General features: G+C 34.1%; 2 protein-coding genes across 3 annotated transcripts; one reads left to right on the forward strand and one right to left on the reverse strand.

Moving 5' to 3' along the window:
* Positions 1–581,807: 581,807 nt before the first annotated feature.
* Positions 581,808–605,844, reverse strand: LOC149574817 (uncharacterized). The gene is made up of 3 exons (XM_089815969.1): positions 605,461–605,844; positions 605,113–605,304; positions 581,808–581,864 (listed from the first exon to the last, which is right to left on the reverse strand). The coding sequence occupies exons 1-3, from the start codon at positions 605,842–605,844 to the stop codon at positions 581,808–581,810; spliced, it is 633 nt and encodes a 210-aa protein (XP_089672095.1).
* Positions 605,845–912,581: 306,737 nt separating this feature from the next.
* Positions 912,582–917,102, forward strand: LOC149574818 (putative protein phosphatase 2C 9). Of its 2 annotated transcripts, none has more exons than XM_089814653.1 (5): positions 912,582–913,212; positions 915,038–915,290; positions 915,687–915,959; positions 916,176–916,330; positions 916,546–917,102. In XM_089814653.1, the coding sequence occupies exons 1-5, from the start codon at positions 913,168–913,170 to the stop codon at positions 916,681–916,683; spliced, it is 864 nt and encodes a 287-aa protein (XP_089670779.1). In that variant the 5' UTR covers positions 912,582–913,167; the 3' UTR covers positions 916,684–917,102. The 2 variants fall into 2 exon arrangements, with proteins under 2 accessions (XP_089670779.1, XP_089670780.1); XM_089814654.1 differs by having other exon boundaries at positions 916,429–916,610.
* The last annotated feature ends 236,331 nt before the right edge of the window (positions 917,103–1,153,433 follow it).

Raw genomic sequence — 1,153,433 nt, forward strand, 5'->3', positions numbered from 1 at the left:
ATTTCCAAAATGCTCAAGAAGGGAGCTACTATTAACTGGGATGGTGAACCTTCACAAGCATTTCAAGACATTAAAACTACCATAAAGAATGCTCTAGTCCTTAGGACCCCAAATTACACAAAACCAATGCACATATTCTCTTTTGCATCTTTCCATAATATAGTTGCAGTCTTGTTGTACAAGAATGAGGAAGGATATGAACAACCAATTGCATTCTTCAGTAAATCATTACAACCTACTAGACTAAAATATGAGATAAATGAGAAACAAGCCTATGCTTTAGTAAAGGTTGTTAAGGCTTTTAGATGTTATTTGGTAGGTGCCATTGTTATTGCATTTGTACCTAGTGTAGCTGTAAAGGACATATTTTCTCAAGAAGTGTTAGGGAGAAGGTGTAGGTGGATTAACATCATCCAAGAATTTAACATTGAAATACAGATAACAAAACTGGTAAGAGGTAAAGGACTAGCTAAACTTATGGCTTAGTCTAATCTAGATGCTAATAAAATAAATATGGTAGTTGATGACCTTAGATCTGATTTATGTGACGTGGACCACTGTGAGTGGCATGCTACTGTTATCCATTATCTACAACACATGGAAGCTCCTTCCCATTTGACTAAAAAAGAGAAGAGGAGTACTAAGTTACAAGCCATCATGTATATCATTGTTAGGAACAATTTATGGTGGATAAATTTTGAGGGAGTGTTACTAAAATGTGTTGATCAAGAAAAGGAAAAGGAAATCTTGAATGAAATGGACGTTGGAGTTTATGGAGGAGATTATATGGCCAAGACCACTGCACACAAGGTAATGAGAGTTGGATTCTGGTGGCCAACTATTTTTAAAGATGCTCAGAACATAGTTAGGAAATGTGATGCCTATCAAAGGTTTGCTAGAAAATTGAAGTTCTCAGGTAATACACCATTAAAGCTAGTTGAGGTTCAAGCACCATTTCAGCAATGGGGTATGGATTTTGTAGGTGAGATCTCTCCTAAATCTAGCAGTGGCTATTCCTAGATTGTAGTTGGTATTAATTATTTCACAAAGTGGGTGGAGGCGGTCCCTACAAGATATGCAACTAGTAAATTTGTCAACAATTTCTTGCTAAATAACATTATTTCTAGATTTGTTTGTCCTTAGAAAATTGTAACAAATAATGCAATGTGTTTTAGCTCTGAGGAATTCATAAAAATTTGTGACAAATATGGAATTACAAGATCAAAATCCTCTCCTTATCATCCACAAGGAAATGGACAAGCTAAATCCACAAATAAAAGCTTGTTAAAAGTTATTAAGAGGATCCTAGATGATAACAAGAAGGCATGGGAATCCAAGTTGTAGCTAGCAATATGGGCTGACAGGGTGACTATAAAGAAAGCCATTGGAGTAGCCCCATTTGATATGGTATATGCAATTTAGGAAAGAATGCCTTAGAATAACCTAATGAGATTATATAACTACATTCAAATGTAGGATGAGGATATCATTGATGACATGCAAGAAAGGATGGATGAGTTTGTAGGACTAGCAGAAACCAGGAGAGAAGCATCTCTTAGGAACCAAAAGTTGTAATTATAGGTTAAGACATTATATGACAAAAGGATATTAAGAGAAAAATTTGAAGATGGAGATTTAGTCCTCGTGTGGAATGCCAAAATTGAGGATAAAAGAAAACATGGTAAATTTGATCCTATCTGGTTAGGTCCCTATCTAATTGAAAATACATGGGGAGAAGACTCTTATATTCTCAAAGATTTGTCAATCAACATTCTTAAACTACCAGTTCATGGATAGTTCTTGAAGAGGCATTTTTTCTAAAAAATACTTGTTTCTTCCATGAATAGTAGTCTAGGGTTTTTCTATACATTTGTAAATCCTTTGGTCTTTGTGTAGTTTCCTATGCATAGTTTTTCCCTATGTTTGTTGCTCTCTCAAAGTTGTTAGTAATTAAAAGGTCAAGCTTTTGGTTTGCTTCCCGTAGATATTTTGATCTCTCATATGAATTTTTCTTATTCATTGTCCCTAGATAGAGCCACTATTGGCTTGGTTTTTCACCATTCTTGATTTGTTGCATTCAACAGTGAAAAACCCTGTGTGTGTGTTTTGAAAGTCTTGAATTTTGATCAAGACCTTGGGTAAGATCCCTAAAAAGACCTAAGACCTTATTTAATTATGCTGTAGCTCTTAAAAGTTTTTGAAAATAATATTTCAAAAAGATTTTAGGTGGGATAACTTTACCCTAAATTTTTCTATGTTACAATGTTTATTATATATATTTTTACATTATAAACCCTTGCTAACCCAGTCTTTATTCGTAGTTATTATGTTTGAATTGTTAATTGTAGTGAGTGTATATGAGAAATATTTTAGCAAGTAATACTAATCTATTAAAAAAAAAAAGCATTAACTAGCATATAAACCATAACATAAATGAGAGACTAAAGAGGAAGCCCCAATTGGAAATGTGAGCCAAATGAATGGACTCTCCCAATGGGATTTAGCTCCTTGCTTGGTAGATGGGTCTAAAGATTGGGATTTATGCTCAAGGTTCCCAAAAAATAGCTTCAATGGAGATGAAAAATGGCAAATTGGTAGCTTTGTGAGCTCTCAATTTGGCATCATAAGGGTATGGTTGATGGCTTTTGGCTCTCAAAAGGGCATTATAACTTTAGCTCCAAGATTGTGATGAAATGGCTTGGGAGGGGATTCAATTTATAGACTAAGGGCTTGAGAGATGGAGGGCTAAGATGGAAGGAAAGATGAAAGCTTAAGGAGGGCTAGGATGCACTCAAAAGGGAGCACATGGATTGTGCTTGTTTAGCACCAATCAGGGAGTGACACATGTCACAAGGTGAGTGGATGGAGGAAAGGGGAAGGATGAGTCAACAAAGGAGGCTCAAAGGATAATATCTTCATAAAGACCCTTCATTATGGCTTGTAAGAGCTTGTAAGAGTCTTTATGGCTTTTGTAAGAGCATTCATTGTTGGGTGGTTGGGATATTTTGAGGGGAGTTGAGATTGTTGACTTTCCTTGGCTTAAGAATGTCTTAAGCTTGCTTAGGGAATGTGACAACATTAGGGGGTGGATTAGGCTTGGGTTTAGGAATAGATTAGGGATGTTAGAGATTTTCAAGTGGATGGAATTCATGAGGGTGGGTGAGTTAGTGACTAAGTTTAGTTAGTATGGGTGGATGGGATGGATTAGGCTAAAAAGGGGATTTAGGAATAAGTTAAGGGTTATTAGATTTGAGGGTTTTATTTATCAAATAGGTTTACTTAATAAATGGGGATTTTGGATTTAGATAGAAGAATAGGATTTAATTGATAAATAATAGGTTATTTGATTTATCAATTAGGACTATAGATGATTAATTTAATTAATCAGCTAGGGGATGGCAAAGGATTAATTAAATAGGAATTTAATTAATGATGCATTTTGAGATAACTAAATAGGATTACCAAAGAAATGTAATCAAATTTAGGTGTCTACATTTTGCCCCTATTTGACATAGTGTTGAGACAACACTATTTCAAAGAAGTTCAAATGAAGACGACACGAGGAAGATGTTTTAGCAACGAGGTTGCCCCAGTCTCGGATAAGAAGAGGAGAGATTAGACTTAGATGATGCCCCCTCAAGAAGGCGGAAGGGAGGGAAATGAGGCTCGATGACTTCTTGAAAAGTACAAGAAATTGAGATGAGCTAAGACACAGGTTGGAAAAGAGAAGGGGCTGAATTAGCTCAAACTCTCACTACGAGAGGATGATAAAGGGAAATTAGGGGCATAAGAGGAAACAAGCTTAAGACTCTTGGGATTGGGGGGAGGATGAAGGAGTAGAGCACTATAAAAGGAATCTAGGATGGAGAGATGGATGAGGGGATTTAAAAAGATAATGCAACAGGATTTCAAAGAGTCAGATTGGCGAAAGATGGGTTTTCGGAGATCCCTAGGACTAGGATTGTGGATCTCGAAAGATGAGGCTTGGTGGATTGATTTGATTGGTGGATCCCTAAAGCTAAGCGTGAGGAGAAATTTAAAGAGGTACTAATGCATAAGCTGGGGTAGGAGCGACAGATGCAGGATATAGATGGGGGATAATGGAGATGAAGGAAAACCATTGAAGCTGTTTAAGCAGGGGGATACTTCAAAAAGAAGTACCACCATGTAGTTGAGCACCAGATTTGCTATAGGACTATTGGTTAATTGCCAAGGTTACCAAGAACATCAAGGCCTCTTCACCAATTGTCCAGAGGACTGATGAACTGACTCAAAAAAAACACGCAAGGATTGCCCTAGTATCAAACATGAATCCCAGAGGAAGCAGTGCGAAACTAACACTAGGTAACCCACAAGCAAAAAAAAGAAAAGAAACAAAAGACATTATCAAGACCTTATGCTCTAATTGCCCCATTCGTAGCACACCATGATATGGAAGATCGTGGCAAGCTTGAGGAGGGAACAAGGAGATTGCTTGGAAAAGATACTTCAAGACCCAAAAGGAAAGATTCCAAATCAAAAGAAAGTGAAAATCCAAAAGAGAACCATTTGCCAATGAGATGGGTAGGATGAGGTACTAACAGACCAAGATCAGACATGAGGAAAGCTATATCCTGCAAGGACCTATCGAAGAGCACCTAAGCTGGTGGATCGGGATGAGTGGTGCATCTGGCAAGCTGAACTAAGAAGGATAACACTTTGGTGACATGAGATCTAGCTAAAGGATGCATTGGAATAGCTAACCAAGGGTTGTGTGATGTGTGCAAGATGCTGATCAAGGAAAAACTAACACGAACGCTGGATAGATACAATGGTACTAAGCTAAAGAGGATGTACAAGCTGACGGACCAAGATATGTTACAAATGTACAAGTTTGTTCATGTTTTGGTTTTTTGTGAGATGGAAATGTTTGTGAAGGATGGGATGTCTATAATAGGTGATAGGTGGATAGGTAGATGGTTTGCAAAAAGATTAAGTGAAAATGGGGTTTTGTGTGTGCACGTGATAGTATACAAGCTAGGATACAAGATTATTTATAGGCTGGAATATGGTACAAGCTTTGGACAAGATTCGGATATACAAGGTATGGTACAAGATTTAAAAGGTATAATACAAGCTTTGGTACAAGATTTTACAAGCTGTACAGGAGGTATTTACAAGCTCCATTAGATTTTGGATATTTGGTTGGAACACCAAGGGAACAAGCAGGTGTGTTTATGGGATGGTGGGTGGATGGATGAGGGATAGGATAGTGATAGATAATGGATTAGTCTTTAGTACAAAAGGTGCTTGAATTACCAGGTTTTCACCAAGGTACCTATCCAAGGCGCTTGAATTGCCAAGTTTTCACCATTGGATGCTTATTTTTCTTTACTATTTTTTGTATTTTTTAAAAGCTGGGTATACCAAGGATCTTCAAGCATAAAACTTCTTGAGATGAATGATGTTAGTAGGATCATTCAAGAGTTCTCCTTCTAGTGTAGATAGTTGATAGGCTCTGGAGCCAAAGGAAGCAGTGATAACATAAGGACCAAGCCATGTAGGTTCAAACTTGCCTTTCTTTTCTCGATTTGCTTGGACTTTCATGTTTTCTTTGAGGACCACGTCACCTGGCTGAAAGTGTCATGGAAGCACCTTCTTGTTGAAATTCCTTTTTAGATGAGTCTGATAGAAAGTGAGATGATCATAGGCTTGTTGTCGCTTCTCGTCTAAGAGATCTAGCTGGGTGAGCCGAGCTACTCTGTATTCTTCATCTGATATTTTCCCTTGCAAAGATATGTGCAAGGAGGGAAGTTCAACCTCTATAGGTAGTACTGCTTCAGTACCATAGACTAGGGAGTATGGAGTTGTGCCTATGGATGTACGAAAGGAAGTTTGATAGGCCCATAGGGCTGGATTTATTTGTAGGTGCAAATCACAGCTGGAATCATTGACAACTTTCTTTAGGATTTTGAGGAGGGTTTTGTTAGTTACCTCTACCTAGCCGTTACCTTGTGGGAAATATGGGCTAGAAAAGTGGTGATGGATGCAGAGGGAAGTGCATAATTCTTCCATGTTGAGATTTTCAAAGTTACCTCCGTGGTCAGTGAAGATGGTGGATGGGATGCCGAAGCGGCAAACAATGTGGTATAAGATGAACTTGGAGACCTGAACTCCTGTAGCTAAGACGAGGGGGACTGCTTCCACCCATTTAGTGAAATAGTCTGTAGCTGTTATTATCCATTTATGTCCATCAGATGAGAGGGGTGTGATAGTTCCAACTAGATCAAGGCCCCAACAAGCGAAAGGCCAAGGTGGTGCAATAGGCTATAGATCCTGTGCTGGAGCATGCACAAGATTTGCATGCTACTGACATGGGAGACACTTTCTGACAAAGTCATAGGAGTCTTCTTCAATGGTAGGCCAATAGTAGCCTTCTCTAAGGATTTGTCACGCTAGGACAATACCACTCATGTGGGCACCGCAAAGTCCAGAGTGTACTTCCTTTAACACCATTGCGGCCTTGTTTTGGTCTAAACATCGAGAGAGTATCGTGATAACCCTGACAATATAGGGTATTGGCTATGATAACATAGTGGGATGATTTTTGGATGAGGTTCTGGTGTTGGGTATGTGTGAGGTGAGGGGATATGATACCATCATTAAGGTAAGCGTGAATCTCATGGTACCAAGGGGATTGGGGGCCAACCAAGATACAAACACGATTTGAATCCTCATTCGCATAGGCGGGTGTAAGGAGCTACTCCACTAAAAACTCATACTCTATAGCTGCTTGGGGAATTTCCAAGAGTGAGCCTATAGTAGCCATAGCATTAGCTGCTTTGTTCTGTATTCGAGGCACTTGTGTAAACTGAAGCCTTGTAAAATGTTGGGTTAGCTGATCAACTAGCTCTTTGTAGGGTAATAGCTTTTCATCTTTGGTTTGATATTCATTTAGGGCTTACTTGATATTGAGGTGAGAATCGCCAAAGATTTCTAGCTCAGCAATGTTCCATTCTGCAGCTATCTTTAATCCTGCTATGAGGGCCTCATATTCAGCTATATTGTTGGTGCTAGGGAATTGTAGCTTGAAGGCTTTTGGAATGTAATCTCCTTGAGGTGTGACCAACAATATTTCTACCCTTGATCCATTAGATGTGTATGAGCCATCAAAATAAAGTTTTCATGGGGGTTGTTCTTCAATTAGACAGATATGCTCATCTGGAAATTCTGTGATCAACGGATAAGCATCTATTAGAGGTGCATCAGCTAGGTAATCTGCTATAGCTTGCCCTTTGATTTCCTTTCTGTCCACATACTGGATGTCAAATTTGCTCAGGAGCATAACCCATTTGGCCAAATGACCTGTAAGTGCTATTTTGGAGAGCATATACTTGAGAGGGTCAATCTTGGAGACTAGTTGGATGGTATGACTTAGCATGTAGTGGCGAAGCTTTTGAGTTGAGAAAAAAACTACCAAACAAGCTTTTTCCATAGGAGTGTAATTGAGTTCATAACCAACTAGGGTTCTACTGATGTAGTAGATGTCTCTTTCTCTGCTGTAGTCATTGAGCTATGCTAGAAGTGCCCCTAGAGCAATAGGTGTTGCTGATATGTACAAAATCAAGGGACGACCAGGAACTGGTGGAACCAAGATAGGGGGATTGATGAGATGCTTCTTGAGATGGTCGAAGCTGTGCTGACATAAAGGATCCCACTTGAAGTTCTCATCCTTCTTCAGTAAATGTGAAAATGGTGTACACTTATCTACAAGCTAGGAGATGAAGCACCGAATAGATTGGAGCTTTCCTTGAAGAGAGTGAAGCTTTCATAGTGTCTGGGGAGGAGGCATGTCTAAGATAGCCTTGACCTTCTGGGGGTCAATCTCTATACCTCATTTAGAAACTATAAAGCCTAGAAGCTTGCCAGATGTGACCCCAAAGACACATTTCCTGGGATTTAGCATGAGATGATATTTGGCTAACCTATCAAAGACTTTCTCTAGGTTAGCAAGATGATCCATGAAGGTATGAGACTTAACCAAGATATCATCCACATAATCCTCCAAAATGCTATGGATGAGATCATGAAAAATGGCTATCATAGCTCTTTGATAGGTAGCCCCAGCATTCTTTAGGCCAAAAGGCATCATGTTGTAGCAAAAGGTTCCCCAAGGGGTAGTGAATGTTGTCTTATGCTGATCCTCTTCTGCAATCTTGATCTGATTATACCCAGAAAATCCATCCATGAGGGACAAAATTTCATGTCCAGCTGTAAGATCTACAATCATATCTATGTTGGGCAAGGGAAAATCATCTTTTGGACAAGCTTTGTTAAGATCTCTGAAATCAGTGCAGATTCTGATGTCATCGAAAGGTTTAGTGATGGGGACCATGTTAGAGATCCACTCTGAGTAGTCGATAGGTTGGATAACCTTAGCAACTAACATTCTTTCTAATTCAGCTTTGACCAATAATGCCACCTTGGGGTGCATTTTTCTAAGCTTTTGTCTAACGGGCTTGATCTTTGGATCGACTGCAAGATGATGAACTACAAGCTTTGGATCAAGCCCTGGCATGTCCTGATATGAACATGAAAATCGACCAATGTTCTCTCTTAAGACCTCAAAGAGGAGGTCAGCTTGGTCCTGTGATAGGGATGCAGCAATGTGGACAAGCCTAGGGATCTCTGAAGAACCGATGTTAACTTCCCTAGTATCCTCAATTAGAATAGAAGATATCACTGGTCGATTATCTTGAGGAGGTAATGCTAAATCCTCATGTTCTGCTTGTGGCTCTAGATGTTCTTGCTGAGGGGTTCTCTTTGCTGCCTTAGCTAGTCCCAGATTCACCTTAGTTCCAATTTTGGGTGTATCAGAACTAGGTTGGGGATTTTCTCCAAAATACCCCTTGGGATCTAGCTTGTAGATATAGGCAGAATCTGGCTTTATTTTCTTGTGAGGAGTTTTAGCTCCCATGAATCTTAGAAGTGCCTCCTCTGATGTGAACTCATCGATGTGTATGACGCTTGGTTGGTCCCAATCTATGAGTTGTGGATGGGCAAGTGGTAGATCAATGAGGTGGATGGATAGTTCTTGGAGAACATAGTCTCTGAGGGAGATTTGGTCTAGGATATAATCGTAGGCTCTCTTTTCAACTTCCTCAGGAATGTCTTCGATTTCGATAAGGTTGCGGTGAATGTTTGAAAAAGCACGACCGTTCTCATTGATGCCCCCAGTTGTGGGTATGCCAAAGCCAAGACCTAACTTTGATTCCCACTTGTGTGCATTGATGGGGCACTGCATGCCTCTTTCTTCTGGTCCTAGACCACCACCTTGATAGTTCCATTTGTCAGTGATGAGCTTATTTTCTTGGGGATACTTTTGGCTAAAGTGATCAAGGTGTGCCTGATTTCTTTGAGGTGCATCCTTATGTAACCATTTGTTGATATTTGGAGTGATCTCCTCATGAAGAGGGATTTTTGAGGATACAAAGGTTGTTGGGCCAAACTGTTTGTATCGAGGAGGTGGAATCTCCTTAGCTTTGTGATATGTCGGTCGTCAATGGGCATGTGGATCAAGTGGGAGTGCCCCGACAACAAATGCATCTGACAGACTATACTCTCCACAACCTTTGTTATTGATCTTCACGGTAGACAGGGTAGAGGCGAGGATGGTTTCTGGGTCATTATAAGTGTGGGATGAGCTGGCAATGGATGTGCTGATATCAATTCCAGGGTAATGGTTTGTATATGAAGCTTCAACCGTATTGTAGTAAGCAAAGGGTTTTGGATTGGCATGGATGGTTACCTCAATGCCTTGATGCAAAAATTTGACGCACTGATGGTAAGTGGATGGAATGGCTTTCATGGAATGAATCCATGGGCAACCGAGGAGGATGTTAAATGGTAGGTTTAGATCAATAACATGGCAGAGTGTCTCTTGGATGACTGGCCCAAGCTTGATTGGCAGCAAAATAGTTCCTTCTGTGGTTCTTTCCAAGTTGTCATAAGCTTTGATGGTGATAACCTCACTGATGATATCTGCCTCAGTATACCCAAATTTTTTTATGAATTTTAGGGTGCAAATATTCAAGGCTGATCCATTATCTATCATTACTCTTTTCACGGAAAAGTTGGATACCATGATGGCTATGCAAAGTGGAAGGGTGTGATCTGGCTCGACCACGGGTATGTCGGTGGGTTTGAACGATAGGGCACATGAGGATGAAAGGTGTCCAACAAGATTACGAAAATCAGTAGCATTGATATCAGAAGGGACACAAGATTCTATGAGAGCATTGTCAAGGATGTTCTTGTACACAAGACTAGTGCGAAGAAGGTCTAAAATGGAGATTTGGGTTGGCATGTTCCCAAGGTGTTCCAAGATATTGTACTAGCTTTTTGATGGAGCTGATGGTGCTGGTGAAATAGGTGGGTCTATGATGTTAAATTGGGCTCTTTGAGTGGTGACTGCACACTCATTATTTGGTCCTTGGATATTGATAACATTGACAGAAGGCTCTTTCTCGGATATACAACCTATAAGGCTACCATAGTCTATATAGGATGAAGTGTGGTCATTGTTCTTCCCATGCTGTTGGCTTGGTTGACAGTTGTTGGTGTTGTTGTTGTTGGTTTGGATAGGTTTTTTTCCAGGATTTTGATTGTTGTGAGGAGGAAAAGCATTTTGATAGATCTGTAAGCTTGCATTGGGAGAGGTTTGGGCACCAACAGTGATTTCCTTTTGATCAATGAGGTCCTGCACATAGTCTTTCAGTTTCATGCATCTGAGGGTAGTGTGACCTTTTACCCTATGAAATTTGTAGTACTCATTGTCCTTGTACCATGTAGCTTTGGATTGGCTTGGGTCAATTTGCTGGGTAGGAGGAAATTTGATGAGGTTTTCCTTGACTAATTTCTCAAAAATGACATCCAATGGCTCACCAAGGGGTGTATAATTTCTAGGTGCAAGTTGGAATCTGGGCTTTTGTCCTGCAGCTACATTGATGGCATTAGCTTGATTGTTAGACCCTTGAAAGTTGGGTCTTGGATTGTGGCCTTGATAGCTTTGGTGATTCTGCTGTTGATAGTTGATAGCTTATTGATTATGTGGTTGATATGGTGGGTTGGACTGGTTGTGAGAAGGACCAACAATATTCACATGTCTGGTGTCAGTGATGCCATCTGTTGCAACATGCTTGTTTTTGTTCCAATACCTAGACTTGTCATTGGAATGTGATTGATTTTGGTTGGTCTCTTTGTAAATCTTGACCACACCATCTTTAATGAGTCCTTGCTCAAGGATCATTCCTTTCTCTTTGATATCTTTATAGGTCTGCAAATAGTTCATGGTCATGTGGTGAGCCAAGCTAGGATGGGCATTATCAATAAACATTTTCACCACATGGCGCTCTGGCAAGGTGCAGGATATGCGGGTGGTAAGGGTTTGCCATCTTTGCAGGTATTCAGCAAGGCTTTCTCCACCTTTTTGCATAGTGTGGACAAGGTCAACTATTGATAGCTCTGTTTCAACAAGATGGGCATATTGGGCTACGAATGCCTCTGATAATTCAGCAAAGCTTTTAATTGTGCCATAGGGGATTCTGTAAAACCATTCAAGAGCTGGTCCAGCCAAGCTTTTGGGAAAAAGGTGCAAGAGGAAAACATCATTGTATGCCACGTCCTGGCAGTGCATGTAAAATTCTTTGATATGTGTGACAGGGTCTCCTTTTCCTTTGAATTTGTCAAATTTGGGTACCTCAAAGTGTTTTGGAAATGGTGTCATGGTAATGGCTCTGTTAAATGGGTAAGGACACACATTCTCAAACTTGAATGTCTTCGGATCATTCCCTTCTTGGATGGATTTTAGAGCTGTCTTCATTTGCTCCCATTCTGAATTGATAGGTGATGGCTGGGGTGCCCCCAATGTAGGAGTGCCTTGAGGTAGGTATGCGCTAGATGGGGCCACTGAATATGGATGGCTATGAGGGATTTTCTAATAGGGATTGTACATTGTTTGGGTAGCTGCATGGTGGATGACAGGTTGCTAAGGGGGAGGTGGCGCATATTGCTGCATGTACTGTGAGGCTTGCTGTTGATATGGGATTTGAGGTTGGGATTGAGGAACATAAGCTGGCTATGGGATAAATGGATTTCTTTGTGGGGGTAAGGTATAAGATGGTTGTGAGGTTTGGGGAAAGGATCGGGGGGCTTGTGGGGTTTGACCAATATATGTGGGTTGTGCCCCCATTTGGGATGGTATCTGCAAATAATTGGTGGTTGGCTGGGGTGGTGGATTACCTCCTAGAAGTGGCATTGAAAAGTAGTTGGTAATTGGAGGTAATGGATTAGTTGGTGGTGGGAATTGAAAGCTTGGGGATGGAACTGATGGGGTTTGATAGCTTTGTGGCTAGATTTGGAAGCTTGGTAGAGTGGTGGCAGGAGTTGGGGTCACTTGGGAACTTGGTAGAAAATTGGTAGTAGCTTGTGGGGTTTGATAGCTTTGTGGAGTGAGAGTAGTAGCTTGTGGATTTGTGGCTAATGGTATTGAGCTCCCAAGACCTAATGGAAATGATGGGATTGTGCTTTGGGCTGTGGTGAACAAGCTGGGGGTGATGAAAGGTTGATTACTTGGACCCATGGGTGGCATCCCTGTTGTATATTGCTGAGGTTGGCCAAAGATGCTAGCATTGATTTGGGAGATGGGTGGATTTGGAAGGCTGGGTTGGGGAGCAACAACAGCAATAGTGAAAGGGGTGAACGGTGAGGTGTTTTGGGTAAAGGGGATTTGGAGCGGAGAGGTATGAACCAAGGATGGAGTGGTGGTGGTTGGGTTGGCTTGCGGCATGGAAATTTCAACTTGGGTGGATGATGGTATGCTTGGGTCTGTTCGATCATATGGATTGGCTGGAGGCTCTTCTTTTGGTATATATTGAGGATAATTTGGATCATAAGAGCCTATGGGTGGTGGCAACTACCCATACAATGGGTGAGATGGATCTAATAATGGAGGGGGTCTTCCAAAGTCAAAGTTTCCTACATTGTCCCTTCGAAAATTAGCCATAATTGTCTCTTTGTTCTTGTCTATAATGGCGTTTACCAATACTGCATTTCTTGGTTGGTTCGTGAAAGCTTCAATGTCAGTAGATGAGGGCATAGCTTTCTCTGGGCTGAAGGATGGTTGAGTACTCAAGGGGGGTGAGGCTGTTTGATCCAAATGATAGGGCTCCATTATTTCTTTCTTCTTGGCTAAGCGAGTGACGGGTGGCATGAAAAATGCTCCTAAGGATGAGATGCAACAAATGCTGGTGGATGCAAAAAAAAAGGGGAAAAGTTTTTCTATGTAAATGATTTCCTAGGTTGAGGCAAAGCTATACGAAAAAACCTAAGGAGGATTGGGTTTGGGATTCTAACTTCAAAGATATGTTGCCAAAGTACAAACGGTCTGCTTTCCTATGTGCAAGCTTGGTGGTGATTGTGTCAACTTAAGGATAGACTGATGATCCTTTAGGAAGAACACAAGATTGACCACTTGTGGATCCCAACCTTTAGCTCAAGATGATGAGGGATGACAACTGACAAAGCTAGATTACCCTAGACAAAGCTCTGTCAAAGGGATAACCTTGGTGAGGTTGGTGGTTTTGAAAGATTTTAGGAATGGCAAACTTTTAGCAAGGTGACAACAATTTTGAAGGCTTGGATGTGAAGATTTTGGATTGCTGGCTAGATGGTTTAGTCCTAAATGAGATGAATGAGCTAATAATGCTTAAGGGGATAACCTAAAATGGTTGGATTTTCTACAAAGATGACTCTAAAGTGAGGCTTATCCAAGAAGATGTGGAGAAACAAGGGGGTCTAATCACAAAAATCATGCCTAGTTGGTAAGGCATAAGCATTGTTAACTCCTAAATTTTGGCTAAATTTGATAGTGCACTCTAACCAGGCCTCCTGAATTGCTTCGTTGGTAGCTTTGTCCTCTACTTTATGGAGTTTGGCAATTCGAGGACTTGGTGTTAGTTCCTTTCTCTTGGCTGAAAGTTCTTGGTATGCCTAAGATGGCTTGAGTTTAACTTTGTGGAACTTCTATTTGGGTTAGGGTTGCTCTGACATGAATTCTTGAATTTGCTTGGCTTTGAGAGACCTCAATTATTTTGCTTCAACTTGTTCAACTTCTGGGATAGGCAGTGACTACGTTAAGTGTGCCCTAAGCTAGGATTGACCAAGTTTGGCAAACATGCATTCAATAAGTAAAAGACCAAGCAATAGATAGAAACAACTAGATAGAAGTTTTGATTCCCAAAATGTGATACTTGCACCAAGGAGTGTGTGTTTTCTAAAAATGTTTTGATCAGTCACTTCAAATACATTAACATCCTAGATGGTTGTCTACAAGGATGATAGTTGGTTTAGCTAGGGAGTCCTCGATATACCCAAGGTATGTGAGGCCCAAATCCATAGATGAAACCAAAAAGATGTCACATAGCCGAGAGGAGCAGTAACCCACTTCTCCTCTTTCACTTCTCAAGGGTATAAAGTTCCTTGAGGCTTAGCCCGAGTGACAAAATCTTGATCCCAAGAGAGGTGTCTTTCGATTCACCTCTCAGTTCTTATACTCCGTCGGAATGCTGGAGTTGAGGTCATCCCAAGGGGTGATGAAATCCCCAAGTAGGCCTCCTAAAAAGAAACAAGGTTTTGGATCCTAATCTTATGCACCCAAGATGGCCTCGAAAGACGATAAGGGAGAGAAGACTTGGATGACCTTGGGCTAAAAAAATTCTTGTTCTTTTACCAACTGACTCTTATGTGTGCTAATCTAGACTTTGCAAGCACTCATGTTTAAGAGACAATGTTCAATTCCAACTTGAAGCGCCAACAAAACAAAATCGAGCAAAGAATAAATACAAGAAGAAGAGTTAGGGTCAACAAAAAAGTAAACCCGCGCGCCCGGAGGCCCTCCATGTCAAGTATCGATTAATTTCCTTTTAAAGCATTCAAGAGTTGGTGTGATTTTGTTTTAAAGCCCAAAGCAAAGATGTGTGAGACTCGATTTGTCAAGCGCATGCCTAGAGGCCCTCCACATCAATAGTTGTTCAATTTTAGTGCCCAAACTAGAAGTGTGATCGATTTAATCTAGAGTTTTGATCATTTAAGAATTTTGATAAAGTTAAAGCAAACGTTCAAAGACCAAGTGAGTGAGTTAGATTGTGGAACATTTAACACCTTTTTCAAGTAGACCCATCCCCATAAATGGTGCTGAGATTGCAACCAATGGTTGAATTGATGGGTGATTAGAAAAGAGGTGAGTCCAAGGAACTACTCAAATTGATTTTTAAAAATTTGTATTTTAACTTGACAAATTTTCTTAAATGTCCAAAAATAAAACTTTACCTAGATTGCATGTGGAAAAGAGATTTGTTTTGTTCAATTTTAGAAGCTCCAAATGAAGTGTTTGATATTGCAATGGTTAATTGATCATTGGCATTCAAGATTGGATTTGTTGTTTTAATCATGCATTCAAGAAAAATTTGATTTTAACCCATGGCATTCAAGAGTGTGTTTTTTAGCAACATTCATTCAATAGAAAATGTGTTTAACCATTCAAGTTCATTCCATGAAAAACCTAAAAAACATGATTAGTCACCCAAAAAGTTGCTCCAACCTACAATAAGACAAAAAAGAAATTGATTAGTCACCAAAATCTTTAAAAAAAAGAAAGCTTAACTATGGGAAAAAAAATTTTAAACTTTTTTTGTTGTTTTTCCTATGCGTAAAAATGCTTTAAATGGTCTAAATCCTAAGGAACCACTAAAAGTCAAATTTTGATTTAGACTTTTTTTTTTAAAAAAAAAAACTACAAAATGCAGAAATAAAGATTTTAAAGCAAAAGTGCAATAGTGACAGGCGAAGATGACAGTTCATTAGGCACAAACGCCAAACTATGGAGACACTGATTTGCAGAGACGCTAATCTATGGAGACGACAACGAAGAGGCAGAGATGAAAAATTAATTTTGGCAGCAGTGGAGACGATAGTCTAGGTTGTAGAGACGACAGTTTGTTTGCTGGCAGTAGCGGAGATGACAGTTTGACTGATGGAAGCAATGGAGACAACATAATGGATTTTGAATAAGAAAATGGCCAGGTGGAAATGACGGTTAGAGGCGGAGATGATGATAAAAGGCAGGCAAAGATGCTGAAATGCGGAGACGCTGATCTGCGCAGACTACAGAATTCACTTCGGAGATGACAGTTTCAGATTTGTAGATGATAGTCGACCAGTCGGAGACACTAATTTGTGGAGACAACACTGCACAGAATTTGGTTTAAAACATGCGGATTTTCTTCAGAAAAATTTTAGAATTTGATTTTTGAAGCTTCATTTTTTCTCCCTAATGCTTCCTTTAACCTGCAAGAACAAGATTAAACCTTACAACTCACTCAAATGACAAGAAACATTAGATTATTAGCCAAAAACAACATATAGATGGAAATAGAGGATTAAATGACCCATAGTGGGGTCCCACCAGGCATGCCAAAATGTATATGAGCAATATGTTAGCAAGTAATACTAATCTATTAAAAACCAAAAGCATTAACTAGCATATAAACCATAACATAAATGAGAGACTAAAGAGGAAACCCCAATTGGAAATGTGAGCCAAATGAATAGACTCTCCCAATGGGATTTAGCTCACTACTTGGTAGATGGGTCTAAAGATTGGGATATATGCTCAAGGTTCCCAAAAACTAGCTTAAATGGAGATGAAAAATGGCAAATTGGTAGCTTTGTGAGCTCTCAATTTGGCATCATAAGGGTATGGTTGATGGCTTTTGGCTCTTAAAAGGGCATTATAACTTTAGCTCCAAGATTGTGATGAAATGGCTTGGGAGGGGATTCAATTTATAGGCTAAGGGCTTGAGAGATGGAGGGCTAAGATGAAAGGAAAGATGAAAGCTTAAGGAGGGCTAGGATGCACTCAAAAGGGAGCACATAGATTGTGCTTGTTTAGCACCAATCAGGGAGTGACACATGTCACAAGATGAGTGGATGGAGGAAAGGGGAAGGATGAGTTAACAAGGGAGGCTCAAAGGATAATATCTTCATAAAGACCCTTCATTATGGCTTGTAAGAGCTTGTAAGAGTCTTTATGGCTTTTGTAAGAGCATTCATTATTGGGTGGTCGGGATATTTTGAGGGGAGTTGAGATTGTTGACTTTCCTTGGCTTAAGAAAGTCTTAAGCTTGCTTAGGGAATGTGACAACATTAGGGGGTGGATTAGGCTTGGGTTTAGGATTAGATTAGGGATGTTAGAGATTTGCAAGTGGATGGCATTCATGAGGGTGGGTGAGTTAGTGACTAATTTTAGTTAGTATGGGTGGATGGGGTGGATTAGGCTAAAAAGAGGATTTAGGAATAAGTTAAGGGTTATTAGATTTGAGGGTTTTATTTATCAAATAGGTTTATTTAATAAATGGGGATTTTGGATTTAGATAGAAGAATAGGATTTAATTGATAAATAATAGGTTATTTGATTTATCAATTAGGACTATAGATGATTAATTTAATTAATCAGCTAGGGGATGGCAAAGGATTAATTAAATAAGAATTTAATTAATGATGCCTTTTGAGATAACTAAATAGGATTACCAAAGTAATGTAATCAAATTTAGGTGTCTACAGTGAGATCTTGATCCATCATTGATCTTGGTAAGATCAACAGAGAGCACTTCCTCGCATTAAGAACATGCAAGAATTTTAAGTAATGTGGGCAAGTGCCTTTATACCATGTAACCCTTGCTGATGTTGGGACCTCAGCACACCAAAAAGTTTGCAGATTCTCAGATGTGTCAGACCCTTTCTATAGAGTTATTAATGCTCATCAACACACATTCTAATTTTCACTAATGTCATTGTTTAGCTCATTTAATAAGGATGACACTTTGCATTCAGTTTTGCTGCATTGTTGATCTATGCTAAATCAATGATCAGTGCTTTCCTACTTGATGAAGTTGATCAAATTTTAAATAATGCAAGAAAGCATTGTGCTGACACTTTTCCAAGATGAAAATGGGTGACATGCTATTAGAAAACATTAAGATTTAGATTATGCCAGTCATTGATCCTTCAAAGATCAATGGATAGTACTTCCTTGCATTACAAACATGCATGAATTTTAAATAATGCAAACAAGCACCAATGCACCATGTGGCATAGTGTGACCAAGCTTTGACAAGGATGTCGAGTCATGCCAAGTTGTAAAGCCTTGCTGAATTGGAGCACATTCATTTCTAGAACACGATAAACATATGCCAGTTGAAAATGATGTCATGGGTGTAGAAATTCTGAAAATTAATATAGTAGTCTATGCCACTGTTAGACTTGTTAGAGCATTTTCATTTAAAAGGTGATATCCTATTGGACAAGATAGCTGACTAGAAAATATAAGGGTACAAGTTTGTGTGATCATTAATTTTTGCAAGACCAAAGGCCAGTGCTTGCTTGCATTTTCAAGATGCAAGAGATTTAAATAATGTAGGGAAGTGCCTTGTGAACACATGTCCATAATGATGTTAGCACTGCAAGACAAACCAGCACTACTAATAGTTGTTCTCCTTTCATATCATAGGTGTCAAAATTCCATAAGTTGTTTGTGCTAACATTTTTTCCAATAACATCTCTTGGCTCCACCGTTGATCTTGACTTAATCAACAGATAACGCTTTCTTGCTTGGTGAAGTTGCATGACAGATAAATAAAGCGAGTAAGCACCTTATTGACATGTGTCCTCATTGATGTCATTTCTTTTATCTTATATTGTCAAAAGGGTTTAAGCTATTCTATCATTGATCTTTTAGAGGTTGATGGATGGTGCTTGCTTGCATTTTGAAAGTGTTCACTAGTTAGATAAAGCGGGGAAGCACTAGCCTGACATGTGGCGAATGTGACATCAAGGACCCACCATTTTAGAAGATAATAAGGAACCTGCTTGTGTGGAGTTTTTTAGAATGTACTACTTCACAGGGAGATTTTCTATTGGTTGATACAGTTGATTGGGTGTTATGGCAGGACAAAATAGTATGATCGTCGATCTTACTAAGATCAAGGGTTGGTGCTTACCCTCATTTTCAAGTTGCAAGAAATTTAAGCAATGCAGGGAAGTGCTAACTTGACATGTGGCAAAGTGGGACCAATTGCAACCAAGATGGGCTAATGTGTGACAGGTTAGAATATTTATTACACCAGTTGTATTACACTTTTGCACATATTGTTGTAAAATTGTTTTATTTCTCATGACCATTGATCTGAAGGGAGATCAACAGTTGGTGCTTGCCCACATTATCAAAATGCAAGAAGTTTTAGCAATGTGGGGAAGCACTTGTTTGACGCATGGCCAAATTTTTTAAAGCTATAAAGAAATTATACTTTTTTAATTAGGGTCGTCCGATTTGATGAAATCAATGAATAAGATTCACATTTGAATGCAACATGGAAATAATGGCTAATGGAAGTTAATATTTCTTAGAGCTCATTCATGTGATCTCAATGCATGAATATAATTCACGAAGCTGCCATTATTGAACCAAAAAATTGTAAAAGGTCATCAAAGCACAAATAATTTCCAAAGCTAGGGCACATAATTTTAGCAGGTGATTTAGTGAATTTCAGCAAATATTCTATAGAAAAGAGGCACAATTTAGTGGGTAAGTGATCTGCAACTTGTAAAAATTAAGAAATTGGTGTTGTGAAAGTTTATAATTTTCAAAAATGACTCCATGAAAGGAATTCTCTAGACAAATTGATTAGCTTAAGAGGTCTGTACATGCTAATTTTCTTGAACAATTCCCATTGTCTATAAATGAAATAACCAAGGGGAGAGAGCTTATTCCAAAGAACCCTAGGTTAGTTTTAGTAGGGGGTTTTTATGATAGAGCTAATTGGGTAAGAGATGCCCAGGTTTCTATGGGAGGACTAGAATTATTTTTAAAATGGTTCGCTGAGAGAAACCTAGATACCCCTTTGAGCAATGTCTAAGAATTTGACATTAGGAAATTAGCAGTCCCTAAGGTTTTCTTTGATAGTGATCTACTTGCTGATTTGGCTAAAAAATAATGATATTACTACTATGTGCATATCTATTATCTAGTTGCCATGTCACCCAATAGAAAATATTTTTGATTTTCTAACTAAGCTGGAAGGTTTTGATGACAAGAGGGAATTTATTTAGAAAAGAATAACAATTTTTTTCTCCAAGTACATGGCTATAAAATTTGACCTTTTTTCCTAGTTCTCTACAAAAGGTTTATAGAATAAAGGGAAAGAAAGAATGGAAAAAGGAATTGGATGAGATATTTTTCCAAAGAATGAATAATGTTGTAAATGAAACTACACATTTACTATGGGCAATGACCAATGAAGAATTGGTTAAAGTGCAGTTATTCTATAAAGCCATCAGAAAGGACCTCATTGAGATAGAAGCAGTTGGAAGTTCTATTACAGCGGTACAAAGGGAAATGCTAAATTTTGATTGGCCTAATGACACTGCTTTCAACAAGTGGAAGGAACAATTTTTGTCTGCAAAATAGATGGCAGAAGATAATCGGGTAGAGGAAGATGTAGATGTAACTGTTACTTTAATAATTTAGGATGAGGATAGTGAGAATCCCCGAGTTGAAGTGAGCTTGTAGGCAATAGAATAGGACATGTCACTTTTAAGCCTGATAGCCACCTACCCTAAAGAATTAGATTAATGAAGGGTCAAATCATGGAGTTTATAGTTTTCAAAAAGATGCAAAAAAGAGGGGCCTACCAAAAGAATATTATGATGTATAATTCTTTCTGTTACACAAAGTTTTTGTTCTTTTGTGATTGTAATCAGAATGTAAATATCTTTTGTAAAAGGACATCTATTAGTTCTCTATGCTTGAAGTTTGTTGCATCTCACATTATATAAGTGAGATTCCAAGGCTAGAGAAGGGTATGATTTCTAATGCAATTTGATTTTTACACTAAGTATGTTTTGGTCTAGCTATGGTAGCAAACTTCATGATGTATCTTCCGTGTAAATTTCTTTAAGAATACATTGATATCATATGATCCTTGTGTCTTTTTAGTCATTCTAAGTTTTACTACAATTGTATACAATTTTCAAGGAAATTAATACAAATTTGAGCTATCCCCATATCTGTTCTTGTTGAATTTTGTCTCCTTTGTTATTACCTAGTTATTCTAATATTGTGTGAGTAAAGCTTTTCCAATTGAATGCAATTCACTTTGGTATGTCAATTCATTATTGCTATTAATTCAATGAATTAAGTAAAGGCTTTAGTGAGGTTGATGGGATTGCTATGGTAATAGAAAGGATGTCTGTAAGAATTGCTAATAATATTTTTTGTAAGGCAACAAATCAGATCCATAAACTATAGTAGACTCTAAATCCCAATGGAATAGGCATTGATCAAATTAATTCATTCTACAGATAGGTAGATCATGAACAAGCATCAAGGCTAAAATCAAAATCAACTTTAGTTTACTATTTTGAAGAATTTTAAAGGTGGTCAACACTTGTTCGCATGGAGTATTTTAGCCTTAGTTAGCCGCTATTGCTGGAAATACTTGCAAATTTGAGAAGAATTATGACCAAATCTTCTTATAAGGGATGTATATTGTCTAAAATGTCAATAAATGGATAGACTACATATGTGTCTGGAGATAAAAGAAGAGAATTAGAATGAAACTAATAAAATTCTCATACAATAACATTTAGTATGAATCATCACCTAGGTATAGCCACCTTGGTTTTGCAGAGCCTAAAGAGTAGAAAACCATCCTTGGTTTTGTTGAAGTTGGGTCCAAGTGGTTTGCACTTTTAATTGTTAATAGGAAATGACTAACCCTTAGGTTATGTGAGTATTATCACTTTGGTATTGAGCATTTTGTTGTTCAATAGTTTTAAACACCAACACATTCTACCTAGTCTTTGATCTTTCCATCATTGTCCAAAATTATAGGCAGAAAACTAGGTCTTTCTACAACAATTTCCTTCATCTTATTTTGTATCATCTACAAATTTTTATTGAAGAAACCATTCAAATCTCTCACTTTGGTTATCATCTTTCTGGTGTTTATGATCACTACCTTTGGTAGATATTTCTTTTGTGCCAGTATAGGTACTGGACTATGAAAAAATGGAGTATATGGACCCCATGTAGTGAAAAGTGGAGACAATAGAGGAACAAACTTGGAACACCTATACTCCAACCCTTACAACACAAGGTAATTGTTGTGCACTATGAGACCAATTTTAAAGGATTTATTTTATGAATCAAAAAATTCTTAATTGTTTTAATTTCTACCTCTTTGCATGATTCTAAATATTCTTCATCTTTCTCCATTACTTGGCCTGATGCTTCTTTTATTTCAAGTAGTTGGCCTTCTATCTACACACCTCTATCATGATTTTCGATAGGTTTTCTAGTAGTGTTCTTCAAAGTTGCTACCTCATTTTCCAATTTGAGGGCCTTCTACTCCAAGACATATGTCTTTTCATTTCTTCCTCGTAGCTCCTCCTGGTTTTGATATATCTTTCATGAGATCCCTCTAGCTATGCTTGAAGGGTATCCATATTATTTTTATCCAATAGAGCTACTAAGGTGTGCATCGCATAAATTTGGCTACTAAAGGTGGAGTGTATATTTGAGAAGATAACATTCCCTCCTGTGGATTGCTTGATTTCTATTAGAATTGGCTAGTGGTCCTCCAGAGCTAAACTCCATATATCCATTGTCTTGGTATCAATACTATATCCATGGCCTCTTAGCTCTTTGAGTTCATTTTTGTCATCAAATGAGATAGACTTATCTTGTCTTCCTATTTGGTCCAATAGGAAAGAAGAGCTTATGTCCCATCCTAGGAAGACAATTATTCCACTTCTTCTCACCAATTTCCTTGCTTCTTCCATAGTGATGGTTTTAGTAGTAGGGTCATATTCTTGCAATTTCTAAACAAGTTCAGTAACTACCTCACCAAAATCTCCTGGCTTCATCTGCAAAGACAATTCATTTTGCTTCAATTTGAAGAGTAAATTTTTTAACTCCTCTTTCTTGATGAAATTTTCATCACTCATGAACTTATTTTCTTCAATGATTCTATCATCAATCATTTGGTCTTGAAACTATAGCTTATTGGCCCTTTGTTCATCCTTAGATGCCTAAGATACCAAATATCTCCTTGTAATATTAGAAAAGTATTAATAACCCCTTAGAAGAATCTATAAGGCCTTTTTTTGAGCCTTTTGTAGCACTTCCACCATCTTTTTCTTTTTTTCATTTGCTGTACCCACTTCGAACTCTTAGGATGATCTTCTTCATCATTAAAAAATTTAGGATCAACCTTTTTTCTTATTGCTTCAAGGACCTGTGCTACTTGGTGCAGAGCCCTTAGGTACTTGGTTTTCATGTTTTTTTTTTCACCTACTTAGGCTAGAATAAACAAAACTTGAATGAAAATTCCATGGTTGTCAAAAAAAGACACCATTTTTTATGCTTAAGCATTTTATGCAATTTTAAAGAAAAGGTTACTCAATAGGCAAATTTGGGTTTTTAAATTTTTTTGGTCAAGAAAGCCTAGAATTAGTTGGATTTAGTTTGTTTTAGTATGTTAGAACCTTTTCCAAGTCCTAGAAGTAGAATCAAGTGAAAAATGTAAAAATTCCAATTTTTGTAGAGGTTGCATAGTTGAAAAGTTGTAAAAGTTGATCAAAATTGCAACTTAGTGGGAAAAGGGTTATAACTATTAAAATATTGGTTTTAACCATTAAAATAGATACAAAAGAGATATATACCTCATTTTTGATGTCTAGAGGGCATTAATGTACATATTGGAAGAAGTTGCAAAGAAGGAAATTCAATTTTGGAGTTATTTTTACTATTCATTGCATGTTACACAAACTGTACAGACTATTAGACCAGATTTGATAGATGTTTGAGATAGATATTTAATTAAAATTTCATTTTCTTATGGTATCATGATTCTAAGTGTTTTCTTTCTCAAGTTATTACATTTTTAGTGAAAGTAGGTTTTTAGGACATCATTTTGTTGCATACAGTAAAGATGGGCCTCTAACTACAATTTCCTTAGTTAGAATTTCATGGACACTTGGGGAATAATAGTTAGTCGGGTTCTCTTAAAGATTCCATGGTTCCAAAACTAGAGGATGTGTTTTTTGATTTTTCCAATCAAGCCTTAGGTCAAGTATCATGAAGGATTTGACCTCTTGTAGTGTGCTAATTTGTGAATGGCATGAGTTTGGGACTTGGTAAAGGGTTGAGAATTTGGAAATAAGTTATTGTAGTGTTTTTGGTCATTCTTGAGTATTGAGATCATTTCCATGACCTTTTTTCCTACTAGTTGCTTTGTAAACCAAGCGTAACTTGATCACTCAGGTTTGTGTTGCTTTGTGAAGGAAAGGGAATGTTGGAGTGGGGCTAGAACTTGGTTCTTTTGGGTTTGAAGTAACTTAGAAAAGGGTATTCAAAATTTATTTATTTATTGAGTCTTGTTTGAAACTTTGTGAAGTTAGATCCAGAGATCCATTTCAGGAGGATTAAAAGGGTCTCACATGGCTACTAGGCCAAATTGGGGTTTGAGGCTTTGTGCAAGTGTATGATTCAAACTAGTGGTGTAGTCTATGAGAAGTAGGTACCCTAAGATAATTTAACATCTTATAACCCTTGGGAAAAACTTCTATGGTGTTTTCCTAGCATTGACCTAGTTGTAGGAGATTAGTGCAAAACCCATAAAGTGGGGCAAGTTTGGTTCAGGAAGTTAGAAAGTGTGTTTGTTTGATCCATTGGAGGATTTGAGTGTGGTAAAACCTTGTAATAAGGTTGAAGATTTGATAGCCAGTTAGTTGATTTCAAGAGTTGGAAGCCCATTTGAAGCTTCTTAGTTGTGCTCTTTGCATCAAATGGTATTAGAGCCACTAAGTATCTTTTGGGAAAGAACAATGGTAGAAGGAGAAGATACCCCTTTAAGGATAACAAACATTGAGTTGAAAAAAATAGTGAAAGAACAAATGGCTAAGAGAAGGGTAGTTAGAGAGGAAAATAGAGCAATGAGAAGAGAAATTGCTAAGTTGAAAGGGAAAGTAAAGAGAGGAAACCATGACGATTCTAAAGAAGAAGAAGAAGAAGGAGATAAATTACTGGACATGTTTGAAGATCAAAGGATAATGGTAGCAGCCCTATAGAGGGTAGGAAGAAAATATAACAAGGATTTACCTATGTTTGATGGAAAGTCAGAACCTAAGGCATGCATGGAATCATTAGAGGCTCTTGAAAACCATTTTCAAGCTGACAAGATACCTGCAAATTAGAGGGTGAAAGTGGCAAAAGCCAAGTTGAAGGGACCAGCCCTAAGTTGGTGGAACTTTCTCCAAAATGAAAGGGTAGAAGAGGAGAAGCAACTCATTTCCACATGGAAGAGGATGATGCCAGTAATCATGAAGCAATTTTTTCTAGAGGACTATAAAGTGATGCTCCAAAAAAGGCTACATAACCTCAAGAAAAAGGACATGGATGTAAGTGCTTATGCTCAAGATTTTCATACTTTTACTCTTAGAGCTAAGTTGTATGAAAATGAAAAGAAAAATCTTGCATGGTATATTAGTGGGCTTAGATATAATATTCAAGATGAACTAACCTTGGTGATAGTAGAATCACTGCACAAATGTTATTAGCTTGCTCTTAGGATTGAGGAGAAACAAAAAAATAAAAGGTGAACAAAATAGTAGAGGAAGAGAGAACTCTTTCAGAGGAAGAGATAGATTTCAAGAAAGAGGAAACTAACCAAGAAACCAAGGGGAAGCTAGAGTAGTCAAGGGCCTAAGAATGATAGTAGAAATAGAGGTTCCTTTAGAGGAAGGACACTTAATCAAAGAGGAAGATTTGGTGGAAGGGGAACAAGTGTTTTCACAGGAAGGTGTTACAATTGCAATCAAGTGGGTCACCGATCTTTTAGGTGTCCAAAGAAGCAAGGATCAGTAAGCAACCCAAGTGAAAGAAGAATTAATTTGTTGCAAGATGAGGATGTACAAAGAAAAATTTCTAATGCTAAGAAAGAAGATCTAGAGATAGGAGAGTGCCTCATGCTGAAAAAAAATCTCTTGAAGGTATCGAGTAATAAGGAGCCACCACAAACAAGGTTATTGTTTAGAACCACATGCAAGGTAAGTGGTAAAGTTTGTAAAGTTATTTTTGATTCTAGTTCAACTAATAATTTGGATTCTAAGGAGATGGTAGAAAGGATTGCAAAAAAATATCACATCCTTACCCCTATAGAGTGCCTTGGTTGAACAAGGATCAACATGCCTTGATTAGTGAACAAGTATGGGTAGAATTTAGATTGGGGAGTATAAAGATAAAATTCTATGTTATGTGACTAAAATTGATGCTTGCCATTTAATTTTAGGGAAGCCTTGGTAGTATGATGTAGATGCTAGGCATGATGGGAGACAAAACATTTATAGCATAACCAAGTGTGGAGAAACCTACACTATAATGCCACTCCCTGATGATGGAAGCCATAGGGTGAATAGTGTCATGATGGTAGGAGGTAAATCATTTTTTTAGACCATTAAGGAGGAGAAAAAACCATGTTTTTCTATCACAGTTAGACCTAAGAAAGAAATTAAAGCTATGCACCAAGCCAAGAGCATGGACCATCAAGTAGGACCTAGAGAGGCCAGGGAGTTGTTGGAACAATATAAGAGTGTTATTGTAGCTAGGGAACCAAAAATGTTGCCACCACAAAGGGAGATAAGCCATTGCATAGACTTGATACCAAGTTCTACATTACCTAATAAGGAAGCCTATAAGCTTACCCCTGAACAAAATGCAGAATTAGCAAGACAAATTGAAGAATTGTTGGCCAAGGGCTTCATAAGGAAGAGTATTAGTCCTTGTGTTGTACCTTCTATACTAGCTCCTAAAAAGGAAGGTACATGGAGGCTATGTAAGGATTCTAGAGCCATTAACAAGATAACTATCAAATATAGGTTCCCCATGCCAAGAATTGAAGATCTTTTGGATTGTCTAGCATGTGCAAGTCACTCTTCAAAGATGGGCTTAAAAAGTGGTTACCATCAAATTAGGCTAAGGGAAGGTGATGAATGGAAAATATCCTTCAAGAAAAATGAGGGACTATATGAATGGCTTGTGATGCCATTTGGCCTATCTAATGCACCTAGTACATTTATGAGACTTATGAATGAAGTCATAAAGCCTTTTATTAAAAAAAAATGTATTGTTTATCTAGATGACATTCTTGTTTTCAATAGGAGTTGGCAAGAGCACCTAAATCATTTGGAGTTAGTCCTTGAAATATTACATAAGGAGAAATTGAAGATAAATTTGGAGAAGTGTTCATTTTTGTAGAAAGAGATGATTTTCCTTGGGTTCATCATTTTCAAAAATTAGTTAAAGATGCATCCATCCAAGGTAGAAGCAATTTTGAATTGGCATACACCTAGGACAACCACTGGGGTAAAAAATTTTCATGGTCTTTTAAGTTTTTATAGAAAATTTGTGAATAACTTTAGTGGTGTTTGTACCCCTATGATTGATACTATAAAAGGAGGAAGAAAATGTAAATTTGTATGGAATAATGAGATAGATAAGTCATTTGAGTATCTTAAGAGGAGATTTGTAGAGCAACCAATCTTAGCATTACCTGATTTCCACAAGGTGTTTATAGTAGAATGTGATGCTAGTAACAAGGTAATATGAGGAGTATTAAGCCAAGAAGGGAGGCCTATAGCCTTCTTTAGTGAAAAGATAAATGAAGCTAAACAAAAGTATTCAACTTATGATTTAGAAATGTATGCTTTGGTTTAGTCCTTGAGAAAGTGGAGGCATTATCTCTTGCCAAAATAATTTATTATTTTTACTAATAATCAAGCTCTTAGCTTCTTTAATAGACAAGAAAAGTTGAACCATAGGCACATGAAGTGGATGGAATTCACCCAAGCTTACCCTTTCTCTATAAAACACAAGAAGGGGACAAAAAACATAGTTGTAGACACCCTTAGCAAGAGGAATTTGATAGCAAAAGAAATTCAAGTGAGTAGTATTGGTATTGAAGCCATGAAGAACATGTATGCAATAGATGAATATTTCAAGGAGGCACATGAGATTTTTCAAACAATGAATGAAATGCATCATAAAATTTTTTTCTAAGTTTATATTACAAAATTGATTATTATTTAAAGGCAATCAACTCTATGTACCTAAAAGGTCAATTAAGGAGAACATTGTCAAAGAAAAACATTGTGGAAATCTTGCAAGACACTTTGGCATTGATAAGAATTTAGAGTAGGTTAGAAGTTTTTTTAATTGGCCAAAGATATAGGCTGATATTAGGAAGTTTGTAGAATGTTGAATTTTTTGTCAAAAGGCCAAAGGGAGATCATCAAATGCTAGACTATATACTCCTTTACCTACACCCACTAAGCCATGGAACTCCATTAGCATGGATTTTGTCATGGGGTTGCCTAGGAATAGAAGTGGATTTGATAGCATATCTATTATTGTTGATAGGTTCTCCAAGATGGCTCACTTTCTACCTTGTAAACAAACTCATGATGCTTCTCACATAGATGGTATCTTCTTTAAGAAATTTATTAGACTCCATAGATTACCATTAAACATTGTGTGAGATAGGGATTCTAAATTTCTTGGAAATTTTTGGAGAACATTATGGAGTAGGCTAGGACACAACTATCATTTTCTTAAGCATACCATCCCCAATTAGATGGCTGAACTAAAGTTATCAATAGGTCATTGAGTAACCTAATAAGATGTCTAACCAAAGAACATGGAGTTACTTGGGATGTTGTTCTTTAATATCATGAATTGTCATATAATGATTCAATGAATAGAAGTACAAGTTTAACTCCATTTTAAATTGTATATGAGGCCATCCAAGAGGAGTCTTGGAGTTGAGAGACTTGGGAGATAGTCACAAGAAGAGTACACAAGATGAAGATTTTGTAGAGGTTATAAAGGACATCCATCAACAAGTTAAGGATAAGTTGGACCTTTTAGCAAGAAAGTACAAGGCACATACTAATAAGAAAAGAAGGGACCTACATTTTCAAGTAGTGGATCTATTAGAAATATGGATTACTGGGGGGTGAATCAATAATCTACAAACTTTAGTTGCCAACTCGATATTATTACCTAGTTTCAACCATGCATAACAAAGCAATAAATTAATTTTGAATGATAATAGTAACAATGCACAAAAATAATTCATAACAACCTATTTGATTAACTAGGGAAACCTTAGCCAAGGGAAAACCCCAATGGGGATGATACCCACTAGATAATATACTAATACATAAGTTCCTTGATAGAGGATGGGTCCAATTAGGAGTCAATGAGAAAATTCAGTATAAGTAGTCCCTATTAAGATACTTTAAATCCCTATTAGGAGATTCTAACCCTATTAGGAGTTGTGGTATAATGTATTCAAGAAGAGCCCATTGCCCAAACATGCAATTTCAACTACAAGAAGAGCTCACTTAAAACAAGTAATTTACTATTATATTTCTTCCTTGATTGATCTTTGATCTTCAGGTTGATCTCAGATCACCAAATAGCTCATGTAAAACTTTGCATATATTTCTTTCAAAAAAGTTCACATATAGTTAGAATTTGCACTTCACAATTGTACTTTTCTTTCATCATAGCTCACATCTTATTGCAAGATGTCCTTTGCATAAATACCATGCCTTTACAAAAACTACTACTAGGTCAGCTAAGACCACAAACCACTTTTCTAAGTTAGAGTAAAGATCTAGGATTTCAGCCCTAATTGGACAAGTAATTATTTTGTAAACAAAACAATTCTTTCCTTCAATTCTAATGTCTCATTTCACTTCAAACATGATTATCTCTATTTTGTACAATCCATACTAAATTTTTTAGTTATACATGTCATCACCAACATGTATACTATCTCTGTGTAACTTTTCTAGTAATAATATGACATCAACAAGAAGTTATAAATGAAATAATAAACTACTATAAACCAAATGCTATACTAAGACAATTTTTTGATTACCAAACACTAAGTATATTTATTTATGAGGTTTCTTGTGAACATGTACATCATGTGTTGCCATAAATGATAAAAATTACATATCACTATTTTCCAATTGTCAACAATCTCCTCCTTTGACATTGATGGCAAAATAATAGGGAAAATTGGCTAAGTGACAAAAATAAGCATAAACATCATATAAATATTACATCTATTGCAACTTGTTCAACTTTATATATGCTCCCCTTTACAATATACTTTATACTATTCTTCTACAACTATTATTTCTTTTTAATTTAACTAATCCCAATTGTATCTCTCCCCTTTACTATCCAAATTTTCTACTTTCCAATTTTCTACAACTATTACTCCACCTTTTACATCAATGACAAAGGTTAAAATGTCAAGATTTGATCCAAAAACTATCCAAAAATTTTGTCCTTCCTTATGTTGAAATAATCTTCATATATACATCAAAATTAGCCTTTAGAAAATCCATTCCTTTTGTCCATGTTTCCTTGGTAGACTTAGTTGATGTGAGAATTGCACATAAAGCATATGATGCAATCTTAACTGCATTAATATCTAAATACAAAAAGTTGGAATATGTGTCCTTAGCCTTGACACATTCCTCTAATTTTTTTCTCAACAAAAGATAATTTTAGAGCAATGGATTCTCTATAATCTAATATCCTTTTCAAAATATGTTCTTTTTGAAGTTCTAGTTTCTTGAATTCATAGTGAATACTAGATACTTGACCTTCAAAATCATCTACTTTACAAGATGGATGCTAGATTTGGCCAAATAAAGCCTCTAGCTCAGTCATTGTTAACTCTATCTAACTATCAAAGTCTTTAGTCAATTTTTATAATAAGGTAGACTTAGCATAAAATGTTTTCCCTTCCTATTAGCATTTTTGGAGTCCTTTTATACAAGTATCAAGATTAACTAAGTCATTCTTGATATTTTGACAGATGGTGATAAATACGTTAGCATCATGTGAAATTTGTGCCTTTGCCTCTACAACATTCAAGTTCACATATATTTCTATGTGCTACACTACTAATGTACTATCTAGTTTGTCTATAACTTCCATTAAAGTTCTTTGTAAGATTTTCATCTTCATGTTCTTCTTAATTAGCTTGGTTAGGGATGAGATTAGATCTATTTGATCATCATCATTAGTAGATAAACTGGCACGAGAGAGTGTTGTAGATAAACATGATGGTTTATTATCATCTTCCCTCTATTTCTTTGATGCTTCTTTTGTTCTTCTCTCTTCTTCTTTCTTTACCTTTTCCTCTCTTTCTCTCTTCTCTTCTAGTCTATTATTTTCATCTTCCTCAATTTTCTTTCTTATCTCTTCTTCTACAATTCTTCTCTTTTCTACCTCTTCCCTTCTTTTCTTATCTTCCTCAAGAAATTTTAGCTTGGGTTCCTCTATTTTTTCTTTTCTTCTTTTGGTAGCCTTTTCTCTTGCTTAATCTATCTCAATTTATCCTCAATATCCTCAGTGTTTGGTTCATTTGGTTTCAAACCACCAAATGGATTGATATCATCAATGTTAATGGTAACATTGGTTTGATCAATCTACATAGTGTCACCACTTAGTGACACTTCTAAGGTTCTAGGAGTTGGAGGAGATGATGTCTATGACTTTGTCAACATTTGATTGATTGTTGTTGTAGTCTCACTTAGCTTATCCTTTTCACCAATCATAAATAGGAATGGTCTCAATTTATTCCTTAAGCATGGTAAAAGGTTATTCAATAATATTTTGATTGCATATTCATCATTAGTATTGAAAATAGTCCTAAGAATTTACTTCCAAAGTTCAAGGTCTTCCTCCCTTGTAGGTGTCTTCTTCTAGATGAGTCTCTCATAGACTTTCTAGTTAATGATGCTCTCAAGATCCATTAGTTTTAGATTGTTACCCACAATATTTCTCATGGTAGATAAATCAATCTAGTCCTTCTCAAAATTGTTGTGCAACTCATAAAACTTGTTCATCTAAACAAAATTACCTTCATATGCAATCATTGTGTTGATATTCTCAATCTTCAGCTTCCAAGGTTTCCAAGCTTTGCTTGCTCCTTTCTTAGGTGGAGCCAACTTTTTTGCTTGGTTGATTTCTTGTTCCTCATCATCTTCATCACCGGAATCAATTGTCAACGATGTTTTCTATCTTTTACTAGGTTCGGTGGCCTATTGTTTCACTCTCTCTGTCTTTGTAGAAAACTTCCACCAATCTTTTAGACTTTCTCTTTGGCTCACTAGGTTGAACATCAGATACTACTATATACAAAATGCTCTATTCTAAAGATGTCTTAGCAACTAATACTAACAAAGGTTATATATTCAGTATAACTTGCTTCATTGTCTATCTTACAGCCTCGAATTCACTCTCTATCATTCTGGACTCTTATAGTGCCTTCTTCATTATAGATTCAACCTTCTTAAGTGATGCCTTTTCTTGTTAGGATTAAACTTTAGACATTAATAAAAATTACATGCAAATATAAACCATATCAGAAAATAACAGATCACATGGAAAGGAACACAAAACATAAAGATTTAATGTGGTTCACCCAATCCTTAGGCTACATTCACCAAATAGCAAGTCTAATATTTTACGATCCTATTATTACAACTTGATTAAAATTTGTAATCTCTTATAGCTCAATACTGCCACAAGAACCAAATTTTGCATCATCTTATGAAATAATCCCTAACCCTAAGCCCTTTTATACAAGTATCAAACCACTTTAGGGTTATAATTAATAATTACATGTCTACCCAAAATCTTGATAAAATAGGGCCCAAATTTTTTTCGGGGGTGATGCCCCAAGCCCCAAAGAATTTATGAAGTATGTATAGTACATTCTTGATCAATCACCACAAACTAACATTTCTAAGGTTTCTTGATGAGCTTGTTGGGTGATCTCATCATATGTGCCAAATCTATACTCTACTTTGTCTCTATCTAAATTCAACAACAAATCAATATAACTAGCTAAAACATCATCATTCAATTCATAGCTAAAGGGATAAAGAAATGTATCCTACAGTTCCACTACTTGAATATTTGTATGGTTTGTGTCAACCAAGATACAAATGTCTTACTTAAATCTATCCACAATTGTAGGTGCAATTCTAAATCTCTATTTCATTTCATTCTGAAGTGTCCTCATTATTAGGTTGTCGTTATCCAATATCTTGTTTGTAGGATGCCTTCTGCATACCTCTGTAATCTTCTCCATTGTGCATCTATCACTAGTCATGATGTTGGTGACTAATAAGTAAGGGAATATTTTAAGTACATGAAAGAAAATGTGATTTATCAATGACTAGAATCTAAATACACCATTCTTTGTTCCCTTGATCTTTTCATGGCTTTCTAGGAGTTGTATTCTTAGTATTTCACTGAGATTCACTTGTTCCTTCTCTATAAATATCTTATATGCTACAAAGATGAATCTTGTTGAGAGTTCATCAATCTTAGAACTTGCACAAACCAAATAAGAAATAGTTCTACTTAGAAATCTCATATCATCTTGCTTGATAGTGTTGATCACTATAGCCTTACAATTATACATCGATTTAATATAACTTTCAACTTTCTTCTTGACCATTTTCTGACCTATAGGTACACTATCTTATTTACTAAGACCATTTACCTAATGAATAAGGTTGGAAAAAATTTCAACTGCGTGTCTTGTATCCACAATTTTCCATCATATATCCTACTCAGTATATTCTATGTATCATTCCCATAATTTATGAATAAAAACAACCAACAATTTTACAAAAAAAGGAAAACTAAAGATGATGTATGAAGAACTATACTTCCTAAAAATGTGCTATCAGACTATAGAGTGACTGGACACAATTCATGTTTACCTGGGGTTGTTAGAAGTTACTAAATCAATCTTCAAGTGTGGAGGTGATAGAGTTAACTGAGGCAAGGAGTTTGTTTTTCATTTGATATCATGCACTTCCAATTACCATGAGGTGCCAATTAATTGACCATAAAAATTGGGTGATATTATCATGTTAGATTCACATCCCATCCTTGAGGTGAGGCATTGCATATCATGATTAAAAAACACCATTTTGATTTGATGTGTAAAATGACTCCATAATTGCTAGTGCAAAGTGTATTGATAACTGCCCTAGGTAAAGACTATATCTCTCTACATCCCTCATACCATTACTTATCCATGGCTACGTATACATGTACTACGCATTTAACTCTACTACCTCTAACACCTTATTATTAAATACACTTCAAGTGTTGATTAACATATGACTAGGTTACAAGAATAAGATCATTAGGTTCTTAACTACCCATGTACCATTAAATTGACTATCAACCATGTAATTTATATACTTACTGCTTTACTATAATAATTACTTCTAATTCCTAGATTATGCTAAGGTTGACACATTAAGTTTATATCCTAACCAGGAGTCATATCATTATCAATTTAAGGGTAACATATTTTATGAAAATAAAAATAAAAATAAAGGCTCCAACAAACATAACATATCTTCCTTCTAATTTACTTCTATCATCTAACTTTGCTATTCTATTATGATAGAATGATGGATAATTAAAATTAACAAAATACATGATACTGCGAAATAGCTTTAACTCTAAGTTTGAATTAAGCTCCACTAATCCTTTGTTGCATGATTAAGACATGTAACTAGTTTCAACCCTTAACTCATTACATTTTTAGACCCATCTCACATCATTTTATATAAATATGCTTGGTTTATTATGATTCTAGTTCTACTAATACCATACTATTGGTTATCTACTAAATATCACTGATAAACTACTAGCTTGATTTATTTGTAATGCAAAGTAGAACCCATAGACTTGTATACTAATAGTCCATACTCATTCCAAAACCCAACTTTTTGCTTGATTTGACTATATCATTATACCTCACTAAACAATTTATTCCTAATAATTAATTATCACATCCCCTACTTCACTCCCAAACTTGCCACTTCCCATATTATCACCTAAAATAATAACACAACAATTTATGAGTTTGACTTAGTTTTAATCCTCAATTAATTTTAATTTTAATTTCACTATTACTAACTCAAATTTGTTATTCTAGAGTTATTACAATTTATATTACTCAATATCATAATATTACAACTATACTAAATCAAATTCTATATAAATTCTTTTTGTACATCACACCCCTTCATAATCACCAAATATCATTTATTATAATTATATTATTATATCTAATAATTTACCATTCAATTTATATTTATCAATGCACTCATATCAATTAAACCAAAATTATGTGCTTCAAATAATTCTACAATAATGAGTGTGTTTTTCACTTAAACACCAACTAGCTAACTAATACCATTAGCCTAATTACTAACAAATTTACTACTATCATCTTAATCCTTCCTATTTTCTAATCACGATCTTTCCTTTTAACATTAAATAATTAACCCTTATCACATACTATCATCTTTTGCATAATACTCTACTCGGCATTAGCCTAGCCATCTAATCATTCACCCCAAGTTGACTTTAAAATGAAAAAAACCCCTTTTACTCCTAATATGTGCCTTCTCCACTTTAAATTATGGTTTTCTCCTACATTACCACTGACCAGGGTTCATATCAAGGTGTCAGGTGATACAACCAAGTGTGGGAAACTTTTTTAAGGTGAGATGGAAGTAATAACTGACTATTTCCAGGTTGATCAGCGCTTAAAGTTCTTGAAGAGCTTGGGCAAGCATGGAAGGGGGATATGGGGAGGTGGGACCCCTTCCTCCCTCTTCCATACTATATTTTTGTGTGTGTTTTGCTTAATTTTAATCCCCCTTGACTTTTCCACTTTTCAAGTTTAATTAATATGTTTTGAAACTTTCTTTTGAAAAAGGTTAGTGCCCATCTATCCCCTAAAAATCTTCCATCTTCCCAAGGTGATGTCGTCAAGTTGGGAAACTTTTTATGTTTCCAAGTTGGATGCCAAGGATTGGAAAGCCTACCCCGTGTAGCAGTTAAAGATAAAGGGTCAAGTGAATAGCTAATTTAAACATGTAAGATGGACTTACTTTTTCACCAAGGAAAGGTGGCACCTACATTTGATTTGGGGAGGCACACCAAAGAAAGGACTTGCTAACTTTTGTCAGCATTTTGGGTGTCCATCACCTCATTGGTGAGAAAGTTAGCAATAAAATTGTATTTGGTAGTCAAGAATGGACCCCACACCTCTTATGGCACCTCCCATCATAAACTTCCTTGTCTTGTTTTTAAAGATAATAATAATTTATTGTGGGATGATTATTAAATCATACTGTATATGATTTTTTTGTGCTCCATACATTTTCTAAACTGTTAAATATGCACCTACAGGTTGAAATTTTTATTTTGTTGAGTTATAATTATTATCTATTGTCTTTCTATTGAACAAGCATTGTATTTCACAATTTAATATGTTATCTTGCCTTTATCAAGTCCATCCCACTATGTATATTTAACTATGTATATATTAATTTTTAGGCAAACAACCAGTATTTGATTGATAGACTAAAATGTTTCAGATCAACTTTAAAACTAACTTCATGCATAACATCATAGGCATAGATGTTATAACTCATTGAGAACTAATTCCATAATAAATAGCAAGCACTTAAATTCTATTTCACTATTGCATCTTATCATAGAATTGTTATTCAACCCAACAATAACTTAATTCTACATTCATTTCCTATACTTATTCCCATTTGAATATAATCATACATCCATTAAACAAGAAAGTTGAAATAATAATAAAGTTCAATGAAGGTAGTCTTTCCTCATTTGTAAATTCTACCATAACATTAATTTCATTTGGAAAATCTACATAAATATGAAGAGATAGCAAGAAACTTCAAAAAAAACATGATATCTTGTCTTTCAACACCAACGCATATTGCCTACAATAACTCTCAAAATACTCCAGGATGATGAAATCTCCATAATAGAATTACACAATGGATAGACCTTATACTACACATAGATGTTTTCACAATCCTTCCATTTGAAAATTGAATAAGAAAAACACAATACTCTTACCAATGCAATAGAAAACTCATAACACTTGATGGAGTTTGCTGCTCCATTATCAACCGACTACAATAATATTCCTCCTCTTATGTTGAGAAATCTTCATGACTCCCAAATATCCAAGTGCATCAAGAAAACCTGCAAGGATCAAAATTATAGAACCATGGAGGCTCACCTCCTAGTCTAGGCCTCAAGGAGACCACCCTCATGTTAGGAAAACAAGGCTCAAACATGATACATTCAAATTGTAACACAATAGCAAGAACCAACATGAATACCACAATTTAACAACACATTCACAATCCCCAACCAAGGTTTGCACAATGATTCACAATTGGAATCATAAACATTGGGTGAAGGTGGGCTCTTCAAGGAGGAGAATGCCATATCCTTGTGAAACAACAAATCTTGCAATTGAAATATTCCAAGAAACATGCCACACTAAGGCTATCAATAATCACATGCCTCAAACAAGGCTATCAATAATTACATGCCTCAACAAGGTTATCAACACTTACTCCTCTTCACATATCCTCACTTATACCTCCTATAGAACAATAGAAAGCCATATGGCTTCAATGGAGCCCATACTCCATGAAAACTATCCCCTCTATGAGAGAAGGATTTCTCAACTTCAATGTTGAGCCCAAATAACCCCTTCACCCCAAGGCTTCTCTTCCCTCCCAAGGGTGAATGAAGCCTTCACACCCAAGACAACATTCAATCCACCACAACATTTCAAGAAACAAAACCAAAGGCAAATAGATTCAACAAGAACACTCACATACACTAACATTTACCACATGCACCACATGCAACAGATAAATCCAACAAAAAAATACTCTTAAATTTTCCATCCTTCATATTTCAAGAGATGAGAGAAAAGATGGCATGAAGCACTAACCTCCTTCTAAGCTAATGGCTATGAAATGGTGATCAAGATCTTTCCTTCCTTGGCTTCCAAGTTTCTTCTCCCAAAAACCGTAAGAGTCTCTACAATTAGAGAGTGGGTAAACAACCACTAAGTTAAGCACAAGCTCCCTAAAAGGACCCCCACATCCCTCCCCACCTACCCCTCGTACACCCTTGTACCTTTCTACCAATAGGAGCTCAACCAAGTGGTGGGATGATGGAAGAAGTCATGTGACACTTTGATTTTCGAATTGGTTTGAAAATGACTAGTTTAGAGGGTCTCTTAAGTCCCCTAAGCCAACTTATGGTTATGTTTAGACACCCAACCTACACTACTACCATGTGGGTAACTTATTTTCACCAAAATGACACCTAGGAATCACTTTTAGGCCCTATAAAGTTCCTATCAAATTTAATTTGAATTCCATCATGAAGGTGACTCATCCTAACAATCTCCAAGGTGGGTTAACTTAATTTCATAATGGGATTAAGTTTAGGTTAAGTGACTTCATGCTCAAAATCCTACATGACATGTCATTTAGACATAAACAACACAAGTGTCAAATGACACACACACATTAAATACTTACACAACATGATGACATATCACTAATTAACCATGATCTTTAAACTTATAACACCAATGCACAATAAAATTATGAAACAAACACAATACAGTGAGGTTTTGAATCTTCCAAAGATTCACCTTGGCTTACCATGTTGACATAGGTTTTAACCTTTTTTCCCCAAATAATCTCCATGGTTCAACTTTCCTACACACTCAACTTAATGTCAGTAGCCAAATGAAATAATATAGAAATACATGCAGATGAGTGTAAAATAATCCAATATCACTTAATTGCATCAACATATTTAGTTATCTTCCATCTAATCATTTCCATAAAATATTCAAAACATTTAAATATCAAGATATGTATAACATTAATCTTTGTAATCATTAAAAAATTACTATTCTAAATACCATCACAATCCTTGTCTATCATAACAATGAAACACCGAAGTCATATCTATTAAATCATTAAAACATGTAAAATGGATTTTATTATATATGTCATAAGTGAAAATCACTATTGTGTAGACTTGTTACTAGTATCCTTTCAAATCAATTGACCAAAGTAATATTTCTAACTATGTCATTTTTATCTAGTTATGAGGTGTTCGTGCCCCTAGGCTTAATTTTCTCATGCCATTGAATGTTTCCAATTTATGTCATCATATTTTAAAACTACTCTACAAGTGAAACCATTATGTTTTGTTAACATTTGATCTATACTCATTTTTATTTCTTATGAGATTGAAAGTTAATTCATCTCCCCTAAGTGTCTAGTAAATCATACCTTGAATCTCATGACTAGGTTCTCATCTTCAACATGTTGAGTTTCATTTTCATGTGATCCTATCTTATCAACCTAATGTTATTTGATAGGGTATAAATCTCTAATAGGATCTCATAAATCATTGTTAGTAACAAAAATATTAAGCATAACTTAATTAACTCCTATTCATATTTATTTCATCAAGATCTATAATAAGGTACTAGTGTGGGCCTTACATCCTCCCCCCTATTTATCAACTTCCTCCTGGAAGTCTTATGTAATTAGGAACACAATTCTCATATGTAGGACTTACTTGATTCGACATAAAAGTTCCACTTAGGAGCCTTGCCTTAAGACCACCTCACATTCCTTACCGTTTTACATATATCCAAGAATTAACTTATATAGACTATAAAATTATTGTTCCCTAGCTCATATAGGGATTTTTCTCCATAAAATGAATTAACTCACCATTGAATGGTTGGGTATCATCTCAGGTTTTGTGTACCTATTGTTACCCAAAATTGCATATCTCTTCCTAGATAGGGTACTTGCCAATCATATCTATGATGACTAGGATCATTGTAGCATTCCTAGTCTCTTGGTGGGTTGAGGATGGGTTACCACAAATAGTGTATTCAAATACCATATTGAGATTATACTTCTTTAGTTGATAGGTTAGTTCCTATCATTGCATAGTCTCATTGCTTTTACCAACTTATTTAATTAGTGCCAATTCTAATTATCAATTGGTAGTACTTGTCTAGCTATCTCCTCCTATGTTGTACCTTAGTTGGCCTACTTACTCGATTCCCTTCCTCTCACTTAGTTACTCTTATTTTAGGATTTTCTTTTCTATGTTGGCAGCTTGTGATCTTATATATTATGTCTCCTCTAGGTAACTATTCACTTACCAATGTTATCATATTCTCCATTAGTTCTTACCGACTAACTTTACTCCTCATTAGTTTCCAAGTCATTCACTCACCTTATCCCTGACAAAGTCTATGATGATAATCCAAGATCAAGTTATTAGTGAAGGGTTGTTAACCTTTGTAAAAAACTCCAAGAATTCATTATTTTTAGTTTAGCATCCTAATCCCCTTACAAGTCCTCAATTGTAAACATACGATGGTTGCGGTGTTCTTTGGTTACATCTTAATTGAGAAATCTATCCATTACACTATTGGTTTGGTATAATTATTATATATTAGGTCAAATAGCATTGTGTATTCCTTAGCCTTCAGCCCTGGTAGTCTTATCGCCTCCAGTACCTTTACCTAAGATCCTTAACATGGTGTACAATGGAGGTCTATTTGTTTGAGGGTTAAGGTATTTCCATGTTTATAGGGTTGAACATAATAATATCTTATCATCAAGGAAAGGGTGATATCCAAATTTCTTCATGATGGTTGTCAGAATTTGTCCTTGATATGATTGACTTATAAATATAATGCAACACAGTCACAGAAAAATGCCTCATAAAACTAACTCAAAACAAAATAGAACCACCACTTTAACATAAATGTGGCCACAATGGTAAATATTTTGTTAAAAAAAACCATGTCCTGAGGAAAAGGGGACCATACCAAGAAAACATCATAAATAAACCTTCCACAAAATAACCAAAATTTGCAAAAAAAATTTAAAAAACAACAACAATTTATAACAATTTAAATTTTGAAAAGCATTGTGGTTGTACTAGGGTCTTCCTAATAGAAGGAAGAGGAAGGATTTCCCTAGAGTTACATGGTAAATCAATGGTATGAAAAAATTATTCCCCTGCATTTTTGGTTCTCCCCAAGAATAGGTCAAGAGAGTGTTCCACACTCTATTGCTAATGGTTTATCAAGTCTTAGAAATTCATTCTTCAATTGCCTATGTTTCTTTACCTACCTACCCATTATTGACAAGAATTGTCAGATGTAGTCTAAGGCCAGGGTTTCCACCCAAATTACATTGGTGACCTTTTAGATAAGTAAGAGATTATGATTCATGTCACTTACCATTAAATATAATAAGCTGCTATTAGAAGATCACTTGGGTATCGCTTATACTCTGGTCACACCTTCCTTCAAGCATCATTCAGGTGTATCGATAACTTTTTAAGAAGAATTCTACTATCTAATCTCATGATAGACTTGAATTCTTAAAGTATTTATTGTTATAGTGAGAACTATTTAGTTTTAAGTGAGCTTCCATTACTTTGAGCTATAGTGCAACTCAACCATCTCTAAGTTGCAAGGTGTTGTTGAGTAGCAACAATGTTTGAGCAAAATTTGGCTTGTAAGTTCTGTTGGTTAACATTGAAAAACCTTAAAGTTTTCATAGATTACCCTAGCTAGTAAGTGTATACAGTCAGGTTGCCCATCCAAATGTAATGGTGTCGTAGGGGATGAAGGGTCCTCTTGGTTGTGGAAGTATATTCTATAATGAAATTGATGTACCATGTTATACCCAATGCTATCTATCGCAATGTGTGTTGTTCTTTCTATTATTTTCATATTGTTCCTTATTGTCCCCTTGCCTATCTAGTAGGAGACTTATCCTTATTAGGCATCACTTCCAATGGTATTCTTCATGTGTGGTTTCTATCACTTAAACTATAGGGTTTGTATCAAGATAATCAAGGCATAGCATATTACCTTAACGTATAACATATTAATCCTTACATCATTATGCTACATCATGGGGGTTTTCGTGTCACAATTCTAAAGGTTGTTGTTCTTTTCATTCTTGTTTATCCTAATTAGGAGAATTTCTCCCCAAAGGACCAAGGTCTACATTTCAAGGGGTTTTCGAGTTCTTACCAATACCTAGACATCACCGAGATAAGCTACCACCCATTTAGTCTTGTATGTTGGTATGGTCTTAAAAGAAATATTTTCACATGTGTCCAATCTATAAAAATTAGGTCTCACAACCACTAAGAGGGGGATACATAGAGATCCTTAAAATTTTGAATTTCCACAAGATCAAGTTCAATATCTCGTCATATCTTAATCCTTAGTAGTTCTAAGTTGATACCATGATCAATTATTGTTATTAGTTTAGGGTGTTCAATTGAGTTGCCAAGTACTTATTGCAAATCTATTTCTTAGGTGGCCTATCCCCTTTTGAAATATGGCATTATGATATTATGATAACTTACAATTGTACATTCATTTGTGGGCTCATTAATTCCTAGTGTTGTATAACTATGCTCTGATACTAGAATGTCATGCCCATAATTTATGAATAAACACAACCAACAATTATTTTGTTTAAAGGAAAACTAAAGATGATGTGTGAAGAACTATACTTGCTACAAACATTCTATCAAACTGTAGAGTGACTGGACACCATTCATGTCTACATGGGGCTGTTAGAAGTTACTAAATCAATCTTCAAGTCTGGAGGTGATAGAGTTAACTGAGGCAAGGAGTTTTTTTTTCATTTGATATCATGCACTTTCAATTACCATGAGGTGCCAATTAATTGACTGTAAAAATTTGGTGATGTTATCATGTTAGATTCACATCCCATCCTTGAGGTGAGGCATTGCATATCGTGATTACAAAACATCATTTTGATTCAATGTGTAAAATGACTCCATAATTTCTAGTGCAAAGTGTGTTGATAATTTCCCTAGGTAAAGACTATATCTTGCTACATCCCTCATACCAATACTTATCAATGACTACGTATACATGTACTACTCATTTAACTCTACTACCTCTAACACCTTATTATTAAGTACACTTCAAGTGTTGATTAACATCTGACCAGGTTACAAGAATTAGATCATTAGGTTCTTAACTACCCATGTACCATTAAATTTACTATCAACTATGTAATTTATATACTTACTACTTTACTATAATAATTACTTCTAATTCCTAGATTATGTGAAGGTCGACACATTAAGTTTATATCCTAACTAGGAGTCATATCATTATCAATTTAAGGGTAACATATTTTATGAAAATAAAAATAAAAATAAAGGCTCCAACAAACATAACATATCTTCCTTCTAATTTACTTCTATCATCTAACTTTTCTATTCTATTATGATAGAATGATGGATAATTAAAATTAACAAAATACATGATACCATGAAATAGCTTTAACTCTAAGTTTAAATTAAGTTCCACTAATACTTTATTGCATGATTAAGACACGTAACTAGTTTCAACCCTTAACTCATTACATTTTTAGACTCATCCCACATCATTATATATAAATATGCTTGGTTTATTATGATTCTAGTTCTACTAATACCATACTATTGGTTATCTACTAAATAGCACTGATAAACTACGAGCTTGATTTATTCCTAATGTGAAGTAGAACCCATAGACTTGTATACTAATAGTTTGTACTCTTTCCAAAACCCAACTTTTCACTTGATTTAACTATATCATTATACCTCACTAAACCAAGTTTTCCTAATAATTAATTATCACATCCCCTACTTCACTCCCAGACTTGCCACTTCCCATATTATCACCTAAAATAATAACACATAGCAACTTACAAGTTTGACTTAGTTTTAATCCTCAATTATTTTTTATTTTAATTTCTCAATTACTAACTCAAATTTGTTATTCTAGAGTTATTACAATTTATATTACTCAATATCATAATATGAAAACTATACTAAATCAAATTCTATATAAATTCTTTTTGTACATCACACCCCTTCATAATCACCAAATATCATTTATTATAATTATATTATTATATCTAATATTCTACCATTCAATTTATATTTATCAATGCACTCATATCAATTAAACCAAAATTACATGCTTCAAATAATTCTACAATAATGAGTGTGTTTATCACTTAAACACCAACTAGCTAACTAATACCATTAGCCTAATTACTAACTAATTTACTACTCTCATCTTAATCCTTCCTATTTTCTAATCACTATCTTTCCTTTTAACATTAAATAATTAACCCTTATCATATACTATCATCTTTTTCATAATACTCTACCCTTCATTAGCCTAGTTGTCTAATCATTCACCCCAAGTTGACCTTTAAATACAAAAAACCCCTTTTACTCCTAATACGTGCCTTCTCCACTTTAAATTATGGTTTTATCCTACATTACCACTAACTAGGGTCTATACCAAGGTGTCAGGTGATACAACCAAGTGTGGGCAGCTTTTTTAAGGTGAGATGGAAATAATAACTGACTTTTGGAAGGTTGATCAATGCTTAAAGTGCTTGAAGAGCTTGGGCAGGCATGGAAAGGGAAGATGGGGAGGTGGGACCCCTTCCTCCATCTTCCCATACTATATTTTTTTTTGTGTTTTTCTTAACGTTAATCCCCCTTGACTTTTCCACTTTGTAATTTTAATTAATTTGTTTTGAAACTTTCTTTTCAACAAGATTAGCACCCATCTATCCCCTAGAAATTTGCACTCTTCCCAAGGTGATGTCATTAAGTTGGGCAACTTTTTATGTTTCCAAGTAGGGCACCAAGGATTGGAAAGTCTTCCCCATGTCAGAGTTAAAGATAAAGGGTCAAGTGAATAGCTTGTTTAAACATGTAAGATGGACTTATTTTTTCACCAAGGAAAGGTAGCGCCTACATCTGATTTGGGGAGGCACACCAAAGAAAGGACTTGCTAACTTTTGTCAACATTTTGGGCATCCATCACCTCATTGGTGAGAAAGTTAGCAATAAAATTTTATTTGGTAGTGGAGAATGGACTCCACACCTCTTATGGCACCTCCCATCATAAACTTCCTTGTCACTTTTTTTAAGATAATAATAATTTATTGTGGGCTGATTATTAAATTAGACTATATTTGATTTTCTTGTGCTCCATACATTTTCCAAAATGTTAAATATGCACCTACAGGTTGAAATTTTTATTTTTTTGAGTTATAATTATTATCTATTGTCCTTCTGTTGAACAAGCATTGTATTTCATGATTTAATATGTTATCTTGCCTTTATCAAGGCCATCCCATTGTGTATATTTAACTATGTATTGATTTATTTTTAGGCAAACAACTAGTATTTGATTGATAGATTAAAATGTTTGAGATCAACTTTAAAACTGACTTCATCCATAACATCACAAGTGTAGATGTTATAAATCATTGAGAACTAATTGCATAATAAATAGAAAGCACTTAAATTCTATTTCACTATTGCATCTTATCACAAAATTGTTATTCAACCCAACAATAAGTTAATTCTACATTCATTTCCTATACTTGTTCCCTTTTGAATATAATCATACATCCATTAAACAAGAAAGTTGAAATAATAATAAATTTCAATGAAGGTAGTCCTTCTTCATTTTCAAATTCTACGATAAAATTAATTCCATTTCGCAAATCTACATAAATATGAAGAGATAGCAAGAAACTTCAAAAAAAACATGATATCTTGTCTTTCAGCACCAATGCATATTGCCTACAATAACTCTCAAAATACTCCAAGATGATGAAATCTCCATAACAAAATTACACAATGGATAGACCTTATACTACACAGATGTTTTCACAATCCCTCCATTTGATAGCTGAATAAGAACAACACAATACTCTTACCAATGCAATAGAAAACTCATAACACTTGATGGAGTTTTCTGCTCCATTATCAACCAACTACAATAGTATTCCTCCTCTTATGTAGAGAAATCTTCATGACTCCCAAATATCCAAGTGCATCAAGAAAACCTACAAGGATCAAAATTATAGAACCATGGCCGCTCACCTCCCAACCTAGCCCTCAAAGAGACCACCCCCACACTAGGGAAACAAGGCTCAACCAGGATACATTCAAAAAATATCACAATAATAGGAAACAACATGAATACCATAGTTTAACAACACATTCACAATCCCCAACCAAGGCTTGCACAATGATTCACAATTGGAATCATAAATATTGGGTGAAGGTGGGCTCTTCAAGGAGGAGAATGCCATATCCTTGTGAAACAACAAATCTTGCAATTGCAATATTCCAATAAAGCTTCCACAAAACATGCCACAACAAGGCTATCACCACTTACTCCTCTTCACATATCGTCAGTTGAACCTCCCATAGAACAATAGAAAGGCATATGGCTTCAATGGAGCCCATAGTCCATGAAAACTATCCCACTCTCCAAGAGGAGGATTTCTCAACTTCAATGTTGAGCCCAACTAACCCCTTCACCCCAAGGCTTCTCTTCCCTCCTAAGGGTGAGTGAAGCCTTCACACCCAAGACAACATTCAATCCACCACAACATTTCAAGAAACAAAACCAAAGGAAAATAGATTCAACAAACACACTCACATATGCTAACATTTACCACATGTACCATGTGCAACACATAAATCCAACAAAAAAACACTCTTATATTTTCCATCCTTCAAATTTTAAGAGATGAGAGAAAACATGGCATGAAGCACTAACCTCCTTCCAAGCTAATGGCTATAAAATGGTGATCATGATCTTTCCTTCCTTGGCTTCCAAGTTTCTTCTCCCAAAAACCCTAAGAGTCTCTACAATTAGAGAGTGGGTGAAAAACCACTAAGTTTGGTACAAGCTCCCTAAAAGGACCCCCACTTCCCTCCCCACCTACCCCTTTTACACCCTTGTATCGTTATACCAATAGGAACTTAACCAAGTGGTGAGATGATGGAAGACGTCATGTGACACTCTAATTTTCGAATTGGTTTGAAAATGACTAGTTTAGAGGGTCTCCTAAGTCCCCTAAGACAACTTATGGTTATATTTAGACACCCAACATACACTACTACCATGTGGGTAACTTATTTTCACCAAAATGACACCTAGGAATCACTTTTAGGGCCTCTAAAGTTCCTATCAAATTTAATTTGAATTCCATCATGAAAGTGAATTCCATCATGAAAGTTAACTTAATTTCATAATGGGATTAAGTTTAGGTCAAGTGACTTCATGCCCAAAATCCTACATGACATGTCATTTACACATAAACAACACAAGTGTCAAATAACATACACACATTAAATACTTACACAACACAATGGAATATCACTAATTAACCATGATCTTTAAATTTATAAACCCGTGCACAATCACATTATGAAACAAACACAATACAACGAGGTTTTGAATCATGTTCACATAGGTTTGAAGCTTGTTTCCCCAAATAATCTCCATGGTTCAACTTTCTTGCACACAAAACTTAATGTCAGTAGCCCAATGAAATAATATAGAAATGCATGCAAATGAGTGTAAAATAATCCAATATCACTTAATTGCATCAACATATTAAGTTATCTTCCATCTAATCGTTTCCATAAAATATTCAAAACATTGAAATATGAAGATATGTATAACATTAATCTTTCTAATCATAACAAAATTACCATTCTAGATACCATCATAATCCTTGTCTATCATAACAATGAAACACCAAAGTCATATCTATTAAATCATTAAAATGTGTAAAATGGATTTTAGTATATATGCCATAAGTGAAAATTAGTATTGTGTAGACTTGTTACTAGTATCCTTTCAAATCAACTGATCAAAGTAATATTTCTAACTATGTCCTTTTTATCTCGTTACAAGGTGTGTGTGCCTCTAAGGTTAATTTTCTCATGCCATTGAATGTTTCCAATTCATGTCATCATATTTTAAAACTACTCTATAAGTGCAACCATTATGTTTTGTTAACATTTGATCTATACTCATTGTTATTTCTTACAAGATTGAAAGTTAATTCATCTCCCCTAAGTGTCTAGTAAATCATACCTTGAATCTCATGACTAGGTTCTCATATTCAACATGTTGAGTTTCATTTTCATGTGGTCATATCTTATTGACCTAATGTTATTGGATAGGGTATCAAGCTTAATAATAATCAAAATATATATCAGTCTCTAATAGGATCTCTTAAATCATTGTCAGTAACAAAAATATTAAGCATAACTTAATTAACTCCTATTCATATTTATTTCATCAAGATCTGTAATAGGGTACTAGTGTGGGCCTTACACCATGCCCATTCATGATGAAGACATAAACCACAACCAATATGAATGCAATAGGGAAAAAGGGGAATATTATTATTAGTAAAATATGCTACTACATTTAGTACATGTAAACAAACCCAATTGCATGCCCTATGGGCTTACAATTGTCAGATCTTGGAGAAAAATCCTCCTCACAGTACCTTCTCTCAAACTCCACCATGAATGGCCTTTACAATGCCAAAAATGTTCTTAAATAAACCCAATTAGGTTTAGGGTTAGGAATAAATTCTAGAATATTTCATTTGGAATCCACTTGCAAAATAGAAGGTTCTAGAAATCACGTTAGAAGCTGGTGTAAAATTAGAAGAATCTAGAAATGGTAGTCCAACTTTCGAGAGGTATACCTTTTGATCTAGGACTCTGATTGATGAATTGTTTACATTTATAGAAAGCTCTCAAAATTATTATAGCCTTATGGACTAGCTTTTCTCCTCCCCCATTTTTTAGGCTCATATGAGGTCATTTAGTGCCTCAAATCTGACTCAAAAGGACTCTTAGGAGGTCTCCAGGAAACTTAAAATTGCAATAAATTTCAAATCGTAAAGCCTTTTGACCTAATTCTTTTTTGGAGTCTTTTAAATTAAAAATATAATAATCCATCCAACTTACACCCTCTAACTCATTTTAATTATGGCTCAATTACAAAATAACCCATTTTCTACATTGACACATATCCCAAGGTGCTCAAAAACTCTAACCCAAAAAACCAATAGTGGAACTATGAGAGTTGGAATATTTATTTAACCCAAATGGGTATCTAGAAATGAAAACATTTTAAATAGAAACTAACACTAAGCATAGTTTTGGGTGATACAGGATTGCCCTTACACCACTCGATGCTCTTGCATCAAACACCTAGGGTAGATTGAAAAGTGACACTGTCACTTTATCGCTGGTAGAGGAAAACTCATATGGGCAACCTTTGTTGCAAATATCCAAGCTAATTTTTCTATTGGTTATCCTTTCCACTTCACTAGGTATTCTTCATACTACCTATTTCTGGTACTCTGGCCCACACAACTATCCCAAATTTCTTCAATCTCTTCCTTCATCGAACTAGGAATTGGACATGGCTCTAGCATCAACCCCTCATCTACACAATCATCATGTTATTCTATTAAGTCTATAATATTGAAGATAGGAGAAATGTGAATCCCATCTAGAAACTCCACCTCATATGAATTTCCTGAGTCATGTTTCTTCAAAATTTTACAGGGACCAAATTTCTTCATGTTCAACTTGTTGTAGGTACCCTCTGGAAAGCATTCCTTCCTCAAGTATACTATAACCAGATCCCCTACTTGGAACTCTTTATGTCTCCTGTTTTGATCTCCCATAGCCTTATACTATTAGTTCATCTTGGTAATATGTGCATGTACCTCCTCATCTAGATTCTTGACATGTTCAGCAAATTCTTATACCTCAGCACTTGTCCTCTCCCCTTGCTCCATCTTTCTCAGCTTTGGTGCAGTCCTTGGACTATTCCCATACACAATTTGGAATGGTGATCTACCAGTACTCCTATTTACAAAATTATTGTAAGTAAATTCTACTTGTGGTAGAATTAAATCCCATCCCTTGGGCTTATCTCCCACTAAACACCTTAGCAAATTACCTAGACTTCTATTCACCACTTCTATTTGTCCATTAGTCTATGGATGCTACATAGAACTGAACTTCACTTCTATCCTCAACTTCTTCCACAAAGTCCTCCATAAATACCCCACAAATTTAGTGTCTCTATCAGAAACAATACTCTTTAGGAGACCATGTAGTCTCACTTATCTGAAAAACAAATCTGTAATCTGTACTACATCATTAGTCTTGTGGCATGGAATGAAATGTGCCATCTTAGAGAAACTATCAAACATCACAAATACTGAGTTATTACCCCTTTGTGTCCTCAAAAATCCAAGAATAAAATCCATACTTATGTCATCCCAAGGCTTTGATGGAACATGCAATGGCTAATAAAGTCTAGTATTGTGACTAAATCCTTTGGTTGCTTGATATACTTGACAACTCTACACAAACTTCTTCACATCACATAAAAATTGAGGCCAAAAATAATGTTCTCTAATAATGGCATTAGTCTTATCCTAACCAAAGTGTCCTACCATTCATCCACTATGTTTCTCCTTGATCAAGTTCTCCCTTATAGAACTCCTTGGAATACATAATTGACTACCCTTGAACAACATACCATCCTGAATCAAATAATCAAATACTCTACCCATTTCAAATGTCTCTAATTCAATTTACCTTGTCTATTTAGGTACTACAATGCCTGATGATTAGTATACAAGAAAAATTCTTTTGGCAATAAATAATGCCTCCATTTATTTAAGACTTGTACTATTTCATAGAACTCCTAATCATAAACCGAATACTTCTTCTTTGCATCATTCAATTTTTCACTAAAATAGGCAATAGGCTTACCTTCTTGGCTCAATACAACCCCAATATCACTACCACTAGCATCACAATGAACTTGGAACACTTTATTGAAATCAGGAAGAGCCAACACAGGTTGCCCTATCACCTTCTTCTTCAACAATTCAAAACTCCTTGCAGCTCATGTAGTCCACTTGAACTCTCTTCTATCCCCCTCATTGTTTTAGTTAGGGGCATACATATGCCACTAAATTTTTTAATGAACCTCCTATAAAAACTAACTAGAGCATGGAATGACCTCACATTAGTAATAGACATTGAAGTAGGCCATTCTAGGATGGCCTTTACCTTCTCTAGATCCATTTTGAGACCCTTAGCTAATACAAAAAACCCCAAATAGACTAAATCCTTTTTGACAAAGCTAAACTTCTTAAAATTAATCAACAATTTCTCTTCCCTAAACCTTTCAAGAGCACTATGAATGTGCAATATGTTCATCCAAAGACTTGCTGAAAATTAAAATATCATTTAGATAGACAATAACAAATTCTCAAGAATTTCTTTAGTACCTCATTCATAAGCTTCATGAAGGTGCTTGGCATGTTGGTTAGTCCAAAGGGCATGACTAACCACTCATCTAGACCCTCCTTGGTCTTGTATATAGTCTTCCACTCATTTCCCTCTCGTATCTATATTTGGTGATAACCACTCTTGATGTCTATCTTTGTGAAGTGTTGAGATCCACTCAAATAGTCCATAAGATCATCCATTCTTGGAAAAGGGAACCAATACTTGATGGTTATTCTATTTATGGCCCAAGAGTCTATACACATTGTCCACTCTCCATCCTTCTTTGGTGCTAGCATTGTAGGTACTACACATGGACTTAGGCTCTCTCGAATCAAACCTTTCCTCAATAGATCTTGAACTTGTTTGTTTAGCTCCTCAGTTTCACTAGGAGTCATCCTATGAGGAGCCTTGTTAGGAAAACTAGCTCCATGGGTTAGATCTATTTGATGATTGATTTTCCTTACTAGTGGAAACCTTTCTAAAATATTATCAAAGATGACATCTCCATGCTCACTTAATAGGCTTGAAACATCAAGTTGAATTTCACTATTTCCTTCCTTATCTTTCCTAGGAATCAAAGCATAACACATACATTGATGTTTTATGCCATCCAAAATTTTCTTCCATCAACAAGACATACCCTAGCACTACTACATACCTTTTCACCTTCCTTTATCAAGGGATTTATTTTTTGGAAAACTCCATCCTTTATCAAAGAGTATGTATTTTCATGATCATCATGTACAACATGCCTATCAAACTACCACGACCTTCCCAACAATAAATGGTAGAAATCCATTGGAATAATGTCACAAAGAACATCATCATGGTAACTCCCAATCTTGAACTTCACTAGACATTTTGCACTAACTAGAACTTTATGATTATCCTTCAACCAAGCAATTTGATAGGGTTGGGGGTGTTTCTCTTTCTTGAGAATTAGGTTTGAAACCATCTCTTTTGACACCAAGTTGTTAGTGCTTCGACCATCAACAATGAAATCACAACATTTACCCTCACACTTGCACTTGGTATGAAACAAACTCCTCCTTTGTTTAGGTTCAGTCTCACCACATAGTAAGACCATTTCATTTACTAGAACCTCTCCTCTTTCTACATCATCTAAATGTGATGACTATGCATCCTCATCCACATAAGCAACCCTTATTTATCCATCAAAACTCCTATATGTCCTTCCTTGGCATTGAAGGCATTCAAATGCATGATGATCTTCTTCATTAAAATTAAAATAGGTACCATAGGAACCTCCTCTTCTAGAACATTTTCCACATCCTCTACCTCTTCCTCTTTGATCTCAAAAGTTTTGATCATGGGAGCAATTGAAACCCTTGTTCCTTTGGTTTTGGCTAGTACCCACATCTTCATTTTTCCTCTAGTTCTCATTTCACCCTCCAAATGACCTGCCACCACCCCTTCCTCCTTGACTCTACCCTCTTTTCCTTCCATCAAACCTTTTGTTTAGCTTCTCTTCAACTTGTAGGGAAAATTGATATGCCTCTTCAATACTAGTCATTCTAACTAGACTCAACTCCTCCTAAATGCTAGGTCTTAACCCTCTAAGGTAATGGACAACCTTCTCCTTGTTTTCTTTTGCATGCCCTATCCTTATAATAACTTGGTAAAATTCCTCTATATATTCCTAGACAAATTTTCCTACTTAATTTAACCCTTCCATTTTCTTGAACAAATCAAGCTCATAATCAATAGGAATGAACTGCTTCTTTAGTTTGTCCACTATGTGATCCCATCTTGTGATTTTCTCCTTTCCTCTTCTATTTCTTTCTAGCTAAACCTCTTGCCACCAAATTTTGGCATGAAATTTTATTTTGGCCTTCACAAACTTAACCCTATCTAGGTCCTTCATATCCTCATACTCAAAATATTTCTTTAGTTCATTGATCCAATTGAACAACTCATCCATTTTTAGACTTCTAGAAAACATACCCATGTTAGTTTTAGGTCTTTTTCCAAGCTTAGAAATGGCCCTAAAAAGCCTTTCCTTTTCCTAGTTTAGGACTTCTTCCCCTTCTAGCCCAATATTTTCTTCTTCCTCACTTACATCGCTTGTGGCAACATTCATCCCTCTACAGATCTCCTCCTACAATGCTTGGACTTGTCTCTGGAGGGCTCTAACCTCAAGAGTAATAACTCTAGCCCTTCTACAATACTCCCTTCATGGGGGAATCTTCTTGTCTTAAACCCACAACCACATAGTCCTAGTGCAAACTACCTCACAGTCGACACTCTGTCTACACACTCAAGAAAACCTACTTTGATACCACTTGATGAAGACATAAACCACAACTAGAATGAATGCAACAGGGGAAAAGGGGAATATTGTTATCAGTAAAATATGCTACTACATTCAATACATGTAAATAGACCCAAATACATGCCATATGGGCTTACAATGGTTAGATCCTGGAGAAAAATCCTCCTCAGAGTACCTTCTCTCAAACTCCACCAAGAATGACCTTTACACTGCTAGAAATGTTCTTAAATAAACCCCTATTAGGTTTAGGGTTAGTAATACATCCTAGAATATTCCATTTGGAATCTATCACCAAAAAAAAAAAGTTCTATAAATCATGTTAGAAGCTAGTGTAAAATTAAAAGAATCCAAAAATGGTAGTCCAACTTCCAAGAGGCATAACTTTTGATCTAGGAGTCCAATTGATGAACCATTTACATTTCCAAAAATCTCTCAAAGTGTTCTATAGTCCTATGGACTATCTTTGCTTCTCCCCCATTTTTAAGGCCTGTATGAGGTCATTTAGTGCCTCAAATTTGATTCAGAAGCACTCTTAAGAGGTCTCCAGGTAACTTAAAATTGCAATACCTCTCAAACCATAACGCCTTTTGACCTGATTCTTTTTTGGAGTGTTTTAAATTAAACATATTATCATCCCTCCAACTTAAACCCTCCAACTCATCATAATTATGGCTCAATTACAAAATAACCCATTTTCTACATTAACACATATCCTAAGGTGCTCAAAAACTCTAACCCAAAAAACCAATAGTGGAACTCTAAGAGTTAGAATTTTTATTTGACCCAAATGGGTATCCAAAAATAAAAACACTTTAAATAAAAACTAACACTAAGCATATTTTTGGGTGATACAAGATTGCCCTTACACCACTAGATGCTCCTGCATTAATTCATTTGTATCTAGTTCATAGTAGAAGTGATATTTACACAAGTCTAACTCCTTTAGATGTTCAAATCTAGGCTTCACTATCATGTCATGGTTGAAAACTAGTTCCATATCTTTGTTCATGAATTCACTACCAATTGACTCAAACTTTCTATTCAAATAACTTTCTAAGTCATCAAGTTAAACTATGTTGTTGAGAGTGATAAACAATGCTAAGTTAGGGTTGCCTTCTGTGGGTTTTACAAAAAAAATCTTTAACTTAGGTCTATTCTCATTCTCAACACTATGCACTACTGACATATCCATGATCTCATCAATTATGAACTATTACCAAATAAATTTGTAGAAAAATGATAAAATACATCTTTTTTGAAAATAGGGTTTTCTTTGAAATTGCTCTAACAAGTCACTTTTGAATGCTCTTTACTTTGGATGTGTTTGCAATGAAGTGAAAATCAATTCTATACTCCATTTATCCCATCAACTTGAACTTGAATTAATTGCATACTTTGCAAATATTAAAAAGCTGTCACTTGTGTTCTATAATCAATTAACTACTCAAGATCATCTATCTAATCTTCAGATGTCACTTGAGGTTGACTATAGCCTCCTTACCTCATGACAAACAATTTTAAGACTTTTCATCACAAAATTCTCTACAAAAAAACACTTTTCATCTTCTACTACAAAATTAACTTTTTATTGTAATATCAGTAACTTTGAATTCCTTCATAACTTATTTAGATGAGCTCCAAATTACAAGTGAGCTTAGGTACCATATAAACATAACAAGAAACATCTTTCCCAACTTCACTACCTCTAATTCAGCTTCTAACTAAAGTTCTCAATTCTAATGTTTTGAACAAGCTTAATTCAACTTAATTGAATTGAACTCAACAACTAACTTCGATCTTCCTGTCTTGTCATCATCTAACTTTTCCTTTGAGATATCTACTCCTTTTTAAAATGCTTTATTAAGTTCTTCTCAAAGTTCACTAACAATGTTTCTATGTTCTTCATTGTCTATGTTAGTTTTGGAATTTCCTTCATGGTTCCTTCTATCATTTCCAATGTTCTTTCCATCATTCCTTCTATTCTTAAAGTTTCTTCATTATTTCTTCTATCTCCAAAGTTTTTTTCCATTCTACAGTACTATTTTGTGTGTCTAAAGTTGTTGCATAATTGACATACAAGTGCTCTACTTCTAGGATTCTGATGATCATCAGGTGCATGACAATTTTGAGTAATGTGTCCTAAGTTGTTACACTTATAACACATGATCTGTCTTCTATCTTCATAGGATCTTCCTTCTCTTGATGTTCTTTCACTAGATATTCTTCTATCTATAGGGTTAGTATTTCTAGATAGTATACTATTTCTTCTATCATTATTATACTTAGGTTTCCTACAATCAATTGCATTATGACCCTGACAATTATGACAGTAAAAGTCCTTGACATGATTAAATGACTTATTTGTACAATTTCTTTTCATATGACTTATTTCATTACATAGAAAACACTTACCTCTAAATTCATACCTGGTTGCTTTAGAAATTTCCACTTGCTTTGGTTCATCCATGATTTCAACTTCCTTTTCTTGTCTAACTTCTCTAGATTTCTTAGAAGATTGACTAGATTCAATCTTCTCATCAGATTTGTCAATTTTTTTTGGATTTGATCTAATCTCATGTTTCTTCATAGAAATATTAATTAGATAACCAAGACTAGTCTTATCATAAGTAGTTATTTGTATTGACATTGAATCATCAATCTTTTCTCTACTAGATTAAAGATTCTCAAGTTGTTGCTTGCACTGTGTTAATTCACCTTTCACAATGGTATTGTACTTATGGAGTTCTTCATGATTTTCTTTCAATGTTTTAGACTCAGATGTTTCTTTGCTAGACTTGCTCTCAAATCTACATTTTTAGTCTTTAAATTAGATTCAAATTTACAAGGATTGTTTCTTAAAGTCAACTTCAGATTTGCAATCTTTAACTCATCCTTCAAGATCTTGTACTCTATCTTCAACTTTGAATAGTCATCATCACTAGTTCTAGATTTAGTAGATTCGAGATTGGATTTAAGATGTTCAATCTTTTCCTTCAACTAACTAATGTATAATTTGGAGTCTTCATATCCATCCTTTAGCTTATCTCTTTCTTCAATAAGGAGATCAATTTTTTCAAGAGCTTCTTCAAGGTTCTTCATCAACTATTCCATATCCATTAGGATTTTACTTAAGTTGTTAAGCCTCTTTATAGTAACTGTACTCTAATACCAATTGTTAAAAATAAGGATTACTAGGGGGGGGGGGGGGGGGGTTGAATTAGTAATCTACAAACTTTAGTCACCAACTGGATATTATTACATACTTTAAACCATGCATAACAAAGTAATAAAGTAATGCTAAATAGTAAAAGTAACAATGTACAAAGATAACTCATAACACCATATCTTGTTAACTAGGGAAAACCTTGCCTAGGGAAAACCCTGGTGAGGATGATACCCACTAAATAATATACTAATATATAAGTTCTTTGTTAGAGGATGGACCCTATTAGAAGTCAATGAAAAAATTCAGTATAAGCAGTCCCTATTAGGAGATTCTAAATCCCTATTAAGAGTTGTGGAATAACATATACAAGAAGAGCCCACTACCCAAACATACAATTTCAACTACAAGAAGAGCTCACTACTCAAACAAGTAATTTACTATTATCATTCTTCCTTGAATGATTTTTGATCTTCGGCTCAATCTTAGATCACCAAATAGCTCATGTAAAACTTCACATATATCACTTTCAAAAAAGTTTACATAAAGTTATAATTCACACTTCACAATTGTACTTTTCTTTCATCATAGCTCACATCTTATCGCAAGATATCCTTTGCATAATATCATGCCTTTACAAAAACTATTTTTGTGTTGACTAAGACCAAAAACCACTTTTCCAACTTATAGTAAACATCTAGGATGTTAGCCCTAATTGGACAAATAATTATTTTGTAAATGAAAAAATTCTTTCCTTCAATTCTGTTGTCTTGTTTCACTTCAAACATGATTATCTCTATTTTGTATAGTTTGTACTGACTTCTAAGGTTATACACATCATCACCAACATGTATACTATCTCCATGTAACTTTGCTAGTCATAATATGAAATTAGCAAAAATTTATAAACAAAACAATACACTGTTGTAAACCAAATTCTATACTTATACAATTTTTTGATTACAAAACACTAAGTATCTTTATTTATGATGTTTCCTATCAACATGTACATCATGTGTTGCCATAAATGACAATAATTACATATCACTATTAGCCAATTGTCAACAGGATCTAGTAATGATTCACCTAAAGAAGGAGAGAATACCAAGGGAGAAGTACACTAAGTGAATGAAGAAGAAGAGAGGACCATTAAATTTTTTGAAGAAATGTGTCAACAAAGCCTATCACATTGAATTTAGTACTGATTTAGGGATCTCTCCCATATTTAAATTGGCATATATCTATGAATTCAAGGGTCCAAAGGATAAATCGGAAGTTGAGGTAGTGTAGTAGTAAGAAGAATCATATTTACTACAAGAACTACCACAAGTGCCTATACAAACCATTGAAGCCATTTTGGGAAAATAGAAAACCCAAAAGACAAGGAGGAAAGGATATTATGAATACATGGTCAAGTGTGGAAATAAACCAATAGAGGATGAGAGTTGTCTTTCAAAGAAAGACATCATCAAGCTTGGGAGCAAACTTGAAGACATTCCAACTCAAGAGAATTGAGTTTCTTTTCACCTCGGGAGTGTGGTGTAGAGCCCCAAGGAATTTGGTTTATGCTTTAGTTTTCATGTTTTTTTTCCACCAACTTAGGCTAGAATAAAAAAGCCTTGGATGAAAATTCCATGTTTGTCAAAGAAAGACACCATTTTGTATGCTTAAGGCACTTTATGCAATTTATAAGCAAAAGTTGCTCATTAGGAAAATTTGAATTTTTTCATGTTTTTGGTCAATAAAGCCTAGGATTAGGTGGTTTTAGTTTTTTTTTAGCTATGTTGTATTTCCAAGTCCAGGAAGTGGAATCAAGTGAGAAATGTAAAAATTGCACTTTTTGTGCAAGTTGCATAGTTGAAAAGTTGTAAAAGTTGCTTAAAATGCAACTTAGTGGGAAAAGGGTTATAAATTAAAATATTTTTTATAAATATTAAAATAGACATAGGAGAGATATATACCTCTTTTTTGAGGTCTGGAGGGCATTAATGTATGGATTGGAAAAGGTTGCAAAGAAGGAAATTTAGTTTTGGAGTCAATTTTACTATTGTTTGCATGCTGCACAAACTCTATAGACTGTCAGATCAAATCTGATAGATTTTTGGGATAGATATTTGAATAAGCTTTCATTTTCTTCTTCTTTCATCATGCTAAGTGTTTTCTTTCTCAAGTTATTGCATTTTTAGTGAAATTAGGTTTTTATGACAACATTTTGGTGTATATAGCAAAGATGGGTCTCTAACTACAATTTCCTCAGTTGGAATTGCATGGCCACCTAGGAAATGGTATCTAGTAGGGTCCTCTTAAATATTCCAAGGTTTAAAAACTGGAGGATATGTTTTGTGATTTTTCTAATCAAGCCCTAGGTGAAGTACCATGAAAGATTTGACCTCTTGTAGAATGTCGATTTGTGAATGACAAGAGTTTGGGATTTGGTGAAGGGTTGATCATTTGGAAATAAGTTATTTTAGTATTTCTAGCCATTCCTAAGTATTTAGTTCATTTCCATGACCCCATTTCCTATTAGTTGCTTTGTAAACCAAGCCTAACTTGATCACTTAGGTATGTGTTTCTTTGTGAAGGAAAGGGAATGCTGGAGTGGGGCTAGAACTTGGTGCTTTGGGGTTTTAAGTAACTTTGAAAAGGGTATTCAAAAACCTAATTTTTTTTTTGGATCTTGTTTGAAATTTTGTGAATTTAGATCCAAAAAGCCATTTTAGGAGGGCTAAAAGGGGCTCACAAGACTACTAGGCCAAATTAGGGTTTGAGGATTTGTGCAAGCGTATGTTTCAAACTAGTGGTGTAGTCTATGGTAAATAGGTTCCCCAAGATCATTTAATATGTTATAACCCTTTGGAAAAAAATTTAGGGTGTTTTCCTAGTATTGACCTAGTTGTGGGAGATTGGTGCAAAACCCATAAAGTGGGCAAGTTTGGTTATTTTTCCTTGGATTCTTGGTGAAGTTGGAGAGTTTTTTTTCTAATCCACTGGAGGATTAGTGTGCTAAAACCTTATAATAATGTTGAAGATTTGATAGCCAGTTGGTTGATTTCAAGAGTGGGAAGCCCATTTGAAGCTTCTTAGTTTTACTCTTTGCATTACTGCTATTTCATCAAAATTTTCTATACACTTGTCTAATTTTGACCATTAATCTTCTTCACAATATGATACCTTGAAGGATGGATGTGATTTTTTCATCTCTTGTTCAAAACTAACAACATCCCTATTTTTAACCATCCTCTCCCTATAAACATGCTCATTTAACCTGCCAACAATGACATCCTCTTCCTACATAGGTTTTGTAGGGTGTAGGTTATATCCTCTCATACTCTTGAAGGCATTTATGATTACACTAGAAGGCTTGTATGTCCTAGCTGGCCTAGTTGGCAATTTGTAGGTTCTTAGATAGGCATCAGTTTTGCTAATGGTGTTCTTGCCTATCTTAAAGTCTCCTACCTTGATGCATATGCACAAGAATTTTCCCTTCTTGAAAAGTGTATCTAGGTATTCCCTATTCATTGAAATCAATTTATAGAACACTTCTACAAATCCTAGTCTCTCAGGAACATATTTGGGAAAAATGTGAGGTGGCTAAGGGTATCCAAAAATCCTTAAAACAATGTACTTCTCAAATAAAAAGACACTTCTGAATCATGAGTTAATTTTTTACCAACATCAAAACACATTTTAGGTTTAATAACCTTTCTAACACTTATAGGGATTTGTTCATTCACTAATCCTATCCTTTTTAATACAAGATGGACAAAATCAATAGAAAAAGAGATGACATTTAAATAGGGGTAGAAATTTTTCCATACCCTTGTCCACCTTTGTACTAGTAGTCTTTCTCCTGGCTCCTATGTGGACACAAAGAAGCTCTGATCAAAAGAATCAACATTCTTGAAAATAATTAGATGCATGATCATTGAATAATGAGGGAATCTGAAATTTTCCAATTGTCCTTGCTAAGAATCAATGATCTCCTCATGTATCTTATCAATTATGTATGCTACATAATCGTACCCAACATTAGTGTTGGGATATTAGATATTCAAAGCCATAACATAATGTCTTTCTAGGATATTCATGGTTCCATCTAAACTAGGACCTTGCTCAAGCCATAAACAGTATTCTAGAAATACCTTTAAGAGAATTCAAGAGGCATGATCTTTTATATTTCCTTCTTATTTGGAATCTCTCCCTTCTCTTTATGGAATAAAGGGATATTCCTTGTCATTTTCTTATCCATATAAAAGTTATTATGTTTCTCTAAATTCTTAGATAGTTCATCAACATCAATAGGCAATGCCATTGGGCCTCCCAGGTCAAATGCCTCTATGAATGTCTCTTTATGTAGGGTGAGGAAGATGCTTCTATCTCTCCTATGGAAGGACTTATTGACTAGATTATAGAATTTTATTAGAGCTTTTACTAGGTCCACATCCACAAAAAAATTTGGCATGACCAATTTACCCAAATTTCTAACCCAAGGGTTGCAAACTGGAACCTTTTCTGCTATGTTTTGTAGAACCAGAATAATTCATATTTGTTTCTATCTAGAACTTCTTCATCTCTAAAAAATGCATATGGATCCCTAAAAGCATGGTAATTTTTAGCTTGTGCATTACTAGGACTAAGAAGTATGTGTATCCAATCTTCAAAAAACAAGCTAGCACTTTTTCTTTGTGAAGTTAATTCTCCAACCACTATCTATGCAATCAATTCTCCTTCTTTTTGAGCCATTTCTTCAAACAATTCAATTAATTATGTATGCTTAATGCTGAATAGTCATTGAAAATCTTCTTTGTAATTTGAAATTTTCTAAGAAAACTCAAACAATGATGAAATTGGTAATGAAAATATTTGTGGCCTTCAGAATTTATTTGTTTTTGCAACAAGAACATAACATTAATGGAAATTAAATCAGCACACTTCAAAACCTATCATTTCTCAAAAATATGGCAAGATCTTCACTTTTTCATACTTTGTATATCCAATTCATCCCTTTTCTATCTAGCTTAGACATGGTCATTGAAATTTATTTTGTGCTTTTACAATTAAGAGTTGCAATGGTATGATCACCACATTTTTTCTACTTCATCATAGTTTCTTCCCTTTCTTTGTTTATGGATGCAACCATGCAAAATAGGGTTATCTTCACTACTTCACAACCTCGCATCACTTCTCTTTAACCACTAGGCTTGGCCTATAATGATTCCCTTTATTTTCTACTTTGCAAGCTTCACAAGCTTCACAACTTCTTTTTAGTTTACCCTTCTGACTGTTGCGATTTGGTGATGAGCTCTTTATTAATCATTTTGCATCTTCATTGTGGTTTGGTATTTAACAACTTTTATGCTTGTGATGATGTGACGCTTCAAATATTTATCTTATCACTCCCTCACAACCATTAGTCATGATGTATACTTTAACTATACAATGTTGCACCAAGCATCTTCTTTGACTGGCACTTCATCCTTCACAACATCACAACTTAATATTCTAAATGCTTTCAAAGTCATATGAAGGTGAAATAAATACCTTTAAATGTAATATTTTCTTTTTCTGCATGTTTGCAACATCATTTCTTAACCACATCTTTTGACTCACAAAGATGAGATCATAAGTAATTCACCAGCTCACAGCCTTGACCTTAAGTCAAATTTTACCCCTTGTGATGATGTGACCACCCTTTATACTAACTACCCCCTAACTTCACAATTTCACAACCTCAATATCTTAGCTTCAGCTAAACCTTGCGAAAGAACGATTTTAAATCTTTCTCTATTTCATGACTATATCCTTAGGTCATTTATAAGCTCATGCAATGTTGTGACTATTTAAAACTTAGTTGTTTGATTTCATTTCATAGCATCACACCTTAGACTTTCAATTTTCTTCAAACCCTTGTGAATAAGTAATGAACATTTCTTTGATCTATTAAATATCTTTCACAAGTTTGCAACTTATAATTTTCCTTTATGGCTTTACCATGTGACTATGTGATGACTCTTTAACTTGACTATCTTCTTCTTATCGCTACTTCACAACTTAAACTCTTAAGTCAACAAGTAGCCTTACAAAGGCACAATTACAACCTTTCACAACTTTTATACCTTAACTTGAGTTTCCTCGTAACTAAATGTAAAGATGCCCCAGTCTTAAAATTTAACAACTGCTAACTTTTTACATCCCTGCTACTTAAAACTTAGTGTCTATCTAACCACTTGCAATGTTGCACTTATATTCATATTAACAATTCTATTCTATTTGCACAGTCACAACTTAAAATATACTTGATACTTACTGCCCTGTGACCTTGTGATGACTACTTGAAGCTAACATTTTTCATTGTTTGCATCCTCACAACTGTTAATTCTCACATGCCCTTTAGCCTAGACATGTTGGGATAACAATCTTTTTGACCGCTTCCTTCTATTCGTAGCATCACAACTTAAATGTTTTTAGTTCTTATTTAACTAGTGATAATGCAATTTTCAAGTCATCACTCTTTCACAACTCAAACCTACATCATTGCACTAACCATTGCAAAGCCATGCTATGATGAAAATAGACCATTTTTCCTCCTTGCAACCTTGAACATGGTTAGTAGAAAAAATATAGCAATGTTGCAATTAAATATATTTCACAACATTACAACTTGAAGGATAAAAAGGTCATGAAACATCAAAGTAATATTAGCTTAGAACTTAGGGATAAAATATAGAGCAATATTTTTCACATATCCCTATTTTAAAATGCAAGTCAATGTCAAATGAACTTCAATCAGCATAAAGACAAAATAATTTCCCTAGGGTTTTATTATGAGGGTTAACACAAATTTTCAAAGAACCTAAGCATGATAAACATAAATTTACTTGATTTTCACAAGTTTTGACAATTTTCTTGTTAGGTGAAAATTTAGGTCATCATAATGGATGGTGATGAAACTTGAAATTTCCCATCTCTCCCTACTGTGCAACAATAATTTTATTATGGATGACATTGATTATATGGGTAACAAATTCATACCTTACATCAATATGCAAATCTTTTATATCCAAAGCCATGATATATAAAGAACCAAAAGCATTCATAGCCCCATCCAACCCTATCATTTTATTCAAACCAAAGATACTATACTAAAAATACCTTCTAAAGTACTTAGGGGGCATGAAATCTACTACTTTCTTTAGAATCTCACCCTTCTCCTTCTTCAACATAGGGATGTGTTTCCTCATGACTCTACCCATGAGAAAACTCTTTTGATTTTGAAAGTTCACATCAAAAAATTCTATGAATTCTCTATCCAATATACATAAGATACTCCTATCTTTCTTATGAAATTCATGGCTTACTAGATTTTACTCTTTAATCAAAGCCTTTAATAGGGCTACATCCACTAAAACCTTTGGCATAATCAACTTACCCAAATCTATGTTCCATGTATTTGAAGTAGGAGGCTCATATACTCTATTATTAGAGAAAAAGCAAAACAATGCATTCCCATCTATGTTTGGTATTATTGTATCTCTGTAGAAGTTGTATGGATCCTTCAAAATGTGTGAAATTGTAGATTGAGCATTTGATGAACCTAGCAAGAAATACACCCCTTCATCCATGAATGGACTTAAACCATTTTCTTTTCCTTGTACAACACTAGGTGAGGTCTCTTCAACATTTACTTGCACAATCAACTTTCCCTCCTCCTATGCCATTTCTTCACAATTCAAATATTTCAAGAAAATCTTTTTAATTCAGCTCTATGTACAAGTCTCTTCTCCAAAATAACACTTTATGAATACCAGTGGCAAGAACACTATTACATCAATCTTTTAATGGCATCTATGAGTTGAAAGTGATACTAATGGAATTTAAAAAGAAAACATGCATGAAATCTTTCAAATTTCCTAAAAATCATTGCATTCATACTTTGTGACATTTGTACTACCACTCTAGCACCCAAAAATTACCCCTTTTCATAAAATATTCATGTTTTTATAAGGTGTGATGTGGCAATGACCAATTTCCTTCATTATCATTGTTTCTCATTAGTGATTAGCAACCCAATATTACATGCTATGATGGTGTGAAAACCTATCAATGTTAACTTTTTTTAACATTACACGTCTCTCATGTTAACGCATCTTTCTTGATGTGATTTCATGTGTGTTCTTTGTCTCTACCTTGCAACCAATATTTTAAATAACACTTTTAGCACTAAAAAGTAGCAAAAATTAGTTGATCTCTACATCATAACTTTTTCCTTAATGTCTTCATAATGCTCAAAGAAGTGGTGAATGCTATTACATCCCTTTCATCACTACTTCATGACACTTTATTAACCTTACACCCTTAGTTATGAGATCAAGAATGAATGACAACTCTTGCATCATTTAAACTTAGATCTATACCTTGTAACTATCATCATGGGCTATTTTCATAGTTGTGCAAAGTCACGAACAAGGTCAATATCCACATCTTCACTCAATTTTGAACATTAAGAAACTTAAGCTATAAAGGAATGTCATATTTATTTTAAATCTATTATTGCATCTCCACCTTGAAACCTATAATGTCATAGTGTTTTTTCTTAGATCACTCCACATGACATGCTTATGAACTCTTATGGCCCTAGAGATATCGAATCAAGAAGTATTTCACAACATAATTGGCCAAGATAGACCATCACAATTAAGTGTAGAGATGCTACAAAAACTACTGATAAAATCATGTCGTGCCTTCACAACCTTAAAATAGGTAAGGCTCACTAGACCAAAGATTTAGCACTTAAGGGAGAGACCTGGCTTCACAACTTAAAAATTATAAACCCTCTTAAATAGAGAAAAGACATATGTGAACATTTGACTTAGGGACTTAAGACATGGAAAGAAAGATAATAGAAGGAAAAAGGATACATAGACAAAATTTTAGGGCTTTTCTAGTATAACCTCCACAAAAAAGCTATGTAAAGACCAATTTCACATATTTGGTCTAAATTTTCATAGTATAATTTTCAAAAAAAATAGAATGGTGAAAATATGGACCATCGCTTTTCTTGTTCTGGTCAATATTGAAACTTTATCAAGTATAAATTTTCCACTATTTTGCCTTCCTCTCATACCACTGAGTCATGTTACCCTAAGGATAACTATCTTTGTAATTTCATAGGGCCTATCAAGCCACATGTAACTTCCATGTACTCTAATTAGTACAAGTCTAACCCAATCTTCCTAAATAAAGTTAGGAATTTTAATTATGTGGTACATTGTTGTATTCATCAACTTTTGTCATTCTTTCTTCATTATGTAGTCCTCCACAAATTTTGTAAATACCTCATAAACCTTTCCCTCTATCACTTCTATAATGTTTTCCCTTAGATAAGAGCTAACATATTCTACTAGTAGAATGCCTATAGGCAATAAGAACAATGTTAATGTGTGGTTTCCTACATCTCCCTTTAGTGAGGTAACCACATAATCTAGTTCTTTGATTCCTTCACTGCCAAAAAACTCAATCTTGTGAATGTTGTCTTCCATGATTCTCTTTGTTCTTTTTTGAAACTTCTCATATTTTTGGTCTTTGATCTTGCCCTTACTAGTGTTAGGAAGCTTCATCATGGGAAAAATGACACACAAATGCTTTACTAAGTTTTCTCAAATTTTTCTTAGCTAAAGAATTTGAGTTGAAAAGTGATTAATCAAAACCCACTCAACCTATTTATATCCTTTAATGAGCTATTTTTAGGTTCACATTAGTGATATATAGTAAAAATAACACTTAACTACATATCCTTTTGTAATCAATACAAATGACCTGTATAACAAAAATCATAATCTCAACATGTCCCTACCTTGATATAGGCTTCTTATGCTTGATTAGTGAATTCTTCTACCAATTTTCAATAGGGGATTAGCATATGTTGTATTCTTTAACTTGTGACCCTTTTTCAGATTGGACTAGCTCAACTTTCTCCATAAGTCTCACTAGTAATAGGTGAGTCCTACTTCTTTAGACTTGACCTCTTTGATCTCATCTACTTCCCTTGTCCTTATCTTGTTGAAGTCCTTTCTGACTTATTCTTTGTCCACTATATTGTTCTTCCCATTTTTATCCAAGTTTTGTACTTGGGCTACTTTTCTTGTTCTATAGTATTTAGAAAGATGACATGTCTATCTACAATAATAAAAAGTCATGCATGTTCCTTTCCATGGTCTTGAGTGGTTCCTTTGACTAGTTCCTATTTTACAAAGGTTAGTTGTATGTCCTTTGTTATTATAGGTTAAACATACATCTTTGTTGAATATTTTCTTCCATCTTGTACAGAGATTTGTTGAGATTGTTGATTTTTCTATTCTCTTGATATGTATACCTCTTTCTCTTGTCCCTTCTTGTTATATTAGTAATAGTACCCATCAAATATTTTCTCATGAGAATGAGATATGCACTCTTGGGAGGAGAAACCATACCAATGGAAAGTGTTGTAATACCTATAGAAATTATATTGTACATTAGGTGCAACCTTTCTATGCTAATGTATATTTGAGGTGTGACCTACTTTACCACAATCACAAATTGGTTTCTTATGCTTCTTACCTTAAGATGATGTTTTTCCTTATCCTTGTCTAGTATGGTTCTTGCTCTTAGATGTCTCACCAATTTCAATCATGTTATCTCCTTTATGGGAAATACTACTTGTGCTCTTATTCTTCCCTTGAGATTTGATTTTCTAATCCATCTTCTCATTCCTCTTATTAGTGCTTCTTAGTTCCTTCGTTACTCTTTAAATCTACTTGTCCCTTTATCTAGCATTCTCTTCAGCTACTCTTTTTTCTTCCATGGCTTCACTTAGTGCTATTTCAGATTTCTCTAGTTCTTGTGTAATATCACTTTTCTCTTTATGTGCTTGGTTCAACTCCTATGATGCTTCTTCTATTTCTTGCTTCAATTTAGAAACCAACTTTCTTAAATTCTTGTTATTAGTTGTGAGATCAGATACAGTTTCTTTAGATCCATTTGTGCCACTCTTCTCTTCCATATGCTCAATAATTTCATGACTCTCTTAGTGCCTTTTCAGATTTCTCTAGTTCTTGTGTGATCACTTTTCTCTTTCTATACTTGGTTCAGCCCTTGTAATGCTTCTTCTAGTTCTTTCTCCAATTTAGAAATCACCTTGCTTAACTTCTTGTTATTAGTTGTGAGATCAAAGATAGCTTCTTTAGATCCATTTGTACCACTCTTCTCTTCCATCTACACAGTTATTTCATGACTCTTACTAATTTTTTTTCACAATCTTCTTTCTTTTTGCTAATTATTCTCTGAGATTTTCCTTTAGATCCTCTATAATGTCAAGATATTATTCGTATAACTTCTTGTACTTCATAAAAATTATTTGATCTACCCTCAAGCTACGAGGCTTATAACTACCAAGGCCTAGACTCTAATACTAGTTGTTGGTCCCAACCTATACTAAGAGCGGGGTGAATCATTACATGTATCAGAACTAATTATTTTCCTTACTGCTCTAAATATACTAATCACCAGTCATTTGAGTGCTAACATAGTTATAAATACAATAAAATAGAAACAAGTAAACTTGTAAACAAAGCATTGATTAATAAACATGCTATTTTTTTGTATGTAGAAACACTCAATGAGAGGATGAAAATCATGGTGGGAATAATATACCTGCTAGCCTTTTACCAGAGATAAAATATTGCTCAATTAAGAGCTATAACTTGTTCCTTCTAAGAACTCATTCTATCAAGAATTTTAGTAACCTCTTAGGATTACAATCAGCCTACTAAGGTTACTAGATTATAGGATTTAACATTCTTAAGAATAACCTTGTTAAAGGATTTAACATATGCTTGTTACTAAATCATGCTCATTTAAGAGCTTAGTACAAGATAATAATTCTTAGATAGAAATCAATGTGATCTAAAATTTATATCACTACTTTCTTAATAGATCTGTAGTGAATACCTTTTGAGATGGTGTGATCTCATCTTATCTCTTGGGTACACTTTGTGATATCCTTTCATATCACTATGCTTTTCTTTTCTCTAGTTACCCCTGTCTAGAGTGCATAAAACTACTTCTAGATAGATATGGCCTTGAGTCTTGTTCCTCTACTTATTAGCTATATTATTTCATTCTATTTTTACTTTCTATCACCTCAGTGTATCATCCTTGCCTTTGACTTTGTCTTTGTATTGTTCAATTTTCCATATACTATCAGTCTCTATTTCTTTTTCTTCATTCATACACTCTATCAGATGCATGAAGTCTCCCTTTTGTTTAACTTTGGGTGGGATGTCAAAACCCTACAACATTATCCCACTCAAATATAAATTAAAATTTTAAATTCAAACTATTGACTAGTTTATGAGCATCTTGTGACACCTACAATGTAGGGTCTAGACTAGTAGTCATGTCCGTCAATTCTAGGCCTCACCTCAATTCATTTTTCCTTACTACATTCCATCATTCTTGTTCAAATATAAACCAAATTTGAATCTTTGGAATTCCTCCTCTACCATGTCATATTGATGACTCTTTATACTAATTTTAATAGCCTTGGCTTCATCTTATTCTATTATGTGGATCATTGAAGATGTCTACCGATACCTGTGAGGTGATTTAACCTCCTTGGCTGATTACCAATCCATGATAAATCACTTAAATAAACTACTCATCATTATGCCAATGTGACAAATTGGATCAATAGAAAATAATTATACATAGGGGATAACCTTGACTTTTAAAGAAACTAAATTAAAATATGACTTATAATATTTCTTTGAACATCCAATAAGTGTTAGGAAAACATGAAATCTATTACCTAGGGTTTTGGAACTCTAGCTATTTCCCTCCCATTCAACTATGTGAGAAAATACAAAAGGTAAGCTTTTAAATATCTTTTATAAATTATTTTTCATTATATAGTACTTAATTCTTTAAAGAATTAAATATTCAAATGCAAAATAATTAAATATCAAATTAACCTAAATAGCATTACTTTTGCACATAATTCATTCTAATAGCATTACTTTCGCACATAATTGTCATTAAAATAAATGTGAGAATGAGTTTGAAATAATTAATTCCTTAAAATAATTAGTTGTTATTGTAACCTAAAGCATTTATGGAAAATGTGTACATGAAGAAATCCTTGGGAAATAAGTTAAATTGAAAAAGAATGTAAAATAATTATTTATGTAATAGAATCAATTATTATTGTAATGTTCCTAAGGAGTTAAAAATTGATTTGGTAAGAAGTTGTGGCAGTTGCCAAACTTCTTTGGAAAATTATTTAATGGGAAAATCTATTATAATGGGGTTCTTTTGTTGTTGGACATGCTTGTGCATTTTTCAAGAAAGGTAAGGCATTTTAGTTTTAAAAATTTGCAATAGGGAAGGGAAGGAAGGAGATTGTATTTGTCCTACAACTTGGTTATGGTGTAAGGGAGAATAATTATATGGTTATTTGCTTGCATATTTGGAATGAAGAGAGTTTTATTTTTAGATCATATGGCTTGAATGATGTTTCCCTAGTTGGAAATGATCTTGTGATCATTCTAATATTATTCAAAAAACATCTTGCTCTCATTTATCAAGGTTATTGCGTGTCATGGAATCTTATGGCTTTATGCATCATATGTGCAATGAGTGTTAAGTCTCCCCTTTTGTTTCTTTGTAAGTGGGAAGATTGATTAAATCACATGTGTGCTATATATTTGATTCCTTTTAAAATTGAGCTTCACATTCATATTATGTTGATGAATGGATGTTAGTATTCCTTATGTGTCTTCTACTTAAATGCTAATATGAAAATTACTCATTATAAATAAAAAGGAGGGAATTGTACCTTCATTTCAAAATTCATAGAGCACTTGAAAAAATAATTGCAAGTGACTCAAACTGTTAGTTTTAGAATTTTCTTTTAGTTAGGGCATTTCAAAGTTACTTGTGAAGGATTTTCATAGAAGACAAATTTGTTTATTAACAAAATCAATGTAGGAACCACTACATACTAAAATGAGGCTAAAATGAACACCTAATTAAGGGTACTTAATCTCTAGGATAGTATAGGAATATTGATAATGTTACTTACTTTCAATATTGTATATATGTACTTTACAATATGATGTTACTTAATATCACAATCTTTCTATAATGAGGGAATAATATAATGTAACAATTTTCATACTCATATAATTTCACATTAATTTTAGGATCCATTTTGGCTTCCATATTTCCTAGCATATTCTTAGGCTATTTTTATATTTTCCTTAGCCTTTTCTTGGTTCTAATATGTTTATATTATGGTCCTTTTTGTGAAAAATAATGTTTCAAATGTGTTAGCATTGTAATTTTCTAATAACTTTCCTTTCCAAAAATTGAAACTAGATAGATGCTTGCACAATGTATAAACACTACATGCAACATAATACTATTGAGAATACTTTTTCTAAGTAGCTAATTTTGGTGTTTTACAACCTACTACCTATTTATGTCAATAGTTAACACTTTGGAAAAAACCTAAGACAATTCTTATCTCTTATACTCATTGGTTGTTGGAAATGTAAGAGGAGTAATTGAGAGGGGAGGGGTAAATCGGTTACTACAAAAATATTTCCTAGATCCCTTTTGATGTCAGTACAAAATGCAAACAAATAACTGAATACTACTAAAGCTCGATAAATACACAAAGTGTTGTAACTCAGTAGTAGTGGGATTAGCTTGATAAAAGATTAACATATAAACCATTAGATGTTATCTATGATTACCATTACTTTAACTTAGTTGCAAATACATAAAGTAAATAGTATGAACATATTTGATACTAGGATTTAATGTGGAAACCCAATTTGGGAAAAAACACCAATAGCAACTAGTTAATGAATTTTGCTCTTTAAAAATGAGCCCTTTTAGGAGCCAACCCTATTAAAGGTTACAAAACACACTATTAGGTGTGACCCTATTAAAGGATTTAATCACCCTATTAGGAGTGGCCTAGTTAGAGGTCTTGAGAACAATTCAATGGAATTACCACCTTGTTAGAGGATTTGCAAATAGCTATTAAGCCAACTTTGTTAAGAGATTTAGATCACTACTATAATGGTTTGAAAGTAACAATGAAATGATCTAATTTAAATGAAACTTAATTGCTGATTTTAGATTTATGTTCTAGCTTGTACTTGATCCTTCTTGATCGAATCTGACTTTGTTGCACCATAATGATATTCTATTTATCCTTCAAATTCACTTCATCTTCTTACTAATAGATCTTTAATCACATCACCATAATTTTCACATTCTCTTACACTCACACTTTCACACTTGCTTGAACACATTGAAATCACAACTTGACTTTATATTTATACCATCTATTTTATCAATTTGGCTCAAACACAACTTACAATAATAAATATTTATCACCTTATTTGGCTGGAATCAATAGATAGATCAATTAATCTCAATAAAAAAATATGAAGTTCCTTTACTAGTCAACCCTACTTGATAGAAACTAATTTTGTTGTAATTTCCTTTGTTAACCAATAGATGCTTGGTTAACACTAAAATCTTACAAAAATCCTTTGACAATTGAGTGAGCTCGGTTAGCACTGGTTTCATCCAACTTTCCTTCATTACCTGAGTGAGCTTGGTTAACACTTGCTTTCTGTAACTTTCCCTTTGATGCTCAAGTGAACTTAGTAGACACTGCCTTCTAAACTAGGCAAACAAAGGAATGCTTGGTAGACACAACTATCTTCACTACCCAAGTGAGCTCGGCATATACTGACTGATAATTATTATGACATTTTTGTAACATCAAAGATAACACACAATTAATTAATTGTATCCAACAATCTCCCTCTTTGGCATTGATGGCAACACAACATGTCATAGTACAATGAAATTTTGTATTTGAGAACTCCCTCTATTAGTATGAGCTCTTCCTTTTTACTAAATTCTCTTTGCAATAGTTGTTACCAAGTTCATTTAGAAAATTCTCCCTCTTTCAACATACTTCATCTTTTAGAGGACTTCTCTCTCTCTCTCATTTTTAACTTTATTCTAGTTCAAAAAATTTCTTAGACTTCTCCCTCTTTAACAACACATGCCAAAGATAATAAAAGAGTAAATTCCAATGTACCTTAAGTACTGATTCATTTGCAATATGCCCTTGCCAATTTTACACCAATTGATTGATCTTCAATAGGTTCTGGTTGATGCATTCACTAAACTTCATTTAGTGAATTTCAGATAGTGGAATGACCTCTAGCTTACCTCTTAGATATAGAAATGCATCCTTAGATAATGACTATGAATATATCTGCAATTTGTTCCTTTGTGTTCACATATTCCAATCTAACTTCTTTATCTTGCACCAATTCTTTTAAGAAGAGATATTTTATAGCAATATGCTTTGTTTTGAAATATATTACTAGATTCTTTGATATGTTGATTGCACTAGTGTTATCATACTATATAACAATTGGATCTTTGATTTCTACCTTCATTCCTTCCAAAAATTGTTTGAACCAAACAATATTAGAGGAATCAACTACTACTACTACATAATTTTCTTTTTTTGTGGATTGAGAAGTACAATTTTTCTTCTTGCTTGTCCAAGATACTAGTCTTTTAACAATAAAAAATGCTCCACCACTAGTTCTTTTTCTATCATCCAGAATTCCTTCCCAATCAACATCAGTAAATACTTTTAAGTCCAAATTGCCTCCAAGTTTGTACCATAAACCATAGTCTTCAGTACCTTTCAGATACTTCATTATTCTCTTGATTGCCATCACGTAATTCTCTTTGGGATTTTCTAACAATCTTGCCACTATTTCAACTGCTAGAGCAATATTAGCCATTATGTGAACTATATACTATAATTTTCCAATCATTGATCTATAATTAGAATTATCTACTTCTTTGGAATCATCATTTTTGGAAAGCTTATGTCCACTAGACATAGGTGTTCCAACTAGTCTTGAATCTTCCATTCCAAATTTCTTTTATATCTCCTTGATATACTTAGATTGAGTGATGTAGATACCATTCTTGTTTTGTTGTATTTGTAATCCAACAAATAATTTTATTTCACCAAACATGGAAATCTCAAATTCTTTTCTCATTTCTTTTGAGAATGTTTTGCACAAATCATCATTTCTTGTAAATAAAGTATCATCAACAAATATTTCTGCTAACACAATATTCTTATCTAGTCCTTCATTGATATATGAACTACTATTATCATTAGTCCATTAAAAACCAATATGTACCAAGTAATTATGGAGTCTTTCATACCAAGCTCTATGAGATTGCTTGAGACCATATAAAGCTTTGTGTAGTTTTCAAACCATGTCTCCTTCATTAGGATCTACAAAACCTTTTGATTTCTTATTGTAAACTTCCTCATCAAGGATTCCATTCAAGAATGCAGATTTAACATCTATTTGATATACTTTAAATCCTCTATGTGTTGCATATGCTAGTAAAGTTCTAACACCTTCAAGTCTAGATATAGGAGCAAAAGTTTCACCATAGTCAATACCTTCTTCTTGAGAGTAACCTTTGCATACCAATCTTTCTTTATTTCTTGATACCTTCCCATCTTCATTTAGCTTATTTGTACATATCCATTTTGTACCAATTACATTTTTATCCTTGGGTCTAGGAACAAGAGTCCAAGTTTTGTTCTTCTCTATCTGTTCTATCTCCTTATTCATTGATTCAATCCAACTTTTATTTTCTAGAGCATCTTTAACTCTTCTAGGTTCAAATTGAGAAAGTAAACATGTACCTTTTCATTTTCTTCTTGTCATTGTTCCATCTGATTTATCTCCAATGATCTAATCAGGTGCATGTGTCTTCTAACATATCTTGCTAATATAGGCTCCTTGTTCTTTGAATGAGTTCCATCATCTTCTTCTTGAATTTCAATTTCAAGCTCGAGTCCTTTTATCTTTGACTCGGGTCTATCAGGCTTGGTTTGAACTAGCTCGATAGCCTCTATTTGTGAGTCAGGTTCTTGTAGCTCAGGTTGCACTATCTACAATTTGGTAGCTATTGGAGTCTTTGGGGACTTGGGAGCTGAAGCATATTTTCTTTTAGATAGATTAGGAAGATATCAGGTTCATAGTGAATGAATCTTCTATAGTCTTTAGGTTCCTTGCTTCTTTCTTCTTCACTCTTTTCTACATATTCATTAATTCTGACATGTGCACTTTCCATAATTTTGAGTAAATAAATGCAAACATATGTATGCTTTGCTTCTACAAGAGTATCCTAGAAAGATGCCTTCATCACCTTTTACATCAAATTTTCCTTTTCTAGATTCTTTCAATATGTAACATTTACTGCCAAATATCTTCAAGTAACTTACACTAGGTTTGTAGCCATACCATAGCTGATAACTTGTCTTGTTTGAATCTTTCTTCAACTGAACTTTTTTCAAGGTATGAACTGCAGTGCTAATAGCTTCCTTCTAGTATTTGATGGCAACATTCTTTTCAATCATTAGGGTTCTTCCACAATTCATGATATATCTATTTCTTCTTTCTGCTATAACATTCTGCTATGGTGTATGAACAACAGATACTTATCTTTTGATTCCTCTTTCAATACATAAATTGTTGAATTCATAGGAAATGAACTCACAACCTTTTTTTGATCTTAGATATTTCATCTTCTTCCCAGTTTCTTTTTCTACTCTTTCCAGATACCACTTGAATTTTTGACAGGCTTCTAATTTTTCTTTTAGGTACATTATTGTCATCATTCTAGAGTAGTCATCAAGAAAGAGACTTAAAAAATTTTCTCCACTATAAATCTCTATTTTAATAGGTCCACATAAGTTTGTATGAAAAATTTCCAAGACTTCTTCTGACTAATAGTCTTTTATTTTGAAGCTTGTCTTTCCCATCTTAAAAATTTGGCAATTCTTGCATAGACCCAAATAAGGCTTATTCAAACTAGGAATACCTCTTACTCTTTTATGTTTCCTTATCTTAACTAGATTATCAAAGTTCACATGACATAGTCCTTTTTTCCATAACCATCTTTCATCTACTTGATAAATAAAACATGAAAAATTACCAAGATCAAGATAAAATAGATTACCTTTTGTTTTCTTGTAAGAGCCAACCAAACTTCCTTTCCCATCCAACATTTTGGCCTATCCATTCATGAATTTTACCTTGAAACCAATGTTATTCAATTGTACCACACTTAGTAGATTATGCTTTTGTCCATTAACTCAAAAAGAATTATCGCAAACAAGTTCTTTAGTTAACAAGATACATCCTTTTCCTTTTATATTACAAGGTTCATTGTTTCCAAATCTTACACTACCTCTATCATAATATTCCATATGCTCAAATTTTGTTTTTTCACCAATCATATGATGTGAGTAGCCACTGTCAATAATCCATATATCATTTTTGCTGACATGAGAGGTAAGTGCCATCTTATCTCCTTCATCATCAAATTCATCTTTCATAGTAATATAAACCATTTCATCTTCAATGTTATTTGAATCTTTAGCAATGAAACAAGATTTCTTACCTTTTCTCTTGAAGTTCTTGTAGCTCTTGGAATCAATCTTGCCTTTATGCTTGTTTCTTTTCTTTTCATCCTTTATTTCTTTGTTTAGACATGTAATAGTAATGTCACCAATTTCTTCACAAGAAAAGTAGTTCAGAGGAACTTTACCTTTGTACTTCCCTCTTCCTTTAGAATACTTCCTTGCAAGAAGGGCTTCAACAACTTCAAGATCATTCTCTAAACTTTCTATTGATGATCGATCTTCTTCACTTTCTAATTGATTGGATTTTTACTTTTTACCCTTTTCTTTGAGTGAGAGTTTAGCTTTAAATTTAGATTCAATATTCTTTGAAGTAAAAAGACAGTTATCATAATTGTCTAACTCAAAAGTTGTTAATCTTCCAACTAGAGCTTCCAACCCTATCTTATTAGTTGGATCACATCTCATTTCTTGAATAGTACATACTCTAATTGCATAAATAGGAAGAAGAGTTTTGAGCACTTTACTTACAACAATTTCCTGCTTGATGTCTCCTCTAGAATCTTTGATTGTACTTACACTGGCCTTGATTCTTTCCACATATTTTTTTAATGTTTTCATCTTCTCTCATTCTCATTTGATTAAATTGTCCTCTAAGGTGTTTTGCTTTGGCTCTTCTTACATTTTCATCTCCTCTATAGATATATTTTAGTTTGTTCCACATTGCAAAAGTGTTTTTGCAATCTTTTACCTCATCAAATTCAGCATAACTTAGAGAAAATGCAATATTAATCATCATGATATTATGATTCTTCTTTTTAGAAATACCTTCAACTGATAATGTTCCAGTGGGAGTCTTATATTCAGCATCAAGATACTTGCAATCTGAATCACTAATGGTAGCTAGATGCAATCTCATAAGTCCTTGCCGTGCTACAAAATTGTATCTATTCAGCTTGGGAATTTCTCTTTTGTAAGACATCCTGATCTTTAGCTTAGGCCCTTGAAACCTTCTCTGTAAGAACCAAATGCTTTGATACTAATTTTTGGAAATATAAAAGGAGTAAATGAGAGGGGAAGGGTGAATTAGTTACTACAAAAATATTTTCCAGATCCCTTTTGATGTTATTACAAAATGCAAACAAATAGCTAAATACTCTTGAACCTCAAAAAACACACAGTGTTGTAACTTGGTAGTAATAGGCTTAGCTCAATAAAAGATTAACATATAAACCATTAGATGTTATATGTGATTACCATTACTTTAACTTAGTTTCAAACACACAAAATAAATAGCACGAACACATTTGACACCAAGATTTAATGAGGAAACCCAATTTGAGAAAAACTACCAATAGCAACTAGTTATTGATTTTCACTCTTTTGAAGTGAGCCCTGTTAGGAGCCAAAACTATTAAAAGATTTGATCACCTTATTAGGATTGGCCTAGTTAGAGGTCTTGAGAAAAATTCAATGGAATTTCCACCTTGCTAGAGGATTTGTAAATAGCTATTAAGCCAACTTTGTTAAGAGATTTAGATCATTGCTATAATGGTTAGAGAGTGACAATGAAAATACCTAATTTAAATGCAACTTAATTGCTAATTTTAGATCTTTGTTCTAGCTTGTACTTAATCCTTCTTGATCAAATATGACTTTTCTACACCACAAGGATATTCTACTTATCCTTCAAATTTTCTTCTTCTGCTTACCAATAGATTTTCAATCGCACCACCATAATTTGCACATTTTCTTACACTCACACTTGCACACTTTGAAATCACAACTTGACCTAATACTTGTATGTTCTATTTTGTCAAGTCAACTCAAATAGAACTTACAATAATCAATATTTATCACCTTGGTTGGCTAGAATCAATAGATAGATCAATTAAACTCAATACAACAAAATAGGAAAATCCTTTGCTAGCCAACCTGACTTGGTAGAAACTAATTCTTCAAAAAATTCCTTTGTTAACCAAGAAATTCTTGGTTAATACTAAAATTTTACAAAAACTCTTTGGCAACTAAGTGAGCTCAGTTAGCACTGGTTCCATCCAATTTTCCTTCATTACTCGAGTGAGCTTAGTTAACACTTATTTTCTGCAACTTTCCCTTCGATGCCCTAGTGAACTTAGTACACACTTTCTTCTAAACTAGGTAAACACAAGAACACTTTGTAGACATTGAGAACTATCTTCACTGTCTGAGTGAGATTGGTATATACTCATTGATAATGATTATGAAATTTTTTATAACATCAAAGACAATACAAAATTAATCAATTGTATCCAATAATTGTTTTTCCCCCCAGCATCTCATTTTGAATTCTTATCTATCATTTACATTCTCAAACTATCAATAATTAAATACTATCAAGATCTTATCAATAACTTATTATTGATCTCTAAGCCCAAGTTACCTATTAGTGTCTAACACTTAGTTATTTCCAAGGTAGCATTGGTAGGTCATCATTACAACTAAGCCTTCTAGAGAAGGCCAAGCTACAAAGGACTTGTCTACATTTTATCATAGGTTAAGGAAGGTATAGGTTGCTAAGAACCCCAATAGAAACTAAATCAACATGCATTCTGAGTAACATAGGGAGACCAAGCATTTGGAAAGTTAGTTAATGTTGAGTGAGTCAATATTTGCCAAGTGTATAGAAGCTAAGTAACAACATGAATGTTAGTTATGACCAAGCATCAGAACTCAAGTGTCTAGTAAACCAATTTTGACATATGATTTTATAATTGCAAAACACTTATATATATCATTTTAGTCAACTTCTACATGAAATTTGAAGATTGTAGAGATATTTAAGGATGTGATTGCACATTTTTTTAGAAGACATTAATCCCAAGAAAAGTAGATTAACCAATCAAAAAAATACAAAGGAAAATAGGAAAGGATGAAATATGGATTGATGATCCCAATCTAGAAATTTCTATGACTATCTATTTAAGAAGGGTTTGTACCTTTGGATCATAATGAAAAATGGTTTATGATTGATAAAGTGTGAAGGAATGAAAAAGCTAAGTATAGAGAAAAGGAATGCTAAGTCTGAAAGGACATACGATAGAGATATTAGATAAGGATATCAAATTGAGATTTTGAAGAGAGGAGATTCATAATAAGTTTTTAGATAAAATTGAAGGAATAGGTGCTGAATTAGTTTTAATAGATTGAGTTAGGGAAAATTTCTTAACAAAGTGGTACTAAAAGACCTATTTAAATCTCCTAAGAAAGTTCATATTTATTGTAATTATAAAATCCTTTAACATGGTAAGACCTAACAATCTTAAAAGATTTTAATAAAGAAGACTCATCAGATAGTAGATCATCATATATGATTAAGTTCTAGCCCTAACAGGAAAACTTTGTTATTGAAGTGGTAAAGATTTGTGGGTTTCATCCCCAACCCAATTTTACCTTCAACTCGAATTTTTTCTAGGTTACCAAAATCATTATGTTATGTGTTGATATTTTACATGGATTTTATGTTAATATAAATTTCATTTTAGCATTACAATTTTATGTTTAAATAATATGAGGTCTAAGATATGAGATGGATTAGGTGTGAATACACTTAATTGTTTTATTAGTGAAATTTTTTATAGATCCTAATTCACTCCCCCTCCTCTTAGTATCTTGTTTCCCATTAAGATTTTCAATAATTGGTATCAGAGATTTGTTCTCTTCAATGAAGTCTAATAGCTTGAGAGCACAACATCTTGAAATGGAGAAATACAAAATGGGAAAAAATCATTAAGAACTAGATGATTGTAATCCAAATCATACTGTAACAACTTAATGGAGCAAAATATGAGTTAAGGAAATCCTTAAAGAAAAGGAAAGATTTAACCATTCAACATAATGACATATTATACAATGAAGTTGATGTCAAAATATTTCTTAATAGTGGAAATACTAATGATAGTGATGAAACAATAGAAGATCTATTGGAGAAGAATAACATTTTGAACAAAAAATTCAAAGAACTCAAAGGAAATTCAATCAGTAAGACTATGTGAAGTGACCAAACAAAAGAAGAAAGATGAAGAAGACAAAATCATGGCTAAAGAAGATAGAAGATGAATATCTACTAGACTTGAGGAAAGATCATTTAATGCATAGAAGCTTACAAACAATTAGTTGGACATGATGAACTAGTTGTTTATTACAAATCAAGAGGTGAACAGAAAGGAAGTAGAGATCACAAATTTGGGATTGCAAAGTGACCAACTAAGGAAAGAGTTAATATATTAGAAAGAACTTCTTGAAATAATGAACAAACTCGGTGAATATATCATATACTTTGAGGAACTGATGAGATCATCAAGGTCATCTAATGATACTTTTTGTCTATGAAACATCAAGTGATCTTCATCTATCAAGGAAGGAGAATCATTAAAGAGTGGTGAGAAAAGAAATAAAAAATCCAAAAGGTAAACCTACTTTTCATCATTGTGGTAAACTTGGACACACTACTAACATATGTAGAAACAAAAATGGTATGCAAAACCCTAAAACTAAGTTTACTGGTAATTATTTCAATTGTAAGAAACTAGGACTCCAAGCACATTAATGTAGGATAAAGAAAAGTGATGCACCTAGATTTGAAGGAAATTGTTACAACTATCAAAAATATGGACATAGAGCTCATGAATAATATCCAAGGAAAAATCTAACTAGACATATGAAAAGAAAACACATGCACCTAAGTAAGGTAACTCTTATAGTTGGGATTACAACACATGGTATAACTGTCATTATTAAGGAGAGTATAGGCACATTATAGAGAATCACATTAAGACACATTTAAGAGGTAAATATAAGAAATGGTTGAATAGAAACCTAGTTTATTTTAATTCTTTTAAGGTTAGACATGTTAATAAGAACTGCAAGACTTGAGCACCAACCCCAAACAATGAAAACAATAAAGGAGAAGGAAAAATTGAGATGAACAAAACATGGAAAGAAATAGTAGAATCTAGAAGTAGTGAAGAAAGAAAAGATGAGATCACCCAATCAAATGTATTGGGTGCTCACACCATATCTAACAGAGAAAAGAGGTGTGTGAGGGGCTGTATATTAAATGTGATATCATACATTAGTTCCTTGTTGGAAATTACAATAGGAAAGTAAACTCTAAGAGGGTAGGGGGATGGTGAATCAAAACTTCAAAAATTTAACCATAAAAAATCACCACACATCCATCTCACAATTCAGCATGTAAATTGAAATAGCTAAATACACATGTTCATCTATAGGATGAAACAAATAACACATGACACTGTAAATTTGTTACACAAAAACCCCCCAATGAGAAGGTAAAATCTAAGGTGGGGATGACACCCATAAATCTTCACTACTACAGTTGTAAAGTGTAGCCAATTAAGGTTATAAGAAGTTTGACCATAAACTATGATCTACCCTATGAAAGATCTACTCTACTAAATGATTACAAATAATATTAGGTCTCACCCTATTAAAATATCTAAACACCCTACTAAAAGTGTGCCTTGTTAGGGGACTTAAGCTTGCAATAAAATAAGCACTCGGTTAAGAGATTTACACAAGCTTGTTAAGACTACTCTGTTAGGAGATTTTCTCTGCATCACTTGTTAGAAATTTAACACCATGATCCTTATATTAGTGTTCTATTGCTATATATCAAATCTTCTCTTTCATGATGTGTACTTGATCCTTTTGAACAGATATGTCTCCTTTGTCCTCTATCTTCTTTCCTCTATTTTCTCTAACTAATTTTTCAATTCATAACATTATCACAACCTGCATAGCCACTATAAATGCCTTCTCTACACTTAGCATTCATCTCTCTTGTGTCTCCTCTTCCTTCATGCATACAAACTATTTAGGGTTTGTCTCCTTAAGTAACATGAGTAGGACAGGGTTAGGTAGGAATCAATGACTAAGGCTAATCCATTTTTCCACTTAAAAAATCCCTCAATTTGATTGGTTGTATGTATTGCATAGGGATTTATAATATAGATCCATCCTTATCTTCTAGAATCATAAAATAATCATTTAGTTGGCCCAAAAATGATTTACATAAAAGTTTGTGCCATTATAAACAACTACATCTAAAATTGTTCACTCAACACATATTGAAGTCTCTGATGCTTGACATCCACTATATCTTCAATGTTACATAATTCATCTTCTAAATAACTCAATATACATTATTTACTTAGCACTGAACAGGTATATTACTCAACATGTAATATTCAAAAACTTATGCTCAATGTGCTTTGATTACTGGGCTTGCACTATAATATTGATAGATAATGACTAATTTTTTTCTCACTACCTTTTCAAAACCAATCTAAGATTAACAATCTCCCCCTTTGACATGAGTGGAAAAAACACATTGTCATATAATACAATATTTATTATGAGCATAACTCACACAATATACATGTGACTGATTTCTCTTAAAAATTTTCAAAACTTCAAAATTTTGAAAAATGGATGACTAATTGTCATAACTCTCAAAACTTTGTTACTCCATTACTCCCCTGAGTAAATGTTTCCTTACTATATTTGAATCTAATGCTCTTGCTAAGTATATTTATTGTACCCTATTTCTGCATAATTACTCCCCTTTATCGACAAAAACTTTATAATCCTTTTACTTCACTATCATAATACCCTTCACTTCACTATCCCTTTTTTTGACACTTATGTCATAGGTGGTTCACTGATAGTATGTTTATCCAAAAATGATTTATGGATCTCCATTATGATTTTCAATGTCGCATTCCAATTGTTGCACACTACCTCTAGAGATTGATATTGAATGTCTAACTCAACAACAAGATTAACTAAGCCATCATTAGTGGAAATATGAGATAATTTCTTCATCAAGGTCTTAGCATAAGCTAGTTCCTTGTGCAATACTTCCATGTGTAAGGTCAACATGGATTGGATTCTTATCAAGGTAGCTTGAACATTGAAATCATGTGCTTTTAGCTTGACAAGCCTACCTTGAGTGGATAACAGTCTCTAAAAATGTGGCAGACTATGAGTAGGAGATAGTTTTAAAGTATTACCTATAGTCTTTAGGTCCCCCTCTAGTTGGTCGACATACCTCTAAATTTCTTGTGTGAAAAGATTCACATCATATAAGTTGGTGTAAAGAGAGAAAATATTGTCCAATACCTTCTGCACACTCTCCATCTTGGTTGCTAAATCAACTCATCATAGTACAATGGCACTAAATTTTTTTTCAAGTATCTTAGTGTTAAATTGTCTTTTAGACCATTATAAGAGTTTTGTATTGGAATCTAGGTTTTTTTCACAAATATTATCAACAATATATACTAGTTTCTCAAAAATTGATTTGTCTTCATTAGTAGCTGGAAGAATGAAAGCATCAAGAAAGATATCTTTGATGTTATAAAGAACTTACTTCTACTTATGCTTCCTTCTTAGAAATTCTTATTGCTTCTTCCTTTGTAGAGATTCTTGTAGAATTCTCATCTATTTAATGGTATTTGTGTAAGATAAAACTTTGGTAGGTCAATCACCTCATCTAGGCTTACATCTCCATAAGATATTTCTTTTGAACTCCTTTATTTTTCCACACTAGGCCTCGATATCTTTGAGGGTGTGGCATGAGTACTCGCCCTTTGAAAATCTTGACTACTAGTAAGAGTAACAAAAACTAGTAAGGTAACTAGATTTTGTATGGTAATTTGTTCCTCTAGGGTAGTGGTCACCTTCAACTCTTTGGACTTATCATCTCGTCTCATTTTTGTCTATGCTTAACTTTAATTTTGTGGAGTAGGTGGAGGACTTGTTTCTTGACCTAGTTTAATTTTAGTTCCATCTTTCTTGACTATGACTAAGGCTTTCTTAGTTGAAATGAGTGACACTAGAGACAATACTACTTGTGTTGCACTAATAACACTTAGTTTTTTAATGCTTGCACTTTGGTCTTCTATCTCTATTATCTCTATAGTTAGAGGGGGCACATTGGATGTGTTGATTTGATTCTCACTTGTTGATGACACTTTTGCCTTTTCAATTTCATTTGTTCTCACCAATATATGATTTGTACATAATTTTGCTATCATGGTGGAATCCTTCAATATGTTTTTCAAATCATCATCAGTTAAAATATTGATTTTCTAGGAAAAATTATCAAGAACAACCTTTATTTCTATTGAATCTTGTTGACTCACTTGGTCTACATGTAGGGGATTATTTCTCAAAACTTGTACATCGTGTGTATTCTATTCATCTTGTTTCTCTTCTTTCATTGTGGCATCTTCTATTTTTGTTTGCTTAGTGCCTCCCACCCTACTGTCCTTGACTAGTACCCCTTTTGTAATTTCTATCATCTCTTGTTCACTTTTCTTAAGGTCTTGTATTTCTTTCTCACTTTTCTCTTTTATAGAAGGAGTGGATGACCCATAGATTGTTTTCTATATTTGTGTACTCTTGGTCACCACATCTTCAATATTCTTGTTTAGGATATAGAAACCTTTGTATTTGGGGGCAAATTTAGAATTGTGATTTTCCATAGCCTTAGTAGTCTTCCTTTTATCCAATTCTAGCATAACTTGGGCTATAGTAGATTCCTTGATTTGTCTCTCCATTTGCTAGTTGTATTGCCACACTACTATATTTGGGCCCAAATTATGATGACAAGTCATTGCAATAATGATAGTAACCCATCACCCAACCAACATTAGTTAGAATTGGCTTCTATCATACATGCATTAAACTTTTCTTGTTGCAAGTTGTAAAAAAAAGGGTGACCATCACAATTGTGAGACCTATAGGTTTCATGAATTGAGCTATCATTTTGACAAAATATTCATTTTCACTGTAAGAAATATGATAGAAATTTGTCAAAGACCCCATTGCAATTGTATGTTTGTGCAATAAAATTTTTATGGGTCCCATAGAAAGCTATCATAAACCTCCATCACAATTTGGATGAGCATGTGGCAAGAGTGTTGTGAGATTTATGGGTAGCCATCATAATTATGATGTTGTGTTGTATTAAAAAAAAAAAATTGGCATCAAACATTGAATAGCTATGATGTAATCATAGGTTGATATTAAGCTTCACTTGGTTTTTAGAATAGTTTAATATTTTTCACTAATCAAAGCCAACCATGTAAAGGTGGAAACTCATTTGGCCCCACCCCCTTCCCTAACATCTAAATTCCCCATTAACATCTACAATTTTTAAGAAATGATCAATGTTTAAAGTACAAAAAAAAATGTTCCAAACCAAAAAAAGTGACATCATTTTCTCATCTTCTAATGCATGTCATTTTTTCGTCATATCGAAAATAAGATTATGCCACTTTGAATCAAGAATTCATGTGAAACTACATTCTTTATGCATTGACACTAGGAAAAGCTGAAAAAACTCAACACGATTACATTTATTTAATAGGTTTATTAAGTTTTTGAAATTATAGACCATCATCATGAAAAATGTTAGTGATGGTCTAAAACTTAGAATACCTAATTAAAGACCTCTAACAAAACTATAAACTCATTGCATTTTTTAGCTCTACCTCATGTCATATACATATGAATTGATATTGCATATTGAACTATGATGTCCTTTTGCATTTCCTAAAACCAAGAGATTCACATAATTAGTTGTCATATAATCATAGGTTATTGGTGAGCTTCACTTGGCTTCAAGAATAGTTTAATATTCCCTATTAATTAGGGCTAACCATGTGAAGGTAGAAGCTCATCCCCTCCCAACATCTAAATTCCCCATTAGCATCTACAATCTTTAAGAAAGGCTCAAACTTTAAAGTATCTGGAATGTCCTCATCACTTCCTACTACTCTGAGGGGAAGTCCATCTTCATTTCTCAAGGGAAATTCATCACATGAGTACATCTAGGAATGCCCTTATCCCCTTGTGCATAAAATGAATCGAATATTAGAAAATACCCCCTAAGAAATAATAGTTCAAGTGAAATAAAAACATGAAAAATGAGAGAGAGAAAGAGGAATATACTGACCAATAGGTGTTGCCATCACATCTATGACCATGCTACATGTTGAGTGAGTTTTATTATTTTTATATTATGCCAAGATCTCTCTATTTACATACATAGATATACAAAGATCACAAGGGCATGATAACGAGATATAGAGATCACAAGGGCACATACATATATATACATGCATGCATACATACATACATACATATATGTATGTATGCATAAATATATAGAGAAATAATTTTTAAGGTACTGAGTGACTTACCTCAAGTTCCTCCACAAAATTAATGCAGACTAGGAAAATTTGACAAAAGAAATTTTACAAAAATATATCATAGTAGATATTTTTAGAAAGAAACAAGTTATAACCTAGTTAAATGAGTCTACTTGTTGATTAGCTAGGTTGATATATACATATATTTAATTGGGTTATGGTTTTTGCAAGAGAATGACCCTCATGATTATGGCATTTACACAGAAGAAAAAATTGCTTCTTCAATTCCTTACACTCAACTCTTAACTAAAGTTATTATTCTAGTAGTGATAATAGTTGCTACAAATTTTGGGGAGCCAAGGGACCCTGAAACTATGCTACATTTTTTGGAGAAATGGGAGAAGTTACTACTAACTTTAGTCCTTCATAACATTCCAAATCATATAGGGATTCCCAAATTAACAACAACAATAGATACTTGGGATGTAGAGATCACAAGGGTACAACAAAAAAATCTTAGATCTCTACATGATCATACGTGCATACATACATGTATACATGTATGTATGTATGTATAAAAAGAGATATTTTTTAAGGTGCTTATTACATATTAGCTACACAACAACAAAATTAATATAGTTGCATACATATTTTAGAATCCAAATAATTACATAATAAAACTCACTCAACCCATGCTAAGTGACTTAGCTTGAGATTTTGCACAAAAATAATGTTGATTGTGTTGTGATGTGAAGGCTAATCAGACTCAGAGGTTTATTTGGTACAATTTTTTTCCCCATATTGTTTCTAACGGTGTTTTGGGGTAGCACCCCCAAAATGGGGTAAAGGGGCATTGCCCCTATGGGGTCCTAGTGTAGTGCCCTAAGTGTGCTCCCTATTGCAGTATAGGGTGGGGTCGAGGGGCAAACCCCTTGAAGCCAAAAATTCCCTTATATTGTAAAATGCATTGGCTACTATTTTTCTATTATTCTAGCCCTAATTTTGTAAGTGAAAAAAGCTTGTATAAAACAGCTTAGGGTTAGGGATTTCATGATGAATGGTGATATTGTAGCTTCTTGTGGTGGTATTGAGCTATAAGGGATTACAAATTGTAATCAGGTTGTAATCACTAGATCATAATAATAATAGACTTTTTGTTAGTGGACATAGCCCAGGGATTGGGTGAACCACATTAAATCTTAGTATTTTGTGTTCTCTTTTATGTGATCTACTATTTTTTGGTATTGTTTATATTTGCATGTAACTATTATTTCTGTCTGAGGTTTATCCTAACATATTGTTCCTTTTTATTGTACCTAATCTGATGATAATTCTATAAAAAAATTTAATCAACATGGTAATCAACAACTAGACCTATTTAACTAGGTTATGGCTTGTCTATATATGTATATTTAATTAGGTTATGGCTTTTTCAAGGGAATGAGCCTAGCTTGTGATTATGGCATTTACACATAAGTAGAAATTCTTCAACTCCCTACACTCAACTCTTAACTAAAGCTATTCTTCTAATAGTGAGAATAGCTGGTACAAATTCCTAAGAGCCAAGGGACCCTAAACCTATGCTACATTTTTTGGAGATAGTGGATAAGTTACTACTAGCTTTATACTTCAACACTCTGGATCATATAGTGATGCCCAACTTAACAGTAGTAGTAGATACTTAGAATCAGATATCACAAGGTCACAACAACAAATTCTTATAGAACTATCATCATATTAGGTACAATAAAATGAACGAGATAAATATATTAGAAGGGTATAATAAAATGATGTAGAGATCACAAGGATATGACAAAAAAATGCAACAATCACAAGGGCACATAAATGAAATCCTAGATCTCCACATGATACATATGTACATACATACATACATATACATGTATGTATGTATATATTAATATAGAAAGATCTTTTTTAAGGTGCTTATTACATCTTAGCACAACAAAAAAATTGATCTAGCTACATACATCTTCCATAATCCAAATAATTAAATAATAAAACTCACTCAACCCATGCTAAGCGACTTAGCTCAAGATCCTGCACAAAATAATACTGATTGTTCCTTTTATTAAATATAATCTAATGACAATTATACAAAAAATTATAATCAACCTAGATAATCAGCAAGTAGACCCATTTAACTAGGTTATAGCTTACATATATATGTATATTTAACTAGGTTATGGCTTCTACAAGGGAATGAGCCTCATGATTATGGCATTTATATAGAAGCAGAACTTGCTTCTTCAACTTCTTACACTCAACTCTTAACTGAAGTTACTCTTCTAGTAGTGAGAATAGCTGCTAAAAATTCTTGGGAGTCAAGGGACCCTGAACCTATGCTAAATTTTCTAGAGACATGGGAAAAATAACTATTGGCTTTAGTACTTCACTACATTCTAGATCATATAGTGATGCCCAAATTAACAACATTAGATACTTGGGATCCTTGTAGGTCTTGGAAATATAAGAGGAGTAAATAAGAGGGGAGAGGTGAATTAGTTACTACAAAAATAAATTCTAGATCTCTTATATGTCAATATAAAATGCAAATGGATAACTGAATACTACTAAAGCTCGATAAACACATAGGATGCTATAACTCGATAATAATTGGATTAGCTTGGTAAAAGATTAACATATAAACCATTAGATGTTATTTGTGATTAACATTACTTTAACATAGTTGCAAACACATAAAGAAAATAATATGAAAACATTCAACACCAGGATTTAATGTGGAAACCCAATTTGGGAAAAATCATCAATAGCAACTAGTTACTAATTTTCACTCTTCTGAAGTGAGCCTTGTTAGGAGCCAACCCTATTAAAGGTTACAAAACAAACTATTAGGTGTGACCCTATTAAAGGATTTAATCACCTTGTTATGAGTGGCTTGGTTATAGGTCTTTGAGAACAATTCAATGGAATTGCCACCTTGTTAGAGGATTTGCAAATAGCTATTAAGCCAACTATATTAGGAGATTTAGATCACTACTACAATGGCTAGAGAGTAACAATGAGATGAGCTGATTTGACTATGACCAATTTTCTAATTTTAGATCTCTTTCTTGGCTTCTACTTGATCCTTCCTAATTGAATATGGCTTTGCTACACCATAAGGATATTCTACTTATCCTTCCAATTTGCTTCCTCTTCTCATCAATAGATCTTCAATCATATCACCATAATTTTCACATTTACTTTCACTTATTACTTGCACACATTAAAATCACAATTTGACCTTATACTTATAGCTCCACTTTGTCAAGTCAACTCAAATACAACTTACAATAATCATTATTCATCACCTTAGTTGGCTGGAATCAATAGATAAATCAATTAAGCTTAATACAACAAAATAAGAAAATCCTTTGTTAGTTGACCCTACTCGGTAGAAACTAACTTTGAAACAATTTCCTTTTTTAACTAATAGAAGCTTGGTTAACACTAAAAATATATAAAAATCTTTTGGCAACTAAGTGAGCTCAGTTAGCACTGGTTCCATCCAACTTTCCTTTATTACCCAAGTGAGCTTGGTTAACACTCACTTTCTTCAACTTTACCTTTGACACTTGAGTGAACTCGGTAGACACTACCTTCTAAACTAGGTAAACATAGGAATTCTTGGTAGACACTGAGAACTATCTTCACTACCTAAGTGAGCTTAGCATATACTAACTGATTATGATTATGACATTTGTGTAACATCAAAGACAACACACAATTAATTAATTTTATCTAACAATCTCTCTTTGGAATTGATGGCAATACAACATGTCATAACATAATAAAAATTTGGATTTGAAAGCTTCCTCTATCAGTATGAGCTCTTCCTTTCACTAAATTCTGTCTACAACAATTGTTACAAAGTTTATTCAGAACATCCTCCCTCTTTCAGCATACTTCTTCTTTATAAGAATTCTCCCTCTTTGGAGTCTAACTTTAATTTGGTTCTAAGAATTTCTTAGAGATATGACAGTAAACTTCTCTCTCTTTGACAACACAAGCCAAAGACAATAACTCTATAGATTCTAATGTACCTTAAGTACTAATTCATTTGCAATATGCCCTTGGAAACTCTACATCAATTGACTGATCTTCAATAGGTTCTAGTTGATACATTCACTAAACTTTATTTAGTGAATTTTAGATAGGGGAATGACCCCTAGCTTATCTCTTAGATAAAAAAATGAATCCTTAGGTAATGGCTTGGTGAATATGTCTACAATCTCTTCCTTTGTATTCACATATCCCAATTTGACTTTTTTTATCTTGCACCAAATCTCTTAAGAAGTGATACTTTATAGCAATATGCTTATTTTGGAATGCATTATTAGATTCATTAATATATTTATTACACTGGTGTTATCACAATAAATGACAACTGGACCTTTGATTTCTACCTTCATTCCTTCCAATAGTGGTTTAAACCAAACAATGTTAGAGAAATTCACTGCTACTATTACATATTCTACCTCTATTGTGGATTGAGATGTACAATTTTGCTTCTTGCTTGTCCAAGATACTAGTCTTTTTCTAGGAAAGAATGCTTCACCACTAGTACTTTTTCTATCATCAAGACTTCTTTCCCAATTAGCATCAGTAAATACTTTCAAGTCCAAATTAACTCCAAGTTTTTACCATAAACCATAGTCTTTAGTACCTTTTAGATACCTCATGATTCTCTTGATTGCCATCATGTGATTTTCCTTGGGATTTGTTGAGAATATTGCCACTATTCCAATTGTTAGAGAAATATCAGGCCTTGTGTGAACTACATACTATAATTTTCCAATCATTTATCTATAAGTTGTCATATCTACTTCTTTGGAATCATTATTTTTGGAAAGCTTATGTCCAGTAGACATAGGTGTTCCAACTGGTCTTGAATCTTCCATTCCAAATTTCTTTAGTATCTCCTTGATAAACTTAGATTAAGTGATGTAGATATGATTCTTGTTCTATTGTATTTGCAATCCAACAAAGAATTTTATTTTACCAAACATGGACATCTCAAATTCTTTACTCATTTTTTTTGAGAATGCTTTGTATAAATCATCATTGCCAATAAATAGAGTGTCATCAATAGATATTTTTGCTAATACAATCTTCTTATTTGGTCCTTCCTTGATATATAGACTACTATTATTATTAGTCCTTTGAAAATAAATCTATACCAAGTAATTATAGATTCTTTCATACCAATTTTTGAGAGCTTTCTTGAGACCATATAATGCTTTGTGTAATTTGCGAAGCATGACTCCTTTGCTAGGATCTACAAAACCTTCTAGTTGATCAATGTAAACTTCCTCATCAAGAATTCCATTCAAGAAAGAAGATTTAACATCCATTTGGTATACTTTATCCTCTATGTGTTGCATATGCTAGTAAATTTCTAACACCTTCAAGTCTTGCTATAGTAGCAAAAGTTTCACCATAGTCAATACCTTCTTCTTGACAGTAACCTTTGCATACCAATCTTGCTTTGTTTCTTGATACCTTTCCATCTTCATTCAACTTATTTCTAAATACCCATTTTGTACCAATTACATTTTTATCCTTGGGTCTAGGAACAAGAGTCCAAGCTTTTATTCTTTTCTATCTATTCTATCTCTTCATTCATTGTTTCAATTCAACTTTCATTTTCTAGAGCATCTTTAACACTTCTAGGTTCAAATTCAGTAAGTAAACATGTACCTTTTAATTTTCTTCTTTTCATTGTTCCATCTGATTTATCTCCAATGAGTTGATTAAGTGCATGATGCCTTCTGATATATCTTGCTAATATAGGCTCTTTATTCTTTAAATGAGTTCCACCACCTCCTTCTTGAATTTCAATTTCAATCTCAGGTCCTTCTATCTATGACTTAGATCCATCAAGCTCAATTTGAACTAACTCAGTAGCATTTGATTGTGACTCGAGTCCTTGTAGCTTGGGTTGCACCATCTACAACTTGGTAGCTATTGGAGTTTCTAGGGATTGGGGAGTTAAAACTTTTTTACTTTTACGAAGAGTATCAAGTTCATAATAACAAAATCTTTTGTAGTCCTTAGGTTCCTTATTGCTTTCTTCTTCACCCTTTTTTGCATATTCATCAATTCTAACATGAGCACTTTCTATAATTTTGTGAGTGGATAAGAAATATGCCTTCATCACCTTTTACATCAAATTTTCCTTTTCTAGATTCTTTCAATAAGTAACATTTGTTGCCAAATAATTTTGAGTAACTTACATTAGGTTTTTAGCCATACCATAACTGATAAGATGTCTTGTTTGAATCTTTCTTCAATTAAACTCTATTCAAGGTATGAACTACAATGTTGATAGCTCCCTTCTAGTATTTGAGAGCAACATTCTTTTTAATCATCAAGTTTCTTGCATAGTCCATGATAGATCTATTTATTCTTTCTGCTATACCATTCTACTATGGTGTACCACGGGCTAATACTTGTCTTTTGATTCCTCTTTCAATGTAGAAATTGTTCAATTTTTGGGAGATGAAATCACCACCTTTGTCTGATCTTAGGCATTTCAACTTCTTTTAGAGCAACATTCTTCTCAATCATTAGGGTTCTTCCACAATTCATTATATATCTATTTGTTCTTTCTACTATACCATTCTACTATGGTGTATTAGGAGTAGATACCTGTCTTTTGATTCCTCTTTCATTACATAAATTTTTGAATTCATGGGAAATGAATTCACCACCTCTATTTGATCTTAGACATTTCAACTTCTTTCTAGTTTCTTTTTCTACTTTTTCTAGATACCACTTGAATTTTTGAAAATCTTCTAATTTTTCTTTTAGGTACATTATTGTCATCATTCTAGAGTAATCATTAACAAAGAGAATATATTTTTTTTCTCTAATATAACTCTCTATTTCAATAGGTCCACAAAGTCTCTATGAACAATTTCTAAGACTTCTTCTGACTGATAGTCTTTTCTCTTGAAGCTTGTCTTTCCCTTCTTACCAGTTTGGCAATTCTCGCATAGACCTATGTCAGATTTCTTCAAACTAGGAATACCTCTTACTCTTCTATGTTTTCTTATCTTAACTAGATTATCAAAATTTCAAATGACATAGTCTTTTCTGCCATAGCCAACTTTCCTCTACTTGAGTAATAAAACATGAATAATCACTGAGATCAAGATAAAATAGATTACCTTTCATTTTCTTGCCAGAACCAACCAAATTTTCTTTCCCATCTAGTAGCTTGGTCTACCCATTCATGAATTCTCCCTTGAATCCAATGTTATTTAGCTATGCCACACTTAGTTTATTATGCTTTAATCCTTCAACTAAGTAGGCATTGTCACATACAAGTTCTTTAGTCAACAAGATACATCATTTTACTTTTATGTTACAAGGTTCATTGTTTCCAAATCTTACACTACCTCTATCATAATATTCCATATGCTCAAATTTTGTTTTGTCACCAATCATATGATGTGTGTAGCCACTATAAATAATCTATATATCATTTTTGCTAACATGAGAGATAAGTGATGTCTTATCTCCTTCATCATCTGATTCATCTTTCACCGTTATATATACCATTTCATCTTTACTATTATCAAAATCTTTAGCTATGAAACAAGATTTGTTACCTTTTTCCTTGAAGCTCTTGTAGTTCTTGGAGTCCTTTCCTTTATGCTTATAACTTTTCTTCTCATCCTTCATTACATTTTTTGGACACCTAGCAGCAATGTGACAAATTTCTTCACAAGAAAAGTAGATCAGAGAAACTTTACCTTTGTATTTTCCCCTTCCTTTGGAATACTTTCTTAAAAGCAGGGCTTCAACAACTTCAAGATCATTTTCTATGCTTTCTTCTAATGATCCATCTTCTCCACTTCCTAATTGATTGGATTTTGACTTTTACCCTTTTCTTTGAGTATATATATGTATAAAAATAAGAAAATGCTTCGTTAACTAACCCTGCTTGATAGAAACTAACTCTAAAATGATTTCTTTTATTAACCAATAGAAGCTTGGTTAACACTAAAAACTTACAAAAATCCTTTGGCAACCAAGTAAGCTTGATTAGCAGTAACTCTATCTAACTTTCCTTCATTACTTGAGTGAGCTAGGTTAACACTCACTTTTTGCAACTTTACCTTCGATGCCTAAGTGAGCTTGGTACACACCGCCTTTTGAACTAGATAAACAAAGGAATTTTTGGTAGACACTAAGAATTCTCTACACTGCCTAAGTGAGCTTGGCATATACTGACCGATAATGATTATGAAATTTTTGTAACATCAAAAACATCACACAATTAATTAATTATATCCAACAGTAGGGAAAATGTGCCAATACATGCATAGTTGCATACTTGGCTTCTATTATTGAGCCAACATATGAAGCCTTTATATCTAACCATTTTTTATAAATTGGGGAATGTGCTTCATGCTTGAAATTCAAGTGATGCATCTACATATGCATTTTTATCACCTTAGAAAACTGTATTTGATCCTATTAACTAGGAACATGTAGTGATTCTTGTGTTTGTAGTCTATACCTTGTCTATTTTGATTCAAGAGATACTTGATACTCTTATTTTGTACTTTATGATGACCCAAGGGTCAAATGTTATACTTTGACTCAGTACCATAGATGTGTTACTACTATGTTGTTCAATTTATCATATTTGCATATTGATGCTATTTTGAGATGATAGTAGATCAATGATGATATCTAGTTATATGGTTTATTTGGACATATTTGTTGGTTATGTTATGAGATGAATTTTATGCTATGGTTATTTGCATCATTCTTGTATCTTTATGCTTTCTACGAATGTGAGTGATGTAAATAGATTAAATAGGTATTTTAATACATGTTTCTTTGACTATGATATTTTATGCAATTGCACTTGATCATGCATTTTAGTGTGCAAGAATTTATATCCCTACTAGTGGCACATGGAGTTAGTGATTCAACTATTCATATTTTTCCAATGTCTCCCCTATATGGTTGATGTATCCTTATGTAGTTATTTTAAATTAAAACCTTTCAACGATTAGTAAATTTGAAATTATCTACATTATGTGACTAGACCAATGAGCATGTCTATGCATTCAGAAGTTCGCATTGTCACAAAAAATGTTAAGTATTTTCTATGATTTTGGGTTTTAAAGCTTTAAATCTTTTCAGATTTAATTTCTAGAAACCTTTCCTTAGGTTAATTTCTATTATAGATAATAACCTATTTTTGTTTGGGTCAATTCAAAGTTTACCTACTCCAGCTGGCTATTGGCCATAATCGACTATTCACTTGGAAAGTGAATAAGTATTAGAAAAGTAAATTCATTATTCACTTCTCACTTTTTACAATTAGAAATTTGAGAGCTATTTTAGAAATCCTCTTTTGAAGGATTCTTGTTCTATTTATTTTGGGAGTTGTGAGCATGGGTTTTTCACGAGGTCAGTCTCGTTGGATTTGGCTCAAGGAGTTTATGCTTTACCATCACTTTCAAAAAAATTTGTAGGTGATTTAATTTATTTTGCGAGTTTCAATTTTTGCCCTTTTTGCTATCAGGTAGGGCCTTTCCATTTTATTGTTTTCACTCTATTTTAGCTTCTATTTCTTGTAGAAGTATGTTAGGAGGTTGTGAACTAGTGTTCCCCTCCATTTCTATTTGCTAGTTCTGCCTGGTTGGTAGCATATGAACATTTTCCCTATTTTTGAAATGGGCGTTTGGTTTTTTGAGCCATTATGCTAGCCATTTTTGCATACGATGTTCAATTTCAATTATTTTGGGATTTTAAGGGTTTTTGCACCCAAAGGCCAAATGGGTTTTAATTTTATAATTTTTCCAAAATTTGGGGCTTTTGCCTCATTTTGCATGTCACCCTATTTTCTCAAGTTTTATTGGCACAATGTGGGTCATGGACCTGGATGATCTATTTGGATATCTGTCAGACCACTTTTGCACTTTATGTTTCTTTGGGATGCATGTTGCATCTGTCCTCCCAAGTCTATTTTGGTTGAGTGACTTTATGTTTGTGTTCTCATCTAGTCCTTGTGTTATGATCTTCGTGATGGTGGTTTGCCACACATGAGTATGTGTATGTACGATTTTCAAAGGACTTGTAGATCTCAACCTTTCATGGTATTTTTGGAAGTCATGATCATTGGTGTTAGGTTGGGGATTTGCATGCCTATGGGCACTTATCACTAGATGAGCATGGGTAGGGTAGGGTAGCATGTGGACGGGACTTCTATCTCATATCCTAGTGACATTGTCCCATAGGGTTGGCATGAAGAAGTTTTAAGTAAGTGGTAATTAAATAGAACATTGGGTGGTAATAAAACTTAAGATAATAAAATGTGTATGCAAGGCCCTCCATTGAGGAGTTGAAATGCATGATCTAAGCTTGGGCTTGTTGATGCCAAGTGAATCTCCATGATGTCAGTCCCTACATAGTAGCCCATTGAGATGTCTAACTAGGACATGTAGTTTATGCATTGTCTATATCTAGGATTCATTCATCATACTGCTTGGCGTATGTGTTAGCCATGGATGTTGTTTTACATGTTTGTGGTTGGATTATTATCTCCATTAGCATAGTAGGTATGGACCTATGGGTACCATGTGGTTGGGAGGCATAGCTACCTTCACTACTACTAGAGACTGGTGTATAGAGATGGTCTATTGTTTTAGCACGACCATTGTTGGATGTGTTCTCTTGGTACTTTGGGTTCTAGAGTATGCTTCTTATGATTTATGATTTCATTGGGATGTCATTTATCATGTTTAGATGATGTTAGTTTAATGCATTCCTTATTACATCCTTGTAGGTGATGTTATCTACTTTGTAGGATTATCTTATGCTTTATTAATAGTATGTTAGATTTCCTTATGCTTTTTATTTTAGCATGTTTTAGTAGTGATGTCCCTATTACAAAAGTACTGACGATTTGATCAGTGGCTTGGGATGTTACGCATGGGAGATGGTTAGGGCCCATGATGGTCTTATGATGCCATTGATAGTGTAGAGGAATTGCATACTTAGTTTGATTGTTCTGTTCATTGTGATGTTATTTCAGTTACTGAAATGTTGCCTTAGTACACTACAATGTTTCCTTTCCATACTTTTACTCTTATTTGTTAGATGGTTAGATGTTATTCCTTTTGTATTTTCTTATTTGGTTCGAGTGTTCTTGCCTTGAAATGTGGATTTAGTACTTCCCAGTGTGGAGGTTTTATTCTTTATTTTTCTCCTCTTGTGTTCTCCTTAAGTGTTTCTTGAGTTTCCTAGGCAACCATTTATCAGCATGGTGTGACACAAAAATGTTTCACATACCCATAGAAATTGTATTGTGCGTCCCTTGATTTTATTGCACGCCTCTTGGAGAAATATTGTACGATACTTTCTAGTATCATACCTACTTTTGAGAACTATCATATGATACCCTTAAAGTATCATACACCTTCAAGAGAAGTATCACCCAATCCCTAAAAGTATCACCCTCCTTCTTTATGAATGTCATGTGATACTTTCTAGTGCTCTATTAAAGTATCGCCTAGGTTTTGTAAAAACCTGTGTAGGTAGGTAGTAGGCACTTTTTAGCTTGATCTAAACCTTTTGGGAGCTGATTTAGATACCCTCTTTAGTTTTCTTCAACCTATGGTGTCACATTTTGAATTTGGGATGTGTTCAAATTGAATTTAGTTATGCATCTTTCATTTTTGGTCTTTTGGTTAGTAGTGGCATTTGGAGATTCATTGGTTGTCGGGATGGTGGTTCAGTCTTCCATTGTGATCTTTCTAATCCATGTATGTTACTGACATGAGAATTTACACTTGTGTTAATTAAATATTATAGCTTTTATTTCATCCTTGTTCTAAGGATCTCTAGGTGGGGCATTACATCTGGTATCAGAGCCCATGTTGCAACATTGGGATCTCTGTGTTATGCTTCCACTATGGTTTTGTTTGACGTTGTGTATTGCTATGTTATGATTTATTATTTTCTTTTTTGTTCATTCATGGTTTTGACTCTTATGCTTATGATCTAATTATTCTAACATTATCTTTTTGCTTTCATAGTGATGCCTTCTGTATGTAGACTTGGTGGCTATGGTGGTGCCCATAGTGGTAACTATGGAAATGAACACATTGAAGAGGAATGTCAGGATGGAGAGGGAGAATGAGGTAATAACACTAATTAGGATGGTGTGGAGTTATTATTACTAGTGCTCTAGGAGATTCTTGCTTGGTTGGGCCCTCATGTTGAGGAGTGCCAATAGGATCATGATCGAGAAGAGGGGTCTCACCATGGAGATTCCCATCATTCAGAGCATAGAGAAGAGGAATGTGAATGTGAGCATTTTCTTATCCCACCTAGGGGTAAAAGACACCATCGGGGTGGTAGGGACCACAACAGTGAGGATTCCATCAGATTGGATATCATGAAGTCCCTTCAAAGTTCTAGATTACCATTGTATGATGGCAAGGGAAGTGGCCTCAAGGTTAAGACTTGGTTGTTGGACATGGAGCACTACTTCACTATGTATCCATGCTCAACCAACATGAGGGCCCATTGTCCAATTATGTAGTTGAGGGACCATGCATCCATTTGGTGGAATATAGAGAGTCAGAAGATTTAGGTTAGTGTTGTAGATCTCACCTGGGAGATCTTTGAGGAGAGATTCTAAGAGAGATTCTTATCTCCTCAATTTAAAGAGGCTCATGCTAATGAGTTCCATGCAATCTGGTAAGGAAACATGACTATGGATCAGTACAAAATTTTATTCTTTGAACTTATGCAATTCATGCTACAATAATGATGATTTACTCTTAGCTCATCATTTTATCCAGGGCCTTAAGGATTCCCTCATTGGAGAAGTCTTCATGCATTAGCCTAGGACTCTTATTCTCACTATTGAGAAGGCACATATTGTTGAGGAAAATCTGGCTAGAGGTTTTAGTAGTAGATCTAGTTCTCAGAACTAGAGTGTAAAGAATTCAGTTTAGTATGCACAATATTCTCAGTCCTTAGGGAAGGGACAAACCCAGTCTACACCCTCTCAGGGTGGTTCTTTTTTTAACTAATAGAAGGGTTATTGGACCAAAGGTGGTCAATCTTTTGATAACTCAAGAAAGAAAGGAGATAATCAAAATCAAGGACAAAAATGTTAGTAGGATCATCCTCCTCAAAATAGTCAGTAGAATTCCAACAGAGGTAGTGCACCATATCCTAGCACCACTCAGGGTGGTCATAGGATAGGCCCCAACTTTACTAGGAACTATTATTCTTATGGTCAACCTTGCCATAGATATTTTGAGTGCTCCATCAAACCATCCATAGGACTTGGTAAGGGATCAAAGCCTATTGTAAGAGATGCAGCTAGGAATCATAGTCTTTTTGGCAGTTGACAACCATCAAGTTGAGCATCAAGGTATGATAGTTAAGGCTAAGGTATGTTACATGGTATTTCTACTTCAATTTTGATTAACTCTAGTTCTTCAGATTCTTTTGTATCACCATCTCTTGTTCAATAATGTGGGCTAGTGGCAATGCATTAGGATGATAGGTGGTAGGTGGAGTTAACCAGGGGTTCTAAGGTGGTTGTTGACTTGCTAGTTAAGAGTTGTTTTAATTTGAGAACTTTCACCACCATAGTGGATCTACGCATTTTACCTTTGGGATCATATGACATTGTGTTGGGCATGGATTGGTTAGCCACCCATCAGGTGAATATTGATTGCCATCATAAGGAGGTACAGTGTGTTGATGATACTATTAGATTATGGTGACTGATCAGGAAAGTATTTTACATACTTCATAATTAGTGGCCGATGTTGTATCTGACATATGGCTGACATATGGCTGACATGTTGTAACCCTAAAACAACATAAAATACCTGTATAAAAGGGTTTAGGGTTAGGTATTTTCATTATGTTGTGATGTGAAATTGCTTCTTGCGGTGGTATTGAGCTATAAGGGATTATAGATTGTAATCAGGTTGTAATCACTAGATTGTAATAAAATTGGACTTGCAGTTTGGTGGACATAGCCCTGAGATTGGGTGAACCACGTTAAATCTTGGTGCCTTGTGTTCATTTCTATGTGATTTATTATTTTCTATTATTGGTTATATTTGCATGTAGTTTTTATTTCTATCCATGGTTTATCCTAACAAGTGGTATCAGAGCCTAGTTTTTTTTTAGTAAGTTTCATAGTTGAGTGGGAGTCTCATGGTTGAGTGGGAGCAATGGAAGATGAGGGTAAACTAAGGCCTGATAGGTTTAATGGGTAGAACTTCTAGTTATGGAAGATGCAAATGGAAGATAATATGTATCAGAAGGACTTATGGAAATTGTTGGAAGGCAAAGCCAAGAATCAGGGATCTATGTCAGATGTTGAATGGGATCTTTTGGATAGAAAGGCACTCAGAATCATTCGGTTATGCTTGGCACCATCGGTGGCATTTAATATTACAAAAGCAAAGATGATAGAAGAGTTGATGAAAACCCTAGCGACAATGTATGAAAAGCCCTCCACTTCAAACAAGATATTTCTCATGAAGCATTTATTTAATATGAAAATGGTAGAAGGTGGATCTATTGTAGATCATTTAAATGAGTTTAATACTATTACTAGTCACTTATCTTTTGCGGGTATAAATTTTGATGAAGAAATTAGGCCTCTCTTGATTTTGTGTTCTTTTCCTAAAAGCTAGAATGGCTTGGTAATGGCGGTGAGTAATTTTGTTCCTGGATCTAGTACCCTAAAATATGATGATGTGATTGGTGTTGTTTTGAGTGAGAAAACTAGTGCTTTGAATGCACAAAGTAGGGGTAGAATGACTGAGAGAGGAAGTAACTCTAGAAATCATGGGAAATCAAGAGGAAAGTCAAAGGGGAAGAGGTCTCAATCAAGAGGACCAAACGACTGCTAGTATTGTGGGAAAACAGGGCACAAAAAGAAAGATTGCTGGAATTGAAAGAAAAATGAAGGAGATAAATTAGATGGAGACAAGGAGGAAAATGTGGTAAGTAAAAAATTGAAAGAGGATGCTTTGCTTCTATCTTTAGAAAGTGTTGATGATTCATGGGTTTTAGATTCTGGTGCTTCATTTCATGCTCCACCTCATAGAGGTTATTTCATTGATTATGTCTAAGGGGATTTTGAGCTTATTTATTTGGGGGATAATGAACCTTGTCAAATTGTTAGAAAGGGAAAATTAAGATTAAGTTGCAAAATGGGAATCATTGGCTACTACATGAGGTAAGACATGTTCCAAGACTGAGTAGGAATTTAATTGCAGCGGGGCAACTCAATGATGAGGGTTGTGTAGTTACTTTTAATGATAAAAATTGGAAGGTTTCAAAAGGTTCCCTTGTAGTAGAAAAAGGTGTGAAAGTAGGCACCTTATATCTTTGTATAGGTCATATTGTTCCTTCTACTTTGATTGTTTTAGAGAAAAATGAATGTTCAGGAACAATTGCTGTAGTTGAGCAGGGAGAACTAATAGCTGATGTAGATTCTGATATAGCACTATGGCACAACAAAATTGGGCACATGAGTGAGAAAGGTATGAAAGTACTTCATTCAAAGAAAGTTTTACTAGGTCTAAAATGTGTTAAGATGAATTTTTGTGAAAGTTGTGTATATGGAAAATAAAAGAGAGTGAGTTTTGTAAAGACTGGGAAGGAAAAAAAAAAGGAAAAATTAGAGTTTGTGCATACAGATGTATGGGGACCAGCTCTAGTACCTTCCCTTTGTGGCTCTCATTATTATGTTACATTTATTGATGATGCAACTAGAAAAGTATGGGTTTATTTCCTTAGACAGAAATCTAATGTATTTCAAACTTTTAAGAAATGGAAATGCTTGGTTGAAAATGAGACTGGTAAGAAATTAAAATGTCTTAGATCTAATAATGGTGGTGAGTATTGCAGTCATGAAATTGAAGATTATTTCTCCACTAATGGTATTCATATACAAAAAACTATTCCAATGACTCCACAGGAAAATGGAGTGGTTGAACACATGAACAGGACTATAATGGAGCGCGCAAGGAGCATGAGGTTGCATGTTGGGTTTCCCTTACACATATGGGAAGAGGCTGTCAACACTATAGTATATTTAATTAATAGAGGTCCCTCTACTCCTTTGGGCTGTGGTATTCCAAAGGAGGCATGGACTAGTAAGAAGGTGAGTTATTCTTTTCTCAAGACCTTCGATTGTGAAGGTTTTACTCATATAGACTCTGAAAATAGAACCAAGCTAGAAGCTAAATCAAAGAAATGTGTCTTTGTTGGATATGGCATTAATAAATTTGGTTATAGACTTTGGGATTTTGAAAATATTAAAATTATTAGAAGTTGGGATGTCATATTCAATGAGAAAGTGTTGTACAAAGATCTATTGCAGCAACATGAGAAGAAAGAAGATGATTATGTAGTGATGGATGATACTCCAAAAGCTAATGTTCCAACCATTCCTCATGATGTGCACCAACTACAACAAAAAATACCACACACACTGGTGAATATTAGATGGTCAACGAGGCAACTTAGATCTCCACAAAGATTTTCTCCCTCTTTGTATTCTATTTTACTTACTAATTTTGGTGAACCTGAAAGTTATGATGAAGCTGTGCAGGTGAATACTAAGATTTAGTGGGAGTCTGCAATGAAAGATGAAATGGACTCTTTGCTAAAGAATAAGACATGGGATCTATGCAAGTTGCCTACACATAAAAAGGCTTTATAGAATAAGTGGGTTTATAGGTTGAAAGAAGAGGAAGGAGGTCAGAAAAGATTTAAGGCCAGGTTAGTTGTAAAAGGATTTGCATAGAAAAAGGGAATTGATTTTGATGAGATATTTTCTCCTGTTGTTAAAATGACTTCTATTGATACTATTTTAAGTCTTGTGGCTATTGAAGATTTTCATTTAGAGCAGTTGGATGTTAAAACAACCTTTCTTCATGGTGATTTGGATGAATAAATATATATGGCTTAGCCACAGGGTTTTGAGGTCAAAGGTAAGGAGCACTTAGTGTGCAAATTGAAGAAAAGTTTATATGGATTGAAGAAAGCACCTCAACAATGGTATTTGAAATTTGACAATTTTATGGATGAGCATGGATATAATAGGTGTCATTTAGATTACTGTGTTTATTTTAAGTGGTTGGATGATGATAGCTACATTATTTTATGTTTATTTGTTGATGATATGCTTGTAGCTGGGTCTAACATGGATCATATTAAGGGGCTGAAATGCCAATTAGCACATGCATTTGCTATGAAGGATTTAGGGGCAGAAAAAAAATCCTTGGTATGAAGATTTACAGAGATAGGAAGAATAGAACATTACCACTATCTCAGGCTGATTATGTTGAGGTGTTGCAATGTTTCTCTATGGAGAATGCTAAAGCTATCAGCACACCTTTACCTGGTCATTTGAAATTGACTAAGGAGATGTATCCTAAGACACAAGAAGAGGAGGATAAGATGTGTAAGGTACCCTATGCTTTAGCTATAGGTAGCTTGATGTATGCTATGGTATGTACTAGGCTAGATATTGCACATGCAGTGGGAGTCGTTAGCAAGTGTATGAGTCATCCAGGATTTGAGCATTTGAATGTTGTCAAGTGGATTCTTAGATATTTGAGAGGAACATACAATAAGTGTTTACACTTTAGGGGCTCTACTACTGATTTACAAGGCTATGTTGACTCAAATTTGGCAGGAGATATTGATACCAAGTGAAGTACTACATGTTATATCTTTACTATTGGTGGGGTAGTTGTGAGTTGGGTTTCTAGGTTATAGAAGATTAATGCTTTATCCACTACAGAGGTAGAGTATGTTGCTACTATAGAGGTAGCCAAGGAGATGATATGGCTTTAGTTCTTCTTGGAAGAATTTGGACATCCTCAAAAGGATAATTATTTGTTCAAAGATAGTTAGAGTTCCATTCATCTTGCAAAGAATTTAGCTCTGCATTCTAAGACAAAACAAATATAGTTGTGGTACCATTTCATTCGATCAGTTTTGGAGGATGGACAGCTAAAGTTGGAAAAGATCCATACAAATGATAATCTAGCAGATATGTTGACAAAGGTTTTAGAAATGGAGAAGCTGAACTCCTCTTCAGCTTCGGTTGGTCTTTTAGACTGAACATGAATCAAAGAACAACAGAATCCAGGGTGGTTTGATCCAGTGGGAGCCCCATGTGGTAGTGGTACTACTACAGGATCAGTCTCCAAGTGGGAGATTGTTGTTTAGTGTGGAGCCTAATCAGTCCCCAAGTGGGAGATTTTTAGATTATGGTGATTGATCAGGAAAGTACTGTACATACTTCATAATTAAAAAAAAAATTGGGCCATGGCTGATGTTATAGCCGACATATGGCTGATATGTTGTAACCCTAAAATGGCATAAAATACTTGTATAAAAGGGTTTAGAGTTAGGTATTTTCATTATTTTGTGATGTGAAATTTCTTCTTGCAGGAGTATTGAGCTGTAAGGGATTACGAATTGTAATCAGGTTGTAATCACTAGATTGTAATAATATTGGACTTTTAGTTTGGTAGACATAGCCTAGGGATTGGGTGAACCATGTTAAATCTTGGTGCCTTATGTTCATTTTTGTGTGATCTGTTATTTTCTATTATTGGTTATATTTGCATGTAGTTTTTATTTCTATCTGTGGTTTATCCTAACAGATATAGGTGGGTAGGTGGAACTGTTGGGAGTCCAAAGACCAGTCTTGCTTCATATGATCTCAGCTAATCAACTAAAGTAGAGTGTGCAAAAGGTTTGTAAGTTGTTTCTTGTGTCTCTTAATGATCTCAAGGAAATCGAGAGCTATATGGTGACTCTTGATGATCACCCACTCCTTCATGAGTATGTCGATGTGTTTCCTAATGAGATTCTAGGTATGCCACCGTAGTATGATATTGATTTTTAGATTGATCTTATACTAGGAGTAGAGCCAATTTCACAAGCTCCTTATCACATGACTACTTAGGAGTTGAGTGAGCTCAAATTCCAATTGGAGGAATTATTGGCCAAGGGCCATATTCATCCTAGTGTATCCCCATGGGGTGCACTAGTCATCTTTGTGAAGAAGAAGGATGCTTCTTTATTTTTGTGCATTCATTACTGGTAGTTGAATAAGGTGATAGTGAAGAACTATTATCCTTTACTAAGGATAGCTGACTTGTTTAATCAGATGAAGGGAGCATGAGTGTTCTTGATGATTGATCTTAAGTTGGGATACCATTAGCTTTGTATCAAAGAGTTTGATATTCATCAAACAACTTTTCATACATGGTATGGGCATTATAAGTTCATGGTTGTACCTTTCAGGTTAACCAATGCACCATCAATATTTATGAGTTTGATGAATGGTGTATTTCACACTTACCTCTATTAGTGTGTCATTGTATTCTTGGATGACATATTGATCTATTCAAAGACTGAGGAGGAGCATGAAGTCCATTTACATTAGGTTTTGTAGTATTTTAGAGACCATCAGTTGTATGGAAATTTGAGTAAATGTGGGTTCTTCCAGTTAGAGGTGAAGTATTTGGGACACATCATCACTAGTGATGGAATTATAGTGGATCCAGAGAAGATTCGTGCTATCATGGATTGGTTGACACCCACTAATGTCTTAGAAGTTCATAGTTTCATGAGAGTGGTAGGTTACTATTGTCACTTTATGAAGGATTTCTTACGAGCAACCCATCCCATCACTTCTCTTTAGAGGAAAGGGAAGAAGTTTTCTTGGTCAGACAAGTGTGAGGTAGCATTTAGTGCTCTTAAGGAGTGTTTGACCAGTGCACCACTCCTTGTAGTGCCTAATCTTGTAGGTGATTTCATGGTTTGCATAGATGCTTCTTTGCAAGGTGTGGGTGTGGTGTTGATGTAGGATGGTTGAGTGATTACATATGAGTCTAGAAAACTCAAGAACCATAAGCTTAACTACCCCACTCATGATTTGGAACTCATGGACATAGTGCATGCCCTTATCCATTGCAGGCATTTTCTTTTGGGACATAGGTTTGAGTTGCATAGAAATCATAGGAGCTTGTAGTATATCTTTACTTAGACAAACCTGAATGCACAAGAACATTATTGGATGGACTTCTTGTGTGAGTATGACTTTGATATTCATTACATTAAAGAGAAGGAGAATGTCATCATAGATGCTTTGAGTAGAAGGTGACATGGGGTATCAGTGATGTCACTGGGAATGGATTTGCAAGGCTACATCTTGGAGGCATTTCCTAGTGAGACTTGGTATCATGAGGTGAGGGTGGAGATCAAGTTCAAATGTACCCTTGAGGGGAGATTTTTAGGTTATGTACTTGAGTCCAATGGACTACTACATCACATGGGGTGTATCTATGTACCTATGTTGGGTGATCCTCAAACCTTGGTTTTGTTTGAAGTGCATCATGCACCATATTTTGCACATCCTAGTGTTATGAAGATGCATGTTGATCTCAAATAGCTGTATTTTTGGGCAGGGGTGAGGCACAATGTTTTTGATTTTGTTGCTAGATGCCTTGAGTTCCAGAGAGTGAAGGTAGAGCATCAGCATCCAATGGGTCTTTTGTATCCACATACCATTCCAGAGTGGAAGTGGGATACAATATCTATTTATTTTATCATAGGGTTGCCTATGTCATCATAGAGACATGATTGTATCATGGTGATAGTGGACAAGTTGACCAAGGTAGCACATTTTTCACCCATGAGAGCATCCTATACAACTTCTTTGGTAGCACATGTTTTCTTGGTAGATATTGTTCATTTGCATGGGATTCCTCGTCAGATCATTTCAAATAGAGATCCAATGTTTACTTCTACACTGTGGATGTCTCTCTAGCATGCTTTGGGCACACAACTCAATTTTAGTTTGGCTTATCACCTAAAGACAAATGGTTAGACTGAGAGAGTGAATTAGGTTCTAGAGGATATGCTTCACATGTATGTTATGGATAGGCAGGTGAAGTGAGAGGACTATTTATATATCTTGTTCAGTTTTCATACAACAATGGGTATCATAGTTCTCTTGGCATGTCACCTTTTTAGGCCTTGTATGGTAGACCATGTTGTACACCTTTGAGTTGGGATCATTTAGAGGACTAAGTTCTTTTGTGTCCAGAGATGCTTCAAGATATGAAGCAGTAGGTTGTTGGCATTAGGGAGCATTTGGTTACTGCTTAGGATAGGTAGAAGTATGCAGATGCCCATAGGTTGGATCATCACTTTTCTATTGGTGATAGGGTGTTTTTGAGAGTGCATCCAAGGAAGAGCCCCATCCATTGTGGGAAAGGTTCTAAGTTGGCACCATGTTTTGTCAAACATTTTGAGATCCTTGAGAGGATTGGTCCTATTGCTTATCGACTAGTGTTTCCACCTAGCCTATCACGCATTCACGATATTTTTTTATGTTTCTATGTTAAGACAGTATATTATGGATGTGACCCATGTTCTTGATTGGGATGCTTTGCAGGTAGCAGCCATGTAGCTTAATTTGGAGTCCATTCATATCCTACACAACTAGAGGCTAACCTTGAAAGATCAGGACATAGAGCACGTAAGGGTCCAATGGGACCCGAGCGATGAGACCTTTGTGAATTGCGAGGATGCTTTACAGCTAAAGAGATTGTACCCCTATCATTTTTTTTGGCTTTTAGGAGTAATCCTATGCTAGTGGGGGAGGATGTAGTGCCTCTCATGTTTGTAGTCTATACCTTGTCTATTTTGATTTGAGAGATACTTGATACTCTTATTTTGTACCTTATGATGACCTGAGGGTTGGATGTTATACTTTGACTTAGTACCATAGATGCATTACTGCTATGCTATTAAGTTTATCATATTTGCATGTTGATGCTATTTTGAGATGATAGTAGATCTATGATGATATCTAGTTATATGGTTTATTTGGACATATTTGTTGGTTATGTTATGAGATGAATCTATGCTATGTTTATTTACTTAATTCTTGTATCTTTATGCTTTCTATGAATGTAAGTGATGTAAATGGATTAAATATGTATTTTAATACATGTTGCTTCAGCTATGATATTTTATGCAATTGCACTTGATCGTGTATTTTAGTGTGTAGGAATTTATATCCTTGGCAGTAGCACATGGAGTTAGTGATTCAACTATTCATATTTTGCCAATGTCACTCCTGTATGGTTGACATATCCTTATTTATTTGTTTTAAATTAAAACCTTTTGGTGATTAGTAAATTGGAACTTATCTGCATTATGTGACTAGAACATTAAGCGTGTTTGTGCATTTAGAAGTTTGCATTGTCATGAAAATGTTAAGTAATTTTCTATAATTTTGGGTTTTCGAGCTTTAAATATTTTTGGATTTAGTTTTTGGTAGCTTTTCCTTAGGTGAATTTCTATTACAGATAATAACTATTTTCATTTGGGTCAATTCAGAGTTTAGCTACTCCAACTGGCTATTTGCCATAATCAACTATTCACTTAAAAAGTGAAAAGTATTGGAAAAGTGAATTCATTATTCACTTCTTACTTTCTAGAATTATAAATTTGAGAGCTATTTTAGAAATCTTCTTTTGAAGGATTCTTATTCTATTTGTTCTAGGAGCTGTGAGAGTGGGTTTTTCACAAGGTCAGTCTTGTTCGATTTGACTCGAGGAGTTTATGCTTTGTTGTCACCTTTAGCAGATTTAGCGGGTGATTTATTTTATTCTGCAAGTTTTAATTTTTGCCCTTTTTGTTGTCAGGTAGGGCCTTTTTGTTTTATTTTTTTTTCTTTATTTCAGCTTTTGTTTCTTATAGTAGTATGTTAAGAGGCTATGAACTAGTGTTCCCCTTTATTTTTGTTTGCTAGTTTTGCTTGGTTGGTAGGGTATGAACGTTTTCCCTATTTTTGAAATGGGGGTTTGGGTTTTTGAGCCATTATGCTGGCCATTTTTGCATATGGTGTCCAATTTCAATTATTTTTGGATTTTCAAGGTTTTTGCACCCAAAGGCTAAATGGGTTTTAATTTTGGAAATTTTCCAAAATTTGGGGTTTTTGCCTCATTTTGCATGCCACCCTATTTTCTTTGGTTTCCTTGGCACAATGTGGGTCATAGACTTGGATTATTCGTTTGGATATCTGTTAGACCATTTTTGCACTTTATGTTGTTTGGGATGCGTGTTGTATCCATCCTCTTGAGTCTATTTTGGTTGAGTGACTTTATGTTTGTGTTCTCATCCAATCCTTGTATTATGATCTTCATGATGGTTGTGTGCCACATATGAGTATGTGTGCATATGATTGTCAAAGGACTTGTGGGTCTCGACCTTTCATGGTATTTTCAAAAGTTATGATCATTGGGATTAGGTTGGGGATTTGCATGCCTATGGGTGCTCATCACTAGATAAGCATGGGTAGGGTAGGGTAGCATATGGAGGGGGCTTCTATCTTGCAGCCTAGTGACCTTTTCCCATAGGCTTGGCATGAAGAAGTTTTTAGTAAGTGATAATTAAATAAAACATTGGGTGGTAATAAAACTTAAGATAATAAAATGTGCATGCGGAGCCCTCCATTGAGGAGTTGAAACATGCAATTCAAGCTTGGGCTTGTCAATGCCAAGTGACTCTCCATGATGTCAGTCCCTACATAGTAGCCCACTGAGATGTTTGAATAGGACCTATAGTTTATGCATTTTCTATATCTTGGATTCAGCCATCATACTACTTGGTGTGTGTGTTAACCATGGATGTTGTTTTGCGTGTTTGTAGTTGGATCATTCTCCATCAACATAGCGGGTGTGGACCTACAGGTACCATGTGGTTGGGAGGAATAGCTACCTTCACCACTACTAGGGACTAGTGTATAAAGATGATCTACTATTCTAGCATGATCGTTGTTGGATGTGTTCACTTAGTACTTCGAGTTCTGGAGTATGCTTCTTGTGATTTATGCTTTCATTGGGATGTTGTTTATCATGTTTAAATGATGCTATTTTAATGCATTCCTTATTATGATGATTAGCATGTGGTAAGCGATGTTATCTACTTTGTAGGATTATCTTCTTCTTTACTACAAGCATGTTAGATTTCTTTATGCTTTTGATTTTAGCATGTTTTAGTAGTGACATCCCTATTACAATAGTACCAATGATCTGATCGATGGATTGGAATGTTATGTGCGGGGGATAGCTAGGGCCCATGATGGTCTTATGACACCATTGATGGTTGGGAGGAACCACGTACTTAGTTTGATTGATTTTTTCATTGTGATGTTATTTTAGTTACTATAATGTTGTCTTAGTATATTGCAATGTTTCCTTTTTGTAATTTTACTCTTATCTATTAGATGTTTAGATGTTGTTCTTTTTGTATTTCCTTATTTGGTTTGAGTGTTCTTGCCTCAAAATGTGGATTTAGTACTCCCCCATGTTGAGGTTTTATTCTCTATTTTTCTCCTCTTGTGTTCTCTTTAAGTGTTTCTTGAGTTTCCTAGGTGGCCATTTGTTAGCATGGTGTGACACAAAAATGTTTTACATGCCCATAGAAATTGTATTGTGTGTCCCTTGATTCTATCGCATGCCTCTTGGAGAAATATTGTATGATACTTTCCAGTACTGTACCTCCTTTTAAGAACTATTTTACAATACCCTTAAAGTATCATACACCTTCGAGAGAAGTATCACCCTCCTTCTTTAGGAATGTTGAGTGATACTTTCCAGTGTTGTATTAAAGTATCACCCGAGTTTTGTAAAAACCTATGCGGGTAGGCAATGGGCACTTTTTAGCTTGATCTAAACTTTTTGGGAGTTGATTTTGATGCCCTCTTCGGTGTTCTTCAACCCTATGGTTTCACATTTGGAATTTGGGATGTGTTCAATTCGAATTCAATTATGTGTCTTTCATTTTTGGTCTTTTTGGTCAATAGTGGCACTTGGAAATTCGTTGATTGCTAAGATGTGGTTCAGTCTTCCATTGTGATCTTTGTGATATGTGTATGTTTTTGACATGTGCATTTACACTTGTGTTAAAAAAAATTTATGGCTTTTATTTCATCCTTGTTCCAAGGATCTCCAGATAGGGCATTACAAAACAACTGATTGTTTATTTTATTATACCTAATCTGATGTTAGTTCTATAGGAATTTGTAATCAACCTAGCTAATCAACAACTAGACCAAATTAATAGCATCATTAGATACTTGGGATCCTCATGGGGAGAGCATGCCAATATGATTCAAAACCTATAAAATTTAAATCAAGTTATTTATTTGTAATTCTTTTGAACCTTTTAAAAGATAGGCATAAAATACCAAGTTTGCTAGATCCAGATATTCCAATTAAATTTATTGGAAAACATAGAAAAAATAATAACATAGTCCACTAGCTTTCCCAACATGTTCTTACATTTTTAATACCCTCTCTTAGCTAATTTTCTTGAATCTAATTGAAGTCAAATTGGAATTTGAAAAACTCTTATATCTTGAGCACATAGAAAACATAGTTATAATTAGAAGGTATAGACAAGTAAACATATTTCAAACCCCATTGTAAAAGAAAGCAATCATTAAATAAATATACTCTTTAAAAATATAAACAAATTTTCCCTTAGCAAAATTAGATATATTCTAGGATTTCTATACAATATTTTAGCTAGATTTTCTTATTAGAAGTCATGGCATTTCGAAAAAATATTTAGATTGGAAATAAAAGTTTGTATTAGCCAAAACCAAATAAAAATCAACTTGATTAGTTTGGAATTTCATTCTCACTAAAAATCATAAAATGTAAGAACAACTGTGTCGAAAAGAATGTAAAAAGATGAATATTGTGCACAATCATTTTTTTAGCTCTTTTGGCACAATTGAGTTGTGGTTTCACAATGCACACCCCATTTCTCCCAAGAAATGAGGACCCCCTAGCAATTTTTTTCTTTTCTAGACCCCTAGTTTGGGGTCTAAGTCTTTTTTAGGGCTTTATGTAGTGCCAGAGAAAAGCCTTGCCCTCTGCCTAAGTAACCCAGATCACGAAACGAGAGGAATTTGGGTAAAAAAAAAGGTTTTTAAGTATAAGGGGCACACTGCCACACTTAGTGCACCTAGCTCACCCTTAGAGGTGCACTAGTATGCTAGTCGTACTCATGCAGAGCATTTCCTCTTGGAGGTGTGCACCTACACACATGCACAAGTGTGCACCCCAAGTGGTGTGCTCCCTCTCAGGCCTATAAAAGCCTAGGACCCCTCTCCTTTGTGCATTCATTTTTTCCTCTAGATCTCTATAGGAAAACCTCTACACCCTTTGAGGAGTGCTTCTACCTTTACTACCCTACACAAACCAAACCAAGTTAAAAATAATAAAGGTGTGTACCTTATGCACCTTTATTCACCAAACAGAAAAAACTTAACAAATAAAAACATTCATCTAAGGTTGAAAGGTGCACACATGTGCACCTTTCAAGATTCAAAACTCTGAAGAAAAGAGAATGGTGCATAATTATGCATCTTTCAAAGGTGTTTAGTTGTGCACCATTTTTTACAAATCCACTTAAGCAATGTGTAAACCCCACAAGGTGTGCAATGTGTGCACCCTATTATTTTGACTCTTAATTTAAAAGAAAATCTTGTTAAGTGTTATGGGCCCACCTAGCCCACCTTCAAGGTGTGCAAGGGGTGCTAAAAAACTATGCAATAGAGTTAAAGATAGGGTTTTAGGCTATTTTTAATGGGTTTTAAGGTTCTGGGTCTGATTTTCCAACTAATTAGGGTTTATTTATGATTGATTTTTACACCTTCTAGACTAATGTTCTTTTGTTTTTTGTAGATATAATTACTTCTTCTTTGTCCTTCCTTGTAGAAAATATTTCTCCTAAGCCAGTGGTTTTCAATTTTTAGGTTGTACCATCCAAATTTTGTTTCTAGGATGCACATTCAAAGATCTAGGATACATAAATGGGTCATACTAATTGGAATGCATTCCTAATTCTCTACAACAAACCAAAAAAGAGGTCCCTAATAGTTTTTGCACTCATAAGATTAGGATTAGTAAACATAGCTTCACACCCTATTTTAGTATAATCTTCTAAGTTGATCATGGCTTTGGTTAAGAATTATGTTTAAGAAGAGAGGGTGGTCAAAAGCATAACAAGAGAGATCATTCTCAATTTAAGACCTAAGAACATCAAGCAAGTATTCTATCTTCCAATGGTAGACCAATATATAAGAATGACATACCATGAAGTAAAAAGGTGGTATAGAGACAATGAGCAGAAAGCAATTGAAATCATTCAATCCTCATATCTCATTGATAGAACACCTATATCACAAAGAGCAGGGAAAGTAGACATGAAAAGAGGTTATGTGAAGGATGATATTAGACATTCCATAGTTCTCTTAAGAATAATTAGGGGATTACTAGTAGCAAGACACTTAAACATATGGATGGTACATTTCATCAAAACCATTGGAATGACAAAGATGCCAATTGACTAGGCTACAATGCTTATAAGAATTTGGATGAATAGTTGGTGGTTGTCAAAACTAATCCAAGATTATATATGACCTCTTACTTGGTATATCTATTAGCAACATAGATTACTAATTACCCAAGGTTGTTTAAGAGGGGAATCATGCAAGATGCTAATGCTTGGTCATATGTGGTATACCCCCAACTAGTGAAGAAGAAATTTTTAGATCAAAGTAAAGAGTATCAGATTATGAATGATGATTTCATTTTTGCAATAATTAGATTCATTGAAGGTGATTATGTAAAAGGATGTTAGTAGAGGCAACAAAAAGAGTTTCATAAATAGGTGCTTGCTACATCCAATTTAAGAAATTCACTTACCTAAGGGTAGCAGGCATGATGGTAAATCCTAAGAAGCTCCCTAGGTATATATCTGATAAACACATTTTGCTAGAGATAGCAACGTAACTCACATCTACATATGAAAGAGTGGGAAAATAGCATAAGAAGATCTGGGTATGGCCCATTACTATAGGTCTTTTCAAAGTTAAGAAAAAGAAAGAGATAATGAATTTTGATTTAGAATGGGATTAGTATCCCTTGGAGGATTATAACTCTCCTCATCCATGTTTTGACAATATTGGTAGAGTCCAATATTTGGTAGGAAAGTGATTTGAGCATGAGGATGCTATAGAGGATCATTGGATGGATGTGGTAGATGACTATGATATTCAAACTAGGGATTATTGTAGGATAGCTCTTAATTTGGTAGAAAAGGTCTTGAAGGTTAAGGTCCCATTGAAATTGGTTCAACAAGACACAAAAGAGTTCTTGGATCCCTTGTACAATCAAGATAAGATATTGGATCAATTGATCATGAATGCAAAGATTTATAGGGAGGAGAATGTAGATATCAATTACAGGGTGAGACATATTATTTAATTAACCAAAGATTAGATCAATAAACCCTTCAAGATGGACCCAATTCTGTAAGCAACATTATTCCAAGCTTCAGCCTACCTAGTTAAAGGTAGAGGGGTGAAGGCTATAATACCAATGTTCATATCCCAATCTCCAATTAGGCCAGAGACATTAATCAACATGATAGGGAAGTTGGGTACTTCAAAGTAGATAAGAGCAAGAATAAGAGGAAGAAAAATTCTCCTCAATAAGCTAAGCCCAAAGCTGAAGGGACTCAAGCCCAAGAGGCAACTCAAGCCCCTGTGAATCAAGAGTCAAGAAATGTAGAAGCTACTCAAGTCCAAGATAATCCACAAGGACCATCACTAGAAAAAAGGAAAGGATTAGAAGAAAGAGCACAAGAAGTGTCTCCAATTGACCAAGAAGAAGCACAAGAAGCATCTCTGCCTAGTCAAGAGGCTTGCCCATTAATAGCTGAGAAAGATAAGAATAAAAATACTCCAATAAGAAGAAATAGGCTACAAAAGGTGATAAGAAGGGTTATTCATGTTCCCTCAATTCCAAAAACCATCCATGAAGAGGATGACAAAGATGAAGAGGATGACCTCCCCTTGAGTCAAAGGACTCATCTTGCTAGGGCCATGAAGGAAGAGTGGAGAAGGAGCTCCATTATAATGCCACCATCCATTCCTACATAACCTATTCAAGTTACTACTTCAAAGGATAAGCTAAAATAATGGATTAAAGAGCAAGAGAATCAAGGAAACAATGAATTTAATATGTCAAATTTTGACTTCATGCCTATGGGTACTGAACTTGTTGGTAAAAAGATAAGGGATACACCAACAAATTATCCTTTAGAAGGGGATTGGAGTCAATCACTACCTCAACCAAAAGGACTTCAAGGTACCCCACCATCACCAATTCAAGCTTTATCTTTCTTAGATAAAGGTTCAACCACTCCTCTCCCTATAGTCAATGAATAATAGGTGCAACTAGTGTAAGAAGAAGAGCCAAAATAGAGATATGTTGATGAAGTATCAGAAGAGGGGTAGATATATGAAGAACCTTAGTGAGCTTCCCAAGATACAGAGGAAAGGACTATGGAATCAACTAATACAATGATGCCTAATGTAGATCTCTCATAGAAAGAGAAGACTCTAGAGAGGAGCGATAAGGGAAAGGGACTAGCCATATAGACCTCCTCTTCAACTTAGTATATATCTTTGATGGGAACTTATCCAAGCTAGTTGAAAAGGGAGGTGATGATTAGAAAGAAGAGGCAATTGCATTGTACTAAGGATGAGGAAACAATAGAATTGGTTGAAGACCTCAATAGACTTGACCCACCTATGAGTGATGCACAAGCATTGGCCTTCATTATGAAGAACCAAAATTAGGACTTATTGTCTCATATTTCCATCCCTCAATTACATGTAGATATTGAAGATATAAACCCAAATTATTATCAAATTAAGGAGGTCTTGATGGGAAAGCCAATAGTGGAAACTACCAAAGTTTTGGTTACTATTGGAATTAAAGAAGTATTTATGCACTTATACAAAGATGAGGCCAAATTGGTCAAGTTGAGAAAGTGGAATGAAATCATGAGGGGTTTTTTTCATGAGTTAGTTGGTCATATTGACCTAAATAGTTCAAAGGCCACCCTTGAAGCACCTTTAGAGAGAAAGATAAGGAGAGGGTAGTTATATAGGTGGATCCATTTTTTAAGGCTTGTTAGTTATGGAAAGAAAGTTTTAAGGAAAACGGTGTGCATATAATATAGGGGAACCTTAAGTTATTTCACCATATGCAAAATAATATGGAGAAATTGGTTGTTGTTTTGAACTAAGGATTTTGGATTGATAGACAAGGTACATACCTAGGAAAATGACCTTCGAGCATTGTAGTCAAATAAAATGTCAGATGTATCTTATGTTGGTGGATGTATATATGGGGGATGAGTTAGATAAGATAGATGATTAGATTGATAAGATTGCAGCTAGTAATGAAGTAATGGAGACATTACACGCAAATATCCATAAGCTCAAGGATCAAACCTAGGAGAAAATGTTGGATTATAGTGATGTGTGCCTTGACATTTTGAAGATGAGTCAAGAGATAAAATCCTACCAGTGCAAATAGGTGTTTAACATTTTCAAAAGATCTTTGAAGAAGCTTTGAATGATGAAGACATTAGATAAGTATTTAAGATGGAGAAAGCATTGCTAGAAATGGATGTGAAGCTCAAAGGCATTGCAAAGACTCATATAGAAGTGGGAAACTATCAATAAATAGTAAACGATAAGTATGATGCTTTGGATTTTCTAGATACAACCCAAGTGATAGAGATCATAGAGAAATTCAAGAGAAAATATCTAGACATAGCTCTGGTATGAAGAGGAAGAAAACCTAGAAGCTAGAATTTCAATTTTGACACATGGGAAAATTTTGGTTTTTTTAGCCCTGTCACTAAGATGTGCCTCTCCAAAGGTGCACAAGGTGAACAATGTGTGCCACTCCTAAGGTGCACTTCTCCAAAGGTGTGCTAGAATTTGTTTGAAGAAGTTAGGGTTGCATTGATAGTTAACTACTAGTTCCAAATTTAGAGCTTTTCATGCACCAGAAATGCATTCTGATTGTAGTTTATTTCCTACAAACATCTAGAGAAGGTTGATCTTTTATTTTCAACATCTCTAGAGACTCCTACATCATCTGTTGGCTTCCTTCTTCTCATCTACTACTTATTTCTTTATTTTGAGATATGTAAAGGCTCATGCACCCATTAAATGATATAAACAAGGGTGGAGTCCTACTTAGCACCTCCTAGAGAGTTAGTTTGTATATATTTAGATTTTCTTTACTAGTTTTAAGCATATATTTGCATAAGGAATCTCTCATTGTCAACACAAATTGAGGAGACAATTGCTTATAAATTGAGGAATTAAATATATATTCTAGGCCATTATTTTGATGCAATAATATATGCTATAGGTGCTTTCATTTTGAGTGTAGTGATTCTTGCTAGAATGTGTTATATTTTGTGAATGTATGTTCATGAGTGTAATGGATCCAATGGGTTTTTTGTGTTATATTGATTGAGAAATGTTTTAATTATGGAGTTTACCATGTGTTTACAAATTTCACTAATGTACTTAGTTGGAGAAGAGATCACTTATCATTCCTAAATAGCTTTTTGTCTCACATGAGTGCAGTTTTTGTGGCCCTACAATTTGATGAGAAGTGAAATATCTTATAGTTACTAAATTCCTAGTGACAATTGCATCTGTGGAATTAAGAAAGAGCTTGTCATTTTTCATTGGTTACTTACCGATCATTTCAAAGGCTTAACTCATAGACATATTTTTTATGTGGCTTATGTCCATTAGAGATTTATTTTTCAAGTCATTTTATTAAAATTCTTGTTACCTTACCTTCATTATTTTCTTTTACAAATGCTTGGTTAATTTAGGAATTTATAGAGTTAGATAGTTAAAATTCCATTCACTATAAATAGAAAAATACAAAACTATGTTTCTTTTTTGTGTTGTTACTCTTTTGAGATAGAAAATAGATTCAACATCTTATCCAAAATTGGTCAAACCAATAAAGGCCTCTTTGTGAACATTCACATTTATCTTCTATTGAGCGGATTCTACTAGGTTGCAAGATTGCCCAGAACCTTGGAGTTGATCCTAGATTATCTTTTCAAGAGAGGATTTTGAAAGGATTTATACCATTAAGCATCATGCAAAATAATAGCTCAACAAATCATTCTTACAATTTTTTGGCTTAATCTCCAACTAGGCAGTATGTGTTTTGAAAAATTATTCTTGGACTATGAGTTAGGAAAAAGAGAAATATCAAACTTGAAAAATATGTACATAAATGCAATTAATTTTTAAACTTCAATTTGATAAACTTACAAAGAGAACCATAGAATTATAAGAAACTATTATGGTTTGTACTATTTCAAAATTATAGTTACAAGTGATAAAGTTATATACCTTTGATTTAGATAGAGCAAATAATAGAAATGAAGAATTGTAGAAGGTACAAGCTTAACTGCCCCCCCAAATGTTGATGGAACTATTAAGTATAGAATAATTACATACATAAGTGCTATGTAACTATGTCCAAGGCTACCTAATTATGTCTAAGGCATCTACACATAAGAGGCATACTCCAACTACCAGGCTACCTACATACCTGTATCCACAGGATCAAGACCCTTGAACTACTCCTAACAAATATGTAGTTCTGGTTTCTAATTTTTTTGATGTAACCATATTCCTATAACCACTGCTGATCTTTACTCACCTAATACAAATCTTCACAATCATACACCCACTCTAATTAATTATGTGGTTTTCTATAATTAAAATACTATAATACCTTTGTGCAACCTTTGTGTTGTAGTTTATAGTTAATGTAAGGTTAACGTATATATTTCCCAAGTCACTCCTTATATAGTTATGTTTAAAAGATTGTAACAATAACTATGGCCATGCTACCTATTGAGTGAGTTTTATTGCTTTTCTATTGTGCCAAGATCTCTTTGTTTATATACATACATACATATGTATAGACATATATATACATATACATATGTACATATATAGAGATCACACGGGCATGACAACAAAATTTTAGATCTCAATTGATCTCCACAATCCACAAGATCTCTCTCTTTGTATGTATACATACATACATACATACATACATCTTCATATGCAAATTTTTCAACTTAAAAAATTGTACTTGATCTTGCTAGCTGGGAACAACTGATTGTTCATTTTATTGTACCTAATCTGATGATAGTTCTACAAGATATTGTAATCAACCCAACTAATGAAAAACTAGACCAATTTAACTAGTTTATGACTTTTTTCTTTCTGAAAATATCTACTATAATATGTTTTACTAAAATTTCTTGCCCATTTTTCTTCGTCTTCATTATTTTTGTGTAGGATCTTGAGCTAAGTCAGTTAGCATGGGTTGAGTGAGTTTTATTGTTTTATTATTTGGATTCAAGAATATGGGCTTTCTTTTATCATTGGCTTTGTCCAAGTCCTAATTTTAATGAAGTAACAAAGTGGTTTTTAGGTTGGAAAGGACCATATAATGAAGAAGAAACTCAAAAATTTGAATGTTGAAATGCTGAAATGAAAGCTATCAATGATCAAACACCTATGGAAGAGTTACAACACAATGTGAAGTTGATTTTAGATATAAACGAAAAGAAACATGACACAAATCATTCCCCATTTGTTTTGATTATGGAGATTTGAGTGTGAAAGAGCATGGAGAACTTTGCATGTGGGTGGATATCTCTAAATATTGGTGGAGATTTCAATGTTGTGCCCTTGTGATCATTGCATTTTGTTGTTGTGCCTTTATGATCTCTACATTTAATTTTCATGTTCTTGGTGAAGATTAGTGGAGATCTAGGATTTCATTGTCATGCCCTTGTAATCTATGCATTTTATTGTCATTCCCTTGTGATCTTTGTACCCTTGCTCTATGATTTTTTTGTCATGTCATGCCCTTGTGATCTATGTACCCTTTGCATCACTACAACATCTGGGGTCAAATTATGATGGCCATTTATGATAGCTGTGCAATTTTTGGTGTTGGGGCTCAAATGTAGTGGTTCTTGCTCTATGATTTTCTTCAAGGGGAGAAGAGGTAATGCAGGGAACTCCCTTAATACCACAAACTCATAATAGAAATAGAGAAACAACAACAAAATGCAAGAACAAAATAAGGACTTCTTATTATCGCCGCAAATGCAGAATTATAGAATTCTCAATTACAATATGCTAACCCAAATGGGCACCTTCATTATAGTAATTTGCAAGACAGTGTTGTGAACTATCACCTAGAGCTATCCTAGAAAATCTTTAGGCCTTTCTTAAATATGTAGTTTTATGCTGCCTAGGAAGGTTCTCAATGCTTAAACTTAATACCTAGGGCTGACAAACCCTAACAATACACATAGATCCAGCCAAATACATCTTTGACAAATTATTTTAGAAATTTCAGCAGCCCAACTTTTGAAGGCCATAACTCACAAACCGTTGCTTTGATTAGCTATTATAACCAATTTTTGAAATTTCCAGCTCCTAATCTATAGGCTTAGAATCATGCTAGTGCCCTTCTGTCAAGTTTTTGAACCTCATTTGGGCACTCTAAGGCCTCCAACGGTGAGCCTGAAGATTCTTTTGCAAAATTTTCCACTAAAAATTTGCAATAACTTCTCTGACACTAAAGCTTGAGTAATAAGATTTTTATGGTAGGCTTATAACTCTAAAATAAACTTACTAAACTTCTAGAAAATGAGAACATTCTAAGCTCGTATGATAAACTTACTAAAAATAATAATTTCCCATAAATACTAGCCACCCTATCAACTAGTCATTATTAAAATAGAAAAGGCTGAAAATAAAATATTTTTGGGTGATGCAAGATTGCCCTTACACCCAAGATGCTCTTGTATCAAACACCCAAGATAATTTGAGGAGTAACCCCATCACATCTTAGGTGTTTAGAGAAAACCAAGATGGTTGACCTCTTCCTTTGCTAGCCATGATGAATCCTCAACTATTTGACCAGATATTCCTCATAAGTTTTATTTCTGGTACTTTTTTCAATGTAACTATCTAGTATCTCCCCAATCTCCTTAGTAGCTGAACTAGTTGTTGGAATGCTCCACTATGCTTCTGTAACTTCATATCCATCACCTCCATAATACTCTATCAAATTTGAAATATTAAATACTAGTGACATATTCAATTTAGTGGGCAACTCCACTTCATATGCATTTCCAAAATCATGCCTCTTCACTATCTTGCACTGTCCAAAATTCTTCATCTTCAACTTATTATATGTATGTACTAGAAAATGCTCCTTTCTCAAATGAACCATGACTTCATCTCCAATTTATAATTCTTTGTATCTCTTTTTCACATCTTCCTTAGCCTTATACTATGTATTTGTCTTTATGATGTGCTTCCTCACCTCCACATGGATGTTCTTCAAATGTTCAACAAAATTTTCTACTTTAGCACTACTTATCTCTCCCTTATCCAACTTCCTCAATTTAGAAACATTTTTAAGACTACTCCCATATACAATCTAGAATGGTGATTTAATAGTACTCTTATTGACAAAATTATTATATGCAAATTCTACCTATGGTAAAATAATATCCCATCCTTTTGGTTTATCACCAACCAAGCATCTCAGCAAGTTTCCCAAACTGTGATTCACAACTTCTGTCTGTCCATCAATTTGTGGATGATGTGATGAATTGAACTTCAAACCTATCTTCAACTTCTTCCATAATGTATGCTATAAATACCTAACAAACTTGGTATCTTAATATGAAACTATACTCTTTGGCAGACCATATAATCCTACCACTTCTTTGAAAAATAACTCTGCTACATTAACAACATCACTAGTCTTCTTGCAAGGAATAAAATGTGCCATCTTTGAAAACCTATCAACTATGACAAAAATAAAATCATGCCTACGCTATGTCCTTGGTAATCCAAGAACAAAATCCATGCTGACATCCTCCCATGGCTTACCTGGTACAAGTAATGGCTAATATAACCCTATATTTTGGTTCACTCCTTTCACCATGTAACATACTTGACAACTTTGTACAAAATTCATCACATCTTGTTGTAACTATGGCCAGTAATAATTTTCAGGAACAAAGGCTATAGTTTAATCTCTACCAAAATGTCTAGCCAATCCTCCACTATGCTTCTCCTTGATGAGGTTCTCTCTCATTGAATTTCATGGAATGCAAAACTGGCTTCCTTTGAACAAAATATTATCTTGGATCATAAAATCCAACCATTTTGTCATGTTAAGTGTAACAGGTTCTGTACAAGCCTTCCATGCTTCACCAAAATTAGAATCATCTGGATACAATGTACTAAGTTCGTTGAACCCAACCACCTCTATATGCATCTATGTCAGCAAAAGTTGTCTTCTACTAAGAGAATCTACAACTTTGTTAGACTTCCCACTTCTATGTTTCAAAACAAATGTATAACTCTGTAAAAACTCAATCCACTTTAAATGCCTTTGGTTAAATTTTCCTTAATTATTCAAATATTGAAAAGCTTGATGATCAGTATAAAAAATAAACTCCTTGGGAAGAAGGTAGTGTCTCCACTTCTTCAATTCTTGAACTATAGCATAAAATTCTTGACCATAAACAAAATATTTTCTTTTTGCATCATTCAATTTCTCACTAAAATAAGCAATTGGTCTACCTTCCTAGCTCAAAGTAGCTCCTATTGCAGTACCACTAGCATCACAGTCTACTTGAAACACCTTGTTAAAATCAAGAAGTGCTAAAATAGGTTGTTCAATAACTTTCTATTTCAATAGATTAAAACTCCTATCTACTCCTATAGTCCACTTAAACTCTTTCCTATCTCCTCTCATTGTTTTAGTCAAAGGTCCACAAATACTGCTAAAACTTACTATGAACTTTCTAGAAAATGTGGCGAGTCCATGAAAAGATATTACCTCTATGTCACTCCTTGGAGTAGTTCAGTCAAGGATAGCCTTCACTTTCTCTAGGTCCATTTTTAGACCTTCTCTCAAGACTACAAATCCTAGGTACATCAACTCCTTTACAAAACTTCACTTCTTCAAGTTTATCAACAAATTTTCTTCTCTCAACTTTTCAAGCATCTTGTGAATATGAATCAAATGCTCCTCCAATGTATTACTAAAGATCAATATATCATCTAGGTAAATAATGACAAACTTACCTAGAAACTCCTTCAATACCTCATTCATGAGCCTCATGAAAGTGTTTGGTGCATGGTTAGCCTAAAAGGCATTACTAACCACTCATATAGTCCTTCCCTTGTCTTGAAAGCAGTCTTCCACTCATCACCTTCCCTGATATGAATTTGATGGTACCCACTCTTTAGATCTATCTTTGTGAAGTACTTAGCTCCACTCAAATAGTCCATAATATCATCCATCCTTGGCAATAGAAATCTATACTTTATCATGATCTTGTTGATAATGCAAGAATCTATGCACATCCTTCATTCTCCATTCTTCTTTGGTGTTAATACTACTAGTATAATAGAATCAGACTTTCTCAAATCAAACCCTTCTATAATAACTCATAAACTTTCCTGTTCAACTCTTCACTTTCTACTGGTGTCATTCTATACATTGCTTTATTTGGAAAACTAGCTCCTGGAACCAAATCCATCTGGTGACTGATCTTCCTCATTGGGGGCAATCCATCAGGTACATTATCTAATACAATATCAAAAAAAATTTCCAACATATCTACAACTTCTGTAGGTACCTCGTCTACTTCTTATTTACTATATTTAGGAATTATAGCAAAACACATATGCTCATACTTCATAGCTTTAAGAAAATCTTTTCCATCAACAAAACATATTCTAGTAGCACTACATACCTTTTCTTCTTCATCCTTCGATGGCTTCAGCTTATGTCTCACTCTATCCTTAGAGTGTAGGTATCTAGTTAGCCATCATGTACAACATGCCTATCAACTACCATGGCCTACCCAACAAAATATGACATATTTCCATAGGTATGATAACACATAGTACCTCATCTTGATAGCTTCCATTCTTGAACTTCTCTAAGCACTGCTCATTGACCATAACCTTATGGTCATCTTGTACCCAAGCAATATAGTATGGACACGGGTGTTTCTATCTCTTCAGCTTCAACTTGGTGACCATGATTTCTGACACCAAATTGTTAGTACTTTCACCATCAATAATCACATCACAACACTTATCTTCACATTTGCATCTTGTTTGAAACAAACTTCTTTGATCAAGTTCATTCCCACGACTAAGTAGGACTCTTTTGTTAACTAGGACATCTCCTTTTTCAGCATATTTAGAATGTGAGGATCTAACATCTTTATCAACATGTGCAAATCTCACCTAACCTTCTATTCTTTGATTTTTCCTTCCTTGGCACTAGGTACATTCAAATTTTCTATGCCCTTCTTCTCCTCAGTGAAAACATTTTCTATAGAAGCCTCCTCTTCTAGATCCTTTTCCTCTACCTCTTCCTCTCTGATCTCTATTTATTTGATCATGGAAATGATTGGAATTTTTCCCCTTTGGTTTTGGTTTCTATTTCCACCCTCATCCTTATTCTTCTGATCATCATTATAGCCTCCATAAGATCATCTGCTAGATCTTCCACCACGACCTCTTCCACTTTTCTTATTATCAAACTTCTTGCTCAATTTCTCCTCAACTCTTAGGGAAAAATAGTATGCCTCCTCAATACTATTCATCTGAACTAGATTCAGCTTATCTTGAATGCTAGGCCTTAACCCATTAAGATAACAAGAAAATTTCTCCTTATTAGCTTCTGCATGGCAAGTTCTAATGAAGACTTGGTAGAACTCCTCAGTATACTCTTCAATAGATCAAGCTCATAATCCATATGAATGAATTGTAGCATCATTTTAGCTATCATTCGATCTCATCTGGTCATTTTTTCCTTTCCCTTTCTATTTCACTCCAACTAAACCTCTTGCCACTAGATCTTTGCATGTCCCTTCAATTTTTCCTTCACAAACTTGACCCTATCTGGATCCTCAATATCTTCATACTCAAATTAATCCTCTAGTTTGTTGATCCAATTGATTAGTTCTTCTATGTTAAGATTTCTTAAAATTGTGGGAACCTCAAACTTAGGTCTTTTTCTAATCTTGGAGATGGCCCTAAAAATCATCTCTTCCTCTAGGTTTAGAACTGCCTCTACTTCAACATTTTCTTCTAATTCATCCTCATTGTCTCTTTCATCTCTTATGGGAAGATTCATTCCTCTATGCATTTTTTCTTCCAATTCTTGCATTTGTCTTTGGAGGGCTCAAAAACCTTAGGTGTAACACCTACAACTCTTTCACCATGCTCTCTTTGTGGAGGCATTTTCATGCTTCTATTAAAACCCTAGTACAAACTACCTCACAATTGATGATTTGTCTACATGCTTAGCCCAAACCATGATCTTGGTGTGAACTACCTCTTAGTTGACAAGCTATCCACACACTCAATAACTCTAGCTCTGATACCACTTAATGCAGGGGACTCCCCTTAATACCACAAACTCATAATAGAAACAAAGAAACAATAACAAAATGTGAGAACAAATTAGGGACTTTGTATTATCGTTGTAAATGAAAAATTACATAATTCTCAATTATAATATGCTAACCCTAATATGCTAACCCTAATGGGTGCCTTCATTACAGTAATCTGCAAGATAGTGCTACAAACTATCACCTAGAGCTATCCTATACAATCTGTGGGTCATTCTTAAATAGGCAATTTTATGCCGCCCAAGAAGGATCTAGATGCTTAAACTTAATACCTAGGGCTGATAGACCCTAACAATACATAGAGTTGGCCAAATACATCTTTGACAAATTATTTTAGAAATTTTGGTAGCCCAAATTCTGAAGACCATATCTCACAAACTATTTCTCTGATTGGCTATTATAACCACTTTTCAAAAATATTAGCTCTTGATCTACAAGCTTGAAACCATGCTAGTTCCCTTCTATCAAGTTTCCAAACCTTATCCAAGCACTCTAAGGCCTCCAACAGTGACCCTAAAGATTTTTCTACAAATTTTTCCACCAAAAATCTGCAATGACTTCTTTGATACTAATGCTTGAGTAATGAGATTTTTATGGTAGGCTTACAACTCTGAAATGAACCTTCTTATAGAAAATGAGAACATTTGGAGCTCATATGATAAACTTATTAAAAATAATAAGTTCCAATAAATAGTAACCCCCATATCTACTAGTCCTTATTAAAATAGAAAAGGCTGAAAATAAAATATTTTTGGGTGATGCAAGATTTCCCTTACACCCAAGATGCTCCTACATCATGAGGTACCTATGTAAATGTTCTTTTCTTTTCCTTCTAAACATGTATCTCTTTATATTTCTCCTAGCAGGTGATTAGATAAGCTTCTCTTTATGTGTATGTATGTGTATCTATATATACACATGTGTGTGTATATGTATGTACACACACACACACACACACACACATGTATATGTATATACATACATACAAACATACATATATAGAGGTTACAAAGGCATGGAAACAAGATGTAGAGATACATACATACATGCATACATCTGCATATGTAATTTTATCACCTTGGAAAACCATATTTGGTTTTTACTCAATCACCAAGAGATAATATAATTTGTAAGTATAGATTTATGCATACTTCATTTGGTATGAATAGTTTTGACTGAATTTGTTTGAAGAGAGTGAGTCTACTCATAATGATAATGGCTCCATGTATTGAGTCTTTAGTGGAGAGATACTTATACAATATTGGATGGTGTTTATGGATATGGGATGATTCATTTGTGGAAATAGTTGATCTGGCAAGTTGTCAAAAATTAGGGTGTTAGTTGCAAATAGTTTCATTAATCAGATAAGGGGATTGAATTTGAAAGTGGGATGATCAAAATTGACATGTTCATCCTTATGATAGATGTCTCTATCTCATAATATAAAATTACCTCAAATGACAAGAAAAAAATTATTAAATATATTTAAAATTAGAAGAACATTCACCTATAATATTTTTGATGGACAAAAATATAATTTGGTGGAAAAAGCCATGAGTTATGTGGCTCCACATTATGGCTATTCCATTGTCCAGTAGTGGAAACTCTTCATGTTAACTATAAAGATCTTGATATCAAAAAAGATAACTATCAAAGATCTATATTTGTGTTTCAGTGATAAAAAATATATAGTCTAATTTTAACAAAAATAGTAGTCTTAAATTTATGTGATTAAATAAAATAAATGAGAGTACTATTTGTAGCTGTACAATTCTAGTATTATTGATTATGTTAAATAAAATTTTCAATAAAACAAGTATGAAGTAAAATTTAAATAGATCATCTACTCTTTCCTATTATGGCTTAATGTGGATGCATCTCATCATTACATGGATGATATTATGCATGAGATCTTTACTCAATCACCAAGAGATAAAATAATCTATAAGTACAAATTTTTGTATACTTAGTTTGGTATGAATAAATTTCATTGAACACAAGGATAATTGATTGTGTGAATCTAAGACATGAATGATAAATTTAATTTGGCATAAGTACTATACAATTGTGTATGTATTCATGTAAAGTATTTCACATAGTGAACTAATTTATATACATAAATGCACATATACATACAATCATCATAACTAGTTATCCTTGAATCTAACCAAAGTTAGTATATATGAACAAGAGATGCATGTTTAGAAAGAAAAGAAAAAAAATTTACATAGGTATCTCTTCTCCCCTTGAAAAAAATTGCAAATCAAGGGCACATAGATCACAAGGGAATGACAACAAAATCCTAGATCTCTAATGATCTTCACCAACATTTAGAGCTCTCCACCCTCTTTTGTGTGCATCTTTCCACAATAAATCAAAAAAAAATGGGGAATGATTAATGTCATGTTTTATTTTCATTTTCTTTATATAATCCATAATTCATAATCCACAATCCACAAGATATCTCTATATACACACACACACACACACACACACATACATATATACCTACATACATATATATACATATATATACATACATACACACATATATACATACATATATACATACATACATGAAAATAATAATGCACTTTCTAAGAGTTTACAATTATTTAACAAAATTAATATTTACAAGAAAATGCATTTGAAGAACTATTAGCTCAGAAGAAAGAACATGGTGTTGAAACAATAGAAAAAGTGATTGACATGAGAGGTCTGCAAGTGAGGGTGTTGACCAATCTTGAAAAGTTGAATTTTGAAATGAAAGTTATCAATGATCAAACACCTATGCCAAAGTTACAACATAGTGCAAAGTTTATTTTATATATGATAGAGGTAGATATTCAAAAGTTTGATAATCAAAATTTAAGGCACAAGAGCAAAGGAGAAGGAGTAGATTTAGAAAGAGAATGAGAAGGGGTGGCTTTAGAAAGTGACTACATGGAAAAAACAACAAGTAGACAACATAGAGGATATTATGGCAGCCACTAGATAGAATCCAAGAAAGTGTTGTAGGAGGTACTATGACAATTGAATCACTTGCAAGTGTGTTTGAGAATTTACAGTCCAAATATCAAATCCTTATAAGAGTGTTTCAAGTATGAACATAGTCTCCCTATGATGATCCCAAGTATCAAATTCTTATATAAGTGTTTCAAGGTTGGGAACCACTTCAACATCATTTGCAAGGTTTAAAGGTAAATTTATTGTGGTAGTGGCTTCTATAAAGGAAAAAAGCCTCATGATTATGGCTAGTTTCTTTCTAAAAATATCTATTATAATATGTTTTTGTAAAATTTCTTGTTAATTCTACCCATTTTTCCTGGTCTACATTATTTTTGTGGAGGGTCTTGAGGTAGGTCACTTAGCACGAGTTGAGTTTTATTTTATTTTATTATTATTTGGATTCTAGAATATGTATGCAGCTAGATCGATTTTTCTATTATGTAGCTAATATGTAATAAGCACATTAAAAAGATCTCTAGATATACATGTTCAAAAGGGGATATAAAGAGATGCCTATTTAGAAGGAAAAGAAATCAACATTTACATACCCTTAAAGAAAATCATAGAGCTAGGGCATGGAAACAAAATCATAGAGCAAGGGCATGATATGGAAACAAAATCATAGAGTAACGGTATGACACCAAAATTATAGAGAAGGGCATGACAATGAAGTGCAAAGATCACAAGGCCATGGCAACCAAATCATAGAGTAAGGGCACATAAACAAAATGCATAGATATATCATAGAAAAGAAATGCACCAAACACATATGTATAATCACAAGGCTCATTCCTTTGTAGATGTCATAACTATTAGAGTAAGTTATTTATTACTCTAGTTTCTTTAGCTCTCTTAGGTACTTATAATTAATATTTTATGTTAATTATAATATGCAAACCTAGTTTTTTTTCCTTTAGAGTTTCATTCACCTTAAAAGGTTGAACTTTTGTATTTTGTTTTCATAACTTAGAATACATTTTCACTCTCACATTCTTGAGAACTTCTAAGCTCTACTTTTTCCATTTTCTAGTTTCTCTTCATTGTAGGATATTTGCATGCAAGTGTTCTTGAGGATCTGTGAAGTTGGTTTTCTCAACTTCTACATGGTATCAGAGCGGACCTACTTCTTCCTCATCTAAAGATTCTCAAAGCCACAATTTAGAGTTAGAAACCCTAGCTTTTTCAAAGTTTTTTTCTTCAAAAGGGTGAAGGGAAAATTTTTTGGGCACTTTGGGCCCAAAAAAATTGCCACCATTGGATCTAGAAGGCCATTTGTAGTCAAAAAACATATAAAACTTTTTGATTTTGGCTACAGGGCATTTTGGAAGAAAAAATTAACCCACTGGTATGATCATACGGACGTAGGGTTCAAAAAATATTTAAATTTTTTTTAAAAGTGTGATTTTGGGCCACTTTGGCACCACCCCATAGCCACCGAAGCATCGCCCATACTTGACCTATGTCAGCTATAGTCGATGCAGCACTAGTGGTGTAGTCAACACCTTGCCACCACTAGTTGACTACCCAAGTGCCACCTCCACCCAGCTCCAGCTAGTGGCACCATCGAGTTCTCCTCCTGGGTGCCACCACCACTGGTAGTCCTCACCAACTCACTGCTCTGGTGTATGACATCAACCTAACATCACTTTCTATCATACCTACATCAAAAAATATTTAACTAACATCATCATTCCATTAGGTGACATCACTTTTTTGGCAACTGACGTCAGCCTAGTGCAGCCCCTACTAACATCATCTTTCTGACTGCTAACATCATCATTCTAGTTGTTGATGTCATCTTTCTAGTAGACAAATTTTTTTCCAAAAAGGGTCTATGATGGTCGTACAAGCATCAAATTTAAGCCCGTATCTATAATTTTCCAGTGAGCTCTTTTTTGGACCTACAGTTTGTTTTTTGCTCATAACTTGAGCATACGAACGTACTTTTGTGATCCAAAAGAAGCACCAAAAAGCTAACTCAAAGATAGAGACAATAGTGCTAGTTTTGTTTGATTTTAAGTTCATTTAAGCTTCCAAATTTGGCATTGAAGTACAGGATTTTGGTTTCCTCCTCTTTGCATCTAAATTTTAGGTTATTTTCTCAATTTTTCTATTTTTCCATAGTTGTTGCTTTGGTTTTGGGGGATTTTTTTATTCATTATGGGGGGGTGCATTTTCAATTCTATAATTTGCTTTAGAATCAGACCCTTCTACTTCCATCTTTTCTTTCTCTCCAATGTCATATCCTTCTATGAGCTGACTCACATTGCACAACTATCACACCTAAAAGACACAGATGACTAGGCTTCTCATGTCAAGAGGCTTATGGTCATGTATAGATGCAAACCAACCTATTTTTCAGTGCCCTTTTGAGGTTCTTCAACACACAAAAAAAAGGATAAAGCCATGGAATTGATTGCACTCAACATTTTAGACAATCTACTATTCCACTTGGATGGTTTGACTACTCCACGAGCTTATTAGCTCAAATTTTAGACTTTGTTTGGCCAAGTGAATGAGTTCTAGGCACTTCAACCTGATGTTGAGTTGACTTCTTTGACACTTGATAGCTTTCCCACCATTGATGACTTCTTGATGAAGTTCAAATATCTACACATAGTCTTGTAGGGGTGTGGTAGAAACAAAACAGATGATGAGTGTATTTTTTTGATACTCTCAAAGTTACACGGATAGTATCAAATCTTTTCTTCCACTTTCTACTCCACTATGGATGTCTTGGGTAAAAAATATTAGATGCCTTCTTTTGAGATATTCTATGACAAGTTAACTTGTAAGTAGTCCAAGCTCACTTAGATGGATTCACTTATAGGTTCACCATCATAGGCATTACTTGCCAAAGATACATAGGAGCAGAAGCCGAAGAAGATATTTGATTCCTCTTCTCAGAACTCTACTTGTCCATCCTCTTCTTCTAAGAAGAAGGAGAAAAAGAAGACTAAGACTCCTTCCTGATCCTATTGTTAGAAAGGAGCTCATGATGAGTCACATTATTTTTAGAAGATATTTGATGGCTATGAGAAATAGATTGCAAATTTGCAAGCTCTTCTTCAAAAGAGCTCTATTTCATCCCCATCCTCATCTACCTCAAAAGGGTCTACCTTTCAATCTTCATCCACTTCTTCAACATCTTCACCTAATTTTGGATAGGGTCATGCATTAAAGGCTTCCATTTCATCCCCTTCCTAGGTCCCTTGGATACTAGATTCAGGTGCTTCTCACCATATGGCATCTTCTCAAGGTGTCTTCTCCTTTATTAAGGATTCTTGAATTCCTCATATTCTCATGGGGAATAACACTACCCTAATAGTCTACAAGAAAGGTTTAGTTTGCATTCAGGATGGCACATTCAATGATGTATTGTATGTTCCATCTCTCTCTGCAAACCTTCTCTCGATGTATTAGATTACACATAGTGGATCAGGGAAGACATTTGAGTTCACTGCAGATTTAGTCTACATTCAAGATAGTGCAACATGAGGCCTTATTGCTATAGGGATAGTTGATATCACCACACATCTCTACACCTTCTTGCACTTTGGTCCACCATCTCCATCATTAGAGCATACTTCTTCTCTTTTGTGAGAGCATCATGTGGTGTAGTCGGGACATGTGAACCTTTGTATTGTTCCTAAGATCACCACACCACATCCCATTGAAGTCTTTTCTTCTTCAGCTCTGTTGAACCCTCTAGCTCCACTCATCAAGCCTTCAGGAACACTTGTTGTAGATTCTACAGAGGACGTTCATCTCCTCTTTCATGATAGTGTTAGCACACCTACATTGGGGATTCTTTTTTAGGATCCTCATGTCTATTCCTTTGAGCATCAGTTAGGCCTTCCTGTCATTCAGTGGTTTCCTTGTTCTGTGCCTTTGTTTCTTTCACATTGGAGTTCCATTGGTTTATTCATTTCTATAGGGGCTTCTTCATTCTGGGGGAGCTTTGATGTCTCATCTCTCTTTCATGGGGGGGTTGTTTATGGTTTTGAGAGAGTCTCTTGGGCCATTTTATTTCTATTATTTTTTCATCTCTTTTTGGAGAGGGGTTTTTCCCACTGGGTTTTCTCCTTTATCTCTGGTTTACAAAGATTTCCTTGTATTAGGTACCTAATTAGGCCTTGTTGCTAGGACCCATTTTCCTACTTTCATAGGTTTGCTAGTTTAGATTCCTCCTAAGCTTCACTTAAGGGGGGGTGTTAGAGTGAGTTATTTATTACTCTAGTTGCTTTAGCTCTCTTAGGTGCATATAATTAATATTTTCTATTAATTATAATGTGCAAACCTAGTTTTCTTTCCTTTAGGGTTTTGTTCACCTTAAAATGTTGAACTTTTGTATTTTATTTTCATAACTTAGAATACATTTTTGCTCTCACATTCTTGAGAACTTCTAAGCTTTGCTTTTTGCATGTTCTAGTTTTTCTTCATTGTAGGATATTTGCATGTAGGTGTTCTTGAGGATCTGTGAAGTTGGTTTTCTCAACTTCTACAATAACCAATTAAATATACATATATAACAACCCAGCTAATCAACAACTAGACCCATTTAACTAGTTTTGGCTTGTTTCTTTCTAAAAATATCTACTATGATATGTTTTTGTAAAATTTCTTACAAACTTGGCCCATTTTTGTGGTCTACATTTTTTTTTGTGTAGGATCTTGAGGTAAGTCACTAAGCATGTGTTGAGTGATTTTTATTGTTTTATTATTTGGATTCTGGAATATGTATGCAACTGGATCATATATATATAATAAGAACCTTCAAAAATATCTCTCTGAATATATATAGAGATAGATGTTTAGAAAGAAATATAAAGACATGCATATTTACAACGAAAAGAAAAAACATTTACATACATACCCCTTCTCACCCTTGAAGAAAATTGTAGAGCTAGGGAACATAGATTACAAGGGCATGTCATGGTAATAAAATTGTAGAGCAAGGGCATGACATGATAATGAAATTGCAAAGCAAGGGCGTGAGACAACGATGAATTCATAGAGCAAGGGCATGGAAATGAAATGCAGAGATCACAAGGGCACCACAATAATGTTCATACCTCTCCACTTCTTTCATGTGTAGATCTCTCCTAAACCAAAACAAATGGAAAATGTTTGTTGTGTTTTGTTTTTTTGTTTTTTTTTTTGTGCTCATGAGGGCATCACAATTATGATGCCAATGTTGGTATTGTGACATCATCAGGGATCATTACAAAAAAAAACATGGAAGTGACCACAAATTACATGGTCATCATAATTTGTCTTCATAATTTTCCCCAAATATCATAGTACCATTTTTTCTCAACTCAGACATATAGAATCTTGGGTAGGGAGTTGGTAATCTCAATAGAGGTTGATTTGAATGTAGCCATCATCACATATATGGCTTCCTCAATGGTATTTTGTTTAACTTTCCCTAGCTTATGAAAATCAATGTAGGCAAAACTAGATAAATTTGCATTTGATTTTACATTTTCACACAAATTATCTAAGTTAGAGGATGGATTGTGGCTTACCACCTTGAATTGACTCATGTCATTAGATTCTATTTTCTCCTCATTTGAGTCAGCTAGTGGAGTGTATTTCCTCCTCACATATCTCTTCTTTGAAGCCTAGCTCCACTCTGCTAAGGTAATAGTCCTTTTTCCTTTTGGTTTCTTAGCAACCCTAACTTTCTTAGTGGCTTCCTTTGTGCTAGACCTAGTAGTAGGTAGTGTTGGATTCTATTGTGAAACTTTCACAAGCTTGTTGGTTTGCTCCACTTTAGACTCCTTTTCATTTCTCCTCTTCTTCTCAGCTGGTTTGGGTGCTTCCTTGGCTTCTTCTTCCTTGACACCTTCTGCATAAACTTCCTCATCTTCTCCTTGTCCTTGAGTGAGTTCCAATGGGGCTTGGATTTTTTCTTCCTCTTCATCATCTTCATCTTCCTCTTCATCTCCCCTTTTACCAAATCTCTCTTTCATCTTTTTCACAAGTTTGTTCTTCTTTCTAAGAATAATGTCTATTTTCAAGTCAATTGTAATCCTAGACTTGGTTTCCTCATAGTTCTCAAATGATGTGGCACTTTTATCAATTTATTCTACTAGTAGAGTTGTGATAGCTATAGATTCCTTATCTACATTAATCATGGCAGTAGCTTAAGCCATCTCACTCTAGGAATAGTTGCCTATACATATGTATAATTTGCATCAACTAAGAAGAAAACATCATTGTAATGTTTCTCCACTAGTGACACAAGAATCCTCAGTCTATGTTTCATGGATTTGTTAATATAATCAAAATAACTAGTCATTACTAACTCAAAATTATCTACAAAATGCTTTATAAACTTTGTAATCTGAACTATAATAGACCTATTGGTCTTCCAAGAAACTTTTCTAAAAGTAGAAAATGTGTTCAGCACATAAAAGAATATGTAGGCCTATAAATAGCCAAATTTGCAAGATGCATTCTTTTTTTCCTTATGGCCTCCAAGTTTTTAGATAGTTGTTGAAGTTGCAACTCGACAAGCTCATAGGTGTGGTCTCTCTTCACTATCTTGTATCCCAAACCTATTGACATATATGATACATTGTTTGATATACTAGACTGAAAGAACTCATGTGCAATAACTCTTACTAAAAGGTAAATTAAGGGGTCTAAGATAGAATCTATAGACATACCTCATTTGTTCCACAATGCACCTATTTTCTTCTTAGTTGTCTTCTTTGAATCACTATGCATACTCTTAGGTCTATCTAGGGTAGGATACCCTATCACTCAGTTGATGATCCTTATGCTAATCTTAATTGGTCCATTTTTTAACCATATGGAATCATCATGTATTCTACTAAGAATAATCTTTGTCCATTCAATCTTCAATACATAAAGGAAATCTAGGGCATGGGTTAACCCTTTCTTTTCTACAATTTTGTTTTCTTTCCTCAAAATTCCATCCTCACAAAGTTGGTTGTACAAATCTGTTATCTCCATGTCTATGAGGCCTCACCCTAACCCATCATAGCATAGTTACTATATTTCCATTTTATTGCTTAGGACTGGATATCTCAACATATGTTTTTATACTTGATGGAAAGTAAATTTTGCTACTTATCTGATGATATTTACATTGCAATCTTTGATTATGATATGTATTAGGACTTAATTGGCATAGTCAATGAATTAATGAATATTTATTTAGTATTTTATTATTATGATAAGAAATAGAATTATGATGTTATTCAAATGCTTAATTTGATCTTGTTAGGGAAGTTAGTAATATGCAAGTTTTTGAGGGTTAATGATTAAATGATTTATAGATAAATGATGGAGAATAGGAAGTTAATTATGGAATGTATTATATATGAATGGTAGAATAATGAAACTATCATGTACCTTTACTTTCATATGTATTTTATATGTGACTTTTCATTGGACTACTGATGCTTGAGTTTAGTGTGCAAGAAAGGAACCATGGAAACATAATGTGTGAACAAGGTATAAACACATGTTAATATGACACTGCCTAGGTCAATCTTTAGAAGATTTGTAAACCTTGTTGTGATGTATTTATTTTCTAAACATGAGATGTACGTTTGTCGTATGTATTTCATGGGTAGATTCAGAAGATGTCATGTGTGATGTATAGTGAATTTTGTGTGTGTCACTTGACACTTGTACTCATTATGTGAAAATGACATGTTCTCTAAAGATAGATCATGTAGCCATCTTATGTCAAGTTAAATTCTTTAATTAAGAAATAGACATATTGCCTTGACTTAGAAAGGGAAATAAAGGTTACCACCATAGGAAATTTGAAATTGGAATTGACCTAGCATTATGAGGGCCAAAAAGTAGCTCCATGGTGTATTGTGATGTAATAAGAACCTTACCCATGATAATAGTTCAAGTTAGCAGTCTAAAATTGACCACTAGAGTATTTAGAAGACCTGGGAGACCTCAAAAAGAATGTATTTTTTATTGAATCCGAAAATGGGAGTTTTATATAGAGGATTGGACAAACTAGAAACTCACTTACCTACTCTCTTACTTTAGAGACTTTTAGGGTTTGGAGGAAGAGGATAAGGAGCTCTACAACAACTTTATTTTGCCATTTCTTAGAGTAAGGTTGGTATCTATGATCCATGGTGTTTCTTCATTGTATTACAAATTTGGTATGGTGTTTCTTCATTGCATTGTAGATTTGATATGGTGTAGATGTGGTTTTGTGAAGAATATTGTTGTATGAGTGTTGAATGTGAGAAGTTTTATGTGATTTCTTCCTTGGAGCTTGTTTTTTTCATGTTGTTGGTTGTGTAAAATGGGTGTGAAGCATCACTCACACTTGGAAGGGAAGAGATGCTTGGGTGAAGGGGTTAGTTGGGCTCAAACATGTAGTTGAAAAACTCTTCTATGTGTGGAGATGATTATGATGTGTTTCAATGGAGTATGGGCTTCATAATTATTTTTATTCTTGGGAGGTATAAGGAGGTGTATGAAGAGGGAAGACATTGTTAAGCTTTGAAGGGCATCTTACTCATGAGAATATGTGAATATACATGTGATTCATGAATTTCAATTCTCCTCATGGAGAGAGCCCACCTTCACCCTATATCTTAATTCTATTGTAGAATCTATGTGCAAGCCTTGGGATGGGTTGTATTGTGTTGTGTTTTTTTGAGATGTGTTATTATGGTTATGGATGATACGTGAGCTTGAAGGTGTGTAACCATTTGTGCCTTGTTTCCCAAAGCTCAATGGGTAGCCTCCTTGAGGCCTAGGATGGGAGGTGAGCCTCTATGGTTCCTCATTTTTGTCTATCTTTTGCAGGTTTCACTTGATGATCTTGGTAACTTGGAGTTCATGTAGTCTTCCATTGTATAGGAGAAGAGAAAACTATTTTATTTATGAAGGAAATGGAGAAACAAGCTCCATCTTGTTATGTGAATTAGCTTGTATTTGTAAGAGTGTTGTTATTATCCTCATTCATTTGTCATTAGTGAGATTGTGAATCATTTATGTATTGTAAAAGAGTCCCTCCATTCGTATATCTTGATATGATTATTTCACCACCTTATGTGCATGCTTGATCAGTATTTGGATGTAAGCTTAAGAGGATCATGAAAGAAAAAATTATTGTATTAACGTTATTGGTTCATAATCTCTGATATGAATGTATTGAAGAGAAGATTTAACAATCAATGTAGGCATTAGTATTATGTAAATAAGACTATCCATTGTTATTCTACTATTCTCCACACTCATAGAAATAATTAGATGCATTTTATGAGCAATCTTGACTGATGAATAGATGTAGAATATGTATTCAATAGCCATTTCATTTTTAATTATATTTAAGTCATCAATGGATATCATCAATGAGATCTGAATACCTAATGTTCAGGAAGTTGTATGAAAAAGAATTCATTTATGCTTCATAATAAAGTATCTTGGAACTAAATTTTGAAAGCAATATGATAGTGGTTATGTGCAATACATTAGATTGCTATATAGAATATTTATTGGAAATCATTATTCAATATTAGAACATCACCAACTCAATTATAAATAATCATAGAGAACATATGAAGAAAACTAGGCAAATAATTTCAACTCTAAAAATGATGCATGCAGGTGCATATTCACTTGCTGCAAAATGTATGGGAACTCAAACAAAAGCCTCTCATCAAATAAAATCATTAAAATAATACAATCAGAATAAAATAAGAATTTCCTTACCAATACCATTATTTTAAAAAAACCATTTACTCACCTATCATAATTATATTGCCTTAGAAGAAGTTAAATCAAATGAAGGAGCCAAGTACAGTGTCAGAAATTTAAAATATGGTGAAAAAACAAAATATTGTGTGTGTGTGTGTGCATGTGTACGTGCATGTACATGCATGCATGCGTGTGTGTAACCTCTCAAAAGAGGTGACTTGGGGTCCGGGGGGGGGTGGGGTGGGAGTGGGGGTCATAGATATCATTAAGTACCTTAAACAAGAAGAATTTAAAAAAATTACATTCTTTCTATGTAAGGCAGCTAGATCTTGACTATAAGTTAGATCATTTCAAAAAAAATTAATATGAAAAGGTGAGTAGGAAGGTGGTCCCACCACCCCCTCATCCTTTCCCATTCCTTTTTCTATGTTGGTGTGAGTGAAGGAGCTGGCCTAAATTAATGCCTAGCTGATTTATATCTACCAAAATAAAATGAAGTAAGGGTGGGGCAGCATTTAAGACATAGTACTTAAGAGTTAAGGGGGGAAAAAAGTAGAAGAGACTCAAGAAAATGTGGGGTAGGTAAAGTAGGATATGAAATTTGTATTAAAGGGGTAAATTGATAATGTGATAAGTAATTTTTAGGAATAGTTAAATTGCAGATTCAGGATGTTTATACGTAGTGTAATGTTAAAGAAACTTTTTTTTATATAAATGTTTGAATTTCCTATTTTTTTTTTTAGTTGACTAACAAATAATGTATGTCTTTTAGAAGGAATAAATGGAAATGTTTTTTTATTTAATTAGGATTATTAGATTTATTGATAAAATTATAAAGTAATAATGTTATAGTGAATAGATATTTGATTTATAAGATAAATTTAGGAGATAACTAACTCACATATAGGTACCAGTAAAGAGATATGTATTTGTAAAAATAAAAATAACAATAAAATTAAAATAAATAAAAGATTAAAAAGGTAATGACGTTAGTGAATATATATTTGATTTATAAGATAAATTTAGTGCTTTAACTAACTCACATATAGGTACTAGTAAAGAGATATGCATATGTAAAAATAATAATAACAATAAAATAAAAATAAATAAAAGATAAGAAGTTCATTCAGGGGATATTTATATGCAATCAATGGAAATGGATGATGTTGGTCATTTTTGCCTTCCCGCCAGAATCACCACATTTGAATTCAACATAGTAATGTTCACAAGTTTTAAAATATTCAAGTTTTCAAAAGGGGCACAAAATACTTTATGCTAACCTCATATATTTCTTTCCCTATGCATTTTTTATGTTTTTGCGGGCCTGCAGGTCCCCATCGTTGGATCAAGATAGATCAATGGTTGGCGATATCTCGCTATGGGAAGTTGCATGTTGTTTTGCCATAGCAACATAGTGCCTTTTGGCCGTGTGGCCGGTGGGTCCTCCCTTTTCCTTGTTGTTTCTTTGGTGCCAAATTTTGCTAGATCCACGGTGGGTGCTATGGTGCTATCAAAATTTTTGTGTTCCTTGCTGTTAGCGACATAGCACCCAGACAAAAAGTGATCCTATGGCAACATCAAAAGGAAGGTGGGTCCCAAGTATGCCCCATCGAATATCAGTGAGAATAATTTTGGCACGTGTGGTGGGACCCTAGGCAACATGGAAGGATGACTGTGCTTGAAATGAGGCTTTGATTCGTCACTAGCTTTGTAGTTCATTGATGTCAGCAGTTACCTAGACCCATGCCCCTTTCGAACACATGAAGATTTCCTCACCCTCGAATCAATCTGGATTGATGGTAGGCGCTATCTCACTATGAAAAGCTGCGAGGATATTATCCATAGCAACATAGCGCCTCAACAATGAGTGGCACAAATGACATCATGGGCCCACCCTTCTCCAAATAATCTTATGGCTCATCCTCAATGGTGATTGTCAGGTGGGTCATAGTATAGTGGTGATATTTCATTAGTCCACATGGTCAACTCGGTGTGCAGTTGTACAATTTTGTTGATCACCATAGTTCTAAGTAAAATTGAGGATAAGTGTTATCTCACTATGGAAAGCTATGAGGATATTACCCATAGTGACATAGCACCATTGTGCCATGTGGATCAGTAGGGCCAGGTCTCACCAAGATGAAGATGCCAAGTTGTGCTAGGTGGTTGCCAAGTGTTTCGTGGGCCCAAAATTTTGAGGAGGTAAGTGCAGTACTATGAAGATCTTCCACAATCGTTGATCTCATGGAGATCAATGATCAACACTTTCCCATGAGATGAGGCTACAAGGACATGTCAGACAGGCTGGCACATGGCCAGTTTCTTATTGGTTGGTATACTGATAGGTCATATCCATCTTGCTTGCCTCCAGATCTTAGAAAATCAATGGTAGGCGTTATCTCGCTATTGAAAGCTGCGAGGATATTACCCATAGTGACATAGTGCCTCAGTGATGTGTGGCAGGGTGGGGCTGAGTGTTATGAAACCACAAGGATGGTACTAGATTAGGCCAAGTCAGATGCCAAGTGATGATATTGGTTCATGGGCCCAAAATTTTTAAGGGTAGAGCGTAGTAATATGGCGAATCTTCACGATCATCAAATCAATCTAGATCCACAGTGGGCACTATCTCGCTATGGGAAATTGCTCAAAGGATACGAATAGTGACATAGCACCTTAGTGACACATGTCCTAGTGGGTCTAATGGAGGTAGTAACAGTTAGATGCGCTAGCAGTTAATGTGACCATCGCAGTTGGAGTTTGAGGAATTGGCACAGCTAGTAAAGAAAGATTGGTCAACCTTAGGAAGACCTTGTGGGGTGGAAAAGTGAAAAGAGGTTGTTGGTCCACATGGTTCATTCTAGTGCCAGGGTTTTGTTGACCTACTAACCACACTGGTTCGTGAGTTGGGAACAGGGGATACCGAGTTTTTTTGCATAATCCTATCTTATGATCGAATCCAACCACCTTGGAGTAAATACAAAAGAAAGAGGAACACTCTACCCTCCTGATCCAACCTATCTACCTAGTTAGAGCATACTTATGTTGCCATTTCTATCTTTTTGAGGCGCTATTTTAGTTTAAAATCAGATTTCATGGTACCAAAAAGCTATATTCAGATCAAATTTTCTTTTGGATCGCCATGATTGTTCTCTGTAGGACTTCAATGTAGTGGTTGGGGAGTAACTTCAGTTGGAGGACATCTCAGTTATGCCTAAGCTATAAAGAAAACTTCTAAATTTTTTTGAAGGGGTCAACCTTTCTCTGTTTTCTTTTTTTATTGCTCTACAGATTCTTAGTGTAAATTCCCCTGTGCCTCTAAACTACATGATTTTTTGCCTTATCTCTTTCAGCCATTGGTATGAAAGTGCAAGAACTCTTTGCCTCTTACTAGTGTTTTGTAGAGATCTATGATCTGCATGATTGTATCTCCTTGGCCTATGAATGATAATATAAGTGAATCTCCCTTTCCTTGTGTCATTCATCTTGGTCTTCTGATCTGAATGTGATTATTAGATTAAAGCAAGTCTGAATGTGTATATACTTAGTTTCATTCTGGTTCAATAGTGCATATATGGGCAGAGTTTGGTCTGAACACTCTATTTTGGTGCATCACTTCTTTAGATTAGATTAGGTAGATTTGCTTTCATGCTCTCCTTCTCCCTTTTCCTCTCCAAGAGTAGTTAGGTGCATCTTGATAGTAAGAGGAAGCTGGCCTTCTTCGGAGACTCAACCTCATAGTTCAAGTCCCACAACTTGGAGGTTGTTTCCATGTTTCACAAGGTCATCCTTAGGTAGCAACTTTGGACAAGGGTGCAGACTTCAGTGACAATAGATGATAAATGGGATAAGTAGGTATGTGGTGGGGAACTTGTATTGAAACATTCAGGACAATTATTAAATATCTCTATGTTCGCAACCCCTCAAACTATTACAACTACATTAATAAAAAAATTGAATTTCACATGCATTGTGATGTGCCTTAATTAAGAGAATAGAAGGTGAAGGGGTTTATAATCACAATATCATTTTTACTTAGTAATGCAAACATTGATAGAAAACTAGGTAGCCCATCATAGAAAACTTGAATCCATATTCTGAATGGAACAATCCTTATCCATTCAACTAACTTTAACATCTCCAAGTATAGATTATGTATCTTATCTTCCAATTTATCTCTTGTTTAAAAAAAAATAGTTGTGTTTTGCCCTATAAATTTTAGGGCGTTACATTATGGTATCAAAGAATTTGGTTACAAAACTAGGATCCTAACCCATTATGTCTAACCTATGAGCTACAACTTTATGTAGGATCCTTGCATCACTCATAATGGTCATCTAAGGAGTAGAGGTGCTAGAGTAAACCCAATAGGCCAAGAGGGGGTAGGATAGGATGTCAGAGGACCCAACTGTGGCAACCTCCAAATCTTGATCAAGTTTAGAATGCTATCAATAATCTTATTAGGTTAGTGCAATAGAGATTACCAATTATCATTCCATAGCTAGAACAATAAGGTGTAGAGGGGCATGGAGCTGATATTAGGGAGAAAAGTAGGAGCCCCCCACCTAGACTTGTAGAGGATCATGGGAAGCATTAATACACTAGATAGAGCCACTCCTTGCATTAGAGTGAGCACTAGTGAGAGCACCCAAAGATATTTAGTATGATATTAGGGAGTTACTATGACTCTAGCCACCCATATTCACTAATACCATAGATGGAACATGTGTGGAGGTATGGATGCAGAGTTTACAAAAGTGCTTTCGATTGCATACCTATGAGAGAAATTTGAAGATACAACTGACCATACACCTAGCAGAAGAGGATGCCTCCAACTTGTGGCATTAGGAGGAAACCATAGGGGAAGTAGACATAGAGACACTCACATGGCAGTCCTTTATGGACTAGTTTAGAGATAGATATTTTTTGGATCATTTTAGATAGAGGTGGGTTGAGGAGTTCCATGATCTTTAGTAGAGGGGTCTCATGGTGGCCTAGTACGAGAGCAAGTTTTTGGAGCTACTCTCTTATGGTGATTACATGAGAGATGAGAAGCTATGTATTCATCAATTTATTAAGGGCCTTAACTTATCTCTCTAGGGATCAGTATAGTTGGCATTTCCTTCCACTTTTAGAGAGATATTTGAGATAGCATTGGTTTCCAAACACATTCATAGTAGATAAGAAACTTGGGATAGGTCCCATAACCAAAATCCCTCCCAATAGCTAGCATAGTAGAAACCCTCTTGGAAGGATAATCAGACTTACTTGGTGTGGTCCTCAAAGGCCCCATAGACATAGTAGAGTGGCCAACAAGGAACTAGACAAAGGTCATCTTAGAGTTATTAGGGCTCTAAGCCCAAATAGTGGTAGTCACAGGGCCCTAGGCATAATCAAAGGGCATAGACCTAGTATACATAGCCAACTAGGACTAAACAGTTCTCTAGGGGAGGCTTTAGTAGATCTAGTAGGACTGGGGGCTAGTAGTATTCTAGGCCATAGGGAATGCATAATCAAGTCCGTGGGCCATGTTATGCTTGTGGTGGTATAGGTCATATTATGAGAGAGTTTCCTCAAGGTTCCATTGTACGAAATCAGCGAGGAGCCACCTCAAAGCCTATAGTAGGTTATATGGGCAGATTCCATAGGGTCTTTTCAGTAGTTGATAACTATCAGGCTGAGCATCAAGCCACTATGATTGAGGCTATAGGTATGATTTGAGGATATTAGGATACTATACTATTTGACTCTAGAGCTATAGACTCCTTTATATCCCCTTCTCTAGTGGAACAATGTAGGCTAGTGGTAGCTAGACAAGATGTTGATTGGGAGGATGAGTTAGCTTCAAGGGCTAGGGTGTCAGTTGATTCCTTGATTCGTGTGTATTTGATTTAGATTGGAGAAATTTTCACCACATCAAACTTGCATATTACTTCATTGAATTCCTATGATGTAGTATTTGGCATAGATTGGCTTTGTTCCCATAGTGTCAAGATAGATTATAGATAGAAGAGGGTTGAGTGTGCAGATGATCATGGTACACCTAGGGTGATTTTAGGAGTTCTAATGTCAGTATCCCTTCATATGAATTTTGTCATGTAGCTAAAGTAGTGCATACAAAAGGGGTGTCACTTGTTTTCCATCACCATCAATGATAGAGAAGAGGATGTAGGGGAGGAACCTTCACTCAATGACTATCCAATATTATTGGATTTTGTAGATGTGTTTCCATTAGAGCTCACTGGTATGCCACCATTGAGGGTAGTTGATATCCATATTGATATTGTGTTAGGAGCTAAATTGGTATCTAGAGCACCCTATAAGATGACCACACATGAGATAAATGAGCTTAAAATTTAGCTAGAGGAACTTTTGGAGAAGGGCCATATCCAACCTAGTGTTTCACCTTGGGGAGCATCAGTGATCTTTGTTAAGAAGAAGGATGGATCACTCAGATTGTGCATTGATTGCTGATAGTTGAATAAGGTAACTATTAGGAACTAGTACCTGCTACCTAGGATTGATGACCTATTTGATTAGTTACAAGGTACCCAAGTATTTTCCAAAATAGATTTGAAGTTAGGGTACCATTAGTTGCTTATCATGAAAAGTGAAATCCATAAGACTGCATTCCATACAAGATATGGTCACTACGAGTTCACAGTGGAACCTTTTGGTGTCATGAATGCACTAGCTATATTTATGAGCCTCATGAATAGGGTATTCCACACATTTCTAGATAACTTTGTAGTATTTTTCCTAGATGATATATTGAAATATTCTTGTGATGAGCAAGAACATAAAGAGTACCTATGGCAAGTATTGTAGCAGTTAAGGGAGAATCAACTTTATGTTAGCTTTTCAAAGTGTGCCTTTTTCAAATGGGAAGTTCATTATTTGGGTCATGTGATATTAGGAGATGGGATCTCAGTGGACCCATCCAAAATTTGAGCCATCTTGGATTGGCTAGCACCTACCAATGTCATAGAGGTCAAAAATTTTATGGGATTAGTGGGATACTATAGGTGGTTTGTGTTAGGTTTCTCTAGGGTAGCTCACCCTATTACCTCTCTTTAGATAAAGGAAAAGAAATTTGAATGGATAGAAAAGTATGAGGAGGCCTTTTAGAAGCTCAAGAGGGCACTCACTAGTGCACCCATTTTAGTAGTACCCGACCCCTCATTGGATTTTTTAGTATGCATAGATGCTTCCTTGGATAGAATAGGAGTTGTCCTTATGAAATAGGGTCGAATGATAGCTTACAAGTCTAGGAAATACAAGGCTCATGAGCTCAATTACCCTACTAATTATCTCAAGTTCATGGTAGTAGTCCACAAATTGCCACAATGAAATCATTTCCTTCTAGGGTGATGATTTGAACTTCATTCAGATCACTAGAGCTTGCAATATATTTTCACATAGCTAAATCTTAATGTTGGGAAAAGGATATAGATGGAGTTCCTATGTGAGTATGATTTTCATGTACATTACACTAAGGGTAAGGAGAATGTAGTGTTGGATGCCTTGAGTAGACAATGCCATGAGCTAGCTTCCATGGCTATAGGCACAAATTTGAGGGAGCACATTATGCACCACCTACTAGAGGATTAATTTTATGCAAAATTTTGCTAGATAGCTCACTCTCAAAGACCTCTTGAGCATAAATTTGGGGATTATTCATTGAATTCTAATCAATTATTATGACATAAATGGCACATTTATGTACCCTCCATAGGATACTTGTGCAAGTTCATTATTATAGAGTTTCATCAAGCACCTTATGCAACACATCTTGGAGTTAAGACACTCCATGCCAACTTAAGACAACTATATCATTAGACAAGTATGAGGATGAAAATTAATAATATTGTTGCTAGATGTCTTGAGTGTAAAAGGGTTAAGATAGAACATGGACATCTAGGTGGACTGTTGTAGCCCCATGAGATGCTAGGGTGGAAGTGAGACACCATTTCTAGGGATTTCATTTTTGGACTTCTGATGTCTTCTTGTTGCCATGATGCCATCATGGTGATGGTTGAAACCTTGACCAAAGTTGTCCATTTTTCACTAGTTCAGACTAGCTTCACTGCCCCTACAGTTGCATAGGTGTTCTTGCAAGATATTGTTAGACTTTATGGAATTCCTCATAAGATCATATTGGATAGAGATTCCTTATTTGCATCATCCTTTTGGAGGGAATTATAGATAGCATTGGGCACTAGGCTCAACTTTAGCACTACTTATCATCCTCAGATAGATGGATAGACAGAGATTGTTAATCAAATTTTAGAGGATATGTTGTGGATGTATGTGATGGATAACTAGGTTAAGTGGGAGGAATACTTGCATCTTGCCAAGTTTTCCTACAATAATGGACATCCTTCTTCCACTGGTATGCCACCCTACCAAGCCTTTTATGATAGACATTATAGGACACCTTTGGGTTGGGATAGGATCAATGGAAAAGTATCCATTGGACCATAGTTAGTCAATGAAATGGAACAATAGGTGACATAGATTCAACAATGAATCAAAGAGGCTCAGGACAGATAAAGGAAGTATGCAAATTCCAAGAGGGTAGATAGAGAGTACACGGTGGGTGATAGAGTTTTCTTGAGAGTGCAACCTCATAAGAGTCCAATCCATTATGAAAAGGGCTATAAACTAGCACCTTGTTTTGTTGGACCCTTTAAGATTTTGGAGCGGATAGGACTAGTCACCTACCATCTAGCCCTACCACCTAGCTTACCACATATCCATGATGTATTTCATATTTTTGTATTGTAGAAGTATATTTATGATGAGTCTTACCTTATAGATTTGGATTCCTTGTAGGTGGCTTCAGACAGATAGATAGTCTTGGAGCCCATTCACATATTGGCTTAGCGAACCCTCTCACTTTGAGGTAGAGAGTTAGACTAGGTTAGACTCTAGTGGGACTGTTATGATGAGGTCATGATGTCATGGGAGGATGCAACACAAATGAGGTCATAGTACTCCTATCTTTTTTATAAACTCTAGGAGGAAATTTATGCCTAGGGGGGAAGTATGTGAGGCCTCACCCTAACTCATCATAGTATAGATACTATATTTCCATTTTGTTACTTAGGAATAGATATCTCAACATATATTTTGGTACTAGATGGACAGTAAATTTTTCTACTTATTAGATGATATTTACCTTGTGATCTTCCATTATGATATGTATTAGGACTTAATTGGCATAGTCAATGAATTAATGGATATTAATTTAGTATTTCATTATTATGATAAGAAATGGAATTATGATGTGATTCAAATGCTTAATTTGATCTTTTTAGGGAAGTTAGTAATATGTAGGTTTTTGAGGGTTAATGATTAAATACTTTACATGTAAATGATGGAGAATAAGAAGTCAATTATGGAATGTGATATATGTCAATGTAAAATAATGAAATTATCATGTACCTTTACATTCATATATATTTTATATGTGACTTTTCATTGGACTACTGATGCTTGACTTTAGTGTGCAAGAAAGGAACTCTGGAAACATAATGAGGGAACAAGGTATAAACACATGTTAATATGACATTGCCAAGGTGAATCTTGAGAAGATTTGTAAACCTCATTGTGATTTGTTTATTTTGTAAATATTAGATGTATGTTTGTAGTATCTATTTGATGAGTAGATTCAAAACATTTCATGTGTGATGTATAGTTAATTTTTGTGTGTCACTTAACACTAGTACTTATTATGTGAATATGACATGTTCTCTAAAAATGGATCATGTAGCCACCTTATCTTAAGTTAAATTCCTTAATTAAGAAAAAGATATATTGCCTTGACTTATAAAGGGAAACAAAGGTTACCACCATAGGAAATTTGAAATTGGCCTTGACCTAGCACTATGAGAGTCAAAAAGTAGATTTGAGGTGTATTGTGATGTAAAAAAAAACCTTATCCATGATAATAGTTCAAGTTAGGTAGCTAAAATTGACCACTAGAGTGTTTAGAAGACCTAGGAGACTCCAAAAAGAATGCATTTTTTATTGAATCCGAAAATGGGAGTTTTATATAGATGATTGGCCAAACTAGAAACCACTTACCCACTCTCTTACTTTAGAGACATTTAGGGTTTGGAAGAAGAGGATAAGGAGCTCTACAACAAATTTCCTTTTCCATTGGTTGGAGTAAGGTTGGAATCCATGATCCATGGTGTTTCTTTATTGTATTGTAGATTTGATATGGTGTTTCTTCATTACATTGTAGATTTGATATGGTGTAGATGTGGTTTTGTGAAGAATCTTGTTGTATGAGTGTTGAATTTGAGAAGTTTTATGTGATTTCTTCCTTGACACTTGTTTTGTTCATGTTGTTGGTTGTGTAAAATGAGTGTGAAGCATCACTCACCCTTGGAAGGGAAGAGATGCTTAGGTGAAGGGGTTAGTTGGGCTCACACATGTAGTTGACATACTCTCCCATGTGTGGAGATGATTATGATGTGTTTGAATGAAGTATGGACTTCTTGATTAATTGCATTCTTGGGAGGTATGAGGAGGTGTATGAAGAGGGAAGAAATTGTTAAGTTTTGAAGGTCATGTTACTCATGAGAATATGTGAATATATGTGATTCATGGATTGGAATTATCCTCATGGAAAGAGCCCACCTTCACCCTAAATCTTGATTCTATTGTAGAATTTGTGTGCAAGCCTTGGTATGGGTTGTATTGTGTTGTGTTGTGTTGAGATGTTTTGTTATGGTTATGCATGATATGTGAGCTTGAAGGTGTGAAACTATTTGTGTCCATTTTCCCAAAGCTCGGTGGGTGGCCTCGTTGAGGCATAGGATGGGAGGTGAGCCTACATAGTTCCCCATTTCTGTCTATCTTTTGCAGGTTTTACTTGATGATCTTGGAAACTTTGAGTTCATGTATTCTTCCATTGCATAGGAGAAGAGAACACTATTGCATTTGTGAAGGAAATGGATAAACAAACTCCATCTTGTTATGTGGACTAGTTTGTATTTGTAATAGTGTTGTTATTATCCTCATTCATTTGTCATTTGTGAGATTGTGAATCATTTATGTATTGTAAAAATGTCCCTCTATTTGTATATCTTGATATGGTGATTTCACCACCTTATGTGCATGGTTGATCAATGTTTGGATGTAAGCTTGAGAGGATCATGAAAGAAAAATTCATTGTATTGATGTTATTGGTTCATAATCTTAGATATGAATGTATTGAAGAGAAGAGTTAAGCATCAATGTAGTCATTAGTATGATGTAAAGAAGACTATCCATTATTATTCTATTATTCTCCATGATGATAGAAATAATTAGATGCATTTTATGAGCAATCTTGACTAATGAATAGATGTAAAATATGAATTCAAAAGACTTCATTTATGCTTCATAATATAGTATCTTGGAACTAAATTTTGAAAGAAATATGATAGTGGTTATGTGCAATACATTACATTGCTATATGGAATATTTATCGGAAATCATTATTCAATGTTAGAACATCACCAACTCAATTATAAATAGTCATAGAGAACATATGAAGAAAACTAGGCAAATAAGTTCAACTCTAAAAATGAGGCCTGTAGGTGCATATTCACTTGCTGGAAAATGTATGGAACTCAAACAAAAGCCTCTCCTCAAATACAATCATTAAAATAATACAATCAGAATAAAATAAGCATTCCATTATCAATACCAGTGTAGAAAAAAAAAACCATTTATTCACCCATCATAATTATATTGCCTTACAAGAAGTTAAATCAAATGAAGGAGCCAAGTGCAATATTAGAAATTTAAAATATGGTGAAAATCCAAAATAAAAAATATTTTATATATGTAACCTCTTAAAAGAGATGACTAGGGGGTGTCATAAATATCAGAAAGTACCATAAAGAGAAGAATTAAAAAATATATATATTCTTTCTATGTAATCCATCTAGATCTTGGCTATAAGTCAGATCATTTCAAAAAAAAATTAATATGAAAAGGTGAGTACGAAGGTGGTCCAACTACCCCCTCATCCTTTGCCACTCCTTTTCCTACCTTGGTGTGAGTGGAGGAGCTGGCCTAAATTAATGCCTAGCTGATATATATTTGCCAAAAAAAAAGGAAGTAAGGGTGGGACAGCATTTAAGACATATTACTTAAGAGGTAGGGGGGAAAAAGTCGATGAGACTTGGAAAAATGTGGGGTAGGTAAAGTAGGATATGAAATTTGTATTAAAGGGGTAAATCAATATTGTGATAAGTCTGACATAAGTAATTTTTATGAATAAGTAAATTGCAGATTTAGGATGTTTATAGGTAGTGTAATGTTAAAGAAACTTTTTTTAAAGATGTTTGAATTTCCTATTTTTGTTTTAGTTGACTAACAAATTATGTATGTCTTTTAGAAGGAATAAATGGAAATGGTTTTTTTATTTAATTAGGATTATTAGATTTATTGATAAAGTTATAAAGTAATAATGTTATAGTGAATAGATATTTGATTTATAAGATAAATTTAGTGATTTAACTAATTCACATATAGGTACTAGTATAGAGATATGTATATGTAAAAATAACAATAATAATAAAATTAAAATAAACAAAAGATTAAAAAAGTAATGACATTATAGTGAATAGATATTTGATTTATAAGATAAATTTAGTGATTTAACTAACTAACATATAGGTACTAGTAAAGAGATATGCATATGTAAAACTAATAATAACAATATAAAAAAAAAAAAAAAAAAAAGAAGTTCATTAAGGGGATATTTATATGCAATAAATGGAAATGGATGATAAATGGGATAAGTAGGTATGTGATGGGGAACTTGTATTGAAACATTCAGGACAATTATTAAATATCTCTATGTTCGCAACCTCTAGAACTATTGCAACTGCATTAATATGAAAATTTAATTTCACATGCATTGTGGTGTGCCTTAATTAAGAGAATAGAAGGTGAAGGGATTTATAATCAAAATATCACTTTAACTTAGTAATACAATTATTGATAGACAACTAGGTATCCCATCATAGAAAACTTGAATCTAGATTTTGAATGGAACAATCCTTGTCCCTTCAATGAACACTAACATCTCCAAGTATAGATTATGTATCTTATCTTCCAATTTATCTCTTGTTTTAAAAAAAATAGTTTTTCTTTTCCCTATAAATTTTAGGGTGTGACATTATGGTATCAAAGCATTTGGTTACAACACTAGGAACCTAGCCCATTATGTGTAACCTATGAGTTACAACTTTGTGTAGGATCCTTTTAGTCACTCGCAATGGTCATTGAAGGGATAGAGTTGCTAGAGTAAACCCAATAAACCAAGAGGGGGTAGGACCAGATGTAGGAGAACCCCCACTAGGGAAACATCCCAATCTTGATCAAGTTTTGAATGCTATCAATAATATTATTAGGGTGCAAAGAGGCAAAGGGTGCAAAGGGGCATGGGGCCAATATCAGGGAGAAAAGTCGGAGCCCCCCACCTAGACTTGTAGAGGATCAGGGGGAAGCATCAATACACTAGATAGAGCCACCCCATGTATTAGAGTGAGCAGTACCAAGAGTACCTAGAGATATTGGGGATGAGACTAGGGAGTTACTATGACTCCAACCACCCATATTCACTGATACCATAGATGGCACACGTGTGGAGGCATGGCTATAGAGTTTGTAGAGGTGCTTTGGATTGCATAACTATGGAAGGAATCTGAAGATATGAATGGCCATACACCTATTATGAGAGGATGCTTCCAATGAGTAGAAGTAGGAGGAAACCATAGGGGGAGTAGACATAGAGATACTCAAATGGGAGTCCTTTTTGGACTAGTTTAGAATTAGATATTTCTTGGAGCATTTTAGATAGAGGCAAGTTGAGGAGTTCCATAATCTTTAGCAAAGGGGTCTCATGGTGGCCCAGTATGAGAGTAGGTTTTTGGAGCTACTCCCTTATGTGGAGTACATGAGAGATGAGAAGCTATGAATTCATCATTTTATTAAGGGCTTTAATTTTTCTCTCCAGGGTTCAGTACAGTTGGCATTTCCTACCACTTTCAGAGAGATAGTTGAGATAGCATTGGTTGCCAAAGACATTTGTACTAGATAGGAAACTTGGGATAGATCCCATAACCAGAATCTCTCCTAGCACCTAGCACAATAGAAATCATCTTGGAAGGGTAATCAGAGTCACTTAGTGTGGTTCTCAAAGGCCCCACAGACATAGCAGAGGGGCTAGCAAGACACTGGACATAGGTCATCTCAGGGTTATCAGGGCTCTAAGCCCAAACAATGGTAGTCACAAAGCCCTAAGAATAATCAGAGGGCACAAACCTAGTATGCATAGCTAGATAGGACTCAACAGTCCTCTAGGGGAGGCTTTAGTAGATCTAGCAGGACTAAGGGCCAACAATAGTCCAGGCCACAGGGAGTGTAGATTCAAGCCCATGGGTCATGTTATGCTTGCGATGGTATGGGTCATATTATGAGAGATTTTCTTAGGGTCCCACAATAGGAAGTCAAGGAGGAGCCACTTTAGAGCCTATAATAGGTGATATGGATAGATCTTATAGGATATTTGCAGTAGTTGATAATTGCCAAGCTGAGCATCAAGCCATAGTGATTAAGGCTATAGGTATGATTTGAGGATATGAGGGTACTATACTATTTGACTTTGGAGCTACAGACTCCTTTATATCCCCTTTTTTAGTGGAGCAATGTAGGCTAGTGGTAGCTAAACAAGATTTTGACTAGGAGGTTGAGTTAGCTTCAGGGGCTAGGGTGCCAGTTGATTCCTTGATTCATGTGTATCCAATTTAGATTGGAGATATGTTCACCACATCAGAATTGCATATCAATATGTTGGGTTTCTAAGATGTAGTCTTTGGCATGGATTGGCTTTGTACCCATAGTGTCAAGATAAATTATAGATAGAAGAAGGTTGAGTGTGTAGATGATCATGGTACACCTAGGGTGATTTTAGGAGTTCTAAGGCTAGTTTCCCTTTGTATGATTTCTCTCATGTAGCTAATGTGGTGCATATGAAAGGAATGTCACTTTTTTACCATCACCATCAATGATAGAGAAGAAGATGTAGTGGAGGAACCTTCACTCAATGACTATCCAACATTATAGGAGTTTTTAGATGTGTTTCCATCAAAGCTTAGTAGTATGCCACCACCAAGGGTAGTTGATTTCTATGTCGATATTGTGCAAGGAGATCAATTGGTATCTAGAGCACCCTATAGGATACCACACATGAGCTTAATGAGCTTAAAATTTAGCTAAAGGAACTTTTGGAGAAGGGGTATATCCAACCTAATGTGTCACCTTGGGGAGCATTGGTGATCTTTGTTAAGAAGAAGGATGGATCACTTAGATTGTGCATTGATTACCAATAGTTGAATAAGATAACTATTAGGAACTAGTATCTACTACCTAGGATTGATGACCTATTTGATTAGTTACAGGGTGCCCAAGTATTATCCAAAATAGATTTGAAGTTAGGGTACCATCAGTTTCTTATCATGAAAAGTGACATCCATAAGATTGCATTCCATACAAGATGTGGTCACTACGTGTTCATAGCGGTACCTTTTGGTCTCAAAAATGCCCTAGCTATATTTATGAGCATCATGAATATGGTATTTGAAACATTTCTAGATAAGTTTGTAGCAGTGTTCCTAGATGATATATTGGTCTATTCTTACGATCAGTAGGAACACAAAGAGCACCTATGGCAAGTATTGCAACAGTTAAGGGAGGATCAACTTTATGTTAGCTTGTCAAAGTGTGGCTTTTTCAAATGGGATGTGCATTATTTGGGTCATGTGTTATTAGGAGATGGGATCTCAATGGACCCATCTAATATGTGAGCTATCATGGATTGGCCAGCACCTACCATTGACATAGAGATCAGAAGTTTTATGGGATTAGTGGGATACTATAGGTAGTTTGTGGTAGGTTTCTCTAGGGTAGCTCACCCTATTACCTCTCTTTAGAGAAAGGGAAATAAGTTTTAATGGATAGAAAAGTGTGAGGAGGCCTTTCAAAAGCTCAAGAGGGCACTCACTAGTGCACCCATTTTAGTTGTGCCTGATCCCTCATTGGACTTTGTAGTATGCACAGATGCTTCCTTGGATAGAATTGGAGCCATCCTTATGAAAGAGGGCCGAGCGATAGCTTAGAAGTATAGGAAACTCAATGCTCATGAGCTTAATTACCCTACTCATGATCTCAAGTTCATGGAAATAGTCCTGCATTGGCATAATGGCATTATTTCCTTCTAGGGCGACGATTTGAACTTCTTTTAGATCACTAGAGCTTGCAATATATTTTCACAGAGCCAAACCTTAATGCTAGGAAAATGAGATAGATGGAGTTCCTATGTGAGTACAATTTTGATGTACATTACATTAAGGTTAAGGAGAACATAGTGGTGGATGGCTTTGAAGATGATGTCATCAACTCACTTCCATGGTTACAAGCACAGATTTGAGGGAGTGCATTATACACCACCTACTAGAGGATGAATTCTATGCAAAATTTTTCCAGATAGCCCACTCTCAGAGACCTCTTGAGCATAAATTTGGGGATTATTCATTGAATTCTAAGGAATTATTATGACATAAAGGGCACATTTATGTACCTTCCATAGGAGACTTGTGTGAGTTCATTATTCTAGAGGGTCATTGAGTAGCTCATGTAGTGCATCCTAGAGTTAAGAAACTTCATGCCCACTTTAGAAAACTATATCATTGGTTGGGTATGAGGATGCAAATTACTAATATTGTAGCCATTTATCTTGAGTGTTAAAGGGTTAAGGTAGAAAGTGGACATCCAGGTGGACTCTTGGAGCCCCATGAGAAATTGGAGTGGAAATGGAACACTATTTCCATGGATAACATTGTTGGACTTCTAATGTCTTCTTGTTGCCATGATGACATCATGGTGATGGTTGACACCTTGACCAAAGTTGTCAAATTTTCACTAGTTTAGACTAGCTTCACTACCCCTATAGTTGCATGGGTGTTCTTGTGAGATATTGTCCAACTTTATGGCATTCCTCATAAGATCATATAGGATAGAGATTCCTTATTTACATCATCCTTTTGGAGGGAATTATAGGCGGCATTGGGCACTAGGCTCAACTTTAGCACTGATTATCATCCTCAAATAGATGGATAGACAGAGAGGGTTAATCAAATTTTAGAGGCTATGTTGCAGATGTATGTGATGGATAACTTGGTTAAGTGGGAGGAATATTTGCATCTTGCCAAGTTTTCCTACAATAATGGGCATCATTCTTTCATTGGTATGCCACCCTACCAAGCCTTGTATGATAGACCTTGTAGCACACCCTTGAGTTGGGATAGGATCAAAGACAAAGTATCCATTGGAACATAGTTGGTCGATGACATGGAACAATAGGTGACGTAGATTAGTCAATGAATCAAAGAGGCCCAGGATAGACAGAAGAAGTATGCAAATGCCAAGAGGGTGGATAGAGAGTACATGGTGGGTGATAGAGCATTTTTTAAAGTGTGACCTTATAAGAGTCCAATCCATTATGTAAAGGGCTCTAAACTAGCACCTCATTTTTTTGGACCCTTCGAGATTTTGCCTACTATATAGCCCTACCACCTATCTTGCCACATATCCATGATTTATTTCATGTTTCTGTATTGTGAAAGTATATTTATGATGAGTCTCACCTTATAGATTGGGATGCCTTGCAGGTGGAGTGAGACATATAGATTTTCTAGACCCATTCACATATTGGCATAGTGGACCATCTCACTTTGAGGTAGAGAGCTGGACTAGGTTAGAGTCTAGTGGGACAATTATGATGAGGTCACGATGTCATGGGAGGATGCAACACAGATGAGGGCACAGTACCCGTATCTTTTTTATGAACTCTAGGAGGAAGTTCATGCCTAGGGGGGAAGTATGTGAGGCCTCACCTTGGCTCATCATAGTATAGATACTATATTTTCATTTTGTTACTTAGGAATAGATATTTTGATATATATTTTGATACTAGATGGATAGTAAATTTTTCTACTTATCTAATGATATTTACCTTGTGATCTTCCATTATGACATGTACTAGGACTTAATTGGCATAGTTAATGAAGTAATGGATATTTATTTAGTATTTCATTATTATGATAAGAAATGGAATTATGATGTGATTCAAATGCTCAATTTGATCTTGTTAGGGAAGTTAGTAATATGCATGTTTTTGAGGGTTAATGATTAAATACTTTACATGAAATGATGGAGAATAGTAAGTTAATTATGAAATGTGTTATATGTGAATGGTAGAATAATGAAATTATCATGTACCTTTACTTTCATATGTATTTTATATGTGACTTTTTATTGGACTATTGATGCTTGAGTTTAGTTTGCAGGAAAGGAACCATGGAAACATAATAGGTGAACAAGGTATAAACACAAGTTAATATGACACTACCAAGGTGAATCTTTAGAAGATTTGTAAGCCTCCTTATGATGTGTTTATTTTTTAAATGTTAGATGTATATTTTTAGTATCTATTTGATGAGTAGATTCAAAACATGTCATGTGTGATGTATAGTGAATTTTGTGTGTGTCACTTGACACTTTTACTTATTATGTGAAAATGATATCTTCTCTAAAGATGGATCATGTAGCCACCTTATCTCAAGTTAAATTCCTTAATTAAGAAATAGACATATTGCCTTGATTTAGAAAGGGAAAAAAAGGTTACCACCATCGAAAATTTGAAATTGGCCTTGACCTAGCACTATGAGGGCCAAAAAGTAGCTCCAAGGTGTGTGCAAGCCTTGACCCTATATCTTGATTTTATTGTGGAATCTGTGTGCAAGCCTTGGGATGGGTCGTATTTTGTTGTGTTGTGTTGAGGTGTGTTGTTATGGTTATGCATGATATATGAGCTTGAAGGTGTGCAACTATTTGTGCCTAGTTTGCCCAAGCTTAGTGGGAGGCCTCCTTGAGGTCTAGGATGGGAGGTGAGCCTCCATTATTCCCCATTTTTGTCTATCTTTTTCAATTTTTACTTGATGATCTTGGAAACTTGGAGTTCATGTATTCTTCCATTTCATAGGAGAAGAGAAGACTATTGTATTCTTGAAGGAAATGGAGAAACAAACTCCATCTTGTTATGTGAATTAGTTTTTATTTGTAATAGTGTTTTTATTATCCTCATTCATTTTTCATTAGTGAGATTGAATCATTTATGTATTGTAAAAAGTTCCCTCTATTTGTATATCTTGATATGGTGATTTCACCACCTTATGTGCATGTTTGATCAATGTTTAGATGTAAGCTTGAGAGGATCATGAAAGAAAAATTCATTGTATTGATGTTTTAAGTTCATAATCTCAGATATGAATGTATTGAAGAGAATAGTTAAACATCAATGTAGGCATTAGTATGATGTAAAGAAGACTATCCATTGTTATTCTATTATTCTACATGCTGATAGAAATAATTAGATGCATTTTATGAGCAATCTTGATTGATGAATAGATGTAGAATATGAATTCAATAGCCATTGTATTTTTAATTAGATTTAATTCATAATGGATATCATCAATGAGATAAGAATACCTAATGTTCACAAAGTTGCATGTAAAAGACTTCATTTATGCTTCATAATATAGTATCTTGGAACTAAATTTTGAAAGCAATATGATAGTGGTTATGTGCAATACATTAGATTTCTATATGGAATATTTCTTGGAAAGCATTATTCAATATTAAAACATCACCAACTCAATTATAAATAATCATAGAGAACATATGAATAAAACTAGGCAAATAAGTTCAACTCTAAAAATGAGGCCTACAGATGCATATTCACTTCCTGGAAAATGTATGGAACTCAAACAAAAGCTGCTCCTCAAATATAGTCATTAAAATAATACAATCAAAATAAAATAAGAATTTCATTACCAATACCATTATATAAAAAAGAACCATTTACTCACCCATCATAATTATATTGCCCTACAAGAAGTTAAATCAAATGAAGGAGCCAAGTACAATATCAAAAATTTAAAATATGGTGAAAAAACAAAACAAAAAATATTATATATGTAACCTCTTAAAAGACATTACTAGGGGGGTGTCATAAATTTCAGCAAGTATCGTAAAAAGAAGAATTTAAAAAAAGTTACATTCTTTCTATGTAATGCGGCTAGATCTTGACTATAAGTCAGATTATTTCAAAAACAATTAATATGAAAAGGTGAGTAAGAAGGTAGTCCCACCACCCCCTCATCATTTTCTACTCCTTTTCCTACCTTGGCATGAGTGGAGGAGCTTGCCTAAATTAATGCCTAGCTAATTTATATCTCCCCAAAAAAAGAGGATGTAAGGGTGGTTCAACATTTAAGAAGAAAGAAAATATAGGGAATGGTGGAAATACCTTAAAGGAAGGGGACCCACATGAACTGCAACCACATCCAGGGAAAAATATTCCTCCTTTTCCTCTTCTTAGGTCATTAGAAGGTGGGACCTAAGGGGCCTGGGTTCATTGGTTGAATCTCTTCAAGGTCAAACCCATAGGTAAGTCAACCTTTCCTAAAATCATTAAAAAATATGATAAGGAGAAAGCTATCTTTGCACTAGAAGTCCCCAGTGAAATTATAGACCACAACATCCTCAGTATGGCATCTACCCTAGTGGACAAATTTATGGGACCCAAACCCAACATTGACCTGGTAAGGGTCTTTGCCAGGAATAAATGGGATCTAAAAGGAAGTGTTGAGGTGACAGCCATGGCTAAGGGTTTCATGAATTTTGATTTGTCTTTTTATGAGGACTATTCTAGAGTCTTGTGTTCAAGAAACTAGTCTTTGGGCAAGTCTACTCTTGTCCTCCAAAAGAGTACTTCTAACCTAGATCTGAACAACAACTTCCTAACCCAGGCCCCAATCTAGATTAGGATGCCTAAACACCTCTTGAATATTAGCATGAGGATTTTTTTGATGGGATTGCAAGATCCTTTGGAGAACTTCTCTCTATTGATCCTATCATTATAGCCAAGAAAAGGCTTACATATGCTAGAATTTGTGTCAAGGTAATTGAGGGATAGGATATGCCTCAGGTGATAGAATTCCATTCTTGTTTGGGTTGAAGGGTCCAACAGATTGACTATGAAAGTGTCCCTTTCGTATGCTTTCATTACAAAAAGGTTGGCCATAAGGCAAGCACATGTTCATTGTTCAAAGGGAAAGGAAAATCTAGAAAAGCCCAAAACAAAGTTGGCACAAACATAGCTAAAGCACTCAAAAAAGTTTGGATGGAGAAAAATTATAGTAACAAAATCATGGGAGCTATAGCTGAAAAAGAAAGAAAGGAAAATCTAGTAGCAAAAGATAGTCCTAATGATGTCTCAGCCCCTAAGAATAGGTTTCTAGAGGTGTAAAGAGGATATGATAAGGAGGATAAGCTCAATGAGGGAGAAATTTCTCTGGACAAGTTATGTCCCCTTCACACCAAGGAAGTCAATGCCACACCTGAGTTAGCTAGGAAGGGGGGACCCCCTCATCTAAGAGAAAGGGTCACAATGAGGCTTTAATCTCTAAGGAGAGTAAGCAAGATCTATCCTTTTTCCTAAAGTCTTTGGAGGGTTTCAATGGGAAGTTGCCTAACCCTCCTCCCTCACAAAAATCTAACACTAGCCCAGTCAATAGGGTATCACCCAAGAGTGTAAACCAAATCTTTGAAAGACTCTTGGCCACAACCCTGAGACATCTGGCTAGATTAGAAGCTTTATTTGATAATTACAAGGAGGAGAATGAGGCACCCTAGTCTGTGGTCAAGAATAGAAAAAATAAGAATAGTCATGAACCTTCACTTGAATCTCCAGCAACCACTGAGAGTAGAGTGAAAGCTGAAATTGGACACAAACCCAACAATTTAGGAACAAAGAACATGAACCAACTTAGAAGGGAAGAAACAAGAAGGAATATCAGGGATGGGACACAAAGAACCATCCATGAATCATGTTCATCAATTAAAGCATGAAGACCATTTCCTAGAATATTTGTGGACTTAATCGAATCCACAAATAGGAAATTGTTAAGGATATGGTTAGGGACCAAAGACTAGATGTTTTCTTAAATTCAAGAGACCAAAATGAAAAAAGGATAAGATAGAGATGATCCACTTTGGTAAAAGAATGAGAAACACAATGATGGATTTAGAGGACATTTTAGGAGGTCTTCTCACTATTTGGAAGGATTCACTAGAGGCTACTATTCTTTACAATAAAGGTAATCTTTTTCTTATGAGCTTCTTTAATCCTATGGATCAGACTAGATGGGTTTTGTTAATTCTTTATGCTCCCAAAACTTAGGGTGATAGAAGGGCTTTTTGGTTTAAAATCCAAGATTTTGTTTTTAATCTTAAAGATACCAAATGCATTGTCATAGGTGATTTTAACACTCCTCTCCTAGCTTCGGATAAATTAAGGGGGCTCCTGCCTGACACTGAAAGTAGATAACACTTGGCTGATCTGATTCAAGATCTTGCTCTTCTTGATGTGGACCTTGGAGGCTGAAAATTCACTTGGTCTAATAGAAGAATTGGCAAAGATTGCATTCAACTTAGATTAGACAGAGCTCTCATTTCTTTGGATTAGCTAGGCACCTTTCATTACAAGCTTTCTACTCTTATGAGGATTGGCTCTGACCATTCCCTAATCTCTCTAACTCTAGAGAAAATCAATAGAAAGAAGGCTTTTCCATTTAGATTTGAGAAAATGTGAACATCACACCCAAGCTTATCCTTCAAAATTAAAGAGTGGTGGGACATTGTGGTGGATGGGACTACAATGTATAAGATTGCCAAGAAAATTAGATATATTAAATCAGAGATCGGAAAGAGGAACAAGTATAACTTTGTCAACATTTTCTAGGAAAAAGATAAGATTCTTGGGAACTTAGTTAAGGTTTAGAATGACATCTAGAACTGGGGATATGATAATGCCTCTCTCAATGCTAAAAAATGAATCCTTACTAAGCTCCACAATGTTGTAGGGAAAGAGGAGATGTTTTGGAGGCAAAGATCCAGAGTTGTTTGGCTAAAGGAAGGAGACAAAAATTCCAGATTCTTCAACTTATCAACTTGGAAACATCAGGCAGCCAACAGAATTAATGAGATTAAAAAAGGGAATGAGTCTCTAAAAGAGTATAACTTGATTTTTGAGGAGGCCATAAGATATTTCTCAGTGATGCTCTCCAAGGACCTTAATCTAGACGATGGTGATCAACATGAGGTTATCAGTTTCATCCCCAAAAACAATTGTCATGATTAGAATTGGGACTTACTGGGCATCCCAAAGTATGAGGAAATTAAAAAGGCTTTGACCATTCCCTAATCTCTCTAACTCTAGAGAAAATCAATAGAAAGAAGGCTTTTCCATTTAGATTTGAGAAAATATGAACATCATACCCAGGCTTATCCTTCAAAATTAAAGAGTGGTGGGACATTGTGGTGGATGGGACTACAATGTATAAGATTGCCAAGAAAATTATATATATTAAATCAACGATTGGCAAGAGGAACAAGTCTAACTTTGTCAACATTTTCTAGGACAAAGATAAGATTCTCGAGAACTTAGTTGAGGTTTAGAATGACATCTAGAACTGGGGATATGATGATGCCTCTCTCAATGCTAAAAAAGGAATCTTTACTAAGCTCCATAATGTTGTAGGGAAAGAGGAGATGTTTTGGAGGCAAAGATCTAGAGTTGTTTGGCTAAAGGAAGGAGACAAAAATTCCAGATTCTTCCACTTATCAACTTGGAAACATCGGGAAGCCAACATAATCAATGAGATTGAAAAAGGGAATGAGTCTCTAAAAGAGTATAACTTGATTTTTGAGGAGGCCATAAGATATTTCTCAATTATGCTCTCCAAGGACTTTAATCTAGATGATGGTGATCAGCATGAGGTTATCAATTTCATCCCCAAAATCAATTTTCATGATCAGAATTGGGACTTACTGGGCATCCCAAAGTATGAGGAAATTAAAAATGCTATCTTTGATCTACTACTAGAGAAGGCCTCTAGACCTGATGGTTTCCCCACTTTCTTTTTTTAGCTGTACTGGGATATCATTCATACTAATATTGTTCAAGCTAACCAAGAATTCTTCAGTGCTAGAAACCTCTTGAAAGAAGTTAATGCTACCTTTCTTGTTCTCATCCCTAATATTGTTGAGGTAGACACTTTTAGTTCTTTTAGGCCCATCAGTCTATGCAATTCCTTTTACAAGATTTTTGAGAAAGTTCTTGCAAACAGACTTATCGACATCTTACCGAATATCATTTTTGCCTAATAGTCAGGCTTTGTCCCTGGCAGGAAAATTCTTGATTCCATTATGGAGGTCCATGACATTATCCATTCTTTAGATGCAGGAAAGTAGGAGGGTATTTTTCTCAAATTGGATCTCTCTAAGGCCTATGATAGGGTGGACTAGGGGTTTTTGGACAACATTCTTGGTGCTTTTGGTTTCAATTCTAAAGTGAGGGAGTTGTTCTCACAATTGGTTTCTACTCCTTCCTTTGCTATCTTAGTGAATGGTGGTCCCTTAGATTTTTTGAAACCCTCAAGGGGTTTGTGCTAAGGGGATCCTTTATCTCCCATCCTTTTTACCATTCTAGTTAAAGGCTTGGGCAGGCTCATTCACTCTAGCAAGAGGAGAGGGGATCTGATTGGGTTGAAACCTTCTTCAAGTCCTTCAATTTTCATCTACCAATAGTTTGTTGATGAAACTATCATGTGGGGTGAATCCTTTGTGAAGGAAGCTAAATCTATTAAGAAAATTTTGAACACTTAGTCTAGGGCCTCTAGGTAGCTCATCAACTGGGAATAAAGTTCAATCTTTTTCTTCAATACCCCAGCTAGAAGGGAGAAGAAGATTGCTAAAATTTTGGGGTGTAGAGCTGGCATGATTCCATCAACTTATTTAGGACTCCCCTTGGGACTCAAACCTCTTGAGTCTTTTTGGGACAACCTTGTGGATAGATTCAATAGGAAGTTGGCTAGTTGGAAAGGAATTACTTTAAGTTAATGGGAAAAGTTACTCTAATCAAATCTACTCTCCTAAATCTTCCCACATATGCCCTTAGCCTTTTTTTGATTCCCTCTAAGGTGGCTTACCACCTTGAATCCATTCAAAGGAACTTTTTTGTGGTCAAGGCCTGATGAGAGCAAGAAATACCCTTCGGTTGCCTAGGATTCTATATGTAAATCTATGAAGTAGGGAGGTTTGGGTATCTGCAAGCTGAAATAGTTCAACTCTACCCTTAAGGCTAAATAGATTTGGAGAATTTTCAATAATACTAGTGAATGGAGAGATATTTTTTTGTCCAAATATGCCTCCAACCTTAATCTTAAATAGTTCATCAATAGAGATTCTCATCCTAGTGGCTCTTTCATTTGGAATGGTTTGATGCGATCTAAGGACCTTGCCTTTTGTAAAGTCAAGTGGTTAGTGGGCAAAGGTGAAGATATTAATTTTTGGTTGGATGATTGGCTTAACTTTGGACCACTTTGGGATAATGAGGATTTCAAAGTTTGTGCTAATGTTTACATAGAAAGATATGGTTGCAGAGTGAGTGACTATAGAACCCACAACTGATGGATAGACCTTTCTGGGGTGTCTAGGGATCTGAAGCTACTCATGGACTTGGTTAGACACATTCCCTTATCTCATGATAAAGATGCTATTTTTTGGGGGACATTACTAATGGTAGGTATTCGATGGCCTCTGGATATGAGTCTCTTCAACTCCAAGATCAAGCCCCAATTTGAGCTAAAGCTTGGCTCACTGGCCTTATTCTAAAGATCAACTTTTTGTTTTGGACCCTTCTACAAAATCACATCCTCACTATGGATAACCTCATCAAAAGAGGTAACTTGATTCTCAACAGGTGCATTTTATGTAAAAATGATAGTGAGAGCATTGTTAATTTGTTCTTACAATGCCCTTTCATTCGCTCTATATGGTCTCTTCTCCTATCTTTTTTCAATTTATCCTAGGTTTTTCCATCCAACATTTTGGATCTCTTTGTTTAATGGCAATCTTTGGATGTTAAATATTCCAAGACCTTGTGGCTATGGGCCTTACCCCATGTCTACTAAAGAGTATGGAAGGAGAGGAACAACTATATCTTCAAGGATAAGGAGGTGAATGCGAAGGTGGTTTTCCATAAATGTTTTAATGCTCTAATTGAAAATTACTCCATTTCTAAGGGTCTCATCCCCAATCTTAACACTAAGGCTTGAGATAATAGAGAGGGATGTTGTTGGTCTCTTTTGCGTGTAGGGTGGTTCAAGGCCAATTTTGATGGGGCAACTAAAGGAAACCCAGAAAAGGTTGGGGCGGGTGGCATCATTTAAAATGAGCATAGAAAAGGTATTACAACCTTCACTACTCCCATTGGGAGCAAAACTAATCATTATGTTGAGGCCATAGTGTCTCATCAGACTACCAAGTTAGCTAAGGAAATGGGAGTTAAGCTCCTCAAGCTAGAAGGAGACTCTAAAAATATAATTGACTACCTCAAGGGAAGAAATAGGCCAATGTGGACAATGGAAAATATCATTGGGGAATGCATCCAAGACCTCTAGACTTTTGATAATACCTACATGGCACAAAAATACTATGAGGCTAACATGGTGGTGGATAGGTTGGAAAATTGGGGAGTCAAACATAACATGATATCTAAATGGATAGATGGATTTGAAATACCATCAGAAGTTAATGAGGTCATTGAGAAGTATTGTATCCCAGGCAGAATAGGAATAATTAAATGTCATAATGAAATTTAGTTGTCCATGGGCTAAGATCAGTACTAACATGTGTGATCTAAATAAGGTAATAAATATTTTATGGGGAAGATGCAAAGTTTTGATGTGGAAGTACGATATTTTGAGTACCTTCCATATCCACAAAATCCATCAACCTAGTTCGAGTTCTGTGAAAGGGAAGCTAAATCATAGGGAGAAAAGTAGTAAGAAAATGAGAGGGGTTGAATACTTGTAGGTTCAAAAGACTCTTAGTAGCAAAAATATTTGCAACAAGAATACCATGGTGGGGGAACATCATAGATAGGAGCCAGAGGATGAGGCTCAAAAATGGAGGAGAAGAACAAAGGGTTGGAACATCCTAAAAAAGGGTGAAATCACCAGCTACATTGAAACCTCCATGGAAAACTAGAATGAGGGCAAGGTTGAAATCAATGGGATGGAGTTCTCAGTCATGAAATAAATTATCTTCCATGTCACTGGCATCCCCATTATAGGAAAGAAGTTATATAGAGAATGGAAGGTTTCTAGGCAAGCAATTGTAGAGTTCACAAAAAACCAATAGGAGAAGTAGCAACTAGTGAAGAAAGACATCCACTATCTCCCCAAGTCAGTTAAGCCTCTTTGGAGATTTGTGCTTCAGGCCATCATAAAAAAAAAACCCTTGACACCATGTTTGATTGCATTTGCACATACCATTTTGTTCTGTTCAACCATTTCTGGTATAGGGAAAAATTCTCCATTCCCTTTTATCTTTATTCATCTATGAATGAGAATATTTTTGAATTTCAAGATAAGAGAACTAGAAACCTAGCACTCCATGAGGGGCTACTATTGTTAATTTATGAGTATTTCAAAGCTAGGACTATTAGCAAGCATGTCAAAGATAAGAAAAAGGGCAAGAAAATCAAAGGAGACTTTGAGTAGTTTAAAGAGCTTTACTCAACTTTAGAAATAGAGGAAAGTATGGAATTGTACATGGAATCTAAGGACTCAAAGCTCCCCTAGTGGAGCATGGGGAAAAGAACTCATATCTTTGATAGCAAGGAGAAAAATGAATTCCTAGAGCCCACAAAGGATAATGATGCCTCTTTGGATAGGGATTACAATGAACATGATAAAGGGATGAAAATAGGAGTTGAATGCATGGAGGCTAAGGAGAAAATCAAGGAGGTGGAAGACAAGGAGTGGAGGAAGGACAAAAGAAACATAATCGTCAAAATCTGAGCTAGTAGAGAGAGAGAGGTGACAGGGACTAGCAAGCATAAAAGGAAAAGCTTGGAAGACAACAAGGTAAAACAAGGGGAGGAAAGGGAGAAGTTGGAGGAGGACCCCATTGATAGACCAGAGAAGGAACATGACTAGGGATACGATGAAGTGGGCACTGCCACCTATAGATGTTTAGTTACTGGGAAGAACAGGAAAGTGGTATGGTGAAATTCTGACCATGCTTCGACCAATTTAGGAATAAAATGGGAACTTATTAGAACCTAGGTCAAAGAGAATAAAGAAGGTAGAATTAAAGTGGAAGAGCTAATTGATCCAGTCGTGGTTATCCTTAGTGATATTGTCAACGAGAATTTGGAGATGGATATGCTAAAAAATGCAAAAAATAGTGTGGTGGACAACTACAAGACCACTAAATGGATGTACCATGAGATAATCGAACTCAAACATAGGCTTAGAAATATGGAAAGAGAGACTTATAGCCTCAAAAATAGGGTTAGCAAGGATGAGTAGAGTATGGATAATAAAGTGGAAGGAATGCACACTAGAGACCTTGAGTTGAACAAGACTATGCAAGGCATAGCTGAGCAGAACACTAATATTCTTAAGGACAATGAAAACATCAAAAAGTTAATTCACTTTCGAGAAGGTTAGAATATTTGCAAGGAACCAGACCAAGATGTCACCCTTAAGGACAAGACTCTGGATGATGGTGCTAGGAAACATACCAGATCTAGTACTAGGAAAAAAGAAACTCTGGCCCTAGATCTAGCACTTTCAGAGATGAAAGAGGAGGTGGGAAGCTATCTAAACTTGAAACTAGTGTTTCTAAGATGCTCAAAGACATCATCTAAAGCTCCCTAGCCTTTGATGTCCTTTCATGGTCTTTTGGTGTTTTCCCCTGGCACTTTCATAGTTTTTCTTTCTAAGGGATGTTGTTTCTTTTGCTTTCTAGATCTCAATAGCATTTAACATTATATAATCGACTATTTTTTCTTTGTTCAAGCTTTTAGGGCCCTTTTAAAGCCTATTTTCCTTAATCAAAAACATTTAAGACATAGTACTCAAGAGGTAGGGGGGGAAGGCCGGGGGGGGGGGGGAGTAGATGAGACTAAGGAAAATGTGGGCTAGGTAAAGTAGGATATGAAATTAGTATTAAAGGGGTAAATCAATAATGTGATAAGTCTAACATAAGTAATTTTTAGGAATAAGTAAATTGTAGATTTAGGATGTTTATAGGTAGTGTAATGTTAAAGAAACTTTTTTTAGATGTTTGAATTTCTTATTTTTGTTGTAGCTGACTAACAAATAATGTACATCTTTTAGAAGGAATAAATGGAAATGCTTTTTTATTGAATTAGGATTATTAGGATTTATTGATAAAATTATAAATTAATAGTTTTATAGTGAATAGATATTTGATTTATAAGATAAATTTAGTGATTTAACTAACTCACATATAGGTACTAGTAAAGATATATGTATATGTAAAAATAATAATAACAATAAAATAAAAATAAATAAAAGATAAGAAAATCATTAAGGGGATATTTATATGCAATAAATCAAAATGGAGGATAAATGGGATAAGTATGTATGTGATGGGGAACTTTTATTCAAACATTCAAAACAATTATTAAATATCTTCATGTTTGCAACCCTTGGAACTATTACAACTACATTAATAAAAAAATTGAATTTCACATGCATTGTGGTGTGCCTTAATTAAGAGAATAGAAGGTGAAGGGGTTTATAACCAAAGTATCATTTTAACTTAGTAATGCAAACATTGATAGACAACCAGGAAACCCATCATAGAAAACTTAAATCTTGATTCTAAATGGAACAATCCTTATCCCATCAACTAACTTTAACATCAACTAACTTTAACATCTCCAAGTTAAAGTATAGATTATGTATCTTATCTTTAGATTTTTCTCTTGTTTTAAAATAAAAAAAATTATGTTTCCTTGTAAATTTTAGGGCATGAAAATGTCTCCTATACTTCCAACTTTACATGTATAACAACACTTGACATCCTGAATCATAAGAACTTTCAGTAGTATCATCGACAATGCACTAGACGAGTTTCCTTTTTATGCTATTTCAGGTATTTGTCAAAAATTTGGTTGTATCACATCATTAATAAGTAGTTGCACATTAAAAACCTCATTTCCCTCTTTCCTAACACTTGTAGAGGAGCTAGCTACCATATTTTCTACTTAGGGTTCATGAAAATTCAAACAATGAAACTCAACACCAATAAAATACCTTTTCATATGATGAATTTGTCAAGTTGTAGTTGAAATTGGTTCACAAATGCAAGAATCTCCTATTGCAATCTACCTTCATTCTCTTCATGCTCTATTCAATCATTGGTGAATGCAAATGAATCGATAAATGACTATATAACCTTTAGAATTCTATAATAAATGCTTAATGCTTACATAGTTATAATCTCAATCATCAAAGGATTTCCAAATCACTTGGCTTACACATGATTTCCACTATGTTAGGCTAATACAAAAACCTTGGCCAATACTACCATACTTTCATTATTCAATAACAATTAAAATTACATTAACATTCAATAGTAACTTTGAAACCTTCCATGCTCGACAACAACATGAAAACTAACAAAACTATATATTTCTTCTAGGTTCTAACCAATACATTGCATCTTAATTCATGCATATATAAGCTTTTTAGAACTTATATTCTTGGAACTCGTGTATAATATAACTTTGAAATATCATTCCTACACATATCTTTTAATTTCCTAGTTGGAGGTGATGTGATCACTTGATCTAGTGGATGAAGTGACCTCATCTAAACTTGATGTTCTGCAATCTTCCTTCTTCTTCCATGTCGTGTTCATCTACACTTTGAACTTCTCAACATTTACCTTTTCTTTTCCTTTATTATTTCCATTACTCATCACTGGTGACCTAATCAATTAGTTTCTAGTCATATGACTAGTCATCAAATCGGTAAAGCATATAGTCTCACTCAACCATCTATTGTAGTTGCCTCTAAAATGTGTTCTAATGCAATTATTATGAACATGTCCATACTCTTGAAAATAGTGACAATTGTACCTTGTGTTGTAAACCTTGAATTTATGCTTAGGGTTTTGATTTGCGTTGTTAGTTCTACAAACATTTGTTGTATGGCCTAACTTTCAACAATTATGAAAAATAGGTTTATAGTTCTTACCTTTGTCATTTCTTTGTTCACCACTTTTATATTATTATGCTTTCTCAATACTAGCATATCCTAGTCCAATAGTATCATTGTTAGATCTTAGAGATCTCATCAGTTTCTCAAAGTATTTGATGGCTTCACAAGGTTTATTGAATTTGTATCATCTTAAAATAGAAGCACTTCCATGATAAGAACATTTATCTCTCCAATTAAGTAGTCCAAGTTCATGTTAAGTGCCTTGAATAGGCTTTTGCATGGATCTGGTTGTTTCCCCCTATTCTACTTTTCTCCCTCTATTTATAGCCTCTTTCTGACAACTTTCTCTAAGAAATTAAAGACTTTGACTTTTTGGGTCAATGACAACTTGATGGGTCAAGGTCATAATTGATCCTGATCTAGGTCACAATTGACCTCAACTTGACCAATGACAAGGTCAACCTTCACCCTAAGACTAGGTCTAGATTTCAAGTTCTAGAGGTTTCAACATATTGGGCTTTGAAAAGTTTCATTTTCCTACTTTTAGATCGACTGTTTTGGGTTTTAGAATGGTAAACTCTCAAATTTCATTTAATCCATGGCCATTTCTTTAGGTTAAGGTTAATTTGGATTTAATTCCATAATGTTAGCCTCTCTAGAAGTTTTTTCCCTAGATCACTATATAAGGAAGCCTTCTTCTCTCATTTTGACATCTATCTATTATCTACTTTTCATGAGGAGACAATACAGAGACAAATTTCTATGATCAAGTATCTACATTTGAGAATTCAGTAATTCAAGAATTCAAGATCCAATTCATCAAGGAGATCCATTATTAGCTATTGAAGGATTCAGTCTCTATGGAGCCCTCTTGTTGAAGAATTCTCTATCCACTTTCATTTTTACCTCTTCCTATGCTAAGATCCATTCAAGATTTGTATTGAAGATCTAATTCCATTGATTTGAGACATCCTACATTCATTTGGAGTATCCCTACTTGTGGATTCAAGGATTCGAATCCTCCATAAGGATTTCAATATAAGAAAGGTGAATAGTTCCATTTACTTTGTTTGTACATATTGCAATTTCAATTACATTTCACAGTTGATTCCAAACTAGGGTTTGAGCAAGGAAAACCCCCCATCTAAACAAAAAAAAAAAAATTCTTGTAGGTATAGGTACATGACCACAAATTGAAGTTTAGATTTGGATACCCTTTTCAATGAACTTCCAAGATCTACAAACATTATTTCTGTCAAAATAGTGTGGGTCAAGGTCTAAAATAAAGGAGAAAGATTGTTCCTTGGTACCTAGGTCAAGGTCAACCTACCCTCAAAAAGATAATTTTTTTTTGGGTTTCTCTATCTCAACATTTCCAGTCTAGAGCAAGTTGTAGAGATCCTCAAAACTGTGTAAAGACATCAAAAATCAGCATTTTCTATTTTTTTCCTACTTTGAGGTTATTATTTTTCTTCTATTCATTGAATATTTCAATTACATACTTTCTATAGTAGATTATTGGATTTCCTCCTTTCTTTATATTCTCCATTGTTTGATGCATTGGTGCATTGATCACTTATTTGTGATCAATCCATTTGGATATTTCCTTTTATGAATTTGGATTAAGGATAGATCCTATATTCCTCCTCTTACATCATATCATATATCATACCCCACACATCGATCCATTTTTGCATCTATTCATTTTTGTGAACCCAAAAAATTTACCCTCTTTTCTTTTATGGAATTAGATGCCCTATTGTGTTTTGTGGTGTTAGATTTCCTTTTATATTAGCTTCTTGGTGTCATATTTATCTTTTATGTTAAATATTGCATGCTAATTAGATTTCTTGCATCTATATTTCAAAAATATAAAAAAATTGCAAACTCTCTTTCAAAATACAAAAACATTCATGTTTTATGTTTTCTTAGTTTAGCTCATTTACATTGCATTGGTTAATGAGCTTTACTACTTCTAGTCCTACTTATAATATTCTAGTTAGATGAAGTCATAGACTAATGGGTGCCTTTGATCCCAAGTATTCTTCTCCTTTTGTTAGGATCCTAGATGATAATTTGATTAATCATGGTTTCAATTTTATTATGGAACAAAATTCTTTTCACTCATCTCATGATGAGGATGATGCTTTAAGAGTTCCTCTTAAACAAGTTCAGAAAATTTCAACCAAACTTGTTAAAATGGGTAATTGGTTAATTCAAGAAAACCATATTCAAGATTTTGTTCAAGCTATAGAGGCTCTTAAGAAATTTCTTCATGATAGTGATCAAGGTGTTAAACTCTTGTATGGCATTACTCACCTTGTCCATTCAACTATTAAACCTTTATCTCAAGAAGCTTAACATTTAGGGTTGATTCCTTCTGACACTAGTATAGAACCTTTTTTTATTCATTTACCTAGTATTCCTACCTATACTCCTTTGGTGACTATGATGTTTCCCTCTCTTCCTATGAGTGTTCCTCCTATGTCCCTTCCTACACCACAACCTTCTTATCATAATTTTCCTTTTACTTAATCCAATTCTCTACCAATTGTAGTTCTAAGTATTCCTTTAGTTGTATCTTCCATTCTTGTATCTTCACACACTTTACCTAGTGTTTCTAATGTTGTTATTCCTTCTATTTCTTCTAATGATTCCACAATTCTCACCTATTGCACACACACTTTTCAAAACACTTTTTTTTTTCAAGAGACCTTTTCTCCCTTTTTGTATTAGTGACTAATCCTTAAAGCATGGATTTATATTTTAGGATCTCTTGAGCACTCCATTTTTAAAAAAATTGATCCCTTGGATTTAAAGGCATTCTTAAGACTACATCTCTTTTGATTTTTTATTTTACTCTTATGGAATAGAATATTATTGAGTGTGAATCCTTGATGGGTTAACTAGTGAGTAGCCACATTGACTAGGTAGTTCAATTCTATCTTTCCAATTGCATCATTTCCTTGTGTGGTTCACAATGGGACATAAGTTCTCATTGGGCAAGATAATCACAGTCTTTCTCTCTTTCTCTTTTTCTAGAGATGTCTCTCTTTTGCAATCTTGGAGTTGATGAAGACTTGAGTCCTCATTGGCTTGAGGATCTCTTTGTCCCTTTGATTTTAATAAGATTATCTTTTTATTATGATCTCCTTTACCAAGAGTTTGCATCAATTCCATACTCCTGCTAAAGTGGGGGCTTAATGTATCATCTTAAAATGGAAGCACTTCCATGGTAAAAGAGTTTAGCCCTCTAGTTAAGTAGTCTAGCATCATGTCAAGCACATTGAATAGGTTTTTTCATGGATCTAGTTGTTTCCCCCTCTATTCTTCTTTCCTCAACATGTTTCAAGCCTCTTTCTGACAAATTTCTTAGAGAAACTAAAGATTTTGACATTTTGGGTCAATGACAACCTAATGGGTCCTGACCTAGGTCAGGGTTAGGCTTGACTTTAACCTAGGGTAGAGTCAACCTCAACCTTGACCCCATGTCCAAATTTTAAGTTTTGGAGGTTTTAGGATATTAGGCTTTAGAAAGTTTCATCTTCCCTATTTTGGGTCAACCATTTTAGGTTTTGAAATGGAAAACTCTTAAATTGAATTTAATCTAGGTCCATTTCAAGGGTTAAGGTTAATTGGGATTTAATTCCCCAATGTCAGCCTCTCTAGAAGTTTTTGCCCTAGATCACTATATAAGGAATCATTCTTCTATCATTTTGACATCTATGTATTATCTACTTTTTATGATGAGATGATCCAGAGATAGATTTCTATGATCAATTATCCACATTTGAGCATTCAAGCATTCAAAAATTTAGGATCCAATTCATCAAGAAGATCCATTGTTAGTGATTGAAGGATTCAATCTCTAGGGAACCCTCTTGTTGAAGATTTCTTTATCCATATTCATTCAAGCCTCTTCCTATGATAAGATCCATTAAAGAATGGTGTTGAAGATATAATTCCATTTATTTGAGATATCTTACATTCATTTGAAGCATCCATACTTGAGGATTCAAGGATTTGAATCCTCCACAAAAATTTCAACATAAGAAAGGTTAATAGTTCCATTTACTTTGTTTATACATATTACAATTTCAATTACATTTCAAGGTTGATTCCTTACTAGGGTTTGACCAAGACAAACTCCCCATCCAAAAAAAACCTATTTTTCTTGTAGGTATAGGTGCAAGATAGAAAATTCAAGTTTACATTTGGATACCCTTTTCAACGAACATAATTTAAGGTAGGTCAACGTCAAAAATAAAGGGGTAAGATTGTGCCATACTATTTGGGTCAAGGTTGACCTATCCTCAAAAAGACAAAAGTTTTTGGGGTTTTCTCTATCTCAACATTTGTAGTCTAGAACAAGTTGTAGAATTCCCTGAAACTATGCATAGACATTAGAAATCAGAATTTCCTAAATTTTCCCTACTTTGAGGTTAGTATTTGTCTTATATTCATTCAAGATTTAAAGTAAATGCTTTATGTAGTAGATTATAGGACTTCCTCCTTTCTTTATATTCTCCCTCATTTGGTTCATTGGTGCATTGATCACTTCTTTGTGATCAATCCTTTTGAATCTTTCCTTTTTGGAATTAGGGTTAAGGATAGGTCCTATATTCTCCCTCTTACATCATATCATCATGTTCCACACATTCATCCATTTTTACATCTATTTATAAGCTTTCAAAAAATTCCTTTTCTTTTCTCAATTCATTCCTTAGTTGTTCATTTTGTAATTTCAATGTTGTGATCTCAATGTGCCTTTCATTCAATTAATGGTTTGCAATCATCAATTGATTCATTATATCCAATTGTATGTTAGCAATATTTTGCACATCTTATGTCTTCTCTTACAGTCTATTTTTTAGTGTTCTTTTATCATATTCAATCATGAATTATTCATCCTCAATTTTCTTTTTCTTCTTGGTCACCTCACATAACAATATTGATTAAAATTATTGTTCTATCTTAAGATTTATGACCTCTTCAATTAGTGCACCATTCTTTTCCATCAAATCTACAACTACTATATCAAACTCACTTGAGTTTCCTATCTCAAAAAATTCAATTGTGTCTTCTTCTTGGTAATGAGTGTTATTTTTATCAATAGCTATCTCTTTCCTTCTCCTTAATTAACATTGTAGTTCTTCTCTTGCTTCCATGAGTTGGTGTAGGGAAAGCAAGATTTCAATCTTCTAGTTTTGAATAGTCTTTCCCAACTTGTAGACTTCCATCTTCAAGATCTTTCCTCAAAATTGTAAATATTTCCTTTCGCAAGAACAAGCCTCTAATACCAACTATTGAAAATTACAATAGGAAAGTACACTTTGAGAGGAAGGAAGGGGGTGGGGGGTGAATCAACACTTCAAATATTTAACCATAAAACATTCACCACACATCTATATCAATTTAGCATGTAAATTGAAATATATAACTATACATGTTCATCCATAGAATGACACAAATAACACATAATGCAATAAATTTGTTACCTAGAAACTCTCCAATGAGAAGGTAAAAATTGGGGTGGAGATGACACCCAAAAATCTTCACTACTGTAGCTATAAAGTGTAGCCTAATAAGGTTACATGAAGTTTGACCATAAACTATGATCTACCTTGTGAAAGGTCTACCTTGTTCAAGGCTTACAAAGATTGTTAGGTCTCACCCTATTAAAAGATTTAAACACCCTACTAAAAGTGTGCCTTGTTAGAGGACTTAAGCTTCCAATAAAACAAATACTTCATTAAGAGATTTACACAAGCCTATTAAGACTACTCTATTAAGATATTTTCTTTTATTCACCTATTAGAATGATTCAAAACCATGATCCTTCAGTTAGCACTCTATTGCTAGATATTATATCATCTCTTTCCTAATGTGTGTTTGATCCTTCTAATCAGATATGTCTCCTCTATCTTTTCTCTACTTTCCTCTATTCTCTCTAACTAATTTTTCAATTTATAACATTATCAAAACCTCCATAGCTATCATTCATTCCTTCTCTACACTTAGTATTGAACTCTTTTGTATCTCTTTCTCTTCGTTGACACATTCAAACTATTTAGGGTGTGTCTCCTTAAGTAAATACAAGTGGGATAGGGTTAGGTAGGAATCAATGACTGAGGTTGATACATTTTGTCTCTTAGAACTCCATTAATTTGATTGGTTACATGTATTGCATAGGGATTCATAATATACATCCATCCTTATCTTCAACGTTGTAACTTTTCTTCTAAATGACTCGACATACACTATTTACTTGACACTAACTAGGTATATTACTCGACATGTATTGTCTAAGAACTTATGCTTGACATGCTTTGATCACTTGGCTTCCACTATAATACTGATAGATAATGACTAAGTGTATGGTCACTTCCTTGTCAAAACCAATCTGAGATTAACATTTCGTAACAAGAAAAATGGTTAAAATTCCATATCAACATGAATCAATATGATTAGGACAAATCTGAGAGAAGTATTGGGCAATGAAATACATTTTTCTATCAAGTGTCAAGCATTAGTAATACAGTCTATATTGATCAAGAATTACAATATAAACTAAGGACTTAATTGATTGAGATGATGTACTAGATGAATGGATTAATATTAACCATGTAAGGAGATAATGACTAGGTATTTGAATGAAAAGAGGTGTGAAAGGATGAGACAACTAGTGTACACCTACCTGAGTATAATTGCATTTTTTGCAAACCTCATTAGATAGATTAAAGGTATATATTAAATTTTGACATTCACTTTTATTTTACCAAGTGGTTTTCAGAGCTCAAGTGATTCAAAGGAAATTTTAGAGATATAAAAAGTGAATCATAGTGTGCCATTGGAAAATTGAAGGATCATAGTAAGTAAAATTTTCAGTACTGAGTAAGTTATTTTCAAATTTATTGAAGAATTTTTTTTTAACCCTAGTTCAAAGATGGAATCATCTATGTCAATGTCTACGAAGGAAATGTTGAAGAAGATCAATGAACTAATTGTGAGGAATGACTAGTGTCCACCACCAAATTTCAAAGAATCATATGACAAATTGTGTGATAATGGAGTGTTGAAGGATGAGCACAATATCATTGTCAAGAAAGGGCTAACCTGTGCCCTAGCCTTTCCAAAGTTTTTCAAAGTCAAATGGATAAAAATTGTGTTGAGTCATGTACATGAAAAGAAGATATGGTTAGAGGGTGGACCAATTAAGATCAACATGACTATCATGCATTGAGTTATTGGTTATCCTAATCTAGATAAACCTAAGTCAATAAGAAGTACTGCAAAGAATGTAGTTGATCAAACAATGAGGGAAAATTTGAACGGTCACAACATGTCAATCGATGGAATCTATGACCCTCTCATTGAATTTTTAGTATGTGTGATTGTATACAAGGTCTATCAGTCAAGTTAACTTAATAGGATGTCTTGCATTGCATTGGAACTTAGATACAAAAATATGTAGAAAGATCATAGTTATGATCTTTTCAAGCTACAACTACAAAAATTGTTAGAAAGTCTTGGAGCAATAAGGAAAGCCAATAATAAAATCATGTAATTTTGGTTCCCTACTTGTATGTATATTTTTCTATGTACATAATTTATTCCCTACAATAGGAACAATTTTATGGGATAGGAGTAAACCAAAAATACAATAGATAAGTGACTTGATAAGTCAATTAGGAGAAAATTTTGAGGTAATAATGAATAACTATTTTGAAGAATTCAAGAATAAGATGAAGAACCAAATGAGGATATCCTAGTTGGTTGTGAATAATTATATTGATGATATATGCTTTATGGTAGATATAGATTTTATATATGCATAGTAAGTAATACCAAGGGTTGCATGATTGAGGCTGATGCAATATGAAGTAAATGTTGATAAAGTGATAGAAATAGTGACTACACTACTATTTGAATAAATTGATGTAAATGCCAAGCCATTTGGTATATATGATACATCCAAGAGTAGAATGACATTAGAGAAAAAAAGTGCCCAAGATAGATAAGAAAAGAAAGAAGGATCTTGAGGGAAAATTTGGTGAAGGTAAAATTTAGATCACTGAAGGAAAAGGAGAGGTTGAGAAATCCAAACATAAAGTTGAAGTTGAGTCATCTAAGAAAAAAGAGCTAGATGTTAATGAGCCTAAGGCAATAGAACAAAAGAAAATAGTGATTGTCAATCCAAAATTTAAAGAGGATCTATATAAAGGTGTAAAGAAATCTATTATACCACTTGAGTTGGAGAGAAAAAGAAGAGTAATTACAAGGTCAAAGGTATCTCAACTCCCAACTATAAAGGAGAAAGGTAGTCCAACAAAAAAAAAGCTGGCTAAAACACCAAAGAAAATCTACCTAAGAGGCAGAGGAGAAAACTAGTTGTGACACATAAGGAGGAGGAAGATGATGAAGAAACATAGTCTAATGATCTAAGAAAACTTTAGATTGTACCTAAATCACCTCCAACAATTTTTGACTAGGTATGTGAGATAATGAAAGAATAAGCCAGTATAGATGCATCAAAGACAATTAATTTTGATTCTTTAAATAAAGAAGACCAAGAGAAGCTTGAAATATCTATGATAGATATGATGATATGGTTTGAATCTACATCTATAGAGTTAGGTCAGGGCATTCCTAAAAATTTGTGTAATAAATATGATGCTAAGTGGAAGTGGGCATTATCCACTAAAAGAAAAATTAGGGAGACCATGCTAGCATAAACAATGCCATATTTGGGAAAGATACATTTGTCTATAGCCCTAAAAGACTTTGTGAAGAAATTCATGCCTAAAGAGAGGGTTTATAAAATTTTGATGAATAAAGCTCAAGAAGATGATCAAGAGATCATTCCTATATGGAATGAAGCATTTGGTTTCTTATTCCATCAACTAAAAAAGGTGAGGAAGAAGAAGAGAGAGGTGAAGAAGTCAAGCAAGATGAGGATGATACAATATAAGTTACAAACTTGCAAAATAAATCAAACAATTGTTAGAAGGGTATGAACAACAAGATGATGTCATAATTAAGGACATTCCTAATTCATCTCCACATAATTAGAATATGATGATATGAAAAATGCTACACCAAATGCCTCAGATCCCTCCCTACCATGAACCAATCTAGTGTTACTACAAATACAAGATTATCCAAGGATTGAGAGTGTAAGTAATGAAGGTTTCAATGCCGCATTAGTTACAGTGGTTTCTAACATGAGTGCAAAGCAATAGGGAAATACAATAACTATGTCTCCTTAATTTACCCATGTCATAGATGTCAAACTAGATGAGAATAAGGTAGAAGAAAAAAAAGAAAAGGAAGAGAAAGAAAAACCAAAAGATAAAGAGGCTATCCAAGATCTTGTACAACTTCCAAGTTCCATACCTAAAAAGACCTTAAATTTTTTAGTTGTTCAATAGGTTAAGTCAACTCAAAAGAAGGAGTCACTTGGATCAAGTACAAAGGGAAAACACTACAGATATCACTAGTTCATGATAGAACCCTTCGATCTTAGATGATAGAACATACAGATGATACAACAAAGGAAACAATAAGGTTAGATGAATTTGTCACATTACCTATGTATGACTTGAACAATATGAAATTGGAACAAATGGAAGACTTGCAAACCTTGCTACATCGTAAGACAAAGAAAGAATAGTCGAGTAGAGAACACAAAAAGAAGTAGGTATTGCATAATATAAAAGAAATTTTTTTGATTCATTTAAGAGTTTTGATGTTAATATGAAACATCTAACTTTGGATCAATTACTTTATATATTTGATAAGGTTTAGACTAAAGATATAGAGACCAATGATAAATTGATTAGATGGTCTAAGAAGAAGTTTGAGCAAAAAGTTTTGTAGAAAGTTTCAATAGGTTGAACTTCCTAACCTTACCACTCAATTGAACGAAATTTTGAAATCCATTCATTCTTTATACATGAAACTTTGTGATGTTGAGTTCTTCACATTGGAGAATGAACAATCTATTGGTATGATTCAAGCAAATATGAAGGCATATACACATTATTTGGGCAAGAAATCAAGTTCAAGCACACCTTCATATAATAAGTTGACATTTAATCAATAGAGATTAGCAAAGTAAATGGATAGTGATAGTTACATAAGGAATAAATTGATTTCAATTGAATTCATGCTACTACCCCATTTGGAGATAATTCAAACGGAATTATCTAGTCTCAGAATTTAACAAAGAAAGATGCACATCTTTAAACTATAGAGAGATTAATTGATCTAGCTTCTCATCTAGACATTCATATTCAAGTCATGGAATTAGAAAGAGACAAATGGAATAAAGGACTTCAAGAATTTCTTTCTAGTCATCAAATATTTTTGGATAAATACAAGTTAACCCATGTAAACCCTAAGCCATATGTGACAAAAAAAGGGGGTTCTACAAGACATAAGTAAAAAGGGGAAATATTCTAACAAAGGGGAGATGAAAAAAAATGATAATAGAAATCATATACAACATTATCAGATGAATCAACATTAGATTTTATAGACATGTATATATTGTATAGCAAAGATAGAGTTTTGAAGACCAAGTTATAGTCTTAGGGGGAGCATTAATTTTGCATGGAAAGCTAAGTCATGACAAAGTGTTTTTGCCACTAATGTCAAAGGGGGAGATTGTTGATCTCTAGGCCCAAGTTTCCTATTAGTTTCTAACACTTAATCATTTCCAAGGCAACATTGGGCAATCATCACTATGACCGAGCCATCTAGAGAAGGATGAGCTACAAAGGACTTGGCTATATTTTATCATAGGATGATGAAGTCAAACATTGTTGAACACCCCAATAGAGACCAATTCAGCATACATATCAAGTAACATAGAAGAAGCTAAGCATTTGGAAAGTCAACTATTTCCAAGTGAGTCAATATATGCTAAGTTTATAGAAGCCAAGTGATAGCATGAATGTTATTTATGACCAAGCGTCAGAACATTCAAGTGTTGAGTAAACCAGTTTTGACATATGAGCTTGTAATTGTACAAACACTTATGTAAATTAGTTTAGCCAACTTCTAAATAAAATTTATAGACTATAGAGACATTTAAAGAGGAGATGGCATGATTTTTCAAAAGGCATAAATCCCAAGAAGAAAAAAGTAACTAGTCAGAAGGGAAAAGTGTAAAAGGATTAAATATGGATCGTTAATCCTAATCTAGAAACTTCTATGATTATCTATTTAAGAAGTGTTCCTACCCTAGGATTATAATGAAAAATGGTGTATGACTGATGAAGTGGAAAGTGTGAAGGACTAAACAAGCTAAGTATAGAGAGAAGGAAGGCTAAGTCTAAAAGGAAATCACATAGAGAAACCTAGCTGTGAAGGACAAAATAGAGATATCAAATAAGGAGATCAAATTGAGATTTTGAAGAGAAGAGATCTATAATAAGCTTTTAGAGAAAAATGAAGGATTAGGTACTAAATAATTTTTGATAGACCAAGTCATGGAAAATCTATTAAAAGAATGGTTGTAACAGACCTATTTAAATCTCCCAATAGAGTCCTTGTAAGTGTAAAATCCTTTAATAGGTGAAGACTTAACTATTTTAAACACTTTTAATAGAGAAGACCCCTTAGAGGGTAGATCATTAGATATGATCAAGGTCTAGCCATAATAGAAAAATTTTGTTGTTGCAACAATAAATATTTGTGGGTTTCATCCCCACCCTAATTTTACCTTCAACTTGAAGCGTTTCTGGGTTACCAAAATCATTGTGTTATGTGTTGATATTTTACATGGATATTTTTCTTAGATAGATTTCATTTCAGCATTACAAGTTTATGTTTATAAAATATGAGATATGAGATGGATTAAGTTTAAATAAACTTAATTATTCTATCAGTAAAAAGTTTTGTATATCTTCGTACATATTTTACCATTATTACACTTATGTAACCACTCTATTATTTAGGCTATAATCTTCTTAAATGTTTTAGAAAAGAAAAATACTATTCTTGTCTCTTTTAGATTCTTCAAACTCTTGAGATGATATTATTATTTTTATTGTTCTCTTGTGTTCATATGTATTTCCTCCATTATCATTGAATCCTTTTTTAGCAATTAATGTTTTGGGATCTATACATAATTATTGTTATCTTCTCTTGCTAGTTTGTAATCCTTGTGGAACTAGTAGTTGTATTCATAGATTTTTTAATGATTTTACCTTCCTTGACATACATATGATAAATTTACTCTTATTAATCTTATGTGAGCACTCTATTACATTTTGATATGCTCATGTTTAATAATGTATCATCATGTGTACTTTAACATGTACATCCTACTTATTTATAGTTATATGATTACTATTTAACTTATTTATATTTTGATATGCTCTTTCTTAATAGTGTATCATCATATGTGTTTTTACATTTTCATCCTACTTATTTATATTTGTCATCCTACTATATAACTTGATTATATTTTGATATGCTTCCATGATTTTTATCTAGCATTTCTAGCCATATTTTCTTATATTATCCACCTATATTATAAGCATATATTTCCTTGATAATTATCACTAGCCTATTCTTGAATGTTTATTTATAATATTAAATATTTTGTATGAATAAATGAATGTAATTTGATTGTTGCACAATGGTAGTCACTATAACTTTTCTTTTGGGTTATTATAAATAATTTGTTCTCTCATATAATTCCTTCTACATTTTATATATAATCAATTGGAAGAGGGAATATATTATAATTATATTCCTATAATTGAATTCTTGATTGTATCACTCCCTAAGAGTATTTATGCATCACTTTCCATACAAGGAGAATCTCTAACCATTTTCTCTTTCATTATTTTTTATTTTTCCTAAATAATTGAAACTTCTAATTATTTTTAATATTTTATTCATGTAAGAGAAGCTACTTATTTCATATTTTTTCTTTATTTTGTAGGATCTTATAGAGCATTCATGCTAAGGAGATGAATACAAAAAGAATTCAAGCATGGTTCTTCATTTTATATGGATAAAATATTATTTTGAAATATTTTCATATTTACTTTTTAGGCTAGCAAAAAGTGTACACATTATTTGAGATACATGGTCATGTTAGATTTGTATGCCCTTAAAGTGGGAGAAAAATATAATGGTAAAAGTAGCATACCAATTTTACTACCATTTAATTTTGGATTCATTTTGATAAAATGTCTTAATGCAATTACATATCAACAAGTGACACTCTATTATGCAAAATGTTACTCAAAACTCAATGTCTTTCTCTATCCTTATCACTCCCTTCATGCATTCCTAGATTTTATCATTTATTACCCATTGATTTATTATTATTCACATGCAATTATATATGATACATATACACATATATATACATATAAATATACATATATGTGTATACACATACATGTGTAATTATATATGTATAGATATATATGTATATACATATATGTGTATGTATACATATATATACATACACACATGCATGTGTGCACATGTGCGTGCACACACATATATGTATATATATGTAGATATGTATGTATATGTTTATATGCATGTATATGTATGTATAGACATATATATATGTGTATATATGTCTATATCTACACACATAGAGACACACGCACACATACACAAATACATATACATATTGTTCAATGTGCCAAATAATTAAGGGGAGAATGAATCAGTTATTCCCATAGACTTATAACAACTTATGATATGTTAGATAACACTTAATAATCATAAATGACCACTTAAGATATTTTATTTAAAGCATAATTGTGTCATCTTAAAATGGAGTCACTTTCATGTTAAGAGAATTTAGCTCTCCGAGTAAGTGGTTTGGGGTCATGCCAAGTGCCTTGAATGGGCCTTTGCATGGATTTAGTTGTTTCCCCATAGTATGCTTCTCTCTTAATATTTCTAGCCTATTTCTGACAATTTTCTCTATGAAACTAAGGAGTTTGAGTTTTTGGGACAAGGATGACCTTGACCCTAACCTAGGTTATGGACAACCTTGACCTTGACCTAGGGCAAGGTTGACCTCATCCTTGACCCCAAGTTCAATTTTCAAGTTCTGAGAGTCTTGCGATATCAGGCTTTAGAAAGTTTTATTTTCCCACTTCTAGGTTGCCTATTTTGGTTTTAGAATAGTAGACTCTTAAATTACATTTAATCTAGATCCATTTCTATGGTTTATGGTTAATTGGGATTTAATGCTCCCATGTTGACCTTCTCTACAAGTTTGTGCCCTAGATATCTATATAAGGAAGCCTTCTTCTCTCATTTTGACATCCATGAACCATCATCTAGTGAATTTCAAGAAAGAATTCCATCAAGGATTTTAGCATCCAAATTTTATCATTTAAGAATTCAAGTTTTCCATTGAAGTTCAAGGATTCAAATATTCAAGCCTTTGAAGGGATATGGTTCAAGCATTCAAGATTCATCATTCAAAACCATAGAACTATCCATCATGGTGGTGTGATCTTCCTTCAAGATCCTTTGTTCATCTTCTAGATCTATTCATTCTTCTCCCAAGGTGTATTCCAAGTATACAATCATGGAGGTTTTGATTTACATTTGTTAATTTTATGTTCAAGCTTTCATATCAATATACTTGTTTACATTTCAAATACAATTGCATATCTATTGAATACCCTAGCTTCATTGTTAGATCTAATATTATTAAGGTTGATCTCAAACTAGGGTTTGACCAAGGAAACCCCCTCATCCAAACAAAAAACCATTTTTCTTGCAAGTACATGTACATGATAGCAAATTAAAGTGCAGATTTGGATACCCTTTTCATCAAACTTGTAGGATCTATGAACCAAATTTTCATTGTAGCAAAGAAAGTCAAGGTCAACTTTTTGGGGTACAATTATGCCCCAAGGCAAGATTGTGCCCAGCTATCTAGGTCAAGGTTGACCTACCCTAAGAAGGATGATTTTTTGGGTTTTCTCCATTTGAACATCTCTAGCTAGGAACAAGTTGCAAAATTTCCTAAAAACTATACACAAATATCAAAAATCAACATTTTTCAGATTCACCCTAATTTGAGGTTAGTATTTTTCTTATTTATTTCAAGTACTTATTTTCTATATTAGATTTTAGGATTTCCTCCTTTCTTCATATTCTCCATCATTTGATTCATTTGTGCATTGATCACTTCTTTATGATTGATCGATTTGGATCATTCCTTTTGGGAATTTGGTTTAGGGACAAATCCTATATTCCACCTTCATACACATTTCTTTATATCATCCATATTTTCCTCTATTAATTTAGGTGTACACATTTTTATCCTATTTATTTTGGTGAACCTGACATGCTTACCCCTATCTTTTGTGGAATTAGGTGCCCTATTGTGTTTTGTGGTGTTAAATTTCATATTTTTTAGGTCTTTTCTTGCATTTATATTAGATTTAGTTTATGCCCTTTTATTTTAAATTCAAAAATACAAAAAAATCTATATATTCATTAAATTACAAAAACATTTCTTGCATTTAATCAACTATGTTGATTATTAAGATGCTTTGGTGTATGCTTATGTTCCTTATTTCTCTTCTTCTAGCATCTCTCTACCATACTCATAATGTTTATGAGAGTATCATTCATTTTATGATGTTCAAGATCATTCATTTTATTCTAACCTATGCTTTTGTGAATTTTACTAATACTAGACTTCCTACATTCAAAACTTTCATAAAAGATTCATGTGGTAGAGTTATTGTTCTTTTGGATTATGTGAAGGATTTGGTAGATGATACACCATCTCCTAATCTTCCTAATCCAAATCCTATTATTCATAATTTGATTCTTAATTCTCCATCTGTTAATGCTCATTCTTATGATGGAATTCAAGCTAAAGTTTAGGATTTAGATGTGTGAGATTTCTTTGATTTACCTTCTCCTCTGATGCATGATAATATTAAAGGAAAGGGTAAAGACACTTCTTCAAAACCTATTATTCCACCTTATACAACCTCTTCTCATGAATATGATAAAAAATCACTTCCTATAGATGCTTTACATGATATGTACACTACAAGATATAATATGATACTAAACAAGGCTATAAAGGGTTTGAGCTTGGAGTCAATGACCATGGTATTGAGTATCTAGTTCATATAACCCCTAAACCAAATTTACATGGTGTTATTTGTTTGAAATATCAAGTTAAGGTGGGTGATGTCAAACATCATCCTCCTCTTCATAATCTTCTCCCTTCACCTACCTTGGATCACCCTAATATTCGTCAAGATGTGGCTAAAATGGTGTATGTTGAAATAAAAAATTCCAAAAAAGAAATGTTTAAACCTATACCAAAAGATGCCTTATCCAATTCTATATGCCCTTTTCATTATCATAATACACACTTGCTTGCTGATTGTAAACATTTAAAATTATATGTCCATGAAAGAGTTTCTTTAGAAATTATATCTAACTCTTGCACATCTTTACAATTCCTTCATAATTTTGATATAGGGGATTCCCCTCATTTTGATATAATATAGATCTCTTCTCCTCGTGTCTTTGTACTGGAGGGAAAGAGGTGTATTTTCATCTAGTCTCCTAAGATCCATTAGGCCTTTTATTTATCTTAATTCATATTCTTTCTTCCTATTTTTCTATGATTTTGTATTATACTCTATTCAAGATATCTTTTATATGATATTTTTTTGTAAAGGTATCCCTTGTCTTCCTCCCTAGGGGGCAAGGTTCCCCCTTCTTTCTCTTTATCTAGGGAACTACTTTTCTTAGCTTAGTGGTAATTATTTGTATTATAATATTATTTCATCATACTAATAGATGTTTTGATTATCGATAACCTTTTTTATACAAGAGGTTGTTGTCCTATCTCATCACCTCTTCTCTACATTGAAATTTATGTTCTTTATAAAATCTTGCCCTTTCTTCAGTGTTAGAGTTGTTTTCTCAATCCAAAGATTCTTTTTCCTCCTCTTTATAGGAGGCTTGATAATTGAAACTTTGTTCCCACTTGGTTTATCTTTGAAAGATGATATTTTATCTAAACACACTGCTCTACAGTTGGAGTCCTGTTGATAAGATCTCTTTCTTTGAGGATCCTTTTTCCATAAGTGACATTTCCTTTTCATAATTACCTATATTCTTGGATGTAGAGGTCTATATCATGTGCTATGAATATGGTATCCATTTTTGTTAAATAGGATATCTCCTTACATTGTCAATTAGGCATCCTCCTCTTCCTTATCATGTCTAATAGGTAGTCATAATAAGGAAGGGGGCATATGCAGGGTCTCCCTTGTACTATAATTTTTTATTTATATACTAAATCCTTGGAAGGTAATGTGCATAAGTTGCTAAATCTTGAAGATACACACATTGTTCAATTTTAATATGCTAAATCTTTTGAAGGTAATGCACATAAGTTGCTAAATCTTGAAGAAACACACATTTTTAAAATTTTAATATGTTAAATCATCTGATGGTAACACACATAAGTTGCTAAATACTAAAGAAACACACATTTTTCAATTTTCAATATGCTAAATCTTCTAAAGGTAACACACATAAGTTGCTAAATCCCAAGGAGACACACATTTCATATTCATAGTGATATAAGAAGGTGGATATATGGGTATTCTAGAAGCTTTCAAAAGACACATTATAATTGTAAGCATAATTTATGGGTGAACTATCATGTTTGGCCACCTATTTGGCTCTCTCTCTACCTTGGTGATTCATGATAAGATTGGCATCTTACTAGGTGAGGTAATCACATTTTCTTTTCTTTCTTTTTGCTTTCATGCTTGTAGGCCTGGATCATGAAGCTATGTTATTTATATTGTTTGTATTGTCTTTCTTATATAATCATTGATGCCTTTATGATATATTTTAAAATATGATATTGGTATGAGAAATATTTCTTAGCAAGGTTTCTTGTGCTAGTTGTTTTGGGTTTGTTTAGTACTAACCATTCTTTTGTGTTGTTTCAGTTTTTTTTTTTTTTCACCCTTGTGCATGTATGTTGAGTTAGAATCCTTAGCTAAGTGTTATTTTATCTCATTTTGAATCCACATAGATCTCCTCTTTCTTCTCCTTTATCAAGACTTTGTATTGAATCCATACTCTTACTAAAGTGAGGGCTTAATGTATCATCTTAAAACAGAAGCACTTTCACGTTAAGAGCATTTAGCTCTTTGAGTAAGTGGTCTAGGGTCATGTCACATGCCTTGAATGGGTCTTTGCATGGATCTAGTTTTTTTTTCCCTATTTTGTTTCTCTCTCTATTTCCAGCCTATTTTTGACAATTTTCTCTATGAAACTAAGGACTTTGACATTTTGGGTCAAGGATGAGCTAAAGGTTCAAGGTTGACCTTGATCCATCAAGGATGGCCTCTACCTTGACCTAGGACAAGGTCAATCTCATCCCTAACCTAAAGTCCAATTTTCAAGCTCTAGGAGTTTTGGGATATCAGGCTTTGGAAAGTTTCATTCTCCTACTTCCAAGTAACCTATTTTAGGTTCCACAATGGTAGATTCTTAAATTTCATTTAATATAGGTCCATTTCTAAGGGTTATGATTAATTGGGATTTAATGCTCCCATGATGGCTTTCTCTAGAATTTTGTACCATAAATCTATATATAAGAAGCCTTCTTCTCTCATTTTGACATCCATGAACCATCATCTAGTGAATTTCAAGAAAGTGTTCTATCAAGCATTTTCAAGGAAGTATCTACTTTTATCATTCAAGCATTCATGTTTTCCATTTATAATAAAATATTCAAGAATTCAAGCTTCTAAAGGGACTTGGTTCAAGGATTCTAGATCCATCGTTAAAAACCCTACATCTATCCATCATGGTGGTGTGATCTTCCTTCAAGATCCTTTATTCATTTTCTAGTGCTATGTTGAAAATAGATTGATACAAGTCTAAGAATGTGTTTCAATCATTGTTTTGTTATTGATGTCAAACCTACTACATGTTGGTAATAAAATTACTTAGATGATTTGAGTATTATCATTTGTTTGATTGATGAAGAGGATTTAATAAAATGAGTTAATAATATCACCTAGAGGAAAGGTTGAGTTATGATATGGATAATGAGTACAAAGATGAGTTAAGATAATGATATTATAGTGCATTGATTATCTACTTAAGATTGCAAAGGTTGTATACACTTGTTGGAAATATAAGAGGAGTAACTGAGACGGAGGGGTGAATTAGTTACTACAAAAATAAATCCCAGATCCCTTATATTTTAGTACAAAATGCAAATAGATAACTGAATACTGCTGAAGCTCAGTAAACACATAGAATATTGTAACTTGGTAATAAATAGATTAGCTTGGTAACATATAAGTGTTTAAATGTTATCTATGATTACCATTACTTTAACTTAGTTACAAACACATAGAGAAAATAGCATGAACACATTTGATACCAAGATTTAACATGGAAACCCAATTTGGGAAAAATCACCAATTGCAACTAGTTACTAATTTTTACTCTTCTAAAGCAAGCCCTATTAGGAGCCAACCTTTTTAAAGGTTATAAAATGCACTTTTAGGCATGACCCTATTAGAGGATTTAATCACCCTATTAGGAGTGGCCTTGTTAGAGATCTTGAGAACAATTCAATAGAATTGCCATCTTGTTAGAGGATTTGCAAATAGCTATTAAGCCAACTCTGTTAGGAGATTTAGATCACTACTACAATGGTTAGAGAGTAGAAATGAGATGACCTAATTTGAATGCAACTGAATTATTGATTACATATCTCTATTTTAGCTTGTACTTGATCCTTCTTGATTGAATATATCTTTACTGCTCCACAAGGATATTTTGCTTATCCTTCAAATTCACTTCCTCTACTTACCAGTAGATCTTCAATCACATCATCATCTCATACACATTTACACACACTTTGAAATCATAACTTGACCTTATATTGATATCTTCCACTTTGCCAATTCAGCTCAAATACAACTTAGAATAATCAATCTTCATCACCTTAGTCGATTGGAATCAATAGATAAATCAATTAAGCTTAATACAAAAAAATAAGAAAATCATTTGTTATCCAACCTAGCTTGGTAGAAACTAACTTAGAAGTGATTTTCTTTGTTAACCAAGAGAAGCTCAATTAACATTTTAAACTTTTGAAAATCTTTTAGCAACTGAGTGAGCTTGGTTAACACTAATTCCATTCAACTTTCCTTTATTACCTGAGTGAGCTAGGTTTACACTCACTTTCTACAATTTTTCCTTCAATGCCCAAGTGAACTCAGTAGACACTACTTTATGAACTAAGCAAACATAGGAATGTTCAGTAGTCACTGAGAACTTTCTTCACTACCCACATGAGCTTGACAAATGCTAATTGATAATGATATGACATTTGTGTAACATCAAAGACAACACACAATTAACCAATTATATCCACCAATTTGTCTCTTTGGCATTGATGGCAACACATGTCATAGCACAATGAAATTTTGGATTTGGCCTTGAGAACTCCCTCTGTTAGTATGAGCTCTTCTTTTCACTAGATTTTGTCTACAATAGCTATTACCAAGTTCATTTAGAACATTCTCCCTCTTTTAGCAAACTTTTTCTTTGAAAACTTCTCCCTCTCTAGTTCCTTACTGTATCTTGGTTCCAAAATTTTCTCAAAGATATGACAATATACTTCTCCCTCTTTGACAACACATATCAAAGACAATAATTCTATAAATACCAATCTACCTTAAGTACTGATTCATCTGTAATATGCCCTTGCCAATTTTGCACCAACTTATTGATATTCAATAGGTTTTGGTTGATGCATTCACTAAACTTTATTTAGTGAATTTCAAATAGGGGAATGACCCCTAGCTTACTTCTTAGATATAGAAATTCATCCTTAGGTAATGGCTTGGTGAATATGTCTACAATCTATTCCTTTTTATTCACATATTCCAATTTCAATTCTTTATCTTGCACTAACTCTCTTAAGAAGTTATATTTTATAGCGATATGCTTTATTTTGGATTGCATTACTAGATTCTTTTATATATTGATTGCACTAGTGTTATCAAAATACATGACAACTAGATCTTTGATCTTTACCTTTATTCCTTCCAACAATTGTTTGAACCAAACAATGTTAGAATAATTGACCACTACCAGTACATATTCTGCCTCTACTGTGGATTGAGATGTACAATTTTACTTCTTGCTTGTCCAAGATACTAGTCTCTTGCCAAGAAAGAATGCTCCATCACTAGTACTTTTTCTATCATCAATACTTCCTGCCCAATCAACATCAGTAAATACTTTCAAGTCTAAATTGCCTCCAATTTTGTGCCATAAGCCATATTCTTTAGTCCCTTTTAGATATCTTATGATTCTCTTGATTTCCATCATGTGATTTTCTCTATGATTTTTTGAGAATCTTGCTACCATGTCAATAGCTAGAGCAATATCAGGGCTCGTGTGCACTACATACTATAATTTTCCAATCATTGATCTATATGTGGTCTTATCTACTTATTTGAATTCATAATTTTTGGAGAGCTTATGTCTAGTAGGCATAGGTGTTTCCATAGGTTTTGAATCTTCCATTCCAAATTTCTTTAGTATATCCTTGATATTTTTGGATTGAGTGATGTAGATACCATCTTTGGTTTGCTATATCTACAACCCACAAAAGAATTTTATTTCACCAAACATGGACATCTCAAATTCTTTACTCATTTCTTCTAAGAATGCTTTGCATAGGTCATCATTTCCTAAAAATAGAGTATCATCAACAAATATTTCTACCAACACAATCTGTTTATTTGGTCCTTCCTTGATATATAGACTATTGTTATCATTAATCTTTTAAAGACCAATCTATACCAAATAATTATGGATTCTTTCATACCAAGCTCTAGGGGCTTGCTTGAGACCATATAATTCTTTGTGTAGTTTTTAAACCATGCCTCTTTTGCTAGGATCCACAAAACCTACTAGTTGTTTAATGTAGACTTCATCATCAAAAATTCCATTCAAGAATGTAGATTTGGCATCAATTTGATATGTTTTAAATCCTCTACGTGTTGCATATGCTAATAAAGTTCTAACACCTTCTAGTCTTGCTATAAGAGCAAGAGTTTCACCATAGTTAATACCTTCTTCTTTAGAATAACCTTTACACAAAAATCTTGCTTTGTTTCTTGATACTTTTCCATCTTCATTCAGCTTATTTCTAAATATCCATTTTGTACCAATTATATTTTTATCCTTGGTTCTAGGAACAAGAGTCCAAGTTTTTTTATTTTCTATTTTTTCTATTTCTTCATTCATTGCTTCAATCCTACTTTAAATTTTTAGAGCATCTTTAACACTTCTAGGTTCAAATTCAGCAAGCAAACATGTACCTTTTAATTTTTTTCTTGTCATTGTTCCATTTGATTTGTTTCTAATGATGTGATCAGGTGCATGATGTCTTCTAACATACCTTGCTAACAAAAGCTCTTTGGTATTTGAATGAGTTCCATTGTCTTCTTCTTTAATTTTAGTTTTAAGCTTGAGTCCTTATGTCTATGACTTGGGTCCATTAGGCTCAATTTGAACTAGCTTAGTAGCCTCTAATTGTGACTTGGATCCTTGTAGCTCAGGTTGCACTATCTACAACTTGGTAGCTATTGGAGTTTTTGGGGATTTAAGAGATGAAGCTTCTTTTCTCTTAGATAGATTTGGAAAAATATCAAGTTCATAGTAAATGAATCTTTTGTAGTCTTTAGGTTCCTTGTTGCTTTCTTCTTCACTCTTTTTTTCAAATTCATCAATTTTGACATGTACAATTTATATGATATTGTGAGTGGACAAATTCAAACATCTATTTGCTTTACTTTTTTAGGAGATCCTAGAAATATTTCTTTCTCACTTTTTACATCAAATTTCCCTTTTCTAGATTCTTTCAATATATAACACTTGCTACCAAATACTTTCAAGTAAATTACATTAGGTTTTTAGCCATACCATAGCTGATAAGGTGTCTTTTTTGAATCTTTCTTCAAATGAACTCTATTAAAGGTATGAACTACAATGTTCATAGCATCCTTCTAGTATTTGAGAGTAACATTCTTTTCAATCATCAGGGTTCTTGCACAATCCATAATAGATCTATTTCTTCTTTCAACTATCCATTTTTTTGTGGTGTAGAAGAGCCTAATACTTGTCTTTTGATTCCTCTTTCAATGCAAAAATTATTGAATTCATGGGAGATGAATTCACCACCTCTATCTAATCTTAAGCATTTCAACTTCTTTCTAGTTTTTTTTCTACTCTTGCAAGATACTGCTTGAATTTTTGAAAGGCTTCTGGTTTTTCTTTTAGGTACATTACTATCATCATTCTAGAATAGTCGTCAACAAAAAGTATGAAATTTTTTTCTCCACTATAACTTTCTATTCTAATAGGTCCACATAAGTCTATATGAACAATTTCCAAGACTTCTTCTGACTAATAGTCCTTGATCTCGAAGCTTGTCTTTCCCATCCTACCAATTTGGCAATTCTTGCATAGACCCATGTTAAGTTTCTTCAAACTAGGAATGCCTCTTACTCTTTTATGTTTTCTTATCTTGACCAGATTATAACCACCTTTCCTCTAGTTGAGTAATTAAACATGAACAATCACTGAGATCAAGATAAAATAGATTACCTTTTGTTTGCTTTCCAGATCCAACAAGATTTCCTTTCCAATCTAGTAGTTTGGCATGTCCATTCATGAATTGTACTTTGAATCTAATGTTATTCAACTATGCCACACTAAGTAGATAATTCTTTAGTCCTTCAACCCAATAGACATTGTCACATACAAGTTCTTTAGTCAACAAGATACATCCTTTTCCTTTTATGTTTCAAGATTCATTGTTTGCAAATCTCACACTACCTCCATCATAATATTTCATATGCTCAAATTTTGATTTGTTACCAATCATATGATGTGAGTAGCTACTATCAGTAATCCCTATATCATTTTTTCTAACATGAGAGATAAGTGCCATCTTATCTCCTTCATCATCAGATTCATCTTTCATAGCAATATGTACCATTTCATCTTCATTGTTATTAGAATCTTTAGCTATGAAACAAGATTTCTTACCTTTCTTCTTTTAAGCTCTTGTATTTCTTGGAGTCCTTCTTGCCTTTATTCATGTTACTTTTCTTCTCATCCTTGATTTCTGTGTTTGGACACCTAGTAGCAATGTGACCAATTTATTCACAAGAAAAGAAGATCAAAGGAACTTTACCTTTGTACTTTCATCTACCTTTGGAATACTTCCTTGCAAGTAGGGCTTCAACAACTTTAAGATCACTATTTGAACTTTCTTTTGATGATCCATCTTCTTCACTTCCTGATTGATTAGACTTTGACTTTTTACTCTTTTCTTTGAGTGAGAGTTTAACTTTAAATGCAGATTCAATATTCTTTGAAGCAAGAAAATAATTATCATAATTGTCTAGCTCAAAAGGTGTTAATCTTCCAACTAGAGCATCCAAGCCTATTTTATTATTTGGATCACATCTCATTTCTTGAATAGTAGATACTCTAATTGCATAAATAGGAAGAAGAGTCTTGAGCACTTTACTTACAAAAGTTTCCTCCTTAATGTCTCTTCTAGATGCTTTGATTGCACTTATGCTAGCCTTGATCCTTTCCACATATATTTCAATGTTTTCATCTTCTCTCATTTTCATTTGATCAAATTTTCCTCTAAGGATTTTTGCTTTTGCTCTTCTTGCATTACCATCTCTTCTATAGATATCTTTCAGTTTGTTCCACATTTCAAAAGTAGTTTCGCAATATTTTGCCTCATCAAATTCAACATAACTGAGAGCAAATGCAAGATCAATCATCATGATATTATGATTCTTCTTTTTAACAATGTCTTCAACTGATAAAGTTCTAGTGGAAGTCTTGTATTTAGCATCAAGATACTTGCAACTTGAATCACTAATGGTAGCTAGATGTAACCTCAATAGTCCTTGCCATGCTACAAAATTATCTCTATTCAGCTTGTGAATCTCTTTCTTGTAAGACATCCTGATCTCTAGCTTAGGTCCTTGAAACCTTCTTTGCAAGCACCAAAAGCTCTAATACCAATTATTGGAAATATAAGAGGAGTAACTAAGAGGGGAAGGGTGAATTAGTTACTACAAAAATAAAATGAAATTCTAGATCCCTTAGATGTTAGTACAAAATGCAAATAGATTACTAAATATTGCTGAAGCTCAATAAACACACAGAATGTTGTAACTTGATAATAACTAGATTAGCTCAGTAACATATAAATCTTTTAATGCTATTTATGATTATCATTACTTTAAGTTAGTTGAAAACATATGAAATAAAATAGCATGAACACATTTGACATTAGGATTTAATGTGGAAATCCAATTTGGGAGAAACCACTGATTACAACTAGTTACTAATTTTCACTCTTCTGAACTGAGCCCTCTTAGGAGCCAACCTTATTAAAGGTTACAAAACACTTTGTTAAGTGCGACCTTACTAGAGGATTTAATCACCCTATTGGGAGTGGCATTTTTAGAAGTCTTGAGAACAATTCAATGGAATTGCCACCTTGTTAGAGGATTTAAAAATAGCTATTAAGAAACTCTATTAGGAGATTCAAATCATTGCTACAATGTTCAGAGAGTAGCAATGAGATGACCTGATTTGAATACAATTAAATTTCTAATTATAGATCTCTATTCTATCTTGTACTTGATCCTTCTTGATCGAATATATCTTTGCTACTCTACAAGGATATTCTATTTATCCTTCAAATTTTCTTCCTCTACTTACCATTAGATCTTCAATCACATCATCATCTCTTACACATTCACACAAAATTTGAAATCAAAACTTGACCTTACATTTATAACTTCCACTTTTTCAAGTTAGCTTGAATACAACTTAGAATAATCAATCTTAATCACCTTAGTCGGCTAGAATCAATAGATAAATCAATTAAGCTTAATACAAAAAAAAAGATAATTCTTTATTAGCTGACCTAGCTCGATAAAAACTAACTTCAAAATTATTTCGTTTGTTAACCAATAGAAGCTCGGTTAAAACTAAAAACTCACAAAAATCCTTTGGCAACCAAATGTGCTCGGTTAGCACTATTTCCATCCAACTTTCCTTTGTTACCCGAGTGAGCTTGATTAACACTCACTTTTTACAACTTTTCCTTTGACACCTAAGTCAACTCAGTAGACACTAACTTCTAAACTAGGAAAATATGGGAATGCTTTCTAGACATTAACAACTTTCTTCATTTCCTGAGTGAGCTTAGTAAATGCTAACTAATAATGATATGACATTTTTGTAACATCAAAGACAACACACAATTAAAAAATTATATCCAACAACACTAACAAAGTCTTGAAGAACAAGAGAGAAGAAGTGAGTCTACCAAACTTGACTGAGTTGGTAGTAGGTGTCAAGAAAAGTTAGTGCAAGCTTAGTAGAAAACTAGTTGGAGCCAAGAAAATTTAAATTCAAGTGTATGCTAGGTGAAATAGTGTAAGCTGAGTAAAGTTTAGTTGATGTCAAGCATACATAAACTTTAGTTCATGCCAAGCAAGTTAATGTTGAGTGTCAATATTATAAGAAAGATCATGAATTTGATGAATTTGAGCTGACAAGCTTGATTTCTCGGATTGTGTGAACCATGTGGAAGATAAACTTGATAAGCTAGTGATACAGAATTTGAGATGAACCATTTTGAGAAAAATTCAAATAGGATTGAAGGAGAAGATTCTAGAAGGGAATAAAATGAAAAGATGGGTAAATTCATTGAATCCTACCTAATCCTACCTAACCCTAAAATGAAGGATAGAGGATAAATGAAAAAAGATATAAATTTTCTATTTATAGAGATGGTTGGTCAAAAGCAAAGGTTGTCAAGTGAGAGAACCTAATGAAGATAAGGAGTTTAAGGTTTTGCTTCATTTAGTGACCTAAGAGAAGAGACTATGACTATTATTAGCAAGCAAAGAAAGAAGGCTTAAGGGTATGGATTCTTGAAGGGTGAAAAAGATATTAAAGGTAAAGTGTGTGAAAGCCAAGTAGAATGGATGACTAAAAAAGATTTGTAATTTGCATAATGGAGTTGTACATTGTTATTAGATGAAGCCTTATAGTTACTTTATAATCATTTTACTAGTCTAGGGTAAATCCTTTTGATTAATGTTGACCTAAGAGTCATTTGTAAATCCTTTAACTAAGTGACATTCCAAGTGAAAGATCTAAAGTCCTCTAACAAGGCTCACTCCTAATAGGGTGATCAAAAACCTATAACTAGGTTACATTTAATAGTGTGCATTGTAACCTTTAACAAGGTTGACCTTTCATAGGACATCACTTTAGAAGAGTGAGAATTAGTAGCATGTTATTGGTAGTTTTTTTCAAATTGGGTTTCTATGTAAAATCATTGTGTCAAATATGTAATTGATTTTTTTATGTTTCAGGCTTACATTTCTACAAAGTTGATTTGACAGTAACCTACAAGTTTAAGTGATTATATGATCTAATGGATGCTTTCATGATGGATATGTTTTATGGATATGGGTTCACTAAGCTGTGAAAAGTTTTAATTGTACATCTGGAACTTGGATAAGTAATTCACCCGCCCCCCCCCCCCCCCCAACAATTATTTTAAAGAGTTCTAAAAATTGGTATCAATGCCATCTATTTAAGAGGACTAGTTTGAAGGTAGTAGAAAAAAAGATCAAGATTCAAAAAGAGAGGTACCCAAGCTTAATAGTGATAACTTCCCTACATGGAAAATTCTGATGAAGTTACACCTTGGAGGTATAGGAGATCATTCACAATCTACCATCACCATAGAGCATGTTGATCCTACTAGAGCCCTAACTACTAAAGATCTAAAAAAGAAGAAAGAACACAACTAGGCAATGTTGGAAATTTCTTTTGCCCTAAGTTATGCCTAGTTTGATGACATCAAGGGTTATTATAGTGCAAAGAAAATGTGGGATGCTCTTCACACTATTTATGGAGGAGACACAAATTTTCTAAGAGCTAAAACTAAAATTCTTAAAGGTAACTTTGATGATATGAGAATGCAAGAAGGTGAGAATATTGGTCAATATTTCTCTAGGATAAAAGATGTTAATGCAATATGAGGAACTAATGGTAAAATAGATGATGAGACTATATGAACCAAACTTTTGAGAGCACTGCTACCTATTTATGCTATTAGAGTTTCTACAATACAAGAACTAAGATGTGTACAAGGTTCTAATATGAATCTTAAAGGTTTGGTAGGTAGGCTCACTACTTTTGAGCTATTTAATTTTGATCATTTTAAACATGACAATGTTGAATCCACTTTCAAAGACAAGCTATCATTGGAGGAACCTAATGAGAAGAAGAAAAAAAAAGGTAAAATATGTTTCCAATGATGGTGATATAGACGAGGAATATGTAAAATAACTTGAGGTACTACCAAAAAAGAGATTTCATAGAGGAAAAGAAAAATTCAAAGGTAAGTTACCTATCATATGTTTCAATAGCAATGAGGTTGGTCATATTGCTGCTAGATGTTTAGAGAAGAAGAATTATAGAGGTGGATACAAGTAAAAAATTAGAAGAGATGAAGATAGCAAAGATTACAAAGATAAAGATAAGAAGTCTTCCTACATTACTGAAGAGGAAAATAAAGATGAATCTAATTATCATGATGATGAAGTGGTGTATGTTGCAATGAAGGATAATTCTAATAAGGATGAGGCAACTGCACTAGTGTCTTGTGTGAACAAGAATGACAAATAGATCATTGATAATGGGTGTTCACATCACATGAATGGAGATAAAAGTAAGTTTGATGGAAATAGTGTAAGGTTTGATAATGATGCACTCTGTCTAATAAAAGGAAAAGGTTCTATTAAACTCACAGAAAATATTTTATGTGATAATGCTTATTATGTTGAAGGATTTAACTATAATTTTTTGAGTGTGTCACAACTAAATAATTCAGGTTGTAAGTTTGAGTTTGAGAAAAAAAATTCTAAGATGTATGATACTAATGGAAAACTAATTGGAAAAGGTGATCAAACTAGAGGCAATCTATTCTACCTTGATATGGAGGATGTTACTTGTTTAGTTATAGAATTTGATTATGTGTGGCTATGGCACAAGAGGTTATTTCATGTTAATTTTGATAACTTGGTTAGTATCAGTAACATGAGAAAAGTAAGAGGTTTGCCTAAGTTGAAGAAACCTAACAATATAATTTGCAAACAATGTCAGTTAGGCAAAATGACAAATTTAAATTTCAAGAGTAAGACTCATACCTCTAAAGGAATATTTGAGATTGTTCATACTAACTTGTAGTGTACCAACTAAAGTAAAAAGCTACAAAGGAGATAAGTAATTTATGCTATTTGTTGATGATTATTCCAAAATAATGATAGTTATGTTTCTAAAATATAAATATGATGTTTTCCAAATGTTTAAGTGGTACTTAGAAAGAGTTGAGAAGGAAATAGGTAAAAGTCTGAAATGTTTGAGATCTGACAGAGGAGAAAAAATTATCAAATGAGTTTGAGATATTTTGTAATGATAGAGGAATCAAAAGATAGACATTTTCCCCTAGGACCCCTCCACAAAATAGAATTGCTAAAAGTAGGAAAAAATCTATAATAGATTGAGCTAGGATACTCATGATGGATAAAAATATTGCTTTGAAATACTGTAGAGAAGTTGTAAGTATAGTTGTCTATACATTGAACCGTGTATAAGTCAAGAAAGGTACTCATTCAACACCTTTTGAACTATGGTATGGATACTCACCAAATGTAAAATATTTTAAGGTATTTGGAAGCAAGTGTTATATTCTCAAGGATGTCAGGAATGGTAAATTAGATGAAAAAAGTGAAGAAGGTATATTCCTTGGGTCTTCCATAAGAAGTAAAGTATATAAGTGTTTAAATACTAACACTAATAAAGTTATGAAAAGTGCAAATGTGAAATTTGATGAATATACAAAAGTACATAAGGCTAAACCTATGAAGGAACCAAAGGAATACAAATCATTTTTACACTTTTATGAAGATATCCTTGCTAAAGAAGATGTTGTAGATCAAGTTTCAAATCAACAAGAAGTTTTAATAGTTGTCAAGTCACATACTATGAATGTCAAGTTGCATTCAGGAACTGAGCTACATTCAAGTACCGAGTTATAGAATGAAGCTGAGGCACATTTTGATTCTAAGATTGTGTACATGAACAAGATGTTGAACTACCTAATAGATATGTACATAGTGATTCAAAATTTGAGAGACCAAATGAGGAAAATAGAGTAGAACCAAGATTGTCAAGGTATGTTAAGAAACATCACCCTACAGTACAAATCATTGGAGATAAAGATGCAAGACCAATGACAAGGAAAAAATTGAGAAATAATACATGTTTTCTTAGCATGCATAAACTTAAAATAGTGAAAGATACCGTAGAAGATGTGGACTAGAGTAAAGCCATGAAAGAAGAGATTGAACAAATTGAGAAAAAAAAGACATGGACTCTAGTTCCTAGACTAGAAGATAAAAATATGATTGACACCAAGTGAGTGTACAAAAATAAGTTAGATGAAAATAGTGAAGTTACAAGGAATAAGGAAAGATTAGTTTGTAAAGGATATGCACAAGAATAAGGGATAGACTATTAGAAATAGATAATACTGAGAAGAGGGGTGAATCAATACTTTTAATCTTTTTGCCCAAAACTAGATATTATTATTTTCTTTACCACATGCATAGGAAAGTAAACCAATAATGTTGAATAGTATAAAAAACCATACACAAAGAGAGATCATAACACCATATTTTGTTAACTAGGGAAACTCTATCCAAGGGAAAACCCTGGTGGGGATGAAACCCACTAGATGATTCACTATATAAAGAATTTGGTTAAGGATATTAACCCTATTAGGAGTCTATGAAGATTGTATAGTGTCTCAAGTCCCTATTAGAAGACTAGGCCTTTTTAGAAGCCTCAAACTTGTTAGGAGTTGCTTCAACCATGTTAGGAGTTGATGGATCATATACAAATGTGTGCAAGAAGAGCCCACTACCCTAACATGCAACTATATTATAAGATCTTTAGGAAATAAGTATACATAAAATTCTAAGATACTTTTTGTAGTTCAAAAATCTTCTGAATGAAAATTCTTCATACAAGAGTGACTATGCACAACTTAATCTATGTCATATCTAGTATAATAATGCTTCACATCATATATCACAATGTTTCATTCACTTGTTACTTGCATTTCACAAGATCATATCAATGTCCCAATCACTAATCACACATCATTATCATCATATTCTTCATCATTTTTAACTTCACAAATGAAGTTCTTTAATTATTCAAAGCATATTGGTAAATTCTTCCTTTCAGCTCATATAACATCATTAGAGTTAGCTTGTTAAGAAATAATAAATCAAGTTGTTTAACACAATTTTTTGACATGCTCTATTCTATGTTGAATCATCACTGTGTTACTAATTCCTTCATAACTCAAACTCAGTTGATTGTAGAGACATGTGAACTAGTATATATAATCACTATGATGCTCTTCATCTCTAGTTAATAGCATAAGAGAATATTCTAATGGAATATTTTATTATCATCAAAACTATTGTGCTGTTGTAACAATGTTTGACACTTAGACAATTTTCTTTACAAATGAGCAAGACTGATCTACAAAACAAATATATTTCCATAAATGACAACCATAACATATCTTATCTTGATTTATTGGGTATATTGCCAACAATCTCTCCCTTTGACATTGATGGCAAAATTTTGGGAAAATTGGCTAAGTCCCCTACATGCTATCATAGCAATCAAAACAAATAACCATAACATAATTAAAAACATTTGTATTCATGTTATGAAAAAGGTTACATCCCTTATAACTTCCTATTACAAATTATTTCTCCCCCTTAAAATTAAAATTAATTACAATTTTCCATATATCTCCCCCTTTGACATCAATGAAAAAGGTATGAAAAAGAGACTGTCAAAATCTGGTGGCTGCGTCAAAACTTGGAAAAGAAATCACTGAAGGTGGTTTTTAATTGCACAAAATGTTTCTTCCAACTTTATTTCAGTGCATCAATTACACTAATAAGTGCACATAGGGCATATGTGGCCATCTCTACTATGTTTAAGTCTGTACCCACAAACTTGTCATAAGAATATTTTGCTGACAAAAATTCCTCTAATTGATTCTCCAGCAATGTTACTTATGGGAATAAGTATTCTCTTAGGAGAGTGAATCTCTTCAGAGGTTTCTCCTTTTTTTCTTGTAAGTCCCTGATTCTATCATGAATAATCTATATTTAGGGCTCAATGGTATCCATCTTCTAATTCTGCTTCAAAAGGTTGTCACTGACCATCTAAAGCTCAATTACCTTTTCTTTGATCTGATAATCAAATTCTTGAAGATAATTATATGCCAAGTTGCACTTAGCATAAACCTATTTACCTTTCTATATACACTATCTCAATGCTTTAATACATATATTCAAAGTTTCTTTATCATTTCTCATATTAGTTCACATGGTATTAAGAAGTTTTCCATCATGCTTTGTTTGTGCTTGAATTGCAGCCACATTTATGGGTGTTGTGAACTCATCATCAAAAGCTTTACACAAAATTTTTGTGCACTATTGAATATATGTAGGGGTGTCAATAGGGCTTACTACTTTCTCTATTCTATTCAAAACTAAGGTCAAATTTTTCTCAATTGACTTGACTGATTTCTTCCCAAGAAATTTACTCAAAGAAGACAAGAGATTTTTTGCTTCATTTTCTTCATCTGATTGTTCTATTACTACTGCTTGAGTAGGTGGTGTGGATGGTGTTACTTCTACTAGTGTCAAGGGTACATTTGAAGTAGATTCTTTATTGATAGGATCAATTTTCTTCATAGAAATTGCTTCTTCCTCCTTTGGCCTTTGGCTCCTTATCTTCTACATCATCTGATGAGCTACTATAATCTACAATATTGCCAACAATGCTGGCACCAAATTGCTTAAACGGTTCCTCAATTTTGTCAACTATCACATTGGTGCTATCTACTTACATACATTCACTATCAATGGTGATATGTGGTCAAGAACTTGGTGTAGCTACTAGTTTAAAAATTGTGAGGAAGATTGCATGTTGTAGGAATAGCTTCCTTTATCTATGCACACTTCATAGGTGTTTGGCTTGCTTCCTCTTGCTATGCACTTTCCTAAGGCATCTATCTTGCCTCCTCTATCTATGCACTTTCTCTAGGCATCTAGCTTGCCTCCTCTTTCTACACACTTTTTGTAGACATTTGGCCTACCTCCTCTATCTACACACTTATCTTAGGCATAGTAGACATGTATGAAACTATAGCCTCTTGAGTTTCCTTATTAACTTCTTCATAATTTCCTTCCATGAGGAGAATGGATCTCTTTTTATGTCTCAATAATGGTGCTATACCTTTCAAAATTTCTATTATTTCTTCCTCATTATTTACAAAACATAACCTTCTCACCATATTCATTCTTATTTGTTTGTCTTCATCTACAATTCTACTCTTTCTATTTCTCAATTTATTATACAAGTCTTCAAGTATCTAACCTCTTATACTATAAAATTTCTTATCTTCAAGAATCATGTTTCTAACTACAACATTTTCTAGTTGTCTCCTATCCATATTATTATACAAATCATAGGATTTATTCAACTATCCAAAATTATTGTCTTTAACAATTTGCATGTTTAGATTTTCTACCTTTGGTTTCCATGCTTTCTGCCCTGCTGATGTCTTTGCTTCTTGATCAGTTGGCTCAATTGGTCTATCACCAGTTTCTTCTTCTAATTTAGATGAGCCAATCTGCAAGGTTCTTCTCTTTTTTCTTGGACTGCTTGTAGTCTATGTTACTCTTCTTTTAGGAGGAGTTTTGGTCCTTTCGAGCTTTGTAGGATTCCTTGTAATTGATGCTTCTTAAGTCTTCACTGGGTTCCTTGGGGGTTGCTTCTATGCAACTACTACATAAGGCACATTAGGTGTCTGTGCACTTGTTTGACCAATTGTGACCTCTTTAGTAGGTCCTACCATTACAATGGGTTTAGGGGTCAAACACTCAAATTGGCCACTGGCCTTCATTTCCATAGCTATCTGTTTCACCTCATCAAACTCTTTCCTAATCATCCCAAATTCTTTCAAAATAGAACCAATTACTTTCTCCACCTTCTTCTTGGAATCCTTCATTATTTGACTAGTTTTAACTTCTCTCAATTTCTTAGAATATGTCCCCCATCTAGGACATTCAAAATCATCTTTAGAATGAAGGATTATCTACACATACCCTTCAATCAATTCCTCACTCATCTCATATCCCATAGATTCAATAAACTTTACTCAAGGAACTATTGCCTCTGTATATGTTAAATCTATCTTAACCATAAAACACAATTAATCCTTATACTTCTCGACTAGCCCAAGAGGTATCCTATACCTTTGCTTCATTTCATCTTGGAAGGATTTCATTATTTTGTCAATATCATTGTTCTTGACAGCTTTAGGTCTTGACCTATATGCTCAAGTGATTAATTGCATTATGCACTCATTTTCATTCCAATTTGTGATTCCAAGGAACTTATTAGTAGCATAGAAAAATATATGTGTCAATAGGGATTCAAATCTAAAGACTACAATCCTTGATTTCTTGATTCTATATATGTTATCCAACAGTTGTGTTTGAATAATATCACACACATTAGCCTCTTCACCTCTTACTACCAGGTAAGCTACATGAAGAAATCCTATAGGTATTGAATCTATCTTTGATCGATGATTGTACTTATGTCCCAAAATCTTACAAATTAGCCTCACTCCATCATCTTGAATGGTGTTGACTTTCATGTTTCTACCATCAAAATATGAATTGACATTTGTCTCAACTATCTTGCACACACTTTTAATGTTTACTAGATTGCATCTTTCATTGCTCAAACCTGTAAATTTGTGAATTAGATTATTTTCAACTCATATGATAGAATCTCCCAACCATAGAAAATTATGATGTACTCTACTCAAAATTATCCTTGTAATTTCATTATTATCAAAATTCGTGTAGAACATATGCTTAACTAGGTTAAGTCATTCTAGGTATTTATGTTTAGGTTTGAATAACAATCCATTATTGCACATCTTTTCCAATTCCTTATGAATCTCTGAGTGATCTATGGTTTCAATCTTGAAATGAATATATCCTCTTATATCCTTGATGTGAAGAATATTTTTTAAAACTTGCAAGAATGCTCCAATAGGGTCATCAAGAAAAGAAACAAATGGGTGTTTCTTGAAATTGTACCTAGGTCTATTGCTTACATTAAATACTTCTTGTCTTTCCATTCTTGAAAGATTATGCTCAACAATTTAGAAAATACCTCAATTTTACATATTAGGGTTTTCAGTGACTTTGCATAATTTTAGGCCTCTTTAATTCTCCAAATCTTTCTTCAATCTCACACACAAACTCCACACAAGAAAATGGTGTATGCAAATCAAATTGCATCCTTTAAATCTTTCACAATTTGTACTTTGCATTAAATGCATATCTTCTACTAGTTCAGTATACTATCTCTGCATAATAAAGAGATAAATCTTCTTACATATCCTTATCTTGATCTTATGAGGCAATACACACTTCACTATATACTTCTCTCAATGTCTACTACATACAATCAACTACACAACCTTATACTTACTCTAACATTAGTTATCAATAACTGATACTCTGTCTTATTGGGAGTGCTTAATTTTAGTAAGAAGAGTCACAAACAATAAGTGACTTCATTTTCATGTTAGGTACATCTTCTATAGTTGTATGAGAGCTTTCTGGTTCCTTTTCCTTAACAAATGATTCCTTTAATTCATTTGTTTGCTCCTTCATTTCTTTCTTCAAACTATCATCATTTCTTCTAGTGTTCCTTTTGTAATTATAATTTTTGTTTAGGTCTCTTCTATCCATTTTGCAAAACTTCATTGTGTGTCTAGAGTTATTGCATAGCTAACTTATAGGTACATTATTTTTCTATTCATTTAGTTGGTTGTCAGGTGCTCTACAATTCCTTGCAATGTGTCCAAGATTGTTGCATCTATAGCAAAATATTTGTCTTCTTTCTCCATTTTTTTTACTATGAGATCTTCTTCTGTTTCTTGGATGGTTAGTGTTCCTATATATCCTACTATTTGAATTATTGGTATCAAATTTAGGTTTCTTACAATCTATTGTGTAGTGACCATATCCATGAAAATTATGGCAATAAAACTTTGAAATAGGTTTGAAGGAATTACCTTTGCAATTAACTTCAATGTCTTTTGGTTCATCAGACTAGGCAAAAGATTCCTTTCTTTTGTTGTCCATATCTTGATTATACTCTTTAGCTTTTTCAGAGTGAACAAAATTCTCTTTTTTTTTAGATCTATCATCTATCTTGCTTAGACCCTCATTGACTTCAAGACAATCAGGTTCTTTTCTCTTAATAGATTTCTTGGCAGATTGTTAGTGAACATGGAAAACCACATAATTAACCACCTGTGGGCAAGGGAGCACATCGCATCACCCAAAAATATCCCCCTCGATGCGCATACTAGGTGCTTATGTGGGTCAGGAAGGCACCAGGGATATTTGAACCCATGACCAGGCCAAAACTAGGCTCTGATACCAATTGTTGGGCCCATTTTCCATTTCACCAAAAGCCATGACTGCTAGTGAACATGGAACACCACATAATTAACCACCTCAGTTATCTTCCCTTGGTGGGTCTCATTATTATGTTACATTTATTGATGACACAACTAGAAAAGTATGGGTTTATTTCCTTAGACAGAAATCTGATGTATTTCAAACTTTTAAGAAATGGAAATGCTTGGTTGAAAATGAGACTAGTAAGAAATTAAAATGTCTCAGATCTGATAATGGTGTTGAGTATTGTAGTCATGAATTTGAAGATTATTGCTCCACTAATGGTATTCATAGACAGAAAACTGTTCCAAGGACTCCACAGGAAAATGGAGTGGTTGAACGCATGAACAGGACTATAATGGAGCACGCAAGGAGCATGAGGTTGCATGCTAGGTTTCCCTTACACATGTGGGTGGATGCTATCAATACTGCAGTAGATTTGATTAATAGAGGTCCCTCTACTCCTTTGGGATGTGGTATTCAAGAGGAAGCATGGACTAGTAAGAAGGTGAGTTATTCTTTTTTCAAGACCTTCAGTTGTGAGGCTTTTGCTCATATAGACTCTGAAAATAGAACCAAGCTAGAAGCTAAATCAAAGAAATGTGTCTTTGTTGGATATGGCATTAATGAATTTGGTTATAGGCTTTGGGATTTTGAAAATCTTAAAATTGTTAGAAGTCGGCATGTCATATTCAATGAGAAAGTGTTGTGCAAAGATCTATTGCAGCAACGTGAGAAGAAAGAAGATGATTATGTAATGCTGGATGATACTCCAAAAGTTGATGTTCCAGCCATTCCTCATGATGTGCAACAACTACAACAACAAATACCACACACACCAGTAAATGTTAGACAGTCAATGAGGCAAATTAGACCTCCACAAAGGTTTTCTCCCTCTTTGTATTCTATTTTACTTACTGATGCTGGTGAACCTGAAAGTTATGATGAAGCTGTGCAGGTGGATACTAAGTGGGAGTCTGCAATGAAAGATGAAATGGACTCTTTGCTTAAAAATAAGTCATGTCTTTTGGTGCAACATAAAATGGGCCCCACAATTGGTATCAAAGCCTAGTTTTGGCCTGGTCATGGGTTCAAATCTCCTTGGTGCCTTCCTGACCCACATAAGCACCTAGTATGCGCGTCGAGGGGGATATTTTTGGGTGATGCAATGTGCTCTCCTACCCATAGGTGGTTAATTATGTGGTGTTCCATGTTCACTAACAGTCATGGCTTTTGGTGCAATGGAAAATGGGCCCAACAGTCATCTATTTTGTTATTTAGTTCACCAGTGTAGGCTTTTGCATCCTTATATCTATCTTTAAGGCCATCTCTTTCATCAGTAAGGAGATCAATCTATTCATGTGCTTCATTAAGATTCTTCTTCAACTGTTCCATATCTATAGGAATCGTATTCAAGTTGTTAAGCCTCTTCTAAATAACTAGGCTATTAGAAATTTGATTGAAAAGATCGTTGATGAAGATCAAAGAGGGAGATTGTTGCAAAGAAGGAAGTTGGTTGATAAAGAATGTTTTCAATCATTGTTTTGTCATTAATATCAAACCTACTATTTATAGGAATTAAAATTACTTATAAGATCCAAGTACTATCATTTAGTTGATTGATGAAGAGGATTTGATCAATAAGATGCAACAACAACACCTAAGGGAAAGGTTGAGTTATGGTTTTGTAATGAAGTTCAAGGATTAGTTAAGAAAATAGTTAAATGATGTATTGTTAACATATTCAAAGACATAGAGGATGATCACACTTAGAAACATTAGAAGTATAAGTTAGAAAAAAGTTGACTACAAAGCTTAAACTAAGTTCATTAGTGAGTGTCGAGCAAGCTAGTTTAAGCTGAGAAAATTCTCAGTTGGAGCCAAGCAAAAAAAAAATCTAGTGTATGCTAAGTAAACTTTAGGTGCCAAGTGAAGTTCATGTGCCAAGTGATATAGAGAGTGCCAAGCATCATAAAAACTTAGTGGATGCTGAGTGAATCCACAATAGGTGTCGAGCATCAGTAAAACATAGTTGATGTTGAGTAACACAATATGTGCCAAGCATCAAAATTTCAATAGTGTTGAGCTACTGCATTATTGGAAATGTCAAAGATTCACCAAATCTAAGCTGAAAAGTTTGTTACCTTGAATTTTGTGAACCTATTGGAGGATAAGGATGATGAGCTGGTGGCACAAAATCCTATGTAAACCATTTTTGAGTGAATTCAAGAGGATTCTTCATGATGTTTCTAGAAGGAACAAAATGTGGGTTAGATTCAGAACATTTTACCTAATCCATTTGAATAAAAATTAAAGAAGGGAAGAATCAAGTGGAATAAGAAATTCTAGAATTCTATTTAAGGAGACACAAACCAAGAAGCAAAATTTGCTAGAGTGCCAAATTGTGAAATGGTTAAAAGGTGTTAAGGAAAAATCATCTAGGAGAAGGAAGAATAGAGCATAGAGACTTTGCTTCAATAAGTGGTTAGAAAGAGAGGATTGCATTGGTACATTGAGCATGATGACTCAAGGAGACATCTTGAAAGGAGGGCAAGCTATCAAAGTTGTAGAGACTAAAAGTGAGGCAAATGAAGAAGAGCTAAAAAGTGATCTAAAATCTGCAAGTTAAGTTGTATGCTATAATCAGGTCAAAACTTGTTATTGTTACTCTCTAACAATTGTATTAGTTAAGGTAAATGAAAATCTTGTGGACTTATGTTGGTTTAATATCCATTTGTAAATCCTTTAATAGGGTTACATTCCAAGTGGATGTTGTAAAGTCCTCTAACTAGGCCCACTTCTAATAGGGTGGTTAAATCCTTTAACCAAGTGACATTTAACAATGTGTTGTAGCCTTTAACAAGGCAGGCCTTTCATAGGGCATCACTTTGGAAGAGTGGGAATTGAGTAGCATGTTACTAGTGGTTTTTTTGATATTGAGTTTCCACATAAATCATTGTGCTATGTGTTTATCTTTTCATGTGTTATGTTTGCATATTGATTTACAGTAACTTGTTCAATAGGAAAGTTAAAGGTTGGATGGGCACACCTTACTTGCTAAAAAGTTTGAATAGGAAATTAAGACTTTGAATAACTAATTCAACACCCCCCGCACCCCCCCCCCCCCCCCCTGCCTCTCTCAATTATTCTAAATTTTTTTTAACAATTGGTATCAAAGCCATCTGTTGATTTAGTTTCAAGGTACTAGAAGTAGGAAGATCAAGATGTCCAAGAGAGGAGTACCCAAGCTCAACAAAAAAAAATTTGTTGCATAGAAAAGTTTGATGAAATTGAACCTTGGATCAATAGGTGATTATGAAAAAAACTCAATTGGAGTGTACCATATAGACCCAACTAAACCCCTCTCTATAGATGATTTGAATAAAAGGAAGGAGCACAATCAAGAAATGTTGGAGATTACCTCTACACTAAGCTATAATAAATTTGATGACATCAAAGGATGTGACACTACATTTAATATGTGGAAAGCCCTATCAAATATCCATGGAGGAGATCAAAATGTTCAAAGAGCAAAGAGAGAAAGCCTCAGAGGAAAGTTTTATGACATGAAAATGGATGAAGGTGAGAATGCTGCTCAATATGGTTCCAAAATGAAAGAAGTGGTAAGTGCAATAAAAAGTCTGGGTGGTCAATTGGAAGAAGAGACTGTCAATAGCAAATACTTAAGGACCTTGCTCCCCATCTATGCTATTAGAGTTTCAAACATCAAAGAGCTAAGGTGTGTGCAAGGAAACACACTAACCTTTGAAAGAATAATTGGAAGACTTACTACATTTGAACTATCTAACTTTGATAACTATAGACCTAAGAACATTGAATCTGCTTTCAAGGCCAAGCTGATATTGAAAGACACTATGGAGATGAAATAAAAGAAGAAGAGTAGAAAAGGAAAACATGCATCTAGTGATAGCAACATAGATGAAGAAGATGTGGAACAGTTGGAAGCATTATTGGCTAGAAGATTCCATAGAGGCAAAGGTAAATTCAAAGGTAAGTTTCCTATCATTGTTTTTTTAATTGCAATGAAGTAGGTCATATTGCTGCAAGGTGTACATAGAAGAAGAAATACAAAGATAACAAGTACAAGAACAAGAGAGAAGATGATAGTAGAGATTACAAGGACAAAGGAAAAAGATGCTACATTGTTGAAGAAGATTCTGATGAGAATGAAGATGAAGTAGTCTATGTAGCCATGAAGGATGAATCAGATGAAGATAAAGCAACAACACTAGTACCCTATGTGAACAAGAATAACAAGTGGACCATAGACAATGGGTGCTCACATCACATGACAATAGATAAAAGTAAGTTTATTATTTTTACTCAGTATGATGGAAATAGTGTTAGATTTGGTAATGATGGTCCATGTCAAATTAAAGGAAAAGGATCCATTAAACTTATAGAGAAAATTTTATGTTATAATTCATACTATGATGAAGGATTGAACTAAAATTTGTTGAGTGTATCATAGTTAGGAAATGTAGGTTGCAAAGTAGAATTTGGAAATAAAACTACCAAAATATATGAAACTGATAGAAATCTAATAGGAAAAGGTGAATAAACAAAAAGTAATCTATTTTATCTAGATATGGAAGATGAAACTTTTTTTGTTAAATCTAATGATGTGTGGTTATAGCATAAAAGATTGCGTCATGTCAACTTTAACAATCTGATTAACATCAACAAAAAGAAGAAAGTCAGAGGTTTGCCCAAACTGAAGAAGCCTTAAAACACAATGTGCAAACAATGTCAATTAGGGAAGATGACTAAATATAGTTTCAAAAGTAAAAAATACACTTAAAAAGAAGTACTAGAGTTAGTACATACATACTTATGTGGTCTAATAGAAGTGCAAAGCTACCTAGGAGACATATACATAATGCTATTTGTAGATGACTGCCATTTTTTTAAAGGAAAAATCTGGTGCATTTCAAATGTTCAAGTGCTATTTGGCCAAAGTTGAGAAGGAAATAGGAAAGAGTCTAAAATGTCTATGATCAGACAGAGGAGGAGAGTTTACATCAAAATAATTTGAGATATTTTGCAATGAAAAAGGTATCAAAAGGTAGACATCAACACCAAGAACTCCACCATAGAATGGTATTGCTAAAAGAAGAAATAAATCAATAATAGACTATGCTAAAACCTAGTTGATGGAGAAAAATGTTGCTTTAAAGTATAGGAGAGAAGCTGTAAGTACTGTTGTTTACACCCTGAATATAGCCCAAGTCAAGAAAGGGACAAATGCAATAAATTTTGAATTATGGTATGGTCAATCACCTAATGTAAAAAATTTCAAAATATTTGGCTATAAATGTTATATTCTTAAAGATACTAGAAATGGAAAGTTTGATGCAAAAAGTGATGAAAGAATATTCCTTGGATACTCCACTAGAAGTAAGGCATATAAGTGTTTGAATACTAACACTAATAAGATAATGGAGAGCGCAAATGTAAATTTTGATGGGCATGCAAAAGTTTAGGTTGATGAAACTAAGCAACTAGAAGATTATAGATCTTTTGTATACTTCTATGAAGGAATGACTATTGAAGATAATGCTACCAATCAAGTTGAGAATCAACAAAAAAATTTAGTATCAATCGAGTCACACCTAGTGAATGTCAAGCTACATTCAAAAGCTGAGTTGTAGAATGAAGAAAATGCACATTATGATTCTAAAAATAGTACACATGAAAGAGATGATGAAATACTAGATGGAGAAGAACAAAATGACTCTAAAGCTGAAGAATCAAACATGGAAAGGATTGAACCAAGACTAGTCAAGTATGTGCGAAGACATCACCCTGCAGAACAAGTCAATGGTGACAAGGATGCTAGACCAATGACAAGGAATAGACTAAGGAATGAATCATGCCTGCTAAGCAAGGTTGATCCGAAAATAATGAAAGATGCAATACAAGATGATGATTGGTATAAAACTATGGAAGAAGAGATAGACCAGATTGAAAATAACAAAAAATGGACCCTAGTTCCTTGACTAGTTGATAAGAATGTAATTGGTACCAAATGAGTGTTTAGGAACAAACTTGATGAGAATGGTGAGATAACTAGAAAGAAAGCCAGACTAGTTTGCAAAGGCTATGAATAGGAAGAAGGACTAGATTATGGGGAAACATTTGCCCTTGTTGCAAGAATGGAAAGAGTAAGAACACTACTTGCATATGCTGCTTACAAAGGTTTCAAAGTCTACCAAATGGATGTAAAGTCTAGTTTTCTTAATGATATACTGGAAGAGGAAGTCTACATTTTTTGATGACAAAAACAAGGATATGGTTTGCAAACTACACAAGAAAATATATGGTTTGAAGCAAGCACTTAGAGCATGGTATGAGAGACTGTACAAATATCTTATGAAGATAGGATTTGAGAGAACATATGACAAAAACAACTTGTGTATTAAGGTAGAAAAAGGTAAATACATTTTTATATCTAAAATATTTATTGATGATATAATATTTGGAGGAAAATACATACTATCCAAAGATTTTGCTGATCAAATGAAACATGAGTGTGAAATGTCAATATCTAGAGAAATCAAATTCTTTGTTGGATTGCAAGTACATCAATTAAAGCATGGCATATTTGTGACCCAATCAAAATACATCAAGAAGATACTCAAGACATTTGGATTAGAAGATTCAAAACCAGTTAGCAAACCAATGGTGATAGGACATAAGTTATCAAAAAATGATGAGTCAGCTAAAGTGAATCAAACAATGTATAGATCAATGATTGGAAAGTCGCAATATGTTTTACATAGTAGACCAAACAATGCATTGGCTATTGGAATAGTGGCAAGATTTTCTACAAATCTAAGAGAAAATCATCTGATGGTAGTAAAGAGAATACTGAGGTACCTAAAAGGAACTAATAACTTTGGTTTGTACTACAAGAGAAGTTTGAAAAGTTCAAAGTAAGGGCCTATACTAATTTAGATTGGGGAGGTAATATTGATGACAAAAAAAGTACTAGTAGAGGAGCACTTTTCTTTGGAAGAAGACTGATTACTTGGACTACCAAAAAGAAAAGTTCTACCAAAAAGAAAAGTTGTACCTCACAGTCCACAACAGAAGTTGAATATGTTATAGTTGCTATCAACTGCACTAATATTTTATGGATTAAACATCTATTGCAAGGTATGAAGGAAGAAGTGAATGAGCCCGTGATACTTTATTGTGAAAATACAAGTGCAATCAACATATCAAAAAATCTTGTAATGCATGCCAAAACCAAACATATTGCAATCAAGTATCACTATGTAAGAGAATTGGTGGAAGACAAACAAGTGAAGATGGAATATGCTAGCTCAAAGGAATATATTGTTGACATCTTCACAAAAGCACTACCTAAAGATGCTTTTGAGTATCTTAGAGGTAAGTTAGGGGTGATACCCCTAGCCAAGGCTACTTAAGTAACAACAATGATTGCCCTACATCAAAGGAATTGATTGTTGAAATATTACACATTGATGCAGATGATACTTACTTTAGGATCATTACTAAAGTAATTAAAGTGATGAAGTTTCAAATCAATCACAAGGAAGGTGACAGAGGGAGAAATTGAAAGAACTTGCAAATGTTACATTTGAATGATAAGATTATGAGATAATGTCTTTGGAATTGTTGTCAAAGAGGGAGATATATTAGAAATTAGTTAAAAAGAAGGGTAGAAAGGGGAAAAAAAGGATATAGTAGCTAAGAGGGAGAAGTAGAAGTAAAGCAATCAGGATAGTAAATCAAGAGAGGAAGAAATTGTGTAATCCAATCCAATTTTCTTTTTGGCATTTGACTTACTATTCTAACCTAGTTAGCATGGTTGAATAGTTTGGTTTGATGGTTGATCATTTTGGTTTGCCATCAATGCCAAAGCGGGAGATTTTTGAAAATTTGATTCAAAAGATCATTGATGAAGATCAAAGAGGGAGATTTTTGCAAAGAAAGAAGTTGGTTGATAAAGAATATTTTCAATCATTGTTTTGTCATTGATTTCAAATGTACTATTTGTAGGAATGAAAAATTCTTATAAGATCCGAGTATTATCACTTAGTTGATTGATGAAGAGGATTTGATCAACAAGATGTAACAAAAGCACCTACGGGAAAGGTTGAGTTATGATTTTTCAATGAAGTGCAAGGATTAGTTAAGACAATGGTTAAATAATGTATTGGTAACATATTCAAAGACATAAAGGATGGTCACACTTAGAAACATTAGAAGTATAAGTTAGAACAAGGTTGACTACAAAGCTTAAACTAAGTTCATTAGCGAGTGTCAAACAAGCTAGTTTAAACTGAGCAAATTCTCAATAGGAAAGCAAAAGCAAAATCTAGGGTGTGCCAACTGAAGTTCAAGTGCTGAGTGATATATAGAGAGTGTCGAACATCAAAAAAACTTAGTGGATGCCAAGTGAATCCACAATAGGTGTCAAGCATTAGTAAAACATAGTTGATGTTGAGTAACACAATATGTGCCAAGCATCAAAATTTCAATAGTGCTGAGCTGCTACATTATTGGAAATGTCAAAGATTCACCAAATCTGAGTTGAAAAGTTTGTTACCTTGAATTTTGTGAACCTATTGGAGGATAAGGATGATGAGCTAGTGGCACAAAACCCTATGTAAACCATTTTTGAGAAAATTAAAGATGATTCTTCATGATGTTTCTAGAAGGAACAAAATGTGGGTAAGATTCAATGAATCTTACCTAATCCATTTAAATAGAAACTAAAGGAGAGAAGAATCGAGTGGAAAAAGAAATTCTAGACTTCTATTTAAGGAATCAAATGCCAAGAAGCAAAATTCGCTGGAGTACTAAATTGTGAAATGGTTAAAGGGTGTCAAGGAAAAGGCATCTAGGAGAAGGAAGAATAGAGCACAGAGACTCTATTTGATAAGTGGTCAGAAAGAGAGGATTACATTGGTACATTAAGCATGATGACTCAAGGAGACAAAGCCATTAGAGTTTTAGAGACTAAAATCTAGGCAAATGAAGAAGAGCTAAAAAGTGATTCAAAATCTACAAGTTAAGTTGTATGTTGTAATAAGGTCAAAACCCTTTATTGTTACTCTCTAGCAATTGTATCAGTTAGGGTAAATGAAAATCCTATGGACTTAGGTTGGTTTAATAGCCATTTGTAAATCCTTTAATAGGGTGACATTCCAAGTGAATATTCTAAAGTCCTCTAACCAATCCCACTTCTAACAAGGTGGTTAAATCCTTTAAGTAGGTCATATTTAATAGTGTGTCATAGCCTTTAACAGGGGAAGCCTTTCATAGGGCATCACTTCAGAAGTGTTGGAATTGTGTAGCATATTACTGGTGGTTTTTCCCAAATTAGATTTCCACATAAATCATTGTTTTATGTGCTGATCTTTTCATGTGTAATTTTTACATGTTGATTTACAATAACTTGTTGAATAGGAAAGTTAAAGCCTGGATGAATAAATAGTTGGATGGGCACACTTTACTAGCTAAAAAGTTTGAATAGGACATTAAGACTTTGAATAATTGATGCATCCCTCCCTTAGTTATTCTAAAGCATTTCTAACATAGGTTGTCATACAATTGTTAGAAATAGATAATACTGAGGGGGGGGGGGGGGGGGGGGGGGTGAATTAGTATTTTCAATCTTTTTGCCCAAAATTGGATATTATCATTTACTTTACCACATGCATAAGAAATTAAACCAATAATTCTAAATAGTATAAACAAGCATACAGAAAGAAAGATCACAATACCATATTTTGTTAACTAGGGAAACCCTGGCCAAGGGAAAACTCTTGTGGGGATGAAACCCACAAGATGATTCACTATATAAAGAATTTGGTTAAGGATATTGACCTTGTTAGGAGTCTATGAAGAATGTATAGTGTCTTGAGTCTTTATTAGGAGACTAGGCCTCATTAGAAGCCTCAAAATTGTTAAGAGTTGCTTCAACCTTGTTAGGAGTTGGTGGATCATATACAAATGTGCACAAGAAGAGCTCACTACCCTAACATACAACTATATAATAAGATCTTCAAGAAATAAGTATACATACAATTTTGAGATACTTGTTGTATTTCAAAAATCTTCTGATTAAAAATTCTTCATATAAGAGTGACTACACACAACTTAATGTGCATCGTATCTAGCATAAGAATGCTTTGCATCATATATCACAATGTTTCATTCAATTGTTACTTGCATTTCACAAGATCATATCAACTTTGTAATCACTAATCACACATCATTATCATCATATTCTTCATCTTTTTAACTTTTCCAATGAAGTTCTTTTCTTATACCAAGAATATTGATAAATTCTTCCTTATTCAGCTCATATAATATCATTAGAGTCATCTTATTAAGAAATAATAATTAAAATAATAAATCAAGTTGTTTAACACAATTTTTTGATGTCCTACATCTCTGGTTAACTATGCAAGAGAATGTTCCAAGGGAATATTCTATTATCATCAAAACTATCATGATGTTGTAACACTGTCTGACACTTACAGAACTTTCTTTATAGATGAGCAAGACCAATCTGCAAAACAAATATGTTTTCATAAATGACAACCATAGCTTACCTTATTTTTATTGATTGGACATATTTCCAACATAGACTATGGAGAAAAAATTTCCCCTATTGCAATATTAGAAGGAGAAATAACTCTACATACAAAGGTTTCAAAGTTTATCATATTGATATTAAGTCTACATTTTTTAATGGTCTATTAGAAGAGAAGGTTTATATAGAATAGCTAAAAGAATTTTTTGATGTTAACAAAAAAATCATAGTATGTAGACTACACAAATTGTTATATGGTTTGAACCAAGCACCAAGAGCATGGTATGAATGCTACATAATTATCTTGTGAAGATTGGATTTGAGATTACTGATGATAACAACAATATGTACTTGAAGATAGAGAAAGGAAAAGGTATTTTACTACTTGAAATTTTTGTTGATGATATAAATTTGGAGGTCAAGATACTTTAGGTAAGACTTTTGCAAATGAAATGAACAAAAAGTTTGAAATGTCTATGTTTGGAGATATCAAGTTCTTTGTGGGTTTGCAAGTACATCAGATGAAATATGGTATATACATCACTGAATCAAAGTATGTAAAGGAGATACTAATTTTTTTTGCATTGGAAGATTCCAAGCTAGTAAGTACACCTATGGTGATAGGACATAAATTTTTAAATAATGATGATTCATATGAAGTGAATCAAACATTATATAGGTATGTGATTGGAAAATTACAATATGTTGTACACAATAGACCTAATATTGCATTATCTATTGGGATTGTTGCAAGATTCTAATCCCATGGAGAATCATTTGATGGTTGTTAAGATAATAATGAGATATTTGAAAGGAAAAGAAGACTATGGTCTATATTATAAGAAAATAAAAAATTTGAATTGAGAGCCTACATTATTGCTGATTGGGATGTAAATATTGATGACAGAAAGATCACTAGTAGAGGAGCATTTTTCTTAGGAGAAAGGTTGGTTACATGGACTAGCAAGAAACAAAACTACATATCTCAATCTACTACTAAAGCTAAATATGTTTTTGCTGCAGTAAATCGTACAAATATTATATGGATGAAATAGCTACTCAAAGGTATGATGGAGGAAATCACTATACCAATGATACTTTATTGTGATAATACAAGTACTATAAATATATCAAAGAATCTTGTGATTTATAAAAAGACTAAGAACATTGCAATCAAGTGTCATTTCTTGAGAGGAGTCAGTTCAAGATAAAGAGGTGAAAATAGAATATGTTAACACAAAAGAGAAAATAATTGATATCTTCACAAAACAATTACCGAAGGATGCTCATGAGTATCTAAGAGGTAAACTAGGGGTGATACCCCTATCCAAAGCTATTTAAGAAGTAAGAGGAGTTCCTTGCATCAAACAAGTTGATGCAGTGGATCTTACTTTAGAAGCTGCCTAAAGTAAACAAAGAGCTAGTGCTACAAATTAGTTACAAGCTAGGTGATAGAGGGAGAAATTGAAAATGTACATATCTGCATGTTAAGATGACAAGTCTTTCGCATTGTTGTCAAAGAGGGAGAGAGAAAAAGAACGGGAGAAATCTAGCAATCCAAAAACATGGAATATCTACTTAGAAGGATATAGTGCTAAGGGAGATATAAGAAGTGATCAAGAGGGAGTCATAAGGATGAGTTGTTTGATTGTTTGTTGATCATAATAGAATTTTTTAACCTATATAGAAGATGAAGTTGGTGATAGAGGGAGAGATTTCAATACAAGGAATTATTTTCTTTCTGGTATTATTGTTGGTTGTACTAATTAAGTTTGGTTTTCCATCAATGCAAAAGAGGGAGATTGTTGAAAATAGATTGATACAAGTGTAAGAATGTGTTTCAATCATTATTTTTTCACTAATGTCAAATCATATTACTTGTTGGTAAGACAATTACTTAAATGATTTGAGTATGATGATTTTTTTGATTGATGAAGTGGATTTGATTAAATGAGTCAACAATAACACCTAGAGGAAAGGTTCAGTTATGATATAGAAAAGGAGTAGAAAGATTAGTTAAGACAATGATATTATAGTGCATTGACTATATACTTAAGGTTGCAAAGGTTGGATACAATGACAAAGTTTAAAAGAACAAGAGAGAAGAACTCAATTTAACAAGGTTGACCAAGTGGATAGTAGATTCTAAGAAAAGTTAGTGCAAGATAGAAGAAAACTAGCTAGAGTCGATCAAAGTCAATTTACAATGTATGTCAAGTTATACAATGTAAGCCAAGTAAAGTTTAGTTGATGTCAAGCACCAATAAAATTTAGTTCATGCTGACTGATTTGAAAGTGGATGTTGAGAAATGCAGTATGTGCCAAGCATCAAAAGAAAGTTGATGTTGAGTCTCAACATTATGAGAAAGATCATGAATTTGATGAATTTGAGCCAACAAGCTTGATTTCTTAGATTGTGTGAACTGTGTAGAAGATAAGCTTGATGAGCTAGTGGCATAAAATTCAAGATGAATCATTTTGAGGTAAACTCAAAGAGGATCAAAGGAGAAGTTTCTAGAAGGGAGTAAAGAAAAAATATGGGTAGATTCATTGAATCCTACCTAACCCTAAAATGGATGATAGAGAATAAACAACAAAAGATCTAACTTTTTCTATTAATAGAGATGGCTGGTTAGAAGCAAAGGTTTTCATGTGTAAGAACCTAAGGAAGACAAGGAGTCTAAGGTGTTGCTCTATGCAATGACCTAAGAGAAGGGAGTGCTATTGGAAAAAAAAGCAAGAAGGCTTAAGGGTATAGATGCTTGAAGGGTGAACAAGCTATTAGAGCTGAAGTGTATGAAAGCCAAGTAGAATGGAGGATTGAAACAAAGATCTATAATCTACAAAATAGAGTTGTAAGTTGTAATCTAATCAAGCCTTACTATTACTTTCTAATCATTGTACTAGTCTAGGGTAAATCCTTTAGATTAAGGTTGACCTAATAGTCACTTGTATATCCTTTAATTGAGTTACATTCCAAGTGAATGATCTAAAGTCCTCCAACAAGGCTCACTCCTAATAGGGTGATTGAAATTCTCAAACTAGGTCACATTTAACTATGTGTATTGTAACCTTTAATAGGGTTGGTTTTTCACAGGGTATCACATCAAAAGAGTGAAAATTAGTAGCATGTTACTAGTGGCTTTTCCCAAATTGGGTTTCCACATAAAATCATTATGTCAAATGTGTTATTGAATCTATTATGTTTCATGCTAACATTTATGCAAAGTTGATTTGATAGTAACCTACAAGTTTAAGGGATTGTACAATCTAATGAATGCATGCATGATGAATATGTTTTATGGATATGGGTTCACTAAGTTGTGAAAAGTTTTATTTATACATCTGGATCTTGGATAACTGATTCACCCCACCCTCCCAATTATTCTAAATACTTCCAACAATCTATTCACTCTTCTCTCAAGGTGGATTCTATGAATACAATCATGGAGTTTTTAATTTACATTTGTTAAAGTTATGTTCAAGCTTTCATATGCATATCTATTGAATACCATAGCTTTGTTGTTAGACCTACTTCTACTACATGGTAGCATTCTTTATTTCAATTCCATTATTAAGGTTGATTCCAAACCAAGGTTTGACCAAGGAAAACTCCTCATCCAAACCAAAAAAATACTATTTTTCTTGCAGTTATAGGTATAGGATAGTGAATTAAAGTGCAGATTTGGATACCCTTTTTTCCAAACATGTGGGATTTGCAAACAAATTTTTTGTTAGAGCAAAGTAGGTCAAGGTCAAATTTTTTGGGTACAATTGTTCCCTAATGTAAGATAGTGCCTTGCTATCTAGCTCAAGATTGACTTACCCTCAGAAGGACAATTTTTTTTTGGGTTTTCTCCATTTTGACATTTCTAGTTTGGAATAGGTTGCAGAATCTCTCAAAATTGTACACAAACATCAAAAATCTGCATTTTCTAGATTCACCCTACTTTTAGGTTAATATTTTTCTTATTGATTTCAAGTACTTAATTTCTATAGTAGATTATAAGATTTCCTCCTTTCTTCATATTCTCCATTGTTTGATTCATTTGTGTATTGATCACTTCTTTGTGATTGATCAATTTGGATAATTCCTTTTGGGAATTTGGATTAGGGATAGATCCTATATTCCCCCTTCACACACATTTCTTTATCATCAATATTTTCCTCTATTCATTTAGCTGAACACGTTTTTATCCTATTCAAAAAGATAATCATAAAGGATTAAGGATACCAATTACATAAATGTGAATATTTATATGGAAAATCCAAAATGAGAAAAACCACAAAGAAGATTATTCTTGTAAAATAAAAAAACACATATTAGGATGACAACAATTAAGGTAATTTTGTACACGACTAATTGCCTAAAATTCTCACTATAATAAGAAAGGGTACAATTGGTAGGCTTCACATCCAGAGTGGCTACACCCAAAAAAATAATATGTCTCACTATTGATATGCTTATAGTCAGTATATGATAAAGAAGTAGAAACTACCATAGGATATAGTTTACAAGCCTTTGCAGTTATAGTTTTCTAATTTCTTCACCTCTTGAAATTGGCTAAGTTTTCACTTGCATCACATATAGCTCACATGTAAGCTAACAAGATCACATGATTTTCTCCTAGATAAACTTGTATTTATAGACTTTTCATTCATTCCCCATGAAATGATAGTTTATGTGTACTAGATACACACCACAATCTATCAACTAAAGCATATCTAAGATAGGTTACCCTATCTTGAGAAATATAATGATCTTCAAGCATTCCAACATACTACAACAACTTTTAGTGCCAAAATTTATGATGAACACATGCTAGGTATGGTTTTTGGGACCAAAAATGAAACCACATGATTTGCAAATGATTGACCCAAACCACAATCCATAAAAAAGATCATGCTACTACTAATGTATGAAATGATAAAATGATTAATGCTCATCAAGTAGTGCACAATACCCAATACACACACTATCTATAAAAGATAATCAACATGCAACCAATAAATACCAAATTTGTTGGTACATAGCTACTAACACACCAAATATTGAGAGAAAGAGTTTGAAATAAATAAATAAAAATCAACCTCATAATCTAACAATCTCCCCCTTTGTAGTTAATGAAAAAAATCATCAATAAAAGATCACATGAAACACCATCTCTAGAAAACTCTCAAAACTCTTCCCCTTTGACAAAAAGAAAAGGGATAGAAAAAAATACTTCCCCCCTTACTAACTCATTGAACTCCCCTAAGAGGAAGCCCCACAACACTAATTTAGAAAGATATATATGTAAAGAAATACTACACCAATAGGAACATACTAGTGTACACTAATGAGCACCAAGAAGGGGAAGAAAATCCAACTTGTCTATGAGATACTCAAAAATATCCTTAGAAAAAGGTTTTGTGAATATATTTTTTATATGCTCCTTTATTAGTGTTATCTATTAGATTTTCACCCCATGTTAATCTTTGCAAAACTAGACATAATCTAGAGGAAAAATGGGAACATTTCAAGGTTATGGGTGACCTATACTAAAATAAACCTCTCAAGAAGGCTGAATTCGTTGAGGACCACCTAAAAATAAAAAATTCTACAAGGAAAGGATAAGAAGTAAACTTGTACTTCAAAAAAAATGAACTACAATAGGTATTTCTACAAGAGGTGATGCACCAAAACTTAAAGTTGAAAAATAAGTATTTACTTCAAAAACCCTTACATGCATATAGAAATGAAACTAATCATAGCTTTATGAATTTCCATAAATATTTCATAGAAAGGTCTAAAATCCATTAAATAGAGAAGAAAAACAAATTTTCACTATGAAAAACTACAACAAATTTCCTAACACTATCTATAACTTACAACAACAAACTTTAAAACCAAAGAATGGGCACCTATATGAGATAGAACGAAAGGAAAATAGGCTTTCACTAAAAATGTCAATCAATAATCTATAATAGACTAACTCTACAATGCATGAGTAGATCTAAAATTAAAAAAGTCATAGCTCCCAATATAAATATATTCATTAGCAACAAATGAGTTATAGAACTCAAAACAAAAGCTTTACCTAAGGATGCTCATGATTATATAAGAGGTAAACTAGGGGTGATACCCCTATCAAAAGATACTTAAGAAGCATGAGTAGTTCCTTACATCAACCAAGTTGAATGGTGTATCTTAAAGTTTGATGCAGTGGATATTACTTTAGGAGCTACCTAAATTAATCAAAGAGTTTGGAACAGAAGATCAATCATAAGTTAGGTGATAGAGGGAGAAATTGAATTTGTTAACATCTTCATATAGAGATGAAAATTCTTTGGCATTGTTGTCAAAGAGGGGGATAGTGTACCTAATGTTTACTAATTGTTTATTAAAGAGAGACATATATGCCTATTGAAGGAGACATAACTAAAAGAAATGCATCTACCTAGTAAGAGGGGGACATTACTAAGGGAGATATAAGTATAGAAAGAGATATAGATACTTGAATGTCAGAAAGAGGGGGTGATCAAAGAAATTTAGAAGGAGAAGCCTTGCAAGATGACATATGAAGGGAGTCATGAGGAAGAGTTGATTGTTTATTGATTATAATGGAATTTTGTAGCTTATGAAAAAGATGAAAGCTATTGATAGAGGAAGAGATTTCAATAAAAGGAATTATTTTATTTTTGGTATTGTTGTTGGTATTGGTTTTCTATCAATGCTAAGGAGGGATATTGTTGATATGAGATTGTTTTGAAGTGAAGAATCTATAATGGAACAATCATCATTTTTTCACTAATGTCAAACCTGCTACTTTTTGCTAAGACAACTTCTTAGTTGATTTTAGTACTATCATTTGTTTGATTGATGAAGACAATTGGATCAAATGAGATAACAAGAGCACCTAGAGGATAGGTTGAGTTATTATTGAAATAGTAGTACAAAGATCAGTTAAGAAAATGATGATATAATATATTATTTATCTACTTAAGGCTACAAAGGTTTGATACATTGATTAAGTCTAGAAGAATGAGTAAGAAGAATTATGTTTTCAAAGCTTGATTGAGTGCATAATAGGTGCCAAGAAAAGTTAGAAAAAATTGAGTAGAAAATTAGTTGGATCTAAGCAAAGTGAAGTGTATGCCAAGTGAACACTAAGTTTACTAAGTAGACCAGTGGAAGTTGAGACAAAGAATAGTACAAAAGTTGAGTAACAACATATTAATGTCAAGAGCTAGTATTCATGTTAAATCATAGATTTGATGAATCTAAAAAAAACTAATTTGTTTTCTTCAATTATATGAAGCATGTGGAAGATAACTATATTGATTTGGTGTCATAGAATTCAAGGTAAATCATTTTATGATGAATTTGAGGAGGATGGAAGAAGAAGTTTCTAGAAGAACTAAATGGAAAAGTGGGCAGATTTATTGTATCCTACCTAATACTACCTAATCCTAAAATGGACAATTGTGGTTAAGCAAAAGAAGATCTTAAATCTCTAGAGAGAGATGGTCAGAATCAAAGGTTGTCATGTGCAAAAACCTAAGGTTGACAAGGAGTCTAGGGTATTGCTTTATTCATTGGCCAAGCATATGATACTACAATTGGCATGCAAAAAAAGAAGGCTTAAGAGCATGAATGCTTGAAGGGTGAACAAGCTATCAAAATTGAAGTGTGTGAAAGCCAAGCAGAATGGAGGACTAAAATAAAGATATGTAATCTACAAGTAAGATGCAATTTATTATCAAATCAAGCCTTACTTCAAATTTCTAATCATTGTATCGGTCTAGGGTAAATCCTTTGGATTAAGGTTGACCTAATAGTCCTTTGTAAATCCTTTAACTAAGTGACATTCCAAGTGAATGATCTAAAGTCTTCTAATAAAACTCGCTCCTAATAGGGTGAATGAAATCCTTTAACCAAGTCATATTTAATAGTGTGTATAGTAACCTTTAACAAGGTTGGCCTTTCACAGGGCATCACTTCAAAAGAGTGAGAATTAGTGGCATGTTACTGTTGGTTTTTTCTAAATTGGGTTTCCTCATAAAATCCTTGTGTCAAATGTGTTATTGAATCTCTTATATTTCATGAACTTATATTTTGGCACAGTTGTTTTGATCGAGGATAGTAACCTACAAATTTTAAGTGTTTTATTATCTAATGGATCTATGCATAATAAAGTTTTATGGATATGGGTTTACTAACCATTGAATTTTTTTTTTTTGTACATTTGGACCTTTGATAGCTGATTCAACCCCCCTCTCATTTATTCAAAGAATTCCAACATTTTATGACATTGACCCTAATTTTTTTGAAGTGTGGACAGAGTACAGATCACTAAATCTATAATATCAACTAAGTATAAAGATTATTTCATTCAAGGAGGTATATTGTTCAAATTTATTCAATTGTGTATGCATAGGGGGTCTATGAGAGTTAATTTGATTAAGGAGAAACATAGTGGTGGGTTTGATAAAAATTCTAGTGTTGATAAGACTTTGAGTTTTCTTAAGGAGAAGCACTATTTTCTATAGTTGTATAAGGATGTTTAGAAGTTTGTAAATATTTTTGGTGCTTTTCAAGTTGCAAAAGGAGTAAGTTAGAATATTGGATTGTATACAACTATTTCAATACTTGAGAAACCTTGGAATGATATCACTATGGATTTTGTTCTTGTCTTACTGAAGATTGCAAAAGGATATGATTTTATATTTGTTGTTCTTGATATATTTTCTAAGATGGAACATTTCATACTATGTAGGAAGACATTTGATGTATTACATGTTGCTGAGATTTTCTTCAAAGAGGTTGTCAGATTGCACGGACTATTGAGGAGTATTGTATCTAATAGAAAAATTAAGTTTGTTGGTTATTTCTGGAAGAATTTGTGGAAGAAGTTGGAAACCAAGTTAAAGTTTAGTTCAACATTTCATCCATATACTAATGGACAAATAGAAGTTGTGAGAAAAAGCTTGGTTAATTTCTTGAAATGTTTGATTGGGTATAAATCAAGTAACTGGGATTTAGTGTTGGTACAAGTAGAGTTTGCATACAATAATTCTATGACTAGGAGAACTAGAAAGAAACCTTTTTAGATTATTACTAGGGTACAAACTAGAGGTATATCAAATTTGAGGGATATTGTTGGAGAAGAGAAGACAAGTGTTGAAGGTAACAAATTTGTTAAATTTATGAAGTCTTTGAATGAGGAAGTCAAACATAAGAAGTTAGAATAAAGTAATAAAAAATATAAGGAGAACGTAAAAGAATCTAGAAGGAACTTGAGTTTGAGGTTGGTGATGAAGTGATAGTTCATTTGAAGAAGGGTAGGTTTCTTCTTGGTGCATATAATAAATTGAAGATGAAGAAATTTGATCCTTATAGAATCTTAAGGAAGTTTGACAATGGTAATGCTTATGAAGTTGAGTTATCTAATGACATGGATATATCTCCTACTTTTAATGTTGTTTATTTGTCCAAGTATCATGAATCTAATGACGAGTTCATTATACTAAGTGATTCTCCTAAGAAGAAGACTGATGAGATAGATAATATTTTGGATCAGAGATTTGGTAAGAGTACAAGGGGAAAGGATTACATTGAGTATTTGGTAAAGTGGAAGGACATGCCAATTTAAGATGTGTAGATTTCTCAATCTTTGTTCAATTTAGCTCAGGTTTTGACTTACTCATGATTCACCATTATCATTTCTTTTCAACCATGGTTGTCTAATGCAAGAGCATCTTTAGTTGCATTTCTATCTTGCTTGGTAGATGTATGATTGATTATATGTTTGGACCTTCTTGATCACATCATTGGTGATTGGATCGGTGAAGGTATTTATACCTTTTTTCATTGAGTGTATTAGGTTCTTCTTTCATTGTATGTTTCTATTATGTATTCACCAAGTGCCTTGTTGAGCTTTTCTATTGTTGTTCTATGATGTGTTTCATTGAGTTTTCTATTTGGTTTTCCTTTGTGCTTTGACTAATATATTTAATTTTTTGTGATTTAATGTATTGGATTGATCATTGGGATTTGTATATTGTTATGCGGTCAACCTTCTCCATATGATGATCTAGAACCTTTTGTAAGCCATTTTTGCAAGTATAAATAGAGGATCTCAGTCTAGTTTTAGTACGTAGCTTAGCAAAAATTAGAGTAGAGTGTTAGAATATGGAAAAGAGATCATAGATCTCATATGCTAGACAGCATTGATTGTGTATTTGATTCTTGTATTGGTTATAATCCAAAAATCCTCATAGTCAAGCATGTATGATAAAAGTTTGATGAATTACTAAAATATTTATGGTTCTCTTTCCTTTATGGTATTGTTTCTTCATGATTTTCTTCTAGTTTGTTAACTCTACAAGGTTTGTTGATCACTAGGTGTTTCTTTTGGCCCTAGTTATCATCTTGCCTTGAATCATTTTTACTTAAAAAATTGATGTGTTGCAAAAGTGACTAAGATTTTAACAACAAATTTATGATCAAAATAATAAATTTAGAAAATCCTATTTTCCTCATATCTCCAAGTACAAGTTGATTTTAGTGATGTTTATTGGTAGGTTTATGGGACGATGGATATGTTCCTAGGGTACTATAACAAAGGTGATCCTAATATTTGTAAAATCTCTTAGATAGTAGTTTTTTGATTTGAATTTACAATTTTAATAACCTAAAAACATCTTATAGAATTTATGTGTGTGGGTGTCTATATAGGGTTTTTCCTTAGTAAATTCTCTATTTTGTTGATTTTCACCTCCATGAATAGTTGTTAGAAATATTATTGTGTTTATGTTGTGCTTGTGAATCCAAGATTGTAGATTTAGAATGTAAACAACTAGAATATGTTATGAATCTACTCTACTACCAAAATCCTATCATGTAAATGTTCTTGTAAGTGTAAATGTGTGCAAAATATTAAGAGATCAGGATCATATCTAAATAGAGAATAGAAATTAAACCAATCCCCCAAGGCTAAAATAGTATACCCATTTTCATGACCCCCTTGCATCTGCATGATTTCATGTAGAGTTTGAATGCTTGAATTGTAGAATGCAGATGAGAACCTCTCTTTGGTAGTGAATGAATAAGATCAAAATATTTTCTTCCACATTGAAATTAATCTATATTATATTGGGGTATCCACACACACTTAAAATTTTCTTTAATAATGTCAAATGACACCATTGATGTATGCTTATAGTGAATTTATGAAATCACCGCTACAAGAGATTACTACAATGAGCAAGAAACTCTTAAAATTTTGAATTAGAACCATGGCCTAAAACTCCCAACCCTTAAAGTATAGGTCAACCTAGCCAATCTATACTATTATGGGTCAACCTAATTAAACTTTATTACTATAGGGTAACTAGGTTGACCTATACCCTAAGAGGCTAGAGTCTTAAAGAAATATCCCCAAATCCTAGGATTGTAGAAGGTCAAGGTGTAATGTCTATTGGGGACTTTAGAAATTGAGACCAAAATTAAGAAATATGACCTAAAAAGAGGAGGATTCATATAAATTAGATCCTACCTTAGTCCTCAAATAAGGAAAAAGAGGGGAAATTAAGGAGGTTTTGTTAAGTCCTCCCTCAATTTCTCCTAGGAAAGAGAAAGAGAACAAAAGGGTGTTTTCTCCAAGTGCAAGTGATGCAACAGTAGGCTGCATAAGTCTTCAAATAGTAAGGAATGGTGGAAACTCAAAAATTCCCTCAACACCCAAGGTGAAGGGTCCTAGCACCAAATACCTATCATAGGTATGGATATGGGTTAAATGGAAGGTTATCACAACCCCACAAGAAAAGGTAACCTAATCACTAGGTCTACCCAAGTTTTAAGCAACAAAAGTGCAATATCCACTACAATATTCCCTTAGCCAAAAGAGGAATCAAACCCCAAAAACTTAATATAAAGACCAAGGGTGGAATCACTGATATGGCCTATTTTGTTCCTAGAAAACATTACACAATGGTTCATTTCATTAAAAACAAGTTATAGCATGAAGTTACTTTGAAAAGCCACTAAATTGGCTTGTAGCCCTTCTATAATGAGAAAGAGGTATAATTTTGGATTCTTCCAAAGGACATGATTAATTGACCATTTATTTTGATAAAATTTAAGGTCTTATTAAACATGCCAAAGTTCCCAAGCATGCAGAGGAGTTGAGGTTGCTACTATTGCAATATTAGATTGGATTTGAAGGCCTAATTAGGGCTCCATTTGCACTATAGGTATACTTTCTACCGAGGGAAAAAATAATAAACTATTAGGATATGTGGGGGCATGTAAAAGATACAATATTCCAATGCCTTATCCTCTAGTAAATCCAAGAACTCAATCTAGGAGGGTATGTCTATATGCTGATTGGTGTACTCTTCATGAAACACACCTAGGATATGACAAAAAATCCATCTCCTTGCATCTTCTAGAAAATAAAATTTAGAATATTAAAGTACATTGTTACATTTGGTATTCCACCAAAGGGCATCAATTTCCCATGGTGGAATATGCCAAAATAACCTAACCCTAGCAAGTTGTTGATTTGTAGGTTGATTTCTGGGCAATAGACAAGAAAAATTGAATAACTTTCAAACTATGATGACTTGTCCATGTATTTTGATAAAATTTAATGTCTTATTAAACATGCCAAAGTTCCCAAGCATGGAGAGGAGTGGAGGTTGCTGCTATTGCAATATTAGACTGGATTTGAAGGCCTAATTAGGGCTCCATTTGCACTATAGGTATACTTTCTACCAAGGGAAAACATAATAAAACTATTAGGATATGTGGGGGCATGTAAAAGATACAATATTCCAATGCCTTATCCTCTAGTAAATCCAAGAACTCAATCTAGGAGGGTATGTCTATATGCTGATTGGTGTACTCTTCATGAAACACACCTAGGATATGACAAAAAATCCATCTCCTTGCATCTTCTAGAAAATAAAATTTAGAATATTAAATTACATTGTTACATTTGGTATTCCACCAAAGGGCATCAATTTCCCATGGTGGAATATGCCAAAATAACCTAACCCTAGCAAGTTGTTGATTTGTAGGTTGATTTCTGGGCAATAGACAAGAAAAATTGAATAACTTTCAAACTATGATGACTTGTCCATGTATTTTGATAAAATTTAATGTCTTATTAAACATGCCAAAGTTCCCAAGCATGGAGAGGAGTGGAGGTTGCTGCTATTGCAATATTAGATTGGATTTGAAGGCCTAATTAGGGCTCCATTTGCACTATAGGTATACTTTCTACCAAGGGAAAACATAATAAAACTATTAGGATATGTGGGGGCATGTAAAAGATACAATATTCCAATGCCTTATCCTCTAGTAAATCCAAGAACTCAATCTAGGAGGGTATGTCTATATGCTGATTGGTGTACTCTTCATGAAACACACCTAGGATATGACAAAAAATCCATCTCCTTGCATCTTCTAGAAAATAAAATTTAGAATATTAAATTACATTGTTACATTTGGTATTCCACCAAAGGGCATCAATTTCCCATGGTGGAATATGCCAAAATAACCTAACCCTAGCAAGTTGTTGATTTGTAGGTTGATTTCTGGGCAATAGACAAGAAAAATTGAATAACTTTCAAACTATGAAGAGTTAGAACATGATACTTGTTTAAAAATGAAATATATAAAATTAACCAACTTTAAGATCCATTGAGGCATCTCCAATCATCTGTATAGTTCCATAGAATGGTTTGCAACACGTGTTTTTGCAAGGGAAAATGTTGATTTTATTGCTTTTAATGCCAAAATTATAATTCTATCATATCACCCACCTATAAGGGCTTATATAGGATGATCCAAATGGTTTCATGAGTGTTTTGAACCAACTAGCCATTTGGGAGAGGGTTTTACAAGTTTTAACAACTTTTTAAGAAGTTGCTCAAAGTTGCTTTGACAACTTTTAGAGCAATTTTTGCATATTTTGCAATTTTGCATATGTAGTGACCAAAATTGGTCCTAAAATTAATTTTTATTATCCCTAATGGATATAAACATGAAAAAAATGCAAACATCTATGCCTAAGATCATTAATTACCAATAGTTAGATGAGGGCTTATAAAATGCTAATCTTGTAACCCTTGCCTTACAATGAGATCCAATGTTAAATCAATTTTCCTAAGCATGACTAGAGGCCACAAGTAACTTAGTTTGAAATTATAATGGTGTTTGTTGAAGGTAGAGTGGGTGCTCCTATACCATACTCCCCTAGATTTTGAAAACTAAAGTCCCTACTTGAGAGTAGGTGTTCCACCAAAGTACCTATTGGAAATATTCAAGACTAGCTAGGTTACTAAGAGGGGAGGGGTGAATTAGTAACCTCAAAACCTTTTATTAAAATTAGAACTTAATAAATCTGATCTCTTGCATGCATAAGAAATTGAGAAACACAAGATACCATAAAAAAAATATTTGGTGACCCAAAAACCTTCCAAATAGAAAGTAAAATTGGGGTGGGGATGATACCCACAAAACTTCAATACTATGGCATAAAGTTGGCCCTTTAAGGCTTACATTGATCACCTCTAATTATTTTCCCTATCAAGAGTAATTGGGACTACTAGGTTCACCTTATTAGAGGCTTTACAAACATACAATGAAGTATGTACTCAATAAAGAGATTTAAGAAAAGACTATTAAGTCTACCCTATTAAAGGATTTGAAGCTGATTTACCTATTAGGATAAAATAGTAGATCTTTGACTTACATGTGAATTTTTGATTGAGATCCTTGAAGTATTGATCACCTTTATGTGATAGATATAACTTTGCTACTCCTGATATGGCCTTACAATACACTTTACTCTATTGTTGATTCACATTCACGTGCTTAGATTCCATTTACATTATCTCATATATTCATCATACTACTTTGGATATGATACAATGCATTATATATATATATATATATATATATATATATATATATATAAAATATATATATATATATCCAATTTACATAATTGCAAAGTCAGCCATTACACAAGTTAACACCAATATTACAAAGTTAGCCCAAATATAGATACACAGGTTCTGAAAATACACTTGGTGAAGTTCTAATACATGGAATCTACTATCATTACTCAAAATAATCATGCACTTGGTAGAAGTAGAGGCTCGATCCATACTAATCATTTCAATGTAGTTTCAAACTCAGTATGCACTAGAAACTTGGTAGATAAGATATAACTCGGTATAAACTACATTACCTGTTTAATATGACTCTACTTAGTAGAAACTATTCTTCATTCAACTTGGTTAACACTAGCTTCACTTTACTTAATCTATTAACTTGGTACAAACTATAAAGCTTGACAAACACTGAACTGCTTGGTCTAAACTATAGTGCTTGTCAAACACTATACTGCTTGATCTGAACTATAGTACATGGAAAACATTGTATATAGAATCTAAATAAATGTTGTCACTAATAAAAACCTTGACTATATATCAACAATACCATGCTATTGTATTTGATCTTTAGTAATCCATGTGGTATCAATATTTGGGAGGCTCTTCCATTTGACTAAGTACTAAATGTGCTTCCTTGATCTAGTTTGTTTGAGTACCTTGGAGTCCAAAATGGCTTCAATCTCCATTGGTTTTCTTTGTAGAAGTTTAGTGACATAGTCTTCATCCTCAAGGCTTGTGTCCTCACCCTGCTAATTGTTGTAACGTACTACAACTTTATATGGTGTGAGGTCGACAATGTTCAAAATTGGAGAAATTTGCAAGGTTGGAGGAAAGGATATCTCATAGGCATTGTCACCTATTTTGTTCAATATGTTTCAAGGTCCCACCTTCTTTATTTGCAACTTGGAGTACCTACCCTTAGGTAGTCTTTCCTTCCTTAGGAATGCCCAAACTTTGTCTCCTACTTGGAAGTGTGCCTCTTTCCTTCTTTTGTCAGCATTTTCTCTATACTTCAAGGAAGATTTTTGCAAAGTGTCTTTCACTTGTTGTTGCACTTTGGTGATGAGTTCTGCCAATTCTTGGCCTTATGCACTAATTCTAAAATTAGAGGGAAGTTCCATTAGATCCAATTGTCCCTTGGAATGCAAACCATACACTAATTGGAAAGGATTTGTATCATTTGACTTGTTTATGGAGTCAGTGAAGGAAAACTTTTCTTGGGCTAGTATGGTATCCCAACTTTTTGAATATTTCTTGGTTTGACATCTTAAATATTGCCTAGGAACCTATTTACAACCTTGGTTTTCCCATCTATTTTAGGGTGATAAGTTGAACTATATGTTAGATTTGTACCCAACTTCATGAAGATTTTCCTCCAAAAGTGCTCTTGAATTTTTACATCTCTATCTAATATAATTGTTTGAGGCAAGCCATGAATCTGAACTACATCTTTGAAGAAGAGATTGGCTATGTGACATGCATCATTTGTGCTCCTGCATGGTATACATGACCTTGCTTGGTTTTGGGTAGCCCCATGACAAAATCCATTGATATGGATTCCAAGGCCTTGAAGGGATTGGTAAGGGTTGGTAGAGTCCTTGACTTGTTTTCATTCCCTTAGCTTGTTGGAAAATAGTACAAGACAAAATGAACTTTGTAACATCATTTTTCAACTTGGGCCAAAAATAACTTCTTTTTACCATCTCTATTATTTTCTCAATGCCAAAGTGACCTCCTAGGCCACCACAATGTTTTTCCATCATTATATTTTCTCTCATTAAGTACCTTGGGATGCATAGTTATGCTCCTTTGAAGAGAAGCCTATTCTAAATCAAATATTCAAAATAATAAATATGATATCTACCCTCCATCTTTGTACAAATCTAATGTATCTTTGCAAAATTAGGGTCATCCGGGTACAAGTGCTTGAGAGATTTAATGCCAACACTTTTAAGTTGCACTTCTTCAACAATACCAATCCTCCTACTTAGAGCATCAACAACCTTGTTTGCTACACCCTTTTTATGTTTAATAGTGAAAGTATAGTCCTATAATTGTTCTACCCACTTAAGATGCCTAACTGAAAGTTTTTCTTGTGAATTTAGAAAACTCAATGCATGATTGTCCATATAGACAATTGATTCTTTTGGAATTAGATATTGCCTACATTTATTGAGGGCTTAGACCATGGCATAAAGCTCTAGCTCATATGTGGAATATTTCATTTTAGCCTCATTTAGTGTCTCTAAAGGGAAAGCAACTAGCTTTCCTTCTTGGCTTAGGATAACACCTATAACCACATTACTTGCATCTATCTCCATAGTGAAGACTTTGTTGAAATTAGGGAGAACCAAAATAGGATATTGAGATACTCTATTCTTCAAATATTGGAATGCATAATTTTCTTCCTTTGTCCATGCAAACTTGGTTTTCTTCCCAACTTTTATTGTTTTCCAACATTGGTGCACACACGACTGAAATTTTTAATAAATTTCCTATAGAAGGTTGAAAGCCCATGAAAGCTTTTCACATCACCTATATTCTTTGGTGGAGGCCAATTAATGATTGCATCTACCTTCTCAGGATCCATCTTGAGGGTACCTTATGAAATTACAAAACCTAGGAACCCAAGTTCCTTTTTCATAAACATACATTTTTCCAATTTGATTACCAAGTTGTGCTAGTGGAATCTTCTTAGGACCTATTCCACATGATTAAGATGGTCTTCCATGCTATGACTAAATGTTAATATATCATCAAGGTAGATTACAAAAAAATTTCCAATAAAATCTATGAATATCTCATTCATAAGCCTCATAAAAGTACTATGGGCATTTCTTAAACCAAAAGGCATTACTTACCATTCAGAGAAAACTTCAGCTATCTTGAATGCTATCTTCCCTTCATCTCCTAGCTTGATTTTGATTTGATGGTAACCAGAATTCAAGTCTATCTTGGTGAAGTAGCAAGAACCTCCTAGTTGAATATCCAATAGGTCTTCAGTCCTTGACATGAGAGACCTATAAATTATGGTGATTTTTTTTAGAGCCCTACAATTTGTACATAACCTCTATTTTCCATCCATTTTAGGGGCCAAGACTATAGGTATGACATTATGAGTAAGACTCTTTTGAATGAGTCCTCTTTCCAACAATTTAGTCACTTGTTTTTGAAATCTTTACATGCTTCAATGGTGTCATCTTTTATGGTACCTTATTGGGAAAGGATAAGCCTAGTATAAGGTCTATTTGATGGCTAATATCTCTAATGGGAGGGATGCTAGTGGGTAAGTCACTAGTAGTGACATCTTTGTACTTTTGCAACAATTTAACAATATCATTTCATATAGATTCCTTTTAAATAGATCTAATGTTATCCTTGGGTTTTGAAATTAGAATAAATGAATCAATATTAGATTCCTTCAAGGTTTTCAGCATCTCTTTTTCTCCTGTGATAATCATGGTGGGCTCTTTCTCAAGCTTTTTATTAGGTAGGGGCTTCATAGTGAAGGTCTTCCCATATTTGGTGATGGAGTAGGTGTTCTTCCTACAATGGTGTATGATATCAACATCAAATTGTTAGGGCCTACCTAAAATGATATGTGATGCATCCATCTCAACTACATCACAAAAGACTTTGTCCTTAAAATCAGATATAGAAAACTCTACCTAGGCTTGTTCTATGACTAGAGTTTTTTGGCCTTTGGTTAACCATGACACATGATAGGGGTAAGGGTGTGGCTTCTTAAAAAGATTTAACTTTTGCACTATTTCACAAGACACAAGATTTTTAGTTGAACTAGAATCAATAAGAACATTGCATACCTTTCCTTGGCATTTGATCTTTTTTGTGAAGAGATTCTTCCTTTGTGGAGGTTCTTGAGTTTGTGGCACTTGAAGGAAGACTTGTCTCATCATCAAACATGTTCCTTCCTCTAGTTCCAATTCTCTAGCATCAACATTGTCTTCTTGCTTATCTTCTTGGACAAATGTTGCTCTCTTCTTATATTGTTTTGTTCCTCTTCTCCAAGAATCTTCCTACATGGTGTCCTATTTGGTTACAATTGAAACACTTCAAAGGTCCATTGCCTCTTCCTACATTTTTTCTTCCTCTATTGAAAGGTTGTCTTCCTCTATAGTTTTCTCTTACATTAGAGTCACTAGTTTCTTTGTCTCCTTGGTTAGAGATCTTATTGTTGTTGCCACTACTTTGTCCCTTATTCCAAGAATTGTTCTTGCCTCTGTAATTCTTCCCACTATCACTATTCTTTGCTTTACCAAAATCTTGCTTTCTCTTCCATTTTTCCTTTGCCTTTTGTTCCATTTGATAGCACTTGTTAGCTGAGGTAGGGCAATGCAGGCTAAGTTCTTATTGAATGGGCACCTTCAAGCCATTCATGTATCTTGCCAATTTCTCCTCCTCATCTTCTGTCATATTGGTCTTCATATATAGTTTTAGGAACTCCTATGTATATGTGCCTACATCCATGTCTTTTTGTTTTAGACTTTTCTTCCTCCTATGGATTTGTACTCCATAATCTTTAGGTACATAGGTTTCTTTGATAGAAACTATCATTCTATTCCATGAATTAATCATACCTTTTCCATTCTTCACCCTCTCTATTTAGATGAAGTTCCACAAAGTTAGGTCTGCTCCCTTCAACTTGGATCTTTCCATCTTTACCCTTTTCTTTTTAGGGATGTCCTCACATTCAAAGAATGTGGTCAAAGCCTCCATCCAATCCAAGGCTATATCTGCATTCATCTTGCCATTGAAAATTGACAAATCTATCTTCTCCTCCATGTTTTTTCTTCCCATGGATTTCAAGGCATCAATGAGATGCCTTTGGTCTATAGGGATGCATTTTTTAGAGTCACCCTCCTCTTTATCACTCCCTTCTTCATCTTCAAACCCATTTGGCTTGTATTTGTTCTCAAACTTCTTCTCAAGTTCCTAAAGCCTCTGAGTTAAGGCCTTATTTGCAGCCTTTTGTTCTCTCACCATCTTTGCTAACTCACTATTTGTAAGCCTTGTAGGGATATCATCATTCTCAAGTTTAGACATGGCTCTGATACCACTTGCTATAGTAGTAGGCAACAAAAGTCTTCAAACAAGAAGGAATGGTGGAAACTCACAAATTCCCTCAATGCCCAAGGTGAAGAGTCCTAGTGAAAAATACCTATCACATGTATGAAGATGGTCTAAATGGAAGGTTATCATGACCCCACAAGATAAGGTAACCTAATCACTAGGTCTACCCAAGTTTTAAGCACCAAAAACTCAATATGCACTATAGGATTCCCTTAGCCAAAAGAGGGATCAAACCCCAAAAACTAAATATAAAGACTAGGTGTGGCCTACAATCACTAATATGACCTATTTAAGTCCTAAAAAAAATAATGGTTCATTTCATCATAAACAACTTATAGCATGAAGTTGCTTTGAAAAGCCACTAAATTGGCTTGTAGCCCTCCTAGAATGAGAAAGAGGTATAATTTTGGATTCTTCCAAAGAAAATGATGAATTGACTAGGGATTTGGATACCCTTTTGGGTCTTATTAAACATGCCAAAGTTCCCCAGCATGGAGAGGAGTGGAGGTTGCTACTATTGCAACATTAGATGGAATTTGAAGGCCTAATTAGGGCTCTAGTTGCATTGTAGGTGTACTTTCTACAAAGTGAAAAAAAAAAATCCAACTATTAGGATATGTGGGGACATGTAAAAGAGACAATATTCCAAGGTCTTAGCCTCTAGTGAATCCAGGAACTCAATCTAGAAGGGTATGTCTAAATGTTGATTGGTCTACTCTTCATGAACCACACCTAGGGTATGGTAGAAAATCCATCTCCTTGAATCTTTTGGAAAACCAATTTTAGAATATGAAATTAAATTTTTACATCTATTATTCCACCAAAGGGCATCAATTTCCCATGGTGGAATATGCCAAAATAACCTAGCCCTAGCAAGTTGTTGATTGTAGGCTGATTTTTGGGCAGTAGGCAAGAAAAATTGAATAGCTTTCAAACTATGAGGAGTTAGAAAATGAGACTTGTTGAAAAATGAAATAGATAAAATTCTACAAATTTTAGATTCATTGAGACATCTCCAATCATCCATAGAGTTCTATACAATGATCTGCAACTTGTGTTTATGCAAGAGAAAATGTTGATTTTATTGCTTTCAATGCCAAAATTAAAATTTTGTCCTATCACCAACCTATAATGGCTTATATAGGATTATTAAAATGGTTACATGAGTGGTTTGAACTAACTAGCAATTTTGGAGACATTTTTACAAGTTTTAACAACTTTTTATGAAGTTGCTCAAAGTTGCTTTGACAACTTTTAGAGCAATTTTTGCATATTTTGCAATTTTACATATCTAGTGACCAAAATTGGTCCTAAACTTATTTTTATGATCCCTAATGGATCTAAAAATGAAAAACATGAAAAATATGCAAACACCTACCTAGGATCATTAATGACCAGTAGTTAGACAAGGACTTATAAAATGCCAATCTTGTAACTATGGCCTTACAACGAGTTCCAATGTTAAATCAATTATTCCTAAGCATGACTAGAGGCCACAAGGACCTTATTTTGAAATCCTTATGATGTTTTTTGAATGTAGAGTGGGTGCTCCTACACTAGCAAGTGTACAATACGAACACATTAAAGAGGAGCGAAAAGCTCATAAATTGAAGTGCTACCAATTTAAGATAGTACAAGTGATCTCTGATGTAAACATATTTTACTTTATAAAATATTATTAGATTCTATGACATACTTATAGAAATGGTATTACTACATAGTATATGAACTAGCCTAGAGAAATTGATTCATATGTTCTTCAAATACTCCTTTATCCATAAGACATAATTACAACACAAGGATGTTGTCATATATTCTAATTCTATAATTAGAATTTTTATAGAATATTACTTCTTGCTTGACCAAAAAACTAGCTAAGAGAAAAAATAGAAGGATCTACCATTGGTACTCTTCTAGTTATCCAAATATCCTACCTAATTAACATCCATGTGTGTTGTCAATATAAAACCTGATCCTTTTTTATGCTATTACATATGATATTTAGTCCCTTTCAAGTACCTGAAAAACTTTTTTCTATCCATAACATGAGATTATTTTAGTTCTTGCTGAAATTTAACTATCATGCATACTCCATACATGATATATGTGTTGTGATGAGGAGCCTAATTAGACTTAGAGGTTTATTCAGTGTAGTTTCCTCCTAGATTATTTATATGGAGGTTTGGGAGTAGTGCCCCCAAGATAGGGTAAAGGGGAAATGCATCTTGTGAGGTCCTAGGGTAGTGCCCCAAGTGTGCTCCCTATCACAGTTTAGAGTTGGGTCATGGGGCAACGCTCCCACAAGATTTCTTTGGGGTAGCACCCCTAAAACAAAAAATAACCCTTACTATTGTAAATTTCATTACAAGCTATTTTTTCTATTGGACAATTTATTCTAGCCCTAATTTTTTAAGTGACAAAAGCTTGTATAAAATGGCTTAGCATTAGTGATTTCATTATGTATGGTGATATTGTAGCTTCTTGCAGTGGTATTGAGCTATAAGGGATTATATATTATAATAATTGGATAATAAGGATATTGGAATTGCTAGTGGTGGATGTAGCCTAGGGATTGGGTCAACCACATTAAATCCTTGTATCTTGTGTTCTCTTTCATGTGATTCATTATTTTCTAATATTGATTATATTTCCAGATTTATTGTTATTTTTGTCGATGGTTAATTCATTTTTTGGTTTTTATTAGCTATCCTTTGTAGGAGAGTCTCACAATTGAGTGTGGGCCTCACAGTTGAGTGGGAGAGATAGAAAACAAGGGTAAGATGAAGATTTAGAAGTTTGATGGACAAAACTTTTAGTTATGTAAAATACAAATGGAGGAATATCTTTGTTAGAAAGATTTATAGAAGTCATTGGAAGGAAATGCAAAGAAATAGTGAACTATGATAGATGAGGACTAGGAGAGTTTAGACATAAATGTACTTGGAAGTATTTGATTATGTGTGGACCCATCAATGACATTTAACATTAGAAAAGAAAAGATGATGAAAAAGTTGATGCAAAGCCTAGCAAAATTGTATGAAGAGCCCTCTACCTCAACAAGGTATTTTTCATGAAGCATTTATTTAATACAAAGATGGTAGAAGGTGGATCTATTGCAGATTATTTAAATGATTTTAATATAATTACTAGTTAGTTATCTTTTATGAATGTCAATTTTGAAGAAGAAATTAGGGCTCTCTTAATTTTGTGTTCTTTTCTAGAAAGCTAGAAAGGCTTGGTAATGCTATGAGCAATTATGTTTCTAGTTCTAATACCCTAAAATTTCATGATGTGATTTGTGTTATTATGAGTGAGGAAACTCATAGGAAAACTTTAGGTGGGTCTAAATAAAGTAGTTCTTGGAATGCACAAAGTAGATGTAGAACGATTAAGAGAGGAACTAATTCTAGAAATTGTGGGAAATCAAGAGGAAAATCAAAGAGGGAGAGGTCTCAATATAGAGGAACAAGAGTTTGTTGGTATTGTGGAAAGCCAGGGCATAAGAAGAAGGATTTTTGGACTCAACAAAATAATAAAGGAGATAAACTAGAAGGGAACAAGGATGAAAATGTGGCAAGCAAAAAATACGTGGACAATTCTTTCCTTCTTTCTTTAGAAAGTATTGATGATTCTTGGATTTTAAATTTCAGGGCTTCATTTCATTCTACATCCCATAGAGGTTATTTTATTGATTATGTTCAAGAGGATTTTGGGCTTGTTTATGCGAGGGATAATAAACCCTATCAAATTATTGAAAAAATAAAAGTTAAGATTAAGTTGTAGAATGAGAATCATTGACTACTACATGAGGTAAAACATGTTCTAAGGCTATGTAGGACTTTAATTTCAATAGGGCGACTCATTAATGAGGGTTGCATAGTGACTTTTAATTATAAAAATTGGAAGGTTACAAAAGGTTCCCTTGTAGTAGAAAAAGGTGTGAAAGTAGGCACCTTATATCTTTTTATAGGTCATATTGTTCCTTCTACTTTAATTATTTCAGAGAAAAATGAATGTTCAGGAATAGTTATTGCAGTTGAATAGAGAGAACAAACATGTGCTATAGATTTTGATACAATGCTATGGTACTATAGACTTGGGCACATGAGTGAGGAAGGTATTAGATTACTTCATTCAAAGAAAGTTTTACTAGGTCCAGAATGTGTCTATGTATTTCTGTAAAAGTTGTGTGTATGGAAAACAAAAGAGAGTAAATTTTGTGAAGAGTGGGAAGGAAAAGAAAAATGAGAAATTGGAGCTTGTGCATACAAATGTATGGGGACCATCTTAGGTATCTTTCCTTGGTGGCTCTCATTATTATGTTACATTTTTTGATGATGCAACTAGAAAGTATGGGTTTATTTCTTTAGAAAGAAATCTGATGCATTTCAAACTTTTGATAAATGAAATGCTTGGCTGAGAACTAAAAAACTAAAAAATCTCAGATCCAATAATGGTGGTGAGTATTGCAGCAAATAATTTGAATATTATTATTCCTATAATGGTATTCATAGATACAAAACTATTCCAAGACTCCATAGGAAAATGAGAGTGGTTGAACGCATGAACTGGAAAATAATGGAGCATGCAAGGAGTGTAAGGTTGCATGTTAGGCTACCCTTAAACATTTGTGTGGAGATTGTCAATACTATTTTATGTTTGATTAATATATTTTCATCTACTCCTTTGGGTTGTGGTATTCTAGAGGAAGCATGGACTTGTAAGAAGATGGGTTATTCTTTTCTTAGAACCTTTGGTTGTAAAGCATTTTCATGTATAGATTCTAAAAATAGAACCAAGCTAGAAGTTAAGTCAAAGAAATGTGTATTTGTTGGATGTGGCATTGATGAATTTGGTTATAGGCTTTAGGATTTTAAAAATTGTAAAATCGTAAGAATTAAGGATGTCATGCTAAATGAGAAAGTATTATACAAATATCTTTTGTAGGAACATGAGAAGAAATAAAATGATTATTTAGTGCTAAATGATACTCAAAATGAAAATGTTCCAGCAATCTCTCATGCTTTGCAACAACTACAACAATAGATACTACACACCCTATTGAATGATAGACAATCAACAAGGTTAAGAAGACCTCTAGAAGGATTTTCCAGCTATTTGTATTCTATTTTATAAATAGATGCCATTGAACCTAAATGTTATGATGAAATTGTGTAGGTGAATACAAATATTTAGTGGGAATCTATGATGAAAGAAGAAATGGACTCCTTGCTGAAAACATAGACTTCATATTTTTGTAAGTTTCCTACATGCAAATAGGATTTACAAAATAAATGGGTTTATAGGTTGAAAGAAGAGGACGAAGGTAAGAAAAAATTTAAATCTATGTTCGTTTCCAAAGGATTTGCATGGAAAAATGGAATTAATTTTGATGAGATATTTTCTCTTGTTGTTAAAATGACTTATATTCATGTTGTTCTAAGTATTGTTGCTACTTAAGATTTGCATTTGGAGCAGCTTGGTCTTTAAAAAATAATTCTTCATGGTGATTTGGATGCAGAGATATATGGAATAGCTATAGGGATTTGAAGTCAAAGGTAAGGAGAACTTAGTGTGCATATTTAAAAAAAGTTTATATGGCTTGAAGCAAGCATCTCAGCTATGGTACATTTTAGATTTGACAATTTTATGCATGAGCATGGTTACACTTAGTGTCACTCTGACCATTTTGTTTATTTTCAAAGGTTAGATGATGACAACTACATTATTTTATGTTTATATGTTGTTGATATTCTTGTAGTTGGGTCTAACATGGATGATGTTAAGGGGTTAAAAGAACACTTAGGACATTAATTTTCTATGAAGGATATGGGAGAAATAAAACAAATCCTTGGTATGAATATTTGCAATGATAGGAAAAATAATAAAAAATTGACTTCATCTTAGGCATATTATACTATGAAGGTGTTGCAAAGTTTTTTTTATGGAGAATTCTAAAGTTACCTTTACTTGGTCATTTGAAATTGACCAAGGAGATGTGTCCAAGGTACCTTATGCTTCATCTATAGGGAGCTTAATGTATGCCATGGTATGTAATAGGCTAGATATTGCACATGCAGTGGAAGTTGTTAGTAGGTATATGAGTCATCCAAGGATCAAGCATTGGAATGTACTTAAATAGATTCTCAAATATTTGAGAGGGACATCCACTAAGTGTTTTTAATTTGGGAGCTCTACTACTAATTTATAGGGCTATGTTGAATTATATTTGGTAGGGGATATTGATATTAGGAAGACTACTACATGTTATGTGTATGCACCCTAAAATGGTCACCTAGACTATGGCCCCCATTATTCAATTTATCAAATTTCCTAAATCAATGGTTTGCAATATTTTATTAAATCAGTTCAAATCAATTTCTTTGATCAAATTGTAATTAATTCAATTATTTCAACATTTCCTAAGGTTTGATCATTTACCCTAAGCCTTATTTAATTAAAATAAAACCTCTCTTTTAATTAAATAATTAATCCATTTTTAATTAATTAAGAGAAAACCCCTTCTTTTAATTTAATTAAATATTTTGTATTTAATTAAAAGAACTCGCTCCCTTTTAATTAAATAAAATTCCCACTTAAATATCTCTTTGTGAAAAAAATTAAATTAAATAAATAATAAATAAATAAATTCATTTTTCCTCTACACTTAAATGCACATTAAATTTTCCTTCTCTTTTTTCATTGGTGGAATTTCATCTCACACAGATCGTTCTTTCTCCACCCTTGATTAGATATTATTGCCTCTTAATTTTAATCATCCATTCTTCTTTATAAGGGAGAGTCCTCTAGTCCTCATTTTTGACATCCACAATTATGTTATTGTTATGTTGTAGGTTTGGAGAGTGATTTTTGGAGGAGTTTGAGCATTAAAGTTTTTTGTGGAGAAATTATATCTTCTTGTCTTCTTCTCTCATGTGCATTAATGCATAAACAAATTATTTTTTCCTCTACACCCTAATGCACATAAATACACATATTTCTAGGTGGGATTCTATTTAATTTTCCTCCTCTTTTCTCACAAGTGAAATTTCATCTCACACGGATCATTCTTTCTCCGCCCTTGATTAAATCTTATTGTCTCTTAATCTTAATCATCCATTCTTCTTTATAAGGGAGAGTCCTCTCCTCATTTTTGACATCCACGATTATGCTATTATTATGCTGTAGGTTTGGAGAGCAATTTTTGGAGGAGTTTGAGCATTAAAGCTTTTTTCGAAGAAATTCTATCTTCTTGTCTTCTTCTTTCATAAATACATGGCTTCCATTATCATGATTCATCCTTGAATTTTCATATTAGCTTAGATCCATATTTGCTTTCATAGATTAGATTTCCTTTCTTGCATTGCTTTTCATTGTTATCATTTAGATTAGCTTGCATTTTCATTTTTATGCATATTTTTATCTTTGAATCTCTCATTTTATGGTGTACTTGCATGGGCACAAACTAGGTCAAACTAAGGGCCTCCATTACAAACCCTTGCACTCCATGAATATAGAGTTATGAGCCATCATTCAAGATTTTATTTTTGAAAAATCTTAGATATTATGACTCACTAAAGTGTGTCAACATTTTAGCACACATCTTTGGCACCCACCATGGGGCAACCCACCTTTACTTTCTAATTTTAGATATTTTTGGAGATAAAAAATCTTAGATCTTGAAGATTTGATCATATCTCCTAAAAAGCTTGGTGTTTTGGTCAGAATGTTTTTGTGCTAGTTGGCAACATATTAGAGAAGCTTTAGTGAAATTTTTAGATTTTTTTGAGATATTTTCTATTTTTAAAAAAAAATTATTAATTTTTTATGAAAAATGTTTTAGGGCATAAATTAGAAACTTTTTTGGATAAATCTGTGTTTTTGAAAAAGTATTTGAATTCTAAATAAGGTTGGTTCTTTGTGGTTTTATTTTAGAGATCATATTAAGGCTGAATAATTTGATTTACAAACACTAGTTTATTTTGACAAAATGGTTCCCTTGGGCACAAATGAAAAGATATTTTCAAAATTTTGACATTTTTAGAAATCTTTCTAATTTTTGATAGGTGTCTCTTTTCTTTATTTAAGGTTTTGGATCCTAATTCATATATTATAGATCCAATCTTGTTAACTAGGTCAAAAACCAATATTAAAAAAAGGGCATTTAAAAAATTGCTTGCATTTTATTTTCACATGGACCAATGCATGATGTGATCTTTCATTTGAATTATTTGTTGGTTATTATCATTCTTTAAAATTATATTTTTATATTTAACCCTAGTTTTGCATAAGTTGGATATACATTGCATATCTTGTATTTGCTTATTTTTCTTGTTGCTTTGTTCATTGCAAGTGAGTGTTCAAGCATAAATGAAAGGTACAATAGAGAAAGGAAGTATTGCAAGGATTACTAAGTATTTTTTTGGGTCTCTATAACATTTGGATTTGGAAATGAAATGAACCCTCTCATGTGTTTGGCTTGAGTGCTTTTACATGCTTTCATAGATTCAAACTTCATTTGGTGTTCTAAAATTAGATTTAGATTTACTTTCATCTATGCATTTCACATATTAATTAGGCCCTATGAACACTATTTTTGGAGTTCTCAAGGGAATGTGCTTCATTCACTTTCCTTAATTGTGAAGCTCTTCTTGATGATAGATCCCCTTGTAGGTTGGCAAGGATATTTGTTATTATCTCACTATTTTGCTTGAGTTTGTCCTTAATATCCATTAGTACTCTCTCTTTTGATATTGATGGTTCTTGTTATTCATTTTTCTAAAAAAATTAGTGAGGGGATTTTGAATTAGCATATCAAAGAATCTTGTTTGCTATGTTTGGTTAAGGTGAAAAGGCTAGAGGAGTATACTCTATTCCCTTTTGGGCACATTAGAAATATGGAACCCTTGAATACAAACCAAGTCCCCATGTGGTACAACTTTGTGAGTTTCCCTTGATTAGAAAGGGTTAACCATAGTGGACATTCCCTTTATTAGGTCAAACACATGGATGAAATCTCAAGTGGTAATAGCCATTTTTGACGTGGTAGTAACAACTATTGTATAAATGTCCTTATGGGGGAAATCCTCATGGGTGTAGTCTTTCATTGGGTTGTTAGATTTTCTCAGTATCTCTGATTGATTAAATTCTCAAAACATGTCAAAAAATTAGTGCATTAGGATTGGATTTTTTCCACTCTAGATTGCAAAATTTGTAGAGTTGAATATTACTAAGAACCATAGTGCTACCAAATTTTCTTTTTTAGGACTATGTGCATGATTGGAAAACATTTTTAGAACATACATAGTGGTGGTTCTATGGATTAGACTGATACTATAACACTATTCTTATTCATGTGCAAGGTTGCTTTGTCCCTTGCTCATTGTTTGAAGATATTTGCTTGAAATTCTTGATTGTTGTCTTGCATGCCTAGTTCATGATTAAAAATTTTTTACACCTAGTTAGATAAAAAATAAATAAAAATCCAAGTTCCTAAGTTGAGACTTCATGATCAAACTACTTTTCTATCATGTTATTTCTAGTATGCCTAGGTTGATTCAGTTTAGATTAGGCTACTTACCCCTTTGTTTGAAGATTGTTTACACCTTGGGTTATTGTGCTTTAACCCCTTGAATTAGTGATCTTTGATTTTACAAGTGACCTTGTTTGGAGTCAGTGAGTTCGAGACCACCCTTATTGAGAAAGATATACCTTTAGATTCTTTGATATTATTATTGGAGAGTCTTAGTAATCTCTTGTCCAACCACTTTCATAAAATAAAAATAAAAAATTATTTATAATTTGGGTAAATCATCCTCCTCATTCATATGTGCTAAGGTATTCACCCAAATTTATGGGCATCTCTATGGTAATTTTGGTTTATGCATATTGCAAATTTATATCTTATCAATCACTTTTGGACAAGTGAGTGCTTTTACTATCCTAGTTTGGTACCAACATCTTTTATGGTTATCCTATCACCTAGTATCTTTTCTTTTGTGTTGGTTACAACAAGATATCAAGTAGATCAAGGAAAGTGACCTCAAGTCATCTTTAAACAAATACCTTTAGTTCAAACTCATCAAAGACGTAAGGGAAAAGAACCTGTGTTTGTTCAATCACCCAAGAATATTCCAGAAGCTTTATTTGACCCTAGTAGTGACCTTATTGAGTTGAGTACACCCTTAGCATCACCTCACTCAAATATGGAAATGAATTTTACAATGGCTCCACAAAAGAAAAATCAAAGTGGTGAATACTATGTTGACCTTTCAAGTGATGATCATGCTCATGAAAATAGACCAACCTCACCCCATATTGAGGATAGATATTTGGATGCACACCAAAGTGTTGAAAAAGGTAAGCAGTATACCTATCAAGAAGAGAAATCCCAATATGATGATCAAATTAGTGAGCCTTCTAGTGCTTGTGTGAATGAAACATTTATTGGTAACTAGTTTAGATAGTCAAGACCATGTACATTGTTCATGAAACCTTTAGTTATGTGAGTGATAGACTCAAAGTACTTGATTGTGAGAGAAAATCCCTTTTAGAGGAACAAGCTAAGAAGGAAGAACAATTTAGATGCTTGGCAGAAGAAAGGAAAGTTATGATTGAGATAGAAATGAAAGCCCATCAAGAAGCACAAGAACTTCTCATGGCTATTTTCAAATTGACAATAAATTCAACAATGTCCACATTGGTGGTGGAAATAACTCTCCTCCACTCATTCCTCTCAAGACTCCATGAAATGGAAAAATTGGAGAACACCTTCACCATCTCCTAGTCCTAGAGGAAGGTGAGCTAAAAGACATGATGATTATAGGAGACCAACACCTCCTAGAGTTTCAAGATAAAATTCACAAAATTCTTATCATGGTTCACAATATGGAGGTGGTAGCTCGAACTTTGACCACAATTCTTATGATTTCATGGCTATGCAACAATACCCACATTTTCAACAACATATGGAAGCATATATGGAACAAAATAGAGATGCATGCTTTTAACATTTAATCAAAAAGGGTGCTAAGGTCCCTTACATTTTTGATGTAGACAAAAATATCCAAAAGCATGATCCCTCTATAAAAGAAGAAATTGATCAATTCAAGAAACAACTGAAGTAAATATTGACACCCAAGAGTTCTTTTTCACTTGATTCAGTTTGTCCTAATCCTTTTGATAAGAGTGTTGACATGAAAGATTTTACTAGAAAAATTGAGATCCCCCAATATGACAAATATGATGGAAATGGAGATCCAAATGATCACGTGCATCAGTTCTATACTATGAGTTTTGAATTTCATTATGAGGACTCATACCTTATGAGATTATTTCCAAGGAGTCTTAAGGGTCAAGAAATGGAATGGTTTACCAAAATAACTCCTCTTGTTAAGATGTTCCCTAAGTTAATTTAGAGATTTGTTCAACACTTTGCATACAATCTTTCATAATCTATCTCGCTATGGGATTTATTTCACACAAAGAAAAATCAAGGAGAATCCTTTGTTACATTCTTGCAAAGATGGAAATGACTGTGTTCTCACTATTCTAGGACTATTCTTGAGAATGAAAAGATTGAAATCCTCATTAGTAACATGGTTCTTGAGATGAAGTACAAAGTTAAGAAGATGGTTTTTGAGTTCTTTGATACCATGGTTAAAGTTGCATTTAGAAGTGAGGATGTTTTGAGAGAGCAAGGTATTTTGACAAAAAAAAATGAAAACAAAAACAATAATGGTCAGAATGACAACAATGATATCAAGGATAAATGAAATAACACATATTGGAATAAGAACAAACAAGTGGTTGATGATGGAGTTGTGGATATCTCTAAGCCTAAAGATCAAGCTATTCTCCATTTGGCTAGTGCCAATCAACAAAGTAATAAGATAAGATATCAAGAAAAGCCTTAAAGGAGAGAAACATAACTTTACACAATTGGGTGAGTCATATGAAGAGATATTCACAAAGCTCCTTTCTCATAATCTTGCGCACCTTTATGATGCCACAAATTTCCACATACCTAAAGTTAAGCCATAGTGGTGGGATGAGAAGGCCTATTGAAAACTTCACAATGGATTTGAACATGATATAAGCATATGGGTCAAAATCTTATTGAGAATGGAAAAATTGAAATAGATGGATTATATACCAATGCTGATCAGATAGTGTTAAAAGAGGCTTTGCCTAAGTATGAGAAAGGGGAAGCTTCCCAACCTAAGAATTGAAAGGCTACAATTAACTACACTTATGAAAATGTAGAAAATTTTGTCAATATTCTTGAGTTTGTAGAAGAAAGTGTTAGCATGATGGAAGATAAAGATCCCAATGATTATGATTTAAATCTGAGCTCTTCTATCCTTGGTGAAAACTTGTTTTGGTGTTAAGGGATGCTCACTTTAGAGAGTCATCTCAAGGTCCCCTTTTCATTAGAGGACCCAATTCAAATTAGTCAAGTAAACCTAAGCAAGTGTCTTCCCAAAGTCTTAATGTTATTATGAAAATTCAAGGTCCCCTCATTGTCAAAGGACCTAGTTCAAACCAACCAAGTAAGCCAAAAAGGGTGCAATACAAGTATGTTCCTTCAAAACCAATGGTTAATCCTAGGTTAAATTATAATATTTTTGATCAATTGCAAAGAACCCTTGCTCAAATTTTGATCTTTGAGCTTTTAGAGTTGTCTTCGAGATACAAACAAGTCCTTGAGGATGCTTTGCACATGAAAAATGTCCCCAATAAATTAGATGTCGATAAATTTTAGAACATGGTTAATCATATTGATAGCCCTCATTACCTTTCCTTTTTAGAGGAAGATGATAAATATTTGAGTCATCTGCATATTCTTGCCCTTCATATTGAGGTTGTGATCCATAGAACCCATGTTAGGTGTATGTTGATAGATAGGGGTGCTAATCTTAATATTTTTTCTTTAAGTCTTTTAAATACATTAGGTTATTCTAAACAAGTTATTGATACCAAAAGGAAGATTACTATCAAATCCTATGATAAGGCAAAGAGAAGTTCAAAGGGGTTGGTTGTCCTTCCCATTAGGATTGGTCCTATTGAAAAAGATATTTTATTCCAAATAGTTGGTGTTGGACCCCTTATATACAATATTTTTCTTGGTAGACCATGGATTCATGATATGCAAGTAGTGTCATCTACCTATCATCAGTGTGTTAAGTTCCCTTACAATGGAATAGAGATTTTTATACCTGGGGATAATACTTTATCTATTAATGTCAATTTCAGCAAGTACTCATGTTCCCCTCAATAAAGAAGTAGATGGTTTTGATGCAACTTTAGCTAAATGAAAAGACAAGTTCAAATCCATAGACCTTGGCATGGGGGGATACCAATTCAAATCCTTTGTAGCATTACTAGTTTTCACCTAGGTCTTATGATAAACCTTCACAAGAGATAAAACCTTCCTCTTTAGCTATGACATTATTTTGACACATTTTTACAATCATTAGTGCCTATTCAAGATGAGAAATAAGATGTGGTTATTAGAGATTGGATTTATAGAGAAGAGAAGTATATGCAGAATGAGAACTTCACTTCTTCTCCTAAAGCTTATGAAAGAGGGTATACTTTTGTCAAGAAGATGAGCTATCCTAGACATGGCCCTCTTAGTAATATATTGGATGCTACAACTAAACCCCTTGATCATGGTCTTTTTGGATGCCAGTCTAAGAAGCTAGTTGGCCTAAGATATGAAAATCACAATAAGAATATTGCTTCTATCCTTGATAAGTCGAATAGCTAAGAATAACAAGAGTACATACCTAATTTGGAAAATTAGCAAGATATGTGTGAAGATTGGGTTCCTTGTACTATTCTCCTATGGAGAGATTTAGATAGTCTAGTATCTCATGAGATAGTTGTAAATTTCAAACAAGAGAGTGTGACCTTTAATGATATTGAGGCTTCTACATCTAGGCATCCCAAGCCTTCATTATTTAAGAATCCTAGTTGAGATTTAGAAATAGATTTGAATGAGTATGAATGGGACTCCCTCTTGGAGCCTTCTACAATTGATATGGATATTGATGTTGTTCATACATATAGTTCTCAACTTGAGTTAGTTGATAATTCACATGTAGGATTAGATGATTTGAACTCACATGTTACCTTAGTGGAAAATTCTTTTCTTGTTGGGATGAATCTCGATTTGGGTAGTTTAGGAAGTTAATCGATGGACTCTAAATCTTCAATCACCAAAGACATCATTCATATTCATGACCTTGAACCAGTCATTGATTTACCCCTTGTTCATTCTGGTTTGATTGATTGGTCCCAACATAATCATGAACCTAAGCTTTTAATGTTTCAAAATGATTATGAGATAGCATGCTATTTGAATATCATTAAACCCATAGTCTCTTCCACCAGTGAACTAGCTACCAACATGATAAAGCTAGGCATCAAGTACCTTATTCACAAAATAAAAGGAAAATAAAATAAAAAGAATATGAGTTCTGATGGAAGAAACCACTATGTGGTAGTGTCAAAACCAAAAAGAAGTAAAAGGAAAGGACATATCCAAGGGTGAAACCTCTTTGAGGTGCCTAAGGATGAGGCACTTGATCATCTCCCTAGTTATTTTCAAGATTGGTCTTTAGTGCTTATTGAACCAACACAAGTAGTCAATTTGGTTGAGTATGAAGCTTTAATAAATGGACTTAAGATGACTATAGAATGGAGAATTATAGAGTTACACATCTATGGGGATTCACAACTGATAATCAACCAAGTCAATGACGATTATTTCACAAAAAATGAGAAATTGGTACCTTACAAGAAAATAGTTGTTTCCTTGAGATACTGCTCCACATGTGTCTCATTTCAACAAATCCCTAGAGCAGAAAAAAAAGTAGCTAATGTTATGGCTACACTTGCTTCACTTCTTTAATTAGAGAAACATGAATCAAGATTTGAATTCTTGGTGGAAGAGGTACATCACCCTATCTATGATTCCAAAGAAATTCATGTTATTTATACCCCTTTTGGTCATGATTCATCCTATTATAGTGCCATTTATTCATATCTTCATGATGGAATTATACCTAAAACCTTTAACCAATTTGAATGCATAAACCTTATTCAAAATTTCTCTCACCATTCCCTTATATCTGGTGATTTGTATAGGAGGGGTCTAGATGGAACACTTCTTAGATGCTTAGTAAAGGAAGAATCTAATAATTTGTTAGTTGACATCCATGAGGGCATCTATGGGGGACATTCTAATGGTATTTCCATGACTTGAAGGTTTCTTAGGGTAGGGTACTATTGGCTCATCATGAAAATTGATGTAGTTGCTTTTGCAAAGTCATGTGGAAAGTTTAAAAAATATGATAACCTAATACATGCTTTGGGAAAGGAACTCATTCCTTCTATCTCTCATTAGTCATTTCAGCATTGGGCCTTTGATCTTGTTGGGCAGATTCATCCCAACTCATCATGTGGACACAATTTTACTATCACTGCTATTGATTACTTCACTAAATGGGTAGAAGCTGTCCCACTTTATGTTGCCTTGGGCAAGAGAGTTTCTCTATTTATTCTAAATCATATTATTTGTAGATATGGAGTTCCTTCCAATATTATCACTGAAAATAGAGGCTAGTTTAAAAATAAGGACCTTAAACAACTTTGTAAGAAATTCAAGATAGAAAAAACATTGGTCCTCCATTTACTTCCCACAAGAAAATAGTCAAGCAAAAGTATGAAATAAAACCATTCTCAAAATCTTACATAGAATAGTTCATAAGAATGGTAGAGATTGACACTTATAGATAAATGCAACTTTGTGGGCCTATCGAATGCGATTCTTACTCCTACTGGGGCTACTCCTTTTGCCCTTGCCCTTACATATGTTGTTGAAGCAATGTTACCTTTAGAGATTGAGATTCCTTCACTCAAAGTTTCCCTCAAAGGTCTAGTTATAGATGAATCCTACTATGCCATGAGACTTCAAAAGTTAGAACTTCTAGATGGGAAATGCCAAGTATGATCTAACCATATGAGGGTCTATCAAAAGTGCATGTCAAAATCATTCAACAAAAAGGTCCACCATAGATAATTCTAGGTGAGAGATCTTGTCCTATGTGAAAATCCTAAGAATTAATGTAATAGAGATCAAAAGGGTGAATTTGAACCTAATTGGCTTCGACCTCACATTATGACAACAAATTTTGGGTCTGGTGCCTATTTACTATCTAAAATAGAGGGAGAGTAGCTCCCTAATCCTATCAATGTCTTGCACCTAAAGAAGTTCTATCCATGATGCCCATTCTATCTGGGGGAATCTTTATACATATTTATTGATCCTAAAAAATACAAAAAAAAATGATATATTTCAAAAATCCTAAAAAATGATATTTTGTCAAAATTCTAAAAATTGGAAAATGTACTAAAAAAGTGATCACCTTAATAATAAGCACTTTGATGTATCTCCAAAAAAATGATATATTCCAAAAAAAATGAAAAGTAATAATACTAATCTAAGTGGTGAAAACCTAGAAATGGGTGCTACTTGAGGGCTTTTCACCTTTTTTTCTTAGCACATGTCCTCAACACTTGGCCTTTAGCCATTATGCCTTGTCCTTGTTGCCTTGGTTTGGAATTGGTCTTTGTCTAGGGGTCATAACTATGTTAGCTTTGGTGTCTTGGCTATCTTAGTCTTTAGGACACCTTGCAAATGGTGTTTTTCAACACCACCCCAACTATATTTTTCAATGCAACCCCTAAAATCAAGTATTTTTTAACACTTATCAATTTGGTCGTACCTAGTTTTGTCATGTGATCTTATTTTCTTGCAAATATTTGATCCTTATCCTTAGAACTCAGTATCAATTAACATACTTAAATTTTTAAACACAACACTTAATGCTTGAGCTATGTCATGATATTTTCTTTTTGTGCTAATTAATATTGATTTTGGGTGAGTGTCCTTGTTTAATAAATCTCTTGAGGATGCCATGGACTAGAGGACTTGGGGGTAGGAGGGAGATTTGAGGCATCATCCTTGATTGTTTTTTTTTTGCACAATCATTCTTATGGTCATTCTAGTATCTATTCCTTGATGTGAGCATGGTTTTGCTACATTAAATTAGGTAAGCTAACATAGAAGTCATCTTGACCTTTATGTCTTTGATTCTTATGTTAGAATCTTTCCTCATTCCAATCTAATATAAATCACATTCATATCTTCATAGTTGCAATTATGATTAGTGATGATTGTGTGATTTTTTTTTGTCTATTTAAAATGACCCAATGATGAAAATAAGTTCTTTTACATTCTCTAATGGACGATGAACACAAAATCCTATGTTATCATTGCTCTTTTGCAATTACACCTTTACATTTTCATGTAGCTTTCATTATTAGAATTCATGTTAATTTTCATTTTTAGGTTGCATTTGTAAGGAAACTCAGGTGCGGAAACAACTTCCTACACTAATCTCTTAAGAGAAGTATGGTGAAAATACTATTAAAATCTTTTACAATTACAGATTCAATAGCATGTAAACAACAATATTTCAGCCAAGAAAGCATAAAGAAAATAGACAAAGAAATAAACACATAACACAAAGATTTTCCAGTGGGGAAAAACCTTTTGGTAAAACAACCCCACCCCTCCAAAACTTGCACAATGTATTATCTTCAACACAAGGCTACAATACACTTGCAATGCAAGTTCAACAACGACAACAAAAGACTCCAGTAGCAACTCACAGTACCAACAATACACTTTTTTGCATACTCCTCTTTGCAACCCTAAAAATGTTAATGACATGCACTTCACTTTTACGTTTACTACCAAAGGTTAACCATATTAGCGTTTTACCATTCTCCAAGAAAATAGTGTTGGTGTTTTAAAAAGGACTAAAACTACTAAGCAACAAAATGTTTAATACCAAGATGATAATACTCATACAATCTGAAGACTAGCCAATTCTTGTTAACAATTGCATGTGTAAAACATTTGGATCCAACTTCTACAAAACCAAAGGTGGTTTTCTACTCTTTTGGCTATGCAAAACTAGGGTGGGTATACCCAGGGATGATTCAAAACTGGAACAACTGTATGAGGATTATTCTTAGTTTCATTCTAATTCTCATTTCAAAATCCTCAAACATATACATAATTCTTACTAACTTGATAAACACATCCCATAAAATAGATATGGCCAAGAATTCTTCTATAGATCTGTAGATGTTCTTAACAATAGTGGCTAACTGAAGCCAAAACATTCCATGCAGACAAGTGCTAGCCAGCTTTGAAGATCTACAGGAAATAGAAGTAAAATTTGATTTGATGCTGCATTTTGATAATCATTTATGATATATTTCTCCTTTAGTTGAATCAATTTGATTAGTGCCTAATCCATTGGAGTTCAGAGTCTATAGCAAATTCTCAGATCTAGTTTGTTGCCTTACAACAAATTCTATCAGATATTCTTATCAGAATTCATCATTCAAAACCCTTTCCACTACTAAAGAAACATTATAACATTCATCAAAGCTTTTATTTAATCCATGAAATTAATAGCAATGATAAATAGATATACAACCTAACTAGATTGCATTCAATTGCACAAGCCTTTACTTATACAATATCAAGACAACCAAGTAATTGGAAGGAGACAAGATTTAGAAAGAACTAATATGGGGACAGTTCACAATTTGTATTCATTTTCTTTGAAAATGGTATATCATTTACAATAGACACAGAATGACCTTCAGAAAGAAACACAGCTCATTCTATATTCATGTATTCTCAGAGAATTGATAGAGAAAATACATCATAAACTTGCTTTCAAAATTTGGACCAAAAACAGACTAAGCATATTACTTAGAAAAATAGAATTTGGACTCATCTTTAGCCTTGAAATCTCACTTAAATAGTGTGAGATGTACCAAGCTTTAGGCTAAAAGAAAGTGAAAGGTGTCCTTTACAAAGAATATTTACATACACCTACCACAAAATGACATAATGTGGGTAACAGAAGATATCTAGATTAAAACATTCTTTTAAGTGAGTCAACTTCTGTTATACATTCTAGTGTTGCTTATTGGTTACTGATCTATTTTCCCTGCATAAGTAACTACCAAATTAGCCAATGATGAATTTTTTTTTAATGATGTCACATTAACGTCCACCTGTAGGCTTCCTTTATCTTTATCTTTGGTGGTAGAAACAACTTCTATCTTGTCCTTTTCTCTGGCTATATCAGCATCCCGTGGTCCCAAGTTCATAACTGAAAATGATAGGTTTTTCTTGTCTTCTTCTTATAATTGGGTTTGGGAAATGATAGTATCAGTGATTTGGACTTCCTCATCCTACACGTCATCACTGCCATTTTCATCTGCATCCAACTGTTCACTAGAAGCCATTTCTGCCATCCACTTGTCAAATAATGCATCATCTGGCCAATTGAAATGCAAAATATCCTTTTGTTTTTTTATTACATAATCAGCCACATTATTAATATCAATGAAATCCTATTTAAAGAATCAAAGAATATTTTCACTTTCACCATCTCTTCTATTGTGGTGGCCCACCATGCATGCCCGGTTTCATTTACTACTTGATTCATTCTTAAATAGAATGCATCATCAAGTTCTTTTGCCCATTCCTCTTTGCTTTTTAAATTATTTTTCTTATCTAGGGCATGAGGAAATAATTTGAAATTTTGACTCTTATATTTATCTAAGTGGCTTATTGTCATCTTCTGTAAATGAAACCTTTTACTATCAAAGTCAGCAAGGTTAGAAACAATATCAAAGATCTTTTCAATCTAATCATGAGAATTATCTATAACAGATAAACACAAAAAGGTTACTGATTTTTCCCTTCTTACCCATTTGTTCACAATAGGCTTTAGAGCCTCATCATTTGCTTTTAACTCCTCCCAAATGTTAATCACCCTGACCAATTGATGATGGATTAGTGGCCATTCAACTTTGTCTCCCAGATATGTAAGAGCTTTTCTTAGTTTATCTTCATACTTAGATTCCAACTCTATATGTAAGGCCCATAGTTTAGCCTTTTCTTCTTCAAAATCCTCAGTAGTGTAATATCGTGGCCCTTAGGGTGTATCTGGAATTTCAATGAGGGGGGTAGACCTAAAAGGTTCTACTAGGGGACGAGGGTATGTTATTCTAGGCCTGGTAGATTGTTCCAATAGCTTATTTTCAAGCTCAATCCTCCTCTTTACCTCTTTGTTGTATGCATCCACCACTATCTCATACTTGCTCTGTAATTCAAGCATGACCTGTTCCTCCTTCTTAGTAGTGGCAAAAAGAAACTGGGAGGAATCCACATTCCAATAGGCTTCTTGTACATGGGAGGTGTCAGCAACCCTTCTTACAAGTATGTTGCCCATCAATCCAGACTCATCTGGTTGTGATCATGTAGCTCTAGATCCTCTTTTCAACGACCAACTGACCAATGCATCTTGGTCCTCAATAATTGCAATTCCAATTTACTTGAAATAGAATTGAAAATTAAGGCATCTACAAAATCCCAATTTGGCAACAATAATATGTTAGAGGTCTTTACCATTTGCCTTCCTTTTTCAAGAGTAATGTTCTGGAATTCCTTCATCATTTCTTCTTTAATCTAGTTTTGTATGGAAGTTTCATCCATTTCTAGATAATTTGTCTTGATCCTTTTACATTTCTCCTCAAAGATGTTCATGTTTGTCCTCCATGCAAATTGCTGAAAGGCTCTTGATTTTACAAAATTGTCATTAGTCAAAAATTGATGACTTGCTTGTTCTAATATAGGGTCCAATTCCTTACCTCTATAATCAGCTCCTGTTAGATCCAAACTTGTGAGCGGAGGCTCTAGAGGGTTACCTTCATTCAATTCTGCTTGGGTAAAAAAAAAAACCTCCCTGTGATTCAATTTCTTTAACTTGCTCACCTGTGAGCTGCTCTTCTCCAATTCTCAAAGGAGATTGGGTGGGTGAATATTCCTTAGTTTGAGGTCTCCCTTCTCTTACTACCTTCTACCTCTTTGGGCTAGGCTCATCAGGTCTCTCCTCTAGAGCTATGCTGGTGGATCCCATTCTTTATTTTCCCTTATCTATAGGAGCCATTTTATTATGAATTGTAGTGTAACCAGGTTTTTTCTGTACAATTATTTGACCAACCCCTACATTAGGAGTGAAAACTAACCTCTTCATAACTTCTCTGGCCTTATCAAGAGAAGAATTAATAAAAAATTGTTTCTTCTCATTCATGTTTTCCATTATTGCAGGGAAGTTATTTATGAGCTTGTTTATTCTGTCAGCCTCTGTATTGGCATTGTCTAAGGACTATAATTCTGATCAAAACAATGAATAAATTCTAGGACCCTGGAGTAAACTCTCCATTTTTATTTTTTAGTTTCTTGTTCTTGTAAAGAAACTTCATTTCTTATAATGTCTTCTAGGTAATATGAATCATGCTTTACCGGTCCCAGCTTGATCCTATGCCTCAAAGCCTGATTGAAAAATCCCTCAGAATCAAAAAAATGAGGGTGGGAGACAACCATCATATACTGATGCAAATTTTTTTACAAAAAGAGCCATCCTCCTTTAGTAATCACAAACTGATGGGCCACTGTGCAGGTAGGGAAAATTGACCCTAGTTGTCTTTTTGACAAGAACATTTCCTCTACTCCTAGTTGCCATAAGATTTCTGCCATTCCTACCTTTAGAGGCACTTGGTAAGGCAAGACATGAGGACTCCCTTTAAAACCATAAATTCTAAAAACTATAGAAATAGGGTAAGGAATAATATTTCCCCAATTGTGTGAAACTTTCAAATTATGGGGGCTATCCATAGGTCTAATGAGATTCATCAATACTGTAGGGATCCTGGGATTATCACTCAATAATAGATATCTCAATTTAGAAGCAAAATATCTATCAAATCTGACAAAACTAGCTTTATTTGTATCCCAAGTCATATTTGCACTTCACAACTGGACTGGCAGTGTTTCCCCATTTTCCTCTCTCTTCAATTTCATCTCACTACCAAAATATGTTACCCCTTTGAACAAGAATATATGCATTAATAAGGAAAAGTGGCCAAAATTTTTCTCCACCTTACCTCTCGCAATTCCAACCAAATTGATGTGAATTTCTTTAGCTAGAAAGGAGGCAAAATCAAAAATGACATCTACACCAAAAGAGGCAATTTGAATCATCATATACATAAGGTCAATGGGCATGAAATCCTGCTCATCTTCACCAAGAACACAACATAGGGTCCTATATATCTCTACAGCTCAGGAAGTGAAAAGGCTCTTCTTAAAAGGTTCTTTAGAGGCTACAGTTATTACTAGCAGAGTTTCTATGGTACCAATGTGTGCCCTCAATGCACCTCCCCTAATTATATCTCTCTTTGCTTTGTATTCATTTTCTAATTCTAGCAAATTGATTAGCACATGGAAATCTGATAATGGTTCTAAATGAAAAACATCTCTAATTTCTTTAGGGCTAATTGAGAGTAGAGGCACACCATCATTTCTTCTCACAACCTTAATGGCTTGGTCATAATTCTTGGCAATGTCTTCTAGCAAGTCGTAGTCCATGAAAACACTAGGAACTACTAACTTTCCCAAGTCAAAATTCCATATATTAGCATGAGAGGCAAACAGATTCCTCTCTAAAAACCACTTTTTAAATAGAAAAAGGCCAGTCTAATTAGTTTTTGTATCCCTTACTCAGTTCCCCTTGTCATATAAGCCATCAACAATTTTAAGCCTAGGATTTAATGAAATTAATCTTTTGACCGGTGCAGACTTTGTAGTGGATCCTGGGAGTAATTCTAAGAAATCATCGTGGATATTCCTATTCATATAGTTAAATTTCCTAGAGAATGATTTCTTAGGAGGCATCTTGATTGTAATAATGGGAATTGGAATGTTACAGAGGTTATGATCGAGTACTTACTTGATTTTACCAAAATTATCCTCCTTTGAACTTCTACAACTGCTTTCAAACAGATATGGAATTGTTTTCGTGTCTTCACCAATGCTTAATCACAACTTGATTGATGGGTGCTTATGCTTAGAGAAAATGAAATCTTTGCTGAGTGGACTATAATGAATAATAAAAGAAAATCTTACAGATTATACTCTAATTTTTTCTCACACGTGAAGTTTCCATTCATCATAAATGCACAGGATAGAATGTCACCACACTTTCTTTTGTTTTTTTTTAAAATGCGCCGTTGATTCTTGGAAAATCTTGTGATCTGGTAATGACAACTAAGCTGGCTCATTTTCTTATTAACATATTTGCAATCAAACCAATAGAATAGCTGCACCTACACCTTTCCTTCAATGTTGGCACTTCAGACTGGGCCCACGGATGACTACAAACATGTGTCATCATGTCGCTAACTCGCTATACTTATACCTCGAGCATCTTTCCATGGTGAGCTAGTGATAACCTTTGATCTTATGTCAATCATGTGGCAGACATTTGAAATGACTTTTCAAGGAATCAATGGTGGGCCATCACTTGCTAACTTGCCATGCTTAACTTCTGAGCACTTCTTTATAGCAAGCTAATGACAACCCTTGATCTTGGCCCAATCTCACAGTCAAAAATCCTTGTATTACATTCCTGGGAAGTGGGTCCATGGTACCACTGTTGCTAAGCTGGCACAATGTGTTGGCATACATATATATATTTTAATCATCCTCTATCTTAGGTTCTACTATGTTTTTGACTTTAGGGTTAGTCGTTATGTTGCTACTGGTAAAACACAAAAATACTCAGCTAGTGATGCAACAACCCACCGAAAAATAGACGCTGGGAAAAGTAGCACAGCCTACACAAAATTTTTTCGAGACTTTCCAAATCATTTCTGGTCATAAAAGAATGCCGCTTTTGGCGATGATTGCATCCTCGCTATGTTGCTACTGGCAACTCGCTTGTATATTATGATAGCGACTTAGCGACTTGCCAGAGTTATTTGGATGCCAGATTTAGTATTCCCGATGACCATAGACACACGTCATCACCTCGCTAATTTGCTACACATATATATATATATATATATAGAGTATTTTTCTTTAGCGAATCAATGAAAACCGTAGATTTAAAGGAAATCAGATGGTGAGGTAAAACATTTTCACAAGGATTAAGAAAAAAATTTCAACAAAGGTGAATAAAGATCATTTTCTTAACCCCCTTCCCCCCTTTTTTTAAAAGAATTTTCGCACCAAGGAAAATTTAAAAGGAAAAAGGGACTAGCCAAAAAATAACACAAACTTAGTTGGAAACCTAGTCACCATTAAGGGATCACAATCTAAAAAAATTTATCTGGGCAAGACGAAACCTATTATACAAAAATTCAGACCAACAGTGGCTCTGTCTGGGGATGATAGACTACTTGAGTCTATGCAAGAATTCAAAATCTATGGGAGAGTAGACCACATATTTGGTAAAATGACAACTTCTTCAGAGAGCACTAAGCAACACATAGAAACAAGGAACCAGACTGCACAAGGATACTAACAGAGATTTACAAAATATATAGAATGTACAAAACAACAGGAAACTCTAAAACTACTGTTCATGGAGAAAATAAGTATTTTTCAAGAAAAATACCTCTTCAAGAACTGTCCATGAACCGGCAATTCAAGAATATTGTCGAATACATCTTTGAGTATATAAGAATCTTCACCCTAAGTATTTTCAATTAGATATGGGCCTAACTAAATAGTATCAAATTTGCTATGTTTTCCTTTATCCTCAATTTTGGCATTCCACATTAAGACTAAATCTCCATCTTCAAACTTTTTGCTTATAGTTCTTTTATCATAGAGTGTCTTAACTTGCAGTTGCAACTTTTGGTTCTTTAGAGATGCTTCTCTTCTGGTTTCTGTCAGTCCTACCAATTCATCCATTCTTTCTTGCATTTCATCTATAGTATCTTCATCATACAACTGGATGTAATTGTAGAGTCCCATCAAGTTGTTCTAAGGAATTCTAGCTTGAATTCCATACACTAAATCAAATGGAGCTACACCAATGGCTTTCTTTACAGTTACTCTGTCGGCCCATATTGCCAACTGTAACTTGGAATCCCATGCCTTCTTATTATCATCCAAGGTTCTCTTAATGACCTTCAATAGGCTCTTATTTATGGACTTAGCTTGTCCATTCCCTTGTGGATGATAGGGAGAAAATGATGACCTTGTTATTCCATATTTATTACAAAATTTAATGAATTCCTCAGATTTGAAGCACATAGCATTATCTGTTACAATTTTCTATGGACAGCCAAATCTAGAAATAATACTATTTAGTAGGAAGTTATTGACAACTTTACTTGTTGCATTTCTTGTGGGGATAGCCTCTACCCATTTTTTAAAGTAGTCAGTAGCCACCAGAATCCAAGAATAGCTAGTGCTAGACTTGGGGAAAATCTCTCCTATGAAATCCAGACACCATTGTTGAAAAGGTGCTTGAATCTCTACTGGCTTCAAAGGAGTATTTCCTGAGAACTTTAGTTTTCCAACAAACCTCTAACAAGGGTCACGCTTCCTAACCATAACTTGGGCATCTTTGAAAAGGGAAGGCCACCAAAATCCAACCCTCATTATCTTATGTGCAATAGTTTTGGCCATATAGTGTCCCCCACACACTCCAGCATGCATTTCTTTCAAGACCTCTTTTGTCTTTTCTTTATCAACACATTTCAACAATACTCCTTCAAAATTTCTCCACTATAGGTTGCTTTGGACAATTACATACCTAATGGCTTGCAATTTAGTATTCCTCTTTTCATTTTCAGGAAAATGGGGAGGAGCTTCCATGTGTTGCAAGTAATATATGACATTGGTGTACCAATCACACTGGTCCATGTCACATAAGTCAGCTCTGAGATCATCATTTACTAGATTTATCTAATTAGCCTCTAGATTAGCTTCAGCCATGAGTTTGGCCAAACCTTGACCCCTTACTAACTTAGTTATATGTATATCAATGTTGAATTCTTGGATTCTATTGATCCATCTACACCTTCTGCCTGATACTTCCTGTTGAGAAAATATATCCTTGACTGCAGCACTAGGTACAAAAGCAATAATAGTAGCACCTACCAGGTAACATCTAAAAGCTTTTATAGCCTTTACTAAAGCATATTCTTTCTTTTCATTTATTTCATAATTTATTTTAGTAGGCTGCAGTGACTTACTGAAAAAGGCAATAGGCTACTCATATCCTTCTTGATTTTTCTGCAATAAGACTACAGCCATAGTGTGGAAGGATGCAAAAGAAAAAATATGCATAGGTTTTGAATAATCTGGGGTTCTCAGTACAGGAGCATTTTTTATTGCAATTTTAATATCCTGGAATGCTTGTGAAGGCTCACCATTCCAATCTATAGTGGCTCCCTTTTTTAGCATCTTTGAGATAGGTCTACTGATCTCAACAAAATTGGTAACAAATCTTCTAAGGAAATTAACTTGGCCAAAGAAAGATTGAATTCCTTTTACATTTTTTGGCTTGGGGACTTTATCAATAGTTGCTACTCTTTTAGGATCTATTTTCACCCCATCCTTAGACACTATATGTCCTAGTAATTTTCCTTCTGTGACCTCAAATGTGTATTTCTTTGGGTTTAAAGATACTCCATATTCCAGAGCTTTGATAAAGATTTTTTCCAAATGTTTGTAGTGATCCTCAACCTTATTAGAATATGCTATAAGATCATCTTGGTACACAACCATAAATTTATCAATATAATCATGAAATGCTACATCCATGGCTCTTTGGAAGGTAGCTCCTACATTAATTAGGCCAAAAGGCATCCTCACATATACATATGTTCCCCATGGGGTTGTGAAGGCTGTCTTGAACTGTTCACTTTCCTTTACTAGAACTTGATTATATTCAGAGAAACCATCCATCATTGACATTAACTCAGAGCCAATCACTTGTTGCAACATGGCTTGCATATTTGGTAACCCATAATTGTCTTTTAGAGATGCAATGTTTAAATTTCTAAAATCCATACATAGCCTAATATCTCCATTCTTCTTCCTAACAAGAACCAAGTTTGAAACCCAGGTGGAATGCTTGATTGGTTTGATTATCCTCCCATACCTTAGTTTCATCAGCTCTTCTTGCATTTTTGGGGCCAGGGTAGGTTTCACTGGTCTCTATTTTTGCCTAAAAGGTTTTACATTGTCTTTTAATGGTATGACATGCTAGAACAGATCCTCCCTATAAGCCTTAAGGTCATCATATGACCAAGAAAAAACATTTTTTTATTTTCTAAGTAGGTCAATCAATGTTTTTTTGATTTTAATAGGAAGATTTTGGCCAATATAAACCTTTTTGGGAACTTCATCAGTACCCAAGTTTATCTCTTCTAACTCCTAAGGTTTGGGGTCGTTAACTCCTGATTTTACTCTATCCTAGTTATCAAAAATATCTTCCAAGAATACTAACCCCTTCGGCACCTTATTTGGTTTCAATTGAATAATCTCTTGACCAAAAATGGTTTCCTTTCCATTTATGGTTTCAATCAGTTCACTGTAATCCATTTCCTAATTGTGGTACTTGTCTTCATTTAACAAAAAATTTGTAAATTCTTTGTCATCTTCAAAGACCTGCCAATTTTCAATGTTATTAGGTATGGAAGGTCTATTTTGTACCTCAATCTGAGAGATTCCTACAAATGATATCTCTTTTGGCTTGATTGCTACATTCACTAACAAATCAGCCATCTTATTTTGAGTCATATCTCTCCATGAGATCCCAAATGCATCAAAGAATTCTATTTGATCCCAAACTACATTTCTATACTACTTTAATCTCTTATTCTTGGATGAGTAGGTTCCTTTGATCTAAGAGATAATTAGTTTAGAATCCCCTATGACACATAGTTTCTTAATTCTATGATGTGTGGCAACTTTCAGTCCTAGCAACAATGCTTCATATTCTGCAATATTATTTGTGCAGGAAAACTTCAAAGTGAATGAATACCTAAAAGTGTTATTTTTAGGGGACAGAAAAACTAGACCTGCCCCTGCACCCTCTTTAGAACTAGCCCCATCAAAGAACATTGTCCATAATTTTGGTGAGTTCATGCAACATTCAACTTCATGTTCAATGATAGCAGGTAAATTTTCAACTTCCTGAATAATTAATTCAGCGCTGAAAGCATTGATCCCAGTATCTAAGAAACAAGTGGCATCTTTGTCAATTTCTTCCCCTAAAATGTGATTAACCCTTGACTCTCTATTTACCCTGATAGCTTTGTCCCCTATGTGGAAAGTGGCATAAGTCAGATCACATTGTAGGCTTCCTCCCATGGCAGCACTCCATTTCCTGGAGAGTAACATTCCATAGTGTGGAGGTATATCTACCACAAGGACATACATGGTTAATTCTACTTCAAGATATGCAACCAATTTGAATGGTAAGGCATTTATGGTACCTATGACTGGGACTTCCCTAGCATCCATTCTTCTGCATCTGCCTTGCTTGGTATCCACCTTCAAACCAAAGGCTTCCATTACTTTGAAAGGCATTATAGTGTTGGAAGCTCCTGAGTCTATCATGCAATTTTTTAAAGTCTTCCCCTTTATGATCAGGCTGAGAAAAAAGGGGTCAATATCCTCTATAAATTCCACTGAGGAATCATCTAAAAACATCTAAGGAATCTGGGATATGATACCACTATCCTCTATTACTAATGGGGTTTGTTGGAACACAGTTTTCTCTACAACAATATTATTATTTCCTATTGCACCCAACCATGAGAAAGCCTTGTTCTTATGCTCTTTAATTCTAAGAAGTTCAGACAAGGGCACTTTTATAGTAATTTGAGATAACATAGATATCATATCAATAGGTTCAATAGTAGTGGATTTTACAAGAGTACCTAGAGTTGGAATCTTTTGAGCAGTAGGCACCACTATTTGCTTGATAGTATCAAGTTCTAATTTCTTTGGTTGCACAACTAGTTTTTTTGCTTCACTTATCTATAATTGAACCTTTTTCTTTGGTTCCCATTTCTTACCCTTATTGTCCTTGATCTTAGGCACATCTACATTGACTTTCTTGTCTTGATCATTCATCTTATGAGTGATATCTTTGATGAATACACTGGATGGCTTTCCTACATCATCATTTACTACTCTATTTATCAAATTGTAGTTACTATGGACTTTTGAAATCATTTTTGCTGTAATTCTATCAATCTCCTCTTTGGAGGGCATTCTTAAGCTTCTGAGACCTACATCAGAAAATGTATTGCATACCTTATCTGTATCATACTCTTCATCATCTGAAAGCACTTGCTGATGATGTAAATGATAAGTAATTCTCTGACTGGTAATATCATTTCCAGGCTCTTCTGAATCAGAATCTATCAAATCATCACACATGCTTACCATATTGCAACTTATATCATCATGGATTTTTTCTTCACTTTCTTCTTCAGGTTGAACTCCTCGACCTTGGGCAAATGACTGAGAAATAGCACAATAATCAGTAGAATGAGGTGATTGACATATAATGCACCATGGTACATCATCATTCATATTTACAGTGTTCCTTTGCAGGGGATCTAGAGTACCCTTATCCTTCACATTGTGGGTCTGGTTGGGAACTAGCTTACCATCTTTCCACTGAGTGGTGTAAGGGTAATCTTACATTCTAGGCTGCCTATTGAAACTATTGTTATTCATAGGGGGTCTTTCAGCAACATTTGGCTTACTAAAATTAGTGGGATTCATCTTCTTGAGAAATTCCAAAACCTGGCCTATAGTAGGTTCTTCGGGCTTCTTTCTTATAGGAGTTTTGTCAACCTCCCTTTTATTATTGTTCTTAGGATTAAAAAGCTTCAGATCATCCCTCCTACCCAGTTTACCAGATGCCTTCCTATTATTCTCTATATTTACTGCAATTTTATAAGAATCCCTTAAAGTCTTAGGATCCTTATCCCTCAACTGATAAGCCATTTTGCTATCAAAAGCATTGAAATATGTTGTGAGACAGACATCTTCATTCAACCTCATAACTTGAAATAGTCTGTACATACCTTTCTAGAATCTTACATTGAAATGAAATGTGGACTCATTTGGATTCTTCTTGATGTTGTTGAACTCATTCAACATGAATCCTGCATTAGTGTTGTCTCCATATTTCTCTTTGAACAATTTCTCCAAATCATTCCATGAGGTAATACTGTCATCAGGAAACCTCCTAAACCAATCCCTTGCATCCTCAGTTAGTGAATGCACAAACAATTTCATTACCATATCTTCATGTTCAACTTCATAATCATTCAACATATTAATGAAAATTCTCAAATATTCTTCATCAGTAACAACATTATTCCCAGAGAACATAACCACTTTATCTCTTAAATCAAATGATATGGGATGTGGAGCACCAAGAATACCAGCAAATGATATTTGTCTATACTTTTCCATGTACACAGGTTTCTTCTGGAAACTAGAAACATTTGAGATACTAGCTATATTAGCTTGACTCAGAGGAGCAGCTTGGGATTGTTGAGGTGGGACAAATGGGACTTGGGTACCAATAGTGGAAGATGGGGTAGGAGCAGATTGGGGTACTCCCTGAGTTGAGATTATTGGACCACTAGCTAGTGTAGGAATTGTAGGTGGGATAGACAAATTGGGCCATGAAGCCAATGCAAAATTAGATTTTATGAATTGGATTTTTCTCCTAGTTTCTGCATCTTGAGCTTTATTCTCAACCTTCTCAAGTTCTTTTGCAAGATCTTCCCTCTCTTTTCGAGCCCTCTCTAGATCTAGATCTAATTTTGACATGGAGGGTTGTATGGGTTTGCTTGGTATAGCTTGAGGCTCATTTATTTAGATTCCTATAGCCTTGCATTTCCCTTTATCTAGAGCTTTTATAGTGGGTTCTACAAGATCCACTTGAACAGGTTTATAGGCTTGGACTTGAGCAATAACTGATTCTTGCCTTTGATTTAGGCATTTCTCTTGTTCTTGAACTTTAGCTCTCAGATTGTCTACATCTCCAAATACATCAGTATGGAGAGTTGTGGTATTTTCTTCTAACTTTTTATTTTGCTCCTTCAAAGTAGCCATCCTTCTTAGCAAAGCATCCCTCTCTATTATGGAATCCAAAGTGGCTTGCTCTTTCTCTTTTTCAAGATGAATGCATTTAGCTTCTTCCTCAGCAATCCATTTCTTCAAAAATCCTATCTCAGAGTGCACTTCTTTAGGATTAGTAGAAGTAGCTTTTGAATCAGTAGGATTGTCTAGATCTATAAGGTTTGGTTCCACGTATGGGGCTGCTTTGGGATTAAAAGGATTATCAAATGAACTCCTAAATCCTAGCCTATAGTTCATATCTGCTATAGGATTTTGCCTTGATGAAGCAACTCCTATTGTAGACACATCTTTGTCTTGAAAGACTCTCCCATCTAGTAATGGGGTAGTGAAAATGCCTCCTAAGAGTCTTGTAGTTTCAGATTCAGAACTAAGCGAAGAAGACTCTCTTCCTACTACTGGTTGATAATGGGAATTGATGGATGCATTACCTCTAGGTTTCCAAGTGGGATTTGGATCTGTCTTGCTCTTATTTTGGTTCTTCCTACCACCTTGGGGTAGATCAGTATACATTGATACATCGAGATTGGCTCTTATGTAAGCTCTTGTGTTCTTTCTCTTGTCAGCCATATTCATCTTTTGTTACAATAAGCACTAGCTTCAAAACTTTGACTGAGTCGTCACCCTATTTTGGGAAAATATGTAATGACACTTATTGTTGACTCAAGGAAAACAATACACAAGTAGAAACAAAAATATCTAGTACAGACAGACCAATCACTAATGTCGTAAGACTGCAACTCTTGCTTGTTATATAAGACACTTGGATAGGCTGGATACGTCAGTGTGTAAAAATGGTACTTGGGCTTTATCTTCTTTAAATTCTCAAGGTTTGTCACTAAAATACTCCCTTATAACCATGGGAAAAACTTAGATAACATGATACACACGTACATAGTAGGACCAAAGAAACTACAGTACTTTTCATAGATGTGTTGGACAACTCCCCAACAGAGTCACCATTTTGTTGATGTTTTAAAAAGGACTAAAACTACTAAGAAAAAAAATGCTTAATACCTAGATGATAATACTCATACAATCTAAAGACTAGCCAATTCTTGTTAACAATTACACGTGTAAAACATTTGGATCCAACTTCTACAAAACCAAAGGTGGTTTTCTACTCTTTTGGCTATGCAAAACCAGGGTGGGTATACATAGGGATGATTCAAAACTGGAACAACTATATGAGGATTATTCTTAGTTTCATTTTGATTCTCATTTCAAAATCCTCAAACATATACATAATTCTTACTAACTTGATAAAGACATCCCATAAGATAGATATGGCCAAGAATTCTTCTATAGATCTGCAGATGTTCTTAACAATAGTGGCTAACTGAAGCTAAAACATTCCATGCAGACAAGTGCTAGCCAACTTTGAAGATCTATAGGAAATAGAAGTAAAATTTGATTTGATGCTGCATTTTGATAATCATTTATGATATATTTCTCCTTCAACTGAATCAATTTGATTAGTGCCTAATCCATTGGGGTTCAGAGTCTATAGTAAATTCTCAGATCTAGTTTGTTGCCTTACAACAAATTCTATCAGCAATTCTTATCAAAATTCATCATTCAAAACCATTTCCACTACTAAAGAAACCTTATCACATTCATCAAAGCTTTTATTTAATCCATTGAAATAACAACAGTGATAAATAGATATACAACCTAACTAGATTGCATTTAATTGCAAAAGCCTTTACTTATACAATATCAAGACAACCAAGTAATTGGAAGGAGACAAGATTCAAAAAGAACTAATATGGGGACAATTCACAATTTGTATTCATTCTCTTTGAAAATGGTATATCATTTACAATAGACTTAGAATGACCTTTAGAAAGAAACAAAACTCATTCTATATTCATGTATTCTCAGAGAATTGACAGAGAAAATACATCATAAACTTGCTTTCAAAATTTGGACCAAAAATAGACTAAGCATATTACTTAAAAAAATAGAATTCAGACTCTTCTTTAGCCTTGGAATCTCACTTAAATAGTGTGAGATGCAACAAGCTTCAGGCTAAAAGAAAGTGATAGCTATCCTTTACAAAGAATATTTACATACACCTACCACAAAATGACAAAATGTGGGTAACAGAAGATATCTAGATCAAAACATTCTTTTAAGTGAGTCAACTTCTGTTATACGTTCTAGTGTTGCTTATTGGTTATTGATCTATTTTCCCTACATAAGTAACTACCAAATTAGCCAACAATGAAACTTGTTCTAATGATGGCACATTAACTTCCACCTATAGGCTTCCTTTGTCTTTATCTTGGGTGGTAGGAACAACTTCTATCTTGTCCTTTTCTCTAGCCGTATTAGCATCCTATGGTCCCAGGTTCGTAACTGAAAATGACAAGTTTTTCTTGTCTTCTTCTTCTGATTGGGTTTGAGAAATAATAGTATCAGTGATTTGGACTTCCTCATCCTACATATCATCACTGCTAGTTTCATATGCATCCAACTACTCACTAGAGGCAATTTCTGCCATCCACCTATCAAATAATGAATCATCTGGCCAATTGAAATGCAAAATATCCTTTTGTTTTTTTATTACATAATCAGCCACATTATTAATATCAATGAAATCCTATTTTAAAGAATCAAAGAATATTTTGGCTTTCACCATCTCTTCTATTGTGGTGGCCCACCATGCATGCTCGGTTTCATTTACTACTTGATTCATTCTTAAACAGAATTCATCATCAAGTTCTTTCACCCATTCCTCTTTGCTTTTTAAATTATTTTTCTTCTCTAGGGCATGAGGAAATAATTTGAAAATTTGACTCTTATATTCATCTAAGTGGCTTACTGTCATCTTCTATAAATGTAACCTTTTACTATGAAAGTGAGCAAGGTTAGAAACAATATCAAAGATCTTTTCAATTTGATCATGAGAATTATCTATAACAGATAAGCAAAAAAAGGTTATTGATTTTTCCCTTCTTACCCATTTGTTCACAATAAGCTTTAGAGCCTCATCATTTTCTTTTAACTCCTCCCAAATGTTAATCACCCTAACCAATTGATGATGGATTAGTGGCCATTCAACTTTGTCTCCCAGATATGTAAGAGCTTTTCTTAGTTTATCTTCATACTTAGATTCCAACTCTATATGTAAGGCCCATAGTTTAGACTTTTCCTCTTCAAAATCCTCAGCAGTGTAATATCATGGCCCCTTGGGTGTATCTGGCATTTCAATGAGGGGGGTAGACTTAAAAGGTTCTACTAGGGGACAAGGGTATGTTATTCTAGGCCTAGTGGATTATTCCAATAGCTTATTTTCAAGCTCAATCCTCCTCTTTACCTCTTTGTTGTATGCATCCACCATTGTCTCATACTTGCTCTGTAATTTAAGCATGACATGTTCCTCCTTCTTAGTAGTGGCCAAAAGAAACTGGGAGGAACCCACATTCCAATAGGTTGCCTGTACATGGGAGGTGTCAACAACCCTTCTTACAAGTATGTTGCCCATTAATCTAGACTCATCTAGTTGCGATGATGTAGCTCTACATCCTCTTTTCAATGACCAACTAACCAATGCAGCTTGATCCTCAATAAATGCAATTCCTTGGAAATCCTTTTTATTTGGGTCTTGCAATTCCAATTTACTTGAAACAGAATTGAAAATTAAGGCATCTGCAATATCCCAATTTGGCAACAATAATATGTTAGAGGTCTTTACCATTTGCCTTCCATTTTCAGGAGTAATGTTCTGGAATTCCTTCATTATTTCTTCTTTAATCTATTTTTTTATGGAAGTTTCATCCATTTTTGGATGCTCTATCTTCATCCTTTTACATTTCTCCTCAAAGATGTTCATGTTTGTCCTCCATGCAAATTACTGAAAGGCTCTTGATTTTACAAAATTTTCATCAGTCAAAAATTGATGACTTGCTTGTTCTAATACAAGGTCCAATTCCCTACCTCTATAATCAGCTCTTGTTAGATCCAAACTTGCGAGAGGAGGCTCTGGAGGGTTACCTTCATCCAATTCTACTTGGGTAATAAAAACACCTCCCTGCGATCCAATTTCTTTAACTTGCTCACCTGTGAGCTGATCTTCTCCAATTCTCAAAGGAGATTGGGTGGGTGAATGTTCCTCAGTTTGAGGTCTCCCTTCTTTTATTACCTTCTTCCTCTTTGGGCTAGGCTCATCAGGTCTCCCCTCTAGAGCTATGCTGGTGGATCCCATTATTTGTTTGCCCTTATCTATAGGAGCCCTTTTATTTTGAATTATAGTGTAACCAAGTTTTTTCTGTACAATTATTTGACCAACCCCTACATTAGGAGTGAAAACTAACCTCTTCATAACTTCTCTAGCCTTATCAGGAGAAGAATTAATAAAAAATTGTTTCTTCTCATTCATGGTTTCCATTATTGTAGGGAAGTTATTTATGAGCTTGTTTATTTTGTCAGCCTCTATATTGGCATTGTCTAAAGGATTATAATTCTAATCAAAAAAATGAATAAATTCTAGGACCTGAGAGTAAACTCTCCATTTTTCTTTTTTAGTTTCTTGTTCTTGTAAAGAAAATTCATTTCTTATAATGTCTTATGGGTAATATGAATCATGCTTTACCGGTCCCAGCTTGATCCCATGCCTTAGAGCCTGATTGAAAAATCCCTCAGAATCAAAAAAATGGGGGTGGGAGACAACCATCATATACTAATCCAAAATTTTGTACAAAAAGAGCCATCTTCCTTTAGTAATGACAAACTGATGGGCCACTATGCAGGTAGGGAAAATTGACCCTAGTTGTCTTTTTGACAAGAAAATTTCCTCTACTCCTCCTAGTTGCCATAATATTTTTTCCATTCCTACCTTTAGGGGCACTTGGTAAGGCAAGACATGAGGACTCCCTTTAAAACCGTAAATTTTGAAAACTGTAGAAATAGGGTAAGGAATAATATCTCCCCAATTGTGTGAAACTTTCAAATTATGGGGGCTATCCATAGGTCTAATGAGACTCATAAATACTTTAGGGATCCTAGGATTATCACTCAATAATAGACATCTCAATTTAGAAGAAAAATATCTATCAAATCTGACAAAACTAGCTTTATTTGCATCCCAAGTCATATCTGCACTCCACAACTGGACTAGCAGTGTTTCCCCATTTTCCTCTCTCTTCAATTTCTTCTCACTACCAAAATATGTTACCCCTTTGAACAAGAACATATGCATTAATAAGGAATAGTGGCCAAAAGTTTTCTCCACCTTACCTCTCGCAATTCCAACCAAACCAATGTGAATTTCTTCAGCTAGAAAGGAGGCAAAATAAAAAATGACATCTATACCAAAAGAGGCAATTTGAATCATCATATACATAAGGTCAATGGCATTAAATCCTGCTCATCTTCACCAAGAACACGGCATAGGGTCCTGTATATCTCTCCAGCTTGGGAAGTGAAAAGGCTCTTCTTAAAAGGTTCTTTAGAGGCTGCAGTTATTACTGGCAGAGTTCCTATGGTACCAATGTCTGCCCTCAATGCACCTCCACTAATTATATCTCTCTTTTCTTTGTATTCCTTTTCTAATTCCAACAAATTGATTGGCACGTGGAAATCTGATAATGGTTCTAAATGAAAAACCTCTCTAATTTCTTCAAGGCTAATTGACACTAGAGGCACGCCATCATTTCTTCTCACAACCCTAATGGGTTGGACATAATTCTCGGCAATGTCTTCTAGCAAGTCGTTGTCCATGAAAACACTATGAACTACTAACTTTCCCAAGTCAAAATTTCATATATTAGTGTGAGGGTCAAACAGATTCCTCTCTGAAAACCACTTTTTAAATAGAACAAGGCTAGTCTAATTGGTTACTGCATCCCTTCCCCAGTTCCCCTTGTCATATAAGCCATTAGCAATTTTAAGCCTAGGATTTAATGAAATTAATCTTTTGACCTGTGCAAACTCTGTAGTGGATCCTGGGAGTAATTCTAAGAAATCATCGTGGATATTCCTATTCATATAGTTAAATTTCCCAAAGAATGATTTCTTAGGAGACATCTTGATTGTAATAATGAGAATTGGAATGTTACAGAGGTTATGATCGAGTACTTACTTGATTTTACCAAAATTATCCTCCTTTGAACTTTTGCAACTGCTTTCAAATAGATATGGAATTTTTTTCGCATCTTCACCAATGCTTAATCACAACTTGATCGACAGGTGCTTATGCTCAGAGAAAATGAAATCTTTGCTGGAGTGGACTATAATGAATAATAAAAGAAAATCTTACAGATTATACTCTAATTTTTTTCTCACACACAAAGTCTTCGTTCATCATAAATGCACAAGACAAAATGTCACCACAGTTCCTTTTTTTTTTTAAATGCGCTGTCGATTCTTGGAAAATCTTGTGATCTGGTAATGACAACTAAGCTAGCTCATTTTCTTATTAACATATTTGCAATCAAACCAATAGAATAGCTCCACTTGCACCTTTCTTTCAATGCTGGGGCTTCAGACTGGGCCCACGGATGACCACGAACACATGTCATTACATCGCCAACTCGCTATACTTATACCTTGAGCATCTTTCCATGGCAAGCTAGTGATAACCTTTAATCTTATGTCAATCATGTGGCAGACATTTGAAATGACTTTTCAAGGAATCAATGGTGAGCCATCACTCGCTAACTCACCATGCTTAACTTCTGAGCACTTCTTTATAGTGAGCTAACGACAACCCTTGATCTTGGCCCAATCTCACGATCTAAAATCCTTGTATTACATTCCTAGGAAGTGGGTCCATGGTACTGCTATTGCTAAGCTAGTGCAATGCACTAGCATACCTATATATTTTAATCATCCTCTATCTTAGGTTCTATCATGTTTTTGACTTTAGGGTCAGTCGTTATGTCACTACCGGCAAAACACAAAAATACCCGGCTAACGATGCAATGACCCACTAGAAAATAGATGCTAAGAAAAGTAGCATAGCCTGCACAAATTTTTTTTGGGACTTTCCAAATCATTTCTGGTCATAAAAGAATGCCCCTTTTGGCGATGATTGTGTCCTTGCTATGTCACTACTGGCAACTCACTTTTATATTATGATAGTGACTTAGCAACTTGCCAAAGTTATTTCGACACCAAATTTAGTATTCTTGATGACCACCAACACATGTCATCACGTCGCCAATTCGCTACACATATATATCGAGTATTTTTCTTTAGAAAATCAATGAAAACCGTAGATCTAAAGGAAATTCGACGGTGAGGTAAAATATTTTCACAAGGATTAAGACAACGATTTCAAAAAAGGTGAATAAAGTTCATTTGCTTAACCCCCTTCCCCCTTTTTTTTAAAAGAATTTTCATGCCAAGGAAAATTTAAAAGGAAAAAGGGACTAGCTAGAAAATAACACAAACTTAGTTGGAAACCTAGTCACCATTAAGGGATCACAATCTTAAAAATTTTATCTGGGCAGGATGAAACCTATTATACAAAAATTCAGACCAACAAATAGGAACCCTAAATTTTTTTTATTAGTTGCCACATGTCTTCACTTGTCATTGAATCTTCCTGACATAGCTCTTACGTGTCATAGGAATTTTTCATAACTATTTTAGCAATGATCTCCTTATACACAATTCAAGATGCCAACACATCAACATTATTTGCAAGAAATACATTTTACAAAACAAATAATAAGAATAGGAATTATCCAAGGTTGAGACACCTTATTCCTAATAGCTTTATGATTTTGAAAAGGTTTTCCCTTCATCTTTCTTGTGGACTTTTAATCAACTATGGTCATGTTTTGATCTTCATTTCCTTATATTCTTTCATGATCTCAAGTGGAATTTCTATCTTAAATAATTGTTTGATTTTGGGGCATTCTATTTCTTATGGAAAATTTTCTTTTCTTCTTTCTGTTTCTTTCCATATCTTCCAAATTTCTACCTTCTATTATCTTTCACCCTACTTCTTTTATTCTAATTCACCTTTGGGGAATAATATTTCATGCTTGATGATCTACCTTGGTTCTATGATTCTTATATCTTTCATCTTGTTTCAAGAATCTTATCTTTAGTCCGATTTGATCAAATCTATCAATTTTTTGTTTCTCCTCTATTTCATTTTGATTTTGATCATGAGGGAGCAATACATATCTACTTCAATCCTTGATTTAGCTTTCTATCCTCAACTTTTTTAGTCAAAATTTATTTGTATTCTTTGTCCTGACGTGTTCTCAAATTGACCACACATTTCAGTTGTTTTGTGATCCCAAATTGATCTCGCACTTCAATTTCTTTCTTTGACTAAATCTATTCCCAAATCAATCACACATTAGTCAAAGAGGGGCAAATTATGTACCCTAAAATGGTTTTTTAGACTATGGCCCCCATTACTCAATTTATCAAATTTCTTGAATCAATGGTTTGCAATATTTGATTAAATCAATTCAAATAATTTTCTTTTATCAAATTGTTTGTTCAATTATTTCAACATTTCCTAAGGTTTGATCATTTTATCCTAAGTATTATTTAATTAAAAGAAAACCTCTCTTTTAATTAAATAATTAATCCATTATTAATTAATTAATTAAAGAACCCCTCTTTTAATTTAATTAAATATTGTCTATTTAATTAAAAGAACTTCCTTCCTTTTAATTAAATAAAATCCCCAATTAAATATCTCTCTGTGGTGAAAAAGGAAACAAAATAAATAATAAATAAATAAATTATTTTTCCTCTACATTTAAATGCACATATTTCTAAGCGGGATTATATTTAATTTCCCTCGTCTTTTCTCATTGGTGGAATTTCATCTCACATGGATCATTCTTTCTCCACCCTTGATTAAATATTATCGCCTCTTAATCTTACTCTTCAATTCTTCTTTATAAGGGAGAGTCCTCTCCTTATTTTTGATATCCACAATTATGCTATTTTTATGTTGGAGGTTTGGAGAGTGATTTTTAGAGAAGGAGTTTGAGCATTAAAGCTTTTTGTGGAGAAATTCTATCTTCTTATCTTCTTCTCTCATACATCCATGGCTATTATGATCATGATCCATCCTTGCATTTTCATATTAGCTTAGATCCATTTGTGTATTCATAGATTAGTCTTTCATTGTTATTTCCTTTCATAGATTAGATTTCCTTTGTTGCATTACTTTGCATTGTTATCATTTAGATTAGCTTGCACCTTCATTTGCATGCATATTTTTCTCTTTCAATATCTCATTTATGGTGTACTTACATGGGCACAAACTAGGTCAAACTAAGGGCCTCCATTAGAAATTCTTGTACTCCATGAACAGAGACCTATGAGCCACCATTCGAGACCTCATTCTTGAGAAATCTTGGATATAATGACTCATATAAGTATCCTCACATTTTAGGCATACAATAAGTTAAATGGATTTTCAAATATCTGAGAGGAACATCTAATAAGTGTTTTTATTTTGGGGGCTCTACTACTAATTTATAGGGCTATGTTGTCTCAGATTTTCTAGGGGATATTGTTACTAGGAAGAGTACTACATGTTATGTATTTACTATTGGTTTGACAATAGTGATCTAGGTTTTGAGGTTATAGAATGTTAATTCTTTTTCCACTACAAAGGAAGATTATGTTGCTACTATAGAGAAAGCCAAGTTGATGAATTAGCTTTAGTTCTTCATGAGATAATTGGGACACCCATAGAGGGATAATTATTTGGTTATAGATAGCTAGATTACAACTCATCTTGTGAAGAATTATGTTCTACATTCAAAGACCAAACACATATAGTTTTGGTACCATTTCATTCAGTCAATTTTGGATGATGGATAGTTAAAGCTAGAGAAGCAACATATAGATGATAATCCAATAGGTGTTTTTACCAAGGAAGTAACAAGGGATGAGTTGAACTCCTCTTTAGCTTTGGTTGGTCTTCTATATTAAATAGAATAAGAGAACAATAGAGTCTAGGGTGGTTTGATATTCCTGTGAGAGCTACACATTTAGCAATGCTATGATCAATCTCCAATGGAAGGTTATTATTGTGGGGTCTGATCAATCTCCAAGTGGGAGATTTTTTTGATGTGGAGCCTAATCAGACTTGAAGGTTTATTAGGTGAAATTTCCCCTCAAATTATTTCTATGAGGTTTGGGGGAAGCATCCTCAAGATGGTGTTAAGGGGTAGTGCCCCTTGTGAGGTCTTAGGGCAGTGCCCCATGTGCACTCCCTATTATAGTACAAGATGGTTCAACCCTACTATTGTAAATGGTATCAACCACTTTTTTTTTTCTATTGGATGACTTATCCTAGCCCTAATTTTGTAAGTGAAAAAATGTTGTATAAAATTAGGGTTACAGATTTTATGATGTATGGTGATATTGTAGCTTCTTGTGGTAGTAATGAGTTATAAGTGATGTAGTGCAAGGTAGGAAAATCCCCAAATGATATGTTCAAACCCTTAGTAAACAACCACACAACAAAAATACAATAACAAAGGAACAATAATGCAAGATCTAATACCAAATCACAACTATTTATTCATATATATAATTGATTACATGCAATATGCCTAGTTGTAAGGCCTTCTAGGTTAGAGCCAAATACAAACAATAATTAGAATGCTAATTCTATAAGATCCCACAAGATCCAGTTACCACATGCCAATTTCAGCTAGTCCAAATCCATAATTGGATAAGAACACCAAGAATAATTCACATTTGCACCCTTAGATCCACTAAATAATCCTCTATTTCTCAAGCTATAGCCCTAGCTCCTCAAATTCACATCTACACTTCACCCCCTTCTGCAAGATGGAATGAATCATCCTCCTCCTACCCAAAGACACTACAAGACCCCTTACTTATACCTAACTAATTCATAAGTTGGCCTAGCTCATTAAAAACTGAATTAAATCCCTTACATTAAATGTAGGTTGAGCCATAAGTTAGCTAAAACACTAAATTAAATACCCACACCTAAATTAAATGCCAAAATTTGGCTCACAAACAACTCAACATGAATAGAAACCAAGACCAAGTTGAGCACCAGTAAATTCTTAAGCAAAGTCAAGCTCAATAGACCATGTTGAGTTTTAGACCATGCCAAGCAACCATAGACCATGTTGAGTTCCTAGACCATGCTGAGCTCCCAGACCATGTTGAGTTCACAGACCCTACTAAGCTCCCAACACTTAACCAAAATCCCTCCAAACATGTAGGATTGCAAGAAAACCCAAGATGCTCTTGCATTAGACACCCTAGGTTCAAAAATATATTCTTAGGAGTAGGAAGAACATCTTCTGAGGTTCAACACATAAATTCCAAATTGGTTCTTCATATACACATCCTTTAAGTCTTCAACTTGTACACTCTTTCCTTTGTTCTTCTTCTACTTATTCACATCCATCCTTGCTATGCTATAGGTTTGACTTCCATAATAATCTCATATCTTCTTAGAATTTTTCAACTAAACTTGGCTACCAATACTCAAGTTCCTTCTACTAAGCTCTTCATTCTACATAGGAATTAGGGAAAACTTCCTGCCACCTTTCTCAATAGTAAATACATTCTTGACACAATCATGCACAACCTAGAATCGTATTACCAAGGTCTACCAAGCAACAAATGACAATTTTTCATGTCCACAATATCACACAACACTTGATCCTTATACTACCCAATCTAGCAATCAACAAGGTATTTCTCTCTCACTTCCAAAGCATGTTCACTTTGCAACCAGCCAATCCTATAAGGATAAGGATGTCTTACTCTCTTCAAATCAAGTTTCTAAACTATCTCCTCAGCAATGAGGTTATCAATACTACCACCATCCATAATCACCTTACAAAATTTATCACTAGACTTACAACAAGTCCTAAAAAACTAGTCCTTTGATAAGAATCCAATGTCCTCTCACCAACTAGTACTCATCATGCCATAAAAATTTCTCCTTGCTCAAGCTAACTATCTTGAACTACAACATCATTCATAATAGAAATTGTCCTACCAATCAAAAATTCAAAAGATCTATGCCCTTCTTTACCACATTTTAAAACAATTACCTCTGAATCCATCTCCACCTATCCTCCTTTTCTGATCAATAGGTCTTGGTTCACCTTTAGCACCCAATTTAGCTTGTGCCAAGTTATCCTACTTCTCCTTCCCTTGAGAACTACCTTGATATTTCCTCTTCAACTTATCTTCTACCTTTAGTGCATACTAATAAGCATCTTCAACTGAAGAAATATTCAACATACCAACCTCGTATTGAATATTGAATCTCAAACCATTAATGTATTGAGCTACCTTTTCCTTTTATAATTATCTATGACTAGACCTAATAGTCAACTTGTAGAACTCCTTGGTATAATCTTTCATAGACATATCTTTCTATTTTAGATTCTACAACATTTTAAACAACCCAAGTTCATAATCAGCAGGGATGAACTTATCCTTCAACTTAGTCACCATCAATCTCTGTAAGAATTTTCCTAAGGGAAAAATTCACCTAGGAACTAAGAACTCAAACACAAGCACATACTAGACCAAAAAGAGTGAGAGTATGATCAGAATAACAATGTATTCAATTACTGGTTCATTAGAGTACACTAGGAGTGCCTGTATATAAAGGCCTCTGAGATACATCTAGAATGCCTCGTAATCAGCACCATGATGTGTCATACAACCAAGAACATGTCCACCAGATATGGGTTATACTCCATTAAGCATGGAAGTAAGTACGGTGATGAGAGGATAAGCCTACAAGGGTGTGACACACAAAACAATGTTGTAGACACCATGTGCTTAAATAGAGTTGCATACTCCTATGTTGTCAACATGAAAACTCAAAAGGTGTGCAAACTCCTAAGTGTCTCACAAATAAAAATAATAAAATAATGCAAAATAATTAAATAATGCATTAAACCTAAGTAAACTAAAGTAAGTGTAAATAGTAAAGTATATATTTACACCAACACCCCCCTTAAAGTTCAACTTAGGGGATGCCCTTAAGCTTATGAAACTATGATGAAGATGCATAATGGGTCTTGGCTACTAGGCCATATTAGGTACCCAAGTACATAATGAAAATACAATCTCCCATAAAGCAGGGAAAAAGGGAAAACCTCATGGTAAAAACCCTCCTCCAAAAAGAGAGATAAATAAGGATGCATCAATAGATGGAGTAATCAAGACCCCCATTATAACATACATCTAGTATATACATAAGAGAATGAGAGAAGGAAGAGAGACAAAATAGGCTTCCCCCCCAAAAGAAGAATGCTGACAAGTGAAAGTTGCTCCGATGAAGAAGTTGGTCCATGAATGCAGAATGGTGTTCCTCCCCTTAGGAAGAAACAATGGCAAAGGTACACTCCTGAAGATGTATGGTGGCCCTAAAACTTGCTCAAGTATCCCTGTACTGATGCTGAAGTTCACCCCTTCCAACTGTGCTGAAAAGAATGAATGCAGATCTGGCAAGGATGTCTGTTGAACTTGTTCCACTGAACCATCTATCTCCTCAACTGACAAAGAGACCTCCACTAATTTCTATTCATAAGGATCCAAAATCATGCCAACTTTTTCAGATTGATCATGTAGAGAATGGACATGAGGGTCAAAGTGAGCCCTCACAACAATTGTAGAAGAATCATCATCAATGAGAAGATGTAAGTCCTCAAGTCTATCTGCCAAGTCAAGTGAAGCTAGAGTTGTAAGATGAGATGTACCATGCTATGATGGACCTTTCACTGTGGCAATATAAGCATGTGGATTGGACTGATGTGACCTCTCACTACACCTATTGATAGAACCCCATGTGTCTGAACCTGTTGAAGCACTACCACTGGTGTCACTATCAATTTCCACTATGTATGATTTGCGGAGAGGAGTAGAGGACAAGCTAGGTGAACTTTCCTCAAAGTGAACATCCTTCTCCACAAAAATCTCATGTGTCTCTAGATCCATTAGTCTGTAAGCCTTTACATTTTCTTCATAACTGATAAAGGTACAAGGCCTAGGTGTTAGTGCCTTACAACTCTTGGAAGAAGCATTTTCCCATGTTGGACAACTGAAGACTCTAAGGTGACTCACAACAAGTTTTCTACCACACCATGCCTCAAAGGGTGTCTTGCCATCTAAGGCTAGATGAGGAGACCTATTAAGTATGTGAGTAGCACTACTAATGGCTTCAACTTCAAATGTAGGATCAAAAGACTTGGCCTTTATCATGCAACTTGCCATGGTCTTGAGAGTCCTAATCCTCATAGTTGCAACATCTATCTTGTGCAGACTAAATGTTGGTGAGTTTTGAAGATCAATCCCCTCAATTTTGCAAAAGTTCTTAAGTCTTCTATCAACATATCTATTCTCATTGTCCACCTTAAGTACTTTGATGGCTTTCCTTGACTTGTGTTCAACATGAGCCTTGAACTCTTGAAGCTTATGAACCACTTCATTCTTATGCTAAAGGAAGAAGACCCAAGAGAATCTAGAAAATTCATCAACAAATGTGAGTATGTAGTGGCCTTGGCTAACTAGAGTCACTGCAAAGGTTCTTGCTAACACCATGTGAACTAGATGAAGAAAAAATAGAGCTCGAGAAGACTTCCTTTTATCATACTTCTACTTGAGATTCATATCCACTGAACAAGATGAACATTCTCCCTTAGAAAAGCTGATATTGGGTAGACCTTTGACCATATGTTTAGAGAAAAGTTGTTGAAGAGAGCGGAAGTCAAGGTGACCAAACCGCTCATGCCATAAGTTGATTTGTGCATGTGAGTGAGTGAACAAAGCTTGGGAAGGACTCTTAGGCACAAAGTGGGAGAAAGAATATAACCTCTTGTCATCATTGACTTTCCCAACTGCTACCAATGAATCATCTGTGAGACTTCGTACCATCACTAAATCTGGAAGGAGCTCAACCTTATGACCATCTCCAAGAAGAGTGATTTGGTAAACTGATAGTAGATTGGAGCTTAGATTTTGACATAGAGAACATCTTTGAATTCCTCATCTTCCATTTCAACATGTCCTTTCCCTTCAACTTCCATTTTAGCATCATCTCCCGCAAAGATGTGTGGTACCTTTGACTGCTTCAATGAAGAAAAATCTTCCCTTGAAGAACCCATGTGGAAAGAGGCACCCGAGTCAACTATCCATTTCGAAGAAGCACTTGTGTTTTCCATAAGACCTTGACCTTTACCCTTTTAAGAGGTAGGAGTTGAATCCTTGGAAGTACCTAGCACTTGAATCTTGTTCTTCTTGAGTAGATTTTCTAACTCATCGATTCTTTTTAGTTTTCAATGATGCTCATCATGATTTGGCTTTTTGTAGTATGCACAAAAGAGTTTGTCCTTCTTTTCATTACTTCCCTTCTTGTTTGAAGAAAAACCTCCTTGTTGAGAGGAGTCATGTTGTGTCTCAAATTGTGTTTTCTACTTCCACTGCTTGTTGTTGTTGTTGCTTTTTCCCCCTCGACTAGATTTAGGATCATCACTAGCCACCAAGGCTTTGGTCCTAGATGACTTGAGAAATCCAAAATCTACCAAGTGAGATTGTTCAACAATCAACATGTCTACAAATCCATCAAAGGAAGGCTTCTGGTAAGCAGATCCCATGGTTAACCTATGAGTATTAAAACTCGAAACAAAGTTGGTGTACTCAGAGGGTAGCTTCTTCAAGATGTGATGAATCAACCTATCATCCTTCATGGGATTTCCCCAATCTTTTAGAAGTGCCCTATACTCATTGAATTTAATGATATAATCCTAAATTGTGTCATAATTCTTAGGATCCAAGAGAAATAGATCATCCTCAATCTGAAATACCTTTTCTTCATCCACTTTACCATACAACTGTTCAAGTTTATCCCAAGCTTCTTTAGATTCTGAATAATTTTTAATGTAAAAGAGAAGATCCCCATGTACACAACTCCTAATTACACCTAAAGCCTATTGGTCTTGTCTTTTCCATTCAATGAGTTCTTTAGTATCAGTAGGTTTGGTAATTGTACCATCAACATACAGACTATATCCTTTTTCCATTAATCTACTCCATGCAATATCTTTCCATGTAGAATAGTTGTGTGAAGTTAAAGGAGGACATTTAAAACCCATGATGTAGAAAATGAAAGAGCACAAAATAAAGACACAAGAACACAGTACACCCCCCCCCCCCCCCCTTTTTACTCAATCAAAAGACCCCCCCAAAAAAGATGTTGTTGGTACTTTATAAGTAGTGTGTTTACAATGGGCCACTTGTCAAAATGAACAAAGTGGACATTTTGAATTTGCTTTTACAATTACCTTATGAGACTCAAATCTATCACTTAAGCACCGTAGCTTAGTTTTACAACAATTTTGAAACAGAACTAAAGCTTTACAATGCTGAAGAAGGCCTAATTCTGAAAGTGAGAAATTAGTCCACACAAGCCTAGAATCTAACTTCAAATCTAGAAAGTAGACAAAATAATACACACTTTAAAAAAAAATAGAACCTAAAAAAGTGACCAGATGTGCTTGTATAGAGCTTTTGAAGTTGCAAAATGCAGGATTATGCAAGTATGGTCACCAAAAAAAATGTAATTTCTGCAAAATCTATGCACCAAAACTAGAAAATGACACTACCACTAAAAAATTCAGGAAATTCTACCTGATTTCAAAAAAAATTGCACCTGAATTGGAGTTTGGATGTTTGAGTTATCAGCTCTCAAAGTCAGGCTACCAAATTGAAAAGCAATCTAGAGATGGGTCTGTAAGGAAAATTGTGAGTCTAAATTTGATGGTCAAATGGCCATCAAAGTAGTTTAAAAATGCCTTGGAATGACGTTCAAATGGGTGTCAAATTTAACCTAGGTAAAAGATGACATCACCAAAAATCAGCGACCTGTGCTGACATGGCAAGTTGAGTCACCTGTTGACTCAGATTTTTGTACTGTATGAAAATGATGTGGCACAATATCCTTATGGCTAATGTGGCATGACTTTGGTTCCATGGGTGACATGGTAGTCCAGATGGCAGATTAGCTAACGTGTTAATGAGCCTGTGTCTGAGGACCTACATGGCAGTCTTTCACTGGCCCGCATGGAGCTGACTAGCATAGCTAATAGTAAAGGAGTTGTCCTATCACATGATGATGTGTGCTCTCTACTACATGTGTAGGCGAGATCAAATCACTTAATCATTTGAGGTCATTTTGCGACCAAAAATTGCGACCAAGTTTTTTAAATGGGCAAATTTTTGTTTTTTTTTAATAACTAGCTTGTGTTGGTCGCAATTACGACCAATTAGTTTTGTCAGAATTGTGACACATAGGGAAGCATAAAACAAAAAAAAAAGGGCAAAACATTTCATTTGGCTTTTGCGCAAGGTTCATTTGGCTTTGGTGCGAGCGAGGGTCTCCATCAACATTGGCTCTGCTACAGATCATTTTCATCTGGCTTTGGCGTGAGGGTCTCCATCAACATTGGCACGAGGGTCATCAACATTGGTGCGAAGGTCTCTATAAACATTGGCACGAGGGCATGTCTTGGCGCGAGGGCATGTCTGATTTGGTGCATTTGATTGTAGAAATTTTGAGGGCACGTCTGAAATTTTGAGGAGTTCCATGTGATTCCATTAGTATCCTACCTATGGCAGGAACTAATATGTTTTAGGAGAAAGTTGGATCTTTAACTAATTTATGAAAACCATTGCAATGTGCCTTTAAAATAATCTATTGGGTACCGTCGCATGATCGTAAAATGGTTAAATTCAATCGCACATATACTTATATTATATCAGGTGCATTTTTTTATACTATTCATTTTACCATGCTACTTACTCAAGGAAAAAAGTCATTATATTTATTATTATTGAATTTAGCCAAATGAAATGAGTTTTGGTGGGTCTACAATCTTACTATTTCCTGTATTTCAATAACTAAAAGGCTAATGAGTGTTGTCATTTAGTTTGGTTTTCTATTTATATTACCATGTTTATGGTTTGGAGCAGCAGTTAATGTATTCCTAATTTCTGATTAGGAATATCTGTTTGGGTGCATTTCATTTCTATTTCCATTTGAAATTGCTTTCAAATAGTCTACTGCATTATGCTTTGACATCAGTTGATGGGTTTATGATAGTTTGCATTCATATTAATTGGTTATTGTATAAAATTAAAGTTGGCTCAATGTTTTGATTTGTATAGGCATAACATTCCACTTATTCTCATTTGTGAAGGAACTCCAACCGATCATAGTACCATTTTTATCACTAACCATTTATATCAGATAGTGATAAAAATGGTCAGTGGGTCATTTAGAACAGTGGCTTTTCAAAGAAACAGCTTTTATCTCTGAATTTCTAATATTTTACTTGAATTAGATGGTTGCATAGGAATTTATATGAAGCCAAACAACATTACATAAATCTTTGAAGAGATTTCTTCTCATAGTATTGGGGAACAAATGAGTTGGGTGGCAGGCCACAACACTCATAGTTGAATGCCATTTACACCGCACATCTTTTTCCAAATCTTTTATTCAACAAGACCACATCACACACCATAATAAAAATGGACCTTCCTGAAACTTATTCAATATCTCAATTATATAGACCATGCAAGACATCGTTTAACATCACAGTCAAAATGGTCATCATGTGGTCAATCTTTCAACTTATTACCATATACTACGGGTATGTCTATTGAGGGAATGATTGGAAAATTGCACAAAAAAATGTAAAAAATTGTATAAAACATGGGTGAATACATAAATCTTAAAATGGTGAAACTAAGGGTAGAGATTTTAGGGAGTCAAAGAGATGTTTAGTGACTTGATTAGCTTCTGGCATAGATCAGATTACATAATTAGGGATAAGGATTGTAGTCTATAACTCTTTTTTGGGGCATCCTTTTTATGATATGCAGTGTATCATCTCATTAGATTCTTCACTCATACTATGCAACTTTCCACAAACTACCTAGTTGGATTATGTTCATGATCTCAACTATTAGGGGAAACTCTGCACACTCTGTCTTCTCTTGACTGTGTAGGGTTCTAGAATTTTGAACACTTTTGATCTCCTTATGACTTGAAGAGCCTTATCTTTATCAGGTCTTCTTCCTTTGAAATGGATGTCGTCTGAATTTACACTGAGTTTCTTATCAAATTCAATTGGCTACTTTGCATAATTCACACTAATAGAAACAACAAAACCAACTACTTGTTACTCTGCAAGGAAAAAGTGAGCATCTTCTGCACCCCTTTCACAACTTTCATGCAATCTTTTGTGTTTGTTACAAAGTGCACTCCGCATTTAATGATTTGTCTTGATAGAAGTCCTCTCCTTGGAAAATAACAAACTTTTTCATTCTTGAATAGGGCTTGACTACTATTCTATTTATCCCAGGAATGCCATGTAAAAATCTCTGCCATATACTGACATATTCAAGCTGTATTGTGTTTTTTAATGGACACTTTTAATGAATTTCTACCAAGTCACTACTTTAAGAATATGCTCTCTTTTGTCAAGATTACTTTCTAGGATAGTTACTAAACTTTTTATGTCAATACTTTAGTTAGAAATATGCTTTCTTGTTCAACAACACAAAATCTGCCTTGTCTTCATAATTTTGTAAAGTTCTATGATGCTCATCTTGCAAAATCAACCTTGACATTTTTAAAAATTCATTGAAACATAGTGCATATTCCTTGTTTCTTGTATCATATTTCATTATTCCACAAATTTTTGCTCATGATCAAATCATACAATTACATAGCCTGACAGTTCCTTAAATCAAATTAGCATACATATAGAAAAAATGAACAAAGATGGCAGGTTGTGAAAGCAATCATATAGGGCTGCAACGTGGGCGGCCTGTATTAATCCTTGAAACCTGCCATCTAATTCTTGTCATTTTATTTGGAGAAATCTTTAATTCCACCACCTATTCAAAATTGTAACTGCATGCCAATCAGGACAAAACAAAATTCTTAATAGAAAGTAAGGTCACTATGGTAACATTTTTCAATGCCAATTTTATAAATTCAATTGTGTTTATTTTTAATTTTAAGACTTTAGACTACTCATTTGTTTTTTCAATTTAAGACTACCAAACACTTCACTCATTCAAGTTCCTTAGTATAGCCACCCAACATAAACACAAATCTATAAGTACAATCGACTAGTGAAAATTTGAACCTTGATGACAGCCTCACCTATCTATTTTGACCCAGCTCTAAATAGATCACCACAATGTCAATTAGTATTTACTTTAATATATTTTTATTATAGTAATATATTATAAGAAAAAATTAAATCTTTACAAAAAAAATTAATACCAAAATATTTCTTATGAAAAAGATACAGGCTAGTGTAAATGTAAAAAAAATTAACTAAAATTTTCAGATGTTAAAACTAGCACATATGTGAATTTAAAATATTTATTTATATAATCTATTAATATTTTCTTTAAAATTTATCTCGACTCCAAGGAAAAAGCTAAGGAGTGAGCAAACATAAATTTGAGTGGTAAATGGATCCACCTAGGATTCTATTGGAAGCCAAAGTGGATGCCCATATTGCTGTTCTTTTTACTAAAATAGATTCAAAATTCATAAGCTTGTATTAGATAAAAGGGAAAACTTTATACAAATTGTCAAAAACCTATGACTGTCAAATACAGGGCCTTTGATCATTCCTGCCATAAACATTCAATAGAAAAATCTCTTGTCCATAAGTTTTGGCTTCCTTACACTTACAGACACCTCAATTTTGATTTATATATCTAAATTAAGAATCATGAAAATTAATTATAGTTCATAATTTTTTTCTACTTTCTAAGATCTATATAATTCTAATGATGGGTGTGATTTCAAAAATTGATAAAAGCAATTTGAGACAATCAAATTAAATTGTAAATTTTTCATCTTGGAAATCTTAGATTTGAATCTATTGAAACTTAATACATAATAACAAAAACATTTATAACAAAATCTACCTGAGCTTTGAAGACAAGTGGTTCATAGTAAACTGACAAATCCTCAAAATTGAGTATAGAAAGACTTTCAGGCCACTCTCCAGACAGAATCTCTTCCACAATCTCAATCCTCTCCTCTCTTTCCACTTCCACACTTTTACTTGAACTCACATTGAATGCATACCTCACCTAACCTCTTTCTTTCCTTCTCTTCCTTTCACACTGAGATACTTGTGTTGGTAATAATGGCAGTGCAGCAAATGCTACACACTTCAATTTCACTGCATTTACCAAAGACATTGGTTGTTCCTCTCTACTTTATTATACTCAATTCAATATCTCTTGCATTTTGACATTTATATAGAAAATTAAATGGGCCATACTGAAATAAATGAAAGCTAAATGGTTTCAAAATTCAGCTTCATTTCGTGCAGATATACATTGAATCTTATCTTATATGTGGGTCCATTTTAAGACACATGTCTATACATTGGCAAAGATTTGGAATGCCTTGGCACATTCATCTGAATTATTATGCAGTAGATAAGATGGACTAAACTATTGAAAGAGATTGACGGTAAATTCTGTGGACTCTAATTTGCATGAAACAACTGCGTATTACAAGTGGCTTCTACAATGGAGGACAAACTATTTTTGACTCTTGTAAAACAACTGGCTTCTATCATGGAAAGTGGGGAAGCTAAATTTTAGGGGCTTCAAATGAAGCCAAATATTTGAATGAAGGTCCCAAGGGGCTTCACTCGAAGCCTCCATGCTGATATTGGTGTGGGGGCTTTGAATGAATCTTAGGGCTTCATTCGAATCTGACATGCAGACCTCATTCATACTCCTAATAACTAATTGGAAAAGCTTTTAAATCCAACATTTTTTCTTTTTTGTCTCATGGTTTCATGTATGAGTTTGTGTACTAGGGCACTAAGAGGGAAGTTAGTAACATCATACCTTGCATCAGCATCTCTGTCTATGGTGCAGGAGCATCTAACTCTTATGAAGTACAACTCAGCAACTGTTTGACAAGCTTAAATAGTTGACATGTAATGGGTGATTGGTGTCAGGCTACTGCATATGCACTAATCCCGATCTTGAATGCCAAAGAAACTATGAATTCACTAAATAGGGTCAAACTTATTTTTGGTGATTTAATAGATTTGATTTGAGAATGATGGTCTAATGATTTGAGAGAAAGAGTTGAGAGACAGATGGAGAGAGAGATAATACAAGTGATAGAAAGACTCCTAGATAATATTCTTGAGGACAATGTGTATTATAGTCCTTACCATGTTTTCATTTGATCTACCAAAAGGATGGTGGCATCCTGTAAATGGCATGGCTCTTTCTACCACTTGTATTATCTCTCTCTCTCTCTCCATCTGTCTATCCATTCTTTCTCTCAGATCATCTAACCAACATTCCCAAATCAAATCTTGACCCTATTTAGTGGATTCACAACATAAACTTCAAATGCTTCTCCTATCAAATATGTAGATTTCACAATAGCTAAGAAACATAATTGTAGGCATCATGGTCACATTTTTTTGGAAACATAATTGGGTTGTGTACCCAAGCAATGCAAAGCAACTTCCACACCTTTGATTCCAAGTCAAATTCATCTGTAAGAATGATCGCTTGCCAACAGTTGCTGAATACATCTATAGCTCATGAATACAAGGTCCTCCAACAAATGTATTCAACAACTATTGGCAAGTGATCATTCCTAGCTCATGAAGACAAGGTCCTCCAAAAAATCTATTTAATAGATATTGGCAAGCGATCATTCCTAGCTACTTTTGTTTTATAAGGTTTGTCTCAATCCCAATAGGTTGTAGTTTCATTTTCTAGATGCACTTCATCACTTGGGTATACAACTCAATTACATTGATTCCAAAAAAATGTGACCATGATGCTTACAATTATATTTCTTAGTTGTTGTGTCCTAAGATCCCTTATGACCCTTTACGACTATTTATGATCCCTAAGAATAAATCTTAGAGCTCTTAAAATGTCGTAAAGGGTCATAAGAGACTCCTAGGAGGGGCCATGATGAGCTTCCACCTTCACGTGGTTGGCCCTGTTAAGTAGAGAATGCTATAGTTTTCACAAAACAAAGAGAAGCTCCATAATTTAAGGTCTGATGCAGGAGCATCCAGAGGTATAAGGGCAATCCTGTGTCACCCAAAAAATGTACTTAGACTTAGTTTCTATTTTATGTCTTTGCATTTTTGGATACCCATTTGGCTCAAATAAAGGTTCCAACTCTCATAGTTCAACTATCAGTGCATTTAAAAATCCCGAAAAAATAGGAGCATGCAATTTGACCATCATTTTGGTGACCTAGAAGGTGTGACTTGGCCAGATGAATGTAATCGAGATTTAGAGCATTCCAGAAAAAGAATCAGGTCAAAAGGCCCCACGGTTTGAAAGTTATTGCAATTTTTCGGGTTTTGGAGACCCCCTAAGAATGCTTCAAAGTCAGGTTTGGGGCATTAAATGACCTCGAAAAGGGTCAAAAAATGGGGGACGAGCAAAGCATGTCCATAGGGCTATAGAGCGCTTTGAGAGCTTTTCGAAAATGTAAACAGTTCGTCAATCGGAGTTACGGTTCAAAAGTTATGCCTCCCGGAAGTTCGGCTACCGTTTCTGGATTCTTCTAGAATTGCACCGACTTCTAACGCAGCTTCCGGAACCTTCTATTTTGTCGGTGGATGCCTACTAGCACTTTCTAGAATGTACTCCTAGTCCTTAACCCTCTGGGGTCTATTTAAGGAGATTTCTGGCATTGTAAAAGGCAGTTCGGATTGGAGCTTGAGAGGAGGTGCTAAAAGGAGAAATATTCTCCAGATTTATGCTATTGTAAGCCCGCAGGGCATGTTTTGAGTTTATTTTCTCTGCACTGTTTGTACCAGCTTATTTTCTCAGTTAATATAATTTCCCCTTTCTATTGTGTCTATTCTGGTTGTTGGGTTGTGTCCCCATCAAGTGGTATCAGAGCGGGTTTTCCTGAGTGTGTAGACAGAGCGCCGACTGTGAGGCAGTTTGCACCAGGACTGTGTGGTTGTGGGTTTGAGTTAGAAGATGCCTCCACGAAGAGAGCATGGTGGAAGGGCTAGAGTTGTTGATCCTGAGGAGGTTAGAGCCCTCCAGAGACAGGTACAAGCATTGCAAGAGGAGCTTCGTAGAGGAGCAAATATTGCCGCAGATGACAATAGTGAGGATGACAATGAAGAGGAAGTAATGGAAGTTGATGGGGAAGTTCTGAATCCTATAGAGGAAAGGCTTTTTAGGGCCATTTCTAGGTTTGGGAAAAGACCTACAATTGAAGTGGGTATATTTTCGGGAAATTTGAAACCAGATGAGTTGATCGATTGGATCAATGAACTGGACGAATACTTTGAGTATGAAGATATAAGGGACCCAGATAGGGTTAAGTTTGCAAAGGCCAAACTAAAAGGCCATGCCAAAATCTGGTGGCAAGAGGTTCAACTGGAAAGACTTAGAAGAGGAAAGGAGAAGATCACAAGATGGGATCGCATGGTGGACAAATTGAAGAAGCAGTTCATTCCTGTGGACTACGAGCTTGATCTATTTAAGAAGATGCATGGGTTAAAGCAAGCAGGAAGATCAGTCCAAGAATATACAGAGGAGTTTTACCAACTCCTGATTAGAGCGGGGCATGTAGAAGCAAATAAGGAGAAGGTTGCTCGTTATATCAGTGGGTTACAACCTAGCATCCAGGAGGAATTAAGTCTGGTAAGAATGACTAGCGTTGAAGAAGCATACCAGTTTGCCCTACGAGTTGAAGAGAAGCTGAGTAAAAGGTTTGAAGGAAGAAAAAGAGGGCACGGTCAAGGAGGAAGGGGAAGCGGTAGATCATCTGGAGGCCGCAATGAAACTCAAAAGAAAAATGAAGATGAGGGTACTAGCAGGAACCAGAGGAATGAGGGTTTCAACCGCTCCCGTGATCAAGACTTTGGAAATCAAAGAGGAAGAGGTAGAGGACGTGGGAAAGGAAGAGGAGGCTTCCGTGGTACCTGTTTCCATTGCAATGAAGAAGGTCATCGTGCCTTTGAATGCCCTCAACAACAAGGAAGGACAGATAGGAGACCTGAGGGCCAAGCTAGGGTTGCTCATGTGGATGAGGATGCACAATCATCACATTCAGAGGATGCAGAAAGAGGAGAGACCTTGGTAAATGAAAGAGTCCTACTAAGTGGTGAAAATGAACTAGGACAATGGAGGAGTTTGTTCCGTACTAGATGCAAGTGTGAGGATAAATGTTGTGATGTGATCATTGATGGTGGTAGCACTGATAACCTGGTATCAGAAGAGATGGTCTCTAAGATGAAGCTCAAGAGGGAGAAACATCCCCATCCCTATCGGATTTCTTGGGTAAAAGATGATCATAAGGTCCTGGTAAGTGAACAATGTTTAGTAAAATTCAAAATTGGGAGTTACCATGATGAAGTTCTTTGTGATGTTATTTCGATGGATGTTTGCCATCTATTGTTGGGTAGACCATGGCAGTTTGATAGACATGCAATACATGATGGACATGCAAACACATACTCTCTGACAAAGGATGGAGTTCGCCACAAATTGAAGCCCATGAAAAAGGAAGGTGAAAAGGTATGTAGCAGTGCTAGGATTTGTCTTATTGATGGAAGGAAGTTTTTAGATGGCATGAAACATCAGCGCATGTGCTATGCTTTGATTCCTAGAAAAGATAAAGAAGGTAGTAGTGAAATACCATTTGAAGTTTCAGATTTACTAGGAGAATTTGGAGATATTATCTCTGATAATGTTCCAGATGGATTGCCACCAGTAAGGCAAATCAGTCATCAAATAGATCTGATTCCAGGAGCTAGTTTGACTAACAAGGCTGCTCACAGGATGACTCCTACTGAAACAGAGGAGCTAAATAGACAGGTTCAGGAGCTTTTGAGGAAGGGCTTGATTCGAGAGAGCCTGAGTCCATGTGCAGTACCTGCAGTACTTGCACCAAAGAAGGATGGAGAGTGGAGGATGTGTACAGATTCTTGAGCTATAAATAGGATAACCATCAAGTACCGGTTTCCTTTACCAAGGATGGATGATCTTATGGACTGCTTGAGTGGAGCTCAGATAGATCTGAAGAGTGGCTATCATCAAATACGGATTCATGAAGGAGATGAGTGGAAAACAGCCTTCAAGACCAAGGAGGGTCTTTATGAGTGGTTAGTCATGCCCTTTGGATTGACAAACGCCCCAAGCACCTTCATGCGGCTCATGAATGAGGTACTTAAGAAGTTCTTGGGAAAATTTGTTATTGTCTATTTGGATGATATTTTAATTTTCAGCAAGACTTTGGAAGAACATTTACTGCATATTCATAGTGTCTTTGAAAGGCTAAGGGAAGAGAAATTGTTAATTAATCTAAAGAAGTGTGTCTTTGCAAAAAGGGAGTTAGTCTATTTGGGATTTGTTATATCACCTGAAGGTCTCAAAATGGATCCAGAAAAGGTAAAAGCCATCTTGGAATGGCCTACTCCAAGGTCTGCTACTGAGGTAAGATCATTTCATGGTCTGGTTAGTTTTTACAGGAAGTTTATTAAGAATTTCAGTGGCATATGTGTACCCCTAACTGATACAATAAGAGGGGATAGAAAAGAGTTCAAATGGACTGCAGCAGCTGCGAGAAGTTTTGAATTGCTGAAGAAGAAGGTGACTGAACAGCCTGTGTTGGCACTTCCAGATTTTAGAAAAGTATTCCAGGTGGATTGTGATGCTAGTGGTAGCGCTATTGGGGCTGTATTAAGCCAAGAAGGTAAGCCTATTGCATATTTTAGTGAAAAATTGAATAATGCAAAGAAGAAGTATTTTGTTTATGATCAAGAGTTCTATGCAATAGTTCAGGCCTTAAAGAAATGGAGGCATTATTTATTGCCAAAGGAATTTGTTTTGTATACTGATCATCAGGCATTACAGTACCTAAATAGCCAAGGTAAATTGAATCAGAGGCATATGAAGTGGGTAGAATTCTTGCAGAGTTATACATTTGTGTTAAAGCATAGAAGTGGAAAATCTAACAGGGTTGCAGATGCATTAAGTAGGAGACAATTGTTTCTTACAACAATGCAGGTTGAAGTAGTTGGGTTTGATGAACTCAAGAATTTGTACCCTAAGGATCCTGATTTTGCTGAAGCATGGAAAGCTTGTAAAGAACCTGTGGCTGTAGATAGAACCAAGTGGTTAGACTATTTGATTCAGGATGGCATGTTGTTCAAAGGTAGTCAATTGTGCATTCCAAGGAGTTCCATGAGGGAAAATCTGATTAAGGAGAAACACAGTGGAGGGATGGCAGGACATTTTGGTTGGGATAAGACCATTGCCATTCTTAGAGAACATTATTTTTGGCCTCAAATTACACAGGATGTGAAGAAGTTTGTACAGAGTTGCCAGGTTTGTCAAGTTGCCAAGGGGTTTAGTCAAAATATTGGCCTATATCAGCCATTGCCTATTCCATCAAGGCCATGGGAGGACATAAGTATGGATTTTGTTCTTGGATTGCCAAGGACACAAAGGGGTAATGACTCAGTATTCGTGGTGGTTGATAGGTTCTCCAAAATGGCACATTTCATTCCATGCCACAAAACTCATGATGCTGTCCATATTGCAGACTTGTTTTTCAAAGAGGTGGTAAGACTACATGGTCTTCCAAGGAGTATAGTTTCTGATCGAGATACTAAATTTGTGGGGTATTTCTGGAGGACATTATGGAAGAAGTTGAGAACAAACTTGAAATTCAGTTCCACGCATCACCCACAGACTGATGGCCAAACAGAAGTGGTAAATAGAAGTTTGGGCAATTTGCTGAGATGTTTAGTTGGAGATAAGCCCAAGGGATGGGATTTGATTCTACCACAGGCAGAGTTTGCTTATAATAACTCTGTAAATAGGAGTACTAGAAAATCACCATTTCAAATTGTATATGGAAATAGCCCAAGGACTACACCAGAATTGAGGAAGATAGAACAAGGGGAGAGAACAAGTGCTGAAGCTGAAGAATTTGCTGAACACATCAAGCGTCTACATGAGGAGGTTCAAGCACACATTATCAAGATGAATCAAGAGTATAAAGCTAGGGCTGATGCAAGGAGAAGACATAAGGAATTCCAAGTAGGGGATCTAGTCATGGTGCACTTACGAAAAGAAAGATTTCCAGTTGGTACTTACAACAAGCTAAAAATGAAGAAATTTGGTCCCTGCAAAATTTTGAAGAAACATAACTCAGGAAATGCATATGAGGTTGAGCTGCCAGATGGTATTCACATTTCTCCCATTTTCAACATTGCAGATTTGACAGAATATCATGATCATGGTACTGATGAGGAGCTGTTTTTAGAGCCATGTCCAATTCCTGCTTCTAAGAAGGAGGAGATAGAAGACATTCTAGATCATCGTGTGGGTAGGAGTACCAGAAATAGGCAGTATGAAGAGTATTTGGTCAAATGGAAAGGACGACCGATCGAAGACTCAACTTGGATTTCAGCAGCTGAGGTTTCCCATTTGGGATTTCCTCTACCATCCATAAAGTGACAAGGTCACTTTTCAATCTACCCTGGGTGTCTGATGCAGGAGCATCCAGAGGTATAAGGGCAATCCTGTGTCACCCAAAAAAATGTACTTAGACTTAGTTTCTATTTTATGTCTTTGCATTTTTGGATACCCATTTGGCTCAAATAAAGGTTCCGACTCTCATAGTTCAACTATCAGTGCATTTAAAAATCCCGAAAAAATAGGAGCATGCAATTTGACCATCATTTTGGTGACCTAGAAGGTGTGACTTGGCCAGATGAATGTAATCGAGATTTAGAGCATTCCAGAAAAAGAATCAGGTCAAAAGGCCCCACGGTTTGAATGTTATTGCAGTTTTTCGGGTTTTGGAGACCCCCTAAGAATGCTTCAAAGTCAGGTTTGGGGCATTAAATGACCTCGAAAAGGGTCGAAAAATGGGGGACGAGCAAAGCTTGTCCATAGGGCTATAGAGCGCTTCGAGAGCTTTCTAAAAATGTAAACGGTTCGTCAATCGGAGTTACGGTTCAAAAGTTATGCCTCCCGAAAGTTCGGCTACCGTTTCTGGATTCTTCTAGAATTGCACCGACTTCTAACGCAGCTTCCGGAACCTTCTATTTTGTCGGTGGATGCCTACTAGCACTTTCTAGAATGTACTCCTAGTCCTTAACCCTCCGGGGTCTATTTAAGGAGATTTCTGGCATTGTAAAAGGCAGTTCGGATTGGAGCTTGAGAGGAGGTGCTAAAAGGAGAAATATTCTCCAGATTTATGCTATTGTAAGCCCGCAGGGCATGTTTTGAGTTTATTTTCTCTGCACTGTTTGTACCAGCTTATTTTCTCAGTTAATATAATTTCCCCTTTCTATTGTGTCTATTCTGGTTGTTGGGTTGTGTCCCCATCAAGGTCTTAGTCCATAGACAAATTAAATTAGACTTATTATCCAAAATACATAAAAAACATGCACATAAACATGGTAGGCACTAAATAGAGATAGTTGGAAGAGAATTAAAAAAAGATTAAGGATTATGTTATTTTAAGAAATATTTAAATAGCAATTATAAATTGAGTTAAATCAATAAGTATTCATTTCTACCTTTTCCAATATAAATTTAAATATTGAATGGTCTCTCCTTTATATCTTAATCCTTCAATACTCATAACTCTTTATTGCATTCATTTTGATCATTCACTAAACTTAATTAAATTATAATTATATTACATGTTATTTTAATTTTTTATATTTTTACTTTTTATTTTTATTATTGAATGTCATGTCAAAAAGGGGACATTATAGTGAGATGCATTACAATATAGCAAAATAACAAGAACATTATTGAAACAAACTGATACAACATTTAGATTATAAAATCAGACTGCTGCAACAACACAAATTAACCTAATAGAAAGCATAGAATACCATTCCCACAATGACCAAACATTTACCCACTGAACTACACCTCTTCTAAATAATGTAAGATGCTGATAACACATTGATACTACCATCACACATGTCAAATTAGACTGATACACACTAAAAGCCACCCCAATCAATTATAGCTAACATCTGGATGCACACATATAATTGATGTCAATCAGAATATTGAAGGTTTGGAATAGGGCATAGTGGCTACTGATACAATAGGTACAAACTCGTAGAAAGCTCACTAGATTTGCCAAAGTCTACATAACTATAACTTAGCATCAAAGGTTCTCCCTAGGCACCTTGAAACCACCAAATATTGGCCCCAAAATAGGAGCCCTTCATCTTCAAGCTCTCACATACTTGCTCCACTTGGTACAACACCCCATAAAGGTCATCTATTCACTTTCAACTTGGATAGCCTACAATATGGTCTTTGTATACAATTCATTTTTTGTCATTTCATTATATGGTTTGAACAAGTGTGGAAAAAAATCAGATTTTTATTATGAATTTTATGTTCACCAATCTATGTTAAACTAATCAGCAAGGTCATTTTCCTAATACTTTATGAACTGGATGCTATTCACAAGGTCAGTTTCCTAATACTCATTATAGTACTTGTTGTTCAATTGAGATAGACACGGCTCATTAGTTTGTTTGTATTCTCTTTGGATTTTGTTAAAGAAGATAGCTGAATGCTATATGATGAACTAAAAGTTCTGTGGTGTCAACAAGCTTGTGCATCTCTTGAGCCAAATTACTAGCCCCAGTGACATTTGTTGTTGTTCAAAAGCGGCACCATACTAGACTATTTGCAAACAACCATGCAGATAGGCATTCTATAGATAGACTTGGGAACATCTTGCCAAGTCTTCAGTACATAATAAAGCAACTAAATTTTATAAATTGTTTTTTGATAGTCGATTTGTTTAAATATTGCCCATCAAAAATTACTTAGTACATCTCATCTTTTTTTTGCACAGGAGCTTGTAGTTCTAAAGAATTTGATAGCGAAGAATTTGAAAAAGATATTGTAGCAAAGATATATTTGGTGTTCTTTTTTAAGTGAAAATGTGATTGGAAATTTTGTATATTGTCATATTTCACTTGCAGAAAGGTCAAATTGTAAATAGAGGTGAAGTTGTATGGATTTATGTTTCTTCTTCATTATTTATAATGCTCTCGATTCCTCCTTTGTAGCTGTAAAAATACTTGTTTATTTTCACCTTTCCAGATACCCTTTACCAGGCTCTTCAAGATTCTAAAATATCTTGGGCTGACCCCACTCCAGCATGTCCTAACTCCTACTTGGTTCAAAGACCTAACTCCTTTTTATATGTGTCTTCCTCTTACTACTCCATTTGCAGGTTGCAAACAAATCATCCTTCTTCCACCAACGAGTCATTCCATTCAAGAAAGACCATGTCTGACATTATCAATGCACAAAAAAATAGGGAGGCAATTGCTAGACTGTGGTCTAACTTAAAAAGAAAAGGTGATGGAAAATGTTATTGTCCTTGCAAAATTTGTAAGGGCTTAAAGACTCGAAGATATCTAATCACAACAGTTGAGCAACATTGTAGGCAACATGGTCACATTGAAGGGGGAAACGAGTATCGCCCATTGGTATGTATTTTAATAGTTTATAAATTACATGAGAGATGATTTGATGATGACATCATTGTCATGGTTAATATAAGGTCATCATTTTCATATAGTTCAACATCCCTGAGTTTCATATTATGGACCATGACAATTCGAAGAATGCAGTTTTCCAAACAAGGGAACATGGAGGTGTGAATATTGAAGTAGAAGGTAATGATACCATGGAAGAAGATCAGGATGATGAAGATCACGATGATCAAGATGATAATGATGATGATGATGATAGTGATGATGATGCAGAGTTTGATGTACCTTTACTTGAGAAGGCAGAGAAGCCCCTATATGAAGGCTCCAAAACAACTCTTCTTGCCATTGTATTGCTATTGGTGAACTTGAAGGTAATGAATGGTTTATCCAATGTAGCAATGACACGTATGTTAAGGTATGCCATCTTCTTTCATTATTTTACTCGTAGTTCTCTTACAATTAACATTGGGTTTGTGTAGCAATTAATATTATTTAAATTAAGAAATTATATTTTTGGTCGTAGGTTGATAGGTGAGTGTTTGTTACCACCATCAAACATTCTACCTCGCTCGTACCAAGAATTATCTGCCATCATGAAAGATATTGGAATGGAGTATCAAACAATAGATGCATGTCCAAATGATCATATTATATATTATAAATAGCATGAATTTGCAACAAAATGCCCTACTTGTCATATCAGTAGATATCAATCAGATCGATTAACAAAAAAGGTGCCTCGCAAGGTTCTTTGACATATTCCCATTATTCCATGTCTGCAATGATTATTCAAGTGCAATAGCTTGGCACAATTTATGGATTACCATGCACACAATAGAAGTCAAGATGACATTATGTGAATGTCTGCAGATGGTTTGACATTTAAGGAAATAGAGGAAAAATGGCCACACTTTAAAGAAGAACCTCATAATCTCAAGCTTTCATTGGCAGCAGATAGTGTCAATCCTTATGGAAAGATGAGATCTACTTACTCAGTGTGGCCTTTTCTTTTATCAACAATAACATACCTCCTTGGTTGTCCATAAAGAGAGAGCACATAATGTTGACACTGATTGTTCTGGGTATTTTTTGATTTAGTGGTCATCTAAATTAATTTATTATTACTAATCCATCAAATGGTCAAAATAATTATGTAATGTTTTTGCTCATTCAACTAGGTAAGTACCAAGTCAAAGATATCAACGTATATATTTAACCCCTTATCAATGAGTTGGTGGTGTTATGGAATGGGGTTACTATGCATGACATTTGTAGACCAATAGGACAAAGACAATTTCTATTTCATGCAATGCTTGTATGGACAATACACTGCCCCTGGGCTAACACATTTTTGTGGTATGTTCTCTTCTTGACACCTCTTTTTTGGTATGTCAAAGTTAACACATTTAATCCAATTATACATGATCTTGTAGATCTTCAGACAAAGGGTAAATTTGCATGTCTAGTTTGTGGTCCAAAGACGAAATCTCATCATTCAAAAAGTTGAAGAAAGCAGGTGTTTGATGAGGATAGACACTTTCTGCACAGAAATCATAATTATTGAATTACCAAAAAACATCTTTTCAATGGTCTAGAAGAGACTACATCAAAGCCACAGAGAATGACACCTCACCTATGGAAGTTGGCATACAATAAAATAAATCGTCGAGGTCATGTCATTCCATTTGATGCTTTTTGTTTCAAATTTATATTTTGATATTGTGTTTTGTTTACTGATGATGTGATTGATGGTTGTGAAGGTCATCAAGACATCAATGTCCAACTTCCAAAAAGACTAAAAATTTATCCTACACAATTTACTAGGTTCTCGTACTACGAGAAACTCCCAATTGTGCATTTGTTTGATCCTATGCATATTGGAAAGAATGTAGTAGAGACATTATGGAAAGTCTTGGATGGAAGGCATGACAAAGATCAAATTGTCAAAACTTGTAGTGACATTGAAGAATCCAACCATGCAATGAAAAATGGTATTCAACCAAATAACAATGGAGACCGGATTGATACAAGTGACCTTAGTTGGTTATTGTCAGAGCAGTAGAGCAATGCTATAAAAGAAGTCATAAGAAAAATACGATTTCCCACAGGATTTGTTGTGAACATAAACAATGTCATATCAAATAAAAGTGAATTTGGGCCAGGGTTGAAAACACATGATTGGCATACATTTATTAAGGTAATTCATGTTATTTTGTATTCACTATATATTTATATAATGCATGTAGTTTCAATTGCATTCTTTTATAAAATATTGACAAGATCATTTTACAAATATTGCAGTACGTTCTACCTCTATCTCTCCCACACCACTTTGCCAACAATGTCAAATAGGTTATATATGATCTTGGAAAATACATGAGGTGGTTGTCATCTAAAGAAATTAATAAAGAATATATAAAATATTGGAAGAGAAAAATTATCTTCTGATGTGTGAAATGCAAAAGTGTCTACCTCCAATTTTTTTCAATGCACAAGAACACTACCTCATACATCAAGTTGAGGAGATTGAATTGTGTGGACCTGTACCAACCAGGTCAATGTGGATGCTTGAGAGGCACTTGAAATTTTTGAAAGGCTTGGTTTGAGAGAGAGCACATCCCGAGGGTTCTATGGTGGAGGGATATATGGTATACCAGACCATGGTGTACATTACCAAATATCTTCCTAAGTTTGTAGCAAACATCCATGTAGATCGTATTTGGGATCCCAACTCAATTAACAAATTTGAAGGGGAGTACTTGATGGGAAAAGGTAGATTGAGGAAAGTGAGAGGTAAATATAAGATTTTATTGTAGTTAATTAATTCATATAAATCTTCAATATAAGTTATTTTTAATTGGTGTATTTATTTGAAACAGGTGGTCGAGAGTGGGATGCAATACATTTGTATATTGTGAACAATCTTGATTGGATGATGGAATGGATTGAACAATGTCAACAAAATGGTTGCTCATTAACATGGGAAGGTTTTTCTTCATTGGTTACAGAAGCTCATCGTAATGGAGATTCCAATGTTATGCCGATGGTAGTTGATCTAGTAAATGGTTGAAGAGGTGGAGAGGTATGTAGAAATTTATTAATGATCATAACTTGACGTATGTTTCGTATCAACTCATGATGCAAATAATTTACATAGACTTCAAAAATTATAGGTCAAGCACCAAAAATCTATGTACTATCATGGCCACAAATTCCACATAAAAAGGTTGGATGACACAAAGAAAACTTGTGATTCTAGTATAACTATAGTTTTTGAGGTCACCAATATATCATCTAGAAGCGACATACATCCTCAACAATCTCAAAATCAATACTATGGCATCTTGGATGATATAATTTAGTGTGAATTTAACACCTTCAAAGTAGTTCTATTCATCGTCAAATGGTACAAGTTACGACTAAATCAAAATGATCCAGATAGAATAGTTATTCAACATGATAATGGATTTACAATGATCAATACAAGGTCATTTGAGCCAGTTGGAGATGAGCCCTATGTTCTTCCAAGCCAATGTGAGCAAGTTTTTTACTCAGAGGTTCCAAATAAATAGGGTCGGTCATTTTTTGTTAGACATGATCCAAGAGGAAGGCCGATAAAGTATAATGTTATGGAAGAAGAAGATATTGAAGATGATGAAGAAGCAGATGATGAAGATCAAGATGATGGTAATGACAATGATGGTGATGGTGATGGTGATGATGATGATGATGATGGTGATGATGATGATGATGGCGATGGTGATGATGGCGATGATGATAGTGATGATGCCGATGATGATGGCGATGATGATGGCGATGATGGCGATGATGATGATGATGATGATGATGATGAAGATAATCAATGACTACAAATGTCGTCACCCCTTCTGTTGATGATCTTGCATTCCATATATAAGGTAAATTTGTTCATGTTTACAATGTTGCATATTGTTCATGTTGTCTTCTAAGTTATTTGTAGCATACATGTATCATGTAATTTTTAGTGAACTTAAGATAAATTATTAACATATGTAGAAAATTTGATTATATATTTATTGTGTTCATTTCTAATGATTACAACATATGTTATTTATAGTTACCAATGTTTATGTTGTGTCTGATTATGACCCTTTTTGCAAACAGTCAATTGACTAAAGGTACATTGTCACCCCTTCTGTTGACATGTTTGCGATGTTGCCTATTGTTCATGTTGTCTTCTAAGTTATTTGTAGCAAACGTGTATCATGTAATTTTTAGCTAACTTAAAGTAAATGATTAACATATTCAAGAAATTTGATTACATATTTATTGTGTTCATTTCTAATGATTACAACATAGGTTATTTATAATTACCAATGTTTATATTGTGTTTGATTGTCACCCTTTTTGCAAATAGTCAATTGACTACAAGAGATTTGACCCGTTTGGCGTGGATTGTGCACAGTGACATGTATCAATAGGTATAATTCAATAAATAGACATAATTTTCTTATATTCTTCTTGTTTATCATTGAGCACATATGTTATAAATAGACATTATATAATCATATAATGTATATATAGACAAAGAAGGTCCGTATAGAAATATAATTGTATAATCACTTTCAACTTACTACATTTTATATATGTCACTTTCACTTTCCATTTAATGGATTGCAGGACCCACCAAATAGGTACTTGTCAGATCTATCTACATCAAATGAGGGAAATGAGGAAATGGTAGATGAAAGCTCTACATGTAGTATGGCTAAAAGAGGGAGGTCAACTAGAGGTCAAAAGAATAGAAAAAAATTTGATAAATGCATGCAATTTTTCCTTGCTAATGGGGGGTCATGTTCTTATGATGATGAGACCAAAGGCAACATCAAGGTGCCCTTTCGGTACTCACACATTGAGAAAGAATGGATACCCAATGAGCTACCTCCAATTAACATAGATTTTTGTGTTAATGAGAGGATATATCGCATTGCTCCATCCTCATTACATGGTTTGGGCCTATTTTCCATGGATGGGAAAAAGGTATGTTACAAAAAAGTTGTAGAATTGTTCAAGTATGTTGGTCCATGTTACAATTACAATGATTGGATGCAGATTGTTCGATAAAAAAAAAGTATGTGTAGGTATGGGGTATCAACTAATTATATACAACGAAAAGAAAATGATCAAAGTAAAATATTTTCTATGTACATTGATGGGAGACCAAAAGTAATAGGTAATATTGTAGGTTTTATAAATAGTACGCGACCTTCTTCAACTAGTAAGCAACCCAATTGCATATTTGAGGCACGTGAGGGGAATGAAGTTTTTGTTTGTGCAATAAAATCAATAAGTGCAGGGGAAGAACTGGTAATTGATTACCATTTAAATCACATAGATACAAACAAAGTTACTATCATGAGGGTTGTAAGTACTATTTACCATTTTGTTAATAAGTTTTTTTTTTTTCCTATCTATTGCTTTCAGTTAGCTGAATTTTTTATGTTTAATCTTTGTGACAGGATGATATGGATCCGACAGATGATAGAGGTCACTAGGCCGCTACTCCCACCCCTTCTTCAGTGAGGGTAAACCTTTTTGAAATTGCACAAATTAGATAGTTGAAATTTTTTATATTATTACATTATTTTATTTACGGCTTTTAAGTTTTTATGATAGTTTTACTAATATTCCTCTCACAATTTGATGTTCAGGATAAGGGTAAAGCAGCAGTAGTAAGCAGTAAGCCACTAGCTATGCATTTTGATGAGGATATTGCTGATACTCCCAATTTCATAAAATTGTTGAAGAAAAAAATTAGGCAAATTAATTTAGAAGCAATGAGAATTTTGGATGAGGCAAATATGGAACCCGGGGAGATGAGGAAGAGGCTATTAGATTTGAAAGCACAAGCTTAGCGTTATGAAGTAAGCTCCAATGAATATTTAGGTATAATAAAAGTTCAATAAAGATTTATATTTTATAATCTTTTATGTTGTGAAGTAAAATATGTAATATGTGCAAAAATACTTTATTGATGCAATTTTTTTAAAGAGTTGTAAGAAACTTTAACTACTAAATTCTTGTTATACAAGAATTTTTGGGAATTGATCCAGAACCTGGTCAAGGACAATGCGGTGAGGGCAGTAATAGTAGAGCTCCGATTGCCACTGGTAAAATAATCTTTTAGTTGACAAGTTAGAAGGAATTTTTTATTTTGAACATTCAAAACTTCTTAGCTCTTACTTTTATTATTTCAGAATGTCTTTGCTAACAATGTATTGTTCAAGTCATCTAGTGCAAGAGACTCCTACGAGGTTGATAGACGCCTGTACGAGATTGCTGACTACAATGTTGGCAACAAGGGGACATCTAGCTGGTAAATCCTTGTTTTGCTATATTTGGTTTTCTGTTAATTATGAGTTGATAATATGTACTTTAATCTTGGGATGCATCACATAGTGTATTATTTTTTTTGTGATAGGAGATGCACCATCTAGTACGCTACCAAATTTGGATCATAGTACATCTATTGGTGATAATTCACCATTATTTCCTGGAGCTACCTGTGTTTCTAGCACGGGATCTATGGAGACATTGTTGTTGATTGACGTTAATGAATTAATGCCTTTGAAATGTCCTAAGCTTCCAGGTACTTTAAATAATTATTTTTTATATTGTAATAAGGATTTTCTTGCAAGATGTAAACATGATAGGAAGTGGTGAATGCAAGGGCTTTTGATGTGGAGTGATGCCTCATGACCTTCTTTAGTGTGTCGTATTGTGCAAGTTGTTTAATTATTCTAGAATTCCTTTTTATTAGGGGTTTGGTAGGATCATCTAAATTATCAATGACCTTTTTTCTATACCAGTAATTCTCTAGTTTAGTAATTTGGTACATTGCAATTTCATGCTTTCAGTAGAAGATACTAACCAATTTTTCTACAGAGAACCAAAAGTGGGAGTCTTCTTTCATATGATTCATTTTAATGTTTTTTACTATTAATTATCCCATGAAATTTTTTGCAGGAAATGATACATTTTATAGGAGGCTTTATGACCTCATGTTGGAAGATTCGGGCCCACCATACATACTAGGTTGTTGCACATCATAACTGAACTAATTTTATCCCACTATTTTTTTTCATATCATTAATTGGTGCAACATTTTTCCTTTCATTCGAGTCTTTTCTTATACTAGCTATATCTAACAATTTTGTGTTTTTTCTTAAAAGGTGGAACTACCAATCTCAAGAATTAAAAGATGAGCTCATCAAAGATATAGAGCATGAGTTTGGTAGAAATATTTTTTATCGTAAGAAATTGTTACAAAAAGCTGCCAGACATCTTAAGTTTGTGAGGGACACATATAGAAAGAGCCTCGTCCACAACCTGAAGTACGAGTCTCCTCCCTTTGTTTCAGTGAGGGACTGGAATGAGTTCATTTTGGATGCAAAGGAGAAAGGGCAACATCCAAAAGAAAGTACACCAGAAAATCCAAAAAGGTATACACTAGTATTAACGACTAGTACATTAATGAGCAAATTTAGGGTTCAACTTCAATATCAACAATTTCAACTAGCTCAATTTAATCTATCTATTGATGAAAGGTATGTAATTCATATGCTGACACAATTGCTTATAAATCTTAATCTCAATCTAGGCATAAATCCTACATTAGATATATTGACAAAATGAAGCCCTTTATTCATATTTAGTGACAAATTTTAGAGCATATGTCTCCTATGGGTTCTTTTCTCAAATTTTATCTTCACTGAACTCAAACTCGAATTCAACTAAGAAATTCCTACTCAAAGTTGTGACAACCGAATTTTGTGATATGATGTACCATGTTAGATTTTGAGTCATAAAAATAGGCAATGCCTTGACCGCTATACTTGTTGACTTTCCCTTTCTTTTACAATAATTGCTCGCTATCTTGAGTTTCCTATCCCTTGTTTTCTTTTGGGTCATGTGTGCATCAAATCTGCACTTAATCTACATGTAAATCCTGATGAAATCCATCATTGAAGATATCAAATCCCATATTTTGTAGTATTTTGTTAACTATGATAATAGTATATAATGTTGTCATTAGTGATTGTTATTTTATATTGTCATCAATTCCATTTTGTGCTTTGTTGCATATCAAAAAAGAAGTGCATATACACTATACATTAGATTTAAGTGTGAAGCATCACAAAATCTAATCTCTATCTTTAGATAACAATGTAGTATGAGAATCCTAAAGAATTTAAAGCTGAGCATTTCCACCACATCTAAAATCCATTCTTCTTTTTTAGTATTTTTCGTTGCTGTTGAAGCTTTGATCACATGGATTATGTGTCTATACCCAACCAATAGATTATCCTTTTTAGGGAATCCCTATTTTTTCTCCTATGGAAACTATAAAGATGGAAACTCATCAAGAGATTTTTCCTGATATCACCCTGCTTCCAATCTTTCTATTCTGTTCCTTAGCTCTTTGCAAGCTCACAAAAGGTGTATCAGCTTTGGTAACATGTTAATTATTTGTGTGTAGACTAATTCAAACACATATATCAATGAAGTAAAGAGACAAAGTACCAAGCCTAACACATCTACCTTGGGGGAGCACTCTTAAAATACAACATAATGTACAAAAAAATTCACAGTGTGTACAAATGACTTTTCATGTGATTTGAACCTTCACCTGCACCTCTTGTTCCTTCACATTCTCATCCTTTTGAATTCAATATTTCTCGCTATGTTGTTTTGTCAAAATCCCTAAAATAGGAGTTATTTCTCCAACATACTACCATGCATAATCCTCAATTTTTCTATTTAAATTTTTTTATTGTAAATATGAAAGGTATGTAATTCATATGCTAACACAATTGCTTATAAATCTCAATCTCAATCTGGGCATAAATCCTACATAAGATATATTGACAAATGAAGCTTCTAATATGTTCTCTCTATGACCAAAGGCACTCACCCTTATAAAAACTTCACCTTCAATTTAATCTATCTATTGATGAAAGGTATGTAATTCATATGCTGACACAATTGCTTATAAATCTCAATATCAATCTGGGCATAAATCCTACATAAGATATATTGACAAATGAAGATATATTGACAAATGAAGCTTCTAATATGTTCTCTCTATGACCAAAGACACTCACCCTTATAAAACCTTCACCTATGGGTCCAAACCCACTTCTTGGAGTTGTAACTATATGTGCTTTCTCAAGGATCTCAGTAAAAATATCCCATGAATTTTGACCAGGAAATCGAACCCATACATATGGCGCATTTTTTCCTCCAAAGACATCAAACCCGAGTGAAGTAAATGTTTCCACAATGATTCTAGTATATTCTTTATATCATCTAACATATTTCAAACTTTTCATAGGTTGCAGGACACATCAAAGGCAACAAAGGCAAGGCTGGAAAAGGTTGGGCAGCACAAACTTGGCTTTGGGGGATATTCAAAAATCACATGTCTTGTAAGTAGCAATAAATGAATTGCAAAGAAAAATTATTTATAAAATGAAAATAATTTTTTTAATTAATAAAAAAATGCAGGGCGTTGATTTTAATTTGGAGGCCACAGAAGAACACAAAAAATATCCTTCAAGTGAGGCTATGCAGTAGTGGCTGAATGCCTACGGCAAGCTTCCATTGCCCCAACTGAATAGTCTCCTACATCATGTGCACAGGTAAATATGCCAAAAAATATATTAGAAATTGAATACTTGAGCAACAATTTATTTGATAATAATGTGCATGACATTGCAATGCAGCCTGTTAATCCTAACATAGATCATATGCAGCATCATAAAGCCCCTGATGTGCATCGTACCATCGATGGAGGTGCTCATTTGTTATTTAAAACTAATTATGTAATTATGAATACAATTTAACATCTTTAATTGAACTTGGTGTAACCTTTTTGTGTTGAGGATATAGAATCATGTCGTGCTGAACAAGTGCCAGAGGATGTTCAGACTAATCAGCAGGTAGATCATGTGGCACATTCAAGTAAAGAAAATCTATGTTTTGTTCTTTTAAATTAATTTTTTAATTTATACTTCTTTTACTTAAATAAAAACTCGTAATTCACTAATATAAAATGGTGGGAATTTAACCTCATGAAATACTTGTTATTGCAGTGGACCCCCCTTTGGTGCAGTGGCCTCATGGTGTTCCTAAACGGATGACGAGGAGACATGTGTTAGAACCAGTAGAGGAGGGGGATCCTGTCAAGGACATTGATATTCCTCTTAGAAATTTTATGAAAAAAAGAAATGGAAAGAAAGCAAAAAAGACATGATTATTCATGAATGACTTACTCTTGAATATTGTTAATGAATATTGTGTTAATGAATTATTCATGAATGACTTACTCTTGAATGTTGTGTGTTAATGAATTATTCGTGAATGTTGTGTGTTTATGAATTTTATGTGTTAATGAATGTTATCATTTGATTATAATGATTGAATTTTATATTTCAAAAATGGATGAATTGAATGTTATTAAATGTTAATGGGGATGACGAGGACATTGATATTCCTCTTAGAAATTTTATGAAAAAAAGAAATGGCAAGAAAGAAAAAAAGATATGATTATTCATGAATGACTTACTCTTGAATATTGTTAATGAATATTGTGTTAATGAATCGATGACATGCCACACCACCCGTGCCAACTCACAACCAAGATCACAACAAGATGGAGACAAGAGAGATGACAAAATGCTGCATAAAGCATCATGCATTAATACTTGAAATTCATTATAATATCTTCCAAATGAAAGGACTCCAAATTATTACAATATAAGAGAGATTCCTCACTAAGAGCTTCTACTTCTCAAACTTCTACTTCTCAAGCTTTCTTACAAGAGATTACATTCAAAGAGCTTCTATTTCTGAACTTGATTACAAATGATAATAAGCCTTTCTTAAATAGGCACTTGACACCCAAGGCATGATTTATCCACATTATTCTAGAATATCCATAACCTTCTACAATATCTACAACCTTCTAGAAATTCCTCCTAAATACAACTAAGCACCACCATGTGGCCCAATTAGAAAATTACATTTCCTTCACAAAAAATATTAAATACATGATTCAAAGAACTTTTCACAAACTTCTAAGATGCCACCTACATACCTTGATTAATGGAATAACAACTATTTTTCCTATTTTTCTATTCATGCCACCTTTGCACCTTGAAAATAGAAATTCCTCCTTTCTCCTTTTTTCCTATTTTTCAATTTTTATTATTTTCTTTCTATTTTCATTACTTTCTCTCTCCTCCACAATTTTTTTTTTTTTTTTCTAATAATTTAATTTTCCCATGCAAGATACTCCCGCATCAGACTCCCTTGGTAGATAGAAAAGTGTGTCCCACACTTTGATGCCAAAAGAAAGATATGCATCCATCTTCATCTTCACTAAAGGCTTCCACATTTTTTTTTTCCTGATGCATGATGCTCTTGCATATGACTCCCATGGTAGGAAAAATTTTGTGAGTATGGATTCACAAAATGAAGTAGCCACTGTTGACATTTTTTTTTTTTTCTCTTCCTCCAACACATAGTTGGAACAAGTATCTGGTTCCGATATATTTCCTTCTTTCTTCTTTTCGAACACCTAGTTGGAACAAGTGTTTGTTGCTGAAATTTCTCCTTGCAATGAACTCTGGCCAAGTATAAATCTCATCCTCATCCAATCTTGTTGAACTAATCACACATGTAATCAACCCAACAACACCATACCAATCTTTCTTGCATACCACACATGACTAACAAAATCCTCATGCAAACCATCATCAATATCTTTCAAACTCATATCAAAGACAACATCCCATGATTCATAAGAATTTACCTCATTGACATAGTCATCTTTACTTGCCTCTTTCATGTCATCAACAATGCATGTAACTACTTCACTTGCTTGATCTCCAACGAATGCACTATATGTTTCCTCCATTGCTGCAATCCTCAAATCATCTTGATCTATTTTAGGATCATAAATCTTGTCATCTTCATTCTCTTCCTCTTCTTGTTCATCTTCTTCAAATTTAGGTTTGCAAATAATTTCTTCTTCATCTGCTTGCTCTTCCACTGGATCATCTTTCTTTTCCGCATCCAAGGAATTATCAACATCTCTTTTCTGGTGACATGCTCCTCATTTTCGCAACTCAGCTTCTAATTCATTCACTTGATTCTGCAAATCAACTAGCAATAATTGTTGATTTATTTCTCTAAATTTCTCAAGCCGAGGAATCCTCAGAATCCATCCAATCACAAAAGTCATCTTCTTCTTTCTCTTCTCCATAATCAAGTCTTCAAAAGACAAATCTCGTCCAAAACAAGAACCTCGTGCAAAGTGCCTCATAGTCAGCACTCTGTCTACACAATCAAGAACTTCTTCACAAACTTCACCCAACTCAAGGTCCTGGTGCAAACTGCCTCACGTTTGGTGATCTGTCTGCACACTCAGGAACTCCCGCTCTGATACTACTGATGAAAGGCCACACCACCCGTGCCAACTCACATCCAAGATCACAACAAGATGGAGATAGAGAGATGACAAAAATGATTCATAAAGCATCCATTAATACTTGAAATTCATTAGAAGAGATTAAATTTGAAGAGCTTACAATTCAAGAACTTCTATTTCTCGAACTTCCTTTAGAAGAGCTTCCATTTCTTGAACTTCTACTTCTCAAGCTTTCTTACAAGAGATTACATTGAAGAGCTTCTATTTCCAAACTTGATTACAAATGATAATAAGCCTTGCTTAAATAGGCACTTGACACCCAAGGCATGATTTATCCACAACATTCTAGAATATCCATAACCTTCTACAATATCTACAACCTTCTAGAAATTCCTCCTAAATACAACTAAGCACCACCATGTGGCCCAATTAGAAAATTACATTTCCTTCACAACAAATATTAAATACATGATTCAAAAAACTTTTCACAAACTTCTAAGATGCCACCTACACACCTTGATTAATGGAATAATAACTATTTTTCCTATTTTTCTATTCATGCCACCTTTGCACCTTGAAAATAGAAATTCCTCCTTTCTCCTTTTTTCCTATTTTTCAATTTTTATTATTTTCTTTCTATTTTCATCACTTTCTTTCTCCTCCACAATATATATATATTTTTTTTCTAATAATTTAATTTTCCCATGCAAGATGCTCCTGCATCAGACTCCCTTGGTAGATAGAAAAGTGTGTCCCACACTTTAATGCCAAAAGAAAGATATACATCCATCTTCATCTTCACTAAAGGCTTCCACATTTTTTTTTTCCTGATGCATGATGCTCCTGCATCTGACTCCCATGGTAGGAAAAATTTTGTGAGTATGGATTCACAAAATGAAGTAGCCACAGTTGACATTTTTTTTTTTTCTCTTCCTCCAACACATAGCTAGAACAAGTATCTGGTGCTGATATATTTCCTTCTTTCTTCTTTTCCAACACCTAGTCGGAACAAGTGTCGGTTGCTGAAATTTCTCCTTTGCAATGAACTCTAGCCAAGTATAAATCTCATCCTCATCCAATCTTGTTGAACTAATCACACATGTAATCAACTAAGCAACACCATACCAATCTTTCTTTGGGAGAGGAATTTTTCTAAGATGATTTCTCAGTTGGATGCTAGATTGGATGATCAAGCTAAGAAGGTCAAGGTGGAAGAGGATGGTTTTACTGATCAGTTTGTGGAGCCTGATGCAAAACCTGCAGAGCAACTAGAGGTTGTTGCTAAAGATATTCCTAATGTTGTTGATATTGGCACAGAGGTTGGTTTTCATGATCAAATGGTTGAGACTGACATGGAGATTGTGGAGCACTCGGTCGTGGATGATCTAGTTGATGTTGGTGGTGACTTGTATGTTGCAGAACACTTGGTCATGGATGATCCAGTTGTTAGAGCTGAGTTATGTATTGCAAAGCATCTTGTTGTGAGTAATGAGATGGTTGGTGTTGAGAGTTTGGCTTGTGTTGATGGAGATCTACATGTTGCTACTAGTGTGGGGTTTTCTGGTGTGGATTCACTAGTTGTTGATGTGAATGAGGGTTTGTTGATGAAGAATTATGTTCAATTTGTTCCTGGGAATGAGCATGCTGATTGGATGGTTGAGATTCAGGTGTTTGATAGATTAATGCAAATGTGGAAGATTTGAATGGTGGTTTTGTTGCCCTTGTTGAGGTGGAAACCTTTGGTGAAGATGAAGATGGTGTTAGATCTTTCTTTTGGCATCAAAGTGTGGGACACACTTTTCTATCTACTGGGGGAGTCTTGCATGGGAAAAAAATTGAAAAAATAAAATAAAATCTAGAGGAGAGAGAAAGTGACAAAAATTAGAGGAGAAATAATAAAAAATAAAAAAAGCAGAAAAAGGAGAAAAGAAAGAAAAAGAGGATTTCTATTTTCGAGGTGCATAGGTGGCATAATAGAAAAATAAAAATAATAAATGGTTGTCATTCCATTTATCGAGGTGTGTGGGTAGAATTCTAGAAAGTTATGAATATTGTAGAAAGTTGTGGAAGTTGTACAAGGTTGTGGAAGTTGTAGAAGGTTGTGGAGGAATTCTAGAAGGTTGTGGATAAGTCATGTATTGGGTGGTCAGTGCTTATTTAAGCAAGGAATATGAGCATCAAGCTCAAGTAGAAGCTCAAGTAGAAGCTCAAGGGGAAGCTTGAGGAGTAGGAGCTCAAGGAGAAGCTTGAGAAGTGGAAGCTTGAGAAGGAGAAGCTCGAGAAGGAGAAGCATTGGAAGGAAAGTTGGAAGGTGTGAAGTCTTCAAGGTTTGAAAGAGAAAGAGGAAGTGAAGAGTGATTTTTCCTAAGTCTATGGACAGAGCACCGAATGTGAGGTAGTTTACAGTAGGATTGTGGTGGACTTGTGAGTGTGTAGACAGAGCACCGAATGTGAGGCAGTTTACACTTGGATCTTGGATAAAGTTGGAGAAGAGCTAGTGACTACGGTTTAGAAACAAGGAGGTTGCTTGGTGGCTTGCAATCACAAAGTTGAGATCTTAGAGGTTTCTACCAGAGTGTGGATCTGGACTAGCTTGGGTTTGGGTTGGATCTTGAGAGATCTTGCAAAAATGTTATTGTAATTACTATTGGATTTTCAAGTATAATAAAATTGTCTTCATATTATTGCATTCTTGTTTATGAGTTGGTAAGGGTGGTGTGGCCCTTTTTTAGTGGTATCAGAGTGTATCTACATTAGTGGTATCAGAGCAGGAGTTCTTGAGTGTACAAGCAGATTGCCGAAGTGTGAGGCAGTTTGTACCAAGACCTTGGTTGGGTGAAGTTTACTAGAGCAGGAGATCCTGAGTGTACAAGCAGTCACTAAAGTGTGAGGTAGTTTGTACCAGGACCTTAGGAAGACTAAACTTGTTGAGGCATGATTGTGGAGAGCTGGTGGATTGCAAATCTGTTGTCCTAGACTTGTGATGTGGTTCCTGATTGTTCGTGCGAGGTGGTAGGTCATGATCTGACTTGCAAACAGTTCAAGGTTGTCACAAGGAGCATGGGAAGGATTTGTCACAGAGATTTTATGAAGATCTTGGAAGATGGCTCCAAGAGGATTGGACCCTAAGATGATTGCAAAAAGAGTGATTTTTCTTGAGTCTGTGGACAGAGTGCCGAATGTGAGGCAATTTATAGCAGGATTGTGGTGGACTTGTGAGTGTGTAGACAGAGCACCGAATGTGAGGCAGTTTACACTTGGATCTTGGATAAAGTTGGAGAAGAGCTAGTGACTGCAGTTTAGAAACAAGAAGGTTGCTTGGTGGCTTGCGATCACAAACTTGAGATCTCAGAGGTTTCTATCAGAGTGTGGATCTAGACTAGCTTGGGTTTGGGTTGGATCTTGAGAGATCTTGCAAAAATGTTATTGTAATTACTATTGGATTTTCAAGTATAATAAAATTGTCTTCATATTGTTGCATTCTTGGTTATGAGTTGGTAAGGGTGGTGTGGCCCTTTGTCAGTGGTATTAGAGTGTCTCTACATTAGGCATCATGAATATTGTGTTAATGAATTATTCATGAATGACTTACTCTTGAATGTTGTGTGTTAATGAATTATTCATGAATGTTTTGTGTTTATGAATTTTATGTGTTAATGAATGCTATCATGTGATTATAATGATTGAATGTTCTATTTCAAAAATGGATGAATTGAATGTTATTAAATGTTAATGGGGAATTTAGAGTGATGTTAGGTGGGGGGGAGGGGCCAAATGAGCTTCCACCTTTACGTGGTTGGCCCTGTTAAGTAGAGAATATTTAACTATTCTCGAAACCAAGTGAAGCTCAAACTTTAAAGATAAGCTTATAGTTAATAGTGATAACCAATTAGCAAGTCAAAATGAAGTTCTTCGTTACAAATACCTTTTTAGTTTTTAAAGCATGATATCATGTTTTAATATTGTATAGTTTTTTTCTCTTAAGTTAAAGTATTCTTTTACTATAACAACTTAATTATGACCATTTTAGTAACTATTCTAACATCACTTTATGACAAATTCTATTTCTCAGATGTTGAGCATGGTTGCAGTTATGTAATTGGCATTTCAGAGTATTGGTGTGGTTTATGGGGACATAGGAACATCACCACTTTATGTGTATGCAAGTACTTTTCCTAATGGCATCAAACATCCTGATGACGTTCTTGGGGCTTTGTCTTTGATCATATATTCTCTCACTCTTTTGCTCCTCATCAAATATGTCTTCATTGTATTGTGGGCCAATGATAATGGAGATGGTAAGATTATAACAGCTCTAGTTTCACTTTGTTTTTAGGTCAAAGTTTGATCTTTTTGATGTGAAAACATGTGTTCTCAGTTTAAAGGGATGATTTCTTTTGCGATTGGAACGTTTGCTCTTTATTCTTTGATTTTCCGCCATGCAAATGTCAGCATGATACCCAATCACCAGGAAGAAGACAGGAAACTCTCCTCATATACACTTGAAGTTGCAGGTAGATAGCCCAATAGAGCCATTAGGATAAAGGAAGCTCTTGAACAAAGTAACTTTTCCAAGAGATGTTTGTTAATACTAGCCCTTGTGGGGACTTGTATGGTTATAGGAGATGGCGTCCTCACCCCTTGCATCTTTGGTACATATTATTGTTTTTACAATATGTAATGCTTTTTGTTGTTATTTTTCAATATATTGTATGCTTGTTATATCAATGTTTCAATAGTGTGATCTATTATCATATGTTAGAAATCAAATGATCTCGAAGTCTACTTAATTCACAATAAATCCCTTAGATTGTACAAAATTTGTTAACTTTTCCCTTTCATTTGTTCAAGTAGTTTCACTAACACTTAATTTGTTGATATATTTTAGTTCTTTCAATAGTGGAGGGAATCAAAAGGGTGGACAAGTCGCTCAACCAAGGTGATTTTTCAGCATTTGCTCACATTATAATATTTGAGATGGGTAGGAAGAGTGGGTCATTTATTGAAATAGGAAGCACCCAACGTATAAATTTGGTGTATAAAAGTTAATTGTATATTGGTGCATCCTAGACATTAGACAAATTGGATAACAATTGCTCATACCTTCCAAAAGTATCTGACTTTATTATGAGATAATTATCTCTTATTATGAAGTCTTGCAGCCCTTGAGTTAGTCATGTAGTTGAGACTTATCTTGTCATCCACATATACATCCCTAACTACTAGTTAACCTTTTCCACAAGATTTGTATAAGACTCCTCTAGCATTATTCTTTATATCAAGAATCTTTTGGTATACGTTAAGGTATGCGACATTCAGAAGTGGGTGTCATTTTGAGATTTGATTCTAGGAATCCCCCATAAAACTATTATTGAGACTTAAACTCATTTCTTTGGCAATGATTTATTGCATTTAATAAAAGATTGTTCAATTGCATTCGATAACTACTCATGTCTAGTGTAAGATAAGACGGCCTCATTAACTGGTTGATCGGCTGTCATTTGGAGGATTAACCCTATCTTAAATTTGACTTAATCAAATATGAAGGGATCCCTATTTTTTTTCTTTCCTCCACTTTGCTCGGAAGAGATTTCTTATTCTGTCTTAACTATTAGCGATAAGCAATTTGGAAGGGATGACCTCTAACAGGTCCTATAAACATGATTTTATATCCCTAATCATGGGATTTTTTATTCTTATGATTCTCAATCTATTCCTGGTCACTGGGAAATTCAGGTATTTGTAAAGCATTCCAAAATTGCATTTGGAGTCTTATTTATCTAGTTTACACAGCTTGTGAGATTTGCATGCCCTGCTTAAGGGGATGTCGTTTGTGCTTAAGTTTTAGTAGTTTTCTCTGATAAATCTTTGGGTGGGAAATATATGTTTTATCTGCATTAGCTATCATGATGGTCTAAAAGCTTAACATTTCATAAAGCTTGAGTGATTAACATTTCATAAATGATTGACAATTTAAGGCTTCTTGTCAACAAATAGGTGTTTAAAAGTCTTGTTTGTTTTCAGGCATGGTGCTTGTTTTGGGGATACCACTAAGTACTTATTACCATTTTGGGAAGGTTATGGTGAGCAGAAAACATGAACACGAAATTAGATTGATAAACTAATGACATTTTATTCTTTGTCCTATTCCTCAATTTCATGCTTGGGTTTTATAACCCCAATTGATCTTCCTTAAAACATTATTCCATTTCTTTTATGAATTCTGAAGTCAGGAATCTCTAAAATTGTAATGACTTTGCAAGGTATCCCACCAAATCTCAAATTCACATTCTTTTTTTTCTATCTTAAAGTCTTTCCTATAGGAAATTGTGATCTTGTGTTGAATACACATGTTAACCTATGAATTTATCTGACTTTCTCTTTGGACCTACTTTTGGTGTAATCTTAGAACCCATATTCCTGTACTTGAATTTGGAAGGCGTGCTGGAGATGGCATAGCTGTGAAATGCCTATGTTTGGAAAGCTATTTGGTTTTTATCTTGATTGATGAATAGTTTGCTGTCATTATGTGGATAATGGCTTTGGTTACGGGCATCTTATCTTTCCAAAAGTTGTCATACCTAATGACCTGAGAACATCCTAAAATTTTGACGTGTTATATCTGATTTGGAGGAGGAAGAAGTACAAATGATTCAAAAGGTTGTCTAGAATGAGAGAGTAGTGTGCTTCCATAGTTTTCATCTATTTTATTTTTGTATATTGGAATGACTTGAATATTTTTAAATGCTGGAAGAACTATGCCAAAAAGAACGCAAAAATCGGGATGAATTTTGAAGATTTTTGGAGGATCATAAAGCAACTAGCTTGCTTACAAGAAAGATACACTTCATTTGAAGCAGACTCTTTGCTTTATGATCCTCTAGTTCTTTGATAAAGCAAAGAACTGGAGGATCATAAAGCAAAGAGCCTACTTCAAATACATCTGGTTCACCACCCAAGGATTTGTTTGAAGATGTTGCAGAAGGGATGAAAAAGTAGTTAAGAAAGTTGCATATATTTTAATGATTTGATTGTAGGATTTAATTGCACTTTCACAATCAGGCTTGCAATCATTATTACTCAAGGCAATGTATGCTTGATTCCTTTGATGTAACCATTTTTTGAATATGTATCTTTGGCAGTACTAGGAGGACAAATCAAACATAAAAGATGCTATGGAGTCAGGAAAGGTGTGCCTTTTGTGCTTTAAGATTTTCCATTGGATGTAAAATATATTGTAATCTTTTTGATGTAATGATTGTAGCTCACAGTAACATCAGCATGGACTCTTGACAAGTTCAAAGCCTCCATTGGGGAACTATATGATTTGGCTACTGCATCTAAAACAAATCTTAAGGTTTTTTCTGGTTACATTTCTAGATTTTTTGTCTCAGCTACAAAAGACTTCACAATAAAAGTATTTGGTATTTTCCTTTGAACAATGTTGTCACATATTGTTATGTTCCTAGTAACTACTATTTATACAAACAAGGATCTTATCCTTATGTTCCATATGACTCTGGTTCCTAACTGATTCGATCATTGCATCAGCTATATTATGTTTTGACTCATTTGCACTGGTAAGTAGTTGTTGGAAGTGAATCGCTATCAAAAATGCATTAGTCTATTCTCATTAGTGGATAATGGATTTTTATTAGGTTAAACTGAAACAATTTCAAATGTTGAAAGTAATGCAAGTTGTTTTGGGATATATGATTTTGTTAGGTCTTACTGACATCCTGTGTATTGCTTACAGCTTGTGTTTGAAGAAGTGATTGAACAAGTAAAGGAAAAGGAAGAGAAAGAAGAAAAAAGGAGGGAAAGGCTGGTAGATGATTTGACGGCTTTTCTTTATTCTCTGAAGGTTTACATTATTCATTTTGGAAAAAATCCTTCTAATGCTGTCTCTTTTTCCTCTACTACTTTTACACTTGGAGTAAAATTTCATAGATTTTTGTACATTAAAAATCCTGAATATGAATGAATTTCTATTCTTATCATAAACAAATTTCTATCTATGTAACGATAAATTAGTTATATATTGTTTTTCCATTTCAGGAAATTGTTGCTTCCTCAGAATGGGAGGATTGCATACCTTTTCTCAAAGATGTGAAAGCATACAGGTAAAAGAGCCACTATCAGGAATTAATCTTATTGTGAGTAATTAAAGGTAGTTATCATGTACCTTACACTAGTAGTAGCTATAAATATATTGGATATGAATATTCAGGGAAATTAGTGATGAAAGCTTCTGTCGGGAGATATTTGATAAGTACATTGAAAATCTTCACGAAAAGGTTAAGGAAAACAAGCACAAACGAGATGAAGAAGAGGTACATGACTTGATTATCATTTCCACTTTCATATCTAATTTTTTCAAGATCTAATTATTGTTTAAATACCTTTCAAAAGTATATTTGGGTGAGTGTTGTACTAAGAATGCAAATTAGACCTCCTTATGAAGATAATTGTATTACTAACAAGTTATTTTAAGTACTTTTACAAACTAGCTATTAGAAGTTAAATTGTTGCAAACTAGCCTTTATCAAGATCTAATTTTCAAATTTAATATTAGAGGCACCCACCAAATAAGATTTGGATGTTGTCTACAAGCACAACTCTTAACTATTGTTATAATATAGTGTGTTAAGATTTGGATGCCTTAGTTCAATTTCCTCTTGGTAGAGTTTCAAACATTAGCTCAATGCAATCCTTTTGGTTTAAAATTTGACAAAAAAAGTTTCTTAAAATTCTTATAAATGAAAAAAAGTTTGTAAAAGAAGCCCTCATATTTCCATATAGTGAAATTTCTTTTTAATTACAAATTAGATTAATTGAAACTGTGAACTTCACTGTACTATGACCATTTCTGCCACTTAGGATAGCCCATACATTGCGACCAATCTTTTTCTTGTATTTGCAGCTTAAGTAGTTCACCGCCAACAATTTTTCTCTTCAGTTTTGCTACTGTTAAGTTAATCCATACGACTAATTTCTTTTTATCTGAGCTTCTCTTCAAGGCTCTCATACATGAGGAAAATGGGGCAAAATTAGTGCCTTGGCTGTATTGATTTTTTCACATATTATTCACCAAACCTAATTAGAACTAACCTATGAGAACTTTCTATCGCAGCAACTTTAGTAAGCACATTATTTATGGAGTAGATACAAGGTTCTGTCTCCAGCATCGAATGCCTCGTAGATGGAGAAGAAGTCTAGTGCCAAGGTTTGTGCATTCCATAGAGATTTTTGCTATCTTGATCACATGGCACCATCATTTTTTTGTTTCAGGTATAATAGAAAATGGCGACGTACAAAATGTAAGGTTGCTCAATCAAATTATATTAAGTTCCTCATTTGCAAGAATAATTTAAATAGTTAATACTACAATATATTGCATTATTATTGATTAGTTTTGGAGGATGATGAAAGATTTTTAGGATAAGCAATCTATGGTTTAGAACATTTTATTGTGCCGTCATAAAAAAATCAACTCTTCAATGGGCAAGTGAACTACAACAGTTGTCATCCTGACTATAATGATTACAAATATGTGTATACATTATGGTTAACTTCAACAAAATTCATTCTATTGGCACAAGATTCATATGCATCGGCCATTTGTGAAGCAAATATTAGCCCAAAACAGTTGGAACACAGTCATCAATGTTAAAGCCAAAAGAAATACAAAAGTTGTCAACAACACTCTTGACATTCTCTATGTATATCCTAAACAAATGTGCTATCATCAAATGCACTTAACGATGATGTCAGCCATTCTAATATGCATGCAACTTTAATGTTAAATGAAGATAATTCTAATGTAACAATCAATCATTCTAGCGATTCTTTTGGCCACAACTTCTTCTAGGCTAAAATCTATTCCTCTATAATTAACTTCTGAATGCCTCCATAAAATCCTTCAACCTCATCTCCTACTTCATGATGACATTTCCTATTGATTGGAGCACGTCTCCGTTGAGAACCAGAGGTATATTGATGAAGAGATATTGAATCTTATTAATATAACAACTAACTTGATAGCATTAATATACATTATGGATGAAGAGATATTGAATCTTATTATGGACCTTATCCTTGGTGGCTATGAAATGACATCTAACTTGATAGCATTAATTTTGAAGTTTCTAACTGAATGCCCTAAGGCATTGGAGCATTATTAAAGAAAACATCAAGGGATAATATTTGAATTGTGGATATTTGTAAATTATGTTGGTTTTAGACAGTTATAGTTATAGTTATATATGCGCTCTTATGATGATGTGATTGGGACTGTAAGTTTTTTTGTCACGTTTATCTGTTTGAAAAATAGATGAAATTATTGGCTTTCATTCTTGATAAATAATTATTTCCTAATTTTATTCTTCCCTGTAGGAACCAAAATTTAGACGCACTGTGCCAATTATTGCAAAGCCTTTTCTCTCATAGGAGCCTTCTAAACTCCACAAAATTTGAGTTGTAAAGCATAATTGCTTAGTGGAAATAGGATATTGTGCACATTTCTTCCTCCTTCCCATTTTTTTTCTGTCAAATAAATCATTTGACGAACGAAGCAATGGGGTGGAGGTAGAAATGTGCATGATACCTTGACTATCATGCATCAAGCAATTATGCTTTATAATCAAGTTTTGTGTAGTTTTGAATGCTCCTATGAGAGCAAAGCTTTCAAAAAAAATAGGACAGCGTGTCTCAATTGCGACACATGTTGGTCTCAATTGCGACCAATATTCGTCGCAATTGAGACACCAAACTGGCACCTTTTACGTCACGAGTATAGCACCAGCATCGAAAGCTAAGGGTTTGTGGTCAGAATTCTGATGAGAAATTGGGCAATTTTATGTCAAAATTGAGAAAATAATAGTTTAGGTTGACTAGAGAAATCGACAAAATTTGTGTCGATAAATCCACGTTTATGTAGTCAAAATTTTGACATGAAATGAATGTGGCAAAAAAAAGACCAAATTTGTGCAACAATGACTTTGGTCACTTCAGCGACCTACTCTTGTCAAAATTGAGACCTTTTTGCATCGCAAATTAGGCCTAAATTTACTAGTGAATAGGCCTGTACCATGTGGCACCAGGCTGTCACTATGTGGGCAGGCGTATTTAAACTGTGGCAAAAATTTCCCATTGCCAAAATCAAGAACAGTCCCCAAAAAATTGATGTGCGTGGCCAGAAAAGAAAATGCAACCACGGGCGGGAAACTTTGCTTCCATGCCAGAATATCCCACAAAGTCGCAATCAAAAAATCAAATTGTGATTGTCAGGTTCGTTCTGCAGTGGCAGGAATAATCACTACAACCGGTGTGGACAATGAAAAATCCCACATGCACTGTGGGTACGCTTTAAGCACTTGATAAAAAGAGAAGGCCACAGAGTTCTAGACAAAGAGGTCACCTGAGTATTAATATCACCACTTGTTGAGGGTGAGGTCGGGCCAGTGACAGTAGGATTTTTTGTCATCAGTTTGTGGACATCGAGTAGTCAGAAATATTGGGCCGCTCGAGAGGGTAAGCAAAAAATTGTTCAGTCTGCTATGAAATAATTAAATACGGTCTACGACTAATAAAACAACCCTTGTAACAAAATAGTAAACCCTCCAAATTAGCAAATTCAGGGTGTCATAGCCCAGGTCTGTCAAATAAAATTTTCTTTGCTAGTGCTCATAGGGAAAAATGTTTTTTACAAATACTGACGAAAATATGTAGAAAAAATAAAAATTATAGATCTGAAAATAATTAATGAGATTTGCAAAAAATGACCATACCCATACCGTAAATCAGGGCTTTGAGTTTTGATTTGCAAAATTTTTTTTGCCTCACGGTCAACTTTGGGCCAAGGTAGCCCAATTTATAGTCAATTTTCACTGGTTCAATGTTTCAAACACAATGGCGAGGTTAGATCTAGTGCTAGACACTCCCAATTTCTATAGCACTCTGGATTTGTGCTAAGGTGATGAAGCAAGTGAGGTCTCGAATGGCTATGTGATGAGAAAGTCTCCAAGTTTCTCTAATACCATGTAAGAATTTGCCTAAGGGAAAAATTCACTCAGGAACTAAGAACTCAAACACAAGCACACAATAGACCAAAAAGAGTGAGAGTATGATCAGAATAACAATGTATTCAATTACTAGTTCATTAGAGTACACTAGGAGTGCCTGTATATAAAGGCCTATGAGATACATCTAGAATGCCTCATAATCAGCACCATGACGTGTCATACAACCAAGCGCATGTCCACCAGATATGGGTTATCCTCCATTAAGCATGGAAGTAAGTGTAGTGATGAGAGGATAAGCCTACAAGGGTGTGACATGCAAAACACTGTTGTAGACACCATGTGCTTAAATAGAGTTGTGTACTCCTATGTTGTCAACATGACAACTCAAAAGGTGTGCAAACTCCTAAGTGTCTCACAAATAAAAATAATAAAATAATGCAAAATAATTAAATAATGCATTAAACCTAAGTAAACTTAAGTGTAAATAGTAAAGTATGTATTTATACCAACAATCTCCATCTAGAGATCTTCATTTCACCTTCCTCTTCTTTATCTCTTTGTAGTTCTTTCCACCAAAGAGTAGCATGTCCTTTCAACTCAGTTTTTGCCAACCTTACTCTAAGTGGATCCTCAATATCCTCAAGCTTAAAGTAGTCTTCCAACTCACCAATGCAATCAATCAGGTCTTTAGGAGTCAAAGTACCTAAGAAATTAGAAACTTCCATCTTATGTTTTAGCTTGAATTGAGATCCACGTCTAGCAAACTGACTAGCCCTAGTTCTAGTAGGTCTCTATACATGATCATTTCTATCTTCACCACTAGATCGAGCAACTTCAAAGTCTTTAAAAAATTCCTCATAGCTACCTTAAATACCCACATGCCTAGGTACACCACCTAAAGCACTTAAAATTTCAACAATCATGTCACTCTTCGTCAATGAAATCTTAGATCTAAACTCTACTCTTATCTTCTCTGAGATACTTTCTTCCACAAAATCACTAAGATCATCAATTTCCCTAGGGTATAATCTTCTTGGAGGCATCTTCTAAAAGTTTAACAAACCCTAAGCAATAGATCCACCAATCTAGAAGATCAACTAGCCACAAGATCAACCTTCTCTGCAAATCCTAGTGCAAACTACCTCAACTTTGGCAATCTGTCAATACACTCAAGAACAACCTAGTTCTGATACCATCTAATGTAGTGCAAGGTAGGAGAATCCCAAAAGGAGATGTCCAAACCCCTAGTTAATCAACCACATAGTAAAAGTAAAACAACAAAGAAATAAAAATGCAAGATCTAATACCAAATCACAACTCTTTATTCATAGATATAATTGATTACATGTAATATGCCTCGCTATAAGGCCTTTCGTGTTAGGGCCAAATAAAAACAAAAATTATAATACTAGTTCTACAAGATCCCACAAGATCTAGTTACCACACGCCAATTCCAGCTAGTCCAGATGCATAACTAGATAAGAACACCAAAAAGAATTCACACTTGTACCCTCAAGTCCACCAAGTAATCCTCTGTTTCTCAAGTCATAGCCCTAGCTCTTCAAATTTGCATCTACACTTCATCCCCTTCTCCAAGATGGAATGAATCATCCTCCTCCTACCTAAGGACACTACAAGACCCCTTATTGATACCTAACTAAGACATAAGTCATCCTAAATCATTACAAACTAAATTAAATCCCTTACATTAAATATAGGTTGAGCCAAAAGTTAGCTACAACACTAAATTTAATAACCATACATAAATTAAATGCCAAAATTTGGCTCATAGACAACTCGACACCCACAGAAACCAAGACCAAGCTAAGCACCAATAAATTCCTAAGAAAATCCAAGCTTCATAGACCATGCTGAGTTCTAGACAATGCTAAGAAACCATAGACCATGCCGATTTCCTACACCATGCTAAGATCCTAGACCATGCCAAGCTCCCAACACTTAACCAAAATCCCTCCAAACATACAGGATTGCAAGCAAACCCAAGATGCTTCTACATCAACAAGGGATTGCAAATTTTAATCACTAGATAATAATAATATTGGACTTGGTGTTGGTGGATGTAGCCTAGGGATTGGATGAACCATGCTAAATCCTTGTGTCTTGTGATCTCTTCTTCATGATTTATTATTTTTTGGTATTGGTCAAATGTGCATCTAACCATTATTTTAGTCTATGGTTAATCCTAACAATTTGGTCTAAATTTAGTCAAGTAAATTAAACTTCCAATCATCAATCTATACTTAATTACATATGATTTTGATTAGTCATCTTCATTAGTCAACTTGGAGCCACTAAAACTATGAGTTCTTACAGTTTTCTAAGACAAAACTCTCGAACAATTCCTTCACACAGATGGATTGAGAGATAAAATGCCTTGGCTATTATTATGCACTTGCAATCCAAGAAATAAATCCAATTTTCTTATCATAGACATTTTAAAGTATTTATGCAAATATTCAAAAACATCATGTGTAGGTCATGTTTTTCCTCAAAAAGGATATCATCTACAAACACCACAATAATCATAATTATGTCAATATCGACTTTCAAGTATCCAACCTTTCTAAATTTTTTGACTAATGAGATATTTCTCCAACTGATTAAACTCATCTCTAGGTATTTCATTCAATCCATAAATTTCCTTCTCTAATTTGCAAACTACATTGGATCTAGTTGTAATATAAATCCTTCTAGTTTCTTGTGTACATGTATCCCTTTAGCTCGCCATTCAGAAGTGTTAACTTGACATCCATCTAATAAATAATGAATTTTATGAAAAATGAAAAATCTAAGAGAATTATAAGGGCCTCCATTAGATAAAAAATTGTATATGCCTCATCAAATTCAATTCTTTCAATATAAAATTAATCCTTACATATAATTCTATCCTTTTTTCTTACAACTTTTCTAATCTCATCCATTTTTTCCCCCAAACCCCATTTAGTATCTATCACATTCTTTCTTGTTAGTCTAGGAATAGGATCCTAGGTTTGATTCTTCTCAATATTATTTATCTCTTCTTTCATTTCCTTGACTCAAATCTGATCATTACAATATTTTATCACATATTTAGTTTCAACTTATTGAAGTAGGCATTATAGATTTTGTTCTTTCATTGCCTTACTTCTAGTAAAAAAACCCTTTTTCTTATCACCAACGATGTAAATTTCAAAATGATATTTTGTACATACCTTGGGGTTTTACTGATAATAGTAGTTGTTTTTCTCAAACCTTCTTATTCCTTATAAATTTTTTTATTTTCCTCAATATTATATTCATATTCAACATATTTAATAGTTTCTTTTGAAATATTTCACCAACCCTCACATTCTTACATTCAACAAATTTATTTAGCACTTTGTTATAACACTAACACTCTTTACTTCTAGTACAATTTCCTATAAATATTTATTTGTCAAAAATACTGTTAAATTTTCAAAAAATTCTCTTCCTCTCTTTGAATATATCACTTACTTCCAAATATTTTGAAATATTCACATTATGTGTCCTTCCATGTTAGAGTTCATATGAAGTCTTACACTATCTCTTTTAGTAAGAAACTTTGTTCAAAGTGTACATACTATTGTGCATAACTACCTTCTACTAAATGCATCATCCTAAAATTATATATTTTCTTTGTAAGGTCTTTTATCCCTCCCTTTAACAATATCCCAGGTTCATGAATGCACTTTTCATCCCTTACTCCTAAGTATAGGACGAGCTTCCCCCAAACTATAAATAAGGGATGACCTCATCCCTTTTTTCTTTTTTTTCCTTTTTTTACCTTTAATAGTAAACCAATATTTATTTTTTAATTATCTTTTCCACCCAGTATAGTCAAACTTTTTAGTTTCAATTTTTAAATTATTATAAAAGTCCTACTCACTTCATTTGCTCATCCAACTATTTCTATATTCAAGAAATCCATCATAATACATAAGCTATCCAATGTGATTTAGGATCATGCATCAAGAGAAAGATCCATTCAAGTCATTATTCATCCAATTAGCAAGCTTTCAAGGTGCATTCAAGTGTTCAATCCTTCAAGCTTTCAAGGGAATACTTAAATTCATAGATTTATGATTTGGCACTTGTAGATATATTGCATTTGTGGAGAAATACTGAATCCTACATTATAATTCTACATCTTGTTAGATAAATAAGAGGGGGCTAAATTAGTTATCTTAGGTTCCTTTAAAATAATTTTCACCTCTTAAACTTATCAGCGAATAATCCTTACTAATTTTATTTAACATACAATTGACTTATAGAAATTTACAATTTTATGCATATGAAAACATGAAATAGAATGAAACACATCCAATCAAACATTAACACTTGTATTTAATGTTATAAAAATTTAGAATAACTTAGAGGGAGGATGAATCAATTATTCTCGGGTCTAGATGTACGAATTGAACTTTTCAAAACTTCAAACAACTTAGATCTTATCATTAAGTAGCTTAGTTTCTATAGCAATATATGAGTAACATAAAACTTGTCATCCACAATCCCAATAGTTACAAACTTGTAGAATACAAAACACTAACAATAAGACACCTCAAATAAATCTACACAAGTAAGATAGTAGAATTTAACATGGAAATCCAATTTGGAAAAAACCACTAGCAACATGTCAATGATTTTTCACTCTTCTATAGTGAACTCTATTCGAAGCCAACCCTATTAAAGGTTGTAATACACTCTATTAGGTTTGACCTTGTTAAAGGGTTTAGTAAGCTTATTACGAGTGGCCTTGTTAGAGGACTTAAGAATATTCTATTAGTATGTCACCTTGATTAAATAATTTACAAATGACTATTCGGTCAACCTTGATTAAGGGATTTAAATTGATACAATAGTTAGAAGGTAATAGCAGGTTGATATAAATAAATACAACTCACTTTGAGATATAGACCAAGAATTCAATTCAAAAACTAAATCATTGATTGGCCTCCATTATCATCTCCATCACTTATTTAGTTGACAACCCTTCAAGTAATCACTCTTTACCTCAACACTTCATTGTTCATCCTTCTGCTCAAGTTCACCAATCAATAAAATTAACAATTGTTCCAACCTCAATTAGGTTATCCCTTATGCCTCCTTAAATAACAAGTTGATCTTTTGTCACTTAAACACCACCATTGATCTTAGGTTTAGGTCAGATTCATTGAATCCTTCCATCTTTTCATTTGCAACTTCCTTTTCTAGAAACTTCTTCAAACTTCTCTTAGAATCCATGCATAAAAATTCACAAACATATTTTTCCTTGGATTAAATGTTCCATCTTATCAATCCTTGTCTTCAATGTGCTTTACATATTTCAATAATTCAAGTATGGTGGCCAAGAATTGAGATTCCTCCATAATTTGTAAATGTTGTTACTCAATCAACATTGTGTTCCTCAACCTTGGTCATCACTAGATAAATTAGTCAATACTAAATTCTTTTTGTTGGCTTACAATGTCCTTTCTCATTCCTTTTACTGATGCTTGATCTAATTTCTCTATTACTCTATCTTTTATTGGTACTCAATCAACACTAAATTTTCTTAGCTTCTATTGTTCACTCAATCCACACTATAAAAGCTAAGTTTTAACTATAAGTTCCTTAATCTTCTACTTTGAAGCTCGGTTAAGCCTAAGTACTATTTTTTCATTGATCATCTCTTCTAGGATTCAACACAACTCTCTTCTTCACTTGGTGTTATGATTAAACAACACTTTATTTTTTCAAATTCTAACTAATCAAGTGCTTATTGTAATTCTAGGTAAATCAACCTTTTCACTGGGTCCTCTTGTTATCTCATCTTCATCAATAATCTTGATATGGCACTCTACTCATAAAGAAATTATCTCACCAATAAGGTTTGATATTAATGACAAAATAAGAATTATTCCAATTGTAGCTCCAATAATCTCTCTCTTTTGCATTGATTGAAACACCTCTTGTTACCAATAAAATTAAAAAAATATTTACTTTCTTTAACTAGCTCCCTCTATATCTTATATCAGATCTTCATTAATATCCTTAGTTTCATTTTGACTCTCATCTAGGGTTCCAACTATTTCCCTTTTTAAATTCATCATGATTCTCATCTTAGTGTTTGACTATCTCCCTTTTTAGTTTCATTTTGATTGTCATCCATACATCTCTAATATGAAATTCCTCTAGTTATAATAATATATATATTCCCTTTATCATAACAAAATATATATCCCCCTCTTTGATATACATCTTCTGAACTTCTTCAATTTCTCTCATGATGGAAATACCTCATATCCCTCTTGACTTTAGTTTCTACATGGTAAATGTATATTCTCTCCCTCTTTGACAAAAATCCCAAAAACACTTCCATACTCAAGTATCAACAATATGCTTTAGCATCTTTAGGTAATTCTATCTCATACATCTTCAACATGTAGATATATCTTGGTCAATTCTTTAAACTAGGTTCTTCTTCTTTTATCTTTCTTATGATTGATTCAACATATTTTTCTTCACTTCTGAAAACTTTAAGCAGGTCCTAAGGTGTGACCTTTTGCTTTAACTAGTAAGATATATTAATCAACACATTTGATGTAGAGCTCCATCTCAACTTAAGTGCTAGAATATATAGTCCACCAATATAACTAAGAGGGGGGTGGGGTTGAATCATTTATCTAGCTAATATCACAATTATCAACGTTATTAAACTTTAATCATATGAGAAATATAATCAAAAACCACAATAAGCTACTCATACACAATAACACTAGATATGTTAACTAGGGAAACACTTGATCAGAGGGAAAACCTCACTAGGGATGGTATCCATAAGATGATGTATTAATATAAATATTCCTTGTTAGAGGATGGACCCTGTTAGGAGTCTATAAAAAAATTTAGTACATATTAGTCCATGTTAGGATACATTGAATCCCTATTAAGAGATGTGGAAGATGGTTAGACCCACTGCCCAAATAGTTTCAAGGGAAAGATCAATGAACTCACTGTCCAAATGATATATGTATTATTCCTTGTAGAATAATATAAATAAATAATACTTCCTTCCTTTATCCTATCAACTAGACCTCTACTCCTAATCTTGTAACCATATCACAAAGCTCACATCCAATAATCCCTTGGATCACTTACTGGCATATAGTAAACATATTTCTATTTTCCACACTTCACACTTCATACAATGATCACTACATCCATGCACATACTAAAAACAAGGAAAAAATCTTTCCATTATACCATATCTTCAAAATAATTTCTTGTGTTAGCCTCAAGGCTTTCTGAAATAATAATAATAAAATATTTAATTAATTTACAATTACAATAGCACTATTGGCTCACAGTCTATACAACTTCTCACACGTGTGACACCAGGGCTTGTGCATTTGTTGACATCATCATTAGACTATCATTAGTCACTTGCTAATTGCACATCAATAGATTATATCATAGCCAAAAGATATAATATGAACATTAGAAACCACTTCTCACATACTTTGTCTCTATACCACTCTTTGTAAATCAAGTACAACTTTTGTACATCTTTGACTTATGTGTTGTGCATTGAGCCTTCACATCATCACACTATACTAAACATGTCAATGAACACACATAACTAGATAATCAAAACATTGTCCATACAACTAAGATCTTTGCCTACTACTATGTTAGTCTTCACATACTTATTGCTATGTTGTAATCAATGAAAAACACATTCATGAATGCAACATGTCAATAATCTCTAATGCTTAGGATACTCCCCCAAAGTAGTATCATCAACATTCATGCTAACAATCTCCCCATTTGAAATTGATGGTAACATAGATGAAAAACATCTAAGTTCCAAGAATACCAAATAGTACTCTATTGTTGTTGTTGTTGTTCTCATCTTCTCAAATTCTCTTCATCAATAAAATCTAAAATCTTCTGGAACACTACATTTTTCTTCTTCTTCTCTAAGATTGGCAATATTTTTTCACAATACATCATAATTCCTCATGCTAAATATCTCCCCCATAGAGATATTCTTCCTTCTTCTTTACATGAATATTTCTAAATCTCCCTAATAAAGTAGATATTTCTCATGCACTCTTCTCCCCATATATAACTAGTAGAGATTTTTCATGCATATTCTCCCCCATTAAAATCAATGAAAAAGGCCTCATTATGTCAATTTATTGCTCCAAGTCTTCAAACCAAGAGTCCTCAATGATTGAGCTCATAAAAAATACTCCTCCATATAGAAAGTACTAGCATTCAATACAGTCTAATAATGGTGCTATGTACCACTAGGCTGATGTAGTTGCCGTATCCTCTATTTAGAAGTAGGTGGGGGCATAACCCCAAGCATACCTCTCAAGTGCTCAAATTTATCTTTAGGTAAGGGCTTTGTAAAGATATTTGCAATCTAATCTTTAATACTCACATACTCTAATCTAATCTCATTTTTTGTTTCCTTCTCTCTCAAGACATGATACTTAATAAATATATGCTTAGTCTTAGAATGTAATATAGGGTTCTTAGACATACTTAATGTACTTGTGTTATCGTAGTATATGATAACAAGTTCTACAAACTCAATCTTGATATCCTTTAGCATATGTTTCATCCACATCACTTGATTGCAATTGTTTGTTGTTGTAACATACTCTGCCTTAGATGTACTTTATGAAATACAATCTTGTTTCTTGCTCAACCCAAAAACCAATCTTCCTCCAAGGAAAAATGCTCCACTATTGGTGCTCTTTTTGGTATCCATATTACCTACCCAATCTACATTAGTATATGCACATAGAGTGGAATTACTCAATCTATTATACCAAATTCCATAGTTAGATGTTCCTTTCAAATATCTAAATATCCTCTTCACTATTGCATAATGATACTTTTTAGGATCAACTTGAAATCTAGCTACAGTCCCAACTTCATTTTCTATATCTAGTGTGGTGTGAGTCATATATTAAAAACATCTAATCATGGATCTGTACTTCTTTTTCTCAATTGTAAGTGTCTCATCTTTGCTAGATAACTTGTGACTAGTTATCATAGGTGTACCAACACACTTACAACTTTCCAATCCAAATCTTTTCTCAAGTACTTAGCTTGTGAAATAAAAATGCCATCACTATTCTAGACAATCTACAATCCTAGGAAAAACTTCTTTTCTCACATCATACTCATCTCAAACTCATTCTTCATCTCTTTAGTAAACTTATCACTTGCTTCACCATTACCTCCAAATATGATATTGTCAATGGATATTAATATTATCAACAAACCCTTCTCAAGTTCTTTCAGTTACAAGTTACTATCTATTATACATTTAGCAAATCCAAGTTTTTCCAAATAGTTGTCCAACCTTCCATACCAAGTTCTAGGTGTTTGCTTCAGTCCATATAGAGATTTCTTTAGTTTAGATGCCATATCTTTGTCTTTTATTAGAGGAAAACCTTTATACTACTCAATATATACCTCTTCTTCAAGTTCTCCATTTAGAAAAGCTGATTTAACATCCATATGATATACTTTAAAATTCTTATTTGCTACTAAGCCAAGAACATTCTTATTGTTTCCATTTTGGCTATAGGGGCATATGTATCCTCATTGTCTATGCATTCTTGTTCTTATTAACCTTTTCATACAAGTCCAGCCTTATTTCTCACAACTTCACCTTGTTCATTCATATTATTTATGAATACCAATTTGGTTCCTATCACATTCTTGTCTTTAGGTTTAGGAACTAACTCCCATATTTCATTCTTTACAATCTAATCTAGTTCTTCCTTCATTGCTTGAATCTAGTGGTCATCTTTACATGCTTCATCTATACTTTTAGATTCAACTTGAGAAATCAAACATATCTCCTCATTAACTATATTTTTTTCATCACACATTTTTCTTTACTTCCAATTATATTCTCTAGAGGGTGATTCTTTCTCATGTTTTTGTTAGAGATAGGTTGATATTTCTACTCTTATCTCTTCTCTGGGTTTAGACCTCTATTGTCCTCTTTGATCTACAATTTGCACATTATTCTATAGGTCATAGTTAGTCTCAAAGAAAACTTCTAAATTATATCTAACAATTCTATAATTATATTCTTCTTCATCTAAATAATAATCTAACATAACTTCCTTAGTTTCAAACTTTTCATCAATCTTTAAATTTGTGCATTCAACTTAGTTCTAAGATTAAAACATATGTATGCTTTTCTTTTCAATGAATAGCCAAGAAATATACCTTGATCACTTCTTAGATCAAAATTATCAATATCACAATCTCTTTTAATATAATACTTCCTACCAAATATTCTAGAATACTTAATTGATGGTGAATGACCAAAGTATAATTCATAAGGAGTCTTTCTTGTACCTTTTTTGATCTATACTTTGTTCATAGTGTACACTATTATATTGATTGATTCTCTCCAAAATGTCTTAGATACATCATTCTCAAACAACATTGATCTTGATACCTTTGCTACTAATCTATTTCTTCTTTCTACAATCCCATTTTGTTTAGGTGTCCTAGGTGAAGATAACTATCTCTTGATTCCATTCTCTTCACAAAACATATTAAACTCTCTAGAGTTGAATTTCCTCCTCTATTTGATCTCAAATATTTTATGTTAATGTAAGATTCATTTTCAAATCTATTCTTAAATATCTCAAACTTCTCCAAAGCTTTAGACTTCTCTTCAAGAAATTCCACCCACATCATTCTAGTGAAATTATCAACAAAATCATGAAATACCTTTCACTATATAATCCTCTTGTTCTAGAGGGACCACTAAGATTTGTGTAAAAAATATCTAATTTGTGCTAAGAAATGATACTTTATTCTTCTTAGCCAAAATACACTCCTTGAAAAGAACATTTGTAGGCTTTAATTTATCTTAGGCAAAACTCTGACTACAAATGTGCTACTAAATTTTACAATATTATCAAAGTTTATATGATAGAATTTCCTATTCCATAACCAATATTTATCCACTTTACCAACCAAACATGTTATTTCAGTGGGATTCAACTAAAATGCATTACCTTTGGACCTAGTTCAAGTTATGATCATCTTGCCATCTTTATCCTTGACATTGCAAGTGTTTTCTGTGAATTGCAATTGATATCCTATGTCCACCAACTGTCTGACATTAAAAAAATTATGATTTAATCCATCAACAAATTAATCATTATCAACATTAGTTCTTTCATCTAAAGTAATGGATCCAATCCCTGTAATATGATAGGCTACAATGTTACCAGCTCTAACAATACCTCCATCATAGTTTTTTATTTTAAAAAACTTATTGATATCACCAGTCATGTGATGTCAAATCCCATTGTCTATTATCTAATCAAATTTATTTTCAACTTGGGAAACTAGAGCCTTTTCTTCTCTAATTTCTTTATCAAGAGCATCTTCCTTAATAGATACAAATCCTAGCTCATCATCACTTTCATTCTCACCTTTCTCATCAAATTCCTCTTCTTCATTATCATACAAGAAATTATTAGGTCTTCTAGGATTAAAATTTCCTTATACTTTTTCTCTCTTTTATGAAATTTAGATGCATATGAAAAAACTCATTACAAGTCCAATATTTAAAGATATTATTACCATCTTTTCCTCTTCTCACAAGAAGTGTTATACCTTCTTCAGTCTTCTTATCTTCATCAAATCTAGTTCTATTGCTACTAGCAAAATCTCTATGAGTACTTAGGCTTCTAGATAGGCTTGGCCACACATTTAAGGAATTGAAAGATGTCTCCACTCTTGTCAGATCTCTTGATTGTCTTAGGACTAATTTTGTTGCTTCTAATCTTCCAAGCAATGCTTCCTTGGTAAACTCCTTAGTACAAAGTATAAGTAATTGAATCGTCTGAGCTACTTTCCTAAATGGTGGTATTAAAGTTTTCAAGATCTTCCATAGAACCTCATCTTCGTCCTTCCTTCCACCACATGTCTTGATTCCTATAGAAATATCTAATATCCTACCAATATAGCTTCTTATAGATTGATCTTTTATCATGTTAGCATCTTGAAATTCACATATTCAATTCTATAATCTTACTCCTTTTGTATGTGTATCACCTTCAAAAATAGATTCTAATGTTTTCCAAATCTTATGAGATGTTTCTAGTGATTTTACCGGACTATATTCATTCTCTAGAAGAGAAAATAGTAAAGGTTCTCTAGCTCTCATGTTGCACATGAACAAATCTCATTCTAATTCATTGCATTCTTCAAGCTTCCCTTCTTTGACAATTATCTTTTCACTCTTTGTTAAGAGCCAATAACCTAGATCCATACAAAGTAGATGAGTCACCATCTTCTCCTTCCAACTATCATAGTTAGCCCCATCAAATCTAGGACCATCCTTTTTGAAAAGATTCATCGTTGATCTCCCAAAGCTATTAAGCTTATCCTTCAAGGACCTGATGCTTTGATACCAATTGTTAGAATATATAGTCTACCAATATCATTGAGAGGTAGGTGTGAATTACTTATCCAACTAATATCGCAATTAAAAACCTTATTAAAATTTAACCATATGAGCAATATAATTAGAAACCACAACAAGATAGTCATGCACAATAACACCATATATATTAATTAAGGAAACCCTTGATCAGAGGGAAAACGTCAGTGGGGATGGTACCCACAAGATGATGTACTAATATAAATATTCCTTATTAGAGGATAGACCCTATTAGGAACCTATAACAACATTAAATATATATTAGTCCCTATTGTGAGACTATGAAATCTATGTTAGGAGATTCCAACCATATTAGGAGTTGTGAAAGATAGTTGGACCTACTGCCTAATCAGCCTCAAAGGAAAGATCAATAAACTCAGTGTCCAAATGATCTTTGTATTATTCCTTACAAAATAGTAGAAATGAATGGTACTTCCTTCATCTATCCCCTAAACCAGACCTCTTCTCCTTCTAATCTTGTAAAAAAATCACAAATCTCACATCTAATAATCCCTTGGATTGCTTGCTCACATACAATAATCTCTCTACTTCTTTTTGTACTTAACACTTCATAAAATGATCACTACATCCATGCACATCTTACGAACACGGAAAACCATCTTTCATCTATACCATATCTTCAAAATAATTCCTTGATTTGGCATTGAGTCTTTTCCAATTAATTATAATAAGATAATTCATTAATTTACCATTACAATACCATTGTCAGCTCATAATCTATACAACTTCTCACATGCGAGACATTAGGGCTTGTGCATCTACTGATGTCATTAGTTACTCACTGACCATACATCAAAAAATTATATCATTGCCAAAAGATATAATACAAACATCAGAAACCTCTTCTTAGGTACTTTGTTTTTGTATTGCTCTCTATAAATTAAGTACAACTTTGTAAGTCTTCAACTTACATGTTATTGAAGACAATCAATGCACTATAGTGAACATGTCCACGAATGCACATCACTAGACAATCAAAACTTTTTGTGTACAACTAAGATATATGTCTTCTACTCTATCAGTCTTCACAGACTTATTGCTATGTTGTCATCAATGACAAACATAGTAGTGAATGCAACATGTCAATACTCTCCCATTCTTTGGATACTCCCCCAAAGTAGTATCATCAATATTCATGCTAACATTAAGTAACCTTAGTTAGGAAAATCACCCCCAATTTACCTCTTAGATAATCTTGTGCATCCTTAGGTAAATATTGTTTGAATATATCAGTTATTTGTTCATTTGTATTCACATACTCCAATCTCACTTCTTTGTCTTGAACCAACTCTCTCAAGTAATGCTACTTGATAGAAATATGCTTGGTCTTAGTATGCATCACAAGATTTTTAGATATGTTAATAACACTTGTATTATCATAGAATATGACAAGTTTAGTGATCTCTTCCTTCATCCCTTTCAACAATTTTTTCATCCACACTATGTTAGAGCAATTAACTAATGTAGCTATAAATTCAAATTGTGTTGTAGATTGGAAAATACACTTTTGTTTCATGCTTTTCCATGAAACTAGTCTCTTTCCTATAAATAAATATACTCTTCTTGTACTCTTTTGGACATCAACATTTTCATCCCAGTTTGCATTAGTATACACTTCTTGTTCAAACTTGTCATTCTTCTTGTAATAAATCAATAATCCTTTGTTCCTTTCAGATATCTCAATATTATTTTTATAGCCATCATGTGATTCTCCTCAAGATTTGTATATATTCTTGCAACAATCCCAACTATTACTGCAATATCTAGTCTTTTATGAACAACATATTGCAACTTGTCAATCATTTATCTATACAAGGTTTGATTTATATCATCAGAATCATTATTCTTTGAAATTTTATGTTGAGTAGCCATTGGTAATCCAACTAGTCTTGAGTCTTCCATACCAAAAATTTTATACTATCTCTTTGATATGTTTTGATTGAGTAAAGTAGATGTCTTTCTTCATTTGATGCACTTGCAATCCAACAAAGAGTTTGATCTCTCTAAACATAGATAACTTAAACTCTTTACTCATTTGATCTACAAATAACTTACACAATGCTTCATTTCCTCCAAATACAATATCATCTACAAAAATCTTAGCCAAAAGTATCCCTTCTTTCAAGTTTAGTCTTCATGTATAGATTTCCATTATCATTAGTTCTTAGAAAACCAATCTTCATTAAATATGTATGCAATCTTTTATACCATGCTCTAGGGGCTTGTTTCAATCCATACAAACATTTTTTCAACTTACATACCATATCACTTTTTTTTGGGTCAACAAATCCTTTGAGTTGTTCAATATAATTTTCATCTTCAATAATTCCATTAAAAATTGAGACTTAGCATCTATCTAGTACACTTTGAATCCTCGTAAGTAGAATATGCAAGTAGAGTTCTCACTCCTTCCAATTTTACAAGAGGGGAAAAATATCTCCCCATAGTCAGTGCCTTCTTCTTGTGCATATCCCTTACAAACTAGTCTTTCTTTCTTTCTTGTTACTTCACCTTTCTCATTCATCTTGTTTCTAAATACCCACTTTATTCTAATACCACTCTTTTCCTTTGGTCTAGGTACCAATGACCATGTTTTGTTCTTCTTTTATGCTCAATTTCTTCATTCATTGCTTGAATCTAGTGTTCATTATGCAAAGAATCCTTCAATAATTTGGGCTCAAATTCACTTAGTTAACATATTTCACTTCTCATTATTTTCTATTTCATAACTCCAGAGCCTTTGTATCCAATTATTTTATCAGGTGCATGATATCTCCTTGCATACTTTGATAGTGTAGCTTCTTTTCTTCTTTCTTCTTGTTCAAGTCCATCTTGCAAATTTCCTTGAAGTATCACTTCATGTATCTCTTGTTGTTCTTTTGGCTTTTCATCATTCTCATGCTGATGCTAAGTATGATTAGCCTAATGCTTGACATGTATTTCCTAATTCTTGACACCAACTACCTAATGCTCGACACACTATTATTGTAACTTAGCATGTACTAGCTGCTATTTATTGGAAGCTTTCTTCTTAGTTTTGGGTAAGGTCTTGGGATCGCCTTCATTAATGTAAGTAAATATTTAATAACTCTTCAAGTTCCTTTTTACATTCATCTTCATTCATTTCTATATGTTTAACAACTTTCACATTCACATTTTTCATAACTTTGTTAGTGTTAGAGTTCAAACACTTAGTGGAATAGATTAAGGATATGCATTCATTAATTTTAGCATCAGATTTTTTATTTCTATTATTTTTTAATATGTAGCATTTTCTTCCAATATTTTAAAAATATTTCACATTAGGTGCATGTCCATATCATAAGTTAAAAGGTGCAAGGTTTGTACCTTTCTTGACTTGTACTTTGTTCAAGGTATAAATAGTTGCACTTACAAATTCTCTCTAGCATTAAGGTGCAACATTATTCTCCATCATTAATGTCTTAGCATAGTCCATGATTGATCTATTCCTCCTTTTAGCTATACCATTTTGTAAAGGGGTCCTTGGTGTTGATATCTATCTCTTGATTCCTATATCAATGCAAAAAGTGTTGAAATTCCTAGATATGCCAAATATCATTTAAATATTTGAAATGCATCAAATTTTTCTTTGAGAAACATGACAAACATCATTCTAGAGTAATTATCAAAAAATATAATAAATTATTAATCACCAAATATCTTTGCATCCCAATAGGTCCACATAGATCAGTATGAACCAACTCTAAATCAACATCAAAAGTATAGGTCTTACTCTTGAAACTAGACTTTGTCATTTTTTCCAATTGACATTGTTTACACATCACATTATCAGGTTTCTTCAATTTTGGTAGCCCTCCATCTTACTAATGCTTACCAAATTATCAAAGTTCACATGAAATAACCTCTTATTCCATAACCATATATCTTCAAATTGTGGGAAAAAAAGTATCATTAGATGGGTTTGAATATAAGAAGATACCTTTGGTTCGGTCTTCACTTCCAATGAGTTCTCCTAAAGCATTGGAGATATTAAACTTCTTGTGCTAAAATTCAACTTTGTAGCCTGAATTGTTCAATTTTCCACACTCAAAAAATTGTAGTTAAGTCCTTCAACCTAATAAGCATTGTCACATCTAATCTTATCAATAAATTTTATTGATCATTTACCTTTCATAAGTTATCGTGCATCATTACCAAACTTGAAACCACCTCCTTTGTAATGTTCTAAGTTTTCAAAGTTACTTTTATCACCAATCATGTGATGTGAGAAACCACTATCAATTATCCATCTATCATCTTTAATTACATATGAAATAAGTGTAGTTTTTTCATCTTCAACAAAAACATCTTTTATATCAACATAAACTACTTCTTCATCTTTACTATCATAATCACTATCACTCTCTTCTTTGGTAATGTAACAAGACTTCTTACCTTTAACTTTGTAGTCTTTGTATCCTTTACTGATTTTTTCAATCTCTTTTTCCTTTGAACTTGGTGTCTTTCATCTCATCCTTATCATCCCTATTAAAACATCTTGCAACAATATGACCAACTTTATTACATGAAAAATAGATTACAAGGAGTTTACCTTTGTATTTTCCTTTGCCTCTAGGTATTCTCCTAGCCATTAATGCTTCAAGATCCTCAAGATCATCATCAAAGATTCTCTCCAACTATCTTCATGATTTCCTTTGTTCTTCTTAGAATTATAAAAAACCAATTATGACTTGAAAGTGAATTCAATAGTAGGGGCATTTAAATTATCAAAATTTGACAATTCAAAAGCAATAATCCACCAACCAAACTATCCAAGGTTAGGTCATTACTAGGAGTAAGTCTCAATTTTTTGTATTGTAGAAACACTAATAGCATAAATAGGAAGTAAACTTCTCAATACCTTTTTGATTATATTCTTATCACTTATCTTTCCATCAGCCCCTATGATAGCATTCACAATTTCTTTGACTCTTCCAACATATTGGGCAATGTTCTCACCTTCTACCATTCTCATGTCATTTGAATTTTCTCTTAAGATTTCTTATTTGGATCTTAGTACATTCTTATCTCCTCCATGGATATTTTATAATTTTTCCCACATCTTCTTTACATTATCACAATCCTTTATATAATCAAACTTTGGATATTGTAGGATAGATGTAATCTCCAACATTGCTTGATTATTCTCTTGTTTTTTCTTTATCTACTAAGATGTCAAAGAGGTAGATATAGATACATAATTATTTTCCAAGTAGAATATCATTGAACCTCCAATTATGTAAGTTATCATTGTTCAACTTAGGTATCTCCTTTTTGTACATCTTAAACTTTTCAACAATTCAAACAACTTATATCTAATCATTAAATAACTCGGTCTCTATAGAAATATATCAGTAACATAAAACTTGTAGTCCATTGTCCCAATAGTAATAAACTTAAAGAATGTTAAACATTAACAATAAAAAATCCCAAATAACATCCACATGAGTAAGATGCCAAGATTTAATGTGGAAAGTTAATTTGGGAAAAACCACTAGTAATATGTCACCAATTTTTCACTCTTCTAAAATGAGTTGTGTTAGGAGCCAACCTTGTTAAATTTTATAATACACACTATTACATGTGAGAATATTAAAGGATTTAATCACCCTATTAGGAGTGGCCTTGTTAGAGGACTTAAGAATATTCTATTATAACGTCGCCTTGATTAAAGGATTTCAACTAATAAAATGGTTAGAAACTAATAGTAAGTTAATCTAAATATATAGAACTCACTTTATAGATACATATCACAAATTTTCCTCAACAACTAACTCATTGACCGGCCTCCATTATTATCCCTATCATTGATTTTCTTGGAAACCCTTCAAGAAATCACTCTTCACCTCAATACTTCAACCTTCAACCTTTTTCTCGAGTTTTTCAATCAAAAAACTCAAAATTTGTTCCAACATCAATTAGGTTATCTCTTATGCCTTCTTAAATAGGTAGCTTGATATTTTGCCACTTAAACAATAATATTATTCTTAGGTTTATGTCAAGTTCATTGAATGCTTCCATCATTTCATTTCCTCCTTCCTCTTCTAGAAATTTATCCAAACTTCTCTTAGAAGCTATGCATAGAAACACATAAATATGGTTCCCCTTGCATTAAATTTTCTAGCTCATGAATCCTTATCTTCAACACGCTTTACATATTCTAAAAATTCAACTATGTTAGCCAAGAATTGGTATTTCTTCATAAACTATAAAATGTTGTCACTTAGCCAACATTGTGTTCCTTGGCCTTGGTCATCACTTGATAACTCAGTCTTTACTAAATTATCTTTGTCTTCTTACACTGGCTTCACTTGATCCTTTTGTTGGCACTCTATCCAACTTCTTTATTAATCTATCTTTTATTGGTGCTCAATCAACACTCAATTTTCTTGGCTTCTAGTATTAACTTGGTCCATAATAGCATATCTCAACTTCAACTATAAGTTCCTTAATATTCTTCTTTGAGGCTCAATTAATCCAAGGTATTTTCTCTTCATTGATCATCTCTTCTAGGCTTCAACATAACTATCTTCACTTATTTTTATGATTAAAAAATACATTAACTTGTCAAAGTCTAATTGATCAAGTGCCCATTATAATTCCATATAACTCAACCTTTCCACTAACTCCTCAGTTATCTCTTCTTCTCAAATCCTCTTCATCATTCATCTTGATATAGAACTCTACTTAGATAGTAACTATCTCACCATTAAGTTTGACATCAATGACAACATAACAATTGTTCCAATTATAGTCCCAACATTTAATGTGGAACCCCAATTTGGGTAAAAGCTACCATTAGAGTTCTCAACCACAAATAAATTCATGCTTGTAAAGTAATCTTAGTTAAGAGAAAATGATGTTAAAGGTTACAAACACATTTACTAAATGTGATCCTATAAGGTGATTTTCACCAAAGATAAACTAGATCTGTATTTCCTTAGTGAGTGTTCTTATTAAAGGACTTAGCAATTAGTACATTCATTAGAATCCCACCTTACAAAGGATTTATAAATAGGACTATTAAATCCACTTGTTTAAGAGATTTTTTTCTATAATGGTTAGAAGGTAATATTGAAATGATCTATAGAAATAACTACTAACTTTTCCTATTCAAATATTCTTTCTTCTCTTTATTCTCCTTCACTTTCTTCCTTGTTGGTTGATCAATACATACACTTCATATCATCTTTTTCCTTCACACCTTATTTGGCCTCTATTCTTCTTGGTGACTCTTATGTCTTTATTCAATTATTAGAAACTATTAGCAATCATAAATATTCTTGCTCATCCTTTATATAGGAACTATTTTTCTTCTTACTCATATTCATTAGGGTTTCCCTAATTTCCTTACATTTTTTCAATCACATCTCAACTTATACTCAATGTATATGGTGCTCAAATAAATGTTTTATACATCATGCTAGCTATAATTCATCTTGGAAGTTTGGAATCCTTGAATCTTCTCCATTTGATCTTTTTCTAACCAATTCCATCTATATTTTTCACAAAAAAAAATCTTTTATTCCTCAAAATCTTCTAGATTAATCCATATTCTCATTTTATGTTTTCTTTTAATATATTTTATCAAAATTGTTCTCCTTCATTGACCTATGTTCTTCTTTCACCAAATAACCTCATCTACTCAATTAACATTGTTTACTCAATTGAAATTTCCTTTCTCAACAACACTTTCTTTCTTAATAACAATATCACAAACTTTTTTCTTTATTATATGTTTATTAACCTTCACCAAACTATTTCTTTGCTTACTAAACACAATTTCTAGCTTGGTGGCGCACTCTTATTCCTTATCTTTTCACTTCACAACTTCAATCCTTTCTTACCTACCAATGTATATGGCTCTTACATCTTTCTAACTTTTCATCAAATCATGTAAACACAATCAAACCAATATTACCTTGTTATTAAGATTAATTCATTAATTTCCCATTTAAACTCATACATGTAACATTATTTCTTCATTTCATCTTCTGTATTTACCAAAAAATTGTTTTCTCAACACCACCTTCTTCAAATGATTTGCCAAATTACATAAATTAGTAATTCAATAGTCTTGGCATCAATGAAAAAACAACAACTAATCCAATTCTCCTACATTCCTTTTAGTGCTTGGTTAGCTAACCTTGTTCATCATCAACATCATTTTGGGTATCAATATCAGTTCTAGTAACAATTTTTTCCTTTGTAATTGATGGAAACACATCAGAAATATGCCATCCAACCATCCTTAAATTAACTCCATAGTCTTCATTAACTATATTTTTCTTCAATCTTCACATGTACTTCCTTTTTTCTAATATTATCATAAATATTTCTTTCTTAGTTTCTCCTCCTAATAATATTATCTCATAATGTTTTTCTCATTTTCATTATGTTCTCCCTCTTTCTCTACTCATACCATATTATTCTTCTCTCCCCTTATAGTTCTTTTTCCCCTTTGACAACAATTCCAATGGTATCCCCAAAACTAAAATTAATTTTTTGTGGAGTTATATGTTTTACCTTTCTTGTACTAATTGTTTTTTTTTTTTACCTCACATCTTTCACCTTCTTCAATACTTTAGGCTTCTCCTAAAGAGTGAACATCAAGATCAACTTATAAAATGATAATTTGATAAAGCATGAATTGATTCAATATGCCTCTTTCTCTACTAAACATTGGATAGGGAAATGACCCCTATTTTACCTCTCAAGTACTCAAAAGTATCCTTAGGTAATGGCCTAGTGAAGATATCAAAAAAAAAATCTATACATTTTACATATTTCAACTTTACTTGTTTCTCCTAAACTTGTTCTCTCAAATAGTGATACCTATTTGATACATTATTTATCTTAAAATGCATCACATGGTTCTTTGAAATGTTTATAGAACTAGTATTTCACAATATATTATCATAGGACCATTTAAGTCCTCTTATATCCTTCAAGTAACTATTTAGTCCACAGAATATTTGAAAAATTGGTTGCAACAATAACAAATTCATCCTTAGTAGTAGACTATACAATGCAAATTTTATTTTTACTTATATATGTCACCCAAAATTTCTCCTAAGAAGAAATATTCTCCACTTGTGATTTTTCTTTCATCAACATTTCCTTTGTAGTCACCATCAATATTCACTTTTAGTTCAAAGTATCCATTCTTTCTATACCATAAGCATAAACCTTGGTCTATTTCAAATATCTAAATATTCTCTTCACAGTAGTCATATGTGTCTCTTTAGGATTATAAGAAAATCTTTCCATAATACTAAAAACATGAAAAATATCAAGTCTACTATGTACCACATACTATAGCTTACCAATCATTGATCTATACAATGTCTCATTTACCTCAATAGTCATCTTCCTTTGATAATTCAAATCCAATTATCATTGGTGTACCAACTGGTCTTGAGTCTTTCATCCCAAATATTTTTAGGATCTCCTTAATGTACTTGATTGTGTTATATGTATCCCATCCTTAGTTTATTGAACTTGTAATCCAATGAAGAATGTGATCTCACCTATCATTGAAATTAAAAATTCCTTCCTTAGTATTATATCAAAAAATGATCTACACATTAGCTCATTTTTTCCAAATATGATATCATCAAAAAATATTTCAGTTGTTAACACTTTATCCTCACTTCACTTTTCAACTACAAGATACCATTCTCACTGCTCATAATGAATCCTATTTACATTAGATATGAGTGGATGCTTTTATACAATGATCAAGGTGCCTATTTCAAAACATACAATGGCTTGTACAATTTACATACAAATTTTTTCTTGTCTTTGTCAATAAATCCTTCTAGCTATTCAATGTACACTTCTTCTTTTGTTATGCAAATATCTCACCATAATCAATGCCTTCCTCTTAGGTATATCTTTTAGACACTAACCTTGAATTATTCCTTTTCATATCTTTATTCTCATTCAACCTATTCCTAAAAATCTATTTAGTACCAACAACATATTTATCATGATGTCTTAGTACCAATGACCAAGTGTTGTTCTTTTCAATTAGATCAATCTCTTCCTTCATTTCATGAACCCAATCTTCATTGTCTAGTGCATCTTTGACAAATCTAGGCTCACATTCAAAAATCAAACATATGTTATCTCTTAAATTACTTCTTGTTGTGACTCCTACATATTTATTTCAAATTATTTTATTTGGTGAATTTTTTCCTTTTGACATACTTTGATAAGACAAGATTGGTTCTCTTTTGTTCAATATTTTCTTCACTCAATTCAGGTTCAATTGTCTCCTCAATTTTAGCTTTCTATATCTTGAGTAAAGTGTCAGGAACTCATTTCTAAATATATAAAAATATTTAATAATCTTCTAGTTCCTTTTTTCTATCTTCTTCATTTTTATTTGCAAACTCATCAATCCTTATATTTGCACTTTCCACAATTTTGTCAGCACCTTCATTCAAACACTTTCTCTTTTTAGAGTATCTTAGAAATATCCCTTCATCACCTATAGAATCAAACTTTCCATTCCTAATATCTTTTAGTATGTAGCTCCTACTTTGAAATATTTTAAAGTGGCTAACATTAGGTGTATTCCCATACCAAAGTTCACAAGGAGTCTTATTTGTACATTTCTTTAGTTGTACTTGCTTGAGGGTGTAGAGAGAAGTACCAATGGATTTTCTCTAAAAAAAATGTGCAACCTCCTTCTCAATTATAAATGTTCTAGCACAATCATGATTGATATGTTCCTTATTTCAGCTATTTCATTGTATTATGGAGTTCTTAGTGAAAGCATATGTCTTTTGATTCCATTTTCATTGTAGAACATAGTAAGTTCATCAATGTTGGTGTAAATAAGTATTTACTTATTACACTGTACTTAAGTTTACTTAGTTCAATGCATTATTATATTATTTATTAAGTGAGATGCTTAGGAGTTTCCATACTCTTATGAGTTGTCATGTTGACAACACTGGAGTAAGCAACTCTAATTTAGCACATGGTGTCTACAACACTGGAGTTTGCATAATTAACTGAGTTGTCATGTAGACAACACAATTATTCATACTCTTATTTTACTACATGGTGTCTACAACATAATTTTACATGATACACCTTTGTAGGCTTATCCTCTCATTATCACACTTACTCTTGTGCTTAATAGAGGATAACCCACACCCGATCGACATGTGCTTGGTTGTATGACTTATCATGTTGCTAACTCCTAGGCATTCTAGAAGCATTCTAGAGGCCTTTATATATAGGCACTCCTAGAGTGTATGTACATATTTTTTGAGATATTCATTCTCATATTGATCATACTCTTTTGGTCTATTGTTGTGCTTGTGCTTGAGTTCCTTGATCTTGCGTGATTTTGCCCCAAAGAAAATTCTTACATGGTATCAAAGGTATACCAAATTCTTACATGGTATTAGAGCCATAGGAGTGTCATTTCATATCCATTGGAGACTGATCTTTGTTTACCTCTCTAAGGACACCTTGATCCAAAGTTGGAGTATCCATAGATATTGGAAGCATCTAGAGCCAAAATAGACCTCACCATTGCATCCATAATGTTAATTTGGTGAAATTTGACTATAAATTTTCCTACCCTAGGCCATAGTCAAAATTGAGGCAATTTTTTTTGCAAACTAGCACTCGAAGGCTCGATTTGCAAAATTTGATATGATCATTTTAGATTTCTAAATTTAAATTTAAGATCAAAATATTTTATTATTTTAGTCTCTACAATTTCTCTACATTATTTTTTGGATCTGCATATTTTGTTTAGAAAATTTTTGGACATCAGGCTTGTAGAGGAGAGGTTTTTTGCAGGACAAGATTGGAGCTTGCTAGTGCAACTTACATATTTGCATCATATTTAAAAGGTTTTAAAAAAACTTAAATCATATTTTGGTTCATCCAAATCAGAAATTTGAGGCCAAATATAGAGGCATTTGATTTTTGGAGTTGCATTGATAGCAATTTAGGAAAAATAATAACATAGGTGATTTTCAAATAGTGATAATTTCCTCATATGGACTCCTTTTTTTGAGCAATTTTTTTTTTTTTGTTTTGGGGTAGAATTTCATGATCTACACATTGGTGTAGGTGGTGTGAGATCTCTATTCCTAAATTTTTTTGCAACTTGCAAATCCTAATTTTTGCCACTTCAAATGTTCAATATGGGCTCATTTGGATACATAATCAAGTTTTTTTTTTTTTTTTTTCCTTTTTCTGAAAGTGAATTTTTTTTTGTCTACTTTCTAGATCTATAATTAGATTATAGGTTCTGTGGATAGAAATAGGCCCTAAATTGGCTATTGTAATCACACTGAATATAAAGTGCCAAATCATATGTTGGGGGGTTGATTGATTACTTATGTATTTTGGGGGTGGATACATTTATTAATCTCATGGAGAAGTTTTGTCACACATGTCAACATGGAATTAGACCCTCATTGACAAAAAGGAACTATAACAAATGGAGTGCTTTAATTATTGATCATCTAAGAAGTGAGCATAAGGAAGTATTTCCTTATTTATGTTCCAAAAAATTGATCTATGACACTAAAGGAAAACCAAATATTAATAAACTCTTGGATATCATTATATTCAGTATTAGTTATGATCCTTAGCATGTCATTAAAAAGCTCATTCACCCTTATGATATGTGGATGGCTCTTTGGAAAGAATATGGAGATCCAATAGTTCCTCCTTTTCCAGAAGACATTCTATCTTTAGTCACTTTAGCTATGGTTCCTTCAAATCTAGATGAGATTCCACCTCTTAAAGTTTTTGTTGACTCTACTGATCTAGTTCTAGCCAAAGATGCTTCTGAGTCAGTATAGCAAGAAATACCATAACTTCCTACTTCAGCTTCATGGGATGACTTCCAAAAATTGTAGGTCTATTTGTGGAGTCTCACATTGAAGATGTGGGAGACATCATATATGATATTCATATTTTTTTTGTTGAGGCAAGTACTTCATCCATTGCCATAGTGATAGGTCCAGCACAATAGGGTACACCTAGTCTTCTAGTTCCAGCATCAACAAATGACTTCTTGACAGATATTTTAGGTTTGTTTATGGAGTCACACAGAAGATTTGGGAGATGTCATTGATGAAATACATCCTCTCTTTGATGAGGAAGAATCTTTTTTAGTTGACATGAGGGTTCACTTTGACCCTCTTGTCCATTCTCTACATGATCAATCTTCACAAGTTGATGTGATTGTGAATCCCTATGTATAACAGTTGTAGGAGGACTCTTTATCATTTGAGGAGATAGTTGGTTCTTTGGGACAAGTTCTACATCCACCCTTACTAGATTTGCATATGTTCTTTCTATAATATTAGAAGGGGTAACCATTAGCATTGAGATAGGGATAGTTGTGCATGTATCAAAGGCATCATTTATCATCGAGATTTTTTCTAAACATAGGGGAAGCATCTCATTTGTACCTCTATAATTGTTTCTTCCAAATGGGAGGAACATTATTTAATTCTCATGGATCAGCTTCTACAATAGAGTAGCTATCACTAATTGGCACTCTACATTAGGAGGGGGACTACCTTGTCTCTCTTCTTCTCTCTTATGGGGGGAATTTTTTCTCTTATGGGGTTTTTTCCTTCACATTCTTCACTATTGTATATACTTGATGTATGTTTTAATGGGGGGGTCTTGATTACTCCATCCATCCATGCATCTTGATTTTTCATCTCTCTTTTTGGGGGAGGGTTTTTTCCATGAGGTTTTCCCTCTTTATCTACTTTATGAGAGATTGCATTGGTTTGTACATGGGTACCTAACACGGCCTAGTAGTTGAGACCCATCTTCCATTTCATCCTAGCTTTCGTAAGCTTAAGTGCATTCACCTAAGTTGCACTTAAGGGGGGGTGTTGGTGTAAATAAGTATTTACATATTACACTTTACTTAAGTTTACTTAGGTTGATTTATTATTTTATTATTTCTTAGGTGAGACACTTAGGAGTTTTTGTACTCTTGTGAGTTTTCATGTCAACAACACTAGAGTAAGAAACTCTAATTTAGCACATGGTGTCTACAACACTAGAGTTTGTATGATTAATTGAGTTGTCATGTAGACAACATAGATATTCACACTCCCATTTTAGCACATGTTATCTACAACATAATTTTGTGTGCTACACCTTTATAGGCTTATCCTCTCATCATCACACTTACTCATGTGCTTAATGGAGGATAACCCACACCTGGTGGACATGTGCCTGTTTGTATGACTTATCATATTGCTAACTCTTAGGTATTCTAGAAGCATTCCAGAGGCCTTTATATACAAGCACTCCTAGTGTGTATGTACATGTTTTTTGGTATATTCATTCTCATATTGATCATACTCTTTTGGTCTATTGTTGTGCTTGAGCTTGAGTTCCTTGATCTTGGGTGATTTTTCCCTAAAGAAAATTCTTACAATAAAAAATAAATTGACCTCCTCTATTAGATTTTAAGCACTTTAGTTTCTTACCTATTTCTTTATCAACTCTTGTCATATACCACTTAAAAATTTAGAATGCATCATATTTTCCTTCAAAAATATTACAAACATCATCTTAAAGAAGTCATCAACAAGAAAAATAAAATTCCAATCACCAAAATATCTTTGCACTTCATAGGACCACAAAGATCAGTATCAACCAACTTTGGTACATCATTAGATGAGTAATACTTTCTTTAAAAACTTTATTTTTTCATCTTACCAATCTTACATTCCTTAAATACAACTTTTTTAGGCTGTCCTTATATTGATAAACCCCTAACCTTTTACTTTCTACTAAACTTGATCAAGTTATCAAATTTTACATGACAAAACCTTTCATGACATAACCAAGCATCATCACTTATTTCTTCACTTCTTTCAATAAATATATGTTTGTAGTAGATTTCAAATAAAATAAGTTACCTTTAGATTAACTACCAATACCAACCAATTCTCTTGTAGCATCATAGATTTTCATCTTTCAATCTTGAAATTCCAATCGATGAACTATTTTATTCAATTATGCTAGAATCAAAAAATTGTATTATAGCCCCAGGACCCAATAAACATTAGCAACTTAATATTTTCATTCAAAAAAATGGATCATTTTCCTTTGACAAAACATGGAGCATTATTTCCAAGTCTAATATATCCTCCATCATATTCTTCTATATTTTCAAACTTTTAAATGTCACCAATCATATAATGTGAATAGACACTATCAATAATCCATTTATCATTTTTATAAGCTTGAGAAATAAGGTCTTTTTCACCTTCATACCTTTCTTCTTCTAAATCATACTTCATATAAACATAGAATAAACTTCCTTTTCTTATTCTAAGTCATCATATTCATCATCAATTTGGAATTCCTCAACTAGATAACATAATTTTTTTTCCTTTGTCCTTGTTGTCTTTGAAATTTTGGTATTGATTCTCTCTTTTATCCTTCTTATCATTTACATCATTTTCAGGACATGTAGGTGCAATATGACCAATCTTGTTTCAATTAAAAATTTTTGAGGCAATTTACCTTTATACTTTCATTTTCCTCTAGATAACATCTTTTCCAATAATGCTACCATTTTTTTCTTTCTCCTTAGATAGTATGATGTCAAAGTCAATTCCACCTAAACTATGGTGAACTCTTTCACTTTCTATCCTTGAACTACCAATGGTTAGAGATGTCTTAAATGAATTTTCTATCTTTGGTACACTATTATCAAAATTGTTGAGTCTCAAATGTAGTCAAACTACCAATCAAAGCATCAAGGTTAATAACATTACCAACTATGGATCTTAATTCTTGAATACAAGAAACTCCTTTGATTTTTCTAAGAATTACCACATATTCTTCACTTATGATTCCAAAAACTCATTTGATTTCACTAACCACTTCATTAATCTTGTTAATGTATTATACACTGTTCTCACCTTCTTGTATTTTTATTTCATCAAAATTTTCTCTAAGATTTTCAACCTTCACACCTAGTACATTTTGATCACCTCAATAAACAAGTTCAAGTTTGTCTCACATCTCCTTTGTTGTAGCACAATTCTTGATATCATCATACTCAACATCAATTTGAGAAGAACCTATCTAACCTATTAAGGTGTTATTTTCAACATTTTTCTTCATCTTCTCAACTTCTGTAGCCCCAAGTGGTGGTGAAGTATAGTCATTATCCAAGTAGTCTAATACATAGTCTCAAATTCTAGATAAATACATCCTCATCTTTCTTTTCCATGACAAGAATTCTTCTTTGTTTAACTTGGCTACCTCAATCTTACACATCTTCATATATCTAGCTCAAGTCTATTAAAATTCTACCTTTAAGAACAAAATTCTATGATACCAATTGTTCGATAAGTGAGAGGAGTGGGTGAATTAGTCATATTAGGTCCCTTTAGAAAAAAAAAAATCATCTCTTAAACTTATAAACAAATAATTCTTACTAATCTAGTTTAGCATGCAACTAAATTACAATAGTTTACAACTTTATGCATATGAAAACATGATATTGAGGTTGATAAAAGATCAACTCCATAGCTCTCAAGAATCATTATATGCAAACATCTATCATAGAAAGAGAGGAGAAAAATCTATGAATGATGGAATTCATAGATCCATAACTAAAGAGACATTCTTGATGATCAAAAAGAGTAATTGTGATTGATCAGAAGGTGAATGAGTGAATTACATTACAAAGAGAGATCATTCTTATAAAGGAGATCAAAACCCTATAGGTAAAACCTAGGTTTCATGATAATAATTTATAGAAGAATTAATTATTATATTCCTAAAGTTATGCTTAAGTAAAATAGAGTTAATAAGTAAACACCTTATTACTCTAACACCCACCTTAAGATAAAAATTAAGGTGTAGTTAAAAACATACAAGATAGGAACAAAAGGATGATCATGAAGAACACCATTAAAGGACATAGAAGTTACAAAGCTCTATCAAAAAGTAACTTCTGATCTAAAGAACCTCCACTAAAATAAAACCTGACCAAGTAGAGAAGAATTTAATCTACATGAGTTCTCTCAAAAGACACTACTTAAATTAGGAGGCACACAAAGGAAAAAAACTAAACTTGAAGATACATACAGCATGAAACACCAAATCCTAAAGAGATGCTCAATTGAGCATGGAAGATTATAACCAAAGTAGGAAAAAAAAGAGTGTATGTATGGTAAATGATCCATCTCATAGAAATGCATAGGTGCCCATCTACCACATCTTCTTTCTACATAGAAACCAATATTGAATACATAGCTCACTCCATCAAACTAAGGAATCATAGGAAATAATAGAAGAGCCCCCTAATGCAGACAAAGGTGAGGTGATGGGAAACTAGAAAAGTGGGCCAAAGTAATTCCATGCAAAGGAATTGTTGGTCTGATTTTTCACAATATAAATTTTTTAATGATATTTGGATGAAAAATCATTTAAGTCTTTGAATTATGTAGATTAGGGTTTTATTTCAAGTGATTCTAAGGGTTTTTAGATTGCTCTAATTGTGCCCTGTTCCATGTGTTTTATTTTCCTTTTAAATTCTCAGGGTTTGTCTCTCAAGTTATCCATGAAAAAAACCCTAAGTATGTGAGAAACCCTTATGCTTGTGTTTTGTGTTGCCCTAGTCTTTAAAAAATTCAAAAAGGTATGATTTCAAATTTTTTTGGCAGGGCATGTTTATCCTAAAGGTTATTTACATCAGAATAATCTTTTAATCTTTTGATAAACTTTATAGAGTTGTTTTAATTTCTTTATTTTATTAAAAGAGGGGCCTAATCACAGTATATTTTCATCAACCATGGATCTTGTTTAGATCTATGGTTACTGCATTCCTAGATTATGAAGATGCAAGGTTTTTAAATAATGAAGGGAAACATATTTGTGACACATAGCCCCTGCTAACATTCAAAACTCAGTGCGCCACAAAAGTTCTTGTTTATCAGAATTGGTCAAAACCTTTTTGCAGACCTATCAGTACCCTATGCATGTTTTATTTTCTTGTGCTACCATTGGTTGTTCAATTTAAAAAAAATTTACCTTATGATCAAAGTTCATCAACCATGGATCTTTTTTAGATCTACGATTACCGCATTCCTGCATCATGAAGTTGTGTCATTTTTAAATAATGCGGGGAAGCAGGCAGTTGACACATAGCACAGAGTGACATCATGGGCTACCTTTCTCAACAAAGTAATAGCAATGTGTCTTTCGTGGCAAGCTATCAGATGACATGGAACACATAGGAAGTTTCTTATTGGTCTCTTCAGTTGAATAGATTTGCAATCATTACAAGATTTGATCATCGTGGAGCCTGCATTCCCACAATATGGAGCTGCTCAATTTTAAAATAATGCAGGCAAAAGGGCATGGTGGGACTTGGACCAAGCTTTAAGAAGTACACTGATTCATGCCATGTTGGAAAAGATTAAATGTAATGAAGTGCGCTCATTGGTGGTAGGTGACAGGTGTGCCAAGACGGAAGCAATAATTGTCATGGGTGCAAAAACTTTAATTACAACAATTAAACTTGTAAGAGAACATGGACTAAAAGGTAACTTTTCATTGATCAAGTTAGTTTAGTGGGCCACCAAATAAAGAGATCTTGGTTCACCGTCAATCAAGGTATGATCAACAGTGCCCACATTCCTACATTATCAAAATGCAAGGTTTTTAAATAATGTGGGCAAGTGGGCTTCTGACGCGTGGCCGAGGGTCTCAAAGTTTTAAAAGGCTTTTTAATTTTGAAATGAAGCTGTCTAATCTATGGGAAATCGACAAGTAAAATTCAAATTTCAAAATACAGCATGAAAATAACAGTTGCAAGAATTAATATGATACAAATTTTCCTTCACAGGACCTCAATGCTCTGATATAACATGTAAATTTATGATTGTTGAAGCACAAATTGTAGATTTTCTCAAAGCAAAAGGATTTCAAGAGCTAGGGCACATAATTCCTTAAGGACTTTAGCAAATTTGTAGAGAAAGTTGCAAAAAGAGAGCATATTTTAGTAGGTAAGTGATCTATAACTAATGAAAATCAAGAATTTGCTGAGTAAGATTTAGAAATGCCTCCATGAAAGGAATTTTTTGGGAAAATTGAATATTCAAAAAGGGGTGTGCTTGATGATTTTATAGAACAATTTCCTTTGTTAGGGAGGGAGTTGATTCCTAAAAACCCTAGAGTAGCCATAGCAGAGGGTTTCTATGACAAGGCCAATTGGGTATGACATGCACAGGTCTCCATGGGAGGTTTGGAATTATCTAGAAAATGGTTTTTAGAGCGAAGACTAGATACTTCTCTGAGAAATTTTTAAGAGTTTGATATTGGAAAATTAATAGTTCCCACAGTTTTCTTCGATAGTGATTTATTAGTGGATTTGGCCAAGAAGTGTGATCTAATTATAGGGTGGGTAAAGAATCATGCTGGAGTAAACCTCTTTAGGGTTTTCCTTGAATTAATTAGAGAAGTCTTCAATCTTACCTCTAACCATGCTATGCATGAAACTATTCACATGGGTGACTTTCAAGCAAGGTATGATGCACAAAAAATTTACTTGAAAAAAGGGCCGCTACAGGAGCATGCTGCTAAAGTTGGTACTTTGTCTGTGATTACTACTAGCACCCTAGAGCCACTATTGAAAAGACATTTTAACATTAGGGATCAGGAATTATATATTTCTCTTTGAAATATTTTTTGAGTGGATGAAGTAGAACAAATCCCAGGCTCAATTGTCCTCATAATGGCTCAAACTCTTGAATTTGGAATGAGCACTATTCTGGATTCCACAACATTTCTTGCAAGAGAAATTCACAATGGTTTGGTGGGGATAGCAAAGGGAAAATTAGATAAACCTTTCTATGGGTATTCAATGCTTATGTATATATGTTTGCATAAGGGACTTGCCTTCTTTTCCAAAGGTATGGAGCTCAAGACAACTAGGGATGGAGAAAAGAATCCAGTATAGTTGTGGAGTGTGGATATGATCTCAGAAGCCATAGATACTAGTTATGTGAGGTTTGATAGGTATTTTTCATCAAAGCTTAGATTTATTTTGAGAGGAGACAACCCTAGAATTCCACAAGCATTGTTAGAATTGGTCAGACCCAAGGACCATGCTAAAGGGCTACTTGTCAATCATAATTGGGGGGATATAATTCCCTACAATGTTTCAACAATGATAAGAGTATATGGATTTTTGGGAAAGCCTCATGTGCTACAATTTCATGTGCCTTTGAAGATAGGAATAGCTGAGCTATTATGGAAAATAGGCACCACAGATGAGAGGGAATTGTCTAGGAAGGGCACATTTTTTCCAATTGTTACTATGACCCATGATTTTTTCTTTGCAAGGAAAGGGTGGAAGCATTTGAATTTTTTTTATATAGATATAACATGGCAGAATCTCATGCCAGATTTATTAATCCTGAAGGATTCTATGATGTCCTAAGGGAGAGAATAAAAGCTTCCCGCATGGTGCAACAAGTTTACTATCCTAAAGATGTGATTAGAAATGGTTTTAATTTACAAGAACAAGAATTGAGAAAGGAAAAATGGATAGTATTTTTCAAAAACTTAGAATTCATTAATGTTTTTGACCCCCACTATGATCCATTAAAAGAAAAGAAATACTGGGGAGCCAAGATACAGGCCTTGATGAATAATTTTGCTCAGATAATACAAGTTATGAATGAAAAGAAGGTTACATATGTTGGGACATATCCAGACAGGGCTGCAGAAGTATAGAAGAGAATCAATAGTAAAAACATAGTAGCTCCTGGCTAATATACCTTACAAAGAAGGTTAGGTTATGTGATGATTCAGAATGTGCAACAAGGTCCTCTTCATCGAAGACAAAGGCCAGGAAGTCCACATACAACCAGTGCTCCAAAAAGGCAGAAGTTAGAACAAGGGTCTTCTTCTCCTCAGCCAAAAAAATACTCCTTGAGCAAGTCCCCAATCTGGATAGATGATGAAACTCTTTAAGGGAAAAACTTAGACAAATTGAAGGTGAAGGGGATATAATTGTTACTTCCACAGATCTGGAGATTGGGGAACCATAAGAGCCCCCTCCACCTTCCTTGGAGCTTAGTATTGTTTATTATCAAGGTAAGGAAATTGATCCTATAGTTGCCCAAGCCTCTAAGAGGTTTATAAATGATGAAAATTTTGTGAAATCTAGGGCATTTGCACAATTTTTGTGGAGGTTAAATATAGGCAATTTTGAAAAGACTTGTGAAAAGATAATGGCAGAGCAATGAAATAAACCAGACACTGTTATTAAAGAAGAGGTAAAATCCAAGTTTTTGAGTGATTTTTCCCAAGGAGGCAATTAGTTAAGCAATCAGGAGTCCTTATCTTACCTGAGTGGGATATAGTGAATGCTATGGTTTTTGATTCAGTAAGAAAACAAAAGGATGTCTAGTTAAAAATTAAAGAAGAGATACTACAGGCTCATAGAGGAATCAAATTTAGTGATGACCATCAAGCCCTTGTAATTTGGTCTATTGAGAAAAGGGATAAAACAAGGATGCAAGAAATCTCTACTACAGAGCATACTGGTGCATTAACAGTCTTCAAGATTGGTGAAGTTGGCAGTAAAAAGATAATTAGGATGGCTTCAGAAATGCTAAAATTTGGCAATGTGGTGTCTGGCCAAGAAGAGGATAGTTTTTCCCATCTAAATGCTAAATTTGAAGAAGTGCTAAAGGCATATGAAGAAAGGGTCACACAGATACAAACACTAGAGAATTAGGTGTCTCAAATGGAGAAAATATTGGGAAAAAATGAAATAGAAGAGTCCAGTAGACCCATGATTGTATACCGTCCCAAGCCACCTATTGAGCCTTTCAAATCCACTCTAATTATTGAGGTACCTAATACCCCTAAAAGGCCTCAATTCTACACCATAGAGGATTTTGAAGAAGAGAAAACCAAGCTTTATGAATTGCATGTAGAATTAAAAAATCAATATGAAGAGAAATTGAGATAGGGTGTGATGTATTTAATGGATAGGGTAGAATGGTTAACCTTTTTTGATCAATTGGCAAGGACTGCATCCATTAGGGATGAATTGAAGAGAGATGAGATTAGATTGAGACCTCTTGTATAGAAATGGAGGGAAAGAAATAATGATATTACAAGTATGTGCATATCTATCATCCAACTATCGTGTCATCAAATAGAGCAGATTTTTGATTTACTGAATAAATTAGAAGATTTTGATGACAAAAGAGATTCTTTTCAAAGAAGATTAATAAAATATTTTTCCAAATATATGGCTAAAAAAATTAGTTTATTTCCCTATGCTTTAAACACTGTTGACAAAATGAAGGAAAAAGAAGAATAGAAAAAGGAGTTGGATGAGATATCTTGTGAAAGAATGAATAATATCATTAATGAAATTGGCTACCAACTATGGGCAAAAACAAATGAGGAATTGGTGAAAGTGCAACTATTTTATAATGCCCTCTGAGAGGATTTTGTTGATTTAGAGGCAGTTGCAAATTCTTTAATAACTGTACAAAGAGAGGCTCTAAATTTTGATTGGCCAAAGGAAACTACTTATAATGAGTGGAGAAACAAATTTATGTCAGAAGAGCAGTTGTTATAGGATGATGAAGTGGAAGATGAAGAGGATGAAGATGCAAAAGTAAAAGTTACCCTCATGATTAATGATGAAGACAAGGAAAATCCCCAGATTAAAGTAAGTTTGCAAGTAATCACAAACGATTCATCACTTTCAAATTTAATGACCACATACTATGAGGATGAGGAATAAGTAAAAGAGTTTAATCATAAGATCTTGTCTAAATTAATGAGAATGTAATAGAAAGGGACCCACCAAGGGATATTCGATCTAATAGCCTTTCTGTTATTTGCATTTTTGTCTTTTTGATAGGTGTATGTAAGTTTCTTTTGAAGGACACTTGTCAATCACATTTTCCCTTTGCTTGTTGCAACTCCTGCATATATAAATGAGTTTTCAAGGAAATGTGGGGGTCTGAGATTTGTATAATTTTTGTTTTCTCTCAAGAAAAGTACATTCATTTGGTCCAATAGAGTGTAGCTGATTTGAGTTTGTTTCCATTGTACTTTCTAATAACATATTGAATGACAGAAATAGCAATCTATTATGGGCTTTCAATTGGTTTTCTATTGGTCACTGTATTAGTCATATGAAAAGGGTAATACAAAAGGGTATTTTAACTATATTTGTGTCATCAATTTTTGTCTCTAGTTTATGGATTTGTTCACTTTGAAGTCATTTAAATAAGGTTTAATTGGCTGAATGCAATCTAGATGGGTTGTATCCTATTTTCATTGTTGCTCTTAATTCAAGAAATTATATAAATGCTTCAATGAATCAATAGGGTTTGTGAATTCATAAAGGGATATTTCATAAGAATGGAGATGGGTGATTACAATTGATTAATTCATTTACAAGTTATCTGAATTAGATCTCCCACCAATAGCTAATTCTTTATCCAATGGATAAGGCATTGTTCTCATAAATCAGAAGCAAGCAAGGGTGAATTCTACTGCTGCATATCAAATCATTTTATTAAGAAAATCAAAATCATTTCATTTCATTTGTTTAGAATTATAAATTCTGGTCAATACTCATTTATATCTATTCTATGAGTCTTAGGTAGCTACTATTGTTAGGAATATTTGCAAATTCAAGGAGAATGATGACCAGATATGCTAATAAGGGATGCATACAAGTTTGAGAACATTAAAAGAAGTGAAGTAAACTACTCATGTGTTAGTGGGTAATAGACAAGAATTAGAATGAAACTAAAAGAATCTCTACATAGCAGTTTGCACTAGAATCATCCCTAGGTATACTCTCCTTGGTTTAGCAGAGCCAAAATAGTAGGAAACCATCCTTCGATTTTGTTGAAGTTGGGTCCAAATGGTTTACTTATATAATTGATAATGGGAATTAGCTGATCCTTAGGTCATGTGAGTATTATCATTCTAGTATTGAACATTTTGTTGTTCAATAGTTTTTAAAAACCAACAAAATGGTGACTCTACTAGGGAATTACACTTAGTGCTGTCATAAATAGTGAATTATTATAGATCTGTGTCCCCTTGGGTAGAGTTGCAGATATTTCATAAGAAGTTCCCATAGATTTGGAATTTGTATACATTATGCCCAAGATTATCACTAAAGGATTTATCATTTGTGCAATCCTTTTTCCCATTTTGATAGAGTGGGTGGTGACTCAGAAGGTTTTTACCAGTGTCAAAATTAAGAAAATTGTTGTCCTAAACTATGGAGAATAGAAAGAATACATGGGCAAATGTGAAGAAAAACCCAAGAATTAAATTGCAAACTGATCTCCCTCCTAGAGGAAGACAGAATTGGGCTGTGAAGGGAAGCCAGATGTAGAAAGGAAGTTATTCATAGGAGCAACTAGTAGGGAAAGATGATGCTCACCATTTGGTTGTTGAAAAGGTTCCCTTCTCCAAAGGTTCGAGATCTCATCCAACTTTGTCTGATGATGATTTCTAAAATACCCCTGAAATGATATGTCAAGAAAAGGTTATGCAACCATCTGTATTTAGTTTGGAGGGTAGGACTAGCAATAATCTCTTCCAGCATAGCACAAACCCTTTCATGTCAAATTATTCCCCTAAAAAAGTTAGACCTAGGCACTTAGAGCCTAAAAGTTTTAATGATGAGAAAACATCTAGGTCTAAATTCACTATCCCTGATCTTGATGAGAATGAAATATTGAGAGCATAGCTTGCTAAGCAAGAAGCTATTAATAGGAGATTTCAAAAGGAGAGGAAAGAAGTGATTACAAAGAATTATGATGAAAAATACAAATTACTGAGAAGAATTGCTGCTCTAAAAAAGAAAAATGAGATAGCATCTATTGCCTAGCAGCCTTAGATTGTAGGACAAGTTGAACAACTTAGGAGGTAGGAGCAAAAATTGCTGGAAACTCAAAAAATGAATTTAGAGGGACCTGTAGTATAGCAAATCAAGAACTACCCTGCTTTAGAAGTTGATAACAATAGAGTAAAAAATGTGGAACCAGTTGTAGGGGCTAAGGACAAAGGAAAATAGAAGGAAGCTAGTATTAGGATCAATGAGCTAGTACAAGTTGTCCAAATTCATGATTCTTTGTCATCTTCAGATATTGAGCTAGAAAAGAAAAGAAAAGAGAAAGATGCTTTAGCTAAGAAATTGGAGATTGCAGAAAATGAGGCTACTATAGCTGAGATGAATAATAAGATCAAGTTCCTAGAAATTGCTAAGAAGCAATTTGTAGCTATGCCTAAGGGTAATGTAGATGGTGGATGTGATAAGGTAGATTAGGATACTTCTCAAGTACCTTTTCCTCTTTTATCTTTTGTTTCACAAAGGGTAGATCAAAATAAATCTCATGGTGATGCTAGTACTAGTAATGCTAATGATAATATCAAAAGAAATGTTTCCTCTCCTCCTAGGATTGATTTGCAAAGAATACCTATCCATTTAGAAGGATATAGGTAGATATGTTTTGATGGAATTTTTGGTTTCCCTAATCCTATTCCTCAAGAGATGAGAAAAATATTTCCTAAATTTGCTAGAAATAATGCTATAATTGGGAAGATCACTTAAGAAGCTTTCTGGATATGATGAGTGACTATGAAGTTAAAGCAGAAGATGTTATAATGAAGTTGTTTGTTTAGTCACTTATGAAAGATGCTAGATAATGGTTTAAAAGACTTCCTAAATTGTCTATCATGGATTGGAAGGATATTGAATATTGTTTCAAGGAACAATATGGTGACAAGTTGAGTTAGAGTTACATTCTGATTGAATTTAATAACATCAAGAGATTGCTAAATGAATCTGATACCGAGTTCAACAATAGGCTCCAAAAAAGGATGTATAAGCTAATGCAAGCCATGCAAGTTGATGAAAAGGTATGCCTAATCACTTATTTGAATGCTTTTGATGGTAAAATAACATATCAGCTTAGGGAAAAGGAGCCTAGATCTTTAAGGGAAGCTTTTAGGAATGCTATTAACATTGAAAATAATCTAAGAATTTTAGGCAGATTAGAAAGTAAAAGGGATGACCCTAAATTTTTTGGTAATAAGGGAAACAGAAAGGAGGATAACAAAGGTGTATGTGGTAAGAAGCAAGAGCCAAGTGAGATAACTCAAGTTCTTAATGCCATAAAGAGTTTAAATCTTCCTCAGGTAAAAAATGATAGGAATCCCACTGAAAATAGAGCCCCTTATCGATCCAATTTCAACAGATAGAATAGGTTACAAAATTTCCGTTATACCACCACTTGGAAAGATGGTCAGCCTAATGTCCCTCTCCCCAAGAATACAAATAGGAAGATCACCCCTAATACCTTATCAAAAAATTCTATAAATATGGTAGATGAACTTGAATTTACTTGTGAACCTACGTGGTGTTTTGTGTGCAATTGCCTCATGCTCCTGAATCTTGTGCGGTAGCCTTGTCTTTTCCTGGAAATTAGAATGTAGTGGAAAAATCTTAGGAATAGGATGAAACCAATGATGATGTAGGATGTAACATGTTTGATTCACATTTTTTTGATAATGAAGGTTATGAAAAAGATGTAAATGATCAAAGATGCTTTCATGGTGTCAATCAACAGCAAGTATTTTCTAATGAAAGTGATATTGAGGATAATGTGTGTAACATGGTAGGTTCAAAGGAAGAAGTGACCCTGAGAAAACCTTCTAGAGAAGAAATTGACCAAATTACTACTAATATGGTGGCTTAGGTTTAGACTAGAAGTATGGTTCAAGGAAAGCAGGAAAATAAGGTAGCTAGTATTTTCATAAAGAGGACTGACCATAAGAAAAGGGAAATTGTAGAACCTAAAAAGTCCCCTATTGTGAAGGTTAAGTTTGCAAATAAAGAATGGGAACCAAGGAAAGGGGGCAACCCAGAGAATATAGAGTGCTCAAATAATATCTCCAAGAAAAGGAATGGAAAGTTATCACAAAATGTCATTGATCAAGATAAGAGTCATCATAATCCATTGAATACTTTGGGTAAGAATGATGAGAAAGGGAATGTGAATAATGATAACCTTTCTGATTCTGCTATAGATATGTTTGTTGTTCTATCTTAGATTAATATTAAGGTTCCTCTGTCTAAATTACTAAGAATCCTAGAGCATGGAGATAAATCCATAGCATGGTTGGGGAACATTGAGGTAAAAGTAAATAAAGAGTGTAATGAAAATCATGTTCCTGAGGAAATGAAGAAGAAAAAGATGAAGGAATAGGATATTGAAGTGGTTGTGTCTCGAATTCCTTAGATGTTTTTGGATAACTCTGTTAATGAATGCTTGGGAAATGTTGAGCCATTTTTCTTAAGCATTTTGGTGAATGGTGATACATTAAAGAATTGTATGATTGACTCTGGTACTTCTAGTATTGTTATGCCTTTTGAAATAATGAAAGAATTAGGTTTGAAGGTTGACACTACTCAAGGAAGATGTTGTGCCATGGATAAGAGGGAAGTTATAGTTATATGCACTATTAGTGCCCTACCCTATAGATTGATAGCCTTTCCAAATAAAGAACTCACTATGAGTGTATTGGTTGTTGACATACCCCCTCAATATGGCATGTTATTATCTAGAAAATGGAGTGCTGCCATGGGAGGAAGTTTACAATGTGACATATCATTTGCTACTTTTAATATTGATGGAAATTTTGTAAAGATCAATAGAGAGCCAAAAAGCATATATATGATAGTAGAGGAAGTTGAGGATGATATGACAAATTTTGTGGATATAGATCTCAATGCATTTAGAGTTGAGGTCTTAACTCTGAAGAAAAACAAGCAAAGAGCTCAAATAGAGATGAAAGTTAATACAAAGACAGATAAAGGTGATATATGGGCCATGTTCTTTGATGGTGCTTATTGCAAAGAGGGAGCAGGTGTAGGTATTCTATTAATTTCTCCTACTGGGGTAACCTAAAAATTTTCTTTCACATTGAATTTCCCCTGTACTAATAACATAGCAAAATATAAGGCTTTTTTGTTAGGACTTAGACTAGCTCATAAGCATGGGGTAAAATGTATACATGTGATAGGGGATTCTAAGTTAGTTGTATCTCAGGTGAGAAATATTTATGGGTCAAAGGATAAAAGGTTAAAACAATATAGAAATGTAGTATGGGATATGGTTGAGTGCTTTGATGCATTTGGGATAATTTGGAAGGATAGATCTAACAATAAGATGGCTGATTTACTAGAAAATATAGTCATAAAAATTGATGATATTACATTTGCTGGTATATCTAAAATTGAAACTCAGATCAAACCCTCTGTTCCTAACAATGTCCAAAATTGGCAAGTATTTGAGGATGATAAAGATATTTTAAGATTTTTGAATTGTGAGTATATGTTATTAGGGCAAGAAATTGATTGTGTAGCATATGTAGAAAACATAGATGGAAGAGACACTGTTTTTGGACAAGAAGTTGTGCAATTGAAAACAAAAAAAATACCAAAAGGTTTAGTTGTCCTGGAAACTATCTTTGATAATCATGATAGATCTCAAATGGATACTAGTGAATATAATGCTAAGGATTTGGAGGAGATAAATTTGGGAACTAAAGAAGCCCCTAAGAAGGTGTATATTGGTAAAAAATTGTCTCCTAAGATAAGATAGGGTTTGATAGGTCTACTAAGGAAGTATAGAAATGTGTTTGCATTGTCATATGATGACCTAAAGGCCTATAGGAATATCTATTTCAACATGAAGTCCCTTTGAAACCAGATGCTAATCCTTTCAAAAAAAAACAAAGGCCAATAAATCCAACCCTAGCTCCCAAAATGCAGGAAGAACTAATTAAGTTAAGAGATGCTGGCATCATCAAGCCTATCAGACATTCCTCTTGGGTATCAAATCTAGTACCAGTAAGAAAAAATAAATGGAGATATAAGGTTATGTATTGATTTTAGGAATCTTAACATATCTTCATTAAAGAATAATTATGGTTTGCCAAATATGGAAGCAATGTTGCAAAGGGTCATTGGTTTAGAATTGATGTCCATGATGGATGGTTTTTCAGGATATAATCAAGTGGTTGTCAAAGAATTAGAACAATTTAAGATTGCCTTCACTACTCCCTGGGGTACATATGTCTATGTCAGAATGCCTTTTGGGCTTACTAATGCTGGAGCTACTTTCCAAAGAGCCATGGATGTGGCCTTTGCTGATATTATTGACAAATTTCTAGTTGTGTATCAAGATGACCTTACTGCTTACTCCAAGGATGAAAATGATCATTGCATTCACTTAGAAAAGGTATTTATCAGAGCCCTTGAATATGGAATATCCTTAAATCAAAGGAAATGTAACTTTGGTGTCACTGAAGGAAAATTGTTAGGACATCTAGTTGGAAAGCATGGAGTGAGGATTGACCCTGAAAGGGTAGAAGCAATAGATAAAATTCAGAAACCCAAGAGTGTTAAAGGTATCTAGTCATTCTTTGGACAGATAAATTTTCTTAAGAGATTTGTGAAAAATTTTACAGAAGTCAATAGGCCTATATCAAGAATGTTAAAAAAGAGATCTGAGATAAAATGGGAAGGTGAACCTAGTATTGCGTTTCAAAAAATTATGCAAGCCATTAAAGATGCCCCTATTATCAGAGCCCTAGATTATGAAAAACCAATGCACATATTTTCTTTTGCTTCATTTCACATTGTGGCTACAGTACTGTAATAGAAAAATGAAGAAGGTTATGAACAACCCATTGCATTCTTTAGCAAATCATTGCAAGCAGCTGAGTTAAAGTATGATATTAATGAAAAATAGGCATATGATCAAAGAAGTTAAGGCCTTCAGATGTTATTTAATGGGTGCTAAAGTTATTGCTTTTGTCCCCACTACTATTGTGAAAGACATTTTCTCACAACAAGAAGTATCTGGCAGGAGGTGTAGATGGATCAATAGAATACAAGAATTCAACATTGACATCCACATTACTAAATTGGTCAGAGGTCAAGGTTTAGCCAAGTTGATGGCAAATGCAAACCTAGAGGCAAATCAAATTAACCAATTAGATGATAATTGTAGAGAAGACCTCTATGATATGGGCATCTTTGACTGGTACCACTAATACATTTGGCATCGATTTGCGATGGCTATGTGTCATAATTATGACAAAAATGTGTCACCACTGTGATAGTAATAGATGTCATTGTTTTTTAGTTGCAAATTATGACGTCTATCCTATACCATCGTAATTATGACACCTATCCGTCGCTATGCAACCACTTAATTGTGACATCAATACTGTCACAATTCCTATGGCTAACATCGCAATTACAATAGAAATGTTGGAAATTGTGATGGTGGTTAACCACTTTATTGTGATATCAACACCATCACAATTCTCATGGTCAACATCGCAATTGCAATGGAAACCCTAGAAATTGCGACGGAAACTTCCATTGTAACTATAGCAACCCCGTCGTAAGTCTTGTGGTTGACATCACAATTCTAACAGACACCCAGGCAATTACGATGACAGATGGCATCGCCACTACAACATCCCCATCACAATTCTTGGGGTGGATGTCATAATTGCAATAGATACAAACGAAAACAAAAAAAATGTCCTCGGTTATATTTAGTTGTCAATACCTGCCCATACTGACCACCAATGTCAATTAGTTGTTAATAGAGTTATTTTTCCATATAGGCAAGGATTGCTAGGCTAGATTGAATTGAGAAAGAAGGCACTAAAAACACATTACAAGAAGAGTTGGAGTGCAAGATTGATAACATAAGACAAAAAGTGGAGTTATTTGTAGTTTTATCCAACTCACGACTTAGAGCTATTACAATTAGATCCTTCTTCTTCCTCACACACTTTTCACTCATCTCATCACAATTTTATCCCTTGGGATAGAATCCTCCATCATCATCCTTTGTATTACCACATGTTCATTCCTTTGCATTTTTTAGAAGTCTTTAGATCTCAATAAATACTTTGCATCATAAATTATATGTTATCTCATCTTTAAAAGGTCTTAGAACTCATCTTGCACTTTGCAATTCCTATCACATCATCTTGCATACCACCCTTAGGTGCATCATCATTTCATGCCACCCACCACACATCAAAACAAAAATAAAATGAAGAAGAAAGACATGGATCTAAATCCTAGTATTGATGTGGAAAGCACAAAACTCAGTCCATAGACCATCCTAGTAATATCTGAGCCACCTCCCTAATAGATGAATGAATTGAGACCTATTCCATCAATCTTAGAGGTTTTCATGAACCAATTGAGAAACAAAATCCTTCTCAATTTCATTATTTCCAGTTGGCCCATGGGGATTACCACAATAATGTATAAACCCACTTGAGACAATGATAGTAATTAATGATTGAAAGCATTCACATAGTTGATGCTTGAACAAATATGGTGCCTAGGTGAGCAGTAGTCTTGAGAAGATATTATGTGGCCTAGCATATGGAAGTCTTTGCTTTGGAGAGCTCACTATGCATGAATCTACCAAACTCCAAACAACTCCAAGAGAGCATTGAGCTATTCAAGTTATTGTTGGGCACGAAGTTCATTGAGATAGAAGAGGAGACATTCCTAGCCACTACGGCTTGGCATAACCTTGAAATCTAGCTGATGGGGTTTATGGGGTGTGATGCAAGAATTGTGAGACTTGACACTGTATTTTTTGTAGATAGATCACAATAAGCTTGGTTAGGGATATTCCTCTTTGATTGGGAACAACATGAGGAATACTTATCACACCTCTCATTATGAAATGATGGTCTCCTATGTTATGAGAAGCTCCTTTGTCAAAATTTTAGAAATATATGAGGAAAGAATAGACTTTGTTGAAAGAAATGTTGGAAGACTTGCTTCAAAGACTAGGAAAAATCTCTACAAAACATTTGGAAATTTTATATGGTCAAAGTGTGAGATAGGTGTGGATGATGTTGAGAGGGATCTACAATCTTTGAATAGGCAATGGAACCTACCTTTGATCTCATAGTAGATGGGGCACTAAAGATAAAGTGGGTCTTACTCTCTATCTTGGATATGGTGCAAAGGCGGCACACTCATTCCCCTCTAATCAGGTGGTGCTCAATCTGGCAACAAAGTCAAAGTGATCCAACTCTAAAAGACTCTAGGGCAATGCAAAGGGCATGGATCCAACATTGACTCAGGTAAGAGGGACGGACAATAATGCCATCACAGGTCTCTAGAAAGTGTTGCAAGTAGAAGGTCATCTAAGGGCATAACCCACAAGGAGGGATCATCCAAGTCCTCAAGATGTACTTCCTATAAATGTCGAGTCTAACGTTTCCATTCAATTCCTACCAAGAAGGGAGATGGGTGGGAGCATCCAAGGAGAACTAGTATGGAAAAAGATGATCGATGTCAGTCCTAATCAAACTTGGTAAAATAGTGGCCTAGGTATACTAGGAATGAGCCTTAGTCATCCTTGCTGAGCTAGCAATGTCCATAGAGGAATGGTAAGCAAGGTATGAGTATTTGTTTCAGCCCTTAGCCAAGTTTGAAAAGTCTCTAAGATGGTGAATGAACCAAACCAAGTCAAAAATGTCACTAAGTTGGAAAGGGTGAGCCCCAAACTCAGCCAAAACAACACTATCTGGAGTGTAGCAGTGGCAATGGACAATTTGATGGAGGAAAAGGGTCTACACCTACTTGATCAAGACCCAATCAGAATCAAGAAGAGACAATTCCCAAACCACCACACCAAAAAGAATAATGGGTCTAACCAGAGAGTTTGAAGAGATTGGGATAAAAAAATTAGTACAACTGAAGAATAAAAATAGCTAAGTTGGGCTTGTGGAAAATGAAATTTTTATTTAGTGGACATGCTTGAAGAAATTAGAATGTCTTAAGCTTTGGTGGAAAGAATTTTAGTGGGTTGTGTTTCTTCACTGACAAAAATAATCTAAGCTTGCTAAATTTCTTCAAAGATCATAATAAAATATTTTGAAGTAGGAACAATCAGTATACTATGTAGTGTAGGTAACATTGATGTGCCCAGAAGCCTTTTGTTTTTAGCATAAATAAGTTTAACATAAACTATTAGTCTATTAATGAGGAATGTAGACCTAGTTGGACTTGTTACAATCCTAAAAACTAGAACCAATTATTTTTTCCTTTACTCACAAGGTTATAAAAACTACCATAACCAAAGGTTGTTGGGCAACAGATATTGAAATGAATGAATTTTTGACATTGCTAATGCTAATAGTAAGTGCCTCACATGTACATAGCACCTTTTTGTTAAGAAAAAAATAGGATCCTATAGTTGAATGTCTCACAAACACGTAGAACAATTTTGTTAAGATAAATAAAGCATCCTATATAGTCAAATGCCTCACACACATGTAACAGCATTTTGTGACAAATAAAGACATATACAATTAAGAGCCTCAAACATATCCAGCACCATTTTGTTAAAACAAATGATTGATCATATACTGATGAAGCCTAGAGAATGCAGATGCTCTAAATAAAATACTAATGGATAACCAAACTTGTAAAAGTAGAATAGTGCATTCTAGTGCAACTGCACAGTAAACCTTTTGTAGATGGATATGACATGTTCATTACAACTAATTGATCTTTGTGATCAAATTCTATTGGATTGCTAGTAATATATAGATGTAAATACTAAAAATTCCAAAACAATCAAGAATTTTTAGTATAAGAATAGATAAATCCACCTATATATTACACCATACCAAAGAGCATACGACATCAAAGACCCATTACAAGTAGAAATCTTAATAGTCACCAATTGGCTAAATATCAAACATGGTACCTTCTTGCAGTAGAAACCTGAAAGCAACCCTAAACAAAAAGTATAATCAGACTCCCTAGGACACTTACAATATCAGACATCAAATCAAAACCTATAAAAAGAAACAAAAGAATCAACCAATTAAACATTATTAAAGTCCTCAGGGATTTCATTATTTTACATTATTTAGAGTGCATTAAAAAAAATAGATTACAAAAAAAAAAACTGATAAAATATCAATTTTCATGATAAGAAGCAAAGATCCCATTCAACCTTCAATAATGTTATCTTCAACTTTCAAACAAAATTGAATTCAAAAAGTGTATGACAAAGAAGCATTTTTACGTGAAGCATGCAACAAAAGATAATATTTATTTTGCAATGGTACAAATTCTCAGTATATATACCACAATGTGTATAGCAACATATACTAATACTATCAACAAATCCAATTTATCAGTACTCCATGATGTATTGTACTCCACTAACCAATTATTTGCAACAATCTCAAAAGTAACATCTAAATACTTTCATTGAATACAACTGCATTCCAATATTGCTTGCAAAAAATATTACTACCAGGAACATTATACAAGGGGAAAATGCCTATGGCGAGTTGTCTTACAATAGAAACAGTAATATTCCACTGAAAGAATCACCCAATAGAAAAGGAGCTCCAGACCAACACAATCTGTTTCACCATTCATCCATGCCAAGAACTGTATACCGCTTGTGCTTGGCAGGGTATATCAAAGATGATAGGCTTGTGAGGCACTTATTGCAATGGTGCACAAACCTCCCAAGAGCATGGGATCATCTTAAGAAACAACTCTATACATGAAGCCAGGTCAAGAGATATGTCATCTCTCTAAGGAAACAACTTCTCAAGCTAAAAGTTTCATGTCTACCTCCAGGTGCATCACATTGGTTATACTCCTTTTCCTTAGACATGTAGCTTTTCTTACTATAAATCATACAAAATGGGACTCCCATAATTGCCTTCCTTTTTGAGAGCTTTGGGCATTGACTGACACATCTTCCCTTCATTCATGACATTTCTTTTTCAGCTTTTCGTGGATGAATTCTATTCTAGCATCTGTAGAATATTTTTGCTTGACTTTTCTCTTGACTTCTAGGATCAACCAATCATCAGCAAATAATCTAGGCAAGTGTGTTATCAGTAGGTCTGGTGTTTGGTTGAAGTCAACTGTCAAACTATTTTTAGCTTGATATGGTGTCTATCAAGTACAATTATCTGTACATACAATTGCTTGGTCATCATTCAATTCTCTGTCAAATAGATTTTCTTCAATGTCACCATCCACATCCATTGTTTGTAGTTTGTACAGACAATGACACTAGATGTACAGATTGCCTAGTTGTAATATGCAACAACAATAAATAAGTTATTGTACAAGAAAGAAAACAATAAAGAAATTCAACAAGCAATGTAGTTTGATAGTGCACACTTGGAACACTGATGTAGAAACCATATCTAATCACTCAAGTGTTGAAACACTGATCCAATATATAGTCATAACAAGCAATAACCAAATATCAAAGAGCATATCTATGAAACTAATCTATTTCATTTTGATACTTCTCAAACAAAAATAACTTGGAAAATGGTATATATAACACCATGGAAAACATGAATTCACTTTTACCATTTCATCATAGAAGCATGTACTGCATGACAATAAGTCATAACTAAGAGGTAGAAGCTAGGCATGCAATGGTGACAAATTGATTTTCAATTATTAGCTATGAGAAAAAATCCAAAAAGGCATGAATTGGAGAGAAAACTCAAAAGCTTGATAGAAAGAACTTAAAACAATAGATTGTTTCAAATCTCAGTACAACCTCAATGATGAACACAATTCAAGAACCAAACTTATTTATTGACCAAAAGAATACCTTAGAGCTTCTCTTAGATTGAGATTCATGTGTAGATTTATTATTATTTGAACCAGACATTGATGTCCAGGCATGGTTCAGCATAACTTGAGTTTCTAAGCCTAACTTTCTAACCTCTAAAAATGGAAGTTCAAATGTCGATCCCAAAAAATTAGTTGAATAATTGACTTGCAATAAAAGGAAGTGAGCAAAATTTATATACATATTCTATTAAACATTTGAAGACATGAGATTTCTACATTCCATCAGGTGAAAATTGAAAGAGCTTCTAGTAGTAACTGTGTAGACATTTTTCAATATAGCTAAATCAAATTAAAACAAAACTTATGTTAAAACACCATACAATTAGAAGTTACGGGCTGCACAACATTTTTGTAGTAATAGAATCTTGACAAAAATGTAAACCATATCTAATACAATGCAATTACATACTTGGGTCTTCCTAGACAACTAAGTGGTTGGTCATGACTTAAAATTTGAAGTACAAGATCAAACATTGTTGGATAGAAAGGCTTCCTAGCTTCAAGCCATCCAATCTCATGTTCATTTTTTTCCAAGACTGAATCCCTAGGTTTCTCCTCCTGAAACTCATCCAAGAATTGAACAAATGCCTCAAGTGTCAGATAGCCAACATATTGGGGGAAACTAAAGCTTTCAGGGTGAAACCAGTCATGTTTGTTGAAAAACATTTTAGCACTTCACAAATAGTAAGGACACAATTTCTACTCAATATAAATATCATAGAAAATACTATCATATACTTACTAGGTTTTATGAGCAATAGAAAATCCTCATTTCTACTAAGCATGCCCGAATGACAAACTTGTATTAGACCAGTAATGATCTCTAGGATATCAGTAGATCACTACAAATTACTCACCTGAAGGTAGATGCTTGTCTCAAATTGGCTCTTTACAGCATATTCATTAAAAATCGAAGCCAAGGAAGCAATTTTTATCTACAATGTTTCCAAATAGATAAGGATGGTATCGTAAGAAATTAGAGTTACGATAAAATAATAATCTTGCAGTTGTTTATGCAAGCTAAAAGGCAGTTAGATAAAATAATTAGTTGTCTTAGAAAATCCTTGGGTGAAAACAAATAACAATATTATTTTGGATTTTTTTAAATTAGAATACTAACAATATTTTTATCATACTTAGAAAGGGAAATTAAACTATAAAAATTGTAAAATTATATAGCTTCTATATACAATTGGTATGAAAAGCTTACTCTATGGCTATGTTGTTTTCATGTAATGCATCTAACAAGTCTCTAGAGCATTTACAAGTTTTGAAGTAATAAAATGTATTAACCTACTTTAAATAATTGTACCTTTATAAGCAACTTTTTTTGGTTGGTTGGTTCAAGAAGGAAATTAAAATCCCATAGAAACCACCCAATTACACGTTGTTTTACTTTTTATTACCATGCTCAAGAAGAAAGGAGACTGTAATGTCTTCTATAATCATAATTCATATGGTTAAAAGACTCATATTTGTCTTCCCTCTACTCTTCCTCCCACACATCATTTATTCAATACAATAGAAGTATTTTAAACAACACAAAAGACTAACACATAGTAACCTACTCTAAACAATCATTTCATACTAATTTAACATTTTATACACCTTAGAAGTTTGGAAATATTTATATTATCTGTTATTACTTATTGAGATGTTATAATCGATTTATATATAGAATAAATGTTTAGGCTATGTCAAAACCTTCAAGGGATGGATAAGCAAGACAATACATACTTCATCATGCCCCCAGATACAGTGCCTCTCACATGATCTTTCTATCTCTTGAGTCAATTCTTTCTGATGTCCTTGAGCATACATAGAATAAACCTGCATCCTTTATAAGTTTAGGCAAATCTTGTGAAGCGACAACCTAAAAGTTCAAGAATCATGAGAAAAATTAAACATGGAAAAAAATCCAATACTATCATCATTATAATCTACTAGAAATAGAAAATTGTTCATGTCCAAACCTATCAATAAATGCCTAAATGCAACACCTTTTCCTATAGAATAATCCATCTACTCTAACTTTAAAAACTTATAGAAATTATATTTCAGAAGTTTGTTAGGCAAAACACGTAGATAGATATGACATTATTGTCATGCTCAAATTACACACCCAGTGATAGCATAACATATATTAATTCAATGAAACTAATTTTAAGAAGGGTTTAGTAATCTAGATGCCTATTTCACATGTGAGCAGTGGTACTCTACAACAATCATGAGTAGGGTAAACTTTAAGAAAGCTGCCTCTAAAAAAAGATATAAAATATTGGTGAATCTTTCATTATTTTGAAAAAACAAAATTATTTATATTGGCAAAACTCTCAATTTTTTATTCTAAATATGATTAATATTGGCGATTATTTTTGAATCATAAATTTTTTTGTATAAAATATTGACGAATCTCAATAATAATAGGAAGTTCATTAATCACCATGGAATATTACAAATCAAAATTGAACATTTTTTTACCTTGTGGAATGTTATGAGAATTGTTACATATACTTTAAATCAATAGTGAATAATAAATATTGGGGATATATCCCTAAATTAACTAATAATTATGATAATTATTGGTCAGTTCAATTTAATTTCTCCAATAATATATTATATTTAGGTAACTCAAATCTATTCATGTAACAAATATTGTGGCGAATAGTTGAGTTTAAATTTTTTAACAAAATAAATTATTGAGCGATTTTAAATATTCTAGAACTGAATTTTATAAAACTATGGTGATTTAGGTTGTATCAAATCTTAAATTATTAGCCAAATTACTAGGCAAAAAATTCTAAAATTAGCCAATTTACGAATATTAGCCACTAAATTATACCCTAATCATGAGATAATGTAGTTCAGATTTTGGTGAGAATGTTGAAATGTGATAAATAAACTTAAAGTTTCATCTAGAGTTACTTGTTAGTGAATGTACATGTAAGTTCATAAGGATCATTGTGATGAAATTAAGTTACAATCATGATTCCAAAAACAACCTGTCAAATAATAAACAAGTCAAAATATGAATTTTATTAAATTTTAAAAGTTTAGAGATTAGAGATTGGATCTGTGAAATTTAGTTTTACATATTTAGGGATTAGATCTATGACTAGAGATGTCAATTTTATGCACCCATAAACTGAGGCAAATAATGGACATACGGGTTATGAATCCAAAAAAATATTGGTGATGGGACATAGCATGTCACGAACTGATTTGTGTCATATTTAAACTAATTATTCATTTGTAATAATTCAATACTAATATGTTGAAGTTCAACAGTTTAAGCTTCTCTGCTAATTTTTTTTTAAAAGAAGGTTTCAGAATCTTATGAACCCCTTTTTTAGCTATCATTGAACAAGTTTTATAATCAGTGTACCTTAAAAAAAGAGTTCCTAATCTTACATGAGTATTCCTCCTGTAGGTAAAACTAACTACAAAATACACTGTTATGGCTATCTTGAGTTTCTAAAAGAAAACAAGTGAATTGCACACTAATGGAGGAGACACTTATATAGTAAACAATCTAGCAATCCATCATTCCTTAACCATTCCTCTATCATGATAATCTATCTTTGTTTCCCACTGTCTATTAAACTAGCCTTTCATAGCTTTTGTGTCTTATGACAAAAAGTATTCAGTTCTACATTGAACTTATTTTCAAAGCAGCTTTCACAAAATTATAACTATTCTAGCCAACATTTGACACATTATTAATTCAACAATTCTTAATATTACTTAACAATTAGAACCATATCTTAATAGCCTCAAGAAGAAACATTTAATAAAAATGAAAGAGAAATAACCCCAAACATAGTTGCAAAAATCTCAAATCAACAAAGCATCAGTTACAAAAATTGAGACAGCCAAAGTCATTCTATCAAAATTGAGCACTAATGAAGAGGGGGATTTACTTACTTGATGTAAAACATAAAAAATAATCACCATTATCTTTAAGATTAAAATTGGCTCATTGCAAAAGATATAGTAGATGTAATATAGGGCACAGATTTTTAAGAAACCCTCCAAACACAAAAGTGTTCTTTGGGAGATGTATTAGATTAGATTGCATCAGACTACACTATCTTGCTCCCACTTGTGAAGGAAAGTCAGAGGTAGGTATGAAATAGATTGACTCAATCTATTAAGCTAGACATAAGCCATTGTGTAGACTCTAAACTATCACATGGACTTAATTGATGCTCAATCAACAAGTTGAGGGAGGAAACACTAAAATCTTTGCCACATGGAAGTAGAGCTAAGGGGTTGGTTGTGCAAGTCAATCTTAGGATATCCATTATTTTCTTCTAAAGTGAAGCTCTCACCATAAAATAGGGTTACAAGCATAGTACCTATTTGAATGTATTATATCCAACATGTGTGGGTCTTAATTTGGTGCTCCTGGTTACATTCTCCACTGTAAAAGATGCTTGTGTCCTTCCACTTGAAAGGGGCCTTAGCAAGACACAGTCTTATAGGTCTAAACATAGGAAAAAATAGAGAAATATTTAGTATCTTATTGAGCTTCACTTTGTTTCAAGAATAGTTTAATATTCTCTACTAAACAGGGCCAACCACGTGAAGGTGGAAGCTCATTTGGCCCCACCCCCCTCCCAATAACATCACTCTACATTCCCCGTTAACATCTAACATTCATTCATTCTTTCAACCATTAATAAAATGTAACATTCAATCAATATCACATGATAACATTCATTAACACATTAGATTCTATTTTAAAGAGGGGTAAACGCTTTTGACCTGGAGCTATGAACCTGTGAGGCCACAAACGAGGGACCTCATCCCCATTAGATTTGAACCTTGATGGAAAGGATAACAACTCAACAACTTAACCATCACAATATGCCGCTATTGGCATTAATACATTAGATTCATTAACATGGAACATTCATCAATATTCTGCATTAACACATAATTCATGAACATTCATTAGCACATAATTAAATTCATTAAGACAGAAAATTTAGTCATTATCAATTAAGGTATGTAGATGACAATCATTTCTTTTTTTTCTTTATATTTCTTTTTTCTATGTAAGCTCTAAGAGGAGCATCAGTGTCATCATCAATTCCCCCCTCATCAGTTGTTACGTTCTCTTTTCTTGATAATCTCAAATTCTTATGTTGTTGCAAAGGGGGGTCCTCTGCAATAAAAAATAAAATATTTAAATTAAAAATAGTTTATTATAATTGTTACAAGTATTTAATTATTTTAAATAACATAATTGTGGTGCTCTTTACCTGATCTGACCACATCATCTTGTCTGGACTCAACGTCAACACACTCATGAACATTGACCCCTTGATCCTCTACAGCTGCTATACAAAATGTTACATTAATCCAAACACCAATTGTAATTACATATAAAAAATTCTAATAGCAAATGTATACCTCCACCACTGGGATGCACATCATGTGAAGCTTTAGCATCCATAGATTGTGTAGAAGGATTGTTAGGCTGCATTCCAACATCCTACGCATTGTTATCATTGTTTGCTTAAAATAGAGATACTCACTTTATATTGGAACTTAACATCAAATAGACTAACTGGTAAAGTATTCAATTTGAAATAAATTTCATTTAGCTTATTTACCTGTGGCTTAGATGCATCATTATTAGAACCTTCCACACTAATTTTAGCTTGTATCCATTCAGCCATGGCTCTATAGCCTTGTTGGAAGCCAATTCTCTTATCCTCTTCTATGAGGTATCTCTTGAACTCAGAGCCCTACATTTTTGCGTGATATGGTGAATTTTACTTGCATATTTCATCAACCAATGGAGGGTAGTTAAAATATCAAAAGGAAATGGTAAATAGTTAGTAGGGTTTTCAACCCTTGTTACACCTTATTTTGTTCATGTTGGAGTTGTTCTAAACTATCTTTGATGTCAGGGAGTCCTAGAGGATCCAATTGCACTCTTGGTTGGGTGTGTAGAATAAAGGTCAAGTGCTGCAATCTGCCCTGTGACTGGTAACAACAAGTTTTCCTTAGACCTGATTTTTTTTGGGTTGTGGTGATGTTTGTTTTGGTTTCCATTTATGTTAGAGGGTTGGAGTTGTCCAAAACACTTGGTGTCAAGGTTGGGTGTATGAGGCCTTGAATGGTACAAGGGAGAAGTAACTAGTATGCAGCCTTATGTGATGAGTTGGGTCCATGAATTAAAGGAGTAGTTGTAATAGCAGATTAGTTCCTTGTTTGAAGTTGAATCAAGCCTTGAATGTTCTTGTGGAGAATAGAGGATTGGGGTGATAACTTGAATTTCTTAGTTGTTCCAAGGTGCTAGGAGTTTGTTGGTGCTTCCAAAGCATGTTACTCTACATCATATATTGGTGTGGAGGAATACTAAGATCCAAGTTGAGGATCAGGAGCATAGACAAGCTAGTCTATCCTAGTTTTTCCCATCACATTATATAAAAAATTTGATACAATTTTTCATTTACTAATACTTACAACTCTTCCTTGAAGTTTCAAAAAACCACTAGAGCCGAGCTTGTGTCTCCCATTCTTTTCTAGTCTTGCCTTTGTTTCCTTTGATGTGTCAGGCAATCTATAAAAATTTTGAAATATGTTAGATAGTATAAATATAGAGGTTAATTAGTATATAATTAAATTCTCAATAGTATCACATACCTTGTTGTACTCTCCACTAGTGTAATATTATTTTTCTTGTCAGCTTTATACTTTCCATCCAAAATCAGAGCCTACCACTCAGCCTCAGGAACATAGGGTAGACGCTCGTACCTGGGGTTATCCCATAAATTTTTTCTATACTGGTCCCTAATATACTTCAAACATAAATTAGATTTTTCAAGGAGCTTGTTTCTCTCAAATGCACGAGGTCCAAAGAGTTGGGTCATGCTCTCTATAAGATCATCCTTCAATGGTTTGTCTTGGTTATTCCACCTTTTAAGTACAAAAAACATGTTAGACTCACAAATGAAGTGAAGCTACCTTTAATATAGTTCAATAAATGGATGAAAAGGAAAACTATTATAGCAATGATATGAAATCAAAATAGTGGTTTGGGGTTTTAGTTAGGATATGATGTTCCACCAGGTACACAGGGTGGGCCCGAATATTTGCAAACACTCATCACCAAGTTTTCTCCAAAAAACATCATTCCCTACAAAACAATCATGAGATCATTACTCGATGAAGAGTGATCAAAAACTAAATTACTGTTATATCACTTGTTGGTCCAAATTTTTGCCTGATAAAATTCCTTTGTCTAGGAATAGAAAATTTAGATTGTACCCATTAATGGATAATAGGGTTTCTAGATAATTCATATGTTTGCTAGCATTTGAATTTTTTTGTGAAAACCCTACATTTCATTCCATTCATAAATTTTTAGGTGAGAAATATTTGAAATTTCAAATAGGGTGAATATTCTGTTATCTTTTATCTTTTGCGCCCTTGAGCTACCTTTTCTCTCAGATTCCCCAATCGTCCGATCTAAGTAGATCCACCATTGTCGTTACCTTGCTATGAAAACATGGGCACTTTTAATGTATAGCGAGATAGCGAGTGCCTAAAAATGTAAAAAAGGACCGCAAGATGAAGACACAGTAGCCAAAAAATTTTAACTGATCATTCAGTCATAGACACGTGGCAAATGCTATCAGATTAGGAAAAGGGACCCAGTTGGAAACAATCAAAAATTGGCATTGGAATGATGATTTCTTTGATATCTAGCTATCAAAAAAGTTTACCATATCGTCGTTAGCGAAGTAGCGAGGTGCCACAAAATCAAAAGCACGGTGGCCTCAAAATTTATCAGTAACTATGGTATGACCAGGTGGCATGACAAGCAATAATTGTTATCAAAAATAGTTGGCATGAACGATAATGATTTGATAGGTCTTTTTATTTCACAGCACCAAGTTCTTTTCAAGTCATCGGAGCTCGCTACCTCACTATCTAAAAAACCTGACTCCTCACCGTTAGCAAAGTAGCGAGGCACCGTAAAAACCAATGGCCGGTGGGACTTGAGAAAATATGGATGGTTGACTAGGCTCAAAGAAAGGTTTTTTTGATTGCAAACAGTGCAATTTTTCCTATGTAAGCAATGTCTTGGACCTGTAAAAGCATTTGAGAGATCTCAATCGCCAGATCAAGTTTCAATCAACAATCATTGTCATCTCGCTATAAAGAGTTGCACGATGTTTAGTCTTTGTGACATAGTGAGTGTAGGGCCGACCACTTTTCAAAAAAATTCGTGCAGCTTCCCCACCTTTGATTCGATCTCAGATCAATGGCCATCATCTTCTCACCATGAAGAGTTTCTAGGGAGATACCTATAGTGACATAGCGAATAAGGGCCCACTACCATCTCTTTAAGCAAGTACAGTAACATATCATCTGCTAGATTAAGATCAGATCAATGGTTGTCATTGCTTCACTATGACAAGGTGCTCGTTCTTTATGCATAGCAAAGTAGTGACCCACTGACACATGTCCTTAATTGCCAGTGGATCTAGATAGAAGTGCCATCAAGGAAAGAGCTGTGTACGTGGGAGATTCTCATTGGATTAGAGGGACAAATTCTCAAGTGTGATACCTAGTTGTCTCTCTCTATACCCCACAATCATATAATTTTAAGATTGACAACAAAGTTTTAAATACTAAAGGTGGTGGCATTCTGCACATTAATAAGATGTGAAAAGTTTCGCATGTGAAGTTAATAACAGAGTATAATAGGCAAGATTTTCTCAGTTTCACCTTGCACGAACAAAGATTTTTAAATCTTTTCTGAATGAAGATAATTACTAAAAGGACTAAGACAAATTTGGTATGAGTGTGAAGTGATTGGTTCAAAGATAAGTTGTAGAATTACGAAGAGGAAAAAACTCCAAGTAAGTTCTTATTCCATAGTTTCCAAAAAAAATTTAGTCTTTTATCATTTAATCAAAGGATGGTTCCAAAGAGTTCACTAGATCCTGGGTTGTGGATAGAAGAGGGATTAGTAGGAAAAAATATTTGGGCCTTGGATTGTAATATCTCACATACCAATTCAAATTGGTTTGCAGAAAAGAAATGTTTTGTCCCATGTAGAAGTATTTGCATTTTTGATAGAGGAAAACTAGTAATCTTGAGTGTTTTCTTAAAGTTTCATCTCTTTGAAACTATGGTAAGATGTCATAGTCAAATAACCAAGGTTTTGAGAAGGATAATGAATGAACCTGGTATGATAAAAAACCTCTTAGCAATAACATCATCTTTTAAAAAAATTTTCAAGATATCATAGCCTAATGCTAGGGTAGCAAAAATGTGTGGGGTCCTGTGCATAGTTTTTGAGGAAGATGAGGAAGATTTCATACTCACGGGTATGATCTTTCTTGCTTTTTGTTAGCCTGCACCCTTGTTGTATCATTCGATGGAAAATTTTGGTCAAAGGGTGGTTAAGAAAGCAGACATGGCTGGGGAGCAGAAGTTACCCATTTTGTTATATTTGACAACCACATCATCTCCCTACTCCAAGGTTGCACACTAAGTAACTTTTCTGCTATTTTTGAAGCCTGGCATGATCAGAGAAGAGTGGGAAGTAAGGATGAATTTCACAAAGTAGTTATCTTGAAAAAACCCATGGGTCGAGGATAGAGTGCAATCATTAGAATGCATTTTTTCAGGGACAAGCTTAGCAGTTACATATACAACAGAATCAACGTTGGAGCAAAATCAATGAAAGAAGGTGACAAGCAGAAGCCCGCAAGAGAATGTATGATTGGCATAACTTCCTGTTAGTCTTTTTGATAGATGTTTGTGTCTTCCTTTTGTAAACAACACCTATCACTTTCTCTTAGCCTGAAGCTTGTTGCATCTCACACTATTTAAGTGAGATTCCAAGGCTAAAGAATGGTCTGAATTCTATTTTTCTAAGTGATATGCTTAGTCTATCTTTGGTCCAATGTTTTGAAAGCAAGTTTGTGATGTATTTTCTCTGTCATTTCTCTAAGAATACATGAATACAGAATGATATGTGTTTCTTTTTTAAGGTCATTCTAATTCTATTGTAAATTGTATAAAATTTTCAAGGAATATGAATACAAATTTTGAACTATCCCCATATCAGTTCTTTCTGAACTTTGTCTCCTTTTGATTACTTGGTTATCTTGATGCTGTATAGGTAAAGGCTCGTGTAATTTAATGCAATCTAGTTAGGTTGTATATCTGTTTATCACTACTATTAATTCAATGGATTAAGTAAAAGTTTTGGTGAATGTGATAAGGTTGCTATAGTAGTGGAAAGGGTTTTGAATGATAAAATTCTAATAAAAATTGCTGATAAAATTTGTTGTAAGGAAACAAAACAGATCTAAGGATTTGTTGTAGGCTCTGAACCCCAATGGATTAGGCACTAATCAAATTAGATCCAACTGAAAGAGGAATATATCACAAATGGTTGTCAAAAATGCAAAATTAAATCAATTTTACTTTTGTTTCCTGTAGATCTTAAAAGTTGGCCTGTACTTGTCTACATGGAATGTTTTAGCTTTAGTTAGCCACTATTGTTGAGAACATCTGCAGATCTATAGAAGAATTTTTGGCCATATCTATTATATGGGATGTGTTTATCAAGTTATCAAGAATTGTGTATGTATTTGAGGATTTGAGATGAGAATCAAAATGAAACTAGAAATAATCCTCATACAGTTTTCCCAATCTTGAATCACCCCTGGGTATACCCACCCTGGTTTTATAGAGCTAGAAGAGTAGAAAACCACCTTTGGCTTTATTGAAGTTGGGCCCAAGTGCTTTGCACATGTAATTGTTAACAAGAATTGGCCTGTCTTTATATTGTATGAGTACTATCATCTTGGTATTACGCATTTTGTTGCTTAGTAGTTTTAGTCCATTTTAAAAAACCAAAAAAATGGCAACTCTACTAGAGAGTCTATGAAGAAATTCATTGTTAGAATTACTAGAATCTCTGGTATAAATAGCAAGGTGATGAAGTGTTTTCCATTTCTTTGCTGAAGATTCATGTCTCCCAGTAAGGTTTTATCCATTTGCAGCAGTATGTCATGAGAATTGGATGTAGATTGTGTTGTTATTTAGTGTTATTCTCAATCAATTCAGTCGATTGTGGTTTTCAGAATACTGCTGTAAGATCAGAGTCAGAATTGTTGAATAAAGGTTTCTCTCTTCTAAGTGTTTTGAAGATTTGCAAAATTTTACAAAGTTGACAATTCAGTTCAGATCTATACTATTATGAATCATGTTTAAAATATTTTTCACAATAGTGAGTGGCAACTCTAAAAGGATCTCTGAACCATTGTAGATCAGTGATGTATAAATTGTCTTCAAGATTTTTTAGTTTAGTTAGATAGATCTGAAAGTAGTGTTGAAATTTTAAATAGAGGAGAGAGTATATAAGTGTCTGACTAGTAAGTTTCAAAGTGTTGTTTGATTTGCTGTAACAAAATTTTGAAATGATAAATGCAAATCACTGTTGTGATTCTATTTCTCTCCTGAAGGAGATGGAGACTCTATAAGGTTATGATCAGTGGTATGAAGAATTCATGTTAGCACCAAACCAATCAGTAGATCAGTGGTTTCATGCAACAACACTAAAGGTATTCTCATTTTTGTGTATTTTCCTTTTATGAGAATTGATTGTTATACAAGTGTGCTCTCCGTCAAGTGAAGCTTCAGCACTAAGAAGAGGAGAATGGTTTTAAGGTTATACATTTCATTAGATCAGTTTCAGTTGTTGTTTCTAAGTTTGTGAAGTGTATAATTTGAAGTGATTCATTAGTAGAAGGGTGTATATTTGCCGCAAATTATAGATTAGAATAGGGGTGAATGAGGTTCAAATTTGTTAAGAATGTCAAGATTCATTTCATCCAGTATGCAACCAATTAATGAAATTCCTAGATCCATTTCTACCAAGTGGTATATGCCATTAATTTTTAATGGTATTCATGGTTTCCTAAATGTCATTCCCAATGATGTTAGAAAAAGTTTTCCTAAGTTCAGTGGAAACCATCTTGTTACAGCCAGTCACCATGTTGAGTTGTTTGTTGATTTGATGTGTGACTACAAAATTTCTCATGAGGACTTGCATATGAAGTTATTTGTTCAAACCTTAGAAGGTGATGCTAGAGACTGGTTTTCTTTTTTGCCAGCATGTTCTATTTCATCTTGGGGTAAATTGCATTCTACCTTCATGGAGCAATTTGGAGAAAGAGTAAGCGTATCTGACTCTTATGATAAGTTCTTGAAGATTCATATTCAAAGTGATGAACTTGTTTCTCATTTTAACATCAGATTTGCAATAGTTTTGAATGAAATCCCTGAGAATTATAGACCCAATGATCAAATGTGTTTAGCAGTGTATTTTGATGCATTTGACAAGAAAATGAATTATCTACTAAGGAATAAAGAACCCCAGACATTATATCAAGCTTTTGTGACCACTAGGGATATTGAAAATAACTTGAGATACGGATTGACTAAAGGTTATTTTTCTATGTATGACTACCAGTATAATGTATTTGAAAGAAAGGATGAATATGGTGTTGATGCTTTAGTTTCAAATAAGCATATCCATATCCCTACTATAGGTTTTAAGCAAATGGAAATTTTTGATTAGAATATGGGTGTAGGAAAGGTTAGCTTGGTTACAAATGACAACACACATGCTCATGATGCTACAACAATAGGATGTATCTCAGACCTTGATAGGGTTCAGCAATGTGTTGATATTGGAGATCAAGAATTAGATACATTAGCAAGTTCTTGTGATATTGATTGTATATATGATTCTATTGCTAATGAAGTTGCTACACCTAGATCTCAGTTTTGTGCAAATGAGAAAACTAAAAGTTATCCTTCTGATCATGGACCTAATGTTACTGATCCAATAGACCATGAAGAAATAAAATGAGATGATAAGGTTGATCAGCAAAATGTGCAGGAAATGAACTATCTTATTAAGAGATGGTATCATGCTAAGAATGTTTTAAAAATTAAAATGGAAAAATATGCATCTCAACATAAGGTTGAAGAAGTTGGAAGCCAATTTTTAAATGATGATAATGAAATTGTTGACCAAGTGTGTTATCAAGACAAATTGTATGAAGGAGATGATGAGAGTGGTAACTTGAATCACAATGAGGACAATAACACAATATGTTTAACTTCATATGAGTCTAATACTGAATGGGAGGAAGAGAGCAATGATGATAGTGAACACTCATTTGAAGATAAGGGTATGAATTCTTCTTCTGAATCTGAAAAAGAAAGTGCATCTCAGTTTTTGTGTTACATGAATCAGTTAGCAAATGAAAAATATGAAAGTAATTTATCCACAAAGTATGAAGATAAAGAGATGGTAAGGTCAGTTGATGCTAATAACTTTGAATATGGAGATTTCGAGGAAGAGTTGTCAAGTGCTTTTATATTAGACAATAAAGATCGAGCATATAGTGGGATGTTTAGGAATGAATCACAGTCTGTTCATAATGGTTATCCTAAACAATCTAATAAAGAGGATGTAATTATGAACACTATATATTTGATAGAAGAAATAGACAAGGAGTCTCCATATAGTTCTGACTTTTCTTCATACGATGAAATTTTCCATGAGGATAAAATGGGTAGTGAATTTAAAGTATATGATAACACTTTATATGATGATGCTTGTGAGGATGATCAACCTAATTTCTATCAAAATGTTCAAAGAGGGTCATTGCATGGAGTTATCAATCCTCTGTTTGAAGAAGACTTGGAGAGTCCAAATTTAGTTGAGAATGAGTTTAATGATGATGCATTATCTTACTATTGTGAGGGATCGAATTGTTCTACTTCTGGATATGATGGTGAAAGTATTGTTGAGATGGCATCTTATGAAATTTATGACAAGGTGTTTGATGAAGATGCTGAAAATCAGAATGCACCTTGTAATGAATTTTATGATTAATATTCTAATGAGGTGACTAACCCACTTGCTGATCTCAGAGAATCACTTAAAGATCTCAGATTAGTTTTAGATTTTGACGTTGATGATATATGAGTACCAGTCAAATTGTTCTTCAGAGTACCATCTAGATATGCACAAGGATACACAATTTGAAGGTATGAATGATCCTCTTCCTCAAGTTGAATATGAAACTTTCTTATTCAAGATTGATAGCATGCATAAGTCATTAAATGAAGAGGATTTTCAGTCTGATATGTTTGAGAATGTTGATCAAAACCTTTATAATGAGCAAGTGGTTGAAAGTGAATTTAGTTTTTATATGCATTATGAAGGTGAAGTTGTAGTTCTAGTTTTACCAAGAGAGTTGATTCATGATGCTAAGCTGATTGGTGAAATTGATAGAAGAAATATTTTTAGTTTACCTCATGCATGTTCAGATGAGAATTAGATTAATGATAGAGGTAAAAGTTTTTGTTTAATTTCGATGGCCTAGGGCCATCATTTATACATAATCTTAGTGGTAGCTTCTTGCTTTTGGTAAAGCTATCTGAGAGGAAAATTTTGCTGTTAGGTGTGTGGTCTTCTTTTCTTAGAGATCTAAATCCTTGCCATGCCCACAAGGGACATGCATCCCCAGAAAAAGCCACTATTGGTCCAAATTTTAGCCTGATAAAATTCCTTTGTCCAATAATAGAAAATTTAGATTGTACCCATTAATGGATAATAGGGTTTCTACATAATTCATCCATTTGCTAGCCTTTGAAATTTTTTGTGAAAACCCTACGTTTCATTCCATTCGTAAATTGTCAGGCACAAAATATTTGAAATTTCAAATAGGGTGAATATTCTATTATCTTTTTATCTTCTGTGCCCCCGAGCTACCTTTCCTCTTAGATTCCCCAATCGTTTGATCTAAGTAGATCCATCATTGTCATTACCTTGCTATGAAAATGTGGGCACTTTTTATGTATAGTGAGGTAGCGAGTGCTTGAAAAATGTAAAATGGGACCTCAAGATGAAGACACAGCAGGCAAAAAATTTTAACTAATCATTCAGTCATGGACACCTGGCAAATGCTGTCAGATCAAGAAAAGGGACCCAATTGGAAACAATTAGAAATCAGCACCAGAATGATGATTTCTTTGATATCTCACTATTAGAAAAGTTTACCATATAGCCATTAGTGAAGTAGCAAGGTGCCGCAAAATCAAATGCATAGTGGCCTCAAAATTTATTAGTAACTATGGTATGACTAGGTGGGATGACAAGCAATAATTGTTGTCAAAAATAGTTGGCATAAACGATAACAATTTGATAGGTCTTTGTATTTCATGGTGCCAAGTTCTTTTCAAGTCATCAGAGCTCACTACCTCGCTATCGAAAAAACCTAACTCCTCGCCATTAGCGAAGTAGCGAGGCATCATAAAAACTAATGGCTAGTGGGACTTGAGGAAATGTGGATGGTTGACTAGGCTCGAAGCAAGGTTTTGTTGATTTCCAGCAGTGCAATTTCTCCTACGTCAACAATGTTTTGGACCCGTAAAAGCATTTGAGAGATCCCAATTGCCAGATCAAGTTTCAATCAACGATCCTCACCATCTCGCTATAAAGAGTTGCATGATGTTTAGTCTTTGTGACATAGCGAGTGTAGGGCCAACCACTTTTCAAAAAACTTCGTGCAACTTCCCCACCTTTGATTCGATCTCAGATCAATGACCATTGTCTTCTCACCATGAAGAGTTGCCAGGGAGATACGTATAGTGACATAGTGAATAAGGGCCCATTGCCATCTCTCTAAGAAAGTACAATAACATATCATCTGCTAGATTAATATTAGATCGATGGTTGTCGCTACTTCGCTATAGCAAGGTGCTCGTTCTTTATGCATAGCGAAGTAGCGACCTGCGAACATGTGTCCTTAGTTGCCAATGGATCTAGACAGAAGAACCATCAAGGAAAGAGCTATGTATGTGGGAGATTCTCATTGGATTAGAGGGCCAACTTGTCAAGTGTGATACCTAGTTATCTCTCTCTATACCCCATGATCGTATAATTTTAAGATTGACAACAAAGTTTTAAATACTGAAGGTGGTGGCATTCTGCACATTAATAAGATGTGAAAAGTTTTGCATGTGAAGTTAATAACAGAGTATAATAGGCAAGATTTTCTTAGTTTCACCTTGCATGAATAAAGATTTTGAAATCTTTTCTGAAAGAAGATAAATCTAGCACGAGTGTGAAGTGATTGGTTCAAACATAAGTTGCAAGATTACAAAGAGAAAAAAACTTCAAGTAAGTTCTCATGCCATAGTTTCCAAAAAAAAATTCAGTCTTGTATGGTTTAATTAAAGGATGGTTCCAAAGAGTTCACTAGATCCTAGGTTGTGGATAGCAGAGGGATTACTAGGGAAAAATATTTGAGCCTAGAATTGTAATATCCCGCATACTAGTTTGAACTAGTTTGCAGAAAAGAAATGTTTTGTCCCATGTAGAAGTATTTGGGTTTTTGATAGAGGAAAACTAGTAATCCTGAGTGTTTTCTTAAAGTTTTATCTCTTTGAAACTATGGTAAGATGTTGTAGTCAAATAGCCAAGGTTTTGAGAAGGATAATGAATTAACCTAGTAAGATAATAGCCCTCTCAGTGGTAACATCATATTTTAAACAAATTTTCAAGATATCATAGCCTGATGCCAGGGTAGTAGAAATGTGTGGGGTCCTATGCATAGTTTTTGGGGAAGATGAGGAAGATTTCATACTCACAATTATGATCTTTCTCTCTTTTTGTTAGCCTGCACCCTTGTTGTATCAGTGGATGGCAAATTTTGGTTAAAGGCTGGTTAAGAAAGTAGGCGTGGTTGGGGAGCAGAAGTTACCCATTTTGTTATATTTGACAGCCACATCGTCTCCCTGCTCCAAGGTTGTGCACTAAGTAACTTTTCCACTATTTCTGAAGCCTAGCATGATCAGAGAAGAGTGGGAAGTAAGGATGAATTTCAAAAAGTAGTTATCTTGACAAAACCCACAGGTCGAGGATAGAGTGCAATCATTAGAATGGATTTTGTCAGGGACAACCTTAGTAGTTACATATACGATATAATCACCGTTGGAGCAAAATCAATGAAAGAAGGTGATAGGCAAAAGCTCGCAAGAGAATGTGTGATTGGCATAACTTCATGTTAGTCTTTTTGACAGATGTCTATGTCTTCCTTTTGTAAAAGACACCTGTCACTTTCTCTTAGCCTGAAGCTTGTTGCATCTCACACTATTTAAGTGAGATTCCAAGGCTAAAGAATGGTCTGAATTCTATTTTTCTAAGTGATATGCTTAGTCTGTCTTTGGTCCAATGTTTTGAAAGCAAGTTTGTGATGTATTTTCTTTGTCATTTCTTTGAGAATTTATGAATATAGAATGATATTTTTTTCTTTCTGAAGGTCATTCTAAGTCTATTGTAAATTGTATACAATTTTCAAGGAAAATGAATACAAATTTTGAACTGTCCCCATATCAGTTCTTTCTAAACTTTGTCTCCTTTTAATTACTTGGTTATGTTGATGTTGTATAGGTAAAGGCTTATGCAATTGAATGCAATCCAGTTAGGTTTTATATCTATTTATCACTATTGTTAATTCAATGGATAAAGTAAAAGTTTTGGTGAATGTGATAAGGTTGCTATAGTAGTGGAAAGGATTTTGAATGATAAAATTCTGATAAGAATTGCTAATAAAATTTTTTGTAAGGCAAGAAATTAGATCTAAGGATTTTTTGTAGACTCTAAACCCTAATGGATTAGGCACTGATCAAATTTGATCCAAATGAAAGAGGAATATATCACAAATGGTTGTCAAAAATGCAGAATTAAATCAATTTTACTTTTGTTTCCTTTAGATCTTAAAAGTTGGCCTGTACTTGTCTGCATGAAATGTTTTAGCTTCAATTAGCCACTATTGTTGAGAACATCTATAGATCTATAGAAGAATTTTTGGCCATATCTATTATATGGGATGTGTTTATCAAGTTATCAAGAATTTTTTATTTATTCGAGGATTTGAGATGAGAATCAGAATGAAACTAGAAATAATCCTCATACAGTTTTCCCAGTCTTGAATGACCCCTGGGTATACCCACCCTGGTTTTATAGAGCTAAAAGAGTAGAAAACCACCTTTGGCTTTGTTGAAGTTGGGCCCAAGTTCTTTGCACATGCAATTTTTAACAAGAATTGGCTAGTCTTTAGATTGTATGAGTACTGCCATCTTGGTATTAAGCATTTTGCTGCTTAGTAGTTTTAGTCCATTTTAAAACACCAACATCACTATAGAATAATAATAACTTTAAAGTACTTGGAATTTTGGCTACTTATAATGGAATGCCTTCATCAATGCTAACAATCAATATGACATCCTTCACTGTTCCCATACTAGGAACATAGGAACATCTAGGAAATGATGATGCAGCTCTTATTGCAAAAAGTTTCATAAGTTTCATAAGTCTTTGTCATGAAGTATAAAAGAACAAATGATAATTGATGTTAAAAATTTGTAAAAAATAAATTGTTTGTTGATGTCATAAGAGAGAAAAAGAAGGATTTGTGTACTAGTAGATGGTGCAATAGTCGATGCCTGTAAGTTGTGTATTGTTGACTCAACAGTCAGAAAGAGATTTATGGTTGTCCTAGATGGAGACGACATCATCATAGGGTTCAATTGATTTGAAGATGAAGAATAAAATTTTTAGAGCATGCATAAATATAGAACACATGGACTAGCATGGACAAGATTGTTAGAGAATTAAAAAAAAGGATTGTTCGAGCATGTATTGTCAATGATTATGATCATTCCTATATATATTCAGTGGAAAACACAAGTGGGGAATGGAACATGTAATCTACCTGAACCACCTACAGCACCCTCATCATGGGAATGGGGCTCAAAATCATGCAAAAAACTCTATAAAGACAATGCATCCATATTCTAATTAATGTCATAAAAGAGCATATCATAAAAACCATTATTGAACTCTTGTTATAATTAAAAATTTCATTAATACTTACTTTTAAGGTTTCAGAGGTGAGCAAGAATTCAGATCCGCTATCTTTTATTTCTTGAGTATTAGGCTTTATGGTCACCAAACATATAATTTCTCTGCCAATTTTCTTTAGCAACTTTTTAATCGAACTGATCGGGTCATTGGTCTTTGCTAAATCAATATAGAAAGGGTCATCCTCAAGGGGGGGGGGGGTGGTCGTTGATCAGGGACTGCAAGTTCCTTTCCCTCCCTCCAACCACTAGCCCTCTGTGATAACAATAGTATTATTATTATCAAAATTACTCCAAAACAATGAAGAAAACAACATTAAAAAAATAACATTTTGCTTCTATCTAGTTTGCACAATTACAATGAGTTTTACCTACTTGTGTGTAGATGAGCCAGGAACATCGCTAGTATCCCCTCCGGGCAGTCGCTCCATATTGTGCCCCTGTGTCAAAGATCAAGTATAAAAAATGTTAGCAAAAAATTTATTGACTACATGGTATGTTGGAGTCATTGATTAGAAGTTGGTTTAATAGTATGTACCACACCCATGATAGTAGCCTTGTTTGTATCTATGTGGTTCAAATTGTAATCAATAAGAATCTCTTCCCCTGCACGTATTGATTTTATCACATAGATGAATACACAATTTCCCTCGCATGCCTCAAATATGCAATCAGGTTGCTTTATAGTTGACCCAAGTCATGTACTATTTATAAAACCCGTAATATTCCTTGTTGTTTTTGGCCTTCCATCAATGTATATAGCCACACTTTTACTTTGATTATTGTCTTGCTCTTGTATATAATTTTCTTAGAGGGCATACCTATGCATACTTTTTTTATATTGAACAATATGCATCCAACTTTTGTAATCGTAACATGGTCCAAAATACTCTATCAATTTAGAAACTTTGTTGTAAGACACCTTTATGCTGTCCATAGAAAATAGGCCCAAACCATGTAATGATGATGGTGCTATGCAATATATCCTCTCGTTAACACAAAAATTAGTATTTATTGGAGGAAGTTCCTTGGGTACCCAATGTTTCTGTAGATGTTGGTACCTTAAGGGCACCTTGATGTCGCCTTCTGTCTCATCATCATAAGAACATGACCCCCCTTGAGAATGGGAAAATTTCATGCATTTATTGAATTTCCTTCTAGTCCTTTGAACTCTATTTAATCTCCCTGTTCTAGATAAACTGCATGTCTCACTTTCCTCTTCTATTTCTATATTTCCCTCACTCAAGGAAGACACTTTTGAAAAATGCCTATTCGCTAGTACTTGCAAATGAGAGAGATCTTAGAAGACATCAATCTTACTATTGAGAAGTGTATTAAATAGACTGTCTATAAGGAGTATTGACTTATACCTATCAATCCATGAGACTGAGGGATGCTTCTGAAAGGGGTTCAGTTTCCTGCAAATGTAATTCAATTATTGTGAGCATAATCACATCATAATCATAATCACATCCATCATAAGCATCACATAAAAATTAAAAACATTAAAGGTACACAATATAACACTTAAATCAAACTCACATTATAAGCCTACTAGGGAAGTAGGCCTAGTGAAGGGCTAAAGTTGGGTTTTTGTATCAGCTGATGAGTTGAGGGCTTAGTCACCTTGGGGACATGCTTTTTGAAGTTGTTTGATGTGTGTGGAGGTGGAGGAAACACCTAGTTAAGGTGAAGTTAAGTTTTGCACCTATTGAGGCATTGTGAGCATTTGATAGTTTGTTTATTAGATTGCTTGGATGAATCCATTGGATGGATTGAGTGACATTCATGGGATTATTCCAAAGATGTAGAACCTAAGGTGGCATAAGGATTTGGTGTGCACTCTGATAGGTTATGGAGTTAGCTTGGATCAAGGAGAGGGATCTTATGAAGATGCTTGGTTGGTGTTGTGAGAACACTATGGAAGTCCCTCTTCTTATGAATGATTGCAAGTCCACCTAGGGTCTCTGCATCACCTAAAGAGGCAGAATTATTAACCAACAAATTGGGTAAGCACTTATATTATGTTTTCCCTATTAATTTTATTCTAGGTACAACTCCATTTTATAGATATTTAATGAATTCCCTTTTCTAAACTAAACACTTACAAATTCTTTTGACCTAAAAGAAAATAAGGCTCAATACATTCACGCATCAATATGTGTTTTAAATATTTTTATTTCATTAATTTAGATTAATAGTTAATTTAGATTAGCAGTATTCTATTTGTAGTTAAAACTTGTAGCTTTTAAATAGATAATGAATAAACTATGTAACCATAAAAGACAAATATCTTTCTATCAAGAAATGACCTCTAAATTTCATCATGAACATCCTTGTTGTCATCATCATCATCATCATCATCCTCTGCCTCATCATCATTGTCGTCATCATCATCATCATCATCATCCTTGCCATCATCATCATCATCATCGCCGTCGTCATTGTCATCATCATCATCATCATCAACATCATCATCATCAACACCAACATCATCTTCATCATCATCAGTAGCATCATCATCATCTTCTTCTTCTTCTTCTTCTTCATGAAAATTTGTGTTAGGAACATCATCCAATAACTGTCGATCGTGATCACCATCTACATCATCTTCTACTTCTTTGGTATCTTCTTCTTCCATCACATTATACTTTATTGGCCTTCCTCTCGGTTCATGTCTAACAACAAATGACCAACCCAGTTTATGTGGAACCTCTGAGTAAAATACCTGCTCACATTGGCTTGGACGAACATAGGGCTCATCCCCAATTGGCTCAAATGACCTTGTATTAACCATTGTAAATCCATTATCATTTGGATTAAGTTGTAGCCTGTACCATTTGACAATGAAGAGTACTAATTTGAAGGAACTAAAGTCACACTCAAGTATATCATCCAAAATGCCATAGTATCAATTTTTAGACTCTCAAGGATGTAAGTTGTTTCTAGATGAAATATTAGTCACTTGAAAGACTGTAATTATTCTTGAATCACAAGTTTTCTTCATGTCATCCAACACTTTGATGTGAAAATTTTGACCATTACAGAACATAGCCTTGTAGTCTTTAACCTGCAATAATATGTGAAACATGTCAAGATTATTGTATTATGAGTTGATAAACATATGGGTGATTAATAAATGTGTACGTACCTAGAAATCTCTTGAACCAAATGCTAAATCTATTTCCCTTTGCGTAACATTGGAATCTCCATTATGATGAGCTTCTTTAACCAATGAAGATACACCTTCTCATGTTAATGTGCGACTAGCATGTTGACATCATTCAATCCATACCATCATCCAGTCAAGATTGTTTGCAATATACAAATGTAGTGCATCCCACTCTTGAGCACCTGTACAAAAAAAAAATAGACAACCTACAACCGATTTATTTTGAAGATTAAGAAATAATTTATTACAATAACATCTTATAATTTATACATTAATATTATGAATCTTTAGTGCACCTCTGCAACCTTGCTGCCCATTTTCTTTTTGAATTTTGAATGATGGAGGGCCCTAAACCTCTGAATCTGCCTTCTTGCTTGGACCTACAAATGGTGCTTGTTGTGAGTAGAGATGTTGACTAGTTGTTTGGCGATGGGTCCATGGTGTTTGATGGGTCAGGGTATGACAAGCCAGCTTTGGAGGATGGATGGTCGAGTGTAGACGTCCCTGAGCAGATGGGAGGAAGTTCTGTCGGTTGTTAGCATGGAGATGCCAAAAAGTTGGATATGGGTTCTTTGTTGGGATGGAAGAATGCACTCGTGGGTTCCAAGATGTCCAGCCCCATCATAGAGAATCCAATGGTAACACGTGGAGAAGAAGGTCCAGTGATTGTACTCCCTAATGGCATGATGGATAATGTGACTTTTGGCCTCAAACTTTGTGTTGTTGGTAGAATTGTTGCTTTTTCATTCTATCAAGATGGTAAGGAAATGGGTGGACCATAAGTGGAAGGTCAAAGGAACTGTAAGTGTTTCTACCATTCCAAGTGGTCTTTTTTGTTTCAGATTCACCATGGAAGAAGATCTCATGGCAGTTCTATCTGGGAATTGGTATTTTGGGAAGCACTATCTAGCCCTAACTAGATGGCATTCGAGCTTTGATGCTCGTTTGGAGCTAAAAAAACTTGCCCCAGTTTGGGTAAGATTACCTGGCCTCCCTCTAGAATTTTGGGATGAAAGGATATTAAGATGGGTGGGGAACTCTGTTGGTCATTTTGTTATTATTGACAAAGTGACAATGCAAAAATCAAGACTTGTCTATGCTAGATTATGTGTGAATGTAGCACTGAATAGAACACTACCTATTGTGGTCACTTTAAAAACTAAATGGGGTGAGAGAGTTCAGCCCATAGAATATGAGAATGCTGGCTTGTTTTGCCAAAGATGTGGGCAATTTGGTCACCTTATTATGGATTACAAAGCTAAAATGCAAAAAGATAAATAGAAGGAGTGCTCCCCAGGGATAGTTATGGAGAACATTGGGGAACCTTCTATACAAACTGAGAAGATAGCAACGAAACCTCCTATGACCTTGCCCATTATGACCTCTATGCAGGATATGAGTCCTAGGGGTAAGGAGACTAAGGAAGATGAGAAGGCTTAGGAGGAATACCCTTTCAAAAGAGATTTTGAGGTTCTTCTAGGCTCACCTTTGGCGAGGTCTTCGGTGGAAGAGTGTTTGGAAGATGGAGAAATAGAAGGAACCAACACTGTACAAGATTTGACAACAATCCAGTTTGGGGGGAGCAAGCTTGAAACCCCTTCTGAGGGGAAAGGGATAACCCCACCTTTTATGGGCTCCTCAACAATATGGAGGGGACCATAAGCATAAGGAAGGCAATATAAGGGAGTTAGTTTGCTCCCCTCTGAGGATAGTAAAGGCCTCGCAGGCTAAGATAGTGGTGAGAGTAATGGCAAGCATTGATAATATGGATAAGGAGATGAGCCACTCTTTGCCTCAGGAGGATAATGGGGAATGGGAAGTTGAAAAAAAGAAGAAAAGGGGAGGGAGAAAACCAAATATTGGAGTTTCAGGAATAGCAGTAACACCATCAAGAAGAGTTACCAGGACAAAGTAAATTGCTAGAGATGTAGCCAATGGTAAATAGCTTACACTAGAGACAGTAACAAAAGGTAAGAAATGAAACTCATTTCATGGAATATAAGGGGATTGAATAATACCTAGAAGCAATATGCTCTCAAGAAATTAATATCTCAGGAAAAAATAGACTATGTGTTAATTTAGGAGACAAAAATGTCTAGCTCAAATTTTGATAAAATTGCTAGTTATATCTAGCCAAGCGTAGCGTATATACATAGGGATTTAGATGGAGCTTTGGGGGGAATTTCTACCATGTGGAATCTAAACTCATTGAAGGACTATGAGATCTGGAAGGAAATTTTTTTTTATAATTACTCATTTCCAATCAAATAGTCACAACTGGAAACTGATTAATATCTATAAACCTAATAGAAGATTAGGGAGGAAGGAAATGTATGACAAGTTGATAAGGATATCTGAAACTATGTTGGAGGAGAAATGGAAGTGTATGGGTGATTTCAATACCCCTCTTTACCATTCGGAGAAGAGGGGAGGCAACAAAGAATGTCAGGAGAGCTTGCAAGATCTAAGTGAATTTATGGGGAAGCTAGACTTCATGGATGTGGAGTTGAGGGGTAACCCATACACCTAGACTAATAATAGGAAAGGTGAAGATCTCATCTAGGTTAGGCTGGACATACTATTACTGTTAAGGAATTGGAATAGCATGGGCAACTCCTACTTGGAAAATCTCAACAGAACGGTGTCTGACCACTCACCCATTTTATTCCTTTGGGAGGATGGCTATAAAGGGGGAAATAAACCTTTTAGATATGAAATAATGTGGGAATCACATCCAGAATTCAAAGATAAGATTCAAGAGTGGTGGAATGTAGGAATAGAGGGTATTGCAATGTGCAGACTTACCTAGAAACTAGATAATATTTGAAGAAATGTCAGAGCTTGGGCTAAAAGTTCATTTGGGGATCTATATAAAGGTAAAGGAGAAGTAGAGGAAAAGCTAAAAAAAATCCAAGGGGCTATTGCAGAAGGAAATAACTTGGAGGAGAATATTTAGGAAGAGGAAAAACTTAGAAGGAGGTGGAAAGAGATCCTGTAAAATGAGGAAATTTTCTGGAAACAAAGATCTAGAATCCAATGGCTCGAGGAAGGGGATAAAAACACCACCTTCTTTCACAGATCTACTTCTAACCACAAAAGAAGAAACACTATCTCAAAACTAAGTGAAGGAGGAAAGAGTAGGAGGAAATGGGGAAACTTGTGGTTGATCACTTCAATAAGGCGCTTAAGGAAGATAACTTTACTAGGAACCAGGTGATAAGGAGAAGTCTGATTAATTCAATCCCAAGGAGTATAAGAGAAGAGGAAAATGATTGGATCCTTGGTAAGATCTCAAAAGATGAAGTGAAAAAGGTAGTGTTCTCAATGAAATCTTTTAAGGCCCTGGGCCCTAATGGCTTCCCACCTACTTTCTTTCAGCATTTCTGGGAGGTGATCAAATCAAAAGTTATTTGGGTGACTAGGGATTTTTCAGAACTGGCAAAATACTATGGAGCATAAATAAGACCTTTATTGCACTAGTTCCTAAAAATTCCAATCCTATGAATTTGAATGATTTTAGACCTATAAGTCTATCTAATACTATTTACAAGGTCTTTGCCAAGGTTTTAGTGAATAGATTAAAGCCTTTCTTGGAAAAAATTATTAGTAGTCCTCAGAAGGAGTTTGTGCCAAGAAGGCAGATCCTTAATGTGTCTATTTCAACCCATTAGGTTATCCATTCAATGGAAAAGAGTAGGCAACCTAGAATGGCATTCAAGTTAGACATTTCCAAAGCTTATGATAAGGTCAAGTGGGACTTCCTTTAGGATGTACTAGAAAGAATTGGATTTAACAATAGGATTATAAACTTGATCATGTTGATGGTAAGCTTAGTGTAGTACTTCGTCCTACTAAATGGGTCCCCATGAGGTAACATAATGGTAGGAAAAGGCTTAAGACAGGGTGACCCCCTCTCACCTTACCTATTTATCATGGTTGCTAAAGTCTTGGGAAGGTCATTTTGTAAATTAGCTGATTCAGGTTGCATTAAAGGTGTGAAACCAGCCACTAATGCTGAAGCTGAGGTTATTCAACAATTTGTGGATGACACCTTCCTATTTGGAGAATCTTCAATCATGGAGGCTAAAGCCTAGAAAATGATTTTACATAATTATGAAGAAAGCTCAAGGCAATGGGTGAACTACCATAAAAGCAAGATTTATTTCTTTAACACTGATCCTTCACTTCAAAGAAGGATTAGGAAAATCATGGATTGCCAATCTGCTTACCTCCTAGACACTTATTTATGCCTCCCTCTCACTACCAAGGAGGTGTCTAATGCATTTTGGAATTCGATAGTGGAGAGAATTCAAAAGAAGCTTGCAAGGTGGAAAGGGAAGATATTAAGCAATGTCGAAAAATGTCAACTGATTGTTGCTCCCCTTCAGGGAATCCCTATTTATTTCTTATCCATATTTAAGATTAATCTTAATATGGCTGAGAAAATTGAGAGAATTCAAAGGAATTTCTCATGGTCAGAGACTAAAGAGAAAAATAAATTGACTCTGGTCAACTGGGAGGAGGTGTGTAAACCAAAAGCTAAGCGAGGGCTTGGGATTAGAAGAATGAAAGACCTTAATAAAGCTCTCCTTACAAAAATTGAATGGAAACTAGCAGAAGGAAACACGGGGTGGGGAAATATTATGAAAGCTAAATATTTGTCTAATACCTCCTTTCGGTGGAACCTGTATAATAATGACCTCCCAAGTGGTTCAAAGATCTGGCTGAACATTATTAGAAATAGAGGACTGCTAAGAGAAGGATTGAGGTGCATTATGGGCAATGGCTTCAATATAAGGTTTTGGGAAGACAGGTGGATGGAGGGGAAATTTCTAGCTTTAGGTAAATATAGTGGTTTAAAGGAACTCCTTAAGGAGGACATAGGGGTTAGAGTAGGAGACTACATTGATCAGGGGAGGAGATGGAAGAAGCTGTTGAAGGAGGAGTATCTACGGGAGATAGGTATTCTCATAGAGGAACTAGAAGAACTAATAAAGGAACAGAAGATCCCAATACTACCACAGGAGGACGTTTTAACTTGGAATTTAACTCTGACTGGGAACTTCACTATCAAATCTGCTTATACCCTAATGTTCAGTAAGGAACTATGCCCAGCTATGTGGAGTAAGGTATGGATTAGTAACCTTATACCTAATATTAATTTCTTTTGGTGGACAGTTCAACATGGAAAATCCTAACAATCAATAATTTGAAAAAAAGGGGATTCTACATAACAAACCGTTGCTGCCTTTGTGAACATAAGGAAGAAAGTATTTACCACCTTTTCGTTGAATGTCAGTTTGTGGTTGACATCTAGACTAAGGTTTGGGAAAGATTGGAGGTGGTATGAGTCATGAAAGATAACTTGGAACAGTTTGTGGATAATTGGGATTGTCCATTCCATCATCCAAGACTAATCCTCTTATGGAAGTTTATCCCACCATATGTATGCTGGCACATATGGAAAGAAAGGAATAGTAGGATATTCAAGGGAGAAAATAGGATGGTTGAAGTGGTTTTTGGAGTGATGAACAAATTGTTGAAGGAAAATATAAGAGTAGCTAAATACAAGATGTCAAAGGAGGAACCCAAAAGAATTGAAGGCATTGTGGCTGAGAATTGGGGTTGTCAAGAGGACTTCTTCCTTTTTAATAACTCTACTAGGAGGAGGAGACAATAGACAATATGGAGACCACCCACCATCACACAGTATAAACTAAATTTTGACAGAGCTACGAAAGGAGGACAGGGAGCACCTAGTGGTGTGCTGAGAGACAGGAATGGTGATGTTCTATTGGTTTATGTAGGCAAGGTGGGCATTGGTAGTAATAATGTGGTAGAAGCTATGGCATTATTATGGGGTCTACAACTCTCTAGGGAAAGAAACATTTTAGAGTTAACTATAGAAGGGGACTCCAAACTAGTGATCGATTAGGTAAAGCGGGAGGCAAAATTGGGATGGAAGATTAGAAATATCATCCTAGATATTAAAAATATATTGGAGGAAATGAGAATGGTCCACTTGTAGCATATCTACTGGGAGGGTAATCAAGTGGCAAACGCTATGGCTGCTATGGGGTTTAACATTAGGTCAATCACGTGCTAGGAAAATTTAGTTGATATCAACGAAAATCTAAGGATGTTGATATTCAAGGAAAAAGGCGACAGAATTCAAAATAATGATCACTAAATTTAAAAGTAAGGCCAATTTTGGTGAGATGGAGAACTTTGTTGCTAAATTTAACTTTAGCATTTTGGAAATAAGAGATAGACATGGCCGTACAAATGACAAGTGGAGCAATTATGAATTAAGAAAATTATCTTTTTGCAATTATGGTAACTCGGGGCAAGCTTTGAATCAATTCCCAAATGGAAGTATGATAGATATTATAGATTGGGATGTCAGAAATCGACAGGGAGAGAAAATTAGGTTTTTTAATACCCACGAATCTCATAATAAGATGTTATGGGATTCTGGTGCTCATCATACATGGGTCTGTAATTTTGATCCCTATTCCCCCAAAGGATTAAAGCTAGAGAGCATCCACAAAGAATTGGAAAGCGATAAAGTTTTGATGCATATTTCTAAGGAAGAGAGGCAAGATAGTGGTGAAATTGATATGGGAAGTGATCTAAATCAGTTGGAACCAACAAGACTTGAGAACTTCAAGGACAGGATGGTGACCTGGTATCTCCTAAAGGAAGGGGTTTTTTTGCCATATATGTTGTCCATGGTTGGGCACAATGAAAATTGTGCGTTACAATTTGTGAATAATTGGGATGATAGGAAGGTCACAATCAACGGAATTACTTTTCAAGTCACGGAGGAGGTTATTGCCATGGCAACATGACTCATAATGAAGGAAAAAAAGTGGAAGAAAGTCACCAAAGTCTTGGATGAGAATAGCATGAAAAACTTCTTTGCAGAGAATGAGGATCCAATTCTCTACAGAGGAGGGTTTAAAAGGGATAAGCTACCTGAGCCCTGGGATGATGTGTGTCTGGTCCTAATGAAGTATCTCACCATGGAAGGTAGGTTTGGAGTGTGCTATTACTAACATTTTCCCTTGTTGAACCATTTTACAAATAGGGATTTCATTTCCACATTCCATTTTTTCTTCTACATTCACTTGAGGATATGATTAAGGATATTAAGGAAAAAAAAGTAAAGGCCCTAAACTTCACCATTATTCATTAGGGGTTAATTTTCCATCTGTATCAGTTCCACTTAGCTTTATGTCCCCCCAGAGAGGTTGTTGTGGAAAACCCCTACCATAGTAGGATTTCCCCCTCGAGCTCCAATACGGGGACAAAAATCCATACTCCTAGGCCATCTCCTAGTAAGGATACTAAGAAAAAGAAAAAACTTGACATAGCCATATAACAAAAGGGAAACAAGAAATTAAAAGTTGATAAGGTGGTAGAGGTTGTTGGAGAGGATTCTGGTGAAGATATTGGGGGAAAAGCAAGAAGAAGGTTTGGTAGGCTAGCTCAATCACAGGCTAGGGGTAAGCAGAAGTCAATTAGATACCCTGTTGAGGAAGTTGAAGAAGATAGCTCAAACAATAACAATGACAGAAGGGAGGAGGAAAGAATTTCCAACTCTCAAAAGGATGATGGTAATGAGGAGCGGGAAAATGGATAACTCCCCAATTACCATTCTTCCCCTGTTAAGGAAAATTTGAAGATTTCTTCTAACCCACGGGTGCTGCAAGATAAACCAAAGGGATAGAAAATGAAGGAGGTTGCTACTAAGAAGGTGGAGGAGCATAAAGAGGAGATGGTGATGGTGGAGGAGCATTACAAAAACCTAGAGGAAAGAGTCAAAGCTTTAGAGGAGGGGTTTTTCACCTTCTCCAAGTTTGGACTTAAAGTTACTCATGCTATTGTAACTAACCTCTAATTTCTGGCATAGGAGAAGGAGGAAACTAGCTTGGACATGGAGGACAATAATTTACTCTTTAAGTTCCTTGCTGATGACTGGGCCCAAATTCTTCTTCATGCAAGAGGAAAAGGGAAAAAAGAAATCTAAGTCTCTTTTTTTTATTTTTGTTCAGTTATGGGGTCCATGGATCCAAAGACTTTATATAATGTTATGACAGTTATAGTTTTTCTGGTTATTAGCTGTAATTAAGTTTTTATTTGGCTTGGGTGCCTTGTTGGACTTTGGTTAGTTTCTAGGGTTCCTTTTTGGTTCTAGCTCTCTGGTTTTAGGTTCTTGTCTCTGACTACTAGTTCTCCTGTTCTTTTTGTCTATTTTTGTTACTAGTTGGTAATGTGCTAGTTACTAGCCTTTTGATTGTTAAGAGATGACCCCCTTGCTTTTGGTCACTTTTAATTTCAAAAACATCTTATAATTTATTACCTCTCACTTTCCTCAATGTACCATTCCCCATCAAGTACTCCCCTTCTAATTTTTTAAAAGGCTCGAGATCCCAAATGCGATCTACATGGATATTTGATGCAAACTTAGGAAGATATTTAGTAATGTACACCATAGTCTGGTATACCATATATCCCTCTACCATAGAACCCTCAGGATGTGCTCTTTTTCGAACCAAAGCCTTCAAATATTTCAAGTGCCTCTCAACCATCCACATTGACCTAGTGTGTACAGGTCCACACAATTCAATCTCCTCAACTAGGTGTATGAGGTAGTGTTCTTGTGCATTGAAAAAAGTTGGAGGTAGACACTTTTGCATTTCACATAGTAAATAAGGAATTCTTCTCTTCTAATAGTTTATATCTTCTTTATGGATTTCTTTAGATGACAACCACCTACATTAAGAGATTCAAGTCACAAAAAATATATAGATACGAGACTTTACAAAATAATATATAATAGATTACATAGAAAGAAAAGAAAATTGCAAATATAATAAATATATACAACAAATTGAATGGATATTACTACTTACCTCATGTATTTTCCAAGATCGTATATCACTTGTTTGATGTTATTGTTGAAGTGCTCTAGGAGAGATAGAGGAAGCATGTACTGTAGTAATTATAAACCAATCATTTTATTATTTTCTAACATAACATAACAAATAGTACATGTAGTTTATGAATATATTGTAAATATAGAAGAACATAACTTACCTTGATGAAAGTATGCCAATCATGCATTTTGAGCCCTAGCTCAAATTCACTTTTTTTTTATATGAGATTGTTTATGTTCACAGCAAATCCTGTGGGAAATCAAATTTTTCATATGCCTTCTTTTATGGCATCACTTTGCTGCTCCATTAATAACCAAGGAAGGGCACTTATATTAATCTGATCTATGTTGCTATTTGAGTGAATGAAATTCTTCAATGCAAGATTGGATTCATGAATGTCATTACAAATTTTGACAATTTTTTCTTTGTCACGCCTCCCATCCAATATTTTCCACAATGTATCTTTTATATTCTTTCCAATATATATAGTATCAAACAAATGAATAATTTGTAACCACTCGTAGTAGGGAAACCTACTAAATTGTCTGGGATAGCTTTTTAGTCCATTTGGAAGGTTGTTAGTACTACTTTGACGACCTTCATGATCATCAATTACACAATTAGTAAACAAAAATCACAATAGAAATATATAAATTACAAACATAAAACATTAGGTGGAACAACATTACCTCAACATTTAATTCTATTATATTCCAACTTCCATAGGCGAGGTGTCATTCTTCATGGCTTTGATGTAGTCTCTTCTTTCCCATTGAAAATATGTTTTTTCATACTTTGATACTTATGATTCCTGTGGAGGAAGTGTCTACACTCATCAAACACCTACTTTCCTAAACTTTTTGAATGACGAGATTTCATCTTTGGACCACAAAATGGACATGCAAATTTTCCCTTTGTTTGAAGACCTACAAGATAATGATATAATTGGATTATTAAATATGTTGATTTTTATAATTAGAATTATCGTGCGCAACTTGAATTCCCTATAACATACCACAAAAATGTGTTAGCCCTGGGGCATCATGTATTGTCCATGCAAGTATTGAATGGAATTGAAATTGTCTTTGTCCTATTGGTCTAGACATGTCATACATAGTGACACCGTTCCATACCACCACCAACTCGTCAATAAGAGGCTCAATATATATATTCATATCTTTTACTTGATATTTACCTACTTGAATGAATAGTAACATTACATAATTATTGTGACTGTTTTACTGCAAAATTTGTAAGTACATGTAAATTAATAACTATCAAATGATAAGATACCTAGAACAATCATTTCCAACATAATGTGCTCCCTCTTTATTGACATCCACAGAGGAATGTTATTATTGATAAAAAAATAGGCCACACTGAGTAAACATATCTCATCTCTCCAAATGGATTGACACCATCCACTACCAATGAAAGCCTGAGATTATGAGGTTCTTCTTTGAAGTGTTGCCACTTTTCCTTTATGTGCATAAATTCCAAACCATCCATAGGGATTCAAATAATGTCATCTTAACTTCTATTGTGTGCATGATAATCCATAAATTGAGCCAAGCTACTACACTTGAATAACCGTCACATCCGTGGAATAATGGGGATGTAATGAAGAACCTTTTGAGGCACCTTTTTTGTTAGTTGATCTGTTTGATATCTACTAGTATGACATACAGGGCATTGTGTTGAAAATTCATGTTCTTTATAATATATAATATGATCATTGGGACAAGCATGTATTGCTTCCCAATATCTTTCATAATAGCAGATAATTCTTGATATGAGTGAGGTAGAATATTTGATGGTGGTAACAAAAACTCGCCTATCAATCTACAACAAAAAATATAAGTTGTTAATATAAACAAGATTAGTGGTACATTATTCACCCTTTGTTAACTATAAAGACATATATGACATACCTTAACATACGTGACATTGTTATGTTGGATAAACCATTCATAACCTTCAAGTTCAACAACAACAATACAATAGAGAGAAGATTTGTTTGGGAGTCTTTGTACAGGGGCTCATATGCCTTCTTAAGTAGAGGTACATCGAGGCTATCATCATCATCATGGTCAGATACGCTTGGACTAAATGTGTCATGGATCAATGCATTTATACCATCATCTTCAATTGTGTTTTCTGGCACATGATCGTCATCTTCCATGGAATCATTATCTTCACCTTGGATATTTTCACCTTCATGTTCCTCCACTTCAAAAACCATATTCTTCAGATTATTGTGGTTCATATCATGTACTTCCCTTGGGAGATCAACCTATATAAAATTGATTAACATAAATAAACCATGATAATTAACTCATCATCAAGTGATTTCATATGTATATAAATTGTTAAAATGATAAAATGAACAACTTACCAGTGGATGATAGTCATGCCCCCTTTAATGTGACCATTCTCCCTACAATGTCCCTTAACTGTTTTGATTAGCAATCTTATACGATTTAAGCCCTTACAAATTTTGCGAGGACAATAAAATTTTCCATCACCTTTTCTTTTCAAGTTAGACCACAATCTAGCGATTGTCTCCCTATTTTGTTCTTCACTTATATTATATGACATGATCATTCTTCGCAAGAAGCAAAAATTGAGCTATGAAAACTTTAGTCTACCACTTTCACAAACTAACAAAAACTATCAAAAGTACACAAATCTTCTTAGACCTAGCTAAATACTTTAATATTTTAAAAATAATTTCTTTGACTTTATTCCTAAGACATTTAATCCAATCACCTTTTATAACATTCAGTCAATTGCTCTAGGCAAATTTGTGGATAAGATTATTTGTAAAACTTTGACCAACCACCTAAAAGTCTTATTTAAAGAGATCTTACAACATTAAGCCACTAAAAAAAGTTCAAAACATATAAGAAAAAATTCTATTTAAAATATACATTAGATTAAAAAATATACAATTTTCATACCTGAGCGCGTGGCTATAACTCATGCAACGACCTTCTTGCTTAGCTATAGAAGCTCTCTAGCAATAAAATTATACAAGCTACAAGGCCTAATAGCAATTTCAAAACATATAAGCTACAAGGAAAGACATATTACATGACATGGAAAAAGGAACAAAATTTACAAGCTTTAGCAAGACATATTAAATGACATCATAGTGCTAGAGAGATCACAATTATATGAGTCAAACATAGTCATGAAAAAGCACATAAATTAGTTATTATATGCAATTAAAAGATATATAGTTAGATAGGGACATCCATAAGGCATATTTAAGAAATGAAATGGTCATATATATTTCATATAGGATTTTGAAGATGATAGTGTTCTAAGGCAAAGAATCAGGAATCTACCTCCAGTCAAACAAATTAGAGGTTCGATAGTTTCTTTAAATCCTGCACATATGGCCTTCAATATAGCACTTCTCTCTAGCTTGCCTGTCACAATAGAAGAAAAGATGAAATTAAAATGAAAGCCAAAAATGTTACAAAGAGAATGAGCTTTTTTATATTGATTTTTTTTTATGATATTATAGAACTCTGTATCTATAAATACTAGCAGGGTATTGAAGTGGGTGGCCTTCAAACCAGCCTTGGCCAGCACATGAAACACCATTACATAACAATATTTTTATAAAAATCACATTAAGCTTATCTATGTAGTTACTAAAGCAGCTATTACAAATGAGACACCAAATATAGATTATAGTGTGACCAAATTGAGCACCATATCCATAAATAAAAGGTTAGAATGTTCTAATATAGAAGAGAGCATAATATATACCAACATTAGTGTAATGTATACAAGAGATATTAATTACTATGCAACATATGAAATTAGACACAAGAACATGAATATATATGATTTTTTCTTAAATCCAAGAAAATGTGAAGCTATTCATCAAGTTTATTGCAAAGCTACAGTATTTTTTCTTGGCGGAACTAAGGAAGTAGTGCAGGCTTTCTATGGCAGAATAGGGTTTCATGGTTGGAGATTCATGGCATAGAGCTAACCATACACACCAAATAGAGAAAATAGTACACAAAAAGATAGCTAGGACTGTTAAAACTAGAGCAAAAAATTAATAAAGAAACACTACAACCAATATACCCTAGGAATATCTATTTGGAGTTGAAGAAGGAGTTCACTCTTTATGTAGTCCTAAATATGTGAAGAATATGTAAGAAAGAAAGAAAATATTTATTAAAACAAAAATGTATTAGCAAATGTAAGGTAAAAGGTACAACTACCATTATATTAAAGTTTTTAGTTTTTTTTTGGCATTTTTTTCAAAGGGAGAGAAGATCTAAACATGAAATATGTAGGTATGGAAGGAAGGAAGATTGTGGTATAAGAGAACATTTGAACACAAGCTAAGGAAGAGCTAAAATATACATATGCATTGTTGACAAGGGATAGAAATGAATGAATATACAATAAGGAGAAAATAATTAGTAAAGGAAAGGAAGTGAAGATTTGATACTACAAATTTGATGTGATTAGTCATAGGTGAATTTTCTCTTAATAGGGTTTTCTGTTAAAAACTATTATGTTTAAATGTGTGGATTATTGTGTTACATGTTATTTTATTCTTATTTTTTGTATACTTCTTGTTGATGTAACTTAGTACATGAAGTATATAGTTAAAAGTTTATTACTCTGATACTTGGTGAAAGCTAACAATTTACTAGTGAAGGATGAATTAGATATTATTATGAAGTTTTAATATAGTTACCAAGTTCATATAGGAAAAGTTTAAATTTGTAAGATGTTGAGATTTTTTTAAGGCCCTATTTGATAGCTAAGGAAAATTGAGCCCCCCTCCCTCCTTAGTTATTTAACAAAAACATGTCAAGGTGTCCAACAAAGGATCATGGGAAAGAATGGGATGCATTAATACCATAGGAACAATATTCCTATAATGAATGGACAAATAGGAGAAATGGTATTAGTCCTTTTAAGATAGTATATCAAAAAAGATAGAGGATATTTTAAATTGAGGGATATGAAGAGTATGGATAAGAGGAGTTCTCATGCTGAAGATATAGTAGAAGCAATGAGAGAGGTTCATGAAAAAGTGAGAGCTAATTTATGGAAGTGTTTACAACCGACCAAAATGTTAGGAGAAAAGATATACAAAAATGATACACTTGAATAGGGAGAGAATTTCCAAATATAGTTAGGGTAAGATTATAATGGGAAATACTAGTCACTACAGGATCTTGAGAAAGTATGGAGAAATTTTTTACAAGTTGTTGTAACCACCTTATATAGGCCTTTCTCCTATATTCAATATCTAAGAGTTGACCATGTTCAAAGATTTTATGAATGAAGGTGTTAAAAAAACATATTCAACTCTAAATGACGAAGACTAGGTGTCTGAATTACCACTGACAAAGGAAACATAGATTAAAGCTATTGTGGATACTAGAGAATCCAAAATGACAAGGCACATGGTGTAATGGGAAAAAATAATTGATAATCGATCAGACTATAAAACTTCGAAGCCACATGGATGCTAGAGGAAGAAATTAGGAAGAAATTTATTGATTTGGATCAATTTTTCTCTAAGAGGACTTTAGACTTCTTCTCTTTGAAAGTATCATGCAAGAACACCTCAAGCTTAGATTAAAGGCCAAAACTAATTAAGTTCCTAGTAGGGCATAATAAGTATAATAAATTACATCGATAATTTAGATCAATGATGTAATGGAAAATAATATTTTTAAGCCAAAGTTTAAATAATATTGTAATGAGCAAACAAAGGGACCCAAATTGATACATGAAGTTTGGAAACCAATGCAAAAAAGGTTTCCTGCATAATCCTTACTTTGATTAGTAAAAAAGAAGTCTAATTTTTGTGTCCTTTTCTGGCAATATTGGTACCCATATGATGATCCATTTGTTCTAGATGATAGAGGGTCAAATCTACTTTATTTTGGTTTGTGAAGTACTCAATTTCATTATGTGGATGAAAAGATATTCAACTTTTTGTGTAAGCTGTCCAAACCCTTACTAGGGTAATCTGTAACTTTGTACAAATAAATTCATAATATAAAATTTGGACCAAGGCCCCAAATTCAAATAGATGGTGGGGAAAAAGGTGTATTATATTCCCTCTTCTTTGCAGGAACCCATGTACAAGAATCCATGTGTATTTGATCAAACAAAACTGTGAAAAGTTGTCTCAGATTGCATAAAATAGAGATATGATAAATTACTCATGATTTTGCTCACATACAGAATTTATTGAAGGTATAATGGCTATAAGCACATGCAAGGATGAGTCCTAATTATATCCTAATGGATGGGAATTAGAGGGTCTCTAAACCACTTTGTGACTATCTCAATGGAATAACGCATGCCTATCATAGTTTGATAGTGAACTGATGTTACGTGTTTCGAGTGGGATCAAAGGATTGGATTGGCTAGTTTGTTGAAGGTTATGAAATCTAATGAATCAAGTGATATAGGAATGTCCTTTGTGTGGGTGAGAAATTGAGAATCCAATTTGTAAGGATAAATATAAGGTGTCAATTTCAAAAGTGTATGATGGGGCAATCACAGTCAATCCAATAGTTCAGAGTATTGGAAGAGTTATAGATTTTATAAAGTCTTGTGAAGGAATGGAAAGTGCCCATGAAATGAGTCTAATAAAAAGTCAAGTTAGTGTTGTAAGAAGTCAAGGGAGCCATTATTTTCATGAGGGAATGTGTGTGTTCAGTTAGAAGGAATAGATGGATTAGATTTTGCCATGAGTTAGAGTGGATCAGATATGTTTAAAGAGTCAGTGAGCATGTATTGAGGGGATTGGAGAATATGATAGATTCCTGGAAAGCCCCGAAAGGGAAAGGTGTTGATGAATTGGGAAAGGAGAAAACTTTGCAAACAAGTTGAATTGATACCCCTAATTGGTAGTTTGGTGTGTGTGTAGATGCTCTAAATAAATAAGAAGGCAAGGCAATAAGGAAGCTGGTAAACTGTCAAACTGGACCTTAACTCTCAAGGTACACGAAATCATTCTGGAAGATTTCCAAGCTTTAAGGATGGATATGGAAAATCCTCCATGATAATTTCACCCCTCTTTTGGCCACAAATAACTACAACCATTTAATGCAATTGGTGACACCAGAGATGTGATGTAAGTTCATTGTGATCTATGTTGCGATGACAAGTGATCACTGGCAAGCATATTGATTATGATGGGGAAGGATTGTTTTGAGTGCCTCAAGAAAAAAATTTGTGAGTGTTTTTTTGGTTCTTTCAATCCCAATTGTGAAGCGCTTTGCAACTTGAAGAGATGGACACTTCCTTTACTCTCACTTGCATTAAGTAGAAAAACCCATTCTGTGGGCAAAGAAAAAGGTTAAGACTTGATAATCATGTTCAATTTTGTGAACAACAAACAACATCTTGGTTTTGCAGGGGGAAATGTTCCACCAAGTTGAGGATAGACACAGAACCAACATAGATGTTTGCTTCATTATTATGGCTTGGGCATTGCGGCTAGGTGAAGATAAAGCCATCATAAGGCTAATTATGGAAACAATTGTTCCTAGGGAGGCACTGGGAGGATTTGATGAAATCTTAGCGAAATCAATCTCAAAATTAGGAATAAATTCGGGGGACAAGTACAGTGACCTTGAGAAAATTGAGGCCATGAAGCACCATTTGTATTGTGTTTTGATGAAGATTCTAGAACAAAATGTTTACAAAAGCTAGGAAAGCCAGCTAGCAGTGAAGATGGAGATCATATTATTCCTCCTCCTATTGCAAATTGTACAAAACTTTGAGTATTTGACTTACAAAACAAAATTTAGGGGTGTATCTCAATTTGGATTGGAGAACTAGCAGAGTTACGATTTCTCAGCTTGTCTTTTAATGAGTTGTAAAACATTCTCTCACCAAAGTTGTTTACATTCAAGAATCTTCAAATTCTAGATTAATCTCATAATAATTTATGAGGACTGATTATTGAGAGTTCAGGGATGTTGAATGATATGGAAAATGTGACACAAAGTGAAAAACAAAGCTCTCTCTATCTTCATCCAAGAACTTGTTTGTTACCACCATTTTCATTGTAAACTATCCCTTTCTGGCCTCTATAAACCTCTTATTTCTGAATCTTTCATCAAACCACCAAAAATGGCATGTACTTGGTGCCTTAATCCTCAGCAGCCCACTCTTCTTTTCACCCAAATTTACCCCTATTCTTGGAATGGACTTTGCAAAAAGCTCCTCCATTCCACCCAATGCCCAACTGCAGAGCCCATACCATGATCTTGGAATGGATGTCGGTGTTTGTTTTGTGATGTTTCTCAACTTGCTGGAATAACTTCCTCAGTAAAAGCAAAACACTCTCCACTAATTTATTGTCCATAAAATTGAACATTTTATCAACCCTAGTCTTCTTACTCTTCCCATGATAAGAATTTTGTTGCTTGGTGCAAGTGAGAGTGAAAGCAATTTCCATCACTCCAATTGCAAAAAGCCTCTCAAAGAATAATGTGTTTACCAAATCTAGCTTGTATTGAGGATTCAATTTTGGGGGCACACAAGAAAAACATTCTCAATCATTATCAACCTAATTGATGGTACTTACATGGCACTTCCGGCAAGGATTGCCAAGAACTCCCATCACATCACTATTGTTTCCTACATGCCTCATTAAATGGATGAAGTTGGTGGTGGCCAATAAAAGAAAGGAAAGAAATAATCACAATGGATGAAGTTGATAGTTCCCAATCGAACATGGTGTTGACCTCTTTATTGCCTTGTCTTCTCAAATGTGATAATTTGGAGTCATCCAGAGAAGCTAATTTTGCATTAATTTGATCTATGTAGTTCTACAAGTGCTAAGCCTCCATTTCCCTTTTATTATTGCATTTACAATGATTTGTGAATCACCCTCAACATGAAGTTTTTTGGCTCCTAGCTACTTTGCTACTCATACTGCTGAGATAGCAGCCTCTAGCTCTAAAACATGCTTTCTACCATCTGAATCATACTCCATGATCCATCATCAGGATGAAAGAGTTCAATGAGCCAAAAATTGGATCAAGGTGTATGATTTGAAACATTAATTATAAAAATAATTTTACACAATCAAATTCCAGAAACATAATACAGAATTCAATGTGGATTGTGGAAGCTTGCTATCTTTAATTAGAAATATACACATGTCACTTCATATAATATTATCTCAAATATCCAACTATAAATAGAATCCATAGGTATTATCTCACTTTCAATACATAGAGAAAAATTAGAGATAAAGATTTCTATCACAGCTAAAATCTTTAACATTGCTAATGCCAGAGTTCATTGCAAGAAAAAAAAAGTGTGTGATATAGTGTTTTTAAGGTCAGTTGCATTAATAAGTACAAAAAAATTACGTAAAAAAAGCCAAGAGATTGCAATAAATTGGGAGGAAGAAGAAACCAATGAATGTGTCCAACTTTATTTGTGAGCATTTACAATAGGTTGCTAGGAGTAACTTAAACCTCACCATTCGTCTCTATTGGGACTATGCAAATGCCTATTAATTTCAACAATACCTCTTAATTTCCACTTGCAATAATATTCTTCCTTATGGAGAAACTTGGTTTCTTCTAAATCAATGTGGTATTTTGTATTGAAACAATTCTTAAAAGTACATATTAGTTTATGTATTCATGTGTAATGTCAGCATTGTGTTCTTTATTCAATGGAGAATAGTAAGTGTACTACAGGTCTTGGTCCACTGGTAAATATGGGGAAGAATGTGAGGGACTATATCATGTGAGAGTGCAAGCATGAGTTTTGCACTTTTCTCATCGATGAGCCTAGATATATCTGTGGTATTCCCATGGAATAGTTTGCATGGAGGACCCCTGATTCCTTGGGCTTCAAAGTGCTTTTTCAATTGCAGAGGCTTCCACCATATTTTCATTGCAATCTTGAGCAAGAACAAAACTAAACTAGAAGATAAATCTTGTGATAGTGTCTGTTAAATGACAGAAAAAATTGAAAGACTTATACTACATTGACTACTACTATTGTAGTTGCAGGAATCTAATTCTCCTTTGCAATCAGAGATTACCTCTAATGGGGCAGACCATCAAGGTTTTAAAATGATGGCTTACCTTCCCAATCAAACACAACCTACTATTGCACCTCCATTTTTTATTTGATACATCGAATAGGCAGCTAGAGTAGAGGGCAATGAGTCTCCTTTCAATGGCACTAGCTATATCGTTTCCCTGGTATGGTGGGAACTACTACTGAGGTTATGGATATTGATGGACTAGATGATGGGATGGCCTTAAAATAGTAGGGTGAACCTACATTCGCTTCTCTCTATCCTTCACCAGTTCATCACACCCCACCCTTAGATACCCCATCCAAATAAGTTGTCTACACTAATACTGATGGTTGGTCTTCTTCTATGCTCCTTTGCCACAATTCCTATGCAACCATCTCATACAAGATTTCCCTCAAACTTTCCCTTGCCTGCATCCATCGATATTGCCCTCAAACAAATGAGCAACATTTCCTTTTTTTTTTCTCTTATATCTCATTGGCATCGCAATTGCGATGTCGTCGAGCTATAATTGAAAAAAAAGAGCTAAAAACACATTACATTTGCCTACCATCGCAAATTGACATCGCAAATTGACCCCTAATGTATTAGTGTACAAAGATGTAATCTATTTTTTGCAAACAATGAAGTCCCCACCAGAGGTAACTGATAATCAAATGAGATCCCTTAAGTTGCATTCTATAAGATATGTTATAGTACAAGGACAATTGAGGTGGAGGAGCATGGAAGGAGTACTTTTGAAGTGTATAGATGAAATTGAGGCTGCAAGGATTTTGAAAGATATGCATGAAGGTGTGTGTGGGGGTCATTACATGGCTAAAACCATAGCCCACAAAGTACTTAGATCTAGTTTCTGGTGGCCAACACTCTTCAAAGATGCTCATGAATTTGTTAAGACGTGCGATAATTGTCAAAGATTCAGTGGAAAATTGATTTTTTTTGGAAATTTACCACTAAGACTTGTAGAAGTACAAGCACCATTTCAGCAGTGGGGGATTGATTTCATAGGTGAAATCTCAAACAAATCTAGCGGTGGACATTCCTAGATTCTGGTGGCAATTGATTACTTCACCAAATGGGTTGAAGCAATCCCTACCAAGAATGCTACAAGTAAAGTGGTGATCAACTTCATCTTGAATAACATTATGACTAGATTTGGTTGCCCATAGAATATAATTACTGATAATGTTATGTGTTTCAGATTTGATGAATACAAAGAGTTTTGCATAAAATAGGCATTACAGAATATACATCCTCACCTTATCATCCTCAAGGGAATGGTCAGGCAGAATCAAGCAATAAGAGTATATTAAATATTATCAAAAGAATTCTAGGGGAAAACAAGAAGGCATGGGATTCAAAATTGCCACTAGCCCTGTGGGTTGATAGGGTTACTATTAAAAAGGCCATTGGTTGTTTCACATTTGACCTAGTTTATGGTATACAGGCTAGAATTCCCCAGAATAATCTAAGGGAGATGTATAAATTCATTCAGTTATATGAAGATGATATCATTGATGAGATGCAACTCAAACTAGATGACATAAAATAGTTAGAGGAGACAAGAAGATATTCCTCTATTCAGAATGCTAAACTTCAATCATAGATGAAGCACTTATATGATAAAAGGGCCTTTGAGAGAAAGTTTGAAATAAGAGATATGGTACTGATGTGGAATGCCAGGATGGAAGATAAGGGAAAACATGGAAAATTTGACCCAATCTGGCTTGGTCCATATAACATTTGTGATAAGAATGGAGAAGATTCATATTTCTTGAGGGAATTAATTGGAGGTATTCTTGAATTGCCAGCTTATGGACAATTCTTGAAGAGGTACTTTTCTTAAAGTATCTATTTTCCATGAACAATAGTTTTATGCTTCTTTGTACATTCTGTATATTTTGTAAATCCCTGTAAGTTTCCTTGTACAGTTTGGTTTTTTGTTTCTGTGTGTTGCTTTGTGCTCTCTGAAGAAGTTGTCATTCTTACACCAAGTATCTGGTCTGCTCTTCCATAGATTTTGAATTCTTGCATAGACTTAAATAGTCTATCATCCCTAGATAGAGCCACTGTTGGTCTAATTTTTTACAGTATACAAAAATTTCTGACATTTGGATGAAAAATCATTTAAGTCTTTGAATTATGTAGATTATGGTTTTATTTCAAGTGATTCTAAGGGTTTTTAGATTGCTCTAATTGTGGCCTGTTCCATGTGTTGTATTTTCCTTTTAAATTCTCAAGGTTTGTCTCTCAAGTCATCCATGAAAAAAACCCTATGTATGTGAGAAACCCGTATGCTTGTGTTTTGTGTTGCCCTAGTCTTTAAAAAATTCAAAAAGGTATGATTTAAAATATATTTTGGTGGGGCATGTTTATCCTAAAGGTTATTTACGTCAGAATAACCTTTTAATCTTTCGATAAACTTTATAGAGTTGTTTTAATTGCCTAATTTTATTGAAAGAGGGGCCTAATCATAGTATATTTTCATCAATCGTGGAACTTGTTTAGATCTACAATTACCACATTCCTACATTATGAGGATGCAAGGTTTTTAAATAATGCGAGGAAACAGATTTGTGACATGTAGCCCCTACTGATGTTCAAAACTCAGTGGGCCACAAAAGTTCTTGTTTGTCAGAATTGGTTAGAACCTTTTTGTAGACCTGTTAGTACCTTGTGCACATTTTATTTTCTTGCACTATCATTGGTTGTTCAATTAAAAAAAATTTACCTTATGATCAAATTTCATCAACTGTGGATCTTGTTTAGATCTACGGTTATCGCATTCCTACATTATGAAGTTGTGCCATTTTTAAATAATGCGGGGAAGCAGGCAGTTGACACATAGCACAGAGTGACATCATGGACCCACCTTTCTTAGAAAATTAATAGCATTGTATCTTTCATGGAAAGTTGTCAAATGATATGGAACACAGAGGAAGTTTCTTATTGGTCTGTTCAGTTGAATAGATGTGCAATCATTACAAGATTTGATCACTGTCGATTAGGGTAAGATCAACGAAGCCCACATTCCCGCAATATGGAACTGCTCAATTTTTAAATAATGTAGGCAAGCGGGCATGGTGGGACCTGGACCAAGCTTTAGGAAGTATGTCAACTCATGCCACACTGGAAAAGATTAAATATAATGAAGCATGCTCATTGGTGGTAGGTGACAGGTGTGCCAAGACGGAAGCGACAATTGTCATGGGCACGAAAACTTTAATTACTGTAATTAAACTTGGCACATGGACTAAAAGGTAACTTTTCATTGATCAAGATAGTTTAGTGGGCCACCAAATAATCACCATCGATTAGGGTAAGATTGATGGTGCCTGCATTCCTGCATTATCAAAATGCAAGGTTTTTAAATAATGTGGGCAAGCAAGCTTCTCACGCATGGTCGGGGGTCTAAAAGTTTTAAAAGGCTATTTTCCTTTTGAAATGAAGCCATCTGATCTATGGGAAATCGATGGGTAAAAATCAAATTTCAAAATATAACATGAAAATAACAATTGCAGGAATTAATATGATACAAAGTTTCCTTTGTGCGACCTCAATGCTCTGATATAACATGTAAATTTGCCATTGTTGAAGCATAGATTGTAGATTTTCTCAAAGAAAAAGGATTTCTAGAGCTAGGGCATAGAATTCCTCAAGGACTTCAGTGAATTTGTAGAGAAAGTTGCAGAAAGAAGAGAAAAATTTAGCAGGTAAGTGATCTATAACCAGTGAAAATCAAGAATTTGCTGAGTAAGATTTAGAAATGCCTCCATGAAAAGAATTTTTTGGGCAAATTGGATATTCAAAAAGGGATGTGCATGATGATTTTCTAGAACAATTTCCTTTGTCAGTACATGAGATAACTAAGGGGAGGGAGTTGATTCCTAAAAACCCTAGAGTAGCCATAGTAGAGGGTTTCTATGACAAGTCCAATTGGGTACAAGATGCTCAGGTCTCCATGGGAGGTTTGGAATTATTCAGAAAAACGTTTTTAGAGAAAAGACTGGATACTCCTCTGAGAAATGTCTGGGAGTTTGATATTGGAAAATTAATAGTCCCCACAATTTTCTTTGATAGTGATTTATTAGTGGATTTGGAAAATAAGTATGATCCAATTACAGGGTGGGTAAAGAATCATGCTAGAGTAAACCTCTTTAGGGTTTGCCCTGAATTAATTAGAGAAGTCTTCAATCTTAACTCTATCCATGTTGTGCATGAAACTATTGACATGGGTTACTTTCAAGCAAGGTATGATGCACAAAAAATTTACTTGAAAAAAGGGCTACTACAGGAGCATGCTACTAAAGTTGGTACTTTGTCTATGATTACTACTAGCACCCCAAAGCCACTATTGAAAAGACATTTTAACATTAGGGCTCAAGCATTATATGTTTCTCTTTGTAAGATTTTTGGAGTGGATGAAGTAGAAAAAATCCCAGGCTTAGTTGTCCTCATAATGGCTCAAACTCTTCAATTTGGAATGAGCACTATTCTAGATTTTGCAACATTTCTTGCAAGAGAAATCCATAATGGTTTGGTAGGGATAGCAAAGGGAAAAGTAGATAAACCTTTCTCTGGGTATTCAATGCTTATGTATATATGTTTGCATAAGGGACTCACCTTCTTTTCCAAGGGTATGGAGCCCAAGACAACTAGGGATGGAGAAAAGAATCCAGTACAATTGTGGAGTGTGGATATGACCTTAGAAGCCATAGATGCTAGTTATGTGAGGTTTGATAGGTATTTTGCATCAAAGCTTCTATTTCTTTTGAGAGGAGACAGCCCTAGAATTCCACAAGCATTGTTAGAATTGGTCAGACCCAAGGACCATGCTAAAGGGCTACTTGTCAATCATAATTGGGGGGATATAATTCCCTACAATGTTTCAATAGTGATAAGAGTATATGGATTTTTGGGGAAGCCTCATGTGCTACCATTTCATGTGCCTTTAAAGATAGGAATAGCTGAGCTGTTATGGAAAATAGGCACCATAGATGAGAGGGAATTGTCTAGGAAGGGCACATTTTTTCCAATTGTTACTATGACCCATGATTTTGTCTTTGTAAGGAAAGGTTAGAAGCATTTGAATTTTTTTTTAGATAGATATAACAAGGTTGAATCTCATGCCAGATTTATTGATCTTGAAGGATTCTATGATGTCCTAAGGGAGAGAAAAAAAGCTTCCTGCATGGTGCAACAAGTTTACTATCCTGAAGATGTGATTAGAAATGTTTTTACTTTATAAGAATAGGAATAAAAATGGATCGTATTTAGCAAAACCCTAGAATTCATTAATGTTTTTCACCCTCACTATGATTCATTAAAAGAAAAGAAATACTAGGGAGCCAAGATGCCAGCTCTGATGAATAATTTTGCTGAGATAATATAAGCTATGAATGAAAAGAAGGCTACATATGTTGGGACATATCCAGACAGGGCTACAGAAGTGCAAAAGAGAATCAACAGTAAAAAAATAGTATCTCCTGATCAATATACCTTACAAAGAAGGTCAGGTTATGTGATGACATAGAATGTGCAACAAGGTCCTCTTCATTGAAGACAAAGGCCAAGAAGTCCACTTACAACCAGTGCTCCAAAAAGGTAGAAATTAGAACAAGGGTCTTCTTCTTCTCAGCCAGAACAATACTCCCCGAGCTAGTCCCCAAAACAAATAGATGATGAAACATCTTTAAGGGAAAAACTTAGACAAATTGATGGTGAAGGGGATATAATTGTTACTTCCACAAAGCTGGAGATTGGGGAACCACAAGAACCCCCTCCAGCTTCCTTGGAGCTCACTGTTGCTGATTATCAAGGTAAGGAAATTGTTCCTATAGTTACCCAAGCCTCTAAGAGGTTTATAAATGATGAAAATTTTGTGAAATCTAGGGCATTTTCACAATTTTTGTGGAGGTTAAATATAGGAAGATTTGAAAAGACTTGTGAAAAGATAAAGGTAGAGCAACCAAATAAACTAGACTCTGTTATTAAAGAAGATGTAAAATCCAAGTTTTTGAGTGATTTTGCCCAATTTACACCTAAGGCTAGGAGGCAATTAGTTAACCGATCAGGATTCCTTATCTTACCTGAGTGGGATATAATGAATGCTATGGTTTTTGATTTAGTAAGAAAATAAAAGGATGTCCAATTAAAAACTGAAGAAGAGATACTACAAGCTCATAGAGGAGTCAAATTTAGTGATGACCACCAAGCCCTTGTAATTTGGTCTATTGAGAAAAGGGATAAAACAAGGATGTAGGAAATCTCTACTACAGAGCATACTTGTGCATTAACAGTCTTTAGGACTGGTGAAGTTGGTAGTAAAAGGATAATTGGGATGGCTTCAGAAATGCTAAAATTTGGCAGCATGGTGTCTGGCCAAGAATAGGATAGATTTGCCCAGCTAAATGCTAAATTTGAAGAAGTACTGAATGCATATGAAGAAAGGGGCACACAAATACAAACACTGAAGAATCAGGTGTCTCAAATGGAGAAGATACTAGGAAAAAGAAAAATAGAAGAGTCTAGTATACCCATGATTGTATACCCTCCCAGGCTAGCTATTGAGCCTTTCAAATCCACTCCAATTATTGAGGTACCTGATACCCTTGAAAGGCCTCAATTCTACACTACAGAGGATTTTGAAGAAGAGAAAACCAAGCTTTATGAATTCCATGTAGAATTAAAAAATCAATATGAAGAGAAATTGAGGCAGGGTGTGATGTATTTAATGGATAGGGTAGAATGGTTAACCTTTTTTTATCAATTGGCAAGGATTGCATCCATTAGGGATGAATTACAGAGATATGAGATTAGGTTGAGATCTCTTGTACAAAAATGGAGGGAAAGAAATAATGATATTACAACTATGTGCATATCTGTCATCCAGCTGCCATGTCATCAAATAGAGAAGATTTTTTATTTATTGAATAAATTAGAAGATTTTGATGAAAAAAGAGACTCTTTTCAGAAGATTAATAAATTTTTTTTCCAAATATATGGCTGAAAATTTTAGTCTATTTTTGTGTGCTTTAAAGACTATTGACAAAATGAAGGAAAAAGAAGTTGGATGAGATATCTTGTGAAAGAATGAATAATATCATTAATGAAATTGGCTACTGGCTATGGGAAAAAAAAAATGAAGAATTGGTGAAAGTGCAGCTATTTTATAATGCAATCAGAGAGGATTTTGTTGATTTAGAGGAAGTTGTAAATTCTTTAATAACTATACAAAGAGAGGCTCTAAATTTTGATTGGCCAGAGGACACTGCTTATAATGAGTGGAGAAACAAATTTATGTCAGAAGAGAAGTTGTTACAGGATGATGAAGCAAAAGATGAGAAGGACAAAGATGCAAAAGTAAAAGTTACCCTCACAATTAATGATAAAGACAAGGAAAATCCCTAGATTAAATTAAGTTTGTAGGTAATCACAGATGATTCATCCCTTTCAAATTTAATGACCACATACTATGAGGATGAGGAATAAATAAAATAATTAAATCATAAGCTCTTGTCTCAATTAATGAGAATATAACAGAAAGGGACCCGCAAAGGGATGTTTGATGTAATAGCCTTTCTGTTATTTTCATTTTTGTCTTTTGTGATAGGTGTATGTAAGTTTCTTTTGAAGGACACCTGTCAATCACATTTTCCCTTTGCTTGTTGCAACTCATGCATATATAAATGAGTTTTCAAGGCAATGTGGGGGTTCGAGACTTGTATAATTTTTGTTTTCTCTCAAGAAAAGAACATTCAATTGGTCCAATAGAGTATAGCTGATTTGAGTTTGTTTCCATTGTACTTTCTAATAACATATTGAATGATAGAAATAGCAATCTATTTTGGGCTTTCAATTGGTTTTCTATTGGTCACTGTATTAGTCATATGAAAAGGGTAATACAAAAGGGCATTTACACTATATTTGTGTCATTAGTTTCTGTCTCTAGTTTATGGGTTTGTTTAGTTTGAAGTTATTTAAATAAGGTTTCATTGGCTGAATGCAATCTGGATGGGTTGTATACTCTTTTCATTGTTGCTCTTAATTCAAGAAATTATATAAATGCTTCAGTGAATCAATAGGGTTTGTGAATTCATAAAGGGATGTTTCATAAGAATGGAGATGGGTGATTACAATTGATTAATTCATTTACAAGTTATCTGAATTAGATCTCCCACCAATAGCTAATTCTTTGCCCAATGGATAAGGCACTGGTCTCATAAATCAGAAGCAAGCAAGGGTGAATTCTACTGCTGCATATCAAATAATTTTATTAAGAAAATTAAAATCATTTCATTCCATTTTTTTAGAATTATAATGCTGGTCAAGACTCATTTATATCTATTCTCTAAGTCTTAGGTAGCTTCTATTGTCAGGAATATTTGTAAATCCAAGGAGAATGATGATCAGATCTGCTGATAAAGGATGTGTACAAGTTAGAGAACATTAAAATAAGTGAGTTAAACTACTCATGTGTTAGTGGGTAATAGATGAGAATCAAAATGAAACTAAAAGAATCTCTACACAACAATTTGCACTAGAATCATCCCTAGGTATACCCGCCTTGGTTTAGTAGAGCCAAAAGAGTAGGAAACCATCCTTCAATTATTTTGAATTTGGGTCCAAATGCTTTACTTATATAATTGATAATGGGAATCATCTAATCCTTAGGTCATGTGAGTATTATCATTCTGGTATTGAACATTTTTTTGTTCAGTAGTTTTTAAACACCAACACAATGGTACCATTATCAAGATCCATTTCATAAACCACTGGACCGACTGAACCACTATCAAGATCCATATATAGGTACAAAATAATACACTAAGGTAATCAATTCTAGACATATCATGAGGCTAATTTTATGGAAGGGAAACTTACTAGAAAAAAGTAGATGGAAAATAAAGACAAAATATCAACCCCCTTGGAACTTTAATTAGATTATTGAATGTAGAATTAGGCACAAGTTATGGTGAATCCCAAGAATATAGTAATATATATGAGTTTTCTTAGGTGACACTACTGAAATTAGAAGGAAAAACTAGGAAAGACAACTAAAACCAAAATATAGATAGAATGTGGTACTTTATCTCAGTATATTTTTAAATATGTATACAATAGATATCTATAAAGACTAGAAGAGACATAAGGTTCATATAAAAAATAGTATAACTCATGACAAATCATCTAAGGTAATGAAATTTTTCCCTAGACATGAAACAACCAAGATATCTACAAGAATGCACAAAAAGAATAGAATGTGAAGAGAGAAGAATAGGAAACATAACTAGCATCATTGGAAATATCTTTGAAAAATCTTTCCAATGATATAAAGAATTCCCAAATAAGAGATTGAATTCTCAAGATATGTCTCCAAGAGTGTAAAAATAAACTCCTAAATTTGACAACAAAAAAATCCATCAAACAAGCATCAAAACTATAAAATACTTGCACCACTATGATGGGCTTAGAACTAGCTTTTCGACGATATCTCATTTTCCAAAAAACTAGTCTAGATAAGAAAAATATGGTAAAAAATTCATAGACAAGTCTAAACTAAGCCAAAAGGGTTTGTGGGGTCACTATAGTAGTGCTGATGTCAACAAGTGATGAGTCAAAAGGTCATCAAGGTGAGAAAATGCTTGAAAAAACTCCCCATTTACAAAAAAAAAATCACCTATTGAAAAAGCTCTATCACATTAAAAGGAGTCATTTGGAAAAAGAAATCCAGTGGCCATAAAGCATGTGATGAAAACAAAACTTTCCATGCATGCCATAAATACACCATGTGTGACTACCAACAATGCATAAAACCTATTATTCAAAAAAAATAGATATCATAAAAAAGACAATGAAAACACTACCATGATGGAAACTGCTCCCAATGTAAACACATGCAAAAATGCCAAAGTGCCTTCAAATTTCCAAAAATAAAAATGCCACATGCATGTGATTTGGCATGGGCCTACATGTACAAGGGTCAAAAAAACTTAGCAACATGCAAGAAAACTTTTGGAAGCTTCCTTCAATAGGCATGTGTTAAACTTGTATAGTCAATACCTTATCTATTTAAAAAATAATAATGCACTCTTCACTATAATTTATAGAAAAGAAAAGAATGCTCACACACTGGAGATAGGTCATGTGCCTATCATGGATAGGTTACTTTTAGAGGTGATGTGCACATTTAGTGGATGGGGTGAGTGCCAAGGAACAATCCAACATTTAGTACATGGGCACCTAAAAATTATGCACCATTGCTTCCATAAAAAATGACCACACATGCCCAAAATCATAGAACTCTAGGTAAGGCTCGAGGAGGGAGGGAAGGCACACACTTGGTCCATATGGGAATACCTATTAGGGGAGAGGTTTGGGGGGGGGAGAGGTGGCGGGGGGTGAATTTCTTTAAAAAATTCCCTTCTCCAAAAATAATATGCATCTTGAAGCATGTAAAAAGTAGCAAGCCCTAAAAAAGGCTTGCGAGTAGCCACGCGTAGTCAAAACAACCACAAGCTTCTAGGAAAATAGGCTAAGAAACTCTATTGACAAGGTGAGCATGTGATTGATGGTCTAAGAATAGAGGACCCTAAAACATACATGATTTCCAAAAAAGTCTGTGTGACACCAACACTAATTGGGATGGTGAGTTTCCATAAAGTACTTGCAAAAAATACCGTATGATGCGATGAAGTATCGACTCCAAAAAATCAATGGTTCCAAATTTGTACATGGCCTATGGGGTTAAGATGGCATTGGAGTGAGGTAGAGTGGAAGGTCAGCCACTGATAGTGCTAAATGTTGTCAGACCTATGATAGCTATCAATTCGTTGATGTAGGGTCGTGGACCTACAATCCATGGGGTATGCCCAAAAAGGTCCCTTCTAATGTTTTAAAAAAAAAAAGAAATTCCCACCTTTTAATAAAAAGGCTACATGTTTTTTAAAATTCTTTTTACCAAAAAAAATTAAAACCCTTTTTTGGAATTAAAAAAATAATATTGTCACCTTGATATTCATGGCCAAATTGTACAATCTTTGTCTAAAATAGATAAAAACTTTATACAAAAATGGGGTTTTTTGGGTGCTCTTAGCTCAATGGTGATGTCTGTCTAGGCTCAAAGTGAACAAAATTAAAGCTTCCCCTAGATCCAATAGAAAACCCTCTGAAAGATCAAATCTCAAAACTATTGCCAAATCTCTCAGAAAAAGAATAGGGGCATGGAAGTCTAGAGCTCTAATACCAAGTTGAGATTGATGAAAACTCAACCAATAGCTCCCAAGAACCACTACATGAAAACACCTATCATAAAAAGAGAGGAGCAAAGCTATGGATGATGAAATTCATAGATCCATAAAAGAGGAGACATTCTTGATGAGAAAAAAGAGAAATTCATATTGTTCAACAAGTGAACGAATGAATTAGGTTACAAAGAGAGATAATCCTTATAAAGGATATCACAACCCTAAAGGTAAAACCTAGGTTTCATTATACTGATTAATAAAATAATTAATTAGTAGATGTCTAAAGTTTAGCTTAAGTAAAATATAGTTAATAAAAATACACCTTATTACTCTAACATATTAAATAGCATGCAACACATCAAATCACATTAATAGTATCATTAAATGTGGAAATCCAATTTGGGTAAAAATCACCATAGGAATCATCATCCACAAAGATATTCACTCTTCTGAAGGGAGCTTGGTTAAGAATCAACCTTGTTAAAGGTTACAAACACATTTACTAAATATGATCATGTTAGGGGATTTTCACCAAAGATCAATTAAATAGTGCACTCCTCAATGAGTGGCCTTATTAAAGGACTTAGTACATTCATTAGAATTCCACCTTATAAAGGATTTAGAAATAGGACTATTAAATCCACTTAGTTAAGAGATTTTCTACTATAGTGGTTAGAAATTAATAGTGAAATGATATGTACAAATATCAACCACCTTTTCCTATATAGATCTCCTTTCTTCCCTTTACTCTTCTTCATGTTATTCCTTATTGGTTGATGAATACACACATTTCATATCATTTCTTTCCTTTGCACTTTATATGGCCTTTGTTCTTCTCAGTGACTCTTCTATCTTCATTCAATTATCAACAACTATCAACAATCACCAATATTTTTGCTCATCCTTTATATAGGGATTTTTTTTCCACTTAATCATATTCATTAGTGTTTCTATGATTTCCTCTTATCCATTAAATCATATATCATCTTAAATTCAATATATCTAGTGCTCAAAAAAAAGTTTTATGCATTGTGTTAGATATAATTCATCTTGGAACATGAACTTTTCTTGGATCTTGAACTTTTTCTTGAATCTTCCCAATTTGATCTTACATAACCAATTTCATCAATATATTTTACTAATAAAATTCTTTCCTTCCTTAGAATCTTCTAGAATACTGCATATTCTCACTCAATGTTATTATTCAATCATATTTTATCAAAATTATTATCCTTTACTAACTTGTGTTCTTGCTTCACTGAATAACCTCATCTTCTTGATTAACATTGTTCACTCAGTTGAAATCTCCTTTCTTGATAACTCTTTATTTCTCAGTGACACCATAAGAAACTTGGCTCTTAATTATGTGTTTGATAACCTTCACCAAATTATTCTTTTGGTTATTGAACACCATTTCCAACTCAATATCACACTCTTATTCCTTATTTTTTCACTTTTCAACTTTATTTCTTTCTTTCCAACCAATATATCTATTGTGGTTTCACAACACACACCCCATTTCTCCTTGAAACGAGGATTCCCTAGTAAAAATTTATTTCCTATACCCCTAGTATGGGGCCTAGGTTATTTTTGGAACTCTTCTTGAGTCTAGATCAAGTCCTAGACTCAGATTGGATAAGAATGAGGTGTTAGAACTATGAAAATATCAAAGATTTTAAAGTGTTTTAGTACATAAATGCACACTAGCACACTTATCCAAGGTGCACTAAATGCATAAGTGTACACTTATCTACCTTTGGATATATGCACCTGCACACATGTGTAGTTCTACACCTCCAAAGGGTGTGCACTAGGTATAAAAGATAAGAAACACCTAAGCAAAAGTGTGTGTATGCGCACCTCCCCAAGGTGCACACATGTGCACCTTTCAGAGGAGACTTAAAACCAACATAAGGGTGTGCACATGCACACCCCATAATGGTGCACAAGTGCACAACCTCTTTTGCATATTTAAAAGCTAATTCTTCCCCACCCAACATAGCACTTGCACTAAAAACATGTGCATGCACAGACCTCACACAGGTGTTCAAGAGAACAACTATGCCAAAAGACCCTTGATATGCCTTTTTGGGGCACCTAGCACACCTCTGAAGGTGCACTAGCTGCACTATTTTGCATATCAAGGGTAAACAAGAGATTAACTTGTTTTTCCATTGTTTTGAAGCATTTGGGCTTGGTTTTTTTGTTATTTAGGGTTTGTTTTAGGTTTGGTTTTCAACTCTCTAGACTAATGTTTACTTCTTTGTGCAAATAAAAAATGCATCCTTAAATTATTAGGGTAATAACTTTTGATGAAGAGATTGGAATTGAAATTTCTTTACAACATTCGAAAGAAGAACCAAAATTCTAATTTTAGTCCCTAAAAGCCTTCAGCTACCCAATTTTAAGGACTGATGAGAGTTTCAAATTGAAATTTGGAGTAGAAGACCTCTGAAGAGGGTATCATAGCCAAAGCAAAGCTTCATGGTTTGGAACCAACACATCCTAGGTCTTCCATTCAGAATTCATCAATTCTAGGGCCAATTCTACTAACTATCTTCATACCAGAGAAACTTTCCAAATTTTTCAACCCTTATAAAAGAGAAGAAGAAAGCATAAATAGAAAGGAAACAAAACTCGAATTAAATCTACAATTGACAAGTGTACCCTCAAAATTCCTTCCCAAGAAGATGAAAAATATTCTCTCTACCTTCTCTCTGTAACTTTCTATCAAATCCCCATGATTCTAGCTCTTAAAGGCATAAAGAATCTGAGATATTTGGTAGAAAATATAACTGATTTCTGATATCAAATTGAACTCAAAGTAAAAAGTAAAAATTAGTTAAGTGGCCTTCAGAATGCAAGATAATCTTTTCCAACTTACTTTTACCACAATTAGGCTTCAAAAAGTTTACAAACCCGCCCTCTAACAAGCTCTAATTCTTAATGATCAAATTTGCTTGTTCTGTTGCCAATACCCCAAGAAACACAAATTGACTCATAACATGAACCAGTGAAGACCTGTGCACAATCTGACCTCATATTCAAAAATTTCATCTCATTCTAGTTTTGTTGGTATATAAGATCGCATATTTGTCTTATTAGGAACCTCCAGAAAGCCAGTTTGAAAAATACCCCTCTGCTATGAGACTCAGGCCTGCAACTTTGATTCTTTGCTCATTCCTTTTTGCAATTCTACAATGTCTTCATGAATAATAATAAAAATTCTTCACACCTTTGTGTTGGTAGTCAGCCTAATGAGATTTATCCATGTGTATCTTTCTTTCATTGTTGTTTCTTTTGAACTAGACCCACAAAATTCTGAGGACACGTGTTGCTGAATTGCTATCTTGCTATACATTAAAAGTGAGCAACTTGCCATAGTGAGATGGTGACCATCATTGATTCTGCATTGATCATGTGGGAAAAATTTGATGCATTACTTAAGAGAAATATGGTGGGCCCCTTGTCACTATGTCACTATTCATAACCTTTGTGCAACTCACCATAGAGAAATAACGATGATCGTAGATTTGAGATCGATTTGACAATCAGAATCTTTCATATGTTTCATGAATTAGGGTGTGGGTCTAGTTATTGATGATGTGAGAAAACCCTACACCACTGGCATATAAATTCATATTTTAAAAACTTTTCCATATTACCATGCTGCTTGGGTCCCATCGTGTGTTTATTTCTTGGCTAGGCGCTATGTCACTAACGGTGAGAAGAACAAGTTTCTCGATAGTGATATAGTGACCTTTGATGCCGTCATTTTTCCTAGTGTAAATGTGTTTCCCACTAGATGCCATTGTGTGCCAAAACTTTATAACTGATATCTGACAGAGCATTGTCTAGGACCCACTTTCTCTAAAATGTTGTTGCAGTATTACTTTTTGTCTGGGTGCTATGTCACTAACAGCGAGAAACAAAATTTTTTTGATAGTGACATAGCAATTTTTGGGGACTTATCAAAATTTGAGGTTGAAAAGATAAAGGCAAGTGAAGTCATAACCACCCTCATTAATTCTTTTGACATAACAATAAAATTGCACATCCATCACACAGCTTGGAAAACTTATGGTCACTAGAAAACTTAAAAGTGACTGCCAGCCATTACTTCTGGTGAAGGCGCCATGTCGCTAACGGCAAAGTGCTCAATTTTTTTGATAGAAAAAAAGTGACTAATCAAAAAAGTTGAGATTTCTATTGACACCTTTTGTACTTCAATGTTCTAACCCCTTTTCAGGTTTTGATAGGTCTGTCATAAAAATGTGATCAAATATTTTTGAAGCAATACAATCTCTGATCATCATACCTCCATTTGATGGTACCACTCTTCAACTTAGTGATAGTCGCTATGTCACTAAGGGTAAAACACTTGCATCTTGTCATAGTGAGATAGTGATCACCATAGATCTTTTAGGAATTGGGTGGTGAAAAATAGAAAATAAAATGGGAGACTCAGGATGCGGAAAGTTTGAAAAGGATGGAGAATATTCACATATTTTTAAAAGGTTTTTGCGCCATCAGTGGATTCAATCTAATTTTTTACCTAGGAAAGTGAAAATTATAATGCAAAAAATCAGACCAACAGGACACATGAGCCAAAATAGGTTCCTCATGTTATGCAACTATTATTGACAAGATTCAACACAAGTACCTTGGAGTTTTAGATAAAAGAAGTAGGAGTTCAAATCTATGAAGAATTTTGGCTATAAAGAGGGTATAAATCATTAGAAAGGGAAAACTAAGTACACTAGAGTGCTCCTAATCTTTCTCTGACAAAAACTTAGAAACTATTTTCAAAATTGAGAACTTTGATTTTTTGGTGAATTGAGCACCTTGCAAAAATTTCATGCATGTGCATTGGTGTGCTATTCCAAAGGTGCATTGATAGTTAACTATCAATTCCAAATTTAGAGCTTTCCATGAACCAAAAATGCATTTTGATAGTAGTTCAACTCCCAGAAATGCCTAGAGGAGGTCAAGTTTCCATTTTTAACATTTTAGTTCTAGTGTTTCTCATGTGTTGATGAATTCTGCTGACATATAGAGTTGGAGAAGAGATCACCATTTTGTTCCTAAATAGCTTCTCATCTCACATGAGTTCACTTTCCATGGCCTTGTGATTTGATAAGAAGTGAAACATCTTTCAATTTTGCTAAGTTTCCATCGATGATTGCATCAATAAATTTGAGGAAGAACTGATCCTACTTTCATTGGTTTCCTACTGAAACTTTTCATCATTCTAACTCGCTGTTGTTACTATGGTTTATGTCCATTATGAATTTCCCTTTTATGCTATTTAATTTCATCTCTCATTACCTTATCTTTCTTATTTTCTTTGCTAACCCTTGGTTAAATTAGGAATTCATATAGTTGCATTGTTAGATTGCATTCATTCAAAAATAGAAAATACCAAAAATATATTTCATTTTGTAGTTAATTTTGAAATAGAAAATAGATTAATTATCTTATCCAAAATTGGTTCAAACCATTCACAAATATATTTATCTTCAACTAAGTGGATTCCAGTATTCGCAAGATTTCTTGAAACCTTAGATTTGATCCCAAATTAGTTTCTCAAGAGAGGATTTTGAAAGGATTCCTGCCATTAAGCATGATGCAAAATGACATCTCAATAGAAGTGGTGCTAGAAGGAGGGCCTGAAAACCATTTGGCTCAAACACCCAAATTTTTATTTTAAAATTCTAAAATTTTAGAAGTTCAAACAAAAAAGTTCTAATTCTATGAACTATTAGAAGGTGGACAGGTGCACTGGTGCATAGGTGCTCTTTTTGAAGTTGTGCTTTTTTGAGGTGTGCTTTTTAGAGGTGCACTTTTCTAGAATAAACACAATTTCATAGAACTCAGTCACTTTGACAAGCATCATAGTGATAAAGGGATACCAATAACTCCACTCATTCACATTACAAATTCTATCATCATCATCCACTCTATATTCTACTTCACACATTCCCATCATTATGCATCATGTCTTTCTTCAATGTGCAAACTTCACCTTTGAATATGACTGGTCCATTACATGACTTGCCCAAAAATTCTAAATTTTTTTTTCCCATGGTTCATCTATGGATAATCACAAACAGAAAAAGATCATATTAAAAATTTCGAGATTTGTAATCAAAACTAGATTCAACAAATGGACATGGCATGCTCCCTTTTGCTTTACACTTTGGGGGAAATAGCATTCAATTGGTACCTCAATCTACCACTAGCATCAATAAGGTGTTAGAAATATATATGATAGGCCAAGTTACTAAGAGGGGAGGGGTGAATTCGTAACTTATAAAACCTAATCCTTAATTACCAATTAATCCTTCATGTGTATTCTGATCTAATTGCATATGTGAAAAACTGAAAGCATTAAAGCATTCACAACACTTTGACACACAATATGGTGACCTAGAAACCTTCCAAATAGAAAGTAAAATGAGGGTGGGGATGATACCCACAAGCTTTAGTATTTCAGTATAAAGGTGGCCTATTAATGCTTACAATGATCACTTTTGATGATCTACCCTATTAAGAGCAATAAGGACTACTAGGTCCACCATGCAAAAGGATTTACAAACATACAATGAAGTTTTTGGTCTCAAATTAGTTTTGAAAATTCAGTGTCAACATACTTAAGAAATTTCTAAGTTGATGCTAAGTATAATATAGATCCCAGGCTACAATATACGTCGAGCCAAAAATTCAGTAGGTGTCGAATTATTCAAGTGTCGAGCAAGTTTCAAGTGCTAAGTGATAATAAATGCTGAGCCAGTATATGAGCCAAGTAAAGTATAGGTGTCGAGCAAGACAAAGTTACTATAGGAGCTGAGAAAAATATAATTCCTATATGTGTCGAGCATCAGGAATTAGTGAGTGTTGAGTAACATAGAATCAACATAAGATTTTATGTCATCACAAACATACATGTAAACCATTTTGTGAGCTGACTCAAGATTAATCTTGAAGGATCTAAAAGATAAGATCAAGTCTATCACATTCCCTATGCAATTAGCATGCAACCAATTAGAAAATGGAAAGGGCATGCAACCAATTAGAAAAAATGAAAATAATTAAAAGGGAAAGATGGATGAATCTCGATCATAGATTGATACCCAACCCTAAGTCTCAAAAAATTTACAAGGAGGTTGAAACCTCATAATTTGAGAGTGTGTAAGAGGTCATATGGATTGTATGGAATGCATGAGAGAATGTTAACAAATTTTTGAAGGAAGTTTAAAGGGGTGTGAAGACTTAGAAGAAAAGTAGTATTGTAAAATCACGTTATCAAAAAAGAATATCAGCATTTCAAATAGAGATATATCAGATAAAGAAGGATCAAATTAGATTGGACAGAACAAGGATCTAGAATCAGTAATTGAATATTATAAGTCATCAAGTCAATACATTCTATAATACTTTCTAGCCATTGTATTAGGAGAATGAAAATCCTATAAAGATAGGTTAGTTTAACAACTATTTTGTAGAACCTTTAACAAGGTGTTAAATCCTTTAATAAGGTGACATTCTAAGTGACTCTTTGTAAATCCTTTAGATAGGTCACTTCTAACAAGGTGTAAAGTCTTTAATAGGGTAGGCCTTTCACAAGGTAGACCATTGATGGTGGTCAAACTTTGTAACCTTAACTAGTTACATATTGCTGCAGTGGTAAGTTGTGGGTGTCATCCCCACCCTATTTTTACCTTCTCTATTTTGAGGGTTTCTAGGTGATCAAATCTTGTGTTATCTATTTTCATGCATGCCTTTACTTTCATGTTTATTAGATGTGTTAGATGCATGTGATTGATTTTAGTTAAATAAGTTTTAGAGGATAAAGTTGGTATTTTTGATTCACTACTCCCCTCTCAAAAGTATTCTTCCCACTTTTAAATTCCAACAATTGGTTACAAAATTGAGTTCTCACAAGGAGAAGCCTTAAAGCTTCAAGAAAAAAGATCTAGAAATGGAAGTCTACAAACTTGGGAAGATCATAGAAAAATGGGAGACTAAGATACATCTCATTCTACATTCTTTGGAAGAAGCTAGGGAAGAACTGAGAAAATCCATAAAGAGAAGAAGAGAGATTGCCATAGCTGAGAATGATACATAGTACAAGGAGATTGACACCTAAAAAGTGTTAAAATAGAGATTCCAAGGAGTTTGATGTAGAAATAGTAGATCTGATGAAGAAGAATAGAGCTCAAGTAGAAGAAATAAGAACTCTCAAGATTGAACAAGAATCACAAGCCATGATGCTTTGTGAAGTGACTGAATAGAAGAAAAGAGTTATTAAAGATAAATATATGATAGAAGATGACAAGAGAAACCTTGCTAACAAATTGGAGGAAAAGTCAATTGAGCTTGCAAGAATTTCCAATATGCAACTAGACACCTTAAGCTAGATGATGAATGCACATCATGAGCTGAATGTTAAGGACATTGAGATCTCTACTCTAAAGATGCAAAATGAACAATTGTAAAATGAATTGAGAAAATATAAGGAGATCTTAGAGAGATTCAACAAACTTAATGAAGCTATCAAGTATTTTTAATAGCTACTAAAATCACCAAGATCTAGTAATGACACTTTAGGATTAGCATAACCAGCACTAAAAAAGGAGAGTCATCCAAGACTATAGAAGAAAGAAGTGAAAAAGGTAAGAATACTAAACCCACTTGTCATTTTTGTAGTAAAAAGGGACATACCTCTAATATGTGTAGGAGGAAGAATGATAATCAACATGACAAACCTAAAAACATGGGTCAATATCACAAGTGGAACAAGAAAGGACATCATGCACATGAGTGCAGGACTAGAACCATTAGAACACCAAGATTTGAAGGTCATTTCTACAACTACAAAAGTTATGGACATAGAGCCTTTGAGTGTAGATCAAAGCCTATGTGGACACCAAATCAACCAGCAAAGACCAAAAGTCATGGACATGACTACAATTGGGATTACAAAACTAGGCAAAGCTTTCAGTAATATCAAGAGTATGGACACATCCCTAAAAATTGCATAAGAACACATTTCAATGGAAACTATAGTAGATGGTTGAGCCAACTACATGCTTCAGTTGTTTGAAGATTGGTGATATCAGCAAGAACTACCCAACAAGGTCAAAGGCACTCAACTTAGAGTTCAAAAAAGGAAAAGAGAAGGTAGATGTTGAATACATCAGAGGAGAAATGGATAAAACATAGAAGAAGAAAGATGGAGGCAACACATCCAATGAAGGGATCACTTCACCCAAAAGGTCAAGTAGTCACACTTCATCTAACTAATGAAAAGAATGTATGTGGAACTAATATAAAAAGCTTTATCATACATCAATTCTGAGACAAGTACTAAAAAGGATAGATCAGCATGAATAGAGATGCAAAGTTAAAATTTCAATTTTTCACAAGTGTTGCTGAATTACCTTCAGAAGCCAAGTAAAATCCTAGTACATGCTGACTTGTCTGCCAAAGTTGGTAGAGGCTGAGTGATTAGTTGCAGCCAAGTTAGTAGAGGATGTCGAGTAAAGGAAAATTTGTACTAAAGCTGAGTAAGGGAAACTCTAGTATATGTTGAGTGTTGGAAAGACAATGGAAGCCAAGTAAAGTAGAATTGCTTAAGGAGCTAAGTGGACAACTATAAATGTACTAAGCATTAAATACATTGAAACAAGGGTATATGATTACATTTTGAATCATTTCTCACCATCATGAACAAAGAGAAAAATATGAGAAGATTGTAGAATGATTTTCAAGTAGAGTTTGAAGCACTTGAGTAGATTTTTATAGAGATTTAACAAGTCTCAATGATTCAAGGTATTTATACTTGTGCCAAGCTACACAATTTTAAAATTTCTTTGTGTTTGAACCCTAGTTTGAAGAAATGGCCTCTAGCTCTATAAAACCTTAGGATAAAGAGCTATTTGAAGTCCAATTAGTGAGTAATGAAATCAAATAGCTTGATTTCAGACCTATCCCTAAAGTTTCCTATAAAAACAACCCTGCCAAAGCCCTATCTATAATTCCTCCTAAGGTTGTAATGGTTCAAGATGTTAGGAGATGCTATAACTATAAGATAGGTGCCATTAGAGACATGGAAATCAGGGAAGCATATGACAAGTTGTACAAGAATGGGATCTTGAAAGAAGAGTTTCAAATCATTGAGAAGAAGGGCTTAACCCGTGCCCTAGATTTCCCTACTATTTTAAGGAATGAATGGATCCGAATTATGTTGAGTAGGATACATGATGGCAACTTGTGGTTAGAAGATGGGCTAGTTAAAATATCAAAAAGGATTATTCATAGGGCAATAGGGTATCCAACCATAGATCAGCCAAAAACCCTTAAGAGTGGCTCCAAAGAAGCTATTGATAAGAATACTAGAGCCAAGTGGAATAAGAGAGGCATGACCATTGATACCATTAAGGATCCTCTTGTTGATTTTTCTATTAGAGTCATTTCCCACAAATTCTACCAATCTAGCAGACTCAATAGTGTTCCCTATACTACATTGGATGTTGGTTATAAACTTGTTAAAAAGGATCATACTTATGATTTGGCTAAACTACAACTACAATAGATCAATGAGAATTTGGGAGCTATAAGAAGAAAAAAGGGAGCTCAATGTAAGTTTGGAGCAAGTTTGATATGTATATTCTTTTGTGTAAAAAATGATTTTCCTTGTTTTGGAAACATTAGTTGGAAGACAAATAGGTCCATAGTAGCCTAGGTGAATGAATACATTGAACAAATGGGGGAAAATTTTGAGACACTCATGACTAGCTACTTTGAAGATTTCAAGAAATGAATGAAACAGAGACTTAGGATTCTAGTCTCACTTGTGAAGAAACATACAAATGACATTTTTTTTCTTGTTGATATTAATTATACCTACATTCAAGTAGTCATACCAAGGGTAAGATGACTTAGACCACTTAGATATGAGATAAATATTGATGAAGCATCTACAACAATAACAACTCCACTTGCAAAAGAAGTAGACAAAAGTGCCCAACACTTTGGCACATATGATGTAGTAAGATCTAAAGTAGATATGGAATTGAAGACTGATTCTACATTCAAGAAAAAGGATAAACTAGTGAATAAGCTTAAGGAAAAATTTGGACAAGGCTCGGCAGAGGCAGAAGAAGAAGAAGATGATGATGATGATGATGAAAAGGTGCAAGGACCACTAACACTAACCCAAAGCATGGGTGAAGATGTTGAAGAAGAAGAAGGTGTCAAGGAAGAAGAGGAAGCATTTAAGGTAGAGCCTAAGAAGAGGAAAGCGCAGAAATAACCTATTGCTCAGCCTAAAGGCAAAAAGAAATCTAAGCTAAGCCGAACAAAATCTATCACTAAGGCAGATAAAAGGACTACAACAAAGGTGGCCAAGGAACAAGAAAAGAAGAAATCCATAGAGTAGGGAGGACCACTAGAGAAGAAGTAGAGGAGAAAAAATGTGGCACCTCTAGAGTTAGATGAAGAGAGGACAAAGTCAAATGACAATGGACAATTCAAAGTGGTAAGTCACACCACTAAGTTTGATCTAGATAATATATGTGACAATATAAGAGATAATGCATAATTATCTAAATTGAAAAGTATTGACTTTAATAAGCTAAGTAGAGAAGAACAAAACATAGTGGAAGAATTAGTATACACTATGATGGAAAAGTTCAAGAACACTCCACTTGAACTTGATAATACTATGCCTAAGGAGTTATTCTCTATTGTAGAAAATAAATGGCATTATTGCCTAAACATGGAAAATGAAATAAGAGAGTCAAAATTGGCTTGTGTGATGCCTGAACTTACAAAAAGCCAAATAAGAAAGGTTAATAAGAAGCATGGGAGAAAATTTGCACCCAAGTATAGAGCATTCAACATTTTGTAAAATAAAATAGAGGATGTTGTGAAGAAGTCCACAAAAATGTGGAAATTGATTTATGGGCTGACTATAGTGAAAGAAGGAGAAGAAGACCCCTTTGAGGGTAGAAATAATGAAGAGGAAGATGAAAATGATAAGGAAGAAGAAATAGAGAATGACAAAGAAGAAGTTATAGTGGAGAAAGATACACAAAGTAGTGAAATAACAACTATTGAGGAACAACAATAGGAATAGAGTGTACAAGACACAAAATTGCCACCTCATAGTCCTCGTCCAACACCCACACCTACAGAGAAAGTAGTTGTGAAGGATGTTCCTAACACCTCTAGTCAGAACATCAACCCATTGACTGTAGAGGATCTTAGAAAGATCCTTCACTAGACCACACTACAAGGACAATTATGTACCAATCCAGTCTTGGTGAGTGTGGAGGAACTACAAAAGGCTATAGTTGAGATAATAAAAGAGAAATTGAATCCATAAGAACAACCTTGAAAAACTCCAATAGCTACAAGTGGACAACCACAAGATCAAGCAACACAAGATGCATCAACTAGGGTTGATTCCACTATCATAGTGACTTCAACTACTGAGGAGCAAAGAAAAGAGAAAAAAAATAGAAGGATACCTCTATCATTATAGCACAAGGACAAGGTGCACCTCCTTAGATAACGATAATAGATCAAGGTAGAACTAAAGAGGATTAGGAAGAGAGCCCTAAGGAAAAGGAACAAGAGGCAATTCAAACATCTATAAATTTTCCTACTATAGGGACTCCCACTAGAACAACACAAAAGCCAAGAACTGATGTAGTACTACTACAAATATTAGCACTAGGCTTGAGCTCTACCAAGGTAGCAAGGATACTTCACTATGGAGACCCTACACTTGTTGAGGAGATAGTCATTCCAAGATATGACTATAAAACTATGAGTATTGATTTGATTAATGAAGTGCAAGAGGCCCTAGAAAAGAAGAAGAAACAAGAGATACTCAGGAATGAGTATAGAGAAAGACAACTTCTGATTGAAATCAAAGACTTCTTTCTTGATGCATTCAGCTTGCAAGTACCTAATGAGACAAAGCCCATGGTGGACTAGGTATAGAATTAAGACCTAGACATCAATGCCAAATTATTTGAATGGCCTAAGAAGAAATTCTAGGTGAAGGTAAATGAGAAAATATCTTGTGAGATAGCATTGCCACAAGTAGAGCTAGCAAAGAAGATAAAGAAGTTAAAAGTAGTACTTGAGAATATATTCTCATTATACTCCAAATTGTGTGATTCCTCATACTTCACACAAGAAACCAGTTAGATGATATTGAGCTTGGAGAGGAACCTTAAATTATCTGGCATGTAGCTATCCAAGGATCCAGCTCAAAGTGGGAAGCATTTTGCTACAATGCTTCACACACAAAAGGAATTAGCTATACTCACAATAGATGAGGCAAACACCAAGGCCAAGCTAATACAAATCTAGTTTGTCATAACCCCTCACATGAAAGTTTTGCACAAAGAAATGGCCTATGTAGAGAATGTCTTGAAAAATGATTCTAATCTTTCTACATTTGAAGGCCTAGTACACCTTGCCATAGAGACAACCATCCAGCTTAAAGCACTAGAAATTGCATTAGACAATTGGTATGCTACTCTAAATATCATTATGGAGGTAAAAAAATCTTTTTTGGCTAAGTATTCAATTCATTAATAGAATCCTTTGACATAAGTGTCAAAAAGGGGGAAATAATATATTCAGGAGATAATATATTTTGAGGGAGATAATAATTTAAGAGACCCAAAAGAGGGAGATATAATAAATTGGGAGAGATAATAAAATTTTGACTTTTGAGGAGATAAGGAGATAAAGCCAAAAGGATATAAAAACTACAAGGGAAAATGTGTGAAAGGGGGAGCAAAAGACAAAGTAGATAGGAATAGGGAAAACAAGGGAAGTAATGACAAGGCAAAGATAAAAAGTATGAAAATAATAATAATTAGCATGAGACACATCAAGAATAAGGAGTTTGGGATATAGAAATGGCACATCAACTCAGAGGGAGTTACAAGTTTTTGAGGTATATAGTCTTCTACAAAATTTTGAACAAGTTTTTGAAGTTTTGTACATATGCCAAACAAGATGTATATTGTACTCATAGAGATCAGATTCATAATGACCAGTTAAGTGTTTTTGACACTCATGTCAAATGGGGAGATTCTTGGTCTCAGAGTGGTTTTGAAAATTGAGACTCAACAAACTTAAGAAACTTCTAAGTTGATGCCAAGTATAATATAAATGTCAAGCAACAATATGTGCTAAGCCAAAAATTCAACAGGTCTAGAGTTATTCAAGTACTAAGCAAGTTTCAACTTATTGGAATTTTAAAACTACTGAGCAATAGAGATCCTTAATACCAGAATGATAATACTCAAATAACCTAAGGATTAGCCAATTCCCATAGTAAATTACACAAGTAGATCACCTAGACCCAACATCAACGAAACAAAGGATGGTTTCCTACTCTTTAAGCTCTACTAAACCAAGGCAGGTATACCTAGGGATGACTCTATTGCAAAATATGGTATGGAATTATTTTAGTTTCATTCTGATTCTCATCTTCTACCCTCAAGCACATACACAGTTTGTCAAATTTCTTTAAAACATTCAAATCTATATGCATCCCAGATAAGCAAATCTGGTCATAATTCTCCTTGAGTTCACAAGCATTCCTTGGAACAACGGCTACCTAAAACCCAAAAAAAAACATTACAACCTTGAACCAAATAGAATAAGAATAATTTTGAATTTAAAATTGATTTGTCATGTAGAAGAAGAATTTGATCTCAATTATTCCTGATTTGTATACTAGTGCCTTATCCATGGGGTAAGGAGTCAACTATTTGCAGGAGATCTTATTTCAAATAACTTCTAATGAAACTTATCAACTATAATCACAAACTTCCATTCTCATGAAATATCCCCCTCATAAACTCATGAATTCTATCAATTTACTGAAGCATTTACATAATCCCTTGAATTATAAGAACTATAAACCAATATACAACCCATCTAGACTACATTCAACCAATTTGAACCTTATTCAAATGACTTCAAAATTTATTAAATTCATGAAATGGGAGATAGAAAATTGTGACACAAATATAATATGAATACCCTTTTGTATTATCCTTTTATATGATCAATATAATAACCAGCAGTAACTCACTTAGAAACCCAGAATAACTTACTGATTCTGTCATTCCTTGATACTATCAGGAGATACATAATTGAAAATAAACTTAGAAGAATAACTACATATACTGGACCGACTATATTCATTTTGAAAAGACTAAAAATTATACATTTCTTGGACCATCACATTGCCTTGAAAACTCATTTATATAGGCATGAGTTGCAACAAGCTAAGGGAAAATGTGATTTACAAGTGTCCTTTACATAAGAGCCCTAAAAACACCTATAAAAAAAAATAAAACTGCAAACAACAGAAATATTTGTAGATCAAACATTCCTTTACAGGTCCCTTTCTATTACATTTTGGTATTCTGATTTGGCTGCAACTCTGATTCCTTCGTGTATGCAACAGCTAAGTCCACCAATGCTGAGATCTATTCTGAAGATTGCAAACTAACATCAAACTATGGGTTTCATTATCATTACTATACTATGAGAGTCATTCTTACTTGTCACTAATGCTTGGTTATACCAGTATCCTAGGGTAATGAGATTGTCACTTAATATGACACATCAAAGCTTTAGAGGCAATGTGGCTATAAAATATAACAAAATGAGCATTTCTTGCTTCTTCAACCCTATCGACATTCAAAACCATTCCTCTACCAAAATATGTCCCTCTTTTGCAAAGAAAGACGTCTATGCATGAAACCCATGAGTATAAAATCTTCTTCACCCTCTTCAAAAACTCTGCACAAGACTCTATATATCTCTACTACCTTGGTATTGAGGTATGTTTTCTTGAAAAAATCTTTAAAGAATGATGTTGTTTTTGAAAGGATTCTAATTTTTCCAAGCTCACCCCTGGCTCTTTTTACTACCTTAGTGGCATGATCACAACTCTTTATCATAGTCTCAAAGAGATCATAATCCATAAAATCAATTGGGATTACTAGTCATCCTCGGTTAAAATTCTATATATTAGCAAGTGGAATAAACAACTTCCTCTCTGCAAACCATCTTTTGTGCAAATTCAAATTAGTTTGCAAGGTATTAGCATCCTTGACCCAATTGCTTTCATTAAACAATCCCTCTGCTATTCACAAACCAAGATTTGATGAGTCCATTGGAGGGATTCTTTGACTATACTTGTAGGGTTGGAGCACACAAAAAATTGTAGTATACTTACTCAACTAAAGTTCTATCTTATTTCCTTATGCAATTCTACAACCTTTTCACAAACAAATTACTTCATACACTTTCCAAATACAATCTTCTCATTAATTGCTTCTCCTCATAAAAGGTTTGAAATCTTTATTTGCATAAGGTGGGACTATGAAAATATTCTAAATTATACTCTATTTTTTTTTAGACATGCAAAGCTTTCATATCAAATAAATACACAGAGCAACAACACCTTTTGTTTTTTCTTTCTTTTAAAATCTGCACCGTCGATCTTAACAAATCCTGTGATCAAGGGATGCAAAAAAGGGTGACAAGTATTCCACTTGAAAAGTTGGTCAATCAATCCAATGAGAGTAGACCATGTATATAACTCCCTTCTTGGTGGCATCTCCATTTGGACCTACTGGCAATTGAGGACACGTGTCATCAAGTCACTACCTTGCTATACATATCCTCTGAGCAACTCTTCCTAGCAAGATAGTGATAGCTCTTGATCTAAGATCAATCCAAAGGTTGAGAAACTACATGAAGCACACTAAAGAGTGGTGGGTCCCATATTTTCTATGTTTCATAGAGTAAAAATTGTACATCTTTCCATAGCAAGGTAGAGAGGATCGTTGATCTTAGCTTGATCTGACAATCAAAATCCCTCATGCATTTTATGAATGGGGCATGGGCCCAAGATACTGATGACATAAAAAGTTTCCACATCCAGCACAACAAAAAATTACTCTAATCCAAGTCACATTTCCACATTTTTTTGAGGTTCCATCACATGTTCATTTCTCAATGACTTTCCATGTCATAGATGAAAAGATAGTGAAAAATTTTGATAGTGAGGTAGCGAGCTCCAGTGTCTTTAACAAAAATTGGCATTGGAAGACTAGAAACAAATCAAGCTACCATCACCTGTATTAACTACTTCTAACAATGATAGTTATCACTCACCATGCCACTTGGACAAATCTATGGTCACTAGGAAGTTTGGAAACAACCACATCTTGTACTTATCGACTACTCGCTACTTTGCTAATGACAAGATACTTAGTTTTTTCGATAGCGAGGTAGCGAGTCATTGAAAAACCCTTATTCTAATGACATCTTTTGGCTACCTTTTACTAGATTACTTTTACTGCTTTAACATTGCTAACAAAATGCACATGACTAAAATTTCAGCCGCAACCAAATCTTTGACTGCCACACCTTCATTGTACGGTTCCATTTTCTAAATTTTTTGATACTGACTACCTCACTATACATATCCTTCACACACCTTTCCATAGAAAGATAACATGAACTGTAGATCTTTTCAAAATAAAATAGTGAGGAACATGGGAGAAAATACTATTTGAGGGCGTGAAAAAATTAAAAGAAAATAGAATATTTGCCAAAGTTCCTTTTTTCAAAAAGATTTCATGCCCGCAAGATTTAAAAGGAATGAGCCAAAGGGGTTTTAACAAAAAAATTCAAAGGCTAAAAAATGGATGATTTAAATGAGAAACCCAATTCCTGATTAATGGATCCAATCTAATTATTTATACCTAGGCAAAGGAAATTTTTTCATGCAAAAACTCAGACCAATAGTGGCTCTATCTGGGGACATTGAATTCTCTAGATTCAAATGAGGGCTTAGAATTTCTAGGAGAAGCAGACCAACCAGACTCCCTACAAACTGACCATAACACTAAGAGAGAAACATACATAGGAAAACTATGAATAAGAAACTATACAAAGATAAAAGGATTTACAAATATGTACAAGAAACCCTAAACTATTGTTCATGGAAAGCAGATACTTCAAGAAAAATACCTCTTCAAGAATTGTCCATGAACTAGCAATTCAAGAATACCTTCAATTAAATCCTTCAGAAAATATGAATCTTCTCCATTTTTATCACAAATGTTATATGGGCCAAGCTAGATTTGGTCAAATTTACCATGCTTTCCTTTATCTTCCACCTTAGCATTAAACATCAGTACCATGTCACCTATTTCAAATTTCCTATCACTAGCTCTTTTATCATATAAATGCTTCATTCATGATTGTAACTTGGCACTGTGAATAGAAGACTCTCTCCTTACTTCCTCTAGTTGTAAAATATCATCCATTTTGAGTTTCATCTCATCAATGATGTCATCTTCATATAGTTGAATAAATTTATACATTTGCTTTAGGTTATTTTGTGGGAGTTTAGCCTATATACCATAGACCAAATCAAATGGGGCACATCCAATGGCCTCTTTCATAGTAACCCTATTAGCCCATAGAGCTAATGGAAATTTTGAATCCCATGGCTTCTTTTTTTTGCCTAGAATTCTTTTGATAATCTTTAGTAAACTCTTATTGCTTGATTCTGCTTGACCATTCCCTTGAGGATGATAAGGTGATGATGTGTACTCTATAATGCCATACTTCTTACAAAAAAATTATATTCCTCTAATATAAAACACATAGCATTATCAGTTACAATCTTCTATGGGCAACCAAATTTGGTTATAATATTATTTAAGATGAATTTGATCACCACTTTGCTCATTGCATTCTTGGTAGGGATTGCTTCCACCCATTTAGTGAAATAACCAATGGCTACTAAGATCCATGAATGACCACCACTAGACCTATTTTTGATCTCACCTATAAAATCAATTCCCCACTACTAAAATAGTGCTTGTACTTCAACAAGTCTTAATGGAAAATTCCTAGAGAATCTTAACTTTCCACTAAACTTTTGACAAGCATCAAAAACTCTTACAAACTCATGAGTATCCCTGAAAAGTGTTGGCCACCAAAAACTAGACCTAAGTATTTTATGAGTAGTGGTTTTAGCCATATAATGACAACCACACACACCTTCATGCATATCTTTCAAAATTCTTTCAGACTCAATCTCATCCACACACTTTAAAAGTATCCCTTCTAGATTTCTCCACTGCAACTGACCTTGCACTATAACATACCTTATGGCCTATAACTTAAGAGATCTTTTTTGATTGTCTGTTAACTCTAATGGAGATTTCATATTTTGAAAAAAATAGATTACATCTCTATACTAGTCAGAGGCATCCATATCACAAAGATTATCCTTACAACTATCATCAAGTTGATTAATTTGGTTTTCCTCTAGGTTAGCTTCTATCATTAATTTGGCCAAACCTTTACCCCTAACCAATTTGGTAGTCTGAATATCAATATTAAACTCTTGTATCCTTTTAATCCATCTACACCTCCTACTAGCTACCTCTTGTTGTGAAAAGATGCCCTTCACAGTAGTAGTAGGAACAAAAGAAATGACAGTAGCTCCCATTAAGTAACATCTAAAAGCTTTAATCCCTTTCACCAGTGCATATGCCTATTTTTCATTGATGTCATACTTAAGTTTTGCTTCTTGCAAAGACTTGCTAAAGAATGCAATGGGTTGCTCATAACCTTCCTCATTTTTTGTAAGAATACTGCAGCAATAGTGTGAAATGAGGCAAAAGAAAATATATGCATTGGTTTGTCATAGTTTGGAGCTCTAAGGATAGGGGCATCTTTAATAGCTTGTTTAATTTTTTGAAATGCAATACTAGGTTCACCATCCCATTTTATCTCAGATCCTTTCTTTAGCATCCTTGATATTGGCCTACTAATCTCTGCAAAAATTTTCACAAATCTCTTAAGAAAGTTGATTTGTCCAAAGAATGACTGAATGCCTTTAACACTTTTTGGTTTTTGAATGTTATCTATTTCTTCTATCCTTTCAAGGTCAATCCTCACTCCATACTTGCCAACCAAATGTCCTAACAATTTTCCTTCAGTAACACCAAACTGACACTTTTTGGGATTTAAGTAGACACCATACTTGAGGGCCCTAATAAACACCTTTTCTAAATGCATGCAATGATCATTTTCATCCTTAGAATAAGTAGTTAAATCATCCTAATATACAACCAAGAATTTATTAATGATATCAGAAAAATCCACATACATTGCTCATTGAAAAGTTGCCACAACATTAGTAAGCCCAAATGGCATCTTGACATATACACAAGTACCCCATGGAGTAGTGAAAGAAGTTTTGAATTGTTCTGATTCTTTGACAACCACTTGATTATATCTTGAAAAACCCATCCATCATGGACATCAATTCTGATCTAGTGACCCTTTGCAACATGGCTTCCATATTGGGTAAATCATAATTATCTTTTAATGAAACTATGTTGAGATTCCTAAAATCAACACATAACCTTATATCTCCATTTTTCTTTCTTACTGGTACTAGATTGGATACCCAAGAAGAATGTTTGATAGGCTTTATAATCCCAACGTCTCTTAACTTGGTCAATTCTTCTTGCATTTTGGGAGCCAAGGTTGGGTTTTTGGCCTTTGTTTTTGTCTAAAAGGATTAGCATTTGGTTTCAAAAGGATTTCATGTTGAAAGAGATCTTCCCTATAGGCCTTTAGATCATCATATGACCATGAAAATACATGTCTAATACTTCCTTAGCAGGTCTATTAAATCTTTCCTAATTTTAGGAGGCAATTTCTCACCAATATGTACCTTTTTAGGTGTTTCCTGAGTTCCCAAGTTCACCTCCTCTAAATCTTTGGCCTTATATCCATTTGTGACCTATCTTGGTTGTCAAAAATAGTTTCTAAAACAACTAAACCCTTTGGAATTTTGTTTGTTTTAAATTGCATAACTTCTTGCCCAAAAACAATATCTTTTCCATTTATGTTTTCTACATAAGCTGCACAATCAATCTCTTGTCCTGACAACATATTCTCACAGTTCAAAAATCTTAGAATATCCTTATCATATTCAAACACTTGCCAATTTTGAACATTATCAAGGATAGAAGGCCTAGTTTGAATCTCAATCTTAGATACACTAGCAAATGTAATATCATCAAGTTTTATTGTTATGTTTTCCATTAAGTCTACCATCTTATTATTTGTCCTCTCTTTCCAAATTATCCCAAATGCATCAAAACATTCAATCATATCCCATACTACATTTCTATATTGTTTTAACCTTTTTTTCTTTGACACATAAGCATTTCTTACTTGGGATACCACCAATTTAGAATCTCCTACAACATGTAAACACTTTATCCCATGCTTATGAGCTAATCTAAGACCTAACAATAAAGCCTCATATTTTTCTATATTGTTAGTACAAGGGAAACTTAAAGTAAAGGAGGATTTGTATGTTACCCTTGTTGGAGATATTAGCAAAATGCCTGCACTAGATCCATCTTTACAACATGCACCATCAAAAAAACATAGTCCATAAATTACCCTTGTCTATTTTTGTGATAGCTTCCATTTCCATCTGAGACTTATGTTTGGATTTCTTCAAAGTCTAAACCTTTTCTCTAAATGCATTTACATATGTATCCACAAAATTTTTCATATCATCCTCAATATCTTTTTCTATCATATATATGATCTTTGGTTCTCTATTTATTCTTACCAAATTCCCATCAATGTTAAAAGTAGCAAATGATAGATCACATTGCAAACTCCCTCCCATGGTAGCAGTCCATTTTCTAGATAATAACATACCATACTAAGGTGGAATATCAACAACTAGTATGCTCATAGTAAGTTTTGTGTCTGGACAGGCTATTAGTCTATAAGGTAAGGCATTAATAGTACCTATGACTATCAATTCTCTTTTATCCATGGCACAACATCTCCCTAGACTGGTGTCAACCTTCAAACCTAGTTCCTTCATTATTTTAGAAGGCATAATAGTATTGGAAGCACCAGAGTCAATCATACAATTTTTTAATGTTTTGCCATTTACTATGATACTCAAGAAGAATAGCTCAACACTTCCCAAACATTCATTAATAGAGCTATCCAAAAACATCTAAGGAATTTGGGATACAACTACTTCAACTTCTTTTTCTTTTACCTTTTCCTTACTACTCTCTTTTTTACTATGGTTTTCATTACACTCATGTCTTACATTTGTACCAGTATTTCCCAACCATGCTAAAGCTTTATCTCTATGTTCAAGGATCCTTAATAATTTAGATAAAGGAATTTTGATAGTGATTTGTGATAACATTGTAGTAATATCTATAAAAGAATCAAATGAGCTATCAATGATTGTACTCCTCTTATCATGATGCTTATCAAAAATTCTTACCTCACCTTGGTGATTCCTATCACTTTTAATGATCACTTTTGGTATCTTCTCATCTAACTTCTTCGGTACACTATTTGGGAACTTACCAACTTTAGGATTATTTTCCTTCTTTGGTTCCCACTTTTTATTTGTAATCTTAACCTTCTTAGTAGGAATCTCTTTAGGCTTCATAGCTTCCCCTTTTTTAGGATTAACTCCCTTTATAAATATGCTAGCCATCTTATCATTTCCTTCCCTTTTAACCATGTTTCTAGTCTATACTTGAGCTATCATGTTTGTAGTAATTTGGTTTGTAGTAATTTGGTCAATCTCTTCCCTAGAAAGCTTCCTTAAGATTATTTCTTCTTTGGCACTTACCATGTTACATACAGTGTCTTCAACATCACTCTCATCAGAGAACACTTACCATTGCACTTTATTCTGAAACTTCCTTTTCTCATTTACATCTCTGTCATAATCCTCATAGTCAGAATGATTGTAATGTGATTCAAACATATTACACCCTATATCCTCTTGGTCTTCTTGATATTCTTGACATTTTTCTACTACATTCTAATTTCCATGGAAAGACAAGGCTACTACACAAGATTCAAGAACATGGGCTAATTGACACACAAAACACCATACGAGTTTAGTAGTGAATTCAGGTTCATTTGCCACATTTATAGAGTTTTTAGATAAGGGGTCAGGGTTGACCCTATTGTTTGTATTCTTGGGGGAAGGGAAATTTGGTTGATAATCTTTCCAAGTGCTAGTATAAGGGAAATTTTGCAACATGTTTTGTCTATTAAAATTTGACTGGTAAGGGACCCTATTTTCAGTAGGATTCCTATCATTTTTCACTTGAGGGATATTTAAATTCATTATAGAATTTAAAACTTGACTTATCTCACTAGGTTCTTGCTTTTTCCCACCTATACCTTTGTTATCCTCCTTTATGTTTCCCTTATTTCCAAACAATCTAGGGTCATCTCTCTTACTTTCAAGCCTTCCTGAATTTTTCAAATTATTTTCCACATTTATGGCAATTCTGGAAGTATTTCTTAAAGTCCTAGGCTCTTTATCCCTAAGTTGGTATGCCATTTTACCATCAAAAGCATTCAAATAAGTAATTAAGCATACCTTATCATCTAATTACATGACCTGCATAAGCTTGTACATTCTCTTCTGGAATCTAATGTTAAATTCAGTGACAGATTCATTAAGTAACCTCTGAATATTATTGAATTCACTCAAAATGTAGCTCTAATTTTGCTTATCACCATACTGTTCCTTGAAATAGTATTCAATATCCTTCCAATCAACAATTGATAATTCAAGAAGTCTTTTGAACCATTCTCTAGCATCTTCAGTTAAGGATTGAACAAACAACTTCATAATAACATCCTCAACCTCAACCTCATAATCACTCATCATATCAAGAAAACTCCTCAAATGGTCTTCACAAGTTATAGCATTATTCCCAACAAATTTAGGCAACCTTTTTCTCATTTCTTGTGGAATAGGGTTAGGGTAACCAGAGATTCCATCAAAAAATATTTGCCTATAGAATTCTAACTAGATAGGTCTTCCGTGTAAATCAAGCTTAGGATAATGGTCAATATCTTTCCTCATGTTACCTATAGTATTACTAGTGCTAGCATCACCAACAGATTTGTTAAGATCAACTTTATGTGAAAATGAGGATAAGAAAGGAGAAGATACCTTAGTAGTATTTTTATTTGCATCATTAGATCCACCATCATCTTTAGGCATAGCTACAGATTGCCTTTTTGCATTCTCCAAGAATTTGATCTTATTGTTTATCTCAGCTATGGCTGCTTTATTTTTTGCAATCTCCAATTTCTTAACCAAGGCGTCCTTCTCTTTTCTTTTCTTCTCTAGCTCAATATCTAAAAGTGACATGGAATCATGGATTTTAATTTTTTTAACTAGTTCATTAATCTTAATACCAATCTCTTTCTATTTTCCTTTGTCCTTAGCACCTATAGTAGGTTCCACATTCTTTACTTTATTGTTATCCACTTCTAAAGTAGTATAATTCCTAATTTTTTGTATTACAGGTCCCTTTGAATTCATTTTTTGATTTTCTAGTAAATTTTTCTCTTGCCTCTTAAGGTGTTCAACTTGTCCCACAATTTTAGGCTACAAAGCACTAGCTGCTATCTCATTTTTCTTCTTTAGAGCAGCAATTCACCTAAGTAATTCTTTCTTTTCTTTATAATCCTTCATGATCCTTTCTTCTCTTTCCTTTTGAAACCTCCTATCAATAACTTCTTGCTCAGCAAGCTATGCTCTCAAAATTTCATTCTCATCAGGATTAGAGATAGTAAACTCAGACCCTGATGTTTTCTCATCATTGAAACTTTTAGGTTCTAAGTGTTTAGGTCTCATTTTTTTAGGAGAATAATCTAACATGAAAGGGTTCATGTTACGATGGAATAGATTGTTACTAATCCTATCCTCAAGACTAGGTGCATGCAATTGTACAACCTTTTCTTGACATATCATTTCAAGGGTATTATAGAAATCATCATCAGACAAAACTGGGTGAGATCTCAGACTTTTGGAGAAAGGCACCTTTTCAATAGTGGAATGGTGAGAATTATCTTTCCCTACTATTTTCTTTTGTGAATAGCTTCCTTTTTGCACCTAGTTTCCCTTAACAGCCCAATTCTATCTTCCTCTAGAAGGGAGATCAGTTTGTAATTTGATTCTTGGGTTTTTTCTCACATTTTCCTATGCATTTCTTTTATTTTCCATAATTTGGGACAAAAATTTTCAAAAAATTGACACTAGTTAACTATTTGAGTTGCCACCCACCCTATCAAAATGGGAATAAATCTACTGAATGGATAATCACAATTACCTCACTTAATAATCTCAAACAAAATGTTAACAACTTTCAAACCCACGGGAATCTTCTCATGAATTTTTTGCAACTCTACCCAAGGGGACACTAATCTCTAATAATTAACTATTTTGTGGCAACACTAAATATATCCCTAGTAGAGTTGCCATTTTATTGGAGTTTTAAAACTACTGAGCAATAGAGACCCTCAATACCATAATGATAATACTCAAATAACATAAGGATTAGCCAATTCCCATAGTAAATTACATAAGAAGATCACCTAGACCCAACATCAATGAAACCAAGGATGGTTTCCTACTCTTTAGGCTCTACTACACCAAGGCGGGTGTACCTAGGGATGACTCTATTACAAATAGTGGAATGGAATTATTTTAGTTTCATTCTGATTCTCATCTTCTACCCTCAAGCACATAAATAGTTTTTCAATTTTCTTTAAAACTTTCAAATCTATATACATCCCAGATAAGCAGATCTGGTCGTAATTCTCCTTGAGTTCACAAGCATTCTTGGGAATAGCGGCTACCTAAAACCTAAAAAAATTGAATGTAAACAAGTGGTGACAAACATTACAAACTTAAACAAGATAGAATAAGAATAATTTTGAATTTAAAATTGATTTTTCATGTAGCAGTAGAACTTGATCTCAATTAGTCCTGATTTGTATACTAGTGCCTTATCCATGGGGCAAGGAGTCAACTATTGGTAGGAGATCTTATTTCAAATAAATTGTAATGAAACTTATCAACTATAATCACCAACTTCCATTCTTATGAAATATCCCCATCATAAACTCATGAATTCTATCGATTTACTAAAGCATTTGCATAATCCCTTGAATTATAAGCAACTATAAAACAATATATAACCCATCCAGACTACATTCAACCAATTTGAACCTTATTCAAATGACTTCAAAATTTACAAATTCATGAAATGGGAGATAGAAAATGGTGACATAGATATAATATGAATACCCTTTTGCATTATCCTTTTATATGACCAATACAATAATTAGAAGAAACTCACTCAGAAACCCAGAATATCTTAATGATTCTATCATTCCTTGATACTATCAGGAGATACATAATTGAAAATAAACTCAAAAGAACAACTACATATACTAGACTGATTGTATCACATTGCCTTGAAAACCTTGAAAACTCATTTATATAGGCATGAGTTGCAACAAGCTAAGGGAAAATGTGATTTATAGGTGTCCTTTACATAAGAGCCCTAAAAACACCTATTAGAAAAAAACAAAACCGCAAACAAAAAAAACATTTGTAGATCAAATATTCGTTTCCAGGTCTCTTTCTGTTACATTTTGGTATTATGATCTGGCTGCAACTCTGATTCCTTTGTGTATGCAACTGCTAAGTCCACCAATGATGAGATCTATTTTGAAGATTGCAAACTAACATCAAATTGTGGGTTCCATTATCATTACTATACAATGAGAGTCATTCTTACCTACCACTATTGCTTGGTTATACCGGTATCCTAGGGTAATGGGATTGTCACTTAATATGACACATCAGAGCTTTAGAGGCAATGTGGCTATCAAATATAACAAAATGAGCATTTCATGCTTCTTTAGCCCTATCTACATTCAAAACCATTCCTCTACCAAAATATGTCCCTCTTTTGCAAAGAAATATGTGTGTTAACAAAAAGTAAGAGTAATTATATGCATGAAACCCATGAGTATAAAATCTTCTTCATTCTCTTCAAAAACTCTACACAGGACTCTATATATCTCTATTACCTTGGTACCGAGGTATGTTTTCTTGAAAAAATCTTTAAAGAATGATGTTTTTGTTGACAAGATTCTAATTTTGCCAAGCTTACCCTTGGCTCTTTTCACTACCTTAGTGGCTTGATCATAACTCTTTAACACAGTCTCAAAGAGATCATAATCCACAAAAACACCCAAGATTACTAGTCTTCCTCAGTTAAAATTCCATATATTGGAAAGTTGAATAAACAACTTCCTCTTTGCAAACCATCTTTTGCACAAATTCAAATTAGTTTGCGAGATATCATCATCCCTGACCCAATTGCTTTCATTAAGCAATCCCTCTACTATCCACAACCCAAGATTTGATGAATCCATTGGAGGGATTCCTTGACTATACTTGCAGGGCTGGAGCACAATAGAAATTGCAGTATAGTTACTCAACTAAAGTTCTATCTTATTTCCTTCTACAATTTTGCAACCTTTTCACAAACAAATTACTTCATACACTTGCCAAATACAATCTTCTCATTAATTGCTTCTGCTCATAAAAGGTTTGAAATCTTTATTAGCATAAGGTGGGACTATGAAAATATTTTTTATTATACTCTATTTTGTTTTACAAATGCGAGGCTTTCATATCAAATAAATACATAGAATAGCACCACCTTTTGTTATTTTTCTTTTAAAATCTGCATTGTTAATCTTAACAAATCCTGTGATCAAGGGATGCAAAAAAAGGTGACAAGTATTACACTTGACAAGTTGGTCAATTAATCCAATGAGAGTAGACCACATATATATCTCCCTTCCTAGTGACATCTCTATTTGGACCTTCCAGAAATTGAGGACACATGTCATCAAGTTGCTACCTCACTATATATATCCTTTGAGCAACTCTTCCTAGTGAGATAGCAATAGCTCTTGATCTGATATCAATTCAAAGGTTAAGAAACTACATGAAGCACACTGAAGAGTGGTGGGTCCCATATTTTTTATGTCATATAGAGTAAACACTAGACATCTTTCCTTAACAAGGTAGCGAGGATCATTGATCTCAGCTTGATCTGACGATCAGAATCCCTCATGCATTTTATGAATGGGGCATGGGCCTAGAATACTGATGACATAAAAATTCTACACATTTTGCACAACAAAAACTTACTCTAATTCAAATCACCTTTCCACATTTTTTTGAGGTTCCACCATGTGTTCTTTTCTCGATGACTCACCATGTCATAGATGGTGAGATATTGAAAATTTTTGATAGCAAGGTAGTGAGCTCTAGTGTCTTTAACAAAACTCAGTGCTAGAAGAATAGAAAAAAATCAAGCCACCATCACCCATATTAACTACTTCTAACAATGATAGTTATCACTCACCATGCCACTTGGACAAATCTATGGTCACTAGGAAGTTTGGAAACCATCGTATCTTATACTTATCGACTACTTGCTACTTCACTAATAGCAAGATACTTAGTTTTTTGATAGAGAGGTAGTGAGTCATCAGAAAAACCCTTATTTTGGTGATGTCTTATGGCTACCTTTTATTGGATTACTTTTATTCCTCTGACATTTCCAACAAAGTGCAAGTGACTAAATTTTCAACCACAACCAAATCTTTGACTGCCACACCTTCATTGTACAGTTCCATTTTCTAAATTTGTTGATACTTGCTACCTCACTATACATATGCTCTGCACACCTTTCCATAGCAAGATAATGAAAACTATAGATCTTTTCAAAATTGTATAGTGAGGAACATGGGAGAAAAGACTATTTGAGGGCGCAAAAAAATTAAAAGAAAATAGAATATTCACCAAAGTTCCTTTTTTCAAAAATATTTCATGCCCACAAGATTTAAAAGGAATGAGCTAAAGGGGTTTTAACAAAAAATTTCAAAGGCTAACAAATGGATTATTTAAATGAGAAACCCTATTCCTCATTAATGGATCCAATCTAATTTTTTATATCTAGGCAAAGGAAATTTTGTCATGCGAGAAATCAGACCAACACAAGTGTTGAGTGATAGTAGATGTTGAGCTAGTATATGTGTTGAGTAAAGTATAGGTGCCAAGAAAGAAAAAGTTACTATAGGAGCTGACCAAAATAGAATTCCTATATGCTTTGAGCATCAATAATCAACAAGTGTCGAGTAATACAAAATCAGCATAAGAGTTTGTGCCCTCACAAACTCAGATGTAAATCATTTTTTGAGCTAACTCAAGATGAATCTCAGAGGATCTAAAAGATAAGATCAAATCTATCACATTCCCTATGCAATCAACATGCAACTAATTAGAAAAATGGAAAGGGCATGCAACCAATTAGAAAAAATGGAAAGAATTGAGAGGGAAAGATGGATGAATCTCGATCATAGATTCATACCTAACCCTAAGTCTTGAAATCTGTATAAGGAGGAAAAAACCTCATAATTCAAGAGTGTGTAAGAGGTCATGTGGATTGTATGGAATGCATGAGAGAATTCTAGTGAAGTTTTAAAGGAAGTTTAAAGGGGTGTGAAGACTTAGAAGAAGAGTAGTATTGCAGAATCAAGTTATTAGAACAAAATATTAGCATTTTGAATAGAGATATATCAGATCAAGAAGGATCAGATCCGATTGGACAGAACAAGGATCTAGAATCAAAAATTGAAGATTGTAAGTCATTAGTTCAATACATTCTATAATATTTTCTAGCCATTATATTAGGAGAATGAAAATTCTATGAGGATAGGTTGGCTTAATAGCTATTTTCTAGAACCTTTAACAAGGTGTAAATCCTTTAATAGGGTAAGCCTTTCACAAGGAAAACCATTGATGGTGGTCAAAATTTGCAACCTTAACCAATTAAATATTATTGTAATGATAAGTTGTGGATGTCATCTCCACCCTAGTTTTATCTTCTCATTTTGGAGGCTTTCTAGGTAATCAAATCTTGTGTTATCTATTTTCATGCATGCCTTTACTTTCATGTTTATTAGATGTGTTAGATGCATGTGATTGATTTCAATTAAATAAGTTTTAGAGGATAAAGTTGGTGATTCTAATTCACCCCCCCCCCCCCACTACTCAGAAGTATTATTCCCACTTGTAAATTCCAATAGATGTATGCACTTAGTAAAGAGATTTACAAAAGACTATTAAGTCTACCTTGTGAAAGAATTTAACTGATTGACCTATTAGGATGAAATCGTAGCTGATCTCTGATTTGAAACTTTTAGGTTTGGTAAATGAGATTCCTTTGAGGGAAATAATCAACTTCCTATGATAGATAAATATTTGCTACTCCTTATACTATTGTAGCCTTGTATATTGTACTTTCACTCTTCTCTAGTAGTTACATTTTACACATATATCTTATTAGATGTGATAATACATTACATATATACCAATCTAATATACAAATCAATGAAGTCAGCTACAATACAATTTTACACAAAAATGCACAAAGGCAGCTCAACTACAAGAACTCAAGTTCTGTAGACTAACTCAGTGAGGTTCTAATACTTAGAATCCAATGTCAATGCTTGGCATCATCAAGCATTCAGTAGACATAAAAGCTCAGTCCATATTGATCACTTCCAAGTACTCTAAACTTATTTTACACTAGTGACTTGGTGAATATTGTGAAACTTGGCATATAAATTAAATCACTTGATTCATACTACATATCTCAATCAATGCTATCACAATGAGCTCAGTATAAACTGAGTCACCTGGTTAAAAATAAGTGGCTCAGTCAACATTGGATTCACATCACTATAAATGTGAACTTGGTAAGCACTACATAACTCATTTTGTAGTGAGGAACTCGATAAACCTTATGAAGCTCAGTTTGTACTATTGATCACTATCATGGTAGAAACTGCTTGGCACAAATTGAATATTGTCCCTTGAATTCGGTAGCTACTGTAGAACTTGGTAGAGTCTAAAAATGCTTGGTTAACTCTATTAAATATATAATACACTTAGTACATATTTACAATCTTAATAATTGTGTGTCACTAATAACAAACTTGACTATAATTTCAACAATCTCCCCCTTTTGCATTAGTGAAAAAAACACTTATCAAACCAAGCTGAATTCAAAAAGTTCAAGAACACCTTTTATCCATCATCTTGTGTCCCCAACTTGGTAGAGTACCCTACTTTTTTGGTTTTTTTTAAATTTCTTTTGTAAGAGATGTATCTTTGAGTATTTGTACATATATAATATGATAATTCTCCCCCATAAATATATATACAATATACTTTACATCTTTTCACATCTTCTCATCTTCACATTTTCTATATACATTTTCTCCCCCTTTATGTATAATACATCTTATATTATATCTTCTTGCCTTTACAATATACATCTTCTCCCCCTTTTTGACATTAATGCCAAATATGTATGCTATACAGTAATGCAAAAATGTGACAAGAAATCTAAATGTACCTTTAGGATCAGTGCCATTTTCTTGTCCCTATTTTTTTGCAACACCTTGCATGTGTGCAATGCAACTTGAACTTCTATAGAAAGTTCTATCATATGACCTACAATTGAGAAGTTTTTTTATCATGGATGAGCATTTTAGCATGTACAATATGTTTCTTCAATGCATCCATGTTTTGGAGAATCATGCCTTGTATGTCTACCAGTGTGACTCTTATTCTAGCTTGTTCTCTTAGCAATTTTTCTTGCATATTAGTTAAGAATTTGATCTTTGTGTATTGGGTAGTGCTGTAACTTGAGTCAAGTTGCAACTGTTGTGCACTTTCCTTTAGATCTTCATCAATTTTAGAAAGTTTATCTTTAATTTCCTTGGTGAAAATTGAAGTATCATAGAGTTTATCAAATAATGAAGTCACATTGTTGTAAGACGTCTCCAACAAGCCTAGAATAGTAGACAAGTCTACTTGATGAATATCAATATGTTGTGATACTATTTCCAAAACTTTATTCTCAAACTTCTTCTTAGCTCTCTTCAAAAATTTCTCTTGCCTATTCAAATATTTGTTGAATTTCTAGACTACTTCTACTAACTGGGCCAAAATTGGTTGAGAAGTGTCAACCTCTATGCTAAGTGCTTCTGTTAGAATATTCTTTGCATCTTCAAGAACTTGAAATTCCTAATTTCTTTCATCTCTAAGCCTCTACTACTTGGATTTCTTCTGAAGAAGTTCTCCAAATATATGCATCTAATCAGGATTTAGATTGGTGATATCCCAATTTGGAATAGCAATCTCCTCATCAAGATCTATTTCTTCTTCCTTTTCTTTTCCTTTAGTAAAAAAATGTGTGCTCAATTGAGGCTTGGTCTCAACTATGGTTGCACTTATTATTTTCATGTTGGGAATGAAAACAATAGTATAAATAGTAGGACTAGTAAAAAAGTAGATACTGTACTTATTAATGAAATATCTTGTGTAACCAAAACTGGTGGAGGAGGAAGTGTTGTTTTCTTGGTAGATGAAGTTCTTTTCACTTCTATCAATGAAGTAGTGAGTTAAATAGGTACAAAAATTGATTGAGTGCTTGTACTTACAATGTTTGACACAATTAGTTCTATAGTAGCTTTCTTTGGGATTGATGTTTTCAATGCTTTGCTCAGAGAATTAGGAAGTGAGGCTATGAATGTTGCTGCAATTTTCTTTGGGTTGGTCTCCTCAAAGTTCTAAACTTCAGGTGAGTCTTCCTCTATAACTTCCTATTCATGTTCCTATTCCTCAACATCTATGTTATCAAAATGTTACTTCTTCAACATCAATTTCCTCATGTTTTTCATGTTCATCATCATCTTTATCCTTGTCACTAACATTGACAACAACATAACTCTACTTGTGAAGATGATGGGGACAAAACCCAAGCACAGAATGGACACAACAGGAAAGGGAAAATTTTATTAACTATGAAAATATGCTAGTAAAATTAGTGGAGAGAAATAGACTCCCAAAACATGCCCTATGGGCTTACAATAGCATAAATCTGGAGATAATTTCTTCTCCTAGTACCTTCTCTCAAACTCCACTCCGAACTGCCTTTTACAATGCTAAAAATATTCTTAAATAGACCTCAAAGGGTTAAGGATTAGGAATACATTCTAGAAAGTTCTAGTTGGAATCCAACAACCAAATAGAAGGCTCCAGAAGTCACATTAGAAGTTGGCACAAAATTAGAAGAATCCAAAAATGGTAATCAAACTTTCGAGAGGGATAACTTTTGAACCATAGCTCCGATTGACAAACTATTTACATTTTTGAAAAGCTCTCAAAGCACTCTATAGCCTTATGGAAAAATTTACTTGTCCCCCATTTTTTGGCCCTATATGAGGTCATTTAATGCCATGAACCTGACTTTGAAGCATTCTTAGGAGGTCTCCATAAACTGAAAAACTGCGATAATTTTCAAACCGTGCAGCCTTTTGACCTGATTCTCTTTTTGGAATATTCTAAATTACAATTTTAATCATCCCTGTAATTTAAACCTTCCAACTCACCATAATTATGGCTCAGCTACATAGTCCTATTTTTTCAGCATTTACACGTATCCCAGGGTGCTTAAAACCTCTAACCCAGAACATTAATAGTGGAACTGTGAGAGTTGGAACCTTTATCTGACCCAAATGGGTATCTAGAAATTAAAAAACATGAAATAGAAACTAAGTCTAAATACATTTTTTTGGGTGACATAGGATTGCCCTTATACCTCTAGATGCTCCTGCATCAGACACCTAGGGTAGATTGAAAAGTGACCCTGTCACTTTATGGATGGTAGAGAAAATCCCAAATGGGAAATGTCAGCTGCTGATATCCAAGTTGAGTCCTCTATCATCCATCCTTTCCACTTGACTAGATACTCTTCATACTACCTATTTTTGGTACTCCTACCCACACAGTTATCTAGAATCTCCTCCATTTCCTCCTTCTTAGAAGCAGGAATTGGACATGGCTCTAGCGTCAACCCCTCATCTGCACCATCATCATGATACTCCATTAAGTCTGCAATGTTGAAAATAGGAGAAATGTGAATTCCATCTAGCAACTCCACTTCATATGCATTTCTTGAGTCATGTTTCCTTAGAATTTTGTAGGGACCAAATTTCTTCATCTTCAGCTTGTTGTAAGTACTAGCTGGAAATCATTCTTTTCTTAAGTGTACCATGACTAGATTCCCTACTTGGAACTCCTTATGTCTTCTCCTTTGATCAGCCCTAACTTTATACTGTTGGTTCATCTTGGTAATGTGTGCCTGGACCTCCTCATGTAGATGCTTGATATGTTAAGCAAATTCATCTGCTTCAACACTTGTCTTCTCCCCTTGCTCCATCTTCCTCAATTCTAGTGCAGTCCTTGGGCTACTTCCATATATAATTTGGAATGGTGATTTACTAGTACTCCTATTTATAGAGTTATTGTAAGAAAATTGTGTTTGTGGTAGAATTATATCCCATCCCTTAGGCTTATCCCCAACTAAACATCTCAGCAAATTTCCCAGACTTCTGTTTACCACTTCTGTTTGGCCATTAGTCTGTGAATGATATGTGGTATTGAATTTCAAGTCCATTCTCAACTTCTTCCACAATGTTCTCTAGAAATACCCCAAAAATTTAGTGTCTCTGTCAAAAACTATACTCTTTGGGAGGCCATGTAGTCTTACCACCTCTCTGAAAAACAAGTCTACAATATGGACAACATCATGAGTTTTATGGCATGGAATGAAATTTGTCATTTTGGAGAACCTATCAACCACCACAAATATTGAGTCATTACACCTTTGTGTCCTCAGCAATCCAAGAACAAAATCCATACTTATGTCCTCCCATGGCTTTGATGGAATAGGAATTGGCTGACAAAGTCCAATATTGTGACTAAATCCCTTGGCCACTTGACAAACCTAACAACTCTGTACAAACTTCTCCACACCATGTGAAATTTGAGGCCAAAAATAATTATCTCTAAGAATGGCAATAGTCTTATCTTGACCAAAATGTCCTAGCATCCCTCCACTATGTTTCTCCTTAATCACATTTTCCCTCATTGAACTCCTTGGAATGCATAATTGATTTCCCTTGAACAACATACCATCTTGAATCAAGTAGTCTAACCAATTAGTTCTATCTACAGCAATAGGCTCTTTACAAGCTTTCCATGCCTCAGCAAAATCAGGATCCTTAGGGTACAGATTCTTGAGTTCATCAAACCCAACTACTTCAAACTGCATTACTGTAAGCAACAATTGCCTCCTACTTAATGCATCTGCAACCTTGTTATATTTTCCACTTCTATGCTTCAACACAAATGTATAGCTCTGCAAGAACTCTGCCCACTTCATATGCCACTGGTTCAATTTACCTTGCCTATTTAGGTACTATAATGCCTACTGATTAGTATATAAAAAAATCCTTTGGCAATAAATAATGCCTCCATTTCTTTAAGGCCTAAACTATTGCATAGAACTCTTGATCATAAATATAACACTTCTTTTTTGCATCATTCAATTTTTCACTAAAATATGCAATAGGCTTAGCTTCTTGGCTCAATACAACTCCAATAGCACTGTCACTAGCATCACAATCCACTTGGAACACCTTACTAAAATTTGGAAGTGCCAACATAGGTTATTCTATCACTTTTTTCTTCAGTAATTCAAAACTTCTCATAGCTACCATAGTCCATTTGAACTCTTTTCTATCCCCTCTTATTGTGTTAGTCAGGGGTGCACATATGCCACTAAAATTCTTAATGAACTTCTTGTAAAAACTAACCAAACCATGAAATGACCTCACTAAGTAGCACACCTTGGAGTAGGCCATTCCAAGATGGCTTTTACCTTATCTAGATCCATTTTAAGACCTTCAAGTGATATAACAAACCCCAAGTAGACTGACTCCCTTTTTGTAAAGATACACTTCTTTAGATTAATTAACAGTTTCTCTTCCCTCAACATTTCAAGGACACTACAAATATGCAATAAATGTTCTTCCAAAGTCTTGCTGAAAATTAAAATATCATCTAAATAGATAATAAAAAATTTTCCCAAGAACTTCTTAAGTACCTCATTCATAAGCCACATGAAGGTGCTTGGGGTGTTCAACAATCAAAAGGGCATGACTAGCCACTCATAAAGACCATTCTTGGTCTTGAAGGCAGTTTTCCACTCATCTCTTTCTCGTATCTATATCTGGTGATAGCCACTCTTGAGGTCTATCTTTGTGAAGTACTGAGCCCCACTCAAGTAGTCCATAAGAACATCCATTCTGGGTAAAGGAAACCGATACTTGATGGTTATCCTATTTATAGCTTGAGAGTCTATACACATTCTCCACTCTCCATCCTTCTTTGGTGCCAGTACTACAGGTACTGCACATGGACTCAGGCTCTCTCGAATCAAACCCTTCTTCAAAAGCTCTTGAACCTATCTATTTAGCTCCTCAATTTTAGTAGGAGTCATCCTATGAGTAGCCTTGTTAGGAAAAATAGCTCTAGGGATTAAATCTATCTAATGACTAATTTGCCTTACTGGTGGCAATCCTTCTGGAACATTATCAGAAATGATATCTCCAAACTCACTTAATAAATTTGAAACTTCAAGTGGTATTTGACTACTACCTTCCTTATCTTTTCTAGGAATCAAAGCATAGCCAATATGCTAATATTTCATGCCATCTAAAAGCTTTCTTCCATCAAAAAGATAGATCCTAGCACTATTGCATACCTTTTCACCTTCCTTTACCATGGGCTTCAGTTTGTGGTGAACTCCATCCTTTGTTAGAGAGTATGTGTTTGCATGACTATCATGTACTGCATGCTTGTCAAACTGCCATGGTCTTCCCAATAATAGATGGCAGACATCCATTGGAATAATATCACAGAGAACTTCATCATGGTAACTCCTAATTTTGAACTTTACTAAACATTGTTCACTTGCTAGGACCTTATGATCATTCTTCACCCAAGTGATTTGATAGGGCTAGGGGTGTTTCTCCCTCTTGAATTTCAGCTTAGAGACCATCTCTTCTGACACCAAGTTGTTAGTGCTACCACCATCAATTATCACATCACAACATTTATTCTCACATTTGCACCTAATACGATATAGACTCCTCCTTTTTCCTAGTTCAATCTCACCACTTAGTAGGACCCTTTCATTTACTAAAGGCTCTCCTCTTTCTACATCCTTTGAATGTGATGACTGTGCATCCTCATCCACATGAACAACCCTAGCTTGGCCCTCAGCTCTCCTATCTATTCTTCCTTGTCATTGAGGGCACTCAAAGGCATGATGACCTTGTTCATTGCAATGGAAATAGGTACCATGGAAACCTCCTCTTCCTAAACCTTTTCCATGTCCTCTACATCTTCCTCTCTGATCTCCAAAGTTTTGATCATGGGAGCAGTTGAAATCCTCATTCCTCTAGTTCCTGCTAGTACCCACTTTTTCATTTTTCCTTTGGGTCTCATTTTGACCTCTAGATGACCTACCACTACCCCTTCCTCCTTGACTATGCCCTCTTTGTCTCCCTTCAAAAAATTTATTTAGCTTCTCTTCAACTTGTAGGGCAAACTGGTATGCCTCTTCAATGCTATTCATTCTTACCAGACTTAATTCCTCCTAGATGCTAGGTCGTAACCCATTGATATAATGAGCAACCTTCTCCTTATTTTTTTCTGCATGCCCTGCTCTAATCAAAAGTTGGTAAAACTCCTCCATATATTCTTGGACTAATTTTCCTACTTGCTTTAACCCATGCATCTTCTTAATCAAATCAAGCTCATAGTCAACAAGAATGAACTGCTTCTTTAATTTGTCCACCATGTGATCCCACCTTGTGATCTTCTCCTTTCCTCTTCTATTTCTTTCTAATTGAACCTCTTGCCACCAAATTTTAGCATGGCCTTTTAGTTTGGCCTTTGCAAACTTAACCCTATCTGGATCCCTGATATCCTCATACTCAAAGTTCTCTTCCAGTTCATTGATCCAGTTGATCAACTCATTTGGTTTCAAATTTCTTGTAAATACACCCACATCAATTGTAGGTCTTTTCCCAAACTTAGTAATGGCCCTAAAAAGCCTCTCCTCTGCCTAATTCAGAACTTCCCCTTCAACTCCCCCTTTCGGTCTAATTTCTTCTTCTTCATTATCAACCTCACTTTCATTTCCTGTGGCAACATTTGTTCCTCTACGGAGCTCCTCCTACAATGCTTAAACCTACCTTTGGAGGGCTCTGACCTCCTCAAGATTAATAGCTCTGGCCCTTCCACCACACTCTCTTTGTGGAGGCATCTTCTTAACTCAAACCCACAACCACACAGTCCTGGTGCAAACTACCTCATAGTCGGCGCTCTGTCTACATACTCAAGAAAACCTACTCTGATACCACTTGATGGGGACATAACCCAAGCACAAAATGGACACAATAGGAAAGGGAAAATTTTATTAACTATGAAAATATGATAGTACAATTAGTGCAGAGAAACAAACTCCCAAAACATGTCATATGGGCTTACAATAGCATAAATCTGGAGATAATTTCTTTTCCTAGTACCTTCTCTCAAACTCCACTCTGAACTGCCTTTTACAATGCCAAAAATGTTCTTAAATAGACCTCAAAGGGTTAAGGATTAGTAATACATTCTAGAAAGTGCTAGTTAGCATCCACCAACCAAATAGAAGGCTCCAGAAGTCAAATTAGAAGTTGGCACAAAATTAGAAGAATCCAAAAATGGTAACTAAACTTTCGGGAGGCATAACTTTTGAACTGTAGCTCTGATTAATGAACTATTTACATTTCTAGAAAGCTCTTGAAGTGCTCTATAGCCTTGTAGATAGCTTCACTCATCCCCCATTTTTTGGTCCTGTATGAGGTCATTTAATGTTGTGAACCTGACTTTGAAGCATTCTTAGGAGGTCTCCATAAATTGAAAAATTGTGATAATTTTCAAACCGTGCAGCCTTTTGACCTTATTCTTTTTTTGGAATATTCTAAATTATAATTTTAATCATCCCTCCAATTTACACCTTCCAAATCATCATAATTATGGCTCAATTACATAGTCCTATTTTTTTTGCATTTTTCATGTATCCCAAGGTGCTTAAAAACTCTAAACTAGAACACTAATAGTGAATTGTGAGAGTTGGAACCTTTATTTGACCCAAATGGGTATCTAGAAATTAAAACACATGAAAAAAAAAAATTCTAAGTACATTTTTTTTGGTGACACAAGATTTCCCTTATACCTCTGGATGCTCCTGCATCAGAAGATTGAAAATGTTCTTCTATGTGTTGGTGGTATTCCTTACCAAATGTCCAATGTCATTCATTAATATAAGACAAGTGTTGAATCTCAAGGTAATTTTTTATTCATTCTTCTTAATGGATTCTTTTACCTCCTTATCATTCAATCTTAGGATTAGTTGCCTTAGCATCTACTCATATATGTCTTTAGCAATTTTCATAGCATTCTCACATCTTGGCTTGACCTTCTCCATTAAATCACTCAGAATCTACTGAACAAGGTGACCTGGGGAATACTTCCATTTATCCATTTTAGACATTATCATGTCTTCTATTTTCTTCTTCTCCTCTATAGTCCTAGTCTCATACTTTAGTGATCTAAAGTTTTCTATGTTAGCTCCAAAATCTATTTCCTTCAACCTTTCCTAAAAAGTGGGTGGAAGCTATTTAAAGATCACATCTCCTCCTTCTTTATCATGTTTCTTCCTAGATGTCCTCCTTGTGAACACAATAGTAGATGGTTTGGAAGGTTTGGTAGGTTTGGTTATAATAACCTTACCTTTCTTCTTTATAGGTTCTTTTGACTCCTCTTCATCTTCTACTTTATCATCCTCAATGTCATCACTTTTTCCTTCATTCAATAGAAGAGTGGAGTTGGTTTTCATTTTTGCAGTTCTCTTCTTCCCTTTGTTAACTGCTTGAGGGAGTTTTATTTCAAGTTCTATTCTTTCCTTTGCTTCATCATAGGTGTCAAAGTATGCAAATTTTTGGTCAATAGGCTCATTAATTATTGCTTCAATGATGTCCTTGGTTTCATCTATGTTAACCTCATAACCTAGAGGCTTAATCCATACAATTATTGGTCTTACTAGTATATTATATACTTTATCACTCTCAACCATGAAACAAGTATCATCTTTTTAATCATCAAAAAGTCTCTTAGGGATCCTAAATCTATTACTCATCTTATCCTTGAATGCATCAAATTGTCCATAATACTAACATAGTTTTCTCTAATTTCAGCTATATATTCATTGATCTGATTAAGAACATGTACATCCTCTGTATAATTTTACCTTTAGATGGGAAAACAAATTTCACATAGAAAATAAGACAAGTTAAAAATGAACCAAATTTACAAGGATTCTTCTTTGAAGTTCTTATACTCTCCATGTTCTTGTTAAATTGATTCAACATCAACTTAGCAAGGTCAAGTGACAAATTATTCTTGACCACTTTGTATGCAAGATCCACTACTTCACATGATACACTATTGAGTCTACTTGAGTTGTATATTTTGTGTCTGATGACATGTATCCTAAACTTTAGTTCCATATCTATGACAAAGTTGATCTTCATTCCCCTTCCATCCCACTCAGCAAGCGTTTTCTTCTCTACTTCGACCTGACTTAGGGTTTTAGTCATTTTAGGTTTTACCAACATTTGAAGACCAGTGATCCTATGGATCATCTTCTTGGTTATCAAAATGGGATATTCCAACCATAACTGATCGTTATCTACATGACTAAGGATAAATCTTATCCATTTGATTTGAAAATCTTGTGGCATGTGTGAAATGTAAGTCAAACCCTCCACTTCAAGATGTTGATGCTCTAGTTTTAACACACCATTCATACACAATTCTCTCAATGACTCATCCATTTCTAATGTTACAATATCTTAAATAACACAATGGAATTACAAAAAAATATAATTAATTAGTAGTACCTTTGGTGGAGTTTGAGATTGAGCTCCTCTTGGATTTAGGGTTTTTGCGACAACTAGACTCAGCTTGAAGTCTAGTGCCTTCCATTCAATGCCTTGAATGAATATATTAGATCCTTTCTTTGATTTTTTGCTAGTGGATGTCATTTTTCTTAGTAGGATTTGAGAGAACATGGAAATATTTAATAGTAATTCACATAGATCACTCGCATGCACTAAGAATGTTCTGCACAAATAGCTCTCAAAAATTCACAATGATAAATGACTTCAATTTTGTCCTTTTTATCAAATTTTTCCTTTTGATCACCATAAATTCCTAGTATAATTGTTTGCACAAATGAAAAACTATCATCCACTTCACTTTCATTAAGTTCTTAGAGTCATCCATGAATTAGTGCCCACACAACAATTTTGGTAGCTCCCAACCTTGCTTGGAAGGGTCTTGCAACTTGACCTCACTTAGTAAGATCTGCAACTTGACCTTGTTTAGTAATGACTGGCATCTTATTTATTTCTTGGTGATCCCTTTACATCTCTAATGCTAGTATGGTTCTTTCATTCTATTGACTCAAATTGATGTGAGATGTCTTCTTCAGAATCCTGGTTCTAGTACTCCTTGTGAGAGATCAAGTAGAAATGCTTGAGTCTCCCAATTCTTGAGTGACATGTTCATCATTTTTTGGACTTTCATTCTCAAAAGATTTTAGAATCCACTACTGTCTCATTTTCTTTTTGATTTTATTAGCCTTTTCTTTCTTTTTATCTTCAATTCTTCTAGTATTCATATAGTTCTTGGCAAGATGATGTTTTACACAATTCATTCCAATCTATCCAAATTCTCCACAATAATGACGTCTACACCAAGTGCTATAGTCCCAACCATATATAGCTTTTACAATATGTTCTATTAGGTTCAATATCTTAGAGTTACACTCTGAAGATTTGTGCCCATGCTTCTTACATTTGTGATATTTGCTTTTAAGTTTAGGTTTCTCTTTGAATTCATTAGCTCTATGACCATGATGATTGCAACTATAGAATTTTCCATTGAATTCATCTTTCCCATAATATTTTTTTTGATGTATGATCCACCATACCATAATGATTGCAAATAGGTATTTGATTCTTTTGAGCTCCTTGCTTGGATGATTCACCTTCCTCTATATATCCAATTTCTACTTTTCCTTTTTGTCTGTAATGGCTTTGCTCATTCAATTGATTCATGGTTGCTCGAGATTTCATCATTCTCTCATTGGTTTGCATTTTAGTGTTTAGATCATTCTATAATCTTTCATTTTCTGATCTTAGATTTATGATTTCTTCATTTGCATTGGTGAGCTAATCAATGCAGTCTACTTGTTGAAGGGATGGGTGGTAAATTTCATTGTTCTTTCCTTCTATCTCTTCTTTTATCTTATTTTTCTCTTCTATGACTTCACACAATCTTACTAACTAAATTTCTTGTTCTCTTTTCAGCTTTCTTACTTCTTGAACTATACCCATTCTTTTCTAATAGTTATTTGATTGCTTCATTAGCTTCATCTTAATTGCTTTCTAAATGAATGTCTTCAATTCTTTCAATGTAGAGATGGTCATTCATCTAGATTGCAAGATCTTTTCTCCTTTTTAGGGATTGAGAGAGAGTTGCTCCTTTTCTCTCTTGAGTTGTCCTATAGCCAATTCAAAATCTAGCTTATCATTTTCAATAGCCTTATCAAGTCTAAATACCTCCATAGCCTCTAATCTTTTCTCAAGTTGTTAAACTTCTTTCCTAAGAACAACAAAAGCTCAAATACTAATTATTGGAAATATATATGATAGGCTAAGTTATTGAGAGGGGAGGAATGAATTAGTAACTTATAAAACTTAATACTTAATTACCAATTAATCCTTCATGTGTATTCTAATCTAATTGCATGTATGAATAACTAAAGAATTAAAAAATTCACAACATTTTGACACATAATATGGTGACCCATAAAACTTCCAAATAGAAAGTAAAACTTGGGTGGGGATGATACCCACAAGCTTTAGTACTACAGTATAAAGTTGGGTTGTTAAGGCTTACAATGATCTCTTGTGATGATCTACACTATTAAGAGCAATAAGGACTAATAGGTCCACCTTTCAAAAGGATTTACAAACATATACTAAAGTATACACTCGGTAAAGAGATTTACAAAAGACTATTAAGTCTACCTTGTGAAGGGATTTAACTGATCCACCTATTAGGATGAAATAATGGCTGATCTCTAATCTGCAACTTGGTTTGCTAAATGAGATTCCTTTGAGTGTAATGATCACCTTCCTATGATAGATAAATCTTTTCTGCCCCTTATACTATTGTAGCCTTGTATTTTGTACTTTTTTTGTTCTATGCTAGTTACATTTTACACATATATCTTATTGGATGTGATAGAATACATTACATATATACCAATCCAATTTACAAATAAAAAAAGTCGGCTACATTACAAGTTTACATAAAAATGCATAAAGTCTTCTCAACTGTAGAAACTTAGGTTCTGTAGACTAGCTCAGTGAGGTTATTATACTCAAAATCTATTATCAATGCTAAACATCATCATGCATTTAGTATACATAGAAGCTCGGTCCATACTAATCACTTCCAAGTAGTCTAAACTTAGTCTACATTGGTGACTCAATGAATACCATAAAACTCAACATATAAATTGAATCACTTGATTCATACTACATAGCTTGATTAATGCTATCACAATGAGCTCGATATAAGATGAGTCACTTGGTTAACATTGAGTGGCTTGGTCAACACTAGATTCACATCACCATAACTGCTAACTTGATAAGCACTGCACAAGTTGATTTTCACTGAGGAATTTGGTAAACCTTATGAAGCTTGGTTTACATTGTTGATCACCATCATGGTAGAAACTACTGGGCACAAATTAAATATTATCCCTTGAATTCGGTTGAAACTATAGAATTGGGTAGAGTCTAAAATTTGAAATGTCATTTTTCTGATTTTACATGATATTTCAAGCCTCAAATCAGATCTTTAAAATCAAACAACTAATATCCCAAAGATCCACCAAATTTTCTCAAGAAACCCCAAATCGAGTATGCTGAAAATACTGCCAAAAGCTTCACAACTTCACAAATTATTAATAAATCTAAAAATGGAAATTTTTAAAGAAATTTCAGCAGCATAACAGCCTACAAATTAAAATTTCCATATCCATATAGCCTTTACACAAAAGCTCAAAAATGTAGGATAAAAACTATGCTCATCGGGCTCCCGAAATAGCACAAAATATGCTCGAAAACACCACAAAAACACTAATAATCTATCTCAGAAGTTTAATCACGTCCCAATACATATATTCAGATCTATTTTAACATTTAAAAGTCTAATATACAGCAGAAACCCAATCTGATATGAAATACTCAACTGAAAACACCAAACTCATACAAAAAACACACCCAAAAACCCACAAATCTGCACTGTTCAGCACAAAGGCAAACTCTGTATGAGCATGCACATGGAATGGCTTCAAAATCCCATTCTTAGCCTTCTTGGAAACCTGAAAACTCCCATTCTTGGGTCTCCTTCTCCACAGGTTTGGCAGCCTTTGAAGAACAACAAAGAAATGAGCAAAAATCAAGTTCTGGAATGAGCCCAAAATGCCTCCAAACCCCTTAAAAGAGGGCATAACCCTAACTCATGTCCAAGAGGGGTTAATAAAATATAATTTAATAATAATTTTTATTTATTAGTCCATTGGTTTCCAAATATTAGCCCCTTTTGCCGAAACTTCACCTTTTTGGAGCCTACCTGCCTTAGCAAAGTTTATTATTTTTTTAATTATTTGAAAAGGGGACATGACAAGTCCTCCCCTCCCAAATATTACTTGTCCTCAAGAAATGAAGGTTGGAATTCTCAAGAATATGTGCTCCTTACCAAGTTGCATCCTCTAGTGGTAATCCTTTCCATTTGACCAAATGCTCTATGACGCTCTTGTTTCTCAATCTTTTCTCTCTTGTATCCAAAATCTCTTCTGGTATCAAAACTAATTTCTCTTCATCATCAAGGGGTGGTAATTCTGTAGATACTATGGTTTTCTGGCCTAGAACCTTCTTTAGGCAAGATACATGAAAAATATTATGTATTTTTCTGTTTGGTGGGAGCTCCAATTCATAAGCTACCTCTCCTACCTTCTTGATGATTTTATAAGGCCCATAGAACCTTGGCTTGAGTTTCTCTGCCCCACTCCTCTTCAAGGTGCTTTGCTTATATGGCTGCAACCTAAAAAATACCAAATCTCCCACCTCAAAAGATCTTTCAATCCTTTTCTTGTCAGCATATATCTTTTTTTGGTTCTGTGCATGTTGTAGGTTATCCTTGAGGGACCTTATTATGTCTTGGCTTTGCTTGACGAAATCACTTGCTGCGGGTACTCTGCTATCAGAAAGTATTAGATAAACAAAGGAAAGGGCATCATAACTATAAAGAGCATGAAAAAGAGGCATACCAATAGACATGTGATGAGATATATTGTAACAATACTCCCCTAGGTGTAACCATTTCACCCAAGCATGTTGTTGATTTGAAACATAGTTCCTCAAATATCCCTTTATCCATTTATTAACTATCTCTCTTTGTCCATCTGTTTGAGGGTAATAGCTAGTACTGGGAGTGAGTTCAATTTCTACCAAATGAAAGAGCTCCTTCCAAAAAGAGCTGAGGAATCTACTATCCTGGTCACTAACAATGTTTCTAGGCAAACCATGTAATCTAAAAATTTCCTTGAAGAACAATTTGGCCACTTGTGATGCCTTGAAATCAGATGTGATAGGAAAGAAATGTGCATACTTAGTTAGTCTATCTACCACCACATATATGCAATCCTTACCTTGAACCTTGGGCAACCCACTGATGAATTCCATGGAAATACTTTCCCATTTTTGTTTGGGAATAGGAAGTGGCTGCAACAACCCTGCAGGAAAATTTTGCTCACTCTTGCTTTGTTGGCATACCATACATTCCTTAATGTGTTCAAGGAAATCCTCCTTCATACCCTTCCATGAAAACTACTCTCGAATTTGCCTATATTTCTTGAAGTATCCCTAATGACCAGCCAAAGGTGTGTCATGAAAGGCCCTCAATATCCTCTCCTTAGTTTTTGACCCTGGCACTAGGAAGATCCTGTTCTTGTAATAAATCAATTCATCAACAACCTTGTACATGTTATCATACACTAACTTATCCAAAATCTTTATGGAAAAGGAATCTTTAGCATACTTTAAAATTATGGAGACTTTCCAATCAGCAGAGATAGATGATAAGGAACACAAAGTGGGCTTTCTTGAGAGAGCATCAGCAACCACATTATTCTTTCCTTTCATGTATTCAATATCAAAATCATAAGCTTGCAATTTGCTTACCCATTTTTATTGACGATCATTCAAATCCCTTTGGTTCAAGAAGAACCTAAGGCTATTATGGTTTGTCTTTACAATGAATCTCCCACATACCAAATATTGTCTAAACATATGAAGTGCATGCATGATTGCCAACATTTCCTTATCATAGATGGAGTAACCTTTCTCTGATTGATTTAATTTTCTACTCTCAAATTCTATTGGATGTCCCCTTTGATTTAGGACAGCCCCTATACCTTCTCCAAAAGCATCACATTCAACAACAAAAGGTAAAGAGAAATCTGGAATTGCAAGCACAGGGCATGAACTCATTACCTCCTTAAGCTTATCAAATGTTTTTTGTGCCTCTTCTATCCAAACAAAAGCTCCTTTCTTTTTCAAATCAGTCAAGTGGGAAGCAAGATGAGAAAATCCCTTGGAAAATCTCCTATAGTAGCTACACAACCCAAAGAAACCTCTCAACTGTGTAAGATTAGTTGGTGGAGGCCAATCCAAAATTGCCTGGATTTTTTGTTGATCAACCTGTACTCCTTTAGAACTTATAATATGTCCCAAATATAGGATCTTTGTCAAACCAAACTCAAATTTAGATAGCTTAGCATAGAAGGATTGCTGCTCCAAGATTTCCAAAACAGTGTCTATGTGCTTTAGATGCTCTTCCCATGTTTTACTGTGTATCAAGATATCATCAAAAAATACCAAAACAAATTTTTGAAGATGCTGGCTGAATACCTTATTCATACAAGATTGGAATGTTGCAGGTGCATTAGTGAGTCCAAATGGCATAAAAACAAATTCAAAGTGCCCATAGTGACATCTGAAAGTAGTATTTTCCACATCTTCACTCCTCATTCGGATTTGATGGTACCCTGATCTTAAGTCAATTTTTGAGAAGTATACAGCACCATGTAACTCATCAATGAGTTCATCTATGCATGGTATAGGATTCCTATTTTTTATGGTCTTCTTGTTTAGAGCCATGTAGTCTATACACATTCTCATTGTACCATCCTTTTTCTTGACAAGTACCACAGATGATGCAAATGGACTAGAGCTAGGCCTTATGAATCCCATGTCCAGGAGTTCTTTAATAGTTTTTTCAATTTCTTCCTTATAACCTCTTGGATGATGATATGGGGTTGTTATAACTGGTTTGGCACCCTATTCTAACTCTATAACATGCTCAAAACCTCTATCTAGTGGTAATCCTGGAGGAAAATCATTGAAAACTATACTATGCTTATCAAGAATATTTTGAATTTCAAAATGGAAATTACCTTGATTCTTTGGAGAGCTTGTTGGTTGGATTATGACTCCTGCTGCCCATGTTACTTGTCCTCTTCAAAAAGTCCTCTCCATCCTCTTTGCAGAGACTGTCTTAGGTGCTCCATTCGATAAACCTCTCAATATGACTTCTTTCCCATTGGAATGAAATTTAAACTCCATAGTTTGATGGTTCATGTAATAGCCTCTAATAGAGTGCAACCATTGAACACCCAATATAAGATCTGTCTCCCCAATACCAACCACATAGAAGTCATCACATAACTCATAATCTCCTAAGGTCATCTTGAGTTGTTTCACCACCCGTGTGCAAGGCATAGTGAATCCATCAGCTACCGTAACATTGAATCCCTCAAAATCTTCTTCTTTAAGCCCTCTTTTCATAACAAATCCCTCATCAATAAAATTTTGAGTTGCCCCACTATCAAGAAGAACTGTCAACCTTTGCCCTGCTAGTACCCCTCGAATTCGAAAGGGATGGTATCTTGGGACTCTTGATAATGCTGCTAAAGTGCCATCCTTGCTGATTTCTTTTTCTTTCTCTTCTTCTACCTCCTCCTTAGTATCATGAAATTCCTCATGCTCATTTGAATCAGATTCTGAAGCAACTTCAATATAGTGCACTTGACCTTTCCCCAAACATCTGTGTCCTGGAGCCCATGGTTCTCTACAAGTAAAATAAAGCTTTTTCCTTCATAATTCACTCCTAGTCTCTTCATCTACCTTCTTTTTTGCCACATTTATCACATCTTTTGGTGGTAGTGTTGGGAAAGTTTTTTTTTGAAAATTTCCCTTATGTTGCCAAAGATTTGGGGGTTTTTGATTAGTGATTGATTTCATAGGCAAGCAAGTTTCAAGTTGCAAGCTTCTTTTGATAGCTTCCTGTAAGGTTGAGGGTGAGAAAGCCTTAACCAAACCCTTAACAGAATCTTCTAAACCATCAAGAAAAAGATAAACAATCCTCTTTTCACTCATATCAGGTACCATAACAGCCACTTTTTGAAACTCTTCTATATACTCATTAACTGATTTGGTTTGCTTCAACTTTGACAATTCTTTAAAGTACTCTTCATCATCCTTGAGGTCAAATCTGTCTATCACTCTTTGAGTGAAATCATCAAATGTAGTTACCTGATCATGACCTTGAGTAGTCATTCCATGATACCACCAATCATAGGCTACATCTTCCAAGTGTAGACTTGCAAATTGAACAACATCACTCTCCTTCATGGGGTTAAGTGTGAAGAAAGTCTGTAATTTTTGTAGCCATGCTCTAGCTGAAATTTTGTTTGTTCCATCAAAAGTAGGTGCTATAAACTTTCTTATTTTATTTTTGAGCTCTCTTCCACTTCTATCATGCTCCCTCCTATTCTCTTTCTTGGGCATCAAAGTGTTCATCATATCCACATATTCTCTAAAAGGAACCGAACTACAAAAGTCATCATCTAAGCCATTATAAGTAGTTCTTAATGCAATCAAGTTACCTGTAACCTCTTCCATGGGATTAATGGCTAGATTTGGTACTGGTGGCTCATCTGTAGGCAAGAAAATAGTTTTAGTTGATTTAGATGGTGTGGATTTTAGATTTCTTGGCTCCTCTGAAGTGCTCCCTTTCTCATTAATAGATGCAACTCCTTGTAGTTTTTATGTCAATATTCGCAAAGCCTCTCTAGTTTCTGCCAAACTATCTGCTGTTTGTTTCTGAGTATTTTGGATCTCTTGGAAAAATTTCTTTGCCATCTCATCTAGATCAGCCATACTTTTCCCTTCCTTGGATTTTGTACTTTTACTTTCAACTGGAGGTTTGATCAAAATTTCTTTATTCTTTTCTCGCTGCAAATATCTTTTTTCTCTTTCACTTAGTTGCATGCGACCATAAATTTTGACATGCAACTAATTAGAAGCAACATGAAACCATAGAATATGACATGCAAGATCTGGGTAGTTGTCAAAACTGACATGCAAGATCTGGGTAGTTGTCAAAACTGACATGCAAGATTTGGGTAGTTGTTAAAACTGACATGCAAACTTCTACAAACCCTCAGGCTGGCAAGATCATGGCTCTGATACCACTGAAATTTCCCTCTTCTGATTTTACATGATATTTCAAGCCTCAAATTAGATCTTTAAAATCAAACAACTAATATCCCAAAGATCCACCAAATTTCTCAAGAAACCCCAAATCGGGTATGCTGAAAATAGTGCCAAAAGCTTCACAACTTCACAAATTATTGATAAATCTGAAAATAGAAATTTTTACAGAAATTTCAGCAGCATAAAAGTCTAAAAATTGACATTTCCAGATCCGTATAGCCTTTACACAACAGCTCAAAAATGTAGGACAAAAACTATACTCATCGGGCTCCCGAAATAGCACAAAATATGCCCGAAAATACCACAAAAAAACTAATAATCTATCTCAGAAGTTTAATCACGTCCCAATACATATATTTAGCTCTATTTTGACATTTAAAAGTCTGATATACAGTAGAAACCCAATCTGATATGAAATACTCAACTGAAAACACCAAACTCATACAAAAAACACACCCAAAAACCCACAAATCTGCACTGTTCAGCACAAAGGCAAACTCTGTATGAGCATGCACATGGAATGGCTTCAAACTCCTATTCTTAGCCTTCCTAGAAACCTGCAAACTCTCATTCTTGGGTCTCCTTCTCCACAAGTTTGGCAGCCTCTGAAGAACAACAAAGAAATGAGCAAAAATCAAATTCTGGAATGAGCCCAAAATGCCTCCAAACCCCTTAAAAGAGGGCATAACCCTAACTCACGTGAAAGAGGGGTTAATAAAATATAATTTAATAATAATTTTTATTTATTAGTCCATTGGTTTCCAAAGATTAGCCCCTTTTGCCGAAACTTCACCTTTTTGGAGCCTACCTGCCTTAGCAAAGTTTATTATTTTTTTAATTATTTGAAAAGGGGACATGACAAGCTGCTTGGTTAACTCTATTAACTATATAATACACTTGGTAGATACTTAAAATCTAAATAAGTGTGTACCACTAATAAAAAACTTATAATGTAAACATAAGGGATTAGAACTCCTTAGAGATGATTTCTAGAATAATTCAAGATCTATATTGATCTAGCTATCCTACATCACTAGTTCATCTCAATTAAGAGGGATCCCCATGAGACTATTTCACATTTTAATCATCACTTCTATAGGGTGTATTTAAGAATGGAGTTTTCATACACTATACCACATGAGACTTCCATCCAAATCTATTTTGGAACAATGGATTCATTAACTTCCATTTTTTTAAGAAGGCTCCCACCTCGAAACATTGATACCATTGAAAAGGTCTTCAAAGAGGTTGTTACATTCACCAAAAAAGTTATAGTTGCTCCAATGCCAATAATTACATATTCAAGGTGTGAGCCACAAAAGACTATATTATTTGAGCAAAAGGCTTCTCCACTTGCTAAACTTGAGAACAATATGGCTAGAAAGGTTAAGGCCATGAACGAGAAAATGTCTCTCTTATCCAATGAACTCATCAGAATAAATTTTAATTCCTCAAGAAACCAAGGCAATCATCCAATGCAACTTGCTACCTAGAATAATTATTCTCAAAATCAGAGCAAAATTTTTGGCCTTTACAATAACATCAACAATGAGAATAATTTTATTATAGGGATGAGTCCAAGTGACAATGGATATGGGCACAATGATGTTTTGGATCAGCCTCCCCAAATTATGGAGGAACAACCTTTGCAATTTAGTGCAATGGTGTTTGAATCATATGATAAATTTGTAGGAGGACAAAATGATGAAGATGGTCAAGAGGAGATTTTGTTCCCATTTAATGAATAAATTCTTCCAAGTGTTGATGTTCCAATAAGTGTGGATATGACAAAAATTTTTAAGGATGTAGAATATTTTGAAGTTCCAAAACTCCATGTAGTTATAAAAATTCTAAAAGTTGCAAAAAAGTTATGGAAATGCAGAAGATCTTGAGGTTGGTGAGATTTTTGAATAAGGAGGTCACCAAGAAGAAGATAACAATCCTTTCTATTTTCATATTGATTCCCTATTGTATAATGATAAGATACCTCCCTCAAAAAAAGATATGTCATCAGAAGAGATGGATAGAGTGCTCAATTTGGTCTCAAGCTTGACTAAGGAAATGTCTATTTGTAGGTATTCTACACATATATCAAAAAACACAATAACTAAGTCATGTAGAATCCATCCATTTGAGTTCCATTTAGAAGAATTTTTTTCTAATTTATTCTTAGCTTGGGAGATCACAATGGAGGGCAAGTATGATTTTGAATAGGCTTCTTTGAGACATTAATGAATCCTATAATTTAAAAGAAAGGCTTATGATTGATTTTTCTAGTCTGAAGGAGCCTAAAGGTGACAATTCATGGCTTAAGGCTAATGATGGTGGTAATAGGGACCATAAAAATATTGTTTTATCTTTTGGGTCTTGTTGTGATAGCTATATTACATCAGTGATGCTAATGTTTCCTTATTTGTGTGAAGTTGTGTACTATGAGATAAGACCATCGAAAGGATAAATTAAAATGTGTGAGTGTACCCCTATGGTGGTGGACTCACTAAATCAAATTATATTTTCCCATTACCCCTCTTAGTTTGATGATTTTCAATTTCAATATGATGCTAAAGGTAAGAGAACTTGTTTGTGAATTAATTATGGTGATGGAGAGTCACCAAAACTTTTTATTTTGTGTGATTTGTGCCTAGAATTTGAACCAAGATTGGCTAAAAAAAAATTTCTAAGTATAAAGACAAGTTAGCTCTTTCTAGGACTATATGGGGTGATTCATTACTACTACACATAATGATAAATATACTAACAACCACTTCACATTCTTATTATTCAAGGTTTTTTGTATATAAGTTTTTGTTTTTGTTTTAATTTTTTTAGTCCTTTTAGTATTTCTAGTTAGGTGTTAGTTTTATTTGAGTCAATTCTTTTCTTTTTTTCAGTTTCATTTCTTTTTTCTTCTTTTTCTTTTTTAGTTGTGGTAGTTTGGGCGTTAGGTGCAATCAAGACTCATTCTTGACGTATTTCATAAACCACTCCTTATGGTTTTGACTTTTAGGGAGAGGAATTTCTTTATCAAAGAATTTAGATGATTTTTGTTTTTATACCAATTGGAGAACGAATATTACTTTCAGTCATAAAGGACTTAAGTCTTGAAATTAGAATCACATATAAATAGTTCTCAACTTGGAAAATTTAAATATTTGACTATCTTGGTGTTTTCAAATTAAGGTTGACAACAAGGGATAGTCTGAAACTTGTTAATTTAGACAAAAAGTCTTTTCAAGGAATTGCTAAGGTCACTATTTCATGTGAGAGTTTCCAAAAGTTCTTTAAAGAGGTATGTAGAGGTTATCAAACCAAAGAAAGAGTCTAAGAAATGACATCAATTCCTTGGCCACATAGCCTAAGTGTGGTCAAGCTGCATAATGAAAAAAGAAGGAATGATGTTGTTAAGAATAAAATATTCCAAAAGGTGTGAGAAAGATTATCTAACAATAGGGATATGCCCTCCAAAATGGCTATCTACTACTTATACAAATGTTTTCATGGAAGAGTAAAATGGAAACATGTGAGCTCTATGAAGCAGGATTCAAAAGATTACTCAATACCTAAAATATGAAATATGATAACCTATCAAGAGCCCTCTAAACAAATTCTCTCATCTACTTAAATAATGGTTACTACACATGATCTATGAGGATTCCTAATAAATGGACTGGTAGAGTGGAGGATTGTTTACAAGTTTCCATAGACTCATGATAGATTGCATCTTGAAATGTCAAAGGAAATGAATACACTGTGCACACATTGAACTTAAAGATTTGAGATTCTAAACTTTTGACTATCAAGGAACTTGAAAACTATTTGAAGTGTTCAAAATTTAGTTGTTATTTGACACATGTCAGATGAATTCTTATAGATGAAGAATTTCCTTTTTTATTTCTTCCTTTTTGTTAGGGCTATTTTTTGTGGTTTCACAATGCACACCCCATTTCTCCTAGAAATGTGGACCCCCTAGTAAAGTTTTTATTTCCTAGACCCCTAGTCTAGAGCCTAAGTCATTTTTGGAACTCTTCTTGAGTCTAGATCAAGTCCTATTCTCTTAGTGGACAAGAATAGGGTGTCAAAACTATGAAAAATTGGAAGATTTCAAGTGTTTTAGTGCATAAATGTGCACTTTCACACTAGTGCACATGCATACCTATCCAAGGTGAATAGATGTGATGAATGTATAAGTGCACACTTATTTCCCTTTGGAGATGTGCACCTATGCACATGTGCTAGTGCACACCTCCAAAGGGTGTGCACTGGGTCTAAAAGCTAAGAAAAACCTAAGGAAAGGTGTGCATGTGCACACCTCCCAAAGGTGCACACATGTGAACCTGTCAAAGGAGACTTAAAACCAACATAAGGGTGCAAACATGTGCACCCCATAAAGGTGCTCAAGTGTGCACCCTTTTTTGCACATTTAAAAGATAAGTCCTCCCCCCCCCCCCTCCCGCATAGCACTTGCACTAAGTGCATGTGCACACCTCACCCAGGTGCATAGGTGCACAATTGTGCAACTATGCCAAAAAAACCCTCGAGATTCCTTTTCAGCACACCCAACACACCTCTAAAGATGCACTAGGTGCACTATTTTGCATATTAAGGGTAAAAGGGGGATTAAATTTTCTTTTTATTATTTTGAAGAATTTGGGCTAGGTTTATTTTGTTAATTAGGGTTTTTTTGGGGTTTGGTTTTCAACTCTCTAGATTAATATTTGCTTCTTTGTGCAGATAAAAAATGCATCCTTAAATTGTCAGGGTTATAACTTTGAATCTAGAGCTTAGAATTTAAAACCATTTATATTGTTGAAAAGAAGAATTAAAAATCTAATTTTAGTCCCTAAAATAGCAAGCCTTTGGCTAACTAATTTTAGGGATCAATGAAAGTTTCAACTTGAAATTTTGAGTAGAAGACCTCCAAAAAGGCCAGTTAAAAATACCTAGAAAATCTTGTTAAAAAAATATAAATTTTTTTCAAATATTTGATCATTCTAGATAACCTAGATCACTTCATCTCTAACTGGGAAGGATTGAGCAGACAGAAAGAAGAAAAAAATCAAGCAATTTACACTAAAGTTCAAAGATACAAAAGTTGGACACATAAACTAAAATAGGTTCCTCATCTTATGCAACTATTAATGACAAGATTCAACACAGGTGCCTTGGAATTTTAGATAGAAGAAGTAAGAGTTTAAATCTATGAAAATGTTTGGCTATAAAGAAGGTATAAATAATTTTAAAAGGGAAAAATAAGTACACTAGAGTGCTAGAAGACCTCGTTCGAGAAAAACCTAGAAACCATTTTCAAAACTGAGAACTTTATTTTTTTCTTGAATTGAGCACCTTGCACAAATTTCATGCAAGTGTGCTAGTGTGTTGGTGCACTATTTCAAAGGTGTGCTAGTATTTAACTACCATTTCCAAATTTAGAGCTTTCCATGCACCAAAAATGCATTCTAACGGTATTTCAACTCCTAGAAACACCTTGAGGAGGTCAAGCTTTGATTTTTAGAGTTTTTAGTGACTCAAATCCTTTTATAGCCTCCCTCTTCTTATATATTTCTTGTTTCTTTGTTTTAAGACATGTAAAGTCTCATGCATCCATTAGTGTAGGATTTGAGAAAAAGTGCACAACAAATCCATGAAGCCCAAGAAAACCTGCATGCAAAAAACCTATCACGGAGAAGAAAAAGACAAGAAGAGGTAAGGGTTTGATTTGAAAAACTCAGACGAAGAAAAATATTCAACGGATCTTCATAATTAGAAAAATACAAAGAGATCAATCCTTATAAAAGGAGATCAAAACCCAAAAAGGGTAACCTAAAGCCTAAAAAAGCTAGGTTGCACAATATAATTAATAAAATATTAATTATATGCACCTACAACATAGCTTAAGAAAACTAGAGTAATAGACAACTTATTTAATTAAATCAAAGTGATTTAATTAATAAGTGAAAACAACTAATTACTCTAACACCCCCCCTTAAGCAAAGCTTAGGAGGTAAGCTAACCTAGCATAGCTACGAAAGTAGAAAAATGGGTCCCGACAACAAGGCCTAATGAGGTACCCAATACAAGGAAATCTCTGTAAACTAGAGAAATAGAGAAAACCACATGAGAAATAATGACATGAGGAAATAGAAGTCTTATTAGCCCTTTTTGTGAACATTTGTCTATAACATACTAAACTTTATCATCTTTTAGTATAAATCTTTTTGAACTTTTGATGTATAAAGTATGGACATAGGGCATAAAAATGACAATCGGAATTATATCTTGAAAAGGGGATCATTTTGTGGTAAAAATATTTCTTCATGAATGTTTGATATGGGTAGATCTTCCTACAGCTGAAGAGATTACAAAAATTCTTAGTTGAATAATTAATGCCTTTTCTTTATAAACTAATAAATGAAAATAAATGTTTGTGGGAAGTCTTGTGTATTAAATGTTGATCGCAGGGATACAAGCTGAGCAAGAGTTAAACAAATTGTGAAGGAATAGCGCTAAGGCATTGATGATATTAAGGAGAAGTGTTATAACACCGTTGTAGCTAGAAGACTTGGTAGTAAAGTCAGAAGGGACCTATTTTAATGAATAACAAAGCAGGACCTGATAAAGTAGCTGAGCAAGGAAGCAAGCATCAAAGCAATCAGTTAAACATGCAACGCGTGATACCTAGATTCCTGGAAGCTATTTGAAGTCAAATAAAAGAGCAAATATAGAATTTTCTATGATCTATATTTATGGGAAATTTAAGGTATAATTAATGTCTTTCCAATTGTATATTTGTAGTCTTAAGTTGTAACTGACTTTCTTTCATGAGAAAGTCATAGTTTTAGGAGTTTTTTGTTCTTCCTTCCTTTTAAATAAGACCTTGTCTATCATAGTTTTAGGAGTTTTTTGTTCTTCCTTCCTTTTAAATAAGACCTTATCTATATCTATGAGGTTAAGTAGTGAGTAGACAGACAGAGTTGATAGACATCTTATTGTTTTTCCCAAGTTATTGTAATACTGCATATTTGATGAATACATGCCTTTATTGAGTTTCTACACTTTTATCTGAGCTTATCTTTCCTTCATTCTTCTATGGGGACCCACAAAAAGGTGGAGTTTACTTTAGTAAGTAGGAGTTAGACTTAATTTTCTAAGTTAAGATAGAACTGTTGTTCCTGCAACCACTGAAAATAGAACTAGTCACTATTCTTGCAGCAGCAAGTGCATAGATGTATGGCTAAATAATTAGAATTTTCTTCCAAGTATTTGATAGTTTTCTTTCCTTTAGATAAACTATATTTCTTTAATGGTTATTGCATTCAAGGTAGTAATGACTTTTAGTGAAAACTAGAGCATATACTTTGAAGACATCATCTCAAGTTCACGCTCCTAGATTGAAATTTAATGAAAATCAGCATAGTACTTTGGTAGTAAGGGATGTCCAATCCTTTAACTAAAAAGGTTTTATATTGATTAGACATATTTTTGGTGTCATTGCCGAGGATGGTGTCAGTCTAGTATTCACTATTGAGTCATTTAGTTTCATTTTTAGCATTTTTGCATGCATAGAAGAAGAGACCACCTTGGAAGATTTCTTTCAAACTTCAATTAGGAAGATCCTTTTTATCCTAACCTTGAAGAAAGAGAAGAGAGAAGAAAGAGAAGAAGAACTATTTGAGAACATATTTGCAGAAGTATCAGAACAAGTACAATCATTGACCACATCTAAAGAATCCTTGCATTTGAATAATCTTTTTGTTGAGTCAGAATATCAAGATAATCCATTAGCTCTAGTCATTTATCAGCCACCACTAGGACATCTACAAATGGCAGCAACTTAGCCTACCTTTCCCTTTCCAATTCCTCCTCAGCAGGGTAATCAAAATCTTAAAAATATACCCTCAGCTGCCTTGCCTAAATTCTATGGCCTTATTACTGAAGATCTAGAAACTTTTTTCTTTGAGTTTGACATCCTTTGTCAAAGTTATGACTACACAACTGATGCCCATAAGATTAAATTTTTTCCATCAACTCTCAAAGAAGCTACTTTGAGATGGTTCATGAGTCTAGGTGCCAATGTTGTGATAGATTGGCCAACTATGAGTAGCCTATTCCTTAATAAATATAAGGAATATTACAGAGGCCATGATTTGAAAGGAGATGACATTTTTAAAATGTCATAAAAGGAGGATGAGACTTTGGAGGACTATGTTGCCTGGTTCATGTTTAACCTACAACACAACGCATAACATCAGCTGAATGAGGAGTCTCAAAAGAATCTCTTTCTAAAAGGAGTACATGACAGGAGTATGGAAGCTTTAGACTTAATGGATAGAGGTGATATTACATAGAAGACATGGGCTAAAATTTGGAATATTTGTTTGAACTATTCCAAAGCAAAAAAAAAAAAGGTCAAGGTTTAAGGGACTTACTCCAAAAAACTCTTGGGGTGGGCGTATCTAAGACAGAATTGTCAAACCTCTTATCAAATTTCAAGAAAAACATCATTAATGATGTTGCTACACAATTGGATACCATGCAAGAATGAAGGAAGAAGGAGGATGCTGATAGTATGTTGGTAGAATATTGCCCCCATTGGAGAGAAAACAAATGCAACTGCAAATGTAAGCCTATTGCTAGCTTGGAATCACAGCATGTGCCTGTTGAGTTCAAGGCAATTGATGAAGATGGGAAAGTTCTCTATGTTGCTCAAAAAAGGCCATGGGCTCCAAGATCAAGTATTCCTCAAGACCCACTCCCTAATTATGGTGGTAATATTCAATGGCAACAATAGCATGGTAATTATAATCATTGGCAACAACCTAACCAAGGTTGGCAGCATCCTAACCAAGGTTGGCACCAACCTCAGTAGGGTTGGCAACAACCTCAGTAGGGTTGACAACAAACAAAACATTGGTAGCAACACCAACATCAACTGGCCTTGACTCAACCTCCTCAATAGCAAGCATTAATGCCTCCTATAGCCAATACAACCCCTCTAAAACAACCACAGTTACCTGTACAACCTGCACCTAATCCTAATAGTGCAAAACCTTTAGCCTAGCAACAAAGTTATTCCATTACCTTGAATGATATCCATCTAAGATCTGGAACAATTCTTGCCTCACCTTAGCAACCCATTATAACAGAAATAGATGATACAAATGTTGAGTCAGTTTAAGAACCTACCACCACTATTTCTCCTACAGCCAAGACATCACCATTTCCTAGCAGGTTAACAGAGCAAACTCTGCCAAGCGAAAATCAAGTTGCACTAGACTTACTTGAGCAACTCAAGCAAATGATGGTAGAAATTCCCTTGCTTGATGCAATAAAAGAAGTACCTATATATTCAAAAGGTATCAAAGAAGCATGTGTTAAAAAACCAAGAAGGAAAAAGAAAGACCCAAAGACTATCCATGTCCTTGGATAGCTTTCTAATCGTACACTTGATAACTGCAAAATGCCTAAGTATGCAGACCCTAAGAGCCCAGTAGTGACCCTCACCATTCAAGGAGTGCAAGTGTAAAAAATATTAATAGACCTAGGAGCATCCATTAATGTAATGACCAAGGAAGTAGTGTCCAAATTAAGGATCATTGGTCTCAGGAAAACACCAACAATCTTGCAACTAGCAGATAGTTCTACCATCATTCCTGATGGTATGCTAGAAGATGTCACTATCACATTACATTCATGGGAGTATCTAGTTGATTTTTTCGTACTCTCTCCAAAAACTAGTATTGGGGGATACCCTATCATTTTAGGATGACCATGGTTGGCCATAATAGATTCTTATATTGCATGTTGATCAAGGAAAATGACTATTTTAGATGGAACAAACACTAAAAATTTAACCTTGTATTCGCCTGCTGAGCCTTTGCTACAAGATGATCAAGTTGTCTGGTCAAATATGAATGACTTTGATATGGAGATAGATTCTATTCAAAAATTGATGATGATCTCATGGGACTCATTTGTAAACATTAAAGAAGAAGATTATGTCATTTCTTCTATCATACTGAATGAGTATGGAACACAACCTGAGACATCTTCTAAGAAAAAGTGTGTTTTAGAAAGCATTCTACCTTTATCTACTAAACTTCATTATTCCAAGTTTGCACAACCTATGCATTCACTCCTACCACATGAGATAGATTCACAACCAATTGTGCAAATTTCAATGGCTGAAAAAGTAGTCAAAACAAAAAATGTTCTAGGACAAGAATTAAATATAAGCAAGTCCTTATCTCAAGCACAACATCATAATACCCTGCAACTATTACAAAAGCACTAGGATGCTTTTTCTTGGGAGTATACAGATATGAAAGGTTTGGATCATGCACTCTGTACCCATAGAATTTATATCAGTCCAGATTATAAACTTGTGAGACAATCTCAGCATAGGATAAACCTAGCATTAAGGGATATTGTCAAAAATGAATTGCAAAAGCTACTCAATGTTGGCTTCATATATCCTATTTTAGATAGCCAATGGGTGTCACCATTGGTTATTGTTCCCAAAAAGGGGGGGAAATGGCGAGTCTGCATAGATTACAAAGAACTTAACTTTTCTACCAAGAAGGATCATTTTCCATTGCCTTTTGTCGATCAAGTTCTGGACAATCTTGCAGGAAAAAAATATTTTTCATTCTTGGACAGATTCAGTGGCTACAATCAAATCCAGATAGCACCAAAGGATTAGGACAAGACCACATTCACGTGTCCATGGGGTACATTTTCTTATGTTGTCCTACCATTTGGTTTGTGCAATGCACCTATAACTTTCCAAAGAGCTGTCATTAGCATTTTTCTGACATATCTATAGATTGTTTGGAAGTATATATGGATGAATTCACCACATATGGACAAAAATTTGAAGAAGCCAAGGAAAACTTGGACAAGGTTTTACAAAGATGCAAAGACTACAATTTGTCTTTAAACAGTGAAAAGTGATTTATGATGATGCAAGAAGCAGTGGTGTTGGGACACTTTATTTCCCCTAAAGGAATTGAAGTAGATCCAGTAAAAATAAAAGTCATACATACATTGGCTATACCAGCTAAATTGAAAGAAGTCAAGAGTTTTCTAGGACATGCAGGATATTATCGACGTTTTATCAAAGATTTTAGTCAAATTGTAGCACCTTTATATAAATTGCTTCAAAAAGATGTAGAATTTGTATGGTATTCAGAGTGTACAAAAGCTTTCCTATAGCTTAAGGAAGTCCTCTCAATAGCACCAGTGCTCCAAGGACCAAATTGGGAGTTACCTTTTCACATACACATAGATGCTTCAGATCATGCCATTGGAGTGGTACTTGGCGAAAAGATAGATTCAATAGATCATGCAATTTACTATATCAGCAAAAATCTTCAAGGAGCTGAGTATAACTACACTATGATAGAGAAAGAACTACTCGTTGTAATTTATGCTCTGAATAAATTCAGACATTACATTTCAGGATACCAAATATTTGTACATACAGATCACTCTACTATCAAATATCTAATGAACAAGCCAGCAATCTCTGGACGATTGGCTCGATGGTTGTTACTAATGCAAGAATTTGACATCACCATTATTAACAAGCAAGGAAGAGAAAATATTTTAGCTGATTTCTTGTCTCGACTTCAAACACCTAATGATCCTACGGCCATAGAAGATAGCTTTCCTAATGAACATCTCTTCCTTTTGTTAACACAAAACCCTTGGTATGCTGACATTGCCAACTATCTAACTACTGGTAAAACTCCTCCACATTTTTTTGCAAAAGAAAAATGATTGCTGGTAGAAAAGAGTTTTAATTTCTCATGGATCTCAGGATTCATGTTTTATACTAGACTAGACCAGGTAACATGAAGGTGTCTCAAAGAGGATGAAACATATGATATTCTTCGTGCTTGTCATGACGAACCTTGTGGTGGTCACTTGGCTAACAAACAAAATGCATTAAAGATTCTGAATATAGGTTATTATTTGCCTACACTTCAAAAAGATGTGGCTTAGTATACAAAAAAATGTGATAAATGTCAAAGAATGGGTCGACCAACAAAAATAGGTGAAATGCCCCTATAGCCACAGATAGTAGTAGAACCATTTGATAAATGGGGAATTGATTTTGTTGGCCCTATTGAACAACCATTAGAAGGGAAAAGTTACATATTGGTTTGCATTGATTATTTTACTAAGTGGGCTAAAGCAAAACCCATGAAGCCTCCTCATGAAAATAATTTTGCCAAGTTTTTGTACGAATGTAACTTTACTAGATTTGGTGTTCCAAGAGAATTACAATCAAATCAAAGGCCTCAATTCATATCTAATCTGATAGTAGCACTTATGGAGGAGTATAAAATTCAGCATGACAAATCATCTCCATATCATCCATAAGCCAATGGATAGGTAGAAGTGACAAATAGAGAGCTTGAACATATTCTCACTAAAACATTGTCTTTGCATTGGAAAGATTGGGTAGTTAGACTTCTTGAAGCCTTATGGGCATATAGAACAACATGTAAATCCACTATTGGGTTTATGCCTTTTCAACTTCTATATGGGAAGATGGTTGTTATGCCCATTGAATTTGAACATAAAACTTTACGAATAGCTTTGGAACTTGATATTACCCTTCCTGCAACACAATAGGATCACATTTTGCATCTCAATGAGTTGGATGAATGGAAAAAATAAGCTCTTCATAACACAAAATTAATTCAGAGTCAAACAAAGCAATGGCATGACAAATTCATTAAAGATAGAGAATTTTCTATTGGTGATTGGGTGCTCCTGTATGATTCATGATATTAGCATCACCAAGGAAAATTTCAGACACGATGGCTTGGTCCCTATGAAATCATTATAATTTTTAACAATGGAGTGGTTCAATTATCAAGAATTGATCTGGTCAAATTTAAACTCCTGGTTAATGGGCATTGCCTGAAGTTATATCATAAACCAGCAACCGAGGAAGAATTTTTTCAATAGTTCACAACAGAGACATCTCTTTCTACAGCCACTTCATCTGAGTCTCCCACTTAGATGCCTGCAGCCCCTTGAATTTATTTTTAAGGCCTTCATAATAAAAATTTCACACTCATGCGAAAATTCATTCCTTTTCCACCTCATTCCATCCCATCTTCTTGTCTTTCCATCATCATGCCATCTCACTTTCTCTCATATGACAATATTCGGACCATCTTTCCTATCGCACCTCAGGTCAGTCACATTTGACCACTTTGCATTTATTTAATTTATTATTTATTTAGAAAAGCATGTTATTTCAGTTTTTGGAATTTGCAATCTTTACGATCTAGTGGGACCCAGTCTCTGCTAGGTTGTGGGGAGGGAAAATCGAAATCATGAATGCAAAATCAAGGAAATCTTAAGTTGGCATGTAGGATGTATGGGGAAGGGTCATTTCAATAATGAGTTGGCACCCCTTTGTACTTCCAAAATGTGTGAAATAATGTAAAGAAGGCTAACTATTAAATCATTATTTCACATAACCCCTCATTAATATGGCGTATGTTTTTTAGCACAATCTTTATCCTCATTATGGTCTGGTGATTAAAATGTTGTCATAGAGTACTGAAGGATGCAATGTTTGGAAAGCATTGAATTATTTTAATTTCCCTTTGTTGAAACCCTTGTAGCTATCACTGTCCATACTTTCAAAATCACTTGCAGTAAATTTTCCTATGCTAGAATTTTTTTTCGAAAATATGGGTGGAGAACCTCAACAACATGAACCAGCAGACCACGGAGTCTTATTGGAAGACCCAACAACATGTAGTTTATTTCAAAAATGAGGTTGGCTAGCTTATTGTCTCAGTTTGAAGCAGTTTGATTAGGAAATTGTGGTCCAATTTCATAATACATTGAGGGATGGATATGCAACTGTTAAGGGCATTCAGATAGAATTCATTGAAGAAGTGGTGGTAGAAGTTTCTAGTTTACCCACAAATGGAAAATGTTGGATGGAGGACATGGATGCATGACAAGCAAAACATAAATTCTCAATACCTAGAGATCCTTAGCTAGAGGAAAACAAAAAGCAAGGTACATTACAATTATCTCTCCCTTTATAATTCATCCACCCTACTAAATTTATCATAAGATATTTTACCTGTGAAGGAAGGTATTCCTATTTGCATGCTATTCATTTCAAAATTTTGAGTGGTTTGTGGCATGGGGATTGCCCTATAAATCTTCAAAGTTTCCTTTATAATATTATCAAAAGGCAAGCTACCTATGTACAACAAGGAAAAATTGAGTCGGTATCCCACCATTGCTTTATTAGAGCTATAATTGAAAAGGAATTGACTAGGAAACACTTGGGAACATGGGAGGATTTTGTAAAACTAAGGATAGAGGGACCTAAAAGGGGTGGACCTAAAGGGCAAGGAGTAGGGACAAGAGAGAAAACTATTGTAGGAGTCAGGAAAGTAGTAGGAGTCAGGAATGTAGCATATAGAATGGCTCAAGAAGCTTCGACTTCTGCTTCTCTACCTAAAACTACAAAAAGGAAAATTCTAGCTGCAAAAGCCTCAACTTCTAGGAAGAAAAAATCATGCACAATTGCCACAGAGGAAGGTTGAGAAGAAGTATCTCTAGTATCACAAGAACCTACACTTAACCCGAATAAAGGGAAATTCATCAATAAGGGCAAGAAACCAATTTCTACTCCACGATGAGTCACTAGAATGTCTAGGGTAAATTTGAGAATTGAACCTCCTACACCATCTGCTGAGCCTCCTATACCACCTATTGATGTTGAAACTCCAGTACCTACACCTGCATGATCACCAAAGCACACAACACCTACTCCTAAGCATAAAAATAATCTTGAGGAAATTCTTGCAAAGACAAATAGCCCTATTAATGTTGATAGTGACACAGAGTCCTCAAAAGAAATAGTGTCTAGGGTTGGACAACCAGCAGAGGAAACTGATTATCTATCACCAGAGGAATATCCATCTGTTGTACAAGAAATGGTTTAGGAAATTGTTGAAACATTTCAAGTTAAAATGACTATTGCACCCTATCCTATAGCCGTTGCCCCTTCAAAAAAAGTTGATAACACTATTGCTTGTCAAAATAATAGCTTTGTTGAATGTCAACATTCTCAAGATGACATCACTGATGACCACCATCATCCTAAGCACTGCCTTGAAGATTATAGACCTGTTGTTCATCATCATACACCACTAGACATTTCTACACTATTAACAACCAGCTTTAGTTTGTACCAACAGTTTCAATGGAAAAAAGAAAATTGGGATCTAGAAAGGAAGCAATTGCTTAGAACTATCAGGGAACAAGCACAAAAAATTGAAGAGAAGGATAGTAAAATTATGGTCCTACAACAATGTGTCACGAAGATTATAGAGCTCATTTCAGAGCTTGTAAATTGCAGGTCCCCATCTCTAGTTTACACACTATTCCTAAAGGAGAAAATGATTAATTTTCAATTGTCTTAAATTACTCAGGGGTTGAACCCTTGCTTACACACTCCCCAAGAATTTTATGCAACATTCAAATCAGTTCTGATGACTCTATAGAATCTCCTTTGTGAGTTATATGTTCATAATCTTGCTGTTCTAGATGATAAAGATTGGAATTCATTGTTATATCTGGGAGATGTACAGTTTAGGGCCGTTATGTCATGGATGCAGAATGAGATTAGTCGAGAGAACCAAGTTGCTCCTTGCAAGGAAAAGGAAATGTTTGAACCATTGTACATTTGACCAGAGGTACAAAATACTTATAGAGTATTCTTCGATTGGCTTTTTGTTAACAATAATCAAAGTGCTGCTACTAAAATTCACCCTATCCACAAAATGGGCATTTCTAGATTGGGAGCAGCATTGTTTTGCAAATACCTCTGATGTGATACAAGCCTTCCTTCAAAGATGGATCCGATTGCCAGAAGATCTAAAAATAAGGGAGTTGCACTCTCCCCAAAATTTGGAGTTGGCCATCAGTAGGATGCCCAAGTATATGATGTTAGGTAGAAGTCAAAAAAATTATTGGGTACCTCTTTGTTTCCAACCACCAATACTCTTACATCCTATACTTGGAAAGTATGATTCATTTGTTGAATATAACATGATTGCCAAAGAACAAAAATGGGAAAGGTTGAAACAAAATCATGGATATTTTAATTATAGAGCTCATGAATTAGGAGAGAAAATCACCAATGATCTCAGGCTGCGGATGAGGATCAGAAACCTATAGATGTTGAAGGGACCAGCCTCAGGATGGTTGGGGGAAAAAATGATGACATGAAGAAATAGAAGTCATATTAGCCCTTTTTGTGAACATTTTTCTATAACATACCGAACTTTATCATCTTTTAGTATAAATGTTTTTGAACTTTTGATGTATAAAGTATGGACATAGGGCATAAAAATGACAATCAGAATTATATCTGAAAAAGGGGATCATTTTGTGGTAAAAATCTTTCTTCATGAATGTTTGATATGGGTAGATCTTCCTACAACTGAAGATATTGCAAAAACTATTAGTTGAATAATTAATGCCTTTTCTTTATAAACTAACAAATGAAAATAAATGTTTGCGCGAAGTCTTGTGTATTAAATGTTGATCATAGGGATACAAGCTGAGCGGGAGTTAAACAAACTGTGAAGGAATAGTGCTAAGACATTGATGCTATTAAGGACAACTGTTATGACACCATTGTAGCTGAAAGACTTGGCGGAAAAGTCAGAAGGGACCTATTTTAATGAATAACAAAGTAGGACTTGATAAAGCAACTAAGCAAGGAAGCAAGCACCAAAGTAATCAGTTAAACATGCAACACACGATAGCTAGATTCCTAGAAGTTGTTTGAAGTTAGATAAAAGAGAAAATCTAGCATTTCCTAAGATCTATATTTATGGGGAATTTAAGGGATAATTAATGTATTTCCAATTACATGTTTGCAGTCTTAAGTTGTAACTGACTTTCCTTCATGAAAAAGTCATAGTTTTAGGAGTTTGTTGTTCTTCCTTCCTTTTAAATAAGACCTCTTTTGTATCTATGAGGTTAAGTAGTGAGTAGATAGACAAAGTTGATAGAAATCTTATTGTTTTCCCAAGTTATTGTAATACTGCATATTTGATGAATACATGCCTTTACTGAGTTTCTACACTTTTATCTAAGCTTATCTTTCCTTCATTCTTCCATGGGGGCCCACACAAAAGGTGGAGTTTACTTTAGTAAGTAGGAGTTAGACTTAGTTTTCTAAGTTAAGATAGAACTGATGTTCCTATAGCGACTAGAAACAGAACCAGTCATTGTTCCTGTAGTAGTAGGTGCATAGATGTATGGCTAAATAATTAGAATTTCCTTCCAAGTATTTGACAATTTTCTTTCCTTTGGATAAACTATATTTCCTTAATGGTTATTGCATTCAAGGTAGTAATGACTTTTAGTGAAAACTAGAGCATATACTTTGCAGACATCATCTCAAGTTCATGCTCCAAGATTGACATTTAATGAAAATTAGCATAGTACTTTGGTAGTAAGGGATGTCCAATCTTGTAACTAAGAAGGTGTTATATTGATTAGATAGGAAAAATGCTACTCCAAAAAGAGATAGCAAAGAATGTTCCAAAAGAAGGAACAAAGAGACCAGAAGAGAATTGCTAAAGTATGAAGAACTACAAAACTCTATCAAAATGCTGATCTTTAGAACCTCCATGGAAATAGAAGGCACAAATCAAGTGTGTCTATATGGTAGATGATCCATCTCATTGAAATTCATAGGTAGCCAGCCACTGTAATTGCCTAGTATGTAGGATCAAGTAATAAATACATAGCTCACAATAATGAACCATCAAACCAAGGAAGCATAGAACAACAACATAACCCCCCCTTAATGTAGATGAGGTGAGGTGACAGGTAACTAAAAAGATGGGCCAAAAATCTCCTACAACACATGAACCAAACACATTGAGAGTGAAGTATAGACACCCATAAAGGCACGTGTCATTGACACACCATGGGGCTAATCTCATGGAAGGGACACTCACTTGACAAAGGAAGGGGGCCTAAATGGCAATCAACTATCCCCCCCATGGCACTTTATAAAATAGTGGGAGTACAATGAATCAATATGATGAAAAGGATCCCGAAATGAAAGAGTGACACTTTATCTTAGTGTGTTTGCATAAAGATGCTTACAATGAATATCAACAATGATCAGAAAAAGCATAAGGCTGATACAATAGAAGGTATAGCCCAAAAAAAAGCATATAAAGCAACAAAAATTGATCCCTGGACTTGAAACAACTAGGATATCCACTAGTATGCAAAAATGTAGAAGGATGAATAAAATGTGCTTAGAGAAAAATCTAGAACAACAACTAGCATCACTAAAAAGAGCATAGAATGAGATTTCCAATGATATAAAGAAGTCCAAAATTGAAGATCAGATGCTCAAGAAACGCTCGCAAGAGTAAAAAATAGAACTTCAAACTTTAACTATAAAAAGGAAACTAAACTGCATTAAAACCAAAAAAAATCGTACACCACTCTCTCTGTCTTGGAACCAGCTTTTCGGTGCTTCTTTTGGATCGGAAAAATACCTCTGTATGCTCAAGATATGGCCAAAAAAGTGTGAGTAGGTCAAAAAGGGACCTTGACAAGCCTGCAGGTGTGCTGATGCAGTGCTGATGTCAGCATTTTAAGGAAAAAAAATTTGACAACTAGGGGGCCTTTGTAGCAAAAAAGGGCCAGGTGGCATCCACATGGCTAGAAGCTGACTGGACATGGTAGGGGCCATGTGGCAAAGTGCCAACATGGCACTCATGCCACGTATCACCCCTAGAAACTGCCAACTATGTAGAAAATACCACACAGGCAATGATGTGGGTAGTCACTACAAATAGGTAGCAGAGGGGGTAGGATCTTCAATAGAGTAGCATAGGTGGTAGGATCCTAGCGGAGGTGGCCCAAACTGTGGTGCTGCAGTGGAAAGAACAAGAGGCACAACTATAGTGGGGGCCGAGTGTTGCAAGAGCAGCACGTTGATGTCTACCGAAGCACAGACTGAGCATGGGTGGCCCCGCGGTGGCCGCTAGGTGGTGCTACCCAAAAATTTTTAAAAAATAAAATAATTTTTTTGCGTCTCGATCTACGTGCTAGGGGCCATATGGCCCTATTGGGAAAAAAATGTTTGCCTCCCAGATCAATGTTGTCCAAATCATACAAATTTTATATCAAAATGGGGGTTTTGACACCTTCTAAATCCATATGTGATGTCTGTTTGGCCTCAAACTACTTTGAAAATTGGTGACCCCCCTATTTTCTCAAAAAAACCCAAAAAAACTCCAAATCTAATCTGCCAAACCCTTATTCTCCCTTTTTCTTGAAACATTGAACAAGCTATAGCAGATCTAGCTCTGATACCCTGTAGGATTTGAGCAAAAGCACACAACAAATCCATGAAGCCCAAGAAAACCTGCATGCAGAAACCCTGTCATAGAGAAGAAAAAGACAAGAAGAGGCAAGGGTTTGATCTAAAAAACTTAGACAAAGAAAAATATTCAATGGATCTTCATAATTGGAAAAATACAAAGAGATCAATCCTTATAAAAGGAGATCAAAACCTAAAAAGGGTAACCTAAAGCCTAAAAATGCTAGGTTACACAATATAATTAATGAAACATTAATTATATGCACCTACAAGATAGCTTAAGCAAACTAGAGTAATAGGCAACTTATTTAATTAAATCAAAGTGATTTAAAATAAGTGAAAACAACTAATTACTCTAACAATTAGTTGACATAAAAAAGGGTGGATTTCTTCTTACCACTATTTGGAGAGTCAATTTATACATAATTAGATTTATTTTATTAGTTTAGAAGCATATGTTTGCATTAAGAGATCTCAAAATTTGAACACAAATTGAGGAGATGATTTCTTATAAATTCAAGAATGTAACATGTATTCCAATCTTATATTTTGATGCAATAATATATGATTTTGGTGCTCTCATTCTGAATGTAGTTATTCTCCTTAGAGTGTGTTATTTTTGTGGATTTTGGTTCATGATAATAGTGGAGCTAATAGATTTATTGTGTTGATTTGATTCTACAATATTCTAGTTCTGGTGTTTGTTGCATGTTGACAAATTTTGTGGATGTACAGAGTTGGAGAAGAGATCACCCTTTTATTTCTACATAGCTTCTGGTCCTACATGAGAACACTTTTTTTGGCCTTGCAATTTGATAAGAAGTGAAACATCTTTCAATTTTACTAAGTTTCCATCAATGATTGTATTAATGGATTTGAGGAAGCACTACTCCTACTTTTGTTGGTTTCCTACTCAATATTTTCAACAATTTAACGCGTAGATGTGTTGTTATAATGGTTTATTTTTGTTAGAAATTTCCCTTTTATGCTAATTAATTTCATCTCTTGTTACCTTATCTTTCTTTTTTTCTTTTCTAACCCTTAGTTAAATTAGGAATTCATATAGTTGCATTGTTAGATCGCATTCATTCAAAATAAAAAATACCAAATATATAGAAAGTAGATTGATCATCTTATCCAAAATTGGTTTGAACTAGGAAAGGCCTCTTCATTAACAAATACATTTATCTTCAACTAAGTAGATTCTAGTAGGTCGCAAGATCACCCAGATCCTTGAAGTTGATCCCAGATCAACTTTTCAAGAGAGGAGTTTGAAAGGATTCATGTCATTAAGCATCATGTAAAATGACAACTCAACAATATCTAACTTGTATATATTTCTAACTCTATATCAAATAATTTGAAATAATCAAACCAATATTACCCTATCAAATACTGATTCGTTAATTACACATTTTAACTCATACACTTAACATTACTTCTTGATTTTATATTTTATATTTACCAACCATTTATTTTCTCAACACCACATCCTTCAGATGATTTTCAAACTTACATAATTTAATAAGTCAATGGTCTTGACATCAATGAAAAAATAATAATTTATCCAATTCTCCTACATTCTTTTCAGTTCTTTTTATACTAACCTTGGTCATCATTGGTGTCATTTTGGGTATTAGTATAAATTATAGTAATACATCTACATATAAGTATTCTAGCATCTTCGTGGATAGCAGATCTAAATCCATCCATGTAGATTTGACAAGTGAGATGAATACTTACATTTGACTTAATTTTCTATGTCTTCTCATTTAATGGTTTTATTCCTCAATTAGGGCTTAACTAAGGAAATATCACCCCCCCAAAATAATACCATTTTTCTTATGTCTAATTGTAGATTTATAAGTTTTTGGATTAAGAAACTCATATTTGAAAACTAGGGTTTTAGGTTCAAGGAGGAGCCTTTTTATCCCACAATTATGTGTTGATAAATTTAGATATTACCTCATCCTTAACCCATGTCATCCCTAACATCTAATTCTTCCTTGGACTTCAAGTCATCCTTGACAAATGACCTTCATATTTTAAAATTTTGCTAATATTAGCTTCCAACTCCCAAATCTCAATTTGTTTAAATTTTAAATTTAAAGTAATCTGTCCTATCTATCTTCAAGGTTGGTTTTATTTCCTATCTTTCATTTCATCATTCTTAATTTGATATATTTTTTCTAATCCTAATCAAGTATATTATTTTCATGTGTGCCTTTAATTACTTGCATCAAAAATTGATCAACTTACTTGCACTAGATAAATACATAATCAAATCAATAATTATATGCATTAAGTATACATCTTGGAAAAGGAATTGGATTTAGTAGTGGTTTCCCTTTCACCTTGTCTCATGTTGATCTAATTTGGGCCCTTTGAAATGTTATTCTTGAAGGTCTCTTTTCTCTTTCCCTAATGTAATAAGTGAAATAAGGGATAATAAATTTACAACTCAATACTACCGATCTTATGAATTGCATATTTGATTCCTCCTTATATTTATGTTACATTTCCCCCCACTTTAGAGTAAACCCTTAGTAGATATTCTTCCTTGATCAAAGTCTTTTCTACCTCTTGAATTGTTCTATTCATTATCTCTACAATAGCATTTTGTTGTGGTGTTCTAGTTGCATATATTTGTCTCCTTATTCTATTTTTCTTACCATACCTTTCAAACTCGTCAAAGATAACTCTCCACCTATGTCAGATCTCAAACACTTAATCCTCTAATCATATTCATTTCCAACTCTTTCTTTAAATATCATTAATTTCTTGAATGCCTCATATTTTTCTCTTAGAAATGCAACCCATTTATATCTAGTATGATAATAAATGAATAGTATAAAGTATCACCCATAGGTAGGAAACTTATTTTTTTGGTAGGACCATAAATTTTGATGTATACAAGATCCATTAAACCAGTAGATAAGTGATCTTTTGCCTTGGTTGTTTCTCTTCTAGATTTTCCTTCTTAACATCCTTTACATAATACATTTTATGGCTTTCTTAATTTTGATACATTTTTAGAAAATTGAGATGAACCTATCCTTGCCAAATTGTCAAAAATTGATATGCCACATCCTCTTGTGCCAAGGCCAACTATCATCAACTTAGCATATGAGTTATCCCTCTGTAGCTCTTTCTAGCTAGTATATATTTCTCCTAGTTCTCTTTCCAAGTACAATCAATACTCTTGATATCTTCCTAATTTTATAAATTTTGATTTTTGATATGATATCATGTTTGATCTCTAATCCTTGTTGCCTATTAGTTTCCAACACTTAATCTTTTCTAGGTAGAGTTGTTCAGTTTCACTATGACTTGTTGGAAATATTCAAGATATGATAGGTTACTGGGAGGGGAGGGGTGAATCAGTAACCTTAAAACATTAAAAAAATTCAACACTTTAACCATATATACTATTCACCATTCATTCATCTAATTTACTGCATATATGAGAGAACAAACATTTATAACACGTGTACACAGTGATTTGGTGACCCATAAACCTTCCAAATAGAAAGTAAAACTGGGGTGGGGATGATACCCACAAAACTTCGTTATTACAGTATGAAGTTGTCTTGTTAAGGCTTACATTGATCACTTATGGTGATCTACCATGTTAGGAGCACAAAGGACTGCTAGGTCCACCTTGTTAGAGGATTTACAAACATACACTGAAGTATGCACTCTGTTAGGAGATTTATACAAAAGATTGTTTAGTCTACCCTATTAAAGGATTTACAAAATTGATTCACCTATTAGAATGAAACAATGGATCTACTTACAACTTGATTGCTGATTAGATCCTTGAAAGATAGATCACCTCTTGTGACTGATGAATCTTTACTACTCCTTGTAGACCTTCCTGAATATTCTGCTCTTTTGCTGATTTGTATTTACACTTCTCAAAACATTATATGTCTCTCTTAATACTCTCATGCACACATTGTAAATAATATAATACATTACATATATACCATTCCAATAATTACAATTACAAGGTTGGCTAAAACACAAGTGAACAAAATATTACAAGTCGGCCAAACAGTAGAAAACTCGAGTTCTTCAAGTTGACTTGGTGACCTTCTGATACTTGGCATCCACTGCATTACTCAGCATTGTCATGCACTCAGTAGAAGTAGAGGCTCAGTCCATACTAACCACACAAAATAGCTTGGAACTTGGTAACCATTGGAGACTCGGTAGATATAGTGTCACTCGATAAAAATTGGATCCTTTGTTTTACCTTGATTTCACTCGATAAACACTATACTTCGGTTACTTGGTAAACACTATACTCTCATCACTTAGTAAACATTACACTTTGATCACTCAGTAAACATTACACTTCCATCACTTGGTAAACACTGGATTCCCATGACACAGTATGACTGCTTGGTAGATACTAAGATGCTCGGTGTAAACTATGAAGCTCAATGTAAATTGTGAAGCTCAGTGTAAACTGTGAAGCTCGGTAGATACTACTGGGCTACACACCCACTTGATAGCTTCATGAATGCTCGATATGAACTACTTAAGTGATGAACCTACAAGGTAACCACTGAATGCTCGGTATACACTATATACTAAGTGATGCACTTGGTAATCATTTAGAATCAAGTAAGTGTTGTCACTAATGGAAATAATAACTTAATGCCAACAATCTCCCCCTTTTGCATTAGTGACAAAACACTTATGAGCCAAAATATATGTACATAACCTGACTCACTAATTTTTGGTTTTTCAAAATTGATCTTTGTAGAACTACTACATATACATTTCTATATATCTTCTTGATGACTTATAATGTATATATAAAGATTCTTATGTACACATGCTAACTCTATTGAGTGCTAACTCCCCCTATCACTCATAGTGATAACTCTCCTCACTTATTATGTTGAATCTCTCTACCTTTTTGGCAATAATGTCAAAGGACTACATATATACAATTTATATGGCTACACCAAAGTGAGATAGAAATTTTTGATGTACCTTAAGGATGGTTACAAAAGTACAATCCCAAGTCTGCTACAAATTTTATAGGTAGAGAGAGCAATTTGAAATTCTATTGATAATTGGATCAAGTGATCAGCCATTGAGATGTTCTGATCTTGGACCAATGTTTTGCAATGAGTAAGATGTTTTTACATTGCGTCCATGATAGGAATGATCATGTGTTGGATGCCTATGAGTGTAGACCAGATCCTTACTTCCTCTCTCAATAGTTTAGCCTAAACACCTGCAAAATATCTAATTTTGGTGTGATGGGAGGTTCTGGAGGAGGAGTCCACCTTTAGCTTGGATGCACTAGATTTCATATCAATTTCAATCTTATTTAACTTATCCTTTATTTCTTTGGTAAAACTAAAAAAATCACAAAGTTTAGCAAAAAGTGATGTTGCATTATTAAAAGAATTTTCAAAATTTTCCAAATATGTTGACAATTCAACTTGCTTTATGGCTATCTTTTGAGCAATATGCTCTAGTACCTTACTATCAAATTTCCTTTTAGCTTTCCCAATAAGTTTCTCTTGATCGGAAGAATTTTCATTAAATTTTCGTACAACCTCTTCTAACTGAATCAAAATGTGTTGAGTAGAATCTACTTCAACATTTATAGCATTTGTAATTATATTCTTGGCATTTTCAATTATTCTATATTCCTTATCCCTTTCTTATCTTAACTATTTCTATGTAGCTTTCATCTCTATGAGTTGATTGGCTAACCTCATCTCTTCAATGGTAGCATTGTCATAGTCAATCTTAGGAATCACTATTTCTGTGTCTAAGTCAATGTCTTCTCCAATTTCCTTTCCAGTGATCAGAAGTTTTAATGGATGCTTTTTTTTGACTTCTATGATGATTGGTTTGAAATTAGGAATAGACACAATAGTGGAGATAGAAGGTATAGCAGTAAAAGCTAGGATAGGACTTGAGGATTGAATGCCAATAGAAGTGCTAACCGGATCAAAAATTGGAACACTTCCCAAAAATGGTATCATGCATGGTAAAGTACCCATAATATAAACTAAATTGATTAGAGTTGAAGTGGATATAGATGATGCTAATGGAAACAAAACTATAGAACTTACTAGAATTGATGAAAACAAAATTGTGGAACTTACTGGTACACTCACTGATGATGAAGGAGCTGAGGATGTTGGCTCAGTAGCTGAAGAAGTGACAAATATCTTGAGAGATGAAGTGCTTGGCACATCTATTTTAGATACTTGGAGCTAGGAGGTGGCTAGTGATGATTGAGCAATTGATGTGGCAATTATGCTCACAATTTCACTTGCAGAAGCTATCTCCATAGTGGATGTAATAGTCTTTGGTGGAGAGTGAGGAAGGGATGCAATCACTTCTACTGTAATTTTAACTAGATCTTCTTCATCTATTTCTTCCTCATGTGCTTCTTCCTCCTTGTCTTCTTCCTCCTTGTCTTCTTCCTCTTTTTCTTCCATTAGTGCATGCAGCTCTTCTGGAGTAATTGTGATGGATGGAGTGCTATCAAAATCACCACTGTCACTGTTGTCATCATCCTTAATTTTAACGGGATCATCACTAGGATTTTGCACATGATAGATGTTCTTCCACATATTTGTTGCATCATTTACAACATGCTCAATGTCCTTAATTAAAATCAAACATGTGTGAAATCTAATCATCATTTTACCTTCATGTTTCTTCATTGCTACCTTTAATTCTACTTTAGTAAGACTCAGTAGAAGATTCCTTAGGGATTTCTCATAAATGTCTTTGGTGATTTGGGTGGCTAACTCCCATCTTGGTTGCAATCTCTCCAATAGCTCTTTGGAGATTTGAGGGGCATGCTGGTCCGGGGAGTATTTCCATTTACCCATCTTATTGAGTACCAGTTCCTCAATCTGAATTTTCTTAGCATCAGTTCTTGCTTCAAATTTCAATGCCTTGAAATTTGTGATGCCAACTCCCTCTTCCAATTGTTTAAGCCTTTCCTTAAATATGAGTGGAGGCCTGACTAGTATAGGTTCCTACTTGCCTTTTCTTGTTCTTCTAGAGAATACTGTAGTAGGCTTATTCTTAGGTTTGGTGATAACCACCTTTCCTTTATCCTTTGGTGGTTCCTCTTCTTTTTCAGATTCAAGTTCTTCTTTTTCTTCACCTCCTTCTTCTTCTCCATCTTTTTCATCCTCACCTTTTCCTTCTGTAAGCATAAGAGGGCCGGTAGCAATTTTCAACTTAGCTATCTTCCTCTTGCCTTTGCTTATAGCCTGGGGTAGCTTGATTTCAAGCTCAATTCTAGCCTTTGCCTCATCATATATTCCAAAAACTGGTTGCTTTGGGTCTATTGGCTCATTCACCAATGCTTCAATAATGTCCTTGGCCTCATCAATATTAACCTCATAAGGAAGAGGTTTCACCCATGCAAATTGAGGTCTGACTGCCTGAATGTATACTTTATCACAATCAACCATAAAGCATACATCATCTTTGTAGTCTTCAACCAATTTTGGTGGAATTCATAACCTATTATTCATTCTTTCCTTGAAATCTTCAAAATAATTGTCCAAGATGCTATCAAAGTTTTCACCCATTTCTGCTACAAATTCATTTATCTGATAAAGAATGGGAATATCTTTTCTCCACACTATAGTTCCTTTTGATAGGAAGAATTTTTGAACTTAGAAAAATAAGCAAGTTAGTAGAGAACCAAATTTACAGGGATTGTTCTTTGAAGTCCTTATGTTGTCCATGTTCTTGTTCAATTATTTCAACAATAATTTTGACAGGTCAAATTCAAGGTTTTTCTTTACAATTTTGAAGGCCAAATCCATAGCCTCACAGGGTACACTATTCAGTTGACTAGAGCTATAGATTTTGGGGGCAATGACATGAATGCCAAATCTTAGTTCGACATCAGATATAGTGCTAACCTTCAAACCTCTATCATCCCATTCAACTAGGGTTTTCTTTTGTAACTCATCCCATCCTAGGGTTTTGGTAACCTTCACTTTGTTGAGCATAGGGAGACCTGTGATTTTGTGAATCATCTTCTTTGTGATTAACACTAGTTGCTCTAACCATAGTTGTCTATTGTGCACCTAACTCAAAATATATCTAATCCACTTGGTTTGAAAGCTTCTTGGCATATGTAAGATATGAGTCAAGCCTTTGGTTTCAAGATGCTTATGCTCAAGTTTCAAAGAGCCATCAACACTCATTTCTCCTAGGGCATTATCCATCTCTAGGTTTCCAATATCTTAAATAGAATATTTAAAATGTGTAAAAATATCATTTATAAGTACCTTTGGTGGAATTTGAGCTTGAGCACCAATAAGGTCAAGTGATTCTACAATATCTGAAACAATTTTGAAGTTGGGCGCTTTCCATTCTGTACCCTTTACTAGCATCTCTAAACCCTTCTTTGCCTTGGTGTCACTGTTGCTCCTAGATGCCATTGATGCTCGGTAAAAGATAGAAATTTTTCAAAAAAATCTTTGTTGGAATCACTTGGAATTGCTTGAATTGCACGTGAAAATTTCTTAGCTCTAAAATCATGATGAAGAATGAAATCAAATTCTGCCCTTTTGACAATTTTTTTCTTCCATAAATGCTTGGTACAAAGGCAGCTGAGATGACATAGTGGTTGATAGGTTATCATTCACTTGTTTGATAGAAGCTTGCAACTCAGTGATTGAATAAAACTTTTGTTGCTCCCAACCTAGCTTGGTAAGGTCTTCAACCAACTTTCTTCAGTAGATGCAACTCAGCAAAAGAAACGCTTTCTTTGATCTTTGTGTATCTAGAATACTAATTTGATCATTTTTCTTTCTTTGTATTTTGGAATTTCTTGAGATATTACTAGAAGATGCAGTTCCATATTCTTGTTTATGAATCTTATTGGAAATTTTGGAGTCACCCACTTCTTTTGTGACATTTTCATTGTTTGAACTATCCTACTCGATAGATTTTGGAATCCACCGTGCCTCATCTACATCTCAATGTTATCAGCTTTAGTTTTCTTTTCATCTTCAATTCTTCTTATGTTCATATAGTTTTCAGCTATATGACCGAGTTCAATGCATTTATAACATCTTACAGTAGTTTCCTTCTTCCTTAGGTGATGTCTTGCATAGTTTTTGCCAATGTGTCCATATTCTCCACAATAATGACATTTGCACCAGGTATTATAGTCCCATCCAAATATTGCTTTAACAAGTTGTTCAGCTCGATTGAATGATTTGGATCTGCATTGGAATACCTTGTGACCATGCTTCTTGCATTTGTGACAATTTCCTTGAAATTTTTATTTCTCCTTGCATTCATTAGCTTTATGAGCATGCTGACTGCAATTGTAGCATTTACCATTTAATTTACCTTTTCCATTGCTCCAACACTTGTTTGATGTGTTACTTAGCTTACCACAGTGATTGCAAGTAGGTATTTGATTCCTTTAGGCACCTTGTTTGGAGGTTTCACCTTCTTCCTTATAACCAAGTTCAACTTTACCTTTTTTTCTATGAAGATTCTGCTCACTTTGTTGATTTAATTGAGTCATATCTACTTGAGATTTCATCATTCTCTCATTGACTTGATTTTTAGTGATTAAGTCATTTTCCAAACTTTCATTGATTTATCTTTTAGATCTCAAGTTGCTTTGTAAGCTTTCATTGACTTGTCTTTTAGTGATCAGATCATTCCTCAGGCTTTCATTTTCAGATCTCAGATTCATAATTTCTTCATTTGCATTAGATAGTTGATCCACAAGATCTTCATGCTGAAGGGATTGATTATTTCTTGCCTCTAAGTCTTCAGCTACCTTGTTTCTCTATTCTAAAACTTCACATAGCCTAATTGATTTAATTTCTTATTCTCTTTTAAGCTTTCTTACCTCTTCCTGCAGAGAGCCATTCTTTGCTAGGAGTTCCTTAATAGCCTCATTTTCTTCATTTGAGCTACTTGATGATAAAAGGTCTTGAATCTTCTCTTCAAAATATTGATGGTCATTCATTTTTCTTGCAAGTTCCTTCCTTCTTTTCAAGGATTGATAAAGATGCTCCTTAGCTTCTTTGAGTTGAGTCATGGCTATTTCTAGATCTAGCTTTTATTTTCAATAGCTTTGTCAAGACTAAATATCCCCATTGTCCTTGATATTTTCTCAAGCTATCAAGCTTTGTCTTGAGAACCAAATTGCTTTGATACCAATTGTTGGAATTATTCAAGATATGATAGGTTACTAAGAGGGGAGGGGTGAATCAGTAACCTTAAAACATTAAAACAATTCAACACTTTAACCATATATACTATTCACCATTCATTCATCTAATTTACTGCATATATGAGAGAACAAACATTTATAACACATGTACACAGTGATTTGGTGACCCAGAAACCTTCCAAATAGAAAGTAAAACTGGGGTGGGGATGATACCCACAAAACTTTGTTACTGCAATGTGAAGTTGGCCTATTAAGGCTTACATTGATCACTTATGGTGATCTACCCTGTTAGGAGTACAAAGGACTGCTAGGTCCACCTTGTTAGAGGATTTACAAACATACACTGAAGTATGCACTCTGTTAAGAGATTTATACAAAAGACTGTTAAATCTACCCTATTAAAGGATTTACAAAATTGATTCACCTATTAGAATGAAATAGTGGATCTACTTACAACTTGATTCTTGATTAGATCCTTGAAAGATAGATCACCTCTTGTGAATGATGAATCTTTACTGCTCCTTATAGACCTTGCTGAATATTCTGCTCTTCTGCTAATTCGTATTTACACTTCTCAAAAAATTATATATGTCTCTTAATACTCTCATGCACACATTATAAATGATATAATACATTACATATATACCATTCCAATAATTACAATTGCAAGGTTGGCTAAAACACAAGTGAAAAAAACATTACTGAGTTGGCAAAATAGAAGAAAACTCAAGTTCTTCAAGCTGACTTGGTGACCTTCTAATACTTGGCATCCACTGCATTACTTGGCATCATCATGCACTTGATAGAAGTAGAGGCCTAGTCCATACTAACCACACAATGTAGCTTGGAACTTGATAACCATTGGAGACTTGGTAGATATAGTGTCACTCGATAAAAATTAGATCATTCATTCTACCTTGATTTCACATAGTAACTATACTTCTATTACTCAGTAAACACTGTACTCTCATCACTCGGTAAACATTACACTTCGATCACTCGATAAAAATTATAGTTCCATCACTCAGTAAACACTGAAATTGACTTTTCTCAGCTCCAACTGATTTTCTACCTAGCTTGCACTAACATTTCTTGGCACTTATTGTCCACTCGATCAATCTCGGTAGAAAAACTTCATTTAACTTTTTCTTCTAAACTTACTTAGTGTAAGAAACCTTTGCAACCTTAAGTAGATTATCCATACACTATAATATCACTATCTTAATTGATCCTTGTACTCTTTTTCATATCATAACTCATTGACTCAACCTTTAGTCTAGGTGCTATTGTTACCTCATTTGATCAAATCCTCTTCATCAATCAAATAAATGATAGTACTTAAATCATATATGCAATTGTCTTACCAGCAAGTAGCAGGTTTGACATCAGTGACAAAACAATGATTGAAACACATTTATCATACTTTTATTAATCTATTTTCAATAATATTCATCTTTGGCATTGATGGAAAACCAAACTAACCAAACTTAATCAGTATGACCAATCAGAATACCAAAAAGAAAATAATTCCTTTTATTGAAATCCCTCCCTCCTTCAACAACTTACATCTTTTGAATATGTTACAAAAACATTTTCTGATCAATAGACAATCAACTCGTCCTTATGACTCCTTCTTGATAATTTTTTATATCTCCCTCAACATCATCTCCCTCTTACTAGGTAGATGTAATCAATAGATACAATTTCTCCCTCAGCACACTTACTCCCTCAACAGTCAGGATTTCTCCTTTAGTATGAATAGGTAGATTAGGATTTCTCCTTCATCTCCCTCTATTCATTCTTTAGTACACTTTATCCCTCTTTGACAAAAATGCCAAAGACTTTTCATCTTCATATGTAGATATGCATATTTCTTAGTTTCTCCCTTGGTCACCTTGCTTTTGACTGATTTCTAGTTCTAGTTCTTTGATTACTTTAGGAAGCTCCTAAAGTAATATCTGCTACATTAATGTCTAACATATATCAATCAACTTGTTTGATGCAAGGCACTCCTCATGCTTCTTAGATAGCCTTTGATAGGGGTATCACCCCTAGTATACCTCTTAGATACTCATGAGCATCCTTAGGTAATGATTTTGTGAAGATATTAGCTATTTGATACCTTTTGTTGACATAGTCCATCTTCACCTCTTTATCTTGAACTAATTCTCTTAAGTAATGATACTTGATTGTAATGTGCTTAGTCTCTATATGCATCATAAGATTCTTCAATATATTAATAGAAGTTGTATTATCACAATAAAGTATCATAGGTTTAATGATTTCCTCCTTGATGCAGGAGCATTCTGGGTTCCCTCACAATCCTACACTTATGGCTCTTTTTGGTAGTGTCTACTAAGTTCTTAGTTGCTACCAAGTTCCTTTGGTTGCTGAGTGAACTCTTTGGATGTTGAGTCATTCTTAATTGATATTGAGTTCCTTTGGTTACCGAGTGAATTTTTTGGATACTGAGTGAATCCTTTAGTTGTCGAGTGCCTTTGGTTACCAAGTGATTTTCTTTAGTTACTAAGTGTTGGAGGATGCTAAGATTTTAGTTGCTGCTGAGTGATTCCTTTGGATGTCAAGCTCGTGTGGATGTCGAGGGCCAGTTTTCATTTGCTAAGTTGTATGTGTCTAGTTCTAGTTTGGGTTGGCTCTTCTTGCATTTAATTTTTGATAGGTAGCTAATATTTGTAAAGAACCAACTTGTGGCCTTTCTATGTTCTAGAATATTTTATAAGCCATTTTGGCAAGTGTGTAAGGAAGTCTTAGGTAAGGTTCTAGTATAGGATACATAGATAGAAGCTGGAGGTCAGATTACAAAAATAAGATATGTGCTTGAAAGTGAGAATTTGAAAATTGTAATTTGTATTGGCTATGACCCAAAAGGTCTTACAACTAGGCATGTATGCCATTTACTTGAGAAATCAATAAATATATCTTGTTCTCTCTCCTTGATGTTGTATTTGTGTTATATTTTCCACTGTGTTGACTTACAGGGTGGGTTTGGATAGCTAGGTGAGCCTTTGGCCCTAGTTATTCACCCATACTACTTAAAGTAGGTGGTATCAAAGCTTGAGGTTCATCCTTGAGAGATTGGATCATGTAGAACCATGATTTGGATATGGTTGTAGGGTGGTAGATCTGTAGATTTGACCTATACCTTGTAGAGGGTTACAATCTTGCAAGAACTTGATTTGTAAAGATGGTTCGTAGTAGAGGAAATAATGTTGATAATGTCATATTAGATCAATTAAGACAAATTACAACCAGTTTAGATGCTATGGAGATAGTCTAGAGTAGAGGATCACATCTTGATGATGTAAGTGATGATGAGCTAGTGGTACCAAACCATAATCTAGAACTGGAAGAAGATCAAGATAAGGAAAGATTATTGTGAGTGTTTTCTAGAGAAAATTCAAAGCCTACTATCGAATTTGTTCCTTATGATGGAAAATTGGATACCAATGCTATTTTGGATTGGATCTTAGATATGGAGAAGTTATTTGAGTATGAAAACACTCCTAATAATAGAAAGGTGAAGATTGCAGTCACTAGGTTGAAAGGTCATGCAACATTATGATGGGAGCACTTTCAAAGTGATAGAAAAAGGAGAGGAAATGAGAAGATTAGAAATTGGCCAAAAGATGGTGAATAAGGTAAAGAACAAATTCATTCTTGTTGATTACCAAGTTAGCTTGTTGAGAAAGATGCAAAATTTGAGGCAAAGAGACATGAGTGTAAAAGAGTATACTAAGGAATTCTATAGATTGGACATCGGATCTAGACATGTGGATGATGATTTTGAGAAAATTACAAGGTACATAAATGGATTAAGATCTAGAATTCAAGATGAAATAAGTTTTGTAAAGTTGGAAAGTGTTGAAGAAGCATATCAATATGCCTTGAAAGATGAGGAGATCTTGACAAAGATGCATGAAAAAAGACAAAGAGGTAGAGATGGTAGATTTTAGAGAGATAGAGGTAGATCTTATAGTGAAGGTGGTAGATCTGAAATTTTTGTGTAGGATAAAGACAAATCTGAATGGAAGAATGATGAAAAAGGCAAGAACAAATGGAAAAGTGGTAATTCTTATCGAGGAGGTACTAATTCTTACCAAGGAAGAGGTAATTCTTATTCTAGAGGTGAATTTCATGGTAATTGTTTTAGATGTGGTAAAGAGGGACATAGATCTTTTGAATGTAGATCCTCTAAAAATGGACAAGGTAACAGGAATGCTATGATTCAAGGAGATGATGAGGGTTCACCAAGTGGACCTAAGGCTAGAGAAATTCTGATGGTGAGAAAAACCTTATGTAATAAGGGAAGTGATGAGGAACCTATTTTAAGGAGAATTCTTTTCATGACTAGATGTAAGATGAATGGAAAATGCTACAAGGTAATCATTGATAGTGAAGTTCTACAAATTTAGCATCAAAAGATCTAGTTACAAAGTTACAGTTGTAGAGGTTGAAACATCCCAAACCTTATCATGTTTCATGGATCAAATATGAGCATAAGATATTGGTAAGTGAGCAATGCCTTGTGAAGTTCAAGATTGGACATTACTTTGATGAAGTTTTGTGTGACATTATGCCAATGAATTATTGTCATATTTTGTTGGGTATACCTTGAAAATATGATAGATATGTTGTTCATGATGGAAGATTGAACCAATATACTCTTTGGGTAAATGGGAAGAAACAAACATTGGTACCTTTGATTGAAAGTCCATATGAGGTCAATTATACTATAGTAAAAGTTTGCATAGATAATGGAAAGCAATTTGAAAAGGAAGTAAAGAAGAATCAAATCTATTTTTCCATAGTTCCTAGAGGACCAAGTGTTGGTAGTAAAGACTAAGTAGAAAAGGCTGGTAATGACTGAGTGACAACAAATAGTGATAGCCGAGTACCAGTAGAAATTAAATAATTGTTGAATGAGTATAAGGATATTGTTGTTGAGGATATTCTTGATGGTTTACCACCAATAAGAAGCATAATTCATTGTATGGATCTGATTTCTAGAGCTATATTGCCGAAAAAAGCACCATATAAGTTGACACCTACAAAGAATGAAGAACTTAATAGACAAGTGCATGCGTTGTTGTAGAAAGGTTTGATCAGAGAAAGCTTGAGTCCATGTGTTGTACCTATTGTATTAGCACCTTAAAAGAATGGAGAATGGAGAATGTGTACTAATTCTAGAGCTATTAACAAGATCATAGTGAAATATAGGTTTCCTATGCCAAGGATGGATGACATAATGGATTGTTTGAGTGGAGCAAAGTATTTTACCAAAATTAATTTGAAGAGTGGCTATCATTAGATCAAAATTAGAGAAAATGGTGAATGAAAGACTACTTTGAAGACAAAAGATGGTTTTTATGAATGGTTGGTTATGCCTTTTGGTTTGACTAATGCACTTAGTACTTTCATGAGACTGATGAATGAAGTTTTAAAAAGATTCTTGGGTAAGTTTGTGATTTTTTATTTGAATGATATTCTAATATTTAGTAAGACTAAGGAAGAACATCTTGAGCATATTAGACAAGTATTGCAAAGGTTGAAAGAGGAAAAACTACTAAATAATCTAAAAAGTGTATCTTTTATGCAAGAGGAGATTGTGTATTTGGGATTTGTGATTTAGCTAATGGTTTGAAGATGGATCTTGAGAAAGTTAAAGTAATTTTGGAATGGTCTATACCTGAGAATGTGGGTGAGGTAACTTCATTTCATGGTTTGGCTAGTGTTTATGGGAAGTTTATAAGGAATTTTAGTTCTATTTGTAATGCTATGAGTAAGACAATGAGGGGAGATAAAAAAGAATTCAAGTGGACACATGGAGCTGATAAGAGTTTTGAGACTTTGAAACAAAAGGTTGTTGAATTGCTTGTATTAGGTTTGCATGATTTTAATAAAGTATTTCAAGTTGAATGTGACGTCAATGGTAATGCAATAGGAGCTATATTAAGTCAAGAAGCTAAACCTATTGCTTTCTTTAGTGAAAAGTTGAATGATGCTAAAAGGAAATATTCAATGTATGATCAAAAATTGTATGCTATTGTTCAAGTTTTGAAGAAGAGGAGACATTATTCAATTCCTAAGGAAATTGTGTTGTATATTGATCATAAAGCTTTACAATACCTGGGAAGTCAACATAAATTGAATTAGAGACATATGAAGTGGGTTGAGTATTTGTAGAATTTCACATTTGCAATTAAACATAAAAGTGGAGTCACTAACAGAGTTGTTGATGCATTGAGTAGAAGATGTTCTTTGTTGATTGAAATGAAGGCTAAGGTTCTTGGTTTTGATGAAATGAAAGAGTTGTATAATGCTGACGCTGATCCTAATTTGTCTAAAGTGTGGAGAGAGTGTAGAGCACCAAATCTAATAGATCACATAAGTAAGTATGATGAGTACTTCATTCAAGAAGGTATGTTATTCAAAGGCATTTAGTTGTGTATTCCTAGAAGTTCTATGAGGTTGAATCTAATAAGGAAAAGCATAGTGGTGGATTAGCTAGACATTTTGGAATTGATAAGACATTGAATTTGCTGAAAGAGAAGTATTATTGGCCACAAATGTATAAGGATGTTCAAAAATTTGTAAAAAGTTGTGGAGTTTGTCAAATTACAAAAGGAGTAAGTCAAAATACTGGTTTGTATACACCTATTACTATTCTTGAGAAACCTTGGAGTGACATTAGTATGGATTTTTTTCAAGACAATGAAGGAGTATGATTCCATATTTTTTGTAGTGGACAAATTTTCTAAGATGGCTCATTTCATACCAAATAAGAAGACATTAGATGCTAAGCATGTTGCTGAATTTTTTTTTAAAGATATTTTGAGAGTGCATGGATTACCAAGATGTATTATTTTCGATAGAGATAGTAATTGTTGGTTATTTTTGGAAGACTTTGTGGGAGAAGATGGGTACTAAGTTGAAATTTAGTTCTACATTCCATCCAGAGATAGATGGGCAGACAGAGGTTGTGAGTAGAAGCTTAGGTAATTTACTAAAATGTTTAGTTGGGAATAAGCCAAGTAATTAGGAGATGGTATTAGCACAAGCTAAGTTTTCATATAATAATTCTATGAATAGGAGTATAGGGAAAACACCTTTTGAGATTGTTACAGGAATATAGCTTAGAGGTGTATCAGATTTGATGGATGTTACTAGTGAAGAAAAGAGAAGCACTGTAGGAGAAGAATTCACTAATTTTATGGAGTCGTTGCATAAGGAAGTGAAGTTGAGGTTGTAACAAAGTAATCAAAAGTATAAGGAGAATGGTGATCAGTCTAGAAGACACCATGATTTTCAAGTTGGTGATGAGGTGATGGTTTATCTAAAGAAAGAAAGATTCCTAGTTGGAACATATAGTAAGTTGAAGATGAAAAAGTTTGGACCTTGTAAGATCTTGAAGAATTTTGATAGTGGTAATGCTTATGAAGTTGAGTTACCTGATGACATGGATATATCTTCTATCTTTAATGTTGTAAATTTATATAAGTATCATGAGTCAGATGATGAAGTTGTTATATCAGATGGTTATTCTAAAAAATAGATTGAAGAAGTTGTATAGATATTGAGTCAAAGAATTTGTAAGAGCACAAGAGGAAAATGTTACTATGAGTATTTGGTGAAGTGGAAGAATAGACCAATTGAAGATGCTACATGGATTTCTCAATCTGAGTTGGATTCAGCTTAGGTTGTGACACTTACATGATTCAGGAGAATCATTTTCTCCAACCTTAGTTGTCTGACGTAGGAGCATCCTAGGTTCCCTTGCTATCTTGTACTTTTGCTCCTTTTTCCAGTATCTATTGAGTTCTTAGTTGCTGCTGAGTTCCTTTGGTTTTAACTGAACTCTTGGGGTGCCAAGTCATTCTTAGTTGCTACCAAGTTCCTTTTGTTGTTGAGTGAATTCTTTGGATGCCAAGTGAATCCTTTGGTTGTCAAGTGCCTTTGGTTACCAAGTAATTTTCTTTGGTTGCTAATAATTGGAGGATGCTGAGTTTGTAGTTGTTGCCAAGTGATTCCTTTGGATGCTAAGCTCATGTGGATGCTAAGTGCCAGTTTTCATTTGCTAAGTTGTCTATGTCTAGTTTCAATTTGGGTCAACTCTACTTGAATTTAATTTTTTTTAGGTAGCCAATATTTGTAAAGAGCCAACTTGTGGCCTTTCTATGTTATAGAATCTTTTGTAAGCCATTTTGATGAGTATTTAAGGAAGTCTTAGGTTAGGTTTTAGTAAAGGATATGTAGATAGAAGCTGGAGGTTAGTTTGCAAAAAGAAGATATGTGCTTGAAAGTGAGAATTTGATGATTGTAATTTGTATTGGACGTGACCCAAGAGTTCTTATAGCTGGGCATGTATGTTGTTTACTTGAGGAATCAATAAAGATATCTTGTTCTCTCTCCTTGGTATTGTATTTGTGTTGTGTTTTATGCTATGTTGACTCTTGTAGGGTGGGTTTGGATAGCTAGGTGAGCCTTTGTCCCTAGTTATTCACTCGTACTACCTGCATTAGTCCATACCTTTGAGTAGTTGTTTGATCCATATAATTTTTGTACAATTTACCATAGCAACACCATATTCAACTCTTGCTAGTCCATGTAACTAGCCTTTTTCCTAAGAAAAATTCTCCTCCATTGGTGTTCTTTTAGTCATCGATATTTCTAGCCCAATCAACATCAGTATAGGATCTCAATTCAAATTTCTCATTTTCTTATAGTATAGACCTTACTCCTTTGTTCCTTTTAGATATCTCACTATTCTCTTTACTTTTATCAAGTGATTTTCCCTAGGATTAGCAAAGAATCTTGCAACTATCCCTACAGATAATGCAATATTACATCTATTATGAACTGCATATTGTAATTTATCAATCATAGACCTGTGTAATGTTTGATTCACCTCAACTGAATCATCATTCTTTGACAATTTATGTATGGTCACTATAGGTGTACTTATTGTCTTGGAATCTTCTAATCCAAAAGTTTTTAGTATCTCCTTAACATACTTTCACTTGGTAATGTATATACCTCAAAGGTCCTAGTCACCCCCCATGCCTAACATCCAAAACTAACAACTAGATAGATGGAGTTATCTTATGAGGGCCTCACAATTAAAGTGTAATAATATCATAAAATAAGGAAATCTAACATGTTAACAAGTAAAGCAATAAGTATTCCAACTAATCAAATCACATCATCTAATCATATGCTAAACATCATAATACAAGAATGCATCAAATAAACTAATATCATATAAACATGATATCCACACATTTCGATGAAAGCATAAATCATAAGGAAGAATACTTTAGAATCCCAAACATACCAAGTCATACATCAAGTAATAGTCACACTAGAACAATAGATAATCTTTGTACACTGGTCCACATTAGTGGTATAAATACTTGGGCCTCTAAACCACATGAAACCCATAGGTCCAATCTCATAGCGCTGATGGAGATAATGACCCAACGACAAACACACATAAAGTAAATGTCCATGGCTAACACTCAGACTAGATACTAAGATAATTAAAACCAAGGTCACGAGACAATGCAAGTACTACAGGTCCTTTTTAGACACCCAATGGGTAGCTATGAGATAGAAGCCTCCTCCATGGTGCTACCCTACCCTACCCATTCTCATCCAATGATGAGTGCTTGTAGGCATACATATTTCCAACCCAACCCCAAATGATCATATCTGAACCAAAATAAATGCAGGAGATCAAGAATCATAAGTCATTCGAAAATGCATGCACACATGTTCATATGTGGTGCACAACCATCACAAAGATCATACACAAGGACTACATGAGAACACAAGAAAACTCACACTCAACCAAATAAAAGTTCAGGAGGATGTATGCAAAATGCATCCCAATAAAACATAAAAGTGCAACAATGGTGTGACTAACATCCTATAGATGATCCAAGTCCACACCAACATTGTGCGAAGACAAATCTAAGAAAACTGGGTGACAACCAAATTGAGGTAAAAAAACTCAAAACTTAGAAACTTCAAAAATAAAACCACTTTGGTCTTAAGGAACAAAAGTAACAAAAATCCAATAAAATTTAGATTGGGACATTGTATGTAAAAGTGACTAGCATAATGGTGTGAAACCCCAAATCCTCATCCTAAAAAATGGGAAAAAATTCATACCTGACAAATTGAGAAGAACTAGCAATTAGAAATAGAGGAGAACACTAGTTTTTAGCCTCCTAACTAGCAACTAATAGAAACAAAGGCTAAAATAGAGCTGAAACATGAAAATGGGACAGCCCTACCTAATAGTTAAAATGACTAAAATCGAAAATTGCTAGATAAAATAAATATCCATAGAAACTGTCAAAATTCATGACAAAGAAAGGTCTGTCTGAGATGGATCCAATGAAACCAATCTCATGAAGATCCCACTCTCATAGCTCTCACAATGAATAGAAACACAATCCTCCAAAAGAGGATTTTGGAAAAATCTCTCAATTTTGTAATTTACAAAAGTGAGAAAGGAGGAATTAATTTCCCCTTTGGGCACATTTAATTTTTGAGTGAATAATCAATTAGGGAAATTAACCAAGAAACCTAGTTAAATCCCAAATCAATCCAAACAAAAATAAGCTATTCCAAGTAATTGGAATTCATTTATGGAAAAGCTACCAGAAATTAAAATCAATAAAAATAAAGCCTAAAAACCTACAAAATCATGGAAATTCCTTAACAGCTTTTGCTACAATACAAACCTCCAAATGCATTCACACATTCATAGGTCTAAACACATAATGAAAATGAGTCTAAATTTATCAAATCATCAAAAGGTTTTAATTTAAATAATTTAATAGGGTACACTGACTATATAAGGATAACATTGGTAAACATGAATGGTTGAATCAATAACTCTATGTGCCACTACCAAGGATATAGTGCCTACAGACTAAAACACGTGATCAAGTGGAATTTCATATAATAACATAGCCAAACCAATAAATGCATTAAATAAACTATATTTAACCATTTATTCCATTATACTAAAATAATCCATTTACATCACTCACGTTGACATAAAGCATAACAAGGAAAGAATGAAGTAATTAACCATAGCATTAAATCCAACATATAAATAAATTAAAAATATGTCCAAATATCAAATAACGAGATATCATCATAAAACATACTCTCATTTCAAAATGGAATCATCATGCAAATATGATCAACTGAATAGCATAGTAATATAACATAGATGATACTAAAATCAAAGTATAACATCTAACCCTCAAGTCGTATAAAATTTAAAAATAACATGAGTAACAAGTATCTCTCAAATCAAAATATAACAAGGCATAGACTGCAAACATGAGAACCACTACAAGATTAGGATAAATCTCTTAACGAACTAGTTTTAATAGACCTTCTCAAATCTCCTAATAGATTGCTTACTTAGTTGTAAGTTTAAATCCTTTAATCAACGAAGATTGAATAAGTCTTGTAAGTTCCTAATAGGGAAAATCCCTCACAAGGTAGATCACCAGAAGTGATCAAATATTGTAGTCTTAAAAGGAACACTTATCACTATAGTAGTAAAGATTTATGGGTGTCATCCCCACCCCAATTTTATCTTCACCTTCAAGGGTTTTTAGGTAACCAAATTTTGTGTTATGTTTTTACATTTTACTTGTGGATGTGATGCATAGTTCTATTTATTTTAGTATTTCAAGTTTAATTTTATGGTTCATGATCTAGATATGAGATGGACTAGTGGTGAATGTAGTTAATATGTTATCTACTTTAAGGAGTAAAAAAAAATTAGTGATCCTAATTCACCCCACCAGTATCATACTTCCCACTAATACTTCCAACAATTGGTATCAAAGCTTTGTTCTCTTAGAAGAAGTCTAATAGCTTGAGAATCTAAATCTTGGTGATGGTGGCTTATAAAATGGGAAAGATTATCGAGTACTAGTTTTTTGACATCTAGATCATACTATAGTAGCTTGAAGCAACTAGAGAAGAACTGAGGAAATCCATGAAGAAGAAAAAAGAGATGGTCATTCAAAAAAATGACACACTTTATCAAGAGGCGAACACAAAAGTAATGTTTGAAGATGGAATTTCGAGTGAAAGTGGTCCAAAAATAACAAATTTATTAGAGAAGAACAACATTATAAATGAAAAAATTAGAGGATTGAAGAGAGACCATGAAATACAATCAATAAGACTAGGTGAAGTGATTGAACAAAAAAAAAAAAAGATGAAGAAGACAAAGTCATGGTAGAAGAAGATGAGAGACAAATGGCTACCAAACTTGATGAAATGACATATGATGTGCAAAATCTCACAAATAACTAGCTAGACATGATGAATCAATTATTACTTACAAATCAAGGACTGAATTAGAAGGATATAGAGATTGCAAATCTGAGATCACAAGGTGATGTAAGGGCATCATCACATGCAAGGATCCCAATAGAAGACAAAATATGGATTGTAGGAAAATAAGTGTATGAACCATTCAGTTGACATGTTTTGAAGCCAATCATGGCCCGAGGAGGCTTTAAAAATGTTAAGAGTTGTAATGAATCCTAAAGGGCCTGTTAAGGACCTTAGGATCTCTAATGGTGAATTAAGGGTAGAAAGGACATATGGACTCAAATAGGTATAAGGAATCTTAGGAAGGTCTAGGATTTCTTAACTTGGTCTAGATGACCCAATAGGAAAGTTTACAAAGTTAAATAGATGCTTTATGCAAAAAATTATAAGTTGGAGAACTCAAATATTTGAATCCCAACAGTTAGTGCATTTTTGGAGGGAAAGTAGTTTTAAAGTGTTTTAAGCCTAACTAAGCATGGAAAACAATTCCAATCAGTTGGGATAGTTTATAGGAAGGCTTTTAAGTTCATTTGGAGGTATTGTATGAACTATGTGAAGGAAACCAATAAAATCTTCATTTTCAAGCATTTGACGCATGGTGAATTGACTTTCATTGATTTTCTTATAGGCTTGAGATCTCTTAATCTTATCTAGATGTTTTTTGATCAATTCCCAATACATTAAGGCTTGTAAAGATCATTTCTATCAAGTTTGATGTTGTTATTTTGAAGGATTTCATTATTTTATTGACAAGTTTGAGTTTCTAGTTAACATATTGATCATTCCATGGATGTAGGAGTTCCATTCTCATGGAATGATCTTTTAATAGTATGTACAAATAATTTATAACCATATTTTGATAGGAAAGTTTAAGGATAAGTGATCACCATTGAAGTTTGTGGAGTAAAAGACATTAAACTCTTGGCTAAGGAGCAACAATAGAAGTTCTATCCATTCGAGGTCATTTTTTAATGATTGAGAGTGATTGAGTATATTGAGGAAAATTTGAATACACCCTTTTTTATCCCAAAAGTGTGGGGGCAATGTTTAATTAGAAAGCCCTAGTTTGAGAGGGTTTTAGGAAGCAATTTGGGGCTTTTGGTGTTATGAAAACTTTGGGTCTAATTCCTCTTAGATTTATGACATTTATGACCTAAGAAGAGATTTTATAGAGTTTGGAATCTTGGGAGTACTAAAAACTTATAATTCCTTTATTAAATTACCCTCTTTTTATACATTTTGGAGCCATAATATAGTGATAGTAGAGTTTGGTTTAAAGGAATCCTAGGTATCCTTTTGATATATTAGAATATGGCCAAATGGGTACCTAAAGATCTATAGAGTTAGACTTGGTCTTTGGGAAATTTGAGAGGAAATCAAGATTCTTTATCATTGGAGGCCTAATAGGGGAAACTAGGCCTAGGAGGTAGTTTGAAGATATTAGAAGGGTTGGAGAGTTGAGAATAGTTTAAAACCCTAAGAATCCTTAAATATAATCTAATACCATCAAAATATATCAACTGTATCACTCAGAACCCTTGTGAGGAGTTCTTTTTAGGTATTGAAGAAATTGAAGTGCTTGAGGCCTTAAGAAACACTAGTTACCCTTCACAAATTTATAAGCTTGTAATTGGGTCATTCATCCACCACTCTTACCTATGCATCACAAGGTGACCAACTAAGGAATAAGCTACCAAAATTCAAAGGACATTGTTTTACCTACAAGAAAGAAGAATGCCAAGCACATGAATGTGGGACAAAGGCAAGTAATGCACCTATTGCACGTAGATTTGAAGGAAACTACTACAACTATTAGAAGTATTGCCACAAGGCTCAAGGATGCAAATCCAAGGAAAAATCTAATTGGATATCCAAGAATCAAGGGTATGCATCTAAGCAAGGTAATTCTCATAATTGAGATTATAAAAAATGGTATAACTGTCATTACTATGGAGAATATGATCACATTCTAAAAAATTGCATTTGGAGACATTTCAGAGGGAATTAAAATAAACACTTAAATAGAATCTTAGTTCATTTTATTTTTCACAAGGTTAGACATGTCAGCAAGAACTGAAATACCTAAGCACCAACACCAAAAAATGAACACATCAAGGGAAAAGGAAAAGTTGATTAGAAGAAAACAAGGAATAAAGTGAATCAAACCTAGAGAAATAAGGTAGACAAAGAAGTGGTGAACTAAGTGAAGCCAAGGTCACCCAATCCAAAGGATCAGGTGATCACACCACTTCTAACTAAGAAAAGAAGGTATCAAAGGGACTATACATTCAATTGCTATATCTTACACTAGTTCCTAACATAAAACATGTTAGAGTCCACATCTATATGAATTAAGATACATTAGGATAGATTTGAGGAAATAACTGAGTAAAGAAAATGAATGCATAATATAGATGTTGAGTATCATTATTAGTCACTAGTAAATTTGGACTCAAATTTTGACCAATTTTGGAACAATTAGTTCATATTGTTGATAAATTTAATAATGAGGATATAGAGGCCAATGAGAAATTGATGAGATGGTCTAAGAAAAATTTTGAACACAAAGTTTTGGAGAAAGTCATGTTAACAAAAATTGCACTTAAGCAAGTTGAACTTTGAATCCTTGTAAATATTTTGGAAAGAATTTTGTAGATTATTCATTCTTGTATATAAATCTTTCTGATGTTTAATTTTTCACCATGGAGACTCAAAGGTCTTCATGGGACTCAAAATTTCATTCCCAATTTGAGGACCATTTTGAGCTTTTGAGTCATTTTCAACAATTATAAGTGCATCTAATACATGTGTATCCGAATGTCCTTTTGAGGCCTACGATGTTTTTAATGTTTCTAACACCTTGCATTTAGAATATCCATGAATCCCATGCAGGTAAATTTCCATTCTGAGTCATTCCATAAAGTTTCATTTTGAGCAATGTTCAAATTTGTATTTTTTTTTAACTGTCAAACAATCACAGGTAGCCTATTTTGCAATTGAATATATCACACCCAGTTATGTTTCATGACATCCCTCTTTTGGAATGTTTATTATGAATATCACAAAACCTATTTTTCAATTCTCAAGTAATTTTGATGTGTTTTGAATCCCTCAAAGTCGGTTTTTTACTGTTGTCATGTTGATGTAAATTGTTAAAAATGTTGGGAGGCCTTGTTTGACTAGTCATAACTCTAACCTAGTTGACCAAAATATATTTTTCCTTTTGAAATAGATTCTAGATGTTAGATAGATGATATGTTTCAATTTTGAGCTTATGATGAATCTATTTGTCAATTTTCAAATGCAATTCCAAATATAATTTCTAATGTTTTACTGGTGTCAAGAAAAGTAGATTGATCAGTACCCCTATTTGGGATGCCATAACTTTGAATTAGTGATTCTCTAAAAAAAATGGAGTGTGCTACTATTTTCTACTCTAAAAGTTCTTCAAGTGTTCCATTTTTTAGGTCTTGACAAATCTATCTCCACACTTTCCCATCTACATTCCCTTTGCAAAAATCACTCTTCTGTTAGTGTTCCCAGTTCCACAAATCCAAGTACCTCACTTTGATCGCTTACCAAATGTGCCTAGTTATTCTTCGTGAGCCCAAATAAAAGATTTATACTCTCCCCATGATACTAAACTAATGCCCCAATTTTTATTCCTCTAATTATCTATTTGACCTATTTTTAAAGTCAGAACTGAGTCCATTTTATGGTTTTCTGACATGTTTACTTGCAGATAGTTTTAAAAAGGTAACTTTGATGGTCAATATCTTTTGACCCCAATGTCTTCATGAGTTGAAATATGATAGGGTAAGAAAATTTGGAATAGAGAATCAATATTTCTTATTTTAAGGCTCAGTCAGATGTTCCTATCAGTTCTTAATGCCAGTTAGAGGATCTCTTGGCATGAATTTCATAGTTTGCAATAACAAGGTGAAATAAGTTTTCATGATCAAATAATGATTAGTTCTCATCTAGATCAAATTCAATCATTTTTAGGTTATCAATTGATCATTTTGAAGGGTTAGATGTTTCAATTAAAAAAAAATTATCTAGACCCACTTTGGGGGCCCAACTATTTTTGCCAGATTGCAAAATTGTACTTGTGAAGTAAAGATGTCTTAGGGGATTAAAATAGTTTTTATGTTTTGATTCTTGTGAACTTGGGATGATCCCAATAGAATTTATGCCTATCATTGGATGGTGAAATTACTCCCTAGTCAGAGTTAGTGCCATTTGCATTGGGTTAAATGACATATAGTGATTTTTGTTGGATTTGTGTATAAAAAAAATAGTAATCTCTTGAGAGGAGCAATGCCACTTTACTAAAGGTTGTTAACATCAAGAGATTGAGTGTAAAAAAAAAATTAAAGTCAAAATATAAAGAAGATTTTCTTCTTGGTATAAACAATAAGCACTAGTTTCCTTCTCAATTGAACTAGTTAGATTATTCTCAATAGATTCTTGTGAAAGTTAAAGGCTGCTAAATTTTGGCACAATAAAGGTTTTTGGATTTGAATGATGAATTTGTTTATTTCAAGAATCATCATATTGATACTTGGTTATGCATATACAACATTTGAATGCTTTTAAAATAAGAATAAGTTAGAGATATAGAAACTCATTTCTGGTGCTAGTATTGGATCATAATTACAACATTTGCAATGCTTGTAAAGGTTTTAGATACTTTCATTTCTTGGTCACTTATGTATGTTGAAGCTAACATTGCATTCATTTTGTATCTTTTTAATCCAAAGAAAAAGGGATAAATCTATGTATATGAAACTTTTTGTGAGACCTTTTTAAGAAAAGGATGAAGCTGATGTTGATAGAAGTTTACATGAATTTGAGATAAGTGATGGGATATGGAAATCCTATATGAGTAGAGGCTTTCATCTTATGTTCAAGCTAGAACATTTGATATACTTTAGTATATTTCCATAGACATCAAATTTATACTTTAGTATGTTCTCCCCCCCATCTATACCAGTTGTGTTGTCTGTAGGTTCTTGGTAATTCATATTTCCCATAGCACTGCCACCTCCTATTTGGACTATACAACAATCCATGCAAGGCAATGGTGAGGTTTTTTCCATAGTGACAACAAAGGAGACATGGAGTTACATAGTTAGATGTTATCCAAAGTTAATTGCAAATAAATCTTGCCATCATTTTGGACTATAATGCTAATAAAAAATGCATTAGGAGGTAATTCATATGGAAGAGGGTTGTCTAATTTCCCCTAAAGAAAGGAGCTCATGATAAGTCAGCCCACTCATGAGGTAGAAGGTGTGGAAATTGTAGGTTAAGGAAGAGTGGAGGGGAACATATAGAAGAGGCTTTGAGTGGCCAAATTATGGGCATGTGTTACAATAGGGAGGTCTTCATCAAACTCCCATCTAGTTTGATGGATTCAAAATTCTTTAGAGAAACTACAATCTGAAACAATTAAATGTCTTCTATGAACTTTTGGAGGGTAAAATAAATTGGAGCATTTGAGTCAAAGGAGAGGTGAAACTTCAGGGAAATAAGCTTCTATACATTCTTGATGTTGAGTAGAAGGCACACTTAGGACTTTCTGGGGTTACAAATGGTGGAAGAAACAAAGGATGTATAATCCCACATTCATGTCATGAAGGAATTTAATAATGTTTAAATATAGTTCCACTAACTTACCAAGTATCTCAAAGGCACTAGGCTTTTGTAAGCCACAAGTATCTCATGGAGGGGCCCACCCATAGCTAGTTTAGAGGGTAGGCTAACAAATTTTGAACATGCAGACTAATGATGACAATGATGACATGGCAACATTGAAGATATGTCATGATGATGTAGTGACTAGATGCCTGGCATAGCAACATAGTGATAGGCCACCAAATGGCAGAGGTAGGTTAGGTGGAAATTGTAATCACCTAAAAATGGTCATCTAGACTATTAGCCCCCTTCTCAGCATTTTGGCTAAATTAATTTAATCACTTACCTAAGCCAAATTGCTAATAATCAATTTATTTGATTATAACCTATAGTTTGACTATGCTATCCTAAGTTCATTATTTGATTAAAAGAACATGTCCCCTTTTAATTAAATAAAAGACCCCATTCTTCTAACCCACTTAAAGTGCACACATAAAGTCCTTTTTCTATTTTGCAATTAAAAGAAAAGGCTTTGTGACTTTTGTCTTATATGACAAGTCAACTTATATTCTATTGGTTGATTTGTGTGTGCACATGGATCACTCCTATTTTCGAATTCCACCGTTGATCATCCACCATCTTCATCTTGATCTCCACCGTCCATACATCTTTAAAAGGGAGAGAGCTTTCCCCCTCAAAGCATCCTCATTTTTTGAATATTGTTATGCTGCAGGTTTTCTAACAGGTTTCTTTGGAGCTTTGTGGAGAACTTCTATTTCTTGTCTACATTCTCTCATACCATAGCATCTTAGCTTAGCTTTCATTTTTACATGTAGCTTAATCTCACATAGCTTAATAATGGTATTGTAACACTCTCATACATGTTTTAGCATAGCTGCATTTTGCATTATCATCCTAGTTTAGTTTTCATACTTGCATTGCATTCTTGAAGGATTCCTTGAAGATATTTGCACTCTTGCTCTTGTCTCAAAGAACCTCCCGTTGCATGGTTTACTAGCAAGAAGTACATTTCCAAGGCTTGGCTGAGAGCCTTCATGCTGAAATACTAACTCCTTGCACTCCGTGGATAGGGAGCTCTAAGTCGGCATCCAAGCATTCCAACTCATGGAATCGTTTGGATAGAAGGGTTTAGAGTGTGACACAAATCGAGTGTACATTTTTGGCGCCCACCGTGGGGCTTGAATCAAATTTTCAGCTCCATTTGCTTTCATTTCTTATCTCTGGTTTTTTTACAGCAGCATATTGGGTCTAATCAAATGCTTTTGTATAATTTTCACTTTGGTTTTAAGGCCAAGCCATAAGTAAATTGGTTTGAAGGCCAAAAACTTAGTTGGTTTAAAGATTTGATCATATCTTTTAAACCGCTTAGAATTTGGTTCTGAAATTTTGTTTGCAGGTTCCGTATATGCTCAAAATGTTTCAGTCCAATTTTCAGAGCATTTTGACATGATTTTCGGAAGTTATGATATTTTCTTTATTTTCCATAAAAAGCCGTTTTTGATCGCAAATCAGCGCATTTTTTGAAAAAACTTACATTTTCAGAAAGCTTTTCGAATTATAATGGGGGTTCTTTCTTTGTGTTTTTAATTTTGAGATCGTATTAAGAATAAAAAATTCGATTTGATAAATTTGGCCTGTTTTGACAAAATCAATCTCTAGGGAGCAAATGAAGAGATTTTTTAAAATTTCTTGCATTTTTGGAAAGCTCTCTGATTTTTAACAGGGGTCTCTTTTTTTCATTTTCATTTTTGGATACGAAATCATAGAAAAAAAGTTCAATCTTGTTGACTAGGTCAAAACCAAAGAGTAAAAATGAAAGCATTTGTGATTAACTTGCACTTTCTTTGCATGTACTTGGTTGGAGGATAAATTAGATTTTTGAAGCAACTCACCACTTTTTATTGCATATTTTTATGTTATTTCACACTAACTTTTGTTGCTAACAAGTTGTGATTTCAGGTTGCCATCCTTGTGAAAAAAAATTGAAACATTGCATAAAAAGAACGCATGTCAAAGCTTCAAATGCACAAGGGCTACTAACGATTGTTTGCAGGGCTGCCCAAAGCATAAAAACCCAAATTTCTTGCTTTTTTGTTTTCATGTGTGGCATTGAATAATTGTTCATTTTTCATAGGCACATAAAACTTGTGATTGGAGTCTTTTGGTAATAGGAGAGTATGCTCTTCACCCTTGTGGTGAATCAGAAATCTTGACTTGCCATTTGGTTTCAAAAGCAAGGGGTAAATGAATCTTCTTGGCGTGTTTGGGAGAAAATGATTGGAATAGGAGAGTATGCTCTTCACCCTTGTGGTGAACCAGAAATCTTGACTTCCAAAATTTGATCCACTTTGTGTAGTTAGAATCCTTTAGAGGGCCTGCTCTCGGACAACCTGAGAGGAACGACCCAAGTGGGAACAAGCCGATTACCTGGCTCTTCCAACCCACTATAAACTCAAGGCTATCAAGGACACAAAACCTTGGTAGACGTAGTGTTTATCTTCGTCTAGTGTGATCGCTTATGGGATTTCGACCATAGGGAGATCACTAGGCAAGAATGCTTAAGGTACTCTTGTGATCGCGAGATCGGTTACTCATCGCAAGGTGAGGTGTCCCGTAATTGGGAGCAAGAGGAACACTATGAACGGAAGCCCTATCTAAACACTCTAAGTTAGTAACTACCTTTTTTTTAGCCGCTCAACTTCTTGGTGCAAGGATCGATCCTAGTGGACTACCCGGATCACCCCAAGATTTACACTCACCATATGTGTTCCCTTGGTTATGCTTATGGCATTTCCATGACAAAGCCAATATCTCTTGTGGGCAACCACTTGGTGTGAGGCGAAGGAGCATCAAGCGTGGGCTAAGTTGTTGAGTAATGAACCATGACTCTAAGGTAGATTGCTTGGCTATTGTTTTTGATGTTTTGACCAGTGTTAACATTCTTGCAACATAAACATTCCGATAAAGATTTGTTAGGAAGGCTGTTCTGATATCCCAAGTGCGTATTGACAAGGTTGTTTTTACCCTTGATCAATTGTTTTGAAGACATGTTACAACACTTACTGTTTGCAAACCTTGCTGTTTACTGATACAAGTTGAGACGAAATGCTGTCTGATTAAAACAACTATCTGATTGACAAAATTGAAACGAACTCCAAGCCAAAAAATTGATCCTGGCCACGTATCAGTGTGTGAAGAATTCATCCTAAGTTGAAAAGATGGGTTTAGTCCGTCGAATGTAAGTCTTGAAACGTCTTGATAAATCACTTGTCAAAATTCAGCTATTATTTTTCTAGCTATCCACTATTGAGCTTCTCGCTCGTCCGCTCGGCTCGAGTCACCCGTGCTGTAAGATCTTGAGCACTGTTTGACAAGCCATCTAATCACATTTTGACAAGTGACTAGTCCTGATCGTAAAAGCTTCAAATTTGGCTCGCTCTTCTTGTCCTACTAAACAAAGACAACTCTTTACATGCCGGTCACAACTAGATATCAAAGTGGTAACGGTAGCCACACGCCTTTCATTTTCAAACAATTGGAAACACCACCCAAACGTCCTCGCAAACAACCTTGTGATAAGAACCTCAAATTTGATCAAACACAAACAGCTAACGTTCGACACAACCCACTTTATAGTTTTGAAAATCCCTTTGGCACACCCTTTGAGACACCCGAGGGTACGAGTGGTATAGTCACAATGGTGCATCCTGATGAAATTAAACGTCGCTTAGAAGAACAAGCACGTGAAACCCAAAAGACTTTGGAGGCTATATACGCTACAGAGAGAGAAAATCAACAAGCTGAAACTGACAATCAAGCACGCTACGAAGGATATAAAGGAACTTGTCCTCGAAATCCCTTTGAAAATAATGATGGTAATCACACACCTCCAAGGACTCCTACAGTTGCCACTAGTGCATGTCCTTCACCTAAACCATCTCATCATGATAGTGATGAAGAAGTAACTAGCGAAGATGTGATCAAATTTCAACAAGATGGCTTCGCCCAAAAACTAATGCTCAGAGCTTTAGAGGAAAATGGAGACCAATACTTCCGATACATGGCAGCTAGGGGATGGAAACTCCCTAAAGGTTTTAATGTTGAACATATTATCCCAAAATGAGAGCCCACTGAGGCTGAAATCTTAAGGGAAGAAATACAAGAACTAAGAAAACAATTTACACAACTGCAAACTTCAAAAGAGCCACCTAAGACATCATTTGTTGAATCAATTTGTGCTCTTCCATTTGATAGGGGTCTATACATGCTACCATTTCCTAAGGATATAGAGGTTCCTAAGTATGACAAATACGATGGAAATGGTGACCCTCACGACCATGTGAGACATTTCTATGCTATTAGCATGGACTTTATGCATGAAGACACCTTTCTTATGCGTTTGTTCCCTAGAAGTCTAAGAGGACAAGCTATGGAGTGGTTCACAAAATTGAGTCCTCCTCTTAAAACATTTGACGAACTTGCACAACGTTTCATCCAGCAATATTCGTACAACATTCAACATCCTGTGACAGTGCTAGACTTATGCAACATCAAACAAAGACCAGGAGAGTCTTTTGCAATATACCTTCAACGATGGAGATCTTTATACTCTCGGTATCCTCGGCAAGTGCCCGAGGCTGAAAAAATTGACATCTTTGTCAACACGCTTGTACCCGAATTATACTTTGATCTAAGAAAACAGTTATTCACATCCTTCAACGCCATGGTAGAAAGTGCATATCGCATTGAGGATGTTGCTATCAAAAAAGGTGATATTACCATAAACAAGGATAGAATTAACAATGGGAACAATAAAGACAAAGGCAAACCTTGGAACAAAAACAAGTATGTTGTCAATGATGGAGTAGTGGACACTCCTAAGACTAAGGAGCCTGCGTTTAACCTTTCCAATGCCATCTATGCAGCAAAGCAACAAGAAGGTTCAAAACCACAACCCTTTGACAAAGGCTCTAAATTTATGAAGAAGCGACATGTTTACACACCTATGGTCGAACCTTATGAAGTGGTTTTAAAAACCTTAATTGCAAACAAATTGGTTACCTTACCAGACAACTCACGTCCTTACGATCCACCTGTTAGACCCCCATGGTGGAGAGAAGATCATACTTGTAGCTATCACCAAAGTAAAGGACATAACACAGAGAATTGCTTCAAACTCAAAGATGTAATTCAAGACCTCATCGAAGCTGGAAAAGTTGTTACAGATGGCCTTGTTAAGAATACTGATCATAAGGCTTTCCAAAAACCATTACCTGAATACGAAAAGGGTGAGACCTCAAGGGTAGCTGCCAAAAAGAATCATGACGCCAAAATTAGTTATGCTTACACTAACACTGATAATGTTATAAGCATGCTTGAGCCTGTTGAATACATATGTATGGCAAGCTCCAACAATGACAACTGGCCAAATTATGACGCTAAAGATGAACGACCAAGAGTGGTCTTAAGGACACGATCCACTCCTCAAGATCATACTGATACTAGACCCAAGGTGGTACTCCAAGTGGCTAAGTCTTCATCTTCTCAGGGTGAACCACTTAACGTTGTCACTAGGGGGCAATCTAAGGTTGTCCTAAAAGTTGCTAATGATCCTAAAAATGCTTCATCATCTAAGAAACCAATTACTTCCAAGATCTCCAACTATGATCTTGTTAGCCAACTGCAATGCACACAAGCACAAATCTCCATTTTTGAGTTACTAGAGTTATCTCCTTTGCACAGGGATATCCTTGAGAAAGCTTTACGTTCTGCCAATGTTCCCACAGATATTGATGCGGAACAATTCCAAGCTATGGTGAACCACATCTCCTCGCCCCGCTATCTCACCTTTTCTGAAGAAGATGACCGAGCTCTTAGTCATCCCCATAACCTTGCTCTTCATGTCGAAGTTCAAATCTTTCGTACCCGTGTTCGTCGAGTCTTGATAGACAATGGTGCAGGGTTAAATATCATTTCGTTCAATGTAATCCAACAATTGGGCATGTCTGAATTTGCCATCGATCCTAAGCGCAAGATCACTATAAAGGCCTATGATGAGGTTGAAAGGCCTTCTAAAGGTCTAATTGTACTTCCAATCAGAGTTGGTCCAGTTGAGAAGAATGTCATTTTCCAAGTCTTAGACATACCACTTGCATACAACTTGTTGTTGGGACGACCATGGATTCATGATATGCAAGCAGTACCCTCTACATACCATCAGTGCATTAAGTTCCCTTTTAATGGTACTGAAGTGGTTGTCCCCGGCGACAACTCCATGTCTATCAACACATTATCTACTGCTGAAACGCTAGTCCCGCACAATCGCTCTTCTCATGAGCTAGCACCATCTTTCACAGAATGTGAACAAAAACTGAAAATGATGAGCCTTGGTATGGGCGAGTACACTTTGGACTCTATTGCTGCCTTACCAATTTCCCCTCGGTCTTATGGGAAACCAACTATTGCAAAGAAGTCTTCTGCTTCTGCTATGACACTTTTTGGCACTTTTGTGCAATCTTCCATACCACTGGAAGCAGAGAAGGAAGAACAAGCCATTAGGGACTGGATCTACAGAGAAGAGGAAGACGAGGAGGTTACAATGACTACCCCTATTTCTCCCAAAAAATATGGAAAAGGCTATAAATTTTTGACAAAAATGGGCTACCAGGGCCACGGGTCCTTAACTGGTTGTAAGAATGCTCTAGTTGAACCTTTAAGTCACACTCAAGGTCATGATGCTCAAGACACCGCTGGTCTAGGCTTTGGGCTAGACAATAATACACCAAACTGTAGTCAAATATTACTCATGTCTAGTGAATCGGAGGATGATGACTCTCCCATAATTGCTACTACTACACAAGACGAAGACTTTGTTCCTCTCACTTCCCTCCTTTGGGGAGAAGACATAGTTATTGCTAATAATGAAGAAGCTTCTACCTCCCAACAACAGGAACAAGAAGGGTCTACTTCTGAGGACATAAATAGAGGACGAATTAGGCAGAATATTGCTCATCTCATAAATAGGGGTCAAAGTACAGATTCTCATGAGTATGAATGGGAAAGCCTCTCTGATGCATCTTGTGAGCTGGGGGTGGATGTCATTCATGCCTATGCAACCCAACCCAATGTAGTCGAATGGTCTAGTATGAGGTCAGATGAGTTTGACTCACAACATGTCTTAATGGATCACGCTAGTTCCTCTAGGACTATTCCTGAGCTGAACTCTTTTGCGACATTTTCTATAGGCTCAACTTCACAGGTCACCAGAGATGACTCCTTCCATATCAATCACATTAAAACTTCTCCCTCACTCTCACTAATTTACCCAGAACTCATAGATTGGTCTATCCAAAATCAAAAACCTGAAATACGGTCTTTCCAAAATGACTATGAGATCACTTGTTATCTCAACGCAATTGAACCTGTCATTTCTTCCACCAGCGAACCCGCGGTTAACATGACAGAATCAGATATCAAGTACCTCAGTCAAAAAATTAAAAGAAAAAATAAGCAATCAGATGGCGAAAACCACATTGTGGCGGTGTCTGACCCTCAAAAAAGTAAAAATAAAGACGTATCTAATGGTGAAAACCTCTCTGAGGCACCTGCGGATGAGGTACTTGGTAGTCTGCCAAGCTATTTCCAGGATAGATCTTCGGTTCTAGTCGAACCTACACAGCCTATCAACTTGGGAACAGAAGAATGTCCTCAGATTATCCATGTAGCTCAATCTTTGTCAAACAAAGAAAAGACACAGTTTGCTCAGTTCTTTCAAGACAAGAAGGTCAACTTCGCATGGACATACTCTGACATGCCAGGGCTTGATACAGATCTCATCATGCATCACTTATCAATCTCACCAGATGTCAAGCCTGTCAAACAGAAGTTAAGAAAAATGCATCCACATGTGGCTCTACTGGTCAAGACAGAGTTAGAAAAACTATTGAATGCAAACTTCATTAGGGCCATTGATTATGCTGAGTGGATTTCCAACATTGTACCTGTCTCCAAGCATGACAAATCCATACGAGTCTGTACTGATTTTAGAGACCTCAATAAAGCATGCCCCAAGGATGACTTTCCACTACCAAACATCGATATGATAGTGGACATGACTGCAGGTTATGAGATGTACTCGCTCATGGATGGATTTTCTGGGTACAACCAAATAAAGATAGCTCCAGCAGACCAAGAAAAGACAGCCTTTACATGTGCATGGGGTACCTTTTGTTGGAATGTCATGCCTTTTGGGCTCAAAAATGCTGGCGCTACATATCAAAGAGCAATGACAACCATCTTTCATGATATGATGCATAAAAACATGGAAGACTATGTTGATGACACACTGGTGAAATCAAAGAAACGAGACACACATCTCAAAGACCTTAGTTTGATATTGGACCGTATGGAACAATTCCAACTTAGGTTGAATCCAAAAAAATGTGCCTTTGGTGTCACTTCTGGAAAATTGCTAGGTTATATCATCTCAGCAAAAGGCATTGAGGTTGACCCTGAAAAGGTCCAAGCTATCATGGATATGCCTCCACCAAAGACTATCAGTCAACTTAGAGGTCTGCAAGGACGGCTACAATCCATAAGAAGATTTATCTCTCAATTAGCTGATAAGGCTCAACCTTTCAATAAAAATCTGCATAAAGGATCTACCCATATTTGGAACAGTGACTGTCAACAAAGCTTAGACCAAATCAAAGGCTACTTGGCAAAACCGCCAGTTTTGATGCCACCCATTCTGGGAAAACCTTTGATTCTGTACATTTCAGCTACGAATTCTTCTCTAGGAGCACTCTTAGCCCAAAGTGATGAGACGGGTAAAGAAAGAGCCATATACTATATTAGTCGAACTTTGGTGGCTTATGAACTAAATTATACAAGTATAGAGAAGGCATGCCTTGCTGTAGTTTTTTCCTCCCAAAAACTTCGACATTATATGTTGGCCCACACAGTTCACTTGATTGCCAAGATAGACCCTTTGAAATATTTATTAAGTAAAGCTGCACTTACTGGTCGCCTTGCTAAATGGATGATGATTCTTTCCGAATTTGACATTCAGTATGTTGAACGTAAGGCAATCAAAGGACAGGCCATAGCTGACCAGTTGGCTGACTTCCCACTTGAAGATGTAGCACCTCTACAAATTGAGTTTCCAGATGCCTCAATCATGAACATTACTGACAGAACATGGAAAATGTTTTTTGATGGATCCCATACACAGAATGGAGCAGGAGCAGGGGTGTTGTTTGTTTCCCCTCATGGTTATACGATCCCAAAATCCTACAAATTATTGTTCCCATGTACAAACAATATTGCAGAGTATGAAGCATTAACAAATGGGATCAAAATGGCCCTTGAATGGCGAATAACTGAGCTACACATCTATGGGGATTCTCAACTGGTTGTGAACCAAGTGAATAATGAATATCAAACCAAGGATGATAAATTGATCCCTTATAAAAAGTTGATAGATGCTCTAAGGAACTATTTTACCTTTGTAACATTCCAACAAATTCCTAGAGCAGAAAACAAGGCTGCTGATGCTATGGCCACTTTAGCATCTATCCTCCAATTACAAGAACATGAATCGCGATTTGAGTTCCTGGTGGAAGAATTGTGTCATCCAGCCTATGATTCTTCAGATAACCAGGTGATCTACACTGTTGTAGGTCATGATTCCTCCCGCTATGCGGCTATTTTCTCCTACCTACGTGATCAGGTTATTCCCGAAACCCTCACACGCAACCAAAAATGCCAACTCCTTCGTAATGCCTCACACTACACTTTGGTCTCTGGTGACTTGTATAGGAGGGGTCTAGACGGAACGTTGCTTAGGTGTTTAGAACTAGAAGAGTCCGAGAAGGCACTTGCTGAAGTCCACGATGGCATTTGTGGGGCGCATTCTAATGGCCTTGCACTTGCCCGAAAACTGCTTAGGACGGGTTATTACTGGCCCACCATGCAAGCTGATGCTGTGCGCTATGCAAAGACCTGTCAGAAATGTCAGCTCCATGGTAACTTGATACATGCTCCTGGGCGAGAGTTAATCCCTTCTGTGACATATTGGCCATTTCAACAATGGGCCTTTGACTTGGTAGGAAAGATCCATCCAAGCTCATCCAGCGGTCATAAATTTATCATCACAGCAACGGAGTATTTCACTAAATGGGTTGAAGCTGTACCATTATCTGCTGCTACAGGCAAACATGTTGCCCTGTTTATACTAAATCACATCATTTGTCGATATGGTATCCCATCCTCTATTGTTACAGATAATGGAGGACAATTCAAAAATAAAGACTTAAAACAGCTGTGCAAAAAGTTTGGAATTAAGCAACACTGGTCTTCCATTTACTATCCCCAAGGGAATGGCCAAGCTGAGGCCTCTAATAAAACGCTGCTGAAAATCCTACACCGCACAGTTCACAAGTCTGGGAAAGATTGGCACTTGCAAATAAATCCGGCACTTTGGGCCTATAGAACCTCTATTCGTACTCCTACAGGGGCTACACCCTTTTCTCTAGTCTATGGTTCTGAGGCTGTTCTCCCATTAGAAGTCGAAATACCTTCTTTGCGCATCTCCTTACATGGGTTAATAACCGATGAAGACCATAGAGCTATGAGAGTACAGGAATTAGAGACTCTGGATGAACGGCGCAAGGCTGCTTTTGATCACATGAGAGCTTATCAGAAGCGCATGTCTGCACAATATAACAAAAAGGTTCACCCCCGTGAGTTCCAAGTTGGTGAACTCGTGCTTAGAGAGAATCCCAAAAATCAGCAAAATCGAGAACAAAAAGGGAAATTTGAACCTAACTGGTTAGGTCCTTACATTATCACAACATCATTTGGGTCTGGTGCTTACCAGTTGTCTACTTCAGAGGGTGAAGAACTTGCAGAACCTATCAACATCCTACACTTGAAGAAGTTCTATACTTAGAGGCTTGCTGCTCAGCTATCTTGTATACATCTATGAGTCTGAAAAAATCTTAAAAATCAAAAAATGTCCTGAAAAAATGATCATCTTAGTGAAAACCTCACTTTGATGTATCACCAAAAAAAAAAAAAAAAAAAAAAAAAAAAAAAAAAAATCTGTCAAGTGGTGAAAACCTTGAAATAGGCACTACTTGAAACCCTCGCACCTATGTCTATCAGTCTCAATCACCTACTTTGCTACACATTTCCTAGCTTGGAATTGTTTCTTGTCCTCATCTTGGGGGCATAGCTACTTAGCCTATTGAGGTATTCTTGTGGATTAGGGTTTCTTTGACAACTCACAAAATAGTGTTTCTCAACACTTCCCCCACTTTGACATCAAGTGTTTTTTAACACTTTACAGATAGTTTACCTACGGTCTCCGATGTCGCGATATCTCACTATCAGAATCAAGTCTGGAAGAAATGGCCAAGTGACTTACACACACGCACTTTAACACTTAAATGACTGAGCTATGCTGACATTTATCTACTTTGTGTGCTGTCTATGATGATTTCTTTTCCATGTATTCCCTCCCTAATAGTCTTTCAAGGATGTCATTGACTAGAAGACTGGGGGCATGGGACATATTTTCTTGATTTCTGCTTGTGGGTATACTTTTGTTTGTCTATAGTGTTGTAAGCATTCATGCTTGTCCTATTCAACACTTTGACTTATAAATGTATCATCCTTGATTGTTTTGCAAGATCGCACTCAGGGTTTATCCTGGCACTTATGCCTTGATACAGGTGTAATCTTGCTAAATTAAACTTAGGGAATCTAATCGTGTAGTTATCTTGACTTACATGTCTCTGATGCTTAGATTGGATTTCCACATACCTATCTCATATTGATCATATTCATATCCTCATAGTTATACTAGTGATGGTTGTATGATCTCATGATGTCCCTAATAAATGCTCAATGATGAAATTAAGAGTCTAAATGTTATGCACTTCTTGCTGGTAAACCACTTTGCATATTAGCTTGCATTTTAGGTTCATTTTCTAGCTTAGTCTTGCATTCTTGCATATGGGGAGAGCTCTCTCTTCATCTTTTTGTGGACATATCGGCTAACTCCTTTCATATATTTCTTTACTTTCTTCTTGTTCATGTCTTTTCACCTTCTTAATCTTTTGCTTCATCTCATTTCTATCTTATCATCACATTATATAAAGTTTTGACATCTTAAATAATTTCACCGTCCTAGATTCATTTTCGGGATCGAAATCCAAATTCGAGTTCATCTTGATGGTCAAAATTGTCTTTTAAAATTCTACTTTCTTCTGAGCAGTTAGCTGACCTTTTGAGGTCTAATCTCTGAATCATCACTGGGGCATCTTCATTTCTTCATGTCTTCATCATTTCCATACTTCATATCTACTTAAATTCACTATTTCATGTCTAAAATCACCTTTCTACTCGTTTTGACCTAATTTTTATGCTATATCCTTCAAGGTCAACTCTAGTCAAATTGGGGCATTTTATCAATTTTTTTATATAGTCATTCTTGGGTTCTAATCATCTATCTGTCATCTTGGACATTGCTATATTCTAATTTTCTCATTTCTAGCCAATTTTTGCATCCCCTTACCTCATTTCAATTTCGATCCCGAGGGGGCAGAAATACTCTATCACTGCTTAGGAGCATTTGTTTGATCTTCTCACTTGCTCTCACTCTATCTGCTTTTCTAAGTGTTAGTATTCTTCTTGAATTCTGACATCATCTCTTCCTAGTGTTTAGTACTATCACTATCAGGCTGTACATTCAGGACTTGCTATCTTTTTCTACATTTCGTTCTTCAAAATCAGATATCTATATCTATCATCGCCTACTTGGTTTCAATTTTCTTTGACATAATGTGTTCCCAGATCGATCACACATTAGTCAAAGAGGGGCAAATGTAATCACCTAAAAATGGTCATCTAGACTATTAGCCCCCTTCTCAGCATTTTGGCTAAATTAATTTAATCACTTACCTAAGCCAAATTGCTAATAATCAATTTATTTGATTATAACCTATAGTTTGACTATGCTATCCTAAGTTCATTATTTGATTAAAAGAACATGTCCCCTTTTAATTAAATAAAAGACCCCATTCTTCTAACCCACTTAAAGTGCACACATAAAGTCCTTTTTCTATTTTGCAATTAAAAGAAAAGGCTTTGTGACTTTTGTCTTATATGACAAGTCAACTTATATTCTATTGGTTGATTTGTGTGTGCACATGGATCACTCCTATTTTCGAATTCCACCGTTGATCATCCACCATCTTCATCTTGATCTCCACCGTCCATACATCTTTAAAAGGGAGAGAGCTTTCCCCCTCAAAGCATCCTCATTTTTTGAATATTGTTATGCTGCAGGTTTTCTAACAGGTTTCTTTGGAGCTTTGTGGAGAACTTCTATTTCTTGTCTACATTCTCTCATACCATAGCATCTTAGCTTAGCTTTCATTTTTACATGTAGCTTAATCTCACATAGCTTAATAATGGTATTGTAACACTCTCATACATGTTTTAGCATAGCTGCATTTTGCATTATCATCCTAGTTTAGTTTTCATACTTGCATTGCATTCTTGAAGGATTCCTTGAAGATATTTGCACTCTTGCTCTTGTCTCAAAGAACCTCCCGTTGCATGGTTTACTAGCAAGAAGTACATTTCCAAGGCTTGGCTGAGAGCCTTCATGCTGAAATACTAACTCCTTGCACTCCGTGGATAGGGAGCTCTAAGTCGGCATCCAAGCATTCCAACTCATGGAATCGTTTGGATAGAAGGGTTTAGAGTGTGACACAAATCGAGTGTACAGAAATGATGACATGGCATGGATTATGAGATGGGTGATGTGGATTGAGGTGCCACATGTCATGACATTTCTATATCACAATGATATTGTAGGGTGGTGATGTGGATAGTGACATAGTGACATTGTGACACATGGTGATCAAGGATGAGATGGCATTGGTAGGAAAGATGCACTAGATTGTGCCACATGGCATAGGATCAATAGTTGTTGGCATATCACCAAGGAAAGATGCAAGGAGGTTAAGCATTGTGACTTGTTGACCCAATTAGAGATGTCACGTAGCAGTAGGCCTTGACAAACATGGCACTCTGAGAACCAATGGGGTATTGCCATGTGGTGCCTAGGTGGTGAAGGTACTAAAAAGAAGGTGACGATGTAGAGGCCAACAAATCACATAGTGATGTGTGGTAGAACCTAGTCAAAGTAGTTTGATCCAAATTAGAAAATAGAGGGAAAAACCAAAGCTCAGGAAAAAATATTTTATTACTATTATTTATGTTTTTGTGCATACAAGAATCTTTTAAATAAAAAAGGATTATATACTATAGTTCTAACTTTAGGCTAGAATTAAAATTTTGAAATAGTGCAAACCTAAGAGTTATGGTAAGAACCTAATTTTCAAATGGAGATTCTACACATTTTTATAAGCAGATACAGACTATCATATACTGTCATAAAGCTCTTGGAATGTACTTTTTAGTTTTGAGGTTTTTGCTTTTTGCAAAGGAAGCCATTTGTTGTGTAATTTAGGGCTTTGTACCAAGTGCCTATTTTTCAACCACATTCTACTATGGTAATTTAGATTTGATTTTTGGTGAAATGATGAACTAAATGTGTGCCAAATATAGTAAAGATGTAGTTATCACTCTAAATCAACTTAGTAGAAGATTTTATCATCATTTTAGATGCATATCTAATATTTTATTAGAGCAAGGGTTCTCATAATTAGGAAGAATAATTTCAAGTTTTTTACACTAAATAATGAGATTATTTTTAGTTTTTGATTGTAGAGAGAAGAGAAAAACTTTGCATAGAAATGGAAGTAGATTTAAGAGGACATGTGTCATTTATAGATCACATTTGACTTGTTCTTCCTTTCCTATATCTTTTTCTTTCTCTCTTATTGTAAGGGTTGGTTCTTGTTTCTTGTACAAGGTTCCGATTAGTCTGTGATACCACTAGGTTGGTTCCCAAATTCTTTGAGCATGCTCAGTTGGGTTTCCACCATTTCTTTAGTATTTTTCTCTATTATGAGTAGTAATTTTTATTTATTATAAGAAAATAGATTATACAGTCATCTATTGTGTATATTTTGAGTCTTGCATACATTTGATGTATTGATTTCAAGGAGATTAATCGAAAGATTTATTGAAAGTTTCACTATGAACTTTGTTTCCATCTTCATGTATTTGCAATTTTCTATTGATATATGTATAAGGTACATAGTGTCTAGTTACAACTTGGCTTTGAAGTTGTATGCCATTGCATGTTTTTTGGTTGGGTCAAGGGCTTGAGTAAATTTCTTAATATGCATTGATATAATTGCAAGGATCATGGGAGAACCTTATAAGTATGAATTTCATTTTGAAGATAGATGTTTGTTTACAAAGTGAATGGATAGATTAGATATCTGAATATATGAGTGTATCTTGGAAATCCATGTGTATGTTTTGACTTAGCTTATTCCCAATGGATAAGGGATTGATCAGCTAGGAGATTGTAGGTCTTTTTTGTTTAGACCTTGGTTTTGTTGATATTCAACATCATTAATAAAAATCTTTTCCCTTTCCTATTGAAAAGATGAAGAATGTCACCCTCACTTATCTTATCTAGTTCATATGCCATGATTATAGCTATTTCATGTCTATGTTGCCTACATAAGTATTAGAAGATTAAGGGTATTATTGGCTTTGTTAGATTCAAGTGTATGCTTTAACACTAGTACCATATAAATGAATATAAGGTATACCTGCCTAATTTTTGTAGAGCCTACAGTAGAAGAAGGTTCTAGCCTTATATTGAGCTATCATTTTATACAATGCTTAATGGCAGGAATCCTTTTAATCTTCTCTCTTGATAAGCTAATCTAAGGATCAACTCCAAAGTTTTGAGTGATCTTGCAACCTACTAGAATCCATTTATTTGAAGATAAATGTGAATGTTCATGAGGAGGCCTTTGCTGGTTTTGAAACAATTCAAATAAGATCTATGATCTACTTGTTGTCTCAAAAAAAGAATAACCATACAAAAAGAAATATATTTTTGTATTTTTCTAGTTTTAAGATGAAAGTAATATAACAATTCAACTATATGAATTCTTAATTTCGGCCAAGGGGTTGTTAAAGCAAGTAACAAAGGTAGGGAAACAAGAAATTTAAGAAAATAACATGAAAAGTAAATCCTAACAGACATAAACCATGGTAACAACACATCTGTGAGTAAAGCCTTTAAAAAGATCAGTAGGTAACTAATGAAAATAGGAGTAGTGCTTCCTTAATTCCATTGATGTAATAATTAATGGGAATTCAATAACCATAAGATGTTTCACCTTTCATCAAATCACAAGGCCACACAAAGTGCACTCATGCAAGACAGAAAAGCTATACAGGAACAATATGATGATCTCTTCTTGAACTAAGTACATCAATAGAATTTGTAGACCCATAACAAACACCAAAATTAAAAGATCACATGACTAAAATAATGCAATAAAAATGTTGGCTCAATTATCCCATGAACATACATCCATAAAATTTAACACATTTGGGCAAGAATCACTACACTCCAAATGTGAGCACCAATAGCATATATTATTGCATTCAAATAATGGAAGCCTAGAATACATATTACATTCTTGAATTTATAAGGAATCTTCTCCTTAATTTTTGTTGAGAGTGAAAGATATCTTTATGCAATCGTATGCTTCTAAACTAATAAACAAATCTATTTATGTACAAACTAACTACCTAACTAGTGCTAAGTAGAAATCCATCCATATTTACATCATTTTATAGATGCATGAGCCTTTACATGTCTTAAAAAAATGAAAGCATGAGAAAATAAGAAAGAGAGGGCATTCAGTTGACGTAGGAGTTTTTGGAAGGGTAAAAAATAGAAGTTCCATCTTCACTAGGTGTCTGTCAGAGTTAAATTGTTGTCAGAATGCATTTTTGATACATGGAAAGCTCTAAATTTAGAACTAGCAGCTAACTATAGGTACACCTCTAAATTCTTCAATATATTCTAGAACACCATTGAAAAAGCACAACCACACACATGACACACCAATGCACCTATGCACCTCAGAAACTTGGAAGCTCAATTTGCCAAAAAATCAAAGTTCTCTATTTTAAAAATGGTTTATGGGTTTTTCTCACATGAGATTTGGGATCAATTTTGTGTGCTTTAATCCTTTTGATTATTTATAACTTCTTTATAGCCAAAAAATTCATACATTTAAACTTCTTTTGCTTCTTCTATCTAAAATTCCAAGGCACCTGTGTTGAATCTTGTCATTAATAGTTGCATAAGATGAAAAACTTGTTCTATTTTATGTGTCCAACCTCTATATCTTTTATCTTTTTCTTCTCTCTAACTACCCTATCCTTCCCAAAGAGAGACCAGGTGATCCAAATTATCCAAAATGATCAAATGTTTGAAACTTTTTCACAAGATTTTCTAGGCATTTTTTAACTGGCTTTTCTAGAGGTCTTCTGCTCAAAATTTCAAATTGAAACCTTCGTTGGTCCCTAAAACTAGGCAGCCAAAGGCTCATTATTTTAGGGACTAAAATTAGATTTTTAATTCTTCTTTCCAACACTATAAATGGTTTTGAATTATGAGCTCTAGATCAAAAGTTATGACCACAACAAGTTAAGGATGCCTTTTTTACCTACACAAAGAAGAAAACATTAGTTTGGAGAGTTGAAAATACTTAATTAAGACAAACCCTAATGATGAAAAAAGTACAACCTAGAAGCCCCAACTCTCAAAAATTGTTTAAAAACATTAAAAAACTTAATTCTAACCCCAAAATGCAAAAAAAGGAGTACACTTGGTGCACTTGGTGTGCCTTCTACCATTTCAAAATGTGGGGTGTGTTGGCTCTCAAAATTGTAGTCCAAATTTTGAGCACTTTTGAAAAAATTGAGCCCTATAAATGCTTTTTGATGCCTCGATACCCGGCTATACCTCTGAGCTCCATGAGGTGTTTAATGTTTCCAACACCTTCCATTTAGCCTATCCACTCATTCCATGAAGTTAAATTGAGATTCTGAGCCATTTCGTGAAGTCCCATTTTGAGCAATTCCAAATCTGCATTTTCACCTAAGTGTCAAACAGTGACAAGAGGCCATGTTTGCAATTGAATATCTTGCACCCAGAAATTTTTTAGGACTCACTACTTTAGGAGAATCTAGTGTCCATACATGAGAACCTATGTTTCAAATTTTGAGTTGTTTCAAGTTTGTTTGACTAGGTTTTGAATCCCTCAAATTTGGTCAATTATCAATGTCATGCTGATATGAAATGTTTAGAATTCTGGGAAGCTCTATTTGACAAGCTATAACTTTGAACCACTTGACCAAAATGCTAAAATTCCTTTTGTGTTGCATTGTAGATGTCAGAGACTTGTTATGTTTCAAGTTTCAGCTCATGATGAATCTGTTTGCTCAGTTTTCAAATGCGATTCCAAACGCAATTTCTATCTTTTATTGGTGTCAACATTTGTAGATTTGTTGGAACTCCTACTCGTGATGTTGTAACTTGAGATCCATGATGGGTGAGATCAAATGGATTGTACCATTATTTTTTACTCTAAAAATACTCCAAGTGTGTCAGTTTACAAGTCATGATGAATCCATTTGCACACTTTCCCAGGTCAATTTCATTTGCAAAAAATGTTTTGTCACTGTTTCTAGTTTGCAAAATCCAAGTAGCCTACTTTGACTACTCACCATTCATGTCCCATTATTTTTTATGAGCCCAAATTGTAGATTTATAATGTCCTCATGATAGAGCTTTAACGCCCCAATTTTCATTTTCCCATGTGCTCATTTGCCTAGTTTTCTAGGCCAATTCCAAACCTAGTTTGTTATTTTCTAAGATGTTTACTTGCAAATAATTTTGAGAAGGCAACTTTGATAGCAAATATCTTTTGACTGGGAATTCTTCATGAGATGAGATTTGACATGATGCAAGAATGCAGAGAAAAGAGTCAGTGTGCCAATTTTCAAACCTCAATCAGGTGTTCTAGTCAATTTTTAAGGCTAGTCAAAGGACCTTCTGGCACTAAAATGACAGTTGGCAGTAAAGGGTAAAAATGAGTTTTTAAGGATAATTCAATGCTTGATTTTGATTCTAGTCAATGTCAGATGTTTAGTAGGTTAGTTTGAGAATTCAATTGTTTGAAAATGAAATTTTTTTTAGTTGGACCCACTATGGGGCCCAATTAATTTGCATCAAATTGATAGAGCTTGAGGACATTAAGGATATATTAAAAGGAGAATTGGTTATATATATCTAGATGTGAGAAGGGATCAACCTGTGGCAAACAATAATCATGGTGTAATTATACCTTATCCCTATAGATGGCTGGAAGATTTAGATGTAGAGGAAGTTAAGGACTTTGTTTAGAAGCAAGTGAAGTCAACTCAATCCTACCTACAGAATAATTCTAGAGAAAAGTGAGAATCTAGTTAAAATTATGCCTCTCTAAAAAACCCTGTCAAAACTATGTCATGAATCATCTGATTAAATCGTACTCAATCACCATTCTCAATGACTCTAACAATATGGGCTCAAATGGTTGACACAAAGGATTTACTTATCTTCCTACCCTCTTTTTGTTTGGTTCAATTTCCCAATGTTTCCAAGAGATTCTTAGAGAGTCTATTGGTCAATGTCATAGTAGAAAATTCATTCACATTGCTTGTGTAATGATATCAATCCCATTTGTTTAAAATATCCCTACCAAATGTACGTCATCCAAGAGTTGAAGGTCTAGAGTATTACTAAACATCATGGCAATGATTCACTGCCTTTACACTCACAAGAGATAACATGTAAGTAGTAGAACTCGTGTCAAAGGATTTTGCTCATCTTGAAGTAGATGACATGATCAAATACTAAAATTAGAATACCATTTTAGTATAAGAGGTGGCATGTTAAAAAGGCAAAGTGACATTTTAAAGGGGGAGGCATGAGGATCAAGAGGAAAGGCTCGGGTGGACATATCATGAAAGAGATTATGCAAAATGGAGAAACTTTCATGCAAAGGAATAGTGATCAGCATGTGGGGGATTTCAAGTCAAAATTGAGAGAACTAATTTAAATGGAAAAATATTTATATTCTAAAATATATGGACAATGCCTTAGTGTCTTTAATTTTGTACAGTTTTGACAACACTGAAGGAAGATTTTCAAACAGTCAAAGTGGCATTCAAAACCAAGAACAAAAGGGGCATCTACATCCATGTGAGCAGTAGGGGAGGTGGCACTAGATTTGAAAAGGCTGTGATTTGACTGGCCAAATTTTTATAATATACATGGTGTGTGTGTTGAAGAGTAACCTTAAAGGGTGGTCAAAGAAAAGCTTATAGAGATTGTGAGACAACAAGATGAATGGGAAAAACAAAATTGACAAGGGTAACATGCATGTGTCATTTTTCCTAGGGGACATAGTCCATTCAGAAGTTCATTCTCTTGGGGATGCACGTGCATATTGTCTCTCCATGACAAAGGATGAGCTCGGGGTTGTATCTATGAAAGCATTTCAAGTACGATAATGGCTCCATTGAGCCTTACAGAGATGTAGCACCCTTTGATGGATCAAATAAAGAAAAAATCCATAGTCTTTAAGCAAAGATCCACGCATGGTAAAAGGAGAATGTAGCATTAAGAACGGGGGAGGTGGCATTCTAAAAAAAAATGTAGTCAAAGAAAAATAGAAGACTTGCGGTAGGCATTTTTAGAGGGAGCTCCACGCAAGTGCATATATTCTGCAGTAAGAACAAAGGGAGCTGCCAGTTGAATGGGGATACATCCATGCACTGAAAATATCAGAAAAGATAGAAATGTAGCATTTATAAGGAACCCACACTAGTATGAAGGAGATCACACTCCAAAAAAGAAGACCAGTAGCGGGTAAAAGAACTCTAGGGGCATTAAGACAAACCCATAACAAGTCTGGCCTCATGTGAAAGTAGAGAGTCTACTTATTGAATGAAGCAGCTCCATGCCAACAAGAAGGGAGCTAGGCACCATGAAAGAAGGGAAATGATGCCAGCATTGAAGCACTCTACAATCAAAGAGTAGGAAGAATAGTTTAAAATCATTGTCACACATTGTATGGGAAATAAAATATTTAATTCTTTAAATACAAATCATTGCAAACGTTTAGTGTCTTGAAGTAAGAGGGCTTTTGGAAAAGCCACTAGCACATATGGTGGGTCCCCTATAATCGACCAAGTTGATGACGACAGCTGGCGGGGTTGCATAGAGCATAATTTTGACCAAACATGTGAGTGTGTTGATGTGGTGGTGATAAACGAGATCATGCCACATGTCTTCATCCGATGATGGGCCCATGCCCACAAAATAAAAATGATCGAGGTTTAAATATTATGGGTATACAAGATCATGCCATGTGGTGATAGGTCCTAGTTGGCAAAAAGAAAGAGCAGGTTCAGATAGATTGCATAGGATGCTGCCACATGGTAGATTGGATGCCATGCACATTCCCGTAAGACAAAGATGCACATCAGTTAAATAGTGCAAGAATGTCGGAAGGTGACATGTGGCATGGGCTTGGAGCAGACAGTAACATGGCAGATGATGAAGATTAGGTAGACTAATCAAAAAGTGCCATGTGGCATTTGGTCAAAGGAGGTTTGACCCCAAATTCAGAGGGTAGGGGAAATTTTCAAAGGAATAAAATATAATTTTAAATTCTTTTCTCAGTGAGCAGTGGGAATGCACGTCGGGTTTTTTTTTTTTTTTAAATCAAAAGGGCATTTCTTTCCTAAAGTTTGAACTTTAGATATTTTCAATTTTTTGAAAATTTAATTTTTAAAAGATGTAGACCTAATAGTTATAATAGAGGGGTATTTTTCAAACTGGCTTTCTAGAGGTTCCTGATAAGACAAATATGTGATGTTATATATCACCAGAATCAGGAGAAACCAAACTTTTCGATTCTGAGGTCAATTTTTGCACAGAGTGCCACTGGTTTGAGTTATAGCCAAAAATGTGAAATTTGGGGCCTTCTCAATGGAATGAGCTAAAATTGAAAATGTAGTTACAAGATCAATAACAAACAGTGAAAATGTAGTTTGAGGCAAATTTAACCACTTTCAAATCAGTAAAAACTCAATTTCACCAGCATTTTCATGAAGCTTTCAGATATTTTGATGACTCAACAAGTTTTCATCATTGAACAGAAGATATTTTCAAATCAATTGCAAAAATGATGAAACCAAATCAGATCAAAATGGGAGAAGGAAGAAAGAGGTTACTTAGTTGCAAGAGATTGAATTCCAAGTGGACACATGTTAGTCATAGATCAGATCCAAGAATTTTTTCTTTCCTATATCTTTCTTTCTTTCTTTCATTGTAATGGTTAGCAATTTTCTCTGGGTAATACCAGCAAGGTTCCAATCTTTACTGTGAAACCACATTCTTTCAACACTTTCACTCTTGTATGAACAACATTAAGAAGGTTAATATAGATAGTTCAAATATGTTAGGTTGTTTCATGTTTTTCATTTCATGCATATGACTATATAATTTCAAGGAAATAATAAAAAGAGCAGAAGAATTTCATTAGTTTCATTCTGATTCTCATCTCTAGTCTCAATGAATTTTCAATGTTTTATGATCTTTGAACAAAGAGCTTAGGTCATAGTTGCAGTCCCTTAAGGCTGTATGTTGTTTTATTGTTGCTTATGACTGAAGGAGTTATGTAAATTCTTTAGGGAATCAATAGGGTTGTAAGTTTATTGAGAAGATATCATGCAAGAATGAGATTTAGATTGAACATGGATGTCTATTTACAAGGTGAATGGATAGATCATATATTTGAAGATACAAGTATGTCTTAGATATCTATATGTATGTGATTAATTCATGGAATTTCCCAATAGATAAGGCTCTGATCAGTTAAAGGATCACTTAGTTCTTTCTACTACATATCTGAGGTTTTGTTTAAATCAACACTATTAATCAAACGTTCTTTCCCTTTTATGTTGAAGAACTAAACTGTGATGCCCTCACTCAGCTTATGAGATTCATAGATTTGCATTTAGCTACTGTAGATCTGTGTCATTTCATGAGTTATTAGGAGATATAAGGGGTTTCATCTGCAGTAAATAGATTTAGGGATATGTTTTGCACTGGTATGATATCATTTGAATTTGACTTCTACCCACCTAGGTTTAGTAGAGCCTAAAGTAGAAGAAGGGTCATGCCTTATAATTGGCCTAGTGTCTGAAATGGCATGTTAAAAATGGGAGTTAGCTACCCCTAGATATGTCATATTCTCATGGGGATAATTGAAAACCTTTTAGCATTTTCAAACACCAACAGGGTGCATAGTAGCACACCTTATGGGGTGCACTAATGTGTACCCTTTTTTAGACTTAGTGCAAAGGTTGTTTGTTATTTATGGGTGTGTTGTAGTACACCTTATTAGATGTGCTACTGCACACCCTATTTATTGTTCTTTGTGTTTATTTTTTAATTTTTTTTAAATTTTTGTGTGTAAAAGTAAGGTGTGTAGTAGTGCACCTAATTAGGTGCACTACTGTGCACCTTAATTTAGAAGTTTAACATTGTTTTGTTTTCTTTTTTGTAGGGTGAAGGCAGAGGAGGCACACCTCGGAGGTGTTGTGTTGTGGCCAAATCTCAGAGAAGAAGAAATGAGTGGGGAACAAGAGCCCCCCTCATATTATGTAGACCTAGGTTCTAAACACCCCCTTGGTATGGCACAGTTGTACATCACCAAGGGTGATCCCTTTTACTAAGCACTTTGGTGCACTAGTGCATTTGGGGAGGTGCACTAGTGTGCCCCCTTTTTTATTTGCAAAATGAATTCTCTCTCTGAAACCTTGACTTTTGAAAATTGGGTTTTCAAGTTGGGACCCAGTCTTGACCAAAAACCATAGATAAAACCCTAAAAAATACTCCAAACCCAAACTAGGGTTCTGGAAAACTAAAAGAATGAAGTAGGGGGTCCCATTTGTAGAACAAAAATGGGTGTACATTATGAAAGCACAACACCTTATAGTTGGCCCTAGTGTCTAAATGCATGTATTGTAGAAGAGAATTAGTTGCCCCTAGATATATTATGTTCTCATTGGAATTTTTGAAACATGACATTTTAAAATACTAATAGGTCTATTGATCAATTACAAGAACAGTTGAAGGCATGTGCACATTCTTTGAGCAAGGATACAAGTTCAAGATCTATATAATTTAATAAATTGACATTTGGTCAAGGAAGATTAACCAAGTTGATGGCTAAAGATAGAAACATTAGAACAAAATTGATTTCTATTCACACCATGTTGCTACCTCATTTGGAGGTCATGTAGAAGGAACTATCAGTTACAAAGAATCTAGTCAAGAGAGATTCAAATCTCTCTATCATAGGCAGTTTAATAGATCGATCAACATAGCTAGAAATCCATATTCAAGTTATGGAATCATGGATTAGAGGTGATTTTATTGAATCACAAATCATTTTTGGACAAGTATAATTTGACCCTCACAAATCCCAACCCCTAAGTGTCAAACAAGGGGGAATATTATCATCACACATTCTACAAGGGGAAAATTCATATGTAAAGGAAATATCAAAGGTAAGAATATTCAATTTTGGAGAATCATGTACATATGTTGTTTATAGTGAAGTCTTCTTGGAGATTGAATCATATTCTAAGGGGTATTGCTACATTTTATGATTCTGAATGGATTTCTAAGCCATGATAAATATTTTTTTCACTAATGTTAAGGGGGAGAATATTGATCTCTAATCCTTGTTTCCTATTAGTGTCCAACACTAAGTAATTTTCTAGGAAGATTTGGTTAGTCATCACTACAACTAAGCCACCTAATGAAGGTTGCATATTGTTGGACTTATTTATATTTTCATTACAAGTCAAGCAAGTCTATAGTTTCTAAGCACCCTAGTAAAGACTAATTCATAACATATGCTAAGTAAATATAAGAAAGCCAAGAAAAGTAGAGATAGTATATGTTGAGTGAGTAAATTATTATCAAACACATAGAATACAAGGGACAATATTACTATTAGTTATGACCAAGCATCAAGATATTCAATTATTGAGTAAACTAGTTTTGACATATGAGTCTGTGATGGCACAAACACTTATGTAAAAAAATTTTCTAACTTCTATGTGATATTTTAAGATTTTAGAGATAGCTAAGGATGTAATTACACATTTTTTCATAATAAATCAATCCCTAGGAATTAAGAGTAACCAATTAGAAAATTAGAAGTACTAAGTAGAAAAAGGGAGAACTCTAGATCATTGATCATGATCTAAAATTTTGCCTAGTTGTCTATTTAAGAAGGGATCAAGCCCTAAATCATAAGTATGATCATGTGTACAAAATAAGGTCAAGTACAAAATGGAAAAAGGCTAAGTTTGATAATCAAAGATACATATTATATAGAGAAACCTAGCAATGAAGAGCATAAAAATGTTTATTAGATTAAAAGATCAATTCAAACAAGGATAGAGGAGATCCATAATCTAGCATTAAGTGCTAACCAAAGGATCAAGTACTATGACATTCCAACAAGTGGATCAAGATAAATCTCTTAATAGAGTAGTTTTAATAGACTTAGTCAAATATCCTAACAAAGTGCTTACTTATTCATAAGTTCAAATCCTTTAATCAAGGTAGACTAAATAAGTCTTGCAAACTCCTAATAGGGAAGACCCCTCATAGAGTAGATCACCAGAAGTGATCAAACATTGTAGCCTTAACAAACACACTTTATTGTTGAGGTGGTGAAGATTTGTGGTCTCATCCCCACCCTAGATTTACCTTCACCTTGGAGGATTTCTAGGTAACCAATTTTTTATTTATTTGTCTACATTTTACTTATGGATGTGCTACACAGTTAGATTTATTTCAGTATTTCAAGTTTAAGTTTATGGTTCATGATCTAGCTATGAGATGGACTTGGGGTGAATATAGTTAATCTATTATCTACTTTAAGGAGTAAAAAAATTAGTGATTCTGATTCACCCCCACCCCGCTCTCAGTATCTTACTTCCCATTAAAACTTACAACAATCATATCCATTTTCACACATCTAATCAACACTCAATAGATTATGCTATGAGCCTTTCATATAATAACCATTATTAATGCAATTATTACTATAAAAAGTAATTGATCCCTTTCTCATAATGTGCTTCCTTATCATCGCCAAATCAAATAGTGTCATTGTTAATCCTACAAGACTCAATGACATTAATAAAGGTATGTGGTGATGAGAATATATAAGACAACAAGGTGTTGTCATTGATTGGAAACTAGTAAAGAGGAAGAATCAATGTGCATACCATCTCATCAACACTAATAAAAATATACACTAGTCAGATTGAGTGTGAAGATAAGGTTATTGAAAAGAAGTGAGTCACAATCAGCATAATGAGTCACCATTAGTGTGACACAATAGAGAGACATGGTCTACACCATGATGTGATTGAATTTCATATGGAATAAAGGAAAGAAGGAAGGAAAAAAATGCGATACCTAGGCCTAGCTTAGGACTAGAAAGGTTTCTATTCTAGACCTTATATTGTAGAATTCATGGGTCTTCCATTAGCAATTGAGACATCTGATTCAAAGTTTAAATGCATTGATTTTGTGTGAGATGTTTTAAGGATTACGAATCTAGAGGGTTGTAGATATGTAGATGATTTGAAAACTTAATTATTAAAAGATATGGTGAAGGATATACATAAGAAGTTTTAGAAATTTGACTAGATAGTTAGAATGAAGTTGTCATTTATGGAAACATATATCCAATATTAAGTGAGAAGATCATGAAGATGAAGTTTTGATAGAAAGACTTAGGAAATTGTCTAAGTATTATGAATATTATCAATTGACAAAGACATAGTTTTGACTAGCATAGTTCGCACATTTAGAGTTAGCATGTGCATAGCTGGTAGATGATAGTATGGAGTATGAGGAACTAGCATGCAATTACATGATTCATTATAGTCAATAGAGATAGATTTATTAAGGATTTAGTAATCACGAGAATGAATAGGTAGAACAAGAAAAAGTTAAGAAATTGGATGTTTTAAGTTAAGGAATTATTTTCTTTAGAAAAAAATTACTTGAATAATTAGAGATGACATCCTAGATGTTAACCCTAAGTGAGAAAAATAAAGTTTTGCATTTTGGGACATGGGTGATGGTATGAAGGTCAATGAAAAGAATTAATATGGTATAAAGGACATATCTTTTGATGCAAAGTTTTATAATTCTTGTGTGATGATTTTGTGATGGTAATCCTATTGTTATATAATAAAAATTTGATGTTGAGAGTAGTAAGAGGAAACATATGAAAATGTTTTATAGTGAGCTACAAAGATCAAATTAGATATGGAAGATAGTAGCATTGGAAATAGGTTTTTGTATCTATTTCTTTTGTATATAAAATCTCATTTTATATTCCACATTTGGATAGTGGGCTCATCTCACAAACATTTTGAAATTGTAACAGCTAATCCTAATAGGGTTAAGGGTTCTAATAAGGTCTAGTCCTCTAACAAGGAGTGAGACACTATATAGATATAATAGACTCCTAATAGGATTAATATCTTTAATAAGATACTTTTGATTAGTAGATCATTTTGTGGGTACCATCCCAACTGGGGTTTTCCCTTGGCTAGGGTTTCCCTAGTTAGAAAATAATAGTGTTATGAGTTATATTCTATTACTATTATGTTTATTTTTTAGTTTAATCACATTTGCATGTTTTAAGATTATAAGAGATATCCATAGTTGGGCAAAAAATTTGAAATACTCATTCACCCCCCTCTCATCCTCTCAATATTTCCTATTTCTAACCATTGGTAGCATATCATAGTTACTTAGAAGAGGCCTTAATAGCTTGATTAATATATCTATGGATATGGACCAGTTACAAAATATCTTAAATGAAGCTCTTGAGCAACATGATGTAATTAAAAAAGAAAGAGATACCTTTAAGGACAAGTATGAAAATGTGAAAGACTACATTAAGAAGGTTAAAGACAAGATATAATCTATCAAATCCAAGAAAGAGTCTAAAGATCAAAATAAGGAACAAATTAGGATTTCAACGCTTAAGAAAGAAATTGAGATCATGAAACATGACCTAGAGATTATAAATCTAAAATTGAGTCTGAAGGATGATAAAAAAGAAATTGAATCAGATTTGAGATCTAAAAATGCATATCTAAAAGCCAAGCTTACAAAGGGGACATCTGAAATTGAGGCTATAAAGTTGGAATATGCAAAACTTGAGAAGTATGATACCATTTTGAAAGTAGAGCTTACACAGTCTAAGAAAGATCTTGAGAAGTTGTATTCAAGTAATTAAAACCTTGATAAGCATATTTTGGTAGAGAGTGCTTCTTATGATAAGATTATTCTTGGATAATTTTGAGGAGAATTTTCTAAGAGATCTAAAGTTATTAAGGAACCAAAGCTTTTGATGCAAGACCATGAACCATAGCAAGAAGATCTGAACAAGGTTGATTGAAATAAATATGATGATGTAGCTAAGAAATATAAACCATCTAAATAAGTAAGGAGGAAATTTATGAGAAAATGTTATGCATGCAATTAGGTCAGTCATGGAAATAAGGATTATATAGGTAAGTATGCTAACCCTATTTCTAGTTATTGTTATAATTGTTATGATTTTGGACATAGATCTAGTGAGTGTAGAAAACCTAGATTTAATAATAATATATATAAAGGTACTAACCCTATAGCTAATAGACCTATTGGCATGACCAATGTTATAAGAAATGGTATCATTTTCTATAAGTGCAACAACTTTGGACATATTGCTAGAGATTGCAAATTGCATATTTTAGATCACTCATCAAATTTGCAAAAATATGGGACATATAGCAAGATTTTATAGGATGAAAAATGTTAGAATACCAAACAACATGAGAGCACAAAACTTAAGAAAGGAATGTGAATAATGTCAAAAGCAATAAGAGTAGTAGTAACAGTTAGAAAGAAAATGTGATAGAAAATGTAGAAAGTCTTAATGAGACATTTGTTAAGCTTAGACTCCAACAATATCACAAGATTATTTAGAATATAATTCAATTGAAATACTTGAAAAAAAATTAAAGTATGTGATAGCTGCAAACCAACCCCTATATATTTGAGCAACTTATTCTATAACAAATATATAAAATTAACATCAGAAAATCACTTGGACCCTTAGATGAAGAATTAAGGTTTAAGAAATTAATAGAAGGTGGATATGGATGTAAGAAAGCTATGGTTGATTGTGCATAGTATTTTGAATTCATATGTGAGTGCATAAAGAGAAACAAGTTTACTAGTTATTGAGAACATGTTTTTTTTGTAAGTACTTGTGTAATTAATGCAAAAGTAAATTTGAAAAGATTTAAAGGATGAAATTCAATTTTTGTGTAGAATTTTGTCATGAAAAAGTTAGTGAGCAATGAAAAGTTTAATTTGAGAGAAAATTGGAGTGATTTAGAGAAAATTGGAGGGTAATTTCAACAAGCCCTAATTCCATAATTTCAAAGTTATATATGATCTTGCATAGTTAATTTGTGAAATAGTATTCAGTATTTTATCAATTGAGATGGAAGGAACAATGATTCACAATTTTGAGGAAATCGCAAGACATGAGATTAAGTTAAACCCTATTCCATCATTAGAGAATGATCCTACAAGTGCTTTCTTGCAAACCCCAGATGGAGTGTTGTATTTGGAGGATATTGGTAGATATAAATGGTGAAAATTTTGGATAGTAGGTGAAGGAAATATTTCTAATGAATTTGAAAAAATATACAAACAAAATAATTTCATTCAAGGATATTTTATGAAAATCTAGGTCATAATGATGTATTAAAGTATATTTTTTACTATGAATTCAACAATGAAGACAAGAAAAATATAATCCTTAGTAGAATTCATGATGAGAAGTTAATGTAGGAGCATCTTGGGTGTGAGAGAAATCTTGCATCACAAAAAAATATTTCCTTTCTATTTATCAAATAAGGGTTTTCATGATGTAGATTTATTGTTCGTGAGGGCTTTCTACTTAGTAAGTCAGTCATACAATCTTGGAATGTCCTAATTACATAGGTGGATGTTCATCTATGATATATCATCCTACTACTTGAGGCTCAATACCATATCATGAGTATTCATGGATTTATTATGGAATTTTTTTGCGCAATTTTGGTATAAAAAATTTAACTTCGCCATTAAAGACCTTAGAGGCCCTAGATAGGCTTTGAAATGGGATCGACTAGAGCTTTCCCCATGTAGGCCTTGTAGATTAGAAGATGGGAATTTCGAAAAGTGGTTATAATAGCATATAAAATAAATGGTTCAAAAGTTATGGCCTTTCAAAGTTGGGTAGACCAAATTTTCCAAAATAAGTGTCAAAGATATATCAAGTTGACTCTATATGTGATTTTAGAGTTAGTTGGTCTCAAGGGCTAGGGTTTTCCATCAAGAAACTTTCTAGGTAGTGTAAAAATGTCTAGTTAGGAAATGCCTGTACATTGTCTAAGACAGTTGTGGGTGATAGTTTACAACTCTATTTTGCAAATTATTATAAGGAAGGTGCCCATGTGGGTTTGCATATTGTATTTTAATATTTTATAATAACTTATTTGTGGTGATAATAAAAAGCCCATATTTTTTCTCACCAATTGTTGTTATTTCTTTGTTTATGTTATGTGTTTGAGGTATTAATGGGAGCACCCTTCATCAAAAAATTTGGATGGGAGACAATATGGTTGAAAACATAGTAGACCTAATTTATGAAGTAAATAGTTTAACCAATGAAGGCTCTATTCCTTTAACTTGGAATTTTTTAAAGAAGGCTATAATTGAGAACACCAAATTGTCATACAATGGTAGAGGCATAGTTCTAAGCATAATCAAACAAGATGATGTGAGTTTGGTAACCAAGTTATTCCCTAGTTCTAGAGATGGTGACATGGAAGATGGACTTGTTCATGCAGCATGCAAACTATTTATTGAGAAAATGAAATTTAGCTTTTGTAAAATTCCAAAAGTTTAGTTGATAGAGAATTTGGAGAGAATCAAGAAAGTGAGGAATGGATAGTTTAGATTCCAATCTCTAATTACTTACATTTTTTTCATCTGTTCAAAATATTTCCATTCATGCCCCTTTTTGACTAAAATAATAACAAATACACTATGGATAAGATCACATACCTATATAGGAGGCATCCTATTGATAAAATTGAGAGTAGTACACCACTTATTGTAAAGACATTTTAGATAAAGATAAATAAAATATTTAGAATTCCACCCACTATTGCTAGTAAGTATAAGGATAAAATATGTTTTATGACTAATATAGATTTTACCTAAATTGAGGTAGTTATACCTATAGTTTTATATGTTTACCCTCTTGGTTATGAGACAAATGGAGAGGAAATTGAAGGGTATGTACAAGAAATTATTAAATTAGAATTAAACCTTGAATTTGGAAGGTTTGTAACTTATGAGGAAATATGTAGTTGGATTATCAAGCTAACCTTGATGAGTATAGTAAAAGAAGAGTGGAGAGTACAATAAAAATATTATAGAAGAAATATATATGATCCCTCAAGATTTTATAGAAATAAAGTAGACTATATATGGGATGAAACAAATTAGACAAGAAAATATTGTGTGTTCCACCATTAGTATTTTTTGTTGCAGTTCTACAATGCACACCCAATTTCCTATTAGGAAATGGGGACCCCCTACTTTATTTTTTTGGGCTTTTGGACTCTTAACCTAGGATTTGAACCATTTTGGGGTTTCCCCTTAGTTCTTGAGGTCATGACTGGGGCTTGTCAAAAAACTAGGAAGGTTAAAAATTTGAGAGAATTTAAGAAAAAGGGCTAAAAAATCAAAAGTTTGGGCACACTAGGTGCACCACATGAGGTGTGCTAGTGTGCCAAAACTGCAAAGAGGACCGAGAGTTGCACAGTAGCATAGCTATACACCTATGATACCTTGCTAGAGTTTTCAACATTCTATTTAAGGGGGGGGAGGGGGAACCCCTCCCTTCTTAATTTTTGTTCTTAGTTTTCTTTGCATTGGTGATTTCTCCACAAGAATACACCTTATTCACCTACACTTCTACACTTGACTAGGTATGCTACACTTGACCATCACCTTCTTCACCTTCACTTTCATACCCTATAGATATGATGAAAAATAATCAAGTTAGATTGGTGTGCACTAGTGCACCTAATTTCATGCACTAGTATGCACCAAATCTATGTAAGGAACTCACCCTCAAGACATAAGTAAAATAGACTAAAGCAAAAAGCTAAGTGTGTACTAGCACAACTAACCTGGTGTGTTGGTGTGTACCTGGCCCCCAAGATGAATACAAGTATAAATAATTTCAAAAAGAAAAATATAGGTGTGCACTAGCACACCTGATGAGGTGCACTAGTGAGCACCTTACATTCAAATTTTGTTTTCATAATATGCGTAGTTGGTGCACCTATTAGGTGTGCCAAGTGTGCCCTTTTTTAAAGATGATAATGGGAGGGTGTTTTCATAGTTTCTTTACATATAACTTTTATATTTATCTTTGGATAGGACTAAGTGTTATTGTAATCTTTTCTTTCTTAATTCTAAACTAATGGGTGTTCCTTTGTGCAGCTATTATGGCATCCTCATTAGCTTTGAGCGAGAAAATGGCACAAAAACTAGTTGTCTTCAAGTTCCAAGGTATTCCTCCAATGAAATCAAGGTTTCATGATGACTACTTAGAAATCAAGGATATTAAATTTGAACACATAGATTTGGGAGAATTCTTGAAGATATTTAACAAACCCACTAAGAGATTTGCTATGGTTTTGCTTTGATTCACTTGGGTTTAGTGAATGCAATATCTCACCCAATGTTAGTATAATCTTCAGAACTCATTATGAGACTTGCACAACATTTTATCCATGAAGAGAGGGTTGTTAAGTGTGTTATAGGAGAGATCATTCTTGATCTACAACCCAACAACATTGAGAAAGTATTCCATCTCCTAAGGGTAGATCAATTTATCAGGTTAACCTATGAGGTGGCTGAGAGATGGTATAGAGATCACTTAGAAGAGGGTTCTGAGATTATCCAATCCTCTTATCTTATAGAGAAGACTCCTATAGAAAGGACAACTAGTAAAGTGGACATGACAAGGGGATATATGTAGGATGATATCAGGTACTCAATCATACTTTTGAGCAAAGTAATAGGTTTACCAATAGCAAAACACCTAAATATCTTCATGGTAAATTTTATTGAGACTATCAAGATGGTGAAGATGCCACTTGGCTAGGCCACTACTTTGAGTGAAAATTTGTGTGAATAGTTGGAGGTGGTAAAGGACACAAGGAAGTTATACATGACATCCTACCTAGTGTACTTACTAGTTGTGAGGGTGACAAACTACCCAGGGCTATACAAAAGAGGAAACATGTAGGATCCTAATGCTTGGCCATATATTGTCTATCCACAATTGTTAAAGAAGAGACTTGCAACATAGAGCAAGGAATACATAATTGTCAATGATGCCTTCATATTTTCCATAATCAGATTCATAGAAGGAGATTATATGAAGAGGTTATTAGAGGATGCTGTAGCATAGATAATAACACTCAAAGCATATTACATTCATTTTAGAACATTTACATATCTATGGGTAGCTGGTACCAATATCAACCCAAAAAAACCCCTAAGATATCCTAGTGATAGACTTGTTCTTTTGGAGATTGCTCGACAACTTGAGTCTACATATGATGGAGTTAGGAAACAACATAAACTATGTTGGACATGGCCTATAATCATAGGACCTTTTGAAGTAAAGAGGAAGCAAGATATTCCTTCTTTTGAGTGTGAATGGGATCATTATCACTTGGAAGAGTACAATTCTACACAACCATCTTTTAATAATATCAGGAGAGTACAATATCTAGCAAGAAAGAAATTCACACATGAAGAAGCTATTAAAGACCATTAGATGAATACAACAAATAATTACAACATTTGTATTAGGGATTATCTTAGGATGACTTTGTATTTGGTAAAAAAGACCTTAGAGATGAAGATTTCATTGCAAATATTATAGCAAGACTTAGGAGAGCTGCTTGACCCTTTGTTCAATGAAGATAAAATTGGAGAACAACCATTATGAATGCTGAGGTTGATAGGAAAGAGAATGATGATATTAACCATCAGGAAAAGCACTGTTGTGGTGTCCACAAGACACGCCCCATTCCTCATTGGGAATGGAGACCCCCTACTTTTTTTGAATCTCAAACTCACAATTCAAGAGTAAAGAGAAGAAAATTCTATCAAAGTTAGATTTTAGAGTTGAATTTTTTTTATAAAAAAATTAAAAATTAAAAAAACTAAAAACATTAAAAAACAAAAAAAAATTAAATTTAAAAAATATAAAAAAAATAATAAAATCACCCAAAGGGAACTTTTTTTTTACTCATGTTTTTGTTTAACTTTTATGCTATCTTTGGATTAATAATGTTTTCTCTTGCAATGTGTAGGTAATGTAACCAAATGGCATCCACATTTGCAGCAGCACCCAAGCTAGTCATGTTCAAATTCCAAGGTGTACCTTCAAAGTCAAGATTCCATGATGATTACACTGGAGATACTAACCTTAGACACATAGACCTAGGTGAATTCTTGAGAATTTACAACAAGCCAACTAAAAGGTCAACTTTGGTGTCTACATTTATCTATTCTAGGTTAGTGAACACAACATCTCACCCAGTGTCAATTCAATTGGCTGAACTAATCATGGCCCCATCACAAAAAAAAAAATTCTAATGAGAGGGTGGTCAAGGGCATCACAAGGGAAGTGGTATTGAATTTGCAACTTGATAACATTGAGAGGGTTTTCGACATACCAAAAGCATACCAGTTCATCTGACTTTTCTATGAAGCAGCTAAGAGATGGTATAGGGAGCATCAACAAAAGGCCATTGACATTATACAATCATTGTACCTGACTAAGAAGCCTCCTCGAGGAAGGATAATTGAAAAAGTGGATATGACTTGGGGATACATGAAGGAAGACATTGGATACTCAATTATTCTCCTAAGTAGAGTCATGGGCTTACTTGTAGTAGGTCACCTTAGCACATTCATGATAAACTTCATTGAGACCATCATATAAGTGAAGATACCATTGGACTAGGCCACCACACTAAGTGAAAACTTGTGTGAGCAACTGAGGATGATGAAGGACAAGAATAAGTTTTACATGACTTCTTATCTAGTCTACCTGCTTGCAATGGGGGTGACAAACTATCCTAATTTGTACAGGAGAGGTAGTATGCAGGACCCTAATGCCTAGCCTTACATAGTTTATCCTCAGTTGGTGAAGAAGAAGCTCTGAGCATAATGCAAGGAATATAGGATTGTAAGTGATGTGTTCATCTTTTCTATCATATGATTCATTGAGGGTGACTATGGGAAAAGGTTATTTGATGAATCCAAAGCATAGATCATAGATCTTAGAGCCTACTTCATCTAGTTCAAGACATTCACATATTTATGTGTAGTTGGTGCATTTGTCAATCTTAAGAAGCTTCTGAGATACCCAAGTGGCAAGTTGGTACTATTGGAGATCTCTAGGAAAATTGAGTTGGCCTATGAGAAGATAAAAATGCAATGGAGACCCTACTAGAAATGGCCATTGGTCATCAGGCCATATCAATTGAAGTGGAAATAGGATATTCTGACCTTCGAGTGGAATCGGGAGAACTATCTTTTTGCAAAATATAACTCTCCTTAGCCATACTTTGACAATGTTGGTAAAGTGGAAAGCCTGGCAAGAAAGGATTTCCATCATGAGGATGCCATTGAAGATTATTGGATGAATGCCACAAATGACTATGATGTCTGCATTAGGGATTATTATAGGATGACTTTGTATCTAGCAGAAAAGGCTCTCCATTTGAATATCCCTGATGAGCTAAGGCTACAAGACTCTAAAGAATGACTGGATACCCTATTCAATGCAAATAAAATTGGTGAAAAACTTATTATGAATGCAGAGGTTGAGAGGGAAGAAGGAGATGATAGTAATCATTGAGTGAGGCATGTTATTCGAATGACCAAGAATTGGATTAGGAAACCTTTTCCAGTTGATCCAATTCTAGATATAGTGATCTTCCATGCACATGCTCACCCAGAAAGGAGTAAAGGAAGGAAAGTCACAATTCCTACCTTTGTGCTCCAATCTCCTAGCAGGCCAGAGACAGTCTATCAGCTTGATCACCCAGTTGGATACTATCGCCTTCCAGAGAGAAAGGAAAAGAGGAAGAGAACCTCTCCTTAGAGAATTTAGACAAAACAGGGGGTAGAACATGTGTCTCCTCAGTAGCAGGAACAAAGTTCACAAGAGTTCCAAGGTATTAGAGTTACTCAAATTCAAGATGAACCTTAGTTGCCTCCTATTGTGCCAAGCCAACTAGAAGAGGAAGAAATTATAGAAGCCTCCATTCCTCCTATACAAGAAGAGCCTCCTTCTCCTTCTATCCCAAAGAAACATAAGAGGATCAAGATTAAGATGAAGAAAAGGCAAAGGATTAGTAGAAGATTAGTACCTAATCTATCTATTCTTGAAACTATTTTAGAGGAAGAAGAAGATGAGGAAGATATAAAATTAGAAGAGAAGGAGGAACAAGTGCCCCTACAAGGAAGAACTCAGTTAGCAAAAGCTATAGAGTTGGAAAGAAGAAAGAGTGCCATAGGTACCCTACCATCTACCCAATAAAAACCAATAGAACTCTCTTCTTCAGAAGATGAAGTGCAGCACTGGGTGAATGAGCAAAGGGAAGGAGGTGAGGATTTTTTCTCCATGACAAATTTTTATTTCATGCCTATGGGTACAGAGTTGGTTGGAGATAAGATTTGAGACACCCCTATAGGTGAATTCTAATAGGAAGACTAGATGCAGATGCCTCCAGAAATACAAGGTCCTGATATTACTCCTCCATCTCCACCACAAATTACGGTGGTAGATAAGGGTTTAGTAACTCCCCCACTTTCGAGTTTATAAGAGGAACAAGTTCAAAAGGAACCATCACCACAAGAGAAACCAAAGCTAAGGGCTATTGATGAAGCATCACAGGAGGGAAAAATGGTAAAATATGCACAACAACCTTCGCAAGATGCTAAGGAGAAAGCTATAGGATCTACAGAGACTAAGGCTATAGAAGGAGAGTCCTCGCAATAGGAGATGACTCAAAGCAATAGTGGTAAAGGGAAGGATGTAGTTGAATACACCCCTTCATCATCAAGAGCCAAGGTTGTAGAGAAACACATTCTAAGATGGTTTCAAAAGGAGATAATGTGGAGTGCTAAGCCTCAATTCTGAGCTTTAGAGGATGACATTTGTGATATTGTAGAGATCTTAAACAAACTTGAGTCTCCATTACATGATGCAACGCCATTCACATTTGTCACTACCATACAAAACTAGGATTTATTTGCACAAGTGGCTCTCCCTACTAAAGGTATAGATGAAAAAGTTGTTACTCTTGAGGATTATGAAGTAAAGGATGTTATGTTAGGAAGGCCTACATGGGATTTAGCTTAGAAGATGATGACTATGGGAGTCAAAGAGGTTCTCAGGCACATAGAACAAGATGAGATTGAACTCTAAACACTTCAAAGGCAAGTTGAGATCCTAAAGGGATATCTAGCCAAAGTTATTGGTCCTCTTGATCCTGAGTGCCCCGAGTAGACTCTAAATACCATTATTAGAGAGGGGTAAGGTGTATGGCTCAATCCATTTTTGAAAGCTTGCCAAGAATGGTGAGAAAGCCTTGAGGATAGAGGTGTTACCACAATCATAGGAAATTTGAAGTTACTGCATGCTATGTAGGAGAATGTGAGTAAGGTCATAGCAATTTTGAGGTAGGATTTTAGTATCATGGATGAGGTATAGGCATGGAGCAAGGATTTGTAGACTCTACAAGCCATAAAAGGGCAAAGGTACTGCACTTTGATCAATGTATATACTAGAGAAGAGCGAGACATGATTGATGATTAGATAGAGAAGATAGTGGATGGCAATAAGGTAATGGAAACATTACATGAAGAGATCCATTGGCTCAAGGACCAAGCCTGAGAGTGAATTTTAGAAGTAGAAAAGTTGTATAGTAATGCATGCTTGGACATTTTTGAAGATGAAGAATGAGAGAAGCTATTGCTAGTTGGGGTATTAGTAGAGAATTTCAAGAAGAAATTAGAGGAAGCATCTAATGATGAGGATATTAGGTAAGCCTTTAGGATAGAGGAAGCATTTTTAGAGTTGGACACCAAACTTGAAGATTTTGTAGAGACTCGAATTGAGGTGGACAACTATAGAAAGAAGGTAAAGGATAAATATAAGGCTTTGGATCTTCTAGATGTGGTTAAAATTACTGAGATGATGGAAAAATTCAATGGAAAACATCAAAACATAGCTTTGGGATGAAGAAGAACAAAACCAAAATGCCAGAATTTCAATTTGACACTTAGTAAAATTTTGAAGTTTTGACCTAGAAGAGGTACGCAGGTTCGCAATTCTACATTTTCATGGAAGAAGTCTGCAGCTCCACATTTTCATATAGGTCCATAGGTGCATAAGTCCACAACTCTACAATTCAAGAGTACACCGACAATTAATTGCTAGTTCCAAAATAGCACATTCCATGCATCGAGAGCACATTCTGATGGCAATTTAACTTTGACATACACCTAGTGAAGGACCAGCTTCTATTTTTGGTGCCTCCATGCACTTCCACTTTGACTAATGGATTCCTCCTACTTTCTCTCTCATGCTTTCTTTGTTTTTGACATGTAAAGGGCTCATGCATCCAACTAATGAATAAAATATGGATGGAGTCCCTCTAAGCACCAGATTAATTGTTAGTTTGTATATATTTAGTTTGTTTTAATATTTTAAAAGCATTTTATTGCATGATGATATCTGTCACTCTCAACACAAATCAAGGAGATGATTTCTTATAAATACCCCATTCAAGAATGTAACAAGGGCCACCATTATTATGCAATAAAATTATTCTTTTGGTGCTCATATTTGGAGTGTTGCCATTCTTTTCTAAATGTGTCATTTTTTTGTGGATTTTATTCATAAGATTGTGATTGAGCCAAAGGTTTATTGCATTGTTTCTAGTTGTGTGATCTTTTAGGCCTAGTGCTTGCTACAGATTTATGAATTTTGTTGAATATCTAGCTTGATGAGAGATCACAAATTGTACCTACATAACTCTTTGTATCACATTAGTGCACTTTTTGTGGCCTTACAATTTGATGAAGAGTGAAACATCATTTAGTTATCTAAATTTCCCATTGACGATTGCATCAGTGGATTCTACGAAGCACTGCTCCTATTCTCATTGGTTTCCTAATAATTTATTTGAAAGTTTAAGTTGCAGCATGTTATTTTTTGTAGTTTATGTCCATTTATAATTTGAATTTCAAGTTATTTCAATTTCATGTCATTTTCTTTCAGTTTCATTATTTACTTTGCTAACCCCTTATTAGACTAGGAATTCATTTTAGTTGAACTATTAGAACTGCATTCATTAAAAAACTAGAAAATACAAAAATATTGTTCTTTTGTGTGTGATTTTGAGACAACAAATAGATTTACTTCATTCCAATATCATAATCAAACCAAAAAAGGCCTCCTCGTGAACAATCACATTTATCTTCAACTGAGCAGATTTTGGTACATCACAAGACAAATACTAATCCTTGGAGTTGATCCCAAAAAGATTAGCTTTTCAAGAGACAAATTACACAATGGATTCCTATTGTTGACCTTGTGCATAATGACCACCCAACAAGCATGTCATCAAAATGATGTAGGATTGGATCAAGAAACCATTTAAACTTGATCCAATACCTGAGATGGTAATTTTCTATGCACAAGCCCACCCAGCCAAAGGTAGAGGGAAGAAAATCACCATCCCTACCTTTCTAGCTCAGTCACTCATTAGGCCTAAAATGATATACCAACTTGATAGACTAGTTGGATACTATCATCCTCAAGAGAGAAAAGGAAAGGGCAAAAGAAAGAGGAGTTCCCTTCAAAGATTTGAACCAAAAGAGGGTGAAATCTTGACACCTTCACAACAACAAGAAGAAAATGTGCAAGGGTTAGAAGATACTAGAGCTTTGAAAGTACAGATAGACCCTCAAGTGCCACCAGCTACACCAAGCCAAGTAGAAATAGAGGTTGAAATTCAAGAAGTTTCTTCTCCTCGACAGGTAGAACAAGTATCCCCTTCTGTGCCTAAGAGAGGAAGAAAGATTAAGACTCTAGTCAAGAAGATACAAAGGGTGATCAGGAGGGTAGTTCCTTTCCCATCTATTCTAGAACCTAAACCTGAAGAGGAAGAAGAAGAAGAAGAAGATGAGGATAATCTACCTTTATATAGGAGAACCTGACTAGCCAGAGCCATGGAACAAGAAAGAAGGAGAAGTACCACTATTACACCTCCATCAATTCCAAAAGAACCTTTGCAGATAACTACATCAAAGGATGAAATGCAACAATGGATTGATGAGTAGGATGTAGAGGGCACTAAAATATTTCAGATGTCAAAATTTGATTTTATGCCCATAGGGATGGAATTAGTGGGAGACAAGTTCTAGGATACCTTGATAAATGAGCCCCAATAGGAGGATTGGATGCAAATGCCACTAGAATCATAGGGTCTAGAAATAACTCCTTTATCCCCATTGTAGGTCACAATTATTAATAAAGGCTCTACTACTCCCCTATCTCTAGGTATTGAAGAAGAAAAAATTCAAAATGAACAGGAGGAAGAATCATAACAAATATCAACTGATGAAGTGTCTGGGGAAGGGCAAATGGTTCAATATCCTTAGCAAGCTCCCCAAGACATTGAGGTAAGAACTATGAGCTCCACTAAGATAGAAACTACAAAGGGAGAGCCATGAAAAATGGGGAAATCCTTGGAAAGGAGAAATAAGAGAAAAGGGGTGGTAGAGAAAACTCCTTCATCCTCAAGAGGCAAGCCTTCGGTGAATGAGTCCCCAGGTGGCTATGTAAAGAAATGATCAAAAGTAAAAGTCCACAATTCAACGCTAATGAAGAGGATATGATTGAGTTGATTGAGGTTTTGAGGAAACCTAATTCCCCCTCAAGAGAGGCAAGAGCATTGAAATTCATCAACAGTGACCAAAAATAAGATATATTCGTGTAAGTGGCTATCCCTTGTCCTGATTTAGAAATAGAAGATTTGGGTCCATAAGATTATCAGATCAGAGAGGTTATGCTGGGGAGGTCACACTAGATATAACCAAGCTGATGGTCACAATGGGGATGAAGGAGGTGTTTAGAAGTTTGAAGAAAGAAGGGGTAGAACTAATGACACTTTTTAGGAAAAATGAAATTCTGAAAGGATATTTAGTCAAAGTTGTTTGTCCCTTGGATCCTAAACACCCCAAGGAGACTTTGAATGCTATGCTTGACATAAGAGATGGGGGAGTACGTTTGGATCTATTTTTGAAGGCCTATCAGCAATGGTAGGAAATTTTTTAGGAAAAGGTTGTGCTTATCATCCAAGGAAATCTAAAGCTACTTCATGCTATGTAAGAAAATGTAGATAGAATGGTAGCAATTTTGAAGTAGGATTTCAGTATTATGGATGAGGTACATGCATGGGGTAAGGATTTATAGGTACTACAGACCACAAAGGGGGAAAGATATAGAATACTTGTAGATGTATATATAGTAGAAGAGTTAGATTTAATTGATGACTGGATTGAAAAGATAGTAGATAGTAATAAAGTAATGGAAACATTATGTGTAGAGATTCACTAGCTAAAGGACCAAGTCGAGAGCAGATTTTATAGGCAAAGAAACATTATAGTGATGCATGTCTCAACATATTTGAAGATGAAATGGGGGGAAATTCATGCCAATAGAGGTAGTAGTAGAGAAATTTAGGAAGATATTTGAAGAAGCTAGTAGTAATGAGGATATTTGGCAAGCATTTAGAAAAGAAGAAGCCTTGCTAGAGTTGGATACCAATTGTTGAGACCCATATTCAAGTAGACAACTATAGACAAAAGGTCAAGGATAAGTATGATGCCTAAGATTTACCATATGCAATGAAAATCACTAAGATTATTGAGAAATTCAAGGGCAGGCATCCAAACATAGCTCTGGTATGAAGGGAAACAAAACTCAGAAGCTAGAATTTCAATTTTGACACTTGGTGAATTTTTTCCATTTTTGACCTTTCATGTACACTAGTGTGCTTTTGGGCTACAAAGTGTTGGAAGGATTTTGAAGAAGTCAGAGGTGAGCAAGTGTGCTAGTGCATTCCTTTGAGGTGTACTTTTCTAGAGGTACACCGATAGTTAACTGCTAGTGCTAAAAATAGAGCTTTCCATGCATCAAAAATGCATTTTGGTAGCAATTTAACTCTGTCAGACAACCACTAAAGGATCAACTTTTATTTTTGACACTCCTAGACACTTCCACTTCAACTGAAGGCTTTCTTATTCTTTTTCTTCCTAAATTCTTTGTTCATGACATGTAAAGGCTCATGCATCCAATTAATGAATATAAAATGGATGGAGTCCTACTAAGCGCTAGTTAGATTTTTAGTTTGTATATAATTAGTTTGTTTTATTATTTAAAAGCATATTATTTCATGAAGATATAGCTCACTCTCAACACAAATTAAGGAGATGATTTCTTACAAATACAATATTGTAATATGTAATCAAGGCCACCATTATTTTACAATAATATTATGCTTTTGGTGGTCTCATTTGGATTGTAGTGATTCTTCCCTAAATGTGTCATTATTTTGTGAATTTATGTTCATGGAATTGTGATTTAGCCAAAAGTTTATTGCTTTATTTCTAGTTTTCTGATCTAGTGTTTGCTATGGTTGAACAAATTTTGTTGACGTATCTAGCTGGAGAAGAAATCACCAAATTGTGCCTGCATAACTCTTTGTCTCGCATGTGAACACTTTCTATGGCCTTGCAATTTAATGAAGAGTGAAACATCATATGGTTATCAAGTTTCCCATCAACAATTGCATCAGTAGAAACAAGGAAGTGTTGCTCCTATTTTCATTGGTCACCTACCAATTTCTTCAAAAGATTAACTAACAAACATGTTATTTTCTGTAGCCTATGTCCATTAGAAATTTACTTTCATATTATTTGCTTTAAATTTTTTATTATTTTCTTCACTAACCCCTTGTTAATTTAGGAATTCATATTAGTTGTATCATTAGATTATATTCATATAAAACAAAAAATATAAGAGCATAGTTCTCTTTGTGTGTTTTATTTTGAAGTAGTGAATAGATTCTACATCTCATCCAAAATCAAATGAACCAAAAAAGGCCTCATGAACAAAAACATTTATCTTCAACTAAGTGGATTCCAATAGGTCACAAGATCACCTAGAACCTTAGAGTTTATTCACAAGATTGAATTTTCAAGAGAGGAGTTTGAAAGAATTCCTACCATTTAGCATCATGCATAACGATAGCTCAATAGAAGAGGCACAAGAAGGAGGGCCTGATTTTGATTTTTGGAATAGAAGAAAAATTTGTCAAATTTTCAAAATTCTACACCTTTTACAAAGTTCAAAATTTTTTTTGAGTTTTTTGAGAAATTCAAATGCACTGGTGGGTTGGTGCACTGGTCCATTGGTGCACTAAATTCTATGGTGTGCCTCATTTTGTGAGAAAGTGTACTTCTACAGAGGTGTGCTTTTTCCAAAGTTGATACAAACTAGAGGGTTTTGATCTAGAATCTCCATTTTAGTGAGCTTTAAGATCTTCACCAAGTGCACATGAGTTTCTTGAGCTTACCCATTTTCACAAACCATGCAATGATAAAGGAATACCTCAAATTCAACCACTTCCATTTGACCTTTCATCTTCTTCTTCAACTCTGTCTCCACTCCAACCACCTAGTGGACCACCAAATATTCCAACAATTCCACCTCTGCAACAACAACCTTTAGGTCTACCAAATCCTCCAATGGCCTTTTTTTCAAACACTGTAGATTTACCAATAAACTTGAGAGGTGCACTCCATGACCTTCCCACAAATCCTAAGAAGTTTTGCCCAAGGTTCATTTATGGAGAAACACGAACTACCAAAGATCACATCAAGGTATTCAAAGAAATTTGCAACCAAAAATAGATTACCAACAAGGATGTAGTTCTTCATTTATTCCCTTACTCTTTGGGGAAGTTGCCTACAATTGGTATGTCAATTTTCCACTTGGATGTATCAGAGATTGGGATTCCTTCAAATAATTGTTCTTAGAACAATTCAAAACTTTTGTCAACCCAATGGTGATACATAAACAATTCATATCAATCAAAATGGATCTAGCGAAGATAGTTTCGCACTTTAATCATCGCTTTCATATGGCATATCACAAATTGGAAACACCATATATGATACCAGTTGAAGTGGCTATTCAGATTTACCTAAATGCTATTGACCCTCTTACTGCTATCTTTCTAAGAATACTTCCTGCAACAAATATTGATACATTTGAAAAGGTCTTCATAGAAGGAATAACTTTTACTAAGAAAGTCAATCCTAATGGAGGATTGGTGCTTCTAGCCCAAGCTATCATAGAAATGCCAATATATCCTATCAAAGTACCTACAATGCATAGTCCATTTGTACATATAAATCTAATTCCATTACAATAGGCACCTAATCTACCAAACTTTGCTCTAACATATCCAGAGTATGAACCTCCAAAAGCTGCCTTCTTTTAGAAAAAGGCAATAGTACCCACTGAAGTAGACAGTAGCTTTATTTCTAAATTTGATCAAATGAAAAAGATGATGTCACAAATGAACAATGAGCTAACTTGTCTAAGGTTGTCACAAGGATAGAATAATACCTTTCAAAGGAATAGCATTGGTACCTATAACAACAATTATGATCAAAATTATAATCGGAACAATAATAGTGGAAACAACAATATAGGAAACAATAATGGAGGGAACAACTTCAATCCTCCTAATCATAATAATGGCTTTCAAAGAGAGAACTAATAGTGGAATACCCATCCAAATAATGGAAGCATTCCTATAGACAATAACAACAACAATATTATGATGGTCAAAATGCATCTAGCAACAATGGTTCATATCATGATGGAAATCAAGAAATGACTCAAAATCCACAAGTAAACAATAATGTTCCTCTTGTGAAATTTAATGCTATGTTATTAGCATCCTATGATTTTGCACAAAGTACACAGATAGAGTAGCTAGTCAACAAAGAATTCTCATTCCCATTTAGATAAGAACCTAACCTTCAACATGAAGAGATGTTTTCTTTTTGCAATGACAATCAGAATACGTATATCTTGAGAAGTAGAAAGGAACCTCTAATAGATGGAATTCCCCTAGCACTATAACCAACTCCTCCTAATCCAAGAGCAAGTAACAATCTGGCACCAGTCAAACCATTGTATGGAGGACAACAAAATTAGAACCAAGGGAATTTACCAACAATATTGAAAAACCCTATTTGGTCTATTGAAAAGTATAGTGCCATAGAAGACATGAATTGAATAAAGGCCAACATATCCATGTTTGACATGTTGCAAAATTGTCCACCACAATGAGAAGTTCTCATGAAGATTTTGGATCATACAAAGACCTCCTACAATATGAATACTACCCCTCAAAAGATAACTTCCCAACAAGTTAATGTTGCAAAGACAAGGTTGAGGTGCCCTATTTTTGCTCAGCATCAAAATATATGGGAATAATCTTCACAATTTCCTTATTGATTTAGGAGCTTCATGTAATGTCATGCCATTGTCCATAGTGCAAAATTTAGGAGAAATACCTCAACCTGTAATACCCCAAAATTGGCTCATTTCCATGATCACCAATTCTTGTCTATTTTAATCAATCCTAAAGTCCTAGCTCATTAGGAAGTTCTCATTCTGATTGTCGCTAAGTGACTTAATTGTCAAATTTAGAAAACCTCAATCTATATTCATCATACTCTTTATTTAATTCCCTAAGTATAGACTTATATTAGTCACATTAAACCTATTGATTAAGATTTAATTTAATCTAAAGCATTTATACTTTATTAAATTATCACCTAAGGCTAATGTACTAAGGAATTAAATTTATTTACTTTAATAAATATGCCTATTATAATTAATTGAATAAAATTATTTAATTCAATAGAAAAGATATTTATGAGGTCATATCTCATTTTATTAAATTAAATATCTTTCCTAATTCTACTCTTCATTTCTAAATGGAAACTCTGAGTGAACTACCTCTCAAATTGGAATCAATCTAGTTAACTTGATCTCACACCCATGACAAGTTTAGTTAACTTCTCATCACACTTAGATCAAAAATAGTTCACTTCACTTGCACAAGGAAGTTTCCATCTTAATTAAATCTTTTCTTCAATCCTAACCGTCGATCCGAGTTGATCTCACTTATTGATGGATTCCAAGAATTCTATTTAAGAGGCTCATAATTCCTCATTAAGGAGGTTGGAATTGTTATGCTACTAAATTGCTGTCAAATTACATATCCACTTTCATAGCTTTATATGTGCTTTTGCTTAACATCTTAGTATTCATTTAGATTAAAAAATGCATTGCATATAGCTTAATTTCTTTTATTATTTAGATTAAATGTTTGCATAACATTTAGAATAATTTCACTCATTTCATTCTAGCTTAGTTTGATTGCCTCTACCTCAAATCTGAGAGCAAAAGTAGGCAAAATCCACCTAGATAGAGGCAAAAGGTTGTCTTTCAAGACTCTTCTTGGGTGAGCAATAGCATGTTCATTCCAGGATGAATCTGCATATAAAGACCATGTTGAAGTGTGTGTTAAATAGAGGCCACATTCCATGCATACAATTCTAGTGCCCACTGTGGGGTCGAGGAAATAAATATCTCTAGCCTCATTTGCAATTTTTTCTATTATTTTAGTATTTTGTCCATATTGTTATGTACCATTACTCAAATCTTCATGCGAGACATTCCATTTTTGTGCTAGGATTTGAAGGTTCTCACGTGAATTTTTAAACTATATTGCGCAAAAAAGTGCCCCATTACACAAGTCTTCACACGGCATATCATTTTCTCGTGTGACTTGGTGAAAGATTTTGCACGACCCTATGCAAGATTTTGCACAAAATTCTACAACAACAAGTTCAATTTCAGCATTTTTTCAGCATTTTGTTCATTCAATCTTGCTAATGTGTTTTTCTCTAGATCATTGTTCTATTTCTTTGGTTTTTGACAACTTAATTGTTGTCTGTAGGATATTTTGACAAAGATTCCTTATCAAACCCACTCAAACAGAACCTGACCCTTATTTGTAGGATGATTTTTGAAGATAGGTTTTGATGAAGACTACTTTTAAAACCCACAAAATAGCATGTCTTCTTTCTTTCTTTCAAAACATAGATTAATTAGGGCTTGTGAATTTCTTAGGGTGCAAGACAAAAGAATAAAGGATTATTCTCTTCACAACTTGGAGGTCATGACCAAGGGTGAATCAAAAACCTAGATGCTTCTAAAAGAGGACATTCCAAGGGAGGCAAGTAGCTTAGTGGTTCTCTAGTGCTTGTTCTTTTCTATGATGAGATGATGGTTTCCTTTTTAAGGGAATCAAAATATTTAGGAAGGATGAGTATGGATTGATTAAGCTAAGTGGGTAATTAATCTATTTTGCATGTTTGGGTGAGGAAATAAGGTAGAGGATTATGCTCTTCCCCTTGAGGGAAGAAAATTGGACCCTTAAATCTAGAACACCAGTCTGTGACAATCCTTTAGAGGGCCTACCGAAGTGATCCAACCTCCAAGAATGACCCAAGTGAGCACACTCCTTTTGCCAAAGATTCCAACTCACTATAATAAAGAAGCCTTATAGAGAAAAAGACTCCAAGGCCAGATTAATTTCCTCTCCTTCACTCTTGATATCGCACGTCAAGGAGAGGCTCTGTCTATGCACTGGTTGGAACTAGCCCCTAGCTTGCTAAGCAAGTAGTGTGCACTTTCAAATGCTGGTGTGGGCTTCTGGTCTTGACTCCACTTGCGAAGCCACCAAGGATTAATTCAAATGAAAGCCAAGTAAAAACCTCCTAGTTAGAAGCTACCCAGTTCACCTCCAAAAGGAGGCATAATCTTCTCTCCTGTAGAACTCACCATAGGCATCTTACTGGACATTTGAAGGTGGTATATGTGCTCATCCCCTACCACAAGGGCACTCATTTAGCATATACTATTGAGTCCTTTGAATATACCAAAAACACGGGCACCCTCTAGGGGCTGACATGGCTATGTGAGGTACATGCATGGGCATAATATGTGGGAAAAAGGTTTTTCCTTCTCTATCATTTTCCATTTCTAGGGATAAAGCATGTTTTTATCAAGTCTTCAACATGTCCAAACTTCCTCAAAAAAACTAAGAGTCAAGACTCCCTTGTTCCTCTGAGTTGCTTTGCCCTCATTTGGATTGTATTCGACTACTGCTTGCTTCCCACTATCTTGTTCAAACACTTTGCCTTGGTTGAAACTTAAACACTGTCCAAACAATTTTTAGAGTTAACCTTGCTGTCTATCCAAAAAATTAGTCCAACTAGCCTGTCAATCTATCCAAACAATCAATCTAGTCCTAATTTTTGCACACAATCTTGTATTTTCGCATGCCAATATTCATCTTTTCATGAGAGCCATTTTAGGTCTACACGCGAGAACATCCATATACCAGCATGAGATCTTGCAACTATCTTTGTTGTCCTATCACTTCTTCATGGGAGCTAGAGAAAGTCTTTGAATGGATTTAAATTGTCATTTTGAGTCTTTGCATGACCTGGTAAACTTTCTTGTGCAGCTCACAAAGAATCTACATGTGAGACCTTACTCTAAAATTTTAAAATCAGCTTATTTGATCAATCTATGACCTATATTTAGTCTATTTCTTGAATTAAGTTGTCTATCATCTATTTGCAAATAGTCTCGAACAATGACACTTTTCTTAGTTGAAGACTTGTGTCTTGTCCTTTGACTAGTCTCATCTCTTAAGTTGTCTTCACCCTCATTCTTTAGTGCTCACCATGATTTGAGCTACATTAGTCATAACCTTTGGCTATTCTAGCCTTTAAATCAGATTATTTATGCCTTAGTATACAACATTCTTACTTTGTCTTTTTTTTAGAGACTTAGTCCTAGTACAGTGCTTGTCCAAGTTTTTTTTCTCTTTTCTCTTGTCTACGAATGTTGCAACAAGGAGTGGCAACATATTTTATCATCTTAGACTTAGGTGAGGTCATGCTAGGGGTTGGAATCATGGTAGAGTTTTCTTACATTTTGTTACATAGTTTTCATCCAATTCATCTAGTGAGGCATCTTCATGATCTCCCTCACCTGTCAAGTCACCTCGAGTCCAACCAACATTTTGCATAAACCTGTAACAAACTAGGAATCCTTTGTATTAGGAGGATCTTGAGGTAGGTAGAGGTCTTGTATCTCCAAACATGATTTCTTACTTCCTTTTCAAAGGACCTTTCAAAACACAACATACTAAAACTGAACACATTCCTACAATGACTAATCATGAACTTGAACATGGTAGTCATAGTAGACATCAAGAACCACCTAGGAATGACAAAGAGAAAGAGAAAGACCATGACACCAATGAGGAATAATAAGAGGTGGAAATACTCCCTAAACACATAGAAAAATGTTGAAGAGACAAAAACTTTTAAAAGGTCATGGGAATCCTACTCAACAAAGAGAAAGAAAAGTACTTTCTCAAACTTTCCCAAGAGGGAGCTAAGCTGTCCTCTCATTTCAATGTGGAAACCATTGTCATGCCTAAAGAAGAAATTGAGACTTCAAAACTCCAAAAACTATTGAAAATTATGCAAGACCAACTAGCTCAGATGATGCATGAGAAAGAGAAACCCACAAAAATTTACACATTAGATGCTCTTTGTCCATTTCCATTTTACAAGAGCATAAACATGCCTCCATTCCAATGAGGCATAGAACTACCTAAGTATGACAAGTACTTTGGCACCACTAATCCCCAAGATCACTTGCAAGAATTTGGCACCTTGTCTATGGAGTTTATACATGATTAGACATACGTCATGCATTTATTTCCTAGGAGCCTAGGTGGTCAAGCTTTGGAATGGTTCTCCCACTTACCTCCTAGTATCAAGACATTCGATGAAATTGCCAACTTATTTGTCTAGCAGTATTCTCATAACATTCAATGCCTTATCAATATTTTAGATCTATGCAACCTTAAGCAGAAAGTTGGAGAACCTTTTCTCACTTTTCTCCAATGGTGGAGACAACTTTACACTAAGTATTCATGCAAAATTTTGAAAATGGAAAAGCTTGACATCTTTACTAATAATCTCCTACCTAATTTTAGATATAGAGTCCAACTTCAAGGTCTACGTACTTTTGAAGACATGATCACACATGTTATCTACATTGAGGAATTTATGGTCAAGAAAGGTGAAATCACTCTTCAGAAGGACACAAAACAAGGTTCAACTTCCAAAAAGGATAAAACCAAATATGTCAACAAGAACTGAGAATTTGTACATGATGGAGTTGTTGACAATGTCACTCCCAAACCTACTAAGACAACATTTAATCTCGTAGAAAGCCTCAATGTGGCCAAAAATGCTAAGAAGCCTCCTCCTAACAACAAGACATCTGGAACAAATTGAGAAACTCATGGGCTACACTTTCTAAGTGAGAGTATACACCCTTGGGTGAACCTTTGGATGTGGTTTACAAAACATTGCTACAATACAAGCTTATTTTACCAATGGACAACCCTCGTCCCTATGATCCACAACCATGTCCACCATGGTGGAATAAAATCTCATTCTATGAGTAGCACCAAAATAAGGGACACAAAACTAGCTACTACATAAACTTGTGCCATAAAATTCGGGACATGATTGATGCTAGTGAACTTGTGGTAGATGGACATAACAAAAAATTGGATCACAAGGCATTCAAAGAGCCTTTCCAAACCTATGAAAATAGAGAGACTTCAAAACCAAAACCCAACAACAAGGTCAACTATTCATATTCCAATGATGACAATGTGACTGACATGGTTGAACTTGTGGATTCTGAATACTGTGATGTCATTACAATTAAGGGCAAACAAGATAATGAAAAACCCAAGACACCATTGTCTTGAAGGGCCATACTTCCAATATAATAGATAACACACCTTCACAACATTGTGCTAATGTTGTTACTCACTCTTGCACCAAGTTGGTGCTTAGAAGCCATGTGCCTTCTACTTACGATCTTGAACAACACAAGGACAAAACCCTTGCTAGTCCATTTGGAAAAGGTGCAAAACTCACAAAAAACTCATTGGTGACTAGGTATAGTGTTCTCGATCAACTAAAATGAACTAATGCTTAGATATCTATCTTTGAGCTGCTTAAAATCTTACCTGCTCACAAGTAGATTATGGACAAAGCCCTCACTAAGAAAAATGTTCCTCAAGATCTTGATCTTGAGTGATATCAATCCATGGTAGGTCACCTAACGTCACCTTATCTTATGACCTTCTCTGAGGAGGATGATAACTCATAGAGTCACCCACACAATCAACCTCTACACATCAAAGTTATGATCCATCAGATACATGTTCATTGAGTACTCATCAATAACGGCGCTGGCCTAAACATTGTCTCTATTGCTCTGCTTAGACAATTGAATTATTCTAATGAAGTTGAATGAAAGTCTCTAGATCTTGTGGTCTTACCCATTCACATCAGTCATGTAGAAAGGGATGTCACCTATTAAGTTCTTGACATTACCTTGGCTTATAACATTCTATTAGGATGGCCATGAATACATGAGATATGCGTTGTACCATCCACATATCACCAATGCATCAAATTCCCATTTCATGGCTCTAAAGTTACTATTCCTACTACTACTAGATATACTTGCAATATGCTCAAAGCTGCTAAAACTTTTGTTCCTACTAACTGTGAATCCACTAATTATCATAAACTAAAACCAAATTGAGCAGTCATTCAAACTGAAAGAAACTGGCATGGGAGAGTATCATATTGAACCCGTTCTATCATTAACATATTTTCAAGAGTCTCATCATCATTATGGGAGACACTCAGAGGCAAGGAAGCCATTTGTGCTGACACCTTAGACTAAGTATAATGGCACTTTTGTCAAAGCTATAGTTCTCTTAGAGGATGAAAGTGAAAATAGAGCCATTGTTGCATGGCTTTATAGAGAAGAGGCTCCAATAGACTTAACATAGAAAGCTCAAGAAATCACTCCTAAGAAATAAGGGCCTGGTCTTAGGCTTCTGAAGCATTTTGGTTACAAGGGAACTGGCCGTATTGGGTGCAATAATGATGGCCTAAATTATCCTATCAAAGCAATAGCTCGAAGCAATAGTGATACAATTGGCCTAGGATTTAAGAAGGTTCCTTTTAATTTGGGACCTAATAAATTCATACCAAAACCTGAGAATTCATCTGGAAATGAGTCACAAGCTAAGTTAGACATTCAAGAGGAATAATCTAGTGAAGAGGATCCCTATCCTTATCCTATTCCTCATAATCTTGCTAAATTCTTCACTAAGCCATATGACCTTGTGCCACGTGTTAACACTATGGATGATACTAGTGATTCTTCTAAGGACAACACTGAGCAACCCAAAGATCATTCAAAAAAGGGGGAGTCTAGTCAATCATTATGTATTGAGTATTTTTGTAAAAAATTAGATGATGAAGGTGAGTATGTCCCTATCACTATTGGGGAGTTCTATAGTCTATCACCATGTAGCACTGGTTCTAAGGAATATGAGTTTGACTCTCTTTTAGAAGTGACTACTAATAAAGACATTGACCAAGTGCATGTCTATGAAAACCAAATTAAAGTGAGTGAAACATCTAGGGTTAGATCAGATGGGTCTAATCCCACTAGTGTCCTAGAGTCATCAATTGTTGATGTTAGTACTCACAAGCATCCGAACACACCTATGGACAAAGTTTTCATAGGTCTTGAATTGCTGGTCCAAGCACTTAATGACTATACTATGAACACAATTAAACTAGCCACTACTCTTTCACTCACACATCCTAAACTTATAGACTGGAACCCTAATGCATCTAGTGAAGTCCCCACATTCCAAAATGACTATGTTCTCACCTGCCACCTAAACACTAATAAACCTATAATGTCTTCCACCAATGAGTAGAGTGTCAACATAACTAAGGCCAACATCAAATATCTTAGTCATACAATTAAAAAGAAAAAATTCAAAAGGTCTGATGGTGAAAACCACATTGTGGTAGTGTTGGAATCCAAAAAGGTAAAAATAAAAGACATATCCAAGGGTGAAAACCTCTCTGAAGTGCCTATGGATGATATATTTGATGTTCTTCCAAGTCACATTCAGGAGAGATCATCAGTATTAATAGAGCCAACATAGCCAATTATTTTGGGCATAGAAGAACATCCTCATATGATACATCTAGCACAGTCATTGTCACCTGAAGAAATGAAGAGTTCATTGCCTTTTTCAAAGAAAAGAAGATAAATTTTGCTTGCACATACTCTGACATGCTAGGACTAGATCCTAATCTTATCATGCATCACTTGTCTGTTGAGATAATGGGTGTTGCACACATTGCATAATATTGTTATATTTTATTATTTTATTTTGTAATGTTGTACCTAGATGGATGTGCAACATGTAAAGATTCTCATAGAATATTCTTGATGAGTTGTATTGTAACATTGTGATAATATTTGATGTAATTATTTAATATTGGAAAAAAATAATTAAATGCCCAATATTAAATGTGGGGTCAGTGGGTTAGGTAGCACATGGTTTATGTAATACCACTTAGTGGTTTTGTGGGACTTGCTACTATATAAGCAGCCACAAGGGTAGTTGTTGGTGTGACAAGAAAAAGAGTGAGAAAGGCAAGAGTCAAGCAGAACAAGGCTTGACAAGTTAGCCAAGGGAGCATTTGTAAAGGTTGAAAGCATGGCATGAGATGTGTGGATTCATGCTTGTTCACATAGTTTGCTTAGTTGTGGCTATGGCCATGAAGGCTTACATGGTTGTATGGCAATGGTATTTTTTGCTGAATAATACATAGTGATGGATGCTTTTGGGTGCTGGATTTTTTTCCCTCAATGAGGGTTTCCCAGGGTATATCTTGTGTCACAATTTTGTGGCTATCTTGTCTATTCTCATGCATGTGGATTTTAATTCTGTATTTATTTTTCAGATCTATTTTGGGTTATGTGGAAATGGTTATATTCTTTGTTGCCAAGTTTTTCTTATAAGTGGTATCAAAGCTATGGTTTTATTATTTTAACCCTAGATTGAATCATGGGAATGCATGAGAGGATAAAAGAAAAGGAAAGATATATGAGTGATTTATTGCAGATCTAAGGGTTTTGGATTTTCTATTATGATGGGATGTTAAAATATTTGGGCATGTGAAATTTTTTGGACAAAAAGATTTTTTGGATGTTTCATTTAAAATGAGGGTTTTGGGGGGTAGCATGTAGAAATGACTTTCTAGGTAAAAACAAACCTCACCATTGGATCTGGGTCGACATTTCCATAAATTTTGATATATAATATGCCCAAGTTTGGCCATGTTTAGAAGAAATGAAAGATTTTTTTGGTTTCAGCCCATGATGGCTGTCAAATTTAATCCTATCAAATTTTCGTCACAAAATAAAAAATAAAAAATGAAAAATTGCACTGAAAATGGTAAAAAGACTGTCTTAGTAAAATGGCCATAACTTTCTCTCAAATTATCAGATTTCAGAGTTCTTATTGGCATTGGAAAGCTAATTCAGAACACTACAACTTGGTATAGGTTTGGTTCTATGATTTTGATATTTTGTTAGGTCTTAAGAGCCCTAAAGTCAGATGTTATTTATTTTGAGCACGGATTAGGGCATAACTTGGGCATACAAAGTCAGATTTTGGACTTCGAGTAGTCAACGGAAAGCTCTTGGAGAGTTCTACACATTGGTTCAGATTTGGTGTAGGTTTGGCATGATTTATTTGGTGATATATTGATCTAAAAAGTTTACAGATATACTTTAACTATGGTAACATTGTGAGTTTATGGCATTGGAGATTTAAGATTTGATGCCATTGTATACTTGGTTCATTATTCAGATTGGTCTCATGATGATATGATTATCAGTGTTTGGTTTGGATATGTATGATGACTTGTTGGATCTACAAGTTGTGCAGTGTTGTAAGTGGTCTATATGTACAAGTTGCATTTATAGCTTGGTTATGGGTTGTCTTTGCTCATTGATATTTCATTATTGATGCATAATCAAATTGGTGGCTTGGATTTGGGTTGTCTATGCCCTAAGTCACATGATTTGCTATTTTTTTTTATGTAGAAGGGATGAGATGTTGTTACCAGGTACAATCATGGTGGAGGATTGTGGTTGACTATTTTATGTTGACAGGTTAGACATATTGAAAGCTAGATGCTCAATTCATGGATGTGATCATGATGTCATAGATTTTGGCATGACATGATTGGATATACAGGTACATCCTTGATGTTCATTAGCTTGAATTTTCTAATTCAATTATGGTGGTATATCTTCTTGGTTTGAGGATCATGGTTATTTAGTTTCTTTTGAAGAGCTCATGATGTGCACTTTGAGTTCTTTGATGGTTTGATGTCTTGGTTGATTCTCATGGTTAGAGGATGGTTTTTCATCATTATGTCATGGATAGCTTGGATACATAGTTTAGTAGGAGCTTGTGATAGTGATGGGGTGACAGTGCAGGATTAGTTCCTGATTTGATTTGGATCTTCATGTAGGAGATGGATTTTATGATGCCATAGGTGACTTGGTACCATGGTTGAGTGGGAGTTTTTGACATTGATATATTTATTGAGTGTTTGTAGATGTTGGAGGTTTGTCTTAGATCCTGTTACTGCAAAAGAATCTTTGACATTTGCATGGTGCACATTTTATCTTTATGGTGTGTGAATATGGTCAAACCTTGAGGACTCATGGAGTTCTTGGTTATCTTCATGCTGTATGGAGATGGTTTTTCCTAGTATGAGGAGATGGTTTTCTTCATGGTGTATAGATATGGTTGCATCTTGAGGACTCATAGGGTTCTTGGAAAAGGTGTGGTTTATGCTTTTATTTGGTATGTTATCCTTGGTATGAGGATGGTTTCATTATTATGTCATGTTATACTCTTGATACGAGTTTAGAGTTATGACATGTTATGGTAGAGCATGTTATCTCTCTAGTTGAGATGGTTAATTCATGTTGTCATGTTTATGTTCCTGAAGCCATGGTTGGAACTTTGACATTGATCTTGGTTTAGTTTCTTGGTATTGAGTACATTGATCATAAGTTGGATGCTTCATGATATTGCTATGTTACATTTGGAGTTGGCATGGATTGATTGGTTATAGGTTCTCATGGATACTTAGAGACTGTGGTGATGCTGATTTCTCTTGGATTAGAGAAGTATTTGTTGGGATGGTTGATGGTTTCAGCAGGAAGTTCGAGGGGCACTCACCTGATATGGACTTGAGAGGAGATTGTTCTTGGATGAGTCTTGGTTGGAGACCTGGGTATCTTGATGAACATTCTCATTCCCCACTCTTGGTCTACTTGGTGATCTTCTTGAGAGGTATAGCCCATTATTTTTTTCTCAGGTGCATTTTATTTATGCTTGTCTTTCATGGATATGGATCTTGAGCTATGGTACATGAGTTAGTTCTGGAGGGTTCATTTGAGAGATGATTTAGCATTGGTTATCTCCATGTGCATATGTTGTTATGTTGGTTGAGTTTGGGAGATGGTTTTATATTGGGCATATTTCTTGGATTAGGAATGGTTTTATGAGTTCGATCTTCTTGTGAGAGGCTTACATCCATGATTAGTTATATGGTATAGTTTGGGTGTTGTTAAGGCTTCTTGTTGGGGTTTTATGGAGGAGATCATACTTGCACAATTTACATCTAGAGGTGTGTGTAGAAGGACATGATACAAGTTATGATTTGCATGGTTTCTCTGGTCTTGGTTATCTTCTTGGATGTTCAGTTTTGACTACATTGGATTTGAGATTGATTAGAGATTGTGATCACTAGTTTGTGTTCATGTATGTCATGTGAGAGATGACATGGTTATTACTTTATCTCTTTCCTCTATTGGTTATGGAGAACTTGGGAGAGCATTGGAGACATGCTATGAGAGTTGTTCTTGCAGGATATTATTTTATGTATTGTGGATGTCCTTGATACTACATGGATTCAATTCTTTGAGATGTTGTGAGTGGATTGGTTATAGATTTGACATTATCTTTTGCAGTGGGAGCTTCTTGGTATATATGTGGTAGGTATTCACTTGTTATGCATATATATTATAGATTGGATATGTCGGTGATATGAGATTCACTTGTTATACCTTTGAGGTATGGATAGTTGGATGGGTTTGGCACTTGTTGTGGGTGCTATTTCAGCTATGGATATTTTGATAACTACGGATACATGTGATTACCTTTGGATTAGGTTATTTGTGCTCAGAATTTTTAGTTGGTAGAGGATTTTATGATCTTCTAATGTGATAGGTTGAGTGGCTTTCTCTTTGGATGGCTTCTATGTATGTCCAGTGGCAGTGGCATAATAGGAGGTGAGATCATTCATGTTCGAGATGTTGGATACTTTGATTTTTTTGCAGGTACTAGGATGGAGCACTTGGTGTATTTTGATCCATGATGGTGGATGTGCTGGGTGAGATTGTTCCTTTGTTAATTTGTGTGGCTACGGATTGACCCTATGCAATGTATACAACAAGTGGGAGATTGTTGAGATAATGGGTGTTGCACACATTGCATAATATTGTTATATTTTATTATTTTATTTTGTAATGTTGTGCCTAGATGGATGTGCAACATGTAAAGATTCTCATAGAATATTCTTGATAATTTTTATTGTAACATTGTGATAATATTTGATATATATATTTGATATTGGGGAAAATAATTAAATGCCAAATATTAAATGTGGGGTCAGTGGGTTAGGTAGCACATGGTTTATGTAATACCACTTAGTGGTTTTGTGGGACTTGATACTATATAAGCAACCACAAGGGTAGTTGTTGGTGTGACAAGGAAAAGAGTGAAAAAGGCAAGAGTTGAGTAGGACAAGGCTTGACAAGTTAGCCAAGGGAGCATTTGTGAAGGTTGAAAGCATAGCATGGGATGTGTGGATTCATGCTTGTTCACATAGTTTTCTTGGTTGTGGCTATGGCCATAAAGGCTTCCATGGTTGTATGGAAATGGTATTTTTTGATGAATAATACATGGTGATGGATGCTTTTGGAGGCTGAGTTTTTTTCCCTCAATGAGAGTTTCCCAGGGTATATCTTGTGTCACAATTTTGTGGGTATGTTTTCTATTCTCTTGCATGTTGATTTTAATTCCATGTTTATTTTTCAAATCTTTTTTGGGTTATGTGGAAATAGTTATATTCTTTGTTGCCAAGTTTTTCTTACATTTTCCATCACACTAAGCATCAAACCAGTTAAACAAAAACTTCAAAAAATGCATCCTCACATTGCATTGCTCGTCAAAGCAGAACTATAAAAACTTCTAAAAGATAGTTTCACCTGCACAATTGATTATGCTTAATGAATATCCAATATTTTTCTAGTCTCTAGGCATGATAAATCTATCAAGGTTTGTATTGACTTCCTTGATCTCAACTTGGCATGTCCTTAGGATGATTTTTTGCTTCATAATATTGATATGATAGTGGAAATGATGGCCAGCTATGAGATGTACTCACTTATGGATGGGTTTTTTGGATACAATCAAATAAAAATTATGTTAGAAGACTAGGAGGAAATGGCTTTCACATGTGCATGGGGAAATTTTTGCTAGAATGTAATGTCATTTGGCTTGAAAGATGCTAGAGCAACCAACAACGAGCTGTTACTACAATTTTCCATGACATGATGCATAAGACCATGGATGACTATGTGGATGATACCTTGGTCAAAAGTACTAAATGCAATACTCATCTACAAGATTTGGGACCCATTTTAGATCATATGGAAAAATTTAGTCTTTGGCTCAATCCTAAGAAATGCACATTTGGTGTCACATTAGGAAAGTTGTTGGGATACATCATCTTTGCAAAAGGAATTGAGGTGGATTCAGAGAAGGTACAAGTAATAATGGATATGTCACCACCTCAAAACATTAGTCAAATGAGAGGTTTACAAGGTAGGCTCCAATTTATTCGTAGGTTTATCTCATAATTGGTAGATAGATCACAACCCTTCACAAAGACCTTACATAAGGGTGTGAAATTCAATTGGAGCTAGGATTGTGGACAAAGCTTAACATAGATCAAATAATAACTTGTCAATCTTCCAATCCTGATGCCTCCTATCCATGAGAAGCCTTTTCTTTTATACATTTTAGTTACTAAAACATCTCTAGGAATCTTATTGGCTCAGGAAGACAATGACAACAAAGAAAGAGCTATTTACTACTTGAGTTGCATACTGATCTCTTATGAGAGGAATTATAGCATTATTGAGAAAGTTTTCTTGGCAGATGTCTTTGCTTTGAGACACTGCATGCTTGCCCACACTATGTGGCTCATGGCTAAAATAGATCCACTGAAGTACTTGCTCAGTAAGGTAGCTCTCATAGGAAGATTGACTAAATGGGTTATGATACTTAGTGAGTTTGACATCCAATATGTTGAACACAAAGCTATTAAGGGATAGGAAATTGTAGATCAGCTTGTTGATGCACCTATGCAGAGTCTTCTACCAATAACACTTATTTCCTTGATGAGTCAATCCTAACACTCACACACCAAACATGGGTCATGTTCTTCGATGGGTCCTTCACACAACAAGGATTAGGTGTTGGATTACTCTTCATTACACCTTAAAGATATTCATTGTCCAAAGCATACAATATTTTATTTCCTTGTATAAACAACATTACTAAATATGAGGCTTTGATCAATGGCATGAAAATTGTAGCCGAATGGAGAGTGGATCAGTTAGATATCTTTGGGGACTCTCAACTTGTCATCAATTAGGTTAATGATCTATACCAAACAAAGGATGAAAAACTATTTCTTTACAAGTGCATGGTTGATGATTTGAAGAAGTATTTTGCACACATTACCTTCTGGAAAGTTCTACGAGTAGGTAATAAAGCTACTGATGCCATGACTACTTTAGCCTCCCTGCTATAGATACCTAAAAATGATCTTTGACATGAGTTCTTAGTGGAAGCATTACACTACCCAGCCTACAACACTCCTGATTCTAGGATAATTTGTTCTATTGTAGGACAAGAATCATCCCACTACCATCACATTTATTACTATCTCTGCAATCAAATCATTCTGAAAGGTCTAATCTAGAATGAGAAATGTTACCTAACCCATAATACTTCCCATTATGTCATTATTATTGATGATCTATATAGGAGGGGTCTCAACAAAACACTCCTGAGGTGTTTAGAACTTGAAGAGATCAAACATGCACTAATTGATGTTCATGAGGGCATTTGTGGATCTCACTCAAATGGCCTGACACTAGCTCACAAACTCCTTAGAGCTGGTTACTATTGGCCTAAAATAGATTAAGAAGCTATCAAGTATGCTAGATCCTATAAGTAGTGTCAGCTTCATGGGAATCTAATTCATGCTCCAGCTAGAGAGGTAATTTCCTCTACTACAACATGGCCATTTCAACAATGGGCCTTTGACTTGGTGGGTTAGATCCACCCAACCTCTTCTAATGGCCATAAGTTCATCATCATAGCTATAGATTACTTCATGAAGTGGGTAGAGGTAGTACCTCTCATAGTTTTCAATGGAAAAATTGTAGCTCTTTTTATCACAAATTATATCATCTATAGATATGTCATAGCATCCTCAATCATCACAGATAATAGAGGACAATTCAATAACAAAGACCTTAAGGAACTATGCAAGAAATTCAAAATCACCAACATTGGTCTTCTATTTATTACCCCCAGGGTAATGTCCACGCTAAGGGATCCAATAAGGTGATCCTCAAAATTCTTCATCATATAGTCAACAAATCAGGGAGAGACTAGCACCTCCAGATTAATCTAGCCTTGTGGGCATATAGGACAAGCATTAGAACCCCAATGGGCACAACTCCCTTTGCTTTGTTCTATGGAGAAGATGTTGTGCTTCCAATAGAGGTTGAGATTGCTACCTTGAGAATCTCTATGAAGGGTCTTATAACTAATGATGACTACATGATAACTTGGCTTTAGGAGCTAGTGTTACTAGATGAACATCAACAAGTGGTGTGTGATCATCTGTGAGTATATCAATAATGAATGTCAAGAAGCTACAATAGGAGGGTTAGGCCACGTGACTTCCAGCTAGGTGATCTCATCTTGAGAGAGAATCTTAAGAATCAACAACAAAGAGTCCAAAAGGGGAAGTTTGAACCAAACTAGCTCAATCCCTACATCATTACTACAGTATATGGATCTAGTGCCTATTATCTTTCCACAACCGAAGGAGAAGTGCTCAAGGAACCTGTTAACACTCTCCACCAAACGTGGTATTATAGTTGATTTGATATCAGTATCTCTTTGTACATATCTATATGTCTTGAAAAAATCATAAAAATTAGAAAATGTCTTGGAAAAAATTGTTACCCTAGTGAAAAACTAGCAATAGGCACCTTGGTAACACCAAAAATATTGAAAAATAAAAAAAATACAAAAAAATCAAAAAAGAAGAAAAATACAATTTTTTTTTGAAAAAATAACAAAGTGCCATTGGTGAAAACCTAGAAATAGGCATCATTGTAGTAAAAAAAAGAGAATTTCTACCAAGAAGGTGAAAACCTAGTAAATAGACACCTCTTATTCCCAATGCACCATCTTGTAGTGCATCTTTTGGCTCTCTATATAGTTGCTTTATTGCTTTTCCTACTTTCTACTCATGTATCCATGGATTGAGTCTTGTCAAAGCTTGGGGGTATCCCCCTTTAGTGTCACTTTTTTTGAGATTCTCCTCATAGAATCTCTTTCATGATAATCACCAATCATTCTAGCTATGTTTTCCTATTATCACCAATGTCACTCTTTTTGAGATTCTCCTAATAGAATATCTTTCATGATAGTCACCAATTTTTCTGGCTGAGTCTACCTACTATCACCATGTCACCCTTTTCGAGATTTCCCTCATGGAATGTCTTTCTCAATAGTCACTAATTGTTTTAGTTGTGTCTTCCTACTGTTGCTTAGGTCATGTCTCCAGATCCCTTTATGGAAGATCTCTCTTGCGTTAGTCACCAATCATCCTATCTATGTCTATCTAGTGTCATTCAGTCCTCTTAGGTTCTTCACCTCAAAGATTCCTCTTTGACCACAGTCACCAATCATTCTGACTATGTCTACCTACTATTGTCACCCTACTGAATAGATTTCTTTCAAACATGTTCTGGACACTGATACTTGACATCAATCCTATGACACAAAAATGAACTCAAAATGACATACTTGTTTGGATATGTTGAGCATTTTCTTTTTTTTCTTTGTTTTCACTTTATCATGTTCCCTCGATCAACTTGATGATGTTATTTCTAATTAGAGAAGTAATGATTGGGGGCATGATCTCTTTGCTTTCTATTTGTAGTTTAGTTCTAATTAGTTGACAAATTCTTATAAGAGGGGTGTCCACCATAAGAGCCTCCATCTTGTATTGGATGGCTAGGTGTACCTTGACACCTTTTATATGAATACATCAATAAGATTGGTTCTTCTCCTTGTCTGTTGAAGTGAACTCTTTATGCTATAGTAAATACTGATACTTATCCTGCTAAGTGAATGTATAGGTCACTACATTTATATCTCACACATTTCTATCTCAGGTCATAAATGTAAGGATCATTGTGGACAAAATACTTATACAATACTTAGCATGATATGGATCTCTTGTGTTTTTGGTACGTCTATCATGCAAGCAACATTTTGGTCATCCTAACGTTTATGTTTTGATGCTTATGTTAACTTGTTCCCAATGCACCATCTTGTAGCACATCTTTTGGCTCTTTGTATAGTTGCTTTATTGCTTTTCCTACTTTTTGCTCATGTATCCATGGATTGAGTCTTGTCATAGCTTGGGGGCATCCCCCTTTAGTGTCACTCTTTTTGAGATTCTCCTCATAGAATCTCTTTTGTGATAGTCACTAGTCATTCTACCTATATTTTCCTACTATCACCAGTGTCACTCTTTTTGAGATTCTCCTCATAGAATCTCTTTTGTGACAATCACCAGTCATTCTGGCTATGTCTTCCTATTGTCACTAGTGTCACTCTTTTTGAGATTCTCCTCATAGAAGTTCTTTTGTGATAGTCACCATTTGGTCTGGCCGAGTCTACCTACTGTTGCTAGTGTCACCCTTTTTGATATTCCCTTCATGGAATGTCTTTTGCAATAGTCAATAGTTGTTTCAGTTGTGTTTTCCTACTACTTCTTGTGTCACATCTTCATATCCCTTTATGGAAGATCTCTCTTGCATTAGTCACTAGTCATCCTGGTTGTGTTTGTCTAGTGCTACTTAGTCCTCTTAGGTTCTTCACCTTGAAGATTCCTCTTTGACCTCAGTCACTAGTTGTTCTAACTATGTCTACCTACTATTGTCACCCTACTGAATAGATTTCTTTCAAACATGTTCTAGACACTGATACCTGATATCAATCCTATGACACAAAAATGAACTCAAAATGACATACTTGTTTGGATATGCTGAGCATTTTATTTGTTTTCTTTGTTTTCACTTTATCATATTCCCTCAAGCAACTTGATGATGTCATTTTTTATTAGAGAAGTAATGATTCAAGGCATGATCTCTTTGCTTTCTATCTGCAATTTAGTTCCAATTAGTTGAAAAATTCCTATAAGTGGGGTGTCCACTATAAGAGAATCCATCTCATTTTCGATGGCCAAGTGTCCCTTAACTCTTTTTATATGAATACATCAACAAAATTGGTTCTTCTCCTTGTCTATTGGAGTGAACTCTTCATGCTATAGTAAATACTGATACTCATCTTGCTAAGTGAATGTACAGGTCACTGTGAGTATATCTAGCAAATTTCTATCTCAGGTCATGAATGTAAGGGTCATTATGGATAGAATACTTATGAAATACTTAGCATGAGATGGATCTCTTGTGTGTTTGGTGTGTCTATCATGCAAGCAACATTTTGGTCATCCTAATGTTTATGTTTTGATGATTATGTTAACTTGCTACAATAAAAGGGACAAATGTTCTAGTCATTCTGGCTTCTCATGCCTCAAATTCTTATATTTAATCCTGAAAAACTTACAACATATGTTTTATTCATATTCCCATGATTGCAATGTCAGTGGGAATTATATGACATATGGGATTTTTTGTCCTATGCTCAGTGATGATAAATGGTCAAGGCTTGGTAATCAGGTCTAGGATTGCATTTAACATAGTCTTGTATTGCATACTTTACTTGCATAAACACACTATTCAATTGCAATTTTGTTTCATCCTTCGTGATGAAGGATTGAGGGTCTCTTCAAACATATCCAAATTCTCCATGGCTACACAAGCATTTGGTTCATTGGTTCACACTCCTTGATGGCTTTCAAGAAAAAATATGCAACACTACATGAGATGTAAGTTCATTTTCATATGCATTGCATCCATATACTTGTATCATCTACTCTACATACATTGCATCATATCCCATTAGATTACATATGCATCCATGACACATAACACATGCATATCATAATCATAAATATCTCAAGTGCATCAAAGTAAAGCACATACACTAACAATGATGCATACACAGTGATACTCAACTCAAAATATTGTGTGTGTGTGTATATATATATATATATATATATATATATATAATTTGTCGGTACAAAAAATGGGTGCTACTCGAGCACTCTCGATCAAGATGGTACAAAATGGTGCTAGCACACCAAGGGATACATAGCTAGAATCAAAATCAAGGATCAAAGTAATCAAGAGCTAACTATGACCTGCACCATCACCCCCTACAGCTGGAGGAGGGGGAGGAGGTGGCATATCTGGTCTTACTAGAGGATGTGCACCTCTAGAATCTCAAGCATACTAAGAAAATTGAGGAACCTATTGAACCTCATCAAGTACAACTATAGAGTATGCTAAGAAATAACAAGCTGCTCAAGCTATCTACAATCTAACCTCATCCTCTAGCATCTCTACCCTCCTCTTGGTTGTTTTTTCCTACTCTCATAGTCTTAGGATCTCCTAATCTTGCTTTTCTAATCATGCATCCCTCATTGCTACTACAATCTATAACTCTTTGATCTATTGGGAAGCCTATCGAATCCACTCCCTCTATTGTTGGAACATCTCCTGAGTTCCCATGGCAAGAAACTCCTGCATCTCCTCATCAAGCATATCTAGTGCATGCTTAGTGGGTGCCTACTCCTCCACCCTCAACCTTTATCACCATCTCTACCCTTCTCCACTACCCCCAACCCCTAGGTCTGATCCCATCTACTATGCAAGGATCTCTACTTGTCTCACTCTTTTCCACACCTCTAGTAGTGGGCCCTATGGAACCTATTGCTTAGGAGCCTACTCTAGGGGAGCTTGCTACTATTGTGATGGTGCCTACTGTGGGCTTGGCACTGCTCCCCCCAAGGGATCTTTAAACCATGGGAAGGGGTGACCAATAAGATATGCTTGATATTCTTCTGTCACCCCTGCATCTGCTACCTCTAGATGGCAGTCCCACTATGTCACAACTAGGTTGTGCACATCAATCATCGACCACCCTGCATCTAGCCTTACCAACCATCCCCATGTTAGATCCTTCACAACTTGTGCATAAGTACAAAACTCCTAGGAGATGTCTTGCTACCTCCCATATTGCCTCCATACTTGGCTAATGGTGAACCACTTGATGATCTATGTAGTCTTGCCCACCACTAGCCATGAGCTAAACATCTGGCTAAGCTCCCTGGGAGCATCATCCCACTCCTTGGTCTCTCACCAAGGCTGCCATATGATGAAGACTAGGTCATCAAGACAAGCCCTCCACTACTCTATCTTACCTAGGCCTACCTGGTAATATGTTCTCTATATCTGCAAATGTATGGTTCTATAGGCTGCCAAGCATCCTCAAAAATTATTCGTGTGACTGGAAGGTGCTCCCATGCCCAAACCTATAGAACTATGCATCAATAGCCATACTCTTTCACTTATGGTACACTATCTTGTGCATCTCATAGAACATATGGGTGAGCATGCACTAGCCCCATCCGAATCTCTCTGGTGAATCCAACATCCTCTACAACATGATCCCCCATCCACACTCTAGTCCATGCTACACTCTATCAAGTACCAAGAAGTAGCTAATGAATATGGCCAAAATTGAGGCCAATCTATGTGTCTAACCATATGTATGAACAAGCTTATCCTAGGTGATGGCCCATCCAATTGCTAACTATATCCCAAAAATGGTACACAATGCCTCTATACCTACCTAGGGCACCATGTCATAGATCACTCTTAGCCCATGGAAGGGGATTTGTAGGTTCTTTTATATGTCCTCCAAAGTCATAGTTATCTCTCCCTAAGGAAGGTGGAAGATGTTCATTTATGAATGGAAATGCTCCACTAATGCAGTCAACAAGCCATTATTCACCAGCAACAATGGCTAATTTACATTGTCTAGGAGAAGAAGCTAACCCCAATATCCTCATCCTTCCAAGATTTTTTTGGTTACATAAAGTTAGCCATTTAGAGTTCAAATGTTCATCATGTCAAGCAATAGTTACTAAGGTGTTAACACAAATGATGGGAGTAAAGAAAGTCAATGATCTATAAAATCAACCCAAAGAAAACCAAAGTCTTACAAACATGTCTGATGCTAACAAAAAGATTGAAGAGGAAACCAAAGATCTAAATGTGTCATATAGTGATACTTATTCAGATGGTAGAGGCATGTCTTCTTCTCCAACTAGAATGATCAAAGTACAAAGAAGAAGATTGTACATAAAAGGCTAGGGATAGACTTTGATAGTCATCCATCCCAAACTCAAAGTGGAAGAAATCAAAGAATTGATGGATGAGATTCAAGAAAAACAAGAAAAACATATGCTCCCAGTTTTGAAGAATGACAATGGAAAATTAGTAAGCCCACCCCATGAAAGACTATAGTGAGTACCCAAGAGACAATCTTTCCAAGCTCAAGTAAAGGAAAAATTGAGGAAAAATAAGCATAAGGTTAGAAACCCCAAGGAGAGCCCAATTTGGACACTTAGCTTTGAGAATTCCAAATGCAAATCAAGAGTCGGTGTAGGTATTGAGTTGAATAGTCCAAAAGGTAAGTCCTTCTATGTAGCATATCGATTGCAGTTTAGATGTACTAATAATTTTGCACAATATGAAGCATTGATTTTAGGACTTCTTTTTGCACTCGAGAAAGGAGTTATAGCTCTCATAGTCAAAGGAGATTCTCAGTTGGTTATTCAACAAGTGAAATCATTATATTCCTATAATGATAAGAGATTTCTTACTTATAGGAAAAGGGTATGTTACCTACTAGATGATTTTGAAGCTTTGAACATAAAGTCATTCCAAGAAGGAAAAACACGGTAGCAAATGCTCTTGCTATTTTAGTAAGTGCATTACAACCAATCAAAAGAACAAAATTAAAATGATTTTTAGTAAAATTGGTTTTTGCTCCATCTATTCTTGACAATATCACAAAATTTCATGTTTTTTAGGATTATCAACATATTCTTGAATTTATTATGTGCAGTAGCCGATTTAAAGGACAAGAAATAGATGACATTCTAGATGATGCACCTAACAATGTTGCAACTCAATAAGGGGATGATTGAGTTGGAGCACATTTTTTATCATGATGAATCAAAATTTGATAAAAGAAACACTAAAGAGAAAGGGACTAAGGAATTTGATTCATACAATTTAGGAATGGAAGACGATCCCAAGATGGTAAGAATTGGGAAAGCATGTAGTCCACAAGGAAGAGAAGACATGGTCAAATTATTTATGGAATATAAGGATGGCATTGCCTAGAGCTATGAAGAACTAAAGATGTATGATCCTCAAATTATTAAACATGATATTCCACTCAAACCTAATGCCAAACCATTCCAACAAAGGAAAATACCTATCAATCCCATCCTAGAACCTTTGATAATGAAGGAAGTCAAGAAGTTATTAGATGCTAAGATTATTTTCCCTGTATGTCACTCTACATGGGTGGATAATTTAGTTCTTTTACGAAAGAAGACTGGGGAGATATGACTTTACATGGATTTTTATAACCTAAACTTGACATCTCAAAAGGACAACTACCATTGCCCTCACTAGATGAGGTCTTACAAATTGTGAATGGTTTGAAAAAGATGTCTTTCTTGGATGGATATTTAGGATATAATTAGGAAATGGTAAAAGAAGAAAATAGGCTAAAAATTACCTTTATGACCAAATGGGGAACCTTCACCTATAGGAGAATGTCATTTGGATTGATTAACATAGGGGCTACATTTCAGTGAGCCATGGATGAAGCTTTTAAGGGATTGATTAATAAATGTATAATTATCTATATGGATGACTTGACTATCTTTTCATAGGATTAAACTACTCAAATTGTTGATCTAAGATAGGTATTCAATAGGTGTCATAAATATGACATATCTCTCAATCCAAAGAAATGTTCATTTGGGGTTACTAAGGGAAAGCTTCTAGGCCATGTCATTTCTGAAGCTGGCATCTCCATTGATCCCAATAGAGTCGAATCCATTTTGAAGTTATCACCTCCCAATAGTCAGAAGGAACTCAAGTATTTCTTTGGAAAGATAAATTTTATGCAAAAATTCCTAAGAAGATTCGCAGAGATAGTGTGTCCCCTTAATGATTTACTCAAAAGGGGGGCTAAAATAGAATGGGTTCCTAAGGTCAAGAAATCATTTGAAGATATCAAAGTAGCCATTTCCATAGCTCTAGTATTGGTAAGTCCTAATTATGAGCTTCCCTTTAAGATATATTCCTTTTCTTCAAAACATTCGTGCACCAAGATCCTAACCTAGAAGATGGGGAAGGAAGATGAAAGACCTATTGCTTTTATGAGCTGCCTTCTAAGAAATACCAAGTTGAATTATTCCAATCTCGATAAACAATCTTTTACCTTGATTAAAGTGATAAAGAAGTTATACCATAACATACTATGGAGGAAGGTGTATGCTATTGTACATAATCCAGCAATAAAGACATTATTGATGCAAAATGAACTTGGTGAAAGATGAGGTAAATGGATGGCAATATTGCAAGAATTTTATCTAGAGATAAAACCCATGAGATTAGTTAGGGGTCAGGGATTATCAAGAATGATAGTTGATAACTAGATTGGAAACAAAAAGAAATTTAAGTTAAAAAATTAAATAGATATAGAGGATCAAAATAAATTGATAGTATCTCAAGTTGACATTGGCCAAGGAGTAGTGATAGATGTCTGGTACTAGGATATTGTTTACTATCTTCTATAGAACCAATTCCCTAGTTGGATGAATAGTTCACAACATAGAGTACTTAAAATGAAGTGTGAATCCTATATGCTACATGATAACAAGTTGTACAAAAGGAACTATGAATGGATCTACCTAAAATGCTTAGGACATGAGGAAGCAAAAGAAGTCCTAGAACAATTTCATGACAAGTATGGTAGAGGACATGGTTTAGCAGAAGCGATTGCTCATATGATTTTAAGATCGGGTTATTTTTGGCCCATGATATTAAAGGACACTTTTGAATACATGGATTCTTGTCATATTTGTCAAACTAGTGCCAACAAAGAAAGACACCTGATAATGCCATTACACCCAATGTACAAGGTGCACCCCATCGCAAAGTGTGGGCTGGATTTTATTGATCTAGTCAATCCACCATCATCTACTAGACACACCTACATTCTCATAGCTACTAATTATTGTACAAGATAGATAGAAGCATAAACTTTTAAAAATTGCACTGCTATGGTGGTAACAAACTTCTTGGAGGAACACATTATTACTAGATTTGGGATGCCATTTTCTTTAGTGTGCGATAACATATCAAATTTTGCATCATTATTCCTGACACAAAGGGGAATTTGAAAATTAGGTTCTTATCAAGTTCTCATCAAATTATTATCCATAAGGAAATGGTGTAGTAGAATCTACAAACAAGAACTTGATTTCAGTAATAAGATGGTTATTAAAGGAGAATCCTAAAGATTGACATATGCAACTCAAATATGCTCTATGGATAGATTGTGTAAGGGTCAAGAATGCTTTGGGGACTTTGCGATATTTTCTTGTCTAAGGAAAAGAACTAGTATTCCTACTCAACCTCAAGATTCCTATTTTGAGATTCATGAGTGGGTATGTTGAAGATATTGACAAAGTACAAATCAAATTGATGAATCTTTTAAAGATGGACGAGAGACAAATAGTTACATTAGAGCACATGGTTAAACATCAAAAAATTTTCAAGAGATGGTTCGATAAGAGGGCCATTACAAAATCCTTTAGCATTTCTAACCTTGTTTTTCTTTGGGATAAGGTGAGAGAAAACCTGGGTAGCTACACCAAGTTCCAACATTTGTAGATTGGTCCTTATCAAATTGTGGAAATCTTCAAAGAAAATACTTTTAGGCTCAATTCCTTACATGGGGAATTACTTATGTTCCCAATCAATGGGAAATTTATAAAAAATTATTTTTAACCCTAAATAACAACACACCAAAAAAAGAAGAAAAAAAGATAGTTTTTATTTCTACAAGTGTGTTTTCTTTTAGTTGTGTGTTGGCTTTCAGTCTCATGTTTCCTTTCAAAGTTGTGTTAGTCTAGGGGGTAAGGTGCACTTGAGATTTTATCCTGATATACCTTACTAACTGCTCTTTTTGTTCCAATTTTAGGAAGAGGTATTTCTTTGTCAAAACATTTGGATGACGGTGTGTCTTATACCAACTGAGGAACAGATGTTACTTGCAGAAATATGAGGATTTTCAATCTTGAGTTCAGGATTCTAGACCAAGAAGTTCTCAACACTTTACAAATTTAAAGATTGATTGTCTCAAGTGTTGTCAAATCAAGGTTGAAAGTAGCAAGGAATGATCCAAACCCCTATTTCTTCAAATAGAGGGGTCTTCTCGAAGGATTGCTAAGATTATTTTTTGGTGTGAGAATTTCTAAAAAGTTATAAAAGAGGAATACAAGGGATGTTCACAAAGGACCAAATCCAAGAAATGACACTGAAGTCCTAGCTACACAATATAAGGGTAGTTAGGATATAGAAGAAAATAAAACAAAAAAAGGAAAAGAAAAGAAAATAAAATAAAGGAAAGAATGGTGTTAAGACTGAAGGATTTTAAAAGATCTAAAAGAGGTAATCTGATAAATGGATACAAATGAAAATATCTCTTCATCGAAGAATCAAATGGTGACTTTATGAACTACATGGAGAAATCACCCAAGGGATTACCAAGGAATTTAAAAGAAAAGTGACATCCCGCTAAGAGCCCTCGAACTAATTCTGTCATCTGGTTAATTAAAGGATCAACAAATGACCTTCACAAAGATTCTCGATGCATGTGCCAAGAAGCGTGCAAGATTATTTCTGAGTTGTTAGAAGATTTTGATAGACTGCATCCTAAGATATCAAAGGGAATGAATACATGAAGCACACACTAAGCTTGAATGTTTTGGATCCTAAATTTTTGACTGTGAACTCATTCAAAATTTTCTTGGAATGTTCAAGATTCAGTTGGTGTTCCACACACATTGAAAGAATGTTTGCTGATGAAGAAATGCCTTTATCATTTCTTCCTTTTTTTGGGGCTATTTTTTGTAGTTCTACAACACATGCCCCATTTCCTATCAAGAAATGGGGACCCCCTACTATATTTTTTTGGGCTTTTAGAATCTTAATCTAGGGTTCAAGCAATTTTGGGATTTCTCCTTAGTTCCTAAGGTCATGAACAAGGCTTGTCAAAAAAGTAGGAAGGTCAAAAATTTGAGAGAATTTAAGAAAAAGGGCTAAAAAATAAAAAGTTTGGGCACACTAGGAGCACCATATGAGGTGTGCTAGTGTGCCTGAAATGCAAAGAGGGCCCAAAGTTACATAGTAGCATAGTTTTGTGCTATGCTACCCCACCAAAGTTTTCAAAATTCTATTTAAGGGGGAGAACCCTCCCTTCTTACCTTTTTTTCCTCAATTTTCTTCGCATTGGTGATCTCTCTACAAGAGCACACCTTCTTCACCTGCACTTTCAAACCTAACTAGGTGTACCATGCTCAACCATCACCTTCTTCACTTGTACTTTTACATCCTACACATATGATGAAAAATAACCAAGTTAGATTGGTGTGCACTAGTGCACCTAATTTGGTGCACTAGTGTGCACCAAATCTATGCAAAAAACTCCCCCTCAAGACATAAGTGAAACACACTAAAGCCAAGGGCTAAGTGCACACTGGTGCACCTAACTTGGTGCACTAGTGCACAACTAGCCCCCAAGATAAACACAAGTATAAGTAATTTCAAAAAGAAAAATATAGGTGCACACTAGTGCATCTAATGAGGTGTGCTAGTAAGCACCTTACATTTCAATTTTGTTTTCATAATATACACATCTACCACACCTATTAGGTGTGCTAGGTGCACCATTTTTCTTATAAAGAGGATAATGGGAAGGTTTTTTCATACTTTCTTTACATCTAACTTTCACAATTTTCCTTGGATAGGACTAAGAGTTATTGTAATCTTTTCTTTCTTAATTTTGAACTAATGGGTGTTCCTTTATGCAAATATTATTGCATCATCATCAGCTTTGGGTGATAAAATGACACTAAAACTAGTTGTCTTCAAGTTCTAAGGCATTCCTCCAATGAAATCAAGGTTTCATGATGACTAATAAAAAATCAAGGATACAGAATTAGGACACATAGATTTCAGAGAATTCTTGAAGATATTTAACAAACCCATTGAGAGATCTACTATGGTTTCCACTTTGATTTGTTCAGGTTTAGTGAATGCAACATCTCACCTAGTGTCAATGTAATCTTTAGAGTCATTATGAAACTTGCACAACATTTTATCCCTAAAGAGAGGGTTGTTAAGAGTGTTATAGGAGAGCTCATTCTTGATATATGACCTAAGAACATTGAAAAAGTATTCCATCTCCCAAGAGTAGATCAATTTTGTCAAGTTAACCTATGAAGAAATAGAGAGATGGTATAGAGATCACTTAGAAGAGGATTTTGAGACTATCTAATCCTCTTATCTTATAGAGAAGACTCCTCTAGGGAGGAAAACTAATAAAGTGGACATGATAAGGGGATATATGAAGGATGATATCGGGTACTTAATCATACTTTTGAGTAGAGTAATGGGTCTGCCAGAAATTGGACACCTAAATATCTTCATGGTACATTTTATCAAGACTATTGAGATGGAAAAGATGCCACTTGAAAGGGCTAGTACTTTGATTGAAAATTTGTGTGAACAATTGGAGGTAGTAAAGGACAAAAGGAATTTCTACATGACATCCTACCTAGTGTACTTATTAGCCATGAGGGTGATGGACTACCTAGGGCTATGGAAAAGAGGCAACATGTAGGATCCTAATGCTTGGCCATATATTTTCTATCCACAATTGGTGAAGAAGAGACTCTCAAGGAAATGCAAGGAATACAAAATTGTTAATGATGCTTTCATATTCACCATAATCAGATTCATAAAAGGAGATTATGTGAAGAGGTTCTTAGAGGATGTAGTGGCATAAATAAAAACAATCAGACCATATTACATTCATTTCAAAACATTTACATATCTATGGGTAGTTGGTACCACTATCAATCCAAAGAAACTCCTGAGATATCCTAGTGACAGACTTATTCTTTTGGAGATTTCTCAACAACTTGATTCTACATATGACAGAGTTAGGAAAGAATGTAAAACTTTTTGTACTTGGCCTTTGATGATAGGACCTTTTCAAGTAAAGAGGAAGGATGGTATTTCTTCTTTTGAGTGTGAATTGTTAGATTGTGGTGACTAATTAGGAAAGTACTATACATACTTCAAGAATTGCTAGATTGTGGTGACTAATATTTTGGGCGCTATTTTATTAGGATTTGGGCCAACATGTAATTATTAATTATAACCATAAAGTGGTAAAAATACTTGTATAAAAGATCTTAGGGTTAGGGATTGTTTCATAGTTGTGATGTGAAATTGGTTCTTGCGGCAGTATTGAGTTGTAAGAGATTACGGATTGTAATCAGGTTATAATCACTAGATCATAATAATATTGGACTTGCTCTTTGGTGGACATAGCCTAGGGATTGGGTGAACCACATTAAATCTTGGTGTCTTGTGTTCTTTTTTGTGTTATCTACTATTTTTTGTTATCGGTTATATTTGCATTTAATTGTTATTTTTGTTTGTGGTTTAATCCTAATAAGTTGTATGAGAGCGATTTTTTTTTTCAATTATCCTCTATAGGAAAGTCTCATGGTTGAGTGGGAGTTATGGTAGACAAGGGTAAGCTAAGGGTTGACAGGCTTAATGGTCAGAACTTTCAGTTATGGAAGATGCAAAAGGAAGACAATCTTTATCAGAAGGATTTATGGAAGCCATTGGAAGGAAAAACCAAGAATCAAGGATCTATTGCAAATGATGAATGGGATATTTTAGATAAAAAGGCACTTGGAAGTATTCAATTACGTGTGGAATCATTGGTGGAATTTAATATTACAAAAGCAAAGACAATAGAAGAGTTGATGAAAACCCTAGCGACAATGTATAAAAAGCCCTGCGCTTCAAACAAGGTATTTCTCAGGAAGCATTTATTTATTATGAAAATGGTAGAAGGTAGATCTATTATAGATCATTTAAATGAGGTTAATACTATTATTAGTTAGTTATCTTTTGTGGGTATCAATTTTGAAGAAGAAATTAAGGATCTCTTGATTTTGTGTTCTTTTCCTGAAAGCTAGAATGGCTTGGTAATGGTTGTGAGTAATTCTATTCCTAGATATAGTACCCTAAAATATGATGATGTGATTAGTGTTATTTTGAGTGAGGAAAGTCTTAGGAAATCCTTAGGTGGATCTACATCAAGAAGTGTTTTGAATGCAAAAAGTAGGGTAGAACGATTGAGAGAGGAAGTAATTCTAGAAATTGTAAGAAATCAAGATGAAAGTCAAAGGGGAGGAGGTATCAATTAAGAGGACCAAATGACTACCAGTATTGTGGGAAACTAGATCATAAAAGGAAAGATTGTTGGAATTGAAAGACAAATGAAGGAGATAAACTAGATGGAGACAAAGAGGCAACTGTGGTAAGTAACCAATCTGAAGAGGATGCTTTGCTTCTATCTTTAGAAAGTGTTGATGATTCATGGGTTTTAGATTCTAGTGCTTCATCTCATGCTACATCTCATAGAGGTTATTTCATTGATTATTTCCAAGGGGATTTTGGACTTGTTTATTTGGAGGATAATGAACTATATCAAATTGTTGGAAAAGGAAAAATTAAGATTAAGTTGAAAAATGGGAATCATTGGCCACTACATGAGGTAAGACATGTTCCATGGCTGAGTAGGAATTTAATTTCAGTAGGAAAACTCATTGATGAGGGTTGTGTAGATACTTTTAATGATAAAAAATGGAAGGTTTCAAAAGGTTCTCTTGTAGCAGCAAAAGGTGTGGAAGTAGGTGCCTTATGTCTTTTTACAGGTCATATTATTCGTTCTACTTCAATTGTTTCAGAGAAAAAACAATGTTTAGGAATAGTTGTTGTAGTTGAGTAGGAAGAACAAATAGCTGCTATAAATTTTGATATAGTGTTTTGGCACAACAAATTTGGGCACATGAGTGAGAAAGGTATGAAAGTACTTCATTCAAAGAAATTTTTGCTAGGTTTGAAATGTATTAATATGGATTTTTTTGAAAGTTGTGTGTATGGAAAAAAAAAGAGAGTGAGTTTCATAAAGATTGGGAAGGAAAATAAAAATGAGAAATTAGAGCTTGTGCATATAGATGTATGGGGACTAGCTCAAGTATCTTCCCTTGGTGGCTTTCATTATCATGTTACATTTATTGATGAAACAACTAGAAAATTATGGATTTATTTCCTTAGATAGAAATTTGATGTATTTCAAACTTTTAAGAAATGGAAATGCTTGGTTGAAAATAAGACTAGTAAGAAATTAAAATGGATCAGATCTGATAATGGTGGTGAGTATTGCAGTCATGAATTTGAAGATTATTGCTCCATTAATGGTATTTGTAGATAGAAAACTATTCCAAGGACTCCACAAAAAAATGGAGTGGCTAAACACATAAACAAGACTATAATGGAGCACACAAGGATCATGAGGTTACATGTTGAGTTGTCCTTACACATGTGGGCAGAGGCTATCAATACTACTATATATTTCATTAATAGAGGTCCCTCTACTCCTTTGGGTTGTGGTATTCTAGAGGAAGCATGGTGAACTGCCTCACAATAGGTGTTCCATAGTCATGCGCTAGGCCTGGCTTAGGAATAAGCTATTCAAGCTAAGGACTACTTTTCCCCTACCATGAGGTGCATTTAGATTGTCAACCTAGGGACGTATACTTGAAATGGTCAGCATAGTATGTGCACTAGGTACCTTGATGAGTCATTATGCTTGTGCTACATGAAAGTAAAAATGCAAAGGAAGGAAACTACACTACTATTTTAGAAAGGAAACTACTGAATCTATGAATTTTGAAAACACAATGACAAGATAAAAGAGATTCCATCTTGACTCATCCATTAGACTATTCTCATAGATGCTGTAGGAATGTTCATGAAGTGTGATGCTACAGGAAGGGATTAACTAGCTATGTCTTATTTAAAATACTGCTAATGCTTAGTAAAATGAATCTATTCTATTCTAATCTAATCCACCTTCCAAGTGGGCCCCCTTGGTTGGCTTCTCCAATCTACCAACATAGAATAGAGACTAAAGAGAACTAATTCATTTTATTAATTAGTCATTACATAATTCAGAATTGTAAAACACAACTGCAACAAATTGTGAATCAGTTTTTTCTTCTTACTCGATAAAACTTATCAAAACCAAAAACTAAAAACTAAAAACTTCACACACAGGAGTCGATCTCGACATATATATGGAATCTACTCTTTATTACATAACAAAAAAGTAACTATCCTAAGTTAAGTCTGTAGGAGAGAATATAGGAGAACAACTGAAAGCGGAAAGGAAGGATAACAGAATTGAGGAGGGAGCAATGAAGTCACGGCATCCACTTGTTACAATGTAAATGTAGAGAAGGTAATGGCTCGTAAAAACTCCTCCTTATTCACTGCCATGTTTCCTAGAGTGGTTATAACTTCCTTTTCATGGTTGTTCCTTGATGCTCGTTTCTCCTTGAATGTTGTCAACAACCAACTTCTAGATTCTTCTGCTCATCCTTTAATCCTTATCATCAGGTTAGTTATGATATAAAACATTTTTGCAAATAAACATCCATCAAACTAAATTCAAGTATAAGAACACACATTTGGATATTTATATGAAATACTGCATATTAGATATAATTTAGGCAAAGGATGACATAGTTTTTCTACCCCATAAATCATCAAAGGTTTATCAAACATAAGCTTATAAGTGTTAAAACAAGGATGAATAGAGTATCATAAAGTATCTTAAACATAACAAAATAAAGGCATTTTTTAGACTCATCATCTGCCCCCTGCTAAACTAATGCTTGTCCTCAAGCATTACACTTCTTTGTCAAAGATCTGAGCTCCCCAACTTCAGTCTTTCCCTTTCTGCTACTCTTGAAGGTGTAATAGAATTCTCTGGTCCTTTCCCATACTTCTTGCCTGTGGTCTTCCTGAAACTTATCAAGTTTTTCAACATCAATATCATACAGGGGCCATAAAAGCTTTGGAGGTTGCATGGTTAAAGGACACCATAGCTCTGGCCTTAGTTTCTTTCCTAGTTCTAAATATTTTGGAACTCTATATAATGCTGCTTCCAAATTAATAGGACTTTGTGGCTCTGATTTCTTGAGAGAATTAGGTAACTGTGCCCATCTACCTCTTACTCTAGTCATAGCTCTTTGGAATGCAAAGTAGGGAAAGTTTTCATATTCGGCATATACTTTGGCTCTAGCAACAAATACCTTCTTTCTAATGTCTGGATTACTCTTCCCATAGGTTAATGTGAACTAGTCTCGAAGCATTTCTTCTGGTTTTTTACTTTCGACCCTTAAGGGTAAAGGTTTTGTTCTCTCCTCATCTTTGTAATTAACCAGTTGTCTTTCATAATTCACCTCATTAGACATCCATGACATTAAAGCTTTCAGATGCACATCTCCTATATAGAGAAAAGGATTCCATTCAATTTCTGCAGGAATGACCAAATTATGAATATACAACTCACACAATAGATTTTTTTGTCATGGTGGTAAGGTTTGATATAGCCCATAAAACTCTTGTGCGGTTTTGAATTATGCATTTACATTTTTTAGGGTTAACATTAACTGAAACAAAAGATATTGTTCTTCCAAATAAAAAGCATATACTCGAGGAGGTGGTCTGCAAGCAAGAGCTTGATCATCTAATTTAAGTGCATTTACCATGCACTATTTTTGTCTTTCTAGCTATTCTTTCAATTGTTCAATCTCCTCATTTTGTGATGTTATGATCTTGCTCATTCTTTTCATCTCCTCTTTCCATAGTGTCTCAGCAAATAAATGCTGTCCATATAATTGGAAAAGAAGTTTTTGCAAGGTGATGGCACTATTATCCTTTTCATAATCCTTTTTCTTTTTTCGTTCCCGCCATAGATGTTCTGCCAAACTATTGATCCATGTTGAGTTATAGGAGACTAAGGTAGTATTCGAATCATGAATTTCAAGAACTACTTCATTCTCATGGCTTGAAACACCTAGTAAATCCATTAAGGTTTCATTAATTTCTTGCTCACATGCTACAGGAGGACTACCAGAAGCTTCTGTCATCCCAGTGTGAAGGGGAGAATGGTCAGAAATTATTTTCACAAGAGACTCTAGAGTAGGTGCTTGTAGTGCACCAATATTACAGTCAAAGGAACCAACAAATATAAATATATTTTTCTTTTTCAATGAAAGCATTTTTATTTTATTTTATTTGTTATATTTATTTTCCTTGATCTACAATATTGATGTACATTCTTACAATACATTTTAACTAACTTCACTGACCACTTTAGTTCCTTCCAACCAGAACATTATTTGAAATTCTAACAAAATGTCTTTATAACCAAATGTATCAATTTCAAATGGAGACACACATTTTCTCTTAGAATCATTTTAGAAACAAAAGCATAACAACTTTACTCATTTCTATATACTATAGGATAGTGCATGATATATAAATTTCTTTAATCACTGAAAGTAGCAACATATCAACAAGTACAGTCCACTTATACAGTCCACTTATACAATTTTTTAGCTTACAAGCTGTCATAAAACACAAGATTGGGAGTTACCCAAGGGTGACTCTCCCTAATACAATAAGAATTCACTTGGAAGTATGTTTTTGTTGCACATGAAAATAAGACAACATCCTTCTTCTCTTCAAGTCTTCAATCCATAGATCACAACCTGCAGTACAACACACACAAACAAGCCCATGGTACTCTCCTCCCAACCATAGGCCTTTTAAAGGCCACCCTCGAGCAGGGAGAACCTTGACTAGGTGGACATACATTACTAACAACCATTTACCACACAATGCTCACATTACAAAACTGTTCACACATTTTACAGTTGACAAATAAACCACAAAAATTCCCAACCAAGGTAGACCACTTAGGATCACATGTAGATCCATCTCAAGGGGTAAGGGTGGAAAATGAATGTTGGGGAGACTCCACCTACAACTATGCCTTCATTAGGCTATACATTTTATACACATGCCTTCACAAGGCAACCCAATACCACATACATGCCCTCACATGGCATCTTTACAATACTTATAACTCCAGCAAGGTGGCATATGGGGCCCATAACACCCATATGGCATCCCTCTCCTACTCTAGGAGAGACTCTCACCCAACACATTCCCTATGCACCCCTTACCCTCACAAGGCTCTCTTTCCCTCCCAAGAGATGAGACTCACCTTGTCACACCCAAAATAGAAAACTGCAACAAGAACATATGAATTCACAACACAAAGTAAATCACAATACACACATACACCAAAACTGAAACATGATCCCTCAACCTTACACAACACAACATTACAACACACCATATTACAACTACATTACAGAAAAATCACATGCATAACACAATAAAAATAAACTACTTGACAACAAGCTTTCATAGCAAGGGTACATAAGGTTACCAACCTGGTTTCCAAGCAAATTTGAGCTCCCTCTCTTTTTACCAGCAATCCTCCTCCTAAGCTATCTTCTTCCCCTTGTTTTTCCCTTTTTTCCAAAATTTTACCCCACTTAGATTCTTTTTCCAAAAATTCTCCCCCCAAGAACTCTCCAACCAACTCTCTCTCAAGAATGTTTTCTTTTGATGCTTAAGTTTACAAATTCGGCCAACTTGGGAATCCACAATTTTTGGGTGCTCTTTTCAATGCCTAGGGAAGCTTATAATACTTAAAAATGCCCCTACCCCCTAGGTATATCATATGGGCTTTAAAATAAGACCTCAAACTACCCCTAGGGATGGTGTAAACCTCCTAGAAATTCACAAAAGGTGTACATTCGACCTAGCATGGAAAGAATCCCTCTTGGACCCATAAATACACCTAGGGAAAAGAAATCCTACCAAACCACTCCTTGGTTCACTCAACCACCTACCATCCCACTAAGCATGCTACAAAGGAGAACATGTGTCAAGTGGCACCACAATACACACAACACACTTGGCAAGCCATCAAGAAAAACAAATTTACTTTTATAGAATCACAATAATACACACAAATTGGTTTTACAAATAAAATACAAGGGTAAAAAGGTTATACCCTCCTTAGGGTTAACCTTGGTTTTTCCAAACACCTAGCAAGGTTCTCCATAAATCCATGGGCTTCTTTCCTGCACACTTATTGCAAATATCAGTAGTCCAAGAATAAGGTGATAAAATGATAATGTAAATATAAATCACATAGATTCTATCATCAATAAATAACATAACTAATATGAAATATGTATTTCCATTCATATCACATTACACACTTCACATTTGTAGCAATTCTCTAATCTAGATAGTAAAACATTATGATCATTTATTCTTACAGAAAATTATGGAATTAATCTACCTTAAGCAATGCATCAAATATAATATAAGTATACAATTCTAGTTTATTCAAATGATACATGAATTCTTAATGTTACTCTAAATATGCTAAGACATGATAATCTAGCACCATATGGAGACCATAATTCAAAAATCAAACATTCACTTGAGTATAACATAAGCTTTAATCATGACATATGGATCATCAAGAAGGTAAGTAAGCATATCTGAATAACATCATAAAAACTACTTAGAATATTAGTGTCCTAGTAACATCATAAGGAATCATCATATAGCCTAATGATATAGGTATCAATGTCCCAATAACATAACATGAAATCAAATAGTCTAAGGATCAAAATGTCAATGTCCATAGTGGGTAATAATGTGTCATCTAGAGTCTAACTATCAAAGTCCAAAAGAAACAAAATGTCAATAGTGCTATGATGGTCGGGGCGGGACATGACATCCTCCCCCTCTAGGCATGAACTTCCTCTTGGAGTTCATCAAATAGATAGGGGTAGTCACGTCTCATCTGCATCGTGTCCTCCCATGCGGCTGTGACCTCATCATAGCAATCCCATTGGACCTTAACCTGGTCCACTTCTCTGCCTTGAAGTTGAAGGGTCCTGTGGGCCAATATGCGAATGGGCTCTAGGGACAGCTGGCCATCTGGTGCTACCTGCATAAAACCCCAATCTATAACATGAGATGCATCATAAATATACTTCCTCAAGGAAGAGACATGAAAAACATCGTGGATGCGTGATAGGCTAGGTGGCAAGGCTAAGTGATAGGCAACTGGTCCTATCCTCTCCAAAATCTCAAATGGCCCAACAAATCGAGGAGCAAGCTTAGAGCCCTTTCCAAAATGGATTGGACTCTTGTGCAGACGCACTCTCAGAAATACTCTATCTCCCACCATAAAGGCTCGATCTGTCATATGGGAATTAGCATACTTCTTCTGTCGGTCTTGAGCTTCCTTGAGATGTTGCCTAAACAACAAGACTTGCTGCTCCATCTCCTTGACAATCTGTGGTCCAACTGTTACCCTGTCCTCAATCCTATCCCAACTTAATGGTGTCTTGCAAGGTCTGCCATATAGGGCCTGATAAGGTGGCATGCCCAAAGAAGAATGGTGCCCATTATTATAGGCAAACTCTACTAGATGCAAATACTCCTCCCATTTAACTTGATTATCCATCACATACATGCGCAACATGTCCTCTAATACCTGGTTAACTCTCTCAGTCTGCCCATCTGTCTAAGGGTGGTATGTTGTGCTCAAGTTAAGCTTAGTCCCTAGGGCTCCCTGTAACTCTCTCCAAAAGGAGGAGGTAAATATAGAGTCTTTATCAAAAATAATCTTGCGAGGAATGCCATGGAGTCTCACAATGTCTCGCATGAATACTTGTGCTACTGTAGGAGCAGTGAAAGTGGTACGTATAGGTGAGAAGTGGGCCACCTTGGTCAATGTGTCAACTGTCACCATGATGGCATCATGACGATGAGAAGACATAGGAAGACCCACAACAAAATCTATAGAAATAACATCCCACTTCCACTCTGGAATCTCATGAGGATAAAGTAACCCACCAGGATGTCCATGTTCTACCTTAACTCTCTAGCACTCTAGGCATCTAGCAACTATCCCTGCAATATGCATCCTCATGCCGGGCCAATGAAAGAGTCGTCTCAAGTCTGCATGCAACTTCCTAACCCCTGGATGTGCTGCATAAGGTGCCCTATGAGCCTCAAGAACAATAAAATCATGCAATCCTCCAGTAGAAGGTACATAAATGCACCCTCGGTGATGTAGAAGTCCATCAGACTCTAACACATAGTTGGAGAACCTCCCCTGAAGAGGCCTCTGAGATCTAATCATCTGACACACATCCCTATAAAAATCATCCTTTGGTAAGTGTTGCATTATTCTCCCCCTCAAATCTGTGCTGGTGACCATGGATGACAACTTATGGCATCTCTGACTTAAGGCATCTGCAACCACATTCTCCTTCCCCTTGATGTAGTGTACATCAAAGTCATACTCACATAAAAACTCCATTCATAAGGCTCATGAATACAGATGGGGCATTAGTGAGACTGAAAGGAACCACTGTAAACTCATAATGCCCATATCTCGTGCGAAAGGCAGTCTTATGGATGTCACTCTCCACAATCCTCAACTAGTGATATCCTGACTTCAGATCAATCTTTGAAAACACTCAAGCACCTTGAAGCTGGTCAAATAAGTCATCAATTCTAGGAAGTGGATAATGGTTCTTAATGGTTAGCTTGTTAAGCTGGCGGTAGTCTATGCACAACCTCAAGGATCCATCATTCTTCTTAACAAAGACAACTGGTTCTCCCCATGGTGAGACACTAGGACGAATGTGCCCCTTCTCCAAGAGTTCTTCTAGCTGAATCTTGAGCTCATTGAGCTCATTAGTAGTCATCCTATATGGAGCTCTAGATACTGGTTGGGCCCCTGGAACCAAATCAATATGGAAGTCCACTGTTCTGGGTGGAGGCATACCCGATAATTTAGAAGGAAATACATCTCTAAACTCTTGTAACACTGGGTAATCCTCGAGACATGGCTCATTCTCCTCTCCCTCAAGATCATTAATGGTAATAGCATATAACTGACACCCTTTTCTCATACATCGCTTAAGTTTCATAGCGGAGATCATGCGGAGGGACACAGGTCTCTGAACACCTGAAATCACTATAGGTGTACCATGATCATCATTACAATCCACCTCCTTCTTCCTACAATCCACCTTGGCATGGTGAGCACATAGCCAATCCATACCAAGGACTACATCATATGATCCTAAGGGGTTGATACGTAGATCTGCACAAGTAGTGATATCCCCAATTTGAATAGGGCAATTCCTGACCATGGATCTAACCAATACCTTAGCACCTGAGGCTAACTCTACATCCCAGCTAACATCTTGCTTAACTGCCACCAGCCTACAATGCTCCACAACTAAGGGTGATACAAAAGAATCAGTAGCTCCTGGATCAAACAATATAGATATACTACTACCACCAATAATACCTGTAGCCTCTATCACGGTAGCCTGATGCTCAGCCTGTCTGTCATCTATTGCTGCAAATACCCTATGAGAACGTCCCATGTCACCCACTGTTGGTTCAGATGCAGCTACCCTCTGTCTATGTGGACAATCCCTAGCAATGTGACCCATGCCACCACAAGAATAACAAGGTTTGTAGGTCTGAGTCTGTAATCTTGTAGATCGGGGCTGCTGGTGTCCCCCTGTCTGAGTAGATCCACTAAAACCACCTCTAGTGGGCTGCTGAGTCTGTGCTGGAGGTGTATGAGAAGTTTGTGATCTATGATCCTGACGAGAACCCTGTGCCTGCCTCTACTTGGGCTTAGTGCCCTGGTATCCCTGTGGAGGCTTCTGCCTCTGATCCTGCTATGATTGGGGGCCTCTAAAAGATCTTGAAGAGTGTCGCTGATTTCCCTTCCATTGTGACCTAGGTGGAAAGGGGGTAGTACCCCGACGCTAAGATCTATCATGAGTATCCTGAGCCTTATTGCGTATATCCTCTGCAATAAGAGCCCTCTCCACTGTAGCTCTAAAGCCTACTGGTGCTGCCATGCGAACCTGTCCTGCAATCGAGGGATTAAGACCTCTAATGAAACGGTTAATCTGGAGCTTCTCATCTCTCATATAGTCAACATAAGGGAGGAGCTCTAAAAACTTATCCTCATACTGTGTTACTGTCAATCCCCTCTGCTGTAAGTCATGGAACTCATCAATCTTTCGCTGCCTATAATGCTCTGATAAATATCTCTCTTTGAACCTTTGTAGGAAGGTATCCCAAGTGAGAGTGTCCATATCAATATCCCCCATAGCCTTCTCCTCATCCCACCATTTGGAGGCTGGTCCTCGCAAAAGGTGTATAGCAAAACGGGCCCTTACATTACTCCCAAAAGGACGCAACCCATAACATCTCTCCAAACATAACAAGAAGGATTCTACCTCTAAACCATCTGTAGACCCATGAAAAGGGGGTGGCTGAAGACGAAGCAATTCTTTAATCTCATCTCCTATATCCCGGAGTGCTCTCAGTATAGGTCAAAGTTCTACCCCTGCTGGAGATTCAGGTCTGTGGACAGACTCCCCCTCGAGCTCAGCATGACTCCCAATATGGTTAGGTGGAGGACTCCTTGTCCTCTCTCTGATAACAGTCCTATGCTCCTCTGACATTTGCTGACTAGGGTGAGCTGCTGCTGCAGGCAACCTCTGTTGTACCACACCAATAAGATTTTGGATAGCATCTAGAATGTCCTGGTTGGGGTTCTGGGGCTGTTCCCCTTGTCCAATCTCTATCTCTGGCCCAACCCTAGCTTCTTGTGCCATACTAGCACCATGCTCTACATTGGCATCCTGCTCTACCTGTGCATCTCGTGCACGTCTACCACCTCGTCCACGCCTGCGAGCGTTACGAGTGACCACTGGCATCCTACAAAAAAAAAGAGAGTTTAAGAGTCAGGGTCAAGAAGCCTTAAAGTTCATTATTGGAGTCTCAAACAACTAAGACAAGGTAATTCCTCTTTTTTTTTCTTTTTTTTTGGTGAGGAATCATGGCCAAAGTCAACTTAGGGTCGGTGTCCTGCCACCATAGTTGCTTAGCCAACGTCCCACATTGGTTAGATATATTAAAGTGTTATCTTCCATTGCATATGCATATATGTATATTTATTTATTTATTCATTATTTTTAATTATTATTATTTTTAAAAATATTTATTTATTATTATTATAATAAATTATCATTAATAGGTAACTTCATGGACATGAAATATAATAGCACTTATTCATGATTACTAACCCATTACCACTTAGTTGCTTCACTATCACAAACTTATTTAAATAATTATCTCTTAAGTAGTTTCAATAAAAAATAAAACTCATGTGGGCAAATAAAATAAGTGCATTTTAAATTTGTGTAAAAAAGGAAGATGGCATGGTGGGAGTGGGATTTGAACACATGACCTCTTGAATTCCACCCTTTCCACCCACCCCACTAACCAACTTTCCCTCTTTAACTTTATGTTTTGAAATAGAAAACATTTTAATAAGGGGGATCCCATTTGAATTTGGGTCAAAGAGTCAACTTATGATAAATTTGAAATTCATTTCTTTATCTTTCTCTTCCAACCCTAACCCTAATTCGAAATTAGGGCTATGACAAAGTATAAAAGTAATTTTTCCCTCTTTCTTATGTTATTTTTCATGTTCCTACCGTAGGGTTTCAAACCCTTATGCATTTCTTTGTTTTTTCCTCTTGTTATTGTGTGTATGTTTCTGTTTTTGTTTTGTTTTTGTTTTGTACAGGTACTTGAATGCTATTGGAGATGGAAGCAAGCTTCCATGGAGGATAAATGATGTGTATATGTTTATCTTTGATATACACACACATATCCTTGTGTGGATATATGTTTGAGATGGATAGAGCTCAATATTTGTAGAGGGATCCATGTTCAGCCATGCATGAGTTCTCTGATATATCCTATGGCATTATTATGCTCATAATTTGTTGCAGGTTTTTTTTGTTTTTGTTTCATGGATATAAAGATGAGCATTTTATTATTAATTTTTTGTGTGAGAGGGGGTTGTCCCTGGCCTTGCCTGTACTTAGTGATGAGCACACAAGAGAAAAACAAATTCTGTCATTTAAGAGTCAGTCATATTGCGTTTGCGTTTTTAGAGAAATGAAATCGAATATTTCCAAACGCTTTCTGGGTTTTCTCCAGAAGGGGTCTATTCAGGTCTCTCGCGAGCAAAATCAACAAAACTTGAACGCACATAGAGTTACAAGTCTTTAATAAAAGCATCATTTTTTTTTTTTTTTTTTTTTTAGTTTATAGCATATTTTCTTTATTCATTTCAAAACTGGGTTTTGAAGGCAAGATCAAGGGCTATGCACAGCCATGCATTGATCCATTGATACCATGGTCTGTATCAACATGCATATATACACAACTTCCTTATTATATTTTAACTTGTAGTTTTTCGGATTCATGGTTATATATATATAAATATATATTTGTTTTTTTTTTGTGTTATCACAGATTCATATTTCTAATGTCTAGTATTTGAATATAGTTGAAAGGAGTTTCAGATCTACTACTTAAATTTCCTTTTCAAATCAACAAAATACTCAAAATTAAAAAAAAAACATTTCAAGTTTTCTTTTTCAACAAACAAAATACTCAAACTAGAAACATAATGAGCCTAGGTCCTAGTTTTGGAAACTTGGGCTCTGATACCAAGTGTAGTGCACCAATATTACAGTCAAAGGAACCAGCAAATATAAATATATTTTTCTTTTTCAATGAAAGCATTTTTATTTTATTTTATTTGTTATATTTATTTTCCTTGATCTACAATATTGATGTACATTCTTACAATACATTTTAACTAACTTCACTGACCACTTTAGTTCCTTCCAACCAGAACATTATTTGAAATTCTAACAAAATGTCTTTATAACCAAATGTATCAATTTCAAATGGAGACACACATTTTCTCTTAGAATCATTTTAGAAACAAAAGCATAACAACTTTACTCATTTCTATATACTATAGGATAGTGCATGATATATAAATTTCTTTAATCACTGAAAGTAGCAACATATCAACAAGTACAGTCCACTTATACAGTCCACTTATACAATTTTTTAGCTTACAAGCTGTCATAAAACACAAGATTGGGAGTTACCCAAGGGTGACTCTCCCTAATACAATAAGAATTCACTTGGAAGTATGTTTTTGTTGCACATGAAAATAAGACAACATCCTTCTTCTCTTCAAGTCTTCAATCCATAGATCACAACCTGCAGTACAACACACACAAAAAAGCCCATGGTACTCTCCTCCCAACCTTAGGCCTTTTAAAAGCCACCCCCGAGCAGGGAGAACCTTGACTAGGTGGACATACATTACTAACAACCATTTACCACACAATGCTCACATTACAAAACTGTTCACACATTTTACAGTTGACAAATAAACCACAAAAATTCCCAACCAAGGTAGACCACTTAGGATCACATGTAGATCCATCTCAAGGGGTAAGTGTGGAAAATGAATGTTGGGGAGACTCCACCTGCAACTATGCCTTCATTAGGCTATACATTTTATACACATGCCTTCACAAGGCAACCCAATACCACATACATGCCCTCACATGGCATCTTTACAATACTTATAACTCCAGCAAGGTGGCATATGGGGCCCATAACACCCATATGGCATCCCTCTCCTACTCTAGGAGAGACTCTCACCCAACACATTCCCTATGCACCCCTTACCCTCACAAGGCTCTCTTTCCCTCCCAAGAGATGAGACTCACCTTGTCACACCCAAAACAGAAAACTGCAACAAGAACATATGAATTCACAACACAAAGTAAATCACAATACACACATACACCAAAACTGAAACATGATCCCTCAACCTTACACAACACAACATTACAACACACCATATTACAACTACATTACAGAAAACTCACATGCATAACACAATAAAAATAAACTACTTGACAACAAGCTTTCATAGCAAGGGTACATAAGGTTACCAACCTGGTTTCCAAGCAAATTTGAGCTCCCTCTCTTTTTACCAGCAATCCTCCTCCTAAGCTATCTTCTTCCCCTTGTTTTTCCTTTTTTTCCAAAATTTTACCCCACTTAGATTCTTTTTCCAAAAATTCTCCCCCCAAGAACTCTCCAACCAACTCTCTCTCAAGAATGTTTTCTTTTGATGCTTAAGTTTACAAATTCGGCCAACTTGGGAATCCACAATTTTTGGGTGCTCTTTTCAATGCCTAGGGAAGCTTATAATACTTAAAAATGCCCCTACCCCCTAGGTATATCATATGGGCTTTAAAATAAGACCTCAAACTACCCCTAGGGATGGTGTAAACCTCCTAGAAATTCACAAAAGGTGTACATTCGACCTAGCATGGAAAGAATCCCTCTTGGACCCATAAATACACCTAGGGAAAAGAAATCCTACCAAACCACTCCTTGGTTCACTCAACCACCTACCATCCCACTAAGCATGCTACAAAGGAGAACATGTGTCAAGTGACACCACAATACACACAACACACTTGGCAAGCCATCAAGAAAAACAAATTTACTTTTATAGAATCACAATAATACACACAAATTGGTTTTACAAATAAAATACAAGGGTAAAAAGGTTATACCCTCCTTAGGGTTAACCTTGATTTTTCCAAACACCTAACAAGGTTCTCCATAAATCCATGGGCTTCTTTCCTGCACACTTATTGCAAATATCAGTAGTCCAAGAATAAGGTGATAAAATGATAATGTAAATATAAATCACATAGATTCTATCATCAATGAATAACATAACTAATATGAAATATGTATTTCCATTCATATCACATTACACACTTCACATTTGTAGCAATTCTCTAATCTAGATAGTAAAACATTATGATCATTTATTCTTACAGAAAATTATGGAATTAATCTACCTTAAGCAATGCATCAAATATAATATAAGTATACAATTCTAGTTTATTCAAATGATACATGAATTCTTAATGTTACTCTAAATATGCTAAGACATGATAATCTAGCACCATATGGAGACCATAATTCAAAAATCAAACATTCACTTGAGTATAACATAAGCTTTAATCATGACATATCGATCATCAAGAAGGTAAGTAAGCATATCTGAATAACATCATAAAAACTACTTAGAATATTAGTGTCCTAGTAACATCATAAGGAATCATCATATAGCCTAATGATATAGGTATCAATGTCCCAATAACATAACATGAAATCAAATAGTCTAAGGATCAAAATGTCAATGTCCATAGTGGGTAATAATGTGTCATCTAGAGTCTAACTATCAAAGTCCAAAAGAAACAAAATGTCAATAGTGCTATGATGGTCGGGGCGGGACATGACAGTGCTTTAGATAATATAGAATTTTTAAAAATCTGCCCTCTCATTCTAGGGCTTCTCCGCAAAGGAGTCTCTTCTTGCACTATTGTCTTTTGCCAACTTTTTTGTTTCGGTATCACTACTGCAGGATTGGTTGTTGCATGAACCTTCTTTATTTTCTTCTATTGCTGAATTGTAGGACTTGGTTTTTTTGAGCAACGATTTCTTCTAGTGACTTCCATTTCCTTTTAGCTTGACTAGTAGTGGGTTTAGGGATGTCCTGTTCAAGTGAAGGCACATTCACTTGAGTGGAAGCAATTTCTAGCTCAATCCCTTGTGTGTTTTCTATTTTAGCTCCCTCAATATTTTGTTCTGCAGGCTCACTACTGAGAACTATGTTTTCCTCACCCTGCTATTCACTAAGGTCAACTTGGGGTTGTAGAGTTTTGAATTTCACAAATTCATCCCATGTCAAAGGGGATATGTCCCTAAGAGACCTTTCTATTAACAACTTAATCAAAGCATGGTGAGTGACAAAATTATCTTTCCCTTTTTGAGTCTCTTTCGCACTAATAAAAAGCATATTATATAGAAAATTTGGAAGATTCACGGCAATATTGTGCCTTATACAACTAAGCAACTTAAAATGGTGTGCATGTAAGTGAGAAAATTTTCCTTCACAAGTAAAATACCTGATGACATGCATTGCTAGGTTAGGGTATGGAGGCGGCAAAGACAATCTCTTGCACCCCTACTTTGTAACATCCAATCGAGGGTCATGTGGGGTAGTGAACTGGGCCCTTGCTGACCTAGCATCATGTGAGCTCGGATAATGCTCTCCAACAGGAGGTAATCCTGTTACTTCTGCAATTCATTCTTCTGTTGCAATTATTGTCAAACCCCACACAGAAGCTTCACCTTCATCAAATGTCTTGGTGAATTCTACAGCTTCTTCTTCATCATATGCTATTAAATTCAAACAATAACCTAACCACCCGCATGCATTGAATCTTCTTATTGCTTCTACATCAACGAGCAACAAAATGTGCTCGACCAGCTCTTTTCTCTGTAAACTTCCTCCCATTTCTTGATACTTTTGATACTCCATTTCCCTCTCCCTTTCTGAATGCAAACTTCAAAACTCTACGTTATTTCTTAGATGCTTCACTGCTTCTTTTTGGGAACATTAATTGTCATAACCAATTGTTATGTTCCATAATTAAACTTTAAGTAAAAGTAAATCATGAATTTGCATGGAAATCATTCAGAAACATGGTTCAAATGCCAAATTTTTTTAAAAAAAATAGGTCACATCATGGCTTAGCTTAGCACGAAAAATTTGGCATGAACAAAGAAAAATTCATTCAGAAAGTGGGAGTACAACACTTGACATGGCATATTTATGGAAAAAAGTTCTCATTAATAAAGGGTAATGCCAAGATTTTTGAAAATTATCACAGTTAATCAGGCATGTCATTGGATAGTACGACACTCCCCTGCCCCTTGCTAATTTTACAACAAGTGTCCTCACGTGTTAGACTAGTATGGGTTAGGGACTGGAATATGCCGTAATTATAAAGACTATGCAGTATTAGATATAATTAACAAAATTTGCAAACTTATAAATGAATAATAGTTTGAAAATTTTTATACCTACCAAGTGGATTGTCATGTGCTCCAAAGAAAGGTGGAAAAAATAATGTAAATGGCAGTATCCATTAGCATGTGCAGATTTGATTGAAAACACAAAAACGTAAGTATGTAGAAAGTGAGTGGATGGAAGATTAAGAAATGGAGTGAGGTGGGTGGATGGAAGATTAAGATATGAATGGAAAGAAATATCATGAAAAGAAAATGGACTTTATGTGAACATAAAGTTATTATCATGGACATACAAATTAGAATTAATGTTGAAGAAGAGCAGGTGGAAGGTTTTCACCTTCGACTGCAAGAAGAGATAATTGAGTTGTTGTTGGATCTGATTGTTCGAACTGTTGCATGAACTTGGCTTTTGTTTGAGGCTATTTGTAAAGTTTAAGTCGATCACCATTGATCAGCATTTTGAAAGGTAGATCATCAAGTGTGGTTAGTTGAACTATTCCATTGTCAAAGACATGGATGATTTTATATGGTCCTAACCATTGGGTCTGCAGCTTCCCTAGCATATCCTTGAAGCGGGAATCATACAATAATGCCCAGTCACTAGCTTTGAACTGTTTGTTGAGGATATGAGAATCATGCCAATGTTTTCTCTATTTTTGCACCAGTTCAGTATGTTCTAAAGCAGTCTTGCGCATTTCATCCAAAGAATTAAGATGCAGGAGATGTTCTCTTTGTGCTGCAGGAAGATCAATATCTAAGGTCAAGGCTGTTCTTAAAGTCTTGTGTTCAAATTCAATTGGAAGCATTGCCACTTTCCCATACAAAAGCTCAAATGGTGTGAATCTGGTAGTGGTTTTCCAAGTTATTCTACAAGCCCAAACAACTTCTTATAACCGATTGGTCCAATCCCGACGATGCAAATGGACTATTTTAGTTAGAATATTTTCTAGCTCACGGTTGGTAACTTCTACTTGTCCATTAGCTTGTGGATGATAAGGACTGGATCTGCAATGCCTGATGTTATATTGTTTCATCAATTCTAAAATTAGGTTAGAAGTAAACTATGTGCCTTGATCAGTAACCAATTCTTTAGGAACTCCATAACGTGTAAAAATCTCTTCATACAGGAATTTGGAAACTTTTGCATCACGGGCATGTTTCATAGCCTTAACCTCAACCCATTTGGTTAGATAGTTAGTACAAACTAGAATATAAGACTTCCCATTGGATGGAGGATCAATAGGACTGATGAAGTCCATTCCCCATTTGTCAAATGGTGTTAACACCATTTGAGGGTTCAAAGGCATTTCATCTGTTTTGGTTGGGCGACCCATTCGTTGGCATTGGTCACACTTCCTTGTATAATTGATTGCATCTTTATGAAGGGTAGGCCAATAGTAACTAGTGGCTAAGATTTTGAAAGCTGTTCTTTTGGCTGCAAAATGTCCTTCACAGGGCTCATTATGACATGCATGCAAAATATCATATGTCTCATCTTCTTTACACATCTGTGCATAACTTGATCAAGTCCAGTATAGAACAGAAAATTGTCTATCCATGAGAAATGGAAGCTTTTCTGTATGAGTAGTTTTCTTTCCTTATAAGAAAAATGCATTGGTGTCTTATTAGTTACAATGTAGTTAGCAATATCTACATACCATGGAACTTTAACAGAAATATGAAACAAATGTTCATCTAGAAATGCATCATCTACCAGAGTAGTGTCAGTATCATGATGATTGATTCTTGACAAATAATCAGCTACGACATTTGTTTTTCCAAGCTTATCTACTATGGTTATTGTTGTCACTTAGGTTTGCACCCTTGTCCAAGGCCTATGCGCGAGGACAACCTAGTGAAACATGGAAACAACCTCCAAGCTGTGGGACTTGAATTGTGAGGTTGAGTCTCCAGAGAAGGCCAACTTCCTCTTACTATCAGGGCACACCTATCTACTCTTGGAGAGGAAAAGGGAGAGGGAGAGCACAAAAGAAAATCTACCTAGTCTAATCTAAGGAGGTGATGCACCAAAATAGAGTGTTCAGACCAATTCTCTGCCCATACATGCACTACTAAACTAGAATGAAACTAAGGATATTACACATCCAAACTTGCTTTAATCAAATAACCACATACAGATCAGAAAACCAAGATGAATGACACAAGGAAGAAATTCACTTATATATCATTCACAGGCTAGCAGAGATACAGTCATGCAAATTATAGATTTCCACAAAACAATGGCACAGGCAAAGAATTCTTGCACTTAATACCAATGGCTAAAGGAGATAAATAGAGAATGAGATAGTTTAGAGGCACAGGGGAGTTTACACTAGAATTGCAGAGCAAAAGTAGAGGAAAATCAGAGAGAAGGTCCCTTTACAAAAACTACAAAATCTGCCTTTATAGTTCAGGCATAACTGAGATCTTTTGCTGCTGAAGTGACCCTGCAACTACTTGCCATTAAGTCTCGTGGAGGAAAATCATGGAAATCTGAGGAAAATATGATCTTTGTTGCAACAGGTGTCCTGAGAGGACTAAAAATGGTGCCATCGATGTTCTGACTGGGTAGATGGATCGACTGAGATGGTTGAGTGTTCTTCTCCATTATGCATTCATTTCGGGTAGGTCGAGTTTGATCATGAAGATCAGATCGCACAATAATATTGAATTTTAAGGTTCATGAATCAGCAAGGGTTAGAGAGTCAACCTAGTTTCACAAGCCAACTAGGCCATGTGGGTCAATCGCTTCTTTTCATTCTGCCACTTGGGAAGTCCTCTGTGGTTGACCTCCTTTTATTGAACTAACTGCGCCACCCTTCAAACTGTTATCATTAACTGTAGCGATCACACTAACTGCCAGCCGTTAACTGCCAACCTTAGCCAAGCTAGTGAGACATGTGTCAACAAGGCACTGTGTCACCATGGTATCTACCATGCAGCTTCCAATGGTGAGATAGCACCAACTGTTGATCTGCCTAAAATTGGACGATCATGAAGACTCGTCATACCACTGTGCGACCCTTACCCTAGGCCCATCATACCTAGTGCCACCTCAGCAACCACACCACGCCCAAATGACACCTAGCAATACCTAACAGACGTACCTTGGTGCAGCTTGGCCCCACTGATCCATGTGGCGAAAGGGCGTTATGTCACTATGGTAAAGATCGCACAGCTTTACCATAGCAAGATGGCACCATCCATCGATATGACTTAATCTGACGATCATAAAGACTCATCATAATTTTCATTTTTCTCCTCTGCTGTCAGCACACCTGGCATCACCCCTAAGGTTTATGAGATATCACAACCCACCTGACACGTGTCACTGAGGTGCTATGTCACCATGGTATAGACTGTGCAGCTTTACCATAGCAAGATGGTGCTTGTCATTGATTCGAACCGATCCAACGATGAGCAAGATAGATCATCCCCCTTAGTGCATCAATGAATAGGAATTGGCCACATACCAACTGACTGACGAATCCTTGCTGACATCTGAGACTCACTGGACACATGGCAGAAGGGCACTATGTTGCCATCATATTCTCCGTGCAACTTCGGAAGGCAGGATAGTGCCAACCGTTGATCTGACTTTGATCCTATGCCCACGAAGACTTGCCCTAATCCTACTAATCACATTAGAAACCTTGGCCCCATAATACATGTGGCATCCCCACACTGGTCGGCGTAGCATCATCTAGGCAACTTGTACTACCTCGACTCATTGAGTAGCTCTTCCTTGCAGATGTGGCATGTTCTGATTTGTTAGCATGGATCAAGGACCCCTCCAACTAGGTAGATGAGGTACAAAATGGGACCCAACCACTTCCCTGGAGCTCTTGCCATTGATCTTTTTCATTGCCGCGAACCTTGCTGCCGACACTAGGACTCACCGTACAAACAACCTCCGACTGGCCAGGCGCTATGTCACTATCAGAAAACTCATGGGTTTTTCAATGGCAACATGGTGCCTTGCTGCCTTTTGAACTTTTTGGCCCATGAAAACTGATTGTTAATCATAAAAAAATTTCGGTGATGCAACCTACCCGTCATCAGACATTTTCATCGGGCGCTATGTCACTATGAAGATTTTCTAGCCAACACATGATAGTGAAATAGCACCCACGGTGCCATGGAACCTTTCTGACCCACCGTGAAACTTTTTTGACCCGCCAAAGAGTCTTGGATGACCTGCAAACTAGACCCACCAGATACGCGTCAACAAGGCATGATGTTGCTAACATAAATCTTGCACAACTTCACCATAGCGAGACAACACTCTCCATAGATCTTCCTCAAATCTGACGGTAGAGAACTTGTGAGCCGCAAAACATATCATAAGGTTTAAAACTTTGTGGTATTTTTTAATATTTCATGGGTATTTGACTATGGATATTTCAAAGGCAGGAAGGGCAATATGAATTATTAATTTTGGTGAGAAAGTTAAAATACAACAGTTATGTCAAATTCTTATAACAAGAGTAACCATCTTGCTAACCTGCCAGTAATAGAGGGTTTGCTCATGAGATACTTGATTGCTGCATGATCGGTATGAACATAGATAGGATAGCCTGTGATGTAATGCAGAAATTTATTTAGATCATAGACTACTGCTAACAATTCTTTTTTAGTTACTGTGTAATTCAGTTCTGGACCATGAAGACTCTTACTAATATAATAAATGGCATTCTCAAGATTTGAGTGTTTCTATGCTAAAACTGCTCCTATGGCATAATCAGAAGCATCTGTATATATGTGAAAAGGTAGGTTCTAATCAGGGACTTGTAAAATTGGGGATGTGGTCAAAAGTTGCTTAAGCTGCAGGAAAGCTTTATCACACTTAGGTGTCCATTTGAATTCGGCTTCTTTTGTAAGCAACTTATACAAGGGACTGGCTATTTTACTGAAATCTTTTATAAAACGCCTATAATATCCAGCATGTCCCAAAAAAGATCTGACATCTTTTAATTTAGTGGGTATGGGTAATGTTTGAATTACCTCAATTTTAGTTGGGTCTACTTGTATACCTGTAGTAGATATGAAATGATCGAGTACCACACCCTCTTGCATGAGCATGAAACACTTTTCACTATTTAGTGCCAAATTATGTTCTTGACATCTTACCAAAACTTTTTCAAGATTTATCATTGCTTCTTCAAAAGTAACTCCAAATGTTGTAAAGTCATCCATATAGATTTCCATACAATCATGTGATATATCAGCAAAAATACTAATTACAGCCCGTTGAAACATTGCAGGAGCGTTACAAAGACCAAATGGTAAAATAGAGTATGCAAAAGTACCCCATGGATAGGTAAATGTAGTTTTGTCTTGGTCTTTAGGAGCAATACTAATTTGATTATAGCCACTGTATCCATCTAAAAAGGAGAAGTACTTTTTTCCAACTAGTGTATCCAAAACTTGATCTATGAAGGGTAAAGGAAAATGATCCTTTTTAGTCGCCTTATTCAACTCCCTATAATCTACACAAATTCTCCATTTTCCTCCTTTCTTAGGTAATATAACCAGCGGTGATACCCATTTACTATCAGATATAAGATAGATAAAGCCAGCATCAAGCAGTTTCTGCAATTCTATTTTGACTATTTCTCTGAGGCTTGGATTTATCCTCCTTTGAGGTTGACGAAGTGGTAGACAACCTTCATTAATGTATATCCTATGGGTACACAATGTAGGGCTTAATCCTTTCATATCATCATAATCCCAAGAAAAAGTCTTCTCAGCTTCTGAAGCAATTCTTTTAATTGTTCCATCTATATGGATGTCAATTTGGGGTTAACATGCAGTTTATGGCCTTTACTCAGTTCAATAGGAATAGTGGATTCTACCATAGTAGTTTTAGAGATTGGGCTTCCTTCTACTTCACAGGGAAGTAATGAACAAAGATTTTTAGGTTCCTTAAGTAAAGTACAACTTGTATCCCACTCCTCATATGTAATCAATTCTAATATAGAGCTTTCAGACACATCTTTTCCCACCACATAGGTGTTGGTAAGGATGCTCTGGATTACTGAATCTTCTTCTTGCAACTTTAGAAAAGATTTTCTATGTAACATCATAAGTTTTACTATGGAATTTATCTCTTCTTCTTCATCTCCTAAATTTGGCCAAAAAGATGTACTCAAATCTGGTAATGGTTGTGCAGGAGGATATAGATCAAATTTCTTGGTTGCTTGGCCATTTGATATGGTCATATTCCCTTATCTACAATTTATGTTTGCATCAGTTGTGGCCAACCATGGTCTACCTAGAATGACAGGATAGCCAGATAGGTTTACTTTAGGGGACAAAATCATGAAATCTGTAGGATATTCTAGGGAATCTAAGGTCACAACAATATTTTCTATCATTCCATCAGGAGTGATAGTGGAACTATCTGCAAGCTACAAAATAGTTGGTGTGGGCCTTAATCCTTCTATTTGTAACTTCTTCATGGTTTCTTTAGTCATCACATTTATAGTAGCTCCCAAATCTATTAAGGCATTTTTAACAAATTGACAATTGATGCTGACACTTACTACTGGACTCCCTGGGTCAGAATATTTTGGTGTAATCAATCTTCCTAACATGATATCAGCTAAATGTCCAACAACATGAACTGTGGTAGGATCCTTCTGCTTCCTTCCAGGTTTCTTTAGACAAGCTTCCCTTATAGCTTTTCCATAAGCAAGAATGTCCTTAATAGCTTGAAACAAAGGTAGTCAGACATGCATATTCTTCAACTGGTTAACAATGTCAAAGGGTTGTCCCTTTCTTTGTTCCTTTTGTATTAGTTGGTCTGGAAAAGGAGGCTCTACTGCTGGTTGGTCTAGTATTGGTATGGTAACATTAGTTGGGTCAACAAGTTCATCAACCAAAGGTTCTAATGCTGCAAGAGAGTTTGATACTTCAGTTATAAGAGGTGGCCTTGGTGCTAGTAAGGTCATTCCAGATCTCAAATGTATATCTGCAACATCTAGGGCATAAGCAGGGTACTGCTGGGTATCAGTACTATACATGGGCTATTGTGGTTTGCTATTTGGATTTGGCTGAGGCTGTACAGGTAGCTGTGTTTTCTTTTGAGGTCCACTATTTGTAGGTGGTGGCATTAAAGTAGGTTGTTGAGCTGGAGGGGGTAATTGTGGAACACCAATATTTTGGTTAGGCCATTGTTGAGATCCCTTCCATTGGTTTACAGATTGCCAATTCTCTTGGTTTGGAGATTGCCAATTCCCTTGGGGTGGTTTCCATTGGTTTTGCTAGTTTTGGGGCCATTGGTTATTCTACTGGTTAGGCCAAGGTTGTTGGAAATTTTGAGACCATTGAGACTGTTGTGGGTTATTTTTCCTAGCATTATTCCAATTGGGTTGGTTTTGTGGAGGACCTTGGGTATTGCAGTTTTGCCATTTATTACCATATAAATTTGAATTTTGCAAGGGGTCTTGAGGCATACCTTGACGTTGACCCCATGGTCGGCGTTGAGCAACAAAGAATACTTGCTCATCATCCCCATCTATCTTTACATATTCAATTGGAAGATGCTGGTTCTCCATGCTTGCAACCAATTTATAGTGGCAATCTTTCTTTTGCTTTTAGCAATGAGGACAATACTCAACTAGTTGTAACTCAGCCTCTACTTGCTTCTTCTTTGTGGTCATTGTATCCAATTATGTAGCGACATCATTAGTGATGTCTTGTTTGAAATTTGACAACAAATTGGATATTTCAAGTTTTGAAATGCCTTGACTAATTCATTTTGTAATCGTAGAACGGGGTCCTCGACCTTTCTTCATGGTTGACCTTGAGTAGTTCTGACATATCTTTTTGAGGTCATCCCATTGAGCTTGATATACATCTCCACCGGCCATCAGGTCCAATGCTTCCAAACAATCTTCATTCACTCCTCTTAGAAAGACTAGTTTTTGGGAATCTTCAGACAATGTGTGCTGAGGATTATCTTGTAGTGTATATAAAAATAGAGAAACATAGTCTTCTAATGTCTCTTCCTCCTTTAGTGATATCCTAAAGATATCATCTCCTCTTGTGCCAGATGCTTTGCAATATTCTTTATATTTTTCCAAAAACAAGGCTTGCATTTCATCCCAATTTACAGTTGCATTGGCTCCTAAGCCCATGAACCATCGTAAAGCTAATTCTTTCAATGTGGCTAGAAATAATTTAATCTTATGGGCATCAGTGTTGTAGTTGAAACTATGAAAAAGGATGTCGAACTCAAACAAGAAGGTATCAGGGTCTTCAGTTACAAGGCCATAGAACTTTGAAAGAGCAGTGGGAGGTGTATTCTTGAGATTGGCATTGGTTATGAGACTTGGAAGTGGAAATGGAAAAGTGGGTTGCGCCATGATTGGTGGAACTGGATTATGAGGTTGCTGCAAAAAAGGAAGGTTAGGCACTAGGTGATTAACAACTGGTGGATTCGAGGTAGTGTTATCAAGGGAATTGGTCAATATTTCAGTGAAGGGCTAGAGACCAGATATATCTACGGATTCAGCTCTTGATGATGATACTGTGGGGAAAATAGGACTTGCCTCTTCAAAGGCCAACTCAACTTCTTCTTCAACTTCTTCATTCAAATTAATAGATCCCTGTGGAAGAAATCCACCATATTCATCTTGTCATCTTCCTCTTCGATGCATGCAACTAAAATTTTCACACTAGGAAAAAGAACTTAATCTAAAAACTATGACTCAAAAATGCTCCTAGCTTTACACCATCCCTAGCAATGGCGCCAAAAATGAAGCACCTCACAATAGGTGTTCCATAGTCATGTGTTAGGTCTGGCTTAGGAATAATCTATTCAAGCTAAGGACTACTTTTCCCCTACCATGAGGTGCATTCAGATTGTCAACCCAGGGATGTATACTTGAAATGGTCGGCACAGTATGTGCACTAGGTACTTTGATGAGTCATTATGCTTGTGCTGCGAGAAAGTAAAAATAAAAAGGAAGGAAACTACACTACTACTGTAGAAAGGAAACTACTAAATCTATGAATGTTGAAAATACAATGACAAGATAACAGAGATTCCATCTTGACTCATCCATTAGACTATTCTCGCAGATGCTGTAGGAACATTCATGAAGTGTGATGCTACAGGAAGGAATTAACTAGCTATGTCTTATTTAAAATACTACTAATGCTTAGTAAAATGAATCTATTCTATTCTAATCTAATCTACCTTCCAAGTGGGCCCCCTTGGTTGGCTTCTCTAATCTACCAACGCAGGATAAAGACTAAAGAGAACTAATTCATTTTATTAATCAGTCATTACATAATTCAAAATTGTAAAACACAACTGCAACAAACTATGAATCAGTTTTTTCTTCTTACTCGATAAAACTTATCAAAACCAAAAACTAAAAACTAAAAACTTCACACACAGGAGTCGATCCTGACATATATAGGGAATCTACTCTTTATTACATAACAGAAAAGTAACTATCCTAAGTTAAGTCCACAGGAGAGAATATAGGAGAACAACTAAAAGCAGAAAGGAAGGATAACGGAATTGAGGAGGGAGAAATGAAGTCGTGGCATCCACTTGTTACAACGTAAATGCAGAGAAGGTAATGGCTTGTAAAAACTCCTCCTTATTCACTACCATGTTTCCTGGAGTGGTTATAACTTCCTTTTCGTGGTTGTTCCTTGATGCTAATTTCTCCTTGAATGCTGTCGGCAACCAACTTTTGGATTCTTCCACTCATCCTTTAATCCTTATCATCAGGTTAGTTATGATATAAAACATGTTTGCAAATAAACATCCATCAAACTAAATTCAAGCATAAAAACACACATTTGGATATTTATATGAAATACTGCATATTAGATATAATTTAGGCAAAGGATGACATAGTTTTTCTACCCCATAAATCATCAAAGGTTTATCAAACATAAGCCTATAAGTGTTAAAACAAGGATGAACAAGGTATCATAAAGTATCTTAAACATAACAAAATAAAGGCATTTTTTAGACTCATCACATGGATTAGTAAGAAGGTCAGTTATTCTTTTCTCGAAATCTTTGGCTATGAAGCATTTGCTCACATACATTCTGAAAATAGAAGCAAGTTGGAAGCTAAGTCAAAGAAATGTGTATTTTTTGGATATGGAATTAATGAATTTGGTTATAAGATATGGGATTTTGAAAATCATAAAATTTTAAGAAGTAGGGATGTCATATTCAATGAGAAAGTGTTGTACAAAGATCTATTGCAGCAACATGAGAAGAAAGAAGATGATTATGTAGTGCTGGATGATACTCCAAAAGCTAATGTTCTAACCATTCTTCATGATGTGCAACAACTATAACAAAAAATACACACACACTGATGAATGTTAGATGGTCAACAAGAAAAATTAGACCTCCAAAAATATTCTCTCCCTCTTTGTATTATATTTTATTAACAGATGCTGGCGAAACTAAATGTTATGATAAACTAGTGCAAGTGGATACAAAGATTTAGTGGGAGTCTACAATGAAAGATTAAATGGACTTTTTGCTAAAGAATAAGACATGGGATTTATGCAAGCTTCTTGTAGAAAAAAGAGCTTTATAGAATAAGTGGGTTTATAGGTTGAAAGAAGAGGAAGGAGGCAAGAAAAGATTTAAAGCCAGGTTAGTTGTAAGGGATTTGCATAGAAAAAGGGTATTGATTTTGATGAGATATTTTCTCCTATTGTTAAGATGACTTCTATCCGTACTATTTTAATTCTTGTGGCTAGTAAAGATTTGCACTTAGAGTAGCCTGATGTTAAAACAACCTTCCTTCATGGTGATTTTCATGAAGAGATATATATGGCACAACCATAGGGATTTGTGGTCAAAAGTAAGGAGAACTTAGTCTGCAAATTCAAGAAAATCATGACTGTAATACTCACAATACTACAAAGTAGCCAAGGAGAAGATATATCTTTAGTTCTTCTTGGAAGAATTGGGACACCCTCAGAAGGATAATTATTTGTTTATAGATAGTCAAAGTGTCATTCATCTTGCAAAGAATTCAACTCTGCATTCAAAGACCAAACACATATAGTTGTAGTACCATTTTATTTGGTCAGTTTTGGAGGATGAACAGTTAAAGCTGGAGAAGATGCATACCAATGACAATCCAATAGATATGTTGACAAAGGTAGTAATAAGGGAGAAGTTGAACTCTTTAGTTTTAGTTGGTCTTCTCAACTAAACATGAATAAAATCATAGCAATGTCCAAGGTGGTTTGATCCAATGGGAGCCTCATGGAGTATAAACATAGCTACCGAATTAGTCTCCAAGTGAGAAATTGTTATTTAGTGTGGAGTCTAATTAGTTCCCAAGTGGGAGATTGTTAGATTATGGTGACTGATCAGGAAAGGACTATACATACTTCATAAACTCTTTGGGGCTCAAGGCATCACCTCGTAAAAAAAAATTTGGGCCCAATTTTATCAAGATTTTGGTCCAACATGTAATTATTAATTATAACCCTAAAGCTATTGAAGACCATTGGATAAATGCAATAGATGACCATGATGTCTATATTTGGGATTATTGTAGGATGACTTTGTATTTGGCAGAAAAGGCCTTAAAGATGAAGATTCCATTATAGATATTGCAACAAGACTTAGGAGAGCTACTTGACACTTTGTTCAATGAAGATAAAATTGGGGAACAACCCATTATGAATATTGAGGTTGATAGGGAAGAGAATGATGATATTAACCATGAGGAAAGGCATGTCATCAAAATGATACAAGATTAGATCAAGAAACCATCTAAACTTGATCCAATACCTAAGATGGTAATTTTCCATGCACAAGCCCACCCAACCAAAGGTAGAGGGAAGAAATTCACTATCCCTACCTTTGAAGCTTAGTTACCTATTAGGCCTAAAATATTATAGCAACTTGATAGACTAGTTGGATACTATCACCCTTAGGAGAGAAAAGGAAAGGGAAAAAGAAAGAGGAGTTCCCCTCAAAGAGCTGAAGGAGAAGAGGGTGAAATCTCGACACCTTTATAGCAACAAGAAGATGTAAGAGCCAAAATATATTGGAACTTCATAAGTCTAGGTAGACCCTCAAGGGCCACTAGCTATACCCATCCACGTAGAAACAAAGGTTGAAATTCAAGAAGTTTCTCCTCTTCAGAAAGTAGAACAAGTATCCCATTTCACACCTAAGAAAGGAAGAAAGATTAAGGCTCTAGTCAAGAGGAGACAAAAGGTGATTAGGAGGGCAATTCCTTTCCCATATATTCCAAAACCTATCGCTAAATAGGAAGAAGATGATGATGATGAGGATAATCTACCTTTAAATAGGAGAACTTGGCTAGCCAGAGCCAAGGAACAACAAAGAAGAAGAAGTTCCACTATTACACCACCATCAATTCTAGAAGAACCTTTGTAGACAACTATATTAGAGGATGAAATGTAGAAATGTATTGATGAGCAAGATGTAGAGGGCACTAACATATTTAAGATGTCAAATTTTTATTTTATGCCTATAGGGATGGAATTGGTGGGAGACAAGATTTAGGATACCCCAACAAATGATCCAGAATAGGAGGATTAGATGCAAATGCCACAAGAATCATAAGGTCTAGAAATAACTCCTTCATCCCCATTGTAGGTCATAGTTATTGATAAAGGCTCTGCTACTCCCCTATCTCCAAGTACCAAAGAAGAAAAAATTCAAAAGGAGAAAGAGGAAGAACCACAACAAATATCAACTGATGAAGTGTCTGGGGAAGGGAAAATGTTTCAATATCCTCAACAAGCTCCCCAAGACACCAAGATAAGAACTATGGCTAAGAGAAAAAAATATAGAGGAAGAGCCATCATAGAGGGAGAAAACCTTGGAAATGAATGATAAGAGAAAAGGGATGGTAGAGAAAACTCCTTCATCCTCAAGAGGCAGGCCTTTAGTGGAACAAGTCCCAAGGTGGTTACACAAAGAAATGATCAGAAGTAAAAGGCCACAATTCAATGCTGATAAAGAGGATATGATTGAGTTGATTCAAGTTTTGAGGAAACCTGAATCCCCCTCAAGAGAGGCAAGAGAATTGCCATTCATCAAGAGTGGAAAAAATCAATATTTATTCACACAAGTCGCTATCCCTCCTCCTGACTTAGAAATAGAAGATTTAGGTCCACAAGATTATCAGATTAGAGAGGTTATACTTAGTAGGCCCACATTGGATACAACCAAGTTGATGGTCACAATGGGGATGAAGGAGGTGTTTAGAAGTTTGGAGCAAGAAGGGGTAGAACTAATGACACTTTGTAGGAAAAATGAAATCCTAAAAGGATATTTAGGTAAAGTTGTCAATCCATTGGATCCTAAACACCCCGAGGAGACTCTAAATGTTGTGCTTCATAGAAGAGACAGGGGAGGAGTATGTTTGGATCCATTTTTGAAGGCCTATTAGCAATGGTGGGAAATTTTTAAGGAAAAGGGTGTGCTAATCATCCAAGGAAACCTAAAGCTACTTCATGCTATTTAGGAAAATGTAGATAAAATGGTAGCAATTTTGAAGTAGAATTTCAGTATTATGGATGAGGTACATGCACGGGGTAAGGATTTATAGGTACTATAGGCCATAAAGGGGTAGAGATACAAAATTCTTGTAGATGTATATAAAGTAGAATAGTTAGATTTAATTGATGATTGGAATGAAAAAATAGTAGATAGTAATAAAGTAATGGAAACATTACATGCAGAGATTCATTAGCTCAAGGACCAAGCCTAAGAGAAAAAATTTTAGGCAAAGAAACATTATAGTGATGCATGTCTTGACATATTTGAAGATGATGCATGGGAGAAATTGATGCCAATAGAGGTAGTAGTAGAGAAATTCAATAATATTTTTGAAGAAGCTGCTAGTGATGAGTATATTCGGTAAGCATTTAGAATAGAAGAAGCCTTGCTAGAGTTGGATACCAAACTCAAGGATTTTGTTGAGACCCGTATTAAAGTAGACAACTATAGACAAAAGGTCAAGGATAAGTACGATTGCTTAGATTTACCAAATGCATTGAAAATCATTGAGATTATTGTGAAATTCAAGGGCAAGCATATAAATATTGCTCTGGTATAAAGGGGAACAAAACCCAGAAGCCAAAATTTCAGTTTTGACGCTTGGTGAAATTTTTGTATTTTTGACCTTTGAGGTGTGCTAGTGAACTAGTGAGTTATTGACCTAGTTCACTACTACGTTGGTGCCCTGGTGTGATTTTTAGCTACAATGTGTTGGAATGATTTTGAAGAAGTCAGAGGTGAGCAGGTGCATTGGTGTGTTTCTTCTAAGGTGTTCTTTTTTAAAGGTACGCTGATAGTTAACTGTTAGTACTAAAAATAGAGCATTCCATGCATTAGAAATGCATTATGGAAATAGTTTAACTTTGATAGATGCCCAATGAAGGATAACATTTTATTTTTGGCACTTCTAGACACTACCACATTGACTAAAGGCTTTCTTATTCTTTTTCTCTCATAAATTATTTGTTCATGACATGTAAAGGCTCGTGCATCCAATTAATGAATATAAAATGGATGGAATCCTACTAAGCACTAGTTAGATTGTTAGTTTGTATATAATTAGTTTTTTTTATTAATTTAAAAGAATATTATTTCATGAAAATATCTCTCACTCTCAAAACAAATTGAGGAGATTATTTTTTATAAATACAACATTGTAATATGTAATCAAGGTTGCTGTTATTTTGCAATAATATTATGCTTTTGGTGCTCACATTTAGAGTGTAGTGATTCTTGCCTAAATGTGTCATTATTTTTTGAATTTATGTTCATGGAATTGTGATTGAGCCAAAAGTTTATTGATTTTTTTTTTGATGTGAAATCTTTTAATTTTGATGTTTGCTATGGTATAACAAATTCCATTGACATATCTAGCTCGAGAAGAAATCACCAAATTATACCTGCATAACTCTTTGTCTTGCATGGGCACACTTTCTGTGGCCTTGTGATTTGATGAAGAGTGAAACATCATATAGTTATCAAGTTTCCCATCGACAATTGCATCAATGGAATCAAGGAAGCATTGCTCCTATTTTCATTGGTTACCTACTAATTTCTTCGAAAGCTTAACTCGCAAACATGTTTTTCATAGATTATATCCATTAGGATTTTACTTTCACATTATTTTCATTAAAAGTTTTTTTATTTGCTTTACTAAACCATTTTTAATTTAGGAATTCATTTTAGATGCATTGTTAGATTGCATTCATATAAAACAAAAAGTACAAAAACATAATTCTCTTTGTGTGTTTTATTTTGAAGTAGCAAACAGATTCTACATCTCATCTAAAATCAAATGAACCATCAAAGGCATCCTCATGAAAAAAAACATTTATCTTCAATTGAGAAAATTCTAGTAGGTCATAAAATTTCCTAGAACCTTGGAGTTAATTTACAAGATTGATTCTTTAAGAGAGGAGTTGGAAAGAATTCCTACCATTTAGCATTCTACATAATGATAGCTCAATGATTTTAAGTGAATCAATTAAAGGAGTTACAATTGTAGAACCAACACTACAAGCTCATTATGTCACAATTGAACCATTTATATTAGTTATCCTAACACCAAAAGTCCAACCTAATGAAGAAGAAAATAAAGTGTCACTATAGTAGAAGTGAAATCATATGCATCTAAAGGTACAAGGAGATCAATGAGGTTAGTAGAGGTCAAAAAAGAACTATTGGAAGCTCCCAAACTTAAAAGAATGAAAAAATGGCTACTATAATAGGTAAAAGACACAAATTACTTGTTTCCTATGAAGGAAATAAAAGAATGAGAGGTTGAGTTGTTATTCTTGAGGCTACTCAACAAAGAGAAGAAGAAAAAGAAATAGACAAACCTAAAGTTATCACTGGAGGAAGAAAGAAATGGAAGCTTAAGATTGAGAAAAAAAATTATACAATCATTGATTATGGGAACTTGACTTAGATGAAAAAGTATTACCATTTATATGATGATTTTGAGGAATTTGAGTTAGAAAATTTAGTTTCTAGACATATGACCTTGTCTAATCAAAAGTTCATATATGCACAGGGATAGATACCTAAAGATTTGAATGAAAGGTTAGTAAATAGAAAGAAGTGGGTAATATAAGAAGATAAAGCCATAAGAGAAACATTATCCTAAAAACTATGTGAAGTAAAGAATAAAGAGAACATTCAAAGGATCATGAAAAATCTTGAACCCCTACTAAGGAACAAGAAAAGAACTATTCTGATAATGGGAGGCAATTCTAAAGAAATAAATAAAGAAACTAAAGAATCTATTTTAAAGGTCATGATAGAGTTTTAGAAGACATAATATTATCAACTACTTCTAAACCTAGAAAAGAGGTAGAGAGCATAGTATTAGGGGGAGCAACAAATTTTTCAGCTTGTACACTAGTAGTAGTAGAAGAAGAAAAGATAGATACAGTAATGGGAGAAGCAAAAAATAGAAAGGAAACATAAACTCCATCATCAGAGGAACCTTAGAATAAAATCAAGATATATACCATGAATATTGATAGTACAAATATCATAGTAGATACATCATAATATCCTTTTAAGGATTATGGCCCAAGTGTTGACAATTTGGTAGGTTATACAAGCTTTGAAGATGAGGACAAGTGTTAGAAAAAATAGTCCACCAAGATAACTGGGCAAGGGGGGTGTGAATTAGCTATTTAACAATTAAAAAAATTTATTATCTTTAATCAAACTTAACCATTCAACCAAAGTAAACATCAACCATAAAGATGTAGATAGACAATTACACCAAATAGATTGACAAGGGAAACCCTTGATTAGAGAGAAAACCCCCAATGGGAATGATGCCCACAAGATGATGCACTAATATTAATATTCCTTGTTAGAGGATGGACCTTGTTAGGAGTCCATTACAATATTTAGTACAATGAGTTCCTATTAGGAGATTTTGAATCCCTGTTAGGAGTTGTGGAAGGCAACTGAACCCACTATCCAAGTAGCTTCATGATTAGATCAATAAACCCACTGTCTAATTGACCTCAATACTATTCCTTTTAGAATAATAATTGTGAAATAAGCTTTTACTTCTTCCTCTATTTAGTATGTTGGAATTCTTCTCCTTTAGGCCATGCAATCAGATCTAGAAGTCTACACTCGATAAAAATAACCCTTAAGGTCACTTACATGCATTGGTAAGTCACTTTGCTTCTATAGCACTCTACTACTCAATATTTCACAAGTCTTATCTTCTCTCTATATGTTAAACAGAGAAAACATCTTTCCTTTATACCATGCTCAATAATAAATCCTTGATTTCGCTTCCCACTTAATTATAATATGATAATTAAATGAATACACATTTAATTATTGTTTTTGGCTCATAGTTATAAATAAACTTTCACATGTGCAACTTTTGTACATGCACTAATGTCATCAATGGCCAATATACTATCTCTAGTTAACTGCACAACCTTTCACTACATTTGTGATGAACTGCAGCAATCACACTATAGGAACTACTTTCCTAATACTCATTTTCCATATGGTTCTCTATAGATCAATCATATCTTTCATACACTATCAAATTAGGTTCTACACACTTACCCTTGTAACAAAGACATACTATAGTATGCATTGGAAATTGTGCATTAACAAATATGTAATATATTGTTCTTAATACAAAAATCACAGTTTTCTACTCTATCAGTCTTTACAAATATAATACTATGTTGCCATCAATGACAAACACAATCATGAATACATCATATCAATGTTCTATAATGCTCCCCTCTAGCATCAACATTCATGCTAACAATCTCTACCTTTGGCATTGATGGCAACATAGATGAAAAACATCTACCTTCCAAGAATACCAAATATACATCTTATTCTTCATCATGTTCTATTTTCTTCCCAATTGAAATATATAGAATATTTTTCATGTCAATCTCTCCCCCATTGACATCAATTTCAAAGGTAATACAGAAATGGTTCAATTTATTGAAGATACAATAATTTACTAGTATGACCACAAGCCAATCTATTGCCTTACAAATTTTGTATATAAATCCATAAACAACTCAAGTGTCTAGAGACATGTTTGCATACCAATTACCATTACCAAGAATCCTTTGCTAACTTTGTTCATCACAGATACTCTCGCATTGAGGAAGCATCAACACATTCAATCCAATCTAGCAATGGTGCTCTATTCCCTAGATTGATGCACTTTTGCATCTTCTATTTTGAAGTAGGTAGGGGCATAACCCCAAGAATACCTCTTAGGTACTCAAATGTATCCTTTGGTAAGGCCTTTTTAAAAATGTCTACAATCTATTCCATAGTGTTAACATATTCTAGTTTAATTTCTTTCTCTACAACTTTTTCTCTCAACACATGATACTTTATAGAGATGTGCTTAGTCATAGAATGTAAAACAAGATTTTTAGACATGTTAACTATACTTGTTCTATCACAATAAATAATAATAGGTTCTTTGAATGTAATTCCAATATCCTTCATCATCTACTTCATCCATATAACTTGATTATAGTTGTTTATTGTTGCAACATATTCTGCCTTTGCAGTACTTTGTGAAGTATAATCTTGTTTCTTGCTGAGCCAATAAACTAGTCTACCACCAAGAAAGAATGATCCTCCATTGGTTCTTTTTCTATCATCCATATCTCTAACCCAATTAGCATTAGTATAAGTGAAAAGAGTAAAATCATTACTTCTATTATACCAAATCCCATAATTAGATGTCCCTTTTAGATATTTAAATATCCTTTTTACTACTATGTGGTGATATTCTTTAGGAATAGCCTGAAATCTTGCCACAATTCCATCCACATTAGCTATATCTAGTCTACTATGAGTTAGATACTACAATCCTCTAATCATAGATTTGTATTTCTTTTGTTCGACAATAGGTGTCTCAGCGTTGCTTGATAACTTGTGACTAGTTACTATAGGAGTTCCAACAGGTTTATGATTTTCTAGTCCAAATCTTTTTAGCAAATATTTCAAATACTTGGTTTGAGAAATAAAGATACCTTCTTTTTTTTGAACAATTTGCAATCCTAAGAAAATTTGTATTCCTCCAATCATACTTATCTCAAATTCATTCTTCATATCTTCTGAGAATTTGTTACTGGCTTCATCATTTCCTCCAAAAATAAAATCATCAACAAATACAATGATTATCAACAAACCATTTTCTATTTCTTTCAAGTATAAGTTGGTGTCTACTATTCCTTTAGAAAACCCAAGCTTTGCTAAGTATTTATCTAACCTTGCACACTAGGTTCTATTTTCTTTCTTTAATCCATACAAGGCTTTCTTTAATCTGCAAACCATATCCTTCTCTTCTATTAAAGGAAAACCTTCTAGTTTCTCAATATAAATTTCTTCTTCAAGTTCTCCATTCAAGAATTTTGACTTAACATCCATCTAATATATCTTGAAGTTTTTATTTGCTGCATATGAAAAAAATATTCAAACTACTTCCATTCTTGTTATAGATGCATATGTTTCCTCATAATCTATTCCTTCTTGTTGAGAGTAGCCTTTACATACTAGTCTTTCTTTATATCTTATTACTTCTCTTTATTCATTCATTTTTTTTTTGAATCCACTTTGTGCTAATCACATTCTTCTTCTTAGGTCTAGGAACTAATTCCCATGTGTCATTATTTAGTATCTATTGAAGTTCTTCGTCCATTTCTTTCATCCAATGATCACCCTTGATTGCTCCATCTGCACTCTTTGGTTCTACTTGAGATATTAGACATAGTTCTTCATTGATTTTTCTTCTTATCATTATTCATTTTTCTTTACTTCCTATTATTTGATTAGAAAGATGACATTTTATTATATTCTTATTTGGGGTAGGATTTGTTGCTTCAACTCTTATTTTTGGTACTAAATTTTGTTCTTCTCTTATTTCTTCAATTTGTACATTATTTTGCAAGTCATTGCTAATCTTGAGAAATAATTCATTACACCTATTAGTCATCCTAGAATAATTATCTTCATTAGATTTATAATCCGTCATCTTCTCTTTGGTGCCAAACTTTTCATCTATTCTCACATTTGTGCACTCTACTGTAGTTTTTGTTCTATAGTTGAAACATTTATAAGCTTTACTTTTTAATGAATAGCCAAGAAACATACCCCATCACTTCTTGGATCAAACTTGCCAATATCATCATCTCTTTTGGTTTAACATTTACCATAACTCATAAGGTATTTTCTCCATACCTTTTATGATTTATACTCAATTGTATAGTACTTTATTAATTGCTTCTCTCCAAAATGTCTTTGGCACATCATTCTCAAATAACATAGCTCTTGCTGCTTCAACAATCGATCTATTTCTTCTTTCAACAATCCCATTCTATTTAAGTGAATGAGGTGACGATAATCACCTCTTGATTCCATCTTCTTCATAGTAGATGTTGAATTCTCTAGAAGTGAATTCTCCTCCTCTATCAAATCTTAAGCTCTTGATTTTAACTCTTGATTCATTTTCTACTCTATTCTTGAATATCCTAAATTTCTCGAATGCTTTTGATTTTTATTTAAGAAAAGCTACCTGCATCATTTTGGTGAAATCATCAAAAAAAATTATAAAATACCTTTCTCCATAAAATCCTCTTTTTCTTGAAGGACCAATTCTAGCTTCTATGTAGTACCAAACTACTTGCTAGGAAATGAAACCTTCTTCTACTTATCCAAGATACATTACTTACAGACAATGTTAGTGGGCTTCATAATCTTAGGTAAATATCTCATAGCAAGTGTATTACTAGCTTTCACAATGTTATCAAAGTTTATGTGACAAAATCTTCTATTCCATAACCAACTATTGTTAACTTTAGCTACTAAACATGTTATTTTAGTGGTGTTTGACTAAAATACATTACCTCTAGTTCTTGTGCTAGTACCAAGCAATTTTACTTCCTTTTCCTTGATAATGCATGTGTCATTACTAAACTATAATTGATAACCCTTGTCGATAAGTTGTCCAACACTTAACAAGTTATGTTTCAGTCCATTAATAAAGTAAACATCATCAGTATTTGTTTTTCCATCAAGTGCGATAGATCTACTTCCTATAATGTGATAGGCTACATTGTTCCCTACTTTGACAATCTCTCCATCATGACTTTTGAATTTGACAAATTTTCTCATATCACTAGTCATGTGATGTGAACAACCACTATCAATGATAGAGTCTTTCTTTTCAACTTGTGAAATCAATGCGCTTTCTTCTCTAATATCTTTGTCAAGATCACCCTCCATTATAGCTATGAATACTAATTCATCTTCATGTTTTCTTTGATCAAATTCTTCTTCTTATTCTTCATTAGCATATAAGAAATTTTAAAGTCTTCTAGGTTTGAATCTTGCCTTATACTTCATTTCTTGTTTAGGACACTTAGATGCATAATGACCATATTCATTACATGTCCAACACTTAAAGATATTCTTACCATCTTTTTCTCTTTCCACAAGAAGAGTCACTCCTTCCTCGATCTTTTCCTCAATAGACTTGTTGCTACTAGCAATGCCTCATTGCACTTTTGTGTTCTTCACTAGACTAGGTTTAATATTTAATGCACTAAATGTTGTCTCAACTTTTGCTAAATTATCTAGATTGTTTTAGATCAAATTCTTCAACTTCCAATCTACCAAGCAATGTTTCTTTGGTCAAATTATTAGTATAGGGTATCATTAGTTGAATCATCCATGTTGTTGCTTTGAAAGGTGGTGTAAGACTTTTCAAGATCTTCCATATTACTTTATCATCCAATTTATTTCCACCATGAGACATGATTCCTGACAATCTCAGATATTATGCTAATATAGCTTCTTATAGATTCATCGTCCATCATTCTAGCATCTTGAAATGCACAATGCAAATTTTTCAATCTAACTCTTTTTGCATGTGTATCACCCTTAGAATTAGCTTCTAAATTTTTCCAAATTTCATGAGATGTTTTAAGTAGTTTTACCTGACTATAATCACTTTCAGGTAGAGCTAATAATATTTCTTCTCTTGCCCTTATGTTGCACATAAATACTTCTCTCTACTCCTCGATATAGCTTTCAAGATTATCTTCTTCCACAATAGTCTTAAATGCCTTGCTTACAAGCCAATATCTTGGACCCATGCACAAAAGATGAGTCTTTATCTTATCTTTCCAACTATCATAATTGGTGCCACCAAATCTTAGACTTTACTTTTTGAACATGTTCTCCATACATCTCCTTAGGTTTTTAAACCCTTTCTTCAAGGACATGATGCTTTGATACTAATTGTTAGAAACAATAGTCCACCATGATAACTAAGAGGGGGGGGGAGGGTGTTGAATCAATTATTCAATAATTAAAACATTTATCCTCTTTAATCAAACTTAACCATTCAACTAAAGTGAATAGAAACCATAAAGTTGCACATAAATAATTACACCTGATATGTTGACTAGGGAAACCTATGATTAGAGGGAAAACCCTAGTGGGAATGATGCCCACAAGATGATGTACTAATATAAATATTCCTTTTTAGAGGATGGACCCCATTAGGAGTCTATTATAGCATTTAGTACAAAGAGTCCCTATTAGGAGATGTTGAATCCCTATTAGGAGATTCCAACCATGTTAGGAGTTGTGGAAGATAGTTGAACCCACTATCCAAATAGCTTTAGGATTAGATCAATGAACCCACTATCCAATTGACCTCAGTACTATTCCTTTTAGAATAATAGATGTGAAACAAGGTCTTACTTCATCCTCTGACTAGTATGTCAAACTTCTTCTCCTTTAGACCATGCAATCATATCTCAAAGTCTATACTTAGTACCAATAACCCTTAAAGTCACTTACACACATTGGTAAGTCACTATACTTTGGTAGTACTTTGATGCTCAATAATTCTTAAGTCCTATCTTCTCTTTATATATTAAACATGAAAAATATATTTCCTTTATACCATGCTCAATAATGAATCCTTATGTTAGCTTCCCACTTAATTATAATAAATTAATTAAATGAATACACATCTAATTAATGTTTTCAACTCACGGTTATAAAAAAATTTCACACATGTGACTTTTGTACATGCACACTCTCTGACATCATCAACAGCTAGTGTACTATCTCCAATTAACTATGAAACCTTTCACTATTTTTGTGATGAATTGTAGAAATTACATAATAGGAATTACTTTCTTAATACTCTATTTCCATACAGTTCTCTATAGATCAATCATATCTTCCATATATTATGAAATTAGGTTTTGTGTACTTACCCTTGTAACAAAGATATACTGTAGTATGCACTAGAAACTACACATTAACATATAAGTAATATATTGTTTTTAACACAAAAATCATAGTTTGTTGCTTTGTCAATCTTTACAAACTTATTACTATGTTTTCATCATTGACAAACTGTTATAATTCTTTAGAATAACTAAGAGGGGGGGTGAATGAGTTATTCAAGGTGCAAATGCCCTAATAATACTTTTTCTACAAATCCTTAATGGTGCATAACTAAAACTATCATGCATGTAATTTGACCATTTAAACAATTATGAAAGTAGACATGCATCACACCATAACACTAAGAATTTGATAACCCAAAAACCCTCCAGGAATAAGAAGGTAAAACTGGGATGGGGATGATACCCAAAAAATAATTGTGCAATTGATTTCAACCACTTCTGATGGTCTGCCCTGTTAAAGGTCTACCCTATTAAAGGCTACAACACATTGTTAAATGTGACCTTGTTAGAGGATTTCACCATACTATTAGGAATGAGCTTGGTTAAAGGACTTTGGAACATTCACTTGGAATGTCACCTTGTTAAAGGATTTACAACATGGCTATTAAACCAACCTAAGTTCATAAGATTTATCTTAACTGTTACAATTGCTAGAGAGTAACAACAATGAATTTTGATCTGATACAACCTACAACATATCTTGCAAATTACATATCACACTTCATTTCAATCCTTTGCTTGGCTTTAATCGCTGCAGCTCTAAAAGCTTGTCATCTCAAGCTTTGTCATCTTGAGTCTTCTTACTCATTACACCAATGCAATCATATCTATGGTCACCTATCAAAGTAGAGTATCTGTGCTCTCTTCCACCTTAGCACTTTCTTTAGAATTTCATAATTTTATGGTTGACCACCACACCACATTTTGCTTTGTGACCTTATGACTCCTTAAATAGAAATTTGGAATACCTTTCCTACTTTTTCCAACTTTGGGGTTCCAACAAATTAGGTAAGATACAATGTATCTATCCCATATTTTTTCCTTATGTAGAAAATTTGTCTATAATCCAATTATATTTGTCAAAAATGGTTTACATAGTGTTTTGTGCCACCAGCTCATCATTCTTATCTTCTATCTGGTTCATAGAATTCTAGATAACTATCATGCCAGCTCAGATCTAGCAAATCTTTGATTTTTAAAATAATGTAGCACCTCGGCACTATTGGTTTACTGATGCTCGACACCCTCTATATTACTCGGCTCCTATATTCTACTCAGCATCTAATCTTCGCTCGAAACTTGATATTTACTTGGCACTTGAAGATCACAGGGCACTTGATATTTACTCAGCACATTCTAAAGGTGAACATGCTCAACTTCAACTAAGAATCTATTCGACACTCTCTTATGAACTTAGTTAGGCTATACAAATGACTTAGCTAAACCTTACATCTTTGATATGTCTTGGTGTGTCTATCCTCTGTGTCTTAGAGTATGTCATCAATACACTATTTCATCAATGGCTTAGCTGATCTTTATACTTCATTACAACATAATAACTTCAACCTTTGTCTAGGTACTCTAGTTACATCTTATTGATTGCCACCTCCTTGTCAATCAACCAACTTATAGTATTTGGATCACTAAAGCAATTGTCATTCCTACAAGTAGCAAGGTTGACATCAATGACAAAACTCATTTCCAACAATCTCCCTCTTTGGCATTGATGGAAAACCAAACAGATCAATCGATCAACTTAGTTACCACCAAAATTAAATACGTTTTCTACTACATCCTTACTATTGATCTTATATATCTCTCTCTTTCATATATATCTCCCTCTTACTTTGTAGATGATCCTTTGTAGATGATCAATTTTCTACATATATCTCCCTCTTTAACATAAATGCCAAAGATGTAACATCTTAATCATGTGAGATATAAGCTTTGCATCTCATATTGTCTCCCTCTATCACCATGCTTGTGACTGATTTGGTGTTCTTGCTTCTGTTGTTATCCTCTGCATTATTCTTCTGATATTTTAATGATTTGTTTCTGTTGATGTAGGGCAGCTTCTTTGCTTTAAACTGCTTGAGTTAGGGGCATTACCGCCAACTTGCCTCTAAGATATTCATAGGCATCCTTGGGCAATGGTTTGGTGAAGATATTTATAGTTTGTTCCTTTGTGTGAATGTACTCCATCTTCACATGTTTGTCTTCTACCAATTCTCTGACATAGTGATACTTGATGTTAATATGCTTGGTTTTTGCATACATTACTAGATTCTTGGATATGTTTATAGCACTTGTATTATCACAATACAATATCATAGGTTTGGTTACCTCTTCTTTCATTCCTTGCAATAAATGTGTGAGCCGCACAATGTTTGTGCAATTGACTACTGCTGCCACATATTCTAATTTTGCAGTGGACTAAGATGTGAATGTTTACTTCTTGCTAGTCCAAGTAACTAGTCTTTTACCTAAAAATAATGCTCCTCCACTTGTGCTCTTTCTGTCATCAATGTTGCCTCCCCAATCTGCATCTGTGTATGCATTGAGCTCAAACTTTTCATGCTTTTTATAATATAGGCCAAAATCTTTAGTTCCTTTGAGATACCTCATTATTCTTTTTACTGCTATGAGATGATTCTCTTTAGGATTAGTAGAGAATCTAGCCACTATTTCAACTGCTAATTCTATGTCTGGTATGCTATGTACAACATATTGTAGTTTTCCAATCATGGATTTGTACATTTTTTGATTAACGTCAGCTAATACATCATTTTTGGATAGCTTATGTCCTATTGCCATTGGTGTGTTGACTGGTTTGGAGTCTTCCAATCCAAATGTTTTAAGTATCTCTTTGATGTACTTTGATTGTATCATAAATATACCATGTTTTAGTTGATGTACTTGCAAACCAACAAAAAATTTGATCTCTCCAAACATAGACATCTCAAACTCATGTTTCATTTTGTTTGCAAACCTTTTGCAAAGCACTTCCTTTCCTCCAAACACTATGTCATCCACAAAGATTTTAGATACAATAATATCCTTACCTTCTTCTGATTTGATGTACATGTTGTTGTTATCATCATTTCTTTCAAATCCTATTTGCACTAGATACTTGTGAAGTCTCTCATACCATGCTCTAGGTGCTTGTTTTAGACCATAGAGTGCTTTATGTAGTTTACAAACCATATCCCTATTATTTTCATCAACAAATCCCTCTAGTTGTTCAATATGGACTTCCTCTTCCAATATACCATTCAAAAAAGAAGACTTTACATCCATCTGATAGACTTTAAAACCTTTATATGCAGTGTATGCAAGTAAAGTTCTTACCCCTTCCATTCTTGCAACAGGGGCAAATGTTTCCCCATAGTCTAATCCTTCTTCTTGAGCATAACCTTTACATACTAGTCTGGCTTTATTTCTAGTAATCTCACCATTCTCATCTAGCTTTTTTTTGAATACCCACTTGGTGCTAATCACACTCTTGTCAACTGGTCTAGGAACTAAACTCCAAGTTTTTTTCTTCTTTATTTGATCAATCTCTTCTTCCATAGCTTTAGACCAATCACCATCTTGTAATGCATCATACACTATCTTAGGTTCAAATTTTCTTAACAAACATAATTTATTTCTTAGTCTATTCCTTGTCATTGGTCATGCATCTTTGTCACCAATTATCTATTCAGTAGGGTGATGCCTCTTCACATATTTGGACAATCTTGGTTCTGTCCTTGTTTCCATATTTGATCTTTCAGAATCAAGATCACTATGCACTTCGTTTTTAGGTAGTTCTTCATCTCTGTCATGTGTACTGACTTCAGAGTCAGAATGAGCATTTTATTCATTCTACAACTTGGCTTCCAAATGTAGCTTGGCATTCACTGGTTGTGATTCGGTTGAGACTGAAACTTGCTATTGAGTTCCAATTTGATTGATAGTATCCTCTTCAATAGGCATTCCTTCATAAGAATATAAAAAGGTTTTGTAGTCATCCATTTTCTTTGGTTTTTCAACTTGGATGTCTGCATGCTCATCAAAGTTTACATTTGCACTTCCCACAATTTTGTCAGTGTTAGTATTTAAACACTTGTACACTTTACTTCTAGTGGAATAACCAAAGAATATGCCTTCATCACTTTTTGCATCAAATTTTCCATTTCTAACATCTTTAAGGATAAAGCATTTGCAACCAAATACTTTGAAATTCTTTACATTGGGTGACCATACCATAATTCAGAAGGTGTTGCATTAGTACCTTTCTTGACTTGTACTTGGTTTAGTGTATGAATAGCCACACTTATAGCTTCTCTCCAATATTTTAGAGAAACAGTCTTTTCCATCATTAATGTTCAGGAATAGTCAATCACAGATCTATTTTTTCTCTCAACAATTCCATTCTATGGGGGAGTTCTAGGAGATGATGTTTGTCTCTTGATTTCTTTATCTTTACAAAATATCTCAAATTTGTTTGATGTGAATTCACCACCTCTGTCCAATCTTAGGAATTTCAAACTCTTTCCTATTTATTTTTCAACTCTAGCCACATACCACTTAAATATTTGAAAAGCATCAAATTTTTGTTTTAAGAACATAATAGTCATCATCTTGGAATAATCATCAACAAACAACATTATATATTTATCTCCTTTTTAGCTTTGTACTTCTATTGGACCACATAAGTCAATGTGGACTAACTCAAGCACTTCTTTAGATGTATAGTTTTTACTCTTGAAACTTGACTTGGTCATCTTTCCTAGCTGAAATTATTTTCAGATAATATTGTCAGGCTTTTTTAGTTTAGGTAAACCTATGAATTTCTTCTTTTTACTGATATTGACCAAATTATCAAAGTTGACATGACATAGCCTTCTATGCCATAACCACACATCATCAAATTTTGTAACAAGACAAGAAGTATTTTCTAGATCAAGATAAAATAGATTACTTCTTGTTTGATCTCCTTTTCCTATTAATCTACCATCAATATCATAGATTTTTGCAGTTTTATTTCCAAATTCTACTTTGCACCCTACATTTCCTAACTGTGAGACACTTAGCAAATTGTAGTTTAGTCCTTCAACATAATATGCATTATCACATGAAATTTTCTTTGTAAGCTTAATGGAACCTTTTCCTTTGATTTGACATGGAGCATCGTTACCAAATCTAACACTATTTCCATCATATTGAGTAAAGTTAACAAACTTACTTTTGTCTCCTGTCATGTGATGTGAGCATCCACTGTCTATAATCCATCTGTTATTCTTGTTCATACATGTTACCAGTGTTGTAGGCTCTTCTTCATCAGATTGGTCCTTTATGGCCACATAAATAACTTCATTATCATTATCATCAGAATCTTCTTCAACAATATAGCACTTCTTGCCTTTGTCTTTGTAATCTCTCTTATCATCTTCTTTTCTATTTTTGTACTTGTTACCTTCCTTGTATTTCTTTTTCTATGTACACCTTGCAGAAATATGTCCTACTTCATTGCAATTGAAACAAATGATAGGCAGCTTACCTTTGAATTTTCCTTTGCCTCTGTGGAATCTTCTAGCTAGAAATGCTTCTAATTGTTCCACATCTTTCTCATCAGTGCTACTATCACTGGATACATATTTCATCTTTCTTCCCTTCTTTGATTTCACTTGTTCAACATCTTTTAGTGATAGCTTGGCCTTGAAAGCAGATTCAACATTCTCAGGTCTGTAGTTGTCAAAGTTAGATAACTCAAATGTAGTGAGTCTACCCACTATACCTTCAAAACTTAGATTGTTTCCGAGCACACATCTTAGCTCTTGTATAGCTAATAATCTAATAGCATAAATAGGGAGTAAGGTTCTCAAAAAATTACTATTAATAGTATCATCATCTAATTGACCACTCAAACATCTTATTGCACTTACCACTTCCTTTATTCTAGCAACATACTAAACAACATTCTCACCTTCTTCCATTTTCATATAATCAAATTTTCTTCTGAGGCTTTTTCTTTTTTCTCTTTGGACATTTTGATCTCCTCCATAAATGTCTAAGAGGGCTTTCCACATCTTGAATGCAATGTCATGTCCTTTGATATCATTAAATTCAGCATAGTTGAATGCAGAAGCAATTTCTAGCATTGTCTGATTGTGTTCCTGTTTGTTTTTCAAATCTTCTACAGTAAGAGTACCAGTTGGATCAAAATGTTTAGTAACAATTGAATTTTGGGAATAATCTCCTATGGATCCAAGATGTGGCTTCATCAATCTTTTCCATGCAACAAAGTTGTCTTTATTGAGCTTGGGGACTTCTCTCTTAGGCATTTTGATCTTTTTTGCTTCTAGTCCCTTTAAACTAAGTTAGCAGCAATGCTCTGAAACCAATTGTTATAATTATTTAGAATAATTAAGAGGGGGGGTGAATCAATTATTCAAGGTCCAAATGCCCTAATAATACTTTTTCTACAAATCCTTAATGGTGCATAACTGAAACTATCATGCATGTAATTTGACCATTTAAACAACTATAAAAAGTAGACATCCATCACACCATAACACTAAGAATTTGATAACCTAGAAACCCTCTAGGAATAAGAAGGTAAAACTAGGATGGGGATGATACCCACAAAATAACTGTGCAATTTATTTCAACCACTTCTGATGGTCTGCCCTGTTAAAGGCTACAACACATTATTAAATGTGACCTTGTTAGAGGATTTCACCATACTGTTAGGAATGGGCCTGGTTAAAGGACTTTAGAACATTCACTTGGAATGTCACCCTATTAAAAGATTTAAAACATGGCTATTAAACCAACCTAAGTTCATAGGATTTATCTTAACTGTTACAATTGCTAGAGAGTAACAACAATGACTTTTGATCCGATACAACTTACAACATATCTTGTAGATTACAGATCACACTTTAGTTCAATCCTTTGCTTAGCTTTAATCACTACAGCTCTGAAAGCTTGTCATCTCAAGCTTCGTCATCTTGAGTCTTCTTACTCATTACACCAATGCAATCATATCTATGGTCACCTATTGAAGTAGAGTATCTGTGCTCTCTTCCACCTTAGCGCTTTCTTCAACATTTCATAATTTCATGCTTGATCACCACACCACACTTTGCTTCGTGACCTTATGACTCCTTAAATAGAAATCCGGAATACCTTTCCCACTTTTTCCAACTTTAGGGTTCCAATAGATTAGGTAAGATATAATGTATCTATCCCATATTTTGCTATTATCTAGAAACTTTATCTATAATCCAATTATATTTGTCAAAAATGGTTTACATAGTGTTCTTTGCCACCAACTCATCATTCTTATCTTCTATCTGCTTCATAGAATTCTAGATAACTATCATGTCGGCTCAGATCTAGCAAATCTTTGATTTTCAAAATAATGTAGCACCTCGACACTATTGCTTTACTAATGCTCGACACCCTTTGTATTACTCAGCTCATGTATTCTACTCGACATCTAATCTTCACTCGGCATTTGATATTTACTCAACACTTGAAGATCACTCAGCATTTGATATTTACTCGGCACTTGAAGATCACTTGGCACTTGATATTTACTCAGCACACTCTAAAGGTGAACTTTCTCGGCTTCAACTAAGAATCTGTTAAGCAATCTCTTAAGAACTTAGTTAGGCTATATAAATGACTTTGCTAAACCTTACATCTTTGATATGTCTTGGTGTGTCTATCCTCTGTGTCTTAGAGTATGTCATCAATACACTATTTCATCAATGGCTTAGTTGATCCTTATACTTCATTACAACATCATAACTTCAACCTTTGTCTACGTACTCTAGTTACATCTTATTGATTGCCACCTCCTTGTCAATCAACCAACTTATAGTATTTGGATCACTAAAGAAATTGTCATTCCTGCAAGTAGCTAGTTTGACATCAATGAAAAAACTCATTTCGAACACAAACATAGTCATGAATACATCATATCAATGTTCTACAATGCTCCCTGATAGCATCTACATTCATGCTAACAAAAAGAAAAATGGAGAAAAAGAGAAAGGACAAAAAGAGAAGATGGTTGAAGAGAATAAATAAGAATATGAAAAGAAGGATGAATATTTGGCTACTCTAGAAGATGAGCTTAAGAGACTAGATAAGAAGCTCCAATCCAGTTGGAAAGTTATTACATGAGAAACATGTCATTTTTCACTACAATTGAAGTAGGTTGAAATAGAGAAAGACACATATATTTTTGATCCCTAGTATCAAGAAGTAATAGAGAAAAACAATAAGGGAAAAGGATTAGGACAATCAATCATAAAGGAGGAAAGACACAAAAAAGATCAAGTGGACAATAAAAAATGAAAGTTTAGTCAGTTTCTCTTGTTAAAACACCTGATGCTAAGATTTTGAGCACAAGCACTCCAAAGACTCTAATGAAATTATTCTTATCCAACATGATAGGAAGTGCATCTTTGAAACCTACTAGAGATCCTAAGATAGACATATTCATACATATAATAGTGCTTGCAACCAGTTAAATTGTGGAGAAAAGAAAGAGCATAAAGAGGACACAAGAAATTCTTAATAAAGTTAAAAATAAATTACAAGATATCATTCAGTTAAAGGTTACAATATTAGATCTTGAAAAGTAATTAGAGTCTTTGACATTTAGTTCAGTACACTTTAGGAAATTGCATCTATAAAGGCACAAGTCAATCATTATGCACAATTATTTGAGATTGTATGCAAGAATATCAGAAGTGGTTTATCAAGTCTTGACTCTTGCATCAGAGAGTTAAGAAGATTCTTAGCTAAATGAAATAATTCATATGGGAAATGCACTCTATCATATAATTTTGTCAAAGATATCACTAACGAGTTGACAAGGAAACAAGTAGAGTTACTAGGAATTATCAATAAGTTGTAGTCACCAAATGTGTAGATTGAGGATTTGGTGAGTAGAATTGGTAAGGTCAGAAATGAAATAAGCCTAATAAAAATTAAAAGAGAGAGGATAGTCAAGAGGTTTTTATTTTATAGAGAACATATCACTTTGAATATTAGTTATATTTAGAACTAGTTAGATGAATACCTTAAGGCTGAGGCATCTTATGAGAAGTTTTTATAATTAGAATTGAATACAATAGAGGTTACATCTTAAGGATTATGTGCCCTTATCAACATATTTGAAGTAGACTGAAGATACATGGGATAATGAGTTCAAGAATTTGAATATTAACTTTGCTAATTGTATTTCATGCATATCAAACTAAAGAAAGGTGGATCCAAATTTTAATTTGTATATAGTTTTTGACTCACCTTTGTCATTAATATCAAAGGGGGTACAATACAAAAAATTGTATATGTTATATGTAAAAGGAGAGATAAGGTATAATTATAATCAAAGGAGGAGTAATATGATTATTGTAATTAGGAGATATAATTTTTTAAGATTATATAAATAGAAAATAATTCACATTTTGAAATTATGCATGGTAATGTAAAGAACATCACAAACTTTGAGATTTTGATTTTTAGGACTTAGCCAATTTTTCCACATGTTTCCATCAATGCCAAAGGGGGAGATTGTTCACAATATGGCTAGGTAGATATAATGGAGTTGTCATTTATGGAACTAAAAATTAAATATTAAGTAATTTGATCATGAAAATGAATTTTTGGTAGGACTTAGAAAAATTGTTTAAGTATTATGAAGTTTATTTGTCAACAGAGACACAATTTTAATTAGTGTAGTTCACACACTAAATTAGCATGTATGTGATTGCTAGATGATAATATAGAGTATGAGGATCTAGCATACATGTATGTGAATCATTATAGTAAGTACAAATGGAGTAATTAAGGATTTAGTGATTACAAGAATGAATAGGTAAAATAGAGAAGAGTTAAGGAATTATTTTGTTTAGAAAAACTTGAATAGTTAGGGACAACATCTAGATGTTAACCCTAAATGAGAAAAAGATATTTTTGCATTTTGGGACACGTGTGATGGTATGAAGGTTGATAGTTTATAATAATGTGTTATAAAGGAAGATGTTTTGATGTGAAGTTTTGTAATGCTTGTGCGATGGTTTTTTTTATGGTAATTCTCACATTATGTAATGTGAATTTGATGTTGAGTATAGTAAGTGGTAGTAAATGTGAAGGTTGTACTTTGAACTACAAAGATCAAATTAGATATTGAAGATATTAGCATTGGAAAGAGGTTGTTGTATCTATTACTTTTGTATACAAAATATCATTGTATATTGCATGTTTGGTTAGTGGGCTCATCTTGCATACATATTGTAACTATAATAACTCCTAATAGGGTTGAGGCTTCTAACAATACCTAGTACTCTAACAAGGACCATGACACTATAAAGATGTAATAGACTCCTAACATGGTCAATAACTTTCACAAGATACTTTTGATTAATGGATCATTTTTTGGGTACCATCCCTATTGGGTTTTTCCCTTAGCTAGATTTCCCTAGTTAACAAATAATGGTGTTATGAGTTGCATTGTGTTACTATTATGTTTATGCTTTAGTTTAGTCACATGTGTATGTTTTAAGATTATAAGAGGTATCCATAGTTGGTTAAAAAAAAAACCCAACCCTTAGTATATCTTATTTATACCAAGAACAAGTTGGAGGTTTTATTAAAAGAAATTTTGTACAAAAAAATGAAATCAAATAGATGAGATTATGTAGACTAGTTCACTATAGATGGGGGTAAAGAGAGAGGAAGTGATGATATGTTAGAAATGCTTTAGAATAACTAAGAGGTGGGGTGAATCATTTATTCAATGTCCAAATGTCCCAATAAAACTTTTTCACTAAGTATAGTGAGCCCATTAAACCAACCATGCATCCAAGCTGAACATTCTTCTTAGAAAATTACTAATAAATCAACATGTGAGTATAAGCCATGAAAAATCAACACATAACATAGTGATTTAAATGGAAACCCAATTTGAGAAAAAACACCAGTAACATGCTACTCCTTTCTCACTCTTTTGAAGTGATTCCTTGCCTTGTTAAAGGCTACAAAAGACATTGTTAAATGTGACTTAGTTAAGGGATTTCAACCACCCTGTTAGAAGTGAGCCTAGGTAAAGGACTTTAGAACATTCACTTGGAATGTCACCCTGTTAAAGGATTTACAAAATGATTATTAAACCAACTTAAGTCCATAGGATTTTTCCCTAACTGATACAATTTTTAGAGAGTAACAATAAGGGCTTTTGATCTGATATAAATCACAACATAACTTGCAGATTTTAGATCTCAATTTAATTCACAAATTTTTCCTAGCTTTCAATCTCTATAGCTCTGACAACTTGTCCTCCTTTCAAGGTTTGTCTCCCTGAGTCATCGTACTTGTTGTGCTAGTGAAATCTCCTCTATGGCCACCTATTGAAGTAGAGTCTCTATGCTCTATTCTTCCCTCTAAATGTATTCCCCTTGACAACACACACTCTCTCTAACCACTCTTTCTTCATGACCTATAACTCCTTAAATAGAAGTTTGGAGTACTTTTCTGCTCTAATTTTCTTACTTTTATTTTGGATTTGAATCGATTAGGTAAGATTCAATGAATCTACCCTTAATCTTAATTCTTCTAGAAACTTCTTTTAGAATCCTCCTATATTCACCTAAAAGTGATTTACCTAGAATTTTGTACCACTAGCTCATCATTCTTATCTTCCATTTAGTTCATAAAATTCAAGGTAACAAACTTATTGTTTTAGATCTAGTGAATCTTTGACTTATCAAATAATGTATTAGCTCAACACTATTGAATTTCTAATGCTTGGCACATATTGTGTTACTCGGCACCTACTATGGATTCACTTAGCATCAACTAACTTTTACTGATGCTCGACACCTATTACATTTTTTCTAGCTTAGCACCTGAACTTGCTCGACACCTTCTATTTCACTTGGCACACACTAGATTTTGCATTTTCTCAGCACTTATTGATAATTTTCTTGGCATGAACTAACTTTCTTGGCACCCACTTAAAATTAAGTCAAGCTTTCTAGATAACTTTGTTGCAACTTATTCTTCTAGAGTTTCTGAGTGTAGCCAATCTTTGTTTCTCCAAGTGTATTATCAATACACCATTTTACCATTGTCTTAATTGATCCTTGTACTTCATTACGAAACATAACTCACCCTTTCCCTTAGGTTCTTTTTTTACATCTTATTGATTAAATTCTCTCCATCAATCAACTAAGTGATAGTACTTGGATCTTATAAGCAATTGTTATTCTAGAAAATAGTAGGTTTGACATCTATAATAAAACAATGATTGAGAACATTCTTTATCAATGATCTCCCTTCTTCAATAATGATCTTTTCAATCAAATTTCAACAATCTCCCTCTTTGGCATTGATGGCAAACCAAATTGATCAACCAAGTTATCAAAAATGCTAACTAGGTTAAAATAGTAAGTCAAATGCCAAAAAGAAAAAATTTGTATCCAAAATTATCCTTTCTATCAACATCTTTGAATTTCTTATGACTCCCTCTAAATTCTAATAAACTTTTAATTTCTCCCTCTAAATTTTGTAAGACTCCCTCTTTCAAAGTATTATGGATATCTCTTTTGCTGATACATTGTCTTCTCTTTTTGTTCTACTCCCTCTCTGATGTTGTCATCCTGATTGATTTCTATTTGTGTTTTTTTCTCTTTCTTAGCTGCTATTTCCTCCTTCATTTGTGCTATTTCTCCCTTTAGACATTAGATCCTATAGATTTGATCAATTTTTACTATTTCTCCCTCTTTGACAACAATGCCAAAGACATATTATTTTAGCATCGTATCATGTAAGTGTAGCATTAGTAGGAACTCCTATTTCTCCCTCTATCACCTTGCCTATGATTGATTTGGAGTTTTAGTATTTTAATTACTTTAGGTAAGACCTAAATTAAGTATCCTTTGCATCAATTTATATCTTTTCAACAATCAACTCATTTAATTCAGGGCAGTCTTGCTATTACTTAAACAACCTTTGATAGGGGTATTACCCCTAACTTACCTCTAGAATACTAAAATGCATCTTTGGGTAATGGTTTTGTGAAGATGTGAGCCATTTGTTCCTTTGAGTTGACATATTCCATCTTCACTTGTTTTTTTTTCACCAATTCTCTTACATAGTGATACTTAATTGCAATGTGCTTTATTTTGGCATGCATCACAAGATTCTTAGATATGTTGATGGTACTTGTGTTATCACAATAGAGTATCACATGTTTAGTTGTTTCTTCCTTTATACCTTTCAACATGTGCTTAATCCATACAATATTGGTGCAATTGATAGTAGAAACAACATACTTAGCTTTAGCTATGGATTATGAGGTACAACTTTGCTTTTTGCTAGTCCAAGTGACTAATCTTTTACCTAAGAAGAGTGATCCTCCACTAGTGCTTTTTCTATCATCTATATTATCTCCCCAATATGCATCATTGTAGGCATTCAACTCAAACTTTTCAGTCCTCTTTTAGTATAAGTCAAAGTCATCTATTCCTTTTAGGTACCTCATTATTGTTTTCATTTCCATAAGATGATTTTCTCTTAGATTTGTAGAATATCTTGCCACTATTCCATAATGTCTAGTCTACTATGTACAACATATTGTAACTTTTCAATCATTTATTTGTACAATGTTTGATTTACTTCAGCCAATTCATCATTCTTGGATAACTAATGTCCTATTACCATTGGTGTACTAACTAGTTTTGAATCCTCTAAGTCAAATGTTTTGAGTATCTCTTTGATATATTTTGATTGAGTCATAAATATTTCATGTTTTAGTTGATGTACTTGCAATCCAACAAAGAATTTGATTTCCCCAAACATTGACATCTCAAACTCATGTTTTATCTAACCTACAAAATCTTTGCATAGTGCATCTTTACCCCCAAATATTATATCATCAACAAAGATTTTAAATATCAGAATGTCTTTACCTTTTTCTATCTTGATATATAGGTTGTTGTTGTCATCTATTCTCTCAAATCCTATCTTCACAAGATATTTGTGAAGTCTCTCATACCAAGCTATAGGTGCTTGTTTCAAACCATAGAGTGTTTTATGTAGTTTGTAAACCATATCGTTATTGCTATCATCAAAAAATCCCTCTAGTTGTTCTATATAAACTTCCTCTTCTAGTGTACCATTCAAAAAAGTAGACTTTACATCTATTTGATAGACATTAAAACATTTGTAAGTAGAATATGCAAGTAGAGTTCTTACTCCTTCCATTCTTGCAATAGGGGCAAATGTTTCCCCATAGTCTAGTCCTTCTTCTTGTGCATAAACTTTACAGACTAGTCTAGCCTTATTTCTTGTGATCTCACCATTCTTATCTAGCTTGTTCCTAAATATCCACTTGGTACCAATCACATTCTTATCAACTGGTCTTGGAACTAAGGTCCAAGTTTTTTTCTTCTCTTTCTACTCAATCTCCTCTTCCATAGCTTTACACCAATCCTCATCTTGTAGTGCATCTTTCACTATTTTGGGTTCAATCTTGCTTAGTAGACATGATTTATTTCTTATTTTGTTCCTTGTCATTGGTCTAGCTTCCTTATCACCAATGATTGTTTCAACAGGGTGATGTCTTCTCACATACTTGGATAACCTTGTTCTTTCCTAATTTCCATGTTTGGTCTTTTGACTTTAGAGTCACTATGCACATCTCTTTAAGGTAGCTCATCATCTCTTTCATGTGCATTGACTTTAGAATCAAAATGTGTATTTTCTTCATTTCTCAACTCTTCTTATGAATGCAACTCAACATTTAGTGGTTGTGACTCAGCAAATACTAAAACTTGTTGCTAATTTTCAACTAGATTGGCAGCTTCTTCTTTAGAAGGCATTCCTTCATAGAAGTATGCAAAGTATTTGTACTCATCTAGTTTATTGGATTCATCAACTTGAACTTTTGTATGCTCATCAAAGTTTACATTTTCACTCTCCACAATTTTGTGGTGTTAATATTTAAACACTTATATGCTTTACTTCTAGTGGAGTATCTAAGAAATATACCTTCATCACTCTTTGCATCAAACTTGTAATTTCTAGAGTCTTTAAGAATATAACACTTACAGCCAAACACTTTGAAATGTTTTACATTGGGTGAGTGACCATACCATAAATCAAAATTTGTTGCATTTGTACCTTTCTTGATTTGTACTTGATTCAAGATGTAGACTGTTGTACTTACAACTTCTCTCTAGTACTTTAGAGCAACATTCTTCTCCATCATTAATGTTTTGTAACAATCCATCATTGATCTATTCCTTCTTTCTACAATTCCATTCTATATGGGAGTTATAGGTGCTAATGTTTTTCTCTTAATTCCTTTATCGTTGCAAAATGTCTCAAATTCTTTTGATGTAAACTCTCCTCCTCTATCTAATCTTAGTCACTTTAGACTCTTTCCAATTTCCCTCTCAACCCTGGCCAAATACCACTTAAACTTTTGAAATGCATCAAATTTTTTATTTAAGAGCATGACAATCATCATCCTAGACTAATCATCAACAAATAACATTATATATCTGTCTCCTTTGTAGCTTTTCAACTATATTGGGCCACATAAATCAGTATGGACTAACTCTAATACTTCTTTGGAAATATAGGTTTTTCTTTTGAAACTTGACTTGGTCATCTTTCATAGCTGACATTGTTTGCACATTGTATTGTCAGGCTTCTTCAATTTAGGCAAACCTTTGAATTTCTTCATTTTGCTGATGTTAATTAGATTATCAAAATTGACATGACATAGCCTCTTATGCCATAGCCATACATCATCAAATCTTACAATAAGACATGAGACATCTTCCATATCTAAGTAAAATAGATTACTCCTAGTTTGGTCTCTTTTTCCTATTTGATTTCCATCAGTGTCATAGATTTTGGAAGTTTTGTTTCCAAATTCTATTTTGCATCCTATATTGCCTAATTGTGACACACTCAACAGATTGTAAATCAATCCTTCAACATAATATGCATGATCAGATAAAATTTTCTTTGTAAGCTTAATGGAACCTTTTCCTTTGATTAGACATAGAGCATCATTTCCAAATCTAACACTATTTCCATCATACTGAGTTAAGGTAGCAAACTTACTTTTGTCTCCTGTCATGTAATGTGAGCATCCACTATTTATGATCCACCTATCATTCTTGTTTACACATGGTACTAGTGTTGTTGCCTCATCTTCATCTGACTCATCCTTCATAGCTACATAGACTACCTCATCATCATTTTCATTAAAATTCTCTTCTTCAACAATGTAGCACTTTTTTCCTTTATCTTTGTAATCTCTACTATCATCTCCTCTTCTATTCTTATGCTTGTTGCTTTCTTTTTAGTTCTTTTCTTGTGTGCATCTTGCAGCAATATGTCCTACTTCATTGTAATTAAAACAAATGATAGGCAACTTACCTTTGAATTTACCAAGTTTGTCTCTATGAAATTTTCTAGCCAACAATGCTTCCAATTGTTCCAAATCTTCTTCATCTATGCTACTATCACTGGATGCATATTTTATCTTTCTTTTCTTCTTCTTTGGTTTCACCTCTTTAGTGTCTTTCAACAACAACTTGGCCTTGAAAGTAGATTCAAGATTCTCAAGTCTATAGTTATCAAAGTTGGATAACTCAAATGCAATAAGTCTTCCCACTATACCTTCAAGAGTTAGTTAGTTTCTTGGTATGCATCTCAACTCTTGGATGGCTAATAATTTAATATCATATATAGGGAGCAAGGTTCTTAAGAATTTTCTAATAACAATTTCATCATCTAAATCACCAGTTGCACTTCTTATTGCACTTACTACTTCCTTTATTCTAGAGACATATTGAGAAATGTTCTCACCTTCCTCCATTCTCATGTCATCAAACTTTCCTTTGAGGCTTTCTCTTTTTTCTCTTTGGATGTTCTAATATCCTCCATAAATATCTATCAAGGCTTTCAAAATCTTGAATGTAGAGGTACATCCCTTGATTTCATCAAATTTAGCATAGCTGAGAGTAGAGGCAATCTCCAACATTGCTTGATTGTACTCCTTTTTCTTCATATCTTCTATATTAGGGACTCTAGCTAGATCAACATGTTGAAATTCAATTGAGTTTTGTGCATGATCACCTATTGATCTAAGATGAAGCTTCATTAAACTTTTCCATGTAGCTAAGTTATCTCTATTGAGCTTGCGAACTTTTGTCTTGGACATTTTGATCTTTCTACTACTAGTACCTTTAGACCAAATCAATAGATGGCTCTGATACCAGTTGTTAGAAATTATTTAGAATAATTGAGAGGGGGGATGAATTAGTTATTCAAGGTCCAAATGTCTTGATAAAAAAATTTCACTAAGTATAGTGAGCCCATTAATTTAACCATACATCCAAGCTAAACATTCTTCTTAGCAAATTACTGATAAACCTAATTTGGGTAAAACCACTAGTAACATGCTACTCCTTTCTCACTCTTCTAAAGTTATGCCATGTGAAAGGCCTATCCTATTAAAGGCTACAAAAGAAACTCTTAAATGTGAACTAGTTAAGGGATTTCAACCACCCTATTAGAAGTGGGCCTAGTTAAAGAACTTTAGAACATTCACTTGGAATGTTACCCTGTTAAAGGATTTACAAAATAGTTGTTAAAGCAACCTAAGTCCATAGGATTTTTCACCAACTAATACAATTACTAGAGAGTAACAGTAAGGGCTTTTGATCTGATATAACTCACAACATAACTTGTAGATTTCAAATCTCAATTTAGTTCACATATTTTGCCTAGCTTTCAGTCTCTATAGCTTTGACAACTTGTCCTCCTTTCAAGCTTTGTCTCCTTGAGTCTCCATACTTGTTGTGCTAGTGTAATCTCCTCTATGGCCACCTATCAAAGTAGAGTATCTATGCTCTACTCTTCCCTCTTGATGCCTTCTCCTTGACACCACACACTCTCTCCAACTGCTCTTGCTTGTTTACCTATAATTCCTTAAATAGAAATTTGGAGTACTTTTCTGCTCTAATTTTCCCACTTTTATTTTGGGTTCAAATGGATTAGGTAAGATTCAATGAATCTACCCTTGATCTTGTTTCTTCTAAAAACATCTTATAGAATCCTCCTATATTCACCTAAAAATGGTTTGCTTAGAATTATGTACCACTAGCTCATCATTGTTATCTTCCATCTAGTTCAAAAAATTCAAGGTAACAAATTTATCATCTTAGATATAGTGAATCTTTGACTTGTCAAACAATGTAGCAACTTGACCCTATTGACTTTTTGATGCTTAGAACATATTGTGTTACTCAACACCTACTGTGGATTCACTTGGCATCAACTAAGTTTTACTGATTCTCGGCACCTATTACATTTTGTCTAGCTTGGCACCTAAACTTGCTTGGCACCTAAACCTTATATTTCACTTGGCACACACTAGATTTTGTATTTGGTTGGCACTTTTTGATAATCTTCTTGGCATGAACTAACTTGCTCGGCACCCACTAATGAATTTAGTCAAGCTTTGTAGATAGCTTTGTTGCAACTTATTCTTCTAGAGTTTCTAAGTGTAGCCAACCACTGTATCTTCAAGTTTATTATCAATACATTATTTTACCATTGTCTTAATTGATCCTTGTACTTCATTACAAAACCATAACTTAACCTTTCCCTTAGGTGCTTTTGTTACATCTTGTTGTTTAAATCCTCTTCATCGATCAATTAAGTGATAGTACTTGGGTCTTATAAGAAATTGTCATTCCAAAAAAAATAGTTTTGACATCAATGACAAAAAAATGATTGAAAACATTCTTTATCAACAATCTCCCTTCTTCAATAATGATCTTTTCAATTATATTTCAACATGATATAGTAGCTATCATAGAGAATGTGAATACAACAAGAGAAGATCAATATATCTTCATGGTAAACAATTGAGATCTTCAAGGAAAGGTGTACCATATAGTTTAGATATTACTTTGATTTCTTTCTTATTATTGTAATCATTTTTAATCTCTTAACTAGGCATGCTTTAGTAGAAAGCATGTTATAAATCCTCTAACAAGGTACCTAGTATAAGTTGAGTTTAAATCCTTTAATAGGGTAGCTTTGACAAGATTTTATAATCCTCATAGGTTATAGAGATTCATAATTGGATGTGTTTTTAGAAGGAACAACTATAGCCTCTAACCAAGCAACCTTTTATCTCTATGGTTTTCATCCTCTCATTAAGGTTTTTCTCATATAAATATCTATGTCACTTAATGTATTCTTTTATGAGTGAGATTATATTCTTTTAACTTACTACATTTATCATTGTTATATCAATCAAGTGGTTATTGTTTAGTTTTATAAGAACAATAGTGCAAGACACTAGTTGGATAATTCATATTGATTCACTACTCCCTCTCAGTATCAGTTAGGACAAACATTTGGTATCAAAGCACAAACCTTAATACTGTCAACTTTGACATCTTGATTCAAGATCAAATAGTAGACATTAAACTCAAGAAGAAACTTTATGAATCTCTTGATAATATTGAGGATATAAAATAAAATTTAAGAGTTTCATTATCAAAGAGATAGAAACTAAGTAAGATTCATGAAATTATTAAGAAACTAGAAGAACATAGTGGAATAGATGAATGTGAAGAAACTATCACTAATCTCATGACTAATAATGAGAAGCTAAGAAAATCCATCACATGTCTAAAGAAATAATAAGAAGAAATATTAACAAAGATAAGTTAAGCATAAAATATGAAATATTATGTTGCACTACTAATAGAGAAAATTAAGAAAAGCATCAAAAGCAAAGAGAATACCTAAGGATGATGTAAGATAAAAGGATGAACTTATACACAAACTAGCTAAGGAATTAAAGAGAAAAAATGAGAGAAATGACAAGCTTAAGGAGTTCAATAATACCTCTGGGAAGATAGATGAGCAACTCAAACCTTAGATAAAGAGTGAGAGTACAACCTATCTTGGCTATGAAGCTAACAAAAAAACTAAAGAAGGAAAGTCTTCTAGAAGAAAAGAATAGAGCCACAAAAGAAAAGATAAAACATTATCTAAAAATAAGAAACTTAAGAAACCAACTTGTCATTTTTTTGGTAAAATAGGACACACTTCAAACATATATTGGCATAGAAAGGTTTTACATGTTTTTCACAGTACCTTCAAAAATTATTGTCATGTTTGTCATCAGTACTATTACATTGCACAAGAATTTCAATCTCATCTAAATGAGAAAAAAATTGATGGATAATGTTACTTTTGTAAAAATTATGGGCACAAGGTTGATTTTTGTACATCCAAGGAAATTATAAAATGAATCATCTCAGAAGATGTCAAATCCAACCTGGAAGAATAGGTTTTTTGTACCAGTATGTTTGATTAGTGGAAATGACTGACACACTACAAAATACTCCAAACTAAAGATCAATAAAAGGATTCGCTCAAGACCCCAGAGGGGAATAGGCATGACCTACTACTACTATGGAAATATAGGTCATCTTGATAGAGAATGTGGATTAAAGAAAATTTTTGAGACATAGAACACTGGTGAGAAAGGAAAGAACAAGATCATAGAGAAAGAGGAACCTAGAAAGGGCTTCTACAAAGTTTGGAGGGAGAAGATTGATGAGGTTGTAGAGACAAATTATATTGATGTTGTGAGTTCATTGGTTAAAGGTAAGACTTCATAATCTAATTAAGCTAATATAATCTTTGAAGGGGTTGTGAGTGAAGTAAAATATCTTAAATAAGTCCCCTTGTCAAAATTGGTAAATCATGTGTTGCAAAGGAATAAATGAACTAGTAAAGCATAAAATACCTATAGTAAGATAGAAGTATAAAGAGAATATGACCATTAACACAGAAGTCATATATATTGATTGTGGGTTAAGAAGTAGGTAAGCATCTTTCTTACCATTACATATTAACATTTACGTAACATTACTTATTGGAAGCTATAAATGGGTTATTGAAGAGTCATTTACCACTTTATGAATTTCGACTCTTGAGTTGTGCATTTGGAAAACCCTAGGTTGACATATTGCATGCCATTGTCCTACAAAGAAAGAAATATCCTAAAATAGTAGAGGAAAAATAAAAAAGATAGAACAAACTATTTCTATTACAATTTGTACTACTATCCATTAGTTAGAAAACACAATGGTACAATGAGTTCATAAAGTAGAATTGGTCAATACTAAGGAATTCAAACACCTAGAATATAAGATTATTCCAATAAAGGGAGATGTGAGGAACATGACTAGAGCACTTTTATCATTACCATCTAATTTACTACTCACAGATAATGTGGGTGGATATCTAAAGGTAATAATTTTGGAACTTTGTGATGATAAGATTTGTAGTATATTTGAGTCATTCTATAAGAATGGGGTTTTGAACCCTAAATAGAGTCATCTAGTAAATAGTTCAAAACTTACAATTGGAACAATTATTGTTTTGTCATTGATGTAAAATCTATTGATAAGATGTATTTCTATCTAATCTAAATGTCATATCTATTTGATTGATGAAGAGGATTTGAGAAATTGTTCATAACAGTAGCACCTACAGGAAAGGTTAAATTATAAAAAGGAAGCTAAAATAGACATTTGATTAGTTGGAGTTTGATGAAACAATATGATTGTTTTTATCAAGAAATTTAAGCTAAGTTGAGTAATAGAATAAATGGTTAAGGAATGTTGAGTGATGTTAGTGTTAACTAAGCCACAATAGGTGCTAAGAAAATCTAGTTTTGACTAAGCATTAGTCTCGACTGAGAAAGATAGTCAATGCCAACCTAGAATTTTTATGATGACTGAGTGTTAAGTAATGAGCGAGTGTCAAAACTTAGTAATTGTCAAGTAAAATTGTTGATAATGAATTTGAGGAAATCATGATTCCCAACTAACTTGGTTGATTTCTTATGAGATGTAAACCATGTTGAAGATAAGATTGATGAGTTGGATCATTAAATTCAAGGTGAGGATTAGGTAAAGTCCTAACAAAAGGATCCTAGAGAATTTTCCAAAAGAAGATCAAGAAGATGGATAGAAATAATGAATCATGTTGAACTTGATCATAAACCCAAAGATCTATGTTGATCATGGAAAATGATAAAGAAAGAATTACCCATATAAAGAGGTAAATATCTGAATGAGTAAGTGTGAAAGTGGTGCATATGAGACAGAGGCATACAGAGAAAGGTGGATCAAAGATGCACAAATGTGAGAGTGAATGTAAAGCTAAAGAAGATTGATTACACATATGTTGTTCATATTGATAAGTGAAACTTGAGCAAGAAGTCTTAAGTATTGTTAAAGGGGGAAGATTAATTTCTTGAAGGCTTTCTAACTGAATCAAGAACAAAGATGATAGTGGAGAGCTTATCAGTGAATCGGTACATAAATCGAATAGATATCTAAAATTGCAAAGTGAGTTGTAATCATACAAATCGAAACCTTATTATTTTCTTTCTAGTCATTGTAAATAGTTTGTATTGAAATCCTTTTAATAGAGGTTGACCTAATAGTTTTTTGTAGGACTTAAAAATATATGTAGATCATTTCACAAGGTGATATTCTAAATGGAATGATCAAAGTCCTTGAACAAGGCCACTCTTAACATGGTAATTAAATCATCTAACCAGGTCACATTTAACAATGTGTATTGTAACTTTTAACAGGATTAGCTCCTAAAAAAAGCTCCTAAAAAAGCTCATTTTGAAAGAGTAAAAAAGTTGTGACATGTTGTTGGTGGTTTTTCCCAAATTGGGTTTTTTCATAAAATCCTAGTGCCAAACTTGTGTTGAATTTTTTATATGTTTTACATTTTATATTTAGCAAAGTATAATATATTTGAGATGGTAATTTTATCATTATAGTAGAGATGAAAAAATAATAGGATAAGCATAAAAGTAAAATTTTTATCTTTAATTGTTCAAATGGTACTTATGGACCTTAAGTAACTAATACACACCCCCCCCCCCCCCCTAGTTATTCTAAAAATTTCTAACATAAACACCAAATTTTACATGTCATGGATAGTCCTAACTTTTTCTTAGATGATTAGGTAAGATTTCTACTAAGTAGGGTGTGTGGCCAGCATATGTGGTTAGATAAGACCTATAAATTTACCAAGGAAGTATCTATTGGGTAACTAGATTTAGTGACACTAGAACAAAAATGAAAATAGGGAAATTCATAGTATATAAGTGTGTAAGACTAAAAGGAGAAAGGAATTATGGATGAGCATGTGTCATCAATGGCATTCCTAATTTAGAAATGAGATATGTTTTGATGGTTATCATGTAAAAAATATATTAATCCAACTGGGAGAATAGTGTACCAAGTGGAGTGACATTTTGGAACATACCAAATCATCCATAACCATTGTAACTTAACCTAAGTGGATGGTTTTATGAGAAATTAATGATCAAACTACACAAGATCAAGGGGAATTACATGATACATCCATTAAATTTTTGTACACTTTTCATTCTCTACTGATTAGAAAAAGTGAATACTTGTGTTTTAATGAGAGGAGTGAAGTCTTGGTTTGTTTGTGTCTAGATCTAAGCCCTCTTAGGTTAGACAAGTCGCCATTGGATTTTCCCTTTCTCTCTCTCCTCATTCCTAGCCAAGTGGTTTTTTATTTTTTTGAGTGATCTTACAAGTAGGTTAGTGCTTAATTAATGGAGATTCATGCTACTCATTCAATGATGAACTAAAGTTATACTTACTTACAACATCTCACTATTCAAAAAACTAATGCTTGCAAAAATTTGGAAATTGTCTTCTCCTCAACAAGTTTTCTACCCATGAGGATGATTTCCTATGAAAGGCACTAAATGATGCACATAGTTCAAAAACATAAAAATAACAAGGCATCTTGTGGCAAATCAATTCTCCATTTGTGATTATGACTTAATAAAATGTTTCAAATTCATTGTGGCTCTCATAATAATCTACGAAGGAAAACTCAAAACTAACTTCTCCATGGTAGGTTTTTCAACCCATGAAGTTGGTTTTCCAAAAAGGTAGTTTATAATGAAATGAAATGATAAGTGGTCTTTGGCAAGGTCTTCACACCTCATTAAAACATTTATGATTCCAAGAGAGGCAATTGTCTAAAGTTCAACTAAGAAAGGAAATGTTGGCAAAGAAATAGAAACTATCTTCTCCTTGGCAAAAGGCTAAGTTACTGAGAGGGGAGGAGTGAATTAGTAACCAATAAAAAATAATCCTTAATTAGAAATTAATTCTTTGTGTATATTTTGATCTAATTGTATGCATGAAAAACTAAAAACATTAAAGCATTCATAACACTTTTGACACACAATTTTGGTGACCTAGAAACCTTTCAAATAGAAACTAAAACTGAGGTGGGGATGATAACCACAAGCTTTAGTACTAAAATATAAAGTTGGCTTGTTAAGGCTTACAATGATCACTTTTGATGATCTACCCTATTAGGAGCAACAAGGACTGCTAGATCCACCTTGTAAAAGGATTTACAAACATATAATGAAGTATGCACTCAGTAAAGAGATTTACACAAGACTGTTAGGTCTAATTTGTTAAAGGATTTGACTAATCCACCCATTAGGATGAAGAAATAGTTGATTTTTAATTTGCAACTTGGTTTGCCAAATGAGATTCCTCTAAGTGTAGAAATCACCTTGCTATGATAGATAAATCTTTGCTTCTCCTTATACTATTGTAACCTTTGTTATTCATACTTATGCTCTTCTCTTCTTATTTCATACTTCCATGCACCAATTTGGATGTGATACAATACATTACATATATACCAATCCAATTACAAAATTACAAAGTTGGTCAAATTTTAGAAACTTGGGTTCTAAAGACTAACTCAATGGGGCTTTGATACTCAGCATCCATTGTCAATGCTTGGCATTGTCATGCACTTTGTATACATAGAAGCTTGACCCATACTAATCACTTCCAAGTATTCTTGAACTTGGTCTGCACTAGTGACTCAATGAATATTATGAAACTTGACATATAAACTGAATCACTTGATTCACAATGCATAGCTCATTCAATGCTATCACTATGAGCTTGGTATAAACTGAGTCACTTGGTTAACACTGAGTAACTTGATTAACACTAGACTCACATCACATAAACTATGAACTTGGTAAGCACTACACAACTTGGTTTGCATTGGTAAACTTGGCATATGCTGAGATGCTCAGTTTACATTACTAATCATCACCATAGTAGTAACTACTCAGTGCAAATTGAAATCTATCCAAAGAATTTGGCAACAATTGTAGAACTCGATAGCAACTAAAATGCTTCGTTAACACTATTAAGTATACAATATGCTCAGTAGATGCTCACAATCTGAATAAGTGTTTGTCACTAATAAAAAAACATGACTAGAATGTCAACAATCTCCTCCTTTGGCATTAGTGATAGAAACAATTATCAGTCAAAACTAAATTCAAGAATATTCAAGAATATCTTATATCTATCACCTTATGTCTCCAACTTGGTAGAGTATATTGTTTTTGAGATTTTTCAAATTTGGTTTTTTAAGAGATGTATTATTGTACATGAGCAATATGGTAATGTTCCCCATACATAATATATATTATAATTTACATCTTTTCACAATATACCTAAATACATCTTCTCCCCTTTGTACAATATACATTTTCTCTACAATATTTCAATCTTCTCCAAATTACTTTCTCCAATCCTCTTCAATCTTCTCCCCCTTTCTCCTTACATCTTCTTACACCTTCTCCCCCTTTTTGACATTAATACCAAAAATTTATGCAATATATTCCCTACACTAATGCCAAAATGTGAAAAGAAATCTAAATGTACCTTTAAGATAAGTGTCAAAGTCTTGTTTGAATTCTCTTGCAACACCTTGCATGTGTGTAATGCAATATGCACTTTTTCTGATAATTCTATCATACGGTCGACAATGGAGAAGTTCTTGGCATGGATAAGCATTTTTGAATGTGCAATGTACTTCTACAAAGCATCCATTTTTGGGAAAATCATGTTCTAAATATCTATTAATGTTGATCTTTTTCTGGCCTCTTCTTTTAGCAATTCTGCCTACATATCTATCAAAAATTTGATCTTGTTCAAGTGGGCAAAGTTTGAACTTGGGTCAAGTTTCAATTACTATGCACTAGCCTTTAGATCCCCATTAATCTTTGAAAATTTATCTCTTATTTCCTTAGTGAAGATTGATGTATTTTACTAAAAATTAAAGATACATTGATGTAGGAGGTCTTTGGAGAGCCTAGAATAGTAGATGATTCTACTTGATGAATAGCAATTTGTTGAGCAATAAGTTCTAAATCTTTATTCTAAAACTTTTTCTCAGCTTTCTACAATAATTTTTCCTATCCATCCAAATATTCATTAGATTTTTGGATAGCCTCTACTAACTAATTCAAAATTGGTTGAGAAGTATCAACCTCTATGCCTAGAGCCTTTGCTAGAATATTCTTAACATCCTCAATTATCTAAAATTCCTTGTTTATTTCCTCTCCAAGCCTTTTCTACTTGGATTTATTTTGAAGTTCTTCAAAAACATGTATCTAATCAAGATTTAAATTTGAGATATCCCATTTAGGAATGAAAATATCCTCATCAAGATCTATATCCACTTCCTTCTCTTTTCCTTTTCCCAAAAAAATTGTGCTCAGTTGAGCCTTGGTCTCAACTATCCTTGCACGTATTACTTTTGCATACTCATAATGGAAACAATTGTAGATATGGTAGAACTTGCTGAAAAAGTGGATACTACATTTATTATTGAAATACCAGTAGTATAAATACCTGATGTAGACAAAATTGATGTAGAGGGAAGAGCTTTTTGCTCAGTAGATGAAGTACTTGCCACTTCTCTCAATGAAGTACTGAGCTAGATAGGTGCAAAGATCAATTGAGTGCTTGTGCTTTCAGTGGTAGTCACAATCAATCCTACTAAAACTATCTTCAGTCTTGGTGTTTTAAATGTTGTTCTTGGAGAATAAGGAAGTGAGGCTATGACCACTATAGCAATCTTTATTGGGTTAGTCTACTCAATATCTTGTGCATCTTCCTTGCTAGCTTCCTGCCCCTACTCCTCTTCATCATCTACATTATCAAAATGAGTCACCTCTTCTTCATCTTCCTCTTCATCTTCATCCTAATCATCATCATCCTTATCACTTACACTAACTAAAAAATCACTTGGCTTGTGAAGAAGATAGACACTCTTCCATGTGTTTGCAGTATTCTTCACAACATGCCTCATGTCTTTCAATATTATAAGACAAGTATTAAATCTCAAAGTTATCTTTTCTTCATTTTTCTTTAGAGATTCCTTTAATTGCTTGTCATTCATTTTTATTTAGAGATTATTTTACCTCCTTGTCATCCAAATTTGGCATGAGTTGCCTCAGGGTCTTCTCATATATATCTTTTGAAATTTTCATGGAATTCTTCCATCTTCACTTAATCTTTTCCATCAAAGCATTAGGAATCTGTTGAGCTAGCTAGATTGGTGAGCACTTCCACTTACCCATCTTGGATATTAATATATCTTCTATTTTCTTCTACTCCTTTATAGTCCTAGTCTCATATTTTAGTGCCTTGAAGTTTGTAATGCCAAACCCTAATTCTAATTCTTTCATTCTTTTGTCAAAGGTGGGTGGAGAACTCTTGAAGATTATGTCTCCTTCTTTATCTACTTTCCTCCTAGATGATCTCCTTGTGAACACAAAAATAGATGTCTTGGTAGGCTTGGTAATAATTACCTTACCTTTCTTCTTTAGTGGCTCTTCTTCATCCTCTCCTTTTCCATTAGTTAATAGAAGAGTGGGACTAGTTTTCAGTTTAACAATTCTCTTCTTTCCCTTGTTGACTACCTGAGGGATTTTGATTTTCAATTCTATCATGGCCTTTTCATTAGCATAGGTGCCAAAGTAAGTAGCTTTAGGGTCAATGGGATCATTTATCAATGCCTCAATTATGTATTTGGTTTCATCAGTGTTCACCTCATATCTAAGAGGTTTTACCCATGCTATTCTTGGCCTAACTACTTGAATGTATACTTTATCACTATCAACCATGAAACAAACATCATATTTGCAATCCTCAACTAAATTCTTGGGGATCTTGAATCTACTATTTATCTTCTCTTTAAATACATCAAAGTAGTTGTCCATAATTCTTGCATAATTCTCTCCCATTTCAGCAATATACTTATTAATCTGATATAGAACTAGTACCTCTTTTCTCCAAACTATTGTACCTTTTCATGGGAAGAACTTCTAAACATAGAAAAATAAACAAGTCAAGAGTGAATCAAACTTACATGGATTGTTCTTGGAAGTTCTGATTCTCTCCATGTTCTTGTTGAATTGGTTCAATAGTAACTTGGCAAGGTCAAGTGATAGGTTGTTTTTTACCACCTTATATGCTAAATCAACTACTTCACAAGATAAACTATTCTACCTGCTCAAACTGTACATTTTGTAAGCTACGATATGTATGTTGAACTTCAATTCCATGTTAGTGATACAACTTATCTTCATTCCCCTTCCATACCACTCAACAAGGGTTTTCTTCTCTAATTCAACCTGACCTAGGGTTTTGGTCATTTTTGTTTTGGCCATCATTGGAAGACCAATGATCCTGTGGACCATCTTCTTGGTTATCAAAACTAGTTGTTCCAACTATAGCTGACCACTGTGTACATGACTAAGGATAAACTTTATCCATTTTACTTGAAAATCCCATGGCATATGAGGAATGTGAGTTGAACCTTTTGTCTCAAGATGTTGATGCTCAAGTTTCAACACACTATCAATGCATAACTCCAAATATTCATCCATCTCTAATGTTCTAATATCTTGAATAGCACATATGAAATGCCAATAAATATCATTGATTAACAGTAGATTTAAAGGAATTTGTGATTTCACTCCACTCAAATCTATGATTTTTGCAATGGTAGGAGTCAACTTGAAATTCAGTGCCTTCCATTCCACACCTCGAACCAACATGTTTGATCATCTCTTTGACTTGCTACTGGTAGATGCCATTTTTTCTTAGTAGGGTTCAAGAGTAATTTTTTTCTCAAATCACTTGATTGCTTCAAAATATCACTATACATAAATAACTCTCAAAAATTCACTATGAGAAATAACTTCAATTTCACCCTTTTTACCAAATTTTTCCATAAATACCTGGTACAATTATTTGTTGAAATGGAACATTGTCATCCACTTCACTTGCATTGAACACTTAGTATTTTTTTAGGATTTAGTAACCATACAAAACTTAGTTACTCCCGACCTAGCTTGGTAGAGTCTACAACCTGATCTCACTCAATAAGGATAGTAACTCGGTAATAACTGCCATCTCTTACTTGGTGATCCCTTTGTATCTTGAATTCTGATATGGATCTTTTATCTTGTCAACTAGAACTGATGTTAGATGTCTTCTTCAGTATCCTGGTTCTAGTTCTCTTATGAGACATAAAGTGGAAATATTGGAGTCACCCAATTCATGAGTGACCTGATCATCATTGGTTGAATTTGTATTCTCAATAGACTTTGGAACCCATTGTTGCCTCATCCACAAATAAAACATATTTTGGTAGTATCTCTTTTCCTCATGTGATGTTTCTCACAATTCATTCCAATGTATCCAAATTCTCCACAATAATGACATTTGTACCAAGTATTATAGTCCCAACCAAATATAGCTTTTATAATGTGCTCTGGTGGATTCAATATCTTAGTTTTGCATTCTAATGACTTGTGTCCATTCTTCTTACATTTGTGACATTTGCCTTCAAATTTTGGTTTCTCTTTGCATTCACTTTCTCTATAACCATTCTGATTATAATTGTAGCATTTTCCATTGAATTTTGCTTTCCCATTGCTCTAACATTTGTTTGATGTATGACCTATCTTACTATAGTGATTACAAGTAGGATTTTGAATCTTTTGAGCTCCTTGCTTAGATGATTCACCTTCTTATGTATATCCAATTCCTACTTTTCCTTTTTATTTGTAATGACTTTGCTCATTCAACTAATTAATGTCTGCTTGAGATTTCATCATTCTTTCATTGGTTTTCCTTTTAGTTTTTAGATCATTTTGCAATTTTTCATTCTCTGATCTTAGATTCATGATTTCTTCATTTGTATCGGTGAGTTGATCAATGAAGTTTTCTTGCTAAAGGGATAGGTGCTAAATTTCATTTTTCTTTCCTTCTATCTCTTCTCTTATCTTTTTTTCTCTTCCATGACTTCACACAATCTTACTAACTAAATTTCTTGTTCTCTTCTTAGTTTTCTTACTTCTTCTTAAGGAGTACTATTATTTTCCAATAGTTCTTTGATTGCTTCATCAGTTTCATTTGAATTTCTTGAATGGATGTCTTGAATTCTTTCTTTAGTGTAGGTTGGATCATTCATCTAGATTGCAAGATCATTTCTTCTTTTTAAGGATTGAGAGAGTTTCTCTTTTGGTTTCTTGAGTTGTCCAATAGCCAATCCAAATCTAGCTTCTCATTATCAATAGACTTGTCAAGTTTGAATACCTACATTGTGTTTGATCTTTGCTCAAGTTGTTAAAATTTTCTCTGAGAACCATAGTGCTCTAATACCAATTTTTGGAAATATTATGAAAGGTTAAGTTACTAAAAGGGGAGCGGTGAATCATTAACCAATAAAACTTAATCCTTAATTAGTAATTAATCCTTCTTGTATATTATGATCTAATTGCATGCATAATAAACTAAAAACATTAAAGCATTCATAACACTTTTGACACAAATTTTGGTGACCCAAAAACCTTCCAAATAGAAAGAAAATATGGGGTGGAGATGATACCCATAAGATTTAGTATTGTAGTATAAAATTGGCCTGTTAAGGCTTATAGTGATCACTTTTGATGATCTACCCTGTTAGGAGCAATAAGGACTACTAGATCCACCTTGCAAAAGGATTTACAAACATACAATGAAGTATGCACTTGGTAAAGAGATTTTAAAAAGCCTATTAGGTCTACCTTGTTAAAGGATTTGACTGATCCACCTATTAGGATGAAGTAGTAGTTGATCTTTGATCTACAACATTGTTTATTGAATGTGATTCCTCTGAGTGTACAAATCACCTTGCTATAATAGATAAATCTTTCCTACTTCTTTTACTATTGTAGCCTTTGTAATTCACTCTTTTACTCTTCTCTTCTTATTTCATACTTTAATGCACTAATTTGGATGTGATACAATATATTACATATATACCAATCCAATTGCAAAATTACAAAGTCAACCACAATACAAGTATGCACAAATATTACAAAGTTGGCCAATGTGTAGAAACTCAAGTTTAGAAGACTAACTTGGTGGGGTTCTGATACTTGGCATCTACTGCCAATGCTTGGCATCATCATGCACTTTGTAGATATAGAAGCTCAATCCATACAAATCACTTCCAAGTAGTCTTGAACTCAATCTGCACTGGTGACTCAGCAAATGGTGTAAAACTTGGCATATAAACTGAATCACTTGATTCACACTACATAGCTTGATCAATGCTATCACTACAAGCTCAATATAAACTGAGTCACTAGGTTAATGCTAAGTAGCTTGATTTACACTAGATTCATATCACATCAACTACAAACTTAATAAGCACTGCACAACTCGATTTGCACCAGTAATCTTGACATATATTGAGATGCTCAGTTTACACTATTGATCATCATCATAGTAGTAACTGCTCAAAACTAGCTAAAATCTGTCCAAAGGATTTAGTAGCAAATATAGAACTTGATAGAAACTAAAATACTTGGTTAACACTATTAACTATACAAGATGCTTGGTAGATGCTCATAATCTAAATAAGTATATGTCACTAATAACAAACATGACTAGAATGTCAATCAAAGACAATTTCCCAAATTCCAAAGAAAATCAAGCTAATGATCATGTTAGATTCATAATTTCTATGTAGAACATCTCAGTAAAAAAAGGTAATGATCAAGCTTTGACTTAGCATACATTCTCCCATGGAGTACTCTAATGGTAATTTCATGAAATTTAAAGGAAAATAGGAAAGTAAGTTATGGAGATATAGAAAGTTACTGTTGAACCCAACAAAATAGTGAAAAGACCCCTAGATGCCCATTAAAACATCACATTTACTACAATGAGTATCTCCTTCAATTCATTCATGTGGCATGAACTCTAAAGATTAACAAATGAATTGAGGCTCCCATATATATGAAAACATTAATTGTTGAACAAACTACCACTCTTTCTTTGAACTGCTATTCTTATAATGTGCATAACTTTTGGAAAAGCTAGTATTTGTTGCATTCACAATTATTTTCACTTTCTTAATTCAAATCTTGCTCTCAAAGTCATGAAAACTGGGTTTGTAGGTTTTGATAGATTGTGTGAGGCCTCGCCCTGACCCTTCATAGCCTTAGTTGTTACTTTATCTTTTTGTTACTCACGACTCGAGATGTCGAGACATTATCAGATACTTGAACATATCATATTATTTCATGTTGTGTGATGTTATTTTTAGATATTTAATGTTCATCATTTAAAATTTTCATGTATATGTATGTTGATGAAATCAGTAAATGTAGGATTAATGCTTTGAATTATGAGATTTTAATGGTTAAGAAATGAGAGAAACCCTGATTGATGTATGTTTCAATTTTTATGAATTTCTAATACGTATACATATATGTACATGTGATTTTATGGGATTACTGATGTGTGCAATGAGTGTGTAGATATTTTAGCTGAGAAAATCGACAGAGGAACAAAACTGATCTCTATGTGCTAATTTTGAAAACCTTGTTTTTTTAATTCAAGTATTTTATTTGTGAGATGTATGTATTTTCTTTCTGTGTTTAGTGAATGTTAATGTTTGTAACTATGTTCTTTTAGTGTCACTTGACACTCATGAATTGTTTGTGCTCCTTAGCGTGCTAGTTAGGGTTAGCTTGTAACCCATGGACCTAAGACGGACTAAGTTCGTGTTAATTGCTAACTTGGTCCTTAATCGAGTTTAGTCATCCCTAATTCAAATTAGTTCTTAATCTGCATTGTTAGAGTTGTTAGTTGGTCCTAATTATTTTCCTAACTTTTGTTTGGCTCTAAACCTCTTCCTAAGGCTTTAAAACATGGAATAATTATACCCAAGGGGTATGGGTATGGGTTGGGGGTCTTTTCCAACCCCTAAGCCCCTTTTGTTGACTTTGGAGATCACTCAAAAAGTCTCATTTTACCTTTGTGCGAAAATTGCAAGTGGTTATCTTGAGTTACCTCACCTCACCTCCACTTAGTGTTTAACCATAGTGTGGGTTGAGTTAGGAGCTTCTAGATTTGTAGGTGGGTGGGAGTAGTTATTGCTCCTTTTGGTGATTGAGTTTGAGGCTTATTTAGAGGCCTTTCTTGGTCTAGTTGGGGGTTACCCAATCTCTACATTTGGAGAGGAGTTCTTGAAGATTGAAGGAAGGAAAGGGAAACTCTACTCAAACTTGTTCATTTCCATTACCTCTTTGTGAAGGTTGGAATTCTCATCTCACTTGTTTAGATTTCATTATTATTTCATGCTTATGCTACCTTGTTGTTGTTTCAATGTTTGTATGTTTGCGGGTATGTTGGGAAGCTTTGAAAACCATGTTATTTTTGGATGATTTCCTTTCATGTTATGGTTGCAAATTTGAGATTTCTCTTGCATGGGTGTTTTGATATTACTCACCCTTGGAGAGGGCAGAAGTGAACAATTTTGGGAAAGGTCTGTTTAGTCAGACTCCAACTAGTGTAGAGTCTCTTCTCAGGATGAGAAGAGGGAGAAAGGGTAGGGTGTTATGGGCCCCTACCTGTCAGCACAAACCTTGTATGATTATGGTATGTTGAAATGGAAGAACGAAAGTTCTTGGTATATAACTCCGATTGGGCATCTGTTTGGTGTTGTGCTTGACTTCTCCTAGTTGGAAGAATCCACCTTTCCCTAGTTTTGATTCATTGTGAATCCTATTGTGTAAACCATGTATGAGCATGCTTGTTTGATTGTCTTTTGGTTATGCTTGGTTGTCACCCGATCAGATATTTGTTTCCTCCATGGTTCTAGAGATGTGTTGCAGAAAACATTATAAATCCCTTGATGAGGGTCATGAAGAAAATTCAATTATATTGTTGAAATTTGGGATTGATATCCTATGTGAATTGGTATTTCAAACTTTTTTGGATTGGCAACGAAGCCAAGTTTTCTTCCTAATTCTTTCCCGGCTGAGCCTTTGAATCAGGTTTCCCAATAAAATTGGTGTTTAAGTATATTTGCTTGTCATGTGATTTAATTATAAGTTTTAATTTAGATGGATGCACATCAAATTAGGATGGAATTGATGTTGATAAAATTTGGCAAAGATTTCAAGGTTTTCTTGTATGTTGAAAATGAAAATTACGATCATGCATGTAGATTTAGTTTCCTGATAATTAGAATCAAACAAGTATTACATTATCGAATAAAATGGATAATTCATATTCTTGGTATGTTAAGGTTGTAATTAGGCTTTATGGTTTTTCATTTAAAAGAAAATTATTGGCATAGGTCAAATTATTTCAATCCAAGTTTTATAGAAGAACAAATGATTTTGGTTGATGATTCAATTTAAGTTGTTTGAGATATCAATAAATCTTGTATGAATGTGTCTCAATGAATAAATCTATGTTTTAAATCCTATATATATATATATATATATATATATATATATATATATATATATATATATATATATACATTGTTTTAAAATCCATACTTAGAAAAATAAAGCTTCAAAAAAAATTTCCCCAAGAGCAAAATGCTCTTTGGATTTTGCATGGAAGAAGAAATAAGTCTATTTGTGCAACAGAGAATATTCTCTGTGATTCCTTATTTTTGAATTTAAATTCAAAAATTAATCATCAATAAATTAAATATGAATAACTAAAATAACTTAATAATGATCTCTAAATATCCTAACTATCAAATTTTCTACCCATAAAACTTTTTAACATTAATGCTTTATCTCCTTCCTTGGGCGTCAGTATAGAGGGAGGTTTTAAATATGTTTAAATCTTGCAAAATCTTTTAGTCATCATAAAAGATGATGTCACCCCCCCTGTCCCTCCATAAATATCGTTGACCTTGGCATTTGTTCTTTAAGTATTTTATATATTTGTTGAAGTTTATAAGCAAAATGCTTCTTCCTTGGGCAGCTGCCTTGGTTTCCACCCAAGGCAAGTGGGATGAAGGGGGAAAATTTCACTGACACAGGGTCAATAGGACTCGGGCAGCGTGCAGAGTAGTACTTGGGAAAGTGCATGCTGGTAGGGTAGTGGTTGACATGACCTTTGGGGGGGAAAGAAAAGTATGGGGATTTTGGTGGGTCATTTTGTAGTTAGGTTAGTATTAATTTTTAGTTTAGTTTGTAGTTTAGGTTAGTTAAAATTTTATATTTATGTTAGTTACTTTTTGTTTTATTTATTTATTATTGTATTAGTTTGTTGTTTAGTAGTTAATTAAGTTATTTTAAAGTTGTTTTTAATTATGTTTGTTTAATTGTTATTTGTTTAAAAGTTATTGTTTTAAATTTTAATATATATTTAGTAGATTAGTTTAAGTTAGTAAGGTATTATTGGTGTAATCTAGTTTAGACTTTGATTTATTCAACTTTAGTTATATTATTAATGTCATCGTTATTTTAGGAAAGTTCTTAAAATAATTAAATGTATTTAGTTTTAGTATTCAAGTTATTTTAATTTTTTGAGTATTAATTAGTTTTAATTCAAAAGGTTATAGGCTAATTAAAACAAGTTTAAAAGTATATTCTTTTTGCTTAGATATTTCGACCCAACTAACTCGGAGTCATCCATAATTAAATTTTATGTTAAGTTAGTTGAAATAGTTTAAAGTTAATAAATTTTTGGATATTTATATTCAGTTTTAATTTTAGTTAATTGTGTTTTTCTTTAAAGTGGCCTTTCATTATCAGTTAGTTTGAAAATCAATATTTGTCTAAGAGATTTATAGTTGATTTTGATTAGCTACTTTCAATTAATCTAAACTCGATCACTTTGACATTGTCTTTTAACTAATGATATCATATTGTTATAAGTTAATGTAAGAACGTAAATTATGATCGATATCAACTTTATAACGAGAGTATTAATTTAACAATGTAGAGAACCTATACTTAAGATGTGATCATAACTTTATCATCTTAGTGCATTTTAATTATCAAAAAAAAATTTGTGTGTTTTTGCCCTCGTAGCTTGGGCATGACAGATTGTCTACGATCAAATCCCAGTTGTAGAATTTCATAGACACCTCTCTTCATTTCTACAACATGGAGGATTTTCAAAAGAGAGTGAAGTTTGAGCATATTAACCCCATCATTGAGAAACTCTAAGGATGTAGATTGGTTGAGGCAGTTGGCTTTCCAATCATAGTTTAGGCCGCAGAGTTAATCTATGAATGTATATATCATTACAATCCAAAGACAAGGTAAATTATGCTACCTGATGATACAATGTTGATTTCATTTGACATGCAAACTATAGTCAATTTCCTTCATTACACAGGGAGGAAAGGAAAGCCAGGGCCTAGGGCATGCCCAACTATCTAGATCAACCTGCCAAAGTCAACGCAATATAAAACACAACACAAATACAATGCCGAAGAGAAAGAACAAGATATTTTATTGATCCATCAAGGGAATAGTATACATGCCTAGTTGTAAGGCCTTCTATTTTATGGCCAAATAATTAAATTTAGATCCACAATCTAGCGACAAATTCACACCTTCATAAAGAAACTTCATCATCTGACTCATGGTACTTATACAAATCAGCAACATTGAATATAGGAGATATGTCCATGTCATCAGGTAACTCTACTTCATAAGCATTACCACTGTCAAATTTTCTCAAGATCTTAAAAGGTCCAAACTTCTTCATTTTCAATCTACTATATGTTCTAATTGGAAACCTTCCTTTCTTCAAATGAACCATTACCTCATCACCAACTTCAAAATTATGATGTCTCCTAAAATGATTAGCATTCTCCTTGTACTTCTGATTATTTTGTTCCAACCTCAACTTCACTTCTGCAAAGACTTCATAAAATGAAAAAATTCTTCTCCTACAACACTTCTCTTCTCTTCACCAGTAATATCCCTCAAATCTGATATACCTCTAGGCTACATTCCAGTAACAATCTCAAAAGGTGTCTTCCTCGTACTCCTATTCACAGAATTGTTATGTGCAAATTTAGCTTGTGCTAATACAATTTCCAATTACTTAGCTTATTCTAAACTCAACATCTCCACAAATTATCCAATCTTCTACACACAACCTCTATCTATCCATCTATCTATAGATGGAATATAGAACTAAATTTCAACTCAATACCCATCTTCTTCACAAAGTCTTCTAAAAATAACCAACAAACTTACTATCCCTATCAGAAATATTGATTTTTGGTAATCCATGCAATCTTACAATCTCTTTAACAAAAATTTTAGCAACATGCTTAGCATCTGATGTCTTCTTACATGGTATGAAATGAGCCATTTTAGAAAATCTATCCACCACAACAAATATAGAATCATATTCTTTCACTATTTTAGGCAATCTAAGAAAAAAATCCATACTAATGTCACTCCAAGGTTTCTTAGGAATAGTAATAGGTGTATACAAACTAGCATTTTGACTTACTCCTTTTGCATCTTGACAAACTCCACAACTCTTCACAAATTGCTAGACATCCTTACACATTTGTGACCAATAATACTTCTCCTTCAACAAACTCAATGTCTTATCAATTCCAAAATGTCCAGCCAATCCACCACTATGATTTTCCTTAATCAGATTCAACCTCATAGAACTTCCAAGAATACACAACTAAATACCTTTGAACAACATACCTTCTTGAATAAAATACTCATCATATTTACTTATGTGATCTATCAAATTTGGTGCTCTGCACTCTCTCCATGCCTTAAAAATTAGGGTCAATATCATACAAATTTTTCATTTCATCAAAACCAATAACTTCAACCTTTATTTTAGTCATTAAAGAACATCTTCTACTTAATAACTCCACTCTTATGCTTAATGAAAAATGTAAAATTCTACAAATACTCAACCCACTTCATATGTCTCTAATTCAATTGATGTTGACTTCCCAAGTATTGTAAAGCTTTATGATCAGTATACAACACAAAATCTGTATGAATCAAATAATGTCTCCACTTCTTCAATGCTTGAACGATGGCATAAAATTCTTGATCATACATAGATTACTTCCTTTTAGCATCATTCATCTTCTCACTAAAGAAAGAAACATGCTTTCCATCTTGACTCAATATAGCTCCTATTGCACTACCACTTGCATCACATTCAACTTGAAATACCTTATTGAAATTAGGCAAAAACAAAATAGGCAACTTAGCAAACTTTTGTTTCAAAGTCCCAAAACTCTTATTAGCTCCACGTGCCCACTTGAATTCCTTTTTATCTCCTCTCATTGTCTTAGTCATAGCATTACAAATAGAACTAAAATTCCTTATAAATTTCTTGTAAAAATGAGCCAAACCATGAACTGATCTTACCTCACCCACATTATCATGTGTAGGCCATTCAAAAATTGCTTTAACCTTCACAAGATCCATCTTCAATCCATCAGCTAAAATCACAAATCTCAAATACACAATCTTCTTTTGCATAAAAGAACATTTTTTCAGATTAATCAGCAAGTTTTCCTCTTCCAAACTCTACAATACTTGTCTAATATGCTCAAGATGTTCTTCCTTAGTCTTACTAAATATTATAATTATTAGAGTATTTTTTAATTTATACTTATTAATTAAATCATATTGATTTAATTATATAAGTTTCTATTACTCTAGTTACTTAAGCTTCATTTAGGTGCATTATTAATTAATTATTAATTAATAATGTGCAACCAAGTTTTTTAGTTTAGGGTTTCTATCTCACCTTTATAAGGTTGAGCATTATACTTTTTTCATTATCTCTTATGCATTTTTCATTTGAGAGCAACTTTTCTTCTATCTCCATTTTTTAGCAAACCCTTGCCTCTTCTCGTCTTTTTCTTCTGTGATAGGTTTTTGCATGCAGGGATTCGAAGGCTTTGTGGATTTGATTGGCTTATTTGCTCAAATCCTACATGGTATCAGAGCCAGATCTATTGTAGCTTGTTCATGATTTGGAGAAAATGGAGAATGAGGGTTTGGCAGAACAGATCTGGAATTTTTCGAGTATTTTTTGAGAAAATAGGGGGGTCACTTTTTTTGGAGCAGGTTGAGGCCAAACGGACATCACGAATGGATTCAGAAGGCGTCAAAACCCCTATTTCCATATAAAATTTGTCCGATTTGGACAACGTTGCTCCGGGAGGCAAATTTTTTTAGCCTAGCAGGGCCGTAGGGCCTCCTTCACGCAGATCGAGGCATTTTTTTTAAAAAAAAAATTTAAATTTTTTTTTTTAGGCTGCTCCGCCCTAGTGCCACCCCACAGCCACCGGAGCTCAGCCACAGCCGGCGGACCACCAGCAGCGCAGACTCCGCCCCACCGCCACCACTGCAGGCAGCGCCACCGACGTTTACCGCCCGAGCACCACCTCCTCCAGCGGCGCTGCCACTTGCAACAGTCTCAGTGTGACATCATCTAACCAGCTGATGATGTCATCAATCCAGTAGCCAAATTTTTTCTCAGTGCCTGGCTGTTGACAGCCATACGGCCGTCAAGTTTTTTCGCATGCCTGTATTTTTCCAGAGAGCTCCCTTCTTGGACTTGCAGTTGGTTTTTTGGCCTTAACTTGGACATACGGAGGTCTTTTTCCGATCCGAAAGAAGCACTGAAAAGATGGTTTAGAGACGGAGACAATGGTACTAGTTTTGTTTCATTTTGAGTTCATTTGAGCTTCCAATTTTAGCATTGAAGTAGAGACTTCTATTTCCCTCTTCTCTTCATCCGAAATCCAGGTTCTTTTCTCAATTTTTATACTTTCTATAGTTGTTTTCTTTGGTATTTGAGGGATATCATTATATATTGTGGGGGGGGGGCACTTTCTTTTCGGTACTTTAATTTAGAATAATACCCTTCTACTTTCGTCTTCTTCTCTCAATGGCGAACTTCTATGTCGCCTGCCTTACACCACACAACTACCATACTTGGAAAGGACAGATGAATAGATTGCTTATGGAAAAGGGGTTATGGTCATGTCTCGATGTGGCTCAGCCAGTTCTATAGAGGCCTTATGAGCTTCTTATGCAGCGGAATAAAATGGATGAGGCAATGGGCCTCATTGCAATGAATATTTCAGAGGGGTTATTGTTTCACCTGGATGGTTTGAATACACCCAGGGCTATGTGGGATAAGTTTTCAACCTTATTTGTCACAATGAATCAATTCAAGATTCTACAGATAGATGTGGAGTTTACTTCCTTGATTCCTAAATCATTCACCAGCATTGAGGATTTCTTGATGAAATTCAAGTCTCTTCGATCTATGTTACAGGTTGCAGGAAAGACAAAATCTGATAATGAGTGTATCTTTCTGATATTGTCCAAGCTTCAAGGACCTTATCAGATTTTCACTTCTACCTTCTACTCCACTATGGATGCTCTAGGTGCACGACATGTTATTCCCTCTTTTGAGATTTTTTGTGACCGGTTGACTCGTGAGCAATCAAAGCTCACTAGTATGGATTCTCTTACAAGTTCACAGTCACAGGCATTGATTGCCAAGCCACCTAAGAGCACACAGAAGCCGAACCAGTTATCAGATTCCTCTTCTCAGCACTCTACTAGCCCACCATCTTCTTCTAAGAAGGAGAAATAGAAGACTAAGAGACCTACATGTTCCTATTGTTAGAAGGGAACACATGATGAGTCACTTTGTTATCAGAAGAAGTTTGATGGTTATGAGAAACAGATAGCGGATTTGCAAGCTCTTCTTCAGAAGAGAAATCTTTCCTCTCCATCCTCTTCTAGCTCACAGGGGTTTTCTTATCAGTCTTCTTCTATCAATCCTACAGCTCAATAGGATCTTGGAAAGGGTCATGCATTGCGAGCTTCTTTCACATTCCCTTCACAGGTTCCTTGGATACTGGATTCAGGTGCTTCTCACCATATGGCATCTTCTCGAGAGATCTTCTCTTCTTTTGAGGCTTCTCCTATTCCCCATATTATCATTGGGAATAACACTATTATGAAAGTCTGCGGGAAAGGCACTGTATGCATTCAGGATGGCACATTCAATGATGTGTTGTATGTTCCATCTCTGTCTGCAAACCTTCTCTTGGTTTATCAGATTTCTCACAGTGGGTTCGGGAAGACAGTTGAGTTCACTCCAGATTCAATTTTCATCCGGGATAGTATGACAGGAGGTATTGTTGCTACAGGGATAGTTGATCTTTCCACCCGTCTCTACTCCTTTTCACACTTTGGTCCACCTTTGCCAGAGCACGACTCTCCTCCTTTGAGAGAGCATCATGTGGTACAGTCAGGTTTCTTGAACCTCTGTGTGGTTCCTGAGACTGTTGTTGTAACTGCCTTGCCACCTCCTCTTGAGCTCTTTTCTATTTAGCAGAGTTCTTCTTCAGCACTGCTTGATCCTCCAACTCCATTCATCAAGCCACCAGGTGCAGTTGTTGAAAATTCTACAGAGGACATTCATCTCCTCTTTGATGACAGTGTCAGCACACTTGTCATACCACTTACATTGGGGATTCCCTTTCAGGATCCTTGTGTCTACTCCTTTGAGCATCAGCTTGGCCTTCCAGTGACACCTCAGCTTTCAAGGTTCCCTCTACAGTGTCCACTACCTTTCACTCCTCTGCACTGGAGTCACAGTGGTTTGTTCATTCATCCAGGGGTTCTTTCATTTTGGAGGGGCTTTGGAGCCTTGACCCTCTCTCACGAGGGGGGGGGGGGGGGGGGTTAAAGTCACGCATTGTACTTATGGCTTTGAGAGAGTCTCTTGAAGTCATTATATCTCATTTTGGAGAGAGGTTTTTCCCACTAGGTTTTCTCCTTTACTTCAGTTTATAGAGATTTCCTTGTACTGGGTACCTGATTAGGCCTTGTTGTCGGGACCCACTTGTTTTTTGCTTTCATAGCTTTTCTTTGCTAGGTAAGCTTACTCCTTGCTTTCAGCTTAAGGGGGGGTATTACAGTATTTTTTAATTTATACTTATTAATTAAATCATATTTATTTAATTATATAAGTTTCTATTACTCTAGTTACTTAAGCTTCATTTAGGTGCATTATTAATTAATTATTAATTAATAATGTGCAACCTAGTTTTTTAGTTTAGGGTTTCTATCTCACCTTTATAAGGTTGAGCATTGTACTTTTTTCATTATCTCTTATGCATTTTTCATTTGAGAGCAACTTTTCTTCGATCTCCATTTTTTAGCAAACCCTTGCCTCTTCTCGTCTTTTTCTTCTGTGACAGGTTTTTGCATGCAGGGATTCAAAGGCTTTGTGGATTTGATTGGCTTATTTGCTCAAATCCTACAATAATATCATCCAAATAAACAATCACAAACTTACCCAAGAATCTTTTTACAACTTCATTCATCAACCTCATGAAAGTAATAGGTGCATTAGTCAAACCAAAGGGCATAACCAACCATTCATACAAACCATATTTTTTCTTAAAAGTTGTCTTCCATTCATCACCTTCTCTGATTCTGATCTAATGAGAGGCACTCTTCAAATCAATCTTGGTAAAATACTTTTTCCCACTCAAAAAATCCATTATGTCATCCATCCTCGGCATAGGTAACTTGTATTTTACTGTGATCTTGTTAATATCTATGGAATCAGTACACATTCTCCATTTTCCATTCATTTTAGGTGCTAATATAGTAGGTACAACACATCAACTCAAACTTTCTCTGATCAAACCTTTCTACAACAACTCATGCACTTGTCTGTTAAGTTCAATATTCTTTGTAGGTGTCAATCTATATGGTGCTTTTTTTGGAAGACTGGATCCAAGGATTAGATCCATACAATGACTTATGCTTCTTACTAGAGGTGAACCATTAGGTATATCTTTTGCAACAATCTCTTTATACTCATTCAACAATTCAATAATTTCTTCTGGTACTTAGTCAATACTACCAGATGTCACTTTGTCACCACTAATTGGTACTTAGTTAGCACTATTTTCTAGCACTCAACTACTATTGACACAACTCAGTCTCCTTGGGCTTATAACAAAATAGACTTGATTCTTTTTCATTTCCTACTCAAATTAGTTTCCATTAATCATACAAATTTTCACAATAGTATAGTTAACCTCATCTAGACTTTCCATCAAAGGCAAAAATATTTGCTTCTTTCCATTCACCCAAAGAGTATATTGATTCAATCTTCCATCATGCACAACATATCTATCATATTTCCAAGGTCTACCCAATAGAATATGACAACAATCTATAGGCATAATATCACACAAAACTTCATCAAAGTAATGTTCAATCTTGAACTTCACAAGGCATTTCTCACTTACCAATATCTTATGCTCATCTTTGATCCATGAGACATGATAGGGTTTAGGATTCTTTAACCTCTACAAATGAAACTTTGTAACCAAATATTCTGATGCCAAATTTATAGAATTTCCACTATCAATAATTACTTTGCAATATTTTCTAGCCATCTTGCATTTGGCCTTGAAAAGACTTCTTCTAAGGATAGGTTCCCCATCATCTTCCTTATTACATAAGGTCTTTCTCACCATCAAATTTTCTTCAATCTCAAGTCCACTTGGTGAATCCTCATCTTCTCCTTGGATTGCAACATTTTTTTTACCTTGCCCACTTTTAAAGGATCTACATTGAAATGATCTATGTCCCTCTTTACCACATCTAAAACAATTACCATGAAATACACCTCTAGAATAAGAATTATGTCTTCTTCAGTAAGAATTACCACTTTTCCACTCCATCTTACCTTTTTCATCATTCTTCCTTTCATATTTACCTTTGTCTTGCACATAATTTTCAGATCTGCTACCTTCTCCATATGATCCACCTCTACCTCTCTAGAATCTACCACTTTGCCTTTGTTCATGCTTCTTTGTCAAGACCTCTTCATCTTTCAAGGCATACTGGTATGCTTCTTCCACACTTTCCAACTTAACAAAACTTATTTCATCTTGAATTCCAAATCTCAATCCATTTATATATTTTGCAATTTTCTCAACATCATCATCCACATATCCTGATCTGATGTTGAACCTATAGAATTCGTCAGTATATTCCTTTACGCTCATGTCCTTTTGTCTCAAATTTTTCATTTTTCTCAACAAGCTAACTTGGTAATCAGTAGGTAGGAATTTTTTCTTTAACTTGGTGATCTTCTCCTTTCCTCTCCTTTGCCTATCACTTTGCAAATGCTCCCACCATAGTGAGGCATGACCTTTCAACCTTATAACTGCAATTTTCACCTTCCTATTATTAGGAGTGTTTTCATACTCAAAGAAATTCTCCATATCAGAGATCCAATCTAACACAACATTGGTATCCAATTTTCCATCATAAGGAATAACTTCTACAGTAGGTTTTGAATTAGCCTTATAAAATACCCTTAATAACATCTCTTCATCTTGCTCTTCTCCCTATTCTAGGTTAGGGTTTGGTGCTACTACTTCATCATCACTTACATCATCAAGATGCACTCCTCTCCTCTAGCCTATCTCTATAGCATCTAATATGGCTTCAATTTGTCTCAATTGATCCAATATAATATTATTAGCATTTCCTCTACCACAAACCATCTTTTCCAATTAGGTTCCTGCAAGATTGTAACCCTTTGCAAGTTATAGTTCAAATCTATAGATCTACCAACCTACAACCAAATTTGAACCAAAGTTCTACATGATCCAATCTCCACAAGGATGAATGAACCCCATACTCTGATACCACCTAACATAGGGAGGAAAGGAAAGTCAAGGTCTAGGGCACACCTAGCTATCCAGATCAACTTGCTAGAGTCAATACAATAGAAAACAAAGCACAAATACAACACCAAAGAGAGAGAGCAAGATATTTTATTGATTCATCAAGGGAAAAATATACATGCCTAGATATAAGGCCTTCTAGGTTACACCCAAATAATTACATTCAGATCCATGATCTAGCTACAAATTTGCACCCTCCTTCTTGCTTCCCAAATTCTTACTCCTTCTTGCTTCTACTTTTTTTATTCAAGTATAAGGCACTCTATTTATACATGCCAAAATGTCTTATAGAAGATTCTAGAGCATAGAGAAGCCACAAGTTAGAACTTAGTAAATATAACTACCTATACCAAAATTAAATGTGAGAAAAGTCAGCCCAAATAGGAACTAGACACAAATAACTCGACAAAAGAAAGCTTTTCAAAACTGGCACTTGGCAGCATTCCAAACTTGGCATCTAAAGAAATCACTTAGCAGCCAAAGGAGCTTAGTAACCAAAGGAATTTCTTTACACCCAAAGGATCACTCAACAACCAAACAAATTGATCAGTACCCAAAGTATCACTTGGCAACCAAAGAAGCTCGACATCAACTTAAGAACTTGGCAGTAACTGATAGAATGAACAAAAGTACGAGATTACAAGGAAATCTAGGATGCTCCTGCATCACTTTGAGTAATAAAATGGGAATAATTCTTATACTTGACCTTTAGAGGAGTCACTTCTGAGTTTTCCACAAAGAATATGATTTGGAGGAAAGAAATTATGTAGACATGGTTCCAGAAACACAGAGTGCTAAGAGTAGGGTTCCTAAGACCTTTTTTGGGACCTACCTCAAAAAAGAGATTATTGATATTATTGTCCTCCTACATAGGTTGAAAGGTGAGGTAGAAGCTCTAAATTTTGTTGAGCAGTATTTCTTTTTAGTACAAGTCACTTTATTTGACACACAATATATTGATTAGGCCTATGAGGTAAGAAAAATTCTGTCGAATGCCCCTTGTGCTACAAGATTTTACAATACATTTTATATGTCCTCTTTCCTCATCTATATGTTGGCCCCATTACAACTATGGCCAAGCCTCCCGAGAGTGGAGAATTTTCCTAATAATGTGAAATCTTATGAGTTTTATCCATGCTTATAGTTGGAAAATAGCTATTTAGAGTATGTGAAAGTTAATGATGCATTCACTACAAGGATTTGTAGGGAATTGCAGGGATGTCCCGAAAGGAGCTTTCAATGGTTTCCCCTTGAAGCTACCAAGATATCCTAGTGACATGCTCATGCTGATTGAGATTATGCAATAGGCCATACAAGTGAACATGTTAAGTCGGAGCTTGAAGAAGAAAGTATATGAATTCCCCATGAAGGTGGGGGCTTTCAACTATGACACTTACTTTGATGCTAAGAACATGTTGAAGGTGTTTGAGATGAAGTATAAGTTAGACATGTACAAAGTCCTAAGATCCATGTTTGACATGAATGGATATGCAAGGGATGTTTTGAAAATTAGAAGTGTAATTAACCATATTGGCACCATTGAGGATTATTGTGTCGATTGCAAGGATGAGTTTGAGAGCCAAGATCCAACCTTCACCAGGTTAATAGTCGATTAGGTGAAAATGTACAAAGTCAACATTGATATATAAGGAGTAGAGGATGATGACTAGAACATGCATAGCAACACTTACTTGAAAAAGCTTAGAGGCACTTCAATAAGCTCAAAAGCTTATGAAGACATTGGAGAAGAGCTAGATATAATGATGGCTCAAATCTACAAGAGGATCAAAAAATGGGTTGAATGGATTGTAACTAAGAGTCGAAGCAAAGGCAAATCTAATCATGCTTCCCCAAAATTTGCAACAACTTACTTTTCCCAAGGTGGTACACTAGGTGCAACCTTATCTATTACCCAAGGGCTAGCACAACCATTAGATGAAGGTGATGAACCTCTCCAAAAAAACATTCCCCTAGCTAGAACTTGTCAAGATGGCTCTCTACCTATAATCAAAACTCAAATAGCACCTAATAAGAAGAGGGTGGAGGAATTAAAGATGGTGTAGTCACACTTTCTCTATCACCCCATAGTAGTCTGATCATATCTATTAGTGCAACACTACCCCTTCCAAGTAGTCTCCAAGTACAAGTAGTAGATCTTGGAGATGGTGGAAGAAGTGAGAGTGATTCTTTTTAGTCTGATGAAGTAACAAAGAAGACTATGGAAGTAGAGAAAGGCACAAAATCTTCAAAGCTCATCTCACAGGTGATAAATAATCCTTTCTCTTTAGCCACAAAAACACTGACCCCAATTGAGAGAAAGATGTTTAGTATAGAAACACTTGGGACTGCATCCAAGGTGATCAACACAGAATCATAGCTAGAGGACACCTTAGACAAAAAAAAGAAGAGAAAAGAGGAAGGATTTCCTAATAAAGAAACTTTATCTCTGGCTATCTACTCTAGATCAATACTAAGAAAAGTCAAAAAGTAGAAGACCTTGTTAATTCTTGGACAAGATCCTAACATAGGGCATCTAGTGATGGAAATTTCCAAGCCCACTAAAGAGGGAAGAATCAAAGATATGTCTGCGGATGATTTTTCCTTGCATATTGTGGATCTCAGGGAGGTCAAACATGAAACCAAGGTTTGCCTATGGAAGTAAAAAAATGATGTGATAGAGGGACAAATTGAAAGCCTTAAATTATCAAAATTTAAAATGAAGGTAGAAATTCATGAACTCAATGGCTTTATCAGGTAGTTAGTCACCCCATTGGCAAGCATTTCTAGAATGTCAATCATGAATAATCCTACTAGTAATGATGTTCAAGTACTCATCTTCTAGCTACAAAAAGACAAACATTTTGGGTAGATCTATAGAGAATGGAGTGGAAAACTCAAGTTAGAAGGACTTGCAATTATAGAGTAGATCAACAATGCAATATTGAAGCTCAAAACAAAGAAGGACAATATTTTAGCCAATCAAGCTACCCTAGTAGTAGAAAATTTAAGAGTGAAGATTTTATTTCTTTAATAAAGATAATTATCCATATGAAGGCTAAGGAGGCTGTGGAAGTAAATATTCTACCTAGGGGAGACGAGCCTGTATTTGAGTGGCTCTAGAGCATGCAATTCAAGTCTAAAATGATCTTGGCAGAAGAGGAAGGTCTTAAAGAAATAGAAGCCAAAGTGAAAAAGGATCAAGACAAATACTATGAACTCTTAAAAGGTATACATATAGATTCCTAGATTAATGGACAAGGAAAGGGAATCATTAAAGTGGTCATCATGCAAAATAACTTCTCTAGTTATATAGATGGCTTGAGAGAGATATCTTCCTATCACCATAACAGAGCTTCTAAGCTCCAAAAACTTGGCGCATGTGTACATGTGGCTATGGAGGAGATTTAGGAGAAATTAAATGCCATCAAAGATTTAGCCATAGAGAATTCCAAGTGGATCTTGAGATACACTAATGTCCATGTTCATAAACATGAAGAATTGATTCCAATCATTATTGCTGCCAAGGCCTATAAGGAAAAGTTAGAGAAGGGAAAGAAGGTGAAGTGATTCATATCTCACCCTTTCATATTTTTTGGGGACACTCTCCCACCCCTACTTTATTTTCACATTCTCAGTGTGATTCAAGCAACACCCAATAGGAGAGTAATATGATGGTTGTAGAACATGATTGATCATGACCAGACTACCTATTCAATTAGCATTCTATTCTTAGTGGGGAAAAAAGATTGCCAGATGCTCTATATCTAGCCAACCCTATAGGAACTTGGGATGAGCTTTAGCTCAAACCCAATACCCCTTGGCTCATCAAATCATGTGAGTGCTCCCACTGGTCCATATCATGTTGCTCTAGCTCCACCAAAGTTGCTCATAGTCTCATCCCAAGGTTCAAAATAATAGTTGTCCCAACCAATAAAATTTTAGGGGGGCCATGAACCATTCAAAACACCCAATCTATAGGCACACAAAAGGTTCAAGGCATGGCCCCTTAGAATATGGGGGGTCCTTTGCACACACCACTACACCAAAGAACCATTGAATGAAGTGCCAATTGGAGGAATTATTTGAGTAGGTAAGAATTCCCCCCACTTGGCCCCTTCTATCTTCCCCCATCTTGTAGAGGAAACTACGCCAACCATATATGCCTTATCTACCAGAATAAACTATTGAACATCATTTTCTCCTTTTAGTCTTTCCTTTTTTCCCAGTAGTGTGAAGTGAAGATTGGATTGGTTCACAATAAGATTAGAGATAGGCATAGACATAAACCATTCACATATCATGCTATTCATGATACCATGGTACAAATTGGAAAGGGAAAAAGATTACTTCTCCCAAAAGACCTTGCATCATTCATTACTCAAAGTAATGGCTCTTGCTCGAACACACTCCCTACTCACTATAAAAAATAAATGGCCAAACGGCTTGTGGACTATCTTTATCTAATCAATTGGTATAGTGAGAATCTCTATATCCTCCCACCCATCCCAACTACCCTACCCCTACCCTATATTAGAAATGGGAAAGGGAAAAGGTTAAGAAAGTTTGGGGCTTTGGGAGAGCAACAAAAATGAATGATTGTGCATGCAGAGCCCCTTTAAGGTTAGATAAGTGGATCGAATGATTATGTAGCCATAAAATCTTAGGGTGCTCTACCCTATCCTCTATAGTGGTCTAAGTAGAAACCCTTTCACATGGCTAGGGAGAGAAGGAAGACTAGAGTGCTACTAGATATGGATAGTACCTAAGTCTAATCTTATATTGATCAATGTAGAAGTGGGGCCAACCCTTATATAAACTATCTATAATAATTGGGTCAAAAATAATCTGCCCATACCCCATACCATACCATATGTACCTAAAATTATAGCCATAATGATTTTAATGGAGAAATTGGCTCCTTGCCATTTCTCAATTTTCAAGGAGATGAACTAATTTGAGTCCCTTTTTGTAACATTCATCTTAGAATCTGTATTGCATAAAAATGTAATAAAGGAATAACACTAAGAAACTAATGCATACTCCTACATGATTATGTGAACCTCAACATAATGAAAGATAAACATGTAAAAAGAATAACATGAAATCAAAATAGCACTATGAAAACCTCACAAATCACCATGTGGTTGATGATTTCATTGCTAATGGGATTTGGTTGCTTACAAATCCAGCAACATAACAATGAGGTAGATAATGCTTTTTGAAAATGAGGAGAGGGTTCTCCTTTTATAGGAAATGAGAAGGCATGGCTTCTCACACATGTGTGAGACAACTTGACTGTCATGCAAGAGGACAAGTGTGCAAGAGGCATGCAAGACATGAGGGATGAGGAAAGTGTGAACATCTCTCACACATGTGTGAGCACACACTTAGGATTAAAAGGAGATTAGCAAGGATGATTATGTAAAGCAAGCATGATTAAGGAAGTGGGTTGGTTTAGAAAGGTGGGTTAGGTGGGCTAGTGAGGCTAGGTGAGGGTTAAAGATATGAGCCATGTGCTCAAATAGGATTAACTTCAATATTTAATTCCTAGTGGGATTAGGAAAGGGATTAATTAAGTAAATCAAGTACTTAATTAAAGTGAATGGGTTACGATTTAAATAAACCTTAGTTTATTTAAATCAAGGTAAGGCAAACATAATTAAATAAATGTAAAATTTATTTAATTAAGGTAGGAGAATTAAATAAATAATGAATATTTATTTAATTGGTTAGGTTAAGGGTATTAGGAAAATTTTAGGTGTGTACATTTTGCCCCTCTTTGATGTAACATTAGTAATGTTATATCAAAGAAGAATAAAATATAGTGGCTAGGAGGATAAGACTAGTAGCATGATGCCCCAGTCATAGAAGGATGAGGAAGGATGACGAGGGTGGAAGGGTATGCCCCCTCAAGAGGACATGTGGGTTAGGAGAACATGGATGTTCTCTCAAAATGGATAGGAAGATGGAAGGGAGTGGAAAAGTTATGTTGCAATGTTGTGAACAACCTAAGTTTGATATCATAATCAACACTATGCACCAAGGTATGAGGAACCAAGATGACAATGTGTCAAGTACGTGAAAATAGGGGTCTAATACAACCATATGCCTTGTGAAACCATGATATGGAAGACCATGATTCCTAGGTCAATAGGATGCAAAGACCATGATAAATGCAAAAATACTAATGTAGACAAGTAACAAGCAATCATGCACAATTAACCAAAAGCAAACCAACATTTTTCCCCTAATCAAGCTGAAAACCCATTAATGAATTGATTGACGATGGTTGATTAAGGATGGCAACGCTAATGATAAGCATAATGCACATCCGAAGATTGGGAAGGATTCATCCCATGATAATGATTTTTGAATATGGTCAATGGATTATCAGCTGATCGGATCAAATTGATGAATCGATTAGGGATTGATGGACAAGATTGCAAGATGAGATTGATTGAATTAGTATTGATTGCATACTAATTTTTTTGATTTTTTGATTTTATGGTGGATAGAAGAATGAATGTGGATAATATTGGAAGAATGATGTTGATAGAATGAAGAAGGATGATAGTAGAATCAATTGAAATTGATTTGATTAGAAGAAGGGAAAATTGATTGAATGAATTTGATTGAAGTGAGCTGGAAGACATAGTTTGAATGTGATATGAATGAATGCATAGAATGGATAGAAATGAATTAGGACCAATGACAAGGGAGAGCCAAGGCATGGTAAATGGAGGAAAAGAAATGGGATTCGATGGACAAAAGAGATGGTGAAAGGATATGAGGAGCCAAATGATATGGTGTCAGAAAATATGGAACCAAGGACCATGTCTTGAAGGAGTCCAAATCCCCCATACGAAGGATAGGAAAATGGAAGGAAATATGGTGGGAAAGGATGCATGAAAATGGAAAGATGGTGTAAACACTAGCGTATGGAGGAAAAGAAGGCATGTGCTCTTCAAAAGCATGTATGAACATTTTAGTATTGTGCCTCTAATAGTGATCATGAGCATGGGGATGAAAGCGGAATGGATAAGGGATATGGGAGGGAGGGTATGAAAAAGGGATAAGGATATGAAGGGAATGGATGAAATGTGGGATATGAAGGGGATGAAATGGAAGGGATAACCAAGATCAAGGACATATGAAAGGGGAATGGAAGTACGTGTGAGTATGGATGGAAAAATGGATGAAATGAACATGAAAAGAACTATGGAAGGGAAGATATGGATGGGATGTCAAGATCAAATGCATGAAAGGATGATGGAAGCATGCAGGAAAATGTGTGGATAATGCACAAGGGATATGGAAAGTGCATATGGATGAATGAAAGGAAAGTGAAAGTCAAGATCAAAGCTAGAAAGGGATAATAAATGGTAGATGGAAGTATGGAAGATATGTATGGAAGTTTGGTATGGATGGAGCTTGCCCCCAATGTAGAGTGCAAGTGGAAGAGGAAAAGTGAATAGATGGAAGGATAAGTGGAAGTGGAAGACAATGGATACATGATAGAAGAATGAAGGGAGGACTCGAGCATCTATTTTTCATGGATGGTATCCCTTGATTTTTTTTCTTTTCTTTTTTATTTTCAAGCAATTTTGATTATTTGCTCATAGATGTTGATAGGGTAGTGAATGAAGGAAAATGTCTTATGAAAAAGGTTGGATTAAGGGGGTGGAGTGGGTGGGAGGAAGACATGGTTGATGGATACTAGGTTGGAAGACTTGTGAAGGAAGTGGAAAGATTGTCATTCGCACACACCTTGAAGGGTGATGGAAAGGAGGAAATTGTGGGGGATAGGTAGGAGAAAGTTTGAATTTTGGGATATAGGGACCCAAAATAGATGGAGGAGACAATGGGTTTGGGATGGTGGATTTGGGTATATAAGGACCCAAAATGGATGTTGAAGCCTTTGGATTAGCAGAATTAGATGCCATTTGGAATCTTGCTTTGAGATTCATTGCTACATTAAGTAGCTTTGGGATTCACAAAATTTTTGCAGTTTTGATTTTCAGCCGTTGTGGCTTTTTTATTTTTCTTTGGATTAGATTTTTCTTTTCTTGAACATGTATTTTAGAGGGGACATGTTGATCCTTAGATTTTTGTGGATTTTTGGCTTTATTTTCATTTTCTTTGGCATCCAATTTTCTTACATTGGATATGGTATGGGTGGATCAAGGTAAATGAGATGGAGAGCTTATGGATGGTGAATGTTGGAAGGAATTCAAGGATGTGTGCCTTTGTTGATCTTTAGTAGGACCATGAGGAGATGAAGGGGAAAGCATGAATATGGTGGATGGATGTATGTAAGGACCTAAAATGGAAGGAAGGGATGAAGGATTTGGCAGTGGAATATAGGGACCTAGAATGGATGGAAGTGAGGAAGGAATAGGGATATGGATATAAGGTCCTAAAATGGACTTGGAAGATGAATTATGGAAGTGTTTAGGTTTGGAAGGAGGAATTGTGGAAGGTGTACCAACATCTTGAGACATTATTTCTTCAATGGGATACTTAGCATTTTCAACACAAGATGTGAGTCTAGGTAGATGAGCTTCATGAGTGGTAGGATCATGTGGAGGATGAGGCTCACAAGGGAGATTATGAAGGATAATAGGATCTAGAGATGGAGTGGCATCATGAAAGGAAAATGAAGGGGTGCTTTGATCTTGACTTAAAAGAGGATCATGTAGGGGAACAAGTGGATCATGAGATGGAATAGGATCATTGAATGGAGTGGAGGGAATGGATCCATGAGATAGGGTGATTTGATCTTGACATGGAGGAATGTTAGTGGATGGAGTGGAAGGAATCTCTTCATGAAGTGGAGGATCTATGGAGGCTAACTTGTTAGATGGAATGGAAGTGGTAAGGTGTGTGGTACATGGAATGTCTTGATCTTGGTTAGGAAGGGAATCATGAGATGGACTAGGGGGGATAAATGGATCTTGAGGGATAGGGGAACAGTGAGATGGAGAAATGCTCGGATTTAGAGGAGAAGAGGCATCTATAATGTCATGCTTTAGAGGAAGGTCATGAGATGGAATTGGGTGTATGACTTTGGCTGATTGGCTCACTGTATCTTGTTCTTTACATTTAGCCAATAATGATGAGAAAAACCCCTTACAAGGTGGGGATGATGTTTTTGGAGGATTAGGATTGTGAAGGGAATTGCATGGAGGGTTGGGGTGGGATGGGACATGAGGACCATGGTCTTCAAAACATGGGGGAAGAGGAAACATGGCATTTAAGGTGGCCTCTTTTTGTTGGCTTGCCAAGAGATAATTCTTTAATTGTTCCATTTCCATGGCAAGGGCATTTGTGTTGGAGGAATTGTGTGGGCTATGAATGGAATTGTATGTAGTGGAAGGGTAATGAGGTGGATTTCGCTTGTCAAAGGTAGAAGAATAATGAACATGAGATGGATTAGAGTTGGATATGAAGTTTTGAGGATAGATTTGATATGTAGGTTGAACAAGAGGTATAACTCCATATTTTCTTTGAAGATTGCCAACCATTTGATTAAGCCAACTCAGATCCATATATGTTAGATGAAGAATGATGAAAGATTCGATGATGGATGGAATATGAACTTGGGACTAGGAGCAATTGTGACTTTGACTTGATTCAAATTGGATTTGACTTGATATTGACTTGATTTGATTGGATATGATGGGATTGAATTAGGGTTTGATTTGATTTGATAAAAACCTTATCAAATTATGAACAAGTGAATGTGAGATTTGAATTAAAGTCCAATGTTGATGATAATGCTCCTATGTCCAAAGTAGAATGATTTTATGAAGATTAAATTAGAAGAATATTTGTATAGATGAAGAAAGATTGATTGATTTTGAATTGAAGATGTAAATGCATTGAATTAGAAATTGATTAGAAAAGAATGAATTTGACAAGGGATTGGATTAAGAATCATGAGGATGAGTCATTGAATGATGGAATTGGATCTTGATGTGGATTATGAACCATGATTAGGATGAAGATTATGGATGAGATTGAATGATTAAGAAAATGAGGAAATGATTTGGATGAATAGAGATGATTAAGATTTTAAGCAAAGATTTAAACAATTAAGAATGTGATTAAGACAAGAGATGCATGATGATGATGAGATGGATGGATAGAAGAAGTGATGTGGAAGTGATCTGAACAACTTGACTAAGAATACCTACACCAAGACATGTTTTTGTTGTTTTTGAAATTTTTTTGATGTTTTTGAATTTTTGAAGTTTTACAATTTTTTTGGATTTTTATGTTTTACAATTTTTTTGGGTTTTTCAAATTTGAGATGCAAAATATATACAATGAAATATGTACAAGGCAAGTGTGTTTCAAACACTCAAGAACGTCAAACACACCAACAATTCTATAAGGTTTTGACTAGAATATACAAGGATCAACTAGAGGGCGTCCTTGATATACACAAGGTACGTGAGGCCCAAATCTATAGATGAAAGAAAATACTACCACACAGCCAAGGGGAGACGGTAACCCAAATCTCTTCCTTCACTTCCCAAAGGTATAAAGTTCTTTGGGGCTTAGCCACAAGTGACAATATTTTTCTTCCAAGAGAGGTGTCTTTCGATTCACCTCCTAATTTTTATACTCTGCCAGAACACGAGAGTTGAGGTCATCCCAAGGGGTGATGAAATCCCCAAGCAGGCCTCCTAAAAAAGAAAAACAAGACCACTTATTTCTTGTGCACCCAAGATCACCCGAAGGTGTGAGGGGAGAGAATATGTAAGTGGCCTCGGGGTTCAAAAAGGCATGCGTTCATTCCCAATAAAACTTTAGGTTTTGTAATCTACTTGAAGACATACATGTTTATAACATACAATGTTCTTACCAATTTGAAATGTTGCCAACGTAAGTGAAAATGCAGATTTGTCAACAAGAAAGTAAATCAAGCATGTGCATAAGCAAAATTGCTAAAAATGAAATCAATTTTCCTTAAGGCATTCAAGAGTGTGTGATTATTTGTTTGAAGCACCAAATCCAAATGTGATCTAGCCTAGGCATACATTTCCATTTCCTTAAGTAATTCAAGAGTGTATGAATTCATTTTAAACACCAAGCCAAAATTTTTGTTACCCTAAACATGCATGTCAATTCCCTTAGGTCATTCAAGATTGAATTTGATTGTTTTAGTGTTTAACCATGCATTCAAAGATGAGTGTTTAACCTTACAAGTTCATTCCAAAACAAACTTAAAGCAAAAATCTAAAAGGAATATGGTTAGTGACAAAATATCCCTCCAAAAAACGTAAGTTAATGCAGCAAAAATGTAGGACAAATGTGAAACAATCCTGCAATGAAAGAGTTAGCACAAATTTTTGTCTTTGACATGAAAAATAGAGATATAAACAACATCAAAATCTCATGAAACTAGCACCATGACAATGGGCTCGGAATCAACTTTTCAGCAATATTTTGTTTTGCAAAAACAGAGCTTGTATGCTCAAGTTATGAACAAAAAACCAAACATTGCTCCTTATGGTCTAAAAGGGCATATATTTGCTGATGCAGTGATGATGTCAGTGACTTGGGAGGAAAAATTTGAAGGTTAGGGGAATATCGAAAAAAAAATTATTTTTATTTTTTGATGTTTTTGCTATAAAAAATAAAAAGATAAAATCCAAATGTTTGAAAAACCTTATATTGCCCAGATGTTTTTAAAATTTTAATTGAAAAAAAAAATTTAAAATTCTATGAGTTTAATCTAAATATTTTGAAAAAAAAAAAATTTAAAGTAAAAGATGGTGGAGGGATACCAGGTTGAGCAAAAGGGTTTGAGTGGGCAGAGGGAGTTGCAGTGGGGCGCAGGGAAGTAGGGTGGAGGGGTTGCTACAAGCGAGTGGAGGTGGAGGCTGCGACGGGGAAGGGTTTGAAGGAAGTGGCTGCGGGGGGAAGTCGAGCGGCAGCTAGCAGAGTGTGCAGGGTAGAGGAGTGAGCAAACTTTGATGGTGACATGATCAAGGGGTGTGAGAAGCATGGCTTCTCACACATGTATGAGACAACTTGATTCTCATGCAAGAGGAAAAGTGTGCAAGAGGTGTGAGAAGGTATGGCTTCTCACACATGTGTGAGAGACATCTTGACTTTCATGCAAGAGGACAAGTGTGCAAGAGGTGTGAGAAGGCATGGCTTCTCACATGTATGTGAGACACCTTGACTCTCATGCAAGAGGACAAGTGTGCAAGAGGCATGAAAGACATGAGGGATGAGGAAAGTGTGAACATCTCTCACACATGTGTGAGGATTGCTCACACGTGTGAGCACACACTTAGGATTAAAAGGAGATTAGCTAGGTGATTATGCAAAGCAAGCATGATTAAGGAAGTGGGTAGGTTTAGCATGATGGGTTAGGTTAGAGTAGTGAGGTTAGGTGAAGGTTAAAAATAGGAGCCATGTGCTCAAATAGGATTAAATGTAATATTTAATTCCAAATGGGATTAGGAAAGGGATTAATTAAGTAAATGAAGTAGTTAATTAAAGTGAATGGATTAGCATTTAAATAAACCTAAGTTTATTTAAATCAAGGGAAAGAAAACATAATTAAATAAATGAAAAATTTATTTAATTAAGGTAAGGTAATTAAATAAATAATAAATATTTATTTAATTGGTCATGAAACAAGATTTGGACAATTTTAGGTGTCTACAAAATCCTATATGTACTAAATTGAAAGATTAATAAAAGGTTGGCTAGTTTTTGGTGTGAAATACTTGATGTTGTAGAGGAAATTGAATGATATTTTGTGTCAATTATTTTCTATTCCATTCTTTCTATGTTAGTTTTATGTTTTCTCTTTCATCTGAATTAAATCAAGGAATGAACAAAGCTATATTCCCCTATTTTAAAATAGTAAATTGAAGATAATAGTATTGTTATCATAAGTTCAAGGGAAATCCCTTTCCATGTTTTCTTTCAAGTTAGTCTTTTCCATCTCTGGAGTTAGTTTCTTATTAATATCAATTTAGTTTTAGATAGCATACATTGCTAAGTCATTAAGCTTTACAGGTTCATAAGATGTGTGAATCCATAGACTTAACTAATCTTTAAATTCCAACTCTTGCCTAAGTTAGTTCCTATTTAGGCCTAGCTCACCTTTTCTATTCTGAGGTTAAGAACCAGCCCCATTTTAGAATTAGAAGAAAACATAATTCATTACAAATCACAAATACAATACGGAGTTGTACCTAAGAATTTAGAGGGAAGTTATTCATTTAGTAACAACTTCCCAATTGTTTTAATCATATTTTGTTCACAAAATTGGGGCATTTAAGAGTTAAATTAAAAGAATAGTCTATTTATCAAGAGTATGTATATTTTTCTATTTCAAGAGGGAATTTTCAAGACACCCATCATTCAACTAATCAAAGGAAATGCCTATTATATAGAAATTCTACAAAATGTCTATGTAACTGAGAGATGGAAGGGACAACCTCTTTATGTCATATTTGAAATTTTTTTAACTGGACATGTACTAAAGGGAAAGAATACACCTTACCCTAGTAGAAGAGCACAAAAATGAATTATGTTTTTTCACTACTCAGACTACTCTATAACATAGGTTATTAAACCTAGAAAGTATTAGTTAAAATCCTTTTAGTATGAAATGATAGAAGAGGAAAGGCCTCATATTGACTTGTTACTATAAGTGTCAGTAGACCCAAATTTTCCAAAGCTTGGCATGAGCATGATGAGGTGCACTCTCATCAAATGAAATAAGGATAAAGAACTACCAAAGAAGAATACAAGAAAATCTACTAAGAAGAAAAGAAAAAACAAGGCCCAAACCAACATGAGTGAAGAAATAAACATAGAAGAAGAGTTGGGACTCATCGATGAATAATCATGAAGTCCAAAATAATAGGAAAAATTTGAAATAAATATTGATTTAGGAAGAGTCCTCACTAGAATCAAAGAGAATCATGAAGGATAATGGTAAGCAAGAAGCAAAAACTATTCAATCACTAAAGATGGAACCATATAAGAGGAAGAAGAATTAACAAGATAAATAAAAGAAGAAATTACCCTCTCTAATCCTCAAAAATACAAATCCATCAATTACAAAATTGTCATCAAGAACATCAAAACTAGTGAAGAAAAGTAAGACCTACCTCATCCACTTTTTATTAAGGACATTGTAAATTATATTATACATAATGAAAATAAAAATACAATAAGGAAAAGATACAAAACCTTTAGTGAAGAAGAGAAAAAGCTAGAGATAATTGTTAATCTAATTTGTTTAAGAACATATAGTAGAAATCTAGCAAGGATAGAGATAAATTATCAAAATAAATAGTGTCAATCATCCAAAAGAGATGGAAAGTTGGAATTAGTAGGTTCAAAAGGATATTGGATCATGAAATAGCGAAGGAAAGACTTGAATTTTCACCACTAGTAAGAAGTACATTTGTGGAGTCACACAAAGATAGTTTCATCTCACAAAAGAACATTGCACTAATGATAATAGGAAGAGAAAATGATGCCTTTGAAAAGTAAATAAATTGTTGGAAAACAATAATTACACAACTAGAGAAATATTGTATGATTTTATTTTATTATGTAATGTTCCACCTAGGAGAACCTAGATTGATGTGTAACATGTAAAGATTCCCATGGGATATACTTAATGAGTTGTATTGTAACATTATGATAATACATGATGTAATTATTTAATATTGGGGAAAAAGAATAAAGTGTGCAATATTAAATGTGGTTCAATAGGTGTTTGGTAGCACATGATTTTAGCACATGGTTTATGTAATACCAATTGGTTATTTTGTGGAATCTTGTGAGTATAAAATAAACCAAAAGGGTAGTTGTAGAAGCAAGACAAGAAGGAAAAAAAGGAAAGAAAAGAAAATACTAGCAAGACAAGGCTTGAAGAGTTATCCATGGGAGCATTTGTGAAGGTTGGAATCATGACCTGGGATGTGCGGTTTCATACTTTTTCACATGGATTTCTTGGTTGGGGCTATGGATTTGAAGCCTTCAATGGTTGTATTAAAAAGGTGTTTTGTTCAATAATGTATGGTGGTGGATGCTTTTGGAGGCTAGATTTTTACCATCAAATAGGGTTTTCCATGGTATATATTGTCTCACAATTTGTACATAATTTGACTATCCTCTTGAATGTGTATTTTAAGTGTTTATTTTTATTTCATATCTATTTTGGGTTATGTGGAAATGTCAATATTTATGGTTCCAAGTTTCCTTCCAAATGGTATCAGAGCTATGGTCTTGTTGTGGTGACCCTAGTTGAATCCATTGGAATTCATGAAAGGATACAAGAAAGGGAAAGATATATGAGTTTCATAGGTTGTTTATTCCAAATATGAGGGTCTTAAGTTTGCTTATACGATGGGATATTGGCAAATTTTGGGCATTTAAAGTTACTGGTCAAAAGGGTTTTTTGGATATTTCATTGAAATGAGGATTTTAGGGTGGAGCTTATAGAAATGACCTCCTTCGAAAATATAGAACTTTCCATTGGATGTAAGTTGGATTTTCCATAAATTATTATATATAATATACCCTATTTTATCCATTTTTATAGAAAGTAAAAAAGGTTTTTAGTTTCAGTCAATAATAGTCATCAAATTTAATGCTATCAGAATTTTCACCATAAAATATCACTTTGAAAGTGATAAAAAGGATGTCTTCATAAAATGGCAATAAAATCACTCAAAATTTTGGATCCCATAATTCTTATAGTCAATAGAAATTTAATTGAGAGTACTATAACTTAGTGTTAGCATTAATGTTGATAATACTAAATTGAGGGAGTATACTAAGCATTGGAGAGTATTAACATGTTACATTCATGATTGTATTCGTCACTGATGTCAACTTAGAATGGTTTCTATAAAGACTAGATGAGTAGTATATAGAGATCTTAATGATACAAATAATGGTTTGATTTTTTGGTAATAGGTAGTTAAGAACATATTTGATACAATGTCTTGATGGCATGGTTAAGTGCATAGAGCTTGAGTTGAAGACATATGGATGATGTACCTAATTTATAGAGAGAAGTTCGGAGATAGAGTATTGTGAAAATTTTTTTTGATGTTTTTTCTATCTTACATCTGAGATTTAATGAGAAGATGTATAGTCAGACAGTGACAAAGGAATATCAAGTGGTGATCTCAGTGAGTACGCAAGCTCTGGTATCTTAGGTGTGAAGTTTTGTATATATTGTGAGTCAAAAGTGTTATTGTAATTGTAATTAAGTAATTATATTATTATAATTAATTGAGAAATCCTCAAGGCCAATTCAAGGAATTATTATAAAGATATGGTATAAAGGAAAGATGTTTTCCTTGTTTGTGATAGTCTATGATGAGTGGTGTCATCATTGTATGAAGTGTGAAGTGAAAAAAGGAGATGAGCACTTACTAAATGTGTGTAAGAAATTCAAGGTATTATTGGATGCAAGATTTGTGATCTAGTTACAAGATTAGGAGAACAAGTCTGGTTGACAAGACAAAGAAAGAGGAAGGAATAGTATAGTATAATTCTATTATTCTATAAGGATTAATGTAGAGATCATTTGGACATTGGGTTCATGGGTCTTTCCCTTGAAGTTGTTTGGGTAGTGGGTCCAACTATCTTCCACAACTCCTAATAGGGTTGGGACAACTCCTAATAGGGTTGGAATCTCTTAACTAGGATTCAATGTATCTTAATAGGGACTCATATGTACTAAATGTATTTGTAGACTTCTAATAGGGTCCATCATCTAACAAGGAACATTTATATTAGTACATCATCTTGTGGGTACCATCCCCACTAGGGTTTTCCCTCTAATCAAGGGTTTCTTGAGTTAATATATCTAGTGTTATTGTGTGTGAGTATCTTGTTGTGGTTTTAGTTTATATTTTTCATATGGTTAAGTTTGTTTAAGGTTGATAATTATGATATTAGCTATATAATTGATTCTTTGATCCCCCTCTTAGTTATATCAATGGACAATATATTATAATAGAATTTGGTGCAACTTTAATTATGTGAATTATTAAAAAAAAAAATTATGAGCCCAAAAGTTAAATGCTATTTATTTGAGCATAAATTTGGGCATAACTTAGACTTCCATTTCCAAATCTTTTCTCCAAGCTGTAAGGGTCCTTCTTGTGAGAACTAGGCTCTGATACCAATTGTTGGAATTTATAAGTTGGAAAATTTACTTCTAAGAGGGGGGTCAATTAGAAGTAACTAACTTTAACCTTATTTAAAATCTTTTAGCTGATAACATTCACATGCATATAATTCATCTAATAAACATGAAAATAGATAACACAAGATTTGGTAACCTAGAAACCCTCCAAAATGAGAAGGTAAAACTACGGTGGGGATGACATCCACAAAGTATCACTGCAACAATATGTAACTATTCAAGGTTACAAAGTTTGACCTCTTCCAATGGTCTATCCTATGAAAGGCCTATCTTATTAAAGACTTTACACCCTATTACAAGTGACTTGGTTAAAGGATTTAACTACCCTACTAAAAGTAGGCTTGGTTAAATGACTTTAGTACATTCAGTTGGAATGCCACCCTATTAAAGAATTTACAAATGGCTACTAAGCCAACCTAAGTCCATAGGATTTTCAGTCCTAATAAAATTATTAGAGAGTATTAGAAAGTCTTGGCTTGATGACTTGTAATCCTCTATTGTTGATTCCAGATCCTTGTTCTACTCTATCTACTCTGATCCTTGCTTGATCTGATATGTTATTCTTCAGAGTTCTGATACTCTATTCATGATCAACTAGATTATGCAATGGTACCCTATTCTTCACTAAGTCTTTTCACCCTTCTGCACTTTGCTATAATTCGCCCATACACTTCTCTCTCATGCATACACAACGGGGTTTCATCCTCCTTTTAAATATTTCAAAGACTTAGGGTTAGGTATGAATCTATGATTAATATTAAATTTTCATTTCCTACTCAATTCTTGCACTTTTCCTATTGGTTGCATGCCTTCTCCATTTTTCTTATTGGTTGCATGCTAATTACATAAGTAATGCAAAAGATTTGATCTTATCTTCAAGATCTTTCAAGATTCATCCTATGTTAACTTCAAAAATAGTTTACAGCTAAGTTTGTGAAGGTACAAACTCATATGTTGATTTTGTGTTACTCAACACTTACTAGTTGTTGATGCTCAACACATATAGGAAAACTGGCTCACTCAACTTCTATAGAAATTCTATTTCACTCAGCATCTGTTCTTTGCTCGACACCTATAGTGACTCAACACTTGAACTTTGTTGAACACCTAAATATCACTTGACACCTAAATTTTACTCGACACTTATTGAATTCTCTGGCTCAACACACACTGTATATTAGCTTCTATATTATACTCAGAATCATCTGAAGAATTGGTTAAGTGTGTTGACACTTAATTGTCAAAACCAATCTAAAACTAACAATCTCCCCCTTTGAAATGAGAGGCAAAAACACTTAACTAAACATTATGCATCTAAGCTCTATGTGTATACCATATATTTTGTTTGGCATATGTACAACACTTTAAAAAACTTGTTCAAAATTTTGTATACCTCAAAATCTTGTAACTCCCCCTGAGCTGATGTGCCAATTTTTGTAACCAAAATTCTTGTGCTGATTTTGTCTCATGCTGATGTATCTAATACTCTTTGCCTTGTCTATCTTTGTTTTTATATATCTTGTTTCTACTTATACTCTATATATGTTCCGCTTTCACATCTTCTTTCATTTTTGCATCCTTTTGGCTTTATTCCCTTATTACTTCCTCAAAATTTGAATATCTCTTGCTTTGGATATTCTTTATTACTTCTATCAAAGAATGTATTATCTCCCATTTTTATTCACATCTCCCCCAAAACATTATATCTCCCCCTTTTTTATTTACACATTATATCTCCCTCTTTTTGATACTTATGTCAAAGGTTCCTAAGAATGAATGGAATATTTTGCCAAAAAAAATTTTTTTACCTCCATAATCATCTTTAGAGAAGAATCCCAATTATCTAAAGCAATTTCCAATGATGTGTTCTAGATGGTTGTCTCTGCTGCAAGATGTACAAGACCTTCTAAAGTAGAAAGATTTGGATATTTCTTTAGAACATTTTCTGCATAGGCTTTTCCTTTATGGAGTACTTCTTGATGTGAGCTAATGGAAGATTGAATCTATATTAATTTGACCTTGATATTGGCCTCTTCTAATATCAACACAACTGACTCTTTCTATGTGTGAAGTGTAGTTGCAAAATGCTTCTCACTCTAAGCTAGATCTTTGGGTAGCTGTGTGCTAGAAATACTGAGATTTTGTTTTGGCTAGTTTCTTGTGTCAAATATGAAGAATCACACAAATTTTAGTACAATGAGAATACATTCTCAAGTACTATCTTCACTTTTAAAACTTTCTTAGCCAATTCTACTTGTGAAAGTGCTATTTCACTTAATATTTTCTCATTGACTTTCATCTAAAACTTCTATTCTAACCATTCTAATAATTTAACAATAGTGTCAAGTTCTTCATTTTGTACTTGGTCCACTATGTTGGATAATTACTCCATGATGGGCTAGGTTTCATTAGGTACTTGCAAGTTGAATGCATCAAGAAATATTTCTTTGATTTCCACAAGTGCTTGCTTCTATCTATATTCATTTATGAGTATCTCTTGTCTCTTGCTTCAATCTAGTGCCTCTTGTACTTCATTTATCTATGCTAGGTTCATAGTTCTAGAGTCATAAATGGCTATGACTATTTCTTCATCAAGTACAGGGTCTCCATAATGAAGTATCCTTGCAACCTTGGTGGAGCTTGAACCCGGTGCTGAAATCTAGAATGGTACTGCATCAATGTTTGGCTTCTTAGTAGGAGTCCCTGAGGTAGGCAAGTTTTCCAATGTCCATATTGCCTCTTGATCCTTTTCTTTAGGGGCTCTCTCCTCTTCTTTCTCCTCTCTTGATAAATAATGATGATTTGAGGAGGTGCACCTTACCTTTTTGTAGTAGGAACATCTTGTCCTATTTGTTCCTTTGCTAGCTTCTTGGCAGTTGTTGTGACTATAACTATATTATCAACCTTAGTAATTTTATCTTGTGCTTCTTGCTATTTAGGTTGATCTACTATAGTTGTGGGAGGTTGAGAAGATGTTTCTTGTGTATTTTTCTTCTCCCTTGTTATCTCTACTATAATATTTTGTAATTCATCCACACTCACCAAAATTGGATTTGTACATAGCTATAATTGCATTGTAGTTTGGTGAATGATATTTTTGAGATCCTCTACAGTCAATGGATTGATGTTCTAAACTAATGTGTCAAGAACATCCTTTAAAATTATTGTATCTATAGGTGTTGTATGTGGATGACTTGGTGGTGGTAGTTGGGTGTTTTGGACACTCTATTTTGGCTACTGCTCTTTAGCTATTGCCTCTTCACCATGTGTCTTCTCCACTATTTCTTGTTCTTTTTCTTTCTCTACCTCATCCTCTTTCTCATTTTCTTCTTCTTCTTCATCATTCTACCCTCAAATGAGTCTTCCTACCCTTCTTTAATAGTTTTCAATCCATAAATTAGTTTCCACATCTGTGTGGACTTTTGTACAAGATCTTCTATTTGGTTCTACAAAATTCTAAAGGCTCTATATTTGGGTGCAAATTTTCTCCAATTTTTCTTAATAGCCTTTGTTATTTGACCTTTAGTAAGGTCTAGCATTACATGAGCCAATTTAGACTCCCTTATTTCCTTTTCCATCTTAAGGCAATAATGCCATTTATTTTCAACTAATGAACTTAGCTCCTTAGTTGAGTTGTCTAGTTCAAGTGGGGTGGTCTTGAACTTAGCCATCATAGTGTAGATGGACTTTTCCACTATGTTTTGTTGTTCTTTTAACAACTTATTGAAATCAATTGTCTTTAGACTAGTTAGATCTACATTATCTCTAATGTTATTGCAAAGATTTTCCAATTTTGATTGTGTAGAATGTCTTACCAATCTAAATTGATCTTCATCAGACTCTATCCTTTCCTCATCTAATATAGGAGGTGCAACATACTTTCTTCTTTTCTTCTGCTCTATAGGTCCTTCTTGTTATGTTTCCTTCTACTTATCTTTATCCTTTGCCACCTGAGTTGTAGCCTTGGTATTAGCCCTTGCAATTGGTTTGGCTAGGTTTGGCTTTGTGGCTTTCTTCTTTCCCTTGGGCTGTGTAGCTGGTTATTTTTGAGCCTTTCTTTTCTTTGGCTTAGCCTTTGGTGTTTCTTTCTCAACACCTTTTTCTTTCCCTTGGGTTGTGCAGCTAGTTGTTTTTGAGCTTTTCCTTTCTTTGGCTTAACCTTTGGTGTTTCTTTCTTGGAACCTTCCTCCTCTTTTACATCATCCCCCATACCTTGGGTTATAGCAAGTGGTCCCTGACCTTGCTCCTCATCATCATCGTCAACTTCTTTACCTTCTTCTTTTGTTGCTTTTGTAGTGCTTTCCCCAAATTTAGCATTTAATTTCTTGAAAAGTTTATCCTTCTTTTTCAATGTGGAGATAGTCTTCAACTCAATATCCACTTTTGATCTCACCACATCATAGGTTCTAAAATGTGGTGCATCCTTGTCTATTTCTTTTGCATTTAATGTAGTTATTGTTGTTGATGCCTCATCTATGTTAATTTCATAGCCAAGAGGTCTTAGCCATCTCACTCTTGGTATGGTAGCTTGAATGTATGTATAGTCTATATCTACAAGAAAACATACATCATTTACATGTTTCTCTACTAAGAAAACTAGGATTCTTAGCCTTTTCTTCATTGACTTCTTGAAGTCTTCAAAATAACTAGTCATTAAGGTCTCAAAATTAGCTCCCATCTGCTAAATATATTCATTTATTTTTCCAAAAGAAGAAAACTCATTCTAAACATAAAAGAATATAAAAATCAAAATAGCACCAAATTTGAACTAGGATCCCTTGGTTCTCCTAATTGTTGCTAAATTTTCATTAATCTATTATAGTTGTAGTTCTACAAGATCATAAGTATTATCCTTTTTCACCAATTTGTAACCAAAATCCACTATAATGCAAGGCACACTGTTGAGTCTGTTGGATTGGTAGAATTTGTGTGCAATGGCTCTATGGAAAAAATCAACAAGAGGATCTTGAATGGTATCAATGGTCATCCCTCTCTTGTTCCACTTGGCACTAGTAATTTTCTTAATTGCTTCCTTAAAATCACTCCTAAGGGTCTTTGGTTGATCTAGGATTGGGTACCCTATCATTCTATGAACAATTCTCTTTGTGATTTTTATTGGACCATCCTCCAACCATAAGCTTCCATCATGTATTTAGCTTAGCACTAGTCTAATCCATTTAGTCTTGAATACTATGGGGAATTTTAGGGCACGCATTAAATACTTCTTCAGAACAATCTAATATTCTTTCTTTAACACTCCATTATCACATAGCTTCTCATAGGCTTCCCTCATTTACATATCACCTATGGGTCCAATCTTGAAATTATAGAAACTTCTTACATCCTGAACCATAACTACTATCAAGCCAATATAACACCTTTTTAGTTGTAGGATTGGACATCCTTTACTACTGAAGTAGTATGTTGATCTTCATTAAATATCAATCTGAGAGCATGAACTTGAGCTAATGTCTACAAATTATATGCTCTAGTTTTTGCTAAAATTCACTACTACTTTGAATGCAATAACCATTAAGGAAATCTAGTTTATCAAAAGGAAAGACAAATATCAAATTTTTGGAAGAAAATTCTAATTACGTAACCATACATCTATGCACCTAGTACTACAAGATAAGTGAGTAGCTCTATTTCTAGTAGTTACAAGAACAACAATTATAAACTTAACTTAGAAAACTAGTCTAACTCCTAATTACTAATGTAAACTCCACCTTCCACGTGGGCCCCCATGGAAGAATGAAGAAAAGATCAACTCAGACGAAAGTGTAGAAACTCAAAAAAGTCATATATTCATTCAAATATGCAGTATTACAATTACTTGGAGAAACAAGATGTCTATCAACTCAATCAATTTTCTTACTACTCGACCTCATAGATATAGACAAGGTCTTATTTAAAAGGAAGGAAATAATAGACTCCTATAATTATGACTTTCTCATGAAGAATAGTTCATTACAGTTCAAGATTTATGCAAGCATGCAATCATAAAAACATTAGTTATCTCCTTAAATTCCCATGAATATAGAGCATAGCGGATGCTAGATCTAGTCTTCTATCTAACTTAAATAGCTTCCAGGAATCCAGGTATCATGTAACAGTTCCTCGCATGCTCAATTGATTGCTTTGATGCTTTCTTTCCTACTCAGCCACTTTATCAAGTCCCACCTGTTATTCATTAAAATAGGTCCCTTCTAGTTTTGTCACCAAGTCTCCAACTGCAACAGTGTCATAATGTTTCTCTTTAATACTAATGATTCCTCAGCACTAGTCCTTCATAGTTGTTTTTGATTAATTCTAGCTTGGCTTGGATTCCTACGATCAACATTTAATGCACACAAAACTTCCTACAAACATTTATTCATATTTATTAATTTATAAAGAAAAATCAATAATATTCAACTAACAATTTTTGCAATCTCTTCAACAACAGGAAGATCTACCCATTCCAGACATTTATGAATAAAGATTTTTACCAACAAAATAAACCCTTTTTAGACATAATTCTTATCATCATTCTTATGTCGTATGTTCATACCATATACATCAAAAGTTCAAAATACTATACTTAAAGGATGATAAAGTTCAGTATGTTATAGACAAAAGTTCACAAAAAGGGTCAAAATGACATCTATTTCTTCATGCCATCATTTTTCCCCCCAACCATCCTGATGTTGGTCCCTTCAGCATTTATAAATTTCTAATCCTTATCCATAGCCTAAGATCGTTAGCTATCTTCTCTCCTAATTCATGAGCTCTACAGTCAAAATATCCATGATTCTTCTTTAACCTTTCCCATTTCTACTCTTTAATGGCCATGTTATATCTAGCAAATGAATCATACTTTCCAAGCATAGGATGCAAGAGTATTGGTGGGTAGAAATGAAGAGGAACCCAATAACTTTTCTAATTTCTACCTAGCATCATATACTGAGCATCCTGCTGATAGCCAACTCCAAATTTTGAGGAAAGTCCAATTTCCTTATTTTCAAATCTTTTGATAATCAGATCCATCTTTGAGTAGAGGCTTACATGGCATTAGGAGAAATTGCAAAACAATGCTACTCCCAATCTAGTAATTCTTGTTCTTGAAAGAGGTGAATTTTAGTAGCAACACTTTTATTATTGTTAACAAAGAGCCAATAAAAGAATACCCTATGAGTATTTTGTACCTTAGGCTAAATGTATAATGGTTCCAACATTTTTTTTTCCCTATAAGGAGTGGCTTGATTCTCTTGACTAATCTCATTCTGCATCCATGACATAATTGGTCTAAACTATACATCTCCCACATATATTAGTGAATTCCAATCCCTATCATCTGGAACAACAAGGCTATGAACATATAACTCATAGAGGAGATTTTACAGAGCCATCGAGACTGATTTATGCTGCATAAAATTCTTGGGGAGTTTGTAAAGAAGGGTTCTACCCTTGAGTAATATGAGACAATTGAAAATTAATCATTTTCTCTTTTAGGAATAGTGTATAAACTAGAGATGGTGACTTGCAATTTACAAGCTCTAGAATGAGATCTATTACCTTCATGACATGTTGTTGTAGGACCATAATTTCACTATCTTTTTATTCAATTTGATATGCCTTTTCCTTAATAGTTCTGAGTAATTGTTTCCTCTCTAGGTCCTAGTTTTCTTTTTCCAATTGAAATTGTTGGTACAAACTAAAGCTGGCTGTTAATGGAGTAGAAATGTTCAGTGGTGTATGATGGCAGACAACAAGGCTATTATCTTCAAGGTAGTGCTCAAGATTATGATGGGTAGAAGGGTTGACACTTGGACCAACATCAATGATGTCATCCTTAGAATGGTGATGATCAACAAAGCTATCATTTTGATGGGCAACAATGCTATTATCTTAAGGAGGATGATGAGCAATAGGATTGTCAACCTTTTTTGAAGGCACAATAGCTATAGCATAGGGCACAATAGCTATTTTAATTTGAAATGTTTTAACAATTTCCTGAACTATTTCTTGTGCAAATGATGGATATTCCTCTGATGGTAAATTATTGATTTCTTCCACTTGCTCTTCAAACCCAGACACTATTTTTTCTGAGGACTTCATGTCACTATCAATGTTAATAGGACTATTTGGCTTTGTGGGAATTTCCTCAAGATCACCTTCATGTTCAAGAGTATGGGTTGAATGCTTTAAGGATTGCATAGGTTTATGTAATGGAGCTTCTAAATCAATAGGTGGAATGGGAGGTTCAGTTTTCAAGTCCAACCCAAATAGTCTGGTAACTCATTGTGGGGTAGAGATGGTGTGCTTAACCTTATCAATAGATTTCCCTTTGTTAAGGTTGGATACAACTCCTTGTGACACTGGAGATACTTCTTTTGAACCTTCCTCTGTAGTAGTTGTGTGTGATTTTCTCTTTTTAGAGGTCAAGGCTTCTAAGGGAAAAAATTTCCTTTTGGCAATTTTGGGTGCAGATGTAGAAGCTGAAGCTTCTTGAGCTATTTTATATACTACTTTCCTGATTCCTACAATAGTTTTCTCTCTTGTCCCCATTCCTTGACCTTTAGGTCCACCCCTCTGGGGTCCAACTATTTTGAGTTTTACAAAATCTTCCCATGTCCCCAAGTGCTACCTAGTCAATTCCCTTTCAACTATGGCTCTAATTAAGCAATGGTGGGATACAGACTAGGTTTTGCCTTGCTATACATAGGCAACTTGCCTTTTGATAATATTATAAAGGAAACTCAGGAGATTTACAAGGCAATCACCATACCACAAACCACTCAAAATTTTAAAATGAATAACATGTAAATAGGAATACCTCCCCTCACAAGTGAAATACCTTATGATAAATTCAACAAGGTGGATAAATTGAAGGGGGAAAGATAATCATAATGTACCTTACTTTTTGTTTTCTTCCAGCCATGGATCTCTATGCACTAAAAATTACTCCTTTGCTACTCATGCATCCATGTCCTCTGTCCATGTTCCCCATTTGTAGGAAAACCAGTAACCTCTATCACCACTTCCTCTATAAACTCTATCCATATATCTTTAACAATTGCATATCCATCCCTTAGTGTATTATGAAATTGGAGCTCAATTTCCTAATCAAACTACTTCAGACTGAGATAGTAAGCCAACCAACCTCATTGTTGAAACAAGCTGCATGTTGCTAGATTTTCCAACAAGACTCTGTGATTTTCTAGTTCATGCCGATGAGGTTCTCCACCCATGTTTTGAAAAATGCTATAACTAGTAAATTCACTATAAGTTATTGAAAGTGTGGGCAGAGATGGCTACACGGGTTTCAACAATGGAATTTGGAAAAGAAACTTCAACACTTTCCAAACATCACATCCTTCAGGACTTCATGATGGCATTTTAATCACCAAAACATAATGAGGATAAAGATCATGCCCAAAACATATGCCATATTAATGAGGGGTTATGTGCTTGCGAAATCATAATCTAATGGTTGGTTTTTTTAATTGTTTCATACACACTTTGAAAGTACAAAGGAGTGCTAGCTTATTACTAAGATGACCCTACCTTGTACATCCTACATGCCAACTTAAGATTCACCTTGATTTTCATTTATGATTATTATTTTTTCTCCCCCCAACCTATAAGAGACTGGGTCCCACCAAACCTTAAAGATAGCAAATTCTGAAAATTGAAATAACATGCTTTAGTAAATAAATAATAAATTAAATAAATGCAGAGGGGTCAAGTGTAACTAACTTGAGGGATGATAAGAAAGGTGCTCCAAGTAGTACCATACTATAGAAAGAAGATGGGATGGGGTGATGATGTAAAGACAAGAAGATGAGATGGAATAAGGTGGAGGACAAATGAATTTCACATAAAATGCAAAAAAATTATTATGAAGGCCTTGAAATAAATTCAAGGGGCTACAAGCATCTGAGTGGAAGACTTAGACGGAGTGGCTGTAGGAAGAGATGCTTTTATTGTGTTGAAATGTTGAAGAAATTCCTCCTAGGTTGCTAGTTTGTGATATAACTTCAGCTAATGTTCATTAATCAGGAGTTCGAATTTGACTGAATCAATTGTTGACAATTGAACTACTTCATTTTTAAAAATTACAACAATTTTATATGGACCAAGCCATTTGGTCTAAAAAAATTCTTGGTGATGCTAATAGCATGAGTCATACAGGAGTGCCCAATCACCAACAGAGAATTTTCTATCTTTAATGAATCTATCATGCCATTGCTTCCTCTGACTCTAAATTAATTCTATGTTATGAAGAGCTGACTTCCACCATTCATCCAACTCATTGAGATTCAAAATGTGATCTTGTTGTTTTGTAAGAAGAGTAATATCAAGTTCCAAGGCTGTCCATAGAGTCTTGTGTTCAAATCCAATGGGCATGACAACTATTTTCCCATATAGGAGCTCAAAAGGTGTAAACCCAATAGTTGATTTCCATGCTATTTTGTATGCCAAGCTTTACGAAATTGAGCTTCCCAATCTTTCCTATGTAAGGACACTATTTTAGTGAGTATATTTTTCATCTCTCTATTTGTCACTTCAACCTATCCATTGGCTTGTGGATGATAAGGAAAATGTTTTCCATGCCAAATTTTGTATTCCTCCATGAGTGCAGCTATTAGATTAGATGTAAACTGAGGCCCTTGAATTGATTATAATTCTCTTGAAATGCCAAATCTAGTAAATATACATTTGTACAGAAACTTTGCAACATTATTATCAGGAGGGTGCTTCATTGGTTTTTCTTTTGCCCATTTAGTAACATAATCAGTGCAAACTAGGATGTAACTCTTCCCTTCTAATGATGGTTTAGTAGGGCCAACAAAATTAACCCCCCATTTATCAAATGGTGCTACTAGTATCTATGGCTACACGGGCATTTCATATATTTGTGTTGGTTTACCCATTCTCTAACATTTGTCACATCTTTTTGCACATTGAGCTACATCCTTGTAAAGCGTGGGCCAATAATAACATGTATTAAAAAATCTTTAATGTGGTCCTTTTGTTAAGAAAGTGGCCACCACAGGGTTCATAATGACAAGCATGAAGAACATCATAAGTTTCATCCTCTCTAAGACATCTTTGTGTCACCTAATCTGGTCCAATATAAAACATGAACCCTAAGATCCATGAAAAGCTGAAACTCTTTTGTGCAACCAACCATTTTTCCTTTGCAAAGAAATGTGGAGGTGTTTTACTAGTGGTTAGGTAGTTGGTAATGTCAGCATACCATGGGTTTTGTTCTGACAAAAGAAAGAGATGTTCATCAGGAAAGCTATCTTCTATGGCTATAGGATCATCAGGTGTTTGAAGATGAGATAAGAAATCAGCTACAACATTTTCCTTACCTGGTTTGTCAATAATGGCAATGTCAAATTCTTGAATTAGTAACAACCATTGAGCCAATCATCTAGAGATTTCTAGTTGTTCATCAAATATTTGATAGCAGAGTGGTCTATATGTACAAATATTTGGTACCTTATAATATAATGTTTGAATTTATTTAGAGCATAAATTATAATAAGCAATTCTTTCTCTATTATAGTGTAGTTATACTCAGTTCCTTGAATATTTTTGTTGATATAGTAAGTTACATGTTCTACTGAATCCATCTTTTGACCAAGTACTACTCCAATAGCATAATTTAAAACATTAGTATGTATGTGAAAAGGTAACTCCCAATTTGGTCCTCAGAGAACTGGTGTTGTTGAGAGGACTTCCTTAAGCTATAGGAAGGCCTTTGTATAATCAGAATCCCATACAAACTCTACATCTTTTTGAAGCAATTTATATAGAGGAGTTGCAATTTGATTGAAATCTTTGATAAAGTGCCAATAGTACCTTGCATGTCCTAGAAAAATCCTAACTTCTTTCAATTTAGCTAGCATAGATAATGTGCATATAACCTCTATCTTTTTTGGATCTACTTCAATTCCTTTGGGGGAAATAAAGTGTCCCAACACCACTCCTTGCATCATTATGAAACACTTTTCACTATTATAAGATAAGTTGTAGTCTTTGCATCTTTGAAAAACCTTGTCCAAATTTTCTTTGGCTTCATCAAAGGTCTACCCATATGTGGTGAATTCATCCATATACACTTCCAAACAATCTGTAGATATGTTAGAAAAAATGCTAATAATAGTTCTTTGGAAAGTTGCAGGTGCACTGGACAAACCAAATGGTAGGATAGAATAAGAAAATGCTCCCCATGGACATGTGAATGTAGTCTTGTCCTGATCCTCTGGTGCTATCTGGATTTGATTGTAGCCATTGAACCCATCTAAGAATGAAAAGTACCTCTTTCCTACAAGATTTTCAAGAACTTGATCAACAAAGGGCAATGGAAAATGATCCTTCTTGGTAGCTGAGTTAAGTTCTCTATAATCTATGCAAACTCACCATTTTCCCCCTTCTTTGGAATAATAACCAATGGTGAAACCCATTGACTATTTGAAATAGGATATATAAAGCTTCCATTGAGTAACTTTTGTAGTTCATTTTTGACAATATCCCATAATATTGGGTTTATCCTATGTTGAGGTTGTTTCACAAGTTTGTAATCAGGACTTATATAGATCCTATGAGTATAGATTGTGGGGTCCAAAACTTTCATATCTGTATACTCCCATGCAAAATAAACTTGGTGCATTTGTAACAGCTACAAGATATCGTGATGTTGTGCCTAAGATAAAGACTTGCTTAAGTTTAGTTCTCTCCTTGGAACAATTGTTGTTTTGGCTACTTTTTCAACCATTGAAATTTGAGAAACTAGTGGTGAGTCTATTTCATGTGGCAAGAGTGAATGTAGAAGCTATGTAGACTCAGAATAATGAAATTCAGATGGTAAAGGTGGAATTCTTTCTTAAACATAATCTTATTTAGAAGATATCTTAGGTTGTCTTCCATAATCATTTAGTATGATAGAAGAAATAACATCATCCTCTTCTTTAATGATTGAAAATGAGTCCCTTGAGATCATCATCAATTATTTGATAGAATCTATTTCCATGTCATAATAATCCATATTTGGCCAAACAACTTTATCATCCTACAACAAAGGTTGAGTAGGAGAATACAAGATTAAGTTTTTAGTGTTCGTACCATCTAAAATAGTCATTTTCCCTAATCGACATGCAATATAAGAATTTTTTGTTGCTAACCATAGTCATCCTAGAATGATAGGATACCTTCTAATACTTTTTTTTGGAGAGAGTATTACAAAGTCTATTGGGTAACCCCATTAATGTAATGCGATAGTGACATCTTCTAACATACCATCAGGAATAATGGTAGAACTATCTACCAATTACAATATTGTTGGTGTTTGTCTAAGACCAATGATGTTTAATTTAGACATGACTTCCTTGGTCATTACATTAATGGATGCTCCTAGGTCTATTAACACATTCTACACTTGTATTCCTTGGATGACAAGGGTTACTACTAGACTTCCAAGGGTCTGCATACTTGGGTATCTTGAGGTTATCAAGCATAAGATCAGAATGCTAGCCAAGGACATGGATAGTCTTTGGGTCTTTCTTTTTCCTTTCTGGATTTTTAATATAGGCTTCTTTGATGGCTTTTGAATATATGGGTACTTTCTTTATTGCATCAAGCAAGTAAATTTTTATTGTCATTTGCTTGAGTTGTTCAAGCAAATCTAGTGCAGCTTGATTTTCATTTGGTAGGATTTTCTCTATTAACCTACTAGGAAATGGTGGTTTCTTGGGTATAAGAGAGACAATGATTTTAGGTTCTTGAGCTGACTCAGTATTTGTATCATCTACTTCTATTATAATGGGTTGCTAAGGTGAAACAAGTGTCATTCCAGGTCATAGATGAATATCATTCAAGGTGATGGAATAGCTTTGTTGTTGGGCTAAAGGTTTTACACTATTAGGATTAGGCACAAGTTGTATAGGTAACTATGGTTGTTTTGGACAGGTTGTATTAGATGCACGAGGCATTAAGGCTTACTGTTGAAGAGGTTGGGTAAAGGTTGGTTGATGTTGTTGTTGCTACTAGTTCTGAGGTTGCTGCCAACCTTGTTGAGGTTGCTACCAAATCTACTAGGGTTGTTGCCATCCTTGGTTAGGTTTTTTCCACCCTTGATTAGGCTACTACCACCCTTGGTTAGGCTACTACCAACCTTGGTTAGACAGTTGCCAACTTTGGTTAGGTTGTTGCCAATTATTATAATTACCATGTTGCTATTGCCATTGACTATTACCACCATAATTATGGAGTGGGTCTTGAGGAATACCTAATCTTGGAGCCCACAGCCTTCTTTGAGCAACATAGAGGACTTCCCCATTTTCATTAATTGCCTTGAATTTAGTAGGCACATGTTGTGATTCTAGACTAGTAATAGGCTTGCATCGACAGTTGTATTTCTTCTCTTTGTAGTGAGGGCAATATTCTACTAACATAATATCAGCATCCTCCTTCTTCCTTCATGCTTGCATGGTGTTCAATTGTGTAGTGACATCATTAATGATGTCTTTCTTGAAACTTGATAGGAGATTTTATAGTTATGTCTTAGATACTCTGACACCAAGAGTTTTTTGGAGTAAGTCCCTCAAGCCTCGCCCTTTTTTTATTGTCTCTCTGGAATAATTCAAGAAAATGTTCAAGTTTCAGCTCACATCTTCTTTGTAATGTCACCTCCAACCATCAAGTCTAAGGCTTCCATACTCCTATCATGCACTCCTTTCAAAAATTTATTCTTTTTGGACTCCTTGTTTAGTTGATGTTGTGTGTTGTGCTACAAGTTAAACATGAACCAAGCAACATAGTCCTCCAAAGTCTCATCCTCCTTTTGTGACATCTTAAAAATGTCATCTCCCTTTAAGTCATGGCCTCTACAATATTCCTTATATTTATTAAGGAATATCTTACTCATAGTTGGTCAATCTATCACAACATTGACACCTAGAGTCATAAACCATCTTGAGGCAGCTTCTTTGAGAGTTGATGGAAACAATTTCAGTTTATGAGCATCTGTGGTGTAGTCATAACTTTGAAAAAGAATGTCAAACTCAAAGAGAAAGGTTTATGTCAAACTCAAAGAGAAAGGTTTTTGGATCTTCAGTAATAATGCCATAAAACTTTGGCAGGGCAGCTAAGGGTATGTTCTTCAGATTTTGATTACCCTACTGAGTAGGAATTGGAATGGGAAAGGTAGGCTGAGTAGTTTCCATTTATGGATGTCCTAGTGGTGGTTGATAAATGAATAGAGCTAATAGATTATCTTGATATTCTAGCTCAGCAAAAATATTATTCAAATGGAAGGGTTCTTCAGATGTGGTTGGTGATTGTACTTGATCAGGTACTTTTGCAAACACATTCTCAAACAATTCTTTTCTTTCTTCTCTTTCTTCTTCTTTAGGGTTAGGATAAAAAGGATCTTCCTAATTTAAGTTGGGAAGAAATCTTCCAAGGTGGTCTCTTCTCCTATGCATGCAAAATACTAAAAATGAAACTAACTAGGTGACTAAATAGTGAATACTAGACGGACACCATCCCCCACAATGGCGCCAAAAATATCAAGCCAATATAACACCTTTTTAGTTGTAGGATTGGGCATCCTTAACTACCAAAGTACTATTTTGATCTTCATTAAATATCAATTTGGGAGCATGAACTTGAGATGGTGTCTGCAAAGTATATGCTCTAGTTTTCACTAAAAGTTACTACTACTTTGAATGCAATAGCCATTAAGGAAATCTAGTTTATCAAAAGGAAAGACAACTACCAAATGTTTGGAAGGAAATTCTAATTACTTAACCATACATCTATGTACCTACTACTACAGGAATAGTGATTGGTTCTATTTCCAGTGGCTACAGGAATAGTAGTTCTAAACTTAACTTAGAAAATTGAGTCTAACTCCTAATTACTAAAGTAAACTCCACCTTCTGTATGGGCCCCACAAAAGAATGAAGAAAAGATCAACTTAGACGAAAGTGTAGAAACTCAACAAAGTCATGTATTCATTAAAATATGTAGTATTACAATTACTTGGAGAAACAAGATGTCTATCAACTCTATCAATCTGCTTACTACTCGACCTTTTAGATATAGACAAGATCTTATTTAAAAGGAAGGAAATAACAGACTCCTATAATTACAACTTCCTCATGAAGGATAGTTCATTACAATTCAAGATTTATGCAAGCATGCAATCATAAAAACATTAGTTATCTCCTAAAATTCCCATGAATATAGAGCATAGTGGATGCTAGATCTTCTCTTCTATTTGACTTAAATAGCTTCCAAGTATCCAAGTATCATGTAATAGTTCCTTGCATGCTTAATCGATCACTTTGATGTTTTCTTTCCCAGTTATCTACTTTATCAAGTCTTTCTTGTTATTCATTAAAACAAGTCCCTTCTAGTTTTCCTGCCAAGTCTCTAGTTGCAACAGTGTCATAATATTTCTCTTTAATACCAATGAGTCCTCAACCCTAGTCCTTCACAATTTTTTTTTATTAATTCTAGCTTGGCTTGCATTCCTATGATCAAAATTTAATGCACACAAAACTTCCTAGAAACATTTATTTATATTTATTAATTTATAAAGAAAAAACATTAATATTCAACTAATAGTTTTTGTAATCTCTTCGGTTGTAGGAAGATCTACCCATGCCAAACATTCATGAAGAAAGATTTTTACCAAAAAAAAAAACCCTTTTTAGACATAATTCTTATCATCATACCTTATACATCAAAAGTTCGAAATACTATACTTAAAGGATGATAAAGTTCAGTACGTTATAGACAAAAGTTCACAAAAGGGGTCAAAGAGACATCTATTTCTTCTTGCCATCAACTACCTTAGGGGGTATGATGGATAGGGCTCTAGTTGGGTCATTCTTATATGCTACCTCTAGTATTGGGTGGAAATCAGGTTGTTTGACCTCATTGGATACTAGCTAGACTTCAAAAGGTTCCTTCTCTTGAGTTTTCCTAGAGCTAGAAGCCATTTTTGCAATCTAGGTTTTTTACGCAAAGAAATTATGAAATCACGTAGCTTGGCACAAACGTAAATACCTTAAAATCATGCTGAAATGCTATTGAAATCTATTTAATCACTAGATTCTCTACTTTAAACTTGTTTTTCACTCTTTCTCATCTTTTCTCTTTGTTCAGAACGAGGAAAAAAGATTGAAAACTTGATAATATACCCTATTTTCCTTGCATTTAATGCATAGTGCAGTTACAACTATCCACTCATTTTCTGAAGGATTCTATGTTACTCAGCTTCCATTGCCTTTTCACCAGTCAGCTTCCAAAGGAGTATTATTTACTTAGCTTCAACTAAGATTTCTTCTTCACTCAACTTCCTCTACCAACTCAAGTCCAACTAATCATTTAGCTCCCATTGTTTTGATTGTTAACTTGGCATGTACTGGAATTTTACTTGACTTCTGAGGGAAACTCTACAATACTTGTAAAATCTTGAATTTTTAACTTTTCATCTCTGATCATGCTGATTTCTTCTTTTTAGTACTTACATGTTTAGGAATTGATGTATGATAAAACTTTGTAAATCAATCCTTCATGCCTTTTCTTTACTTAGTTTGATGAAGTGTGACCGCTTGACCTATTAGGTGAAGTGGTCCCTTCATTTGATGTGCTACACTCATCTTTCTTCTTCCATGTCTTATTCATTTCTCCTTTGATGTGTTCAAAATCTACCTTCTATTTACCTTTTTTCTTCTTTAGGTTGGGTTCCTTTGACCTTGTTGGGCAATTCTTGCTGATATGACCAACCTGCAAGCAACTGAAACATGTGGTTTGGCTCAACCATCTGCTGTAGTTCTCTCTAAAATGTCTTCTTATGCAATTTTTAGGAATGTGTCCATATTCCTAATAGTAATAATAGCTATACCTAGTTTTGTAGTCCTAATTGTAGTGATTTCTATTCTTACCTTCCCTTGCTGCCTAATTTGGTGTCCACATAGGCTTTGATCTGCACTCAAAAGATCTATGTCCATACTTCTTGCAATTGTAGCAGTGACCTTCAAATTTTTTTGTTCTGATAGTCCTAGTCCTATAGTTATGTTCTTGATGTCCTTGATTTTTGCACTTATGATAGTTACTGACATTGTAGGTTTGTCATGCCAATGGGCATTCTTCCTCCTACATACATAAGAAGTATGTCCCTTCTTACCATAGAAATAACAAGTAGGTTTAGTGTTCTTACCTTTGTTACTCCTTTCTTTTGCGATCTTGGATGACTCTCCTTGTTTAGTGCTAGTGTATCCTAGTCCTAAAGTATCATTGCTAGCTCTTGGTGATTTTAGTAGCTACTCAAAGTATTTGATGGCCTCGTTAAGTTTTTTGAAGCTCTCTATGTTCATTTTGTATCTTCAGTGTAGAGATCTCAATATCCATGACATTCAGCTCATGATGTGCATTCATTGTCTGACTTAGGGTGTCTAGCTACATGTTTGAAATTATTGAAAGCTCAATTGACTTTTCTTCAAATCTATTTGATATATTTCTCTTGTCTTCTTCTAGCATAGCCTTGTCTTCAATGGCTCTTTTCTTCTATTTAGTCACTTCGCATCATGGGTTGTGATTCTTGTTCAAGCTTGAGTGTTCTGATTTCTTTTTCTTGAGCTCTTTTCTTCTCCATTAGGTCTTCTATTGCTGCATCAAACTCTTTGGAATATCCATTTGAAAACAAGTTTGAGGTGCCAATCTCCTTGTACTACTTATCATTCTCAACTATGGAAATCTCTCTTCTTCTCTTTAAGAATTTTCTTAGTTCTTCTCTAGCTTCTTCTAAAGCATGTAAATCAAGTTGTATATCAATTTCTTGATTCTTTGTGATCTTCCCAAATTTGTAGACTTCCATTTTAAGATTTTTTCTCCAAGCTATAAGGCTTGTTCTTGTGAGAACTAGGCTCTGATACTAATTGTTGGAATTTACAAGTAGGAAGATTTACTTCTGAGAGGGGGGTGAATTAGAAGTAACTAACTTTCACCCTATTTAAAATCTTTTAGCTGATAACATTCACATGCATCTAATTCATCTAATAAACATGAAAGTAAAGACATGCATGAAAATAGATAATACAAGATTTGGTAACCCAGAAACCCTCTAAAATGAGAAGGTAAAAATGGGGTGGGGATGACACCCACAAAGTATCACTGCAGCAATATGTAACTATTCAAGGTTGCAAAGTTTAACCACTTCCAATGGTCTACCCTATGAAAGGCCTATCCTATTAAAGACTTTACACCCTATCAAAAGTGACCTAGTTAAAGGATTTAATTACCTTGCTAAAAGTAGGCTTGGTTAAAGGACTTTAGTACATTCACTTGGAATGCCACCTTGTTAAAGGATTTATGAATGGCTGCTAAGCCAACCTAAATCCATAGGATTTTTAATCCTAATACAATTTCTAGAGAGTATTAGAAATTCTTGACTTGATGACTTACAATCCTCTGCTGATTCTAGATCCTTGTTCTACTCTAACTACTCTGATCCTTGCTTGATCTAATATGTCACTCTTTGAAGTTTTGATACTCTGATCTTGATCAACTAGATTCTGTAATTTTGCTCTGTTCTTCACTAAGTCTTGTCACCCTTCTACACTTCGCTATAATTCACCCATACACTTTCTCTCATGCATACAAAATGGGGTTTCATCGTCCTTTTAAATATTTTAAATACTTAGGGTTAGGCATGAATCTATGATCAATATTAAATCTTCATTTTCTACTTAATTCTTGCACTTTTCCTATTGGTTGCATGCCTTCTCTATTTTTCTCATTGGTTGCATGCTGATTACATAGGTAATGTAAAAGATTCGATCTTATCTTCATGATCGTTCAAGATTCATCCTATGTTGTCTTCAAAAATGGTTTACATCTGAGTTTGTGAAGGCACAAATTCATAAATTGATTCTATGTTACTCGACATGTTCTAGTTGTTGATGCTTGACACACATAGGAAAACTAGCTCACTCGGCTCCTATAGCAATTTTGTTTCACTCACCATCTATTCTTTGCTCAACACCTAAAGTGACTTGGCACTTGAACTTCACTTGGAACCTAAAGATCACTCGGAACCTATTGAATTTGTTGGCTTGGCACACACTATAGCTCAACTTCTATATTATACTTAGCATCATCTAAAGAATTGGTTAAGTGTGCTAACATTCAATTGTCAAAACCAGTCTGAGACTAACATTTATTGGGACAATTGTTTGGTTTTAGCAACAATTCTAAGGATCATTCCCTTGATATGGACTTGAAAGAATATTTTTCTTAGATTATTTTTAGTTAGAGTCTTTGATATCTTGATGAGAACTATCATTCCCCATTCTTGGTCTACTCAATTGTTTACTACTTGACAGGTATATCCCATTGTTACTCTCAAGTGAATTATTTTTATGCTTATCTTTCATTGATATGGATCTTGAGCTATGGTACATGAGTTGATTCTAGAGGGTTCATTTAAGACATGGTTTAGCATTTAATATCTCTTTGTGCATATATTGTTATGATGGTTGTGTTTGAAAGATGATTTTAAATAGGGTATATTCCTTGGATTAGGAATGTTTATTCCTTGGTTTAGGAGTTTTACCTTCTTGTGAGAGGCTTACTTTAATGATCATTTATGTGGTATCATTTGGGTATTTTTGGGGCTTCTTATTTGGGATTTTATGGAAGAGATCATACTTGAACAATTTACATCTAGAGGTGTGTGTAGAAGCACATGATACAGGTTATGATTTGTATAGTTTCTCTTTGGTCTTGGTTATCTTCTTGGATGTTTGATTATACTTACATTGGATTTTAGATTGGTTGGAGATTATGATCATTGGTTTGTGTTCATGTATATCATGTAAAATATGGCATGGTGATTCCTTTCTTCATTTCCTTTTTTGGTTGTGGAGAACTTGGGAGATTGTTGGAGACTTGCTATGAGAATTTTTCTTGTAGGATACTAGTTAATCTGTTGTGGATGTCCTTAATACTAAATGGATTTACTTCTATGAGATGTTCTAAGTGGATTATTCATATATTTGACATTATATTTTGTAGTGGGAGCTTCTTTTTGTATATGTAGTAGGTATTTCTCTTGAGTCTTGTGATTATAGGTTATAGATCAAATATTTTGATGATATAATATTTACTTGGTATACCTTTAGAGGTATTGATAGTTGGATGGGTTAGCACTTTTTGTGGGTGTTATTTAAGCTAAAAATATTTGATAGCTACAAATACATGTGATCCTTTGCATCAAGTGTTTATGCTTGGTATTTCAGTTAGTAAAGGATTTTATGATTCCTATATGACAAGTCAGATGACATTCTCTTTGGATGGCTTCTATGTATGTCTATTGGTAGTTACATAAAAAGAGGTGGCATCATTCATGATTAAGATGCTAGATAGTTCAATTTTGTTGCAGGTATGAGGATAGAGTATATGGTGTAATTTGATCCATGATGGTGGATGTGCTAGAGTATATGGTATATGGTGTACTTTGATGGATGATATTTTTGAGATTATATGTGTTGTGCATATTGCATAATATTTTTTATATTGTATGATTTAATTTTTATTATATAATATCACAGCTAGAAGCACCTAGATAGATGTGCAACATGCAAAAATTCTCATGGGATATACTTGATAACTTATAATTTGTAACATTTTAATTATCTAATATTGGAGAAAAATAATTAAATGTACAATACTAAATGTGTTTATCTCATATTGGTTTTGATAATTGAGTGTCAACACACTTAAGTCATTTGCTAAGTTTATGCCAAACTAGTAATACATGCCAAGTATAATATGTAAATACAAGACCATGTTGAGTTGCAATGAGTGCTGAGTCACTCAAGTGCCTAGTAGATAGACCATGCCGAGTGATTCAACTATCAAATAAATAATAGATTCCAAGTAGTTCAAGTGTCGAGCATTAGTAACTTCAAGTATCGAGTAACACAAATTGGACATACCTATTTGTGATTGTACAAACAACTACGTAAACTATTTTTTAGTCGACCAAATGAAATAAAATGATTTTTTGAAGATAAGGATGAATCTATATGTGGATTCCCTATACAATTACATGCAACTAATTATAAAATATGAAGGATTGAGTGGCAAAAAAGATGAGTCTCAGTTGTAGTTTCATAACTAACCCTAAGTCATCTAGTCTTCCTAAGGATGTTGAAACCCTAAAATTCATATGAGTGTGTAAGGAATTAAAGGAGAAGAATAGAGAATTTTTCATGCAAAAAATAGAGCATTCATGGAGACTTAGAAGTTATAGAGAGCGAATTGCAGAATCGGTTGGAGGAGAACAAGAATAGAAGGATATAACAAATGTCACATTAGATCAAGAAGGATCAAGAACACTATATGGATTTGATTTTTAATCACGAAACCATACCTAATCACAAGATCTATATTAAAGCATCCTAATAGGTGATTTTAGTTAAATATTCTAGGAGTAGTCCTAACGAACTGTTGTAAATCCTTTAATAGGGTGGTATTCCAAGTGAATATTTTGAAGTCCTTTAGCTAGGAACACTTCTAATAGGCTATTAAAATCCTCTAAAAATATGGGACTTAACAATCCTTGTAAGCCTTTAATAGGGTAGGCCTTTCATAGGGAAAATCATCTTTCATGTTCAAGTCATTGTAATCTTAATTGGCTACACTTTATTGCTGTAGTAGTTAAGATTTGTGGGTGTCATTCCCACACCAATTTTACCTTCTCTTTAGAGGGTTTCTAGGTAATCATATTTGGTGTAATGCCCTGCCTAAAGATTGATGGAGACACAACCCAAGTATAGAATGGACATAATAGGAAAGGGAAAACTTTATTAACTATGAAAATATGCCAATACACTTAGAGTAGAGAAATAGATTCCAAAACATGCCTTATGGGCTTACAATAGTATAAATCTGGAGATAATTTCTTCTCCTAGTACCTCCTCTCAAACTCCACTCTGAACTATCTTTTACAATGCTAGAAATGTTCTTAAATAGACCCCAAAGGGTTAAGGATTAGGAAAATATTCTAGAAAGTTCTACGTGGCATCCACCGCCAAAATGGAAGGCTCTAGAAGTTGCTTTATAAGTTGGTGCAAAATTAAAAGAATCCAAAAATGGTAGCCAAACTTTCAGTAGGCATAACTTTTGAACCATAGCTCTGATTGATGAACCATTTACATTTCTAGAAAGCTCTTAGAGTGCTCTATAGCCCTATGGACTAGCATTGCTCATCCCCCATTTTTCAGGCCTATACAAGGTCATTTAGTGCCTTGAACCTAACTTTGAAACATTCTTAGGAGGTCCCTAGAAATTGAAAAACTATGATAACTTTCAAACCGTGTAGCCTTTTGACCTAATTCTATTTCTATAATGTTCTAAATTAAAATTTTAATCATCCCTCCAATTTACACTTTCTAACTCACCATAATTATGGCTCAATTACATAGTCCTATTTTTTTGGCATTTACATGTATCCCAAGGTTCTTAAAAACTCTAACCCAGAACAATGCTAGTGGAACTATGAGAGTTGGAACCTTTATTTGACCCAAATGGTTATCTAGAAATGAAAACACATGAAATAGAAACTATGTCTAGGTATTTTTTTTGGGTGACACAGGATTGCCCTTATACCTCTGGATGCTCCTACATTAGACACCTAGGGTAAATTGAAAAGTGACCCTATCACTTTATGGATGGTAGAGGAAATTCAAAATGGGAAACCTTAGCTACTAATATCCAAGTTGAGTCCTCTATCAGCTATCCTTTCCACTTAACCAGATACTCTTCATACTTCCTATTTATGGTACTCCTGCCCACACAAATATCCAGAATCTCTTCTATCTCCTCCTTCTTAGAAGTAGGAATTGGACATGGCTCCAGCATCAACCCCTCATCTGCACCATCATCATGATACTCTGTTAAGTCTATAATGTTGAAGATAGGAGAAATGTGAATTCCATCTGGTAACTCCACCTCATATGCATTTCTTGAGTCATGTTTCTTCAAAATTTTGTAGGAGCCAAATTTCTTCATCAACTTGTTGTAAGTACCTACTATAAATCTTTCCTTTCTCAAGTGTACCATAACTAGATCCCCTATTTGGAACTCCTTATGTCTTCTCCTTTGATCAACCCTAGCTTTATACTGTTGGTTCATCTTGATAATGTATGCTTGGACCTCCTCATGTAGGTGCTTGATATGTTCAACAAATTCTTCTACTTTAGCACTTGTCCTCTCCCCTTGCTCCATCTTCCTCAATTTTGGTGCAGTCCTTGGGTGACTTCCATATACAATTTGGAATGGTGATCTACCAGTACTCCTATTTATAGAGTTATTATAAGAAAATTCTGCTTCTGGTAGAATCAAATCCCATCCCTTGGGCTTATCCCCGACTAAACATCTAAGCTGATTAACCAAACTTTTGTTTACCACTTCTATCTGGCCGTTAGTTTGCAAGTGATGTGTGGAACTAAATTTCAATTTCATTCTCAACTTCTTCCACAATTTTCTCCAAAAATACCCCACAAATTTAGTATCTTTGTCAAAAACTATACTCCTTGGGAGGCCATGTAGTCTTACCACCTCTCTAAAAAACAAGTCTGCAATATGGACAACATCATGAGTTTTGTGGCATGGGATAAAATATGCCATTTTGGAGAACCTATCAACCACCACAAATACTAAGTCATCACCCCTTTGTGTCCTCAACAATCCAAGAACAAAATCCATACTTATGTCCTCCCATGGCTTTGATGGAATAGGCAATGGTTGATATAGTCGAGTATTCTGACTAAATCCCTTGGCCGCTTGACAAACCTGACAACTATGTACAAACTTCTTCACATCCTATGAAATTTGAGGTCAGAAATAATGTTCTCTAAGAATGGCAATGGTATTATCTTGACCAAAATATCCTGCCATCCCTCCACTATGTTTCTCCTTAATCAGATTTTCCCTCATGGAACTCCTTGGAATGCACAATTGACTACCCTTGAAAAACATACCATCCTAAATCAAATGGTTTAACCACTTGGTTATGTCTATAGCAACAGGTTCTTTACAAGCTTTCCATGCTTTAGCAAAATTAGGATCCTTAGGGTATAGATTCTAGAGTTCATCAAACCCAACTACTTCAACCTGCATTACTGTAAGCAACAACTGCCTCCTACTCAATGCATCTACAACCCTATTAGACTTTCCACTTCTATACTTCAATACAAATGTATAATTCTGCAAGAACTCTACCCACTTCATATGCCTCTGGTTCAATTTATCTTGGCTATTTAGGTACTATAATGCCTGGTGATCAATATATTAAACAAATTCCTTTGGAAATAAATAATGCCTCCATTTCTTTAAAGCTTGAACTATTGTATAGAACTCTTGATCATAAATAGAATACTTCTTCCCATCATTTGATTTTTCACTAAAATATGCAATAGGCTTACCTTCTTGGCTCAATATAGCCCCAATAGCACTGCCACTAGCATCACAATCCACCTAGAACACTTTACTAAAATTAGGAAGTGCCAACACAGGTTGTTCTGACACCTTCTTCTTTAGTAATTCAAAACTTCTTGCAATTGCCACAATCCATTTGAACTCTTTTCTATCCCCTCTTATTGTGTCAGTCAAGGGTGCACATATGCCATTGAAATTCTTAATGAACTTCCTTTAAAAACTAACTAGACCATGAAATGATCTCACCTCACTAGCAGACCTTGGAGTAGGCCATTCCAAGATGGCTTTTACCTTCTCTGGATCCATTCTGAGACCTTCAGGTGATACAACAAACCCCAAGTAGACTAACTCTTTTTTTGCAAAGCTACACTTCTTTAGATTAATTAATAGTTTCTCTTCCCTCAACCTTTCAAGGACACTACAAATATGCAATAAATTTTCTTCCAAAGTCTTGCTGAAAATTAAAATATCATCCAAATAGACAATAACAATTTTTTGCAAGAACTTCTTAAGTACCTCATTCATAAGCCGCATGAAGGTGCTTGGGGCATTCCTCAATCCAAAGGGCATGACTAGCCACTCATAAAGACCCTCCTTGGTCTTGAAGGTAGTTTTCCACTCATCACCTTCTTGTATTTGTATCTGGTGATAGCCACTCCTAAGATCTATCTTTGTAAAGTACTGAGCTCCACTCAAGCAGTCCCTAAGATCATCCATTCTTGGAAAAGGAAATTGATACTTGATGGTTATCCTATTTATAGCTCAAGAGTCTATACACATTCTCCACTCTCCATCCTTCTTTGGTACTAGTACTGCAGGTACTGTACATGGACTTAGGCTCTCTTGAATCAAGCCCTTCCTCAATAGCTCCTAAACTTGTCTGTTTAGCTCCTTAGTTTTATTAGGAGTCATCCTATGAGTAGCCTTTTTAGGAAAACTAACTCTAGGAATTAAATCTATCTAATGACTGATTTGCCTTACTGGTGGCAATATTTCTAGAACATTATCAAAGATGATATCTTTAAACTCAGTTAATAAATCTAAAACTTCAAGTGGTATTTCACTACTAGCTTCCTTATCTTTTCTAGGGATCAAAGCATAACACATACACTAATGTTTCATGCCATCCAAAAACTTTCTTCCATCAACAAGACAGATACTAGCACTACTCCATACCTTTTCAACTTCCTTTTTCATGGGCTTTAGTTTGTGGCAAACTCCATCCTTTGTCAGAGAGTATGTGTTTGCATGACCATCATGTACTACATGCCTATCAAACTACCATGGTCTTCCCAACAAAAAATGGTAGACATCCATTGGAATAATACCACAGAGAACTTCATCATGGTAACTCCCAATTTTGAACTTCACTAAACATTGTTCACTTACTAGGACCTTATGATCATCTTTCACCCAAGTGATCCAATAGGGTTTGGGGTATTTCTCCCTCTTGAGCTTCAACTTAGAAACCATCTCCTTTGACACCAAGTTATTAGTGCTGCCACCATTAATGATCACATCACAACATTTATCCTCATACTTGAACCTGGTATAAAATAGACTCCTCCTTTTTCTTAGTTCAATCTCACCACTTAGTATGACCCTTTTATTTACTAAAGTCTCTCCTCTTTCTACATCCTCTGAATGTGATGATTGTCCATCCTCATCCACATGAGAAACCCTAGCTTGGTTCTCAGCTCTCCTATATGTTCTTCCTTTTCCTTGAGGGCATTCAAAAGCATGATGACCTTATTCATTGCAATGGAAACAAGTACCATAGAAACCTCCTCTTCCTGAACCTTGTCCATGTCCTCTTCCTCTTCCTCTTTGATCTCCAAAGGTTTGATCACAGGAGTAGTTGAAATCCTCATTTCTCTGATTCCTACTAGCAGCCACATATTTATTTTTCCTTTGGGTCTCATTTCGGCCTCTAGATGACCTACCATTGCCCCTTCCTCCTTGACCATGCCCTCTTTGTCTCCCTTCAAACCTTTTATTTAGCATCTCTTCAACTCATAGGGAAAACTGGTATGCCTCTTCATCACTGGTCATTCTTACTAAACTTAATTCCTCATGGATGTTGGATCGCAACCCACTAATATAATGAACAACCTTCTTCTTATTTTATTTTGCATGCCCTACTCTAATCAAAAGTCAGTAAAAATCCTCCGTATATTCCTAGACTAATTTTCTTGCTTGCTTTAACCCATGCATCTTCTTAAACAAATCAAGCTCGTAGTCAACAGGAATGAACTGCTTCTTTAGTTTGTCCACCATGTGATCCCACCTTATGATCTTCTCCTTTCCTCTTCTATTTCTTTCCAATTGAACCTCTTTCCACCAAATTTTGGCATGGCCTTTGCAAACTTACCCCTATCTAGATTCCTGATATCCTCATACTCAAAGTACTCCTCTAGTTCATTGATCTAGTTGACCAACTCATTTGGTTTTAGATTTCCTAAAAATACACCCACATCAATTGTAGGTCTTTTTCCAAAATTAGTAATGGCCCTAAAATGCCTCTCCTCTACTTGATTCAGAACTTCCCCTTCAACTTCCCCTTCTGGTCCAATTTCTTCTTCTTCATTGTCATCCTCACTATCGTTCCTTGCGACAACATTTGTTCCTCTACGGAGCTCCTCCTACAATGCTTGAACCTTCCTTTGGAGGGCTCTAACCTCCTTAGGATTAATAGCTCTAACCCTTCCACCTTGATCTCTTCAGGGAGGCATATTCTTAACTCAAACCGCCAACCACATAGTCCTAGTGCAAATTGCCTCACATTCGGCGCTCTGTCTACACACTCAAGAAAACCTTGCTCTAATACCACTTGATGGAGACACAACCCAAGTACAGAATGGACACAACAAGAAGGGGAAAATTTTATTAACTATGAAAATATGCCAATACACTTAGTGCAAATAAAATAGATTCCTAAACATGCCCTATGGGCTTACAATAGTATAAATCTGGAGATAATTTCTTCTCCCAGTACATCCTCTCAAACTCCACTCTGAACTACCTTTTACAATGCCAGAATGTTCTTAAATAGACCTCAAAGGGTTAAGGATTAGGAATACATTCTAGAAAGTGCTACTTGGAATCCACCACCAAAATGGAACCAGAAGTCACTTTAGAAGTCGATGCAAAATTAGAAGAATCTAGAAATGGTAGCCGAACTTTTGGGAGGCATAACTTTTGAACCGTAGCTCAGATTAATGAACTGTTTACATTTTTGGAAAGCTCTTAGAGTGTTCTATAGCCCTATGGACCAGATTTTCTTGTCCCCCATTTTTTAGTCTTGTAAAAGTTCATTTAGTGCCTCGAACCTAACTTTGAAGCATTCTTAGGAGGTCTCCAAAAACTAAAAAATTGTGATAACTTTCAAATTGTGCAGCCTTTTGACCTAATTCTTTTTCTAGAATGTTCTAAATTAAAATTTTAATCATCCCTCCAATTTACACCTTCTAACTCACCATAATTATGGCTCAATTACATAGTTTTATTTTTTTGACATTTACACGTATCCCAAGTTGCTTAAAAACTCTAACCCAAAACATTGATAGTGGAACTATGAGAGTTGGAACCTTTATTTGACCCAAATGGGTATCCAAAAATGAAAACACATAAAATAGAAACTATGTCTAGGTATATTTTTTTGGGTGACACAAGATTGCCCTTATACCTCTGGGTGCTCCTGCATCAAAGATCCTTGGAACAAGGATTCAATTCAAGCCAAGATATATATTTTTTTTTCATAAGTATGAATGCACATGAAAACATCATACAGGGATCACAAAGATTGCAACGGAAGACTTCGCCAATATCTTGACAACTGATGAACCTCTGAACATCACTAACAAACTGACCAAAATGACCAAAGACAAACAACACATAACTAAATTTGAATTGAACACATTTTGAATTCAAAAAGTTTTGGATCAAACTAAAAAGTGCCTGCTACTTGCTCGCACATGTCTTTGAAAAAATCTAGGTGATACTTTAATACATCACTGGAAAGTATCACATGACATTCCTAAAGAAGTAGGGTGACACTTTCAGGGATTGGGTGATACTTCTCTTGAAGGCATATGATACTTTAAGGGTATCATATGATAGTTCTTACAATGCGGTGTGATACTGAAAAATATCACACAATATTTCTCCAAGAGGTGTGCGATAGATATAGGGCACGCACAACACAATTTAAATGGGTATTCAATACAATATTGTATCCCACCATGCTAATAAATGGTCATCCAAGAAAGTAAGAAAACCACTCTAAGGGTCAAAACAAAGAATGAAATAGGAAAAGAAACCTCCACACTAGGGAGTACTGGATCCACATAGATTAAGGAGTGAACACTCGAGTGTATAAACAACAAGATGCCATGTAATAGGAAAGAGGAACATCTATCCATCTAAACCAAAATAGTAAAGGACATACTAAAAGTAACATCATAGTGAACATAAAATACATCACAATGTACAAAAATAACATCACAATAACTGAATAACCAAACTATGTGGTTCCTCCCAATAGTCAATAGCATCATAAGACCATCATGGATCCTAGCCATGCCCTGCATGTAACATCCCAAGTCAACAACTAGATCATCAGTACTATTGTAATAAGGATGCCACTACTAAAACATGCTACAATATAAGCATAAGGAAATCTAACATGCTAGTAGAAAAGTCTAAGATAATCCTACAAGTAGATATCATCACCTATCACATGCTAATCATCATAATAATAAAATCTAACATGCTAAACTAATAAGCAATAGATAATCCAATACATAAATTCACATCATCTAGTCATATGCTAAACATCATAACATGGGAATGCATCAAAGAAACTAACATCATCTAAACATGATATCCAAGCATTTCAATGAAAGCATAAATCACAAGAAAGCATACTCCAGATATTGTAGTATTAAGTGAAAACATCCAACAATGGTCACACTAGGAAAAAAGATTGTCTCTATACACTGGCCACTAGCAGTGGTGATGGTAGCTACACCAACCAACCACGTGGAACCCATAGGTCCACACTCACCATGCTAATGGAGATAATGATCCAACCACAAACACACAAAAACAACATACATGGCTAACACTCACGCCAGATAGTATGATAGTTGTAACCAAGAACCTAAGACAATGCAAGGAGTACAAGTCCTAGTCAGACACTTAATAGGCTACAAAGTAGAGGCTAACATCATGGAGAGTCACTTATCATTGACAAGCCCAAGCTAGTATTGGTAGCATCAACTTCCCAACAGAAGGCGCACAATCCAGGCAACATCAACTTCCCAACGGAAGGCACACAATCCTATTTTTAATTATCTTATGTTTTATTACCAAATACACATTATATTTAGTTATCACTTATATAAAACTTCCTCTACCAATTGGGAAATAGTCACCAAGCTACAAGATAGAAGCCCCTCCATATGCTAGTTTACACTACCCATGCTCATCCTACAATAACTGCTTGTGGGCATGCATACTCCCATCTCAACCCCAATGATCATAACTTTTGGAAGTATCATAAAAGATTGGGACCCAAAAGTCCTTTGGAAAATGCACGTGAAAATACTCATGTGTGGCACATCACCATCATGAAGATCATAACACAAGGACTAGATGAGAACACAATGCAAAACAAAACACCCAATTGAGAGCAAATTGGTAGGACAAATTCTACATGAATCTCAAAGCTAATTAAACCATAGATCATGAAATCACTCAACCAACCTCAATCTAAGAGTATGGATTCTACACAAATTCCAATGATGTAACAAGACCAAACATCATGAACTCACTCAACTAGCCTCAATCCGAGAGTATGGATTCTATATAAATCCTAGTGTCCATGAAACAAAACAAAGGTCCAAGAGAAACCATAACAACAGGTATAAAATCACTCTACCAAACATGACATTGGGAGTATGGATGCAACACCCATCCCAACACAAACATAAAAGTGCAATAAAGGTCTGACTAATATCCAAATAGATAATCCAAGTCCATGACCCAACTCGTGCCAAGAAAACTTGAGAAAATAGGGTGGCATGCAAAATGAGGTAAAAACACCCAAATTATAGAAAACTTCAAAATTAAAACCCATTTGACCTTTGGGCACAAAAACCCCAAAAATTCAAAAATAATCGAGTATAGACATTGTATGCAATAATGACCAGCATAATGACATAAAACCTAAAACCCTCATCCCAAAAAATAGGGAAATGTTCATACCTACCCAACTGGGTACAACTAACATACAAAAATATTGGAGAACACTAGTTCGTAGCCTCCAAACAAATGGTTACCAAAAATAGGAGTAGAAATGGAGCCAAAACAATAAAACAAGAAAGCCCTACCTCACAACCAAAAGGGCCAAATGGGAATCTGAGCCATAAATAAATAGCTCATAGAAGTACCTGAAAATTGTAGCAATCCAAGGTTTCCCCAAGTTAGATCCAATGAGCCTGATCTCATGATGATCCAAGGTTTTCCACAATGAACAAAATAGTAAATCCTCATGAAGAGAATTTTGGGTTTTACTCTGAACTTTCTAATTCAAAAGTGAGAAGTGAGGAATTAAATTCCTTTTTGGATATTTATTCACTTTTCAAGTGAATAATCGATTAGGGAAAATAACTAGCCAACCTAGTTAAACCCCAAATCAACCAAAATGAAAATAGGATATTCCTAGAAATAGGAATTCATATATGGAAAAGCTGCCAAAAATTAAATTAAATCAATTAAAAAGCTCAAAAACCCAAAAACACATAAAATGCCTTAACAACTTTCGCAACAATGCGAACCTCTAAATGCATAGACATGCTCACTGGTCTAATCATATAATGCAAATGAGTTCGGATTTAATAATCACCAAAAGGTTTAATTTAAATATTTTATTTAAGGATACATTGACCATATAGGAACAATATTGGTAAAATATGAATGGGTGAATCACTAACTCCATGTGCCACTGCCAAGGATATAAATCCTACACACTAAACAACCCAATCAAGTGGAATTGCATATAATAACATAGCCAAAGCAATAAATGCATTAAATTACCTAATTTAACTATTTATTTAATTATATTAAAATAATCTATTTACATCACTCATGTTCACATAAAGCATAGCAATGCAAGAATGAAGTAAATAACCATAGCATTAAATTCATCACATAACCTAATTAGAGATATGTCCAAATACCAGATAATCAGATATCATCATAAAACACACTATCATCTAAAAATGGCATCGTCATGTCAATATGATCAACTAAATAGAATATTAGTCTAACATCTATGAAACTGAAATCAAAGTATCACATTTGACCCTTACGTCATCTCAAAAGTAAAGCATAACATAAGTAACAAATATCTTTCAGATGAAAATATAACAAGGTAAATGTCCACCGCACATAACCAAATAATCCAACATGGACAATCCATTTCTAATCATTTAAGAATTTAATAATGATTGTTTAAACAACATAAAAAGGCACTTAAAATACATAAGTGAATACAGTCATAAACATGAATAATCACTACTACAAGAACCTAGTCCAGTATAGCATGGTAATAGTACATAGTGCAATCTCTGCACACATCAGGGTAATCATAGAAGAACATCATGATACCACATCAATCCTGGTAACCGCTAGCACAAACCTTAGTGAACCATAAATCACATCATAATCTCACAAATCAGTCATAAGCATAATCAAAGCAACTAATATAGAAACATACATCAAATCACCTCTACAATGTAGACCACTCATGGTCACAATTATGATCCATCACAAAAAAAGATCAACAAGGTTGCATCCATCAGGATGACTTACAAAACTCAAATGGGAGAGGCACTACATCATCCCCCCCAAAAACTAGGCTTACTCCAGGAAGCCTACAATCCAAGAATAGAAACCAAAACACACCAAGAACCAAAAATTCAAGTCGAGCAATAGGGATGACCCAACAAACTCACCATAAGTCAAACCCAAATCACTCCAACATTCTCAAACCATCACATCAACCCCCAAATAGTTCAATAAAAAGTGAATGGTGTCACATTGACATGAGGTCCTCCAACAAGGAACCTTATATGTGCTAGGAAAGCACATCTAGCCATAAAGTCAACAATACAAGGTAAGGAAAAACCCATTGTACCTTGTTCACAGGTGCCCCAACTAAACATGCACCTACCACATGACCACAAAACCAGGTCAATACATGATGCACCTCCAACAAGAGTTGGAGACATGGGGAATATCCATCCCAAAATTTCCAAGAATACTATCATGTTACACATTATCATTCTGGAATCCATGTAAACTCACCCTTTGAACAAAGCGGATGACATTTTGACAAAAAAATTACACATTCCAAAGACCACTCACCACCAAGTGTAGGATCATAATGCCTCTCCAAGGTACAAAATCTCAACTACCATTGGGAACTAGGGTTACACAACCCAACCAAACAAGATATCACCTTTCTATAAGGTTGCAAAGAATTCAATAGTGGACACAACCATGTAGTATATGCATACCAACTCATAAGATGGTAACATGTGTCCAATGATACCATGTCCTTCTAGCACCATGCTAGGAGTACTACACCAACTTACTGCTAAACTCAATCTCTAGTCTTAAGTCAATGGTCAAAGAGCAACTTGATTGAGACAAACCACAAAAGACATAAGATTAGGAAAAAAGATACTACAAATTATAGGACTAAGAGGGAGTCTCTCTCAACCTCTACACTAAAATAGCCCAAGATGCATTAGGGAATCTCACAATTCCACCAACCATCAGAATACTCATCTAAAAACACTAGCTAAGCTAGTGGCATAACCATGCTAGCCTACTTTCTCAAGAGAGAAAGGAATGCAGAGATGCACCAAACATCCAAAAAGGAGAATCTAGACTCATCAAATAATTGAGTCACTCCAAAAGGACATGGCAACATCAACCTTGAGCAAGGCACACTTACAGGCTACACTTCACCTCACAAGGGTGGGTCAGTGCAATAGGAAACACACAAACCCAAGCATGAAATCCAAAAAGTACCTAGTAGATTATGAAGACTAGATAACTCTTAAATTATGAATAATATGAAGAGTTAAACTTCTCCAATGGCCATAAATATGATATTTCATGATTGAATTGGCCTCTACTCAAAAAAGATACTCAGAACATCAATCAACAACTCCAAAAGTGTGAAAAAGTAACTTCTTATTCCCTAGGTGAAAATTTGCATTAGCACAATCTCACATGGAGTTTCTTAGTAAACCAGGCAAGAAAGTGCAATAAACCAAGTGAGAAAGTGCATGACCACTAGTTTCTCACATGAAGTTTCAAATCGGCGCAAAAATTACCTTTACTCTAGAGGCCGTAACTTTCACATCCAGACTCGGATTGACCCCATTCAAAAAGCATAGGAAAAATATCAACAAGTACTAAAATATGATGGATCTTTGAGAGTCCTAAGATCTAAGATTTTGAGTCACAACACCACGTAGGTAAAAATAATAGTATTGGTTACCAAGATAACCAATGGATGAAACATCCAAAACCACTCAAGAACACACATGCCCAAAACAACATAAGACATGGAATGAAAGGGAGTTCACACACTAAAAACCATCATACTTATCTTTCATAATTTCATTACTTAAACATAACATGAGCACTAACACATAATGAAATTGAAAGGTTTTCAAAGAAAGGGTTCAAGAGTAACCATAAAAAAAGTACATATCTTTCAATTTCTTTTCAAGAATTAACATTACATTTACTCATCTTTTAAACCATCCAATTATAGTAACAACTTCAAATCTACCAAAGACACACTAGCATGTTCTCCATGGTATTATCACTTGAATGTACTACCAGAGGTTTGAGATGAACATGATAGAGTCACAACACAGAACTGGGTAGCAGTTAAAACACATTCAAAATAGTCATCATGAACTAAATAGAAAGCCCAAATGGGGAATTTTCAATTCCAATAGTAAATATCAAAAAGAGCACATTTCAGCAATAATTCAAGTGTGACAACTACCACAAAGAGAGCAATAGAGAAAATTTGATGACTATTCCAAGAGAGGAAAAATACAAAAAAGCAATACTAGCCCAACAACATGAGAAAATTACCTCTAGAAAAAATAAAATAAGGCATCAATTAAGTCACATTACATGTGATGACTAAGAATAGTCGCACAAGAGGGATAGATCACCACACATTACTAAGGAATATGTCATCCTAGCAATGTTAGAGAACATACTCACACACACCAAGCAATATACCATCAGTAACCTCATGCATATGTAGGCAACAATAATTTCCTTAATTATTTTTACATACAATGCAATATTTAAATATTCATCAATCTAATATAATTTACATAAGCTTAAGAAGGAATCAAATTGGGGACCTAAGTCATTAACCCAAGGATATAATGCAAACCTACTTCTTTGCAAAGATTCACAATAAACACTCATTTCTCAATGAAAGGAACCATTTCATTACTATAATGATATAACATAGAATCACAAATAAGATTCATTTATTTACTTATAATTAGGATAAATAGGAAAAAAATTCACCTTTCTCCACAAGGAGAAATAAAAGAGGCACTCAAAGCCAACACATGGACACCAATCAGTGGTTCCATCCAAAAAGGTCACACATGCAACCAACCAAACAAAGGCACCTCGATTCCATTTATAAAACAAGGGAAGACTCACTTCCTTCTCCTTATAGTGCTCTATTCACATCTCCTAGACTAGCTATTCCATCCCAAGTAGATACTGAAGCAACAAATATCACAAGCTCTTCACCAAGACACTCAAACTCAACCAACACAACAACAACCATATAGGAAACATAAACATAGAGATCCCAATGTTTGAACATGGGCTCTGATACCAAATGTAATGCCCCACCTGGAGATCCCTAGAACAAGGATCCAATTCAAGCCAAGATATTTTTTTTGACAAGTATGAATGCACATGACAACATCATACAAGGATCACAAAGATTGCAATGGAAGACTTCACTACAATCCCAACAACAAATGAATCTCTGAACATAACTAACAAACTAACCAAAATAACTAAAGAGGACGAATTTCTAAGAGGGTACCCCAAACAACTCCCAAAAAATTTAGATCAAACCAAAAAGTGCCTACTGCCCACCTACACAGGTCTTTGCAAAAATCCAAGTGATACTTTAATACAACACTAGAAAGTATCAAATGACATTCCTAAAAAAGGAGGGTGACACTTTTAGGGACTAGGTGATACTTCTCTTGAGGGTGTCTGATACTTTAAGGGTATCGTACAATAGTTCTTACCAGGAGGTGCAATACTAGAAAATATCACATGATATTTCTTCAAGAGGCGTGTGATAGATACAGGGGATGCATGACACAATTTCAATGGGTGTGCGATACAATATTGTATCACACCATGCTAATAAATGGCTACTCAGGAAAGCAAGAAAATCACTCTAAGGGTCAAAAAGAAGAATGAAATGGGAAAAAAAACCTCCACACTGGGGATTACTAGATCCACATAGATTGAGGAGCAAACAGTCAAGTGCATAAACAACAAGATGCCATTTAATAGGAAAGAGGAACATCTATCCATCTAAACCAAAGCAGTAAAGGATGTACTAAAAGTAACATTGTAGTGAACATAAACAACATTACAATGTACAAAAATAAAATCACAATAACTAAATAGCCAAACTAAGTACGTGGTTCCTCCTAACTGTCAATAGCATCATAAGACCATCATGGATCCTAGCCATCCCCCGCGCGTAACATACCAAGCCACCAACTAGATCATTGGCACTATCATAATAGGGATGTCACTACTAAAACATGCTACAATATAAGCATAAAGAAATCTAACATGCTAGTGTACGAGGATTAGTAATGCAAAGAACACTAAATATCAAATCAAAAGTATTCACAAAACTAAATAAATGTAACTTCAAGATAGACTAAGATGAGCTCTCAATTGAGAATATTAGCCATTAATGGGCTCTCTCAATGAGAAGCTCTCTTGTTGAGTAGCTTTATCTAATTAGATAGGATGTATGCTCAATTCTCCAAAGGCTTCAATGGTGTTCTTGATGGATTTTGGCTTGGGTGAATGGATTTGATGTAAAATGGCTTCTCAAAAATGGCATTATGGCTTTACTTCATGATCAAAATGGCATTACTTTGTTACTATGGGTGATTGTGTTAAAATGGCTTGGGAGAGGGTTCCTTAAATAGGCAAAGGGCTTGAGGGATCAAAGGCTAGGATGCAAGGATGGGAGAAAGCTTATGGAAGGTTTAGATTGAATGAGAGGAGAGCACATGGATTGTGCTTTCTTACAGCCAATCAGGGAGTGACACATGTCACAGGGTCATTGGTTAGAGTAAGAGGGGTTGAGGGTCAACAAAGGAGGCTCAAAGCTCATAAAGACCCTCATAATGGCTTGTAAGAGCAATGAATGGGCTTGTAAGAGTCATTTATGGCTTTGTGGGCTTCATAAAGTTTTATGGTTGGGCTATTTGTGAGAGAGTTGAGATATTTTGACTTGGGTTGGATTAAGAAAGTCTTAAGCTTAACTTAGGAATGTGCAAATGATTAAGGCTTGGATTAGGCTTGGGTTAAGATTAGATTAGGCTTGTTAGAGATGGGCAAGTGAATGGCATTTAATGAGGGTCGATGAAGGACGAGATATTTGTTGGCTTTGGCTTGGGTTAGCAAGTCTTAACCCATGTTTAGGGAATGTGACAAGGTTAGGGGGGGGGATTAGGATTAGGGTCAAAGATAAGGATTGACATCTTCTAGAAGAGTCTAGGCTTTGGATGAGGATGAAGAATTTCTAGAAGAGTCTAGAACTTCCTAGGATGAGGATAAATAAGGTTTTTAGAAAATAAATAAATTTTTATTTATTTCAAGGGTTTGGGTTAAGGAGATATTTATTAAAATATTTTTAATAAACATGAGGATTAATATTTAATCTTAATTAAATATTTTGAGTTGGGATTAGGGGTAGGAAATGATGGGATTAGCCTTTAATCAAAATTAAAGAAGGATTAGAAGATTTTGGAAGAGGTTAGTGGTCTTAAGGAAATTGGCAAGATTTGGGCAAAAAATAAATAAATTATTTATTTTGGGATTTTTGGTCAATTTATTAATTAAATAATTAATAAATAAGGAAATAATGTTTAAATAAGATTTAAACATTTTTGGGATGGATTCCTTAATTAAATATTTTTAATTAAGATAAAGGGATTTAATGGCATAATAATAAATAAATAAATAAAATAATTAATTAATTAATAAATAATGATGTCATCAGGGACTTTTTCAGAAAATAAAAATACTTTATTTTCTAAAAGATTTTTAGGTGTCTACAGCTAGTAGTAAAGAATAAGATAATCCTACAAGTAGATAACATCACCTATCACATGTTAATCATCATAATAAGGAAATATAACATGCTAAACCAATAAGCCATAGGTAATCCAATAAATAAATTCACATCATCTAGTCATATGCTAAACATCATAACATGGGAATGCATCAAAGAAACTAACATCATCTAAACATGATATCCAAGCATTCCAATGAAAGCATAAATCATAAGAAAGCATACTCCAGAACCCAAAGTATTAAGTGAAAATATTTAGCAATGATCACACTAGGATAAAAGATTGTGTTTGTACAGTGGTCCCTAGCAATGGTAAAGGTATCTATGCCTCCCAACCACATGGCACCTATAGGTCCACACCCACTATGCTAATGGAGATAATGATCCAACCACAAACACACAAAAGAAACATCCATGTCTAACACTCATGCCAGATAGTATGATGGTTGTAACCAAGAACCTAAGACAATGCAAGGAGTACAGGTGCTAGTCAGATACTCAATAAGCTACTAAGTAGGGGCTAAGATCATGGAGATTCACTTGACATTGACAAGCCCAAGCTAGTATTGGTAGCATCAACTTCCCAATGGAAGGTGTACAATCCTATTTTTAATTATCTTATGTTTTATTACCAAACACACATTATAATTAGTTATCACTTATATAAAACTTCCCATGCCAATTGGGAAATAGTCACCAAGCTATGAGATAGAAGCCCCTCCATATGCTACCCTACCCTACCCATGCTCATCCTATGACAAGTGCCTATGGGCATGCATACTCCCATCCCAACCCCAATGATCATAACTTTTGAACATACCATAGAAGATCGAGACCCATAAGTCCTCTAAAAAATGTATGTGCACATATTCATGTGTGGTGCACCACCATCACAAAGATCATAACACAAGGACTACATGAGAACACAATTCAAAACCAAACATGCAATTGAAAGCAACTCAAGAGGACAGATTTTACATGAATCCCAAAGCCAATAAAACCATACATCATGAAATCACTCAACTGGCCTCAATCAGAGAGTATGGATTCTACACAAATCCTAGTGTCTATGAAACAAAACAAAGGTCCAATACAAACCATAACAATAAGCAATAAATCACTCAATGAAACATGACATCGGGAGTACAGACGTGACACACATCCCAATGTAAACATAAAAGTGCAATAAAGATTTGACTAATATCCAAATGGATAATTTAGCTCCATGACGTAACTCATGCCAAGAAAACTCTCTAAAATAGGGTGGCATACAAAATGAGGTAAAAACCCCCAAATTTTGAAAAACTTCAAAATTAAAACCCATTTGGCCTTTGGGCACAACAACCCCCAAAAATTCAAAAATAATTGAGTTCAAACACCGTATGCAAAAATGGCTAGCATAATGGCATAAAACTGCAAACCCTCATCCCAAAAAATAGGGAAATGTTCATACCTACCCAACTGAGTAGAAGTAACATACAAAAACAAAGGGAAACACTAGTTCTCAGCCTCCAAACAAAGGGCTACCAAAAACAAGAGTAGAAACAGAGTTGAAACAATAAAATAAGAAAGTCTTACGTCATAGCCAAAAAGGACAAAATGGGAATCTGAGCCATAAAATAAATAGCTCACAGAAGTACCTAAAAATCATGGCAATCCAAGGTTTCCGTAAGCTGGATCTAATGAGCCTGATCTTGTGATGATCCCACGCCCATAGCTCCCACAATGAAAAAATAAATAAATCCTCATGAAGAGGATTTTTGGTTTTGCTCTCAACTTTCTAATTCAAACATGAGAAGTAAGGAATTAAATTCATTTTTGGATATTTATTCACTTTTCAAGTGAATAATTCATTAGGAACAATAACTAGCCAACCTAGTTAAAACCCAAATTGACCCAAATAGAAATAGGCTATTCCTAGAAATATGAATTCATCTATGGCAGAGCTGCCAAAAATTAAATTGAATGAATTAAAAAGCTCAAAAATCCAAAAACCCAAAAACACATAAAATGCCTTAACAAATTTTGCGACAATGTGAACCTCTAAATGCACAAACACGCTCATTGGTCTAATCACATAATGCAAATGAGTTTGGATTTAATAATCACTTAAAGGTTTAATTTAAATATTTAATTAAGGATATGTTGACCATATAGGGATGATATTGGTAAAATATGAATGGTTGAATCACGAACTCCATGTGCCACTACCAGGGATATAAATTTTGCACACTAAACAATCGGATCAAGTGCAATTGCATATAATAACATAGTCGAAGCAATAAATGCATTAAAGTGCCTAATTTAAAAATTTATTTGATTATATTAAAATAATCTATTTACATCACTCACGTTCACATAAAGCATAGCAACACAGGAATGAATTAAATAACCATAGCATTATATCCATCACGTAACCTAATTTGAGATATGTCCAAATACCAGATAACCAAATATCATCATAAAATACACTGTCATCTCAAAATGGCATCGTCATGCAGATATGACCAACTAAACAACATATTAGTCTAACATCTATGAAACTAAAATCAAAGTATCATATTTGACCCTTAGGTCATCTCAAAATTAAAGCATAACATAAGTAACAAATATCTCTCATATCAAAATATAACAAGGTAAATGTCCACTACACATAACCAAATAATCCAACATGGAAAATCCATTTCTAATCATTTAAGCATTTAATAATGATTTTTTAAACAACATATAAAAGGCACTTAAAATACATAAGTGAACATAGTCACAAACATGACTAACCACTACTACAAGAACCTAGTCCAATATAGCATGGTAATAGTACATAGTGTAATCTTTGCACACATCAGGGTAATCACAGAACAACATCATGATACCACATCGATCCTAGTAACCATTTGCACAAACTTCAGTGAACCATAAATGACATCATAATATCACAAAGCAGCCATAAGAATAATCAAAGCAATTGATACATAAACATACACCAAATCACATCTATGGTGTAGTGCACTCATGGTCACAAAAATAATCCATCACAACAAAAGATCAACAAGGTTGCATCCATCAGGATGACTTAAAAAAGTCAAATGGGAGAGGCACTACATTTGGTATCAAATTTGTGACTACTTATATGTTTTAGATGTATGTGCTTTACATGTTATTTCAGTTTATCTATTGAATGCATGAGATGGATGAGTGCTGAAAAGTTTTATGGGTTCATGTTTCAACTATTGATTCACTCAACCACCCCCCCCCCCCCCCCCCCAAAAAAAAAAAAAAAAAAATTTATCTTTCCTACTTGTAATTCCAAAAAAATGTGGGTGAATAGGGATTCTGTAGGACATGGTTTATGTAATAGCACTAGGTAGTTTTGTGAAAGCTTGCTAGTATAAAAGAAACCACGAGGGTAGTTGTAGAAGCAACATAAGAATGCAAATAAGGAAATAAAATAAAAGTCTATCACAATAAGGCTCGATAGGTTACCCAAGGGAGCATTTGTGAAGGTTGGAAGCATGGCATGGGATGTGTATATTCATGCTTTTTCACATGGATTTTTTGGTTTTGGATATGGCTTTGAACACTTTCAAAGTTATACTGCAATGTTTTCTTTTTGAATAATGTTAGAATTCTTTAGAATAACTGAGAGGGGGTGTGAATCAGTTATTCAAGGTCCAAATGCCCTATTAATACCCTTTTTAATATCTTTTAATGAATTCATGCCCTTTTCATCTGTTCAAACTTAAATCAGTCATATAAGTAAATTACTGTAAATCAACATGCAAAGATAAAACATTCAAGATCAACACATGACACAATGTTTTACGTGGAAACCCAATTTGGGAAAAACCACCAGTAACATGCTACTTGATTCTCACTCTTCTGAAGTGATGCCCTATTAAAAGCCTGCCCTGTTAAAGGCTTACAACACACTGTTAAATGTGACCTTGTTAGAGGATTTCACCAAACTGTTAGGAATGGGCCTGGTTAAAGGTCTTTAGAACATCCACTTAGAATGTCACCCTGTTAAAGGATTTATCTAATGGTTGTTAAACCAACCTAAGTCCATAGGATTTATCTTACTGTTACAATTGCTAGAAAGTAATGATAATGGTCTTTTGATCTGACATAACTTACAACATACTTTGTAGATTTTAGATCACTCTTTTAGTTCAATCCTTATGCTTGGCTTCAATCACTTCAACTCTAACTACTTGTCTCCCTTTCAAGCTTCATCTCCTTGAGTCTTCCTACTCATTTTGCCAATGCAATCATGCTTGTGGTTGTCTATCTAAATAGAGTTCTTGTGTTATCTTCTCCTTAGCACATTCTTCAGCATTTCATGCTTTTATGCTTGACCACGGCTCTCTCTCTCACTATCCCCTCTATTCCACTCTGATTTTTCCATTAACTTATATCTAGTTATATACAAGTCTAATTTTTCTTTGCCGCTCAAATCTCCCTCTCCAACTTTAGGGTTTCAAAATGGATTAGGTATGATACAATGTATCTACCCCATATCTTGTTTTCTTCTTGAAACTTCGCCAATTGTATCTTACAAATGTTCTACATGGTGTTCTATGCCACCAATTCATCATTCTTATCTTCCTTTTAATTTACAGATTTCTAGATAACAACTTTGTCAGCTTAGATCTGACGAATCTTCGATTTCCTAAATAATGCAGCAACTCGGCACTATTGAGTTACTGGTGCTCAGCACCTCTGTGTTACTTGGCATTATTGAGTTACTGTGCTCGACACCTCTATGTTACTCAACACCTATACCTACTCAGCACTTGGTTCTGCTTGGCACTTGATTCTACTCGGCACTTGGTTTTGCTTGACACTTGATTCTGCTTGGCACTTGGTTTTGCTCGGCACTTGAACTTGCTCGACACTTAACTAGGAATTTTCTTGGCTCTTACTAGCTTGCTTGGCACCTTCTCTCTAATAAACTTATTTTGAGCTTTACAAAAGACTTAGCTAAAACCTTAGATCTTTGATATGTTTCAGTGTGCTCATTCTTTGTATCTTTTAGTATGTCATCCAATACATTGTTTTATTAATGGCTTGACTGATCCTTGTACTTCATTACAACATCATAACTTCAACCTTTCTCTAGGTGTTCTAGTTACATCTTATTGATTTCCTCCACCTTGAAAATCAACTAATTGATAGTATTTGGATCACTAAAGCAATTGTCATCCCTACAAGTAGCAAGTTTGACATCAATGACAAAACAATGATTGAGGACATTCTTTACCAGTTCCATATATTATTCCAACAATTGTTCTTATGATCATTTCAATCATTTCCAACAAATAATACATGTTGATGGATGCTCTTGGAGGCTAGGTGTTTATCCGAATGAGGGTTTACCAAGGTATATCTATTAGAAATCCATGGGCATAATATCAAACAAAACTTCATCAAAGTAATGTCCAATCTTGAACTTTACAAGGCATTGCTCACTTACCAATATCTTATGCTCATCTTTGATCCATGAAACATGATAAGGTTTGGGATGTTTCAGCCTCTACAACTACAACTTTGTAACTAGCTCTTTTGATGCCAAATTTGTAGAACTTCCACTATAAATGATCACCTTGCAACATTTTCCATTCATCTTACATTTTGTCTTGAAAAGAGCTCTCCTTAAAATAGGTCCTCATCACTTCCCTTATTACATAAGGTTTTTCTCACAATCAAATTTTTTCCAGCTGCAGATCCACTTAGTGAACCCTCAACATCTCCTTGAATCATAACATTCCTATTACCTTGTCCATTTTTAGACGATCTACATTTAAAAGATCTATGTCCCTCTTTAGCACATTTAAAATAATTACCATGAAATTCACCTCTACAATAAGAATTACCTCTTCCTCAGTAAGAATTAGTACCTTCTCGATAAGAACATTTAGTCTTTCCTTTGTCATCATTCTTCCATTCAGATTTGTCTTTATCCTACAAAAAACTTTTAGATCTACCACCTTCATCATAAGATCTACCTCTACCTCTCTAGAATCTACCATCTCTACCTCTTTGTCTTTGTTCATGCTTCATTGTCAAGATCTCCTCATCTTTCAAGGCATATTGATATGCTTCTTCAACACTTTTCAACTTCACAAAACTTATTTCATCTTGAATTCTAGATCTCAATCCATTTATGTACCTTGCAATTTTCTCAACATCATCATCCACATATCTAGATTTGATGTCCAATCTATAGAATTCCTCAATATACTCTATCACACTCATGTCTCTTTGCCTCAAATTTTGCATCTTTCTCAACAAGCTAACTTGGTAATCAGCAAGAAGGAATTTTTTCTTTACTTTATTCACCATCTTTGGCCAAGTTTTGATCTTCTCCTTTCCTCTCCTTTGTTTATTAGTTTGCAAGTGCTCCCACCATTGTGGTGCATGACCTTTAAACCTAGTGACTACAATCTTCACCTTTCTATTATCAAGAGTGTTTTCATACTCAAAGAACTTCTCCATATCTGAGATCCAATCCAACATAGCATTGTAATCCAATTTTCCATCATATGAAACAACTTCTATAGTAGGCTTTGAATTTTCTCTAGAAAAAACTTGCAACAATATTTTCTCATCTTCATCTTCTTCAGGTTCTACATTATGGTTTGGTATTGCTACCTCATCATCACTTACATTATCAAGATGTACTCCTTTTCTCTGGGTTGTCTCTACAACATATAACCTAGCTATAATTTGTCTCAATTGATCAAATATAGCATTATCAACATTTTTTCCTCTACCACAAACCATCTGTACAAATTAGGTTCCTACGAGATTGTATCCCTCTATAAGTTACAAGTCAAATCCATAAATCTACCACGCTACAACCAAATCTAAATTAGGGTTCTACATGATCCAATCTCTCAAGGACAATCATCAAGCTCTGATACCACCTAATGTAGGTAGTATAGGTGAATAGCTAGGGCCAAAGGCTCACCCAACTATCCAAACCCACTCTGCAAGAGTCAACACAGTGGAAAACACAACACAAATACAATACTAAGGAGAGAGAACAAGATATATTTATTGATTCCTCAAGTAAATAGCACACATGCCCAGTTGTACGACCTTTTGGGTCACAACAATACAAATTACAATCTTCAAATTCTCACTTTCAAGCATGTCTCTTCTTTTTGTAATCTAACCTCCACCTTCTATCTACATATCCTTCACTAAAACCTAACCTAAGACTTCCTTAATTACTTGCCAAAATGGCTTATAGAATATTCTAGAACATAGAAAGGCCACAAGTTGGCTCTTTTTAAATATTAGCTACCTAAAAAAAAATTAAGTGCAAGAAAATTCAGCCCAAACTAGAACCAAACATAAACAACTTGGCAAATGAAAAGTAGCACTCGACATCCACGCAAGCTTGGCATCGAAAGGAATCACTTGTTAGCAACTACAAACTTGACATCCTCCAACACTCAGCAAATAAAGAAAATCACTTAGTAACCAAAGGCACTCAAGAACCAAAGAATTCACTCAGCATCCAAGGAATTCACTTGGCAACCAAAGGAACTAAGTAGCAACTAAGAATGACTCAACATCCAAAGAGTTCACTCGGCAACCAAAGGAACTCGACAAAAACCAAGAACTTAGTAGACACTAGCAAAAAGAAAAAAAGTTTAGGATTGTAAGGGAACCTAAGATGATCTTGCATCAATTATCTATATTGATTGAACATAGGCTGACTTAGATGGAAGAGATCGAGATGTATTGTGAAGACCTAGTTTAGAAGCCATAATATTGACTGGGATAGTTTGCTTCCACCTACAAGAATATACAACATTAATGGAGACCCTAATTTGAGTAAAGGGAAGTATATATAAAAATTTGAAGATATTATTTCACACCTTTCATATAGATTATGAAAGCATAAAATAATTTGAGTGATTTTTGAAAGAGATCTAAAGGCAATTAAGAGAAAATTTAGAATAGAAGATTGATTGAGTGAAGATTTGAGTTGTGTTGAGTTATCGAAAAGAAATAATTTTCAAACCTTAGGAAAGAAATATGGCAGCTTCATCATTCATAGGAAAGAGTCAAGGAGTAGAGGTAAGTAATATTCAATTGGTGAGAAGTGACACTTGTCCTTTACCAAAATTTCATGTTGTTCCTAAAATTCTAATGAAAGGTTACTCAATGGATGGGTTATCCTCAATACCACCTAAGGTAATCATGATACATGATGTGAAAAGTTGCTACGTGTGTAAAATTGGAGAAGTTGGTGACTATAATATTCAAGAGGCATGTGATAAATTGTGTGATGAAGGAGTTCTAAAGAAAAAATTCAAAATTATTAAAAGGAAAGGCTTAACTCATGCCTTAGAGTTTCCAAGGAGCTTCAAGATCAAATGGATCAAGGTTTTACTAAGCAAGATCCATGATATGAAATTTTGGCTACACAATGGACCAATTAAGATAACTATGAAATTAATTCACAAGGTTACAAATTATCCCACTCTAGACAAGAAAAAGACTACATGTGATGTATGGTCATGAGGAAGTTGAGGTGAACATAGGAGTTGAGTGGAATGGATGAGGGTTGTCCATCTCAAGCATCTCTAATCCATTGATTGAATCTATAGCAAGAGTAATCTCTCACGAATTCTATCAATCTAGTAGATTAAGTAGTGTACCAAGTATGACAGTCAATCAAGTGTGGAAGATTGTCATGAAAGATCATTAATGTGATCGTGCTAAGGTGTACAAACATTAATTAATAGAAAAATTGATATCTATTAGGAAGGGATGTAAGTTTGGATCACTTATCATGTGTATTTTCTTTTATGTTTAGAAGTATTTTCCTAGTATTGGAAATGTTGTTTGGGAACAAGGAAAACTAGTGACAAGACAAATTAATGAATAGTTAACTCAATTAGGAGAGAACTTTGAGTATGTCAAACATGCATATTTTGAGGAATTCAATTAGAGAATGAAGATAAGGATGGGAATACCAAAAGAATTAGAAATGAAATACTACAATGATGTATTCTTTTTAGTGGATACAAATAATGTATTTGTGTAGGCAGTAATGTTGAGGAATGTGTTGCTACAAGAATTTGACTATGAAATTGGTAGTGATATAGTTAGTGTAAATATTGTTGTATTACTCAAAGAAGAAATTGATACTAAAGCAAAACCTTTTGGAAAGTATCAAGAAGCTAAGGCAAAAATTACTATAGACATCAAAATAGCTTCTAAGGAAAAGAAAATAACAAAAATTATTGAAGACCTAGAGGCAAAACTAGGCACACAAGGCAAAGACAAGAAAATTTGTAGCTTACACAAGGTCTTGGAGAAGATGAAGAAAAAAATAATGGTGACAAAGAAGAGGAAGATGAAGAAGGAGATCAAGGTAAAGCCCTAGTTATTGTTGCACCACCCACCAAGAAGGCTAAATCTATCAAGCCTAAAAAAAAGGGAGCTACAAAGAAGATAGTGATAATGCCCCTCTCTCCTCCACCACCAACCAAACCAAGGACCAAGGTAGAAGTATCTAGATCCAAGCCATCTACAAAGAAAGGAGTAGTAAAGATTAGTAAACCAAGCAGCCCAAGTGCAAAGAAGAAGAAGGCACAAGGCACTGTGAGCATGCAAAAGAGGAGAAGATTGGTAAAAGTGAAAGAAGATGAAGAAGATGATGAAGAGAGGATGGAATCTATTAGACCAGCTATAATACCAAGAGGAGTAAAGAATATTGATTGATTGACCTATGAATCTCTATAGGCTTATCTATTTTTGGACTTGTGAAATATGATACATTGGATAATGTTGATAGAACTAAAGTTGACGAGGTCATGATAAAAGTGATGGAAAGTAATAAATTGGCTCCTAATGAGGTAGAGAAGAAGATTCCTATTGATTTGTTCAATAGACTAAATAAAATATGGGAACATGCATTATTAGTAGAGAAAGATATTAGAGAAGGTACATTAGCCAAGGTTATGCCTGATCTATCAAAGGGGTAGAAGGAAATGTTTTTGGAGAATTATATGAACTAATTTTTTCCCAAGTTTAGAATTTTTATGATTTTACTAAATAAAATAGAAGTTGTATTTTAGTAGAATGAGTTATTATGGAAGAGAATTTTTTTTCTCATTACTAAAGAAGTGAAATAGGAAAAATAAATTGAAACAGTAACTATCAAAAATGTCTCAAAGAGATGAAATGAGTTTAGTTGTGCTAAGGTGTTTCAACAATTCATGTTGACACCCTTGGCACTCTAGTTTTCAAGAAAGAGAAGCCCTTGTAAATACATAAATAGACATAAGAGGTAGAGGGAATAAATAAAGGCATAAGTGTAGACATTTCTACTAGAGGTCAAGAAGGACCACGTGTGTGAGAACCACATATTGAGTAAAATAAGAAGGAAAATAAAATAGTGTTGAGTATTATTATTGTTGTTTTGAGCACTGATATTCAAACAAGACCGAGTGGTGATACCCCCTCACCATCTCCAAAAGTTGTGCTAAGTAGCAACACTCCTTCACCAAGGAAAGACAAAGAAATAAAGGGTAGCTTGTCAAATATTCAGGTTAGTTTGGAAAAATCTAATGAGATCCCAAAATGGGATTTGGCAAATCTCACTCTTGAGAAAACTATCATGTTGCAAGAGATTTTGATGAAAAACAAGAAACAAGAAGAGTTGAGAAGAGAACATCGACAGGGGCAAGTATTGCATGATGTTAAAGACATTTTTGTAGAAATATTTGATATACAGAATTTTGATGGGCAATCCCTAATCATTTCCTAGCTTGTACATATAGTGGAACAAATAAACACTTAAGATATCAAAGCACATAAGAAATGGATGGCTTGGTCAAAAAAGAAATTTTTGAATAAGTTTGTGGAGAAAAGCTCAAAAACCATTGCCAATCAAAAGGTTGAGTTATAGGAACATGTATAGAATACAATTAAACTTATGTAGATAGTAAAACATTTGTACAATATTTTGTGTGATGTGACAAGATTCACCACTGATCTTCAAGAAAACATCCAATAGATTTAGGTTGATATGTAGAGAACAAATATCATCATTTCAAAGTTATTTGAATCCATCTCAAACCATTATACTAAGTTATTGCATACTCAAGTTAAATTGGTCAAGCTTCAGACAGCTAATAGTAGCATGAGGTCAAAATTGATCTCCATCCAATCCATGTTGAAACCTTATTTGAAGGTTATGCAATAAGAATTGAAGTTCACACAAGATATTATACAAGAAGATCATAATCTTTTGGTTTTTTATAGTTTGATTGATTTGGTAGCCAGATTGGAGTTTTAGAATCACATTTTGGAATCTGTAAGAACCACTTGGGATCATGCACTTTCTATGATCAACCAAGTACACAAACCACTTATTGAAAAATATGGTTTGATTCCACCCATTCAACCCCAAAAAAATCCATATATGAAAAAAACAAGGGGGAATATAATGATGATTACATATTTTGAATGGAATAATGATCATAAGGGGAAATTAGAGAAGAAGAGTCAAAGTCACGTTCAATATTCAAATATCAAAATTCAAAAGGCAAATGGGGCATGACACTAAAACAATAATACTACTTAGATTCATGTGTATATTGTTTATTGTTCATTGTTTTTTTATTCGAAAAAAAAATGTAGTTCTATAAGGACTAAGTCATAGGCTTAGGGTGAGTACTCTTATTATCATTGTAATGATGTAATCATGACAATTTTATTTTTCCACGAATTTCAAAGGGAGAGATTGTTGGTATCTCTAACTATTGTTGTCTATTAGTATTAAACATATAGTCATATACTAGAAAGAGTTAGAAGGTCAACATTATGACTGAGCTACTCTATAAAGTTTGAGTCATATAAAGATGTAAATAAACATGTGAATATTGAGCTCCATAGGAGTAAAGAAAGTCTTTGGTCACCATGTATTTTTAGTATAAGTCAATCCTAAACACATTAGTGCTAAGTTACACAAAAGGTTTAAAGCATAGTAGAATGTGGAATTGACATTCAAGTCAAGAATGATACAAACTTTGAGTTAAACTATTTCAAACTGACATGGACAATATATTTAATATTTGTAGAGATTTTTATAGAGGTTATTACACATCTTATGATGTGGATTACAAATCCCTATGTGTTATGATTAACCATTATATCAAGAGGTTAAATAAAGAAGCATCTAGAAAACTCTTTATGAAATCTTTAAATAGCGTAGATCTTAACCTATTTTAGGAGGAAGAAGAAGCATGGTCATAGTAATGAGAAGGAACGAACAAGATATTTGTGTGATTCAAGTATGAATGTGCAAACATTATAGAAGAGACAAAAGAGTTTTTTAATTATAGAGGAAGCAACCTTGTTTAAGAAGTCAAGGACAGTAAAGCTATATCAAATCAGAGATCATATCATATTGAAGAGAGGAGATCCAAAACTATCTTATTAGAGAAAACTAAGGATCAAGTAACAAATTAGCTTTAACAAATTCAGTAGGGGATAATCTCTTAACAAAGCGGTCTTAATAGATCTTTGCAAATCTCATGACCAAGTCCTTACTTTGTTGTAAGTGTGAAATCTTGTCACAAGATAAGACCTATCAATCTTAATAGCCTTTAATAGGGTGAATCCCTCATAGGGTAGATCATCAAATATGGTCAAACATTGTAACCCTAATAGGTTAACTATTTTACTGTAGTAGTGAAGATTTATAGGTGTCATCCTCACCCCAATTTTACCTTCACCTTGGAGGGATACTAGGTAAGAAAATATTTGTGTTATGAGTTTGCATTTCATGTATATAATTGATAGATTAGGTCTATATATTACTACCTTTTAATTTTATTTTTTTATCCATGCATTATATATGAAATGGTGAATGCACTAAAGAATTGTTAAAAGGTAAAAAGTGTTACAGATCTTGATTCATGCCCCCCCTCCACCCCCCTCAATATCTTATTTTCCTATTTAAGAATACCATCATTAGCTAGTTTTCAAGCATCATTTTTTCTTCCTAGCTACAAGATACTAATATTTTTCTTTTTGCACAAGTCCAAATGGCATCCTCACCCTCTATAGAAGCTAAGATCAGCTCAAAAATGGTGCAGTTCAACTTTTAAGGGGTACCCACAAAATCCTAGTTTATAGATCATGTAAATTGTGAAATCTAGGATATAGAGCTTAGAAATATTGATTGGAAGGAATTCCTTATGCTCTATAATAAGTTGCATAAGAGATTGGAGATTATCTCCCCCCTCACTCTAAGTAGTTTGGTAAATGCAACATCCCATCTAGTGTTAGTGAAATATTTTGAGTTGATGAAGATATTGTCTCAATCATTATGTACCTAAAGAAAAAGTGCTCAAGAGTGTGATAGGAGAGATTTTACTGGACATAGGGTCAAACAATATTGAGAAGGTCTTCCACCTACCTATTGCTAACAAATATCAAAAGATAACATATGACATGATAGGAAGATGGTATAGGGAACATAAGAGAGGATCAAAGGACTTGGTACAAGAGAACTACCTTATTTCTAGACCCCCTTCAAATAGGAGAGTAGGAAAGGTGGACTTGACCAAATGATACAAGGTTGATGACATAGACTATTGCATCATCCTTTTGAGTAGAGCAATTTGACTTCTTTTAGTGAGTGACTTTGAGACCTAGATGGCCCATATCATATAGACAATCAAGAGAAGGACCCTTAAGATTGATTGGGGTACCATAATAAGTTGTTCCTTTGAAAAGAAACTCATATTAGTTCAAGTAGATCCTCAATTATACATGAACTCATATGTGGTCTATTTTTTAGCAGCCAAAGAAACCAATTATCCATAATTGGTCAAGAGGGGAAGTTTAAAAGAACCCAATGCAATGGTCATACATTGTATATCCACAACTAGTGTAGAAAAAAGATTTCAAATAGCAGCCCAAAGTACTAGATAGTTAATGATTATTTCATCTTCATTGTCACCTATTTCACTAAAGGATATTATTTGAAGAGGCTATCAGTAGAATTTGTAGCCATGGTAACATAGGTGGGTGAATACTTCACATAATTCAACACCTTCACATACATTTAGGTGGTTGGGACTCTCTTATTCCCTTAAAAGCTAACTTGTTACCTATCCAATGAACTATTCCATTTGGAGATTGTCAAGTGATTGTCCTCAACATATAAAATAGTTAGGAAATTTCACATAAAAAATTGGATATGGTAAATCACCATAGGACCTTATTAATTGTAGCAGAAGTAAGACATTGCCACTTATGAGATAGTGTGGGACAAGTAATCTTTGGAGGATTACCTAGTACCTTGTGCCTATTTCAACAATATAGGGATGATCCAATAGATTACAAGGAAGGAGTTCATTCTATATGTTTCCATTGAAGATCATTAGATAAATTATGGAGATGACTATTAAGTTTGGATAAAGAAATATTATAGGATGAGTCTATCATTAGCATAAAATGCACTAAATCTATACATACTTCTCAAGGTATGGAAAAAGGATAGCCCAAATGTCCTTGACCCCTTGTATAATAGAGACAAGATCTTTGATCATCCTATCATGAATGCATAGGTGGCTAGATAAGAGAATGATGACATACAACATTGGGCTATGCATCACATTGAGATGATGAAATAATGGATGAAGAGGCCTTTCTATTTGGATGCAATACAATTTGTTCCAACTTTGCAAGTACATGAAAGGCCAGGGAAAGGTAAAGGAGCCAAAGTCACTATCCATATCTACCAAGAGAAGTCCTTAGTCTAACTTAAGACCATATATAGACATGATAGGGATGTGTCATACATCCAAAAGGAAACTAAGGTCTAGGGTAAGAAGAACAAAAAGTCTATTGAGATAGAGGAAGCTCAACTTGAAGAACCCTAGCAAAAACAAAGGCTCCCCATTAGTTCCCAAGAAGAATAGAATAGAAATTGTAGTTGTGGGGACAAAGAGGATGAAAATGAAGAAGAAGAGGACTACCTCACCTTAGGTCCCTTAGACAATCCTTGAGGCTAAGGAGGAAGAGAAAGACTGAGAGAAAGAGATGGAACATCTCCCTCTAAATAAGACAACACATTCAACATGGCTGACCAAAGAGGAAAGGAGGAGTTCCATGTAGACACCCCTAGCTATTGAAGACCATCTCATCCAAATTAATAATTTCATAGATAAAGAAAAGGAGGGATGGACTAATTCAATAATGGTGAGTGTGTCAGGATATGTTTGATGTATTTAATTTTTACTAGATGCCTATGGGGACACATTAAGAGGAAGAAAAGATAAGGGACATGCCATGCTAGGAGCCTATGGGTGATGAATAGAATCCTAAACCTCCTCTCCCATAGGGCCCAATTGAAATACCTCATCTACCTCTGATAAAAATAAAAACAACTCCTTTGCCTTTGCTAGAGCAAGAAACTATATAGGTGATTCCTCAAGTGCTGGAAGAAATAAGTGCAAACATTTTAGAGGGGGGGATGCATTAAACTTCACAAGGGTTTGATGCTAGTAACTTAAGGGTAGGATCCTTAAAAAGTGTAAACATCCTCCTCCATCACTATAATTATAGTGATTATACCTAATATGGAATAGGTAGTTATTAATGAGACCTCAGGGAATGTGGATAAGGTAAAGGAATTGGAAGTCATGGCATTGTCATTAAGAAGTTAGGACATGTATTCCAATGTTATGTCTCTAACATGGTTGATAGAGGCAATGGAGACACAATGGAGAAGGTATGTACAAATAGAGGTGGAAGGGATATAAGTTTTGGCATAGGTCATCCAACTCATAGTGTCCCTCTTGGAAGAGCCACACCTAATGGCCTTCATTTCAAACAATAGATAGGACGATATGGTTGTAAATGTAGCTATTCCTATAATCTATGTTAATAATGAGGCTATTATGCCTCAAGATTTCTAGATACAAGACATCATGTTGAAAAAACATACTAAGAACACTACTAAATCATTAATGACTTTGGGTCTAAAGAAGGTATTCGAACAACTAGATTAAGAAGAAAAAGAAATATAAGTTAGGAAGAGATAGAATGAAGTTTTGAAGAATTTTTGGGAGAGGGCATGTGTCCTATTGACTTGGATTTTCATTAGGTTGCATTAGAAGCTACCCCTAAAAAATAAGCTCTGGCCCCAAAACCCACTAACTCATTTTTGGATGCCTATAAGAGGTGGCACCATAGTTTTGAGGAACAGAGAGTAGAGATCATAGAATCTAACATTCATATATTGCATAGTATATAGAATAATTCAAATAACCTAGCAATAGTGTTCAACCAAGATTTTGGGTTGATAGACAAAGTGTCCACATAGACAAATGACCTGGAAGCATTGAGAAATATAAAAGGTTAGAATTATCAGATGCTAAATATCTATTCAAGGAAAGAACCTAATAACATCGATGGTTAGATTGAGAATATTAGATTAGTGATCAAGGTCATGATGACCCTATATGAGGACATCCAAGAGACATAGGCTAGGGCTCAAGCTCATATTTTAGAAGCTCAAATTTTCTAATATAACTCTAGGACGCATTCGCATTTAAAAAATACTATTTTGTAATAGTTCTTTGCACCTTTTGAAGAATCATACTCTAAAGATGATATATGAAGAATACTAAACCAATGAGGTACTAAAAGAATTGGACTCAAGATGGAGGATTTTGTTGAGGTAAGGCGAGAGGTCTAGGATTTTTATAGAGAAGTGAGAGGCAAGTATTAAGACATCAACTTACTAGAAGCTCATGAGATTACCATTATCATTGAGAAGTTTAATATGGCACATCCTAACATCATTTTGGTAGAAGGTCAAAAGGACCTAGATGTTGGAAACTAAAATTTTAGGAGTTTGAAAAATCATACCAACTTTGAACATGTAACACCTAAGCTAAGCAAGTGCATAGGAACACAATTTTCCAAGGTGTGTAGGTACATCGGTAGTTTTGGATCAGTTGTGATGGCATTGAGAATTAATATCCAGTTCTATTTATTGACTGTTTCAGGCACCAAAATAGGTTTTGGTGGTAGTTTAACTGGTAGAGACATGCAATGAAGTTTGAATCTAAGGAAGTCCTAGACACTCCTAGATCATCCAAATTCTTCTCTCTTCTTACTTCTTCTTCTTTGTGAGTTTTAGAGCCATGTAAATGTCCATGCACTATGTAATTAATAAAATAAAGAGTGCAAGACTACTTAGCAGCCTATTTGTACATGGTTTTCTTAAAATTAGTTTTTGCAAAGAAAAGGCCCTAGATCCAAAAATTTCATAGAGGATGGGGTTTCTTATAAATACAGAGATGTAATATGTATTCAAGGTTAGTATTTTTTTGCAATAAAGTATGGTATTTGTGCTCTCATTCTTTGTATAGTATTTCTTATTGGAATGTGTGTTTCCTTTATGAATTTTATATTCATGAATATCAATAGAGTCAATCTCTTTATTACATATTACTGCTCATGAGATCAACTAGTTTTGGTTTTTTTCATATTTTCTCACAAATTATTCTATTGTTACAAATTACAGAAAGGATCACCTTTTATTTCTTGTATAATAGTGTACCTTGTGTGTGTGCACTTTTTATGGCTACATGATTTTATGAATTTTGAAATATCATTCAATGTTTAGTATCTCCTTTGATGATTGCATCAATGGAGTTGAGGACACATTGCTCCTAATTTCATTGGTTTAATACTTGATCCCTTCAAAAATTCAATTCACACACATGTTGTGGTGGCTATGACCTATGTACATTAGAAAGTTCATTTTCAAAAAATTTCTTTTAATCTTTTGTTACCCTAACTCTAGTATTTTCTTTTGAATGTGTGGTTGGAATAGGAATTCATATAGTTGCATTGTTAAGAACTTTCATTCATCATAAAATTGGAAAATACAAAAAATATATCAGTTTGTGCTCAATTTCTTTTTAAAGCTCTACAGGATTTACAAGTACCAACAAAGGCCTCCTTATGAACATTCACATTTATCTTCAATTGAGATACTCAGTAGGATCATCTTGGAGTTGTTTATTTTGATCAGCTTTTCAAGAGAGGAATTTGTAAGGATTTATGTCATTGTCTTCATGTAAAATGACTACTCAATAGAAGTAGTGCTAGAAGGATGGTGAACTCTATAGTTTTTATAACTCTAAAATTTCATAGCTACAAAGGCACACAAGTACATAGGTGCATGATAAAGTAGGTTTGTAAGTGCATAAATCTAGAGGTGCACAAATTAGAAAAGCTTGATCCATCATCTCCCTTTTAGAAAGCATTGATATCCTCCAACAAACATGAAATATTTGAACTTAACTATTTTTACAAGCCTCACAGTGACCAAGCAATACCTAAACTTCATCTTCTTACACCACAAGTTCCATAATCATCATCATCAATCTCATGTTTTACTACTTCCATCAACATTGTCAAACATAACTCTCTACAGCAACAAAGCCAACAACCACCACATCTAGTCATGACTTTTTTTGCAAAATCATAGGATTCACCAATTAACTTGTAGAGTCTTCTTCATGACCTCTCTAAGAATCTTGAAAACTTTTGTGCAATGTTCATCTATAGTGAGACATGAATAGCAAAGGAACACATCAAGGTTGTCAAAGAAATATGCAATAGAAAGAAAATTTAGCATGAAGACATAGTTCTCCTCTTGGTCACATACAATTTTGAGGAAGTTGCATTCAACTAGTATGTGAACCTACCACTAGCATCTATCACAATTTAGGTAGATTTTGAGAAGTTGTCCTTGAATCAATTCAAGACATTCATCAATTCAATTATCTTGCACTACCAATATTTTTTTATCAAGAGGGACCCATAGAAACCATATTGTGGTTTAACCATTTCTTTCATATGATCTACTAAAGGTTAGTGTCCCCTACAATGTATCACTAGGAGCTACAATATAAAAAAAAATTGAATTCCATGGATGATCTCACCTTTATTTCTCTGCTAGGACTTCTCGCTTGATACATCAATACATTAGAGAAATTCTTCAAGGAAGTGGTAACCTTCACCAAGAAAGCCTATATGAATGATAGAGGGAGCATGGTCATTCAAGCCAACAACACTATAATGGTACCACCATATCTCATAGGGACACAAGTAGTGCTTAATCAATTTCCTCTACTAAATCCTACACCAATGCAACTAGTCTCTACTATTTTGGCCCCTACCATATTTTATCTAGGTTACAAACCTCAAATAGTAGCATTTTTTAAGATAAAAGTTACACCAACCATTGAGACAGAGAATAGCATGACAACTAAATAATAACAGATGACGAAGGCCATGTCCTAGATAACAAATAATCTCACCTTCCTCTGGTTATCACAAGGACAAAACAACAATTTTCAACAATCTAATACAACCCTAGACAATAATAGTTATGGAAAAACCAAACAAATAACTTCATCTCTTATGTGAACAATGCCACAAGAAATAATTTCAACACATCAGACCACAATAATAGCCTCCCTAGGAAAAATTGGTAATGGAAAACTTGCCCAAACAATGAAATCCTCCCAATTTATAGCAATAATAATGTTTAATTTTCTAAAATCAATCAAGTGAACATGAACTAGAATATACCCAATGATAACAACATATATTTTGGGGGAAATTAGGACATGGGCCAAAATTCACATGATGTTAATGATATATCCCCCCTTCAAATCAACACATTGTTATTAGACTCTTATAATATTGTGTTGTATACTAAGGTAGAGGATTTTTCCAATGAATAATTTGTGCTCCCATTCAACCAAGAGCTTGAGCCAAAAGTTTCCAAAATGTTATCCTTTCACGGTAATAATTGAAACACCTACAAATTGCATAGCTAGAAGGAACCACTAACTAATGGAATCCTTCTAGGATTACAACCTACTCCTCCCAACCCATGGGCAAATAATAGTCATGTGCCTACACATATTGCTATCTAAACACAATAGTCCTAGGTATAAGGAACCATTTCCACCCTACTAAAGAATACCACTTGGTCAACTAATAAGTACAATATAATAGAAGAGTTAAAAAGGACTAAATAAAATATCTCAATGCATAACATGTTACAAATTTTTCCAAGCCAGAGGGAAGAATTGTTGAAGACACTAGATCATACCAAGGTAGCTTTCAACATTAGCACCCAAATGGCAATCATTCCTCAAGTCAATGCTACTTAAGCCATACCCATTATGTTCAAATATAGGATGGAAGTGTTGACAATTAGCTAATGAAGATATTTAATTATTGTCATTTACGACAACACATGATGTACATTCTTGTTGAAAACCTTGGAAATAAAGATACTTAGCTTTTGGTGACCAAAAAATTGTCTATGTATGAAATTGGTTTACAATAGTGTATTGTTTTGTATGTAACTTGTTACTGACATCATATTATGATTAGCAAAGTTAGATTGAAATAGTATACATGTTGATGATGACAAGTATAACCTTAGAAATTAGTATAGATTATACAAAAAAGAGATATTTGTGTTTTACTAGTGAAACAGAATAGCAAAGTTAAAGGTAAAGGAATTATTTTGTTTACAAAATAATTATTTGACCAATTAGGGCAAACATCCTAGATGTTTACTCTAAGATAGAAAATTATACTATGGTCCTAGCCAACCTAGCAGAAATTTGTGAAAAGGCATGGTATTTATGCAAAGGACATCTTGTAAATTTAAATGTGAAGAAGTGTGCATTTTGTATTGTGATAAGTGATATATAAAAAATTTTGAAAGCAATATATATGAAGTATTGAGAACCTAATTTTGTGATCTAAGATCAAGTTTTGATAAGAGATCAATAAAGAAAAAAGTTATAGCACCTATATACCAGAGGACTAATTACTTGTTTGGGCAGTGATCTCTTCTTATAATTAGAAATATAGGGGTTCAAAGTCTCCTAGAATGGATTATCTATAGTAAATTTTCTTATTGACTCCTAAAAGGGCCCATCCTCTAACAAGGAATGTATATATCAGTATATTCTCTAGTGTGTATCATCCCCACCAGGGTTTTCCCTTGGTCAAGGTTTCCCTAGTTAACAAAATATGGTGTTATGAGTTATCTTTGTGCATGGTTACTATTACTGATGAAGGTACACTCTTCTACCACTAACAAAGGTATGCTCTGATACCACTTGATGGGGACACAACCCAAGCACAGAATGGACACAATAGGAAAAGAGAAATCGTATTAATTGTGAAAATAAGCTAGTACATTTTGTACAGAGAAAATAGACTTCAAAACATGCCCTAAGGGCTTACAATAGCACAAAATTGGAGATAATTTCTCCTTTTGGTACCTCCTCTCAATTTCCACTCCGAACTACCTTTTACAATGCCAAAAATGTCCTTAAATAGAACCCTGAGGGTTAAGGACTACGAGTACATTCTAGAAAGTGCTAGTGGGCATCCATCGACCAAGTAGAAGGCTCTAGAAGCCACGTTAGAAGTTGGTGCAAATTTAGAAGAATCCAAAAATGGTAACCAAACTTTCGGGAGGCATAACTTTTGAACTGTAGCTCCGATTGACAAACTGTTTACATTTTTGACAAGCTCTCGAAGCACTCTATAGCCCTATGGATGGCTTTGCTCATCCCCCATTTTTTGGCCCTTTTCAAGGTCATTTAATGCCCCTAACCTGACTTTGAAGCATTCTTAGGAGGTCTCCAAAAACTAAAAAACTGCGATAACTTTCAAACTGTGGGGCCTTTTGACCTGATTCTATTTCTAGAATTCTCTAAATTGTAATTACATTCATCTGGCCAATTTACACCTCCTAGTTCACCAAAATGATGGCTCAATTACATACTCCTATTTTTTTTAGCATTTACACATATCCCAAGGTGTTCAAATACTCTATCATAGAACACTGATAGTGGAACTGTGAGAGTTGGAACCTTTATTTGACCCAAATGGCTATCCAAAAATAAAAACACATGAAACAGAAACTAAGTCTAAGTACATTTTTTTTTTGGGTGACACAGGATTGCCCTTATACCTTTGGATGCTCCTGCATCAGACACCCAGGGTAGATTGAAAAGTGACCCTGTCACTTTATGAATGGTAGAGGAAATCCCAAATGGGAAACCTCAGCTGCTGAAATCCAAGTTGAGTCCTCTATCGGCCATCCTTTCCACTTGACCAAATACTCTTCATACTGCCTATTTCTGGTGCTCCTACCCACATGATGATCTAGAATGTCTTCTATCTCCTCCTTCTTAGAAGCAGGAATTGGACATGGCTCTAACATCAGTTCCTCATCTGCACCATCATCATGATACTCTGTTAAGTCTGCAATGTTGAAAATAGGAGAAATGTGAATACTATCTGGAAACTTCACCTCATATGCATTTCCTGAGTCATGTTTGTTCAGAATTTTTCAAGGGCCAAATTTCTTCATTTTCAGCTTGTTGTAAGTACTGGTTGGAAATCTTTCTTTTTGTAAGTGTACCATGACTAGATCCCCCACTTGGAATTCCTTATGTCTTCTCCTTTGATCTGCCCTAGGTTTATACTCTTGATTCATCTTCGTAATGTGTGCTTGAACCTCCTCATGTAGACGCTTGATATGTTCAGCAAATTCTTCAACTTGAGCACTTTTCCTTTCCCCTTGCTCTATCTTCATCAATTCTAGCGCAATCCTTGGGCTACTTCCATTAACAATGTGGAATGGTGATCTACCAGTACTCTTATTTACAGAGTTATTATAAGAAAACCCAGCTTGTGGTAGAATCAAATTCCACCCCTTGGGCTTATCCCCAACTAAACATCTCAGCAAATTGCCCAGACTTCTTTTTACAACTTCTATTTGGCCGTCAATCTGTGGGTGATGTGTGGAACTAAATTTCAAGTCTGTTCTCAACTTTTTCCACAATGTTCTCTAGAAATACCCCACAAATTTAGTGTCTCTGTCAGAAACTATACTCCTTGGAAGACCATGTGGTCTTACCACTTCTCTGAAAAAAAAGTCTGCAATATGGACAACATCATGAGTTTTGTGGCATGGAATGAAATGTGCCATTTTGGAGAACCTATCAACCACCACAAATATTGATTCATTACCCCTTGGTGTCCTCGGTAATCCAAGAACAAAATCCATACTTATGTCCTCCCATGGCTTTGATGGAATGAGCAATGGCTGATATAGTCCAATATTGTGGCTAAATCCCTTGGAAACTTGACAAACTTGGCAACTCTGTACAAACTTCTTCACATATTGTGAAATCTGAGGCCAAAAATAATGTTCTCTAAGAATGGAAATGGTCTTATCTCAACCAAAATGTCCTGCCATCCCTCCACTATGTTTCTCTTTAATCAAATTTTCCCTCATGGAACTCCTTGGAATGCACAATTGGCTGCCCTTGAATAACATACCATCTTGAATCAGATAGTCTAACCACCTAGTTCTATCTACAGCAACAGGCTCTTTACAAGCTTTCCATGCTTTAACAAAATCAGGATCTTCAGGGTACAGATTCTTGAGTTCATCAAACCCAACTACTTCAACCTGCATTACTGTAAGCAACAACTTTCTCCTACTTAGTGCATCTGCAACCCTATTAGATTTTCCACTTCTACGTTTCAACACAAATGTATAGCTCTGCAAGAACTCTACCCACTTCATATGCCTCTAATTCAATTTACCTTGGCTATTTAGGTATTGTAATACCTGGTGATCAGTATAAAAAACAAATTCCTTTGGCAATAAATAATGCCTCCATTTCTTTAAGGCCTAAACTATTGCATAGAACTCTTGATCATAAACAGAATACTTCTTCTTTGCATCATTCAATTTTTCACTAAAATATGCAACAAGCTTACCTTCTTGGCTCAATACAGCCCCAATAGCACTGCCACTAGCATCACAATCCACCTAGAACACTTTTCTAAAATTTGGAAGTGCCAACATAGGTTGTTCTATCACCTTCTTCTTCAGCAATTCAAAACGTCTCATAGCTGCTGCAGTCCATTTGAACTCTTTTCTATCCCCTCTTACTGTGTCAGTTAGGGGTGCACATATGCCACTAAAATTCTTAATAAACTTCCTGTAAAAATTAACCAAACCATGAAATGATCTTACCTCAGTAGTAGACCTTGGAGTAGGCCATTCCAAGATTGATTTTACCTTCTCTAGATCCATTTTGAGACCTTTAGGTGATATAACAAACCCCAAATAGACTAACTCCCTTTTTGCAAAGATACACTTCTTCAAATTAATTAACAGTTTCTCTTCCCTTAACTTTTCAAGGACACTACGAATATGCAATAAATGTTCTTCCAAAGTCTTGCTGAAAATTAAAATATCATCCAAATAGACAATAACAAATTTTTTGAAGAACTTCTTAAGTACCTCACTCATAAGCCGCATGAAGGTGATTGGGGCATTCGTCAATCCAAAAGGCATGACTAACCACTCATAAAGACCCTCCTTGGTCTTGAAGGCCATTTTCCACTCATCTCCTTCTCGAATCCATATCTGGTGATAACCACTCTTGAGATCTATCTTTGTGAAGTACTGAGCTCCACTCAAGCAGTCCATAAGATCATCCATTCTTGGCAAAGGAAATTGATATTTGATGGTTATCCTATTTATAGCTCGAGAGTCTGTACACATCCTCCACTCTCCATCCTTCTTTGGTGCCAATACTACAAGTACTACACATGGACTCAGGCTCTCCTGAATCAAACCCTTCCTTAATAGCTCCTGAACCTATCTATTTAGCTCCTCTATTTCAGTAGGAGTCATCCTGTGAGCAGCCTTGTTAGGCAAACTAGCTCCTAGAATTAGATCTATCTGATGACTAATTTTTCTTACTGGTGGCAATCCTTCTGGAACATTATCAGAGATAATATCTCCAAACTCACCTAGTAAATCTGAAACTTCAAGTGGTATTTCACTACTACCTTCTTTATCTTTCCTAGGAATCAAAGCATAGCACATACGCTAATGTTTCATTCCATCTAAAAACTTTCTTCCATCAACAAGACAAATCCTAGCACTGCTACATACCTTTTCACCTTCCTTTTTCATGGGCTTCAGTTTGTGGTGAACTTCATCCTTTGTTAGAGAGTATGTGTTTGCATGACCATCATGTATTGCATGTCTGTCAAAATGCCATGGTCTACCCAACAATAGATGGAAAACATCCATTGGAATAACATCACAGAGAACTTCATCATGGTAACTCCCAATTTTGAATTTCATGAGACATTGTTTGCTTACCAAGACCTTATGATCATCTTTCACCCAAGCAATCCGATAGGGCTGGGGATTTTTCTCCCTCTTGAGCTTCAACTTAGAGACCATCTCCTCTAACACCAACGTCAGTGCTACCACCATCAATGATCACATCATAACATTTTTCCTCACATTTGCACCTAGTATGAAAAAAACTCCTCCTTTTTCCTGGTTCAATCTCACTACTTAATAGGACCCTTTCATTTACCAAGGTCTCTCCTCTTTCTACATCCTCTGAATGTGATGACTATGCATCCTCATCCACATGAGCAACCCTAGCTTGACCCTCAGCTCTCCTATCTGTCCTTCCTTGTCATTGAGGGCATTCAAAGGCATGATTACCTTCTTCATTGCAATGGAAATAGGTACCATGGAAGCCTCCTCTTCCTTGTCCATGTCCTTTACCTCTTCCTCTCTGATTTCCAAAGTCTTGATCACAGGAGCGGTTGAAACCCTCATTCCTCTAGTTCCTGCTAGTACCCACATCTTCATTTTTCTTTTGGGTTTCATTTTGACCTCTAGATGACCTACCACTTCCCCTTCCTCCTTGACCATGCCCTCTTAGTCTCCCTTCAAACCTATTATTCAGCTTCTCTTCAACTCATAGGGAAAATTGGTATGCCTCTTCAATGTTGGTCATTCTTACCAGACTTAATTCCTCCTAGATGCTAGGTCGCAACCCACTTATATAATGAGCAACCTTCTCCTTATTTACTTCTGCATGCCCTGCTCTAATCAAAAGTTGATAAAACTCCTCTGTATATTCTTGGACTGATCTTTCTACTTGCTTTAGCCCATGCATCTTCTTAAACAAATCAAGCTCGTAGTCCACAGGAATGAACTACTTCTTTAATTTTTCCACCATGCGATCCCACCTTGTGATCTTCTCCTTTCCTCTTCTATTTCTTTCCAATTGAACCTCTTGCCACCAGATTTTGACATGGCCTTTTAGTTTGGCCTTTGCAAACCTAACCCTATCTGGGTCCCTGATATCCTCATACTCAAAGTATTCTTCCAGTTCATTGATCCAGTCGATCAACTCATCTAGTTTTAGATTTCCTAAAAATACACCCACATCAATTGTAGATCTTTTCTCAAATTTAGTAATGGACCTAAAAAGCCTTTCCTCTACCTGATTTAGAACTTCCCCATAAAATTCCCCTTCTGGTCCAATTTCTTCTTCTTCATTTTCATCCTCACTGTCGTCACCTGCGGCAACATTTGTTCCTCTACAAAGCTCCTCCTGCAATGCTTGTACCTACCTTTGGAGGGCTCTAACCTCCTCAGGATTAACAGCTCTGGCCCTTCCACCACACTCTCTTTATGGAGGCATCTTCTTAACTCAAACCCACAACCACACAATCCTGGTGCAAACTGTCTCATAGTTGGTGCTCTGTCTACACACTTAGGAAAACCAGCTCTGATACCACTGATAAAGGTACACTCTACTACCACTAACAAAGGTATGCTCTGATGCCACTTGATGGGGACACAAACCAAGCACAGAATGGACACAACAAGAAAAGGGAAATTGTATTAACTATAAAAATAAGCTAGTACATTCAATACAGAGAAAATAGACTTCAAAACATGCCCTAAGGGCTTACAATAGCACAAAACTAGAGATAATTTCTCCTTTTGGTACCTCCTCTCAATTTCCACTCTGAATTGCCTTTTACAATGCCAAAAATGTCCTTAAATAAACCCTAGAGGGTTAAGGACTAGGAGTACATTCTAGAAAGTGCTAGTAGGCATCCACCGACCAAGTAGAAGGCTCCAGAAGCCGCATTAGAAGTTGGTCCAAATCTAGAAGAATCCAAAAATGGTAACCAAACTTTCGAGAGGCATAACTTTTGAACCGTAGCTTCAATTGACAAACCGTTTACATTTTTGAAAAGTTCTCAAAGCACTCTATAGTCCTATGGGTAGCTTTTCTCATCCCCCATTTTTTAGCCCTTTTGAGATCATTTAATGCCCCTAACCTTACTTTGAAGCATTCTTAGGAGGTCTCCAAAAATTGAAAAACTATGATAACTTTCAAACCGTGGGCCCTTTTGACTTGATTCTTTTTCTAGAATGCTCTAAATTGCAATTACATTCATTTGGCCAATTTACACCTCCTAGCTCACCAAAATGATGGCTCAATTACATACTTCTTTTTTTTTGACATTTACATGTATCCCAAGATGTTCAAATACTCTATCCTAGAACACTGATAGTGGAACTGTGAGAGTTGGAACCTTTATTTGACCCAAATGGGTATCCAAAAATAAAAACACATGAAATAGAAACTAAGTCAAAGTACTTTTTTTTTTTGGGTGACATAGGATTGCCCTTATACCTCTGGATGCTCCTGCATCAATTATTGTTCAGCTTTACTTGTTTACTTTCTTTTGCATGGTTCAAAGTAATAAATAATATTTAGCTAGAAAATAAAGTTTGTAAATTACTGGTTCACCCACCCCCCTCTCAGAAATTCCTATTTCTAATAGAAAGTGCCCCCTTTTCTACTTAGTATATGAATCATTAGAAATAATCTTCATAATTTCTTCATTGATTTGAGTGAATTGTGCAATGTTATGCCACTTTCAATATCTCAAAGACTAGGAGTCACTCCACAACCTATTAATCGAGTGGTTATCCAACTTTATAAAGTTGAGGTAAAGATCATCAAGGTACTAAAAAAATGTATGTATCTAGTTGACCACAAATCCCAAGATCCAAGATATCATTGATATTCATGTAGTGGACATTCCCAAAAGATATGGCATGCTCTTGGGTAGGGAATGGACCTAGTGTTGTAGAGGATGGTTATCTGTAGATATTACTCAATTATGGTTTTCTTGGAATGGATTGAACACCCAAATCAAGATCAATGTTAAACCCAAGTTGAAGTAGATGATTATGGAACACAATGGCCCAAATCAAATTTTATTTCTTCAATCACAATTGGGATCCTATAGAGCGATGGTGCTTGTTGTATTTTCAACCTAAACATTTGATGGTAGTCCCACTATAGGACTACAATAATTTTCTCCACAAGATAAAATTTTATCTCAATTTATGGATAGCATGGTTGCCAACTTTTAATTCCTTAGACAAGATGTGGATCGAAATATCTTACTAATCCCAAAGTTTTGCAAGTAGCATCGCACAAGTCATTCAAAGTTCAAATGCTTGAGTTTCCAAGATGTTTTCATTGATGTTCTAATTTAGTTGACTCTGCCTAAAAATATGAAGTTGGATGACCTTCTAGCAATAAGTAATGAAGCAAAAAAACAACACTCCTAAAAATATCACAAATAACAATATGATTCACCAAGATCAGCCCAACCTAGAAAATGATGCCCTTGTAGAAGAAACTAAAGAAGACATGAATGTCTCATACACAAATACCTCCTTGGATGGAAAAGTCTTATCCTCTCCTCCCGAAGGATTAATAATAGCTTATAGAAGGTGGTGCTTCATGAAAGGAAAAGGTTGGGTCTTGGTGGTTGTACATCCAAAACCATAAACTTCCAACATCACCAAGTTGATTGAAGAAATCCAAGATAAGCAATGGGAAAAAGTTGTCCCATATCGGATGGAAGTACTAAAATTGAGCAAACTAAAGCAAAGATGTAATGGGTCCCCAAGGAAAAGTCCTTAAAATATCAAGTGAAGAAAAAGGTCAAAATAAATAAACATAAGTTTGATGGCTCCAAGTGAAAACAAGGAATTGGGGCTAAAATTAAGCTAATTAACCCTAGAGGAAAATATTTCTATGTCATCAATTAATTGTAGTCCATATTCACCAAAAATGTTTTAGAATATGAGGCACTAGTCAGGTCTCTTTTTGCACTTGAAGTGAATGTCAAGGACCTCATTATTGAAGGAGATTCCTAGCTGGTGATTTGACAAATCAAATAAATCTACTCCTACAATGATAAGAGGTTGATGTCCTATCATAAGAGGGTTTGGGACTTTATGGATGAATTTAATGCACTAAATGTCAAATCCATCCCCAAAAGGAGGAACATGACTATCAATGCACTTGATATCTTAGCTAGTGTATTGTAGCTAGTTAAGAAGACAAAACTTAGAAGATTCTAGATCAAACTCATGATTGTTACATCCATCCTAGATAATATAACCTCTGAAGAGAAAGGAAGTGATGAGTGTGACTCTTACAGCTTTGGTACTAATGTAGGAGCATCATGGGTTAATGTGTTAGCTTGCTTATTTTTTCTCATTTGGCCAATTATTGCCAAGTTTTAGTCATTTCCAAGTTGCAGCAATTGCTAACTGCTAGTAATTTTTTAGTTTAGGCTAAGTTGAAATTATATTGCACCATGTTAACACTCAAGTTCATGTGTTATCCCATCTCTACAATATGTGCCAAGCTGCTCGTCATGTGCTGAGTGGCTCTTCATGTGTCAAGTTACCTAGTGTATGTTGAGTCACTCTCCATGTGCTGAATTTTCCTATTTATGTTGAGTGTCAACATTTTGGATGTGATTTCTACATTTTTGGTGTGAGCCTACTTGTGAGATTGATTTTGATCATGACATTTATGATGAGATCTTTTCTTGGGGATTTTCCAAACTATTATTGGGTTGACCTTGCTATTATGTAATGTTCTAAAATGATCTATAAGACATTTTGGCAAGTATAATAGAGTATTTAGGCTTAGAGTTAGAGTAGATTAGAGGGAGTTAAGGGTAGAATGTGAAAGTTTAGAAAGTTTTTTGCATATGTGTTTAGAGCTATGAATTTGATGCTAGATATTTGATCTTGAATGTACATTGTATCTAGTCATAACCTAGAAAGCCTTATAGCTAGGCATATATGTTGATTATTTCATGAATCAATAAAACAATATTATTCTCTCTTTGTGGTGTTGTCCTCTTTGTGTGTTTTCTTCTATTTTGTTAACTCTGCAAGGTTTGTTTGGATTGGTGGGTGTGCCTTTAGCCCTAGTTATTCTATCCCCACCTTGTGTTAGGTGGTATCAGAGCTTAAGGTTCATTCTTGTGGAGATTGGATCATGTAGAATCGTGATTCAGATTTGGTTGTAGGGTTGCAGATCTGTGAATTTGACCTATAATTTACAAAAGGTTAGGATCTTGTAGGAACCTGATTTTTAAAAATGGTTTGTGGTAGAGAAAATGTTGATAATGCTATATTAGATGAATTGAGACAAATTATAGCTGGATTAAATGTTGTGGAGATAGCCCATAAGGGAGGACCACATCTTGAGTATGTGAGTGATGATGAAGTAGTACCACCAAACCCAATCTAGAACTAGAAGAAGATCAAAATGAGGAAAGATTACTAAGAGGATTGTCTAGGGCACATTCAAAGCCTACTATAAAATTTTTTCTATATCATGGAAAGTTGGACACCAATGCTATGTTGGATTGGATCTCTGATATAGAGAAGTTCTTTGAGTATGAAAACACTACTAATAATAAAAAGGTTGTAGTTACTAGGTTGAAAGGTCATGCTTCACTATGGTGGGAGCATTTGCAAACTGATAGAAAAAGGAGAGGAAAGGAGAAAATCAAAACTTGGCAAAAAATGGTGAACAAGGTAAAGAACAAATTCCTTCCTACTAATTACCAAGTAAGCTTGTTGAGAAAGATGCAAAAATTGAAGAAAAAAACCATGACTATGAAAGAGTATACTGAGGAATTCTATAGATTTGACATTAGATCTAGACATGTGGATGATGATGTTGAGAAAATTACAAGGTACATAAATGGATTAAGATCCAAAATTCAAGATGAAATAAGTTTTGTGAAGTTAGAATGTGTAGAAGAAGCATACCAATATGCATTGAAAGCCAAGGAAATCTTGATAAAGAAGCATGAACAAAGACAAAGAGGTAGAGCTAGTAGATTCTAGAGAGGCAGAGGAAGATCTTATGGTGAAGGTGGCAGATCTAAAAGTTTTGTACAAGATAAAGGAAAATCTAAATAGAAGAATGATGACAAAGACAAGACTAAGTGGAAAGGGGCATAGATCTTTTGAAAGTGTGTAGAATAATAGAAATGTTGTGATACAAGAAGACATTGAGACTTCACCAAGTAGACCTGAGGCTAGAGAAAATTTGATGGTGAGAAGAACCTTATGTTATAAGGGAAGTGATGAGGAACTTGTTCTTAGAAGAAGTATTTTTAAGGCCAGATGTAAGATGGCTAGAAAAAGTTGCAACGTGATCATTGATAGTGGAAGTTCTACAAATTTGGCATCAGAAGAGAAGGTTAAAATTTTGTAGTTGTAGAGGCTAAAACATCACAAACCTTATCATGTTTCATGGATCAAAGATGATCATAAGATATTGGTAAGTGAACAATATTTTTGAAGTTCAAGATTGGACATTACTTTGATGAAGTGTTGTGTGATATTATGCCTATTGATTGTTGTCATATTTTATTGTGTAGAACTTGGAAATATGATAGATATGTTGTAGATGATGGAAAATTGAATCAATATACTCTTTAGGTGAATGGGAAGAAGAAAATATTGTTGCCTTTGATTGAAAGTCCAAATGAGGTTAGTTGTACTGCAATAAAATTTTGCATGGTTAATGGAAAGAAATTTGAAAAGGAAGTAAAGAAGAATCAAGTCTATTTTGCCATAGTTCCTAGAGGATTAAGTGTTGGTAGTAATGGTCAATTGATAGCAGAAGCTAGTAATGGCCAAGTAGTAGATAGTCATAGCCGAGTACTAAAGGAATTATAGAATTGTTGAATGAGTATAAGAGTATTATTGCTAAAGATATTCCTGATGGTTTATCACCAATAAGAAGTATAATTTATTATATGGATCTAATACCTAGAGCTAGTATGCTAAACAAAGCATCATATAGATTGACACCTACAGAGAATGAAGAACTTAATAGGCAAGTGTACAAGTTGCTACAAAAGGGTTTAATTAGAGAAATTCTATTAGCACCTAAGAAGAATGGAAAATGGAGAATGTGTACTAATTCCAGAGCTATTAACAAGATCATAATGAAATATAGGTTTCCTATGCCAAGGATGGATCAGATAATGGATTATTTGAGTGGAGAAAAGTAATTTACCAAGACTAATTTGAAGAGTGACTATCATCAGATCAGAATTAGAAAAGGTGATAAATGGAAGGCTACTTTCAAGACAAAAGATTGTTTGTATGAATGGTTGGTTATGCTTTTTGGTTTGACTAATACACCTAGTACTTTCATGAGGTTGATGAATGAAGTTCTGAGAAGATTCTTGGGTGAGTTTGTGATTGTTTATTTGGATGATATTCTGATATTTAGTAAGACTGAGGAAGAACATCTTGAGCTTGTTAGGCAAGTATTGTAGAGGTTGAAAGAGGAAAAGTTGTTGATTAATCTGAAAGAGTTCTTTTATGCAAGAGGAGATTGTGTATTTGGGATTTGTTATTTCAACTGATGGTTTGAGAATGGATCTAGAGAAGGTTAAAACAATATTGGAATGGCCTACACTTGAGAATGTGGGTGAGGTAAGATCATTTTATGGTTTGGCTAGTTTTAACAAAAAAATAGTAAGAATTTTAGTGTTGTTTGTAATGCTATGAGTGAGACAACAAGAGGAGATAAAAAGGAATTAAAGTGGACACATGGAGTTGATAAGAGTTTTATGACTTTGAAACAAAAGGTTGTTGAGTTACCTGTATTGGATTTGCCTGATTTCAATAAGGTATTTCAAGTTGAGTGTGATGCAAGTGGTAGTGCAATAGGATCTATATTAAGTCAAGAAGGTAAGAATGTTTCTTGAGAATTTGAATCATGCTAAAAAGAAGTATTTTGTGTATGATCAAGAGTTGTATGCTATTTCTCAAGCTTTAAAGAAGTGGAGACATTATTTGATTCCTAAGGAGTTTGTGTTGTATACTAATCATAAAGCTTTATAGTACTTCGGAAGTCAAAATAAATTGAATCAAAGACATATGAAGTGGGTTGAGTATTTGCAAAGTTTTACATTTGTAATTAATCATAAGAGTGGAGTTACTAATAGAATTGTTAATGCATTGAATAGAAGATGTTCTTTGTTGACTGAAATAAAGGTTGAAGTTCTTGGTTTTGATGAAATGAAGGAGCTCAGTGATGTTGGTACTAATTTTTTTGAGGCATGGAGAGATTGCAGAGCACCATATCTAACATATCATATCAGAAAGTATGATGAATATTTCATTCAAGAAGGTATTTTGCTCAAAGGTATTTAGTTGTGTATCCCTAGGAGTTCTATGAGGTTGAATCTGATTAAAGAAAAGCATAGTGGTGGATTGGTTGGACATTTTGGAATTGATAAGACATTGAGTTTTCTAAAGGAGAAGTATTATTAGCCACGGATGTATAAGGATTTACATAAATTTGTGAAGAGTTATGGAGTTTTTCAAGTTGCAAAAGGAGTAAGTCAGAATACTGGAATGTATACACCTATTTCTATGCCCTGAACCCCAAAGAATTTATGAAGTATGTACAGTACTTTCCTGATTAGTCACCACAATCTAATAATCTCCCACTTGGAGACTGATCAAGCTCCACACTAAACAACAATCTCCCACTTGTAGACTAATCCTATAGCAATACTGCTACCACATGGGGCTCCCACTGGATCAAAGCCACCCTGAACTCTACTGTTGTTTTATTCATATTCAATTTAGAAGACCAATTGAAACTGAAGAGGAGTTCAGCTTCTCTCTTGTGACTACCTTCTTCAACATATCTATTGAATTTTCAATGGTATGTATCTTCTCTAGCTTTAACTTTCCATCCTCCAAAACTAACTAAATGAAATGGTACTGCAACTGTATGTGTTTGGTCTTTGAATGTAGAGCTAAATTCTTTGCAAGATGAATGGCACTCTGACTATCTATGAACAAATAATTATCCTTCTAAGGATGTCCCAATTCTTACAAGAATAATTGAATCCATATCATCTCCTTGGCTGCCTCTGTAGCAGCTACATACTCTACCTCTATAGTGGATAAAGCATTAACCTTTTGTAACCTAGAAACTCAGCTCACAACTACCCCACCAATAGTAAAGATGTAGCATATAGTACTCTACCTAGTATCAACATCCCTTGCCAAATCTAAGTCAACATATCCCTATAAATCAGTAGTAGATCTCCCAAAGTGTAAACACTTATTGGATGTTCCTCTCAAATATCTGAGAATCCATTTGATTGCATTCTAGTACTCAATTCTTGGATGACTCATATAGTTGCTAACAACTCCCACTGCATGTGCAATATCTAGCCTAGTACATACCATAAAATACATTAAGCTTCCTACACCTAAAGCATAGGGTACCTTGGGAATCTTATCCTCATCTTCCTATGTCTTGGGACACATCTCCTTAGTCAACTTCAAATGACTAGGTAAAGGTTTGCTGACAACTTTAGCATTCTCCATAGAGAAACATTGCAACACCTTCTCAACATAATCAACCTGAGATAGCATCAATGTTCTATTTTTTCCATCTCTACAAATCTTCATACCAAGGATTTTTTTTGCTGCCCCCAAATCCTTCATAGAAAATGCATGTGCTAATTGGCTTTTCAGCCCCTTAATGTGATCCATGTTAGACTAGCTACAAGCATATCGTCAACATATAAACATAAAATAATGTAGCTATCATCATCCAACCTCTTAAAGTAGACACAATGATATGAATGACACCTACTATAACCATTCTCATGCATAAAACTATCAAATTTCAAATACCATTATCGAGGTGCTTGCTTCAAGCCATATAAACTTTTCTTCAATTTGCACACTAAGCTCTCCTTACCTTTGACCGCAAATTCCTATGGCTGAGCCATATATATCTCTTCATCAAAATCACCATAAAAGAAGGCTATTTTAATATCGAGCTACTCTAAATGCAAATCTTTAGTATCCACTAGACTTAAAATAGTACAGATAGAAGTCATTTTAACAACAAAAGAAAATATCTCATTGAAATCAATTCCTTTTTTTTGTGCAAATCCTTTTACAACTAACCTAGCTTTAAATATTTTCTTACTTCCATCCTCTTCTTTTAACCTATAAACCCACTTATTCTGTAAAACCTTTTTACCTACAGACACCTTGCACAAATTCCATATTTTATTCTTTAGCAAATAGTCCATTTCATCTTTCATTTTAGACTCCCACGAAATCTTAGTATCCACTTGCACAACTTCATCATAACTTTCAGGTTCACTAGCATTAGTAAGTAAAATAGAATACAAAGAGGGAGAAAATCTTTGTGGAGGTCTAATTTTCCTTGTTGACCATCTAACATTCATTGGTGTGTGTGGTATTTTTTGTTGCAGTTGTTGCACATCATTAGGAATGGCTGGAACATCATCTTTTGGAGTATCATCCAGCACTAAAAAATCATCTTTTTTCTTCTCATGTTGCTACAATAGATCTTTGTACAACACATTCTCATTGAATATGACATCTCTACTTCTTACAATTTTAGGATTTTCAAAATCCCAAAGCCTATCAGCAAACTCATTAATGTCATATCCAACAAATACACATTTATTTGACTTAGCTTCTAGCTTGGTTCTATTTTTAGAATCTATGTGAGCAAATGCTTCACAACTGAAGGTTTTGACAAAAGAATAACTCACCTTCTTACCAGTCCATGCCTCCTATGGAATACCATAGCCCAAAAGAGTAGAGGGGCCTCTATTAATCAAATATATAGTAGTATTGATAGCCTCCACCCACATGTGTAAGGGCAACCCAGCATGCAACCTCATGATCCTTACACATTCTATTATAGTCATGTTCATGTGTTCAGCCACTCCATTTTCCTATGGAGTCCTTGGAATAATTTTCTTTCTATGAATACCATTAGTGGAGCAATAATCTTCAAATTCATGACTACAATACTCACCACCATTATTAGATCTGAGACATTTTAATTTTTTACCAGTCTCATTTTCAACCAAGCATTTCCATTTCTTAAAAGTTTGAAATACATCAAATTTTTTTCTATGGAAATAAACCCATACTTTTCTAATTGCATCATCAATAAATGTAACATAGTAATGAGAGCCACCAAAGGAAGATACCTGAGTCGGTCCCCATAAATTGGTATGCACAAGCTCTAATTTCTCCCTTTTATTTTCCTTCCTAGTCTTTGTAAAACTCACTCTCTTTTGTTTTTCATACACACAACTTTCACAAAAATCCATATTAACACATTTTAGACCTAGTAAAACTTTCTTTGAATGAAGTACTTTCATACCTTTCTCACTTATGTGCCCAAGTTTGTTATGCCACAGCGCTGTATCAGAATCTATAGTAGCTATTTATTCTCCCTACTCAACTATAGCAATTGTTCCTACACATTCATTTTTCTCTGAAACAATTAAAGTAGAAGGAACAATATGACCTGTACAAAGATATAAGGTGCCTACCTTCACACCTTTTGCTACTACAAGGGAAACTTTTGAAACTTTCCAATTTTTATCATTAAAAGTAATTACACAACCCTCATTACGAAGTTGCCCTGCTGAAATTAAATTTCTACTTAGCCTTGGAACATGTCTTACCTCATGTAGTAGCCAAAGATTCCTATTCTATAATTTAGTCTTAATTTTTCCCTTTCCAACAATCTGACAGGGTTCATTATCCCCCAAATAAACAAGCCCAAAATACCCTTGGACATAATCAATGAAATAACCTCTATGAGGTGTAGCATGGAATGAAGCACCAGAATCTAAAACCCATGAATCATCAACACTTTCTAAAGACAGATGCAAAGCATCCTCTTTGGATTTTTTACTTACCACATTTGCCTCTTTGTCTCCATCTTATTTATCTCCTTCATTTTTCTTTCAATTCCAACAATCTTTCTTTTTGTGCCCTAGTTTTTCACAGTACTAGTAGTCATTTGGTCCTCTCAATTGAGACCTCCTCCCCTTTGACTTTCCTCTTGATTTCCCATGATTTCTAGAATTACTTCCTCTCTCAATCATTCTACCCCTGCTTTGTGCATTCAAAGCACTTCGTAATGTAGATCCACCTGAGATTTTTCTATGAGTTTCCTCACTCAAAATAACACCAATCACATCATCATATTTTAGGGTACTAGATCTAGGAAAAAAATTACTCACATCCATTACCAAGCCATTCCAGCTTTCAAGCAAAGAACACAAAATCAAAAGAGCCCTAATTTCTTCTTCAAAATTGATACCCATTGAAGATAACTAACTAGTAATAGTATTAAACTCATTTAAATGATTTGTAATAGATCCACCTTCTACCATTTGCATATTAAATAAATTCTTCATGAGAAATACCTTGTTTGAAGTAGAGGGCTTTTCATATAGTGTCACTAGGGTTTTCATTAATTCTTCTATCATCTTTTCCTTTGTAATATTAAATTCTACTGATGTGCTAGGCATAATCAAATGCTTTCAAGTGCCTTTCTATCCAAAAGATCCCATTCATCATTTGACATAGATCCTTGATTCTTGGCTTTGCCTTGAAATGGCTTCCATAAATCTTTCTGATACAAACAGTCTTCCATTTGCATCTTCCATAACTAGAAGTTATGCCCATTAAACCTATCAACCCTCATCTTCCATTGCTCCCACTCAACCGTGAAACTTTCTTGTAGAGGATAACTGAAAAAACAACTAAGCTTTGATACCACTTGTTAGGATTAAACCATGGACAGAAATAACAATTACATGCAAATATAACTAATAACAGAAACTAATAGATTACATAGAAAAGAACACAAGGCACCAAGATTTAATGTGGTTCACCCAATCCCTAGGCTATGTCCACCAAATAAAAAGTCCAATATTTTTATGATCGAGTGATTACAACCTAATTACAATCTATAATCCCTTATAGCTCAATACTTCTATAAGAACCAATTTTGCATCACACCTTATGAAACAATCCCTAACCCTAAGCCCTTTTATACAATTATTTTAACTACTTTAGGGTTATAATTAATAATTACATGCTGGCCCAAAATCCCAATAAACCAAGGCCCAAAAAAAAAATTCAGGCCGATGCCCTGAACCCCAAAGAATTTATGAAGTATGTACACTACTTTCCTGACCAGTCACCACAATCTAATAATCTCCCACTTTGAGACTAATCAAGCTCCACATTAAACAACATGGGGCATCGGCCCAGAAAATAAAAAAAAAAAATGGGCCCTATTTTATCGAGATTTTGGGCTGACATGTAATTATTAACTATAACTCTAAAGTAGTTAAAATACTTGTATAAAAGGGCTTAGGGTTAGGGATTGTTTCATAAAGTGTGATGCAAAATTGGTTCTTGCAATGGTATTGAGTTGTAAGGGATTACAGATTGTAATCAGGTTGTAATCATTGGATCATAAAAATATTGGATTTGTTGTTTGTTGGACATAGCCTAGGGATTTGGTGAACTATGTTAAATCTTTTTTTCTTGTGTTCTTTTCTCTGGAATCTATTATTTTCTATTATTGATTATATTTGTATGTAATTGTTTTTTTTGTCTATGATTTAATCCTAACAAGTACAGTACATACTTCATAAATTCTTTGGGACTCGTGGCATCGCCTTGAAAAAATTAATTTTGGTACTATTCATAGATTCACCACTAAAGTAATGGCTAATATTTTCCAATTTATGGCCAACATGTAGTAACTCTAAATCTATTTAATACATGTATAAAATGGCTTGGGGTTAGAGTTGTTTTAGTGTGGTGATTCCAAATTGGTTCTTGTGGTAGTATTGAGCTGTAAGGGATTACAGATTGTAATCAGGTTATAATCACTAGATCATAATAATATTAGACTTGTTGTTTGGTGGATGTAGCCCAGGGATTGGGTGAACCACATTAAATCTTGGTGTCTTGTGTTCTTTTCTATGTGATCTATTATTTTTTATTTTTGGTTATATTTGCATGTAACTATTATTTTCTGTCTATGGTTTAATCCTAACAAGTGGTATCAGAGTGAGGTTTTTTTTTCAATTATCCTCTGTAGAAAAATTTCATGGTTGAGTGGGAGTCTCACAATTGAGTGGGAGCAATGGAAGATGAGGGTAAGCTGAGGGTTGATAGGTTTGATGGGCAGAACTTCCACTTATGGAAGATTAAAATGGAAGACTATCTTTATCAGAAGGATTTATGGAAGCCATGGGAAGGCAAAGCCAAGAATCAGGGATCTATGTCAAATGACAAATGAGATCTTTCAGATAGAAAGGCACTTGCAAGCATTCAATTATGTCTAGCACCATTGATGGCATTTAATATTATAAAAGTGAAGACAATAGAAGAATTGATGCAAACCCTAGCAAAACTGTATGAAAAGCCCTCTACTTTAAACAAGGTATTTCTCATGAAGCATTTATTTAATATGAAAATAGTCGAAGGTGGATCTATTAAAAATCATTTGAATGAGTTTAATACTATTAATAGTCAATTATCTTCTCTGGGTGTCAATTTTGATGAAGAAATTAGGCTCTCTTGATTTTGTGTTCTTTGCCTGAAAGTTGGAATGGCTTGATAATAGTTGTGAGTAACTTTGTTCCTGCATCTAGTACCCTAAAATATGATGATGTGATTGGTGTTGTTTTGAGAGAGGAAACTCATAGGAAAACCTCAGGTGGATCTACTTTAGGAAGTGCTTTGAATGCACAAAGCAAGGGTGGAACGATTAAGAGAGGAAGTAACTCTAGAAACTGTGGAAAATCAAGAGGAAAGTCAAAAGGGAGGAGGTCTCAATCGAGAGGACCAAATGACTGTTGGTGCTGTAGGAAACTAGGGAAAAAAAAGAAAGGCTATTGGAATTGAAAGAAAAATGAAGGAGATAAACCAGATGGAGACAAGGAGGCAAATGTGGTAAGTGAAAAATCCGAAGAGGATGCTTTGCTTCTGTCTTTAGAAAGTGTTGATAATTTATGGCTTTTAGATTTTGGACTTGTTTATTTGGGAGATAATCAACCCTGTCAAATTGTTGGAAAGGGAAAAGTTAAGATTAAGGTGCAGAATGGAAATTATTGGCTACTACATGAGGTAAGACATGTTCCAAAGCTTAGTAGGAATTTAATTTCTGCAAGGCAACTCAGTGATGAGAGTTGTGTAGTTACTTTTAATGATAAAAATTGGAAGGTTTCAAAAGGTTCCCTTGTAGTAGCAAAAGGCATGAAAGTAGGCACCTTTTATCTTTGTACAGGTCATATTGTTCCTTCTACTAATTGTTTCACAAAAAAATGAATGTTCAAGAACAATTTCTATAGTTGATCAGGGAGAACAAATAGCTACTGTAAATTTTGATATAGCACTGTGTCACAACAAACTTGGGCACATGAGTGAGAAAGGTATGAAAGTACTTCATTCAAAGAAAGTTTTACCAAGTTTAAAATGTGTTAATATAGATTTTTGTGAAAGTTATGTGTATGGAAAACAAAAGAGAATGAGTTTTATGAAGACTGGGAAGCAAAAAGGAGAAATTAGAGCTTGTGCATACCAATGTATGGGGACTAGCTCAGGTGTCTTCCCTTGGTGGCTCTAATTATTATGTTTCATTTATTGATGAAGCAACTAGAAAAGTATGGTTTTATTTTCTTAGACAAAAATCTAATGTATTTCAAACTTTTAAGAAATGGAAATGCTCAGTTGAAAATGAGATTGGTAAGAAATTAAAATGTCTCAGATTTGATAATGGTGGTGAGTATTGCAGTCATGAATTTGAAGATTATTGCTCCACTAATGGTATTCATATACAAAAAACTATTTCAATGACTCCACACAAAAATGGAGTGGTTGAATGTATGAACAGGACTATAATGGAGCGCGCAAGGAGCATGAGGTCGCATGTTAAGTTACCCTTACACATGCAGGTGGAGGCTATCAATATTATTGTATATTTGATTAATAGAGGTCCCTCTACTCCTTTGGGTTGTGGTATTCCAAAGGAGGCATGGACTGGTAAGAAGGTGAGTTATTATTTTCTTAAAACCTTTGGTTTTAAAGCATTTGCTCACATAGATTCTGAAAATAGAACCAAGCTAGAATCTAAGTCAAAAAAAAGTGTATTTTTTAGATATGGTATTAATGGATTTGGTTATAGGATTTGGGATTTTAAAAATTAGAAAATTGTAAGAAGTAGGAATGTCATATTCAATGAGAATGTGTTGTACAAAGATCTATTGTAGCAACCTAAGAAGAAAGAAAATGATTATTTAGTGCTAGATGATACTCCAAAAGTTGATGTTCTAGCCATTCCTCATGATGTCCAACAACTACAACAAAAAATGCCACACACACTAGTGAATGTTAGATGGTCAACAAAAAAAATTAGACCTCCACAAAATTTTTCTCCCTCTTTATATTCTATTTACTTATTGATGCTAGTCAACCTAAAAGTTATGATGAAGCTGTGCCGGTGGATACTAAGATTTAGTGGAAGTTTGCAATGAAAGATGAAATGGACTCTTTGTTGAAGAATAAGACATGGGATTTGTGCAAGTTTCCTGTAGGTAAAAAGGCTTTACAAAATAAGTGGGTTTATAGGTTGGAAGAAGAGGAAGGAGGTAAGAAAAGGTTTAAAGCCAGGTTAGTTGTAAAAGGATTTGCATAGAAAAAAGGGATTGATTTTGATGAGATATTTTTTTTTTGTTGTTAAGATGACTTCTATCCATACTATTTTAAGTTTGGTGGCTACTGAAAATTTGCATTTAGAGCAAGTTGATGTTAAAAAAACCTTCCTTCATGGTGATTTGGATGAAGAAATATATATGGCTCAGCCATAGGGATTTGTGATCAAAGGTAAGGAGAACTTAGTGTGCAAATTGATGAAAAGTTTATATGGCTTGAAGCAAGCACCTTGGAAATGGTATCTAAAATTTGATAGTTTTATGCATGAGCATGGTTATACTAGGTGTCATTCAGATCATTGTATCTACTTTAAGAGGTTGGATGATGGCAACTACATTATTTTATATTTATATGTTGATGATATGCTTGTAGCTAGGTCTAACATGGATCACATTAAGGGGCTAAAATGCCAATTAGAACTTGCATTTGCTATGAAGGATTTTGTGGTAGCAAAACATATGCTTGGTATGAAGATATGTAGATAGGAAGAAAAAACATTGATGCTATCTTAGGTTGATTATGTTGAGAAGGTGTTGCAATATTTCTCTATAGAGAATGCTAAAACTATCAGCACAACTTTACCTAGTCATTTGAAGTTGACTAAAGATATGTGTCCTAAGACACAAGAAGAGGAGGATACGATGTCCAAGGTACCCTATGCTTCAGCTATAGGAAGCTTGATGTATACTATGGTATATACTAGGCTAGATATTGCACATGTAGTGGGAGTTGTTAGTGGGTATATGAATCATCTAGGAATTGAGAATTGGAATGTAGTCAAATGGATTCTCAGATATTTGAGAGGAACATCCAATAAGTGTTCACACTTTGGGGGCTCTACTACTAATTTACAAGGTTGTGTTGACTTAGATTTGGTAGGGGATATTAATGCCAGGCAAAGTACTATAGGTTATGTCTTTACTATTGATGGGGCATTCATGAGCTAGGATTCTAGGTTACAAAAGATTAATACTATATCCACTACAAAGGAAAAGTATGTTGCTACTACAGAGGTAGCCAAGGAGGTGATATGGCTTTAGTTCTTCTTGGAATAATTTGGACATCCTTAGAAGGATAATTATTTTTTTATAGATAGTTAGAGTGTCATTTATCTCTCGAAGAATTTAGCTCTACATTCAAAGACAAAATGTTAGATTGCGGTGACCGATCAAGAAAGTACTGTACATACTTCATAAATAGTGGGGTTCGGGGCATCGCCCCAAAAAAAAAATTTTGGGCAGTAGCCGACATGGTAGCCAACATATTATGGCCAACATATGGCCGACATGTTATAACCCTAAAGCGGTTTAATACTTGTATAAAAGGGCTTAGGGTTGGGTATTTTTTATAACGTTGTGATGCGAAATTGGTTCTTGCGATGGTATTGAGCTGTAAGGGATTATGGATTGTAATTAGGTTGTAATCACTAGATTGTAATGAGATCGGACTTGTTGTTTGGTGGACGTAGCCCAGGGATTGGGTGAACCACATTAAATCTTGGTGCCTTGTGTTCATTTTTTTGTGTGTTCTATTATTTTCTTTTATTGTTTATATTTGCATGTAGTTTTTATTTCTCTCTGTGGTTTATCCTAACAAGTGGTATCAGAGCAAGGTTTTCTTTCAGTTATCCTCCACAGGAAAGTCTTATGGTTAGTGGGAGTCTCATAGTTGAGTGGGAGCGATGGCAGATGAGGGTAAGTTGAGGGTTGACAAGTTTAATGGGTAGAACTTCTAGTTATGGAAGATGCAAATGGAAGACTATTTATATCAGAAGGATTTATGGAAGCCGTTGGAAGGAAAAGCCAAGAATTAGGGAACTATGTCAGAGGCTGAATGGGATCTTTTGGACAGAAAGGCACTCGGAAGCATTTGGTTATGCTTGGCACCATCGGTGGCATTTAATATTACAAAAGCAAAGATGACAGAAGATTTGATGAAAACCCTAGTGACACTGTATGAAAAGCCCTCTACTTCAAATAAGGTATTTCTCATGAAGCATTTATTTAATATGAAAATGGCAGAAGGTGGATCTATTGCAGATCATTTAAATGAGTTTAATACTATTACTAGTCAATTATCTTCTGTGGGTATCAATTTTGATGAAGAAATTAGGGCTCTCTTGATTTTGTGTTCTTTGCCTGAAAGCTGGAATGGCTTGGTAATGGCGGTGAGTAATTCTGTTCCTGGATCTAGTACCCTAAAATATGATGATGTGATCGGTGTTATTTTAAGTGAGGAAACTTGTAGAAAATCCTCGGGTGGATCTACATCAAGAAGTGCTTTAAATGCACAAAGTAGGGGCAGAACGACTGAAAGAGGAAGTAACTCTGGAAATCATGGGAAATCAAGAGGAAAGTCAAAGGGGAGGAGGTCTCAATCGAGAGGACCAAATGATTGCTGGTACTGTGGGAAACTAGGGCACAAAAAGAAAGATTGTTGGAATCGAAAGAAAAATGAAGGAGATAAATCAGATGGAGACAAGGAGGCAAATGCGGTAAGTAGCAAATCTGATGAGGATGCTTTGCTTCTGTCTTTAGAGAGTGTTGATGATTCATGGGTTTTAGATTCTGGTGCTTCATTTCATGCTACACCTCATAGAGGTTATTTCATTGATTATGTCCAAGGGGATTTTGGGCTTGTTTATTTGGGGGATAATGAACCCTGTTAGATTGTTGGAAAGGGAAAAATTAAGATTAAGTTGCAGAATGGGAATCATTGGCTACTACATGAGGTAAGACATGTTCCAAAACTAAGTAGAAATTTAATTTCAGCAGGGCAACTCGGTGATGAGGGTTGTGTAGTTACTTTTAATGATAAAAATTGGAAGGTTTCAAAAGGTTCCCTTGTAGTAGCAAAAGGTGTGAAAGTATGCACCTTATATCTTTGTACAGGTCATATTATTCCTTCTACTTTGATTGTTTCAGAGAAAAATGAATATTTAGGAACAATTACTGCAATTGAGCAGGGAGAACAAATAGCTGCTATAGATTCTGATACAGCGTTGTGGCACAATAGACTTGGGCACATGAGTGAGAAAGGTATGAAAGTACTTCATTCAAGGAAAGTTTTACCAGGTCTAAAATGTGTGAATATGGATTTCTGTGAAAGTTGTGTGTATGGAAAACAAAAGAGAGTGAGTTTTGTAAAGACAGGGAAGGAAAACAAAAAGGAGAAATTAGAGCTTGTGCATATAGATGTATGGGGACCAACTCAGGTATCTTCCCTTGGTGGATCTCATTATTATGTTACATTTATTGATGACGCAACTAGAAAAGTATTGGTTTATTTCCTTAGATAGAAATCTGATGTATTTCAAACTTTTAAGAAATTAAAATGTCTCATATCTGATAATGGTGGTGAGTATTGCAGTCATGAATTTGAAGATTATTGCTCCACTAATGGTATTCGTAGACAAAAAAAACTATTCCAAGGACTCCACAGGAAAATGGAGTGGCTAAACGCATGAACAGGACTATAATGGAGCGCGCAAGGAGCATGAGGTTGCATTCTGGGTTGCCCTTACACATGTGGGCAGAGGTTGTCAATACCGTAGTATATTTGATTAATAGAGGTCCCTCTACTCCTTTGGGCTGTGGTATTCCAGAGGAATCATGGACTGGTAAGAAGGTGAGTTATTCTTTTCTCAAGACCTTCAGTTGTGAAGCTTTTGCTCATATAGACTCTGAAAATAGAACCAAGCTAGAAGCTAAATCAAAGAAATGTGTCTTTGTTGGATATGGCATTAATGAATTTGGTTATTGGCTTTGGGATTTTGAAAATCTTAAAATTATTAGAAGTCAGGATGTCATATTCAATGAGAAAGTGTTGTACAAAGATCTGTTGCAGCAACATGAGAAGAAAGAAGATGATTATGTAGTGCTGGATGATACTCCAAAAGCTGATGTTCCAGCCATTCCTCATGATGTGCAACAACTGCAACAACAAATACCACACACACTAGTGAATGTTAGACGGTCACCAAGGAAAATTAGACCTCCACAAAGGTTTTCTCCCTCTTTGTATTCTATTTTACTTACTGATGCTAGTGAACCTAAAAGTTATGATGAACCTATGCAGGTGGATACTAAGATTCAGTGGGAGTCTGTAATGAAAGATGAAATGGACTCTTTGCTAAAAAATAAGACATGGGATTTGTACAAGTTTCCTGCAGGTAAAAAGGCTTTACAGAATAAATGGGTTTACAGGTTGAAAGAAGAGGAAGGAGGTAAGAAAATCTTTAAGGCCAGGTTAGTTGTAAAAGGATTTGCACAGAAAAAGGGAATTGATTTTGATGAGATATTTTCTCCTGTTGTTAAAATGACTTCTATTCATACTGTTTTAAGTCTTGTGGCTACTGAAGATTTGCATTTAGAGCATATGGGTGTTAAAATAGCCTTTCTTCATGGTGATTGGATGAAGAAATATATATGGCTCAGCCACAGGGTTTTGAGGTCAAAGGTAAGGAGAACTTAGTGTGCAAATATAAGAAAAGTTTATATGGCTTGAAGCAAGCACCTCGGCAATGGTATCTAAAATTTGATAGTTTTATGCATGAGCATGGATATAATAGGTGTCATTCAGATTACTGTGTTTATTTTAAGAGGTTGGATGATGATAGCTACATTATTTTATGTTTATATGCTGATGATATGCTTGTAGCTGGGTCTAACATGGATCATATTAAGGAGCTGAAACACCAATTAGCACATGCATTTGCTATGAAGGATTTGGGGGCAGCAAAACAAATCCTTGGTATGAAGATTTGTAGAGATAGGAAGAACAAAACATTGACGCTATCTCAAGCTGATTATGTTGAGAAGGTGTTGCAACGTTTCTCTTTGGAGAATGCTAAAGCTGTTAGCACACCTTTACCTGGTCATTTGAAATTGACTAAGGAGATGTGTCCCAAGATACAGGAAGAGGAGGATAAGATGTCCAAGGTACCCTATGCTTCAGCTATAGGAAGTTTGATGTATGCTATGGTATGCACTAGGCTAGATATTGCACATGCAGTGGGAGTCGTTAGCAGGTATATGAGTCATCCAGGATTTGAGCATTGGAATGATGTTAAGTGGATTCTTAGATATTTGAGAGGAACATCCAATAAGTGTTTACACTTTGGGGGCTCTACTACTGATTTACAGGGCTATGTTGACTCAGATTTGGCTGGGGATATTGATACCAGGTGGAGTACTATAGGTTATGTCTTTACTATTGGTGGGGACACCGTGAGCTGGGTTTCTAGGTTACAGAAGATTAATGCTCTCTCCACTACAGAGGCAAAGTATGTTGCTGCTACAGAGGCAGCCAAGGAGATGATATGGCTTCAGTTCTTCTTGGAAGAATTGGGACATCCTTAGAAGGATAATTATTTGTTCACAGATAGTCAGAGTGCCATTCATCTTGCTAAGAATTCAGCTCTGCATTCTAAGACCAAACACATATAGTTGCGGTACCATTTCATTTTTTCGGTTTTGGAGGATGGACAGTTAAAGCTAGAGAAGATACATACCAATGACAATCTAGCAAATATGTTGACAAAGGTTGTAACAAGGGAGAAGTTGAACTCCTCTTCAGCTTCGGTTGGTCTTTTAGACTGAACATGAATAAAAGAATAGTTGAGTCCAGGATGGTTTGATCTAGTGGGAGACCCATTTGGTAGTGGTATTGCTACAGGATCAGTCTCCAAGTGGGAGATTTTTGTTTACTATGGAGCCTGATCAGTCCCCAAGTGGGAGATTGTTAGATTGTGGTGACTAATCAGGAAAGTACTGTACATACTTCATAAATAGTGGTAGCTAACATATAGCCAACATGTTATAACCCTAAAGTGGTTTAATACTTGTATAAAATGGCTTAGGGTTGGGTATTTTTTATAACGTTGTGATACGAAATTGGTTCTTGCGACAGTATTGAGCTGTAAGGGATTACGAATTGTAATCAGGTTGTAATCACTGGATTGTAATAAGATCGGACTTGCTGTTTGGTGGACGTAGCTCAGGGATTAGGTGAACTATGTTAAATCTTGGTGCCTTGTGTTCATTTTTTTGTGTGTTCTATTATTTTTTGTTATTGGTTATATTTGCATGTAGTTTTTATTTCTGTCTGTGGTTTATCCTAACACAAAACACATATAGATGTGGTACCATTTCATTAGGTTAGTTTTGGAGGATAGACAATTAAATTTGGAGAAGATACATACAAATGAAAATCCAGCAAATATGTTGACAAAGGTAGTAACAAGGGAGAATCTAAACTCCTCTTGAGCTTTGGTTGGTCTCCTAGACTAGACATGAATAAAAGAATAGCAGAGTCTAGGGTGGTTTTATCTAGTGGGATCCTCATGGAGTAGCAACATCACTACAAGATTAGTCTCCAAGTGGGAGATTGTTAGTTTAGTGTGGAGCATGATCAGTACCCAAGTGGGAGATTGTTAGTTTGTGGTGACTAATCAAGAAAGTATTCTACATACTTCATAAATTCTTTGGGGCTAGAGGCATCACCCTGAAGAAAAAAAATGGTACTATTTGTAGATTTACAACTGAAGTAATGGCTAATAGTCGCCAATTTATGGCTAACATGTAGTAACCCTAAAATAGTTTAATACTTGTATAAAAAGGATTAGGGTTGGGGTTATTTTAGTGTGTTGATTCAAAATTGGTTCTTGCGTAGGTATTGAGCTATAAGGGATTATAGATTATAATTAGGTTATAATCACTGGATCGTAATAATATTAGACTTTTTTTTTGGTGGACGTAGCCTAGGGATTGGGTGAACCACATTAAATCTTGGTCTCTTGTGTTCTTTTCTATGTGATCTATTATTTTCTATTTATATTTATATTTGCATGTAATTAGTATTTTCTAAACCATGGTTTAATCCTAACAATAGAAGTTTGGATAATTTGTTGAGATGCTTAGTTAGAAATGAAACACATAATTGGGAGATGGTATTAGCACAAGCTAAGTTTGCATATAATAATTCTATGAATGGAAGTATAGGGAAGACACTTTTTGAGATTGTTACTAGAATAAAGCCTAGAGGAGTATCATATTTAAGAGATGTTGTTGGTGAATAGAAGAGAAGTGTTGTAGGAGAAGAATTTTTTGATTTTATGGAATCTTTGCATAAGGAAGTGAAGCTAAAGTTGGAACAAAGTAATTAGAAGTACAAGGAGAATGCTAATAAGTCTAGAAGACATCATATTTTTGAAGTTGGTGATGAGGTGATGTTCATTTGAAGAAAGTAAGATTTCTAGTTGGAACAAATAGTAAGTTTAAGATCTATATGAGTATCAATGTTCAAGACTTATATAAGTATCATATAAGTATCATATATTCAATTTTGATGATCTATATAAGTATCATGAGTCAGATGATGAATTTGTTGTATCTAATGATTATCCTAAAAATTAGATTGAAGAGGTTGAATAGATATTGGATTAGAGATTTAGAAAAAGCACAAGAGGAAAGGACTACTATGAATATTTGATGAAGTGAAAAAATAGACTAGTTGAAGATGATACATGGATTTCTTAATCTGAGTTGGATTTAGCTCAGGTTGTGACATCTCAATGATTTAAGAGAATCATTTCTTTGTACACTGGTTGTCTAATGTAGTAGCAACCTAGGTTGACATGTTATCCTGCTCATTTTTTCTCATTTTGTCAATTGTTGTCGAGTTTCAATCATCGCTAAGTTGCAGCAATTGTCGAGTGCTAGTAATTTTGTAGTTTAAGCCGAGTTGAGGTTATACCACATCATGTTAACACTCAGGTTTGCATGTTATCACATCTCTATAGTGTTTGTCGAGCTACTCTTCATGTGTCGAGTGACTCTTTATGTGTAGAGTTACCTAGTGTATGTTGAGTGACTCTTCATTTGTAGAGTTTTCTTTTTTATGCCAAGTGTCAACATTTTGGATATGATTTCTTCATTTTTGGTGTAAGCTAGCTTGTGGCTTTGATTTTGATTGCAACATTTATGATGAGATATTTTCTTGGGATTTGTCTAGAGCATTATTGGATTGGCCTTACTATTATGTAATGTTCTATAATGATCTATACATCATTTCGGCAAGTATAAATAGATTATTTAGGTTTAGAGTTAGAGTAGATTAGAGGGAGTTAAGAGAAGAATGCAAAAGTTCAAAAAGTTTGTTAAATATGTGTTTGGAGCTATGAATTTGATGTTGGATATTTGCTCTTGAATGTACATTATATCTAGTTGTAACCCAAAAGGCCTTACAGTTGGGCATATATGTTGATTATTTGATGAATCAATAAAACAATATTGTTCTCTCTCTATGGTGTTGTTCTTTTTGTGTGTTTTTTTCCATTGTGTTAACTCTACAAGGTTGGTTTGGATTGCTAGGTTTTCCTTTGGCCTTAGTTATTATGTGCCCACCTTGTATTAACTACTAAGTATGATCCAAAGATGATCAACATCGGGTAAGAATGTAATGCATATGAAAGAGATGAGATGTTATATCTCCTCATAGAATACATAGATGTCATCACATGATGCTATGAAGAACTCTAAACATATAGTCCCAATATCACTACACATAATCTTCCTTTCAAGCTTGATGCCAAACCATTTTGTTAGATGCAACAACTAGTGAATCCAATCATTAAACCATTGATAATTAAATAGGTCCATAAACTCTTAGATACCAAGATCATTTTCCCAATTTGACACTCTACTTGGGTTCCCAACCTAGTCCAAGTAAGAAACAAAATTGGGGAAATTTAGTTTTATGTTGACTCTAGAAATTTGAACTGAGCAACTCAGAAGGAAAATTATTCACTACCTTCACTTGATAAAGTATTACAAATTGTGAATGGATCCAAGATGATGTTTTTTCTAGATGGGGGATGAGGAAGATAGATTGAAGATTGTATTCATCACAAACTGGGAAATTTCCACATATAGATGAATTCCCTTTAGTCTAACTACTGTGGGAGCTAGAATTCAACAAGGGATGGATAAGGCATTCAAAAAATTGGTGAGAAAGTGCATGATCATCTACATGGATGACCTTATAGTTTTTTCAAAGGACAGGAGAAATCACATTGTTGATTTGAAGCAAGTACTTAATCAATGAAAAAAGTATGGCATATCTCTTAATCCCATGAAATATTCATTTGGAGTTGAAATGGAAAGCTCCTTGGACACATAATTTCTAAAGATGATATTTCAATTGACAGAGAATGAGTGGAGGCGATACTCAAATTGTTTCTTCCCCATTGAAGTCTTTCTTTGTGAATATTAATTTTGTGTGGAAATTCATTAGTGCTTTAGCTGAAATAGAAAACCCTCTCAATTATTTGTTAAAGGAAGGGGTAAATATTGAATGGACTCCCAAATTAAAGAACTCTTTTGAAGACATCAAAGCAACCATCTTTATGCCCTAGGACTTGTTAGTCCTAATTATTAGCTACCATTCAAGGCTTACTCTTTTTCCTCAAAAGACTCATGAGCATGCATTATAATGTAAAATAATGATGGTGAAGATGAGAGACCTATCATATTCATGTGTTTCTCTCTAAAGAATGTGGAATTGAACCATCCCAATTTAAATAAATAGTCATTTTCCCTAGTAAAAGCAATGGAGAAGTTCATCCATTAAATACTACAATCAAGGTGTATGCCATTATACCCAACCCTAAAGTCAAGCCATGACTACCTTACAAGAACTCAATTTGGAAATCCAACCTATGAAGTTGGTATGAGGAAAAGGTTTAACTAAGATGATGCCAATTAGTTAAGAGAAAGGCATAGTCTCTTATGTGTATATAAATGAGGAGATCATATTAGATGTCTAGTATCAAGATATTATGTATTATCTCTTTTAAAACCAATGTCCCATGGAAAAAATAGCTCACAATGAAGAGGTCTAAAGATGAAATGTAAATCCTACATGTTGTAGGATGGGAAGCTCTATAAACAAAACTATGAAGGGATATACCTGAAGTGCTTAAATTGTAAGGAAGCCAAAGAAGTCTTGGATTAGTATTATGATAAATATGGTACTAGGCATAGATTAATAGAGGCCATCACTCACCAAATCTTGAGGTCGAGGTATTATTGGGCTATTCATTTTAAGGATACACATGAGCATGTTTGTTCTTGTCATGTATGTCAAACTAGTGCTGGTAGAGAAAGAAGCCTAGCCATGCCATTGAAACCAATCTTCAAGGTATACCCTTTTTCCAAATAGGGGTTGGACTTCATCAGGCCTATGAACCCATCGCCTTCTATGGGGCATGCATTCATATTGATAGCCAGTTATTATTGCAAAAGGTGGACCAAAGCAGAGACATTTAGGAACTGCATTATATAGGCAGTTACCAACTTTCTTAAGGAATATGTCATGGCTAGATTTGGGTTTCTAGTATATGACAATGGATCCTACTTTGTATCAATTTGTCTTACCCAATGGGCCTTAGAGAATTGTATGACAATCAAGTTCTCATCAAATTAGTATCTACAAGGAAATGGAGTTGCCAAGTCTGTTGGCTCCTGATTTAATAATGATTTTAACTACTAGGTAGACAAGACAAGATTGCATCTAAGGGCAGCTATCTCCTATGAAGGACACAATTTTTCAAGAACCCAAGCCAACTATAATGCTACACTCCTTCTTCTACTTTAGTCTTTGCAAAATGTAGGCAGGTAGACCTTTATGTTTTTTCATATGGTACCAGTTCAAAGCATATATCTAAATCTATATAAAGCATTTTAAACCCTTATTTCTCCTATACTCATGCAATAATAGAAGTATGTAGTAGCAATTTAAAAACCTATGAAATCTACAAGCTAAGTAAATGTGTCCTTTTATCTCCTAATTGAACAAAAAGAGAAATGGACAATTGATGATTTGATTTTGAATCGGCAAACCCCACATATGCAACAAAAAACTAAATTTATCCTATAGTTGATCAGTGCCTTATCCATTGGGTATTCTATAAATCACAACACACATCAAGGATATCAATGGCATATCTCATACATGAAGATATCAGATCTATTCTATCACTTTTTGAATCAAACATCAATGTTCATATTGAACCTCATACTTATTAGACGTCCTTCTCATGAAACTCACAACACTGTCAAAATGTGTAAAGCATTTACATGATTCTTTGAATCAAAGGAAAATCACATGAAGACATACAACCCAAAATGAGATGCAATTGGATCTATGTTCTTTTTCCAAAAACCACAAAAGATAGTAAACAATAGAGAAATGAGACAAGAATTAGAATGAAACTAAGTAATTTTTGTTCTTTGTATTCATTCCTTTCAAACAAGTACATTCAAGATGCATAAAAGACTCATAAAACACAAAAGCAAACCAAGACTATACTCTATTTTTATTATTGTTAGTCATACAAGAGAGAAAATGTTGAAAGAATTATGGAATCATAGCTAGAGCTCTCCTTAATAGACTCAAACCAAAATATTCAATCTTGGTGGTATCACAACCATGGAAACCTGTCCAAGAGTCTAGAACCAACCTTGTTTAATGAGAGAAGAAAGAAAGATATAGATGAGGAAAGAATCCTAGATCTAATCTAGAACCAAAACTTGTCCAATTGAATCTCCATCCAATTATTTTTTGAAACATCTTTCATCTCTCTAGAACTGAAAACTAGATTAGATCTCACCATTATTTTCAACAAACTAGCAAAATATCTCTTAGAATGATGAGAAAAGCCCCTTTTTAATAAAATGTCATTTTTGATGCCACAATTTTCCAAAATCCACATTGCAGAACTTTGGAGGAAAAAAAAATCCCTATTCTGGCCCTCTCCAAATTTGACACCTACCCATTTCATCATTTTATTGTGAAATGAAAATGAATTGCTTGTACTAGAATGTGGTTGCATAAGGAGAACCTTAGACAAAACCAAGTATAACTTTTACCCACTTATACCTATGTAGAAACAAATGACAAATCTAGAAACAAGACTTTGAGACCTTTTTGTTGATATATGATAGTTCTATACTTTCTTAATAAAAACACCCAAGGTAGCCATTTGAAGTTTCAAGTTGCAGACTAATTCTCAGGCCTTTGAATTTATGAAAAAATTAAACTCATGGTAAAGTCAAAATTTTATCATATATTCTATTTTGAGTTAAATTATTTTTTCATTTTCAAAAGTAAAATATAAAAAATAATATGATCTTATGAATGATCTTATGACATTTTCAAATTTTCCCTCTTATCTTTAATTATGGTCAAACATATTTGACAGGGCTTGACAAGTGGTAATTAATGATTGGCTGATTTTTGCACTATCACACTGACCTGTTAGTGTACCTTTCAAAACTCTAACATGTCACAACCATGTTTTGACTTCTCCTTGGTTTGTTCTATCACATCATCTTGTCAGTCACCACATCATCACAACCTGAACCCCTCTACCATGTAAGTGCCACATAGCTCCTTCTAATTGGTTTGTAACTATTCTCTTGTCTTTGACACCATATCACATATCATCAACTAATTTATCCTCATATTTTTTCATTTCTTAATGGGTGAGCATCTTCATTTTGTGAAGATGTGATAGCTGTCAATTTTTGCCATGCAGCACGATCTAGAGTATTGATTTCTAAACTGCCATGCCATCACTTTTGCCACATGTCACACTGGTTGCATTGTCACATACATAATATTTTTCCATGTCATCATAGAAATGCAAAAATTTAACATGTGTCCTCTTTTGCTAGTTCACTAGCCTCAAAATCTATGTTAGGTCTAGAAATGTGTGCCACATGTCATCTTGCCATTCATTATTGGTATGCCACATGTCAATCTATGGTTGATCACTTTATCACCTCATCTTCTTAGTCTATATGTTAGTCCAAAATTTCTTTGGTCTCTGCTAGCTAGCCAAGCTCCCACATGCATGCTCAAGCATCTTATCAAAAGACTCTACTCATTTGGATATTTCATCTACAAGTGATCCCATATAAAAAGGCTATTGAGTGCTTAGTCACAATGAATGTGGGAAAAAAATTCCAACTAAAACAAGTACTAGATAGAACTACTCCATTTCAAAGAAATACTACCCTTGGGATGAATTTCCCATATAATAGTTGCTACAGAATTAAGAGTTTCTCATGTTGTAAATATTTGTTTCTTTCTTTGACAAAAATGGTCTCCTATATACTCACATGGGTGAACAATACATAGTCATCAAGTTCACTACATGTGCTAATGACTTTGTCTCTAATTTTAGGATATATCAATTCATCTCCGTCCACTTCCTCCATTGTGCGGGACCTCTGCACTCATTGAAAATCTCAGACTGAATTAAATACAATTGGAATGATCAACTTTAGCTTACACACATCATGGACTCTCTGTAAGGCTTTAAACACCCAATCAATGATCATTTGACTTTATAAACATGTGCCAAGAAAAAAAATTTATAGTTCACACACATGCTCGACATACATCTACATTGGTAACAATCTCCCTACTTCATGGGCATGAACTATAAATTTTACTATGAAAATCTCATTAGTTCCATGTTGATGCCCCTTTCCTCCATGTTAGCTCCCTCAATTTAATGTGCCTTGATATGAAAATTCCCTTGGTTTGGGCTCTCAGGAAAAACCATTGCTGATGTGGAGTTGTAACAAGTGTAGCCCTAATGATCTCTCAAAACTTACAACATTGCTTTGTTTTCAAAAATATTTCCTTATTATGATGGTAAATCCTTTACACTAAATTGAAACCCTCCTAACTCATTATTTTCTTATCGATCAATCAATAATTTTTTGGATAAACTTATCTAGTCCCCTTCTAAGAAATTGATGGCCTCTAGTTGGATGAGTAAGAACCGCTATTCAAATCACACTCTATGTACAATTCATCTTCCAAACATGCAATTCTTCCTTATAATTTCTAACAAGTATTATCAAAGTCATTAGAATCTTATATATTCATACAATAAAAAGAGCTAATAGATCTCTATTCTAGTTGAATACTCTTTTGACTATATTTTAAAAATTTTGAAAAAAAAAAATTATTCTTTTGAAGCTTTATTAACTTGGATAGTTGCTCCTCTATTTTTTGCCTCTTTGTAGTAATAGTTAACATTTTCTCTTTAACACTCCCATAATTGATGTGATCACTTGATTCTTTCACTCTCTTCTTGGGTTTGGATACTTTTAACACTTAAAAGATGCTATCATTTGTCTCCACGGATATGAAATTTCATCATCTTCATTGTTTCCTTCTTGTACACTTGCCTAGAAATCAACATTTGGTCATGTACACAACAAATTACTTTGAATTTTTGTGTCTTCCCTAAATTGTGATTTAGGTGTATCGATAAGATGGTTAGAATGGTTCTTATTTTCTTGTTGAGGTTCTATATTTGCCATTATTTCTAAATACTTCATGTCTCAAGATACATAGCTATTATGATTCTCAACTTCTAGTTGCAGCTTTATAGCTTCCTTCTCCTTTGAGTCATCCATCTCTCTTAATAAAAATTATTTTGATCTCTCAAGATATCTTTAATTAAATGGTTGGCCTTTAATGGATGATTTTTCATGTATGTGAACATGATCAAAAGGTTTCTTATCTAGACCAACACATCTTCAAACCCCACCAAGCCCTATAATTTGATAGCACCAATCAAGCACCAAAGTGGCTTTGGCTATAAAAAAAAAAATCATTTTCAAACAATGAGAATTTTTAGAAATGTGTTGTGACAATATCTACTAAACATATGAAACTGATTGGAATCAAAAGAGATCACCATCTTAATCAATTAAAATTCTTTTTCATTCTTTTACAAACATATGAGTTCATGTTAGGAGACTTCTAGAATTGGCTTTAAAAATTGACCAACACACCTGACATATCCCTGGAAACTAACATACTTGGTCTCTTGTCAACATTCTTTTAGTTTTCAAAATCTTATTTCATGAAAATCACTCAGTAAAAATTTATTTACTAGCAAAGCTCTGCTTTTCAAACTACCTACAAAAAAACATGTCAGTTTGTGATAAAATGGATTCTTTCTTTGCTTGAAAATAGGTCAAACGATCACTTGGAGGTATGAAAGCTAGGGCATTAGCCTAATATCATGTGGAGAGTATTAATCTATTATTTAGGATCATGGTGAATAAGTAGGTAGATTTGGCAAGCAGTCAAAGTTGAGTTCTTAGAATTGCAAAATTGGGAACACTAGCATATAATGACTTTCACAAATGGAATGGACTTGGGAAAGTGTGCAAATAGATTCATCAAGACTTGAAAACTGGCACACTTCAAGTATTTTTAGATTAGAACATAGTGGTACAATCTATTTGGTCTCATCTATCAAGGATTTAGAGTTATGACATCCCTAATAGGGCTAATAATTAATCTGTACTTTAAGACATCAATAAAACTTTAGAAGTTGCATTTGGAATCATATTTGAAAACTAGTCAAATGAATTCTTAATAGGATCAAATCTAAAACATACCACATCTCTAACCCCTAGAATACAATATAAAGGGGATTTCTTCAATAGAGTCAACTGAGTCAAAGTTAAAACTAGTCAAATACGGCTTTCCAAAATTTTGAACAATAGGCATTAGCATGACAACAATAAACAACCAACTTTGAGGGATTCAAAACCTATTCAAAACATATCAAAATTGTTGGCATTAAGTCAACTTTGTTATTAGTGACAACACTTATTTAGATTCTATATGGTTACCAAGCTCTTTGATCAGTCTCCAATGTTTGCCATGTAATTTAGTGGTTACCAAGCTTCACAGTTCTTGTCGAGCATTCCAATGGTTACCAAGTGAATTCAGGTAGTGTGAAGTCCAATGGTTCTTACCGAGTAGTTTAGTGGTTACTAGGATTCATAGTGTCTACTGAGTCATTAGTTCTTGAGAAGCAAATTTAGTGTTAACTAAGTGATAAGATTATTAGTGTTTACTAATTGCAGGCATGGTAAATGTGGAATTCAATTTCTACCTAGTGACACTATATCTACCAAGTCATCAATGTATAAACTATTTTGAAGTGATCAGTATGGACTGAGCCTCTATTTCTATGAAGTTCATGATGATGTTGAGTAACGATAGTAGATGTCATGTATTAGAAATTCACCAAGTCAGTTTTAGAACCCTAATATCTACATTTGGGCCAACTCTATAATATTGTTGCTAACTTGTGTATTGGCCAACCTTGCAATTATTTAAATTGGATTGATATATATGTAATGAATTGTATCATATCCAAGTGTGAAATGTAATAATATGAGATAATGTAAATGAAATTCAAGCATGTGAATGTGAATCAGTAGCAAAAAAAAGTGTATTGGAAGGCCATATCAGGAGTAGCAGAGTTATATCTATCACATAAAGGTGATCAGTACTTCAAAGATCTCAATCAGAAATTTAGTTTTAAGTAAGAGATCTACTATTTCATCCTAATAGGTGAATCAGCTTCAAATACTTTAATAGGGTAGACTTAATAGTCTTTTCTTTAAATCTCTTTATCAAGTGCATACTTCATTGTATGTCTGTAAAACCTCTAACAAGGTGGACCTAGCAGTCATAACTGCTCCTAATAGGGTAGATCACCAAAAGTGATCATTGTAAGCCTTAATAGGCCAACTTTATGCTACAGTATGTAAGTTTTGTGGGTATCATCCCCACCCCAGTTTTACTTTCTATTTGGAAGGTTTCTAGGTCACCAAATATTGTGTTCAAAGTGTTATATGCTTTTAGTTTCTCATGCATGCATTAGATTAGATCTATTAATGGTAATTGGATTATGCTATTAAATTCTAAATTTGTTAAAAGTTTTGAGGTTACTAATTCACCCCTCCCCTCTCAGTAACGTAGCTAGTCTTGAATATTTCCAACAATTGGTATCAAAGAATTATGGTTTTTAGGATAAAGTTTGATAGCTTGAACAAATATCAAGGAAAATGGAGATATTCAAACTTCACAAAGCTATTGACAATAAAAAGCTAGATCTAGAGATGGCCATAGTTCAACTCAAGAAAGCAAAAGAGCATCTTTCCCAATCCTTAAAAAGAAGGAAGGAACTTGCAAATCAGATGAATGACCACCAATATATTGAAGAAAAGAATGAAGATTTTTTCCACTCAAGAAGTTCAGATGAAGCAAATGATGCAATCAAAGAACTCCTAGAAAAGAATGGCTCCCTGCAAGAAGAGGTAAGAAAATTGAAAAGAGAACAAGAAATTCAGTCAATAAGATTGTGTGAAATTTTAGAATAGAGAAATAAGGCAAAAGAAGACGTGGATGTAAGGAACAATGAAGTTCAAAATCGATCCCTTCAGCAAGAAAATCTTATTAATTAGCTCTCCAATGCAAATGAAGAAATCATGAGTCTAAGACCTAAAAATGAAAGGCTAAGGAATGACTTAAACTCTAAAAGGAAAATCAATGAAAGGATGAAAGTTGATCTAAATTTTGAAAAGCAACTCAATGAAAGGATAATGAAATCCCAAGTAGACATGGATCAATTGAATCAGCAAAGTGAGTAGAATCTTTATAGGCAAAAGGGTAAGGTGGGACTTAGATATATAGAAGAAAGTGAATCCTCCAAACAAGGTGCTCAAAGGAATCAAAGACCTACTTGCAATTACTATGGTAAGATAGGTCATACATCAAATAAATGTTTGAGTAATGGAAAGGAAAAATTCAATGTAAAATGTTATAATTGCAGTTAGCATGGTCATAAAGCAAATGAATGCAAAGAGAAACCAAAGTTTAAGGGCAAGTGTCACAAATGCAAGAAACAAGGTCATAAGGCATTTGAATGTAGATCTAAGTTATTCAATCCAACTAAATAATTTGTGAAGGCAATATTCAGTTGGGAATACAATACTTGGTGTAGATGTCATTACTATGGAGAATATGGAAACATTGGCATAGATTGTGTTAGACATCACATGAGAAGAAAGGACACCACCATAGGATGTTACACATATACTAAACTTAGTCATATAGCTAAGAATTGCATGAATAAGCTGATAGCATCCAGAAGTAGATGAGACAGTAGTAGATTCCCAAATCTACCGATCAAGCTAGTTCAAGTGATGATAGTCATGTCACTCAAGAGGTGGGTGACTCCACCATTTCCAATTAAGTTCTTAAGAAAGAACTGGAACTGTGTTTTCAAGGTCACATCTTAAATAGTTCCAATTAAAAGGAAGTAAAGATTTATATTGGTATTTAATATACAAAAGAATCATTGGCAATAATTATCACCAAATTGACTTCTCTACCAAGCAAGGTTGGGTCATGGACTCTACTGAGTGAAGTTAGGAGTAACATAGTTATGTTTGGTTGCTGAGTTACAAGCTTTCACCAAGAAATCTATATAGATAGTGGATGACAAGTTGTCATGCACTATGTCACTATGGCTCTCATCACATCAAGAATTAATGGTAAGTTTTATCAAAAGGTAGGAAATCGACTTTATTTTTACCGTGAATTTAGTATATTGAGAACAGAGTGATTTGCAGAGCATCCCAGCGATCTTGAGTAGAATTTGTAGCAAAAAAAATTTGAAGAATTTTCTTAGCTTGCTGAGTTATCATGGCATCCAACAACAATAGCAAGGCAAAGAAAGAATCTGAAATGTTGGTACGAGGAGTTGAATGGAAAGCCCCTAACTTCAAACTAGTTCCAATGATTGTTGAAACCCTTGACCCGAATGGAGCTCAGTCGCAAATACCACCTAAGGTAGTTCTCATAAATGACATCTGAACTCATTTTGAATGTGTAGTTTAAGAGATAGGAACCCTTGAAATGGATAGTGCCCTAAGTGAACTCTATGTGGATGGAATTCTCAAACATGAGCATAAACATTTGGAAGAGAAAGATTTAACCCATATTTCTCACCTACCTAAAAACTTTCAATCAAATGGGTTAGGTATATCTTAAGTCGAGTTCATAATGGTCAACTATGGTTGGAGCAACTAGTTTTAATTACAAATCATATGATTCATCACTTTACTGGTCTCCCCATGCTCACCAAAGCTAAAGTCACTAATACCCTAGGTCAGGATGAGTTACAAAAGAAAACCCTAGTTCAGTAGGACAATAGAGGAATGAAAATTAGCAATGTATCTAATACAAAACTTAAATTTGGCATCCATGTGATAGCACGCAAGATTTATAGTTCAAGCCAACTCAATAGTGTTTTGTGTGAAGTAGCTGACTTAGCTTATAAGGTCATAAAGAAGAATTTGTCATATGACCTAGTAGATTTTTTGTTGAAGTAGTTGAACAAAAATATGAAAAGCATTAGAACGTCAAAGAATAACCCATGCAAATTTGGCTCATTGTTGACATGTTTTTTTTTCTATATTCAAAAAATTTTCCCCTCTAAAGGCATGGTTGTATGGAGAAAAGACCCACTAGTTTTATATAAGATCAATGAGTATATCATTTAAATGGGTGATGTTTTTGACAACATCATGGATAATTATCTTGAAACCTCCAAAGAAAATATGAATAATAGGTTTAGAATACCAAATAAATTGTTTAAAGATTATAAGGATGATGTTTTTTTATGGTAGATAGTGACAGAGTATACATCCAGGCGGTAAGGCCCAAAATTATGTGGGTAAAACCTCTTCCTTATGAGGTTAACATTGATGAGGCAAAGGAAATCATTGAAGCCTTGGTAAATGAGCCTGTAGATCCAAAGGAACCTATGATGAGTTTGAAGCAAGGATTAAACTTGAGATCAAGCTTCCATAGGTGATGAACAAAGGAAAGAGGAGGATATCAAAGTTGAAAACAACAAGTACCCCTCTTATGATTACCCAGGGAAAAGGAGAAGATGTGGAGGAATCTAAAAATGAAGAGGAATTAGAAAAGGAAGAAGAGCCTAAAAAGAAGAAAGGCAAGATGATTATCACCAAGCCACCCAAGCCATCCATTGTAGTATTTACAAGAAGATCCAAGAAGAAAGCAAGAAAAGGTGGTAGTGAAGTTGTGTTTAGTAAGCCTCCTCTCACCTTCTAGGAAAGACTAAAACAAATGGAAGAAGGTGCAGATATAATCAATTTCAAATCATTAAAGTATAAGAGTAGGAAAAATGCTAAGAAGAAGCAAATTGAGGAATTGGTACTAACCAAGATGGGAAAATGGAAGTATTCCCCTAATCAAATAGCACCTCAAATTTATAATGATCTATTAAAAAGATTGAAGCCAAGATGGGACTCAACCATGCAGACAACAAAGACATATATGAACAAACTATGAGACAATTGTTACTGAGCATTACCAATACTAAGATAAAATAATCTATGAAGAAAAATGAAGAGAAGATGACTATTAGATTTCATAATTGTTTAATTTTTTAAAAAGACATAGAGCATATAGTCAAGGATGTGACAACTATGTGGAAGAATATTTATCACCTGCATAAACCAAGTGAAAATCCTATTGAAATCAAAGATAATGAGGATGGTGATAGTGACAAGGATAAAGAAAATAAGGAAGACTCCACTCCATTTGTTACAATTGGTGCTGAAGAATATTAGGAATTAATGAAGGATGATGAAGGGAAAAAAAGAGGAATAAGTTGAAGAGGAAGCCATGCAAGAAGAAGAATTAGGTCAAAGATTTTCTAATAATCTCTAGCAATTGTAGTAGATATGTAAATTCTATGGACTTAGGTTGGCCTAGCAGACATTTTTAAATCCTTTAACAAGGTGGCATTCCAAGTGAATGTACAAAAGTCCTTTAACCAGGCTTACTTTTAATAGGGTAGTGAAATCCTTTAACCAAGTCGCTTTTAATAGAGTGTAAAGTCTTTAATAGGATAGGCCTATCATAGGGTAGACCATTGGAAGTGGTCAAACATTGTAACCTTAAATTGATACACATTGTTGCAGAGATATTGTGTGGGTGTCATCCCCACCCTAGTTTTACCTTCTCATTTGGAAGGTTTCTGGGTTACCAAATTTGTGCATTGTCTATTTTCATGCATGTTTTTACTTTCAAGTTCATTAGATCAATTGGATGCATGTGAATTATTTTAGTTAAAGGAATTTGAAAAGGTTAAAGTAAGTTACTTCTAATTCACTACCCACACACCCCCCCCCCCAACAAAGTAAATCTTCCCACTTTTATAACAAATGTGAGTAACATCATAAGAACAAAAAGATCTAATGTGCTAATCCATCAAACATAGATACTCCAACTCACATCATCTAACCATATGTTATAACATCATAATAAAGGAATCCATCAAATAGAACTAACATCGTCTAAACATGATATCCAAGCATTCCAATTAAATCATAAATCACAAGGAAACATACTTTGAAAAGCCAAAATACCAAGTGAACATCAAGCATCGTTCTCAACTTTAAATAAATCATCTCTATACACTGGTCCCCAGTAGTGGTATAGGTAGCTACACCTTCCAAACACATGGAACCTATAGGCCTACTCCCTCCATGCTAATGGAGATAATGAGCCAACCACAAAAAAAAATTAAAGAAATACCCATGGCTAACACTCACGCCAGATAGTAGGGAGGATGGAAACTAAGATCATGAGATATGCAAATACAACAAATCTTGGTGAGACACTCTATGGGTCAACTATGTAGGGACTTAGTGGAGAGTAAGTCACTTGGAATCATTAATCCCCAAGCTATATATTGTATGGAATCAAATCCCCAAGGAGGCCATCACACAGTGTCCTCGGATCAACGTCAAGTGCTCAAATTAAATTATCTTAGATTTATTACCCAATAAATTATTTAATTATCACTTATTTACAAACTTCTTCATGCCAACCCTCTGGATCTAGGAAATAGTCACCACGGTTATGACAAAAGCCCCTCCACATCCTACCCTACATACCCATGCTCATCACACAATAAGTTTCCCATAGGTAGTGCATATTCTCAATCCAACCCCAATGAACATAACTCCAGCAATGATAACTAGGAGATCAAGCCTTGTAAGCACCTAAAAAATGCATGCTCATGTGCTTGTGTCTAGACATACCAACAACACAAAGATCATAAATAATAAGAGCTAAATGAGAAACATAAGACATGAGTAAACTTATCACTCAACCAACCTATCTATGGGAGTATGGATTCTACACAACTACCAAAGAACAATAAAACCAAACATCACGACTCAATCCACTAGCCTAAATCTAGGAGTATGGATTCTATATGAATCCCAATGATGCAACCAAACCATATATCATGAACTCACTCAATCAGCCTAAATTTGAGAGTATGGATTCTACACAAATCCTAGTGTCCATGAAATAACAATAAGGATTCAATTAGAAACAATAAAACCATGTACAAAATCACTCATCTGAGTAGATAGTCGAGAGTGTGGATTCAACACAAATGCAAATACAAACATAAATATGCAACAGTGGTCAAATTGAAATCCTATAAATAATCTAAATCTATGACCAACCCCATGCCACGAAAACCTAGGGAAACTGGGTGGTACACAAATCAAGTTAAAAATCTCAAAAACCCAATGTTGACAAAAATCAATGACAATAAAACCCATTCTAAATGACCCATAGAAATCCAATAAAAATTGGGTTTGAACCTCGTATGTAGAAACAGCTAGCATAATAGTGCAAAACTCCAAAAACTTACCCCAAAAAATGGGGAAATGCTCATGCCCACCCAACTAGGTGGAGCTAATTAGAAACAAAGGGGAACACTATTTCTCAACCTCCTAACAAATGACTACCAAAATCAGATGCAAAAATGGAGCTGAAATAGTAAAACAAGAGAGCCCTACCTAATAGCCAAAAGGGAAAATATAGGAACCTCAACAATAAAATAAAAATGCTATAGAAGTTGTGAAAAAGCACTGCAATCCAAGCTCTCCTTGAGATGGATCCAACGATACCAACCTTGTGATGATCCTATGCCTATAGCCCCCACAGTGAATAGAACAATATTTCCTCTTGAAGAGGATTTGGAATTTTCTCTGAATTTTCTATTTCAAAAAGTGAGAAGTGAGGAATAAAATTATGTTTTGGATATATATTTCATTTTTAAGTGAATAAGGGATTAGGGTTATTAACCATATCACCTAAATAAACCCTAAATCCACCCAAATAAAAACAAGCTATTCCAAGTAATTAGAATTCAACTATAGAAAAGCTACCAAGAATTAAATTAAATAAGATAAAGCCTAAAAAATCCCTTAAACCAAAATCATAAAATTCCTTAATAACTGTCGCGAGAATTGCAAATCTGTAAATGCACAAGCATGCTCATGTGTCTAACCATGTAATGCTAATGAGTCCAAATTTATTAAATAACTAGAGGGTTTAATTTAAATAATTAAATAGGATATGTGGACCATACAGTGATGATATTGGCTAGATATGAACAGTTGAATCACTAACTCCATGTGCTACTATCAAGGACATAAATTATACACACTGAACAACACGATAAAGTGAAATTGCATATAATAATATAGCTAAAGTGATAAATGCATTAAATCACATGAAATAATCATTTATTTAATCACATTAAAATCATCTATTTAAATAGTCCATTTTGCATAAATTATCAAAATGAACAAGGTAAATATTCGTAGCACATAACCAATGAATCCAATATGGACAATTCATTTCTAATTATATGAGCATTTAATGATGGTTGTTTAAACAACATAAAAAAGCACTTAAAATGCATAAGTGAACATGGTCAAACACATGACTAACCACTACTACATGAACCTAGTCCAATGTAGCAGGATAATAATACACAGTGCAATCGCTGCACACATCTAAGGGTAGTCATGGAACAACATCATGATGCCACACCAATCTTGGTAACAACTGGCACAAACCTTAGTGAAACCATCTAACACATCATAAGCTTAAAAATTATCCATAAACATAATCAAAGCAATTGATACAGTAACATAAATCTAATCACCTCAAGGGTGTAGACTACTCATGGTCCCAATCATGATCACTCACTAAGAAATATAATCAAGGTTGCATCCATCAAGATGACTATAGAAATCAAATGGGAGAGGTTTTACAATGATTCTATAATTAGAGGAAAAGGTATTGAATTTTGAAATACATCTCAAGGCATGGAACAAGCATGGCCCAAAAATCCTTGATTGCTTGTATAATAGAGACAGGATCTTTGATCATCCTATCATGAATGCTTAGGTGAAAAAAGAAGAGAATGATAACATACAACATCAAGCTTTGCATTTCCTTAAGATGATGAAAGAATACATAAAGAGGCCTTTCCATTTGGATTAGTGCTAAATTTTCTAGCTCTACAAGTGCCCACAAGGCCAAAGAAAGGTAAAGGGGCTAAAGCCACTATCCCTACCTACTAGGAGAAGTCCCCAATATGACCCGAGACTATATATAGACATGAAAGGGATGTGGCCTACATCCGAAAGGACACTAAGGTATAGGGTAAGAAGAAGAGAAAGTCTACTAAGGTAGAGGAAGCTTAAACTAAAGAACCCCTAGCACAATTAGAGACAAACCCCCCCATGAATTCCTAAGAGTGGTGGTTATGGGGACAAAGAGGGGGGAGTTGAAGAAGAAAACTACCTCACCTCAAATCCCTGAGACAATCCCTGAGGCTAAGATGAAGAGAAAGAATAGGAGGAAAAGATTGAACATCTCCCTTTCAATAAGAAGACATGTTCAGCACTGGCAGTTAAAGAGGAAAGAAGTGTCATGCAAACACCCCGAGCTACTAAAGACCAACCCATCCAAATTGATGATGTCACATTTCCAAGAAAAGGAGGGATGGACTAAGTCAACAATGACAAGTGGGTCATATATGTTTGATTTGTCTAGTTTTGATTGAATGCATGTGTAATACCCCAAAATTGGAACATTTCCATGCTAAACCAATTTTAGTCTATTCAATCATTCCTAAGTCTTGTTTTACTGGACAATTCAAATTTTAATAATCGCTACTTGACCTAGGTGTCAAATGCAAAAAACCCTAATTTGCATTAATCACACTATTTATTTAATTCCTAAATATTGATTCAAATTAGCTATTATAAACCTAATGATTTAATTTATTTAATTATAAGTGTTCATACTTTGATTAAATTAAAGTCACCCCTTTAGCTAATGTACAAAGGAATTAAATAAATTTGATTTAATAAAATATCTCCTCTTCTTAATTATTGAATTTAATTATTCAATTAATTAAATTTTATCAATTTATGAGGTCGCATTCTATTTTATTAAATTAAATATTCTCTCCAAATCTTCTCTTCAATTTAGAAATGGGAACTTTGGGGGAACTAAAAATTAGAAAGGAATTAAATTAGTTAACTTCTTATTCCACTTAAAATTAAATCAGTTAACTCCTTTTTCCACTTAAAAGAAATTAGTTAACATCCTTTTCATAAGGAATTTTCCATTATGACTGAGTCTCATCTTCAATTCTAGGGTTCTATTTAAGAAGCCTTTGATTCCTCATTAAGAAGATTGATTTGAACTTGCATCAAACTTATGCTAGAATATTTACTCATTTGCTCTTGCATTCTTAGCTTAATATTCTTGCATATCAATCTCATATAGTTTAATAATGCATCTATTTAGATTAATTCTTTTTCTTATTGTTAGAATAATCTTGCATACATTTAGACTAATCTTGCATATCTCATATAGCTTAAAATACTTCATTCTAGAAGTTTGGTTGCCCACTTCTTGTTTTAAGAGCAAAGGCAAAATCCTTCTGGTTAGAAAGCAACAGGTCAAACTGTTGGCTTACTCAGATGAATAATCTCATATTTATTCTAGGATGATCTTATAGATAATGACCATGTTGAAGTGTGTGTGAGGAACTGAGGCCCACATTTCACATATACATTTATGGCACCCACTGTGGGGCCAAGAAATTAATTTTTTTGGCCTTGTTTACTCTATTTTTTGCATTTTTTATGATTGTATCATGGTTTTCCATACTATTTTCCATATTTTTGAGTGAGAAATCTCATTTTTGTGCAAAGAAATGAGGATTTTCCCCTTTTATTGCACTTCCTCATTTTAAAAAATGCATAAATGCATAGTTTTTCATGTGGTGCATGTCATTTTCTCATGCAGGCCTATGTGTGATCTCACATGAAATCTTGCAATAGCATATGAAAATATAGTTTCCAAAATTTAGATTTATCATTATGCATTTGGCTATTGGTGTTTATGAAGCATTTTATTTCTAATTTCTAGCTTTTAAATAGCTTCATAGTGGTTTGCAGGATGCATATCAAAGACACCTTATCTAAACACCTAAAAAAGTACTAATTATGTGATTGTAGGATGCTTTTTCAAAGATACGCATGTCAAAGATTCATTTAAAACCCACTTAAATGTTGTGTTTCCTTTTATTTCTTTCCACACATAGTATAAATAGGGCTTGTGAACTTTTTTGGGTGTAAAATAGGGAACAAGGGAGTATGCTCTTTACTACTTAGAAGTGATGCCCAAGAGTAAATCAGAAACCTAGAAGCCTTTGAAAGATGGTACCTGAGGGAGGCAAGAAAATTAGTGGTTCTCCCAAATAAATCCTTTAATGAAGAGATGATGATTTCCTTTTAGGGGATCAAAGTCTTGGAATAGGACAAGGTGGGATTGATAAGCTAACTTGGTGATTAACGTGTCTTCATGTTTGGGTAAGGCGATGAGGTAGAGGAGCATGCTCTTTCCCCTTGAGGGAAATCAAAAACTTAAACCCTAAGATCTGAACCACTAGTCCAAATCAACCTTTAGAGGGCCTGTTGAAGTGATCCAACCACCAAGAATGACCCAAGTGAGCATACTCCTTTCATCAAAGATTCAAACTTACTATAATAAAGAATCTTATAGAGCAAAAGACTCTAAAGCCATATTAATTTCCTTTTCTTCATTCTGATATCACATATCAAGAAGAGGCTCTATAAACTACACTAGCCAGTGTTGGCCCTAGTCTTGCTAGTCAGGTGTGTGCAATTACAGATACTAGTGTGGCTGCTAGCCTAAACTTCACTTGTGAAGCCACTGGGGGTTAATATGAATGGAAGTCAAGTAAAAACCTCTAAGTTAGTTGCTAATTGGTTCACCTTCAAAAGAGGGCATAATGTTTGTGCAAGGAGGGGTAAGAATCTCTCCTATACAACTCACCATAGGCATGTACCTAGTTATTGGAAGGTGGTATACATGCTTGACCCTACCACCAGGGTATTCATTCAACTATGTTTTATTGAGCCCTTGGAATACACCAAAAATACAAGCATCCTCTAGTGGGGTGACATGGATGTGTGAGGTGAATGCATGCACATAAGTTGTGGGACAACGTTTTGCTTCCTCTACCATTTTTGGTTATAGGGATAAAAGTTTATTTGTTATTAAGTATTAAACTTGTCCAAACCTATCAAACAAACAAAAAGTCAAGACTCCCCCATCTTTCTGATTTGCTTTTCCCTTAGTTGGATCATTTGTGACTACAGCTTGCTTCCCATGTTATCTGGAAAAAAAATCTCTTTTTGAAATCAAAATGTTTTTCAAAGACTTGAAAACCATCTTGCTATCTACCTAAAATCTATCAAACAATCAACAATTTGTCTAGAACTATCAAAAACATTGAAAATCTCTTCAAAATTATGTCTCAGTTGTCAATCTAGTCCTTGTTTTCATGCCCAATTTTGAGAAATTTTGTACAAGAACCTTTTGAGCTCGCACTTCTTTGTGCAGCCCTATCCAAGTCCTCACATGATCTTGTGAAAATATTTGTGCAAGATCTTGCAAATCTATCCTTCTATATTAGAACCCTATTTTCTTATCAATCTAGCACATCCTTGCATGGATCTATACAAGTCCTCACACAAGGAACCTAGTCAAAAAAAAAATGATCTAAATCTTTGCCTAGTTATATGTGTCTTTTCACATAGTTCCCTGAGAATCTTCACATGGGATCTTGCATTAAAATTGTCAACCTATTCTATCAAATCTATATATTCTCTAAGTCTAGTTTGTTACTTGCAATAGTTGACCTCTTTTCTATCTACAAATAGTGTCAAATAGTGGCATCTTACTTAGCTAAACACTTGTGACCTACATGTGAACTAGTCTCATCTCTTAGTTAACTTGTCTTTGTCCCCTTGTGCTTGTCATACTTTGTGTCATGATAGTCATAATATTTGGTTTTTCTAGCCATTACTTAGAGAACTCATACCCTAGTATACAAAACTCTTATCTTTCTTTTTGAGACCATGGTCTAGTGTGGTTCTTTTCTAGGCTTTCACTTTTTTTCCTTGTCTATAACTATGGCAACAAGAAGTGGAAATATGTTTTATCCTTCTAGATTTAGATGAGTTAGAGCTAGAGGTCATAATCATGGTAGAGGTTGCTCTTCAGTTTATACACAATCTATGTCCAATTCATCTAGTGAGGATTTTTCATGATCTCCTTCACCTGTCAAATCTCCTCATGTTCAATGAACATTTTCTATAAACTTACAACAAACTAGGAACCCCCTATACCAAGAGGATTCTAAAACTAGCAAAGATCATACACCTCCAAACAACATAGCTGAATTCATATTCAAAAAACCTTTTCAACCAACATACACTAAAACTTATCACATTTCTAAAATGGCTAAACAACCAAATATTATACTCTTGAGCATATCACAAAATGTCATAAAGACAAAAACTTCCATAAAGTAATGAAGATCTTTCTTAATGAAGAGAAAGAGAAATGCTTTCTCAAACTTACTCAAGAGGGAGCCAAGCTACCTCATCACTTTAACATTGAAACCATCATTACACCTGAAGAGGAAACTAGAACATCTAAATTGAAAAAGAAACTGAAGATCATGCAAGACCAACTAGCCCAAATGATGTGTGAGAAAAAAAAACCTACAAAAATGTATACTCTAGACACTCTTTATCTATTTCCTTTTGACAAGAGTATAGACATGCCTCCTTTTCCAAGAGGAGTTGAGTTACCTAATTATAATAAATACTTTGGAACTATGGATCCCCAAGATCATTTTTAGGAAGTCAGTGCCTTTTCTATGGAATTTATGCATAATCTGACAAATCTTATGCATCTATTCCCAAGACATCTAGGTGGTCAAGCTATGGAGTGATTTTCATGCTTGCCTAGGTATCAAAACATTCGCTGAAATTGCAAACTTGTTTGTCCAAAAGTACTCTCGCAACATACAACACCTAGTCAACATTCGAGACTTATGTAACCTTAAATAAAGAGTTAGGGAACCTTTCCTCACATTCCTTCAAATATGGAGATAACTTTAGACCAAATACTTACGTAAAATCCCCAAAACAAAAAAAACTCGATATCTTTCTAGATAATCTTTTACCTAATTTTGGGTATAAAGTTCAAATTCAAGGTCCATGCACCTTCAAAGATATGGTCACACAAGCTATTTGGATAGAGGAATTCATAGTCAAAAAGGGTGAGTTTACCTTTTAGAAGGACACTAAACAAGGATCCACCTCTAATAAGGATAAATCCAAGTATGCAAACAAAAACATAAAGGTTGTGCATGATAGGATGGTTGACAATGTTACTCCTAAACCTACTAAGGTAGCTTCCAGTCTCACTGACAATCTCAAAGCATCCAAGAATGTCGAGAAACCTCCTTCTGATAACAAAACATTTGGAAACAAACCAAAGAGCTCATCTTGGGTTACACACCAAAAACTAAAATTTACACCTATTGGTGAACCTATCGATGTGGTCTACAAGACCTTGCTACAAAAAAAGCTCATTTCTCCATTGGATAACTCACATCCTTATGATCCACAACCATGACCACCGTAGTGGAACAAAATCACATTTTGTGAATATCACCAAAACAAAGGTCACAAAACTAGCAATTGCATCAACTTGCATCACAAAATCCAAGACCTAATTGATGATGGTGACATTTTTTTGGATGGACATAACAAGAATATAGATCACAAGACTTTGAAGGAGCCATTCCCATCTTACGAAAAAGGAGAAAACTCAAAATAGAAATCTCATAACAAGATCAACTATGTGTACTCTAATGTTGATGATTAGATAGTCCACATGGTTGAACCCATGGATGTTAATTAATCTAATGTTATCATCATCAAGAGAAAACAAGACAAAACTAAACCTAGAACACCATTTGTCTAAAGGGGACCTACTTCCAATACATCTGATAATGAACTATCACAATATTGTGCCAACGTTGTTATGCATTCTTGCACTAAGTTGGTACTCAAAGGCCCTGCTCCTAAGCTAGAACAACACAAAGACAAACTTCTTGCCAGTCCATCTGGCAAAGGAACAAAACTTGCAACAACCTCTATGGCTACTAGCTACAGCATCCTTGATCAGTTACAATGAAAAAATGCTCAAATCATGATCTTTGAATTGCTCAAAATCTAACCTACTCATAGGTAGATTCTCAACAAAGCTCTCACTAAGGCAAACATCCCTCAAGATCTTGATCTTGAGAGGTTTTAATCTAGTAGGTCATCTAACCTCACCTTACTATATGACCTTCTCTAAGGAAGAGGATAATTCACTAAATCATCCACATAATCAACCTCTACAATTGAGGTCATGATACACCAAAAATGTATCTGTCATGTGCTCATCAATAATGGAGCTATTTTAAACATTGTCTTTGTTACTCTACTCAAATAATTGGACTATTCTAAAGAGTCCGTTGATCCCCATCACAAGATAACTATCAAAGCATTTGATGAAGTTAAGAAAAAATCTTTAGGTCTCGTGGTGTTACCTCTCCACATTGGTTTTTTTGAAAGGGATGTCACTTGTCAGGTCCTCAACATTCCCTTAGCTTTTAATATTTTTCTAGGAAGACCATGGATAGATGAGATGTGAGTTGTGCCTTCCACTTACCATCAATGCATAAAATTCTTATTTCATGGCTCTAAATTCACCATACCTGCAAGTACTATCTATACCTAAAACATGCTAAAATATTCTAAAAACTCTATACTTATTGATAAGGAATCTACAGACCATCATGATAACAAGCTGAAGCAAATTGAAAAATCACTCATGTTGAAGGAAACTAGAATGGGTGAATATCACATAAAACCAGTTCTATCTTTGACATCTCTTCTTGAGTCTCCCTGTCATTATGGGAGAACATCTAAAGTGAAGAGACCTTTTGTGTTGACACCTCAAACCAAGTACGATGGTACTTTTTTCAAAGCTATTATTCCTCTAAAGGACGAAGCTGAAAATAGAGCCATTATAGCATGGATATATAAAGAGGAAACTCCCATTGACCTCATAGAATAGGCTAGTGAAGTTACTCCTGAGAAGTATGGTCCCAGTCTTAGACCCATGAAATGTTTTGGCTACAAGGGGACTAGTCCTATTGGATATAACAAAAAGGTTTGGTAGACCTTGTCAAAGTGATAGCTAGAAGGAATCAAGACACATCCAGTCTAGGCTTTAAGAAGATTCCCTTCTATTTAGGGATTAAAAAATTTATACCAGAACCTAAGAATTCGTTTAAAGATGAGTCACGAGTTGAGTCTGATGACGCTAAAGATAACATCAATGATGAGGATCTATATTCTTATCCAATTCCTAATGATCTTGCTAAATTCTTTGTAGAACCAAATGATTTTGTACCATGTGTTAGTACCATGGATGGTGATAGTGATTCTTCTAGTGACACTGTTGATACTCCTCATATTCAACAAGAACAAGAAGATTCTAGTCATTCTCTATGCTTTGAGTACCTTCTCAAAAATATAGAGGATGAAGGAGAATTCATCCCTATCATTATTGGACAATTCTATAGTCTATCTCAATGTAGCATAGATTCTCAAGAGTATTAATTCAACACTCTCTCTTAGAAGAAACTATAGACAAAGACATAGATCAAGTTCATGCCTATGAAAATCTCCTCAAAGTAGGTAAAACATCTAGGGTTAAGTCAAATGAGTCCTATCCAACTAGTTTCGTTAAGTCTTTGATTAATGACATTAGTGCTCAAAGGAATTCAAACACACTTATGGATGAAGCCACTCTAGGTCTCAAATTACTTGTCCAAGTATTCAATGATTATACCAATGAATGCAATTGAACCTACCACATCTCTTTTGCTCACCTATCCTGAGCTCATAGACTAGAATTCCAATGCATCTAGTGAAGTCCCTACATTCAAAAATGACTATACTCTTGCTTGCTACTTAAACATTGTCAAACCAATAATGTCTTCCACCAATAAACAAAGTGTCAACATGACTGAAGCTGACATCAAATATCTCAGTCATATAATCAAAAGGAAAAGAAATAGAAGGTTGGATAGTGAAAACCATATTGTAGCAATTTTGAAACCTAAAAAAGTAAAAATAAAAGATGAATTCAAGGGTGAAAACCTCTTTGAGGTGCCTATGGATGAGATATTTGATACCCTTCCTAGTTAATTTCAAGAAAGATGATCAATTTTGATAGAGCCAACACAATCGATCAACTTGGGAACAGGAGAACATCCTCACATTATACATCTTGCACAGTCTCTATCTCCAAAAGAGAATGAGGAATTATTTTCCTTCTTCCAAGAGAAAAAGATAAACTTTGCAAGACATATTTAGATATGCCAGGACTAGATCCTAGTCTCATAATGCATCACTTGTCCATTGCACTAGGAATTAAACCAATCAAACAAAAAATTAGAAAAATGTATCCTCATATTGCATTGCTTGTCAAAGTTGAACTAGAAAAGCTTTTGAAAGCTGGTTTCAACTGAGCTACTGATTACATTAAATGGATATCAAACATCATTCTAGTCTCCAAACATCACAAATCTATTAAAGTCTATGCATATTTCTAAGATCTGAACTTAGCATGTCCCAAGGATGATTTTCCACTACCTAACATTGATATGATAGTAGACATGATAGTAGGATATGAAATGTACTCACTCATGGATAGATTTTTTGGTTATAATCAAATCAAAATTGCACTAGGATTTGAAGAAAAGGCTGCATTCACTTGTGCATGGGGAACTTTCTATTCTAACATGATGCCATTTGGCTTGAAAAATGCTAGTGCCACATATCAAAGATCAGTTACTACAATTTTTCATGATATGATGCACAAAACAATAGAAGATTATGTGGATGATACTCTAGATAAGAGCATAAAATGCAACACTCACCTTCAAGATTTGGGATCTATCCTAGATCGTATAGAGAAATTTAGTCTGAGACTTAATCCCAAGAAATGTGCATTTGGGGTAACATCTGGGAAATTTCTTGGTTATATTATGTCAACAAAAAGAATCGAGGCTAATCCAAAGAAAGTTCAAGCGACCATGGATATGCCTCCACCTCATAATATCAGTCAAATGAGGGGCTTACAAGGAAGATTTCAATCCATTCATAGATTCATCTCACAATTGGCAGATAGGTCACAACCTTTTACTAAGACTCTACATAAAGGTGTGAAATATAACTGGAGCTAAGATTGTGAATAGAGCCTAACATAGATAAAGAAATACCTTAATCATCCACCAATTTTGATGCCTCCTATTCACAAGAAGCCTCTAATTATGTACATCTTAGCAATAGAAACATCTTTAGGTATCTTGCTAGATCAAGAAGACAATGATAATAAGGAAAGAGCTATTTACTAATTGAGCCACACGCTGATCTCCTATGAAATGAACAATAGTATTATTGAGAAAGCTTTCCTAGTATTTGTCTTCACTTCCCTTAAGTTGAGACACTAAATGCTTGCTTATACTATGTGACTAGTTGCTAAAATTGATCCACTAAAGTACTTACTCAACAAGGCAGCTCTAACAAGGAGGTTGACCAAGTGGGTCATGATCTTAAGTGAGTTTGATATTCAATATGTTGAATAGAAGGCTATCAAAGGACAAGCAATTTTTGATTAGTTAGTAGAGGCACCAATGCAAAGTCTTCTTCTACTACACATTGACTTTCTTGATGAATCAATTCTAATGCTTACACACCAAACTTGGGTGATGTTCTTTGATGGTTCCTTCACACAATAGGGATTTGGTGTAGCGCTATTGTTCATAACACCTCAAAAGTATTCACTGCCTAAGGCATACAAGATTTTTGTTCCTTGTATGAACAACATCATAGAATATGAAGCTCTCATTAATGGCATGAAGATGGTAGTTGAATAGATAGTAGATGAGTTGAACATCTTTGGTGATTCATAGCTCATAATCAACTAGGTCAATGACATATATCAGATGAAGGATGAGAAGTTGATACCATATAAATTCATGGTGGATGACATGAAGAAATACTTTGCTCATATCACTTTTCAACAAATTCCTCAAGTAGACAACAAAGTGGTTGATTCCATGGCTACTCTTGCTTCCATGTTACAAATACCAGAGAATGACCTATGACATCACTTCCTAGTGGAAACATTACTCTACCCTACCTATAACTCCCCTAAATCTTAGATGATTTGTTCTATTGTAGGACATGATTCATCCTTATACCACCATATATACTCCTATCTGTGTGACCAAACAATTCTGGAGGGTCTAACCCAAAATGAAAAATGTCACCTTATCCACAATGCTTCATAGTATGTTATTATTGGGGTAAAAGCATAGATTTGTGTCACCGTTTAGGATACCAAAACCTATTTTGGTCAAATCTCATTTCTCTATCAAAACTCAATTTTTTTCAAAAAATAAAAATACCCTTTTATAGATCTCATATTCAATATCATCATTATAAAAGATTTTGAGTGTTTTGATTAATTATAATATATTATAATTTCAAAATATTATAAGTTGATATTTCAACATTTCAGAAGATGCTCCCTCAAGAAAGGGAAAAAAAAGTAAATCATATCAAAAAAATAAAACAATTATATTTATCTCTAGAGGAGAGAGCCTTGTTCGTGAATATGTAATTTTTCTCAAAAATGTGTAGATTTGATAGGGAAGTTTTGATGGGAGGAAAAAACAATTGGATTTTAATAAGGTTGAGCTTGTGTACTTATAACAAAGAAAATATACATCAAAAATAATTATTCCTTTATTTTTTCCCTAGCTATACATGTCACCTATAAGATATTTTCAAATCAGAACAAAAAAAAAATGATTTTCATATACTTTTTTGATAGGAACTACACCCTATATTTTTTATAGTTAAAAAAGGGACTTCAAATTAAAATAAAATGAATAAATTCTTACTCAAAAAATAAAATAAAAATTAAAGGCATAAATTTCATCCAATTCTACACATTTCATCAGTTTACATCATCTTCAAATTCTAAACACAATTACCATTTTTTTTGTAATTAATGTTGAACTGTCACATTCTGATATATTGTTTATTTATAAAAGGTGACACAAGTTTGTGCTTCATTCCATTGCTAACAACTTGTTTAGGAGAGGTCTCAATGGAAAACTCCTTAGGTGTCTAGAACTTGATGAGTCCAAACACACATTAATTGATGTCCACAAGGGCATTTGTAGATCTCACTCTAATGCCTTGACACTAGCTCATAAAATTATTAGATTTAGTTACTATTGGCTGAATATGGAGCAAGAGGCAATCAGATATGCCAAGTTCTATAAGCAATGTCAGCTCCATAGGAATCTGATTCATACTCAATCCAGGGAGCTAATTCTATCTATCACACTATGGCCATTTCAGCAATGGGCCTTTGATCTTGTGGGTCAGATTCACCCATCTTCTTTAAATGGACACAAATTCATTATTAAAACTAAAGACTGCTTCACAAAGTGGGTAGAGATAGTTCCTCTCTCTATAGAAATTGGAAAACTATAGCTCTGTTCATCACAAATTACAACATATGCAAGTATGGTGTACCTTCCTCCATTATTACTAACAATGGAGGATAGTTTTAAAAAATTTATTTTAAGGAGTTATGTAAAAAAATTAGAATTATGCAACATTGGTCTTCTATTTATTACCCCCAGGGTAACGGCCAAGTGAAGGCATCCAACAAGGTGATCCTTAAGATCTTGCATCACATATTTAGAAAATATGGAAGTGATTGGCACCTTTAGATTCACCCAGTTTTATGGGCTTACAAATCAAGTATCATAACTCCAATAGATACAATTCCCTTTGCCTTAGTATATGGAGTGGATTTTGTGCTTCCCATTGAGGTTAAAATTTCTACCTTGAGAATCTCCATGAAAGGCCTCATTACTGATGATGAGTATAGAATATCTTGACTTCAAGAGCTAGTATTGTTAGATGAATGATAGTAAGTGGTGTGTGACCATCTTTGAGTTTATCAATAGCATATGTCTAGAAGTTATAATAAAAAAGCTAAGCCACGTGACTTCCAACTGGGTAATCTCATCTTGAGAGAAAATCCTAAGAATCAGCAACAACGTGTACAAAAAGGGAAGTTTGAACCCAATTGGCTTGGTTCCTACATAGTCACTGCAATGTTTGGATTTCGTGCTTACCAACTTTCTATAGCCAAAGGAGAGGGCTCAAGGAGCCTATCAAGACTCTCCATCTGAAGTGGTTCTACAACTAATCTGATTTTCAAAGCTATCTATATATACTTAAATGTCCTGAAAAATATCTAAAACTTGCAAAAAGGTCCTAAAAAAATTATTACCCTGGTGAAAACCTAGCAATAGGAACCTTGGTAATACCAAAGCATTTGAAAAACTCAAAAATACAAAAAAAAAAAAATTAAATAAAAAAGTAAAAAATTAAAATTAAAAAGAAAAAATACAAAAAAATGAAAAAGGAAAAAAAGTGTTATTGATGAAAACTTGGCAAACAGGCATTGTGGTAGCAAAAAAATAATCTTTGCCAAGAAGGTGAAAACCTAGTAAATAGGTGCCTCTTACTTCAAATGTTATATCTCACAGTGCTTCTTTTGGTCTTTTATATAGTTTCTTTCCTACTTTAGTTTACTACTTTTGCTCATGTATCCATGGATTGAATCTTGTCATAACTTGGGGGCAACGTCGTACAGTGTCATAGGAATATCTTGCGACAGTCACCAGTTGTTCTAACTACATCTATCTACTCTTTCTTATGTCACTTTTTGAGATTCCCCTCACAGATAATCTCTCATGATAGTCATTAGTTGTTCTAAATGTGTGATGCAGGGGCATCTGAGGGTCAATGTTGTTGACTCAGATGTGGGTTTTGGTCAAGATTGACTTTTGGGGGTCATAACTTTTGACTTAGATGTGGGTTTTGGCTGAAATTTTATAGGTAGTTGTAGTAGAAGGAGTTATTTGGATTGTTAATGAGATCAGCTTGATAGGTGATTGTTTTGACATTTTTTCGGGAGCCTAAAAACTCATTTTGACCTCCAAAATTGGCTTTTAGTGTTTTTTCTAGTTTTTTTAGAATTTTGTTTTTGTAATAAATTTGAAATCATATCTTTGATTTTGTTGATTAGTTGGCAATTTGTCTTGCCTTAGTTGGGCGCTTTTCCTAGGAAAAATCAAGATTCATAGGATAAGTTTTTAAAATTACCAAAAATGGAAATTTCTATTTTTCCCAAAAATCTACCAAATATCGTAATTTCAAAATTGTAATAAGTAGATGTTTTTTTCATTGTAGAGGTAGAGTAGAGTTGGAGAAATTTTTTTAATGAAAAGTGATAGTATTCTGAAGCAATTGTCTTGTGTCAAATTTTGTTTTCCTCTTTAATGACATTAGGGTTACATCAATGTGTTTGCCTACTGTCACTAGTGTCACATTTGAGATTCCTCTCATGTAAGATCTCTCTTGTGTTAGTCACTAATTTTTCCTAACTACATTTTTCTACTATTGCTCAGTTTCCTACTAAGGTTCTTCTTACTAAAGATTCCTCTTTGACTTCATTCACCAATTGTTCTAACTACATCTTTCTATTGTTGTCACCCTACTTAAGAGATTTATTTCATACATGTTTCGAACATTGGCACTTGACATCAATCCTACAACATAGAAAATGAACTCAAAATGATGAATTTGTTTGGGATATGTTGAGCTTTTCTTTGTTTGTTTTTCTTTTTCTTTATCATGTCTCTTCAATTGACTTGATGAAGTCTCTTTTGACTAGGATAGTGAGGACTGGAGGCATGATATTTTTTTTATTTTTTTTGTTTATGGTTTAGTTCCAATGATCTAAAGCATCCATATAAAGAGGGTTTCTCACTATAAGAGTCTCCATCTTGTATTAGATGGTTATGTGTACCTTGACTCCTTTTATACAGACTCTTCATTGAGGTTGGTTCTTTTCCTTGCTTATTTGAGTGAATTCTCTATGCTACATCAAATACTGATATGCATCCTACTAAGTGAATATATGGGTCATTATGAGTATACCTAGAACACTTTTGTCTCGGGTTACAAATGCAAGGGTCACTGTAGATAGAATACTTACTGATTACTTAGCATAAGAAGGATCTCTCGTGTGTCTAGTGTGTCTACACATAAGAAACATTCTGGGCATCCTAGTGTTTATGCTCTAATGCTTATGTTAGCTTGCTACATTAAAGGGGACAAATATTCTAGTCATTCTGGCTTCTTATGTCTCAAATGCTTACATTTAATCTTGAAAAAACTAGAATAGATGTGTTATTCATATTCCTATGATTGTAATGTTTGTAGGGATTGTATGACATCTAGGGTTTCGCTACACACTCAATGATGATAATTGTCGAAGCTTGGTAACCAAATCTAGGGTTGCATCTAGTTTAAGGTTACATCTAGCATAGGGTTGCATTTCATAAGCACATGATTCAATTGCAAATCTACTTACATCCTTCATGATGAGGAATTGTCATTTTCTTCAATGTATCATGATTCTTCATGGCTACACAAGCATTCAATCCTTTGGTTTGTCCTATCGATCTTTGTGGGACACCTATCACTATCAATAGAACTAGAACATTGCATGAGATGTTAGTTCATTCACATTTTTCATCTCATACATAATCTCATGATACACTACACTTATACATCAAAATTAAATCTACATTCATACATCGCATCATATTTAAATTCATAATCAAAGCATAAGCATCTCATGTACATCAAGCTATAAAGAAAGAAAGATGATACATGTGCAAAAGGTACTTGACACAAAGTCTCGTGTATATATATAATATATCAAAAATATGCATCAGTGCAAAAATGGGCATTACTCAAGTGTTATCAATCAAAAATGGTACAAAATGGTGTTGGCAAAGCTAGATCAAAATTGGAGTGACAAACAATGAATCTTACTCTCTCTTTCCCCCTCACCTCCCACTAGTGGTGGAGGAGGAGGTATATCTAGTCTCACTATAGGCTGTGCACCTCCAAACCCTTAGGCATATCATGAAAATTGTAGCACCTACTCAGCCTCATCTAGTAAAACTACTACATATGCTACAAAATAATAAGTTGCCCTAGCTTCTTATTTTTGTAATATTCAAATAGGAAGAATGCTTATGAGACGGGGGTGAATCAGAAGTATTGGACTTTATCCTTTAAAAATTTTAACTAAAAGTAGATTGCATGCATATAAATTTATCAAACAACCATGAAAAACAAACATGTACCACCACATAACACTTGAGATTTTGGTAACCCAGAAACCCTCCAGGAATAAGAAGGTAAAACTGGGGTGGGGATGATACCCACAAAATCACTGTAGCAATAATGTTTGACCACTTCTGATGGTCTACCCTATTAAAGGCTTTACACTATGTCAATAGTGACTTGGTTAAAGGATTTAATCACCTATTTAAAGGATCTACAAAATAGCTATAAAGATAACCTATCACCATAGGGTTTCCTTTCTAATACAATTTCTAGAGAGTACTAGGTATAATAAACTTGATAGCTTACAATCCTTTGATTGCTGAATACAGGCACTTGATCTGCTTACTTTGATCTTGATTCTCTAAGATCTGATACTCATTTGTATCCCTTGCTTTGTTCTGATCAATTAAATATTTAACTACTACTCTCTTCCTCTAAGTCTTTTTACTCTTTACTCTGAACTCTAGTATAATTTCCCATACACTCCTTTTCCATCTCCTAGATTCAATGAGATTTCATCTTCCTTATTAAGACATTCGAGGACTTAGGGTTAGATGTGTATCTATGATCCATATTTATTCTCTGTTTCTCGCTCATTCCTTGCACTTTTATTATTGGTTGCATGTCTTCTCCATTTTTCTTATTGGTTGCATGTAGATTACATAGGAAATAGAAAAGATTCGATCTTATCACTTAAATCCTTTGAGATTCATCATATGTCGGTCATAAAAATGGTTTGCATCTAAATTAGTGAAGTTACAAACTCATATGTGCATTCTGTGTTACTCGGCACTTATTGATTCCTGATGCTTGGCACATATAAAAAATTGGCTTACTCAGCTCTTATTGCATTTCTATTTTTCTCGGCATCATCTATGACTCGGCACCTAAATATTACTCGGCACTTGTATCATGCTCAGCACCTGAAGTCACTTAGAACTTGATCTTCACTTAGCACCTGAAGTCTTCTCGACACCTAAAGATCACTCGGCAGCTGTTGGATTTCCTGATTCGGCACATGTTGTGGCTCGGCATACATAGTGTGCTCAGCTCCAATATAGAAAGTGGTTAAGTGTGTTGGCACTCAAATGTCAAAATAATTCTGAGACTAACAATTGTAGCTAGATCTCATCCTACTTCTACTCAAATATCCTATCTGCTAGCTCTAACTACTCTCGTAGCTTGTGGATTGCATGCTCCCGACCAACAATCTGGGATTACCTTATAGCTACCTATATATGCAGATCTCCTAGCTACCACTGCATGGTGTGTATCCACTCTCTAGCCCTCCTTAGAGCCTCCTAGGTCTACACTAAGGTATCTCTACCCTAGGTCCTTGTAGCAGGCTATTCCTACATATCCTCATCACCTTATTTAGTTGGCTACTTGACTAGCTACTACTCCTTTGTACGAGGTCTCTATGTGTCACCTCTTATGGTTCGTAGAGATCCCATCTCCCCTCATGGCCTCCTCTTCCCTAGCCCACTACCTCTCACACCTAGGTCCACTCTCATCTACTGAGCTAGGATCCACACCTGGTGGTCTTGTGTCTCATGCCCTCTTTCTATGGCTATTATGATTGTTGTAGTAGTCCCTGGGGTGCTTGTACTAGCTAGATTGGTACAGCCATCCCTACTAGGTCAGTGAACCATAGAAAGGGATGACTAGAAAATTGGGCTTGATAAGATGGAGTCATTCCTCCATCTGCTACTATTGGTAGATAGTCCCAGTAGATGGCCACTATGGTACACATGTCAATCATTGATCATCCTAGGTCTAATCTTGGTGACCACCCTCAATCTACATATGTAGCCAACCATGCATACAAAAAATACTCCTATAAAATATCATGTGGTTGACCATACTATCGCCACATGTGAGTCAAAGGAAATATCTCAATGACTGATATCAACTGACCAATCAGTGGTTAAGAGGAAAACATATATCCAAGCTCTACCTGAGCATCATCCCAAACTTCTATCTCTCTCTATGGTCTCTACACTACAACCACCAAGTCTTCTAATCGAGCCCTCCACTATTCAGTCTTCCCCAAAGCTATCTAGATAAGTTGACCTCTATATCTACAAATGTATGGCTCCATGGGCTACCTCTCATCCAAAAAAATAGGTCTTGTAACTAGCAAGTTCTCCCATGCCCATATCTGAAGAACATATACATTGGTCACCATGCTCCTCCTCTCCTAGTAGACTATCTCATGCATCTTGTGGAGCATATGGGTGAGCATGCATTGACCCCACCCATATCTCTCTAGTGTCACTAGAATCATCTAAAGCATCTAGCCCCATCTGTACACCAATCCATGCTAGCATTTGTCAAGCATCAAGAAACAACTGATGAATATCCCTAACACTTATCCCAATCTATGTGTGTGTGTTTCCATGTGTGTGGACCAGCTCCTCTCATGTGATGGCTATACCCATGATCATCTCCTCGTCAAATATGGCTCTCAATGTCTCTATGCCTATTCATGGCACTATGTCATAGACCACTCTTGGGCTATGGAATGGGATCCTCAATATATAGTAGATGTCCTCTAATGTGATAGTAATCTCCCCCTATGGAAGATGAAAGGTGTTCATCTTCAAATGGAAACATTCCACCAATGTTGTCAGCAAGTTGTGATTCACCAACACTAGTGGAATCCAAAATAAGACAATCCTAATCTATCAATGTATGCCATATCAACATCATCAAGTCTCTACAAAAAACCTCTATATGGTGGGTAATGAGATCAAAATTCAACATTGTGAAATGTAACCTACACACATGAACACAATAGGAAAACAATTTGTCTTTACTAAACGAACATGATGAAAGAAAGTGTGAAATTGCAACAAAAAATCAAATTTCACACATGAAAACTTGCATTTAACATTAGAATTTCATGCTAGATCTCATGTTCTCATGCTAGATTCTACTTTGTCGCATGAGAAGTGATCAAACACTTAGCAAAAATGTCTCAAAATTAGGGTTTTTCATGTGACAAATGGGCATTTTCCACGTGAGAAATCCCATTACCACAGGCAAAGAAGTATATGCTTGGTACTTCTTCAAGTGAGATTTGATTGGCTTCACATGAGGAGGGACATCCTTGCACGAGAAATGACACACAAACATAAAAATGCCTAAAAATGACCTAAACTACCTCAAAAGAATGAAAAATTAAAGACAAAGCAAGGTTCTCAACTACTCACCAGATGCCCCTAGTCTATCAATTGGTTGCATTGTCAGGAGCGCTCGAATCAATGTGTAGACAAGGGGACCACCATTTTTGCCTCAAAGCTCTCTTCTTCACAAAAGACAAAAGTGAAAATGATTTGAAAATGACCTTGTGGGCCCTTATATAGGTTTTGACCTAATTTATCAAAGTGCTCTAATTGGCATGAAAATCACCCCTAGCTAATTTGACCACTCTAAATCCATTTTCAAGATCGAAGTCAAAATCTGACACACTTAAGCAGCTCAAAAATGCATTTTAAATGATCGAATGCTTGTATAGTCCATTTTTTATGATACTTTGTGCATCTTGGAATCTTTTCAACAATTTCTTCAAATTTTCCAATTTTTTTAGAAAAATTCAACTCAAGTCAACTCTATGTTGACATAATAGTCAACTTTGTTATTAGTGACATACACTTATTTAGATTGTAAGTATCTACTGAGCTTATTGTATAGTAAACAGTGTTTGCCAAGCATTTTAGTTGTTGACGAGTTCTATAGTTGCTACCGATTCCTTTGGAAAATTTCTAGTGTTTACAAAGTAGTTGCAATTACTATGAAGATCAGTAGTGTAAATTGACCATCTCATTGTATGCCAAGTTTACCAGTACAAACTGAGCTATGTAGTGCTTACCAAGTTCATAGTTTATGTGATGTGAGTCCAATGTTAACCAAACTACATAGTATTAACCAAGTGACTCAATTTATTACGAGCTTGAGGTGATAATGTTTACCAAGCTATGTAGAGGTAAACAAGTGATTTAGTTCATATGACGAGTTTCATGGTATGTACCAAGTCACCAGTGCAGACTGAGTTCAAGACTACTTGAAAGTGATCAGTATGGATCGAGCTTCTACGTCTACCAAGTGCATGATGTTTTTGAGCAATGACAATGGATACTAAGTATCAAAACTTCATCGAGTCAATCTTTAGAACCCAAGTGTTTACATTTGAGCTGACTTTGTAATATTTGTGTAAACTTGCATAGTGGTCAACTTTGTAATTTCTATAATTGGATTAGTATATATTTAGTGTATTATATCACATCTAATGTGTGTAGTAATGATGCATATGTAATGTAATCTTAAGAGAAAAGAAAAAAGTGTGAATTACAAAGACTACAATAGTATGAGCAACAAAGATTCATCTATCACAGCATGGTGATTTGTACACTTAAAGGAATCTCATTCAGAAAACTAAGTTGTAGATCAAGATCAGCTATTGTTTCATCCTAATAGGTGGATCAATAAAATCCTTTAACAATGTAGACCTAATAGACTATTGCAAATCTCTTTATAGAGTTCATACTTCATTGTATGTTTGTAAACCCTTTCACAAGGTAGACTTAGCAGTCCTTATTGCTCCTAACAGTGTAGATCATTGGAAGTGATCAATGTAAGCATTAACAGGGAAAATTTATATTGCAGTACTAAAGCTTGTGGGTATCATCCCCACTCTAGTTTTACTTTCTATTTGGATGGTTTCTAGGTCACCAAACCTTTGTGTCAAAGTGTTATGATTGCTTTCATGTTTTCAATTTCTTGTGCACACAATTAGTTTAGATTACATGTAGAGGATTAAATGCTAATTGGACTAATGGATTGAGAGTTAAATTTTTAGAAGTTTTAGAAGTTACTAATTCACCCCTCCCCTCTAAGTAACTTAGCCTTGTTAAGAATATTTTCAACAATTGATGTTAGAGCTTTGTGGTTCTCAGAAGAAAGTTTAACACCTTGACAAAAGATAAAATTTTGTGGTTTCACAACACATGCCCCATTCTCCAATTGGAATGGGGACCCCCTACTTTTTTCAGACTCTTGAGCTCATGGTTCGAGATTTGAAAAAAATGTTTGAGTCATAAAGTTGAAAAATAGAAAAAATTAGAAAATTTAAAATAAAATTTAAAAAATTATTATAAAAGCCAAAAGTCTTTATTACTTTGAACTAATAGACATTTTTCTCATGAAATGTTGATCGAAGATTAAAGAAATGGCATCCATATCTTGAATGGCACCCAAACTCATCATTTTCAAATTCCAAGGCATTCCCTCAAAATCAAGATTTCATGATGATTATGTAGAAATTAGAGATATAGACTTGGGACATATAGATTTGGGAGAATTCCTAAGAATCTATGACAAACCAACTAAGAGATCAGCTCTAGTATCTTCACTAACTAGTTCCAAGTTGGTAAATGCAGCATCACATCCCCTATCAGTACAATCAGTAGAACTAATCATTACATTGGCACAACATTTTATTTCTAATGAAAGGGTGGTCAAGAGTGTCAATGGAGAGGTTGTGTTGGATCTACGACTCGAAAACATTGAGAGGGTCTTCCATCTCCCAAGAGCAAACCAATTCATTAGAATCTCATATGAAGCAGTAGAGAGATGGTACACGGAGCACCACCAGGAGGTGATAGACATTATACAATCATCATATCTCATTGAGAAGCCTCCTATAGGAAAGATAATAGGCAAAGTGGATATGAATCGAGGATACATGAATGAGGATATCAGTTATTCCATTATTCTTTTGAGTAGAGTTATGGGTTTACCTATAGCAGGCCACCTTAGCACGTTCATGGTCAACTTCATTAAGACCATCAGAGTGGCAAAGATACCACTAGACTAGGCCACCACACTACGTGAAAAATTATGTGAGAAATTAAGGATGGTTAAGGACAAGAAGAATTTTATATGACTTCTTGCATGGTATACCTATTTGTAGCAAGGGCAAAAAACTATCTCGATTTATACAGGAGAGGCAATATGTAGGATTCTAATGCCTAGCCATACATAGTCTACCCTCAGCTAGTGAAGAAGAAGCTTTTGACACATAGCAAGGAGTACAGAATCATGAATGATTTGTTCATCTTTGTAATCATCTGATTCATTGAGGGAGATTATGGGAAGAGGCTATCTAATGAAGCCAAAACACAGATTACAATTCTCAGAGCCTACTTCATCTAGTTCAAAATGTTCACATATCTTTGGGTATTCAGTGCCTCCATCAATCCTAAGAAGCTCCTAAGATATCCAAGAAACAAATTGATGCTATTGGAGATTGCTTGAAAAATTGATTCGGCATATGAGAAGATAAAGAGACAATGGAGACCTTGTTGGGCATGGTCATTGGTCATTGGACCATATTAGGTGAAGTAGAAGCAAGATATTTTGTCCTTTGAGTGGGAGTGGGAGAATTATCCCCTAGAGGAATACACTTCTCCTCAAACTTATTTTGACAATAGTGGGAGAGTGGAGAGTCTGGCAGGAAAATATTTCCATCATGAGGATTCTATTGAAGATCAATGGATGAACGCAACAAATGACTACAATGTTTGCATAAGAGATTAGTGTAGGATGACTTTGTATCTAGTAGAGAAGGCTCTCCACCTAAACATCCCGAAGGCAATAGGATTCCAAGAACTTATTGGACCCCCTATTCAACTTAGATAAAATAGGAGAAAGGCCCATTATGAATGCTGAGGTTGACAGGGAGGAGGCTGATGATATTAATCATCAGGCAAGGCATGTTTTCAGAATGATGAACGATTGGATCAAGAAACCTTTTCCACTTGATCCAATTCCTAATACAGTGATCTTTCATGCACATGCCCAACTAGAAAGAGGTAGAGGGAAGAAATTAACAATTCCTACCTTTGCGGCCCAATCTCCTATTAGGCTAGAGATAGTATACCAACATGATTGCCCGGATGGATACTATCACTCTCTAGAGAGGAAGGGAAAGAACAAAAGGAAGAGGACCTCCCCTTAGAGAATTAAAATAGAATAGGTTGAAGAATAGTTCCTCCCTAGTAGTAGGAAGAGAGTGCACAAGGGTGAGTTGGCACTCAAAATTGTAGCCTAAATTTTGAGCACTATTGAAGAATTTGAGCCCTATAAATTTGTTTTGATGAGTTTGTACCTAGCTGTACTTTTGAGGCCTAAAAGGTGTTCAATTCTTCTAACACCTTCCATTTAGTGCATCTACCTATTCCATGAAGTTAAATCACCATTCTAAGCCATTTTGTGAAGTCCTGATTTGAGCAAGTGTCAATTCAGCATTTTCACCCAAGTGTCAAACAATGATAGGAGGCTATGTTTGCGATTGAATTTCTCACACTTAGAAATGTTTTGTGATTTTCCACTTTGGGAGTGTCTAGTGTCCATACCTAAAAGCCTATTTTTTAGATTTCAAGTTGTTTCGAGTCCATTTGACTAGGTTTTGAATCCCTCAAAGTTGGTAGTTTATTGTTTTCATGCTGATACACATTGCACATAATTCTAGGAAGCCCTGTTTGACAAGTTACAACTTTGACCTAGTTGATCAAAATGAGAAAATTCCTTTTGTGTTGCATTCTAGTGGTCAGAGACTTGTTATGTTTCAAGTTTCAGCTCATGAAGAATCCATTTGATCAGTTTTCAAATGCGATTCCAAACACAATTTCTATCTTTTTATTTGTCTCAACAAATGCAGATTGTTTCGTACCCCTATTCGTGATGTCATAACCTAAGATCTGGGATTGCTTAGATCGAATGGATTGTGCCATTGTATTTTCCTCCAAACATACTTTAAGTGTGCTAGTTTTCAAGTCATGACGAATCCATTTGCACACTTTTCTAGGTCCATTCCATTTGCAAAAATCACTTTTCTGTCAATGCTTCCAATCTACAAATTCCAAGCAGCCTTTGACTGATCACCATTTACGTCCTATTATTTTTCATGAGCCCAAACCATATATCCATACTTTCCTCATGAAAAAGAACCAACGCCCTAGTTTTTGTCTTCCCAAGTGTCAGTTTACCCATTTTTCAAGGCCAAATTTGAATGCAATTTAGTGTTTTCTAACATGTTTATCTGCAAGTGATTTTGAGAGGGCAACTTCATCAGTCAATATCTTTTGACTGGGAATTCATCATGAGATGAGATTTGATGGGGTAAAAGAATGTGAAATAGAGAGTCAGTGTGTTAGATTTCAAAGCCCAGTTAGGTGTTTGGGTCAATTTTTAAGGCTAGTCAAAGGAAATCCTTACACAAAGTTGACAAGTTGCAAGAGAATGATAAAATGACTTGTAAATGGCAATTCAATGATCGAATTTGATTTTAATTAGTATCAAATGATTAGTAGATCAGTTTGAGGTGTCAGTCACTCAAAAATGAAAAATAAATTAGCTAGACCCACTGTGGGGTCCGAATGACTTCAATAAGCTGATAGGGTATGTCAAGAACTTTATTGTTTGCTTGCATGTTCTCAAGGCAGTTGGATCTACATCAAAAATAGTTTCAGAGTTTGTTACAAATACATGATGCATCATTGCAAAGGAATTTTTAACTATGTATAAAGTTGTTGGGGTAGAATGACAAAAGTGGAGCTTTAGATCATGATTGATGTGGTGGTTATCAGCTACAAAAAAGAAATTGATCTTCTGGAGTGCCTGAATCCAATGACCCCAAATATGGAGGACGTGGACAAAGAGGCATTCTAGGTGTTTGATAAGGATCACAACAACTTCATCTCCACTCTCAAGCTCCACCATGTGATGATCAGTTGAGTCAATGTAGTATTGGTTGAAGAAGTCAACGAGATTATTTGTGAGGCTGATATTGACAAGAATGGCCAAATCAACTTAAAGAGTTCAGCACTTTCATGTTGCAGGGTCGAGTGAAAAAAGAAAAGAAGCCAATAAGGAAAAAGAATAAGACACTTTCGAGGCACAACATGAAAAGGAAGAAGGAAGGCACGTGAAGAGTCAGTAGCAGGAAATGGAAAACAAATGGAGGTAGGGTAGTCCACATCAAAGTGGTAGGGTACAAAGAAAGTCATGTAAGCAACCGAACAAAGAGGGAATTGCTATTTTAAAACTAAGGAAGATTGCCCCTATTTTGAAGGCGACAGAGAAGTTGATTCAAATGAAAGCTGCAAAGAATAGGGAAGGCCACTGCAGCATCAAGGAAATATCCACGTATAAAAAAATCCTAATTGCATCACACTTCTTCAGAGCATTGGTCATAAGTAGTACATACATATATGCTAGAGTTTCCTCTTCCTTGCTCTGCCCCATCCAATTCAGTTCTCTATTTTTCTATGTTGAAAACAAACTTATAAATTATATAATCCTCCACTAACAAATAATGGTCATGAGAGGATGGGAAGGAGGCTATGCTAAGATGCACCATGCTCCTACCATGACTCATTATCTTCATTCTATAGTGTAGACTATCATTATGAGATGAATGCCTAGGTTGTGCTTTAGACCACTTTGCAAAACTAGATTGAAGCCTTGCAGGGAAAGCTTCAAAAGCTTCAAAAGAACTCAAAATTTAGAGAAAGTGAGCTAAAAAATGTAGCAACTTTGATCAAAAAGCTATGTTTTTGTAGAGGAGATTGGATAAGTTGCACAAAAGGTCAAAGGAATGATCATACAATGAAGATACTGCCAAAGCCCTATAGCAGCGATTGGATACTCTCACCCAGGCTATATGTTCTAGTACTCAAATGGGGTAATATAGAGGAGCAAAATGCAGCATAAAAAGAGGGACCTCCCATAGAAAAAGACCATGTGAAAGGAGGAACACGTGAGTAGCTTTTATTCACTACAGAGGGTGAAGATGAATTTTTCTTTTAAACCATTTTATCCCACATTCACAATGTGGAGGGTACTTTTTTTGTTTAAGTATATAAACACACAAGTGGACTTGTGTCTTAAAACAAAGCATTTTTGATAGGCAGCGACTTCTTCATGGGTTTGACCTGTGCTGAGCTGGAGGCAACTGGGAAGAAATTTTGAATGCTCAGACAGTATCAGATGATGTTAGCAGAATTCAAACTCACCAAAAAAGGTCCAAAAATCAGTGATTTACTATCTTGCCATTGAAAAATGGTGAGGTTTTTTGATAGCGACATAGCGAGTCGCCGAAAAACCTCAAAAATCTGGCAAAAGTTGAATAATCTTGTGGGTCCCATTTCTAATGCAATCAGTGAACCAGAGAATGATAAGTGGCAATTAAACAGTAATGGCAATGATGTGGCAGTGATTTGGAGTTCCTGACCAACCACAAGGTGCCATGTGGCACAAATTTTGAGGCAAGATGAGTGCAACAGGTATCTGAGATGAACCAAATGGTGACACGTGGCACATTTGATGATCATCAATATCTCACCAAGGAGAAGTTGCTCACGTGATAACATAGTGACATAGAGAGCTTTGATGTGGTGACAACATGTGGCAGCAAAGATGAGGTCGCTAGAAAATCACAAAGTGACACGTGGTGATGTTGGATGGTCAGAGCAAATCAAAGGTTAACAAGTGGCATTACCTGATTGATCAAAGGAGGAAAGTGAGCTTTTAATTAAATATAAAAGTAATACTATGCACTCATTCAAAGGAGATTTGAAGAATTTAATTTTAAAAGGTGAATATTCTATAGTCTGAACTATAGAACTTTTTTAAAAATTTCAAAATCTTTGGTTTTTTATGCACACCATGGAGCAGAGGCCTGATTTTCAAAAGGTCATAACTGGGGTGATTTTTATCAAAAATAGGTACTTCGATATACCACCAAAACTGGAACGAGATGAATTTTCTAAATATGAGGTTAGTTTTTGTGTAGGTGCTCACCAGTTCAATCTGTAAGCCAATTTGTGACTCCCTCAATAGAATGACCAAAATTCATCACTGATCATCAAAATTGGTCATGAGGCAAATATAAAGGCTTAGTGAAGTGTAAAAGTGAAGAAAATCAATTTTAATCAATTTTCTTGTATTCTTGAGGCCATTTCAACTAATTTTTACCTTTTACCTTGAGTTCACTTTTACCTTAGAATTAGTTATGATCTTTCATTGTGACATTTCTGAGATATTTGATGCCTCTGAAAACAAATTGAAAAAGGGATCTGATAGGCAGTTGAGGAGAGAGATTAGAGAGAGTCTTTTTATGGAAAAGAGAGGGAATTTCATGTGGATAAATGTCAATTGTAGATTCAATCTAGGAATTCCTTCCCCTATATCAATCTCATTGTATTGGTTCCAGTTTCTGGGAAGAAAAGGTTCATTACTGTGAGACCATTGGTTCCAATATTTTGTCATGTTTCCTTGACTGTACCATTCTTTAGCATAATTCTCTCATGTGAATAGTAGTAGTGCAGATAATACAACAAGTTCTGATATGTTAGGTGTTTTCATATTTTAATTTTATGCATCTGAATGTATAGTTTCAAGGAAATGAATACATATGAGCAATAATTTCTCTAGTTTCATTCTAGTTCTTGTCTCCTATCTCAGCAATCTATAAGTCTTATGTGGTCTTGGAACAAAGATCTAAGATCCATTTGCATCCCCTTTAGATTGTATGTTTGATGTATTTTGTTGTTGGACCAAAGGGCCAAGTAAATGCTTGATATTTTTAACAAGGTTACTAGTTACTTGAGAAGGATATTTTTTGAGAATGAGATTTGAATGAACACTAATGTCTAAATCACAAGGTGATTAGATAGATCTGATGTCTAGGTATAAAAAATATGTCCTAATGTCAAAGATGTATCTTTTGAATTCATGGAATTTCCCAATGGATTAGGCACTGATCAGTTATAGGATCACTTGTTATACTGCTACATATTTGAGGTTGTGTTGAATCAACATCATTAATCAAATGTGTCTTACCCTTTTATGTTGAAGAGCTATCAAAGTTTAACCCTCACTCAGCTTGTGCATTTTTTAGAGTTGTAATTAGCTACTGCACTTCTTTGTTACTGCATAAGTCATTAGGAGATATAAGGGTTTTCATCTTCTTAATAGATTCAAGGATATTTTTTTTGCATTGGTACGGTATCAATTGAATCTAAGGTCCACCTGCCTAGGTCTTGCAGAGCCTGAAGTGAATAAGGAGTTATGCCTTAAAGTTGGCCCAAGACTACAGTCAAGTGCATTCATCATAGGAAGTTGCTAGCCTTAGATGCATTTGTTTGGTTTCTTGGTCATTTTCAAAATTGTTAAATCAAGAGCCAATAGGTCCCAAGATACTGGAGCTACTCAAGTCCAAGATGAACCTCAATTACCTCCTGTTGCACCCATCCAACTAGAAGAGGGAGAGATTCCTCAAGTCTCTATTCCTCTTGTGCAAGATGAGCCAACTTCTCCTTCTACCTCCAAGGAACAAAGGAAGAGGATTAAGATCCAGATAAAAAAGAGGCAAAGGATAAATAAAAGATTGGTGCCTTCCTCATCTTTTCCTAAAAGCATTCTAGAGGGAGACAAAGAGGAAGAAGAAGAAGAATTGGAAGAGGAAGAGGAACAAGTTCCCCTATAGGGAAGAACTCAGCTAGCAAGAGCTACAGAGTTACAAAGAAGAAAGAGTGTCATGGGTACCTCACCATCCAACCAAATAGGACCTTTAGAACTCTCTTCTTCGAAAGATGAAGTATAACAGTCGGTGGATGAGTAGAGTGATAAGGGAAATGATGTTTTTTCAATGTCAAATTTTGATTTTATGCCTATCGGTACAGAGTTGATTGAGGATAAGATTAGGGACACCCCTACAGGTGAACCTCAATAGGAAGAATGGATTTAGATGCCCCTAGATACACAAGGTCTTGGTCTTACTCCCTCATCTTCACCATAATTTACGGTGGTAGATAAGGGTTTGGTTACTCCTCCACCTCTAAGTTTAGAAGAAGAATAGGTTTAGAAGGAACCATCACTAGAAGAAGGACCAAAAAAAATGGCAACCGGTAAAGTGTTAAAAAGACAAAGGGTGGAATATTCTCAACGACCTTCCCAAGACACTGAGGTTCAAGCTAGAGTGTCTACTAAGACCGAGGCTACAAAAGAAGAGCCCTCCCAATAGATGACAACTCCAAGTAGGAGAAACAAAGGGAAAGAAGTTGTATAACATACTCCTTCATCATTAAGAGCTAGGTCCTTAGCATGATGCATCCCTAGATGGATCCAAAAGGAAATAATGAGGAGTACTAAGCCTCAATTCTATGCTTCAAAAAAAGATATTTGTGACATTTCAGAGATTTTGAATAAACCTGAGTATCCATCACATAAGGCAATTCCATTAACATTTGTCACTAGTACATAGAGGCAAGAATTGTTTGCACAAGTGGCTATCCCTCCAGAAGACACAGATGTGGAAGGCCTTGGTCTCGAGGATTATGAATTGATGGATGTTATGTTGGGGAGGCCTACACTAGATTCAACCCAATTAATGATGACCATGGGGGTCAAAGAGGTCCTCAAGAACATGGAACAAGATGAGGCTAAACTCTAAACACTTCAAAGGTAGGCTGAGATCCTAAAAGAATATCTAGATGAAGTATTTAGTCCTCTTGATCCTGAGCACCCTGAGAAAACTTTGAACACTATACTCAGAGAAGGGGGTAGTGTACAACTGGATCCATTTTTGAAAGTCTATCAGTAGTGGCAGGAAATTTTTGAGGAGAAAGGTATCTTGATTGTTACAGGAAATTTGAAGTTGTTACATGCTACGCAAGAGAATGTGAATAAGATCATAGCAATTTTGAAGCAAGAATTTGGTATTATGGATGAAGTATGGGCTTGGAGTAAGGATTTACAAACTCTGCAAGCCATAAAGGGCCAAAGATACTAGGTTTTGATTGATGTATATAACGAAGAAGAATTAGATATGATTGATGACTAGATAGAAAAGATAGTGGATAGCAATAAAGTAATGGGAACATTACATGAGGAGATTTATCAACTCAAGGACCAAGCCTGAGAGTGAATTTTGGAAGCAAAGAGACACTACAATGATGCATGCTTGGATATTTTTAAAGATGAGGAATGAGAAAATTTGTTACCTATAGAGATAGTAGTGGAGAATTTTAGGAAGATTTTTGTGGAGGTTGTTAATGATGAGGACATCTAATAAGCCTTCAGGACTAAAGAAGCATTGTTAGAATTGGATACCAAACTTAGGGATTTTGTTGACACCTGGATTGACGTAAACAATTATAGACAAAAGGTTAAGGATAAATACAAGGCTTTGGATTTACTAGATGCAGCCAAAAGTACTGAGATGATAGAGAAATTCAAGAGAAAATATCCTAGCATAGCTTTGGGATGATGAAGAACAAAATCCAGATGCCAAAATTTCAATTTTGACACTCGGTAAAATTTTGAGATTTTGACCCTGTCGAGGTCCATAGGTGCACAAGTCTGTATGTATGTAGTTCCATAGCTTTGCAACTCAGAGGTGCACTGATAGTTAACTAATTTTTCCAAAAATAGTGTTTTCCATGCATCAGAAATGCATTCTGATGGTAGTTTAACTTCAACACATGCATAGTGAAGGATCAACTTCTATTTTTGGCACTTCCAAACACTTCCACTTCGACTTGGATCTTTCTCATGCTTTCTCTCTCATAATAATTTTTTTTAAACATGTAAAGGCTCATGCATCCAATTAATGAATATAAAATGGATGGAGTCCTACTAAGCACCAATTAGATAGTTAGTTTGTATATAATTAGTTTGTTTTCTTGATTAAAAAGCATTTTATTGCATAAAGATATATCTCACTCTCAACAAAAATTGAGGAGATGATTTCTTATAAATACCCCAGTGTAATATGTAACAAGGGCCGCAGTTATTATGCAATTAAATTATGCTTTTGGTGCTTGCATTTGGAGTGTAGTGATTCTTGCCTGAATGTGTCATTGTTTTCTAAATTTTGTTCATAAGATTTTGATTGAGCCAAAGGTTTATTGTGTTATTTTTGGTTGTGCAATCTTTTAGTTCTGGTGTTTCCTACAGATTTACAAATTTTGCTATCATAATGAGCTCAAGAATAAATCACCAAATTGTGCCTACATAATTCTTTGTCTCACATGAGCACACTTTATATGGCCTTGTGATTTGATGAAGAGTGAAATATCATTCGATTATTGAAATTTCCCATCAATGATTGCATTAGTGGAATCTAGAAAGCGTGGTCTTATTTTCATCGGTTGCCTATCAATCTCATTGAAAGCTTAACTTGAACTGTGTTTTTTTCTATAGCTTATGACTGTTAGGATTTCAATTTTAGGTTATTTTCTTTGAATTTCATGTTATTTTATTTCAAGTTTTCTTATTTTCTTTGCTAACCCCTGGTTAGAATAGGAACTCATATTAGTTGCATTGCTAGATTGCATTCATTAAAAATTAGAAAAAATACAAAAATATATTTTTTTGTGTGTTATTTTTGAAAGTGTGCAAATTCTACATTCCATCCAAAATCAAAATGAACTAGCAAAGGCCTCATCATGAACATTCACATTTATCTTCAACTGGGTGGGTTCCAATAGGTCACAAAATCACCTAGAACCTTGGAGTTGATTCACAAGATCAGCGTTTCAAGAGAGGAGTTTGCGAGAATTCTTGCAGTTTAGCATCATGTAAAATGGTAGCTCAACACAAATCCATGGAGATATTCAGACTTGACAATGCTATTGACAATGAAAAACTAGATTTGGAAATAGCTATTGCCCAACTCAAGAAAGCACAGGAGCAACTCTCTCAATCCCTAAAAAGAATAAAAGAACTTGCAAGTCAAATGAATGATCATCTCTGCATTGAAGAAAGGATTGAAGATCTTGATTCAAGCAATCAAGATGAAGCCAATGAAGTAATCAAAGAACTCCTAGAAAAGAATGGTTCCATGCAAGAAGAAGTAAGAAAACTAAGAGAACAAGAAATTTAGTCAATAAGGCTATGTGAATTCAAGGAAGAGATGAATAAGATAAAAGAAGAGATAGAAGGAAAGAACAATGAAATCCAACACCAATCTCTTCAGCAAGTAGACCTCATTGATTGGCTCTCTAATGCAAATGAAGAAATCATGAGCCTAAGATCTGAAAATGAAAGATTGTGAAATGATCTAAACTATGAAAGCAAAATCAATGAAAGAATGATGAAATCCCAAGTAGACATGAATCATTTGAATGAGAAAAATATCTATAGAAAAAAAGTAGGAATTGGATATACAAAAGAAGGAGAATCGTCAAAGAAAGGAGCTCAAAAGAATCAAAGGCCTACTTGCAATCACTATGGTAAAAGAGGTCATACTTCAAACAAATGTTGGAGCAATGCAAAAGCAAAATTCAATGGAAAGTGCTACAATTGCAATCAGCATGGTCATAAGGCTAATGTATGCAAAGAAAAACAAAGATTTGAAGGAAAATGTCACAACTACAAGAAGCATGGGCACAAATCATCAAAATGCAAAACCAAGATATTAAATCCAGCAAAACAAATTGTGAAAGCTATATTTGGTTGGGACTACAACACCTAGTGTAGATATCATTATTGTGGAGAAAGCATCATTTGAGGAAAAGAGATATTACTAAAAGATGTTTCATTTATACATAACTTGGTCATCTTTCCAAGAACTACATGAATATTGGTAGAATTGAAGATGAGAAGAAGGAAAAAGTTGATAACATCTGAAAATAGATGAGACAACAATGGGTTCCAAAGTATATGGAGAATGAAAGACCAAACAATGATGAACAAGTCACTCAAGAATTGGGTGACTCCACAATCTCTACTTGATTTCTCAAAGGAGAAACTAGGACTAGGCTACCAAAGAAGACATTCAAAATAGTTCCAGATTGAAAGGACAAAAGATCCATATCTATATTTAAGATACAAAGGGATCACCGAGTGAAAAATGGTACCAATCACCACTAAGTTACTTTCCTTACTGAGTGACGTTGGGTCATATACTTCACCAAGCGAGGTTGGGAGTAATTAAAATTTCATATGGTTACTGAATGATAGAAGAATTTTCTAAGTAAGTAATGCAAAGAAGTGGTTGACAGTCTGTCAACTTGATCTACCATCCATACCAAGAACTTATAGAAAATTTTGATAAAAGGAATGAAATAAAAGTCATTTTCATTGTGAATTTTCAATAGCTATTGTGCAATGAGATCTTTAGAGCTTCCAAGTGATTTGAGTAAATTGTTACTAAAATATTTCAAATTTTATCAAACCCTATCAAGTAAAGATGACATCCAGTAGCAGCAAGAAAAAGTGAGGTTCTAACATGCTAGTTTATGGTTAATGGAAGGATCTAGACTTCAAACTCACCCCTACAATTGCCAAAACCCTAGATCTGAGTGGAGTGTAATCTTAAATCCCTCCAAAGATACTATTGATAAATGATATTCATTCTCACTTTAAATGCACAATTCAAGATATTGGCACTTTGGAAATGGATGAAGCCCTAGGACAATTGTGTGTTGATGGTGTTTGGAAACCCAAGCATCAACACCTAGACACAAAAGGGTTGACACACATTCCTCATATGCCCCATGAATTTTAATTAAAATGGATTAGGTATATTCTTAGTTAGGTGCACAATGGTCAGTTATAGTTGAAGCAACCCATTTTAATCATGGAGAAGATTATTCATAGAATCACTAGTCTCCCAATGTTGGCCTAAATTAAAATGACTAAAATCCTTGGATGGGATGAACTTGAGAAGAAAACCCTAGCAGAAAAGGATGGTAGAGGAATGAAGATAAGTAGTATAATTGATATGGAACTAAAATTTGGCATTCATATCATAGTGCACAAGATTTATAGCTCTAGCTAGTTGAATAGTGTGCCTTGTGAAGCTATTGACCTTGTTTACAAGGTAATCAAGAACAATCTTGAATTTGACCTTGTCGAGGTACTATTCAAGCAATTCAACAAGAACATGGAAAGCATCTAGACAACAAAGAACAACCTATGTAAATTTGGTTTTCTATTGACCTATTTATTCTTTTATGCTCAAAAAAATTTCCCTTCAAAAGGATCAATTGTATGGAGAAAAGATGTGTCAGTTTTCTACCAAATTAATGAGTATATTGTTGTGATGGGAGAGAACTATAATGGTATCATGGATAACTATTTTGATGCATCTAAAGAGAAAATGAAAAATAGATCCAAAATTCTAAGAAAATTAGTGGAAGACTACAAGGATGATGTATGTTTCATGGTAGATAGTGATAAGGTATACATTCAAGTAGTCAGGCCTAGAATTTCATGGGCGAAAACTCTTGGATATGAGGTTAATATTGATGAAACCAAGGATATCCTTGAGGCACTTGTAAATGAACTAGTTGATCCCAAGGCTACATATTTTGGTACTTATGATGAATCAAAAGCTAGGATAGAACTGGAGATCAAGCTCCCTCAGGCAGTAAACAAAGGAAAGAAAAGAATTGCTAAATTGAAAACCAGTTCCACCCTTCTATTGACCAAAGAAAAAGGTGAGGATGATGAAGTAGAGGATGAAAAAGAATATAAGGAAGAAGAACCATTAAATAATAAGGGAAATGCAATTATCACCAGGCCTGCCAAGACATCTACAATTGTATTTACCAGAAGAATTTCAAGAAATAAAGCTGATAAGGAAGGAGGAGGTATAATATTTAGGAAACCTCCACCCACCTTCCAAGATAGACTAAAAGAACTGCAAGAAGGAGTAGGTATAACAAATTTTAAAGCATTAAAGTATGAAACTAGGACTAAGGAAGATAAGAAGTATATTGAAGATTTGGTGATGGACAAAATGGGTAAGTGAAAATACTCACCAAACTAGCTTACTTCTCAACTCTGTAACATGTTGTTGGATAAGATTAAGCAAAGATGGGAATTTGTCATGCAAACTATAAAATACATCTATGGGAAAACCTTGAAGCAGTTTATTCCAAGCTTAACAAACAAGGAGATTAAGGAATCTCTAAAGAAAAATGAGGAGAAATTAACTCTAAAACTCAATACTTTTTTGGTTTTGATAAAAGATATTGAGCATTTTGTAAGGAGTGAAACACATACATGAAAGAATATATATATCTTCTTCATAAATCGAATGATTTTTCTATTGAAGTAAAAGAAGATGATGATGATGATGATAAAGAGGAGAAAGATGAAGAGGAAAATGTTGAAGAAGAAACACATTTTGATAACACTAATGATGAAGAGGAACATGAGAAAAAGGCTACCAAGGAAGAAAAACAAGATGATGTGGAAACTAACCCAATCAAGATTGTTGCAATAGTTATAGCCTCACTTCCTTATTCTCCAAGCAAGGTGTTGACCACATCAAGCATGGAGATGGACTCGATAGGATTGATTGTGACCAGCACTCAAAGCACAACTAGCCAATCAATCTATGCACCAACTCAGCTAAGTACATCATTGACTGAAGTGACCTCCACTTCATCTACTGAAGTACAGAATCTTCCTTCTTCTACTATGTTGGCAACATTAGTTTTGGACACATCTATTTTGAACACATCAATTTTGGCTACTACAATATTACTTCAATTATTTCTATAATAAGTGCAGTATCAATTTTTACATCTAGTCCTAGTATGTCTACTATTGTTTCTATTCCAGGTACACAAGCAATAAGTGCAAGGATAGTTGAGACCAAGGCTCAACTAAGCACAAAATTTTTGAGCAAAGGAAAAGAGATGGAGGAATAAATAGACCTAGATGAGGAAATTATAATCCTAAATTAGGACATTTCCAACCTCTCTTCGGACCAAATGCAGACATTTGGTGAACTCCTCCAAAAGAAAGCCATGCATCAAAGGCTTAGAGAAGAAAGAGATAAGGAATTTAAAATCATGAAGGATGCCAAGAATATTTTGGTAGAGGTGGTAGGTATAGAGGTTGATTCTTCATAGCCAATTTTGTATCAACTAGAAAAGGTACTTTAGAAGCTTAATGAAGACTTGGATGGATAGGAAAAATTACTATAGAAGGTAGAAAAGAATTTTGAGAATAAAGTGTTGGATCACATTGCTCAAAAAATTGCTATTTATCAAGTAGAACTCTCCACCATTTTGGGTTCCCTAGAAACTTTATGTACTAACGTGTCATCACTTTTTGGAAAGTTATGTGATGTTTCAAATTTTACTAAGGAAATAAAGGAAAAAATTTCCAAGATAGATGAAGACCTTAAGGCAAGTGCTTTGCAACTATAGCTTGACCCTAGTTCAAGCCCTATAAATTTCAATGAGATTAAATTTTTGACTGGGTTATAGGCAAACTTGCTTAAGGAAGAGGCCAGAATCATATCTACCTTAGTAGATATTCAAAACATGATTCTTCCCAACATGGATGCACTTATTGCACATTCCAAATCCCTTATCCATGAAAACAACTTGTCCATAGTAGACCACATGATTGAGTTGTTAGCAAAAGTAAATATTGCACTTTACACATGAAAGGTCTTGTAAGACAATTGGGACAAAACATTGGCCATAATACTCAAGGTACATTCAGACTTTTTGTCTCATTTTGGCATTAACATGTAAATATATAGAATAAATATTTGGCATTAATGTCAAAAAGGGGGAGTATATATTGTGAATAAGAAGATACATGGAAGATATGGAAATAATAAGTAAAATGCACTATAGAATTGATACATAAGTTGTAAAGGAAATGGGGGAGATAGATGTCTATAAAAATATACATTGTATATAGCAAGGTGTATAGTAAAGTGTATAGGAGCCTTACCATGAACAGATACATATCTTACAAAACTAATTTTGAAAAATTTCAAAAAAAATAGTATACTCTACTGAGATAAAGAATCACTAGGTGATGGATAAAGATATTTAGGAAAAATTTTGAATTCAGTTTTAGATGATAAGTGTTTTTGTCACTAATGCCAAAGGGGGAGATTGTTGACATAATAGTCAAGTTTTTTTATTAGCGACATACACTTATTCAGATTGTAAGTATCTACCGAGCTTATTGTATAGTTAACAATGTTTACCAAGCATTTTAGTTGTTGCCAAGTTCTATAGTTGCTACCAAGTCCTTTGGACAAATTTTGATGTTTATTGAGAAGTTACAGTTACTATGAAGATCAATAGTGTAAACTAAGCATCTCAGTGTATGCCAAGTTTACCAATGCAAATTGAGATGTATAGTGCTTACTAAGTTCATAGTTTATGTGATGTGAGTCCAATGTTAACCAAACTACTCAGTGTTAACCAAGTGACTTAGTTTATACTCAGCTTAAGGTGATAATGTTTATCAAGTTATGTAGAGGTAAACAAGTGATTCAGTTTATATGACAAGTTTTATAGTATCTACTGTGTCACCAATGTAGATCGAGTTCAAGACTACTTGAAAGTGATCAATATGGACCAAACTTCTATGTCTAACAATTACATGATAATGCTAAGCAATGAGATTGGATGTTGAGTATTAAGACTTCACCAAGTTAGTCTTCAAAACTCAAGTGTCTACATTTGAGCCGACTTTCTAATATTTGTGTAAACTTTTATAGTGGCCAACTTTGTAATTTGTATAATTGGATTAGTATATATTTAGTGTATTATATCACATCCAATGTGTGTAGTGATGATGCATATGTGGTGTAATCTTAAGACAAGAGTAGAAAGTGCAAGTTACAAGGGCTACAATAGTATAAGGAGCAGCAAAGATTCATCTATCATAGCAAGATGATTTATACACTTAAGGAAATCTCATTCACCAAACCAAGTTGTAGATCAAAGATCAGCTACCATTTCATCCTAATAGGTGGATCAGTCAGATCCTTTAATATTGTAGACCTAACAGTCTTTGCAAATCTCTTTACTGAGTGCATACTTCATTGTATTTTTGTAAATCCTTTCACAAGGTGGACCTAGCAATCCTTATTGCTCCTAACAGGGTAGATCATTAGAAGTGATCAATGTAAGCCTTAACAGGCCAACTTTATGTTGTAGTACTAAAGCTTGTGGGTATCATCCCCACCCTAGCTTTACTTTCTATTTAGAAGGTTTTTGGGTCACCAAATATTTGTGTCAAAGTGTTATGAATGCTTTCATGTTTTTAGGTTAGTTAAGATTATATGTAAAGGATTAAATGCTAATTGGACTAATGGATTAAGAGTTAAAGTTGTAGATGTTTTAGAAGTTACTAATTTACCCCTCCCCTCTTAGTAACTTAGCCTTGTTAAAAATATTTCCAACACTCTAGGAAAACTTTGGTCAAACTTGGTCCTTTAGAGCTTGAAATCACTTTGGATTAACTCTAAGTTTTTTTCTACTCATTCTAATCTCTTCTCTATTCTTTGAAATCTCATATTTCTTTTGTATCTCTTAATATACTGCTTTATGTCATATTTCTAGTGTGTCATCTTTTGATTTTTCTTTCAATGGGATAGGATGATTATATCATTGAATCTGAATTTCAACCCAATATGAATCTTATGTCCTCATCACTTGGGGCATATCATCACTTGGGACATCTTGTCCCCTCTATCTGGCATCATTTGTCATCTATCTTATCTTTTTGATTGGTTGATAAATCTTATAATAGTTCTTGTCAGAGTTTGATGGACAAGTATCAGGATAGTCTAAACCCTCACTCCTAAGGATCAAGCCTCATTCTAGGGATGATTGTATGACTCATGATAGGTCTTATTGTCTCTTTTATCAATCTAGGTATCTAAGTTTTTTATCTGGATTCCTTAAGATTAAGCTCTATTCTAGAGATAATCTTTAAAATCTTATCAATATAGGTATCTAGGTATTCTATCTAGATTCCTTAAGATTATGCTCCATTCTAGAGATAATCTTTAAAAGCTTATCAATCTAGATATCTAGATGTTCTATCTGGATTCCTTAAGATTAATCTCCATTTTGGAGATAATCTTAAAAAGCTTATCAATCTAGGTATCTAGGTGTTTTATGTGGATCCCCTAAGGTTAAGCTTCATTCTACAAAAAACCTTTAAAAGCTTATCAAATTTTGGTATCTAGGTATTCTATCTAGATTCCCTAAGTTTAAGCTTCATTCTGGAGATAACCTTAAAAATCTCATCAATTGGTCTTTGTATCATCAATTTTGAAACCAATCTCGTTTCTTGATCTATGCTTCATACTTCTAATTTCTTTTAATTGAACATGCTCCTCACACATTCATTCAAAGAGGGGCAAAATGTAATACCCCAAAATTGGCACATTGCCATGCTAAATCAATTCTGGTCTATTTAGTCATTCCTAAGTACTATTTTACTAGACAAATCTAATTTTAATAATCACTACTTGACCTAGGTGTGAAATGCAAAAAACCCTAATCTACATTAATCACACTATTTATTTAATTCCCAAATATCAATTCAAATTTGATATAATAAACCTATTGATTTGATGTAATTTAATTATAAGTGTTCATACTTTAATTAAATTAAAATCACCCCTTTAGCTAATGAATGAAGGAATTAAATACATTTGATTTATAAAATATCTCTTCTTTTTAATTATTTAGTTTAATTATTTAATTAATTAAGTTTATCCATTTATGAGGTCATGTTCTATTTTATTAAATTAAATATTCTCTCCAAAACTTCTCTTTAGTTTAGAAATGGGAACTCTAGGTGAACTAAAAATCAAAAAAGGAATTAAATCAATTAACTTCTTATTCCACTTAAAATTAAATTAGTTAACTTCTTTTTCCACTCAAAAGCAATCAGCTAACTGAGTCTCATCTTCAATTTTGATCATCCATTCCAATTAATCTTGACCATCGATTGATTCTAGGGTTCTATTTAAGAAGCCTTTGATTCCTCATTAAGAAGGTTGATTTGAAGTTGCTTCAAACTTATGCTAGAATATTTACTCTTTTGCTCATGCATTCTCAGTTTAATATTCTTACATATCAACGTCATAGAGTTTAATAATGCATCCATTTAGATTAATTTTTCTTTCTTATTCTTAGAATAATCTTGCATACATTTAGAATAATCTTGCATATCTCATATAGCTTAAAATCCTTCATTCTAGTGGTCTGGTTTCCCACTTCTCATTCTAAGAGAAAAGACAAAATCCTTCTAGTTAGAAGGCAATAGGTTGAACTTATAGATGAATAATCTCATATTTATTCTAGGATGATCTTATAGATAATGACCATGTTGAAGTGTGTGTGAGGATCTAAGACCCACATTTCACATATATAGCATGTGGGGACATATTTAGAGGAAAGAGAGATAAGGGACACACTATGTTATGAGCCTTTGAACAATGACTAGAATATTATACCTCATATCCCATAAGGCCCAATTGGCATACCTCCTACACCTCCTATAAAATTAGAAACACCTCCTATACCTTTGTCAGAACAAGAAATTGCATAGGTGACTCCTCTAGTGCTAGAAGAACCAAGCTAGAACACTTCAAAAGGGGAAACACATACAAATCCATAAGAGGTTATAACTATAGCAACTAAATAGTAGGATCCCTTAACAATGAAACCATCCTCTTCTATCCCTACAATAGTAATGGTTACACCTAATGTGGAACATGTGGTAATAGAAGAGACCTCAAGGAGTGTGGATAAGGGATAGGGATTGGTAGTAACAAAAGTCTCATCAAAAAGTTAGGACATTTCTTCCTCAAGTACAACCCAAACATGGTTGACATGAATAGTTGAGACCTAATGGAGAAGCTATTTAAAAATAGAGGTGGACGGGATATCAGTTTTGACATAAGCTCTGTGGATGACAACATCCCCCATGGAAGAGCCACAATGAATGGCCTTTATTTTGAAGAATAGGTAGGATGACATGGTTGCACATATAGATATTCATCTACTCCATGTCAATCCTAAGGCTATTATGCCTCAATATTTATAGATACAAGAGGTCATGTTGGGGAAACCTACCAAGGATGCCACTAAAGCATTAATGACTTTGGGCCTAAGTAGGTATTCTAACAACTAGATCAAGGACAAGAAGAAATCCAAGTTTTGAAGATAATGAATTTCTGAAGGGAGTTGTGAGAGAGGTGGCAAGTCCCATTAACTCAAATCACCCTGAGGTTGCATTAGTGAATGAACTCAAAAAACAAGCTCTATCCTTAGAACCCAATATCTCATTTTTGGATGTGTCCAAGAGGTCATGTTATAGTTTTGATGAACAAGGAGTAAAGATCATAGAAGCTAAGATGCATATATTGCATAGTATACTAAAGAATGTGAATGACCTAGAAACATTGGTCAACCAAAATTTTGGGTTCATAAATGAAGTGTCTACCTGGACAAATGACCTAAAAGCATTAAAAATCATAAAAGGTCAAAAATATCAAATATTGTTCAATGTTTATTCAAGGGAAGAGATTGATAAGGTCAATGATTAAATTTAGAATATTCAACAAGGGAACAAGGTCATGTTGGCCCTATATGAGGACATCCAAGAGACACTAGCTAGAGCTCAAGCTCAAAATTTGGAAGTTGATAAATATTATAGTGTGGCTAGTTTGTAGGTTTTCCAAGATGACTCTAGGATATATCTATGTTCGACAAAAATTGTGGTGCAACAATTTCAGGCATATTTTAAAGAGATATCCTCAAAATATTATATACGTAGAATATTTGAAACCAAGGAGGTATTTAAATAATTGGACTTCAAGATGGAGTATTTTATTGAGGTAAGGCAAGAGGTCTAGGCTTTTCATAGAGAATTAAGAGGCAAGTATCAATCCCTTGACTTATCGGAGCCTCAAGAGATTTCCACCTCCATTGAGAAGTTTAAGGTGGCACATCTAGACATCATTTGGTAGAAGGTCAAGAGGATCCAGATGCTAGAAACTAAAATTTTGGGAGTTAGAGAAATCCTACTAGCTTTGACCATGTGACATCTAAAGGTGCACAAGTGCACCGACAATTTTTTATTAGTTGTGGTGGCACTGAGGATTAACCATTAATTCTATTTTTTGAGTGTTTATGCATTGAAAACATGTTTTGGTTGTTGTTTAACTGGTAGAGACAAATAGTGAAGCCTAAGTTTGCATCTAACAAAGTGCCAAATACTCCAGATCATCCAAAGTATTCTCTCCTCTTATCTTCTTCTTCTTTATGATTTTTCAAGTCATGTAAAGGTCCATGCACCATGTACTTAATAAAATAAAGACTTCATGCTGACTTAGAACCCAATTAGGAGTTTGTTTGTATATAGTTTTCTTAAAACTAGTGATTTTAGCATGCGTTTTACAAAGAAAAGGCCCTAGACCCAAAAATTAAAGAGGATTGGGTTTCTTATAAATACAAAGATGTAATATGTATTCAAGTCCAATATTTTGATGCAATAAAGTGCACTATTGGTGCTCTTGTTGTGTGTGTAGTATTTCTTTCTAGAATGTGCATTTCCTTTATAAATTTTATGTTCATGAATAGTGATGGAGCAAATGGATTTATTGCATGTTAATGCTCATGCAACCAGCTAGTTCTGGTGTCTTTCATATTTTCTAGAAAATTCCTCTATCATGAAGAATTGGAGAAATGGTCACCTTTAAGTTCTTGCATAATAGTTTGTCTAGTGTGAGCACACATTCATTGTTGCATGATTTGATGAATTATAAAATATTATTTAGCTGTCAATAGTTCCTTTGATGATTGAATCAATAGAGTTGAGAACACAATGCTCCTAATTTCCTTGGTTTTATACTTGATTTCAAAAACTCAATTCCCAAACATGTTGTAGCTAAGACTTATGTCCATTAGGAATTTCATTTTTAGCAATTTTCTTTAATCTCTTGCTACCCTTACTATGTTGTTTTATTTTGAATGTGTGGTTAGAATGTGAATTCATATAGTTCCATTGTTAAGAACTTTCATTCATTATAAAATTATAAAATTATATATATATATATATATATATATATATATATATATATATATATATATATCAATTTGTGGTCATTTTCTTTTCAAATTTTTGCAAGATTTACAGATACTAGCAAAAGCTTCCTTGTGAACATTCACATTTATCTTCAATTGAGCTACCTAGTAGGTTAAATAGCCATCTAGAATCTTGGAGCTAGTTAATTTGATAATCTTTTCAAGAGAAATTTGTAAGGATTTTTTTCATTGTCTTCATGTAAAATGACTTCTCAACACATACATATATACATACATACATAGATGCATGCATACATACTTAGAACCTTAATTTGATTAATTTTCTCATCTAGCTCACTTTTTCTCCACTCAATATTGACATAATTCAACCCTATGACATTTTGAATTGAACCTCTAATGCTAATTATAAGAGTTTCCCCTTTTCACAAACTATTGTGTATCTACTTGATAGAAACATGAATTTGTGCAACATATAGAGATGTTTTGATATTTATAGATATTTATTTGTCCTATTGATACATATGTGAATACACATGTTGGATTCAAGAAAAATAAGGAGCATCTTAAGAACATTTGGATTTGGAGCTTGAAAGGAATCCATCATATCATAAGATTCATATAGGTCATCTATGTATATACATAAAATCTTCAATCACTAAGAGGTGTAAAGCTTGTTTTTATAAGGGGCTCACATAAGATAACTTGAGTTTTGTGACCCAAAAATATTTATTAAAGTTCCTATAAGAACTATCTAGATATGTTCAAACACAAGAAAGGAAATTGTGAACAAAGATCTAAGTACATATTTTTTTAGTTAATCCTTACTCATCAATCTAAGACTATGATGCTTATGAATCACAATAGATTCTTATCCATACAATATTAAAGACATCTGTCAAATTATAAACATGAACTTTTACACCTCTAGTACATAATTTTAAAATAACATCAATCATATTTTATCACTATGGCATTCAAATTATAGACCAAACTATTTTCTCTCAAGCTATCATCTTGCTCTACTAACTATTATCCTCTACAAGACATAATTATATTACATATATCTATTTATCAAAGCACACAGGTTAGTTTGAGTTCACATTCTCCAATAATAGCAAACATGTTATACAATATAATACTAAATATTGATGAATTAATGACCAAATACATAATATATTATAAGAACTTTAGTGGCCTTAGATACAAGTCCATGAATTCCCCAACTATCTAGATCTAAGAGTGTGTAAGCTAACTCTCAAATATAGAACTCTCCAAAATGAGTACCACACATCATATAAATAACAACATATGAAATCAACACCTGAGAAGATGAAGTATAACTCTAAAAAATTATAAAATTGCATTCTATGAACATAGGATAATGATCCAAGATAGTTCTATGAGAAGAAACCAATACCAAAGAATCTGGAAAGGAGAATCAAGTGATCACTGATTTGCAAACTATTAGATGGATGACTAGAAAATTGGAAATAAAGAAAATATTGTTTTTGGGGATGCATGATTAGCAATAGCCCTAGGATTCTCCTACATCAATAGTAAACTTTTGGTAGACTTTCCTCCTTGATCATACTCTTTTCTACCTCTTGATTTTTCCAATTCATTTTCTCCATAATATCATTTTTTTGTGGTGTTGTAGTTGTGGATAGTTGTCTCATTATTCTATGTTTCTCATGAAAATACCTTTCAAAGTCATTAGAGATAAACTCTCCACCTATGTCAAATGTCAAACACTACATCCTCTTACCACATCCATTTTCAACTCTAGCTTTAAATATCATTAATATCTCAAATGATTCATATTTTTCTCTTAGACATTCAACCCATTTATATCTAGAATGATAATAAATGAATAATATAAAGTATCTCTCACCTAGGAAACATCTTTTTTTTGTAGGACCATAAAGGTTTGTATACATAAGATCTAGTAAGATAATATATAAGTAATCTTTTTCCTCGAGTATTCCTCTTCCATGTTTTCCTTCTTGACATCCTTTGCGTATCACATTTTCTAGTTTTCTTAGTTTTGGTAAGTCTCTAACAAATTGAGATTAATAAATTTGGAATTAAAGGTAGAGTAACTGAGAGGGGGGGTGAATCAGTTACTCACAAAAATTAATCCATGGATCCCTTAGATGTCTTAAAGATCTAGTTACGAGACTCGGTAAACATAACAAAAATGTTGTAACTTGGTAAATTAAACTGTTACTTATCTTCAAGCAAACATGCATGCAATTGAAAACAAAATGAATACAAGAAACACCAGATTTAACATGGAAACCCAATATGGGAAAAACCACCAAGTAACTAGTTACCAATTTTTCACTCTTCTGAAGTGATCCCTATTAGGAGCCAACAATATTAAAGGTTACAATACACACTATTAGGTGTGACCCTATTAGGAGTGGCCTTGCTAGAGGTCTTTAGAAAAATTCAACTAAATTGTCACCTTGTTAAAGGATTTACAAAAATGGCTGCTAAACCAACTCTATTAAGAGATTTGAAATCACTGCTACAATGGTTAGAAAGCAATAATGAATTGACCTGAACAAGATGCAACTAAATTTGTTGACTACAGGTTTCTATTCAGCATCATTAGATCCTCTTTGATCAAGTATAGCTTTTCTATTAATCAATGATCTCTGATCATCCTTCAAATTCACTTCCACAATAATCAGTCTTCATATCACATTAATTCCACACACACTTCCACTTCACACTTAGAATTCATAACTTGACCTCTTAATATACCATTCAAATTGTCAAGTTGGCCCATTTACATGTTACATTTACCAATAAACCATACATTAGTCGGCTACAAATATTACTCTAAACAAATAAATGTTATTTAATAAAACAATGAAATCCTTTACTAGTCAACCCTGCTCGGTAAATATTGCTTCCAAAAATTTCCTAAGTTAACCTTCTTGACTTGGTTAATATTGCAATTTCATTAAAATCCTTTGGCTTTTGAGTTTACTTGATAAGAATTGAATTCCTTCATGAGAGCTTAGTAAGAACTGCTTTTGCCACATTTCCTTTGATGATCGAGTGAGCTCGATAAGAACTGTTTCTGCCATATTTCCTTTGATGATCGAGTTAGCTCGGCAAGAATTATTTACTCAGTAGATTCTGTCCTTTTTGCCTTACTAGCCATCTGAGCTTGGTAGACTCTATCTTTTGTTTTGCTGACCTTTTAAGCTTGGTAGACACTTTCCTTTTCCTTGTTGACCTTCTGAACTCGGTAGACACTATCCTTTCCCTTGCTGACCTTCTGAGCTTGGTAGACACTGTTTGATGACTGATATGAAATTTGTGTGATATCAAAGACAACACACAATTGAACAATTGTATCCAACAATCTCCGTCTTTGGAATCAATGGAAACACAACATGTCATAGCATTATGAAATTTGAAAACAAGTCTTTTACATATAGAATACTTCACTTTCTACAGCAAACTCCCTCTTTCATAATAATCTCTCCCTCTTACACAAACTCTTATTATTTTGCAAATTTTAGAAAGATATGACAGTATACTCTCCCTCTTTGACAAAACATACGAAAGACACCTCAAAACAACTGAATGGCATTGTACCTAATGTATTGATTCATATGCAATATCTTCATTGGTTTGTTGCATCAATTGATAGATCTTCAATTCTTTTTCTATTGCTACATCACTAGAACTATATTTTAGTGAGCTTCAGATAAGGGAATGACCCCTAACTTCCTCTTAGATACAAGAATGCATCCTTAGGTAAAGGCTTTGTGAATATGTCAGCAATTTGTTCCTTTCTATGGACATATTACAATCTTATTTCCTTTTCTTGCACTAATTCTCTAACAAAAGTGATACTTTATGGCAATATGTTTGGTTTTTGAATGCATCACTAGATTCTTGGAGATTTTAATTGTACTTGTGTTATCACAAAACATAATAATAGGTTCTTTGATTTCTTGCTTCATACCTTCCAATAATTCTTTGAACCACACAATGTTTGAGCAGTTTACTACTGCTGCAACATAATCAGCCTCTACTATGGATTGAGATGTACAATTATGCTTTTTTCTTGTCCAAGAAACCAACCTTTTTCCAAGAAAGAAAGCTCCTCCACTTGTGATCTTTCTGTCATCAATATTTCCTGCCCAATCTACATTAGTGAACACCTTTAAATCCAGATTTCCTCCAAGTTTATACCATAATCCATATTCTTCAGTTCCTTTTAAGTATCTCATGATCTTTTTGATTGCCATCAATTGATTTTCTTTTAGTTTTGTTGAGAATCTTGCTACAATTCCTACTGCAAGGGAAATGTCTGGTCTTGTGTGCACTACATATTGCAACTTTCCAATCATAGATCTATATAATTTCTTATCCACTTCCTTTGATTCATTGTCCTTGGTAAGTTTTAGTCCAATACACATAGGAGTCCCAACTACTTTGCAATCTTCCATATCAAAAAAAATTAGTATCTCCTTGATGTATTTAGATTGACTGATGTAGATGTCATTCTTATTTTGTTGAATTTGAAGACCACCAAAGAATTTGATTTCACCAAACATTGACATTTCGAATTCCTTGTTCATTTGTTCTAAAAATTCTTTACAAAGATCATCATTTTTTGTGAACAAAGTATCATCTACAAATATTTTTGCCAAAACAATCTTATTATCTGATCCTTCCTTTATGTACAAACTGTTGTTGTCATTAGTTCTTTGAAAACCAATTTGAATAAGATAGTTATGCAATCTTTCATACCATGTTCTAGGGGCTTGTTTCAGACCATATAATGCATTATGCAATTTGTAGACCATGTCCTTCTTGTCTGGATCAACAAAACCTTTAGGTTGTTCAATGTAAACCTCTTCATCCAATATTTCATTGAGAAATGCTAACTTGACATCCATCTGATAAACTTTGAATCCTTTGAATGTAGCATATGCAGGTAAGGTTCTGACACCTTCCAATCTTGCAATAGGAGAAAAAAAATTTTCGTAGTCTACACCTTCTTCTCGAGAGTATCCTTTGCATACCAGTCTAGCTTTGTTCCTTGATACCTTACCATCTTCATTTAGTTTGTTTCTGAATATCCACTTTGTTCCAATCACATTTTTGTCTTTGGGTCTTGGTACAAGAGTCCATGTTTTTTTTTTCTCTATCTGTTCTATCTCTTCATTCATAGCTTCAATCCAACTTTCATTGTCTAGTGCATCTTTGACATTTCTAGGTTCAAAATCAGCAAGTAAACAAGTGCCTTTTAACTTACTTCTTGTCATTATTCCTTCTTATTTATCTCCAATGATCTGATCTGGTGCATGATGCTTTCTAACATACTTGGCTAACATGATCTCCTTACCTTTTGAATGACTTGCATTGTTATCCTTCTATGTCTCAACTTCTGGTTCTAATTCTAGTTGCTCAGGCTCGGTAGATGCTAACTTAGTACCTTCTATTTGCAACTCGAGTTCTTGCAACTCTGTAGGTACTGACTCGGGTTGAACTTCTTGTGACTCGATTAATGAAGACTCTAGAGTTGAGGATTCCTGATTAATAGGTATACTTGGCATTGTATCAGGTTCAATGTAAACAAATCTTCTATAGTCTTCAAGTTCCTTTTTTCTTTCTTCTTTTGTTCTTTTTGCAAACTCATCAACTTTCACATCTGCACTTTTTATGAATTTGTGAGTAGATAAGTTCAAACATCTATATGCTTTGCTTTTGCAAGAGTATCCCAAAAATATTCCTTCATCACTTTTTACATCAAATTTACCTTTTCTAGATTCTTTCAAAATGTAACATTTGCTTCCAAATACTTTTAGATAACTTACATTGGGTTTGTAGCCATACCACAACTCATAGGGTGTTTTGAATGAGTCATTTTTCAGCTGTACTCAGTTCAAGGTATGAACTATAGTGTTGATAGCTTCCTTCCAGTATTTGATAGTAATGTCTTTCTCAATCATTAAGGTTCTTGCACAATCCATGATAGATATGTTCCTTCTTTTTGCTATTCTATTTTTTTCAGGAGTTCCAGGTGTTGAAACCTATCTTTTGATTCCCCTTTCAATGCAAAAGTTATTGAACTCATGTGAAATGAATTCACCACCTCTGTCAAACCTTAAGCATTTTAGTCTTTTTCTTGTTTTCTTTTCTACTCTGGCCAAATACCATTTGAACTTTTCAAATGCTTTTGATTTCTCTCTTAGGTACATGACAGTCATCATTCTTGAATAATCATCAACAAACAGAATAAAGAATTTTTCACCAGTATAACTTTCAATGCCAATAGGTCCATACAAATTAGTATGCACAGTTTCTAGAACTTCTTTAGTCTAATAGTTCTTGCTTTTAAAACTAGTCTTTCCCATTTTACCAATTTGATAATTCTTGCATAGACCAACCTCAGGTTTCTTTATGTTAGGAATACCTCTTACTTTCCTAAATTTATTGATCTTTGTCAAGTTTTCAAAGTTTACATGACATAACCTCTTATGCCATAACCAACTTTCTTCAATTTGAGCAATGAAATATGAACATTCACCAAGTTCAAGATAAAATAAGTTACCTTTTGTTTGAGTGCCTGATCCAATCAACTTTCTTTTGCCATCCAATAATCTTGCTTTTCCATGCATAAATTCTACTTTGAATCCATTATTGAGCAGTTGTGCCACACTCAACAAATTATGCTTTAGTCCTTCTACCCAATATGCATTATCACATACAAGTTCTTTGGTAAATTTTTTTGTGGGTGTCATCCCACCCCAGTTTTACTTTCTATTCGAAAGGTTTCTAGATTACCAAATCACTATGTACATGTGTTATGGATGTTTGATCTCTCATATATGTAGTAGATTAGATGAATGAATGGTGAATAGTATATATGATTAAAGTGTTGAATTGTTTTAAATTTTTGAGGTTACTAATTCACCCCTCCCCTCTCGGTAACCTATCATATCTTGAATATTTCCAACCATTGGTATAAAATAAAAATGGTTCAAATGATGGCCACATCACTCAAGAAGTGGGTGACTCCACCATTTCCAATTAGATTCATAAAGGAGAATATGGCACTGTATTATCAAGCTATATCTAGACTAGTTCCAAATAAAAGAAAGAAAAAGATCCAATCAGTATTTCAGATACAAAGGGTCACAAGAAATTGGGTCATACCAAGAAAATTCAATCTTAGACTCAACCGAGCTAGGTCGAGAGTAACTAAATTTTTGTTCAATCATTGAGTTGCAAGCTTCTACTGAGCAAGTGAATGAATGATAGCCTGTCAAGCACTATGTCATCTCATCTACTTTCATACCAAGCATTAATGGAAAAAAAATTGTCAAAAAGGGCAGAATTTGATTTCATTCTTCATCATGATTTAAGAGCTAAGACAGGTGCACTCAAGAAAATTCCAAGTGATTCCAAGCAATTTTCTAGCAAAAAATTTGTTCAAATTTTTTTTTTTACACCTACTGAGCAGTGATGGCATCTAGAAGTAGCAGTAGCAACAAGGCAAAGAAGGGTTCAAAGATACTATTAAAGGGTGTAGAATGGAATGCACCTAACTTCAAAATTGTTCCGGCCATTGTAGAGTCACTTGACCCTAATGGAGCTCAATCTCAAATTCCACCAAAGGTACTCCTCATAAATGACATTCGTACTCATTTCAAATGCACTATTCAAGAAATAGGAACACTAGAAATGGAGAATGCCCTAGGAAAACTCTGTACTAATGGAACCCTAAAACCTGAGCATAAGCACTTAGAAGAAAAAGGCTTGACCCATATCCTGCATCTACCAAGAAACTTCCAAATTAAGTGGATTAGGTATATTTTGAGTCGTGTGCACAATGGTCAGTTATGGTTAGAGTAGCCTATCATGATAACAAAGAAGATGATTCACAAAATCACTGGTCTCCCTATGCTCAAAAAAGTTAAGGTTACCAAAACCCTAGGTCAGGATGAGTTACAGAAGAAATCCCTAGCCGAGTGGGATGGCGAAGGACTGAAGATTAGCAATGTATCTGACATAGAACTTAGGTTTGGTGTTCATATCATTGCACATAAGATATACAGCTCTAATAGACTAAATAGTGTGTCATGTGAGGCTATGGACTTAGCATATAAGATAATCAAGAAGAATTTGGAGTATGACTTGTCTGAGCTATTGCTAAGGCAGCTAAACAAAAACATGGACAGTATCAAATCATCAAAGAATAATCTCTATAAATTTGGCTCCTTGTTAACTTGTTTATTTTTCTATGTTCAAAAATTCTTTCCATCTAAAGGAATTCTTGTGTGGAGAAAAGATATTCCAATTCTATATCAGATTAATGAGTTTATTGCTGACACGGGTGAAAACTTTGAGAAGGTTATGGATAATTTTTTTGAAGATTTCAAGGAAAGAATGAATAACAAGTTCTGAATTCCACCAAAATTGGTTGAAGACTACAAAGATGATGTATGCTTCATGGTTGACTATGATAGAGTATGCATTCAGGCAGTCAAACCCTAAGTTGCATGGGTAAAATATCTTCCTTATGAGGTCAATATTGACAAAACTTGAGATATTATTGAAGCACTGGTGAATGAGCCTATAGATCCTAAGCTTCGTGCCTTTGGTACTTATGATGAAGCAAAGGCTAGAATTGAGCTTGAAATCAAGCTACCCCAGGTTATAAGCAAAGGCAAGAGGAAGATAGCAAAATTGAAAACTACAACTGGCCCTCTAATGCTCACTGAAGGTGAAGGAGAGGATGAAGAAGAAGAAGAAGAAAAAGAAGTAGGTGAAGAAAGAGAAGAACATGAATCTAAAAAAGAAGAGGAACTGCCAAAGAAGAAAGGAAAGGTGTTTAACACCAAACCTCAGAAGAAGCCAACTGTAGTATTCTCAAGGAGAACCAAGAAAGGCAAGAAGGAAACTATATTTGTCAAGCCTTCACCCACATTTGAGGAAAGGCTAAAATAGTTAAGGATTGGGGTAGGTATCAACAATTTTAAAGCTCTCAAATATGAAACTCGAACTCTCACAGAGCAAAAGGAGATTGAAGACTTGGTAATGGAAAAGTTAGGAACTTGGAAATTCTCTCTTGATCAATTTGCATCTCAAATTCCAGCAGTACTTCTTGAAAAAATAAAAGTCAAATGGGAGAACATGGTACAAACTGTCAAAGATATATTTGAATAAAAACTAAAGGAATTAGTACCCAGTCTGACAAATGTAGAAGTAAAAAAAGAATTGAAAGATCATGAAGGAAGAATGAATAAGAGATTCAATACTTTCCTCACATTATTAAAAGACATTGAATCATTTGTCAAAAATGCTACAAATGTTTGGAGTGATGCATATTATCTCAGGAAGCCATCAGATGATCCTGTTGAAATTAAGGATGATGATAACAGTGACAATGATGATTTTGATAACACTCCATCTATCATAGTTACACTAGGAGAGCTACATGCACTAATGGAAGAAAAAGAGGAAGAAGACAAGGAGGAAGAAGCACTTGAGGAAGAAAAAGATGAAGAAGATCCAATAAAAATTGCAGCAGAAGTTATTGCATCCCTTCCTCACTCTCCGCCAATGACTAATAAATCTACTATGGAGACAACTTCTACAAGTGAGACTATGAGCACAATTGCTACATCAATTGCTCAATCTTCACCAGCCACCTCCTAGCTCCAAGTATCTAAAACAAAAGTGCCAAGCACTTTATCCACCAAGCTACCAGTCACTTCTTCAGCTACCAAGTCAGCTTCCTTAGCTCCTTCACCATCAGTTAGTACAACAGTAAGTTCTACAATTTTGTCATTGTCAATTCCAATAAGTTCTATAGTTTTTCTTTTTCTCACATTATCTGTATCCACTTCAACTCCAATCAGCTTATATATTGCTATGGGTACTCTACCAAGTGTGACACCATTTTTGGGAAGTGTTTTAGTTTTTGATCCTGTTAATACTTCTATTGGCATTCAATCCTTGAGTCCTATCCTAGTTTTTACTGCTAGCCCTTCTATCTCCACTATCATGTCTATTCCAAAGGCCAAACCAGTAATCTCAGAAGTCAAACAAAAGCATCCATTAAAATTTCTTATCACTGGAAAGGAAATTGAAGAATAAATTGACTTAAACACAGAGATAGTAATACAAAAGATTGACTATGACACTACTACCATTGAAGAGATGAGTTTAGCCAGTCAACTCATAGAGATGAAAGCTAAGAAGAAGTAGTTAAGGTCTAAAAGTGATAAGGAGTACAGAATAATTGAGAAAGCAAAGGATATAATTACAGAAGCTATAGGTGTTGAAGTAGATTCCACTCAACACATTTTGATTCAGTTAGAAGAGGTAGTACAGAAATTTAATGAAGATCCTTCTGAACAAGAGAAACTGATTGAAAAAGCTGAAAGTAAATTTGACGACAAGGTGCTAGAGAATATTGCTCAATAGATAGCAATCAAGCAAGTTGAATTGTCCACACTTTTGGGTAATTTTGAAAATTCTTTTAATAATGCAGCATCACTTTTCACCAAACTTTGTGATGTTTTTGGTTTTACTAAAGAAATAAAGGATAAGCTAAATAAGATTGACATTGATATGCAATCAAGTGCATCTAAGCTAAAGTTGGACTCCTCCTCCATAATCTCTCATCACACCAAAATCAGATAACTGGCAGACATGCAGGTAGAACTATTGAGAGAGGAAGCAAGGATCCAATCTACACTAATAGACATCCAAAACATGATCCATCCTATCATGGATACAATGCAGAAACATATTGCTTATTGCAAAACATTGATCCAAGATGAGAACTTCTTAGTGGTTGATCACATGATTCAATTATCAGCAGAAGTTCAAATTGCTCTCTCCACCTATCAAATTTTGCAGCAGACTTGGGATAGTACTTTTTCCACCATCCTTAAGGTACATCAAGATTTTCTATCTCACTTTGGTGTAACCATATAAACTATATATATATATAGTCCTTTGGCATTATTTTCAAAAGGGGGAGAGATTCAGCATAATAAATGGGGAGAGTTATCAGTATAAGTGAAAGGGGGAGCTAGCACTCAATAGAGTTAGCATGTGTACATAAGTATCTTTGTATATACATTATAAGTCATCAAGAAGATATATAGAAATGTATATGCAGTAGTTCTACAAAGATCAATTTTGAAAAACCAAAATTCAATGAATCAAGTTATGTACATATGTTTTGGCTTATAAGTGTTTTGTCACTAATGCCAAAGGGGGAGATTGTTGGCATTATATTGTATTTGTCATTAGTAACAACACTTATTTGACTATGAATGATTACCGAGCTCATCACTCAGTCTATAGTGTATACTGAGCATTCAGTGGTTATCTCGTAGGTTCATCACTTAAGCATTTCACATCGAGCATTCCTGAAGCTACCGAGTGTATGTGCAGTCCAGCAATATCTACCCAGTCTACAGTATTCACTGAGCTTCACAATGTCTACCAAGTCATCAGTTTGTATGATGGAAGCCAGTGTTTATCGAGTGATGGAAGTGTAGTGTTTACCGAGTGAAATCAAGATAAATGAAGGATTCAATTTTTACCGAGCGATGGAAGTGTAGTGTTTACCGAGTGAAATCAAGGTAAACGAAGGATTCAGTTTTTATCAAGTAATGGAAGTGTAGTGTTTACCGAGTGAAATCAAGGTAAACGAAGGATTCATTTTTTACTGAGTGACACTATATCTACCAAATATCCAATGGTTACCATGTTCCAAGCTATGTTGTGTGGTTAGTATGGACTGAGCTTCTACTTCTACCGAGTGCATGATGATGCCAAGTAATGCAGTGGATGTCAAGTATCAAAAGGTCACCAAGTCAGCTTGAAGAACCCGAGTTTTCTAATATTTTCTCAACTTAGTAATATTTTGTTCACTTGTGTTTTGGTTGACCTTGCAATTATAATTATTGGAATGATATATATGTAATGTATTATATCATTCACAATGTATGCATGAGAGTATCAAGATAGACATCTAATTTTTTGAGAAGTGTAAATGCGAATCAGCAACAAAGCAAAATACTTAGTAAGGTCAACAAGGAATAGTAAAGATTCATCAATCATAAAAGGTGATATGTAATTCAAGGATCTAATCAGCAATCAAGTTGTAAGTCAAATCTACTATTTCACCCTAACAAATGAACCAATTTCTAAATCTTTAAGAAGGTAGACTTAACAATCTTTTGTAAATCTCTTAACTAAGTGCATACTTCATTGTATGTTTATAAATCCTCTAAAAAGGTGGACCTAGCAGTCCTTTGTGCTCCTAATAGGGCAGATCACCAGAAGTGGTCAATGTAAGCCTTAACAGGCCAACTTTATACTGCAATATTGAAGTTTTGTGGGTATCATTCCCACCCTAGTTTTACTTTCTATTTGGAAGGTTTCTGGGTTACCAAATCACTGTGTACATGTGTTATGGATGTTTGATCTCTCATATATGCAGTAGATTAGATGAATGAATGGTGAATAGTATATATGATTAAAGTGCTGAATTGTATTAAAGTTTTTGAGGTTACTGATTCACCCCTCCCCTCTCAGTAACCTGTCATATCTTGAATATTTTCCTCGCTAACCATCTAAGCTTGGTAGACTCTGTCCTTTTTCTTGCTGACTTTCTAAGCTTGGTAGACACTATCCTTTGCCTTGCTGACCTTCTGAGCTTGGTAGACACTGTCTGATGACTAATATGACATTTGTGTGACATCAAAGACAACACACAATTGAACAATTGTATCCAACAAAAATTATCCTTACTAAATTATCAAAATTGTTTTGGCACATCCTCTTATGCCAAGGCCAACTATCATTAACTTAGTATATCAATTATCCTTTTATAACTCTTTCTAGTTGATGCATATTTATGTTAGTTCTCTTGCCAAGTGTAATCAATGCTCCTTATCTCTTCCTAATTTTATAACCTTTATTTTTTAATATGACATCATATCCATATTCACACATCTATCCAACACTCAATAATTTATGATATAATCCCTTTACATAATAAAAATTGTTAGTGTAGTTATTACTATCAAAAGTAATTGATCATTTTCCAAAAATACATTTTTCCTTGTCATCACCAAATCTAACAAAGTCACAATCATACTTATCAAGAGAAACAATTTATTTTATCTCCAAACATGTCATGAGAAAAAGTACATTCAATTAACCATTTTATTCTTTCCTTTGAACATAAAAATTAGTCTTAATATCATCAATCTTAGCACAAATGTTAGAGATGTCAATTTCAAATATGTTAACCTCTTTCTCTTCTTGAACATAAAATAAATAATTTTCTCCTTATGCTTCATCATCTAAAATACTAGCAATCTTTTAACTTGTATCTAGGACCTCTCTAAGGACATCTAGTAGCCACATCTAAAGCATATTCTAGGTATAACATATTTTTATATTTGTCAGTACCTTTCTTCAATCTTCTTACAATTCTAGCTTTAATATCTTCTTTATTATCAACATCAGGTTCTTCTTCAATTTTCATCTATTTTAGTATTGTTTCATATCTAATATTGTCATTATGTAACTTTCTCAACCCAAATGATATCAAAGTGTCAAATGGTTGTTACTTGGTAGACTTCTTTGGTTCATAAACTTATTCAATAGCCAAAACTATCATGTAATGTCATCAAGATCTTCTACATGAAGTCTTCATGAGTTATGTTGTCATCTTTATTCTTGATTTCATTCATTGCACTCTAAACTCTTTGAAAATAATTTTTAATACCATCATCTTATTCCATGCCAAGATTATCATAATGTCTCTTTGTTGTCAACTTCATAGATTTATTTTAATTTTTCCGAAACCTCATAATTAGTTTTCAAAGAAATAACTTTAGAAATGTCTGACTTTGATAAAGAACTAGTAATTATATACCTTTTCTTCTCATTTTCCTCATATACTTCAATTTTAGCTACACTTTTTAAGTTACTCTAAGGGGGAATACATTTATAGTCTGCACATGCTTCCATGTAGTGTAATTACCAACTCATATTAGATAACCTTTCATCTAATATTTCTATAAGCTATAGTTTGATTCATAAAACATATATCCATACCTAATTTGTGCATTATCAAATCTACCTCAAGAAATTAAGCTCCACAGTGTAGCACCAAGATTTGATACTAATTGTTGAAGAAGCCGAATAATTGAGAGGGGGGTGAATAATTTATCTACACACTTATATAAAAATTGATATGTCAATTAACACTTAACAATCATCAAAAACCACTTAAGATATTTCTTAAAGAATAATAAATCATTGTAAGAAAGATAATCATGAAAGCATAGTAACACCAACATAATCAACACTGAGATTTACATTGAAAACTCAAAATGGGCAAAGTCATAGATCAAGAAGTGATACTGGTTAGGATGATTTTTTCCAATATGGCTAATTTCCTGAATTACTCACTACAATAAGAAGAGGTTCTACCAATACGCCTAACTACCAAAGTGATTATGCCCCAAAAAAAAAAAATAAAGCTCATTATTTTATATTAAGATAAAAACAAGTTTTGAAGGGACCCAAAACCCTTTACAAAAAACTAAAGATAAACATTAAAGCACCACTAGGTTTTACAAGGACCTAAAACCTAAAGTTTTAAACATTTAAACTAGGTTTTCTAGGGACATGAAACCAAAAGTTTAAACCATAAAAAACAACTAGGTTTTACAAGGACCTAAAACCTAGATTTTAAACAAGTTGGAAAGAAAAAAGAAAAAACTAGAAAAACTACCCAAACTAGCAACCAGCACACCTACTCCACAACAAGCACCTATAGTAGCTCTTTGATAATGTTCACCACATCTTTACCTAATTTTTTAGTACTCTAGACTATGATAGTCATAGTGAGAATATGAGCCTCAAGAGCTTAGCAACCTTTTGCCTCATGCTCTACCTCATTCTCTTACTATGTCCTCCTAGATTTCCCATCCGTGCATTACCAGGAGACATTATCTCCTCATTACTCTTCTTACCCAGACTGGCTTCCATAGCACACAAACTAGAAGTAAACTGTTCCATTTTGTTGACCACTTTCCTTAATCAAGTAACGAAGCTCTTGCTCATATTCTTTAAGCTTTTCAAGGATGTTACCAATTTATACTTCCATCTGAGAACTCTTAATGCATTCAATGTCCAACTCTTTTTGCATAACCCCCATTTTCTTCTTAAGAATTATAATTTCATTATACAGCAAACAATCACCATGAAGGGAAGTCTTTTCTTTAAGATTAGCAGTGTGAAGAAAGGAAATTTTTTCATCCTAAGAATCATCCCTCCCATCTACCATAGCCCTAGGCTCAGAATCAACGATAGTAGTCATAGTAGATAGGCTTATAACCAATTTATAATAGATGAAGTAGAAATTTATTGGAAAGTGATCAACATTCAAGGTGAATATGTTTTCATTGATGGAAAAATAATCAATTGGTGTGATTTCTTTTCCTAATGATTATTTTTGTAGTACGAATTCATGAAAAATGTCTAAGTACAATACAAGAAGATAATATACAATCTGACAGTTTGGATTAGTGAACATAGTATATAAATTAGATATAGGCACAATTTTGAAAAAATGGTGATATAAGGTTTATATATGCCTTAGATAAGGTATTCTATGGTTTGATACATTGATTGACACATGTTTTGGTTAGAAAAGGCTAAAATGGTAGAGTTCATAGTTATACAGGAACATTTTTGAAGATTAGGAAAATTTGGCCTAAGGAATTGAATTGATTTACCAATTCATTTACTTGGAATTGTAGGGATGATTCCCTACATGTTGACCCTTTCAAAAGAATTTCTTAATAATTATTTTTGAGATTGTGCCACACAATTTGTGAAGAAATTTTGCTATCCAACTAGGAAATTGATTGAGAAGGGTATAAATGAAAGTTAGATTTTGTATTCAAACATAAAGTTATGATATGTGATGATACTATCATTAAGTTATGTTTATTATATGTGATCTGTGATGTTGGAACATCTAATATGTGAGCTAGATTGTAGACTAATCACATAGTATGATGTTAGTATAGTCATGTTTAGTAATGTAACTACTATCTTTGTAATTGGACAATGAGTCCTCATTAAGAAATGAGATTTCTATTGTTTTAAAACTCCTAAAAAATTTGAGACCTTTAACAAGGTCAAGTCCTCTAACAAGGATTAATGTACTAAATGTATGTAATGACTCTTGACATAGAAATGTTAGATTAGTATATATTTGTGGATACCATCCCCATTCAAGTTTTCCCTTGCCCAAGGTTTCCTTGAAAACAAATTATAGTGTTATGAGTTCTTTATTGCTTTATGGTTTACTTTCCAATATTTCTATAAATGGATGTTTATGGTTAAGTTTCAATGTTATTGACTAGTGTAAAAGTGTTACAATATTGATTCATCCCCCTCCCTCTCAACATTTCTTAATCCTAAAAAAATAACCATAGGATATAGTTGTTGAACCTCTCTAATTACACTCTAACATGATATTGATGTTAGATGAAATCTCCAATTCTAATTGCGAAAAATTCCCCTTTACACAAATTATCTACTTGATAGACACAAACATTTGTGCAACATATAGTAGTGTTTTGATATTTAAAGATATTCATTTTCCTATTAATACATCTGTGAATGTACATTTTGAATAAAAGAAAAATAAGGAGCATCTTAAGAACATTTGAATTTGGAGCTTTAAAGGAATCCATCACATCATAAGATTCATATAGGTCATCTATATCTACACATAGAATCTTCAATCACTTAGAGATGTAAAGCTTATTTGTATAAGGGGATAACTCAAGAGAACTTGACTTTTGCAATTCAAAAAAATTTCTTGAAGTGCCTACAACCACTACTTAGATATACTCGAACACAAGAAAGGAAAATGAGAATAAAATCCTAATTCCATATTTTTTAAGTTTTGTTGGCTCTTGATTTAACAATGTTTAGATAACCAAGTAACTAAAATAAAATAAACCTAATGGTCAATAACTCTTATGATGGATGCACAATGAATAGAACCTAAGCCAACTATAAGGTTATACTCCTTCACTTCAAGCTCTACAAAAACCTATATGAGTAGACATTAGATTGTTTTGTGCCACTAGTATAAAAACATAAATATGAATCTAGACAAAGCAAATGATACCCTTAATCTTCTATAATCGTGCAATGCAATAGGTGTACAATAGTTGGTTACATAACCTAGAGATTCGCAAGCTAAATGGGTGTTTGTCTTTCAGCTCTACAAAAAAAAAGGGAAATGGATATTTGATTAACTATTGAAATATGAAACAATAAGAACATGTGATCTCTTAGATGAGATGAGTGCCTAATTCATTAGGTGTTTACTCATATCAATGCATGCACCAAGATCCCAATGGTCTATCAATTTACTATGTAAATGAGACATCATTTTTCAAAATGAATATTCTACTCATCACAATCCTTCCATGTAATATGCAACCCTATCAAAGTACACTAAGAATTTACTTGATTCTTTGAATCAACAAAAAAACATACTATGGCATACAACCCTAAACAAGTTGCAACTGAGATACATGACCTGTGTTCATACATCACAAAAGATTGCAAAACCTAGAGACAAGAGACAAGAATCAAAATGAAATTATTTCCATTACTACTTTTTATTCATTTATTTCAAAAAAAAAATCAAGATGCATGTAGCAACTCATCAAAACACAAAATAAATTAGAAATATTACTATAAATTCATGCATAGAAAATGTTGAAGAGAATGGTGGAATCACTACTTGAGACTTTCTCAATAGGCAAGATCCAACTCTGTAGAATGAAAGAGAATGAAAAGATATAGAAAAGGAAGAAATCTTGGATCTGATATGATGGTGCTATTTGTCCACTTGAATCCCTTCCATCTATTAAAAATAAAGCTTCTCTCCTTTATCCTCAACTAAATATTGAATCAAATCTCATCATTTGGCCAAACAAAAAAGATAAATATCCTCTAAAATGATGAGACGCCTTTTGAAAGAATAGCCACATCATCACTGAGTTGTACACACCGATGTTCAAAATTTACTTTATGTGTGTCAAATCTATGTCCTAGGTCCCACAAGAAAGTGTGTTGCTCTTGTCATAAGTCAAGAGCTTAAGACATTCATAGCAATGAGTGTTTCTATATTAAAATCCATATAGAAAATAACCCACTATAACTATGAGATATATCACTAAATATTATCTGCTATATGTAAGCTCTTAACCTAAAATGGTACCTCTGCCTGGTTCAATTTGCTTTCCATTTTGAAAATGGTACATTCTCCTTTTGCCATAATCTTTCACTAGCCCTAGGTGTGAAAATAAAATGAAAGGAAAAAAATGATAATAGGTATGTGATTATGCCACAACTTTAGTATTTTAATTAGATTCATTACTTTGTAATTTTGCAAACAAGAATTCAACATGACATCTTCCAAAACCAAAATGATTGGTTTTGCACATGGTGAAAAGTAAATATGGTTCCATCCTTGTCACTCAAGATTTGAATCATATATTCCATACACATATATGAGGTAGAGGAACATCATTACATCGTGCCTTCTCATATCCATAAATCAGATTTCACAAATACTAAGGAGGATATTATTGGACAATCAAAATATTTCAATTGTTAGTAGTTTCTTTCTTTTCTAAGTCAAACTTTCACAAATTGCAATAAAGTTCCTTCATAGGAAACACAACTTTGGCTATATAAATTGCATGCCTTTTAGAAATGTGGTATCTATTATGATTTGTGTGTCTTCTCTACACCTATGCATTGGTGCTCAACCCAAATTGAATTAGGTTTCTACATTTTCATACACTCAAACTGGAGATATGTACTTCATCTTTCTCAAATATTATATCAACACATCCCCTCCTTGTTATCAAATTTCCTCCATTCATGGTCAATTCTTCCTTAGTATTAATCATGACATGCAAATGTTGCCAATCACAGGCCTAGTTACATGCAATAGCAAGGCAACTACTTATATTTACTATCTCTTTTACAAATATGACTAATAGTTACAATTGTCTTTAGTCATTTTGATTTTTTTTCTAACATTGATAAGTATATTGACAACAAATTCCACAAGGATTTTCATGAATACATAAAATTTTAATGAACTTCATATTCTATCTCAAAGGATAATAAAATAATCCATTGGTACCCAGCAAGTCGATTGCAAGGATAAAATAATGGAGGCTCTTTAAAATCAATGCGCAATCCTCTTATGTAGTATGATCTTCAACCTCATCCATCAGGCTTTCCAAATGCATTGGGTAATTCAAAAAATATATAGACATCTCTCCTCAAGACTATCTTGATGAAAACAATGCCTAATTTCATCTTTATCTCCTTTTGAAAAAAGATAGACCCTTCACATACCACATGCTCATGGTAGCAAGCATTTATTGCATGATCTTTTTCAAAAGAGAGTGGTGCCCAATTATCTTGCAAGGAACATGCGTGTTTCCTATATACTAGAGGAGAGTTCAAATAATACATTTGTTCTCTTATGCTCATATGCAATTTCAAAGGAAAACTCTATAATGAGAGCTTTTAACTTTTCACACAATGTTTTCCACATGAACAATACACAATTTCTCTTAATGATTTGGGTTCATCATTTTGTGCTTTCCCTGGCAAATTGGCAAGAGTTCAATATTTGAGGTGCTACTTTAATGGTATGTGTTCCTATGCACATGTTACCTGCTACATTTTAACTCTTTGCATACCCCTACAAGAAGTCAACACAACTTCTACCAAAAACCCACATGCAGTTCAACACAAATCACAACATCAAAATTAGACTTCACAAATGGTTGTATGGGCATCTAGCCAACTACTCTACAAACTCAAAAATTAATCCCTCAAATCACACTTTGATTAAGTGAGAAGTCGATAATCAAACAAAGAAAATGAAGCTTATGAATGACCTTCAAGCAATCCATCTATCTTCTTTTTCATGTGCCCCTCCATGTGTTAACAATAGGAAGTGAGTAATACACCCTCCCTTCAACCATGTCAGATTAAGAAATGACCAAGTGCATGTCTAGAAAAATAGGAAACCATTTTAGCCCCTAAACACTAGAAATTAATTTCACAAGAAGAACCTTTGCTGAAATGGGTCTCAACAAGTATGAGCATCAAAATCTTTTAGATAGATTCAATTCCCTTTATACATCACTAAATGTATGACCCACATTTCTATTTTATTCTCTCAATGATAATATGTGTGCATTGAAAAATTTAATTATCATAGTCATTCTAACTTCTTAAGACATCTTTAATTCTCATGGAAATTTATCAATTTGATGAAATCAGTTGGACCCCAAAGTGGGTCTAGCTAAAAAAAATTCAAACTCAAATACCTAACCCCTCAAAATGGTCCATTTAACTCCTAATATTGATTAGATTCAAAATCAATCACTATTTGATCATTTAAACTCATTTATCTTTCTGACAAGTGTCACTTTTATTTCAAGAGGCCTCAAAACTGGCATAAGAAAATTGACTAAAACATCTAACCAGAGGCCAACACTTGGCATATTTTTTCTTTGTTTCTCAATCATCTATCTTATAAATTCTTAATTTATGATGATTTTCCAGCCAAAAGATATCAATATCTAAAGTTGTGCATTTCAATTTATCTTGCAAACAACTTGTTAGAAACAAGAAAGTTGTATTTGGGTTTCTTTGAAAATTGGTCAAATGGTCTAATGGAAAGATGAAACTTGGGGCACTTGTTCTTTCCTATATGGAGAATATGGGGGTTTATTTTTGGCACATGAAAAATAGCTACACATATTTGGCAAGCATATGAAGTTGGGTTTTGGAAATTGTCGAACTTGGTGACCTGTCAAAATTGGGATTTTTGCAAATGCAATGGGCTTGGGAAAGTGTATAAACAAATTTGTGAAAACACGCAACTCAACATAATGAGATAAACTTTAGTACAGAATAAAATGGTACTATTGGTTCAGGAATATCTATCACAGATTCAAAGTTATAACATTCCAAACATGCCTTATGATTAATTTGTGAAACTAATCTACATTAACATGTTAGAACTTCCAAATGGAATCATGTTTGAAAACTATTTAATCAAATGTTTTCATCAAAAGTTCAAATATGAAACTTATAATGTCTTTGACCCCTAGAATATAGGGGTAAAATAATTTCCTTATTTTGGTTAACATGTTCAAAGTTATAAGTGGACAAATAGGGCTACTAGTTAACTGTCATAAAGGGCAACCAGGCAGTTTTTAGTTTTTACAAATGGAATTAGATTGTAAAACATATCAAATGGATTCACTGAGATCTCAAATTGCAAACATGGGATATTATTTATGAATACAATGTATTTCTATGATTATTTCTTCAAAATACTCAATGGGTCACAAGATATTCAATGTCAAATAGGGCTTCCCAAAATTTTGGACAGAGTGCAAAATCATGACAAAGATTAACAACCAAATTTGAGGAACCTAAAACCCTAAAAAAAATTATCAAAACTTATCAAAATATAAAATATAGGCTCTTTTATATTCATATTAAATATTCCCAAAGTGGTGAGTCATGACACTTAACTACGTGAAAGATATGTAAATGCAAACTAGCCTCCTGAACATTGTCTAGCACTCAAGGAAAATATAGATTTGGAAAGTGCTCAAAATAACACCTTGTCAAATGGTTTGAAACTTAAAAATAATGACACAAGGTGGATGAATATTCTAAATGAAAGATAATTATCACTTGGAACATGTGATTGGACCTAAAACAACATCTGTGTATGCGTGCACAAAAGCATTTGTAGGGGCTTAGTTTAGCAAATACTTCAAATGGGTACTCAAAATCTTATCACAATTTTGAGTCCCAATAGTGGATCTATCTAGGGATGCATGCCCCTTTTGGGCATGGAAATAATTCATAACTCTTGGAAGAAGACCACTCCAACAAACTTCTCTTGAACAACTCTCAATGAAAGTGGGAAACACCTACTCTAACTCTACAAATAATGGCCTCGGGCCACCAAAATTTCAAAAAAACTTCTCATGTCTATCATAAAATTTATTCTCATTTCTATCTACTTGATCCAAGCTAGAAATATCATTCAAATTAGTTTCACAAAGAACATTAACATCTTCAATCAACTCATTAGGAAAAACAATATCAATTTCTTCACTTTCATAGTGTTTGGAAAAACTAGAAGCATTCTCTACAACTTGCTTACTGTAAAAATGTGTATCAACATGCTCATAAGTATCAAAACCAAATTGAAATTCTCCTTCAAAATGAGATTCACACATGCTATCAACTAGAAACACAAAGGACTCATACTCCACTTGATAAATGCATCACACATACCATGAGCCTGAAACTCCCTTTGTGCAACTAGATGCAAAGAGTACATGAAGCCTATTTTTATTTCATTTGCAATAGTATTACATATCCAATCAGATTTTTTGCACATCGATACATCTTCATATTCAAACAATGGATTAGTTACCAAGTGTAAGAAATAATCATGAAAGTGCTCATATCTAAAAGATTGATTACTATCATTGTCATCATCAAATGCTTCATTTGAATAAACCTTGAATGAATCAATTCCATCATGATGAAATTCACCAACATAAGAAGAAAACTCATAATCTAAAACACTATTTTTAGTAGCTCTCATTTCATCACATGAACAATCAAACTTAATAAAATATGAGTGCTCTTTACTATGACATACTTCATTCAAATTTAGAGAATAACCCATTGATCCTTCACCATTTTTATCATCACCAATCATAGAATAATCTTCAGCATATGCTAAATCAAAACAATAAAATGGAGGACACTTTCTAATGAAATCTATAGTATCCAAAATCTTATTTAACATCATTTATGACAACATCTTGCAAACACATATCAGTTGCATCTTCATCATTTGAAACTTCATATTCATGTGTATCTTGATCATCATAAATGGAGAGCTAAATTGAAGAAACATTAGAGATAGGATATGCATCATACCTCATAGCCATGGCATCAGTTTCATTTTCAAGATATGCACATGGTGGTAAATAAGAATCTCAGTGACACTCAAATACATACCTTTCAAACTCATGCTCTAACAAGGTAGAAATCTCATCACTATTTAGAAAAACTTCATCAAGTCCTCCCTTCATGAGGGCAAACATAATCTAAATGATATAAACTATTTATAACAACAGCAACATTAGTATGATAGTTTCATAAATACTAAGTATTAATACAACATGTTTCTTCCTCTAAATCAGTAGCCTCAACACTTGATTCATCATCATATTCACACTCATTACAAGAAGTATTATGTCTAATGTTGTTATATTGATCTTGTTCTTTTACATACACATTGTCATAAGATGAGAAACTAGTCACATGCTTATCCTCTACATATTGATTGCATTCATTTATTTTATCAAGCTATGCTATCTTTTCTTCACCATCATCAAGAGATTTATCACATTCACTAGGATTTTCAGCACTTTCTCTATCACAATATCCAATATAGTATCCATTTTCAAGCAATACATGTCATTATTCTTCATAGAATCTTTAACATGCATAGCCTTTTCTATTCTCAAATGTGTTGATCAGTCAACTGAATCAGGCATGAAAACATATCTAAAAACAATAGGCTATGAAGACTCTTTAGGTCTTAAATAAACATGAAGATTCATGAGTACTAATTGTTATATCATATAAAATTGACGCTCACTTTGACCTCACACAATTCCTACTTCATTTCTTGTGAAAGTAATGAGCTAATTACAAAGTTCCTTTTTTAAGATAGAAATGTCTTCACACAAACTTTAATAATTTGGTAAACTATTTTTAGATTTGAGATCTGAATCCATTTTTAAAAATTTCTATGTCTTTCCTTAATGCTAAAATTAGTGAATAGAGGCAACTGTTTCCACCACTTAATTCTCATGGAAAGAAAACACATGAAAATAAAAATACCTTTAGTGTTTATATTTCATCTTAATCCATTGATTGGGTACTGCTAATGATATGAAACTCTTCACATCATACATGAAATCTATGTAGAGCCTCCACCTCTTGAAGAGTAAAAATAAAAAACACAGTTGTGATTTACTCTTTAATAGTAAATTTAAATAAAATAGTAGATGCATACAACACTTTAATTTATCAATCAAGAACTTATGAGTTCTTGTTTCTTGCCAAGAACTACTCACAAAAGCTTCAGATCAGCCCAAAAAAATGTTGAAAATATTTCAAATCTTAATTATAAAACAATTGCAACTGGTGTAAAGATCTTAGAGTTGCCACTCACTCTTGTGAGATAAAATCTTAAAACATAAATTGTTTCATGACAAATCTAGACCAACCTTTCAACTTGTTGGAACTTTGCATATCATCAAACCATCTTTGAAGATTTACATATTTGGAAAAGAGATAAACACTCTATCATTATTGACTTTGAATTTTGCAATAGCTCTTTACGCATAGCTAAATTGATAGATGGTGAATTAAAATTTATAATGCAATTTACATCCAACTCTCAATGCTACTATTGTAAATGAATAAAGCAATGCCATAAGGGATGATTTTTAGAAATAGAATGGAAAACACATCATAAAATTACTATTGCAAGTTAAACTTCATGCTTTTCTTCCTATTTTATTGAATCTATTTTTAGATTCTCAAGGTTTATCTATTATAAAGATTCAATACAATCCCCAATAGAGTTTACTTTTTGTTGGCTCCTAATTTAACAATATTTCAATAACCAAGTAACTAAAAAAAATACACCTAAGGGAAGCTAAATCTTATGATGGATTCACTTTGAATAGAACTTGGGCCAACTATAAGGCTATACTTCTTCACTTCAAGCTCTACAAAACCTAAGCAGGTAGACCTTAGATTCTTTTATGTCACTAGTACAAAAACATAAATCCAAATCTAGACAAAGTAGATGATACCCTTAATCTTCTATACTCATGCAATGTAATAGGTATGTAGTAACTAGTTACATAAGCTAGAGATTCACAAGCTAAGTGGGGCTCTTCCTTTCAACTCTACAAATAGAAAAGGGAAATGGATATTTGATTAAATATTGAATTCAGATAGAACCAGATATGAAAAAATAGGAACATGTGATCTCCCAACTAAGACGAGTGCCCAATCCATTGGGTGTTTACTTAGATCAATACATACACCAAGATCTCAATGATCTATCCATTTACTTTATAAATGAGGCATCATTTTTTAGAATGAATCATCTACTCATCACAATCCTTCCAGGAAATATGCAACCCTGTCAAAGTACACTAAGACTTTACTTGATTCTTTGAATCAACAACAAAACATACTATGGCATACAATCCTAAAAAAGTTGCAACTAAGATACGTGACCTTTGTTCATATATCACAAAAGATTGAAAAATCCAAAGACCAAAGACAAGAATCAAAATAAAACTATTTCCATTATTTCATTGTATTCACTTTTTGAAACAAAATACACCAAGATGCATGTAACAGCTCATGAAAAGACAAAATAAAACATAACTATTACTATGACTTCATTATTTGTTGTTCATATAGAGAAAATATTGAAGAGAATAGTAGAATCATAACTTGAGAATTGCTCAATTGGCTAGAACTAGTTGTGTACAATGAAAGAGAATGAGAAGATATAGAAGAGGAAGAAATCTCAGATTTGATATAGTAGTGTCATTTATCCACTTGAATACCTTCCATCTATTGAAAAAAAATATTCCCTCCACTATCCTCAACTGAATATTAAATCAAATCTCATCATTTGGCCAAACAAACTTGCAAAACATCCTCTAAAATGATGAGAAATCCATTTTGGAAGAATATCATATTTGAAGATAAAAAAATTGCTAAAAGGCCCACCAAGTGGATTAGAAACTAATCTTTTGAAAGTATGGTGTGCTCATTGTTTAAGGAAATAATTTTAATATTTCAATCAACCTAATTTAAGGTTCCCTCCAAATCTCATGCCTAGTCAAACTCGGTCAACTAGGAGTGCCACATGTCATATAATGATTGGCTTATATGTCACCATCATCTACTATGTAGGCACCACATGTCATAATCCCATTAGTCCTTAGGTCTCTGTCATCTACCCCATCACTGCACTACCTAGGCGGTTACCACCTCAACATCATGTGGTGCTCTCTGATTGATCGGATGATCTACCACCAAAGCCTTATGCCCATTGACATGTGTTATGCTACTATTGGGTCACTTTTTCACATTTGTTAACTTCCTTGAAACTTCCCCTTGTGACAATGGGACAACCATTCGATTTGATTTCATATGTCAAGATCTTACATCATCCCCTCCTGCACACTCTACCACATGTACCTCTATCACTTTGTCACAAATGACATGGTGATCTACCATGTCATTAGTGACAATGTATAAATTCACCATTTGTCCACATTGCTTAGTCATCCTACCTTAGTAATTGTACCACATGTAGTGTTGTCATTCATTGTCATTTGCCACATCATCACAATTTCCAAATCAATCTCTTAGAATGCATGCCAAATATCCACATCAACACTAATTTTTGCACACTTATGTTCAAAATTTACTTTGATGTGCCAAATCTATCTCTTGGATCCCACAAGAAAGTGTGATCCTCTTGTCATAAGATCAAAGCTTAAGACATTCATAACAATGAGTGTTTCTATATAAAGAACATTATAGAAAACAACCCACCAAAAATGTGGGATATATCACTAAATATTGTCTTTATCATGTGTAAGCTCTTAACCCAGAATGGTGCCTCTACCTAGTTTGATTTACTTTACATCAGGAAAATGGTGCATTCTCCATTTTCCATAATCCTTCACTAGCCCTAGGCACGAAAATAAAATGAAAGGAAAAAATGATAATAGGTATGTGATTACACCACAACTTTGGTATTTTATGTAGATTCATTAGTTTATAATTTTACACAAAAGAATTCAGCATGACATCTTCCATAGCTAATATAATTGATTTTGCAGATGGTCACAAATAAGTAGAGTTCCATCCTTCTCATTCAGGCTCTGGATCATATGTTCCATGTGTATATATGATGTAGATGAATATCAATGAAATTGTGCCTTCTCCTCACATACATAGATCAAATTTTATAAATACTAAGGAGGATATCACAGGGTAGTCAAAACATTTCAATTGTTAGGAATTGCCTTCTTTTCCAAGTCAAAATTTCGCAAATTGCTTTCAAGTCCATTCATGGAATAGGCATCTTTGGATATATAAATCACATGCCTTTTAGAAATGTGGTTCCTATTATGATTTGTGAGTCTTCTTTGCCCATGTGCATTGATGTTCACCCCAAACTCAATTGGGTTTCTACATTTTCATACACTCAAACTAGAGATGTGTGCTTCATCTTGCTCAAATAATATATCAACACAATGCCTCCTTGTTATCCAATTTCCTCCATTTATGGTCAATGATTCCTTAATAGTGATCATACCATTCTAATAGCATCAACTATAGGATTTTTTGTGTATAGTAGCAAGGAAACTACTTCCATTCACCATCTCTTTTACAAATATGATTAATAGTTATAGCTATCTTCAATAATTTTCACTTTTGGCTAAGATTGATAAATACATTGACAATAAATTATACAAAGATCTACATGAATGCCTAGCATATGAATGAACTTGGCACTCTGTTACAAAGGATAATAAAATAATCCATTAGTATTTTTACACTTGACAAGTTGATTGGGAGGAGAAAATAATGTAGGCTCTTTAAAATTAGTTGCAATAAAATCAATGCACAATCCTCTTATGTAGCATGAGTTTCAACCTTATCCATCAAGGTTTCTAAATGTATTGGGTCATTCAAAATAAATAAATAACAAACCCTCTCCTCAAGAATAGCTTGATCAGAGCAATGCTTAATTTGGTCTTTGTCTTCTTTTGAACAAAGGCAGGCCCTTCACATACCATGTGATCATGGTAGCAATCATTTGTTGCATGATCCCTCTCAAAATAAAGTGACACCCATTTTTCCTATGAGGAACATGTGTGTTTCCTATATACTAGAGGAGAGTTCAAACAATACATGTGTTCTCTTATACCTATATACAATTTTAGAGGGAAACTCTACAATGAGAGCTTTTAAACTTTCACACAACATTTTCTACATGAATGATACATAGTTTTTCTTAATGGTTTGGTTTCATCATTTTTCTATGCTTTTGTTGGTAGATTGGGAAAAGAGATCAATATTGGACGCCCTACTTTAATTATATTTGTTCCTTTGCACATGTTACTTGCTTCATTTTAACTCTCCTCATACCCATTCAAGAAGTCAACACAACTTCTACCCACAACCCACATGCAGGTCAATGCACATCACAACACCACATTTAGACTTCACAAATGGTTATATAGCCATCTAGTTGGATACTATACAAACTTGAAAATTCTTCCCTCAAATCACACTTTGGGTACTAAGAAGTTGATAATTGGACAAAGCAACTAAAGCTTAAAAAGTGAATGACCTTGAAATAATCCATCTATCTTCTTTGGCATGTGCCTCTCCATGCATTCACAATAGGAAGTCAGTGATACACCCTTCCATCAACCATGTTAGATTAAGAAATGATCAAGTGTATGTCTAGAAAAATAGGCAGCCATTTTGGCCCCTAAACATTAGATAACAATTTCACAAGAATAAAATTTTCTAAAATGGATCTCATCAAGTATGAGCCTCAAAATATTTTGAATATATTTAATTCCATTTATATTTCTCTATGTGTTCGATACAATTATCTAATTTTCTATTGTCTTTGATGTTACAAAAATGTCATATTAGTTGGTAGTTAGTGCTTACCGAGCTCACTTGGTCAGCAAGGCAATTTTCCTTATCTACCGAGCATTCCTAGAGATTACTCTATGAAGACAATGTCTACTGAGCTCACTCAAGCATCGAAGGAAATTATAGAAAAAATTAGTATTAACCAAGTTCTCATGGTTAACAAAGGAAATTTGGTCAGATTCGATGTTCACTGAGTTCACTCGTTTGCCAAAGGATTTTGCAAGTTCATAGTCTTAACCAAGCTTCTGTTGGTTAACATGGGAAATCATTTCAGGATCAGTGTTTACCGAGAAGGGTTGACCGATGAAGGATTTTGTTGATTTGGGATATGAAGTTTAATTATTTCAAGTATTGATTCCAACCAACTATGGTAATGATTATTGGTCATTGTAACTTGTAATTGAGCCAACATGATAATTTGTATGGTATAAATATAAGATCAAGTTGAGATTCTAATGAATGTGAGGGTATGCAAGTATTTTGATTGATCAAGAAGGCAAGAGTGTGAGCGAACTTGAAGGATGGTCAAATATCCTTGAGGAGCAACAAAGTAATATTTGATTAGGAAGGATCTAGCATGAAGCAGAACAAAGATTAGTAATCAGCAATTCAGTTGCACCTCATTTAGGTCATTTCATTGTTACTTTCTTACCATTGTAGCAGTGATTCCAAAATCTCTTAACAGAGTTGGTTTAATAGCCAATTGTAAATCCTCTAACAAGGTGACAATTCCATTGAATTTTTCTAAAGACCTCTTGCAAGGCCACTCCTAACAGAAAGATTAAATCCTCTAACAAGGTCACACCTAACAGTGTGTTTTGTAACCTTTAACTAGGTTGGCTCCTAACAAGGCTCACTTCAAAAGACTGAAAAATAGTAACTAGCTACATTGGTGATTTTTTCCATATTGGGTTTCCACGTTAAATTCTAGTGTCTCATGTGTTCATGTTATTTCTTTTATGCTTTCAAGTTAATCATTGTGAATGTTTAAGATCATAAATAAGTAGATCACACTACTTTTATCAGGTTACAAATTTTTTTGTGTATTTACTGAATGTGAGCAGCAATTAGTTTTGTTAACATCCAATGGATTTGAAATATTTTTATGGTAACTAATTCACCCCCCCTCTTAGTTACTCCATATATATTTCTAACAATTGGTATCAGAGCTTTTGGTGCTTGCAGGAAAGGTTTCAAGGAAGTAAGCTAAAGATCGAGATGTCTTACAAGAGAGAAATTCCAAGGCTTAACAAAGATATCTTTTCAGCATGGTAGGGACTCATGAGACTTCATCTAGCTTCCATTGGTGATTCAATATTGAAATACCTTGATGAAGAATATACAACTCCCACTAGTACATTATCTTTTGGAGACATTGCTGAGAAAAAGAACCATAACATTGTGATGATAGATATTGCATCTACTCTAAGCTGTGAGGAATTTGATGCTACCAAAGACTGCCAATCTACCTTTACTATATGGAATAAGCTAAAAGACATCTATGGTGGTGATGAAAATTTCAAGAGAGCCAAAGTAGAAAGCCTTAGAGGACAATTTGATTAGATGAGAATGAGAGAAGATGAAAACATTGCCAAATATGTTGAAAGGATCAAAGCAAGTGTCAATGCAATCAAAGCTTCTGTAGGAGACATCAAAGAAGAAACTATTGTAAGTAAAGTTCTTAGAACATTGATTCCTATTTATGCAATTAGAGTATTTGCTATTCAAGAAAGGAGGTGTGAGACAAATCATAAGATAACTTTGGATACCTTAGTAGGAAGATTGACAACTTTTGAGCTAGATAACTTTGACAATTATGTTCTAGCTTCCAAGAATATTGAATCTACATTTGAGGCCAAGCTTTCACTTAAGGAGAAAGGCAAGAAAATAAAGGACATTTAGTCAGAAAGTGAAGAAGAAATAGAGGAAAGTTCTGACAGTGATCTTGAAGTTGTTGAAGCTCTACTTGCAAGAAAATATTCTAGAGGCAGAGGAAAATATAAAGGTAAAGTTCCCCTAATCTATCTTTCATGTGAAGAAGTTGGTCATATTGTTACCAGGTTCCCAAACAAAGAAAGCAAGGATGAGAAGAAAAATCACAAGTGCAATGGGAAGAAGGATTTCAAAAATCACAAATCATTCAAGGACAAAGGTAAGAAGACATGTTTTATGGCTAAATATTCTAATAATAGTCAAGATGAAATAGTTTACATTGTTGTAAAACATGAATCAGATGATGAAGAAGATAAGATGACACTTATCTCTCATGTGAGTAAAAATGATACATATATCATAGATAGTGGATGTTCACATCATATGATTAGTGACAAAACAAAGTTTGAACACTTTGAAGACTATGATGGTGATAGTGTAAGATTTGGAAATAATGAACCTTGTTGCATAAAAGGGAAAGGTTGAATCTCATTAACCAAAGAACTTGTATGTGATAATGCCTATTGGGTTGAAGGACTAAAACATAATCTACTGGTGTGGCATAGCTAATCAACATTGGATTCAAGGTGGAATTCATGCATGTCAAGGCAAGACTGTTGGATGACAAAGGAAAACTTATTGGATCAGGTAAACAAACAAAAGGTAACCTATTTTATCTTGATCTTGGTGATTGCTCAAGTTGAAGAAAGTTGGTTATGGAACAAAGGTTATGTCATGTAAATTCAGGAAAGTAAGAGGCATTCTTAGTCTGAAGAAAACTGATGTTGGTCTATGCAAGAATTGCCAAATTGGCAAAATGGGAAAGTCTAATTTTAAAAGCAAAAACTATCAATCTGAAGATATCTTGAAAATTGTGCATAGTGATTTGTGTGGACCTATTGAAATAGAAAGCTATAGTGGAGAAAAATTCTTTATTAGTTTTGTTGATGACTACTCTAGAATGATGATTGTTATGTATCTAAGAGAGAATTTAGAAGCATTTCATAAATTCAAATGGTATTTGGCAAGAGTGGAGAAGGAAATAGTGAAAAGACTAAAATGCTTAAGATCAGACAGAGGTGGTGAATTCATCTCCAATGAATTCAATAACTTTTGCATTGAAAGAGGAATCAAAAGACAGGTATCAACCCCTAGAACTCCTAAGCAGAATGGAATAGCTGAAAGAAGAAATAAATCTATCATGGATTGTACAAGGACTCTAATGATTGAAAAGAGCATTGCTATTAAATACTAGAAGAAAGCTATCAGCACTATAGTTCATACCTTAAACTGAGTACAGTTGAAGAAGGACTCATATAAAACTCCCTATGAGTTATGGTATGGCTATAAACCCAATGTAAGTTACCTTAAAGTATTTGGAACTAAATGTTATATCTTGAAAGAATCTAGAAAAGGAAAATTTTATGTGAGAGGTGATGAAGGTATATTTTTAGGATATTCTTGCAAGAGTAAGGCATATAGATGTTTGAATTTGTCTACTCACAAAATCATAGAAAGTGCACATGTGAGAATTGATGAGTTTTCAGAAAAGATTGAAGAAGAAAGCAAAAAGGAACTAGAAGATTATAGGAGATTTGTTTACATCGAACCTAATACATTGCTAGACACATCTATCAATAAGGAGACTTCTACTCCTGGGTCTTCTTCAGTCATCAAGTTGCAAGAAGTTCAAACTGAGTCACAAGGACCCGAGTCACATTATGAAGCTACCAAGCTAATGCCTACCGAGTTTGAGAAACCAAAACCAAAAGTTGAAGTTCAAGAGGATGACAATGCAATTCATTCAAAAGGCAAGGAACCCATATTAACCAAGTATGTTAGGAGGCATCACACACTAGATTAGATTATTGGAGATAAATTAGAAGGTACTATGACAAGAAGTAAGCTAAAAGGTACATGTCTACTTGCTGATTTTGAACCTAGAAATGTCAAAGATGCATTGGAAAATGAAAGTTAGATTGAGGCTATGAATAAGAGATAGAACAAATAGGGAAGAACAAAACCTAGACTCTTGTACCTATTGGATACAATTATCTAATTGTGTGTTGTCTTTAATGTTACAAAAATGTCATATCAATTGGTAGTCAGTATCTATTGAGCTCAGTTGGTTAGCAAAGCAACTTTTAGAGTCTACCGAGCATTCTTGTAAGTTACTTTGTGGAAACAGTGTCTACCAAGCTCACTTGGGCATCGAAGAAAAATGTGGCAGCAAGTAGTGTTAATCGAGCTCTCATGGTTAATGAAGGAAAGTTAGTGTTTACCGAGCTCACTCGATTTTCAAAGGATTTTGTAGATTTACAGTGTTAACTGATCTTCTATTGGTTAACATGAGAAATCTTTTCAAGAATAGTGTTTATTGAGCAGGGTCAGCTAATGAAGGATTTGTTACTTTGAGAAATAAAGTGTAATTATTTCAAGTAATGATTGTAGCCAACTGAGGTAATGATTATTGGTAATTGTAAGTTGTAATTGGGCTAACTTGATAATCTAAAAAGTATATATGAAAAGTGAAATTGAGATTCTAAGTGTGATAAGTGAGTATGCAAGTGTATTGATTGTTTGAAGTGGAAAGTGTGAGCAAATTTGAAGGATGGTCAGATATCCTTGAGGAGCAGCAAAGTAATATTTGATCAAAGAGGATCTAGTGTGAAGTAGAATAAAGATATGTAATCAAAAATTCAATTGCATCTCATTTAGGTCATTTCATTGTTACTTTTTTACTATTGTAGTAGTGATTCCTAAATCTCTTAACAGAGTTGGTTTAACAGCCATTTGTAAATCCTCTAACAAGCTGACAATTTCATTGAATTTTTCTAAAGACCTCTTGCAAGGCCACTTTTAATAGGGTGATTAAATCCTTTAACAAGGTCACACCTAACAGTGTGTTTTGTAACCTTTAACCAAGTTGGCTCCTAACAGGGCTCACTTTAGAAGAGTCAAAATTAGTAGCTAATTACTTCGTGGTTTTTCCCATATTGAGTTTCCACATTAAATCTAGTGTCTCATGTGTTCATGCTATTTATTTTATAGTTGCATGTTAATCACTGTGAATGTTTAAGATTTGTTAAAGTTAACATACGTTGCATCAACCAAGTTACAACATTTTAAGTATGTTTACCAACTGACAGTAGTAAGTAGTTTTATCAGACATCTAAGGGATCTATGGATTTATTTTTGTGGTAACTAATTCAACCCCCCCCCCCCACACACACTCAATTACTCCATCTATATTTCCAAAAATTAGTATCAAAGCTTTTGATGCTTGCAAGAAGGGTTTTAAGGACCCAAGCTAAAGATTAGGATGTCTTACAAGAGATAAATTCCAAGGCTTGACAGAGATAAATTTTCAACATGGTAGGGTCTCATGAGGCTTCTTCTATCTTCCATTGGAGATACATGATTGAAATATCTTGATGAAGAATATACAAATCCTTCTAGTACATTATCTATTAATGATATTGCTAAGAAGAAGACTCATAACACCATGATGATAGACATTGCATCTTCCCTAAGCTATGAAGAATTTGATGATATCAAGGACTGCAAAACTACCTTTGAAATGTGGAACAAGCTAAAAGATATCTACGGTGGTGATGACAATGTCAGGAGAGCCAAAGCAGAAAGTCTAAGAGGACAATTTGATCAAATAAGAATGAGAGAGGATGAAAACATTGCCAAATATGTTGAAAGGGTCAAAGCAAGTGTCAGTGCAATAAAAGCTTCTAGAGAAGATATCAAAGAAGAAATAGTTGTAAGTAAAGTTCTTAGAACACTACTTCCCATTTATGCAATTAGAGTATCTACAATTCAAGAAAGAAGATGTGAATAAAATCATAAGATAGATTTGGATGCCATAGTAAGAAGATTGACAACCTTTGAGCTAGATAACTATGAAAATTATGTTCCAGCTTCCAAGAACATTGAATCAGCATTTGAAACCAAGCTTTCACTCAAAGAAAAGGGCAAGAAAATAAAGGGCACTCAATCAAAAAGTGAAGAAGAATTAGAGGAAAGCTCTGACAGTGATCTTGAAGTTGTTGAAGCTCTACTTGCAAGGAAATATTCTAGAGGCAAAGGAAATACAAAGGTAAAGTCTCCCTAATCTATTTTTCATGTGAGGAAATTGGTCATATTGCAGCCAAGTGCCCAAACAAGCAAAGCAAGGATGAGAAGAAAGGTTACAAGTACAATGGCAAGAAAGATTTCAAATCATTCAAGGACAAAGGTAAGAAAACATGTTTTATGGCTAAGGACTCTAAAGATTCTTCTAATAGTGAAGATAAAATTGTTTACATTGTTATGAAAGATGGATCTGATAATGATGAAGAAAATAAGATGGTACTTATCTCTCATGTGAGCATAAATGATACATGGATCATAGATAGTGGTTTTTCACATCATATGACTGGTGACAAAACTAAGTTTAAACATTTTGAAGACTATGATTGTGGTAGTATAAGGTTTGGAAATAATGAACCTTGTTGCATAAAAGGAAGAGGCCAAATCTCATTAACCAAAGAACTTGTATGTGATAATGCCTATTGGGTTGAAGGACTAAAACATAATCTATTGAGTGTGGCACAACTAATCAATATTGGATTCAAGGTGGAATTTATGCATGGAAAGGCAAGACTATTGGATGACAAAGGAAAGCTGATTGGATTAGGAAAATAAACAAAAGGTAATTTTTTTTATCTTGATCTTGGTGAGTGCTCATATTTTATTGCTCAAGTTGAAGAAAGTTAGTTATGGCACAAAAGGTTATGTCATGTGAATTTTGATAACATAGTAAAGATAAGCAAATTTAGGAAAGTAAGAGGCGTTCCTAGTATAAAGAAACTTGATGTTGGTCTATGCAAGAATTGTCAGATTGGTAAGATGGGAAAGACTAGCTTTAAAAGTAGAAACTATCAGTCTGAAGATATTTTGGAAATTGTGCATATTGATTTGTGTGGACCTATTGGAATTGAGAGCTATGCTAAAGAAAATTTCTTCATTCTTTTTGTTGATGACTACTCTAGAATGATGATTGTTATGTATCTAAGAGAGAAGTCAAAAGAATTTGAGAAGTTCAAATGGTATTTGGCCAGAGTAGAGAAGGAAATAGGAAAAAGACTTAAATACTTAAGATCAAACAGAGGTGGTGAGTTCATTTCCAATGAATTCAATAACTTTTGCATTGAAAGAGGAATCAAAAGATAGGTATCAACCCCTGGAACTCCCAAGCAGAATGGAATAGCTGAAAGGAGGAATAGATCTATCATGGATTGTTCAAGGAATCTAATGATTGAAAAGAACATTGCTATCAAATACTAGAAGGAAGCTATCAGCACTAGAATTCATACCTTGAATCGAGTACAATTGAAGAAGGACTCATTCAAAACCCCCTATGAGTTATGGTATGGCTATAAACCCAATGTGAGTTACCTGAAAGTATTTGGAAGTAAATGTTACATCTTGAAAGAATCTAGAAATGGAAAATTTGATGTGAATGGTGATGAAGGTATATTTTTAGGATATTCTTGCAAGAGTAAGGCATATAGATGTTTGAATTTGTCTACTCACAAAATCATAGAAAGTGTACATGTGAAAGTTGATGAGTTTGTAGAAAGGATTGAAGAAGAAAGCAAAAAGGAACTAGAAGATTATAGGAGATTTGTTTTCACTAAACTTGATACAGTGCTAGATACATCTATCAATCAAGAGACTTCTACTCCTAAGTCTTCCTCAGTCACCGAGTTGCAAGAAGTTCAAACCAAGTCACAAGGACCCGAGTCACATTTTGAAGCTACCGAGCCAATGCCTACCAAGTCAGAGCAGCCAGAACCTGAAGTTGAAGTTCAAGAGGATGACAATGCAATTCATTTAAGAGGCAAGGAACCTATATTGGCCAGGTATGTCAGAACTCATCATGCACTAGATCAGATTATTGGAGATAAATCAGAAGGTACTATGACAAGAAGTAAGCTAAAAGGTACTTGTTTACTTGCCAATTTGCATTGGAAAATGAAAGTTGGATTGAGGCTATGAATGAAGAGATAGAGAAAATAGAGAAGAACAAAACCTGGACTCTTGTACCTAGGCCTAAAGATAAAAATGTGATTGGAACAAAACGGGTATTCATGAATAAGTTGAATGAAGATGGTAATGTATCAAGAAACAAAGCTAGATTGGTGTGTAAAGGCTACTCTCAAGAATAAGGAATTGATTATGGTGAGACTTTTTCTCCTATTGCAAGATTGGAAGGTGTCAGGTGCTTACTAGCATATGCAGCATATAAAGGATTTAAGGTATATTAAATGGATGTTAAATCTACATTTCTCAATGATATTCTTGATGAAGAAGTTTGCATTAAGCAACCTGAAGGTTTTGTTAATCCAAACAAAAAGGACATTGTCTACAAATTACACAAAGCATTGTATGGTTTGAAACAAGCCCCTTATTTAGATTGCATAACTACCTTATTTAGATTGGTTTTTAGAGAACTAATGATAATAGCAGCTTGTATATCAAAGAAGGACTAGATAACAAGATTGTTTTGGCAAAAATATTTGTGGATGATACTTTGTTTATAGGTGATGATGATCTATGCAAAGAATTTTCAAAGCAAATGCACGAAGAATTTGAAATGTCTATCTTTGGTGACATTAAGTTATTTGTTGGTCTTCAGATTTAGCAGAGTAAGAATGGTATCTACATCACTAAGTCTAAGTACATCAAGGAGATACTTAAGAAGATTGGTATGGAACATTCAAAACAAGTTGGAACCCCCATGTGTATTGGACTAAAGCTTACCAAGGATAATGATTCAAAAGAGGTAGATCAGACCTTATACAAGTCAATGATTGGAAAATGTAGTATGTAGTTCATACAAGGCCTGATATTGCTCTTGTAGTTAGTATAGTGGCAAGACTTTCATTAAAAACTAGAGAAAATCACATGATGGCAATCAAAAGGATCTTGAGATACTTGAAAGGTACTAAAGATTATGGATTATGGTATAAACTTGGAGGAAATCTAGACTTGAAAGTGTTTACTGATGCTGATTGGGTAGGAAACATTGATGACAGAAAGAGTACAAGTGGTGGAGCATTCTTTCTTGGCAAAAGGTATCTCAGACAAGCAAAAATAAAAATTGCACATCCCAATCTATAGCAAAAGAAAAATATGTTATAGCAGCAGTGAACTATTCTAATATTATTTGGTTTAAACAGTTGTTGGAAGACATGAAGGTTGAAATCAAAGAACCATTTGTTATGTTTTGTGGCAATACAAGTGCAGTTAACATATCAAAGAATCTAGTGATGCATTCCAAAACCAAGCACATTTCTCTAAAGTACCACTTTGTCAGAGAATTGGTGCAGGACAAAGAAATTAGATTGGAATATGTCCATATAAAAGAACAAATTGTAAAGATATTTACCAAGCCATTACCTAAGGATGAATTCTTGTATCTAAGAGGTAAGTTAGGGGTCATTCCCCTATCTAAAGCTCACTAAGAAAAGTTTAGTGATGCATCAATAAGAACCAATTTGAAGATCTATCAATGCAACATAGTCAAGAGAACATTGCATATGAATTAGTACTCAAAGTACATTGATACTCATTTGGTATGTGTTGTCTTTGGCATGTGTTGTCAAACAGGGAGAGTTTACTATCATATCTTTCTAAAATTTGTTTTGAGAAAGAAGCTATGTAATTTCTTCACAAAGGGAGATTACTATATTAGAGAAGTTTGCGGTATAAAATCTAAGAGGGAGAAAACTTTCTGTTAGAGAAAGTCTTGTTTTCAAATTTTATTGTGCTATGACATGTTGTGTTGCCATCAATGCCAAAGAGGGAGATTGTTGGATACAATTGTCTAATTGTGTGTTATCTTTGATATTACACAAATGTCATATCAATTGGCAGTAAATGCTTACCGAGCTCACTTGGTTAGCAAGGCAATTTTCCTTATCTACTGAGCATTCCTAGAGATTACTCTATAAAGACAGTGTCTATCAAGCTCACTCGAGCATCGAAGGAAATTATGGCAGAAAGCAGTATTAACTAAGTTCTCATGGTTAACAAAGGAGTGTTGGTCAGAGTTAGTGTTCACCGAGTTCACTCGATTGCCAAAGGTTTTTGTAAGTTTGCAATGTTAACCGAGCTTCTATTGGTTGACACAAGAAATCATTTCAGGATTAGTGTTTACTGAGCAGGGTCAGCCAATGAAGGATTTTGTTGATTTGTGATATGAATTTTAATTATTTCAAGTATTGATCCCAGCTAACTATGGTAATGATTTTTGGTCATTGTAACTTGTAATTGAGCCAACTTGATAATTTTTATAGTATAAATATAAGGTCAAGTTGAGATTCTAATGAATGTGAGAGTATGCAAATGTTTTGATTGATGGAGAATGCAAGAGTGTCAGAAAACTTGAAGGATGGTCAGATATCCTTGAGGAGCAAAAAGGTAATATTTGATCAGGAAGGATTAGCATGAAGCAAAACGTAGATCTATAATCAGTAATTTAGTTGAATCTCATTCAGGTCATTTCATTGTTACTTTCTTACCATTGTAGTAGTGATTCCAAAATCTCTTAATAGAGTTGGTTTGGTAGCCAATTGTAAATCTTCTAACAAGGTGGCAATTCCATTGAATTTTTCTAAAGACCTCTTGTAAGGCCACTCCTAACAAGGTGATTAAATCCTTTAACAAGGTCACACCCAACAATGTGTTTTGTAACCTTTAACCAAGTTGGCTACTAAAAGGGCTCACTTTAGAAGAGTGAAAAATAATAACTAGTTACATTGGTGGCTTTTCCCATATTGGGTTTCCATGTTAAATCTAGGTGTCTCATGTGTTCATATTATTTCTTTTATGATTACAAGTTAATCATTGTGAATGTTTAAGATCAAAAATAAGTAGATCACACTACTTTGACTGAGTTACAACATTTTTTTTGTGTTTACCAAATGTCAACAACAATCAGTTTTATTAACATCCAAGGGATCTAAAATATTTTTGTAGTAATTGATTAACCCCCCCTCTCAGTTACTCCATCTATATTTCCAACACTATGTGTATAACCCATATGCCTATTTAATCTCTAAATGATAATATGTGTGCATTGACAAATTTAGTGATCATAGTCATTCTAACTTCTTAAGACATTTTTAATTTCCATGGCAACTTATCGATCTGATGAAATCAATCAAGCCCCAAAGTGGGTCTAGCTAAAAAAAATTCAAACTCAAACACATGACCTCTCAAACTGACCTATTTAACTCCTCTATTGATTAGATTCTAAATTGATCATTCTTTGATCATTTAAACTCATTTATTTATCTTTCTAACATGTCACTTTTATGTCGAGAGGCCTCAAAACTAATGTCAAAAAATTGACCAAAATACATTATCAGATGTTGAAACTTGGCACATTTGTTCTTTTTTCCTCAATCATCTATCCTAAAAATGCTCAACTTATGACAATTTTCCAATCAAAAGGTGTTAATCTCTAAAGTTGTGCATTTCATTTATCTTGCAAACGACTTGTCAAAAACAAGAAAATTGCATTTGAATTTAACTTTGAAAATAAGTCAAATAGTCTCTTAGAAAGATGAAACTTGGGGAATTTTTTCTTTCCTATATGGAGAACATGTAGGTTTGTTTTTGGCTCAAGATGAATAACTAGGCTTATTTGAAAATCATACAAAGTTGGGTTCTGGGAATTGCATAACTGGGTAACTTGTCAAATAGAGATTTTTGCAAATATATTGAGAATTTTTTTAGTATAGAACACAATGGCAATATTATTTTAGGAATATCTATCATTGATTCAAAGTTATAACTTCCCAAACATGCCTTCCAAACTATCTATGAAATCAATCTACATTGACATGTTAGAAATTACAAATGGAATCGCGTTTAAAAATTGATCAAATGGTTTCATCATAAATTCAAATCTGAAACTTATAATCTCTCTAACCCCTAGAATATAGTGGTAAAATAATTTCCTCATTTTGGTCAGCAAGGTCAAAGTTATAGCAAGTCAAATTAAGCTACATGTTAACTGTCATAAAGGACAACTGGGTTGTTTTGAGTTTTTGCAAATGGAATCAGATTGTAAGACTTATCAAATGGATTCACTATGATCTCAAATTGCAAACATAAGATTATATTTTATGAATAAAATATAGTGGCATGACCATTTATTTAAAATTCTCTATGGTTCATTAAATATTCACTGTCAAATAAGGCTTCCTAGAATTATGGATAAAGTGCAAAATCATGACAGAGATGAACCAACTTTGAGGAACTCAAAACCCTATCAAAACTTATCAAAATGACTCAAAATCTGAAATATAGGCTCTTTGATATGCATAAAAAACATTACCAAAGTGGTGATTCATGAAACTTAACTAGTTGAAAAATATTCAAATACAAACTAGCCTCTTGAATGTTGTTTAACACTTGGAAGGAAAATGCAAATTTGGCATGTGCTTAAAACAACACTTCATCAAATTATTTGAAACTTTAAATTAGTGACCTGAGGTGGATGAATATACTAAATAAAGGAAAATGAGCACTTGGAACACATGATTGGACCTAAAAATACATTTTGGTATACATGCACAAAAGAATTGATAGGGACTTTAGAAAAAATTTCAAATAGGTACTCACATCCTTTTGCAATTTTGAGGCCTAATAATGGTTTTGGTTAGGGATGCAGGCCCCTTATAGGCATGGAGAGAATTTAGATCTCTTGGAAGAAGCATACCACTCCAATAAACTTCTCTTGAACAACTCTTATTGAAATCAAGAAACACCTACTCTAACTATACAAATGATGGCCCTGGGCCACCAAAACTTCAACAAAACTTCTTACCTTTGTCATAGAATTTATTCTCATTTCTATCTACTTGAGGAAATATGTAAATCTCATTCACATTAGTTTTACCAAGAATATTAACATCTTCAATCATCTCATTATGCAAAGAAAAATCAAATTCTTCACTTTTATAGTATGGAAAAACTAGAAAAAATTTCTACAACTTGCTCACTATAAAAATATAGATCAGCATGCTCATGAGAATCAAAACCAATTTGAAATTCTCCTTCAATATGAGATTCACACATTATATCAAGTGGAAATACAAAGCACTCATACTTCACTTGACAAAAAGCATCACACATACCATGAGCTTGAAACTCCCTTTATATAACTAGATATGAAGAGTAAATGAAGTCTGATTTCATTTCACTTGCAAAACTTGCACATATCCAATCAAAATTTCCACACACTAAAACCTCTTCACATTCAAACAATTGATTAGTTACCAAGTGTAAGAAATCATCATGAAAGTGCTCATATATAAAATGTTGATTACTATCATTTTCATCATCAAACACTTCATTTGAATAAATCTTGAATGCATCAATTCCATCATGATGAAATCCACCAACATAAGAAGAAAACTTGGAATCTAAAACACTGCTTTCAGCATCTACCCTTTCATCACATGACCAATCAAACTTAATCACATATGAGTGTTCTTTACTATCACATACTTCATTCAAATTTAGTGAACAACCCATTGATCCTTCATCATTCTTATCATTGCCAATCATAAAAGAATCTTCAACATATGCTAAATCAAAACCATAAAATTTAGGATACTTTCCAATGAAATCTATAGCATCCAAATCTTATTTAACATCATTTATGATAGCAGCTTGTAAACATGTATCAATTGCTTTTTCATCATTTAAAACCTCATATTCATGTTTATCTTTATCATCACAAATGGAGAGCTAAGTTGAAGAAATAGGGGAGCTAGGATATGCATCATACCTCATAGGGTGGGTAAGTGCACAAAGTTGTGTTACCAAAAGGGGGTTATAAGATGCCACTTTTTTTTTTCTGAAATTAGTGATTTATGAACTTCAATGAGAATTTGAAGATAGTAACACTAAAAATTTCAAAATACAACTAAAACAAAAGTTGGAGTCCTCTAATTCTAGTTTCTAAACTACTATTTTTTTTTTAAATGGTGAAGTTTAAGGCCATCAAAAAAGGGGGCCACAAAAAGAAGTATTGTTTTTCAATAAAAGCATAACATAGTGTGAAGTGTGGTCCCCCTAAAATCCTTTTTTTTTTGGAAATTCTTTAATCCCTCTAGTAAGAAGTTAGCTAACACCATGCAATTTATCCCTTTTTTTTGGGTAATATTTTAATGTATATATTATTTTTATGAATTTTGTAGGTGAGCACATCCCAAAAATATGAAATATGTGTGTGCTTCCCCTAAAAATCATTGAGAACTAATCAAAAATCAAAACTTCTATTTTTTAAAGTGTGTAGAATGGAGTCTAGCTTCTTTAAAACTAACTTGTTGCAAAATCCAATGAATGAGCCAAAATCTAACCCCCAAATATAACACATTGGTTTTTGAGAAAAAAATGGACACATTCAAAAGAAATTATAGTTGAAAGGCTTAAAATAGTTTAAATTCAGGGTAAAAGTACAAAGTTGTGTCACCTTTCAGGCTAATTTATCAGAACAACTAAATTTGAGTATTTCTATCTAAAAATCAATTTTGTCAAAATATATGATCTAGATAAATTCATTCTAGTTAAGTTATATATGGTCTCACACTTTTCCAATTGGAAATCTCTATTTAATGTATGTTTTAATACTAGTTTGTATCCAATTACTAAAGAAATACAATTATTTCAAAAGAGTGGCATTTCAATAACTCTTACTATTTTTTATGATTTTTTTAAATAACTTATAAACACCATTTTATAGAGCTCATAGTCAAGAATATTCTCATATAGAGTTAATAGTATTTTAATTAGATATAGTATATTGTAATTAAAAAATTCTACAAGTACATATTTTAACACTAAAAAATATGTCAATTTAGAGAAAGAAAAAAAATATTAAATCATATTTAAAAAATTTTAAAATTAGATGACATTCTAGAGGAGAGAGTCCTCTTTTAGAGTGTATAATTTTTCTCTTGGTTAGAATAGTTTTGTTTTGAAAAATGTGGTGGGAGATGAAAACTATCGATTTCAGGGGAATTGAAATTCTAATCATTATAAAAGAGAAAATATAGGTAAGAAGCTAATTTTTATTTTTGATTGTTCTAGCTATATATATTATCTATAACATTATTTGAGATCAAAGAGAAATAAGTTTATTTCCATCTAGTTTTGTGGTGGGAACTAGACACCTAATTTTTAGCATTTTTCAATAGCTAAAAAATTATCTATAAAAATTGGAAAAATATATAAATTATTATTTCAAATAATTATTAAAAATATTTATCCTAAAATTCATTCATTCTACACAATTTGTTAGTTTACTTCATTTTCAAATTCAAAATAATAATACCAATTTTATGTCATTGAAGGTGAACAGTTATACTTTTGTTAGCCTTTTCCTTTACAAAAGGGTGACACAAGTTCAAGTGCTTTTACCCTTCAGAATAAATTAATATGGTTATATAACTAACACAAAGATCTATAATGTCATGTTACTTGATTTTATCGATATTCAACCACTAATAAATCTGATGGAGAGCACACAAGAAAAGTTATCTATTTTTTGATATTCTTGTAGGAAAACATATCTCAGGCTTGTATGAAGCCACCAAGCCTTTGTGTTGGATCTCCAAGGAAATCCAAGCCTTGGATTTGGTGAATCATTAAAAAGTGCACTCATGCAATAACATCGATGCAATATAGCATGAGCGCACTATGAAAATATAGTTGTTTTCAAATAGCGCTAGAGCATTATAGCGTGGGCACACTATTAAATTATAAAAGTTAGGGCACGCACATGCCAATTTGATCTCTCTCTCTCTCTCTCTCTCTCTCCCCCCCCCCCCCTTGTCCTTAGACATATTATATGATCAAATGGGTCAAAAGGGATCATATGATACCTTGTGACCACTTTAGAGCATTATATATGTGCTAAGGGGTCCTTGGATCCCTTAAAACAAACATTATTCAATTGACATAGTCAAAAGAGGCCACAAAGTAACATATTACCAATTTCACCCATTGTATGTTTGTTAAGGGGTCCCTCGGCCTCTCAAGACACACATTATGTGATTAAATGGGCCAAAAAGGGTTATAAAGTACTCTATAACCATTTTTGACCCATTATAACATTAAGATGTGTGTTAAGGGGTCCTTAGACCCTTTCAAACACACATTATGTGATCAAATGGGTCAAAAGGAGTCATAGGGTATCTTGTGACACCATTTGACATATTTGAACAATTATATATGTATTAAGGGGTCCTTAGACCCCTTTAGACAAACATTATATGATTTAATAGATCAAAGGGGTGATAGAGTACCCTAAGACCCATTTTGACCCATTCAAACCATTAAATGTGTGCTAAGGGGTCCTTAAACCCCCTTTTAACCCATTCGATCATATTATATGTGCTATTGAGTCATCAAACCCTTTTAGATACACATTATGTAATCCAATGGGATAAAATGGGTCATAGGGTACCCTGTGACCCCTTTCAACTGATTTGAAACACTCAATGACTATTAAGGGCTTGGATGACTCCTTAAGACACACATTATACAATTGAATGGGTCAAAATGGGTCATAGGGTACTCTATAACCTATTCAAACCATTATATGTGTTATAAGGGGGTCCTTAGACTCCTTAAGAAATACACTATGCAATCAAATGGGTCAAAAGGGATCATATGTTACCCTATAACTCCTTTTGACCCATTTGAACCATTAGATATGTACTTAGGGGTCCTTGGGCCCTTAAGACACACAATATGTAGTTGAATGGGTCAAAAGGGGTCATAAAGAACCTTTTGACACCTTTTGATTTATTTGAACCATTGTATGTGTGCTAAGGGGTCCTTAAATCCATTAACACACACATTATGTGATCATATAAGCCAAAAGGGCTCAGAGAATATCCTATGAGAGATTTTGACCCATTTGAACGGTTATATGTGTGCTAAGGGGTCCTCAAACCCCTTAAGATGTGTATTATATGATCGAATGAGTCAAAAGGGGTAATAGGGTACTAGAAGACACCATTTGACCCATTCAAGCCATTATATTTGTGCTAAGGGAACCTTGGACCCCTTAAGACACAAATCATTCTATCAAATGGGTCATAGTGTACTCTATGACCTCTTTTAAACATTTTGATTTATTATGTGTGCTAAGGGATCCTTAGACCCCTTAGAAAACACATTATGTGATTGAATGTGTCAAAAGAGGCTATATAAAACACTATAATGCCTTTTAACCCATTCAATCATATTATATGTTTTAAGGGGTCCTCAGATCACTTAAGAGACCATTATATGATCTAATAGGTCAAAATGGGTTACAAGGGGTCATAGGGTACCCTATGATTGCTTTTGACCCATCCAAACCATTATATGTGTCTTAATGTGTTCTTATACACTTAAAGAAACACATTATAAGATCAAATGGGTCAAAAGTTGTGATAGGGTATCCTAAGACACATTTTGACCCATTAAACCAAATTATGTGTGCTAAGGGATCCTCAAACCCCTTACGACACACATTTTGTGATCCAATGGGTCAAAAGGGGTTCTAGGGTGCCCTATATGTGCTAAAGGGTCCTCAAACCACTATGTGTGTACCAAATTCAAACCATTATATGTGTGCTAAAGGGTCCTCAAACCACTTAAGACATATTATGTGATTGAATGGGTCAAAAGGGGTCGTATGGTACCCTATGACCCAATCAAACCATTATATGTGTGCTAAGGGGTCCGCAAACCCCTTCAAAAAACATTATGCAATAAAGTGGGTCAAAAGGGCTCATAAGGTTTCTATGACCTCTTTTGACCCACTAGATCCATTATATTTGTGTGAAGGGGTTTTAGGACCCCTTAAGACATACTTGTGTGCTAGGATATGTTAAAAATTGTCATAGGGTACCCTATGGCCCCTTTTAACCCATTCAAACCATTATATGTGTGCTAGTGGGTTCATAGACCCAGTAAGACACACATTATATGATCAAATATGTTAAAAGGGGTCATAGGGTACCATATGACCCTATTTAAGCCATTTTATCATATTATGTGTGCTAAGGGGTCATTTAAGGCACATATTTGCAATCAAATGGGTCAAAGGGGTCATATATACCACATAACCCATGTTGATGCTTTCAACCCATTATGAATATGTGCAAAGGGCTCCTTACACACACTATGAGATTAAATAGGTCAAAAGGGGTTATAATGTACTCTATTTCACATTTTACCCATTAGATCCATTATATGTGTGCTAAGGGGTCTGAGAACCCCTTAAGTTGCACATTATGTGATCAAACAATTCAAAAGGGATCATAGTATATTATATAACCCCTTTTGACCCATTCAAACCATTATATGTGTGCTAAGGGGCCCTTAGACCCCTTATAACACACATTACTTGAAAATTTAGAATATATTTTTACATAAAGATATATTATATTGGAAATTTACAAAGTGCACTCATGATATTTTGCAATTTTTTTGAGCCTATGGTTCACACTATCCAAAACATAGTGCAGTCATGCAACATCATGATCACACTATTGTGCAATCACACTTCCTTCAGATTGGGAAAAAAGAAAGTAACATCTTTTTTGTCCATAAATTTGTGCACTTACCTATCCATGGAATCATTTTCATTTTCAAAATATGCACATACTGGTAAATAAAAATATGAGTGACAGTTTGATGCATACCTTTCAAACTTATGCTCTAACAAGGTAGAAATCTCATCGCTATTTAGAAAAACTCCATCACAAGTCCTCTCTTCATGACTTCAAACATAATCTAAATGATGTGAACTATTTATAATAGTGACAACATTAGCATGATAGTCTGATAAATTATGACTATTACTACAACATGTTCCTTCCTCTAAATTAGAAGCCTCAACATGTGATTCATCATCATAGTCACACTCATTACAAGAAGTATCATGTCTAATGTTTTTATATTGTTCTTTTTCTTTTACATGTACATTTTCATAAGATGAGAAACTAGTCACATGTGTATCCTCTACATGTTGATTGCATTCATTTTTTTAATCAAGTTCTGATATCTCTTCTTCATAATAGCAAGATACGTCATCAAGAGATCTATCACATTCACTAGGATTTTCAGCACTTTCACTTTCACTATCACAATATACAATATAGTATCCATTTTCAAGAAAATAACTATCAATCTTCTTCATAGAATCTTCAACTAGCATAACCTTTTCTAATCTCAAGTATGTTGACTAAACAATTGAATCAAACATGAAAACATTTATAAAAAATAATTGGCTATGAAGACTCTTTATGCCATAAAGAAACATGAAGATTCATGAGTGCTAATTTAAATCTCATGTAAACTTGAAGCTCACTTTCACCTCAAACACTTCCTACTTCATTTCTTATGAAAGTAATGAGCTGATTACAAAGTTCCTTTCTCAACATAACAATGTCTTCACACTCACTTTCATAACTTGTTAAACTATTTTCAGATTTAAGATTTGAATCCATTTTTAAAAACTTCTACCTCTTTCTTTAGTGCTAAAATCATTGAAAAGAGGCAACCATTTCTACTACTTAATTCTCATGGAAAGAAAACACATGAAAATAAAAATATCTTCAGTGTTGATATTCCATCTTAATTTTTTGATTGGCTAGTGTTGTAGATATTAAAATACTTTATGTATCATACATGAAAACTATGTAGAGTTTCCACTTCTTGAAGATGACAAATAAAATCATAGATGTGATTTACTTTTCAATATTTAATTTCAATAAAACATCAGATGCATACAAAACTTTAATTTTTCAATCAACAACTTATGACTTCTCATTTCTTTCCAAGAATTACTCACAAAAGCTTTAGATCTGGCAAACAAAATGCTCAATATCCTTGAAGTCTTAACTATAAAACAATTGTAATTGGTGCAAAGATCTTAGAGTCACCACTCACACTTGGGAGATAAAATTTGACACACAATTTATTTCATGATAAATCTGGACCAGCCTTCCAACTTCTTGTAACTTTGTAGCTCATCAAACCACCTTTGAAGATTTACATACTTGAAAAAAAGATAAACACTTGATCATTTGACTCTGAATTTTACAACTCTTTGTAGATAGTTGAGTTTATTGATGATGAATTTAAATTTTACAATGCAATTTACATCCAACTCTCAAAGCTACTATTGTAAATGAATAAATCAATACTAAGAGGTGTGATTTTTAGCAAGAGAATGGAAAACACACCATAACCTTACTGTTGCAAGTTAAACTTCATGTCTTTATTCTTGTTGTATTGAATCTCTTTTTATATTCTCAATGTTTTTCTATTAGAAAGATTCAATACAATCCCTAGTAGAGTCACCATTTTTTTGGCTCCCAACTCAACAATATTTAAATAACCAAGTAACCGAAATAAAATGCACCCAAGGACAACTAACTCCTATGTTGGATGCACATGCACTTTGAATAGAACCCATGCGAACTATAAGGCTATACTCCTTCACTTTAGGCTCTACAAAAACCTAAGAGGGTAGACCTTAGATTCTTTTATGTCACTAGTACAAAAACAAAAATACGAATCTAGACAAAGAAGATGATTCTCCTTGATCTTCTATGTACTCATGCAATGGAATAGGTATACAATAGCTCGTTACATAACCTAGAGATTTACAAGCTAAGTGGGGGTCTTCCTTTTAGCTCTAAAAACATAAAAGGGAAATGGATATTTGATTAAAGATTGAATTCAACAAGAACCATATATGGAACAATAGGAACACATGATCTCTCAGCTAAGATCACTACCTAATCCATTTGGTGTTTACTTAGATCAATGCATACACCAAGATCTCAATGGTCTCTCCATTTACTTTGTAAATGAGACATCAATTTCAGACTGAATCTTCTACTCATCACAATCCTTCCATGAAATTTATAACTCTATCAAAGTACACTAAGAATTTACTTGATTCTTTGAATAAAAAATAAAACATACTATAACATACAACCCTAAACAAGTTGCAACTGAGATACATGACCTTTGTTCATAAATCACAAAAGATTGCAAAACCTAAAGATATGATACAATAATCAAAATGAAACTATTTCCATTGTTGTTTTGTATTCATTTCTTTGAAACAAAATACATCAAGATGCATGCAACAACACATGAAAACACAAAATAAACTAGAACTATTACTATGACTTCATTATTTGTTGTTCATATAGAGAAAATGTTGAAGAGAATGGTGAAATCACAACTTAAGAGTTTAAATAGGTTGGAACCAATCCTATACAATGAAAGAGAATGAGAAGATATAGAAAAGGAAGAAATCCCAGATTTGATCCGATGGTGTCATTTGTCCAGTTGAATCCCTTCTATCTGTTGAAAACAAAACTTATCTCCTCAATTGAATACTGAATCAAATCTCATCATTTAGCCAAACAATCTTGCCAAATATCATCTAAAATGATGAGAAACCCCTTTTGCAATAATATCATATCTATAGATAAAAACATTGCTAAAAGGCCCACCAAAAGGATTAGAAAGTAAAATAACCTCATTAGCAAAATCCTCTCCAAGTTTGGAGACAACCCACATCATCATTAGCAACAAAATGAAGTTGAACTAAACTAGGAAACAATAAGAAATACAGTTGGAGGAAATTCCCTTTCTTTAAAAGTATGAGAATATCTTTTGCCCCCTTATACCTAAACTTAATCTAATTGCAAAACTGGAAATTCTCTACGAGATCTTTCTATTGATATATAATAGTGCCATGTTTGCGAAAAAATATGTCCTAGAAGCTTGTTTGAAGTTACAAACTAGAATGGTTGAACATGCTTTCACAATATTGAAAATATTTCGCCTTTGACCATATTAAATGCAAAAAGCTAATCTTTTGAATATGGTGCATTCATTATTTAAGGAAATCATTTTAATATTTTAATCAACCTGATCTAAGTTTCCCTCTAAATCCCATGCATGGTCAAATGGGAGTGACACATGTTATCCAATGATTGGCTTATATGTCCTTATTATTTTCTTTGTAGGTGCCATGTGTCATAGTCCCATTTGTCCTCTGATCTCAATCATTTGCCCCATCACTACACCTCCTAGGTAGTTGTCACCTCAGTGCCACATCATGCTCTCTAATTGGTTGACCAATCTGCCACCATGGTCCTAGGCCCACTAACACATGCCACACTTTTATTGTGTTACTTTGTCACATTTGTTAGCTTCCTTGCAATTTCCCCTTGTGACAATATGATGACCATCTGATTTGATGCCACATGTCAAGATCCTATGTGATCTTCTCCTGCACACTTTGCCACATGTCACTCTATCACTTTATCACAAATAGCATGGTAATCTTCCATGTCATCAATGAGAATGTGATTTTTCACCACATGTCCACTTTGCTTAGTCATCCTTGTTGGAAATATTCAATATATGATAAGTTACTGAGAGTGGAGGGGTGAATCAATAACTTTAAATTCTTCCTTCTAAATTTGCCATAAAACAATCTATGCTACTGCATGTATTAATACTGAAAGTTAAAACATTCATCACACAAAAGAACACAATATTTTGGTGACCCAAAAACCTTCCAAATAGAAAGTAAAATTGGGGTGGGGATGATACCCACAAAACCTCAATATTGTAGCATAAAGTTGGCCTATTAAGGCTTACATTGACCACTTCTAGTGATCTTCCTTGTTAATTGCACAAAGAACTGCTAGGTCCACCTTGTTAGAGGATTTACAAACATACAATGAAGTATGCACTCGGTTAAGAGATTTGTACAAAGATTGTGAAGTCTACCTTGTTAGAGGATTTAGAAACTAATTCACCAATTAAGATAAAGTAGTGGATCTACTTACAACTAATTGTTGATAAGATCCTTTATGCACTGATCACCTAATGTGATGGATATTACTTTTCTGTCTTTGTATTGACCTTGCTATATTCCTTGAACTGTTGCTGATAATCTTTCGCATGTACTTCTCAAAAATATTTTATATTACTTTGCTATTGCTTCATACATACGATATCTTACAATACACCTTACAATTATACCTTTCAAATTTACAAAATTACAAGGTCGGCCAAAAGACAAGTGAACAAATACATTACAAAGTCAACCCAATAGTAAATAACTCAAGTTCACTGAACTGACTCGGTGACCTTCTGATACACGGTGTTCACTGCATTACTCGGCATCATCATCCACTCAGTAGAAGTGAAGGCTCGGTCCATACTAATCACTCGATGTAGTTCTGAACTCAGTGACCACTGGTGACTCGATAAATGTAGTGTCACTCGGTAGATACTGAGTTTACCTTTCTTCACTCAGTAAACACTACTACTTCCAATGCTCGATTTACACTGAATCTACATGATACAAGCTTATTGCTCAGTAGTCACTATGAAGCTCAGTAGACACTATTGATCTTCACATTGCTTATATTCGTTTGGTAGCCACTATCTACTTGGTGTAAACTACTGAACTCTTCAAAGCTTGGTTAACACTAGAATGCTCGATGAGAGTAGAGAATTAAGTGCTAAACTCAGTAGCTATACTGATATGAATAAGTGTTGTCACTAATGGAAAGACTAACTTAATGCCAACAATCTCCCCCTTTGGCATTAGTGATAAAACACTTATAAGCCAAAACATATGTACATAAACTAACTCATTGATTTTCTAAATTTTGGTTTTTCAAAATTGATCTTTATAAAGATGTTGCATATACATTTCTACATATATCTCCTTGATGACACCTAATATATATACAAAGATAATTATGTACATAGCTATACACATATACATGCTAAATCTATTGAGTTCTATCTCCCCCTTTCACTTATACTGATATCTCTTTTTATATACATAATTTCCCTTTTTGCTTATACTGATATCTCTCCCCCTTTTTGACAGTAATGCCAAAGGGCTACATATAATATCTATATAGTTACACCAAAATGAGAGAGAAATTCTTGACGTACCTTAAGAATGAGGGTGAATGAGGTATCCCAATTTTCTTGCAAAATTTTGTAGGTGGAGAGAGCAATCTGAACTTTTGTTAATAATTTGATCATGTGATTAGCCACTGAGAAGTTCTGATCCTGAACCAATGTCTTGCAATGAGCAATATGTTTCTAGATTGTATCCATTATTGGCAAGATCATGTTTTGAATATCAATCAAGGTTGCTATTATTCTTGCTTCTTCTCTTAAAATTTTTGCCTACACATCTGCTAGATATTTCACCTTGGTGTGATGAGAGGAGCTGGAAGAGGGATTAGCCTGCAACTTTGATGCACTAGATTTCATGTTAGCATCAATCTTATTTAGCTTCTCCTTTATTTCATTGGTAAAACTAGACACATCACAAAGTTTGGCAAAAAGTGATGCTACATTATTAAAAGAATTTTTAAAATTACCCAAAAATGTGGACAGCTCCACTTGTTTGATTGCTATCTACTGAGCAATATGCTCCAACACCTTGTGATCAAACTTCCTTTTAGCTTTTTCAATTAGCTTCTCTTGTCCAGAGGAGTCCTCATTAAATTTTTGTACAGTCTCTTTTAACTAAATAAAAATATGTTGAGTGGAATCCACTTCAATACCTATAGCATCTTAATTATATTCTTGGCATTTTCAATTATTTTGTACTCTTTATCCCTTTTAGACCTTAGCTGCTTCTGCATAGCTTTCTTCTCTATGAGTTGACTGGCTAATCTCATTTCTTCAATAGTAGCAGTCTCATAGTCAATCTTAGTTATTATTATTTTTGTGTCTAAGTCAATGTCTTCTTCAATTTCCTTTCTAGTGATTAGAAGTTTCAATGGTTACCTTGGTTTTACTTCAGTGATGACTAGTTTGACCTTTGAACAGACACAATAGTAGAGATAGAAGGGATAGTAGTGAAAAATGGAATAGGGCTTAAGGATTGAATGCCAATAGAAGTACTAACTAGACTAAAAACTAAAACACTTCCAAAAAATGGTGCCACACTCAGTAGAATACCCATAGAAGTGTCTGAACTAACTGGAATTGAAGTAGATGCAGACAATGCTAATGAAAAAAAAATTGTAGTGCTTACTGGAATTGATGAAGACAAAATTGTAGAACTTACTAATTCACTAACTAAAGATGCATAAGTAGAGGGAGCTAACTCAGTAGCTGAGGAAGTAACAGTCAGCTTAGTAGATGAAGTGCTTGACACTTCCATTGTAGACACTTGGAGCTGGGAGGTGGCTGGTGAAGATTGAGAAGTTGATGTTGTTGTTGTGCTCACAATCTCACTAGTAGAAGCTATCTCCATAGATGTGACAGTATGTGGTGGAGTGTGAGGAAGAGATGCAATTGCTTATATTGCAATTCTGACCGGATCATCTTCATCCTTTTCTTCCTCTTCTACTTCTTCCTCCTTTCCTACTTCATCCATTTCTTCTACTTCCTCCTCTTCTTCTTTCTCTTCTTCATCCTTCTCCTCCATTAGAGCATGCAATTCACCTTCAATAACTGTGATGGAAGGAGTGTTTTCATCATCATCATCATCATCATCACTATCATCATCTTTAATTATAATAGTTTCATATGATGGCTTGTTGAGATGATATACATCTCTCCAGATGTCTAAGGCATGCTTAACCATTGATTCTATGTTATTCATTAATATAAAACATGAGTTAAGCTTTAGAATCATTATGTCTTCATGCTCTTTTATTGCCTTCTTTACTTTTGCATTAGTCAAATTCGGTACTAACTATCTCAATTGTTGTTCAAAGATGTCTTTTATAGTTTGCACCGTGTTCTCCCATCTGACTTGGATTTTGGCAAAAAGATCTGCATGGATTTGAAGTTGAATTTGAGCAGGGGAGTATTTCCAAATACCCATCTTCTCCATGACTAAGTATTCAATCTCTTTCTGCTCAGCTGGAGTCCAAGTCTCATATTTGAGAACTTTGAAGTTACATATTCCTACTCCAACTCTTAGTTGTTTCACCCTTTCCTCAAATTTATGTGGAGAATGAATGAGTATAGATTTAGTTTTACCTTTCCTACCTCTCCTGGAGAACACTGTAGTTGGTTTCTTCTGAGGTTTAGTGATAATTCTTCTAAGGTTTAGTGATAATCACTCTACCTTTCTTCTTTGTTGGTTCCTCTTTCTCTAATTCTTCTTCTTCATCATAATCCTCCTCTTCATTCTCACCCTTACCCTCAGTAAGCATTAGAGGACCTTCCACTATCTTTAATTTTGTAATCCTCTTCTTGCCTATGCTGAGAGCTTGAGGAATCTTGATACTGAGCTCTATCCTTTTCTTGACTTTCTCATAAGTGCCAAACACAAGAAGATTTGGATTGGCTGGCTCATTTACTAAAGCCTCAATAATGTCTCTAGCTTCATCAATGTTAATTTCATAAGGCAATGGTTTTGCCCATGTCACTCTTGATATGACTACTTGAATGTACACTATGTCATAGTCCGCCATGAAGCATATGACATACTTGTATTCTTCCACAAACTTGGGTGGGATTCAGAATCGATTATTCATTTTCTCCTTGAATGCCTCAAAGTAATTATCCAACACCCTTTCAAAGTTTTCTCCCATTTCTTCAATAAATTCATTTATTTGATAAAGAACAGGGGTGTCTTTCCTCCATATGACTATGCCCTTGGATGGAAAGAATTTTTGAACATAAAAGAATAAACAGGTGAGTAATGAACTGAACTTGAAGGAATTGTTCTTGGAAGTCTTCACACTTTCAATGTTTTTGTTCAATTGCTTCAGTAATACATCTGACAAATCAAATTCAAGGTTCTTCTTTATAACCTTCTATGCCAAGTCAACTGCCTCACAAGGAATGTTGTTTGACCAACTCGAGTTGTAAATCTTATGTGTAATGATATGGATGCCAAACCTAAGCTCTATGTTAGTGACATTGTTTAGTTTCAAACCTCTACCGTCCCACTCGGCTAGGGTTTTCTTCTATAGTTCCTCTTGACCTAAGGTTTTGGTTGACTTGGCTTTGCTTAGTATTGGCAGAACTATAACCTTGTGTATCATCTTCTTTGTAATCAGAATGGGTTGCTCCAACCATAATTGACCATTGTGAAACCGACTCAATATGTATCTTATCCATTTCACTTGGAAATTTTGAGGCATGTGAGGGATTAGTTAATCCTTTACCTTCCAAATGTTTATGCTCAGGTTTCAAAACTCTGTCAACACACATTTCAGCTAGGGTAGTGTCCATTTCTAGTGTCCCTAATTCTTGAACAGAACATTTAAAGTGAGTTCATATGTTGTTAATTAGGAGTACCTTAGGCAGGATTTGCAACTGAGCTCCATAAGGATCAAGTGATTCAGAAATGACCAGAATGATTTTGAAGTTTGGTACTTTCCATTCGACACCCTTAACTAGCATTTCAGAACCCTTCTTTGGTTTAGTGCTGCTTCCACTGGTTGATTCCATCACTACTCAGTAGATGATAAAATTTGTGAAGATCTTGTTGCTGAATTTCTTGAAGACACTATAATGTTCTTTCAAATTGCTCTGTTCTTTGAATTTTGTGGATGCAATGAAAAAATGAAGTTGAAATTGCCCTTTTGTTGAGAAATTTTCATAAATGCTCGGCACCATTATGACAAAGTGTGTGACAGACTATCATCCACTGACCTAACTCGGAAAGAGTATCAACTCAATGAAAAAACTAAATTTCCTTTACTCTTGACCTTGCTCAGTAAGGTATACTACCAACTTTCCTCGGTGAATTCTAATGCAGCTCGACGAAAGATGACCTTTCTGTGATCTTAGTGTATTTGGAATACTAATTGGATCTTTTGCAATCCTCATATTTCTTGGAACTGCTTATGATTTTTTTGTTGAGTATAGCTCCAATACATTCTTAGGAATTTAGTTTGAGGGGATGGAGTCACCCACTTCTTGAGTGACTTCACCACCATGATTCAAGCTTGTATCCTTAGTAGATTTAGGAATCCATTACTGCCTCATTTGTTTCCTTATATTGTCACCCCTTGCTTTCTTTTCATCTTCAAATTTGCCTATATTCATGCAATTTTTAGCTATATGACTGAGTTTAGTGCATGTGTAACACCTTATACTAGTATCTTTCTTTCTTAGATGATGCCTTGCACAATTTATGCCAGTGTGTCCATATTCTCGACAATAATGACATCTGCACTAGGTATTGTAGTCCCAGCCAAATATTGCCTTTACAAATTGTTCAACTGGATTGAATGATTTGGATCTGCATTGAGATGCCTTGTGACCATGCTTTTTGCATTTGTGACATTTACCTTCAAATTTTGGTTTCTCCTTGCATTCATTAGCTTTATGACCATGTTGATTGCAGTTGTAGCACTTCCCATTGAATTTTGCTTTTCCATTACTCCAGCATTTGTTTGATGTATGACCAATTTTTCCACAATGATTACATGAGGGTTTTTTATTCCTTTTTGCACCTTGCTTGGAAGATTCACCTTGTTCTTCATTTTATCCCAGTCTTGCTTTACCTTTTTTCCTATGAAGATTCTGCTCATTTTGTTGATTCAATTGATTCATGTCTTCTTGTGATTTCAACATTCTCTCATTGATTTGCTTTTCAACATTTAGGTCATTCTTTAATTTTCCAATGATTTTCTTTTCACATCTCAGTTCTCTCATTATTCTTTCATTGATTTCCCTTTCATAATATAGATCGCTTCTTATTATTTCATTCTATGCTTTGAGAATTCTGATTTCTACATTTGCTCTAGTGATTTGATCAATGAGGTCTTCATGTTGATTAGATTGATTATGTTCTTCATTGTTTCTTTCCTTCAAGTCTTCATTTGCCTTATTCTTTTGTTCCAAAATTTCTCATAGCTTGATTGATTGGATTTCTTGTACTCTTTTGAGTTTCCTTACTTCTTCTTGCAGAGAACCATTTTTTGCTAGGAGTTCCTTGATTGCCTCATTAACTTCATCTAAGCTGCTTGGTGGGAAAAAGTCTTCAATCTTTTCTTCAACATACTGATGGTCATCCATTTGTCTTGCAAGTTCCTTCCTTCTTTTCAGGGATTGGAAAATATGCTCCTTTGCTTCTTTGAGTTGAGCTATGGCCATCTCCAGATCTAGCTTTTCATTTTCAATTGCCTTGTCAAGTTTGAATATCTCCATTTGTCCTTAGATCTTTGCTCAAGCTATCAAGCTTCTATCTTGAGAACCACAATGCTCTGATACCAATTTTTGGAAATATTCAATATATGATAAGTTACTGAGAGGGGAGGGGTGAATCAGTAACTTTAAATTCTTCCTTCTAAATTTGCCACAAAACAATCTATGCTACTGCATGTATTAATACTAAAAGTTAAAACATTCATCACACAAAAGAACACAATATTTTGGTGACCCAAAAACCTTCCAAATAGAAAGTAAAATTGGGGTGGGGATGATTCCCACAAAACTTCAATACTACAGCATAAAGTTGGCCTGTTAAGGCTTACATTGACCACTTTTGTGATCTGCCCTGTTAAGAGCACAAAGGATTGCTAGGTCCACCTTGTTAGAGGATTTACAAACATACAATGAAGTATGCACTTGGTTAAGAGATTTGTACAAAGATTGTTAAGTCTACCTTGTTAGAGGATTTAGAAACTGATTCACCTGTTAAGATGAAGTAGTCGATATACTTACAACTGATTGCTGATAAGATGCTTTATGCACTGATCACCTTATGTGATGGATATTACTTTTTTGTCTCTGGATTGACCTTGTTGTATTCCTTGAACTACAACTGATAATCTTTTGCATGTACTTCTCAAAAATATTTCATATTACTTCACTATTGCTTCATACATACGATATCTTACAATACACCTTACATATATACCTTTCAAATTTACAAAATTACAAGTTCAACCAAAACACAAGTGAACAAATATATTACAAATTCGGCCCAATAGTAAATAACTTAGGTTCATTGAACTAACTCGATGACCTTCTGATACACGACATTCACTGCATTACTCGACATTGTCATGCACTCGGTAGAAGTGAAGGCTCGATACATACTAATCACTCAATGTAGTTCTAAATTTGGTGACTCGATAGATGTAGTGTCACTTGGTAGATACTGAGTTTACCTTGCTTCACTTGGTAAACACTACTGCTTCTAATGCTCGATTTACACTGAATCTGCATGACACAAGCTTACTGCTCAATAGTCACTATGAAGCTTGGTAGACACTACTGATCTTCACATTGCCTATATTCGCTTGGTAGCCACTGTCGACTTGGTGTGAACTGTTGAACTCTTCAAAGTGTGGTTAACACTAGAATGCTCGGTGAGAGTAGAGAATTGAGTGCTAAGCTCGATAGCTATACTGATATGGATAAGTGTTGTCACTAATGGCAATACTAATTTAATGCCAACAATCTTGGTTCAGTAGTTGTGCCACGTGAGTGTTGTGATTCATTGTTGGTTACCACATCATCACAATTACCAACTTAACCTCTTAGAAGTCATGCCAAATGTCATCCTTCCATTTGATGTTTGATGTCGACACCACTACTGAGTTGTGTGCACCTATCTTCAAAATTTACTTTGCATGTGTCGAATCTGCCTCCTAGGTTCCACAAGAAAGTGTGCTCCTCTTTTCATAAGCCAAGAGCTTAAAACATTCATAACAATTATTGTTTCTATATAAAAAGCCTTATAGAAAATAACCCACTACAAATGTGGGATACCAAATACTGTCTTTGCTACATGTCAGTTGTTAACCCAAAATGGTGCTTCTATTTGCTTCAATTTTCTTCCCATTCAGAAAGTGGTACATTCTTTGTTTGTCGTAATCCTTCACTACCTAGGTGTGAAAAGAAAATGAAAGGAAAAAATGATAATAGGTATGCAATTATGCCATGACTTTGGTATTTTAAGTAGATTCATTACTTTTTAATTTCCCAAACAAGAATTCAACATGACATATTCCACAACCAACATGATTGATTTTGCAGATGGTGGCAAGTAAATACAGTTCCATCCTTATCATTCAATGTTTGAATCATATGTTCCATACACATATATGAGCCAGAAGAACATCATTGAAACTGTGCATTCTCCTCATATCCACATATTAGATTTCACAAATACTAAGGAGGATATCACATGCCAGTCAAAACATTTCAATTGTTAGTAGTTGCCTTCTTTCCCAAGTCAAAATTTCACAAATTGCAGTCAAGTCCCTTCATAGAAGAGGTGTCTTTGGCTATATAAATCGCATGCCTTTTAGAAATGTTGTTCCTATTATGATTTATGTGTCTTCTCTTCTCTTGTGCATTTGTGTTCATCTTGGACTCAGTTGGGTTTCTGCATATTCATACACTAAAACTAGAGATGTGTACTTCATCTTGGTCAAATAAGATATCAAAACAACACCTCCTTGTTATCTAATTCCTGACATTCATGGTCAATTATTCCTTAATAGTGATCATACCATTCTAATAGCATCAATCGTAGGACTGTCTATGTATAGTAGTAAGGCAACTACTTCCATTCACCACCTCTTTTGCAAATATGATTGATAGTTACAACTATCTTTAATAATTTTAGTTTTTGGTTAACATTGATAAATAGATTGACAACAAATTCCAAAAAGATTTGCATGAATGCCTAACATTTGAACAAACTTTGCATTTTGTTACAAAGGATAATAAAACAACCCATTGGTATTTTTATGCCCGACAAGTTGATTGACAGAAGAAAATAATTTGCAATAAAATCAATGCACAATCCTCTTGCATAGCACGAGCTTTAATCTCATCCATCAAGCTTTCCAAATGCATTGGGTCATTAAAAAATAATACAGACCTCTCTCCTCAAGACTAGCTTGATGAAAACAATGCCTAATTTGGTCTTTGTCTCCTTTTGAACAAAGACATGCCATTCACATACCATGTGCTCATGGTAGCAATCATTTATTGCATGATCCTTTTCAAAAGAGAGTGGTGACCGTTTGACTTGTAAGGAACATGTGTGTTGCCTATAAACTGGAGGAAAGTTTAAATGGTACATTTGTTCTCTTATGCTTGTATGCAGTTTTAGAGGAAATCTCTATAATGAGAGCTTTTAACTTTGCACACAACATTTTCCACATGAACGATACACAATTTGTCTTAATGATTTGGGTTCATCATTTTCATTTGCTTTCACTAGTAGATTGGGGGAAGAGTTAAATATTAGAGGAGTTTCTTTAATGGTATGTGTTCCTACACACATGTTACCTACTGCATCTTAACTCTCGTCATACTTGTGCAAGAAGTTAGCACAACTTTTACCCACAACCCACATGTAGGTCAACACACATCACAACACCACATTTAGACTTCACAAATAGTTGTATAGGCATCTAACTAGCTACTCTACAAACTTGAAAAATCATTCCTCAAATCACACTTTGGTTAAGTGAGAAGCTGATAATTAGACAAAGCAACTGAAGCTTACAAAGTGAATAATCTTGACATAATCCATCTATCTTCCTTGTCACATGCCTCTCCACACATTTTTAATAGGAAGTGAGTGATACACCCTCTCATTAACCACATCAGATTAAACAATGATTGAGTGTGTGTCTGGTAAAATAGGTAGTCATTTTGGCCCCTAAATATTAAAGAACAATTTCACAAGAAGATCCTGTTTTGAAGTGGACCTCAACAAGTATGAGCCTCAAAATCATTCGAATATATTCAATTCCCTTTATATTTCACTATATGTATAACCCACATGTCTATTTGATCTCTTAATGATAATATCTGTGCATTGCCAGATTTAATGATGACAGTAATTCTAACTTCTCAAGACATTTTCAATTTCCATGACAACTTATCGAACTGATGAAATCAGTCGGGTCCCAAAGTGGGTCCGGCTAAAAAAATTTCAAATTCAAACACCTTACCCCACAAACTAATCCATTTATCTCCTCATACTGATTAGATTCAAAATCTATCATTGTTTGATAATTTAAACTCATTTATCTATCTTTCTGACAAGTGTCACTTTTATGTCGAGAGGCATTAAAATTGGCATCAAAAAACTGACCAAAACACCCAACTAGAGGTCAACACTCAACACATTTTTTTTTTGTTCCCCAATCATCTATCCTTCAAATTCTCAATTTATGCAAATTTTCTAGTCAAAAGATATCAATATCTAAAGCTGTGCATTTTAATTTATCCTACAAACAACTCGTTAGAAACAATAAAATTGCATTTGGATTTGACTTTAAAAATCAATCAAACGGTCTCTTGGAAAGATGAAACTTGAGAATTTGTTCTTTCCTATATGGAGAATATGTGGGTTCATATTTGGCTTATGACAAATAATTGGACATATTTGGAAAGCATACAAAGTTGGGTTCTGGGAATTGTAGAACCAAGTAACTTGTCAAAATAAAGATTTTTGCAAATGGAATGGGCTTTAGAAAGTGTGCAAACTAATTCGTGAAAACTTTCAAATCGACATATTGAGAATATTTTTACTATAGACCACAATGGTACTGTTAGTTCAGGTATATCTATTGCATATTCAAAGTTATAACATCTTGAATAGGCCTTCCAATCAATCTTTGAAACCGGTCTGCTTTAACATGTTAGAAATTGCAAATGGAATAATGTTTGCAAACTGATCAAATAGATTCATCATAAGTTGAAATCTAAAACTTATAATGTCTCTAACCCCTAGAAATTTGAAACTTATAATATCTGTGACCCCTAGAATACAATGGTGAAAGAATTTCCTCATTTTGGTCAACAAGGTCAAAATTATAGCTTGTCAAACATGGCTACTAGTTAATTGTCATAAAGAGCAACTGGACAATTTTGAGTTTTTGCAAATGGAATAAGATTGCAAAACTTATCAAATGGATTCACCAGGATCTCAATTTGCAAACATAGGATGTTATTTATGACTACAATGTAGTGGTATGCCATTTCTTCAAAATACTCATTGTGTCATAAAATATTCACTATCAAACAAGACTTCCTAGAATTTAGGACAAAGTGCAAAATCATGACAAAGATGAACAAGCAACTTCGAGGAATTCAAAACCCTATCAAAACTTATCGAAACGACTCGAAGTCGGAAACATAGGCTCTCTAATATGCATACTAAACATTCCCAAAGTGGTGAGTCATGATACTTAAGTAGGTGAAAGATATTCAAATGCAAACTAGCCTCCTAAATGTTGTTTAATACTTAAAAAATGCAGATTTGGCAAATGCTCAAAACAACACCTCATCAAATGATTCAAAACTTCAAACTAATGACCTGAGGTGGATGAATATGCTAAATGAAAGACAATGAGCACTTGGAACACATGATTGTACCTAAAAAAACATCAAGGTACACATGCACAAAAGCATTTATAGAGACTTTCTTTAGAAATTTTTTCAAATAGGTACTCAAAATCTTGTTGCAACTTTGAATCCCAACAAGTTCATTCTTACTCATCAATCTAAGGCTACGATGCTTTAAGTATAAACTCAAAGGAGTTAATTATAAATTACAATAGATTTTTAGTCAATCAAAGACAACTGCCAAATTATGAACATGAACTTTTACATCCACAATAAATAATTTTAAAATAACATCAATCATAATTTTTCACTATGACATTCAAACCTAGATGCACTCATCCTCTAATCATGCGAGCACTATCTCAATATAAAACAATTGTATAATTATTTGTTTATATTTATTCAATTAATCTACATTAAAGTTTCACTATTTATTGATGCTAACTCAATCACACTTGTCTCATAGTCGTCTTTGGACTTTTTCCATCTACTGTTTTCTCTATGCTGGGAACCCATCCTGAACTAACTAAGCCAGTAAACAGTTTACGCCAGTCTTCTTCCTACTTTTCCTACCTATTTTATTAGTACATATGGCAGTTGAAAATTGCTCTATTACGAACTTTTTTATTTCCATTTTAAATTTATCCGTGGAAGAGAAAGAAAAAGAAATCAAGAAACATTTCATAGTGGCCTGAAGGAGACTACTCAAGCTGAAATTTTTAAAAGAGATTGTAGACAGCAACGCAAATAACCACGGTGGGATTCCTGATTTTATCCGATGCTCTGAAACATTAGCTAAACAGAACGACCCCATTAAAAAAGCCCAAAATCTTTACAGAAGTCAACCGGAGGGTCCCAGTTTGAAGTTTCCTTATTCATTCTTCAATGGTACTGTAAAAGTGGTGTTATCTAGGTGATGTGCTGGAAGGAATCACGTGCCTATCATATCCATAACCAGGAAAATGTCAAAGAAAGTGGGAGAAAAAGTGGTTCTTTTCATACTCTTTTTGTTACGGTTCAAAGCCTTATACAATGAAATAATAATAATAATAACCCCATTGCAAATTAAAAACATTGGCATCCACTGCAAGTTACAGATAAAAGAACATTTGGTAAGATTTGCGCCCAAAACTGCATACACACTACCGTAGTGGATAGACAAGAGGAACTTTTCTGTTCATTATGGTGGTCAATCCTGTGAACAGGAAAATACCTTCAATCCAAATTTTATTGGTTGCAAACATTGTTTATGCAAGTCACCTGGTCAAATCATGATTTGGAAGGTTAAGAAAATGTGGGTTTAGATTCTCACCAACCATAGAAAACGAGGGGAGTGTTTTGGACAGGACATGACTTGGTCAGTCTGACCAGGAAGGGCTTTGGTGACCTAGACGCATAACCTTGCTCATGGATTTCGATTCAGTATTTGGGACTTTCAGAATTGTTTCGTGATTGGGCTCTCATTATTTTTTCTTCCGGGAATTTTCCCCTTTTCTTCAAAGCTAGGATTTGATGCAATATTCGGGTGGCAGTTACTTGTGATACGCAAATCATATAAACCGGAGGCCGCGAGTTCTACTTCTTGATATGCTAAATGCTAAGTAGCAGGAGGAGAAGCTTTTTAAAATGTGTATGGATGGTCTGAACTGCTTTCACATTGTTTATTCCAAGGTATGTTCAGATTTCTAGAGCCTGCAAATTGATTCTGTTAAAAGGGTTTTTTTCAAAAAAGGCAAAAAATATGTTTCATCTCTTGGGGATGTTTTCGAGTTTCTTTTTCATTTAAAAGCTTCTTCAAAATTTTATAAACTCAAAAGTGGTAATTGGGTATTTGCAAATTTGGTATTGCTAAGATTGTTTGATTAAGAAAATTAGGTTTTCAATGTTGGGTAGGTGAAATTTCCGTTCACAGGGGCCTTTTATGATTATGGGGGCAATTTATATTACCGTTTTAAATATTATGAAATTGTCAGTTTGGAGGTCTACAAATCTTCAGTTTCTGTTGTTGCATGCAACATATATGCTTGTGTATGCGTTTGTGTGGTCGAAATCTCGTCGGTTCTTTTCCCAGCAGCAAACATCAGAGATAGTTGATTCATCTGTTCCTCAAATGCTTCTGCAACTTTTTAGGTTTATGTATCCACGGTATCTTTAAAGAATTTAGCTAAGATCAAACCGCAGTGATTCATCTGCTTATTGAATGTTTTTGCAATTTTTTAGGTTTAATAATGAAACAATCAAATGGGTGTATTGGATTCTATTGTATATTCTGATATGTTGCACAAATATATGTATATCTCTTTACATCTCTTCTATAAGCTTCACGTGTACATCTTCTTTGATACTTTCTTGTTTTTCAGGGCTCCTGTCTGAACTGCAAGTGTACGCATTATCATAAAAGTTGTAGCTTTAATATATAAGAGCAGAAGTCATTGCAGTTTAAAGCACCTCCTTTATTTGTTGGGAAGCAACAGATGGATTGTTCTTGTATGATCTTGTTGAATTATTAAGTTCTAGTAAACAGTAGGCAATATTGTAGTTGAGTTTGAGGATTGTTTTAGTATAAGCATTTGTCTGATTTTCACAAATCATTGAAGAGGTTTCCCCTGTATCTTATCATTGATAGGATGCTAAGAGATCCTTTGCATCAGAACATGGTGTAATTATTCCGAGCACAGCAATGAGCATATATTGTACTTGAGTTTTTGGATTGTTATAATATTGGGTTTTTCTGAATTTTACATATCTTTGAAGATGTTTTTCTTGTATTTATCATTGATAGGATTCCTTTGCATCAGGACGGGTGTAAATATTCTGAACATAATCATTTCTGACTGGCTATTTGCACTAAGCCTGTCTTAGTTTGATGACGCCTTCCTTGCATAATAGATATCTTTCAATCCAAACTGAGACCTCGATTATTTCTAATTTAAAGGTCATATGTATTCGTCCTAATTTTATAGATCAGTGCATTGCTTGTCAAGATTCAGGATGCTGTGTGCAAGAAGGTTATCAGTTATACATCAAATGCATTATTTCATATGCTTAGTTGTACACAGTGCATGATGTATAATCTAGCAGGAAGCTTTACAAAGGAGAAGTTTTATGGTCTTGAAAGTTGTGTGTACCCTTCCATTTGTGGAATGCTAATTCAATCTAAAGATATGCCCCGTTGTTTGCATTGGGTTGATAAATAAAAGTAAAATTTTAACAAATTAGAATTAACAAAAGAAATTGGGTTGCATGGAGAAATTAATTCAATTCATTTAAATTGAATTACATATTATTCCTCAGCATTAATTTGGAAACTTGAAAGCTGATTGGTAGTTCCTTCATATGCAAGAGTTGAAAGATTATTTGTTAAAAAGCTTTTGGTTATTTTACACTCAATTCCTTATCTATTTGTTTTTGGTTTCCAAACTTAGATATATGCGGTGATGGTTATTGGGTTTTTGCTTATTTCTATTGTTCCTAAGATTTGTTCATTCCTGTGTAGATGGTGGGTGGAGGTAATTCTTCTTGCAGTTCTGGGAAAGGGAAGAGTCACCTCAGTTCCAATAAGATTGTTTATGGTTTCAGTCTAGTCAAAGGAAAAGCTAGTCATCCCATGGAGGATTATCATGTTGCAGAATTCACTCAAATAAATGGCCATGAACTGGGCTTATATGCCATCTTTGATGGTCATTTGGGTGACAGTGTGCCTTCGTACCTGCAGAAGAATCTATTTCAAAATATTCTTAGTGAGGCAAGTGATTAAATTTCTAACTAAAGGAGCTACGAAAGATGTTGAACAAAAGCTATTTTAGCATATGTTTTAGTTCCAATTGCTAGTCAAATTTGCAGGATAATGTTCTATCCTGTTTGTTAGGAACCTGACTTGAAACATTCTTGTCATTCAATTTCGATCTAGTGCAGGGTCATAACATATTATTTTCAAATTGCAATCTGAGTATTCCCTTGATTTAGGGCTGGGTTGATGTTTCTTAGTGGAGATATTGTAATGAGTCTGATGTTTTTTTGTCTGCATTTATATAATTTAAGAATAAGAACTTTTTTATGTATTCTGGATGATATATTTTTCTTTTCCAGAGTCAACGAGGCTAGGGTCAATTGCCTCTGATTAGGTTATGTGTTGTTCCAGGAAGAATTCTGGGTTCACCCCGTTAGGGCCATAATCAAAGCCTATGATAAGACAGATAAGGCCATTCTTAGACACACTCCCGACTTTGCTCGAGGAGGTTCCACTGCTGTCACAGTCATCTTAATAGATGGCATAAAACTTTTGGTTGCAAATGTCGGTGACTCTAGAGCAGTTGTGTGCCAAAGAGGAAGAGCTATTCAGCTCTCCGTTGATCACGAGCCTAGTACTGAACGTGTAAGCATTGAAGATAGTGGCGGCTTCGTCTCAAATTTTCCAGGTGGTTGTTTTATTTGTAAGGATTCTTTTTTTTTGAATAACTAGTATTTGGGTGTAGGAAGGTTCAAAATCTTTTGTAAAAAGGTCTTAAATTCTTGATTCATTCCCATGTAATTAAACGTTCAAAAAGTGTGTCTGTTAACTATAAGGTTTATCTGAAACAAATGCAACATTACTACTTGAAACACATCCTAATGAATAATCATTATTGCTGCAGGGGATGTTCCAAGAGTGAATGGTCAACTTGCAGTTTCTCGAGCTTTTGGAGATAGGAGTCTCAAGTCACATCTACGGTCAGATCCTGATGTGAGGGAATGGGACATTGATTCAGAAACAGATTTTCTAATTCTCGCTAGTGATGGTTTATGGAAGGTTATTTCTCTTAGTTTATTATTTTCTGTCATGGAAACTGTATCAATAGCTTCAAACATTTGTACTCTGATTTGTAACATAATATTCATTTTATATAGGTAATGAATAATCAAGAAGCAACCGATTCTTAGTTTATTATTTTCTGTCATGGAAACTGTATCAATAGCTTCAAACATTTGTACTCTGATTTGTAACATAATATTCATTTTATATAGGTAATGAATAATCAAGAAGCAACCGATTTTGTTAGCAAAATCAAGGATCCACAAATGGCAGCAAAGCAATTGACTTCAGAAGCCTTGAAACGAGAAAGCAAGGATGATATATCTTGTATTGTAGTGCAGTTCAGATGATTGCTTTATCAGTTCGCCCAAAGATACACATGTTTTGAGTAACTTCGGATCTTAATTTTTACCTAGTGTTCTATAAATTTTGATTGCTTGTTTGTGGCAAGTGCAATCATGCCCTGTGGATGAAATCAATGTTGCCAAGTTACATTAATGGCATGGCATTGAAATCAAGTACGAAAGGCCTTTGCAACTGTAAAATTGGTATATTCTGTATTATAATAGCTTTTGCTCAAGGCATCTGTATAAAATATAAAATTTTCTGAATTGTAAAAATATCCCTACAAAACTCAATGCTTTCTGCAATCCAGGTTGAGAGGGGCTCATATATATTGGAAAATTCTTTTAAATGTGGTATTGCATACCTATGTAACGAGTGGTGAAGTTATGTTTAATCAATGTTTATGTCATACTGGTTTTTTTAATGAATGTTATTGTGTTCTATATGTGAACATTTAACAAAGCTTTTGAGATTATTCCATTAGCTGAACTTACTTTTATTGACATAAAATTTGAGTGTTGTTTGTCTGAGCCATTTTTTTTTTTGGGGATTTTACCTTTTCATCACCAGGGATCAGATCAAAGACCTTACAGCCAAAACAAATAACCGTAGTGAGGTTGGAATGCCAAATGTCTCCAATATATACACAAGTATCTTAGGTCTCATCTGCTTGAGTTCTAGATTGATTCATATTTTGCATTTTTACATTGTGTAAAGCTTGTTCAAGGCTTAAATATATAGAAGTTTATGGAAGGGAAGTAGCTTTTTAAGGTTTAAGTTTTATGGAACTCCTGTAAAAAATGTTCAATGGCTTTTTTTTAAACAAGTCTCCACAATTTTTGTTTTTGTTAGATTCTTTAAACTTTAACTCGATGATCTCAAGGAATATTTAGTATATTTGACCTATCTAATACCATAGGCTTACACAATGCTTACGTTCAAACCTCATTGTCACTTGAAAGATTAAAAAATTGATGTTTAGCCATGTTTTGTAGTATGCTTAGTTCCATGGTACCCTTTGACTCCATAGATTTCCTTCTAATTAATCTTATTAGATTTCCACAATCCATTTGAAATATAATTTTTTGCTTCTGGATTTGATTGTGTATGTTTGTTTAGCATAAACGTTTCAGATCACACTCGGTGATCCTTCTTGCATACTTTTATGGAAAAGCTATTATCTCATATCAAACAAGAAAAAATGTTAATATACCCTAATGTCAACAATTTCTCCTGCTGAACTGGCCTCCTCTGGCCATGCAGACCCTTCTCCGACTGCTATTCCTGATCTGCTCCAGCCTTCAGCAAACAATGTACAGTGTTGCTAGCACTCTGCTCCTGGTGCTGACTGTCTCACAATTGGGGTTCCACTACTGTGTGGTGAGGACCCTACTGCAATATCGCTTGGACGGTTGCACACTGGCAAAGGAAGAATCACACTTCAATCTCTCCTTCGAGTGAGTGGGCTCCTAGCTGTGCTGTACTGTGATGTTAGTTGTCCGTATTGACCATGTTGTAAATCCTTCACTTGTTGTAATCAGCACCTCATATAATGTGATGTCGATTTCTTGATGCCTTTTGGCTGTAGTTGTGTAAGGGCCAGTCCCCTTAGTAGGGTGCTGAGTTTAATAAAAAACAATTGCCAATGCAAATTTGGGACTGCTCAGTTGTATTGGTGAGGATGCTAAGTCATTGATCAGAAGAGTCAATGGTTAGCTCTGGTCAACTGAGGAATCCCTTTGTGAAGGTGTTCAATGCAAGCAAATGAAAAATATAGTCTCTGTGCATGTTATATTTATGGATAGTATGGAAAGTTGTCTCTCCATAGCTAAGAAACAAATATTGCAGCTTACAAAAAATTGTATTGTTGCTATGCAGTAACAAAATGCAGCTATACAACTACACAACCTTGATCAGCTGATAAACAAAGTATGGAATCAGTCATTAATGGGACTATATTGCCTGAAATGCGCATATAGTCATGTTGCTTGCTATTAAATACTGCCTTCTTAGTAGTTATTGCTCCTGCTGTAGATGTCCGGTTCCTCCAATCAATTGGAGCAGCAACAGATGAAACGTTCTAATTAGATCTAACACCTTAAATGGCATGACCACTTGTAGCATTGATATGATACCTCGCACCATGCACTTTAGGGTGTCTTCTTTTGGTTATGCTCTGCATTGTCATTGTAATTCTTTTGTCAGTCCGTGAGTGCCTTCAAGAAGGGTGTGTTGACAAACACCTTATAAAGCCATGTCTGGCCATATCTTACTTTTCCGTTTTAACTCTTTGTGTGCAACTATGTTGCCAGAAACATGACAGAAGGCCACCCTTTTGCGTTTCAACGGGCAAAACCGGTTTCGCCATTGCAGATGTCCGTTTCTAGCAATGTCAGTCAGATTAGTGATGCGAAGTTTAAAATTTGAAGAGGTTAAAGTGCAGTTGCGGGGATGTTTTTGATTAAGGAAAATAGGTTTTGATGGGGCCTTGAAACCCTACAAGACTAAAAGATTAACATAGATAAAGCACTTAAAAGTATCAAAAACATAAAAGCCAGAGGCTTAACAACAACCCCCCATAGAAAAACCAGATAAAACTAGAAAAAAACAAGGAAGCAGAACAAAAAATTAGTAAAGACACAAAAGCCAAGGGAATAGCTCAAGCAATTTCTTTGAGGATTTCTGCAGCTTGAATCTCCAACTCAGACATTCTTCTAGCCACCTCTTTCAAGTCTGAGAGATTTTTATCAAGTTCTTGGATGCCCTTTTTCTTTGTGTTGGATCTGGTTCTCTTCCTTGATCCATCATAGCAGAGTTATCTTTGCCGCTGTTGGGAGATTGGTCATCCTCCTTGCTAATCCTGTGTTCTTCAATTTTGTTTATGAGCACCTTTATGTTGTTTTTAGACGCTTTAAGAATGTTATAGCTTTTCTCAACAATTTTCTGCAGAGTGCCCTCCATGGTCTGAATTCTACTCTTCAATTCCTCCACTCTGTTTTCCATATCATTTTCCTCCTCAATTTTCTTGTTCTGAATGTTGCAATTATCCCTCTCCAATCTGCCCACTCTGTATTTAAGCTCTCGGATTTCATAGAAAGTCTATTTTGTGGTTTGATAACTATCAATAGCACTGTTTTTTCCATTGTTAAGCACATCCATCTGAGGGTTTTCTTTTGTGATGTCGCTCAAAATAAGAAAGGCAGGGTCAATCAACCCCTCCATTTACATTTTGCCCTCCTTATTCTCCTTAACTAGAGTTTTAATAATCTCTCTCTTGAACCCATCCTCGCAGAAACATTATTACAATTCCTCCAAACCACATTCTTATCTTTGCTCGAAATCATACATGTGTAATGGCTGGACCCAAATTCCTCAAAATCCTGCTCATTCTCTTCCCCACTCCCTTGCTTCTTATCTTCCTCATCGCTATCCTTCCCTCCTCCTACCTTTCCTTCTTGGATTCGATATCTCTCCCTCTTTTCAACCTCCTAGAAGGCTTGCCTGCATAATCCTCCTCTCTGTTGGCAAGCATCTTAATAGTAATGTTTCTCTTTCCACCTGTCCTCTCCTTATTTTCCTCCTCTTTGAGATTGGTATCTTTCTCCCCATCAGTGTTGTCACCCTCTGTATCCATGCCCTCCGCCCTTTCATTGTAGTCTCTATCAGATGAAATCTCAATGCCTTGTTTAGGATTGGTATTCTCTTTTTTCTCCTTTTTCTCCATTTTGATGCTCTTTTCCTCCTTTTTGTGCTATGGGTTGGCATCCTCCGTATCCAAATGCATCTCTTGGTTGTCCTTAGTATCAGATGGGGTATAATCCTCTCCTGACTAATCCAACTCATCTTTACCCTCCTTTCCCACCGTCCTATTCTTAATTTCTTTCCCATAGTCCTAGCCTTACAATTTTTATAAATTAACAACTAAAGCCCCTTATGGAACGTTGGATTGCCTATGTGCTTCTCCCTGTAGTCATTGATATTCTCATTAATAAACAAATATAGGAAAAGAGGGATTGAAATCTTTGCCCCATACTTGAAATGGTTGAGAAGCACAAAATGATGAGTGCAGAGGCAGTTGAATCTCGTGTCGAGGGAAATGTACTTGATGATAACCCTTAGCACAAATCTTCACGAAAGCCTTCTTTTCCTCCACATCCTTGGTAAATTCGATCATAGCCTGCCCATAAATCCGTCTATCTTTGTAGAATTTCTTCCTAATAATGGGTATTCCCGTCATCGTAGAGATAACCTCCTTCGTCACTGTGAAATCCACCCCATCAATCTTAACAATCTCATCATTCCAACTCTTAACCATGCCACAACATTGAGATATTGGTTACACCTCTCACGCATAATTGAGTTTTGATTTTAGAATTAATTAATTATTTTAGTTGTTTTAAAAATATTTTATTGTACATAGATATGTATTTTTAATTTTTATAAATTTCATGTTTCTATTTTAAATATAAATTTACTTGTAGTTATATTTGAAATTGTATATTATTATTTAAGAAGTTAATATTTTTATTTTTAATTATATGCACTATATATATATATATATATATATATATATATATATATATATATATATATATATATATATATATATATATATATATATATATATATATATATATATATATATATATATATATATATATAAAATTCTCGTTTCGTTGTCTCGTTTCTCATTTTTGGTAACATAGGTGTGCAATCACAAGCAATTTCAAGAACTTGAATATGGAAATATCCATTCACCGTAACTTGGGAGATAGCATTGAATAATACGAATTTTTTTTGTTGATTCATTAAATGTCGTCTTAAACTCTTTTAACTTATTCTCATTTCTTGCCTTAAGATGCTCCACAAGATTTCAGTTGTAAAACAAATTCAAAACAAATTATGTTTTAAACCCTTTTAACTTATTCTCCTTTCAAGTGCTCCACAAGATTTCAGTTGTAAAACAAATCCAAAGCACATTATGTTGTTTAACTAATTAATTACAATCTCGGTAAGAACTTTCTTCCAATCAACATCATTGATATTTCTTCAAATCATGAAGCCATTACAAAACATATTCCAAATTTCCTTAGCATTAAATTACTAAAACAAATGTGCTTAATTGATTTTGGCTTTCTACATGTGGTATGAAGTTTGATACGAGAAGAATTCAATGTATAAATTGTTAAAGTTTGTAACACAAGCACCTAGGATCAAACAACAATAAAAAACACCTTCCATGAGCAAGGGTAGCAAGAAAATAATTGCCGTATTCTTCAAAAGGAAAAAAGATTACAATTTTCAAGACCACATAATTTAGGATGAATTATGATGATAAGATAAAATAAGATAAGATGAATTTATTAATGTCCAAAAAGAGACCAATAGGGGGGTCTAGGGGATTGGTAACAGTACAAAGGGCAAACGTCAGGAGAGGGAACACCAAATGACATCCGCAAAAAGAACGTGAAAGCAAAACAAAAAAAGAACCAAGAAAAATGAATAACAACAGCTAAGAATTCACATGCAAGAAGTAGTCCTGAATGGAAAGGTGGACATTAGGGCAATCAAATACTCTGAAAGGTCGCCTTTGCTTTATAGAAAGCAATAGTGCTAAATTTTTTTAAAAATTAATCTAAAAATAGCAAACTAGAGCTAGATATGCAAACCAAAGGTGCATGATATGCACAATATGCAAACTAAAACCTAACTAAATTAGACTAGGCTAAATTTAGACTCACCAAATAAACTTAAGCTAGAGCATGAATATGTAAACAAGTGCTTTAATTATGCATTAGAATATTCTCTAGCATGTACATAATTAATGAAAGAAACATATGAAGTGTGTTGAATGCAACTAATATGCATGCTCTATCATAAGGCAGCCTTTGCAAAATAAGAAACCAACTAAAACAAACCTTTTTGGGCTCAAGAACGTTTGACCACAATATGATTGTAATCTGAATTAACATTCCAACATTTGTTAAGATTATTGGAAATTGAATTTGAATTAGACAAATTTATATATTATCTTGGTTTTAACATTAAGCATACCATCCTACCAATTAAGATCATTATAATGATTAGTAACTTGAATACACTGAAAAAAGATAATGAAACCCAATATAGGATTTTCTCAAAATAGTTTAAGTTATTCAATTTGGAGGAGGTTATGCAAATTTATAACTTAATCAAGCCAAATCTTTAAGTCAAACGCTATGAATAATTTTATTGAAAATAAGCAAATGTGCGGAAACCACTTGCTAACACTAATCAAGTGACATAAATAGTTGCAAACTTTCTTTACAATCTTAACTATTAAAAAATCAGGGACACATCCAGAAGGAGATAATAAAACACATAAAGAGTATACCATAGAACACATGATATATTGTAGAAAAATTATTTTAGGAAAAATCCCTACACTCCAAAAGCATAATAATTGTATTATTGAAATAACAGTCGCAATACAATAGCACTAGACTCCTTCAACAAGAGTCTCCAACCAACAATCCAAATAGTTGAATCAATTTTGGCAATGCATAGTTCACCTACAAGCATCACAACTAATTTTCTCTAAGGCTACTTTTTATAGAGAATGCAACACAAGAGGTGGCAACTAAATGAAGATACAAGATGGGGCCATGCATAACATTTGGCACCATTTTTAACCACCAAAAAGTACACAAATGACACATGGTGTCTCCAAATGACTCCCCATTCAAACCTCCTATATTGAGTACTTGAATTTTACTATATTGAGCTATGACAAATGCTTTTATGCATCTTAAAACCATCATAAGAATCCATAATAAATATTTTCACAACTTGCAACTAATAACTATAAGAGAATATGTCATTAATTGACTATGAATAACATATTCTCTTACAACTCATCATGATCTAGCTTAGACACCCACCTCCATGCAAAAGTTACCCCTTGTCCTAGAATTTGTCATAGGCTAACACCTATCAAGATCTTCAAATTGAGATGGCTACCTCCAAATGTGTGACATATGTGTCATATAGTCATTGCCAAGTAGGATGCTACCAAACTTGTGGACCCCGCTAGATAACTAGACATTTGTAGGCAATTACTTAATTAAAATAATAAATAAATACAACAAAAGCAAACAATAATAGAATTTGAAAAGGTTGAAACACCTTAATCCCAAAATCATCCCACTTGTTGAAGACCTTTCAAATAGCCCATAGATTAATTGTGAAGGGCCAAGAGACCTATGTAACCAAAACATCATCTAAATTTCCTTGTGCTAACTAGTTTAGGCAATGCATTTGCAACATTTGTCAAAGAGTCAATTTTCCCCAGTTTTAGCTTCCCATCATCCACCAATATATCTCAAACAAAATGGAATTGTACATCAATGTGCTTTGTTTTGGCATGGAATGTTGGATTCTTTGCTAAGAATATAAAACCTTGACTATTACAACAAATAGTAATCAATCCTACATGAAACCCAATATCTAATCACAATTTCTTAACCAAATGTCTTCCTTGCAAGCATGAGAAGGTGCTATATGCTCTACTTTATCGTGGACAAAGGGACTACAACTTGTTGCTTACCCATCCATGTATAGGACCACCATACATAAGAAAAACATAACTACTAGTAGATATTATGTTGTCAATGCCACTTACCCTATCTGAATGCTCATATCCATAAATACTCATAGAATTTCAAGGTCTAGTAGGATAACCATGATAGCAGAAGGAATGCTCAGAAGTACCCCTCAAATTTTTGAATAATCTCTTAATTGCATCCCAATGCAGTCTCCAAAATTAGCCATATATAAACTTAAGAATCCCACTACTTGGATGATGTCTAGTCTAGTACTAACCATATCATACATAAGACTACCAACAACACTTGCATATGGTACACTAGCCATGTCCTCCAACCAAGAAGATAATCTTGGACAATACCGTAGAGATAACTTTGTTCCCATTGCAATAGGAACTATCATAGATCTACAAGTTGGCATGCTAGATCTCTCCAACACAAAATTCACACACTTACTCTAGCTTAACCAAATCTTTCTTCTAGCTTTATCTCTTCTTATTCCATCCATCGACTGTACCTAGCTACACTTGCATCTATCATCTCAAACTAGGATGACAAATGAGACTTCAAGTTAGAAATCAAACATCTATTTCAAACAATAACATATAATCTACCTATAATGCAATAATAAAAATGTGACCATTATCAACTTTGAAATGAACAAAATGATTAGATTTAGACCTCTGAAATCTCAAACTCAACCTAGGTATTAAAATTTTGGTACAAGATCCTTGGAGATTTTTTCAAACCATATAAAGACTTTTTTTTAAACTCGCAAAACAATTTCTCTTTAACTTTCACCGCAAAATGCTCTAGTTGTGGTGTATAACTTGATTCATCCAAATCACCATGAAAGAATTTTATCTTCACATCTATTTACTTTATTTCTCAATAATGAGTTGTAGCAAGTGATAACAAGAACCAAACAATTTTTATCTTTTCAACGAAAGAGAAAATCTCACCATAATCTATTCTCTCAACTTGGGAATACCCCTTCCTAACCAATCATGCTTTATGATTTTCAACACTATCATCAAGACCCGACTATTTGTTGAGCATCTACATACATCCCACAAGGTTACATCCTTTAGGAAAAGGCACTAGATACAAACTATTGTTCTTCTTTAAATATGTCATCTCATCGTTCATAGATTTTGTCCAATAACCTACATTATGCATAGCCTTATCTAGTGCTTCACCTAGATGCAATGTGTGTTGAGTGTTCAATTCATTCTCATGAGAGATGGGTTCATGTAAGCCACTACTCATTAAACACATGTCAATTAGTTTGACTAGAAAAAACCATATAGTTGAATAGATAACAATATCACAATTTGACTTTGTTTAAAGGGAAAATGGAAGCAATGAATTTGTTTATGTAAAATAGATATGATAGGTCCATTAGTTAAACATCTTCATCCTAATCCATTCAATAAAAGAAAAAGAAAGACTTCCAAACATAACTCTCAACATGACTAAAGTTAGATTATAAGATAAAGGGATGCCAATACTAAACCCAAAATATATCAATGAAGTACACAAGTAAGTCCTCTTTCATGTAATGTTCATTAACCTTAGATTTTCAATGTGATCAAATTGAATTAATTGAATTGAGTCCTAGATTGATAAATGTGCCAAGGGTTAATTGATTTAAATGCAAGAAACACATGTGCAATACTACTGAAGAAAGAAATCAAATCTAAGACACAAGAGGAAGAGAGATAAAGTGACTGACTGTGAGGAGGGGTAGACCAATGAGTAGAAAATATAAAATAGAAACATATTGCAGATTTGAGGTCAGGACTGAAAATCCACAAATCCTTGAAAGGTGTAGATCTCTAGGTATAGGTTGACCTAATCAACCTATACTAGTATATATTCCACCAAGTCAATGTGTTCCCAGAGGGTAGAAACACAATCGACCTCAGATCTCCTAGAACCTTTCGATTATAGGTTTCCAAATTTGAATTTGTAATTCCAATAACCTATTATTTTACATAAGAAAAATGGATTTTTGTTGGGAAGAGGGCTTTCCTTGGTCAAGCCCTAGATAGAGGAATCAACCTTGAAATTGAAACAATAATGATAAAGGAAACTTGTAGTAGAACTAAATCTAACAATGAAGAATATAACTACCCTTGTAGATGCAATTAAATTTCATATGCAATTATGTTAATGTAATAGCCTTGACTCAACACAAAAGAAAATGTAATTCAAAACCTCACGAATGGGAGTTCTTGTGGTTTATCTTGATGAAGAATTGAAGAAATTGAATGAATGGAAGATCACTTCCTTAGGACCCAAACTCCACTACCAACTTGACAGAAGTAGCTTGATGCAAGAAGGAAATATCTTGATGAATACTTAACGAATGCTTAATGTATGCCTTGAAATATATTCTCTAGTATATGCTTTCTTAATATCTCACCTGTGAGTTCTTATGTATGTATAATAATGTGAAAACAAAATGCCCAAGCTCCCCTATATACTAGTATTTGGGATCTAAAACAAAGTGAGTTGAGAAGCTCACAAGATAAAACAAATTAAACACCCGAGACAAAACGTGTCCCAATACCAAAAATCCTCCAAGTATATGTTGACTGGATCAACCTATACCTTGGTTACCCAAGCTCTTGAAGGAAGTGTAGGAAAATGTGGTAAATGATGAAAGCATCACAAGACATGGCCAAAAAGGTGATAAAATAACACCTATGAGGGCCATGCATAGAAATGTGAGATGACCTAGAGATTGGAGTAAAATTGGAAGATATGAGAGGGACCAAAACCACACTAAGGATGGTTAAAAAGTCTCAAAATAAGTGCTTCCATTTTAAGATGGCACATACTTTGTGTGAAAAAATATATCCTACTTCTGAGTCCTAGCCTCATCAAAGAAAAAGTACAAATGGAATCTAATGTTGAATATCCAACCTTTTCGATGAATAATCACATCTATCAAATTTTTGCTTATCATGAGTAGGCATCCTTAAAGGTTGAGGTTGAGTGTCTTCATTTTATTTTGACCTTTTATAGATAATTATACTCTCATCATTAGGTCCACCAGGGGTACATAGTTATTCTTTCTCAAGTGTAGAAGGAATTTGAACTACCTCCTTATTTTATTTTCCCTCTTTCTTTGGTTCAATAATGGAAGGTTTCATCTCTCTAAAATTAACACTTTTTGTTAAAAACATTCTTTATTATTAGATCCCAAAGGTTGTAATCTTCTACACCATACTATAGATGATAAAGATGTGATTCACTACCTTGTTTTTGAATAAGAGCATTTTTCACTCATAACATGGGCATAAGCTTCACAATCAAATACTCTAAAATGTCTCAATGAGTGATTCTTTCTAGACCACACTTCCATAGGTTTCTTAATGAGTATTGTTGTAGAATATTTTTTTGCTACATGGGAGGTAGTAGCTACAACTTCATCCCAAAACTTTTGTTTAAGGCTAGCAAAAGTAAGCGCACTTCGAGCCATTTCTATTGAAACCCTATTAATTATTTCTACAACTCCATTATGCTGAGGGGTGTAAGGAGTTATATTATGCCTCTCAATTCAATGGTTTGTATATAACATATCAAAATCTATCTAGAAAAACTCACCACTATTGTCAGTCCTCAAACACCCAATATTTCTATAAGTTTGATTCTCAATAAGTATTCAAATTTACTTATGATCAAATAAAAATTTGTCCTTCTTTACTAGTCATCAATGAATGATACCAAATATACAGATTTTAAAATTATGGAATATTAAGAGGACCAAAAACATCTTACTGTACCAGCTCTAATTGTTAATGTAGTTTTTTATTTTTCTTATTTTGCTAGGTTTTTCCTACACTTTTAATAATCTTGCTTAGGTTAATAAAGCATGTCTTATTAGGTGAATGGTTGTGAGGTGTCACCTTCCTACATGTGAGCATCAATTAGCTATCTTGGGAAGATACTTTGCTATCTTTAGTCTGATAGATGGTTGCTCCTTATTGGTTGGTGTTGCCACCTCCTCCCTCTTCCTAGCCTATATAAGCATGCTACCTGGCTTGTATTTGCATCTCTTGTTTTTGCGTCCTCTTAATGCTATTTTGCTTCCAACATTTGCATTACTCTCTTAGAGACTAACTCTATGATGCTATTTTGATTTTGTATCATTTGCATTCATAGTTTAGATATTTACTCTTTGCACTAGTTTTCTGGGTTATTAATCTTTTCAGATTCTAACATGGTATCAGAGATTTTCTATGTGCAAGAGTAGATTTTAGTTTCCTTATTTGAGAGATTCGAGGAGGGCAAATAAACTTTATTGCAGTTTTTTGAAAAAAAAGTATGCTCTTCTCTTGCATCTTTGGATGATCCTGAGAATCAGAAAAGTTTTGACAAAAACAGTTTTTCTCTGGGGTTTCAATCTCAAATCTGACAACCAACTTGCATATTTGGAGTTTTCAATCAGTATTGCAGGTTCCAACATGCCATTGATGGACTTAGGAAGCTGATCCAACATTTGCATGTCATATTTTGGTTGCTGGGGTCGTTTTTTTATTTTTGGAGCCGTTTTTTACTGTTAAAGGCGTCTAATTTACACTACAGAGACATCTTCTATACATCAGCAAGAAAAATGCTTTTTGGGTTTTCTTCATAGCCTCGAAAAACCATCTGGGTATCTTTTAGATTTTGCATGCAAGCTGTATATTTTGTAGAATCGAGCATGCAAAGCTACAGCCATACCCCTCTCCGTTGGCAGTCGCAGATTTGAATGAAGTTTTCAAATGTCTCGTTCTTGCTCATACAGACTCTGATTTTGATGATTCTTGTTATGAACTTGGCTATTTTTTTGTGCTCTATCCATTAGTGGAGTTGTTTTTTGATTTTCATGCATGAATTCTTCAGAAATTGCAGATTCTCAGCCGTGACTGTGCACAGTTCTCATTTTGGAAACTTCGGAGGATCATAACTTTCTCATACGACCTCGTATTGAGGTGATTCTTTTTTTGAAAGTGCATGAATTTTCGAGTAGATCGCATTGGTGCTATTTGTTTCCTTGATTATTGTGCCTAAGTTTCACTTCTAGCATATGCTCTTCATGAGAGTTTGTAATGCATTGAAATCAAGACCACTAAGTAATTCTTTCTAGTGGTAGTTGTAAACGCACTAAAATAAAGTGCCAAATCATATTTCTTTGAGGGGGGGTTCTTTGATTGAGTAAAGAGGGGGGGCATTGTCGTGGCTGAGTTCTCTTCCTTCTAGCATTTCTTCTCTACATTTCTTCATCATGGATCAAACAACTATGCCCATCCTAACTCCATACAATTACTTTGAGTGGAAATCACGCATGACAATTCACTTAAGGAAAGCTGGATTAAATAGGATAACTATGGGACTTGAAACTAAACCTGCTAAAGATGAAGATAAGCCTAAGTGGTTTAACAAATGTGATGAGGCATTTGGAACATTGTGTTTGTCTGTTTTTCCTGACTTGCTATTTCACATTGAGTCTTTGGATACACCAAATGAAGTATGGACAAAGCTAGAAACACTATTTGGCACACAAGATTCAATGAGGGGTCATATGTTGGAAAATGAATTAATTAGTTTGAGTCTAGACAATTTCAACACAATCCAAGATTTCTTCACCAAATTGAAATCACTAAGGCTGCAGTTAAAACAATGTGGAATTGAAAAGAAAGATGAACAACTGATTCTTAGTATTCTCTCTAAGCTAAGTTTAGAATATTCTGTGTTTGTCTCTACCTTCTATGCTACTAAGGGTGCACTTGGTACTCAATTCACCATGCTATCTTTAGATGATTTTGTTGTCAATCTCACTCGAGAACAGGACAAGCTAATCCAGATGGGCATTCTTAAGTCCTCTAAGTCACATGCCTTGGCTGCCAACCAAGGCACAAAAGAACAACAAGGACAAAGTAGTAACAACAATAGTAAGGACAAGAAACAAAAGAATAGAGAGGAGAAGAAGGATCAGATGCTAGTTTCTTCAAAAGCAACTATTGATACACCATCTTCCAAGGGTGATAAGCCTAAGAAAGAAAAGGTCAAATGTGCTTATTGTAAAAGACCTGGTCATGATGAACATAAATGTTTGCAGAAACAACTTGATCACTTGACATACATTCTTGAGAAGAATAATATCAGTGTTCCTGAGTCTATCAAACAAAGTTCTAATGAAGGGTCTAACAAGGAAAAAGAAAACAGCAAGGGGAAAGGAAAGGGCAAGGCCCTTTTTGCAGTTGCTTCCTCACCATCCACTTGGGTTCTTGATTCGGGTGCTTCACACCAAATGGCTTCATCTAAAGAAGAACTTGCATCCTTGGAGCCGTGTACTATGCCTTCTATTTTGATGGGTGATAACACTCTTGTTGAGGTGTGTGGGAGAGGGTCTGTTGATGTGGGGGATGGTACATTCCATGATGTTCCTTATGTACCCTCATTGTCAACTAATCTCCAATCAGTACACCAGATCACTCACACAGGTTTAGGCAAGTGGGTTGAGTTCACTCCTAGTTCAGTGGAGATATGTGAGTTGCACAATGATTCTACAGTTGCAGTTGGGAGAGCAGATCATCAGTCACGACTCTATATGTTTTCTCAGTTTTTTCCTGATCCTCCTTTGACTGTTTCACTCACTCACTTTAATGATTTGAGCAGATTATGGCATGAGCGGTTTGGCCATCTTAACTTCCACTACTTGCATTAGCTTAACCAGCAGAGCATGGTCACAGGGTTGCCTTCTACTTTGACATTAGAGTCACTTGGAATACATGATAGATCTTCTGATGGGTCAGATTCACTTGAGCAGTCTTCTACCTCCACTTTTGATGCAGAGAGTGATTCAGAGGACTCACCTCCTTCCTCTCCTAGTCATCATTTACAGGTTGATGATTCTCCTCTAGATTCTCCATCTTTTGGTCCACTTTGGGCTTGACAGACCTTGCAGTTTGCAGGTGATTGGGTTGGGGATCCATCAGACACCAAGCAGACTCGTTCACAATTCGAGGATGCTCTACATATCTTCATTGCTACTGCCTCAAATCCACAATCCTTTCATGAGGCTTCTGGTATTTCTGAGTGGGATATAGCTATGCAGGAAGAGTATAGTTCCTTGGTGAGGAACCACACTTGAGATGTTGTCCATTTTCCTAAGGGAAGAAAACTTGTTCGATGTAAGTGGATCTACCAGACAAAATTTGCAAGCTTTGCTGGGGGTGTGGGATGCTTCATCTTTTGGGGGGGCCTCTTCCTCTCACTTGGAGTCCTAATTTTCTTTGGGGAGTCTCTTTTCTATCTCTTTTGAGGGAATTTTATGTACATGGTTACCTCATCAGGCTTGACTTGCCAGGACCCATTTCTACATCCACCTAAGCTTCGCTTATGGGGGGGTGTTAGTGTAGTTTTTTATTTTTCTTATTTTGCTAGGTTTTTCCTACACTTTTAATAATCCAGCTTAGGTTAATAAAGCATGTCTTATTAGGTGAATGGTTGTGAGGTGTCACCTTCCTACATGTGAGCATCAATTAGCTATCTTGGGAAGATACTTTGCTATCTTTAGTCCGATAGATGGTTGCTCCTTATTGGTTGGTGTTGCCAGCTCCTCCCTCTTCCTAGCCTATATAAGCATGCTACTTGGCTTGTATTTGCATCTCTTGTTTTTGCGTCCTCTTAATGCTATTTTGCTTCCAGCATTTGCATTACTCTCTTAGAGACTAACTCTATGATGCTATTTTGATTTTGTATCATTTGCATTCATAGTTTAGATATTTACTCTTTGCACTAGTTTTATGGGTTATTAATCTTTTCAGATTCTAACACTAATAACTTAGAATACATGTAAGAAGTACAATAGAATTGAACATGATTTTGTTTACCATATATGTAGAGTTTGCATAAATTTTATGCAATATCACAAACATAAATCCCTTTAATAGTGCATTTAGTTTTTAGATTTTTGAGACCCTTCTCTCTAATGTGACCTATTCTCTTGTACCATAACATCATCTTCATTTCTAGAAGTTTCATTTCCAAATCATTAGTGAACTTATGTACCTAAAGAGCACCACCATCAAACGTAGAAAAAAATAATATTCGTCATATCCAATCATTGTACCATCTTAAAATGGATGCACTTGCCTTTGAAGACCTTTTAGCACCCTCTCCATAATGTCTTCTTTGGACCATAGATGTACCCATGCTCGATCCCCTTTTCTCCTATCTTCTTCCTGTTTTCACCCTATATGTTATGGTATATGCCTCTTCTTTATATGGCATATGGCACTTTGGACCAGATCCCTAGGACCAGGTCAACTTAGGTCGACCTATTTTGGACTTTGGTTGACCTAGTCCTTGATGACTTTGGGGCTTGGGGACCGAAAGGCCTTCGGGGTTTAATTAATTTTATTTTGTTCTCATGTTAGGTTGTATTGTTTTCTCTCCAAAAGAATCATATATAAGGAGGCTTCATTTTCATATCTCATTCTCATCAACATTCAAGTAATCCAAGCTCTTTCTCTCAAGTCAATATTTCTTCCTTTTGCACTCAAGGAGTTCAATTATTCAAGATTTTCAAGCATTCAAGCAACGAGATTTCTATTTAGCATTAAAGGATCCCTTGTGAGCATTTTCTCTTCAAGATTTAGTTCATTATTAGCCATCAAGGAAGGAGGTCTACATTGAAGCATTCATCATCTTCTTCATTGATGGACATTTACATCCATGACACCATGATGAGATTATGGTAGATCCATTGTAAAGTGTGGTGATACCCTAGATTCCTAGTGCAAGATCTACAATACATTTACATACAAAGTCCTTATTGACAAGATGTTTCAAGAAAGATGAATCCTAACATTTATCTTGCCTTCCAATAATTTACATTTATATTTCTCAATTACGGTTAATTCCTTAACCTAGGGCTTGACCAAGGCATTTTCTCATCCAAACCAACCACAAAAGCCTTCTTTTATGTGTTGATTTGTAGGATATTAGTTAGAGCTTACATATCTAGAACCTACTCTTCAAGAGGTTTATGGAGAAGTTCATTATAGAGTCATTAGATTATGTCAAGTAGGTTGTGGGATATCCTTCCAAGTCAACCTAGTCCTTTAGTGCCCTTTTTCTAGGAAATTTATGGGTTTCGTTCCTATAAGCATGCTTTTAGTACCCAAGTTTTTTAAACTTTAAAAATCAGCCCAATAGAAAAAATTCCTAAATCATTTGAGTTTCTCATTGGTTTTTAGTACGGACAATGCTTGGGTAAAGTTTAATACATGAAAGAGGCAACAATCCAAGATTATGTTGAACATTGAACTTGGAACCTCCATGGTTCAAGTTTCAAAGTTCAAAGGTTCAAATGTATGGTTTGAGTTCACCAGTTTAGATTTCAAGTTCAAGCTTCAATTTAAGAGGTCCACAATTATCAAGCTTAAAATACAAGTTCAAATGCAGATTCACTGATTCAAAAGTATGTAGTTCAGAGTTTCAATGCGGAAGTAATGATTCAAAGTTTTGAAGTTTATATTCAATTTCAACGTTTGAGAAATTCAATTCAAAGATATGATTTAAATGCAACTCCATAGTTTGGGTTTCTTTGGTTCAAAGGCATATCACATTGATAATGATATGGTACCATTGAAGGGTTCAATTGTGAAACTAAAAGATAATCAAATCCTCTGATGACACATTTTGGACTCCAGCTTGAAGGACCCTATGTCAAGGTAGAAAATTGTGAGTATTTAGTATTCATAGCCTTTGTAATATGAGACCAAGATAGGTTTGCACATTCATTATGAAATGAGTGTTGTTATAGTTGAGAACATCAAAGATCTGTACATTTGAAGTCTCATTAATGGATCATGGAATTCAAGGAAATCAATGGAAAATATTATCTATGTCCCATGATTATATCAAGATCTTTGGGAACGGCTTAAATATCACACACTAAGCTTAATTCCTAGACCAAAAGTGTTAAATAGTCAAAGTTGACTTTTTTTTCCAAGCATAATTCTTCCCTTAGTGTGTGATGTGTAAGGGTGGCCAGATCTTGGTGACTTATTCAATCCATTGTCGATCAATTGAAGGAATCGGTTCAATGTGGTTATGCATATAATTCTAAACAAATAAGATTTTGGTTTTGGGCAATTGATATCTGAATCCTTTAGACAAATGATGGGTTTGAATTGCAATCATGATGTAACCACAAGAATCCACAATGGCTTCAAACCCAACCATATAAGTGAGCCTTGCTAACATGGAAGTGTTCCTTTAAATGTTTTATATAATGTATCAAGTCCAAGTGTTGACTGTGGTAGATGCTTGCGATTCCACATTCAAGTCATGGCATGCCTCCTTGAGGAAGCCAGAGTTGGGATGACACGTCTTTAATGAACATATAACATTTTAAATCATGAAAATGCCACTGGTGGATGAATAGATTGTACAACCTCACATATTCAAGATGGAGGAGACAACAATCAAATATTTGGTTAGATGTTTATTCACATATATTATCACATAAACTGAGAATAGACACGATCGAATCAGATATAAGGCATAGTGAGCTATTTGACACAAAATTTAGATTCAAAAGTTGAGGGAAGGGCGACTTCAATGAAGTATTTTAAACTTGACGTGTGAAGCCATGTGGTCATGGAAATATATGGTTTCAAAACCTGATATATAGAGACACATGCGATATTGATACATGATCGAGAAAGAAAAGAGCAACAATGGATATAAAACTACTTTGGTAGGATCATGTACTTTCAAAAAAGAACCAAGATGATTTGAGTAATGTATGATCATGTATAATAGGTTCATGCTAATGATCAGTCACTACCAATATTACAAGGAAATCAATAAGTTTAAAAACAACGACATGCCACATTTAGATAAAGACAAGCACTCTACATACTCTATATATATTGAAGTAATATGTTTTCATTCAAATTTGATGGAAACACATAGACAAGGGAGCACATGTAATAAACCATTTTCTTAGGATAGATAAAAATCCCAAGTGTTGACCACCCACAATGATATACATAACTAGAAATGATACAAGGCGCTGTTAAAAAAAGGAATGTTTCAAAATGACAAACATGGATATGTGCCTCAAATAATAGTTTGGTTGAAATTCAACATAACTGTTGGAATTAATCCCTAACTACTCTCTGCCTCTGTAATTTTTCTCCAACCCACTTTCACATGCCAAGTCATTTCTTTCAGCTCGTTTGTTTCCTTTGGTCATTGCAAGAGATATATTTTGATTTAGTTTTAATTGCATATCCTTGCCGTAGATTTATTTTTCTAGCTGTTCAATCAACTTTTACTTGTATTTAATATTTTTTAGGTTTCCCTTTTTTCTGGGCACATTCGATGTATATCTAGGACAATTATTTTAATTTGGTAATACCCTATTATTTTTTGTAGCAGAACAAAGCTCTCTCTCTCTCTCTCTCTCTCTCTCTCTCTCTCTCTCTCTCTCATATTGGAATCAAATCCCATAGCTCAATGGGAAAAATTATGTTTATCGGTCCATAACAATGAAGGCACTATTTTTGTTCTCAAGATATTTGGGATCTAGTGGAGAATGGTTACTTAGAACTAGTTGATGTAGCAACATACAATGCTCTAACTCAAGCAGAGAAGGATACATTGAGAGATAATAGGGAGAACGATTCAAAAGTTCTATTCTACATTTTTCAAGTAGTACATGAGAGTATTTTTCCAAGGATTGTAGTAACAAATAAGTCCAAGCAAGCATGGGATATCCTCCAAACAACATACCAAGGAATGGCAAAAGTGAAAACAACAAAACTATGAATTCTAAGAAGGGATTTTGAAACTATTTTCATGAAGCAATTAGACTCAATAGACTCTTTCTTCACACAAGTGATGGGTATAGTCAATCAAATTAGATCTCATGGCGAGACACTAGAAGATAGAAGAATTGTTGAAAAGATTTTGAGGAGTTTACCTACAAGGTTTGAATCCATAGTTTTGGCCATAGAGGAGACAAAGAATCTCTCACAATTTTCAGTTGACGAGCTTAATGCCTCTCTTATTTCTCATGAGCATAGGCTTAGTAGGTCAACAAGTTCATCATTAGAGCATGCATTCAAGAAAAAAGCTTCAATCAAACATGAAAGAGGCAAAGAAAGAACAAAATTTAGAGGTAGAGGAAGAAATACATATAGAGGTGGAAGAAGTAGCCCATCAAGCTCAAGTGGAAGAGGCAACAACCAATACTCAAGTCACAATGAAACTCAAAATCAGCCTCAAGGCCAAAGATATGAAAAGTCTCAAATCCAATGTCATTATTGCAAAAAGTATGGGCATTATTCAAATGAATGTAGGAAGAAGCGACATGATTTTAACAAGAAAAATGCAAATTTTACAAAAGAAAATCAAAACCAAAAATCAAAACAAAATACAATGTTTTTGGCTTGCAATGTAGCACAAGAAAATGAAAAAGATGTATGGTTTTTAGACTCAGGTTGCAGAAACCACATGACAGGGAATTTAGAAATGTTTTCAAGATTGGATGAAAAATGAAATCTGATGTCACTTTAGGGAATGATGATAAGGTGGTAGTCAAAGGAAAAGGGGAAATCAACATTCTAACTAAGAAGGGGGAGAAGAAATATATTTCTGATGTTTATTTTGTTCCTAGTTTAAAGCATAATTTGATGAGTAGTGGCCAACTTGTTCAAAAGGGGTTTAGAGTATCTTTCAAAAATGGAGAGTGCACAATTTTAGATAAATTTCCAAGCAATCAGCTCATTGCTAGGATTCAAATGACAAGCAATAGATTGTTTCCCTTAAAGATTAAGCTAGATTTGAATGAGGATTTTGCTCAAGCATACACCACAGTGAATGCACAAGAGGGTAAAAGAGAACTTGTTGCTATCACTCAAACTATATTTCAAGCAGAAATAAAAGATGAAAATTAGCTTTGACATCTAAGGTTTGGGCATTTAAACTTTGGAGGCCTAAATTTACTTCATAGGAAAAGCATGGTGAAAGGATTGCCTTTAATAAAAAAACCAGAAATAGTATGTGAAGGGTGCATCTTGGGAAAGCAATATAGAGAATCATTTCCAACACTTCAAATGTGATTCCTTCCACACCCATTCAAGCTCAACAAAGTGGTCCACAAGTGACACCATCATCAAATCTAAGATCAACATCACATATACAATCAAGCAACCCCACAAGTGGACAAAAACCACCATCTACAAGTGGTCATCAAGGTGCTGGTCCATCAAGTCCATATTCGAGTAGTTCTACATCAAGTGACATGTCAAATCCTACATTGGCAAGCTTGAGAAGACAAAAAATCAGAAGTATTAGAGAAATTTATGAGCAAAATGAAGGTGAGAATAATGCTGATTCAATCCCTCTTTATGTTTTATACTCACAAGTAGATGAACCAATTCATTTTGAAGATGTAATTAAAGATGAAAAATGGGAAAATGCAATGGATGAAGAAATTGATGCAATTGAAAAGAATCAAACATGGGAGTTAGTGAGTCTTCCAAAAGGAAAAGATGTCATAAAAGTAAAGTGGGTTTACAAAAATAAGTTGAATTCAAATGGTCATGTGCAAAAACATAAGGCAAGGCTAGTTGCTAAGGTTATTCACAACAACATGGAATTGATTACAATGAGACATTTGCTCTTGTAGCTCGATTAGACACCATAAGAATGACACTTTCCATAGCAGCTCAAAAAAAATGGCCTATTTATAAAATGGATGTAAAATCAACATTCTTGAATGGTTATCTTGAGGAAGAAGTAGATGTGGAACAACCAGCTCGATATGAGATTTTGGGTCAAGAAGATAAAGTCTACAAATTGAAAAAGGCATTCTATGGTCTCAAGAAAGCCCCAAGAGCTTGGTACAACATAATTGATTCATATCTCTTAGAAAATGGTTTTGATAGGTGCAGTAGTGAGCCTACACTATACATAAAGATGGATGAAAAATGTCAAATTCTAATTGTATGTTTATATGTTGATGATTTGATATTCACCGGTTACTTATCAATTGACATGTTGAAAGAAGCTATGAAAAAATAATTTGAAATGACTGATTTGGAACTCATGAAATGCTTCTTGGGCATTGAGGTCAATCAAAATCAAAATGGAATATTCATATCTCAAGCAAAGTATGCTAGTGATATTTTAAAAGGTTCAATATAATGAATTGCAAATCAACACCAACACTAGTTGTCACATGTTTGAAATTAAGTAAAGATGACAAAGGATATAATGCAAATCCAACTTTGTATAAAAGACTTGTTGGTAGCATTATGTATTTAATAGCCACAAGGCTAGACATAACATTTTGAGTAAGTTTGATTTCAAGGTTCATGGAGACTCCAAAAGAATCACATGGAAAAGCAAGGAAAATAATTTTAAGGTATGTGAGTGGAACAAGAAATTATGGTATTCAATATTCAACTTCAAATGATTTCAAGCTCATAGGTTATACTGATTGTGATTGTGCTAGGAGTATTGATGATAGAAGAAGTACATCTGATTATATTTTTCATTTTGGCACCGGTATAGTATCATGGGCTTCAAAGAAACAACCAATAGTCACACTTTCATCTACTGAAGTAGAGTAGGTAGCAACAATAGGGGCATCATGTCAAGCTGTATGGATGAGAAGAGCGTTGAAGGAGTTGAAACATGAACAAGAAGATGCAACGAAGATCTATTGTGACAAAAAATCATCCATAGCATTGTCCAAGAATACAATTTTTTGCAAGAGGAGCAAACATATAGATACTAGATATCATTTTATTAGAGAACTAATCAACAATGGAGAAATCATTTTGGAATTTTGCAGGTCTAAAGATCAATATGTAGATATCTTTACCAAGGCATTAGGAAAAGAAAGTTTTGTCTTTCAAAGGGATTGTTTAGGCATCATAAATGATAGTATTTATGATTAAGGTAGAGTGTTGGAATTAATCCCCAATTACTCTTTGCCTTCGTAATTTTTCTCCAGCCCACTCTCACATACCAAGTCATTTCTTCCAACCTATTGGTTTCCTTTGGTCATTGCAAGAGATATATTTCAATTTAGTTTTAATTACATATCCTTGTCATAGACTTATCTTGTTGGTTGTTCAATTAGCATTTACTTGTATTTAATATTTTTTAGGTTTCCCTTATTTCTGGGCATATTCAATGTATATTTGGGACAATTATTTTAATTTGGTAATGCCCTATTATTTTTTGCAATAGAGCATAGCTCTCTCTCATATTGGAATATTTTCTATATGTTATGTTTTGATATATGCAAATATATAAAATAGAAGACTGATGTTCTTATTCTCTATGAATGCTCTATTTTCTCTTATTTCTCTACCTCTTCCAATAATAACCATATTAAAATATTGAAAATTTCCATATCAAATGTTATGTGGAAATTTGGAAAAGAAGTTAAGAAATATTAAACTCTCAAGAATCAGTTATGAAAACTAAAAAAATCTCATTGGTAGCAAAGGAGTTAAAAAATGCAAAGAAAGTAGGTGCCAGGGGTTCTTTTTTAGAAGTCAAAAGGCTACCAGAGGGAAGAAATAATTTCTAATTGTAACAGGGGATAGAGGAATTAGTTTTTTATTCTGTATCTCTTTGTAATTTTAGGGATATGTTAATCGTATGATTTCCTATTATGACTTCATAATAAAAACAAATTATGTTTGTTAGATCTTGTGGTCTCAATTTGTAATTCTAGGATCATTACTAATTGTATGGTCACTACTTTTATAATTTTAATTCATTCCTTTGGTTATTCATAGTTGCACAATAATATTATGTTTTCTCTATTTCTCTATGATGTAAAAGGGGGTTGAATGATTAGTCGTATGGCTACTTTCTATTCTTTCTCACTTTATTCTATTCTTAAATTTGAAACGTGCATTCATTCCATTTTGATGGGTGAATGTTAGAAAACCTTTTTTTCTTCAGGTATAAAACATAACTAGTCATCTAATTCATTGTGAATATTTCTAAGAGGGAGATGTACCTCTCAATTCAGAGGAGAATTATCAATCAATGATAACTTGTCCAACTATTAGTACATTTTGTTCTTCTTTTCAGACATATTGAGTCATTATTTATATTTCTTTTTGAAGGAAAAATCTATTTACTAACAGTTCCTTTTGTCATTTTATTTTGAGATCAGTGGTCAGATATTCAGAAAATAGTTCAAATCCACAACTTTTAGAGCTAAAATACACCTTCCTCTATGCATTTCAAGGTGAGTCTTTCATATATTTTTTCTTCATATCCTTACTCTAGATCTATATCTTAATTTGGCTAATTGCATACACATAGCATCTAGATTTACAGTATTTAAGCAATTGGTTCAATTTCACATTCACATTATCCTATTAAGGGTCAAAGAGTACATTTCCTTATATTGCATTCCTTTTATAATTTGAATTTAATATTGGCACCCTTTTTCCTTTGGGTTCTAGCTAATATAATTTGGATCATAAGTGGAATCATATTTGGAAATTTCACTCTTTCTTTTTCATACAAAGTTAAATGGCTTAGTGGCCTAAATAAGTGAAGACCTACAACCTTATTAAAGTGTCTCACTTTTACCCCTAAACATTTTTGGTGAACGTGACTTGTGCCCCTTTCATTTTGGAGTTAGATTATTTTCTTACCTTATTTTGGTGAACCTAATGAGTCCCCTCTTCTTTTTGGTGTTATATGGCTTTCTTCTAATTGTTTACCTTCTTTTAGTGAACTCAACCTTCTTACCCTCTTTCTTGGAGTTAGATATTCCTCTTTTGATTAGATCTCTCTTTTATGCTCTTTATTGCAGTTGTATGGATAGATCTCATTAGATATTTATTTTGTGATCTCTCCTTTTATGAGCTCAATTACAAAAGTCCAACCTATAACATTCATGTTAGGAAAATCCATAGACTCATGGGCTCTTTTGATCATGATTCCTCTTTTCTTCCTAGGATTCATGGCAATACTCATCTTTTCTCATGACATTAATCCTATATTGGAGCATAACTCTTTGTAAGGAAACTTGGCAAGAAAGAATATAACCGTTTCCACATAGCCCATAATAAATCTGAAATAAATACGGAATTAAAATCCACATGCAAGAGAATTGACAACATACCCACAAAATGTGACACAAGATATACCCTGGGAAACTCTCATTGAGGGAAAAACCCAGCCTCCAAAAGCATCCATCACCATGTATTATTCAGCAAAAAATACCATTTCCATACAACCATGGAAGCCTTCATGGCCATAGCCACAACTGAGCAAACTATGTGAACAAGCATGAATCCACACATCCCATGCCATGCTTTCAACCTTCACAAATGCTCCCTTGGCTAACCTGTCAAGCCTTGTCCCGCTCGACTCTTGCCTTTTATCTTCTCCTTGTCACTCTCTCTACAACAACTACCCTTGTGGCTGCTTATATAGTAGCAAGTCCCACAAAACCACCAAGTGGTATTACATAAACCATGTGCTAAAACCATGTGCTACCTAACCCACTGACCCCACATTTAATATTGGGCATTTAATTATTTTCCCCCAATATTAAATAATTACATGAAATATTATCACAATGTTACAATACAACTCATCAAGAATATTCTATGAGAATCTTTACATGTTGCATGTCCATCTAGGTACAACATTACATAATAAAAAATAAAATAATAAAATAACAATATTATGCAATGTGTGCAACACCCATTATCTCAAAAATCTCCCACTTGTTGTATACATTGCATAGGGCCAATCCATAGCCACATAAATGAACAAGGGAACAATCCCTCCCAGCACATCCACCATCATGGATCAAACTACACCAAGTGCTCCATCCTGATACCCGCAACAAAATCAAAGTATCCAGCATCTCGAACATGAATGATCTCACCTCCTATTATGCCACTCCCATTGGACATACATAGAAGCCATCCAAAGAGAAAACCACCCAACCTATCGCATTAGAAGATCATAAAATCTTGTACCAACTGAAATTCCAAGCACAAATAACCTGATCCAAAGGTAATCACATGTAGCTGTAGTTGTCAAAATATCCATAGCTGAAATAGCACCCACAGCAAGTGCCAAACCCATCCAACTATCCATACCTCAAAGGTATAACAAGTGAATCTCATATCACTGACATATCCAATATATAACCTGCAATCACAAGCCTCAAGAGCAATACCTGCCACATATATACCAAGAAGCTCCCACTACAAAAGATAATGTCAAATCTATAACCAATCCACTCACAACATCTCAAAGAAGTGAATCCATGTAGTATCAAGGACATCCATAATACATAATCCAATATCCTGCAAAAATAACTCTCATAACAAGTCTCCAATGCTCTCCCAAGTTCACCACAACCAATAGAGGAAAGAGAAAGAAATAACCATGTCATCTCTCACATGACATACATGAGCACAAACCAGTGATCACAATCTCCAACCAATCTCAAATCCAATGTAAGAAAAACTGAACATCCAGGAAGATAACCAAGACTAGAGAAACCATGCAAATCATAACATGTATCATGTCCTTCTACACACACCTCTAGATGTAAACTGTGCAAGTATGATCTCCTCCATAAAAACCCAACAAGAAGCCTCAACAACACCCAAACCATACCATATAACTAATCATGGATGTAAGCCTCTCACAAGAAGATCAAACTCAATAAAACCATTCCTAAACCAAGGAATAACCATTCCTAATCCAAAGAATATGCCCAATATAAAACCATCTCCTAAACTCAACCAGCATAACAACATATGCACATGGAGATAACCAATGCTAAACCATCTCTCAAATGAACCCTCTAGAACTAACTCATGTACCATAGCTCAAGATCCATATAATATAATGCAACTGAGAGAAACAATGGGCTATACCTCTCAAGTAGCAAACTGCCGAGTAGACCAAGAGTGGGGAATGAGAATGCTCATCAAGATACCCAAGTCTCCAACCAAGACTCATCTAAGAACAATCTCCTCTCAAGTCCATATCAAGTGACTGCCCCTCGGACTTCCTGCTGAAACCATCAACTGTCCCAACAAATACTTCTCTAATCCAAGAGAAATCAACATCACCACCATCTCTAAGTATCCATGAGCACCTGTAACCAATCAATCCATGCCAACTCCAAATGCAACATAGCAATATCATGAAGTATCCTGCTTATGATCAGCATACTCAATACCAAGAAACTAAACCAAGATCAATGTCAAAGTTCCAACCATGGCCTCAGGAACATAAACATGACAACATGATCTTACCATCTCAACTAAAGAGATAACATGCTCTACATGAACATACTATAACATGTCACACCTCTAAACGCGTATCAAGAGTATACCATGACATAATAATGAAACCATCCTCACACCAAGGATAACATGCCAAATACAAGCATAAACCACACCTTTGCCAAGGACCCTGTGAGTCCTCAAGATGCAACCATCTCCACACACCATGAAGAAAACCATCTCCACATACTAGGAAGAACCATCTCCACATACCATGAAGATAACCAAGAACTCCATGAGTCCTCAAGATCTAACCATCTTCACACACCATGAAGATAACAAGTGCACCATGCAAATGTCAAAGACGCTTCTGCAGCAACATGATCTAAGACAAACCTCCAACATCTGCAAATACTCAATAAATATATCAATGCCAACAACTCCCACTCAACTGTGGTACCAAGTCACCTATGGCATCATAAAATCCATCCTCTCCAAACCAAGAAGATATAAACCAAACCAAGAACTAATCCTGCACTGTCACCCCATCACTGTCACAAGCTCCCACTAAACCATGTATCCAAGCTATCCATGACATCATGATGAAAACCCATCCTCTAACCATGAGAATCAACCAAGACATCAAACTATCAAAGAACTCAAAGTGCACATCATGAGCTCTTCAAAAAGAAACCAAATAACCATGATCCTCAACCAAGAAGATATACCACCATAACCAAATCAAAAAATCCAAGCTAATGAACATCAAGGATGTACCTGTATAACCAATCATGTCATGCCAAAATCTATGGCACCATGATCATATCCATGAACTGAGCATCTGGCTCTCAAAGTGTCCAACCTGTCAGCATAAAATAGTCAACCACAATCCTCCACCATGATTGTACCTGGTAACAACATCTCATCCCTTCTACATGAAAAATAAAAATTAGCAAATCATGTGACTTAGGGCATAGACAACCCAAATCCAAGCCACCAATCTGAATATGCATCAATAATGAAAGATCAATGGGCAAAGACAACCCATAACCAAGCTATAAATGCAACCTGTAAGTATAGACCTCTTACAACACTGCACAACTTGTAGATCCAACAAGTCATCATGCATATCCAAACCAAACACTGATAACCATATCATCATGAGACCAATCTGAAATATGAACTGAGTATACAATGACATCAAATCTTAAATCTCCAATGTCATAAACTCACAATGTTACCATAGTCAAAATATACCTATAAACTATTCAGTTCAATATATCAAAAAATAAATCATGCCAAACCTGCACCAAATCTAAACCAATGTGTAGAGCTCTCCAAGAGCTTTCTGTTGACTACTCGAAGTCCAAAATCCGACTCCGTATGCCCAAGTTATGCCCTAATCCGTGCTCAAAATAAAAAACATCTGACTTTAGGGCTCTGAAAACCTGACAAAATTTTAAAATCACAGAACCAAACCTAACCATGTTGTAGTTCTCTGAATTAGCTTTCCAACGCCTGTAAGAACTCTGAAATCCAATATTCTGAGAGAAAGTTATGGCCATTTTACTAAGACAGTCTTTTTACCATTTTCAGTACGATTTTTCATTTTAAAATTTTTTTATTGACGAAAATTCTGACGGGATTAAATTTGACGGCCATCATGGGCTAAAACTAAAAAACTCTTTCATTTCCTTTGAACATGGCCAAACTAGGGCATATTATATATCAAAATTTATGGAAATGTCGACCCGGATCCAATGGTGAGTTCCGTTTTTACCCAGGAGGTCATTTCTGCAAGCTACCCTTCAAAACCCTCATTTAAATGAAACATCCGAAAAACCCTTTTGTCCAACAATTTCCCGTGCCCAAATATTTTTACATCCCATCATAACAGCAAACCCAAAGTCCTCAGATCTGCAATAAAACATTCATATATCTTGCCCTTTCTTTTATCCTCTCATGCATTCCCATGGATTCAATCTAGGGTTACAAATAATAAAACCATAGCTCTGATACCACTAGTAAGGAAACTTGGCAAGAAAAAATATAACCGTTTCCACATAACCCATAATAAATTTGAAATAAACACAGAATTAAAATCCACATGCAAGAGAATTGACAAAAATACCCACAAAATGTGACACAAGATATACCTTGGGAAACCCTCATTGAGGGAAAAACCCAGCCTCCAAAAGCATCCATCACCATGTATTATTCAGCAAAAAATACCATTACCATACAACCATGGAAGCCTTCATGGCCATAGCCACAACCGAGAAAACTATGTGAACAAGCATGAATCCACACATCCCATGCCATTCTTTCAACCTTCACAAATACTCCCTTGGCTAACCTGTCAAGCCTTGTCCCGCTTGACTCTTGCCTTTTATCTTCTCCTTGTCACTCTCTCTACAACAACTACCCTTGTGGCTGCTTATATGGTAGCAAGTCCCACAAAACCACCAAGTGGTATTACATAAACCATGTGCTAAAACTATGTGCTACCTAACCCACTGACCCCACATTTAATATTGGGCATTTAATTATTTTCCCCCAATATTAAATAATTACATGAAATATTATCACAATGTTACAATACAACTCATCAAGAATATTCCATGAGAATCTTTACATATTGCACATCCATCTAGGTACAACATTACATAATAAAAAATAAAATAATAAAATAACAATATTATGCAATGTGTGCAACACCCATTATCTCAACACTCTTCTCACTCATCTCACGATGAGGATGAAGCCTTAAGATTTCCTCCTTCACATGTTGATAAGATTTCTCATTAATTTGATAAATTGGAAACTTGGCTTGCGCAAGAAAATTAGAATCCAAATCATGTCACTACTTTGAAGTTCTTAAGAAGCTCATTAACAATGATGATAATGCCATTTCTATCTTGAGTGGTATATCTCACCTTATTAATGCTAAGTCTTTGACAAAATTTTCTCAAGAGTTAAGATACCCTCCTTCCAAAACCATTGATCCTTACATTCTAACTTCTACCACTCTTTCTAGTGTACCTAAATATGATCTGCCTCTTATGACTAGTTCTACACACCTTTCCACCCCTTTAGGTGTTGATCTTCCTATACTTTCACTTACCATGAGCGCTTGCCCTACTTCTATTCCTTCTTTATTACTTTCATATAATGCAGTTCCTTTTACCTATTCAAATGCTTTACCCATTCCTTCTATTCCTATGCTAACATCCTTACATATTCCTTCCCATAATTTTCCTAATCCATCTATCGTACATATTCCTACTAGTATTTCTTCTTATCCTACCGTTAGTACCTTGGTTCAAACCATCATTGCATTACAACAACAACTATCTCATTTAACTCAATTTAAGTACAATATTCCTATATGTGACATTGCTAATCTCCTTTCCTTAGATATCCTTCATGTTGTTATACCACAAGATGTTGAGGTACCTCATCTTGAGACTTATAATGGTAAGGGAGATACTGTTATTCAGGTTAAAACTTTCTATACTATATGTAGTAATTTTTGTCACGACTATAGGCCTATGGCTAAGTTATTTGCATGTACTTTTAGGGATAGATCATTGCAATGATATTTCTCTCTACTTTCTTATTCTATTAATTCCTTCCAAACTCTTGCTAATGCTTTCATTCAAGAATTTCAAAATTATATTGGTACACAAATTTCTTTAACTAATTTAATGCATTGTAAGTAGAATATTAAAGAGAAAGTTATTGAATTTATTGGTAGATTTAAATATTTATATACTTATATTTCTTATCATATTCCTGATCATGACATTCAACACATATTTATTTTTAATTTACAAAAAGATATTGGAGATAAGATTCTCCTTACTAGGTATAACTCATTTTCACATCTATGTGTAGAATTTCACCATTATCAGTTACAAGTGATTTAACTTGAGAGATCTACTCCAATGGCTCCTATTTCTAGTGATAAGAGTGATGCCATTAGAAATTCAAGTAAGTCCTCTAAACCTAACAATTTCATAAAAATCAAGTCTACAAATGTAGTTGTTGATCAAGTGGGTACTACATCTAGATGTATGACTACTTTCTTCTTTGTATATCATCCTAATCATAAGTAAACTCAATTATTTGAGCTATTTTCTAAGGTGATGACTAAATTAATTCACGTTGGAATTCTTAAACTTCCTCCTATTCATCCTATTGATACTAGTAAACTGCTACCTAAATATTTTGATTCAAATGTTTTCTATCAATATCAATGTCAACATGGTCATGATACTCAAAAGTGCTATGGTTTGAAGAATTCTATTCAAAACCTAATTAACTCTAAGGCTATATTTTTTGGTTCTCAAGTTACTAATACAAATAAATTTGTTGCATTGCCTAATCAAAATTTATAGATTTACACTAATCCTTTACCTTCACACTCGATGAATGCAATTAATCAGCCTTCTTCTTCCAATCATCATATTAATTATGATGAGAAGATACAAGAAGAAAATCATGTTGAGTTAGAACCTCAACCTTCAATTTTTTCTCTACCTAAACCTAAATAGACACCTATTATTAGCTTTAGTTAGTCTAATATGTTAAAGGAACCTAATGACCCTTTTTACATAACTTCTAGAGTTTCTCATATTCATTTTCATGGTACTTTGGTTGATCCTTCCTCTGCTATGCATGTTATCACCAAAGAAAACCTTTTTAACAAAGGGTTGGATAGAGATACTTATTATGTAACTCCTATTTAGATTCAAACTTGTAATAGTTTTCTTGAACATCCTCAAGGTTCTATCACTTAAACTATTACTCTTACAGGGAAAGCTATTTTTACTACCTTTGTTGTCATTCCTACCTTTGATCAATTTCAAGTTAAGCTTAGTATTCCATGAATTTCTTCTATGAGAGCTACAACTTCTTCTATTCATAAATGCCTTAAATTTCCTTGTGAAGGAGACATTATTACTATTAATCATTCTCTTTGTAAACCATCATTGTATGTGTTAGAATTTAGACCCAAAAGATATAAATCAAAAGCCAAACATATAAAAAACTAAATCAATTAACAAACATAAATGATAAACCAATAAAGAAGTTCAAACAATGAGAATGCAAACATGAATACCTCTATAGCCTCCTTGATGTGTTGATGTGGTCGTGATTATGGATGTATGCTCAATTCTATGCTCGATGCTTCAATAATAGACGATCGTGGATGGATGCATGAAAAATTGGGTATTACCAAATAGTGCTTTAAAAGTAATTAGCTCTCAAAATGTTATAATAATTCTACTCAGAAGGTGGATGATTTGTGAGAAGCACAAGGTTCAATTTGTAGGCAATTGGGTGAGGAGGAGATAAAAATTCTTGATAGACAGTTAATTGAGTGAGGTGTGAGATAGGCTTCAATTAGCTATTTTATGTGGAGGAGATGAACTTATGTAGTTAGAGGTAGATGAGGGAGATGTGGCATGAGAGTGGACTTGGGTTTGAGTCAGATGGAATAAATTGCATCGTAATTTAAGCAAGTGATTTGGAGAGGGATTTTAGACATGGAAGAGTAGGTGATATGTTTCACTTAAGGTGGGTTGGGTGGATCAGTTAATTGGAGGATGTAGGATGTGGATGGATTTGTTAGAAAAAAAGGTTGGTGAGTGAGCTTGATTAAATAAATGAATTATTTAATTAAAAGGAGAATTATTGGTGCATAAAATTTTAATTAAATAAATAAATAATTTAATTAAAGGAGGAATATTTGGTGCATGAGATTTAATTAATTAAATTAATTATTTAACTAAAAGAGGAATATTTGGTGCATGAGATTTAATTAAATAAATAAATTATTTAACTAAAAGAGGAATATTTGGTGCATGAGATTTAATCAAATAAATAAATAATTTAACTAAAAGAGGAGTATTTGGTACATGAGATTAATTGAATAAATGAATTATTTAACTAAAAGAAGACTATTTGGTGTATGAGATTTAATTAAGTAAATAAATTATTTAATTAAAATAAGAATTATTGGTGCATGAGATTTAATTAATTAAATGAATTATTTAAAAAGAGAGGATAAAGTGGTGTATGAGTTGAGTTTGGGTAACTGTTGGGTTGAAGGGTTAGCTTGTGGGTGGAGGGATTTAATTAATTAAATTAATTAAATAGAGAGGGTTTTTAGAGATTAAATTAAATAAATTTTGCATTTATTTAATTTAATAGAGGAAGGGAGATTTTATTAATAAATTAGACTATTGGTTGTCTATTAATTTATTAATTGCACTATAATTGATTAATTAGCGATAGTGCTAAAATAATTAAACAGCTAATATTTCATTTTAAAAATGCTTTAGCAGATGATTAAATTTGATTATGAATTTATGTGATTAGATTTAGATGTCTACATTTTTCCCCTCTTCAATATAGTGTTGGTACACAACTATTTCAAAGGTGCTTTTAAATAATAGACAACAAAAAGAAGGTTTTAAAGAAACTAGGTTGCCACAATGTTGATAAAAAACTATAATGTATGATGCCCCCTTAAGAAGACATTGATGAGAGAAAACAAGACTAGATGACATCTCAAAAAGTAAGAAAATTGGGGTGAGATGAAGGATGCACAAAGGGTGAAAGAGGTTTGAAAAGTGCTCATATTCTCACTATGGGAGTACTTTACAAGGGGAGATCATTTGCACAACTTAGATAGATTTTTGAAATAGGATGGAGGACATGATGGATACATTGGGGATTTAAAAAATAAAATTGGACCCTTAAGATGTGGTGGATGAAAGGGTGAGGTTTCAGAAACTTTGTAGGATTTTTTGGGATTTTTGGATAGGTTCTAAGATAGGATAAGGATGTAGGATAAATGATGATAGGATGATTTTGATAAGGATAGAAAAATTACTCTTTTTATTATTTCCTTGTGAAATGTGGGGATGAGATGGAGTCTATTTGAGTCTTTAAGCATGGGATTCTCCATGAGGAGAACCACCATGTAGTTGATCACTTAATTTAATATAGCAATATTGGTGACTAGCCAAGGTTACCAAGAACATCAAGGCCTTCTCATCATTTTTGCATTGGACTAATTGAAAAAAAACACACAAGGATTTTCCTAGCATCAAACATAAACCCGATGGGAATTAGAGTGGAAATGACACTAGGTAGCCCACAAACAAGTGATATTTTCCAAGTGCATCATGTAATCATAAATGATCATATGTTTGGATATGCAAGGGTTATACCCAACTGACTCATAGGTAGAAAAGAAAAAAATGAAAGGTTGATCAAGACCTTTTCTCTCTGATTGCCCCATTCATAGAACATAATGATATGAATGCTCATGGTGACCTTGAGGAAGAGATATCAAATTTCTCAAAAAAGATAATTAAGAACCAAAATAGAAATCCAACAATGAAGAAAGACTAAATTGAAAAAGTAACCATGTACTAGAGAGAATGGTAGGACTTGATATTGATGGACCCAAGTCTGACAAGAGGAAAGATGTATCCTAAAAGGACTTATTGGTAGCACCTAGCACCTAGACTAAAAAAGAAACCAAAAATTCTAAATAACACTTCAATGAAAAAGGATTGTGCATAAGGAATTTTTGAAGCATGGAGCTATGATAACTAAAGGACTTGATATAGCATGAATTAACATGAGATTGGTATAGATATGATGGGAATGATGAAAGATTGATCAAGACTTTTGCTTTGATTTCCCCATTTGCAACACACCATGATATGAATGATCATGAAGACCATGAGGTGGTGATAATCAAATTTCTTAGAAAGGATAATCAAGAACCAAAATTGAAATCCAACATCGAAAGTAAGAGTAAATCAATAAAGAATAACCATGTGACTAAGGGATCAATAGGACTCAATACTAATGGGCCCAAGTTTGATGAGAGGAAAGATGAGTAAAATTAATTATAAATTTATGTGATTATATTTAGGTGTGTAAAATTATGCCCTAGAAATTGTGCCGAGATTGATTTTTATTAGCCATCTCATCTTGAAAAACCACCTACTCATCCCGATCATCTCTATAGAAACTATCAAATAGATATAGTAGCCAAGATCATGGAACTTGGTCTTCCTAAGGGTTATTCATCCACGCCTATCTTTCCTACTCCATCTGCTCCTTCTATTTCTGAATGTTTGGCTACTATTCATGAAATTATGGTTTTTCCTTCTTTAAAATCTATGGTAGTTGATCCTAATCCTTCTACTATATCTCATAAGACTATTCATAATCAACATGCTCATTAGTGTCACAAAAACCATCAAGCTAAAGATATGGATAAATCTTATTCTCTTAACTCTCAGCCTCCATCTTCATCTCAACCTTTACCTTCCTTTGATCAAACCATGAGTTAGTCTTTGTAGGAAGCTAAACAAGGTAACACTATGCATATGGATAAACCTGATGATTTTTTTCATATTTTATATTTTATTAATATTGATATGGAAGATAATTTATATGATGAACATTTTAGTAGTGATGAAGAATTAATTGACATGGACAATGATTTTCATAACATGCTTTCTACACAACTTACAATCACCTATAGAAATGATCATAGTGACTCTCAAACTCCTTTCTTAGAACTCATTGTGGTTCTTTCTGTGATGGATTTCATTCCTCTTGTGAGTTTCCATCCTTCCCCTAGCATTTTGGACCAAGATGGGGGAAGAGGAGGCATGAAAAATACTTGATGTTGACTTCATTTATCATGCTAGTCTTTGTGTTCTTGTATTGTATTTTCTCTCATGTTGTGTTTTTGTTATATGTGTTATTTTGATTACTTTAGATGATCCTTGTTGTTTTGTTGAGAACAAGAGGATAAATGGATTGCCCTATCCTAAACATTCTTCTATTTGTATCTCTTTCTTCTAAAAGTTGTTATATGTTATGTCGTACTTGTGCTATTTTTTGTACTAGTAATATTTTATATTCTTTTTGGTTTCTTATGATATGGTAGCATCAATTCTTTTTGGTCTCCATGTTATTGGCCCAAAAAGACTCTTCTTCATAAATCTTACATGTCTTTTCCTTCATTGTGTTGTAGTTATACTTCCTTTGGGGAATGATGAGATTTTCATAATTGATATAATATTATATATTATCACATGATCTTATTGATCTCAAAGTTAGTAGATCCCTTTGTGCTTTTTTTTATTACGTGCTCATTTCCCTTGAAATATTTCTATTCTTAGGGATATCTCATAGTGGAGACATTCTTTGGTGGATGTTTGTGCACTTTTTTTAAAGCCATTGCTCCTATTAAGGTGTTTTCAATTGATTTAATGTGGGGGAATACACTCCACTCATCTCCTTTTTTACCATAAAATACAAATATAGATTATGTGTATAGCTTAGAGTACTTTAGTGTTTAGTGCTTGGTATTATTTCTAAGGTATGCCCAACTCTATGCATTGTTATCTCTCTCTCTCTCTCTCTCTCTCTCACCCACCCACCCCCCCCCCCCCCCCCCCCCTCCATCTCCTTGTAGTTTCCTAGAACTATTGACAATTCTTGAGGGTTTGGTCTTATTTTGGATCTTTCTCTAAACTATAGTAGTTTGGGAGGCCTGATCCTTGTTTTCAACCCTTCTTTTGGCTATTAATAGGCTGGCAAGCCAAGTCTTGTTTTGATCCCATAAGGACACACAGATCCTTATTCCTAGGTCATTTTCAATTCTTCTTTTTGGGACATAGATTTCCCTTGAAGTTGATTCCTTTGATGGACTGACTAGCATGCCACATACACTTTCTAGACAATTCAATGCCATCCCCTTTTGTAGAGACCTTTCCCTCTATGCTTTTTCTTGTGTGGTTCACAATAAGGAAAAAAAAACCTCATTGGGAAAGTAACTAGCCCTTCGTAGTACTTATCCCTCTTATTATGATTTTGGATGTGACAAAGAACTGAGTCTCATGGGGGCTTGATGATCCCTTTGCCTCTTAGATCATGATAAGATTAGCTCTTTGCTCTTGATCTACATTACCATGAGTTTGAGGAAACTCATACTTCAACTAAAGTGGAGGCTAAATGTATGATCAAAAAATGGATGCACTTTCCTTTTAAGATTTTTTAGAACCCTATCCATAATACCTTCTTTGGACCATAGATGTACCTATCCTTGATCCCCTTTTCTCCTACCTTCTTCTTCTTTTCACCCTAATTCTTCTAGTATCTGCCACTTCTTTCTGTGTCACTCTAGACCTAATCCCTAGGACCAAATTGACTTAGGTCAACTTGTTTTGGAATAGTTTGACCTAGTTCAACCTAGGCCCTAGTGATTTCAAGTCTTGGGGCCTAAAAGGCCTTAGGGGTTTAACTAAATATATTTCTCTCTCTTGTTAGCTTGTATTATTTTCCCACCCAAAAAATCATATATAAGGAGGTTTGGAGGCTTCATTTTCTTATCTCATTCACACCAAAATTCAAGTAATCCAATCTCTTTCTCTCAAGTCAATATTTGTACCTTTTGCATTCAAGGAGTTCAAGTATTCAAACAAGGAGATTTTTGTCTCTTATTGAATGATCCTTTATGAGGGTTTCCTCTTCAAGATATAGTACATTATTAGCCATCAAGGAATGAGGTCTACATTGAAGCATTCATCATCCTTTTCATTGATGCACATTTACATCCATGGAACTGTGATGAGATCATGGTAGATCCATAGTAAAGTGTGGAGACACCCTACATTCCTAGTTCAATATCTATAATACATTTATATAGAAAATCCTTATTTAAATTTAAATTTAAATTTATCAATTATAATTAATTAATTAACCTAGGGATTGACCAAAGAAAGCCCTCATCCAAACTAGCCACAAAAGCCTTCTTTTATGTATTAATTTGTAGGGTATTAGTGAGAGCTTATAGATCTACAACCTACTCTTTAGGAGCTTTTTGGGGAAGTTTGTCGCAAATTTTCCAGACTATGTCAATTGGGTTGTAGGATGTCCTTCAAAGTCAGCTTAGTCCCTTAGTGCTCTTTTTTTGGGTGATTTATGGGTTTTTTTTCCTTTCGTCATTTCACTTTGAGAACCATAGTTAGGTATTCATAAAACAATTCAGATCCCTAACTTTTAGAACTAAAATACATCTTCCTCTATGCATTTCAAGGAGTGTCTTTCATATATTTTTTTCCTTCATATCTTTACTCTAGATCTATATCTTAGTTGGGATAATTGTATAGACATGACATCTAGATTTACATTATTTAAGCAATTGGTTCAATTTCACATTCACATTATACTATCAAGGGCCAAAGAAAACATGTCCTTGTGTTTCATTCCTCTTTATAATTCAAATTGATTAGTGACACCCTTCTTCCTTTTGGTTCTAGCTAATCTAATTTGGACCATTAGTGAAATCATATTTAGAAAGTTCCATCTTTCCCTTTCATACATATTTGAATTTCTTAGTGGGTTAGATAAGAGAGGACCTACAACCCTATTAAATTGTCTTCATTTTTCCCATAAACAATAATAATCATAGGAAATAAAATTATTTTTGGTAGAAGAGAATAAATGGAGAAGAGAGTGTGTGATGTTTAGGTTTTAAACCTAGGATTTTAGGAACTTGTAAGGGCACTTATGATGAAATGGGTAACGGGGAAGAGTCTAATGTTGATGAGGATAATTTGGGATCTTCTATGCTAGATAATTTATTTTTGAAGGGGTGGGGGGCTCGTAATCTATAGTTAATTTTGGACCCCCCTATTTATGGCTTTAGCTTGGTGTTGGTGATTAGTGGTTTTTGAGTTTCACTTGAGAATTGGAAACCTTTTCTCTCTCTTTTTTAGCATTAAATTTTCCCTCAATTCCAACTTATTTTCTTTTGTATTTGGCTATGTAATGACTTGTTGTAGGGTTTGTGTTGGTAGTCAAAGTTTATATGCTCTGCCAAGAGTGGTGCTTGCTCCCTGGTGCATGAACACCCAAGGCATCAAATGTGAGCATAAAGACATATAAGGAACACTAAAGGAGTCTTAAAGGTGTAACCTACTATGGCCTTTAGAGACGATAATACAAATGTAAAAGTTAATAGTCCTAAGGGTCCTGGTAAGGATCCTATGACTAAAATTGATGTAATAAGGGTCCAAGAGTCAAATTTGATACGTAAGGTCAATAACGATGTAAAGTGATCTTAGAAGGATCAAATGTCAAATTTTGTTAAGTTAGAAGTTAGAGGAAGTCATTTAAAATGGAGTTAAAAATTCAAATTTTTGAATTGTAACGATTACGTATTAGGACAAAAGCTATATTTTAAACCTATTTTAGAGATATATTGATTTCCAACCAATTTGAATCATCTGTGGAATTTTGGAATTTTGTAGACACCTATTTAAGCATGTGTAAGGGCTTTGGTGATTAGAGAAGCATCAATGCACATGATTGTTTAGACTAATCAACATTTTGATAATCAAAGCAATTCATTCTTGCAATTTTGAATGTTTTAAGATCATATTGACCAATTTAACATTGTTGATGTGATAGAAACATTGTTTCCATTCCTTTTCACATCATTGAATGGTTATTTTTCAATTTGTGATCAATTTCATCATTTGTGTTGTTTGATATTAAGGAATTTAAGCATTTCTTATCATAGTTTTGAAAAACATAATAAAATATCAATCCATTCTATGAATGAGTACCTAATACTCATGGAATGGACTTGAGTTAACATGTATCAGATGAATCTAACCCTAGATATGAATGAAAACTAATGGTTTTTGGAATATCCATGGTTTGGGTGAAAGTAAATGCATGGTTTTGGTGGCTAACGTATAGCACTGGGAATTTTACTTGAATAAGGGGGAATTTTAAGGATTATAGTAGTCTCATATGACCAAGGATAAGGTGTAGGTTCATTTACATGTTCATATAAGTCTTTGGAGGAAATACAATTAAAAGCCCTATGTTTTGGAGTAATTTGACAAGGGTTTTTCAATAGTAAATGAATACATAGTCTTAAAATTGACTTGATAATTTTTTTATTAAAATCATATTATAAATCAGTCCAAAGTTACAAGTGGAGGGGTTAAGCATTTTGAGTACTTTCTTTGTAAATGTGGGTCATTTTGGCATTAAAAATAGTGCACAAAGTGTATATAACATAGGTGGTCCAAAAAAAAAGTGGGTGACTTTGTGATATTTTATAGTACTCTCAAAAAGGTGCCAGGAAGTTTGAATGGTTTGCCAACTTGTTTAGAAGGTCTTGGAGATAATGATCAAATACAATCTCTGGAGGACTAATAAAGGCTATTAGGTCTAGAAGGAAAACATATGTTTTTTCCTATAAGATAGAGGGACATCACTTTAAAACTTGTTGGAACATCTCATAATAGGATGGAAAAAGTGTTTGAAGGTATTAGAATCCATTTTTGGAGTTGTGATTGGAGTTTTCCCTATATAGCAGTTAGGTGCCTTAATAACCTTGAAGGGATCTTGAAAAACATTTCAACATTTCAAAGTTGGATTTGGTCTTTGAATTTTGTTGTGGTTTCAAAATGCATGCCCCATTTTGGGCTCAAAATGGGGATCCCCTCTTTTGGAGCATGAGATCTTTTTCAGAGCACCCAATCAGGTGCCTCTATGGATCGGGATCTCCCTTTGAGTCAACCATTTTGGGGTCTCTAGTCAAGCAAGTTTGAGCAGTGCCAAAAGGTTAAAAGGGAAATATTTTTCCATCAAAGTTTGAAAAAGCATAGGTACACACTAGCACACCATGTGCATATGCATTTGTGTGTTGAGTGTGCCATATGTGCACTCACCTTTAACCTTGGAGGTGAACATGAACTTGAGTGTGAACCTTCATAGGTGTACACCATCCCAAGCCTAAACCTATAAACCCTCTCCTCTTCTTAGTCACTTGCTAGCCTCATGCCTCTAGGAGCCTACCTTTGCACATAAAGAGTCTTTGCATCTTCTCAGTGTCACATCTTTGTAACAACACCAAAAATATTTTTCTAAGGTAAAAGAAAGGTGCACACATGTGCATGTGTGCACCCTCATCACATGCACACTATGCACAAAGACCCCAAGAATCCCCCCCCTTACATGTACATCAATGTGCACATGTGCACTAAGTGCACATCATGCACACTTTTATTCCATGCTATTTTCATAAGGCTCGCAAGGAGATCCTTTATATATGTGTAGGTGGTCCATGTGCACAAGGTGTGTACATGCACATTCTAGACATTTCTATCCTTTTTTTAAGTTTCTTATATTTTGGTTGGTCTTCTGATAGTTTAGTCATGTCTATAAGATGGTCTTAGGTTCTTCAATAATAATAATGGTGGCCATTTCTCTTTTATGCAAAAAAATTGCATCATATTTATCCTCTATGGACACAAACATTGCACCTAAACTAGTTGTGTTCAAATATCAAGGAGTGCCCAAGAAATCTAGATTTGGATACAATCACTTAGAAATCTGAGACATAGAACTAGGACATATCAACTGGAATGCCTTCCTACTACTATGCAACAAGCCCAAGGAGAGATCAACTATGGTATTTGCATTGATCAAGAGTGGACTAGTGAAAATGACCTTTCATGTTGTATCAATCTATTCATTAGAGATGATTATGACTCTAGCACACCACTATGTACTGAAAGAGAAAGTGGTTAAAAGTGTGATCGGGGAAATCATCTTAGACATCAAGCCTCAAAACATTGAGAAGGTCTTCCATCTACCATGGGTAGACCAATACTTATTGTTCTCTTATGACATGGAAGATAGGTGGTATAGAGAAAATGAGTTTGAAGTGAAAGAACTAGTACAATGGAAGTACCTCATTGATAGGACACCATTAAACCTAATAAGTAGAGAAGTTGGTATGACCTAAGGTTATATGATAGATGACATTGGATACTATAGAGTCCTTCTGAGTAGAGCTATGGCCTCCCTACATTTGGTCACCTAGAAACATTTGGTCCCTACATTTGACCACTTCACAGAGACTATTAGAATGGACAAGATGCCTATTGATAGGGCTATGACCCTTAGCAACAATTTGGATGAGCAACTAATTTTAGTGAAGAATGACCCCCACTTCTACATGACCTCTTACATTGTATATCTTATAACAAAAAGACCAAAAAATTACTTGGGGTTGGTTAGGAAGGGGAGTATGTAGGATTCAAATGCTTAGCTGTACATAGGCTATCCTCAACTTGTGAAGACAAAGCTTCCCTTCAAGAGCCTTGAATATGGGCTAGTCAATGATGGATTTATCTTTTCCATCATTTAGTTTATAGTTAGAGATTGTGCCAAGAGAATTTTGGTAGAAGAAGCAACACAAATAACATAGTTTGGATCTTATTTCATCTCGTTTAGCATATTTTCTTATATATGGGTAGCTAGTACTCTCTTGTGCCCGATGAATTTACAATGATACCCATTAGATAGACTAATGCTATTAGAAATAACAAGGCAGTTGGCCTTTGCTTATGATAGCATGAGAAAACAATGTAAGAACACATGGATCTAGCTAATCAACACAGGGGATTTTTAGGTCAAATAGAAGTAGGAAATTATTGACTTTCACTCAAAATGGGACTAGTATCCTTTGGAGGATTATCAGACACTTCACCCGTATTTTGACAACATTGGAATGGTACAAAATTTGGTAGGCAAAAAGTTTGTATTTGAGATGGAAATTGAGGATCATTGGATGAATTGTATAGATGACTATGATGTATGGAGTAGGGACTATTGTAGAATGAGTCTAAAACTTGTGGAAAAGGTGCTTAACCTAGACATACCCCTCAAAACATGGAATAAGGACACCCCTAAGTTGTTGGATCCCTTATACAATAGGGATGAGATATACAAGTAGCCCATCATAAATACATAAATCTATTGAGAAGAGAATGATGATATTTATCATAGGGCTCAATATGTTATAGAGTTAATGAGGGAATGGGTTAGGAATTTTTTTTTTTTGGACCTAGTTCCTCAAGCCCCAATTGTACAAGACACTTCTTGACCCAAGAAGGGAAAAGGAACTAAGGTCATAATTCCTACATACCCTGATAAGTCACTAATAAGGCCATAAATGGTGCATCAACATGAACAAGAGGTAGAATACTTTCAAATAGAAAAGGTGAAGAACAAGAAGAGAAAGTGGGTCACTTGAGCAAGAGGCCAACAAGAGTAGACCCAAGTAGAGCCAACCATACTAGAAGAAGTTTAGGTAAGGAAAGAAGAGGCTCAACCCATAGAAGAAGGGATACCGATACAAAAAGACTCTACAACCCTAGTAGAGGCCACTCTCTCAGTATCTAAAAGAGGTCAAAATGAGACAATGGTGGTAGGTGAGAAGAGAAGAAAGTTCAAGAATAAACATGCTCCATCACCTTAGGTTCTAGAAAACATACTAGAGGTACAAGATGAGGAAGAGGGGAAAAAAATCAAATATGTAAAAAATCAAATATGTCCCACTCAACAAGATAATGTGCTTAGTGAGACCTATAGAAGAAGAAAGGAGGATGAGTTTCACCTAAACACCATCTTCTATTCCCCAAGAGCTTATCCATGTAGAGGCATCAAAAGAAGAACAAGAGAAATGGATATTAGAGATGGGAGGTGAAGGAACTGATGTCTTTGACATTTCAAAATTTGATTTCATGCCAGTAGGTACATAAATGGTAGGGGAGAAGATATGAGACACCTCTCAGAATGATTCATTGGGAGAAGATTGCAAATAATTTCCTCCTTTACCTAAAGGCCCCCTTGGTATACTGCCTCTGCTATCACAAGATCTATCCATTATGAATCCTCAGATAGAGAAAGAAAAAACTACTCTACCTCCTCTGATAGTGGATCCTAAGAGCCAAACCATAGAGGAAGGAGAATATATCCAATTATAAAATGATGAAATATTAGAAGGATACATTATAGAGGAAGGAGAACAAACTCTTCCTAGGACAAATACAAGATCTCTAGCTCATGTAGATACAAAAGCTCAGTATGTAGTCCTTCCTCAAGAAAAATCCAAAATGAGGGGATAAAGGTAAAGGACCAACATCATAACCTACCTCTTCTACACAATATATTTCACGTATGGGAACTACCCCAACATGGCTGAAAAGGGAGGTTTTAATCTGACAAAGGAGACATACAAAGTTTACTGAACAAGAGGGGATGCCAAAATTGATAAAAGAACTTATGATGCCAAAACAATCTAAGAAGGATGATAAAATATTGGATTTTATCATGAAGAACCAAAATGAAGATCTTTTGGCACATATTTCCATTCCTCCTCCCCATGATGACAAACAAAAATTAACTCCAAAGGATTACCAGATAAAGGAAATAGTGTTGGGTAAGTCCACAATCAATGCTACCAAGGTTTTTATCACCATGAGCCTTAAGAAAGTATTTTCACACTTAGATAAGGGTGAATCTAAAATATTGGTTTTGAGGAAACATAACAAGTTGATGAGGGGAAACCTGAAAAAAGTAGTGGCCTAATAGACCCTGATCATCTTGAGACTACTTTGGGGACCATTTTAGAAAGGGAAAAAAATTGGTCAAAGCATAGATATAGATGATTCATTTTTGGACACTTATAAAAGGTGGTGTTACATTTTTGAAGATAGAGGGATACTGATTATAGAAGGTAATTTGAATTCTTTTCAAAACATTTAGAATAATGCTGAAAATTTGGTTACAATAATAAACCAAGATTTTGGGCTAATGGATGAATTATGCCAACGATTTGCAAGCACTAAAAGATATTAAAGAGAAGAGGTACCATATGTTGATGCTAGTATATATGATAAAAGAGTTGGATAAGATAGATGATTGGATAGAGAAGGTGTCAGTGGCTAATAAAGTTATGGAAGGATTATACAAGAATATTCAAGAAATAAAGAATAAAGCTTGGGGGTAGTTTTTGGAGATAGATAAGTACTATAATGCCACTAGCTTAGAGATTTTTGAGGATGAGTTAAAGAATAAAATTTATTCAATATAAAATATCATGTGTCAATTAAAAGTATTATTCAAGGTTACTTCATCTAAAGATGATGTTAGATGGATCTTAAAGACAGAAGAAGCATTATTAAAGTTATATTCCAAATTGGAAGATTTTGTGGATACTAGGATAGAGATTAGTAATTACCACTAGGTGGTGTGTGATAAGTATAAGTCATTGGATTTAATAGAAGCTAAGGAAACCATTATAATTATTGAAAAATTCAAGAACAAATCTCCAAACATCATTTTGGTCCAAAGGGAAGAAAACCCAAATGCTAGAAATCGAGTTTGACACTTAGCAGAATTTTGGTATTTTTTTTATTTTGCTAGGAGGTGTGCTTTTGCAGAGGTGCGTGATGTAGAGTGTACACAAAAAAAAATTTATGGCCTTTTTAAATCCTTCAACATGTACAAATGTATACTTTAGAGGAACAATTGTCACTAAATATATAAGCAACTCCAATATTGATTCAAACTTTCCCTTTTCCCTTCCTAGGTTTGCTCTTTACTCCTAGGGTCTTCCTTGAAAGACACAACAACACTCAAAGTGATGAATTAAGTCCTAAAAAACTCTAAAAAATTTCAAATGATGGATTTATGATAAATACCAACAATCAAAACACCTTGCAAAGTTTGGACACATGGTTTGTAATTTTGTGGCTTTTAGCCTTCTTTCCAACTAGGTCTCTCCTAGCAAATTTTCCTCTAAAAAATGGGTAAGGTTGTGGAATCAATTTTTTTTGTGATGGATTCAACATAATCATGTATAAAAATTTCACTTCCCAAAATACCAAGAACCAATCTCACTCCTATAAAACAAAAATTTACAAACACCACTTTAGCCTAATTGATCAACTTAAGCTAAGGCTTGATAGAAATGTTTCAAATTGGGTGCATGAAATTGATCTAGTGGCTTGGTGACCTTATACACACTTAGTTTGATCCAATTCATCTTAATATTAGAACACACAACCTTCCTATGCTGATACCACGCTCCAAATAGTCTATTTCAGGCTAAATACATAGGCTTATTTAGCCTATGACATCAAATTATAAATAGAAAACAATATTTCCCTATCCTGACCTTTTGGAATCATAACATACTTTAAAGACATCAATTTTCCACAATCCATCATGTACAACAATAGTTTCTAGAATCCAACACAATCTCTTTCAAAAATTGTTGCTATATCATAACATACAGTATCCTAACTTTTATTTCACCAAGTGGCATTGGATTCCAATGGAGAACATGCAAGTTAGGGCCACATCTTTTTTTCAAACCCTAAATTTGAGGGTTTTAGACCTACGCTTAGATAAAATGTTGTAACTTACTCCAACCAAAACTAAATTGAATCATACTATATGAAAAAGAAAGATAATTCAAGATTTCAACTTAACACAACCCTTATTTGATCAACTCAATCTGTACAAGTCTATACAAAACAAGTTTTCCTCCAAAAAACATGGTTTCCTTCATAAAAATGTTGCCATAGTCCATAAAATATATTGATCTCATATCACAAGATGACATATGCTTTAAAATTTCTTCAACCAACTGATTCAAACCAACTTTTGGTGGTCATAAACATTGGGAAGTTGAAATACACTTTCATGACAACTTTTCAAAAAGTTGCATTAGCAATTTTTGCAAAACATGACAACTTTTGCATTATGACTCCTAAATAGATGCCAAATGGTTCCAACCCCTTAGAAATGGTGGAAGATACATATCTAAGTCAAGACAACTAATTTTCATTTATTAGACTCCAAAATACACAAAAGACCAACAAAACACATCCTAGTGAACTAAGGGCTCTTTTGGTTTATAAGATGACCACAAAGATCCTCATCCACACAAAAGGAAAAAACCAACACAAAAAATAAAATTTATGGTGCCAACACATCCTTATTACATAAAAATCCAATGAAAAGAAAACTCCTGAATAAGAAGATAGGTGCCCTACACCATGCTACAAGACTTGAAAGAAACTAAAGTCCCTTTGAGTGGAATGGTGGAAAAAGTGAATCTAACTTTATTAATGGCTTCTTTGGTCATCCATGAAGAATATTCCAAAGGTTTTCCTTTCCATTGAACCAAATATTCAAAGTAATTCCTTCTTCTTGTTTCCTTGACCACCCTTTTGTCCAAAATGTATACAATCTCCAACGTAGGTAGCTTGGGGAGATTTTTCAGCAAATCATCCTAATGGGAACTTGTGCCACTTGCAATAAAATAATCATATGCAGTAATTTTGTAAGAATAAAGGTCAACAACATTAAAAATGGGTGACAAATTAATATGAGGAGGAAGATCAATATGATGAGCATTTGAACCACAATTTTCTAGGATCTTTTAGGGTGTTGGCTCCTGATTTAATAGAGTTTGAACAACCAAGTATGCAAAGAACGAATGCATCTATGGGTATCTATCTCCAATAATGGACACAATTTACCAAGAACATAGTAAAACTATAAGGCTACACTCCTTCTTAACTTTAGGCTCTCTAAAACCTAGGCAGATAAACCTCTTAAGATCTAATTATGTGACCAGTGCAATGAGCATAATTAGGATCTAGAATAATAGATGAAACCCCTAAATCTTCTATACTTAATCAAGAAATCACAAACATGGAATAGCTAATAGCATGACTCATGAAACTAGTAAGCCAAGTGTGGGTTAAACTTTGAATAACTTTCAACATAAAAGGGAAAACTGATTTAATATGTTGATAACAACAAGACCCAGGTATGAGAAACAAAACCTAATGATCCTATCTCTGATTAGTACCTTATCTATTGGGCAATTACATGAATTATAACTATACATCTTCTAGAAATCTTTGACATAATTCTTACATCAAGATCCCTAATCTATCTTTCACCTTGTGAATAGACATTTGCATCAATATGAATCTCATACTTAGGCTATCCCATCATGAAATCTACAAACCCTATGATAAACACCAAGCAATTACATGGTTCTTTATTTAAAAAGCAAGACATTTCAATCACATACATCCTTAAACAAAATGCAACCTAATTCATGCTCTTTGTTCACAAACTAGGAAAGATTACAAATCAAATCCATGGCCAGGAGACAAGATTCAGACTGAATTAAAAACCCTTTGTTGTTTTTTATTCATTCTCCTTGAAAATGAATACATGAAAGATGTACAAAAAATAACTCACAAATCATCTAACAAGTAAAGACTATCTGCATAAAACTCAAACTACTATTCAATACATGAGAGAATGTTGGGTGTGTGGCTTTCATAGCCTGAGCAGAGCTCCTGGAACTAGAAAATGAAAACCAAAAAGCAACCATTTTTATAGAGGAAAAGAAAGAATATATATGAAGAGGGCAATTCCTGGATTGAATTTGCAATTGACATGTGTCCCTTCAGAATTCTCCCTCAAGAAACTGAAAAGAATCCCTCTACCTTCTCTTTGCAATGGGTGAATCAAATCCTTAACCATTTTGGTTCTTAAAAGCATAAAGTATCTCAAAAACTTGATGGCAAAATAACCACTTTTGATGCCGGATCTCAAAACAAGGCAAAACCAAAAATTAGTTAAAAGGCCTCCAAAATGTAATACAATCTTTTCAAAGTTGTTTTTTCCACATTCAGTCTTCAAACAGTCTTCATATCTACCCTCTAATCAATTTTGATGATCAATGACAAAATATGCTTGTTCCATTGAGAATGCCCCGAGAATCACAAATTGGCTTATAGCATGAGCCAATGAGTACCTGTGCAAAAATTGACCTCAGAAATAGAAACAGATTGTCTCAATTCCGATGGTATATTGGAGTGACTATTTTGGATAAAAATAGCCCCTGTTATGCCTCTTTGAAGATTAGGCCTTTGAACTCCATGGTTTGCATTAAAACCAAAAAAATTTGAAAAATTTAAATTTTTTCTATAGTATAAACTATAGAACATTTAACTTTTAAAATAAAATTCAAATTTTGGTTTGAATGGATGCAGAGGGTATTATTTTACATTTAAAAAATCCTCTTCCTCCTCTAACCATTTGAACAATGCCATTTGTCAATCTTTGGTATGTCCTCTGGGCAAGTGCCACTTGTCACACCTGGATTGGCTTTGATTTCTGGTAGGACCCACATGTCTTCTCTCAAAGTTTGCCAAATTTCTAGATTTTTTGGCAAATCTTTCTAGTGGCTTCATCCTTTACTGCCACATGATCACCACCTCTACACCATGTCTGTACATTCTCTATGTTGCTATAGTTATTGCATGATGAACTTCACTAAGCGACATAGCAAATGTCATGAGATTGTCCACATGGCCCCATCTCATTCTTTGCATTCCACGTCAACATCTCCAACAAGCGTGCACGTTCAAAATTTACTTTCTGATCGGTTGACCACAGGCCCCACAAGTAGCTAGTGCTTCAAAAAGTGCATGTCTTTGAGACATTGTGATATGGACGTGAGTTTGTATTTAAAAACTAAAAACTTCCTAGCACAATGAATATGGGATAAATCCCCTTACTATGATGCTTCCCCTTTTCCTCCAATGAATCTGCAAGGTTGATGGCTTGAAGGAGCTTGGCTTGCAAAATACATTCAAAGTGAAAATGAGGCTGCACTACAAACAACTTAGGAGGCTCCTTCATGTCTTTGTTGTAATAATATTCAGATTCATCAGTGTCTCTTTTAGAAGACAAATTTTTGAATTGGGTATTCAAGAATGAAAGTTTCAAGGGAGAATTGAAAATGTCCACATGGTTAGAGTGGTCAATATGAGGTTCATGGGGAAGTTTTGATTGTATTAGGCAATTGGTCTTCTAAGATTTTAGTTTTGTGGCCCTGTAGATTTTGAATCCATTGCTTGAGGGATTTTAGAAGATTTTGAATACATGATTTTCTTAGATGGGTGGTAAAAATTTGTAATTTATTTCATTTTTGATCCTCCAAACAGGAGATCGATGCCAATATTTTACTATTTTTTTTCAGTGCAATAGAGAGCATCTAGAGAGAGTGTAGAAAATGTTGTGGTTCTCATTCCCTTCACTCATGGACTGCTCCCTTTGTAGCTTGCAGTTTGCATCCATTTTCACCTGCATGGGTCTTCCTCTACATGATTCAAGGCACATCAGCACCCTCCTCTTTTTCTCTCAATGTCGAGAACCTCTGTTAGTGCCTAGCTCAATGTTGTGATATGCTCCCATGGATATCTCAAAATTGTCCTCCTCCAAGTGGCTTGGTTTTAGTGTGAGTTGTCTAACATGAATCTACCCTATTCTTTTGAAAGAATGGATTCCTTTTCTCAAACACGGGCTCTTCTTCATGCATTTTCCTACCTCCTTTGATTGCACTTCCTCTAATCTTCCTCATTTATTCATTTGCGGAAGAAGTGTACACTGATCTTCTTTTGAATGTGTGGTCTTCCTGCCATTTACGTGAATTACCTCACCTCCTTCCAGCATGATTATCTTTTTCTATGGGTAGTTTCCTCCTTCTACATAGGTCTAGAGCTTTTTATAAGATGTTTTGCTTGTTTAATCTCCCCTAGTGCATGTTCTTCATTTGATGTTCCCACCCAATTTGACTTTTCTTAGAACTCTCATATCTTCAAATGAGTTGGGTAACATTCTTGTACTATGAAAATTTGATAGAAGGAGCATCTCCATTGACTTTAGGCTAGTTATGGTGTTTTGGAAGTTCAATTAAGTTGCAACATTCTAACAAATCAAGGTACTTTAGCTCCTCAATTTTTTACAACCACAGAGCTCCAGATGCATGAGAGACATGTGCTTGGCTAAATCTAAAACTACATGAAGACTTATGCAATAATTTAGCTTAAGTACTTTAAGGTTTGTTAGACCCTCTGTATTAGATGGTTCTAATCGCAATGCCTCAATTCCTCTACTGAAGCTTTAAATCAAGTATTACTATATACTTCATATTCCATCCACATGGCACACATTTTAGAGAGCCGTTTTCCCATCTTAGCCACTATACATCAAAAATTTGAAAGTGTAATTATTGTAATAACTTTATAACAACTCCAATCCTAAATACTTTATCAGCTTGTTGATGTCAACGAGACTCCAAAGTGGGTCCGACTAAAAAAAATTTCATTTTCGAGCAACTAACATCTCAAAGTGTTCTAATAATCATTTGATACTGACCAGAATCAGACTTGAGCATTGAAACAATCATTTAGAACTTGTTTACCCACTTTATGCAAACCTTGATTTTTAGATAATAGGGCCTATCGGCTGGCTTTAAAAACTAACCTGAGCATCTGATCGAGCTTTGAAAACTGACATACTAAATCTCTATTCTACATACTTGCATCTCGTGGAATCTTGTATCATGACAAATTTAGGGTCAAAAGATATGCGCTCTCAAAGTTGACCTCTCAGAACTGCGTGCAAGTAAACATGTTAGAAAACAATAAATTATGTTCAAAATTAGCTTTAAAAACTAGGCAAACTGATACTTAAGGAAACAAAAATTGGGGCATTGGTTCATTGTCACGAGGAGAGTATAAATCTAAGATTTGGGATCATGATGAATAATAGGACGCAAATGGCGAGTGGTCAAAGTGGGTGACTCATATCATGTAGATTGAAAACAATGCCAAAAAGCATTTTTTACAAATGGAATTGACCTGGGAAAGTGTGCAAATAGATTCATCAAGATGTGAAAATTGGAAAACTTAAAGAATTTTTAGAGAACAATGTAGTGGTACAATCCATTCAATCTCATTTATCATAGATTTTAAGATATAACATCACAAACAGGGGTTCCGACAAATCTACATATGCTAACACCAGTAAAAAGTTGGAAATCTCATTTGGAATCACTTTCGAAAATTGATCAAACAAATTTGTCATAAGCTCAAACTTGAAACATAACAAGTCTCTAACCTCTAAAATGCAACACAAAAGAAATTTTAACATTTTACTCAATTGGGTCAAAATTATTACAGGTGAAATAGGACTTCCTAGAATTCTGAACAATTAATATCAGCATGACATCAGTAAAAGACCAACTTTGAGGGATTCAAAACCAAGTCAAACAGACTTGTAGTGACTCAAAATTTGAAACATAAGTTCTCGAGTATGGACACTAGGCAGTCCCAAAGTGGCAAGTCATGAAACATTTTTGGGTGCGAGATATTTAGTTACAAACATGACCTCTTGTTGCTATTTGACACTTAGGTGAAAATGCAAATTTGACAATTGCTCAAAACAAGACTTCACGAAATGACTTGAAATATCAGTTTATCTTTATGAAACAAGTGGATATGCTAAATGGAAGGTGTTAGAAACATTAAACACCTCATTGGGCTCAAAGGTATAGCCAGGTACATACAAATTAAAGAGCACTTATGTGACTTATTTTCTTCAATGGTTCTCAAAATCAAGGCTACAATTTTGAGAGCCAACATAGGGTCCAATCATTTTCATCATAATTTTGGTATGAATCCCTCTTAGAATTTTTTCCTTCTTCAAATTGGCCATCACTAGATCACCAATTTGAAAATGCAACCCCCTCCTTTTCTGTCAGCATATTCTTTATATTTCTTTGTGGTGTGCTTCAACCTATCCTTAACTTGTTCATGAATGTCCTTCATGACTATCACAAAGTCATCATCCAAAGCACTAGGCTTCTTCATGTGTGCAACACTTCTAAGCTCCAAGACATCCCTTGGTGAACACCATACACAATTTGAATAAGAGTTATGCATGTACTTCTATTGACAGAGTCATTATAGGAAAAATCATCTTGGGAAAGAATAGAATCCCAACTTGAACCATGCTCCTGGGTTAGACATTTCAACAAATTACCAATTGATCTATTGATTACCTAAATTTGTTCATTAGATTGAAGATAATATGCTGATGAAAGACAAACATTTGTTCCTAGTTTCTTCCATAATGTCCTCAAAAAATGCCCTAGAAACTTAGGATCCCTATCTAAAATGATAGACATTGGGAGTCCATACAACCTAAAAATTTTCTTGAAGAACAACCTAACACTATGTGAAGCATAATGTGTGGTTCTAAGGGAATAAAGTGTGCCATTTTGGAGAACATATCAACTACCACAAACACACTATCATGACCTTTTTTTTTTTTTTTTTTTTTGCCTTGGGTAGTCTTAGAACAAAATCCATACTAATTGAATCCCAAGGTTTGATGGGATGGGAAGTGGAGTATAAATTCCTACAATAGAAACATGACCTTTGGATTTTCGACAAACTACACAAGTTTCAACAAATTGTCTTACATCAGTCTATAACTTAGGCCAAAAATAAAATATTCTAATAGATTCCAAGGTCTTATCCATTCCAAAATGTGTTGCTAGGTTGCAAAAATGTTTTTCCTTTATGATATTTTCCTTTATGGAACTTCTTGGAACACAAGGAAATCTACCTTTAAAAAAATAACCATCTTGAATAAGAAATTTAGAAAAAAATTTCTAGTACCTTTCTATCATGTCCACACATACCTTGTAGATATCTTTGAAGTCATAATCTTCTTCATACATGTCTTTGATAGCTAAAATCCCTGCACTTTCCAAAACAATATTCTGAACTGTCAAGTTTCTCCTACTGAGAGCATCAACAACCTTATTAGCAATACCTTTTTTATGTTTGATTATGAAGGTATAAGATTGCAAAAACTTCATCCAATTCACATGCCTATAATGACATCTTTCTTGCATATTCAAGAAACTAAGAGCATGATTATCAGTATAGACAATGAATTCTTTTGGTAAAAGCTAGTGCCTCCATTTTCTAAGTTATTGTACCATAGCATAGAGTTCTAGGTCATATATAGAGTACCTTTGTTTGGTCTCATTCTTTTTTTTACTAAAGAAAGCAATTGGCCTTCCATGTTGACTAAGAACACCCCCTATGGCCTTTTACTTGCATCACATCCTACCACAAAGACTTTTTGGACTGGTTGTTTTGCAATTTTCTTCTTCAAGAACTCAAATGAATAATTTTCCTCTCTAGTCCATTCAAAAACACATTTTATGCCCCCCTTAATGGTATTGATGATAGGTGTGCATATACCACTAAATTTTGTTATAAATTTTCTATAAAAACTACACAAGCCATGGAAACTTTTTATGTTAGGTGCAAAAATAGGAGGTATTAGAAATAGGGATTACTAGTGGGGGGGTGTGAATCAGTAATCTACAAACTTTAGTCACCAACTAGATATTATTTATTACTTTAAATGATACATAATAAAGTAATAAAATAATGTTGAATAGTAACAATAACCATACACAAAGATAAATAATAACACCATTTTGTTAACTAGGGAAACCCTAGCTAAGGGAAAACCCTAGTGGGGATGATACCCACTAGATAATATATTGATATATAAGTTCCTTGTTAGAGGATGGACCTTGTTAGGAGTCAATAAGAAAATTTAGTATAGAGAGTCCTTGTTAGGAGACTTTGAATCCTTGTTAGGAGATTCCAACCCTGTTAGGAGTTGTAGTACAATAGATACAAGATAAGCTCACTGCCCAAACATGCACTTCCAAATACAAGAAGAGCTCACTGCCCAAACAAGTAATCACACTTCTGGAATGTAAGTACTATAACTTCTTCCTTGATTGATCTTTGATCTTTAGCTTGAGCTTAGATCACAAATAGCTTTACAAAACTTTGCATATACTACTTTCACAAAACTTTGCATATAATTTCTCAATACAACAATTACACAATTGCACAATTCATCACAAGATGTCATTTGCATAAATACAATGCCTTTACATAAATTTTTGCTAGGTCAACTAAGACCACAATACATTTTCAAACTTAGTTTAAACATTTATGATGTCAACCCTAATTAGACAAGTAATTTTTTTGTAAATGAAACAATTCCTTTCCTTCAATTCTATTATCCTATTTCATTAAAACACAAATATTTCTTTTCCCTACAGTTTGTACTAACTTTTGAGGTTATACATGTAATCATCAACATGTATACTATCTTCATCTAACTTCACTAGTCATCATATGACATCAACAACAAGTTATAAACAAAACAATACACTACTATATACCAAATTCCAATACTTAGACAATTTTCTGAGTACCAAAAGCTAAGTATCTTTATTTTTGAGGTTTCCTGTAAGCATGTACATCATGTTTTTCCATAAATGACAAAAATTACATATCATGATTAGCCAATTGTCAGCAATCTCACCCTTTGTCATTGATGGCAACAAAATAGGGAAAATTGGCTAAGTATCAAAAATTTAAAATAAACAACAAATTCACTTTACATTTATTACAATTTGTCCATCTTACATAAGCTCCCCCTTACAATATACTTTACAATATAATTTTTTCCTCTTTACCTAATTTACAATTTTCCATTGTATGTCTCCCCCCTTTGACATCAATGATAAAGGTCAAAATGTCAAAAACTATCCAAAAACTATCTTAGATCACTACTACAATGGTTAGAGAGTAACAATGACATTACCTGATTTGAATGCAACTCAATTGTCAATTATAGATCTTAATTCTAGCTTGTACTTTATCCTTCCTAATCGAATGTATCCTTTAGCTTCACAAGGATATTATTCTTATCCTTCTAATTTTCTTCCTTTTTACATCATTAGATCTTAAAAAATCTTCCATGCATTCATACATATTTTGCACTTTCTACCCAAAAACTTGACCTTTTATTTATATCTTTCATTTTGTTAAGTCAGATCAAATGAAAATTAGAATAATTAATATTCATCTTCTCAGTCAGCTAGAACCATCAAATGAATCAATTGAACTCAATATGCGAAAATGAGAAAATCCTTTGTTAGCCAACCTTACTCAGTAGACACTAACTTAGAAATGATTTATAGATTTGATTGGTAGAGCTTGAGGTTCATTTATTTTGATTCCTATTGCTTTGCCTTTTCCTTTATTTGTAGCTTTCACAGTGGATTCTATAGGGTCTACCTGAAAAGGTTTATAAATTTGAACTTGAGTAATAATAGGGTCTTGTCATTGGCTTAGGAGTTTTTCTTGTTCTTGAACCTTATATTTCAAAGTATCTACATCTCCAAATACATCAGCATGAAGGACTATAGTCCTCTCTTCTAATTTCTTATTTTGTTCTTTTAAAATAGCCATCTTTTCGAGCAAATTATCTCTTTCTACTATAGCATTCAAGGTGGCTTGCTCTCTTTCTTTTTCCAAACAAATATGTTTAGCTTCTTCCTTAGCAACCCATTTCTTTAGAACTCCTATCTTAGATTGCACTTCTTTAGGATTTGTAGAAGTAGCCTCTGAATCAGAAGAATCATCCAAATCTATAAGATTGGGCTCCATGTACAGGCTACTCTGGGATTAAAAGGATCATCAAATGAACTCCTAAATCCTAGCCTACAGTTCATATCTCCTATGGGATCTGGCCTTGGTGATGCATTTCATAGTAGTGTCATGTCTTTATTTTGATATGTTCTTTCATCTGGTACTGGGGTACTGAAAATGCCTCCTAAGAGTATTATGGTTTTGGATTCAGAACTGAGTTAAGAAGACTCTCTCCCTAATACTAGTTGATACTGGGAATTAATAGATACACTATCTTTGTGTTTCTAGGTGGGATTTGGATCTGTCCTTTTCTTATTTTGGTTCTTCCTACCACCTTGGGGTAAATTAGTATACATTGGTAAATCAGGATTGGCTCTCATGTAAGCTCTTGTGTTTTTTCTCTTGTCAGCCATATTCACCTTTTGTTAAAACAAGCACTAGCTTCAAAACCTTGACTAAGTCGCCACTCTATTTTTGGGAAAATAAAAAATGAAAATTATTCCCAAATCCAAGGGAAAAAAAAAAAAATAGAAAAATAAATATCTGACATAGATAGACCAATCATTGAGATTATAAAACTACAACTCTTGCTTGTTAGATAAGACACTTAGAAAGACTAGATACGTCAACACATCTTCGTGGCATTTGGATTTTTATTTAAATTCTCAAGGTTTGTCACTAAAATATCCCCTTATGACCATGGGAAAAACTTAGATAACCTGACACACACATACCCAATAGGACCAAAGAAACAATAGTACTTTTCACAGATGTGTTGGAAAACTCCCCAGTAGAGTCACCATTTTGTTGGTGTTTTAAAACTATTGAATCAACAAAATGCTCAATACCAAAATGATATCACTCACAAAATCTAAGGATTAGTCAATTCCTATTAAAAATTATGTGTGCAAACCATTTGGACCCAACTTGAACAAAACCAATGGTGGTTTTCTACTCTTTAGGCTCTACAAAACTAGGGTGGGTATACCTAGGGATGATTCAAGACTGGGAAACACTGTATGAGAATTATTTTAATTTCATTATGATTCTCATCTCATATCCTAAAATACATGCATAATTCTTGACAATTTGATCAACACATCCCATATAATAGATTTGGCCAAAATTCTTCTATAGATCTGCACGTGTTCTCAACAATAGTGGCTAACTGAAGCTAAAACATTCCACGCAAACAAGTACCAAACAACTTTGAAAATATTCAAGAAATAAAAGTGAAATTTATCATAATTCTACATTTGAAACCCATTCATTACATACTTCTCTGTCAACTAAATCAATTTTGACTAGTGCCTAATCCATTAAGGTTCAAAGTCTACTACAAATCCTTAGATCTAATTTTTTGCCTTACAAGAAATATTATCAGCAAGTCTTATTAGAATTCATCATTCAAAATATCCTTCTTGCTACTATAGCAACCTTATTAAATTCATCAAAGCTTTTACTTAATCCATTGAATTAAGAGCAGTGGTGAAAAAATAAACAACCTAACTGGATTGCATTCAATTGCACAAGCCTTTACTCATACAATATCAAGATGATTAAGTTACTAAAAGGAGACAAAATTCAAAAAGAACTGATATGGGGACAACTCATAATTTGTATTCATTTTCTTTGAAAATTGTATATATTTGAAATAAACTTAGAATGACTTTAGGAAGAAACACAAAGATCATTCTATATTCATGTATTCTCAAGAACTAACAGAGAAAATACATCATAAAACTTGCTCCAAACATTGGACCGAAAAAAAACTAAGTATATCACTTAAGCATTAGAAAATTAGACCATTCTCTAGCCCTAGGATCTCACTTATATAGTGTGAGATGCAACAAGCTTCAAGCTAAGAGAAAATGATAGGTGCCCTTTACAAGAGATGATTACATACACCTATCATAAAATGACAAAAATGTGGGTAATAGAAGATGCCTAGATCAAACATTCCTTTTGGTGGGTCTGCTTTTGTCACATCCTCTATTGTTGTTGATTCGGCTACTATTCTAGTCCCTCTTTGAATACAACTACCAAGCTAGCCATCAATGAAGTTTTTTCTGATGATTGCAAGTTAGTCTCCACCTATGGGTTTTCACCATCTTTATCTTGTACAGTGGGAGTAACTTCTACTTTTCCTTCTTTGTTGGTTGTATCAGTGTCCTATGGGCATGGGTCTACAACTGAAAGTGACTGATCATTCTTGTCTTCTTCTCCCTATTGGCCTTGTGTAGTGATAGTGTCAATGATTTGGATCTCATCACCCTACACCTCATCATTGTTAGTTTCTACTTCCTCAAACTATTCATCAGGAGCTATTTCTACCATCCACTTGTCAAATAGTGTGTCATATGGCCAATTGAATTGCAAAATATCACTCTGCCTCTTGAGCACATAATCAGCCTCATTATTAATAGTAACAAAATTTTGTTTCAAAGAATCAAAGAATATTTGGGTTTTCACTATTTCTTTAGTTGTTGTGGCCCACTACGCATGTCCTATTTCATTGATAACTTGATTCATCTTTAAACAAAAAATATCATCAAGTTTCTTTGCCCATTCATCTTTTTTTTTCAAATTATTTCTTTTATCTAGGGCACGAGGAAAAAAACTAAATTTTTGGCTCTTGTACTTATTCAAGTAGCCTACTATTATTCTCTATAAATGAATCCTTTTATTGTCAAAATTAGTAAGATCAAAAATAGTATCAAAAGTTTTCTCAATTTGATCACAAGAGGTTTTTATAATAGAATAACATAAAAATGTCATCTCCTTCCTCCTTCTTACCCACTTATTCACAATGGGTTTTAAAGCCTCATCATTAGCTTTCAACTCCTCCCAAATACTAATCACCCTAGCCAACTGATCATGAACCAGTGGCCATTCAATTTTATCCCCCAAATATGTAAGAGCTTTTCTTAAATTTTCTTCATATTTCACATTCAACTCCACATGCAAAGCCCACAATTTATTCTTTTCTTCTTCAAAGTCCTCAGCAGTATAATATTTTTTCCTTTATGGTGTATCTAGTATTTCAAGGGTTCAACTGGGAGCTAGGGGTATGTTATTCTTGGTCTTATGGACCTCCCCATTAGCTTTTCTTCAAGCTCAATTCTCCTCTTTACTTCTTTATTATAGGCATCCACAACTGCCTCATACTTGCTCTGTAACTTAGTCATTTATTTTTCCTCCCTCTCTATAGTAGCCAAGGCAAATTGAGAGTAATCTACATTCATATGGGCTTCCTGTACATGTGAGGTATCAACAACTCTCCTCACAATGATATTCCCTATTAGTCTTGAATCATCAGGCTATGATGGAATAGCCCTAGATCCTCTTCTTAATGGCCAAATGACAAGAGTAGCTTGGTCATTACTGAATGCAGTTCCCAAGAACTCCTTTTTATTTGGATCTTGATATCCCAAATTATTTGACATAGAATTGAAAGTCAAAGCATTAGCGATGTCCCAATTGGGAAACAATAAAATATTTTCAGCCCTTACCATCTATCTCCCTTCTTCAGGGGTTATATTATGGAACTCTTGAACCATTTGTTCCTTTATTTGATTTTGAATGGAGGTTTCATCCATTTTTGGATGCTCTTTTTTCATATTCTTACATCTTTCCTAAAAAATGTGCATGTTTGCCCTCCAAGAAAATTGGTGGAAAGCCCTAGACTTTACAAAACTATCGTCAGATAAAAATTGCTAACTTGCTTATTCCAAAATAGGATCCAATTCTCTTCCTCTGAAATCTACTACAGTCAAGTCAAAACTTTGCACAGGAGGCTCTTGGGGGTTCCCTTCATTAATCCCTGCTTGGGTAACAAAAACTCCCCCTTTTGATCCAATTTGTTCAATTTTCTCATCAATGAGCTGCTCCTCCTCAGTTCTCATGGGGGTTTGGGAAGGTGAGTAACTCTCATCATGTGGTTTCTCTTCTCTTATTATCTTTCTCCTCTTAGGAGAAGGTTTAGGAGGCCTTTCTTCAAAAATAGCACTAGTAGATTCAACTATCTATTTTCCCTTATCCATAATGGGCCTTTGACCCTAAATGACAGTATATCCTAACCTCCTTTGAAAAACTAGTGGGATTGCCCCTATATTAGGAGTGAAGCCCAATCTCCTCATTATTTCTTTGGCCTTATCTAGAAAAGAATAAATGAAATATTGCTTTTTCTCATTCATCACCTCCATTATTTCAGGGAATGTATTCATAAGCTTATCAATTCTATCTATAGTAGTTATAGCATTACTTAGAGGGTTGCAATCTTTGTCAAAACAATTAATGAAACTCAAAACATTTGAATAGACTCTCCATTTTTCCTTCTTTGTTTCTTGCTCCTGTAGAGAGTACTCATTCCTTATTACATCTTCAAGGAAATAAAATTCATGCTCAACTGGATGAAGCTTGATCCTATGCCTAAGAGCCAAATGAATGAAACCTTCTACATCACAAAAATGAGGGTGAGATACTTCCATCTTATATTGATCCAAAAATTTGTAAAGAGAAACCCATCCTTCCTTGGTTATCACAAACTAGTGGGCTACTGTGCAAGTGGGAAAAATTGATCCTGTTCCCCTTTTGTGCAAAAAGGCTTCTTCTACTCCTCCCAATTGGCACAAGAATTCAGCTACTCCTACCTTTAAGGACACCTGGTAAGGTAGTACATGAGGTATTCCCTTGAATCCATAAATTCTGATAACAGTTGAAACTGAATATGGGATGATATCTCCCCAATTATGTGAAACCTTCAGATTATGGGGTTTATCCATAGGCCTAACAAGGTGCATTAGTTCCTTAGGGATCTTGGGATTGTCTCTTCATATGAGGCACCTTGGTTTGGAGGTGAAGTACCTGTTAGATCTAACAAAACTAGCATTTTCTGCTTCCCCAGTTAGATCTGCACTCCATAATTGAATTGGCAGTGCTTCCCCCTCTTGTTCTTTGTTCAAAACCATTTCTTTACCAAAGTATGTAACCCCCTTAAATAGAAACATGTGCATCAATAGGGAGTATTGGCCTCAAACCATCTCCACCTCGCCCTTAGCAATCCCAACCAATCCACTGTGAATCTCATCAACCAGGTAAGAAGAAAAATCAAAAATTATTTCCACACCGAAAGAGGAGATTTGAGTGATCATATACATGAAAGTCATAGGGATAAAGTCTTCTTCACCCTCTCCAAAAACTCTACACAGGGTCTTGTATATCTCTATTTCCCTGGCATTAAAGCATGCTTTCTTGGAAGGTTCTTTAGAAGATGATGTTATTGCTGGTAGGGTTCCAATTCTGCCAATGTGGGCATTCAGTGCACCTTTTCTAACTATGTCCTTCTTAGACATATATTCTTTTTCTAAATCTATCAAATTAATGGGTACATGATACCTAGTGAGAGGTCCCAGACAAAAAACTTCCCTAATCTCTTCTGGACTGATGGTGATTAGAATTTCACCATCTAGTCTTCTCACTACCCTAGTGGCTTGATCATAACTCTTCGCTATGGCCTCTAGGAGATCATAATCCATAAACACACTAGGAACAACTAGCTTTCCTAGGTCAAAATTCCATATATTGGCATGTGGGGCAAACAATTTCCTCTCTACAAACCATTTCTCGAACAAATTTAAACCAGTTTGTGAGGTTTGAGCATCCTAAACCCAATTACCCTTATCATACAATCCATCTACTATCCTTAGTCTAAGGTTTAATGAGGTCAACTTTTTAACTTGCATTGTTTCTACAATAGACTCAAGAAGCAACTCAAGCAAATCATCATGTACATTTCTATCCAAATAATTTATTTGACCTGAAAACTCCTTCTTCGGAGACATCTTTGATTATGCTTTACAAAACTGAGATACTTACAGAGATTACAATAGGATTACTTACTTGAATTCTATCCTCATTTTCCTCTGTATTTCTACAAAAAAAATTGCGAACAAACTGCTTCACAATCTTGCCAAACTTTAGCACGATCTTCTTCAGTAATTGCTTCTGCTCAGGAAAGGCTCAAAATATTTGTTTGTGTAAGGTGAAACTAATAAAACCTTCTATATTATACTTTTTTTTTCCTCACATGCAAAGCTTTCATGTCTAATTAATACATAGAGTGGCACCACCTTCTACGTTTAAACTTGCGACGTGGATCTTTAAAAATCCTACAATCATGGGATACGAAGAAAGATAACTTGATGTTCCACTTGACAAGTTGACCAGTCAATCCAATGAAAATTGCCCATGTACACAGCTCCTTCCTTGATGGCACTTTCGTCTGGACCCACTGGCGACTAAGGACACATGTCAACAAGTCACTACTTCACTATACATAAAGAATGAGCACTTTTCCATAGCAAAACAGTGACAACCATTGATTTGATCTTGATCTTGTGGATGATGCATTACTATATTGCTTAGAAGAATAGTGGTGGGCCCTCATTTGCTACCTCGCTATACATATCATCTGAGCAACTCTTCGTGGAGAGATAGTGATGGTTGTTGATTTGAGATCAAATCAAAGGTAGAGAAACTGCATAAAGTACCCTGAAGGGTGGTGGGTCCCATACTCATTATGTTTCATAGATTAAACAACTTGCAACTTTCCATAGTGAGATAGTGAGGACTATTGATTCTAGTTTGATCTAATGATCAGGATCCCTTATGTGCTTTATGAATGGGGCGTAGGAAAATTTTCATTTTTGGCACCCAACAAGACCTTACTTTTAATCCTAGTCACCCTTCCACATTGCTTGAGGTTCCACTAGTTGATCTTTTCACGGTGCCTCGCTACTTTGCTAACAGTGAGATGTCAAATTTTTTTCATAGTGAGGTAGAAAGCTCTGGTGACTTTAATAAAACTCAATGCCAGAAGAATAAAAACCCATCAAATCACCATCATCCCTACTAACTAATTCTTACAATAGTAGTTATTACTCATCATGCCACTTGGACAAACTACAGTTACTAAGAAACTTGGAGGCCACCATATCTTTGATTTCATGGCACCTTGCTACTTTGCTAACAGCAAGATGCTTAGTTTTTTCGATAGCAAGGTAGCAAGGCATCGAAAAGACCTTTATTTTGGCACCAACTTTTGGCTGCTTCTATTGGGTCCCTTTTCCTACTTTGATGGTACTTACAAAGTGAATGTGACTAAAAAGTCAGCCAGAAAACAAATCCCTGACCACCATGCCTTCATTTTACAGTCCCATTTTTATAAACTGTTTGGCACTCGCTACTTCGCTATGTATAAAAAGTGCTCAACTCTTCATGGCAAGGTAATGATAATGGTATATCTATTCAAATCAGATGGTGAGGAACCTGAGAGGAAAGGTTACTTGAGGACACAAGAAAATTTCAAAAGAAAATAGAATATTTTCCCTATTTTTAAAAAGGTTTTCACCCCCAAAAATTACAAAAGGAATGAGACAAAGGGTTTTAACAAATTTTTCAAAGGTTAACAAATTTGGATGACCAAAGACCATAACCCTATTCACCATTAATGTATCCAATCTAAATTTTTATACCTAGACAAAGGAATTTTATCATGGGAAATTTTAGACCAACACAGCATACACTGACTGGTAATGACATGACATTTTGTGTAACATCAAAGAAAATACAAAATTAATCAATTATATCCAACAATCTCCCTCTTTGGCATTGATGGAAATACAATATGTCATAACACAATGATATTTTTGGAGCAAGAATAAAGTAAGGAATATATCCTTAGTTTCATTCTTATTCTCATCCTAAGATATCAATGTGAACTCTGTTTGCTTTCAATTTTCTCCCTCTTTGACAATTCTTCTCTGCCAAGCTCTCTCTATGACATCTCTTTACTATGACAAAAAACTTCTCCTTTTTTTCAACAAAGATTCTATGAGATATGACAATATACTTCTCCCTCTTTGACAACAAATGCCAAAGACAATACTTGGTGAAAATCAATGTACCTTAAGTACTGATTCATTTGCAATATGCCCCTATCAATACTATATCAACTAATTGATCTTCAACATGCTTTGGTTGATGCATTACTAAACTTCATTTTGTGAGCTTCAAGTACATGAATGACTCCTAGCTTACCTCTTAGATACAGAAATGCATCCTTAGGTAATGGCTTGGTGAATATGTCTGCAATTTATTCTTTTGTATTTACATATTCCAATCTGACTTCTTTATCTTGCACCAATTCTCTTAAGAAATGATATTTTATAGCAATGTTCTTTGTTTTGGTATGCATCATTGGATTCTTTGATATATTTATTGCACTAGTGTTATAGTATATGACTACTAGATCTTTGATCTCTATCTTTGTAAGTGCCATCAGATATTTAAACTAAATAATGTTAGAAAAATTAATTGTTGCTACCATATATTCTAACTCTACTATAGAGTAAGAGATACAATTTTTTTTCCTGCTTGTCTAGGACACTAGTCTTTTACCAAGAAATAATGCTCCTCCACTAGTGGTTTTTTGTCATCAAGACTTCCTAGCCAATCAGCATCTATAAATACTTTTAAGTCCAAATTGCCTCCTATTTGTTGGAATTACAAATGGGAAACATATACTTCTGAGTGGAGGGGTGAATTAGAAGTATAAACTTCAGCTATTAAAACTTTCACTATTCATTAGATGCATGTAATATATGAACCGAAAATATCATGAAATGTAAATGCATCAAAAACATGTAAGCAATTAAACACACACACTTTGATACTAGATATGATTACCCAAAACCCCTCCAAATGAGAAGGTAAAATTGGGGTGGGATGATACCAACAAATCTTCACTATTATAGCAATAAAGTGTATCCAATTGAGGTTATAATGGTTTGACCATGAAACATGATCTGCCCTATGAAAGGCCTGCCCTGTTAAAGGCTTACAAAGACTATTAAGTCCCACCTTGTTAAAGGATTTCAACACCCTATTAGAAGTGTGCTTAGCTAAAGGACTTTAGAATATCCATCCTATTAAAGGATTTACTATAGCCCATTATGACTACTTCACCTAGGAGATTTAACTAAGATCACCTATTAGGATGTTTCAGCATAGATCTTGTGATTGGCTCTAGTTGCCTGATTAAAGATCAAATCTGTATAATGTCTTTCTTTATCCTCTTTGATTTGATATAAAAATTGTTGTATCCTTCTATTCTTTGTTCTCCTCCAACTAATTATGCAATTCACTCTTAGTGCTAAGTCACCTTGAGTGCTCTATAAATAAATTTTATCATTCACCCCTTGTTACCTCCTATAACATGATCTCTTTCACTCTATCAATTCCTTATAATTATTGGGGCTTCATCTTTCTTATAAAGACTTAGGTGGCTTAGGGTTAGGTATGAATCTATGGCTAAGATTCATTATTTTTGCTACTTAATCCTTCCTATTTTTCTGATTGGTTACAGGAAAATACATAGGAATTCTACAAATAGATTTGTCCTTATCTTTAAAGAATCAAAATCTAACCTTATGTTAGCTTGAAAATGGTTTACATAGTTGTTTGTGCAATCACAAAGAAATATGTCCAATCTTTGTTACTCGGCACTTGAAGTAACTAATGTTTGACACATTCTATTTTTGACTTGGCACATGAACTACTCAGCATCTACTATTCACTCAATACCTAAATCACTTGGCATGGTCTATCTTCTCGGCACTTGAGTGACTTGACACATGAGTGACTTGGCACATGAGTGACTTGGTACTCATTTCAACTTGACATAGTCTTGTATTTACATATTATACTCAGCATGCATTACTAGTTCAACATAAATTAAGTGTCTTAAGTGTGTTGACACTTAATTATCAAAACCAATCTGAGATCAACACTATTTTGTACCATAATCTATATTCTTTAGTACCTTTTAGATATCTCATGATTCTTTTGACTACCATCAAATGATTTTCTTTGGGGTTTGTTGAGAATCTTACCAACATACCGACTACTAACGCAATATTAGGCTTTGTATGCACTACATACTATAATTGTCCAATCATTGATCTATATGTGGTTTGATCTACCTCTTTGGAATCATCATTTTTGGAAAGCTTATGTCCAATAGACATAGGGGTTCCAACTAGTCTTAAGTCTTCCATTCCAAATTTCTTTAGTATCTCCTTGATATATTTATATTGATTAATGTAGATACCATCTTTCTTCTACTGAATATGAAATCCAATAAAAAAAAATTATTTTTCCAAACATGGACATCTCAAATTCTTTTCTCATTTATTTTGAAAATGCTTTTCACAAGTCATCATTTCTTGTTAATAGTGTATCATCAACAAATATTTTTGCCAACACAATCTTTTTGTCTGGTCCTTCTTTGATATATAGTTATTGTTATCATTTGTTTTTTGAAAACCAATCTATACCAAGTAATTATGAATTCTTTCATACCAAGCTCTAAGAGCTTGCTTAAGACCATATAATGCCTTGTGTAATTTGTAGACCATGTTCTTTTTTCTAGGATCTACAAAACCTTTTGATTTTTTATTGTAGACTTCCTCATCAAGAATTCCATTCAAGAATGTGGATTTAACATCCATTTGATACATTTTATAACCTATGTGAGTTGCATATGCTAGTAGAGTTCTAACACCTTCTAATCTTGCAATAGGACAAAAAGTTTCAGCATAATCAATACCTTCTTCTTCTGAATAACCTTTATACACTAACCTTGCTTTGTTTCTAGATAATTTTCCATCTTCATTCAACTTGTTTTTGAACACCCACTTTGTGCCAATTACATTTTTATCCTTGGGTCTAGGAATAAGAGTCCAAGTTTTGTTCTTCTCTATGTTTTATATTTCTTCATTCATTACTTCAATCCACCTTTCATTTTCCAAAGTATCTTTTATCATTTTAAGGTTCAAATTCAATAAGTAAACATGTACCTTTCAATTTTCTTCTTGTCATTGTTTCATCTGATTTGTCTCCAATGATCTGATCCAGTGCATGATAACTTTTGACATATCTTGCTAACACAATTTATTTGGATTTGCAATGAGTTTTACTAATATTGTCATGAACTTCAATATCAAGCTTCGGTCCTACTATCTATGACTCGTGTCCATCAGACTTGGGTTTCTCTAGCTCGGTAGCTTTTGACTCAAGTCCTTCAAACTATGACTTGGGTTGCACTATCTTCAACTCAATAGTTGTTGGAGATTTTGGGGACTTAGGAGGTGAAGCCTCCTTTCTCTTAGATATATTTAGTAGGGTTATACTCATATACAGATGTATTGTTTATATCTAAGAGAAAGGAGGCTTCACCTCCTAAGTCCCCAAAATCTCCAACAACTATTGAGTTGAAGATAGTGCAACCCAAGTCATAGTTTGAAGGACTTGAGTCAAAAGCTACAGATGTATTGTTAGTATCTAGTTATACTCATATACAGATGTATTGTTTATACTCATATCATTTTCATGATGTCATCTAGTTGGTATATTATAACCATAAACTTACTTATAACGCTTAGTTTGTGCTAATACACACCTTACATTTTTTTAATTTTTTTTTGATAATCTATACAATATTTTGATGACTAACAAGGTAAATCTAGGAAATAAACTTATTTATTTCCTCATGAATATAAATAAAATTATGAAAACATTTACTTAATTGCTACATACATTATTGTGACTACTCATCAATTTAAGGAATGTCTGGAATCATTACAACTATACCTATACCAATTATTCAAAAACTATTTTATGACCATACCATACATTTCAATGGACATTGAATACTATTGAGTAGCTACTTAACATTATTCTACTTAAAATGATTCCATGCCAAATTTCAACGATACATACAATAATGTTTCAATTTGCAATCTTATTACATCCAACTACATATCAATGAAATAACGACACAATTACATATGATCCCTTCATAATTCCTTCATTCTACCATGCAATCATGTATTGCAACAACATGAATAAGGTGGAGATTTCTCCATTACAAATGCATTACATAATGGAATATCCCTTCCTTGCTACTATGCAATCATACATTGCTACAACATGAATAAGGTGGAGAGAGATCCTCCAATACATATAAAATGTACATTGACAAGTTTCTCTTTCAAGCAACATCTCCAAGATGATCATCCTAAGCATTCTTTCCATTACTCCCTTGAGCACAAAACTTGCAACACAACACCACAAACAACAAGAACCATGGAGGCTCACCTCCCATCCTAGGCTTCTAAGAAGCCACCCATCGAGCAGGGGAGGGTGATCCCATAATAATGGATTCCACTTTCTGACCAATTTTGACACTGAAATCAATATTTTTGAAACAAACCTTAGGTTTGAGTGACTATATCTCTAAAATTATGAATAATTTCAAGATAACATAAACTAGTGATTTCTAGTACTCTATTCCTACTTTCTAACCATATTTTTTTATTTTTATTTTTTAAATATTTAAGTCAATTTTTTCTTCTCCTCTGAAAAGTGGTACATACTAAAATTCAATATTTTTAAAGAGTGATAGTTTGCTTGACACACATAACTTTTTTTCTAGAAAAGATAATGAGGTAATTCTTTTAGCATTGGATTTGTAACATTAATATCTAGAGGATGCATTTTGTTTGATTCAATTTGGTTAAATATTGTATAGTATATTGGGTTTCAAGTGACACCAATCATAATTCAAACATACATTCATTTTGACACAGATAACTTGAACTCAATTTATCATAAATCTTTTTTTTTAATAGAAAGTTATCTCAATAACCTATTTCCTCAATATTTTTCAAAAAAAAATTGACCTGATTTACTAATTTTCATGAAGTATCAAAATTAGTTGATGTTCAATTAGTAATGAACCCATAATGAGTTAAATTCACACTAGTACATTTGGGATCATTTTTCAACCTTTATTGCTCAAATTTTTGACCCATTTTTTTACCAAATTTCACCAACCCATTGGTCAAAATTTTTCTCATGAAAATTTCAACCAACATACTGGTTGGTCAAAATTTTGACTAATCCATTGGTTGAAAACCTTCCATAGCCATTGTCCAAGTTCAATCAGGAATTGGTCAAAATTTTGATCAATGAAGGTAGAAATTTTGACCAACAAAGGTAGTACAAAATTCAAGACTTCATGGATTTTTGACCAATGAAGGCAGAAAATTTTGACTAGTGAAGGTAGAAATTTTGACCAACAAAGGTAGGAAAAAATTTAGGCATTGATGGAAATTTTGACCAATGAAGGTAGAAAGTTTCGACGAATGAAGTTAGAAATTTCAACCAACAAAGGTAGGAAAAAAAATTCAGGCATTAGTGAAAATTTTGACCAATGAAGGTGGAAAGTTTTGACCAATGAAGGTAGAAATTTCTACCAACAAAGGTAGAAAAAAATTTAGCCGTTGGTGGAAATTTTGACCAATGAAGGTAGAAATTTCCACCAACAAAGGTGGAAAAATCTAGGCTTTGGTGGAAATTTTGACCAATGAAGGTAGAAATTTTGATTAATAGCTTGGTGTAAATTTTTTTCAGGCATTCTATAAAATAGTTCACATGCCTTGCGTATGATATGACATTTTGCATGCATTTTGCACTCTCTCATCCTGGTAATGATGGATTATGCAAAGTGATCTGAAACCATGATTCTATAAAACACACACAATCAAATCCAAAATGAACTTGCACTACAAATGGATTGTGGAAATCTAATATTGTTAATTTTACATGCATGTCTACTAGGACAAATATATATTTAAGTTGTGATTGTCCTAAAAGACATGCATGCAAAATTACCAATATCATATTTCCACAATCCATTTGTAGTGCAAGTTCATTTTGGATTTGATTGTGTGTTTTTTAGCATCATGATTTTAGATCACTCTGTGTAATCCATCATCAGTTGGATGAGAGAGAGTGCAGGATGCATGCAAAATGTCATATCATACGCAAGGCATGTGAACTATTTTATAGAATGCCTAAAAAAACTGACAATAACTAATATGAAGAATATATAATTAGTTATATGATTGAGACAAATCATGTACGTTGTATGAAGGTAGTCCATGGCTGACAAGGGCCACGAAAAGATAAAACATATGATAAAAAGACTTATTTTCATGTTTTGAACATATGGGGTACACATAACATGACTTATTATTGCACAATTAAACTAGGTTCAATTAATTTCCACAGGGATTGTCCCCATTTAATAGTGAACATTTTGCCACATTTCAAGCCTTTTGATTATATAAAGAAATGGATAGCACAAAAAGTTTAAGTAATGTCAAGCCATTTATTTACTTGATATATAATGTGAATAGAACTATTATGTTGCTCAACAAAAACTACCAAATAAATTTATCATCATGTACCCAAAAAGGGATGGATGGAATATCAGAACCAACCTCCAACTAACTACTATCATCATCCCTCTACATTATAAGTTATAGTGGTGCTCTAGATTTTCCCTATTCCATCATTCACTTATATATCATACACTTTACCATAGTCCATATCAACAAGGTCAGAGAGATCAGTTTCATTTGACTGGTATGTGGAAGACCTTGATGTTGAGAAGTTGTGTGATTCATGTCGAGTGGAAGGTGTTTTGGCCCCTTGGAAGGAAGCTTCATCTCTTTTACTAGCTTCTTTATTTTTACTTGCAGAAGCATATTGCTTTGAATTGTCCCCATGGCTACTTGTAAATGATGCCAAGAGTGTCCTTGTTGTTTTCTTCTTCCATAACATAATGTTCACAAAGTGTTAGAATTGTCTCTAGATGAAAAGAAACTATAGAGGCTCAATTGACATGTGATCTTAGTTAATGTAGAAGATAGATTATGAAATATCATTTGAAATGTTGATACAAAAGTATTCCTAAAACAAAAATGTAAACCATATTAATTAGAAAATAAAAATGTAAACCATATCAATCCTAAAAATGGTTTATATCATTAATCAATGTAAAAGAGAGTAGAAAGAAATCATAACTGATACCTGAAATGTGAACATTGTAGGCATTTGATCCTTTGAAATGAACATGTTCTCCTAATGAAGGCTTAAACTAGTCTGGATCCCTACAAAAACACATGGAATGTAATTGAATGGATAAAAATTTATGGTACAAGCACTTGAAACACTTAGACTGGATACTACAGCTCAAGTGCCAAGGTCTTGAAAAATGCTAAACACATTTACTTATTAGTGAATTTTATATGCAACACCAAGAAAAAGTTTTTTATATGGTGCAACACATTCACTCAAAGTCAATGATTAGAACAACAATCATCTTATAGAAGGATACCGATCACATTAAAATTGCATAAGATTAATGTTAAAACTGGCCATCTTCCAGCTAAAATCATCTATTTAGCAAGAAAAACTCATTTCTATTTTTCCCATTGTTCTTTGCACCATCAAGTTTTATTTTAACTATTCTATGTGGAAAAAATGTAATTTGGAGAACATTTTATGTTCTACCAACAAGTTCCATATAAATAAATGTTAAGGATTTTATATTATTCCAATCTAAACTAATTAGAAAATTTACCTCAAAGTTTTGTAGATCCATCTCTGACTAGGTGGAAGCTATGTAACAGACTAGTTAGAGCTAAAGTAAGCTGCCATATTAAGATGTTGTACCTCTATCACTAGGAGCTTGTGTGTCTTCCTCATTAAATTCTTGGGCTAAATATGTGACTATAGAATCACATGTCTCACCTATTAAAAAAATATAGTACATCAATATGGAAAGAAGGCTTCCATCTTCTGACAGTACATTTAATGAATTGAACATCTCAATTGCAACCAACATAGTTTTGAGGGCTATGTCAGCCCAAATGATCTGGTTAGAACTTGTGTTCCAAACCCAGATGCTGCAAATAACAATCTATGATGCCTTCATCTGTACACAATGTCTTTCTAGTTTCATTCTACTCGCACGCCCATTTCATTTCATATGATCATCTAAAAATTATGTCACTCTAAGCTCTCAATTGTTTCCTCTTGATTGATCATTAAATAACTACTGAATGAGAGCTTTGGGATAAGCTATAGGCATCCATCAAAGTATAGAGGATTTTGTTAGATGGTGTAGATGAAGTAGTAGCATTTGCCTTGGGAGACATGCTTGCAAAATGGAAGCATAGATAAGTCATGTGAACTGTTTGACAAGATGCATGAATTTAATGTGGTCATCAAAAGTCATGGTTGTTGGATATGCACAAAATAGATATATTGAGATAATATATATTTTTAAGTTGCAACTACCCTGGTAGACATGCATGCAAAATTTGGAATCCTAGACAAATAGTTCAACTAAATCCTCCTAGAGGAAGGTGATTTAGCAGCATCAAGGCCAAGGATGAAGGCATAAGAAGACCCTAGAGGCAACAAGATGTCTACATGACCATGATGGGTCATTGGTTGTAATAAGACCATGAAATGGTCCTTCAAATATGTTTTATGATCATTTTGTATTAAGATCAATTATGTAAGCCTTAATGGCATTGTGAGGGTTAGAATGTACCTAGGGGTCATTTATAATATGTCAAGGGGATGGGAGTCCTAGCATGTACTAGGAAACATACATGAGTTCAAAGAGTTATAATGTGCATATAAAATATAGTCAACTTAATGTAATTGCAAAATATGTCAAATTGTCAAAATGGTAACAATAAGCCACATATGGAAATCCAAGTGGAATCAAGAGGATAAGTGAAGTCCTTAGGTCCTTTTAAGAATAGTTAGTCATTTAGGGAAGTTTTAAAAAGCTTCGTATTATCAAATTTTAAAACAAGAGAAAATTAGTAAAATGTTGTTAATAAAAGGTGATAAACTGTCAAGTGACTATTATGAGATAGTTAGGGAGTTTTTGGTCAATTCTTTGAGGTTTGGGTAGTTAGAAGGAGGAAAAGAAGTCAATAAATACAATTTATTTTGTGTTCAAGAGATATTATGGTCAAAGATCTCATGTAAAGGATTGAAAGAATCAATAAAAGAAACCTCTGTTTCACTGTTATGTTCAGACTACTGTAAAATAGTGACTATTCCTTTCATTGTTTTTTGGATTGGAGAAAAGTTTATTTTGTTTCAAAGCTTTATCTTGAATTTGCAAATGATTTAGAAGATTTAGAAGATTCCTTTCATTTGAAACAGGCCATTTGTTAAAGGATTTTATACAGCAAATTAGTGACTGTCACTATCACATGACAGAGAAGTTAATTGTCTGAAATAATTTAAGATTTTCACCTCTCCCACTACTGCGATGGATATGTAACTTGTGGGAGAGGGTGTTATAATGTCTAATGCACTTATATAATGAAGTTGTATGTAGGATATGGAAGAGATTGAATAAGGAGGTCTCTAATTGAGACAAAGTGTTCTCTTGGGGTTACATGGTGATTGGACCAATCAAGGTTAGGAGATTCCATCCACATAAGGGCTACATTTTATTGTATAGAAGATCAAGATATGGTCATTAGATGGTTTTAGATCCATTGGGAGGATCTGGAAGTGATTGGAAAGGTGAGTTTGGCAAAACCCTAGACTTAGGCACCTAGGAAGGAGGGTTTGATGATTGGACAAGAAAAACTTGATAGAATCTCTTGTGAATGGGAAAATCCTTTGTTTGGGATGGTATTAATTTTTTTTTTTTAGGTTAGAAGGTTTGTGGGATGAGATCTATTAGTGGTTTCTTTGTAACATGAGGGCTAATAGATGGCTAATTGTGGATCAATAGTAATGGTTTGGGCATTTGGTTCAAAGGAATAGTATGAAACTTTAAAGTATGTTGTGTAAATAGGGAAAGGGTATTCAGATATGGTCTTAGATTTTTGAGTGTTTTGGGAAAAAGTGGAAGAAAACCTTGGAAAATTGAATAGGCAGGGCTAATTGGGAAATAGGCCTAGTGAAGGACTAGAATTGAGTTTTTGTATCAAATGATGATTTGAGGGTTTGGGAACCTTGGGAACATGTTAGCTGAAGTTTTTAAAAGTGTGTGAAGGTGGAGGAAACACCTAGTTAAAGAGAAGACAAGTTTGGAGCCTATTGAGGCATTGTAGGCATTTGATAGTTGTTGGAAAAGATTGCTTGGGTGAATCCATTTGAGGGACTTGGGGATGATTTCTAAGATGTAGAGCCTATGGTGGAGCAAGAATTTATATGTGTACTTTGATATGTGAACTAGTTCAAATGTTCATAACTCATATACATTTTTCATTGGCAGTGAGCCTCATGTAGTATAGAAAATTCACACTCTTTAGTAGACTCGCAATCATTTTAGCCCTTGAACTCCAACAACGTTCATAGTATTGGCTGAATGTCTTCATGGTATTATCACATAACATGTACTAAAATAGCTTGTTTCCTACCAAAACATGAAGAGCCTACCTGTAGTTGCTTCTCCACTAGCATCACCAATAATAACCACAAGAACAGATCCCATCCTTGAAGTGATGAAACTAGTTACTGTCCCTCAATACAATTTCTTGCTTAGCAATCTTGCATATAAACTTGATAGTAATATGGAAATCACTTCACACGTGAAGGTTTTTCATTATTTTAAGGGGTGTACTAGCTGAGGTGTTTATGAGCCCAAAAGAAATTGCTATCTTTTCACTGTGGTAGGCAAGATATTCTTCCTTTTCATCCATCTCAACTTTATGAAGCACATAGTTTGTATCAGGCAAGTACCGTACCTTCTTCATTTCTTCTATCAATTTTTCCAACTTGACATGTATTTCCTCCATTTTTGGGTTCGAGGGTTTGCCAACCATGAAGAAATGAACCTTATTTTTCACTTCAATCCAACTGCATCTTGCTTCCTTTCTGACTCCATCATCTCTCATCAGTTTCCTCACTTTTGCTACTTCATCCCATTTCCCTACTATAGCATAGATATTAGCTAGTATCACATGTGATACATAGTCTTCTAGATCAATTTCAAATATATGCTTTGCAACTTGGGCTCCAAGCTCTGAGTTTTGATGGATAGTTTTGTGCAAGAGGTGCTCATGTTAAAGCTAGAATGCATTGGCTTAAAGTTGGCGATCATGCATTCAAAGAGTTCTTTTTTGTTCTTGATGAATTCCATTCTTCGTTAGGCATAATTTTTTTTAAAGAAGGCTAAGTGGTGCTTTTTGACCTACCATAGATTCACCAAGGTCTAGTTAAATGTTATGGACTACAAGAAATTGTTACTGTCCTTGGGCTTATGCTTACATTCTCCTTGTGCAATGATGTCTTTACTACTACCTTGGGTGTATGCCCTAGAAGAAGTTCTTATTTTTCTTCAATCTACTGTCTACATAACATTTAGAAAAGGTCCAACAAAGTAGATATTCAAGACACTATAAGCTCCTAAATATTTAGGTAGTACTCCAAAATAAATCTAGGTGTCCTTGTTGCTTTTACTTTTTCATGAAAACTAGATAAAATAAGTCTTTATATACAAGATCTACATCAATCTCTATAACATCTAGTAATTCATCCTTGTGATTCTTTTGAAAAAAATCAACACTCACTTGTACCACCCATTGATATTTATGAATGCTCCCTTCTAAACCCATGAAACTCTGTCAACATCTAACAATAAAGAAATCATACTAGAAAAATGTAGTGCACTAAAACATACAATTAAGAAGGTATGGTCAATACTCACTGGTTAAGTGTCTTTACATCTAGAGCCTTTTCATCTACCAATTTGCAAATACTTTGATATGAAGTTTTGGTGTCAAAACTATGATTATCTGTAACCTGTCATATAAAACCATAGGATGTGTCAACCCCCATAGTATTCTTAAATGATATTTTTCCTTAAATAGTTCTAACAAAAAAATTAATCCCCATGGATGCACTTAATTTTTTACTAAGATGGTTAAATGAGCATGTTAAACAAGAATGTCCTTAATGGATGCACTTAAATTTTCATTATCATCAAAAGTTGCCTGTTGTTGTTATCATCGGTTGTTGCCTATTGTTGTTAGAAGCACTACAGATATATAATTTGTCAAGTGTCAAAGGAAATGACAGGAACATAAAACATTACTTAAGGTTATTTTGCATTCTTGTGCTTTGCTAGTGCATCATTCTATAACATCATGTTGGAGAATTAATGTTGAATCATTTTTTATGATCCATTTTAAAGATATTAAGAGAAATTCTCTTCTTTTCTATCAATTCGTTATGGTAGTTAATGGAGTTAACTCTGACTATTTATGAAACAAGCTCATAGTCAAATGCAAAACAATTTCATGTTATAATATATAAAGAATCATTGAAATAGAATAACTTTTGTGTTTTTAAGTAAAAAACTCTTCATACATATTGAATCTTTCAACAGTCATAGCTATAAAAAAAATTGTCTTGCCCTAGATTTTATGTACTCAAAGATACAAAATAACAATGTACATGAGCTAAAATTATTCTATTGTGAACAGATTGAAAGGAAAGAAGACCTTTCATTTTTTTCAATTGTAAAATTATGCATAGAAAACAATAATGAATTCATTGGCATTTACAATAAGAGAGGGTTCACATTCTTACCAACTCCCAAGCATTGGTTGCATTTCCTGAGTCTCTGCATGTAGATTATATAACCACAAAATTCCACATTTTTAGATCTAAAAAAAATGTTGTCAAAAAAATTACTAGATGGTTAAATGAGCATGTCCTTGATGGATGCACTTAAATTTCCATTATCATCATTCGTTGCCTATTTTTGTTACAACATTTACCAATAGAATAATAAGACTAGTTTCTTTATCCTTTCATTATAGATGGCGGGAAAAATAGAATAGTTATAAAATGGTTTAGTTTAAATAGAACATTCTAAGTATAGCATATGTTATGTTTTAAATAGTTAGATGAGATAGATGTTATTAGAGAAGTCCTCTTGTTCCTTGATCACCTTTTATGAATTCTTCTATTTCTAATATTTTAGGATATCCTAGTTTTTGTTGAATATAATTTGATGAAGCCTCATTTTTCATTCAATAATTTTTTCAGCTTCAGGTTTAATCATTGTATGAAATCATTATACTTAATATTTTAGGATGCCTTAGTTTCCATTGAGTATTACTTGATTGAGTAAAAGCCACCCATGATTCAGGAGCAGAATAGTTGTATGGAAAATTGAGAATAAGGAGATCATCAGACACGACCTTGGTCGAATCAGTAGATTTAACACTCAATATTGCAAAGTTGGCAAAGAAGCTGGCTATGAGGCAAGGAATAGAGAATGAGATCTTAACTATTCTAGGTCAAGCAATTGGAAGAGTATGGAATTTCACAACATACTCCTATGCTTCCAGCCCCTGGTAATCTATCAACATAAGATGCCTTGAAGATGAGGCATAACCTACTAGAAGTCAGAGTGAAGAATAGAAAGCCATGCTAATGTGTACCCTAAAGAGTATCAATATTAGAATGATCTTTTCTTATCATTTGGTGGACAATAAAAAAATCTGACAAATATGATAGATGAAGGGTCCTTGATAAAAAGGCATTTGGCACAATATGGATGTGCTTGGCAGCATCAATGGTTTCAATTTATGAAAACAAATAACAATGTAGGATAAAATGTTGATGTTGTTATATTAGGCATGTTTTTCATTGATGCCAAAAGGTGCTATCTTAGAGTGTTGTTTGTGTGATGTTTAGAAACTTTCTCTGAGATGTTCTATGTGAGAGGATTTTGATACCAAATCTGAAACTTTCTATGCCTAGTTTAGTTAAACTAAACAAATCTGAAACTTTCTATGTGAGAGGAGTTTGATACCAGTCCACTCATTACTCTTGGTAAAGTCAATTCAAAGAATCAAGTTTGATGACCCGAGCCCAAATTCTCTCAAGGCAGCTATCACCCATTAGTCATATTCCACAATAACAAGTTTAGTAGGACTCAAAAGTTAAAATTGCTAGACCACAATGACTTTGCCAAATCTACCTTGAGAATGTTAATATATAAAGGGAAAAAAATGATCAAATATCAAACATTGTAGGTAGCCACACATAAATCCCATATCACATTTGCATTAAATGTTATGGGCAGCAGTAGTTGTGGATCATTTTAGACCTACCACATGCAAAGTGTCCATTTTATGTTAGTCTGAGCTTCACTTGGTTTCAAGAATACTATAATATTCTCTACTTAACAAGGAAAACCACATGAAGGTGGAAGCTCATCTAGTCTCACCCCCCTCCCCCTAACATCAATATAAAGTACCCATTATCATCTAATTACATACTTCATTCATTCATTCATCCATTTATGAACTATAACATTCAATCAATACAATCACATAACATTCAATAATATGATATAAAATTCATTAATACACAATATTAATCAAGACTTCATTAACACAACAATATTCAATATCATAAAATAAAAATTTGTATTAATATGCATCATTCATACATAATTACTTAAAACAAAGTTCTTTCATTATCCAACAAGGTTTATCAAAGAAGATTTTTAAAACATCATTTCTTTTTTTTGTTTTTCTGAGCTCTCTTAAGAAAAGTTCTCATAGGAGCATCCATATTTGCATCATTCTCCTCCTCTTCTGGCATGTGTAATATCAAATTATGATGGCTCCTTCTCTTTGGAGGAGCAGGAGGCTTCTGCACTAAAGGGATCTTTGTTGCAAGAACAAGTGAATGGGATAAATTGGCATACTCTTTTTCCTTTTCTAACTATTACAAGTCTGTAATTAAGTACGAGTACAATATAATGTGCATTTTTCTTACCTAAAAATGCCACATCATGTACATTAACATTTTGATATGCCACCATGTCAACATGTTGAACACTTGGAACATGGTCCACTCCTTCAAAATTATGTTCAAGATGCTCTGAAATATTCAAAAAAAGGATACACATCAAATTGCAATTGAAGATGTTAAATTGTATTCATAATTGCATAATTAATTTCCAATAAAAAATTAATACCACCACCGCTATAATGCACATCATGGCCTTCGTCATGAGAAGGTTTTGTGGTAGGATATGAAGGCCACAGTAAAATGTTATGAACATTGTTATGTAGTCACTTTATGTTCAAAACTAATACCAAAAAAGAATCTTCTCAACTATTCAATTTCATTTATTTTTCATCTGACCAATTTACCTATGAGATATCATTTGGTGCACTAGATTCTTGGGCAAGGCTTATAGATTCTTCATGTAGGTGTGCATCCACAACTTTATAGCCTTACTTCAAGGCAATTTTTCTATCTTCATCTATGACCTCCACATTGAATTCTATGCCCTGTATTTTTTGCTTAATATCGTCAGTTTTCCATGTATGGTTTCATTAAACAAAACTATTTGCAACATTATTTTTTTTTAAAAATGGAATTGCATTGCTCCTACTTACAAGTCGAGACTAGAGATTCATATAGCCACCAGAGTCAAGTTTGTGTTGGTCAAACTTTTCTACTCTCGCTTTTATAGCCACAGATGTGTCCTGCAATCTATGAAAAATTTCAAACATCTTAGATTATATATTCACAAATATCAATAATTATTGCATTATTACAATGTACTTAATACTATCATGACATACCTCTTTTTTCCCTGTGTTGCTTCATTATCTCTATCTTCGCATAGCCTTTTCTCTTTTGCATCTTCTATTATTTCATTCCACTCCATTAGTGGAATCATAGGAGGACAGTCAAACTTTGGGTTATCCTTAAGACACCTTCTATATTGATCCCTCATAGTCCTTATATGCTTTACTGCTCCTTTGAGAAGTAGGCCAGTGTCAAAAATGTTTTGTCCAAATTTCTCCTCAAAAGATGCAATTAGCTGATTTTTTAATTCCACAGCTTGTATATTTCACCTTTTTAAAAACAAATAGATTTTTAGATCAATAAATTTAATATATTACAATAAATGGAAGAAAAGAAAATTTATGTAGCAATGATATGAAACTACGTACCTTTTACATATGGTGGGTCCAAATAGTCTCAATGTCATATGAAAAAGATGTTCAAAGAAAGAATTATTACCTACAAAAACATAAAGGATTTATCAGTCCAAAATGAGTAATGTAAAAGTAAAGTAAATTTACACTTTAAATAATAACAATTTTAAAGCACATAGAATCTTTCATTCTTTTAACAAAAATATTGTTTTCTTATTTAGCAACAATGTCCCTTTATATGAACTAGTACTGATCACACGAACTACTCCAGGAAATGGATCAGCATTAGCAGTACTGCTCTCTATTGGTCTATCAACTAAAACATCATGACAATTAAAGTAGATACCAAATAAATTGAACAATAGAGAGATGCCACCAGTCAAATTGAATTCACAGTAATAATAGCTAAAATGAGAAAAAATGTGTCCAAAGTTTTAAGAGCTTCACAATACAGAGGAACTAAAAGTTGCTAAAATGAATATTCATTATCATGAATGGAGATAACTTCTAGCCTAGCATGAAAGAGAAGCATAACCAATGGGCTACAAAATATAGAACATTAGTAAAGTAGTTCAAATTGGCAACTGTAATCTTATAGAATTGAGAGTATATTTTACTTGTAAGCATTAATGACATAATCATCTACAACACAATGGAAAACATAGTACAGGGAGAAATAGTCAAGGGTCATGAGCCCAAAAATGTCGAAAGTGCAGATGAGAAGTCATGAGGAAAAGGTATACAAGAAAAAATTGAAAGTCTACCTCCTTGCCTATCTACAGGTCTCTCTATGTGTAGGTATATATATATGTATGTATGTATGTATGCATGGTGTGTGTATGCATGTGTTTGTGTGTATGCAGGCTTTTGTAGACATCATTTAAGCACTGATATGCTACTTCATTGTTCATCAACTTGTAAAAATACATTACAAAATATAGCACATTACAAAATATAGCAAAACAAGGTTTTACCAGTTCTAGTGGGCATAGATGAGGTTGTTTGTATGGTCCTTCTTGCTGACAATGCACCAGGCAATCTTGGACCGCCAACCAAAGGAGGAGTCCACACTTCATCATGAGCTGAAGAATAGAATATTGTTAGCAAAGAAATTTGCAATGGATAAAGATCAAATGGGATACTAGCTAGAAAAGTCCACAAAAAAAAAGGTAAGTGTTATAATGTTGATAAAAAAAAACAAAGTGTTACTTACACGAAGGTTGTGTGCAACAACCCTCACCATGTTCACCATGTGATGTCACAACTAGCACATATGTCTATACAAGAACAAATAAAATTAGATATCATGATCCATAAGATACTATAAAATATTAATATCTATTAAACTTCTATTACTACTTTAGTTGAATTACTACTTACCTTCAAAGCTTGGATTCTATGGTCCAATTCTGTTCTTAGTGCCTCTTTCTCCTCACTTCTATCACCCTTGATGATAATCTTAAAAAGTTCATTAGTGTATCTTTGCTTAATTTATTGGGTGATGAACACAAGGTCAGTACTAAGGGCGATGTCATGTAGATATGATGCCTATATTTCAGAGCACATTTGATCAGCGATCATTCTAGCTTTTTCTTATCATTTGTGACATCAAATATCAATATAATTTCATCAAAATAACTCCAAAGCCATAAAGAAAAGAACATAATAATATGAAATTTGTTTCCATATTAACATTAAAATTAAAAATAATTAATGTTTACCTCTATTGAAGGTGTCTAAGATGGTGCATCCATATCTCCCTGTGAAAAAAATTAGTAAGTCTTAGAATTCAGCAGCAAAATTAAAGTAATAGACTTACTCAAAAAAATATTAATAATAAAGTATATTGTATATGTAAATCATTTGTCTTAAGTTAAAAATTTAGTGTAACTAATGTTTATATCTAAAAAAATATTTGACATGTTCTACTTAATGTTTATAGGTGCACATATGGTTTGGAAAGAAAAATTTGGTCATACAAGACCCCATTATAGTTGACATTGATCCTACTTGGACATTTCATTGATCATCATGATCTTCATCCATGTCATCATCATCATCATCATTGTCATCATCACCATCATTGTACTTGTCACTTTGATTGTCGTCATCACCACTACCATCTTCATCACCATCATCATCATCTTCATCACCATCATCATCATGACCATCATCACCATCTTCATCACCATGATCATGATCGTCATCAACTTCATCATCATCATTATCACCATTATCATCAGCATGACCAAAATCATCACCATCTTCTTCTTCTTCATCACTAGGTAACTATCATTCCTAATAATCATTTACTTCCTCTTGTGCTTCTTCAATATCTTCTTCTTCGATCACATTATACTTTACTGACCTTCCTCTTGGGTCATGTCTAACAAAAAATGACCAACCTAGTTTGTGTGGAACACCAAACTAAAACACTTGCTCACATTGGCTTGGAAGAACATAAGGCTTATCTCCAACTGGCTCAAATGACCTTGTATTAATCATAGTGAATCCACTATTGTGTTCAATAACAGTCCTATTGAGATCATTTTGATTTAATTGTAACCTAAACCATTTGATGAAAAATAGAACTATCTAAAGTATATCATCCAAAATACCATAGTATCAATTTTTGGATTGTTGAGGATGTATGTTAGTTCTAAATGAAATATTGGTGACCATGAAGACAACACTTATCCTGGAATCACATGGTTTCTTCATTTTGTCTAACTTTTTTGTGCAGAATTTATAGCCATGGTGGTACATAGCTTTGTGGTGTTTGACCTACAATTATTCAAACATGTCAAGAATCTTCTCATTAATATGTGAGTTGATATTAAACTTATGTCTCATGATTAGTAATCTTATGCATACCTTTGTATCTCTTAAGTCATATATTAGATCAAGTACCATTGGTGTAACATTGGGATCTCCATTATGATGAGCTTTTTTAACCAATGATGCAACACCATCCCATGTTAATGAGTGACCATTTTCTTGAGATGGTTCAATCCATACTGTCATCCAATCAAGATTGTTTGCAATATACAAGTGTAGTGCATCCCACTCATGACCAACTATAAAGAAGACAATTACACCAGTTAGAAACAACTTATATATATTGATGATGGATAAGAATTATTAAATTATTAAAAAAACTTATAATTACCTCTCACCCTCCTCAATCTACCTTTTCCTATCAAGTACTCCCCTTTGAATTTTTCATTAGAGTTGGAATCCCAAATGCAATCTACATGGATATCTGTTGCAAATTTTGGAAGATATTCACTAATGTACACCATGGTCTAGTATATCATATATCCCTCTATCATAGAACCCTTAGGACGTGCTCTTTGTCGAACCAAGCCCTTCAAAAATTTCAAGTGCCTCTCAACCATCCACATTGATCTAGCTTGTACAAGTCCACACAATTCAATCTCCTCAACTTGATGTATGAGGTAGTATTCTTGAGCATTGAAAAATATTGAAAGTAAACACTTTTTCATTTCACACATAAGCTATGGAATTTTTCTCTTCAAATATTTTATATCTTTTTTATCAATTTTTTTAGATGATAACCACCTAAAAGAGATTCAACACACAAAAACACATAAAAAAGATTTCAAATAAAATTATACAATAGATTTTAGATAAAAAGCTACAAATCTAAGAAAAAATAGTTCTAACCTCATGTATTTTCCAAGATCATATATAACTTTTTTAATACTATTGTCAAACTATTGTGGAAGGGATAGAGGTAGGACAAACTGCAATTATTAAAAAATGATCATTTCAATATATTATTAAATAATGTGATTGGTAGTACATTAAATCTTACAAATATACTATAAATAGAGAACATGACTTACCTTGATGAAGGTATGCCAATCATGTGTTTTCAACCCTAGCCCAAAATCACCTTTTTTTGATAGAAGAGTGCTTATATTTGTAGAAAATCTTGTTGAAATTTTTTCTTTTTTTAGGACTTCTTTTAATGCATCACTTTTTTGCTCTGTAAATAACCAAGGAAGGGCACTTGTATTTATGCAGTCTCCATTGTTATTTGATTCAATAAAAGCTTTTAGTGCATGATTGGATTCATGAATGTCAGTACAAATTTTGGCAATTTGTTCTTTATCACACGTTCCATCCAACATTTTTCATAGTGTCTCTATTACATTCTTTCCAATATGTATAGCATCAAACAAATGCATGATTGGGAGATCCTTGTAGTATGGTAACCTACTAAATTGAGTAGGATAACTTTTCATTCCTCTAGGAAGTTGGTCATTGATGCCTTGACGACCTTCATGAGCATCAATTAAAACATTAGTAAATAATAAGACAATATCAAAAAAAAAAATTTAAACTTTAGACAACAAATTGGACATTACCTCGATGATTTAGTCGATCATATTCCAACTTCCATAAATGAGGTGTCATTCTTCATGGCCTTGATGATGTCTCTTCTTTCCCATTGAAAAGATGTTTTTTGGCAATTCGGTACCTATGATTACTGTGGAGAAAGTGTCTAAACTCATCAAACACCTGCTTTCCTAAACTTCTCGAATGACAAGATTTCATCTTGGGACCACAAACTGGACATGCAAATTTTTCCTTTATCTCAAAACCTAAAAGATCATGTATAATTGGATCATGTACAATTATCATGTGTAACTTAAGCATTTGATAGTAATGTGTAAGCACTATAATAGACCAAAAATATGTGATCTTAACAATATAACATACTACAAAAATGAGTTAGCCCAAGGCATCATGTATTGTCCATACAAGCATTGCATGGAATTGAAATTGTCGATGTCCTATCGGTCTAGAGATGTCATACATAGTGATGCTATTCCATAACTTCAACAACTCATCAATTAGGGGCTCAATATACATGTTCATATCTTTAACTTGGTATTTACCTAGCAATTGAATGAGCATAAACATTATGTAATTATTATGACCATTTTCATGCACTATTTATAAATTAATTTAGATAACTATAAAATGAAAAAAATACTTGGCACAATCATTGACAACATTATGTGCTCCCTCTTTATGGACATCCAAGGAGGAATGTTATTGTTAATAACAAAAATAGGCCACACTAAGTAAACAAATCTCATATTTCTATATGGATTAACACCGTTCATCGCCAATGAAAGCTTCAGATTATGAGGTTCTTCTTTAAAGTGTAACAATGTTTCTTCTATCTCTTTAAATGAAGAACCATCAACAAGCATTCACATAATTTCATCCTAACTTCTATTGTGTGCATGGTAATCCATAAATTGTGCCAAGCTAGTGCACTTGAATAACCATTGAAGACGTGGAATAATGGGAATGTACTGAAGAACCTTGTGAGGCACTTTTTTTGTTATTTGATCTTACTGATATCTACTAACATGACAATCAAGGCATTCTATTGCAAATTCATGTTGTATATGATATAGAATTTAATCATTGGGACATGCATGTATTATTTGATACTTCATTCTAATTTGATCCATAATGTTAGATAATTCTTGGTACGAATGAGGCAAAATGTTTGATGGTGGTAAGAAAAACTCACTAATAAACCTACAACAACAAATATGCATTGTTAATATAATGAATAGTAATTGTATGCTAACATTGAAGATGAAAAAAATGACATACCTTAGCATACATGACATTGCTACATTGGATATACCATTCATAACTTTTAAGTTCACCAACAACACTATAGCCAAGAGTAGAGTTTTTTGGGACCCTCCGTATAAGGGCTCGTGTGCCTTCTCAAGTAAAGGTATATCAAGACCATCTTCATCATCATTATCAAATTTTCTAGTACCATCATTGTGAGCCTCTTCATCACCTGCCCTAATACCATCTTCTTCAATCATGTCCTCTAGCACATTATCATCTTCTTCCATAGCAGTGTTATCCTTAGCTTGGATATTCACGCCTCCATGTTCATCCAATAGGAAATCCACATTTAGAAATGGACAAAAATTGTGGCTCCCTTCAACATGACCATGTTGCCTACAATGACTTTGGGCTATTGTGATTAGAATTCTTTGATTCTTTAAGCCCTTACACTTTTTACGAGGACAATAACATTTATCAAGTTTTTTTTAGAACTGAGCCCACAATGTAGCCATTATCTCATTATTTTGTTCTAGGTTCATATTGTCAGGCATGGTCTTTCTTCATAGGAAAATATAGCTACAAATAAATTGGACATGTTGTAGTTAATGTTTATATCTGTACATATGGAAATTGTTGATTAATATTTTCAAATGTAACTAAAATGATCCTATAATTTCTAGAAAGCCTAGATGTTTGCAAAATGTGGATTTATAGACAATGTATCTTAGTTATTTGCAAAATGCCTCAAAGAGATGTCACAAGGTGAAAGTTACTTAAGTGCTAACAGTAGCATGCCATGACTAATCCTGATAGCAATGACTAATGTGATTAATGCATCAACTAATGAAGATGACTAAAAGATCGAAACATATTAATGCAATCTTCAATCAAAAACATGTGAGCTCAAAGGATGGGTAAATTTCAAAAACTCGTGAGCCCAAGATCATTAGAATTTCAGCCATGAAATAATTGAAATTGAAATAAAATTAAGTAAGTTAAGCTAAAACATATAATAAAATGAATACATGTTCCTAGAATCAAATAATGATTATCCAAGATTCACTACTTAAGGGTCAATCAAGACTAAAATATAGATGAGCATAAACTTTGAACATGAAGGAGAAGATCTTATGCTTGATTTATACCATTACAACACAATAATGTTTTGTCATAGGAAAATGAATCTTATTTTGATTCACATTACATTTTTGTGCTATTTTCATGGTATTTGTTCTTTAAATTCTATTTCTAGAGACTATCCATAATTGTGCCAGATCACCATAGATGAGGACTTGTACGGATCTACATCCTTCATTTTTGACCAGTCATATGTTTGCTCCATAGGGTTTAGTTTAATGTATACGAGAATAAATAGGAAATGTAATAGAGAATAATTTCAGAGAACTCACAAATGCTTCTTTATTAATTCCATCAAGTGTTTGAAACATATGACACCAAAATGCAAGACAACAATTACCACAATGCCATCATTACAATGATATCTTTGGGATGAAAGTACATGACATATATAAGTGTCAAAGGGGTGCAAGCTCCAATTATTTTGATATTTTGATATCCCTTGAAGGAAAATTAATTCCTAGTTCCTTTTACATAAAATTCTACTAGAAAAATTATATCATTGAGTACAAAGCCCTAATCATGAAGGTACATGTCATGATTCCTATAGAGATTAAAAGCCTTCATATACATAGAAACTGTATGTTGATACTGAATCCAATAACAACTTAAGGGGAACCAATCTAGGTTGTCTCAGCGTATAGAATTATGATTGATCTTAATCAATTCGATTACTACACCATAGATAGTATTTCAAAGAGAGAAAATTGGTATGTGGATGCAAAGGCTAGTGTAGCCTCTTTCGTCTGACCTAGAATCATCACCAATGCATATCAATTTGTGCTACAAGTGTGGAGATCTCATGTAGTATCAAAATTGCCAAGCCTTGGTGATCCCATTTGTGTACATGTAGACTCAAAATAATGGTTTGTTTGCATCTATGGGTATTTGAAGAGAAAAAAATTCGCTGATAGAGTTGATGAATATACTTATATTAGGATAAGAAAAATATTCGGTTGCTATCTTGTCTTGTCAAATGTCTTGTATTGGAGATCCTAGAATGGTCTCCTCCAATAATACTTAACCAAGGGTGAGATACCACTCATTTTTTGAGAGGCTTATTCAGGCCCCACTAGAGGACATATAGGTGGTAAGGCCCTAGTTCAAAAGGTAATTCATGTGCAATACTATTAGAAAATGATGGAGAAAGACTCTTTTTCATTCATCAAGAGCACTCATAATGCCAAAAACATAGAAATTTGATTTAAGCTCTTGGATAGGCTCACTAAGCTCAAAACTCTTTGTGGCCCTTCTAGACATGGGATTTAGATATAATTGGAAAAATATCTCTGCCACTATTTAAAGGCCATATTTTTTTCATCACGACCTCATAATATTTTAGTAAGTGGTGGAAGGGGGCCCATTAAGGTCTACCATCACTGAAATTATCTATCAATTTGTACTAGATAATATCAATTCTAACCTTGTACAATTTACATTGTTTTATGAGCCCTTGCCTTAGTATGTGGTATCTTGGCTCTTATCAAGGCCCATATGTGGTATGTGGTAACCATATTTTTTCTTTCCATATTCTGACCAATAAGCAGAATATTATAATCAATAACTAAAGGCTGATTAATTATTGAATGAAAGGATGCAAATCTAACAAGGAAAAGGTGTGTCTAGAAATGATCATGAAGGGATACAATCTTCATTATTAAAAAATGTTATACTAATTGATCTTATTGTTAGAATACTTGTAACAAAAAGGTGTGATTAGAAAATGACATGAAGGGATACAAGACATGTCCCATACAATGGCACTCCTCACTCAAGGATGTAGATATAAGAAAGCTTTTCCATTGATCATTCAGAAATACAATACAAATTAGACAAAACACAAAACAATTTAACACAAATGTCTTATATTCATTTAAAGAGGTTCTTCTAAATTTATTTCTTCTTTCAATCATTTTATCTTTATTATTCCTATCTAAAAGAAATGAATCTACATGAATAGTGCACAACTTTTATTCAACAGAGGTATGAAGAATACTCGTGATAGATAGTTGTTGTCAGTATGCTCTAGAATACTACTAGCTGGCTTGTTCTTGTATGTTTTGATTATCTCCAAGTAACGAGCACACTCTTTCACAGTGCAATCTCCAAACAACAATCCTAATTATAGACAAAAATATTCTCCCATTTAAAAGAAAAAAATTGCATAGGTTATTTACAATAGGAATAAGGGGCAATACATCCTCAAAAGGTGTGATTAAAAAAAGCACACATAATGAAATTGGTAACTTAGATAAATTGCAGTGAGATATTTCCTCAAGTGGCATGTGTAGAAAATCAAACATTAAAATCAATAGAATATTTATATTTTCTACAAGAATATTAGTAATAAGCATATTTACATTTATTTCAACTTCAACTATCTATGATTCATACTTAACATCTTGGTGCTAATAACTAACCAACACATTATTGAAAATAAGTCAAAATAAATGTTTTTTACTAGATTACAGTATCATAGAGAATGTAGAGGTGTCCCCACAAGGAATTCATTTTGTTTTAGCATATGCAAAAAGAAGGCCTCTAGCTTGATTGATTTACATATGTCAGTGTACTTATAGCCTATACACAAATTTGGAGCTCTACAATAGGCTATGGATATTCATGAAGGCAAAGACATCTTGTGAGATGTTGTACTTGCAACTGCCCTCATATGGGGAAGGGTAGATAAGGCATTTGAACTATTTGATAGAATGCCTACCCAAAATGTGGTTCTATGAAATGTTATGATTTTAAGCTATGCACAAAATGGGTTTCATGTGAAAGCTTTAAAGAATGAAATGCAATAAGAAGGTGTAAAGATAGACTTGGCAACCTTTGCTAGAATCTTTCATGCCTAAGAAAATTTAGAGATTTGAAACTAGATATGGAAATCCACCAAATCATGAAGAATACAAAGATGTATTGTAATTATAACTACTCATGCAGACATATATGTAAAATTTGGAAGCATAGACAAGGCACATGAGCTATTTGATAGAATGCTAGATGCATTCTTGTCAACTACAATGTTTGCAGATTATGAACAAAATGGATTTATTGAAAAGACTTTAGAAACATTCAAGGAAATTTTGATTGTATTGATATATTTACTTGGTTCTTTCAGATTTCAAATGAATGTAGGCATAGGAGTACTCAGAGTGAATCTACTTTTTATCCCAATTCTTAAAACATATTGAAGTAGAGTGCAAGCTATGCCCATGAAAGAAATTGACCAGGAAAAGCTTCTAGCCCAGATTATTGGTGAATTGATTAATATATAACATGGAAATAAAATAAAATGTTGAAGACATGATACATCAGTAATCTTTTAAGGTTGTCAATGTGGCTTGGGCTTCAAACCCTTTTGATATGCTAGTAGTAGGTAGAGGAAGGGGGTGAGGTCAACTAGATTTGCTATAAGAAAAGCATAAATGCTCGAAGAAAATTCAAGTTAGGGTAGAGGATACTATAAAAAAAAAATCACAACATTTAATAATATTACCAAATCAACTATTGATCATCGGTCCCAATTCTTGCATGACCCAGTAGCTAAGGTGGTAAAAGTACATGCATGTTAAAATTCAACCCACAATCAACATCTTCCATGAAAGCAAAGGTAGCATCAGAGGAAGTAGTAGATTTGATCATCACATGAAAAAACATCTAGCAACACACTTGTGAAAATTGTACAACTTAAACTTTGTCCAAAATAGTATAGAATCTACATAGCCCTTACCATACAAGCAATATATAATACATGTATAACCATAATTAAAAGAAAGAAACTGGGTGTCAAATTGAATCAATAATACACCCTTACAAATATCTCCATCAAAAATTTAGACCCCTTAAATCTTCAACATGTTGCATTCATTCAAAACTGATTTCTTGCTCCCCTTACATCTCCAGTTACAAAAATTAAAGAAATAAAGCTTATCTCCTAAATATTGTTATAAAATTTGAAGTGAATAGATATTTGATCTATTTTATTGAATTATTTCACAAGTAATTATGAGTTGACCTATTCTTTAGGAAAAAAAAATCTAAGAACTTGAACAAAGACATTCAAATACTTAACTATATGTAAATATAGCACTAACCTACCAATGCCAAACATCCAAACCACAAACCTGTAACAGGAAACAATCAAAGATTGGAAGATTATGTCACAAACCTATTTTAGGCACTTTAACCATTCATTCTTTGTTTTCGAGAGTCCTTCATGTTTTCAAATTGGGTGGTACAAGGAAGCTCCTATCAGGTGAATCCAAAAACCATGAGGGCAGAACATCTGATGGTAATCCATTCCATGAAATTTTAAATTGAAGATATCAATATATCAATGAACCAAGATATCAATATGCTTTCAATTCAAAGACTTACTTTCCCTTTTACTAATACTTGTGATGTTTCCTCATAAAATTTTGCCACTGTCATTTACTGGATACATGGTAGGGTCGTGGCTATTCCATCTAGTATATCCTCTGCAACAAAAATATGGGATCGCAGATAGCAAACTTCAATCTAATTGTTGGTCATTCTAATAGAGTGTCGAATATTGTCACTAAAACAAATGTCATTTCTTAATCACACTGAAAACCCCCACATATGAAACCCTTGTGAAAACATTGAAAATCAGCGTGTGTGAAACACAAAGTGAAAGCAAGAATTTTTTTTTAAAATTATGTATAAGCCTCATGTTGGTCAAAATTTTGACCAACACGGGACTTATGCATAAAAAAAAGAAATTTTTTGCTTAACATTCTGACCAACCTAAACTTATTTAGTTAATGGACAAAAATTTTGGTAGAAAAATGAGGTTAAATGTAGTAGTGTCATATTTGAAAGTCTTAATGAATATAATATGTATTACAATTATAGTCATTCTAAAGCTTGCTCTGAGTAGCACAAATTCACATCTTTTATTTTACAATAGTAGATCATTCATTTTCAATTTTGGGTGTCAAAAGATCTTTTTTTTTTTTAAGAAAAGAGGGTCAAAAATTTCTAAAATCGCATGTTCACATGAACATAATAAAGGTGTTCATGTGAACGTATGTTCACATGAACATGTGGGGATAATTTCTCCAACAACTAGAAATTTGATTTGACATGTTCACCCAAACATGTCAAATAATTGATGTTCATGTGAACGTGCAAAAAAATAAAAAACATGCTGATGTCACCTGCAAACAAGTCAAAAAAATTTAATAGTGAAGCCGTATTATGACATTTTTATATAGTTATTGCAAAAAATTTATCAAGATAAGGGTAAGTTTTTTATTTTTATGTTTTTTTAATGGGAAACAAGAAAGGAAGGAAAAACAAATATGCAAGGAAGAGATCCGATGAAGCAGAATAAAGATAGCTTCAGAAGACTGTGGCACGTTATCATTGAATTAAACAAGGTCTATAATTTTATTTTTTATTTTTTTATGGTCTTGAATTTAATTATGTTTCAATCTTATTTTTTATCTAATTTGATTTATTTATAATTTTTTTGCAGGCAATCAACAAGGTGAAGGAAATGTTGAAGATGGCTCAATAGAAGTAGAAGAAGTGCATATGGGAGAAAGGTCAGGAACACTCCCTACGGAATATCAAACAATGAATGTTGAAGAAGGTTCAAGATCACTCCCTATAGAGGTTCAAATAATAGAAGTTGGAGAAGGGTTAGAATATTTCCCTTCAGAATCTCAAACAATGAATATTAGAGAAAGCTCAAGATCGCTCCCTGTAGAAATTCCAATAACAAAAGTCAGAGAAGGGTCAAGATCAAGTGCAGGAACTGGTATGGACGAACTCCTAAATATTTCTCAATCTATAAAGAATGGTATTTCTCATAAAAATTTAGATCATTTACTTAAAATAGATGTGGATAAATTGAGAAGACTTGCAGTTACTATTCAACCCTTAAGTTTGTCTAAGAAAAAGTCAATCAATAAGAAGATAAGAAAAAATATGACTAAATTTGATAACACTAAAACACTTGAACAAGCTCAGTTGCTTTCACTTTTTCTTACACAAAACAAGTTGCAAGATGCATTGAAATTGTTAGGTGTAGACACAACATCAAAGAAGAGAAGATTTTCTAACATGTAAACTAATGTGATTGAGAATGTTAAACAGGGTTTGAGAAACATAGGAAAACACTCTCAAACTAAAGATAAGTCCATGGCAAGAAAAGTGATGTTGATGTTTGTTGTAAATAGGAATATGACCCAAAATAGACAAATATCTTCAATTTTGTTTGAAATGGGCTTTAGTAGGAAAACAATGAGAGAATATGTTAAGAGAAGATTAATTCTGGATGATAATACTATGGAGGGAAATTGGGAAATCATGTGTAGAGCACCTCATTCTGATAGGATTGAAGATGTATTAACAAATTTAGTCATATCATTTTGGATTGATAACACTCATCCTTCATCAAATAGTAGAGATGTTATTAGGCATAGGATTGCATCTAATCAATATGAACATCATAGAAAACATTGGTTGGACACAACACTGCATGAGTTATATGTGTTGTTTTATAGTGAACATCCTAACATAAAAGTTGGGCAAACGTTTGAAAAATTGAAGCTATACTTTATGAGGTCAAAAAAAGTGTTTGAAACATGTTGTTGTCATCATATTGAGTTTGATCTCGACTATTAGGTATTTCAAAAGTTTGTAGAAGATACATATGGTTTTCATGTTGCTCCTCCTAGTAGGAGAAGTGAGTTTATATCATCCATTATATATGACAAAATAGATGATCTAGCTGGTCAAATAAATTGCATCAAAGGATTATATGAAACATGTGGTGAATTGGCTCTATTTCCTTTGAAAATTGACAATATTGATGTAACAAAAAAATTGAATTGTAAAAGTTACAAGTATGTGAAGAATGAAACAAAGTTGGGGAAAGAGACAAAAAGGTTGGAATATGTTGAAGAGGAGTTACCTATTGTAACATTTATGGATAGATTTAAGAATTTGATTCAACCTTATATTTGTCATACATTTATTTCCAAGTGGCAAGAACAATAATTTCAAACTTTGAGAGATAATTTCCCACTTGGAATGATTGTATTAGTTATTGATTTTGCAGAGAACTATTCATTTGTTCATTAGAAAGCAATTCAATCAGATTATTTCTTTTCTAAGTAGGTCACTATTGTGGTACATATTTGTTATAGACATGCATAGTTAGATTTGGATGGTGTTCAGAGTACAATTCAAGCATGATTAATTAAAAAGGAATATCATTTTTATATAAGTGATAATAAAGAACATGACATTCACTATGTAGAACATTTCTTCAATATGTTCTTTTTTAATTTGAAAGAAAGAGGTATAAATGTTGATAAACATTATGTTTGGTCTAATGGATGTGTCACACAGTTCAAATCATCTAGACCATTTTATGCATTATGTAGATATCATCACAATGAGAATATAAAACACATATGGAATTTCTTTGAGAGTGACCATGGAAAAGGTGAACATGATGGTGTTGGAGCTTGCATCAAATGTACTCTGCAAAAGTATCAAATGAATTATCAGGGAGTTCATATAAATGATGCACATGATGTTGTTGAATGGTGTAAGACACATTTTTCATCAGAAAAGGTCAGGACATCATCAACAATGAATCGACAGGTACCATATAGAGTCTTTTGGGAGATAACAGGTATGGATGTGCACATATGTTTAAATTTTATGCAATTAAGTTATAAAATTTTATTCTTAAGTTTTATCTTTCAATTCATTGAAGTTTAAATTTCATTTTTCCATATTTTCAATTTAATGAACTTTTAGATGTTAATAGAGAAAACATGCATGGTTGCAAGAGGATAGAAAAGACACATTCCTTACATTCAGTCATGAGTACAGATAATCACAATTGGACATTGAAGACAATAGAATACTCATGTTTTTGTGATAGTTACATTGATAAAGATTATGAAGAATGCATCAATCAAACACATGGATATACAGGTGCATGGATTTTGGTGCCACTTGATGTTACCAATATATTTGATAAAGATGATGAAAATTTTGATGATATTCCATTGATTTATGACGATTATAATCATATCTTTGGATTGGTAAAAGTGGGTAAGTATCATAAAAATTAATCTCAACTTGTTATTTAATTATCAATTTGAACTATCTTATATATATTGTACGCATGTATATATACTTGTTATGTAGGAGATGTCTTTGCAGTGATTGTTGAGCCTAGAAATCATGAAGGTGTCAGTTATTATTTATTGCGATGTACTGCAGAGAAGAAAAAGTTATATGATCCTGAAGAAAGTGATGGATTGTTGTTCCCCATAGGTATTATACATACATGTGTGCACATACATACATACATACATATATCTAGGTAACTTTATATCTATCAGATTTTAAAATATTTAAATTTGTGGTGTAGGTTTTATTGTGATAGAGGGAACATATTTGAAGCAAGACAAAATAGTCCAAAATGGAATACACTTTGTTGATTATCAACCTGACAATAAAGTTTTATAATATAGCTACATAGTCATTGCTATCAGGCTTTGTCTACATCTAGTCAAATTTAAGCATGTATGTCGCAAGTGGAGACTAGATAGTGAAGATCATGAGAAGATTTACATGTTATAAGTGTACATCATGGTTGAACTGACCTTTGAGATTTATTTTATAATAATTTAAATTAATTTAAAGTTGTTAGTTTATTGTATAGGGTCATAACTCTTAGTTTGTTAGTTTATTAATGTGTTTTTAAATGTATACATTTTAATAATATTAATTACCATGGATGAATTTAATAATAAAAACTTGATATAAATTTGTAATACAAGTTAGTTGGAACTTACACAATCATTAGATAGATATGTACCAAAGATAATTTAATATGTTAGAATTCTTAAATATGAACTTCGTTTCAAACTATTGAATTTCATCTTGAATTAAATGTGTTTTTAATTGTACGATCATACTCTTAGTTATCATTAGTTTATTAAAAAACTATATTAATTAATAATATTAATTACCATGGATGAATTTAATAATAAATTGATCTAAATAGGCTTGATCTATGTAAGTTAGTTGGAACTTACACAATCATTAGATAGATATGTATCAAAGATAATTTAATATGTTATCTAAATTCTTTTATCAACTTCTTTTCAAACTATTGAATTTCATCTTGAATTAAATGTGTTTTTAAAATTGTACAATCATACTCTTAGTTATCATTAGTTTATTAAAAAACTATATATTAATGTTAGTTTATTGTAGGGTCATACGATTAGTTTATTAGTTTATTAATGTGTTTTTAAATATTATATTTTGTAAAAGTTTTTTAAAATAATGTATTGGCTTACCTAGTTAGCATATTTTTATCCACGTACAACTAATATTTATCTTTAGCCCTACTAATTGATAATTTAACAAATATCTATCCCTCTAACTTCCTACTAATTGATTTAACAAATTTTATTATTTGATTATTTTACAATGATCACAATAAAATCTAAAGTTTAAAATCTATAATCTAATTGATGAAGAATGTTCTACTAAAAAAATATATATACACATACATGTACATCTCAAGAATAAACATCTACATCTAATATCTAGACATTGAAATGCATACATATGCAAACTATAAGTCTTGAATAAACATGTATACATGTAGAAAAATATGAAAAGTCATATACATGTGACCATCCAACTACTAAAGTACATAATAGTCAAATAAATAGTGAAACATCTATGTATGCCATTGAGGTACTAAAATACACATGTATGTAAGTCTCTAGAATATATACAAAGTCTCCAATATATAAATGCATCAAAATGTATAAAAATCTACTACTACTAGAGGGATCCCTCAAGATGCATATGAATAAAATGACCCTCTGATCGAGTCTCCTGTACATCCTATGGCTAAGGTGCATCAACCGAGCCCTACAAATATATATATATATATATATATATATATATATATATATATATATATATATATATATAAGTGCATATATCTAGTTTGAAAAATAAATAACTTAACAAACTATTTAAAACTTGTACCCGAGCACTATTGGGTGCCTCAATAGAATCATCTCTCTGATGTACATGCCTTGACCCAACACTAGATGTAATCATGTGCTCGGTGACCTGTGCCTGCATGATTTTTTATAGTTCTTAAATTAAATATCTATCTAAATTAAATTTTTTAATTTTATATATTTAAATTTAAGAATAAATTATATGTGTGTGTGTGTGTGTGTGTGTGTGTGTGTGTGTGTATGTTTATGTATGTATATATATATATATGTATGTATTTATGTATATATATATGTGTGTATGTATATATATATATGTGTATGTATATATATATATATGTATGTATGTATATATATATATATGTATGTATGTATGTATGTATGTATGTACCTAGGTCTTCAGAGGTGGAGGATGATTAGCAGACTCCATTATATCATCTATCGATGCACCTCTACTATATGAAGCATTAGTGCATCCTAATACTCCAACATCATCTCTTGAAACTCTGACACCTACTTAACCACCCTCAACACCACAATCTCCAACTGCTAGTATTGATGAGTGAAGTGGACTGTGTAACTAGCTAGGTAATGGTGTAGAATCAATTCCGAGTCAAAATAACATGTCCATGTATGATGAAAATCCCATGCTTAAACTAGTATCAATCTCAGATAGCCCTCATAATTGCTCACCAGAATCATCAAGGCCCTCAGTTGTGATCCTAACATCTCCAACTCGTATTCTTGAGTGATCTGTAGAGTGTTGTGAGCCTACTGCAAAATGTTGTGAGCTATGTTGTGTGGTGATTATCACTGGTGTGGTCTATGCCTATGGAAATATGGGCTCTAATGGTGTCTAATGGCATCCATCACTAAGTGAACTGGCATCCCTTGTGTATCAAAAATATAATTGATACTCTACAAAAAATACAGTACTAAATCCATATGCATGTGTTATCCTGAAAGAGCACATACTGTATATGAGCAATGTTAGTATTCTAATAGAAACCAAATTTAAATAAAGCTTCTACAAACTAAACAAAATTCATAAACTTCAAGATAGACTAAGATGAGCTCTCAATTGAAAATATGAGCCATTAATGGGCTCTCTCAATGAGAAGCTCTCTTGTTGAGTAGCTTTGTCTAAATAGATAGGATGTATGCTCAAGCTTTATGCTTCAAAAAGGGCTTCAAATGGAGTTGGAATTTGGGTGTGAGTGTATGGTTTTGAAATAGCTTCTCAAAATGGCATTATGACTTTACTTCATGGATTGTGTTATTTTTCAAAGGGGAAGGATCCAATTTATAGGCAAGAGGCTTGAGGGATTGAGGGCTAAGATGCAAGGATGGGAAAAAGCTCATGGAGGGCTGAGATTGCATGAGAAGAGAGCACATGGATTGTGCTTCCTTATAACCAATCAAGGAGTGACACATGTCACATGGTGAGAGGATCGAAGAAAGGGGAAGGATGAGTCAAAAAAGGAGGCTCAAGGGATAAAATCTTCATAAAGACCCTCATAATGACTTGTAAGAGCAATAAAAGGGCTTGTAAGAGTCATTTATGACCTAGTGGACTTCATAAAGTTTTATGGTTGAGATATTTTGAGGGTGATGAGAGCAATTTTGACTTGGACTTGATTAAGAAAGTTTTAAGCTTGATTAGGCTTGTGCAAATGATTAGAGGATGGATTAGGATGGTTTAGGATTAGCTTAGGGATAGGCAAGTTGATGGCATTTAATGAGGGTGGGTGAAGGAGGAGATATTTGTTAACTTTGGCTTGGGTTAGTAATTCTTAACCCATGTTTAGGGAATGTGACAAGGTTAGGAGGGGATTAGGATTAGGTTTAAAGACATCTTCTAGAAGAGTCTAGATTTTGGATGAGGATAAAGACTTTCTAGAATAGTCTAGAATTTCCTAGGATGAGGATGAAGACTTTCTAGAAGAGTCTAGAACTTCTTAGGATGAGGATAAATTAGATTTTTAGGAAATAAATAAAGTTTTATATATTTCAAGGGTTTGGGTTGAGGAGATATTTATTAAAACTTTTTTAATAAACATGAGGATTAATATTTAATCTTAATTAAATATTTTGAGTTGGGGTTAGGGGTAGGAAATGATGAGATTAGCCTTTAATCGAAATTAAAGAAGGATTAGAAGATTTTGGAAGAGGTTATTGGTCATAAGGAAATTGGCCAAGTTTTGGGCAAAAAATAAATTTTTTATTTATTTTAGGATTTTTTGTCAATTTATTAATTAAATAATTAATAAATAAGAAAATAATGTTTAAATAAGATTTAAATATTTTTGGGAGGGATTCCTTAATTAAATATTTTTAATTAAGATAAAGGGATTTAATGGCATAAAAATTAATTAATTAATTAATTAATTAATTAATTAATAAATGATGATGTCATCAGGACTTTTTCAGAAAATAAAAATATTTTATTTTCTAAAGGTTTTTAGGTGTCTACATTTTGCCCCTCTTTGATGTGATGCCGCAAGTGGCATCGCATCAAAGATAAGAAAATAAGATGCCCAAGGCTAGAGCAGAAGAGGAGAGAATGGACTGTGAGATGCCCCCTCAAGAAGGCAGCGGGGAGAGAAAGTGAGGCTCGATGGCTTCTTGAAATGTACAAGAATCTCGGATGAGCAAGGAAACTCAGATTGGCAAAGAGAAGGGGCTAAATTAGCTCAAACTCTCACTATGGGAGAATGATAAAGGAGAATCAGATGCACAAGAGGAAGCAAGCTTAAGACTTTAGGGAAGGTGGAGGATGAAGGAGCAGAGCGCTATAAAAAGGAATCCAAGATAGGGAGATGGATGAGGGGATTATAAAGCTAATGCAATAGGATTTCAAAGAGTCAGATTGGTGGAAGATGGGTTTCGAAGATCCCTAGGACTAGGATTGTGAATCTCGAAAGATGAGGCATGGTGGATTGATTTGGATTGGTGGATCCCTAAGACTAGGATTGTGGATCCCTAAAGCTAAGAGTGATGAGTGATTCAAAGAGATACTGATGCATAAGCTGGGGTAGGAGAGACGGATGCTGGATATGGATGGGGGATAATGGAGATGAAGGAAAACCATTGAAGCTTTTTGAGCGGGGGGATACTTCAAAGAGAAGTACCACCATGTAGTTGAGCACTAGATTTGCTATAGGACTATTGGTTAATTGCCAAGGTTACCAAGAACATCAAGGCCTGTTCACCAAATGTCCAGAGGATTGACAAACTAACTCAAAACAAACATGCAAGGATTGTCCCAACATCACACATGAATCCTAGAGGAAGCAGCGTGGAAACGACATTGGAGAACCCACAAGCAGAAAAGAAAAACAAACGAAAGACCTGATCAAGACCTTACGATCTAATTGCCCCATTCGCAGCATACCATGATATGGAAGATCGTGGCAACCTTGAGGAGGGAACAAGGAGATTTCTTGGAAAAGATACTTCAAGACCCAAAAGGGAAGATCCCAAATCAAAAGAAAGTGAAAATCCAAAAGAGAACCGTTTGCCAACGAGATGGGTAGGACGAGGTACTAACGGACCAAGATCAGACATGAGAAAAGCTATAACCTGCAAGGACCTATCGGAGAGCACCTAAGCTGGTGGATTTGGATGAGTGATGCATCTGGCAAGCTAAACTAAGAAAGATAACACTTTGGTGATAGGAAATCTAGCTAAAGGATGTGTTGGAATAGCTAACCAAGATGTGTGATGGGTGCAAGATGCTGATCAAGGACGAACTGACACGAACACTGGATAGATACAATGGTACTAAGCTAAAGAGGATGTACAAGGTGACGGACCAAGATATTTACAAGTGAGCTAATCAAGATATGGTACAAGCTAACAGACCAAGATAGTTACAAGCAGGCAAAAGCTCAGGATGATAGGATAGCGGGATGGTTCGATGTTGTGCAAGATGCGAAAGCTAAGGGTGGGGTGATAGCAAAAGATATGGATTTGGCAGGATGCATCCAATGATGATGAGAGATTTTGTGACCAAGGATAGCTAGAGGAGCAGGATGAGATGGCTGGATAGGATGGTAGATAGCTAGGATTATGATGGATATAAAGAGATGACATTGGGTTTGCATGAGGATAGCCTAGAGCTAGATACCAATGACAAGGGAGGATGGACAAGACAAGATATCCAAGGAATATAGTGCCCCCAATCAGAAGATAACATCCGAAAGGAGGTCTTATGATGGATGTGATAGGATTGAAGCTAGGATGGAAAAAGCTAAAGGGGCTAGGGAGATGGATGATAGCTGAGATGATTGGCTGAAGCTGCATAAGATTAGTGGATGGTGTGAGATGGAAGCTGGAGGATGGAGGATAGGTGGATAGATTGGAAGATGGAGTTGGATGTCAAGAGATGACCAAAAGCATGAGGGTGATAGGCTAAGCTGGGGATGGCGGGATTACGCATGACACTTGTTTTCCAAGTTTTCATCATGGTACTTGTCCAAGGCGCTTGAATTGCCAAGTTTTCACCAGTGGACGCTTTATTTTTCTTTACTTTTTTTTTGACTTTTTGACTTTGGACTTAGCTAGAATGATTTTGGCTTTCTTCAGCTATTTTGGCTTTTTTTTGGGATTTTTCACTGGCTGTTGGAATGTTCAATTTTTTTGTTAGCTGTTGGTACACCGGATGTGTGATTTATGCAATAGATCAGATTAGATGGGATTGATGGTAGGAGATGGAGGGATGAAAATGATGGAAAGGAGCATGAGATGGGGATGCTTGCAAGAGAAACATTGGCACATGTTGGGATGGGTGTGAAAAGAGCATATGGGGGATAGATGGTAGATGCGAGCGTGATGGAGGATTTGTGGAAGCGTGCTTGGGGATATAGGCACCCAAGATGGAGTTAGGAGATGGGGGACATGAGTCACTAGATGGGGGATCAGCAATGGTGGATGCCATTATGCATTGGGTTTCAACTTTTTTCTTGGGGATCCACATGGTTTTGGATTTTCTTTTCATAGGCTTTTGCATTTTTTTGCATTCTTTGATAGGATTTTGCCTTTTTGGAGTATGTCTTTTAGAATAGACATATGATTGCCTAGGATGTGGATTTTTAGCTTTATGCATTTTGAAGTTGGCATTCACATTGTTGTGGTAAGCTTTGGGAAGATGGTTAGGAGAAGCTTTGTGAGATGGAGAGGATATGAAAGAGCATGTAGGGGGATGATGATGGATGATGTGCCCTGATATGTGCCTTTGTTGATCTTGCATAGAAATGGATGGAATAGGATTTTTATGATGGCTGATAGGAGGATGGAGGATGGTAGATTTTGGGACATAGGGACCCAAAATGGATTTAGCAGATGAAGGGGGGATATGGTAGGTTGTTTTGGGTTGCAAAGATGGTGGAGGGGGGATGACATAAGATTTCTTGAAGGAGTGATGGGAGGCTGGCATGGTGGGCTTGGAGATAGGCTTGGTTTGGGGGTGTGGTGTACCAACACCTTTAGATGGTGAGCCTTTGGATACATATCCAAGACCATGAAATCCTAGATTTTTTTGTGCAATAATAGGCTCTTTGATTCCTTGCTCTTGTGGTCCTAAACCTTGACCTTGATAATGCCATCGATTGAGCATTTGAACAAGCTGAGGAAACTTTTTGCTTGCAAAAAATGGTAGAAGTGATTTATTAGGTGTATTGCAATGGGGAGATACTGTTCTTAATTCTTCTTCTGAGAGAGGGCCACCATGGATGAATGTAAGTGAGCCAAGAGGGTAGATTATAGATGGTGGAATAGCTTGGATAGGTGGTAAGATGGAAGCATGGAGCGAGGGAGATGGGAGGATAGGATCTTGATGTAGCTGGTGGGATGACAAGATATCTTGTAGTGGAGGAGATATGGCTCGAGGTTTTGGAGATGGAGGAGATGGTGACTGCACTATGGATGGAAGACATGGTATGATGATATCTTCATTTATGCTTTGGGGGATGTCAACATGCTTTTGGGCAGGATCTTGATAGGATTGGTTTGGAGTGGATGGTGCGATAGGAGGTGAAGGGATGGATTCTTCAAAGGCAGCGGATGGATAGATGGAAGATTCAGTAGTGGAGATGGGTGAGTAGAAGATGGATGCATAAGGGTCATTACGAGAGATTTGGGAAATGCTTGGAGGCGATGTGGATAGGATTTGGAGGGATTTCATAGGTGGTGGGATTTTGATGCTTGCGAAAAGTGGAAGGATTTTAAGAAATTTGATGGATGGTATGGGGATGATAGCTATGGGAGATGGAGGTGATATTATAGATGGGGAAGCTTCATCACTGACTACTTCACATGGTTGGATTAGATGACATGGCTTATCAACTGTTGGAGGCAACTTTTCTTGTATTTCCTCTAGGAGATTCCTTGGAGACTCGTGTGTCAAAGGTGGAGGTGGATTGACAGGAATAGCTAGTGTGATGGGGGTGGAAGATTGGAAGCTTGGTTGATGGGGTGATGGAGGGGAAGCTGGAATATCAGATGGCATGACTAGATAGTTTGGAATAACTCTTGGATTTTGGGGGATGCTTGGGGGAATGTTTCTAAGGCTTTCAATATACCTGTCATAGTCAACAAGATTTTCATCATCATTGGAATAGGAGGTGGCGGGAGCAAGGACAATGCGACCAAACACATCATGATAGGATTGGTACTTCATGCTTTGATGATGAGTTTGATGGGGATGGGGTCTTGTGTATGGATGAACACGAAAGCTCATGGTTGGATTTGGGTTAAGCACAGATTTTGGATTGGTTGATGAAAGATTTCCTAGGGAGAGTCAAAGTTGCATGACAGACCTAAGGAGGATTGGCTGGAGATTTTTGGCTTTCTTGTGGATGGAAGACTTCAAGGGCATGCTGTCAAAAGGTGAGAGTTTTGCTTTCCTATGTGCTAGATTTGGTGGTGGCTGTGTCAACTTGAGGATAGACTAATGATCCTATGGGCATGACACGAGATTGACCACTTGTGGATCCGAACCTTTAGCTCAAGGTGATGAGGGATGCAAGTGGCAAAGCTAGATTACCCTAGACAATGCTCTGTCAGAGGGATAACCTTGGTGAGATTGGTTGATTGGTAGGATAGATTGATCGGATAACAAATTTTGGCAAAGTGACAACAACTCTTTAAAGGCTTGGGTAATTTTGGATTGGGTTGCTAGCTGGCTAGGGGGATGATTTGGAGAGACTTTGGATTTTGGGATTGTTCTAAAGCAAAGAACTAGATAGATTTGGTTGCAACAGGGGAGCTTGGATGATTTTTTGATGAGGCAGTGACTACGCTAAGTATGCCTTGAGCTGGGAGATTTCTGCTTTTTTTGGATTTTGACCAAAGTTGGCAAACATTCATTTAAAGGCTATGAACAAACAAGCAGACAAAATTTTGGAGCAATCACGTCAAACACACCAACATCCTAGGAAGCTTTCTACAAGGATGAAATTTTTTATAGCTAGGGAGTCCTCAATATACGCAAGGTACGTGAGGCCCATATCCGTAGATGAAACCAAAAAGATGTCACACAACCGAGAGGAGCGGTAACCCACTTCTCCTCTTTCACTTCTCAAGGGTATAAAGTTCCTTGAGGCTTAGCCTGAGTGACAAAATCTTGATTCTAAGAGAGGTGTCTTTCGATTCACCTCCCGATTCTTATACTCCGCCAGAACGCTGGAGTTGAGGTCGTCCAAGGGGTGATGAAATCCCCAAGCAGGCCTCCTAAAAAGACACAAGGTTTTTGGATCCTAATCTTATGCACCCAAGATGGCCTCGAAAGACGACAAGGGGAGAGAAGACTTGGATGACCTTGGGCTAAAAAACACGCTTGTTCTTTTACCAACTGACTCTTATGTGTGCTAATCTAGACTTTGCAAGCACTCATGTTTAGAGACAATGTTCAATTCCAACTTGAAGTGCCAAAAAAAGTAAATCGATCGAAGAATACAAACAATAAGAAGAGTTAGGGTCAACAAAAGCAAACTCGCGTGCCCAAAGGCCCTCCACGTCAAGTATCAATTAATTTTCTTTAAGGCATTCAAGATTGAGTGTGAGTTTGTTTTAAGCCCAAAACAAAAGTGTGTGAGATTCGATTTCAATCGCGCGCCCGAAGGCTCTCCACGTCAGTTGTTGTTCAATTTTAGTGCCCAAACTTGAAGTGTGATCGATTTAATCTAGAGTTTTGATCATTTAAGAATTTTGATAAAGTTAAAGCAAACATTCAAAGACCAAGTGAGTGAGTTAGATTGTGGAACATTTAACACCTTTTTCAAGTAGACCCATCCCCATAAATGGCGTTGAGATTGCAACCAATGGTTAATATTTGATGGATGATTAGAAAAGAGGTGAGTCCAAGGAACTACTCAAATTAATTTTTGCAAATTTGTATTTTAACTTAACAAGGTTTCTTAAATGTCCAAAAATCAAACTTTACCTAGATTGCATGTGGAAAAGAGATTTGTTTTGTTCAATTTTTAGAAGCTCCAAATGAAATGTTTGATATTGCAATGGTTAATTGATCCTTAGAATTCAAGATTGGATTTTTTTTTTTAATCATGCATTCAAAGAAAAATTGATTTTAATCCATGGCATTCAAGATTGATTTTAGCAACATGCATTCAAAGACAAGTGATTAAACATTCAAGTTTTTTTCTTTGAGCATTCAAGATTGAGATTTTGTGTGTTGTTTTAGGAACTTTGAAGTGCTTTTTTTTAACCTTAGATAATTCAAGATTGTTTTTGGACTCAAAAGTGAAAATGACTCTTTGGACTTTGCTTTTCATTCAAGATTTTGTGTTCTAGTTTCCATGTTTTAAGCCCAAAAATTATATTCCTAGATTGTTTTGATGCATAAAAAACCTAAGAAACATTCAAGATTTTGCAACAAGACATTTGTTTGGAACAAATAAAAAATCTTTTAGGACAATTTTTGGCAACCATTTAGGACTCTTAGTTTTCATGAGATTTTTTAAAAGAACTTTAGTGTGCACTTAGTGTTGATTTTGAACCTTTTGAAATGGAAACTTGAAGTTCTTTTTAAATTCCCAAAAATGAAGTGTTCCTAATTTTGCATGAATGCATCTAAAATCTTGATGTTGCAAGGATGCAAATGATTAGATTGGTTTAGTTTCACTTGTTAAAAGATTTTTTTTTTTTTTGCAAATTTTTAATTTTTCAATGGATTTAAGTATGATTTGGGGGTTCATTTTAAGCACTAAAAAGAAGTGTGTATGATTTTTCTTCCTTAAAAAAAAATGGCCAAGATCTCCCACAAGAAGAAGAAGAAGAAGTATATGGAATAAGAAGAATATAGACAAGAAGAGGAAGAAGAATTTTAAGTTCTTTGTCCACCTATAAGCTTGAAAAATCTGCAAACACTATGAGATAGATTATGAGTTCCTTTGTCTTCTTCATGCTCATGTGGACCTATAAAACCAATTTATACAATCCTACCAATCACAAAAAAAAGAAAAATTAGCCAAAATCAGCAAATGACATACAAAATTTGACTAAAAAAGCTAATGAAGATGACCCATGCGGGGTCCCACCGGGCGTGCCAAAAATGTATATGAGCAATGTTAGTATTCTAATAGAAACCAAATTTAAATAAAGCTTCTACAAACTAAACAAAATTCATAAACTTAAAGATAGACTAAGATGAGCTCTCAATTGAAAATATGAGCCATTAATGGGCTCTCTCAATGAGAAGCTCTCTTGTTGAGTAGCTTTGTCTAAATAGATAGGATGTATGCTCAAGCTTTATGCTTCAAAGAGGGCTTCAAATGGAGTTGGAATTTGGGTGTGAGTGTATGGTTTTGAAATAGCTTCTCAAAATGGCATTATGACTTTACTTCATGGATTGTGTTATTTTGCAAAGGGGAAGGATCCAATTTATAGGCAAGAGGCTTGAGGGATTGAGAGCTAAGATGCAAGGATGGGAAAAAGCTCATGGAGGGCTAAGATTGCATGAGAAGAGAGCACATGGATTGTGCTTCCTTATAACCAATCAAGGAGTGACACATGTCACATGGTGAGAGGATGGAAGAAAGGGGAAGGATGAGTCAACAAAGGAGGCTCAAGGGATAAAATCTTCATAAAGACCCTCATAATGACTTGTAAGAGCAATAAAAGGGCTTGTAAGAGTCATTTATGACCTAGTGGACTTCATAAAGTTTTATGGTTGAGATATTTTGAGGGTGATGAGAGCAATTTCGACTTGGACTTGATTAGGAAAGTTTTAAGCTTGCTTAGGCTTGTGCAAATGATTAGAGGATGGATTATGATGGTTTAGGATTAGCTTAGGGATAGGCAAGTTGATGGCATTTAATGAGGGTGGGTGAAGGAGGAGATATTTGTTAACTTTGGCTTGGGTTAGTAATTCTTAACCCATGTTTAGGGAATGTGAAAAGGTTAGGAGGGGATTAGGATTAGGTTTAAAGACATCTTCTAGAAGAGTCTAGATTTTGGATGAGGATAAAGACTTTCTAGAATAGTCTAGAATTTCCTAGGATGAGGATGAAGACTTTCTAGAAGAGTCTAGAACTTTTTAGGATGAGGATAAATTAGATTTTTAGGAAATAAATAAAGTTTTATTTATTTCAAGGGTTTGGGTTGAGGAGATATTTATTAAAACTTTTTTAATAAACATGAGGATTAATATTTAATCTTAATTAAATATTTTGAGTTGGGGTTAGGTGTAGGAAATGATGAGATTAGCCTTTAATCGAAATTAAAGAAGGATTAGAAGATTTTGAAAGAGGTTATTGGTCATAAGAAAATTGGCCAAGTTTTGGGCAAAAAATAAATTTTTTATTTATTTTAGGATTTTTGGTCAATTTATTAATTAAATAATTAATAAATAAGAAAATAATGTTTAAATAAGATTTAAACATTTTTGGGAGGGATTCCTTAATTAAATATTTTTAATTAAGATAAAGGGATTTAATGGCATAAAAATTAATTAATTAATTAAATAATTAATTAATTAATAAATGATGATGTCATCAGGACTTTTTCAGAAAATAAAAATACTTTATTTTCTAAAGGTTTTTAGGTGTCTACACATACATCGCCTAGTACTGGTAGTCTAGCAGCTCTATATGCCTCATCAAAGAAGCCACCTAAAGTGCTACTAGATGCCTCTAAAGATGGTCAACCTGGACGACTCCATCGAGTGTGAATATAATGACCAACAGAATCTGATGTGATACTAGTAGCCACAAATGCGATGTGTCCAATACTATCAATTACTCCTCTCCAGGAAACAATGGAAATTCTATTTGCAATAGGTGCTATTGCTAGAGTCATTGGAGGAAGTCTTTGTCCAATGAATTGTCTCACATCTGGAGGTGGTAGATGCTATGCACTACAATACTGGTCATGATCTACGATCTGACCACGCCCCTATCCACAATAATATGGAATGTCTAATTAGTTGACATTGAGCCCCATGTGAAACTTAGCATATAACTATTGTGCAAAATAAAGAGGTATCTAGTCATTATTAGGATAATGACCATTTGTGGTTAAAAAATGAGGATAGATCATACTTGCAATAAGAGGATCTCTGCATCGTCTATCTCAATAGCCTCTTACCCTACCTTATGTACCCTCATATGATGGAAAGAGATCTCATTTGATGGCATCTTTGGAGGCCACCCTCTTGATGTCATCAAAAGATGCATCTCTTGAAATCTCATCTCTAAGCTCCCTAGGTATGGCAACATATATGTTAGGGGTAAATGAATGGTGAGCTCTAAATCTAGTAGTTAGATCCTATAAACTCCTACATATGGTAGCACACATGTCTCTATTTAGACCATCATCAGAGGATAATATAAACTATTGTAATCTAGCAACCTCTTTCCCTATAAATGAAAATAATGCATCAATAGCAATTCCTAGAGGTGGTGTAGTAGGACTTCCAATAGGAGCTACAGGTGTAGGACCTCCAACAAGAGTTACACCAAGAGTCATGCCAAGACCTATGCCACCTGGAGCCACACTAGGAACCACAACATGAACCCCACCATGAGCCTTATGATGATCCATAGCATGAGCCATAACACGAGCCCCACCATGAGCAACATGACAAACTACATGAGGAGTTGTAGTAGGAACCACATTAGGTGTCATAGTAGGAACTGCATCAGCTGCCACAACAAGAATAGCATCAAGAGCCGCAACAAGAGCTGCAATAGAAGGAGTCACAATAGGAACCTCATCAGTGTCCTCATGATGATGAGCAAGTTGATCATGTAAAGTCATATCTATACAATGATGGAGCTAATTTATATAAAAAAAATTTAATTGTATATAATACATACATATTTAACATATACGCATGTCTCTCTAAGTCTAGTACACACAATTTTTTATTTAAATTAAAAGATATATGTAATCACATACATCACATGTCTAGATAATCTGTAACATACATATCAAAAAAAAAATGATCATATTTAGAGTTAGAGTTAAAGGAAACTTGAGTTTTTAGAACTTTAGGAATTAAATATTAGTACCTAGATTTGACTTAAAGGGTTCCCTTGAGTTAGATAAGGATAATGATTATAGTTTCATTTAGATTAAAGGGGTTTGATTTCTAGGGTTAAATAGTTAGATTAGGGTTCAATGAGTTATATTAGGGTTTGATTAGGATTTCATTTTAGATTAAAAAGGGTTTGAGTTTTTAGTTCTAGATTACATTAGAGTTTGAGTTAAAGAAATTAGGGTTTGAGTTTTCAATTACTTGAAATCTTACATTAGAGTTTGAGTTAGATTAAATAGTTTCATTTCTAGATCTAAGGGTTTGAGTTTTTAGTTAGGATTGTTTAACATTAGATCTAGTTTGAGAACTTTATAAAAATTAGGATTTGAGTTTTCAGTTAGGATTAGATAAAGGGTTTGATTACAATTCAAATGGTTTAGATTAAAGGGTTTTCTAAAAGTTAAAGATTACCTCATGATTCTAGGGTTTGATAAATAGAGATATCTAAGGGTTTAGTTAGTATTTGATTTATAGGGAACTTACATGGTTAGATTAGGGTTTTTGTTAGAGTAGGGTTTGATTAGGATTTCATTCTAGGGTTTGAGTTAGGGTAACTTGATTTAGATTAGGGTTTGAGTTCTAGATTAAAGGATTTGGTTGGGATTACAATTGTACATTAAACTTACTTGGTTCAAGTTAGGGTTTGATTTAAAGGGAACTTTCAATTTAGATTAAAGGGTTTGAGTTAAAGATTAGGGTTTGGTTAGCGTTTGATTTAAAAAGAAATTAGGGTTTGAGTAAATAGTAGGGTTTGAGTTTTCAGTTAGGAAATTAGATCTAAGGGTTTGATTATGTGGTTTGATTTCTAGATTAGGGTTTGAGTTAAAGATTAGGGTACATACATGGTGATTAGGATTTGATTTAGATTACTTGGTTTGGTTAGGGTTTGATTTATAGGGTTACATGGTTAGATTCTAGGGTTTGTGTTAGATTAGGGTTTGATTCTAGGATTTCATTTAGATTAGGGTTTGAGTTTTCATTTAGGATTAGATTAAAGTGTCTCAATTTTTAGTTATGATTAGATTACAACCTTTGAGTTAAGGTTTGGTTAGGGTTTGATTTCTAGGGTTACCATCTAGATTAGGGTTTGAGTTAGATTTTAGGGTTTGATTTAGATATATAGGGAACCTTCATTTAAAGATTAAAGGGTTTGAGTTAGATTAGGTTTTGGTTATAGTTTGATTTCTAGACTTATGATCTTAGATTAGGATTTTCAATTAGATTAAGGTTCATGATTAGGGTTTGATTTAGATTAGGATTTGAGTTAGAGATCTAAGGGTTTTAGTTAAATTTAGTTAGGATTAGATTAGGGTTACAATTCTACATAGGGTTACATTAGCTCATTTCAGTTACAAAACTCTAGGGTTAGATTAGGGTTAAAGAGTTTTCAAGTTAGAGTTACAATTTAGGGTTAGAATTTGAGTTAGGGTTAGGGTTATGGTTAGTGTTATTTTTTAGGGTTATAGTTAGTGTTCTAGGGTTATGGAGATCTAGCTCATTCTAATATTTTTAAATTTTCTACGTGCTAATTTTTTTCTAATGTTTTTTTAATATTTCAAGTTTAATGTTTTTTTCTAATATTTTATAATGTTTTTCTAATATAAATTTTTTTTTCTAATATCTTATAATGTTATATACTAATTTATTTTCTTGAATGTTAAATACTAATATTTCCTAATGTTATAATACTAATTTATTTTTCTAATATTGTAGATTAACATTTTTTTAATATTTCACTTAGTAATGTTTTCCTAATAATTCTACACTATTGTTTTTTAATATTTTTATAATATTTTTCTAATATTTTCTAATTTTCAAGACTAATATTTTTAAAAATATTTTCTAATATTTTCTAATTATTTTCTAATATTATCTTATGATTTTTCTAATATTTTCTCATAGTTTTCTAATATTTTTCAAACTAATATTTTTAAATATATTTTCTAATGTTTTTCTAATATTTAAAAATGTAATGTTTTTTCTAATATTTTTCAAATAAAACTAATATTTTTCTATAAAATAAAAATAAAAAATTCTAATGTTTTTATAATAAAACTAATATTTTTCTTAAAAAATTGTTTCTAATTAAACTAATTTTTTTCTAATAAAACTAATATTTTTCTTTAAATTTTTTTTTTTTCTTAACATTCTACACTATTGTTTTTTTAATATTTTATAATGTTTTTCTAATAATTTCTAATTTTCAAGACTCAAATAGGTTACACTCAAACATTTCACAATGCATACAAAACTCAATCTCACAATACAATTTACAAACCCTCCAAGGTTTAACACAATGATTCACCATTGGAATCATAAAACATTGGGTGAAGGTGGGCTCTCCAAATAGGAGAATGCCATATCCATATACACATATACATTTACAATTGCATAACACCTCTTCCAAGCTATCAAAATACATCCTCCTCATCACATCAATGCACTTATACCTCCCATGATACAAATGCATCTTCAAGGCTACCAAATAAGGCATATGGCTTCAATGGAGCCCATACTACACGAACAAAAAAACCCTCTCCAAGAGGAGAATCTCTCAACTTTAATGTTGAGCCCAACTAACCCCTTCACCTAAGGCATCTCTTCCATCCTTAGGGTGAGTGAAGCCTTCACACCCATATCCATTTCATACACAAAATCAAGAGAAAATGCAAGAGAAATTCTTCACGATCTTTACACATAAGAATAATTACAAAACACCACATACATTACATATTTCCATTCACAATATGAATAGTATTCTACACAATGAACAAGTGCAATCAGGATCATGGAATGGGCACCAACCTTTGTCCAAGCCAATGGCATTGAAAGTTGTTGAAGAGCTTCTTATTTCCTTAGCTCCCTCTCCAAACTCTAATTGTCTCTAAACTTAGAGTGTGTCTGAACACCCCACTAGTTTTTCCAAGACCCCTAAAAGAAGACTCCCCCATTACCTCCTTTTGGAAAAAACATTAAGCCACTATCTCTTACAACTTTGTCCCTAGCAAATTTGTTTCTTTTAACTAAGAGCAAAGATGGGGTTGAACTAATGGGACAACTCAATTTTCGAAGCGGTGGATGAATGCATTGGTTAAGGGGTCACCTAGGCTAGCTAAGGAATAAAATGGTCAAATTTGGGTCCCTAACATGTTATGCTAACATATGGGTAGCTTATTTTCACAAAAATAGCACTTTGGGACCACTTATTGACCCTCTAAAATCCTTGTCAAGTTTGAATTCGAATTTCCTTGATGGTGACCCATCCTATCCTTTCATCAAGTGGATTTACTTAATCATATGAAAGGTAATTAGTTTAAGGTTAAGTATAACCTTGACCAGAATCTTGGGTGATATGTCATCAACACATAAATAACTACAAGTGTCAACTGACACATTAAGATACATTACACATTACAATGACATGTCCCTACTTACTCATGAATTTAAATTCACCACACACAAGCTTAATTTTACAAAATAAAACACATCACAATGAGGCTTTTTGAATCTTCCAAGATTTACCTTGGCTAAACCGTGTTCACATAAGTTTGGACCTTGTTTCCCCCCAAATAATTCCATGGTTCAATTTCTTGCACACTAACTTGAACTTCAGTAGCCCAATGAAAAAAAATCATATAAAATGCATGTATATAAGTGCATGACAATTTTTCATATTAAATAATTCACCTTAACATCATAATTAATTCTTATTTTCTAATAATTTTCATATAAAGCATTTAAAGCCTTAAGATATCAGAATCTACATATTGACATTAATATCTAATCAAATAGTCAACTAACATTCCAAACCACACCATAATCCATTTATATCATAATGATTAAATGTTGAATCCTTACTATTAAATCATCCAACATGAAAATTAGTTCTCAACACGTAATATAGATCAAAAATTGTCAAAATGCAAACATCACAACTAATATCCTTCGATTCACTTAAATATAGTTTGATTGCTAATAGTATCCTATTATCATTATGAGATAGTACATTGTAAGGTGTATCAATTTTATCAGGTAAATAGGATGTTTGCATAGTCATGTCTCATAGTTTCAAAGTCTATAATAGAATAAATCCCATTACATTTTATTGGGTTGTACAATCTGTCCTTATGAATATCAACATATCCACCTAAGACTTCTTGCACGATAATTGGATTATTGCATTACATCATACTGAGTTCTACTATGTAGACCCTTATCCAATTTTCATTTGTGATTATTAGAAATGTTCACAAGAGTGCATATTGATTTATCTTTTCAAAATTCAATTATCCTAATAGCCCATACTATATCATGAAGCCATCAACATAGTTTCTTAGTTATGACATCTCAAGCCTTTATTTCATAGGGTCTTAGCTTATTAACCTAAAGTAATTTTGAATATGATACTTAACACAAGAGAGACTAAGACATATATCATTCCTAATAAGATCTTAGGTTCATATTGGTAAAGTAAATTCTAGTCATGGCATACTCAAACCCTAGAGCCTACTTACCATCATCCTATCATAAGGTGTATGATTATAATATAAAATTCACATAGACTAAGACATATATCATTCCTAATAAGATCTTAGGTTCATATTGGTAAGGTAAATTCTAGTCATGGCATACTCAAACCCTAGAGCCTACTTACCATCATTTTATCATAAGGTGTATGATTATAATATAAAATTCACATTCTATACATAAGAGGTAGAAACATGAAATTTCATCTTCTAACTCTTCCTATATCTAATAATATTTATGTTATTAGGATTTGAAATAGGGTACTATGGAAAGGGGCCTTATAGTTTGCACAAGCTCTAATACTTCTTTAGAATGATAGTTCTTACTTTTGAAACTTGTATTTCCCATCTTACCAATTTGGAAATTTTTGCATAGACCCATATCAAGTTTCTTCAAACTAGGAATACCTCTTACTCTTTTATGTTTTCTTATCTTAACCAAGTTATCTAGGTTTACATGACATAGTCTTTTGTGCCATTACCATATTTCTTCTTCTTGAACAATAAAACATGAACTTTCAATGAGATCAAGATAAAATAGATAACATTTTGTTTGTTTGCCAGATCCAACTAGATTTCCTTTACCATCCAGCAATTTGGCCTTTCCATTCATGAATTCTACCTTGAATCCAATGTTAATCAACTATGCAACACTTAGTGGATTATACTTTAGTCCTTCAACCCAATAAGCATTATTGCATACGAGTTCATTAGTCAAAGAGATACATCCTTTTCCTTTTATGTTACAAGGTTCATTGTTTCCAAATCTCACACTACCACCATCATAATATTCCATGTGCTCAAATTTTATTTTATCTCCAGTCATATGATGTGAATATCCATTGTCAATAATCCATGTATCATTTTTGCTAACATGAGAGATAAGTACCATCTTATCTCCTTCATCATCAAATTCATCTTTTACAACAATATATACCATTTCATCTTCACTGTTATCAAAATCTTTAGCCATAAAATAAGATTTCTTACCTTTTTCCTTGTATTCCTTGTAGTTTTTTAATTCCTTCTTGCCTTTGTGCTTTTTTTTTTTTCTTTTCATCCTTATTTTCTTTTTTTGGGCACCTAGCAGTGATGTGACCAACTTCTTCACAAGAAAAATAGATTAGAGGAATCTTGTCTTTGTATTTTCCTTTGCCTTTAGAATAATTCCTTGCAAGTAGGGCTTCAACAGCTTCAAGATCAGTTTCTAAACTTTCTTTTTTTTCTTCTTCTTTACTTCTTGATTGACTAGTATTTGATTTCTTACCCTTTTTCTTGTGTGAGAGTTTAGCTTCAAATGTAGACTCGATACCTTTGGAACTAGGAACATAGTTGTCATAATTAACCAATTCAAAAGCTATCAATCTTCCAACTATATCATCTAAAGATATTTTATTACTTGAATCACATCTCATCTCTTGAATAGTAGATACTCTAATTGCATAAATAGGAATAAGAGTTCTAAGTACCTTTCTTACAACTATTTTGTCATCAATGTCTCCTCCAAATGCTTTGATTGTGCTCACACTTGCTTTAATTCTTTCCACATTTTGCAATGTTTTCATCTTCTCTCACTTTCATTTGATCAAAATGACCTCTTAGACTTTCAACTTTATCTCTTCTTACATTGTAATCTCCTCCATAAATGTCTTTTATTTTGGTCCACATTTCATGCACTATCTTACAGTCTTTTAGTTCATCAAATTTAGCATAATTGAGAGCTGATGCAATATGAATCATCATGATATTATGATTATTCTTTTTAGTAATGTCTTCAATTGATAATGTTCCACTAGGAGTCTTGTATTTAGCATCAAGATATTTACAACCTAAATAACTAATAGTAGCCAAATGTAACCTCATAAGTCCTTGCCATACTACAAAATTGTCTCTGTTCAACTTAGGAATCTCTCTTCTGTAATGCATAGTGATCTTTAGCTTAGGTCCTTGAAACCCTCTCTGCAAGTACCAAATGCTCTTATACCAATTGTTGGAAATATAAGAGGAGTAACTAAGAGGGGAGGGGTAAATTAGTTACTACAAAAATAAATCCCAGATCCCTTAGATGTTAGTACAAAATAATTCTGTCAAAACTTAATTCTATTGATGCTCAACAAACAAACAAATGTTGTAACTCAATAAACACTATAATTTCTCAATAAACATTAAACATGTGAATCTTAAGATGTTATCCATTATTCATTTAACTTAGTTGCAAGAATATAAAAGAAATAAGCATGAACACATTTGACACCAAGATTTAACATGGAAACCAAATTTGAGAAAAACCACCAATTGAAACTAGTTGTTGTTTTCACTCTTCTAAAGTGAGCCCTGTTAGGAGCCAAACTTGTTAAAGGTTACAAAACACACTATTAGGCCTGACCCTGTTAGAGGATTTAATCACCCTATTAGGAGTGGCCTTGTTAGAGGTCTTTAGACAATTCAATAGAAATGTCACCTTGTTAGAGGATTTACAAATAGTTGTTAAGCCAACTCTATTAAGAGATTTAGATCACTGCTACAATGGTTAGAGAGTAAAAATGACATGACCTGATTTAAATGCAACCGAATTACTGATTATAGATCTCAATTCTATCTTGTACTTGATCCTTCCTAATTGAATGTATCCTTTCAGCTTCACAAGGACATTCTTCTTATCCTTCTAATTCACTTCCTTTTTGCATCATTAGATCTTCAAAAAAAATCCATTCATTCATACATATTTCACACTTTCTAGCCAAAAACTTGACCTTTTATTTATATCTTTCATTTTTTCAAGTCTACTCAAACACAACTTAGAATAATTAATATTCATCTTCTTAGTCGGCTAGAACCATCAGATAAATCAATTGAACTCAATATGCCAAAATGAGAAAATCCTTCATTAGGTGATCCTACTTAGTAGACACTAACTCAAAAATGATTTTCCTATGTTAACCAACTAAAACTTGATCAATACTACATACTAGAAAAGTTCCTTTAGTAACTAAGTGAGCTTAGTTAACATTGCTTCCATCCAACATTTCCTTCAATAACTGAGTGAGCTTGGTTAACACTCATCTTCTACAGAGTTTCCTTTGATGTCCAAGTTAACTCAGTAGACATTACCTTTTGAACTAGGCAAACTCTAGATTGCTCGGTAGCCACAGAAAATTGCCTTCAATGCCCAAGTGAGCTTAGTATACACTGACTGGTAATAATATGACATTTTGTGTAATATCAAAGATAATACACAATTAATAAATTGTATGAAACAATAAAATAAAAAGGTGGATAAATTCATTCAATCTTACCTAATCCTACCTAACCCTAAATGGATGATAGAGGATGAACGACAAAGGATGGAAGACAAAAGATCTAAATTTTCTATTTATAGAGATGGTTAGTCAAAAGCAAAGGTAGTCATGTATGAGAACCTAAGGGAGACAAGGATTCTATGGTATTGCTTCATTTAGTGACCAAAGAGAAGAGACTACTATTGGCAAGCAAAGAAAGAAGACTTAAGGTTATGGATGCTTGAAGGGTGAATGAGCTATCAAAGTTGAAGTGTGTGAAAGCCAAGCAGAATAGAGGACTAAAACAAAGATCTATAATCTACAAGTGTGTTGTAAGTTTTTATTAGATCAAGCCTTATTGTTACTTTCTAATCATTGTACCAGTCTAGGGTAAGTCCCTTGGATTAAGGTTGACCTAATAGTCACTTGTAAATCCTTTAACCAAGTGACATTCCAATTGAATGATCTAAAGTCCTCTAACAAGGCTCACTACTAATAGAGTGATTAAAATCCATTAACTAGGTCACATTTAATAGTGTGCATTGTAACCTTTAATAGGGTTGGCCTTTCATAGGGCATCACTTTAGAAGAGTGAGAATAAGTAGCATGTTACTGATGGTTTTTCCCAAATTGGGTTTCCACATAAAATCATTGTGTCAAATATGTTATTGAATATGTTATGTTTCATGCTTACATTTCTGCAAAGTTGATTTGACAATAACCTACAAGCTTAAGTGATTGTATGATCTAATGGATGCATGCATGATGAAAATGTTTTATGGATATGGGTTCACTAAGTTGTGAAAAGTTTTATTTGTAAATTTGGACCTTAGATAACTGATTCACCCCCCTCTTAGTTATTCTAAAGAATTCCAACAAGAGTGTCTATTCTTTTCATTTGAGAATTTCAATTTTATAAAAAATATTGAGTCATTTGTCGACCTCAAAATGTAGTTATGTTTAATTCATCTTTTCAAATTACCTCTCTTTCAATCATTTAGATTCTCCAAAGATGTTCCATATTTTGAAAAATGCATTATTAACTTTTAAACTTTATAATATTAAATGTTACGATTATATTTATTTATTTCTTGATCGATAAGAGGTTGAAGCCAAGATATTAATTATTATGTGTTGTGATTAATTGTTATTATTATTTATTAACCTCAATTAAATTCAAACTCAAGACCTCTCCGATAAGAGACTTGAAATTTACCATTGTATTGTAGGCTCTTGCCTAATTATGATTATATATTATATATTATATATTATATATTATATATAAATTTTTATTTTTATTTATGTTACATAATATGTTAATAAAATATAAATTAACATCAACTGATAACGATAAAATTAATTTTTTATATAGTTGAATGGTATTTAATTTTTTTAAAATATTTTTAAAATTATATTCAATATTATATGAAAAAAATTAAACTAAAAAATATATTTAATTGAATATTATATTATATTATATTATAGACCTAATTTTTTAAATTAAATTAAATAAAAATATTTATTTTAGTTAACAACTAATTTTGCAGATAATACTTAGAGAAAAAATTGAATAGTTTCCATTAAATTATACTTAATAATATGACTTTTGGATAGAAAAATACAACTATTGTTAAAAAAATGTAATTAGGACACAAAATTTATTAGAATGTTTCTCTCTTCACATTTTCTTTTGTACAAAATCTATATTGAAAATTAGTAGATTTATGAATGACATGCCAAATATCATATATTTTTATATCTCAAGATGTCTTCTATCTTAGCAAGTATAAGGGGATGAGAGGACTAAAACATAGTACATGACAACAACAACAACAACAATAACAACAACAACAATAGCAACAACAACAACAACGAAAACAACAACAACAAAAAAATGATGTGCATTTCAATTGGAAATAATTTAATTTTCATTTCAAAAGTTTCACCTTTGGTAGAAGGAATTAATAAATAGTATAACCACTATAATAGATGTAAACATCTCTCTCTCTCTCTCTCTCTCTCTCTCTCTCTCTCTCTCTCTCTCTCTCTCTCTCTCTCCACACATCTCTCTATGTGTGTGTGTGTGTGTACATACACACACACATCTATGTCTCCTTTCCTACACACACACATACGATCTACACATCTCTCTCTTCTTCCCTATACATCTATGATCTAGAAATTAGAGAGAGAGAGAGAGAGAGAGAGAGAGAGAGAGAGAGAGAGAGAGAGAGAGAGAGAGAGAGAGAGAGATGTATAGATCAATATAGAAATGTGTAGATCAATTTATAAACATTTTATAGAGCATACAAGTTATCCCTCTCTCTCCCTTATTTTTATCTAGCCCTCCCCTTCTCTTCATATCATTCTCCATGTACTTTCCTTCTATATCCCCATCTCCTCACCCCTTGACTCCACCACCTCCATCTCTCCCATTTTCTTTCCCAACACACATCTTATCCCTCTCCATGTATATTCTATTGATACAAAATAATATTATTTTTAATAAAAATAATTAAATATTGATAATAATGTAAGATATTACAAATTTATATATTACATATATAATTTTTTGTTTGATAATATATTGCTTCTATACTTGTATTCAAATTTTTATATGATACAATATTAATGTGATGTATAACTTTTCTCAAATTATATCATGTATATATAATATTAACTGTATTCAATAAATATAATACATAAATAATTATATTATGTATTTAGAATTATTTATATATTATTAAAGACATTAATAAAATATGAGGTCACTTAGTGTGCTGCAAATTTTTACAAAGTAATTGCAATGGATTCCCTTGCAGTGGTATGAGATATTGTCAGGAAGAGATGGCAAAATGGTCACTTGTGTGAATTCACTATGTAAAGGGCATGGTTATTAAGGTTTCTTCATTGTATTTGGTTTTTAAATTTGTTACAGGTTAGTCAAAAATGCTTGGTTTTAAGAGTTATGGAGGTAGGAAACACTATTTTCAAAGTCTCTTTGTAGAGTAATGGTCAAGAATCGTTAGTTACAGGTTGGGTGTCAATTAAAGTTCTAGAGGATATTTTTTACATGTAATGTGAGGCACGTCAAAGATGTATCATGGGGATTTTAAGACCAGAGATCCTCTATCCAGCTTTACTAAGACCCATCCTCCCATCGCAAATGTTGTCTTACTTTTTAACATACATTATGGATCTTCTCATAGATGTGGGTGTAGTCGAGCTTATTGTTGATACGGTGATCTGTAGTAGTTTTTTTGGGAAGGTAGTGATTAGTGAGGAAATCAAAAAATATGACATTCAATTGGGTCTAGCTCCAATCGGGAGCACTTTTGAAAATTAGGCTATTATGAAGGAAGGGAGGTTTTTAAACCTATTCTCATCACTCAGGAATGTGGTGGTGGAAAAAAATTTTGGGTTGATTGACAATATTTTATGGAGCCACAATGATTTTCTTTCATTTGAATCTGCAAAGACTTTGAAAGGGAACGTGCAACTAGTAGTAGAATTAATTAAACATGGTCATGAGGACATGGGGAGTAGCTTGGGAAATTTGGGGAGTAGAGTGCATTTTTTAGAGTTAGAGAAAAGCACAGGTAGTATTATTCAGATTGAAAATCTATTAGTATGTTTAGATTTATCAACCGAAGGTGACCTAACATTAATGGACTAGGAAGTAGTTTGAGGGAGTTGATTTTGTGATGTTAAAGATGGGATGAATGTGTTGAAGGACTGTCCATATTTTTTTTTGGATTTTTTTAAAATGATTACAGAGTTTTTGAAAGATGATGGTGTGTTGTATATTTCTAGTTACATGGGAGTAGTGTAAAGATGCATGGAGTAAATAGGTGATTTTCTATTGTTTTTTGGGAGTAAAATTTGAAGCTTCTAAATGGTACTATTTTGAAGAATAGTATATGTAAAGTGGAAGTGAGTTTTTAAATTTCATGATATAACTATGTAAATATTGTAATTTTGTTATGATTTTTGAGAATTATATATTGTATGCCCAATTTTATAAGGGCCTAAATTGCTCTCCTCTTTGTTTGGGTTTGTTGCACATGATAACATAAATCTTTCTCTAAAATTTTGTATTTGGTAATGATTAGAGGGTTTATTGCTAGTATCTTCCCTTTACGAGCCATTGAACCAGTTTATTTTAATATTTATATTTTTAGTGGCATGCCACTTTATGCCAAAATAAAAAAATAAAAATATTGCATTATAATATCTAATTAAATTTTATATTTCATGTATTCTTTTGAAAATTTTGATATATTCTATTTTTAATTTTAAAAAAAACTATCTTATTTTAAGCTTTTCAATTTAAGGTTCTATTTATCTATGTATCATACACACAAGAGAAGTAGACATGCTTTACAATTATGAATTCAATATCATGAAAATGCCTTGTTAGCCTCTTCATTGGTTCAAAAATAAATTGAATCATCTCAGTAATCCATTTAACAAACAAGTGGAAATATAAGTAGACTCACATCATATTCAATGAAAAATTCTCATTCACATTTATATATAGATGAAAAAATACCACTTTGACTAGGAATAGACCAGAGATACTCCATAACCAAAATACATTGAATGATTCTTGAAGAAAGAGTAGTTGAGGAGGGGAAAGATCAAACCACCCGTCATTTGATTCACATAGCTAGGGTGGTGAATTTGATGCAAAAGAGAAGGGAGGTACTACTTGGCCAAGATCATAAAGTTCCAGGGGAGGGAACCAACTACATCCATAAATGATGGTAGAAAATTAGATCATATTTCTATGGGAAAACAACATATAAATCTATGCATTACATCTCCTCTTAACCATGAGCATTGTGTTCTATTCTACGTTGATTTGGATACCAAAATTTTAGCTATGTATACAAAGGATAAATGGTTTATCTGATGTACACCTAATTCTTATCAAATGTGGGAAGTTTTCAACTCTACAAACTGGTAAGGCAATCCATTACTATACTGTAAGAAGTGGTTTAGAATCTCATGTTTTTCTAGGGAACTTTTTCATTTATATGTATGCTAAATGTGTACATGAGAAGCCTTTAATCAAATGTCTAATTAACGATGCATGAGAAGTGTTTGATGAATTGCCTAATTGAGGATGCATAAGAGTTATTTGATGAAATATCTAATAGATATAGAGATATTATTTCCTAAACTATATTGATTTTTGTAATTCCTAGACCAAACACACTACAAAGACCCTCAAACTTTTTTACCAAACAAAAATTCAAAATTTAAGGCTCAACTCTACTGTGATGCCCATATTACATCAATTTGTGGTACATCAAGTAATCTAGAGTGAGAAAATTTGATTTACATTCAAATAAATATAAAGAAACTAATTTTTTCCACATTCCTAATGACATAATTGATAGATATGTATGCCAAATGAGGTGATGTAGCTATTACAACTTTGTCTATTTTGTTCTTTGTTTGGGATGCAATGTTAATTGGGAATAGATTTTGTTGAGCAACGATTCTATTATTTTAAAATATTTGATATGCTTCTCATAATGTTTTATCATGTTGCTCCAAAATCAAAAGCGTCATTGTATGAAAGAAATAGAAGATATACACTAAATTTGGTATGGGAGATATTTATTCTTCGTAGAAATGTTGTTTTAAACTCAAGCCATTTAAAGATCTCCTCGAATTAGTGTCTCTTTTAAGTTGGTAGGTACACTTTCTTGATTGATTGTAGATATTAACATGTGTTTGCATACTTACTTTAAAGGATTGTATATACAGACATGCACAAACTAAAATAAATCCATGTATTTTCATACTTGAGTATATGAAGTTCAAACAAAATATATATCTAATCTTGTGACCCCCACTTTAGAAGCCCTCACTCTACACCATTGCAATGTTCTTTACCCAAAATAGTATTACCATTATTTAATGTTTAACAACAATATTTTTTTAGAGGGAGAGTCGAACACCTAACCTTTCATATCTGAAATAGGTACCCAACCTTTGAGGCTTCCAAAAACCTATTAGAGATGACAGTTATATTCTTTATCAACATTTTTATTCATGCCTTGCACTATAGTTTTCAAAGAAGAACCAATCAAGTTCACCATGTTTTGCCAGATAGGCTATGAATAATGCAAATTGAAATCACTAAATTTTGAAGAAAATATCATTTTTATTGGTGTAAACCTCCCAAGTCCTATATGAGATAGTATTTAAATTTATTTTTCTCATGTTCTACACTATGCTACAATATTGAACTTGTCTTACCCTTGTAGATAAGCCTAAAGGATGGTGTTGTACCTATAATATTATTTTTTAACTAACCTTCTAGGAATACCTATAATTTAAACTTTTTCCCTAAAGATATTTTATCAAGGTATTATGTTTTCTATGGATTCTATGGGGTCTTTGATATGTTCTTTGATTTTCTTGAAATGATATGGCCAATTAGGCATTGAATAATGCAAAATGAAATGTTTAGGTCTTGAAGAAAACCAAGAGGTTATTAATGGAGGTCTTTCAACACCTATTTTAGTTGGTAATTAAACTTTTTATTGGCATTATTATTCATATTATGTACTATATTATGGTATTCAACTTATGTTTTCCTTGTGGGTAAGTGTAATGGAAAACCTTGCACCTCTATTATTTTATTTTTAACTAAGCTTAGCATGTCAACGCATGATATCTGAGCTTAGTACCTTTTTTCCTATTTTGATTTACACCTTGTTATTTTCTTGTATTTTTCAAGGATTTACTAATTTATTGGCATATGGTGATAGTTGGCTTAGATGCAATAGTGAGGATGTTTCATATTACTTCCAACAACATTTTTTTTTTTTTAATCATTTTCTTTTTATCAAGATCTATGAATTGGGCTAGATTTGGAGAGATCAAAGTTCATTAATGTTATAGAAATATTTAATATTTCCTACTAATCAATAGGAAATAGTGAATCCTTAACCATAGAGGGGATGTCATACATTCTTGTGGAGAGTTTTGAATTATATGAGCTTCTCATATATATCTTTACATAATTCATCAATATGTAACTCAGACCTATGAACTAGGTTAGATCTATGAAGATCAGAGTTCATTCATGTTATACAAAGTTTAGAGAATGCTAAGAAAGATGTACACATGGATTAGTTTTCTAAAAAATGAGTGGGTTCTTCTCCAATCTTATTGTTGCTAGACTAGGAAATGCCTCTTATTTTTGAAAGTTATACTATGGATATTGCATTAAAAAATGTCACAGTTTCTTTCTCAAATTCTCCATGGACAATTTTTATTAGAACTGATGTTTAACTTAATGCTAGAAATGTGAATGCCTATCTCTAGGACTAAGTTTTTAAGTTTGTGCTAGTATTATTAATAGTGGATTCGTGTTGATTATGTGATTGGTTTTGTGTCAATAACAACTTTATATGGAAACTATTCAAGAACTCTTGGGTCCTACCAATGACAATATTCTCATTGTGGAAGACTCAAAGTTGGGTGATGTATCTTTTCCTGGAGATACGGTTGTTGAAATTACATATCAGTAGAATTTTTTTAAAAATTTATAGACAAGAAAATAACATCATTTTGTAGTGAATATTAAATTAAATACTGAATCTTCTTGGAGTCGCGCCATTTTGATGGTGACTATAATTGCATATTGGTACAAAATTGCAAGGATTTTCTATCTAATTTTCCTTGACAATATTTGTATCTAGTTGCAGTATTTTTTTTTAGTGTTTCAAACAAAAGTAATTCAAAATCTAGATATACAGTTCATTGTGTCAAACATCACAGTTAATTTTCTTTTGATTTTTACTTTTGGATTTGGCTATCTCAGGTACATGTAAGAAAAGTAGTAAGTAGAAAACTTGATAAAGAGTCATATAATTTGAATGAGAATGGAAATGGTGTTCATCTTTTCAAGAGCATTCATGCTCCCATTTTTAGGAGGATCAAGCTAGTTCTAGTTGACTTGGAAGGTTCATAACAGATAGACAAATCATGTAACAAATTAGGTAAGATGAAATTTTGGTTTGCAAATTTGTGAACCCTAATGTAACTACATAATTTCATTTCTATGTGATTTAGCTACTTTTCCAATGTTCTATTAGTATATTTTTGTTTGGAATTTAACATAGACTTGGGATAGTAAGGATAATTAATAATATGCTAATTTATTCAAACCTAGAATTTTTAGATACTACCAATGTACTATGATCACCATTATAGCTTATTTGAATATACAAATGTGCTCCTATTTGTTTTTCACACTTCTTTTAGGCAATGAATTTAAATCTAACTATTGCAATCACAAGCACATTTAGGTACCCTATTTTGAATATCCATTTTCCAATATGGTTTTTTGATATGAAAATGTTTACAAAGTGCTCTACTCATTGTCTTTAATGTCTCAATGATCTTTCATTTCAATTTATAGTTTAGTTGTTCATTATTGTTATATTTTCTTATCAAAGAAGGAAGTATAAACATTTATCATTTGTTGCAATCTATTGTAGGTTTATGCTCCTTTAGTACATACATCCAAAAATTATCTAGACTAGTGTAGGCTTCCCAATGTCCTTGGGCACCACATTTTTATTGCAAGCTTTTGTCTTGAACTCTTCTTAGTTGCACTCAACCATTCCCCTATGAAGCTACTTCTCTTACCTATTTTATTTTCTTTCCCTTGTCTTCATCTCCCCCACTTCTGTCTCTCTATTTGTTTTCTTTTAGTGTGTTCCTCACTTTGTCCTTAGAACCATCCCAATCACTTCTTATAGGCCATGCCCATTCCCAATTTAGGCCAATGAATTTCTATTCTCCCCTCTCATGGTAACAGTTTTTTTCCATGTGGAAAACTCCTTATTTCTCTTGACATGGTATTATTCAATATCTTCCCCTACATAAAATGTTGATGTCCATTTTGAGACATAATTATATAACTATCAACCATCTTTTTTTATAGAAATCTTTTAGGGGTGCAATGGAAAAAGCTTTTTTATTTGCCTGAGCCAATTAGTCTAGAACTTTCCATAATACCAAAGAATAAACTTCATATTTTTGAAGCCATGTGTAATTTTAATTAAGGGAGAGCTATTAAATTTTATCTTTATTTCAACACTTTAGCAGCTGCTGCCAAGTGATTTTCCCTTTGTAAAAATGGATGCTTTGCTTATGGACAAGGCTATATTGCAAAATTTCTATAAATATTGATCCTCTTCACTCCTATATTATTCTCTACAATCCATCTTCATCAATTAAATTGAACAAATTCATCCATGTACCTTCTTCACTTTTACCACCCTTTATAGCTATCTCCCAACTATGTCCCAGAATTGTCATAATATACTTGCTTGTGTTCTTTGAGAAAGAACTATGTTTAGTTAAACTGAAAAAAAAAATTTAAGTCATACACTTCAATCTTCATCTTCCAATAGCCTTTTCAATATGCCTCCATGTATTCTCTCAAAAAGATAAAGTGTTTCCATATTTATTCAAAATATATATAGGCATTGTAATAGTTGTTAGGAGATGTGTGCAAGGTTATAGGTGTGTCATTTTAAATGAAGCTACAGAAATATATGATTGAGGATACAACTGTATTATTTTTTAAATATTAAACATAGTCATCATAAAATGAAGCTACAACAATGGGGACAAATCTCCTCATCCTTACACTATAATTGCTAGATGATTTTGGTACATAGTTAGTTTAAGAGAATTTTCTAAAAAATTGATGGATTCTATTAAAATGAACTTTTTATTTACATCACTCATATAAATAGTAACCATGTATTCCACACACTCTCTTTTAATGCACCTCCTCTGTCATGAGTAGGATGATATGACTCACTTGCACTCAGTAGAATGTTTGTGAGCACAAGCTCATAGAACTGGATTTGAGTGATATAATTACTTTTTGAGATTGCAAATAGTCTACAGTTAACTCTATTACTCTGACATTTGTACATAAAACTATTTCTGTTGTCCCCTTCATCCAAAATCTTGTTGGAAGAAGTGTCACACTCCTTCAATAACTCTTCTTATAACACTTCATCTAGGCTTGGATTGGCATCCACCATGTCTTATTCTCCACCAATGACTCTCTCCTCTCTTCTTCTCCTCTATTGATTTCAATCCACCATGAATTGACAATTGCCACCATATGTCACATGCACAACCTCTCACAAGTTGCACATAAAAATATACAATACATATATTCCACCTTGACACTATGTCATCCTCTTTCTCACTCACTTAAATATACAAATCAATCTCAAATTCAACATGAAAAAATTTATTTAAATTTTCCTCTTCTACTACAATGTCTTTTTCATCACCTCTCACTAACTACTAAAACTTTCTTAAGTAAGTCGTCTTCTTTTTCATTCTCTTCAATTATAGCAATCTCTTCTCCTAGAAATGGGTCTTCTTCATCATATCCTTGGTCAACCTCTACTACAACTTCAACTTTGTTCTCTTTTCTAATTCCTTTTATAAGACATCATGCACCACTTCTTTGACCCACAATATTTTCCTCATCAATTTCACCTTCCAAAAAGGTATTGATTACTTAATCTCCTCTTTCAAGATGACATCACCATATTTAATTTTCTCATCAAACAAAGGACCCTTAAAGTCCATCATCTTAGCTTCCACATCTTAAGTGTCTTATTTTATTGTCACAAAAACACTCATGCCTTCTATCCATTTTATTTCTACAAGAATTTCTTCAATCACATCTTCATCTTCAAACTTATGACCAAAAATAGTGTTATTATTACTCATTTGTTGCACTGCTCAAATCAGCAATACTTAGTGTTGTTACTATTCAAGATAACTCTCTCAAATCAGCAATACATGAATTTGTTACTCTGTAAGGTACCCATTTTATCAAATATAATTCATCTTATTTATTTTTTATGATCCATAGCCTCACCTCATTTGATAAGAATTCCATTAGAGGCTTCAATAGTGGTTGCCACCATCACAACTATTAGAGTAGCTATCCCTGGAGTGCATGGGCAGGCAACGACCAACACAAAGATAGAAAACATTAAAGAAAAAACAAAGTGATCAATTCTAGGAGGTAGCCAATCTTCTAGATAAGTATCAAGACCTCTAGCAAGATAGCTACAAAGAGAAAGTAATTAAGTCAACAACCAATCACATTTTTCTTTTCTATCAAGTGCAAAATCTACATAACAAAAAATTATAGGTAATATTTTACAAAATAGAGTTGAATGTTTAGAATAGGTATAGAAAATCCTACTAGCCCAACCAAGACACTAGTGACCTACAAATATAAATCATTGTTATCTCATACTTCAAACATTTGACACTAATAGAAAGTTTTAGCCTTGTTAATCTTACTCTTTTTAATCATGTATCAAGACTTTATGCAAACATTTATTTATCAAAATATCAATATAGAGTTTCTAACTTGCATGTAGTAGGAAATTATATAATTCCAAGTAAATATGTTAAGAAGACCTTACATAATCAAAAAAAAATTGAACTAGTGCTTTAGGCATTTGAGCTATCTTAGCCAGATAGACCAAGATAGCAGCCTATTCTTCAAACTTCAATGTGAAGAACTTTGTTTATGTTCATTTTTCCTCCTATGAATATGTATCATACCTCCTTTGAAATAGGGGTAGACTTATCAATAATAATACTCTCATTGATATGGTTGGAACCCCATATGGTAGTTCCATCAGCTGGGACCTTTGACCCTGGATGCAATTTTAGTATATCACCTCATTAAGTGAATTGTGCATCAATCTCTCTTACTCCAACAATCTTTATATCTGTAATATAGATTCATATCATAAATATATCATGCTTTTTCAAAATCAATTATAAATTTATTTAATAAAGTAAAATACTAATTACATAGATTAATCCAACCTAATGAAATAGATCCTTTGTAATGCAGACAACAAGATAGAAGAGCATCCCATGCAAAAGTGTAACAAAGCATTGTTGATGATACAAGCTTACTAGAGTAGCCCATACACAGTCGACATCACTAAAGAAACAAAAAAAATAGTATATCACACTACAAGGAAACACCATTAGATAAAAAATGAACACAAACCTAAATCTAGTAGTAAAGCAGTGATTGGTGCAACTTCTAAGAGCTTCTTGATAGCATTTGATGTTTTACCTTTTCCAACAACTTCCAAATACTTTCCCAAAAAAAAAAAAGTAATCAACATAGCACTTGTTTCAAAGTAGGTTATTGTCTAGTAGCCACTAAGAGCACCATAAAGGAGGGAATAGATAGAATAAAAAAAGTATCTAATGTACCAAGTGCAACTAAGACATCCATATTATGAGCTTGTAGTGAAATCAGAGAAAATTGACACCTCGAGCATAGCTATCCCTATTACCCATGATCCCCGCATCCCTAGTAGGAAGAGCCCCAAATGTCTTCCCCCTATCCCCCCCCTCTCCTCATCCTAAGGTGGTGAAAGAGGCTAGTGATGATGATGTGGAGTCAGATATGGAGTCTAAGGAGGAGGGCTTAGAGATGGGGAAGGAAAGTAAGATGGAAGAAGATAAGGGGAGAGAAAATGACAAGGAGGTGGTGACCCCTATGGACCCCAAGGTTAACCCCAAGAAAAGAAAAGTAAACTAGGCCCTACCCCAAGATCATCCCAGCGACCCTGTTGATGTGCCCCCTAGCCCCACCCTACCCAATTCGCTTCAGGAGGTTCCCATTTCACCCCCGGAGGAGATGATTGAAATCATGGTTGAAAAAAGGGGGGAGGTAATCAGAAAGAACAAGAGGAGGGCCTGGAGGAACCTTTATGGGGACAAGGTTAGTTTGGGTATTGTTAGAGAACTTGCTAAAATCTAGGTGCTAGAGGACCTTGACAAAAGGACCCACTACGACGAGCTCATTGACTCGGCTCTTTTGATTATCTCTAACAATGTGCGAGAAAATAGCTTCAACTTCCTGAACAATGCAAAGAATAGCCTGATTGACAACTTTCATTCCATCAAGTGGCTTTTTTAGGAAATTGAGGCTCTGAAGGATAGGAGCAACCAGCCCAACAACTAGGATTCTGACAAGGACTAGGAAGCCAGAGGAAGCAAGGACCAGGTGGGTATCTAGGAGAAAGATAGAGGCCAAGTCTCTAGAGACCATCAAGATGACAGACTCGCCCAACTTGAGAAAAAGGTCCAAAGGCTAGATTCTGTCCACCAGATAATCACCAAACAGATAGTGGACACCCTTCACACCTTGAATGAGAATATTGTCAATCTGGGGGACTATCTGAATTCAACTGGCCTTGAAAGGGATGTAGAGCATAACACAGAACAAGGATTCAATCAAGATGAATTTTAGAAAGAGGCCAGTGACTAGGTGAATCAGGGGAACCAGATAAACACTCCTACTAGGATTCAGGAGGACGCAGCCAGTCAGAAGGACAATGATACTAAAGAAACCCTACAGGACATGGACACAGATGGCCACTAGCCTATTTTCTTGGCTTTTCTTTTCTGTCTCTGGCTTTTGTACTTTAGCTTCAGGCCTTCTTTTGTCTCTGGCCTTTTGTGGTAGTTTTTTGTTTGTTTAGTCTATTTCATCTCTCTCTTTTCACTATTTTAGGATCCCTGTAGAACCTATTTTACCTAATAAAAAACTAAGACATCCATATTTGTTGAATTATTTCTCAATGCTATGTAGGTTACAACATAATATCACTTTCCAATAACAAACTAAATAAGGGTCATCAACACCCACTTTAACCAATCTCCAATTACAAAGGGACCACAATGTAGAAGTGGAAAAATATACATGAATGGTATATAAAGAAACCCCTATCACCATATTTCATATCATTCCAACTATCCTCTACATTATGCAATAATGAAGATGGTTAAAGGGTGTTGAGAATCTACTAGCCTAGTCACAAGCTCAAAATTAAAGTCTTCAAAACACATAGCTTGGGTCCTTAATACCCTATAATTCTCTAGCCTATCAATTCTCAAAATATCCTTTACAATCATTCAATTTCTTACACTAAGTTTCCTTGAAAACATTAGAATGAAGGGAATACCATTTCTCTTGACATTGGCACAATCTTTAAGGTCTTTTTTCTTCTAAGGTACAAAAACAAAAAATAATGCATATATTTCCTCTCATTCCATCCTTAGGTTCTCAAGGCATGTTATTATTAATTAATTTTCTACAAAAGAAAAAACTTAATTTTATATCTCCTATTTAATTTTCAATTATCTCTCTCATAATAGTTCTCCAATACTACTCAATCCTCAAACTTCAATCTTGTGCAAGCAAGTTTACCCATTGTCCAGATTAATCCATGATCCCAATTTATAGATCGATGTTGGTTTAAGAATATCATGTCCATACAAAAGACTATCCTTCTTACTAAGGGCTTCATGAGGAACTTCCATAATGGTTTTACTGCACAAGGCTATTACAAAGGGAGAAGTTCCTTTCATATTTTGGGGGTTTCTTGTAAGTTATATTGGGTTGGGCTTGAACAGTAGCCATTAACACATTTTTTTGCACAATGGGATTATAACCTCCTTGTGAGTCTTGTCATTACACACCCATATACTCACCATGACAATTATATCCATATTGTTGGTTTTCACCCCAATATTGGCATTAGGAGGTTGATTATATGTTTGAAGTTGTGAAATGTACATAGAAATTGTAGCAATACTAAGTAGTATGAAAATTAAAACTTTCATCGATAGTAGTCAAATATGGGGTTCTTAGGCATGTAGGGAGTGTGTTATCTTTTCTTGGTTGCCTTTAAAAACTCTTGGTGTTCAATATTCCTCTGACTATCAATGCCCAAGAATAAAAAACAATTAAAGAAGGTGATGAAAATCAAAGAAATCAATGAAAATAGTAAACATAACTAAATATATAAATAAAATATTTCCTCTCTTCCCATCCTTAAATAAAGTTACTTATCATAGAATGCTTCAGTTGACTTACTAAACCATTCAAGAAAGTTTTTGATTGATTTTTAGTAACTTTTAATTAATTAGAAAAATTATAGTGGAAAATAATGATGCAATGTATTGTTTAAGATGGTTAATATTATATAGTCTTTTTTTTTCTCTCCTAGAGGTAAATATGTTCATGTTATAAATTGGATGAAGCTACACATAAACCAATTCCTCTCAGCAAAATAAAAATTAAGATTTTGGACTAATAGTAAATTGTCACCCAAAATTTTTAGAAATAGTTTTCTCCCTTGTTTGCACAAATAAAAGTCCCACAAATTTATTATAATAAGGGAAACAAGCCACATGTGATGAATTTGACAATGAAAACATTCTCATGATCTTTATTTAATGCATTTAGTAACATCAGTCTTCTTTAAAAGGTACTAGCTCAATAGAAGAGCACCTAAGTTACAAGTAGGAGGACAGTTATTCAGTTCCATCATGTCATGTTATCATTAAATTAATAATTAAATAAATTACCAAATATTCTACCAAATAAACTACTGAATATACTTCCAAATATACTACCGAATAAACTATCAAATATTCTATCAAATAAACTACCAATCAAATACCAAATAAACAACAAAATAAACTACCAAACAATAATTATCAACTACTAAATAAATGATTAAATAAACTATCGGCTAACAATACTCAACAACCAAATAAATGACCAAATAAACCACTAGATAACAATAATAAACAACCAAATAAAATACCATTTAACAACAATAAATGACCAAATAAATTATCAAATTAACAATTAAAAAATGTAGTCATAAATTTGGTCAAGAGATAAATGTCTGGCAATATAGTACAACTAGTCATGTGATCAAAATTAGTCGTATATCTACAATATTTAATAGTCTATTTAATCATATATTTTTGTTTTTATAGTGGTGGTGGTATCAGAGCAAGAAGATTGGGGTCTATGGGTAGATCTTTCAACCTTCAGAGTTAGTTAGAGAATCAAATATGGTGACCAATACAAAATTGGCCAAAGAGATGGGTGAGTAGAAGGAGAGGAACTGAGTTCTTGAAGAAGCTCTAGAAGTAATTAAGACCAAATTGGAAGAAGTTGTCGAGGCAGCCAAGAAGAAAGACCAAGAATATAAAAGTAGCAATAAGGGTAAAGAAAAGATGGATGAGGAAGACCTTATGCCTAAACCAGGCCCTCCTATAAATGAAGAGCCATTTTTCAAAGCCATCAAAGCATTAGGTGGAATGGCCCTTGAAGGAATCCCTTTTTTTAGTGAGAAGATGGATCTTGAATTGGTAATGAAGTGGATTGAAGGGATGGAGAACCACTTTGAGTGTGAAGGTGTGAGTGAAGCACAAAGAGTCAAGGTAGACAAATCTAGACTAAGGGGATCAACCCTAACATGGTGGAAGTATCTCTACGAAGAGAGGGAAAAAGTGGGAATGAAGCCCATTGCAAATTGGAAAGCCATGATAAAAAAAGTGAAGGAAAATTACTTACCAGAAGACTATGAGGTTCAATTACACAACAAGAGGCAAAGTTTGAAGCAAAAGGACATGGGTGTAGAAACTTACACTGAAGAGTTTTAGAAGTTGTGTTTAAGGTCAAGAGTACAAGAAGATGATCCTATCAAAGTGGCTAGGTATCTAGGAGGTTTGAAATGGGGCATACAAGAAGAGATCAATTTATGGACTCGTACAACAATCCATAAATGCTTTCAACTTGCTTTGAAAGTGGAAAAGAAGAACAAAAAGAAGGCAAACTCAAAATTCAAAGGTAGAGATAAGGGTAGAGATGGAAGAGGTCAAAGAGGCTATGGTGGAAGAGGATAATATTCTTGGCCACAAGGAGACAACAAGTTGACCAAACAATAAGAAGGAAGCATAGGGAAAGGAGGTTTCAATAGGGGCAAAGGCTCTAACACTAGTTGGAGAGGAAGGGGTAGAAACTAAGGGAGAGGATACTATTTTTCCACCATGAAGTTCTATCATTGCAATCAATTAGGACACCCTACATATAGGTACCCTAAGAAAGGCTCAACTTCCCAAGGAAGCACAAAAGTTTCAACTATGTATAAAAAGAATCTATTAGTAGAAAAAAGCACACCGAGCTACCCCTAGAATTAGAGGAAGGGGAGAATTCAATGATAAGGAGAGAATTTTTTAAGGATCCAATCAAAGAAGAACCAAGTCAGAGGAGAAAACTCTTTAGGATCAGATGTAAGCCATGGGAAGGTGTGTAGAGTCATCATTGACTTAGGCTCAAATGACAACATAATCAGTGAGGAGGAAATCAACAAGCTGTAGTTAAAAAGAATCCCCCATGCCAATCCATACAAGGTAACATGGCTCAATAAAGGACAACATATTATTTTTGGAGAACAAGCATGGGTAGAGTTCACCATAAGGAGATACAAGGATAGAGTCTTAGGTGATACTCTTCCCATGGATGCATGTCATCTTCTACTTGGAAGGCCATGGAAATTTGATAATCAATCCATGCATGATGGAACTAAAAATTCCTACCATTTAAGAAGGATGGGATGACTTTCAAGATCCAATACTTGGCAGAAGAAGGAGAGTTGAAGACCTCAACTCTAAGTGTTCTCATGGTTGATGAGGAGTTCTTGAAGATCCTAGAGGAAGGAGATCAAGTTGGGTTGCATTGGTTTTGAAACCTAAGGATGAAGTTGTTGTCAAGAAAATATAGATACCAAGGGAGGTACAAGAATTGCTTGAAGAGAACAAAGCCATCATTAGTAATAGACAACCCACCGCCCTATGTCCTAAGAGACTTATTAGCCACCAGATAGGTTTTATCCTAGGAGCTACCCTACCTAAAAAAATTTCTATAAGATGACCCCACAACAAAATGAGGAAATTTCCAAACAAATCCAAGAGCTCCTAAACCAAGGTCTAATAGGAAAATCATTAGCCCATGTATAGTCCCTACTATTTTAGCACCTAGGAAAGGAGGAACTTGGATACTTTTTATGGATTGTAGAGCCATAAATAGGATCACCATTAGGTGTAGGTTCCTAGTACTAGAATTGAAGATCTAATGGACTACTTAGGGGAGGCAAAGTATTTCAGCAAGATAGACCTAGAAAGTGGCTACCACCAAATTAGGATAAATGAATGGGTTGAATGGAAAATAGTCTTCAAAACTATAGAAGGTTTGTATGAATGGCTTGTGATTCCATTTTCTTTATCCAATGCTCTAGCTGCTTTTATGAGGCCAATGAACAAGCTATTGCTATATTACATTGGTAAGTTTGTTGTTGTCTATTTAGATGACATCTTAATTTTTAACAAAACTAAAGAGGAACATATCAAGAATTTACAAATTATTTTTAAGAAGTTGCATGAAGAAAACCTAATGATCAATTTGGAGAAGTGTGACTTCATGAAGCAGGAGCTAGTTTATCTTGGATTTGTTTTGTCTCAAGGTAATCTCAAAATGGATCAAGACAAGATGGATGTAATTTTAAGTTGGTCCACTCCTAAGATTACATTAGATGTGAGAAGATTCCATGGTTTGGCATAGTATTATAGGAATTTTATTAGAAATTATAGTGGTATATGTGCTCCTATGTTGGATACAATCAAGGGAGGTGTGAAGGACAAGTTTCATTTGACCCCACAAGTTGATCATGGTTTTGTGGTATCAGAGCTTACTAATCCTTGTTTTGAGCTTGTATGAAGGTTACCATGTTGGAGACTCTTGTCGTTATTTTTTAGTCCTTTTGTAGGATTCTTTATGCTCCTTTTTATTATCTAACATATTTTTCTTTCTCTTGCTTTGGATGGTTTACCGCCAAAACAAAGAGAAATATTGCTCTATTTGCAGTATTCATTTTAAACCACTTATTATTCTTTAGTATGTTTTTACAAGGAATTAGTTATTGCATTAGTTTATTTTTTTATTTTTTTGAATATTGTTTATTTACAGATTATAACATCAAATATGTTTGCAATATTTTTAATTTTTTATTTATTTATTTGTGAGACTTCACTCTATCTACCTTTGGTTTTTTTTTATAAAATAAAAAAATAAGAACCAAATCCATCATTTTACTTCTAAACAAAAAATTACATCATATTTTTTATTCCTTCCTTCGCTTTCTATCATAGATAAACCTAAGATCTATGCAATCCTAAACCCTACATTTTTTTTACCACCTTATACTTGATTTGTAGAATCCACAAATTCTACTAAAGAGATCCTCATTTGAGGTGGAACCCTTCGACTCTCACAGTATCAGACCACCACTAAGATTGCATCAAATAATGCATATGCCCTAGCCACCATATCTGTTGGCAATAACCCTACAATATGAATCATTTCCCTTTCAAAATACATTTGATTCCTTAGCCGCAACCCTATCCTCATAGTATCCAAAAGGGTCATGAATTTTACATGCAATAACAATAGCGATCTATGCAATAGCAATAGCGATCTATGCATGCTACTTTGGAGCAGTCATGGTTCTCATACTCACGATCTTACTGTAATTCTACTGTTCACAAGCCAAATGATTGCTCAGCTTCATTTCTTTAGCACATATGAATAGATAGATAGGGAGGTAGTTCATAAATATGATTTAAATTAAATCTTTAAATTACTACTTTTTTTCAAGTTACTAATTTGTTTTCAATGTTTATTTATATTTCTTAAATAGAAAAAAGAAATTCTTAGATATGTAAGTTTATAAATTTGTAAAATATATATCAAAGGTTATTATTTCAATATTTGAATATTCAATATGTGAATATTTAACTTTGAATTGTTTTTTCTTCAATATTTGAATATTTAAATTTTCAATATTTAATTCTTTTTTAGAAAACAATAATTTGTACTCTTTATACTCCTTACTTCATATATTCATTATGTTTCTCCATTCTGTTGGAAATATTCAAGATATAATAGGTTACTGAGAGGGGAGGGGTGAATCAGTAACAATAAAACTTTTAAGTCAACCATACACAACATTTACTCATCTATCTGCTGCATAAAAATCTATTAAACATTTAAACCATATATGCACAGAGATTTGGTGACCCAGAAACCTTCCAAAAATAGAAAGTAAAACTGGGGCGGTGATGATACCCATAAAGCTTCGTAACTACAGTATGAAGTTGGCCGGTTAAGGATTACAATGATCACTTCTGGTGATCTGCCCTATTAGGCGCACAGAGGATTGCTAGATCCACTTGGTTAGAGGATTTACAAACATACTTTACAAGTATGCACTCTGTTAGGAGATTTGAATAAAGACGGTTAAGTCTACCCTGTTAAAGGATTTATAAAAATGATTCACTTGTTAGGATGAACCAACAGATCAGCTTACAATTTGACTGAGTTCTTTATTGTAGATCACCTTCTGTGATTGATGAAATCATTTCCGCTCCTGGTAGACCTTGCTAAGTATTCTTTTCTGCTGATGAATTCGCATATCATATCTTATGTCCCTCTTTTTTTGCAATATTCTATCTCTTGTGTATTCTTGAATGTGTCAATTGTATGTGTCTCTTGAATGATATAATACATTTTATATATATACTATTGCAATAATTATTCATGCAAGGTCCACCAAAAAAAAGTAAACAAAATATAACTAAGTCAACCAAATAGTAAAATAAACTTGAGTTCTTCAGACAGACTTGATGACCTTCTGATATGTGACATCCACTACATTACTCGGCATCGTCATGCACTCGGAAGAGGTAGGGGCTAAGTTCATACTAGTCATACAACATTGCCTGGAACTCGGTAACAATTGGTGACTCGATAGATATAGTGTCACTCGGTAGAAACTAACTTCTTCGATAACCTCCTGAGCTTGGTTATTACTAAGTGCTTCCTCACTCGGTTAATACTGAGTACATCTTTACTCAGTTAACACTAAGTGCATCTTCACTCGGTTAATACTTAGTGCATCTTTACTCGGTTGACACTAAGTGCAATTTCACTCAGTTAATACTGAGTGCATCTTTACTCGGTTGACACTAAGTGTAACTTCACTCGGTTAATAATGTGTCTTCAGTACTTGGTTTGAACTATGTTGACATCATTTGATTTGCATTGTATTACTCGATGCTCTGTTAGAACTATATTGCCATTATTCAGTCTACACTGTATTACTCGATGCTCAGTTAGAACTGTGAGATGAGTGTTGTCACTAATGGAAAATAACTTTATACCATCAATATCCCCCTTTGGCATTAGTGACAAAAACAATTATGATTCAAGGTTTATGTGCAAAAAAAAATTGACATACAATTCTAAATTTTTAAAATTGCTCTTTGCAAGTCTTATTTACACATATTTTTCTTACATGTATCTCCCCCATACAGTATGCACGGTATTTACTGGTCATATTTGCATAATTTTATCTCTTGGAGTGTGCTATCTCCCCCTTTTTGACAATAATGCCAAGTTGAACAATATATATTTACACAGAAAGTCCAAAATGAGAGATAAACTCAGAATGTACCTTGAGAATAAGAGCCAATGTCTTATCCCAATTTTCTTGCAAAAGTTTGCTGGTGGAGAGTGCTATTTGAACTTCTGCAAAGAGTTCAATCATATGATCTGCAATTGAGAAGTTTTTGTCATGAATCAATGTTTTGGAATGGGCAATATGCTTCTGCATTGTGTCCATGATAGGAGGGATCATATTTTGGATGTCAATTAGAGTACACCTGATCCTTGCTTCCTCTCTCAACAATTCTACCTATTTCTCTAACAAAAATCTTATTCTGAGATGATGGGATGAACTTGAACTGTGGTCAAGCTGCAACATTTGTGCACTGACCTTCATATCCTCATCAATTTTATTCAACTTTTCTTTGATTTCCTTGGTATACTCGGTAACATCACAAAGTTTTCCAAAAAGTGAAGTTACATTATTAAAAGAATGTTCAAAATTACCCAAAATTGTAGATAGTTCTTCCTATTTTAATGCAATATGCTGAGCAATGTGCTCAAGCACCTTATTGTTAAATTTCTTCTCTACCTTTTCAAGAAATTTTTCTTGGCTGGAGGTATCCTCATTGAATTTATATACAACCTCTTCTAACTAATTCAAAATGTATTGAGTAGAATCTACTTCAACACCAATAGCTTCTATTAGAATATTCTTAGCACTTTCAATAATGCTATATTCCTGGTCTCTCTCATGCCTCGATTGTTTTTGCCTTGCCTTATGATCTAATAGCTGATTGCTCATTCTCATTTCATCAACTGGTGCATTATCTAGATCTATCTTAGGAATGACAATGTCCTTATCCAAGTCTATTTCCTCATCCACTGCCTTGCTGGAAATCATGTATCTTTTTGCTTTTCCTGTAGTGACTTCACCTTTTCCCTTTGAATCTAAAACAATAGTTGATGAGGCTGGACTAGTTGACAAAACTGGAATAGGACTAGCTAGAGGAAAACTGAGAGAAGTACTAACAGTATCAAAAAGTGATGTTCTTCCAAAGATTGATGTACAGGTTGGTATGGGAGAACTAACAATTGCAAAAATTGGAGCAGATGAAGTTGTCAAAATTGGAGTACTAGTGGGTACACTTACTGTACACACTATAGTAGAAGTTGATATGCCTGATGATCTTACTATTGTAGCTGATGATGCCTCGATCAATGAAGATGGTTGCAGCTCAGTTAATGAAGTGGTAGACACTTGCATAGGTGGTGCCCGGAGCTGAGAGGAGACAGGTGAAGATTGAGCAATTAATGAAGCTGTTGGACACACAATCTCACTAGTAGAGGCTATCTCCATAGTTGATGTAGCTGCTTTGGGTGGAGAGTGAGGAAGAGATACAATTACTTTGGCTACAATTTTTACAGGATCATCTTCCTCCTTAGCTTGATCAGCTTCTTCTTCTTCCATTTCCTTTTCATCTTCCTCCATTTCATCTTCCTTGAATTCTTCCTCAACATTTATCATCATTGAATGCAGATCCCCTGGAATATCTTTAATGTCATCATCATCACTGCTATCATTGTCTTTGATTTCAACAATATCCTCACTAGATTTATGTGGATGATAGATATGTTTCCACATGTTTGTTGCATCATTGACAACATGCTCAATGTCTTTGATAAGTATCAAACAAGTGTGAAATCTAATCATCATATTACCTTCATGATCTTTCAGTGATTTCTTTACTTCTGCATCAGTGAGACTCAGCAGGAGATTTTTTAGGGTTTTCTCAAAGATATCTTTGACAGTTTTGGTTGCAATTTCCCATCTTGGTTGCAACCTCTCTAATAGCTCTTTAGGGATCTGAGAGGCAATCTCGTCTGGAGAGTATTTCCATCTTCCCATTTTATTTAATACCAATTCCTTAATCTGCATTTTCTCCTATTCTGTTCTTGTCTCAAACTTCAATGCTTTGAAGTTTGTGAAGCTAGTACCTTCTTCTAATTGCTTCAACCTTGCCTCAAATGTGAGTGGAGGCTTGACAAATACAGGTTCCTTCTTCCCCTGTCTTGTTCTTCTGGAGAAGACTGCAGTAGCTTGCTTTTTAGATTTGGTGATAATCACCTTACCTTTCTTCCGTTGAGGCTCCTCTTCTTTTTCTGACTCAATTTCCTCTTCTTCTTCATCAGAGGACCAAGTTCTATTTTTAGCTTTTCAATCTTCCTCTTTCCTTTGCTAATGACCTGAGGGATTTTGATTGAAAGCTCAATTCTAGCTTTAGCTTCATCATAAGTTCCAAAGATTGGTTGCTTTGGGTCTACTAGTTCATTCACCAGTGCTTCTATAATATCTCAAGTTTCATCAATATTAACCTCATAAGGAAGAGGTTTCACCCATACAACTCGGGGCCTGACTGCCTGTATGTATACTTTGTCACAATCTACCATAAAGCATTCATCTTCTTTATATTCCTCAACCAGTTTTGGTGGAATCTGGAACCTATTGTTCACTCTTTCCTTAAAATCTTCAAATTAATTATCCAAAACACTGTCAAAATTTTCTCCTAACTCTACAATGAACTCATTTATTTGATAAAGAACGGAAATATCTTTTCTCCATACTATTGATCCTTTTGATGGAAAACACTATTGAATATAGAAAAATAAACAAATCAAAAGTGAACCAAATTTGTAGGAATTGTTCTTTGAAGTCCTTATGCTTTCCATATTTTTGTTAAATTGAGACAAAAGCAATTCAGACAAATCAAACTCAACATTCTTCTTTACTACCTTATATGCTAAATCTACTGCTTCGTAAGTTACACTATTTGGATGGCTAGAACTGTAAATTTTATGAGCAATGACATGAATACCAAATCTTAATTCAGCATCAGCTACTGTACTGAGCTTGAGTCCTCTACCATCCCATTCTACTTGGGTTAGCTTTTGCAATTCTTCCCGACCTAGGGTTTTGGTAGTCTTAGCTTTGCTCAATATGGGAAGGCCAGTGATCTTGTTAATCATTTTCTTTGTGATAAGCACTGGTTGCTCTAACCACAATTGCCCGTTGTGAACCTGACTGAGTACATACCTAACCCATTTAATTTGAAAATTTCTTGGCAAATGTGAAATGTGGGTTAACCCTTTTTTATCAAGATGCTTATGCTCGAGTTTCAAATTTCCATCTACGCTCATTTCTCCTAGGGCATTATCAATTTCTAGGTTTCTAGGTTCTTGAATGGAACATTTGAAATGAGAGCGAATGTCATTTATAAGGAGTACCTTTGGAGGAATTCAAGACTGAGCACCGTTAGGGTCAAGTGATTCTGCAATTGTTGGTGCTAATTTGAAGTTCAGCGCCTTCCATTCCACATCTTTAACTAGCATTTCTGAGCCTCTCTTTGCCTTGGAGCTACTGCTACAAGATGCCATTGCTGCTTGGTAAGTGAAGAGAAATTCTGAACAGATTCTTCGCTCTAAAAAGAAAAAAAATTCGCTCGAAATTGCTTTAAGCTTGCTCTAGAATCGTAGAAGATAACTTAGCTCAAAGTTCATAGTGAAGAATGAGATCAAATTTTTCCCTTTTTGATGAAACATTTGTCATAAATGCTTAGTACGATGGTAGATGAAATGATAGGTTTTCATCCACTTGCTCGATAGATACTATCAACTCGGTAACCAAGAGAAAACATTGATGTACCGACCTAACTCAGTAAGGTCACGAACCTACCTTGCTCGGTTGATATAACTCGATAAATGAAACTTTATTGCACCCGACCAAACTCGGTTAAGACTAGGATCAAAGTGTATCTGAATATTGTTCTGATCATCTTCCTTCATGTGGAACTATTTAGGATAATTCTTGGAGGATGCAGTTTCATACTTTCTTTTATGAATATTAATTGGAAATGGTGGAATCACTCATTTCTTGAGTGATATTGCCATTGCTTGACTTATCTTGTTCGGTAGATTTTGGAATCCACTATTGCTTCATTTGCTTTCGAATGTTGTCTGCTTTGATTTTCTTCTCATCTTCAATTATTTCTATATTCATGCAATTTCTAGCTATATGACCAAGTTTTGTACAAGTGTAGCACCTTACAGTAGTGTCCTTCTTCCTTAGGTGATGTCTTGCACAATTTATGCCAGTATGTCCATATTCTCCACAATAGTGACATCTGCACCAGGTGTTGTAGTCCCATCCAAATATGGCTTTGACAAGTTGTTCAGCTGGATTGAATGATTTGGATCTGCATTGGAATGCCTTGTGACCATGTTTTTTGCATTTGTGACAATTGCCTTCAAATTTTGGTTTTTCTTTGCACTCATTTGCTTTGTGACCATGCTGATTGCAATTGAAGAATTTACCATTGAATTTTGCTTTTCCATTACTCCAGCATTTGTTTGATGTATGACCTAACTTGCCATAGTGATTACAAGTGGGTTTTCAATTCCTTTGTTCACCTTGTTTGGAGGATTCACCTTTTTTTTTGTATCCAAGACCAGCTTTACCTTTATGTCTATAAGGATTTTCCTCATTTTGTTGATTTAATTGATTCATATCTGCTTGGGATTTCATCATTCATTCATTGACTTTCCTTTCAGAAATTAGATCATTTTCCAAGCTTTCATTGATTTGTCTCTCAGCTCTTAAATCATTCTGTAGACTTTCATTTTGTACTCTGAGAATCTTGATTTCTTCATTTGCATTAGAGAGTTGGTCTATAAGGTCTTCATGCTGATGGGATTGATTATGGCTTTTATCTTCCAATTCTTCTTGTGCTTTGTTTCTTTGTTCCAAAAATTCACATAGCATAATTGACTGTATTTCTTGCTCTCTTTTAAGCTTTCTTACCTCTTCTTGCAGAGATCCATTCTTTTCTAGAAGTTCTTTGATTGCCTTGTCAGCTTCTTCTGAACTACTTGATGGTAAAAAATCTTCAATCTTTTCTTCAACATAGTGATGGTCATTCATTTGTCTTGCAAGTTCCTTTCTTCTTTTTAGGTATTGAGAAGGATTCTCCTTTGCTTCTTTGAGTTGAACCATGGCCATTTCTAGATCTAACTTTTCATTTTCAATAACTTTCTCCAGTCTGAATATCTCCATAACTTAGATCTTTGCTCAAGCTGTCAAACTTTGTCCTGAGAACCAAAAGGCTCTGATACCAATTGTTGGAAATATTCAAGATATAATAGGTTACTGAGAGGGGAGGGGTGAATCAGTAAAAATAAAACTTTTAAGTCAACCATACACAACATTTACTCATCTATCTGCTGCATAAAAAACTATTAAACATTTAAACCATATATGCACAGAGATTTGGTGACCCAGAAACCTTCCAAAAATAGAAAGTAAAACTGGGGTGGGGATGATACCCACAAAGCTTCATTACTGCAGTATGAAGTTGGCTGGTTAAGGCTTACAATGATCACTTCTGGTGATCTGCCTTATTAGGAGCACAGAGGATTGCTAGATCCACCTGGTTAGAGGATTTACAAACATACTTTACAAGTATGCACTCTGTTAGGAGATTTGAATAAAGACGGTTAAGTCTACCCTGTTAAAGGATTTATAAAAATGATTTACCTATTAGGATGAACCAACAGATCAACTTACAATTTGACTGAGTTCTTTATTGTAGATCACCTTCTATGATTGGTGAAATCATTTTCGCTCCTGGTAGACCTTGCTGAGTATTCTTTTCTACTGATGAATTTGCATATCATATCTTATGTCCCTCTTTTATTGCAATATTCTATCTCTTGTGTATTCTTGAATGTATCAATTGTATGTGTCTCTTGAATGATATAATACATTATATATATATATACCATTCCAATAATTATTCATGCAAGGTCAGCCAAAAACAAGTAAACAAAATATAACTGAGTCGGCCAAATAGTAAAATAAACTCGAGTTCTTCAGATAGACTTGATGAGCTTCTAATACGCGACATCCACTACGTTACTCGGCATTGTCATGCATTCGATAGAGGTAGGGGCTCGGTTCATACTAGTCATACAATGTTTCCTGGAACTCGGTAACCATTGGTGACTCAGTAGATATAGTGTCACTGAGTAGAAACTAACTTCTTCGATAACCTCCTGAGCTCGGTTATCACTAAGTGCTTCCTCACTCGATTAATACTAAGTGCATCTTTACTTAGTTAACACTAAGTGCATCTTCACTCAGTTAATACTGAGTGCATCTTTACTCAGTTGACACTAAGTGCAACTTCACTCGGTTAATACTGAGTCCATCTTTATTCGGTTGACACTAAGTGCAACTTCACTCAATTAATATTGTGTCTTCAATGCTTGGTTTGAACTATGTTGACATCATTCGGTCTGCACTGTATTACTCAATGCTCGGTTAGAACTGTGTTGCCATTATTCAGTCTGCACTGTATTACTCGATGCTCGGTTAGAACTGTGAGATGAGTGTTGTCACTAATGGCAAATAACTTTATACCAACACATTCACATATTCAATTTGATTCATTTAACCCCTTAAACAATTCATGATATAATATTTCTTTAGCTATGGTTTAATTTGGATCACCCTTATGTTTTTTCACCTCTTGAAGTTAATTTGGGTGTTTTGAACTAGTCCATTTATCATAGGTACCCTAGACAACCTTTTCCATTTTTTTTGATGCATAATTACTTGTTTGACATGACATGAATATTTTTTAGTTGTTCATGCTTTTTTCGCTTTCATCATTATGAAAATTTTGTTTATGTTATTTTTTAACAAAAAAGTACTCTATTTGCTTTGGCAGTCATTCCTAATGATCATGCATTTCTTTGAGTGTGATAGATTTTGGTATTTCAATTTATCAAAAATTACTATTTAAGACATTTTGTCTTTATTTAAAATATTAATTCTATTTGGTATATTTTTATAGAAGGATCCTATCAATTCTTTTTTAAAGATAAATATTGTGACTTATCATATATTTATTTAAGTATATATGGGTGCACACATATATACCTAGATAAATATATAATTTTATTTATCACTATTATGATTCAAAAATTGATATATACCTTCACAAAATGAATTAAGTACTCATGTTTATCCTCAAAGGAGTTTATACTTGATATCCGTCCTTTGTTTATTTTTCCATTGATCTTCCTTGGATACTTGCATTTACCTTAAATAGATTATGAGTTATCTTACACATTTGCCTTCAACTTTATGGTGATATTTTGATGTACACATAATTGCACTATTATGCTTTTATAGCATTGTTCTATACCCATGTTGGCACTTTATGATTTTATACCATTTATCTACATGATTTATATGATATTTTGTTTGAGTTGCATAGGGAGAAAATTTTCAAGGATAACTATGTAGGTCCCCTCAGTATAACTGATACATAGTTTCCTTATCTGGCCCATGGAGTATCCCTCCATCCTTTATTGGTGTGCACTCATTTTATATGGAGTTTCCCTCCATTTGATCCTATCTGTTCCACTTTGAAAGATTAATATTTTTATATATGCTCTACTTTGAAAGGTTGATATTTATGGAGTTTCTCTCCATGTTGTTCCATTTTGTTCCTCAATGCAAGGATGATATTTTATGGGGATTTCCCATTCCAATCTCCTTCTCTCCTTGGTGTATGATCTTAGTTGTGATTTATTCATGGTATGACTTCCTACACCTTGCTCAATTTTTAGTGTATAGGTGCCAAGACTACCATATCTTGGAGCACTCCAATATTGGAGACTCTATTTGAGAAAGTTTTTTTGACCCATGTTGATCTTTTTCCTCGTGGCAATGATGTTGCTTGTCCATGATGGATTTCCAATTTGAAGGCAATATGTTTTTACATCCTCATAATCCATTCATTTGAGTATCCTAACAAAAATCATGATAATAATAATTTGATCAACATGTCTCTCTTTTTACTTTATTTTCATATATTAATGTGATAATGATCTACATACTTTATTTCTTAGATTATGAGTCATGCATGTTATGGATTGATCACCCATTAACTTGCAGTGGGATGATTCATTAAGTGGACTGTCTATATCCACGTGATTGATGCAATTTTGATGCACGTATCATTAGTTGGCCTTGTCTATGGTCATTAGTACATTAGTATAATATACCTTTCATGAGAACATTGATCAAACTTTTTGATAATATTTTGAGCATATACTTCATCTTGATATCAGGTTATCTCCATTGTTTTGTGGTAACATGTTTTATTTTCCTCATTGTTTCTCTATGAGAGTTTTATTATCCTTCAAAAGCATTTTTGCATATAAGATGAAATACTTCTTGTGGATAGTTGTCTTTTTCTTGTGATCCTTCTAGGCACATACAAGATTTGGTGTACTTTAATGATCTATCCACTTGGCTCAATGGAGATCTACCTACACTCACAAGTGACCTTTCACATAATTGAAGACATTCTCAAAGCTCAAGTTGCTGCTATTTAGCATATCATTGCAAAATTTGGGTTTAATACCCTTTGATGTAATTTCCCTAAGTAAATATTAAAGGGGGGTGTTAGAATTGGTAATATTTCCTTGGTTTTATTTATTAAATGGGATAAACCAAGGTATCCCTTATGTTGTTTGTCCTCTAGTCCACATGTGAGGATAACTCTATTTTGTAATTCCTTTATTAAGGAAAATAGTCATTCCTCCTTAAGAGGATTATGACACTTGTTATGCACACACTTATGAATGTGGCAATCATTCACTTGGGAGTTACAAATAACTCCTCTTCTCATATCTTTATAAGAGATGCCTCTCTCTCATTCTAAATATACAATCACGATGTAGTTCATGTAATGAGCCCTATGGCTCCACATTGTCTCCTTCTCTCTCTTTCTTCATTCTTAGGCATTTGCCTCATTCATATAATTCACAAGGGGTTTTCTTTTCTTTCCCCTTTCAAAATCTATGCCTCCATTCTTGTGTTGATCTTGGAAAGCTCTTTAAAGTATGGTAATTATGTTCATCACAAGCTCTCTTGGATTAATTTATAATTCTTTAATTTTAGTTCATCTCGATTTTATTATTTCTAACAGTTTGAGACACTAAAAAAGGAGATAGCAGAACTACCTACACTAGTACCTCCTAGATTTAAAAAAAATATTCAAGTGGAGCATAATGCTAGTAATGTAGCTATTGGGGTTGTTCTAAGCCAAGAAGGAAGGCCAATGGCTTTTCATAGTGAGAAGCTCAATGATTCCAAAAGGAAGTACTCTTCCTATGACCTAGATTTTTATGCTCTATTCCAAGCTCTAAGAAAGTGGAGGCACTATTGAGAATAGATTGAGGAAGATTACATTGAAGAAGGAGACTATGGAGAACATAGTGACGCAAGTATGATCAATATTTTACAATCATTATTTTGTCACTAATGTCAAACCTATTATTTTCTAGTAAGACAACTACTTACAAGATTTAAGTACTATCACTTAGTTAATTGATGAAGAGTATTTGATCAAAAGCTGTAACAATAACACCTAGAGGAAAGGTTGAGTTATGATATGAAAAGGAGTACAAGAATCAGTTAAGATAGTGATAACATGATGTATTGATGATCTACTTAAGGTTACAAAGGTTGGTTAAACTAAGAAAGTTTAGAAGAACAAGTTAAAAAAAGTTTGTCTACCAAGCTTGGCCGAGTGGATAGTAGGTGCTGAGAAAAGTTAGTGCAAGTTGAGCAAAAAATTAGTTGGAGCTGAGTAAAATTCTATTCTAGTATATGTCAAGAAAAATAGTGGACGCTGACTAAAGTTTATTTTATGTTGAGCACCAGTAAACTTTAGTTCACGTTGAGTGATTTTATAGAGGATGCCAAGCAATGGAGTATTTTCCAAGCATTAGAAGCAAGTTAATGTTGAGTGGTTGCATTACTTGAAAGATCATGAATTTGATGGATTTAAGCTGACATGTTTACTTTCTTAGTTTGTGTGAACTAGATGGAAGATAAGATTGATGAGCTAGTGGCACAAAATTCAAGGTAAACCATTTTGAGGCAAATTCAAAGAGGATTGAAGGAGAAGTTTCTAGAAGAGATATGAAATATGGGGTAGATTCATTGTATCCTACCTAATCAATCCTAACCCTAAATTTGACGATGGAGAATGAGCAGAAAAATATCTTAATTTCTTATTTATAGGAATGGTTGGTCAGAAGCAAGGTTTGTCATGTGCAAGAACCTAAGGAAGACAAGGAGTCAAGGGTTTTGCTTCATCAAGTGACCTAAGAGAAGAGTCTACATTGGCATGTTTAGCAAGAAGGCTTAAGGGTATGAAGGCTTGAAGGGTGAACAAACTATCAGAGCTCAAATGAGTGAAGACCAAATAGAATGGAGGACTGAAATAGAGATCTATAATCCATAAATGGAGTTTTAATTTATTATCAGACCAAACCTTACTATCACTCTCTATTAATTGTATCATTCTAGGGTAAATCCTTTGCATTAAGGTTGACCTAACAGTCATTTGTAAATCCTTTAACCATGTGACATTCCAAGTGAATGTTCTAAAGTCTACTAAAAAGGCTCACTCCTAACAAAGTGATTGAAATCCTTTAATAGGGTCACATTTAACAGTGTGTATTGTAACTTTTAACAGGTTTGGCCTTTCATAAGGCATTACTTTAGAAGAGTGAAAAAGGGTAGCATGTTACTTGTGGTTTTCCCCAAATTTGGTTTCCATGTAAATCATTGTATCAAGTGTGTTGCTAAATCTATTATGTTTCATGTTTACATCTTTGAAAATTGATTTGACAATAACCTACAAGATTTAAGTGATTGCATAATCTTATGGATGCATGCATGATGATAAATATTCTATTTGGGTTTACTAAGCTGTGAAAAGGTTTATTTATACATCTAGACCTTGGATAACTAATTCACCCCCCTCTCAGTTTTTCTAAAGTATTCCAATAGACACTACTAACCAAGCTCTTAGTTTCCTTTATTCTCAAAAGAAACTCAACAACAAGCATATGAAGTGGGTAGAGTACCTACAAGCCTACACATTTACCATTAAACATAAGAAGAGGGTGCAGAATAAGGTAGTTGATGCATTAAGTAGGAGAATCCTCATAGTCCAATAAATCCAACTACAGAGAATAGGCATTGAAATCCTCTAAGACATATATGTTGATGATGAAGATTTTGCTAAGGTATGCAAGGAGTTCAAAAATAACTTTCATGCTGAATTTTTTTATTATACATTGTAGAATGATCTATTAGTTAAGGGAAGTAAATTTCGTGTCACTAGAGGGTTAATGAGGGAAAATTTGATCCAAGAGAAGCATGATGGGGTACTTAGTGGTTATTTTAGAGTCAATAAGACTCAAGATTTAGTCACTAGGTTGTATTTTTGGCCCAAGATGACTAGAGATATTAGACAATCTATTGAGGGTTGCATAGTGCGACAAAAATCCAAGGGAACATCTTCAAATTTTGGTATTTACCAACCACTTCCAATCCCTAGCATGTCATGGGAGTGTATAAGTATGGATTTTGTAGTTGTTCTACCAAGGACAAGGTAGGGATATGATAGCAATTATGTGATTTTTGATAGGTTTAGTAAGATGGCACATTTTTTACCTTGCAAGACCATACATGATGCTTGTTAGATTTATTTATTTTTTCAAAGAGGTGGTTAGGATCTATGGTCTACCTATAAGCATTATTTTAGATAGGGACACCAAATTCATGAGCCATTTTTGGAAAACAATGTGGAGAAGGCTTGGGACTAACTTATCTTTTGGATCTACCTATCACCCATAGAATAATTTCCAAATATAGGTGACCAATAGGAGTCTTGGAAACCTAATGGGCCATCTCAGAAAGGAGTATCGATAGACATGAGACCAACTCATTGGGAAAGCTAAATATACTTGCAATGATATAATAAATAGATCAATATTTAAGAGTTCTTTTGAAATAGTTTGTGGTTTGCATCCTAGAGGGGTTTTTGAGTTGATAGAATTGAAGGATGGAGTTCAAAATAGTGGCTATGCTGAAGAATTTTACCAATCCATGAGGGAGTTCCATGAAAGTGTCAAGAAGACACTAACTGAGAATGTTGACAAATTGAATCAAGGGATGGATGCCTCAAAGAGAGAAGTATAATTTTTGATAAGGGATCTTATGATGGTGCATCTGAACAAACAAAGATTATCCAAAGGGATACCACACAAGCTCCAGATGAGGAGGTTGGACACTTGTAAAATACTTTCCAAGTATGGGAACAATGCTTATAAGGTTGAGTTTCCTATAGACCTAGGTTTGTCACCAGTCTTCAATATTGTAAATGTGGTTCCCTAAAAAGGCCCTACCCAAGATATTTATAAGAGTCTCCAAGAGGTCACACAATAAATAGAAGATATCTAGCTAAGACCTCCTCTACTCTGCAAGAAGATAGGATATTAGATTCAAGAGTCTAAAAATAGAGTAGGAAGAAGGACTAGTTAGAACATCTTTTCAAATGGCTTGGTAAGCATGATGCAGGTGCTACATAGATTAGAGAGATAGATTTAAAATGGTAAGGAATTGACTTCAACTTGTTCAATCCAAGGATGGATTAACTTTTTTTTGTTTGAGGAAGTATGGTGTAGGGGCCTCTCATTTTGATTTCTAGTTGCAATTTTTTTGGCTTGTACTAACTCTAACCAAGTCAAGAGTATGAGTGATTTTGGACCTTTTCAATTTCATCTCTTTGTTTGAGTTGTTCCTAGGTGAAGTTTACCTCCTAGGTGGTTTTGGTGTGTTTTTTAGTGTAGCTTATGTTAGGGGTCATGGGTATAGGACCATAAAAACATGAGGAATGTATGGTTTTTAAACCATCTTGTCCTCTATGATTTTTCTATATCTTATTGCATGGATTGGATCTCCTAACCTATCATTTGGACTCACAAAGGGAGAAGATGTCAAAAACATGTCAACTATGATACAATTGTGCAAAAGTTTTCAATAAGGAAAAAATGGAAAAAAATCATGCAAATTGATGTCCTAGAGGCTAAATAATTCCTAGACATCATTTATGGATCAAATTAGATAGGTATGGAAGTTCCCAAGTAAAGGAACACAAAATTTCTCAAAGATACAAAAAGTTATCAAAGCTGTGCAATTCTTCGAAAAGTTGCTTGACAACTTTTTGACAAAAAGTTGCAAAATGAAAGAAAGAGGTTATTCATTAGTCCAAACACCTAAAAAATCTTTGGGAGCTTATAAAACCATGAAATAAACACATCCCAAGGGTTGGAAAAGATAATCAATAGTTTTCTATAATTAGATCGACAATTTTTAGTTTAGTTTTAATAGTTTTTGAAGTTTTTGATTGCTTATACATAATAATGGATTGAAGATTTCATTATGGCATTGGAATTTTGTTTTTCATGTTATTATAGGACTTTTCCATTTAGGTTTCAAGTTTTTAGGTATTCATTTAAGAAGGTTTTAAAATTCATTTGTAAACTTTTTGTGTGTTGGTTTAGTTTTGACTCTCTATGCAAGAATGGCTCCCCCATGAATTTCTACCATGATTTCTTCATGGCTTTAACAAAAATGGTAATGGAGCCTATTTACATAGTGAAAATATTTTTTTGGGCCCTAGAAATTGTGTTAAGAAATTTAAATATGATGCCCTAGGCAATTATTTAATACTTGGTTATGCAATCACAATAGAGAAATGAAGGATTTGAGGGTTGAATGTGTCAAATAATTCAAACCAAGTGTTGTAGAAGGAGGAGGGTTTGTAATGTCACTATATTCCAAAGGAGAAGGCTCCATGACAAGTTTTTTTGATGGAATGACCAAACTCTAGTTTTCCCTATCATTCATGTTATGAAACCCTCAAATATAGGCATAAAAGTTACTTTTAGGTGTACAAATAGTTTGGAAACCTAAGACCCAATGAATATTTTAGATTTTTCACAAGGGTACTCAAAACCATGATTTTTTCCACCTTATTCAAATAAAATTAGGGTTAAATTCCAAAAACTCAAGTTGAAGGGTTAATTCTAGTAGCTGTATTTTTGGCAATTTTGGAGTAGGAGTAAAGAACTTGAATGTAACTTGTGAAATTTTTGTTCAATAGGATAGAAGAAGTATAAAATAACTTATAAGAGCACATCACTCTAAAATGTTGAGAAAAATGGACAAAATAGACTATGGAAGTTGGCAAGTAAGCTTGAAGAGGCATTTGGACAAGGAAGGAACTAAAACCATTGGTGTAGCTAGGCAGTGAGTAGTTAGAGGATATGGTAGAGATCCTCTAGATATCAGGGCATCAAAGGAACCCTAATATTCTAAGATAAATCTTGAGAAATTCCTTTACAAAGAAAGGACTAAAGAAGCAAACTACCCTAGCACTACATCAGATATCATGAGCATCAACTAGTGTAGTAGCTTGCTCATATTTTTTGTTGTTTTTCTTTATTCTTTTATATCTCTTTATGTTCTTGGTATATTTTCCTAAATACTTTGATGTAATTTCTTTTGTTCTCTTATACATATCATTTACTCTTTTCTCAAGTTAAAATAATTTTACCAGTTTGGCTACATCGAAATCATATAGTGCCCCTTCATCTTTAGATATATTAGATTATGCTCATTCTTGGGTTTCATATAACCCTCTGCTCTATTTTTTCTTTTTGATTCATAAAAATATTTCTTCCTCTTTTTATTCTTCCTAACACTCCTCTATCTTGACATTGAGGATGGCTCAACTATTGGTGTCTCTTGAAGTTGAGTGGATTGTAGAACTTCATGCCTTTATTCTGGCTTACTATCTTTTGCATGTTACTTACTTGCATCAATTTGGGCTTCTATTGGAGGTAACTATGTATCCTCCATCTCTTATGTTGGATCCTTTATTTTTAATAATTATCATTTTCTTTATTGGCCCATGCCCTCATCTTTAGTGCTTATTTCATGTATGCTTTCACTTTCTTCCCCTACAATTATGTCAATGATTTGGGGATGTGCACTATGTTTCTATTATGTAGTAGTTGGCCTCATAGAGACCTATTTAATTTCTCCACTTTCCTTTGGTTTTTTATTTAGATCTTGACTAATATGGATCCTTTGTTCAACCTATTTAACAAGATTCTTTGTTTCCTTGACCTCCTCCTTTCTCAAGAGTTTCTTTCTCCTATTTGTATAATTGTGACCAAAACTTATTTTTATTGGCATATGCATATTGTTTTAACCATGTTGTGATCAACACTATATTCTTAGGTAGGTTAGTGCTTTCTTCACATGAATTTTCTAACACTATGACTTCTTCATTGTTTAGATTTGACCTTATGTTTGTGAGAGCTTCTTCCAACATATGTTTCCATTCAATTGTGTCCTTGGACCACTTCTCATTGATTATGTCAAATACCTCTTATGGAATTTGGGACTCTACATCTTGTGGCATTTTTCTAAGTGCTCCTAAACTCACTAGTATAGAGTGTACTATTTTGTTTCTAAATAGTTTGTTAAACTTCAAGAATTTATCTCTAATGATATTGTAGTTCACATTATTTTCAATGTCCTCTAAGATATATTATAATAAAATATTCTTACCTCCTTTTGCAAACTTCAAACTTTCATGATCAATTATTCTTCTTCTCCTCTTCCTCTAGTTGAGTAGAGGGTTTCTTCTTTCTTTTTGTGTCTTTTCTCTTGTAAGTCTCCACTATGGCAGGCTTAGAGCTTGTCGGTTTCCTCTTTTTCTCTACTTATTCCTCTTATTCTACCTTAGCCTCTAGACTAAAACTTTTCTTTGCTTCTGTTTGTAGGTTCTCTCCACCCTTTTGCTTTGTATTTTCCTCTCCTTTATTCTTCTTTGGCTCCAATTGCTTTGAGGCTTCTTCTTCTTATTCAGTAAGATTTTTCTTCACCTCATCTATTGTTACAAATCTTCATTGTTTCTTATCAACTAGCTTCTATAGTAGTTTTGTGATAAGGCTTCTGGTATAATCTTTTCCTATCTTATAGGGAATTTCATTTAACCAATTTGTTCTTGGTTCAAATTCTTGTATAAATAAGTTATCTATGTTTTCCAGCAATAAAATGTTGCCCTTGTAGTCATTTATCATATTGTTTAATATTCTTTTTCTTTAATGCATATCTTCATTAAAAATTTGAAGTAAACTTCAAGTTTCTCTATGCCTTTCTCTCTTGACTAGTTGTACATGCTTGTTATTTGTGCAATGACACTCCTCTTTGGCTTCCAATGGGATTTCTTGTATTTTGGATACCTATCCTTAAAATAGAAAAATATGCACACCAATATAGCTCCAAATTTGAGAATATGAGTTGTACTATCACTTTTAATTTTTCTTAGGCTTCTCATAATCTTCCTATACAACCATTCGATGGAATTTATTTTAGTTTATTTCATTATTATTGAATGTATTCCATACATTACTCCTATAGGTATGATGTTAATGTGGCTTGACTGATAAAGTTTGTGCCCTATTACTCTTGCTACAAATTACACCCTATCATTTAGAATTTATTTTATGCTACACATTTTTTCATCTACATGACATCCTATAAATCTAGCTGCCTCTATTATTGTATGAGCTCTAGTGGTTAACTTTTCTCTTGTTTTGTTGAATCTTGTAACCATCTTGATCACTTCTTTTGTGGTTATGTATGGAATATCTAGCCACATGTATTCATCATGTACTTGGCTAAGCACAAATCTCACATATTCCTCTTTGAATAAATTTGGGATGTATAGGGTATAAGTTAGGGTTGTGGATTCCAACACTTCAATGTCCTTGTCACCTATTTCCTTCTTCTTGAATCTCCTCATATAACTTTTTGATCATTTCATCTCTCATCTCTACTATCTTTGTCTCTAGATATTCACCAACATCCTCTACTAGTAGCACACTTCTTATAATTGAAGATAGGGCTCCTTTCATATCTTGTTTGTTAGTGTCTAATAGTAAGAGCTCATAGATAGGTGGTTCCTCATCCTATCCATCCACCAATTCAAAATTGAATAGATAATTCCATTATTCTATTGAGACTATTTAGTCTTAATTCTATCTCTTGATTTTTTGCATTGAGTGAAACCTAGGGTTTCAAAGTCATTGTTAACTTTGTACAAAAACTTTCAGCAAAGAAAAACCTTTTTGATAGTAAGGATTTTTCAAATGAGAGTTTTATTGATCTCGAGATGTTTCTTGTTCAGAAAGGATGCCTATTTATAGATTTGCCAAAGAATGTGATGTTACGCTCTAAACAATAACCTTATTTCTCACCTACCTCTTCCCTTGTGCAATAAATACTTTTTTGACAATCAATCCAATGGTTTTATATTGAAGACTATTGGATAATGTTGTCCTTGATGTCACACAAATGGCATATCAGTCATTAGTCTCAAGTTCACCGAGCTCAGACGGTCTGCAATGCAATTCACAGTACCAACCGAGCTCACTCGGTCATCAAAGGAAATATGGAAGATAGTGTTAACCGAGCTAACTCAGTCAATGAAGGAAATGTGAAAAGCCAGTGTTAACCGAGATTCACTCGGTCTCCAAAGGGTAGTTTCCACCAAGCTCACTCGATCATCAAATGAATTATGGAAAAGTTAGTGTTAACCAAGCTTCACTCGGTCTCCAAAGGGTAGTTTCCACCGAGCTCACTCAGTCATCAAATGAATTATGGAAAAGTCAGTGTTAACCAAGCTTCACTCGGTCTCCAAAGGTTAGTTTCCACAGAGCTCACTCGGTTATCTCAGGAAACTCATTAATTATTGAGTTCTCCCGGTGATTGATGGTTTGTCATGAAGTTCGTTGTATCAACCGAGCTCAGTCGGTAAACACAGGAATTATTTTCTGAACAAAGTTCACCGTGCAGGTTCGGCCAGTATAAGGATTTGCTAATAATTCCTTTTAGCCGACTATTGTAATTGTTTGTTTTAGTCAGTGATTTGAGCCGACTAAGATAATCTGAAAGGTATATATGGTCATTCAAGTTATGAATTAAAGTGTGTGATTATGAAAAAGTTATGAATGCAAATTATAGTTTGAAGAGGCGAATGTTGAGAAAAGTCTGATGGAGGATCAAATGTGTTAAAGGAGTTGCAAAGTTGTATTTGATCAGTAAGGATCTAGTCAAGCATAACAGAGATCTACAATTAGCAAAGATAAGTTGCACATTATATTAGGTCATTTCATTGTTGCTTTCTAACCATTGTAACAGTGTATTCAAAATCTCTTAACAGAGTTGGTTTAACAGCCATTCAATAAATCCTCTAACAAGGTGACAGTTCAGTTTAATTGTTCTAAAGACCTCTAGCAAGGCCACTCCTAATAGGGTGATTAAATCCTTTAACAGGGTCACACCTAACAATGTGTTTTTGTAACCTTTAACAAGGTTGGCTCCTAACAGGGCTCACTTCAGAAGAGTGAAAAAGTTACATTGGTGGTTTTTCCCATATTGGGTTTCCACGTTAAAATTGGTGTCTCTTTTGTTCTTAATTGCTAAATTACTTTGTGCATGATATCATATCAGTTCTTAATATTTATCATTTTTTGCATTATCAAGTTTCAACATTTTATTAATCAGACCAAAGGTATATTCAGACATCTTAGGCACTGTGGAAGGTTTTTGTAGTAACTGATTCACCCCCTCCCCCTCTCAGTTACTCTATTCTCATTTCCAATAGAAGAAACCTATCTTCCATTTTTGGGTGTAGCTCAAACACTACCTTTTGAGTCACTCTATCATGGCTTACCAATTTTTCATGAGGGGACAGGTGCAAAACTCACCTTTCTTAGTTCACCCTTATTAACCTCATCTCTTCTTAACTTGATTGGGAGGACTCACCACTTACTAGTGAACTTGTTCCTTCTCTAATAACAATTTTGGTGTTATCTGATTTTTTATTGATCCACACCTTGGAGAAGTCCCTATTGACTTTCTTGATATTAATAGCTCTCCCTTTTCTTGTGTCACCATGGTTGCACTATTTGAGTCTCTACTTTTTCCAATAGTCTTTAACTACATGACCTTTCTTATTATATATATATATATCATGTATTTCTTGTATTGTTCCATGGTCTTGCTTATCTTTATTATTTCATCCACCACTTGCATTATGATGTGATTTGTCTATCATTTCCATAGGTGAAACAAACATGTCTTCTATTCAAAGGAGATGACTTGTGTGATCTAGTATTTGATCCATAGTTTCTTTCATTGTGATCATATATGTCATAGTAGCAGCAATATTTATCTTCTCTTACCTTTGCAAGATCTCTACATTCATGGGTGTTGTGTACATGTTGGTAACAAATGTAACATAATTTTTTATATGTATTGGCTTTGCCAATTGTTTCTTACCTATGTCATCACCTATCTAAATTATTCCTAATTTTACCATGTTAAAGACAAGTGGGTTTATTTGGAGACATACCCCTTTCCACTTTCCATTCATTCTTTATGGTCTTTGTGTCTATTTTCTTTGAGTGGTCTGATTTATTAGATGTATGAATTCCTCAAAATCCTTGATTGGTTGGGTTATATGATTCTCCTTGAGTGTCCAGTTCCTTTTTCTCACTTGAGTTATTTTCCCTCATTCTAGTAAGTCTCACACACTCTTCTTTTAGCACTTTCAATTCACCCATCAGTTGTCTAATTTGATCTTCCATTCATTTGGCTTCTTTTGTTAGAGTCTTAATTGTTTAGTCTTTTCATGATCATACTCCTATAGTATGTTGTTATTCTTCTCTATATACCCACCTTCTTCAATCATAAGAGTTATTTCCTATTACTTTTCTTTTACTAGATCTTTAGCTCATTTTCTAACTTCTTGATTTAGTCTTATTTCTTTGTGAGATTCTTCTCTTGCCTAGATGACACTTCCTTTCTCATTCATAGCCTTACTTAATCTTACTGCAGATCATTCTTGTTCTTTCTTTAGAACTTTGATTATTTTCTTTAGCTTGTCATTCTCAGTCATGAGTTTAGATATATCTTCTTCTAACTCTTCAAAGAAACTTTGTTCCTTGAGATTTTCTATTAGTTCTTGACTTTCTCCTAGCTTCTTCATAATCTTTTTTCACTTAGCTAGGGATTATCTTAGTCAATCTTTCAAATCTTCAATTGTATCCAAAAATTCTTCGAGTTGTCTAATGAGTGATGTTATTGGATCTACCCCTATGTCATTAGACTCATCACTATCAAGGTCTAGCCTTTGATAATAATTGTTGCTCCCAATAGGTACTGAGAGGAGGGTTAATTAGTACCTTTGCTCCTCCTCTTTTAGGTTAGTCTAATTATTATTTCACACACTTTTTTACTATCTTTAAAAAATTAAACAAATGATAAAGGCTAAGCAATTAAAAATATAAAAAGTTCCACATAGAATCATACATCAATAGTATCAATATTTATATGTGGAAACCCTCAATGAGAGGATGAAAAACAAGGTAGAAAAATCTACCCACTATCATTTCCTTGCAAGTAAAAGGGTTCCCAACTAAGAGCTTACATTTGTTCCTTCTAAGCACACATGATGTTAGGAATTCTAGTAACATGTTAGCATTATAATCAATTTTTTAAGACTACCTCACTAGAATACTTAGATCCCTTTTTGAGAGATAATGTGTTAGAGGATTTTAGATGACTTATTATAAGCTTTTCATGTTAAATTCTTACAATAGATGTAATGGTTATAAATAAAACTATAGTACTAGATCCAAAAATTCTTGTCTTGGTCTCAATACCTAAACTCTTTAAGGATTCTTCTAAGCCTATATAGTTACTACTTATCCCTATTCCTAAGAGGATCTCTCACAATTATCCTCTTCTATAAGACTTATTACATAAATTACTACTCCAACTCTTTTCACTCCTAACTCACATAGACTCCTAGTTAGGCATTTCTTGCTATCTTGCAAGGTAAAGAAAAAAATTCAAGTTAGTATCCAATATCCTTCAAGATATCTTCCACATGCTTCACATAAGCTTCTGTAGCAATCTTTTGCTTTGCTTCACAAACCCACATCACTAAACTTCCAATTTATTTTATTAGGCCTAGTAGCCCTTAGAGACCCCAATTAGGCCTCCTATCAAGGTTTACAAGCAATAACCCTTGAAACTTGAAAACAACCTACCAAACTGTCTAGTGAGCTAGATACCCTTTTCAAAGAACTTTAATATTTTGTAGGTTTTGGGTTGTCAACTTATCTATACATGGCCTTGGTAGTAATACCCTATTTTTAAGGGTTTGATTATAGCACCAAAAAATTTAACTTCAAGGGCCTATCAAATGAACTTTTTTTATCACCAAATTAGACACAAGGCATCATCATCCCTTGTTCTTCATCTCTATCACTTGGAATAGCACAAACCAATCCACACTTTTTTATACTAAATTGATACTAAATAAACTAAATTGCACATGAGTATCATAAGGTCCAAAACTGAATTTTGACACTATTTCCTAACATTAGATTTTTTGATCAACTCTTGGTCAACCTTTGACCTATTCAAGCCATTCTAAGAAATATTAGCAACCTAAAGACTCTTCATTCACTAACCTATCTATCTACCCCTAATTACATGCTTTGGGCTTTATATTTAGCCCTTATTCCATAATGATTGGCTAAAACCATCTACAAGACAAAATGCTTCAGGACCTTAACCTAGATCCTAGGTGCTCTTGCACCAATAGATCTAAGTGTTTGGCACAAATTTACTAATAGATCCTCTTCTTTGGCTTCTTAGAGATGCTTTGATCTTCTTCTAATTATCATCACTTAAGTCTAGGTTCTCCCACACTCTACCTCTCTTCCTTTCATGCACTCTAGAGTTTTTTTTTCATTTCTCTCTATTCACAACCTTCTACCTTCTTAGATTATCTTGATCACATAGCTATAAAAATAGTAGTGTTCTTGGATCTTTCTCACTCTATCTCTTTTCCTCTCTTTCTTACTAGATCTCCCTCTCTTTTTATTTCTTCTTATTAATCATGATCACTCATTGCAAATAAAATCCCTAATAGTAATCCCACTCAAATTATTGTTGAAGCTCTATATTGAATATAATCATAAGACACTTGTGACCAACTTTCCATAGATGCCTATCCCTATAGGTCAGCTTGGTTGTCTACATACCTACAACTAGACTTGTGACTATGCAGCCTTTATCTTTATTTCTTCATACAATTTGGATACATGTCTTGGCATATTATGAACTTCTCATGTATTATCACATTAATGGTGACTAGACCAAATTCATTCCTTTCTTTTTTGCATCTCCTTCATTTTAGTGTCATGACCAATAAGCTAGTCTACCAACAATTGCACTTGGACTATCTTACTAGTTAATTGGTTTCCAGTTAATGACAACATATTATTCTACCTCATTTTTTGAGTTCATTACTCATCATTCTCTCAGTTTAAATAGCTTGGTGTAATAGAAGGCATGTGGAAGGAGCATGGTCCTAGAAAAGGGCGTAAAATTTTGTTTCGATAAAGTGAATATAGATCATAGAAGGTAGATGACCACACTTGCAAAATTTATATTCCATGATAAAAATATAAAGAAAAAATCATCAAAGTTGTAGGATACTTAGAGTGGGATGCATAAATCTCAAGAAAAGAGCCTTTTTAATGGTGGGGAGTATGGTACACGAGAACCCAAAGCACAATATGGGAATATGGAGACATTAAAGGACTAGTGAAGGATTATTAAAGCCAAAAAGGTAAGTTTTGACCTATTTAAGCTTATTATGGCCTTTGGATGCAATAATACATAAGTAAAGGTAAATTATCACAAGCGTCTGAATAAGGACCATACGACTAAAATTGGTATAATAGGGGTCCAAGAGTCAAATTTGATATGTAAGGTCTATAATGATGTAAAGGGATCCTTGAAAGATCATATTTAAAATTTAATTAAGTTAGAAATTAGAGGAAGTAATTTAAAATAGAGTTACAAATTCAAATTTTTTAATTGTAATGACTAATTGCAATTAGGAGGGAAACTATGTTTTAAGCCTAGTGTAGAGTTTAATTATTTTCCAACTAATTTTAACTGGATATAGAATTTTATATGTGCCAATTTAAATATGTGCAAGAACTTTTTTAATTAGAGAAGAATTGAGGCACATGATTGTATAGACTAGTCAACATTTTGGCAATAATAGAGTAATTCATTCTTGTAAATTTGAATTTTTTGAGATCATTGTGATTGATTTGGAATTTTTTATATAATAGATACATTTTTATGATTCCTTTTCATGTCCTTTAATGTTATTCGATCAGTTTTTAATCAAATTCATCATTTGTGTTGACTGGTATTAAGGAATTTAAGCATCTCTTATCATAGTTTTGACAAACCTAATGAAACCTCAATCCATTTTATGAACGAATTTATTATTATCATATAATTTACTTTATTTAACATGTATCTTATGAATCTAACCCTATACATGTAGAAATAATAATGGTTGTTGGGATATTTTGTAGTTTGGGTGAAGGTGAATGCATGGTTTTAGTGGCTAACAAATAGCAATGGGAGTTCTACCTAAATAAGGGAGTGTTTTAAGGATTTTTTTAGTCTCATATAACTAAGGATAATGTGTAGGGTCATTTACATGTTCATAGAAGTATTTGGAGGGCATGCAATTATAAATCCCTAGGTTTTGGAGCAATTTGATGAGGGTTTTTGGGGTTTGGTAATAAATAAATACATACTATTAAGTTGACCTAATAAATCATTGATTGGTACCATATTATAACTTTTTCCAAAGTTAAAAGTGTTGGGGTTAAGTATTTTGAGTACTTCCTTTGTAAATGTGGGCAATTTTGGCCTTAAGAACAGTGCACATAGTGGATATAACATAGGTGGTCCAAAAATATATTGGGTGAGTTTGTGATATGTAATAATAATCTTAAAAGTTCATCTAAAAATTTGATTATATTTCCAAGTTATTTGGAAGGTTTTGGAGAAAATGATCAAATACAGTCTTTAGAGGGCTAATAGCGACTACTAGGCCTAGAAGGAGGAAATCTATGTTTTCCTGTAAGATAGAGGGAAATCAATTTTAAAAAATTGGAACATGTCATAATAGGATGAAATAAGTGTTTGAAGGTATTAAAGGACATTTTTGAGGTTGAGATTATGTTTTTCACCATATAGCACTTAAGTGCCTTAATAATCTTGAAGGAAACTTGAAAAACACTAGAAAAACACTACAACACTTCTTATTTTGATTTGGTCTATGAATCCTAAAGTATCATACCATATGCATCACTCCCATAGTTGGTGTGTTATTTATTTCTCCATTATAGGAGCTCTATGGCTTTTAGGTACATAGTGTGGTTTGGGCATCCATCTATCTTGATTTTTGTGGCTTTTGGTGCTCTTTATTGGGATTAATGTTGTCCTTGAAGCTTGTGACACTTTCTCTAGAATTGTTTGATTAGGAGGAGGGGACTAGGTGGTCTACAGGGACCCTCATTTATGGGGATTATTCTCTTTGTCCAATGTACTACTTTTCTTATTGGGGAAGGTTTATCTTCATATTTTGGTTGTGGGTGGTAAGCTTTTGTGAGAAACCAATTTATTTAATTTCTTTTATCATTTTAGTTTCCCTTTCTATAGGGAGAGTTGTGGTTTGTGTTTTCTTTACATTTATTTGAGGCCAAGTAGTTTCTATAAATTTTCAAGGGCCTATCTTGGTCATTTTTTTTTTTGGTTGGGGAGGTTCATTTCTTGTATAATTCTTGGTACTTATAGAGCCTTGGATCTTCTATGTTCTACTCTTCAAAATACTAGTGTTACTTATATATGGGTTCATTTTGTATGGTTCATATTGAGGTGGAACTCGCTCCTATTAGAGAAAAGCTTATCTAAGCATCTACAACTTGGGTATTGCCCATTATTTTGTTAGCATGAATGTTAATGGTATTCCTTTTGGGGGGTATCCTAAGAACTAGAGAGCATGTAGCATAATTGATGTCACATGCATGACTATGTTTTTCATTGATGAGAACATAGTATGGTTTTTGTAAAGACTGATAGAGTAGCAGATAGAGATCATGGTCATATGGATAGAGGTTTGATGTTCAGGTCAAGCACAGTTAAGGACATATTTTACACTATGTAATAATGATGAGGTTAAGTTCACATCAAGTAAGTTGAAGATGTACAAAAGATATACTTGATTTATAGAGAGGGGCACAAAGAAAGAGTATCTAATAAGTAGTTTTTGATGAATGGATTGTATCTCCTAACAGATAGAATTGGGATATGCAAAGCTATATAGTGATAAAGGATAGTTTGATGATGACACTAGAGAGTGTGTAAGTCCTAGAGTCACACATGTGAGAAGTTGTAAATATTGTGAGCCAAAAATGTTGTGTGATTGTGAAATAATTAATTATCTTAATGTGGTCTTGTTATAATTAATTGGGAAAGCCTCAAGGCCAACTCTAGGAATTGTTTTGAGGAATTGGTATAAAGGAAAGTATTCTCCTTGATTGATAAAAGGAGATAGAAGCATGTGAATTGAGAAGTGTGCGAACAAGAGAAGAGTACTTGATAAATGTGAATAAGTGATTCAAGGGATTATTGGATGTGAAGATTGTGATCTAGTATCAAGATCAGAAGGAGAAGGATTCTAGTTGATAGGACAAAGGAAGATGAAGTATGATACGATTCATTTCTATTACTCTACAAGGAATAATACAAAGATCATTTGGACAATGGATTCATTGGTCTTGCCCTTAAATCTATTTGGATAGTGGGTCCATCTACCTTCTACAACTCCTAACAGGGTTGGGATCTCCTAACAAGGATTCAAAGTCTCCTAATAAGGACTGATATGTACTAAATGTATCTCGTAGACTCCTAATATGATCCATCCTCTAACAAGTAATTTTTATATTAGTACATCATTTTATGGGTACAATCCCCATTGGGGTTTTCCCTCTGATTAAGAGTTTCCCTAGTTAACATATCTAGTGTTATGGTTGTTGATTATATTGCTCATGTGGTTAACAATTAGTAATGTTGATAATGTTAATAATAGTCAGATAACTTATTCACCCCCCCACTATTTATATTGGTGGACCTTATATTATAATAATTGGTATCAAAGCTTCAGGTCCTTAAAGAGAAAGCTTAATAGCTTTGGGAGATCAATGGCAAGTTACTTCAAAAAAGATAGTCCTAACTTTGATGGGGTTAACTATGATAGTTGGAAGGAAAAGATGAAGACTCATATTCTATGAATGGATCCAAAATATTAGCTTTTGACAAAGGATAACAAAATAATTATGGAAGAAAGCAAGCTTGAGGAATGTAGTGAAGTAGAAAGAGATATGTTCATGTGGAATATGTGAGCTAGAGAAGCCTTACTAATAGCTCTTCTTGAGAATGAATATAGTTAGGTAAAATCACTAGAAACATCTCATACAATTTGGAAAGCTTTAGAATCTACTTTTGAAGGAGATAAATATACAAAAAGAGTAATATTACAGAATTGGATATGCTTGTTTCAAGATGCTAAGATGTTAGAAGATGAAATTTTGAGAGGCTATGTTGGTAGAATATCTAATATTGTTGCAGGAATCAAATCATGTGGTGGATCTAAGGAAGAAGATGAGGTTTTCTAGAAGATTATGAAATTTTTGACACCACCATTCAATCAAGTAGCACAAATGAATGAGTTATTCATACCCTATCCTAAAAAATTTACCAAGGAGCCTTTTATTGAAATATTGGAAGCATTAGAAGCTAGTCTGAGATAGTCTAGAGAATTAAAAAGAGTGGAGATAGATTTTAGTGTCTTAAGTTTTCATCCATGTTTATCCAAAAGTGCAAGCATGTATGGGGATTATGCTAGCAGCAACAAAACCATATCTGAAGAGGATAGAAAAATTACAAAAGGTAAATCCATGCTTGTAAGAAGAGAACCAAATGGTGAGAAAATCTTTAAATGTTAAACTTGTAATGAATTTGGTCATTATGCATCTAAGTGTCCTAAAAGAGTGAAAAATTATAAGAGAAATTTGAAGCCTAGAAGACCTAAAGATTGTTTGTATGCTAATGAAGATAATGAATCTTAGGAAAGAATTCAAAGTAAAAGTGATGATAAGCTAGGATTTATAGCCACAAAAGAAGATGAGCTTGATAAAGAAATTAGAGAAGAAAAGGATCTAGTTTCCCAAGTTGAAAAGATATATTATTAGATAATAGACAGCAGATGTTCACATCATATGACTAGTGATATGAATAAGTAATTAAAAAATCATCATGGAGGTATTTCTAGAGTTGGTAACAATGTGGCTTGTCACATCACAAGGATAGGATCTATTACTTTTGATGAAAAGACTAACATTGATGATGTATAGTTTGTTGATGGTTTGAAGCATAACGTGTTGAGTGTTGGATAGTTAGTGAATAAAGGTTATCAGTTGCAATTCACAGAGAAGACTTGTATTATCGAAGATAAGGATGGTAAGATGATTGGAATAGGTACAAGATCCAGAGGTAATGTGTTTCAATTGAATCCTACTGAGATAACATGTTTGGTTACAAAAGTGGATAATAGTTAGTTGTGGCATAGAAGGTTTTGTCATATAAACTTTGGTAACATTGTGAAGGCTAGTACTACATTTGCAATTAGAGATTTGCCTAAGATTATCAAGCCTACTAATGTTGTTTGTAAAGAGTGTATCATGGCTAAGAAAAAGAAGGTATCATTTATGGGAAAGAAGTTTACTACTATAGAGAAGTTGGAGATTGTTCACACATATTTGAACTTGGCCCTATCAGAAAAAGAGGATTCTATGGAGAAAGGTACTTTATGATTTTTTTTTATGATTTCACTAGAATGATGTGGGCATTTCTTAAAGAAAACATGAAGCATTTGAGAAGTCCAAGATATTCAAGAATAAAGTTGAGAATGAATCAGGTGTTAAGATTAAATATTTGAGATTAGATAGAGGTGGAGAGTTTACTTCTAGAGAGTTTAACATGATTTGTGAAGTGAATGGAATTAAGAGATAGTTATCATCACCAAAGACCCCTAAGAAAAATGGGATAGAAGAAAGGAGAAACATATTATACCAAGTGTAGCAAGAGCAACGATATTTGAGAATGATGTATCCAAGATTTTTTGGAGAGAAGAAGTCAATACAGTATTATACACCATGAACAAAGTCCATACACTTTCAATAAAGTATTCCAAAAAATTTTGAAGCAAGTGTTACATAAAGAGAGACAATGATGTTGGCAAGTTTGATCTAAGAAGTGATGAAGGTATGTTCCTTGGTTATTCATTGAAACTCAAAGCTTTAAAATGTTTTAATCATAGAACTAAGATAATTATTGAGTGTGCAAATGTAAATGTTGATGAAAAATTTGGAGTTAAAGAGAACATGATGGATTATAACTCTGATAAAGAAGAAGAAAATCATAGAATCATTACAGAGAATGTAGAAGTTTTCTTGGAAACAAAAAATGACTTGTAGAATGATATATAAATTTTTGAGAAAAGAGGTGAATAGAGATCTAAATCAAGATAAGAGATAAAAACTCCTACACTTCTGAAGTGAGCTATGTTAGGAGAAACCCTATTAAAGGTTACAAAACATACTGTTCAGTATGACCTTGTTAAAGGATTTAGATCACCCTATTAGGAGTGTCTTGGTTAGAGGTCTTTAAAGACTTCAATCATAAAATGTCACCTTGTTAGAGGATTTTTAAAATGGCTATTATGTCAACTCTATTAAGAGATCTATTTTCTACTATAATGGTTAGGAATTAACAAAAATTTGACCTAACTAATGAATCAACTTCCTTTATAGATTTAGATCTCTATTCTAGCTTGACCTTTGGATCTTTCCTAATTAGATGTTCTTTGCAACTTATTTTCCCCACTTTCTTTCCCTGACTTTTCCTTCACTTACATAGCCATCTTATTCCATATTCCATTTGTTCATCTGGCCTTCACAACTTGACCTTTCTTATATATCATAAGATTAGATAAGTCATCTTGAGTACCCATCCAAATAATCAATAAACATCCACATAGTTGGCCTCAAATTATTAAATATTAGAAAATTGCATTCTTCTATCACTCGGTCAATATTGCAAGTCCTTTGATGCCTAACCACTCAGTCAATATTGCAAGTCCTTTGATTCTCAACAATTCAATCAATAGCAAAAGTCCTTCTATGCCCAACCATTTAGCTACAAGTCCTTCGATGCCTGACCACTCAGTAAATACTACAAGTTCTCTGATGCTTGACCACTTGGTCAATACTACAAGTAGGAATCCCTTTAATAACTAACTTCTCAATTGATACTAAAAAAGTCTTGTTTACTCTACTAATGGGTTAATACTGAAATATACAAGGTTAATACTAAAAACTCTTTATTTCTCAGTTAATACTGACATTTGTGTGCACATTAATGAAAATATAAAAATTGAAGAATTATTTCCAACAATGTGAACATTGTATCAAACAAAATATGTTCAATGAAGACATTTAGAGAAAGTTCATCCTCTACAAAAGGCTAACTTGTGAAATATTGTTGACTCAAAATGACATTAGTGATCAACGTATACTATGGGAAGAAGCCCATAAGAAGCATAAACAACTCAATTTATCATATCCAATAATAAGAGTAGAGGTTTTCATTAAGGAGATAGGACCAACATAGACCATAAGTATTGGAAAAGAGGAGGATAATAGGAAAAATGATAATAAATTAAATTCAATGAAGGAAATTGGGTTAGATCACTCTTCTTGATCAAGTCAAGAATTGGTGTAGGAAGATCTGAATCAATTAGAACTTTACAAGAATGGAAAAATTACCTCAAATAAGATCAACAAAATCCTAGTCTCAATTCCTAAAAGTTCAGACCATGAGGAACATGTTCTAATACAAACTCAAACTAAAAAATTTCAATTAGAGAAAGTAACCTTGAACAAGAGTGAAGGAAATTGTGTAGACTTTATAGAACTCTAGGAAATATTGATGAAGGCAGCCCTCAACCCGATGAAATGCTCAATCAAAAGTTCTCAACTAAATTAAATCGGCATGGGGAAGGAGGAATTTAAAGCCACAACTCCCATTAACATAGGAAAAGGTACTAACAATACTTTGAATTGTCACCCTCATCTTTCTACATTATCCTTCCAATTAGAGCATATAACTTATAGAAAGAGAGAAGAAGAGGTAAGAAGGAAATCTTATAAATTCTGGAAAACATCTCTAGATGGAAATGACCCATTTGATAATAGTGGCTCACTAAGTAATCTAGATAATGGAGAGAAACAAAATTGGAATCTCATCGCAATGGAAGTAGAAACCTTCATTAATCATAGTATATCTAATATAGCAAAAGGTGCAAGGTAAGATAATAGAATGAAAAATATACTATCAAACTCAAAAGAATATTGGGAGGAGTTTGGAGTGCAAGATCAAATTGAATAAAACCAAAATGGAATCAAAAGGAAAAAGAAACAAAAACTAGAATTATCAAAGGAACATACATCCCTGGAAAATCCATATATAAGTGAATGCATAATCAAAGAGCTCAGAAAAGATGAGGAGGAAGATGAAGATGAATCAATTGAACATAGTACACATAATGCAAAGGATAATATTGATTATCTAGGACTATCCAGTAATATGGAAGGCATAGAAGCCCCAAGATGTGATAAATAAAAATAAAAAAAGATGTAGGAAAACATTAGTAGAATTGAGAGAAAAAATTAGAAAAGAAGAAAACCAAAAAAATGTTCAAGAAGTTCTAAAATTTGGGAACGGGAAGATCCTTCCCACAAGGAAATAAGGTTAATAACATGGAATGTTAGGGGACTAAACGCCCCTAACAAAAAGTGCTTACTAAATTTTAACCTAACCTTATTCAAATTAGATCTAATTCTAATACAAGAAACAAAACTAAGTAAAATAGAGGGAGAAAATTTAAATATGAAACTTAGAATTTGGAAAATATATTTGGTAGAATATAGGGTGCTTCTGGAAGTATTGGCATCATTTGGGACCCCAAAAAGGTAGAATTTAATAGATTGACAACATCTAATAGCTGAAAGAGTTTAAAACTTTAAAAATGAATTACAATTCATATTTATCAATTTCTATGGACCCACTCCAATAGCATGTAAGAAGGTTTTGTGGAATGAAATCAATGCTTTTATGGATAGTTTTCATACATAGTTTTTTTGAATCAGTGGGAATTTTAATTCTATCCTAGACTTAGATGAAAAAAGTGGTGGATCTCAAACAGCCTCCCAGCTAATGCAAGATTTTAGAGCATGGTTTAGGAAATAAAACTCAATAGATTACCCCCCAACAAATGGGTTGTATACTTGGTTTAATAAAAGGAAAAACTTACGTCAAATTGTTGAAAGGATAGATAATTTTGTCTTCAAAGTGGATCTTAGAGTATTTAATTATGAAGTTTAACCTTCTACACTTCCAAACATGTAATCTAATCACTATCATGTTAGACTAGAGATAATAATTTAGTAAAAACCTTAAAGGAATCCATTCAAGTGTAAAAAAATGGTTCCAAGATAAATATTTCATGACTAACATAAAGCAATGGTGGCAAAAAGGAAATTTTGAGGGATCCAAGATGTTCTACTTTGTCTCAAAACTTAAATTACTAAAAGAAAATATTTTAAAATAGAACAAAAATCATTTCAACAACATCTTTAAAGAGAAATTAGATATAGAAGAAGAATTTAAAAAATTCAATGAAGAAATTATAAGAAAGGGTATTGACAACACCAAATATATAAAAGAAAAAGAATTACTAGTTAAACAAGAAAATTGTTGGCAATATGGATAAGTAGATGTGTAAGTGTTTTCATTTATGAAAACATACATATTTTGGTATTTCATTATGAAATCAATGTTAGAAAGTTGTCTAATAAGTATTGGACAATTTGCAATAGCACAAACAGAGACTCGGTAAGTACGGATGACAAAGTTTCCCTTGTCTTGAAAAAATTCTACCACTCATCACCTTCTTTGATGTGAATATGATGGTATCCACTTTTTAGATCTATCTTTATTAAATATAAAAATCCACTCAAATAGTCCATAATATCATCCATCCTTGGCAATGGAAATCTATACTTGATTGTGATCTTGTTGATAGCATAAGAATTTATCCACATCCTCCATTGTTCATTATTCTTAGGTTCTAATATTATTGGTACAACACTTGGACTCAGACTCTCTTAAATCAACCCCTTCTACAACAACTCATTCACTTATCTATTCAACTCCTCACTTTCTACTAGCATCATTTTGTGCATTACTTTATTTGGAAAACTGGTTCCTAGAATCAATTCCATGACTGATATTCCTCACTAGGGTAATCCATAAGGTACAATATCTGACATAATATCAAAAAGCTCTCCCAAAAAATCTATAACTTCTACAAGTACCTCCTCAACTACTTCTTTACCATATTTTGGGATTACATTAGAACACATGTGCTCATGCTTCATACCTTTGAGAAACTCATAAAACATATTTTGGAAGTACTAAATACCTTTTTTTCTTTCTCCTTTAACAACCTCAACTTATGTTTCACTACATCCTTTGTCAAAGTGTAGGTATTTTCTTGCCCATCATGTATAACATTCTTGTCAAACTGCTATAGCCTACCCAACAACATATGACATATATTTAAGGTATGATATCACAAACCATCTCATCTTGGTAGATTCCAATCTTGAACTTCACTAGGCATTGCTCATTGACCATGACCTTGTGGTCATCTTGCACCCAAGCAATATGGTATGGAAATGGGTGTTTCTACCTCTTGAGACTTAACTTTGTGACCATCTTTTCTGACACTAGATTATTAGTACTTCCACCATCAATTATCACATCACAACACTTATCTTTACATTTGAACCTAGTGCAAAACAAACTCCTGCTTTGATTAGGTTCATTCTCTCCACTTAGAAAGACTCTCTGATTAACTAGGACTTCTCCTCTTTTAGCATCTTTAGAATGAGATGATTTGGCATCTTCATCAACATGCACAACTCTGGCATGCCCTTTGGTTCTCTAGTTTGTCCTTCCTTAGCATTGGGTACACTCAAATACTCTATTCCCTTCTTCTCCATAGTGAAAACATTTCCTTTAAAAGCCTTCTCTTCCAAATCCTTGTCCTCTTCCTCTTCCTCTCTCATCTCTATTGTTCTTCTCATGGAAATGATTGAAATTGTTTCCCCTTTGGTTTTGATTACTACTTCCAGTCTCATCCTTTTTATTCTTATCATCATTTTGGCCTCCATAAGACTATCTGCCACATCTTCCACCATGACCTCTACCATTATTTTTTATTATCACACTTTTTTCTTAGCTTCTCCTCAACTCTTAGGGAAAACTGGTGCACCTCCTTAATACTGGTCATTCAAACCAGACTCATCTCCTCCTAAATGCTTGGTCTTAACCCATTAAGATAATAGGAAACTTTCTACTTATCAGCTTTTGCATGGTCAATTCTAATGAGAACTTAATAGAACTTCGCAGTATACTCTTGAACAAATTTTTTCGCTTGCTGCAACCCTTGCATTTTCTTTAGCAAATCCAACACATAATCCATGGGAATGAATTGTGTCTTCAATTTATCTAACATCCAGTCCCATCTGGTGATTTTTTCCTTTCCTCTTCTATTTCACTCCAATTGAATCTCCTACTACCAGATCTTTGCATGTCTCTTCAATTTTGTCTTCACAATCTTGACCCTATCAAGATCCTCAATATCTTCATACTCAAACTATTCCTCCAATTGATCATCTCCTCTAGGTTAAGATTCCCAAAAAATGTGGGAACCTCAAACTTATGCCTTTTTCCAATCCGAGAGATTTCATTAAAAAAGCCTTTCTTCTTTTGGGTTTAGAATTGTCTCTACTTTAGCATTTTCTTCTCCTCCATCCTCATCCTCATTATCATCTCTTACAACAAGATTTATTCCTTTGTGTATTTTTTCTTCCAATGCTTGCATCTACCTCTAGAGGGCTCTAAAACCCTCATGTGTAACACTTACAATTCTTCCACCACGTTCTCTTTGTGGAGGCATTTTTGTGTTTCCATTGAAACCGTAGTAAAAATTGCCTCTCAATCGATGATTTGCCTACATGCCCAACCCAAACCATAGTCTTGGTGCAACTACCTCATAGTCAGCAATCTATTTACACACTCATGAATTCATGATTTGATACTACTTGATGAAGGGTGCTCCCCTTAATACCACAAACACATAACAAAAATAAAGAAATTACATAAATTTACAAGAACAAAATATGGGCTTCTTATTATCACCATAAATGTGGAATTGCAAAATTGAGAATTACAATATGCGTGTGTATGCTAATTGTTAGCCTCTATAATTAACCATACTTCAACATGATCCTTATATGTGAGAATTATCTCAAAATTAACATGGGATTGTCCATTCAAAATATTCCTACAAATCAATCTATTGCCTTCTAACTAATTGGATTTTGTTGTTCACTCTCAAAATAGAGAGATCAACAAATAGACCATTAAATACAAAGGATTTAAGTCTAAATGATATGAAATAGTTAAGCTAGATGTAACCAAGTTAATCTAAGAATATAAAGAACAAATTGATCTAGATGTATGCATGATTAATCTAGAGAAAATATGAAAAAAATGCAATTGTGAATGCAAGAGTTGAGTAATCAATCTAACATTAATTAGATACTTTTCATGTGCATATATCAAATGAGAGGTTAAGGGTTTCTTAAATAGAATCCAAAAGTTTTATCAATGGTCAAGATCAAATATAATGAACGATCGAGATTGAATATGAGATTTAGCCAAAATAGAACATTCCCTTGTGGAAAGAGAGTTAACTTATCACTTCTGAGATTCCTTTTCCAATTCCATTTCACTCAATGTTTCTATTTCTAAACTAAAGAGAAAGAAATAATAGAATATATTTTATTTGAAAACGTTAAATATGACCTCATAATTGAATAACATATTTAATTCAATAATTAGAATGAGGATATTTAACTAAATCAAATACATTTAATTTCCTTGTATATTAGCTAAAAGGGTAACTTTAATTTAATCAAAGCACTAAAACTAACAATTAAATCAAATTTGATTAATAGGTTTAATGTAGCTAATATGAGTCAATACTTAGGAATTAAATAAAGTATATGATTAATGTAGATTAGGGATTTTTTGTATTTGACACTTAGGTCAAGTAGATATTATCAAAATCATAATTGCTTAGTACAATAGGACTTTGAGTCAAATCGCATAAACTAAAATTGGTTGAGCATGGAAATGTGCCAATTTAGGAGTATTACATTTGTCCCTCTTTGAATGAATGTGTGAGTAGCACATTGATTAAAAGAAATCAGAAGTCTAAGAATATAGACCAAGAAGTGAGATTGGTTCCAAGATAGATGACATAGAGACCAATTGAAGATATCTTTAAGGTTATCTCCAAAATAAAGATTAACCTTAAGGAATCCAGATAGAATGCCTAGATACCCATAGAAAGAACAAAGATTATCAAACTTCATAGAATTGTTCCCAGAATGAGACTCAATTCTTAGGAGTCACGGTTAGATTGCCTTGATACCTATCCATTAGAAGATGACAAGATTAATCATGATTTATAGAATTATCCCCAAAGTGAGGCTTAATCCTTAGGAGTTGAGGTTAGATTGTCCTGATACCTATCCATTCAATAGTAATTGAAAGTGACAGATTAGAATTATCTCTAGAATTAGCTTATTTCTGAACAAGAGTTAGGATTATCTCTAGAACAGAGCTTAATCCTCTAGAGTCTAGCCAGAACACCTAAATACTGGGCCATAATAGATAACAAAATTCAATCATGAGTTGTAGAATCATCCCTAGAATGAGGCTTGACCCTTAGGAGTAAGGGTTAGATTGCCTCGATACCTATCCATCAAACTATGACAAGGACTATTACAAGAATGATCAGGTGATCAAAAGATGAGATATATGACATATGATGCTAGATTGAGGGGAACAAAGATGCCCCAAGTGAGGAGATGCCCCTAGTGATTAGGGCATAAATTTTAGATTGAGTTGAAGCCAACATTGAAAGATTCAATGATGTAATCATCCTACCCCCTTGGGAGTGAAATTGAAAGATGACACACCAGAATAGTGATGCAAAGCCATAGATTGGAAGATACTAAAGTGATAGAGATTCCAAAGAATGTAGAAGAGATCAGAAGAACTTGGTGAAAGTTTGGAGTTGAATTTTGAGGTCCATAAGACCAAGTTTGACTTTGGTTGACTAGAGTTTACCAAAGTTGACTTTTCCAAAAAAGTTGGAAATTTTTTAAGAAATATGATTTGAGAATATTCTAAGATTCACAAAGTATCAAAAAAATGGACTGCACAAGTGCTTGATCACATTAGTCCCAAAAAATTTAAGTGTGAATTTGAGTTGTTTAAGTGTGTCAAATTTTGAATTTGATCCCAAAAATGAGTTCAGAGAAATCAAACTAGCCAAGGGGGTTATTTTCATGTCAATTAGATCACTATAAAAATTAGGTCAAAACCTATATAAGGGCCCACAAGGTTATTTTTAGTTCATTTGCACATTTTTTTTTTTGTGAAGAAGAGATCTCTAAAAAGAAAGATGGCGGTGCCCCTGCATCATCATCAATTCGAGCATTCAAAGCAACATAGTTGATCAGTGGACAATGAATCTCTGGTAAGTGATCAATCAACCTATTTATCATTGAGAATTTCATGCATTTTGATTCAATTTTTTTGGCATTTTTTGAGTGTTTTAATGCTTCCTATCATCAGGTCTCACATGGAAACTTTATTTTTTCACGTGAACCTGTAGGCTTCCTCATGTGAGGAAGTACCAAAAGGGTACTTCTTGATGTAGGGCGTTGGGTTTCCTCACGTGGTAGGTACACATCTCTCGTACAAGAGACCCTAAAATTTATTTATTTTGCTTCCTTTATTGACTTTTCATGTAGACAAATTAAAATCTCATGCAAAAAGGTGTAATCTCGCACAAGAAAGTGGAATCTCACACAAAAATCTAGTGTTTTTTGCAAAAAAAATAATCGAAAACTTAATTTTTTTGTCACCGATTCATATTTTTGTCAGTCAGTTTTGTATGTATGCAGTATGTTGTAGCACATTTATGGATAGGATGACATTTTACATGTCTGATACTGATCATGTTCATGTTGTTTTCATTTTTTTAGGTTAGCTTTCTAGACATCTCATTCAGATCATCCTATCCCCCTTTTCAAGCATTGATTCACCAGATGGATGGCGCAAATATGGCACATATTGACTACCTCATCCTTTCACATTTTTTGGGTATCCCCAATCTATGGGTGAACCAAAGGTTACTAACTACACTTGTAGAGCATTTCTATCCAGAGATGAACACTTTTCACTTGCCCCTAAGAGAGATGACTATCACATCAAAGGACATCTACTAGATTCTATGGATGCCATTTCACGGGGCCTAGGTAGAGTATGACACACAATCATGACTGAGTACATTGGCATTTAGGGTCATCTTCCAAGAGGATCTCATCATGGGTAGAGCTATCACATGGGCAGAGCTATCACATGGGAGGAGCCAGTGTAGACATACAGTCTGGCCCACAAATTGGTAGTAGTAATTGGTATATTCATCAGCTGCTCACCTATGCCTAGACCCACTGCCACCAGCACCTAGATCATCTCCCATCTATCAAGGAGGAATATGTGCCTATGTTGTGCATTATCTCAATCTCTATTGTAGTGGTTGTTGTGGTTCCTGCACAAGCTGTATCAACACTACCATCCCCACTGAGCTTGTAAATTGAGGGAAGAGATGACTCACAAAGTGTTCCTTGTATGCTAGAGTCATCCCCCCATCTGCAACTACTTCCATGTAATCCTACTAAGTCATAGCAATAGAGCGTACATCAATAATAGATATACCCTAGTCTAGTCTGGCTAACCACCCTCTCTCCACATTTGAGGCAAATCAAGCATATGTAGAATACTCCTATATGATATCCTAAGGTCAACCATATTGTCCCCACATGCGAGTCAGTGGAAATCTCTTGATCACCTAGATTAAGTAACCAATCAATGGTCAAGAGGTAAACATGTTTCCTAACTCCACACATGTGTCATCTCATGCCTCAGTCTCTCTCAATGGCCCTAATACTACTACTAGGTCATCTAGTTGACCTCTCCACTACTTGGTTTTACCCTAAATGTGTATGCTAATTGTGGGCCTCTATAATTAATCACACTTCAACATGATCTTGATATGTGAGAATCATCTCAAAATGAACATGGGATTATCCATTCGAAATAATCCTACAAATTGATATGCTACCTTCTAACTAATTGGAATTTTTTTTCACTCTTAGAGTTTAGAGATTGGCAACCAGACCATCTAATATGAAGGATTTAAGTCTAAATGATATGCAATATTTAAGGTAGATGTATAAAATTTACTCTAAGAATATAAATAAAAAATTAATCGAGATGTATTCATGATTAATCTAGAGAAAAAATGAAAACAATATAATTGTGAATGCATGAGTTGAGTGATCAAACTGACATTAATTCAATACTTTTCATATGCATATATCAAATGACAGGTGTAGGAATTCTTTAGAATAACTAAGAGGGAGGGTGAATCAATTATCCAAGGTCCAAATGTATAAATAAAACTTTTCACATCTTAGTAAACCCATAAAATGTTTATCATCATGCATAAATCCATAAGATTTATGCAATCACTTAAAACTTGTAGGTTACTATCAAATTAATTTGCAGAAATGTAAACATGAAACATAACAAATTTAGCAACACATTTGACACAATGATTGACATGGAAATTTTTTTTGGGAAAAACCACCAGTAACATGCTACTATTTTTCACTCTTCTGAAGTAATGTCCTTTGAAAGGCCAACCTTATTAAAGGTTACAATACACACTGTTAAATGTGACCTTGTTAAAGGATTTCAATCACCCTATTAGGAGTGAACCTTTTTAGAGGACTTCAGACCATTCACTTGGAATGTCTCACTATTAAAGGATTTACAAATGACCATTTGGTCAACCTTAATCCAAAGGATTTACTAATACAATTATTAGAGAGTAACAATAAGACTTGATCTGATAACAACTTACAACTCTATTTTCAGATTATAGATCTCTATTCTAGTCCTCCATTATGCTTGGCTTTCAAACATTTCATCTCTGATAGCTTGTTCACCCTTTAAGAATTTATATCCTTAAGCCTTCTTTCTTAACATGCCAATGTAGACTCTTCACTTAGGTCACTTGATGAAGCAATACCCTTTGCTCCTTGTCTTCCTTAGGTTCTCACACATGACAACCCTTGGTTATGACCAGCCATCCCTATAAATAGAGAATTAAGACCTTTTGTTATTCATTATCCATCATCCAATTTAGGCTTAGGATAGATTAGGTAGGATTCAATGAATCTACCCCTCATTCTATATCACTTCTAGAAACTTCTCCTTCAATCTTTTTTGAATTCACCTCAAAATGGTTTACCATTAATTTTGTGCCACCATCTCATCAATCTTGTTTTCCAGTTGGTTCACACAATCCAAGAAAACAAACTTAACAGCTTAGATCCATCGAATTCATAGTCTTTCTAATAATGCTACCACTTGGCATTAACTTTCTTTGATGCTCGACATATACTACATTTCTTGACATCCTTTGAAAAATCACTCAACATGAACTAAAGTTTACTGGTGCTCAACATCAACTGAACTTCACTCAACATCCACTTCTTTACTTAGCATACACTAAAATAAACTTTTACTCAGCTCCAACTAATTTTTTGCTCGATATGCACTAACTTTGTTTGGCACCTACTATCCATTCGATCAAGCTTGGTAGACAAACTTTGTTTAACTTATTCTTCTTAACTCAGTTAGTGTAACTAGCCTTTGCAACCTTAAGTAGATTATCAATGCACTATGATATCATTGTCTTAGTTGATTCTTGTACTCCTTTTTATATTGTAACTCAACCTTTCCTCTAGGTACTTTTGTTACATCTTTTTGATCAAATCCTCTTCATCAATCAAACAAGTGATAGTACTTAAATCATATAAGTAGTTGTCTTACTAGCAAAAAGCAGGTTTGACATCAATGACAAAATAATGATTGAAACACATTTATCATACTTGTATCAATCTATTTTCAACAATCCCCTTCTTCAACAAGAGGTTGAGGGTTTCTTACATAGAATCCCAAAGTTTGATCAATGATCAAGATCAAATAGAATGAATGGTTGAGATTGAAGATGAGATTCAATCATAATAGAACATTCCCTTGTGAAAAGATAGTTAACTGATCACTTTTGAGTGTGATGAGGAGTTAACTAATCTCATTCCTTTTCCAATTCCAATTCACTCAGTGTTTCTATTTTTAAACTAGAGAGAAAGAAATAATAGAAGATGTTTGATTTTAAAAAGTTAAATATGACCTCATAATTGAATAATATATTTAATTAAATAATTAAATTCAATAATTAGAATGAGGATATTTAATTAAATCAAATACATGTAATTCCCTTTTATATTAGGTAAAAGGGTGACTTTAATTTAATAAAAGCACTAAGACTTATAATTAAATTAAATTTGATTAATAGGTTTAATGTAGCTAATTTGAGTCAATAATTAGGAATTAAATAAAGTATATGATTAATGCAAATTAGGGATTCTCTGCATTTGACACTTAGGTCGAGTAGAGATTATCAAAATTAGAATTGCTTAGTACAATATGACTTTGAGTCAGATCAGATAAACTAAAATTGGTTGAGCATGGCAATGTACCAATTTAGGGGTATTACAGTACTAAGTGAAATGGGTTCCTTCATTACAATAATCTACAAGACAATGCTATGAACTATCACCTAGAGTTGTCTTAGAAAATGTATGGGTATTTCATAAATAGGCAATTTTTATGTTTCCCAGGAAGGTTCCAGACATTCAAACTTAATATCTAGGGCCGATGGACCCTAACAATACATATAGAGTCAGCCAAATACATTTTTCATATTTACTTTGGAAGTATTGGTCAAACCAACTTTGTAAGGCCATAACTCAAGTGACCATCCATAAAGTTTTTGGGTCTCATCTAGGCACGTTTAAGCCTTCAATGGTGAGGCTAAAGTTTTTATACCAAAAGTGCACACCAAAAATCTAAAGAAGATTGGGAAGATTATTGGAAGCATGAATATTGATGGTATTCCTATGGGGGAGTACTACTATGATGATATGTTACATTCATGACTGAGTTTGTCATTAATGTCAACATAGCAATTTTCTATAGTATCTAACAAAAGAATAGCGGAAAGATCAAGTTGGTATGCATGGCTAGTTGAGCATTATAACCACCTGAGGTTATGGGAGATACTTTAGAGTATTTGGTATATGTATTTAATGTCAAAAGAAGAAAGGATAAATCTAGAAGTTATGTAAATTTTGGTGACGTTTGTTCTAAGATAGAGTTTACAGAGGCATGTTCTGTTATAGTAGAGTTGATATCTTGAGGATTGAGATTGAGGACATGGAGAAGACATGTTGGGGATGACATGGCTAAGCTTTCTCACCATAATATTGCATGCACGGGAAGTTATTTAAGTTACAAGGTGGAAGATTAATGTTATCTCTAAGTGTAACACGTTCTTAATGTGGTCCTATAATAATTAATTGAGAAGGTCTAAATGCCAACTCAGGGAATTATTTTATGGACTAGGTATAAAGGAAGACATTTTCCTTTATCATGGTATTGAATAAATGCAATGTGAATTGATGATAAGCAGTAGAGAGTGAGGAATGCAAAGTTGATCAAAGCAATGCAAAAGTGAAGGAAACTTCATTGTCAATGTTTTGCTAAGTGATTTGAGGTTTGATATTTGGATCTAAAGTTCATGACCTAGTCTACAAGGTCTAACAGTGATTGGTCTAGTTGATAGGATAGAGGAAAGATCAAAAGAAAGAAGAAGATATCAGTAAATTACTTGTTTGAGCAATGAGCTCTTCTTATAGTTGAAATTGTATGTTTGGGCAGTGGGTTCTTCTTGAATACATTGTACCAAAACTCCTAATAGGGTTGGCACAACTCCTAACAATGTTTGAATCTCCTAACATGGATTCAAATTCTCCTAATAGGTACTTTTTGTACTAAATATTGTAATAGACTCCTAATAGGGTTCATCCACTAACAAGGAATATTTATATTAGTACATCATCTTGTGGGCACCATTCCCACTGGAGTTTTCCCTCTAATCCAGGGTTCCCCTAGTCAACATATCTGGTGTAATTTTCTATGAGCATTTTATTATGATTTTTGTTTACTTTGGTTGAATGGTTAAGTTTGTTTAAGGAAGATAAATGTTTTAATTGTTGGATAATTGATTCACCCCCCACCCCTCTTAGTTATCTTGGTGGACCATTATTTCTAACAATTGGTATCAGAGCATCAGGTCCTTGAAGAAAAGTTCTAACAACTTTGGGAGATCCATGGTGAATATATTTAGGAATAATAGTCTGAAGTTCAATGGAACAAATTATGATAGCTGGAAGGAAAACATGAAGATAGATTTGTTGTGTATAGGTCTAGGATATTAAATCTTGACAAAATTATTGAAGACAATCATTAAAGAAAAGGATTTGGAAATTTGCATCGAGGGAAAAAGAGATCTTTTCATGTGTGATATGAGAGCTAGAGAATCACTATTGACTACACTTCCTGAAATGAGTACAATCAAGTAAAATCACTTGCTACTTCACATTTGATTTGGAAAGCTTTGGAAAATAGTTTTGAAGGTGATGCACATTCTAAGAAGTTGAGACTACAAAGTTGGATTTGTGCATTCCAAGATGCTAAAATGATGGAAAATGAATCTATAAGAACATATATAGGTAGGATATTAGAAATTGTTGTAGGTATTAAAGATCAAGGAGGAACCAAAGAAGATGATGAGGTTATATGGAGGATATTGAAGACTCTAACACCACCATTTAAGTCAGCAGTTCAGATGATACAGTTGTTGATATCATGTACCAAAGATTTCACAAAGGAGACATTGCTTGGAAGACTTGAAGCAAATAAGAATGAACTTAGATAGTCTAAAGAATTGATCAAAATAGAGACAACTTTTAGTGCCTTGAATATTCGACCTAACTTATCAAGGAGCACAAGTGTTAGAGGAGATTTTGCTAGCAGTAGTAGATTTGAGGAAGACCAAAAGACTGAAGGAGTATCCCTTCTAGTAAGAAGAGAAAAAGGAGGTAAGAAAATCTTTAAATGTTGGAATTATGATGAATATGGTCATTATGCATTTAAGTGTCCTAAAAGGGAGAAAAAGTATAAGGGAAATCATAAACCTAGAAAAGATAGAGAATGTTTGTATGCAAATGAAGATAATGATCCTGATAAACAAGCATTAAGTGCTAGTGATGATGAAATCAGATTTGTGGAAATTAAAGAAGGAAGTCCAAAGAAGGTAGCTTTGGTATCACAGGTTGAGAAGAAATCAAATTGGATAATTAATAGTGGTTGTTCACATCATATGACTAGGTGACATGAACAAATTTGTTGATTTCAAAAGTTAGGATGGAGGAATTGTCAGAGTTGGAAACAATGCAGCATGCCAAGATAGAGGTATTAGATCTATAAGTCTTGATGGTAAAACCAACACTAACGATGTATACTTTTTTAATGGTTTAAAGCACAATATTTTAAGTGTTGGACAACTAGTAGAAAAAGGTTATCAATTGCAGTTCATAGAAAAGACATGCATGATCAAATATAAAGATGGAAAGGTAATTGGAACAGGAACTAGATCTAGAGGTAATGTATTTCAATTGAATCCTATTGAAATGACATGTTTGGTTGCAAAGGTAGATGATAGTTGGTTATGGCATAAGAGATTTTGTCATATAAACTTTGATAGTATTGTGAGGACTAGTAGAATGTTTGCAGTTAGAGATATGCTAAAGATTGTAAAGCCTACTAACACAATTTGCAAGGAGTTTTTTTGGCAAAGCATAACAAAACTTCTTTCCCAAAAAGAATTTTATCACTACAATGAAGTTAGAGATTGTACACACAGATCTCAGTGGCCCTACAAAGACTAAAATATTCTATGGTGAAAGGTATTTTATGATTCTAGTTGATGATTTTTTTAGAATGATGTGGGTTGCATTTCTTAAAGAGAAATCTGAGGTTTTTGACAAGTTCAAGATATTCAAGAAAAGATGAATGGGCAAGGAGAAGTTGTAAGAAAAAAAGCAAGATTGTTATGTAAAGGTTACGCATAGCAAGAAGGAATAGATTACAAGGAGACTCATGCTATAGTGGCTAGAATAGAAGTAGTAAGACTATTCTTAGCCTATGTAGCATAAAATAAATTCAAAGCATATCAAATGGATGTCAAGTCAATGTCAAGTCAACATTTCTAAATGGAGAACTTGAAGAAGACGTATACATTAAGCAGCCTGAAGGATGTTCTTTGACAGATGACAAGAACATAGTATAAAATTAAGGAAAGCATTGTATGGATTGAAGCAAGCACCCAAAACCTAGTATGCAAGGTTGGACAAACATTTGACAAAACTTGAATATAGCAAAGGTATGGAAGATAGTAATCTATATTGGAAAGAAATTGATAATGGTTTGATGATTTTAGTAATATTTGTTGATGACATTATATTTGGAGGAAATGATGAAGAGAGCAAGAAGTTTGCAAAAGAGATGAAGAAAGAATTTGAAATCATTATGATATGAGAAATGAAATATTTCATAGGATTGTAGATTATACAGAATAAAGAAGGAATCTTTATTTCTCAAACTAAGTACTTGAAAGATTTATTGAAAATTTTTGGTTTGGAAACATGCAAACCCCTTAGAACACCTATGGTAACTCGACACAAGTTATCTACAAAGGATGAGACACCTACTATTTAGTAGCAGAAGTACATATCTATGATCAGATGATTGCAATATCTAACTCACACAAGGCCAGATATAGCAAATGCAGTTGGAATTATTGCAAGATTCTAGGCTGATCCCAGATAAGCACATTATGTAGTTGTAGTGCCTCCCCCTAGTTCGCATTTTTGTTATCTATGCCAAACTCTTTTAGGCCAGTTTTATGCTTATGATTAGTGGCATTGTTTTAAGATTATCATATATTATTTTAGATTCAGTTGATTTTATGATGGCATTACTTGGTACTCTATATTTCATGTATGCATGATGATTATTTTAGTGTATTCAAGTTATTGATGATGATTAGTTAGATGGATTACTATGTGTTTGCTTATGGATACTTACCCCATACTTACATGTGTATGGTGTGCATGTTTGTTTTCTTTATGTATGGTGTTTATGATGTGGTTAAGGAAGGGAGTCGTAATCACTTACTAGTCGAGATCTACACGATGCACCACTTCCTGCCATTGCCTATTTAGCTTAGTATATATTGTGTCTATACATGCGTGGATTTTATGCAGGTTGCAGGTACCGGGTATCAACTTCTCTGAATTGCCAGGATGAGCGTACCTTATCGCATTATCTCAATGGTAAGAGAGGGAAGATTAATTATTAAGTCCAAATCCTAAACCTTAAGCCATTTGCCCTATTTGATAATTAGGATAAGTATCTGAGTCGTGTACCCTTCGAATGTGTCGAATGACATTAATTCATGATTATTAACCCTTTAGTTTGATTTTGTATGTGTTTTTCTATGTTGGGTTTTCGTATTTTACCTTATGAGTTTTTGGTGAATTTTCTATTAATTAAGTGTAATTAAAATATTTAATTAATGATTTAATTTTAGGGAAAATTATTATGATATTTTAATATTTAATTAATTAAGAAATTAATTAAATAAAAGAATTAAATTTGGAGATAAAAAATATAAGTTTAAATTTTAGAATGTGATAATATTTAATTAATTTAATAATAATATATTTAGAGTTCATTTTTAAATAAATGCTAAATATTATTATTATTTAAGTTAATAAATATTTTATCAATTTAGTTTCAAAAATAAATTTGGAAGTGGAAAAGAAATATAATTTATTAAAAGTTTAATGATTGCATGATACGTGCATGAGACTAAATTTAATTAATTAATTTAAAAAGAGGTCAAGTAAAAATTAAATAAAGTAATTTAATAATTCATAAATGTGCATGAAAAAGATTAATGCAAAGGTAAATAAAAGTTAATTTGGAGTTGAGTCAGGTGAGTAGAGAGTTCTCCTAGGTGAACGCACAACTAGTGCCCCAATTTAAGGAGGACTCTTTATCTCAATTTAGAAGGCTCATTTTCGAGAGAGATGAATTTGGATGCGAATTCTTGAAAGCAAATTTGGAAGTGAATTTTGGAAGGGAAGTTTCAGGAAAATTGTTGGAGAGAAGTTCTTGGATAGAAGTGAATTCTCTCGTGAATCTTCTGGGCAATGCGATTTTAGCATCAGAACCAGGTAGGTTCTTGAATTCTGTTCACCCAATTAGAATTATGATTATTAGATAATCCTATCTTCTCTGTGATTGTTGAAAACAATTCTCTGAATTTCATTCTCTTGTTCTGAATCTACGAATATCATCTGTACGATATGATTGAAAGAAAAAAAAATCAAATTGAAAACCTTGTCCGTAGGTAAAAGGAAATTGTAATTAAGACGGGGAGGGTTTGAGATTTAAAATAAAACTTAATTTAAAAATTCGAATGTTAATTGAATCTTCCTATCAAATAATTTGGGAAAGATTTGAAATTAAAAGAAAGAAATACTAGGTTGAAAATTCGAGTGGTTGGTTATGATTTTTCTATCAGATTAAATGGCAATTATTTTTTTTTAAATTAATAAATTATATATATATATATTTTTAAATTCATAATAAAACATATTATAAAAATAATAATAAATAATTCATTTTACTCAAACCTTCACATATTTCTATTTTATTATACTAAAAGTAGAGTCAATTTAGAAAGAAAGCATATTTAAGGGGCTCTACGTGAGCTTTTAAATTAGAAAGGAGCTTTTAAATTAGACCAAAAGTTTCTTTTTTTTTAAATTATAATTTAATGAAAGAGCTAAGATGCCAAATATAGTAATTTAGAAGCTTTAATCAGCAAAGTTGTAAGTTTTCCTTTTAATCTTAAAACAGCTTTTAAAACCCTTACGTATTCTAATAAAACCATTTTATTTTTTTTGAATAAACTTGTTTAAGCATTTTATACGTTCAGTCTCATTTTATAAACCATAAATTCAAAAGGCCTTTTATAAAAGACGGCGGCTGTTATAAAAATAGCACCAGTTTCAATGAATCCACGTGGGCTTACTTTATTAAGTGAGTTCAATTAATTGTTTTATTAATTTTGTAATTAATTTAAGTTATTAATTAATATTAGTTTTTTTGAATACTAGTTATAAATGTTTATTAATCTATATATTTTTTTACTAATGAGTTATTGATACTTTTTAATTAATATTTATTGATTTAAATTATTAATAATAATTTTATTAATTTATTAAATAAAATAATGAAAAGGCAGTATTTTTAAGTGTTTATTAATTAAATTTAATATTAATTAAGTTTAATTAATGATGAAAAATATTAGTGATGTTTTAAAAAATGTATTTAAATATTATTATTATTATTGGTTTAATAAAGATGACATTAATTCATTTAAAATTAATGGGGATTATTTTAGATAGATAATTATCTTTAGATTATTTGGATCAATGTACTTAAAAGCGAAATAGGGTAATTGTACCATTAAATAAATTGAAGAACAGGTTAATTATAAATTTTATCTGTCTAAAACATATGTTCAACTGAAAATTGAAACTTTACATTTAACCCAACTAGATTTCTAAATAAAACAAAACATGAAACTTATACCTTGTTTTTGTGTACTATCTATTCTATGGGGTTTTGGGATTGATTAGATGTTGACCAGTTTAGGTTGTTACCAGAGGCTTGGGAGTTATGAGAATGTGATGTTATGAGGTTTTGATCTCAATCTTTTTAACCCAACCATGGTAATGTGATGGCATGCTCTATGATATGGTTGTATTTACTGCTCGTTATTGCTTTCCAGTGTTTTGGGTGACACTAAGGTGTATGTATATGAGATATCTAACTTAACCATTTTTGAGTCATCAATCAATTATGTTTGATTTGCTTTCCAGTCGCTTTAAGAGGACTGAGGTGTTTTGAATTATTTGTTCTTGATGATGTCATGTTGTGACATGTTTGACTTGACCATTTTGGAGTCTTCGATCAGTATTATTTTGGGATGCTTTTTGATTGCATGGATTACCATGAAACATTGTTAGTGACTGAGATAGTCAGTTTATGAGAAATTTCTGGAAGGAGCATTTTAGATTGTGTGGGACTGAGCTTTCTCCGAGTACTAGTTACCACCCTCAAATAGATGGACAGACGGAGATAGTCAACAAATGGGTGGAAGGGTACCTTAGAAATTATATTGTTGGGTAGCCAAAAGGATGGGTTAAGTGGATATACCTTTGTGAGTACTACTACAACACCACTTACCATATTTCTATTCAAATGACACCATTCATGGCCTTGTATGGTTATGAGGCTCCTAGCTTTCTTGATTTGTTGATAAGTGATAGTAGAGTGCCTATGCTGGAGACATGTTATAGGAAAATCAGGATATCATGAGGGCTCTTCGTGAAAACATCCAAAAGGCACAAAACCAAAAAAAATAATATGTAGATCAAAAGAGAGTGGAATGCTCTTTTGAGGTTGGAGACATGGTGTATTTGATGTTGCAACCTTACAGACAATCTACTCTCAAGAAGAGTGGTGCAGAGAAGCTCAAGCCACGATATTATGGACCCTTCTAGGTCATTAGGTGTGTGGGTGAAGTGGCTTACAAGCTAGAGTTGTCGGCAGATAGCAAAGTACATAATATTTTCCATGTATCATGCCTCAAGAAGGCATTAACACATCATGTGGCCCCTTCTACAATTCTACCACCCTTAGATGATGAGGGTAAGTTGATTTTGATACCAAAGGCTATACTAGATTTTAGAGAGAAGAGATTGAGAAGCCATGTCATTAGAGAATATTTGATTAAATGGAAGAACCTACCCATTGAGGATGCTACATGGGAGAGTGAAGAGATTCTACAACATCCAGAGTTGAGATTGCTTGGGGACAAGCAATTTCCAGAGGAGCGGCCTGTAATGTCCCCACCTCTTTAGCCTCTCAATAGATTTCTTAGCCTTTTGTCCTTTGAAGGCTAAGTGGAAATAATTAAATTGATTTCTTATAAAGTCATTAAATAATTTAAAAATTAAAAGAGATGACTTTATATTTAATTTAATATTAGGGAATCGTCGAGAAGCACAACTCATCTATTGTTGGAAAGGAGGAAGCTTCCAGAATAGTGTGATAAGATAACACTTATGATTCTTCTAGAAGGGGGGTAGGAATAATATAAATAGAGGAGAGAGCCTCATGGAAAGGCATCTGGATTTGTTATTGACATTTTCCTATGTATTTGTGGAGCCAAGGGCCTGCAAATAATCAATTTGTCTTTGGGAACGAAAACTCCCAATGATAGCAATTTTGAGGGTGTGAAACATCACCTGAATTATTGCTGATTAGAGGTGGTATTACAGTCACTTCATTGTGTTGAATTTGTGTCCATGGGCCAGGTGTGAAGAGGAAGAATAAGTAGGGCATTTGCTACAGGAGTTTGTTGCAGGAACACTGTATTATCTGGTCATTAGGGCATAATACCATAATACTTGGAGATATTGATTGCATTGTCAATAGAGACTCAAAGTGACTTCAAAAACTAGGTTTCTCTTGTTTATTCATGCATATTATATGCTACTACTGTAGGTGTCAGTCTTTATCAAAATTAAGCATATATATATATGATACCAGAGTTAGGATTTGATATTAGTTTATATTCAGATCTTGTAAAGATGTCTTGGTTGCAGATACATCCTTTTCTCTTAGTGCATTAATAGGTGAAAGGAAGGATTATATTCATTGTACATCTTGTAACCATTTATTACCAATACAAAATTAGAGTAATTTGTGATCAATTTGACCAAGGCTCATTACATATACTTTTAGGATTTTCTGGATTTAGAGAGTATTTGTGTTATGTGATTTGTTATCCTATTTGGGACTTGAGACAATCTCCTTAGCATGGTGGGAGTGGGCCATTTAGGTTCCACGCAGTCGGGTGGTAGTGCTTTTTCACTCTTACCATTGAGATCCGTCCATAGTCACCATGGCTAGAGCTTCTTGGGATGCTTGTTTATCATGATTAGGTGATGTTATTTACTGATGCATTTCTTTATATTGATAATTTCTTTATATTGATGATTAACATGTTAGATTTCCTTATGATTATGTTGTAGTATTTTTAGTAGTGATGTCCCTATTACTATAGTACAAACGATCTTATCAGTGACTTGGGATGTTATGCACAGAGGATGGCTAGGGCCCACAATGGTCTAATGATGCTATTGATGGTTGGGAGGAACCACATACTTAGTTATGTTTTATGATGGATAGTTGTATTTCATGTTGGATGTTTATATCTTTTACGATGGATGGATGTATCATGTATGGTAGATGTTTTCATTTATTTTATTGTACTTGTATCATGGATCTAAAGAGGATGATGTATTTCTATTTCTACATATGTATATTCTTTTAGCCTTTCATATCATGTGACATGTACAATGGATGAATGAGCATTTTGAATTAATTTTCCAAGAGGCATTCAAAAAAAATGTATAATATGGACATTGGACCTTCTGATTATTCTTTCATATGGATGTGGTAGTTGTTAGACTTAGAATTAATTAAATATAAATGTGACTCAACATCATGGGATCCTTAAGGGATGTAACATGTTATGTATGCTTATAGTTGATTGTATGTTATTGCTTCCACTACTATGTGTTTGATGTGTATGATTATCTTTCTTGTTTATTTTATAAAAATATGTTTGGAAAACTTAGTAAAACTTTAGGTTAATTCTTTTGGATCCCTTGGTAGGGCATTACAACAATAGTGAAAAGGATATTTAGATATCTAAAGGGAATATCTGAGTTTGGATTATGGTATGATAGATCTAATGATTTCACTCTAAGTGCTTATATTGATGCAGATTGGGCAGGCCATATGGATGAGAGAAAGAGCACTGGTGGAGGAGCTTTCTTTCTTGGAGGAAGATTGGTTTCCTAGTTAAGCAAGAATCAGGATTGTACATCTCAAAGTACAGTAGAAGAAGAGTATGTTATAGTAGCAAATAATTGCAATCAAGTTTATTTGGATGAAGCAGATGTTGAAGGATATCAGGATAGAAATTAGTGAACCTATTGTTATACATTGTGACAACACAAGCACAGTAAATATGTCTAAAAATCCAGTGTTGCATATGAGGACTAAGCACATTTCTATTAAGTATCATATGTTGACAAAAAAAAGTTGCAAAAAAGGAAATCAGATTGGAGTATGTGAGCACTAAAGAGTAGATTGCAGATATATTCACTAAGCCTCTTCCCAAAGATACTTTTGAGTATTTGTGAGGTATGCTTAGGGTTATGCCCCTTCCTACATCAGAGTAGAAATTGCATGAGTGCATCATTCTAGGGTAACAGAGAACCATTGTTTGTCTAGATTGAATGTTGATGCTTCCTGAATGGGGGAGTATCTGAGATTGACAGAGTCATCTAAGACTCTTATTGGATGTTGTCTTGAATAGTTTCTTTTGACACTCAAGCTAGTAAGTATTAGTTGTTACAGAGTTTGATGTAGTAGAGTTGGTTACCTTTGACATTTATGTAAATGGGGGAGAAGTTTGGCATGAAAAATAGTATGCTAAAGAAGATGTTCAACATAAGTATCGTATGTGAAATAGAAATTTGATATAGAGCACGTTGAGGTATATCAATGGGGGAGAATGATTGATGAAGAGGATTTGAAGATGGATAGTCTTTTGTTGGTATTCTTGGAACTAGATGTTTTTCATCTATGTTGCCATCAATGCCAAAGGGGGAGATTGTTGGAAGATTGGAAAGATTGTTGGAAGCATGAATGTTGATGATATTCCTCTAGGGGAGTACTACTATTATGATATGTTATATTCATGAGTCAGTTTGTCATTGATGTCAATATAGTAATTTTCAGTAGTATCTAATAGAAGAACAGCAAAAAGATCAAGTTGGTACGGATGACTAGTTGATAATTATAACCACCCGAGGTTATGGGAGATACTTCTAAGTATCCAGTATATGCAGTTAATGTCAAAAGCAAAAAGGATAAGTCTAGAAGAAATTATGTAAGCTTTGGTGATGTATATTCTAAGATAGAGTTTACAGAGGCATGTTCTGGTAAAACTTGTTATATCTCTTAGCAGAGTTGATATCTTGAGGATTGAGGTTGAGGACATGGAGAAGACATGTTGGGGATGACATTGCTAAGCTCACTTGTCATAATACTGCATGCATGGGAAGTTGTTCATGTTGCAAGGTGAAAGATTAATGTTATTACTAACTGTAGAGTGTTCTTAATGTGGTCCTATAATAATTAATTGAGAAGGTCTAATAGTCGACTGAAGGAATTGTTTTATGGACTAGGTATAAAGGAAGGACATTTTCCTTTATCATGGTATCGAATAAATGCAATGTGAATTGATGATAAGCAGTTGAGAGTGTGGAATGCAAAGTTGAGTAGAGCAATGCGAAAGTGAAGGAAACTTCATTACTGAGGTTTTATTGAGTGATCCAAGGTTTGTGACTTGGTCTACAAGGTCTAACAATGATTTTTCTAGATGACAAGATAAAGGAAAGATCAAAGGAAAGAAAAAGATAATAGTAAATTACTTGTTTGAGCAGTGAGCTCTTCATGTAGTTGAAATTGCATGTTTGGGCAATGGGCTCTTCTTGCATACATTGTACCTCAACTCTTAATAGGGTTGGCACAACTCCTAATAGGGTTAGAATCTCCTAATAGGGATTCAAAGTCTCCTAATAGGGAATCATTGTACTAAATGTTGTAATAGACTCCTAATAGGGTCCATTCTCTAACAAGGAATATTTATATTAGTACATCATCTTGTGGCCATCATTCCCACTGGGGTTTTCCCTCTGATCAAGGGTTTCCCTAGTCAACATATCTAGTGTAATTGTCCATGAGGATTTTATTATGGTTGTTTTTTACTTTGTTTGAATGGTTAAGTTTGTTTAAGGAAGATAAATGTTTTAGTTGTTGGATAAATGATTCACCCTACCCCCTCTCGGTTATCTTGGTGGATTATTATTTGTAACAAAATCTATAATATATCCATGAATACTCATGATATGGTACTGAACCTCAATTGGTAGTCTAATATATCCAAGATGAACATCTACCTTTGAAATTAGGACATTCTGAGCTCGTACATGACTGATTTAGCAAGTAGAAAACCTCCACATACAATAACTCTGCATTAAGATAACCCTTATTCAAACAACTAAAATGAAATATTTTTGGTTGATGCAAGATTTCTCTTACACCCAGGATGATCTTGCATCAAGAATTCTTCTAGAAACAAAAGCTAAGAGAAACATGGTTCTCAAAAGGCAATTGTAACATAAAGTTTTTTCACAAAAATACTATTAACAATAGGAACATCAATAGAATATCCAAAACCAAGAATAGTCAAGAAATAGTAACAAAAAAATTCATCCTAAAATGTAGAATTTTTTATAGAATACTTTATTAATATTCTCAATAGCTATGAAAATTCAAATATAAGAGCTTAGAATATTGTGGTCAATTTAATCCCAAGGTTAATAAAAAAATTCTAAATAAGGCATTTACAAAAGAAGAAATCAAGATAACTCTATTCAGTCTCAATCCTGACAAATTTTTAGGTCCTTATGAGTTCTAAGTCTTTTCCTTTCAAAAATATTGGGATGTTTTAGGAAATAATTTATGGAAAGCAACAGAAGCCACTAGGTACTCAGGGTCTATGTTAGCCAAAATTAACAACATATTTTTAGCCTTGATTCCTAAAAAAGTTAACCATGAAGAACGCAGAGATTGTCGATCAACAATGCTTTGTAATATGATATATAAAATCCTAACAAAAGCTCTAGTAAATAGACTCAAAACTATTTCACCCAAATTAATCTTAGAAGAATAGATTGACTTCACACCTAATAGATCAATACTAGATGGAATAAAAATTATACAGGAACTAATTCATTCCACCCAAATAAATAAAGAAGTGTGCATGCTTATAAGATTAGACATTCAAAAAGTATATGATAAAGTAGATTGGAAGTTTCTATGTAAAACCCTTGAATCCTTTGATTTCTCACATCAATGGATTAATCTCCTCTTTAATGGTATTGCTACCCCCAAAATCTCACTTCTTATAAATGAAACCCTGGAAAGTTTCTTTGGTATATCTATAGGGATAAGACAAGGAGATCCAATCTCTCCCTTCTTATTCATTATTATGGCAGAATCTTTTGGGAGAGCTATTAAAAAGACTCGAGAGAAAACAAAGATTAAAGGAGTTCTAGTGTCTAAAGGAATACCAAGAATAACACTCCAATAATTTATAGATGACACCATTCTCCTAGGACAAATTACTTTGGAAGAAATACAAAACTTCAAAAAAAATATAATGACATACATGGGAGCATCTAGACAAAAAATGCAAAAAAATCTGAAATAGTTTTCCTAAATATTTCTCTAGATTTAGAGAATAGAATTTTCCAACTAATGGCCTTGAAAAAGGTTCCTTTCCATGTAAGTATCTAGGCATTCCTCTTGCAAAAAGTAATAGAGAATCCAAGTCTTAAAAACCTTTTGTAGAAAAATTATACAAAAAATGGAAAATTGGAAAGGAAGATGGCTAACTAAGGTGGTTAGAGTAACTAAAATAAAACTAGTTTTATTAGCCATCCCAGTTTACTAGATTTCATGCCTTCCTCTTCCAAAAGGAATTAAAAACAAACTAGATCGCAAGATGAAAAAATTCTTCTGGAATGGACTAGAAGATAAGAAAAAACTTGCTTTAATCAAATGGGATAGTATCTTAAAAAACCTAAAGAATCAAGAGGCTTAGGAATTAAAAAATTTAGCTGGAAAAATGAAGCTCTATAGGCTAAACTAGTCTAGAGTAAATGGGCTAAAATTATGTACCACAAATAATTGTTAATCTTTGAACTTTTATCTTTATTCAAAACTAATAATCCACCTAAAGGATCTAAAACATGGAATTTTATGATGCATTGTCCCTCCCTCATTAACAATAACTTAACATGGGACATTGGAGAAGGTTGGAACACTTTAATTTGGGAGGACTCTTAGGATGGTCTTCCTTCTCCAAATAGTCTGAATCTTCCCTTGAACATAAAGAATACACTAACCAATCTATGGGAGAAGCTTCTTAGTAATTACCAACAAATTAAAATCATAGACCAAAAAGTAAGTTGCAAGTGGAAATCAATTTCTGACACAAACTTAATAGAACAAGAAAAAGTACAATATTATCAATTCATAAACCAAAGACGAGAAAATCATAAAGATAGAGAAGAAAAAAAATATTTGGGGAGCATTTAAAGATGGGATTTACATAGTTAAAAAGGGTTACGAGTTAATTACTAAATCGAAAAGATGGGAGATGATAGACATACCCCTAGCACTCTACTAGGATCTACATGCATGTCAAAAGTAGGCATATTCTTATGGCGTCTATTCTGAACACAATTCTTACATTAGGTAGATTTGCAAAAATGGGCTTTAAGGGTTCCTCGAGGTGCCCTTTATGCAAAAATGATTCTGAAATAGGTAAGCATTTTTTATACAATTGATCTTTTGCCAAATCATATTGGCTTTGGTTATGTATAAACTCAACTAGTCTTTAGTCCTTACAAATAATCTCTAGGACCATCTCAAAAATTGGCCTAAAAAAATCATATTTCAATATTTATAACAATCTATGGAACATATCCTTGTCAATTTTTATTTTGGAAATTTGGAAGGAAAGAAATCATAGAGTTTTTAACAATAATGAAATGTCTATTCACTCCTTGAATAAAGTAGAAGCTAGTATTGTTGAAGTAATAATTAATGACCCTAGGAAAACTATTAAAGAAGGAATATTTTTAGATTGGGATGCAGAAATGAGGCATAATTGGAAAAATATAATCAATCCTCCAATGACCTATTCTAAAGCTAACAAGCAGGCAATAGAAAATAGTAAATGGGGCCCTCTACCTTTTGACTGGAAAAATTTAAACTTTGACGAAGCCTTAAGGGGAAATCTTAAGACTGGAGGAATCAGTTGCATCATACACACAAAAGATAGCTCTTAGATAGCTAAATGAGCCAAATCTATAGGGATGACATCTAGTAACATTGCAAAATTCAAAGCATTAATAGAAGGTATAAATCTTAGTTTAGATTTAGATATTAAGAATTTAATCATAGAAGGAGATCCACAAATAATTTTAAATTCCTTAAGAAATAGGAAAACCCCCAATTGGATTCTTAAGTCAAAATTGGAATATGCTCTATTACTAGTCTAAAAATTTAAAGAAATCAAAATTCAATATATTTATAGTGAAGGAAACAAAGAAGCAAACACATTAGCTAACTTAAAAGATGAGAAAATTAACATTCTCATTAATAAGGACCAATTACTTTAAATGAACTATCAGAAAAGAATAACACTAAATCAAGTGTTATTTTACACTCTCATTATAACATCCATTGACTGTTAACATCCACGTTTCGTTGGTTATTAAATGGTTGCTCTTGCAGTTTTGTAACAATCCATGCCACTTCATCTTTGGTGTAATTATCCGAATCTCCATAAATAGGCACGATCTTTGAGTGTCTTTGATGTGACCTATTCAATTTGAAGCAATGATGACCCCGTCAAACTTAGATGCCCTTCAATTCAAATTGCCTTTGATAGTCCCATAAACAGTCACAGACTCCATAGTATAACTCTTGCTACCTGTTTCCTAGTTGCCAGAGAAGTACATAGGATATTGGGGAACAAATTTTTAAACAATGGGGACAAATACATGGTAAATTTAGACATTCCAACAATGTTCATAGCTTAAGCTCTTCAGGTGGATCCCAATAAAGTGGTCATCAAACTCCTATGCAGAAATTTTTTCAAAGAAACATACATACAAGATTTAGAGCTAGTAATTTCCACTATAAAGGAAGCTTTAACAATCCCCAAGCCCATATTCTAATAGCAATGGTTGGTGGGTAATAAAGAAGTTTTATCTTACCCAAATTTGGAAGTGGAAGATATTAATGGGTTTCTTGAATGGACCCCTACATTATGCAAAAATTTGGATTTTCTCTTCCACTTCTTACATTTTCCTTATCCCCAATAACCACATTAGACCAATGTCTTCATTATGGAGGACTATATTGAAGTTTGGTAATGGGAATCAGATACGATTCAAACGATAAACTTGAAGATTTTTCTAACGATAACATTTCAACATAGTTGAACTCAATATGAAATATCATAAAATGTAATTAGGAGTTTCACAAAATTGAATAAGATCATAAAAGGATTCTTTTTTCATAATTATTGTAAAGTCTCCTATCCTAAATACACATGGCTCTCACACACTATGATTAATAATAAATTAGGAGTACAACATTTCTTGATCATAAAAAGGCTCATGGGATGAATATTCTTAGATAGAAACATTCTAATTCAAATCATTTCATCTCAAACCTTTTCTTTAAAAGATTGATGAATCCTTCAACACATGAGAACAAGATTAGCATATGACAAGCCTTAGCCTCAAAAATATGAAGTGAGATATAGACGTGGCTTTCCCTTCACATTATAAAAATTGTAACACCCTACCAAGGGATCCAAAAGAATTAACCTAAAGTTTTACTAAGTTTGCTAAACATTTTTTTTTAAAGTAAGAAAGTATAACATGCACATCAAACACATAGTAGCAGAAGCAATAACATGTAATCATCAACAAACATACATAACATGTTACATTTCTTAAGGATCCCAAGACGTTGAGTCACATTTAAATCTAATCTAAAACTAAGTCCATCAAATGCCACATCCGTATGAAAGAATAATTATAAAGTCCAATGTCCATTTAATATACATTTATTCTGAATGCCTCTTGGCAAATTAATTCAGAATGCTCATTCATCCACTGTACATGTCACAGGGTATGAAAGGCTTAAAAGAATATACATATGTAGAAATAAAGATACATCATCCTCAAATCCATGATACAAAGAACAGTAAAATAAATGAAATCATTCACCATGCATGATACATCCATACATCCATAATGATAAAACATCCATCATAAAATCTAACCATCCATCATAATAATCCATGAACAGAATGAAGGTGAATGCCAACCAAGAAAGCTCCAGCCACGGTGACAATGGACGAATCTCAATGGTAAGAGTAAAAAGCACTACCACCCGACTGCGTAGAACCTAAATGGCCCACTCCCACCGTGCTGAGGAGATAGTCTCAAGTCCCAAACAAGATATAAAAACACAAAACACAAGTACTCTTTAAGTCTGGGAAATCCTAAAAGTACACTAACTCAAAGGTTCCAACATAGATTGACATCTAAACCCAGAGGCACACAAAGACACTTAGGAAACCTACTATGCAAGTGAGAAAGTGTCATCACACAGATCACATTGGAAGTTACCCGAGCAATCCCCTAGGAATCTCGGGTCCCCTGTGATATTGCGGCCACTAGTATCCTCTCGTACTAACGAGGCATACTATGGAATGCAAGGTCGCAACCAATTGTTCTCTCTACCCCATCCTAGTCTATACTAGCACTCAAGGCATGGGAGAGAACATACAATTATCTTATTAGGTTCATTTTAATCCCCATTTAATGTAAATGTTATCACTTATTAAAAACAACTTACAATGGGTTTACACTAGCAGCTTCTTAGGGCCCCGACCCCCATTGCAAGCCACTTCTCGACACTACACATAGATAACCTACCCTAGGCTCATGAAATCAAAAATCAAAGAATCATAGTAAAACCACCTTAGTCCTGTATAAGTGACTGGAAAGCATCATAAATATAATTATAATAATCACCTCAGTTCTCTACGAGAAACTAAAAAGCATCAAATGATAATCATAATAATCACAACAGTTCTCTATCAGCAACTAAAGGCATCAATGATAAATCACAATATCCAATGGTTCTCAACAAGCAACCGAAAAATCTCCCAAAATAAATCACAATACTGATCGAAGACTCCAAAATGGTCAAGTCAAACATGTCACAACATGACATCATCAAGAACAAATCATCCAAAGCATCTCAGTCCTCTCAAAGTGATTGGAAAACAAATAAAAAATAATTGATCAATGACCCAAAAATGGTTAAGTCAGGTATCTCATATACAAACACCTCAGCTTCACACAAGGAAACTAGAAAGCAATAACAACATTACCTTGGTTGGGTATAAAAGATCGAGACCAAATCATCATAACATCACATTCAAAAACCCCCAAGCCTCTGGTAACATCCTACGACTCATCAAACTAGGTCAACCCCAAAACCCCCAAAGCATAAACCGCATATAGAAACAAGATGCAAGTACATGTTTTATAGTTTGGGTTTGATTCACATGGTTAAGTTATATATGAGGTTTCAGTTCTCATTTCAAAGTATATCTCAAGCATATAAGATTCTTTGTTTAGTCTACAAGTCACCCATTTGATTAACTCAAATATATATAAAGTTCCCTCATTATAAAAATCAATTTCTTACAAAGGATAATCAGAGGATAATCCATTCATTTGTTTAGTTTATAAAAATAATTATTTATTGATTTTAAATAGAATAACTATAATTTTATAAAAATCAATATTGTTAATCAATAACAATTAAATAAATTTTAAACTCCATTAAATTATCTTCAAATATTAATTAAACTTAATTAAATTATCTTTAATTAAATTAATTAATAATTATATTCGCATTCACATAAATTAATAATTAGCATTACAAATTATTAATTAATAATTAAACAAATAAAATTATTTAAAAAGAATCTTTAATTAATAATATTTATTAACTAATAAATTTTTTAAATAAGTATTATTAAATTAATTAATTAATATTAATAAATTATTAATAAACTTCATTATTAATAAATATTATAAATTAAAATAATAATTAAAATCTATATAAAACTATTAACAAACTACTTTAATTAAAATATTAATAAAAGTTTATAAACAACTTCACACATATCTTACTTTAATTAAAAAATCTAATAAAAGTTTATAAAAACTTTAATATATCTTACTTTATCTAGAGTATTAATAAAAACTTATAAACTTAAACTTAAACGTATCTCATTTTAATTAAGATATTAATAAAAGTTTATAAAGAAAACTTTAACGTATCTCCTTATTCATGATAGCTGCCGACCTCTTAATATAGTCGTGTGGCTTATAAAAGTACCCCCCATCGAGCGCAGTACCTTGCAACTTTCACAGTGCAGAGGTAGAAATGAATGCCGCCGGCCAATAAGGTAAGAGGGCAGAATTTGTAATTTTATTATATATATTTTTTCTTTTTAAATTTTTATTTATGTTTAATTTAAACATCAAAACAACTAAATCACCAAATTGTGTAAAAGGGTGTGTATATTGTTTAATTTTATAATTTTAAATTTATTAAAATTTGCTATCAATCAAACGTTATCTTTTATGTATTTATATTTTCAATTTAAATTTTATAAAAAATAATAATAATAATTAAATTAAATTCACACCATTATTTTTATTTATTAATTAATTATTATTTTTAATAATTATTTCCAATATTAATCTGATAGGAAATTTTTTTTTTAAAAACCTTTTTTTAATTTCCAATCTAGAATTTTCTTTTTAATCTCAAAACTCTCTCCGATTAATTCTCTCTATTCCATTTTAATTTAAACCCAAATCTTGATTTAATTCTAATTTCTTTCAATTGTTGAGCGAGGTTTCCTAAACAATTTTTTTTTCAATTTGGATTTACAGATGGACTCGAATAGCAAAAGATCCAGAATGAAGAATTGACACATTCGTATGATGAAATTTGAGAAGACAAGTTCTTACAATCACAAAGTAGACAAGAATATCAAATTGCATAATTCAATCAATGATCAAAACACAAGACCCTACCTGAACCTGATGCTAACACACAAACTCCCAAGAATTGTGAGAAGATTCACCTTCAAAATTTTGCATCCAAATTCGTCTTCTAAAATTCATTTCCTGAATTCGTGTGTTTCGAAAATGAATCCTCAAGTGATGATAAGGAGTTCTTTCGTCAAATCGGGGCACTAATTGTGTGTTCACCCGAGAGAACTTCGTGCTCACCAGACTCAAACTCCAATTAACTTTTATTAATCTTTTCTTTTATCTTTTCATGCACATTAAGTGAATTATTAAATTACTTTATTTAATTTTCACTCGACTTCTATTTTTAATTAATTTATTACTTTAATCTCATGCATACTTTATTAATTAAAATATATTTTTATTTAATTAATTTCTTCTATTTAAACTCATGCACGCATCATGAAATCTAAAATCTTTTAGAAACTTAATTGATAAAATATTTATTAACTCAAATAATAACAATATTTAGCATTTATTTAAAAATGAACTCTCTCTCTCTCTCTCTCTCTCTCTCTCTCTCTCTCTCTCTCTCTATCTATCTATATATATATATATATATATAATTATTAAATTAAATAAATATTATCGCGTTCTAAATTTATCTTTTATCTTTTATCTCCAAATTTAATTTTTTTTATTTAATTAATTTCTCAATTAATGAAATATAATTAAACATTAAAATATCATAATAATTTTCCACTAAATTAAATCATTAATTTAATCTTTTAATTAGACTTAATTAATAAAAAATACATGAAAGACTCATAAAGCAACATACGAAAACCCATCAAAGTAAAACACGTACTAAATCAAACTAAAGGGTTATAATCATGAATTGACATCATTCAATGCATTCGGAGGGTACTCAACTCAAATACTTTGTCCTAATTATCAATTAGGACAAAAGGCTTAAAGGTTTAAGATTTGGACTTAAGAATTTATCTCCCCTCTCTTACCATTGAGATAATGCAATAGGGTACGCTCATCCTAGCAATTCAAGGAAGTCGATACCCGGTACCTGCAACCTGCATAAAACCCACGCATGTACAGACACAATATTCTAAGCTAAACAGGCAATGGCAGGAAGTGGTGCATTGTGTAGATCCTGACTAGTAGGTGACTACTTAACCACATTAGAGACGCCATACATAAAGAAAACAAACATGCACACCATACACATGCAATATGGGGTAAGTATCCATAAGAAACACATATTATAATCCATCTAACTTATCATCATCAATAACTAAAAATATTGAATAATCATCATACATACATGAAATATAGAGTACCAAATAATCTCATCATAAAAGTCAACTGAATCTGAAATAATAACTGATAAACTCAAAGTAATGCTACTAATCATAAGCATAAAACTGGCCTAAAAGAGTTCAACAATGATAACAGAAATGCGAACTAGGGGCAGGCACTACACAAATCAATGGATTAAAATTAAGCCACATTAAGTGAGGATACGAAAAAGATAGTGAAGTAAATTATAACAAATTTTGGTAATTGAGTTTTTTTCTTCTTACGTCTCATCGACACTCTTTCATAATTACCAAATTTATTAAACAAGTAGGCTATCTCAGAGATAGCAACTCAATTTTTTCTGACATTTTTCCTTAGGCATGTATTCATATTCATAGCCATGGACATGCCTATTCATATGAGATCTAGGAAAAAGGATATTTTTTATTTTTTATTTTTTGGTTAGGGGGGGGGGGGTGGTGGGGTGGTTGTTAATGAGTCGAGGATTAGTAAGATGTTTAATCCTAAGAATGGTCTTATCTATAGGACTATAAATAAAATTGTAAGGGAATAAATCTCAGCACTCATGGATAGGTAGAAACACAATACTAACGTAGTTTCTATGTTTGTTGCTACCATCCTACATGTAGATGAGAACAAGGCCACTATAAGGGATTTTTGCAGAGTCATTTTTAAGAAATCAATCAATAAACAGATAATTGTAATCTTAGACAATATTGATGACAATTTGTGCATCCCTAACCATACTGAATATGGTGTCCACAATTACCCTGTTCAAGTTTTTCCAATTCTAGAAATCAATAACCACTGGAATTTCTCAACAAGAAGAGAGGAAATCAAGTGAAACTAGACGTTCTTGCTTCTAGTCACCCACACTTGTATTTGCAAATATTGGAAAGGAATAGATTGGTATCTCCAAGAGGAAGGTCTAATGTAACCAATTTTTTCAAGATCAAAGGATTTGTGGTTGTCTCTTATGTCTCTTAGGTTCCTATGCTATCCTTTTTTTTGGTTTTTTGACTTCTTATCTTTCTGTTCCAACTCGTTGTGGTTTGAGCCTCCTAGTTTTTTGTTCTAGTTTGACATTCTCAACCCTATTTTGTTCCTTCAGGGGTTTTACTAGGGCATTTGTACGTTCTCTCTTATGTCATTGGGCTCTTTTTGTTTTTTGTCCCATTTTCTATGCACACGATTTGGTATTCCAATTTATATCCTATCTTTTCTCATATCTAGGTTAGGTGCCTAAGGATGAAAATCAAATTATCTTAGGTTTATACTTCTATCCAACAGTATTAAGGATCCAATATGTAAATATATGGATATTAATGAACAAAATAGTTTATAAGTGAAATACTTGGCTATATTTTTGCATTCTCTTTATAATCTAAGTTATGCTCTTTTATTAGTATTTCCTTCTGGGATTTTCCCTACCATTTAGACTACAACATGTATGAAAATTTTAGTTTGAAAAATGTATAACATGAAATACCTCTCCTTAACTTTGTTTAGGTTAATTCAGAAAATCTTCACACAATTCACAATAGAATTGTTAAGGATAGGAGAATGTATAAATAAGTTGAAAATAAGTGCTCACTCACTCTTAGAATCATTTAAAAACTTCTTTTTTTAACTTCTGGTATGTTTTGAATATGTAAGTGGTATCTCAATGTGTATAAGCTTAAATAAAAGTGAGGAAAGTTCTCAATACATGATTACCTAAATGGAAAGAATTTTATATAATAAAGAAATTGCATCTAGTCTTTGAGAAGTCTCAAAACTAGCTCACAACTCTCCATTAGAGCTCGCTCACAGAGAAAGATTATAAATTAATTGTTTAAAAAGTAAGATTCATAAACCAATATAAGAATCCCATGAGGGATTTCAATCAAGGACTTCTTCCCTATAAATTTGGATAATGATATATGAGTCAAGGAATAAAGATAGGCACTCAAAGGAGAAGTTAGATTTAACATACAGGAGAAACATGGAAAAGGGCAATGGAATTAAAGCTTCACATTTAAGAAATCAACTACATTAAAATAAAAGTTACAAAACTAAAAGGATAAGTTGAGTATATTCTTGACTATAAAGATTTTTCAATATCCATTATCAAATTAATTTTTAAAACTTCTAAATCTCGGTAAGATGTTATAGGATTGACAATTATCTAAGAACTCAATTAGTAATAAAAGGAGGTCAATGTCAATAATAGAACTAGAAATTATAAATGAACACATGATTATACCAAATTGGGATTACTTTCTTCTCATTAATTAGTAGTGATATAAAGGCTACTACAAAGCTTCACTTAATTAAGTTTTTCAAAATTCAAACTCAAGAAAGAGTCTCAAATTTATAGGAATGATTTCAGAACTAATATATTTGATCCTTCTAATTGAATAATATATGAAATAGTGCCTTCATATGATTATATGTCAAATAGACTAACATCGACCTTGGCCAAGAAATTGAGTTGTGCATGATAGTCAGAGTTCTACATTGAAGTATAGGTTGGACAAAAAAATGAGATATTGTTGCATGGTTCTTATTAAACTATGAAGGAAGTCTCTATCAAGCATTTTCAAAATAGGGGAATGCCCCTATAAAGTTCTATAACCTTCCTAAGAACAATAGCTCTAGTGATAATTAGGAGATATTTGCTCCTACCAATTCCATTTGTACAATGAATTGTTATATTTTTATTTAATGTAATTAGGGCATATGCCTTTTACTGATAAAAATAAAAATAAAAGTTTAACCATTCCTCCCTTGAAACTTCATTTTACACTTCAACAACTTTTTTCTCAAATCTTAATCATTAGGAGTCCATCCAAAGCAATAAATCTAACAAATAAGTGCACGAAGCTAAGTGACACAAAGGGGGGGGAAAAAATTAAATGTAAATTAGAAAAAATACACTTATGTTATGAATGAGAAATAATGTGTGAATTATGTATTAGATAATCTCAATCAATAACATGAATGTGCTATAGCATACATGTTTTTATAATGTGTATGTGAGATAGCATGCACATGGTATACATGTATGAAACAGTTGTACATAGCACAGATGTTATATATACATAACAAAAAGTGTTATATTCTAGATTTATATATTATTCTTAAAATAAAAATAATGCACTCACATTCTATTTAGATTTACATTACTGGAAGAAATTTGGTTATCCAATTTTAAAGGGTTGGGTTTCAATTTTGGTTAGAAAAAAAACCATTTTTCCATGTGAAGTCCATTTTGAATGACATCCTTACCAATATGTTTTATGTAACAAAATTTGATGAAACCACCACCAAAATATTAATCTTGTTCTTAGCTTTCTAACCATTATCTTTTTGTCTATTTTGATTAAATAAGATATCTATTTTGATTGAATTTCATTGGTTTATTCATAATCCTTGAATACTTATATAGTTCTTTTACTTTATATTTCAAGTTCCACTTATCCAAACTTGAGAAAATACACTATTAATCTATACTTCATTTTACACACACAATTTAAAATGTTCCTTTGATCATTTTGGTGATAATTATGTGATGTACACATTCAATGATATAATTTTCAAGGTGTGCCCACTCTATAAACACAAAAGGAAATTGATAAAACAATTATACTTGTAAGACTAGGTTTTCACTATCTTTTCACCAATTAGTTTAGAAAAAAAAATTGAATGTAAATAAGGAAAATAATATTGATCACTTTATTAAATTTTGATGATAAGATGGGAACACTTTTGTCTGTGGTCATTGTTGGCACTTATAATGTTATCCATGACTTGTCAAATATCTTGGTGTACTTTAGAAGCTAAGATTTTAAATACTACATTTATTGTTGTAATCAAATCATTGAATATTGAGTGTAAGAATCTCAAATTATATGTGGACAAGTTTACATTCATATGCTTTCAGGGAAAAATGGCTACTTTTGAGCTCCCTTTTTTCCTCCATTTACATGCACGTACCCTAAGTGGGGATAAGATAAAAAAATTTGTCTCAATAATAGATTATAAAAGGATGGTGCATTGGTATACTATTCATGCTTCACTATGGTCATTTTTCTCGTGAATTCTCTTCCAAGAAGAAAAAGTAATATTCTCCACTTGTAATCACTATAATTGATAGCTTTATAGACAAAGGAATCTTGTCCTCTAATGAAGGTTACTCCTAAATAATTATTTCTTTCACAAAATTAGACTAATTACTAAATGACCTTCCACAATGTGACACTTCAATTTTAGGCCAGTTGAAGGAGTTATCAGTTCAACCTTCCCAAATATGGTGAGATCTTCACCACCTTTGGCCTAATATTAGGTCATACACGGTCAAGTATTTCTCTAACCAATTTTTAGGAAATCAATGCATCATTTGCCTTATATCCTTCAAAATCTACAAGTGCATATCTTGCTTTCCCTAATTCTATTAATTTAACTTTGTGTAACTTTATGGTAGCCTCAAAGGTCAACTCAATACCATCAACATTGAAGGATCTACATGAAGTGTTTGTTTATTATGTTAATTGATAGATCTAGGAACTAGAATATTTAGATGGAATTTCTTCTTCGAAGGCCTATAATTATTCAAATTATGGCCAAATACTAATATTTTCAATGGTTAGTCTCCAATGGACCGCTGCAAAATATTAAGGAAAAGATCCTCAAAGCATTCTTTGATCTAGTTGATCCTCTAGTCCCACAAAAAAATAAAAATTGGATTTGTTGTTGGTTTAATACTTATTTACACCTTGTTTATATTGTTTTTTCATGATCTATTCGAAGGAATTAATGCCATACTTCTTAGTTAGATGTTTTTGGGCTTGGGGTTCCCATAAATCCTTCATATGTACACTATTATACAAATTAACAATTATGGATATAAATATCATAATAGTAAAATATTTAATGGTAAATTAGGAGAGTAAATAAGAAAGATATGAAACTTAGCTTTAGACATGCACAAACTATTTTCATAGACATTAAAATATTGGTGTCTAGGATTACGGATGTTAGAATCTCTATCTATACTTTATTTGAGATATAGAATAGTCTTTGAGCTCTATGAAGGGTCAAGTCCAAAGTCTATAGGACACTTTTGTGGACATGGATTTTGTTTTAATCACAGGTTTGATTCTGTGCACCGTGTTTTTTATTCTTCATACACCTACTTTGATGTAAGGATTAGTAGTATTGAAATACCTTTAGAGTGTTCTTACATCTCTATGGTATCAATTTTCCTAGTTTACTATGCAAAAGCCTATATTTATGATAATTCAAAAATAAATGATCAAAAATCAGTATCATGCATGTCAGTGCTTCTATGATGATTATGCAATTTTCTTAATTATTTTGGTACACCGATTGAAGAGTTTTAGCAAGAACCTTCAATTTTTTCAAGATTAGACGAGATGGGATCAAACATCATGATGAAAACAAATGCACTTGAATCACTTGAAATACTACATGATAACAATAAATTGTTTGAGCACATGTTTAGCCAAATTTAGACAAGAAAGACACCATTAGGAGTTAGCCAAAATTTGAGCTTAAACTTTAAAATTGTAGCTTATAGATCCATGCTTCTACAATGATTATGCAAATTTCTAATCCATTTTAATGCATGAATGAAAGTGTTCTTAGCATGCTTCTTGAATGTGGATGAGAAAATGAGATAGACTTGCATTGAATGATGAAAATAAATACAATTAAATGTTGTTAAATATGATAAATTAACAATAAATTGACTTTAGGTAAGAAGGCAAGAAGGTGAGTTGACTAGAAATTGAATTTGAATTTTGAAATCTCAATTTTTAGATCCATACGTGCAGGATCAATCTCAAACTCACAAGATCAACCTAAGATTGTAAGATGGTAATAGAATATTTTGAAATAGGCCTACAATTCTGAGCTCGTGATAGATGAATAATCTAGAAAATATATCAAATTATGTATCCTCAATAAAAGAAATAAATTGATGATTTTATATGTGTGTGTGTGTGTGTGGGTGTGTCAAATAAATTAAACATCACTTGACACAAAAGAAAATAAGCCTTATAGTACATACAAAACTAAATGACACCAACATGCAAATTTCACCCTTAATGAAAGAAAATAGAAAAATAATTGATATAATTTTATTTTTTTTAAATAAATTATTCTTTTCATTTTTTGGTCTCCTACTCCTCATAAATGATCACGTGTAATATATGGAAAAGAAATAACTCATACACAAAATTATATCCCCAAATCCAATAACTCATGAACTACGAAAAAATTATGCAAACCATGTACAATTTTTTTGAACTTTCAAACAATTGGATTGTTTTAAACGTTAATTTCAGACATTAGGCCGCCTTAGGCTGATAATATAAACTTCAAACCTGCACTCAGTCTACTCTAAATGGTTATGGTTACCTTCTCATTCAGAATCCCAGCTTCATTTTTTACAAGTCTCTCTAATCTTTAACACTTTGAAACAATTTCCGTTCAACCAGTGAAAACAATTTAAATCCATATACTACGAGAAAATAAAAACTAAACACATATACATAACATTAAATCATGTATTAAAACTGGACACTGCTTTATTAAAATTGCTTCACAATCTCAATATTAAGCTTAGCTATTGCATCTTCAACAGTGGATTTGAGAAACCACTGGACCCATATGTAAAAACTTAACTTGTTCCACCTCTTTTGAATTGAATAAGTTAATCATATAAAGTGAAAAAAAAAATTAAAAAATTAGAGACTAAATTCCAACTTATTTAGTAATGAGTACAAAGATGAGTCAAGCTTCATCGTTTATAGTTTGATTGTGCAAGTTTATTTAATATCAATATTTCAGCTCACACAACATGATTTATTATCAGGATGCTTCTCTTTGACTCTTTCGCATCTTAATAATAGATCATATAACGTGATGGGAAACAAAGACGCTTAAAAAACTTACACAATCAAACCCAGAAAAAAGACAACACACTTGTAACATAGATTATAAAAACTTGATAAATTTGAATGAATCAAGTGATAAAGCCCCATCTTACTTAATAAAGAGTCAAAGTGATAAAGCCCCATCTTCTTCAGTAATGAGTTCAGCGATTAAATTCTACCTCATTCAATAATGAGCTCAGAGATCAAAACCCCATCTTATCAATGATTAAGCCCCACAAGAATGAACAGTTCAGCCATTAAAAATCTAAAAACTCTTACCTATATATCAAGTTTCACGAGCTGGCTTTCCTCGTTGAAAACAATGTTAGTGGCACAGATAGGGCAGGAATAACTCCTCTGAAACCATTCAACAATGCATTGAAAATGGAATCAATGATCACATGGCATCATCATTCTCGGGTTCTCCATTTCGTACTCATCCAGACAAATCGGACACTCTTCCTCTTCCTCTTCCTCTTCCTCTTCCTCTATAACCATGTGTTCTTCTTGCAAACTTGGATCTCTTTTCTCTTCTCTGTTTTTTGTTTCATTTTTCTCGTCCTCTTCCTCTAAAACCAGTTCTTCTTGCAAAATTGAACCTCTTTTTTCTTCTCTATTATTCTTCTCTTCTAGTTCTACTTGCGAACTTGAACATCTTTTATCTTCTCGATTTTCTCTGTTATTTTCTTCTTCCTTCAAAACCGTTTCTACTCGTGAACTTGAACCTCTTTTTTCTCCTCTATTATTCTTCTCTTCTAGTTCTACTCTCGAACTTGAACATCTTTTATCTTCTCGATTTTCCCTGTTATTTTCTTCTTCCTTCAAAACCATTTCTACTCGTGAACTTGAACCTCTTTCTTCTCCTCTATTATTCTTCTCTTCTAGTTCTACTCTCGAACTTGAACATCTTTTATCTTTTCGATTTTCTCTGTTATTTTTTTCTTCCTTCGAAACCGAGTCGACTTGCAAACTTGAACCTCTTCTTTCTTCTATGTTTTCTATTTCCTCTTCCTCTTCCTCTTCCTCCGCAACCATCTCTTGTTGTGAACTTGAATCTCTGTTTTCTCTATTATCTTCCATTGTTGCAGAAGATGTGCATATTATTAAATCGCCAGTTTTTTCTTGGGCCTCATAATCACTGCATTCCCCTTGTATCCCACTATCATGATGACGATGATAGTGGTGATCGCTATCTCTGCCAAAACAATTACCCATTTCACAAAACCCAATCAAGATCGAATAATTGCGAAAAAGCTTGAATTTACTCCATTTAAATGCCTTCAGCACTGCGAAACAATAAAGCATGCAATTTATCTTCAGACCTCTTTATTATTATTATTATTATATTTATATGCATCCTCTAAATTTAAGACCGGAATTTTTGGAACTCGTGAGATAGTTTTTTTTCATTAGGATAGAAGCCAAAAATGAATAGCAATTGTTAGTTCACAATTTGGTAAATGTAAGCTTTGTTCAAAAAAATATTAATTTATCATGATATAATTGATTAAATGATTTAAAATATAGCTATTTTGGTTTACTTCCCCTTTTTATGTCTAAGTTTTTTGTTTTTAAAGAAATATTATACTATTCACAAACACATGGACTCTTTATTAAATAATTATAATGTAAGATGTTCAAGCTTTTAATTTTAGGAATTTAGCCCATTGATAAGTAGGAGATAATTTCACACAGTTAAATCCTAATAGCAATATTGCAATTTAGCCCATGCTGAGCATAACAAGAACTCTAAGAATTTGGCCCATGTTGTATCTTAGATAGAACTCTTAGATAGCAATCAAATAAACAATATCCTCGTAAAAGTTAAAACCTATACTATTGGAGGACTCAAGTAACTAACATCTTCATAAGGCATAAGATAGTAAAATTATTAAATGTATAATAGCTTTTGTAATTTTTTTTAAATCATATTATATAAATTATGCATTAAGTAAAAATTTACCAATTTATTATTTTAATTAAAATTAAAATATATTAAATTATGTCAAAATATTATAAATATATTTTAATTTGAGTTAAGATTTGATCAAAATTATAATTTTTATTTAAAATAAATTTTCTAAAATATATTATAATTATAATTATACAATTTTATGGAGGTGTTGTTCTCCTCATTCATTATAGGTTTACTTCTTGTTGGATCATTATGATTGTCAAATGCCTTTTTCTATCTAATGTAATTTTTTTTTGGAATTTTTTATAATATTATTTTAAAAATTAATTATTCTAATTACATAGTTTTATATTAAATAAATATTGAATTAATTATAATACATTAAAATGGGAATATCATCCACTTCCCATTTTCACTAGAAAATAATGGTCAGGATTTTGTGATTGCTTATATAAATAGTTGCTAAGTGATAGATTTATATTTTCTATTAATGTTTTTTTTTTATGAATAGTCTTTTTCTATTAATAAATTAATATACTTGTTACAAATTCACAAAATAGGGGTTGGGGGATACAAGATCGCCCAATGAGAGTTCACATGGCCGTAGTTGAAATCAGCAACTATTCATCAAAAAAAAACATTAAGCAACCCCTCAAGCCACTAAAGCAGTGCCAGCTGAGGGGGGTGGTTCATCTCGATCATCAAAATCACAATCATCCCTGGGGTTAGCAGGTGGACTAGGAACAATCCAGCCATCAGTAGCATCATTAGAAACCTTGTCTTTATCTTTATCCTTTGCCCGCAGTGGAGGGATGGCCAAGTTGAGGCGAAAAGGCCACTTGACAAAAGCAACAGGAGGAGCACTAGGAGGGGGAGTCACCAAACCCAGGGACTAGCCAGAACCACGTTGAGGTGGAGAAGTCGAGCGACGACGGTGCCAACCACCATTGGGCCACCCTTAAGAGAGCAGTAGCAATACATCATTAGTGTTTCTTAGTGTGGCCAACCTCTATATCTTCAAGTATGTTACCAATACATCATTTAACCATTGTCTTGGCTAATCCTTGCACTTCATTACAATATCATAACTCAACCTTTCCCTTAGGTGCTCTTGTTACATCTTGTTGATCAAATCCTCTTCATCAATCAACTAAGTGATAGTACTAGGGATAACTTTAAGAAACCCCTCCCAAAAAAAAAGTCTAAAATGCTGGTGAATCCAACATCTTGGGGGCAAGAAAATTTTAATATCGAGGGCAATTTTTTTGTTCCATATAGGGAAATAAAATATTATATGTTGGCGATTTTTTTCTTGCCCTAGCAAAAATCATTTTAAATGTGGTGAATTAATATTTCTTTTTCACTGACGGATATATAAATGATGGCTATTTTTTTCCTTGCCAAAAATAAATTAATAATGTCAGAGGCGAATTACTTGTTTTGTAGAAAAATGAATAATAATGGTCTTGGCTAATCTTCAGTGGTAAACTGAAAATTTGTTTAATTTGAAAACAAAATTTGCACATGTATTGGCTAGTGACTGTACTGACTGCTAAGTAGTCACTTTCAAGTTTCAACTTGTGTATTGTCTTAGGTGTGTTATTAATAATGTCGTAACATCGTTACATCAGTGTCACAATTACCAAGTTGACTATCATCACTTTTGTTACATTAATAGTAAATACAATAGTTTTATTGGTCATTGATTAGTTAGAGATCAACGATAGTAGATGCATCTCAGGGCCACTCGCTTGAAAAGACTTGGAGTCGCATGTTATTCTCCGGAATGGAGACACGTGGAAAATTTTGCATAGAAATCATTAATCATTTCAGGCACTATTGACTATCTGACATTAATGTTAGCACATTTCAGCATTTCACACACTTGAAAATTAATAAGAATACGAAAAAATAAGATATGAAAGATCGCGAATGCCAAAGAATTAGATGCAACTGTAGTCTGCCATTAAATAGGCTCTTCAATTCCTCTTTTAATATCATTTCTCATATTCTAATTTCTTCAATCTGAATTTGGTTTGTAGTTGCACTATGTAAAGTTTTCAGTTTCTTGAATTGTAGTCATGGATACGTCAATTCTCCTGAAATGCACTAATATGGCTCTACAAAAGCCCTTTCTCAGCAAAATTTCTGATGATGTCCTTGCCATGGTTTGCAAGGTAGATGGCCAAAGTCCTTTTATCTGCCATGCTATATGCATGATACTCGACCATTAATTCTTGAGAAATGATAAGAGGTATCATGTGTCCACGGATATTAGCTCCCGCTTCCTTGCGTCTCTTCTCAACCTTGGAGGCAAGCAAATAAACATGTTAATGCTTCTGCGTAATATTTTCAAGGAAACATTTTTAGAAGATGATGTCAAAATTATTGTATTGGCCAAGAAGGTACCGGGGCCAAGTATTGGCATCCCTTTTGCAGATGTAGCAGACAAGTGCTGGGAGGAAGGCATAGGGTGCATTATACATAAGCATCCTTTCTTGCTCGGCATGAACGAATGAACTGACTCACCATCGAAAGTGGGCACGGTTGGGAAGAGATTTTTTACGAAAAAAGTTGTTGTTGGACAATGACGTCAGAGAGATGGATGACGTCAGAGAGATGGACTTTACATGGTTGGATGAGTTTAGTGACATCATCTTCTCTAATAGATTCCTCACGGACAGAATTGAAGACCTTTCTGATTAAAGGCTTCAATCCCTCGGCCCCTCAGCTCGCTCATACTTCTAGCCTCCCTGGTTCCCTATTCAGTGCTCCCTATTCCCTTAGCCCTTTAGGGCAAAAAAAATGTTTTGATTAGGGCAAAAGTTTGCCAAAAAAATGTTTTCAAGATATCTATATTTTTCTTTGGATTGGGCCCTGCCCTTTTTTGTAAATTACGAAATAGTAAAACCAGGCTGATTAGTGATTCAATCAGCTATTTTGAATATGTAAGCTATGAATCAGTATTATGTACATTGTACAGTCTAAAATATTATCAATGAAAACAATAGTTTTTGACTTCTCAAATCGTTGTTCTTCTTAGTCTACGACTTTGTAAGATTGTTTTTGGCATCTTGTTTCTCAAATTATGCACTATTGAAATGTTACTATTAGTCTGTGACTTAGTTAAAAATAGTGAACTGTTAATAATTAACTATTTTTCTTTAATCTGATTGGTTAAAAGTTAACAAATGGAGCTTCAAGGAAAACTAAAGATTAATAGATTATAACCTTAACAAAGTTAAATATAATTTTGATAATTTATGTGTCAAATTTTTATTTCATACCTATCTTGTCACCTATTCCTAACTTTTTTTTCATTATGAAATCTTTTAAATGATGATGAATAGTTTATAAACAATTATCACAATTTTCAATATATGTTAAATTTTAATAATTTACTGATATTATAACTATATTATATTTTAATTTTGAAACTAAATAATAAATATGAATAAAAATAGAGCATTTGCCATTATATTTTTAAATTGTAATTATAGCCATATCATATACATATAATATAATTATTTATACTATAATATAATATAATTACAACCATATGATATAATCATAACCATATAATATAATATAATTATATTCATAACGATATGGTATAATAATAATCATAACCATATAATATAATATAATATAATATAATTTATAACTATATAATATTTATATAATATAATAATAATAATGACCATTTCAATCTGATAGATCGACAGCCCAAGATGAATTTCGAACTAATTTGGGGAATCTTTTCTCATCTACCCAGATTCATGATGGTCATTATATATTTTATTAAATTTATTATTATTATTATATTATATTATATTATATTACATGGTTATATTTATATTTTATTATATGGTTATGATTATATCATATGTCTATAATTATATTATATTATATTATAGTATAAATAATTATATTATATGTTCTATTATATAATAAATAATTATAAATAAATATAATATTATTTTTATAATAATAATAAATCTTAAATGATTACATAATATAACTAATATTATTTTTAATTGAATGCCAAAAAAATATTATAATTTATAAAAAAATACATTATTAAAATATAAAATATAAACCAATGCACTTACATTAAAAAAAATTAAAAATATTTAACGACAATAATAATTTAATAATTTAATTAAAAATAATAGAACATATGATATAATCATAACCATATAATATAATATAATTATAACCATATAATATAATAATAATAATGACCATCGAGTCATCGACGGCCCGGGATGAATTTTCGGTCGATTTGGAAAATCTTTTCCCATCTACCCAGATTCATCCGAAATCGTGACCTCTACCCAGATTCATCTAAAATCGTGACACATGTCATGATTTCGGATAAATCTGGGCAAATAGGAAAAGATTCCCCAAATCAACCCAAAATTCATCCTAGGTTGTCGATCTATCAGATTGAGATGGTCATTATTATTATTATATTATATTATTTAATATAATATTATATAAATAATATTATATAAATAATATTAAATAATATAATATAATAACAATAATAAATTTAATAACCATTTGATAGTCTATAGTTCGACAGCCCAAGATGAATTTTAGGTTGATTTGGGGAATGCTTTCCCATCTATCAAGATTCATCTGGAATCGTGACACATGTAACTTATGTACATCACTACATTATTTAATATTGACTTTGAGTCTTGACAATTTATTACGGTTAGATGTACATTGTACATAAAAGTTAAAACCATTAATTACTTATTACTTTCATTTTAACTATTAAACTTCAAGTATTACTTTTTTAGAGTATGAAGTTGAGAGTTCTAGAACTGTAAGACGAGAGTCCGATACAATAGCCATAGGGTTTTCAAATTTTAAATTTTCAAAGACTGGTAGAATTCCATTTTGTGTTTTGATTTTTTAAGACTGAAAGTGTGAAACTTGGGTATCAGACGACAACACCAATTATCCAATCTCAATTCCAAGTATTTAATTTTTTTCAAAAAAAATCCATTGCAATTTGCAGCAATAGAAATCTTGATTTTAATTGTCTTAGGTTTACACTTTAAAATTATTTTGAATAGGATCTGAAGTCTAATGACCAGTAGCAGCCAGGCATGGGCAAAATAAAGTCAAAAACCTCCCAAACGAGTGCACCCATAAAGGAAAAGAACACCATTATACAACTCAGACAAGTGCTACAAACCCCAGGTTTCACCGATGAATGTCATGATATTTTTTATCTTGTTATCCAAGGAGATTCTGGAATCATGGCAATTATACATTCATTGTTTAGTATGTGGAAAGATCCCCAGAAGGGGAGAATTTATTACAAATATAATAGCAGTATTGGTGCATATACAAATAAACTAGCTACTCTGGTTACTGGATTAGCAAACCCCATTGTACCCAAAGTATTCCCTTGCCTTGAAATTGTAATTCTATGCGCTCAGAATTATGATGAAAATAGAAAGCCAATTGTAAACCAAAACACACAAGAGGAAATTTTATCAATAACTAAGAGTGAATTTTTCACTCTGTTAGACCTGGGGTTAGGGTTTAGAATAGAAAGCTCTAAGGAACGCATTGACTTGAATAAACTAGCTTAGGCTTATGACAAGATGGAAAGAAGTTTTCAAGATTCATATATTAAGGGTGTAATACCCTCAGAGTCCACTACTAGTGTTACTATTACACTAGACAAAGACCATAAGCCTCTTTATCAGTATGATATTTTTGTGCCATGGGTTCATAATACTATTTCTTTGTTATCATTTTGCCTGGGATTGGACAGTAACAAGGAAGTGGGGCCCAGTGTTCTTGAAATGATTTATAATATCCATTGTCGAGGTCATTCAGTTGGCAATGTAGTAATAAGATATGATTTTGTTTGGTACATTGTTGAATCTATGCAACAATAATTACTAATGATTAAACAAAGTACAACTACAGGCAAGACGAAGACATTTAGGTTCACAAGTTACCTGTGCTACCTTCTTTTAGCAAAGCATCACCCAATATTTGAGATAGAGAACAACAAGCTTGATATTGAGGTCTATAAGTTTGATGAGAAAACCCAGAAGAAATCAGAGACACCAAGTCCAGTATATGAGTGGACACATAAGATGAGGATGACTGCTAACAATAAAAACTACAACCATTTTGTAGACTTCTTTTTGGCACCTATTTACCAAAAAATCACAGGCACTACAATGTCTAGATTGTCTGTGTCTTGTAAAGATTGCATTCAATTGGGAAGTCAGATTCAATTGGCTGACTAGTTCTTCATGGAAGAGTAAATTGTCTTAAGGTTTTACAGTTCAGTGGTTGAACCCTGCAAACTTCCAATGCATGTTACAGAAAAGGTTTTTGCACTAGAATATGTAAGGCAGATGGAGAGCGCAGATGAACTTTTCAGTGGACAACAAAAGAAAATGATATTTCCTTCCTTGCCTTCGCAATTGGAGGCCTCACATTTGAGAGAAAGGCTTTCAAAGTGGAAAATGAATTGGTGACTTTTTTTTTGCTTTCATTTTGTTAGTCACTGGAATTATGATCCACTAAACATAATAAAAATAAGACTTATTGCCAATGAGAACTCTGTGAGCAAATATCAACACCAGGAGATGCCATTGATAGAAAAGTTAAAAAACAATGATTCGTAAGATGAGGTTAAGAAAGAGATGGAGAAACATGCAACAGAGAATAATATTTCAATGCAACAATTGTCATCCCAAATTATGACATTGCACATATCAGAGTCACACAAATCAAGGCCTCTAACATACTTAAATTTCTACGAGAAAGCATCTGAACCTTCTAAGAAGTCTATGTTGAAAGAAATTAAAGAGGCATGCATATCTAAAATGTGGTGTAAAACCAAGATAACTAAGTTTTGAAAAATGAGGCAAAATTTGGGTGAACCAAAGACATCAATAGATTTTGAGAAAATTTATGAAGATGACCTTTTCAGCACTTATTGGGATAAAGAGCATCCAACTGAACTATATCAACTTGGCAGTTGCAGTGACAATGATATTCAAAGACAGGAGGACCTCCAGTCTGATGCTGACATTCAAGGTATTGAGGATTTTGGGTCAACCAGGGGCAGAGATATTATTAAACTTCAAATGAGTGATTCTACTAAACAAACGTATGGTAAAGGAGCAACTATGATACAAAAAATAGGTTATGCAGGTATAGGGCCCATTGGTGCAAATGGTGATGGGATTTGGAATCCAGTTCCAGTACCAGACCCACCCAAAAGAGGAAGTAAACCAATCATGGAAGCTCTGAGATTGAAGATAATTCATCTAAAAAGGGCAAAAAATATTATACTTCTGCTTCTGAAGGTCATCCCAACACATTATTTGTTAAATCTTCAAATCCAGTTGTAGTTGATCCCACTGGCACTAACATTGGCACTAGAATGGATGAATGTTGTGCAAAAAAGAAAAAACTTATGAAAATTACACCACAAGAAATGTTAGTGCTTACTTCAGCAATCTATGCACCAGTGGCTTATGTACAAAACCTTGAAAATAGTCCTAAAACGCCAAGATTTGGATGGGCCATCTTTAGTATGTTGGCAATCCTCAAAATACAATTGTAGGTGGAATAAGTTTAGCTAGAGATGGGAGAGCATTAGCATTCAATGATACAGTTGATAATTCACCTTTCAAACACTCAATTGTGTCAGAAAACCCAAATTTTAGTTTGAACGAGTTTGCATCAAAGTTTGAACAGACAGGCGAAATAAATAGGCATATTATGAAGACTTTGAAAAGTGATGCAGTTATCGAATGTCAGGGATCTACTAACAGAATATTTCCAACATATGATCCAAATAATGAAATGATGAACTTCATGGTTGTTATGCCCCTAGGTAGAGATAATAATCCACCACAAAATGTAATAAATCGTAACAATATACAAGTTACTTGTCTCCAAATGGATTTGTCAAAAGTGAAAAATATTGACAAAATTAATATATCAAAAGAGAACAACAAAATGGTCTACTTTAAACTTCTGAAAGTCGAGAGAGAAAACAAAAGGCTTACAAAGAAAATAGAAAAGTTACAAGCAGACCTTGATAATGTGAAGGCAAAGGAGAAAGCAGCAGACAATAGGTTCAAAGAATTGCAAAATAGGCTAAAGAAATCTTCTCCTATAGAGGCAATTGTCCAACAAGAAAAGATGAATGAAAAAGTGCAACATTTGACTAAAGAATTGGATGAGTGCCAAAAAAGATTTAAGAATGAACAAGTGTCTATTGCACAGTTGTTCAAGTCTGTAGAGAGTAGTGCATAGGTCATCAATTAATTGAAAATTGAGCTAGAATCTGCTGCCAAGGAAAATAAAATTTTGAAGGATGAATGGGAGAAGGAAAAGAAAAAAGTGGATTCTAGGGCAAGTATGATTTTTAATTTGCAAAAGGAATTGGGAAATGAGAAGAAAAAAGAGGAGTCTACTGCAGACACAATCCACAATTTGAATAAGCAATTGGAGAATATGAAACAAAAAGAGTTGTCAACTACAAAAACTATCAATGATTTGAAGGAGGAATTCGAGAATGCAAAGAAAACAGAGTCTAGTGTTACTACAAGCACTAGTGTTACAAAAAGAGTTGTCAATAAACTAAAGAGATCTAGTGACAGGGATTTGGCAAACCATGGAATAAAAAATTGCTTGGATGCCTATGTAATGGCCATTAATGTCTCTCAACATTGTGAAGAAGTAACATGAATCGGTGAATCACTCAATTCTACTTCCAAAGAGTTGATGAAGATGAATAACACCATAGTGAACTTGTTGAATGTTGGATTACCAAATCTAGCTAACTTAGAAGGCACATTCATTGGAAACAAAAATTACATAAAAAAGTTGCAGGGTGGGATGAATTCTGATTTAGGGAAATTGCCTAAGGAATTCACTCCGGAGGGAATTGCAAATTGCATCAAACCACTGTCAACAATGAGTGATGCTATAGATAGATTCCTCCTATCATATGATTCTATCTCTTAGAAGTTTTTTTTTTTTTATGAGACTACAACTAATTAGCTACAACCTCAAAAAAATGGGGCTTCCAAATGATGTAGAATGGAGTGTCCTAAAGAAATTCAGTGAAGCTAGGTCATCTTATCAAATTGTTACTATTGCTATCAGTGGCAGTCATAGCTGATAGCACTAAGTAGTAACATTGTAATAACTTAGTAAGTAATAGAACTATAATCATTTTGTTACTTGTTGCTCTTTAATTTCAAATTTTGGATTTAATTTCAACTTTGTTTAATGTTAATTATTACAGGAATCAAGAGCCAGCATATCAGGATAGTTGGGCAGCTAGGCACTAGCATACTATGACATATTAGGAATCAAGAGTCAACATATCTAATCATATATACAATTACAAACTAACCTATAGCTATTGTTTCTCCCTTGTATCTGCAAAAGGGAATTCAAGGTCATTGCAATTTGACATTGAGTCATTTGCAAAGGGTTGTAATTGTTTGTAATTGACAATCGTTAAATGTATTATGTTATAGGCTTATTTGTAATTATAAATTATAATACAATTTTTTTTAAATGGAGTTTATTCTGTTAAATGCATTATGTTACAATTTCTTTAAAAAACTAGAATCAATGAAAATCTCAACATGTTAAAAAAATACAATAAATGAAAATCTCCACATGTAAGTACTAAGTTTGTAACATCAACATGTTCAAAAAAAAAAAATTAAAAATTAAGCATCTATAAAGGGACAGTGAATGAAGGCTATAAATTAACTTCTACAAACATGTTACATAATTAATTAGTAGGTAGAGTCTTGGATCAGAGCTACTAGCCTACTACTTGACTCATGCAAAAGGTTGAGAAGATGCTATAGTTGTCATTCTGCCTGAACCGGCTCAGCATCACTATCATCAGAATCCTCTTCATTTATTGCATATAACATTTCATTGTTTGTTGTGTTTTCTTCATATTCACTATCAGCGTCAGACTCACTATGCATGCCAAATTCAACATCATCTTCATTGCTTTGACTTTCAATATCACAATATGAACCACTACCACCGCCACTACCACTACCACTACCACTGCCACTTGTGTTTGAAATGTTGGAAATCCCTCTTATTTGACATCACTTTCTCCAAATGTTGATAGCCCTATCATAAGGGAAACTTTCTACCTCATACATAGAATTATAGAGCCTCAGACAATTATCCAAATTTTTGTCTAATTTGTTTCTAACCTTTGACTTAAGGAAGCCCAAAGTACTGAAAACTCTCTCATCCTCCACTAAACTCAATATCATTGTCAAACATAAATTGGTGAGCTTGAAATATTCTGGTATTGCCTCTATCAACTGATTGCTCTCACCAAGGTTTTTCCAAAGCTTTGTTATCGCTCCCTTTTCATTTGGGTTCTCCATAACAATATATTGTTCCCTCATTATGTTTGCAAAAGAGTATGATTGATCTCTCAGTCGAGTTTCATCTAAAATTTCATTTATGGTGACTCCATTGATTACTTTAGGTGTGCAAAAATGCTGAATTAGAGTTGTCATCCTTCTTCGAAAATAAATTGGACTTTTTAGAGACTAATATTGTGGAAAAACAATTGACATTGCTTCCAGCAGTTCCTCTGGAGGGAATCTAAATCTAATTTCTAATGACAGATTGTAGCAAACTTGCTTGACAGAGTCGAGCACAGAGTCTTTGATCTTCTTGAAGGCTTCACTTGTAACACGTGAAAGTACCTTCTCTAGTTTTGATTCAACTTCGCTTCCTACTTCGTTGGGGTTGGAGTTGGGGTTGACATGGGCATAGTACTGCATTAGTATGTCAACTCCACGTACCCTAGCATATACCTCATCGTTTGCACCAATATGTAAAAAGTTTCCAAGATTGTTCAAATCTAAGATTTCTAACCACTTTGCAAACTTTGTTTCATCTAATGGTAATAACCGGTACAGAGTATCTAGGCTACTACATGTCATTTTACACAGCTTATTATATTTTGCAATGTACATAGCTCTTTGTTGAACCTTTTCTATAATATTTCTCATGTCTTGTAGCATGGGGAGAATAGCTGCTAAAGTTAAGAGTACCTTAACATTAGTTAGGCTTGAATATAGCTGAGAGAATCTATCTCACACAGAGTGGATTAGTCCAAGAAATGATGGGTATTTAGACATTACTTGATGCACTGGTCCATCCAAAGAGATCCATCTAGTATCATTGTCTTTAAGAAGCTTCCTCCCATCAGTAAGTCCTGTAGAAAAGTGTTGAAATTCCTAGACTCGTTTTGGACTTTGACAAAAGTATTGGTAAATCTCTTTGATCAGAGATTCCACTTTACTTACAAAACCAAAATCACTGACAAATCCAAAAGCTAGATTCATTTGATGGGCCATGCAATGAATGGGAATAGCGTAGGGTGCCAAATCATTCTTGATCTTTTTGCAAAGACCGCCTTTATGACCTTGCATAACTGAAGCACCATCCACTCCAACACACACCAACTTTTTGGCAATCTCCATGCTATCCAAACCTCCAGATTCAATTAGAGTTGTCTTTAATAATTCATATAAGTTTTCAGCTATCGCACTATGATTAAATTTAGCAACAGATAGTAGAAATGGTTGACGACAAAGATTGGTTATAGTATAAACATGCATGCACACCTAGGAAGTATTATCAGTTGCTATAACTTCATCTAGAGACAATGCAATGAAATTTGAGTTTTTTATAGATTCCTTCATATCTTCTATTTCAACTTGTGCAAGACATTTAGCCCATTCCCACCCACTGTTTACTGACCAGTGACTTTTAGGATAGTTTCGAGTTTTCAAAAAATGCAATAATGCAGTCATTGAAGGGTAGTCCATCATAGGGTGTCCTCTACTCGATATATAAAAGACCACACCTAATTGAACTACTTTTCTCATATTTTTCACTTTCGTTGCTTTCCCAATGAAATCTTCAATGGAACCTTTTATTGCAAAATGCTTCTCCCGTATTTGCTAGTGTAACTCATATATTTTAGCATTCTTGATATGCAAATAATTCTCCTTTGTTTTGCAAGTTAGCACGGATTTTTCAACTCAATCTATAATTTCCTTCTTGTAAACTTTACTGACATGCTTTTCTATGGTATCAATTTTAAGTTGCAGCCTCTTCTCCTTCTTTGTTATCTTTGTGCAAATCTTACATTTGCATTCTGTAGGAGGCTCGCCATCATTTGGATTGGACATTGGTTCAATGAACTAGTACTTTTCCACCTATTCTAACTGAAAATTCCTTTTGGATAGATCCCAGCGAGATCGATCTTTCTTCGATTCTAGTTTTCTTTTTCCATTTTTTCGATGAACCTGATTTATGGAATCAATTTTGGTTTTCTCAACCAACTGGTCCAGGACTAACTCCAACTCTATAATCTCAGTTTGTGACTCCCTACTCGAGGGAAGTTCCTCTAGATCTTATTCAAGTTCATCCTCGACTGAGATATCAGGTTCACCAACTTGAACTTCAATACTGTCTGAGGGTCCAACCTGTGATGAATCTCCCTTTTTAGTAACCAATAGAGATCTAACTTGTGAATCATGTAGGTTTCCAACATTTCCACCACCAAAATATGCCGCTATGGTTATGCATTTTGGTAATGGTGGCCTCTTAGATTTTAGGGATCGGACCCCTCTTGTTTGACATGGAAAACTGATAAAGGCTGCAAAAAAATATCAAGTTAGTTGTTGAACAAAAGACTTAACTACTTAGACTACATATAATAACAATAATATGATTCATTCTCAAAAAAAAGGTACTACTACTATAGTACTACAGTCTACGGTACTACCCAATATAATTCGCAAACCTAATACCTATAGGCTATCTTAGCATGTGAGATGTCCAGTCACCAATGGACATTGGATAGTGAAACTAAAAAAATAACCAGTACCACTTACAAAATAATTTAAAAATCACTTGCCTTTTACAAAAACCAGGGTCCACGAGTCAATGGCCAATGCACTCAGCACTCTAAAAGTTTGGCAGCAATAAGAAATGCCAATCTCCAGACTAGAAAATAGCTAATTGTATAGAATAATAATTTCTTATAGTCCAATCTAGGTTGGCAAATTAGGCAGGATTATCAAGTGGGACTGTCAAATGTAGGTGAAATGTACCCTCCTATGCATGCCCATAGTAGTAAACAGTTGGCTAAATGGGGTGGGTAATTGACACACATCGATAAAATGGTTGGCAACACCCAACCCAAGGGAAAATTTATATGGTTGTAGTAATGGCAAAATAATGTTGACCAATAAGAAACATCATGCAAAGTCTAGTGATATGTTTAAAATAAATGTATCCAAACTATATATAGCATTGGCGATTGCACCGATATTTTTGACCAATCATGTGATAACTAATGGGTGACCACCCCGGGCATTGGACTCAAATATGATAAATATTCGGTGATGCAGTTGGACCCAAATATGATAAATATTTTTCAAATGACTATTGACCTGTCAGATGGGATTGCCAAAAGGAAAAGATTCGATGCTAAAGTAATACCTAGATAGTACTTGGATCTTGTAAGCGATTGTCATTCCTACAAATAGCAGGTTTAACATCAATGAAAAAATAATTATTGAAAACATAATTTTAACAAAAATCTCCCTCTTTGACAGTAAACCTTCTTCATCAATGATCTTTTCAATCTCTCTTTGGCATTGATGGCAAACCAAACTAATCAACCATCAGACTAAACTATTTAACCAAATGCTAACTAGGTTAAAATAGTAAGTCAAATGCCAAAAATTAATTGTGTTACCATCAATTTTTACATCTCCCATTTAGTTGTTGTATCATTTTTCTTTTCTTCTCTCCCTCTGCATGCATTGCTCATCTTCTGCTATTCTTTCTCTATCCATGAATCTAATCAGCTTCTTCATTTTTCTTTTCTTCTATTGATCATTTTTGTCTACTTCTCCCTCATACTATTGATCAAATGTTGTTGATCAGTTTCTTAGCATTTCTCCCTCTTTGACAACAATGCCAAAGACATATGTTCTCAGCATCTTAACATGCAAGTGTAGCATTTGCAAGTTCTTTTCAATTTCTCCCTCTATCACCTTGCTTGTTACTAATTTGGAACTTTAACACTCTAATTATTTTAGGCACAAATCCTAAAGTAGGTATCCTCTACATCAATGTGTAATATTTCAACAATCAATTTCTTTGATGTAGGGAAGTCTTTTTTTTGCTTCAAGTTGCCTTGGCTAGGGGTATCACCCCTAACTTAACTCTAAGATACTTACCTCTAAGATACTCAAAAGCATCTTTAGGTAGTGCTTTTGTGAAGATGTTAGCAATTTTTTCCTTTGAGCTTACATATTCCATCTTCACTTGTTTGTCTTCCACCAATTCTCTTACATAGTGATACTTGATTGCAATATGCTTGGTCTTAGCATGCATTATAGGGTTCTTTGATATGTTGATAGCACTTGTATTATCACAATAAAGTATCACAAGCTCATTTATCTCTTCCTTCATATGTTTTAACAAATGTTTGATCCATACAATATTGGTGCAATTTATAGTAGCTACAACATATTCAGCTTCTACAGTGGACTGCGAGGTACAACTTTTCTTTTTTTCGATCCATGTAACCAATCTTCTTCCCAAGAAAAGTGCTACTCCACTAGTTCTTTTTCTATCATCAATATTACCTCCCCAATCTACATTAGTGTAGGCTCTTAACAAAAACTTTTTACTCCTCTTGTAATACAAACCAAAGTCATCAGTTCCTTTTAGGTATCTCAGTATTCTCTTTACTGCCATCAGGTGATTTTCTCTTAGATTTGTAGAGAATCTTGCCACTATTCCAATAGCTAATGCAATGTTTGGTCTACTATGTACAACATACTACAACTTTCCAATCATTGATTTATACAATGTCTGATTCACTTCATCTGACTCATCATTCTTGGATAACTTATGTCATGTCGCCATTGGTGTGCTAACTAGTTTTGAGTCTTCTAATCCAAAAAAAATTAGTATCTCCTTAATGTATTTTTATTGGGTCACAAATATGCCATGCTTCAATTGATTTACTTGCAATCCAAAAAAGAATTTGGTTTCTCCAAACATTGACATTTCAAACTTATGCTTCATTTGATCAGCAAAATCTTTGCATAGAACATCTTTTCCTCCAAATATTATATCATCAACAAAGATTTCAGATATCAAAATGTCCTAACCTTTTTCAACCTTGATGTACAAGTATTTGTTGTCATCTGTTCTCTCAAATCCTATCTTCACGAGCTATTTGTGCAGTCTCTCATACCATGCTCTAGGTGGTTGCTTCAAACCATAAAGTGTCTTGTGTAATTTGCAAACCATATCCTTGTTTTTGTCATCAAAAAATCCCTCAAGTTTTTCTATGTAGACTTCCTCTTCTAGTATACCATTTAGAAAAGTAGACTTTACATCCATTTGGTAGACTTTGAAACCTTTGTATGCATCATATGCAAGTAGTGTTCTTACTCATTCTATTCTTGCAACAGGGGCAAATGTTTTCCCAAAATCTAGTCCTTCTTCTTGTGGATAGCCTTGATGAGAGCCAATTATAACCTATTTAATGCTCCATTTTAATCTATCTTACGCACTTTCCTACATACTTCTCTATTTCATTTGCATCCCATTTCATTCCATTTTACCATTATAATGTTGCATATAGTTTAATATAATTAAGTAGTATTTAATATTGCTTTGGGATTAAAATATGAAAAATTCAATATTGATTATGTTTTACTAATCTTTACTACTACAGCATTTTGATTCGTTGTTGTAGATCTTCCTATTATTTAACAACCTCCTGTCGCCTGTCAGTTGGGACTGCAACTTCCTGTCGCCTTCTTCACTTTCTATGGAGGACTCTTAATGGTATTTATTTGGAGTATTTTCTATTCCATCAATATTGACTAAGGAATATGTTGAAGAAAATATAACAATATTATTAGAATTTTGCAAGAAATCACAATTCAAACATTTTCTATAGTCAATATTGTGTGGCAATTTCTTAGCAAATGAAGATGAATCTGAAGAATCCGAGATATGGGTTTTGTCCAGAATAGAGCCAATTCAATTCTCACACGGCCAAATCTTTAGAAAGCGAATGAAAAAGGAGTTATGAGTGATTTTCTAAAGGTCAATATTTCAGATTTACCATTTCGGTCAGATTTTCATATTGTTTATTTATTATATTATTAGAAAATTAGTTTGCAAATAATTAGTATATTGTTAAGAAATTAGTTTATTGTGTTATAGAAAGAGTGGTCATCTATTTAACACTCTTTATTAAAAATAAAACAATAAGTTTCAGCCATAAAGACTGAACTTTCATAATAAAAATAGAATTGTTTGTTTTATATGTAAAAGGCTATATAAGCCATCACATATTCAAGAGAGGAGAAGAAGAATGTATGAATCATAATATCATAAATATATTATTGTGCTGAGCTGATTTAAGAGTTCTTTGAGCATTTTCTTCAATCAGTTTGTTGGGAGGAAGGGCGCCCACTCTCCAGCAGTTGATAGACTGTAAATAATTTATTCTAATGTGTTTGGCATTTGTTTATTATGTTTTATATTGTTATGTTTGATAGTTTAATAATTTTTGTTGGTTAATATCATATTTCTATATTCAATGAGTGTTAATAATCTATTTTTATTTCAATGTTGCAGATCTAGTTGATATGGATTTCAAATTTGATTTCTATTATAATTTGTCTTAATTTCTGTACTGTAGTTCCTGTCGCATTCCTGTATTGTAGTTTATGTAAAATTTTCATCACAGAATTATAAGAGAAATAATTGTGCATTAAGAAATTATGTTATCAGATTAACCATCCATATCTTATGCACATTTATGGTTTGTAGATCAGTTTGGTTTGTATTTGAGAGTTTTGTTTTTAGATTATTAGATATATTGAAACTGTTATTCCCAAAAAATTATAGTTCCTGTCGCCAGAATTACTTTAGTTTGTTGCAGATTTATTCTTGTGTGTTCTAGATGCATTCATAATCCCTCATATCATAAGCAACATCCCTTGATAGCATATTGCTCGGACACCTTTCGCAAGCTTACGCTCTCGGATTGACACGAATAGACCAAGCTAAATTTCATCATAAATTGTTAATTATTTCCTAATTATTTGCCCCAGTGTTAGCCTATCATTTTGGCGCCATTGCCGGGGAAAGGTGTCAAAGGCATGTTCATGTGCTAATTTGAGTTAGGAACAATGTGTTGGGGTGAACACTTTTGCAACTGCTAGCCTTGCATAAGTAATTAATCTCAATTTGCATTGCATAAATCATATAGATGCATTGCTTTATAGTTTTGTTTGAGAGTTTGCAAGTATGCATTAGAAATTAGATTCATTAGTTTCTTTAGAAGTTAATTAAATTTTACATTATCATTAGTTGTTGTGAGTTATTATAAGCTATTTTGAAGAAAAATGTTTAAAATGATGCATTTTAAAGGTTGTTCAAGTCCATCAATTTTGGTTGAAAATTGTTTCAAAAATGCAAAATCTAAAGGGAATGCAAGAGGCAAAATGTGCGAGTGCACCTTGGGCACTACCCCAGGACCCCACAAGGGGCATTACCCCTTGATCCCACTGGTGCCTGCCACTCCCAGGCCCCCACCTTCAAATTTAAAAACAAATGAAGAACTTGATAGGGAAATGATGCTGACCAAAGGTGATGTTTTAATACTGTCTCTACCTAATGAGTGCATCCTAAATGATATTGATCTTCCATCATCACAGGTATGTACAAATGGTATCATTATTGCTAACCAAGAAGATATCATTGATGAATTTTTAGAGCAATGTAATTTTGATGATGCTAATTTAACCACTTGCTGTTCTCTTTGCTATAGGAAAGATGACCAATGCATATGCCTAAACAATCAAGAGCAAGTGGTGAATGAGGTACAATTCTTTTGTGATCCCTATCAAGATAAGGGAGGAAGTGACCAAGTATTCCTTATAATGGATGAACAATCTCAAGTACCAACCCAAGAAGCTCATGGTATGCATTATGTTGGTAGCATGTATTGTCACTCTAATTCATTGCAAATTCAACATATTTCTTCAAAATGTACTTCTCCACCTAAAATGCACAACGAATGTAATCATGCATGCTCACAACAAGTCATATATACCTCTTATATTCCACCATATCCATCCTTACCATCTACCTTTCAACCATCCTTCTTATTCCCATCTACTTTATCTCCTCCACACTTCTTACCATATTCGTTATCTCATTCATATCATATTCTACCCACTCCACCATATCCACCAAATGAAACTATATTGCCTCATACAAGACTTCATAGTAAGGTGGTTAATAAACTTTCACGGATCCCTTTACCATATAATGATGTGCTTGAAATTGATAAATCAACATTGGAATATATCGATAGACTTAAGGAATGGGATTTTGGTTTAATTAAATTAGAAGAACAATATTATTATTTATTGAAATATAATCAAATTTGTTCTTCTTTTCTACTTAGTGAATTCCAAATACCTACAAATGAGCCCATACTTCAAATTGCATCAATTTTAATTAATGGACTCATGAGTAGGTGTGTTAATATCAATCATGCACTAAGTACTATTAAACCATATGTATTCCATATTCCACAAATGTGTTGCCAGATACTCCAAGATCTATATTCTATTACTTTTGTACTTACACATATTGATATTTGGAGGCTTATGATTAAACTGTGCATTCCTCATATACTTGTTGATCTGGGACCAATAATTGATTAAGCATTATCATAAGGGATTCTATGCATTAATGGCCAAAATGTTAAAACCTGGATGATTGTTAATCCTCATTGTTGATACTTCCAATTGTCCTAAGAAGACCAAATAAACTATGGATGATTCATTTATTTAACAAGGATCAAAGTATTAATATCCATATTTTCTTTATTCTTGGTTCTTGTATCTTATAATGATCATTCATTGATTATACATGCTAATTTCGTGATTCCTTGGATGAGGTGACTTCTCTCTGCTTTTATAACCTATAGTTCATTTGGGAATCCATCCATTGAATTATTGAAATATTTGATTTATCTATCATTCAATAAGGCTCACAAAATTCTAAAGATGTGTTACCTCTTCAGGTTACCTAATTTCTTTGGTTATCCTAATGATATCATGACCTTGTAGCATGAAGTTAAGTTGGGGGGAATCCCTTGAATCTTGTGGTACTTGGATCATTCCAAATCAAGCTTCATTGATTTTTTTGTTGGTTCTTTTAGAAAACCTCAACATGTGATGTCTCCACAATTCAAGGTATGTGCTCTAGTGTTAAATTTGCATTGTTATTATATGAACAAAAGAGTTTATTTGTATTTATCCATTCTATCAAGTATCTATTCATAGTAATAACTCTATCTATCATTTGTAAAACTAAATAACCTACTTAATGATAGAGTTATTGAATGGATGATATTTATTTACTATACTTGATATGCTTGGTTTAGAGAATGTGGTTACAGGTCTCTTGTTGTGGTGTGATAATCTTCGAATCAATACCAGTTGATGATGCTTATCTACACAAGCATTGCATAACACACTATGTTGGCTTTGTTCATGTTGTGTGGACTTGCTAGCTATCTAGTGCATGTATGTTTCACTTGCAGTTCACTATTCAAGATCAACAAGAAGATTATGGCATAAGGGACTTTGGTGATTTATCACATGGAGGAAAAATATACAACCTAGTCTATGAGATTCATGATTATTCCACAACACATCATACTTTGACGATATGTACAAGAATCTAGAGCATCTTGCCAGCTACCACATTCCTCTCTAAAGTTCTATGGACACATTGGAGACTATCATTGGTATTTCACTCTATGACCTTGTCCTTGATAATGAAGGTGTGTTTTATTTTAGAAAGTGGACATCTCTCATTCTTTACAAGGATTGGATATGTAGCACAACTTCATGCCAAGTGATCCAATTTTATCATCATCAAAACACTATGTCATATAAGTATCGTCATCCTTGTGAGTACTTCTTTCATCCAAGTGCACCAATGTGTTCTAAAGTTGTCCAAGAAGCTTTCAAATTCAGTGGCATGAGACACATAGATCAAGGTTGATTGGTGCAGTGTTCCAAACTTTATGGAGATTATTCTTGGTCATCATTTTAAGTTCCTTATGTACTCAACTTTCAACAATGCCTTCTACGAGGTCATGGACAAAACTCAAACTTTGGATGGTATCATTTTTCATCATCCATGTAAGGATTTCATTTTTTTGGCCATTCTATGCAGTTATTGAAAAAAAATTTAAAAAGAAAAAGCAATAAAAGATCCAACAATGAAAACCTTCGGGCGTTGTTGCCCAGTTAATATCTGAAAACCAATTTTCGGCGGATGTTAACTACAAAATAAATTCTTAGTGGTGAAAACTATTTTTACAACACCATTAAGCGGTGAGTGATTGAAAACTGGCTTGCCAGCAATTACTTGTCGTTATCAAAATTTATTTTTAAAAAAAAAAAAGAAAAAGAAAAAAGCAAAAAAGAAGGAAAGAAAAAATAAAAATAAAATAAATAAAGAAGAAAAACAAAAAGAAAAAGCAATAATTGGTCTTCTTGGTTTTTCTACTAATCATTCTTTTCAGGAACACTCATTGGTTTTAGTGGTTCTTTTCACCTCCGGTCACTCACTTTTACAACTATGCTCCTCTTCAATGTGATCCTCACACCTTTGATCACCCCTAGTACATGTTGCATGATCTGTTGAGGTGTTTCAGTGGATTTTGGTACCTACTATATGATCTCTAGTGCTTCATTTGATAATGGTGGCCCCATATATTGCCCTCTTTGTCCAATGTTCTATGATTGCTTCCAGTGGTCTTCTCTTTGCTACTTTCAGTCAGATGGTGGTCTTCTGTGGTGTTGCAATACTGTTTTGGGTGCCTTTCTCCATTCATTTTTAGTTGATTCATTGCTTTTGGTGGCGACAGTTGTTGAGTTACTCCATCTGCCCACCTTGGTCTCTCTACCCATGCATGTTGGTAAAATAATAGATTTTGTTTTTTTCCTTATTTTATCTCTTAACTTTATTTGTATTGCTTATTATATTGATCACTATGCAACACACCTACATACCCTCTCCTCGTTTTCCATGGACGGTCAACCTTTAAGTTAGGGGGAGGAATGTCACCCTATTATCTTCCATCTATTGCCCTTACTAAACCCACTATATTACCCATTATATCCATCCTATAAGAACCTTTGCTTAATCTCTCATCTCTCCTATTTCACCCATTTAAACTCCTCTTATGCAAATTGAGATAAATTCTCCTATATTAAACCTTTTGAACCATGATGCTATAAAAAATGAAAAGAAATGAAAAAGAAAAAGAGAAAAGAAAAATAATTTATGAGATATCCCTATTGAGGACGAAAAATAACAGAGCTTGTCATGTAAAGCAAAGAAAGGGATTTGTGTTCATCTATGAGTTATCATGGTTCAAAGTGGAGACAAAGTCTAAATCCATAAATCCAAGTGCTTTTAATTCAAACTAAAGGCCTCATGATCATAATGATTGCATGAGGACATGCAATAAGCTAAGTTGGGGGGAATGATGAGGGCCAATTATAACCTATTTAATGCTCCATTTTAATCTATCTTACGCACTTTCCTACATACTTCTCTATTTCATTTGTATCCCATTTCATTCCATTTTACCATTATAATGTTGCATATAGTTTAATATAATTAAGTAGTATTTAATATTGCTTTGGGATTAAAATATGGAAAATTCAATATTGATTATGTTTTACTAATCTTTACTACTGCAGCATGTTGATTCGTTGTTGTAGATCTTCGTATTATTTAACAACCTCCTATCGCCTGTCAGTCGGGACTGCAACTTCCTGTCGCCTTCTTCACCTTCTATGGAGGACTCTTATTGGTATTTATTTGGAGTATTTTCTATTCCATCAATATTGACTAAGGAATATGTTGAAGAAAACATAATGATATTATTAGAATTTTGCAAGAAATCACAATTCAAGCATTTTCTATAGTCAATATTGTGTGGCAGTTTATGAGCAAATGAAGATGAATCTTAAAAATCCTAGATATGGGTTTTGTCTGAAATAGAGCCAATTCAGTTCTCACACGGCCAAATCTTCAAAAAGTGAACGAAAAAGGAGTTATGAGTGATTTTCTAAAGGTCAATATTTCAGATTTACCATTTCGGCCAAATTTTCATATTGTTTATTTGTTATATTATTAGAAAATTAGTTTGCAAATAATTAGTATATTGTTAAGAAATTAGTTTATTGTGTTATAGAAAGAGTGGTCATCTATTTAACACTCTTTATTAAAAATAAAACAATAAGTTTCAGCCATAAAGACTGAACTTCCATGATAAAAATGGAATTGTTTGTTTTATATGTAAAAGGCTATATAAGCCATCACATATTCAAGAGAGGAGAAGAAGAATGTATGAATCATAATATCAGAAATATATTATTGTGCTGAGCTAATTTAAGAGTTCTTTGAGCATTTTCTTCAATCAGTTTGTTGGGAGGAAGGGCGCCCACTCTCCAGCAGCTGATAGACTGTAAATAATTTATTCTAGTGTGTTTGGCATTTGTTTATTATGTTTTATATTGTTATGTTTGATAGTTTAATAATTTTTGTTGGTTAATATCATATTTCTATATTCAATGAGTGTTAATAATCTATTTTTATTTCAATGTTGCAGATCTAGTTGATATGGATTTCAAATTTGATTTCTATTATAATTTGTCTTAATTTCTATACTGTAGTTCCTGTCGCATTCCTGTATTGTAGTTTATGTAGAATTTTCATCACAAAATTAGAAGAGAAATAATTGTACATTAAGAAATTATGTTATCAGATTAACCATCCATATCTTATGTATGTTTATCGTTTGTAGATCAGTTTGGTTTGTATTTGAGAGTTTTGTTTTTAGATTATTAGATATATTGAAACTGTTATTGCCAGAAAATTATAGTTCCTGTCGCCAGGAAGTGACAGTTCCTGTCACTAGAATTACTTTAGTTTGCTGCAGATTTATTCTTATGTGTTCTAGATGCATTCATAATCCCTCATATCATAAGCAACATCCCTTGATAACATATTGCTTGGACACCTTTCGCAAGCTTACACTCTCGGATTGACACGAATAGACCAAGCTGAATTTCATCATAAATTGTTAATTATTTTCTAATTATTTGCCCTAGTGTTGGCCTATCAAGCCTTTGCAAACTAGTTTGGATTTTTTTTTAGTTATGTCACCATTCCCATCAAGTTTGTTCCTAAACACTCATTTGGTACCAATTACATTCTTATTAGCTAGTCTAGGAACTAGGGTCCAGGTTTTGTTTTTCTCAATCTTATCTATCTCCTCTTTCATAGCTTTATACTAGTCATCATCTTGTAGTGCATCTTTTACTATTTTTGGCTCAACCTTGCTTAGCAAACATGATTCATTTCTTAGTCTATTCCTTGTCATTGGTCTTGCATCCTTGTCTCCAATGGTTTGATCTGCAGGGTGATGTCTTCTCACATACTTCGCTAACCTTGGTTCTACTCTTATTTCCATGTTTGATCCTTCAACTTCAAAGTCATTTTGTTCTTCTTCATTTGGTACTTCATCATTTCTTTCATGTGCACTGATTTCAAAGTCAAAATGTGCATTTTCTTCATTCTACAACTCAGCTTCTAAATGTAGCTTGGTATTCACTGGCTATGACTTAGCTAATACTGAGATCTATTGTTGATTCCAAACTTGATTGGCAGCATTGTCTTGAGTAGTCATTCCTTCATAGAAGTATACAAAAGATCTATAATCTTCTGATTGCTTGAACTCATCAATTTGGACTTATGCATGCTCATCAAAATTTACATTTGCACTTTCCACTACCTTGTTAGTGTTAGTATTCAAACACTTATATGCCTTGCTTCTAGTGGAGTATCTAAGGAATATGCCTTCATCACTCTTTGCATCAAACTTTCCATTTCTAGTATCTTTAAGAATATAGCATTTATAACCAAATACTTTGAAATGTTTTATATTAGGTGAGTGACCATACCACAATTTAAAAGGTGTTGCATTTGTACCTTTCTTAACTTGGACTCTATTCTAAGTGTAAACAGCAATACTTACAGCTTCTCTCCAGTATTTTAGAGCAACATTTTTCTCCATCATCAAGGTTCTTGCACAGTCTATCACTGATCTATTTCTTCTTTCAACAATGTCATTCTGAGGTGGAGTTCTTGGTGCTGATGTTTGCCTTTTGATACCTTTTTCATTGCAAAATATCTCAAATTCTTTTGATGTAAACTCACCTCCTTTGTCTGATCTTAGGCACTTTAGACTCTTTCTTGTTTCCTTCTCAACTCTAGACAAATACCACTTAGACATTTCAAATGCATCATATTTTTGCTTCAAGAACATAGTAGTCATCATCCTAGAATAGTCATCTACAAATAGCATTATGTATCTATCTCCTAGGTAACTTTGCACTTCTATTGGACCACATAAGTCTGTATGGACTAACTCTAGTACTTCTTTGGAAGTGCATGTTTTGCTTTTGAAAATAGACTTAGTCATCTTCCCTAGTTGACATTGTTTGCACATTGTATTTTCAGGCTTTTTTAATTTAGGCAAACCTCTGACTTTCTTCTTTTTGCTGATGTTAATCAGATTGTTAAAGTTAACATGACATAATCTTTTATGCCACAACCACACATCATCAAGTCTAACAACAAGACAAGTTGCATCTTCCATATCTAGGTAAAATAGATTACTCCTAGTTTGTTCACCTTTACCTATTGGATTTCCATTAGTGTCATATATCTTGTCAGATTTGTTTCCAAATTCTACTTTGCAACCTACATTGCCTAATTGTGATACACTCAATAGATTGTAGTTCAGTCCTTCAACACAGTATGCATTATCACATGAAATTTTCTTTGTAAGTTTAATTGAGCATTTTTCCTTGATTTGATATGGAGCATCATTACCAAATCTAACACTATTTTCATCATATTGAGTAAAGGTAATGAACTTACTTTTATCTCCTATCATGTGATGTGAGGAACCACTGTCTATGATCCACTTGTCATTCTTCTTCACACAAGTTACCAATGTTGTTGCTTCATCTTCATTTGATTCATCCTTCATGGCCACATAGACTACTTCATCATCATTCTCATCAAAATCTTCTTCAACAATGTAGCATCTTTTTCCTTTGTCCTTGTAATCTCTGCTATCATCTTCTCTCTTGTTCTTGTACTTGTTTCCTTCTTTGTAAATCTTCTTCTGTGTACACCTTGCAACAATGTGACCTACTTCATTGCAATTGAAACAAATGATAGGCAACTTACCTTTGAATTTACCTTTGCCTCTATGGAATCTTCTAGCTAGTAATGCTTCTAACTATTCCACATTTTTCTCATCTGTGCTACTATCACTAAATGCATGTTTACTTTTTCTTCTCTTCTTGTTTGATGTCACCTCCTTAGTATCTTTTAATGTCAGCTTAGCCTTGAAAGAAAATTCAAGTTTCTCAAGTTTTTTGTTGTCAAAGTTGGACAATTCATATGTAGTAAGTCTTCCTATAATTCCTTCAAAGGTTAGTGTGTTTCCCTGTACACACCTTAGCTCTTGAATGGCTAAAAGTTTAATAGCATAGATAGGAAGCATATTTCTCAGGTATTTTCTATTAACAATCTCTTCTTCCAATTGACCACCCAAACTTATTATTGAACTTACCACTTCTTTCATTCTAGCAGCATATTGAGCAACATTCTCACCTTCCTCCATTTTCATATCATCAAACTTTCCTCTAAGGTTTTCTCTCTTTGCTCTCTGAACATTTTGATCTCCTCCATAGATATCTAATAGGGCTTTTCACATTTTGAATGCAGTATCACATCCCTTGATGTCATCAAATTTAGCATAACTAAGTGTAGAGGTAATCTCTAGCATTGCCTTATTGTGCTCCTTCCTTTTGCTCAAATCATCTGTAGTAAGAGGTCCAGTTGGGTCTACATGTTCTGTTCCAGTTGAGGTTTTTGCATAATCACCTATTGATCCAAGGTGCAATTTCATCAGACTCTACCATGCAATAAAGTTGTTTTTGTTGAGCTTGGGAACTTCTCTCTTGGATATCTTGATCTTCCTGCTTCTAGTACCTTGAAACTAAATCAGCAGATGGCTCTGATACCAATTGTTAGGAATGCTTTAGAATAACTAAGAGGGTGGGGGGTTGAATTAGTTATTCAAGGTCTATATGTCCAATTCAAACTTTTTACTAAGTTTAGTGAGCCTATTCAACTATTTTTTCATCTAAGCTTAGACATTTCTATTCAGCAAGCTACTGTAAATCAACATGCAAGCATAACACATGAAAAGATCAACACTTAACACACTGATTT

The sequence above is a fragment of the Cupressus sempervirens genome, chromosome 2 (genome assembly GCF_028749045.1).
Source record: "Cupressus sempervirens isolate cs-2001-9-10 chromosome 2, ASM2874904v1, whole genome shotgun sequence".
Classification (NCBI taxonomy): domain Eukaryota; kingdom Viridiplantae; phylum Streptophyta; class Pinopsida; order Cupressales; family Cupressaceae; genus Cupressus; species Cupressus sempervirens.

What these genes read in the sequence shown, in the direction of transcription:
- LOC149574817 (XM_089815969.1), bottom strand. Translation starts at nt 605,844, where the DNA reads ATGTTGCGCATGTATGTGATGGATAATCAAGTTAAATGGGAGGAGTAT. An exon ending in CTAAGCTTGCTCCTCGATTT is followed by an intron (nt 605,305 to 605,460) that starts GTTGGGCCATTT and finishes GGTTTTATGCAG; the next exon opens with GTAGCACCAGATGGCCAGCT. An exon ending in TTGATGAACTCCAAGAGGAA is followed by an intron (nt 581,865 to 605,112) that starts GTTCATGCCTAG and finishes TCAATTGTGCAG; the next exon opens with GTGAAACTATCTTTTAGAAG.
- LOC149574818 (XM_089814653.1), top strand. Translation starts at nt 913,168, where the DNA reads ATGTGTATGGATGGTCTGAACTGCTTTCACATTGTTTATTCCAAG. An exon ending in TTCACATTGTTTATTCCAAG is followed by an intron (nt 913,213 to 915,037) that starts GTATGTTCAGAT and finishes ATTCCTGTGTAG; the next exon opens with ATGGTGGGTGGAGGTAATTC. An exon ending in CTTCGTCTCAAATTTTCCAG is followed by an intron (nt 915,960 to 916,175) that starts GTGGTTGTTTTA and finishes TTATTGCTGCAG; the next exon opens with GGGATGTTCCAAGAGTGAAT.